A 1,153,433-nucleotide genomic window follows, 5' to 3' on the forward strand; every position below is an offset into this window, starting at 1 on the left:
CTGATACCAATAAAATGAAAAGCAATGAGTGACATCTGACATTGTCCTGACCCTCATATAACCATTAATTCTCATTTACAATGTATTTTAAATAATATTTTTTTCAAAATCCTGAAGAGAAATCTTGTTGATAATTTAATACTAAAAATTATTTAAATAAAAATTAGTATTTAGCTGAAGGTCATTTGCACATCCAAGACATTATTTAAAATAATACTGACACTGCCTATCAGAATGGTTTATTAGAATATAATATAGCTTACTGGTGAATAGGTTGTGAAATATTCTATAGTTATATAATTAAGTTATATAATTATGTCCTACAGGCTCTTTAGGCAGGTATCTGATTTTTTGAAACCGTTGAACATATAAGTACATTCCAGTAGATTGTATCTATACACTGAGCACAAAATTAATTTTATGTCAGCAAATTGCTGTTTTTAAAAAGTTATACAATTCATAGAACCATATAATTGTTCTGCTCTCCAAATATGCTTGCTTTCAAACAGAGATAATGGAGATAGCTAAAGAGCAATGCAAGGGAAAAAACCACGTTATCTCTTCAGTGAATTGTACTTTACAGGTGGTTGGCTGAAAAATTAGCAGGTCCTATTTTCTGTGGTAATAAATCCTAATATTTGGAGAAAGCAAGTGCAGATAGATTACCAGTTCATCGCCACTTGCCACATTACAATGAAGATTTAATCTTTATGGTGAGAAATTCTATCTTTATACAACTGCTGTGGTGATATTTTTAATATAAAATGTCATCATTTCATTTATAATGTGGATATCATGCTTCTCCATAGTTTTGCTCAATGAAGATATTGGCATTTTGGATAAGGTTGTAATTTTAAGTAATTGCAATGGTGTTTATATGTGAGATATATGTAAGGTTTTAAAATGGAAAAAGGGAATTATGGTTGTTAAATAATCATAACATGTTTCTAGTGTGTTTACATGAAAACTTCTAAACCATTTAAAAGGCAAATGCATTTGTGTCAAGACAAGCAAATATTCCATGAGTGAGATTTATGGAGCTGCAGGATGAATCAGCTCTTCTAAGCATTCTGCAGTGTCTGATCACACAATACTATTGCCCAGCTGTTCATGACCTCTCACTTTTCAATATTGAAATCAAAGTTGCTTACTCTTTCAAGTAGTCACCTTTTTTAAAGCTATTTTCAGTAGATGATTTTTCAAATTTACAAATAAAAGTTATTTCCTAGGTGTAAAGTTCACCTTTTAGATAAAAATTAAAACAAATTCAGAAGGTTGAGATGTTGTACATGGAGACCTAGAACAGTGGACGGGAGGTGGTATCCTGGAGGCATGGACCACACCAAACATTTTTATATAGTGCATGTTGTTAACAAGTAGAAGGTGATGTTTGTCTTACTAAAATGGATTCATCTACACTACGTAACATATGAGATATTTTACCCCATTTGTAGAAAGATCACAGATCAAATTCTAAAGTTGGTTATTTGAATGTTGTGTTTTGCAATGTATAAAATATAAGGTTGCTTTTGTATTCATCTTAATGGTCTCTCTCCTCTCTCTCTCCCTCCCTGTCTCTCTCCCTTAATTCCTCTCCTCCTCCTCTCTTTTTTCCCTACCCTTCTTTTCTAAGTGTTATATCTGTGAGCTTTCTAGGTAATCACATAGTCATTATTTTTTTTAATGAAAATAGTATTTTTTTAGAATAATAAATCTCTCTCCCGTAACCCTTCCCTTCCTCCTCTCTTTCTTCCCTACCCTTCTTTTCTGTTAATACACGTGAACTTTCTAGTAACCACGTAGTCATTATTTTTTTAAATGAAAATAGTATTTTTTGTAATAATAAATTGCTTTTTATGTTATTTCCACCCCAAGGTCTGTTTGTTATTCACACATTCCTGGCATTTGTTTTGTGGATGTTTCTTAGGACATCTGCTCCCTATCAGAATCCTATTGTTGTTGTTTCTCACTCACAGTGTAGGAAATTATTGAGATCTATTTAATAATGCCACTAAAAATATAGATTCAAAGTACTTAATTTTCTGGGCCAGAAGACATCTCAAGTCTTTTCCTCTGTATTTACATCACAGGATGTTGGGCTACTTGGTTACAGTCTTATTTCTTTTTCAAGTGAGTTAATCAACTGAGGCTATTTGATTGACAGAATTATGGTCTAGCTTTATTCTTAGCACCTACTGTGTCTTTTTTTTTTTTCTCAGTATATATACAAAGGAAAAGAGTCTGTATATATTGAATCTCCCTGTACCTGTTTCTTTGTTTCATACCTGGTTTAATCATGCAAGCTGGTTACCTTGGAGCAATGCTCAATGTGTTTCTGTTTTCCCAGAGTTTTTTCCCAATTTAGCTTCCAAGTAATATTTTTATTTTCAATGAAATAATCTTACTTATAGTTCCATTAGGTTATGGCAAGATGGACTTCTTTCTGTATGTTTGCTTATTACTGATTCTGCCATGATCTCATCTATTAGTGATTGAGATGCTCCCATAGTAAATGGAATTCTCAGTTGAACATGTGTACTTAAAGACATGTACTGATATTTTTATCTCCTTTCTCAAAGTTTTCTGAACTCATCTTAATGAACATTTCTTTTTCAAGCATACCATTCAGAATGCTCAGTGATTAAAGCAGAAAAAGCAGCTCTCAAGCACAAGTGGCAAAAAGTAGCCAAGGCCTTCCTGGTGATAGGGGGAGAATTACACCACACAGTTGTCCTTACTAGTCACTTGTCCAAGCCGGTATGCATGGTTTGTCCAATGCTTGTAAGTCTCCAGCCTGCTGGTTGGTGAAAGCCAGTTAGAAACAGAAACAAACAAACAAAAAAATCAATTAGGTAAACATAAACTATGTACTGGAAATAAAGGATGCATTTTGTTCCTGTCAGATGTGAACAGAATAGTGTAAATACTCTTCAATTTGTCAGTTATTATATATTCTAAACCTTTGTTATTTTATTACTAGGAATGCTTTTCAGAATTTTTTTTTCCAAAAATCTTTAGGCAGCAATTAATGTGAACAAGCTAGAGTGCATGTTAAATGGGAAACTGAATACTAAATTTGCATCTTGAAAAGTCATTGCTGAACATTTAATCTGTAAAGTGTCTTTATTGATATTTATCATTCACCTTGAGTACCATACTGATACTGTAACCACAAGGAAGTCAAAAGAAGCCTAATAGCTATTTCTGCTTGAAAAGTCGGTCATTTTCAGAAGCTTATACCCAAAAGAGACAGAGTTAAAAAATCTAGCCACAAAAAATACATTTACACATTATCCTGTGAGGCAAGAATTTCTGTTTAGATCAAATGATTGATTTCTTAAATTAATTTTTCTCATTTTTAAAAAAATTGCATATACTGTTGCACATAGAGAAATTAAGTAACATCTATTAATGGACTAGTTTCTTTTCCAGAAGAACTTCATAGTTAAGTGAGGCCCCACCATCATCTAGGGCTTCAAATAGAAAATTAAGTGAATTCCAACAATGGGTTATTTCTTTTCATTTTTTTAAAGAATTTCAGTGATATTAAAAACTTTGGAATGTATTCTGTCCCAGATGATCTGTTTGAAATTATATTGAATATATGGTAAATTGTAAACATTGTTAAAATTTCAGGAATGGAGATAAAATTAGTTTCTGCATTAATGATACAAATACTACATAAAGAATTCTATGCGGTAGACATGTATTTCAAATTGATAGTGATAAAAATATCATCTGTATTGTATTTAAACAAGCATCAATATTTTTCCAGTTGAAACTAAAGCTGTAGTTGTCAAAATTTATAATCTTTCAAAAAACATGCATAGAGTATTGAGCTATGAAATTTTTGTGATGAAACTGATATTGAATGTAGAAAAAGTCTTTAGCATTGCAAATATACTCTTTTTACTGTTCAATAGGAAGCAAATTTTGAAAATATTTGAAAGAATTACTTTATAAATCAACCTACATGTCCTATTAATGGGTTTGAACATTAGTGAAAATCAGTCCTCTAACTTAAGTTTTCATTTTTTCTGAACTAGTTATGAATTTTAATCAGTGTTCAATAAGTCAACACCTCAAAATTTTCACTTTTGAAAGTGATAGACAATTCAACTACCAAAAATAGTTGCTGCAAATAATAAATTCAAACATATCTATTAAAGCAAACAATATCTAGATTTGTGGGGAAAAATTACTGGCCAGAGCTCCTATTTTTATCTGCATTAGTTTATATTCTATTCTGGAATGAAATGAAATTGATAACATTTAGGGGCACCTGGTTGGCTCAATCTGTTAAGCATCTGCCTTCCGCTCAGGTCATGAACCCAGGGGTCCTGGATCCTGGGATAAGCCTGGCATCAGACCCCTGCTCAGTGGGGAGACCGATTCTCCCTCTCCCTCTGCTGCTCCCCCTGCTTATGTGCTCTATCAAATAAATAAATAAATAAAAATCTTTTAAAAATAAATGAAATTGAGAACATTTTTAGCATCTTTATTTAGCAATATATTCAAATAATAGAAGTTATTTGAGAAGTTTTCTCTTGAAAAACTGTTTCTTGAAAAATGATACCATCTGTAAAGGCAAAATGACTTACCTAACGAAATATTTAGATGGAAATATTAATATTTAAAATAAAGTAGAATAGAAAATATCTTCCAGCAGAATTTTCTATGAGTTTACCAAGTACCTCTATTCTTATAAAAATAATTTCTCAATTAAGTTTATTATGTTACCAAGAATAGAATCAATGAAGTATCATAACTTTAAATTTATTAACCGAAAACTGCAACTTTGAAGCAGGTTGTAGGCAATTACACGAAAATAACTAAAAATTGTACCATATTTTAAAAAAGGACTTTTTAAAATAAATGTGATATAGACAAAGATAGCTAAGAAGCTGATTAAAATACATGGCAGTGCATGCAGAATAGTTATTCTGCTTATGTTATATTTCAATGTTTAGATAATAAATTTAAAGTTTTTCTTTACTTCAGCTTTACATGTATGGATGTGTTCTACTTATTTAAAAGGAATTTTGACTTATAATATTTTCAACACAGCTGTAATGCAGGCCCACTAGTATAAAAACAATTTGTCAGTCAATGAAACAATTGCCAGTAAATAATTTAAAAATTAAATGCATTATTTTAATTATTTTGCCATCCTGTTCCACTTTCAAAACTTTTCGGTGTGGGAAAAATATTGTATGATGTCTTCATTCATATGCTGCCATATGGAATCAGGAAACTTCAGCATCAGGAAGTCATGTTGGTTCATCTCTCAGTATCTCCTCACTTCTCTACAGCTCTGATGTAGAGCCATCCCAGAGCCACTGTGCTCTTTTACCAAAATCTCTCACACATCTTCTTCTATTTATTCCTTATCCCCTAAAATCTGTTGTCCAGGGACAACTCAATGGCTCACTCAGTTAAGTGTCTGCCTTCTGCTCAAGTCATGATTCCAGCGTCCTGGGATTGAGTCCCACAATGAGCTCCTTGCTCAGCGGAGATTCTGCTTCTCCCTCTGCCTGACGCTCACCCTGCTTGTGTGCTCTCTCTCTCTCTCTGACTAATAATTAAATAAAATCTTAAAAAAAAAACAAAACACACACACATTTTGGGGGCACTGATTAGAATTTATTGCAAATATATAGTAAAACTATTTTGTAAACATATATATCGCCATATAAATCCTAAAATGTATGTATGTGAGTAACATATTTATAATATATTATATACATATGTGTGCAATATATATTATACATATGTATGTAGGCATATATATATATACACACATATATAGTGATTTGATGGAAAAAGTATTGTTTGGAAGATATATAGAGATATACCTAATATCTACCTATCTATAGATATATCTATATATATTTAGATATCTGTATATATGTTTATATGTCTATATATGGAGGCATTTGTATTTATATATATAAATCTACATAGATATGTGTATATCTGCATGTAGCTATAAATGTATATAGACATCCAAGGCCATCCCCTTTGCACCAAATCTCAATCTAGTATGTAGAAAAACCAATTTGAACAAAACTTGGAAAAATATCAAACACCTCCAGTTTCAAAGATCTCAAAATTCACCAATAGAAATGTGTTTAATATTATAAAAAATGAGAAACAGAATGAGGGATGTCCTTTTTTTTTTAATTTCTTCTCACTGTTCTAAAATTCATTGTTTATGCACCACACCCAGTGCTCCATGCAATACATGCCCTCCATAAAAACTCCCACCAGGCTCTCCCAACCACCTACACCCCTTCCCCTCTAAAACCCTCAGTTTGTTTCTCAGAAGCCACAGTCTTTCATGGTTTGTCTCCCTCTCTGACTTCCCCCAACTCCCTTCTCTCCATCTCCCAATGTCCTCATTGTTATTCCTTATACTCCACTAGTAAGTGGAACCATATGATAATTGACTGTCTCTGCTTGACTCATTTCACTCAGCATAATCTCCTCCAGTCCTGTCCATGTTGATATAAAAGTTGGGTATTCATCCTTTCTGATGGAAGCATAATACTCCATTGTATATATGGGCCATATCTTCTTTATCCATTAGTCTGTTGAAGGGAATCTTGGTTCTTTCCACAGTTTGGCAACTGTGACCATTGCTGCTATGAACATTGGGGTGCAGATGGCCCTTCTTTTCACTACATCTTTATCTTTGGGGTAAATACCCAGCAATTGTAGGGTCATATGGTAGCTCTATTTTTAACTTTTTGAGGAGTCTCCACACTGTTTTCCAAAGTGGCTGCACCAACTTGCATTCCCACCAACAGTGTAAGAGGGTTCCCCTTTCTCCACATCCTCTCCAACACTTGTTGTTTGCTGTCTTGTTAATTTTGGCCATTCTAACTGGGGTAAGGTGGTATCTCAATGTGGTTTTGATTTGAATCTCCCTGATGGCTAATGATGATGAACAGTTTTTCGTGTCTCTGTTAGCCAATTGTATGACTTCTTTGGAGAAGTGTCTGTTCATGTCTTCTGCCTGTTTTTTGACGTGACTATCTGTTTTGTGTGTATTGAGTTTGAGGGGTTCTTTATAGATCTTGTATATCAGCCCTTTGTCTGTAGTGTCATTTGTGAATATCTTCTCCTATTCTCTGGGTTGCCTCTTTGTTTTGTTGACTGTTTCATTTGCTGTGCAGAAGCTTTTGACCTCGAGGAAGTCCCCAAAGTTCATTTTCACTTTTGTTTCCTTTGCCTTTGGAGACATATCTTGAAAGAAGTTGCTGCGGCCGATGTCGAAGAAGTTACTGCCTTTGTTCTCCTCTAGGATTTTGATAGATTCCTGACTCACTTTCAGGTCTTTTATCCATTTCAAGTTTATCTTTGTGTATGGTGTAAGAGAATGGTCAAGTTTCATTCTTCTACACAGAGCTGTCCAATTTTCCAAGCACCATTTATTAAAGAGACTGCCTTTTTTCCACTGTGTATTTTTTCCTGCTTTGTCAAAGATTATTTGACCATAGAGTTGAGGGTCCATATCATGGCTCTCTACTCTGTTCCACTGGTCTATGTGTCTGTTTTTGTGCCAGTACCATGCTGTCTTGGTGATCATAGCTTTGTAGTAAAGCTTGAAATCGGGCAATGTGATGCCCCCAGTTTTGTTTTTCTTCTTCAACATTTCCTTAGCAATTCAGGGTCTCTTCTGGTTCCACACAAATTTTAGGATTGTTGTTCCAGCACTTTGAAAAATGCCAGTGGAATTTTGATTGGGATGGCATTGAAAATGTAGGTGACTCTAGGCTGTATAGACATTTTAACAATATTTATTCTTCTGATCCATGAGCATGGAAAGTTCTTCCATCTTTTTGTGCCTTCTTCAATTTTTTTTTCATCAGTGTTCTGTAGTTGCTCGAGTACAGATCCTTTACCTTTTGGTAAGGTTTATTCCCAGGTATCTTATGGTTATTGGTGCTATAGTATATGGAATTGATTCTTTAATTTCCCTTTCTATAATTTCATTGTTAGTGTATAAGAAAGCAACTGATTTCTGTACGTTGATTTTGTATCCTGCCATATTACTGAATTGCTGTATGAGTTATAGATAGTAGTTTGGGGGTGGAGTCTTTTGGGTTTTCCATGTAAAGTATCATGTCATCTGTGAAGAGAGAGAGTTTGACTTCTTCATTGTCAATTTGAATATCTTTTATTTCTTTTTGTTGTCTGATTGCTGTTGTTGGGACTTCTAGTACTATGTTGAACAAGAGTGGTGAGAATGGGCATCCTTGTTGTATTCGTGATCTCAAAGGGGGGCTGTCGCTTTTCCCCATTAAGGATGATATTCACTGTGGTCTTTTCATAGATAGATTTTATGAAGTTGAGGAATGTACCCTTTATCCCTATGCTTTGAATCATTTTAATCAGGAATGGATGCTGTATCTTGTCAAATACGTTTTCTGCATCAATTCAGAGGACCATGTGGTTCTTCTCTCTTCTATTATTGAGTTGTTCTATTACACTGATTGATTTGTGAATGTTGAACCACCCTTGCATCCCATAGATAAACCCCACCTGGTCATGGTGGACCATCTTTTTAATCTACTGTTGGATCCTATTAGCTAGGATCTTGTTGAGAATCTTGGCATCCATATTCATCAGGGATCTTGGTCTGAAGTTGTTTTTGATGGGATCTTTGCCTGGTTTGGGGATCAGGGTGATGCTGGCTTCATAAATGAGTCTGAAAGTTTCCCTTCTGTTTCTATTTTTTGAAACAGCTTCAGGAGAATAGGTATTATTTCTTCTTTGAATGTTTGGTAGAATTCTTCAGGGAATCTGTTAGGTCCTGGGCTCTTGTTTTTGGGGGGAGGTTTTTGATCACTGCTTCAATCTTGTTACTAGATATTGGTCTATTCAGGTTGTCAATTTCTTTCTGATTCAGTTTTGGAAGTTTATAGGTTCTCAGGAATGCAACCATTTCATCTAGGTTGCTTAACTTATTGGCAATAATTGTTGATAATAATTTCTGATGATTGTTTCTATTTCCTTGGTGTTAGTCATGATCTCTCCCTTTTCACTCACAATTTTATTAATTTGGGTCCTCTTTTTTTTTTTTTTCTTCTTCTTCTTTTGGATTAGTTTGGCCAATGGTTTATTGATCTTATTTATTCTTTCAAAAAACCAGCTTCTGGTTTCGTTGATGTATTCTACTGTATCTCTAGTTTCTATCTCATTAATCTCTGCTCTAATCTTGATTATTTCCCTTCTTGTGTGTGGGGTTGGCTTAATTTTTTGTTGATTCTCCAGTTCTTTATGGTGTAAAGACAGCTGGTGTATTCTGGATTTTTAAAATTTTTTTGAAGGAGGTTTAGATGGCTATGTATTTCCCCCTTAGGACTGTCTTTGCTGTGAGGGATATCTTTTTTGATATAAAATACTCTACTTAGTTTTGATATCCTAAGTAAGATAGTTCAAAATATTTTTGTTGCTGGTTTGGTTTTATTGTTGTATTTTAACAACACCTTCAGGAGTTTAGAATTTATGATTCAGTAATTGAAAGATTTTATATAAACTACAAAAATCAGAAATACAGCCCATTAAACACTATGGTTAGAATTACATATTTTATACTGAGTTTTTATTTTTCTACCAACTAGCACATATAGCTAAAAAAAGAAAAGAGAAAACCAGAACTAAAGTGGGGCGTGTTGTGGAGTGTGGAACACAGAACATTGAACTACTTTCAAGATAGGCTATTACTTGTCAAAGATTTTAGAAATTGACTTTTAAGACTATTTTTTTTCTTAATACTTTAGAGTGCTTATTATATACATTGCTGAAATATTTCTTTTAAATTATAATTCAGAAAACGTTGATTTAAAAAATATTCATTTATTTGAGAGAGAGACAGAGAGTGCACTAGCAGGGGGAAGGGGCCGAGGAAGAAGGTGAAACAGAATCCCCACTAAGCAGGGAGCCTTCCACAGGCTCCATGATGCAGGCGCCAGACTCTATTCCAGGACCCCAAGATCGTGACCTGAGCCCAAAGCAGATCCTTAATCTACCCACCCAAGAACCCCATGAAGTATTTTAAATACCTGTATATTCTGTCTTCCCTATGTGAGAACCACTAGCATAAGCAAGAGAAGACATTGTTTTGTTATTATTAAGGGATAAAAAAATATTTTAATCTTACCTATTTGAATGTATTCCACTTAAAATTATTTTATGTTTTACTAAATTTTTCCTCAGTGAATAGAATATTCTTTTTTTTTTTAATTTAAAATGGTGGAATTATAGAAGAAATAGCATCCTAGAAAAGTTTATCTAGACATTTTTTACCCTTCTGAAAGATCATCCTCAGGATTAAACAGAACATTTGAATATCATGATATAGACAACATAGTAAAAATATATTTTATCCTGAAATATTTTTGTTTCCTATTGCCAAAACAATTCCTGAGGTATGGAGAAATTTAAACTTAAGTATTAAATATTATAGTCTACTAGAATATGAAAACAAATGAATTATAATTCATAAAATAGGGAAAATAAAAATATATTTAGCTACAAGTAGAGAAGAGTTTCAGGAAATTTACCAATTCAAGGAGGATTTTTTTTTTCTTTCTTTTTCTCCTATAGGAGCATTATGTTAATGAAGTTCTGAGTTACTCATTGCAAAACTATAAAAATTATAAATTTGTGGGTTCATTTATATTGATAAGAATATAGAAATAATTGCAAATTCTTACATTACCCAAACTTATCCTAGGAAGGGTGAAGTGGCCTCAAAGGTGATATTAGCCCTAAAATGAGAAAAAACATATGTTAAACTGGGGGCTTAGGAGTTGAAAGAGAGAAGTCTGTGAATCTAGAATTAGAGGAGGAGGGTGGACTTCCATTCTGGACTGAAAACAACAAATGGTTAAAACTCCTTGAGCAAACACTTTGGGTCAGTACTCACTTTGCTCAGACCATTCCAAGACACAGAGTTTCCTTGGCCTCTTCTATCCAGATACTGTTCAGGAGACTTGTGCTGACTATTTGTCTCTAAATCCAGAGCAATTGATGAGAACTCTCCTGTCCCACTCACTCTTTTTTTTTTTTTAAAGATTTTATTTATTTATTTGACAGAGAGCGATCACAAGTAGACAGAGAGGCAGGCAGAGAGAGAGAGAGGGAAGCAGGCTCCCTTGCTGAGCAGAGAGCCCAATGCAGGACTTGATCCCAGGACCCTGAGATCATGACCTGAGCCGAAGGCAGCGGGTTAACCCACTGAGCCACCCAGGTGCCCCTGTCCCACTCACTCTTGACTCATTCCTCTCTCTGGGCCCCCAAAGAGCCCTAGAGGAAAAGGTCTATTATTATGAGCAAGATAAAGCCCTTAAGGCTTAAAATTCAAACCCCAAATACTTTCTCATACTTTTGTGCAATCTGAAGGAAGACAGAGCTCATCGTTAGGAAGAAACCCTTTATTATCTATCAGAATATATTTTAATTTTACATGAAGTGAAGTCATATGCAGAAAGATGTAACCACAGGGCTGGGAGCAAAAGTGAAACTAGCTGATTCAGATATGTATTCAAAAGGCAGAGGGAAAATGAGTCCCTCAACAGTCATTGTCCTGCTTAGCATCTGAAAAGAGGAATCTAGGAACTGCAAAATGAATAAGATAAAGACTGAGTAGGGTAATATTGAGGAATAATAGCCCGAATACATACATATATAAGAGGGAGCCAAAATTATACTCCCTTGACAAATACACATCTGACATTGTTCTTATTTTCAATAATACTAAACCAGATCAAAAAGAACAATTATTTGTCTCAATATATTTGGGTGTGTCTGTGACTTTATGTGACTTTTTGTCCACTTTAGGAAAACCAAATAGAAAAATAATAATAGTAGAGGAATATTAATTTTGCCTATTTCACTAAGTAGTTTATTTAACATAATTGCAAAATCCTGAAAATTTGGTATGTTTGATGTGATGAGTACATTAGTTTCCTAGGGTGGTAGTAACAAAGTACCACAAACTAGGTGTCTTAATATAACAGATATTTATTTTCACAGTTTTGGAGGCTAGACATCTGCCTGGAAGTCAGGGCCATGGTCTCTCTGAAGGCTGTAAGTCAGAGATCATTCCGTAAATCTTCTTAGCTTCAGTGGTTGCTAGTAACACTTTGTGTTCCTTGGCCTTTAGATGAATTATTCCAATCTTTCTCGAATTCATGTAGCCCTTTTTCTCTCTGTCCTTGATGGCAAAATTTTCCTCATCTTTTAAGGATATTAGTTGTTGGATTCAAACTCACTTTAATGCAGTGTGACCTAATTGTAACAAGATTCCACCTAGGAAGAATCTGTCTCAGAATAAGGCCACATTCACAGTCACCTGGAGTCAGGACTTAAGCATATCTCTTTGAGAGACAAAAAGTCAATTGCACAATAGGTAAGACAAACAGATGGGAAAAATAAAGAAAAATACTATAAAGTACATCACAGGAGAGTCCATAGGCTGAAGAGGACAGCGGAAAGGCAGGAAAGAGAGGATATGTCAAGAACACATGGAAGAAAGGTAAATGCTGAGAAAAAGAAGAGGAGAATCATAAGATTCATGCATTTCATATATAGGCTTAAGTTCCAATTGTTATTAACTGGGAACTTGGGAAACTGACTTTCTAAAATCAGATGAGTGCTTTTTGCCTTTTAAAATCTCTTTGGCTAATGGGAAATAACCCCTAAATATATTTTTTGTTGCAAATTTGTATCTCTTGAGTTAAAAGACAACTATGGGACCATGTATAGTTATCAGGGCCCATGCCTTTTTCTATCCAGCTCTGTTAATTCAGTTCAGATAAATTAATCTAGCACAAGACAGCTAATAAAATGATAGTAATGTTTGCATATGAAAAATCCTTCACTCCTGATTCTTTTATAAACATTCAGGTATCAATACCAATCACAGAACTAAGGGAACATCCAGTTACAAGTTCCAGTCTAAAACATAAAAGGGAATAGAGCTTGTTGAAATTCAACACAAATTTTCAACACATATAAAGGCTTCAATTTTACTATTAATGTGACAAATGAAAAATATGTTGTACTTCTTTAATATACTAATCTATATCTATAGTTACAGAAGAACTCAGTGAAATCACTCTTTCAAACTATGTAAATTATACTAAGGTTGGAAAATACAATACCATTATTCAAAATACTTAAAAAATTCTGAAGACAAATATATATGTTATATATCTGTTATATTACAAGTGGGTTGTTATTATGAACTTTTCTCATAAGTCAGAGTACTTGTTTCTAATTAATAAGTTGGCAATACCCATATCACCTAATGCCTAATGAAAATAAGATCAAATAAACATGCACCTATATAGAAACATATGCATTAATAATATACCAAATTTGGGGCACTTGGGTGTCCCAGTCACTGAGTATCAGCCTCAGCTCAGGTCATGATCCCAGGGTCCTGGGATCAAGCTTCACATTGGGCTTCCTGCTCTGAGGAGGCCTGCTTCTCCTTCTCCCACCCCCGCTGCTTGTGTCCCCTCTCTCGCTCAGTCTCTCTCTGTCAAATAAAAAAAAATAAAAAAAAAAAACTAAAAAAAATTGTAGCATATTTTATATAAATATATTTTTATGTAAACCTCATATATTTATATATATATGTACAGCCATGTATATGTCTACATGCATGTATGTGTGTGTGCAAATATGTTAACAAACACTGAGTTTCTTTTTTTTAGAATCTTGCTTGCTTATAGAGAAGGAAAGCTTTGCTTTGCTCTTCTGATATGCAATAAGACACTTGCTTGAGGGGAGACAGAGGAAGCCCCTTCTTGTCCAACTGGACCCAAATTTGACCAGATGTGGGGGGTGACTCAATCTAAGTAAGTCACCAGATTATCTTGGAAGGTTCAGTTGTCCCCATATTTAACTCTGCATTTTAGTTAGTAGTAGAGATGGACATTTTGATTTTGATCTTTCGAATTCCTGAGTCATTATCTCAATAGATTTTTAACTTGTGCAAGAAGAAGGGTGTGATTTATCCCTCCTCTCGGATTCTGAAAATATTTACACATATTTAACTCAAATACAGATATACAGATTTATCTAAATCCGGAATCTGAGTTATCTTAGAATTCTTTCCTTATCTTCAAACTAACGAGACTCATTATTCAGTCACCAGGTTGTATTGCTTTGACTTCCAAAACGGAGATTTTTTTTTTTTTTCAGTTTCGTCACATTTTCTCCATCCCACAGCTATTGCTTTAGCATGGTTTTCATCATTTTTTATCAGACTATTAAGATTGCTTTCTTGCTTCCAGTCTTTCTCTTATCCACACAGCTTACAAAATATTAATAAAACCCCAATGTAATTGTACCACTTTCCTACTTAAAAGCCTCTTCTCACCCCTGTCTTTAGAGAATAATGTCCAAACCTCCTTGAGGTATTTGAGGACCCTCAGGAGTGCTTCCATTCTTCATCTCCCATCACTTTTCAAATCTCTCTATGTGGACTTTCTACATAGGAAACCTTGAAAAGGCTATGCCTGGAATCACCTTCCTCCATTAATTCACCTAATTCATGTTCTCAAAACTCAAGTTATGCAGTGACACTTTCTCCAGTTTTCTCTCTTCACAGAAATATGTGCTGCCTTCATGCTCCCATATACCTCTATAAATGGCTGATGTGTAACACACATTATCTCTGAATTATCAATTCACATGCTGTTTTACCCAGGACACTGGTAAATTGTTGGGACAAAGGACTATGCCTTATTCATTTATGTAGGATCCTATTCTAGTATATAACATGTCATATTAGGTGGCCTATATTATAAACATCTTACAACTAAAAGAATTAAATAAAATTTTTTGATTCCAGGTTTGAGGTTCAAATCTAAGATTATTCATAGTGGTTAAATAGAGAGAAAACACTTAATGAATTCTTTCTCATTTTTTTTTTAATTTCAGTATAGTTGACCTACAGTGTTACATATGTTTCAGGTGTAGAACATAGTGATTTGACCACTCTCTACATCATGCTACGCCCACCAAAGTGCATCTACCATCTGTCACCATACAGAGCTACTACAGTGTCATTGACCATATTCCTCATGCTGTGCCTCTTATCCCGTGACTTATTCATTCCATGACTAGAAGCCTGTATCTCCCTCTTCCCTTCTCCCAGATTACTCATCTGCCACCCTTTTCCCTCCTGGCAATCATCGGTTTGTTCTCTGAGTTATAGGTCTGATTCTGCTTTTTTGTTTTTGTTTTTGTTTTTGTTTTTTAGATTCCACATATGAGTGAAATCCTATGGTATTTGTCTTTCTTGGTCTGACTTATTTCACTTAGCATAATGTCCTTTAGATTCAACTATGTTGTGGCAAATTAACTCTTATTTACTGAAAATTTCAAAGAGGACAATCAGTATGAACCAGAAGGCATTGTATCTCTGGGATTCCACTACTCCCCAAACTGGGACACACCCTTAACTGTGTTGAACAGAGACTATCGTAATATAATAGAAGAGTGAAACCAGAATCAAGAGAATGTGGTCATCTATACATTGAACAAAATGGTCACACACTCTTTGGCTGTTGCCAAACTGAATGCATTAAACATAAGGTCACAAACACTTTTGTATAATGTGCACAGATGCTTCTGATGCAGTATAATTGCTTGGGGGCAAGGAGTAAGTCTTGTTCTATGTTTTAAACATGCACCTACACACACACAGACAAGGACAATGAAGGCCCATTAATAGGTTGGACAGTAATAGTCTCTGTGATAATGTTCAATCAAAATCCACATAATTCCTTTAAATACCTTGTTAAGATATTTACAAATATAATAAAGCCATTTTTGCTTAAGTACATTCTTCAACTCTTACTTAAAAGAAAAAAAAACAACTTTAAATTTCTGACATTTAGCATACTACTATTTTCATGCCAAGTCTTTAGTGGATAGCAGTTTCTAGTGTGACATACATTACAATAAATCACAGGGTTTTCGTTTAACACTTCTTCAACTCCCATGCACTGATGCACATTTACACATAAACACACACACACACACACACACACACACACACACTCCCCTCAAATTTTCTATCATCTTTTCAATTAGCATACATTATTTTAACTTCTCTCACAGATTTTTTTCCCCCTCCCCTTCTGGGACACTGAAACCACCTAGAATACTTTCAGAACAGAATATCTGTTTTAAAGTATACCAAATACTAAATGCTAACTGGTCCTTTCTAAGAGTTACAAGCGTTGTGTTCTCATTAGAAGACAGATTCAGTTTTCCCAAGAGCATAGTAATCTCAAGGAGGTCTCTCACTTTGTCCTCTGGCATGAAAAAAAAATTCTCTTAATGATACCAATTAAAAGGTGTGAATGTCATTTCTACATCTTTGTTCTGTTTCAGGTCAGCAAGTCCAGGGCTCAAAACAAAGTCATAACAACCTTGTTAAAGTTTATATAAACTTCTGTAACATTCAATCAGGAAGGCAGGTATTTTGAAATAACTGCAAATATCTTAAGGAATTCTTAGTAAGAGGTTAACATTATTTATACTCTATTTTTATTTATTTCCTCTGTATGAAACAAAGGAAGGAAAAGGCGTGAAATGTGTCACTCTAATCTTGCCTAAGTTTCTCTTTTAGTGTCTATTACCCGTGAGTTTAACCATAAGGATTAATTCTTCTTAAATCCCTTTACACAAATAATGGGGTTTTTAATGTAACATTACTTTGATTACTCTTTTCAAGAATGACAAGGACAGCTGTCCTTTCATACTTTTTTTTTTTTAAATTTTCCATCTAAAGATGTTGACGCCCTCCTCCTTAATGTTTACATGTGCTCATTCAGCAATAATTTGTCACTTTTATCTGGATCAGCTTGTGTCCAAGTGCCATTCTAAACTAGTTCTGCTCAATGAGGCAGTTAAGATCTATGGCTTCTAGAGTACTCTGGTCGGCAACTAAAAAGTGAAGTATAGAGAAAAGAGGGTAGGGTCATTACGTAGGAGGCATTTTAATGTTGCAGAAGTTGAAAAAACTGTGCCCCTGCAGTAAAAAGCTATGGGTCCCTTGTACATAAAATTAATGTTTCCTAGTGAAAATTGAACAAAAATATGAAAAGTATAAATTTTTACAATTAATTATTTATTTTTACATAAGCGTATTTTATAGTACATAAGTTGGCTTAGTTATAAAAAATAACATCTTTGCATAATATTTAAGTTCTTTGAAGTATTTGTAATTTTATTTTTAAAAACACAGTAAAGCTAAAAAAATACATATAGAATCACATTTACCCTAGGTAATATTAATTGTTCCAATCATAATTGTTAAAAAAAAGAAAAAACTATTGCAAAGCTTTTCAGATAGAGTGTAATTACTATTTTCCTCAGATGAGTTGAAATGTACAGTTTTTTTAAACCAGTTTTAAAGTTTGATACAACCAACTCTCAACACTTTGAAGTGCATTGGGCTATTGTTTCCACTTTACATATAAGCAACCCAAAACCAATAAAAGTTATATAATTTTCCCTGATCACTTACGAATAAGTAAACAAATTTGGAGCCCAATAAAATACCAAAGCCATAATTATATTCAGGATCCTGTGAATTATTTTCCTCAAAACATGATGAAATCTTCTAGGAATATTAATTTCAGAGAATAGGTTGAATATAATCAAATTCTTCAATATATTTCTAAGAAGCCATTGTAACTAGGTCGAATCAAATTTTATTTTGAGGGTTATATTCAATTTTTTTTTTAATCAGAATCAAAAAATCAGAATTTTTTATCAAGAGTATACTTGGATTTCCTAATTTCTTCAACTTTCTTTTTCACCATTAAAACTATTTCCCTTAAAGAAAAAAAAAAAAAGTAAAACGTAAGGGCTCTAAGGTGCCTCAGTTAACCATCAAACTCTTGATTTCAGTCCAGGTCATAATTTCAGGGTCATGAGATCCAGCTCCCTGATCAGCAGGAAACTTGCTTCTCCTTTTCCCACTCCCCCTGTTTGTGTTCCCTCTCTTGCTGTCTCTCTCTGTCAAGTAAATAAATAAAAATCTTTGAAAAAATGAAAGTAAAATTCTCTCTCTACCAGAAAAGTATCACCTATGCGTCTAGAAGTGAGCACTCTTGAAAATTTTCTTGAATATCTTTCTTTAATTGTATACACAGAGAAATAGACATATTTGTATATAAATACATACATACACACATATATAATATATATGCTTGTGTATATGATGCTGTTTATATATTTAAATATACACTTGGAGGGTTTTTTTCATATATCTTGATGATCTTTTCATATAGGCATATATGATTTTTATCTTATTTTTTCTAATAATAACATAGTGTTCCATTATTTTTATTTATTTTTTTTAAGATTTTATTTATTATTTATTTGACAGACCAAGATCACAAGTAGGCAGAGAAGCAGGCAGAGAGAGAGGAGGAAGCAGGCTCCCTGCTGAGCAGAGAGCCCTATGCAGGGCTCCATCCCAGGACCCTGGGATCATGACCTGAGCCGAAGGCAGAGGCTTTAACCCACTGAGCCACCCAGGAGCCCCTGTTCCATCATTTTTAAAACATGGTGTATAGTAATTGCTTACCCAGTCGTATTATAATCATATTATAAAGTATCATGTTGGTTATTTGTTTTTCATGTTCTAGACCCGTATTTCTGTCCTGTTTCTGATTTGGGTCAGTAGATTATCAGCAACTCCACAATTTCTTTTTGGTCTTTGATTCACTTAGAAATCTCTCCTTGATCTTCTCTTGCCATAGATGCTCCAACAGTGAGTAAGCATTATTCAATTATTTGCATTTTGTTATTGCATTTTTTGCCTCAAGGTGTTTCCCCATATACAGAGACCCAGGAGGATGTCAGTGCTTGGAACACTCTTCCTGCCTGTCAGTTTGCTACTATCCTACTTCTGATCTCAACTTTCCAGTCATTTTCAAAAAATAATTCTGGTGCGGGGGCGCTGGGGTGGCTCAGTTGGTTAAGCATTTGCTTTCAGCTCAGGTCATGGTCTCTAGGTCCTGGGAAGGAGTCCCCAGGTCAAGCTTCCTGCTCAGCAGGGAGTCTGCTTCTGTCTCTCCCTTTGCCTTCCATCCTCCACTCCCAGCCATTCTCTTTCTCTCAAATAAATAAAATCTTAAAAAAATAAATAAATAAAATTAGGAAGCCTTCAGTCTAGATTAGATGTCTGTACTTTACAAGAGTTTTAATCATACTTCATTAATGTTTTTCATTTAACTATTACTTTTCAGCAGTGGACATTCAAGTTTTAAGAATGAAATCAGGAGATGTATTATATCCCCAGCATCTACCCCAATGTCTGGCACACAGAAGGTATTCAATAGACGGTTAATTATCCATGTAAAACCTCTAACAGCTTAAATATATCCTGAAGCTTTTATACACATGTACAGTAATTAAAAAGGAACAGTAGGATTGGGATTAAATTATATTATGTTTATTTAATTATTCATTCATACAATCATCTATAAACATAGTCACCTACTATAAACTTGACATTAATAACAAAAATAGCAAGCAATAACACTAAACTATTGAGAAGTGGTTTTTATGTACTATTACCTTTGCATGTATTTTGCATTAATTCTTACAAAAATTCTTTTTTTTTTTTTTTTAAACAAAATGTTTTATTGACTTTAAGCCAGCTGGGGATAATTACCTGTATTTATATGTTAAGACATTTCACCTCATTGAAAAAAAAAAAAAAGATAAATGTTATATTAGAGATCTTTGACTTTCATGCGTTTGCTGCTCTGGGTTGAGAACATGTTCAGCTCTTCCCTGCAAGATGTGTTTCAGTATTACAACTCATCAACAATAGGTGTATGGCCCAGATTTCCACTTGCCGCCATTGACTTCCGGCCAGAAACAAACTTCTTTGCAGCGTTTACGACATTGGCGTCAGCTACGGAGTCTATCTGCTGAAAGACTGTGGCTGGTGGCGTGTACGATCCCGCACCCAGCGCCTGGGACCCGACTTCATCCAGGAACCCCTCAGAAAACTCCACTGACATTAGGTAGCCAGCTTTCAGCTTGTTCTTGGCAGCTTGGATGTCTGCGTTGGAAAGGTTTCCTTGAGCAATCGTTTTTACTTGGCCATAGGCAGCCTTGATAACATCGCCAGCTGCGGCAGCCTGTGAGATGGTGTAAATCCCAAAGAGTCCAGAATCCGAGTAACTGGCGTTAAAAGCGGAAACATCAAATGGTTGGTGAACTCCCTTGGCAACAGCCTGGTACAGAGAGCTGGTGGGATTGCTGCCCCTCTTGACATGTGGTCCGGCACCAAGAACATACTGGAGAACACTAAATGCATTTGCTTCCGCACTTCCTGTGGCAGCACTTTCAGCTACAAGAGCAGCGTGAACAAGACTGTCTCCATTCTGCTCTCGGATTTCACCTCCACGGTACTTGGCCTTCGTACCAGGTAAACCAAGCACACCCCTCATGTTGAGAAACTGTTCTGCAACTTGCTTTAGAACAGGGTGACTCACACCAAGTCCAATCAAAGCCATTCTCGCACTTGTGAAATGGTTCTGAACAAAGTAATGCAACTCATCTGGTGTCACTTTTCCAATCCTATAATCAGGACAATACAGAGAATTGGCCAAGGCATTTCGGTAAGCCGCAGCATGCAGATTTTCAAGGACATGAGCCTGTGGATTCTGAAAAGCTACAGCTTTGTCAGTCCTTAGCTGAGACTGAAGGGCAGCCACTTCCCAACGACGAAATTCTGGTGATGTGGTGACATTGAGCAGGAACTCCATTAGAATATCAACATGGTCCCGCAGGCATTCCACAGTGTAGGCCATGCTTTCCCTGGTTGAAGTCACACTTAATTTACCACCAACTGCTAAAATTCCACGGGTTATCTTGAAAGATGAAGCTCCTTTAGTAGTCAAACTGGATGCAAGACGAAGCAGATGAGAGTTTCCTAAGTTGTTGGAGTCCTCATATCTGCTGCCAGCTTTAATGAACAAACCGATTCTTGATGCAGGAGCATAGTTTTCCAGAGAAGTAATCACTAAGCCGTTTGGTAATTTGGTAAACTCAAGGTCCTGAGGCTGTGAAGGTACTCCTGCAGGGGTGGCCGTGGCTTTCACTTTGGGAGCAACTTTCAGGGAGTAAAATCTCGAGAGGGACCCGGCTCTGCTTAGTAGCTTCATGGCTCAAGCTCGCTCTAATCCTCGGTCACTGCCGGCTGGAAAGAAAGCAAGATCAATTCTTACAAAAATTCTTAGTAGATCAATAATTATGGGGGCTTTACTAAAAAATAAAATAAAAGTAAAGAAACAGACCTCATAGGTAAAAAAAATCAAGAAAATTGAATTACAGATTTCATTGATTCTATTTTCTAGATTTTTTAACCATTTCTATAAAGAAGATGTTATTTTTAATAACCAATGATAGCCAATGGAGACCAAATTACAAATAAGATTATCAGTAAAATACTTTCATTATATCCCTTTCTTCAATATCTTTTTGTGATTTCTTTTCTATCTGCTATCATTTGTTTTTAATTCTGGAAATGTATTCAAATATGGTGGTTGATTTTTAGAAAGTTGAAACTCCTTGAATTTTTGGAATACAACACTTTTGGTGATAATTTATTAAAATTTTCATATGTTACTGGATTTGATTTGCTAGTGATTTGTTGAAGATTTCTGCATCTATGTTTATAGGAACTTTGTTTTAATTTTCAAGTTTTTAAAAAAATATTTGTGTTAAGTTTGTTATTATGGTTCAACTTTGTAAAAATTAGTTGAGAAGTTTTTCCAGTTTCTCTACTTCCTGAAAGAATTTGTGAAGTGTTGGCATTATTTCCTTTTAAAATTCAGGAAAATATAAACATAAAATTAAAACTATGGTCTAGACAAGATGACATACACTCATTTTTCCTTGCATCTCCCTACTTAGTACAACCATAAGACCTGTAAGTAATGCAAATGGTAATAAAAGGAGAATTCTAAAACATGGAAATGGAAGGCAGCCTGGCTTGAGATTCCAAGACTAGAGGATTGGCATGTCTTATGAAGCCTCACCCAAAAAAAGAATGTGACTCAAGCTTGCAGTTTTCCAACAAGTGGACTTGGCTGGGTCAACACTCACTTAGATTGAATGGGAGTACCACCAATAGTGGGTAAGCCAGGCAGTACTCGAAGGAGAGCTTGATAGAAACTCCACTGAGAATGAATAACCAGAGAAGTGTTGTCTTTCCCCACATGACCTCAGTGGCCCTCACAAACAAAAACACTAGGCAGTTGGTGTCATTAGCAAGTGGGAATCAACCAAAACAAGCATCCATCCAAGGAAGAACTAACTCTGTCTCCTACAAGCGGAGGAGGAATTTTTTTTTGGTGGATTCCACTACAAAAAGAGGCCTCAACCAGGAATGATGTGTATCCTTATGGGTCCTAGTGTCTGTCGCCTCTGCCACCAAAAGATAGCCAGTGGCTAGGAGGTAACAGCAAAGGGATCTCTCCATAACAAGCAGTCCAGCTCCAGAAGCATTTTTTATTACCACAAACCAGAAACTCACCTTCTCCACTGTGACCCAGTCTGATTAAACACCTTCTGTCTTCTCAAGCACCATCCATTTATGATTCTGGAAGCCCTAGTGGAACCAAATAAACCAAGCAGATGAAATTAGCCATGCAAAGATTCTAAAAGTCAAATGGTCTGGAGACCCACAGCCAGAATTTGTATGGTAAACCTAAACAGAGTGAATTCCTCCCAAATAAAAAAAATGAAATAGGACTCTAGACTCCTAATACAATGGTCAGGATATCCAGAATATAATAAAAAAATTATTCATTATGCCTAGGATCAGAAAAATCACAACTTGAAGGAGAAAAGACATCTGCCTGATACCAACATCAAAATGAATCAAATGTTGGAATTATCTAGTGGTAGTAAAACAGCTCTACCAAAAATGCATCAACAATCAATTGCATATTCCCTTCAAACACATGAACAGTGAAAAACATTAACAAAGAAGTTCAAAGTACAAAAAAAGAACCAAATGGAAATCATAAAAATTAAATACAATAACAGAGAAGAAATCTTCCCGGAAGAGTTCAGGAGTACAGGGAGATAAGACAGGATATGATCATCGAACTTGAGGACAGATCAATAGACTTTACCTAATCTGAATAGAAGGAAGAAATATTGGGGAAAAAAAGAGCAGAGCAGTAAGGACTTTTGGGAAGATAACTTAAGGTCTAATATTCTTGTGGGAGTCCCACTTGAAGAATTAATACGGGTAATTAGGTACATAAGCCACATGACTAAGCTCTTTAGTAAATAGTTGTTCCTTGATCATTCTCCAAACACGTTACCTGGATAGGAAGAGAATTTTCCAAATCATTAAGTAATACTTCCTTTTTACTTAGCAGGCCCTTCTTCAACGTATTTTTTTCCTCTCGTATTTTACTGTAAGCAGCAAGGTCCATACTGCATCTTCCACACTTTGCTTGGAAATCGAATCTAAAAAATATCCAAGTTCATCCCTTCCCACCCAACATTAGAACACAGTTTAGCCAAGTTTCCTGCCATTTTATAGTATTGATCTTGGCAATGTCAATAATATGTTCATCTTTTTCTTCTAAGGCATCACTAGAAGCACCCTTACCATTCATATCTCCACCAATATTCTGTTCATGATGATGTATGTATCCTTTAAGATGAAAGTTCTCTGTAGCTCTCCTCCTGTCTTTTTAAGCCTTACCCATCTCTAGTGACTGCATTTCTGTCAACAAACAGTCCCTTCAAGGCAATCTAGGCTTTTTCTATTAAATGTCTGAGAACTCTTACTAGTTCTATGCATTACCTGATTCCAAAGCCATATCTACATTTTTAGGTAACTGTTTCAGCCACATCCCTACTTCTCTCTACAAAAATCGGTATTAGTTTGCTAGGACTACCATAAAAAAGTACTACAGAATCGGTGGCTTAAAACAGCAGAAATGTATTTTTCACGGTTCTGAAAGATGAAAGTTCAGTAGAGCCATGCCCTCCCTTCCTTGTGTTTTCCTAGCTTCTAGTGGTTATTAACAATCCCTGGTATTTTTTGGCTTGTGGTTGAAACGTACCAGTCTCTGACAAGGTAGACACATGGCATTTTTCCTATATCTGTGCCTCTGCTTTCTTTTCTTATAAGGACACAGGTCACTGGATTAGGGCACGCTTTTTTTTTTTTTTTAATTTATTTTGAGAGAGAGAGAGAGACAGACAGAGTGAGAGAGAGCATGAGAGGGGAGGTCAGAGGGAGAAGCAGACTCCCCATGGAGCTGGGAGCCTGATGTGGGACTCTATCACAGGACTCTGGGACCATGGCCTGAGGCGAAGGCAGTTGCTTAACCAACTGAGCCACCCAGGCGCCCAGGGCACACTTTTGATTAGGATGATTTCATCTTAGCTTAACATTACTTACCCAATTTCCAAATATGGTCACATTCTGTAGTTCTGTGTTTCTTGGAGACACTACTGAACATTGTATAATTGTCCATTTCATGAGTTTTATAAATCATATTTGATGATTGAAGCAAAAATTATAACACCATAATATACTCGAGATGACACGATTTATGGGTGGTGAAGGTAAAAGGAACTAAATGGAATTAAAGTCCATACATTTCACTCCAAACATTAACTATTTGAAACCCTCTGAAAACACTCTGCAATTGGGCTTGAAATATTTTTTGATTTGGGGAGGATTTTATTATGAATTCAGTTTTTTTTTTTTTTTATTCATCCTTTCTTTTTAATTTTTTTTTTTACAGCTTTATAAACATATATTTTTATCCCCAGGGGTACAGGTCTGCGAATCGCCAGGTTTACACACTTCACAGCACTCACCATAGCACATGCCCTCCCCAATATCCATAACCCCACCCCCCTCTCCCAACCCCCTCCCCCCATCAACCCTCAGTTTGTTTTGTGAGATTAAGAGTCACTTATGGTTTGTCTCCCTCCCAATCCCATCTTGTTTCATTTACTCTTCTCCTACCCCCTCAACCCCCCATGTTGCATCTCCTCTCCCTCATATCAGGGAGATCATATGATAGTTGTCTTTCTCCGATTGACTTATTTCGCTAAGCATGATACCCTCTAGTTCCATCCACGTCGTCGCAAATGGCAAGATTTCATTTCTTTTGATGGCTGCATAGTATTCCATTGTGTATATATACCACATCTTCTTTATCCATTCGTCTGTAGATGGACATCTAGGTTCTTTCCATAGTTTGGCTATTGTAGACATTGCTGCTATAAACATTCGGGTGCACGTGCCCCTTCGGATCACTACGTTTGTATCTTTAGGGTAAATACCCAGCAGTGCAATTGCTGGGTCATAGGGTAGTTCTATTTTCAACATTTTGAGGAACCTCCATGCTGTTTTCCAGAGTGGTTGCACCAGCTTGCATTCCCACCAACAGTGTAGGAGGGTTCCCCTTTCTCTGTATCCTCGCCAGCATCTGTCATTTCCTGACTTGTTAATTGTAGCCATTCTGACTGGTGTGAGGTGATATCTCATTGTGGTTTTGATGTGTATTTCCCTGATGCCGAGCGATATGGAGCACTTTTTCATGTGTCTGTTGGCCATCTGGATGTCTTCTTTGCAGAAATGTCTGTTCATGTCCTCTGCCCATTTCTTGATTGGATTATTTGTTCTTTGGGTGTTGAGTTTGCTAAGTTCTTTATAGATTTTGGACACTAGCCCTTTATCTGATATGTCATTTGCAAATATCTTCTCCCATTCTGTCAGTTGTCTTTTGGTTTTGTTCACTGTTTCCTTTGCTGTGCAAAAGCTTTTGATCTTGATAAAATCCCAAAAGTTCATTTTTGCCCTTGCTTCCCTTGCCTTTGGTGATGTTCCTAGGAAGATGTTGCTGCGGCTGAGGTCGAAGAGGTTGCTGCCTGTGTTCTCCTCGAGGATTTTGATGGATTCCTTTCTCACATTGAGATCCTTCATCCATTTTGAGTCTATTTTTGTGTATGGTGTAAGGAAATGATCCAGTTTCATTTTTCTACATGTGGCTGTCCAATTTTCCCAACACCATTTATTGAAGAGGCTGTCTTTTTTCCATTGGACATTCTTTCCTGCTTTGTCTAAGATGAGTTGACCATAGAGTTGAGGGTCTATTTCTGGGCTCTCTATTCTGTTCCATTGATCTATGTGTCTGTTTTTGTGCCAGTACCATGCTGTCTTGATGATGACAGCTTTGTAATAGAGCTTGAAGTCCGGAATTGTGATGCCACCAACTTTGGCTTTCTTTTTCAATATTCCTTTGGCTATTCGAGGTCTTTTCTGGTTCCATATAAATTTTAGGATTATTTGTTCCATTTCTTTGAAAAAAATGGATGGTATTTTGATAGGAATTGCATTAAATGTGTAGATTGCTTTAGGTAGCATAGACATTTTCACAATATTTATTCTTCCAATCCAGGAGCATGGAACATTTTTCCATTTCTTTGTGTCTTCCTCAATTTCTTTCAGGAGTACTTTATAGTTTTCTGAGTATAGATTCTTCGTCTCTTTGGTTAGGTTTATTCCTAGGTATCTTATAGTTTTGGGTGCAATTGTAAATGGGATGGACTCCTTAATTTCTCTTTCTTCTGTCTTGTTGTTGGTGTAGAGAAATGCAACTGATTTCTGTGCATTGATTTTATATCCTGACACTTTACTGAATTCCTGTACAAGTTCTAGCAGTTTTGGAGTGGAGTCTTTTGGGTTTTCCACATATAGTATCATATCATCTGCAAAGAGTGATAGTTTGACTTCTTCTTTGACGATTTGGATGCCTTTAATTTCCTTTTGTTTTCTGATTGCTGAGGCTAGGACTTCTAGTACTATGTTGGATAGCAGTGGTGATAACGGACATCCCTGTCCTGTTCCTGACCTTAGCGGAAAAGCTTTCAGTTTTTCTCCATTGAGAATGATATTTGCGGTGGGTTTTTCATAGATGGCTTTGATAATATTGAGGTATGTGCCGTCTATCCCTACACTTTGAAGAGTTTTGATCAGGAAGGGATGCTGTACTTTGTCAAATGCTTTTTCAGCATCTATGGAGCGTATCATATGGTTCTTGTTCTTTCTTTTATTAATGTGTTGTATCACATTGATTGATTTGTGGATGTTGAACCAACCTTGCAGCCCTGGAATAAATCCCACTTGGTCGTGGTGAATAATCCTTTTAATGTACTGTTGAATCCTATTGGCTAGTATTTTGGTGAGAATTTTTGCATCTGTGTTCATCAAGGATATTGGTCTGTAGTTCTCTTTTTTGTTGGGATCCTTGTCTGGTTTTGGGATCAAGGTGATGCTGGCCTCATAAAAGGAGTTTGGAAGTTTTCCTTCTATTTCTATTTTTTTGAAAAGTTTCAGGAGAATAGGAATTAGTTCTTCTTTAAATGTTTGGTAGAATTCCCCCGGGAAGCCGTCTGGCCCTGGGCTTTTTTTTGTTTGGAGATTTTTGATGACTCTTTCTATCTCCTTACTGGTTTTGGGTCTGTTGAGGCTTTCTATTTCTTCCTGGTTCAGTTGTGGTAGTTTATATGTCTCTAGGAATGCATCCATTTCTTCCAGATTGTCAAATTTGTTGGCATAGAGTTGCTCATAGTATGTTCTTATAATTGTCTGTATTTCTTTGGTGTTCGTTGTGATCTCTCCTCTTTCATTCATGATTTTATTTATTTGGGTCCTCTCTCTTTTCTTTTTGATAAGTCTGGCCAGGGGGTTATCAATCTTATTAATTCTTTCAAAGAACCAGCTCCTAGTTTCGTTGATTTGTTCTATTGTTTTTTTGGTTTCTATTTCATTGATTTCTGCTCTGATCTTTATGATTTCTCTTCTCCTGCTGGGTTTAGGGTTTCTTTCTTGTTCTTTCTCCAGCTCCTTTAGGTGTAGGGTTAGGTTGTGTACCTGAGACCTTTCTTGTTTCTTGAGAAAGGCTTGTACCGCTATATATTTTCCTCTCAGGACTGCCTTTGTTGTGTCCCTCAGATTCTGAACCATTGTGTTTTCATTATCATTTGTTTCCATAAATTTTTTCAATTCTTCTTTAATTTCCTGGTTGACCCATTCATTCTTTAGAAGGATGCTGTTTAGTCTCCATGTATTTGGGTTCTTTCCCAATTTCCTCTTGTTATTGAGTTCTAGCTTCAGAGCATTGTGGTCTGAAAATATGCAGGGAATGATCCCAATCTTTTGATACCGGTTGAGACTTGATTTAGGACCAAGAATGTGATCTATTCTGGAGAATGTTCCATGTGCACTAGAGAAGAATGTGTATTCTGTTGCTTTGGGATGAAATGTTCTGAATATATCTGTGATGTCCATCTGGTCCAGTGTGTCATTTAAGGCCTTGATTTCCTTGTTGATCTTTTGCTTGGATGATCTGTCCATTTCAGTGAGGGGAGTGTTAAAATCCCCTACTATTATTGTATTCTTGTCGATGTGCTTCTTTGATTTTGTTATTAATTGGTTTATATAGTTGGCTGCTCCCACGTTAGGGGCATAGATATTTAAAATTGTTAGATCTTCTTGTTGGACAGTTCCTTTGAGTATGATATAGTGTCCTTCCTCATCTCTTATTATAGTCTTTGGCTTAAAATCTAATTGATCTGAAATAAGGATTGCCACTCCTGCTTTCTTCTGATGTCCATTAGCATGGTAAATTCTTTTCCACCCCCTCACTTTAAACCTGGAGGTGTCTTCGGGTTTAAGATGAGTTTCTTGTAGGCAACATATAGATGGGTTTTGTTTTTTTATCCATTCTGATACCCTGTGTCTTTTGATTGGGGCATTTAGCCCATTAACATTCAGGGTAAGTATTGAGAGATATGAATTTAGTGCCATTGTATTGCCTGTAAGGTGACTGGTATTGTATATTGTCTCTGTTTCTTTCTGATCTACTACTTTTAGGGTCTCTCTTTGCTTAGAGGACCCCTTTCAATATTTCCTGTAGAGCTGGTTTGGTGTTTGCAAATTCTTTCAGTTTTTGTTTGTCCTGGAAGCTTTTAATCTCTCCTTCTATTTTCAATGATAGCCTAGCTGGATATAGTATTCTTGGCTGCATGTTTTTCTCTTTTAGTACTCTGAATATATCATGCCAGCTCTTTCTGGCCTGCCAGGTCTCTGTGGATAAGTCTGCTGCCAATCTAATATTTTTAACATTGTACGTTACAGACTTCTTTTCCCGGGCTGCTTTCAGGATCTTTTCTCTGTCACTAAGACTTGTAAATTTTACTATTAGGTGATGGGGTGTGGACCTATTCTTATTAATTTTGAGGGGGGTTCTCTGAACCTCTTGAATTTTGATGCTTGTTCCCTTTGCCATATTGGGGAAATTCTCTCCAATAATTCTCTCCAATATACCTTCTGCTCCCCTCTCTGTTTCCTCTTCTTCTGGAATCCCAATTATTCTAATGTTGTTTCGTCTTATGGTGTCACTTATCTCTCGAATTCTCCCCTCGTGGTCCAGTAGCTGTTTGTCCCTCTTCTGCTCAGCTTCTTTGTTCTCTGTCATTTGGTCTTCTATATCGCTAATTCTTTCTTCTGCCTCATTTATCCTAGCAGTGAGAGCCTCCATTTTTGATTGCACCTCATTAATAGCTTTTTTTATTTCAACTTGGTTAGATTTTAGTTCTTTTATTTCTCCAGAAAGGGCTTTTATATCTCCCGAGAGGGTTGCTTTAATATCTTCCATGCCTTTTTCAAGCCCGGCTAGAACCTTGAGAATCATCATTCTGAACTCTATATCTGACATATTACCAATGTCTGTATTGATTAGGTCCCTAGCCTTTGGTACTGCCTCTTGTTCTTTTTTTTGTTGTGAATTTTTCCGCCTTGTCATTTTGTCCAGGTAAGAGTTTATGAAGGAGCAAGTAAAATACTAAAAGAGTGGCAACAACCCCAGGAAAATATGCTTTAGCCAAATCAGAAGAGATCCCAAATTGTGAGGGAGGAGAAAGGGGATAAAAATGGGTTCAAAAAGAAAAAAAAAAAAAAAACTATTTAAAAAAAGAAAGCCGATAAAGAAAAAATATAAAAAGAGGAATATATATATATATATATATATATATATATATTAGATAAACTATTTAAAAAACGTTAAAAAAGAAAACGGTAAAAGTTAAAAAATTTTAGCAGAAGAAGAGAAAAAGAAAAAGAAAAAAAAATTGAAAAAGAAAAAAAAATTAAATTAACTGCAAGGCTAAAAAATCATGGGGAGAAAGCCATGAGTTCTGTGCTTTGCTTTCTTCTCCTCTGGAATTCCGCCACGCTCCTTGGTGTTGAAACTACACTCCTCGGTAGGTGAACTTGGTCCTGGCTGGGTTTCCCGTTGATCTTCTGGGGGAGGGGCCTGTTGTAGTGATTCTCAAGCGTCTTTGCCCCAGGCGGAGTTGCACTGCCCTTACCCGGGGCCATGCTGAGTAATCCGCTGGGGTTTGCTTTCAGGGCTTTTGTTCCCTGAGCGCTTTCCGTAGAGTTCCGGAGGACGGGAGTGAAGATGGCGGCCTCCCAGTCTCTGGCCCGGAGGAGCCGAGAGCCCGGGGCCCCACTCCTCCGTGCGCCCTCAGAGAACAGCGCCCAATGACTCCCGTCACCCTGGCCTCTGGCCTTGCTCCGAGCTGACCGAGCCTGCGACCGGTTCATGGCAACCCCGAGCTGAGAGTCACTCCTCAGCTCTCTCTGTAGCCAGCTTCCCCGCTCCAATACCGGTAAGCTCTGCGACACTCAGACACCCCCGATCCTTCTGCAACCCTGCGGGACCTGAGGCCGCGCTGACCCCGCCTGGGCTTCACCCCACTTAAGCCTCTGGAGCGATGTCCCTCAGCGGAACAGACTTTTAAAAGTCCTGATTTTGCTCCGTTGCTCCGCCGCTCGCAGAGAGCCGGCCCCTCCCCCCGCGGTCTATCTTCCCATCGCTTTGGATTCACTTCTCCGCCAGTCCTACCTTTCAGATAGTGGTTGATTTTCTGTTTCTAGAATTGCTGTTCTTCTTCTCTTCAATCTCCCGTTGGATTTGTAGGTGTTTGCAATCTTTAGATAAGCTATTTAGCTGATCTCCCGCTACCCGAAGTAGTCTCAGCTGCTACTTCTCCGCCATCTTGACTCCTCCATGAATTCAGTTTTTAAATTGATTCTTTGGTAGGGTCTTCAGCTCACTTATTGCTTCTTGATTTAGTTTTGCTATGTTTTCAAGAAATTCTTCCACTTAATCTAAGTAATAAATATTACCATAAAGCTTTCCTTTAAAATAAAAAAGTTTATTTTGTAAGATAATATAGCCATAGGGCTTTCTTATGCTTACTCTCTGTGTGATGTATTCTTTTACTTTAAACCTAATTGTGTCCAACTTTAATGTATATCTTTTGGGCGCTGCCTTTCTCAAATCAAAGCCTTTCCATTGTCTCTGGTTTCAGGCCCTAGGGATTGAAGAGCCACTAGTGAGCTTGCTCCCTTCAGGCTGTCCTGAATCTAGGTCCCACAGTACCATTTGACCTCCTCTACTCCTGCTCCTTTTTTCTCAATTTGATAAAAACTGTTCTGTGGTAAGCCTCCTGCCTTCTCTCCCTACACAATCTCAGCCAAGCATTCATCACAGATTTGCAGGAAACCTTCATGTAGATTTCTGCCTCCTCATCCCCAAACCTCAAAAAGGACTTTACAGATCCCTGTCTTGCAGATTCCAGGTTGCTTTTTGAGTTCAGTGGTAACAACATGTTCTGCTAAGCCTCCCATTTGCTGTGCTGGTGAGATTTTCATCAGGCAAGGAGCCAGGGTGATCATGAGGTTCACCTCCCGATTTTACCCTTACTCCGTGATCAGTTTTTGTTGCTTGTTTGTCTTTGACTGAAGAAAGCAGTCTCATAGGTTCTGTCCAGCTTTGACTATGACAAGTCCAGTACCAGTACTCTATCAACAGAAGTTTCCGATTTTTGTTTTTATTTTGTCTTTTCAACCTCACATGGTTTGGGAAAACTGGCTATGACTCAATAGTTCATTAGGTTCTGACATCTTAGTATCCTTCAGGGAGAGCCAAAACATTAGTCTGCAGGTACGCTGCACCTGGATCTCTGAGGTTCTGCTGACCTTGAAGAGATTTCAGAGGAAAATCTTAACTAAGACATACATACCTTGACTTTCGAAACCACAGTAGGTATCCACATAAATCAGGACACACACTATTTTCCAGAAGGTTTCCTCATGAAAACGGCCAACACATGGCAGTCACATCTGTGAAGATGATGTCTTCCTTCCAAAGAGATTCGAGACCCTAGGTCTTTGGAAGGAATTTTGAATCTTTGAAGGTAAATAGTGACAACTCCATTATTTGATAAGTATTTGCAATGCAACTTTAGTTATGATATTGTTTTATTTGAATATTTGCTGTAATAAAAAAACAAACAGGTTGTTTCGTATATTTTATGTAGCACTGCGTCTTTATGTTAAGAATATTTAATCATAATTCTTTCTGAGTTTAATTTATTTACATTGACTGAATTTTGCTTTGATTTTTTAAAACTCCATGCCACTTTCCATATTTTTTTGGCACTGCCCTTCCCATTGATTTATAGGTTTGTCTCTTTGTTTCGTTGTAGCTTGTGTCTTCCCCTCACTACCAGACTTTGGCTCTAGGGTTCCAGGCATTCAAATAGGATTAGATTGGGAACAGAAATCAAGTTACAAATGGTAATATCTGGCTAAAATCTGAGCAGGTCTAGGAAATTTGTGATAGAAATGGAGCTACTTCAGTTTCCTGCAGTCATTCCCTAACCAGTCTCCACAATGTTAATTTCACCCCTCCTAATCCACCCTTCTTGTTTCTTGGATGTGCTTGCTCTAAATACAATCCTATTGAAATCTCTCCCCCACATCAAATCTGGGAGTGGCTGACCATGACCTAGAACTCAAAGCTGCACCAATTTGGGAAGAAATTAGGAAGGCATAATGGAGCAGCTCTACTCCCATTAATCTTATCACTACCCCTCTCTTCTCTGTACACTCTATGCTCCAAGCTAAAATAGAAGTATGCTAAATTCCCCAACTGCCTCTTTACTCATAACTTCACACTTTAATTCATACTTCTCCTCAACCTGAAATTCCAACTCCAACCATATCCATCTGTAAAGTACCTGTTATGGTCTGAAAGTTTGTGTCCTTCCAAATTCATATGTTGATATCCAGTCCCCAAGGTGGTGGGGCCGTTAGAAGGTGGAGCTAGTTTCTAAAGGCAGAGCCCTTATAATTATGTGCACTACCTTTATAAAAGACTCCCTACCCAGCTTTCTAGTCCCTTCCACCTCATGAGGATACTAAGATAAGTCTATGACCCAGAAGAAGGCCTTAACCAGAACACTACCATGCCGATACCCTGATCTTGGACTTTCAGTCCCCAGAACTGTGAAAAATAAATTTCTGCTCTTTGTAAGTCACTGGTCTGTGGTATTTTGTTACAGCAGCCAAACAGACTAAATTAGTGCCTACTTTCTTTTGTATTACATCTTTTTCAAGCGTTGGCTTTTAAGACTTTATTGATATCCCTTCCTCCCTTGAGAGGTCTATAACTCTTTATTTTTTTATACACAATATTCTATGGACATTTCTACTATAATAAGGGGTTGACATTACTTGTGTAATCTATGTTTTATTCCCCATATAGTTTGTGGTCCTTATATCCTTATGCACTGAGCCCCACATAATCCTAAAATTTAAAAAATCTAGAATTCAGTTATTTATTTTTATGTTCCCAACACCTTGCAAAATGGTCTGATGCATAACAGATGACCTGAACTTAGTTAAAGAATAAAGGGAAGATGGAAAGAGCCCTATCCATATATAAACTAATGAATACTGAAGTCAAATACAATGTAAAAGTCCTTATTAATATCCTAGAAGTGAATCAAAACTCAAACACAAAGTATTTTCTAACCATGATTCTGTTCTTAGTCATAATAAGAAAAGCAAGAAAATAGATATATGATGAAAAATGACTTGAATATCTCTGGAGGATAATTTCCTTCTCATGTCTGTAGATGATCAGGGAGATGACCCAGCTGGGCTAAGAGTTCTACAGAGAGACAAAAGCTTTGGCTGATCGCAGGGTTTCTGCCAAGCATGACTATTCTCACAGCCATCGATGTGTAGACATGGTCCTTGCTATACATGTTCCCTATATTCCTGGGCCTGGAAATTTCTTTATATATCCTTTATTTCTTGGGAAAAAAGTAGTTACATACCACTTCTTGGCATACCCTATAGATATGTAACACAGAGTAGGAAGAGGATCTATCCTCTCTCTTGGGGTACTCTCAGTCACATGTCCAGCCTGCTGGCCCCACATGCCCCTCCCAGTTAGAAGTTCTGAGAAAAGTATACACGATGTGTCAGGGGAACTATGGAATAATGAGTTTTGAGGACAGCATGCAATATGTTTCACCACTGACTGTGAACTTTGCCTGATAAAATGTACATCATAGCTGCACCATGAAGCACTAATGATGTGTTTCAGAAAACATAAGACAATTGGCACTCAATGTAGGTCACACTCTACTTCCTTGTGCCCTGTTTTTGGTTTTTGTTTGCTTGTTTTTTTGTTTTTGGAGTTTGTTAGCTAATTAATCAATTAATTAATCTTTTTAGAAGTGAGAGAATTTTACCTAGCTTTCTAATCACCTAGGAAAATTGACAGATAACCAGAAAGTGTTGTGACTTGGTAACCTGTAACTCAGGACCAGGCACAGTGGTGACAGTGCCTACTAGCCCATAGACCTCAGATGGAACTGCTGAGATGTCTGTTCAGAGTTCAAAAAGAGACAGGGTGCCCATAGATTCCACTAGCCCAGAACCAGTAAAAACTCAGAGATGTCTGTTCCAAGCCTCAGATAGAACATGGCAAAGAAGTCTGTCAGTCATTAAAACTTGAAAACAAGCAGGATATTTGAAGCCAAGGTGAATTTGTCAAAAGAGAAAATCTGCTTAGTAGAACCTTTGGTAACCAAAAGGACACGAGAATAAAATTGCAAAATATACATGCTTTTTGGCCAAAGATTAGAAGACTAATAAAAATTAAGGGACAATCACCTTGTTGAGATGGGAGCTTAGCAATTGAAAGCAGCATTGTGTAGATAAGCTGATAGCAAGACCCAGACTTGATTTTAGAAAATTCTAGAGATGGGATGAGCCAGGGTAAGGGATAGGTGAGATATAGTGCCCCCTTCCTATCCCAAACAAAGACTCCATATATTCCTAAAATTCCCAGGATTATAGAGCAGAGATAGCTATTACTTTCACTTTTATGTCTGCATGTAATTACTATTATTTTGCCAGCCTGTACAGGTGATAAGGATATTTTGGTGATCAAATGTACAGACAAGTCAGTTGATTGGAATCAGTGATATCCTCATCTTTTGCTTCTAGAAAAGTCAGTAGAACATAACCAGCCACTCTTTCTACTTGGGAAGCTCGCCAAGATTGTACAGTTGCACTGATGTCCCAAATTAGGAGGGAAAAAAAAAGTTCCTGGTCTTTTTACAGGAGAGTTAGTATGGTCTGAGATGTTCCCATGCTACTCAAGATTATCTCCAATGTGACATCCTGACTGGCCAGTGGAAGACTAGTGCTTAAAGTCTGTGTGAAATTTGGAAAGTTTACCAAGAAAGTGACTGTTATTGTTCCCATTTTACTTGACATCACAATGGTTACTTCTTCTGCTTCTGCTATTGCCATTTGTATATGTCCTTGGATACTGTTGACACTTTATGTTTGATAGCTATTGGAAACAAAACCAAAATCAATTTCCCTTTACATAGAAAGGCATGCCAATAACTGGCCATTAATGTGATAGACAAACCCAACTACAAGATGCACTCTTGGTGGACATAGAGATACTGTCTTGCAATGGTAGCCATTTGAGAACAACCTCTACAGAAAAACTGTTTTTATTGTATTGTCTGCCATCCTGGCACAAATGAATAATTATGACTCTGAAGGAAGATAAAGCTCAAGGTCCCACCATACACGTTATCATATGGAGAATAACACAAAAAATATAAAAAATGTGTTGTTGCCCCTGCAACAACCAACTACCAAGAACAATACTCAAAATTGAATTGACTTCCTTGGGTAATAGAGACATTACATCCCACATTTGCAAATGTTATTCTAGATTCTATACCAAGACACTAGATAGCTAAATTTGAAGGCAAGTGTCCACAGCTAGAAGCCTTGAAAACAATCCAAACAACAACTCAAGTCCTGCCCTGGAACATCGTATCTCCTTCAATCCCCATGAATTGTAAATTGTGGGTCAATTTCATAGTAGATGGAAACTTTTGTGAAAGAACTTTTGCCACAACTCTTTCTACTGCCAAATGTCTAAAACATTCTGTGTTGCTAAATGCCTTCTTAGTCCCTAATAGAGAAAGGTTGCAAAAGGAAAAATAATGTTATCAACCCCATTTTCTACTTCTATAATTAAATCTCCAATTAAGGACCCTTATTGACACTCAAAGTGTTAGCTCCCATTACTAACAGGTGTCTGCTCATCCACTGGAAACAGAGATAACCTTGCATACTGTCTTAGCTAGACAACCAGATCAATGGGCCTTTGCCCTCAAGTCTTAATGCATGAAAATACAATATGATTTACTGATAAAAGAGTCTGCCTTCAAGGTAGACATACCCAGTGGAATACAGCAGTCATCATAGTATTGAGGCAAGCTCTTTCAATGTCCATGGCCTTAGGTACTGTGCTTAATGGTCTGAACTTCAAATGGTGTTGCTGGTCATAAAGCATACTACCCCACGTTTTATTAAAGATACATACAAATTCATGGGCCAAAAACTAATGGCCTAATTCTAAGGAAAGGCCACTGGACTACTAAAGAACATATTCAATTCCTTTATAAACTTAAATTGTATGTCATGTAAAGAAAAGTATGGGTACTATCAGCTATGTGCAACTATCACTTGCCCTATAGCATTTTGACATATATGGATACTCTTTTTATTGCAAATTCTTTATTATTTTGGAACTATACCATCTTCTCTAATAAGGATTTCTACAGATAGACATTTCTGCTGTAACCTTGACCCTGCAGCACGTAGAATTTCTTTTTTTTTTTAAGATTTTATTTGTTTATTTGACAGACAGAGATCACAAGTAGGCAGAGAGGCAGGGAGAGACAGAGGGGGAAGCAGGCCCCTGCTGAGCAGAGAGCCTGAAGCGGGGCTCAATCCCAGGACCCTGGGATCAAGACCTGAGCTGAAGGTAGAGGCTTTAACCCACTGAGCCACCCAGGCGCCCCCAGCATGTAGAATTTCAACTTAGGTTGTAGAATGATGAGAATTTGGAAGACAGCATCCACTCTGCTATTTCTTTCCTTGTACATTTCCCTGATGAACTCTGGGTCACTGGGTCATCTTTGCATCATGTGAATCTAGTGAATCATGTGAATCTGTATATGATTGCAAAAAATATGCAATCAGATATGTATAAGTTTTGAAGACATTACTTTCCACTTAATATATATCAACTTGTATGGAACAAATTAGTCAGCCACCCACATTTATGCAAGCTTGCAAATCTTTGGATCAAATGTAAAACTCATTCAAGTTTGGAATAATATTACATGGCAGATAATTAATTTTCACTTATCACCTATCATTGAGTGAACTGGCTAGAATAGTATATGCATTTCTGTGTTCTAATTTGACTAATGTAAAAAAATTACAAAGTAAATTATTCAGACATATGACCTAACAGTGTACGATTAGTTAACAAGTGTTATTTATCAATGACGAGCATTGATATTCACGCTCTGGGAAATGTCCAAAAGTAGTGTCGGTTGTGAGTACTGTATGAGTTCTGCAGCATGGTAATAACACAATCAAATATTTAAATGATTTCTGGTGACAATTCGGTGAGAAAAATTAACTCTGACAGCAAATCTCTACAGTATACATGGAATCTTTACTGAAAAAAATACTTCTGGACCTTGGCAACCTTAAGTTATTTGAGGTTTGCTGAAGACATACAGTTTAATTGCTGAAATCAATAAACTAAAACTACTTCTAACAGAGAGAAAAATTATGTTATGCTGGAGTTGAGATAAAGATATTTCCTCAGAGGTGTCAGGACCAGCTTGCACTTAGAAGAGTCCTTGACAGAGAATAATCATGTAATAATTTTGTACATGTTAGGATGATGCTGGTTTTCTGAGATCCAAGAGGACTCCCAGTAAATAAATTTTGGACAGTCCCCAGTTATAGGAAATGCCATAATCCAGTATCAAATTTTATTGCTTTTACTGTATGATTAGATTGCTTTGGAAATGCACTAAGTATAAATGTTGAAATTAATAACTGGTCATTATGATCAGCATTTTTACTGTTAATTCATTGTACCCAACATAATCCATTAATTCGATATAGTTCATTGTATTAAATATAAATAAATGTTTCATGGAATCCAAAATTCTGTTCACTTTAAGGAATAAACTTTATAGATCTATTTAGGAGAGAAAGATACTATTATTTTGCTCTTCAGATATAGCCTCCATCTAACTGTAAATCTAAAATGTCTATGACCTTTTTTTATACTTGCAGGTTGAAACAAGTAATTACATTTGTCTCTAAGCAGTTCTTATCCATAAAGCTTTCAGAATCCAAAGAAACATCATGATTGTTACTGTTGCTTCTTAAGTTTTTTCATTGTCCCTTTTGGAAATAATAGCAGGTATGTAGTGTTCATCTGGTTTTATAATAAGAAATTTCAGAATATTTATAAACTATTCTATACCTCATAAAATTACAAAATGAGAAGGGTTAATTGCATCCAAAGAAAATGGGTTTGTAGAAATAGCTTTTTTTTCAATAGTCACATTTTTCTTTGCCTTTTAGCTTCTCTCATAGTTTTTAAATCCCCATTTTGCTCAGTTGGAACAAGAACAATTGTGCCAGGAGGGATAAGGTACTCTCACCATGCTTACTAGAAATAAAGGCACCCACACTGCATGACAGTTATCACTGGATTTACTATCTGTCAGCAGATGCTCACTGAAATGAAAATGTTCCCTGAATTCATGTTGTGCCTATCTTCTCTACTCCCCAGTGCCTTTCCTCCTCAGGGAATTATAGGGATAAGAATCTTTCTCTCTTATAACTAATGTTTTAGAGCACACAGAGCAATATGTCTTTTGCCTCTCTCTGGGGAGTCATTTATCTCCGCTAAAGCACTTTTTTTTTAATAATTTTTTTATTTTTTTCAGCATAACAATATTCATTATTTTTGCACCACACCCAGTGCTCCATGCAATCCGTGCCCTCTACAATACCCACCACCTGGTGCCCCCAACCTCCCACCCCCCACCCCTTCAAAATTCTCAGATCGTTTTTCAGAGTCCATAGTCTCTCATGGTTCACCTCCCCTTCCAATTTCCCTCAACTCCCTTCTCCTCTCCATCTCCCCTTGTTTATAAAGCACATTTTTTATTATTTTATTTTAAAGAGCAAGGTTTGGGTGCACGTAACCCTTTCAGTTATCGGGATTAGATGCAATTGTTTCCATCTTCCAGGGTGCCTGCTTTTTTCCACATAATGAGTGATTTATAAATGCTGCACTATGTGATTTCTGGCTTCACTACCTATCCACTAGGAGAAAATCATTATTCATTCAAATGCACACTGCACACATAAAAATCCAGTGAAATTATTTTTACTGACAATATCCCAATTAGATGAGCTGGAAAGAAAAAGGCTAGTTGAAGAAACAGAATGACACAAGCAAATTTTATAACCTCTCCAGGCTCCTGCTGCTGTGTTTACTTCAGAACCTGTGGCTATGGTCTTTTGTATCTGATATTCCTTACTCTCCCTTCCTCCTCTTCCTTTCTCTCACTATTGTACCTATTCCTTTTTCACCTATGTATCTGTGGATTAAGGTGTATTAAAGAGTAGACTAAGGTGTTAAAAAGTTAATTAAAATGTATTTAAAATACATCTTATGCACAGTAATATTAGCGATACTTCTACTATGAATAGTACTGTTGCTGCTACTACTACTAGCAACAATACCAAAACAAAAATGTGATATTAAAAAAAAACTATATATATGTGTGTGTGTGTGTGTGTGTATATATATATATATATATATATATATATATATATATAACAAGCCTGTGAGTGAGGCAAAGTGCACAAGTAATTTTATCTCCATTTTGCAGAGGAGAAAAGCAAGGTTAAAATATTTATCCACAGTCACAGAGTAGGAAAGAAGCAGAGAATCAGATTTGACTCACCTCTTTTTAACTCCGCAAGATTTAAAGAGATTTGTTCCTGAAAACTACTTAGTACTGACATGCACTCCAGAGTGGTCAGGCATGTATTATTAGCCTAACTAATCAAGGCTTATCATGGTCCTTCTGTTGAATTCCCAACTCTATTATTAGACTGAGATCCAAAGGAAAAGATCATATGCATGTAACTCGTTAGGCACAATACCTAGCAGAGTGGGAGATTCATGGTGGGCTCTAAATGCAACCCTTGTTAAAAGAGTACATTAAAGTCATCAGTGACAACCAAATTCCTCTTGAAAATATTCATAGCACGTGTAAGGACACGGAGACTTTCACACAACTGATTATTGACTGAGATTTGTCAGCTAAGTGAATGTTGGTAATCTCCAAAATACATGCATGCTGTATCCAAAAAGTAAAGAAATTTAAAGAAAAGAAATCAGTGTGCAAGTTGCTTGTTTTTATACTTAACACATTTTTCCCATAAAATGCATTCTAAATTGCAGGTAATTTACCAGACTAGGAAAAAGATGACTTTAAAGGAAAACACATATTATAATACACATGCTATTCTTCCAACTCAGGTATGCAACAAGATTCATGTACATTTATTGTTAGAGGTGTGTGTGTGTGTGTGTGTGTGTGTGTGTGTGTGAAATTATTCTACATTTTCTTAAGATAAATCTTTATTCTAAAATAACTGTTACCACATATCTCCATGCTCCTCTCTGGATTAATTATATTCAGGGAATGGGGGGTAGTCATTACTACATTTGGACAGGTTGTGAATGTCTGTTAGGGTTAGAATACTCCTATGTATGGTTATACATGTGTTGGAATAGCAAGCATTGGATTAGTACATATGTCACCAGGATGCCCTGTCTCCTGGCGAATGAGCAATGCAATGTTCTCTTTTGCTTACCTATCAGAGCATTTGGATTTTTTTCCCCCTTAAGGAGAATCTCCACAGTTTTACTTAGTAATGCTGACTTGATTACATTTAGCTACCTCTTCAACTGAATTCATACCTAATATTACACGTACAGAGCACAGTCGTTAACAGAACTTTGCCAAATGCTTCATTTCCATTCCCAATGCAGGAAAAGACAGGTAGTTATAACCACAATGAAGAGTTTATTCAATACTTGTGAAGGCATGAGCGTTTGTAGTACAGTTGCAGTTCTGACCATGTTTTGATCTAATGAAGCTCTTCTCCATGCCTTGTGTTAGTTAAAATGAGAAAGTTTTCTCAGTAAAGCTAACAATTTCTACTGATGCCCTTGTCACATTCACATGCCTCTGTCAAATAAGTCATAATATGATTTTATTTTAAACAGTTTTTGTTCTCAAAGCAATTTAAGTTGTCAGAGAATAACACAGAGCTTAGGTAAATTTGAGAACGTCCACAAATGAGAATATGAAGAGCCATAAATCATTTGGCTTTCAGTTGACTAAAACTATTGAGGGAAAAAAAAACTATATTGAAACAATCCACCATTTCTTCCTCTGTTCTAGAGATAGCTCTTCCACAACCATGCCCCACCCCTCCCCACCGCACCCCAGCCTGAGAAAAATGATGCTACTCTTGTAATGGACAAAGATTTTAGAAGTTATCAAATCATTACAAATATGTGACCAAACACTCCCATAATTGCTCTGTCTTCCTTTGTCATTGATGCTTGCGGCAGGAAAAGAATGGACAGCTAGCTACATCAACAACAGATCTGAAAAAAGAAGTTAAAGATCACAGACATAATATTTTTCTTCTTTGTTCCTGCAATAATCTCAGAAGTCACTGCCAAAATGATTAAGTGTATGAAACATAAACCAATGCCTGGAGATTACTTAATTCAAGAATATTTCTGTTTACATAGCTAAGTCACCAGCAGTTACCTTATTTTTATAAAGGCTTATAGATTCAAACTCGGTAATATTCTAACAATTTCCCTCTCAAATTTTTTAAAGTATTATGCCTGGGTGGCTCAGTGGGTTAAGCCTCTGCCTTCGGCTCAGGTCATGATCTTAGGGTCCTGGGATCGAGCCCCACATCAGGCTCTCTGCTCAGCGGGGAGCCTGCTTCCCCTCACCCCGCCTGCTGCTCTGCCTACTTGTGATCTCTCTCTCTCTGTCATATGAATAAATTAAAAAAAAAAAACCAAAACTTTAAAACAAAAGTATCCAGATACAGAATCAATCTTATTCTTTACCTTAATTTCATCTTATTGTACCTGTACTTTATCTCAAATATCAATGTAGATGTTGTTTTTTTTACTTTAGTTTTTGTTAACATACCTAACTTCTTTCTATCTCACTTTTGCTATGAATTGTAATCTAATGTGATCAGTTAAATAACAGCCTCCAAATCAACAGAAAACTTTCTTTTTCACTTTGTACCATTTAGATAAACAAACCTGTTTGTATATGTGTGCATGTGTACCATATGATAAAGAAAAAACTAATCATAAATTTTGTAGATACAGCCTAAAGCCTCAGTTTCCTAGTAATATAAGTATAATACTGACATATAATATCATTAAGAAGAAAAGCAGGAGGGAACCTTCTGACAAAAAAAGAAAAAACAGAAGGTAATTAGAAGAATTAGCTGAGATCTCAGAGAAACTATGTAACACCTTAATGAATTAATATTAACATTTTCTTGCTAATTTAGGTTATTTGTTTTTTAATTTAGAAAGGAAGAAAATATCGAGAAACAAAGATGCTATAAACTAAAAATACTTTTATTCACTTTATTTCTGTTTATAAAGAGTTCTTAAAGACATTAGTAAATTAAAAACAAATTATAAAATTTATTTACTTCCAAATTATAGGAATTGACTTAACTTGCCTTTGAATTACCCTCTTTTTTCTATAAAAGTATTATTTTAATATTAAAAAAATTTAATACTGTTTCAAATTTTGTTTTGTTTTGCTTTGTTTCCTTTGTGACTTCAAGTGATCAAGGTTAGTTTATTCTGTTTTTTCTACAAACTCAACTTAATGCACTTTCTCTTTCACCTTGGAAAATATATGAGAAATTATAGTGATTTTTTTTAAAAGATTTTTATTTATTTATTTGACAGACAGAGATCACAAGTAGGCAGAGAGGCAGGCAGAGAGAGAGGAGGAAGCAGGCTCCCTGCTGAGCAGAGAGCCCGATGCGGGGCTCGATCCCAGGCCCCTGGGATCATGACCTGAGCCAAAGGCAGAGGCTTTAACCCACTGAGCCACCCAGGTGGCCCTTTCCATGAATCTGAAACTGCTTTAAAAATTATTTTATCTATTTATTTTTTTTAAGTAGGTTCCATGCTCAATGTGGAGCCCAAAGCAGGGCTTGAACTCACAACCCTGCAAGCAAGACATGAGCTGAAATCAAAAGATCGTCACTCAACTAACTGAACCACTGAGGTGCCCCACAAAATAAAATCTTTTAGACAATAACCAAATGAAGCACAACAAACTAAGTCTTTTATACAAGAGGTTCTCAAAGTATAGTCCCAGAGCTTTGGTATCACCTGGGAACTACTTAGAGAAGCAAATTCTCAGGCATTCCTCTCCCCTAACTGAATAAAAAATTCTGGGTATGCTAAAGATACAAACGTAGTGATCTGAAGGGGCTCGTGCACCCGAATGTTTATAGTAGCAATTTCTACAATAGCCAAACTATAGAAAGAACCTAGATGCCCATCAACAGATGAATGGATAAAGAAGATGTGGTATATATACACAATGGAATACTATGCAGCGATCAAAAGAAATGAAATCTTGCCATTTGCAATGACGTGGATGGAACTAGAGGGTATTATGCTTAGCAAAATATGTCAATCGGAGAAAGACAACTATCATATGATCTCCCTGATATGAGGAAGTGGAGATGCAACATGGGGGGGTGGTTAAGGGGGTAGGAGAAGAATAAATGAAACAAGATGGGATTGGGAGGGAGGCAAACCTTAAGTGACTCTTAATCTCACAAAACAAAGTAGAGGGTTGCTGGGCGGAGGGGGGTTGGGAGAGGGGGGTGGGGTTATGGACATTGGGGAGGGTATGTGTTATGGTGAGTGCTGTGAAGTGTGTAAACCTGGCGATTCACAGACCTGTACCTGTGGGGATAAAAATACATTATATGTTTATTTAAAAAAATAAATAAATAAACAAATTAAAAAAAAAATTCTGGGTATGAAGTTCAATAGTCACACTGAAGAAGCCTTTCTGGTCATAATCATGCATGCTAAAACCCGAGAAGTACAGTGTTTGATGATGGAATTCTACCCCTAGTCTGCATGCAAGGTGGATGTCCAAATCGTTAGCTCCTTTTGTTCTTGTATTCTATCCAGGGCTTCACCTCTCCTTTATTCAAGGTAAAAAATGTTACTGTTTTGCTTTTTATTTTTTAAACCTTTTGTATACACTTTCCCCACTTGCCTGAAAATTGAGTATTAGCTCCTGGTATCTTCTCTTTGCTTCATCTAAATTTCATTGTATCAGGTAGATATTTCAAAATGTGTGGGATGATGATGGGAGCTTGTCTACTTTTACTGTAGATGAAGTTCCCATCTCTATTTTATTGTGATTTATATCACTTTTAATGTCTGTCAAACAATTTTGGAAATATGCACCGACTCTCACTCTTTCCTGGAAGTCTCTCAGTGCACTGCATATTTATTAGATACTAACACCTAATGGAATATAACTTCTTTGCTTTAAAATATAAACTTCCTTGCAATGTCATGGTTTCAGGTACACCCGAGAGCTATTTCAGTGCATCGTTATCTTCACTGAAATGGAAAAGAGATCAAGGGGTTATTTCTTTCTAGCAGCAGAGAGGTATACAAGTCTTGCCGGAAAGTAACATAGCTTGTCCCCCAGTATTGACCAAAAAGAAGCTAGGATTTCAAAAGAGCATAGTCCCACCACATATTAGAAGGCTTTGAAGAACTACATTTGTTTTGCCATCTTGTTAAGAATTCAGGTCACATATTGGCTTCTCACTGGTGTTCTTAATAAGGAAAAGTGTACTAAAGAGAAACTGGAGAAAGAAACTTCCTCGGTTTAATAAAATGAAATGCACATAAAAGAAATGTAGAAAAAAATACCTTCTGTCACAGTCAAAACCTAAGGGATAGCTACCCTAAATGCTGTGCACAGAAAAATACACAAGCCAAGGTGGTCAGCGGTCACCTGACCCTCTTTCTTTACTCACTTTGTTGGCCTTTCCTACAAAACCCCACTTTTCTCTTACTAGGTCTGGCCTTGGATCACTCTCATTGTTTCTTATCCATCTCCATATTAAGATTTTCCAAGCCTTATTAGGAAGTCTAAACTAATTTTTACTTTTTTCATATTGATGTTTTATCAGGACATCAAAGATGAAGATTTTCTGAACAATATTTGGTCTTTTTGCATGTACTTCAGACCGCTGACTGTATGATCCAGCTGTGAGCATGGAGTAATATTTCTGATCCTAAACTCCGAATCTGTATATACACTAGCCACTGCCTCTATCCTGGAATCATTGACCTTCATAAGAGTGACTGTCATAAGACTTCATTAGGAGTGCCCATTCAGGGAGCAGCATATTTCTTGTGGAGAGAAAACATGTCAAAGACAAAATTCACTTTAAAAATTTTGGGAGACAGAGGAGTCAACAGTGAGGTGAAGCACCAGAATAAGGAAAGATAGACAAGAAGATGAGTTTTATTATAAAATTTTTACATAAAAAATAACATATTACACTTTTCTTGTTCCTGCCATATGTTTCATATACAATCTTTCCTATTATGGGCAATTCTTTACAAACTTAAAAAAATATGTCAATTATTCATAGAGAATACCACAATCTCATAGATTATCAGTGACCAATTTTTAAAAATTCAGTATTTTCAAATCATTTTATATATAATAACTACCTTTTAGAAAACAATTTTAGAGATAAGATTTGGTTTATAAATTAAAACATTGTTTGTGTAAATTAACTCCTAACACAAAACAATCCATCTTCTCTCATACAGTAAGCTGAATTGTTTATCAACACAATATGAATAAAATTTGTATACCTGGAAGTTAATTAAATATAAGGGATAGCATGAACAATTTAAACATGTAAACTTCAATATAGCATTATTTAAATCTTATACATAAAGATTGAAAATATGTTAAGAGAAAGTTTCATGATGAAATAATTATATTTGTGCATCATCTGACATATTGTATTTTGAGAGCTCCTTGATTTATCATGTGGTATATCATAATCCAGTGTAAATTTTCCATTTTAATAATATAGCATGATATGGGAAGATGAATATGTCCTTGTAACCCAGCAGAAACAGTCATAGAATTCACCAGTGTGAATTTTAGTTACATAAATTTATGCAATTATCTTTCTGAGCTTTAATATTCTCATACAGATACCAAATTCCATGTCGTGTGGGCATATGCATATTTGTGTTGTATACAGATTCAATTATCTAACATTTCTGAAAGCATAGATGGCAGAATTTTTTCAGCTGGACATGTGTATGTTTATAACTCCAAAGATGAAAGTAATAATTCAGCTGATAATGAAATTCAGTTTTCTTACCTTTTATTTACCCTTATTTTAGGTGAAAGAGCACTTTTGGTTTGAATTATCCACATGAATCTCTCCAATTTCTATTATGATTTACTACATAGATAGACATGGCTTCTGCAGATATGCACTATGGCCCTTGTTTGTCATTTTTATATTGAAAACAAAGCAACAATTCATGATATAATTGGTGTCATAATAACAGATGCACTCACAGTACTTTTTCACTTGAATAGGTACATTTATTTTTCATCTGGTATTCGATAGTGCTCTGCTTACATACCCTTGGGAAACAGAGTTATCTCTTTGTACCTAGAGAACAACTAGACTTTGATAAATGGAATGGGGCAGAGCTCATGTACCATAGATTTCATACGTTACTTTTCACAAGAGGTTTTTTTTTTTGGTATATTTAATGGTTATCAACAATATTTTATTATTTAGTACACCTATTTAAAGTTATTAGTGACTGAATACAGGTTTTGAACAAGTCAAGATTTTTCAGTGGAAAAAATTGTAGTTGGGGGAACTTTCCCAATTAAAGTAGAGAATACTTTTATATATCACGGCAATGTGGTGAACAAAAAGTACTAAACTAAAAAACAAAAAACCAAAAAAACAAAAAACCTTCATAGTCCATGTATTGTTACTGTGACCTTGTCTTCCACAATTAAATAAGTGTGCACAAATGACTTGAGTGTGCAAAAATATTTATCCTCACTGAGAACTTAATTGAATAAGAAGTGAAACATTAAGCCAGCTCCCTCTAACGTCAGATAACTTATATATTTTTTCAATATGTCATATAATTTAAAAATTTTCTGTACATGCTATGATATGAAATATTTGAGAAACAATTTAATGAAGGCAACTCTTTAAAAAAGAATTGTCTGATAAAATATTTTAAAAATATTCAAATTATATCACTGATTTGTTTTTGTTTTTGTTTTGTTTTTCTTTTAATGTAGGTATCTGCTGAGGCCAATGATAAAACAAAAGAAAGATCCTTGGAGGGTAAGCAGACCTCTAAGAAAATCTTTCTCCTCGTGGCTTTTGGAAAAACTGGTGAAATTTAGACTTCGTAGGGTGAGAAAGAGAGGAAAATACCCAATAATGCCAAGGAAATGCCCAAATGAATAGTTCTAGAGTCAACCCATACATAGTTGGACACCAAAGGAATATACCTTCAGTTTGTGTGAATATATACATGAAACAGAAAAGAGCAGCAAGGAATCTTGGCCTTAGTACTAGAAGGAAAGAAAAACAATCGCTTCTGAAGAACCATGATAAGCTAACTTGACATAGATTTTGGACTGAATTCATTCTATTTGCAGGTCTGAAAATATTAAGTGAAGAAATAAAATGGTATGTGTCTGATAATACTTCTGGAAACAGACAGAAAGAAACACAAATTCTATTTTGAGGAGCACCTGGGTGGCTCAGTGGACTCAGCATCCAACTCTTGGTTTTGGTTCAGGTCATGATCTTGCTGTCGTGGAATCGAGCCCACCTCCAGCTCTGAGCTCAGCACTGTACCTGCTTCGGATTCTCTCTCTCCCTCCCTCCCTCCCACTCACATTCTGTCTCTCAAGTAAGTGAATAAATAATCTTAAAAATTATTTAAGCTTATTAGGAGCAAAATTTAAATAAACACTTAATCTATTTTCAAATATCATTGTGATGTCTGAATAATTGAAGAAAAACTAGAATTATAAGAAATAATGGGGCGCCTGGTGGCTCAGTGGGTTAAGCCGCTGCCTTCGGCTCAGGTCATGATCTCGGGGTCCCTGGGATCGCGTCCCGCATCGGGTTCTCTGCTCGGCGGAGATCCTGCTTCCCTCTCTCTCTCTCTCTCTCTCTCTCTCTCTGCCTGCCTCTCCATCTACTTGTGATCTCTCTCTGTCAAATAAATAAATAAAAATCTTTAAAAAAAAAAGAAATAATGGAACAATTTTTAAAATAACATAATACAATTTTTGAGGGAACAACTGTAAAGATAAAAAGCTGAGATGTAACCGATTAGTCAATGAGTAGATTAAATATTGTTACAAAGGAAATTACTGACCTAAAAGATCTAAAGATGCAAATGTAGTCCAAAAAGACTAGGGATCCCTGGGTGGCTCAGTAGGTTAAGCGCCTACATTCAACTAAGGTCATGATCCAAGGATTCTGGGGTGGAGTCCCTCATCAGGCTTCTTGCTCAGTGGGAGCCTGCTTTTACCTCTGTCTGCCACTCTCCCTGCTTATGCTCTCACCCCCCCCCTCTCTGAAAAATAAATAAATAAATAAAATCTCTTAAAAAAAAAGACACATAATTTCTCTATTTTGCTTATTTAAAACAGATAAAGTTAATTCCAGGGAAATTTGAGACTACATAAGTTTTAAAGCTATGACTTTTTTGCTGGGAAGTTAATGAAGCTGAACAACTTAAACTGTGTTAAGATAACAGGGTATGTGCTATGGTGAGTGCTGTGAATTGTGTAAGACGGATGATTCACACACCTGTCCACCTGAAACAATAGTGTGTTATATGTTAATAAAATGAAAAAAAAGATAACAAGGTATATCAACATACAAGACAAAGACACAAGAAGACAAATAAGATGTTAGAAATAAGTTCCAAAAGATCAGTAATCATAATAAAATTTAACAGATTAAACTTGAAAAATCAAAGATCAGAAATCACAATTAATAAACAAAACTCAGTGGTTAAGGATTTTCAGAATGTAACAAAAAGAAAATTGAGCTAGATTGTGAGGGAAACATTCCAGACTCAAAGAATTTTTAAACCATGTTAGAGACTGGGAAGTATTAGACTTTGTATTCTCAACATAAAAATTTCAGGTTTTCTTTTTATACAGAAGAAACCTAATACTGCCCCACAGAATACTTGTGGATTACCCTTGGGGAAGGATCTTGTGATATTTAGGTAGGAAAGACAAGAACTCTGTGAACTCAGATCACTTTCAGATCCTATCTTCATTTAAAATTTAAAATATAAATATTTTCTTTTTTATGGATATTCATAGTTTTATTTTTAAATATAGACAATAAAATTTATTTAATTGAGTTAAACATTTATTTAAATTTTGGGAAACCTCACTTGCCTCACCCTGCTCCTGGTGCTGCTTGTAGATGGAGTAAGTTAACCCACTCTTTCTTCTAGGCTAAAGCGAGCACAAGGTAGTAGCCACACATATGTGTGTCTTTCAAAGCTTTGACAAGGTATTCCATTGCAACATACAATCATGGGCACACTTGGGACAACTTCAAAGGACCTAGCCCATATGTTGGCAAGGAACTTATTTTGCTGGAATTCCTTTACATGGGTTCAGTCCTCCAGCTATAATATTTAACTTAGTGTAGACTCCAGGCTTATACAGCCTATCAAATAAGATATATGCTAAAAGGATTTTGATATTTTGTGAATCCTTAAAAACAAAATATAAAATTAAATTGCAAATGGTGACAGGCCTCCAACTTCTGTTTTACTCTATACATTATTTGCACGGGTTTTTCCATTTTACAAATGGCACATGTAAGGCAACATAAACTTAAGAATTTTTAATGACTGAAACCCACTGTCCTCCCTACTACCTATTATATGAAAAAGCCACACAAAACATAGAAATGAAGTTAAATATGAAAGAGTAAAAAGAGTTTTAGTAAGCAGCTACTACAGCAAAAGAAAAAAATAATAAAGTCAGATTACTTTTCTTGAAGAGAATCTTTATGCAATACTAAAATGCCAATCTCCAATTAAATAATAATGCATATGTCTAGCTTAAAAACTTAAAATATTGTGTGGTATTTCCTTCTTAAAAAAAAAAAAACTTTAAGTGACAAACAACACACACATAGACAAAACGTCAGAGGCACTCAAAAATGTGCACATATTCAACTCATGATCTGTAGTTCACCTGTTTAAGCTTGGCTTTACTGTGCAGTGTTTCTGGTCTAAAATGAGTTTACTCATATAACTGGTCATCATCTAACTGCCAGCTAGTCTGGATTATCTTGCTAGAATGTCTCCAAAAGATGGGCCTGGGCATGATCTCATGTTAATCAGCAGATGGTAAGAAACGAGCACAGTTGATCAAGCTCTGTTCCAACTCCTGTCATGTTTGCTAAACCTCCATTAACCAAAGAAGGCAAATACCGGAGTCCTGCAGGGGAGTACTGTAAGGCACCAGAAGGCACACAACAAAGGGTGTGGATTCAAGGAGAGTAAAGGATTGAAGTTACTAATGCAACCACTCCTCTATAATTATAAAAGCAACTATAAAGCAAAAATCCACAAGTTCACCATTATGTGCAGGTGTTTTAACACATTTCTTTCAGTAAATGATAAATCCAGCAGAAAAAAATTAAGAACTGAAATATTTGAATAACACAGTTAGTATGTTTGTACATTTGTAGAACATTGAAGTACCCACATTTCTACCCAGCAAACATGGAACATTACAAACAGTACACATATGTGGGGCTATAAATCAAACCTAGATAAAGTTGAAATAATTTACTTCAATCTCTGACTATAATGAAGTTAGAAAATAAAAATATATGATTAACTATACCAAATAGATTGATATTTAAAAAAAAACACATGCACTTCAACATAAAAAATATCACAACAGAAATTAGATATTACATAGAACTATCATTAAAAATAATACACCATTAGGGGCGCCTGGGTGGCTCAGTGGGTTAAGCCGCTGCGTTCGGCTCAGGTCATGATCTCAGGTCCTGGGATCGAGCCCCGCATCAGGCTCTCTGCTCGGCAGGGAGCCTGCTTCCTCCTCTCTCTCTGCCTGCCTCTCTGCCTGCTTGTGATCTCTCTCTGTCAAATAAATAAATAAAATCTTAAAAAATAATAATAATAATACACCATTAGAAGATGGAGCCAATAAGTAGCTAAAAGAAAATTTTACTTGAAGGATTAATTTAGGAGCTCCTGGGTGGCTCAGTTGATTGTCTGCCTTCTGCTCAGGTCATGATCCCAGGGTCCTGGGATTGAGCCCTACATGGGACTCTCTGCTCAGCAAGGAGCCCTGCATCTCCTTCTCCCTCTGTCTACTATGACCCCTACTTGTGCTCTCCATCAAATAAATATATAAAGTCGTTAAAAAATAAAAGAATTGGGGCGGGGCGCCTGGGTGGCTCAGTGGGTTAAGCCGCTGCCTTCGGCTCAGGTCATGATCCCAGGTCCTGGGTTCAAGCCCCACATCGGGCTTTCTGCTCAGCAGGGAGCCTGCTTCCTCCTCTCTCTCTGCCTGCCTCTCTGCCTACTTGTGATTTCTCTCTGTAAATAAATAAATAAAATCTTTAAAAAAAATTAAAAAAAATAAAAGAATTAATTTAGAGAAGAATGGATTCAAAATTAATGAATAACCAACTTAGAAAGATTAGAAAAAGATCAAAGTAAACATCCTAAAGAAGAGAGGGAATAATAAACTAAACTCACCCCCAAAATTAAAAAAAAAAAAAAGAAAGAAAAAAAAAGAAAAACCAGAGAGAGAATGAGAAAGAGAAGATAACAATTAAAAGAGGAGGAAAACACAAATTAATTAAAATAAAGCAAGTTATAAAAGAAAATAAAGTGGCAGAACTTGGTTAAGCAACCCCACTCTTGATTTTGACTCAGGTCATGATCTCAGGGTGGTGAGACAGAGCCCTGAGTTGGGATTTGGTACTCTGCCCGGCATTTGCCTTGGGATGCTCTCTTCCATCTCCCTCTGCTCCTCCAGCTTCATGTTCTCTCTCTCTCTCCTAAATAAATAAATAAATAAATAAATCTTAAAAATAAAAGAAGAAAACATTCAAATTTGAATATTGAAAAAATGACCAAACAGACTAATCTCTGGAGAAATTAACAAGTAAAAAGAAAGCAGTACATTTAAGTATTAATGCATACAATAGTGACTTAAAATAGAGTGGATATGATCTAAAACTTGATAGAAATACATTGAAAAGATAATAAAATATATAGTTTCTTAGAAAATTAAAAACTCCAAAACAGACTCAGTACAAAATAAGAAACCTAAACATTCTAATAATTTAAAAACACTAAACCTGTAATTTCAAATACTTCATTAAAAAAAAAAAACTGCCACATTCAAATGTGCTTGCCAATTGAGTTTTACTTAATATTCATAGAATTGATCATCCCAATCTTAGACAAACTCTTCAAGAAATTAGATGAGGGATTATCCCTAATGAATGGCATGCATCTGGCATATAACTGGAGCCTGATGAGAAATCAGGTATGTTTTCCTCAAAAGACTAATTCAAAGAATAATATCTTCCTGGCTAATCGCACTGCAGATGAGATGATTCTACTTGCCTAAATCCTTTTTTCCTAGATTTTCAATCAAGGACCATCTGGCAAGGAAAAAGTCTGTGTTTACTTTCCTGAGTTTTTGCCTCTTTTCTGATTCTTTCCTTCAGCCTATAGGAAAAGAGCCTGGACATTAGGCTGCCATTTATATCTATAGACCCATTATTTACTCTAAGAACTCTATTATGAAAACATATTAAAAAGAAACTTATGCATTACCTCTGCTAGAGCAAATAGTTTCATTTAATTTTAAAGAAAGTGGAAATTTATTATTTTAAAAATACTATGTTCAACTTAGATATTTTAAACTTTTATTTATATGGAATGCACATTTACTTATTTATAGTATTTTGTTTATTTATTTACTTATTTTTCATTACGTTATGTTGGTCATCCTACAGACATCATTAGTTTTCGATGTAGTGTTTCCATGATTCATTGTTTGCATATAAAACCCAGTGCTCCATATAATCCGTTATAGTATTTTATTTTATTTTTTAAAAGATTTTTATTTATTTATTTATTTATTTATTTATTTATTTATTTATTTATTCGACAGAGGGAGACACAGTGAGAAAGGCCATAGAAACAGGGGGAGTGAGAGAGGGAGAAGTTGGCTTCCTGCTGAGCAGGGAGCTGGATTGCAGGGCTTGATCCCAGGACCCTGGGATCAGGACCCAACCAAGGCAGTCACCTAACGACTCAGCCACCCAGGTGCTCCCCGTTATAGGAATTTACTTTTTTTTAAGATTTTATTTATTTATTTAACAGAGAGAAAGAGAGATCATAAGTAGGCAGAGAGGTAGGCAGAGAGAGGGGAAAGCAGGCTCCCTGCTGAGCAGGAAACAGGATGTGGGGCTGGATCCCAGGATCCTGAGATCATGACCTGAGTCAAAGGTAGAAGCTTAACCCACTGAATCACCCAGGCACCCCTACTATTTTAAAGGTCATAACAAATAATTCAGATTAATCAGAAATATTGAGGTTTTTTTTTTTTTTTTTCATTTCTATAGGAATGCCCCAATATGAGTAGACCCTGACAAAATATATAAGGCTCTTTTGATATTTTATTGATTCTGTTATTTTGATACTTAGTTAATATAATATATTCTATTTAAATGAAGAAAATTGAATTTTCAAACTGATCATACTCTGCATATTCGCAATTTATTAGATGCATCTTTTATCCATTTTTATGCATTTATGTCATTTTAAATGGGCCATAGTTGGCACTGAGATTATGTTTACCCATAGAAAGTGGAGGCTTCGCAGTTGTTTGGTTAGCAGACAATCAATAGGAGATTAAAAGCACTAAAGTGGATTGAGGGTGAAGGTGGTGCTATGGGTTATGGGTATGATCTGTTTGGTTATGGGTATTGATCAAGTTAATAACAAAACAGCAGAATCCCTATGTCCTTCTCTAATATGCATTCAATTCCAAATGTATTAGTTCATTAGTTCTTTCCAGGAATATACATAGGTCTATGGTCCTCACTTTCTCTTAAAAATACATCATTTTGTTGTGGTCTTTATTGTTCAGGAGACATCACAAGACTCCGTTTTGTTCTCTACCATTTTATCCTTTTTCATTTTATTCATTGTTCACTACCTTGCTCCATTTTCCCACTTTTCAATTTGCTCACTCCCTCCCTATTAGAATTGCTTCCCTTGTTCATCTTGATGTTCGCCATATTGTCCTTATCATTTTCCCACCATACTGAGATTTTCCTTATTCTCAGATAATCACACTTTGTTGGGATTGCATCAGAAAGAAACTAAAGAAGCAGGAATGTTTTGGTTACCATTAAGATTTGCCATGTGGTTTGCCAAAGGTAGAACTAGCTGTTTCCTGAATACATGAGTCTCTATATTCTTGGCTCTGTTCTGCCTTTGTTCTTAGTTAAAACCTCTACGTAACTCATAACTGAGTAAGCCATTTAACACATAAGTCCTGCTATATTACTCTCTACCTCTGTTTTGTGACTGCAATTTTCAACTCTTTCTATGACATTTGTTTGGCTTTTCACTTTCTCTTCCTGCTTCCCAAATAACAAGAACAAAGAAGCTAAAATTTCTGCTTTCTTCAGGTTTTATTAGACAGCTGATGAATATAAGCTTGGGGAAATAAAAGTACAATAAATGGAAAATCCCTTTGCCATTGTTTTGACTTCAGAAGTTTTAACATTTAAATCAGTCTTTCCTTGTTTCTATACCACTGGGTTGAATTCCTGATGTCTCATTTCTACCTACATGAAATAAGAAAGAGCCTAAGGTGTTTTAAAAGCTTTATGTTCTATTTACAGATGTTATGTCAAAACAAGAAAGAATGTGTTTTCACTCAGTTTATCTAAGTAGGTTGTTTCTTTGAAAACAAATATAAACATACAAATGACAATAAAAATGGCATAACCTTCATAAAATTAAGAGAACATAATGAAAAAGGTGATGTTCAGAGAATAACATTTTCGATCATCTGCTCTGTTAGTGGTATATAGATCTCTAACACTTGGGGTTGGGATATTCTATTCAAAAATGATATATTAAAATAAGCCTTGGGTCTTTAGATGTCTTTGTCTTAAGAACTTAAAAAAAGATCTTTATGCTTTACGGTAGAAAAAGCAATATATTAGAGCTTATCTGAACAAACCTTACAGCTTAACAAGATACTGTATTTTCTTTGAGAGAGAAAGCACACAATGTTCAAAACTGGATATTCTTGAGTTCACTTTATTTTTACTGTATATCTTGAGGATGTTATCTTTCTTGTGTATTCCATTATAATTCATACATAAATGTATGAGATTCCCTAAATCCTTATCCATATCTCTGTTACATGCAGTATAGTCTCTTACTGCATAAAAACCGGAATTAAAAAACTGTGATCTCCTGGTCTGCTTAAAGCTTGATATTAGACTGTTAAGAGTTCAGCTAAATTAATTTTCCCACTGCCAGATCTAACCATCAGGGTGAATGATTTTGCAACCTCCCAGTCTCTGGTAACCAATCTTATTACTCATCCTTTCAATTGAATCCACAAAAAAATTGGTATGACTTTTTCTTTATACTTTGATGGATTTTTCCTTTTGCATCACCACTAGTTAAAGGACAGACTTAAAATAAAATATCCATAAATTCAAATTGTAGTTCTTACACTTCTTAGTTACGGTGGCATGGGTAGTTGACATTTTCCCTGACTTCTGTTTTACAAGTGTGGGTATTCTCTAGGAAAAGAAGAGAGCAATATGATGAAAAAGATTGTGACATCTTAAATTTATTCTACCACTTCTGCAAGGCTGTTGCACGTGGCTCAAGACTCCCAATCTAAAAGAATATTCATGTCCACGGAGAACACATTAAAAAAAAAAAAAAAAAGAAAGAAACAAAGGAGATATTAGTGATCTCACATTTAGATTTCAATGTTTTTCATAAAAATTTTGAAAAGGATGTTAAATACCACTGTAAATCCCTAGTCTTTGATCTAAGTAAATTTTTACTGAATTATTGAATTTGAATCTAGCCCTAGATGCCTTTGTTGATCAAGCAGATAACTTTATAAACAATAACAACTAATACAAAGTACTCTGTTTTACTAGAGAAACTACACTTTAACAAAGAAAATCTGACTTTCTGAAACTGACACGTCAGGCGACGTATTTTTTTCTAAGCGTCAGAGCCCATGCAAGTAAAATGGAGATAAAAGTCTTATTTATTGCAATAAGAGCTTATGAAGTTTAAATGTGGTAACATATGGAAAATACTAAGCCAGTGACTAACAAAGCAAGCATTTAAGAAATATTAGCTATTATTATATGAACTCTGCTTTTATTATTTTAAAAACATGGGATGATTAAATTTACAAAACTCTAGTACTCTTCCTCTTGCAGAAATTTTGCTTATCTGTCATAATTTTAAATCATATACGAGAAGAAATTAGCTTCTTCCAAAAGAACCCCATGGATAAACTACATTTTTAATTATGGGGACTCATTGCTTCCGAGATATATTTTGTCTCATTTAGATTGATTTGTTAATGTACCTTTAAATCATCTTAACATGAATAGTATTTAAATCACATGATTATAATATATATGTGTGTGTATACATATATGTGTGCATTTGCAAATTCATGTATATATGTGCATATACATGCATATACATACATATATAGCACACATACATATACATGTATGCATATATATATACACACATATATATGTATATATTTGACTTTGTATTTTCAGTGCCACACTTTAAATTCTCTGAGGGAAGGAATAAACAAATCTCTAAAAAAATATAAATCCCTTACCACCAAATTAAAGATCTACTCCTTTGGTCAAATTGATTTTCAGCTGATTGCTTGCAAAGAAATTTGTGTTGCTTATTCTTTTAGCAAGAGAAACTGGATCATCCCACCTCTCATTGTAACACGGAAGAATAAGTCAGATTTTAGTTTTCCAAATCATCAGTGTTGGCAGAGTCAGCAGCCCAATCATCCTCTATATGGGGAAATCGACATTTGGGAATTGAGCTATCTTTATGAAATTTGAAAAAATAGTTCACTGAACTTTAGTTTTTGAAAACATAAGTTAAGCACTTTTAATCAGAAAGAACATATAATTTTGCACTTTGCATTATTTTACTTGAAATTGTATTATAACAATTTCTATATGTTATTCAGTTATACTTTTATATGGTACATAATATTTTAACAATTTATGAATATTCATTTAGCTAAAAATATTTTCCTAATACTTCACTATTTTTAAACTGCAGTAATAGGCATCTTTGTTCATGTAATTTTTACTTCCTAGGAATGTCTTTAAGATAAAATCTCAGGACTACAATTATTAAGATATTAGAATTTGTACTACTCTTATTTAAAATATATTCCAAAGTTAATGAAAATTTACAACACATATTTTATTGGTTGTATGTTATTGTTTGAAAACTTATTTTTTTCAGGTTTTATTTAAATTCTAGTCAGTTAATACACAGTGCAATATTGGTTTCAAGAGTAGAATTCAGTGGTTCATCCCTTACATACAATACACAGTGCTCATCATAACAAGTTCCCATCACCACCCACCTCCTCCATTTACCCTCAGTTTGTTCACTATCCTTAAGAGTATCTTATGGTTTGTTTCCCTCTTTTTCCCCCCTCCCATATGTTCATCTGTTTTGTTTCTTAAATTCCACATATGAGAGAAATCGTACGGTACTTGTCTTTCTCTGGCATGTTAAATAATTACATTTAATAGAAAAAAATGTAGTTGTGACAAAAAGTATTTGGGGGAATCATACAGAAGCTAGAAAGAAGATTTCATATCTTAGTTAAAGGATAATAAATTGCATTTAATTGAATTCCCATTAAATACTGAGTACTATGCTAAGACCAAGGAATGTTTTCAACACTTAAGCCATTGTGACTAAAGACTTTTAACTTAGTTTAACTTAAATATTGTATCAATTAATTAACTTGCTTGTTTGATTTGTAAAACTGTATCTGCTAGGGTGCTCTACATATATACATATATTATATCCTCTTTAAAATATTGATAGATGGTAAAAGACCAGGAGAGGGGAAGCTATAGTTGTCTAGTAACTTAAAATTCAGCTCTAATATACAAGTTATTAATTAAAGTAATAAGTTATTTATTCACCCAATATATATTTATTGAGTGATAATATTTGCCCAATATTGCTCACATAGATTTATTAACAAATAGGGGAAGAACAGACAAAAATTATATTGTTTACTAACATATTACTTTAAAGGAACTATAACGGGATATATGTATATATTTAAAGTGGTCTTGGCTGAAAAATAAGTTGATCTGTATTTTCAACATGTCATGCTATAACACTTAATTTTCCTAAAGGGTAAAAGGAGAGAACTAACAGCAAGAACAAAGCTTCAGAAATTGGGCTGGAAAGGTTTATGTATGGAGAGTTCAACCTTAGTTTATTTTATTTTATTTTTTTTTTTAAGATTTTATTTATTTATTTGACAGAGAGAGATCACATGTAGACGGAGAGGCAGGCAGAGAGAGAGAGAGGGAAGCAGGCTTCTTGCTGAGCAGAGAGCCCGATGTGGGACTCGATCCCAGGACCCTGAGATCATGACCTGAGCCGAAGGCAGCAGCTTAACCCACTGAGCCACCCAGGCGCCTCAACCCTAGTTTAGAAGTGAGCATGCTTGGGATTAAATTTCCATACATCCAGAAGTATGTAGACATAAGCTGGTAAATAAATAACAGAAAACTAATAGTAATAATGAAAATAACAGGGGTGCCTCTGTGCCTCATTCAGTTAAGTGTCTGCCTTCTGCTCAGGTCATGAGCCTGCAGCATTAGGCTCCCTGCTCAATGGGGACCCTGCTTCCCCCTCTGGTCCTCATCTTTCCCCCTCATACTCTCTCTCTCTCATATAAATAAATAAATAAATAAATAAATAGATAGATAAAAAATAATGCTAATAACAGTAATAATATATAGTTTTTATGTATGCAGTACTCATTCTGTAACAAGAGTTTTTCCCCAGTATTTTACATGAAATCCTTGGGAAATACAACAACTTCTGAGTATGAAATGGTATTTTCAAACCATTTTGCAAATAAGGAGACTGAAGTTCAGACAGATGAACTAATTGTGGTTGAGATTATATCGTTAGTATATGGTAAGGGGGGTGTACACTGAACACACTCCTTCCCTGCACTCTTAGAGCTATAACCTAGAGGGGATCAACCTTCTTAGATGTGTGGGGGCTGGCAAGATTGACTTATCTGTGAATATTACAAGGAAGCCTATTCTCCTCTAGAGAAGAAATATGTTGAAACTAAAGAAATGGAGAATTTATTTTATAACTTGGATGATTTTTTTGTGAAAATGTGTTTGTAGTGTAAATGAATTTATCATATCTTTAAATATATATCGATCTTTCCAAATCTCTAACTTCTTCAAAGGAATGTATCATTTTGTGTGCTGCAACCATTTGGAATTATCATTGTGTTAGTTTATTTGCCATAATCTTGTGCAAGTTATAGTGAAATAAAAAACATAAGCAGACCACAATAGTCTAGGCATGACCAAATTATAATTAAACACATTTATTCTGCTTTATGTCTTCCCCAAAGAGATAAGTCCTATAGGGATATTACCAAATTATTTAGGTCATAACTTTTTCTTTCTCTCTACAAGTAAGAAAATTAAGCCAATGTCAAGCGCAATGGCAGAACAGTTACTCTGAAAGATTGAACAGTTGCAAAAAGAAACAAACAAAACAAAACAAACAAAACCCTACCAAAGTTGACTATTATTGTTATAATGATAGAATCATGTCATTTGATTCTCCACTGAGGTTATGGAAGAAAAGTCACAGTAATGCTTCTGCTGTGCTCAAGAAGGAAGGTGTTTATAGGTCAAATAAATCACAGGAATTAATAATGCTTGTGCTTGAACTTTGGAAATTGACTGGCACTTTCTTCTTTAAGTTTCAAAATTAATACTTGAAAAGTTTTCTTGGGTTGTATCACGGGAGGTAGTGGTTATAAGGCAAATGTTGTGTGCTTAGTTTGTGAAATATAAGTTTTAAATACTTTCTCCTTATATAAAGTTGAAATATAAGATAATAAATTCACTTCGAAGGAAATTCATGACAAATGCCCTCAGACCACAAATAAAATCAGTTTTCAGAAATCTGATCTTTCTTGCCAGTCTGAGGAAAGAGCTCACCTTAAGTTTGGGAGTTCTGGTTTGGAATTAAGGCAATCTATTGCATCTGTAATAGCCTACTTAAAAGTCTGGATATTTTATCATATGTATTTGCTAGTGAGACTTAAAATTTTATATTTAAAAGAGAATAAGTAACTTGGAGAGTGTTTTACTCAGTGAGATTATAAAAACCTACAAGTGTGGAAGATTATATACCACAGGGAAAACTAGAGTGCCCCATATTATAAAAAGCTGTATAAAAGATTTTAGTAGAGTAATAAAGCTATAGTTTTACAAACTATGGGTATGGTAATGGGATGGGTATGGTAAAAAGGATGTCTCCATGATTCAGAAATACTGTAACTTTTACTTTACATTAAGTTAATGAATAACAATGAGGAAATGTAATCTCCTACCCTTTACTAAAATATATTGAATTTATTATTTGAATTAAATGAAATACCAATATTTTATTTGAATTAAACAAGATGTTTAGTCAAAAAATGAGAAATTGAAGGAAAAATGTGGATGTCATGCCATCGGTATTTCTACACTTATATTTCTGGTTTACAAGATATTAGAAGAACTACGCAAATCCCTTAATTATTTACATTCACAGCCATCTACATCTAATTATTTTGATCTGTCCCTCTGTGAGTAGAAATATACAAGGTACAGATTTACAATAGCTGTTTTAAATTCCTTTAAAAGTGGGCAGTTATTGGATAACCTAATGCTTATGATTTTTCACTCCATTTTATTCAGCTTCTATCTATGTTGATTGAAAAAGAAACTTTAATAAAATAAAACTGATTAATTAATTAATTAATTAAAACCTAATTTGTGTGTTTGATGTTGGCATGTTATTAACTCCACTAATTTTTACAAGCATAAGAAAACTCTTTTTCCTTTCCCTTGATAAAATTAATTGCTAATTTAGAATTTCTTCTTTGTTTTGTTATTTTTTTTTAAATTTCCTTTTTTGCCTGATCAGGGTAGCCCTATGTAGGGGAAAATGCATGGTTGTTGGGGACAGAAAGTTGAATTAATAATTAACCTCAAGGTTTATCACCAAGTAGTTATGTGACTTTATGTAAGTCTTATAAACAAAACACAGAAATCCAGGATTTTTGTGAATATCAGAGCAGAAGACATAGATGAATGGAGTTTATAAAATTCAAAGTCACTACAAAATTATTGATTTTTGCATTTTGAAAGACATACAATTTCTCTTTGTAAGCTAATGGAATAATTAACATTGTTTAATATTAACAATTAATTTAAATTCGCCCAACAAACCTACTGCAAAGATTTTAAAGTACCTGGTCTTAATTAACATTGTTAGTACTTGGACATATTAATCAGTTAGAGTGATTTTTTAGCACTATCCAACTTAGAACTCTGCTCTATTTATGTAGGATGAATTTTCGTGTGTATTTCTTATATTTGTGAGATTATTGCAATCCAGAGTCAGTGTTGAGGCTAATAGACCAAACCTCTAGGATCATTTGTAATCTAGTGCAGGGGTTGGCAAGCTTTCTATCAAGAGCCAGATAGTAAATATCTCAGGTTGCAAAGAATATACCTAAATATACAAGGATAGTAAATATCCCTGCTGGAATACAGTTTCTGTTTCATGTTCTTCTTTTTAATATTTATGTGTTTATTTGTTTGCTTATTTGTCTTTTGCAACTCTTATTATTATTATTATTATTATTATTATTATTAATAACTCTTTAAAAAGTAACAAAACAACTTTAGCTTGAGGGCAGCAGAAAAACATGCTGTGAACTGGATTTGGCCCCAGAGTCATCCTTTGCCAAACCCTGGACTAGTAGGGCTAATGTCATCTGAACCTTCAATAGCTAAAATTCACAGGTGAGAAATTGAATTATATTTAAGGAAGGTTGACCTACTTGCCCAAATACACAATGTCCAGGTCTGACCACTTCTCTGGGTATACACTTTGTTTAGAAAACCATTTCTTCCTCATATTTGAAAATTACATTTGATATTAAAAATTCAGAAGCCAAGGAAGATGAAATCAAATTGATGTTAATTGTTGAAAACATGTAACTTAATAAGAGTTCATGATGCAATGATCTAAGCTTTGTAGAAGAATCAATTACAAACTTATGGATATATACATAAATGTTTTCTCATTTCAATTTCAAGTGCTTTCAACAGTATTCTGACAGAAGGCAGGTATCCTATTTATGCGTGCACATGAGAAAGAAGAACTAAAATGATTCCACACAGTGTCACCAAAGAGAAAAATAGCAGAAGTTGGAGTAGAACACATTGTGACATCCAGATTATGTCTGGATTTAACTGCCCATAGATATTAATTTTCAACTATATCCCAGATGGTGATTAAATTAATAAAATCTTTCATGTGTATTTTAGAACATCAGAGAAGCCATCTGGCTTGACTGTCACCTTAATTTTTAGTGTCTTTATTGTGAATTTCACAGTCCAGTGTACCATTTTAATGCCAGGGAGTGTTGCATCATCCATATTTAATTATTAAGTACCTAAAAGCACTGACATTCTGAAACTAGATATGGTAAGGCTGACTAAGATCATGCCCCTACGTGCCAAATAGCGGGGTTAGAAAATTCTTTGCAACTCAAGCCAGAAGTATTGACTTGAAACGGTCAGGTACCTTAAGTGAAAGTATTCTATAAACTACATTATATCTGTGAGTGTGGCAATTCCCCAAACTCCCTGTGCGCATATAGACTCAGTTATAAACATTGTTAAGTTGCTTTCATAAAAATTCATGAGCAATAATTGTTATGTAGAAAATATAATAGATATACTCAAGACCAGAAACTGAGAAAATTTCCTGATTGAATACAAGTTTGCTATTTGAGGGTAAATTATAGATAATAAAGAATTCATCTGATGCTATACCATGCTCAAAAAGAATTAAAGATGCTATATGCTTTGGATACTAATTAAAATGTAAAGTCTGTCCTTTGCTGCATTTGGGATTTCTATTTTTATTCTAGATGTGAGGAAAATATTTAGAAAGATCACCTCACCATCACCACCATTATGCAGACACAAAGTATGTTTTTTAATCAATGTCCATAAAAGGATCCAGCACTCTGTAAGTTTATGGATCAATTTTAATTTCTATTTTGTTATATAAAATTTAGAGTTCTCATGGATTTTAGTGTTTATAAAGAGCTAAATGAAGTATTGATTTATTACATGAATAAAGCATGTCTAAACATACTTGTTTAAGTAGTAGGGAAGAAAGAAAGAAAGAAAGAAAGGAAAGAAAGAAAGAAAAGAAGAAAAAAAAAAAGAAAAAAAGAAAGAAAGAAGAAGAAAGAAAGAAAAGAAGAAAGAAAGAAAGAAAGAAAGAAAAAAAAAAAAAAAAGAAAGAAAGAAAAGAAAAAAAAAAAAGGAAGAGAAAGGGAGGGAGGGAGGGAAGGAGGGAAGGAAGGAAGGAAAGAAAGAAAGAAAAGAAAAGGAAGGAAGAAAAGAAGGAAGGAAGGAAGAAGGAAGGAAGGAAGAAGAAGGAAGGAAGGAAGACAAGGAGAGAGAGAAAGGAAGAAAGGAAGAAAGAAAAGAAAAGAAAAGTCATTTTACTATTTAAAGCCTAATCACTTCTACTTTTAGGCAAGGGACAACGTGCTGTCAATACCATGTAGGATTTATGAGTGGGAAGCAGTATAAGATGATCTGTCAGAAAGATCAGAGGCCAGGACCTATTTTTGCTATTTGTATAAATAATTCCTGTAGTCTAGATTGTCCACAATGGCTCTCTGTAGATTATATAACAGTAAAGTTGAGGGCTGAAATATGCTGGAGTAGAAGCAATAATGAAATCATCAATACTATTAAGGAGCACTTATATTGATTTGCAATTTCCTTTCTTCCTCCCAGCCAAATTAATAGTTCCTTAACAAGTTGGGTGGAGTCTTATTTGCCCCTGTTTCCCCTACACTTAGCACCAGGCACTTTCAAAATGCTTAACAATATATGGTGAACTCAACTGATCTAAGAAGCTATAATCACACAGGACACAGGATTCACCTTTAGGCGTTTTGTATGCTCAGAGATTCAAGGCCATGTCAAGAGAAAGCAGCCAGTGAAGAAGAAATAATCTACAGCTCCACCACAACTGATGGGAGGATAAGGAAACCAAAACTCATAGAGCAAGTGTCAGATTTGAGGGCGGGGCGACAGAACCATTGGCCTCAGTGGCCCAGTGACGTGAGAGCAGGACAGGGTGTGAAACCAGAGTGAGATCCAGTGGCAATGGTGGTGTTTGCAGCAGCTCTGGTAAAAAGCGAAAGAGGGTGTTCATGAGGACTCACAATAGCTACAGAACCAGAGGAAAATGAGACAGGAGTAAATGATACAGGGGTGGATCCAATAATTCATTCTTCAAGATTGGGTTAGAAGCATCCCTGGAAGTTATGATTAGGAGGAAGTGGAGCAGAAGTGGAATAAAAGTGTAACAGGACAAACCAATTAGGACAGTATACAAAGAACCAAGATTACCTCACTGTGGCCCAGTTAAATCAGTATCCAAGGCAAAGAAAGAACATCAGTGAGCATTTTCCTTTCCAAGGGAAGGTGGAACCCTGGAAAATAATAGACATTACTCATTATCAAGGACAGGAACTGGGAAAATTTTCTGACTCTAATTCATGTTCATTGTTTGGAGGCTTAAATATAAATACCAACATGAGACCTGAAAATCCTGAGTCCGATATTAAACCAGAATATATAAAATTACTTTCTAGGAACTTATTTGTCCCCAGAATATGAGAATAAATACACAACTGTCATTGTTTCCTACATATTACAGATACTCAGCTTTTTCAGCTATATGATGCTGATTAGACTTCCATAAGAAATGCAGGTAAACCTTCTCAAAGCACGTTTGTGAGATAGCCCTGATTTATTTACAAGTGATAGGAAGTAATCCGAGACTATTTCTCTTTACTTATGAATTTGTCCACATTTGCTGTCTCTTCAACATTTTTAAAGAATGCGAACTATATGTAACAATAATGTCAAAGCCAATATTAAGCTTAAAGTTCTAAATAGTAAGGCTTAGTTTGTGCGTTGTGAGTTTGTGTTCATGTACGTAATCTAAATATCTAGCTGAAAAAGAGAATAATGTATGTAATTGTAAAGCAGTGTCAGGAAGGAGTCATGACAATCAGTTAATAATAATGACTCAGTATACATAATTCGTGGAAGTAAGAGTATGACTAAAGTGCAGCCAAGTTTCTCTGTTTTTGAAGATGGACTTTAGGGGCGCATGGGAGGCTCATTATCTGCCTTCAGCTCAGGTCATTATCCCAGGGTCCCAGGATACAGTTCTGCATCTGGGTACTTGCTCAGCAGGAAGTCTGCTTTTCCCTCTCACTCTACTCTCTCTCTTTCTCTCTCTCAAATAAATAAATAAAATCTAAAAAAAAAAAAAAAAAAAGAGGAATTCTACTGCAGTCATCATTGAGAATCTTGGTCTTCTCCTACTGCAATTACTGGTCCAACATTGTGGTCTTTGCATTGGATGATTCCTATTGATATCACAATATCAATATTACGAACAAATTCAGTATACCAAAGGACATTTGCAAAAAGTAGCTTAAGGTCTTCTGACTTAACCCTTTTTAATCACTGTATCCCCTCATTACAATGTGTGTGTGTGTGTGTGTGTGTGTGTGCGCTGACAGGGGTATTTTTAAAAAAATGTTGTACACAAATATACAACTTAGAAATATATGAAAGCTGAAGGTAACATTTCCATATTGTAATGGCGGCTGTAACATCTCAAAATGAAGCATTTAAGAATGTGATAGAGTAGACAGCTGGCAGATCATTAAGTTTTCTTAGGAGGTTAGTTAATATTACATGGATCTTTACACAGAAGATAAAAATATTTACTCATAATGATATATTCACTGTGAATTGACTTTTAAATGGGGGAAAAAACTGGTAGATTTTCATAAAGGGATCCACCAGTGTTTCCAAAGATAAAAGTTAATTTTCCCAGTGTCTTCTCAGTTTAAGAACATCTCAAGTCCCAGGAATATAGTTTTGTTTTGTTTTTTTTTTTTCCTTTCAGAGAACTCTGCTATTTCATATATGATCTACAACTTAAGTCATATAAAACACAGCAAATAATTAAATTATTTCCTTTTCACAACAATTTCTTATTTTCTACTCCCCTAAAACAGTGTTCCATGTTGAATGGGACAATCTGTTTTGAGAGCTTTTTCTTTTCTTCAATGTGGATGTACTCAAAGACCACTAACACAGTAAAATCTTTTACTTTAGACCATTTGCTGAAGAATTAGGAGGTAAGTTTTGACTCTCATATGAAATGATAAATGTAAGAAAAGGAAAGAAGTATGTGAAAATATTATCTTGGAGGTTAATGTAAGTGCCAAGTCTCATCATGGATAAAATTTTGCTGAGCGGACAGAACTATAAGGAATTGATGTCCCATTCCAAGCTTATTCTCTCATTCATACTTTATTTATTTTATTATTTTAATTTATTTTATTATTTTATTTTACAAGGAAATCTATAATTCTGTAGAACTCTGTGCTAGAAATTCCCTTTCCTAGTAATGAGTTTCCATTTAGAGAGGACACCTAAATTTTCTAATTTTATCTACTACATAAGAATGAATTATTTTAAAACAGAGTGAAAAACATTGTTTTCTTTGATTAGGTCCATGTGTATGGGGGAATCTAAACAGCAGGAGGATATGGATTGCTGCATGTTTTATCAGATATAATTTAAACTATCTTTAATGCATGTCAACATGGTCAATTTTATGTATCACAGAGTGATTATTGATGCTCTATAATAATCTCATATGTCATTTCTTTTGTCATTGCACAATTATTTACAATCATTACCACGTTATCTCTAAAAGTAATTTGCAATAAAACTATCAAAATTAAACAAATGTCTTAACAGGGATTTCTAGGAGGTTATTATATGTAAAATGGAAAAGGAGTAAACATGACTTTCAAGTATGAAATTGTTTTCATTTGTTATGCATTTCTCAGGTAAAGTGAATTATCACTGATTTGGCAGATGTATTATGTCATTTAGGATTGCACAATACATGTCATCAGGGAAATATGTTGTAGTTATCACACATTAAATTAGCCTGTCTCCCATTGTCTAAATAAAGCATTAACTAGATTGAATTATAGGCATACATCAGAGATATTGCAGGCTCCAGAGCTCCACAGTAAAGTGAATATCGCCATTAAAAAATGTCAAGTGAATTTTTTTGTTTCCCAGTGTATGTAAAAGCTATGTTTTCATTATATTGCTGTCTTCTAAGTATACAATAACTTTATGTCTTTATAAAAATGTATATACCTTAATTAAAAGTACTTTCTTGCTGGGACGCCTGGGTGGCTCAGTTGGTTAAGCAGCTGCCTTCGGCTCAGGTCATGATCCCAGCGTCCTGGGATCGAGTCCCACATTGGGCTCCTTGTTCTGTGAGGAGCCTGCTTCTCCCTCTGCCTCTGCCTGCCACTCTGTCTGCCTGTGCTCACTCTCTCTCTCTCTCTTTAAAAAAAAAAAAAAAAAAAAAAAAAGTACTTTCTTGCTAAAAAACGTGTGAGCTAGCCATCATGTGAGCTTTCATTGAGTCATAATCACTGATCACAGATACCATAACAAATAATAATAATGAATAAGTTTGAAATGTTGTGAGAATTACCAAAATGTGACACAGAGACACAAAGTGAACAAATGCTATTAGAAAAATGAACTAATAGACTTACTCAGTGCAAGATTGCCACAAACCTTCAATTTGTAGAAAACATCAATTTGTAGAAAACAAACAAAAACAAACAAACAAAAACAAACACGTAATATCAGTGAAGGCAATAAAGCAAAGGACAAAGAAGGCATGTACTGAAAATATCAATGGAAAATATGTAACACCATACACAGGATTAAATTCAGCCAAATTATAGTTTTGTAGTTAATTTTGTGGTTTTCTAGGTTTCTAGACTAGGAAATGCTGTTTTGTGAAGATATGTAAATACAGGGAAGATTTTCTGAGTTACATGATAGAGTCATCCGTCACTCTTCTTGGTGGTCTGAAAGGTTTAGAAATGTTTTCTGTGTTGGTGAAACTGATCACACTGAGAATCTGTCCCTACCTAAGATAGAAACTCATCTAACTAGGCTTTCTATAAGTCATTATTCAGCCATGTGAAATGAGTCCCAACAATCAGAAATTTCACTTGAGCTCTTTAATCATTAAATGCCAAATAGAGATGCCAAGAAATGACACCCCACCTTTCATGCAATCTTAATGTCCATAGAAGCAGAGCTTCCAAAGACAATGCACCTTGTCCAGTATCTGTGATACAAACTGAGCTGTTTATGCCTAGCTTTGAGCTTATGTGTATGGAGAATAGCTCTGCCATATGGTTGGAGCATAACTTCTGATTGTCAGAACTCCAAAATTGATTCTTTAGCCCTTCCTAAGTTACCAAGTACCATTTCATACATTTATGTTTTCTCTAAACCAATGCTTTTTGTTTTCTTATTCATAACCAAAGTGAAGCAAATTATTTAAAACACTGTTTTTTCAAACTGATGGGTCATGAAATCAATTTATCCCTCTTATATCGAAAGAATTCAGTTCTGTCTCATGTTTCAATAACTTTTTCCCCCTCCCAGCAGTACCTAAAAAGATGTAATTGTGCTCATTCTGAAAAATTATGGTTTCATCCCCTGGCATGATCTTGTCTTTCTTTCTTTATTTCAGAGATAGGAAGCCCTTAGAATTTTCTCTCAGGATGATAAGAATCTATTCTACAGCATTATATAAGATTATTCAGTGAGAGGTTCATATCCAGTTTGTTGTAGCTATTTTATTTTAAAAAATTCAATAGTTTGTTTCCTTTGTTGGATTCTGTGGTCTTTTGTGTTTGAAAAATCTCTCAGCAACCATGCATACATAAAACAATTCCTGGGCAGACAAAGTGCCAAAGATCTTCACATCATGAAGAAAGTCTGTCTAATGGGGCATGAGATAAGTTAATAACGTCAAAACAACAACAGCAACTACTGAAGAAAGTAGACATAAGCCTCCACCAAATTGTTCAGTATGAATGGACTATGTAATTGAACATAATTGATTTTCCATGTGTTAATTTTGTTGTAGAGCAAAAGATAGTTATGAAGGGTGCCTGGGTAGGTAGCTTGGCTGTTAAGCGTCTGTCTTCGGCTCAGGTCATGATCCCAGGATCCTGGGATTGAGCCCCACATCAGGCTCCCTGATCACTGGGAAGCCTGCTTCTCCCTCTCCCACTCCCCCTGCTTGTGTTCCCTCTCATACTGTGTCTCTCTCTGTCAAATAAAATCTTTTTTAAAAAAAAAAAGGTACTTTGTGAGATGGATGTGTATGTTCATCAAGAGAGATCAGTATTTGATCAATAGATCTTTACTTTTGGGGTTTATTTTATTTATAGCTAGGAATAAAAACCTATCTTATTAAAGTAGACAAAATAAAATGTGCAATGGGTTCACATTTATTAATTTCCACCTTGCCCCTCTTATCATGCTTCACTGGGAGAGTATATTCTCTGTCTCATTGACTTTGGGTTTGGTCAAACTTCGATTTGCTCAATGAAATGTGGATAAACATATCATAAGTCACATTCAGTTTAGAGCTGTGAATGTACTTGTGTGGTCCAGTTCTGCTCCCCTCACCACTCCAACTTCTGCCCTCACTCAGAATAGCTTGGTTAATATAGGAGCTGCTTCTTCATCTTGGGCCTAGAAAGAGAAGATGTGAAATGCTTGGCCCAGCCCAGTCCCACATAGTCCAATTGCAAATTAAGCATGTCCCTCAATTAATATGAGTAAGACTATAAGGAAATCTATTGAATTTTAAAGGCTGTTTATCATTGAGTCAAGAACTTATTAATATAGAATGTAAAGTTGTAAAGATTTTCTTGGATGTTTATCTTGTATCATGTAAAAGAGAATTTAAAAATGTAACTCACAAGAAAAATCAAAAGAAAACAAACAAAAAAAATTTTTTTTAACTTGAGACAATTGGGAGCAGCTGTTAAATTAGCATTTTGGTGCATATAAAAATAAAATTTCTCTACATTTCTAGAAATGTAGAACTTGTGATCCAGATTTAAAAAAAAAAAAAATCTTAGTAAAGAGAAGAGCTAGGACATGAGTTTCGCTTTTCAAAAGGTTTTGTGACCCTCAAAAATGGCTTGATTGCTAATTAGCACTTTGATTTTAACCATTTATGTTGTTACTAAGGGAGCTATAATAAGCAGTTTAATCTGGTACTGGAAAAGACAAAACAACCATAAAATTTTAGAGTCTACTCTTCCTAATCTGTAAAACTGAGGGGAAATAATATCAGTCTGAGAATTTCTTTCAGTTTAGGATCATATTAGAAAACATGCATGGGGCGAGGTGATATTAGAAAACTTACAATCACATTCTCCATTGTGGTTACAGTTCTGAGAACAAAAAGTAATATTTGGTGGAAAGCATTTGAGGTAGCAAATTATCTACTGACTTCCAGACTTTATATGTTTTCTAAATGTCTCCTCTAAGCCTGTTCCTGCCATGAACAACATTCAACTGCTGCTGACTCTGTAATTCTACCTGCTGAGGACTCAAACCTTAGTGTCATCCTTGACTCCGCTCATTCACAGGTGTCTATTTTCATTGAATCGGGTCAACTCTACATTTAAAACATACCCCAAAGTTGACAACGTCTCATCAACTCACTTATCGCCATCCCAGGACAAATCACATTATCTCTCTGGAGAATTATTGCAAGGGTCTGATAACTTGTGTCCCTATTCTTCCCCTTGGCCTCCTCAGAATACTCAAAAGAGTCATATTAAAGCATCAACAGGATCATTTCCATCTTTTCCTCTAAACCCTTCAGTGATCTCTTTTCTTACTTAGGGTAAAAACTCAGGAATACTTCTTAGAGCCTACAAGGACTACTACTGGCAAAGGGTCCTTCTCAGCCTCACCATTTTACTCCTCTTTAAGGTATTTTATTCCACTACACTGAGACTGGCTTCTGCAAGGTTCCTTACTTAAAACATCCAAGCATGTTATTACCTCAAGGAACTTTGGACATACTATCATTTGCAAAGATGTTCATCCATATCACTAACACTCATTTTCTCTCCTCTTTAGGTTTCTACTCAAAGGTCATGTTCTGAGAAAGGCCAGTCCTGATCACCTCTATCTAAAATTTCAACTGCACCCACCCAGGCAAATATACATTTTGTTATCTTTCCTGCTTATTCCCCTCCTTGGCACTTATCATCAAGCATCACACTGTTAACTTTTATTTTTAAAGTTTCTAAGCTCAGTGAGGGCAGAATTTTATTTCTATTTTATTTTCTAATATAATCCCAGTGCTGGCAGTTTCAGGCACTATCTTTAAAAATGTATTGTCTGGTGAATCATCTTATGTAGGAATTGCCAAGAAATGCTAAAAATTAGTGTTGGCACCCTTACCCTATCATGAGAGCAAACATGAGTAAGCCATTAAGAGGCTTAAGGAGAGAGGGTGTCTAGTTTGGTCGGAGGTGCTCTATAAGTGTGTTAACAGAAAGAGTCTTTGTAGAGGGGGATTGTATACAGCCAGACTTGGAAATAGTGTCTTCCTTATCAAAAAACTGTTACTAGGAATTTTGGTGAATGAGGGATCTGAGAAAGCCACGAAGGATCTTTGAGAGAAAGAACCAGCTGCAAACATCCACTAAACCAAAACTACCTTCTACATTGTCTGCCATGTGAGAATGTGTAATTTCTAATCCTCACACATTAACCCAATATTTGGGGAGGTGGGGAGAGTAGTAAATGTGCGCGCATGCATGTGTGTGTGTGTACATGTGTGCGTGCTGAGCATGGTAGGGCGACTATCTCTAAGATAGAGGTGAGGAGCTGGTCGTGCCCCCTAGTACATCCCCCTATCCTGAGGCTGAAGCAGTATGTAGCCAGGGAGAAGGAAATGACCTCAAATATCTGACTCACAGCATGTACTCAAATCTATTTCTGGGAGTTGGTAATACTAATGAAAGTGCAGGTTCTCTGCCAAAAAGAGAGGTACAAATAGTATTTACTATAGTTTAGAATAAACAGCAGCAACAACAACAACATTGGCTCGAATGAGAGGGAGGTTTAATGGAGAAATAAAATTGTCATTGAGAATCTGGATGGAAAGAGAGAGGTTTGGGTTTCAGGGAAGAGGAGCTGGGATTGAGAGAAATGGGTTACCCTAAAGAATTCAGGTACAGAAAGAAGAAAAATGTGTTTGTGATGGACTGAGAACTTTGATACATTTGCTCTGAATTTCTGGTGACTATGTTCAACTGCCTCATAAATTGGAAACCCAAGGGTTAGTGGTTGTCATATTTGAAATAAAAAAAAAAAAGTAAATCATGGTTAAATTCACAACTGTACCAATGTTAGTAGTTCTAGTAAAAAGAGTCTGTGTAGATTTATGAGTTGATCTGTGTGCCGAGGTTGGCTAGCTGTTCTATGCATCTTATATCAATCAGGGTTTTGGTATGTGAAAGGTATGTTTGCATCCCAATTTCATCACTAAATAGCACTGAAGCATTTTTTTAAGTGACATAGTTTATCTTAAATTTTCTGTTTATTGATCTAGTCTCTAAATTGGAGTAGAAAGGGATATCTAAGAAACAGCAGACCATAATTAGGAACCAAAGCTGATGACATTTATGATCATTCACAAAATGATTGCTCAAAAACATTTTTTCTTTTATGCTCCTATGCAGCAATATGTGTCAGAGTATAACTAATCTCTACGTGTATTCAGAGAACATGTATCATGTTTCTATAAGGAACAAGACTAATCTCTGATTTAGGACTTGAGATAAATAAGTACACTAATTAAAAAAATAAATCTAGTTATATATTTCCTTTAAAAACTTTAAAATACAATCCAATTTAAAAATGCTCATAGAGAACTCATCTTGCCCAACAACAGAAATAAGATCTACTTTTCTAACTTTATAAAGATGCCCTCAGATAAATTATTAATATGCCTTGAAATAAGTTGAACACCTTTTATGTTTATGGTAAAATGCCCTTTTGTATTTTTATCTATCACTATGGGTTGTTAAGCACATATTGTGCATAAATAATTTTGATAAAAATTTAAGACGAACTCATTGTGTGTCAGTGATTCAACATGAAGGTGGCTACTTCAGTTATATCCCATAATAATAACTTTATCTTGGTCAGGAAAGAAGCCATGAAAGCCTACATTATTGCAGCTACAGAAAATTGCTCTCACATCTGTATGTTAATAATAAAGAGTAGAAAATGTAAATTTGAATGTGCAAATATAACTCCCAAAATTATAATAGAATTAAACATGAAGACATTATGTTTCATGCATATTTAACATTATGCACTAGGTATGTGCTTTATCCTCAATTCTGCTGGCATATTTGCATATTAAATTCTCCTTAGACCTAGTTCACAAAGACATCCTAAGGTGTGTTACAGCAACTGCTGTATCACAACAAGTCATTACCATGGAACATCTTGACAGAGAGTATTATTGACATGCTGAATTTCTGTTTCTTTGCATCTTTGGTAATGACTTTGGTGGCCTTAATCTTCAGCAGCTAAACTGGTTTGATCCCAAGTACAAACCATAGCATGTTATGAATGGCAATGTTCAAATCCTCTCTGCAGTTGTATCTCTGAGGAATGCTTATAAATTCTCGGATTTCTTTTCTTTTTTTTTTTTTAAAGATTTTATTTATTTATTTGACAGAGAGAGATCACAAGTAGACGGAGAGGCAGGCAGAGAGAGAGAGAGAGGGAAGCAGGCTTCCTGCTGAGCAGAGAGCCCAATGCGGGACTCTATCCCAGGACCCTGAGATCATGACCTGAGCCAAAGGCAGCGGCTTAACCCACTGAGCCACCCAGGCGCCCCAAATTCTCGGATTTCCATGAAAGGCAGTGAGTTATTTTCTGCACCTCTCATGACCAACTGGCAGATGATGAAGCTTAGTTGTGGGCTGGACTCCCAAGCAGAAAGCACATTTCTTTGATCATTGCTAGTATTTTCATTTTTCCTTTTTGAACACAATGGATTTTCTTCCACGATTAGTTCAGGGGTCTAACAGATGCAAAAACTCAGTTGCAGTGATCTAAATCCTCTGTGAATTAACCATGATTAAAATTGACTCATTTGTGCTTGTAAATGGGATTCTATATCCTTTGGGAGTTGTCTTATTGATCTCATTGCTAACAATAGAAATACTTAAAACTGTTAATGTCATTTATGTGTTATAAACATAGGACAAATTCAATGTGTTTGGAATTTTTGAAAATGTACTGAATTGATTAAGGTAGTTAAAAGCAAGTTTAACAAATTCTTAGAAACTGCTGATGGTAACACTAATTATGTTCATGAGTTTTAGTGTGAGACACATATCTCTGGGACTGAAGAGAGTTAACTTCTATAAAATTATTTAGTTTTAAGGGAAGATTTTGGAGTTATAAAAATAGACCTTGTGACAATATTAAGCCATTGAAGTTTTTAATATTTTAAAACAGTTTTTGTTTTATTATTAGAGGGACATAGTCATTTGGTTTCACAAAATGCTATGATGAAATGATATGAAAGAAAATTAATATTTCAGTGAGAGGAATGTAATTGAAAAGACATTTTTTTAAAGAAGTCTTTGATATTTGTTAATACATTTACATAAAGATGTGTTCTGGATACAATGGGCTTATATAAATTTTAAAATTTTTATTACTTTTATGCATAAAAAATGACCAATACTTGATTCTTCTTTCTAACCCACAAGATTTTTACTTATTGGAGAAGATGCGAAGGTACTCAGATTTTGAAGTACTAAAGAGTTAATTATATATCTATCATTGTTTCTCAAATAACTGAGGACAACAGGAAGTAATTTTTTTTTAATTTAAAAATCTTGGTCATTATCTTTAAATATGTCGATACAGTAGGTCTAATGGAGTGTCCAAAATCTAAAATTTTAACCTCAGGGTATGAGTAATCAGGTGATCACAGTTTAAAGACACAGATGGGGATTATACTCCAGAATATTCTGTATCTCCTTGAGTTAATAGAAAATGGAAAATATATTTATTTTATATTAAAAACAAAAAAAAATAAAAAAATTATAATAATACTAGGTATGCCCAGGAAACACATCAATTGGTATATATTTGCTTAAATTTTTTTATCAACAAAGAGCAAATAACAGAAAACCCTATTTGTTTGGCTTAAAAACTAAGAAATAAATCATCCTACTATCAAATAAGCTAGAGGTAGAAGTCTCCAGGATTAAGAGTTTAACTGCTAAATTATTTCCTGAAGGACCAATGGACCTTTGAAAATCTGTGATTCCATTCAGCATGTTGGCTTATGCTCAGTCTAACTCTTCACAAAGCATAGGAAACCTGCTACAGTTCCAGCCAATACATGCAGAAATGAAAAGGAACAGTGAATGTAAAGGAAAGGTTAAACAAACAAACAAACAAACAAACAAACAAAAACAACTGATAGAAATTTATCCTAGAGGCTCCTGGGAAACATGCCTGTTTATCCAATTAGCTAGAATTGCTTCACAAGCCAATGGCTTAAATCCATCACTGGAAATAAGAATGGCACCTGAAGAGTTCGTTCAAACTGATCAGGTATGAAACCCGGAGCTGGAGACAGGTAACTACTGAGTTAGTGAAGGATGAACACAAAAATTTGATTTCTGGGGCACCTGGATGGCTCAGTGGGTTAAGCCTCTGCCTTCAGCTCAGGTCATGATCTCAGGGTCCTGGGATGAAGCCCCACATTGGGCTCTCTGCACAGCAGGGAGACCACTTCCCCACCCCCGCCTGCCTCTCTGCCCACCTGTGATCTCTCTCTCTGTGTCAAATAAACAAAATCTTTAAAAAAAAATTTATTTCTTCAGCAAAGAAGTAAATATCTACTGATCAGGCAACTGAAATTTCCTGTGATGGTTTAAGCTTCTCTTCAGTTTTAACAGCTGTATCTTCTTTTTTCCCCCTGAATCCCATGAAGCATTAATAAACCAGCTCTCCATGTTGTATTCCTTGGGTTTTTGAATGGGTAAGGCCATATGCCTGCAGGGTGAGTGGAATCTGTTGAATATTTCTATCGAATTTGAATATTTTATTAATATCATCATTTGCCAAGTCCACTTTGAAAGATTTCAGATGGTCCTACAGTGTAACAATTGCAGGGCTGCTGGGTGTCTCAGTCTGTCAAGCACCTGACTCTTAATTTTGGCCCAGGTCATGGTCTCAGGGTCCTGGGTTTGAGCCAGGCATTGGGCTCTGAGCTAAACACAGAGTCCTCTGGAGGATTCTTTCTCTCTCCCTCTATCCCACCCCTGGCTTGTGATGGTGCATCCTCTCTCTCCCAAAAATAAATAAATAAATAAATAAACCTTAAAAAATGTACAAAAAAAAAAAAAAAGCAGCAATTACATTTGTCCTAAGACTGTAATTTAAGTTCAGTGTGCACTTTTTTTTTTTTTTTTTTTTTTTTTTTGGTATCACTGCTTATTGTGCAGGAAGACGAGGAGATAACTGATAAAGGCAAGAGTGATGAATTCCCTAGGATCAGGTAATCAGACTTTCTATTTTTAATATGTTTCTCAACCCCACTAGATCCCCCATTAGTCACTATTTTCTATATGCTGTCGATCTCAAAGGATATAAATCACCAGTTAATCACAATGCCTTTTATTGCCCCCTAATAGATCAACATGCATTTCACACTGCACTAGGCTAGCATGATAGGAATATGGAATCGAGGGACTTTAGGACATTATGCTTTCTCAGCTGGTACCTATGATTGATGCTATGGCTGCTTACATAGAATTCATGCTAGCTCCTATCAACTTAAGACAATTGGAACCAAAAGCTGAATAATATTAAAGTGATAAATAAGCTTGTCATCTAAAAACCACATCTTTCTTTTAAATCTACCCCTAGTTTAACATATATTTCTAAGCCCCATGGACTAGGAGGCTCAGCATCATACACTAAGTTTTCTTTCCCTTAAAATGTACACGTTGCCCATGATGAAGTTGAATCTACATATTCAGATTGACTAAAATTGGATGGAGACACAATGAACTGATTTTGTGAGTTAAGAATCACATTTGGGCAAAAGAAACAATGAGTCCCCAAACAAAGGTTTAAAAAAATTTTGGAATTGTTTTCACTTAAAGGAACTTTTTAGGAAAAGAAATCTGGGACTGATGCTATGGCGCAGAGCAAACCAGCCCTTCCTGACATTGTTTGTTTTCAACGTTGAGTCTCATTCTTATACTTGTGAAATGCCAGCCAGGGATTCAGCCATTAAGCTGGTATTTCCTCTAAGGTAAGAAGGTATAACACAAATGGGGCTTTCTTATGGAATTGATGAGCTCTCTTTAAAGGGCTCCTAGTAATTTCTGCCTTTATCTTGTCCAGAAAATCTATTACATCATATAGCAAGAGGTTCAAAGCAAGGTGGAGAAGCTTTTTATGGGAACAAGGGAGGAACTTACTAAAGCCAGAAGGAAAGCTCTATACTTAAGGAGAAATGAGGGTATGGCTATCGGGGAGCACCTCCCTGTTCTGTCACATTTATCAAAGTGAGGGACGCTTGCTTTTAGAAACTTGCTTAACTGTGCAAAAAAGAAATAATCACATAAATAGATGAAATAAAATTCACAATCAAGCAGAATTTTGATTGGGATTCTGATAACAATGTAACCAAAAAAGGGCAAAAGAGTATATTTTAAGTGCTCCCCTAGGCCCACTAGACTCTCATATACTTTCACAGTTTCATCTATTTGTTCTCTGTGTTGATGACTCTCACATATACACATCATGTCTTTTTCTCCTTTCATCATTATTTTATGGGCATAGACACCGAAATATCCTAGTGTTAACAAATTTGTATCAATGTGTCCAAAACTCAATCAGGTGCTTTTTCTAATTTCTTAATTTCTGTGAATGGCCTGGACTTTCTTCCTGAAGCAGGATTAAAACTCTATAGTTAACCTTTATTCTGCATTCCCTTTCATTTACCTTAGACAATTAGCTCCCAGGCCTGTGGATACATCAGCAATGTTTCTTTAAATAACCCTTTCATCTACCCGTGCTACCATCATCTTCAGTCATATCTTGTGTTTTTTTTCCCAAGGACAAATGTCGTCCGAGCTTTTCCTCTTTCCTTTGTATAATTCTTTTATTCAAAAACCTTGTATATTAGTCAGGTTCTCCAGAAAAAAGCAACTAACAGGACCGTGGCGGCTGAGAAGTCCTATGATCTGCTTTGTGGAGGCTGCAGACTCAGGAAATGTAATTCCCCTCCAAGTCCAAAGGCCTGAGAAGCAAGGGAACAGATGGTATAAATCTTGACCCAAAGATCAATGTCAGCTCAACCAGGAAAGCAGGACCAAACAGGGCAAGTTCCTTATTCCCCACTTTTTTTCTTTTTTCTTTTTTTTTTTTTTAAGATTTTATTTATTTACCTGACAGAGAGAGATCACAAGTAGGCAGAGAGGCAGGCAGAGAGAGGGGGAAGCAGGCTCCCCGCTGAGCAAAGAGCCCGATGCGGGGCTCGATCCCAGGACCCTGAGATCACGACCTGAGCCGAAAGCAGAGGCCTAACCCACTGAGCCACCCAGGCGCCCCCCTCACTTTTTTTCTATACAGGAACTCAACAAATTGAAGGATGCCCACCCACATTCCAGAGGGCAATCTACTCTTCTGAATCCACAACTTCAAATGCTAATCTTTTCTTGAAACCCCTTCACAGGCACACTCAGAAATATTTAATCTGGGCATCCCTTGGTCCAGTCAAACTGATATATAAAAGTAACCATCATCCCTTGTTACAATCGCATTGGCCTCTTAAAGAAAATCATTGAAGAATTGCAATACCTAATATTAATAATATTAATAAATATTATTAATAAATAAATAAATAATAATAATATTAATAAAAACACCTCAAGATAGGTTTCTAATCTCTTAATGATATCATCCGAATTTACTCAGCTTGTCTTAATTTTTAACCTCCTATCATGTAATATATTGCAGATAACAGAGACTGATGACTTATTCATCAAAAATCCCTTCCTCCTCCGTCTGGGCTTATGTTCACAAACTAACTTGTCTGAGAAACAAGTTCCTAGCTATATCTGTTGACACTGTATTCACATTTAATTAAAAATTCAAATAAAATTTTCTCCATAATGATTTGTCCCCCTGGTTGTATTTTTTTCCTTTTTACTATTTGTTCCCTAGAAATAGTTAATTTCTTACCTTTTTTAAGGCATTTGTATTAACATGTCTCTTATTCAAGTGATTAGATATAGTTTTATACTCTCCTGGATTATACAGTCTAGAATACACAATTATTAATAGTGCTAATTAATAATAGGTCAATATAGAAATATGACTCACTTCTATGTCCATGTACACAAAAATAGACATTTACAAGTTGCGAATCATATCTGTGGCCTCTGCGTAGGATCTAGGTTCAATATCATGGACCATTATTTGTCTTCAGACCATATGAAGATTCCCTCTGCTTTAACATGAAGGTAGTCTACATCACTGTTATTTTAACTTTTTTTTTAAGATTTTATTTATTTATTTGACAGAGAGACACACAGCGAGAGAGGGAACACAAGCAGGGGGAGGAGAAGAGGGGGAAGCAGGCTTCCCTCTGAGCAGGGAGCCCCATGTGGGGCTGGATCTCGGGATCCTAGGATCATTACCTGAGCTGAAGGCAGATGTTTAACGACTGAGCCAGCCAGGTGCCCCTATTTAAACTTTAATGCCTTTAATGAATCACTTAGGAATCTTGTTTAAAATACAGATTCTAATTCGGTAGATCTTAGAGAGGGCCCAAGAATCTGTATTTCTTATATGTTTCCCAGTGATGGTGCTCCTATCTAAGCCTTGAACCACCTGTTGAGCAGCAACACAATGAATAAAGGAACAGTTCAGAAGAACACTTGAAAGATTTTATTTATGTTTAAGTCTAGACAGCTATAAATGGTACTCCAAAAAAAAGATCTACCCTATGCTATCAATCGATGCAAGTATTAAGTTTGATTATGATAAGAAAGTGTTTTAGAAACATCATTGTGTTATTCTTTTAATCAATATATCAACTGCAAATAAAAAAAAGTACAATTTTTTCTTTAGAGAAGTGGAATTAGTCTACAGCCATACCACTCTGAATATGCCTGATCTCGTCTGATCTCAGAAACTAAGCAGGGTCAGACCTGGTTAGTACTTGGATGGGAGAAGTGAAATTAAATATGTTAAAAATGTAAAATTATTGATTTGTTGATAAACAAAACACATGTATATTTAATTGTAACCAGTTGCAAACAATATTATATTGTCAGTTATAAGATCTCATAAGGATCTTTCCACTTTGACTTTTTGATCCAATTTTTTTGCATCTGAAGTCTCTACAAAAATGATCAAATAAATTTAGATTTATGCACCCTGGACACTCAGTCCCTAAAAATATTCAAAGTTACTCTATAAAATTCTACCTTATCTAAGCTTTAGAAAAACTTGAAAAACTTATACTCAATACACAGTAACACATGCATAGCTAAAAAGAGAATTTATATACATTGAAACATTGTCAGTGTATCAAACCAGCCAAGCCATTTAACAATTAACATCCATAGTCACAAAAAATGCTGACTAAATCCAGAAGCATGTTTCTCTCATCAAACAGTCCAATTGTTTGTACTGATGCATGATTTAGTCATAGACCAGGTGCTCTGAGCTTTAAATATGAATTCATTTTCTGAAATTAAGTCTGAAAACCTAATGAAAAAAGATGACTGTAATTGCAAATGACACATTATAATCATGACAATCACCAGTTGTAAATGATTCAAACAGCAATTGAGTATGCCTCTGACTTGTTTGACATAGGTAATGGGAAGAAATTCCTTCAGCCTTACTTCTAGTATTTTATGGCTGCATTTCTGGTGAATATAGAGCCCATTGCCACACTAAAAGGCCAATGGATTTTCTCTGCATAACTTTCCACTGCACTGCCTAATCCCAGCAGGCATCCACATTTATCCGATTAAAAAAATATTTCAACATTACAATGAAAATTGTAGTAATTGTTGGTGAAGATGATTTCTGTTTTGCTTTTTCACCAAATTAAATGTTTCTTTGTAGCCCAGCATGGTGGCTTTTGTAAACTTTTCAATGTAAAATGAGTTGTTTACTGTTTGCTAGGGAGTTTCTTTTTAAGATAAATGAATTCAATTGATTGAATTGTAATAAGCAATAAATTCATCCAAAAAAGTAAGATGTTTGTCCTATTTTGTTCCCTAAGGAATTTAATGTTTTGAAAAACTATCCATTTCAATATGTTATTGTTTGTTGTAAATAAAGGAAGTCATATATAACTTTAGACTTTTTAATTATGAAATGACACATTTAATAGTGACTTCATGAATGAGAAAAATGTATAACCAAGCCCTAAGTTTAACTTGGCATGCTAATGTTGGGGAAAGTCCAAGTGGTAAGGGTTTTTAAAAATTATTATGTAGTTTTCTTTTTCTAGACTTTGCTACTCTCACAAATAATTTACTTATCTGAATTTTTAATATGCACACACATACCTGTTTAGTCATTCTATTCTGAATTTACTAAACATTTCAAAAAATTGCTAATTTACTTCTCCATATAAATTACAAAATGTATTTTTAAAAAACAATTAATTAAATAGATTATTTTTGATCCCCCAAATTAAAAGTAAAGTGTATATTTAAAAGCAATCACATTGATCGCAATTTAGCATTCTTTGGATTTGAGAATGTGATCAGCAGATATGGTCCTAAAATATTTAACACTACATCTATACAATTAGCATTTAATCTCAGATTGCATTATACATAAATCAAAGAATGGTTTGGCAGTTGAGCTAGGTAATTTAACCTTCAATATTCTATAAGTTTTGCTGAAACAAAAAGGATTTGCTGTGATTTATTGTGATTTTAAGATCTTAAGATCAAAGATTAAATATTCTGTGCATTGGGGCGCCTGGGTGGCTCAATGGGTTAAGCCTCTGCCTTCAGCTCAGGTCATGATCTTGGGGTCCTGAGATCAAGTCCCACATGGGCCTCTCTGCTCAGCAGGCAGGGAGCCTGCTTCCCCCTCTCTCTCTGCCTGCCTCTCTGCCTACTTGTGATCTCTGTGGCAAATGAATAAATAAAATATTTAAATATTGCGTGCATAGGTTTTTTTTTTTTTTTTTTAATGTTGGAAAGAGCTTCTCCTTTTCATGGGCATGTTATTGTCTTCTTGTTCTATAATCTGAGGGTACAGTAGCTGCTATTTCAGCAAAGTGATAAAATTAGATAGCATAATTCAATTCTCCCAAGAAGCCTAGTTTTTAAAAAATTGTTATTATGGGGGCACCTGGGTGGCTCAGTGGGTTAAAGCCCCTGCCTTCAGCTTAGGTCATGATCCCAGGGTCCTGGGATCGGGCCCCGCATCGGGCTCTCTGCTGGGTAGGGAGCCTGCTTCCCTTCCTTTCTCTGCCTCTCTCCGCCTATTTGTGATCTCTCTCTCTGTCAAATAAATAAATAAAACCTTTAAAAAAAATTGTTATTATGTCTGTGTTTTGAAGTCTCAGTGATAGTCATGAATATTATGTTATGAACATGTGTGAAAAAAATAAGAGCATTAGGAGTCATACAAAATATTGTTATAAAAAGTAGCACTCATCATTCCCCTTCTTATGATTCTGGCTACTATACCACCAATTTAATAAAAAGTATGTAATTTTTTTTCAATTTGGAAAAATAATACTGAGCATTTGTATACTTTAAGGTCAACTTACTCCAGGAACAACTGAAATTTTTCTAGGAGCCTGCAGGAACATGTGAATGATAATGTTACAACTGTGACCCATGAGGACAGTAATTATATTAGTCTGCCTTGAGGAGAGCGCTCAACTCCCACACTATCAATTCGAAAGTTCCCTGACATTGGAATTCACACTAATGAAAGAATGAGTTAGTTTTAAAAACTGTAATTCATAACCAAGTGGAAATAGTAGCAGGTGAGGGACACAGAAATCAATTCAATTATAAGTGGGATATTCTGAGAGTAAAATAATGAAAATAATTACAACTTGACACGTGAAGATAACAAATAACAATATTTACTAAACTTCTATCATGTGCTAGGAATCTTCATGTGATAGAAACAAGGAAAAATGAAACATTACTTTGTTGTCAGAAGAGCTAGGGCAAGTGCTGCCTTAGAAATGTAATAATAATGAAGTGGTTTTGAAGGATAGAGAGGAATAATAGAATCAAAGAATAATAGATCAAAAGCTGGCCCAGCTCAACCTGCTATAACAAAATACCATAGACTGGGGGGCTGAAACATCAGGTATTTATTTCTCAGGGTTCTGCAGACTGGGAAGTCCAGGATCGAAGAACTAGCAGATTTGGTTCCTGGTTTGAGCCATATTCTTGGTTTTCCGATAGTCACTTTCTTAATGTGTCCTCACAGATAGAGAGCTGTAGTCTCTTCCTGTTCTTATAAAGACACCAATCCCATCATGGAAGGCCACCCCCATGTCCCCTTCAAAAGTAATTAACTTGAAAGGCTCCATCCCCAAATACTATCACAATGGGGATTAGGGCTTTGAAGGTATTACTTCAAGAGGAGGTGGAGGACATATATTAGGTCCATAATAATTCCCCTTCACTGGGAAGAAAAGAAATTTAGTGTTGACTGCATACATATTCTAAAGTATTGAATTTGATCATGTCACTTAATTTTTATCACCTTCTGGATAGCAGGGAGTCCTTCTATAGTTCTCCACCTCAAGTGCTTGATCGGACTAAATCTAAGGAGATGATAATCTAAAAAATAAATAAATAAATAAATAAATAAATAAATAAATAAATAAATCTAAGGAGATGATAAAGAGTATGTGTTTTTCAAGTCAGAAAAATCCTGTTCAGATTCCTGGTTCTATCTTCTGCCAGTTGTATAACACTTGATAAGTTCATTAACTGTTCTGACACCTGATTTACTATTTGGTAAAATATACTTAATACTATTTATTTATGAGACATTTCTGAGGATTAAATGAGTTAACATGTCCAAAGCACTTTGAATTGTTCCTAGCTCAAGGTAGAACTCTACAAAACAGTTGTCGACAAAAACCAAAGGGGAATTGACCACTCTTTTCCAAACTTAATGATGATCAGAAGATCAAACGTTCCTTGGAATGAAATGCTCATCTTAAGATCAGACAACATTCATATATATTAAAATAGAAAGTAATCCACTCCAGATCCCATTTCAGAATGCTGAGTATTACAGAATCAGATGAAATATTGTGAGGGCTCTAATGTGTACTCACATTGAAGAATGAGTCATTGAATAATTGTTCTGTAACAAGTGTAAGTCAAAATACATTATATGTAGTTTAATTTCACTGTATTCTTTTGTTCTCAAAAAATTCCTTTGTAGGTGTTTCTGTTATTTTTTTGTTTCCACCTTAAAGATGAAGAGAGTAGGTCACAGAAAGGTTAATTTACTTGACCATATTCATATAGTCAGTAGGTAGCAAATCTAAATAGGAAATTTGACTCTGGAGTCTATGCTTCTACAGTTTTCTCTATTTGTTTTCAAAATTAAGAATGGGTATTTAAAGTGGCATATCTATTTTGTTAGTTCATAATATTTCTAGAATATCTGGAAATCTTATACTATATACATTAAATATTTCCAAAATGCAGTTTTATTTTTGTAATTGATCATTGTCTTTCTGTCCAGAGAAATAGATATATTTTCAACTTAATCTTTAAATCTTTAAAAATCACAATATATGTCTAATGATATATAAAGTTTTAAGTTGAAGCAGTAACATCTCCTTCCAGCAAAAAACACACTCAACATTTATTATTAAATTTTCAAATACTTGCAATAAAAGTAACTTAAAAGTGAATTTGATGATGATATAGCAATTACATATTGTGAAATATATTACATTTTTCATGACATCTATGATCCCAACAAGTTAGCACTCCGTATATATTTAGCATTATATTTAGCATTACATAATAAACTCAGATGAAACCATCTCTCACAACCTATGCCACACCCTCATCTTGAAAATATCCAAAGACTTGTAACACTACTAACAGTAGGTAAGTAAAAATAATGTCTGAGTCACATTCAGATTTTCTATAATCAAAATGTTTCAGGTCTTTACAAGTTCAGGATTTCCTTCTGCATTGCAATAAATCTTAAAGGAAAGGATGTAGGAGCCACCCAATAGTTCTGTCAGATTTTCTCTTTCCAAATACATTCTCTACCATGTTGGCACTCCCTACAGAGCAACTGTTAATATTTATAATTCTGGTTCAATACTTTTTTCATGATCTTAATTATAATTTGGAGGTACTACTTATATTGACAACACTAAAGTTAAAATACATGACTATATTAAGTTTTTGTTTGTAAATAGAAAATTTATAAACACTGGAAATGTGAAAGCGATGCAATATATATTGCTTTTCTTTATTTTTACAAATTGAAAATTGGGTCAATTTGTTAAAAACACAAGGGTTGTTGAAAAGTAAAATGTATAGTAATAATTGTGTGTCCTCTTTGCATGTCTTTTTACCACCATGAATTTTAATAACCAAGCTACTGATTGTTTCTTTATTAATTTGTTTAATGTAATTGCTCTTTAAGAAAGATTGGTTAAAGAGACATGCTTTCTTTCTTTAATGTTTTAGACAAAGCAATGCAGAACGGATTTAATAAACTGTTAATCATTTCCACAATCATCTAAGGCATGTGATTTAAAGTCATCTTCAAAATGATGGAAAAAGAAAAAATAACAAAAAAATAAAATGATGGAATAATAGAAATAGCACAGAGTTTTGAGAGGTACATTACTAATCTAAATATGTGACAATTTACAGATTTTGTAAATCTTTTGAGTCTCATTTCTAGCATTTGTAACATGTGGATTGACACATATGTCAAAAACTCACGAGGCCATTTGTCCAATAACTAGTTTGTATAAGTTACTTAATATAGTTTTTAACACTTAGTAGGCATCCAATTGACACCTAATGGATTCATTTATTCATTCATTATTTCAAAAATATTTATTGAGTATTTATCACATTCCAGGCACTTTTCTGGGTATTAGTAACATGCAGTGTGAACAAAATAAACCATGTCTATACTTTATGCCTGTATATCACACTTTATACATGCAGATATGTGCATTGCAGATAAAAATGTTATAAATAGAAATATCATCTTAGAGATTTATTTGGAGTATAGCTCAACTTTCATTAGAATTTAGTGATGTAATAAATTAAACTCATCAAAAATCTTTGTCATGATATCTGTTTGCTTGAGTCAAATGGAGATGGCTTCTCTGCAGCCATCACAAACTAGAATATTATTACTAATACATAGTATTTGTAAGATGAAAATACACCAATTTCTGGGGAAGAAGATGCTTAAGGACTGAGTTAAATTTTCCAAAGAATGTATATTGATGGTATAAACAATACCTTTTTATTATTCCAATAAGAACTACAATAATGTATTTGAGATATAGATTTTTTTAAAGAATTTATTTATGTTTGTGAGAAAGAGAGAGTGTGTGTGAGCACAAAATAGGGAAGTGGCAGTAGAAGGGGGAGAAACAGACTCCCCACTGAGCATGGAGCCCAAGGCAGTGTTTGATCCCAGGACCCCAGGATCATGACCCCAGCTGAAGTCGGACGTCTAACTTACTGAACCACCCAGATGCCCTTCGAGTGTGAATTCTTATAACATCCCTCAAAATATTGTGTGTTTAAGTAAAAATGATTTTCAAAAGCCCTTAGAATCGGGGTGCCTGGGTGGCTCAGTGGGTTAAGCCGCTGCCTTCGGCTCAGGTGATGATCTGACCTCAAACCTGGGTTTGAGCCCCACATTGGGCTTACTGCTCAGCAGGGAGCCTGCTTCCTCCTCTCTCTCTGCCTGCCTCTCTGCTTACCTGTGATTTCGCTCTGTCAAATAAATAAATAAAATCTTTAAAAAAAAAAAAAAAAGCCCTTAGAATTATGAGGACATGGAACTCTGCGGCTAGAAACTGATGACCTGTGGGTCACAGTCCTCTTCAGACATTTTTTGGCCTAATTAAACAGTTTAGACGTCACTTCCAAAATTTGAATCTCTAGGGCCATTAAATTAATATCCAGATTTCAAACTTCTTTCCCCAAACTAGAAGATATGAGCACTTAGCCTTCATTCCTATCTAGCAACCAGGCCCTCCTTCTTGGAGTATCTGCTACCTCTTTAAACAAGGCTTATTTTCCAGTTTGCATTGTATACCTTGGTCTAACAGTCTGCCTTCTCCATGTGTAGGATCCTATAGAAACTGATGTTGAAGTTTCCCCACTTTATCTAAGGAAAAATTTTAGCATTGTATGAGATAAGTTTGGTCCTTTATTTTTCAAAACTGTTATTTTGCAATTTTTTGGAATTTTTATTAACATGAAGAAGCACAAATTTGGAGCTCATTTTTTTTCAAATAACTCACCCACAATTAAGAAAAAAAACTTACCCACAATAGTCAAATAATTAAAATGGATTTATGGTAAATTATCTCTATTCTGCATTGTTATTATTCTCTGAAATTGGAAGACATGTAGCTTAACACAAGACCAATCATATTATAAGAATGTAGGACCATGCTAAGGTCTGAATACTTAAGTCCCTCAGATTTATATGTTGAAATCCTAACCCCCAGAAATGATGATATTACAAGGTGTGGTCTTTGGCAAGTGATTAAATCATGAAAGTGAAACCCTCATGGTGCCTTTTAAAATGGACTTCTGAGAGATCCCCAGCCCTTTCCACCACACGAGAACACAGTGAGAAAGTACCAGCTATGAACCAGGAAGAAAAGTCTCATTATAACATGCTGCCATGTTGATCTTGGACATCCCACCCTCCAGAGCTACAACAAATACATTTTTGTTATTTATGAGATACCCAGTTTGTGGTACTTTGTTACACAACATGTCACAACATTAGTTAGACACGCCAGAAAGAAGAGTTCATGTCTTCATGTAGTTGATAATTTGGTAGCAAGATCAAAATCAAATCAGAAAAAAAAAAAAAAAGTAGATTTTGTTCTAACTTAAGATCACAGATATAAAATATTAAAGATAGTAACAGAAAATGATAGAACATCGGGGATGTGTACTCTAAAAGGATGGGTGCAGAAAGTCCTGTTTGATGATCCAAGATGTAAACAGTGACATGGAGAAATGTGAGAGATAAGGCTTGTTGCCTGAGTGGGAGCTCTCAAGGCCACTTAATATCACCCTGTTAAAGCATCAGTCACACTACAAACAAGCTTGGTATTGTCTTAGAGTCTTTTCCACAGTGTGATAGAACATATGACAAAAATCAATGATGGAAAAGGTATGCCTAACTCCTGTTTACTCCTCATGAAGAATATGTAAAATTATTATTATTCATAGAGAAAACCAGCATATTATCTTAGACTGTTTGGTAAATTGATACACTGGTAAAGAAGATGTTACCTTTTAAAACTGGTTACATCACACTCTGGAGTGGATAGTAATTGATATCAGCCAAACAGGATGGCTGATGAAAAGTGGTGAATGTTAAGAATGATAGCCACAAATTACTTTAGATGTTGTCAAAAGGAAACTCTAGATATCAGGATCATACTATGAAATCAGGGCTACATTTTTTTATTTATTATTTCAATGGATATTAATTGGGTGACTTTTATGTGTAATGGCTCCAGATCTTGGAGGGTGTGGAGAAAGAATTGGAAGGAATTGCATCTAAGTTTCCATCTTTGGGGAAGTGGGAGGAGGCAAGGGGAAAAGTGTGTAACCAAACCATAACCAGGCTTTGGGGGATACACTTTTCTTGCTTTCAGGTAGAGGACAGCATGACAGCATTTTAGTAAGGTAAGAACTTAGGTGGACTGCAGTTATTTCAATGGATGCTTCTTTAAGGACGGATTGGTGGGGGAGAATATGAACTTGCAAAATGTTTTGGGCAGCTATATCACTTAATATATCAATTAGGCAGGTGGGACTAGTCCTTGGAGACGGATGCCAGATGTTAAGGATGTAAAGTACTGCAATATAATAGCCCGTAACCTTGGCAGTCCCTGATGTTGAAATGCCTTCAAGTATTTCTTTTAATCACAGTAGAGATTATGAGAATTTAAAAAATGATATAATTTTTTCTTACATTATCATTTCAAATCTACTTCAAAGCTCAGAAAAAAACAACATATCACAGTATAATAATTTCTTCAGTGCATTCAATACTCATTGCCTGAAACACAAATGTGTTATTAATATAATATCATTTAACAATTTATAGAGTATTTGTTATATAACAAGAAAATATGATCATACGAAACATGTACTTTGCCCCCTTATTTTAAAATCAGTCCAAAAAAATTAAAAAAAAATAAAATCAGTCCAATTATCAATCAAAAAATTGGTAATTTATGGAACATAACATTTAAATCAAGCTTCAGTCGTGTAATATAAAATTCATCAGAAAATATTTGTGCAAAATTACCTAATGGGGTGCCCAGTTGCAGAATTATGTAATATGTTAAAATGAAATGCTAGTTTATCCAGCTATCTGAAATTTATTTGTGTTTCCCAAACATTGACAAAGTTGAGTGAGAGAGAGAGAGAGAAACAAAACCCAAAACATGATGTTTGGCCAACTGTAGCTTATATGATTTTGGAAGTTGTGTATTTTTCTTCGTAAGATTATGCTGTGTCTTTTGTAAATAATGTAACATAGAAAAAAGAGAGATTACCTTTGAATACTACACAGAAATATTTTAGAATTTATCAGGCATAGCTTTTGTAGTATTTAATAATTTCATAATTGGGGCGCCTGGGTGGCTCAGTGAGTAAAGCCTCTGCCTTCAGGTCAGGTCATGATCTCAGGGTGCTGGGATTGAGCCCCGCATCACACTCTCTGGTCAGTGGGGAGCCTGCTTCCCCCTCTCTGCCTGCCTCTCTGCCTACTTGTGATCTCTGTCTGTCGAATTAATTAATTAATTAATTAATAATTTCATAATCATCATGAATTTTTACTGACACCTTCGACAAACTAAAAAGTCAATTTTGCAGAATCTTCATTATAACTCTGCAACTGCTAAGTTTAAAGTGACTTTTTTTCTAAGATTTTATTTATTGGACAGAGAGAGACACAGCAAGAGAAGAAACCCAAGCAGGGAGAGTGGGAGAGGGAGAAGCAGACTTCCCTGCAGAGAGGGGAGCCGGATGTGGAGTTGATCCCACCCTGGGATCCTGACCTGAGCCAAAGGAAGACCCTTAAGGACTGAGCCACCCGGGCACTGCCAAGTTCATTAAAAACAAGTGAGAGAAATCATCTGGTTTAAAGTGGTTTGTAACTATTTTGTTTTTATTTCCCATTATAATCAAAGATGTTATTTGTTGGGTTTTATTTCATATCCTAACTTCAAATTAAATCCACTGTATATCTGAGAAAATAATCTTGCACATAATAATCTGCTTTTCATATATTTGCTGAGAAAACTATATAGAAAACTATAAAATTGAAAGTTAACTGTTTACATATATCAATCACTAATCCATAAGACCTGATTTATCTGATTGCTTTTTCTTTTAATTACATGTGCAGACACCTTAAAAATAATTTGTATTATATTCTTGCTTTTATTTAAGATTTGTTTTGTTTGAGAGAGAAAGTGTACATATGAGCAGGGGGTTGGGTGGGGGAGGTTCAAAGTAAGAGGGAGACTAGAGGAACAGAGGGAAGGGGAGCCCCATTGCTGGGCTTGAGTCCAGGACTCTGGGATCACAACCTTAGCTGAAGGCAGATTTTTAACCAACAAAGCCACCCAGGTGCCCTGGTATTATATTTTACAGTAATACATAACAGGTCCTATCTTTGTCTTAAATATATTTCAATTGTCATGAATATTGTAGTTTATTATATAATCTTTCTTATGAGTGTTCTATAAAGCTTCAATATTTTTTATGTAAAGTACATACAATAAATTTTTTCAAGACATTGATTTTTCTCTCTGACACATTATAAACAGTCTATTAATTTTACATAGATTGCTAAAGTATAATCAGTCTGCCTTATTTAGGTTTTCTGATTTTCCTCTCTATCTAGGATAAAACATTAGGTTAACATATATGTAAAAATGAAATATAATGAAAATCTGTACATGCATGAATTTAAATATAATTTCAAATAAAACATGATTGCTGACTGGTACCAGTTCTCAGACTCAGCCCTTTTCAGTAATTAAAATCTATCCTCTTTTGCCTTCTAAAAGGCTTTACTATGTACATGTCTTGTAAAAAAAAGAATGAAACGGGCGTCTGGGTGGCTCAGTGGGTTAAGCCTCTCTCTTCATCCCAGGTCATGATCCCAGTGTCCTGGGATCGAGCCCTGCATTGGGCTCTCTGCTAGGCAGGGAGCCTGCTTCCTCCTCTTTCTCTGCCTACTTGTGATCTCTGTCTGTCATATAAATGAATAAAATCTTTAAAAAAAAAAAAAGAAAAAGGAAAGAAAGAACGAAACTGAGGCACATTTATCTGATTTCAGAATGCTTTATTTAATCTTAGAAAGGTATGCTAAAGGGCGTGCCTGGCTGCCTCAGTCAGAAAAGTATGCCACTCTTGATCTCTGGTAAGTTCAAGCTTCACGTTGGGTGCAGAGATTACTAAAAACAAATTATAAATAAGTAAATAAAGAAATAAACAAACAAACAAACTTTAATAAAAAACAGAAAAAGGGAAGTACCCTAACCTAAGAAGAATGTCAATTTCTTATTTGTAAACTTCTGCTCTACTTAAGCAAATGTCTGGGTAGTTTGTCTTTCTATTTTTTTCTTTCTTAAATATTACTTGGTACAGAATGAGTTTTTTTAATAAATGAAAATAAACTATATTTCCACTTTATACAAATAATGCCTTTTCTATTTTTAATAATGTTTCATTTTGGAAGGGTTTTAGATTTGTAGAAAACCTGCAAAGATAATACAGAGTTCCCATATATCCTGCACCCCATTTATCTCATGGTTGACATATTACTTTAATATGGCACATTATTTACAACTGATGAACCAATATAAATACAGTTCTATTAACTAAAGTCCACACTTTGTTCTATGCTCTTGGTTTTCACCAAATGTCCACAATCCCATAAGGGATATCACATTATATTTAGTTGTCGTATAGTCTTAGAATCTTCTTGACGACTTCTCTCACTTGTTTTTCATGAACTTGGCAGTTTTGAGGAGTTGTGTCTAGTATTTTTGGGGCTGCTCATCAATTTTGCTTTGTCTGACATTTTTCTCAGAATTAGACTGGGGTTGTAGGTTTTTAGGAGGAATACAATAAAGGTAAACTGGCATTTTTAAAACATGATTTCAAGGATTCATGGTATCAACATGGCTTAACCACTGATAATGTTAATAGAACTTATTTTATAGTAATTTATAATTAGTAGTATAAAAATAAGAAATACATTTTTATTTATTTATTTTTTAAAGATTTTATTTATTTATTTGACAGAGATCACAAGTAGGCAAAATAGGCAGGCAGAGAGAGAGGAGGAAGCAGGCTCCCCGCTGAGCAGAGAGCCCGATGTGGGGCTCGATCCCAGGACCCTGAGATCATGACCTGAGCTGAAGGCAGAGACGTAACCCACTGAGCCACCCAGGCACCCCAAGAAATACATTTTTACTTGGCACATAATGACTTGAAGGGTAATGTCAGCACACTAAGAGGAGATGCATATCTCAAGGAAAACTCATTTTTCAAGTATGTGGCACTATTATACAGTAAATATGTCATTTTACTTATTTAAAAGGAAAAGGAAAAACTTTGTATGTGGAAGCATATAAACATTTGTAACATAAACAGTCCATTCCTCTTATGTAGTCTATGTGGATAGAAGAGATCATATTTGGTAGTTTGTTGGTGACAATATAAATAAAACAGAGAGGAATAAACAAACTAAGCATTAAAAGGAAATGATAGAGAATAATTGGTCATATCCTTTTCTGCATTAAGCATACCCTTGTTAATGCAACTGGAATACTAATGATTTTTAGCTTCTCTAAAATATTCTGGACAGTGTTTGGATGGGTTTTAGTTGGCTGTTGCTGTAATATTGAAATGTAAATGATCCAAGTTTTACTGACTTAGAATTGCTGTCATTTATTTCTCATTCATGTACCTGTAGATTGTTGCAATGGTTATGATCAAGATGTGGGTTGAATTTGGCTCTCATCCTCCAGTTTTCTATTTCAAAACTCAGGATAATGGAGCAGTGACACTTGGACTATATTCTTTTCATGGTAGAGGAAAAAGACTCAGGGACCAAATAAAATCTTGGAAATTATTTAACTAATTCACTTAGATGTAGAGTATGTTATGTTTCAAATACTTCAAATATTGGTCAAAGCAATTTACAGTGCTAAACTCAACACCAATGAAAGGAAATCTACACTCTTACCCCAAAGGTCATGGAAGCAGTGAACATTTAGTGAAAAATCAATCTACCACAGATGAATCTTCATATTCTCCTATGCTTCATTTTTGTTCCAAATGTAAAGGCTACATTGTCAATATACTATTTACCTAGTCTCACTTTCTGTTACTCTATCTTAGCATATCAAACCAATTCCTATCTAATTTTATGCAGGTTTGAGAAACATTTAATTTCTTTAGAAATGTTAAGGATTCACTATGTGTCATGTAATCTTAATTTCCTTAATTCAAGTTTTTGGTTTGAGTAGGGCCTAATTTTGTCTCCCAAGAAATAACAGCCCTTGGTTATGCTATTACACTTTAAAAACATGTATTTATTCCCTCTGTCATATAGAAAGAAATTTCAAGGGGCACCTGGGTGGCTCAGCGGGTTAAGCAACTGCCTTCGGCTCAGTTCATGATCCCAGGGTCCTGGGATCAAGTCCCACATCGGGCTCCTTGCTCAGCGGGGTCCCTGCTTCTCTCTCTGCCTCTCCCTGCCACTCTGCCTGCTTGTGTGCTCTCTCTCTCTCTCTGACAAATAAATAAATAAAATCTTTTAAAAAGAGAGAGAGAGAAAAAGAAAGAAATTTCAAAGTCAACAGGTACATTCAAAACTTATAATATAAATAAATAGCATATGAAATTTATTGACCAAAAGTCAAGGTGCATCAAGCATTTAAATAATTTAACTAACAAAGTAGTCAATCTCAATATCAAAGTCTGGCTTATACAACAAAATGTCACTATAAATTTATGATTATTATTTAATTGAAAATAAGCAGAAAGGGTAACTCAAGAGTAATGCATAATTCTCATAATGCATAATGAGATAAGAAAATTTATATTAAGGGCACCTGGGTGGCTTAGTCAGTTGATTTTGTTAGTTTTGATTCATAGGGTCATGAGATCAAGCCCTATGTTAGCCTCCATTCTCACCAGGGAGTCTGCTTGACATTTTCTCCCTCTCCCACCAACCCTCTCCCTGTACTCTCTCTTTCTCAAATAAGTAAGTAAATCTTTTTTTTTTAAAGAGAAGTTAGCTTAAAACTATAATTTCTATAAAAATAGAAAATATATGTATATACTAATTTATATATTTTATGTTAGAAACTCTGGATTGGTTATAGTGCTTATAACATGAAGCTGAAATGAAAAATTAATGACCTAGAAGCCCAAGCTAAAATCATATAAAATGCTGCATAACTACCTAAAGGCATGGGAAATTAAAATAGAAATTAGGAAATATATAATGCTAAATGGCAGTGTGTTATATGCGTAAACTTGGGGTTCCCAATCTATAACACATTGGATACATGGTTGTATTTGTTTCTTTCCACCTCATCAAATGTCAGTTTTGCTTAAGTCATAATAATACCAGCTAGAAATCCATTATTACTTTTTTCCCCAACTCTCTTCAGAATCAGAAACCCATTTCAGACCTTGATTTCAAGGAGTCAGTATGATCTCATATTGTAGGTACCTCTTCATTCCTACTACCCTAAAAAGTATTCTTTTGTTTTTCCTTTCTTAGCTTGTTTCCTGATTATGAAACTAACAGGTCTGCACCTTTACACACATGAATTGCTTTGTGTTTATATTCTATGTGCTTTCAGAAGATGTTCTAGGAGAAATGGAGTGATAGATTCATTGAAATACATAATTTCATAAATATGTAATTGATTAAGTAATTATTTGTTCAAAAAAGTAAAGGAAAATAGAATGATTTCCTAGTACTCAAAAGCCAAAATAAGTTATTATTAAAACATAAACTATAAGATATGTTAAAGGAAATTTGTCAGGCACTAGGAAAGTGATACCATATAGAAATATGGATTTGCATACAAGGAATGTAGAATACCAGAAATTTTAACCACATGGATAAAAATATTAGATATATTTCTTATTATTTAAATCTCTTTAAAGATAATTTACTCCTTAAAATAATAATGCATTGTGGAGTTAATAACATTTGCACATATATGCACACATATATATATAAATGGATACACACATATATAAAAATGTATGACAACATTTTCATAAAGGCTAGAAGGGAAATATGAAAGTATAATATTTTATGGTTCTTATAAACTATGTAGAGTGGTATAATAACTCTTGAAATTGGATTGTGATAAGTTGAAGCAATCACTAAAATAACAAAATAGAGAGAGAAAACAGAATAGGCTATCACAGTGATAAATGCATATATAACAATATTCAGTTAACACAAAAGAATGTAGAGAAAGAAGAAAAAAGTGAATAAAAAGAAGATGAGACAAACAGAACATAAATAGTGTGATATAGCCATAAACCCTATTGTATCAACAACATATTAAATGTAATGGTCTAAATACCTCATTTAAAAACAAAGTTTTCAGATTGTATTAAAAAGTATGTTGTAAGTATATGGTACATAAGAGGAGAAGAACTACAAATATAAACCACAAGTGTATACAAAGTAGAAGGATAGAAAAAGAAATTAACAAAAAGTCAAAAGAAAGGTGGAATTACAATATCAATATCAAAAATTTTGAATTCCAATCAAAGAGTATTATTGGGTATGAAGAAAATAATGTGATAATAATAAAAGGGTCAATTGATCCAAAGGATATATAACCCTAAATGGCCATACATCTAATAACAGACCTTCAAAGTACATGAAAGTAAAGCCAGTATACTGCAAAAATAAATAAAAGAATGCACAATTATGGTTAAAAATTTCAATCCCTTAGGACACCTGTGTGGCTCAGCTGGTTAAGCATCTGCCTTCAGCTCAGGTCATGATGCCAGGGTCCTTGGATCAGGCTCCTTGCTCAGCAGGGAGCCTACTTATCCCTTTGCCTCCTGCTTCACCTTCTTGTGCATGCTCTCTCTGACAATTAAATAAAATAAAATCTCTCAAAAAATAATTTCAGTCTCCCTTTTCCAAAAACTGAGAGAACAAATAGACTTCAAAGTCAATGGATAAAGAAGGATAAAGAAGCCATGAAATAAATAAATGAATTATACACACACACTCACACACACACATACACACACACATACACACACACACAATGGATTATCACTCAGTAATAAAAATGGATGAGATTCTGCCATTTGTGATCATGTGAATGGACCTAACAGGTATTATGTTAAGGGCATTATGTTAAGTGAGGGTATTATATTAAGTGAAATAAATTATACTGAGAGAGACAAATATCATATTATTTCACTCATAAGTGGAACATGTGAATACACAGACAAAACACAGAATCTGACCCATAGACACAGAAAACAAAATTATGATTGTCAGACAGGAGAGAATGGAAGGGTTGGACAATATGGGTAAAAATTTGTGGGAGGTACAGACTTCCTGTTATGGAATGAATAAGTCTCAGGAATAAAATGTACAGCATATGGGATATGGTGAATGGTATTGTAATAGCATTGCATGGTGACAAATGGTAGCTACACTTGTGAGCACAGTACAACTGATAGAGATGTTGAATCACTAGGTTGAAATTAATGTCACATTATGTGTCAACTATACTCAAATAAAAGTATCTTTTAAACATCATTGAAAATATAGAATTCTTGAATGTTACCAACCAATTTGACCAACTGACAATTATGAAACTTTCTAACCAACAACAGAAACACACACACTGTTTTGAAGTACACATGAAATATTTACCGAGGTGGACCATATATCAAATCTCAATATATTGAAGAGGATTGTAGTCACTTGAATTATTAGTTTTAAATATAGTGAAAATTAAAACACACATATCTGAATTAGTGGGATGCTGTTAAACAACATTAAAGGGAAAATTAAGGGCAATAAATAAAATCAGTATCAAATCAGTACTCTCAGCTTTGACTTCAAGATATAAGAATAGGAAACATAAATAAAGCCCCAAAATAGAACAGTATAAAGCAATGTGTGAAAGTCTGTATCTCCCTCTTCCCTTCCTCTATTTTATCCATCCCCCTATTCTCCTCCCCACCTGCCCAGGCAACCATCAAAGTTTGTTCTTTGTATTTATAGGTGTGATTCCCCTTTTTACTTGTTTATCTATTATTTTTTAGATTCCACTTATGAGTGGAATCATATGATATTAGTCTTTCTCACTCTATTTCATTTAGCCCAATACCCTCTAGGTCCATCCATGTTGTCTCAAATGGCACCATCTTCTCTTTTTATGTAGCTGCGTAATATTCCATCTACATTTTCTTTATCCATTCATCCATTAGGTTGCATCCATATCTTGGCTACAGTAAATAATGCTGCAATAAACAGAGGTTGTATCTATGTTCTCAAATTAGTGTTTCTGTGTTCTTTGAGTCAATACCCAATAGTGGAATTATTGGTTCATATGGTATTTCCATTTTTAATGTTTTGAAGAATCTCCATACTGTTTTCCATAGTCACTGTACCATTTAACATTCCCACCAACAGTGCATATGAGTTCCTTTTTCTCCACACCATCCCTGCCAACACTTATGTTTCTTGTCCCTTTGATCTTAGTCATTCTGACTGGTGTAAGGTGATATCTCATTGTGGTTTTGATTTTCATTTCCCTGATTGTTAGTGATGCTGAGTGTCTTTTCACGTGTCTACTGACCATGTGCATGTATTGCTTAGAAAAATGTCTATTTATGTCCTCTGCCATTCTTTAATTCAATTGTTTGTTTTTCTGGTGTTCAGTCATATAAGTTCTTTATATATTTTGTGGATTAACCTCTTATCAGATATAATACTTGCAAATATCTTCTCCCATTCAGTAGGTTGTCTTTTTGTCTTGTAGATGGTTTCCTTGCTGTGCAAAAGTGTATTTTTATACAATCCTGATAGTTTATTTTTGCTTTTGTTTCCTTTGCCTCAGGAGATATATTTAGGAAAATGTTGCTATGGCTGATGTCAGAGAAATTACTGCCTGTGTTGTCTTTTAGGATTTAGATCTCATTTTTAGGTCTTTAATCCATTTTGAATTTATTTTTGTGTATGGTGCTAGAAATTAGTCTAGTTTGGTGAGAATAAAAGTCACAGCATAGGGAATACAATCAATGATACTGTAATAGCAATGTGACAGGACAGATGGCAGCTAAACTTGGGGTGAAAATAGCATAATGTATAAATTTTTCAAATCACTAGTTTACACACCTGAAACTAATGTAACATTGTGTGTCGACTATGCTCAAATAAAAAGAAAGAAAAAAAAAAAGAAAGAAAGAAAGAAAGGATATATAAAAGTGTCCTAATAGGTTTCCAGAACTCCAAGGTTTTTATTATATTTAGAAGCAAGTGGAATTTATTGAATTATTTTTGTAAACAAAATGATATTTTTAGGGGCACCTGGGTGGCTCAGTGGGTTAAAGCCTCTGCCTTCGGCTCAGGTCATGATCCCAGGGTCCTGGGATCGAGGCCCGCATCGGGCTCTCTGCTTGGCGGGAAGCCTGCTTCTCCCTCTCTCTCTCTGCCTGCCTCTCTGCCTACTTGTGATTTCTGTCTGTCAAATAAATAAATAAAATCTTAAAAAAATGATATTTTTAAATAAAAAGTTAAAATGAAAGAGATGGATTATTTAATTAATAGTATCAGGACAATTATTTAACTACTTGGACAAATAGCTTAGGTCCTTGCCTGAGTCATATAACAAATTACTGCCATGTGAGTTTAAAAAGTTAAATGTTAGCTCTCCAAAACATCAATAAAGAGGATTTGTTATTGTTCAAAAAAAAAAATGAAACAGTGAAAAGGAAATAATAATGATCAGAACAGAAATCAATGAAATAGAAAACATAAAATGTGAAGAAATATCTACAATATAAAACTAGTTCTATAAGAAAATGAATAAAATTGATAATTCTCTAGCTAGATTGCTTCAGAAAATAGAAGTCATAATCCATCATTACAAGGAGTCAGAATGATAACAAAACTCAGATGCTTACAGATAATTTGGGAATATTATGAAAAACTTGATTCCACTAAATTCAAATTAACTTCAACATTTTAAATTTCTTGAATGGCAAACATGACCAGTTTGCTAAAGTAGAAATAGACTTGAAAATAAAATAGGTGTGGAAAAAATTTCTTTCCCATAACCTGAATATTCTGTTTCAATGAAAGATATTGAAATTTTAGTTAAAATTTTTCCTAGAGAGATAACTCTAGGCCTAAATTGCTCCTCTGGAAAACTTTTATCTTTTTTTTTTTTTTTTAAGTTGTTCTCTCTTCTTTTTTTTTTTAATTTTATTTTTTATAAACATATAATATATTTTTATCCCCAGGGGTACAGGTCTGTGAATCGCCAGGTTTACACACTTCACAGCACTCACCATAGACATACCCTCCCCAATGTCCATAACTCCACCCCCCTCTCCCAACCCCCCTCCCCCCATCAACCCTCAGTTTGTTTTGTGAGATTAAGAGTCACTTATTGTTTGTCTCCCTCCCAATCCCATCTTGTTTCATTTACTCTTCTCCTACCCCCTTAACCCCCCATGTTGCATCTCTTCTCCCTCATATCAGGGAGATCATATGATAGTTGTCTTTCTCCGATTGACTTATTTCGCTAAGCATGATACCCTCTAGTTCCATCCACGTCACTGCAAATGGCAAGATTTCATTTCTCTTGATGGCTGCATAGTATTCTATTGTGTATATATACCACATCTTCTTTATCCATTCGTCTGTTGATGGACATCTAGGTTCTTTCCATAGTTTGGCTATTGTGGACATGGCTGCTATAAACATTTGGGTGCACGTGCCCCTTCGGATCACTACGTTTGTATCTTTAGGGTAAATACCCAGTAGTGCAATTGCTGGGTCATGGGGTAGTTCTATTTTCAACATTTTGAGGAACCTCCATGCTGTTTTCCAGAGTGGTTGCACCAGCTTGCATTCCCACCAACAGTGTAGGATGGTTCCCCTTTCTCCACATCCTCGCCAGCATCTGTCATTTCCTGACTTGTTAATTTTAGCCATTCGAACTGGTGTGAGGTGATATCTCATTGTGGTTTGGATTTGTATTTCCCTGATGCCGAGTGATATGGAGCACTTTTTCATGTGTCTGTTGGCCATCTGGTGTCTTCTTTGCAGAAATGTCTGTTCGTGTCTTCTGCCCATTTCTTGATTGGATTATTTGTTCTTTGGGTGTTGAGTTTGCTAAGTTCTTTATAGATTTTGGACACTAGCCCTTTATTGGATATGTCGTTTGCAAATATCTTCTCCCATTCTGTCAGTTGTCTTTTGGTTTTGTGAACTGTTTCCTTTGCTGTGCAAAAGCTTTTGATCTTGATAAAATCCCAATAGTTCATTTTTGCCCTTGCTTCCCTTGCCTTTGGCGATGTTCCTAGGAAGATGTTGCTGCGGCTGAGGTCGAAGAGGTTGCTGCCTGTGTTCTCCTCAAGGATTTTGATGGATTCCTTTCTCACACTGAGAGATTCACAGATGATATATGAGCAGCAGAATAAAATTGCTAGAAACAGAAATACCAAGTTATTTTATCTTAGATGTAAATTTAGCTCACCCATCCCCACATCACCCCTTATCCCATAAGAGGAAACTTTTATATGCTCATGGCAAATGATTCAGGGAAAACGATGCTAATTAACCTCCCCACCATCCCCTCCACCCAGAATGGAAAGAATCAGCAGCAGTAACATAACATAATGAACAAACACCACAAACTGGTAAAATAAAATAATACAAGGAATATGCCTTCAATGAAGATCATTAGATTAGGATAGGGATAGGACATACAGTTGTTAAACATCAAACTGATAGAATGTTCTGAGTGTTTAAAGAATGACTTTTTAGTCCACTCCTGACTTATCTTGTGTAATATTTTATTTCCCAGAATATTGTAAAAGCAATAAGGGTTTTTATTGTACTACACTAATTTTAAATAAGAAAAATGAATTGGGTGGTAAAAAAATATAAAATGAAAGCATTATAACTTGAAATTAGTGATTCTGAGTGAATGATTTGGACATGTATCCTAGATTTAACACAGAGAAAATATTTTTAAATCATATTTGAAATCATAAAGATATTTTATATATTTAAAAAATTTTTTAAAAATATTTAAAAATTATACCCTGAAAACATACTTTTAAATGGGCCAAATAAGAATGAAAATGGAAATGATGAGATTTCAAAATTAGCATGTTTAAAGTTTAAAAAAATGGACAGTTCATACCCAAGAAAAAATACAAATACCAGAAGTCCATAAATATAGTATTAGGAGACCTAAAGTTTAGAATATAATGATAACTTAGAAGAAGCAGAAAACAGAAACAGAAACACTTGGTTTGTATCTAGAGGGAAAAAATGAACAGAGAAGCCATAGTTCTGATGTTTAGAAAAGACAGAAGACAAACTGAAAAATAAGATAAAGTCCTCAAATGTTACTTTGAGTTCATTTTCTATCTAATTTGGGAATGAGATGAAAACCATATTTGTGAGAAAATATTAACAAAATAAATAAAAAACTTTAAGGAAAAAAATGTAAGAACTCCTCTAGCTAATTAGATGAGTTTAAGATTCCTAGCTCAGACAAATTACATATCCAGGGACTGAATGAATTTTTTATAAATTCATTAAACTGATGCCAAATGTCTGAAAATTATAGGAAGACCAGCAGGTGAAAGGCAAAATGAAGAGGCAAAATGTAGGCTGAGTTTCAGAGAGGAAGAAGATTAAGCCCAGACTCTAGACTAGGTAGAGCTCAACATTACCTGGTTAATTTGGAGACACATAGAAAAAGAAATGATGAAAATCTGAAATACTATAAAATAGGGATTATTTAGAAAGATTGTAGATTAAATTGAATAAATCACAGTGTACAGAGCAAGAGAGAACAGGTGCACTCTTTTCTGTGCTGATTATACTCATTTGGAATCTTGTGATAAGTTGTTCATGAAATACCTTCAGGAAGAATGTTGATACGCTAGAGGATTTTAACTCTAGAAGTAAAAGAATGATGTGACAATTAAATCCAAAAAAATTATACAGTTTGGAGGACACTGAAGGTATTTAATAACAAGAGACACTTAAGAGTGACGATTGCAAACACATATTTGAAGGGAGGACATTTGAACAGGGACTTGAATGTGTTCTATTTAGTGTCACGAAAAAAAACAAACAAACAGATGTCATAGCAAGAAAATGTTTTCTAATTTCTCCCTCTCCTCATATTTCATGGAATATAATTTTATTTGAAAATGTGGATACTAAAGTTGGATTACCACTTACTGGAGTTGTTTTATGATGGATGCTAGAAATATGGGAGAAATAGAACTGCTGACATTAAGACTTTCTTCCAAATCTGAAGTTATGAATGAGTGATTGTGTTTAATAGACACAACTATTGTGCTCACCTGTGCAACTTGGAGAGAAGAAAGTACAGTCTGCATATTTCTATACTGTTACTTGATTATTATCAATTGTAAAAAAATTGCTCAGATATATGGTGCCATTTATGAAGACCTATAGCTTATATTATTCAAAACTTGAAAAATTCCTAAAGAATATACTATAGAGAATACCCTGCATATCAAGGTGATGATCCAGATGACCCAATAGTTTTTACCTACTTATGATTTCTTTAGCCCTGTAGAAAAATACCTGGCAGAAATACAATATGTAGTGCATCACCCTAAACATCTATTATAGTCATTACATTGCCAAATGTAACACATTCTATTCCATTTAATCTGTAAATCTCCATAATTAACATCTTATTCGTTACAGAAGCTATATTTCATATATCATCCATTCATAGGATTAAGTAGTAGAGTTCCCAAGGGTAATTGCTTCATCTATCTATAAAAGAAAACAGAGCATTACACATTTTTACTTATAAAACATTTTCTCTCAATAAGTGGACTAACACATTTAATTTCATTTCAGATGTATTTCTCTTAGAAAGAAAATATGAGCCAATAAACAATGAATCAAGAGTTATAATTTGACTTCTCTGCTCCACTCTACACACTTAATGATATTAGAAAAACTATAAAAGAGACTATTTAAAAAAATAAGTGCAAAACAAACATCTTACAGAATCAAAGAAATTATAAACATACAGCAACAGTTAGTTTTAAATATGCAAGCCTGCTAGTTTTGGAACCAGAAAACAAACAGAGGAAGAAGGAAGTGAGGACTCTTTTTGGATAACAGGATTTAAGAGTTCCCTGAAATGCAAGACCTGGATATACTATAAAATCAAGACATTGGATTGGTTCCCCACTCTGAAAAGGGATGCAAAAAAGTTGTGATGGAATTCTACTTGGAGTTATGACTTATATAAGGTGGATACTTAAGGAGGTGCAATGAATGAAGCAGATACAACCATGCAGCCAACCATGTTGTGTAATTTATGCATGTATATCACCAGGGGGGCAGAACTCTGAAACAACTATATAACATTGTTCTGGTTCTGGTTGGGAGAAATATTACTATGATATATAAATTCAGATTATAAGGAAGAATGAGAACACAAACACAAACACACACACATACACACACACACACAGAACTAAAAGAGAAAACTAAATAAACAAACAGAAAGAACCCTTGCTCATTATGAACTTCCAATCCAAAGTTTGGAGATTCAAACTGATATTAGGAAATATAACAAACCAAATCAATTGAAGATTAATTTATACTAGATAAAATGAAAATAATAGAGGAAACTGAAAATGACTTTAATATAAATGTTTTGGAGAAAAATGGAAGAATATTAATAAAAAGAAAAATTGTGGGGTAGAAATTACAAAAATATATGTAGTATCAAGTGTACTCAGAAATCTTAAAAATGAGAAAATATGCTCATTGGTTAAAAAAATGGAATGAGCGCATAAAAGTATAGGCCATATACAAGTAAAGAAAGAGTATATCAAAAGACAGTTCTGAGGAATTTGTCTAGAAAGTAATAAAATCTTAAAAAAATAAAAATAAGAAAAATTTGAAACAACAGCCCATGTCTAATAGGATGTTTAGAGACTAATAATAGAGGAAATGTCTAAGAAACAGTACATGAAGTTAAAAATAACCTAGAATTTCTTTATTTTAAATACTATGAAACCTCAGACTGAAAATATGAGTGCTGGGAATGATAAACACGAATAAAAACATACTAAAACCTTTGCAGTAAAATTAAAGACAATTGACAATGAGAGTAAAGTCATGAGACCTGATAGGGTATAAGAAAGTAAGAAAGGAAGGAAGGGAGGGAGGGAGAGAGAGAGAGAGAAAGGGGGGGGGAGGAAGGAAAGAAAGAGGGAGGGAGGGAGGGAGGAAGGGAGGAAGGCAGGAAGGAAGGGAGGAAGGAAGGGAGGAAAACAAAGAAAAGAGAGAGAAAGAACAAAAGAAAGGAAGAAAGGAAGGAAGGAAGAAAGGAAGAAAGGGGAAGAAAGAAAAAAATCTCATAAAAAAGTGATAATTAAATTGACAGCAAGTTTTTTTTTTAATCATCAATATACACCAGAAATCAGTAGAGTAAAATCTAAATCTTGAGAAAACGAACTGTCAACAAAATGTTCCCTATCCAAGTGCTTTATTAGCCATAACTAAGGGCAAAAAAAAAGGCATTTTTAAAATAGATGACTATGAGGAATGCTCACATACAACGTATTGTCACTTTTTTTTTCTTTAAGATTTTACTTATTTGACAGAAAGAGAAATCACAGGTAGGCAGAGAGGCAGGCAGAGAGAGAGGGGGAAGCAGGATCGCCATTGAGCAGAGAGCCTGATGCGGGGCTCAGTCCAAGGACCCCAAGATCATGACCTGAGCCAAAGGCAGAGGCTTAACCCACTGAGCCACCCAGGCACCCCAACATAACTTCCCTTTAAAAATCTGATGAAGACTCTCAGGTGTGAACTGTGTGGAAGGAGCGAAGTGACAGGAAAGAACCATACACAGGGCACCTAGCAGGCTTGTTGGTTCAGCATCGGACTCCTGATCTCAGTCAGGGTCTTGAGTTTGAGCCCCATGCTCAGTGTAGAGATTACTTAAAATAAAGAGAGAAATTAAAAATACCAATATGAAAAAGACAAAAATATAGTAGTAATTTAACTATTATATGCAAGAACATAATTGTGACTAATGTCCATTATTAAAGCATTAGAAATTAATTTGTAAAAAAAAAATAGAAATTAACTCCTAGATAGAAACATTAAGGATAATATGAAAAAATGTATTTCCTAGGTCTTTAAAATTTGCTAAGGTTTTTCCCTTCTGTAGCCAAAGGCCAGAAGCACAGAATATAAAAATATTTACTTAAATGTGTACACTAAAAGTAATTACTGATAGAGCACAAATGCAGTGTTAAAATTCTAAACCATCAAAAGGAAAAAAAAAGGGTTCTGAGTTAGGCATAATACAGTGTGGTGGTAGAAAGAGAGAAAATGTATAACTGAGTAAAAAGAAGGTAATGAAGAATTAGAAGTCAGCAAGATTAAGCCAACCAAAATTACACTAGGATTTGGAGAAATGAAAGTCACTGGCCAAAGGATATGGGCTTGAATCAAACCTCACTGTGCAATTGGTTCATAGTTGAATTTATTGATTCAAATACTTAGCACAGTAAACTATGTATACATATATATTCTTATAATATATCTGAAATCCTGTGCTCTTAATCTAAGTTCACTTTCTTTTTGAAAAAGTCAGCTTTTGTCATTTTTTTTAAAGATATTTTTATTTGGCAGAGAGAGACACAGCGAGATGGGGAACACAAGCAGGGGCAGTGGGAGAGGGAGAAGCAGGCTTCCTGCTGAGCAGGGAATCTGATGCAAAGCTGGATCCCAGGACCCTAGCTAGGATCATGACCTGAGCCGAAGGCAGATGCTTAAGGACTGAGCCACCCAGGCGTCCCAACTTTTGCCATTTAAATACAAAAATTAGTAGCTAGTTTATTGTCTTAGTATTTATATGTCAGAAATATAAAACGCTGTTGATAGTGGCTGCTTCTACAAGAGTGAACTGAATAGCGGCCATGGGGACAGAATATAGACATTTCTTTCTTTGAATTTCTCACCATGCAGGTGTTTCTCTTGCTGTGCAATATATCTTCCCTTTGCTACCTTCAATTCACTTTCCAGCCTTCTCTACCTTCTCACTTGCCATGTGAGGCTGAACCCTGTTTCTTATAACAGTGAGCATTCTTGAGCTCTGGTGTTCTATTTGGGCTCAGTCAGTGAGGTGCTCTGACAGGAAATAGAGAGAGGTCAGGGTACCCATGCCCGTGGTTCCCTCCCTCTGAGGTTGCCTTGAACTGACTGTGTATCTTAATTGAATGTCACTGCTTCTCTCAGGGGATCCTATATCTTACAATTTTCTTCTGTCAAGTTATTGTTACTGTTCTCTCTTTCTTTCCTCCAGTTTCATGGCTTGGTGACTGCTCTATTGCTACCAAGCCCAGGTCACGGTATACTGACTTATTCTCCATCCACAACAGGAACAGTATTTGACCGTGCTGTCTGGTTCCTTCAGAAATCCCCTGGTACACTGTTCAAAAAATACATATTTATTTTGAAATGGTCACAATCTTCATGGGCTAAATGGAAATATTTTATCCCTTTCTTCCTTTTCTTAGAGGGAGGTGGAGGCTTCAGGGAATTGTAGAAGATAAAGAGTCCTATTCCTAATTAAAAAATCTCTCTCCTTCAACATCTTAAATACAAAGGCTTCTTAAAATAATACATTAACATATAAATGTCAGATACTTGTCTCCCTAGCAGCCATTTTCTTCCTCCTTTCTTCTTGCATAAAACGACCTTCCATGACAGAGACTGAAGACTATTGAAGTGTGTCTCCCCAAACTTTCTGCAGGTAATAGTGGGCAGACAACTCAGTTTTTACCAATGAGCTGTGTGAGAAGACTATCTGGGGTGAGAGGGACTTGGAGAAAGATTTTCACTTTATAAATGTAGGAGTTGAAAGAAGAAACCTTTTGTACTTTCTTCCTCAACTTCTTCCTGCTTGGAAAGCTGCTATGTTTGGATCTGCTCCTTTCAGACCCAACACTTGAATTTCACCTCTGAGGAAAGATACTGCTACCACAAGCAAGAATCAGGGTGATTTGGGACTCACTGAGGCTTTGAATCAATTCTGGAACAGCCAAGGTTTAGACTTCTCATTATGTGTAATTTAATGTTATTTTTAAGACATTCTGAATTTATTCTGTTATAGCCCAAACCATGTTCTCTTGATAGAGAAGGGAAGGTGTAAATGTCGCAAAATCTAATTTAAAATATATTAATCAAAATAAGGAATTGAATGAAGATAATTGGAGACGTCTTAGGAACTCAATTATATGAAAACATACTAGTCACATGAATAGTTGGAAGAAGTTTTATCAACAATTCTACTTCTCTGCTTACTATTGCTTCATTGCTCAGTAGAGCTTGTCACATGACTGAGTGCTTAGTTTCTGACATCACCCCCAACCCACCCCTATCAAAACTCTTATTACTACTGTGTGAGACATTAAAAAAAAAAAAGTATCCTCAGTTCTAATATTGAAATTCCACAGAAAAAGAATATTCTTTTTTTTAAAAGATTTTATTTAGGTAGTTGACAGAAGCACAGTGAGAGAGGGAACACAAGCAGGGGGAGTGGGAGAGGGAAAAGCAGGTTCCCCGCTGAGCAGGGAGCCCCGTGTGGGGCTTGATCCTAGGATCCTGTGATCATGATCTGAGCCGATGGCAGACCCTTAATGACTGAGCCCCTCAGGAACCCCAAGAAAAAGCATATTCTATGAACATGCATTAATTTTCCAACCTAGAACTTCCAACATGACTGATGGAAGGGTGGTGTAGAAGAATGGGAAAGGGATGGCAGCATTTTGCCCTGAGTACAACCAGTGGGGCTTTGCATTGCAGAGCATTTATAAATAATAACAAAACAGACCAAAAATTATTCTGCTTCATATCTGCATCATGGGTCTACAGTTCCAAACAATGTTAGTGATATAACAGTCCTCTTTTTTGAGGCAAGTACCTCCTCCTGCTTTAGGCAAGTCACCCGGTGGTTCTAGAAAAGCAGTAAAGAGCTTGTAATTGAGTGACTCTACTATACAGGCAATGCGCTAGCCAACAGGGAGAAAGTAACATTTAAAACAAGAATATTACCTGCTATTAGGGAATTTTACAACCTGGTGTCAGATAGACATTAACCACATGAAACACATGTTTATTTACATCATATTATGATTATATAGTATAATATATATCATTATATATTATTATCTCTATGTATTTACATATTTTATAGAGGTACAATTATATATTATAATACATGCATATTATAGTTTATATCATACTTGTGCTTAACACACAAACACAATGACAAACACAAATTACTTTATTTATATTCTTTTTGTGTACAACACATTAGCACTGTCAGTTCTATGATAGAAAACTAGAACAACTTGACATACACTGGGATTCCAAGAAAGAAATTTTACATAAGACATTCTTAAGACAAAGACTGAATTATATGCCAGAGGAAGAATAGGTAAGAGTGTTATGGATAGTAAATGAAGAATTTTAAATAAGGGGAAAAAGTAGGAGCAAACTAAACAACAGCAACAACTGCATTTCCTTTGAGAACTGCCATCAATTATTTGCTTTATTTTCTTCATCTGGAGAATGGGGGTGGTAACTCTACCTAACTCATTAAGTTGTGATGATTGAAGGATTTGTACTATACTTAAGGTAGTGCTTGCCCAAGAGTATTCTGCAAGCATGTCTAAGGAAATAAAAATGATGGATGGGTCATCGGATAGGAGAAAGGAAGAGAGGGAAAGAAAGGCTTAGGAAGAAAAGGAGATAGAAGGAAAGGAGGAAAGGAGAGAAAGAGGAGGGAGGAGGCGGCAAAAAGAGGAAAGACATAGAAGAAGATAGCCTTCGTATGCATGAGTTCAAAAGTTTCTCAGCTCAGGTTGTGATCTTGGTTGGGGTCCCGAGATCGAACCCCACCTTAGGCTGGCTCCCTGCTCAGCAGGGAGTCTGTTTCTCCCTCTCCTTCTGTTCATGCTCTCTCTCTCCACCTTTCTCTCTCTCAATAAAATCTTTTTTAAGAAAGTTTCTAGTCTATGATGTAGATGGATAGATAACAGATATCATAGATACATGCTGATATCTGTATCTGTACCTGTATATCTATCAAGAACAGAATTTGTGGGTCTTGAAATTTGCACATGTTCTTTTTTAAGCTGTTGGCAATCTACTTTCTAAAGGTTTTCTTTCTCTTGCCATTATTCCCCCACTTTATACAGTTACATAGATAGTTATGAAGGTTTTCCTTTTTCTATATCCCTGCCAACATTTGTCATTATAGGCCTTTTAATTTTTGTTAGTTATAAAATGAGTTCTCATTATGGTTTTCTATGCACTTTTCTGCTCATAATGAGGTTAGGTATGTTTTCACTCTGTGAAAAGTCTGTTGATGTCCATTGTTTTCAGGGGATGACCTTTGCCTGAGTTCTTTTATATATCTTATATTCTAGGGCTTTTTTCAGTTAATAACAAATTTACAAATCTGTGCCCTTATTTTCAATCTTTTGTTTTGTGACTACTTTTATTATATGTTCCAAATTATCTATCTTTTCAATCCCATTTGTCATTTTTTGTCTCGTTAGAAGATATTTTAATACTAGAAGTGTGCCATTAATCCTTATATGTTTTTTAAAGTCTTTGAGGTACTGTCTTTGATATTTATGTTTCATCTGAGGTTGATATGCATATAAACCCAATATATTTTGTCTACATTTATAATTAGTTCCACTGCTATTGACTGAAGTGACTATCCCTTTCCCATTGATGTGACTTTTTCTCATGTCTAGTTTTAAATATATATGGGTCTGTTTCTGAGCTCAATGTTAATTTAGTTATATTTCTGAAAAAAAAAGCTACTTTATTCTTTAATTATTTATATATTACTTATTAATGTCTAAATAAATTCATGTACCTGTTCCAAAAATGTTTTTGTTCTTTTTTGCCTTTTAAACTTCCATATATGCTTTTGAAGCAATTTTCAATTAATGTAAAATTTGGTTATATGAGACTGTGTTCAAAAAAATATCTGTAGCTTATAAAAGACTAGTGTGTATTTTTCTCACTTAAAATCTCCATCCAAAGGAAGCCCTACTTTATGGTATTATCAAGCGTTGTGAATTGTATTAAATTTTTGTTTGTTTGTTTCCCCATTCTACAATTTTCCCTCATCCCCATATGCCAGAACAACTTTCAACACATCCCTATTCCATATAGAAAGAAGTCAGGGAAGTCAAAGGTGAAGGGCAAATCCCATGTATTTAATGGCAAAAACTTGAAATTGCACACATTTAAAAAATTTTTCTTCAACTTCTATTATATAGAGAGAATTTAGCCTTATGACCATACTTATCTACTAGGGGGTAAAGGAATATTTTTTTTTTCCTGGATAATGATATACTAAGGATAAAATTTAAAAATCAAGATGTTACCAAAAAAGAACATAAAGGGACAGTGATCTTTTTTGTTGTTGTTAATTTATTTCTGTGGCTATCCAAATACCCATGCACTCACTTCTCAGTCATGGAACAAATTTTTTTCTCCAGCATGAAAATCCTAAATTAATATATACATAAATATCCATGAAGAATGATTAATGTTCAGCAAGTTCCAGTATGGACATTTAGTTTATACAGTTAAGAGACAAGTAATATGTTTATATACCCCATGTTGAAATAAGGATTAGGAATAGGAACACTGTAATAAAAAATAACTTGGAAAGAGGAAGAAGAAGAAACACTGTTGCCTTATCCAAAGCATTTATCAAATGTCAGTGGGTAGGACACAGCACTTTAGAAACAACTCTGTTGTTCAGTGTCTAATGTGCATTCTGGCTCTGCCTCTGGGGAATTTTTCCCTGTCTAATCATGCCCCAGATCACATTTAAGAGGAAATTGGAGAATATTCTCCCAAAGAGATTAGTGCAGGTTTGGTCTTCTGAAGGTGGTTTATTAGTTATACGATGCCTCTGCATATCAAGCTCTCTGTTTCTTTGCCGATACAATTACTTGGCTAACTTAATGTCCCCACCCCTTAAGTGTGCGATGTGCATAGTAACTTCTTAAGGATACAGTATAGAAAGCTGAGAATAAAAGAATAACTTGACACTGGAGAAAGCTGACAAACACTCCTTCTATCAAAAGTTATGTTGACAGTAGTTACTCTTGATAAGACATGAAGAAAACAGCACTTTATCTCTGCAAGCATTATCCCATGACCGCAGTTTGACCATGAGAAACACATCAGACAAAATTAAACTGATGAAGAATTTACCAAGTATCTGACCAGTGCTCCTCAAAACTGTCAAGGTCATCAAAAACAAGGAAGGTTTGAGAACGTGTTCACCATCTAGAAGGACATATAGAAATATTATGAGTAAATATTATAGGAGATCCTGGATGGGATTTTATAACAGAAAGAAGAACATGAGATGAAAGGTATAAAATGTTAGTGGGAGTGAAACCAATGCCTGGCTCAAAGCAGCAGCCTCCCAAAGTCCACTGGCCACCAAGGTTTTCTCTGGCCAGTGTCGCTCCCACTGCAACATAGGGAATATCTAAGCAAACCTCTTCAAGGATCTTTTTGGCAAAAAAAGAAATATGCAATCTCACAGTGGGCCTGGATACTGTGAGGAAGACCACCATCCATTACGAACTGAAGCTGGCTGAGATCGTGACAGCCAGTCCCACCAAAGGCTTCAAAGTGGGAACCACAGAGCACAGGAACATCAGCTTCACCGGGTGGGTTGTGGGCGGACAAGAACCGCCCTCTGTGTTCTCATAGCTTCCAGACCACACAAAGTCTCTTCTTTGTGGCTGACAACAAGGACAGAGGGCTTTTGAACGGGACCCATGAGGAGATCATGACGATGCTGATGGAGGATGAACTCATCAACACCGCTGTCCTACTGGTGTTCAGGAACAACCTGGACCTCCCCAAGCCATGAATGCGTCCAAGACAACAGAGGAGCTGGATCTTCACTCTATGCACTGCAGGAAATGGTATGTTTAGGCCACCTGTGCCACCAGCCTAGACAGGTTCTGGACGCAATGGACCGGCTGTCCAATCAGCTGTGGCACCAGAGCGAGCTGTGCTCCAACCCTTCGCGCTCAATCCCTTCCCCCTATCTCCCACCCCTGCTTTATTCTCCAGGTGTATGTGTGCCAGAAGGTGTCCCCACAGTCAGTCACACTGTGCTGCAGCATGCTGTGTGCAGCCCCATTTTTATTGAACACAGTTTTTCTTCCCAATGAGGCAGTATCTAGTACTCCTGTACAATATTACTCAGCTTTGTTGTTGTTGTTGTTATTATTACTGTAGAGAGAGAGAGACTCAGTCTACTATTCAGTACTGAGAAGGGATTTTAGACACACAGAGTCTCCAGGAATCACTGTGTGGGAACAGCCTTGGCACTCCTCCTCTAGGGTCCATTCTGCATGGTCACACTGGGGCCCTGTAGTTCTCTCTGTGTGGGGTCATCCTGAATCCGCTGGCCTTTATGCTTGTACTTGTGATTACATAGCAACCCCCCTGGAGACAAGTTGGGGGCTGCAGCCACTGCTAGTGAACCCGTCTGAGGGTCCCCGGCCTTCATGTGCATCACTGTGTGCATTATGGGGTCTCACCAGTGGAGTGTGGCCAGGTGAGTGGGACAGTCACCCTAGAGCCTCAGCCCCTGGAGCCCTCATTTTTACATGCTATCACTCCCTCTGCCTGCAAGGGTCAGATTTTCCATTAAAATGAAGACCTCAAGTTTTTTCTTTTGTATTTTGAGAAACACTGAAGAAACAGGAGCTGTTCAACTTCATCTTGGGGAAATCCTTGGAACTGGTTTATTTGGTGTCCTGAAACCTCTTAGGGCTTTCAATACACAAAAGCAGTTTTGTATACTTTTGTTTATATACTTATTTTTGATTTTCATTTTGACAAATGCTGTAATTATAGTGACTAAAATAAAATTTCTGAACTACTAAAAAAGCTATAAAATCTTAATAATTTACTGTAAATAAAAATATATCAATAATACTTTGTTAGTTGTGACAAATGGACCACATTAATATGAGATGCTGATAATAAGGAAAACTGGATGCTGGATACAGAACTTTTCTGCTCTGCTTGCAACTTTTCTATTAATCCAAAATTGTGTTAAAATAAAATTTACCAAAAATTTTAGTAGTATCTTGTCCATTTATGAATGATAATGTCCAAATATTCTCTCTAAACATGATTCAAATCTGAAGTGTTTGGCTTTCAATTTAATATTCTCAGCTCTCTTATTCTTTATCCCTCCTGACCTACATCAAAATAATGGAGGATGTCTTGCTAGACAAGACAAGATGTCTTGTCTAAACAGAGTTTGAATGTCCTTCCACAAGGCATCTATGAAAAATTCTAGGCTTAGGGTTTTAAACCACCTAAGTACTGTGCATTACGGATCCAGAAATCTGTGAAGGCAGGCTTGTCTGTATTTGCCCCTTTACCCTAAACTATTTTCAAAATTTCAGCTGCCAATCATGATTTGTCACTTGTCTTCCCCCAATGTGGAGAATATTGAGAGACTGAAGGTCTACATAGTGGGAGAGCTCTAGTTTAATCAGTAAATTTAATTCTTACCAGAAGGTAATTGCACAGCTACAATTTTAATTTAATAAAATACTGTCTTAGAATTCATTCTTGGAAAACATCTGCTATACATTTTTTAAAATATCAGAATTGACTAAGATTGCTCTCATTCCTGGACCATTGAGGATCTAGTAATCTTGCTGGAAAAATAGAGAATACATGCCCTGCTCCAAAATTCCAAGTGGTTGTTTAATTCCTCTTTATGAAAGCCAGGAAAATGTGTCAAATTATGATTTTATTTGCATTAGTAAGTGCTCATTTATAATGGTTGGCAAAACATAACAAAGACCAATAATTATGTTGCTGACATCAAAGTACAGGTTTAGACACAGGGTGAATAGATTATTTAATGGAAGAGAGAAAGGGAAATTTTTCATCCAGGATTTAATCTTGTGGATGCATGATTCTGACTCCTACATACCTTCTGTGCATATTGTGATCTATATTCATTTAGGGTTGAAGCAAAAACTGCAAATAAAGTTGCCTTCAGTTAGAAGGCATCGTCCTTTCTTTAATTTTTATTAGAATGCCATATGCTCCATTGCTGGTAGCCTTCAAAGCAACCCTAGGTTTTCTTCTTATGCTCACAGCTCCAATTTTGTCCAGGCTTCTGTCCTGAAACTTTGGTAAATCTTGTTGGAAAGACATTCTATGGTGATTCCACAGTGATCCCACAGTGGTACCACCATGATTGGTCAGTGAATGAATTCCAGTGACTGACATGTGATTGAATGCCAGGCAGTGAGAAATAGGGGCATATCCGCAGTGGTCAGAAGTGTTTTGGGCATAGGTCTCTGGCACCTAATACACAAAATGTAAGGTCCTTTACTGGCTTGGTGTGATGTGATGCCTGATGCTGCTGCAACCGTCTTGTGACCATGAGAGAGACTAACCAATACTCCCAGAATGTCAGCATAAAAAGATGAAAATAAGCTACGGGGTACTGAACTGCTTACTTCCAAATTGCTGTTATGTAATAGAATGAATTTCTTGAGTGCTTAAATCATTTTAATTCATTATTTGTTCCTTGCAAGTGAAAATATCTTACCAACACAGATGACTTATTATTAAAAAGTTCTGTACACTGTGAAGTAAATGAAATTTACCAAATTGTAACTATGTGCAATAAAAGTCTGCTCTAATGCAGTTAGTTTTAAAGCAGGTAGTTATTTTTAGAGGCTGCATATAGAACATGGCTTCTTAGTATTTACTTGTTTGATAAATTTAAAATATTGATTAAGTTTAAATATTTACATATATTTTATTAAGTTTAAAACTAATATAAAGAAATTAAAATGCATATAGTTGTATAATTAATATAGCAAGCAAAAGTAAGTCTCTTTTTACCTGAGGTAATTTTTTGTACTTTGTAAGGAGAGGGGGACTATATGAAGGATACTATATTCCAAATCTCTGAATACTTCTTTTAAAATATTAGTTTATTTTACCTCAAATTATATTCACACATTTTTCCTGTGCATTTTAGTTTTAAAACTGACTCTCACTCTTAACTCTATATAAATTATCTGTATGATCACATAGTAAAAAAATAGAAGATAGCACCAAAGTCCTTAAAAATAGTCAATATTGAATAATATGACAATAGAATTACACTATTGTAGGTGACACAATCATAAATTATATCATTAGTTATGTGATAAAAATATAATTTTATCTAACCTATATAAAGAAATTAAGAATTCTCACCACCAAAGATGAGGCTTACTTTTGCACTAAGACATATTTTTTTTTATTCATTGAAACTTTTTAACTTTGTGAAAAACAGCCTAAAATAATTTTGACAGACTAATGATAGTAAAGCCCACTGTGTGATATTTCTATCAATGTAAATTATTTCCTTCATATATCACTTCATTTATTTTGTACATTTCCATTCTGGTCATCATTCATTTTATATCTTGAATGATTTTGTATCTCAAATCCTAATTCACAGACAGTACTTAATTATTTTGATTGTATGTCCTAATAACATCCTCTGTGAATTTAATTTTATGAATACATGAATAACTATTTCTCTTACTATCTACATTACTGATGAGATTTTATCTGTTTATAAACATCCTCTTGTTAGCCTAGAATTAGAATTCATCAAAAATAATATATATCCTAATGATTGAAGTGGTTCTAATATCAAAAGCCGTTAGCCTACAAAATTCTGCAAAATTTGACACTATTTTTATTTGAAATATAGTCCAGTTCTACAAAATTCTGCAAAATTTGACACTATTTTTATTTGAAATATAGTCCAGTTCACTCTGAAATTTGGTCTGAGACAAGGTTCACACTATTGTACTGATGAAATTATCCCAGAGATGTTAATACATAAAATAACAATGTTTTATTTTTCCAGATCAGGACACAACCCTGTTGATTAAAATTTGGGAGTATACTGAGTTCAATCTATGATCGTTCAGCCTAATGTCCCATACAGTAGTTTTTACTGTAATTTTATTTCACGTAAACTGTAACTGCTTGGAATAGATCTCAAACATGATAAACTGAATTTAAAAATCTTATGGGCTTCCTTATTCAGAAGTCTCATTAACTTATAAAAATGTGTATGAAATATTTCCTATTATCTTTGATTTTAGAAGTTTGCTGAGACAAAGATCTGCTTTTTAATTTTTTGGCGTCCCTTTATGTATTAATTATATCCCTTTTTGCTGTTTACTTTTCCCCTCAAACTCTTTAGATTTTCAATATAGGGTTTCACCCTCATCCCTAAGTCTACTGTGTCTTCTTTTCAACACAATAATCTCATTGGATAGCTTTTTTTGATGGTGGAAATTGTGATGTGAGAGTTAGACAGATACATATATATAAATGCATAAAAATACTTTGTGTGGATCTATAGTGGCTATGTATTAGATGGATTTTATTTATAGTCTTTTCATCTTCTCTATGTCTTCACTAAATTTTTCTAATTTAATATCAACCACAGTGATCCAACAGAATGGTAGATTTGTATGTTTTTATCCTTTATCTTGATCATTGTTTTATATATTGTGGAAATATAGTATTAGATGCATAAAGGTTTAGAATGATTTTAAAATCTGGCATACTGACTTTTTAATTTGATATGTTTTAATACTTTATTACTAGTTTGTCTGTTTTTCCTTTTGGCTATTATTACTGGTTTAACAATTTTCTTTTTACTAGTATATTTTCCATGTTTCATTTTTAAATTTGTGTGATCTTATCTTCTGGATGTGTTGATTGTTTATATTGCTATAGCATATGACTCCCTCAACCCCACTCATACACACCTAATAGCTAACACAGGCCATTCAGCATCAGAAGACTTTGAGCTATTGACATCACATCTCAAAGAAAACTGAAAGTTCCTTTCCTGAATATGAAGAGTGAAATACTTCCTTGCCAAACCCAACTTCGAAGACAGCTTTTAGTCATTAACTTTCCAGAGTGGGTGTATAAATATCCCAGCTCCCTCAGTCCTCTAGTAGGTAATTCTGATATGTATGTTTTTTGCAGTTTCCCAGAGGTGGGATTTTTTGGGTTTTGTTTGTGTGTTTCTGTTTTTGTTTTAAGATAAAATCTTACTCTATTCATTAGTAACTAAATGCATATTCTTTGCTGACTGCTTCCCCAGTTCCCACTCCTTTGCTTATGTTCATGAAAATACCAAAAAAATTACATGTACTTAAATCCTTGTCTGCTAAATCTGTTTCTGGGAGAACCAGCAGAGAAAATCAACTTCTCAATATTCAATTTGTTAAACAGAAAATTTATTTATATTTACATATATTGTGATTTTTTGAGATATTAGATTCATTTCACCATCTCAATTTACCCTTTTGATTTGCCCCATATTTGTAATTTTCTTTATCATTTGGAGTATAGACAGCAACAAGATACTTTGGGATTTACTTTTTTCTTCATTTGATTTCACCCAAGGGAAAGGAAAATCCAGAAGAAGCTTGAAATTGATTTCAGGAGTTTTAATACAAAGAGGAAAAGAAACTTACATGTTAAACTAGAGCAAACATTTAACAAATAGGACTCTTATTTCAAATTACCAGAACAAAAGACATGGAAATAATTATAAATTGCTGAGAAATAGTTTATGCTCAAGCATGTGTTTTAAACATTTTTTAAAAATTAATATATGAAAATATATTATTTAAAATATAAAATATGATTTATTTTGCAACTTTGAAGGCAGGAAGGAATTGTAAAAATTGAATAATGATTAGTATAATAATAGTAACTATCATTTATCAAGTACTTGCTAAAACAAAGACAGAGTACTCAAAACATTATATGCATTCTTTCCTTACTCTTCATCCCAACCTTGGGGTTTTACACTGTTATCCTTAGTTTTTAATTACAGATGAAGAATCTGAAGTTTCCATCCATTTGGTAAATTGTCCATATCACAGATAGAATATCCCCAGGTTATTCTGAAACACATGATCTGAATAGAAGGAAAATTTAAGCATATTGGAAGAGGATGAAGTTGAAACTATTTTCCTGAAACAAAAATAGAAAATGTTTTCAAGTATTTAATACTATTCTGAAGCACAGTGTTCTACATTATGTAGTACTATAATAAAGATACTGTTATCTTCTTTTTTAAAGATTTTATTTATTTATTTGACAGGCAAAGATCACAAGTAGGCAGAGAGGCAGGCATAGAGAGAAGGGAAGCAAGCACCCTGATGAGCAGAGAGCCCGATGTAGGTCTTGATCCCAGGACTCTGAGATCATGACCTGAGCTTAACCCACTGAGCCACCCAGGTGCCCCAAGATATTATCTAAAAACCATCTGCTATCTAAACTTTTTAAAAACTATATTATAAAATTTCAAAAGAGATTATTTTCATTGCTTCATAAATGTCCCCTCAATCTATATTTTAGGTTCAGACTTCAGATTATCTATCCATTTATCTACATGCTTATCAATCTATCTATATACCTGTCAAAATTTATTCTGCTTCTGCATGGAATCTTCATAAGCTGAGCCCTACGATTATCTTAGAATGTCATAAATGTTTATAACATCCTAGTATGCTGTATTTCAACACCACTAACTCTACCTAGTTTGAGGTCGAGTGCTATAAAATGTAAACAAATATTGACTTAAAAGTGAAATAAAAATAAAGCCACCCACCTGGGTGGCTCAGTCAGTTAAGAGTCTGCTTTTGGCTCAGGTCATGATCAGAAGGTCCTGGGATGGAGTCCCACATCAGGCTCCTTGCTCCTCAGGGATTCTGTTTCTCCCTCTGCCCCTCCTCCACTCATTGTCTCCATCTCTCTCTCTCTCAAATATTAAATAAATAAAAATTTAAAAAGGGAAATAAATATAGTGTTTTAGAGCAAAGATCAATGCATTTATTCAGAAAAAAAATTTGAGTTTCCTATGTATTTAGTAATCATAAGCTTCTGATCTAGACTTTTAACATCTTAAACTTCTCTTCCCTCCCCACTCCCCCATCATAAGCATAAAACTATCTCCCTATTGTTAGCAGGGTTGTTGTAATGGTTAAATGAAGTCAGGGTAAGTGCTGTAAACACTGTCAAGTGTTATATAGGGAAAATCGAATTAGGGTATTACTGTTAATAAAGTAATAATTTACAGGAATTTCCCAGTTATTGTCTCCTTTACTGTCTCTCTGATGGACTGTTTTGTCTTAGCCACTTAAACTATGTCCACCATAGATAGCCTCTATGATCTTGACTTTTTTCTGATGCCAAAATGATAACAATCTTGATTACCACCTATTAAAATTATAGCAGAAAAACCCAATTGCCAATCCTGACTTTATTTCCCATAAGGATCCTGTATGAAGATACAGCCTGTCATACTATCTCCCCAGTAGAATCAATAGAGTTCTCACTAAAAATTTTGGTGATTTCAGTATTAATATTAAAAATTCTTTTAGTACCTTAACCCCAGAAGTTCTTTAAGTGCCTCAACTTCAATTATTTTGCCCTTCACCCATTCACTCTGTGGTCATGCCCTAGTCTTGCTATTTCCAACAGCCATACCCCTTCCTTAATATCAGCTTCAACCACTCCATTCTCCAACCAGGGCCTCCTATCTTTTCAGTTTTACTCCGTATTATCATAGTTTTCCAAAAACCTCTTTTTTCCTTCTGAACCTTCTTCAATCCATTGACCTACAACTGGAATTCATCCCCTCCATGTCTTTGTTTTCTTTATTTCCTGACCTGGTTTCATTACAACCATTCTATTTCATGAACTTGGAATCCCTTTCTCCCTCTCCTTTTCCCTTTATGCAATCTCCTCTTTTGGAAAATTCCAACATCAGTTAAGTGTGACTCTCTATCTGTTCTGTTGCTGTATGTGAGTGACTCAAAGTGGCTGGAGGAAAACACATACCCCCACTGACTGATTTGTCTTTTAACTCATGGCCAGTAACCTCATCATCTTCCTTCGCACTCAAAGAGCAGACTTAATGTTCCTTGCCTTATATACGCTCCAATTATAACCTCAAGGATGATGTCTTTGTATTGCATCTTTCTTCTCAAACATCTTTTAAAAAATCTGGGAAAGTATGCAGAATCAGAAATCAAACTCTAGGATCTCCTTACCCATCTAACTGCATTTGTACTCACATACTGGTTATCTTCTTGGTTTAATTTTTTTCTTATCTGTATTACTAAGGCCAAAGGCCAAATCCTATACTATTGCAATGCAATTATCCCCTCCCAAACTATCTTGTTACATTCTTTGTATTTATTTACCATTTAAATTAATTATTAGTTAAAACCAAACACAGAATACATTTTAAAATGTTTTTAACTATATATTTTGTATATCAGTCATGTGAAATATTTCAATGATTAAGCTGAAGTCCCCAGTGAAATTTGGTTGGTAAATCAATCAGACAATTATTTGCCCTCATCTTACTTGATTTATCAGAAACAACTGACACAACTGATCACTCCCTTTATAGAAACAGATTCTCCACCTAGTACCCAGGACCCATACCCTCCCAATTCTCCTCTACCTTCACCTTCCAGCCACTTTTGTTGGTTCCTTTTCTATATTTTGAGCACTTCTTTTTTTTTTTTTTTTTTTAGTCTATATTCCTTATTGAAATATACCTACACAAAATATGTCAGTGCTTCTGGGTCTTAACAAACAGAATACCCAAATCTGCATTTCTGTTTTCATTCTCCCCTAAACTTACTTCTCCTTCAATGGTCCCCTTTTCAGTACATAAACAACTCCCTTCTTCCTGTTGCTCCCACCCAGTACCTTGGATTCATCATGGATTCACCTCTTTTTCCTTCCTTACGTGTTAGTAGAAAACACTATACAATTACTATGTGATTACACTGTCCTAGCTGCTGTATACACATAAACACACACTTTATGTGTGCACACATAAATATATACTTTAGCAATGAATTTTTGTAATAACTAAGGTAGGAAAGTATAATTATTCATTTTTTTACAGAGAAGGCATCATGGTAATTTTAAGTAGCACCTGGCTATAAAATATAAAACAGCCAGTTCTAGGATTTAAACCAAAGTAGTCTGTCTCCAGTGTACACACTCTTAAATTTGTCTCAGCCTATTATGCTTTTGAAATATAGCCAAGATCCAATCCAATCAGTTCTCGAGGTCTTTAGTTACTGACTTGCTCTATGCAACCACTGTCTAATTCTAGGGTTTCCGTGTCCTGCTAACTACTTTCCAGACTTCTACTCTTACTCTCTATAGTTCAAATTCAGAATTATTTGCATTTTTAAAATATCCACATATCAATCTCTCTGTTCAAACTCCTACAATTCCTTCTCATCTGTCTCTCAAAAAAGAAAAAAAAATCTTACCCTATAGGCATTAGTAGATCTGCCCCCAAGCACTCTCTCTTTCCTTTCTGAATTCACACTCTACCTCTCTCCCCCTCTCGAGCTTCCAGGCTTACTTGCCAAGTTCCCTCCTGCTTTGCATATTAAATTGCCTTTGCCATTCTTTCAGTCCGGAATACCTTTCTTTTGGACACCTGCTTGTCTTGCTCCCTTCTCCGTCAGTCTGCTCAGACATTACTTTTTTAGGTAACTGTCCCTTAACACCCCATAGAAAATAAAACCAATCTCTCTCTCTGCTTATTATTCGACCCTGTTTTCTTCTTAGCTGAGGGCTCTGTTGGGCCAGATGAGCTTTCCTTTTTTATTTTATTTTATTTTTTTTTAATTTCCAATAGGAAAAAAATACTTTTTAAATTTATTCCTGCAAAAGTACTAGATATTAGCAGATACTCAAGAAATATTTATTGCATAAATTAGTAGTCCGTGCATGTACAAAATTAGAATGCATAATTATTCTAAGTTGTCCAGATGCTTTTGTAGTTAAGCTAAAGTTTAAATTAAGCCAAGATCACATTGCACATCTTCTTTTAGACAGACTGACAAAATTAGGTGCATATCTATGTGAAAAAATATTGTCACACGTTATGGGATAATTTGATGTGAAGTCTTCTGGAAACTACCTTCCTATCCAAAGGTAGCAGCAGAACATAATAACTAGTCCACATTCATAACAAGTCTGGAATTTGACAACTTCCTGGTTACCAAAAACTGATTTACTAGATCTCCTGCTAAGACAGTTTGAAAGTCTCGTGAATACGGTTCAAAAAGCTTGGTGTATACCCTGGATTGGCTCTGTTTAGTTTTTTTCTCTGTATTCCCTCAATTAGTTGGCTCCAAAGTGAGGTGTATATCTCCTTTATCACAGGAGGTGAGCAAGATAATCCATAAGTGTGCAAGAACATTATAATAAATAATATTTAAACACAGAGAATGGAAGTCATTCTTCTAATGTATAAAATATGGGTGAATACTTACATTCTCACTGCATCCTGACAACAGATGGAGGATTGGCCTACATGTTATAAAATGTTCCTTGAGGAAAAGGGTGAGAGTTCAACCAGAAGGGATTTACAGTTACAGGCTTCTTTTTTTTTTTTCCCCCTGAACAGATTGTCATGCATTGTGACATACCTGTTTTGGGTTCAGTAAATTTCTGAATAATAATATCTAGTTCCAAAAAAACTAAATCTAAAGTGGACAAGCAGCTGAGAAAATGGCCACAAAGAGCTGTGAATTGAAGATATCTCTAGTAGTACAGGAGAGCAAACAAAAAATAGCAGACTGTACACTTCTTTACTAAAATATAAACACTTTTTAAAAAAAGAAGAAGAATATAAACACTTGTCAGCAGCTACAGGATAAAAATAGTGCCAGTATAATAATATTTAAAAGAAAGATAATCATTGAAATGATTAGAAAACAACTGGAAAAGTGCATTTAATTCTCATTTAAGTGTGTGTTATGCCTTGAGATAATGGTTAATGATGCTGTTAAGCAATCATTGTCAATAAAACTGTGAGAAATGTCAATTTTTACTGAGCAATAAATATCAGTAATTTATTGTATTGGGATTTTCTTTGTGTCAGTGAGGAATGATATAAATTAAAATATGAAATAATGTAACATTATTGCTTATCATTATTCATTCTTTTTAAAACTTAATTCTTTTAATTTCAATTTTGTAGATATTTTACAATACACATACATACTTATCAGTACATCAGTATAAATACATAAAGTATAAACAAGTAGTATACTTTTATTAGGAGTATAAACTCAAAATTTTTATAATAGAAATGCAAGATGAAAATGCTTTGGCAATAACTGTCTCAGGATATTAATGGCTCATAGTCTACCCATATTTATACAAATCTAAAACTGCTAATGGAATTTGTTTATTCAAGCAATTGGTTAATTTGATAAATATTTAAAATCCATTAAAGAGACTGTTTGGCACCATGCAGGAAAAAAGAAAATGATTGCATTAATGCTAAAAAGTCCTGTATTCAAAAATGTGAATTTTGATTATGTTTTAGCTGGTTTTTCTCACAACATGTAGTTAAATTAAGCTAATTCATCATATTACACAAACATGAGATTAGGCCTCCAAATACATTATGAAGAAAGGGCTTCCTAAAAAAATGGCAAAAGTAAAAACAAGTAATAACTTATAGTAACCAGTTAATAAATTAAAAAACAAAAACAGTTGCACATGCATAGATGAACTTACATAGACTTGCACCTCCAAAAAGCTTGCTTCTGTATAATAAATTGATCAATATAACATAAACACACTAGGTAATTGATATTATATGTCATTAAGCCTTTTTTAAGTAGGTCCCACACCTAACGTGGAGCCCAACAGAAGACTTGAACTCACAACTCTGAGATGAAGACCTGAGCTGAGATCAAGAGTTGGATGCTTAACCAACTGAGCCACTTAGGCACCCTTAAACATTAAACATTATAAATGAAAATGCTTACATTTATATGATTATAATTGTTCCTGATTAATAGAAAAAAACATTTTTATAGAAGTGTGATTTTGTCTCTAAGGTATTACTAATATTGTTATTTTAGCATACAATATATAGTTTGTAATAAATCATAGTGCAATTCTTAAATTTCTGTACATGCTTATGATTCATATTTGTTTTTAAATATAAAAATTATTGTGTGAATGCAAGAAAAGCAACTATTGTATTTCACTTAGAGTTAAATATTCAAAATTAATTTAAAAGGTGGTTTTGAGAAATAATTTATTCTTATATACTTACATTTACAATTCACAGGTATGTTGAAAAGAACCCAAGAAACTGCCACAAGAATACCAAATCTTGCTGTGACACATTGTAAATTGTATTTACCTAAAATAAAGTCTTTAAACTTCCCAATTAGAATCAATGTTTTTATTGTGATTTTTTGACATTTTGAAGTGAAAAGAATAAAACAGAGCTATTGTACCTTAGAATAATCAAACTTGTCTAAAAGCTGTGGAGAGAGGCGCCTGGGTAGCTCAGTGGGTTAAGCCTCTGCCTTTGGCTCAGGTCATGATCTCAGGGTCCTGGGATCGAGTCCCGCATCAGCCTCTCTGCTTGGCAAGGGAGCCTGCTTTCTCCTCTCTCTCTCTCTGCCTGCCTGTCTACCTACTTGTGCTCTCTCTCTGTCAAATAAATAAATAAAATTTAAAAAAAAATAAAAAAAAATAAAAGCTGTGGAGAAATTCTTACACCATGCTAACATAACATTTAAATTATTATTTTATTTTTTCTGCTGGAAAAACAGTGATTTACATTTTATTTGCAAACTCTGGTTTTTATTTTGATGTTTGGAGAATGTTCAGAAAGAAGACTGAAGGGGTAAAGAGTTTCCTGAGCATTTGTAGAATTTTATTAAACCCACTATATTCTTCTTTCAAATACAGAAACTAAAAAGTAAAAGAAAAAAAGAAACTGCCAATCTTAAAAAAAAAAAAAAAAAAGCTTCAAACAAAGAAATACACAATAGTTCTATTTTCAACTCCCAGCCTCATTGGTATTTCATTAAATATGAGGTAGTCAAGTAGGGTAGTCAAATAAATGTAAGATAATGAACAGATGAAGTGCTCTTAATATAATCATCCTCAATTTAATGTGCAAATAATAAAGCGAGCTAACTGATGGCAAACCCAAATGAAAAGCAGTCCAGGCATTAATATTTATCATGTTCAAGGGAAGTTCCACATTTGGAGTAACATCAAAGTAGGGTGATATTTTTTAATACCTTAAACACACAAATTGCATTTCTGTAAAAATGTTTGCACTGCCTAATAATCAAGAGCAATTATAATTCATATGGTTGTAAGCATTTGACCCCTAGAGAAAACTTCTTAGCAAAAAGGCTATGCTGTGCTTTGGATGTTAGGACATGGCAACTTTCTCATCTAAAATGTTAACTAAATGGGTCAATTTTACCTCCAAAGTATCTGTCCCACCATAATCCCACCTATCTTTTCCATGTGCAATGTACTGTAGTTCCTTTTAGGTGAGATGATACAATTTCTTAACTTTTCTATGAAAACATCCCCTTTATACTTAACTGTAGATTCAAACCAACATCCACTGACACAATCTTTCATTCCTTAAAAACTAAGTTACTACTGGCATTCTCTGCTTACAATAAGAAAAAGCGCCAATAGTAAGCAAACAGGCATGTCTAAATAAACTTCTATTACCTACCCATTGCTTATGAGACAAATGTGTGATACCAGCTCCTTACCTCCTGAAATATACTGCCAATTCCCCCCTAGACTAATTGTTCCAGACTATCAGTCAAACTCAACCTCATTGGCAGAACAGCCTGTGATGCAGTTACTCTAAAATTTTGAGTGTTTTGTAAATGTCACTTTTGATTGTCATTCATGGACACATCTGACCTGTTTAATGCACTTGATCTTCAAAAATTACAGGTTAAAGAAGTCTCCAAGAAATGGGTTTTATGCCCAATCTAAATGTATCTTCATCAACGTATGTATTTCTGTTACTGTAGTAAATGAATTTAACTCGCCCTCATGCTTGTTGATAATTCTTCTAGGAGATGGAGTTCAATTCTCTTCCCATTGACCTTAGATTATGTCCAGTTTTTGCACAGACAGTTTTAGAAGTTTATGGAAAGGCATAGGAAATTTAGATATATTTGGAAAGAAACATAAAATTAATCAGATCTTGAACTTCCTGGAGTGTTCTAAAAGGGTCCACTTGAGTTAGTGTAAATTGAGATTTTTCCATATAATTTATAAAAGGCAAAAATCATAAGGTCAGTTATTAAATTACTAGAAAATTAATGAAAACACTCTTGATTAATATATTTTTAAGGACTGGATTTTGAATTTTTTATTTGTAGTGAAGTAGAATTTAAAATATTTTTTTAAATTTTTTTAAGATTTATTCATTTATTTGTCAGAGAGAGAAAGAGAGAGAGAAAGCACAACCAGAAGAGGCAGAGGGGTAGAGGGAAGAGGCAGAGGGGGAGGGAGAAGCAGGCTCCCACTGGGCAGGGAGCCGGATGTGGGTTGGATCCCAGAACACCCCAGGATCATGACCTGAGCCAAAGGCAGATTCTTAACCAGCACCCAGGTACCCTGAAAGTAAAGCAATTTATAAACTACTTTCTTTTCCTTCACACTTAAATCACACTTTATAGGGAGGATATTGACTTTAAAAGAGCATAGTGAGAAAAAGTTACATTATTTTAAATTAATTTTCAGAGCAAATCCATAAAATCAAGTTAAGAATCTGTTGCAGGGGCACCTAGGTAGCACAGTCAGTTAGGTGTTTGCCTTTAGCTCAGGTCATGATCCCAGAGTCCTGGGATGGAGTCCTGTGCTGGGCTCCCCACTCAGCAGAGAGACTGGTTCTCCCTCTGCCACCTCATACTCTCTCTCTGTCATATAAGTAAATAAAATCATTTAAATAAGGAAGAAAATAACTGTTGCAGATTTATTTAAATCATAGACCATGAGCACATCTAGTTCCCCTCCCTAACTCCTCAGTAAGCAGTCAGTCAGTAAGCTTACTGAGAAGTTAAGGAGTCAGTTAGGGAGTGTGTCTGTCCTGAGTTAGGACAGACAGAAGCTAATGAACTGAAAGACAGTCCTGTGGGAACCTACAAAAACATAGGAAGCTATATAACAGTGCTTTAGTAGTAGATTTTAAAGTGTTTTTTTTTTAATCTAAAAATAAAATTACTGCTGTATAAAACTCTATTTCCAATTGTTTAGTCATCTAAGCACTTGGAAAACTGCATCTCCTTCCTAATTGCTCTATGAATGACTCATTTCTATAATCAGATCAGCCTTGTCCTTCCTTTCACTAAGCTAAACAGATCTAATTCATTTAATTTCTATTTGCCAGAGGGTTAATTATCTTTGCTTCTCTTCCCTGACCATCTCCTGTTCTTTCATCTTTTTTTTTTTTTTACTTTTTAAAGTTCAATATCTAAAATGAGACACAATTATAAAAACCTGACTGATGTAGAACAGCAGGAAGATTACTTTCCACTCCTTCCGTAATTATTTTATTTAATACTTCTCATTATCTTATTGGATTATTTTTTATCATGACATTTCATTGTAGAGTTCACCCTGGCCATAGATGCCATCTTTAGTGGTCTTTTTAACTTTTTTTTTTTTAAATGTTATAACATCCTCCCTTCCCAAGAATTACTCTTCTCAATCCATTCATACATCAATTTTGAGGCTCAGACAGTGTCATCTACCTTTGTCTCTATCCTCTCCAACCCTTCTATATTCTAATATTAGATTAATCATCCTAAAGTGGCATTACTATTTCTATTACTATTTCTATAGGAAAACACTCCCTGTTAACTGTCACACTGAGTCATAGTCCTTCTGGGTGCTTGCAAGATGTTCCTTAATTCATTCTTGAACATGAAGGTGAGCTACCTATACTAGTGATATCTTTCTGACAATTTCTTCTAAAACACTCTTCCTCCTCTACTGTAACATTTATAATACTCTTCCGTGATTTTCTTTTTCTCTTCCTTGCCCTACTCTAAACTCACTGAGAACTTAGACTCTGTAATTCACTATTTATCTTGATAGCCTGGCATTTTGTACTAACATTAAGCCTTTCAATACATTTTTTGTAAGAATAAATGCATAAATTAATTAACATGCAAATAATATTGTGGAAATATTAGATCAATGTATTTTAAATATGTCATAATTAAAATGTCTCTCCACACCCTTAGACCTAAGTCTAAACTTTAGTCTATCTTACAAAAGGGGCAGGTGTGATTATGACTTTGAAAGGAGGAAAACATAACAAAGCAGTATCTCCTGGTTAAGAAATTCTTGCTTCACGGAGGGAGAAAGAGGAAGAGAGCAAGCCATCAAACTCGTCTAGGTTATAACTTCATAGAGAAGGGGGGGGTCACAAAACTCCAAAATGCCACCAAATAGAGAAGAAATTTGAGTCCATCAGAGCATTTGTTCATATTGCCATTAGGAACTCTAGACCACCTTGAAAAGAGCCCTGGACCTATATAATTTTAGGAGAAGGTAAACTGTTCTTGACTTATTTAGACCCATGGAGGTGTTAAAGAGTATCCCTCCTATACCCTAAGTCAATATTTAGCCCCTTTGAAGAGATAGTTAAGAGCCAGTAGGTCTAATGTATTGAGCGAAGGTGATGGCCCATGGCAAAGGCTATAGTTCAAAGAGCCTAGGACAAGCACTGAACAGGGAACGTGTTGAGTTCCCAGGGTTCCAGAGTTTCAGCAAGAGCTGTGATGAGGAAGGGTCCAAAAGGAGGTTCCAGCAGATTTTGCATGTAACCAGGACACAGATGGGCTTTTCCAGACACAATTTGCAACATAAATAACAGCAGGACACTCAATGGAATGGAATATCATTGTATAAGCCCATGAGTACCCAGAGGACAGCAGGAAGGTCTAATTCAGGGCTTAGACTCCTTTTTTTGTCATGATTCACATAGACAGTCCTCTACACATCAGGCATACCAAGGAGCAGAAGAATACCTGGAAGACTGGACATTTTCCCCAAATTGGACAATTTTAAGATGGAAACAGGCTTTTTTACTTTTAATTGTAATTTTTCAAAGCTCCCCAATCCTCACTGGAAATGGAAAATGAGCTTAATGAAAATTTTCATAGAAAACACTCAAATATTTTTTAGAATACCTAAAGGGTGCTATGAAAAAACTCTAGTCAGCAACAGGTGAATGAAAAGACCACATGCCCCACTGGCATTGGGGTGGATCATGTGAACTTCTTGCCCGTACACATGCTCTATATATCCTTCTAAAGCTCCTGCACCTTCCCACAAAATTCAGCTCTAATATACTGGTACAAACCTAACATCAATTTCACCTTAATACCTATATCCCCCTCGTATGGGCTGCATTATATCCCTTAAAAATTCATATGTTGAAGTCATACTCCCAATGTGACTGTATTTGGAGATAGGGCCTTTAAGGAGGTAATTGAGGTTAAATAAGATCATAAGGGTGATTTCCTAGTTAATAGGATTGGTGTCCTTATAAAGGGGGGGAAAGACACTGAAGTTGTCTTTCCTAAAGATCATGTGAGGATACAGGGAGAAGGTGGAAATCCATAAGCCAAGAGAAAGGTCCTTTGATCTTGAACTTTTTGCCTCCAGAACTGTGAGAAAATTCATTTCTCTTGTTTAAGCCACTCAACCTGTGACATCTTCTTACATCAGACTGAGCAGAGTAATATACGTCTCTAAATAAATTTTCTATAGTCATACAAATCTCTTCTCTGTGTTGCATAGTTCCCCACTGTCGTGTCTTTATTCGTGAGTCACTTCACCTTTCTTTTAATTTTTTTAATCCTGCTACTATTGATCTTTAAGAACTAGGTCAGCTTCTACCTTCTAGATACTAGCACACATTCTTCTCTCTTTATGCTAAGATCCCAGAGCTGAACAATGTAGTTCTTAAGTGAACCTGCATAGCTCATGTTTATTTATTAGACTTTGTTCAGCAATTAGACTTTGGATTTCTTAGGAAAATATGCAACAATTTATACAGTTCTTGAATAAATCCTACTACAACCAGCACAAAGTTTGATTAGCAAGAACACTCTTTCAAGCTTATGGTCAATATTGACTTTCCAGGTCTATTTCATTTGTAGTTTTAAGACGTTATTACTTTTTTTTAACCACACATTTTAATTCCATACTAATGATCAATTTCTTTTTCAAGTGTACATTTCTTATTGATTTTATTCTTTGGATAGTTATTTAGACAAATTTATACTTTTAGTTTATATTGTTTGCTTTTGTTTGTTTTTAAATTTTATTATGTGGTCACATATCCCTCACATCTGAATATCATTATAACGTGTCTAAAATATTGTAGAAAAAACAAAATGCATGGAATCTGAAGACAAATAATGATCTCTTTTCTTTCCTCTGAGATTCTTAGGACCCTCTTAAAAATATGGGAAATCTATTCTCTATTGTAATGAATAACTAACAAAATATATGAAGTGCTTTTAAATCATGAAGAATGATAAAAATATGTTATTGCTTGAAACTATAAGAAATTTAAAAATTATCTAAGTTTCAACTAACTAAAATATTTTATAATTTAAAACAAAAGTTATATTTTATACACTATTGCAAATGTCAATAGTTCATCAAATTAATTTATTATTTTATTATTTGGTTAAAATATAATTGAACATTTAAATACATAAATTATCATGGCAACTATATTGTTAGGTTTGACACAGTTATTCTCCTGCAAATTTGCTATATAAGGCTATAACCAACCTCTGGTGTTTACAGAAGTAAGAGCACTCATCATGGCCACCTGTTTACTGCCACTGAATCTGTGATTTTAATATCATTGCTTCTCTATATCTTCCTTTGAAATAAAAGGACTGCATGAGGCTAAAATAAAAGGAAAGATGTTAGATGGTGTTTGATGATAACATTGAGAGAAAACCCAGGTTTCAATGGCCTACATTCTAAGAGAAGACACTTAAATGATGCAGAAATAGGTGGTGAGGGGCCAGGGAAACTACCACTGCCTGTGGTTGCAGCATGAAGGAATGGGTGTATACAGATATACATGAACATGCATGAACACACACATACATACATTTGATAGTTTCTCTTCTTCCCTATATAGAATATGCACTCTATTGTGCTCAAGCTAAGGGCTTGGGAGATCGTTTACTCTGCTACCAATCACTATTCTATCCCAGCTTATAGTTATTACCAAAAAAAAACAAAAAGCACCCTGAAACTACCTGGCATCTCAAGCTTGATTTATAGATTTTCATTTCATAAACACCCTCATAGAGTTATATAAAGATAAGAGAGACTTTTGTTACATAAGATATATTATAGAATGCTGTCTTGTCTTTTTTGTTTTTTTTTTTTAACTTTTAGAATGTCTACTTTTCATGATGTAGCATAATCTTAACCGAAATAAGATGTTCATAGAATACAAAAAAAAAACAAAACAAAACAAACAAAAAAAAACCCCTCATGATTAAAGGCAAATCATAAAGTGTAAGTATCATTTCTATCTGGCTATTAACTCTCTGATCAATATGAAAGTAGCCAGGAAGCATAGGAGGTAATCTATTCACTAACAAATTGTAAATGAAACTCTGTGATTTAATTATATTTTTAGAATTTAATGTGCGCATAAATATTTCAATTTGCTCATTTCAAATAAATTAGGAAACATGCTAATAGATATTTGGATAATACCAAAATCATGAAGTCTGAGATTTTTAAATTGAATTATTATACTAATGGAAATAACTAGTGATGAAGGATTATTTTTAAAAAGTATCATATGCCCTAGTTTTAATCATCTTTTTTATTCATATAGATTTTCTCCCACTCTTTCTACTATTCCAAATCCTACAAATCCAGAAGAAGCTTTTCATACCTTATTTGTGTCTCTCTTGTGGCACACTGCTTTCTTTTTTTATATATATATATTTTATTTATTTATTTGACAGACAGATATCACAAGTAGGTAGAGAGGCAGGCAGAGAGAGAGGAGGAAGCAGGCTCCCTGCTGAGCAGAAAGCCTGATGCGGGCTTGAACTTTTTGCCAGAAGGCAGAGGATTTAACCCAGTGAACCACCCAGGCACCCCAGCACACTGCTTTCTATCTGACTTATACTCATGCACCTACATATCTAGTTTTCCATAGTAGATTCTGTAAAAGGCACCTGAGAATACATGTTTATTATCATTTCTTTATTCTCTACATAATCTGGTACAGTGTCTTACACAGAGTAAATGTTCCATAAATAACTCTGAGTCAGTAAATCTGTAACAGGTTGTTAAAGGGAAGTTTCTTAACTCACTTTTGTCTGAGACTTAAAATTAATAGATGCTATATTCCAAAGTAGTTGTAAGACATAACTCCAAGAAGACATTTTATAGTAGGTGGTTGGGAATCAGTTAAAGGGTTCACCATATTTAATGTATAAAAGGGTCAGATTTATCTGTAGAATTTTGTAAGGAAAGGGTAATCAAAAAGACCTATACTAAAATTCCATTCTACAGCAAGGTGGAAAATGCAGGCTACTTTTCTCAAGTCTGCAAGGTATAGTACCACTTGAAAATGTTACTCTTTGGGGAGCCGGAGTGGCTCAGTGGTTTAAGCTTCTGCCTTCAGCTCGGGTCATGATCTCGGGGTCCTGGGATCGAGCCCCACATCTGAGCAGAGAGCCTGCTTCCTCCTCTCTCTCTGCCTGCCTCTCTGCCTGCTTCTGATCTCTGTCTGTCAAATGAATAAACAAAATCTTTAAAAAAAAAAAAAAAAGAAAAGAAAATGTTACTATTTGTTTCCTGCCATTGGAGTTGCAGGGGTTGATGTCTGACCCATGCCTGACAAAGATGAGGGTTAGACCTGAATAGACAAGGACTGTCTGGAAATGATCTGCACTTTCCTCCCAAACCAATCAAGAGTGTGTGAATCCCAACAACCTCTAAAACGTTTACAGTTCCAGAGGGTGGTATGTCCATCCACAGAAGACAGAGATGGAATACATCTTCAAATGTCAAAGCAGGAAGGGGTTGGAGTATGCAAATGAAAGATTGGCATGGTCTACATCGAGAGAGTTGCAGTTGAAGGGACTCAACATAGGACACATGACCACAAACCACAATAGCACTATAATCCTTCAGCAAAGACACTTTAAGATAACACATATGCCCAGTAAAACATTTTGGCTTTCCTTTCCCTTCTTCTCTTCAATTAGGTCATCTCTGGAAAGTCCAGGAATCTTATATTGAAAGGAAATATTAGATAGAAGAGAGCAAAAGTACTCCTAATCTACTTCCAAAACTTTAGACTCTCAGCAGGGGGCAAGGAGAGGCCCAATCTCTTTGACTCAACATAATTATTTTGAGGTTCACCCATGGTGTTGGTTATAGCAATAGTTCACCCACTTTTATGGCTACAATTCCATTGTCTCTGTCATATCACAATTTATTAATGAGCTAATGGACATTAAGATTGTTTTTATCAATTACACATATCTCTGCTGTGAATAAATGTACAGGTCTTTGTATAGCTATACATTTTCTCCTCACTTCACCCCCCCCCACCTTGGGTAAAGCTTAGTAGTAGAATGGCTGATATATGCTTAATTTTAAAAAAAGGACCTGCCAAACTTTGCCCAAGGTATTTGTATTATTTTCTGTTCATACCTGCAGAATATGAAAGAGTTTAAGTTCCTTCTCATCTCTATCAATATTTGGTATGGTCAGCCTTTTTTAACATTAGCATTTGAATAGGCATATCGCATAAAATCTTGTGACTCTAATTTTCATTTCATTAAAAACTAATGATGTTGAGAATGTGTAATGTATATATTTGCAATTTACCTAAAACTGAACATCTCAAATTATAACAGTTTGACAGTTTTAATGACCTTAAGTGTTTCAAGGTTTGTCTGTTCCTTGCTTAAACAACAGACATAATAAACTTTTTCAGCTTATTATTTCAATAAACATCTTCTGACTTAGGAACTCAGTAAAGCAGTAGCATGTTGTTCAATTAGTTAAAAGTTGTAGAGTTGTTAAGGTGGCAGATTCTTACTTTAAGAAAGCTGGTTTCAGGAAACAGTAGAACAAGTTTTTGACTGTCATAGCACTAAGCAAGGCATTTGTGAGAAATTAAACACGTTGCCAAAAATAAATTGCAAAACTAAGGGATCATTTCAGGTCCACTGGACATTTTTTATATGTTTGAAAATACATTTCAGACAACTGCTTCAGACTACAGTCACCACACTGAATATCACCTAACCAATAAATGAAAATCAAATGTAAATTCAGTAAAATACCACCTAACCAATAAATGAAAATCAAATGTAATTCAATAAAATACCACCAATAATTTCAAATTATTCAGGGTGTATTAAACACCAATATTATATGTAATAAACTATGATATAGTAGAGGCTTCAAATCCATCATATATGTGTTCTGAAATATCTTACATATGTTCAATTTTTAATATAGGACAAAAAGGAACTTATGTTACATAACCTTATGTTTATTATGTCTTATTCTATTTACCAATTACCCCTGCATTTCTCCCAATTTATTTGCTAACTTGGCTCATAAAATCTAAATTTATTCATTGATTCAATAAAATTCCTTTAGTAATTTTTAAAAACAGCAGGGGGTGCACCACAAGATATTTCCAGTTTGATAAATGCAAGTATTTTTATATTACATTAGACCTTTTGCATTATTGATCTAATAAGGAAGAAGAATATAAGAATGGTGATTTAATATTAACCCTCAACAGTAAGGCTTTAGTAACATCTGTACTAACAGTCTACTAGGATGATTGTAACAAATTGGAAAGAAAAGTCACTCTACTAACCGGCCTCAATAAAATATGAAATGATCACAAACTCGAAGAAGTTTCTTTTCCCAGTGTCCACATACTCTGAGAAAGCATATTGATTTCTGATATAATTTTTTCTGCTGAATTTTTGGTTTGGAAAAATGGAAATTCTGGAAAAGAAAAAACTGAACTCCAGTAGTTAGAACACTTTCAACATTTTTCAGTACTTTTTGGTTGTGGTTGTTCAATACTTTTTATTAGTAATGTTCAAAATGGAGGATAAGTTGATGATCTTTTTTGTTTGTTTGAAACATCTTCCTACATCTTTACATTAGTAGGAGCATTTACAAAATGTTTTGTGCATTTAGTGTTTTCTGGAATATGTACTGGAAAATTCTTCCCTTTTCTCTCTATCATCACCCACTCGCACAGATTTGTAAAATACTGATTAGTCCAAAAAAATACATTTCTACTATTCAGCAAACATCATGAAGCCAGCAACTGTCCTTTAGAGCTAATGGCTTGTTAGGAAAGAAAATATATTTTATGAATATTTTGAATGAATTAAACCTATAATTTTCCTTGGCCCATTTATTTTTTTTTGGAAAACATTTTTAGAAATGATCCAAATATCCTAGTTTATCTAGGAAAACTTTCAGTACAAATAAAAACTAGTAATTCTTATATTTTATTTTTACTGTTAGATTAGCACAATGGACTAGTGGTTACAATCAGAGACCATTAATTGCCCTAACAATAGATTATGAAATATCATTTTGACCTGGAATCCTGTCTTGATGAAGCATAAAAGCAACTTCTATCAGAGCAAAGTTATTTTAAAAATCAATAGCGATAAGTGTTGGATGGAAAGTGCAAATTTTTAACTTTGTGAGCAATAGAATTTTTAATGGAACTAACCTACATGGCCAAAAGTGTATCAGGTGTCCCAGTTAGAGTTCATGCAGGTGAAAGGTGGGAATTAGTTTTCCAAAAAGCATAGAGAAAAAAATGAAAAGCTAGTCATTTTTATCTTAAATACCATAGAGTATTCTATTCATTAGACTTTGAAGTTTCCTGTTTTTCCATTGATTATTCAGTGTAATTATAACCATGCATTAAAGAAGGTCACCTAGGACACAACTGAATATAGTAAGCTTGAATTTTAGTTTGGGAGCCTCACTCCAAAATGGAAATGAATGTGGTAAATAGAAAAAATAATTCTCAAACCAATTAACATATCCTCATTCTTTCCTTTATGATGCAAATTGCTATTAAGGAGCTGTGTAAAATTTTACTGCACATCACTTAATGAAATAGAAAAGCCTTGCCATCTAACTTTAAGTTGTAGAAGAAGCATCATTATAAATATTTCTAGCGTTCTGAATTGTACCGTAAACATTTCTCCCCAAGCAAATCTCATAAACCAGTTATAACTGTCCAGGCACCCTATCACATCAAACATGAATATTCCATAAAGTGAAATAGTAACATCATTGCTCATAAATGCACACACATGCACAAACACACAACACAATATACCTAGTTGTCAACTTTTTTGGTCCTACTTCGTTCACCAGAAACTCAGACATCCATTTTTTTTTTTAAGTTTCTGCCTGAGGGTCTGGATTCTTTTTTTTTTTTTTAAGATTTTATTTATTTATTTATTTATTTGTTAGAGAATGAGAGAGCAAGAGTAAGAGCAAGAGAGAGAGAGAGAAAGAGAGAACACGCACAAGCAGGGGGAGCTGCAGACAGAGGGAGAATCAGGCTCACCACTGAGCAAGGAGCCTGAAGCAGAGCTTGATCCTAGGACCCAGGGTTCAGGACCTGAGCCAAAAGGCAGATGCTTAATCATCTGAACCACCCAGGCACCTATCAGACACCTACTTTTTAGCTTTTGCTTCACAAAAAACCACCCCCAAACCCAGGGATTAAAGACACAACCATCTCTTTATCTTTTAAACCTAGAACTATACATTCTGAAAAGATTCCCACAGTCAAATTAACTAACATATTGGTCACTTCACATAGTTACCTTTTTTTTTTCACTTTTTGATGAAAACTTTTAAGATTTCTCTCAGAAATTTTCAATTATAGAATACAGTATTATTAATTATAGTCACTATGCTATAAATTATATCTTCAGAATTTATCATCTTATAACTGAAAGTTTGTACCCTTTTACCCACCTTTGCACATTCTCGCCTATGGTCCAGCACCTAGCAACCACCATTCTACTTGGAATTTCTATGTGTCCATTTTTTTTTTTTTTCCTCATGTAAGTAATACCATGAAGTTCCTGTCTTTGGCTTATTTTACTTAGCATAATGCCTGTCAGTTTCATTCATGTTGTCTGAAGAAGAAGGATTTTGGTTTTGTTTGTTTAAAGCTAAAGATATTCCATAATATAGATATAACAGTTTCTTTGTTCATTCCTCTTTGATGAATACATGGGTTCTTTTCTTATCTTGGCTATTGTAAATTATGCTGCAGTGAACATGGTACTGCAAATATCTCTTCAAGTTAGTGATTAATTTCTTTCAGATATATATGCAGAAGTGGGATTGCTGAATCATATGGTAGTTCTTTTTAAAAATTTTTGAGGAATCTCCATCCTGTTTTCCATACTAATTCTACCGGTTTACCTTCCCACCACCAGTGTGCAATTGTTCCCTTTACTCCACATCTTCACCAAAATTCTCACCTTTTTGATAATTGATATGCTAATAGGAGTGATGTAAACAGCTTGTTGTGGTTTTTGTGTTTCCATGATGTTGACCATTAATATACCTTTGGGCCTTTGCATATCTTTTCTGGAAACAATGTCTGAGCAGGTCCTTTGCCTTCCAGGGGGTTTTTTGTTCATTTGCTAAATAGTTGCATGAATTTCTAATTTTTATTTTATTTATTTATTTTTTTAGTTTGAGATTGTCCCACTAGTTCATTATTGCTCTTATTTCCTTTGCTTTTGGTGGAAAAGCAAACAAACAACAAAACAACAAAGAACATTGCTAAGACCAATGTCAAGGAATTTATCCCCTGGGTATTCTTTCAGGAGTTTTAGAATTTAATATTATATTCAGGTCTTTAATCCATTTTGAGTTAGTTTTATGTATAGTGTTAAGATCGGGGTTCAATTTCTTTTACATGTGGATATTCAGTTTTACTAACACTATTTATTGAAGAGAACATCCTTTTTTCATTGCGTATTCTGGGAACCTTGTTGAATATTAATCAACCATATGTGTGTGGGTTTATTTCTGGGCTCCATTGATCCAGGTGTCTTTCTATTTCAATACCATAGTCTTCTGATTGCTGTAGCTTTGTTATGTTGTTTGAACTCAAGAAGTGTAATGCCTCTAGCTTTGCTCTTCTTTCTCAAGATTGGTTAAGCTACTTGAGCTCTTTTGTGATTTCGTGCAAATTTTAGGATTTTTTTCTACATTTGTGGAATATGTTGTTGGATTTTGATAGGTAGGTAGTATGGGCCAATATTAATTCTTCCAATCCATAAACTCAATTATCTTCCCATTTATTTGTGTCTTCTAAATTTCTATAATTCATGTTTTATGGTTTTCAGTGTATAAAATATTCATCTCTTTGACTTATTTATTCCTATGTATTTTATTTCTTTCAATACTATTGACAAATGAGTTTATTTTCTTCATTCTTTTTTCTGGTAGTTTGTTTTAGTATACAGAAACACAGCTGATATATGTATATAAATTTTGTATCTAGCAACATTACTAAATATGTTCATTATTTCTAACTTTTTTTTGGTGGAGTCTTTAGGGTTTTCTATATAAAAGCCATGTCATCTGTGAACAGAAACAATTTTCTTGCTTTCTGATATGAATGACTTTTATTTATTTTTCTTGCCCAATTACACTGACTAGAACTTCCAGAAGTGGCAAGAACAGGAATCTTTGCGGGTGCCTGGGTGGCTCAGTGGGTTAAAGCCTCTGTCTTTGGTTCAGGTCATGATCCCAGGGTCCTGGGATCGAGCCCTGCATCGGGGTGGGGGGGGGTCTCTTCTCAGCAGGAAGCCTTCTTCTCCCTCTCTTTCTGCCTGCCTCTCTGCCTACTTGTGGTTTCTCTCTCTCTGTGTCAAATAAATAAATAAAATCTTAAAAAAAAATTTAAGAATAAGCACCTTGTTATGTTCCTGATCTCAGAAGAAAAACTTTCAGCTTTTTGCTGTTGAGTATGATGTTGCTGTGGGCTTGCCATTTATGGTCTTTATTATGTTAATGTACATTCTTCCCAAACCCACTATGTTGAGAGTTTTACCATGAGATAATGAACTTTGTCAAGTGTGTTTTCTGTATCTACTCAGATAATCATATGATTTTTATTCTTCATTTTGTTAATATGGTTTATCACATTTATTGATTTGCATACACTGAACCATCCTTGCATCCCAAGAATGAATTCCATTTGATCATGGTGTATGAAACTTTTAATGTTCTGGTGAATTAAGCTTACTAATTATTTGAAAACTTTTTGTATGTTTGTTCATCAGGAGTATTGACCTATAGTTTTCTTTACTTGTAGTTTCCTTATCTGTCTCCAGTATTAAGGAAATGCTGGCCTCATAAAATGTATTTGGAAGGGTTCCTTCCTCTTTAATTTTTTGGAAGATTTTGAGAAGGATTGGTATTAATTTTTCTTCAGTTGTTTTGTAGAATTCACCAGTGAAGCTATTTGGCCCTGGTCTTCTCTTTGTTGGAAAGCTTTTGGTTACTGAGGCAATTTTCTTACTCATAAAAGGTCTTTCGAGATTTTCTATTTCTTCATGATTCAAATTTGTTAGGTTCTATGTTTCTAGGAATATATTCAATTATTTTCAGTTATTGTAATTGCTGGTGTATAATTGCTTAAAATAATGTCTTATGATCTTTAGCATTTGTGTAGTAGCAGTTGGAATGTTTCACCTTTCATTTCGGATACTATTTATCTGGATTTTCTCTTTCTTTTCCTTCATTAGTCTAGCTAAAGACTTGTAAATGTTGTTTATGTTTAAAAACAAAAACGAAAACAAAAACCTAGCTCTTAGTTTCGTTGACATATTTTTATTGTCTTTCTGGTCTTTATTTCACTGGTATTCACTCCAATCTCGATCATTTCCTTCCTTCTACTTACTTTGTGCTTAGTTTGTTCTTCTTTTTATAGTTCCTTGAGATGCAAAGTTAAATCGTTTGAGACCTTTCTGAGTATGTTTATTGTTGTGTACTTCCCTTTTAAGAAATTGCTATTGCTGATCCCATAAAGTTAGTATGTTGTGTTTCTCTTTTTATTTCTTTAAAGGTATCTTTTCTTTCCCTTTTGATTCTTCTTTGAACCATTGGTTATTCAGAAACATGTCATGAAAGTTATTCAGAAATATAACCATTGGTTATTCAGAAATTATTCAGAAACATAATTTCTTTTTTTAAAAGATTTTTATTTATTTACTTGACAGAGAGAGAGAGAGATCACAAGTAGGCAGAGAGGCAGGCAGAGAGAGGGGGAAGAAGGCTCCCCACTGAGCAGAGAGCTGGATGCTGGACTGGATCCCAGGACCCTGGGATCATGACCTGAGACGAAGGCAGATGCTTACCCCACTGAGCAACCCAGGCACCCTGATATTTAATTTCTATTGACTTTGTGAATGTTCAATTTTTTTTAAATTTTTCATTTTATTATTTTTTAAAGATTTTATTTATCTATTTTAGAGACAGAGAAAGAGAAATAGAGTGTGAGCAGGATGAGGGACAGGAGTAGACTTCCTGATGACTACAAAGCCAGGATGTGGGGCTCCATTTAAAGACCTTAAGATCTTGACTTGAGCCAAAACCAAGACTTGGAGGCTTAACGAACTTAGCCACCCAGAGGCCCTGAGGTAGGTGTTTTTTAAAATTGTAGTCAATTCTCTTCCAGGGAAAGACTAAGAGATGGACATTTTTGCCTGCTCTTCCTATGAGGAACCTGGAGGGGATAGGTGAACAAAATGATGAGTCTTAAAAGTTTAGGTGCTGGGGGCACCTGGGTGGCTCAGTGGTTTAAAGCCTCTGCCTTCAGCTCAGGTCATGATCCCAGAGTCCTGAGATCAGGCCCCACATCGGGCTCTCTGCTCCAAGGGGAGTCTGCTTCCTCCTCTCTCTCTGCCTGCCTCTCCACTTACTTGTGATCTCTGTCTGTCATATAAATAAAATTAAAAAAAAAAAAAAGTTTAGGTGCTTTCTGTGTGGTACAAACTCTTTACCCCTTACAGAGAAACTGGGAGTGTGGGATTTCCTCTCCATTGTAAGGTGTTGTACTGGGGATGGGGTTTATGGTTATAGTGTATCTCGGTCTTTCTTACCTGTTTTAGTGTAGATATCTTCTCAGTCACCTTATGTATAGGATTCATTCAACTAGTTCCTGTATTTCTCTCAGAGGGAATTGACGTTTTAGTTGTATATTCAGGGCATCTGTAGGAGGAGGGAAAGTCAGGAGCCTCCTATCCTGTCATCCTGGCCTATGCCCAAAACAAAACAAAACTTCCCCTTTCTTTATACATGTTCTTTGGTAGTGCCTTCCCACACTGATCCTGGAACTGGCCATGGGATTTGACATAATAACAAATGTTGTACAAGCAAACTTTCTAATTGTACTCTGCAGCTCTCTATTTTGTGACAATTAGAATCACTGTGATTATTCTATGGCATGTAAACAAGATCAGAGTAGCTTATGGATGACGAGAGACATGTGGTCAGTATTTCTTGTTCCATTGGCCAACAGTCTACAAACTTCCATCTGTATGAGAAAGAGCTTTCATGATAATCCAACCCCAGCCAGTTCTTCAGCGGACTGCAGACACATAGGAAAGCCTAAACCAACAATAAGATAGACATATCATAGTTTTGAGAAATTAAAGAGATGGTTGTGGTTTTAATTCACTTAATTTGGAGATGGCTTATTATGGAGCAAAAACTAACATTATGTCAGGCTCTTCTTACCATCCTACTCTAATAGCATTTCCAATACACTAATATATTATCCCACTTAAAGTTATCAGCATAGCATTGGTGACCATCCAATTGTTTGATTGTTTCTTTGCTGTTTGCATTTTTTCCACTATATTGTAATCTCTAAGAGAAGATGTAATCTCTAAGAGAGCATGATTTTTTTCACTCATATTTCCCAAAGCAGTTTTCTGATAAAGAGTAGGAATTCAATAAATATATTTGAAAAAATGAAGAAGGAAAAGAGCATATCTGTAATCATAAATACACTGTCCATATCATTATTCAATATATTCACTCATTTTTATTAATTCTTTCAGATACAATGTTGAGCCCTTGCAAGACACAACTGTAGGCATTCAATAAATATTATTATTTTTATTCTTCTATAAATGAATTTATTTTTGTTTCAAAGTCCAACTCCACCAGGTAGTGAAACTTTTATTTCTTTAAGTTTGTGTCACCTTGAGCCTCTGGATTTTGAAGAAGACTAAAGATATTTTAAGGTCATAGGAGAATATGAAAACTAGGTGAAAGGGATTGAAAGGAACAAACTTCTAGTTATAAAATAAGCAAGCCATGAAAAGGAAAAAGTACAATATAGGAAAATAATCAGTTTTACTGTAATAAACTCATGTGATGAGGATAGTGACTACACATTAAGTCAGATGTAGAGTTGTCACATCACTATGTTATACACCTGAAATGAAAATAACATTGCATGTCAACTATACTTAAATAATAAAAGAAAAACCCTAAAGGAATTTTGGCAGTACAAGTTATAGAAAGGTGTGATATTTTCTACCTGCTCTTCATTTTTTATCCTTCAAGCATCATTTGAGGTGTCGCTTTTTCTACCTGATCTTTATATATAAATGAGTGCATCTCAGAAGCTTCCTTCAGCATCTGCCATTAATTCTCTCTCTTTCTCTTTTCCCTCTCTCTTCTAGCTGTGAAACACTTTGGGATTACAGAAAATTAGAAAATTCAATGGGGTCGTCTTAGGCTTTATACTCTCTCAGTCTTACTTTGCTTTACATAGAAAATTATTCTATCCCCTATGTAGTTATGCTGCTGGGGTGTACAGAAAACCTGTGGAATTATCCAAGTCCCTCCCATTTTATGGAAACCTAATAACAATTTCTATTCTATTAATCTGAATCATGATTGTGCATGCAAAATATCTGGGATCATGCTATTACCTTGGGCATAAGTCTGTCCTGAGGTACATTTTCCTACAAGTTTCTAAATTTCAGTTGTCCCCTTCCAGTCTCAACTCCATGGATAAAGGTCTACTTAAAGACAAGCTTCCTTGTCTAACTCTTCCATTTTTCCTTCCTTCGGTAGCCCAGAAGCAAGACAGAATGCCTTTTCTTATCCCCCTAGTCTTTGTAAACAGTATTAAGACCCAAATCTCAAATATGTCATTCTTAACCTATATGTACATATCAAAGGTAAAAATCAAGGTCAGGTCAAGGAATTTTTCTGAACAGACTGGTAAGTCATCACTTCTCAGCTTTTTGGCTAAGATCAAGTACAGACTGCTAAGTCAGCAATCAATTCAGCCACTCGAAATATGATATGTCAGTATTTCTCCAAGTACAACACCTAAGTCACTTGCATCACCTGGGACTTGTTAGGAATGCAAACTCCTGACTCACCCCCAAAAATTACTTAGTGAGAATCACAAGGATGAAGGAAAAATAATCTGATTCTTATGTATTTTAAATAAATGCATTAATAAATAAATAATAAAACTAAATGCATCAAAAAGGAAACAATGTAAAAAACATAAGAACAAGTATGAATAAAAGATTAGATGACACGTCATTCACTAACAATTATGTATATGCTTAAAGTTGTCCATAGATTGTATGAATAATCCAATTATATTCTCCTCTTTAAGGTAAAACAATCCCATGCCCTAACAAAAATGCTATGGAAGTCTCAAGAATGCAATGACCACAGAATAGAGATATGTTGTGGATCCTTCTGGCAATGAATCAGACATCTGAAAATAATATCCTATTGCTGCTGTTCTAAGGGATTGGAAATTTCAGATACTGTTGCTTACCTCTGAATAATTCCATTTAGCTAATATGAGAGTTCTTATTAGTAGTCTACCTAGTTAGCTTTGAGATCTTGACTTGGATTATTTCCATGGACTTCATATTTTAGAAATAGATTTTATTCATAAACTTGTTCTGAACAAACCCACATCTAAAGTAACCCCTAACGTAGTTAAACAACTATTCACTTTCTTAAAGTAATTAGGTTAATTGATCTACTGAGATTACAAAGTGTTCACCATTTTAAAATTAATTTATTCATAATTACTAAGCAAGAATGAACATTTTAAAGCATCTTACACATAAAGGAAAGTTGTTTTTTTCACTTCTGTTAATTCATCTGTAATATTAGATTCTTGACTAATAAAATATTGGTAGTCATGGCACTGCTGAAGAACTCTGCTAATCAGCATACACTGCTAATACAATTATTTTTGCTCTTTGTATCAATTAAAAACTGATACGTGCATTCAAACACTGAGCAATTGACATTAAGCATCATTTTATTTCTGGAATTGTCTTAAACATGTGTGAAACTCAGACAAAAGATTGAGTAAAAACAGACATTAAAGTAATTATGAAAATGCTTATTGAGCTTGTAATATTAATTATATAGCCTCTATTACAATTCCTAGTCTAAAACCAATCAACAAAAACCATTAGGAAATGGGTTCTGAATTCAGACTTCCTGGTTACAGATTTGAGCCATGTCACAATATTAAGCTTTCAGTTTCCTAATATAGAGAGTTTGAGGACAAAATGAGTTATTAGTGAAATGTGTATTTAATGCTCACTCCATGGTAGCTCTTATGAGAGCCTAGAAGTTTGTTCTTGGTTATAATCTTTATATATTTCAAAGTACCTAAATATATATATATATATACATATATATATATATGTATATATATATGTATATATATATTTTTTAATGTGGGCCCTTCTAGCTCTTTCATTGTATGTCAAACACATATCTGAGCTTACATTTTATGAACTATGTGCCCTGCTACTAGTGTGATAAGAAATCAAAATAATGGAGTTGTAAAGATTTTCCCAAGGACAAAAGAGAATCTCATATAAGTTATGGCATCAAGTTTTCTACAGGCATGATGACTATCTATTATTTGAAGTATAAGATTCATTTAGAATTTTTCAATTAATTTAAAACATCTTTTAAAAGGTCCTTTGTTTGCTTTGGTTTTCATTTTACAAATGAATACTTATCAAATATTCAGCATATCTTACAAACATATGGTACTTCTGATCATCACAGCTGTGGCCACAGAGCCAACAGACAGCGGGCTACTCTATTACCATATGACGTGCATATTCAGGTGAAAAAAATCCAAGAGGTGGATTTCATCTAGCGCCCATTCTCAAGTGATGGTGTATTATAATTAAAAAGGACATGAGGAAGAACTATGGAATCTCAACCATTTTATTAGCTACATTAAAGGGAAAGAATTATAATATCAAGTAACAAGAAGGAAAAAAGTATGATGTTCTACAGTGAATTTGTATAAAATGTGGTAGTGTGTATTATCATGTGAACGAGATAGGTTTTTTAACAAAGAACAATGTAGACTTCTAATTTTGTAACCTGTGACTTAACGTAAAAGAATTCTATTTTTCTTTTTCCTCAGGCTATTTCAACTAACTTCTTCTAATTTACCAGCCAAATTGGTTTCCCAAATTCTAATGTCTGCCTATGCTAATAGAATCTATAGAATAATGTAATTACCTAATCCATTCATTATATGGGTTAAAGATAGTACAGTTAAAATGTCAAATAGAATCAGGCTATCTGAATGAGAAATATTTTCAATTGTAATTTTTCCTTTCCCAAAAGAGATATGAAGGCATAATTTCCTGCATGCATGAAATGTTTTATGTTAAGCCTCTGAAAATAAAAGTCTCAGGAACCATTTCAAAGCATAAAGTACATCACATTTGTGACCTTGAGCTCATTTCCTAAATTTTAAGGCCTCAGTTTCCTCATCCCAACAGAAGAATTATAAATAAAATCATCCCCTCACTATATTAATAACCAAGGATTTTATGAGTTCAGAAATTAATCAATTTTTAAGTAAAAACAAAAAAAGAATTTAGTGGGATTTAGCAATTTCATGGAATTGAAGGAATTACAATATTAGATTGATTGATTGAAAGCTGAAATTTAATTGAACAGCATTTTATAACAAAAGGTTAAAGTTGCAACTCAGCATTTGCCCTCATACACTTTAAACACTCTTAGCCCTCTTAGACACCAAGCATTTCTGGAAAAGAATGTACCCTACAAGCAAAGTGGAATCAAAAGGCAGAAAAACTGTCCAGAGCCCTTTATAATTATTCTTGGAGAGGATAGAGAATGTGAATAAGGAAATAAAAGTTAATCAACATTTTATTTGCAAAACGCATACACATCCCCACACACATGAAAATCGATGTGATTTGGGCAATCTCAGTGAGCCCAAAATAAAACAAATTTCTATAAAACCCATAGAGTGTAGAGAATCTGAAGATAAGGACCTCAACTTTAATGAATATACAGTATATATCTTTTCAACAAATATCTTTGAGTATTTGATATATTAGACATATTTCTAATAGAGGTTTGATGTATATCTGTGAACAAAATGGTGAAGATCCCAGCGCTTATAAGGACATATGTTCTAGGAAAAGAGGTAGCCTTTAATTACTTGATTTTACTCCATGGCAAAAGTGCCGTTATTCTTCTAGCAAAGATGTTGATGATTGTTCTCATAACGGTTGCAATGGTGCCCAGATTCATGAAATCTTGATGCCCTCCCCAAATAGAACACAATGTACCATTTTGCAATTTTACAATAATGAAAATCTTTCAACGTCACCTTTTCTTTTTGTAATGTAGTAAATAGAGGTGAAACTATTTTATTTCCTCATCTATAGTGAGTTTGCATTTAAAATAATAAAGATTAATATTAGACCTCCTGGCCGAAATGCAATTTAACTTTAGTGTCATATTTTGAAACATGCTAAAATCTTCAGCTACAATTGATAAAACTAAGTATTTTTATCCAGCCCAATAATTTTAAAAAGAAAAAAAAAATGTCTTTTTTTTTTAACTGCATTTAAAAAAAATACTAAAATCATCAGTGACAAGGCTAACATTTCAGGGCATTCAATATGTGTTTTGAATATGCATTGCCAGACAAGCCCTAGATACCACCAAAATATGTTTCCTTAACAGTAAATCATCATCACGATTGCCATTATTGATCTGTAGAGTCAGTAACCGAATCTATCCATGAGATTCAACACCATTTATCTTGATATTATATAGCCCCATCCTCCTGCCTAAACCCATTAAACTGTCATCTGCGGGTTTACATCATTTTTATTTGAGGGACCTAGTGAAACTTTGCACTTTACTTGTTTTCTAAAACACTTCTAAAACCAAACTATCTCATCAGGAAAATTCCATGGTTTCCTGTTAACATCTGTTACCAAGAACGAAGGCCATAATAACTTTAAATGGGAGAATAACCATCATCACTGAACTTAAGATGGCATAGGGAGTGTGCATGTTTATTTTCATGTCTATACATATACTCACATGAATGTGTAATATGATGATAATTTATATCTACTAAAACCTTGGAAATAATATGTAATAATGTCTGCCTTGGGTACATTCAGATACAATTAAGAATCGGTGAATATGATTTAAATACTATTACCTATCTCCCCAAAATAATAAACTAGCAACAAAGAAAATATATTACTTATAAATTATGTAGTTAATACAATTTGTCTGGAGTTAATTTGGAGATATTTTGGGCTATGCCATAAGGGTCTTTCCTTACCTTCATTTCCAAGGATTTTAAGGGATTCATTAATGGATTTATTTCAATGTGTGCACGGGTATCTTGATAATGCATGTGAAGAATTATATCTATGTGCATTTCTGCTAATTGGTGAGGAAAATATCAATGGTTTTCAATAGGGTCTCAGAAAACGTTATGATCCTTAAATTATTAAGAGATACAGAATAACAAGAAAGCATACTTTCTAATTTAAAGGATAATTATAAGAATCAATTTGCTGACAATAAAAATTTACTCACTTTACACTCAAAGCATTGAATGTGAGCACTGAATATTGGGTTAATATCAAAATGAAACACAAAACACTGTATATCTGTAGCCCAAAGTTCATTGCATGAAATGTGTTAGAAGTTTTCAGAAAAAAACAAATACATATTGCATGTAAAAGAAATACCTATATAGGGAGCCTGTGTGGCTCAGTGGGTTAAGCCTCTGCTTTCGGCTCAGGTCACGATCTCAGGGTCCTGGGATCAAGCTCCGTATCAGGCTGGAGCCTGCTTCCCCCTCTCTCTCTGCCTGCCTCTCTGCCTACTTGTGATCTCTCTCTGTGTGTCAAATAAATAAATAAAATCTTAAAAAAAAAAGAAAAAGAAATACCTACATATAATATATATATATCATATATTTTATATATAATATTCCCTTTGGCTTATGAGTAACACTTAATGTTCTTGCCTGTATTTTATCTTTTCCATGATTATGAATTTTTTATACCTATAAAAGTATTAAAAGTGTTATTGTAATATAATGCATTTGTCCATTATACTTCATAGGTGATGAAAATTTGAATTTCTAAATTGTATGCAATTGAACATACTAATTCCAACCACTATTCTAATTGTGAGGTAAGAAAAGAAACTATAGCTAACTGAAAATAATCATTCCCATTTACCTTTTACATTTTTCCCACATTAATACCTTCAGAAAAAATTTGAGAAACAGATAAAGCACACAATTTCTTTTAACTTGATAGAAATGACAATGTTCAAACAGAGGAAAAACAAAATCTTACCTACCCATGTTCGCAAAACTTCACTGTTGTTTCTCTAAAGCCCAGAGGAAACCAGAAGGAAGTTTTAACGAATCTTTTTTTAAATTTTTTTAACCTTCTTATGGAAAATGTAATCATTTACATTATGATAAGTTCTCTAGAATTGGACATAGTTACTAATTTTTGTCTTTAAATCATCTCTGAAAATTTTCACAACAGATTTAAATGTGTTTTGCTCCAATATAACCCCATTTTATACTTTTTTTTAAAACCATTACCTGAACATTGGTGGACATATTTCTCACACTGGAGATTTTAAAGGGAAATAAGAAATCATCCTAAAATGTGGACCCAGAAAAATGCATTTCGCATGATAGATGTCAGGAACATTCTGAGATGAACAGGTATTTTTCTGGGTCTTAAATTATTAAAAAATGATCTTAACTTCTCTACTCCAAATCACCAAGAACTTGAAAGAAAAAAAAGAAACAGCATATACAAGGCCTCATAGGAGGGTTCATAGAAAGAATTTGGTGCATGGCAGGCAGAGGGACCTGTGCTCTGAGACTGGGTAAGTGAGGATTGTGGTGGGTGGGGGTAGGGGGGTAGTCAGGGAGAAATGCTACACCAGGTTAATGAATTAAAAGCATTACTCTATAAGCAAAAGAAAGCAACTGGAGGATTTGTAAACAGATTTGTTTTTTTACAAAGTCTGAGTTCAGTGCAAGAAATGGACTCAGTGCAGAAGAGATGCAAGCCAGCAACAAGGATTTTTGCAAGTGCTAAGTGAGAGAGAGGCTAGCTGCCTTAATTCACCCTTTCCAACTTCCCACAGTAAAAAATTCATGAAGACTTATGAATCTTCATTCAGTTATATGTCAAGAGTGGGGTAGTGGGAACAGTTTACTCTGGGGAAAGACAATAAGCAGATGGGTACTATGTCTGTAGAAAAATTGAAAACAGTAACAACACTGACTAAAAGTCAGTCTTCTTATTAGCACCCTGAGCCAACAATGCTAAACAATCGTGGAAAATATCTTTCATTAGCCTAAGTTCTAAACAATCGCTGCTGTTTTATGTTTAGTTTCAGTAATATCTCTATAAGCCCCAACTTACGACATTTGTAATACTTATTCTTTAATAAGCATCAATACAGAATATTTTTATATGGATGTTAATACAGAGAATTTCTGTAGTTGTAACAGACATCTCCCAGCGCTTTGAAACTCAGACTCAGCTATGCCATGTTCATCTTGAGAATAAGTTCCTAAGAATTCATAACTGTTTGACCTTCTTTCAGTGCATTTTGTGTCTCCAAACTCAAAGTACTATATATAGTGTGTATATACATATATATGTATATACACACACATATGTAATTATTATTTTTAAAAGACATGTATGCAATTTTTCTTTTGTGAGTTATCGTTTCCACACAATGTGAAATTTTAAATGAGGTTAATCAGAAGCAAAATACATTCACAAACAGCCAGAATCAGCCTTAAAGCATGTACAGTGAAACATGAAGCTTTGAAACGATTCTTAGAAAATTAGTTCATGGAAATTGTGGAGAACACCATTAATTATGCAGGTGCAAAAGTAAGAAACTGGAACCTTCCAAAGAATAGTAGAATCAAATTTCAAAGAAGAATGCTCAGAGAACTGACAAAAGATGCTCACTTTATACTGTCAAAGACATCAAAAGAAATATTGTAATACCTTGAATATTTTCATCAAAAACTGATACTCATTCTAAATTAATGAATCAATAATGCCAGTGTTCGCTATCATTCAGCCATTTAAAAATAATTATTATAGAAGAAAAATAACTTCAGAAGTTTTTAATAAATATAATTAAATTTTATAATGTTTATTTTTGCTTCAGATACTTTAATGGTAAAATTATGAGAATAAAAATAAAACACTATAAGAGATTCCCAAGTAAATTTTTATGACTCTCTCCAAAAGTTATATTTAGGACTTTTCTTAACAACTTGCATATGTTACTTCAGGTAAAAGAACGCTTTTGGAAATTAAAATGCTTTCAAAATTAAAATGAATAAGATGCTTTCTTTGAGCAACAAGGATAGAAAAAGGATCGATAATTCTGCCAATAATATCTATTGGATATGAAGTAGATCAATTTTAAAGAAGTCATTGACAAACCTGTGTAAGGTAAGGAAGGCTCAAAAACAAAAATTGCCATATTGTCTATCAGTGCAATAGATGAATACATAGGCATGATTTTTTTTTTTAAGTGCAATTGGGGTGCCTGGGTGGTTCAGTGGGTTAAAGCCTCTGCCTTCAGCTCAGGTCATGATCCCAGGATCCTTGGATCGAGCCCTGCATCGGGCTCTCTGCTCAGCGGGGAGCCTGCTTCCTCCTCTCTCTGTGCCTGCTTCTCTGTGATCTCCGTCTGTCTAATAAATAAATAAAATCTTTAAAAAAAAAGTGCAATTAAAAAGTATTAATCCTGGAGCGCCTGGGTGGCTCAGTGGGTTAAAGCCTCTGCCTTCTGCTCAGATCATGATCCCAGGGTTCTGGGATCAAGCCCTGCATCGGGCTCTCTGCTCAGCGGGGAGCCTGCTTCCCCCTCTCTCTCACCGCCTGCCTCTCTGCCTACTTGTGATCTCTGTCAAATAAATAAATAAAATCTTTAAAAAAAAGTATTAATCCATTATTTTCCACTTTACTATACATATATATTTATTCTTTTGCCATTATTTCATACATAAGAAATTCCATAAAATAAAATTCTCACTCTGCATTTCTCTGGTCATTATTGCCACTTATTTTACCTTATTATTATTCCTGAAAAAATTGTGTCATGTAGATAAGGTGGATGTTAAAAAATGATCTACTCTGGCAGTCAAATAAGCCAGGCATGCCACTGCCTTCATTAGACCTCTAAAAAATTCATTTTAAACCTAACCTTGTGACAACCTCTAGGAAAATTTAAATAAAGTCTATCAAGAATTCATCAAAGAGATCAAATATTAAGGATACTAAGGAGTTATTATAAATTTTGTTAGGTATGATAATGGCATTGAGATTACATAAGAAAATAACCCTATTTTTTAAAGATTTATTCATTTATTTGAGAGAGAGTTTGAGTAAGGGGAAGGGAATAGGGAGTGAGAGAGAGAACCTCAAGCAGACCCCCCCCAAATGTGGAACTGGAATATGGATGAACAGCTCCATCCAAAGATCTTGAGATCAGACCTGAGCCAAAACCGAGTTGGACACTGAAATGACTGAGCCATCCAGCCGTCCTACCCTATACTTTATAATCATACAATGAGTGAAAGGCTATGAAATTCTGAAATTTGCTTAGAAAAATAAAGGAAAATAAGGGAAGAAGGAAGAAATTAATAAGAGATAAAACAAGTTCAGAAAAATGTTGATCATTTTTAATCTGAATAATATATGCTTGGGGGGTTAATATCCTTTTCTTCTTACCTATGGAAAATTGGAATTTTCATAATAAAAATAATCAAAGATGTGTAAAGATGTGTTCACTTTGATGTGTGGATCTGGATTGACACACTATGGCATTATATTTTCTGAGAAAAAGCTGACTCTAACATGACTGAGAAAAAACAAACAAACAAACAACTGTTATTTTCTTGTACTTGCCTCAAAGACCCAAGGTCTAGAGTAAGGGTGTCACAAAAAGTGGAATATGGAGAGGGCCCCTGTTGTAATGCATAAAGGGTATTATGAATTAGTTTATTTATTAGGCCAGATTCAGAATATTTATTTATGAAAAAAAATTAAGTTAAGGCTCACTAATTTAAAGAAAGTAAATCACCCCCTCAAAAAAGTTAGGAAAATGTTTGCAACTAGTGTGGGTTTGGAACTGGGAAAAGAAAGTGAGTATGCTGCAGTGAGAAAGCTTAACCCAAGTACCTCATCCCTCACCCATGTCAGGTCAGGCAAGGCAGCTAATCCAAAATAGAAAATAGGTTGAGCTAAAGCAATCAGTTGAGTCTTACAAGGCCAAAAACCATAGGAAAAAAAAATGAAAGCAGAATGAAAAAAACCTAAGTATTTGTAATTATTTAAAAACTGCTCTGAGTTTGAAGAGGTAGAAGGAATAAGCACAGATGAATTCTGCCGAGGTGGGGGCAGGAAGTCTGGAGCCATAAACAGATTTCATGGCTGGCTCAACTGATATGAGACAGAAGAAATCTTGACAATGAGAGTCTTGATAATACTAGCAACACCACAAGCTTGGTTATGTGCAAGACTGTGGCTTAGTGGATGCTATGGTAGACTTAACAAGATTAGTGGATATAAACAGCTTTAGAATTGATCAAAAATAAACTTAAAGATCATATGAACAGTTAAAAGCAGCAAAAGTCTGAACAGCAAGTAAAGTAAGCAGTAGGACCAAGGTTTGAGACAACACTTGGGAATGTTCCCAGACAAATACAAGCAAAAATTAAACCTGAAAAGTTGAACAGATAAAGAAGACTATTAAAGACTCTTGCCATGGTGAAGGGGAAAAGTGCAGTCCGAACTTTAATCTGTTGGGGGGGGGGGGAAATATGGGAGAGTTTTTAAGATATGGAGTAAAGGGATAGTAGGTTATTTCTATTGCTAATTATTTTTACCCTAAAAAAGAAAAGTAAATTTTCATCTGTTTTCATGATAGGAAGGAGTTTTACAACTTGGAGTTAGACTGGAAGGTAGAAACTTTATCTTCCTTAATGATTACATTTCAGAAAGATGGCTCCCAGCTCCTTAAGAAACAGTCTTTGGTTGTAAAACTGGTAAGAGACTTTTTAAAAAGATTTACATTTCAGAAGGGTAGAGGAAAAAAATTTTTCAATTACAAATTTTCTAAAATAAATGTTCTAAGAGAAAGGAAGTCAGTAGCCTAGAGTCAGGAAGAAGCCTGTCCAAGCTTTAATAGAGTAGAGGGAAATGGTAAGACTATCTGGGTACATAGGTTATTACCACAATGGGAAAGCAAGGAATGAATCTCAATTTGGTAGTTACCTCTGAATTTCTTGGAAGTAAATGCCTTATATATTTCAAAAGTCTCAGTTGTGAAGATTGGCCCTAATTACTGAAAATTTATGGTTTTATGCATTTTTCATTTGATACTTTTTTTTTAAACCAAGGCATATTTCTCTTTGAAGATTTAGGCAGAGGTATCAAATTGTCCTTCACCAAGACCTTCAATAAACCTGGATGTCAAACAATATTGGAAGAACATGGATAACTTAAAGGATCCAGGACAAATTTTCTGAAGTCTCTTAAATGTTCACCAAATCATTCTTTTCTTCCTGAACACAAAGCTAAATTATCTGTGCCCCTCCTCCTACCTTCTAGGAAGGTGAAATTACATGATCAGGTTTTGGCCAATAGAATGTGGACTGAAAACACTTAGCTTTCATCCAGGTCTATTGTTTAAATTTTCCTTACTCCCTCTCTCCTATTGAGGGCTGGGCAGATAAGGATGATCCTGTGGACACGACATCTTCCTGGAGAGCCTGGGAACCACTATGGAAGAATCAAGAGCAAGATTTCAAGTTGCAAAGAGCATGATATATGCATTTGTTGTGCTGTGCAATTAGTTATTTATTTTGGCAGTATGTGGAGTTCATAGTTCCAGAGCTAAAGTGAAATAAGGCCAAACTACAAATATAAATGTGCAATGTGGGGGAAAAAAAAAAAAGTGGAAATGCATGAACTCTCTATGAAAAAGGAAGATGTCAAAACAAACAATGGTCCAAAATAGAGCCTTGGAAAATAACAAAATTAGGAAACAAAAGAAGGATAACTATAAAGGATGAAAGTAATCTGATTATAGAAGAAAAATATAACAATGCCATTAAAAATAGCAGAGTAGAGATTTTCTTTTTTTTTTTTTAAGATTTTATTTATTTATTTGACACAGAGAGAGATCACAAGTAGGCAGAGAGGCAGGCAGAGAGAGAGGGAGAAGCAGGCTCCCTGCTGATCAGGGAGTCCAGTGCTGGGCTTGATCCCAGGATCCTGAGATCATGACCTGAGCTGAAGGCAGAGGCTTAACCCACTGAGCCACCCAGACATCCAGAGTAGAGATTTTCAAATTGAAGCATTAAATTGAATAAATGAGATCCTGGAAAACATTGATTAAATATTTATATGATGGAGATTTCAAAATTTTATATTGAATTTATTATAAAATTCAATAATGAAGACAATTTATTCAGTGTTTTAAGTTCAAGAGAGATGTGGATTAATTGACAAAGGAAGATAAATTATCAAAGTTTTATCTTATAACTCTTTTTTAAAGATTTTATTTATTTATTTGACAGAGAGAAATCACAAGTAGGCAGAGAGGCAGGCAGAGAGAGAGGAGGAAGCAGGCTCCCCGCTGAACAGAAAGCCCGATGTGGGGCTCGAACCCAGGACCTGGGATCATGACCTGAGCCGAAGGCAGTGGCTTAACCCACTGAGCCACCCAGGCGCCCCTATCTTATAACTCTTTAAAACATAGTGTTTTAATCAAAATAAGGTATCATGAAATTTTGAGCAACAAATATTTTTGAAGGATTTGTTTGTTTTATATCAAACTCTATGCCAAACACTAAGCGAGTCAGTGCAAGTAAAAGTGTTTCTGCCCTCTTGTTCCAAAGAAATTATTAGCAATTATTTTGCTACTCTTCTTTACAAAAGATGGTGGGAGCTTTGCTTGTATATTATTAGGTAAAGGAGATATCTGCAAATATGCATGTAAACTCCAGATAGAGATAACATATAAACAAAAAGATGAGAGTGCCTGGGTGGCTCAATTGAGTTAAGCATCCAACTCTTGCTTTCAGCTCAGGTCATGATTTGGAGGAGGCTCTGTACTGAGTGTGAAGCCTGCTGGGGATTTTCTCTCTCCCTTTGCCCTTCCAACTGCAAGCTCGCTCTCTCTCTCTCTCTCTCTCTCTCTCTCTTAAAAAAGAAGAAGAAGAAGAAGAAGAAGAAGAAGAAGAAGAAGAAGAAGAAGAAGAAGAAGAAGAAGAAGAGGAGAAGAAGGAGAAGGAGAAGGAAAACAACAAAAGGGTGATTCCAGAATTTCATGTAAATGTAGATTTTGAGCCAGAAATTATTTACTAGTAGGAATCTCTAGAGATGATCCATCAATAAACTGTGGGGCTTTACTATATTCCTGAAATTAAAAGTGACATTGGAACTGCAAGACATTTTTCTGGAGAGAGGAGACATGACTTTCATCAAATCTTTAAACTGCTCATGACTCAAAAAAATCAAAAGCTACCATTGTATTCCATCCTTATCCTTTTTTCAAATGAGGCATCTAAAATTCAGACCAATGAAATGCCTTACACAAAATCATGCAGGTAGTTGTAAAACTAAAACCAGAACCTCTGTTTTCTCAACTACAGTCTTTTATCCTCTTCCATATATTCTTTTCAGCATCTTCACTATTCTCTGAAGAATTCTAGAAACAGGAAAACATTTCAATTCTAATGGTTTAGTTATAGTTATCCTGCGCAGTATGGATGCAGCATGGGACACTGCATCCTGTTCTTTAAAGCTCTCAAAGCCATTATTTGCTGTTGCTTTCCTCTGTAAAGCTATATGGAAGCCATTCTCAAGTGAATCCTTCCCTGGGTTTGAGGACAGTCATTAAAACTGTGTAGGCCTTTCAGAAAAGATACTTCTGCTTCTTCACTTTCTTGTGCATCATACTTTCCATTATTGTTGTATTTGCTCTCATCTGAAAACCTTCAAAGTCTTTTCCATGCATTTTTGCATCCAATAACCACAAATAGAAGATATGCAAATACTCTACTAAAATATGCAGTTCAGAGAGCATTTTCTGTTCTTTGTTCTCTAATTCTGTAGATATGTCCTTATGCAATTACTTCAGTCTCTCTGCAATTGAAAAAACATGAAAAAAAGTGTTCATTTAATTGAATGCAATACTCGAAGGTGTTTTAACACACATTTTTTAGGGTTTTATGAAATTTCGTATCAGTGTGGTATAAAGAGAATAAGCTATGCAGTATTTTTAAATGGCTTTGCAATCCTCTTTCTCACAATTTAATGAGTAACATTGAGTATTTTATTTTACTTCTATGAATCCCCAACTCATTCTTACAATAGAGGTATTAATATGGAGATTAAAGTTTTTAAACCAAATACATTAATTAATTAATTATAATAGGTTTAAATTTCCTGGAACTCTTCCTAAAGATTACATTTCCTCATTAAAACTTAATGTATCTGGTGCCTGGGTGGCTCAGTGGGTTAAGCCGCTGCCTTCGGCTCAGGTCATGATCTCAGGGTCCTGGGATCGAGTTCCACATCGGGCTCTCTGCTTGGTGGGGAGCCTGCTTCCCTCTCTCTCTCTGCCTGCCTCTCTGTCTACTGTGATCTCTCTTTGTCAAATAAATAAATAAATAAATAAATAATCTTAAAAAAAAAAACAATCATTTGGGAATATATTTATAGGAGGACTACATCTGAACTCTATGTTTTCTTAAGTATAGATTTTATTTTTTATTTTCTATAAAAATTTAGTGTTTTTAAGATTTAGAGTGTGTATGTGTGTGTGGTGTGGTGTGTATGTGATGTATGTGTTTGTGGGGTGTGTGTGTGTGTGTGTGTGTGTGTGTGTGTTGGATGACAATGGTGCCATGTATCTATCTTTAACCCTGATGTATATGAATGATAATTTTGACTCCTAAAAGAATCACTTTTACTTCCCACAACTCCTTTTTATCCCATTTCTTTTGCCTAATAATTTAACTTTAAGGAATAATTTTTTTAAAGTTTGAGGAGAGGGACGCCTGGGTGGCTCAGTTGGTTAAGCGGATGCCTTCGGCTCAGGTCATGATCCCAGTGTCCTGGGATCGAGTCCCACATCAGGCTCCTTGCTGGGCAGGGAACCTGCTTCTCCCTCTGCCTCTGCCTGCCTCTCTGTCTGCCTGTGCTCGCTCGCTCTCTCTCCCTCTGTCCCTGACAAATAAATAAATAAAATCTTTAAAAAAAATAAATAAATAAATAAAAAATAAAGTTTGAGGAGAAAAAGCAAAATTGTTTTTCATACTTATACTATTATAAACCACCACCTCACCATGCTTGAGAATCATAGATGAAGAATCTGGTACATTATTGTACAGCCAGTCACTCAGTGCTTTATTAATACAGCATAGTTCAAGTCCCAGAATTTTATTAACTTGAAGCTCTTTGCTTATTTTATTTATATATTTGCTTATTTTCACAAGTTAATTTAAAATATGCTTACCAGTATATTATAAAGAATCCTAATAAATAATTGAAACTAGTACTGTGGAAATAGATATATTTTGTAGTCTGGAATATGCAAATTATAGCTTTTGGAGGAAATGAGAATACTACCTTATTTTCTAGATAAAGAATAGTAGTCACATAAGTTAATGTCTGAATTACAGTATGATATAGTACAAGGTTAGCATAATATGTCATAATAACAACACTAGGTACAATGTACAACTGTGCTATAAACTTTGAATTGTTTTATTGATAGCCTAGCAATGTAAGTATGAGTATCTGGTTATAATTTAGCATGAACAATGCTTCTGCAGGCATTTTAACAGTGGAAATTTTTATTGTTAGTCAAATCTAGGTTTATGGATGGCAGACAAGTATAAAACAACAAAGACATGTTACTTCTTAGCTTAGTGACCAATATTTTCAAAAATATTTTTTCAAATGCAAATAACTTTTGTATTTGTCATGCCAAAGAGATACAAATATTTGTCAATATTGAGTTTTGTAAATGCTTTCTGTTTTACATGTGATTTTTTTCACTGTTCTGTAAGTACATCAATTTTAACTATTTAACTCTTTGTGCTTTATATTTATCTGTAAATACATAATTCTGAATTAATTAGAAAAACATATCATGGTTCTTGGAAAATTATATGAGTTTAAATATATTAGGTACCTAGCATAGTGCCTGTTACCCAATAGAAACTTATTTCTTTCAATTTCTTTATTCATCAATTTTAAGTTGATTTATTTTCTACAATCCTAAAAAAGTTATTTACTCTCAATCCACAAATCGCCAGTGCATGTCAGTAGTCCCCCTCTTATCTTCAGGGTTAATACAATTATTTTTGGAGAGTCTCATTCAGTTCTTATCTATAAGCAAATATCTCACAAAATTTAAGCTATACCTTATTTTTCTTTCATTTGTAAATCTATTCAGAAGCTTGTGATGTATACATATATCATTTTAAGTGCTATTGAACATGGAAAACACAGTGTCAATAAGAAAAACAATTTTCTTATTCTCATGGACCTCACATTCTAATGAGGGAATGCATAACGTAAAAAAAGGAAGAAAGAATATAATTTCAGAGAGTACTATGTACTTTGAAAAACGGCAACAGAATTCTTGGTTGATGAATGACAAAAAGCCAAGTTACTTGAGTAAGGTGTTGAAGGAGGGAGTCCTTGATAAGGTGGGATTGTCCTGTGATCTTATTGATAAGTCATATGAAAATCTGAGGGCAAGACCTTTCATGTAAAGGGAATGCAGAGATTGTGGCTTGAGACTAGAAACAAGTTTGATTCAGAGGAAGAAAGAAAGAGAGAGAGAAAGAAAGGAAGAAAGGGAGGAAGGAAGGAAAGGAGAAAGAAGAAAGGAAAGAAAGAAAGAAAGAAAGAAAGAAAGAAAGAAAGAAAGAAGAAGAGGAGGGAGGGAGGGAGGGAGGAAGGGAGGAAGAGGAAAGAAAGAAAGAAAGAAAGAAAGAAAGAAAGAAAGAAAGAAAGAAAGAAAGAGGGAGGGAGGAAGAGGGAGGGAGGGAGGAAGAGGAAAGAAAGCAAGAGAAAGAAAGAAAGAAAGAAAGAAAGAAAGAAAGAAAGAAAGAAAGAAAGAAAGAAAGAAAGAAAGAAAGAAAGAAAGAAAGAAATTCAACCAGCTTTAGTTTACATTACAGGAATGATTTTCTTTCTTTTTCTTTTTCTTTTTCTTTTTTTTTTTTTTAAGATTGTATTTATTTATTTGACAGAGAGAGATCAGAGTAGGCAGAGAGGCAGGCAGAGAGAGAGGGAAGCAGGCTCCTCACTAAGCAGAGAGCAGGATGACTCCAGGACCCTGGGATCCTGACCTGAGCCGAAGGCAGAGGCTTAACCCACTGGGCCACCCAGGCACCCCCTACAGGAATAATTTCTATTTTTCTCCTTGCTACTCTGCATTATTCAGACTTACCAGACCTGCTAAGCCACATCAGCCCACATCCTAACTCTTTGCCTGACGTCTTCCATCAGTCTTCTCACTCACACTGACTTGACGTCAAGGGTAGAATCCTTAACAGACTTGTCAATTCAGCAGTTTGTAGTCCGTACTTTTGAAGACCAAGATACAACACTGAAGGTGAAAGATTGGTTAGATTTGGCATATAGTCATTATATCTTCTACTCTGTAGAGTTCTTTTAACAGGAAGAAAAATCAAGAACATGCCAAAAATCAAGAAGATTCTTGGTGTGAGGATCTAGGTTAAGAGGTGCAATGTGAACAGGTATAATCCAGACAAAAACCGAATCTATTATCGCCCTCCCAGTATTAACCTTTTCATCCATTACCAGGAAAATAGTTCACTTTGAATCTTTTTAGACTTTATCACCTACACTCTTCACATCTAATCAGAAATCAGGTTCAGTTGATTATAAGTTCTTAATATTTTTTTACCTGATCTCCGTATCAAAATCATGTTTGACCTGTGTTAATATGATCAACTATATATGCACTGACCTTCCTGCTTTTAATCCTTCTCTCCTTGAAATGTTCTCTCTAAAATGCAAATCCAGCTATGCCATGTCCTGAATAAAGTCTTTTGTAACCTTTTATTACCTTCAATATCAAATCTAAATCTTGCAGAATGAGATATATATGTGCCTCAATCAAAAGGCTTTTGCGTCTACCTCCCACCTCTCTCTTACTATATCCTATTTAGTACTTCCCGCTTCAGCTGTTCTAAAACCGTTGTGGACCTTTAAATCTGAAAGTTTTGTAATTTTATCTATGCTATTTTTTGCCTTGAATGTATTTCTTCCTCTCACCATTGGACATTTATTCATCTCTGAAGACTCAGTTCAAGGGCATATCCTAATGAGGTTCACCTGCCCCTTATTGATCATGTCTTTTGTGAACCCATTTGCCATTGTATACTTTTGTTTCTCTTTAGTTTTTTTGATTGCAAGAAATTTTGCTCATTGGTGGCAGAGGCGAGTGTTATAAGAATACGGATGGCACAATAAGGAAGAGGCAGTTTTCATGGGGATTTAAAGACATGATTCACAGAGAGCCAACCTTCATCAGGATTAGCTTTATAACTCGTTTGGATTCAAGGTCACTGTGGCAAGTTTAACAACATGAATTACTGTCTATTTATTCTCCCTTGCTCTGTATGATCCATTCATATTCTAACAATCTCTCTTTTTTCTTTTGGAAAAAAATGCCTCTTAATTTTTCATATTAAATGTAATTTGGTTTCAGAATGAAAGTTTTTTTTTTAAGCTGAAAGTAAAATATTTTATTTAAAATTTTTATTTGAATATATTATGGTGGCAGATGGTAGCTATACTTGTGGTAAGCATAATATAATGTATAAACTTGAATCACTGTGTGATGCACCTGAAACTAAAGACATCTCACTATCTCTCAGTTTGCTCAAAGTATCTCTTGTCTTTATAAAACCCCCATTACTTTAATATACATAAAACTCAATATGTCCTTCTCTAGTTAAATATCCTTATGTAAATAAGTTTTTAGTTCAATTTTTAGAAAGATAATCAGAATAATCCAGCTAGTCTTCCTATGAAATGTGTCACAAAGTCTGTATAGGTCACAGAGATATTTCTGGATTCCTTGCTCAACATTTTTTACTGTGTATCCATAGTTATGTGTCATAAACCAAGTCTTTCTGAATAAAATAGACTGAATCAAAAAGTTTTCTTTTTTTTTTTAAAGATTTTATTTATTTGACAGAGAGAGATCACAAGTGGGCAGAGAGGCAAGCAGAGAGAGAGAGAGGAGGAAGCAGGCTCCCCGCAGAGCAGAGATCCTGATGCGTGACTCGATCCCAGGACCCCGAGATCATGACCTGAGCTGAAGGCAGAGGCTTAACCACTGAGCCACCCAGGTGCCCCTAAAAAGTTTTCAAGATAATGAAATATGGATGAAACGAGCATCAACCCAAAATATGTCATCCTCTATTATGCACGTTTTCATTTATCTGATACTCATGACATCTGTTATAAAGATAGTGTTTGTGGGGGCGCCTGGGTGGCTCAGTGGGTTAAAGCCTCTGCCTTCGGCTCAGGTCATGATCCCAGGGTCCTGGGATTGAGTCCTGCATCTGGTTCTCTGCTCAGCAGGGAGCCTACTTCCCCCTCTCTCTCGGCCTGCCTCTCTGCCTACTTGTGATCTCTGTCTGTCAAATAAATAAATAAAATCTTAAAAAAAAAAGATAGTGTTTGCTAAATGTGGTCTAACTATCATACACAACCACCATAATCACTTTTATACTCACCTCGCAAAGAGTCTGATCAGAAGCACAACCATTATTAAATCCAGGGGTAAGGACACCAAGCCTCTTTAAAAGTGTTTGCCACTCTTAGAGTCTAGGATTTCTAAGCAGTGTTTATTAGTTTCTTACATCACTCACAACTCCATTCTGATATTATTTATAGTTCTTGTGAATCATATGAAATAAACAGTAAATATAACCACCAATGGCACTGTTTAAGTACAGTATTAGGATAAGAGCAGAAACTGCAATAAGAAGTCCCATTTATAAAAATATTTTTTAAAATAAAAACAGCACAATAAATGAGTTGCTAGTTGTATCATTTATCCATTGCTATGGAGAAAATCACAAAACTTTATGGACTAAGAGAACAATAGTTATTACTCATCCTTTTGTTCATGTACCTGTATTTTTGTCAGGGCTTGGATGGGATTCAGCAAGTAACCTTGTCTTTAGTTCAAGAAGTTTACCTGAAGCAATTCAGCTAGACCTGGAAGATCTTTCCAATGGTTAACTCACAGTGGTGATTTAGGACTAGATATCAACTGGAATCTCCTCTAAATTATTAGATAAAACTCATGTACACAGCCTTTTCATGGATTCTATCTGTTTTTTTAAAAGCAAGCATCCCAAAAGATCATGGTGGATGGGCATGGCATTCTTATGCTGAGGCGGTCACAAAAAGCCGTTCAATTTCAAGGGGAGAGTATACAGATCCTATTATAAGTCACACTGTAGAAAGAACACATGGAATGGAGATATTATTGTACTCATCATTGGAAAACTCAATACCTGACACTCTAAAATATATCACTGAAATTTCTGGCTCTCATTCTAAAGCAAACAACCAGCTTAGTGATAATAAATTTGATCGACTATCTAACAACATAGTAAATAGTATTTTTCCTCATGTGTTTTCCCATTTATACTCATGCCAACAAATGACATGGTGAGAAGAGTCTCAGTTTATTCCTCATATGAATCACATACAAAATAATGATTGGAATGTTTTCCAATTCCACTACCATCTAAACTCAGCCCATATTCACCAGGATTATAAAGTCTTCCTTTATAATCTATAATCTATAAAGTCTTCCTTTACTTAGAAATAATGACATCAGTGAGGATTCTCTTGCTTAACAGATTTGGTCCAGGCCAACTAATCTCAATTTTCCTATCACAGTTCTCAAATATCCAATGTGACTCAGGTACTAATAGGAAGTAAAGCACTCTTACAGGGAACCATGGCCCATAATAACTTCTCTAGACTACCTCAGTCTAATGATCTTTCAAAATCTTACACACCACTCAAAGTCTTTACATAGGTTTAGCTTGAATTTCTGCAAAAATTGTCCTTGGATATTATCGTCTTTTAAAAAAAATATATTTTATTTATTTATTTGACAGAAAGAGAGACAGAGAGAGAAGGAGCAGGGGGAGTGACAGAGGGAGAAGCAGGCTCCCTGCTGAGCAAGGAGCCCTATGTGGGACTAGATCCTAGAACCCCAGAATCATGATCTGAGCCAAAGGCAGATGCTTGACTGACTGAGCCATCAAGGTGCCCAAGGTATTCTTATCTTTATAAGCCCATTTTGCATAAACTGTAGGTGCCTGTAAGTTGAATGCTTTCATGATGTATCATCTTTTTTTTTTAAAGATTTTATTTATTTATTTGACAGAGAGAGATCACAAGTATACAGAGAGGGAGGCAGAGAGAGGTAGGGAAGCAGGCTCCCTGCTGAGCAGAGAGCCCAATGTGGGACTCCATCCCAGGACCCTGAGATCATGACCCGAGCTGAAGGCAGTGGCTTAAACCACTGAGCCACCCAGGCGCCCCATGATGTATCATCTTGATCAAATTGCCATGACCATGAAGTGGAAGGTCTGGATCATATGATATGAAGTTTAACCACTAAGGCAGATGGAACTAGAGGGATACAGAGTGAGGATGAAGCAGAAATAGGCATCTTCCATCACAAAAATATGTGAGCAAGCAGACATAAATATTAACATATCCAGAATGAAAATGGAACTTGCATTTTCAATATGTGGTTTCTTATTACATTACATCTGTTTTACATTCAGGATGCATATCTGATTCATACTCTGTGTCATATGGCTGGCACACAATAACACTGCATTTATGTTATATGCATTAAGAAATGACAGAATGAAGGAACCAACAGGTTATGGTCTTTACCATGGGCACTGTGGCCCTGGGAAATTATTGTCAATAGAGTTCGCATTAAGTCTTATTTAGGATAATATGAAACCATGTTGTATATGATAAGAGTCAGACAATTTTCGAGGACCAATTTGGGCACTTTCTCCACAAAGGAAAATAAATACTGTGTAAAGCAATTTGCTTATACGCTTGGTTAATCAATTATTTAAATCTTTGCTACTAAACATATTATCAGGAGAGACGCATGTTCTAACCTGCTTATTAAAGAAAATATTTCAAGCTTAATACCTAATCAGGAACCATACATAATATTTTCACTTAAGTGCATGTTTATGAATTGAAAACATGAATTCTCCTGTATAAAGCATTGAAAGACTGACATAGGAGCTCAATAAATCAGGTTTTAGAAATATTCTGTTCAATTCAAGTGTGTACTGTATAATTTAAAACATTGCATGGTTATCTTATTTTTTTTGAGGATGGGCACAGAAGAGTGAGAAAGGCAGGGTGGGAGAAGCTGATCAACACAAGATGATATAAATAAGTCAGGAACATTTATTTTGTGTAGGTAGGTCCCGAAAGGGACAATAACACCAGAATACAAAGAAATAACAAAAAAGTTTGCTGACAAAATGATGCACAAAACACCATATATATTTTTTTCTCTTATTTTTCATTTAATAGGGTTCTCTAAGTAGAACAAAAAGGACCACTGGATACAAATCAGAAAAAAAAAACACACACACAGAAATAATTCAGGTTAATGCTTCATATAAAGATTGTAACGCTGTCCAAAATTAGCATTTACACTTCACTCCACTTGGGTGGAGTCACAAGATTGAAATTTTGATCCAGAAATTATTACTGTAGAAATAACATAAAAGATATATTTCCAGGAGAAGACCTGAACAGTTTTAACTTGTCAGTTATATTTCTGAGAATATTGCCTCTCCAATAACGGTTAATTTTAACAACACAATATTTCTGTTGATGCAAAATACTCAAAAGTCCCACAATCATCTAATTCTGTTTATAACTATACTCTTTTGAAGCCTGATGGTGCATTTATTGTCTGTGGTGAACGTTTTCTCGTTGTAATGTGATACATTGTGCTTTAGGAGCTACAGCACATGAACTGTTCACTGCAAAGTGTGCCTATGGAAAGCGGTCATTCTACTGAAATAAAGTCATCCCCGAAAGGACTTGGAGAGGTAGAAGCCCTTGCCCTCCTTCAGAGACTTTGGGATTGATTTATTAAACTCACTGTAGCCATGTGTGGAATCATTATATACTTCACTTTGAATTTCGTACGTTCAGTGCAAATCTATGATTGTCAATGATTCAACATAAAATCACTTAATTACCAATAGGATAAGACTTTCATTTCAGCACTTTCAGGCATTAAGAATATATATGTGTATTTTTAAAGATATATTTTTATGTGTATATATATACCTATATATGTGGTATTTTGTTATTTTAAGCTATGCATCTAACTTATACATATATTATGAAAGCTCTCTAATGTAAAATAGCCTAAATATGACTCAGGGAAAATAATAGTTATCTGTATTGATGATTGTTAAAAATCCTTCTAGATTACTAATCCTTATTAATCTTCCTTGTACTAAAAAGTTGCATTTTCATCCTTTTCATAGCAATTTGATGAATGCAGTGTTTAAGGCATTTTTTAACACATTGATCTATTTGTGTATTCTGGAAATAATTTTTACATGTTGATCCAGAATGCTTCAGGAAGATTCTGGAGGCTTCCAAAAGATTTAAACATGACTTTTTTGCATATAATATTGTGAAAGACCATCCTGGGTGATCCCTAATAATTCCCATTTCCTGAGGTTCACACCTTTGTGTATTCTCCTCTCCTTGTGTGCAGGTGGGACCTGTAAGTTGCTTCTAACATGTAGAATATAGCAAAGGTAATGGAATGTTATTCCTCTGATTAGGTTACATAAGATGCCAAAGATGACAGGCTATCTCTCTTGCATTTTTAGCAGCCTTAAATGGAAGATTCCCCTTTTCTGGATTTTGAAGTAAGTTACCAAGGCACCTGGGTGCCTCAGCCAGTTAAGCATCTGCCTTTGGCTCAGGTCATGATCCTGGAGTCCTGGAATTGAGGCCTGCTTTGGGCTCCCTGCTCAGTGGGGAGTCCTCTTCTCCCCCTCTTTAATGCTCTCTCTCTCTCTCTCTCAAATAAATAAAATCTTAAAAAAATAAAAAAGAAAGTAAGCTACCATTTGTGAAAGGGTCTATAGAGAGGGCCATGTGGCAAGAAATTATAGATCGTCTCTAAAACTGAGACTAGACCACAGCTGGTAGTCAGCTAAAACCTAAGAATGTCTATGCTACAGACACAGGACATAAATTCTGCCAATGACCTGAGAGAAATTAGAAACATGTCTTGACCTAGGAGAGCCTCTAATGAAAATGCAGATGTGGCCAGTACCTGGGGTTTAACCTGATAAGACCTGGAGAATCCAGTTCCTCTGTAGCTGGATTTAACTGAGATACTAGGGACACCTGGGTGGCTCAGTCGGTTAAGCATCTGCCTTCAGCTCCAGTTGTGATGTCAGGGTCCTGGGATCGAGCCCCACATAGGGCTTCCTGCTTAGTGGGGAACCTGTTTCTCCCTCAGTCCCTCTGCTCCCACTGCTTATACTTGCTCTCTCCCTGCTCTGTGTCAAAGAAATAAATAAAATATAAAAAAAAAGAAACTGGGGGGTGCCTGGGTGGCTCAGTGGGTTAAAGCCTCTGCCTTCGGCTGAGGTCATGGTCCCAGTGTCCTGGGATCGAGCCCCACATCAGGCTGTCTGCTCAGCAGGGAACCTTCCTCCTCCTCTCTCTCTCTCTGCCTGCCTCTCTGCCTACTTGTGATCTCTATCTGTCAAATAAATAAATAAAATCTTTAAAAGAAAAAAAGAAACTGGGACACTAAATTTTATTATTATAACATGATATAAAGTTTGCTTTATATTAATTTGCGACAATTTATTATGCAGCATAGAAATTAATACAGCCATCTATTCATATACCTGACGCTTAATAGAACTCTTCAGTATTTCTAAATATTATGAAATCAGCCATGATTTTATTTATTTTTTGTTTATTTTTTTCAGCCATGATTTAAAAAAAAACAAAGTTTCATCTTTAAATATAGAGAGATATTTAACAAGGAATTATTTTATTTCTGTAGTTTGTGGCCTAGATCCATTAGTATAAACACCAACATAGACAAAGGAAAGGAGGTGTTCTTCTCCCCTCATTTACCATCTTTAATTGCTTTGGTCTCAGGCAGCATTGTAAATCAGAATCATCTGTTCATGTTATTAGTAAGTCACGATAATAATTAAAGCTGATTCACAGCCCTTTAAAATTCGGATGACTGAATGAGAATCTCCACGTGGTCTTTCTTTAGAAACACTGGGGGTCACCTGGGTGGCTCAGTGGGTTAAGCCGCTGCCTTCGGCTCAGGTCATGATCTCGGGGTCTTGAGATTGAGTCCCGCGTCGGGCTCTCTGCTCAGTAGGGAGCCTGCTTCCCGCTCTCCCTCTCTGCCTGCCTCTTTGTCTACTTGTGATTTCTCTCTGTCAAATAAATAAATAAAATCTTAAAAAAAAAAAAAAAAAAAAAACACTGGGGAGGGAGCAAGTAGCTAGAGCCTTTCCTCAAACGGAAGTAGCCTTTTTAAGGACTGTAGATACAAATCTGATGTGTTCTCTCAATTCACAACTACTACCTTTTTTTTTTTTTTTTAACAACTATTCTTTTAATGGCACCCTAGTTCCTGCAAGATGAAAAGTGGTCTGATATTCAAGGCCGTTCACAGTATGACTCCACTTACCCTCCTAACATTAGCCATCATTTAAGATATATCAGCATGTTCAGCTCTTGGGACAGCAACAGGAATTCATGCCTTTTGGTCAGTGATCTGCCAGTAATGCCCTTTCTTACTTTGTTCACTAGCCAGTTTCTCTAGTTCCTTCAAGCATGACTCTTTAGGCTGTATTGATGAATACTCCTTTCTCACTGCAATCATGCTATTGATGTCTTTCTTCGTTTAGTGCCAAAAATGTTGTGCTGTAATGATTGTACATATATTTATCTTTTTCACTGGATAACAATTTTCTTGAATTCAGGATCAGTATCTCATTCATCTTTATGTGCTTATACCTTGTGTGTCAGTGCTTAGTAGATATCTACATACTTAAATACAAAATGTTATCTTTTTAAAAAGTTTTATTTATTTAGACAATCTCTATACACAAAATGAGGCTTAAACTCACTATTCTGAGATCAAGAGTCTCATGATCTTCTGGAATATTCAGTTCAGTGAAGAGTTCGACTCATGATTTTGGCTCAGGTCATGATCTCAGTCTTTAAGATGCTCACTCTCTCTCTCTCTCTTAAAAAAAAAAAAAAAGTGTCACAAGCTTTTCCAAATGAGCCATCCAGACACCCTTAAAACATTATATTATAAACATCTATGTAGTAGGCACTCAATAGAGATCTACTAAATCAAAAGTTGTAAGAAAATATTTAATGTAAATGCCTTCATAAAAATAATGAGTCCTTCAGATGAAGCTTTTATTTCACAATAATTAACACTAATGTGACAATGGTTAACTTTATCTGTCAGTTTGGTTAGTGCCCAGTTGTATAGCCATACACTGATCTAGATTTTACTGTAAATGAAGTTGTGCATGTTATTAACATTTACACTCATTGACATAACGTAAAGCAGATTACTGTTCACAAATAGAGTACACCTCATCCAATGGTTAAAGACCATAAAAAAAAAAAAGGCAAGTTTCCTGAAGAAGAAGAAACTCTTCCTCAAGACTTCAACATACAAGCCCTACTGAGTTCCCAGCCTGTGGATTCATCAATGGATTTTAAACTCAGAACTGCAGCATCAACTCTTAACTCCAGTTCTAGCCTGCTGGATAATGCTACACATTTTGGACACACAATATACTCTCCTAATTGTGTGAGTCAATTGCTTAACACAAATCTTTCTTTAGCTGGATTATTGATGATAGATAGATAGTGATATAGATATTTCTTACTAATTTGATGGTTCCATTTCTCTGGAGAACTCTAGTAGAGTGAACAAATTTTAAGTATTGATGGCTTAATATTTACCCAGTTTTAAAAAGTATCAATTCAACAGGATATGTAATTCCTTTGTTTTGAATCTTAAATAAGAACTTGAATCTTAAATAAGATTTATCCTTTAGAATTTTTTTAAATGCTTTTGTCAGTGATAGCAAAGTAAAAATGTCAGATTTATAAAGTCTGCTATAGCTAAAAGAGGAAAAAACATATAAAACAAAGTAAATCTTACTACTTAGCAACTTTCCTTATATAGGAAGTTAATATATAAATCCAAGTCTTGGTTGGTTTAGATGGAAGAGTAGATGATTTAAAGATATAATATTGAGATAAACTGCTTTTGAAAAAGTTTTTGGTAATTATATGGGCAGGGATATTTTTTATGCCATTGCAATGTGTTCTTTGGCAGAATACCTATGTGAAAGGAAAATAATTATTGCCTTTAATGGATGTATGTCCTGTGGAAAGACTCAGAGCAACAGAAGTTGTGTAGTTAGAGTAATGCACCCCTCAAAAAAAAAAAAGTGTCCATAATCTAATCACTACAATCAGTTAATGTTACCCTTTATGATAAAAGGGATATTACAAATGTGATCAAGTTAAAGCTTTTGAGATGTGTGGATTAGCCTGTGCCCAATATAATCACGAGTGATTAAAAAAAAAAATGGAGAGAACCTTTCTATTTGTGGTCAGAGGGGGATGTAACTAGGGGAAAAGGTGGGGCAAGTGCAAAAGCACTGTCTTTGAAGATGAAATAAGTTAACCATGAGCCAAGGAATGTGGGTGGCCTCTAGAAGCTGTAGAATAAAAGGAGAAGGTTCTCTTAAAAGCCTGTGAAATATAATGTAGCATGTGCCAACACCTAATGACAGTTAACATACAGAAATGCTAAATAAAAAAATGTGTGTTGTTTAAGTCACCAAGTCTGTGGTAATTTTATTATAACATTATTAGAAAACAAATACAGAGGTTTTCAAAGTAAGTATCACATGGAGGCATAGACAAAATTACAAATACAAGAGGAAGAAACACAGGATGGATTTTAATGGTGTCTTTCCCATATTCTACAATACTGATAGCCCAGAGTGGGTAACTTATTTGTTCCACCAGGAGCTTCCCTTCTCCTCCACAGTTTAAATAAGGTCGTCTAGAACAGGACAAGTGTTTGCTCCCACCACTGCCATCTCACTATCAGCAGGCATTTGTAAGCACACCTTCAATGGTCCAGTTGGTGACTATGCACAGTTGGAACTTCATATTATTCCCATGAAGCAGACCATGGTTTAGAGCTGTGACCAAATTATTTGAGATGTGAGACATTAATTAAGGAAAGAGAAATTTTGGACTTCATAATATTGTCTCCTTCCCAGTCTATTGTGGGCTGGAATTCTTATCTTCAGAGTTTCTAAGAAGTTCCTTGGCAATGCCATTGTCTCCAATGGGCAACAGAAGCAATATCCAAAGTGAAATGAGAGCTTGAGAAGTATAGCAAGTTCATGTAGCATGTAGACTCTAAGAGAATGATATTGAGGACAGCCAATTTTTCAAAAGTGTATCAATTTTGTGAAAATAAGAAGTGATGTCTTAACTGTAAATGTTGAATGGATGACTAAATTAGGAGTTTAGTTTCTCTAAACTTCTCTGTTCCCTATACACAAAGGAGAAAAGGAAAATATAAAAATAAAATGGAGATAATTTCTGTCTTATCATGCAGGGTTATTATGAAGATAAATATTAGATAAAGAAAAAATATTTGAAATGACATGCAAATGGAAAAACAAGACTTTATTAAAAATAACAAAGCTACTGAAGAGATAAAAATATCTATCTTTTGTATAGTTAATTTATAAAATTTTGAAAAGATTAATAGTAGTAATAGCTTTAAAGCTTTTCCCTTTCTAAAGAAAATTTTGGTTCAATCTTTACAAAATTGAGAGTTTGCAAACAACTAACTGTCACTATGCTCTATGCATTGTTATTCTTTGATGCTTTTTAATGCCCAAGAGCTTTGAGATTAACATTGACCACTAAAATAAAGTGTGAAAAACATATTTACTTTAAAATTTGGGGGGCACTTGAGTGGCTTAGTCAGTTGAGTATCCAATTTTCCATTTCGGCTCAGGTCATGACATGAGGGTCATGAGATTGAGCCCTGCATCAGGCTCTACTCTCAGTGCATAATCTGCTTGACATTGTCTCCCTCTCCCTCTGCCCCTCCCGTGCTCTCTCTCTCTTTCAAAATAAATAAATAAATCTTTAAAAATAAATAAATGAATAAAATTTTAGTAGCTGCACTAAAAAGGTAAAGTGAAAAAGGGTTAAATTAATACCAATACTATATTTCACTTAGTCTGATATGTGCAAATGGTATTATTTCAACATGTAATTGATATTCAAAATTACTATTATTAATGTCATACCTTTTCTTTTTAATATGTCTGAAATATATGGTGCGCTGATTGTATTTTGTACTAGCCACATTTCAGAGACCTAATAACCACACATGGTTAGTGGTTACCATATCAGAAAGAATAATTTTAATTTTACTGCTTTACCATCTTTGGCTAAAACAAACAAACAAACAAACGAAGAAAAAATGAGTCATTCATTGAGTACAAAGATCGATTCATTTAGTTTCTTAGAAAACAATGTGATGTACCCCTAGCTGGTGGCTGTCAACACTCTGGTAGAGGTAGGGTTAGCTGTGAGTACTCATCTCATTCCACAGCTTTACAGCTTCTACTAGAGTCATCCTAGTTTATTCTCATAGGCTATTGTATATTTTTGTCATTATTTTTTAACAAACTCTCCTTGATAAAATATATTAATAATAATCTCAAATAACAATGCTTTAAGGTAGTGATCATGAAATAGAAACCATCAACAGAAAAAAAAATGGATATCATAAATTTGGGCCCTGTACAATATTTTTATTACTATTACTATTTCTCACATAAACAGCTAGCTTCTTTCCAAAAAAAAAAAAAAAGAAGAATGGTGGTTTACACATTCCTTGCACTCCCATCCCTCAACTGCCCAAAGACTCTTCTACAACTAATATCTCTTACTAAGCCCTAATACTTCTTTGTGTCACCAATCAAGTTCTTGCAGAAAATAAAATTTGCAATTTGTGTGCTCAGCATTAGAGGTAGTATCCAAGACCAGACATCCACGATATCTGTTCATATGAAGAGAAAGTCTATTTTTTTCTAGGTACTTGCACAGCACTGAATACTATGACTCATCAAGAAATCTAGAAATATGGGGTACCTGGGTAGCTCAGTCATTAAGGATCTGCCTTCAACTTGGGTCATGATCCTGGGGTCCTGGGATCAAGCCATGCATTGGACTCTCTTCTAAGTGGGAAGTCTGCTTCTCCCTCCCCCACTCCCCTTGCTTGTGCTCCTTCTCTAACTGTGTCTCTCTTTGTAGAATAAATAAAATCTTTTAAAAAAGTAATCTCAAAATATATCACGACCAAATGCAAATCCAATTAATAAACAATTCTGAGAGGTGTGCCAGAAATAATAATTCAGCCACATGAATATGTTAGAGATATTTCATTCCATACTACCACAATAAAGCAAGTGAAATGAATTTTTTGGTTTCTCAGTACGTATAGAAATTATGTTTACCCTATACTAATAAGTATGCAATAGCATTTTGTCTTAAAAAGCAAGGCACATGGAGCACCTGGGTGGCTCAGTTGTTAGGCGTCTGCCTTCAGCTCAGGTCATGATCCCAGGACCCTGGGATCAAGCCCCGCAATCAGGCTCCCTGCTCCACCGGAAGCTGGAAGCCTTCTTCTTCCTTTCCCACTCCCCCTGCTTGTATTCCCTCTCTTGCTGTGTGTCTCTCTCTGTCAAATAAATAAATAAAAATCTTTTTTTAAAAAAAGCAATGCACATATCTGAATTTAAGAATACTAACCATTTTCTGAGTGTTTGGCAAGCTTTAGAGCAACACTTGCTCAGAGCTGATGACTACTCACTGATCAGAGTGGTGGTTACTGAAGGATGGGGTGGCTGTGGCAATTGCTGAAACAAGATGGCAATGAAGTTTGCTGCATCAATTGACTCTTCCTTTCACAAAGAATCTCTCTGTAGCACATGATGTTGTTTAATAACAATTTATCTATAGTAGAACTTCTCCCAAAATTGAAGTCAATCTTTTCAAACCCTGCCACTGCTTATTGACTAAGTTTTGTAATATTCTAAATCCTTTGTTGTCATGTCAACAATCTTCAGATCATCTTTACCAGGAGTAGAATCCATTTCAAGGGCGCCTGGGTGGCTCAGTGGGTTAAAGCCTCTGCCTTTGGCTCAGGTCATGATCTCAGGGTCCTGGGATCGAGTCCCACATCGGGCTCTCTGCTCAGCAGGGAGACTGCTTCCCTCTCTCTCTTTGCCTGCCTCTCTGTCTACTTGTGATCTCTGTCTGTCAAATAAATAAATAAAATCTTTTAAAAAAAAGAATCCATTTCAAGAAACCACTTTCCTTGCTCATCCATAAGAAACAACTCCTCATCCATTCAAGCTTTATCATGAGATGTCAGCAATCCAGTCCCATCTTCATGCTCCACTTCTCAATGTTAGTTCTATGCTATTTCCACCACATCCGCAGCTACTTCCTCGACTGACGTCTTGAACCTTCAATTTGTAAACAATACAATATCTTCAAAGCATACAGGTATCAGATTTTAAAGGAATACTAAATAAAATTATATCATTTAACATCCAGCCTAGTTGATAAATTGAATTGATAAAATCCAAGAAAAATAATTGATATACTGAAGCCACCTCAATAGGAAAGACCCCTGTGTAATTGAGAAGTTCCCAGTCAGCTGAATAGTAAGGGAAGCTCACTTTTGACCAAGAAAGAGTAACAAAGAAAGGATTTGTCTCATCTGAGACACCTAAAAATCAGAACAAAATATCAAAACAAATTTTTTTTTAACATTGGACATTGAGTAATGAAGGATAGCAATCCATGAGACAGGAAACTACAATTGTCCTAAATACTTGCCTTGAGCATACAGGGTTCCCGGGGCCACAAAAACCTGCACAGAGTTGAACATTTGGTGTGATGTCTGCTGTCACTGCCTTACAATTCTTAATAATGTTTGAACCAGGGCTTTTGCATTTTCCATTTTCACTGGGCACACAAATTATGTAACTGGTTCAGGCTCAGAGACTTTCTACATCACCGCACCAAGTGGAGAATCCCACTTAGTGAATTCCCTGAGTGGAAAAGATGGACTGGGAGTACAGGGAAGCAGAAGCAGCTGGAATTGACAGAGCAGAATACCAGAGAGGAGACAACTACAGAGATGTACAACATCAGAAAACTGCAGATGGTGGCCTTTGAGTTTTTAGCGGATATGTAACAAAAAGTACAGGAGGCTTAGGAAGAAAAACCTGAAGTAATCATAGGAAATGGGAACTGAGACCTGGCTGAGAAAAGGGGTCGTTCTCACTTGCCAGATTGGAAATCATCCTCATTCATGAGGCACTGGGTTCAATCTTGAGAAACATTTGCTCTGGCCTAGTTAACAAAATTTAAAAGCAAATTTCTAAAGGATGAGACTGATTCCAAGTAATTTTGATGCACATTAGAACAAAGTACAATATTATCTATAGGAGTGTGTGCATTCACACACACACATACACACACACACACACACAGACCACACATACAGCTGCATCCAGGAAAATAAACTTCACAGTGCCTGGCATCCAACACAAAGAGGTAGAAAAATTCTATCCATAATGAAAAGAACAATCCCTGATTTAAAATTTACATAGAATTAATTTATATACTTAATTACTAGATAAAAACACTGAATTTCAGATATTTAAGCAACTAGAAGAAAGAATGAACATATTTAGGGAGACATGGAAAATTTTAAAAAGGCCCAAATCAAGCTGTAAGTGCTGAAAACTATAGTGTTCAAAATAAAAGATTGGATGGGATTTTCACCCATTTGGACATTGCAGAAGATGAGTAAATTTGAAGACATAGCAAAAGAAACTCTCTAAAACAAAACATTGAAATAAAAAATAATAGTAATATAAAATCAGAGATGACTGGGGCACCTGGAACCTGGCGTCCACTTACAAAAAGAAAGAGAGAGAGACGGCTGACAACTTACTTCTTGAGATCAAATACATAATGTAATTAGAGTCACCAAAGGAAGGGAGGACTAGGAAGAATTAAAAAAGTTCAATTATGTCTTACACTGCAAATTAAAGCTCTTACAGGGATATAATATACTTTAATTCTGCTGACAACTCTTGGCAAGATCTTGTCATATGGTCTCTCAAGAGGACCAGTGCATGATGTTTCCTAAAGACTGCTAATATTTAGTGAATAAGATAATGACTAACACGCTTGCATTCTTTGTTAAAATGTATATAAGTCCAAATCAGATTTTCCTAGTTCGTTATTTAGGATATTAGAGTAACACTAACTGCCACAACAAAGAAAGTCTATAGTTTTGGTAGCTTAACATGATCAGAACTAGTTTTTTATAACATAAAAATCTGCTGTGTGTTGCTTTCATAGAACTATTTTTTTCTTACACTTAGAAATTCAGGATTTAGGCTATTTTCTTCTGCATTTTTCCTAAGATCTCAGATCAGTCTTTATCCAGGCTTAAAGAAAAAGAGAGAATGGAAAAGGCATTCATGCTTCCTAATTCATTTGGACTGAAAATAACACACAATATTTCCAAACACATTCTACTGGGCATGGACCCAAATTATTGCAGGGGGATCAGGAAATGTACTTTTCACATAGCAAGTTTATAAGGTTCTCACTTTTTTTTTTTTTTTTAAGTAGGTTCCATGCCCAGTGTGGAGCCACTTGTGGGGTTTGAACTCATGACCCTGAGATCAATACCTGAGCTGAGATCAAGAGTCAGATGCTCAACCAACTGAGCCACCCAGGCACCCCCGGGTTCATGCATTTTTTGTTAGACAGCTATCTTTTTTTAAAATCAGCAAGAAAAGGAATAATATCTTGAAAGACACTGGGATACCACTGTGTACTTCCAAATTATAGGAAAGACTGTATAATCACAGTACAGGAAGTTCAGGACGAGCTGGAGCACCTTAGGAACTCCCCTCCTATTGCTATTTCTCTTTTCTGTTTTTATTTCCTTGGCATCTTTCTACTGTTCTGACTTCAGACCATCAGTTCTCCATGGTGTAGAAAGTGGTCTCACAGAGTCCAAGTCTCACAGTTGATAGCTAGCTCCTCACACTAGAGAAGGAATGGCTTGTGCTTATTGTTATTTCAATTACAGAAGTCTTGAGGAAGGGCTTTAATTGATCTGTGAGGGTCAGGTACTTATTCTGGATCACACTACTTGACCCAAAAAAAAACAAGACATATAAGTATATGAGAGCTCTTTTACAGACTCTACTTTTTTGTTTTTTTTTTTTAAAGATTTTATTTATTTATTTGACAGAGAGAGATCACAAGTAGGCAGAGAGGCAGGCAGAGAGACAGAGAGAGGGAAGCAGGCTCCCTGCTGAGCAGAGAGCCCGATGCGGGACTCGATCCCAAGACCCTGAGATCATGACCTGAGCCGAAGGCAGTGGCTCAACCCACTGAGCCACCCAGGCGCCCCCAGACTCTAGTTTTAATGTAGTGTTTAAAAAGATGTTTCCAGAAGTAAGAAAAATGTTCATGTTCAGAGCAACAATATCAGTCACTTTCCTATTATCTTTTCTCTTCTTCTAAAGGATTTCTCCCACTGAGATGTCCCTGATCTTTACCAGGGCCCCACCACTAAACATTCCCTGCTATCCAGTTCCATAGCTGAAAGTGATTTTGCCAATCTCTGTACCCCAATTTCCTCCTTCCCCTTTGTCACTAGGGACAGCATAACCACTCCTTACCAGAGGGATGTGAGTCTATTAGGCGTGAACATTTCAGCTTCCCTCTGTTTTGGTGCAGAATTTATTTATTTCTAAGTCATGTGTTACCTCCTTTCCCTTAGTTTCAGAAACTCAGGCATGTCTCGTTCAGTGTGAGGTTTAGTATCTCCACCTCTACTCTGACTCCCACATCCTCTTATCACCTCCATGGCCATTTATTCTATTGTTAGGCCATTTCTTATATTTTCAGATCCTGTTACTCTACATTCTTTTTGACACATTCTTATCCACATTACATGTCTATTGAAAATGGCACTGTTATCTATAATAATTACGGATGCCCAACTGGTCTGCACTTGAACTCAGCTGGAAATTATTGCTACTACCACAGCTTCTGAGTTAATTGTAAGGGGTGTGGGCTGTATATCAGGATTCTTCAACGCTGTTCCAGATATTCTAATATGCCAAAGTCTGGGAACCACTGATCTATATAATTTCTTAGCCAGAGCCTGATTCTAATCATTTAGTCTCTAGTGATACCAATTGCATGCAAATAACAACAAAATCCTATTAAACTAATTTTTTGACTATCAAATTCATTCTCTCTATATTTTACACACTGCCACCTCTATTTGAGGAACTCTTCTTACTCCCAGGATCATTTCATTAACACAATTAATCTTACTAACAAGCAGATATTTCACAGCCACTCAAGACACATGTGGAAATTCACGATTGTGTTTGGCCTGAAGTCCAAATTCTTTATTGGAGATGTAACAGTCTACTTAACCTGGTACTAGCCTCATTTTTCAGATCTACTCTTCCTGTAGCCCAGGCTTCACCAACCAAGCCCTGTGCCCTGACTAGTGGAAACCTTCTTTGGATTTCAACACTTCTTAGCTAAAACATCAACTCATCTATCCAACGTTTTCTACTTTTCACCTTTTCAACTCCCCTAATCGCATACTCCAACTTGAATTGAATTGTTATCATCCACTTTGGTGCCATAAATGAACTTTTTTACCAATTTGCATGAGATCTTTATGCTTGGTTGAATTATTTTCTCATAGGTTTAGTTTTGTTCAATCTAGAGAGTAGACTGGCCTTATCCAAGCATATATAGACCTACTCTTCCTTCACTAAGGCCACTTTGTAACCTTTATGGGTTTCTCCACATATCTAATCTAGAACAGTGGTTCTCAGAATGTTTTCCTGGAACTAGCAGCATTATTGTCACCTGGGATTTGGTTAGAAATACAAATTCTTGGGACTCCCTTCGAGTCCTAATTAACCAGAAACTCAGGGGAAGGAAGCAGTAATCCATGTTTCAAGCAGTCCTTCAGATATTTCTAATGTCCCCAAATTTGAGAACTATAAAAAGAGCTAAAATTTCTACCTGATTAACATTTTCCTTTTACATCATATGGTGACTGCAAAGAGCCACCTCTGGAAGGGGAATTATAGCCAATATGCATTGTCTTGGTAGCATGAGGAAGTAGCTTAATCTTTTAAACCAAAATTTCTTTATTTATATAATGGGGTAAAATATTCCCTTCCTCAGGAGTTGTTGTGAATAGTAAATAAGTTAATCAGTAGAAAATGCCCAATACAATTTGTGGAGAAAGTGCTTAGCACAATGCATCCTGCAACAATGTAGATGTTTTGTTTTGTTTTGTTTTTCTTTGATACTTTGCTATTTCTACTGTTATTGGTATACAACTCTGTTTAATATCACTATTGCCATTACTGATAGTTTTACAATAAAACTAAAAAAGTAGCTATGAGGTATTGTATTTATTCTCATATTAGGTAGGTGGAAACAGGCCAGAAGAAGCAGATTAACAGGATATATTTTTCCTAAATATTCTATTTATTTTCCATTTTGAGTGCCCGTATTGCTGAGGTTGAAGATTTTAAGCCACTCCATCTGGGGTTCTTACTCAGTGCCTGGATGCTGTTCTGATCATTTAACCCTTGAAATAATCTCACAAAATGAGAAACCTAAAATTTTCTTCATCCCTTCTAGTCTTCAGTTGGGCATCCATTCCAGTTGTCATTGAAACATTCCCCTCCCCTATCTGCCAACTTAATTCAGATTCTATTGTTTCTGATGCTATTTTTACATCAGTCTTAAAGTCATGGGCATCTTCTCCAGCTTCTTTGTCACCTCAGGGATGGAAATCCTTGGAAGGTTATCTGTGACTCTTATTCACTTAATGCTGAAAACATCGATTCCCCAATAATTATGAAATAGCCTAAATACTTTGATAGAGAGTGAGCTACTGAGAGGACAAAAAATACATTAATATTCATCACACAAAAAATCAGCCACATTTATAAACATAGTATATTTTCTATAATATTACAAGGCTTAAGTCATACGTCCTTTAAACTTCACCTTCAGTCTACAATCACCTAAGCCTTTTAGCTTTCCTTCACAAAATAAATGAATAAGTAACCATTCATCTGATAAACTAATTCAATTTACTGGAACGCAAGATGCACACAATTCTAATATCTATGATGTGTTTGGCAACAATAAGAAAAGTTTGTATGTACCAGCACAGACATTCAAATTTTTACCCTGGAGGAAGATGAGGAGAAGCATATGGTATTCAAATGTTAGTGCTTAAATCTCAGCAAGTATAGGAAAAAAAAATCATTAAACACTCCTACAACATGGAAAAACAGAGAATATTAATAATGATTCATACATTAGTGGGGAGTTAGCAAGAGGAAATAATCTTAACAAGAAAATGTGAGTTCAAATTGATAAATTTATTCCAAATGGCAGAAAGAAGTTCAAAATGCCAGCAAGCCCAAGTCTCAGTTGTTGGGAAGAACTGACTTGTAATACAATTGGCATTGGGTCTGTGCACTCTCATTAAACACAACCACACACACACACTCATCCTTTATTTTTGGTATATGACTGTAATATCCTTTAGGCCTTAGAGTATAGGTTTATTTATTGCAGCAAATAATTCATATATTTGTTTCAAATTTAACTTAATAATTAAATCAATATTTTCATTATCTATGTAAATGAGGAGATAGTTTACGAGACTGAATAACCTAACTTTATGATTTGAAACTCGCGTATCCAATCCCAGTGTTAAGCTAACTCATAAGATTGCTATTGACCCAGAAAGAAAACAAAAATATTCACAGAACAGGTACTTAATGAGTACTTATTTAAAAAAATGAATAGGGACGCCTGGGTGGCTCAGTTGGTTGAGCAGCTGCCTTCGGCTCAGGTCATGGTCCCGGCGTCCTGGGATCGAGTCCCACATCGGGCTCCTTGCTCATCAGGGAGCCTGCTTCTCCCTCTGCCTCTGCCTTCCATTCTGTCTGCCTGTGCTCGCTCTCTCTCCCTCTCTCTCTCTCTGACAAATAAATAAAATCTTTAAAAAAAATAAAAATAAAAATAAAAAAATAAAAAAATGAATAAACTTGAAAACAGGGAGACAGAAAGCGAGAAGGAGGAAAACTGGAAATAAAGAATGAGAAGGGAATGGAGAGAAGGAAGAAAGGGAGAAATGAATGGAAGGAATGGAAATGAAAAGGAAGAATTTTCAGAAGCTCCAGTGAGATAAACACTCAAAACTCCTCCTTGATACTATTCAGTAGTTGTGTTTAGTTATTTCTTTCTTCAACTTAAACATAATTTTGTACTATGATATCAGCCAAGTTTCCATTTCATAACTTCTTTCACGATTTTCACAAGAATCCTCTTTATTTCAATAGTACCATATGCTTTCATTTAGTTTAACCCCTAATGGGAAGATTCTGGGAGCCCTTTCTGTCACTTTCACCTTAGGAATGTTACTCCTTATCTAAAGCTCATCAGCCCCCACTCTGATCAGCAAGCTTTCTGAGCCAGCACTGTGCAGGGTATGCTCCAGCTCAGCTACACCCTGACCATCGCTGCCGGCAACACAACTAACCAGCACATACCCTGTGGTGGTCAGTGTTTCTAGGTAATATTTACCCCAAGGGTGCAATCACCTCCTTGTTGTAGGTTACATTGGCTAATGGGTTTGACAAACAGGCATTTTAGCATTGTGCTTAAGATCATGATTGATACTTAAACCAGACCCAAGTGTATGGCTTCAGCACTTAATTTCTTGAATAAATTATTCAGGAACTCTGATTCTCAGTTTTTGTTGTTGTTGTTATTGTTTTCTGGGTTTTTTGGTATGTCAAAACGAGATAATTACAGTATTGACCTGATAAGTCATATTATAAAGAGTAAATGAATTGACATATGTGAAGTTCTTTGAACAATACTGTGGGATAATGAATGATATTTAGAGTTTGACTATAATGCTAATGACCGCCATTAATATTTGAAAATAACCAGTGTTTTCTGAGAAATTGGACATGATATTAATGATTTACATACATTATGGCATTTCGTACTCATAACCCCATTTTATGGAAAGGCAAATGGAGCTCAGGAATGTGGACAACATTTTTGAGGACTTGCAGTTCTTAGGGCTAAACTCTAAGCCTATCTCTGTCTCACTCTCAAATTCTATTAATAACCCCACATTGCGCAGACTTGGCATCGGTTCCTAATAAATGGTTCCAATTTTTTTTATTGACTTCACCATCTTGTGAAAAATAATAATTAATATAGCAAAATACAAAATTTAAGGCTTTTCTTAGTCTTTTGATTTCCATAACCCAAACATTAACTTAGTCTTTTTTTTTTTAAGATTTTATTTATTTATTTGACAGAGAGAGATCAGATCAGTAGGCAGAGAGGCAGGCAAAGTGTGGGAGGAACAGGCTCCCCACTGAGCAGAGAGCCCAGTGCAGGGCTGGATTCCAGGACCCTGAGATCACGACCTGAGCAGAGGCAGAAGCTTAACCCACTGAGCCACCCAGGTGTCCCATTAGTCTTTTCTTTTACTTCTGTTTTCCACACTAATTATTTCTGTGACTTTCCACAATATTGTTTCTCATTGTTTCAGGCTTTAAAGATTTGTGATACTCCTATCTATGTAATAGTCTCACTATATGTTGAATTAATATTTCTAAAGCAAGATTGTAATATAAAAAAGTATATTAAATAGTTGGATTGCAAGGCAACTAAAACTAATACATAACTGGCAACAGTTTAGTTTACAAGAAAAAAAAAATAAATTCCAGAGCTTGTCTGTTAAAAATAATGCCAGGTTCTAGTATATGTGTTCTGTGTACAAAGAGGGAAAAAGAGTAAAATGTTCTCCTGTGTACATTGCCATATGTGCGTTAGAAATTACCTCAAGACATCAAGACTGTGTAATATATGAAGTAAAAAAGCACAATATATAATTTGAGAAAACTTAAGATATTTAATATCTGTTAAACCTTTGAAATAAGATTTACCTAAGTTATTATTGTTCAAACTCTACTCTAAAAAGAGATTTCACTAAACAAAGTTCAAATATTATGAAACAGATATTTAAGAGAACTAAATTTTCAGTGGTCACTCAACATATTTTAATTCATCATCACAAAGAAATAATAAACATTTTATATACTGTTTTGCCCTTCTTTATCATACCTTGGACCCTTGAACTACTTCAAACATTTCTTCAGCAACATTATTTTTAGCTGATTAAATTTTCTGTCAATTACAACCTTTCAGTTCTTTCAAACAATCTGATTCCAATCTTAGCTTGTTCTCCATATCCTGCTGGTTCTTTTAATTTTCAAATTAATGAAAAACAACATAAAGACAAATACCTTTCATTGCACAATTTATGAATAACTAATCATTTAAGTGTTTTATTGTCTTATTACCTCATCATGCATCAGTTTTATTATCCCCTTAACATGATTTTTAACTTTTCAGAGAAAATATTTATGATCCTTTTCCCCTAAAAGATTAAGAACTACAGAGTAGGTTTCTAAATGACTTTTTTGATTAGGATAGGAATTCCATTGTTTTCCTTCACATTTCAATTATATAATATTAAATGGTGTAAGCAATACCTAAAGAGAATGTATCTGACTTGAAATTTATTTCCAAATTAAAATATGCAAGAATTATAAAATAGAGCTTTTGGCACTTAAACTGCAATCTGAATGCAAGTAAATAAACACACTTAATTCTCATTCTTTTTTTTGTGTGTGTGAAATTGATCCTTTGACCTTCTGGTAGTGTATGAATAATTTACTGTGCAGACATAATTGCAATTTTTATTAAAATCTAATGGCTTGACTTAAGTTAACATAGGATCACATCTCATCTAAAATCAAAGAAAGGGACTGGAAGAATAAAAATACTTAATCTCATTTATGAACATGCATTTCTTATTTTCTTCAGTCCCTTAATAGTTAATATCATAGATTATAGATAATGTCACAGCATTACATTTTCCTTCCCTCACGTGTCTTTATTTGAAAATATGTAAAACAGGGCGCCTGGGTGGCTCAGTGGGTTAAGCCGCTGCCTTCGGCTCAGGTCATGATCTCAGGGTCCTGGGATCGAGTCCCACATCGGGCTCTCTGCTCAGCAAGAAGCCTGCTTCCCTCTCTCTCTCTCTCTCTCTGCCTTCCTCTCCGTCTACTTGTGATCTCTCTCTGTCAAATAAATAAATAAAATCTTAAAAAAAAAAAAGAAAAGAAAATATGTAAAACCTATGAAGTGAATATATACCTGTCGCTCATCCATTAATTTTTAATTTTTTGCCATATATATCTCGTTCTAATGAAATGCACATACAGAAGCACACACATAATGTTTACACACACAATAACACACATGCTGAAATAGTAGAAAGTAACCTACACAATTTACTACTGAATACTCTACATATCTACTATAAAATAAAACCCATATTCTTCCTTTAAGATACTGACATTTTTTAAGAGTTCACACCAGATGCTTTATATGTAGAAAAAAGTAGACCACACAAATGAGGATGAGCATTATTACTCAGAGCTTGCTGTACAAGGGAGTCAAACCCCATCATTTGTGTTTTGGCACATTCAAAGGCAGGCACATGAATGGGGAAGCATTATAGTGGAAAAAAGAAAAAGCTTCAAATATGCCCTGATTGATGGCATTTACCTGGGGAAGATGTTGGCTGGACTAATTAGAATGGAGGTATCATGTGTGATTCATTAAAGGTGTGTATTTGACTTTCTCTTGCTATCCCCGAGTTAAAAGTGGGAGCAAAAATTCGGGAAGCTGTCAGTTCTTAATCAAGTCCAGGCCATTTGGGGCCAATTTTTGCAGGGGTTATTGCTTGACTTCCCAGATTGGTTGCTAAAGAAAGGTTCTGATATATTACAAGACTTGCAGAGAGAAGGTAGGTTGACTTCCTGGATTGGTTATTCTGGATAATGGGTTGACTTCCTGTGCATGTTGTTCTAGATTGTGGGTCAAAATTCTATTTTTATACATGATCTAGATTTTGACCGTTTAAATATTCAGTGTCTCATATGGAATATCACACAATCTGGATATGTGTGATCTATCCTCATGATTACAAATACATTGAACTTTATTGCGGATATTTCTGTACATAACATATGTAGGTGGCTATAAAAAGTCAGTGTGTCCCAATATCTGTTTGTTAAGTTGAATCACTTGGATAAGATGTTCCTCAGATTTCTCCATTATTAAGGAATTTTTTCTCTTTGCAATCAATAAGTAATTTGTAAGGTGATACTTTGAGATATTGTAAATATCTTATAAATATCCTGTTCTTGAATAATTTTTTATCCAATCTTAGCTCCATTGATGATGATTACATTGATGGGACAAGGCATCTTCTACTATTCTTTCTCTGCATGTTAACTTTGCTCTGTTACCAAGCGCTTTCTCTTTACCCTCCTCCCTTCTTTGTTAAAATATCATTATGGATCCATGGAAACTTTTGTTATTTAAATTTTTAAAATCCATTAACATCAATCATTTTCTTCTTTCCTTCTTTCTGTGTTTTTTTTTCTTAAAATACACAGTCTGTCCTAAATTTTCCCATATAAACACCTTTGAACCAGATTCTTGCCCTTTTCACACATTCTCATTAGAATTTGAATACTCCCTTGCTTTCTGGAACAACATATTACATGCACATCTTCTACCTTGCCTTACCTAAATATGGAATCAGTCGTTTCTCCAAGAAACATTGGTGCCTTTTATTGGAACACATTATTTTGTTTTTAATGTAGGGAAAACCAAAATAACATTTTCTACCTTGTTGGGAATATTTGTTAAAAAAAAGTATATTAAAAATATTAATAACCTTAACATTAAAAGTTCTTCATTGGGCGCCTGGGTGGCTCAGTGGGTTAAGCCGCTGCCTTCGGCTCAGGTCATGATCTCAGGGTCCTGGGATCGAGTCCCGCATCGGGCTCTCTGCTCAGCAGGGAGCCTGCTTCCCTCTCTCTCTCTGCCTGCCTCTCCATCTACTTGTGATCTCTCTCTGTCAAATAAATAAATAAAAAAAAAACCTTTAAAAAAAAAAAAAAAGTTTTTCATTAACCAAATAATTAGTATCAATATCATATATACCTCTAAGTTAATTAACAATTTTCTAAGAAGTTACTGGTTTATTGAAACATATTGATCTCTGTTCTGTTCTTTGCATATGTAAATATACATGAGTATTCATGGACTAAATTGATAAAACAAAATAGTTAAGACTTGCAAGAGACAAAATTATGTTAAATTGGATGTTTTCTTGACAAGGACTTCCTTTTTGTAATATAGTAGTAAATAAAAACAACAATGTAATTTTTTTTCATAGTTCTGGGTATAGGAGAAAAAATGCAGGAAAAGAAGGAAAAATATTTTATGTAAATATTTAACTACTACAAGAAGATAAAATGTTATGAAAACTTTTGGACTAAATAAGTTAAAAAAAAAAAAAAAGAAAAGAAAAGAAGGAATTCCTCACACCTAGCAAAGATTAGATCACTCTGTATGGGAATGATGTAGGAAGACCTCAACTTTAATTATTTGATCACTCTGTATGGGAATGATGCAGGAAGACCTCAACAATATATATATTTTTTGATATTCTAACTGATGCATGATAAATGATATATAATTTAGATAACATATACCATTTAATGGGCTTGTGAAAGAAAAGAAATACAGCATGATTTATAGGCAAGTTTAGAAATCAATCAAAATTTGAATAATTCATTAAAATAATTTGTCAATTTAAATATGGTCTTTTCTATCTTTTTTGTGAGGCAGATCACATATTTCCAGCATACTGAACTAACAATAACTCGTGTACTATTTTCCTTAAACCTAGAAAAAAATATCCTGTTTAAGCAGTAAATTACTGAGTTGTTATGAAATGATATTAAAACAATTTTCATTTAGATTGAAGCAAACTATTTTTCATTTATATTAAAAATAATTATTTATTATGAGAGTTTTCTACATTATTTCCAAGGTTTTTCTTCCCTTTTAAAAGAAAGACTCTTAAAAACATTGAAAATGTCGAGGCCACTCAAACATATGATTTGACTCTAAAATGTAAATGTAGGCATCTGTTTTATAGTTTCTTACATCAACTCTGAGCTCATTAGGAAAGTTACTGAAGGTTTTGTATATATTAAAATATAAAACCAAATTATATAGGTGATCTTCAAGTTGGTTAAAGAAGAAAAAATAAGAAAAGTAGAAATTCCATCCAACCCTGCTTGAAATCCATATGGCACATGTTTATTGATTTAATAATCTATTTAGCATATACTGAAAATGGATTAGAAGGAACATGGAGGGACCCCCTGCTGGCTCAGTTGGTTGAGCAACCCACTCTTGATTTTGGCTTAGGTCATGATCTCAAGGTTACGGGATAGAACCCCCGGTTGGGCTATGCACTCAGCACAGAGTGGTCTTGAGAGTCTCTCTCTCATCTTTTCCTTCTGCCCTCCCCTTATTCGCACACCTGTGGTCTTTTGCTAAATAAATAAAATCTTAAAAAAAAAAAAAGAACATGGAACTCTGCAAATGATAGTAATCAGAAGAATGAAAATGCATATTTACTGTAATCCTAAAACTATTCTGTTTGACTACCTAATCAATCTTCCTTACGTCTGCACAGGGAGATACCAATACTGGTACCATTTTATAGAGGGGAAATGAAGCTCAGCTACATTGAATAATTCCTCTGCAGTTCCTTAATTTTGGGTGATGAAGCTGAGGTCCTAAACCAAACAGTGTTATTCCGTCGTCTCTTCTCCCAATCATAAGATAATAAGCTTTGAAAACAGCTTAAGGAAAATATTAATCAAAAGGGAGGTACATGTAAGATACAATACTAAATATCTACACATTTTTACAAAAAAATTTGTTTGAAACTATAAAGAGAATGAAGAGATAAGCATACTCATTTTTGTTTTGCCATTTTTACTTAATAAAACTAGCTTTCTTTAAAGTTAAGCTACTTGCCAAAAAATCTAAAAGGTACTGGGATTGAGACTAGATCCCAATTTTTGCAAATTAAATTCAGTTTTATTTTTGTAAGAACATAAAGCGTACTACTGAAAATTATCAGGATTATGACCAGTTAAATAAGGGAATAGATCAAATAATAATAATGAACTCACATATAATGCTTACTGTGTGCTCTATAGTTACCTAAGTGTTATATATTTCAATGTGTTTAATCCACAGAACAACAATGTGAGGCAAGTTTTTATTAATAACCCCATTTTGAAGAAACAAAAACAAAGAGAATAAATAAATTTCTCAAGGCCACAAAACTAATAACTAGTAAGCTCACGTGGTTTGGATCCAGAGTTCTTGCTTCTAAGTCAGAGGAAATGCCAACTGTCAGTTTTCTGACTGGGAGAACTATTGGTAGAAATAGAGAAAGGAAATGCTGTCTCATATTTTTTTTTTCCTAAGAAATGAAGGCGAGTAAACGTTTTACTTATGCTATATTTAAGTCATCAAAAGGTGTGTTATTCAAATAGAAATCACATCTGGAGAAAAATAATATAAGAGAATAAATCTTAGAAAAGGTAACAGAATACACATTTGCAATTCATTTACTAGAGGGGATATTTAAGCCGAGGAAGTGGAAATAATAATACTATTAACAATAATTGTTATTGCAAATATAATATTACTACAATAATTCATTATTTTTATCCCTATTTTGTAGTTTACAGCTAGAGTTCTTGTCACATATAATCTTACTTAACCTCACATATCAATTAATTCAATCTTAGAAATAAAGCTACATATGGAACAGAAAAGAATGTCAGGACAACACAGGAGACAGCCGGGAATAAGATATGGTTGTAGAGATGAGAAATGACCCATATATAAACCAGATTTTAAGGGTTTGAGTAATGAGTGGATAATGAGCTAGTGATACTGACAAGTTCTCTACATTTCAAGACATTTGCAGAGAAAGGAAAGAAAAAGATTAAGAGAGATGAAAGAGTTGGTCAGAACTGAAGAAAATAGTAACTCTTAGGATAGAACAAACTGGAACATATTTGGAAACAGGAAGAAAGAGCTAATGAAGAAAAATGAATTAAAGCATGTAAGTGGGGAAGGGATGGTAAAGTGTTCCTTGAGACATAAGTGAATGAGATAAGAACACCCTAATTTCCCTTCCCGCTAGAGATTATGGACAAACTGGTAGATAAGGGAAGGTTCAGTAGGAAATATGAGGTAGGAATCTAAAAGTTTTTTGAGCTGACTGGCTTCAGAAATGTAGCTGATAAACTAATCTGTTGAGAATATGGAATGAGGAATGAGGGGAGAGTATTGAGAAGAAAAAGTGGCATAGCCATGTAAGGAAGTGTATTACAATGTCAAGAAGGGAACCATTTTCAGTAAAGATAGTGGCATCTATTGGTCAGCTTTCTGTCTAAAGCACTTTTAGTAAGAATATAGTTTTTAATCACTTCATCTTTTTAGGCAGCCAATGGTAAATCTAAGAAAGACTACATGGATTCTCACATTGGTAAGTAAAGGATTTCTGTCATCATAAAATGTTAAATGGAAAAAGATTTTTTATAATAATTACCATAATATCTACTGGAGCTCAGAGAAGGCAATAAAGTAAATCACTGAATGATTTATCATCAGTTAATGTTGCAGTGTCCATAAGGATCTCACAATTACTCTATTTTATATTGAAAGTTATAGTGTAACAAATTAACTTTTAAAACTAATTTTTGTAATTATTTTAGCTCTATTTATGTTCATCTTTAATTTGTGAGGCTACATTCCATCTGTTTCAAGGGTCCAAAACATCCTCCATATCTCTTGTGGGGAAAAAAAAATACAAAAATCATTTAAAAATAGAAAGAAATAATAGATGACTTTGCTCCTTGAAACACTAATTTCTTTCTAAATTGTGGATTCCACAAAAGTACTAGGAAAATGTAAGTCTGAGATTTTCAAATTTTCAAATGAATCTAGACTAACTGTAGTGCTTTAGCAAAACATGTTTATTGAATCTCCTAAGGAGTTTAAAGAACATCTAAATACAAATTTTGGGGACGCCTGGGTGGCTCAGTTGGTTGGACGACTGCCTTCGGCTCAGGTCATGATCCTGGAGTCCCGGGATCGAGTCCCGCATCCGGCTCCCGGCTCCGCGGGGAGTCCGCTTCTCTCTCTGACCTTCTCCTCGCTCATGCTCTCTCTCACTGTCTCTCTCTTAAATAAATAAATAAAATCTTTAAAAAAAAAAACAAATAAATAAATTTTTGTACAAGATTTCAAAGGAGGAGATGAGGGGAACAGCACCTTATTTGTGCCAAAATCACGGATATAGTATCCCTGTGCAATAATGATTGTTTTCGTTACTGCTGCAGTGTAGAATTATCCTATATTCTGAGTAAACATTGAGTATATACAATAATTCTTTATCAAAATTTTAGCTGAAAAAGGAAGGCAACAAACAGAAATGAAAATGAATTTGGTTTGGAATCACAATGGTCAATTAAGATAAAGCATGCAGTTTTTATATAGTTTCTTATGCCTGCTATAACAAATTACCGCAAACTTCATGGCTTAATACCATACAAAGCCACTCACTTACAGTTCTGGAAGCCAAATGTCCAAAATCAGTTTCACTTGGCTGAAACCAGAATGTTCACTGTACCAATCTGTCTTTGGGGGCACTAAAGAATTGGTTTCCTCGACTTTTCCAACTTCTAGAGTTATATTTCTTGACTCGTGGACATTTCTTTCATCTTCAAAGTCAATGCCCAATCTCTTTCTCTCTATGACTCTGTTTCACTTTGGTTCTTTGACATGGCTTTCCTCTTCTATAGTCTGTGGCAAATGTTTCCTTTATAAGGATTCATATGATGACAATAGGGCCCACTTAGAAAATTCAGACTAATCTCCTCATCTCAAAATCCCAATTGAATTTCCCTTGCAAAGTTCCTTTTGCCATATAAGGTAACATTCATACATTCATGTATTAGGATGTGGATACCTTGGGGCTCCTGCATGGCTCAGTGGGTTAAACCTCTGCCTTCAGCTCAGGTCACGGTTTCAGGGTCCAGATCAAGACCCACATCAGGCTCTCTGCTTGGCAGAGAGCCTGCTTCTGCCTCTCTGCCTACTTGTGATCTCTCTCTCTCTCTGTGTCAAATAAATAAATAAAATATTTAAAGAAAAAAAAAAGGTTCTGGGTACCTTTTGGGAGTCCATTATTCATTCTACCAAAGCATGCAAGGCACGCAATAATCTATATTGTGGTATCTAATGTGTTTTTCTCTTTGGCATATTACAAGGAAATTGTGAGGAAAACACTTAATAGTTGAGGACTTGCACACAAAAGGAGCATATTGTGTCAAAAAAAGCATGCTTATACAAACCTGTAAAAAAAAAAAAAGTCTGAGCTCCCACCCTGAGACCTGTCACTTCTCCCACAAATCTTTATGAACTGATAACTGTGGGCATCTCCAGGCCACAGCCCTTCTATCAAGGACAATACATAGCTAGTGTTTGCCCATGAACAAAATAAGAAATACTACAATGAAAGCAAAATATTGTGAGATCAAATAAAAATCAATAACCAAGAAGCTCCAAAATGCATTGAGAATAATGTTTGAAAAAAGTTATCAAAAATCCTGAGAAATTGGCAAGGTGAAGGTAATATACATACAAAATTGGTAATTAATTCTATTTCAAGTATGTGTTATGTGACAGTCTGGATTAATGGTGTTGATCTAATGTTATTTGTCAGACACTAATATCAGAAGATGTAAATGTATGTTAAAATATTTTGTTAAAATCACAAATCAGTAAGGGCAGCTGGCATAAACTTTAGTTTCAAATAAGAATGGACAATCATGTTTTGGCAAACAGAAACCCGCATATATTTTGGTATAGGCTTCTTATGGCATGACAAAAATGTTAATTCAGTTTTTCACAAGTTCCTAGTCAAGACAAGTTTCAGTGTCTATGTGCCACTAATTTGGCTATTATGTGCTGTTATCTTTCATAGGTAGTGCTTTACTTGTTTATATAATGTGTCTTCATCTAGATGTTTTGTCCTCATGAATAGAGCATAGCTAAGGTATAAGACATAAACATGCATAGCAATAAATATTCTGAGAAAAATATTGTTTCCCTTTTGAAAATAGCAAATCCAAGAGTTCAAAGTGAATTGTGTCCTAAAGTCACTCAAGCAAATCTTTTCCATCTATTGAAATGCCTACCATAGCACTTGATACACAGAATGTAATCAGTAAAAGTATATTGAATAGAACACATGGATGCAACTTGTAGAAAATAATCTACACCTAGTTAAATAATTTATTTTCAAAACAATCCAAAAAAATCAGGAAATTCTTAGACAAATAAGATGTTGTCATGTTTTGCCTTGGAAAATTAATAGCACTCAGCCATAGTTTGAAGACTGTATCCTCCTCATTTTTCATCTACCCTTTAGATTCATGACATGAATTCATAGACATCTCTCAGATTTCTAACCAGGGCTTAAGATAGCTTCTCATAATGAAGGAACGAGGGAAAATGTTACAGAGACTATTCTATCTTCTATCTGGGCACATAGCCAACCAAAAAAAAAAAAAAAAAAATGACATTTCCAAGTGTAGTTTTCGATAGGTATAGTTTTGAAACTAAGTTCTGGACACTGGGATAAAAAAATGCATAATTTTTGCAATGACTGAAATGAATAAGAGTCAAACTTCTCTCTCTATTCCTTTAAGTTGTTTGGAATTTGTACATAATGGTTATAGCTAAAGAGGCTATCATGGACTATGAGAAATTCTTGTGAATAGAGTCTTTCACAGGTTGAGTTGTCGATACTGAAATGGAGTTTGATATGCAAGATATATATTAATAGTGTCTTTTATATCATCTATAGTAGAATGTAGGGCAAGGGAACAGGACTGGACAGAGGGAGAAATTGAACTAAGATGAGGTTCCCGTAATAGCATCCAGCAATCTCAGAAGATCTATGGAGCTAGAGTTGTCCTTCAAAAATAGTCTCAAAGTGGCTTTGAAGTGATGATGGGTTTTATACTCCTATAGTTATCAGTCATTGGTTGTTGGTAGCCCTGGGAAGCTTGAGACCTGGGAAGAGGCAGCTCTTTGCTCCTGAAACTACCCCTTAACTGGTTGACAACAATGTGCTGACAGCCCATCAATAACTGGGAAAAAAATCCTTCAGTGATGGAGGTCTGACAGTGCATCAGAGTGTCCAAAGCAATGGTGTCATGTTCATTGGGGAATAAAACAGAGAAGTATCATGAGTCCTGGATTCCTGACAGAACTTTCCAATCTTGAACAGCCAACCTCTGGACTTCAGCATGACAGGAAAAAAATCAAATGCACTCTCAGTGACATGTCTACTAGTGTCGCTTTTACTAACCATCATTATGATAATGAACCCCCAAACTTTCTCTCTAATCTAGATCAAGTACCACAATTTATCATAAATAAAATGCTAGCCATTTCTAGTTGAAACGTGAGTACAACTTTATTTCAACATGATCAAACTAAACACACTCCACTAAGCAAAAGATTTTCTTTTTGTACTACCAATCTCAGTATATGGCACAAAAATCCATGTAGATAGTTTAATTTCACAATCCAAATTCTTATCTCATACAGAAAGCAATTCATAAGGTTGACCTTTCCTATATCATCCCATGAAATTCCTCATCATACATTCAAAATTCCCTTCAGTTACACAAAGAGACTCTTTTCTCTGTTTTCTCTAATCTTTTGTCCACATCATTCTCTCTTTTTGTATTCTCCTACACACCTCTCCAATTTACTTCTATTCACATTTAATATCCCAAATTAGATTTTTCTGGTCACTATTTCTACACTGTAACAAAATTACATTTGTATTATTTATCTCCAAAACAAAGCATCATAATCTCATTACATTATTGTGTCTTCAGAACCTACAAAATGTCTGGCCCATAGTAGGTCTATCGTGATATTGAGCAGATAAATGAGTATATGCATGAATGAAAGAAACCCCTGTTTTCATCTACCCAGTTCTCTCCCCTTTCCAGTTTGGTCTTGACAGGCTATAAAAGTAGTGAAAAAATAAACCTGAAAAATATATTTGGATCAAATAACTGACAATAACAAATATTAGGAAAGGTAAATAGGACTTGATTATTTGGACAATGTGGAAGAAACCTTTAAGCTCAGGCTCTAATCAATTGAAGATAACCAGAGTGGTAATTGATAAATGAAATCTTATTAGACCCATGTGGTGAGTTATTAAGCTGTGAATCATTTAATAGAAGGAACTCTGAAATCAAGATGATAGAATATCAACTGTGCTCATTAACTCTTCAGAAAACATTAAATAGCAAGAGGGGAAGAAGAAAGAGCTTGAAACTAAGAGAATATGATAACAATTTAACGTGACCTCTAGGAGTGCACAGACACACAGAACAAAATGTATTAAAGATAAGATGAGAGAAATATAACTGGAGAGGAAAATACATTTCAAAATGCAAAAATGTCAGATGCACGAGTGTGGCAGATACATAGCTGAGTGTCATAGTAGATAACAAACCAGCCCTGATCAGTGATGCAGCTCTGGGGAAAGCAAATACAGTGCTGAATCCTAAGGAGAAAACAGTGCACTCAGACATGATGCAGTGATTCCCCAATGATATGCTCAGCGCTTTGGCTGTGTCTTGTTTGTTTGGTTGTTTGGTTGTTTTTACACTGTGCATCTAGGAGCTTTGTGGAAAACATAGCGCAGATTCAGAGGAGGGAAATATAATCTGTTAAGTGGTTAGTTAATAAAGGAAAGTTCAGAAAAGGAAAAGGAAGTAAGAGTGACCACACTGATGGTGACTGAGCGTTATGTTCTGTAAGCAATAGGCCAGTTCCCCCAAGCCTTACAGCGTAGAAGGCCTGAGAGCAAACAGTAACGCAATGAACTAGATTGTGAGGATGATTCCCTAATACGTGGTGTTTGTTTCTTTGTTTTAATACCAGCATGAGATGCCACAAAGACGAAAACTAGAACTGCTTATAATTTTCTTGGAATAATTTAAGTAAAATTTTATTGAATAGAAAATGATAAAATAAATACCTTTTTGAATCACCGTTATCCATCATAAACATTTTGATATTACCATTCTTAAAATTGGTCTGACCAGCTGATTTTAAAAAATATATATTTTCCAGTATAGATATTTATACAGAGAAAAGAACAATAATGTTCTTTGTTGTTAGAACAATAATGTTCTAATGTTGTAGATGAAGAGAATGGCTAAAACTTAGGCAAACATGACATAGTGGAATGAATGCCAGCCTGACAGTGACCCTGAAAAAGGCGATGATGGGTGTTACCAGTGATTTGGTGGGTTCTCTTCTGGGAAACAGGCTGATTACATTCAGTGCTTAGTCAATTGACTTCCGATGATGATTCTGTGGATAAATACTATCAGCTTTCTCAATTTTACAATGGAGAAACAGAGTTAACTAAACTAAGCCACTTGTCCATACTCATGTACCTGGAGTATAGATCCAAATCAACGTTTGTTGGACATGAAAATACATGTTTTTAAGCATAGATAATGCAAAACTATCAGTCTCAAAACAAAAACAAAAACAAAAATGCACACAAAACAAAAACAAAACAAACAAGCAAATAAAACAAACAAACAACAACAACAAAAACCCAGGGATCCAAATAGTATTTTCTATGTCCCATACTAGCAATTTTATACTCTACAACAAGGGGGCCATATGCAGACTTATTGAGTGTTGTTGTAGGAGAGCTGGAGTGGCTTTTGTAAAGAAGCCCAGATACCTAATGCAAAAAGTTAGCTGAACTGGTTTATTTCATCCCTGTGGCAACAGCTTCCTCTTCTTATGAACATTACTGGTTCCTGACAACTTAATATTTCTATTTCCGTGTTCTGCATGTGGAAAAGGAATAGACAGGGAGATTTGTTGTCCTATCATCATTGTTCTGTTATTTAAATCCAAGATAGGAACAATGCTCTTAAATTCTCTCTGTGTTTTATTTTTGCTACATTGTCTCCTGCTGATGTTAAACATATGTAACTTTCCAATGTTCATGTAATATTCACAATAATTGCACATTTCCAGGAAAAAATAGCATAAAGGTAGGACCACGGATTATCTGTTGGGGTGGGGAGACAAAGACATCCCCTTCATTGTCATTTTCCTTAAAATCATCTTCCTTTTCTTTCTAAATATCACTGTACAATCTGTGATCTTGGTGGAGAGAAACTAGTCTTAGCTTTAAGAGAACTATCCTGACATCTGAGGTTTCCTTTAATTCAATGCTCAAGTTGGAATTTGATTAATACAGAATTTTTAAAATGTGGGTGCTGCTCTGGTGGCTAAGTTAGTTGAGCAACCAACTCTTGATTTTGGCTCAGGTCATGATCTCAGGATCCTGGGATCAAGCCCAGCACTGGGCTCTGCGCTCAATGGGGAGTGTGTTTGAGATTCTCTCCTCCTTTTCCTTCTCACTCTGTTCCTTCCCTCCTGAGCACTCTCAATCTCTCTCTCTCTAAAATAAGTAAATATTTTTTAAGAATGTTAATTTGTTTGTCTCTACTTAAAATTCTGCAATGAAAAATATAAAATTACCATAATGTCATTTCCTTGACTAACCTTTTGAGTTACTTACTTCCAGTTGCAAAAGGTTTAAATGAGAAAAATAAATAAATAAACCATATTGGATTTCTTTGAAAAATGGGATTGAAGTGACATAAGTGATTAGAGGTAAAAATGGGTAATGTAATATGTAGAGAAAGAGTTTAACTCCTTACAAAATATAAATTTGTTGTTAGGGTTTTGGTTTTATATTCTAAACCATTATTTGATCTTCCTCTTCTTTCATACATAATTTATTTTCTGAGGAGAAAGACTTTCTTTTATGGTGTGATATCTGATCCAATATTTTTAAAGATGTTCTTTATTATTTCCTACAGAAGTATTGAAAGAAAAGGCTTTTTGGTCATCAATAGTTGCTAAATTACAACTATGAGAAAGAATATTTGACTGACTCTTTAAAAAAATGTAAACCCCTAACAGTATATAGTCTAGTTTAATTTTTAATTATTTACCCATATGAGGGATTTTTACGGCTTTCTGTCTTTAAGCATAGAGCTTCCCTGAAACTGTTTTCCTTATGTATATTTTGAAAAGAAAAATCACATCAGTATTGCAGGCAAAATTGACATGAATAGTACCCCTTCTCTTCCAAAGATATAAAAATACTGCTTAAAAGAAAACACATTTTAATTCATAACAAAGTTTTTAACTTGTAGCAACAAAATATTTAAAAGTTTGCTCCAAAAGTATTAAAACAAGTGACATTTAGTCTCATACGGAGCATTAATTATGTTTCAACTAACTTGGTTTCTAAAATATTTACATGTGTTCCGTAAGTAAGCAGTGGCATGTAGATAAAGATTAAAACATAATCAAAAATAAATTCATTTAAAAATAAAATGCATATTATGGTCTAGAATAAAGATATTTCAAAATATCATTTTAAAAGGAGAGATCATATAGAGACTCTGTATTACAAATATATTAGAAAAATATAAAACCTGAATCTCATTTTTATGTTAGTAAAATATCCTAGTGTAAAAGAATCTTAAATAACATGTTATGCTACACTCATGGGCAAAGCAAGACCAATTTAATTTCTTGTCAGCTATGTAACCCAAGCAGATCAAGTGCCATTTTGTGAATATCATTTTCAACATGAAAACCTTTTTTTTTTTTTACTTTTTAAAAACCACAACTGAATTATTATACAGAAACTCATCATATTTGTAGCAAATTCCATTTTTAAAAAAAACGTGCATGTGATAGAATCCTTGTTGCTGAATTTCACTGGTTTTTCAACTCTAAGTTGCCTTATTTGAGCGTCTGAATCTTAATAAGATTTACAGACACATTTTTTGCTGTTTGAGTAGCACTTTCCACCAATGTTAATGAATATTTTTACAACATAACTTGTAAAGAACTGTTCTGTCCATTAAATTAGATGGGACTTTTAGCATCAACTTGGGGCGGCGTGGGGAGATGCATCTGCTCTTTCCAAGGACTTGGAAATATGAGATGCATAATTCCTAGACTACAAAATGAAATTGGCAGAATTCATATAAAAATGCTCTTGATACTCTCACATGGGTCTTTCCAAGACTAGTATCAATGGCGAAGGCAAAAGATTATGTAAAAAAGGAAGAAAACATTGAAAAATCTGAGGAAAAATAAGTAACACTTGGTAAATATATTTGCAGCCAAAATGGATGGGGAACAATATTGAGCACAACTGTCAAGGATAAAGAAAATTTAGCATAATATAATGACCTTGAGAGAGACATAGCAGAGATAGACTTAACATATGTGCTAATACCTATCTTTGATAAAGTTTTGTATTACTTTTTCTTCCCGGAAACTTAAGGATTATTAGGAAGACTTTTAAACATGACTAAATTGAGACTTCTTCTTGCTGAGACTTTTCCTTGCTAGAGGGCTCTGGAAAACAAATTTATGTAACAGGAAGAAAATAAATCTATTATTAGTTCCTATTGTATAAGAAATTGCTATTTTTTGTATTTTTAATAAAAATGTATTAAGGGAAGGAAACTTTTGTTGACTTTTCACTGCTCGCAATATTAATAAAAATATTGTATTTGAAAAGTAAGAATAATTGAAATAACTCTTAACATTTACTGAATTAAATGGGTGGAAACCTTAATAGAATAAATATTTTATCATACCATGTTTTGACTCTATCTTCCAATATTTAAATTTAATAGCTATATGGTCCAGAATGTAAAAAATTGAACACATGTAATAGGCAGCTTCTTTCCCTCAATAAATCTAATAGCAAATGAATTATGTTTTTGGATAAGCAACTGAACTTTCTCTGTTTCAGAGGCTTCGGAATAATACATCAGAAAAGTGATGGAAAACAAGTGTCTCCCATGCCATAAAATTATGGCAACATAAAATACATTGTGAAGTCATCCTCTGGACATCAATGAAAAATATATCAAAATGTCTGTAGGTGTTTTATGTTTTTTATCCTGCCAGAAACACATCCTCCCATAAACTACAAAAATGTGAACAAATTTCAATTAAGCATATCTTCTATATGTACATTTCATTTTTCAACCGGTGCTCAGATGCACATTAGGGATAGTCAGTATATTCTTCCCAACTGTCAATATTAAAATTTAGATCAGATAAAAATCTAACAACTTAAGCTTTTATATATAGTCTCATTTTAGACTTGACAACTAAATCTCCAGGCTCTCCTGAAAGTATTTCTGTTCTAAAGATCTTTAAATTGTTTTTTAATTCATCATGGCGGCCTGTTTTATCAGATGCCAAGACAGTACATAATACTGGGAATTAATTTAAGGCCTATACCACAAAGTATATTTGAATTCTTTTATTAAGCTGTTTTTAGATTAAGTGACTCTGTATTTGCAGCAACTGAGATAAAACGTATGATAAAATACAGGTGCATAATCACTTATTTGGGATTATAAAACCCAAAAATCTCTGAAAACTGAAAGTATTCTCATAACTCAATAGGCAATAATGTATGACCTGCTATGCATTCACTTTGGAAGTGAAAAGACTTGACGTTATTTCAAGTTTGTCTTTCCCACTTAGTGTGAATATTCATATGATTTTCTGTGAACATGACACTGTGTTTGATGATAGACTGCCACCAGGACTGTTAAATTCATAGTATATGTGTATTTAATATATAACTGGTTTCATAGATTTCAGAAAAGACATTATGATATGTATAAAGATTTAAGGACATTGGTTGATCTGCATATGTTGAAGGATCCTTGTACCTCAGGGATAAATAACAATCGGTCATGACGTATGGTCCTTTTAATGTGCTGCTGGATTCAGTCTGCTAGTGTTTTTTTGAGGATCATTTCTCCTGTGTTCCAAGGATATTGACCTATTATTTTCTTTTCTTGCAATGTCTTGGGTTTTGGTATCAGGGTGAGGCTGGCCTCATAAAATGAATTTAAAGGTGTTTTCTCTTATTTTGGAGAAGTTTAAAAAAATATTTGCTTTTTTTGTTGTTGCTCTGTTTTGTTTTGTTTTTAATGTTTGGTAGAATGTACCCGTGGAACCATCTGGTCCTGGGCTTTGCTTCAGTGGCAGGTTTTTGATTACCAATTCAACCTCTTTCCTTGTTACTGGTCTGTTTAGGCTTTTCATTTCATTTTGATTCAGAATAAGTGGTGTACACACACACACACACACACACACACAGGAATATTATTCAGTCTTTAAAGACATTTGGCCGTTTGTAACAATATGAATGACCTGAAGGACATGATGCTAAGTGATAAGCCAGACGCAGAAAGACAAGTATTGCATAATCTCACTTATATGTGGCATTTAAAATTGTCAAAGGTAGAGAAGCAGAAGGTAAAATGTTAGTTACCAGAGATGGGGGCACAGGGGATGGGGGGATGTTGGTCAAGGGGTACAAAATTTCAGCTTTGCAAGGTGAATAAGTTTCAGAGATTGACATTGTAACTATAGTTAATAATACTGTATTGTATACTTAAAATTAGCTCAGGGTAGATCTTTAGTGTCTTCCCATATACATTCAAAAAGAAAGAGAATGGGAGCACTTGGCTGGCTCAGTCAGTGGAGTATATGACTCTTGATCTCAAGGTTGTAAGTTTGAGGCCCATGTTTAAGTAATCTTTTTAAGATTACTTAAAAAATTAAAAATTTAAAAGTTTAAAAAAAGAGGAAATGCTAAATCCTTAAGGTGATAATATGTTATTTAACTTGAGTGAGATGATTATTTCACAATGTATATGCATATCAAATAATCAAGAAGTATAACTTAAATATACACAATTGTTAATTGTTGATCATACCTCAAAAAGAAAAAAAAAGATGGAAGGATAACATACTAGAGTAAGTAAGTAGAAAAGAGTCTTAAATTTTCCTTATATTTCTCCAATCTGAGCTCATTGTAGCAAGATCAGAGCTATGAAAACCTCTCTTACCTTGGAACTATGTCTCCTACTATGGTCCCTAAAAGTCACATCTATCTGGATGACATTATACTCACTATTTCACTTTTTGGGCAGTCCCATCACCCATATTTGGAACCTGGGGTATCACCAGAGCCCTCTCTTCTATAGGGTAGAAATGAGCTCCTGTGCAATAATTTTGTTGGAAGAAAACGTTTCTTTGTTTCCCCAGTCAGAACTCCCCATAAAATGCAGCTTTCAAATCTGACCACTCTAGCCTGAGCTGGGGTTACTTCAGGAGCCCCCACACTGTTGAACCTTTGTCCACAGTTGTGCCTTTAAAGTCTTTTAAATTTAAAGCTCAATATATGCAGATTCTTTTAATAAAGCTATTGGCATAAGTCCTATCATTTCCTTTATAAAACCTGGCCATGGTTCTCATTTCTATCAGAGTAAGATACCAATTCCCTCTGATGACCCAAGGCCCCTTTCTGTCCAGGCTCCACCACTGCCTCTCTGACCTCCTTTTCTGTGATACACTTTCTTATTCTCTCCAGCTACATTGGCCTCTGCATAGCTGTTCTTCTCACACAGCCTAAGAATTTTGCACTATCTACTTCTTCTGCTAAACATGTTGTTTCTCAAATGTCCACCTGGTAAACTTTCTCACACCCTTCAACTTTTTGCTGAAATGTCACCTCTTAGGATGTGAGGGAAATTTGGCTGTGACATCTATCACCCCTTGGATCGTCAGTGTGGATTAGGCTGATCTGGCTGGCTAGGCAGGTGTCCCCTTCCTCCCTCACCCCTTGTGTGTCCCTCCCAAAGCTGCACACTCCATCGAAGAAGACAATCTTCCCCCATAGAGGAGGACCATTCTTCAGTCAAGGATATAAAAGTAGGGGTGCTCCCCTGCTGCAAACTGCAAACAAGCTCTCAAGGTCCACTTGTAGAAGGTAGGCTAGTCAAGCTTCCAAGAGTCCAGACACATCCAAATGAGGAGGAACAGGTGACAACCTTCCATTCTTAAAAAAAAGAAAAAAAAGAAAGGAAAGAAAAGAATAGAAAAGAAGAAAGAAAATGTCACCTCTTAAATGAAGATCATTAACTTCTCAAGTTTCAGCTGTCTCTATACTCATTCTCTGCACTTTAAATGCCCCTTAATCTGTGGCATGTCTTTTTCCATAGTCCATATAATCTTTTGACATACTGTATTATTTACTTATTTAATAGTCATAATAATAGGGATTTTTGTCTGTACTGACAAGATTGTATGATAGTTTTTTTTTTAAGATTTTATTTATTTATTTGACAGACAGAGATCAGAAGTAGGCAGAGAGGCAGGTAGAGAGAGAGAAAGAGAGAGAGAGAGAGGAGGAAGCAGGCTCCCTGCTGAGCAGAAAGCCAGACACGGGTCTCGATTCCAGGACCCTGGGATCATGACCTGAGCCGAAGGCAGAGGCTTTACCCCACTGAGCCACCCAGGAGCCCCTGTATGATAGTTTTTTTGTCATACAATAGGCACCCACTAAATATTTGTTATATGAATGAATGACTAAAGTAATGGGATCCGTATCAATTTAATTCAGCCTGAATTCAGCAAGTGTTGGATAATTAGAAAAAAACACTGGATAAACAATTAAGAGATCTTCGTGGTTTTTTTTTAATTTATTTATTGTTTGGTTTGTAATTGATTTTGCTAAGTTTGGACAAGTTATTTAATATTTGATTTGGTGATATAATCTATTGCAACCGTAGGGAAAATAAGTAATAGGATGAGTTAATTTTTAATTTTATTTTCTTCTCATTTTCCACCCTTTTTTTCTATGAGTGTTCCATAGTTTTCCATAAAAAATACAGGAATAATGCCCAACAGTCAGTTTACAAATATTTCCGAATTATGACAGGTAGTAGGGATTGAATAAATAGCTGTTCGATAAATAAACACATGGATGGATGAAAAATTTTGATTGCATCATTTTAAATACTCAAATGATAAGTTTATGAATATGCTTTGGAAAGTAATTCTGGAACTAGAAATTGGAGAGACACTGCCAACTCTTCCATGGTATAAGCATTGAAAAAGGGGCGCCAACAATATAAAAGCCATTGACGGGTCACATTCTACTAAGTGCAATGAGAAATGACCCTTGTGGGACTATAGAAAGGATACTTATGGAAATGTGCCATGCCTAGGTAATTCCTTCTTAGTCTTGTTAGTCTTAAAAATGGATTTGTAGTTGAAAATGGATAATGGCCTTTAGGAAATAAAGGATGATCTAAGCTTTCACAGTCTTGTTTAGATGAGAGTAAGAAGAAATGCTGCCAACAATTAGTCCATGTACTGTATTACTGAAAATGTTGCAGTCTCTGTCTTCCAAATCGATGATGATGTAGTAGATTAATTTATATTTCACTATCAGTTTGAAAAATAATTGAATTCCACATGCCAACAATTCATAACACCCCTGGAAAGTTAGGCAAAGGTTAGTTTAGTCATACTGTCACATAATTTAAAAAAAAAAAATTGGAATTGTCAAAGTTTATAATCAGAAATATCTTGACTAAGAATGAATGGTTTTGTGCTATTAATAACTATGCTATAGTCAAAATAATCATTAGAGATATATGCACTTAAATGTATTAAATCTATTCACATATGAGCAATATGTCTCAGTGAGAAAAATTAGAAAGAAATTTGAAAGTATTTTTTTTATCTCAAATGAGTGATAGATTATGTCTGAGTATTTTCTAAAAGTTCACAGTAAATCAGGAAGGAACATAATTTGCAGCACATGGGACAGACAGAAACAAATGAAGAAAGTCCTGTAAAATTTGTCAAATCAAGAAGGAGGAAAAATCCAAGGTAGCCTGAAGCAATAAAAATGCAGTGGAAATTTGAAACAAAATTTGAGCAAAGCCAAGTCCATAACCTATGATTCTAAGTGTTTATCATATCAAAAGGATATAAGTGGTAGAGACTAGAACAATATGTGGAGGCAAAATGTCTGGGTTTTAGAGGTTCAGAAAGGGCAGCAAAGGAAAAGATTCAGAAGCAGACATGGGCAACCTAAGGATAAAAGTGAAGCAGGCATGGGGTGTCTGCCATATGCTGTCATACACAGCAACCTAAAGGACCCATGTAAAGCTGACCACATCCTTCCTCCACCATTGTGGGTGACATGTTGTTATTATTATATGAACATCTGGGGTTGAATCCCTTGGAGATCCTTAAAGAACTGTATAGAGCAGATGTTAGAACTATCCTGCATAAGACAGGAGACTGGGACAATTCCCCATTGACTCCCATCCCCAAGGAGACAACCTTGTTCCCAATAGTCTTAACCACTTGAACTTCTGTACAGCACATTCAGGAAGGCTGAGTGACCCTGTCCAGGTTTAGAAAAAGGTCTCTTGTGGTAAGGCAGAGAAACATGACTTTGCAGGTGGGACAGTCAGCCTACCAGATATTGCCATTGAGGCTGTGTTGAAATCAAAGCTGTGCAGCAGTGATGGGATACAGGGCTCTAAAAGCATATCTTGCATCAGGTTAGCTTAATATTATGTTTTTTTTTAATTTCATAAATCATGTTAATGAAACATGATCTCAGTAATTTCAAAGCTCAATAAAATAATATAAAGTGTCAATATACATTTCTATAAATGATCAACTATCAAGTGCATGCCTATATTCCTTCATACAGAGCAGTTTTCATACAAAAGAATAGTGCATCACTCATTAATTTCTTCATTCATTCAACATAAAGGTAACGAGAGATAACTAAGGTTGGGCACTTTTCAGGCAAAGAGAAAACATTGAGAAACAGGAGAGATAAGAAACTGCCCTCTGAGAGATTTGTTGTTGTTGTTTTTGTTTGTTTTGTTTTTTGTTTTTTTGTTAGTTTGTTTGTTTTTGGGGGGTTTTTTTGATGGAGAATCAGGTCCCTGGTCTTAAACGTTATGCAAAAGGTATAACCTAGTGAATATTCAAAGACTGGCAAGGCTACGGGAAAACCTGTTTTCCTAAATAAAAGTTGCTATATCTCATGTTAAATATTCTGTATTCACTGATAAAAGTGAATAGGTCATGAAAATATATTTGATAGGTTGCAACCCCATTTAATTTTTATCTATTTCATGCAGTATATCAAATTAAGTGTTTAAATATAACACATCCCATGCCAATAGTTTGAAGACAAATGTATGCAGGCTCCTTGAATTAAATTTGAATATTGATTGTTCTGGTGATAGTAATAATGGCATCACCAACTGACAGATACTTGTTCAACAGACAGGTAGGCAAGGAGAATTTATAAATTGAGAACTTTGGAAGAGGCTATGAGAGTGGAAAAAATTTTAAATTAATAGTGAGGTTAAATAATGATCTGTAAAGTTTAATTCCTTAGTCTGACATGATATAAATCAGATTCCCTGTATAAGAGCCTGAGTATACTGTTGCCCAGAAATAATTTTTTGCAAAGAACTTAGTACAGAACTTAGTACAAATATTTCTTAGACATTATAAAATCTGGAATGCAGAGGGGTTCTCTCACTCCAGATGTGGTCTCTGCAGGTGAGTAATTTGTTATGCCTCAGTTGCTTCATCAAGTAAACATAATTTTTTTTTTACATTTGAAATGTCCTCAGAAGTTTCATAACTAAAGTATTCTCCAGAAGTTCTCTATTTCTGTGAGTAATCCTTGAAAAGAAAAATAAGAAAAGAAAAGAAAAAACTGGTCCAATCATGGTTTATACTGGTGGAAATTTGTTAACTTGGACATAAGCTACAAGATAAGTTTTACTTTGCAACAGATCACATACACCTTAAAGCTAAGAATATCACTTTAAACTTCATATTTATTTTCTCAACGCTTATGAATCATGATTCATATAGAAGTAATATGGGGAATACTTAAAATGTGAACGTCTGAACTGGTCCATCAATGTGGCCTCTATTGAAATACATATATTTCCTCAGGATGAACAACCATGCATCATAACTTAAAAGAATTGGAAAAGATACAAATGATAAAGCACACTTTAAAAATATTTCCAATATATTTTCTTTATAGTCGTGAAAAGGAAAAAAATCTAAGTTCATACATAGCTTATGTGACAAATGAAACATGCTTTGAAAAATACAATGCACCCTTTACTGTCTCCCGGGACTTTAAGTATTCTTCACCGTGGAAGAAATATGTTTACCCTTAACCTGGGTAACGGAGTTTTAGTGTTGAATTATTGAACCACCAAAAGATGGTGCCATTCTGTCAGCTGCTGTCTTTTTACTCCAAACATAGACCATTCTTTTTTGCTTTGGTTTGTGATATGAGGACTTCAGCAAGCTCTTCCCTTTCTTTCTGGCTTTCTACTATTTCGTTTTACTAGGGGATCAAGATGGAGATCAGAAGGAAAGAAGTGTGGAGAAAGGAACTATTCTGTTTTATTTGCATGCCCTTCCTACCAGCCTTTCCGCACAGTGAACATCTGGCCAGACAGCTGTTGATTCCAGTTCCAGATCCTTCAATCCTCCAGGACCAGCGTCAGGCACCCTCCCTCCCAAAGGTCGCAGCAACAGCCAGGCAATGGTTCCTCTGGAGACGTCTCAGCTTCAACTTCAAGCCTGTCTGCATCTGAATGGTCCCCTTTTGGCTTCCCAACCCGCCACCAACCTTGAAACAATTTTCCCTACATTAAAATTTTGAATTACCTAATTTGGTATTTCTTTTTCAAACGGATACAAAATATTTCTTTAAGTTTTTATCTTATTTTTTCATCAAATCTCAGGATAGATTTCACCCAATCACAGAAAATTGTGAAGGGTAGAACACAGAGAAGAGTACTTTAACAAACAGGAGGAAAATGATAGGAAGAGGAGGAGAAAAAAGGGAAGGAGGAGGGGCAAGTGGAGAAAGAGGTAAAGGAGGAAATGAGCTTTTTGAATATCATTGCACTGTTTTACTACTAATTTTGAAAAATATCTCTTCCTTTCTACACTCTGTTTTTTAGGAGATGCATTGATTTGTGTAACATTGCTCTATGTAACTTAACGTTTGCATACGTTTCTCTTATATCAGGTAATATTGATGTGGAAATCACATTCAGAGCAAATGATCAAGAAAGAATTTTTGGGTGGTCTTTGTTGCAAAAAGGTGATTTTATTAAAGCACAGAGACAGGAGCCATGGACACAAAGAGCTGCCCTGGGGTTGTGAGGAGTAACGAATTATATACTGTCAAGTTGGGGATGGTTAGGGATAGCACAAGTCTCTAAGGGATTTTGGAAGCAAGGTTTTCAGGATCTTGAGGGGCTAGTTTTTCTTAGGAAATGGTTATCTATTATAGTCTAATAAAACCTTAGTCATGAGACCCTTCAGATGTAAATCAGTGGGCCATAGACTTGGGGGATGATTGCCAATATATATCTTGGGAGGTAGAGATAAGGGAAGTTTCCAAAGGAATTTTTATATGTTAAAGAAGACTTACAGGATCTTGGAGGTCAGGATAATGTTAAGCTAAGATTGCCTTTTACCCTTACGAAGTATCAACACTGAGGCAGCTGAGTTCTTTTCTTTTAAAGATTTTATTTATTTAATTGAGAGATGGAGATAAGAGAAAGAGTATAAGCAGGGGAGAGGGAGAACAAGGCTCCTCACCAAGCAGGGAACCCAATGTGGGGCTCAATTCCAGGACCCTGGGATCATGACCTGAACTGAAAACAGATGCTTAACTGACTGAGCCACCCAGGCACCCTGAGACAGCTGAGTTCTTAGAGGAAGGTCACACTGCCTATTTCAAGGACTTGTCTATGGGCTGTAAGTACTAAGGAAATTTAATATTTTGTTTCCTTTGTTTCCCACATCAATATAAGAAGTATTTCAATTTTATAAAATTTTAGTCAATAAACATGGACCTTTATTTAAACTTTCACCTTTTGAGACAATCATGTTGAAAACAATGACTATCCACAATGTGAATCAAAGATGGGATTTCCAAGTGCATTAAGAGAATGAGAAAAACGATAGTGCTCATGATTTCAATTTTTATAGCAAATGTTCAAGGCAATTGATGAAATAAGATTTGAGAATTTTTGTCTGTTTTTGTCTCACATCAGATTTCACTGGCAAATCAGATGCCCAAATTCTTTTAATGAAATTTATTCTTCTATATTCCATTGAAATTTTTCAATAGAATTACTTATGTGGGGAGTGAGGCAACATTTAATTTTAAAATAACATTATATTATTATATATTATGTGGGAAATTTTTTGATTATGTAAGTTATTTGAATAGTAGACTTCTGCATTCTTATAAGAAATATTTATCAGGGGCGCCTGGGTGGCTCAGTGGGTTAAAGCCCCTGCCTTCAGCTCAGGTCATGATCCCAGGGTCCTGAGATCAAGCCCCGCATCAGCTCCCTGCCCAGCAGTGATCCTGCTTCCCGCTCTTTCTCTCTGCCTGCCTCTCTGCCTATTTGTGATATCTGTCAAATAAATAAATAAAAACTTAAAATATATGTGTGTGTATATACGTATATATATATAGACATATATATATATATTTATCAAGTATCTACAGTATGAAAGACATTATAAACAAGTGTTATGAGGGAAGAAACTTTTTGAAACATGTAACCAATGCATAACTATTTTATACAAATAACTTTTCATATAGATTGTCTTCCTTTTTTATAAAACTTTGTTTACTTTTACATGCCTCTGCTTCAACTGCTACATAACCCATAGCAAAATCCAGAAAGTAAATGGTAAAAGCAGCAGATCTGTCATCTATTCTCAATTATAGAAAATCATTGGTATTCCCAGGAAATAAGAGTCAGATGATATGATCTATGCTGCTTGTAAACCTGGTCATGACAGGCTTCCTGGCAAACAAGTTAATGGCATCTACTAAACATGCTCCCTTGGAAATGTCATGTTAGATTGTGACCATCTGAGGATGATGGACATGGTTTATGACTGAGGTAGATTTTTGGGGTATAATTTATGTGACTGGTATCATTTCTTAGAAACCTCACATATTAATCTGGGCTACAACATAATTTGATGTAGTAAGAAAGCACCTGGTGAGCTCTGTTGCTGTGCCTGACATCTCCCTGCATTGTTTGTGTCTTGTGGTTGCTTATATCCTTGTAACTATTAGTAAAATCTAATTCTGGCTAGATTCTCTTAGTAAAATTCTGATTCTGGGCTCTAATTTGTGTGTACCAGATTTTGTGGTCCGATGGTTTGTGTTATGGCATCAACTGTGTATTATTCAGGGTTCTCCAGAGAAACTGAACTAAAGGGATATATATTACTATTAGGAATTGGCTCACATGACTATGGAAGCTAAAATGTCTCAAGATCTGTAGTCAGCAAGCTAGCGACCCAGGAGACCTGAAGGTGCTGTTCCAGGAAGAATGCAAGAGCCCAGATAGGACCAATGTTTCCATTTCAGTCTAAAGGCAAGAAAGAACCAATGCTCCAGCTCAGTGTAATCAGGAAAGAGGAGTTCCCTCTCATTCATGGGAAGCTCAATCTTTTTATTTTATTCAGGCCTTCAGCTGACTAGATGAGGCCTACTGACATACGTGGGAGTAGGGAGCAATCTACTTTAGTCTACCAATTCAAATGTTAATATCTTCCAGAAATGCTCTCACAGACACATCCGTAATAATGATTGGCCAAATGTCTGGATATCCATGACTTAGTTAAGTTGACACATAAAATTTACCATCACGCTTTTTTGAAATACTGAAATGATATACATTTTTTTCTACACTTTGATTTCCTATCCAAAAACAACTTCAAAAACTCTCTCTCAAACTGAAACAAAGAAGATCTCTTCTCCTTAAAGGTTGTATAATTTTCCATGATGTATATTACCATGGCACACTTACAACATTTTTGTCTACCTACTTTTTTATTAATTATAAGAACTCTATTTCTAATTTTGGCTATTTAGAAATAATTCTGGGATAAATATTCTTATGCATATATCTTTATGTACTGTCACTTTTATTTCTGTTGTATATATTTCAGGAGTCAGATTGCTGAGTTTAATGATACAAATATTTTTTTTATTTGAGTAACTGTTCCCTGAAGAAATACCAAAAATGTATGTGGATAGTCTTGTACTGTAAACCACAACATGAAGGACTCTCATACATTAATTATATAAATTCTTTATATTATATAAATAATAAAATATATAATATATAAAGATATAAATTTAGAATTATATAAATTCTAAATTCTATAATTTATATAAATTATATAAATTCTATACAGAACAAATGTTCTAAACGTTTGTGAAATGGAAAGATCTCCTGTCAGTCATTATTCCTTTGGTATTGCAAAGCCAAGCAGTTTTTCATGAATATATCAGTGAAATGCTTTCTTTTTGCTTTTCTGTTCTCAAGCCCTGGTCATCTCTTGATGATTTCTATGGGACCATGACTTAGAACCAAATGACTCAGGTAAAAGATGTATTATCTTTGAATAATCCTCAGTTTAAACTCTGAATCTTTATCCTTTTTTTAAATCAGTGGGTTTCAATCTTCTCTTTCCCTAGGTTAGTTATTTCCCAGGAAGCAACTTATGAAAAGTGGCTCTCAGTAGCAATTCCCCAAATGTCCTAACCTAGATTCTTTGGAGCGCCAAGTATCTCCATCCAGGTCTGAATTCTAGAGTGAGCACATTTCAACTCTAGAGTTTGCATCCACACTGTAGAAGAGACTATTGATGTAGAAAAGTGTATCCTTTTACAAAAGGCTGCTGAGTAATTGAGGAGGAAAAGGTTTCTGAAAATTCTATGAAAATTGCTATCTTGGAGTCATTGCTCTAGTGTTAAGAGGGTGTGAGATCAAAATGCAGCCATGAGTTCAAGGACTGGCAGGGAATTTCGATGTCAATAACAATGAAAAAGAGAAGACACTACATTGTAGTGGTGACAAGGGAAAAGTATTTTGAAGGCTAGAAAATCTTGAGGTTTTTAAGGTTAAAGGATTTCATGGAGAAAGTTTTGACAAGCAGGATAGAATAAGGAAAAAAAAAGAACAAAGTCACCAAAGATGGCATGGAATGAACTGAGGACACAGATGAAAGAATTGGCTTTGGTGAAACTGAAGGTCACTTCCCTTACCAATAGCCTAAGCTTTCCTACTTGCTACATAACTGGTCCCTATAAAATTTAAATATAAATTAGGTAGGTAAAGCTTTATTTTGCCTTATATCTTTCTTCTCCTATCCAATCAATTATTTCCCATATAACTTTTGTGTTCTCTATATGTTTTATTGTATAACTTAAGAGAAGTTACCAGAGGGTCAAACAACTCACTCTTCACCATATGATCGATTTTTAAAATTGTGTCTTACAGAAATGTGACCTGAGGCTAGCCATAGAACAAATTTAGATATTCATACAAACAAAATAACTTTAATTTGATTTATATTATATATTATATGTATTAATATGTATATTATATCTAGGATTATACACACACACACACACACACACACACATTCCTTGCAAGGAATTATAGTAAGGAATTTATATTAGAAAAAAATCCTCACAGTCTTCACACTTTTTGAAGACGTTTAATACCTTTAAGTATATACGTGTAGTATTTAGGAATATATTGTTAAGTGTATGCTATACATTTTATAGGTGTCATTATATTCCTAAAGGAGGTAGCTTTAAGCAATGTGAAAACACAAAACACTGTATATAAATTATTTTTCATATTTTGCATCATTGTCTTCTTCATATTCCAAATTTCCTTTTCATAAAAATATGTCACAGTTTTGTTGTCATTTATGAGGTTTTTATGCTGTTCATTTCCTGATTATCTTTACACCTGTGTTCACTAGCACTTGTGGACTCTGTCAATATATCAGAGTATCCTATTTTAAATAGAATAAGTGATATGGCATTGTTCACACAAGTAATGATATAGAATTTAATGGATTTTAGAATTTTTGATTCATTCCTGTTAAAGATTCATATGCACAGCATCTTAGAGGCACAGTAATAAAAAAAAAAACCTAAGTATTTTAGAAGTGTTATTCATATATTATAATATTGCGACTGATCCTTGAATATAAGTAACAATTAGCAAAATATTAACATCCTCTGCCATTGACGTCTAGTACTAGTATTCTCCAGAGAAATGGAACTGATAGGATCAGATTTTATATAAATATAAAATGAGGTTTATTATAAGATAATGACTCATATAGCCTGAGAAGCCCCACAATCACCATCTGCAGGCTGGAGACCCAGGAAAGCTGGTTGTGTAATTTGAAGCTGGTTGTGATCCAGAGAGCTAATGATACAGATTTTAGTACATGTCTGAAGGCCTGAGATTCAGGAGAATAGAGGCTAGCAATGTCCCAACTCAGGCAGAGAGTGAATTCAACCTTCCTCTACCTTTTTGTTGTATTCATGTCCTTAAGGGATTGGATGATGGCCACCCACATTGGGGAGAGTCATTTCTGTGTTAGTCACTTCACTTCAAATGCTAGTGTCTTCCAGGAACACCCTAATAGAGGTACCCAGGAATACTGTTTACCGGATATCTGGGCATCCTGCACCCCAGTCAAGATGACACATAAAATTAACCATCACACTTCCCATAAACATGGTTTATCGGCCCAAGATCATTCAGTGAAGATCTTAATTTATTCAGAATTCTGAACCTTATTCAGGACCCTAAATATTTGGTCTTTCTGATATTTCTGAACAATCTGCCAACTGATCTCATTTTTCCCCCTTATATTCTAAATTCTATTTAAAAAAAAAGTTTATAACCACATTCTATTTCAGAGAAGAGAATGTACCAAATTTCATTTTCCATTTTTATTTCCATCTACTGAAATTATAGCAAAGCATTAAATCAGAGTTGATAGAGGTCAGAGTGATTCACCCTACCACAGTTAAATTTTTGTTTAACTATACAAGAAAAGAATGATTTAATCCACCTTTCAGATATCAACCCCTTATAAACATAATTCTAGAATTTTTTAAAGGCTTATGGATTTATTCCTGTGGCTAAATATTAAACACCTCATGAAAAAAAGATCATTACTGGTGGATTTTTAATTTTTATTTTCCTATTCAGTATGGGATGTTAAATTTTGTGTTGTCCTGGGACGAAATACATTAGTTACAAAGGGACAATTGTCTCTCTTAAGAAACTGAAATTTTATTAGAGATAACTAATACCTATTAGAGATAATAGAGCTACTATTATCCAATATTTTTTATGAAAAAGTATTTTTTTTATTCCTCCAGTACATTACTGATACAAGCTTAGCTTAAACTGTGATTCAAAATTGTACAATGGGCTAGTACGGATAGACAATTAGAATTTTATTAATATGGTGAAGAAACTTCTGGGACAAACTCATCTTAAAGGATAAGGAAGCTGGACACAGGAAACCTGACCTAACTAAGCCATTGGAGGAAATGGTCATTAATTCTGTCCTCAGGTTCTTCTTGAGCCCCTAGAGCAAATTTAACTCAATTCAGAAAGAACTATCTAGCTAAAATTGTTGTGAGACATTGAGGCAGAAACAGCAATACTTCAATATGCTTTTGCTAGAATAAATGGTCTACTCTGTCAAAAGCAACTAAAAAGTACCCTTTAGACTTAGGACTAGAGAATTTGTTTTGACACTTGACAAGCTCCTTTAGAATAGAGTGAATATACAAAGGAAGGGAATGATGACGACTCTTTCAAAAATTTTTGTGGTGAAACTGAAAGATAAGCAGGATGATATCCTCATAGATATTGAATGAGTACATTGAACACAGGCAAACTTCTGTTATGTTTTGCTCAATGCGTGCCTGTTTGTTTTAACAATGGGGGATATTGAGTCATGTTATATGAAGAGAGAGTTAAAGAGTAGAAAGAGTGAAACCAAAGATCTTGAAGAGAAGAGATGAAGTGGCATCATGAGGTACCAAGAAAGAATGTAAGGATAAAATCCACAGCCGACATGATGAAGAGTTTATTTTTTTTGCAAGCAGATCCTTACCCATTGAAATAGGAGGAAAAGAAGAAAGATGAGGGCAGGTACAAAAATCCGTACAGAACTGGGAGCTGAAATTTGAGGTTTCACTCACCTTATATCTTATATTCTCTGTAAAGGGGCACCTAGGTGGCTCAGTGGGTTAAGCCTGTACCTTCAGCTCAGGTCATGATCTCAGGGTCCTTGGATGGAGCCCCACACTGGGGCTCAGCAGGGAGCCTGCTTCCCCCTCTCTCTGCCTGCCTTTCTGCCTACTTGTGATCTTTCTCTCTGTCAAATAAATAAATAAACCTTTTAAAAAATGTTCTCTGTGAAGTAAAAGTGAAAGCATTTATCAAGTTTTGGTGTACAGATGAGGAAGGAAGCAGGAATGAAGATCATATATTTGAAGAAATAGTAAATAGATGACAGTTATGTAAAGAGAGACACAACAGTATTCCCCTTCCTATATACTCTTCAGCACTGTTGCACCACTTTCCCATAAATAATTGAAATCTATTTTTTAACTTTTCTGAATCTGAGAAGACCTACTGACTGCTTTCATCAATAAAATAAAGGCAAAAAGTTTCTGTGCCAGTTCTTGATGTAGATTTTAACTGGGCATTCCGTTTCTGATTGCTGTTCTTGGAAGCCAGCTTCTTATAAGTACTGATACCCTGAATCCAGCAGGCTCTAAGAAGGCAAAACCATGAGGAGGAAATGAGATACCATAGACAGAGAGATCGGAAAAGAAGCATCAAAGCACCAAACATCTGAGTTAGGTACCCACTTTAAATGTCCAGCACACTTAAGAATTCAGAATGATCAGGGCGCCTGGGTAGCCCAGTCATTAAACATCTGCCTTCAGCTCAGGTCATGATCCCAGGATCCTGGGATCAAACCTAGCATCGGGCTCTCTGCTCAGTGGGAAGCCTACTTCTCCCTCTATCACTCCCCCTGCTTGTGTTCCCTCTCTCCCTGTGTCTGTCTCTGTCAAATAAATAAATAAAATCTTTAAAAAGAAAATTCAGACTGATCTATCCTTAGACATTATCTGTCTGCAACTACAAGAATTGATTACTCAGTTGATCCAAGGCAACCTGCAGAACTATGAGACACATTAATAAGAAATTATTGATTTAAAATGCTAAGTTTTAAGATTGTTAACATGGGAATAGTTAATTGAAAAAGAATGTAGAATATGTTATTGTGGAGGGTTCTGGACTGAGCTAATCAGAAAAATACAGTAGGAGCTATGAAGCAGTGTTTTTAATGCCTAAATAAGGTGTGAAACTAAACTTATTTTGCAAACTCTATGTGCAGTTGAGTAAATTCAGCCAGATATAATCTAATCATGAGCTAAGTAGAAGCACTGAACACAAAGGAAAATACTTGTTCATAATCTAAGGAATGTTTAGCCAGGACAGGTAGAAGAAAATGAAAGTCATTGAAGAGAATAAAAGATCATAAAAAATAATTATCTAAATAATTTTTAATAAAAAATGAATTATTAACCTAAAATGAATATTGTCTTTGATTATTTTTACCATTTTTACTTAACCTGTCCTGGAGTTTTCTGTCTCCATCATCCTCATCCCTGCTATCACCACCACCACCACCATCATCATCCTTCTACCCCACAAGATGCTTTTCCACCGAATCTAATGACAGTTTCTCTCTATAAAAAGAGTGGGTGGAAATCACTATACTTTTCTTTTGGGCTGGTTATAGTTTCTAATCTTCCTCAGATGACTGGCATTAATTATAGACCATCATTCTTGGGAGGATATGTTCTTTTCAGTGGTCTGATTTGGCACTGAAGTTTCTTTTTGTTCCTCCTCAAGTTGATGCTTTGTAATTTAAAATCCAGAAAATTGTATTGAATCTTGAAATAGCAGGCAGGCACTCTTAATCAACATTTCCCCCCTAAATAAAGTTCTTTTCTTTAATATGGTTAATGTAGTCTGTCTTTCTTTCCATTTTTCTCTTTCTTCTTTTTCTTTCTTTCTTTCTTTCTTTCTTTCTTTCTTTCTTTCTTTCTTTTCTTTCATTCTTTTTCTTGTTTTCTTTCTTTCATTCTTTCCTCCCTCCTCCTTCCATTTCTCCCTCCCTCCCTTCCTCCCTCCCTTCTTTCTTTCTTTCTTTCAGAAAAACATCCTGTGTTGTTACTTAGGATTATACCTGCAGAAATTAGAGAAACTACCTAGAACAAGAAATGAACTTTCTCTAGATTTGCTTATCTTTTTTTTTTTTTTAAGGCAGTCTTCAGTACGTGAAATTGTTGATGTTCTTAAGCAAGCAACTTTACAATGATATCTCACACCTACATTTTCACCACACTCCTGAACTGTGAGTCACAGTTACAACTGCCAAGAAAAAAGAGCACTTTAAATTTTAAGAACTGGTTTTCTGTGTTTTCTCTTTTGCTGGCTGTCAGAGAGGAATTGCTAGTCCTTTTTTTTTATGCCAATGGAAACCAAAATAGATTGAGATTCGTTTACACTGATTGTGCCAAAGGGAAATGATGTGAGAAGCTGATGTAAATGAAGTTGAAATGTTCTTTCTAGTTTTATTACTTCTTAGGAAGAGAATTTTCCTAAGAAAATACAGGAATCACATAACGGTAATCATTTTGAATTAAGTTTTTAAAATGAATTAAAAATTAAATTTACCATAAATACATTCCCTGTGTCCTTTAGCAATGCACAGGGGTAAATACTTAATGGAAAAATTTTAAAAGAGCCATTCAAAAAACTATATAGAATAATAGGCTGGTACTCAATGGATTAAAAAAAAAGTGACCCTGCTTTTTCTATTTAGTCATGCAGCCTACACAAAATTCCCTAGTTCAGCTACTCTATTAATTAGTACAGTCATGTACAAAAAAGAATTTAAGGGAGGCAATTTGTCTTCTGAGGTAGTTTAAACTGTAGAATTTATCCCCCTCCATTTTATAACACAATCCTGATAGATATTAAAATTTACTTTTATTTACATAATTGGGGATTAGACAAGTCCACATTTATATTCTCTTTCCATTTACATATGGCCTATTCAGTCATCTATTATTGTCTGATATTCTTCCGTAAGGCACGGACCTCATACATCATTACTATGTGATTTCAATACTACTGTCCATCCTCTAACTTGTAAAGACTTTCATCCATACACGGAAAACACAAGAATTGTACTATCTTTTGTAGTAAAATCAGAGGTGCCTGGCATACCACTGCTTCCCATTAGTAAATTATCTTTGAAAAATTTTAGACAAACAAATTGATATTGACTATAGTAGCCCCCCTTATGAGGTTTCAGTTACTGCCAATAGACCATAGTCCTGAAGCAGATGATCCTTCCTCTGATTTATGGTCAGTAGGTCAATAATAGCCCAGGGCTACTATATCACAATGTCCATACCATCAACTTCACTTCATCTCATTCTGTAGGCCTTGAATCATTTTACATCATTACAAAAGAAAGGTGAGTACAGTACAATAAGATATTTTGAGAGAGCAAAACCACGTTCTCATACTTTTATTACAATATCTTTTATCTCAATTTTGTATGGAATTGGATGTCATATTGGTAAAACATTCCATCTCTCAGATTCACATATTCCCAAAAAACCACAATAGATAATATAATCTCAATATTTTACAGCTACTCAGAAGTAAGAGTGTCAGAGAACTTGCAAAAAGCAGATAAATAATAATAGAATTAAGATTCAGACTTAGTTAAGACCAAATCCAATATGACCTCCATGCACAAAGAAGTAGACAGGGAGGAAGAGCGTAATAAAAAGCAATATGAATTTTATTCTTTTTGAGAGAAAGGAGTTAGACCTTTTTTTTTTTAATGTAGGTAGATACATGTAATGATACATGATTCATTATGAAGTGATGAGTTTTAGTCAATTTAAGAAATTTATATAACTATCTATAATGATATTTTCTAAAAGTTCTTTTCTTTGAAAAATAAAGTCAATGGATATGGTCAAGGTGTTATTCTGTCCAAACGTGTATGTATTACTTTATTCTTCTTCCAAATAAACTTTGAGTTTTTTATGAGAATAAAATTTCCTGGGGCTTCTGGGTGGCTCAGTTGGTAGAGCAACTGCCTTTTCAGCTCAGCTTATGATCCTGGAGTCCCAGGATTGAGTCCCACATCAGGCTCCTTGCTCAGCAGGGCGCCTGCTTCTCCCTCTGACCTACCCCCTCTCATTCTTCTTCTCATTCTTTCTCTCTCTCTCGAATAAATGAATAAAATCTTTAAAAAATGTATAAAAAATAAAAATAAAATAAATAAAATTACTGATTAACAAAATCATCTTAAATATTGAAGTTTCATCTGTCAGGTGGAACTTGTAAGAAAATACTAAATATAGAGGGAAATTTTTAATAATTCAACACTAAATATTTAAACATAATTCTGGAGCAATTGGATATTATAGTTATTAGTATTTCTCTAAGATGCAATAAAACTTTCCCAGTTAAAATTGTGATGATGCACAATAATGATCAATCATTCTATAAATAACATTTAACAAAAGTATCTTTTATTGTTCTACACTTAATCAATTAAATGAAAACATTCAGGAAATTATGCTCAGGAAGTATTTTATTTCAGACTTTGAATTTATGCATTTTTTTTCATTTCTCTGTAGTACATCTCCTAGTTGAATAAGTAATTTGTTGTTTGTTATTGTTTTTCTTGATAGCTTAAATGCCTTAGCCAGTTATAATTTTCTGCATATTTAAATCAAGTATATTTCTATATTAAAGCTAATTTTTCAAGAGCCCTTAGTAGCATTATTTAGTTTGCCTTACTATATTATCTAGAACAGCACTGTACAATAGGAACATACTACAAATGACATATGTAATTTTAAATTTTCTTTTTTTTTTTTTTAAGATTTTATTTATTTGACAGAGAGAGATCACAAGTAGACAGAGAGGCAGGCAGAGAGAGAGAGAGAGGGAAGCAGGCTTCCTGCTGAGCAGAGAGCCTGATGTGGGACTCGATCCCAGGACCCTGAGATCATGACCCGAGCTGAAGGCAGCGGCTTAACCCACTGAGCCACCCAGGCGCCCCATAATTTTAAATTTTCTTATAGCCACACTAAGAAAGTTACAAGAACAAGGAAAATTTATCCAGTAAGATATTTTCATGAACCAATATATTCAAAATATCATTTCAAAATCCAATCAATATAAAAACTATAAATGAGATGTTGCACATTTTATACTATATATGAAATTTATTACATATTTACATCTCAATTTATATGAGTCACATTTCAAGTGCTCAATATTTGCATATGATTAGTGGATACTATACTGGACAGTGCAGTTCTCAAAAGCATAAAGTGTCCTTTTTAAAAATTATTTTTAAATTATTTTTAATTTTTAATTTAATTTAATTTATTTATTTGAGCGCATGAGCAGGAGGAGTGGCAGAGAAGGGGAATCTCAAGCAGACTCCCTCTGAGTGCAGAGCCTCATGGAGTTTAATCGCAGCACTCTGAGATAATGACCTGAGCTGAAATCCAGAGTTGGCCACTCAACCAACTCAGTGCCCTGGAATGTGTCTTAAATTACTCCAAATAAATGCACTAAAAAATTGCTTAGTTAAACTAAGTGCTCATTCTCACTTTCTCTAAATGTTAACCTTGTTTTTAACTCTAGAAACCAAAAACTTCAGCTAATTAAAAAGATTTAAAGAGAAAGAGAGAGAGAGGAAGCAAGCAAGAAAGCAAGAAAGAAAAGGAGTTTCTATAAAGTAATAGATCCCTTGTGCATCACTCAGCTGCCAGAGTTATCCACTTAACGGTGGTATTTCTTCTCAATTCAGGTGTCCTCTATACCTCCACCCACTCCCACCTCTATTTTTATTATAAAGCAAATTAGGTACATCAAAACATTTCATTCACAGAGGTAAGTATGTATCTGTAAAAAGTAAGCCTTTTAAAAAACATAACTACAGTAGCTTTAATACACCTAAAATATGTGCAAATACTTCAATATTTAGTGTCAGTGTTCAAACTCTAATCAAATCAGTGTCACAATTTTTTTAACAGTGCCTTAAAATATATGTAAATTTCTATTATTTTTTTTAAAGTTCCTTTTTCTTTACAGACTTTCATTCTCTTTCTCTTTCTTTATCCTCCTTCCCCCCTTTCTCTCCTTTTTCATTCGTTTGTTGATTAAACTGTTTTGGTGTCAGTGTTATTTCCATTTTGTTTTGTTTTTAAACATTTCCTTCCTATAGCATTTTCCACATTCTGGATTTTGTAGACTGTGTTACTAAGAAGTAATAAAACCTCTTTCTCTGTTCAATGTATACATTGTTAGGTGATCCTGAATTCAGGTTGGATTTTTTAAACAAAATTAAGTTTATGTAAGTTTATCTAAGATATAATATATCTTATTATATATATATATATATATTATATATATATATATATATATACTATTGTTGTTTTTTAACAAGAGACACATAATTTACATCAGGCAACACATATGTTCTGGTTGTCTTTTGTGTGTGTGTGATGTTAACAGCTATTGGTGATTAATACATAGACCCAGTATTACACTGATGATTGCAAAAAAAAAAAAATTCTAATTCAATTATTCATTCTTTATGTATTACTTGGAAAATGTTTATAAAAAGTAGTTTCTCATCATTTTCTACTTGATTACTCAGTATGTAGCACATATAATTTTTAAGAGAAAAACCTAAGTACTTCTTCCTTTTGATTTTTTAGATTTATTTATTTATTTATTTGTTATGTTATGTTAGTTACCATACAGTACATCATTAGTTTTTGATATAGTGTTCCATGATTCATTGTTTGCGTATGACACCCAGTGCTCCATGCATATGGTGCCATCACTGGGCTAACCCATTTCTCCATCCTTCTCCCCTCTAAAGCCCTCAGCTTGTTTCCCAGGGTCCATAGTCTTTTGTGGTTCACCTCCTTCTCTGACTTCCCCCCTTCATTTTTCCTTTCCACCTCCTAATTTCTTCTGTGCTGTTTCTTATGTTCCACAAATAATTGAAACCATATTATAATTGTATTTCTTTGCTTGACTTATTTCACTTAGCATAATCTCCTCCAGTTCCATCCATGTCGATGCAAATGGTAGGTATTCATCTTTTCTTATGGCTAAGTAATATTCCATTGTATATATGGACCACATCTTCTTTATCCATTGGTCTGTCGAAGGGCATCTCAGCTCCTTTGACAGTTTGGCTATTGTGGATATTGCTGTTGGGAACATTTGGGTGCATGTGACCCTTCTTTTCACTACATCTGCATCTTTGGGGTAAATGCCCAGTAGTGAATTGCTGGGTCATAGGTCACTCTATTTTTAATTTTTTGAAGAAACTCTACACTGTTTTCTAAAGTAGCTGTACCAACTTGCATTCCCACCAACAGTGTAAGAGGTTCCCCTTTGTCCACAACCTCTCCAAAATTTGTTGTTTCTTGTCAATTTTTGCCATTTTAACTGGTGTAAGGTGGTATCTCAACTTGGTTTTGATTTGTATTTCCCTGATGCCTAATGATGTTGAACATTTTTTCATGTGTCTGTTAGCCATTTCTATGTCTTCTTTGGAAAAGAGTCTGTTCATGTCTTCTGCCCATTTTCTGACTTGATTATTTGTTTATTTGATGTTGAGTTTGAGAAGTTCTTTATAGATCTTAGATACCGGCCTTTGTCTGTAGCGTCATTTGGAAATATCTTCTACCATTCTGTGGATTGTTGCTTTGTTTTGTTGACTGTTTCCTTTGTTGTGCAGAAGCTTTTGATCTTGATGAAGTCCCAGTAGTTCATTTTTGCTTTTGTTTCCCTTCTCTTTGTAGACCTGTCTTGAAAGAAGTGGCTGGCCTCCACACCGAAAGGGTTACTGCCTGTGTTCTCCTCTAGGATTTTGATGGATTCCTGTCTCACATCAAGGTCTTTCATCCATTTAGAGTTTATCTTTGTGTATGGTCAAAGAGAATAGTCGAGTTTCACTCTTCTGTAGATAGCTGTCCAATTTTCTCAGAACCATTTATTAAAGAGACTGTCTTTTTCCCATTGGATATTTTTTCCTGCTTTGTCAAAGATTTGTTGACCACAGAGTGAGGGTCCATATCTGGGCTCTTTATTCTGTTCCACTGATCTATGAGTCTGTTTTTGTACCAGTACCATGCTGTCTTGGTGATCAGAGCTTTGTAATATAGCTTGAAATCAGGCAATGCGATGGCCCCAGCTTTATTTTAGGAACTTTCAACACAGTCTTTCTTCAAGCTTCAAAAATGACTTTATAAAAAACTTAATTAACTTATGGGTGTAAACACATCTGATGGATTTATTTTGGGAGATGTTAAATATGTGCCACCTTTGGCCAGTGGAAGCTTCCTTTAGATTCCTGCATTTTTTTTTTTACATTTTTTTTACATTATCTTAGCATTCTTCCAGATCTTCCTTGCTATCTAATATTAGGACATTAAAGACTCATCTTGTGTATTATATTATCCATGTTAGGGGAGTGGGTGGCTCAGTCAGTTAAGCATCTGCCTTCTGCTCAGCTTATGATCCCAGAGTCCTAAGATGGAGTTCCATATAGCGCTCCCTGCTCAGCAGGGAGTCTGCTTCTCCCTCTCCCTCAGCCCACTAGTCTTCCTGCTTGTGCTCTCTCTGTCAAATTAATAAATAATACCTTTACAAAAAATATATTATCCATAGATGTTAGCCTTAGTTAGAGTAAGACCTTTCTCCTCCATATCCTGGCTTAATTTTTGTGGAAGACCTCTCTGGGCACTAGTTAGAGATGCTATTAGAGTATAGCCCATTGTTTCTAGGTCTTTTCAATAGAAAGTGCTAGAAAAGTTTTGTTGTTGCTTGCTGATTTTCAAGATAAAGTACATAACAAAGTCATGATAATGTTTCCCATTTGGGGCTCCTGGGTGACTCAGTCAGTTAAGTGGCCAACTTTAGATCTCAGCTCAGGTCTCAATCTCAGTGTCCTTGCATTTAAGCCCTACACTGGGTTCCTGCTCCAGTGGATTCTAATTATAAGTAAATAAATAAATTGTCAAATTATAGGACTTTTACTTAATCTGCTTTACTTTATATTTGTATCTCCTATACTTTTGATGGGGAGGTCATTTTTCTAGGACATTGGGAGTGATAGAATTTTAAAAAATTATATAATTGCTCAATTTATATAGTTTGGGATACATACAACTATCTCAGAATGGAAATATCAACACCACATTAAGCAATACAAATTTTGAAAAATACTAATACTTTCACAATAGTTATTTTGGTTCTACTACAAATTTTAGTCAAGTTTCTGTATTTTAAAGATGTTTGGCATAATGCCCACCTGTGTGGATTTGACCAACTTTGTGCATGTTTATATGCATTTGTTACATTTTACTTTTGTTTGTATTATTTTAAACTTTTAATTTAATTTTGTTAAATAATTATATGAAATATTTGCATAGTTCCAAAGTAAAATTTACAAAACAAAGACTATTTAAAGAAGCCTAATTTTTACAGAAGTCCCTCTATTTTATTTCTTTCATTATAGGTAACACCTATTTCTAATTTTACTATACATTTTTTCATACTTTGCTTATTATAAGCGGGGTTTTTTTGTTTTTGTTTTTGTTTTTTTTTAAAGATTTTATTTATTTATTTGACAGAGAGAGATCACAAGTAGACGGAGAGGCAGGCAGAGAGAGAGAGAGAGGGAAGCAGGCTTCTTGCTGAGCAGAGAGCCCGATGTGGGACTCGATTCCAGGACCCTGAGATCATGACCTGAGCCGAAGGCAGCGGCTTAACCCACTGAGCCACCCAGGCGCCCAAGCGGGGTTTTTTTAAAGATTTTATTTATTTGACAGAGAGAGACACAATGAGAGAGACAACAGAAGCATGGGGAGTAGGAGAGTGAGAAGCAGGCTTCCTGCTGAGCAGGGAACCCCATCCCAGGACCTTGGGATCATGACCTGAGCCAAAGGCAGCCACTTAATGACTGAGCCACCCAGGCACCTTATAAGCAGGTATTTTTGTATACTCCATCTTTCTTAGTCGAATTGAACAATATGATAAATCACTTCATAATATATAAACATAAAATGTTCGGACTTTTTTAAAATTCAGAAATATTTTAACCAAAAACCTTTTTGCATAGAATGAAAGAGTATGAAACTATTTTCCATATTTTGTATTGTCTATTGTATACTTTCTGAAGTAAGAACTTCACATATATCCAAAAAGATAAAAACTTTATTGTCTCCTTATGAAGGGAAGGTTACATGTTTTTTATATATTATAGACTTTTTATTGGGATATATATTTGAACCCAGGGCAATCTTTCAAAGAAGCAGACAAAGATGTGTTAGAATTGCTTGTCACTTAGAGATAGGAAAAAAAAATGGCCATTGTATCTGTTTCATCTTAGAAATTGGAGTGTGGTTTCTAAAAACCTCTCATTTCCTTTGAGTTTGAGAATACACCGTTTCCAGCAGGCAGTAAAAATTGCTCTCAGCACGATGAACCTATCTTCTATAAGTATCTTGTATTCAATTAAGCTTTGCTTTTTAAAATAGCATTTATTAATATGTCTCATTTAATGGATGATAGATCCAAGTGAGAACATTTTGCTTTAAGTAATGTAAACCAATTCAGAATTGCCATTAAGTTGTGAATTTGAATTGCACCAGTCATGGCTAATTACCAAAGAACTAGTTTTAAATTTTTTTCCATTCATCTCCTCTCTTAAATTTACAAAAGAGAAAAGATGTTGATGGCTGAGGTAAAGTGTCATTTGCTCCAATCAGAGAATTTTGCCAAGTGTTTATATGCACCTTCTCCAAAGAAAATTTACATGTCCAAAATGCCTGGAAACAAACCTACTAGAAATCATGATTGTCACATTCCACATCTGGGAATTTTAAATGTGTCAGCTTTAACCCAAGATGACGTTACACACACTAAGAGAGAACTAGAATTCCTATAATAACTCATCATGAGAAGGTCAGAAAGAGACTGATCCTTTACATATATATAATATATATGAGTTTAAAAATCAAATGCTCTGTCAATTAGACTACATATTTTAAAAGTAAATACCTAGGAAATCAGTTCTCTCTCAACTGAATATTCTTTTATTTATATTCTAGTGCTCAAGAATATGAACAAGGACTTATCAGTTAAAAATAAAGGAAAACTCCCATCAATAGATTAGAGTATTGCTCAGGTGTGATAAGAGTATGTGTAAGCAAAGATCACTATAGTGTGAGAGAGTAAAATGTTTAATAGAGAGTTTGAAGGCATAAGAAAAGCAACCATTCTTTTTTTAAATTTTTTATTTTTTTCCATTTTCTTCTATTTTATTTCTTTTCTGTGTTCCAAATTTCATTGTTTATGCACCATACCTAGTGCTCCATGCAATACATGCCCTCCATAATACCCACCACCAGCCTCACCCATCCCCCCCAACCCCTCCCTTCCTAAACACTCAGTTTGTTTCTCAGAGTCTACAGTCTCTCATGGTTTATCTCCTCCTCCGATTTCCCCCATCTCTCTTGGCAATGAAGAAGTCAAACTCTCTCTCTTCACAGATGACATGATACTTTATATGGCAAACCCAAAAGGCTCCACCCCCAAACTACTAGAACTCATACAGCAATTCAGTAATGTGGCAGGATACAAAATCAATGTACAGATATCAGTTGCTTTCTTACATACTAACAATGAAAATATAAAGGGAAATGAGAGAATCAATTCCATTTACTATAGCACCAAAACCCATAAGATACCTGGGAATAAACCTAACCAAAGAGGTAAAGGATCTGTCCTCAAGAAAGCACAGAACACTCATAAAAGAAATTGAAGAAGACACAAAAAGATGGAAGGCCATTCCATGCTCATGGATTAGAAGAATAAACATTGTTAAAATGTCTATACTGCCTAGAGCCATCTATACTTTCAATGCCATCCTGATCAAAATTCCACCAGGATTTTTCAAAGAGCCAGAGCAAACAATCCTAAAATTTGTATGGAACCAGAAGACATCCCAAATTGCTAAGGAAATGTTGAAAAAGAAAAAAAAAAAAAAAAAACTGGGGGCATCATGTTGCCTGATTTCAAGCTTTACTACACAGCAGTAATCACCAAGACAGCATGGTACTGCAACTATTCTTTAAAGGCAGATAATATTGACAGATAATATTGGCCTCTATTGAGTATTATATCCTCTAGTGACAGAGATATGCAATTCATTTAGTAAGCCATTCTCACAAAGCATTAGTGTATTGAGACAGGGACCAAAGATGGCATAGATGATGGTGACAAATCATGTTTTGCAAAATCCCATGAGCTTATATTTCTTTTGAGATAAGCTGCTTTTCCTAACTTCTTGATTTGGGGGAACCCGACTAAAGGAATGAAGTTCAAGTTGTTAAATACAAAAGCAGAGCAACAATTAGCTGAAGATGTATCCATGGGGTAAGCAAGTGAATGTTGAACAGTCTCTCTATCTAACTGTATTGCAAAAAAAATATTTACCAATTCCCTCCATATTATAATTTTTAAATTATATGTGACTCATCCATTACTATGGATAATTCAGAGCTGAATATAATTCATTTCATTTTTATATGCACCAGCAAATGATTAATTAAAGATTTTATGATATACAAGGAAAAAAGTACCTTGAGGCTTAAAGATAATCATAACAACAGAGATCCACTGAAATTGAGGGAAAAATGCATGATTCAAATATCTTATTCCTTTCCATTCCTTGTTACACATTGTCCTCTGGCAATTAAGCTCCTTTTCATTCAGCTCTCCCAGATAATCGAATTCTAAATATCGAAGAAACCACATTTCAATGAAAAACTCACCACTTTCATTTTGGGATGAAAGATTTAGTTTATAGGAGATGAAACTTTAATCTGAATTTCCCTTTTAAGGGTATTGAATTCCATTATCTGGAAGCCCTACATATAAATGGGGGATGATAGATTATTTTTTTTTTTCCAAACTTAGGATGTTTAGAGATCCTTTCAAAAAATGTTAATTTACTTTTTAGATATGGAGATTTTTTTTTTGAACTGACAGATTGTTATTTTAAGGCTGAAAATTATTTATCAGTTAACAGAATGTTCCATTCCTCATCTTTAAATGAGCCATCTCCTTCTATCTTAGCCATTATTTCTAGATGTGTGATAGGTGGCCAAATTCCTATTTACATTAACTTTACTATGCCTCACCCAAGGAACACAGGAGCATTGACTATTGTCTTCACTGTTTCAGCTTCTAGTCTTGTCTACTAAAGTATCAAGGAAATACATGGAGTTCACTGGTGACCCAACGCATCTTATCAATACTGGCTTAAAAGTTCCAAGATCAGTGGAAAATGTAGTTTGTAGTCAAATCGCTCCATAAAATCTGTATTTGTATAACCCTGAATTGAGAACTTATGTAAACTGCAGCCATAATTTCAAGTTACTGCTAGTACAGAAGTGTGGGTATTATTATTTACATTTCACAAATAAGGAAACTAAAGTCCAAGAAAAGTTATAGATCATGCTCAATAAGAAACAGGTGGAAAGAGTGAAGAAAAGATTTAACCTACAATCTCTAGCTCCCAAACCAGAGTCCCTTGTACCACAATCTCCTTGTACATGTGTGAACCAGGCTTAATAAAAAGTGAATGCCTTGGGGTTCCTGGATGGCTCAGTGGGTTAAGCCTCTGTGCGCCCGCCCCCCACTCAGGTCATGATCCCAGGGTCCTGAGACAGGGCCCCACATTAGGCTCTTTGCTCATCAGGGAGCCTGCTTCTGCCTTTCTCTCTGACTGCCTCTCTGCCTACTTGTGATCTCTCAAATAAATAAATAAAAATCTTTAAAAAAAAAGTGAATGCCTTGAAAGATATATAAATACTTAATTTCTTACTCCCTTCTTACCTCTCAGTGTTGAGCATTTCAGAATTAACTGTAGTCTGTTTAGTCCATGCCTATTTATATTCATTCCCCAAGCATTTCTGCCCTTCGCCCTCTGTGATAGCAACAATAGCCTTTAATCTCATGGAATAAAGAAATCAGTACCTCAATCCTGTCTTCTCACTTGTTTTTGTTTTTGTTTTTTGCTTGTTTGTTTTGTTTTAATCTTTCCAACTCTCTCAGATATCTCTTTATAGCTGTCCCACTAATGTCTCAAGAGTAAATTCTCATTTTTTGCTCTTCTTAATTTCTTTGCAGTGCCCATTAGTTTCACACTGCCATTAAACCTTTGTGATTGTCCTTTACCTTCAATACCTGCAATATGCTAGTTTCTTGGGTTAAAGGCATTATTAATCTCTTCTCACCATTGCTGCCCTATGCTAAATCTTGAATGAAATATGACATAGAGACATTTCCTATGGAGTGATAAAAATATACATGTTAAAAGTAACTTTAAAAAATACCTTCAATATTTCCTTGTGAAATCTACACCAAAAATTGTCAAGAAAAATATTGTCTTGTGCTATTAAAAAAAAATCTATGACTGTTCAGCTGAACATATTGCTGAAGGAATTGAGCTTATTAAGAGGTCTCTAAGATGTTATCTCTAGATCTTCCTGATTCTTCACTCAGATAGCTCAGTCACATATAGTTCACCTTCAGAACAACTTGAACTCCAGTTTGTTTGTAAACAGCTACTTCTTTTAAACAAAAACCAAGGAAGAAAAAGGAGTTTTAGCAACCTATTGCATTTCTGGTAACCTCATGATTTTCATCTCTCATTTTGTAGACTTTTCACTTTAATTATAATCCTTACTTACCACCATCACAGCCATCTTCCAGTTTATGCAGTCAGTCTTTCAAAGTCTGTGTTGGTTACCGCGCCCACGGATCCTTCCATCCTGCTCTCTGCTCTATCTCTGAGTGGTTTCTAATTTCCTGAGGGGTCTTATCTCATGCAGAGTATATCTTCAGGTTCATGCTGTATATATTCTTCTATTTTACTTAAGTCATTATTATTTTCTTGATCTGCTTTCAAGTTGTCTTTTCTTCTTCCTCATATGTTAATTCTCTTAGCCATCTCCTCTTGCTTCTGTGATTGGCAAGTAAATAGCAGCTCCTTCCAGTAAAGGCTAAGAAGGTTGTTAACCTCCTTTATAAATCCATCACTTATAATGGAAGGTCACACAGAAACCTGATTTAGGAGATTATTTCTCTTAGCTGTTATTACCAATAATCCATTTTGCTAAGACACTGATATTGAACACAGTTTTTCTGTTTTCTATTGCTTTATTTTTCCGTAGGACAATGTTGGTAGTAAACCAATTGGTAATATACCAAATTAGTAGTAAACCAATTGGACTTGGAGTCATAAAAATTGTGTTACTCTCAGTCCTGCCGCTGAATAAATTTGAGTCAAACACTTTGGCTTTAGTTTTCTAATTTATGAAATAATGAAGTAGAATTACTAATATTTAATTCTTCTTCCAGTTTTAAAACATATTAAAATATTTTCATGTATCACATTATGACAGGTCTAGAGTAAATCTCTCAAAATAGAAACAAATTCTGTTCTTCTTTCCCTTGTTCCCTTGTTCATGAGGTAACATAAAACCTCCCATGCTCATTATTTAATAATTCAAAAATTGAGGAAAATATTTCTTGCTATTTGTTAAAGTTTATTTAGCTATTTAATTATTTTCAAAACCTGAATAAGTTCAGAAAGACTTATCATGACATTCAATCTCACCTAAGCAGACGAATGCTTAGACCAATTATGAATATAAAAGTAGTGGAAATAATATAGTTTCTAAATAATTAAAGAAATATTTTTGATAACATATTTATTCAGTACTTCTAGTACCTAACTCATGGCCTATGCTCATTACATAATTAATTGTATATTTAAAGAAAATATGATATTTTGCTGTTATACAGATTTTCTTTATTTTTATTGGTTTTCCAGAATCTGTGGTACTTGCATAAGCAATATAAATAAACTTTGTCCAACCTGGCAAAAATATTTGACCAAATATCATAATTACCAGAATATCAGAATTTTAAATATTTCTTGTTATAATAGTAATTTCTAGAGATGATCACATTTATCCATCTGGGTTTTATATGTTTGTACATTTCTCAAAGGTTCAAAACATTTGTTGTAAAATGTGTAAATTTAAACTGTGTGTTACTGAGAGACAAAATAAATTTATAGCTTTCCTCATTCTATGGTCATATATTTGCATGTTCTACTACTAATTTTTGAAAATACATTTAGCTTTGAATACATTTTACTACTTTTAACCAATCCTGACTCAAAGATGTTATTTAGTAAATTCAAGTAGTAATCAAGACTTCTGGAGTTGAATTTTGTGAAGACGGCATTTATTTCATTTCCTGAAAAACTCCACCTTCTAATAAACCTGAATTTCAGAAGAAACTATATTTTCCTGGTATGTTATCAGAGACTCAGGCATTCTTGTTAAATGTCATGTTTTAATTTCCTTTATGGGTCAAAACTAAGGTTGTGAGTGTGTATTATAAGATCTTTCCCACTCACATAAAATATAAAATTCAGTTAATCTGCTGTCAAAGTAAATTTTCAAAAAGTTAAAAATGTGGCTCTTGTCCAGTTTTAGATTTAACCATATCAGAGATTTATAAACTTATAAATGAAGGATGCAGTAAGATGGTAAAGTTGCTTCTAAGAGCAGGAACTGATTATGTATAGAAAAAAATAATAATAATAAATTTTAAAAAGCTAATAATGCTAGTTTAGATGCTAAATTGGTTAAATTGGTTAATATGTGTCTTAGTGGGTAATTAAACCATATATTTTGAATTACTTTTTCTTACAGACAGAAGTATATAACTTAGTCTGTTGTCCCATAACCTCTATCCAAATAGGTTAAACCAGCTATAGTCTCCTACAACTGGAGTCCTTAAGATGTTTTTCTCAGTAATCTTTTATATGAAAAATTATTGAAAAATACAAAAAAATTCAAGACTAATGAATTTTGTTTTTGTAGGTTCTATATACTGAAATTTACCATTTTAGAAATTAAGCCTAACAAATCTTTAAAAATGTTTATTATTTCACTCAAAAATGATAAATCCATTGAGATTATTATAAATAACATACATTATTCTGAAAAATCAATATATTTCCATAACAAAAAGTGGAAAATGTGACATTATTATACAGTTATTTGCAAATCTTTTAATATTAGAAAAAAACTACAGGATTTTTATTTCTGCTTCTGCATTAAATAGGATACAATACATTATTTAATTTGAAATACATGAAGAAAATTTAGTTTCACCCACTATGTAGTAGGAAAAATTAAGGTCTCATAGATGTTTAAAAGGATTTTGGAGATTCCTCAGGACCCCTAGACCATACTTTGAGAATCAAATGGTTCTTTGAAGTACCTGTTAAAATATGCCCAATTAGAGGCTCCTGGGTGTCTTACAGTTGATTGAGCATCTGATTCTTCTTGATTTAGGCTCAGGTCATGATCTCAGGGTCCTGAAATCAAGCCCCATGTTATAAAGCTCCCAACTCACTGGGGAGTCTGCTAGAGCTTCTCTCTCTCCCTCTGCCCCTCCTCCCTCTAAAATAAATAAATAAATCTAAAAACCCCTACCATGTCCAATTTTAACCCTAAGAAAACATTATAGTGAATATTAAATTTTGTCTTATTTCCAAATTTTAGGTAATTTTTCTCAAAACTATATTCTTTTGACAAATGATATTGTTGTGCCATCTTTAATCAGTGTCTTTTATTTTGTGACATGTTTTACTATAACATCAGTCACATAAGGAAAGAAAGGAAGATAGGAAGAGAAGAAAGAGAGAAAGATCATAATTGCTAACAGCATAAAGCTATTAAAAAACAAAACTAGTACTTTCAAGAGATATTTCTTCCCACCCTAAACAGGAAGGTGATGGTGATTCCAATTTCTACCCAAGACTTACACCCAGTTTAAAGGAACCTGTAAGTATATAAGAAATGAAAAAAAAAAAAAAGATATTTGATTTGATCTGATTTTCAAGTGGTCTATGTACAGAATCTGTGGACCAGAATAAAAAGAAAATGCTTCAAGGACAATGAAGATGAAGAAATTCCTTACTCAAACTGAGCTTCCAAAGGTCTATAACAGTAGTATTAAATGACTGGGTTCAGTACCACACTTAGTCCCAGGAAAACGGGAGTAGATAACAAATGAGCTTGTGCACCCTCTTTCGTACCCTTAATAAGATCTGCATTACTCATTATCATCAAGGAAGTATGGTAATAACCACTGAGGGAGTCAGTAGAAGCCAGTACCAACAAAGTAACACAATGGATGAGCAGTGATGTCACCAACATTAAATAAGTTATGTCAAGAAACTGTGAGGAAAGATCTATATAGTTGGGTTTTTTTAAGCTTTATATAGTTTTGAAGTAAACAGATTCTGAAAAACCATGGCATTTTTTCAATCTTGATGACAAGATATTATCCAATGACTCTACATTTGATGATCACACACACAATACACATATTTAAGTATCTTTATACCAACATAGGATAAGATATGCCTGAACATTGGAAAAATCTTCACAGGCACTTACTGAATAAGAAACAAATATGCCAGTGCCTCTTCTCTACTCATTATTTTAAAACTTCATTGATGAGTTACTATAATTCACATTGGCCATATATAGATAAGGCCCAGCAAATATGTGCCTGGTCCTGTGTATCCTCTATGTGACTTGACCTAGCCACAGGTCTGATCTTCTACTCTTATAGCCAGTTGGTTCCATAAGGTATACATATTAAGATAGCAGGTTCAAGAGGAAAACATCTATAACTACAAAGCTCACTGTTTACATTAAGTTGAATTTACTAATTAAAAATCTATGTCAGGGGCACCTGGGTGACTCAGTTGGTTAAGCAGTTGCCTTGCCTCAGGTCACAAACCAGGGTCCTGGGGTCAAGCCCTGCATCAGGGTCCCTGTTCAGTGGGGAGTCTGTTTCTCCCTCTCCCTCTGCCCATTCCCCCTCTCAAGCTCACTCTCTCTCAAATAAATAAGTAAAATCTAAACAACAACAAAAAACCTATGTCATATTAATTTTACTATTCCAGGGTATCAGCCAGAAAGATAGATGAGGCTGCAAATAACATTATTGTTTATTTAAGTAGCCTATATATCTTTTTATCCAAACACTAGTCAACATAATAGTCCTCGTCTCAGAGCAATTGATTTTTGTATTTTTAAAAAAATATTTGAAAACTGTTGATTCATTCTGAGCACTATACTTAAACTATTACATCACAAATCCTGATTGGGAGTCTAATTTTATTTATTTATTTATTTATTTATTTTTAAATTTATTTATTTGTCAGAGAGAGAGGGAGAGAGAGCGAGCACAGGCAGACAGAATGGCAGGCAGAGGCAGAGGGAGAAGCAGGCTCCCTGACGAGCAAGGAGCCCGATGCAGGACTCGATCCCAGGACGCTGGGATCATGACCTGAGCCGAAGGCAGCTGCTTAACCAACTGAGCCAACCAGGTGTCCCGGGAGTCTAATTTTAAAAATCCAATTTAAATTAATCCAAAATTTTTATGAATATTGTGACTTTGACTCCTCCTCACTGTAAACTATCAAGATTATAATAGCAATAATGTTTCCTACTGTGGTAAGCAATAAATTTGGAGTGATATTTTTAAAAATATTTATTTATTTATTGAAACCGAGCGTGCACAGGAGATGGAGAGAAACCCAAGCAGACTCCACACTTAGCATGGAGCTTCCTGTGGGAATTAATCTCACAACCCTGAGGTCATGACCTCACCCAAAACCAAAAGTCATGCACTTAACCGACTGAACCACTCAAGTGCCCCAGATTTGATTTTAGTGTTGTCTTTTGGAAGTTGACTATTGACATATAGTTACAGTTGAAGTTTTTAAATAAATATGTGAATGAATAGATCAGGACATAGTATCCTCTCTGAAATAAGACAATTTTAATAAATGTAACAATTGTATATTTTAAACTATATTTTACAATATTTATTAGAGAATAACTACCATGAATGAACTAATTAAGGGTCTTTGCATTTTAAGGACAGCATTTATGAGAGAGAAGTTTCCTACGTGCGTTCTAGATCCATAACCTATATGTAAAAATAATATTGTTTTAAAGCAGAAAGGGCTCTAAAATATTTACCGCCAAATGACAGAAAACAGTTCAGACAAAATGTGTAAAGTATATTTAAAATTCTTTATTGCATAATAAGAAAAAAAAGGCCCTTTATTATGCATACCAAATAATTTCAAATGCTGATCTCTCTTCTTCGATGCTATTTTAAGAATTGATTACTAAAGTTCGTCTTTCCATTTTAATATCATGTTAATCAACATCTTAAAATGTAAAGCATTCAAAATTTCACTTCTTCAATACTAATTTTTCCTCCAGGAGACTTCCTAATTTAAAAAAGTTTTAGTATTCCTATCTCATAGATTGACATGGTTTAGTCTGTCAAATAAATGTATGTGAAATGTCAAGTCTCTCTTTTGCCCACAGAAAGCTCTGTAGCATCCATGATTTTTAGCTTCAGGTTTGGGAAACCAATATGGATGGAAGGATGAATGAGACACTCATTCTGTGCCCTAAGGTAATTTATACTCAAATGAAATTCCAGAAAAGTACACAGGAAACTATAATTTGCTAAGTATAAAAATTAAAATGAATATTTGGAACTATGTTAGGAGAACCCGTCCAAGTCTTGAAGATGTAGGGTACAATCCTCACTAAAAACTACCAGAAAACTAGATGTGATTTGAATATTTTGTATCACATGCCAGATTATGTAGATGACAACTATGTTTTTGACTGCCTAGCAATGAGGGAAAACTGCCCATTCATAATCAACAGAATCTTATGATATCTGTAACTTAAACCATCAAAAATGACTTTAACAATTTTTACTTCTTTAGTGTAATATTTCTTTTTTTATTCTTTTTTACTCATATTTTGAGAATGACCATGACTCACTTTGTTTTCATATGTATTTAAATCTTTCATATGTATACTTTATTTTTCCTGAAATTTTCCTTTTAAGAATATGAACATTTAAATATTTTTTCAGATGTAAATTTACCATGCTGCTTCAGTCCTCTCCCTTTCCAAAACGTATCGTTAAATCACTTTCCAAATATATATTACTAATAATTGCAATTTCCTTTGATTTTGAGTGCAATGACCTTTCCTTTTAATCTCAAAATTAACAATTGGAAATGTGGGAAAATTTTGAATTGCACTCATAACATTAAAGTGTTGTAACTAGTGTGATATCTCCTGCTTTTGGATGGTGCTCAATCCCTCTTATTGTTTCCCACAGAAGATTCTCATTAAACAAAAAAATAGATGCTTCAGGACGTGCACTTTCATTTCTTTAAAGCCTGTGTTTTTATTTCTTCAAATACTGGCTACACTGGGGGAATTTTCAGATTCCTAAGTCTCATCAACTCAAGATTGATCTCAAAAAGCCTGAAAATATCAGCCTCTATCGGAGTCAAGATTCAGCTATATGCCATTGGTTTACCAATCAGATATACTCAAGAGAGACTTCAGTTTGGAAGGGACTACAGTTGAGCCTTGAACAGCATGGATTTGAACTTTGTGGTTCTACTTACATGTGACATTTTCCAATAGATACAACATAGTACTGTAAATGTATTTTCTCTTCCTTGGGATTTCCTTAATAACATTTCCCTTTCTCTAAGTTACTTTATTATAAGAATACAGTATCTAATACACATAGGATACAAAATAAGTGTTAATTCACTTTTATTGGCTTTCAGTCAATAGTAGGATGTTGGTAATTAAATTTGGGGCCAGTCAATAGTTGTATAAATGAATTTTCAATTGCATAGGGGTCAGTGCCCCTAAAATTTATGCAGTACCAGGGTCAACTGTAGTTGGAAAAAAGAAGCACATATCCAACTCTCAGAAGTGGTAGTGATTTTAATTTTGAGTCCTTTCCTGTATCTGTCTGTGTCTGTGGCACCTTCCCCTAGAGCTTAGTGGGGCAGCAGGAGCTTGAGTGGTTTCCTCACAGCCTGGTGTATGTTTAAGAATGCTTTGTTTCAAACCTGGCTCTCAGGACTCCTCCCTGAGCTCTTCCACAGACTGCCCAAACAAAAATAAAAACCTCTCTCTACTTACTGTTTAATCAGTAAGAGTTATATCTGCTACAAAAACAAACAAAAAATCAAAACAAAACAAAAAAGATTTTTATGGCTTCTGAATGGTTAAATCACAAAAACTTTGCGATATACAGGCCTATTTTTAAAATCATCTTTGCACTTAAAGAATAAAATTGAAAGACATCAAAAAGTAACCACAAAAACTAGGATGCCTGGGTGGCTCAGTCATTAAGCCACTGCCTTCCGCTCAGGTCATGATCCCAGGGTCCTGGGATCAAGGCCTGCCATCAGGTTCCTGGCTTGGCAGGAAGCCTACTTCTCCCTCTCCCACTCCCTCTGCTTGTGTTCCCTTTCTCAAATAAATAAACAAATAAATACAATCTTAAAAAAAAAAAAAGTAACCACAAAATAAGGAAGTTCTGACTAACATATCTTAGAACATGTACATTAGTTTTCAACGGCTGAATAACACATTACCCCAAATTTTATAATTAACACACACATACTTATAAGCAGTTTCTGTGGGTCACCTGAGCCCTCCCAGGAAGCTATATACAAGGTCCAGGACCAGGGTACCCGGTCTCACCTGAATTCTAATTTGAGAAGAAACCATTTAAGTTCACTTAGTGTTTCTTGTTCAATTATTTGTGGGATGTTGAACTGAGGTCCTTAGTTCCTTGCGGGCTGTTTGCCCTAGGTGGCTCAAAATTCCTTACGGGGCCCCTCTCACATAGCAGTTTGCCTCATCAAAGAACAAACTGAGAAGGTAACTGGAAGAGTGTGCTAACAATACAGAAGTTAGTCTTTTGTAAAAAAAAAAAAAAAAAAAAAAAAATTTGGGACGTGACATCTCCTCAACTTTACTGTGCACTCTTGGTCAGAAGCAAATGACTAAAGGGGAGGATATAGCTCAACACTGAATATCAGGAACAGTGATGAATCTTGGCTCTCTTGAAGTCTACCTAAACACAATTAGACTTTAATCCACCTAGAGATGATGCTTCTTATGCTTAGTCAAAACATATTATGGGAATGCCTGAGTGGCTCAGTTGGTTAAGTGTCTACCTTCAGCTCTGGTTATGATCCCAGGGTCCTGAGATCTAGTTCCATGTTGGATTCCCTGCTCCTTGACAGCCTGCCTCTCTCCCTCTTAGTTGCTGTTTCTTCTTCTGCTTGTGCTCTCTCTCTCTGACAAATAAATAAATCTTTGAAGTTTAAAAAATAAGTAAGTTTTTATGTTAAAAGCCATGGAAGGCAGACAGATAAGGTAATTGCACTTGTCAAGGCATTAACACAGCATTCATTTGGAGAAAGAACTGAACTTCAACCATTTGTGTGGATTGTACAATTAGAAATTAATAACCTAAGAACTATAACATGAAATTTAAAAAATTAAATCTATGCTGTATAGAGGGAAAAAGATAATGTATAAAATAAGATCTGGAAACCCAGAAGACATTCAGAAACAAACTCTCTTTAATTACTGTTTAAAAAGAGATAAAGACATTCCTATTCTATTGTGAACTATTGTGAATAATATTTAGCTAAAAATACATTGCATTGCAATAAAAAAAAAAAAACCATTATAGCCTGGTGAAGGATTTGGTCACAACTAGGGAAAATTTTAATTTTAAAAAGACTACTTATTATTTGACTGACAAAGAGTTTCTTTGTTGTTGTTTTTTGTTTTTTTTTTCACATTTACACATTTTTTTTTTTGCATTTACTATGACACAGGCAGCTTTTGACTTTTGACTTTTGACTCCCCAAAAGATCATCAGAATAGCCTGTTTATCAACCAAGCTGGGTTTATAACCTGCTGTATTTAGAAAGTATCAATTTGACAGTGTCATAGTACTGCCTGGGAAAGGGGAAAAATAGGACAATTAGTAGTATGATCACTAATAGGACATATTTTTATAAACGATAAAAATGTGCAAATTGTGTTAAATAATTAAAGAATTGTTGAAAAGCATTTCTTATTCCTGGGGGAGGAAATAGATGATAGAAAATTAAACAACAGTGGTAAAAGGACTCAATTCTATCTTGCCAGGACTTCTATGACTGTTGGCTGTAGATCTCCAGAAGATGACCAGAGTTGATCATGTAAAGTTAAGTTTGTTGTCTGCAACTACAAGGCATCAATCTGATGCATCATAGTGGTGAAGCCATGGGGGAAATACCAATAGGTGTGCAGTGTCTGGGACTGGAGAGTTTAAGGTAGACATTTCAATGTGGACATCTGATTGAAATGAGCCAGTTTTATGAAGTAATTTTTTTGAGACTAATGGACTCAGTGAGAGTCTTAAAAATAAGTGTGAACAAACAATGGTTTGTTCCAAAACTGAATGGTTTGCCGGTTTGAACAACTTACTTTCCTGTAAAGGGTGTTTTTGGCCCAGATGAGCATATTGCTGCCCTGAAAAGGGAATCATTTGACCAGGTTAGTCTTCAGATAAATTGATTTCTGAGAAGTTCCAGCAAAAAACAATGAAATTACTTACTGATTTATAGACTTGTCTTCTAGGGAAAGAGTTTCCTGGAACGAATAATAAAATGTAGGCAGCTTTAATTCTTGGTTCTAATAGACATGCTGTGTCTGCAGGCAGTATTAGTTCTCAGTATTGTTATTCCACACACTTTTGAACAGGGAAGATTAAGCTTTGGGGAGGGTTTAGTAAGTTTCTATCAAGTATTCTAGAATAAGACCAAAGGAAAAAAGAGGAGGAAAAAATAAAAGTAAGTTTTAATTACTGCTAGCAGGAAGATTATTCTGAAAGTAATAATGTTTTGAGTTTCTAACCATGAGTAGACATTTGTTATATATTACACACATTTAGGTTGTTCATGTGAAAAGGGATAAAAAAAGCAAGAATTTGAGTTGTTGGGGAATGGGTAATAAGGCAAAAATGAATGAACAACCGCCAGTTCTGAGAAACACATGAAAGATAAATAAATTCGGGGTAAGTACATTCCAAAGAATTCTTTCATTGGAGTAATACATTTGTAATGTGTTTTTGGTAGGGTCATTTTGTCATTTGTTCCACAAATGCTCTAAATACCATTTAAGTAGTGACCATAACTTCACCAAAGTCACAGACACACTTGAAAATATGATGAAGACTTTGAACTTCTAGCAAGCAAAGATCATATATACAGCAAATTTCCATGTGTTCCAGAATCTCTTGGAATCTCCTTCCTAATCCTGAACTTTTAGTTTAGAAGATGTTTCTGTGTAAATCAATGTAATAAGGTAACAAATATAAATTGATCTTATTAAACATTTGACTTTTCAAAGTTGGAAAAGAGGTGCTTTATGATTTTTTTTAACTGTCAATCACACCATAACATTAGGTAGGTTGTTCTACATATTAGTCATTTAATTTTATCTGTCAAAAGGGAAAATATGTGGGTAGTCACTTGAAAGTTCAAGCAAATTTAAATGAATTAAAGGTTCAAATAAGTAATTACTGTCATTGGATAAAAGGTTACATAGGATTAAATCTGACCACTCCATCTATTTTATAGTCTCCAGTCAGTTAGGTGGCTGTATATCATTGCCACTCTTTTTTAAAAAGCTGACATAGGCATTAGTATGCTGACATTGAAACTAATTTTACAAGATATTTTGAATGTAACTAAGCATGAGACCTGAGCTCTAAAGATATCCTGTTCTTCTTTAATTCTAAGGACGAGTCCCTGACAGGTTAAGTGCTGTAAATCTCCTGCAGATGCTGTCATGACTCCCTTCAGATGCCACTCAATGTCCCCAAAATGCTGTCAAGAAAGAAAGATCAATTATGGGTAAACATAAAGGTAAGGTAGCAAGAAAAATCAAAATTTTCAAAGAATTATAATGCTTTGAATTTCATAAAATGTAAGTCAAAATCCTTGAAGACAGAATTAATGATAGTTAAGGTCAATTATAATCTCTAAAACTTTGACAGCAAAATTTTTAAAATGAGAAGAATATAGGTTTAAGGAAACATATAAATTACATAAAGCCTAAATAATGACATCCAATGAATAAATTAAGTTTGTTGAGCATCTACTACATGCTGAGTATATTTTATTCACAAAATTTAATCACCCCAAATAAGCACAACACTCCCTTGTATACATTGGGACTAATCTTCTCTTATGCTTATGAACCTGAATTTTGTATTTGTAGAAAATAATTGAGCATAATCAATTTGTCTAATGAACTATATCATCTTCAAATTTTACTGAAATTCTTTGTACCAATAAGTATTCATATGCAGTAAAGTTATCACTTACAGACTTTAAGTGTAATGATAAAACTGTTTCATATTACTAGATTAAAAAATCAGCTTTGACTTTTATTGCCCATAACTTTCATTTCCTACCCATTTGTAAGTGACACTTACCAGCACATTAACCTATTCCTTTTAAAAGCTTAGTTTTTATCAGCATGTTTGAATCTGTTTTTTCTACAATATTAACTGCTTAATACCTATAATATAGATTTTTACTTTTCCCAGTATATAGATAGGAGTAGTAGGCTCATAGTATTTCTGTGATGACTGATTTTGAATGTTTTCATAATGATTATGAATTATTCTAAGTGAAATAAGGAACTAAAATTTCTCCTGAATTAACTCAGAATAAAAATATTTTCTGAAAGTATAAAGTAAGGTTTAAAAGACCTACCTTATTAAAAAAAAAAGACCTATTTATGTATGCATGTAAGTATGTGTGTATGTCCATATTCATCCATTTGTTATTTAAGTTTTACATTAAATGTATAGGTAATACATTTCAATGTCCCTTTCATTTAGCATTTGCTTGGGAAGCTTCAGAATAAAAGAAAAATCATTAAACAAATTTATAGAAGAATGTATATTTGAATGAAAAAGGATCACCCTGATGCTATAATAAATAGTAAAATAAATAATTCTAGTGTTTTTCTAATATGCTATGTGGATTAAAATAAAACAAAAAATGTAGAATTTACCTTTATTTACTCTTTCTTATACATCCTTTTACTTATATCTCAACCCTATAAGATAACATTTTTCCTAGATGTTGTCTAGTTAGATTAAATATTCTAGCTCAGACATGACCTCAGACTCTTTCCTGCTCTATTTAAGGAACTACTACATCTGGCTTATTCTCTCACTACTCTCACCAGAGCCAATGGCAGTTTTCTTTTTTTTTTTTTTTTTTAGATTTTTTTTTTTTTAGATTTTTTATTTATTTGACAGACAGAGATCACAAGTAGGCAGAGAGGCAGGCAGTGGGGGGCGGGGAAGCAGGCTCCCTGCTGAGCAGAGAGCCCGATGCGGGGCTCCATTCCAGGACCCTGGGATCATGACCTGAGCCGAAGGCAGAGGCTTTAACCCCTGAGCCACCCAGGCGCCCCCCAGTGGCAGTTTTCTAACATGGCTCCAAACTCCTTGATGCTCAGTCTATTAAGAGTAGCTTCAGCCAAGAAAGTATGGAAGATATGGTGCTATAGCACTTCTGAGGCTCATTTATAACAGGTCATGCAACTACCACCTGATTATCGTGTTTCACTTGCTCTCTGGATGGTCCCTCTTGAGATGTATTGTCTCATAATCCAAATTCCATTCTGGGAGAAGTTCAAGCCTCAAGGACAGGTATCTGTAGGTACTTTTGTCTATCTTCCTTGCTGACCCCAGCCTTGGAGCCCTTCCCACTCAGGCATTAGATGTGTGAGTAATGGAGCCTCCAGATATTCAATTTTCTCCAGTCATTAGAGTCTTTCCATTAGAAACAAGTCATCCCCTCTGTGTCTGGTTCTAATTCAAGATATGGAAAATAAGCAGTCATGAGGAGATGGAGGTTATGTAAGCCATTAAGTTCTAGGTGGTTTGTTATACCTCAGGAAATAATTTGAGCACTTAATAGCTGCCTCTAACCCTGAGTGAACTATTGATTGTAATCTATCTGTTCTTTAATCAAGATGCATTTCCATGAGCAATTCAAAGTTTTGGATTATCATTGACTATTTCATCATGAAAAGAAAAATAGATACTGGTAATCCATCAAGGAAAAACATCTACAGCATCGGTAGATCCCTTCTTAAACCACTCCACTTAACATGGGCCCCCTAACTGACCTAGAAAGAAGTACTTTCTAGGTCAGCTATCTTGTCAGGGATGAACTGGCTGCACCAGTGCATCCAACAGAGACAACTGTACACCACTGCAGTAAGAGGTGCCAGGCAAAACTTAAACTGATATCATAGCTATTACAATATAGCAAAAATAATCTCCTGTTATTTAAAGTAAAAAGAGAAAAGGAAGACAAGAATTACTGTAATTCCAATAAATACAGCAAAAGCTGACAAGATTTAGTTTGTTAAACAAATCATAACTTTCACTTTAGAAAATATTTTGTGATTCTATAAATGCAACTTACACTCATATCAATAAACATATTTATGGGATAATCTAAGTTGTTCCTATTTATTAAGTTGTTCACATTAATTTTTTTTAAATAACCATTAAAGTAATCCATAAATTAAAAAAAAGAAATATGATTGATTTTATTCAGTATGACAGCTTTTACAAAAGAATCTTTGGCTATAATGTCTATAGTTGGGTTTTCACAGGCAAAAGCAAATTATAGCACTAATTAACTAGATTGTCTGTAAGTATATTGATTTTAATCAGTTTTACCTAGACCGTTACCTAGACTGAGGACTCTTTATCAATTTTATTAATAATGCATTTCAATAACATTTATTTGCTTATAATCCATATGCATTTATAGTTATTAAATGTCTGTTATAGGGGCACCCGGGTGGTTCAGTGTGTTAAGTCTCTGCCTTCAGCTCAGGTCATGATCACAAATTCCTGGGATCAAGCCCTGCATCAGTCTCTCTGCTCAACAGGAAGCCTGCTTCCCCCTCTCTCTCTGCCCGTCTCTGCATACTTGTGACATCTCTCTCTCTGTCAAATAAATAAATAAACTCTTTAAAAAAATTAAAAAAATAAATGTCTGCTATATATAATACCTCTATATGTGTGTAACCATTATATAATTATGCATGATCAACACTAAAGAATATCTTATAATCAATGTTATTAAAGAGTGTTACATTAAATGCATTACATTCTTAAATTCACATTTATAATTAAAAAGGGTTTTTCGTTTGCCTACATTCTGCAATGGTTAATGTGAAAGAGCAACTAGAAATATGGCAATATTTCTGTAAAAAATGAGTCAACAATGAAGATAATAGTTATTTATGAAAATAATTATATAAAATCCAGAGTACTCTGTCCTTGCCATTTTTTACATTACCCACTAAGATTGCAATTATTTTATTTCATTTACATGTTCAGTTCATTACATATTCTCCCTCCTGAAGACCTTGTGAAAAATTATCTTAGTAGGGCTATGTTGAAAGATAATTCAAGTGATATTCCTCAGTGTTGCACTCAAAATCCTTCCATTGGCCTTCATAAGCTGCCTCTATCCTAATACTCATTCTAATACTTTCTTCTGGGGATGGGATGGAAGAAGAGAAGGGATTTCTTCCCTTCCTTTCCCTTTCCGTCAATTAATATCCTGCCCAGGGTATTAAAGAAGGTTCTTAGTGCTCATGTCTTTCTGAGAGTCTAGGCCTTAAGAGTTGACAGTCTCAACAAATCTGGTCACATGTTTCCCATGAGTTTCATCATTCTCTCAAGCACATGGATGATTTTAATGGACCAAAATCTATGCAGACATGTATGAAATCACAGATTCTACAAACTGAGCTTCTTCTGGGACTCTCATCATATAAGTCATCCTTAGAAAATATACTTAGGGTTATTAAAGTATTTTATATACTGACATTTATAATTTTACATTATTTATATTGTACATATTATAAAAGCATCTTAGGGTGCCTGGGTGGCTCAGTTGATTAGGCAAATCCTTTCAGCTCAGGTCATGATCCCTGAGTCCGAGGATTGAGTCCCACATCTGGCTCCCAGCTCCATGGGGAGTCTGCTTCTCCCTCTGACCTTCTCCTTGCTCATGCTCTCACTGTCTCTCTCTCAAATAAATAAATAAAATCTAAAAAAAAAAAAAAGCTGCCTAAAATACCTTTTGAGTACATGTTCCTGCTGAACACCAAAGGTGAATGCATTTGAGTTGTGATGTGCAATGCATGCAGATTTTGAATAATATCAAGAGAATAGCTAGCTAATAAAGTAAGTGACACTTGGCATTTACTGCAACTAAGTCCTTGAGTCCAGTTCTCATATGGGTCAATTAGCATCACTCTAACCTGTCCTCCAACTCCAACACTAATGTCAACCACACATTAAGAATAAGTGTTTGGGGGCACCTGGAAGCCTCTGCCTTCAGCTCAGGTCATCATCTCAGGGTCCTGGGATCAAGCCTCACATCAGCCTCTCTGCTCAGCAGGGAGCCTGCTTCCTCCTCTCTCTCTCTCTCTCTGCCTACTTGTGATCTCTGTCTGTCAAATAAATAAATAATTCTTTAAGAAAAAAAAAAGAATAAGTGTTTGTTGCTTCATCTAGGCCAAGATAATATGAATGATTCCATGACAATCATCAACTTCAAATTCTGTGCTCTACTAACATAGGTATTATATTATGTTTCATATGTAACACCATGTTAGAAATACTAACCTATAGATACTACAGATAACATATTTACAAAGAAGCTTAATTTGTATTCCACATGGCAGTTCAGAGCAAGAAAATATTTATTATAACAAAGTGGTTTTATCAAAATGACCTTTTTAATATAAAATTATATTAAATATATTGAGCTTAGATGAACACACACACACACACAGAGTTTGTTTATTAAACCTCACTGGGAGTAATTCATAATTCTGCAGGATTAGATGGATGACCAAAATTGATCTTTAGTTCAGTAGTGCAATTAAGTCACAGTCTAGATTACCTGATTTAGTCCTTATTAAGTGTAAGAATAGGAAGAAAAATCAGGTATCTTATAAAGTATATATTTTGCCATTTGAAGAAACTGCCAACATAAATGAAACAAGATAATTGTATTAAAATCTGTATGTATGTAAATAACATTGCAATGCCCTGGGACCTTGGAAAATATGTTCACTATTCACATCACTGAGGAATGAACATCAGACATTCATTGGGAAAACTTAAATTAATCTTAATCTGTTACATTCCTAAGAATAAAGTAGTTTTCTATAAACATTTCCATATAGAAATGCCAAAAGTTAATCAAATTTGCAAAGCTGCAAGTGGCAATACTATTATATTACAGAAACATTTGCTCCTTATTATAAAGAGAACCTTAATTTCCAAACCTGTGTAGCATATATTAGGATAAATTCTCTATTTTAGATTCATAAGGAAACTAACAATGTTGTTGAATAAATGAGGATTGGGGGAAAAGGGACAATACATGTAGCACAATACTAGTTAATACCTCCATATACTCTCTCACCACGCATGCTGTCTTTTGAGAACTGATTTGCACTTATAAATCATACTTTAAAATAGATTTCATTCCACCAGTGACATAAACCAAAGATAATAGTTTACATTTAAATTGGCTGAAAATCGATAGAGTATGCATTAAATATAATTTTTTTAAAAGTCATATGCTGCTATACAAGGGAGAAGAGAAGGAGACAGAATGAGTGTCACATTAACACAGACACTCGTAGGACTATGATGTAGGGTTCTTTACAGGGTGCTCATGTTCACATGCTTGAGCTAAAAGAGTCTATGTCATTGACTAATGAATGGATAAAGAAGATGTGGTATATATGTAAAATGGAATATTACTTAGCCATCAAAAAGAATGAAATTTTGCCATTTGCAATAATGTGGATGGAACTGGAGTGTATTATGCTAAGCAAAATAAGTCAGTGAGAGAAAGACAAATACTATATGATTTTACTTATATGTGGAGTTTAATAAACAAAACAGATGAACATAAGGAAGGGAAGGAAAAGTAATGTAAGATAAAAACAGAGAGGGAGGCAAACCATAACAAACTCTTAACTATAGGAAACAAACTGAGCATTGTTGGAGAGGAGGTTGGTGGGGAGATGGGGTAATTTGGTGATGGGCATTAAGGAGGGCATTTGAAGTAATAAGCACTAAGTATTACATGCAACTGATGAATCATTAAATTCTACCTCTGAAACTAATAAGATACTTTATGTTAACTAACTTGAACTTAAATAAAGTCTTGATAAAATAGAAAAAAATAAATAAAAGAGTATGGGTCTCTGGATTATGGGCTATTAAAATGAAATATGTGAGGTGGCAAACATAGGTCACTCATACTTAAAAGCCACATAAATGAATTTGAGATTCACGAGATTAAGTTGAATTTATGTTATTTTGGAGTTTGGGTGTGTTTGTGTTATGTACACATGGTTCTCTGACAAAAAGCCACACAGTATCAAATCAGAGGTCTTCATTGTAAAACATTAGAGCACCTAGTCCTACTATAAAATTTCACTTATTTTATTACTCACAAACATTTACTAGTCATCTTCTTAACTCCAGAAACATCAGCCATATTTGGTGGTCTGCAGGGGAACCATACTTACATTAAGGAAAAGATAGAAATTTTAGACATAGTGGAAACACCCAACTGTGAAATAGTCTTCATTTACTCAAAATATAGTTAACTGTAGCTCCACTCCAAGGCAGGCACAAATACCAAGTGCTGAATTTTATCAGTTAGGTCAAGTTTCTACTCTCACAGACCTCATATTCAAGTGGGATGAAACAGACAACAAACACATGCTACATCTCTAAAAGTTAGCTGGTGGTATTTTTGTAGAGAACAAAAATAAAATACCATAGGAAGAAAGGGAATACGTGAATGGAAATGCATATGGGTATGAGAGAAAGCCTTTTGAATCAGGTAAAAACTGAGCCTAGAGGAGGTCTCAATACAGTGTGTGCACAGGTTGGTCCAAGACAGAGAGAAACACAAGAGAAAAGATCCTTCAGTAGGAACAAAGTTGACATATTCGAGAAAAAAGCAGAGAGGCCAGCAAGGCAGAGCAGAGCAGGGAAGGGAGAGTCAGAGGGGAGGGGCCAGACTTTCACCTGACACGGAGGTGTGTGTGTGGGAGGGGGTTCCAGAGTAAGAATACAAGTGGGGCTCAAGAATATCATGCCCGATATGTAAGATGAATAAATCAGGGCAGCCAACTCCCAAAGAAAACTCAGAGAAGCTTCTTAATGGACAAATTTGATTGCCAAACAAGTGAGAAGTCTGTTTGCATTTCTTGGACAATTCTTGGACTCCTTAGTGTTATCACAAAAAATACAGTGACACAGAGAGAGTTGGGAAAGGAGATCAGTTAGGATCTATGGCAATAATCCACATAGGACAACGCTGTGGCAGGCCTGGGTTGTGCTGATGAACAGTGAGACCTGATAAGATTCTAGGGGTGTTTCAAAGATAAATTAGATAGGATTTACTGATGGGAAAGATAGATGACAGCAGGGGAGCCTACGTAGCTGAGTCGGTAAGCGTCTGCCTCAGGCTCAGGGTGTGATCCCAGGGTCTTGGGATTGAGAGCCTCGTCTGGCTCCTGGCTCAGTGGGGAGCATTCTTCTCCTTCTTCCACTCCCCCTGCCTGTGCTCTCCCTCTCTCTCTCTCTCTATGCCAAATAAGTAGATAATAAATAAATAAATAATAAGATTGGTGACATCAGATGAAAATAGAGGCCATGGATAAATGCAAGATTTGGAGCATAAGGAATTGGAAGAATAAGACTATCCCCTCCCTTTTTAGGACACACTAAAATTTGGATGCCTCTTTAGACATCCAAGTGGTATGGTGAGTAAGCTCCCAGGTATATTAGTCTGGAGTTCAGGGGAAAGTTTAGGGCCAGGGTTAAGTATTTGGAAGTGCTCAGGGAACAAGTGGTATTTAAAACTGGTGTACTAACCCTGTGAGCAGGCTGGTGAATTTGGTGTCAGGACACGTGGAAGTTCTCTTCAGTTTTCTCATATTCTCTCAATGAAATAAGAAGCAAGATCATCTGCAAGTAAGGATGGCAGAGGAGCTTTGGAAAGTTTGAGAAGATGGGACAAAGTAGAAAATCATCCAGGAACATGGATCAGAGAATAGAACATGGAGAAATGTAGAATTCCCATATAACACTAGAGGCTTATATCTACAAACGAATGCATCTCCCTGAGGATATATGTTATGTATTCACTTCCTTTGTATGCCCATAATATGAATATAGTATCTAGCACATGACTTTTACTAAGATTTTGTGGAATAAAACTGAATGAAAATGAATGCTGTGTCATGAGACTTACCCCTGACTGAACAGATGATGTCTCAATCTTCTCTCAGACTCTTGCACAGAGAAAAATTCTTTCATTTGATTTCCCAATTTCCCTTCCCTGCGAATGCTGGGACTTAGAACCCTGGTGTCTGACAGTGTTGCACTCCTTTGTACATGGTTTTTGTCATATTTGTTGCTGATCATCCTTAGAGAGGATTTGCAAGCTTAAAGTAATGGAGAACTGTCTTGGCTTACATCATCTGCGTGGGAGTCAACTGAGGTGATTCTCAGAAACTTTAAAGACTTCTTCCTGTGATCACACTGCTGGTCTTAATCCTCCCGGCCTGTTCTAGCATTCCGCTTTCTCTTCCCTATTTAAACTGTGCTTCCTTTCCAAATATCCTTGAAAATGGAAATGTCCCTCTTCTGTAGACAATTTCAGCTGAGAGAAAGCACAAATAATAAAGAGAAGCTTCTACCTTTCTGTTTCAATTTTTCTTCTCCTCCCTTGAATCACCTCAAGAACTCATTCATTGTGTGGGGCCAGAAACCTGAGAGCAGCATGCCTAGGGGAAAAGGTGTAGTAATTATTCTTTATATGAACCTCTTTTTTTTTTTTTTTCTGAGCACCCCTGGTGATGCCAGCTCATGACCATTGAAGCCAATTGAATTGTAATTTTAAATGTCACACTGAACTTAATTTAATGTGGTAATTAATATGACTTATAGCTCAATCATTTTTCACTGTTCAATTTAGATACCCTCCTTTGCGCTCCCTTTCCCTGAATGCCTCACACACCGCACTGTGCTTAGCAGAGGAGAGTGTTGAGAAGTATCATACTCGATCCTTTTCCTCAAGACATTTACAATGTTAATGGGGAGACAAGAAATGTATACTTAAGATTTTTAAAACCACTGTCAAATTTCCATATAATAATGAAGTCTGGAGAATTACATTTTTGGTGTAGAAGAGCTTAGTTTAAATGGTGTCAGTTAAATGGTGTCGGATGATGGAAATGCATTCAAGTGGAAAAGTCCCACCAGCGGTTGAAAATGTAGGACAGAGGCTCAGAGGATGGTGAAAATGAGAGATAAAGATGAATTATTCTATTGCATTAGGAGTGGGTGGGTTTCTCAAAACCCTTAACTGTAGAGTAGAAAGTAGTAGAGCGTTGAAGTGACCGCACACATTGGATAAGTTTGAGTCAAACCAGGGACTAGAACCTAACTCTATGTCTCTGGTTGCTGTGCTATGGTACAAATCACTTACCTTCTCAGAGACTCTATTTCTTCATTAAGTGGCAAAATAAAACATTTCTACATTAACAGTGTATAAAATGGGTGCAGGTTGTCAAATCATAAGACAAGTGTTGACTGCTGATACCATTGAAAAACCAACAGAATAAGCTGTTCATTGGGTAAAGTTTAGCAGTCCTGCTATAGTAAGAGAAACTTAAGAGTCTCTGCAGTGTCTCAGAAGGGAATTGTCAGAGGAGGACATTTACAGGTGGTTGGGGTCTGAGATAAAGCAAGTGTTTCAGATTACTTTAAATTATTTCCCTTCTTCAAAGAGAAAAATTAATTGGGTTTGGGCAAAGATTGTAATGTAATAATCTAAGACTAACTGAAACAGTGAGTTGAGGGTCTTGAGAGTAAACTGGTGTTTAACAAGCAAGGTGTGTGGCCAGGTTACAACCTGTTGTCCGAGGGGAGACTTCTTTGCCCAAGTGAGCTCACACTTTGCTTGAAAAAAAAAATAGCTTGTAAAAATTTCCTGAATAAAAGTAAAATTGTTTATTAATTTACAGCCTTATTTATCTGGGAAAAAAATTGTGGACAAAATAGATAAGTCATGCACCTTGCCTTTAGCTCAGTGAGACTGATTTTGGACATCTGACCTCCAGAAATGTAAGATAATAAATTTGTGCTATTGGAAGCCACTATATTTGTAAAAACTTGTTATAGAAGCAATAGGATTAAAATACAGGTCCTAAGCTCTTTATATGTCAGGGCTGAAACCAGAAGTCCTAGAGAGATTTTCAAATTTTTCTTCATGGTGGGTATACTAGGCTCTTATAGAGGGATGGAAGTGTTTAAGATCAGATAAGAGGGTAGGAGGGATGCATCACTACAAATATTTTTCAACTCTGACTGCACTATAGAATTACTCAGAGAACCTAAAACGAAATAGAGCAGGCAGAATTCTAAAAATATTCCCACAGAATTTCCATCCCCTGGTTATTCAAACACTAATCTAGGCACTGCTATGAAAGGATATGGCAGGGGAAAGTAAGGTTATTACCTTACCTTAAAATAAGGAGATGGTCTTGAATTATCCATGTGGGTTCAATGTAATTGCACAGCACTTCTGATCAGAAGAGGAAGGACAAGAGTCAGATGGATGTGGAAGAACAGACAGGAGAGATGAGGCAGAGGGCTGCTCAGAGGGATTTGATTTATGGAACGGACTCAGGCCAGGGATGGAGTTCAGTGGGTCATGATCCAGGGAACATAAGAGGACTCCAAAATCTAGTAACATAGTTCACAGTTTATAGCCAGCAAGGACACAAGGAACTCAGTCCTACCTATGCAGGGAATTGAATTCTGCCAACAATCTGAATGAGCGAGGAATTCATCCCCAAAGCTTCCAGATATGAGCACATGTCTGCTGACACCTTGCTTTTGGTCTTTTAAAATTCTAATGAAATGGATCAGCCAAGTCATGCTGTACCTGCCCATCTGAACTACAGAACTGGGAAGTAATAGATTTGTATTATTTCATATCACTAATTTGTGGCCATCTATTAGAACAGCAGTAGAAATGTAACAAACAAACAAAACAATTCTGGAGACTCATCCCAGATCAATTTAAATGGAATCTGTTGTAGGAGCTTGGGCATACGTTTTTCTTGCAAATATTCTAAGTTAGTTTGTATAGTCAGAACCAAAACTAGGGTGACCCTCCTTAGTTCGACCCTGGCCATAGATTTCCCTAGTTTGAGCACAACTTTGTCCTGAGATGGACCTGATTGTTGGACAACAGAGACATTTGGTCAACCCAAAAGTCTTCCTAAATGAAGCTACAGCCCTATGGAGTATATATGAGATGCTTTTGGAATTGTACCTCTTAAACTCCTTGCAAATTCCTGCGCAAATAGTTTCTTTCTGGGAGAAATTGGAGGGGAAGATGAATCATGAGAGACTGTGGACTCTGAGGGTTTTGGAGGGGAGGGACATGGGAGGTTGGGTAAGCTGGTGGTGGGTATTAAGGAGGGCACTTATTCTATGGAGCACTGGGTGTGCTGTATAAACAGTGAATTTTGGAACACTGAAAAAATTGAAATTAAATTAAAAAATAAGTCAAACACTGAAAAAAAAATAACAAACAAAAACAAAACAAAAAAATAAAGCAAAGCATTGTGACTCTCTGGGAAAAAAATAACAAAAACGAAAACAAAAACACACTTCAAGAATTCTCACCCTGTCTTCCTAGAAAATGGTCCTCTGCATGTTGAACTTCTGTTTCTTCCACCATTTTTGTGTAGCTGCCTGGAGCTGAACTAAAACTTTCACCACATATACTTGGTATCCTTTCAGGGAGCTTAGTATTGTCATTCACACACTTCTTATCAGCCATTATAGGTTGAAAGTGTTACAGAAACTTAACTATGTTATAATTATACCAGGCTGGACATTTCCACATAGAATATCTCAATCATAAAATTATGTGAATAAAATTACTCACATACAGTGAATCCTGGTTCACACATTTGTGAACTGTTTCTACACGATTTGAAAGAAAATCAATATTCAGTCTTAGTATACATATGTATAGAATATCTGTACAATACCACATAAATGTATCATCTTCTTCAATTCCTGGTGACTAAACTCTTATTGTAGTTAATCTTAAATATAAATACTTTTTCATTTGTATTCAAATAATTTGTTCTGAAAAAATTATTTCCTATAATGGACGACATAATATTATAAAAGCAGCTATTTCTAGCTATGCAACTATAAGTACTCCACTCAATAGTATCATTCTTCACATTTTTAAAATATTTTATTCATTTATTTGACAGAGAGAGAGACAGCAAGAGAGGGAACACAAGCATGGGGAGTGGGAGAGGGAGAAGCAGGCTTCCTGCTGAGCAAAGAGCCCTAAGGAAGGCCCAGATCCTTGGGATCATGACCTGAGCTGAAGGCAGATGCTTAAGGACTGAGTTACCCAGGTGACCCTCATTCTTCACATTATATATATATATATATATATATATATATATATTTTTTTTTTTTTTTTTTTTTTTTTTTTTGCTAATCCATATTCAAAGAGACAAAAAATTTACTTAGCTTTATTGCAGAATTTTCGGGAGAAAAAATACATGCACATGTACTTTAAGGCAAAATTACTTGGTATTTACTTATCAAGTAATACTTAATAAATGCATCCTTAGCATAAAAATGACAAATATATTGATTTAAAAGTTTACATGTTTACATACCAAAATAAAATCCAGGGGAAAAGTTATAAATTAAAATAATTAGTATGTCAAATTTCTGACTTTAAGTTGTATAATCTAAATAAAATAAAAATATAAAACTAAGCTCTACAAGGATGAACTGTTAGAATTTTTCCACTTAAAAATGACAATAGTTAAATAAAGAAAATTAGGAAGTCAAGTTATTTTTTTAAATAAACAAAATAAAGCTTTGATTAGAGGAATTATAGGCACTAAAATTAATATATCAACCTTCATCTTTCTTTGAGTATACCTTATCCTATCCTTGCTCTATCACATTCCCAGCTAGAACTCAATAATCATTAAGTTTTTTATTTTAAACAAGTCCTTAAAGCAGTTTATCTGCTTCAAAAATTTTTATACTTCTTTTTAAATATTAACTTTTTTTCAAATTTATGTTCCATTTATATATTTTATGCTTACTCTGAAAGAGTGAAACATGAGGTTAGGAATTATATTTGTCTTTATGTCATATCCTTCTTCATGTATAAATAAACATGATCCTTTTGGCTAAATTGATTTTTAGCTCAGGGAAATATAAATATAGAATGGATATGAATATCCTGCATTATTTTAACCAAAATCTCTCTCTAGCCTCAAATAAGATTGATTGAATCTTGTCTTTTTTCAAACTACTTCCAAAAATAACTCAAAATTTCTTTTTTTGAAGGATATTTATTCATTATACACTCAAATCAAAGATTTTCTGAACAATTCAAGAGGGTTTTCTCCCCCACCTTAGAGAGGATGATGCAAAGTTAATATCTTCAGATCAAGATAGTTTATAGTTTTGAACACTCCTTGAATTTAGTACTTTATATTAAGTTGGATTCATGCATGTTTCCACAATGATATGTTCAAATGACCTGAAAATATTTAATTTGTTCTTTGTGACCAGCACGGTCAATTTGCAAGACTGAATCTAATATGAATAAATTGGACTTTGTTAACCCCATCCCCCAATATGTTTATTTTAAAAGCAGGGCTAGTGAGATGTTGAGACAAAGAATTATAAAGTAATTCATGGTGGACATACACAAAATGACCCCCTATATATTACCCCCTTGAAAAATCCACTCACCTGGAGTATGATGGAAACTTTGACTTTGTTGTGCCAATAGAGTATAACAAAAATGATAAGATAGTCATTCCTCTGATTATGTTTTATTATATAAGACCCCATCTTAGAAGAGTAAAGCCAGAGTCTGCTAGTCTTTAAGAAGTAAACTGCCATGATGAGAGGGACATGAGAAAGATCACATGACAGAAAACTTTGGATAGTCTTTGGGAGGTAGGAGGAGCTCTCAATAGACAGCCAGCAAGAAAAGCAATACTGTACTCATACAATAGCAAGGAGAAGAAGAATTCTAATAATCACATGATCCTTGGAAAAGGTTCCCAAGCTCCAGAACGGAATTCAGCCTTATTGACACCTTGATGTTAGCCTTGTGAAATCCTGAGCAGAGGACCTGTCTATTAAACTGGTACACACACACTATGAAATAACACACCCTTACCAACTCTAGGTTTCAAACTTTATTATTTTGACAATCTATTATGCATAATATGGTTCCTTCATGTTTCAATTTGCATTTATCTATTTATAAATGAACTTGGACATCTTTTATATACTTATAAGGCATTTTTAAAAAGATTTTATTTATTTATTTGGCAGAGAGAAACACAGTGAGAGAGGTAACACAAGCAGGAGGAGAGGGTGAGGGAGCCGAATGCAGGGCTTGATCCCAGGACCCTGAGATTATGACCTGAGCCAAAGGCAGATGTTTAACAACTGAGCCACCCGGGGGCCCCATAATTATAAAGCATTTTAATAGAAACTTTTATTGAGATAATTGTAGATTCAAATACAGTTATTGGACCCATAATGTCCAATATGTATTATGTTTTAAACCAAATTTACTAAACATATATTGTTATGATTTATATTTTATTAGTTAAATATATTAATTATATTTATTAGTTAAATATTAAAATACGTTTGTTTCTTTGGAGAGAAAATATACAGAAAAAGAAAAAAAATAAAAAAAATATAATCACATGAATATGTTGTGCTGCGGTTTCTTTCTATAATCACCAATATTTGGAGACCATATTTCCTCGATAAATATATCTAACTTATTTCAAGTTCTCTGGTAGCAAGCAACAACCACCAAGTATGGTATATTAAGCAAGCAACGATCTCAAGTATACAGACTGGCTTGTAGAACTTACAGAGAAGCTAAAAAAAAAAAACATGTCTTCAGGACAGATAAGTAACAGAGACCAAGGGATGGTGGATCCTATGTGCCTCTGTCGGGATTAATCAACTTTAAGTGTTGGGAGCCTGTGTCACTCCACTCAAGATCCAGGAGAGTCCAGGGCATCTGGACCTTTCTCATCAGGACTCCGTCCATTCTGCATGTGGCAGGGAAAGAGGGTGGTAGTTCACAAAGGCTAATTAGTATGAGTACTCAGAAAAAAGGTCAAATTGGTGTCATTCCAGGAGCTACAACAGATGTCTACTTCATCTATAATGTTATTTTAATGACTTACTAATATCCCACTTAATAGATTATTTAATCCATCACTTTCTGCTAGACATTAACTGCTTTCTAATTTTTGTCACTGTATTTAATGTTGTGATTATTAATCTGTCGGCCAAGGCTTTCTAAAACATCTCCAATGTGCTGGTTCAATGCAATATAAACTTATTTCAACTAACTGCTCAGCAAAAGCTTATACAAATTTAAACTTGAACCCCTAGTTGAAGGGAATATTTTCTAAACAGGTGAAACATTTAATTTGTTGCGTTTATTTATTTATTTATTTATTTATTTTTTTTTTTAAAGAGATCACAAGTAGGCAGAGAGGCAAGCAGAGAGAGAGAGAGAGAGAGAGAGAGAGAGAAAGAGAGGAGGAAGCAGGCTCCCATCGAGCAGAGAGCCCGATGCGGGACCCAGGACCCCGAGATCATGACCTGAGCCGAAGGCAGAGGCTTAACCCACTGAGCCACCCAGGTGCCCTTATTGGGTTTTTTTAATTACTATTTTATTTGTAGTTCTTGGGCCACCGATTAGATTTTTAAAAAATTGGATATACTTCTTAAGTTTTTCTTTTGTGTATTGTCTGGCCTAACCATAGCTCAGTTTTTTTACTAGAAAGTTTGTCTATTATTTACTGATTTATTAAGAGATCTTTAAATGTTTTGTTTGTTAACTCTTTTATCTTATATATACAGTAATTATTTTTTTAAGATTTTATTTATTTGACAGAGAGAGCACAAGCAGGGGGAGCAGCAGGCAGAGCGAGAGGGAGAAGCAGGCTTCCCGCTAAGCAGGGAGCCCCATGCTGGGCTCTATCCCAGAACCCTGGAATCTTCTGGTATCATGACCTGAGCCAAAGGCAAGAAGGTTAACTGACTAAACTACCCAGGTGCCCCTATCAGCAATTAGTATTTTTTTAATCATTTTTAAAATTTATTTTCAGCATAACAGTATTCATTGTCTTTGTGCCACACCCAGTGCTCCATGCAATCCGTGCCCTCTCTAATACCCACCACCTGGTTCCCCCAACCTCCCACCCCCCCCACCTCTTCAAACCCTTCACTAGCCATCAGGGAGATTCAAATTAAAACCACATTGAGATACCACCTTACACCAGTTAGAATGGCCAAAATTAGCAAGACAGGAAACAACATGTGTTGGAGAGGATGTGGAGAAAGGGGAACCCTCTTACACTGTTGGTGGGAATGCAAGTTGGTGCAGCCTCTTTGGAGAATAGTGTGGAGATTCCTCAAAAAATTAAAAATAGAACTTCCCTACAGCAATTATTTTTAGGAATTTTTTGCTTGTTTACCACTTCTTGTGGTATATTTCATTATATGGAGGTTTTATATTTATGTATAGTCAAACTATTAACTTTGCTTTTATAATTTCTGCCTTTTGCTGTTGCTTAGCGTAGTTTCTGGGTGAAATGAGTTTGTCTTTTTTTTATTTTAATGATTAATCGCTTGTACTTGTATGATGTAGTGATAGTGATTAATCTATTCTTGCATTATTTAATTGAAATAAACTTTTCGTCATTTTTTAGATGTGTGTGTGCTTGATGTTGGTAATGAAACTTATCAGGTAGCTGAACACACATAGGATCCAGAATATTCACCTTGGAAATTCTTCTTCTACCTAAATTGCTTGAAAAGAGGGCTTTCCCCCTAATTTGTCCTTAACTGCCCTCCACAGTTCCTACCACCACTCTGAGATGCAGGGGAAAGCACGTTCTTTACATCCTCCTTAGTGCCTTGCCAGAAAGAAATACACAGACTTTGCCACCACGAGGTGATCTGATAAGCCATTTCAAACTCAAATGTCCCAAAGAGGACCCTTGATTAATCAACCCTGTCCTCCCAAATTCCTCCACTGCTTTCAAAAATATTTCATCAAGGAGCCATTCCCATAGTTCTCCGTCCACTCCTCTGAGCCACAAGCTAAACGGGAGACGGTATTTTTAATCTCTTCAATGGCATTTTGATTTTCACACAGTAATGGTTTCTGTTTCAAAACTTCTTATTCAAATTGAGGCTTAAAATTGGATAACATGTCATAAGAATAAATTCATAGTGTCCACTCCAAATCCAGTCAAATTTACGTAACACCAAAAATCTGCATGTAGGTTCAGGAGTATGCAGCACACTACCCCCAATCTGGCTTTGCTATCTCCACCCAGGGTGCATGGTCCTGCCTCCCACTGGAAATACCAGTGTGGGCAGGTGGAAACCAGTGTGCAACCTATAGAAGGACCCCATACCACCCTGAAGACATGCAGTGTGATGGGAGAGGCTTCCATCGCAGCTGCTTTTTGTGCATGGTTTGCAGGAAAAATGTAGATACCACAACCGTGGCAATGCATGATGAAGAAGAGATCTACTGCAAATCTTGCCATGGAAAGAAGTATGCACGCTAAAGCTACGGTTATGGCCAGGGACAGGGATGAGAGGCTGGGCATCAAGCCAGAGAGTGTTCAACCTCACAGGCCTACAACAAACTCAGATCACACACAGAATCTGACAAACATCTAGGCACAGATAATCTAACAGGAAACTACTGTGAAATTCTGCCCGCACGTTAAGTACTATCTACCGCTCCGTACATGGGTAGGTAGTGACCAGGAGGAAGAGGCCACTGTATCCTTTTGCTTTATTTATCAGCATTTTAAAGAATTTTTTTTTTTTGCATTTTAAATAAAACTTCAGCTTGAAAGAAAATCTTCATATAGCTTTAATACACAATCTACATCTCAATATTTAAAGTATACATAAAATTGAAGTTTTGTAGGTTAAACATTAGGTGATCAAAATGTCACTCATTTTACTGATGTTTATTATATATTCAAAAGCAAAGTAGGTGACAAATTTAAAATTACTATCATAGATACTATTTTGAATGATTTAGCATGATAAAATCAACTGTATTTTGGCATTTTATCCCCATAAACTTTTTAAATTTTGTTCAATTAACCAACATATAGTAAGTTATTAGTTTCAGATGCATTGTTCAATAATTTATCAGTTTCATATAACACCCAGTGCTCATGACATCACATGCTCTCCTTAATGCCCTTCACCCAATTACCCAACCCCCGCCCACCTATCCCCAGCAACCCTCAGTTTGTTTCCTAGAGTTAAGAGTCTCTCATGCTTTTTTCTCCCTATCTCCCATAAACTCTTTTTTTTTTTCTCCCATAAACTCTTGATCTGAATAGGGATATTCTACAAAAAAATTCTACAAAACTATGTATCTGTCACCTGCAGGTGAAATACTGACAGAGGATGATTAGCAAAGCAAACTGCATTCCGGAACTGATTCATATAGAGATTTAAAAGAACCTGAAGCACAACAGCTACAGTCAAAACAACATATGGACTCCTTTGAATAGTACTTTAAAAAAAAAAAAAATGGATGTCCTTATTTCCATTGTTGAAATAAAATAGATACTCTGACATTTAAATGTTAATAGAAAGTTCTCGTATAGCATTTAGACACAACTTATGTTAATACCACGTATCACAGGATGAAAAAATGTATTTTTAACTCATTTCTAAATATTGTAATACAGAAATAACAGGTAGTGTTTTTAAACATTTACTTCTAAAAGATCACTTAAAAATAGTAAGATCAGGAATTACTAACAAAATTCATTTCCCTATGTTTTCACAAATAAGAGAAAATAGATTAAATCACAGAGGTCAGTAAAAAATACATGTTTTTTCATAGTTTTCTGAATAAACACAAAGGCATAATTTTTATCTCATAAGGTTACATTAATACCAAAACATTTTTAAAGATTTTATTTATTATTTATTTGACAGAGAGAAATCACAAGTAGACAGGGAGGCAGGCAGGCAGAGAGAGAGAGAGAGAGAGAGAAGCAGGCTCCCTGTCGAGCAGAGAGCCCGATGCGGGACTCGATCCCAGGACCCTGAGATCATGACCTGAGCCGAAGGCAGCGGCTTAACCCACTGAGCCACCCAGGCGCCCCACCAAAAACATTTTTAAAAGGAAATGCTGTCTCATTTCTTTCTCTGGACTAATCTGGTATCTCCATTGTCCCAAAGCTTGGGAAATTCATTAACATAGGTCAAGGTTTTACTATAGTTAATGGTTGGATTTAGCTTTTATGATTTCCTATCATTGTAACAGCAGTGGTACTTCTTCAGGCTACACTCAAGTCTTGATAAAAAGCATGGAACATGGACTTTTTTTTTTTTTTTTTTAATCCTTGATCATTCTTTTCTTCCTTTACTCTCACAGAACACAACAGTACTTGGTTCAGGGTGTGAACTCTGAAGCAGCAAGTCAACCAGTGCTGGAAGGTTTAGATTTATGCCCCAGCACTTTTTACTAAAGAAGTGACCTCTGGAGAAAGAAGTTTGGTACAGTGCATTGAGTAGGAGCTTTGCAAGCAGTAGAAATGCATTCAGAACCAGGTCATATCTCTTTACAGCTGCATAAGCTTGGCAGGTTACTTAATCTCCTTGAACCTTGGTTATTTTTCTGTAAAACAGTGATTGATGTTTTATGCACATCATTGCTCTGCATCTTAACCAGGAAAACTTTCTAAAAGATGGACCCAGAAAAAAGCTCTCAAAAAATCGTAGGTGTTTGCCACTTCCCTCATTCCCTGTGCTCCAACTGCTCATGTGTATATAACCCTTCTCTCTACGTATGCCGCTGTACCCAATGGCCCCATTTCTACCACCTCAAGATTTCAGCCCCGATTTTGTTCCCTCTAGCACAGGCAGTACCTCTTGAATTCTTCTTTTAAAAAAGTAGACATTTGTGTTTCCATGTGTCCCCCTCACAACCTTCCCCTAATTACATCTGTCTTACTCAGCTGGCTGTAATCTCATTCCTACCTCATTAACTTTGGTAAGGTTTATACTCTGTGCTAAAGCCATAGTAAGTCTACTAGACAGTGTCCATGAAATGATTCTGAAGAATGCATATCAACAGAAAACACTTCCTTTTCCTAAGACTCTGACTATTCTTCAAAACTGAGCAGAGGGTGAGCAAGGATTTTACTTTTTACACTTTGGGTTTAATGTCACAACTCCTAGGCCACTCAGGGAGAATGTTGATGACACCAAGTATAAGTTATATCTCTGCTTTTCATACCACACACAATGCCTTTAATTTGTCCCCAGGATTTTTTTTTTTTTTTTTTTTTTGAGATTTTATTTATTTATTTGACAGACAGAGATCACCAGCAGGCGGCGGGGGGCGGGTGTGTGTGTGGAAGCAGGCTCTCCGCTAGGCAGAGAGCCCGATGCCAGACTCAATTCCAGGACCCTGAGATCATGACCTGAGCCGAAGGCAGAGGCTCAACCCACTGAGTCACCCAGACACCCCTATCCCCAAAATTTTTAGTGTCCAGTCCTATATCCTTCCCATCAATGCCTCATTTTTACCAAGAAACATTGCTCTCCAGAACCTTAGAACTAAATCAACCAAAGAGTTTTCTGCACTGTTTCCCTAGTGGTTGTTCTTGTTTCTCCTGTATTCATTATTTATGTTTTCTTTATAAAACGTTCATTACTCACCTATTAACTCTTTTTCTATCTTCACTGGATATATTGTTTGGAGGAATATGGAAATGTAGATTTTTTTTTTTTCAGAGATCATTGTTCCAGTGTCTTCTAGTTTCTTACTGATAAAATACCAGCTACTAATTTGATAATTGTTACTATTTCCAGGGCTTTGTTTTTCTGTTTAGATACTCTATGCTATATTTTGGTCCTAAGAAGTTGGAAATCCCACAATGTTATATATTGTCTGTGCATTGCCTCTTTTTGTTGTTGTCTCAGCAACTGTTCTGAACAATTAATAGGCCTTTTTGGTCAGAGGCATAGATCCTTATTCACCAATAGGAAAAATATTAATATTTGATATTTTGCTCTACTTTTGGATTCTACTTTTTAGATTCTCTGTTTTTGGAAATTTCTTAAATCTAGTATGGAATCTCCTTATAGGTTTTCTCTTTTCTTGCCTATTTCTCATTTCTTTTTATTGCTGGGTTTTTTCTTGGCTTACTCATCCAACCCTACTGTTCTTGTTAATTTTAGTGAATTCAAAATGGTCTTTGTTTCATGGATGCAATATCTCCTTTCAGTCTTTCCAAGAATAGACTTAAGCTTTATTTTTTTCCCCTAGTTATATTTTGTCCCTCAATTCCTCCTAATAACACTAAAGTAAAAACATCCCCTCTTTTTTTTAGAGTTTCTTTTTCATGTTTTAAAATAATCGTGACTTTTGCTTGCCAGCTGACATCTCAAGGGAAGATCACAGAAGTTCTGTTTTGGTGGCAGGTTAGATCAGTGAATAGAGAGCCAGTCATTCTGCTGAGGGAGATTTATTCTTTTCTTTTGAAAGTTAAAGTGGAAAATAAAGTAAAAGGAGATAAATACTCTATTTGCATTTTTCCCATTAACTTCTATGATTTGTGCCTCACTTTTCACTATTTCCATACATGGTATTTACTTCTCCTTCATCCAGAACTTCCCCAGGATTTTATTGGTAGGACTCCCTCCCTTCTTTTTTTTTTTTTTTTTTTTTTTTTTTAAAGATTTTTTATTTATTTATTTGACAGAGAGAGATCACAAGTAGATGGAGAGGCAGGCAGAGAGAGAGAGAGAGGGAAGCAGGCTCCCTGCTGAGCAGAGAGCCCGATGCGGGCCTCGATCCCAGGACCCTGAGATCATGACCTGAGCCGAAGGCAGCGGCTTAACCCACTGAGCCACCCAGGCGCCCGGACTCCCTCCCTTCTCTGAACTGACTTCCCATATCTGAGTCTTTTCAAGCTATGTCTTCATGTGGGCTTTCATTATCATTTTCAGTCAGCATTCATCTCTCCTCTCTTAATTCCATTGATTTATTGAAAATCTCTCATGTGCTAATCCCTATGTCACAGAGAGACATCATAGCTCTATTTTATGTATTTCTTTGCTGTCATTTTAACAAACATTAAGAAGAGATGAATGCATTTTTTTTTCCCAATGTTACATCTTGACTTAGTTATCTGAGGATTTAGGAATAAATGAAAAGGGGCGCCTGGGTGACTCAGTTGTTAAGCATCTGCCTTTGGCTCAGGTCATGATCCCAGGGTTCTAGGATTGAGCCCCTCATTGGTCTCCCTGCTTGGAAGGAAGCCTGCTTCTGTTTTTCCCTCTCCCACTCTTACTGCTTGTGTTCCCTCTCTCACTTGGTCTCTCTCCCTCTCTCTCTCTGTCAAATAAATAAATAAATAGAAATAAATGAAAAAGATGGCTGATGACTTTATTTGCACCCAGTAGTCCACAATTTGACACTGTGCAGTAACACTTAGTGAAAGATGAGGTTGTTTTCTAACCACCTGGAAAGCTCTAACACATATGTCCAGCTCCTTTTTGCTTCTACCATACCCTCCAAGAAAGGGCACACGATTAGTTCCAGAGAGAGGACTCTGAACAGAATTGAATTAAAACAAAACAAGATAAGACAATTCTTGTCCAGGAACCTCAGATAACATTCCTCAAACTTGAAAATCACTGAATATGGATGCCTGGGGGGCTCAGTTGGTTAAGTGTCTGCCTTCTGCTCAGGTCATGATTCTGGGGTCCTAGTATGGAGTCCCACATAGAGCTCCCTGCTCAACGGGGAGTCTGCTTCTCCGTCTATCTTTCCCCCCTGTTCATGATTGCTCTCTCTCTCTCAAATAAATAAAATCTTAAAAGAAAACCACTGAATACAAAGATTGTTTTTATCTTATCTGTTGGATCTTATCTAAATGCATTCCATCATGTCTTCCACCATTTATTGACACTTTTTAAGAGTTCTAATATCAAACCAAACATAAAGGGCTATGTTGATAGGTGGATGTTTAGTATTTCTGCGGCCACCTTCCAGTGTTCAGTAATCACAGTCTAAAGAATAAACCAATCTGCTGTTACCAGTTAAGAACCTCTGTGGCTAATCTCACTCCCCATCTTCCCTTGCTTCCATGTTAAAGTTTATTAGCATTTCTCATTTGTTACTACATGGAAACAGTAATCACTTTCAGGACAGGTTTTAAAAGAACGTCATTTAAAATAGACTCTTTCGTTGTATTTCTTAGCTGGTTTTGCTATTAAGAAACTGCTTACAAAGCACTTTTTAATTCCAGAAATATTCTATGAAATCTCAGACTAAACTATCTGATACAAAATGACTGAGGAAGAGCCTGTAGAAATGTCATAGCAGTGGAAATTCACAAAAGACCAAGCCAGCAGGGAGCTGCCCCCTTAACACTTTAGAAACACAAAATAGATATCATTTCTAAACATGGAAACAGCGAAGTAGGGATTCTGGAAACCTGCACCCTTGGTAAGTTATAATGGCAAAACTTGAAAGAGAAACATAAGGAGGCTGAAAGGAACAGAGAGGTCAGATCCATGGCAATGACAAGGAAGGTGTTAGTGTAGAATAGAACTTACTTTCTTCTCTCAATATTTTAGGAGGTAAGTATTTGACATCATGATCAAATCACAAGCTTATCATGAACACTGAAACTTTGTTTCTGATGCTTTCTTTTTTCATTTACTTCACATTTATTTTATTTTATTTATTTATTTGACAGACAGAGATCACAAGTAGGCAGAGAGGCAGATAGATAGAAAGAGAGGGGGAAGCAGGCTCCCTGCAGAGCACAGAGCCCGATGTGGGGCTCGATCCCAGGACACTGGAACCATGACCTGAACCGAAGGCAGAGGCTTTAACCCACTGAGCCACCCAGGTGCCCCTACTTCACATTTTTTAATGAACATATTCTTTAATGTCCATTTTATTCTGTAGAGTCTCTCTCATTGTTTCATACATATTTAAATACATGTACTCTGGATGCCTATAATTCTTATTAAACTCTTAGTAAAAATTACTTGTTTCTGTACATCTCATATTTTTAGAATCATATATGCTTACTCTTCCAAACTGAATTACAGATTTCCTAAGGAGAAGTCTTTTCTAATGTGTTTTTGTAGTTAATATATATATTTACATATAAAATATAGAATGCTTAATGTTGAAAACACAAATGCATCAAATCCAAGGCCTGCTTCTCTTCATATCAAGAGAATAAGCTGTAGTTGTTCTAATAAGTGAAAATTTAACTTCAAACCCTCACTATTTGTGTTTCTGTATACTTCTTTAATGTTCTGGTTCTGTTTGCTTTCAGTGGCTTACTTCACCAAATGTCGAAATCCATCACTTGATGCCCAGGTTAGACTGATTTAGTGAAACGTGAAGAAGAATGTAGGCTTTGGAACCTTGCATAGAGTAAGAGAAATGCATGGTGAGGCCAATTAAGGCTCAGTTCTTGGTCTTCTGTTCATTTCTCTATGTGCTCAAGTGCAAGAGAGAACACAAACTTTTTGTCTTCAACTCTGACTTCTTGACCACCTATCACCAACTCCTTATCTGTTTCACTTTTCCTCAAAAACCAATTCCATATTCCCAACTATGCCAAGTTGGAAATATTATCTTAAAAACAAATACATGTAAAATAAAATTTACTATCTCTACACATTAATTCCCTTTCATCTTTTTTAGCTTATTTATTTGATATAAGGCCATAAAAATGAAATTAGAGACATCGAATGTGAATAATATTCTTAATCTTTTATCTTGTATTTTTTTCAATTAAGATTCTTCCCATACTCTTTTATAAATTATCTCTACATTCTAGAAATATTTAAGCATATCCTCACATGGAAAGACCAACATAATTAATAGGACAATAAACTCCCCTTTTGTTCAAATTTATTTCCCCTCCTCCCCTGGCCTGTGTGTCCTGTGAATATATGACTTATGACTCTACATCCCAGCTCTGGTTATCACTAGGTCTGGAGGGAGCCGTCACATCTACCAGCATCCATAGTCTTTGTTTACCTAATTTTCCTATCAGTAAGAACCCAGAGAGATTATTGGAACTGCAGGTCTAGCATATCTAATACTGACAAAGGGGGTTTGGGAATTTGCATACAACCAATCCAAACCAGGGTGTAAACAGACATACATTAGAACTAGTAAGAGAAACTGAGCTTGAAAGCAGAGCATTCATTACATGACTTCTACAGTCTCCTCATTTCCCACACCAGTCTTTCATCATTTCAGCATTGCTTTCATCATTATCCATCCTTGTTCATTCTACACATTCACTGTCAAAATATTTCTACTTAGGTGTCAATGCCTTGGGATTCCAACCTCCACTTTCTTATATAATGTATTTTTGCTACCATCCAGTAAGCTTTAGTTAGACCAGAAATCCCTAACTGAAGCATATACACAGGAAATAGCAAAGAGAATAGAGTGGTGGCTTCAAATTTATCCTAAATTACTTAAGAAAGTCTTGGAATTATTTAAGAAGTATACGAAGAAACTTTATATGAAATATTTTATAAGGTTATAACAATAAATAGGAAAATTATTAATGAGATTTTAATTTCAGCTTTATTGGACACCTAGAGAAAAAAATGCATTGTAGAAAAAAATGTATTGGTGAAAGCTGATATATTTTGTAAAGATTTAATTTATTTAGAGAGAGGGCCCACATACCTGAGCACGCGCATGCATCTGAGCAGGGAGGAGCAGAGGGAGAGAATCTCAAGCAGACTCTGTATTGGCATGTCCTGCTCTATCCCAGGACCCTGAGATCATGGCCTGAGTGGAAACCAAGAGTCAGACACTTAACCAACTGAGCCACTCAAGCATCCTGAAAGCTGATATTTTAGAACTACTTGCTAACTCCTTGAAAAGGATTTTCTTTTCACAAATTCCATGTAATCACATTTTTTTTAAATTTTTTTCACATTTTATTTTTATTACCTCAACCAAAAATCACTTCTCTGAGTTTGTCAATATCTTTGTTCCCTCTCATTTCTTTTTCAATCCAGTTGCACTTGCTATATCAGTAGCTACATCAATTGGGCAAAAATGGTAATTGTATTAAATATATAAAAACTACAAAAAGCCCATACTTTAATAAATCATCACTAAATAGTTAAATTTCTCAATCAATTAGTAAATGCTTAATAACTCAAGTGTGTTTGGGTTTTTCTCAAGGAAAAAAAAATCACACTATCATTAATCTAAATTATGTAAAGTTTTAATGACATCCATTTAAAAATTCTGGAAAAAATCAAGTTAAGTCTTTTCAAATATGGTTATAAACCCACAGCATTTCTCTCTTGCTGGAGTGATCTGCAATTTCATAGAAACCATGTTCTGCTCTATAACTTTTCTCCTTTGAATCACTCATAGCAAAATTGGTACAGCAGAAGGGATTTTGTTTATCTCTACAGTATTGTTCTATCCTGCTTCTGGTTATGTTTAATTTCGTCACACCAGTGTTTGAAAAATCAGCTTCTGACTTCAAGGGTAGAAGAACAACCCTGAAGGATTCCATTTGTTTTACAGCTCTGTAAGACATGCTTAATCTTCAGATTCCTACAAGTTCAAGATGACAATGGAGTATGAAATAAGGGTTTTAGGTCTTAATAGAGGTGTTAATAGTATAAAATCTTGGTTTTTCTGAATAACATAAAATATTTATTAAAATCAGTTTTTAATTTTTGTATTAGCCAGTGTGGTTCTAGAATTTCCAGACCAAATTTATCTTTTAGTTTATTCTCTTTTCCTAGAGGCAGCTCTGAAAAACTACTCTGCCCTTAGAAGTCAGCCTACATAATTGGAGACAAGTGATGTAAATAATTTCCCTTGCATAAGTAAAACTAAAAGACAGCATGTTAAATCTTTTTAGTTCCAATTACTAGGTAACACTGCTATTAAATTATTGAGCTCAAGGTTTCTGGAATAAATTTAGAATTTATACTTGGTATGCAATACCGTTTTTGAAATGTGAAATCTACATCATTATTCTGTCAAGATGTAGGTTTAGTGATTGAACATGTATATGATCAATTTCTTGCTCTGGTTGAACTTCAACCTTATGAGAATTATGGTATTGGCTTAGGTTTCTCCTAGAAATATAGTGTGAGAATCTGGGCCAAAATTAATAATCATCCTAATTTTTAACTTTTTCACCAGACCCATCTATCTCATTTTGCATGAAACACCCTTTAACTTCAAGAGATTCTCTAAGTTCAGAAATGATATAGGTGTATACAAAAAAAAAAGAATATAGGGGACATAATGGCATGCATCCTTAATGCAGCATCTGAATTAAAATAACTTTTCTTTCTTTTCCTTTTCAATAATATCTTGGTATACTCATGGTCATTTTTGTCATTTTTTAAAAACTATAGGGTAGGATAAATGAATGAATGCAGATTGTATGTAATGGTTGCATGGTAAAACTATTGGGCATAGCAACCAGGTAATAGTAAACCTACATGAATGTATGTTGCTGTTTGTCTGTACACAGAGAGAATACTCGCATAACAATATTTCCAATATCCCATATTTCCCTACAAGAGATAAATTAATAAGACAGTAAATTCTAGGTCAGTGGAAGAGAATAGATTCTGAAGTCAAACTTGTATGTGATCACTGGATCCATCAATGCTAACATTTTATATAGCTTCTTAAGATCTTTGAACTAAACCATTTAGGGTGGAGTTAAATCATAATTTACCTATACTCTGAGCAGCAGGGTAGGTTTTCAGTATAATTTATGTTTCTTTCCCACTAAACCCTCATTTGCTGAATAACAACTGTCAGTTAGCATTAAAGCCACTTGGCTAATTCATTTGAAAACCAGTCCCAGCATCTTATTGAGTTTGGTTTTGAATTACATATGATTATGGTCTGATCTTAGATAACAGCAGTCCCTACTGTGTATGAACTTGACTTGATCTTTGACACCAAAGTTCACAATGAAACAGCTGTTTAGTATTTTCTTACCAGACCATCTCCGAAATGGGGTAAGAAACAAAAAGTAAGGTGTTTGGGGAAAGGAATATTGGATATCTTTTCACTAGAAACACTTATCTCACCATTTGTATGAAATATTTTTATTCAGAAAATATTGTTTTAAATATTTTGAAGAACAATAAAATAGCTCTGTGTAAAATCTCTCTTTGTGAAAAGAGTAAGTAGGTTACATATTTAGAAGGGCAGAAGCTTTGTTTATAGTTTTGCCTTGCGTGATACTCAGCAAGTGCTTGGGATTGACCATCCCAAGTCAAGAAATAAAATGGAGTTAGCTGGTTTTGATGAGGAATGGGTTCTGGCATATTACTTTACTGATTGCGTTTTCAGTACCAATGAATTTCCACAGTGTCTCTCTCTGTTAGTCTTGCTCATTACAGAAACAATAGCAGTGTTAAAGTCTTATAAATTCTTCTCTGTGCAGACAGCTTCCCTCACATGATATAGAGTCCCAACCCTTGCAGCCATCATGACTCTACTGATACACAAACTTTATCCCAAGGAAGTAAGATTATGGCTTCATGAATAGAAAAGAAACTGCCCCAAATCCTAACCCAACTGAGTGGATAAATTTGACTGATCTTCAAGAAAAATATCTAAAAGAATTGTCACTGCTATAAATCAACAAATCATGATTGGGGGTGGTGGGATTCTCAAGAAAAAGGTATAGTCAATATTTATTCTCTATTCTGTTTTGCTTTCAAAAATAGTGTATTTTCTTCTTTCTCTTTCATCAAGTTTGACACAAACTTTCAAAAGTGTCACATCTTATTGAACCACTACAACACTGAATTTGTGATGGAGCAAATGCTACCCAGACTTCTTATCTCAGGAAGGATCTATTGTCCCCACCCATAAAACATGGAGGGGAAAAAAATCATACTCCTTTTAATTATTTGTACTATTTATCTCTTTTCCTTTCTATTTAAACTCCTTTTTCCCTTTTTTTTTTTTAAGATTTTTATTTATTTATTTGACAGAGAGAGATCACAAGCAGGCAGAGAGGCAGGTAGAGAGAGAGGAGGAAGCAGGCTCCCTGCCGAGCAGAGAGCCCGATGCGGGGCTCGATCCCAGGACCCTGAGATCATGACCTAAGCCGAAGGCAGCGGCTTAACCCACTGAGCCACCCAGGCGCCCCCCTTTTTCCCTTTTTTAATTGAAGTATACTTAACATACAATGTTGTCTTAGATTCAAGTACACACCACATTGATTAAACAATTCTATACATTACTCAGTGTCCAACATGATAAATGCAGTCACCATCTGTCACCGTGACACACCATTGCCACAGTATTATTGACTATATTCCCTATGCTGTAATTTTCATCTCTGGGACATAATTTATTTTATTTTATTTTATTTTTATTTTTTTAAAGATTTATTTATTTATTTATTTCACAGAGAGAGATCACAAGTAGGCAGAGAGGCAGGCAGAGAGAGAGATAGAGGAGGAAGCAGGTTCTCCGCTGAGCGGAGAGCCCCATGCGGGACTCGATCCCAGGACCCTGAGATCATGACCTGAGCCGAAGGCAGAGGCTTAACCCACTGAGCCACCCAGGTGCCCCCATAATTTATTTTATAACTGGAAGTTTGTATGTCTTAATCCCTGTAACTATTTCATCCTATTTATCTTCCGTTTTAATATTAGGCCATCTAAGGAGAATAAAATATGTCTCCTTTTCAGAGAGGTAGCAAAATCTTTTGAGCACAGATCTGAGTCATGTAGGTTAAAGGTCTAAATCCTAGATTTATTGGTATCTTGTAAACCTCAGTTTACCCTTTTGTCAAGTGCCAATTTAAAAATAAATGCTTCATGGAGTTGCTATGATTAAATGGTATAACATAGTTAAACTTCTTAGTCTAGAGCCCAGTATATAATAAATGCTTGGTTAATCCTAATTATTGTTCAGTATTATTCCACAATACACATGGAAAGTGAAAGTTCAATTATTCAGATTGCCATGGTTTATGGGTATTTTCTTTATGATGTGATAGTATGACTTGAATCTTTTCATGATAAATAATCAGGGCTTTTCTTCTAATAGAAAGACTTTGGGGGAAAAAAAAAACATTTTTAAGATTTTATTTATTTTGAGAGAGAGAAAGAGAGAACATAAGCAGGAGAAGGAATCTCAAGAATACTCTTGGCTGAGCACAGAGCCCAACCCGGAGGGTAGATCTCATGACCCTGCGACCATGACCTGAGCTGAAACCAAGAGTCAGACGCTTAGCTAACTGAGCTATGCAGATGCCCCTAAATATATCTGGATTTTAATCTACATATAATTGTTTAAAATTTTCCCTTGTCGGTAACAATAATAAAAATTTCAACGTCCTTAGACATTTAAAACATAATGCTGTGGAAAGTATCAGAATCTAGCCTCTCAAACCAGTAAGGTACTCTTCAAGTTTTATTTTTTTTTTAATAATTTTTTTATTTTTTCAGCATAACAATATTTATTATTTTTGCACCACACCCAGTGCTCCATGCAATCCGTGCCCTCTACAATACCCACCACCTGGTGCCCCCAACCTCCCACCCCCCACCCCTTCAAAATTCTCAGATCTTTTTTCAGAGTCCATAGTCTCTCATGGTTCACCTCCCCTTCCAATTTCCCTCAACTCCCTTCTCCTCTCCATCTCCCCTTGTCCTCCATGCTATTTGTTATGCTCCACAAATAAGTGAAACCATATGATAATTGACTCTCTCTGCTTGACTTATTTCACTCAGCATAATCTCTTCCAGTCCCCTCCATGTTGCTACAAAACTTGGGTATTCATCCTTTCTTTTTTTTCTTTTTTTTTCTTTTTTTTTTTTTTTTTTTACAGCTTTATAAACATATATTTTTATCCCCAGGGGTACAGATCTGCGAATCGCCAGGTTTACACACTTCACAACACTCACCATAGCACATACCCTCCCCAATATCCATAACCACACCCCCTCTCCCAACCCCCTCCCCCCATCAACCCTTAGAGGAGATCTTGGACTGTGGTATTTTGATTAATACCTACCCTTTTTGATGGCTATCCAATTGAATGAAAATGAATCTGTCCACAATTACAGTACAGGTCTTAGGACAGAGAAACTATCTCTTCCTTTTAGAAACGGACCATAGATCTTTGCTTTTATCAGCTGTATGCAACTTTCACTTGATAAAGAATGCAGCTGATGTTTAAAAATTGCCCTGGATGAAAGGCGTTAGTGTGGGCAAGGTGAAAATCAAGAGCCTGTGAATACATTAAAGTCTTAAAGAATTTTTGGAAACTATTTCCAAGTATGTATAACACACAATTTCTAAAATGAATAAAAGTTTGAAATAAGCTTTAAATAAGATGTTGAGAAGATGTAAGAAGTGTAGCTACTTTCATCTTAATCAATGCAACTTGTGATGAGGCAATCAGTCAGAACCCAATCTACCCAAATGAAATCTCAAACAACAACAGAGGTTATTTTTTTACTTTAGTTTGTGTTAAGAGAAATGGGCAATGTAAGTGCTGTGCAGATTTAATGTGCTAATGAAATCAATTCATCAAGTTTTAAATTATGTAGGAAATTAAAATAAGAAACTGTTCTGTACACAAAAGAGACTATGTCCCAAGAGAATATCCAGGCTTGATTTAAAAAAAGAAGGGTGGGGGGGGAGGCCCTAACAAATTTAGGTAAGATTAAAAAAAAAAAAAAAAAAAAAGTTATACATCAGCTGCTTTTAAAGACTTTTTTTTTTTTTTTTTTTTAAGTTTCCCTGTGAGTCTCCAGAATTTCTACTTAGAAGGGAGCCTGGGAATGAAAATCTGAAAGAGGCAGCCAAAAAGATCCTTTGTGATGCTGTTTGGTTAACCAGTGTGGTGCTGTTCCTCAGATCAGTAGTCTACCACTTGGTTATGGGGTGCCTCTGAAGTATCTGGAGTCTTTCAAGTGTATGTGGTTACAGAGAGTTTAAAGGAATTAATTTTCAAATTAAATAATTACATCTTTTATATTAAATCTCTCCTAAGAGTCTTTGATGGAGCTTTAGGTCCAATTTTCCACCACGGTATACTAAAATTCTCCCTCTTTTTAAAAATCAATTACCTCCTTCCCAACACTAAACTTCTAGTGATAATTGTTCATAATACTAGAATTTATTATGGCTTTTGAGAAAATAAAGAATTCTTATGACAAGATAAAAATAAATTTGGCTGAGATACCTGTGTGGCTCAGTCAACTAAGCATCTGTCTTCAGCTTAGGTCATGATCCCAGGGTACTAGGATCCAGTCCCACTTTGGGCTCCTTGTTCAGTGGGCAGCATGCTTCTCCCTCTGCCTGCTGTTCCCCTTGCCTGTACTGCCTCTCTCTCTCTGACAAATAAATAAATAAAATCTTTAAAATGAATAAATAAATAAATACATTTGGAAGGCCATTGGTTTTCAACTAACTCTTTTAAAACAAATTGAAGGATTATTTACATGAATTGTATGCTGATAGGTCATTTAAAAAGGACATATGTTGAAGAATTAGAGCAAGACTTCTGCATACATTCTAAGAGGAGTTCAAATAATTCAACAAGATTGCTCGAAGAATACTCTTTTTATAGCAATTTTTCCTTTCTTTCTTTCTTTTTTCTTTTTCTTTTTTATTTTAATTCCAGTATAGTTGACATACAGTATTATATTAGTTTCAGGTGTACTATATAGTCATTCAACAATTCCGTATTACTTGGTGTTCATCATGATAAGTGTACTCTTATTCCTCTCTACTTATCTATATGCAAAAGGTATTTCAATACCTACATGTATAAAAATGAAACAAAAAATAAATAGAAAAGAATTATGGTAAACTCTGTCTCATTCTAACAATAAGTGATTCATTCATAGATAATTATATTTAATATAATAAAAAACTCCAACATATTTCATAAAGTGATGTTTTACATAAAAATCACTTTAATGTGTAAAAGTTATTTATGAAAATATGAATACATTTATATTGTCTACATCAGTTATATACTAATAATTATCATCATAATTTATAGGCAGTAATAATTGCTATAATAATAATACTCTTAAATGAATTTTTCAATATTTAGAGAGGCTTATGGCTACAAAAATAAATTAAATCAATAAAACTTTTCCTAGCATAAAATAGATCACTTCATGATAAAAGTTTAGTGTGGCAAGTTGGATGATACTGCTTTTACAAGGAAAAAACTTAAAATTTCTGATGGTTAAACAAAACAATGTTGATATAGTCCTGAAAATGGATAATAGTGGATATTAAATCATTATTTTGATTTCATTGGAAGTGTTTAAAGGAGTGATGTAACTGCTTTATTTTAAAATGGCAATATTTGTCAGTTTCTTTCAGAAGTGTTCTGTAGTTCCTCAAGTACAGATCCTTTACCTCTTTAGGTAGGTTTATCCCAGGTATCTTATCTTGGTGCTATAGTGAACAGAATTGATTCTCTAATTTCCCTTTCTGTATTTTCATTGTTAGTATGTAAGAAAGCAACTGATTTCTGTACATTAATTTTGTATCCCGACACATTACTGAATTGCTGTATGAGTTCTAGTAGTTTGGGGGGAGTCTTTTGGGTTTTCCGTATAAAGTATCATGTCATCTGCAAAGAGAGAGTTTGACTTCTTCATTGCCAATTTGAATATCTTTTATTTCTTTTTGTTGTCTGATTGCTGTTGCTAGGACTTCTAGTACTGTGTTGAACAAGAGTGGTGAGAGTTGGGCATCCTTGTCGTATTCCTAATCTCAAAGGGAAGACGGTCAGCTTTTCCACACTGAGGATATTTGTTGTGGGTTTTTCATAGATGGACACAAAAAGATGGAAGACCATTCCATGCTCATGGATCTGAAGAAGAAACATTGCTAAAATGTCTATACTTCCTAGAGCAATCTATACTTTCAATGCTATCCTTATCAAAATTCCATCTGGAACAAACAATCCTAAAATTTGTATGGAACCCAAAGAGACCCCGCATTGCTAAGGAAATGTTGAAAAGGAAAAATGAAACTGGGGGCATCATGTTGCCTGATTTCAAGCTTTACTACAAAGTTATCATCACCAAAGCAGCATGGTACTGGCACAAAAACAGACACATAGACCAGTGGAACAGAGTAGAGAGCCCAAATATGGACCTTCAACTCTATGGTCAAATAATCTTCGACAAAGCAGGAAAAAATATACAGTGGAAAAAAGACAGTCTCTTCAATAAATGGTGCTGGGAAAATTGGACCGCTACATGTAGAAGACTGAAACTCGACCATTCTCTTACACCATACACAAAGATAAACTCGAAATGGATAAAGGACCTCAACATGAGGTAGGATTCTATCAAAATTCTAGAGGAGAACATAGGCAGTAATCTCTTCAACATGGGTCACAGCAACTTCTTTCAAGACCTGTCTCCAAAGGCAAAGGAAACAAAAGCAAAAATGAACCTTTGGGACTTCATCAAGATCAAAAGCTTCTGTACAGCAAAGGAAACAGTCAACAAAACAAAGAGGCAACCCACGGAATGGGAGAAATATTCGCAAATGACACTACAGACAAAGGGCTGATATACAAGATCTATAAAGAACTCCTCAAACTTAACACACACAAAACAGATAACCACGTCAAAAAATGGGTAGAAGACATGAACAGACACTTCTCCAAAAAAGACATACAATTGGCTAACAGACACATGAAAAAATATTCATTATCGTTAGCCACGAGGGAGATTCAAATCAAAACCACACTGAGATACCACCTTACACCAGTTAGAATGGCCAAAATTGACAAGACAGTAAACAACATGTGTTGGAGAGGATGTGGAGAAAGGGGAACCCTCTTACACTGTTGGTGGGAATGCAAGTTGGTGCAGCCACTTTGGAAAACAGTGTGGAGATTTCTTAAGAAATTAAAAATAGAGCTTCCCTATGACCCTGCAATTGCACTACTGGGTATTTACCCCAAAAATACTGATGTAGTGAAAGGAAGGACCATCTGTACCCCAATATTCATAGCAGCAATAGTCACAGTCACCAAACTGTGAAAAGAACCAAGATTCCCTTCAACAGATGAATTGATAAAGAAGATATGGTCCATATATACAATGGAGTATTCTGCCTCCATCAGAAAGCATGAATACCCAACTTTTGTATCAACATGGATGGGACTGGAAGAGATTAATCTGAGTGAAATAAATCAATAAATCAATAAATCATATGGTTTCACTTACTTGTGGAGCATAAGGAATAACATGGAGGACATTGGGAGATGGAGAGGAGAAGTGAGTTGGGGGAAATTGGAGGGGGAGACAATGAGAGACTGTGGACTCTGAGAAACAAACTGAAGGATTTAGAGGGGAGGTGGGTGGGGGGTTGGGTGAGCCTGGTGGTGGGTATTATGGAGGGCATGTATTTCATGGAGCACTTGGTGTGGTGCATAAACAATGAATGTTAGAACGCTGAAAAGAAATAAAATAAAATGGACAAAAAAAAAGAAAAGAAAATAACAATATTTAGCTTATACTGGATATTAAACGCTTTATAATTATTAAAAACTAAGATATAAAATAGCTGTCTGCTTAAAAGTATATCTAGTTTATTTCACTTATATAAATTCTTATGTAAACTAAAGTCAAATTAAATATTGATTGCGGTGGCTTAGACATATTTATGGAAATTTGAGAGCTTGAAAGAAGCCAACATTGAAAACACTCATTTGGGGGCGCCTGGGTGGCTCAGTGGGTTAAGCCTCTGCCTTCAGCTCAGGTCATGATCTCAGGGTCCTGGGATTGAGCCCCACATCGGGCTATCTGCTTGGCAGGGAGCCTGCCTCTCCCTCTCTCTCTGCCTGCCTCTTTGTCTACTTGTGATCTCTCTGTCCTTGTCAAATAAATAAATAAAATATTAAAAAAAAAAAAAACACTCATTTGTTCATATGAAGTAGAATTTTGTTGGTTCAATATCCTTATTTACATTGTCTTTCAAGATATTTAAAGAAGTTACAACTTTTACTTATTTTTATTGTATACTACCTTTTTAAAAATCATGGAGTAACAAATATTTTCCATGAATTTTTTCATGTAAACTTTCAATAGGCCTGTGACAGCATTATACTAATCTCTGGTTTAGAGGTAGAGACATTGCATTTGAAATGAGGAAGGGAATTTTTCATAATCATGTACCTATAAGTGGAGGGGTTGAAATTCAAATTGGAGGGCTCTGACCATGGAGTATACATGGATTTTTTTTTTTTAGATTTTTTTAGATTATATTTATTTATTTAACAGAGAGAGAGAGAGAGAAGGGCAGGGGGACACAAGCAGGGGGAATAGGAGAGGGAGAAACAGGGCTCTCCCTGAGCAAGAGCTTGATATGAACTAGATCCCAGGACCCTGGAATCATGACCTGAGCCAGACACAGACGCTTGATGACTGAGCCACACAGGTGCCCCCAAGTATACATGGATTCTTATCCTTTGGTCTTTTATGTCTTGGCATTTCTCCGTTTTGAGATAAGAAAATAGAAAAAAAAAAGCTGCCCATCTTATTTGATCTGGTTTCTATTTACCAGTTATATATAATAGAATAATTGTATAATTAAAAGCTAGATTTGGCCACACTTCCACTATGATAAAATAGCTTTCCCATACATATAAGAAAAATTATGGTCTCATTGATTATTATGCTCAATTACTTTGTACCTCTGTATTTTGGAAAATAATTACTTTTAAAATAAAAATAATATTAATATGTTTCTATATGTGACTATAGATTACATGTATCTCTAGCAAGTAAGAACAATATAAAAAAGATTTAGAGTAAAAAACTAGTGAAGCTATATGTATTTCTTTTTTTTTAATTTTTAATTTTATTTTTTATAAACATATATTTTTATCCCCAGGGGTACAGGTCTGTGAATCGCCAGGTTTACACACTTCACAGCACTCACCACAGCACATACCCTCCCCAATGTCCATAACCCCACCCCCCTTCCCACCCCCCCCCCCCCCCCAATATGTATTTCTTAAATAAGAAATCTATTTTCTTTTTTACTAAAATTTCTGTTAAGAATATTCAAAATAATTATTGGAATTGAGAAATTTTATTAGTTCCTATGAAATATTTATTATATTGCAAAAATCTTATTTTTCACAAAACTGTTCTATGAAGAGAAATGCCAATACAATGAGAAATGTAAATTTAGTTGTTTAAATTTATCACTCACTCTGTTGATGATTGATGAAAATGTGAAAGGAATTCACATAGACTAACAAGTTTGAAATATTAAAAATTCTAACTGCAAAAGACTGAATGTGTCTCTCTCCACACCACAATCATGTTGAAATCCTAACCTCCATGGTGATTACATTAGGAGGTAGGACCCTGCAGGGATTGGGTCATGATGGTAGAGCCCTTATGAATGGGATTAGTGCCCTTATAAATAAGGACCCCCTGAGAGCTCACTCACCCTCTGTTCACCAAATGAGGATTCAAGAAGATAGCAATCTGCACTCTGGAAAAGGACCTTCCCCAAAACCCGACCATGTAGGCACCCTGAGGTTGAACTTTTAGCATCCTGGAATATGAGAAATGAATTGTTATTATTTAAAAGCCACCCAGTCCACGGCAGTTCATTAGAGCAGCAGTATTAGAGTATTAGAGCAGTAAAACAGTAACAGTATAAAAGAAAGGTAACAGAAGCATCAAGGTCTGTACAATTTTTTATCTTTAGCTTAACAATTACTATGTCATAGAACTAGTTTGTTTTCATTTTGCCTCATTAGTGCTAGATACCTGAATAGATTTTTTTCATATAAATGTGGATGTTCAGAGAACTAATTTGGGCCAAATAACTTACTAAAGATGATTTAGTGACTTTTGAGCCTAGAAAAAAAATTACACTCACAATTTTTGACTTACCATCTGTAACGTCAACGATCATCAGATACAAAAAGGTATGAAGAAATTAAGAGATCTTGGTTAGGTTTAACAGTTCACATAGCCTGTGAAAGAAAATGATTTCTGGATAACGTTATTTTTTTTTTTTAAAGATTTTATTTATTTATTTGACAGAGAGAAATCACAAGTAAGCAGAGAGGCAGGCAGAGAAAGAGGAGGAAGCAGGCTCCCTGCTGAGCAGAAAGCCCGATGTGGGGCTCGAACCCAGGACCTGGGATCATGACCTGAGCCGAAGGCAGCGGCTTAACCCACTGAGCCACCCAGGCGCCCCTGGATAACGTTATTTGATCTATTCAGACATTATTGACCAATTTGTTTCTGATTCATATTCCCCACATTTAATACACCCTAGAAAGCAAGAAATCACTGAAGAAGAACAAGAGAAACAAATGCTTTTGTCATAATCTATGTATTAAGTATATGTATATATGTATTATGTGCATGTCTGTGTGTACACATATATATGCATATACAGATTATGTAAATGTATATATACATGTATGTATACATCTGCATACCTATGTGTATATGTACACATATGTATGTGTATGTGTGTACATAAATATGTATGTGCTTATGTATACATACACATGTGCCTTCACACACCCATATACTTACAGACACACACACACAAACAGTGGTTAATTGATGACAAAGAGGATACTGTGATTTTCTTAGACATTGCTAAAGAATATTGTATTAAATCTAATCAGGATTTTTTTTTTTTTTTTTAGCAAAGGACAACTGTTTTGTTTTGTTTTGTTTTTTCTACTTGCTCAGACTGACAGGCCTCTTCCTCACCATCATATCCTATTGACCACAAGTACCACACTGAAATGTGTTTACTTATCAAACTCCCTTTCTCATTTCTAATCTCAGGCCCTTAACATTAGCTCATCACCCCTCAAACCAGAGTCTTCCTTCACTAGTGGTGATGCTTCACTAGTGGCAGATAGCTTTCTAGCACAGATAGGATAACAACATTCAACTTTACATCTTTTACTGACTGTCCATTGCTTTTGGCGTCATGTTGTATAATATTAATTTCATATGTAGAAAAAAATAATTTGGAGGAAGGAAACCAGTTACTGGGTTACTGCTATAATCTAGGTAAGAAGTGATAACAACATGAGCCCCAAAAGGTGTGAAACATTTAGAAAGCAGCTAGTATATATTTTTTAAAGATTTTATTTATTTATTTGACAGACAGAGATCACAAGTAGGCGGAGAGGCAGGCAGAGAGAGAGGAGGAAGCAGGCTCCCGCCGAGCAGAGAGCCCAATGTGGGGCTCAATCCCAGAACCCTGAGATCATGACCTGAGCCGAAGGCAGAGGCTTAACCCACTGAGCCACCCACGTGCCCCTACAGTTACTGTATTATAAAGATATTTAATGAGTAAAATAAATAGAACTTGATAATCAATTAGGTAAGGAGAGTAAGAAAGACAGCTAGAAAAATCTAGCTCTTCTGAATTTGATCACTGGAAGGCCAATCAGTACACTTTAAATTTGGGCTACAAAAAAATTGTAGATGGGAATTCATGGGTTCACTTTTCCATGAGTTGAAAAGGTGTCTGGAAATAACATGGCAATCTGAAGTGAGCGTTTGAACATAAGAGTATGGATATTCAAGGAGAATATCCAACCAGGGCTGGAAGTCATAGAGGTAGAACGAGGGAAAAAAAAACAAAAAACAGTTAATATGGAAAAATTTATTTCAAAGTAGTGCAGAATTAACCGGTGAAAGGACCAAGTTGCCAAGTCCAGGTAGAAGATATGTATAAGACAGAGCAAGCTAAGGTGGAGAAGTGGGAGGAAAACCAGAAGAGAGATGTTGTCATAAAAGACAAGGAAAAAAAATGGAGGATTTAAAAAAAAAAAAAAAAAAGGATTTTAGTGAGGCTTAAACATGGGACCTTATCTCCAATGTTTGCTAACAACTGATAGTACCTTCTGCTACCTTAAAAAAAAAAAAAAATGAGGAGATAAAGAAGATGAGAAAGACCAGGGCATATATAAATATCAGTCTTAAAGAGCTGGTTGGGATGGGTAAATTGCTTGAGACCTCATGATCACAAAGTCATTAAAAAGCTTTGGGCATGGGTCAAATTCCACATTTCACTTGTTTCTAGTGCTCACTTTCTATTTTAGTTGAACTTTGCGGAATCCATCTGCAAGTCCTTAAAATGTGCAGACCATTTTCAGTCCTGTGTTAGAGAAAAAAAGACTATTTGAAAAGCATCCCGATTAAATGCAGATAACTCAATGCAAATAGAATGAAGGAGAAACACAAGGACTAGACATTTTTGCATCATTTTTACAGAATTTTTTTCAAATAGTGTTAGCACAGGTAATTAACTAAGGTTATTTGCTTATGTTAACCACTAGTTGTTACCCTCATCCATTAATTACACAAGCACACACCTACAGACACATATGCCTGCCTGCTTCTACAGAATAAAATAGTAAAACAATGAAAATGATACATAAGCACATTATGAAACAGGTTTCAGTAATGTCTGGCACTTTTATTCAAACTTTCATTCTAAATGATTGGTATGTTCTTTACATAATATATGCATAGCAGGTGTTTCAACCTCCAAAACAGAAGCTCCACTGAGGTAGAAATAAAGTAGTTTTTCTGCTTCAGCAACTAGGAAGATATTTTTTAGGGGAAAAAAAAAATTCGCCACTAAAGCAGAAATGGGGAGGCAAGATAAGGGCAGTCTTATCTTAATTACTGATAATAGACCAGACAAACTAACTTTCAAAGGTTCGTGTGGTAGCTAGGGTCATTTAATCAAATATTTGCATGTAGAGTTACAAAAAAGAGACTCTGATTTTAATATATCCAAGTACATAAATATTCAAAGTAACATAAAAAACCCCCACATGACTGTATAAATCACACTTATTATCTATATATTAGGCTGTAGTTTATTTTGTTGCAACAGTAATTCCTAGTGAGGAAAAAAAATCAGAGCATAGCAAAATAATTTGAAACATTCATTTATAGCCTGTTTTATTTTAACTGAAATGATCACTTGGATATTGCAGATGAATTATGATAGTTAAATCCACTCAGTTTTGTGAAGAATTAGCATCAATTAGTAATGTGGCTTACATTCAATATGTGATTCTATAGAACTTTCATATATCACAATATGTGATTCTATAGAACTGAGAGTTTAGAATTTTTTAAGAAAAGGACAGAAATATTATAAGAATTTAATTCTTTTTACCAGACAGTTACCTCAGAACCTTCAGTATTTGGGATCTAGAAGTTCGGGTATTGCTATAATTATAAGTATCAAGAAACAAAAGATAAATTTGAAGGTAAATTAATATAAAAGGCAGTTTAAGTTTACATACATGTTCATGCCATAAATACAAGAACAAAAAATAGCTTTGTTCCTACAAAGATACTTGAGTCATTCTCCCCCGCCCCCCCCGCCCTTTTCCTATGGTCCATGGAAGTGCTGAAATAACTTTCTAGGCCCAAGATGGAGCTGCTCCTGAACCGAAACTCAGATAACTTTCATGTCCCTATGGATACTTCGCTTGACAAGAAATTTAGTTCTATAATCCAGTCAGCCAGGTTCCAAACACAAACCTAACTCTGGGCCTCATACTTACTTCCTGGTTCCTTCTCACCCCAAACAAGGGTCACTATGTGCCCTAGCAGTCAGATATTTTCTATTCATCCTTCCTTGTTCATTATTCTTTCTTTGAAAAGCTTCCTGCCTTCCTACCCTTTTGCAGTTCTCAGAGTGAAGACTGCAGTTTCATGAAAAACTAAGTAAATTTTGTTTATATCACCTATTTTTCTGTTTAATCATTTTGGGAACAAAAGTGAACAAATGCAAATGAAAATAGAACTATTGATTTTATTATCTTGAGTCTTTGTATAATAGTAAAAAGTAACCAAGGCCAACCTATTTTATCCATCTTTGACTTGAAACCTGCATAATCGTTTACCTCAAGATTTTCCAATCAGAACAGGCATCCATGGGGTTAATAAGTAAATACAGTCTGTCCTCATTCTTCTTCTTTTTTTTTTTTTTCTTTTTAAGATTTAAGTACTTGACAGAGAGAGACACAGAGAGAAAGGGAACATAAGGCAGTGGGAGAGGGAGAAGCAAAGCAGCCTTCCTGCTGAGCAGGGAGCTGCATGAGGGGCTCCATCCCAAGACCCTGGGGTCATGTCTCAAGTTGAAGGCAGATGCTAAGCAACAACTAAGCAACCCAGGTGCCCCCTCATTATTCTTGATAATTATGTTTTACAAAGTCCCTGTGAAAACTGATACAGCAAGTATGGAATCATTATTCCTAGGGAAAATACAGAGTTAGGTACTGTGAGACTCTGGTCACAACATGTACTTCAACCTTATACATACCTATTTTAAATGTGTGTTTCTGTTTAAAGATATTTTATTTAATATATAGTGCTGATTGGTTAACACTGAACGCAGGGCTGAATCTCTCATGCCTGAATGAAGCTTATCTAATGCATGTATTTTATCAGTAAAGCATATCATAATCTTCTTGCCTTTAAGAAATTCAGACCACACTTCAACACCAGCTAGCAGACCATTTTAAACAGCTAAATCATCATCAACAACAACAAAAACAAAAAGGTAAAAAGCATAGTACTAAACAGACTGCGAAAAGGATGCTTATTTAGAATACAAGAGCTGATGCTAGAAGCCAGAGTGGCCTTGGTCCATGTCAGCTGTGGAGGTGCGCTGGGGACAAATCACATTTTTTGCTGCTCTGGTCATTGTCTGTGAATGACCTTGAAAGTGCTGGGAATACTGATTTGGGGGTTATATATAAATTTTAGCAAGGAGGCAAATTTGTAAATAGGAAATCTAAGAATAATGAGGATTGACTAAATCTCTCTCTTTCTGCTACCAGTCCCTCTCTGATAAATGGTTCCAATGGGTATGGACAGCTAGAATTTACCCTGATAAATGGGTCCAGTGAGCACAGACAGATAGAATTTAGGTAATTGTCAAAAGCACTTGAAAGACTTCAAAATTCTTAAAAAATTAAACACAAACAGGTTAAGAGGAGTTTACTCAGAGCTATCATCATTGAATAAAGACATACAAGACCATAGTTAGGAGCTAAAAATAAGCTGTATATCTATCAAATTTTTTTCTAAATTAGATGTGAGGTTTTTGGTGTTTCTTTGTTTTGTTTTTGTTTTTGCTTTCATTGGAAAAGAAAAGATTTATGGAAGGATTGATCTAAAATTTGCATTTCTAGAAAAAAAAATAAGCAAAATTTGCATTTCTGGCCCATAGCAGGTCTGTGGGTGAAATCAATACCTATTGTATTGAATTGGGGTTGCCATCTCTAGTTGATTGATAGGGAACCTATCCAGCAGCATGGGGCCATCAGTTGGACTGCAAAAAAGCTTTGGAACTGATTATTACTCAACTTTTCATGTTTCAAACTGCCAACACCTGAAGTTATAATATACTACACTCTTCTGGGGTAACTGTTTTCTAAGGACAAATGCCTATTAATTTATTAAGATACCTGTGTATATTTGCAGGCCACTGACTTTAAAGAGATTCTTAAAGTATAGGCATTATTCTATAATCAGTTTTCAAAGTGACTGATGTACCCTTATATGTGACTATAAAGCAAGTCAGGGACATTACTAAAATCTATTAGCAGAAGCATAGGGACCTGAAAATCACTTTTGAGTTGTTATAATTCTTAATAAAAAGTGAAATGTGGGGACTCTGGGGAATATAAATGGTGAATTTATGGGACAAAAATGAGTGCATTTGGGGATAACACTAAATACCAAAAAGTGATTTTTTAAGAGATAAAAGAAACTTTTAAAATTTTTTCAAAGATTCTTTGGGGAAAAAAATTTTCATATTCCAAAGAGAATACAGAATATAAAATTCAGAGATATGAAGATGGGAACAAAGTGAATGTGGCAATTTCTAGATAATCAAGGTAGTTTGATCATATGTGATTATCTCCTCTCCTATTTGAAACTAAAACATAGAAAAGAAGTTGGTTTTTTTTTTTTTAAGTGAAAGTAAATATGTATAAACCTTAATGTGATTTCAGCATGTTTTTCTAAGAATCAGCAGATAGAGATGCAGTAGCTGACTTAGCAGAGAAAGGGGAGGAACAGTTCCAGAACAAAGTGATTCCATCAAAGCCTAGAAAGTTCAGCACTTGGAGCCCTCAGTTATTTTGAAAATAGGACTGAAGACATGAAGCTTGAAGTTGAGATCAAGAAGAGAAGAGGGAGAGCTCCAGAAAGATCCAGAAAGAAAACTGAAGTTGATAGGTTATGGTGATGTATTTGAGCATTTGGAAAACAATATTCCTAAAAATTATTTAAGATGTTTGATGGAGTAGAAAAAAAAAAAAAAAAAAAAAAAACTATTTGATTAAAACAATGCATCATACTCCTAGTCTCATGTGATTCAATGGAGAACAGTATTGACATAAGCTACATATTTACATAGTCTAAATAAATACTGACTCATCATGTGACCAAAAATCAAGATTCTATTTGAGAAGTACAAGTGGGTATCAACTTGGCAGGAAGACAATAGATGATGTCTGAAATTGAAAATTTAAGATGAAACAGTATAAACATTGTGTAGAAATATGAAGCTAATATAGAAACAGCTGGAAAACTTGGAAGTATTTTTCTCTAGTGCTGAAGTCGGGCATGGAGAAAAACAATCAAGAAACAAGCAGAGGGACGCCTGGGCGGCTCAGTCGGTTAAGCAACGGCCTTCAGCTCAGGTCACGATCCCGGAGTCCCGGGGATTGAGTTCCACATTGGGCTCCCTACTCGGCGGGGAGTCTGCTTCTCCCTCTGACCTCTCCCCTCTCATGCTCTCTTTCAATCTCTCTCTCTCTCTCTCTCAAATAAATAAATAATTAAAAAAAAAAAAGGAACAAGCAGAAAAAAGGCAGTTTTTATTATAAACTTTGGTAACATTTATTTTTTACAAATTCACCTAAATATGTTATTTTTGCTAAAATAAATATGAAATGGAACAGTAATTAAAGCTGGGAAGAAATTTTGGCAATTGTCTGTAAATGGTTTGAGGTATTATCACATGTACAATTTTACAGGACCAGTAACGGGACAAAAACTCATAGTCTTGATATATGTATACAGATACAGATGATGACGATGTCAATAGATATCGATATATACATATACTGAGAGATATAGCTATATATAAAACATATGTATTTTTTCCTTCTCTATTGATTATTTGGACTCTTTTTTATAGCTTTCCTTCATAAATTTCAGTTCTGTGTTCCATTGCTTAAATATGAGTGACCCTAAAACTATCTACCAACTGCTACCTCTGCTTAAATTAAGTCATTTCCCTTTCATTAAACTTTACATACAAAACTTTCCATACAAGAAGCCAGCTTATATTACACAAAATTAGACTTTAAACTCCCCACTATGGATTTTTGCCCTTTGTATTTTCCCTATGTTAATTATCCTTTTTCATCCTTCCCTCTCAACTGAGTCTTAAATGACATTCAGGATTCTGTTCAAATCATTCCAAGAAGCCCTCTTGGGCCATTTCAGTCTTTTTTTTTTTTTTAAGATTTTATTTATTTATTTGGGAGAGAGAGAGTAAGAAAGGGCCATTTCAGTCTTCAAGTGATTATTTCTCCAGTGTTAATCAGGACTCATTTAGTGGCAGGTTTCATGAATTCAGCTCAAACTGATTTAAGAGTAAGAATTTTGGGGGGTGCCTGGGTGGCTCAGTTGGTTAAACGGCTGCCTTCCACTTGGGTCATGATCTCAGGGTCTTGGGATCGAGCCCTGCATCAGGCTCCCTGCTCAGTGGGGAGTCTGCTTCTCCCTCTTCCTCTGTCTGCTGCTCTGCCTACTTGTACTCTCTATCTGTTAAATAAATAAATAAATAAAATCTTTAAATTTTTTTTTTAAATAATAAAAAAATAATAATTAAAAAAAATTTTTTTGTCCAACATCCCTGGAAAAGTCCAGGGGTAGAAGAAACTCTAGGTATAACTATATCCAGAAATACCCCTCTTTCTGCATCTCTCAATACTGCTTTCTTTGTCTTAAACTTTACTCCCAGAAGACTCTTCTAATTGAGTGACAAAGATGGTCAGGAGGACTCCCATGATTTAATCCTATTAACCTATGACCTGCACAAAAATAGTTCCATCAACATTGGTCCAGCAAATCAGGAAGCAGATTTTCATTGGTCCAGAGTGAAGCAGTTGTTGCTAGCAAGAAGAATATGCTAATTAACAAGCAGGAGTCATGTACACTTCATTGGGGTTCATTATCCTCTTATATCACATGGTCTGAGGGGGAAGAGGTACATTCCTAAAAAAATTGAGTTGATAAAAACAGATTTCCAACAGAGATCCTTCCTCTGTCCTCTTACATTTCTGGTTTATAGCACCTGACATTTAACATTTACTTTACATTATTATAACTACACTGTATCCACCCACATATGTTTATGAATGCATGTGCATTTTCTCACCAAGACCATGATATGCCTTTATGGGAGGCTACATTTTATATTATATTTTATACCCAGCAATCAGTCCAGTGATCTGAGCAAAATAGGAGTTCAATAAACATTTCCAGGTAATGCAGAATTACAGGTAAGGATATCCAATAATTAATCAGCATATCCTATGTCAACTTGTGTGTGAAAGCCCATGATAGGGAGATGTTTCAGTACATATCACATCACTCAGTATAAGGATCCCTTATGAAAAACTGCTATGTATACAAAATCTAACCTCTTAGCTGTAGCTCTATTCTCCTAAAGACCAAAAATTGATTTAGTTTGTCAAACTATGAGCAGGCAGAAAATAATTCTGACCTTATGCAACAATAGAGCTTGGTATTTGTGAAACCAAAAGTTTTAAAGAAACACATCATCTAATAAACTGGAAATGGCGGTGACATTTTATAGCTTAAATGTGAAATGAAAGGGCATTTCATCGACATTCATGATGTTTTAAAAACAAAGGAAATTACCTTGTATAAACTGCATTAAGTAGCCAACCAATGTTTCTCCACATTGTTGATTATTCATGAAGCCTCTGGATGGGTCTCAGCTGGCTCATACACTGCCCTGCCCTGCTCAACTCTACACCTCATTCTGTGGTCTCCTTTTATTTGGTTACAACAAAGCAGCCACTTCATCCTCCAGCTTGGCCTGGGCCACCTCTGTGGCTTCTGAAGCCTGCTCACAGCTCAGAGTTCTCTGGTTCTTTAGCTAAGACCAAAGCTGCTTCTTATCTCAAGCTTTGCTGTGCATGAATTGAGCTGAGAGTTTCTTACAGGCAGAAAGCTCTTAGATTCTAAGGCCTTCTCTTCCAAAGGAGCATACACATACAAGAAAGTTATTAATTGATATGGAGGGGATAGAGACTCAGAAGTTGCCCAATATTAAATTAATGTTCAAGCTGAAAGACAATTTGAAGGATATGGAAAAGTTCTCTCTAAAGAGCAGGGAGACTGTGAGGTTGCTGAGAACAGGGACAGCCATGTACAAAGTGGTCTCACGATATACCGTATGTTGAAGTCATTCTGAAATTGTGGTTTGGGGAGTACTAGGTGTTCCAGGACATTTTCATTGGCATCTAAAAGGTCAAACTGACTTATTTTCTTTAAAAAAAAAAAAAAAAAGACTAAGATTTTACTTACCTTTCACTCTTATTCTCCCAGGAGCATACAGTGTAATTTTCTTATTACTATCATCAGTCTGAAGAATAATGAATCACATCTTTATGTGTCTTGGATTTTTACACTTCTCAGTTTAAATATCTAATAAGGTAAACCTCAAGAGGTATACACTACATAAACAAGTTCTTTGGGTTCCTCAATGCAAATATTCCTCGCTTTGCATGGTTCTCACACACATGAATTTTCCATTAATACTGTACTGTGAAGGGTTACCTATAATTTTAAGAGGGTAAAGCTGTCCTTAAAGTATGTAATGGAAAAAGTATTGTTCTAAGAGACAGAAGGCCTACTTTCAATCTGACCTATGATGCTACAGAATTTATTTGAATTCTTATTTTTCTTTACATCTAATCTTATCTTATCTTTCTTTACATTTACTTATTTTTCTTTACATCTAATTTACATCTATATTTTTCTTTTTCTTTTACTTTACTTATTTTTCTTTACATCTAATTCTTTGATGTAAAGAAAGGCTAAGAATTTCTGTTTAGTCTACTTCATAGATTAAGTGTGGGTGGTTGATGACTATTAAGAACAAAGAAATGTACTTCTGAGGTGTTGGTTGTGATTTTTCCTCTTACATTCATGATTTTGTTTTTCAGGTAGTTTCTCTTTTCTTTTTGAAAAGTCTAGTGAGGGATTTATCAATTTTGTTAATCCATTCAAAGAACCAGTTCCTTGTTTCAATTATCTGTATAAAATTTATTTCTATTCTAGCAATTATTATTTTCCTTCTTCTGCTAGATTTAGGCTTTATTTGCTGTTCTTTTTCCAACTCCTTCAGGTGTACTGTTCAATTTTGTATTTTAGACTTTTCTTGCTTCTTGAGGAGGGCCTGTATTCCTATGTATTTCCCTCTTATGACTACCTTTGCAGCATCCCAAAGGTTTTGGACTGTATGACCAAATGGGATTTATTCCTGGGCTGCAAGAGTGGTTCAACATATGCAAATCTGACAACATGATACACCACATTAATAAAAAAAAAAATGATAAGAACCGTATGATCCTCTTAATGGATGCAGAAAAAACTTTTGACAAAATACAACATCATTTCTTTATAAAAACCCTCAAGAAAGTAGCAATAGAAAGAACATACCTCAAAATCATAAAGGCCATATACAAAAGACCCACAGCTAATATCATCCTGAATTGGGAAAAACTGAGAACTTTCCCCTAAAGTCAGGACACAACAGAGATGTCCACTCTTACCACTATTGTTCAACGTAATTCTGGAAGTCCTAGGCTTACAATTAGAAAACAAAAAGAAGTAAAGGTATTCAAATCAGCAAAGAAGAAGTCAGACTTTCACTCTTCACGGATGATATGGTACACTATGTAGAAAACCAGAAAGACTTAACAAAACAAAAAATTGCTAGAACTGGCACAGGAATTCAGCAAAGTCACAGGATAAAAATCAATGCACAGAAGTCTGTTGCATTTCTATACATTAATAATGAAGCAGCAAAAAGAGAAATCAAGAAATCAATCCCATTTACATTTACAAAAAACACCATAAAATACGGAACAAACCTAACCAAGGAGGTAAAATTTCTGTACTCTGAAGACTATTGGACACTTATGAAAGAAACTGAGGAAGACACAAACAAATGGAAAAACATCCCATGCTCACGGATTAGAAGAAAAAATATTGTTAAAGTGTCTATACTACCCAAAGCAATGGGACATTCAATGCAACCCCTCTCAAGATAATGTCAGCATCTTTCACAGAGCTGGAAAAAACAATTCTAAAATTGATTTGGAACCAAAAAAGACCCTGAATAGCCAAAGCAATGCAGAAAAGGAAAATCAAAGCTGGAAGCATCACAATTCTGGACTTCAAGCTGTATTACAAAGCTGTAATCATCAAGGCAGTATGGTACTGGTATAAAAACAAACACATAAATCAATGGAACAGAACAGAGAACCCAGAAATGGACCATCAACTATATGGTCAACTAATCTCCAATGAAACAGGAAGGAATATCCAATGGAAAAAAGACCGTGTCTTCAACAAATGGTGTTGGGAACATTGGAAAGCAACATGCAGAAGAATGAAACTGCATCACTTTCTTATACCAAACCCAAAAATTAATTTAAAATAGATGAAAGACCTAAATATGTGAGAGGAATCTATCAAAATCCTAGAGGAGAACAGAGGCAGTAGTCTCTTTGACTTCAGCTCCTGCAATTGCTTATTAGACACATCTCCAGAGGGAAGGGAAACAGAAACAGAAAATGAACTATTGGGAATTCATCAGATAGATAGCTTCTGCATAGTGAAGGAAACAATCAACTAAACCAAAAGGCAACCTATGGAAATGGGAGAAGATATTTGCAAATGGCATATCCAATAAAATGTTAGTATTCAAAATCTGTAAAGTACCCTACAAACTTCATACCCAAAAAACAAAAAACAAAACAAAACAAAAATCTAGTCCAGAAATGTGTAGAAGACATGAACAAACAATTCTCCAAAGAAGACATCCAGATGGCCAACTGACAGTTGAAAAGATGCTCAACATCACACATCATCAGGGAAATACAAATCAAAAATACTATGAGATATAACCTCACATTTGTCAGAATGGCTAAAATCAACAACACAAGAAACAACATGTGTTGGATACGATGTGGAGAAAAAGTAAAACTTGTACACCATTGGTAGGAGTGCAAACTGATGCAGCTACTCTGGAAAACAGTGTGGAAGTTCCTCAAAAAGGTACAACTAGAACTAACCCAGGACTCAGCAATTGCACTACTAGATATTTATCCAAAGGATATAAGCATAGTGATTTGAAAGGGCATATGCCCCCCAATGTTAATAGTAGCAATGTAAACAGTAGCCAAAATATGGAAACAGACCTGATGTTCATCAACTGAAGAGTGGATAAAGAAGATGTGTATAACTATGCAATGGAATATTACCCACCCATCAAAAAAGAATGAAATCTTGCCATTTGAAATGATGTAGATGGAACTAGAGTGTATTATGCTAAGTGAAATAAATCAGTAAGAGAAAGAAAAATGCCATATAATTTCACTCATATGTGGAATTTAAGAAAAAAAAACAGAAAGGAAGGATAAATAAAATAAATAAAAAGAGAAGGAGGCAAACCATGTTAGACTCTTACATATATGAAACAAACTGAGTATTGCTGATGGGTAGGTGGGAGGGGAGATGGGCTAATTGGATGATGGGCATTAAGAAGGGTACTGGGTGATGAGCACTGGATGCTATACCCAAGTGATGAATCACTAAATTCTACCCCTGAAACTAATACAACACTCACTATATGTCAACTAACTTGAATTTAAATAAAATTTTGAAAAAAAAATCATAGAAATGGAAAAGAAGAAATAGTAAATCTAAAAGATATACTACCACTAGTAACAGCTAACATGTGGGTGGTAAAATTCAAGCACCATTCTAAGCAAATGCTATCTGTTGATTTAGTTTTATACCTACTGTATGAAATAGGTGTGATTATTACCTATGTTCCACATTTGATAAAACTGAGTTGAGAGAGATTAAGTACTTTCTTTTAATTCATAAACATAACTTAGAGATGTATTCATAGAAAAATTGAGCAGAAAGTACAGAGAATGGCCCCACACATACATAACCTCACACACTATCTACATCCCCTAGCACAGAAGTACATTTGTAGAAAAATGAACCTACATTGACACATCATTATCACTTAAGGTAGATAGTTCACATTAAGTTCATCCTTGGAGTTGTGCATTCTATGGGTTTTGACAAAAAAGACAAACGAATTAATATGTTTGTTCACCATTACAGAATCATAGAGAATAATTTTACTGCATGAAAAATCCTCTGTGTTCTTCCAATCCATCCTTCCCCTTCCCCTAGAAAACACTAATCGTTTTACCTTCTTCACAGTTTTATCTTTTCCAAAATGTCATATACTTGAAACCATAAGGTATATATAGCCATTTCAGATTGGCTTCTTTCACTTATTGATGTGTTGTGCTCTGGTTTCTCACTCTGTGCAAGAAATGGGAGGTAAAGGACAATGTTCCATATCCAAGATTTGTGTGCTACCCTAGGTTCTTAGTTGGGATCCCTTACACTTACATTTCTCCATGTCTTTTCATGACTTGATATCTCTTTCCTTTTTCACTCAATAACAGCTCACTGTCTGTATGTGCTACAGTTTTTTTTTATTCACTCCCCAACTGAAGAACATCTTGGTTGCTTCCAAGTTTTGGAAATTATGAGCAAAGTTACTATAGACATTTGATTACAGGTTTTTATGTGGATATACTTTTCAACCTCTTTAGGTAGCTGAATACCAAGAAGCAGTATTGCTGGATCATACATAAGAGTATGTTTAGGTTTGTAAGAAACTGTCAAAATATCTTCCAAAATGGCTGTGTCATTTTGCATTCCCAGTAATAATGAATGAGAGTCCTTGTTGTTAAGTAACTTTTTTATTTTTTTTTTAAGATTTTATTTATTTATTTGACAGAGAGAGAAAGAGATCACAAGCAGGCAGAGAAGCAGGTGGGGGCGGGGGGTGGGAGCAGGATCCCTGCTGAGCAGAGAGCCTGATGTAGGGCTCGATCCCAGGACCCTGAGATCATGACCTGAGCTGAAGTCACAGGCTTAACCCACTGAGCCACCCAGGCGCCACATTGAGTAGCTTTTTAATTTGCCCAAAGTCACACAGCTAAATAATGGTTACACAGTATTTGAATCTAGTAGTAGATCAGCAAGCTTCAGAGTTCAAGATCCTTTAAAGGAAAAATGAAAATAAAATAAATAAAATAAAATGAAGCAATTTATATGTCTTTAGTTCTCCCCCTCCAGTACACATACATTCACGTAAAATTGACACACTCAGAGCTTCCTGGCTGTTTTGAAGACTACCTTGCTTAATTTAAATAGCCTGGAGCACTTTGAAATTGTGTACCAGGAAAAGGATAAAAGAATATTGTCTACAAAAATGCCAGTAAACTAATCCCTGAAGTTTCAAATGTATTTACAAATACCTAGGAAAAAAGATTACAGCTCCAAAATTACCACTGATTACATAAAATGGGGCTTTTCTTAAAATAATGTTTTCAGTAATCTAGAAGAATATAAAGTAACTTAAAGTAAGCACTTCAAATACCTAACAGTGATTCATGACTTTGATTCAACAACAGATTGGAAGGAATGAGAGTGAGTGGAAACATTCAAACTGTCTTTCTTTGGTCTGCAAAGCAAAAATTATGCATTTTGTAAAAATGCTAAAGTATTTTTGAACAAATATACTGTACATAAGTATTTTATAAAGACTTTTTACTCACCCTATTTTTTTTAATTTTACACTTATGTTATTGACTTGTCAGTAATATATTACATGAAGATTGAACAAGTTCTCTGTCTTCTCTCCTTCTACTTTTTCCCTACAGACATGTAGATAGAATCTGTAAGAGAAGACTTAAGAAAAAACATATTTCTGTTACAATATTTGAGGAAACAAATAGTAAATTTTGAATGTAGCTCTGTTGGCTCCACCCCTTCTCACTAATCACTCTGCACTAAACTTTCATGCCTCTTGGTCAACTGACTTAGTACAATATGATTGTCTAATGGCTGTTTCTAGCTTGTGCTAGTTGAGTTCAATCCTGGCTTCTCACTTTCTGCAAGAAATAGGAGGCTAAGGACAATGTTTCATTCCCAAGATTTCTGTGCCACCCAAGGTTCTTATTTTAGAACACTTCTGGGTTATACCCTTTACCCTAATATTTATATAGGGTTTTTCAGTTTTTAGAGAACCGGTAGTATTGAAATAAGGGGTATTATAATAAGGTGAAGAGGTTTTGGTAGAACTTTACTTGCATTCCAGTTCCTGCCAAGGTCTCCTTCAGTGATATTAAGGTGCATGCAAGGTGAGCAGAGGTAATTGTGGTTAAATCCCACTTTATTTATTTATTTTTTTAAATTTTTTAAAAGATTTTATTTATTTATTTGACAGACAGAGATCACAAGTAGGTAGAGAGGCAGGCAGAGAGAGAGGAAGGGAAGCAGGCTCCCTGCTGAGCAGAGAGCCCGATGCGGGACTCGATCCTAGGACCCTGAGATCATGACCTGAGCCGAAGGCAGTGGCTTAACCCACTGAGCCACTCAGGCGCCCTTAAATCCCACTTTAACCATTAATAACCCATCAAGAACTCTTTTCTCAGAACTTTCTAATGAGGAATACCTAAAGTCTCCTTTCTAAACTGGCAAACAACATAATTGCTCACAAATTGTCTTCAAAAAATGTACCACACAGATTTATGTAGGCAAGGAATACTTTATTCAAGACTATTGCAGTGGAGGAGAAAGTGAACTTAACCTTTTGGAAACAAAAGGTCCAGGGCATTTCTGAGCACTGAGAACAGCTAATGAAAAAGTATGGGGGGGGGGAGCTAAAGGGGGCAGGTCTCTCAAAGTGATGAGGGCATCTGTGTTTGCTAATTGCTTCTTATTGGTAGTTAGACTCCTACTTTACCTGAAAGACCAGGAAATAGGAACACTATCTTTCTTGATAATTACACTTCAAAGGAATGGCTCCCAAGTCCCTGAGAAAGACATTCCTGGGTTCAAAATGGACTGGGGCTGGGAAAAGATTAACATCTCAAAGAGGGAGCAATAGGATTACAATTGAAAATTTGCCAAAGGAAGAAAGAAGGAAGGAAGGAAGGAAGGGAGGGAGGGAGGGAGGGAGGGAGAAGGAAAAAAAGATTATTTTTAAAACTCCTTGAATTTTATGTGACTAAATCATTCAAACCTATTACTCTTACTTTTAAAATTATTTCCTCACCCACTGGTCCTCTCCTCAAGACATTTCATACAAAATTCTAGGTGACTTCAGTATCTACAGTGATTCTTCCAAGACCCCAAGCCTCTTAGTTCCTGGATCTTTTCTTCTCTAAGGAAATTGCCCTTCCACAATTAATTCTCATGACAAAGCTTTGATTTTATCATTACCCATAAATCCAAAATGCCCATAATCTGATCATAAGTAATTATTTGCATACTCAATCAACTTGCTTGCCTTTCTCTTGCTTGTTGTATTCTCTAAAAACACAACCTTAATGAAATCCAATTTTTTATTTCTCTTTTTTTGGCCCCTTGAACTTGAGCTTAGCTAAAGGAAAAAAAAATGTGTTGATTGGTCTTGATTTAAAATCATAGCTAATTTCTTCATTCAGAAAATAGGCATAAATACTTCCCTTAATTACTTACTGTAATATCTGAGAACAAGATGTATATTTGCCAAAACTGACTGAACATATGTTTAACAAAATTGAAGACTTGTGCTTTAATTTACTGTGACTGTCTTAAGTTTTTTTCCCAGTAATTATTTTATTTAAATTCAATTAATTAACATATCATGTATTATTATTAGTTTCAGAGGTAGAGTTCAATGATTCATCAATCTTGTATAATACCCAGTGCTCATTACAACATGTGCCCTCCTTAATGTCCATCACCCAGTCACCCCATCATCTGTCTTAAGTTTTTGTAACAGCTTTATTGAGATACTACACAGTTTATCCCTTTGAAGTGTATGGCTGTGATGGTTGCTAGAAGGAAAAGGGTTAGGCGTTGGATAAGGAGGTGATGGGGAGCAGAGATACGGTCTTCCAGCTGTGAAATTAGTAAGTCAGGAGAATAAAAGATGCAACATAGGGAATATAGTCAATGGTATTGTAACCAACTTGCATAGTGACAGATGGCAGCTATACCTATGGTGAGCATAGCATAAGGTATGGAGTTGTGGAATCACTATTTTGTATGAACTGTATTGAAACTAATGTAACATTGTCTGTAAACTATATTCACATTTAAAATTTTAAAAATAGCTGCACCTGGGTGGCTCAATGGGTTAAGCCTCTGCCTTCGGTTCAGGTCATGATTCCAGGGTTCTGAGATTGAGCCCTACATTGTCTCTCTACTCAGCAGGGAGCCTGCTTCCCCATCTCTCTCTGCCTGCCTTTCTGCCTACTTGTGATGTCTCTCCCTCTGTCAAATAAATAAATTAAAAATCTTAAAAAAAAGTAAAAATTCAAAAAAAGTAAAGTGTATTACTCAATGTTTTTTAGTATATTTATAATGCTGTATAGCCATTACCACTATCAGTATAAAACATTTTTATCACCTCAGAAAGAAACCCCATACTCTTTAGCTATCACCTCCAATCCCCACCCCCAGCCTTAAAACACCTTAATCTACTTTCTGTCTCAATAGATTTACCTATTCTGTACATGTCATGCAAGCAGATCATATAACATACAATTTATTTATTTACTTTTAAGTAGGGTATTTCTAGGCACAACAATCTTCAGCTGACCAAGTTCTCCATCAATCCTAAATGCTTTCTGTTAGAACCTTGAGAGCATTTGAGTTTGGGTTTCCTGGGAGGAAATAGAACATACCTTATATACATAATTATATCAACCTATGCAGACATTTTTAATACTATACTGAAATCTTAGTAAGAAGTTATGTTCAGGTGTATAAGTTACTTAACTTTTTTCTACATCAAATTTCTCCCCTCCAAGAAAGGTTAATAATATGCAACTCACAGAACTCTTTTAAGTATTAAATAACAACTAAATAGATGTCATGTAACTAACACAATGCTTAAAAACCAAAAGCCTTAAAACAGGATAGTTGTTTTCTCCAAGTCCATTTTATATACATATTTTTTTCAATCCTTCTGATGATGTTCTAGAATATATGTGAGGTTCAGTGGGGTGAGGTCCAGAGCCAATGAATGACCAAGAAAGAATTCTTGAGACATCTTTGGTGCAAAATAGTGATTTATTAAAGCATGGGGACAGGACCTGTGGTCAGGAAGAGCTGCTGCCCCGGATTGTAAGGGACCACGGGTTATGTACCAGGAGGTTGGGGGAAGTAAGGAAAAGGGAGGTTTCAATAGAACTTTCATATGCTAAAGAGGACCTACAAGGATACTGGATACCAGAGGCTTTGCCATTGCCAAGGTCCTTTTGCCCTCTAGCAAAGTATTAACATTAAGATGGGTGGGAGATTCCTAAAGAATGTCACATATGTCTCACCCAAGAGTGGGGGTGGGAGGAGGTTGCAAGGTATCAGCCTTTTGCTTTGTCCTCAGCCAGCCTTCTGCACCTGTATCACTTCTTCATTAATTTTTCTTTATTCAGGTAATAAAAGAACATTCAAGCTTTCTTTGAAGATATTATTTCAGAATACCATTCTTTTTTAAAGGTTGTTTATTTTTTTTTTTAAGATTTTATTTTTATTTATTTGACAGAGAGAGATCACAAGCAGGCAGAGAGGCAGGCAGAGAGAGAGGAGGAAGCAGGCTCCCTGCTGAGCAGAGAGCCCGATGCGGGCCTCGATCCCAGGACCCTGAGATCATGACCTGAGCCTAAGGCAGCGGCTTAATCCACTGAGCCACCCAGGCGCCCCCCATTTTATTTTTAACAGGGAATAACTTGACTTTCTCTGTGAAAGGCTAAAAACAAAACAAAACAAAATAAAACAAACCTTTCTGATTGAAGACATCAGTCAAAAGATCCATATTGACTTTGAGGTGTTGTGGAAACATTGAATTGGAAATGTTGAACCACACCTTTGCTCTTTACCCCAGAATCTGTGCAGGAAGAGATGGAAGGGTGTATTGAGTGCTGTGACTGTCACACCTTAGTTTCTGTAGGCTTTCCTTTTCACATTATCATTCATATGGGGCTAACCCCAGGTTTTCTGGCAAAGAACCCCACCCCCACACATAAACACATTTCAAAAATTGTTTTGAAATTCAAAAAGGCAGGAAACTCTAAGTTGATTATATGCATTTGAAGAGTGCTTCGAGTATATATTTTAAACAATGGGCAATGGGGAACGTAATAGCAATTGAGGTTAAGTACATTTGAATCAAGGCTCAAATATGCTTTTGAAAACAAAGAAAGTTAGTACAGACAGGAAGTTTGCATCTGACAAGGGAATCAGATAAAATAAAAACATGCATTACGTATATATACATGAATTTTGGAAGCCATATGTTCTCAGAGCCTAAAGAAATCGTAACCATTTTACTAATTCCAAAACTGATACTGAAATTTAAAGCCATCATAACATCAATATTTTAATAATTTACATAATTTTAATAAATATTTTAATATGAAAAATCTGCACAATAAGTGTATGCAATAGTTAATAACATTGAATGTAGCTGAATATCTCATAATGCCATCAAAATAATTTTATTGAAAAATTATACTTATTATTACATAAAAGTTTCTATATGCCAAGCACTATTATAAACTATTTAAAGATTAATTTATTTAGTCCTCATAGCAACTTAGAATTCAATCTCATATTACTCTTGTATAGCGAAACCAAGACACATCAAGTGATACAGTCAACATTTGAACACACAGTAGGCCCAGAATCCATGCTATTACTCACTTTACTAAAATGTTACAGAAAAGAAGAGAACTAGAATCAAAATATTTCACTCCAGAATGACAAAAAAAAGAAAAAAATGAGATGATAACATTTTCCTTTAATTTTGATATATAGGGAATATTTTTCATTGAGAAGTCAGTAACAATAACCAAATTTAGGAGCAATTACAAAGTACAACTTTCTCTACCAGATGCTTTAACTACATGATTCAATTTCCATCTTACTGTCTATGAAGATGTTGCCGTTCTCCTATTCCGAAGGAGTAAAGTGCTGTTCAACAGTAGGATGGAGGGTAGCTGGAAGAAAGGAAGGCAGGGACAAGGGGCCTCACCCTAAGAGGAAACCACCCTTAAAAGGGTTTTTTTTAAAGATTTTATTTATTTAATTGACAGACAGAGATCACAAGTAGGCAGAGAGGCAGGCAGAGAAAGAAGGGGAAGCAGGACCCCTGCTGAGCAGAGAGCCAGAGATCATGACCTGAGCTGAAGGCAGAGGCTTTAACCCACTGAGCCACCCAGGTGCCCCCCTTAAAAGGATTTTACACCACCATGGAAGGAGCCTTCCACCCTTTCCCATGTGACAAAAACTTGACTGGGTGACAGGCTTATGGAGGGCTAATCAGATTAAAACAGCCCCCCAACAAGCCCCATAAAAACCCCTAGACTTGGAAACTCCAGAGTTAACCCTCATGGGCTCCCTCCCTCTTCAGGAGCTTTGTACTGCTCAATAAACTTTGCTTTGCTGCCCACCACTTCATCTGGTCTATCTCTTCCTTCTTTGAAGCAGTGTCACCAAGAATCTCAGGCACTAAAGGAGAAGAAATCCTGTAACAAATAAATAGTAATTTGTTCATAAGCGATCTGTAAATGTAGGGTCATGACTTTAACCCAGGATAGCCCTGCCACTGGGTGTTCTATATCATACTGTCTTCTTCCCTTCAGTATTTGCTTTGAAACCAAACTTTGCCTTCTGGTGGCCTTCATTCTGCTTGGAATGTGTCTGGAGAGATATCTATCCTTCCTGTTTACCTTTCTGGTATTCTAGCCTCTGGTACTGGCTCATCCTAACCACTTTCAGCCAACCAGACACACTTTCATTCCCAGTACTTATTTATTTAAAGGAAAAGGAAATATCAAATGTTGAACTCTATTGTTAACATAATGTTAGAATGAATAGATTCCTTCTTGTTAAAGGAAAAAAGAAGATCAGAGAATTCTCAGAGAAAGATGAGAACCCTAATGATCTCATTGGTTATCAAATGATATTTTTCTGTTTTCTGTAGAAAATTGGTCAGTATTTCTCCCACTGATGCCAAGGCCTTCAAAGTTACTGAAGTTGGCTTTTAGGAAAACTGATGCCACCTGTATCATTTCTATCACTCAAAAAATCCATTCAGAAGGGCCCAGGTGTGACTGAGGCATTAGGACACATCTCAGCTTTAAAAGGGCAATGGGTCTTCTGTGAAACAGATTTGAGGGATCATCAAAATGTCATATTTCTAGTTAGTAAATCATCACCTGCAAAGTGTGTCCTTGAATCCACTTAAGATTCTTTTAAAGATTTTTTTTCTACATAAAAATGCATATTCAAACATTTATATTCAAGTACAAATTTAATGAGCACAGGCCATGTCGATATATGACTTTGATAACCAGACTGATACGCATATTGGTAAAGGATCACTCTGTGTTGTGTTTTCCTAAAAACTGTGCATTTAGAATATTGATCAGTGACAGCTTTGAAAAATTATTCCATTTCTCTCTTGAAACTGTATACCTCCAGCTTCCTGACTGAGAGCAAGAATGAGAGTTTCCAAGAGGTCTGTATTGTTCCTTCTCTATACCCTTGTCAGTTTAATAGTGCTTGACATGGTTTTGGCACATAAAACTCACGCCTTGCACTTATATAATGAGATACTGAGTCTAAGGCTCAATTTGGATGCTGAGCAATGTTTACCAATATTCTAGGACCGTTCATGATGGAATACTTCATTGAACTCCTGTTAATAGCATTGTGTCTGGGCCATTTCTAATTCCAATAAAGCGCAACATGTCTGTAGGATACACCCAGTTCTAATCAAACAATTTTACACAACCGTGTATGAGATCATAGCAATAAGCTGAAAGCTGATATTAACAAATGTTTCCTATTTCCTTGATAAATTCAAAACCACTATAACAATATTTTGGAATTTGCACATAATATAATTGTATATTTTATAATCAGTAATACTCTGTATTCAGATGCAAAGATAAAAATCATCTGTGATTTAAAATTCTAACACTCAGGATGCCTGGGTGGCTCAGTCAGTTAGGCATCTGCCTTTGGCTCAGGTCATGATCCCCAGGTTCTGGGATCAAGTCCCACATCGGGCTTCTTGCTCAACAAGGAGTCTGCTTCTCCCTCTACCTGCAGCTCTCCGTGCTGTGCTCCCTCTCTCCCCCTCCCCCTCTGACAAATAAACAAAATCTTAAAAAAGAAAAATTCTAACACTCAGTAGTTTGTAATCTTCTGGAAAGTCTGCTGTGCTTTATATCAAGCAGCCAAGATCAGTACCTTTTTTTAAACTGTATTCAAATCAAATGTTTCTTTAGTCCTCTAAATAAAATGCTTTGAGTTCTGAACACTAACAGACTTTTACTTACCTGCCATTGTTCCAATAGCTTTGGCCTTTATTGATTTTTGATTCCTAAATAGTGTTTTGACTCATGTGTGGGCTCCTCAGTGTTGCCTCATCGTCTTCAAATTATCCTCCCCATCTCTGTGTCCAGAGAAAAGTGGACCATCCTTTCTTTTCAACCCACACTTGAACAAGACTAGCTACAGTATTAAATATTTTTAGAGGTTGCACTTCTGTCTAATCTCTCATTAGGAAAAGGGAAAAAAAAAAAAAGAAAAGATGTGGAGTTTACTGAGAAAATAAAAGTTTGCCCTACAATTTTCTAGATCATAGTACAGAAACTGCCAATTCAAGGAATCAGAAATAAAGAAATTTCAGCTAATTGGTTTATAACTGTCAGTATCAGGAACCAAAACCTCTTGATTCATTCTAAACCATGATACCACAGGCATTTTAAAACGGAATGAAATAAAATTACATGGGCACTTTGTTCAAAAATAACTCAGAATTTCAAGACAGTGATGACAGAACGTGAAACCAAGCACAGGGTCTGTCGTGTGTGGGATTCCATGCAGTTGCATGGGTTGCAAACTGATCAAGCCCACCTAGCCTGAGCAGAGGAAGAACATTGGTGTATTGGAATTTTAAATTTTAATTATTAGAAATTGCTTAAAATAGTCTTTTTATACTTTGATGAATTATAAAAGAGATAGTCTTTGGTAAACAAATAAAATCAGCCATTTAAGCACACTTCTTTGCTGAGAGCTGCGACTCCGAAGCTCATGCAGAAAAGACATGAACCACATCATGCATCTCAGAATGCCAGCACAGCATGGTGTTGACAATAAACTTGAAGGAGAACGAGGTCATTTATCAGCCAGCTTTGGCAAAGTGCCTCTTTAAAATTCTTGGTTCCTTAACTGCAATAAATATCCATGTTTCCAATCTGTAGAACTGTAAAAGAGAGTTGTAGCCCACTGGAGGTGCTTTTTTTTGTTAAAAGTAAGGTGAACAGTGGATATCAGGAATAAAACCCTAGCTATGAAAATAAGTAGGATGGCCACTGCTTGTTCCACAAGGATTACCCTATGTTTTGGAAGCAACTATGTCAATAGGAACTTTAATTAAACTAAAGTCATTTCTATTCTAGTAGATGTCCAGCTGGAGAGATCATCACCACAGGAAGATTCTTAATGTGTTTAATATCCAGAAAGAATGTAAGAAAGCTTTTCTCCTGTTTATGCATAGGCGGTTTTTAGACATTTATTTTTGCTGTTCTTATAACTAACTGACATGGAAGTAATAATAAATATATAAACATATACTTACATTAAATAAATAAAAAATACAATATATATGTAATAGTCTTTTTCTTAACTGATATTTTTAAACTAAACCTCAGAATACCTGTATGGACTAATACCAAAATATAGCTATAACTAAGATGAATTTAGATTATAAAAGTTTTGGACTCCCAGGTCAGTTTCTTTGAGCAGTAAATTAATATTGTGGAGCAGTACATTCAATTAAGTCAACAATATTGAGCTATTATTATGTTCAAGGCATTTTGCCATTTCCAAGGACTTATAAAACTGCCAAAGTTATGGTCTCTGACCTCAATGAGCTGAAAATTTATTAGGTAGAAAGGGAATATTACTAATTATATGGGGTTCATATTCATGTATGTAACCAGTTATAATGCACATTAATATTGATACATGTAATCACATTATAGATAAAGTGTTATAGGAAAGAATGCATGGTAGTGATGATGTATTAATCATGAATAAGAGAATCAGGGTAAGTTTTACAGTGTTGTGACCTATGAGGTAGGTGAGGTAGGTGTTGAGAGATAAGAATTTAGACATAGAATGAGAAAAATCAATCTATACCAGGAAAGTCGTTGAGCAAAGACACAGACATGGAAGTTTTTGACACATGCAGAAATTAGACACGCAATTTCAAGGGATCCAGGCAGTTTTGCTCAGGCATAGATGGGTTATCACAAGATTCCTCCTCTAATACTCCTTTCTTAATTTCTCATAGTCATCATATGGCTCATTCTCTATGAAAATTCATAAAGATATCTATGGAGAGAAAAAAAGAGGTAATCAGTTCATAAAATGAATGACTTTGGGATAAGCATGCGAATTTCTAATTCAATTCGTATTGTTTAAAGCTGAACCTCTCTTTATCAGATGCCCAAGGGATAAAGGTCATTTAACATGGAGTAGTTAGCTACAATGACTTTTTAAATTATTCATTAATCAAACCATTTAAGATGCTTTAAAATATGTTCTTTGGCAGTTATATGGTTTCATAAATGCTTTCACTCTTGTAAAATCTTATTGTTTCCATCTATTCATTCTCCAGTGCCATTTTAAAACAATATAATGAAACCTCAGGAAGAATAACTTAAGAATTGGTTCCAGAAGTTCAAACACATTGCCTCTGGATAGATAGATCTTTAATTTATTTGTAGTTATCCTAACATGTTCTATAAGAACTTCTGAATAAGGGCTCCAATATATAAGATCTTTGAAGCACCTTCTGTAACTTATGGACACTAGTCAACTTCTCATTACTCAAGTGTGAATTTTGGACTCAAATTTTACACATTTTTAGTAATATCTTCATGATTCAGCTTGTTTGTGCCTTCATGGTTCAAATTAATTTTTTTTTTAAGATTTTATTTATTTATTTGACAGAGAGAGATCACAAGTAGAGAGAGAGGCAGGCAGAGAGAGAGGAGGGAGCAGGCTCCCCGCTGAGCAGAGAGCCCAATGCGGGACTCGATCCCAGGACCCTGAGATCATGACCTGAGCCGAAGGCAGTGGCTTAACCCACTGAGCCACCCAGGCGCCCCTCAAATTAATTTTAATAGCTGTTTGTTGTAAGTTCATATTTTCTATAAAGCAAATGATTCCTATTTAAAAGAAAAAGAGAGAAGTTGGAGACTTATATCAATATGGATTCAATCAGGGTGGGAAGAAAAGAGGAATTTAGGGTTTTGGTTAAGCAAGTCGAGGATATCAATGATATAAGGAAATCTGAAAAGGGACTGCACTGGAAGTACGGAGAATAGGGACCCTATGGAGCACATTAAATTTAACTTTCTTGGAGACATCAAATTAGAAATACTGAGGAGATGCTGTTTAAAAGGATATCTGACGAATACTTAAAATATGAGTCCATAATATGAATAAATGTGAGAATGAATAATTACAGATTTAGATTTCAGGAAAGACTCTATAAACATCAGTAAGTAGATCACAGTTGAGATAATGAGATTAGATCGTCAGGCAGATCATGAAAAGAGAGATAAGAAAAGTAACAAAATTAAGCCTGAAAAAATATCAGTGAATTCTGGTGTGTGAGAGGAATAAGAGTCAGCAGCTTATCCTGAGAAGTGGCCAGAAAAAAAAAAAAAAAAAAAAAAAGGATCAAAGCAAACACTGGTTCAGAAACCATGAGGTAACAAATAAAATGATAATGGAAAGACCACTAAATTTGGTTTTTATAAGACATTTGATTGATCTCAGCCTAAGAATGTTCGAAACAAAAAACATTTTCTGCTGAGGTGTATTTATTCGTATTTATGTTGTAAAGTGAGCAAGGAAGGATATACGATGTCATGTTGTTACACTGCGGTTTCATTTAGATTTGATCTAATTATCTCTTGCTTTATTTTATCCACGGTTTCCCAAGCCAACCTAACCTACTATTCCCCTGCCTGTGGTCTAGGCCCTCGTCCAAATCTGCAAGCAGAAACTTGGGGAAGTGCTTAACTTTGAGTAGACAGAGACCATGGGAACTTTATTTTAAACCACCAATCCCACTAACAAACCATAAACACCATTGATATTCATGTTTCCATAACTTATTAAGGCCCAGGAATACCAAGAAGATCATACAATTAATGCTTATGGCCCTTGAACATATCCTCACAGCTGTCATGAGAAATTGGCAGACAAGTTTTGACTAAACATTTGAGTGTATAAATACAAACAGAAAAATCCAATTAGAGAAACTGTTGGAAAATGTTCTGACAGGAAGAAATCACACAGCATGTGTTCAAGTTTTCAGTTCACCACTTAGGAGTTATGTAGATCACTTTTTGTCCTTAAACCTAAATTCCCTTATATGTGTATTTTCCTCACCTACCTCCACAGTTGCTGAAAAACAAAATACGTGACATTATTTCCATCTACTGGGAACTTCTCTGGTGTACGAACAGTATGCTGGATTTATATCTGTGCACCATGAATTACGTCAAAGTGTAACACATATTTTAAATGTGAGGTAAGTTATTTTCAATATCACAAGATTTTCATTTTTAGGTTAAAAAAAATTGCTGAGACAATTCTGGTTAAAGGTTTCTCTTGTAGAACAAAATAGGCCCAAGCCCCTTTTCCCTCATGGAAACATCAAAACAACCAGAAACTGGCTTTATGAACCTTATAGAGTCTCTGAAAAACAATGAGAGGACCAGAGCAATCAAGCAAATGCTTAAGAAAAAATGACCTTCAAACCAGTAGGAAATTTTGTGCTTTTGACTAACTCTTGCCCCCACAGATATTTGCAACCGTTGTTCATATAGCATTATTCACAATAACTAAAAAGTGGAAGCAACCCTAATCTCCATCTCCAGTTGGATGGACAAATTAATGGGATACATATACATACAACAGAATATTTAGCCTTAAGAAGGAATGAAATTCTGGCACATGCTACAACATAAATAAATGTTGAAAACGTTATGATAAATGAAATTAGCCAGACAACAAAGTGATAATTACATGAATCCTCTTTTATGAGGTACCCAAAATAGTCAAATTCACAGAGATCTGAAAGTACAGTAGAGGTCCGAAGGGCTTGTGGGGAGCAGGGAATGAGGAGTTATTTTTTAATAGGTAGAGAGTTTGGGTATTAGATAATGAGAAATTTTGGGGGAGGGATAATGGTGATGTAATGCCTTCTGTAAATGCACTCAATGAGACAGAATTGTGTGTTTAAAATGGTAAATTTTATTATTTTGTTATGTATATTTTATACAATAAAGAGCATCTTCCTAGCATACTTTACATTCTTTACATTATTACATTTACATTTATCTTTGCCTTATTAGTTGATCTTTTTTTTTTATTTAAATTCAATTAGTTAGCAAATAGTGTATTATTAGTTTCAGAAGTAGAGTTCAGTGATTCATCAGTCTTATGTAACAACCAGAGCTCATTATATCTAGTGCCCTCCTTAATGTCCATCACCCACTTACCCCATGCCCCACCTCTCTCCCCCAGCAACCCTCAGTTTGTTTCCTATGATTAAAGTGTTTTAAGTGTTAGTATTCGAACACTTTCATAGAATTGTAGAATTTGTTCCTGTAGCCCTATTAATAACCAGAGGACAAAGGCATCAGTTAATTTGAATTCACTGAGTAGATATTAGTTTTGGGTTTTTGTTTTTTTTTTTTTGTATTGAAAGGAATTTCAACACTTCCTTTCTATATTTTGTTAAGAAAAAAAGTGTGGGAATGTATCAATGTGAGTTTTGTTTTATTTTTAGCGTCCTTGGTGTAGGTTTGAATGTACAAAATATTAAACAGATGTTATCCTTTGGCTTTATAAATTTGTATTCATTAAATACCCAACACAGAAATCTGGTTCATTTTAAAGATTTTTAAGTTCCACTTAGAAATAGTATTCTATTTACACACCTGGCATGTTTTAACCTTTTGCTTATTTCCAAATCCTGAATATATTTTTTAACAATGGAAATTCAATTCTTAATGTAACTGCAAATAATAATTATATAAACCAAAGCAAATGTTAATTGAAAAACTGTTCAAATATTTTCCTGTCATTTTTAAAAGTATGACTATGGCCAAATAAGAAATGTGGGCCTCAAATGATTAAATGAACAACAACAACAAAAAGTATATAAGTATAACCTACAGAATTATTAATGTTTTTGCAATTCATATTACCTGGGGTTGCTCAAAATTTATTTAAACAAACTTTGGCAATTACATTTATTTCAACAAGTTTGTTTTCAAAAAATTGCTGAGAGCTGGAAATAATATTCATAATGTTATGAAAACATAGCCATAAAATGACATAATTACTAAAATACATTTAAAGTTTTAAATGATAAATTTGAGTATATGAGACAAATGGCTAAAAAGCTGATGGCAAATTAAAGTACACAAATGTCATCTGTCCATTAAAATTTACCATTCCATGAAAGGGAACATATTTTAAGTATTCTGTTTTGACCAATTCATTATTTTCATCAATTTGTTTTCAACCACAATCCTTTCTACAAATTAAGTTTCCATCAGTTCTCCTGGAGCTGGTAGGTGCAGAAGAGGCCAGATATTTCAGCAGCTGGTGGTGGTACGATGGTTGGCGGTGAACTATTTCATAACACAGAGTTATCCTTCTTAGTGAAATAGTCTCCAAAATCTAAAACTATCAGCTGTGAGGATGAGGAGTGAGGAAAGTGGCATTAAGGACACAAGAAGATTGCAACCCACTTCATAAAAATTAGGGCAAAAAAACAGAAGGAAAAGAAAAGAGCAGGGTTTTTTCACTGGGGTTTAAATGTATTTTTTTTTCAAGATTTTATTTATTTATTTGACAGAGATCACAAGTAGGCAGAGAGGCAGGCAGAGAAAGAGAGGAAGAGAAGCAGACCTCCTGCTGAGCAGAGAGCCCGATGCGGGGCTCCATTCCAGAACCCTGGGATCATGACCTGAGCCGAAAGCAGTGGCTTTTACCCACTGAGCCACCCAGGCGCCCCTTCACTGGGGTTTAAAAGCACATACTTAACTATAGCAACAGCACACTTATGTAATACCTTGAACATTTTTACAATTCTTATAACTTGAACCCTTGACCCAAAGGATACGGGTTTTGACGTCCTTCCTCTCTTCCCACTGCAGATGTATTTGAGGCTGTGATTCTAGGTATAAGCATGTAGCTACTCTGTGCCATATCAGAACTCCTGTGGTTTTTCTGCTGTTGAATTCCAGGTATTGCTGCAAGCCCAACTTGGTTTTCTTCCCTGCCTTCCCCGCTTCTTTTCTCTCCTGTTACTTCTTTTTGTTTTCCTCCTCTTCCCCTCCCTTCTTTTTTGGCTGTCTCTCTGTTTCTTATTCTGTGTGTACACGCCCATGCACGTGTGTGCACAGGCACGTGCATCCATACACACACACACACACACACACACACACATGCATACACACACGCCCATGCACGTGTGTGCACAGGCACGTGCATCCATACACACACACACACACACACACACACGCGCATACACACACTCTACCTGACTCTCCCCCATGCTCGCAGTCCAACCCAAGGACAACTAAAGATAGGAACTCAAATTATTCATCTCTTTATTTTGCTCTAAAATAAAGTATTTTATTTTGAATTGCTATGGCTAAATCAATTCAGCAGGATAAGACACAAACTTGGGAAAGTTGTAGAGTCCAGAATTCTCAGAAGTTATAGAGTTATGGAAGGGCTCAAGCATAGACTGGTGTAAAGACTTTACTCTGAGATGTAACTAGTCTAGTTAATCTATTGTATTCTGTCCCTTTCTCTTGAAAGTAATGTTTACTCTATGCAGATATTTTTTTTTTCTTTTGCTACTGTCACCACTCTCTACTTATACAGCTAAAATGCTTCCCCCATCATACAAACCCCTTTTATTCATATGCCACTCATGATGGAAGAACAGTGGCCTGCTTTGTTTTTTGCTTTGTTTTGTTTTTAAGATTTTATTTATTTATTTATTTATTTATTTATTTATTTATTTATTTGACAAAGAGAGACACAGGAGAGAAGGAACACAGCAGAGGGAGTGGGAGAGGGAGAGGGAGAAGCAGGCTCCCTGAAGGGACACTGGGATCCCAGGACACTGAAGGCAGCCACTTAACAACTGAGCCACCCAGGGACCCCCAGCTGCCTGTTTTTTTTAATGGTGCTTTGTATTGCTAAGGATCTTTAGGTTTACAATCCAAGAGACCTAGGGCTGAAATAACTTTCTACCATTTCCTAAAAAACAACAACAACAACAACAAAAACTATTAGTTATGAGTACCTGAGGATTTGAGGATATTTACTTCTACATCTTTGTATTCCCCTTTGCATTCATGTCCTAATTTCCCCAACTATTTATCTGGACGCAACTTAAGTCAAACAATACATGTGTCAATTAATGCTTAGTGTTTGAAATGCAATCCTTTATTTTCCATTAATTCTAGCCACCATTTTTATATTATGACATGCTGCTGTCCCGTTGAGTTATCCAGTCACATTTCTGGTCCTACTTAAGAGTTGAAAGGGCAGATGGCTAAAATTTGCCTTTTTAATTCCAGTTCTGTGTTTGAGAATGTTTGACTCCATTTAGTATTATTCCTAAAAGTATTTTACTTTTTTTGGAAGTATGTCTATCTCAAAATTTAATTTTTATTTAAATTTAGGAGACACAGTGTATTTTGAGGTAAAAGCAAATTTGTGAACTAATATTTTGATTTTTACACTGAAATTTCTATAATGGGAGATTCTAGAATAACATCACAATTAATTGTTTACTGACTCTGGGGAATTAGGAAGCATGAAGGTAGCCAAACTGCAATTGTTAAGTCAAGAAAACCTCTCAGCCTTGGACACTAATAGAAGACTCTCAGGAAAAAATTTCCACAACATGTAAATGACAAATAAGATTACTGGGTTTCCTTTCATTGTAGTTCTAGACACTATTGAGTGGTCCTTCAAGGGTTATTGGATTTTTTCTGTGTTTTCACCTTTGATTGCCCTTCTATTAAATAGATAATTTTATGACTCTGTAAGTGTCAAAGTTAGCTTGTAGAAAATGAATGGAAATGGAAATAATTCTTATCCATTGCAAAGTATATAATTTTTTTTAGTGGAAATACAATTGACTTCTTCTCTGTGGAAAATATGACCCCAATTATCACATTTGCATTTTATTTCCCTATACAATATGAACTAATTTTGCAACTTTTAGCAAATTTGTTTTGGAATATATAGATGTGGCTGTTCTTCAAATTTCTCTTTTCAACTGATTTTCACATCCCCCTAGTTTTCACATGAGTTAATGAGTTAAAACACTCGACATGTTACTTTTGTATTTGTATGAAATCTATACTTTACCTTCTTAAAGTTTTAGTTTAATAGCACGACTAACTCACAAATATGTCACAGATAAATGTTTTCTTAACCCTCCCCTCACAAGCCTTGATTCACAAAAGCATGTTCCGAAGGTAAGCATTCCTCAAAGGAAAGAATTCTATAGATTTCATTTATTTATTTGACAGAGAGAGAGGGAGAGAGTATAAGTAGGGGGAGCAGCAGGCAGAGGGAGAGGGAAAAGCAGACTCTCCACTGAGCAGAGAGCCTGGTCTAGGGCTCAATCCCTGGACCCTGGGATTATGACCTGAGCCGAAGACAGCTGCTTACCCTACTGAGGCACCCGGGTGTGCCGCAAGGGAAAGAATTCCAGATAACAACTTCAAATGAACTGTGGTCTCTGCATGAAGTTACTAAAGTATGAACAGCAGTAGAGCTACTTCTGTGTCAGAAGCAGGAGGGAATCAAGATTAGCTCTTTGCTTTTCTCATTGTTCATTGATCAAGAAGGAGCCTTTGATCAACTAAGAGTCTAGAGTCTGTGTCATTTATTAACATTTAATGGTACCTTATGAGTCTCAACTGTTTATAATCAGATATAATAAAATGTGACATACAGTTTTGATATATTCTCAATGGAAAAGTTTATTTTTACATCTTTAGGGAAAATATCCATCTGAAGTCAAAATTCATGTTAGAAATAAAAATTTTAAGATTTTTCAAATAATTTTTGTAAGTTTTAAAAAAAAATATGCTATCCTTAGATTTCAATAATAATGTATTTGTCCATAATTCCTGTTTTGTTCTTTTGTCCAGCTGCAGAGTTAGATAAATCTTAATTTATTTTTACTTTTGTTTATATTGCTATTCTTTATTTTATCTATTTGGAAGATATATCTTTGAACTTCAAAAATTAGAATTGTTATTTTTCAGTACTTGATGTTTTGAATGATTCATTTTCCATGTAATTAATTTCCTACAAAGATCAAATCTCTTCTGAACTAAGTTCATTTTAACAGACTCCTAGAATATATTCATCTCTTTGAAATAGCATTTATGAAATAGTACCAGGATAGCTAACTTATTAGGCTCTTTATATTCTGAAGGAATTCAAAAATATTCTCAAACTTTTACAAAAAAAAAAAAAAAATTGGAGAGCCTTTTCATTTATTAACAACTTTGGGGAAATTGGAAATATGAGAATAAATATACACTAGTCACATTTTAATATCAACTGTGTTTTGAGTGTTTTAATATATGAGCCTTATACCTGATATCACTCTTTTAATATAGTCAAAATTCTGAATAGACATGACTTTAAAACATTGTACATAGATGATTAAGTCCTAGAAATCTACAGCATAATGCCAGTAATTAATAAATTGTATTCTTTACTTATATATTTGCTAGGAGGGTAGATCGTACATGGTTTTAATCACGAAAAAAAATTAAAATAAAGAGAACAGGAAGAAACTTTTGTAGGTTATAGATATTTTTATAGCATTGATTATAGTGATGGTTTCATAGATAAATACTTATCCCCAAACTCATCAGGTTGTATACATTAAATATATACTCCTTTATGTTTGTCAATCATAACTCAGCAAAGTTGTTTTAAAAAAAGCATTATAGGGGCACCTGGGTGGCTCAGTGGGTTAAGGCCTCTGCCTTCGGCTAAGGTCATGATCTCGGGGTTCTGGGATCGAGCCCCGTGTGGGGCTCTCTGCTCAGCAGGGAGCCTGCTTCCCTTCCTCTCTCTCTGCCTGCCTCTCTGCCTACTTGTGATCTCTATCTGTCAAATAAATAAATAAAATCCTAAAAAAAAAAAAAAGCATTTTACATAGAAATGAATGGTTAGAAATTATTATAGCCAGGCAAGCATGGAAATATACAGTTTTTAAAAGTTTACACCAGTTTGATGAAAGCAAACAATAATAAATACAAATCATGGACTGAAAAGTTTTCTATTTGTTCCATGGAAATTTTACTAATACATAAAAATTTGACATTTCAACCATATCAACAAAAATGTTGAAGAACTGAACTGAAAATTAAGAGAAAAACATGGGCATTCAAATACACATAGCCTGTTTAAATACCAAAAAAAACATTTTCAGCTGTCCAGTATTAATAAATGGTTAAAAACATATTCAGCATTCATTCACCTAGTTAATAAAATGTCATTAAACCAATACATGAACCATAATAAGATGAGACTCATAATTTTCCATGTTCATTTATTTTCTAAAAAGTAATTATCACTTATGGCATCTGAACATTCCCAAGATTATAGCTATCCCATTAAATGCTATTTCAAAATAATTCTATAGAATTTTAAATTTTCCGGGGCGCCTGGGTGGCTCAGTGGGTTGAGCCGCTGCCTTCGGCTCAGGTCATGATCTCAGGGTCCTGGGATCGAGCCCCGCATCGGGCTCTTTGCTCGGCAGGGAGCCTGCTTCCTTCTCTCTCTCTGACTGCCTCTCCGCCTGCTTGTGATCTCTCTCTGTCAAATAAATAAATAAAATCTTAAAAAAAAAAAGAATTTTAAATTTTCCAATGATATTATTAACAATAATAGTAATGATAATGCATTTTATAGCAAGATGGGATTTAAATCTATAGAATTTTAAAAATATGATTAAAGACCATGAAATATGGGCCTTGTATCTGGTTCTCTTGCTGGCATACAAATAGGGCCAATGTGAATTAAGCTGTAACATACTGTTAAATTATCAGATTTGAACTGGGCAGTAATAAGTTTGTAGTTTGAACCTCTAGATGCCACAGAATTTTATGTTTTCTGCCAGTTCTAGTTACCTTTCCGGACATAATGAGGCTTTTGTGTCTTTCATGAGCTAGAGACTAGTTTGTTTGTTTATTTATTTATTTTTAAAGATTTTATTTATTTATTTGACAGAAAGAGACAGCGAGGGAGAGAACACAAGCAGGAGGACTGAGAGTGGGAGAGGGAGAAGGGAGCAGACTTCCTGTTGAGCAGGAAGCCCTGATGCGGGGCTCAATCCCAGGGTCTGGGATCATGACCTGAGCCAGAGGTAGACGCTTAATGACTGAGCTACCCGGGTGCCCCAAGAGACTACTTTAAAACACATGCGGAAAAGCCTCTCAGGGATGGTGGCCATACAACTGAGCTGGTGTGAAATTACTCACCCACCTTTCACAGGGCCCTCTTATTCCACATTACACACTGTGCTCAGGCTTGCAGATATTTTGATTATGTGTATGGAAAAGGCAGTAAACTATAAACTATCTTTTTTTTTTTTTTTTATAACAGTACTACAAGGAGTATGAACTGGGGCTGAGGGTAAATTCCTACTTAAATTCCCTTACAGAGGGAAGCATGGATATCCTTTCTCAACTATTCCATCAATAGCTTGGAGTTTTCACTAACCATATCTATTTTTTCATTTTATTTTCTTATCTTAGCTGGTCCAACAAAGTTTTAGCTTTTACATCCAATTCAATGGTTCTTCTAATTTTTCATACTTCTGCAATTTTCTACTATGTTAACACATCAGGGACTTCATCTGTAGTTCTGAAATTCATGAAGCTCTAAAAACTAAAATATTTTTAATAACTCATTTGGAAGCAAAACCTCACCTGACTGAAATGAACTTTATAGAATTTATTTAGTGTGACTATTTATTTGTTTTGCTTCAGGATAATGTATTGTGAGACATTGTCCTGGAATCTGCTGATGAATACTACAAAATATACCATATATTACATCCTGATAACTGTATAATGTCTGCAGATTCAATATTCCATACACATTTGGTCCTAACAGTTTGGATGAAAGTTTATGGAACTTCACTGTTTATTCCCTAACTTTTTATCTCCATAGTTACTTAAGCTAAAAATCCATATCTTTCTTCCCTCACAAGTCTGTTTTTACCAGTTACACTCTCTATGTCCCAGTGGCATCATCTCCTGCATCAGCTCTACCTCTGGTGGCTGTGCCCCTCCCCATGTTGGTGCTATCTGCTGCCGCACAGACTAGGCAGAACTCAGTGGTTTAAAGCAGCGATCGTTCAACATCGTGCACATAGGTGCAAGCCGGCCAGGTGCTCTGTGGACCTTCAGTGGTCTCTCTTCCTCCCTGGAGCTCTTCAAGCAGGCTGAAGAAGCATGGGTTGTGCCTGCAATGAACAGAGCAACCAGGTTTCCAGGTCCTTCCTCTTCCTCCTAAACCAGTAGATTAGCTGCCTGTGTTCTTTTCATGGTGAGTCAGAGCTCCAAAAGAGCAAAGAATTACAGAAAAACTAGAAGGATGGAGGAAGTGGGAATAAAGAGGAGAAGAAAGTAGAAACTGCAGGATCAAATGATTGGACCTGACCAATTTTTTTAATGCTCAATTTCTACTATTTTCTTCTCTCCCATCTACCATTATACCCTTTGAGTGTAGAGGAGATCATAATGTTTTGAGGAGATATCTCGTTATGACATCGTAAGCACTGAAAGTTAGAACATAAATAAAAACTGAAGAATAAACTATCCTATTATAATGAATCCCTACCTTTGGAAATTAAGAAAGAATGAGATTTTTACTACCTAACTAAATATTTCCCAGTATGACCATTGTGAGCATTACTCCCAAATTTACACACTGGAAATGTATTTTTCTTTAAAATACTTCCAAGTGGTAAATAAGTATTGATTGCTTTCTGAAAGTTAACGTTATATCGTATACAAATTTGATTTAAGAATAGAGCTATTGATGGTGAGTGCTGTGAAGTGTGTAAACCTGGAGATTCACAGACCTGTTCCCCTGGGGATAAAAATATATTATATGTTTATAAAAAATAAAATTAAAAAAAAAAAAAGAATAGAGCTATTGAATGTACGAGGGAAAAAAAAAAAACCCTTGGGGTGCCTGGGTGGCTCAAACAGATAAGCCTCTAACTCTTGTCTTCGGCTCAGGTTATGATCTCGGGGTTGTGAGATTGAGACCCCTGTGCTGGGTTTAGAGCCTGCCTGGGATTCTTTCTCTCCCTCCTCCTCTGCCCTCCCCCCAACTAGCACTTGCACAGTGTGCCCTGCCTCTCTTAAAAATACACACACACACACACACACACATACACACACACACACACGCACACACATAATTCCCTTCATTTTAAATGAATTTAAATATTTTATTTATATAAATACTACTTGCCACTTAGAAATTTTTCACAGGTCTATGAAATTCAATCTTTGTTTAGGAAGTGCAAAGTAATAAACACTTTTGATTAGAATTATTCAGAAACTATAGGTAACAAAGTTATTTGCCATAAAAAAAATGTCATGGCTTCAAGTGATAGAAGAATTACTCTTTCAGGTTTTAAAAAATAAAGTTTAATTTTAATTTGCTGGATTTTAAAACCTGTATTTCTCTAAATACAATTCCCTAAACCATCAATTTGGGACAATTTTTAAAGTGAAGATATCTGTCTAATCTTTTTTCCAACTCTTTGAGGACAGGATTCTAATGGTAAGGATCAGAAGTCTTCATATTCATGGGAATTTTGGAAATTCTTAATTATATTAATGTTAGAGCATTCTAGAAGCTCTATAATGCAAAGTATTCTTGCTTAATGCTACTTAGTTGCTGGCTAAAGTAAATGCATCACTGGTGTTTCAAAATAAAACAAATGCTGATTGAATCAAGGAAAGAATGCTTAATGATTTATCTTTATGAAAATTACCTTTCTCCAAATATATTTATAATTGTAATAGGAATACAGTGAAAATTAAGTAATCAATTTTACCATCATTATACACTGCAGCTGTGTCTATAAAGTTGTCAGTCATTCAGAAGGAGTTTTGTTTTAGTTGAGAGCAACTAGTCCATTTTTGGCCAACATATAAAGATGTTGAGGGGTGCCTAGGTGGCTCAGTCCATTAAGCACCAGATTTATGATTTTGGCTGAGGTCATGATCTCAGGGTCATGACATTAAGCCCTGAGTTGTGCTCCGTGCTGGGTATGGAGTCTGCTTAAGGTCCTCTCCTTCTCCTCCTCTTTCTATTCCTCCCCACCCAGCATTTTCTCTCCCTTTAAAAAAAAAATAAAAGACATTAAGAATTATGTAAGGTAAAGAATATTCTTCCTATCTGAATATTTTTATATGTTACAGATAAAGTTTCTCTATAGCAAAAAAAAAAAGGGAAGAAAAACTGTCTGATTTTTCAGTAATTAAATTGGCTCTTCTGATAGTTTTTTTTTTTGTAGTGTAAAATTATAGTATTAATTCAGAGAGGCATCAGGTGTTCAAGTCTCTGATTTGGAACAGTAGGTAAGATTTAAAATGCAGTTAGGTAATTGTGCAGATATTTTTCATTTAGGACACATGGATTAGTCATTTCCACAAAATGGCAAAATAATTAAGAATAATTGTATAAAGACAATCTGATAAAAATGAGCTTAACATACATATAGCCTTGGGGAAAACTATAAATAAGGGTCTGCTGCTAGGTTAATCACAGTAAAACATGACCATCAGTTTTTATTCTCACCATCTTTTCAGAAGAAAATCACAAGTAATCTTTTTTTCCTAATAATTTCCTTTCTTATTTTCTTTTCCACTTGAAAGAGCAAAAATTGTTAGCAGAAAACCTGTAATAATTGTCAAACTTGGTATTAAAATTTTATTATGGATTTTTTTAGTTTTGCAAATGTTATTGCATCATAGACATTAAATGTGCATGTTTGAATCATTTTTTATTAGAAACATCAACTAAATTTTTTTAATAAATATTTTTATTTAATTATTTGACAGAATGAGAGAGCAGGAGAGCACAAGCCATGGGAATGGCAGAGGGAGAGGGAGAAGCAGGCTCTCCTCAGAACAGGGAACCTGACATGGGGCTCAGTCCCAGGACCCAGAGACATTGACCTGAGCCAAAATCAAGAGGCAGACACTTAACTGAACCACCCAGGTGCTCCTAAAATATTTATGAACAGAAAAAAAAAAAAAGAATTACCATATCAATCATTGTGAAATAATGTATATAATGTATATAAAATTAAAGGGGCTATTTTCTGTTACAAATTGTAATAGACTGATGGATTTGTGAATGAGTATTTACTATTACCTTTCCTCAGGAACTAGCTTTTTCCTTAACTGAAGGCCTGAGTCTACAAAAATCTAGAATAGACCTGATGGCCTGCGAAAAGAGGAAGCAAAGGCACAAGAGCTCAGAGAATATGTTTAAGGTTCCAGCACAGCTCTGATCCCTCAGAAAGCACTCTATGACCCAGAAATTTGGTTTCACTTAATAGTGTGCTTATTCTGCAGAAGCTAAAAGTGAGAAATAGTAGAGACGATTTTAGGACATGTAGGTAGATTGGTTGTCTAAGTGTCTGCCTTTAGCTCAGGTCATGATTTCAAGGTCCTGGAATCGAGTCCCACATCAAATCCCACACCAGGCTCCATGCTCAGCTGGGAGTCTGTTTCTCCCTCTGCCTCTGCGCCTCCCCACTGCTCATGTACTCTCTCTCTGTCTCTCAAATAAATAAATAAATGAAACCTTTAAAAAAATTTGAGATGTAATTAAAGAAGTTTATTAACATTTTAAACATCTCTTTTTTCTGTAATTTAATTTTTGAAGACTCATTATTATTCACTGTAGTGTTTTCCTCTGGCTTCTTGGGTATAAAAAAACTGAACAAGACATACAAATGGCTAACAGACACATGAAAAAATGTTCATCATCACTAGCCATCAGGGAGATTCAAATTAAAACCACATTGAGATACCACCTTACACCAGTTAGAATGGCCAAAATTAGCAAGACAGGAAACAACATGTGTTGGAGAGGATGTGGAGAAAAGGGAACCCTCTTACACTGTTGGTGGGAATGCAAGTCGGTGCATCCACTTTGGAGAACACTGTGGTGATTCCTCAAGAAATTAAAAAATAGAGCTTCCCTATGACCCTGCCGTTGCATTACTGGGTATTTACCCCAAAGATACAGATGTAGTGAAAAGAAGGGCCATCTGTACCCCAATGCTTATAGCAGAAATGGCCACGGTCGCCAAACTGTGGAAAGAACCAAGATGCCCTTCAACGGACGAATGGATAAGGAAGATGTGGTCCATATACACTATGGAGTATTATGCCTCCATCAGAAAGGATGAATACCCAGATTTTGTAGCAACATGGACAGGACTGGAAGAGATTATGCTGAGTGAAATAAGTCAAGCAGAGAAAGTCAATTATCATATGGTTTCACTTATTTGTGGAGCATAACAAATAGCATGGAGGACAAGGGGTGATAGAGAGGAGAAGGGAGTTGAGGGAAATTGGAAGGGGAGGTGAACCATGAGAGACTATGGACTCTAAAAAACAATCTGAGGGATTTGAAGGGGCAGGGGGTGGGAGGTTGGGGGATCCAGGTGGTGGGTATTGGAGAGGGACCGGATTGCATGGAGCACTGGGTGTGGTGCAAAAATAATGAATACTGTTACACTGAAAAAATAAAAAATTAAAAAAAAAAAGAAGAAATGCACTTGAGAAGGAAAAAAAACTGAACAATACACTGGAAGTTAGCATTCGAGAGTTGCTAACATCTTTACAAATGCACAGTGATGGGAGGAGAAGATACCTATTATCAAGCATGTGATGCCTTCTTGTCTTGCTTGAGGAACTGCGATGTGGTGGTCACCATTTGCAAATCTCTTCATTGGAAATAACAGTTTGGTGCAAAATCTTAGAGATTCCAATTTATTTCTTTAGGCTATAGTCAACAATTATGGACCAGAAAAGATGATTTTAACAACCTCACAAATTTTCTTATGCTTTAAATTTTATTATGTCAATTATTTATTTACTACTTTTTCACAAAGTTTAACAAAAATACTCAACTAAATCAATCTGGACACTTCTTTCCTTCAATAGCAGCAAAGAGCAGCTGAAGTCTTGGGCCTAAAAAAAAACACCAAGAATTGGGCAACAGCAGCTTTCAGGGGGAAATGGCAGACAGCTGAGATGTCATAGCTTGCTGAAAAGACGTATGACTCTATAGGCAGCAGCTTGAGCTCAAGAGAGGCTGTGGCCCCAAGGAGGCACTTCCTGGTTTCCTATGAATGATCTTTGCCATTCTGGACAGATGCCCAGGACTCAAAATCTTCCTCTCTCTCTTTAGCAAGAAAATGATTGAGAATAGTTTTGTAGTATAGAAAACCATTAAAGGAAAGAGGGAGGGAGGAAGGGAAGGAAGGCAGGCAGGCAGCCAGGCTCCAATGTCATAATTAGTCATAAATGTCCTGTGGTCAATGCGTTAGGACTCAGGAATTGCAAACTCCTTACCCTCATGGTAAACAGCTTTGTTTTTTGTAACTCAATTTTCTCATTTTTAACTCAGGCAACTAGATTACCTCTATACTTTTTGATTTTGAGTATTCTTTATCATCCTTTAGTTCTAGTGTCAACTCTGCACAGCCCTATGTAGCCTCAAAGACAAGGGATCAGCTCATTTTCGCTGTCAGTTCCTTCCTCTATAACAATAGGTTGAGTTAATAGTTACAGAGCCTATCAGATGACCAGAATCACTTGAAGTACTAGTTACAAATACTGATTCCTTGATCCCAGGCTATATCTGAATCAGTCCTCTGGAAGTCAGGAAAGCTTGAGACTTTTAACTTGTTTTTTTTGGGGGGGGTATAAATTCTAGTCTCCACATAACAACTCCAGCATCCATTGGAGGAGATATTCATTTTAAACATATATCCATGATATTCACCTCAGATCTACTCAGTCTTGATCTCCTAAAGTGATACCAAAAGGTCTGTCTTTAACAAATGTTCAGAGTAATTACAAGAGGAATTCAGGAATGGCAACCTCTAGGTTAGATGCCATTGTATAATATTTACCTATAAAGTAATCTAGCAAAAGATTATAATCTAGCTGAAAGGTAAATTCCAGAGTACTCAGTGTTGTAATATTTTGGATTAGCATTGGTCTTTAGTAAATAAGCATGGATCTTTCAGAGATGTACAAGTCTTTTGTTTCATCTGGCTAATACCAGGTACTCATAACTTGAGCCTTTTTCTCCTCTCCAGCTGTTTATAGAAAAAACATTTAAGGTGGGCATGAGGGAAAAAAGAAATTTTTAAATTATGTGAGGCCAATTAGGTGGTCATTATTATGGTTCCAAATATTTCTGCTTATCCTTCTGGAACATAGTAAGATTGTATTTTCTCACTCTCATCAAATTAGGTATGGTTACAAGATTTATTTTAGACAATGTAATAAAAAGTAAAGTGTGTATATTTTCTACACTGTTTTAGGGTCAACATTCTTTTGAGTTCTAGTCAGAAGTAAAGTGACAAGCCAAGGCTAATACTTCTTGTCATGATTACGGCATAATATTATTGTGGGTTTTTCTCATGAAAGTTCAGAATTCTTGGACCTTGGGTCTCTAATACAGCACCTGGTAATATCTTCATGGACTTGTGTCATCATACACATATTGACTACTGATAAATTTAGCCAAATGAAGTTGTAAGAATACACAAACAGACACACAGAAAAAAATATTTATTTAATGCCATCAACTGTCCTGATTTGTCCTCCATGAGAAATTACCCTGAGTGAGTATGAAATAGAATTTGGAAATTTTCTCTTCTCTTGGTTATTTATTTAGGCCTCATGATATAAAATATCTATTGAGTGCCACATATGCTAGCTACTTGAGATCATTCCCTGCCTTGGGGAACTTATATTCTAATGGAAGGAAATAAGTAAATAAATAAGTAAATTGTATAGCATATTATAATTGACAAATGCTATTGAAAACGGGGAAAGTGGAATAGAATGAGAAGAGATCTGTAGCAAGGTAGTGTCATTGGAGAGCAAGTTAGGGCATTGAATTCATTGTTTAGGTGGACCAGTTTGAGAAAGTGTGATCTGAAAAAAAGACATGAAGAAGGTGGGGGGGTTAGCTAAGCACATGTCTTTGGAAATAGTCTTCCAAGCAGAACAAATATCTAGAATAAATGCCCTAAAGTATTCTCCTGTATTTCTGATCATAGAGTAGTAAAAGATAAGCTGAGAGACTTAATATCTTACAGCCATTGTGTGAAATATATTTGTCATTCTGATTGGAATAGGAATTGATCACCAGCTTTTGAGGTGAAAAATGATATGATCTGACTTAAATATTTGCAGAACTAATGGCAATTTTTAAAATGAAATAGACTGTATAAAGGAAGGGTAGAGAAGGAACCAGGGAGACCATTTGTCATGCAATTGCAACAATATAGACAATGCATTGTGGTGGCTCAGCTCAGGTAGGTTAGCAATGGAATGGAGTTAAGCACAGCTCACTTTTTCTCTTCCATGTCTTATAAGGAAAAATGATAGAACAGAGAATAAAACAACAATCACCTATATGTAATCCATATTTTTAATCATAAAAATATTTATGAGTTGAAAAGCTATAGAAAAAATAAAATATTGGTGAGCCCACCAAAAAGATAAACTATTCCAGAATCAAATGAAGTCTGTGTCCCCCTCTACAGTGAGAGTCCTTAACCACTATTCCCAGAAATAACAATTTTTGCTATTTAAAAATGTATCCAGAAGTATAAATAGGCTCGATTTGCTTGTTTTTAGATTTTATATTAGTGGAATCCTACTATATAAAAAGTAGGTTATATAAGTATACATACCTTTTTAAAATCAATATTTTATTTTATTTTTTTTAAAGATTTTTTATTTATTTATTTGACAGAGAGAGAGATCACAAGTAGACGGAGAGGCAGGCAGAGAGAGAGAGGGAAGCAGGCTTCTTGCTGAGCAGAGAGCCCGATGCGGGACTCAATCCCAGGACCCTGAGATCATGACCTGAGCCGAAGGCAGCGGCTTAACCCACTGAGCCACCCAGGCGCCCCTAAAATCAATATTTTAATTGTTAAGAATAATCCATGCTTATAATGTGCTCTAGTTCCTTTGTTACGATTACACTGTTTTACTCTTGTATGGGTAAAATTTATCTATTTCTGTAACCATAGAATTTTAGGAAATGTCTCTTGTATTCAGGGAAATTAAAATTAAAACCACAATGAAATTGTTGGTGTCACATTTTGTGAAATATTTCAAAATTAAAATGTTTTAAAATTTAGCAGTAATTAAAATCCACCAATACTAAGCATTGACTATTTAGGTATGGTAAGATCATTACTGTTGGATAGAATTCTAAATTGGTACAACTACTTATGGCCAAATTCAGCATAATTTGTAAAATTGAAAATTTACATGCTATAGTTCTATATATAGGGAATTTTTTTGTAGTTTCAAGATTTCATTTAAATGCCAGTTAGCTAACATATGTTGTAATATTAATTTCATGAGTACAATTTAGTGATTCATCATATATATAAAACTCAGGGCTCATTATAACAAGTGCCCTCCTTAATCCCCATCACACATATAACCCATCCCCTGCCCACCTCCTCTCCAACAACCCTCAGTTTGCCCTCTGTAGTTGAGTCTGTTTCTTGGTTTGTCTTCTCATTTCCTCCCTATGTTCATCTACTTCCTTTTTTAAGTTCCACATATGAGTTTAACCATATGGTATTTGTCTTTCTCTGACTGACTTATTTCACTTAGCATAATTCCTTCTATTTCTGTCTACGTCATTGAAAATGGCAAGTTTTCATTCTTTTTGTTAGCTTAGTATTATTCAGTGTGCACACACACAGATCACACTTTATCCATTCATTGGTCAAGGGACATGTGGGCTCTTTCCTTAATTTGGCTGTTGTCGATAATGCTGCTATAAACATTGGGGTGCATGTGTCCCTTTGAATCAATATTTTTGTATTCTTTGGGTAAATACCTAGTTGTGCAATCGCTGGATCCTAGGGTAGTTCTATTTTTAAATTCCTAAGGAACCTTCATACTGTTTTCCAGTGGCTGCACAAGTTTACATTCCCACCAACAGTGTGAGAAGGTTCTCCTTTCTCTGCATCCTTGCGAACACCTGCTGTTTCCTGACTTGTTAATTTTAGCCATTCTGACTGGTGCGAGGTGGTATCTCATTGTAGTTTTGATTTGTATTTCCCTGACGATGAATGATGTTAAGCATCTTTTCACACGTCTTTTGGCCATCTGTATGTCTTCTTTGGAAAAATGTCTATTCATGTCTTCTATCCATTTTTAATTGAATTATTCACTTTTTGGTTGTTTCATTTTATAAACTTTTTATGTATTTTGGGTATTAACCTTTTCTCAGATATGCCATTTGTAAATATCTTCTCTTATTCTGAAGGTTTTTTTAGTTTTGTTGATTGGTTCCTCCACTTACAGAAGTTTTCAATCTGATGAAGTCCTAATAGTTCATTTTTGCTTTTGTTTCCTTTTCCTCCAACCATAAACATAAATAGAAATAGAAATAGATGTGATTTGAAGTGTTACCAACGTTTTTAAGCTCAAACTATTCCACTGCCCTCTAACTGATAAATAACCCCAACAAGCAGCCGTGTGAAGATCAAAGGGCACTGACTTGAGATATATTCCCATTAAAAACAACTCCTGGGCAGATTTACTCTGCTGTGGTGTCGACATTTCCTGCAGTCTCTTTCTCTCTCTCTCTCTCTTTCTTTTTTTTTTTTTAACATACTTTATTTTCTTATTTTTATACATATTTTTACATTTTAATTGCAGTATAATTAACATATAGTATGATATTAGCTTTAGGGTCCAATATAGTGATTCAACAATTCTGTTCATTGCTCAGTGCTCATCATTAAAAGTATACTCTTAATCCCCTCCACCTAGTTCACAAATGGTGTTGGGAAAACTGGTCAACTACATGCAAAAGAATGAAACTGGACCACTTTCTTAAATCATGCTCAAAAATAAATGTGGAATGACTTAAGGACCTAAATGTAAGAGTGGAAACCATAAAAATCCTAGAATAGAGCACAGGCAGTAATTTCTCTGACATTGGCCTAGCAACATTTTTCTAGATATGTTTCCTGAAGCAAGGGAAACGAAGTAAAAATAAACTATTTAGACTTCAGTGGTCTGCTCTTAAAACCTAATGAGCTGGGAAAAGGACTCATTACTGGCCTTTCACCCTTCAGTCCTGATGGATGGTCAACTGTGGAGCCAGGGTCCATGGCCCCTGGCCAACCCAGCCTCAGCTCTTGCCCTCAGAAAAGGAGGCTCACATAAATCTCCCTAGAAAGAAAAGAAAAAATTTCAGTAGTTCCTGTTTCAGTTCTTGTTGCCTCCCACCAGGACAGAACTCCACCAAAAGCTCCCTGAACATGGTATACATGTAGGAGATATCCATGTGTCTGCAGTGGATGGCATGCTTCCACTGGTGTTATGTAGCTCCACTGAGAACAAGCAAAGTGCAGCAGGGGAAAGGGAAGTCCACCCATACCTCCAGCATAGGATGAATCATCTGGGGGCTGTCACACCTTCTACCAAGGCCTCTGGGAAGCCAGACAGAGCTAAGCATACATTATGTATGTGTGTATATTCCCAAGAAACCCTTGTGCATACACATATGGAGACATGTACAAGAATGTCCACTGAAGCTGGCTTATTATAACAAAATATTAGAAGTCTCCTAAATGTCCATCAACAGAGGATTCTATTTACAATGTCCTTAAAGAAGGAACTTGGGGAAATATAGGCAAAAGGTATCTGTCATGGGGAGAGGAAACAGAGTCATCAATACATAAAGCTAAGAGAATATAGACATGTCTTATAAAGAATTCATGTCAGCTTGAGTGTGGGATTTGTAAAGGATGTGACATGTGATATATCCATAAAAGCCTGATAAACATCAAATCATGGAAGGTTTTGTACAACATAGCAAAAAATACATATTTTTGTCTACAGACAGTCTATAATAAAAGCACCGAGTCTAAAAAATAATCACAGACAATAAGAATGCATGTAAATGTATGTCTTTATGGGGCCTGTGTGGTTCAGTGGGTTGAGTATCAAACTCTTGGTTTTCACTCAGGTTGTGATCTCATGGCTTGTGGTATTGAGCTGGACATTCATCAGGAAGTCTGCTTGAAAATTCTCTCCCTCTGCCCTTTCCCCTTCTCAAATAAATAAATAAATCTTCAAAAAAAAATGTTTGCCTTAAAGCAAAAAGACCCCTAACAAGTACTGGTGAACAAGCATTTTTGCAATGTAGTTATCACATTAACAGCAATAGTATAAAATGAAAGAGGGATTATTGTTAAGTAACAACAAAGTCATATTCAAGTTTTATGTGATAATCTACAAGGTAGAAGAAATGAAAATAATTTTAAAAGAGCACTAGCAACATGACTGATGAGCAAATAATTCATGTTTGATGAGTAATGGCTAGAGTTTTGGGGCTGCTGACTATATAATTATAACATTGTTCCTGGTATGATGGACTTATGCCTATAGCTCACTCATCCCCTACTTAGAAAGAAGTGTCTCAAATCAGAGACATCTGCTGAAATCATGAATACCTTGTTTACCAAACTCAGTAATAGAAAAAGCCTGCTGCAGCTCAGCTGTTATTGTCTTGCCATAATTAGAAAATAATATCTGAATTCATGGGAAATCAAGAAAACAAGGACAGCATGAAATATCAAAATGGAAAGCTTCAATAAAGAGTGATTTCACGCACAATTGTTCTAGTCCTCTCTCTTCTATTCAATTAAGTAACAAAAGGGTCATAATCAGAGAGGTGGATACACTTTTCATTTTCTTAGGAACAAAGCAGTTTAGATCTGAGTGAAAATATTATGCCAACAGTAAGCTTCACCAAAAACAATATTAAACATTGAGAAACATCTGCTAACATATTTCCCAATATGTTTTAAAATATTTTCTTTGACATTTAGCCAAATATGTCTTTCTCTCATTTGCTATTTTTTGCAAGCTAGGTCAGAGCCAATGTTCATATAATCAACAAATTCATCCCCGTATGTTTTTCTTAATGGGCTATGTTTCTTGAGTGGAATGTAATGTGAAGTCAATAATATTACACATGACTTAAGGTATAAACACTATCACGACTATTGTTGAAAGTCGTTTATTAAGCTCCCATGTGTGCAGCTGCTCTCCTGTGCATGGCATAAAGTGAATTGGCATTTATATTTAACAACTGAAGACCAATACCTGTAAAACGAACAAACAAACAAACGAAAAGGAGGCAACCCTTTTTGGCAGAAACACATATAAAGGTAAAGAGGTTAAGCATTTTTGAAAGTCAATGTTTTTATACATTTAATAACATTGAATCTTCACCATCTTTTAATGTGTGTGGTTTCACTGTCCTTTTTGTCAAAGTTGGGAAACATCAGCTTGCACAACTGTAACAATACAGCCAATGTAGTTAGTGGAAGATTCGAAGGCTGACCTCTTTGACACAAAACTTTGGCACTTTACATCAATGTCAAAGCATGTCAGTCTAGAGATCCTTAACCCTATCTATACCTTTTGGTCTTTGGTCTTGGACAGTAATCATTCAGCTTTTCCTGCTTTTGGCACTTTGAACAGGGAACTTTCCAGATCCATTTCCTTCCCTTACCCATATTACATTCCTGAGATGTTGGCTACACATGCAGATTCCTGTTGAAAAAACAGAAATTTGCATGCAGTAGTTATAGAACAGAACAAGAGACCTGGCATGTTCAAGCACCAACATGTAACTCTAAAGCAGGTGACCTATTAACCAAACTTTGGAAAACACTGTTTTTTGTTTTGGTTTGTTTTTGTTTTTGTTTTTGTTTTAATCAGGAGCCTTCTCTGATCTTTCAAGCTTAGCAAGGGTGTTCCTCTTGTATTCTCATGTATCCCTCTCTGTTTTTTTATTTATATTGCTCATCTCACTATTACTGTGATTGATTGTCCATTGACGGAACAGTTCTCTTGACTAGACTTAAATATGCTTTAGGCAAAGTACTATGTTATTAGTCTTTGACTACCTTGCTCCCAACTCCCTTCTTGGGATATTGTAGATGCCGAGTAAGTGAATGAATGACTGAATGCATGAATGATAAATGCCATTGATTAACAACTGGCTGACTACTAAACAAGTATCTCTATCAATTTTATCGATCTGCTTCTTTGTTGTCAAGATTAGACTCAGTTTTCACCTGTTGAAGCAGAAATACAATCAATTAAAAGTATGGTAGGTGGCATATAAGATCATTATGAGACCTAGAAAAACAGAACCGAGGCTCTGGTTCTAGGAAAAGAAATTGAAGGAATACAAAAACAAACAAACAAACAAACCAAAACAAAAAGCAAACAAACAAACAAAAACACGTTTTATGAAGACAATGTTGTTGTTGCTCCTGTTTTCAGCTAGCACTTAATGCAAGGAAATCTACCACTCCGCAAACACAGCTGCCCCACACCGATGCCACTTCTGGCTCAAGAACTGGATCTTGAACCACTGCTGTACCCCAACACCAGACACCTCTACCATTGCTTGCTCCAGCAAAAGGATAGCTTGAGGCAGATCTGTGCCTTCGTGTTGCTCACTTAAGGTCTCACATGGGGACATCTGAGGAGGGAAATACAGGTTGCATGCCCACATCCTCGCTATAAGGAAAGCTGGACTTTGACTTATTTCACTTCTCTGTTGAATAACATGGGAACTTAGCCAAATATAAGAAGGCTAGTCAAAAGATGACAGGTGATAATAAATATCCTCTCTACCAGTCAAGTCTTTTTTTGCACCTATCATGGGTAAGACATCAAGCGAGATGGGGGGTGGGTAGAGATATCTTCTTTACGTTCAAAAAGCCCAGGATGCATTCAGTTTCATAATTACAATGGCTTTTGCGCAGTCTTCATGGTGCTGAATTTTTAGAACACCTATACGTTACTGAATTGACACATTTGGATAACCATAAGAGAAAGTAAATCCTCCAAAACTTTTTGATTAACTTTAGGAAATAAATTTGAGTGGCACATGGGTATATAAGGGTAAAGCTCTTTCATGTCTCCTGATAGTCTTCATAAAAAGGTGAAAATAAAAACTTGGAAAGACTGACAATAAAATTTTATTGCTAGAATGAACTTATTGGTATGGAAATGAAAGTCAGGTGAAAGTTATTTAAAATGAGGAAAAGTGGAACACCAGATCTTAACAAGCACAAGACAGTGCCTCAGACCTGACACACAGAGCATGCAAGCCATCCTCAGAGCGTTGCTGAATCAAATTCAAAATGTGAGCAAAGCAATGATGTACAATTTCATACATTATACTTCAGTTCATACATAGATATAGATTATACATTAAATTAATGTGGAATACATTCCTAAATATTCATATTTTTCATGAATTCCTTCTAGTAAAAAGATTTATTGATTTGCTGAGATCAATATTTTTCTAATTTTTTGGAGTAAAATATACATTACACAAATTTACCACTTCAGCCATTTTAATGTGTAAAGCTCAGTACACATTCTGTGCATTCACGTTGTTGTAAAACTATTGCCACTATCCATCTCCAGAAATTTTTCATCTTCCCCACCTGAAATTCTGTGCTTTTTGAACACTGACTTCCCATTCCCTCCTTCCCTCAAACCCTGGAAACCACCATTCTACTTTCAGTCTCTGAATTTGACTACTTAAATACCTCATATAAATGGAATCATACAATAGTTGTCATTTTGTGACTGGCTTGTTTCACTTAGCCTAATTTCTTCATCTTCAAGTTTTTCCATGTCATAGCATGTGTCTTGAGTTGAATGCTCCCTAAATATATCCATCCAACTTTTCCTAGGAATCCTGGAAATATCCAAGATAGAAGACATGCTTTCAACAAAGCTGCAAGTCATGCTTGACATATATAAGTTTTCTGAACTCCCATACACAACCAATCACATGGCTTGATTGCTATTGCATTATTTTACCCTCAAAATAATCAAAAACGATGTATACTTCATCGCATCTTCATTGGTCCCACAGGAGTACTAGCCGACAAAATCTCTTGACTCTGGTACTCTGATAACTTGTCTACCTTGTTTCTCAATTTCTGTCCTTCTCAACCATCTCCATACAGCAGCCATGGTGATATTTAAAAAACCATATTAAACTCTTTAAAAAATATTAGGTCATAATATTCTTCAACTTAAAATCTGTCTAAAGAATTCTCAATTGTCTTAGGCAAGTTGATATTGAAGGTTCTATATGACCTAGCTTCTCCCACCTTCCCAAAATTTAGCTCTTGGCACTCTTAGATTCACTCACTTCCTTCTAGCAGCCCTTCAGAACTCCAAGCTCTTGCCCGTCTCTCAGACTTCACTCTTCCATTTCCTTTGCATGCTCATCCTGCAATTCTCTCTTAATCTATCTTTCTCTTTGTTTCTTTACAGAGCACCTGAATGTTCTTTTCACCAAAACATTAAGTACAATTTCAAATTTCATACTTATGTGTCTATTTGTTAAAAATATGTGTCTCACATGGAGTGTGGCCTCCATGAATCAGGCACCATGTTGGTTTTGTATTCTACCATAAAGCTAGGACTTGGCATGATCCCTGTAACATAGTAGGCACTGTGTGAAGATTGATTAAATGGAAGAAGGAATGACAATATGTGATAAACTTGAAGAATAATTTTTCTCTAACATGTACATCTGACCATGTGTGAGTAAAATCACATACTGAGAATACCAGAATCACCTAAGGCTGCAAATTCCTTTAACTTACTTATTTGAGAAATCAAAAGGTGTATATTCTTCATGATCATCCTTAAAGTTATTTATATTCACAGGCAGTGACTTCCTCCCTATGCAAAGTTGCTACCATCAGAAGTCAGGTTTAGAAGCTTCCATAACTCTCTTTGATGCCCTAAAGTAAAACTATGAGTCAAATAAATAACCTGGTGCTCAATGATTAAAAACAAGAAGAAAGCAGGAAATAATACAAAAATTCATATTTTAAAAAAATCAGATAGAATAAAATTTGTTCAAAAACAGACAATGATTTTGAAGACTTCAGTTCTAAATTTGGCTCTAGTTAACTACTTTGTGAAATTTAATACATTAATTCTTTGCATTTTGCTGTCTGTAATATGAAATGAAAGTGGTAATTTTTTTCTGAAGCTTCCTCCCTGGATTGTTGTCATCATTAAAACAAAAATGGCTTTTTATGCACTTGAGTTTTACAAATATATTATGATAATGTATTTGTGTAGATGTGATTAAGCACTGAATTCTTATACAATGGTAACATATGTAACATATACATAAAGCAAATCATAATTGCTTTATGGCATAAAGGTAGGAAATGTAAAGAAAGAGATTTTTAAAAGAGTAACATTGTAAAATAATGGTATTCTTACAGGTTTGTTAAAGAGATAAGTTGGTCAATTCATTGATTTTGCTGTTGAATTATTCCAGAGAAAATAGCTGAGAGCAATGGCCACATTGTGTTTGACACGCTCTATTTCACAATATAATTCCCAGTTTTCCACTTCTACTGAGAGTTATATGAACTGTTTTTCATTAAAACCATGGCATATTTTGATTTTCCACTTCAGTTTTCCCAGGGAGAGAATGTCTCTGAGACCACTCATTTGTGCTGCACTCCTCTTGAGAAACACCACTATTAATTGGAACAAAAATGTTTGGATAGCAAATGTCACTGAATCTCTCAGGATGTTTCATGTCTCTGCAGCTATGAGAAAACATAAAGCTAGTCATGGCTGCTTTATCTGGATAAGCTAAGGAAAGACGAGGTATCCTGAGTTTTTCAATGTGTTACAAACAACCTGACCACTTAGACTAAATTCACCAGTTAATAGCATTTACTACATATCTATTGTTTGTCAGGTATTTAACTTAGTTTTAAGGTTATAAATATGAGCAAAAAAAAAAAAAAATGGTCCCTGTCCCTGTGGGATATATGGTTCACAGAAGAAGAAAGACAGTATCAAGCCTAAGAATAATGTGCTAAGTGGGCTGATTAAAAAGTGCAATGTACTGTTGGCACGCCAAAAGGAATAAATGTGCCTTAGGACATGTGGACTAGTTAGGTTTTTTAATTTGTTTGTTTTGTTTTAAGATTTTATTTATTTATTTGACAGAGAGAGAGAGACAGTGAGAGCAGAAAACACAAGCAGGGGGAGTGAGAGAGGGGAAGCAGGCTTCCCGCTGAGCAGGGAACCTGATGTGGGGCTTGATCCCAGGACCCTGGGATCATGACCCTAGCCGAAGGCAGATGCTTAAGGAGCCATCCAGGCACCTCTGAACTAGTTAGTTATTGCAGTGGAACGAATCACTCAGTATTTAGTGGCTTAAAACAACTAGCATTTATTTAGCTTTCAAATTTGAAAAGGAGCCAGCAACCGGCTTTACTAGCACATAGCTGGGGCCTCAGCTGAGAAATTGAGCTGACTCAGTTCTGGTCCATGGGCCGCTCATCTTCAGTGTGCTGGGTCCAGACTTATTTATATGGCACAGAGAACAAAGACAGAATGCAGAAATGTGAAGGGAGTCTTGAAACCTACACATGGAACTGGCATTATGTCTTGTCTAAAATGTCTTATGAGTCAAGCAAGTTGCAGGCCCAGCTTAGATTCAAGGGGTAGGAAAATGGAGTCTCTCTTTTGATAGAAAGAGCTGCAAAGACATGTGACAAAGGAGTGTGGATACAGAGAAGGAGATGATTGCTGCCTTTTTTGCAATCTATTGTAGCAGACAGTTAAAAACATGAAATAATTTTGACCCATGTCTTGAAGTTTACATTATACAAGAAAAGGACATTCCTTGATAAGACTAAGGAAGAGGATGATTTTGAGTTAAATATATTTTATATGTTCTTTCATTTTATTCCCCTACCAACAGTATTACACAAACTTAAGATTTTTTAAGCTAAAAAACATAAACTCAGAGAAAGAGAAAGTTACTCAAGAGAAGCTGTACAGATAAAAAGTGGAGAGTGGGGGCACGTGGGTCGCTCAGTGGGTTAAGCCTCTGCCTTCGGCTCAGGTCATGATCTCCGGGTCTTGAGATGGAGCCCCACATCAGGCTCTCTGCTCAGCAGGGAGAACTGCTCTCTTTCTGCCTGCCTCACTGTCTACTTGTGATTTCTCTTTCGCTGTGTGTCAAATAAATATTTATTTGTAAATAAATAAAATCTTAAAAAAAAAAAAGGTGGAGAGCAATAAATTGATCCATATTGGTTTGACTCCAAAGGTGTTATCATTCCAGTTTTACTGCACCATCTGTTTACAAACAATACAGGAAATCTCCCAAAATGTCATACAGTCCATGTGGTGTGTTCTGAAACTTCTGAACTCCTTTACTAAAAGTAAGACTCTTTACTTTTCTTCATATTATTTATTTTTAATCATATATTCATTTGTTAGTCATGTATTATCCGTTCATCTGATTTATTTGTTTACTATTTGCACATAACATATATATTTATTGTATTGGCCATGTTGATGGTCTACGTAGAATCTTTCTTTTCTTTCATTGCTAAATGAAATTAATTTGTTCATTTACTATCCCTGTGCCCCATATGACTCAGGACCTTCATCCTTAGCTGCAGAGCTATATCCTTTTCATTCTAAGCCAATCAATCCATGATATTCTGATGGTGACTCCCCTTAGTCCAAGGCAGTCCCATGACCTGAACTGAACATGTCTGGCTGAGGTCATGAACTCTGGAAAGTTGCCTGCTGAGTAGAAACAATGAAACATGTAGTTATGGTCATAATAAGCATCCATATTGTGACAAGAAAGGAAACCAGACATACATAATTGCTCTCGATTGCTCCTCTATTGGATGGGCAGATGGCGAAAATAATCTGATGCTTAATGATATCACTAAGCCATTGCTCTCACTCTCACCTCACTTTGGATTTCCAATGATAAGACACAATGCTTTTGGGGGCACCTGGGTGGCTCAGTTGTTAAGCGTCTGCCTTCAACTCAGGTCCTTATCCCAGGTCCTGGGATCGAGCCAGGCATCGGGCTCCCTGCTTGCTGGGAAGCCTGCTTTTCCCTCTCCCACTTTCCCTGCTTGTGTTAACTCTCTCGCTGTGTCTCTCTGTTAAATAAGTAAATAAAATCTTAAAAAAAAAAAAAAAGGGGGCGCCTGGGTGGCTCAGTGGGTTAAAGCCTCTGCCTTCAGCTCAGGTCATGATCCCGGAGTCCTGGGATCGAGCCCCACATCGGGCTATCTGCTCAGCAGGGAGCCTGCTTCCCTTCCTCTCTCTCTGCCTGCCTCTCTGCCTACTTGTGATCTCTCTCTCCGTCAAATAAACAAACAAACAAAAAAAGTCAGTGCTTTTATGTAAGTTATGTAAGGCAGGTTTTCTTTGTTTTGATTTTGCGGTTGCTGTTTGCTATTACTAGCACCCAAGTAAAGATCCGTTGACTCAGATCTTGTCATGTCCACGGCACCATCCCCTGTTCTCCGCTTGCTCCCTCATGGTCGTCTTCTGTTTGGGTTCTTAAATTATTCCTATGCAAAAAGCTTAACTCCTGTTTACTCAGTTATTGACTCAAATTCATTTGGGATCCCTTTTTCTTTACCTTTACTCAAGACTTTGATAACTAACTTCAGCTCTTCCTAGAAATTCAACCTCTTTCAACCCTAGGCTAGATTTCTCAAGACATGAAACAGAGCTCAATACTTGCACCATTAGCTTTGGAGGGACAGTAAGAATGTTGGGATAGGACACTGAAAGAGGTTAGGTTGATCAAGTAAATTCAGATTAACTTGAGAAGGGCCTAGTTTAACATTCTAAGGAATTTCAACTTCTTTCTGAGAGGTTAACATTATTGCCATTAAAGTGAGTACAAAAAGAATCTGACAGTGGAACAAAATGTATGATCCCTGGGAATTCAAGGGGAGAAAAAGCAATGTTCTAACATTGAAGAACTGTCAGTTTGTTTTAAAAACGTAACTGGAGATGTTGATGGATATCATCTAGAATGTAGATAATATACAAGTCTGAGATAAGAGAATTAAGAACTAAAATATAGTGGTAAAAACGGAAATAACAGAAGAGACTGAGTAGTGTTTCTTTTTTTTTTTTAAAGATTTTTTATTTATTTATTTGACAGACAGAGATCACAAGTAGGCAGAGAGGCAGGCAGAGAGAGAGGAGGAAGCAGGCTCCCCGCTGAGCAGAGAGCCCGATGCAGGGCTTGATCCCAGGACCCTGGGATCATGACCTGAGCTGAAGGCAGAGGCTTTAACCCACTGAGCCACCCAGGCGCCCCCTGAGTAATGTTTCTTATTAGTATCTTATATAATACAAAAGCTACATAGAAACACAACAACACAAATTGTTTGCTTTAGCTCACGTTAAATATATCAACAACTACTAAGTCAAATCAAAACTATCCAAATTATATTCCATTGAATATGTTAGGTCAAATGAAAAATGAATAAAAAGTTTGATTCATGATTCACATCCTATAAAACATATTTATCATTATATAAATTTCTATTAAAATAAATGTTTTCCTGGTATGACAAAGTGGTCTCATTTACTGCCTGTGATTTTGTACTTCATGTATTTGTTTTCTATAACTCATACTCAAACTGAACAACTAATTGCATCATCTTAACAAAGATAAAACTTGACATTGTAATTCCAAAAACAACAACAAAAAACACCTGATTATTCTGCCTACCATAATGTTGAAATGTTATAATTACTCAATTTGAATTTGATGATTGAATAAAAATGATTCTTCCACTTGTGATCCACAGAAGTCAGTAAATATTCTTCTATACCAAACCTCAGACATTGTACTATATATTTTATAAACCTGTGAAATATTTTTATCTAAAACAAATATGCAGAACATTTGTTTTATTATCACAAAAATATAAGACAATAGAGTTCATAATTTATATTCATGAAATAGATTTAATATTATTAGAATTTTAATGGATAGCATAATCACAAATTTTAAACTATATAGTTAAGCTACCCTAGACATTTATGATTGTTTCAATTTACTATTACATTGACATAATGATTCAAACTAGTTTTTAAAAATAAACTGACTTGAAAGCAAAACAAAAAATAATAGAATCCTTGGAATCAAGGATTACAGTGCATAATTTGTTTTTCAGTGGTTCCAAATGTCACTATGTTTAACAAATTTGTTTTGACAAGAAAACTTACCTAGAACTTCTCTACTTTAATTAAACTTACATACACTGATAAAGCAAATTCCAACATAATACATCATTTTCAGAAATAAGACTTTTACTTTGGGGCAAAGAAAGTAATTAAAAACTTGAATTGATTACAAGTAACTTAAGAAAATGAAGTTTATTTCTGTGGAATGGGGACAAATTAAAGGAGAAGCATGATTAGCATAAATCAGTATTCGAATGTATGAACATCTGGGAGAATGTTTAGCTAGTCTCAGAGAACTGAAAACTGCCACTAGAAGGCACAGTCACCTAGGTCAATGGTTTATTAAAGAAATAGTTCTTGAACATGTAGTATGTTGCAGTCCATGCCCTACTCTCCTGACGTTTATTTCCTAGGTAGAGAAGCAAGTACAGTTCACTTTTCTGGATAATATATGCTCTGAATAATAATATAAACAGTGACAGAGCAGTAATATTGAACAGGCCAGGTCAATGTAACAGACATACAAGAGCAGTAAATGAAGTATTGTAGGCACCAACTGGGAGATACCATAACTGACACAAATGAAAATGGTGAAACAGTTTTGCCAACACAATTAAACAACAGAATCAACTTATTTTAAGAACTAAATATGATCCCCTATCAAGGATTTTTCAAGCTCAGCTAACACATTAACCTAGACATTTGCTTTGTATATAAGTTAGATATAGTCCTTATCGTACATTCATATATGATAAAAATATACCATTTATAAAAAGATTTTGGAATCAGATATAAAAGTACATTTTGAATAGCTTCAGCAGACCATCTTTAAGGTTAAATCAGTAAGTTACTAAAGTTATTCTTAATACCCATTGCCTGCTTTAAAAACACAATTTTAGATGTTAGCTTATCTCTTCTACTAGGGTTTCACTTCAAGAAGATGGTTTCTTGGCTTTAAGTTGACAGTGTGATTATTATTCACGAATAATCAATGAGTGCTTTTGAACATATTCAAGAATGGATGAATGGATGAATGATAACATTCTGTGCTCTGTGTCAAGGAAAGGGAAGGCATGTGACTTCTTGAAGTTACATGAATGATACTTGCCTAGCTTTTAAAAATAAATTACTTTAGGGGCTCCTGGGTGGCTCAGTCAGTTAAGCGTCTAACTCTTGGTTTTGATTCAGGTCATGATCTCAGGGTTATGAGATAGCGCCCTAAACTTAGCTCCCTGCTCAGAAGGGAGTCTGCTTCTCTTCCTCTCTCTCCTTCTGCTCCTCTCCCCACTTGTCCTCTCTCTCTCTTTCTCTAAAATACATAAATAAATCTTTTTTTTTTTAAAGTAAATTACTTTAAAATTTCCCCAGAAAGGCAAAGTGGTCAGAATATCACATGTATGTATAGACACATACACACACAGAGATATATAATATGTATATACTATATATACAATAAACAATATATAGATACACACATATATATTTTTTATGTATGGCTTCCACCAGTAACTAAGAAGAAGTCCCCGGATGCAGGAAGAAGCCAGGTGGACATTAAATATCCAGAAGATCAGAAGGCAAGAGGCCATTTCCCACCTCTTCTTAACATCCTATTGCTATAGCTCTTCATTTTATATATAGGTTAAGGTCAAGATACATTCAATCACCTCCTACTTTGTTGAGTAATTTTGGGATCCACAGAGAAAGGAGGCACTTCTACTCAAAAATATACAAACGTTAAAGGATTGACTAATACTATGTATTTAAAAAGTGTTGAAGTATACAGATTAACAACATAAAAAACACCAGGAATCGATGTCAAATAACATTGTCAAATAACACTCTCTTTAACGTCGTAATTAACACTCTCTTTAACGTCGTTACTTTGTATTGAGGTCTAGAATCAGAAAGTGTGAGTCTTCCAAATTTTCTCTTCTTCTTTAACATTGTTTTGGTTGTTCTATGTCCTTTGCTGTATTAGTTTGCTGGAGCTACTGTAACCAAATGCTACTAAGTAGGTGACTTAAGCCACAGAAATTTATTTTCTTGCAATTCTGAAAGCTTGAAGTCTGAGATCAAGGAATCATGAGGTGAGTTTCTTCTGAAGCCTCTGTCCTTGGTTCATAGGTGACCATCTTCTTGTAGACTGTGTCTTCACATGATCTTCTCTTTATGTCTGTCTGTGTTCAAATTTCTCCTGCGTATAAGGACACTGTTAGTATTGGATTAGGGCCCAACCTAGTGTTCTCATTTTAATTTAATTACCTTTTAAAGGACCTACATTTAAATACAATCACATTTGCAGGTACTAGGGATTAGGAACTCAACATATAAATTTTGGGAGAACACAATTCATAATACCTGCAGAATCATATACATTTTAGGATCAGTTATTCATAAAAGAAGAAGAAATTAGGGTTTTTCTATATACTTTATTAAATCTGTATGTCATTTTGGGGAATATTACCATTGTAACAATATCATTTTCTGATCCAAAACACAGGATGTGTTTCCATTTATTTAGATCTCCTGTAATTTCTTTCAATAATGATTTGTAGGGATTTTTTAAAAGGATTTTATTTATATATTTATTTATTTGACAGAAGGAGAGAGTGTGTGTAAGTAAGGAAAGGGGTGGCGGGGGGAGGAGAGAGAATTTCAAGCAGATTCCCTGTTGAGTGTGGAGCTGAACACGGGGCTCAATCTCATGACCCTGAGATCATGACCTTAGTGGAAACCAAGATTTTGATGCTTAACCGACTGAGCTGCCCAGGTATCCATGATTTGTGGTTTTTAATGTAAAAGTCTTGAGCATGTTTTGCTATATTTTCTAAGTAACTTAGTGTTCTTCATGCTATTGTAATAAATGATACTGTTTTAATTTCATTTTTGTATTTTTTTTTATTGCTGGTCTATAGAAATACAATTGACTTTTTTTAAAGATTATATTTATTCATTTGAGATACAGAGAGAGAGAGAAAGCACACAGGTAGGGGGAGTGACAGAGGGAGAGGGAGAAGAAGTCTCCCCTTGGAGCAGGGAGCTTGATGTGGGGCTCATCCAGGGCTGGATCCCAGGACCCAGGATCATGATCTGAGTCAAAGGCATATGTTTAACCAACTGAGCCACCCAGGTGCCCCTACAACTAACTTTTGTATAATGATCTTGTATCTTGTAACTTTACTGAGAACATTTATTAGTTTTATTTTGTGTCCATGTGTGTATCCCTATGTGTTTTCACTAGTGTATTTTTTAGAATTCTCTCTCTCTCAATAGATGCATAGATAGATAGATATCTTATATCATATTTATAAAAGTGGGAATAGTCTTAATTCTTCCTTCCCAATTTGAATACCTTTTATTTCACTTCCTTGCCTATTTTCCCCAGGTAGAACTTCCACTACACTGTTGAAGGGGTGATAGCAAGCATCCTTCTCTTGAGAAAATAGTTGGTCTTGAACCTTCACCCTCAGTGTGAGCTGTCAGGGTTATTAGAATCCAGATTTGTTGGCCTGCCTTGTTATTTTGGGTGAAGTGGGGAAAGTGAACTCCAGAACTCCTAAATGCACTTGCTAGAATATAGCTTCTGCAACACAGAACTACACGGTACAAAAATTTCTAGTGTCCTGTCATATCCATATTGGAGCTGTGGCCCTACGAGTCAGAGTTATGTGGAGAAGGAGCTCTGTCTAAGCTACTAGCAGAGGGGACAAGTTGAGGTCAAGTGTCACAAACACTTTGTTTTTACTATGATATAATAGATGTTCTTGAAAAAGTACTTTTCCATTTGATGTATGCCCTCAGTGCCATTTCCAGAGACTGTTCAGGATTTTTACCTGTTAAATGACTATTTAGCTGAGACAGCATCACCTAAATTCTTTATACAATGACTCTGATATTTCTGAAGCCCTTAAGAAAAAGGTAGGTTTAAATGCCTTTAAACCTGATAAAATTTCACCCATCTCCTGTAATCTTAAAATCATAAAACTCTCAGGATGCCTGGGTAACTCAGTGGGTTAAGCCTCTGCTTTCCTCTCAGGTCATGATCTAAGGTCCTGGGATTGAGCCCTACATCTGGAATAGGGCTCCCTGCTCAGCAGGGAGTCTGCTTCCCCCTCCCCCCTCTGCCTACCTCTCTTGTGATCTCTCTTTGTGTGAAATAAATAAAAATTTTTTTTAAAAAATCACAAAACTCTTAAAGATACTTAAAAGTATATCCAAGTGAATTCAAGATAACTTACATGTCTTTGTGTGGCCCAAGATGACAATCTAGAGGATTTCAAATCAGTAGAAATAAACAACCTCTTAGTTTTATTTACGTTTACTAATTTTTATGTTCTTTCCTGGCACAACAATTTAGTGATAAAAAAATAACTGATTAGAAGACTCAGCAGAATGTATTATATCCTCTTCATCTTAATCAATATTGTTGGTTAACATCTTTATGTGTACATTTCATTATGGACTTATGATTTTTTAATATTAACTATAAGACAAATTCAATCAATATTTTTTTTGATCTAAAATTATTGCCACTTGGCCAATATGATCCTCTGTTAATTTAGTCTCTGGGTCATTGACATGAAACAATGAAACTCGGAAGCTGTCTTACATTCTGACATAGCAATGCATTCCAGGCTTACTCTGTACCTTTTAATTCCAACCATGATGAATTCATTTCTCCAAGGGGTCATGGTTCTGTTTAGTGAGAAAGGGTAGTATGGAAGAACAAGAGTCTGGATGCTTAGAATAATCAAAGGTTTGACATTTTTCCTAGAACATTTCAATGGATATGCCTCCACCTGCCAAAAGAAGGAATTTTTAATTTAGTGTTATTTAATAATATTTTACTGATACTTACAATACAGGTTAAAAGACATGGCTCTCCTTAAAATTCTTGTTTCATTAATTGTACTTCTCATCAATTTTGAAATAGAGGTAAGAAAATGTTTGGTTTTGCTTTGGATTTGCTTATTAAGCAAAATCTTTTTTTCATGTTGTAGAAATTCATCATCTAATGTTATCCCAGTGAAATCTCAGAAATACAAGGATGTGAGGGGAGTTTAAGCAGTTGCAGGTTTCAGACAAGAGCAAGGAACAAACACTTGTAAAAGAATTTGTGACAAGCATTCCATTCATATTCTTTTCATTTTTCCAAATCTTAAAACTGCATGAAATGAGATCTAAACAGTCCTTTTTAAGCTTTTGTTAATTGAGATCTCCATTTATCTGTAGCAGAAACAAGAAAGAGGTGACATGATGCAGTGGCAAGGGTCTTGAACTTTGATTTGATGGATAAAGGTTCACCTTTGGCTTTGAGACTTTTTAACTATATGATCTGGACAAATTTCTTAAGCAGACTTCGCCAGAGTTACCTTTTTATGTGAAAGGGGCAGATGATAATTGTTTCTATTAGAGACAGTAGCTATGAAGATTGAATGAGTTCATGTTTACAAATGTATTATATTAAATGAGTTAATATGTACAAAACCCTTATAATAGTGCAGGGTACAGATTGTTAAATAAACCCAGTATGATCCTTAAAGAATTCTTCCTAACAATGAGAATTGTTAGACCACAGTGTTTTTTCTTCATGATGAGAAATGATCTTCATCCAGGACTTTTCTGAGTTATTGAAACCTTTTCTGAGAAAATATGACTAACTATATTTACAAATATTAAAAAAAAAACTCGTGCAAAAAGCAAAATCATGGGTAAACTATTTGAAAGAAAGTGTTTATCCATCTTAAATATCTAATATTAGTATTATATAATAGTTTAAATCAAAATAATTTTTGATTTGGGAAAAGAACACTCTAACAAACCATAAGAGACTCTCAATCTCAGGAAACAAACTGAAGATTGCTGGAGACTGATGGGGAAGAATAGGGCAGCTGGGCTATGGACATTGGGGAGGGTACGTACTATGGTGAGTGCTATGAATGGTGTAACACTGATGATTCACAGACCTGTACCCCTGAAGCAAATGATACATTATATGTTAATAAAAAATTTAAAAATAAATAAAATATAAATTAAATAAAAAATAAAATTAAAGTGTGGCTATTTACTCTGAATATTCATATAAAACACATAAAACTTCAAAGAAAAATTTATAGCAGTATAAGAAATGATGATTAAGGTGCCTGCTCTTCCTTCCACTTGTCTTTTATAATAAGAGTTTGCCTCAATTGTTGTCTCTGATGGAGGCTATACCAGATGTGCTCCTGAAGGTTCTTAAAACATATGAGGTTCCTGGGGGTTAATTTCTGCTTCCATGGAAACTACCCTGGTGTGCCCCAGTTTTAAATGACTTCCTGCAGGCTGACACCTGGAGGCACCTGCTCAAAGAAACACGTTTCTTAGGACGGGAGCAACAAACAAAATGAGAAAAAAAAAAGTGTCCATGTTTACCCTCATTTGCATTAAATATACCAGTTAACATTTTCAATTTTTAGGAAATTATTTTATGGAAGATACTTAGCTAATTTTTTTTTTTTTTTTTTTTTTTTTAGCAATGCCAGTAGGTTATCAATACTGGTAGCTCAAGAGCATCTCTCTTGACATGGAAAAGGCATACTATGCCCACTGACAAAAGAATCACTAATAGGTCATTTGTTGACTAATTAATTTATTTGACAAGCATTTGTTTGATGTGCCAACAGGATAAGAGGTAATTAAGACCCAGATGCTGACTCCAAGAATCTGGCTATCTGAAAAACAAACCCACAAAAAAGAGATTGTTCTAAGATACTCTGGCAAGTGCAATGAGTACTACATACACAGGATAATATGTGTTTACAAGATATACATTACTAAGCATGGAGAAGGACTAGTCGTGAAAACCTTTTAAGAGCAGGTAGGGAGTTTAAGGAACAGGGTAGTGGGAGGGCAAGTAGGACATGGAGAAGAGAAATATTTTGGCATCTGGATATACATAAGATGTGGCAAGTTATTTGGGATTGTGGAAATAAAAATACAAAGGGGAAATTTAAAAGGTGCATGAAGATATAGATAATATGGAGAGTCACATAATTATATTGCGGTCTTAGCCCATATCTTGTAGGAAAGGGGAGCCCCTGAAAGCTTTAGAGTAGAGAAGAAGCATAGTTAAATTTGCATTTTAGGCAGTCCTTCTGATGGCTTTGTTGAAAATGGGACATTCCAGAGTACTGAAAGCAGGAATATAGGAGGACTCTACTGTAGGGTTCTAGACCAAAACACATGAAAGCCTAAAATAATACAAAGAAAGGTAGAGGGGGAGAAAGATTAAATATTTTCAAGGAAAAAAATTTACATGAATTTGATTTGAGGAAAGAATGGTTGAGTGGGAGATGTGGGAAGCAAATGCAAAAGAAAACTTAAATTTCTGGGACACATGGGTGGTTCAGTGGGTTAAGCCTCTGCCTTCAGCTCAGGTCATGATCCTGGGTCCTAGGATTGAGCCTGGCATCAGTTCTCTGCTCAGTGGGGAGCCTGCTTTCCCCTCACTCTCTCTGCCTGCCTCTCTGCCTGCTTGTGATCTCTGTCAAATAAATAAATAAAATCTTAAAAAAAAAAAGAAAGAAAGAAAACTTAAATTTCCTTACCACTTACAGTCCATTGACAAGTCCTTGAAACAGGCAGCGTAAGCTTCCTCTGGAACTCAGCTGTCTTGATGTCAAGACTTGGCTTAGCGCAAAGGGCAATCTTAGCTTCACATTATCCTGACCTCAGAGGATTCTCCAAGTCTACTTTAACATATAAAAATTCCCTTGAAAACTTCCTTTATCTCTCCCATTCCACCCCCTCCCCAGATATGTTTTTAATCATCCCTCAAGCATATGGCCCACTGATAAATATCTGAAGGGTCATGACTAATGTTTTATTAAATGGTAATAAATGACCTTTTCCTAACAATAGCTAGCCCTCTCAAGGTCTTGGAAACCTTGTTTCCAAAATACCTTGGAGGTTTGTGCCATCCCTAACCCCCTCCCAACTTGAAAGCATATAATCAGCCACTCCTCATGACCCCAGTGCAGCACTTTGCACCAAAGACAGCTCAAGAATTCTTTCTTGGCTGATGGCTCCAAACCTCACAACTTTAAACCACATCATCCACCAAGACCCTGCACTCTGTTAGGTCACCAGTGATTCCAGTAACTGAGAGAACCAGCATTGGATATGATGAGTTCCAGATGTCTCTGGGTTACCCAGATAGAGATGACCAGCAAGAAGCTTTACACCTGAGTCTAAAGTGGTAGGGGAAACCAGTGAGCTAGACATAAAACTTGGGATTCACACACATATTGACAGTAATTAAATTCAAGCAATAGGTACCATAACCCAGCATTGAGGAGGCAAAAACAGCAATGATCTAAGTATAAAGTTCAGGGAATGTTGAAATATCCATTCTGTGCCTTCTAGTGGATGGAGTCAGTATAAAGGGAAAAACAGGTCTCAAACTTTGGTTGAAAAAAACATGGTATAATTCAGAGTTCAGTGGCAACAAGAGGGTTTGGTATTAACATATTGCATAAATAAGATAGACCATATGCATGAAAATTGGAAGCCTTTCTTCTTCTGTGTTAAATCCCAATTCGTAGAAGTTATCTATGTTAATGGTATTGTTTTTATTAATTCTGGAGAATAGTTTTAAGACTAATCTTCTGTATCTTAATATAAAACCTTTAGTCAGGATTTACCAACAAGCCCTCTCTCCTATAAAATTTTATGAAATTAGTCCCTGAGTCTTTCTTTCAAATTTTTTTTTTCTGTTGTTATACTTCTAATATTTATTCTTTGTATTATGAAAGAACATAGTATTTGTATTTTATTCTAAAACTATAATTAGGCTTCCATTTCTAACTATAAATATTTTCTAACATTAAAAACACATTGCTGGTGTTTACAATACTGTGACTGTGTAAATGTTTATTACTTTTGAATCAAACTCTAAGATTGGATCCACAGTAAAGGAAATGCAAACTTTGAACTTATGTCTGTATCCCTTAGAGGAAAATACTACAGACATCTTTAAAATAAAGGTAGTCAGATTTATTTTATGAGTTGCAGAAAGGGTGACACAACCAGAATTGTCAGTTCAGTTTTTAATGTATCACTTGTATTACTTTCCCCATGTCACACCCTACGTTTTTAATATTTACTCTGTGTCTTCTAGTTCTACCTTTCAGAAAGGAATTATCCCTTCTTTTTTTTTTTTTTTTTTTAGAATTTCTCCTTTCTTTTGGTGCTCTGTTACAGTTAATCTGCTCATCTGCTCCCTTTTAATTTCCATTTTTCTCCTATTTTCCAAATATCTGGTTCAGCATTTTGTGTTAGACAGGTAAATTGGATCACTAAGCTTAGAGGCCAACACTCCTCTCCTGGGCCTTCCTGTACCACAGAGGCTAGAAAGTCAAAAACAAAACAAAAAAAACCCCAAAAGCCTAAATTTCCTAAGTTCCCTTATAATTTGGGTTGTAGAGATTACATTAAATGGGAACTGAGGGAGTAATGAGTAAGGAAAGGGCCTCTCTATTCCTGGCAGGCTGGAGCTCTAAACTAGAGTGAACAAGAGTTTAAGGGATGCACTGGCCCACCTGGCCCTGGATGGCAGGGAGTGTGTGTCTTTGGTGGCCACACTGTAATCACAGAAAATGACCAGACCTCAAAGAAGTAAGTCATTAAGGGTATTATCAATAGTATTGGCTATTTATTTATTTAGAACAGAGCATAAACCATTAGTTCTAGAATATGTGCATATGAGGTTAATATTTCCCTGTCAAATTCCAGCACAACTTTAACATCTATTTCATGGTGAGAAGTATTTAGAACACAGATTTTAAAAAAAGAAACAGTTAAAATCCAAGAAGTCCAAGAAGTCACGAGAATCTCAAGGCCACAAGCTTCCTGGTCAAGTTTTCAATAAAAGACCCACCCTAAGAAAACCTCAGAGGCAACACTGCTGGGACCCCTCTCACTCCTGAGAGCTTTTTCTTCTCTTTCTGCTGCCACCTTCCCTTAATGAGCTTTCACTTCACTTCATTCTTTGTGATTCATTCTTTGACTCCATGAGACAAAAACCCAGCAATCCTGCAACAGTAGGATAGGTCTGGTGCTCAAGCCATTCTTTTTGCTCCTGAGCATGGAAGCAGAGACCCACTTGCTCCAGGGCCCACAGTTCTGGTGGTCCCAACAACGAAGGAAGTGCGTGTGGTCAGTGCACAACAGTTGTCATGCTGATTTCAACAACAGTCATTACAATGGTGGCCCAACCTAAAGCCTGCTTTTCCAGACCTTCCAACATGTTTGTGTTTACCAATTTACCTATATTCAATACTTTCTGCTTCAAGGGTATCATATGGTTTTTGTTACCTGCAAATAACTTTTGCCCGACACACACTCCTTAGTTTATCATAAGAGTAAAAATATAGACATATATTACTTTTATATGCATATTAACATATTTAAAATGTGAACACAATATACTTAATATAAATCTCTTTTTATCTCCATAAAACTTTAGAAGTTCTGACATTTAATGAGACCTTGAGAAGGCAAGGAGAAAATATTTGTACCCAGTCTGATATCTAATCTATAAATATTCATATTTTTATTAATTACTATAAAACAGATTGAGCTAAAAGTATACATATTGTTATGAACAATTACACCTCACTTTTATGCACCTTTTGCATTGATGGATTTTAACTGTTTCTTTTTTTAAAATCTGTGTTCTAAATACTTCTCACCATGAAATAGATGTTAAAGTTGTGCTGGAATTTGACAGGGAAATATTAACCTCATATGCACATATTCTAGAACTAATGGTTTATGCTCTGTTCTAAATTTGACACTTTAGACTATGAAGAACTTTTGTTTCCATTGTCACTTTATTCATCATTTAAAAACAGTATCTTGACAGTTGCTGGAGGCATATGCAAGGCCCCGGACTGTCTTGATTAAATGCTAATGAGTAATTTTGCCTAGAAACTTCTGTCAGGATAGACTGGTTTGAAAGGTGTATTTTACTAAAATCTTTCATTGGATATTATCAATCCCTTCTTACAAAATCATTGCCCACTCTACTATATAGTTGTTTATTTTTTTCCTTGCTTTTGCAAACATGAAGTTTAGCTTTAAAGACTATAGTTCTATTTGAAAATCTTACTAAGGAACAAATGAGAGAGTCCACGGGTTGTACATATCTTCACAATTAATTTTGAGATAGACAGAAAAACATATTCTGATTAGTTTTAGAAGTAGTACCAAGAAAATTAGGGACACAACATTGAATTTTAAAGTACTTGAAATGGGACACCTGGGTGGCTCAGTTGGTTAAGCAGCTGCCTTCGGCTCAGGTCGTGATCCCAGCGTCCTGGGATCGAGTCCCACATCGGGCTCCTTGCTCATCAGGGAGCCTGCTTCTCCCTCTGCCTCTGCCTGCCATTCTGTCTGCCTGTGCTTGCTCTCTCTCCCTCTCTCTCTCTGACAAATAAATAAATAAAATCTAAAAAAAAAAAAAAAAAAGTACTTGAAATAGAAGCTATTTCTTGTCAGTAATTGTCTCCTGGGCTCAGTGCTTCAAATACAAGGATGAGCATAACAAGGTGATTTAATAGGGCTGAAACATTGCCCACACGTACAAACATACACAGAAAATAAAGTGGCATCTAGGAAGCTCAGTTTCCTACCTAAATAAAAATTAAGTCCTTTATATTAAAATTACATTTACTAAGTTTTATGAAGTTCCAAGTTCTAATTGTATGCTAGGAAATATTGCTTAAAAATATTATACCACGGGGCACCTTGGTGGCTCAGTGGGTTAAGCCTCTACCTTTGGCTCAGGTCATGATCTCAGGGTCCTGGAATTGAGCCGTACATCGGCGGGGGGGGGGGGGAGGTCTCTGCTCAGCAGGGAGCCTGCTTCCCCCTCTCTCTCTGCCTGCTGCTCTGCCTACTTGTAATTTCTCTCTTTCTGTCCAATAAGTAAATGAAAAATCTTAAAAAAAAAATTATACCAAAAGGGATATAAACCTTCATAAGTGAAGACGTTATAAAATCTGTGTCAGATTTCTCAAGTTTGGGTATGGGGCCATAGAGTTTTTAAATGTGGGGTAGGAGAACAGCAGATAGCAGCTTATGGGAAATGGGATTGTTTATTTAAAGGATGAGCTTTTTGTACCAGACTTGGCTTATTCTTTGCAGTGCCTCAGCCTCAAACTAGTCTCAAATGAAACACAATAGTGGCTGAGGCCATGTCATCATAACATAGGCCCTTCTGGAATATATTTGTGTCCAAACTAGGATGGCAATAGTCTCCATTTTAAGAACTACAGCAGAGAAATGTAAAAAGAAAGAAAATGCAGAAAGTAGTAGGCACTGGTGTGTGTATGTGTGTGTGTATGTGTGTGTGTGGGTGTGTGAAGAGGACAGTGGGTATGAGGATATCTAAGCAGGTGGAAAAGGGAGGAAGGTCAGGGTGACTCCACAATATGTTACTGTGATCGAACACTCACTAGAAGGCATTGAAGATCCTCACCATAATGAGACTAAAGCTCTCCTCAGCTCTCATGGTGCATTAATGAGATATAACATTGGTCACGTTGTCTCAGCCTCAAGAACTAAGATGAGCTTTCCTGTTTTTGTCTTTCTACCATACTCATTTGAAAGACTGTAACTGTCACTGTTGAACCATCACTAAAATGAAGGACACTAATCAACCAGCCTTATTACTGTTAAATACTATTTAGAATCTGATTAGACACAATTAAATAAGAACACACATGGTGCTTTCTTTTCTTTTTTTTTTTTTAACGATTTTATTTATTTATTTGACAGAGGGAGACACAGCAAGAGAGGGAACACAAGCAAGGGGAGTGGGAGAGGGACAAACAGGCTTCCCGCAGAGCAGGGAGCCCAATGTGGGGCTCAATCCCAGGACTCTGGGATCATGACCAGAGCTGAAGGCAGACGCTTAAGGACTGAGACACCCAGGCACCCCACACATGGTGTTTTCATACCAAAATCATGAAAAGACGCCATTTCCAAAATAGCACAATATAAAGGTCACATGTTCTCTAAAATAAGAATGCATAATTTAACTATGCCTGGGAGCAGCTGGAACTTGCCCTCTATCTATATAAACATATTTCATTCTAATATTTATTCAAGTATTCATTACACATGGTTAATTTTCCATTTGCTTCCCCCCAAAATTGCCCACACCATGCCTGAAAACACTGTGTGGTTCTATTTTGCAGAGTATTTCAGGTTTATGAAATTTTTACTACTGAGAGTAAAGAAAAAAAAGTAACCAAGAGATTACACTTTTTTTTTCAGTTTTTTAACTGAAAAAATTCTATAATATAAAATATTCTATAATATATTCTATAATATAGAATATTCTGTTATATTCTATAATATAGAATATTCTATAATATTCTATAATATAGAAATAATATAATTTCTATATTAACTGCATTCTCAAGTAAGTATACTATTAGGTAATAAATATTTTGTGTCAACAATTATTCTAAAAGACATATTTCATGTTTCCTTTAATTTTGTGTCACTGAATAATCTTCTCATCCTATTAAGAAAAAATTTACAAACATAACATCAAGTGAAATTGCAATTAGATAATATTATGGTGAAAGGGGAAAAAAAGCATAAAAAATGAACGATGATGGGGCGCCTGGGTGGCTCAGTGGGTTAAGCCGCTGCCTTCGGCTCAGGTCATGATCCCAGGTCCTGGGTTCGAGCCCCACATCGGGCTTTCTGCTCAGCAGGGAGCCTGCCTCCTCCTCTCTCTCTGCCTGCCTCTCTGCTTACTTGTGATTTCTCTCTGTCAAATAAATAAATAAAATCTTAAAAAAAAAAATGAACGATGACCTAAAAAAGCAATAGAACTGACTTTTATTGTACATTTATTATGAGCCAGATTCTGTGTGATGCAATTTCCACCAGATAACGCTATTTAATCCTCACAGTACTTCTAGGAGATCAGCTTTAATACGCCTGTTTTAAGGAAAGGACGTAACGGGAAGTTGGAGAGTCTGATGGGTCCATGATCACACAGATGAAATACAGAGCAAGGTGATTTCTTCTGCTCACCACTATCCACTTTCTTTGCTCTAGGTTCTGCCAAGATTCCAAACCTTTCTGGAGGTTCCCTGGGGCCATGTGACTACTCTGATTAATGAATTGTGAGGCAAAGTCCAATGTGTTACTCTGGTGGGAGTCAGTTAGGAGCCCTTCTGAGTTATCCACATTTTTTTGCTCACGGAAGCTGCAGCCCTTGACGTCATGAGGTACCACAGCGTCCTTTACCCACTCCCCAGGCAGGCTGGGCATAGAGTGCGAAATCAAATACTTGTTCTGTTAAGCCACTAGAACATCAGGGTACACTGATTCATGGAACAGTCCAGTCTTTATGGGTTAAAATATACACAGGAAAGTAGTATCTTTTCCCGGTATTATTAAATAGTGAGGAGAAAAATAATCTTCCAGAGCAAGTATATTTTAAACACCCCACTCTATGTGCTACACTGAGCAATAGGGTAGCAGCTAACTTCCTGCGGCCATTTAAGTTTAAATGAATGAAAATGACAAAATTTAAATTGTCCTTAACCACATTAGTTACATCGCAAATATTCAGTGGTCACATGTAGCTAGTGGGTCCTGTCCTGGACAGCAAGAACGCTCCAAATATCCCACATGATATGAAATGGGCTGAAGGACCCATCCCCTCTTAACTCTCTATATTCTAGATCTAGAGAGGGGGCTTCTGAAATTCTTCTGAGTCATAAATACTTTGAGAAAAAAAAACTATACATTGTTACTAAAAAGAAAGTCATTTGGGGGAAAAATAGAACAGACAGTTATGGGTTTTTCCCTCCGGAAATATCTTTGCCTTTCTGAAAATATAAATAAGTATTTAAAAATTGAGTATCTCAATATAATACCTAATTGTAATGGGAAATATTATAATATACAGAGCCTCCCAAGTAATATAAAACTATTAAATTAATATTTGTTCTTGTCCATGTACCCATATCCAAATGCACACATTCCACTTCTCTGTCCATTAGCATCCTTGATAATAGAATCACTGCATGTAGAAAGGGAAAAAAATGGTAAGCAGACACAGCTCTTTTTAATTAAAGCAAAATCTCAGAAGATTTATGTCTTATTACTGCTTCTAAATTGAAGTGTGTGACTATTTTTTTTTCATGTGAGAGAAAAGGGGGAAATAAATTGAACCTGAGAAAGGGGTTAATATAAATGGAGAATGAGAAACTTTCTGAGCCAAAGCCAACTAAAGCATAACTTTATCTGTAACATTGTACCACTATTTCATCAAAGATTCAAGCATTTTTAAAATTTTCTTTTTTTACCAAACTCTCCATGTCAGTAACAAAGAAATAAATTTCAAGATAAATTTTAATAAATTTTAAATAAATTTTAAATATTTTAAATTTAGAAATTTTTTTAATAAAGGACTATTATGAAATCCACGTAAGTAATACCCCGAGAAAAACCACCAGCTCTTTCCTTTTCAACCCATGAGAGTAGAAAAGAGAAAAAAATGACCACAGGGCCCATGGATTCCATTTTTGTTCTGTAGTCAAATGTGCTCTCTCATACCACTCATGGCAGGCTCCAGTCTTGACTCCTCATCACTGACATACCAAGGGAAAGAGGCCATGGGAGCATTAGTCACTGTTTTGAGGAACATTTTAATCACTGACATTATTTGGAATTGTCAGTATATAATGACAATAAAAGTAGAACAAATTTTAGTTGGATGTTTATGTTTTTATTTTTTATCATGTTGTATGATCTTTAGTTAAGGAGAAAGACTTCAAATCATGTCACCTAGGGACCATTCTACCCACTGCCCTGTTTGGCTACCAGTCTCTTGTCTTTCTCTTCGGTAATGCTGAGGTGCATACCTTTTCCACGTGGAGGAGAAATCCATGGTTTATTTCTTTTGCCGATAAAATATGTTGGCGAGCTGGGTGGCAAAGTTGTTGCCATTGGCAGCCTTCATGTAAACTACATCAAAAGAACCAAGGTGTCTCTCTCGGTTGGTGATCACACCAATTCTTCCCAGGTTAGCACCTCCAGTCACCATACACAGATTACCATATTTGATGAAATCAGTAATCTTTCCAGTCTCCAAATCAGTCTGAATGGTGTCATCCATCTTCATGAGGGGATCAGGATAGAGGACAGTGTGAGCACCGTGGGTCACCAAATGAAAGATTCCTTTTGCCCACACAAAGATCTTTTTCATCTTGTACAACGTATACTTGCCTCCTCAGGTGTAATCCAATGAACAGCAAAGCAACACTTGCTGTCATAGAGCAGATGGAAATACTCCCCAGTCTTGTCAGTGCTGATGACATTCATAAAACCCGCAGGGTAGATTGTATAAGTTCAGACCTTGCCATCAATCTTGATGTACATTGCATTCAGATCTTCTTTACTTCGTCTCCTGTAAGGACATACTTGAGTCTGTTCCTTAGGAAAATGATAAGTGGGAGACATTCTCTCAGCTTATGGGGACAAGTAGATGGACGAAGAGCAAACACACTAGTTACTTTATCCAGCATCCAAAGCTGTGAAGCTACTACATACTTTAGATGCTTCTTAGGCCATAATCCATGGCTGTACTAGGCAGAAAAAGACTTACTGTTTTTTGGTTTTGTTTTGTTTTGTTTATTCTCCACAGAAAACGTGTCCCTTTATGCCCTATATCACTTTTACAGACCCATACATGTCTTGGTACCCTCCTAAACTGGTCACATGGACATACTAGTGACATGAGTCTGAGATTGTGTCTAGTCTACAGCATGGAGGAGGTCAAGTATTTACTTTCCTGTGCCAAATATGTGTTCCTATGAACATTTAACAACATTCTTCTGTTACAGTAAGATTTCATTTTTCTTATGTTACACATTGTAGAATAGCTTCTTTCCATTTTTAATTGACTGTCAATTTAGTCTCAAATACCCTATGAAATATTTTAATTTATTATGACTATTCAATACTTCCTTAGTTGTTTGTTATATAGCCTTGACTTATCCTAATACTCTTTAGAGCATAATTGATACAGACCATACCAGCAAAAGTTAGGGTACATTGTTTTTAGTTAATGCAAATAATTTTAAAGGAATAGACTTTCTAACTTTAAGAAAAATGGCTCACAACAGGCTAAAGGTAAGATAAAAACAAAACTAAACTAAAACCTTTGAAGCCCTAACATTTATTCTGAAGCTATTTAAGAACACCCATGTTAGATAGCTGTAGGAAAAAAATAACTTACCATCCACACTCAAACAGAATACATGCTGAGATTCAGAAAAGATGGGATTTTATTCAAGTCAATTGCATTCTATGAGAAAAAAAGATTGGAGGAAAAACTAATGATGGAAATATATAACAGTAATTCACTTCAAAGTGAAAGGTCAGGGGTAAGAATGTTCACTTATTTTCCATTAAAGACCAGATATAAAATTGACTGCCACTGAGATCAAATATCTCATAATTTTCTTCTGCCTTTACTACAGCTTTCCCATTGCCTCCATACCATTTCAAATTCACCATAGCAGTTTCCAATCTAATGGTGCTAAACACAGAGAGAAGTTCAAAGTAAAAACACAGATGAAGTACAAACTGGTAAACTCATTAAATAAAGGAGAATAACTCAAACAATGTCATGGTGCATTCTTTGATGATGGAAAATATTTGATGATGGTACAATGATTACAAAACATGGCACGATGAACAAATGATCAAATGTTTGTGATAAGCAATTGTCCTCTTCAAAATTTCAAGCGTCCATTCCCCTCTTTTTTTTATGACTCTCTGTTGGGAATTCCCAGTCCTATTTATTTTTTTAAGAATTTCTTTATTTATTTGGCAGGGAGAGACACAGCAAGAGAGGAACAGAAGCAGGGAGAGTGGAAGAGGGAGAAGCAGGCTCCCTGGAGCAGAGAGCCTAATGCAGGTCTTAATCCCAGGACCCTAGGACCATGACCCGGAGCCTAAGGCAGAGAGGCCTTAAGGACGGAGTCACCCAGGCACCCCAAGGAATTCCCAGTCCTATTAATCTTAGCACATCTACACAGTATAGAAATTTCTATGAGCCTTTTCCCCCTCTTTTTTAAATACCAGGACTTTCTTTGGGATTCAGTTCGAAGGAACTATGAACTCGAACACTCAAAAAGAGAAGTAAGTGACTGAGACAGCATTGCTGAGTTAAATTTTTTTTCTTTTAATTTTGAGAGGTTATTGTACACCTAATTAGTGGCACTTGGAAGGATTTTGGTGCATTTTAACTTGGAATTTAATATAATATTTGCAAATGGCTGGTGGCTTGTGCATAATGCTGAGCTGCATTTACCAAAATAGTGAAATAGTGTCACTGAGTATATATCAAAATAGGTAACAGGAGAAACTGATCAGCAGTGAAGGGGAGAATAAAGGCCGTGGAATCAGATAGAGCTGACTCTGACTCTTACTTTTGTAGATTATAATGGTGTGGTGTGATGCTGTTACATATTTAACTTACCTAGATCTTTGTTTTAGAATCTATATAACGTGAAGGCATGTCACTACATGTTCCTTAATATTCTACTTAGGACTTAACTTATTAGTGTACAAAAGTAATTCCTACAGGCTTCTGAAATGTTTTATGGGTCTACAAAGGTCTAGTGTATTTTTTTTAAGATTTTATTTATTTATTTGACAGACAGAGATCACAAGTAGGCAGAGAGGCAGGCGGAGAGAGAGGGGGAGGCAGGCTCCCCACTGAGCAGAGAGCCTGATGTGGGGCTCAATCCCAGGACCCTGGAATCATGACGTGAGCCGAAGCAGAGGCTTAACTGAGCCACGCAGGTGCCCCGGTCTACTGTATTTTTAACCATGGGTTTTCAGTTGTATGATAATCTTGAAAAAATCATTGTCAAAATACTCTGTAAAATGAGATGTAAACTTCATAAACAAACATGGCCATGTGATTTTTGTATTTATTTGCTTTTGTGTATGAGCTTGTCTGTAACAAGTAAAAGAAAAATCATATAATGGTATAGACTCAAGCAAAGATTTCACTGTGATTTAAACTAAGGGAAAAAAATGAAAGAGGTAGAAGATTTAAATTATCCTAAAGTACAAACTAGTATAAATGTGCTGAACTGAAACAAATGGAATAAACAAACAAACAAACAAACAAACAAAAACCAGGCCACAAAACCTTTATATTTCCAGGAGAATATTATCTGACCATGGTCCTTTTACTTACTAGCTTGTAACTGGTCTTTAGAACTAGTATTAATTTAAAATCATCATATTTGGTGGGTGTATTATTGAATTAATTGGTACTGCCAGATTTGGGGAACTGTTAAAAAACTAATTTTGTAAAGGATGTATATTCATAGCAATTATAGAAACATCTCGAAGGGGAATATATTGTTGTGAATACCAATGATCACGAAAAGAAGTAAAATTCAAAAGGTGAATTTCACTCCCAAACCCAACCAACATCAACGTTATAATTTCAGTAAATCAACTGTACATATCACTTAAGTGTAATGAGGCTAATTCAAATTTTTTCGAGAACATGATTTTGTTTATAATTAATGCATTGTTTGGTTTTACATGTGGTTAAGGACCTTAAGCTTAAGAAGTTTATCTGTTTTATTTTGTGCCTATGTATGGTTCATTGTGTAAAAATTTACCTTAATAATTGTCAGGATTCTGGTATACAGAAAAATCACTTTCTAATAACCAATAATTGAAGCAACTACACAAACTCATAATTGATTTTTATCTCATTAAAAAGCTATGTAATGCAAGGATTTTAATTGTACATGTCTGTTAATTTTGCTTAGATTGGTAAGATTGATCTCTCATTCAGTAATGTTTTTCTCACCCTACATTTCTGTGATATATAGACCATTTTTATGTCAAGGATTCCAAACCCACAGGATAGAAAAATCTAAAGTTGAGCAAAACAAACAAGAAAATGGAGGATTTTTTTTTTAAGAATAAAAAAACACCTTTTGAATAATTCAGAAGAGGAACAAAAGGATATTGCATAACAATAATATTTTATTGCATATTCTGTTTATAAGACAAAGCAACAGGGCTTTTTTTTTCTGTTGTAGTATGAAATCACATATATTTGAGGAAAGTTGTACATTGGAAGGAAGAAATAGAGATTCTGAGAGAGGAAAAAAAAGAAAGATGTTGGAAACAGAGCAGAGAATGTGTCAAAATTTGGTGATAAGAAGGAATTAGAAGAGAGAGAGGCATGTGGGTGGGTGGAAGCTAGTAAGAGAGAAGCCAGGCCAAAAGGGGAGGAAAAGATCATTCATTCATTCATTTATTCATTCATTCAGTCAGTCAGTCATGCAGCAAATGAAACAAACACTCCTTTACCAAGAACATATTGAATTCTGGTTATGTGCCAGGCTCTGAGTTAGAATATGAGTGTGTAGTTGGGAATAAAATGAACACTTTAGGGCGCCTGGGTGGCTCAGTTGGTTAAGCGACCGCCTTCAACTCAGGTCATGATCCCAGGGTCCTGGGATCAAGTCCCGCATCGGGCTCCCTGCTCCATGGGGAGTCTGCTCCCTCTGACCTTCTCCCCTTTCATGCTCTCTCTCACTATCTCTCTCTCTCAAATAAATAAATAATATCTTTTAAAAAAAATGAACACTTTACTCACAGCCTAGTAAAAGAGATAATCAATCAAATGAACAAAGTTAATTGTATCATTAATTTTATTCATTACCAAAAAATGGGACATTAATTTTCTCGTAATTCCTGCTTACTTAAGACACAATTGTGCCATCAGGCAAGAATAGAATATATAGAAATATATGCCTTAATAGTTTGTCTAAATTTATCCTGTAAGAACACAAGACAATATTATTCTTCACATTCACACTTTTTTTTTTTTTTTTTAGCTTGTTTTCAATTTGGGGCAAAAAGAGTGGATTAATGATTTAATTGGAGGTACACTGTATTTCACATGCTGATATCCCTTTGCATTGTCTTTTGAATCATTCATTAATTGCAAAACAGAGTGTTATGCACAAAGCATAGAAGGACTGCTTTTATTTTAAAATGTCAAAACCCATAATTGAACTCCAATTTTAGTTTTATCTTTGAGACTGCTGATTCATGCCAACATTTCTAAAAATCTTATTAGGGATTAGTAATAATTGAGTTTTTGTGGTCATTTTTAAAATCAAATTAAATAAAGCATTATGATCTAGTTTGACCTTTGTAGAAATGTTATCCAGTGAAAATAAAACTTAAGATGCACAATGTAAATATAGAGTTTACCCTTGTACAACACAGGGGTGAGGACCGTGGCTCTCCAATGCAGGCAGAAATCTGCATATAACTTCTGACTCTCCAAAATCTTTCAATAGCTGCTGTTGACCAGAAAACTTACCAATAACGTAAACAGTCAATTAACACATTCTTTGTATATTGTACGTATGATAGACTATATTCTTATAATGAAGTAAGCTAGAGAAAAGAAATATTATTAAGAAAATTCATAAGGAAGAGAAAATACATTTACAGAACTATATTGTATTTATAGGAAGAAATCCGCACCCAAATGGACTCATGCCATTCAAACTAGTGTTGTTCAAGGGTCAGCTATATTTAATGCCTTAGAACTATAAACTTGAAATGGTTAAAATAGGAAATTTAATATTATTTATATTTTGTCCCAATAAGAAAAAGAAAGAAATCCTAAGAAATGTATGAAAAAATAACAGAGAGCAGTTCCTTACTGCTTCTTGATCTTCAGCTTTCTTATGTAATCCTTAGAGCCATGGTCCTCAACCTCTATTGTCCATGGGGCACATTTAAGAATGTGTCTGATCAAATGATGATTTCTTGTGTATATAAGCAAACACGCACAATGATTTTGAATAATTTTGTAGGTTTCATAGACATCCTTTAGTCCCTCTTTCAGCCTTAGGAAGGATTTGCCCCCCTAATAGTCTTGGAATCTTTTTTAATCACTGAATCATTAGAGAAAGATTTCTTGTAAAAAACAAACCACCAGTCAAAGAAACTACATCAAATGAAGAACTTCTCTTCTTGTTCAGTTTGGTCTGTTGAGGAATCAGAACCAAATAAAATAAAGGCACGGGAGGGTACTGTGGGAGAAGAGGGAAGGAGTGACTGGGTCAAGATAGGAAGTGCATAGATACTAAGTCCTGAGCCAGACCATAGGAATGGAGAGGAGCTTCACAGATTGAGAAACAAGGAAGAACATTTTAGACAGGAGAATCACCACAGGCAAGGTCCTGAGAGGTTCTGTGGTGTAGGCAATGAGAATAGAGATCCCATTATAAATGAAACATATGGAGATTGGGACAGAGGGTAGAGAGGAAGCTGGGAGACTAGGCTTTAACAGTTTGTAAGTATCAGTGTATGGTGTATGGGACTGATTTGGGGGTGTGTGTGCAAAATAGGAAGGGAATGGAAGACTGAACAAGGAAGGTTATTGTCCTTGACATGGAATTGAATCTCTCCCAAATGAGCTCACTGCTGGCAATAGAAATAATGTACTTGATCCGCTACTGAGCACAACTTCAGGGAAACTACAATGAAAATGTGAGTATGATCATTTAGTTCCTCCATGGAATAAAATCCTGTCACCGGGTTTGCCACCTCTCTGGCTATGAGACAGTATGAAGACACACAAAGTGTGAGGACACATCTGGTTTCACTGATGACCTACCTAATAATCTACAAGAAATATCCATTTGAAATCATATAGCTGGAGCCAGAAAACAGTTATTTGATAGTTTTTTAGAGTTGTAAATCTGGAAAGGCTAAGAATTTAAACAGCATAATTATCTTTTAAATGCTTCAATTTTGATATAATGAATGCTGTTGAGGAAAAATTTTTTTATGATCCATAATACAAGTGTACTCTCCCTCAACCTCATTCCCATCTTAGGATGTCCTCTATTTTGAGTAAAATTTTGAATAGCAAAACCTTAATGACTCATTCATGTTCATGATCATTTATGGCCGTTACAGCATAGGTCACTCACAGCTTCTGTTATTATCAGAACATTAAAAACCCTGCCGGGGTTTCTCATTGTTATTTGTTTGACATCCACTTATTATTTACCTTTGGGAACATCACAGATGGCCCAATTTCCTTCTGATCCTCTTAATGAAGAGTGATCATTATTTTCATGGGTCCTCCTGGGGTACCCTATCTGTAAGTAAATAGCTAGCAGAAAGAGATAAATTATATTCAGAGTCATTACCAACTGACCACACCTCAGAAAGAAACCTGTGCAGTTAAATTGGACCCCAATTCTTTGAACTTTAATCTTCCAGGAAAGATGGAGATAAAGATTATGAGTTAAATAAAAGTGAAAGCACACTGTAATCCTTGTATATACTTACAAATATTTAGGATACAGATAAAAAGACCTTACTCAAATTGGCTTAACCTAGGGAATGTGTTAACTTCTGAAATCAAGAATTTCAGAGGAATGGATGGCTTTGACACAAGTTCTTTTAAAGATTATTTATTTATTGGAGACAGAGAGAGAGAGTACAGGGGAGAGGCAGAAGGAGAGGGAGAGAGACTCCCCGCTGAGTACGGAGCCTGACGTGGGGCTTGATCTCAAGACCCTGAGATCATTACCTGAGTCAAAATCAAGAGTCACACGCTCAACCAACTGAACCACCCAGGCATCCTAACAGAACTTCTTTTAGAGGTTCAACTAATGTCATTAAATTTGGTTTCCTTGCATCAGTTGATTCTCTTTGTTTGGGTTACTTTTTTCAGACAGGAAACCAGATGTGATTACAAGATTGGGACCCAGCTTTTGGGATGAGCATCCTCATCTAATAGGAGAGTGTACTTATCCTGATAGTCCCTGCCAAAATCCAAGTATATCTCTTTGCGTGGGATTACATTTCTTGCCCAGCCCTGAACATAGAGCAACATTCGGTAGTGTGAAAACTGTTTTACTCTTGGCTCATACAACCGATATGTGCTAAAAGAAGAGAAAATGGAAAAGAAACCAGTTAGTTAAAGCCATAAATTAACATGACAATAAGACAATAATAAGATACAGTTAAAAAATAACCTTGGTTGTGATTGACATCAGTAGTGAATAGTTTAGTCATCAAAATGCATTAAAGCTAATACCTTTAAAAATCATAAAATTATATATATTTTTAAATAAGTAAATCTTATAAAAGTATATATTTTTGGCTACTATTTTCATGCAGGCCCAAGACAATTCTTAAAGCATAATGTTCTCAAAGGTATCTTTCTTTCCCAAAACATAGCACAATAAACATTCTACTTTCCATTGTTGCTTTTGTAAAGCAAATATTTAAAGATACTTACAAAATAATCTGATGTCACAATTCCTTTTTTATCAGTTTTTCCTTCAATTTTATATGCTTGTATCAACAGTAAATTTTTTAGATGCTCAGAGCATGTTTTTATAGGTTGTCTTCTTTCCCTAAAGCACACCTAAAGTACGTCTTAGATACCCATTTTTACTTCCTTTTTAAAGTACAGTAAGGGACTTCCAGTCCAGACAAGATAGCATAGACTCATTTCTCCCTATTGTCTCCTCTTCCTCTCAACAAAGTACAATTATAAACCCTGGAAACAATTCAAAAGACAGTGAAGACAGAGCACTGACAAGGCAATAGGAAGGTGAGTGGGTTAAAGAGGCCAAGACCTGAACAACAGCATAGGGGCAATTTGGCTGTACTCCCACAACACACACAAAGACCACCCAGACTCCTTGTCTTCAGACCTCCAGCCTAGCAACAGAAGGCAGTCTAAGGAGGCTGATTTCCTTCTTGAATCAAAAGAGAATCCCTCTGACAACATCAATGGTTAAGAGGTCAGTTGAGAACCCCACAGACAACAAGCAGCCAGCAGGGGGAGCATTCTTCTTTCCTGCTAAATGTTAAGACAATTCTCTTAGCAACATCTTTGTCCATGTGGACCTGATACCCCTCTTTTTTGTCCAGAGACTCTCGCTGGCTCAGGTTAGGAGGAAGTGGAATTTCTGGTGGAACCCACCAAATCCCTCTTCTAATCTTCCAATCTGGGGAATCACCAACTGCCCCGCCCCTACCCCACCACTCAGCATAATCAAGGGAAAGGAAAGCACCAGTTGCAACAGACAAACCAAGTCAACCAAGACAGAATTGCAAAGGCTCTGAAAGGTCCACTGTTAGCCTACAAAAGTGAACTAAGACTTGGGGCCTAAACCTAAATAAGGAGCCTGCTTACTAAAAGAATAAAGGTAAAAACAATGAAATAGGGATGCCTTGGTGGCTCAGTTGGTTGAGCTTCTGACACTTGGTTTCAGCTGAGGTAGGGATCTCAGGGTTGTAGGATTAGGCTGCAGGGACTCTGTGCTCAGTCTGGAGTCTGCTTGCCTCTCCCTCTCCTTCTCCTTCTGTTCCCTCTGTTCATGACCACCCCCTCCAAACACACAGTCCTACTTCATCTCATGCTCTCTCTCAAAAAACAAACAAAAAAACTGAAATAAGCCCAGAGTCTCCAAATTGTGGGGACATAAATCTTCCCTGGGTTTCTCAGTATTCCTATAAAAAGGTCATAGTCTCCTGAAACTCTTTATATAACATGAAAATTAGAACTGTAGCCATCTATCTACTCGATTGTTCTGATATAAAATAATAGTAAAATTTCTTCTCTCTAAGAGGACCAAATAATTATACTCTGGCAGGGTTTCTAGACAAGCCACCAAGGAGCCCTGAGCACAGGGAGCTATGTTCCTCAATATTTACATTTCAAGAAGAATGAAAACCTTGACCTTGAAAGAGTTCTTCCTTTTAGACTGAGAAGTCTATAGAAGACAATCTGGCACCCATCAAACATTTGATTTACATAACAAATGTCTGGAATAAAGATACAATTTCAGGAATGCAGGGATATCAGCCTCTTTCCCCTTTCTATAGGCAGATAAAATTTTTCCTTCTCCCCTCACCTACGAAGAGTCAAGCTACTCACAAAGCAAAAAAATCTGTGGGCTATCATCTATGCCTGAGGAGTAAGATAAAGTCCTCTAGGGCGATTGACCACTTCTTATTTACTATAAATAAGAGCAGTCAACTGATGCCAACACTGAAATAAATTATCTCACAAGGATATTAAAGCACCTATCATAAAAATGCTTCAGTGATCAATTACTGATTCTCTGGAAACAGATTTAAAAAAAAAAAAAAAAGAAAATCCCAGAGCAGAACTAAGATTTGTAAAGGCAATCAAATTCATATTATGGAACTAAAAATCAGAATAAAATTGGTATTATATAACTGAAAAATAGAATAAAAGGTACTTTTGAAAACCCACTAGATGAACTCAATAGTAGGATGACAAAGGATAGAATCAATAAGCTTAAGGACAGAGCAATAAAATTCACCTACTATGAACAATGGAGAGAAAAAATAGCTGAAAAATATTGAACGCAGCCACAAGGACCTATAGAATTATAATAAAAGAGTCCACATATGCATCTTCATAGTCCCACAGGAGAGAAGAAAGAGAATGGAGCTAAACAAGCATTTGAATAAATTATGGCTGAAAACATGCCAAAGTTGGCAAAACACACAAACCTACATTTTCAAGAAAGTGAGTGGATCCCGAACAGTTAAATCCTAAAAAAATAAAAATTTAAAAAAATTAAAAAAAAAAAAATAAAGCAACAGAAAAAACAGGCATTATAATTAAATTTTGGAAAACTAAAGGTAAAGGAATCTAAGTGGAGATGAGGTTTCCACACTTCGTGCCAGACAGGAAAATGTTATTAGTAGATTTCTATAAATCAAGTATGTATTTTGTAATATCCAGAAACCACTAGGAAACAATATGGAGAAATACATCCATAAGCACTATAAATAAAGCGTACTTTCAATGCAACCTGATCAAATTTTTTCCCCTAATTTTGACATTCCCCTCTCCTTTTTTAAAAAATTAATTAATTGGGGGTGCCTGGGTGGCTCAGTGGGTTAAGCCGCTGCCTTGGGCTCAGGTCATGATCTCAGGGTCCTGGGATCAAGCCCCGCATCAGGCTCTCTGCTCAGCGGGGAGCCTGCTTCCCTCTCTCTCTCTCTCTCTCTCTCTCTGCCTGCCTCTCTGTCTACTTGTGATCTCTCTCTGTCAAATTAATAAATAAAATCTTAAAAAAATTAATTGATTGATTAATTTATTTATTTTATTATTTAATTTTTTTGAGAAGGAGCATGCTTTATGGGGGGGAAGCATTGCATGCAAGCAGCATATGGAAGCATCTTGGCAGGTATTATACGTATCACCTCAAAAAGATACACAGCAGTTTCTGCTAAGAAAGAGCTACTGGAACATGGGTTCCTTTGGGCAACTTCCCCAACCTAATACTTCAGAGGGATTAGGACACGCCCAATCATTTCCTTAAGGAAACTGTGGTCTGCTGGAGATGGAGCCCCACAGGGGTACCTTCTTGGGTTTGTTGTTGTTGAATATAATGAACACCTTCTTTAGATTTTATTGTCTTCATTTGTTAATTTTATTCTATATTCTCTCAAGCCACCAGTCTAGCTTCTGTACAGCTTGCCTTGATGACGGCACCAAGAGAGGTCATCTGTAGCCGTGGTCAAGTCATCCAGGGTTACACCATCAGCCAGCACCACCCTACTTGTGTGGATCTGAAAAATATGTTGCTTAGTCTTTTCATCAGGAACGGGAAACTCGATCTTCCTTTAAATACAGCCTGATTTAATGAGTGCTAGATCTAAAGTTTCTATTTGCTTTGTGGCCATGATAACTTTTACATCACCCCTTGAATCAAATCCGTCCAACTGGTTCAACAGGTCCAACATTGTTTGTTGAATTTCTCACCACCAGAATTTGAGTCATATCTTTTGTTCCAATGGTATCAATTTCATCAATAGACAATGATGGATGGTGCATGTTCTTCAGCAACTCGAAATAATTCCCCAGCTAGTTTGGGGCCATCATCCAGGTACTGCTGAGTAAATTCAGGGCCAACCATTCTCAAGAAAGTGGCTGAAGTTTGGTTTGCTAGGGCTTTGGTTAATAAGGTTTTACTGTGCCAGGTGACATGTCCCCATTTTTACCATTGCTTTTTCCACACACATTTTGACATTAATTTTTTAAAACCCAAGGAGCCCAAAGAATTTACTGCTGAAAACATGCCTTTTTCAGGGGTAAGGTATTGGGACCTCTGTTTCTGTCCCTAATACACACAATAGTTCTCAGCCAGTGGTTTCCAAATGTTGCTGTTTATCAGCATTACTTAAAGAGCTTTTAACTGGATGAGGCCATATCCCGCACTACTTAAGTCAGAATTTCTGGGGGTGGGATTCAAGTGAGACTCAGACATTACCAGTTCAAAATTTTCCAGGTGATTCTAACATGCAGCCAAGTTGAGAACCCATGAACTGAGTACTTACTTACAATCTTCAGCAACCTTTCGTTGAAGAATTATCTGTGTTGCTTTCACATAGGGACACTTGGAACTGGAGGAAGAAATGTAATAAACATAAGAAAAAAGGACTGAGGTGATCAGGAAGGCAAGTTATCATTTATTTTATGAATGGACATTTAAAATTTTGGAGATTTAAACTGTGTTGTAATCATTTCCCAAACAACTCATCCCTCTCAGCCTTGAACATTAGGAGCCAAAGTAATCTGTAGTACTAAGGTAAACCTTAAAAATAAAATCACTTAGAAAATCATAGGGAATCAGAATCAGATGTAATAGCCCTGGACAGCAACTGCTTGTGTTTTTTTAGTTACTGCTTTGTGTCATTATTTTTATTTATGTTCAGTAATAATTAAACATTTGATAAGAATCTGTTAAATTTGGGGTGCCTGGGTGGCTCAGTGGGTTAAGCCGCTGCCTTCGGCTCAGGTCATGATCTCGGAGTCCTGGGATCGAGCCCCGCATCGGGCTCTCTGCTCAGCGGGGAGCCTGCTTCCTCCTCTCTCTCTGCCTGCCTCTCTACCTGCTTGTGATCTCTCTGTCAAATAAATAAATTAAAAAAAAAAAATCTTAAAAAAAAAAAAAGAATCTGTTAAATTCTGCTTTTGATAAAATTTTTCTTGGATAGAGTTCTTTTCTTCTTTTTTCATATTGAAAATCCTATTTCTTTATTTTACTGAAGTAAAAATTATATGTAGAGCAAGGAATGCATAGTATAAAATTAAGTGTAAAAATCAAACAGTATTGGGACGCCTGGGTGGCTCAGTTGGTTGGACGACTGCCTTCGGCTCAGGTCATGATCCTGGAGTCCCGGGATTGAGTCCCACATCCGGCTCCCGGCTCCGCGGGGAGTCCGCTTCTCTCTCTGACCTTCTCCTCGCTCATGCTCTTTCTCACTGTCTCTCTCTCAAATAAATAAATAAAATCTTTTTAAAAAAAAATCAAACAGTATTGACAAGTTTAATATGTAATATTAATAAAACATTGAATGTAATATTAATAAAACAAATAAAACATTGGCATCATCTTAGGAAGCTTCCTTATGCTTCCTTTCAAACAATCCAGTAAGCAACCTCCGTTTTCATTTCTATCACCATATATTAGTTTTGTCTGTTCTTGGACTTTTTATAAATTAAATCATACACCACATACTTGCTTATGTCTCTTTTTGCTCAACATAATGATTATGAGATTCATCCCTATTGCTGTGTGTCGCAGCAGTTCATTCTTCGTATTGCTCAGTAATATTCCATTATTTCAATGTGACATGATTATTTTATCCATTTCATGTTGATTGGCATTTGAGTTATTTTTAGCTTTTGGCAGTTATCAATAAAGCTGCTATGAAAGCTTATACAAATCTTTTTTGTTCATGTTTTGATTTCCATTGGGTGCATTTTCTCCCCAGAGTCCAATTGCTGAAACATACCGTAAATGTTTTCAGAAATGACTTTTAAAAGTTGACTTTAGAAGTTGTATGTGTAAACTCTAAGCAGCAATGTATGAAAGTTCTGTTAGTTCTACAACTCACCAACATTCAATGTGGTCAGTTTTTTCCATTTTAGAAGACTTGAAGTGGTAAGGTTTACTATTTTTGCAGATTTTTTTTCAATATGATGACCTAAAATTATTTTATATGAGACATAATTTAATTTTAAGGTTTATATTTAATTTTTTAAGTTTGCTACAGATGGAAATTTATTCTTGAGCTAGTCTCCTTCTAACAATATACCCAAAAAGGTTTATTTATTTGTTTAAAGATAGTGAACATAAATTTATTTATTTATTCATTTATTTTAATTCAGGAATAATTAACATACAGTGTTATGTTCAAACTAGTTTATTTAGATCAAATAATTTTAAATGGTATGCAATATTATAGAAATAAAAACATGTCTTTTAAATAAAAATAATTTAAATATTAAGAAAAAATAGTAAGAACTAGCAGAGAAATATAGAATATGGGTAGACTTGATTTAAGGTTAGAACTTAAGTAGGTAGACAAAGCAAATGAAGATTACGACATTCTAGATCAGTATTTGATAGGCCAGTATTCTGAGAATAACTTGCAGATTTTCCAAGAGCATTTAGTATTCAGTTCAACTGTAGTACCTGTGGCATTAAGACAAAATGAAATGTTGTTTCTTCATTAGGCTAATGTTTAAATTGTTTCCACTTCTTTTTGTAATATATGCTTTTGATTTTTGTCATTTTTCTTGTTCCATTTCATCTTTGTTTTATTTTATATATATGTACATATTTTTAATTCCAGTATAATTAATGTAGTTTTATATTAGTGTCAGTGTACAATATAGTGATTCAACAATTCTATACGTTACTCAATGCTCATCATGACAAATATACTCTTAATCTCCTTCACTTATTTCACACATCTGCCCACACACCTCCCATCGGGTATCCACCAATTTGTCCTCTTTATTTAAGAGTCTGATCTTTTGTTTGTCTCCTCTCTCTCTCTCTTTTTTTTTTTTTCCTAAAGATTGATTTATTTATTTGACAGAGACAGCGAGAGAGGGAACACAAGCTGGGAGTGTGGGATAGGGAGAAGCAGGCTTCTCACTGAGCAGAGAGCCTGATGCGGGGCTCAATCCCAGGACCCTGGGATCATGCCCTGAGCTGAAGGCAGACAATTAAGGACTGAACCACCCACTCTTTTTTTTTTTTTTTAATTTTTTATTTTTTATAAACATATATTTTTATCCCCAGGGGTACAGGTCTGTGAATCGCCAGGTGTACACACTTCACAGCACTCACCATAGCACATAACCTCCCCAATGTCCATAACCCCACCCCCATCTCCCAACACCCCTCCCCCCAGCAACCCTCAGTTTGTTTTGTGAGATTAAGAGTCTCTTGTGGTTTGTCTCCCTCCCCTCCCATCTTGTTTCATTTATTCTTCTCCTACCCCCTTAACCCCCTCATGTTGCCTCTCCACTTCCTCTTACCAGGGAGATCATATGATACTTGTCTTTCTCCGATTGACTTATTTCGCTAAGCATGATACCCTCTAGTTCTTTTTTAAAGATTTTATTTATTTGTCAGAGAGGGAGAGAGAGAGAGAACGGGTGAGTACAAGCAGAGGGAGGGGCAGACAGAGAGAGAAGCAGGCTTCCTGCTGAGCAAGGAGCCTGCTGGGGTACTAGATCCCAGGTCCCTGCCAACATGATCCAAGCCAAAGGCAGACACTTAAACAACTAAGCCCCCAAGCATCCCTGTTTGTCTCTTTTTTCTTTTGATCATTTGTTTTCTTTCTTAAATGCCATATATGATTGAAATTGTTTGGTATTTGTTTTTCTGTGACTTATTTAGCATTATATTCTCTAGATCCATCTAAGCTGTTGCAAATGGAAACATTTTATTCTTTTTTTTATAACTGAGTAATGTACCATTGTGTATATATAGCACATCTTCCTTATTCATTCATCTGTCAAAAGACACTTTGGTTATTTCCATATTTTTGGCTATTATAATAAGGCTGCAATAAACATAGAGGTGCATATATGTTTTTGAATTAGTGTTTTCATATTCTTTGAGTAAAGACAGAGTAGTGGAATTACTCAATCATATGGTACTTCTATTTTTAATTTTTTACAATAAGTCTGTATATAGAGTTTTCCACAGTGGCTGCACCAGTTAGCATTCCCACCAATAGTGCACAAGGGTTCTTTTTCTCTACATCCTTGCCAATGCTTGTTGTTTCTTGTGCTTTTGATTTTAGACAGGTGTGAGGTAATATCTCATTGTGTTTTTGATTTTTATTTCTCTGACAGTAATGTTGAGCTTCTTTTCATGTGTGTGTTGGTCATCTGTATGTCTTCTTTGAGAAAAGTCTGTTCATGTCTTCTGTCAATTTTTTAACTGGAATATTTGTGGATTTTTTGGTGTTGAGTGGTTAAGTTCTTTACATATTTTGGATACTAACCCATTATTGAATATATCATTTATAAATATCTTCTCTCAGTCTGTAGGTTGTCTTTTGTTTTGCTGTGAAGAAGGTTTTTATTTTGAGGTAGTCCCTATAGTCTTTTTTTGCTTTTGTTTTCCTTGCCTTAGGAGGCATATATAGAAAAATGTTGCTACACAACTGTCAAAGAATTATTACCCTGTGCTCTCTTCTAAAATTGTTATGGTTTCAAGTTTCACATTGAGGTTTAATCCATTTTGGGTTTATTTTTGTGTATATATGGTATAAGGATGTGGTCCACTTTCATTCTTTTGCATATAACTGTCCACTTTTCCCAACTCCAACTGTTGAAAGATGTCTTTTTCCCATTGAATATTTTTGCTTTCTTTGCTGAATATTAATTGGCCATCTCATTGTGGGTTTATTTTGGGGTTCTCTGTTCTGCTCAATTGAATCCATGTATCTACTTTTATGCCAGTAACATACTATTATGATTACTGTAGCTTTGTAGTATAGCTTAAAAACTGGGATTGTGATACCTCTAGTTTTGTTATTTTCCAAGACTGCTTTGACAATTTGGAGTCTTTTGTGGTTCCATATACATTTTAGGATTATTTGTTCTAGTTTTGTGAAAAATGTTGTTGGTATTTTGATAAGGATTGAATTAAATCTGTAGTTTTCTTTGGGTAGTATGGACATTTTAACAATATTTGTTCTCTCAATCACTGAGTATAGAATATCCTCCCATTTGTTTATGTCATCTTCAGTTTTTTTCATCAGTGTTTTATGGTTTTCAGAGTACAAGTCTTTCAACCCTTTAGTTCAGTTTATTCCAAAGTATTTTACAATATTAGGTGCAGTTGTAAATGAGACTGTTTTCTTAATTTCTCTCTGCTGCTGCATTATTAATATATAGAAGTGAAATGGATTTCTGTATATTGATTCTGTATCCTACAACTTTATTGATCAATTTTAGTAGTTATTTTGGTGAAGTCCTTAGGGTTTTCTACATATAGTATCATGTCATTTGCAGATAGTGATAGTTGTAATTCCTCCTTACCTATTTGAATGACTTTTATCCATTTTTCTTGTCTGATTGCTGTGGCTAGCACTTTCAGTACTATGCTGAATAAAAGTAATGAGAGAGGACATACCTGTCTTATTCCTGATCTTAGGGAAAACACTTTCAGTTTTCACCAATGAGTATGAAGTTAACCATGATTTTTTTTAAAGATTTTATTTATTTGTTAGAGAGAGAGAGAAAGAGAGACAGAGAGAGAGAGAGAGAAGAGAGCACAAAAGCAGGGGGAGCTGCAGAGAGAAAAAGGGAAGCAGACGCCCTGCTGAACAGGGAGTCCAACACAGGGCTCTATCCCAGGACCCTGAGATCCTGACCTGAGCCAAAGGCAGATGCTTTCCATCTGACACAATCAGGAGTCGCAGCCATGAATTTTTTTTTTTTTTATATATATGGACTTTATTATGTTGAAGTAATTTCCTTCTAAATCTACTTTGTTTAGGGTTTTTATCATAAATGGCTGTTGTACTTTGTCTAATATATGTTTTGCACCTACTGAAATGATCTTATAGTTTTTAATCCTCTTGTTGATATCATGTATCACTTTGACTTGTGAATATTGAACCATATTTGTACCCCAGAAATAAATTCCACTTTATCATGGTGAATGCTTTTTTAATATATTTTTTAATATATTGCTAATATTTGTTTGATGATTTTTTGTGTCTATGCTCATCAGAGATACTTGCCTGTAGTTCTCCTTTTTTGGTAGTATTTTTATTTGGTTTTGATATCAGAGTAATGTGGGCCTTGTAAAATAAATTTGGAAACTTTCCATTCTCTTCTATTTTTTGGAATAGTTTAAGAAGAATAGGTGTTAACTCTTCTTTAAAACGTTAGCTGAATTCAGTTTTGAAGCCATCTAGCTCTGGACTTTTGTTTGTTAGGAGTTTTTGTTTACTGATTCAATTTCATTGCTGGTAATAGGTCAGTTCAAATTTTGTATTTTTTCCTGGTTCAGTTTTGGGAGGCTATATGTTTCTAAGAATTTATCCATTTATTTTAGGTTGTCTCATGTGTTGGCATATGTCAGTTGTTATTTCTCTTCTTTCATATCTGATTTTGATTTCTGAGTCCTCTTTCTTTCTGGAGGGATCTGGCTAATGGTTTATCAATTTTGTTAATCTTTACAAAGAACCAGCTCCTGGTTCCTCTGGTCTATTCTCTTCATTGTTTTGTTTTGTTTTGTTTTTTGGTTTTGTTTTTTTTTGTTGTTTGTTTTTTTTTTTTTTTTGGTCTCTATTTTGTTTATTTCTGCATTAATATTTATTATTTCCTTCCTTCCATAGCTTTGGATTATGTTGGTTCTTTTTCTAGCTCTTTAGATGTAAGGTTAGGTTGTTTATTTGAGACTTTTTTGTTTCATAAAGTATATCTGTATTGCTATGGACTTGCCCCTTAGAAACACTTGCTGCATCCCAAAGATTTTAGACTACTGTGGTTTCATTTTCATTGTCTTCGTGTATTTTTTTAATTTCCTTTTTGAATTATTTGTTCACCTATTCATTGTTTGGTAGCATCCTATTTAACATCCAAGCATTTGTGTTCTTTCCAGATTTTTTCTTGTGGTTGATTTCCAGTTACATACACTTGTGGTTGGAAAAAGTACTTGTTTTGTGTCCTAATGTATAGTTTTGTTATAACTTTTTTAAAGAGAAGTTCTCAGCTCACAACAAAATTGAGAAAAAGATACAGAGATTCCCCATATATTTCCTGCTCCCACACATGCAGAGCCTCCCCTGTTATCAACAACAATTGTCAGAGTGGTACTTTTGTTAACCAAAAATGAATCTACAGGGACACATCATAATGAACCAAAGTCCATAGTTCACCTTAGGGCTCACTTTTGATATTGTATGTTCTACGGAATTGGAAAAATATATAAAAACCTGTGTTCGTCATTATAGTACCATATGGAGTATTTTCCATGCCCTCAAAATTCTCTGTGCTCTGACTATTCATCTCTCCCTCTCTCACCCAGGTGCTCCTGTGGCTTCTCTCCTTATTCTTTTGACATTGTCTTTCACAAAGCAGAAGTATTTAACTTTAATTAAGTACAGCTTACAAATTATTTCTTTCCTGGATCCTGTCTTTTGTTTCATATGCAAACAGTCTTGCCATACCCAAGGTCATTTAAATTTTTTTATGTCATCTTCTAGGAATTTTATAGTTGTTCATTTCACATTTAGGTCTATGACCTTTCATTCATTCATTCACTTATTCATTCTTAATGAACTGACAAAGGTAATTTATTTTATTTCTTTTTTTTTTACCTTAAGTTTTAAGCAATGATACTCTTTTCACAAATATGACTTTTAAATATAATTTTCAAGCTACAACTCCTATTCACTTTAATTAAAACTTAATTTTCTATCATAGGTACATTAAAATGTCTCCAAACTGCAAAATAAATATCCTACTTCATTTAGAAAGAAATTCAGTTTTCTTTTCTTTCTTTCTTTCTCTTTCTCTCTCTCTCTCTTTTTTTTTTTTTTTTTGACATTCAGTTTTCTTAATTGTCAGGATAAAATAAGGCTTTTTCAGATGGGATATCAAAGAAAGTGAATTTAAAGGCCAAATTATGATAATGATTTATAGTGTATTTCATTAATTATTCTGAGTAGTTAGATTTTCCCCATCTAGAAATTGAAGAGCACTTGATTAATAATGTTTTGATATCTTCAGTGAAAAATGCATGTTCTTTTTTGAAGAAGTTACAGCTTGACCTCATCAACTGTTACAGAGCACAAACTTTGTTATTTTCATCTGAGCCATAGAAATATATGTCTCATTTTGACAATGTCCTTGAGGCATGATTAGTAAACAAGAGAATTTACATATGTATTTACATAATGTGGCCATTTTTGTCAAATGTACATAACTGTGAAAGCATCAAAACAATTAAGATAATAAATATATGTATTATCCCCCCAAATTTGTCTGGTACCGCTTTGTAATCTCTCCCTCTGCTGTACTACAGTTTCCTCACACCCAGAAAACCACTGATATTTAATTCACTATGGATTAGGTTATATTTCCTAAAATTTGTATTGTTTGGTTTTGTTTTTGTTTCTGGGTTGTTTTTTGTTGTTGTTGTTTTTTTTTTTTTTTTTTTTGATAAATGGAATCACAAAACCTGTTATCTTGTTTCTGGATTTTTCACTCAAGACATAATTTTGAGAATCATCTACATTGTTTGTTGCAATAATTCACTTCTTTTTCAAGTTCAGATATAATGGACATATAACATTGTGTAGGTTTGTGGTATACAATATCTTAACTAGATAATGTGGTATCTAGTCATTTAACAACTTTGAAGTATATAATATGGTATTGTTGACTATAACCACGATGTTGTACATTAGATCTCCAGAACTTCATTCATCTTCTAACCGCAAATTTGTACCCTTTTACCAACATAGTCCTAATTTCCTCACTCAGTCCTTACCCCTTGGTAACCACCATTGTACTCTCTGCTTCTAGAAGATCAACTTTTTGAGCTTCTACATATATTTTAAATCATGCAGTATTTGTCTTTCTCTACTTATCTCACTTAACATAGCGCCCTCAAGGTCCATATGTTGTCACAAATAACAGAACGTTCTTCTTCCCTGTGCTATTTTATGCTATGCTATAATATTCTATTGTGTATAGACATTTTATATATATACTATATATCCTTCTTCTTTGCTCATTAGTCCATTGACGGGTACTTAAGTTGTTTCCATATTTTGGATTATACAACTCAAATAGAAACCAAACAATCTGATTAAAAAATGGGTAGAGGAACTGAATAATATTTCTCTGAAAAAGATACACAAATGGCCAAGAGGTACATGAATAGATGCTCAACATCACTAATTATCAGGGAAATGCAAATCAAAATTACAATGAGATATCTCTCACAGATATTAGAGTCACTATCCTCAAGAACACATGAGATAACAGATGTTGACAAGGATGTAGAGAAAAGGGAGCCCTTGTGCACTGTTGGTAAGAGGGTAAACTAATACAGCCACTTTGAAAACAGTTTGTATTCCAACAATTCCACTTTGGGGTATATATCCCAAGGTAATGAAAACATGGTTTCAAAAAGATATCAGGACTATCATGTTTATTGCAGTTTTATTCGTGATAATTCACTCCTTTTATTGTTAGCTAACATTGTGTCTGTCTTAATATCAGACAAAGTAGATTTCAGAGCAAAGAATTTTATGAGGGATAAGTAAGATCTTTTCACAATGATGAAGGGGGCAATTCATCAAGAAGACATAACAATTCTAAATATTTCTATAATAATGAGCTTCAGAACAAAAGCAGCAAAAACTGAGAGAACTGCAAGGAGAAATAGATAAATTCACAACTATAGTTGCAGATTTTAACACCATTCTGTGAATAATGGATAGAACCAGGAGACAAAAAATCAGTAAAAATATAGAACCCTTGGGGCACCTGGGTGGCTCAGTGGGTTAAGCCTCTGCCTTTGGCTTGGGTCATGATCCCAGGGTGCTGGGATCAAGCCCCACATCTGGCTTTCTGCTCAGCGGGGAGTCTGCTTCTCCCTCTCTGTCTGCCTACCTCTCTGCCTACTTGTGATCTCCTTCTCACCCTCTCTTTCTCTCTGTCAAGTAAATAAATCAAATCTTTAAATAAATATATATATATATAACCCTTACGTAGCATTATCAACCAAATTGACATAATTGATATTCATAGAACACTCCACAAAAATGCAGCACCAAACATATTCTTTTCAGGTTTAGATGGAATATTTGCCAAGCTAGATGATAGTCTGTGTCATAAAATAAGTCTCAATAAATTTAAAAGTAGTCAAGCCATAACAAAGTGTGTTCTCTGAACATTATTTGATTTTTCATTTACCTGTTATGTACAATTGAAAATCACAATTATTGCTCAATTTGTAAAGTATAGAATACTTTAAAATCTGAATAAATGATAAAAATAACTAATTTGAAATCTCCAAGAAACATAGATTATTATGAATATTTGTCTTTAAATCTATGATCTATGAATAATTTCTTGTCAAGAAGAAGAGATGGAACAAAGACCATTAAAAAAAAAAGGAGCCAGTTCTCTCCTTTAAAATAGTACTGATTTTTAAATATCACTGATTATTTTAAGTAATCAGTTTTTTAAAACATTCTTAGGCTGCAGAATTGGATTAAGAACATTCCTTAGCACTCCAGAGTAAAAATAAGGTAGATGATTATTTGAATTAGTTTTTCTCTGAATTTTGAATAGCCGGGCTTTAATATATATTTTATAATGTTGTTCCTTATATTTTATGTAAATATTTTATTTCTTACACTTAAGTATATCATCAGCAAGTATATTTTAAAGTTATATAGCTGATTCTATTAATATCGCTTTATTGCCAAATCTAATATACATATGGAGAGCATAACTAAAGTTCGAGTTTAAACCAGTTATATTCAGAGATTAATTTTAAATTCATCATTAATACATGTTGTCTCTTGATATGTGATGCTTAGTGTAAAAAAATCAAAATAGGAGTTGCTTGACCTGAATTTGAATTTTGTTTCTGCCACTTCCCACATACATAAAAGCAAGAAAAAACATTTCATCTTTCTACTGGTCAGAATTTTAGTTATAAAAGTAATGGGAATTAACAATTAGGTTAATATATAGTACCTATATAAACTCTATTATTTATTTCATTCCATTCTCTGATTTTCTTTCTGGGTGTAAAACCTCTTTCTATCTATCGCAACTTAAATATTTTGAGCCATTTCACTACTTGCTAGGATATATATTATTTGCCACTGCTAATCCATCATGCTTTTTGATGAAATCCTCTCTCATGGTGACTGGGTGGGCACAAAGTTTGGAAGTTGTTGTCATATTAACAAGAGTAATGCAAACAGAGGCTTGATAAATAATTGCACACTGGAATTTGTGCTCCTGAAAAACTCTCTAAAAGCCATTCACCACACTCTAAAAATCTTTGTACAGGACTGCAGGATGATTTGAAGCCCTGTGGAGAAAGACTTAGAGGAAAAGAGAACGTTTTCCACATTCGAGTTTCCCCTGAGGATCTAGCTGAATGCAATGTTGTAACTGACCTCAGCACATCTCTATGGCAAAAAACATCAAATTAAGCAAAGTCAACACACAAAAAATCATAGTTTAATAAAACGTGCTTGCTTTACCATTATATTTGGCAATGGCTTATAATGTAGATTGATGGACAGAGCATTAACCCCCAAAGGATGCCTGGGTCCCAATCCTTAAAACCTGCAAATATATTGCCTTACATGGGAGGGGGAGGAAAAAAGGCTTTGTGGATTTGATTAAGTTAGAAGCTATGAGAAGGGGGGATTATATTGGATTATCCAGGTAGACTCAATATGATCACAGACTTTTCAACAAAAAATAGAAAGGCAGGTAGTATGAGTCAGAGAAGGCATGTTGATAGAAACTGAGGTTTGAGTGATACCGTTGCAGGCTTTGCAGATGGAAGGATACTTTGAGTCATGGAATGTGGGCAGTCTTCATGTTATTAACTGAATATTTATATCCCCCCTCACATTTTTATGTTGAAACTATAGTCTCCAATGTGGTGGTACTTAGAGGTGAAGCTTGTGGGAGGTAATTAGGGTTAGAGGTTTAGATTAGGTCATGAGAGTCAGGCCTTCATGATGAAGTTAATGTCTCATAAAAAGATTTTCATAAATGAGATCTCCCCCACACTGCTTTCTCCCTCTTCCCCTCCCCCTTTCCCTCTTTCCCTCTGTCCACCCCTTCTTCTTTCACTGTGTGAATGCATACACCAAGGAAAGGCCATGTGGCATAACCAGAAGGAGGAGCTTCACCAAGAACCCACACATGCTGCCACCCTAATTTCAAACTTCCAGCCTCCAGAACTGTAAGAAATAAATGTTGTTCAAGCCACGGATACTTTGGTAACTCGTTATAGCAGCTTGAACTGACTAAGACATTCTAGAAGCCTCCAGACTAACACAATCCTGCTGGCACGTTTACAACTATGGAATAATAAATTTGTGGATTGTTTTGTTTTGTTTTAAGATTTACTTATTTGTTGGAGAGGGAGAGAGAATCTTAAGCAAACTCCATGCTGAGCACAGAGCCCAGTGTTGGGGGAGAGGGTGGTGCCTGATGCAGGGCTTGATCCCAGGACCCTGGATCAAGACTCGATCCAAAACCAAGAATCAGACACTTAAACAACTGTGCCACCCCGGCGTCCTGGGTTTGCTTTTTAAGATCACCAACTTACTTGGTGCAGCAATAGGAAAGGAATACAACTCAGATAAGTAAGACAAACTGTAACTACAACTGGGTTATTACTAACGCACAACTTACACAACTTACACAAAATAAGTTGTCTTTAGCTTTGTGACTGGACAGGATCTAGGACTGAATGTGGGTAAGCTGCTAGAAGAGTTACTCTAAGACACTGGAGACAAAGAAAACCACGTTTATACTAACAGAACAATTAGGGAAACTGTTGCCTCTGATAAATTGCAAAACAGAAAATAAACTAATGAGTTTATGAATCTCACTAAGAAGATTGTCAGGCAGCATACCGAAAGTGGTATCTATCTTTATTTTCCTCTCAATTATGATAAGATCTTTCATGAGAAAGATGTGCTTACAAGATAGATACTCAAATTTTAAGCAGAATTTGGAGGAATTATTTTTTACCCAAGACTTTTCTTTCATTCCCACATTTAGAGCTGTCACAAGCTTTTCAAAACAATAAATGGTATAAGGATAAATATCAAATTAGTCTATTCTCAGTAAAACATAATCTTGAGGTCAAAAATCACAAGGGTGTCCTTTGTTTTGGCCACACAGAAATTTAAGGAAGTGCCTTATAGACTTTCTTAATTAGACAATAGGCTTTTGAGAATCTTAAGAGCATTATTTTATAGCACTTCATTTTGTAGCCCAACATAGAAAGACCACTGTCTTAAAAAAATTTGAGAGCATAGATTTTGTCTCATACAGGGTTATAATTTGATACATTAAAAAAAATTCACAGGGGTGCCTGGGTGACTCAGTAGGTTAAGCCTCTGCCTTTGGCTCAGGTCATGATCTCAGGGTCCTGGGATCGAGCCCCGCATCAGGCTCTCTGCTCAGTGGGGACAACGGGACTTGGTTTAGACGAAAATAGATTTCTAAATAGTAGATATATTTGGCCAGGTAGCAAGACAAGAAATTTACTCAGCTACAACCACACATCATTTCCTACAGAAAAGGAAGAGTATCTGAGTTATCCTAAGAGCCACTGAGAGCAATGGATTAGGTAACCACTCCCAGGGAGAGTAGAATTGGATCCAAACCAAGGAAAATGCACTATGCTAGAGGCAAGAGGAACTGGTAATGTTTGGTTTTCTGGGTTTCAAAATTTCTGTAGACACATTAATTGTGGAATTCCTCCATTTCCTTCCGCTTTATTTTAAATGGCAATGTCTATGTTATTTTTCTGCTCATGTCTCACAGTTGTCTGTAGGGTTTTCCGGGGACAGTTAAATGGTCTACTCAGCACCTCTATACTGAAAAAGTGCACCCAAGACACAGTACCTGAGGAGTCTTATTGATACCTCAAATTTATTTAGTTGAATAAAGTCTGAAATTTCAGCTCAATTCTCTTAAGCTGATGAAATATGACTGAAAATCTTGGGAAGGGGAGAAGTAAATTTTGCATGTGGAAAAGACGTGAAACACCATAGGACAGAAGGAGGATGTTTCCATATTTATAACATGAATATTGCTCAAATATACCATGCTCTTGTTACACCCCATTATACTCACACATTGACTATGTGTTTATTCACTAGCTGAATATTACTAGTGTGATGATGCAAACAGAGTCTTGGTAAGTACATACACATCAAGACTTCCATTCTAGGGTTTCCTCTTAGAAATCAGTATCCACATGAGTGAACTCAGCAACATCATATGGAGCAAAATAATTGTCAAGCTGAGTCAAGTTAACAGATATGGTCATGAAAAAAATACTATATCATTAATATATGTTTTATATGTTAATATATATCTTAAGCAATTAGGTTTTGGCTTGACTACTTATTCAGCAAAAGATAACTGAAACAGAAGTAGAAGATGACGAAATGGAAAGCTATGCTTTCAACTTTTCAATGACTCCACTTTAACCTATTAGTAAATAAGTTAATGAATTATTAAATAATTGGCTTATTTATGGTTAGTCTCTAGAGAATGTGAAGTAGCTGTCTAATACAACTTATTAGAATCAGTGTTAGAATATGGCAGATATAGAAATAATCATGGCCACCACTTATTGGTATTTTCTGTGGTAGACACTGCATAAAGAGGTTTATTAACATTATCTCCATAAATCCTTACATCAACTCAGAGATGAATATTATCTGCTTTAGAACTAACCACATTTTATAGATGATGAAATCAAGGTTTAAGTTTTTACATAAATTGCTAAAGTTCAGAGCTGGCAATAGGTTTAGAATTGGAATGGGAGCCCAGGTATATTCTAATTCTAATACCTGTGCTCTTATCTGTTTCCTAATATTACTTCAGTGATTTCAGTTCTGTCATTACTGCAACTTTGTGAGACTTTCTTCCCTCATCTTTTCTTCTGGTGAGTAAAGATATGAATCTCTTTGTTTTTGAATTAGTGAAAATTCTGTTTATGCTTTCCAGGGGGTGCTTCCACCAGAATTTTCAGGGGGTCTTCACATGGTCAGACTGGGTGATAAAACTTCCCCAACCCAACCCCCACTGAGAGATCTCTAGTATATGTTCCATCCACTTCTATATGGGGGAACTTTACAGCTTCCTTCTACAACCCTCCACTTTAAAAACGATTCTTCTGAGAATGTTTGTAATGAATGTAATTGCTTTATTCCTCGATGTGATTGGACTAATTTTGGCGATCATTCTTTCTCCTATATGTCTCAGTCTTGCCAGGTCAGTTTTAGACATTGACCATGCTTGTGCTATGGCAGATAAAGGAAGATAAAGAGATCTGCAGGTGAATGTGGAAATTCAAGGTTAAAGAAAAGATGTTGATGTGAACTGAATCATCAAGTTAATCTTTTTCTTTTCCCCCAAATACTAAGATATCTTAATACTAGAAACCTCTGTCTTTATAGACTGCTGGGTTAATAAAATGACAGAATAAATTAAAGTTTGATTAAATTTAATATTATTCTAGTACAATAACAGTTGCCTCCCCCCTGCATCTCCTTCCCCCAAAAAATATACTGTCTGTGGAAGATGAGTTGTTATCCAAGAAAATGAAAATATCCAAATGTATACATTTTATTTTGGAAAACAAATTTATGCCAAGGATAAGAACATATATAAGACACTTCACATAAAACAGAAAACATTATTTATGATTTAAGAACATTCTAACTTGGGTGTTGAAAATTCATTCAGAAAAATTCATTAAATTTAAGAAGAAATTTAATGAATTTTTCTGAATGACCCCATGTATGACATGAATGTTAGAATACATACATTCATTACCTATATTACAAATAAGGAAAATTATAGTAGGTAATGGGTTAGGTTAGAAAGAAATATAAGAAATTCTCTAAAATATTAACAGAGTTACCAGATCCATTTTTATCGTATATCAGAGACTTTGTTTATGCATCTTTCTCATGGTATATTTTGTATTTTTTAATAAAACTGTTCTTTTAATTAAATATAGGGTACTGACAGAACAAGAGCAATATATAAATTCTTTTTTTTTTCATTCTTCACCACCTATTTAATGTTATTTTTATTCTACATATGTATGTACTTTGTGATATTTGTAAGACTTATGTTGAAAATTTTTACCTTGTGAAGATTTGGTATTTGCTTTTTATTCTTCATTTTAAGAATAAGTTGAACTTTACACTGGTTAAAAAAAGGAAAACACCTTATAAAGCATGTGAGGAATGATTAGCTTCTCTTATTTTATATTTCATGAAGTCCTGCAAGAAGATAATCTATATAATAATGAGAAATAAAATTTCAGCATGAACTAGAAGTTTTTACCTTCTAGATTGTCACCCAAAATGTGTCTCCAGTCCACTGGATCTCAAATTTCTGTGTGCATTAGGATTATTAGAAAGACTTGTTAAAACACAAATTCCTTTACCCCCTCCCAGATTCTTCTGATTTAGGAGGTCTGTGATGAGGTCCAGAAACATATTTACTTCTAATGAATTCCCAGGTGCTAATGCTGCTGGTTTAGGGACCACATTTTGAGAACCACTTCTTTTACCTACTGCTTATTATCGAAAGATTGCAACTCAGGGTAAGGCAAAATTACAGAAAGCATTCTTCTTCTTCTTCTTCTTCTTCTTCTTCTTCTTCTTCTTCTTCTTCTTCTTCTTCTTTTTAATATATAGAGATTGGTTTGGAAATTCTTTAAAAATGAAAATACCTAAAAAAAATGAAATATATGTAAGTCATAAGCTCACTCACTATAGAGATGTTATTCAAAATAAACATAAATGCAACACTTTATTAAAGTAAAAGTATCTTTACTATTAATATACAAATGGTGAAGAGTGACAATTTTGATATACTGTAAGCCATACTTTCAATGTCTCTCATAAATACAAAACTTCAACATTTGCAGTATAATTTTTACAGTTTAGACATATATATACAGCATTTCATAGGGACATACCATATTGAAACAGTAAGAAAACTTTGTGGTAGCTAACTTAAGAATATAGGATTTGAATGGACATACACTTTAAAGAAAATACAAGTATGTTTTAATGCATACTGAACACAGCATAGAATTCATACACCAAAAGAAAAAAAATAGTTTTTTAAACTTTATTTGTAAGAAGTTTACATATTCCTAACAGTTTAGAGGCAAAAATGCTAAACCATGAACATTCCTTTAAGAATTGGAACAAATATATTTGCTCTTAAAAGTACCATTTATTGTATATAATGCATATTGTTCTTGAAAAAAATCCTACCTGCAAAATTGAATATTAGGTTCTATGTTAACTATCTCCTCCTCATTTCACTCGCCTTTCTCTTTGCATCAGTAAAATTGGCCTTAGTTTTTATCCAAGCAGTGTTCCTAGTCCCTGGCCCAGCTCATTTCACACTAAAATCCTTCTTATCTACCCCAAATGTAGGAGTTCAGTTTGCCTTTCTTGATTCTCTCAGTTCTTTGTTCCTCTATTCTCATACACCTGGCTGTGATTTGAAATGCTCCAAGTCATTGCATTGTTAATTTTTTCCTAAAGAAGGCTAAAACCAGATGCAACTTTTCATGTGTTATGTGTTTTTGTTTTAGAAAAAAAACAGCAATATCAAATTTATATAACCAATTTTTATATTAATAATTATGAATATACTGTGGCCAAAATCCTAAAAATTATATAAAAAATTAAAGTGGTGGTACCAGCTAAGGTATTTAAGTTATTGATAAAATTCTATAGTGAATAATGAACTATTTTTAAGAATATTAAGTGTGTTATCAAATAAATATTAAGTATTATATATAATATAAAAGTTTGGGAGGGGAGATAATCTATCAGCATTCTCATATAATGTTGTTAAACAGATGCATCTACATGGGTAAATGCAATTTTTAAAAAAGAGAGTAAGGGCATGGAAGGAAATTGTATTTGTTCAGCAAGAACTACATCTAGGCTCTTTTTATAAGTTTCCCATTTACACAGATGATTTTTTTCATCTCAGAACATGATTAAGCCCATGAGTAGAATACTTTCTTGAAAGATTTTCATTTTAGGATGGAAGTACTTCATTTCTTTGACCTTTCATAGTTAAGTTTAGCATACCCTAATACTTCTGTATGCAATTTCAGTGTAAGAGACAATGTAATAACTCTTCAAAGGATTAATACAAAGATTCAAATCTTTCTTCTCTACAGATAAATAATGCAAACAATTCATTTAAAAAAATAGCATTATCTACTCCTAAAATATGTTGAGTAAGCACTCTGGATATGATTGTGAGAAAGAACTCCATGAGCAACTGAAATTGGCCCTGGACATCATACTTCATGAAAACAAACTGTAACTTTAATAAGCAACTGTAATATGCTATTCTCATATTTTTCAAAATTAAGAAATGGAGATTATTTAATTATTTAAATTAAGAAATGGAGATAATTCTTTCTATTACTTCAGGTGTAGATATTTTTATCAGTGGTTATCTTACCATCATAAAAGATGATGTATGATCCCCAAATAAAAGCACAACAGGATAATGTAGACCCAGGTGACACTAAAACAATTTATCCTATCTTAAAATATCATCTGTTGTCATTGTCTCATAAATGGTAGAAATCAATTTTAATAATATCTAGAATATTTATTATCTAGAACAACAATATAGACAAAATGAAATATATTTTATGTGTGCATCAAAAGAATTGTTTTGTCATGAGTGAAAATAAGTTCCATGGTATAATTTATTATATTTAGATTTTGTATTCAAGGTAAAGTAATTTGAATTGAGCTTATTCACTAAATGTAAATAAGACAGTACCATTTAAGTGTCACAGATATGAGCAAAATACATCAATAAAGTTTGCAGGTTTTTTTTCTTTTAATAAAGCAGAATGTCATGCTAATCCAAAGGCACAAATACATCTTAATTATTTAAAATAAGAAGCATAAAATAAAGGTATGATTATAAAGTTACAATTAATTGTTGGTGCTCAAATAAATAATTTGATTAATAAAATCCTTCTATTTATATAAATGTTTAAATCAAAGCCTAAGATTCATGTAAACTTTGCTGGATCAAATAGTCTTTGAAAAATGTTTTTATAGTTATTAATATTAAAAACAAGGGAAAACTAGAGAAACATTACATTAATGTTAGACATTAGCATCAATAGAATGGCAATAAATCAATCCACAAAAATAATGAATTAATTTTTAGGAGTCACAATTCTAAATTCTTTTGAAGAGCATTGTAAAATATGTTGACACATTAATTTGTGCCAGTTTTAGAAACAGAACATTTATCAAAATGCTGATATTACTATTCTTTCTTATATATTATTGAATATAGATTGTCATTGCCTAATTGCACATAATCTATCAAGAAATACCAGTATTTTTAGTGATATTTTTCTTCTTTGTTTAAATTAGCATAGGGTTCTGATAATTTAACCCTACTTATATTCAGTCAACTCTTTTGACATTTTATACTAACATTTAAGAGTACCCTCAGACAGTAAAAATAACATTTTTACAGTTCTATGGCATGTTTAATCTAGAATAAGAATGAAAAATAAGAACAGATTATTTCAGTTCTACTCTTGTTTTACAATTTACTACACACATCTCTTATTTGGAAACTTTTACAGATATAGTAAGTTGGAGCATTCCATTGACATGTTATTATTATTATTATTATTTATTATTATTTTAATCACAGTATTGCCTTGCTCCTGCATGGTACAGATTTCAAGGACTAGAGATAAGGACCACTCAGACAACTGAAGCAGTGCACTTGAAACAGTCTGACTAAAATTAGTTTCAAATTAGCTGCTAACCTCAGATCATTACTCCACATTAGTGGCAAGAAATTTAATAGCATATATATGCATATGTGCGTATATATATATATATATATATATGTATATATATAAAAGAAATATTTAAGTAAATTGCTTTACATGGAAAGTCAAAGAAATGCGAGAGACAGCACTTTCAAATTGAAGAAACACAAAAATATTTGTTCTTTATTATGATTTCTCTGCTCTTGAAGTATAGCACAAATATAATAATAGTAAACATGCTAAACTGGTTTCTCAGTTTTCCTAATTCTTTCACCATTATTAGTTTAAAGCCAGCCCTATCCAGGAAAAAAATAGCATTCATGGCTATTGCTTTATGGACATTTTACTAAGCCTGTGAACTTTGCACAAACAAATTCAAGTACTTTAATTAGTTATAGCACATTGGTACAAAAGGGGAAAAAACAGTCAGATAAAGCAAACAGGTGATCAGACAAACATAACTTAAATAGTAACAGTCAAATCTATCAAAAGACCAGTTGGATAATTTCTACTCAAGTTCCTAGGTAGGCACAGGAATTCTTTTTCTTCAGAATATGCCAGAAAAAAATACTAAGGGGGAGGTTCCTGCACTATAATTCTGTGAATTATGGCAACAACATTGGAGATTTAGTGCACGAACATGCAGATGGACACATTCTGTCCTGCTACTGATTAAAGGTTTGTAAAACTAGTTGGTTGTCTCTCCTTGCCTGACAGTTCTAGCACTTTGTAAATAAAAGTGTTGAGTAGCATTAATATTTCATTGAACATATTCATCAAATTTTCTCTTTAGAGAGACACATTAAGCAGGTTGCTCTGCACTGTTAAAACTCTCCTCCAATGTTCTATTGGTATGCATTCCCCAACCAGTCAATATTTGAGCTGTATTACCACCTGAAAACACTAAAGATTATGAATGTAATGGGGCCTAAAGAAACCTTTGGCTCTCTAGGGTAACAAATAATCTAAAACTTGCTCCCAACTGGTATGTATATTTATAATCATAAATATATTTATTTTACCATACATATGAGGGAAAATCATGTTTTAGTCTTTTACCTCTGGGAGCTTGCATAGCTTGGAAGTTAATAAGTATTGTATTCTGGTATAGGCCCTAACAAGTAACATTAGAAAGTTTGTGTTGAATAGCCAAGGAATTTCTTCAACCAAAGTTGTTTATCAAAATCTTAAAATGACTTCTAGCTACAACATCCAGAAGAAGAACAGATAGTGGCAATTCAGGTGTTTATCACTAATACTTTAATGGCATGTTTAAATGTTATTTTCTTCTTTGTTTAACCACTCAGGATTTTAATTTCCATTAGCTGATTACATTTAATGATTGACCCGTAACACTGGAAAAATGAATATTTAAACAAAGATCATCTAAAACAATGGCCAAAAATGTATCTGAGGATATGGTTTGAAATATTTCAACACTAAGGACTTTTTTTTTGATAAAATTATTTAAAAAGTAAAAGATAATCACATATCTATAAATATATCAAGACAACATTGATATTGTTACCATTTCAATTTACTTTATTTGAAGCTGAGGGCAGAAATCAATATTATTTTCACTTACAATACATTTTCTTGTGTAATCCATTGTGAGTGATTATGGCATATATAAAGAGAGAGATTTACGGAATCTTTCTAATCTAATTTTACACACAACTAGTATTCATTCAAATGGGTGACAATTTTGATCTGGCACTTCAGTCTATCAAAAATTAACATTGAAGTAGCACTGTAACTATAACTTTAAAAGAATTTTCCAAAATTTCTCTCAATTTTTAATATCTGCTATAGATAATGGCTCCTTCAAGCCCAAGTTCCCTGAAATTCTCCTGATAAAAAGTGTACCCTTTATTAACTGTTTTCATCTTAAACTGAAATCCATGTTAATAATCTGTTTGCCCAAGATAGTATGAAAAACATGCAGGGCTTTCTTATACATTTAGCTCACAAAGCTTTTGTTTTCTTTTGTTGATTCTTAAACCCTAATTTGTTGGAGAGGTTGTTGGATGAAATATATAGTCCTAAAGAAACAGAGCACTTTAACTGTATAACAAATTGCAGTATTTCAATCACAGAATCAAATTGATACCCAAGAGTTGGTGCCAGTCAGGTCTCTATATTGAAATTCATAACAAAATAAACAACAACAATAACAACAACAACAAAAGGTAATGGACCATGGGCAGGAATATTTGATCATATGTATATGTGTACAAGCTATTCCAAGCTAGAAGTTTCCCAAGAAATTAAGGTCAATGGAATAGTTTTGGTCATAGGGTCACTGCAATCCAAATGCTCTGTGTAGCATTGTTCAAGCCTTTGTGATCTTGGTGTTATGCTTTGCTGTCGTCTTCTTTTGATTGTATGATGTCATTAGAAACCTTAATTTCTATAGTTTCTGGATTTAAGACTTCTTTTCCATTTTCTTCTTTTAAAGGCAATTTTCTGGAAGGAAATAGAAAAATAATGAACTTCATTTTCTAAGGCAACTTGAGTGGTATTCCTTGATACTAAATTACTGCCTTACAGAAGGCAGTGTCTATAATTATTAGAAAAAAAATTAGATTTGTTAAAGTCATATCAAAATGATAGAAAAATAATTAAATAATCAGATAATATTGTCCTTTGTAAAAATGTGATGTACTGCAGAATGATGAATGAAACAATGTATCTGTAGATTTAAATGCATCAAATCATTCACTATAGGGTAGCTTGGATTTGATAACCAGTTATTGATACAGAAAATAGAATGGTTTGGATTCTAAACAAGACAGCATCTTTATATGTCAACTAGATGAGTTACTAGTACCTAAGTTTTTTCAAATAAAAGTCCTTAAGAGTTGCTGCCATGTTCTGTTACATACTTCAAAAGCTGGGTGAATTAGCTATATTCTTTGGAACTTAATGAAAGTATGCATTTCAGGACTTTTCCACTTTTCTACATTTACTGTAGATGTTTTCTTTAATTAACCTCTTTCACTATTATTTTTTGTTGTTATTTCTGTATCAATTATGAGTACATTTTTTAAGAGTTGTTATCAATTAAAATCTAAAAGGAAAATAAGCTTTCTTTCTTTCTTCCTTTCAGATTTTATTTATTTATTTGAGAGAGCAAGAGCAGGGGAAGGGGAAAAAGAAGAGAGGGAAGCAGACTTCCCACTGAGTGAGGAGCCTGATGCAAGGCTGGATCCCAGGACTCTGGAATCATGACCTGAGCTGAAGGCAGATGCTTAACTGACTGAGCCACCCAGGTACTGCTTTATTTCTTAATGATAGCTTCACAACTCTTACTATGATGACAAGGATGCAAGATATGTTTTTTCTACCAGTTTTGAATTCAATAGTTTATGATTACTCCTTATGTACACAGCTTTGGGGTTAAGATTTCCCCCTCGACAAGATATTTTTTCCACATCAAAAACAAATTCCAGTTTAATTCTGTACTTTAATGTCACCATTTCGTGGGGTAGTGAATGTTACTCTGCCAGTTTCTCCAGAATTTACTTGTAATTTCTTTTCTATTTTTGAATGGGAAGAGCAAGCCATTAAATTCTGAAGATCAAAGCTATTATGTGAAAATTAACCAGTCAAAAGTAAAAGTTTTGGTAAAAGTTACTATGGTAAAAGTTACTATGACCTGTTCCTGGTAATGAAATAGCATCTATTTTGTACCTTATAAGGCATGTTCTTTTATGTGTATTATAAATAATGTCTTCACAGTTCTTCCATTCTTCCATTTGGTAAACTTTGATAAAAAAAGGTAAAACCAATGTGTTACCTCTAAGCAGCAAAATATAGAGAAATATAGAGAAATTTAGAGCTTGGATAAGAGGTTATCATAATGCTTAATATATCTCTTACTCAAAGAATTATAACACTGGAATTAACCAGTGTTTTCAAATATTTATTAGATGATCAATTTTTGCATATATAATTTTCACTACTTCAATTTATGTTAAATTGTTTTTTTTTAATTACAGTTGATTCTATTATTTTTTGTTGACTATTTTCTATAATTGAGGGTTGGAGTAGTTATTGATCATCTTTTTTGTTTTGTTTTATTTTTTGCACAATATTGCCGTGTCATATGTAAAGGCATTTTCTTAGCTAGTTTTTTGTTTGGTCTGGTTTTGTTTGCATTTTTAAGATTATATATATTAAGTTTATATATGCCTACAGGTAGTTTATATATACCTAGTTCTTGGCTAGTTTTCATATATAAATATACACACACACACACACACACACACACCCCTCCTTAGTTCTTGGCTAGTTTACATACACACCAACATCTCATTGTAGGTGTTAATCAATAGATAGAAATTTGCTTTATTTACATTTTAAAAAAGATTTTATTTATTTATTTATTTATTTATTTATTTATTTATTTATTTGACATAGAGAGAGAAATCACAAGTAGACAGGGAAGCAGGCAGAGAGAGAGGGGGAAGCATGCCACCTGCTGAGCAGAGAACCCAGGACCCTGAGATCATGACCTGAGCCAAAGGCAGAGGCTTAACCCACTGAGCCACCCAGGTACCCCAGTTTTATTTATTTATTTGTTTGTTTTATTGTGTAAAATTTTGCTTCATTGAAAAGACTTCTAATTTCTGAAGGGAAAACTACAGAACCCACCAGGTAAAAGCTGCCTCTACCAGAGTAAACTTCCATTTAATAGGTAATAATCTCTAAATGGCATGACCTGAGGATTTATATGGAAAATTTAGCCACAGAGTAGTACTTTGTATTTCTCTAAATAGTAATTATTTCAGCCCCTTGAGAGCATATAGCAGGCATTTCTGAAACAAGTTTTTTTCACTCGTGACAACACTCAACCTTCCATTTAGGATGAGAAGCCTAATCAAATTTCTCTGCAAGTGAGTGTTTGCTGGTAAAGAAAAAAGGATTCTTAAACAAACAAATAACAATAAAATTTAGAAGTAATTTTAGTGAACAGTATTTAAAGAAAAATGTTATAGTCATGGTTTTGTTTGTATTCAATATATTCCATAGAATACCATTTTCACTCCTTAATAATGCCTTTGGCTTTAATCATTTTGACTTTCATGTTGCCTGAATATGATCTTTGCACATGTTCATCATCTTTGCAAATTTAGTTGAAATATCTGCTATGGCTATGATGGAGCTCTGATAGGTATAGAAAGAGGTAAATAATATAATCTTGAATGGAGAGCAAACATCATTTCCTATGTGGACATTAAAATGAAAGACAATTGAACAGTATTTCTTCTTCCAAATGAATATTCTTTCCTTTCAAAGTAGATTGTGTACATATTCACATTATCAATTTTTATTTTAAATTGTGATATTCCTATTCAGAGTAATGACCAATTTCCTAACCTTTTTTATTTCAATAAAAATCACATTTTGAGGGCACCTGGGTGGCTCAGTCAGTTAAGTGTCTTGTTTTCAGCTCAGGTCATGATCCCAAGGTCCTGGGATCAAATTCCACATTGGGTTCCCTACTCAGCAGGGAGCCTGCTGCTACCTCTCCCTCTGTGGCTCTGCCTGTTTGTACTCTCAATCTCTAATAAATAAATAAAATATTTTTTAAAAATCCTATTTTGAAAGTATCACTTTCTTTTTTTAAAAAGATTTATTTTTTAAAGTTTGTTTTGTTTTGTTTTGTTTTGTTTTGTTTGAGAGAAAGAGTGCACAGAGTGAGAGAGCACAAGCAGGGCCAGGGCAGAGGGAGAAGCAGATTCCCCACTGAGCAAGGACCTGAAAGCCAGACTCAATCCCAGGACCCTGGGATCATGACCTGGACCAAAGGCAGACGCTTCACCGCTGAGCCATCCAGGTTCCCCTTATTTATTTATTTTAGAGAGAGAGAGAGAGAGAGAGAGCACATGTGAGTGGGGGGAGAGGGAAAGGGCAAAGGGAAGGGGAGAGAGAGAGAATCTCAAGCAGACTCCCCATTGAGTACAGAGTCTGAGACAGGGCTCAATCTCATAACCCTGAGGTCCTGAGCTAAACTGAAATCAAGACTCAGAGGCTTAACCTTAATTGACTGACTGTGGACCCCAGATGCCCTGAAAGTATCACTTTCTTAAGAGTAAAATAAATGTAAGAAAATCCAATTCTAACATGTGCCATCTTTTTGACATTTTTACATAAAATTATAAATGTATGTTTGAACAGTAGATTTTCTCTGGCATTGATACAAAATTTTCATGTGGAATGTTTCCCTAGAAAATGGTTTTTGATATTCTCATCTATTTTCTCCGAAAAAGAAACACTTTTCTATAAATAATGTTATTTATAAATATATGCTACAAGTAATGATAAGATGTTATTATTTTATAAATATTTACCCCAAGGGACGCCTGGGTGGCTCAGTTGGTTAAGCGGCTGCTTTCGGCTCAGGTCATGATCCCAGAGTCCTGGGATCGAGTCCCACATTGGGCTCCTTGCTCAGCAGGGAGCCTGCTTCTCCCTCTGCCTCTGCCTCTGCCTGCCACTCTATCTGCCTGTGCTCACTCTTGCTCTCTCTCTCTCTCTGACAAATAAATAAATAAAATCTTTAAAAAAAAAATATTTACCCCAAAATAATTAAGCATCTGAAGCTACTTACTCAGGTTCTGTTAGTGGTGTGGTTTCATTTGGCTCATTTACTGGGCTCCCATCCTCATGATTAGTGATTCTTTCATCCTCTGTCCTCATCTCCACTATTGGTTCTTTTGATCCATCTTTCCTAGAAAAATAAACAAACAAAAAAAACTTATTCATGTAATGTAAAAATGGATGCATTATGAAACATAGTTTAGAATCTCCACTTAACCCCACCTCCCCTCACTAAAAACCCAACATGGTCAGATTAAGAATACCACGAAAATTTTTTTCCCATTAAAATTCATCTCACCCAAATAATTTTCACTCAGAAAAAAATAGAAAGGAGAAATTCCATTTATCTAAGATTTTTTTTCATCAAAATTATGTTAATGTTTTGCAGAAGTCCAAATTTTATTTTTTTTTTAGTTTTTTAAAGATTTTATTTATTTATTTGATAGACAGAGATCACAAGTAGGCAGAGAGGCAGGCAGAGAGAGAGAGAGAGGAGGAAGCAGGCTCCCTGCTGAGCAGAAAGCCCGATGAGGGGCTTGATCCCAAGACCCTGAGATCATGACCTGAGCGAAAGCAGAAGCTTTAACCCACTGAACCACTCAGGTGCCCCAAGAAGCCCAAATTTTAAACGTGATCATGCAGTTTACTTTGGGAAATAAATAAAAAATATTATGTTATAGGAAATTATGACATGAAGTAGCTTTTCCCCCAACTAGCCATATGCTTTAGATTTTTTAAATTTGAAACACAACATCAGAAATATTGTTTCTATATTAAAATTTTAAAAAGATAAAATTTATATGTATGAGACGTTTCATTGCTTTAAGTGTTTCTATGAATTATATGAATGATTTTAACTATACTGTGATATTGACTTTACATATTCATGTTTTCAAGAAAATAGTTTACATAAAACAATATTATAACATATATGCATGATGTTTTCATTTGTAATTTCAAATCCTTGTCATCATTATTGGATTTTTAAAATATGAGAATAAGTATAATTTTACATAATTGTGAAATTTTTGTAAAATTAGAAAGTTTACTGCAAAGTTTCATTCCTTAATAAATGAACAAAAAGAAAGAAAAATAAGGAAAGGATTTAGTGATGATAAAGGATAAAGTGAGATATAAGCATTGGGAATGATACCCTCATAATACAGATTATAATTAAGGAGCACATACAAAAAAAAAAAATGTAAGGGAGGGATAGGGGTCCTCACCTACTCAGGTACATAGTCTTACTATACAATCCTGCAACTGTACTCTAACAAATTTCCCAAATGAAATGAAAACTTATGCCCATGTAAAAATCTCCACATTAATGTTTATGGAAGTTTTATTCATAATTGCCCCAAATTGGAACCAAGATGTCCCTCAACAGGTCAATGGATAAATAAACTGTGGTATACCCACACAATTAGATATTATTCAGCAATGAAAAGAAATGAGCCATCAAGCCACAAAAAGACATGGGAGAACTTTAAATGCATATTGCTAAGGAAAATAAGCCAGTCTGAAAAGGCTATGTACTATGTATTTCCAATTACATTGCATTCTGTAAAAAAGCACAGTTATAAAGAAAATAAAAAGATCGATGTTTGCCAGGGGTTCAAGGTGAGGGAAGGAGGTAATGATGGAGCACTGGGCACATTAAATATATTTAGTATTGGAATGATAGATATATGACATTAAAATTAGTTCTTAAAAATCAAGTAAACTAGCAGTACACAACAAAGAAATCAAACAACAAAATCCCAACAATGGCACAGATCTTAAAAATGCTGACTCTGTAGGTCCTTTGCGTACATGCACATCGAAATCTGAAGAATCAGTGTCAGTAGAAATGGAAGAAAATCTAGAACTCTATAATCCAGAATTGGTGGTGAACACCCTTTATACCTCTAAAATGCAAATATTTGTGAGAATTGGCAATTAGGACATGTTCATCAACCTGAATAGGGACTCCAAGGAAGCAAGATCTCTATAGTAGTAAAGATAATTAAAGAGCCCACCACAATTAAATTTTAGTTTGATGATGTTTTGTTTGCTGTTGTTATTCTGCAATTGATTCTTTTAAACAATTCTTCATAATATCAATGCTATTAATGACATAGATGATGATACTGTTTGGAAAAATGTGGCTATTGATGATTCTGAGCAAAAAAGTGATTCAAAAGGTTGGATTTTATGTTTAATTATATTAACAACAGGTGCAGATCTATGGGTGTGGATTAAACAAAACAGAATGCAAAAAAAAAAAAGATGGCAGATTTGGATTTTAATTGTATACTCCTTATTGAAAATAATATGTAAGCAAACCACTTTAAACTGGAAATGATAAAATAGATATTACTAAAAGGAAGTTAAAGTGTTATAAGAGAACATGGTGAGTTCTCTTAAAATCCTTATTTTTGTTTTTAGTAATCTTTTACATTTTTAACTAACTGGTCTATTCATATATTATAGAATTCTTCAAAAAATATATAGAGAAAAGTATACCTCCCTGCCATTTCCTGTTTACAGGATATTTAGTTACCTATCATAAAGACAAGGACATTTTCAAATTGTGTTTTCCAGAGACATTCCTTCTATTCATAAACTAGCATATATGCATACAAATGCAAGGAGTTATTTTTAAACAAATGGTACATACTGACTGAATATAATTTTGCCTTTTCAATGAACACTAGAATATTTAGAGCTGCCTCTTCTTTTTCATGGCACATACTATCCCATCGTATATATGCACCACCATATATTTGGCCAGTGTCCAACCAACAGACATTTAGGTTGTTTCCAATATCTTCTTTTACAATAAATACTACAAGGAGTATTAAATGCATATTTTTTAAAGATTTTATTTATTTATTTGACAGACAGAGATCACAAGTAGGCAGAGAGGCAGGCAGAAAGAGAGAAGGAAGCAGGACCCTGGGATCATGACCTGAGCCGAAAGGAGAGGCTTTAACCCACTAAGCCACCCAGGCGCTCCTGAAATGCATATTTTACTTGCCCTTAGGTGAAAATATCTGAAGCACACTAATAATTTACATGAGTCTAATTCCCATCCTTTATAAATTATATTTAATCATACTTGAAGTGATATCAGAATTATTACTGATATTTTTTGTGGAATTATAAAAAGTGATAAAGCAATATTTTATTTAAATTGTCATAAAAATGTATGCCATGGTTTATGGACAATTCACAATGTATAGACTGGTAAAAACTAGACAAATTCCTGCAGGTTTCTAGAACTGATTATTAGCAAGAAATGACAAGCACAGCAGAATAGTTAAGAGGATATGCCCTGGGACCAAACTAGCTGACTCTCACTAACTCACTGCATAAGCATTTCTGTCCTGTTGCCTGGATAGTAAACCAGAGATGATAATGACACCAAGTTAATTTCTACAGTTTTTAGAATAGTGCCTGACATTAATTAAGCAGGACTTTGATTAAGCAGGACATTGATTAAGCAGGACTTAATCAAAAACTGTCTTCAGTATTCTAGGAGGGCAAGGAGGCAAGGAGGATTTAGTGTTAGGAAATACATTACTAAAACTTGCAACTTAAACAAATTGAGAGAAAACAAAATGAAAATATCTCAAAGCACATAAGAAATAAGTATTTATAAAATTCGTAAGTTTTGAAATAAAAATGGAAAGACTCATATAATTAATGGCATCAAAAGACTCATATAATTAATGGCATCAAAAGTCTAATGGGATAGACTGGGGAAAATATTAGCAACAAATACAACATCAAATAATTAAGGGTCACATTACATTATTAGAAAGTAAGAGAAAAGTTGAATAATTCCATGGACATGTGGTGTAGAATACAAACAAGAAATTCCCAGAAGAGGGGCGCCTGGGTGGCTCGGTGGGTTAAAGCCTCTGCCTTCGGCTCAGGTCATGATCCCAGGGTCCGGGGCTTGAGCCCTGCATGGGGCTCTCTGCTCAGTGGGGAGTCTGCTTCTTCCTCTCCCTCTCCCTCTGCCTGCCTCTCTGCCTACTCGTGAGCTCTGTCAGTCAAATAAATAAAATCTTTAAAAAGAAAAAAAAAAGAAATTCCCAGAAGAAATAAAGTGACCAAAGCAAAATCATAAAACAAATAAGTTCAGAATTTACCTGGATCAGAAAAATGAAAATTTTAAATGGTATCTTTCACTTATTATATTAAGAAATAAAAATAAATTGATAATATTTAATGTTTGAGAAACTATATAGAAATATATATTCTCTGATTTTATTAGGAGTATGAATGAGTATAGCATTTTGTGGGCCATTTGTCAGTATTTTTCAATTTTGATTTACATTCCATGTCTAAGAACATAATGTACATTTACAACAAGATTTATGTAAAAGTTAAATTCAAACCACATATCATACTTTAATACAATAAAATATTGAAAGTTTCACCCAAATTGTCATGAAAGACAAGGATAAATGCATTATGGTATTTGATATTGTGGGATACTAATTTATTCTGTGGATTTTTTTTTCCATCTTTATTCTCTTTGCTTTTTTGTTTTTTTAGAGAGAGGTGGGGAGGGCCAGAGAGAGGAAGGGAGAGAGACAATTTTAAGCAAGCTCCATGCCCAGCACAGAGCCCAACATGGGGCTCTATCTCATGACCTGAGATCATGACCTGACCTGAATTCAAGGATGCTTAACCCACTGACTCACCCAGGTGCTCCTCTGTTTTCTTTTAAGTTTTGGTATCTTCTGTTAAGATCTCTTCAAAGCTCAGAGATTCTTTCTTCAGCCATGTCTAGTCTACTAGTAAGATCATCAGGGGCATTCTTCATTTCTATCAGGATCTTTTTGGTCTCTAGCATTTCTTTTGGATTCTTTTCCAGAATTTCCATTTCTCTGCTATATGGCCCATCCCTTCTTGCATGCTGTCCTACAGTGTTCTCATCATATTTATCATATACTTAAAAAAAATCTTGGTCTGGTAATTCCAACATCCCTGCCTTTTTTTGAATCTGGCCCTGATGCTTATCTTATCTTTTGCCTTGAGTATACCTTATAGTTTTTCTTGATAGTGGGACATGATGTACAGTTTAGAAGGAACTGCTAAGTATAGGCATTTAGTAATGTGGTGGTAAAGTGGGGTGTGGAGAGAGTGCCTTCAATAGTCCTGTCATTAGGCCTCAGTCATTAGTAAGTCTGAGCCCCTGGACTCTAAACTTTACAATTTCTTCTCAGGATCACTCCTCTGAAGTGAGTCAGGATGGCTGGAGTGGACTGGAGTTATGCATTTGCCTTCCCTCATGTGGCAATGGAGGAAGCTGGTTTGTATATCTCTCTGTACATTGAAAAGCCAGTTTTTCACACACACACACACACACGCACATTTCAGCTAGTTACTTTCTATTAGTTTTCAATATTTTATTTCCTTTACAATCTAAGTCTAACCAGGAAAATCTTTTTTTTTACACATAGCATTTATAACAAAAACTACTTATTTATTCATTCATTTGATTGTTTTTTAACTGATATGTGTTTCCCAGCAGAATAAAAGCTAGATGATGGAAGGGACTAGTTTGCTTTTCCTCACAGTTATATCTCTGTGGCTTAGAACAGTGCTTGACTATGTAGGTGTTCAATAAATATTTATTAGCTCAAAATAATGCTTGGGTGAACAAGAGTATAAGCATAGTTTGATAAAGTAGAAATCATTCACCATTTTTATTAGATAAAAGAGAATGCAAGATAAATGTAAGTTTAAATTTATAAGAGTCAAATAATGGAATATTCTAGAACTTTACCTGAAAGGCATTCTGTATGCCACTGACTTTAATTTCTCTTTTCTGGAACTTGATATTCTTTAAACAAAAGTATTCTAACTGTGTAATTAACATATTATATAATAAATCTGCATAGTCTTGTAATTGTGATAACATGAAAGTACTAGTCTAAGCATACTTCCGATCATGTTTAGAGGCCAGTAGAGATCAATCCATCAAATCAGTTATATTCTATTTCCCATTGTGATTTTATATAATATTTTTGAAAAAAATATGTACAATATTTTCCTAATTCAAACAATGAATTTTTGAAAAAGAGTTGAAAAGTATTTTCCCAAAGCAGGGGAAATGATGATGTAAAAAGTTATGATGGATAACAAACACAGAATGAACTCCATGCTTTCATCTTCCCAAGTCTTTAAGGTTAATTAAACCCAGCAGGACCTACAAACCAAAGTGTTGATGGATAAATTACCAATTAATAGAGTGAAATAAAAATAAATGGCAGAACTTGAATATACCTCATTATTTTGCACATAGTCACCAATATCCCTCCAGTTAATTAAGAGAAAAACATGATTTCTCTTTCTTTCACCCCAAAGTCAAATCAATCAACAGTAGTTGACTCTACCTCAGCTATCTCTAGACTCCATACATTTGTATATGGAGTATATTTGTATATTTGTATATGTATATGTATATTTACTACTACTTTGGTCCAAAAGAATATAATTTTTTACCTGGAGTATTTCAAGATCCTCCCACTCACTCTTTCTGATTCTTTCCTCTACACCTACCAACCTTCCAGTAATTCATTTTTCAAAAGTAGCTAAAGTAATCCTTAAACACTTATTGGGAATGCCCTGGTTGCTTAGTCAGTAAGTGTCTGACTTTTGGTTTTGGATCGGGTCATGATCTCAGGTTGTAAGGTCAAGGTCTGGATGGAGTCCTGTGCTCAGTGTGGAGTCTCCTTGGGATTCTTTCTCTCTCCCTCACCCTCTTTCTTCTTCCAGCTCTCTCTCTCTAAAATAAATAAAATCAATATATTAATCTATACATATATATTTTTTCCCTCAATTTGTGAAAAAGAAACTAATATTGAGTTTGGTATATATTTATTTAGTTAATAAAACAATGTAAAAGCATGGCAGGTAATTAAAAAGCAGACTTTGTTCTAATGAGGAAAGTAGGAGATACTGAATTATGAATTGATCCCACTCTATTTGCTATGGCACACATTACTATTCCATTCAAGTGTGAAGTAGAGCCTGATTTCTGTTTGTTCTTTGTCATGTTCTGTGTCCAAAAAGTAAGTAGGTGGCATTTTGATTGTGAAATGAATCTAATGTTTTTTGAAATGAAAGTGTATGTTACCTAATTTAGCATCCCATGAAGTGAAAAATATCCCTTATAAAGAATCCATAAGAAGTAGTCATGGACAAATTGTGTAGTAGGATTTAAATAGGCTTAGAGATATAAACAAAACAAACAAACAAACAAAAAAAAAAACAATGCAGCTTGTAAAGAATAGATTCTCCTATACTGCTAAGCCTAGAAATTAAGGCACGAGGTTCTACATGCCTAAATGTATGTACAGAAAAACAAATAGAAATGACTCAACAATAAAAATAAATGACTTACTGATAAACAAAACACCATGATTGAATCTTAAAACATGACTGAATGAAAGAATTTAGACACAAAAAGAGTAAACATTACAACAATCAATTTCTATCAAGTTCTATAAAGCTAAAAGTTATTTATGATGAAAAAAATCAGGATAGTAGTTCCTTGGTACAGGGGGAGGAATAGGAGTTGTCTGGGTAGAAACATTAGAGAAATTTTAAGGATGATGCTAAGTTTCTGAATTTTGGTAAGGCTTAGGTTATACAGATATGAACATTTGTCAAAACTCATCAAACAGAATATTTTATGCATTTTACTCTATGCAAGTTTTACCTAAAGAAAACATTAACAAATTTTGAACTGTGTAGGGGTTAAGTGTATGGATACCTTTGAAATGCAAAAAGTAAAATAATGGATTGAGGGACAGATAAATATGGGAAAAGAGAAATATAATGAAATATTTTTATAGAATCCAAGTAGTTGATAAATGGTTGTTTACTATAAAATTCTTTTAACTCTTTTGTATGTTTTAGACATGTTACAGAAAGAGTATAGTATTTAAAAAGTAGAGGAAATGTTCTTAATTCTTAAGAATAGTTATTTTTGGTTATAGGTTTAATATACACACATATGTATATGTATACAAACACACATACACATTGTGTGTTTATATTACGTGTGAGTGCGCATGCTCTCCTGTGCCTTCTAACTTTTTTTTCATTGAGCCTATTGTACTTTTGAGATTGGATTAAAATCTAGCAAAACACCACCGAACAAAACAAAAAGTATTTAAACCTCCTAGTTTCCCTTTTACACGAGAAAGGACTTTTCTATAGAATTCAGCTCTATGTATTTTTTTGGAATTCATATTCTAATTGAATGAGATGCCACAGAGAGTGCAAAATTCTAACATATAGTCAGCTTTTGATCAAAATTTGGAAGATTAAGTACAGAATCCATACTAATGTATTGCATAGCTCATACAACATCTCTGTACAACCTTGAAACTTCTATGTAGTGATCTCCTGCACTTGAAGGAATTGCCATAATTTACATTTTTACTCAATTTACCCATTTTTAACTCAGATTACTGCTGGTGTCCTTCTTTTATTCAGTATAAACTGAAAAATGGTAGGAGAAATCATAAATACATTTGTACCACTGTCTGTATTTCTATTTTTTTTCTAATTCTATTTAAATCATAACAGTAATTATTTTTTTGGTGTGGATCCCATTTTTAGATTTATTTCTTAATAGTCTGTTTTCAAAAGCATTTGGCTCTCTAACATGTTATATTTAAGGTCATATAGGCTTAAACTCAGCAAGCAGACAGTACAGTGTCCAAGGGTCTTAGAGCCAAGCTCTTTACTCTGCTCAGAAAAAAAGTCCGCGAAGAAAGTATGCAAGCTTGACTATGGCACTCGTTTAATGTAACGCGCTGCGAATGCTACTTACAGGTAGGCGGCTTTGCCTTCTTCGAGTTCTTTACTTTTCCCACTAGAGCCACTTTTCTTCCCGCACATTCTCCTCGTGATGCACATCAATAACCCACATTGTCTAATAAAGAAGCAGCTGACGTCCGTTACCACAAGGATTAGCAAGAGAGCCGCCACGCCCAGGCCAATGACTGCTCCAAGCCCAAGACCATTAAAAAGGGTATCTTAAAAAATAAAAGAAAATAATTTTACTAAGCTCCAAATGAGAAAAAAAAATAGACAGTTATTTTGAAAATAAATCTTAATGAAAGAGATGGGAAAAAAGTGATAATCACTGGCCCATTTTAATTTCATAATTGTTGGGAACCATTCTCTGGCTTTGAAACAGTATTTTAAGCAACTGACATGTGAATGATTTGCAATATGTTTTCAGACTTCGTTTAGAAAAAGAAAAAAAAAAAATTCTGAAGTAGCTCTCTTTCCAATATCCTTCTTGATTCCCTGAAGGGAAAATAATGAATATTATCACATCCCCAACTGTACTCTATCAGAAAATCACAACCACTAATGGATCATCACATTGTTAAAAGGAAAATATAGTCAAAACTCCTGTAAGAGAAGATTAAGTAAATGTTCTATATGGAATTATCTTAGCTTTAAGTCTTAAACTTGCAAACTATGTGTGCTCTAAGCACTTTGTTTTGACAGAGAACACATTTTAAAAATCTCTATATTTTGAAATATTTTGAAAATCATCACTTTAGAACAAATGGTTTACTTGCATTTTTTTCAGTTAGTATTTTCATAAATCATATTAGAAGAGAGGCAAACTTTTACAGAACTATGATGCTTATGACCTTTCTGAAGCATATCATGGGAAGATAGGGGATGATGGGAGTCATTTTTCCTTGACAGGTGGTTGTAAGAACTCCTGCAAGTAATACAGAAATTATCCATGAAAGGGATGACTGGGAGTAGGATGGAATATGCTGACACGGTAGAAATGGCATAAAGGACAGTGGTAGTGAAAATGAATGAAGTGTTTTATTACTATAGTTGAAGATAAGTGTAGACTACACAGCCACAGCTGTGTTGGCACAAAAATAAGCACCATGGAAAGAGGTTAAACTGGTGATACTGTGTTATCTAGAGGGAAGAAAAAAAATTCTTATAAGACAATTTTAGATTATGACACCTTTAAAAAAATTATTTATTTGACAGAGAGAGAGAGTACACCCAAGCAGGGGGAGTGGCAGGCAGAGGGAAAGGGAAAAGCAGGGTTCCTGCCTAGTGGGAAGCCCCACATGAGGCTCCATTCCAGGATTCTGGAATCATGCCTTGAGCTCAAGGTAGATGTTTAACCCACTGAGCCACCCAGGTGCCCCTATTCAAAATGATTCTTAACCCAATTGGGTTAGCTTTTGCTTACATAACATTATAAAATTATAATCATCTTTTTTAATGATAAAATACATTTATTACTTAGCATCATAATAGCATATTAAGTATGTAAAGTGTGTGTAATACAAGTGACAGGGAGAGATGTAGACTTCATTTGGAAAAAATCACTTCTGATAAAATACATATGCAAAACAAAGTTTTTCTAAGTTATATATATATTTTTTTTAAAGATTTTATTTATTTATTTGACAGAGAGAGATCACAAGTAGGCAGAGAGGCAGGCAGAGAGAGAGGAAGGGAAGCAGGCTTCCTGCTGAGCAGCGAGCCCGACGCGGGACTCGATCCCAGGACCCTGGGATCATGACCTGAGCCGAAGGCAGCGGCTTAACCCACTGAGCCATCCAGGCGCCCCCTAAGTTATATTTTTAGAATTCAGTGTAACATTTGAATAATGAAAAGATTGTGATCTGAAGGAATCAGTATAACTTTTTATTTCAAGTCAACAAGCTGGTGCTGAATGATGACACACCTGTCTGAATCCTAGTTGATTTTTCTACCAAATGACTGAGCCTCACATCTATATTTGTTTTATTTTTATTCCCAGGAAATACATTTTTATTTAAAAAAAAAAAAAAGAATTGGGGCCCCTGGGTGGCTCAGTGGGTTAAGCCGCTGCCTTCGGCTCAGGTCATGATCTCAGGGTCCTGGGATCGAGTCCCGCATTGGGCTCTCTGCTCAGCAGGGAGCCTGCTTCCCTCTCTCTCTCTCTGCCTGCCTCTCCGTCTACTTGTGATCTCTCTCTGTCAAATAAATAAATAAAATCTTTAAAAAAAAAAAAAAAGAATCATTATATCTGTGACATGGTTCCTGGCACTTTGCCAAGGCGACCTTGTGGTTGACCTGTGCTGAAACATGGAGGTGCTTCTGTAGCATCTCCGTGAAGTTGCAGGTGAGAATTCCTTAAGGATCTTATCAACACACTTGAAACTTTCATGCCCGAGCAAATATACTTTTGATTATAATTCTTTTATTTCTGATAAAGAAAAACAGGAAACAAACATGTAATTGTGTTGGAGGAAAATTAGTTTTTTCCTGCCATTCTCAAAATCTCCATTCCCCATCATACATTATCATACTATTTAGGAATATTGCCCAGCTAAGATATATTAGTCCAGCTATAATATTTAGGAATATTGCCCAGCTAAGATCTAGAGAAATTACTAGTTTCCATAGCACTGTTCTCTTATCACATGAACCCACTTTGAGGGAAGATTGGAGACAAAAGTATTTTCCAACCATGGGAATTGTTGTTGTTGTTGTTGTTGTTGTTGTTGTTGTTGTTGTTGTTGTTTTCTGCAAAGTTCCAATATACAAATGGAGAGTGAGAGTCTAAATATTATTTATCAATTTTCAAAGATATATATATAGGTAAGATTGAAAAAAAAAACTAGTGTCTCATGCTATAAAAATAATACATTAAGCAAACCAGGCTTTTAATAATTAAAACAATCATTTTATACATTTTATTCCATTATCCACTTTTAAATAAAAATGATTCTTACCTGAATGTACCATTACAATATAATAAGGACAATTCACCTATGAAATTTCTTTGATTGCATGCAAAGCTAAAAATTTTTTTCAAAATCCACAGGAATTCATTTTTATATATTGCACATGATTCAAAAACCAAAGCTCAGAAAAGAGTTGAATTTACAAATCTGATTGGGATTACACCCTCTGGACATATTTACTGAATGACCCTCTGCTTTAAATTACTCACTTCCCTGCTCCTTCACTTAGGTTCCTCTCACATGCAGAATGGTTCTAGGCAATAAATCCCACAGATCAATGATGATCTCCCTGGCCCATTATTAGATCTTCATTTGCTTTTTTTTTTCTTTTCTTTTCTTTCTTTCTTTCTTTCTTTCTTTCTTTCTTTCTTTCTTTCTTTCTTTCTTCCTTCCTTCCTTCCTTCCTTCCTTCCTTCCTTCCTTCCTTTTCTTTCTCTTTCTTTCTTTCTGTTTTCTTTCTTTCTTTCTTTCAATTCAGGCTCCACACCCAACATAGAGCCCAGTACAGGGCTTGAATTCAGGACCCTGGGATTAAAACCTGAGCTGCCCAGTCACCCCTTTATTTACTTTTTTTTAAGGATGAAGAGAATGGATTTCTACTTGAATGCCCTAAACCTGATGTCCTTGGGTGAGGCTGCTAACTTCTCTAAGACTGAAATGCCACTTTATTAAAATGAGGAAAATTACAGAAACAACAACAATCACAAACTAGATCATGGGGTTTTTTGAAAGACTGCTGTGAATATAAATAATGTACCTAATACCTCTAGCACTTATTGCCCAGCACAGAGTAAAAATCTAACAAGTATTGGCTGTATTATTATTGTTGTTGTTGTTGTTGTTATTGCTGCTACTATTATTTTGCTAGTGTAAAATTCTAGGGAAACGAGGTTTTGGTGGAAAAAAAAGACCATCTAAAGTTAAACTAGTCTACAAACATTTCTTTCATCAGCACTCTAATGTGGGACACTTTCTCTTATTAACCATTGATTAGTCTCTTGGAAATACAGTAATTTTTACTTAGGCTTAGCTAGTTAGCTTTTAAATGATGAATATTTTATTTATGACCTTTTAGCATTAAACCAGTATATTGATCTGTTTCATCTCCATCTTTAGAAAAGCTCTTAGAAACATATTTGTAAAACACCTTATGGTAAAAGAATACTGATACTAAAATAGCTATTACATTTTTTTCTAGGGAAACAAAATTATACCTTTTTAACTCATGATTATAAATGTTGAAGGTAACTTGAAGGTATTTTTATGGAAAATCAAGTATTTCTTGTCATTGCAGAGGATAGAATGTATAGCAAATAGGCTTATGTAATAGATTTGTAATTTTCTTTTGAAAGTTATGGCTTTTTTTTAATTGGTTCAAGAATGTACTTAAATGGTAATATTTTCCAACAGCTCATGAAGTTAGGCTATAATAACAATGAAAGCCAAATTTTCTAATGTTTTTATTTTATTTTTATTTTTTCTGCCCCCTATTTTCTCTGGTGGGGAAATGAACTTACTTGTCGTTAGCTTTTTCACAAACAAAATCATGACTACATGTAAAATTATATCACTAGGTTTTTTGGGGGGACTAGCAATGATTTATTTTTCAGTAACATACAGAAAATACTTTCTTTTTAAGTTAATTACAGTTTTAATATTTGAAATAATTGAAACTGAACATAGCAATCATTTAAAGGATTTTAAGTTCAACTTTTCTTTTTTAGCTTTCCAGAATATTTACACATATGCTTTACAATAAATGATATGTTATGATAATGTTTACAACTCCATTACACAAGAAAACAATGTTATCAGCTCTACTTTACAGATAAGGAAACTGAGGTCCAGAGAGTACAAATTAAGACTATTTGACTTCAGGTTTATAATGTTTATACCTGTGTTAGATGTATTTTGTAGATCATCAAATAATCAAGAGAGGAATAACATAGTAAATAAATTAAAATGTGTAGTTTTCTTACAGAAAATGTCCATTTTTTCCCCACACTGTTAGAGGAGGAAGAACTATTTAAATGATGTACAACAATATAAGTCATTTATTTATGTATTCTTGCTATTAGCTCTCTTTTTAGTGATCATTTTGTATTCTTTGAAAAAGGGGATTTTGTATTAGAATTTAATGAAAAATAAGAATTATAAAGTTTAAACATCTATTTTTTGTTATATATTTTATTATTGAAAACAAATAGGAGAATCAGGCTGACTGAATTTGTATAATTCCCCTCCCACCTGAACTTCTATCCCATGAAATTTAGAAATTGGCAAGCAGAACTAATACAAGTCCCCAACATTTAAGCAATCATATCCTAAGTGAAATAAATACATAAAATCAAAGCATTAAAATAAGAAAAAAGAACTTCATTGTAAATTTGTCACATGCATGTCTTCATGTTTCTGCTATAGAAATTAACTCACAACTAAAACACTGAATTAATTTTCCATGAAATTTATTACATTTGATAATACTAGTTTTTCAAAAATCTGTATGCTATATTCATAAAAGCAGCCTTGCTTTTTTGGCTCCTTAAATAGTTTAGCATTTTATTTATTTATTTTTCCAATGTGTACATATAATCGTCTCCAAGTAGATTAATAATGACTTTCAGACTTGGAAAAGTAATAAAAAATGAAGAAAAAAAATTTGTTTTTAATGTAATAGGTCCTAAAAATGGAGATTTCATTTTTCCTCCCAGAATAGTGGTAGTTATTTCTGTAAGAGATATTCCTAAATATCAGTAAGTAAACAGTGTATTAAAGACAAGAAGACATTCAAAAACCTTTTGGTGTTTCTCATAACATTTCTAGGTACTATATCCTCCAAAACCACAGTAGGTATACTTTTCTCCTGCTTACACGTACTTCTTTCATCCTGCTCAGAGTAACACACTTTCAGACATCAACTGGATCTATGGAAAATCTGGGTGTAAATCTATTCACATATTTGTTAACATATATATGTCTTATCTGAAAAGAGGTGAAGCAAATAGTTTTTTTTGCAGGTGGGCTCCATCTAAGCCATGATAGCCAGCTACTTTAAAATCAGACATTTGGATTATCTAAAGACTTTGTGGCTGCATAGTTTAAAAAAAAAAAAAAAGACTATCAAACCATTTATGCTTCACAAACTTTCATTGAGTACCAGCCTAATTAGTGTAGAACTAAATGGGCTTCCTGTTATGTGCTAAAATCGAAATAATAAAAATTAACCTAAATCTTTAGGTTTATACATTCTTTTAAGTCTTTTTTTTTTACTTAAAAAGTGCAAGTTCCTAAAATTTCATTTTAGGGACACGTTAGGGTAATACATCCTTAAAAAAAAAAGATATCGCACTAATTTAAAAACCACCTACCATCCTTAAGGATTTCACACAGTTTGTCATTGTGTTGTTAGATGAGCTGTTTTCAAAAAATACCTATCACTTACAGACTTGGGAATTATCTTAAATTGGTAAATTAAATTTATGTTTTGTGATTTTCTCCTAGGATCCCCCAAATTAACAAAGAATAAAAAGGTGTAGCAGAGGGGTGCCTGGGCAGCTCAGTGGGTTAAGCCTCTGCCTTCTGCTCAGGTCATGATCTCAGGATCCTGGGATTGAGTCCATGGGGCTCTCTACTTAGCACGGAGCCTGCTTCCCTCTCTCTCTCTGTCTGCCTCTTTGCCTACTTGTGATCTCTGTCTGTCAAATAAATAAATAAAATCTTTAAAAAAAAAAAAAAGGTGTAGCAGAGAGAGCGAAAGTATAGGAATGAGACAAGGGTCTAAGACTGGTTCCCAAAATAATTTTTTAAAATTTTTTTTAAAGTTATACAAGTTTTAGTAAGTTTTGCAATTTCAAGAGAAATGTCTTATTATGCAATTATAAGGCTTTCTAATCCCTACTGGGAACACTGACTTGCTAAACAGAACCTAAATCATGTGAGATTTGTCTTTGGACTTGATAGTCTTCTTTCATCTAAACTAAATGGGGAATCAGGCATGTGTAAATGTGATATTTATGTATTTTAGTCATTTAGAAAAAAATCATTCCAAACATTAGGAGAAGGAAGGGAAAAATGAAGGGGAGGAAGTCAGAGGGGGATTAAAACCATGAGAGGCCATGAAATCTGGGAAACAAACTGAGGGTTTTAGAGGGGAGAGGGGGAGGGGTGTGTGAGCCTGGCAGTGAGTATTAAGGAGGGCACATATTGCATGGAGCACTGAGTGTTATACACAATGAATCTTGGAACACTACTTCAAAAACTAATGATGTACTATATAGTGAATAACATAACATAGTAAAAACATAGAAATAAATAAATAAATAAATAAATAAATAAATGTATGTATATATTTGAAAAAAAAGATGACTTTCAGGTCAGCTTGGTAGATGTAATCACAAATTTAAAAAGTAAAGTTTGATTTATTTATATTATAAAATTCGCTGTTAAAAGGGAAGTGTTAAAACCATAGATATTTCAGTCTGAACACAATATCTCACACTATTTCCATTTCTCCAAATACCACATTTCTTTTCTGTATCATGACCATGGGCCTCTTACATTTATGGTGCCTGGTGTTCATTCCTGAATTGATGGATCCATTCCATTTTGATTCATATTTAATTGCCCTGTTTGAAATAAAGGTTTGGACTTCTAAGGTTTCCAGTGTCTGGTTAATACCCCTTTAACTGTATTAATTAGAAAGAAGGAGGACATTGTTACAAATTGCCTCAGCAAGGAAGGTTAAAAATACCATTTTCCATTAATTTAAAAAATTTAAAAATCAAACAGCAAATTCAAGAGCCACTGTAATTGGATTTTATATTCTTTGTACACTCTAAGGTACTTTTATTATTGTTTCTGCATACACCCAGAAAAAAATGGAGTGTACCCTCCTAAGATACATGTTTTTCATATAAATTATAAACAGGTAATATTTTATGACATATTTGTACTTTGATAGACACAACGCAAAGCAATGTATTGTTCATATTTTGTGGTTCACTCACTGTATTAGATATAACTAAATCATGATTACAATTTTATTCTGTTACATTATTGATAAAATGTGGGTAATAATTCTCATGTATCCTAGCTAAAATATTCTTTGAGAATCATATTATGAAAACAGTTTGGGAATTCCAAAGCGCTGTACAAGTGCATTATTATTTCATGTTTTATACTTACTACTTTATGCTCACTTTGTTTATAGTAACTTCTTGTTTTTGTTTTTTGTTTATAGTACTTTCTTTTAAAAAAATAGAACTTTTACACTTTTACCCAAAACGTTCCTTGATTTTAGAAACTTAAACATTTCAATTTTGCTAACATTTATGAACTATGATGCATAAAAATAATTGTAAATGAGAGGAGTCAAGATGGCGGAGAAGTAGCAGGCTGAGACTACTTCAGGTAGTAGGAGATCAGCTAGATAGCTTATCTAAAGATTACAAACACCTACAAATCCAATGGGAGATTGAAGAGAAGAAGAACAGCAACTCTAGAAACAGAAAATCAACCACTTTCTGAAAGCAAATTTTCCTGGGGTTGTTGCGACCCTTTTAGTATTTTATTTGCTCCTTCATATACTCTTATCTGGACAAAATGACAAGGCAGAAAAATTCACCACAAAAAAAAGAACAAGAGGCAGTACCAAAGGCTAGGGACCTAATCAATACAGACATTGGTAATATGTCAGATCCAGAGTTCAGAATGACGATTCTCAAGGTTCTAGCTGGGCTCAAAAAGGCATGGAAGATATTAGAGAAACCCTCTCGGGAGATATAAAAGCCCTTTCTGGAGAAATAAAAGAACTAAAATCTAACCAAGTTGAAATAAAAAATGCTATTAATGAGGTGCAATCAAAAATGGAGGCTCTGACTGCTAAGATAAATGAGGTAGAAGAAAGAATTAGTGACATAGAAAACCAAATGACAGAGAATAAAGAAGCTGAGCAAAAGAGGGACAAACAGCTACTGAATCACGAGGGGAGAATTCGAGAGATAAGTGACACCATAAGACGAAACAACATTAGAATAATTGGGATTCCAGAAGAAGAGGAAACAGAGAGGGGAGCAGAAGGTATATTGGAGAGAATTATTGGAGAGAATTTCCCCAATATGGCAAAGGGAACAAGCATCAAAATCCAGGAGATTCAGAGAACCCCCCTCAAGATCAATAAGAATAGGTCCACACCCCATCACCTAATAGTAAAATTGACAAGTCTTAGTGACAAAGAGAAGATCCTAAAAGCAGCCCGGGAAAAGAAGTCTGTAACGTACAATGGTAAAAATATTAGATTGGCAGCAGACTTATCCACAGAGACCAGAACAGAGAGCTCTCCAGAAAGAGCTGGCATGATATATTCAGAGTACTAAACGAGAAAAACATGCAGCCAAGAATACTATATCCAGCTAGGCTATCTTTGAAAATAGAAGGAGAGATTAAAAGCTTCCAGGACAAACAAAAACTGAAAGAATTTGCAAATACCAAACCAGCTCTACAGGAAATATTGAAAGGGGTCCTCTAAGCAAAGAGAAACCCTAAAAGAAGTAGATCAGAAAGAAACAGAGACAATATACAATAACAGTCACCTTACAGGCAATACAATGGCACTAAATTCATATCTCTCAATACTTATCCTGAATGTTAATGGGCTAAATGCCCCAATCAAAAGACACAGGGTATCAGAATGGATAAAAAAACAAAACCCATCTATATGTTGCCTACAAGAAACTCATCTTAAACCTGAAGACACCTCCAGATTTAAAGTGAGGGGGTGGAAAAGAATTTACCATGCTAATGGACATCAGAAGAAAGCAGGAGTGGCAATTCTTATATCAGATCAATTAGATTTTAAGCCAAAGACTATAATAAGAGATGAGGAAGGACACTATATCACACTCAAAGGAACTATCCAACAAGAAGATCTAACAATTTTAAATATCTATGCCCCTAACGTGGGAGCAGCCAACTATATAAACCAATTAATAACAAAATCAAAGAAACATATCGACAATAATACAATAATAGTAGGGGACTTTAACACTCCCCTCACTGAAATGGACAGATCATCCAAGCAAAAGATCAACAAGGAAATCAAGGCCTTAAATGACACACTGGACCAGATGGACATCACAGATATATTCAGAACTTTTCATCCCAAAGCAACAGAATACACATTCTTCTCTAGTGCACATGGAACATTCTCCAGAATAGATCACATTGTTGGTCCTAAATCAGGTCTCAACTGTTATCAAAAGATTGGAATCATTCCCTGCATATTTTCAGACCACAATGCTCTGAAGCTAGAACTCAATCACAAGAGGAAATTTGGAAAGAACCCAAAAACAGCATCCTTCTAAAGAATGAATGGGTCAACCAGGAAATTAAAGAAGAATTGAAAAAATTCATGGAAACAAATGATAATGAAAACACAACAGTTCAAAATCTGTGGGACAACAAAGGCAGTCCTGAGAGGAAAATAGATAGCGGTACAAGCCTTTCTCAAGAAACAAGAAAGGTCTCAGGTACACAACGTAACCCTACACCTAAAGGAGCTAGAGAAAGAACAAGAAAGAAACCCTAAACGCAGCAGGAGAAGAGAAATCATAAAGATCAGAGCAGAAATCAATGAAATAGAAACCAAAAAAACAATAGAACAAATCAACGAAACTAGGAGCTGGTTCTTTGAAAGAATTAATAAGATTGATAAACCCCTGGCCAGACTTATCAAAAAGAAAAGAGAGAGGACCCAAATAAATAAAATCATGAATGAAAGAGGAGAGATCACAACAAACACCAAAGAAATACAGACAATTATAAGAACATACTATGAGCAACTCTACGCCAACAAATTTGACAATCTGGAAGAAATGGATGCATTCCTAGAGACATATAAACTACCACAACTGAACCAGGAAGAAATAGAAAGCCTCAACAGACCCATAAGCAGTAAGGAGATTGAAACAGTCATCAAAAATCTCCAAACAAACAAAAGCCCAGGGCCAGATGGCTTCCCGGGGGAATTCTACCAAACATTTAAAGAAGAACTGGGACACCTGGGTGGCTCAGTCGGTTAAGCAGCTGCCTTCGGCTCAGGTCATGATCCCAGCGTCCTGGGATCGAGTCCCACATCGGGCTCCTTGCTTGTCAGGGAGCCTGCTTCTCCCTCTGCCTCTGCCTGCCATTCTGTCTGCCTGTGCTCGCTCTCTCTCCCTCTCTCTCTCTGACAAATAAATAAATAAAATCTTTAAAAAAAAAAACTTTAAAAAAAAATAAAGAAGAACTAATTCCTATTCTCCTGAAACTGTTCAAAAAAATAGAAATGGAAGGAAAACTTCCAAACTCATTTTATATGAGGCCAGCATCACCTTGATCCCAAAACCAGACAAGGATCCCAACAAAAAAGAGAACTACAGACCAATATCCTTGATGAACACAGATGCAAAAATTCTCGCCAAAATACTAGCCAATAGGATTCAACAGTACATTAAAAGGATTATTCACCACGACCAAGTGGGATTTATTCCAGGGCTGCAAGGCTGGTTCAACATCCGCAAGTCAATCAATGTGATACAACACATTAATAAAAGAAAGAACAAGAACCATATGATACTCTCCATAGATGCTGAAAAAGCATTTGACAAAGTACAGCATCCCTTCCTGATCAAAACTCTTCAAAGTGTAGGGATAGAGGGCACATACCTCAATATTATCAAAGCCATCTATGAAAAACCCACTGCAAATTTCATTCTCAATGGAGAAAAACTGAAAGCTTTTCCGCTAAGGTCAGGAACACGGCAGGGATGTCCGTTATCACCACTGCTATTCAACATAGTACTAGAAGTCCTAGCCTCAGCAATCAGACAACAAAAGGAAATTAAAGGCATCCAAATCGGCAAAGAAGAAGTCAAACTATCACTCTTCGCAGATGATATGGTACTATATGTGGAAAACCCAAAAGACTCCACTCCAAAACTGCTAGAACTTGTACAGGAATTCAGTAAAGTGTCAGGATATAAAATCAATGCACAGAAATCAGTTGCATTTCTCTACACCAACAACAAGACAGAAGAAAGAGAAATTAAGGAGTCCATCCCATTTACAATTGCACCCAAAACTACAAGATACCTAGGAATAAACCTAACCAAAGAGACTAAGAATCTATACTCAGAAAACTATAAAGTACTCATGAAAGAAATTGAGGAAGACACAAAGAAATGGAAAAATGTTCCATGCTCCTGGATTGGAAGAATAAATATTGTGAAAATGTCTATGCTACCTAAAGCAATCTACACATTTAATGCAATTCCTATCAAAGTACCATCCATTTTTTTCAAAGAAATGGAACAAATAATCCTAAAATTTATATGGAACCAGAAAAGACCTCGAATAGCCAAAGGAATATTGAAAAAGAAAGCCAAAGTTGGTGGCATTACAATTCCGGACTTCAAGCTCTATTACAAAGCTGTCATCATCAAGACAGCATGGTACTGGCACAAAAATAGACACATAGATCAATGGAACAGAATAGAGAGCCCAGAAATAGACCCTCAACTCTATGGTCAACTCATCTTTGACAAAGCAGGAAAGAATGTCCAATGGAACAAAGACAGCCTCTTCAATAAATGGTGTTGGGAAAATTGGACAGCCACATGCAGAAAAATGAAATTGGATCATTTCCTTACACCACACACGAAAATAGACTCAAAATGGATGAAGGATCTCAATGTGAGAAAGGAATCCATCAAAATCCTTGAGGAGAACACAGGCAACAACCTCTTCGACCTCAGCCGCAGCAACATCTTCCTAGGAACATCGCCAAAAGCAAGGGAAGCAAGGGCAAAAATGAACTATTGGGATTTTATCAAGATCAAAAGCTTTTGCACAGCAAAGGAAACAGTGAACAAAACCAAAAGACAACTGACAGAATGGGAGAAGATATTTGCAAATGACATATCAGATAAAGGGCTAGTGTCCAAAATCTATAAAGAACTTAGCAAACTCAACACCCAAAGAACAAAGAATCCAATCAAGAAATGGGCAGAGGACATAAACAGACATTTCTGCAAAGAAGACATCCAGATGGCCAACAGACACATAAAAAAGTGCTCCATATCACTCGGCATCAGGGAAATACAAATCAAAACCACCATGAGATATCACCTCACACCAGTCAGAATGGCTAAAATTAACAAGCCAGGAAATGACAGATGCTGGCGAGGATGCGGAGAAAGGGGAACCCACCTACACTGTTGGTGGGAATGCAAGCTGGTGCAACCACTCTGGAAGACAGCATGGAGGTTCCTCAAAATGTTGAAAATAGAACTACCCTACGACCCAGCAATTGCACTGCTGGGTATTTACCCTAAAGATACAAACGTAGTGATCCGAAGGGGCACGTGCACCTGAATGTTTATAGCAGCAATGTCTACAATAGCCAAACTATGGAAAGAACCTAGATGTCCATCAACAGACGAATGGATAAAGAAGATGTGGTATATATACACAATGGAATACTATGCAGCCATCAAGAGAAATGAAATCTTGCCATTTGCAGTGACGTGGATGGAACTAGAGGGTATCATGCTTAGCGAAATAAGTCAATTGGAGAAAGACAACTATCATATGATCTCCCTGATACGAGGGAGAGGAGATGCAACATGTGGGGTTAAGGGGGTAGGAGAAGAGTAAATGAAACAAGATGGAATTGGGAGGGAGACAAACCATAAGTGACTCTTAATCTCACAAAACAAACTGAGGGTTGATGGGGGGGGGGGGGGTTGGGAGGGGGGTGGGATTATGGACACTGGGGAGGGTATGTGCTATGGTGAGTGCTTTGAAGTGTGTAAACCTGGTGATTCACAGACCTGTACCCCTGGGGATAAAAATATATTATATGTTTATAAAAAATAAAATTTAAAAAAATGAAAAAAAATTGTAAATTCATATTTACATTTTACAAGTGAATTTTTATTATTGTTTTTGATAAATTATCTTTATTAAGGTTTTAGATCATTTTCATTCTTCTGGTTTTAGATGTGCATTTCACTGTGACTAGAACTCAACATGGTTAAATATCATTCCTTTTTTAATTGTTATTCATATAGCAAGTTATCTTTCTTGTCATTCCCATACTATTGTATGCCAAATGAAAATCTGTCTTCATCTTTGTAAGAGTAATGTTAAAATTAATGAAAGCAAAAGAATTATTAAAAATTCCCTTATTGTCACTGACAGATGAAATTGACTCTTGCCTGGTTTGGGATAAAAATATATTCTTTTTTTTTTTTTTTAATTCCCTTCTGTAATTCACTTGCCTTCTTTACCTCATCATCAGATTTTTTTGTTGTTGTTGTTGCTGTTATCATTATTGTTTCTTTTGTTGTTATGGTTATTTTGTGCATTTTAGAAACATTTGTCTTCACTGAAATAAAAAATAAGATTGAAACTTTCAACAGATTATTTCTAAGTGAATCAAAACTTCCTTCCTAAAATAAAGACTGTACCTTTTTTGTGTTCTAACCTTTTCTCTGTCATATCTTGGTTCCCTTTTAGACAGCGTCTAGTATTCATGAGATAATGAAATCATTTACATCATTCAGACTCCTGACAAAATGCACTTATTAGCAACTTTTTAAGTTCATTTGAGTTCATATTATTCAGATATTTAACTGCTTAGTGAACTAGCTGAATGAAATCTGCGGGTACAACATGAATTTTCAGGCATGCACTTTCTTTCTCTCTCTTTCTTTCTTTCTTTCAATATTCTGTTTATTTTACAGAAAGAGACAGCAAGAGAGGGAATACAAGACTGGGATGTGGGAGAGAGAGAGAAGCAGGCTTCCTGCTGAGCAGGGATCCTGATGTGGAGCTAAATCCTAGGACCCTGGTATAATGACCAGAGCCAAAGGCAGATGCTTAATGACTGAGCCACCCAGGTGTCCCTCAGGCATGCGGTTTTCAAAGAACAGTGTAAAGAAAAACAGTATGCAGTACTAGTAATATCTTGTATGGCTGTGAAAGAGCATTGTTACCAGGGAAAAGAAAACTGCAGAGTTTTTTAGAAGGGATTGCATTTTGGGAAATGAAACTTGGGATTTTAAAATTCAAAATCTTGAAAAATATATATAAAAATGAAAAGTTATAGTTATGAGAGAAGTATATAACTGCATGAAATTACACTATTTGTAAGTGTATTGTGACCAGTCTGACATATTTTTATTTTTTAGAATCACCTACACGTAATTTGCTGTGCATTAAAGGGGCATGTATTGAGTTTATGGGAGCTCTCTCAATAATTTAAAAACAAATTATGAAAGTTCATGTCAGAGATTAATACTTGATAATCCTTGATAATACTATTTGTGGATCCACACATTAATTTAAAAGGGATATTTTCAGATTTAAAAAAAAAAAGATTTATTTATTTATTTTAAAGAAAGCAGGAGGGACAGAGCATGTGGTGGGAGGGGAGAGGAATAGAGGGGGAGATAGAGAAACTCATGCAGATTCCATGCTGAGCTTAGAGCCCAGTTCAGAGTTCAATCTCACAACCCTGTGATCATGACCTGAGCCAAAACCAAGAGTTGGACATTTAACCACTGTGCTACCCAGGTGCCCCTGAAATTTTCAGATTTTAAATATTGTAAGTAAAATTCATCAATAATTTTTCAGTATTATTCAAATATATTAACAAGGCATACTGTGGTTACATCTATCTGTTTTAAATCCTCAAGCTATTTTCAATACATTTTAATAAGGTGATCATGTTTTTTCTAGGTATATTCAGTTAAGCAATATTGATGTAGATGGTTTCTTGCTTACTACCAAATTTCTTTGGAGGAGAGTGAAGTTGAATTTTACATTACCTATTTCTTAGCACTGTGTCTCCATTTTTTTTTAGTCCTTTTGATTCTCATGTTAAAATGTTCTTTACAGGGGCACCTGGGTGGCTCAGTGGGTTAAGCCTCTGCCTTCGGCTCAGGTCATGATCTCAGGGGCCTGGGATCGAGCCCCACGTCAGGCTCTCTGCTCGGCGGGGATCCTGCTTCCCCTTCTCTCTCTGCCTGCTGCTCTGCCTGCTTCTGATCTCTCTCTGTCAAATAAATAAGATCTTTAAAAAAAATGTTCTTTACACGTATAACTATTTTTATGTGTATATACATATGTATGTATATATATATATATATATATATATATATATATATATATTAAGTAAATGATAATCCAAAATTTCCCTTCAAATCCTTCTCCCTACTAGGAAGTATTGTTTGGGAGAAGGTGGGTTAAGAGGGCAGACTTTTATTTATTTATTTATTTATTTATTTATTTATTTAATTTATTTATCTATTTATTTATTTATGTTTACTATTTGATTTGGGGCAAGACAATTAGCTAATTGATGATATTTGGTTTGGTAATGGGAAGGGAATTGTAAACATGTATATTATATGAATGGTATTTATAATTATAAAACTCTATACATTTTCCTAAGAATGTCTTTTCCTATATGTTTGTTTACAAAGGCAAAATTATAAATTAACTATCTTTTCAAAATATTTTCTAGTCCTTTGATATTATAGAAATATTTTTGCCCAAGGCTAAATTGGGCAAAAATACATGACCGTCCTTTATTCTAGCACAATTTTATTAAAAAACTTTATCAAGCCATTGTGAAGATAAAATATGAAAAAGGCAAACGATTCTCTACTCTGGGGACTCATATGAATTGGGAGAGATGAATAAGACATGTAACTTAGAAACTGAAATGCAGTGCAACTGTTTGCTTAACTCGTGGTAAAAATTAGTGTGGCTTGAGCAGATAGGTGGGAAAAGCATATAAATTAAGTAGTTAGTGGTCAAGTAAGACATGATAGAGAAGACAATGTTTGAAAAGTATTGAAGTATGAGAAGCTTTCCAGGTGATGAAAGGAGTCTATTTCAGTCAGAACATGCTGTGAACAAACATGGAAATGTATGAAAATAAATGGTATGTTTTGACATTAGCATAGATAAACAAATATTAGAGGTGAGATGTTGAGTATGATGGGTGCAGGTTGGAGTTAAGTGATAAAAGTGATGAAGTTAATAAGAATGGACCCTGCAACCGAGTAGATAAATAAATCACCCAAACCAAAATTGACAACCACCACCACCACCACCACCAAAACCTCACAAGTATGATCTTTTCCCAAAAGATGGCAGAGAGTTCTTAGAGATACATAGGAAAGTAGGTCCTGTTGCAGGGAGGGAGCTAGAGGAGGCCTGGGCTATGGTTTAGAATGTCTGGTCAGCTTTCTCTCTCTCCTATTCCATGCCCATTTCCATAATGTACCCAGGCTTGTCCATCACTGCTTAATGTTTGAAGCAGTGAGAAAATAGACTCATCCTAGAACATGTGATTAGTGATTGACTCAACATTCGATAATGAGTGTCCATTAATATATTCTAAAAATTAATATATTTAAAAATAATATAAAATAATATTATCATTCACATAATATATATTTACAATTATGTATAATTATTCTGTATACTTTTAAGTGGAATATCATTGCAAGTGGCTTATCACCTTCACACTATTTGTTTGTTCATTTTTAATCTACAAAATCCCCCTTAAGGTTTTAGTATTTATCTTTAGGGAACAATTCCCTATAAAAAGAAACACTCAAAAATATAAAGTTATTATTGTTCCATGGGAGTGTTGATGAAAACCTGTTACACTCTCAGAAAAAGCTAAAATAATATATTTAACATAAGAAAAAGAATGAAATAAAATGTGTTAATTTTTTTTAAAAGTTGGCTAAACACTAATAGATAACAGCACTTTTTTGATAAATATTTCAAATAACTGAAAACTTCAGAAATGAATATTTGTGTTTCACAAATCTGGTGCAATGATAAACCATGAGAGCTCATGAAATACCTAAAGTCCTTGCACAACAGAATACCTATGCCCTTAACTACACTGACATTTCAAATCGCTAAGTGTACCTGCATAGAAACCACTGACCCTTTCACAAAAAAATGAAAGAGATACAAAATATTTTATATGTCATATTTATTCAAACTGCTACTTTTGAAATTTATTCTTATTTATTCACTAACTCCATACTTTTTCCATATGCAGTTTAAATTTTATTATATGTGTCCAGTTTTCCTTGGTGAAAGTGATTTAGGTATTTATTGTAAGATAATGAAGGTTTTTATTGGCTTATAGGAAAAAAACCTTCTTAGACTGGAATGAATATGACCAAAATAGACATCAGCTAGTGTTAAAGAATTGAATAATTTAACTTTAGTCCCTTGGTTTAACCATTAACTGGCAAAATTCTTTTTTTTCTGTTAATATTAAAAGGCTATTCCATAAATAGAAAATAGAATTCTTTGCACAAATAGAAATATCTTTTTTTCTTGTTCTTTTTTTTTTAAGATTTTATTAATTTGAGAGAAAGAGAGAGTGGGTGCGTTGGGTGGGGACAGAGAAAGAAAGACAAGCACATTCCCTACTGAGCACAGAGTCCCACAAGAGGCCTGACCTCAAGACCCTGAGACGAAATCAAGATGCTCTCCTGACTTAACCACACAGGAACCCCCAAAATACCTTTTTTCTTAAACACTGTATTACAAAATTGAATCACACCCATAAAGGATTAAATTACAATTTATATTTTTAAATTGTTGAAACTCCAAACTGTTTAATCTATTATGAAATTATTAAGTCTACATACCTTTGAATTTTATAAATATGTAAGACAATAAATGAAAACTGTGAATATATGGATGGTATTATTTTCCAAAGAATTTATAACATTAGGTTTTAAAAAATTTCTAGTTTTAGACATACACTGCATTGGGTCTTAGAGACTTCAATTTCTGCACTAGGGTTATAGATTTTAAAAAGTTACATTATTAAAATTAAATATCTAAACACATAAGACCACTTATAATGTATATTATTATATAGTGCATCTAAATAGTATATTGTATTATATGCTTCAACTCTAAAATAGACGTGCAAATTTTCAATATATTTAAAAAATGCATCTAAGGTATCCTTCCCTGGGCAAATGGATAAACTATGGTACATCCAGACAATGGAATATTATTCAGTGCAAAAAAAAAAATGAGGGGTGCCTGGGTGGCTCAGTTGGTTAAGCAACTGCCTTCAGCTCAGGTCATGATCCTGGAGTCCCAGGATCGAGTCCCACATCAGGCTCCTTGCTCAGCAGGGAGTCTGCTTCTCCCGCCAACCTCTCTCCTCTCATGCTCTCTCTTTCTCTCTCTCTCTCAAATAAATAAATAAAATCTTTAAAAAAAAAAGAAATGAGTCATCACATCATGAAAAACATGAAAGAACCTTCAATGCACATTATTAAGTGAAAAAAGCCAATGTGAAAAAGCTATATAGTATATGATTCCAACTATAGACATGATGGAAAAGAAGCTTTAGAGATTGTAAAAAAGACCAGTGGTTGCCAGGAGTTAGGAGAGAAGGACGGATGAATAGGCAGAACACAGAGGATTTTTAGGGCAGTGAAGCTATTTTGTAAAATGCTATGATGGTGGATAGATTTCATTATGCCTTCATCAAAACCCATATAATGTAAAACATCAAGAATAAATCCTAATACCAACTTTGGACTCTGGGTAAAAATGATGTCAGTGGTGTCAATGTAGGTTGACCGATTGTAACAAATGTACCACTTCCCATGTTGATTATGGGGGGGGCTATACATGTATTGAGGCAGGCATTATATAGGAACTCTGGACATTCCTCTCAATTTTGGTGTGAACTTGAAACTTCTCTAAAAGGTAAAGTCTATCTAAGAATGAGAAAAAAATACAGAATTGTATCTTTAAAATCTTCCAGTAAATGGTTATGTTGCCTGGGTTGACTGGGAATGTCTGTAAATTCGATAAGCAATCTTTCACGCCCTTTAATAATTAAAAAAAAAAAAATGGCATCCTCAGTGATGACTGACACACAGGAAAGTTGTAAACATTTTTAGCTTTGTGGTTTGGTAGGAGGGGACCCACCAATGAATTAGACCAGACTCTGCTGTAGAGAAATATTTCTATTCCCTTAAATAAACTTTCATGTCTGAGCCATCTGATGGAACAGTAAGTCTCTGGCTAGCATAGAAAAACGCCACAATATTTTTTTCTGTTTTCCACCAATAAGCACTGCAAAGAGAATATTTTTCTTATCATTTTTGAAGAACATCAGAGTTTTGCATTTAACCTTCCATGTAACATATACATCCAGTTTAGCCTCTGTGAAATTATATAGGAACAATAGCAAATTGAAAGTTGTTCATGCATTTCTCAAACAGAAATGCTAGTTTGAAGAGCTGATTTTAACTTTTGTTAACCTTACCTAAGCAGGAAAAAAAAAATCTATATTTATTATAATATGAATTTTTAAATATTTTAATTATTTTTCCTCGTAATAATAAATGAGAAATCAGTAGAGAAGGAAGCATATAGCCACGATGCAAATTCTGATTCCAAGCTGTTTATTTTGATTTCTTAAAATGAAAGGGACGGATGCTGGTATAAAACCATCTAGTTATGTTTTTATTAGCCAGTATGTAAAAATATTACTTCATATTATTAGAAAATGATCTTTCTATGAACAATGTAAAAAAGTAATTTTATAAGATGTTTTCAGAAAATGTGTAAAAATCATACAGTGATTACATTTAATTTGATATTCTTTTGGGGCTGTAAACTGAATGTGAGCTTATTACACTGATCATGGGAAAGCAGCTCTGTGTGTAGGAATTAAAGTGAGAAAGGTTATAACAAGCTGACTTGTTGAATGATTACTGGAAGGAACTGTGGCTGGTTAGTACATGGCCTTTCCTGAGCCACATTGATTTTTTATGAGGCAATCAAGAAGAAATCAAAGGAACTAGGTCAAAGACACAGGACCATATAAATTGTAGACTAGGGATTGAGTTATGCTATCTCCGATTCAGTGTAATTTGATAAAACAAAGATAGAAGGAATGCTGAGTCAATGACTAGTCATCATTGGGCTTCTCTGATCCTGTTTGTTGACATAATAAGATAACAGGATTGATTAGAATATTAGAATACATTTACTCAAATCTCTTTAGCTTTTTCACAGTGACCCCAAACAATGAAGTAATACATAGGTAATAGAGTAACATAAAGTCACCATGACATCACTATACAAATATCCAACGATTCCTAGATACTTCCCATTTGATACCAGCTCACTTTCAAGGGGTTTCAGGAAAAACAAAAACAAGAACAAAGAAAACTTAACTTTCTTTCTCTCCCAATGTACAAAACTTTTTTTAACTATTGAATCAATTGAAAGAAGTTTAAAAATTATAACAAAATACAGATATTACATTGACATTTTTTACTTCATAAAAACTAATTGAAATGTATACAAATATGTTTTGATGGGAGATATATAGATTAATATATACATTTAAGGGTGGGCTGTTCTGGAATAAGAAAGATTGAGTGTGCCTTAAAATAATGCAAATCTTGAAAATGAACTTTTTCACCTTTGTAATTTCTTTTTTTTTTTAAAGATTTTATTTATTTGACAGAGAGAGATCACAAGTAGACGGAGAGGCAGGCAGAGAGAGAGGGAAGCAGGCTCCCCACTGAGCAGAGAGCCTGATGCGGGACTCGATCCCAGGACCCTGAGATCATGACCTGAGCCGAAGGCAGCGGCTTAACCCACTGAGCCACCCAGGCGCCCCTCACCTTTGTAATTTCTATACTATTTCATTTTTATCTGACAATGCAGCCCTTGATATAATTATTTAAGAGACTTCTGCATTCATATCTAAGTCAGCAATTTTTTACTTTATAAAAACTAATTGAATAATTTCCATATTAAAGAATTAGCATTTGAACCCAGGTCCAGTACTAAAACAAAGAGAGAAATAAAATGTTTTATTAAGAACCCTGGACCTGGATGCTAATTATGACTTTTTGTGTAAATTACTCAATTTATTTAGGCCTCACTATTCTCCTCTAAAATATGGGAGAAATGATACTTCAGAGGGATTTTATGAAGAATGAAGGAAATATTCCACACAGGATGTGGCATAGTACACATTAAGAAAGAGAACTTAAGAAAAAAATCATTTTTGTTTCAAACCTTGTCCATGGTTGAGCAGCAAAACTTAGGAATTTTCTACAATTTCATTCGCATGGTGCTTAAACTGAATTACAATAATGCATTAATCAAAGAGATTTGAAAAATCTCTTTAAGCATTTACATCTGCCTTTTTAAACTTTTGCTAGTAAAGGAAACTACTTAACAATGCTTGCATTATTAAAATTATTAACTTTATTCCTGTGTTTTATTGAGATAGAATCTGACTATTTTGGTCTCCTACTTGTCACTGAAGTTTATAAGAAGACTTTGGAACTAGTTTACTATGAAAGAAACACTATTTAGCAGTGTTTCTAAATTATTTTTGCAATATGAATCTTAATTATTTGTCCCAAATAGAAGTCACTCAATGATTGTATGTTTATTACACTGTGATATTAGATTTGATCAAATTAGGAATGAAAACACACAACAAGGACAGAAAAGATTTGTACCAGTAATAAAGAAAACACATATAACAAAGCTTTTCCTCAGTTTTCTTTATTACAACAGTGGAGACACAGAGGTACAGAAAATAAAATGACATTTAATTTACTATGAAACACATGCATAGGATTACACATAGTGCTGGATATTATGTTGAGGGTTTTAAATAAACGATGATACTGAAGACAATACATTTATAACGTACATTTTTTTCAAGAAAATAAGCCATGATGAAAACAAATGCAATTAAAATGATCAGAAATAGTCACTTTAAAACACAAGTGTTATACATAAAATCAGTGTAAGATGTGAGATAAAATATTCTTAAAGAAGTTCATGCATCATGGAGATTAAGACAGTAATTTTTAATTGCTTGCAATTAAAAAAATATTAACTAGGAGATTTATTTCATAGTGCCCATTTAGTACAAGTATATAATAAAAATAAATATGGTATAATTAAGAAAAAGATGCTATCTCTTAATATTATGCAATGCTTATAAATATGTTACTTTGCATTTTCATTAGTTAAAATGGAATGATAAAGAATAACTTAATTGAATTTGAATACATACAAATTAAGAAACTTTACATTATAACTAAAAATACATTTAATTAATTCACACTAAAAATGAAATTTGAGTCTACTTGAATCAACCTATCTTTAAAAATTAGGTAAAATAATAGTCTACCAACAGAGCCATAAGGACATCAGTTGCAGTTCAGATCAGCACAGATATAATAATAGAACTCTTGAACATATGTGTTTTCCTTAGCTGTTTCAATTTTTCTTTCAATTTAGGCTTTAAAATTAATTAATAGCCATAAAAGAAGAATGGATTACTATCAGAAAATCTTTATCTGGCTCATATTATGTAAGATAATAAAACCAAAGGTATTTGGAAAACACAGCATTGATATCACTCTCTTATCTCTGTCTTTATGGCAGAACAATTAAATTTAAGTTTACTGAAGTTGTTTGCCTTAGGTAAAAATTGAGAAGCTGTCAAGATGCTATTATAACTTTTATGTATTTCATCAAGTTTTTAAGTACAATAAATTAAAGAGATAATACTACAGCTTTATATTTAAAAGTTAAAAAAAGTGGTAACTTTAAATGTTACCTCTACCCATTTAGATGGTAATACAGAAGAGATCAGGTTAAGGAGAGGTTAGAAAGATTTTTTTTCTTTAGTTAGGTCCTAAAACTTACTGTGGTAATACCTTCTGGATTCTAAGATAAACTATCAAGTATTAACATTGATTAAATAATTCTCTTTATTTTTTACAACATAATCAGCTGGGAATGAAATTTTTACCAATTTCAATTCATATTGAGATAATTTCAAGGGCTATTTGTAGAATATTTGCATCTCCAATAATTTAAAATTTGCAAATTTGAGCTATCCCCTCAATGAATTAGTCTTTCTGAAGGTTTTAGGACATATATCCATAGCACAAATTGTAAGACTTTAAGATTTAACAGTGATTAATGGAAAAGAAGTAGAAAAAATAAATCCTATTTATTCATGGGCAGAAATTGAGAGAAAGGGATGGAAGGCTGGAGGGGGTTGGGAAAGAGAGAAAATAACCCAGCAATAGAGACAAAGAGGGGGAATAAAAAGAATGTAAGGGAGAGAGAATATTAGAAAGAATAAATTGGAAGGAAGGAAAGAAGGAAGGAAGGAAGGAAGGAAAGAAGGAAGGAAAAAAGCTAACATAAGAGAAAACCTACTTAATTTGTACCTATTCAAAGGTTGTTTAAAGGATATTATGCCTCAAGATTTGAGTCATAATAAAATACATTAAATGACACATGGGGATACAACCTTCATGATAAGTAAAATTATAATACATAAGGGCTAAAGAAAATTATAAATAACATTTAATTTAGATAGCACTGTAACACACTATTTAAAGTTCTTAATGCAGCTAATGTCATAACCAAAAACAAACAGGTAGAAATTTTCAGATAATTTTACATGACTAGAGAGATTTCCTAACTACTTCAAAACTGAAAGTGTTGTTATAGGTAACATGAGCTAACTCTTCTTGAAAACTAGACCTGAACATACTTAATGATTCTACTATTGATATATAAATATCTATCTTAAATCACTAAAATCATTTGTAAATTTAAAATTTATTTTTCCATTCCCAGTTTAGGTATACCATATTAATAAATACAATAGTTTTCAGATGTCTAATAGAATTCATCCTGTCCCAAAAAAGATTAATTACTTCTTGCACACTTTTTTGTGATTATAACTAAATAATCACAAATCCAAATGTTCTAAGTTGAAACTACTGTAGAATTTTCCTTATTTCAGTTTTAAATTAAATATGATAAGTCACCATTCTTACATGGAATATATTTCAGTTAAATTATAATGGCTTCCAAATTGACCCAAATTGTATAACCTATGAACTTCTGTACATACTTGTATTTTTAATTCTTAATTTATTTATTTTTTATTTTTTTAAAGATTTTATTTATTTAGTTGACAGAGATCATAAGTAGGCAGAGAGGCAGGCAGAGAGAGAGGAAGAAGCAGGCTTCCTGCTGAGCAGAGAGCCCGTTGTGGGGCTAGATTCCAGGACCCTGAGATCATGACCTGAGCCGAAGGCAGAGGCTTTAAACCACTGAACCATCCAGGTGCCCCTTTTAATTCTTAATTTAAAAAAACCTGCTGTATATTGAAATAGTGAAAACTATTTTCAATTAAGTTATTCATGTATGTATTCATTTTATATGTCTAACTGAAATTACATACATAAATGTTTAATCCAGTGTCTAAAATATATTTATTTATTTAATGTTTTGAAATACTTAAGATATTTGGGCTAAAGGAAAGAAATTTTAAAAAATCAACTAACTTAGTAACTGGTAGAGGATACTCAAATTTCTGGAATGATTTAACATTTAGAGCTATGATCTACATATCTGGAGACACAGACACATTACATGTAATGGTTAACAGAAAACTCACCTTAACACACAAGTTCATATTTTATACATCTTAGACACAGGATTTTATTTAAGAATTTATTGGTTGAAAAAATTCACTGGATGATATGAAGGAGAGACTTAAAAGAAGTTGAATTTTTATGTTTTGTTTACCAACATTCACATTCATTTATACCCACAGGTAGATACTAATTAGACTAAACAGCACCGTCAGATTACATGGTTGCATATAACAAAACTAAAACTCAGATAATAAAAATGATAATTTAGTAACAAAACTTACATATTATTAAGATTTTTTAAAAATCTAAGAAGGTAATTTATAATCTCTAAGGTCTCAATTATCGAAATGTTATAGCTGTGCTGTTCAGAGTTTTGTGCTTTCCTATTTCTTGTAGAAATAAACCAAAGCACGGAACATGTATGTTAAGATATCTGAGGATCTATTTTCAAGAATTTACACATTTCTCAGCACTGCTAAATAACTGTTCTTCTAAGCATAAACATTTGGTCAAGTGATACATTGCTTATTAATTTCAGGATTAAAAACTTGTTCTGTACTTAAGTGTTTATAAAAACTAAGTGAAGAATTTCTTAAATGTAAATAATTCTGAGACAATAAAATTTTGATTTTAGATTATTTTCTCAACTGTCAAAATATCACTTTAAGTACCATGTAAACCTGACTTTGAGTATTCGTCATATCACTGTTGGTGACCTTAAGTCATAGAATATTAAATTTTTAAAATCAGCTATGTTATCTTATGAAATTCATATTCCATGTTCTCCACGAAAGCATTTTCTATCATATACTATGTCAAAATAATTTCTACATGAATCTCATGGAAGCCTTTCTCTTATTGGAAAGCTTCAGGCAGGTTATAGTGAACAGGAAAAACTTCCTGGAAGAGTTATTGGCACTCTTTTCTTTCCCAGAACTTTCTGGTTATTAGTAACCAACCAGTCTACATATCTTCTCCAAATACAGACCTCCTGGAATATAACATGCACTTATAATTAGTTCTTTAATTAAAAAAAAAAAAAAGTTGGCTGTGGTAATTTTGTTTTATTTTATTTCATTTCTTTCTTTGAGAGAGAGAGAGAGAACACAAGTAGAGGATGTGCAGAAGGAGAAGCAGGATCCCCACTGAAAAATGTGGGGTCAATCCCAGGACCCCAGGATCATAACCTGAGCTGAAGGAAGATGCTTAACTGACTAAGACACCCCTGCTATGGTGATTTTAAAAACAAAACATTCTCCATAAGCAGGTTAGAGTTCCATCGTGCCCAAGTCTGGGAGTCCCTTTGTCTCAGCAGAAGAAAAGGGAAGGAAATAGAAAAGTGTTTAATCTGTGGATGGATTACTTTTGGATTCTAAAGGGTCCATTGCTAGGTCAGAAGAAAGGACAGAAGTGCCTAGCAGAATTTAGAAAAGATAAAGAAAACAGACTACTAAGGAGAAATCTAGCGTTACATCTTATGTAATAGGATCCTGTAGGTTTTTTTTTTTTTTTTTTTAAAGAATAAGAAAATGCTTTCATGCAGCAAAATAAATAGTTTTTGATGAGGGACTCTCAAAGCCCAGAATCCAATCATTTGATTTACCAGATAGGTATGGTCACTCTTGTGATATACATAAATCTGATTGCTTTCTAATTGTCCTGAATGAGTGTTAAGAATCATTTGCAAGAGTGTGTTTGAGAGTAAAAAGCACAAAACACTTTTCTTATTTCATAATGAATGAAAATGTCAAAACTGAAATCATTACTCATGATACTCCCTCAAATCCAGCTTCCTCTAAAAAATGGAATTTAGCAACACCTCCTTCTCACCTCAATTTCATCTTCTCTCAAGAAGTAGGTAAGAGTAGCGGATACCAGCTCACAGTACAGTCCTTATCCAGTGAACAGGGTGCAACTTTTTAAACACATTAAAACTTAATTTATTATTTACTTTGGAACAACTGCAGTGAGATATTTTCACATAATGAAAAATGGATACCTTAAAATTGGTGTTCAAATTTAAAAGAAGAAATTCTTCCACTTTTATTCCTTATGACATTTTAGGTCAGTAAAAGAAAAATAGGCAGCACAATAGGGGTACACATCTAATATAATAAAAGTTATCAAGGTTATGTTTTATTTAAATGGTAAACACTATGAAGTTTTATAAATGTCCATAAAGTTAGAAACTTAAATTTAAAAGGATAACATTTTAAACCAATATAAAAGATCCACAATTCTACATAATATAATTACTATTTGTACAATGTATGCTCATGGATATTGAATTAGATTTGCAAAATAATCAAATAAAAGAGATTAGAATGCAGCAAATGCTTATGTTCCAAGTAAAAGTGACATGATATTTAACAAGGTCAACTTCAGAAATTAAAGGAAATTTTAGAATGAAGCAAATTATTCAGTGAACTGTATCCTGGAAGAAACAATCCGGATTCTCTTTCTTTCAGTGATTTTCTGACAAATTATCTACTTTAAAGTTTGACAATTTGGGGAAAGGAAAATAGGCTAATTGTTCATGGGTGAAGATACATGCACTATTAGTTGGATCTTAGAAAACCTTTTATCATAATTTCAGATTAGCCTTGTAAATTTGCGGGGCATAAAAGGAAATATCATATAACAACATTAAAACATCCAAGACAAACTTATGGCTAGAATGAAAGAAAACCCAGCAGCATTCAGCTGCCATGACTGGCTTCTGTTTTCACCTTTATTCGCTTCACAGCATTTATCTGCATGACGGAAATTGTTTTTGAAAATAGAGTAAGAATAAAATAATTAAGGAAGAAAAGAGTAAGGTTACAAATACGAAAGTAAAGAAAAAGAAAAAAGTGACAGTAGGAAAGAAAAAAAAAGAGAAAATAATTAATGCAAGATTTACACAAAGCCATTACAAATTACCTACAAAAAAATTACTTTGATACAAGACAAAGAATGGCTAAAATCTGTATAAAACATTTCTAAATAGTTGTCTCATATTAAAATCATAGCTGAGCCTCAATATTAATACTCAATATTAATAATGTTTACTACACATAAATCAGACAGTAGTTCTGTCATTAATTTTTCAAATGTAGGCACCTTAATTATTCTCGAATGAAGATACAACTTATAACCGAGAAGGCATCTGCCATTTCACTGCGCTACTGTACTGGTAAAATCACATTGCTACTGTAGATACGAACTCATTTTATTCTGCAATGTTTACTGATAGTACTTTTCGCTGCCATTGTATCTTAGAAGAAATATTTAATTAAAGTAGTTATATTTTAATAGTGAATAAACTACTAAGAAATATCAATGAAAATTACATATTCACACAATGAAAATTGGCCATAAGAATAGAAGGAAGGAGTCCTGATCCAACTAACGAAAGGCAAACTCTAGACATATGTCATTGTACCTCTTTATTTTATTTTATTTTTTTCCTAAGATCTTATTTATTTATTTGACAGAGCAATCACAAATAGGCAGACAGGCAGGCAGAGAGAGGAAAGCAGGCTCCCTGCTGAGCAGAGAGCCAGGTTTAGGTCTTGATCCCAGGACCCTGAGATCATGACCTGAGCCAAAGCCCCGAGGCTTAACCCATTGAGCCATCCAGGCACCCCTGTCATTGTACCTCTTTAAAAATAACTTTGAGAACAAATAAATCATGAAAAAATATGTTGACTTTTTCATTATGTGCTAAATTCAAAGAAATATTGTTTTTAGTGTAGTATTAATATTTAGCTTTGACTGAGATTTCCAGATAGTTAAAATAAAGTTCTTTCCAATTAACTGAAACTCAATTTCACCATTGTTTTAGAATTGTTCTTATTCATATTCTGAACAGATAATAAATTTAGCTTTAAGAAGGCATTTTAGTATTTGCCATGGACTTGAATATATTGTTTTTTTTGTTCATGTTGAGTTATTCAGAACTGTAAGAGTATACTAGTATTGCTTAGAACTAGATGGAGTGTTATCAAAATTATTTCACTCTTCAGTTCATTAGAAGTATAATCAAAATAACCATGAAAAGGGACGCCTGGGTGGCTCAGTTGGTTGGACAACTGCCTTCGGCTCAGGTCATGATCCCGGAGTACCGGGATCGAGTCCCACATTGGGCTCCCAGCTCCATGGGGAGTCTGCTTCTCTCTCTGACATTCTCCTTGCTCATGCTCTCTCTCACTGTCTCTCTCTCAAATAAATAAATAAAATCTTAAAAAAAAAAAATAACCATGAAAAGACAAAAGAAAAGAAACCTGAAAAATTTTAACAACATATGTAGTGGTGGTGATTTGTATAATTCTTTCTTAGCTTCTTAAATTTGAGGAACCCCTATAGATGTATTATTACGTGCTTGAATTCATATGGTAGAATAGTTTTATCATCAGATCTCAACAATGTATGAATGGAATTACTTGTCACCAAGTTATTTGATAGTGTTAAAATTAGACGTGTTCAATTCATAGTAACAAAAGCAGAGAAAGGAAGCAATTACTAAAAGAAAAAAGTAAAGGTCTTTTGTTGTTGTTTTTGTTAAAACAGACAGTATTAAACCTGTCATAAACCAAAAGAAATGGTGGAAAATGTTTTTCAAAATAAATTTATCACCAAGAATTTTTTAAAATATTAGATTGTATTCAAACCACCAAAGTACTAGTGTTTTTAGCCACAAAGATTACAGAACAAATCCATAAATGTCATTTTATCAGACTATTATTCCATAGGTTTATAATTATTTTATAAGAATTAATTTGGTGTGATGCATTAAACAATGAATCTTGGAACACTGAAAAATTTAAATAAAGTTTAAAAAAAGAATTTTAAAATAAAGTTAAAAAAAGAATTTGTCATAACTATTCAATATCTCATTGTTTATAAATAAAGTGAGATGGCATTATGCTGTTATGAATATTCCAAAAAAGAACAGGATTGTGATTTTGCACTCCAGTTCTATGTAACTCAAGAAACACATCTTTCAAAATAAACACATATTTAATAAGAGAAAATGAGAAAATATTATTCATCATGAAGTACTTTTTAAATTGGAATAATAAACTATGGAGAAGTGTGGTATCCTCTAATACACATACGTAGAAAAGCCAGTATTGTCGGGGCACCTGGGTGGCTCAGTGGGTTAAGGCCTCTGCCTTTGGCTCGGGTCGTGATCCCAGGATCCTGGGATCGAGCCCCACATCGGGCTCTCTGCTCTGTGGGGAGCCTGCTTCCTCCTCTCTCTCTCTCTGCCTGCCTCTCTGCCTACTTGTGATCTCTGTCTGTCAAATAAATAAATAAAATCTTAAAGAAAAAAAAAAGCCAGTATTGTCAATAATATATTGTGTATATGTGTGTGTGTGTGCATGTGTATGTATACAATGTAATATATATATGTATGTAATGTAATGTATGAATGTAAGGTGAGCATATTGTTAAAAAAATAGTTCTTCGGTCCAATGATTACATGTATCCTATATTTAGCCTGTTGCTTACAAAAGTTAAATATATTAAATGCACATAAGCAATGGCTTTTTAAATTCAAAAGTCCATAAACTTAGTTAGACAGTTTACAAGGCATGCTACCAAAAATGAATTAAAACTAAATTAACTTGTAAAGTTCACATCTTCTAAAACTAGAATAAAAAGACTTAAGACCTGTTAGCTTATTATAGATAACTTATTTCAGATATGAGTTTGAAAATATAATATTTACTTTAAAATGGAATAAGAAATCGCACAAGAGTAGTTTTGATGACAGCATATGCAGATTATTTTCCTTATTTTATCAGTACATAATTTTAACTCTGTAGGATATCATGGACATAAAGGCTTCCAAATTCACCGTCACCCATCACAGCCTTTAACATTGCCCCAAGAAACTTCTAGAGCCAAACAGAACAATGCTTGAACTATAAAGGCATGTCTTTATCGTGGCTTTCCGTAAGGCTTAAGTAGCCAGTGGATTGAGGATCTGAGTCTGTGGCTACAGTTAACTAGACATTATTTTCTAACATTTTTATAAATAATCTTTTCTTCTTCTTTCCCCTTTTCTAGGAGGCTGCTATTGCTTTGTATCAGCTGCCCAGTTTAGAGAGGAGGAATTCTTTCTCCTACCTTCTCAGATAGCTTTTTCTGACTTCTTGACTGCATGATCAGCTACGAAACACACTCAAGCATTTTTCATCCTAAAAGTCTTTCTAACACTGTTTCTTTTTTTTTTTTTTAACTCTGCTCACCTTCATAGAAAACCTTCTTACAAGCATTAAATAAACATGGAATCTAAACCTCTTCACCTCACATTAAATCCTCAGCCCACTCCTACCTAATTTCTCTCTCAGCCACTTCAGCAAAGTTGTATGTATGAAGGACACTTCACATCTCTTTCCATTGAGTTCCGCTGACCTCTCAGCAGCATCTGAAGTGGCAAAGGAGATTTACAGCTTTTCTTCTTGAAAGATGATTCTCTCTTAGCTTCCAAGATACTACAGTCTTCTCTTTTGCCAGGAACTCTACATCTTCGTCTCAGAGGGAGTGGGTAAGGGCTGCTGTGGTTTCCTCTTCCTGTACAATATCTTAGTTCCTTGGGACTCAGTTCTTCATCCTCTACTCAGTTACCCAAGAAGTACTCCTTGAATATCTGTGCTGTGCCAGTCACCCTTCTAGGTACCAGGGAGACATCTATGAGTATTTTAGATGTCGACTCCTTTTCATAGAGCTTAGGTATTACTCAATGTCTAATTTTATCCTCACCCAGGTTTCAAATACCATTCACCTGTTAACCTGTTAACATAATAATATATGTTTCCAATCTATGGCTATCTTCTCACCTTTATACACATACATATAACTACTACTTGACATTTCAAACCTAAAAACCACCAAACCGATCTTGTGTTTGATCCTATTCTCCAAATCCTGCTCCTCAAATTCTTTATCCTGAGAGATGATGCCAACAGTGTTCCCGCTATCCAAGCAAGAAACTCAAAGTCATCAATATCTACTGAATTCAATATGTTACACGTGTAAGGTTAACCTACATCTACACTGTGTCCAGAATTTACTCACAGTTCTCTTTTGCTCCTGCTATCACTTTTTTCCAAGTGTTCTATTCACCCATCTCTTCCTTTCACCATCTGAGCTAGATTAATCTGTCTGTAATGTCTATCTACTCATATAACGTCCCTGCTTCAAATGATTTCTTATTGCTTCTAAGAACTTTTTTTAAGATTGTTTATGTCATTTTCAGAAGACCTTGGATTATCTGGGTCACAGATCCCTCTTCATCCTTACTTTTGTTCACACTTCCAGGTTCTCTTCAACCATGTTTTATCTACTTCCCAGGCAGAGGCCACTTTTATATATGACACTTTCCTTGGAAGACTCATTTCTTGTAAGTTTCTTTTGGAAAGGGACTTTCTAAAGGAACCGTTCCCGAACTCCACCCTCTCACAAGTTAGGTACAAGTGCCAAACCCCTTCATGCAGCATACAGCACGAACACATCTATTAGCTGCAATTATTTGGTCATTATTCTAACCCTAGGCTTTATGCCTATCTTCCCTACTAGATTATAAAGTCCCTGAGGGCAGAGGCCAGTCTGTATTTTTCACAGGTCATTCCTCTGTACCCATGCCTGTCCTTCTCACAAAGTAAGACCCCAATAAATATCTGGAACAAATGAATGAATCTTAATATAACAGGACCAGAAGAAACTACCTTAGAGATAAAGAAATGCATATCAAGGGAAATTAAGTAACAAGAGCTAAGCTGAAATTATAAACCATAATTCTTTTCACTTATCTTCTAAGTACTGCCCACAATCTGATTCTGAAACTCAAACAAAATATGTTTTTATAGTAAATGTATCATAATATATCTTAGGTATTTTTGTGCCTGTATATGTATGTATGTGTCTATATATGTATGTATATATGTATATACATATATTCTTATTTACCCTTTTGTCCATACTTACTTTTGGTTTTTATTAACAACAATTACTTTAAGATTTTATTTATTTATTAGAAAGAGAGAGAGAGCACACACAAGCATGGGGAGCAGCAGAGGGTAGGAAGAAGCAGATTCCCTGATGAGCTGGGGGCCTGATAAGGGGTTCAATCCCAGGACCCCAGAATCATGACCTAAGCCAAAGGCAGATGTTCTACTGACCGAGCCACCCAGGCATCCTTCAAAAATGATTTTTTATAAAAAATAACAGGCACTCTGGAAGTAACCTAACTAAAGTCTATTTTTTTCACAATCTATTACCTATAAAATGTTACTAAAATGTTGTCTTCCAACTTCATGCAAGATTAATTTTATCTTGATAAAAATAATTATTTTTCTCCACACATATGAGCTGAATTAAAGATTGAAGAAAATGGAGTTAACTGCTGCAATCCTCCTTTGAAGATTCTGACTCAGATTTAGAATCATATTATATCATGTTGCTGATATCTGCATAGAGGATAATTACTGCAAAAATAAGATGTATTTGTAGAGGTAGTTACTGATGTTCAAAACTAACAGAGGCAATGAACTTGATAGTATATTCAACCATTATTCTTAGGTGTATCATCTTATTAACGGTATTGGATTTGTCATATGACTAAAGTAGCTCTGACCTTGAAACAGATCCGTTAACCTTCCAAATTTACATCTGTAAAATGAGTATAATTCTTCATTGTTCAATTCAGATTCAGAGATATACAAATGAGATAATGAGATAACAAATGCACAAATACTTTGTAAATTTTTAAAAATTCCATTACAACATATCAGTATTAGTCCTAGATGCTCCCAGCTTCCTAATTTCAAATTGTAATTGGAAGCACTTATTAATTAATATGAGCAATACAAAGCCAAATATCAATTACTTTTAACCAATAGTAATATACATATAACCAATAGTACTTATTATTTTTTTTTAGGTATATTTATTTATTTATTTGACAGACAGAGATCACAAGTAGGCAGAGAGGCAGACAGAGAGAGAGAGAGAGGCAGAAGCAGGCTCCCTGCTGAGCAGAGACCCCAATGCGGGGCTCGATCCCAGGGGTCTGGGATCATGACCTGAGCCGAAGGCAGAGGCCTTAACCCACTGAGCCACCCAGGTGCCCCAATAGTAATTATTTTTTAACAGAAAGATTAACTGTATAAAGATGCTTTCAATTTGGAAAAAAAAGATGTAGTATTTCACAAACTCATAATCATGAGATTAATATCAATTTGAACTCACAAGAGGGCTAAAGAGCATGTCTAAACTAACACACTTTATTTTTTCCCAGTCTCAACAGTGTTATGTAACAATACAGACACTCTAATATAATATGACTTCAATAAGTCACGCTTATGAATATGCTGCTCTCATCTCTACATATATACATATGAAGAGTATATGTATATTGCATATATGCATACATGTATGTATAAAATTCATCAGTAAATGTTACATATATTTAAAGTAATGATGGATGTTAAAATATGATCCATGTGACAATTTACAGAGTTAAATATGACAATGAATCTGGACAAATTCTTGCATCTTTACCTCTATAGCATGTATCTGAAAAAAAATTTAATATCCTTCCTGTGGACTTTTATAGCATCATTAGCATATAATGATGCAAGCACTCTTACTTAATAAAGATAGAATTCAGCAGTGCACTGTGAAAACTGATGTCAAGTGTCTTGAAATATTGTGAGCCTCCTTGAAACCCTAGTTATACTTTTTTTCTGGGGTACATCTGTAGTTTTTCTGCCTCACCATGTGATTGAGTCTGTATTTCCAAAATCAACTGGCTTGATCAGTCATGGATGGGCTTATCATTATCTTTGACCACATTTTTCCAAAAGTGAAGGACCAGCCTCCATGTGTTTGGTAGAGACAACTTCTTTGCAAAAGATTTTCTGGACTTAATAGAAATCTTTCATGTTGGCTTTTGACACTTCATTCTTACCCTCCATCCCCTCTTTTTGTTCCCTCCCCATCCCTTCGACTACCAAAGCTGTCAAAGTGCATTTACCAGCTAACTGATACCCTATGGCAAAAACAATTTGAGAAATCTTGAGTAAGACATGTCACAATAACCATGATTAGAAGTCAGGATTTACACTTCCTTCTATAAAATTATGTTTTCAGTATTAAGAAAAATTCCAGAGGAGTTTATAAAAAGATGATATCATATGTTTAGCCACCTAAGAAAGTACATAGTTTTGCTTACCTTTAATAATGTTTGGCTTTGGTGGCATGCTGAACTCATAGACTGTTGGTTCTGAATATCCCAATCTATTGGCAGCTGTAATTTGAACTTCATACCCCATTGTCCACTGTAGATGCTCCAAAATAATGTGGTCTTTATTTCCCTGCACTTTTTTCTCTAGCCACTGATCTTCTTTATCTTTCTGTAGGAGCAATAAGATATATTTTGTAAATACATTGAAGTTATGATTTTTAAAAAATATAATTTATCTTCAGGGAGAAAAAAGTGCTTTTATTAATTTCAAAAAAATGACATTTTATCATTTACAGGGATAAAGAAAGTTACTTTATCAATGAAGTCATTTCAAACAATTTTCTATAAAAATTCTGTATTTTTTAAAATTTTAGCCAAAGAATGATTTCATAATTAATTTTTGATAACTCAGTGGTGATAATTCACCTTCATTAGGATTTTATTTTTATTTCACAGGTATCAATTTGCTGTTTGGCCATTTTTAGATTATTAGTAGCCAGGTGGACAGAAAAAATGAAACATAGTTTACAGAAAAAGCTTAGTATATCCATTAAAATAATTGCCAGACATTCTAACAATGTTATTCTTCTGATCCATGAGCATGGAATGTTTTTCCATCTTTTTGTGTCTTCTTCAATTTCCTTCATAAGAGTTCTATAGTGTCTAGAGTATAGATCCTTTTCCTCTTTGGTTAGGTTTATTCCAAGGCATCTTAAAGTTTTTGGTGTTATCATAATTGAAATCAATTCCCAAATTTCTCTATCTACAGTTACATTGCTAGTGTATAGGAAAGCAACTGATTTCTGTGCATTGATTTTGTATCCTGTCATATTACTGAATTGCTATATGAGTTCTAGTAGTTTGGGGGTGGAGTCTTCTGGGTTTGCCACATAAAGTATCATGTCATCTGGGAAGAGAGAGAGTTTTACTTCTTCTCTGTCAATTTGAATACGTATTCTTTTGTTTCTTTTGTTGGCTGATTGCTGTTGCTGGGACTTCCAGTACTCTGTTGAACAATAGGGGAAAGAGTAGACATCCTTGTTGTGTTCCTGATCTTAAGGGAAAGGCTCTCAGCTTTTCCCCATTAAGAATGATATTTGCTGTGGGCTTCTCATAGATGGTTTTTATATGGTGTCCAGAGCAATCTATATATTCAACACCATCCTGATCAAAATACCAATGCCATTTTTCAAAGTGCTGGAAAAATTTGTATGGAACCTAAAATTTATATGTAATCCTAAAATTTGTATGGAACCAGAAAGACCCCGATTCACCAAGGAAATGTTGAAAAAGAAAAACAAAGTTGGGGGCATCATGTTGCCTGATTTCAAGCTATACTACAAAGCTGTGATCACCAAGACAGCATGGTAGTGACACAAAAATAGACACATAGATCAATTGAACAGAACAGAAAGCCCAGATATGGACCCTCAAATCTATGGTCAACTAATCTTTGACAAGGCAGGAAAAAATATCCAAAGGTTAAAGACAATTTCTTCGATAAATGGTGCTGGTAAAATTGGACAGCTATATACAGAAGAATGAAACTCAACCATTCTTTTACACCATACACAAAGATAAACTCTGAAGGAAAGACCTCAATGTGAGACAGGAATTCATCAAAATCCTAGAGAAGAACATAGGCAGTTAGGCAGTAACCTTTTTGACATCGGCCACAGCAACTTCTTTCAAAACATGTCTCCAAAGTCAAGGGAAACAAAAGCAAAAATGAACACTTGGGACCTCATCAAGATAAAAAGTTTCTGCACAGTAAAGGAAACAGTCAACAAAACTAAGAGATAACCCAGGGAATGGGAGAAGATATTTATAAATGACACTACAGATAAAGGGCTGGTACCCAAGATATATAAAGAACTTCTCAAACTCAACACCCAAAAAACAAATAATCAAGTCAAAAAATGGGCAAAAGACATGAACAGACACTTCTCCAAAGAAGACATACAAATGTCTAACAGATATGTGAAAAAATGTTCAACATCATTAGCCATCAGGGATATTTAAATCAAAACCACACTGAGATACGACTTTACCCCAGTTAGAATGGCAAAAATTGACAAAACAAGAAACAACAAATGTTGGCATGGTTGTAGAGAAAGGGAAACTTTTTTTTTCTTTTCTTTTCTTTTTTTTTTTTTTTTGGAAACCCTCTTAACCTGTTGGTGGGAATGCAAGTTGGTACACCCACTTTGGAAAACAGTTTGGAGGTTCCTCAAAAAGTTAAAAATAGAGCTAACCTATAACCCAGCAATTGTACTAGTGGCTATTTATCCCAAAGATATGGATGTAGTGAAAAGGGCCATATGCACTCCAAAGTTCATATCAGCAATGACCACAATAGCCAAAGTGTGGAAGTAGCCAAGATGCCTTTCAATGGATGAATGGATAAGGAAGATGTGGTCCATGTATACAATGGAATATTGCTCAGCCTTCAGAAAGGATGAATACCAAACATTTGCATCAACATGGATGGAACTGAAGGAGATTATGCTAAGTGAAATAAGTCAAACAGAGAAAGACAATTATCATATGGCTTCACTCATTTGTGGAACATAAGGGTTAGCGTGGAGACATTAGGAGAAGGAAGGGAAAAATGAAGGGGCAGAATCAGAGGGGGAGATGAACCATGAGAAAATATGGACTCCAGGAAACAAACTTAGGGTTTTAGAGGGGAGAGGGTTGGGGGGATGGATTAGCCTGGTGATGGGTATTAAGGAGGGCACATATTGCATAAACCACTGAGTGTTACACACAAACTATGCATCATGGAACACTACATCAAAAACTAATGATGTACTTACTATATGGTGACCTACATAATAAAAAATATTAAGAAAAAGTAAGTTATTATGAAATTATTGCTAATTTTCTTGGGTATAATTATAGTATTATGGTTATGTGGAGAATATTCCTTGAATTCACAAATATTTGTTGAAGGAGTATTGAAGAATGAAGTGTCATGATGTTCTTATCATATGTTTTAGCAAGAGGATTTATCCATGTGTGGGAATAAATTGAGAAAGGTGTTTTAATGTGGCACTATGTTAACAATTGTGGACTCCTGATGGAGAGTATATGAGTGTTTGCTGTATTTTTCCGAATTCTATGTTTACATTGGTAAATTAAAAGGTGTCAGAAAAGAAAATAAATATATTAGCTATTAATTTATTGAAGACATATACCCTCATAAATTCCTAGATGTCCAGATGAAATCTTTTTTCCTCTGCACAATAAATAAATAAATAAATAAAAAAATTAAAAATAAAATAAAAATAAAATAAATGCCAGAGACTATTGTTTAAGGCTTGAGGTGGGGGAAGGAAGATAAAACATCTTGCAAATAGAGGCTGGATATTTTTTACAGATTTAAATTACTATGGGTATTTTTATTATTCTGATGTTTTAGACTCATAAAAATATTACCTGTTAAAAATGTTATTAGCGTCAGAAAATAAAATGTATCATTCTAACCTTGAAAATCTACACTTAAATCCTGATCCTTTTTCTAAAATAAATGTTTTAGGGCGCCTGGGTGGCTCCGTGGGTTGGGCCTCTGCCTTTGGCTCAGGTCATGATCTCAGGGTCCTGGAATCGAGTCCCACATCGGGCTCTCTGCTCAGCAGGGAGCCTGCTTCCTCCTCTCGCTCTCTGCCTGCTTCTCTGCCTACTTGTAATCTCTGTCAAATAAATAAATAAAATCTTTAAAAATATATAAATAAAATAAAATAAATGTTTTATATCACATATTTGAATTAACCTTTATCTGAAAAATATACTATGACTACAATTAAAAAAAATAAACTTACACAATTTAATGACTTAAACTAACCTAAACAATGTGAACATTTAGCTGTGCCACGTTATCCATTTAAACACTGGGGCATTCCTTAGTCTCTTCACCTTGTTTCTTTCATCTCTATTACAGAAATGATAGTAACAGGTGCATCTGTCAGTTTTATGAGGGAGCAATGAAGAAAATCAAGTACTTTGGGTAGTCCAGGGCCTTAGGAATCATAAGCACTTAGCAAATGACAGCTATTATTAAGGAGAACATATTTCTATAATAACTATATGAAAATAAAATAATAATTTGCTGGAATGATGTTTTTAATAAATTATCACTTATAATTACAAATCTCAATTTTCCAGAGATAAAACTATAAATAACTTAGAGCCTGGTGATAGATAGAGAGATCGATAGATGACAGATAGATTGATAGATAGAGGAAAGACAGATCAATCTTTTTAACCTCAGTGCTCAGCCCAGTTGAGCCAATATTGTACAATGTTGCTTTGACTTTACTTTATAAGCATAACAATGTTTTCAGCATTTATGGTGAAAATTGAGGATTTATTCTCTGAAATTAAATTGTGGAAGTTAAACGCATGATTGCATTAAATTGATGGTACTACAAACGTAAAGTGTCCATTAAAAGGAGACAGGAAGACATTATTATTTTGATACCATATTATTACTCTATTTTCTTACTTAATTATTTTTGGTTACATAGAATTTTTATTACAAAGTCTTCAGTTAGCTTGTTTTGATATTTCATCTAAAACTAAAGATATTAGCACCCTTAATGCTATGAAGCCATGGGTTTAGGAAAATCACTTAAAGTTCCCATATAAACAAAGGCACTTCCTTGATTTTTGATACTTAGAAATGGATTAAGTTTATGAATTGTTGCCCAATCCTATTTTAAGGTATTATGAAGTATACTGAAGAGGCCATATGACACTTATAACTTGCCTACATCACTAAATGACTAGTAAGTCTAAGAAAGGAAGTGAGGAGTGCTTTTGAAATGTTTGGGACTGATGTACCAAAACAGCCATGATTTTCCCAACACCTTCCTTCTTCATCAATTCACCATCAATTATTCATTCCACCTTTACTGGGTAGAGGGGCAGTTCTAGAACTCTGAACACAATAGTGAACAGGACATGTACAATACACTAATACTCGAGTTCATACCAGTCAGGAGAAAGACATGAGCTTTTTGAAAAACCAAGAATGTTCTGGGGGCATGAAACAGGGAAACTTAATAGAGTCTGGGGCCTCTGGGGAAGTGAGGTAACTCATATTGGAAATAAACTCCAGTGTCACTTTTCATTTGTCCTAACAGTTAATGAAAAAGTGTGATTCTTTCCCCGAGGTTTGGATCCAAAAGTAAGCACAATGATTGAAAATCTCGGAAATAAGCATGAACACTGGGAGGTAGAAAGATACATATTATAGGTTTGTTGTTTTCAGTAAATGTAAAAATGTAAAAAAAAAAAAAAAAAAACAAAAAACAAAAAACTTTTTTTTGTTATTGACCCCCCCAAAAAAAGCTTAAAAATATTTATTCAAAAACAATCTTAGATGATATATTACATGTATATGTGTATATTTATGTGTATACATATTGTGTCTGTATATGTATGTGTATACATACACATGTACAGGAAGGATGGGGTGAGAAACAGAAGTGAAAGGTTAGATAAAGACAAAGGATATATGAAGCAGTAAAGAGTTGCCCCATGGCCTTCCTTTTTTCCCAGTAATTCCATCAGTCCTAAGTAACTATGAAATGCTTGGTAAGAATGGATATCTTGGTGAAAATCCAGAATTGAGTTTTTGCTCTGGATCTGAGTGGAGACATGGCAGAAAGAGCCAGAAAATGAGCCAACAGCTGAGATCTGGATTACCCAAGGATAAAATTTATTCTTCACAGTGATGGGGAGACTTCCTGTCCTTCACATAATCCTCCAAAAATACTATTTCTGGGAAATCAGCATTTGAAATGAAACTTCCAGACAAGCACAAGACATGTAGATAGTCTCTTCCGAATTACCCATCATGTAACTCTTAATTGTTGAAGCTCTTAACGTGATACATTAAAAGCCCCTCCATCATTTTAGATAGTTGGACTGATGGCATAAGGAACCAAAGGGAGTTCTAATATTTAAGTCAATTTCATTTTCCATTCAACAGTAGACAAGGAGGCTTTTTAATCCCTTAATTGCTTTTCTTAGGGAGTAGGAAAAAAAAAATTAAAGTGGGTGTTACCAAATACTCCCCTAGGTATCCAAATCTCAATTATGCATCTGTAGAGTGCCTAATTTACAGAATTTAAATGCCTAGGGAACTATTTAAGATAATCTAGTTGCAAAATGTTCCCCTAGGTAACTTAATGAGATGATTTGCTGAATAGGGTTATTATTAATAAGCCAATTAAATGTTGAAGGGCAGCTACTAAAAGAAAAATGGTCATTTTGCTTTGATATAGCTTCTCTTAAGCAATCTTTTTTCTCAGAAAATAGAGAGCAGGGCCAAATGACAGTTAAGACCTCTCCTTATCAGTTATTTTAAAATGATAATATCAGCGTATGGGGAAATATTTGCTATCATCTGTCTAGGGAGGAAAGCTGAGAAGAGATGAAGGAGGTGTTGGTTTTCTTATTTGTAGAGGACTCCCTGGCTGTTTTTATTTATAGTAAGAATTAATGCAGTAATCCTTCTGGAAGTCTCAGAGAATATACGGTTAATATCATCTTAAATGAAAATAGAATCAACAGTGGACATAAGAGGAGATTAGCTTGTACTAACTTGAATTTTAAGGCTTCTGTGACTCTATTATGTTATGCTTTAAGATTTTCTATTTCCACATAAGGCAGTTTCTGGTTCCTGGATTTCCTGGTAGCGTGGTTCAGCTATTCTCTACTTGTATGACCTCACAAAAGGCCCCAGAATTCTCTACAGCTCCATTTATTACTCTGAACATAAGAGAGGTGACTTAGCAATCTCTCTCTCTCTCACACACACACACACACACACACACTCAGCTTTGATTTCAAAATATGCAAAATATGGAGGATTTTACTGAAGCTTCAAATTCTAATTTCTCTCTCTTTAATTGAAGTATACAGTTGACTCAAATATTCTGATTTCTTTTTTTCTATTATCATAACTGATTCAAATTGCCTTTGTTCCATATACTGAGGTTTGGTAAAACTTTGTAAAATAGATCCTACTTAATCTATTCCTAGTCTCCCTCATTCACATATCTCTTTAGGGACAACTGGAATCTAATTTTTCCTATCCATCACCTTCTGCGTTCTCTCAACCCATAAAAATTTACTCAGTACAAGTGTTTTTTTTTTCCTCTTGCATTCATTACTAATTAGATTTACTAAACTAATTATAAAATTATGTAAAATTGCTCAAAACAGACTTATTTATTCATTGATTCTTGTATTTATTCATTCAGACAACAAATAGTCTTCTTGAAGATCTCCATACCAGAATGAATAAAACTCATCCTCTTCACTAGGCCAGAGAAAAATTATCAGAAAGCTTAGAACTCTTTAATGTCCATAATTATTTGAAAATGCTTCAAAACTTATATTGATGGTTTTAAATAAATTTTAGTGTGCCCACCTAAACACAAGTAAATCAGAAAATGTTATTATTATTAATAATTAATTAGAAAATTAGCTATCTCAACAAGAAGAACTCAATTTTATGTATGTATTATTTTAAGACCCTTTAAAAAATTATCTTTTCTTTTCCTGTGGCCATTGAGATACAGCCATCCAGACTCCCAATAGCTAAAGAAGGTCAATTAAGACTCAGAAATGTATGCTAGAGCACTGTTGCTAGTCCCTAAAGTACCTTCTTCACAATTGATTTTAAGCAACTAATTTTCTTTAGTCCTTCTTAGCTCCAGAGACTTATTTAATGTGCCAACACTAAGTGATAGTTATGATCCCACAGCTATCATCAAATTAGGGAGAAAACAGTGAAAAACTCATGGAAGCATGTAAAAAGCTATTTATTAAATTATATGGAGTTACACTGACTCTACAACACAAAGTAGATGGAAAATATTCTGTACATAAAATAATTTCTTTCATTTTTCCACATACATTATGAAATTAATAAGCTTGTCTTTATTCTCCAAATACATGGTTTAATCCTACTGACTTAATGTTAGAGACGTTAATTTTCACAAAGAATCCATACAGACATCTAATTCTTTCACTACTCTAGTTCTGTTCTTATAAATTCTGTCTTCTTAATGTGTAACTGAACAAACTCATGTGCCCTATACATGTTCCTGATCTGTATTACATATTCTCTATATTAGGATATAATTTGTCTTTCCTCATCCTGGTGAAATGCAGGTTTAATACTTAGATTCAGTGTCTGCTAGCAATCAACACTTTCATAAGGAATATTTTATCTCAATATTGTTGTTCCCAGATTGTAAAACATATAGTCCCACGCACATGGAGAGTTGAAAGCAACGGTCAAAGAAGCAATCAAGTTTATTGATTTTTTTTTTTTAAGATTTTATTTATTTGACAGAGAGAGACACAGCGAGAGAGGGAACAAGCAGTGGGAGAGGGAGAAGCAGGCCTCCTTACAAGCAGGGAACCCAATTCAGGGTTCGATTTCAGGACCCTGGGATCATGACCTGAGCTGAAGATAGACACTTAACTGACGGAGCAGCCACCCAGGTGCCCCAGAAGCAATCAAGTTTAAAATCCTCATGATGTTGCTTACTTTCTGAATTCTCCTATGTCTTTACCATAGAGATTACACAATTAAAAAATGCACTGCATATCTCCAAATAATGCTTTGAGTTACTCAATTGCACTTTACTGTGGAATTCATGCAGTTTGAGGAACTAACAGATGAAATGGCTTGGAATCATACAAAGAGAACAGATGATTAAAAACCTTTTGAAATAGTTACTATTTCAATACAAGTGCAACCATCAAAGCAAAGACTGCCTAAGTATCTAGCCGACAAACCTTAAAATGCAAATTTTTAAATGCGAAGGACTAATCTGTTGAGAAAGAAAGTGTGGAGAAAATTATTCCTTCCCAAGATCTGCTCTTGTTTCACCACATTCATAGAACTTACATTGAATCATGGAATTTCCTACTAGACCTGTAGAGCATGATGTTTGCAGGATGAAGGGGGCAGAGAAGGAAGGGAAAGAAAAAAGAATAGACATACAGAGATTATTTTAAAGTGTTGAAGTAGAAGGCATACCATAAATGATATGGCAAAGATAGATTGGATTCAGAATGGTTGGCCTTTGGATGCACAGAGCTAGCCAAATGACGTGAGATGGGAGAGTGGAGGGGTCGGTATAATTTCCACAGGAAGATTTCTATTCAACACTTACTGCTGCAAAACCGTTTAGATTTTAAGTCTTATATTCTGATATCTGTTTCCTACGCCCACCAGATCACCCACATTCTGTAAGTTTCAGTTTGGCCATTAAAAGGTGTTGAAAAGTATCAATGTATTTTTTTTTTTTTTTAGTATAGTTGACATACAATGTTACATTAGCTTCAGGTGTACAACATAGTGATTGGACAAGTTTATACATCTTGCTTGGCTCACCATGAGTGTAGCACCATCTGTCCAGATACATCACATCTTTCTGAATTGATATTACAATATCATTGCCTATATTCTTTATTCTGTGCCATTTATACCACTGACTTATTCATCCCGTAACTATGTTTCCAACGCCCCTTTCCTTTATTTTTGATTAATGGTTTATATTTATATTTATATTTATAATGTCCAAGATGGAGAAATGCCTTCCTTGAAGTATAAAGGATGAAATACAAAGTACAAAGTTTATATTTATATTTATATTTATAATGTCCAAGATGGAGAAATGCCTTCCTTGAAGTACAAAGGATAAGTACAAAGAATTGCTTTAATAAATCTTGCCATAGGAGCCTAAAATTCTGCTACTAAAACAGATTTATCCATCCTAAAATGCTATCAAGTCTGAGAGCAGTAACACAGTAATTGTCAGTCAATTGTAGCTATGCTTTAATTATCCAACCAATTATTTTCATTGAGATGTTTAAAAACAAATCTGCCAGCACCTTTTCAAGTTAGAAAGTTACAGAAGTAAGATGGAATTGAGAAGGGACCAAAACTTTTCTTTTACTGGTAGGGGAAACACAGATGTTGAGTGAATAGACAAAAATAGGGCTCCACTACTATTGGTTTGACGGGGAAGAGAAAAGAAAAAGAATGCAAGATACAAATTTACTGGAAATAAAAGTTTGTTCAAATTTTAATCTAAGACTAAGCTATATCAACTCTGCCTAAATATTAAACTATTTTCATCATCTTTATGGAAACTTGAATTACTCCAAGTTTTCTAATCTTAACACTATAACTTATTTGTATCCATATATGTTTCACACAAAACTTCTCATAAAAATTAATTCTAATTCATGTTAAAGTATTTGGTCAGCATTTTAAATGATGGTTTATATTATTAATTAAAATAATAAAAATAGATAACAATAAAATGATAAAATGAATTCGTTATTATAAAATATATAATTTCCCTTTGAATATCCAAAATACTGTTTGTTTTTTCTTCCCATTTTGTGAATCTCATTGGCTATGAACAGATGCAGTGCTAATCTAGGGAACATTTTTGGCTTCAGTAATGACTGGGGACACAACTGGCTGTGTAATGAGTGAGGGCAGGGATGTTAAACATTCTGTAATAGAGTGTTGGTTTCTGGATGGCTCACTATTATGCTACTCAAAATGCCAATAGTGGGTCCTTTCAGATACAAAGGATTATGGACTGAATCGTGTTCCCACCCCAAATTCATGTTAAATACCTAAACTCCAGGGTGATTTTATTTGGAGATACTGCTTTAAGGAGATCATTTGGGTAGAACTCTAATCCAATAAGATTGATGTTTTTATAAGAAGACAAAGAGAGGTCAGAGATATATGTGTACAGACAATAGGCCATGACTCAATCATAGGCAATAAACTAGCAGTTGCTGGAGGCGGTAGGGGAATGGGGTAACTGGGTGACGGACATTAAGGAGGACATGGTATGTAATGAGCCCTGGACATTATATAAGACTAAAGACTCACTCACCCCTACCTGTGATGAATCACTGAAGCAATAATACAGTGTATGCTAGTTGAATTAAAAACTTAAATTTATTTTTAAAAAAAAGAAAGAAAGGAAGGAAGGAAGAAAGAAAGAAAGTCATGACAGCAAGAAGGCAGTCATCTGCAAGCCAGATAGGGAGGCCACAGAAGAAACCAAACCAGCTGGCACCTTGATCTTGGAATTCCAACCTCCAGACTGTGAGACAACAAGTTTCTATTGTTTAAGCCAAGCAACTATGGCATTTTATTATGGTAGCCCAAGAGGACAGAGATGGCTGTTGTAATAAAAAAGATAATTATTTTAACAATTTGTGACAGAACCCAGACCCTATTGTTAAGTTGACCCAACACTCAACTATAACCACTTTTCATTTAGTTATAGTCTTGAGAAATATCTCTGTCTAATGGGACACAATTTTAATTTTGCTCAGTGGAGTTTTTAGAAAATGCGTACTGTATTGCTGGAAGAGAAAGACAAATTCAGCTTAAACAGCCTATTACCTTTTTGTTTTTCTAGTTTCTTCACATTCTAAATGTGGATGTGAATCCACCATCTTAAAATTAAAGATAATCTATATGAAGATAAAAGCCAATGTGCTAAGGATGAAAGAACATAAAGAAAAATATTTTGGATACCTGATTTTATAGCTGAAGAAGTCATACATTCTTCAAAAATAATGCTGTATTAATAAAAGCCACTAGTATATGAAGAAAAATCATAATAGGAATAATAAATACTTGCTATCATCAGTTGAAATAAATGTTCTGGTTGAACTCAACATAGCACTGGTATTATTTCCAATATCCAACTCTTCAGAAAGGATAAGTCAAACATTGATTTTAGTTTTAGGTACAAATTATATTAGTAGAAAATATATTAGATGTATTTTTATAACTCCTCATTGGATCTCAGTGTTCACTATGGGATTTTACTGGGGTTGCCTAATAAATTCTTACATCTACCTGTATTTTGTGCCATAAATTGTCTAATTATAGGCCACAATCTTCAATGAAGTCTGTTCTTCCAGTCCAGTTCATGATTCTGTTCAGGCCTATGATCTTTAGAGACTCTTTCCTTCCAAAGAGTTTCCAGATGGTCAAACAAGAACAGTCATGAAACCTGACTTGAGTAGCATGAAACCATCATGTTCATAGTAGGACCAGTGAGCCATTCAGGGCCATTTTGGGGAACAGGCATGAAACCTTCATAGACAGTTAGCCATAAAACACCCCCAGCTGCTCACCATTCCCAGAATGAAACCTGCAACAAAGAGGCATCCTAGAAAGGGAATATTAATTTTAAATTTAAAGACTGATATCTAAAATTAATTATTTAAGTATGCTGTTCAAAAATCAAACTCCTAAAAAAAGCTCCTCTTTTAACAAAACTTTAAAACTTAGATGTTTAAATTAAAAAACTATATATTATAATTTAGAAAATTATGAAATTGTGGGAAAACAGCTTCATTTATAGACTATTAGGGGACCATTACTTAAAACACTATTTGCTAAAATATAATAAACTTGGGAAGTATTACTAAGTGTCCCATAAACATAAATGTAAAATTGATACTGTATTATAGGGATAATCATAAATGTTAAAAAATAAATTTCACACAGTTTAATTTAGAATTGTGTGTCATTTTTAACATATTCCATAAGAGACACAAATACTCCATCGCACTTAGGGCAATGTTAAGAGAACCCACTTTAAGTGGCATTAGGTATAATTTTCAGCCAAAGGTAAAGTCCACTATGTCACTTTCTTCATTACTCTGCAACCAGAGGATGTCCTTCACCTCTACATCCATAAGTCCCAAGGCAGCTCTTAGCTATCCCAAGTCCCATATTAGCTAGTGCTAATTAAACTTGAAAAGAACTAATCCTTCTTCCACAAGTTCAATGAAGCCATTCTTTGTTAAATGTTGTTTGGAGCAATTTGTGTTTTAATCAAGTGACTATATATCAATATCAATTCATATCAAAAGGCTTATTAATTTAAGGCATTAATAATCTAATAATTCATAAGAATAAAAAATGAAATCATTTTGATACAATAACTAATTACTTATAATACAATAACTAAAATTAAGAAGAGGGGCTTAGCTTGAAGTTACTAATATCAAGCAAAATGGAAGGCAAAAACATCCTGTTAAACTTGTGAGAAAAATAAGGAAAATGTTTTCATTTCTGAAATGTTAAGTTTAGAAATCACAAGATGAATAGATGGCATTTTTTGATGATCAATGCTTAGATTATATGCACACACACAAAAGACAAGTATTTCACAATTTATCATGATGAATTTCAGCAATGGACAATTAGCAGTTTAATTTCTATGAGTACTGTTTATCATTGTTAATATACATTCATGTCTAATATGTCTATGAATTCAATGCAAATTTAATACAATTTGAAAAAAATTATACAAAATGATAATAAAAAGGTACTTACACTTCTATACTTGACAATGTATTCCAAAATAGGGGCCCCTCCATCATCCTGTTTGGTGATACTTAGTTTAAAGCTCTTTCCACTGCTTGGCTGCCCATGTATGGCTGGAGGACTTGGTTCACCTAAATAAGCAATACAACATTCTTGGATTTTACACACACCTCATATACCTGGAAAAACTTCATTCTAATAAAGAGAACATTGTCATGTGGTTAAAAAAAAAATGATGTGATCCTAAATTTACCATTTTTCCATCTGCCTTTTGTTGTGATAAAACCACTGATCCCTTCTCCCCTTTCTTCTCTAAGAAACAGCAATATTCATAAATCTACATAAATACTGAAGTGTCATGACAAAATTGTGACACCTGAGAACCAAAATATCATTTATACTGATGTGCAAATGTTCTGAGAGTAGCATCGCATTATACAAGTGAAACGTTTATTTCTTGGGTTATTAATAGTGTGCAATCCTGTTTATTCATGTTAATTTCTGTAAACATTTTGTACATATGTTTTAATATAAACATTGTTATCAGACTACATGGAATATATACTTACTGGGAAAGATAATAAGATAATGGTTTAGCAATTACATATCAGCTTTATTGGGTGTTTTTCAAAAGATTTATTTATTTGTTTTGAGGGAGGGGGCAGGGCAAGGGAGATGGAAAGACAGAATCTCAGCAGACTCCATGCAGAGCACAGAGCCTGATGTGGGCTCAGTCTCAGGACCCTGAGATCATGACCTGAGCCAAAATCAAGAGTTGGACGTTTAACTGACTGAGCCATCCAGGCACCCCTTAATGAGTATTTTTAAAGTAGATGCAGATTTGAATACAGAACTTTTGTGATATCTAATCAATAGACATGTGTTCCAATATGTAATTTTTTCTTCTAACATCATGGACGTATTTGCCTTTGATGTGATTCATCCCATGGAGGTGGTTTTGTAACAAAGATGCTTATATGTTTAATATGAACAGGGATCTAGTGAAATGTAGTTTTCTATGTGAAGGGTGCCATCACTGCTTGACAACAAGGAAAGGAAACTTCTTGCTGTGTGTCACTTATGTGATGTCTTTCAGCATGCACTGGCATCCTCTATGCCTTTTTCCTTCAATTCCCTATAGATAGGAATATAGTAATACTAAGGAACTTTCAGGAGACATGCTTTAGTTTGCAAGGTTCCAGAAACTTGTAGTATATATGGGTCTACACAGAAGAATGTCAAGACAAACTAAGCAGAATAGAGTGAAGAGGATTTTATGACTCCAAACTTGGAGAATCTCTGTTTGTTTGTTTGTTTGTTTTCCTTTGGCAGGTTATCTTTTTTAATATGGTGTTTATAGCCATATGAAATGAGTAGTTTATTTGAAAAAGGCATATAGTTAAAGAAATATGCCAATGGGCTATGGTGACATGCAAGTATATAATAAAATAGCCTTGTTTTACAGCCATACAGAAACAAATTAAATAGAGGTATTCTGGAGGGATTCTTCATTAAAATTCATTAAATTAGTGTGCAGATATTATGATATGAAATGATCCATATTCAATATAACATATTTTCAATAAATGAATTAAATGTTTATAAAAACCAGTAAATAATTTCTTAAATAGACTTAACAAGAGATAGTGGGAAAATCTAAATATTATTAAATGGATCTTATACTCAGGTAGTTTAATATCATTTCTTTTTCTTTTTTTTTTTTAAAGATTTTATTTATTTGTCAGAGAGAGAGGGAGAGAGAGCGAGCACAGGCAGACAGAATGGCAGGCAGAGGCAGAGGGAGAAGCAGGCTCCTGCTGATCAAGGAGCCCGATGCGGGACTCGATCCCAGGACGCTGGGATCATGACTTGAGCCGAAGGCAGCTGCCCAACCAACTGAGCCACCCAGGCGTCCCTTTAATATCATTTCTAAATAACATTTTAGAATGTCTGTGTTATACAGTATGCATTTATTTAATAATTTTATAATCATATTATTTTGATAATAACATTTTGAGATAATAGTTATACAGCAGGAACTGTATTTTCAGTTACAAATGTTTTAACATATAAATTTAAAATATTTAGGTCTATATTTAACCTTTACAATATACTAAATCTGTGATTCCATTACAATTGCTACTTCCTTCGAAAAGAAAGTTCAGAACAAATGTAAATTTCATCAAAAAGGAATTGATTAAAATAATAGTTTCTATTAGTAGTTAAAACAATGGAATGTTTATGCCAAAGTAATAATATAAATAATAATCAAGAAAGTAATAATGGGTAGTTATGACATATTAAGTACTTTACATATATCATCTCATTTAAACCTCAAAAAATCTTGAGAAAGAGCTACAGGGGTGCCTGGATAGTCCAGTCTGTTAAGCATCTGATTCTTGGTTTTGGCTCAGGTCATGATCTCAGGGTCATGGGACTGAGCCCCACATGGGACTCTGTGCTCAGCACCCCTTTCCTTCTCTTTCTGCCCCTTCTCCCACTCACATACCATTCTTTCTCTCTCTTTCTCTCTGTCAAATAAATAAATACATAAATCTTATGAAAAATTGCGAAGCAGCTAAAATGCATATTTACAATTAAAAACAAAACAAAACAAAAACAGAAACAAAAAACTCTTAGACCTGGCCCTTAAAGTTTCAATGTCTAGGACTGAGGTCTGTAAGTCAATAGCAAGCAGTACACTAAGAGATTAGAAGCATTATGATTTAAAAAGAAAAGATAAAAAAAAAAGAGTGAAAGAGAGGGGTTTTCTGTTTGAAGCACCTAGGTTGGTGTTCTACGAACAAAAGAAGGGGAGAGTGCCTAATTGAAGAGGAGACAAAGTTGGAGTGGTTAGCCAAGGTCTTACTGGTCTTGACCTCTTTGGGTGCTGATGTGCAGTGACATGGAGAGGGGAACCAAGACAGAAAAGGGAAAGGAAAACAGTCTGACCAAACTTGAGTTCCACTTACCGACGCCGAGAACACCGAGGCCACTGAGGAAGGAGGTATGAGGAGGGCAGGCATGCAAATGTGTGTGTGGACAAAAGGGGTGTGGACAGAAGGTGAAGGCTGGTGTTGAGGATTAGAAGTAGAGAAGATACAAATCTGCTTAAATTTGTGAAAAGTCATTCTAGTCTGAAAGTGTAGCTGTGAGTTAATATGAACCAATAGTCGTCCTGGAGAGAAAACAGGAAGGGACTGAAAAAGATAAAAGCATCAGAAATGGAGAAAAGGGGACATCTGACAGATTCTGTGAGAACCAAGAGCAGGTCACAGATTAGGGTAAGGTAAATTATTCTCGCCAATTTGCTGTATTAGGTGTACATATTAAGCACGGTGATGCCCAGATTTTATAATAGCGCTTGTTGGGTCACAGTCAAATTCCTCACATTGTCAAATAATTTATTCAACATAAAGGAAATGGAAGTCTTTTCAAATTTATCTTCACTTTATGTAATTCAACAGCCTTACAATACCCCCAAAGGAGGACAGTAGCAGGGACAAGGCTACAATAGTTAATCTTCTGCAGTCACCATGAAAATGGATTAATTCAGTGGTGCCTTTTTCTCACACTTTGGGCCTACAGAATTTATGGGATAAAGGCAATAGTCATGTCTCATCAAAAGAATGAAATATTGGACATGTTACATAGTCACTATTTTTACTTTCTCACAGACTATGGTCTGAGCACTATAATTCAATTAATCAGACTATTAATAAATAGGACACCTTCCTGATGAGGACAACTTCCTGAGGGCAGTTTTACTGTATTTATTGTGTGTGCACTTTGTTTGCCTCATTCAGAGCAAAGATATTTTTTTTTAATTTTAATTTAATTTAATTTAATTTTTTTTTAATTTTATTTTTTATAAACACATAATATATTTTTATCCCCAGGGGTACAGGTCTGTGAATCGCCAGGTTTACACACTTCACAGCACTCACCATAGCACATACCCTCCCCAATGTCCATAACCCCAAACCCCCTCTCCCAACCCCCCTCCCCCCATCAACCCTCAGTTTGTTTTGTGAGATTAAGAGAGCAAAGTTATTTTTATAAAACTTAGATGCCACCAATTTCAGAAACCACTTCAACAAAGATGTAATTCACTTCCCCAAAGTGTTGAAACACATCCCTGAATTTTAAGATGTCTTAAGTTTGCAAGCGAAGAGAATGGCAACAGAGAGTAAAACAGAGATGATTACTTACGAACTGGTAATGTCTGGAAAATTTCTATTTTGCTGTAGTCTCCTTGCCCTTTTCCATTTACTGCTGCAACCCTGATTTCATAAGTTGTATTTGGTTCCAGGTTGCTCAAAACAACCATTGCTAGGAGATGAAAAAAAAGCATATTATATATATCTATGGTTAATATATTTTAATAAGTAAAGAAACCAACCTATTACAAAGTTGAGTGAATAATTTCAATGTAAATCTTTCCAGAAAACACCTGAAAAACAGAAAATACATATAAGAAGGGGTTGATTTGTGAACTGCCCTTCTTCACCTTGATTTTAGCCTGCGGATTCCATGCAGTTATTACCAAAGAAGAAATTTAATAGCTTCTTTCATGATGCATTCACACTATATTCAATAAATAAGAATGATATAAACAAAACATCTTTATTGTATGCATCCCAAATATTTTATCTACTTTAATCCCACTATTTCTATGGAACTTCATGGATATATGGAATTAAACATACAGAACTCTGGTCTTGGGTATGGGGTGTTCCAATCATGGTAGAAAAGTGTCATAAAGCTGACTCCATAACCAAAATAGATAATTTATTTGATTATCTTAAATCAAATCAAATTATTTTTAATGCTGGTTTGAAGGTTGTCACCTCCTCTATTTTTTTCTCTGAATTTCTTTTTAATTCTATACTTCCCATCAGACCTGGATTCAACATGACACTAAGAAGAGAGCATCTGAAAAAGTACAGGGATGTGAAGGTGATTAGAAATATCTCCTAGGTCATGCCAACTTCTTCAATTTGCCAAAGAATTTTGGGTATAATGGTAGCTTTAAAATATCCTATCTTTACAAATTCCTCTGAGGAAGCCAATGAAATTCCATAGATTCTTCCAATCTTACTGCTTTTGCTAAATAGCACAAAAATTTACTAGTGGAAGTGGTAAAGCCTTAACAAATAGAAAGAAATTATGTTTGGCTTATATAATCACTCCAAATAAAATGATCGATTCCTAATACACGATATAATCAGTCATAAAATAAAAGTTTAAATCATAGGTAACCAAGATCATATTTGCAGAGACATGGTTTTATATGACCCATGACTGACGATGGTATACATTCAATAAAATTATGATTTATTAATGTATTTCTGAAAACGAATTGCATTATAATATAGATTCTTTAGATAACATTTTTTATTCCACATTGTATAAATATACTTAATGAATTTGTTTTGATACTTCCTTTTGTTTCATACTTTCCCTAATATTCATTATCATGACATCTCTTTAGCTTTTTGTTATAATTGCTTAATTTCATTGAATTAATTACTCAACTACAGAAAAGAAAAAAATGAATTCATGGTAAAGATATTTTCTTTGTTTAAAATGCAGAATTTAAAATACATAAAAATTATATATATATATATTTTTTACATGTATCTGATATATTTTGTCATATATATCAGATCATTATTAATGGCAAAAAAGATCCCAGATATCAAACAGAATTTTTTTAATACAGTACAGATGTTCTAAAGCCAGCAGAAAGGATATATTTCCAGTTGGCAAAATTGACATCTGTATTTCTCAGTTTCTCTATCTCATAAGAAAACTGACCTTGCTTTTGAGAATGCATTGCTTTGACAAAGCCTCAGATTATAATACCTGATGTCAATGTTAAGGGAGGCCATGTGGGAAAGTCTGATGGGCAGGTATATCCAACTGATTAGAAGCTACTAGGATGGGAATATGAAGGCTTAATCCAAGTGTTGCTGCCACGCTAACAACCTGTAAGCTTTTTCAGGAAACCCACATCCCGTTGGTTGGTGACCTGGAATCAATCTATATATGTAATATCAATCCAAGAAAAATAAATAACTACAATTGAGAGGTTAGTGCATTAGATCATACAGATTAAGGAAAAGGAGGAGGGAATCAAATGAAAACTTTGAAAGCTAAAATGCTGAGAAGTTGAAATCCTACTGTCCTTGAAAGAAAGTTTCTGTTCAAGGTCAGTATAACAAGGAATTCAAGAGTTTAAAAGTCATCCTATCTTATCAATTTTGCCTTAAATAAATAAAACAAATTTAAAGACAATGTGAACTAGGCTTACTGTTCTGCAGAGATTTTTAAAGCTTTATAAAAGTGTGTTTGTTCATCAGGGCTTGTAATAAAAATGCTTAACCTTTTGGACAGTCAATATTGTCACGCACCAGTGAATGTTGAATGTGATGTCATGAAGCAGCTGGAGTTTGACTGCCCCTGCCTTTACCCTAATGGAGAATGACTTGATGTAGCATGGGGACATAGTGGACTCATGCAAGTGTTAGTCTGACTACAAAAACTTTGCAAGAAGACACTGTTGTGATGCATGTTTTAAAGTCATGAAGGAAGTCATTTGGTTCTGAGCCTAATTCCACCACTGACTGAGATCCTACTGTCTCAGAGCTGAGTGAGTCTCCCATCTCATCAATGAAGACACTTTTATTAAGTGTCATAGAAACACAAGTAGAAAAATAAACTGAAAGTAGGTATAGATAAAATAATTTGTGCTCTGTAAAATAATCATCACCACACATCAATGATCTATGCAAATGAGGATATTATATGGAGACTGAAGCAATGCAAAATAACAGATAGCCCAAAAGTTGTTCACTTCGACTCTTTTTAATGGGAAAATACTCTGTATTCGGATACTTATTTATAAATATCAACATTTACACAAATACAGGAGAGATTGCTATAGATGACTTCCCTGCTGCAGACAACTTTGCTATGTTCTATGTGCCTCCCCATATTTCTATGACGTAAAGATGCAACTGCTACCATCATTTTAAGATCATTGACACACTGTAACTCAGCCGTGTAGGTGAGAACAATTGGTAATGTTTCTGTTCATTTGTTTGCTTTGATACAACTCAGCAAGAAAATCAGTAGAATTCAAATCACACGACTTTATTTGTAAATAAAATCATCTGGAAATCAAGTGTGGAGATCAGACGGTTCATCTTTTCAGGTTAAAAATGGATAATAGAGCTAGCAAACTATCAGAGCATATTGAAAAAGGAAAATGGAGGTTATTAGATTAAATAATTAAAACAACCCTCACCTCCCCCTAGAAAAACCTTCCACATTTTACTTGGATTATCTGAATGTTTCTAGTAAAAGCTTTTCCTGGCTTACACGGCATTCTTCCTCCTCTGTCATTTCACAGGACTTGTGAGGAGTGTTGAGTTGCCCCTCTGTCTCTGCCAGAGAGAAACTCATTTCTTTAATTACATTATAAGCAAATCAAAAAATCACGTTTCTCCAAGTTTCCTCATATTCTTCTGTTCTCCGTATCAAGACTCTCCCCCCCCCTCTGCTGACTGAGTTTCACAGCAGAACGTTTGCGGAGGAGAGAGGCAAAGAAGGGAAGTAGTGACTGAACTGTTAATTACAGCACCGGGCTACGACAGTCAACGGTAACGTGGATGAGGGGGCCTTGTGGAGGCAAAATTACAGGGGAGAGCCATGAAAGTAAACCTATTGAAGCAAGTTTTACAAAGTTTATACACAAGAAGAAGTCAGTCTGCTTTTGAGTTCTGACTGTAAGGGTTTTGCTACAATAACCCTTATTATGAAGCTTATTAACATTGTGTGAACATAAAAATTATTGTGTGAAATAGAAAGCGCTCCATAAATTGGGACCCATTTAAAGAGAGGGAAAGGAAAAGATTCAGGGGAGGCAAAGCCCGGATCTGTAATCTGACTTGCCTTTCTTAAATGAGAGGATACATACATTAAATCATCCACAATTTCTTGGCATATTACCAAACACAGGGTTTTTGAACACCCAGGGTAGAGCCTGAAAGCAAACTACCACTTGAAATACGAAAGGCTGCGTACTTTATAAAAGACTCATACCTCAAATTATGAAGTTAGTTAATGGAAGGCTTTCTTTTCCCAAATGTGCGCATACAATAGAACAAAAGAATCACAAACTGAGGTGTGGGATCGGTTCTTTTCCTATAATTTGTTAGAAATTCAAACTCAAAAATTAGGTGAGAGTAGATCTAGATTACAAACTACTACAAGTTCTTTAAGGACAAATGGCATAAATTATTTTACAGTTATATTCAGTTAGCATGATATGGAAATCATAATGCAATTCTTCTGAAAATTATAAACCACCACGAATTTTTCTATGACATGGCAACAGGTATAGGTTCTGCAAAGAATCTGGTTTTCTTCATTAATTTAATGTTTCTGCCTGATTTAAATATAATCAAGTTCCATAAATGGAACTATTTTGTCATCTGGCTATAAATGTGAAAGTATAGCAAATATTGAAATGCATAAAACTAATGACATTGAAACTGGCAAATGAAGGAAAACAGAAACTTTTTTACATTAGTTTTGCAAGTCTGGAGATGGTATTGCTAGAGAGAAAAATCTAAAGTTTCATTTTCCCTTTAAGAGGGGAATCAGAGTTCATTAAAGGGAGTTAATAAAGTAACTTTTAGTTCGTTCAGATTACATATTGTAAATACCATCCCTTTAGCTGTCAAGAGAAGCAGAGGCTACAGACTATTTATGACTCTTCGAGCAAAATAAATTACATATTTGCAAACTAATTAGGCTGAGCAAAGTTCTAAAGTGAGATGAAATTGAGCCATGTTCTTTTGGCTCTCTTAAACCTCAGGCCTCTCCATGGGGTTTTCTAGCCAGTCAGTGTAAGCAGGTAAGGACTCCCGGAGGTAGAAGGGCCACCTGAAAGGCCACTTATTCAGGCTGTCAGGAACCTTGAGACAAGAAATCACAAAGCTTAGCTAGGATGGGACTCATCATTCAAGATTACTCTTACTGCTGATCTCCTCAGATAAATCTGTAAATATAATAAAATCCCCAAAGGTTCTCACCCAAGATTCAGCTTTTGTTCCCTAACAAGGAAAATAAGACAAAAACCCCTTTTATTTCTTTTTCTTTTTCTTCTTCTTCTTCTTCTTCTTCTTCTTCTTCTTCTTCTTCTTCTTCTTCTTCTTCTTCTTCTTCTTCCTCCTCCTCCTCCTCCTCCTCCCCCTCCTCCTCCTCCTCTTCTTCTTCTTCTTTTAAGATTTTATTTATTTGTCAGTGAGAGAGCTCAAGCAGGAGCACAAAGAGGGGGAGGGGCAGGGAGAGGAAGAAGCAACCTCCCTGCTGAGCAAGGAGCCCTGGGCAAGAATCATCCCAGGACTCCGGGATCAGGACCTGAGATGAAGGCAGGTGCTTATCTGACTGGGCCACCCAGGAGTCCTTTCTTCTCCTCCCCCTCCTTCTTTCTTCTTATTTCTTCTTCTCCTTCTCCTCCTCCTTCTCCTCCTTCTTCTTCTTCTTCTTCTTCTTCTAGAGAATTATCAGACTGCCTTCTGCAGGAGTTTGCAACAGGTTTAAATAAAAGTGTATTTTATCCATAATGTAGAATGTTTTCTAGTACTTTCACTTGTTATTCCCCACATACATACGAATGACTTGAGGGATTATGCCAGTGCAGTGTCTTTAAATTTTAAGAAGTTTATGTAAACAATCACCTCAGTTCAGCTAGATTTTTATTTCCTTTTGAAAAGTAGAATATGCATTTTTGTACAAATCATATTGTGTTTCAAGATTCCATTAGTTGAAAAAGGATATAATCTCATCTTTTCAAGAAGTGACTAAAAACTTCTATGAATCATAATATATAACTTGCACGGATATATATTTTAAGATATACAACACTTAAGATTGATTCTGTGTAATATATAATCTATATTGATATGTGTTGATGAAAAGCAGGAAGAAAAATTAATCAAATAATTATGTGGTTTGTGTGGGGCTTTTACTCAAAAGAGTATGTTGATGGCATATTTTAAGACCACGGCTCATCACTTCTGAAATTCATAATTTTTTTCCTTATTGTACTACTTTTGTGTTCTTTTTCATCATGAGTATAAACTGCATAAAAATAAACAATTTAACAAGTGAGTTTGAACTGACATGAGATCTTACACAAGAAGTACATACTGTCTCTTGAAATCAAATGGCATCTTTTTGAAGTATACTCTAGATAAAAACCTTGATTTAAAAACAGAAGTTTCATCAAAGAATTTTTTTCCTCAAACAATTCATACTTCTTTCACTTCAAATCTATTTCTTAGCATATAAAATTATTCATCCAAGAAAAGTTCAAATGATATTTGTTTTCAGGATCCACTTAGTACAGAAAATATGATAGATCTGTAATTATCAAACATCTCCTTCTATAGTCGAAAACAATAAGTTTTTGTAAAATACGAACTCTCTTGATGATTAAATGTAAACAGAGTATTATTTTTCACTTATAAATAGACTAATTTCTCGAAATGTCTGTGCTCACAAAACTTTTAAGGCTACAAGCTTTTTGTAGCTTTCCGTTTTGTTTAGGTTTTTTGGCAGGGGTTGTGAGCTTAAGCTAAGCTTTTGTAATTAAACGCCACCACCCCCCACACCATGCCTATAGAAACTTTAAGCTTTTTATAAACCTTAAATATAACCTCCTTAAATAACATACATATTTTTTTTTTCTGTTACTGATTATGCTCCCTACTTTTGTATTTGGAAGCTTTTATTGTTTTACCGTTTGGAAACTTTTTATTGTAAGAATCAGGTGAGCAGGAAACACAGACACACACACACACACACACACATATGGACAGAGAGAGACAGAGAGAGAGAGAGAGAGAGAGAGAGTGAGGGAGAGTCTCCATCCCTCAGAGAGCCTACACATTTTGAATGCAAAGTAAGAATAAAGAGTTTTTGAATTGATATTTTAAAAAATATGCTAAATAAAACATCACTTTAAAAGAAACTGACCCAAAGTGTACACTGCTAAATCTATAGCTGGTATCCTTTATCACTTATTGATCTCACTCTTATATTGCTGAACACTGAAAGCACATTTTTTTTCTTCAAGAAAAACTTTTTGCTAGTGGGAAAAAAAATCCATAACTCAAATCCCATTTGACGGTATTTCATTTCATACTTAGACTAGTACAGTTTGGTTGCAGTCTACATTTCATAAAAAAAGGGCAGCTCGGAAAGATCAACCAACCACTAAGTAGCAAAGCTGAGATTTAAACAAGATTCTGTCTTAGAGTTAAATCTTTTCATCTTCTCACAGCTGTATCCTGGCCTAGAAAACCAGAGTACAGAAAGGAATTTAAAAAAAAAAATTCTCATAAACCTAAATGTAGAAAGATGTATCTTTTCTCAAAGACATTAATTACATATAAAACTAGAAATGATAAGCTAACAAAAATGGTAATACTGTATATGCCTTTTAAGATTTAATTTAAGCTATCAGAGAACACAATATTTTAGAAGAGTCTACTTATGTGTTTCTGGATTGTCATCAGAAAGCACAATATAAATGCATGCTGATAATCTTCATAAATTCCTAGCACCATAAGATAAATAAACTCTGATTTTTTTTTCCTTTAGTTTATAGGAGCACATTATAATAAAAGCAGAAATGCAATGATGAGAGATTCAGAGCAAAGTCAGCTCAGACTATCTGATCACTGAGTTCTGATTCTGAGACCTTTCATTGCACAAGAGAGGCATTTCCCAGATGGTTCTGTTTATTATACATTTTGGCCATTTTTTTTTGTCTTATTTATTTTTAAAATAAATCAGATTATTTCATATATCCCACCCAAGCTCATATATTCTTAGCCATTTTTCCAAATAATGAGGAGTGAGCTGGTTTTGCTCTATTATTTATGTTCTCTATTATCTCAACACACCAAACCATACAGACAGCTTAGAGATTCCCTTAAAATATAAGATTCAGAACCAAGTGCAACTTGGGCAGTTTTTTCCCCCTAGTTACTTTTTAAAAGTTTTCTTTCTCTATTTTCAAGGAAGTTATATACTATTTCTTAAACTCATAATGGCATTTAAAATTTCACCTAAAAACACTATGCTTTTCTGTAGTTAATCCAGACATCTCCACCAATTCCCATCAGTTGCTTGATATTTTTCAATGAATTTCAGAACACAGAAACATTCTACTTTATTCAGATATTTTGGATTATATATGATCCTTTCTTTATCTTGTTTAATACATATGTATTTCATTTTCCATCAAACTTTAAGTGTTTCAGGTAAATTATTGTGAATGCTTGCCATTCATATTTTACAGATATCATTTACCAAAACAATTTGTGACAAAAAATTATGTGTAAATATTTTGAGTATTTTATGAAAATATATTTCTATACAGCTAGTTTTAAAGGTATCAAATTATTTGACTTAGAGAATTTTGAATTTATTTTAGAGAATTTAAATTATGAGGCAGATAATTATATGACTAAATATTCACGTGTGTAATTCACTTATTTACAAACATTTCATATAAACTGAAGATGTTTATCTGAACAATTCCACTGGACTCCCTCATGAAAGCTTTTAAAAAAGTCATCTGAATCTTGAATTTTAAAGTTGAAAGAATGAATGTCTATAAATTAGTGTCAATGAACATGAAGAATTATAAATGGAAAGGGAGGATTCTAGGAAGGAAGTGGAGAAGGAAGCACCAAGAATCTTTTCTCTCCACCTAAACAACAATTGTACTGGCAGAATCTGCCTACCTGATGTAAATATTCTGGAAACTTAGAGTCTATTAAAGGCTCGCAACTTCTAGGGGAGGATATGGATGGCAAATTGTGGTAAATTTTGGTCAATTTCAGCTGTTAGCTAGTAGCAGTTTCCCATTCCCACCCCAGCCAAGTAGAAGGCAGATGCACAAACATTCTTGGAGCAGCCTGCACTCAGCATGTAGGAGTCAGGGGGATAAAAAAGGACACTGTCCTCCAAATACCAGGTGTCTTGCTCTGATTTTTTTTTTTTTTAGATTTTATTTATTTATTTGAGAGAGAGAGAGTGAGAGAGAGAGCATGAAAGGGGAGAGGGTCAGAGGGAGAATCAGAATCCCTGCTAAGCAGGGAGCCTGATGCGGGACTGGATCCAGAACTCCAAGATCATGACCTGAGCTGAAGGCAGTTGCTTAACCAGCTGAGCCACCCAGGCACCCCCTTGCTCTGATTTTGATTGCCGCTTTTGATCACAGAGATGCAGACAAGAAGATGGGCAGCCATTGTTGTTGTACCGCTCCTCACTGTTGCATGCCCTACCTCCTCTGGCAAATGTGATTTCCTAAGGATTTAAAGAACTAGTGCCCTGAGAAGACCTTAAGTTAACATGAGTCTAATCCTTGGCAAAGACATTGCCTACAACAACAATAATTTAAAAGGAACAATAAACAAGAATAACAAGAGTTAATGCTGGGGAAGGGGGAGAACTGATTTCCAGAGCTATCATCATGTTATTAAATTCAAATGTCCAGTTTTTAACACAAATATCACAAGGCATGCAAAGAAACAGGAAATTATGGCCCATTGAAGGAAAAATGTTTTAATCAACAGAAACCTTCCCTGAAAAATATCTCACGGTAGATATTTAGAAAAAAGACTTGGAACAACCATCTTAAGATGATCAAAGAACTAAAAGAAAATGTGGACAAAGAAAAAAAAAAAAAAACAAAACAACAATTTAAAAAAAAATGTATGACCAAAATAAAGAGAAGGAATCTAAAAAGAATCCAAAAAGAAATTATAGAGCTTAAAAGTACAATAATTAAAATGAAAAAATTATTAGGAGGTTTCACAGGTAAATCTGAGTGAGCAGAAGAAAGACCCAATGAACCTAAAGATAGGACAATGAAAACTCTTGAATCTAAGAAACAGAAAGAAAAAGAAAAAAAAAAAAAAAGAAGAAGAAGAAGACTGAAGGAAAATGAACAGAGCCTAAAGGACCAGTGGGACATGATTAAGTGAGTCATAATCATACTGTGGGAGTCTCACAAGAACAGTGTAAGAAAGAAACAGAGAGAATAATTGAAGAAATAATGCCTGAAAACTTCAGCCACAAATGTAAACAACCAAGAAGTTCAATGAATTTCACAGTAGCAGAACTCAAAAAGGCCACACCAAGATATAGTATAACCAAATTTTCAAAAGCTGAAGAACAAGAGAGAATCTTGAAAGCAGCAAGAGAGAAGTAACTCATTATATATATGGCACCCTCAATAACATTAGGCAGTAACATTAGGCAATAACAAAAGGCAGAGGGATGGTTTATGCAAAGTGCTAATGGGGAAAAACTGTGCTATGTTTGACAAAACTGTTTGCCAAAAATGAGGAATAAATTTAGACATTCTGGACAAACAAAAAATGAGCACTTTGTTACTCTGTGAGAAAGCTCAAAAGGAGTCTTGCAGTGTAAAATAAAAGGACACTAGACAGTGCCTCAGAGTCATATGAAGAAATAGAGATCTCAATAAAGGCAATTACACTGACAACTACAAAAGCTGGTACTACTGGAACAATGATTTGCAACTGTACTTGTGGTTTTCTACATGACTTTAGAGATTACATTAAAAAAAAATTCTAAAACTAATATTATCGTAACTTTAGTTTGTAACTCCAAATTTTGCTTTCTACAGAATTTAAGATATTAACACATTTAAAAGAATTATTGGTTCATGTTCTTAGGCATGTAATGCATAAAGATGTAATTTTTTGATACCAACAACCAAAAAGGATGAGGATGAAGTTATAAAAGAGCAGAGTTTTTGTATATTATTGAAGCTAAGCTAGTATAAATTCAAATTAAAGTATTATAAATTTAGGATGTTAAATGAAGTTCCCATGGTAACCAAAAAGAAAATAGCTATAGGACAGGCACAAAAACAAATGAGACAGGAATTTAAACATTTCACCACAAAAAAACTAACTAAATACAAAAGAAGACAGTAATGTGGAAAATAAAGGACAAAAATAAATCTGTAAAGCATAAAGAAAACAAGTAGCAGAATGACAGAAGTCCTCCCCTTATTGATAATTACTTTAAATGTAAATGGATTAAACTCTCCAAACAAAAGACAGAGATTGGCAGAATGACTAGAATGATATTATCCAACTATACGCTATCTTAGATCCAAAGACAAATAGATTGAATGCAAAAGGGTGGAAAAAGATTGTCCATGTAAATAGTAACCAGAAGAGACCAAGACTGATTATACTAATATCAGAGAAAACAGACACTTTAAATCAAAAAGCATGTGAGCAGACAAAATGGAAATTACATTAATAGAAGTTTCAATACAGGAAGAATATATAACAATTATAAACACACACATGTTACTGATAGACCATCAAAATGCATATGAAGGAAAAACTGACAGAAATGAACAGAGAAATAACTCAACAATAATATTTGGAGTCTTCAATACTCCACTCACAATAATGGACAGATAAATTAGACAGAAGATAAGAAAAGAAACAGAAAAAAAAAAACAACTAAAAGAAACCAACTAAATTTAGAATACTGTCCAAACAACTAGATTATTCTTAACTGCACATAGGATATTTTCCAAGATAGACCATATATTAGGCCACAAATTAAATCTCAACAGACTTTAAAAGTTATATATAAAATAACTTTTCTAACCATAGCAGTAGGATGTTAGAAATCATTAATAGAAGGGAAATTTTAAAAAACCACAAAATAATGAAAATTAAACATTGCATACTTAAATAAACCAATGAGTTAGAGAAGAAATAACAAGGGTAGTTAGAAAACACTTAGAGATGAATAAAAATGAAAACATCATTTATAAAAAACTAATGGGCCACAGCAAAAGCGGGGCTCAGGAAGAATTCATATCTCTAAATGCTTACATTAAGAAACAAGCAACATCTTGGAGGGGAGGAGTCAAGATGGCAGAGAAGTAGCAGGCTGAGACTACTTCGGGTAGCGGGAGATCAGCTAAATAGCTTATCTAAAGATTTCAAACACCTACAAATCCAACGGGAGATTGAAGAGAAGAAGAACAGCAATTCCAGAAACAGAAAATCAACCACTTTCTGCAAGGTAGGACTGGCGGAGAAGTGAATCCAAAGCGACGGGAAGATAGACCGCGGGGGGAGGGGCCGGCTCCCGGCGAGCGGCGGAGCAACGGAGCAAAATCAGGATTTTTAAAAGTCTGTTCCGCTGAGGGACATCGCTCCAGAGGCTTAACTGGAAGCCCAGGCGGGGTCAGCGCGGCCTCAGGTCCCGCAGGGTCGCAGAAGGATCGGGTGTGTCTGAGTGTCGCAGAGCTTACCGGTATTAGAACGGGGAAGCCGGCTGCAGAGACAGAGCCGAGGAGTGACTCTCAGCTCGGGGTTGCCTTGAACCTGTCACAGGCTCGGTCAGCTCGGAGCGTGGCTGGAGGCCAGGGTGGCAGGAGTCATTGGGCGCTGTTCTCTGAGGGCCCACTGAGGAGTGGGGCCCCGGGCTCTTGGCTCCTCCGGGCCGGAGACCGGGAGGCCGCCATCTTTATTCCCATCCTCCGGAACTCTATGGAAAGCGCTCAGGGAACAAAAGCTCCCTAAAGCGAACCCCAGCGGATTACTCAGCGCGGCCCCGGGTAAGGGCGGTGCAACTCTGCCTGGGGCAAAGACGCTTGAGAATCACTACAACAGGCCCCTCCCCCAGAAGATCAACGGGAAACCCAGCCAGGACCAAGTTCACCTACCAAGGAGAGCGGCGGAATTCCAGAGGAGAAGAAAGCAAAGCACAGAACTCATGGCTTTCTCCCCATGATTTTTTAGCCTTGCAGTTAATTTAATTTTTTTTTTCTTTTTCAATTTTTTTTCTTTTTCTCTTCTTCTGCTGAATTTTTTTTAACTTTTACCGTTTTCTTTTTTTAACGTTTTATAAATACTTTATCTAATATATATATTCTTTTCCTCTTTTTATATTTTTTCTTTATCGGCTTTCTTTTTTTTAATAGTTTCTTTTTTTTTTTTTCTTTCTTTCTGAACCCCTTTTTATCCCCTTTCTCCCCCCTCACAATTCGGGATCTCTTCTGATTTGGCTAAAGCATATTTTCCTGGGGTTGTTGCCACCCTTTTAGTATTTTACTTGCTCCTTCATAAACTCTTATCTGGACAAAATGACAAGGCAGAAAAATTCACAACAAAAAAAAGAACAAGAGGCAGTACCAAAGGCTAGGGACCTAATCAATACAGACATTGGTAATATGTCAGATATAGAGTTCAGAATGATGATTCTCAAGGTTCTAGCCGGGCTTGAAAAAGGCATGGAAGATATTAAAGCAACCCTCTCAGGAGATATAAAAGCCCTTTCGGGAGAAATAAAAGAACTAAAATCTAACCAAGTTGAAATCAAAAAAAGCTATTAATGAGGTGCAATCAAAAAGGGAGGCTCTCACTGCTAGGATAAATGAGGCAGAAGAAAGAATTAGCGATATAGAAGACCAAATGACAGAGAATAAAGAAGCTGAGCAAAAGAGGGACAAACAGCTACTGGACCACGAGGGGAGAATTCGAGAGATAAGTGACACCATAAGACGAAACAACATTAGAATAATTGGGATTCCAGAAGAAGAGGAAACAGAGAGGGGAGCAGAAGGTATATTGGAGAGAATTATTGGAGAGAATTTCCCCAATATGGCAAAGGGAACAAGCATCAAAATTCAGGAGGTTCAGAGAACCCCCCCTCAAAATCAATAAGAATAGGTCCACACCCCGTCACCTAATAGTAAAATTTACAAGTCTTAGTGACAAAGAAAAGATCCTGAAAGCAGCCCGGGAAAAGAAGTCTGTAACGTACAATGGTAAAAATATTAGATTGGCAGCAGACTTATCCACAGAGACCTGGCAGGCCAGAAAGAGCTGGCATGATATATTCAGAGTACTAAATGAGAAAAACATGCAGCCAAGAATACTATATCCAGCTAGGCTATCATTGAAAATAGAAGGAGAGATTAAAAGCTTCCAGGACAAACAAAAACTGAAAGAATTTGCAATACCAAACCAGCTCTACAGGAAATATGAAAGGGGTCCTCTAAGCAAAGAGAGACCCTAAAAGAAGTAGATCAGAAAGAAACAGAGACAATATACAATAACAGTCACCTTACAGGCAATACAATGGCACTAAATTCATATCTCTCAATACTTACCCTGAATGTTAATGGGCTAAATGCCCCAATCAAAAGACACAGGGTATCAGAATGGATCAAAAAACAAAACCCATCTATATGTTGCCTACAAGAAACTCATCTTAAACCCGAAGACACCTCCAGGTTTAAAGTGAGGGGGTGGAAAAGAATTTACCATGCTAATGGACATCAGAAGAAAGCAGGAGTGGCAATCCTTATATCAGATCAATTAGATTTTAAGCCAAAGACTATAATAAGAGATGATGAAGGACACTATATCATACTCAAAGGAACTGTCCAACAAGAAGATCTAAAAATTTTAAATATCTATGCCCCTAACGTGGGAGCAGCCAACTATATAAACCAATTAATAACAAAATCAAAGAAACACATCGACAAGAATACAATAATAGTAGGGGATTTTAACACTCCCCTCACTGAAATGGACAGATCATCCAAGCAAAAGATCAACAAGGAAATGAAGGCCTTAATGACACACTGGACCAGATGGACATCACAGATATATTCAGAACATTTCATCCCAAAGCAACAGAATACACATTCTTCTCTAGTGCACATGGAACATTCTCCAGAATAGATCACATTCTTGGTCCTAAATCAAGTCTCAACCGGTATCAAAAGATTGGGATCATTACCTGCATATTTTCAGACCACAATGCTCTAAAGCTAGAACTCAATAACAAGCGGAAATTTGGAAAGAACCCAAATACATGGAGACTAAACAGCATCCTTCTAAAGAATGAATGGGTCAACCAGGAAATCAAAGAAGAATTGAAAAAATTTATGGAAACAAATGATAATGAAAACACAACGGTTCAGAATCTGTGGGACACAACAAAGGCAGTCCTGAGAGGAAAATATATAGCGGTACAAGCCTTTCTCAAGAAACAAGAAAGGTCTCAGGTACACAACCTAACCCTACACCTAAAGGAGCTGGAGAAAGAACAAGAAAGAAACCCTAAACCCAGCAGGAGAAGAGGAATCATAAAGATCAGAGCAGAAATCAATGAAATAGAAACCAAAAAAACAATAGAACAAATCAACGAAACTAGGAGCTGGTTCTTTGAAAGAATTAATAAGATTGATAAACCCCTGGCCAGACTTCTCAAAAAGAAAAGAGAGAGGACCCAAATAAATAAAATCATGAATGAAAGAGGAGAGATCACAACGAACACCAAAGAAATACAGACAATTATAAGAACATACTATGAGCAACTCTACGCCAACAAATTGGACAATCTGGAAGAAATGGATGCATTCCTAGAGACATATAAAACTACCACAACTGAACCAGGAAGAAATAGAAAGCCTCAACAGACCCATAAGCAGTAAGGAGATTGAAACAGTCATCAAAATCTCCAAACAAACAAAAGCCCAGGGCCAGACGGCTTCCCAGGGGAATTCTACCAAACATTTAAAGAAGAACTAATTCCTATTCTCCTGAAACTGTTCCAAAAAATAGCAATAGAAGGAAAACTTCCAAACTCATTTTATGAGGCCAGCATCACCTTGATCCCAAAACCAGACAAGGATCCCAACAAAAAAGAGAACTACAAACCAATATCCTTGATGAACACAGATGCGAAAATTCTCGCCAAAATACTAGCCAATAGGATTCAACAGTACATTAAAAGGATTATTCACCACGACCAAGTGGGATTTATTCCAGGGCTGCAAGGCTGGTTCAACATCCGCAAATCAATCAATGTGATACAACACATTAATAAAAGAAAGAACAAGAACCATATGATACTCTCCATAGATGCTGAAAAAGCATTTGACAAAGTACAGCATCTCTTCCTGATCAAAACTCTTCAAAGTGTAGGGATAGACGGCACATACCTCAATATTATCAAAGCCATCTATGAAAACCCAACCGCAAATATCATTCTCAATGGAGAAAAACTGAAAGCTTTTCCGCTAAGGTCAGGAACACGGCAGGGATGTCCGTTATCACCACTGCTATTCAACATAGTACTAGAAGTCCTAGCCTCAGCAATCAGACAACAAAAGGAAATTAAAGGCATCCAAATCGGCAAAGAAGAAGTCAAACTATCACTCTTCGCAGATGATATGATACTCTATGTGGAAAACCCAAAAGACTCCACTCCAAAACTGCTAGAACTTGTACAGGAATCAGTAAAGTGTCAGGATATAAAATCAATGCACAGAAATCAGTTGCATTTCTCTACACCAACAACAAGACAGAAGAAAGAGAAATTAAGGAGTCCATCCCATTTACAATTGCACCCAAAAACTATAAGATACCTAGGAATAAACCTAACCAAAGAGACTAAGAATCTATACTCAGAAAACTATAAGTACTCATGAAAGAAATTGAGGAAGACACAAAGAATGGAAAAATGTTCCATGCTCCTGGATTGGAAGAATAAATATTGTTAAAATGTCTATGCTACCTAACGCAATCTACACATTTAATGCAATTCCTATCAAAGTACCATCCATTTTTTTTCAAAGAAATGGAACAAATAATCCTAAAATTTATATGGAACCAGAAAAGACCTCGAATAGCCAAAGGAATATTGAAAAAGAAAGCCAAAGTTGGTGGCATCACAATTCCGGACTTCAAGCTCTATTACAAAGCTGTCATCATCAAGACAAGCATGGTACTGGCACAAAAACAGACACATAGATCAATGCGAACAGAATAGAGAGCCCAGAAATGGACCCTCAACTCTATGGTCAACTCATCTTTGACAAAGCAGGGAAAGAATGTCCAATGGAACAAAGACAGCCTCTTCAATAAATGGTGTTGGGAAAATTGGACAGCCACATGCAGAAAATGAAATTGGATCATTTCCTTACACCACACACGAAAATAGACTCAAAATGGATGAAGGATCTCAATGTGAGAAAGGAATCCATCAAAATCCTCGAGGAGAACACAGGCAGCAACCTCTTCGACGTCAGCCGCAGCAACATCTTCCTAGGAACATCACCAAAGGCAAGGGAAGCAAGGGCAAAAATGAACTTTTGGGATTTTATCAAGATCAAAAGCTTTTGCACAGCAAAGGAAACAGTGAACAAACCAAAAGACAACTGACAGAATGGGAGAAGATATTTGCAAATGCATATCAGATAAAGGGCTAGTGTCCAAAATCTATAAAGAACTTAGCAAACTCAACACCCAAAGAACAAAGAATCCAATCAAGAAATGGGCAGAGGACATAAACAGACATTTCTGCAAAGAAGACATCCAGATGGCCAACAGACACATGAAAAAGTGCTCCATATCACTCGGCATCAGGGAAATACAAATCAAAACCACCATGAGATATCACCTCACACCAGTCAGAATGGCTAAAATTAACAAGTCAGGAAATGACAGATGTTGGCGAGGATGCGGAGAAAGGGGAACCCTCCTACACTGTTGGTGGGAATGCAAGCTGGTGCAACCCCTCTGGAAAACAGCATGGAGGTTCCTCAAAATGTTGAAAATAGAACTACCCTATGACCCTGCAATTGCACTGCTGGGTATTACCCTAAAGATACAAACGTAGTGATCCGAAGGGGCACGTGCACCCGAATGTTTTATAGCAGCAATGTCTACAATAGCCAAACTATGGAAAGAACCTAGATGTCCATCTACAGACGAATGGATAAAGAAGATGTGGTATATACACAATGGAATACTATGCAGCCATCAAAAGAAATGAAATCTTGCCATTTGTGACGACGTGGATGGAACTAGAGGGTATCATGCTTAGCGAAATAAGTCAATGGAGAAAGACAACTATCATATGATCTCCCTGATATGAGGGAGAGGAGATGCAACATGGGGGGTTGAGGGGGTAGGAGAAGAGTAAATGAAACAAGATGGGATTGGGAGGAGACAAACCATAAGTGACTCTTAAATCTCACAAAACAAACTGAGGGTTGATGGGGGGAGGGGTTGGGAGAGGGGGTGGGGTTATGGATCTTGGGGAGGGTATGTGCTATGGTGAGTGTTGTGAAGTGTGTAAACCTGGCGATTCGCAGACCTGTACCCCTGGGGATAAAAAATATATGTTTATAAAGCTGTAAAAAATAAAAAGAAAGAAAGGATGAAACCCATGTTTTGTAGCAACATGGACGGGACTGGAAGAGATTATGCGGAGTGAAATAAGTCAAGCAGAGAGAGTCAATTATCATATGGTTTCACTTATTTGTGGAGCATAACAAATAGCATGGAGGACAAGGGGAGATGGAGAGGAGAAGGGAGTTGAGGGAAATTGGAAGGGGAGGTGAACCATGAGAGACTATGGACTCTGAAAAACGATCTGAGAATTTTGAAGGGGTGGGGGGTGGGAGGTTGGGGGGCACCAGGTGGTGGGTATTGTAGAGGGCACGGATTGCATGGAGCACTGGGTGTGGTGCAAAAATAATGAATACTGTTATGCTGAAAAAAATAAAATTAAAAAAAAATTAAAAAATAAATGCACATATTCAGGCAAGGATTACCAATACTTGGGGAATGTTTCCAATGTGAATAAGAACAAAACAAACAACAACAACAACAAAATAAGTCTAGGAAAAGAAAACCAAATCTTGGAGCAAAAATAACTCTGAAAATGAAATGTCATTACAATTATCAGAGAGATAAGAGAATATATTGCATATATGATTTAACAATTTTAAGAACAGAGAGGTAAATCAAAAAATATGATTGTTAAAATTTTAGGGTAGAGTAAAAGATAAAAGTAGAGACAATGAGGAAACACTGGAAACAGGAAGATTGAAAAAATGCTAACATTTGATCAAGAAATTCTAATACAAAGCGATGGGAAAAAAAAAATTACAAAAAAATTGTGCCAAAATCTGTCATACCTCTGAAGGGCATTAATGTCCAGTTTTAAAAGCTAAACAATTCTCTGAGGCAAATAATGTAAAAGCACACTTTGTAGGCTGTATCAAGCCAGCTGCACTAAGAGAAAGTGACTGGGGTTTGGGGCCGATGGGAAGATAGCAGAGCATGAAGGTGATTCCTAGTGAAAAACTAAAACATGGAGAAACGAGGTGCTGTAACAGGCTGTTTGTACAGGGAAATTCCATGCATGTAATAAATAAACTTTTCATTGTTGATGTGGAGCCTCATCCTGAATCTATATAAATAATATTAAGCTCATGATTTTGGAATATTCAAACCGGAAAGATTTCTTTGTTCCAAGAGAGCTGCTGGTGCCATTGAAGTTAGGGCTACCCCTTTGAGACAAAGGAAGGTACTGGGAATTAGCATCGAAATCCTTCTTAGTATTTGGTCTATTAATCTTTATTCTATTCCAATTTAAGCTCCTACTTAAAATCAATTTGTGGACCTTTCAGGCACAGGCATATGACTTAAAAATCCAAACCTGTACTTCAAAATGGACTTGGAAAAACTCCTTCACAAAGCTGAAAATGGATTTCTCTACCATACAAGTTGATTTTTTTTTTCCTTCAGATTTTAATTAAAATTGAACTAAATTAAAACCTGGGTAAAAAGGGGTGCCTGGGTGGCTCAGTGGGTAAAAGCCTCTGCCTTCGGCTCAGGTCATGGTCCCAGGGTCCTGGGATCGAGCCCCGCATCGGCCTCTCTGCTCTTTTTCTGCCTCCCTTCCTCTTTCTCTGCCTGCCTCTCTGCCTACCTGTGATATCTGTCTGTCAAATAAATAAATAAAATCTTTAAAAAAAAAAAAAAAACCTGGGTAAAAAGTTTGGCATTATATGTAATAATGAAGCACGTACATAACCTTAATCACAACATTTGCAAACTAAATGCTATAATGTTAAAATTACCATCTGCAGATTAAAATATACACACTGCAATTGCATCTTGCAAAGCCATATTGAAGGTTTAGTGAAATTATGCAATGAAAGAACTATAAAGTCCAACTGTGAACTTATTTCCAATTGTAGTCAGTTATTTACATTCTTTGATTAGTAAAATGGTGAGAATTTGAATAAGTTTCTAATGAATGTCCCATTTAGGAAATGCCACTATTTTCAAATAAAAATTATCTCCTTATTTTCAGGAACAAAGAGAAATTCTTACTATAACCTTAGACCCAAATAAAGCATAGCATGTAATAATCTTGGTTGAGATTGAAAAGACGTCTATGTGTGATTCTAGCTGGCTAAACATTTTACAAATTAAAAGACATAGATTATGCTATCTGAGAGAATTGTTCTATGCTCTGATAAAAAGAACTTGATATTTTAAAATGTTAATTTTTCATTTTTATTTTGAATACTGAAAAACGAGTAGCTGTTTTGCAAGATTATTATCTTCTCTTCATTTGTGCCCAATGAGGTATATAGAACATGCTTACAAAGTGTTAAATGATAGGGTAATGAAAATGTCATATATCCCTCCCAATCAAAAAGTCTTGCTACAACTGTGATACGTATTTTTCACTCAAAATTAAATGTCAGAATGACTCACATTCGAAGTTTGAATAGTTCAAGTTGTTGATATCAGATTTGTTCACAACTCTCCCCATTTCAAATTTAGTTTTATGTCACATCAGTGATTGGGATGATCAGTAAGACTTCAGCTAAACCTTGAAAGAAGATAGTAACTCGTCCTAGACTGCAAATACACCCTAAACCTAGGGCCAGGTGCAGAGTGAGCAGGTGAAATTCACAGGAAATTAATGAGTATTTATATCAGAATCTACTAATAGAAATTTTTTTTTTTTGCTAAATTTTCTTGCTTATGCCACCACAATCAAGCAAGAACAGATATTTACTTCTAGGTAGAAGCAGATATATGAATAGTATACAATAACTATAGATATTTATGAGTCAAAAAAAATAAATGAATGTCAACTGAACTCATGTAAATTAAATAAATAAATAAAACCATGTTGAGGGTAAGAAGTCACAGCTGAAATATTCACAACCATGACAACTTTTTCACAGATAAACCTAATCTGTGTTCTAACAAATGCCTCAAAGCCAATGAGTACAGCTCTGCTTACAAAACTCAAACTTTAAGATCAGTTCAAACTATAAAACAAAGGCACAAAAAAAGCATTTCTTCACCACTCAAAACTATGTATGTGCTTTAATAGATGTCTTCAGAATTTCAATACGATTACCTACACAACCAAAAAATCAAGTCTTTTAAATATGCTAACAATTATACACCCTGTTTCCAAAATCTTTTTAAATGCACATATAATCTCATAGGAAAGGAAGGCAAACTCTGAAATATGAAAAAATGATGTGAATGGGGAGACCTGAAGCTAGAGGAGCAATTATGTAATTGCTTTTCTATCAATTATTGCAGTCTTGTGGAAAATCTCACTGATACTCAAATAGCTGAGAGCTTTTGCACAGATCTGTAATAAAGAAGACTGGGTTTGAATGTCCTCACTGGGGAAAGTAGAAAGAGGGAGATCTGAGACTTGGACCCCTTCATGAAACCAGGAATGCCAAAGTCCTTAGAAGAAAGTAAAACTGTGGGTTAGAAAAATTTTGTTTGTCTTGGCCTTGAACCAATTCCCAATTCAGCAAAGGGGGTTGGATAAAAACTTCTTGAAAATTAGTAACTATAAACTGGCTCTCATAGCACAGAAAATCTCAAATGAAGAAATTAATTTAAGGTGCTCTGGTACTTCCACTTTGGAAGTTCCAGGGCAACTACCTGAAGCAAAGAATATCTTTTGTGGAAGAAGCCCCCAAACCCAGGCTTTGCATGATCCTAGTAAATAGATAACAAAATACGAGATCACAATTAAATCATAAAATATACTACTAAACAAGCCACCATACGTGAGATACTGCTGAAACATACAGTGAACAAATATAACTTAAATACATTAAAACTATGATCATTAAAATTTTGATAGAGAGTTTTAGTGGGAGATATAAGTCAATTATGAATTAGTGAACTAGTAGAACCAAAAATAACACAGTAAAGGAATGACACAAAACAATCTAGGTAAAGAGATATGATAGTCTAATATCTAATAACAAATGTAGCATGTAACTTGGATTACCAGAATAATGAATAGAGACAATGAGGGAAGAAATAATATTCATATTCAAGATATCCAAGGTAATGATAATAACATTTTCCAGAATTGATGAAAGAGATGGATCTTTAGATTGAGGAATACCAAGAACCTCAAACAGAACAAATGAAGAGCTCTACATTAGGACAAGTAACTAAACCTCAAGATACCAAATTAAAGTAGATATCACAAAACCAGCTTAAGAAAAAAGTCAAAATATTTACAAAGAAAGGACAACTTCCAGCAGACTTTAAAATAACAAGGGAAGACAGAAGAGGGTAAAATACTCTCTTTAGATCACCAAAGGAAAGTAATGATCAAGCTGGAATTATATACTCAGCTAAACTATAATTTGAGAATAAAGTCAAACTAAAAAAACATTTTTAAGATACTTTTCTTTAAAGAAATGAATGAAAGCTACGGATCTCCCTTCCAGAATATGTACAGATAATTATAAAGTTGAATACAATTTTTAATATTTTCACTATTGTTAAGCTTGCCCTCTGCTCCAAATCATTGAACTTGTACCCTTAAATCAAGCTGTATTAGACAGCTGTGTACTGGGCCCACATTCTTTAGATCCTTTATAATAATTTTTTTACTTAATTGTTCTTTTATCTTTGTATTGCATTGAAGCATAATGTTTCCATTGAAGGAACTATGTAATTATTTCTCTCTCAGTTATAATCCTTTTGAAACCATCAATGACTACATCACATAATCACAACTCACGTGTACACAATGTCTATCATACATGTTCTGGACCCTGTAGTCTAGTCAACCATACATATATGGGGTGGAGTGAAGAAACTTGTTTAAAATGTCCAACTTTAGCCATTCTGACAGGTTGTCCTTCTTTCCTTTTTCTCTCTCTCCCCACTCTTGTCCCTTCATTCCTGCTTTCTTCTTTTCTAAAAAGAAACTTTTAAATAATAGTGATATTTTAACTTTCTAATTCATATTTAACTTGGTCAGGCAAATTATTCCCTAAATTCCCTATATAACTCCTACCACTAGCTATCTAAAATGTATTGCCAACAAACACAAACATACACACACCCACATTACATATTATATATATTTTAATATTATAAAAATTATTTATATATAAATATATTTAAAATTGTATAACATACTTTCAAATTTTACACACACACACACACACACATATATATATATTTATAAAATGGGCCATATTCAGACTTTACAAGGCAGTAATTCTTGTTCCACTTTCTCAACTCTTAACTGAATAGAGGGGGGAAAGGTGCATAACTGTCAACAGTATGGCTTTGGAATCAGATTTCCTGTTAGGTTTTGAATTTTAGCTCTATTATTTACCCATATTACCTTTCAGATAAGAAGCTAAACTTTATAGTCTCAGTTTTCTCCTTTATATAGATAGTCCTCAGCTTTGTCCTCTGTAAAATAGAAGATATTGATAATACCAAATTCTTCAGTTTGTGCTCAAAATCTATTTATTTTATTTTCAGTTCTTAACATGGTGACTAAAATAAAATAAATATTTATGAACTATGAACTGATTTGTGTTCTTTCTTATATATAAGTTTTATAAACATAGAAATCTGCTTCTGAAACATGGATACCCGGAGTAACAAAACAGGTTTTTGAACATGAACAACTCCATCAGATCAAGGCAATTATAAATCCATATTGTGTTGTAGCTTTGTAAGAAGTCTTGGGAGAATCTATTAAACTTCTTCACCAGGGTGGAGGGGTGAGGTGTAGCAAGATTATTCTGCCAAGTTTAATTTCTCTAATACTCAGTTTTTTTTTTTTTTTTTAAAGATTTTATTTATTTATTTGACAGAGAGAGATCACAAGTAGACGGAGAGGCAGGCAGAGAGAGAGAGAGAGGGAAGCAGGCTCCCTGCTGAGCAGAGAGCCCAATGCGGGACTCGATCCCAGGACCCTGAGATCATGACCTGAGCCGAAGGCAGCGGCTTAACCCACTGAGCCACCCAGGCGCCCTCTAATACTCAGTTTTAACCTTACTTTTCTTCATGGTTGTGCAAAGCACACACTTGGAGTGTTCTGTAGTGTCTGAAATAATTCATTTGTCTTTCTGTCTCTCATCTTTCACTTCTCTTGTTTACTCTCTTTAAAAAATAGTGTTCTTTAATCTAGGATAATGGCTTCTTCCACTAAAGTCTCAGAACTCATTTGCTCATTCTTTAGGGGTACTGTCTTCTCTCCTGAACCACATAGCATTTGCACAAAAAAAACAGTACCTATCCAAATCCTCTCATCATTAAACAAACAAACAAACAACAACAACAACAAAACCCAAAAAACAAAACAAAACAAAACAAAAACCCACAAAGTACGGTAAGAGCTGACATGTCTGGGGGTATTATCTGAAGAGTGTAGTAAATGACTGATGACAGATTAATGAATATTTCTGGCACTTCTATCAAAAACCTGTAGTTACTCTCAGTAAAAATGGAACTAGGGGGTATTGACACAGGTGAAACTAGAATGATTTTATCTGTTCTGTCTCTGCTGTCCACTAGGACAGTTTTTCACAGGAGGGCTCATGCTTTTCTTCATAGAACAGCTCATGCCTTTTACAGAGCCCTTACACCAGGCATGTTAGGATCAAGCCAGGGCCAGTGCCAGCAGAGGAGGGACACACAGAACAATAGTTTCCTCACTATTTTCTTTACTGTCCTTTTGGACTATGCAATGTAGTTCTATATTCCAACAAACAGAGTCTCCCTCTTGTAACTAATTGTCATTTCCTACTTTAGTTTCTTCCTATAATGGGAAAACAAATCACATTTTCACAATGATGAAATTCTGTATGTGAAAAGAAGTGCTGTAAATGTTTTAACTTCTTAGAATTAGCTTATTCCATTACTTGAAAGACCACAATTTGTAGGAAAACTTGAGCTTTCAAAACACAGTTTTGAAATAAATTTTAGTAGACAGGTAATTTTTATAGATGGCTTCATATATGCATATATAAGATTTTTACATTTTACATTTCTGTATTTCTACCTTTTACAACATGACTTTTCTACTGATGGAAGACATCTTACAAATAAATTAAAAAAAAAATTTCAGAATATCCAGCCATCAAATCTGACGTGTCAGTAGTTATTTCTCCATCACCAAAATTCTACATACTAAATTTTCTCTCCAAAAATTGAACTTCGGTGAGTTTGTTAAACTTTTCCATCTTTATTAAAGATGAAAACTTTCCTACTCTGTATTAAAATTATCCCTAAGAAGAAAAGGGCAGTGGAAATGTCTTCCCAACTCTACTTTATTAAAAGAAAAAGAAAGTCCACATTGAAGAAAAACGAAAACCCCATCACACAAGAACACTGAAGGTCAGCTTGAATTAACCGACAAACTTTGAAATCACTGACTCACTTTGAACTCCATGGGAGCGTACTATTTTCCAGGTTTCTGATGCCACTTCTTTGACATCCACTTGATAGTGATGAATAGGCACACCTCCATGGGAGTCCGGCTTGTTGAAAGAAACCTTGGCTGTGGTCTGTGACAGCTCTATAATCTTCACTCCATAGGGACTGGATGGCACATCTACAGGAAAGCAAAAACAAAGGAAATATAAGCCAGGTAATATGGGCGGCCATTATTAAGGCTTAATGGTATGCTGACAATTAGGAATAAAGGAAAATTGCTCCCTATGTCACTTAATATATTTGAATTAGATAGCTTGCATAAACTGCTGAATGATGTTTTCAAATTGCAGGAAAGTATACATTAGTCAATCCTTATAGAAAATGAAGAGTAAAATCTTTGCTATCAAATTCCATTGATGGAGGCATTAATTTTACTTCTGCCTTTTCTATACAATTTGGGGATTTTATTTGCATTCAAGGGAAACAAGCTCCCCTGTGTATGTCTGTGTGTGTGTGTGTGTGTGTGTGTGTGTGTACGTGTGTGTGTGTGTAAGATAAAGAAAGAGAAAGGGACAGAGACTGAAGGTACAATTAAAAAAACAAACATAAGAAGAGGGGCGCCTGGGTGGCTCAGTGGGTTAAAGCCTCTGCCTTCAGCTCAGGTCATGATCACAGCGCCCTAGGATAAAGCCCCATCCTAGGATCAAGCCCCGTATTGGGCTCTCTGCTCAGCAAGAAACCTGCTTCCTCCTCTCTCTGCCTGCCTCTCTGCCTACTTGTGATCTCTGTCAAACAAAGAAATAAAATCCTTATTTAAAAAATATAAGAAGAAACAAAGACTTTGTTGAATCATCAGTACAAATATCTTTTGTGAAGATGAGATTTATTTTTTTGCTCATTAAAATTATATTAACAATTTTGGGGAAAGTGTCAAGTTTAGAGTAAGTGTCCTTATGAACTAAATAAAACTGTAAACTACCTGTTCTAGTTTTGCTTATGTATTACTTAAGTAAAATAAACCTTTATGTGAAACCCTTATATTTTAAAAACAGCTAGAAAGTCTGTCTTGCGTGTTTTTGTGTCCATCCATTACATTATTTCAAGCTCAATAATGTATCCTGAGTGAAACTTTGTTTTTTCCAGTATACAAAACTTTATAAATAATTATCAGAAATGCTAAAGAGGCAAGAGGAGAAAATAAGAGAGAAAAAAGTCTCACGAGGAAATTAATAAAACTTCTACTCCAGAAACATAAAGAATTAGAGGTACATTAAACACTGAAGGGATCTCTACCTCTCAGTTTCTTTTTCTCCTCCCCCCTTTTTTTTTAAAGTAATCTCTACATCCAACCCTGGTCTTGAGCTCATGACACACGATGAAGAGTCACATACTCACTCTAGTGACTGAGTCAGCCAGGTGCCCCTCTTCTCTTTCTTTTCAATATCATATTTGAAACAATCATGAAGTTGGAAATTTACATATGATATACTTAAAATATATACTTATATTATAAAAATATATAAGTAAGGGGTGCCTGGGTAGTGCAGTCTGTTAAGCGTATGACCTGTGATTTCAGGTCAGGTGGTGATCTCAGGGACCTGAGATTGAGCTCTGTGCCAGGCTCTGCAATCAGAACAGTCTACTTAAGACTCTCTCTCCCTTTGCCCCTCCTCTTGCTCTCTCACTCTAAAATAAATAAAAAAATCTTTAAAATGCATACACACAACACACACACACACACACACACACATAATCTCTGAAATTAATTTTATAAAACAAAAATAAAAGAAAACTTGAGGACACCTGGATGGCTCAGTCAGTGAAACACCTGCTTTCAGCTCAGGTGGTGATCCCAGAGTTCTAGGATCGAGTCCTGCATGGGACTCCCTGTTCAGCAGGGAGCCTGCTTCTCCTTCTCCTCTCCACTCATGCTCTCTGTCACTATCTCTGTCTCTCTCAAATAAATAAATAAAATCTTAATAAAAGAAAAGAAAAGAAAAATCTTGATTGAAAATAATACAGTAAATGTAAATTCCTGTTCTGACACAATCAAACATTCATATAAAAATCTTTAATGGCTGTCAAAAGTCAAGTGTGCCTCATTTGCTTGACTTGAAAGAGAGCACTATAGATCACATAAAAATATGCCTTATAAATGGTACTGGGAAAGAACCAGGAAGGCAGTTTTATGGCCTTTTAGATATGAATATTGTAGAGAAATGCAACAGTGTACATTTCAGCTTTAATTAGTAACTGTAAATTATTTGGATATCCTATTAAGTGCAATATGGAATAACTTTAAGATTTGGAGATTAATGTGAAGAATATTGATGTAACCCAAAATCATATTGCTATTAAAATCTTACCTGGAAATAAAAATTTTAAATGACCTAAAAAATCTATGAAAGATGCCATATATAAACATTACCATAGTTTCATGTTTCTTTAATCCCCAGGTTATGACTGTACATTCTTTTAATCTGTAGGTTTGACCTAAAGTTTGCAGAAACAAAACAAAACATACACCAACTCCATGTTTGCTTATAACAGGACTGCCAATTCTTCACTTAATGCCTATTTATGCTCTACTGTGAGCCAGGTCTAAATCGGACATCATAGCAATTATAATCTTCAGTTTAAGGATACATTGGAAAAGGAAAGGTGCTAAGTACTGAGGGGGGAAGGGAGAGATGTGATACTTCCTGGCCTCCACCTTTGACCACACATTCAGATTGGACATGGTCCTTGGTTCTTACTCTGATCACAGAGGTACGCATCAATAGCTAACCTGTGCCCTTGACATGATACAACTACAGAGAAATAAGCAGCATTTTTTCTTAGCACAAAGGAGCCATTACCAAAACTCGAGCCAGAGGGTATGTTTTTCTAGCCAGATAGTCTATTTTCCAACGGGCTGACTCTTACCCTGGTTTTTCATTTGCATTTATTTTTTGCTGGTCTCTTCTTTCTGCTACTGACTAAAAGGAAAACCATGCTTATGACTTCAGCTCTCATATATCCCTAAATACTTTTATTTCTTTTACCTCCTGATTTTAGATGTCCAACCACTTACTACCAACGTATTCCATACTTACACATATGCATGCATACATATATGCAACATTGAGAAAAGTGACTGGACTATACTCAGTCCCCAGGAAATAGATGATGAATTGAACATTTCAGTAATTAAAAATAGTATACAAAGGTACAAAACCGATTCAAGTGGAAAAGGTCTAATAAGCTAGAACCAATATCTCTGATTCATCCCTCCACTCTCAATTGTTTTATAATCATGTTCATCCTCAAGTCTATCTCTTCTATACATCATAAGTCACAAAGTTATTTTCATCATTCCCACATCATAATTCTTGTGTTCTACTCTTCCTTCCTGTTTCCACTTCTAAGCCCAAATCTCATCTGCCTCTACCTGCCATGCCATTAGTGGCTCTTGGCTTCCTTTCCTATTGGACATCCCACCAAATTTCAATCCATACGGCATGTAAATGCAAAATCAATCTTTCTAAAGCACCACTCTAATCACGTCACTTCCCTGGGTAGGGTATTCAGAGCTTCCTCCTCTTTATAACATCAGGCTTGGGCTTTTCAGTCTGGCTTTCAATATCCTGAATTATCTGACCTCACTGGGTCTATGCAAACAGAGAATCATGTTGTCAAAGACTACCAAACACAGTCCTATGTTTACAATGGGTCTTGTGGATATCGGATTCCATATACAAAGCTTCCATCGCTGTTAGTATATTTTTCTAAACTACTTCCTAGCACCTTCCATCTCAATAATTAATGAATGCCACCCAATGCAGTGAATAAAACAATTGTACAAACGTGTTTCTTTATTCTTTCTTTTCACCTCTACTAGAACCAACAAAAAGTTAGATGGAGAGCTTGGATATATATCATCAGAATCTATGCATCCAAAGTCTGACCTTGCTACTTTTTTGAACTGCAATCTTAGACAAATCCTTTGTTTTTCATCAGTTTTTTCTTTCTAAAGTGAAAATTAGAATGATACCCATTGCTAAGGTTGCTATAAGGATTAAGTAATGCAGTATACAAAACAGACCTGAGATGTACTTAGCAAATATTGTCACTGTCATTTTGTTATCCTTCCCTGATAACCATATCCCTTCTGTTGCATTATTGCATATCCACAATATCAGTATTTTATTTTTTAAACTGAGGCATTATTTATTTATGACATATTTACAGACTTACAGAATTGCTCTTTTTCCAATTTATTTTATTTCTTTTCAGTGTCAGACACAGAGAATTGTTTTTATCCAATACATCATCCTGCATAGAACCTTAAGAAAGAACATCATATTCTAGGAGTAAAAATCCAAGTGTCTTAATAATTTATGCATAACCCAACATCTTTTGGACACAAAATACCATCAGTTTGGCTTCAGAGAACACAAATACCTGCTTGGAATTTTTTGAAGCCAAGGAACAAAGTAAATTCAACAATATAAAGTAACTTATTTGACCTTGAGTGTAATATTTTAATTAAATGGAAGGTAAGAGATATAATAACATTGAGGTTCAGCTTAGAGATGTGTAGGGTGTATGATACCAAAGAACTGGGGCCGTGATCTAGGAGCAGGACGAAAACAATCTTTAGCAGACTGTTGTAGGAAATGCTGTATGCAATTAAATTAAATGCATTAGTTATTCGTTTCCTCATTAAAAAAAGGGGTAATAATGACAATACTAAAGTTGCAGTCGTGAAGATAAGTTGGCAGATATAAATCACTGGAAATTCACAAATACCATTTTCACTTTTCTTTACTTTAAAAAGGCTGTCAGAGTATAAATAATGTTGCCAAAGATTTTGAAATTTATACATAGGCCTAAAGCCACAGCTTGATCAAAGTATAAAAGTGAAAACTTCCAGAAAGTCTGACTTAGTGATTATGTTATCTTGTGAAAGGTTAAAAAGTAAAAAATGAGAAAAGTTGCTTCTCTGAATTTAATCCTGATAAAATAAAATATTAAGAGGAATTATGGGGCGCATGGATGACTGAGTCTGTTGGGTATTTTGGTTTCGCTCAGGTGATGATCTCTGGGTCCTGGCCTTCACACTCAGCGAGGAGTCCACTTTCCCTCTCCCTCTGCTCCCTCCCCTGCTCACATATGCTCTCTCTCTCTCTTTTTTAAATAAATAAATAAATAAATAAAATCTTAAAAAAAAAAAGAGGAACTAGTAAGTGAAGTGGAAGTACATGGTATAAAGAGCTTTATTTTTAAAAAAAGCACAACAATAAGATATAGATAGAGATGTCTGAAAACAGATTCAAAATAATACTTTAAGTATCATATTCCTCTAACCAAAAAAAAAAAAAAAAAAAAAAAGAATCCCAAAGTAAAGATACACTCTATAAAGCAAAATTCTAAAAGTATATATCCAAAGGTACACATGTGGAAGAAACGGAAGGGAGCTCATGAATATAATGAGACTGCATAGGAAATCTTGGATGAGTAAATGTTTTAGAAACATTTTTAAAGTGAGATGAATCATGGAATTACAGAGCAGTAACTCCTCTGGCTATAGGCTAAGCTGAAATACAGTCTGTTGAAGACAACAGCAACAACAACGATTAGCTCTTGCATATGTGCTTTAGCTAGCACACTCTTCCTCAACTGCATCCACGATTCTTTGCAAATATAAATCCATCTCAATATGAAGACCGAAAAATAGAAGTCATCAAGCAAGCTTGCTCAAATTATACCCTATCACTTCTGGATGAACCTAAAATGGAAGGCTGCCTTCCTCTTGTTTTGAAGGCCAAACCCTACATCTCTGAATGTAATTTCTTTAACTTCTCTCTTCTCTAGATCACTGCATCACCAAAGAGCTCTTTTCTTCCCTTTTGTGTTTTTAGTCTTTTGTATTTTTAGTCTTTCTTGTATCTTATTACCATGAACTATAAAGATCTCTCACATGATACACTTTCTTCAGTTCTACTCTCTTCTCAGGCCATAAACTTTTCTTTTTTTTTTTTTTTTTTTTTTGCTTCCCTGTCCTGCTATTTCAACAGCCTGTTCCTAATTTCTTCCCTAACATCTTTACTCCTGGGAATCTGGTTTTCTCAAACACTGGGAAGCTGGTGACAAAGGTATGATTCAGAGTCACTGACTCAGCTCTTTCCCCATGGATGAGGATGTGGGTATGGCTAAACTTAGATCAATTGAAAGAGTTTGATATTTGTCAACCTTTCCTGAAGTGAAAGTACTCAAGTGAGTATTGGGCCAGAATGGTGCTTTAAATCTAGGTAACAGACATGTCTTAGACTTTTTCTGTTGATGCATCGCATCCATTTCTATCATCTAAGCTACTCCCCTTTATCAGAAGAAATGGAAGACAAAATCTTCCATTTCGCAGACTTACTTGCTGGTATGGTTTCAAGTGTTATGAAGGCACTCAGGGTGAGATATCAAGTAAGTGGTTTACAATACTGGTGGGGAGGGAAGACCACTCCCACTTTTCTGAGGAGGTTCATCTGGACAAGAGGCCCTATAGATGTGAATGAAGGGAGAAGATGGACCCCCTACTCCACAGCCTATTCACAGGTTTCTGTGTGGTACGGCTGTCAGGTCAACAGACGGGTAGCTTGGCAGTAGGGTTTCCTGACTTCCGGTTAGCAGTTGCAGACTTGACCTCTGAATTGCACTTTGCTAATTTGACCCCTGAAGCCAGAAGACTGGTGATTCTCTTGTCTTCCCTTTCCTCTGTCTTTTCAATGATTGTATAACCACTCAACTCAATATTCAGTTCTTTTCTGCTTGGTTTCTTAGTCAGTCTCCATCTGATAAAAGACTCAAAGATTAAGGGATTGTCTCATAAAGGACTGACCTTCCTGGATTCAGCAAGGCCATATAATGTGCAGTGTTATATCAATTGCATGCATCTGGGGACTATGCTGAGATGGGTTCCATCTGCTTCTGCTCTGAGTGACCATCTTCCTTCCAATAAGATTTTGTCTCTATTGTTCCTATTTCAGTTACAAACTTCATCTAAGCATAGTAGCAAATTCACAACACATCTAAAACCTTATACATTTCTTCTTTCACTACCTATCTGGTTTTCTCCAATTGCCAAATCTAAAGCATTATTCTACTGATCTTTTCACAACACTTGATCACACATCTTTAAAATTTCCTTTGTACAGTGGTTATATTAACTCTCTGAATAATTGTTTCTCATTTTATTTGTTCCTATATTTTTAAGTCCAATGATTAACCTGAGGTAATCCAGGGATCTCTCCTTAATTAGATCATTTCTACTTCTAATATTCTCTATTGAAGTGCTCATTTACGCCTGAGGTATAAGTGGAAATTATTTCCCTCTGTAATACTCAAGTATTGACCCTTCTCACAAGTCATGGACTCCCATATCCCATTATTAATAGGGCATTTCCATTATGACTAACAAACATATTAAATAAAACATACTAAATCCTTTATACATTCAATAATTCATTTAAACTTACTACAAGTCAGTCAGTTTTATGTTGGAGGCAAAAGTGAGACAGCAATCCCTACTCTTTTGGTGGTTACATTGTAATTATATAAAAGTAATTATATATGTAAATTTTACATTGTATTTAGATAAAAGTAACTATATATATAAATTATTTACTGTAAAATACTGTGGTCAAAAATTTAGCAGGCATGGGAGATAGTTGGGAGATAGGGATGAAAGTTGAAGTGTTGTAGTTTTAAAAATAAAATAAAACAAAATCAGAGATGGAGACAAACCGTAAGAGACTCTTAATCCTCGGAAACAAACTGAGGGTTGCTGGAGGGGAGGTAGGTGGGGAGATGGGGTAACAGGGTGATGGGCATTAAGCAGGGCATTTGATGTAATGAGCACTGGGTGTTATAGACAACTGATGAATCACTAAACTCTACCTCTGAAACTTATAATACACTATATGTTAATTAGTTGAATTTAAGTAAAAATTTTTAAAAAGAAAAAAAAAGAAATTGGGTGAACAAGAATATCTTTGCTAAAAAAGGTAATATTTAACCAAGAACCTAAAGGAATAATTAAAAAAAAACTCATGAAAATGTGAGGTACAGAAAATAGTAAGTAAAAAGATGAGCTATGTCTTGGGTTTTTAAAGAAGGGGGATGATCTGGGTAGTGGAGCATGACTAAGGTGGGGGAAAAGGAGAAAGAGGACAGAGAAGTCAAGGAGGGCAGGGTAGGAAGGAACATTGTGAAGCCTCATAGGCTTTCATAATCACTATGTCTTCATCCCTGGACAAAACGTTAAGCCACCAAAATGCTTTGAGTAGAAGAAAATCATGTTTTTAAACTAGTTTATTTGTTTGTTTTTGTTTTTAAAGAATTCTTCCTGTTGTTGTTGTTTATTTAAACTATACACCAGGGGGAAACTTCTTGCCAAAGCAGGAAGACCAATTTAGGAATTTATGGAACAATCTATATTAAGATCAAAGCAGACCAACAAACCAAAGAAATAAAAACAACCAAAATATAGAATTTGATTTCACAAAACCAAGGAGACTTTGGAAATACCTTGCTAGTAGAATCAACATGACACATCAAGGGGTTGGGCCTGAGTAAATAAGTAGATTCAAGGATGACTGAAAAGGAGCAACTGAAAAGTGGCAGTTGCCATTTATTGATATGGAAAGAATGCCAAGGGATGGTAGGTAGGGGTGATGGGCTTTGGATATCTGGACATCTGGACATTTGCATTGTCTATAAAACATTTATTTTTTTTAAAGATTTTATTTATTTATTTGAGAGAGAGAGAAAGAGAGAAAGAGCATGAAACGGAAGAAGGTCAGAGGGAGAAGTAGACTCCCCAGGGAGCTGGAATCCTGATGTGGGACTAGATCCTGGAGTCCAGGATCACAACCTAAGCAGAAGGCACTGGCTTAACCAACTGAGCCACCCAGGCACCCCGCCTATAGAACATTTAAAGGGAAAGGGAACTAAGCAGTTGGTTATGAAAGTGTAACATTCAGGAAAAAGATCCAAGATGAAGATATATATTGGAGTTACAGATGGAATACAGGTGGTATTTAAATCCATAAGAAGGACGCCTGGGTGGCTCAGTGGGTTAAGCCGCTGCCTTCGGCTCAGGTCATGATCTCAGGGTCCTGGGATCGAGTCCCGCATCGGGCTCTCTGCTCAGCAGGGAGCCTGCTTCCTCCTCTCTCTCTCTGCTTGCCTCTCTGTCTACTTGTGATCTCTCTCTGTCAAATAAATAAATAAAATCTTTAAAAAAAATCCATAAGAATTTAGCATATCAAGGATATGAGTTTATATAAAAACAAAAAGATCCAAAAATTGAGGGACAGTGGTTTTTAACAGGTCAGAGATTTATAACAACTAGCAAAAGATATCAAGGAAAGCCCGATGGGGAAGGAAACAAGAAAAGCATGCTGACATGCTAGCTAAGTTGGAGGCTGAAGAGATGATTCAAGGAGAAAGAAGTGATTAATTGGGTAATATTCTGCCACTAGATCAAGAAGTATGAGGACTGAGAATGAGCCACTGGATTGAGCATGAAGAAGCTCAATGGATACCTTAATAATATGTTTTATAGAACAGTAAAGGTAAAAACCCAACTGGAAGAGTTTGTGACAGAATGAAAGAAAAGTAATTAGGTACAGAAAATATAATCAATTCTTTTGTGAAGTATTTTTTATTAAGGAAGAGTAGAGGGCAAAGAATTGATGTGGTTGCCAGAAGAATTTATAAGGTCAGGATGATTTTTTTTTAAGATAAGAATTATTTTCCACTACAGAAATAAAAAGCTTACTTTTCTTTTTTACACTGACACCCACCAAATCAAAAGAAAAGTAATCCATCTTCCTGTTATACACACAGACACATACATACACACATACATACATATATATGTATAAAGAATATATACACTATATTATCTCCCTTTCTGGAACAGTGGACATTACCTTAAGATGTTAAGATGTTTGAGTTTACACTTATAAATTTTAGGTTATTTAGAGAAACATGGAAATGAAACATGTAGATGAATGCAAACATGCTAAATGTTTTTAAGGACATGCATAATTTGACCACCTCATTATTTTCCTGTTCTCATCACCACCACTGATGTCCTCACACAATATGGCCTCCAGTCTCCCGTGATTGTGCAGTCCATGCTATTTCACAACATGTTACCCTTGATTCTTGCCATTTCTCCCTTTCTTTTCAAGGGACCTGTTTCTACTCAGTCTTTCAGACTGAACTCAGAAGTTGACACCTGTTTGAAACCATCCCCAAGAATTCCAAAGGGAATTCCATTCTGTATTCCCAAGCATTTCATTTCATTTCATTGCATCTGTCTCTATCATGTATATAGCAAGGGAAGTTTGGAGTTTTTAGTTACAAAGCAGAAAGATCCTTTTATGATGGTAACATTATAGAGACTGATCTCAATATGGTATAGGGTATGGGCCAATTTTCAATTTCCATTTTTCTCTAAATGTAGATTTCTACCCTTCTTTTGTACTCTAACTTCAGTGTAAAGATCAGGGGCCATATATTACTCATCTCCTGATTCCCAAAGTCAAAAACAGTGCCTGGTACTTACTAGAAATTCATGATACACATGGTGAGTGAGTGAACTAAAAAATGATTAAAAATTGATGCAAGAAGGGGCTCCTTGAAAATAATATCTAGCTATCCTAATTTTCTTGTCTTCCAGAGGAACCAGGGAATTACAAAATTAAGCTGATGCTATACATAGTTTCTGAGGGCACACAAAAGTTTGCCTCATAGTTTTGGAAAAAAGAGAGCAAGACATAGACTTTTCCAGACCAGTTACTAAAACTGATCATGTAAGAGAAACCTGGCTTTATATTCAGTTGAGGAAAGTTTGTTTCCAAATGAACCAACTTTCATCTGCTTTCAGGTTTTATGTAACAAGGGTCTGGATCAAATATGATTCAGTTATAAGGATGTGCGGATTGAGTATAATTCCATAAATACAGAATTTTGTTCAATTGATCCAGGTTAGCCTGTAAGCAGGTTATTCTTCCCAAAAATGACTTGATAGATTTCCCCATGAGTTAGGGGAAAATACAGATGACCATACTTTATGGTATTTTTGAATTAAATCAATCCTGGAAAGAGGGCTAAAACATTGGATTTGACAAGGTCTCAGTAGGTTAAAAAGATGAGTCCAAATGGACAAGATGAGATTTAATAGGGGTAAGTAAAGGGTCCTGACTGAGGTTAAAATAAAAATCAATTGTGAAGCACAGCATGGGAGAACTCACTTAAGAGCAGTTTGTGTGAAAAAGATACAGGACTAAAGGAAACAAATGGCAAAATGACCTGAAATTTTGTAACCTTTAATAGAAATACAGTGTCCAGTATAAGGGAGGTCATTACCACACAATCAAGTTTTACTCTGCATTGGTCTACAATTACCAGATCTATGTGTTGTTGTTGTTGTTGTTTTTCCCTAGACCTATGCATTATATATAAAGAGACATTTAACAAACTGACTTTTACCCAAAGAAAAGTGATCAATATGAACTAGAACTTGGCCATAATAGTAGCCCGCTAGTATTTATTGAGTACATGCTCTGTGCTGGGGCTTTGAATTCATTTTCTCACTTAGTCTTCACACAGTTCTGCTCAGCTGGATCTTGGAGTGGCTTCTGTGGAGCACTGAAACCCCCTTCAGCACAGAAGCACCCATTCCCAATGTGAGATGTGTTGCCTGACAGCTTACAGCAGAGTCCCTCCCCTAAAAGTGCCCAGGAAAAGGTGACTTTATCAGGAAAGCCTATCAACTAATGAGGGCAATTGGGAGCTCATCACATTAAGATTTAATATGAAAAAGGTTACAGTTAAGAGTTAAATATAACAGAGGTGAAATGAAGTACGAAAGTTAAAATTATGAATGAAATCATTTGATAATCTGCAAAAGTTAGATTAGTAGTCTTTTAAGAAAAACTTCAAAAAATACACATATAAATACATATAGACTACCTTGTCAGATCATGACTATTAGAAGTAGAAAAATGTAAGGAAGGAATGATAATTGTTAACTATATTGTTACAACTTGATTCTCCTTTATGTGTTCTATATTTTTCATTTTCTCTAAGATGAGTATTTAAATCAAAAAAGAAAATGTGTTTCTAGCTAGAAAAAAAAAGATTATCACCCTAAGAAGTGCACTTGAAAAAAAAAAAAACTATTGAAGAAGTCTTTTTATAAAAACCTCTCTCTCCCTCTCTTCATCTAATTGTATTTATATGTGGTATTTTAATAAAAAAATTAATATAGCAAAACTGGTTATCAAACACATGTGGGAAATATCTGATATTTCCCATATATTGTAGTTTTCTAAAGATAGAATATAAACCAGAGGACTGAACCAATCCTTGTTCCTGAATATGAAGCCAGGGCCTAATAGGAAGACCCTGTTCATGGTTTTTCTGATTTAATTCAAGCACAGTTAAATATAATTTATTTTAAAAAATCATTTGAAAAATGGACCTAAGTTCCTTGATACTAATTGTGAGAATGTAAAAACAAAAATGGAGTTAAAATTAGGACTTGGCCAATTCAGATCATGTAGGAAGTAGGACCAGAGAAAAAAAAGACTCAGAGGAGACCTTTGACCTAGCCAATATTTTATCCTACTTACTATTTAAATCATCATCATAATAGATATAATAACAAATTGAGCTTTTACATATTTTTCCTAATTTCTGAATGTATCTTTTTTCTGTAAAATAAGTATAAATAATTTCTCATGTATGTCTTTGAGCTACTTTGAGAATTATGTCTATGACTACTCAGGATTCAAGTTAGCTAACCACTCCAATGTGTCTTCTTGCTAGAACTTTATCAAGCTTTTTTTCCCAGCAGAGATAAAAGCAAATGAAGTGGGAAGCATAGAGATGAAATATCCAGCTTACAAATATAAGTGGTATCTATATGCCAATTTCCATACATTGCTGTACCATACACTTCCACATCCTGCCAAATAAAGACTAGACCACCATTGTTAAGAATAGTACTATTGGGCACCTGGGTGGATCAGTCATTAAGCATCTGCCTTTGGCTCAGGTCATGATCCTGGGGCTCTGGGATCAAGAACCACATTGAGGCAATAGGGCTCCCCGCTTGGTGGGAAGCTTGCTTCTCTCTCTCCCACTACCCCTGCTTGTGTTCCCTCTCTCAGTGTGTCTCTGTATCAAAGAAGTAAATAAAATTTAAAAAAAAAAGCAGTACTATTATCATACTTAATAAAACATTTAAAAAGATGTCTAAATAAATTACTATATTTTAGAGTAAAAATTAGACCTCTATATTCAAAAACACCAGTTTTCTGTGAATCAATGATTATTTAATATGCAAAAATTCTTTTAACTATTTTAAAACCATTTATAAGATCACATATAGAAACGATGTATGCACACACAAGATTTTTTTTTTAAATTAAGAATGCTAGCTACATTCACAAGTTATGTTACTTTTCTGAAATTGCTATATTTAGGTATTTGTTTGTTGGCCTTAGTTTCCCTTTTTTTTTTTTTTTTTTTTTTAAGTAGGCTCCACACCCAGGGGAGTCTAATGCAAAGCTTGAACTCACAACCCCAAGATCAAGACCTGAGCTGATTTCAAAAGCTGGACACTTAACGAACAGAGCCACCCAGGTGCCCCTACTTATTTTTAAAAACATAATTTCGTATTTTTAGAAAATTTGTAAGACTACTGCACAGATCTTATCTTTATAATGTGGACCATTTAGAGTAAGTTGACATGGTGCCAATTTAAGTGTGTATTTACCATAACAAAACTCTCTCTTACATAAGCTCTAGAAAACAATTAAATTACCATCTAATCCAAAGACTACAATCAAATTTCACCTATTATCCCAGTAATGTCCTTTATAACAAAAGATGCAGGCATGGCACTTATTTGTTATTTATCTTTATTGTCCTTTAATATAGAAAGTTGCCTTAATCATTCCTTTGCATGGCTTTGACATTTTGGAGGCACCTCAATTCAGATTTGCCTTCCCTTTCCTCATACTAGATTCTGATTATGCATCTTTGGCAGGAAAATTATAATTGTTATTCTGTGTTTTTCTCATTGCCTATTTCTGGTAGCATTCAAGTTTAATTTTCTCATCACTGGTGATGTTAATTTTGATCACTTAATTAAAGTGGGATCTGGTAGGCTTATGACTACAATGTTGCTATTTTCCCTTTGTAATTAAAAAATAATTTGGGGTTGGGGCGCCTGGGTGGCTCAGTGGGTTAAAGCCGCTGCCTTCGGCTCAGGTCATGATCCCGGGGTCCTGGGATGGAGCCCCGCGTCAGGCTCTCTGCTCAGCAGGGAGCCTGCTTCCCTTCCTCTCTCTCTCAGCATGCCTCTCTGACTGCTTGTGATCTCTGTCTGTCAAATAAATAAATAAAATCTTTAAAAAAAAAAAATAATTTGGGGGTAGACACTTCAAAAGTATTTTGATTGATTTATTTTTTTTTATCATCTAACTTGCTAAATTTTTTCTCAACATATACCTGCATTAGCAACCATTGATGCCCCTCAAGTGAATTCATTTGTATTATGGTATTTGCTAAAAATGGTTGATGGATACTTTTTTAAAATTTCTTTTCATCCTAGCAAAACACATTGTTCCAGACTTATCTTGTACTTTCCTTGTCCCACTCCTAGAATCAGCCATTTTTACAAGAAGCCTTAGTTACTTTTAGTATTTAGAAACCAAAATGTGGCTGCCAGCCATGTTTGGTCTTTGCTGCTGAGGAGCTGGAGATCTCAAGTCCTCTCTGTGGATACAGCTGGCTGAGAAATTGTTTTCTTTTCTTTCTTTTTTTTTTTTAATTTCAAGTTTTTATTTAAATTTTAGTTAGCTACCACATACAGTAAAATTGATTTCAGGTGTAGAATTGGTAAAATTGGTTTCAGGTGTAGAATTTAGTGATTCATCATTTGCATATAGAGAAATTGCTTTCTAAGTAAGATTCCTGACAAAAAGAAATACCTTGTGAAAATGACTGAACACACACACACACACACACACGCGCGCGCCCCTTTACTTCTTTTCCCCTTTCTGTATCTACCTACATACATTAAAACCGGACTTCACACCAATAACTCCAATACCCAACCATTATCCCAGGGTCATTCTAGTTTTTGTATTTTTATATAATTGCTGATGTCACCCATGTGCTTGAAGACATGAATCATCCATCATTTACCGTACCACTTTACTTGGACCCCCCCCTTACACTGATTAGGGTCTAACATTCCTCTCTGGGTTGCTGTTTCTATCTTGCCACATGCAAATGCTTCTTACTTGCCCAGACTCCAACACCCCACACTAGACCACTGAACCCCCTTTTAGTCTATTAACTCTGCTAAGGGTCTGTTGCCCTATGATAGGCTGCGCCCCCACCTGCATACAGATGTCTATTGTGCTCAGATGTAAGACAATTATAAAGGAGGTAAAAAGGAAGGAAAAGAAAAAAGAAAAAAAAAGATTTTGAAACAAAGGAAGTTAAACAGTGTTTTCTTCCTATAGTTTTCTCAGAATGTATAACACATAATTTCATGTGCAGTTGTTGCTGTTTTAATTCATTGCCCTTTTAAATCAAAGTAATCTGTTACAACATAAAATAACACATGCCAAATGATCTGGGCCTTTTACTAGGGTCAGATAGGCCAATGAGATACTGAGCTATGATACTGACATCTATTTTGAAATATTTAAATTTCTACATAACATTTCTCTTACATTTTATTTAAAATCACATTGCACTTTCATTGTTCAAATTCTTCAGGAAAGACTAAATTTTGTAAGCATTAGGTAAAGAGGTCCCATCAAAGGAATAATGTTTATTACTGCTGATGTTTAAATATATGTTTCCCATCTAAGGCTCAGGGCCTAATTTATTTTTATATCTCTGTTACAATTTCAGTCAAATCTCTCTCTTTCTGAAACAAATTTTAAGTATGTATTTGTCACAAAATTTTGAAACACTAGGAAAGTTGCAATATTCAAGAAATATTTCCAATAACATTTTAGCTCTTAGCTTGAGGGAACATTTTCTTTCTTTCTTTCTTTCTTTCTTTCTTTCTTTCTTTCTTTCTTTTTTTTTTTATGGTTAAGCTGAGGGAAACTCATTAAGTTAGTATCTTCATTAGGAGAATAGGTATCAAATATATTTTTCAGTGAAAAATGTCACAGTAAGAAATGTCAGATATGTGGGCACATGGGTGGTTCACGTTCAGTCCACTGGGTGTCTGCCTTCGACTTGGGTCATGATTTCAGGATGCTGGAATCCATCCCCGCATCGGGCAGCCTGCTTCTCCCTCTGCCCTTCCCCCCTGCTTGTGCGCTCTCTTTCTCTCTAATAAATAAATGAAATCTTTAAAAAAAAAAACTGTTAGATATGAAGGTATACAGACAATAAATATTTCCTGAGAATTTAATAAGATATCAAAATCTCATGAATATAATGTTCTATTTTTTTGTATTTTTTCCAGAATTATAAGTACTTTAAAAATTTTAAAAATCTAGTCATTAGCAAGTTTACCTATACAAACCTACATCATTTGTAAGAAAACAATGTAAAATTGTATATCAGTATTAATATAACTGTATATACATATACTGATCACATATTTGGTTATTATCTATAAAAGAGTTCATACTAATTAGAAGAAAATTTGCCTAATTTCCTGAGGCTTGGAATTAATGTAAATAGTGAATGCTTCCGATCAGTAAAAATCATGCTCACTTTAATTTATTATCAGTGAATTTTTATATGACTTAGCACATTTCATTTTCCTAGAATTTAATTGCTTGTGTAATGGTTTATTCATATCCCTAAATGTGGATAGTCTACGTCCTATGATTTTCATTGAGATTAATTTTCTTTTTTTTCTTAAATTTTATTTATTTATTTGAGAGAGAGAGACAGAGAGACAGAGATAGCTAGAGAGAGCACTACCGGAGAGGAGAGGGAGAAGCAGGCTCCCCAATGAGGAGAAAGCCAGATGCAGGGCTCATCCCAGGACCCGGGTATCATGACCCAAACCAAAGGCAGTGGCTTAACAGATTGAGCTACCCAGGCACCTCTGAGATTAATTTTCTAAAGACTTCATGGTAAATGATATATAGTTGTTATTTCCTTTCTTCTTTAATTCCTTCCTCCCTCCTTTTCTCCCTAAATTCCCTCTTATCTCAATATTTTCCTTCTTCCTTTCTTCCCTTAAGCCCTTTCGCACAACCCCTTCTCTCCCATCTCTAGTGTAGCAAAACTTGAATTGGAGAGAGAGAGATTTCAGTTACATAATAATTTGAGTATTATTAGCTTTGTAAACTTTTAAATTTCCCTTTTGGTCTTTCTAACTAATGGCATGACTTTACATATCAACAGAAGTAAATATATTTCTTAATATAAAATTATAGTTATATACTAGAACTCTACTTAGAAAACATTTTTAAATATTTTTGTGGAAACTACTTATTCTATTAAAACATAACAATCCCCCCCAAAAAATTACAATAATTTTCTGATATTTCTCTATGTAGTTTTAAAAGGCAAAAATCATGTTTTGTATCTTCTGAGCTATGCGAAATATACTACAATGTATACTTTCAGACTTCCAATCGGTCTTGTAAAACATAATGCAAATTCTAGAAATAAATATATGTGTTATATATAACTTATTTATATAACTAAAAACATAACAATTTCTAGTTAAAATGAATTGTGTCTACATGTTATTATTTTGATATCTTTAAGCTTTTGGGGAAGAACTAGAATGTTTTCATATATAAAATGAAACACTTTTCATTGAAAGTTATATAACTCTAAATTTTCTATTTGCCTTAAAAATAAGCTATTCTTTGTACTTTCAAGCTTAGGATTTTAAAATAGGTGAATTTTAGTTTATTTTCTCTCAAGATGTCTTTTTAAATTTTTTGATAGGATTCTTACTCAACATAAAATATAATTTGCTTTCTTAAGACATACCTTTTTTACTTCTTTTGTAGATGGCTCACTCGTAAAGTTGGGTGATCAGAATCATGGTTTAAAATCAATCTTGATTAGTAAATATGTTCTAATTCCTCACTATCTGTCAGACACAATTGTTCTAAATTTTTAAGCACCAGTTCATTCTTCCTAATAATAACCTATATCATGACTTATAAGAATGAAGCTATTTGCTTATAGAAATATTTTATGAGATCTCAGAAATTATTGTGCTATACTTACCAGCCAAAGCAAGAATATATTCTTGAAATCTTGTTCCTATACGGTTAGTGGCTGTGCAATTATATCGTCCAAAGTCATTGTCAGATGTAGGTGCTATCTAAAATAATCATAATAATAGAAGTTTAACAATTTTAAAACAAAATCATGGCAGTTTTAAAATAGATTCTAGTATGCCCACCATTTTCACACTTGTTCAATTATTCACAACTCCTTGTCATAACTCTTTTTCTCTCTGTCAGGTAAGCATCACACCCTTTTAAGATGTAATGCATGGACCTATATTTTCACAGGACTAGGTGAAATATAGTTTAACTCTTAATTTATTTGGTAGACAAATGCCATCATTTTATTATATCTATTGAATAGAAAAAGTCATTAGATATTTGTGTATGGAAAGCTCAGAAAGTGGCTCACAGTTTGAAAAATATATATTCTGCAATTGCCGCAGACATGAGCTTGAAAACAGAACACTGTACCAAAAGCATGGTTAATTAACCCTCTGTTTTCTCTTTTAGACTAAAGTCAAGCAGATTTAAAGTTCATGAAAGGCTGGAAATATAACAGGTTTCTTTTCCAACTCTCATGATTTTATTGAATATAAAATATTAATGAAGGATGAGGACTTACTTATCCTAAGAAAGAAAGAAAGAAAGAAAGAAAGAAAGAAAGAAAGAAAGAAAGAGAAAGAAAGAAAGAAAGAAAGAAAGAAAGAAAGAAAGAAAGAAAGAAAGAAAGAAAGAAAGAAAGAGAAAGAAAGAAAGAGGAAGGAAGGAAGAAAAAGAATCTTTCCAGGTATGTATTTTGCTAGAAAATGTTGCCCTTGGGTAGCAATCCCTGTAGACAAGCACATTATCTTGATGGCTAATAATAGTATCTTGCCTCCATTTCTGTTCAATTCCTATCATTCTCTTTCAGTTTAGGTGGAAAACAGCTGACCTCAGTCCTTACACATTTGAAATCCGTAATTAAGTTAACCTTCCAGGAATCTATTGCTGAACATTGGGGCCAACCCTGTAATTCTAATGTACCAGAATTCTGAAGTATCAATTCAGAAAAGAGATTTGATGATAGTAATAGATATAATTTTCAATCCCAGTAACTATTATTAAGAGAGAATATGCTTACAACAAGAGTTGCTGTTAATTTCAACTCTATCCCAAAAAGGGGTTAAATGATTTTGTGGTAATGGGAGGCTCTTAACTAAAAGTGCAATTTTGAGTTCCATTGAAGATGATAATTCTGAAAACGCACAAAAAAGCTGTGCCATTCATTCCCTGGTTAGCTGTCTATCTAGGAATAGATCGTAAGTTTAAGGACTAGAGACTTTAACCATTCTTTTGTAAGTACTCCTGAGTGATTAAAACATTCATTTTTCTTACATTCCAGCTTTTAATAAACCAAGCTAACTTGACTTGGCTATAAATTTACTAGTGAGAAAGGAATCTGCCCCCAACATTTCTACATTTTGCAGGCATAGGAGAGTTATTTGTACAGTCCATAGGGAACAATGTGCACTGAATTGATAAAATACAGACAGGATGGCCATGACAAAGAATCAGGACTATTGTGCAGCCCCTCAATATTAAGCAAGTATTTTAAATAACCAGTTTCATTGGAACAACTTTTAAAAGGCTCAATTTAGGGTTTTTTCATTTGTTGGTTTTTCTGTTCCTGGAAGTTGACCTATCAAAGATAAAAGTTTTACTGTTTTATCTGAAATCATTTCTTTATTATGTTGTATGATTAACAAATTCAGAAAACACCTCTAGTAGTACAGATTATTAAAAAAAAAAAAAAAAAGCCCACAGACCTAGATATAACCTGGCAAATCATGATCCCTGCTGCATAGCTGATGTGTCCTAGGAAAGCAATGTGAATGCAGCATTCAATAGTGACTTTATGACCAAGCCCAGTTTAATGAAATGATAGGTAATTTTATTAAAAAAAATATTGTACAGCAAAGATATGTTATAAAGCAGTTTAAAAATATTCACACATTTGAAATATACCAATTATTGCTGATATTTATCCAGGAAGTGCTAGGAACACCTACATATGACTCCACTTTTTTCACATTTTAATATGCAGGTAAAATAATTCAAAATTACTTAAGATGGTGGGCTTTAATAGTACATAATATATTGATCAACAAATATAATTTTGAATATCAAAATACGAGCTAGGAGTACAATGCTAATAAAGGAGTTCTCTAGTTGTTTCCCTAAACGTTCATAAACTTCATTTCCTCTTTCTATGTGTTCCATAGTGAGAAAATCATATGTTTAATAGTTAGCCTTTTACTTAAAGATAAAGAACAACACCACAGATGATCAAAAGCACAATATTATTCTAATCATCCTATTAGAAAGTTCCTACATCAATGGTTGCCCATATATTAAAATGTTGGCTTATTACCTTATTACCTTAGGAAGTGCTCAGAATTTAAAAAAAAAAAGGTTGATTTTTACAGATTATTTTATTAGCACCAATCCAAAGGAATTATGGAATATTCTGTTATGTTTTAAAATTCATAAATTTAAAAGACTGAATTACATATTTGCTCAATGAAAAAGGAAAAACTTTAAAAACCAATTCAAGAAATCTGTTATTGACCAATTTGTTATCAACTGCACACTGTATTTTTGTATATTGTATTATACGCTCTTAAGAATTAGCCATTATGTGACTATTATAATAATTCCTGTGCAAAAAAATAATAATGTACTATCCTAAGCAAATATGAATGCTATTAATTTAAAATCTGTAATGCTTATCATTGCTTTTTTTGGTAGTAATTGTCATTTTGTTTTATTTTAAGTTGTATTAGCTAATAAATTAGTTATTTATTCAGGGCTTTCATTTAATTTTAAAAAATAGTATATACATAAAAAGTGGATGTTCAAAGTAAATGTTTTTTTTTTTTTTTTTAAGATTTTATTTATTTGTCTGGGGCGCCTGGGTGGCTCAGTGGGTTAAAGCCTCTGCCTTCGGCTCAGGTCATGATCCCAGGGTCCTGGGATCGAGCCCCGCATTGGGCTCTCTGCTCGGCAGGGAGCCTGCTTCCTCTTCTCTCTCTCTCTCTCTCTCTGCCTGCCTCTCTGCCTACTTGTGATCTCTATCTGTCAAATAAAATAAATAAAATCTTTAAAAAAAAAAAAAAGATTTTATTTATTTGTCAAAGAGAAAGAGAGCACAGGCAGGGAAGAAGCAAGCAGAGGGAGAAGCAGGCTTCCCGCTGAGCAAGGAGCCAGATGTGGGACTCAATCCCAGGATCCTGGGCTCATGACCCTAGCCAAAGGCAGCTGCCCAACCAACTGAGCCACCTAGGCATCCCAAGGTCAATGCTTTTTAACCAATAAATCATGTGGTCTGTAAAAACAAAAACCACTTAGTTTTTACTTTGGGGTGGAGAGGAATGCCATTTAGGCAGAAGATTAAATAACGTGAGAGATTTATATGAATAAAATATTTAAATATAAAATGTTTAAAATATTTAAATGTCAGATTTACAACACATTGCTTAATACTGACTACGGGGAATTACGAGCTATCCCAGAAACTGAAAAGTGGTAAAATGAACAAAGCAGAAATTACACATTAGTCATTTAAACATGAATGAACTTAAATCTACCTGTTATGGAATAAATTGTGTCACCCCCCCCACAAAATAAATATGTTGAAACCCTAACTTCTAATGTTATTTGAAGATAGGGTCTTTAAGGAAGTAACTGAGATTGAATGAGGTCATAAACATGGGCCCTGATGTCCTTATAGGAAGACAAGACACCACAGTTCTCTTGTTCTGTCCATGGTTAGAGGGCACACCTGCAACCCAAGGACAGAAATTTCACCAAAACCCAGCCCTCTGGTACCTTCATCCTGGACTTATAGCCTACAGAAATATGTGGGGGGAAGGAGGTTACTTTATTTAAGCTACCTGGTCTGTGGTATTCATTATGGCAGCCTGAACAAAGTACCCCAAACTGAAGTTAAACCTCACCTCACTTTTTAACTAGTTAAAAACCTAAATTTTATGTTAAATCTAACCAAGTTTCTTTGTGAAATTGACCTCTGTGTCAATTCCCAATAGTTCTTCTAATAAAGTTACAAAGTAACCAACTTAAATTCAAACAAATTTAGACACCACCCATCCCGAGGTGTTTAAATCCTTTGGAATGGGTGGTGTGCACAGATATTTGCCTTACTAATATTTTACAGTATATGTATTTGTTGGGCATGTAAGTGATAGTCAAAGCCTTTTTGCCCTAGGCCTAGAAAATCGATATAAAACAATAGTTCCTTTTAGAGTCCTACCCTCTTATCTTTTTGGCTATATTAATAAATAAATAAAATAAAATACAAAATTAAAAAGAAAGAAACAGATAAAGACAATCATTTAATGAGCAAAGAGTCAGCTATCCAAATATTTGGGGAAGTGATGGCTAAATCCTTCTGTCAACCAAATTTTTCATGAAGTCCTGTTACCAGGTAGAAAAGTAAATATGGCACCAATGAGAACACCTTTAAGTTAATACATTGAGTGTCAAATGTTATTTTAAAACATGAATTTTTAAAATGAATGTAAATTGAATTACAGTGAAAAACATAGCATCTTTTTAGCTAAATAAGGTTATTTGAGAGAGCTTCCCAATTGTACTGAAAACATGAGGAATTGGAAGGTTCATGTTTGTGATCATAAACACAAAAACTTTGGGAATTGATACACACACACATAATCTACAATTAATAAATAAAAGGTATTGTATTCAAACAGAATTAAAACGCCAGGCACTTGGCAGTATAAAGAGAATTATCTATAATCTTAATTTAAAATATAAAATGAAGTGAGGCATTGAACAAGTAAATCTGGTTTATTTAGAAACTTGTAAATATGCACCCACCAAAAAGTTATGTATGCGTCTTAGATGGAGGGCATAATCTCAAAATCAATAACTAGTATCAGCAACACTTCTGGTCCTTAATAACTGATGAATTACTAATTCCCTCACCCTATTTTTTCCTGATATAACATTTTTCCAAAAAAAAAAAAAAAAAAGAAAAATAATGGCTTTTAGGGACGCCTGGGTGGCTCAGTGGGTTAAAGCCTCTGCCTTCAGCTCAGCTCATGATCCCAGGGTCCTGGGATCGAGCCCCACATCGGGCTCTCTGCTTGTCAGGGAGCCTGCTTCCTCTCCTCTCTCTCCACCTGCCTCTCTGCCTACTTGTGATCTCTGTCAAATAAATAAAAATAAATTAAAAAAATAATGGCTTTTACCATAGACTCTTTTTTATACAAGAGTGAGATATTATTAATCATTAATGGTCCATGATCTAAATGCACAAAATTTCCTTTTTAAGTAAATACACATGAAAGAGACAAAATAAAATTTGTACGTGTATATACATATTATGTAATATAAATGTATATTATATAATTGTATTTATATTAACATTTTATATGCATTCTAAAATAGTAGGTGACTGCTAAAATAATACAACTTATTCATATGTACATGAAGACTTACCTCTAATATCATCTTTCTCCCTGAACTATATGTCTTTAAATTAGTGATGTTTTTAGCTGGAAGGACTAATTTCTCTTTTCTCCAATGGACTGATGCTGGTGGATTAGATTTCACATCACAGCTTATATTGATAGGGTTTCCTTCCCAAGAGTAATAAATTGTTTGGTTTGATATAAACTTGGGAGCATCTGTAAAGCAAAACAATATAACATTTATAGACCTCTTCTTTAAGATAAATAATCACTTGATTAGTATGTACAACAATAATTACTGCTTGAATGCAAAAAGAAGCCACAGAAATTCTAATGTCACTTTAATATGTGACATGAGAACTCATGAAAATATGTTATTTGACTGTTTCATCAAATAATTTTTAATTACTATACAAATATTAAAAGTTGGCCAATTATTAAAGTATGAAAGATTAATGCTCAGAGTTAATTCTGCTTTTGATAACCTGACAAAAATTATCTACTCAGTTAATTAATAGGTATCTACATATGTGAAATCTCTTTCTGGAACAAACCTCTAATTATAAAGTGTGAGTTTAGCATAACAAAATCGGTGGTCTTAGGTCATATTAAAATCTTGTCTTACTCAAAAAAAAAAATCTTGTCTTACTCATATAATTTCTTCTATGAGATATTTTTAAACAGATATAAAATCTAAGTTGAAATGTCAATATCACAATTAAGAAACAAGTGTTTCCCAATGGAATATTATGCAGCCATCAAAAGAAATGAAATCTTGCCATTTGCGATGACGTGGATGGAACTAGAGGGTATCATACTTAGCGAAATAAGTCAATTAGAGAAAGACAACTATCATATGATCTCCCTGATATGAGGGAGAGGAGATGCAACATGGGGGGTTAAGGGGGTAGGAGAAGAATAAATGAAACAAGATGGGATTGGGAGGGAGACAAACCATTAGTGACTCTTAATCTCACAAAACAAACTGAGGGTTGATGGGGGGAGGGGGATTGGGAGAGGGAGGGTGGGGTTATAGATATTGGGGAGGGTATGTGCTATGGTGAGTGCTGTGAAGTGTGTAAACCTGGCGATTCGCAGACCTATACCCCTGGGGATAAAAATATATGTTTATAAAAAATAAAATTAAAAAAAAAAAAGAAACAAGTGTTTCCTGAAATATCATTTCCAGTTTTAATTAAACCAGAGATGATTTAATTTAATCCACAAAGTTGACTTGAAGATTAAGCAGTTCCTATGAAGCTCGGCCAATTCTCCATAGCTTACCTCAGACCTCTATAAAAACAGTTAAGAGAAAATAGACAATATTAGTATATTACCTTATTGAAATTACCTAATTGTGAAGACCCACAAACATGATTTTTAGTCTTGCTCCATTCTAGAATGATGATGTAGCACAAATGCCAATCAACCATAGCCTCTTTGAGTCTTAGTAGTTAACAGCATAAGTATTTGAAAGAATTCATCTTTAAAATTTTTACATAAAAGCAAAGTCCTATATTAAGTGGTAGCTAAAATGTTGCTGATATTATTATTGTCACTAATATTAACTACTCAAAACTTAATATCACCTCATTGAATATCAACTTCAGTAATCTAACTTAAATATTTTGTTTTACTCACCCCAAGTACTTAAAAATGAGCTACACCAATTTTGTTGTATATGATTTCATAGAAGATACATAAGAATTATAATCTGTAGTACAAATGCACAAGTAATTGAAAAATTCTTATCCTATATTTGTTTTAGTGTATGTTTATAATGTCAATCTCTCACAGAGGTATGAAATATTAATTGACTGTTTTCTATCTAAGACAGTGAGATTATACATGAATTTCTATCTTTCCAATAACCTTGTGAGGAGGGTATTATCCTGTTGTAAGCATGAAGGATCTGGAGTAAGAGCTGTCAAGTTTACTCCAGCACTACATTGTAGGTCTAGGATATGAATTTATGATGATTTTAATCAAAGATCATTCATTATAGATCCATTCAACCCAGCAACAAAATTATATCATTCAGTGCTAGAAATATTTTGGTGATGTGGATCCTATCATACATTATTGAAGGGAATAGAATTTGAACAATTCCTCAGAAAGAAAAAGAACCTTAAAGAGCTTTATAATTTTGCTTCTACAATCCAGTCATAGATCTCTCTCCAGAGAAAATAAGTAGAAATATTAGAAGTTTATATAAAAGGCTTTTAATGCATCGCTATGTTAACAAAAACTCAAAAAAGCTTAACGTCCCATAAAAGAGAATTGTCTAAGTAAGTAATAACACATGTTGGCACTCAGGTGTGCTAAATATTACACAGACATGTCTGCCTATGGTTTTCCCTCCACTTGCAATGTGCCTGTCCTTCTCCTCTGGCTGCCTTCAAAACTAGGCTCCACACTTCCTAAACACAGCTTTTCCATGACCTTCAGCTGTGACTGAGCTTCTGTACTTTGTGCTCCCACAGATTCTGTGTTTTCCCTCAGCATGGTAATAGGCAGTGGAAGGATCCACCAAATGATCTGACTCTTATGGGTTAAGATATGTCTTGGTCACAATTATATACCTGATAGCTTACATTGTGCGTGATGTTTATGTGGTTCTTAAAAACTGTACATTGAATTTACTTGAAATTGAGCAGTCAATGAATTTTCAATTCAACAGTTTGGTTAAATTGAACAGAAGGTATTTTCAAGGATAAAAGAAAAAAAAAATTTTTCCGAAAGCCTGGGAAGATTAAGTGAAAAATCTAAAGGCGTGTAACTAATTAGGGGTGTAACTGTAAGAGAAACCAGACTTCCTGATATTCAGAGTCAAAAGCTAAGGTTATATCTATATCTATATCTCTAGCTCTATCTATAAAACATTTTATTACTCTTAATAAATATGAAATATAATCTCTTTAATATTCTAATATTCTAAGGAAAGGTTTATGGATAATTTATTTGCATATAAATACAGCCCAATATGAAAATCATACATTCTAATGGAACTATTAATAGCTGACTCACAGTGTACTCTGTCCATGATGTAGCATCTGCATGAATATGTGTTATAGTATTATAATTTAACCATAAACTTAGGGCAAGATTTGATTTTTCTACAAAAGCAAGCAATTGCTGCTAATTGTTTGCCTGATGATCTCAGTAGGAATTTAATTTGGAATCACTGATGTTGAATGCAAACATGCTTACAGACAATGCATGCTATACTGAAAGCCACATTTAAAAAATGTATTTGTGGAGCGAGGCAAGAAAATATTGATAACTTCTATCTACAATAATACATAAAGTAAATTCCTCTACATTATATGCTTTGTAGATACCCTATCAATAGCAAGGCAGCAATGTTCATTGGCACAAGACTGGCATGTTAATAAAATCCAACAAATAGTGTTGGGTCACTGGTTGAAGAAGGATGTGACTCTGGCACAGGCAACATGTGAAAACTTCAGGCTAAAAACCAGTAGCCATATTTCATGTTGATAAATCAAAAATAGTAATTTTCAGAGCGTCGATCTTTTTTAAAAAGTAGGCCTTTCACATCATGAAAGGGTTCAAATATTGTGCAGTTAACCAAACAGCAGGGGGAAGGAAGAGGAGAGAAGAATATGGCATCAACAGCACATAAAGTAGTGGAAATGTCTCTCAAGGCATTGTATGTCCCCCAAATTCCATTGAAGTCCAAATAAAATATTCTACAAATTTCAATGAACAGAAATAACTCTATTGGAAGAGCATTTTTGTGAGCAAAAAGTAGAGGAAAAAATCAGAGAAATCTGCCTCATGACAAGATGCAATATGTCATTTAGTGGATGGAAAAGGAAAGGAATCGTTTCAGAAAGCTTTTGGTCACAATGAGAACCAAGGACCGTGGCAACAATGCCCTCCTTGACGAAACTTTTGTCACGCTTCCATAAGCCCTTCTCTAAGGACTTGGCTTTGTCCTCAGGCCCTCTCCTGGTCTGCTTCTTCCTTTACTAAAGAATCATGCTAAGTCGATTCAGTGGGAATTGTTCCACTGATATCCGAGTATCTCTGAAATCTGATCAAGTCCTTTATTATCCTCCCTTAATGCCCATGTCCGTGGTCTGCTTTTAGCAAGAATTCTGTCAAGCTCGTTTAGCAAGAAGCACATTATAGTTGAAATGTAATAAAATTTCTCTTAGTAATTTTCCATCCACTGACTTCTGTCATTCTGCTCATTGGCTTTAAGTCCCCACTTGTCTTTGTTATATTTGGAGTTGAGTTTAAGCTCTCTCTCCTATTCAAGTCTTGACCACCCCCCATTGCAATAGACCTGAATATGGCCCTCTTTACCATTTTTCAGTGTCAGCATACTTTTTCCTTGACAAAATATGATAGAGTATATCAGACGCTTAACGACTGAGCCACCCAGGTCCTCCAGAATTAAACAATTTTTGAAAATCAATCACACAATAAAGAAATTTACCCCAGCCAGACTTTCAGACAGGGAGATATAAAAGATTTATACCCAACTGTGTGTGAATTCCCCCACGTTCTCATTATGTGAGGAGGTCTCTGTATTTATTGTATTTACCTATGAAAAAGTTAAACTTGTAATACTTTTGTGCACATCGTCATTTCAAGTTCTGAAGAACTGGACAGATTTCATGGCGCCTAATAACTGAAAAGGAACATGAGAGTCATATGCAAATCTTTGTTCTACATACAAGAAACTGATTCTGAGATATTTGGGAAGGTGGTGGCGAGCCAACCCATAGTCTTTTGGCTGTTTATGATTGCATTAGGAAACCATACCACTGTGTCGGTTTTTCTATTAATAACTAAGTACATTTTCAGCGAGCGGTTTCTGTAGACCATTAATAGTGAAGTTAGTGTTTAAAATGATTATACCGGGGCGCCTGGGTGGCTCAGTGGGTTAAGCTGCTGCCTTCGGCTCAGGTCATGATCTCGGGGTCCTGGGATCGAGTCCCACATCGGGCTCTCTGCTCAGCAGGGAGCCTGGTTCCCTCTCTCTCTCTCTCTGCCTGCCTCTCCATCTACTTGTGATCTCTCTCTGTCAAATAAATAAATAAAATCTTTGAAAAAAAATTAAAAAATAAATAAAATGATTATACCAAGTAATCAAGGAAGTATTTTATTAGTCCTATATGCTGTATTCAAGCAATAAAGGAAACATGCAGCACAGTTTAGGAAAAAATTTGCTGGAAACAGGTGCACATTTGTACACTCACTTATTTCTAGGTGATGCCAATAAAATGAGGTAATTAAAATCATCGTCACTTTTCCAATTTTTCTGCTGATATATGAGAAGCTAAGAGGTAAGAAGAAATGCACTCTGGGGCATGCCAGTTATTTTCTGCACTAAGGGTTTAATGGTTAGAATCACATTTTAGCGACATATCCTTGAATAAAAGGTGCTTAGGTAAAAATGCAGGAAAGTTAACCTTACATAAGAATTGAAAAATAACAAAACCTGGAATGGGGAGAAAGAGGAGGAGGGAGAGTAAGGGAGGGCTGGAGGAGAGAAGTGGAAAAGAAGGAGGAAAATAAGAACAAGGACAAAACAATAAAGTATATTTTGCTTTGTTGTAGAATTTACATCTTATAACTATTTCCTGATTTCATCCTGTGTTCCCTTCTGGGTACTGGGGAAAAAATGCTCAAGGTCCCCCACCTACTTGAAGTTTTTGTGTTCTCTCAAGTTTATTTTATAATTTGAGGTAATATGAAATAACACAGATACACTTTCATCAATTTTAGCATCAAGACACCAAAAGCTAAAATAATAAATTACAAGTTTATTTAAAATTGTAAACAGAGAGAAAAGTTAATCCATTGTTTCAATATCAGAAAGTCAAAGATAGGGGTGCCTGGGTGGCTCAGTGGGTTAAGTCTCTGCCTTCAGCTCAGGTCATGATCTCAGGGTACTGAGATCAAGCCCCACATTGGGCTCCAAGCTCTGCAAGGATTCTGTGTAAGAAACTCTCTTGGGGCGCCTGGGTGGCTCGGTTGGTTAAGCGACTGCCTTCAGCTCCTGTTGTGATCCCAGAGTCCTGGGATCTAGTCCTGCATCAGGCTCCCAGCTCTATGGGAAGTTCACTTCTCCCTCTGACCTTCTTCCCTCCCATGCTCTCCCTCACTCTCTCTCTCAAATAAATAAATGAAATCTTAAAAAAAAAAAAAAATCTCTCTCCTTTTCCCTCTGTCCCTCCCCCCTACTCGCTCTCTCTCTCTCTCTCTCTCTGATAAATAAATAAATCATTCAAAAAAGTGAACTTATTATGTAATTTTTACATCAGGAAAATTCATAGGAATTTCCCAAGTTGAGCTCAATCAAGTTGCTATTCCTTTTCAAAACATTAAGAGTTGAGAGTGTGTTACATTGCTTCCATCATTGTAATTCCTAACATGTGCTATGCAATTGCCATTTTGAGTATGATATCTTCATATCTGAATCTGATAATTACAATTTATAGATATTTTGTTAATGTCGAAATATATTTTTAAAAGGTTTTATTTATTTATTTGACAGACAGTGAGAGAGAGTACAAGCAGGGGGAGCAGCAGGCAGAGGGAGAGGGGGAAGCAGGCTCCCTGTTGAGCAAGGAGCCTGATGTGGGGCTCCATCTCAGAACCCTGGGATAATGACCTGAGCTGAAGGCAGATGCTTAACTGACTGAGCCACCCAGGCACCCCTAAATATATTTTTCTTGAGTATATGATGCCTCTAATAAAAGAATATTCTAGAATATAATGAAAAGTAAGGGAGTTTTCTTACTGAAAATATAATTCATAGATATAGCAAAAAATACTAAATGTAACTGCAAAATATTCTCCATATACAAAACTAACAAACAAATATATGGGTACCTTTCTTAACAGTGAAATTCTAATTTTGATGTTTTTTAGTCTCAGTGAACTTATAGACCTTTATATGTGTGTGTGTGTGTGTGTGTGTTCTAGTGTGAACATTAGATGTGCATCATTTCAAGGAAATTTCAAGCTATCTATTTTATTTGTTGAGAGATATTATTTGGAATTAAATCATAAGTGGCCTCATTTTCATATTTTAAAAACTTAAGGTACTGCACATGTGGTAATATGCTTGAGAGTTAAAAAACAGTATCATATTTTTTCCTTGGGTTATCAAAAGGGCAAAATTCATCTTCAATACTTAGTATTGTGATATCATGTATTGTACTAGATCCCATAAACAATAACTTGTACATTAACTTGTTTAAGATTCAAGTATATTCTACAATCTACTGTGAATGATTAACATTTTATTTACAGTTTAGTTGTATTTGGTTTGACATTTTAAATAATATTTAGGGTGCCTGGCCAAACAAAACACTGTAATTTTTAAATCATTGAATTGATTGCACATTTCCAGTCAAAATACCAAAATTTATGTCCACTGACACAAAGCTAACCATTAACAAGTGTGGATATAATCGTTTAGGTATAAAGGTTTCACCAACCTGGCTATTCATCAAATCATATTTTGAGCTTGTGGGAAAATAGTCAGACCTCTAAGGCTTCTTCATAAAGATTCCGAATGCACTGCTCTGGGAAAGATAGCTGCTGGACTAATTATCCCAAATTATTATTGTGTGTCTGTTTTATGCTAACTACTATTAAAATGTGGGTGATTCATGTCAACAGGGAATCCATTCTAGTGGGTCAGGCAGATGCAGAAATACGTAAGTCTAATGAAGGCAATATAAGTACATGTACATGCACATAAATACAATGGAAATGCAATGGGTAAGGTTCTTGTCTCAAAGGTATTAGCTCTGAGCCTAATTAGGACATTGTGGGGGGAGGGCTCAAAGAAAACTGCTGGAAGATCATGACCCCTTACCTCTAACATTTTTTGAGCACATAAAATATGATGAATACAGTCCTAAATGCTTCCCATGGACTGTCCCATCAAGACTGACTATAAGAATCTGGACACACACACACACACGCAGTGGCTGAACTACAGGGGAAGACAGAATTTTGCACTTGCTGTTTATAAATATATTATATCAGAAATAGCGTCAGGCCTGCCATTGGATTTGGGTCCCAACTTTGCCAGATCGCAATTATGTCACCTCGATTTTCCGTTTATTAATTTGAGCTTTGGGTTTTTCATTCTGTTTTTCTTTATAGAATTATGAGTTGAACTTGTTTCTTTAACCTCTAGGAGTTTACTAACACAGAAAACGAGAGATTTGGACAAGTTAAAAATATAGAAATAGGGTTATAATATTTACCATATATAAAGAAGCATTAGATTATATAGAGATGAAATTTGCTTTGGTAAGAATTATAAATCCTTCAGGATAATGTTAATTATCTCATATTTATAAAAGCCTCTGTTTGGGAGTTTTCACACATACATGTAATTACATACATATATGTATGCATATAATAAAAATGAAGAATAATCCTTTTTATTAATATCATTTTAATAAGTTAATATCTCTAAAACTGAAGAATGCATGAGAGAAAATCATGTGAGTTCCTTGGTGGTGAAAATATCAGGAAGCACCTGATTTTCAGGCTCCTGCATCTTCTACTTATGAATAGATGAATAACAAGACTAGAAACATTATTGCATTGACTGTGAGAAGGAGAATATGTAAAACTGGATGTAAAATGAACACAGACCTTAAAAATCAAAGAACTATGTTCTCCTAGCTCCTATCACAATGGAAAGATGTCTAAAGAGAAATTATTTAAATTTAATTACATGGCAGCTGAGCTAGGACATTTCAACCGCACTTCCATCCATGACCTTGACTCAATCTCTAATTTAAAGTTGTCAGCATAAGAAGAAACAGCAGAGCGTGTCAGGATCTAAATTTGTCATTTCCTCAAAATGGGGATCAGGAAAAGTATGTTCCAGCCTACCGGGAGACATTAGAGAAACTTTTCAGACTGCCTTCAGACTTGGTGTCAAGTTACTCTTGTTTGGTAAATGTACTTTTTTATTTTATTTTTTTTTGCCTTATGGCTGAGACTTCAGGCTGAACGTGCAGCCAGCGCTCATCACGGCATTCCTGACATGGCACCAAACTTTCCTCCTTGGCTATTTGCTCAATGAAAGCTTTTCACTTTCTCCTGTTGTTCCCTCTCAGGCTCTAAAGGCTTTTTTCTGAACACGGTTTATTTGTGGTTGGTACCTGTGACCTGAGTAAAGCCTTACATCTTGCTGAGTGCCCACCTGGATTCCTGAATTCTGCTTGTTCATGAGCTGGCTGAAAATGATAACAAAAGACAACACAGGGGCTCTGGGATCTGAACTATAAAAACCTTTGACCTGAATTTCCAGAGGTTCATAAATAATAGAATCAGGCAACTCACTACACAAACTCACTGTACACTACCCATTTTGTGAATCAAACTGAAGAGCATAATAGGGTAAGATTTACAATCAATGAAAAATAAATCTGTCCCTGAAAATCATATTGATGACACAACACGTATTGCCCCTCTAAAACAGTACTGGGATTATAGCAAATCTGTCTTGCATACTCTCCAAATAATTTCTATACTGCCATGAAATACCATCCTCTCTTCTAATCGTCATATCTTCTGGTATAACATTTTCAATTTTTTTTCTTTAATGTTAGATTTTAAAAACCACAATAAATAAGATATTCTTAAACATTTGACATTCATTCTTCACCAGTAAATCACAGTATATAAAAATAGCATTCGCTTCCTTCAGTTGTCTCCATAATGTCCCTGGTTGAGGCCATCATCATTACCTGGTTAACTTTAGAAGGCTGGTCCTTACTGGCGTGCCAGCCTTCCAGCTTCTATTTTAAGATAACATTACTATCCTGATTAATCTTTTCTACAAGATCCTTTTCACACTTCTGAAATCAAAAACTTTTATAAAGATTTATAAGGTTCCGCATTAGCTGGCCCATGCCTATTTCTGTGTCTACTTTGTCTCTATTTAAGATAACTTCGATCCTGAGGCACTCACCATCCCTAACCTACTTCCCTGCTGTCCATACTTTGCACTAGCTTCCTATCTGTCTCCTCACTTTTTGATACATTTCACCTTAATGCTTTCCAGTTCTCAAATTAAAGCACAAATTCCATGAGAGTGAGAACAATATTGCTTTTCTCACAGTTCTGTACAGCACCTGAATTTATATTTGACATTCAGTAGATGTTCAGTAAATAATAGTTAAATAAATGAGTAAAAATCCAGGTAAGTACGGATTCTGAATATCATCACTGCATTTAATAGAGAAGGAAAGGTACACCGACATGTGTTTCATTTTCCCAGTATGGCAGAATTTAGGACTATACTGCAGCATTAATTCTGTGGTAATACATTGTCTTTCATAGATTCTTACTGCTTATTTTGTGAGGAAGCCAGCCCCTTAAATTAACCAGGAATTAACTGCACATGTTTTTTTAATATCTAAAATACCTTGACGCTTTCTTAGTCATTGAATTTTCACATTTGATTTATGCTGAGGGAAACTACCAAGGGAATAAAAACTAATATATCCTTTGGCACATTTAGAGGATAATTCAATTAATAATTTCATAGATCCAGCTCTACTGCGTGTTCACTCATAGGCAGAATCAGCTATGGCAATTAACTGGACTCAGTCCATGTACCATGGGAATTCTAGTGGCTATGTGGAATACTAAATTAGACGTGTGCTTATTGCCAATTAACCCACCATAGTGTTGGACGTGCATTTTCTGTACTAAAGTTGAGCAACCAAGTTATGCATAAATCTTAGCATATTTTAGGACCCTGGAGTCATAAGTGTCATATGAAGATAATGCCTATATAGAACTTCTTAGAACACACTGGGTTTTTCTTTAATTTGATTGATATCAGTTATAGAATTATTGCTGATAATAAGAAAAGCTTGATTATAAGTATAGTGAATATTCTTTGTACTACTATTCTTCTTTTCCTTGTCTTAATATTTCCCTCCCTTAAATCATACATAAATATACTAATAAAAACATTTCACTACATATAGTTATTTTTTTTCCTCTATGGCTGCTCTATATAATTGAATTTTCCATAAAGCTACAGTATTTTAAGAACTATATTATTATTATGCACAATTTTACATAGAAATTTAGGAAACAAAGCTTAAGTGGATCTCTTTTGTAAAAATTTCTGATCTGTCAAAAGAAGAAAGATTGGTCATACAGATATAGCAGCATTAAATTGTTTTACAAATAATGATAATGTTAGCTTCTTCAGAATCTGCCTTAACTGTAGTACATTCTGTAACTTATGTAATTTGTGCTTATTGATGTCAAACAATTTTGGAGTTTGTCACTACTATTAGAATGGAAAAGAAAGCCCTATCAAGTAAAAAGTACATTTGTTTAATCTAGTGATGCAATTTGATCTTTAAGTGATTAGTCTTACATGCAGTAAGTTTAATTCCGTTCATGAACTTATCAAACTCTGATGACCTAAAAAATTTCAAAAACAAACTAAAACATTTTCACTATTATATCTAAAAGTGCATGATTGTGCATTCTAGAAAGTTGCTTATTACATGCATAGAGGAATGTCTGGATCACAATAATGGAAAACAAAAACCAGAAACCCTCAGTATTATTGCCACAATACAATAACAATAACAACAACAATAATAATAGCAACTTTAGAAATAATAATGATTATAACAATTAATATGGTGCTTATGACCTGTCAAGCAATGTTTAGTAATTTATGTAATGAACAAATTAAGCTGCAATTATATCAGGTAGTATCATCACTATTTTACCTTTATATTTATTGCCTTTTAATTGAAAGGCTGAAATGTGGGAAATTATGTAAACCTCTTCTAGCTTCCTTTAAATAAAAAATGGTATCAAATTGTCACATATTTTAATATTCAAATAATCATACTATGTTTTAATTTTTATTTATCTATTTATTATTTAAGATGTATTTATTTGAGATAGAGAGTGTGCAAATGTGAACAAGTAGGGGGACAGGCAGAGGGACAGACTCTCAGGCAGACTCCCTGCTGAGTGCAGAATGCAAAGTGGGGTTGGATCTCATGACTCTGAGAGCATAACCTGAACTGAAAACAGGACTCAGCAGCCCAACTGACTGAGCCACGCAGGCACCCCCAGAGTATTATTTAATTGGACTTAGATCACAATTTCTTTCTGCTTAACTACAGTTTATGTTGGCATATATATATATATATATATATATTTTTTTTTTTTAAGATTTTATTTATTTGTCAGAGGGGAGAGAGAGAACACAAGCAGAGGGAGTGGCTGGCAGAGGGAGAAGCAGGCTCCCTGCTGAACAAGAAGCCAGATGTAGAACTTGATCCCAGGACCCTGGGATCATGACCTGAGCTGAAGGCAGACGTTTAGCCCACTGAGCCACCCAGTTGTCCCTGTATTTTATTTTATTTTTTTTAAGATTTTATTTATTTATTTGACAGAGAGAGAGAGATCACAAGTAGGCGGAGAGGCAGGCAGAGAGAGAAACAGGCACCCAGCTCAGCAGAGAGCCCAATGGGGGGCTCGATCCCAGGACCCTGAGACCATAACCTGAGTCAAAGGCAGAGGCTTAACCCACTGAGCCACCCAGGCGCCCCTGTATTTTATACTTTTGATGTGCATTTGATTAGAACACCTTTTTATTTAAAGAGGTGATAAGCTATCATTTAAAAATTATTTTTACATAACAAAGCAAAATATTTTAAGTCAAATGGAATAAAAGTAATTCAAGTATGATTAGAAATGAATCATGTACAATATATTTTCAGAGCACTGCATCATAGTAAACAAAAACAAAAACTATATAGCCTCTACTTAATATTGACATGGGTCTCCATCTTTAGCTTTTTCTTTGTTGTTGAGCTAAAATATGTGCATTTTTCATTTGTGTTTCCCTAGGGACAATATGCTGCCTAGCATACAGTAAGCATTAAATAAATACTAATTTAATGAATGAATGTGTCAATAGGTATCCGTTTAATGAATGAATGTGTCAATAAGTATCAAGCAGCTGGTACTATACTATTATATACAAAATCTGTATTACAAATAATCAACAGTTATATAATAATATTATTGGATATAAGGAGTAGAGAGATTAAATGAAAATAAGATTGAGGGCTGCCTGGATGGCTCAGCTGGTTACGCATCTGCCTTAGGGTCAGGTCGTGATCTCAAGGTCCTGGGATTAAGAACACAGTGTAAACCATAGTCTGAATGAAGAATACCACTATATAACAAAGACATGATCAAGGAAACATATTTTTCCCTTTATGTTTATTTTAAATGATTTTATTATCCATTTGATTAAATAGGTGATCAGTTTCTCAGTCACCTACAATTTTAATCCAAGCAGGTGAACAAATCTAGGAAGGGCTTTTGGTTTGCTTTCCCAAGATAAATCTCTAAATTCAGAAAAAAAAAAAAAAAAGATTTAAAGCTATCTATTACATATCTAAATAGCCTTGGGATTTTCCAGAGAACTGCTGGAAAATCAAAAATATGTGTTTCTTTCACTTTCTTCCTTTTTTCTCCTCACTTTAGAAAAAGAGAGATGTTAGGAATAATTGGCTTTGGTTTTGGGCATATTATGCTATAGTCGAAACATTTCTATTCATTCTAGGAAAGAGTATTTCATTCTGCAAATCAAAAAACTTTAAGTAATATCTTAACATAAATGTGTACATATTCAAGTGAAATTATCATCTTGGTTTACTAGGATATGATCTGGAATTTTTACATATCTAATCATTATTCTTGGATAAAAGTCTAAAATAACACTCTTTAAAAATAGTTAAAATAAGTAATCATAATATAAACTGTTGCTTAGGGCAAGACAAATGGTCAAATCGATTGTTAGCATTGATAACTCACAAGAACTGGGAGCAGAAATTCATCACATGAAATCTGAGAAAAATCACAGAAAAAAATAAAATTATCAAAAATTAGAATACCTTTTATATTATTGGGCTGACTACATTGATAATTGCTCTTACAATCTTTAGAAGACTTTATGGCAAGTCCAAGATAAATCAAAGATTTCTTAAACAGGATTATCACTGAATTACTTGTATCTAACAAGTAATGTTTGAAATCCTGCTACATAGGAAGCATTTTAAGATAACAAGGGTGATAAAAATAATTATTGTAAAGAGATGAATTGCTCTTATCAAGCCTTCATCTTCATCAGAGGAGCATAAATGGTTTCTCTTATCAGCGATAATAGAGCAGAGAGTAACTTTTACTTCGGAGGACCTATAACATATGAAATAAAGTGATCTATGTGAGTAAGTGTAGTAAGGCAAACGAGTTACATAGATCTTTGAAATTGTATGCATACAGAATCAATATGATCTGATCTTAGTTTCTTCTTCAAAATACTATGATGATATTACATTTCTAAAAGGATTGTGTGTGTGTTTTTTATTAGCCCATTTGTATAGTTTCTATGACACATTTTTAATTATAATTGCATTAAATTACATGTTATTTTGTGATAGTTCCAAAGCTTATCCATATAAGTAATTTCCAGCTTCCTGGATATACTGCAATATTTGCATATCCCGTCCGTCATTTTGCATCTTTGAAAAGCACTAATAATATACTCCTCTAATGTTATACAATATTGTGAACCTGAGTAATTATTATGAAGGTCACTAAATGAAGATACACAAATACCATTTACTTCTTTAACATCTTTAAAACAATGTAGTGAAAATTATGTCAGTTTTTCTTATTCAGTATGTGATGACACAATTCTGAAGCAATTTAGAGAGAAATGTAAATATACATGTTTTCATAAACTTGAATATCATTTTAAAATGATCTTTCATTCACAGATAGACACTTCTGAGATGGCTTGATTTATGCAGCAGATATTTGCTCCCAAAGTCCTCCCAATAGGAGGCCACCCTCTGTTGGATTGGCGATAGGCTTAGCCACCTGAGTTTCTGGATGTGACATGAGCAGCTTTGTTATGGGGCTTGATCTCTCATGCTTCTGCCATCACAAGGAAATGCCTTCATCCCTGTAGCTGTCACCTCTTCCGCCGGGCTGCAAGTGTTACTGGACCCAAAGCATGGAGTTAAGCCTTGCTTCTTGACACAGAGCCCCCTACAGAGAGCCTGACTGCATCAGCTGGTTCCAGTTGAGCAGGAGAATTACTACCAAGTGCCGCTGAGTTTTGGGGTGTTTATTATGTGCAATTTTTGCGATTAATCTCACGGCACTGCTCTATTTTCTTCTCCTTGGCCCTTTTCACTGTCCCATATTACAGATTTTGCTACTTTGTTTTGTTTAGTATCTGTTTTCCTTGCTGGAGGGTAAGGCTCATAAAGTCATTTTTGCTTGCTTAGTTTAATTCTCTATACTCAACACATGGAAGAGTGCTTGGTTTGTAGGACACGCCTGATAAATACTGTTGGGTGAAAAAATACACAATTAATATTCTAACCTCAGCATGCCTAAATTCAGAAAATAACAAGTTTTGATCCAACTCTCCCATTTTACAAATCAGGAAACTTAAGTTTTGATCATTTAGATGACTAATTTCCTACGATTAGATCCAGCAGATTCATTAAAATTTAAGAATGGCTGCTAATACTATGACATTTAAATATTATTTTTGTAAAGCCCAATATATTAGAAAACTACTATCTAGTTTAAATCATCACAAACAAAAGTGGACTTCTGTCAGGGGATAGGTGTCAAGAATACATAGACAATATCGGGAAAATCATGTTCTTGCTAGTGTTCCACTGAGATTAAAGGGCAGAATTCAGAGGATGAAAGGATTTATGGCCACAGAATTCTGGCTGGCTGGATTCAAGTTGTTGGACTGGCCTTTTCCAAGACTCAGTATCATAACTTTTGGTGGCCATGGTATTTGTGGATGAAGGTGTAAAGTAGCAAATCCAGTAAGGTAAGTCTACTGGCACCTTTCCTAGGGAAAGGAGGAAAGTGGAGAAGCACTGTTATGAACTGAATGTCTGTGCCTCATCTCCACCAAATTCACATGTAGCAACCCTGCTCCCCAACATAACAGCACTGGGAGGCATGAGGAGCTGCTGATGTCATAAGGGTGGAGCCCTCATGAACAGGATCAGTGCCCTGCTGGAGTCAGGAGAGAACATTGTTCCTGAGCTCTGCTCTCTATCCTGTGGGGACAGAAATAGAAGCCGTAGTCTGCACCAGAACCCCACCATGCTGGCTCCCTAATCAGGGACTTCCAGCCTCCAGAACCATGCAAAATAAACTCCTGTTGTTAATAAACCACTCAATCTGTGGCATTTGTTCTAGCAGCCTAAAGGTACTAAGATAGGCTGTAAGCAGTCAGCCACAGGGTCTTAGCATATCTTTCAGGATCTTCAAGACATAAAACTCAGTGAAGTCAGTCAAGTCTTGGTATGATGTGATCTTGGTGGGAAGAAAAAGAAAAAAAATGCTCTGTGACATTTTTTAAATTTCTCTGTGAAGTTCTGCACTAGTTTCATCTCTCAGGTGATCTCCATCAAATCCGGAAAACTCTCTGCAGGGCACTGAATGCTTGTGTACCCTCCCTACCCTACCCCAAATTCCTAGGTTGAAGGCCTAATCTTTAAGCTGATGGGATTTGGAAGTGGGGATCTTTGGAGGTGATTAGTTGTAGAAGTCAGGAGAGTAGAATCCCATCACAGGATTAATGCCCTTAAGGAAAGAGGAAGAGATAGGAAGTGTCTCAGTGTAGTTGCAACCAGGAAAGGCCCTGTAAGGACAGAACTAGAAAAAGGGTCTCACCGATAACCTGCCCACACTGGCACCCTGATCTTGGACTTCCAGACTGCCAAACGGTGAGAAATAAATGGTTGCATTTAAGCCATTCTGTCAACAATATTTTGTTATCACAGCTCAAATTAAGACACTCACTTGCTAGGGAGAACTGGGATTTCTGGGGCAAGGTCTTCAGTCCAGAGGAAGGACAGAAAGCTGTGATGACTTGGAGGCAGAGCTCACTATTTCTGGGCAGTTAAGCAGATGCCAAGAGGCAGTGATAAATACAGTAGTTATACAATATGACTATTTTTATTTCTTTAATATCTGTTTGTTCATTTCCAAGGTTTATCTTCTCAAGAGTTGGATACTTCCTAAAATTCCTTAACAACTTTTCATCATCGTAATCTCTGAAGTACATTTAAACAAAATGATTTGATTTGAATCAAATGGTATCTATGAGAGATAGACTCGAGTAACTGATGGTATCTTTACCTGAGGAGCTTGGTATTTCGATTTTTCCCAGGGGATACATGTAAAGTTTGGGTTAAAAAAATACACCTGAGCAGTAAAAGATTTTTCACCTTTTCCTTTTCATATGCCATTCTTATCTTCTTCAGATAGAGATAGCTTTATATTTCTCTCAAGAGACTGTCCTTGAAATTTTCATACTGGATATAAAGCCTAAACAGTTGTTAGCATTAGAACCAACTTATTTCTACAAATGAACCCTCTTCTTTAAAGTCTGAACAGCTTAAATGTATTACGGTGAGTATAAAAGTTGGGATCATAAGACAAGATTTCAATCACAGATACAAATGTGTGTCTGCCACGACCAGGAAATTTTTCTAATTTCAAAGTATTTACTAAGATACATTTTTTAAAATATTAAAATCCTTTCACGTCTTATCTACCTTATCCTGGACATGCAGCAGCTCATGCTGCTAGAATCACTGTTATCTGGAGACTGTAAAATGTGAAGAAAGTATTATGGGATAAAGCAAATTCAATTCTAGGAAAGCCATGTCAATATGGAAGTAATGTGCATCTATTATAAGATTAATTAATATTGCCACATGTTTAAAAGGTTTCTGATATTCCAAATGCTTTGACACCCCAGGAGAAAATGCACGTAAATATTGCTATTATGTCTAACAAGAAACAAAAGCAGGTGAAGAAAGCTGGATGAGAAAAAAAAGTAAATGAAAAATTCAATATTTCTTAACATGCATTGTTATCATGTAACTGTTAAATTAAAATTATCACATAAAATAATTAAGTTTAATTAACAGGTAATATGCAATAAGTAGATTGTCACAATACTAATTTTAATCAACTGTACATGTAATCGGTGCTTATCCCACATATCACATGCCTGTTACCTCCTTTGTTTTACAAATTGGAACTTTAGTTCAACCTACGTTTAATAGTAAGGTAATGCCTTCGAAATGTTGAAAATGACCTGGCAGGAAGCCAAGAAATCTGTTCCAGATGAAACATAAAAGAAGTTTTGAATTTCAAAAAAAAAAAGGGGGGGGGGCTGAATCTAAAGACCTTAACTTTAGTGCTATTATAGTAAATATGGTTGGTATCAATTATAAATGGCTTGATTCTTTTTCACTCTTTTTTAGAAATCAGAGACTGTAGCTGCTTGAATAAGGCAGGGAAGACTGTTTTGGTCAGTGTTTTATGACATTGTGTGATTTTGTAGTTTTCACAGTTCCCTGTACTGTCCTTGATTTAAAGACGCAGAATAAAATATTTTTACCATTTCTAACTTGTAAATATTTATTTACAAAATAACTTCTCATAGAATTGCATGTCAGGTCCTAAGAGTTTCAGCAGTATAATAAATTAGCTGTTAAATAAAAGTCCTATCTTACAACAACACAGGCTTCACTTACCAAGAAATAAGCTTATTAGATAGAGTCAATACTTACTATTGGTGTAATATCCAATCAAAATGTCAACTAATCTTTATATGAAGGAATATAAGACTTACTACAGTGGTGGTATCGTAAGTCTAAAAAAAAGTTCCAAATTTCATAATAAAATTACACTCATTTACAAGGAAAATAATTGAAAGAGAGGAGCAGGCTGACTAAATTTTAAATGAAGATCATGGTTACATATTCCAAATGATCATTTAATAATCCCCAAAATAATCCTAACTGTAGACAGATGATACCGCTATGCCCTTTCCTCTATTTCTATCACAAGAATAAAATTTGAACTTTAGCAATTAATGAAATTAAGATTAATAATTATGTTAATTTTATTTAAAATTCATCTCTCACCAGCATATTTACATAACTTAGCATAAATGAATTTTCCACCATCTTTTTCATCAACTTTAAGCATTTTTATGATTCAGTTTTGATAAATTATATTATCCAAGAGGTAATAATCTTATATAATTGTAAGAGGTTATAGTATAGAGAAGAGGTCAGGCACATGGATGGGAAAATTTTAGCATGCTAAAGCTAACATTTATTCTTAAATGTAGTATAAGTTTGGAAAAGTGGGCTAGGCTCCCAACATATTTTGTATTGTCCTAGAAATCATGAGTAATTTTAATTGTGAAAAATAAAGAATTCTCATTAAGGTATATGAAGAAATAGTATAAAAATTTGGATTAATCATAAAGGAAGGTACACGTCTAGGGACTTACAAATAATTGTAATGACTATTTAAATGATATTCATCATGAGGAGAAAACCAGAAGCGACATCTTGTATATAGCATCCCTGTGTAGGTTAGAACCACAGGAGAAGCTCCTTTCAGTTGGAGATTTTTAAAAAAAGAAGAAGAAGAAGGAAAAATGTCAATGGAATGCACAATTAAGTATGTTTATTCATCTTCAAATATAAGACATTTTCTTCTGTTTTACTTAAAATTTATCAGTAGAATTATCTTTCTATAGCTGAAGGATACTATTAAAAACTTTGAACATCTAATTCTAAACCTCAGCTAAAGTTATCCTGTCTCTTAATTTAAATCTGAAGTGATTTACACATGGAGAACTTAATACACTTTTCAGGATAATTAAGGTTTTTGTAGAAATAAATGAAATTGACTGCACAGAATATCAATATACTGAAAAGGGAAAGAGAAACTCAACTCCTTTTAGGACTTTGCATTTTAAATAATCTTTGATTGATGTAATGCTTTGTTTGCAAATACATGATTTATAAAAAATAAAAGCCAAAAATGAAATTTGAAAAAAAAGTAGAAGGAAGAAATAGACTAAAAACTCCAAAAAAAACCTGAAATGAAAACATTTGTATCTTAATTCCAGAAATGAGGGAAAATAAGTATTTTTATGATTTAAGGTTGTATGAAGAAGATATAGAAATTTCTGCTTCCATAATGGCAGTATAAATTTGTGATTGCCCATCTCCCCTACTGGTAATGATTAAAAGCTCCAGAGATGACTCAAACTAAACAAAAAATACAAAAACAATAGCAAAAGTCACTACCTAAGGCTTCTGTAAACAAAATCAATGAGATTGTGGAAGATAATTAAAATTACTTTCCCACATCTTTTTCTCTCTCATGACTTTGTATAGAGGGCAGGCCATCACTGAGGTGCCTTACGGTGATACTGGAGTTAAAATCTGTCCAGAAGTGCAGAGTTCCTTGGGAGAAGCCAATACAGGATGAGTAGGAAGGGGGCAATCCCAAATAGGGATCAGACAAGGAGATGCCATAATTCTTCATATAAGTCGCAAAAATCAGCCTAAGTCCTGAGCTTTGAATGAATGGGACAGGCACAAACTCATATAGCAAAGGCTTTAAGAAGTTATTTGAGATTTGAGTCACCGCTTATAGTAGGCAGCACAGAATTTAGGAGGGAATCTCTGCTTAATACATTTTTTCCAGATGTTTGTCAAAAGTCTTAGAGTCTGCACGACATAATATTTACAGTACCCAGGATTCAAACCAACATTTCTTGACATTCAATGAACCAGAAGAACATGACAAATTCTTTTTTTTTTTTAATTAACATATAATGCATTACTTGTTTCAGGGGTACATGTCTGTGATTCATCAGCCTTACACAATTCACAGCACACACCATAACACCCCAATGTCTATCACCCAACCACCCCATCCCACCCCCCCAAAAGATAATCAACACATGCATTCCAAGATGGCCCAGATGTTGAGTCTATCAGATTTTAGATTTATAGATTTTAGAGTGATTATTCTAACTATGCTCCATGAAATAAAGGAGAGAATATGTAAAATGAGTAAGAATTTTAAAGTCAGCAGAGAAACAGAAAATATAAAACAGAACAACATTAGAAATTCAGGAAAAAAAATACTATCTTAAAGAACTCACTGATTAAGGCTTAGGAGCAAAAAGGAGATGATGGAATAAAAGTTCTGTTAATTTAAAGTTAAAACTGCAGAAGTTATCTAATCTAAAGAATGGTGAATAGTTGGGGCACCTGGGTGGCTCAGTGGGTTAAAGCCTCTGCCTTCTGCTCAGGCCATGATCCCAGGGTCCTGGGATCGAGCCCCACATGGGGCTCTCTGCTCCGCAGGGAGACTTCTTCCTCCCCTCTCTCTCTCTGCCTGCCACTCTGCCTTCTTGCGATTTCTCTCTCTCTGTCAAATAAATAAAATCTTAAAAAAAAAAAAAAAAAGAATGGTGAATAGTTAAAATATATAAAACTGAACAGTATCTCGGAGATTATTTTTAGGTAATTTCAAAAGGTCTAACATGCATAAGTTAAGCCCAAGAGATGAGAAAGAGATTAGTAAAGAACTAATAAGAAATAATGTCCCCAAATGCTCAAATAGATATAGACAAATATAAATTTACAGATTCAAGAAGCTCAGTACACCCCAAATAGGATAATTCAAAGAAAACTGCACCTAACCCATCCCAATCAAAACAATGAATAATACAGATAAAGGAAGTAACCTGAAAGCAGCTAGTGAATAACGACATGTGGCATACGAGGAATTCACAATTCAAATCATCATGAATTTCTCATCAGAAACCAAGGAGGTTAGATGACAGTGGTACAAAGCCTTTGAAAAAATGGCAAACCATAATTCCTTCCAGGTGGGAAAAAAAAAAAAAAAATCCTTCAGGAATGAAGGATGAGGAGAATATTTCCAGATTGGGGGAAAAAAAAAAAAAAGAATCTATCCCAAACACATATGGTCAAAATTAATGGAGAAGAAATTTCTTCAGGCTGAAAGAGTAAAATATCAAAAAAAAAAAAAAATTGGTGTCTTTAGAGATGAAGAAAGAGTGAAATAAGTGGTAGATGGATAAGTAAATTAAAATATTTTCTTTTTTTTAAGATTTTATTTATTTATTTGACAGAGATCACAAACAGGCAGAGAGGCAGGCAGAGAGAGAGAGGAGGAAGCAGGCTCACTGCTGAGCAAAGAACCCGATGTGGTGCTCAATCCCAGGACCCCGGGATCATGACCTGAGCCGAAGGCAGAGGCTTTAACCCATTGAGCCACCCAGGGGCCCTTAAAATATTTTCTCTTCAATTCCTAAAAACCTGTATGACTCTTCAATACAAAATTTATCATAAATTATGGTAAGATTTCAATGAATGTAGATGTAATACCTCTGAAATCAATAGGAACAAAAAAATTCCTAGAGAATCACTTAAACAAAATAATACCAAAAGTATATTGCCAACATACAAATTAAAATAAATCATTAATATCTCATATAACTCAAAATAATGCAGAAAAAACAAATAGAATATGAAAACACAGAGGGAAAACGCAGAAAACAAAATTTTATACCTGAATGAAATCATATCAAATACAGCATTCAGTTTAATAGTCTAGCCTATGAACTATGGACAAAATATAGTCCAAGGACCTCGTATATGTGTGCTTACAGTTAAGAATGGTTTTTACATTTTTAATTGTTGTAAGAGAGAAATGCACAAGTTTTTAAGATAGTTTCTAGGTGACAGAGACCATATAAGGAAAATTTAAAATATTTATTACTTGGCCCATTTCCTGCTGATTCCTACTTCAAATATTAATGTTAAGTTACAGATTGACAGAATTAATAAAAAAGCAATACTCTGTCATATGCTGCCTAAAAAGACACAATTTAATTTCACATAAAAGTGCAACTAGGTGGAAAGTAAATAAATGAAAAAAGGGTGTATAAACAGTAAGCATAGGGAGGTAGGAGTAGTTATCTGAATATTAGATAAATATATACTAAAGCAAATGATTACTGGAGAAAATGAAAGAAATAATTCATGAGGAAGACATGTGTGGGAGAGAGGGCAATGACCTACCCCCGCCCCCCCCCCCCCCCGGAAGATATTCACATCATAACCTCTGGAACCTGTAAGTATGTTATTCTACGGCAAAGAGAACTTTGCAGCTGTGATAAAGTTAAAGATGTTGAGTTGAGAAGAATATCCTGAATTATCCAATGTGGGTCTCCTGTAATGAAAAGTCAGAGACAGAGAAGATGTGAGAAAAGCAGCAGAATTAGAGTGGGGTGATGTGAGAGAGACTTCATCTGCCTTTGCTGGCTTTAAAGATGGAAGCAGACCAAGAGCCAAAAAATGTGGGCAGATTCTAGAAGCTGAAAGGGACAGAAAACAATCTCCACAAAAGAACACAAAGGAACACAGCCCTACCGACATTTCATTCCAGTGGAAATCCTTTTGAACCGCTGACCTCCAGAACTAAAAGAGAACAGAGTTGTGTTGTTTCTAGCAATTAAGTTTGTTGTCACTGGTTTTAGCAGGAAAAAAAAAATACAACTTAACAAGCTATACATGGGCATGGCCTCACTGAGCCTAAAGATACCTGAAACAAAAATCAACAGGATTAAAGTGAGAGAGAAATGTTCGCAATCACGGAGGAGGGTTTTAACACCTCTCACTCTGCTCTCTGTGATCAAACAGCTATATAAAAAAGTCAGCAAAGACAGAAGATTCAAACAACACTGTCACCTACCTCTATCTAATTGATAGTTCTAGAACACAGCATTCTATAACTGCAGAATACACATGCTTCTTCTTTTTTTAATATTTTATTTATTTATTTGACAGACAGATCACAAGTAGACAGACCGGCAGGCAGAGAGAAAGGAGGAAGCAGGCTCCCCGCCGAGCAGAGAGCCCGATGCCCCCGGGACTTGATCCCAGGACCCTGAGACCATGATCTGAGCCGAAAGCCTCTGCTTTCACCCACTGAGCCACCCAGGCGCCCCAATACACATGCTTCTTAAACACACTGTGTAGTCACTGAGATAGATCATTTGCGGTGACATATATCTCAATAAATAAAAAAGAATTTAAAAAATCACACAACGGAGTATTTTTAAACAGAACTAAATGATATTAGTAATGAATAACAGCAAAATATCTAGGAAAACATTAAATATCTGGAGATTAAATCCTTACAAATAAATATGGACCAAAGAGGAAATCACGAGAAAAAATTAGAAAATATTTTCAACTATTTGAATGACAACAAAAATACAACATATCATAATTTGGGGGTTGTGCTGAAATATACTTTAGTGGGAAGTTTAGAGTTTTATATGGTTATATTAGAAAATAAGATATATCTAAAGTAATAACCTAATATTTCACTTCAAGAATTTATAACCAAAGTTTAAAGCAAGTCCAAAATATATAGAATGGAAATAATGAAAATAAAATGGAAACCAACAAATTAGAAAATAGATTTATATATAAAGAATGTAAATTAACAAAACCCAAAGCTAGTATTTTGTAAATATCAACAGTATTGGCAAATCCTTGGTTAGAAAGAGGAAAGTCTTTTCAAAAATAGTGCTGAATTATTTTGATAGATGTATGAAAAAATAATATCTATTGACTCCATAAAAATGAATCCAAAACAGATCACAGATTTAATGCAAAATCTAAATCAACAAAACATTAAATGAAAGCCTAGGGGGCGCTTGGGTGGCTCAGTTGGTTAAGCATCTGCCTTAGGCTCAGGTTATGATCCCTGGGGGTCCTGGGATCCAGTCTTGCATCAGGCTCCCTGCTCAGTAGAAAATCTGCTTCCCCTCTCCCTCTGTCCCTCCCACTGCCTGTGCTCTCTCTGTCAAATTAAAAAATAATCTTTAAAAATAAAATCTTTAAAAATAAAATAAAATAAAAAAGAAAGTCTAGACATAAATCTTTGTGGCCTTTGTTTAGATGATGATTGCTTAGAAGGAACATGAACAACATCACATATGAGTTCAATTTGATAAGCTGGACTTGAGCAAAATTTAAATCTTTTGCTCTTCTAAGAATCATATTTATTCTAGAAAAAAAGAACTATGTCCACACAATGTTCAAAAATGTACACAAAAGTTTTTTGTAGTAGCCCTAAACTAAAAATAACCAAATGCTCATCAACAGGTGAATAAACAAACTCTGTTCTGTCTGTACAATGCAAAGACAAGAACACATTATAAATTTTTGATTCATATTCAGCGTATCAACGCATGCTGACTGAAAGTGCTTAGCAAAAAATTAAAATTAAAGTAATGTATGATTCTGTATATAAAGTTCTGGAAGTGCAACTAAATTATAGTGCCAGAAAGCAGACTAACATTTGCTTGGGAGGGAAAGTAAATGAATAAATACATTACAAAGGAGCTTTAGAAAATTCATGGGGGTGATGTAAATGTTTGTTTAGATGATGTAACAGATTTGCAGGCACAACCATATGTCAAAACTGATCACATTTTGCCCTTCATAAATCGGCATTGTACTGTGGTCCAACTATATTTCAATAAAGTTGTCAACAGGGGATATTTATTGTTCTAATTATTTTTACTAAAGAAGAATGAAATTAAGTATTTAATTTCTTAAAAGGAAAAATTGATCACGTGCTCTGAAAGCTATCAATAAAATAAAACAAAAATTAATCTTAAACAATGGTTTAATAGTTTAAAAAAACTATGTTATGATTTTTGAAATAGTTTTATCTAACCAGCTTCTAATCAACAAGAAAGAACAGTCTCGAGGAATGTTCAAAGAATTCTCAAAACATTCTTTACAAAGCAAGTTTTTAAAAAATCCTTCCTAAATAAGAGATACTATTTGCTCATGAGCTTTATTCTAAACATTTACTTCAGAAAATTAAACAGGCTGACCAATGTTTAAACCTTTAAAGCAAAGGAGGAATACCTCTGTAATCAAAAGCAACTTGTACCTTATAGTATCAATCCTTGAAAAACAGAGTGCCCTAAGTACTTTTTTTTGTATTAAAGTATTTATTTTATTAAAAGATCACAAGAACGTGCACTCTGTACTGATATATACAATCATGTGTTTACCCCATTATTTTCTATCTAGTTGAAAACACTAATAACTACAAATCTCACAACATTTTATATCAGCATTTCACATTATCTTGATATTTTTCTCCATCCATCACTTCAAAATTTGAATTCAAGTTGAGGTTTGATTTAAATCTCTGTCAATCCCAGTGTTCTAATAAAGCATGAGCTCTGTTTTATTTATTTTGTGTCCACAGTCACTCAGTACTGATTCTAAATCTTAAACAGCTCAATGAAAACACCCTAAGTTTGATCTAGTATGTTTTTTTAAAATTCTTTTCAATGAGGTTTTAAAACATAGACACAGAAATTATAGATCTTAATTTAACTTTTTTATTTATTTCATAATTAAAACTTAGGTAGGCATGCATGGAGGGCAATTCAGAAATTCTAGGACACCTTTGAAGGATGTGGCTATGTACTTTTAAATGGTTAGGTATGATGAAACTCCCAAGAATTTCTTCCTTCAACCCTCCTAATTTACATATATGGAAACTGAGGTCCCAGGGATGCAGGTCACACAACTAATTAGCATCAATCCTAGCACTGGTACAGCTACTAAATATTGCCTATTATGACCCAGTAAGCCTCATTGGGTTTTGGAAACATCGACAGTGCTCATTTCTCCTGAGCTCCACTTTTCTGAGTACCTACAGCAGTGATTTAGTAATAATTCTATGATATGTCAAATAAGCTTTTAAACATTTACAAAATGCAAAGGAAAAAAAAATAAATTAAGTTTTATTAAGAGAGGGGCGCCTGGGTGGCTCAGTGGGTTAAAGCCTCTGCCTTCAGCTCAGCTCATGATCCCAGGGTCCTGGGAAAGAGCCCCACATCAGGCTCTCTGCTCAGCAGGGAGCCTGTTTCCCCGGCTCTCTCTCTCTGCCTGCCTCTCTGCCTACTTGTGATCTCTGTCTGTCAAATAAATAAATAAAATCTTAAAAAAATAAATAAATAAAAATTAAAAAAAAAGTTTTATCAAGAGAATATGATTCCTACCACTTTTTTAGCACAGTGAGAAGAGGCTGGGAGTAGTCTATGAACTTGTCCTCCAAACAGGTTGGACAGCTCTAATATAAATCATGTTTTGGCACCCTTAAATTTGTGCTCATGTAGATTCACATTAAAGAAAAAGAAAAAAATAAGGTAAATTTTGGATTCAAATACATATTTTGAATTACAAAATCTAAACAAATGTGTTGAAAGTTTGAGAAATAGTTCTAATTGTTACAAGTGCTGATGACTTGAAAAAGAAATATATATATATATATTAATATGTAGCTTATTTATATATATGTATAAAATAATGAGAAAATAGCAGAAAACACTATTAGGAAAAAAGCTAAATTAGTTATTAACATCACTTCTTTCTCTGTGTGTCCTGAATAACATGGCTTTTTCGTCTCTTTGATTTTTTTTAAGAAATACGATGGCAATTAAACAACTTTCTTGGAGATTCTCTAACTTTAGCAAGTGAAACCTGTACTTTGTGAAATAATTATTTAATATCTTCCATAATTTTTTGCAATTGTATAAGTGGCCTTTCCATGAATTTCTTAATAAGAACACTTATGAATATGTAAAATAATATGGATTATTTGTGTCTGTTCTTGAGGAAATATTTGCTTTCTAGAGACATTCTCAAAAAGAAAATAATCTTTTTATCAGTTATCACCACCTTCTATCAATATTAACGTACTAGAAATTCTCCAATAGGAATGTTTTGTCGATCAGAGTATCTTGTACACTCCCACTATGACAGTTATATCCTCTTGAACATCAGAGAATCTCCAACATTGATGATTCCTGAATATTTGTTGAAAATAATATTAAATTTCTTCCCTTTTATGAACATACATATGACATAAAATCCCACTCAATGATATAAGGTGGAATGTGCGTTTACATCAGCCCTCATATTCTCCAAATCTCAGGTTATAATTCCCACTTACAGACAACAAGCATTATTCTGATAAAATATGAATGTTGATATATTCAATCATTTTAAAAACACTACTTCATATCTTATGAGAATTAAAATAATTCAACAAAATAACTACTCAGGTGAAACACAGGCCCGTTAATATTATAAGTAAACAGATAAAACTCTAAGGAGATACTAACCAATAACTGATAACTAAAGCAATTCAATTTATACTGTGTTTGGCTTAAACACTGCATAAAAGAAAATCACAATTTTCTGAATAAGCAGTATCAAAACCATTAAATTTATAGCACTGTGAAATGTCCTATAACATCCACTAGATGTCTCTAATAACTGACTTTAAATGGCCACGTTAGTTCTAGAGCTATCCGTCAAATACGGAATCATGAACTACAGAGGTATTTGGAGGATCCTACTAAAATTCGTATTTTTCAAAGCAGACAAAGTTGTTTTAATAAACATACAAAAGGAAAATGACTTACATTCAATATCAAGGTACATGCTCTTTTGGTGCCCTCCAATCCTACTCGCAGCTTCACAGTCATATCTCCCTGAATCTGACAACTTCACATCTTTAATATGCAGTGACGAGCTTCCATGCTGCCCTTTGACTTCGATACGGCCGTCTGGGCTCTGTTTACATCGATTCAGGAAAAAGAAAGATTTTACGCTTGTTTTGTGTGAAATGATGACGAAACATAAGGTGTTTGTCACATATATGATAAATGAAAATAACGTCTTACCTGCATTACTTTTTTTTTTTTTTTTTTTGAGAGCAATGTTTCTGTATTTATGACTTACTGATTTTGGCTTTTCTGTTGTACCTGCCCACCTGCTTACAGGGACACTAACATGTAGTAAAAACTTCAACAGGTGTTTTATCAACCCCTTTTATTCAGTGCACTCTGTGCTTTTTAAAAAGCTGGCATGTTCTTCTAGAAAGGGCTTTGTTGGCTTCCAAATACGCTTCTTGCAAACATAACAGAACAACAATGCCTATTCAGTTGTGGCTGAAACCCCCCAGTGAAAATGATATTCCTCCTTCATGTTAGTTTCCTGTTTGACCGTGTAAAGACAATGTATCAAGATGTATGAAAATTAAAGCCTTGAAGAAGAATTTATAGTTATTTTGGAATGAATGAAACAGCACTGCTCATAAGCCTATGTAGTACATTACTTAGATAAATGATTAAAAACAGCACTATATAAGTCCTTCTTAGAAAGTCAATGGAAACAACATGAAAAAGATTAATCACATGCTCCATGAATATTGATGCAAATCAAGGACTTGCTTGTAATCAAATAGCCTATAGATTACATTTCAAATAAGAATTCTTGTGTGCAACCTAATTGGTATACCTACAATTGTTTTCTTAAATCACTTAAATACCATTATAGCACACATATTAAGACAGAGATAGTTTACTTACTGAATTTTATTTGTACAATCAGGGAATATAGTGAAATTTGCATTTTATAATTCGCTTGTAACATGTACTTTACTATTATTGAATTGATTGTTTTCAGTATTTGAGGTTTTGTGCCTCAATAAAACTGCATGGCACACATGGGTTTTGAAATATGTAAGTTATTATGTAATAATATAATGGTTGTTTAAGTTTCTATATAACTGAAATTCAAATAAATTTCAATACATGTACTTTGTATTATTAAAACTTTTTTATTTTCTTTTATTTAGATCAACAGACTATTTTAAAGCTCTTTTTCAAACATGAATTTGATTGGGACACACTATGATCACTTTTTTTTGCTTTCTAGTTTTATACAGGCATGCAGTTACTATATAACCAAATCAGTCACTCATAATTCATTTACTATCATTATCGTAAAAATGTTCTTCAAAAACAAAGAAACAAAAACATGTTGGGAATGTATTATGCAACCCCGATCAGGCCAAAAATATGTTCCCCAATTCTCAAGTATTGCTAAAAAATAGTAAGGTGAGGCTTTCAAGCAGAAGGCATTCTCTGCAGGCAATATTTAAGAGGTTCGTCTGCCAACCCAATTACTTACTTGAGAGGAAAGAAAAAAAATGCAGAAACTCGCAGAAGTTAAAATTAGAATGAGTAAACTCAAAAGCAGAATGGCCAATTTGTTATACAAAGTAACTAACTACTTTTTGATATAAATGGGTTAGTAGTTCCTTACCTTATCGCACCTCTATCATTGGACCCTAGGGAACTACCCTTCCTTCCTTAAGTGCAGACTTCCCTTGGCTTTCAGGACACCCATACTCTCCTATTTTTTCTTCCAGTGTCTCTTTCCTGACTACTTTTTAGTCTGGGTTGCAGCTTCCTCTCTCCCTGGGGACCCCTGGTTTCTTTCATGGATGCAACCAATGCACTCTGCTTAAGACACCCTCATCCCCTCCCATACTAGCAGCTGTGATCTCTAGTCACTCTTCCTCCAGGCAGGATCCCTCTCTCCTTGGAGAGCTACGGAACCAGAGATGTCTGTTTCAGGGCATGCCCATTTGATCTTTCTCAAATCAGCATGTGCAGATCCGAACATATCACTCCCTCACCCAGCATGACCGGCTCTACTCCTGCGGTCTTCCCCTCCGTGAATGGTACAGATTCTTTCTCATGCCCCATGCTGGACTACATCTTCCGTTTGAATCAGTTTTTGAACATTTACCTGTTTATAATTTAAATGATGATAAATGTCAGTTTATCATCGTGTTCAAAATTATCATCTTCAACGTCTAGCAACTGTGTTTCCATGGAAGTCTCTGCTCTCTGCTTCACATATTTGCAGTCTTAGTCATGCTGCTGAGTTCGAGGAACACTAAGGGGCATCTCTGGATTTCAGAAACAGCAATCACATTCAGGGTGAATGTAACCGAAAAAGATTCCCTGACTCTGCAAAAGCCATCGGCATTATGTGATTCCCTATGTTTCTCTAGCAAAGTCCCATTGCAGATGCAGAAATTATTTCTTTGTGTAGCTAAGAATAAGTTTTTTTTTAAAAAGCAAAATTTTAATTCTCATAACAATTTCATGAAGATTTCATATTCCCCCTGCTCTATAATAAAGAATAACATTGTATTGATTTCTGAATAACTTCCTTGCCTTTCTAAGACATCACTTTTCTGTCTGAGCACACTTTACAATTTGGATACCATTAATTTGATTTTCAATTAATCTGAATTACTGTCATTTCCATAAGTACCCTCCACAGCCCTGCCTCAGCCTTTCCCCCTTTCCCCCTTCCATATTTACATGGCAGGATTCTCTCATCATTCCCTTAATTTCTTGGGAAAATACCAAATTATGTTAAAAAATTGACTATTGTATATAATTATTAAATGTACTACTTTGAAGTCTGTACTTTTCCTAGGACACACTACTTTTTCTAATCTTATTAGAACTTCAGAATTCATCCTGTAGGGTGATATTATAGTTGGACAAACGTGAGAACATTTTTATTTTTATGGTACTTTATGTTAAAGTCACCTGGACTAGTACCAAGGACAGAAACATTATATTCTAATATCTTTAAAGCAAATTAAGTTATAGTGAAATTTAGATGTAGTAAAGGAAAAGTATACCTCCAGCTATTACTATGAGTTAAAAACTTACATTTAGTATCTTTATTAATGGGATAAAATACCATTTTAATGATAAAAAACAAATTTTTCATTTTTCTATTAGGAAAAATACCATTCTTTCACAGAATTGAAAGGCAAATATAGTCCTTTGAAAATAAATAGGTCTTCACGTTATTAACTATTATAAATGATATGGTATTTGACTTACAAAAATCTATTGGTGTCTATAAAATTAGTATGATATTAGTAAAGATGTTGGAATTGAAAAGTTATTTTCAATGTATCTGGAATTATTAACAGGAAGAACAGAATTTCTTTGAGAAGGTGTGTGATTCCCTGGGAAATCATAAGTCATTTTCAGACTTGACATTGGCTCTATAATAATTATAACATTCATTTGTCTCAAATACTTACACTAGAAGACCAAAGTCATTCCCTCTCATATCTGACATTTCAAAGGACATCTTTCTCTTTGTGCTACAAAAAAGCATTACACATTTCTGAAAGAAAATTAATTTATATCTTGGCTTTGATTCACCACCTACTGAAGATTCATTTAAGACATCTGATATTTGATTGAGACAGGTTAATGGGCATATTAGCTGTCCATCTAGTATTTTCAGGTTCTATCAATGCATTAGGTAAGATGATTAGAAAGTAAAGTGCCTGACTATACATTACTTCTCCAATCCTTTACAGAAAGGCACTTTTTGAAATTTGATTTAATGTTATATTTTTGCCTTTCCAGAAGGTCAGTTTAAGAACTGTTTATTTGAATAGTATTTCAATATTTTTATAAAATGGTTATTTATAGAGTTTATTGAAAAAAATGGTCATTTATAGAGTTTACTGTCCTTCCAAGAATCACTTGATGAAGTACCTATATGATAACTACCTTCTGGAGTTTAGTTCCAACACAAATATTCCATTGCCCCTTTTAATTGTGGGACATTTTAAATTATACAAGGTATCGTGTTTATAGGTTGTTTTTGTGACCTGACCTGACTAGATATTTACTGCCAAGTTTAGAACCCACTTGTAGGACATAACACATATGAGGTGAAAATATTCTCCATCTTTCTTCTTCATACTGTTGTCATTGACCTCTTTGGTCTTTTGGGAGATTGGTGAATCCTGTCACTTAGTTACTCAGCAATTGTTTTCTTGTGCAATTATTTTACAAGAAGCACCCAGGCACTGGGAATACATGTTGAGCAAATCTGAACAACTTTTACCCTTTGGTAAATAAAAGTTCAGGAGATAATAATTTTTAAAAACAATACAAACAAACTGACAAGTACCATGTAGGAATACCAAAGTTTCATCTTGGGGGTGAGTCAGTGGAGGGGTGGGGTAGAGTTAGAAGAATGTTTCCTGATAAACTGAGGTATGTGTCATGACCTGAAAATCGTGAAAGAAGAGCAGATTTGTGAGAGAATTCCAAGCCTATACCCCCAGAAGTCATATGAAGGAACTGAGAGAAACAGGAAGGCACAGAGAAGAGAGTCACGGCACATGGGATCCCCTGATGTTGGATGGGCAAGCAGAGACAGCATGCCAAACCCTAGAAGAATACAGACATACAGAAAACATGCACCCCTTTATTATATATTTTGGTTGCTTTTTTGTAATGGCGTTATATCTCTACTGACTGTAAATTAAATACAACTTCAAATACTTAGCGGTAATGTCAAAGCATAACCACTAATTAAATAAACTTTCCAAAGGTTACTGGCATTAATTCACCCAAACTAACCTCTCAAAATTGTGTTAACAATGTGTTAAGTTAAATAATTTCTGCAAAGAATTTTATTTATTTTTTTTTTATTTTTTTTTCTTTAAAGATTTTATTTATTTGACAGAGAGAGATCACAAGTAGACAGAGAGGCAGGCAGAGAGAGAGGGAGGGAAGCAGGCTCCCTGCTGAGCAGAGAGCCCGATGCGGGACTCGATCCCAGGACCCTGAGATCATGACCCGAGCCGAAGGCAGCGGCTTAACCTACTGAGCCACCCAGGCGCCCTGCAAAGAATTTTAAAAGAAAGATTCTCTTCCTTCCTTATAAGATTCCTATACTTACTCTTATCGTTAATTTCTCTTTGCTCTGAGCTTGCTCTCAGCTTCTTAATTTTCTTCCTCTTTTGATTACCTAACCTGAACTTTTGTACAACTGCCTTCTTCCTAGCATTGCAAATTCATGTAAGGAAGAGTAATATGGACAATGTAACTTCTTAAGTTACATAATTTTTCCCTACATTCTAGTACCCTCTTCCTCTCTTTGTACATAGCGTCAACAATCTACTCAACAAGTAGGAACTGAATAAAACACTGATAGCAGGTAACGATGGTAGTTGGTGGTATTTTAAATGTTTTACATTTATTAGTTCACTTAATCCCAATTGATCCCAGTAATACTACCATGAGATTTGGACTAATATAACTCACAATTTAAAGATGAGGAAATTGAGAAACAGAAACATTAAATATCCAGACTCCACACAGCTTACAAATGATAGCACTGGACGTCAGGCTGTCTGGCCCTGGAGTTCATATTCGAAATTACTTTCCCTCTGTTGCCCATCACCTGAGCCATAACTGCGTGGTTGATCTACATATCTAACCGAAGCTATGTGATACACACTATGTTGGTTTCTGAGGACAGAACAATGGATCAGAAAGGCAAAGACTTTAGTCTCATAGGTCAAAGGGCTTAGAGGAAAGAGATGAAAAATCATAATACATGCTGGTATGAAAGAAGTTCGGGAAGCACACAGAAGACAGTCTACAGAGGTGGGAGATGATGTCTTGCAGGTATCTCTGTCTAAACTGAGACCTGAAGGATAAGTAATAATGATCAGCCAGGCACCAGACCGGCTACATAATTTGCCGGATCTACTCCAAAATGAAATGTGGGGTCTCTTGTCCAAAACATATTGTGAATTTCAAGGCAACCACAGCAATAGATTGAAGCAAATGCAGGGCCCTTCTGAGTGTCAGGCTCTATGCAACTGTGCACGTATTACACTCACGAAGTCAGCTCTGCTCAAGCAAAAAGGAAAGGAAAGGAGGAAGGAAATGGGAACTGCATAGGCCTAAACCAGAAGGGAAAATGGCACATTCAAAACAATGAAAGAAGCTCTTGAGAACTGGAATATTCAATATAAAGTTGAGGGGTAAGAGATAAAGTGGCTGGAGAGGGACAAGGCTGCTATAATGAGCTTCAAAGGTCAAGGGAAGACCAGTAAGAACATGAAAAGATGCTCAATGTCATTAGCTACCATAAAAATGTTAATCCAATTGGTTAATCCAATACCACTTCACACCCTCTGGGCTTGCTGTAATCAAAAAGACAGATAATAATGTTGGTGAAGCTGTGGGCTAAGTGACACTTTCATGTACAACTGGTGGGTGAGAATGAAAAATGGAGCAGGTGCTTTGGATAAAAAAATCTCACAGTTACCCAGAATGTTAAACACAGATTTATTACATGACTCAGCAATTATACTCACAAGAGAATTAAAGATATACATGCACACAAAACCTTATACGTGAATGTCCATAATAGCATTACTAATAAAACCAAAAACTTAAAGCACCACAATGTCCATCTACTAATATATGCATAAATAGAATGTAATATATTCATATAATGGAATATTATATGGCAATAAAAAGAAATTAAGTACTTACACGGGCTACAATATGGATGAACCTTAAAAACATTAGGCTAAGTGAAAACAGGTAATAACAAAGGGTACATACTGACTGTTTCCGTTTATATAAAATTTCCAGAATAGACAAATCTATGGATACAGAAGTTTATGGGTGGTTGCCTAGGGCTGGCAGGTGGTGTGAGGAGATTGGAAGTGATGGCCAAGAAGGGAGGAATTTCTTTTTGAGATGATGAAAATATTCCAAAATTGATTCTGTGGATGATTGCACAGCTCTGCAAATATACTAAGACACATTTTATTGCACATTTTAATGAATGAATTGCATTTTCTATGAATTATTTGTAAATAAAACTTTCATAATTAAAGACAAAGCAAGGAATTTAGGTGTTCTAGAAGCTACTGGAAAAGGATATGAAAGGTTGTAGGCCTGCAGGACAAATGCATTTGCTCTTTGAAGAGATCATTCACCCTGTGGAGTGAAGAAGGAATTTAGGAGGAGGAAGTGTAGCCCATTGGAACCATACTGCACTAATAAGGTGCTGGTGAAAGGTGGTGATAGTGGAGATGGAGAGAAGTGAATACATTCTAGCAACGTTCTGAGGAGGAATCAACAGTGTTTAGTAAATGACTGAATGAGAAGTGGTGATGAAAGAAAAAAGGAAGAGTATTTCTAGGTTCCTATCACAGAGCCGCAGATGGTAAATATTCTCTATCATTAGTAAACTACTTTATGTTTATAAATTATATATATATGTATGTATATATTCATATTTTATTATATATACCCACATTTTAATAACTTGCATACATGTTTCATATTATATATTCATTACTTTAAAACTGATACTTAAAATTGAAATGTTAATAAATGAAATGTTAATATAAAGTGAAAGCAGAATAAACTTTTCAGAGATTTCAATTTTAAAATATTATATAAGGTGGGTTGCAACTAACAATTTGATAGTTGGTTTTCAGAATGTGACCTTCTTATTTTATATTAATGCCTGGGTGTGTTGCCAACTTGAGTATAACACAGCAGCTAAGACTGGAGAATCAGACTGGAAAGTTTGCATCCTGATAGTGCCACCTACAACCTTTGTGACCTGAAGTTAATTACTTAACTTAGAAGTACTTCAGTTTCTCCAGGATCTATAAAGAACTCCTGAAACTCAACACACACAAAACAGACAATCATATAAAAAAATGGGCAGAAGATATGAATAGACACTTCTCCAATGAAGACATACAAATGGCTATCAGACACATGAAAAAATGTTCATCATAACTAGCCACCAGGGAGATTCAAATCAAAACCACATTGAGATACCACCTTACACCAGTTAGAATGGCCAAAATTAGCAAAACAGGAAACAACATGTGTTGGAGGGGATGTGGAGAAAGGGGAACCTTCTTACATTGTTGGTGGGAATGCTAGTTGGTGCAGCCACTTTGGAAAACAGTGTGGAGATTCCTCAAGAAATTAAAAATAGATCTTCCCTATGACCCTGCAATTGCACTACTGGGTATTTACACCAAAGATACAGATGTAGTGAAAAGAAGGGCCATCTGTACCCCAATGTTTATAGCAGCAATGGCCACAGTCACCAAACCGTGGAAAGAACCAAGATGCCCTTCAACAGACAAATGGATAAGGAAGATGTGGTCCATACACACTATGGAGTATGATGCCTCCATCAGAAAGGATGAATACCCAACTTCTGTAGCAACATGGACGGGACTGGAAGAGATTATGCTGAGTGAAATAAGTCAAGCAGAGAGAGTCAATTATCATATGGTTTCACTTATTTGTGGAGCATAACAAATAGCATGGAGGACAAGGGGAGATGGAGAGGAGAAGGGAGTTGAGGGAAATTGGAAGGGGAGGTGAACCATGAGAGACTATGGACTCTGAAAAACAATCTGAGGGTTTTGAAGGGGTGGGAGGTGGGAGGTTGGGGGAACCAGGTGGTGGGTATTGGAGAGGGCACGGATTGCGTGGAGCAATGCGTGTGGTGCAAAAACAATGAATACTGTTACGCTGAAAAGAAATTAAAAAAAAAATCTATCTGGAAAGGAAAAAAAAAAGTACTTCAGTTTCTCTGTATAATGGGTATAAGAATGCAACATTCATATAGTATTGCTGTGCAGATTAAATGAGTGAATATTTATAGAGCTTAGGACTTGTTAGTACATGATAAATAAATTATCATAAAACACCTTATATCTGGATCTAAGTCATAAATATATAAGTTTATATATATACATTTCATTGTGATAGCTAAAGGCATTCTACTCTCACAAAGAAATAGTAACTCTCCTATCTTCTTTTTACTCACCAGTGCATTACTATTCCTGGACTTTTTTCACAATCTCATGAACTACATCCTAATTATTTATAATATTTTGTCAATGAAAAATATGTAGTATATTCAGTAAAGAGCAAAATTAAAATTAGGATGAAAAAACTACTATAGGAGAGTAAAATTCCTACTGATAAATGATAAAACATTTCACACATAAATAATTAAATTACAGAATAATGGGGTTTCTATTTTATTATATCCATAATGTTATTAATAAAACTCTAGATATTGAATTTGTCTGTAATTTCCATTACATTTGTGGATGGCTTGCTTTGTATTCCTGACTTTGCTCTTCATCAGGATGACCTTCCTGTTCAAAGACTATGACTTTGGTGTCGGGGTCAGTCTTGTAAGTGTTACATTGATACGAACTCTATGATACCATCCAGTGGTTTTAAAATTTTAAGATTCAATGATTATGCACCACCTCCTTCAAATTTACAATAGTCTAAGTCATTTAAAGTAACCTGACCCCATGTCTGTGATATTACCATTACTTATTATGGCTACTCATTGTGATTGAAGCTCCAAGAAAGTAAATCCAAATAAGGAGAATGTGCTTGACCATAATTCTAACATAGCTGTGGACTACTCTGTCTGACAAGGCACTTATATTTTTGTTGTGCAATTGTGTGTGGAATTTTCATCTAAAGATAATAAAACAAAATATTGAATATCAGGGTTGTTTAGAAAATTCAGAACACATGAAATTAAATAATAAGTATGGGGCTAGAATGGAAATTCAGGACTTAGAAAATAGAACTGATTCAAGATCTCAAGCTATGTAAAATTCCGGTGTTCTCTTCAAGGTTAAGAAACCAAGAAAAATAAGATGGCCACTACCTTTTCTGGATTCCCATTTTTCCTGTGTATCCTTCATAATGGAAAATAAGAAATGTAAGAACTGCTTATTAAAAAATCAATAAGAAATAAAGAAGCCAAGAAGAAACTCTGATCTAAAGATTACATCCTCTATCGAGGTAAAATTTAGTTTCATGTCACACAACCATGAGAAGACAGAAAAGAGATGTGAAAAAATGAGGCATATTATACTCTAAACCTTCCTAGTCAACATTTATTACAAGATACTCAGTTGTATTGCAATGACTTCTGTCACATAACTAAACTTAACTTGTGAACATTGATATCATGTTATTATATCATACTGCCCTGGAAGTAATGTGAGTAATCACTAATATGCATAGATTCCATGATTATAAAGCTATGAAGAATCCATAGGTCGCCTGGTTTCATGTTTTTTTAATCCAAAATTTAAATGTTTTGCTGTTTAGCACAAAGATAGCCCATTAGAAACAGATGAAGCACAATATTAAAAATATTAGAATTGGAATCATATGATATTAGTAACTATTACAGGTGAGCAATAGACATAAGATTTAATTTTACTATAATTGTTTGTCTTTGCTTTTAATTACATCATATATTTTACCAAAGAAAATTTTAAACAACATAGTCAAGATGGAACTTTCCTTTAGACCATTTCCTAGACTGTTACAACAATGTAGAGATCTGAACCCAAGGTCAAGTCTATGGCCTGCTGCTTCAAACTACTTAAAAATCCATAAAGTTCTTTAACTGAAAGGCACTGAGATTTAAATGTTATTCACTTTGCTAGAGCTATCACAGTACAAGTTGTCTAATACACAGTATTTACTTTTTGTTGATTCTTCCCACGTCTGGTTAGAATCATATAAGATTATGCAACCTCGGTTCTAGATACATGAGAAATGTTATAATCAATTATGTAACCAGTTTAAGAAGTATGGTAATCCAGCTCAAATTGTAGACAAATAAAAGAAGTTTTAAAAGCAAGAAGTACAACACTTCTTGTTATACAAAGTGCTTAAAAAAGTACCTGTTATATACTATATTTTCAAAAAGCACTAACTATAATCAGGCATTATACTTTTCCATTAATATATTGTTATATAAATCCATGCAAGATATTCATTATATAATGGAATTTTTTACACTTTAGTATGAAGAAACCAAAAATATTTTGGTAACATTTTTTCTTTGTTCTATCTAATGGGACAAATAAGGGCCCTATCTTAAGTCTTCTTCAGACCATACTTAAAGAAAGAAAGAAAAAAAAAAAGACTACTCAAAGAACATATTAGCCTGCTCCTGTCTGTATTCATTTGAATAAGTTTCACTGTTCTCTGATTTCACCAATCTTTTCTTCTGTAATATCTAATCTGCTGTTAATCTCAATTTTTACTTCAGACATTTTTTAAACTTTAGAACTGTCATTTAATATGTTTATAACTTTATGTCTCTCTTTATTATGCTCATGCTTTCTTTTATACAGTATATATATTATATGTAAAAAATACATATGTGAATGTTCTTATCTACTAATACCATCTTCTATGTCATTAATGGATCTGTTTCTATTGATTGATTTGTTTTTCCTAACTATGGGTTATATATTTTTTTTTTTTTTTTTGCAGGCTCCCTGCTGAGCAGAGAGCCCGATGCGGGGCTCGAACCCAGGACCTGGGATCATGACCTGAGCCCAAGACAGCGGCCTAACCCACTGAGCCACCCAGGCGCCCCTATGGGTTATATTTCTGTGCATCTTGCATATCTCATAATTTTTTATTGGATGCCAGATTCTGAGTACACTATTTTTTTTTTATTCCTTTAAATATGTGTGGTCTCTTCTCTGAGACACTATTAAATTCCTTGAAAACAATTTTATTTTTCTGAGAATTTTAAATTTTGGTGGGGGAGTTGGTAGCAATCTTTAGTTCAGGACTAATCTGGTCACATTACTAAAGGAACATTGTTCAGTGTTCCAGTGGTTCTTTCTATGACTGTGAATAGTCTCCTCCCACACATACACTTACTGGTATTCAATTGAAGAATCTAGGGGAAAATGCCGAAGATCTCTGGACCTCTCTCTGTGCAAATTCCTCTCTTCTCCACAGAGCTCTCTCCTCTCTAGTACCCCATACTAAGAATTCTAGCACGTGGATCACTCAAATTCAGAACACTGTCCCCTCAACTAAGAGAAACAACCAGACTATTCATCCCTTTGCCATAGCCTGGAAACTCTCTCCAGACATTATGCTTGAGCAATCACAGGACTTACATCATTTGTTTCTCTTCTCTCAGGGATCAATGTGCTGCCCATAATGTCATAAATTGTGTTTGTTGTTGCTGTTGTTTAAAGCCAGAGTGTAAATCAAGCCCTGCTTTATCCATTATAAAAGAGAAGCTCTGGGACGCCTGGGTGGCTCAGTTGGTTAAGCAGCTGCCTTCGGCTCAGGTCATGATCCCAGCGTCCTGGGATCGAGTCCCGCATCGGGCTCCTTGCTTGGCGGGGAGCCTGCTTCTCCCTCTGCCTCTGCCTGCCACTCTGTCTGCCTGTGCTCACTCTCGCTTCTCTCTCTATGACAAATAAATAAATAAAAATCTTAAAAAAAAAAAAAAAGAGAAGCTCTAACAAGTATTTTACTGAGAGAGAGAATGGGAGGAAGGGCAGAGACAGAGGGAGACAAGCAGACTGCTTACTGAGTGGGGATCCCAACTTGGGGCTTGATCCAATGACCCTGAGATCATGACCCAAGCAGAAATAAAGAGTTGGACCTTTATCCGACTAAGCCACCCAGGCACCCCAACAAGTATTTTAAGTTGCTACTAATTCCATACTTAACATCAGAAAATTCAGTGCATTTACCCTCTAGGGACCACTTTTTGTCATAGTTATGAGAATTCTTAGGTACACAACACACTACTTTCAACATCATCTTTATCGGACTGATACCACAAGTTAAGAACTACTTGACTGGTAGGAGCTAAAGTGGCAGAGTTTTATGAGGACCCTGGGCTTGCCTTGTCCTTTGAACACAGTTAGATAAATAACAAATCACTCTGTGTACCCATAACCTGGTCTGAGGGCTGACAGAACAAACTGCACAACTAGAGGTAGAGAAAAGGCCACACCGTGGAGGTGAAGAGATGTGATTTGGGGGAGAAATCACAGGTGCTGTGGAGGAGAGCGAGCCCTGATCATAGAGAGTGGAGGAGAGAGAGAAAAAGATGATCATAGAGAGTGGAGGAGAGAGAGAAAGAGAGAGAGGAGGAGGAGCACATAAGGGATTGCATAAGGAAAACTTTTCCCCAAAGCCACTGACTAGGAAAATGAGAGAAGCTGAGGCTCCAAGACTGAAGTTTTAGAGATATGCAGCATGGCTGGTGTGGAGCCCTGAGGGCGTTGCAGTGCTCCCGTGGAGGAGGAGGATAGCCCTCCTCTCTGAGGATGTCCTGGACATAATGGGAGAGATGGTTCCCCCTTCTTGGAGCACACACATCTGGGAGAGGTGACATTGCCTCTCTGGTGACAAAAGAGTCAGCTACACCATTTCTCTCCCCCACCTCTCAGTAAGCAGCAAAACACCAACGCTGGCTGCCTAGACTGCTTACACCAAGTCCTGCTCCCTGAGCTCTGTGGGTTCTGATTTTCTTGAGCAAGTGTGCCTGAGAACCAGCATAGCAGGCCCATCCCCCAGAAAAGCAGCACAGCACTCCCCTCTCTCCAGACCATGTTCCCCCCTCATACTACCCCTTCCTCACACCATTGAGTAGACGTACCGTATCTACTGACCGCAGAGCTCTGCAAAGCTTCAGCTCTAGTGTAAATAGCATCAAATCTCTTTTATAACAAGCAGATCAGAACACACCTAGTTAAAACTGGTATTACTTCACTCAGCAAAGGATTATATCAAATCATTTGAATGACTGACTTATGGATATACTACTACTACTTTAGCATTACATGTATTATGTATTATTACATGTCTGGCCAAAGTCCAAACACCTCCCACTTCTGGCAAGGAGAAACTCTGCAAAAGACTGATCTGAGGGAAACAGCAGCCAAAGCACAGCAGAAGAGTGTCCTCCACAGCACACACCCAAGGCACTCACTGAAGTGCCAGGCCCTCGACAGTATATGACTCCTTCTTAGTAAAGCCATTACTCTCAGAAGCAGGAAACATAACAGGCTTTCTGAACACACAGAAGAAGACAGAGACCTAAACAAAATGCCAAGACGAGGAATTCGTCCCAGAAGAAAGAACAGGAAAAGGTCACAGGCCAAGGATCTAATTGAGATAGATGTAAGTAATATGCCTGATCTAGAATTTAAAATAATAATCAAAAGATACCTGCTGCACTTGAGAAAAGCATAGAGGACAACAGGGAGTCTCTTACCACAGAGATAAAATATCTAAAAACTAGTCAGGCAGAAATAAAAAGTGCTATAACTAAGATGTAAAACCAACTGGATATAATGACCATAAGGATTGAAGATGTGGAGGAATGAATACATGAAATAAAAGATAAAGTTATGGAAAATAATGAAGCTAAAAGAAGAGAGAAAGAAAAATATTGAATCACGAATATAGACTTAGGGAACTCAGCAACTCCATAATGTATAATAAAATTTGTATCATAGGAAGCCCTGAGGAAGAAGAAAGGGAAAAAGGGGCAAAAGGTTTATTTGAGTAAATTATAGCTGAAAGCTTCCCTGATCTGGGGAAGGAAACAGATATCCAAATCCAGGAGGCACAGAAAAATTCCAGCAAAATCGATAAAAGCAGACCAACACCAAGACATATTGTAGTTAAGTTTACAAAATATAGAGATAAGGAAAAAATCCTAAAAGCAGCAAGAGAAAACACATTCAGTTACGAAGTTCAAAATCAGTTAAGAACTTAATCTATGTCTAAAACACGAGAGTTCATTTACTCTGTGGACATTCGCATTCAACTCTGAAGTTCACTGTATCTATCGCTGGAGTCACTGGCACTGTGATGATATAGGCACAAAATTTTAATAATACAGACATGTAATGCTAAAGTAGTAGTAGCATATCCATAAGTCAATCATTCGAATGATTTGATATAATCCTTTGCTTAGTGAAGTAATACTTTATCTGTAAATTAAAATATACTTAGAGTCAAATGATAGAAAAGGTGATAATTAAGGGGATCCCATGTGCAGTATGTATAGAAGCGGGAGACTACCAAGCCATTAAATTGCACACTTTTCCTGTGTGAACCATACAGGAGATGCTGGAGGTTTATCGAGGCTTTATCCATCTCTTCCTGTATTACAAGAACATATCTGGCTGGCTGTTTTGATCAGTACCTTGAGATAGCACTTTACCTATTTATTCACTATTAGTATGCTTTTTTAGTACCTTCTCATAAAATTACAACACTCTGCCCTGTAGTATAATTATTTGACCTCCTCTTATGCCTGCATATTCCAACACACAATTAGAGGCTTGATGAAAACTGGTCCTCATCAATTTTATGTCTTGAAGCAAAGGTAGTATAATTTTCCAGACCGTCTCTGCTTCCTGGGTCTTTAGCTCCACCAGATTTCCCTTTAATGATAATATTCTTAATTTTGTATTATCTAATGATTGATATACATAACTACAAAGATTGATCACAGACTTGTCTGATCCATAATTTTTGGATTGTTTTAGAAAAACACTACATTTACGACTTGCTATTTGCAGTTAATGTTCTAGGCAGATAAAGTGGACACACCACTGAAAAACTTGCAATATCCAAGGATTGATGGAGGAATATGAAATCTACTTGATTGAAACTAATTGGGATTTAAGGGGAAAAAGGAGATAACAGAAATTGGAAGAGTAGCCTACCCTATAGAGCCTTGTAGGCCATAGAATGAATTTCCAAATGATACAAGAAACTACTAGAAGCTTCTGAACAAAAGAGTGATATTATGTGTGCTGTTTCAAGTGGAGCAATCTAGTTATTTTAATGAGACTAATGGGAGGCATGGTGGATGTGCTGAGACCTCTTAAAAGTTTACTGCAATAATCTGGCCAAATAATTATGATGGCTTGGACCAGAACAGTAACAGGTAGGTGTTAAGAAATGATCAAATTTTCAATATACTTAAGATTGGGCTAACAGGATTTGCCAAAAAAAAGAAGAAGAAGAAGAAGAAGAAGAAGAAGAAGAAGAAGAAGAAGAAGAAGAAGAAGAAGAAGAAGAAGAATATGGGTGTAATAATAGACAAGAATCAAAGACAGCTCTAAGAATTTCAGTTATATAACTGTAAAAGCCACTGTTTAATGAGGTGGGATGACTGAGGAAGAAGCAAATGTGAAGAAAATGTACAGAATTGTATGGGGTATTTTCACTTTAAGCTATTTTTAATATGCAAATGAAGCTGTCTGGTATACCATTGGATGTAGAAGACTAAGGTTCCGTGAAGAGGTCCATTGGTTGAGATTTAGAGCTTAAGGGATCCAAGTGATAATCAAAGCCATGAAACTAGATGAATAAGTCAAGGGACTAAGCATAGAGAAAGGAATTCAAGAACAGGGTCCATACTGGGGTCCTCCATCACTTAAAGATCAATTAGAAGGTAAAGACTAATCAAAGAGTACTGAAAGGAGTGAGAGTATGGCAAAAGAAAAACAAGGAACATACAGAAAGGCAAAGAACATGCTTTAAGCAAAAGAGATAATTTCATTGGGTCACTGCTGTTACTAGGCAGAAAAAAAAAAAAAAAAAGAAAGGTGATAATTTGCCATTAAGTTTAAGAGGATGAAAGTTACTGGTAAACTTGTCAGAGACCTTCAGTGGAGTGACATGATCAAGTTTGTATTCAGGAAATAATTGGAGGAAGAAAATTAGATCAATGTTAAACATTTTTCATTTAAATAGGCAGGATGTAGAATCAAATTGTATGTGGAAGCTGTGAGATATCTATCTACCTGCCTATCTATCTATCTACCTACCTATCATCTGACTGTGTATATGTCATATACATACATATATTCTCATGTATGAAGGGTATGTGTAGTAGGTATGTGTGTATGTTACAGATATCCATATCAAATATGTATGTTATATATGATATATACACCGTAAAAGAAAAAAATGATAGAATATTTTTGAAAGGTGACAGGAATGATAAATAAGGTATTGAATAAAAATATTGTTGAGAATAGGGATCTGAATTACTGGACTGAAATCCATCACATATTAGAAAGTATACTACTAGGATTCACATAAAAACTCAAACATTTTACTCATGGGTAACATATAGGTTCAGTTATGTATGAGTGTAGATGTAGTAGTAGGAATTTGTTCAAATTTTCTTTGTTTATTTTCTTAGTAAAAAAAAGCAGATCATCAACAAACCTTTGGGGATAGAGGAAATTTGCAAATTTCAGGATGGAGGAAATGCATAAGGTAGTTATCTTAACCTGGCCAAGAAAATGGGCGAGGAAAATGTGGGATGAATGGTACACAACACAGAGAACACACAGTGAATATGGGCCACAACTTTAGAGAGAGGCCTTTCAGAATGATTACAGGCTTTTCTCCTCCAGGTAAGCTCAGATGTTCTAACACATTTGTGGAATAGATGTGGAGGTTAATTAAACTATGAGTGGTGTTGTGCCAGAAACATTTCATGAAGCCAAAAAAGATTGAGGAGTGCATATGAGGTTGTAATTATAATAATAGACAATGAAATTTAGTATGGGGATTAAAAAAGGTGAGCAAAATGGGTGGTCTAGGTCAGGTGAAAACATTGTAGGATCCACAAATATTAGAATTACATTGCTTCTACATATTTGATAGAGCACAAATGCATTTTTCTTAAATGTAGATGCACTATTAAATATGCATCTAAAAAGGGGCACTGGGCTGGCTCAGTGGGTTAAAGACTCTGCCTTGAACTCAGGTTATGATCCCAGGGTTCCGGGATCAAGCCCCACATCGGGCTCTCTGCTCAGCAGGGAGCCTGCTTCCCCCCTCTCTCTCTGCCTGCCTCTCTGCCTACTTGTAATCTCTGTCAAATAAATAAATAAAATCTTTAAAAAAAATGCATCTAAAAATCTGGCATTTGAAAATAAGAGATTTAGAAAGCTAGATAAGATCTTTCTGTGTATTACCAAGCAACAGTAATAATGCTGCTCCAAAATGCAGATCATGAAAATGCAACATTATAGCCAAGGATGGTTTACATCTAAAACATTTTTGTCCCACCCCCAACGCCCATCATAAACACAACTGCTCAGTAGATGGCAGAACAGTTATCACTGAAAACCTTTTTTTAATATATCATTTAAATTTATTACTTGTTAACTCCTCAATCAAGTGCAATGAAGGCATTGCAATAACTACGCTAAGATAATTTTCATTAAAATGTATTCAATTTTATTCATTATTTATTGTGTAGCTAACATTCTTCTGTGCACCTGTTTTTGTCTCATGCTTAAAGTTGACAATGAATTACATCAGATGTATTATTTTTATGCAAGCTGTTTACTAGATGTTTGTTTAAATATTTTCACAGATATGGTGTATCTATTAAATAGGAACTTGAATTTATTTTTTATATGGATTATTTTAAATTGCACCCAAATGACTACATAGCTGTCATACCTTTATTCCAATTTGCTTCATCTTGTTTTCTGAATTTAGTTAATATTATTCAGAAAATACCATAGTTACAAATATCAGAAAAATTATTTTTAAGTCTATTAATTTTCACTGACATCTTCATTACTTCCTTATAAGCTATGTGATATTTTTTCAGGGGATAGCACTAGATTGCTTATAAGAAGAAATAAGTATCAACTGAAGTCAATGTAGGATAAAGTATTCACAAGAAAAATACTTTCTGCTACAAAGCCATGGTAAAATCACTTTCAGTGTATAAATAACACTTTTCCACAAAAAAATTCCTGTAAAATTGTGAACTACTATTATATCATCTTACAAACCTGATGACAGTTTCCTTCAAGTGTAAATTCTTATAAGACATTTAAAAATATTAGTTCATTAATAAATAATGTTTTTTTAAAGAACGACATATTTATTTTTAAAATATTTCACAGAATTTTCTCAAAAGTAGTTTTTTAAAAGGATATGTTGAACTTATGACTTGACTTCTTTGATAATTGTTATTCAAGCTGTGGGCTGGAGAAGAAATTTCAGGAAGCTGTAAATGATTGAAAACCCACCTCTCAGCAAGCTCAGTAGCATCCAGGAAGATTTCCAACCTGCCTAATTATATTCTACCACCTACATCAGATAGGGAAGAGAAGTATCCATTTTACCTATTGCCCAGCAGGGACCTATAATATTGCTCTCAGAGCACTAGTATGAAAAAATGCATTAGGAGAATCTTAAAAATGTCATTCAAATACAAAATCCCTCAGAAAAGCCCATTATCTCTACAAAGGGGAAAAAAAATACAGGCATTAAAATCTACAGGTGCCAGGAGTATGTTCTTTGGCATTCTTCTCTACAATCAAAAATTGACTTTTTCTTCCCAATGTAAAGATATTACCAAAGTAGTCTTAACTTTCCTTATAACTGAGTTATATGGAAAAGCTTTATAGAAGAAGATTACAAATACACTGCCTCACTATACTAAGCCATTAAAAAGTCATGCACTGAAAATTAATAAATAAATAATTTTATTTATTTATTGTAAATAATTTTAAGAAGGACTTAGCATTGGAATAAAAACTGTATATTAAAATGTGTGATTACCTACTGAATTGATAAAGAGATTTATAGAATAAGGAAATGGTAGAGTTTGATGGGGACTCACTATATAAACAATGGAGCTGTACCTTTGAAAAATATGGCAATTCACCTGATATGAGAGAGCAGGTAAATGGCAAATGTCAGAATTGCAATAAAGAATCAATGTTATAACAACTATGTAACACTAATTCATTAGACTGCATTTTATATGAACTGGGAATACCAAAGCTAACATGGTTAGGAACCCACGGGTTATGCGAATTATTCTTTTTTTTTTTTTTTTTTTTTTTTTTGCAAATTATTCTTTTACATATCTTACTCTATGGTTAGCTCTTTGAGAACCTCTGATGCAGTATTACATCAAATGAAGGGATTTCCTTTTGGACACTGATGATTTTGCAAATTACGCTAGAGAAATTCAACAGACTGGGCATTCTCTTATTTGAAATTTAATAATTTCATTATCTGTAATCCCTGACTCATGGAAAGTCTATGCCTTTTTATAAGTTCCCCTCATTTGTCATATGATTACCCACATTAAGCAAATGGCTAGTTCAACTGTATGTATGGATGTCTTTAAAATACTTGAACAAATGTATCATCACTGCTCTTTAAATTATTTACTAAAACATTTTATTGATTTTATAGGCCTATTTTTTTTTACATTGTACTTTTCACCTTGACCTCTCTGTTCCTGTGTTTTTGTATTTGTTTGTTTGTTTGTTTGTTTGTTTGTTTTTTGGTCTTAGAATCAGACACTAAAAATTGCCCATGACTGCATACCAAAATTCATCTTCTAGGTTTGGTAAAAGGTATAAATAAAATTAATCATAAAAGCAGTAAAAATCAGCTGTAAAAAATTTGCCCGGAAGTACAGCTACTTAAAAGATATATAAAAGATACTTATATACTGTCCTTAATACTTAAAGATGATGCCATAAATATGTCATCATATTTTAGTTTTTCATTTCACTAGAGTGTTTATAATAAATTGCTGGTACTTGAAACTCCACAGTCTCTCCTTTTTAAATCCATAATTGTGGATTTGTTGATTTCATTTTGTTAATTTCTATTTAAAGAGAAAAAGGAAATTGAAAATCTTATTTTTTCATTGTAATACAAAGGTGCTGCCAATTTTACCATTATTTTTCTTTTTGCTTTTGTTTTAAAATCAGAGTCAAGCAATTTTTATCAGCCTGGAGCAACCTGAGTGGAGATATTCTGGTGAGAGCAGACCTACTTTCCAACCTGCATGAATACACAGACCAGTCAGAAGGACAAGTTAAACTGGGTCTGTGATAGCACGGAAAAATATACCAAAGCTATATCTGTAGTCTTGTAAAAGTTCACTTACATACTCAAAATTGGTATTTTGGATGTAAAAATTGCATAATTCATAATTCCATATTCATAAGGAAAAGACTACTGATTTTAAGTATGCTTTGATTCCATCTTGCCTAAGTTGTATGCACCATAACGCAGAAAAGTTTGTTTTTTTTTTTTTTTTTTTCAGAGCTGCATTCTTTGTGCCTAACATGGTTCATGCAAACATAACAGCTCTTGGTAGTATTTGTTGATAGTTGTTAAATGAATTTGGGTAAGTGATAAAGAAAACATTAGTCATATAAAATCTTATCACTTTAAAGATTATTTTACTGCTTACATTTTATGAAATTTATCTTTTCAAGAAGTCATATTTGCCTTAGAGTTAAAAAAAAGAAAAACACAAGAAAAGGTTAATGTAATCTTCACATTTTAAATATAAAAGATCTAAGAATTTTCAACACTGAAAATTTCATGTGATTTTCATGTGATGTGAAACATTCACACCATTACCTTCTGCCTTTTATTAAAGGGATTTAAATAAATCATTTTTTAAAATGGGAAATTTCCTTAGGTCCAAAGCTGTACATGGACAATAAGGAATAATATCCTAAAGCATAAAACAATAATCTAATAATGAATACATTTATGTAATAATAAATATATGCTGAGATATTTAAATTGTTATAAAATTTAAAACATCATGTTTTGTTCAAGTAGTTGTGCGACAGAACTGCCTATCTTTATTATTGCCAGAAATCCCTTTGACCTGGTATTTTAGTCTGCAAGAGCATTTTAAGTATCGCCCGGATCACAGTGCCTAAATACATGGAGAAAATTGTTCACCATTTCTGCGCTATTAAAATAGAAAGAAACATTTCAGTACAACTATGTCTTCAGTACATGTATGTGCAAAGCTAAATGTTAAACTATTCATGCTTAGTGATTTTTTAATCTTAAATTTCATTTTAAATAAATCATTGTGAAGTAACAAAGCAATATGGACTTAAAATACGAAAATTAATGTAGAATCAGGTTGCTCTCTTGGACACAGACACAGTTTTCAAAATGAATGTAAAAGGACAGAAAATCCTATTATTTTAATCACAAAGTTTTGAACTGGTTTAAACTCAGACCATGACTAGAATGTGATGTTTCACTTCAGCAAAAATAGGAAGAAATTGTTTTTGAGGTTAACCACTCTGCTTAATGTATTGAGTTTATTGGCATCATTTGGAAAGGACCATTTGGTATTAAGGACTGAAACTAAATGAGTTTCTGTTACTATGATCTGTAATCTCTTTAGCCTTTCATTAATAATGAAACACATTTATTTACTGGAAGGAAGTGCCTGGTCCCATCAATAGGAGGACAGAGAATGGCTTTCTGTCCTAATCGAAATATGTTTGAATGTGCTACAGTGCCCAAAATTTCATAACTAAATTTTGTAGCATGAAAATTCAAAGTATGTTTGAAAAGCAGTTATTTTAAAAGTATGATCTGTGTACATGCTATAGCTGTACATAGCTCTTTCAATTATTTACTAATTGAAATTATTTACTAATTTACAGCTATAAGAGCTATCCACAGAGTAAAATATGTAAAAGAATAATTTGTAAATGAATATGTAAAAGAATAATTACCCATAGAGTAAGATATGTAAAAGAATAATTTGCATGCTAGCTTTAATATGACTTTGGAAAACAATTATTTTATAGTTTTATATTTATTTAATGATATTTAAAAGTATAACTAATATATTGATTCTACTGGTATTTTGGGGCAGGATTAGAATAAACTGAAAACTAATTCATTTTAAAAAACTATATAACAGGAAACACATGACTACAAAAGAGAGGATGTCAATCAAAGAAGGACAATTATCATATGGTTTCACTCACATCTGGAATTTAAGAAACAAAACAAAGGATCAGAGGAGTAGGAAGGGAAAACTTAATGAGAAGAAATCAGAGAGGGAAACAAACCATGAGAGACTCTTGATTCTGGGAAACAAACTGAGGGTTGCTGGAGGGGAGGTGGGTGGGAGGATGAGTAACTGGGTGATGGGCGTTAAGGAGGGCATGTGATGTGATGAGCACTGGGTATTATATACAACTGATGAATCAGTGAACACTACATCTGAAACTAATGATGTACTGTATGTTGGCTAATTGAATTTAAATTTAAAAAAGGAAAAAGTGAGGAAGCTGTCAAATGACTGAAGCTTGAGAAATTCTGCTTTAAGACAGTTATAACTTATTGCTACACATTTTAAATACTTCTTATTCAATGTAGGGTGGGATTAATTTCCAGTAGAGAAAGGCCTATAATTTACTATGCAGGACAAGTACAACAGGAGTAAAATAATTATAGATTCTGTATCTTAAAAGAGTAGATAAGTGGCACATGTGAGATGTCATCTCCCAGACAAAATTATAAGCACTTTGTAATTATTATATAAAACATTTTATTCATATAGGCAGGTTTGCATGCTGTTATATTTACCATTTTGTAAGAATTCTAGAAGTAAAAATCACTCCCCGTAGATCTTTTTACTTCCACTTACTCTTAAAATAACAAGTAACAATATTTCTTTAAACATGTTTAAAAGACACCAGGTTTATCAGATGACTATGAAATCCTAGTTTGGAAAATTTATGGACAAGGCACTGTGAAGTAACTTTGCTTTGTGGAGCGTGGCATTTTTTTTCCCTCGCATTTTAATGACCTGTTTAGCCTTTCTTACAATGTGAAAGAGTCTATTTAGAATCAATATGTATCACTATGTAATGTGGGAGGTCTACATGGGCCCAAAAGAAGGCAAAAAATGAATCACTTCCTAGAGAGGAAAATTTGGGGGTAGGGGAGAAGACAGAGTGGAAAGAAATCTGTGATATTTCGTGTCTCATAAGAAGAAGGACCAGCCTTTCTTTAGCATTAGAGTCTATCCTCACCCAAGATAGAAAGTTTGAGCCCTTATCTACGCTTCCCTGCAGGGATGGAAATTGACAGCAAACATACAGTGAGTGAGATGAATACTCAAATGCAGATGCTGGACACTGTCAGCTTCCTCACGTAATGTGATACATAGTTACAAGATCTGGAAATGATATTGCTAGAGGTGATTTTTATAGTAAATTCTACATACAGTTATGTCATGGAAGCACAATCTGTAACAACTGTTACATGTTCTTGTGTTATTCATACAGAACATATGACTATGCTCAAAGAATTTATTTATCTGGTTCCCTTTGTGACAGCAGTCATCAACAGGGAATCAATATGATCATTTTTTCATGCATAAAATATCTGAAGACTGGATATATCCAAAGACAAGAGAAAATAACACTTTTAAAATGTTTGATTTGTGTCTAGGATATTGTTATATGGACTTTCATCTTCAGAAACTTTTTTCAGGGATATCTTATTATCCTGATTTAGACATGCAAAAACTGAGGTCAGATATAAGAAGTAATATAGTGAGTGATACACCACAGTGTCAAAAGGACAAAGTGACAGAATTAGGATTAAATGTTGACTTGTGTGACGTTTTGCATGACTTCCAATACCTATAATCTTACATATACTAACATTCATTAATAAGAATGATAAGAAGGAATGACCTAAAGAAACTGGTTCAAAATAGATGACAGATATTAATGCCAGGCACTCTGTCAAACACTGCAGAAACTTAATCTTACATAATTGGTAGATCAACTCTGTGAAAGAAGTAGGGTTTTTTTTTTAAATAAAGATTTTAGTATGAAAAATTAGATTGCTTATTTTGTTAATTAAAAAAACAATTTATAACTTTCAATTCATGGCTGTTTTATATTCTAAAACAGTAGCTTTGGTTTTGTCCTAAACTTTATTACATAACATTTAAATATTATTAAGATTATATGTATAGTATCCATTTAATGAAGAAGCTAGGGATTTCTGATTTTTATAAACAATTGTATTTTAAGATGACTCTAAAATAAAGTGCTAATATTAATCGGTAAGTGTAATGAATTTCTGGATAACCCTGGTAAATCAATATTTTTAGAGAGAATCATAAATAATACTTAAATTGCGGTAAAGTGTCTAGAAATTTTCAATAAATGGGTAACTAGGGGCGCCTGGGTGGCTCAGTGGGTTAAGCCTCTGCCTTCGGCTCAGGTCATGATCTCAGGGTCCTGGGATCGAGTCCCGCATCGGGCTCTCTGCTCAGCAGGGAGCCTGTTTCCTCCTCTCTCTCTGCCTGCCTCTCTGCCTACTTGTGATCTCTGTCTGTCAAATAAATAAAATCTTTAAAAAAAAAAAATTAAAAATAAATAAATAAATAAATGGGTAACTAAAAGTGAAAAATGTGAAATTTCTTTAACAATAAAATGATGAACAAAATGTTATTTTGAAATAACAATGGATACTAAGAAAGTATTTTTGAAGCAAGTGAATACTCGTTTTCTTACATATTATACATATTTCTGAAATTTTCTGAAGTTGTTAAAATTTCATACACTATTTTAAATATAGATAAGATGCATTATAGTGGGTTAGATGAAACAGTCATGAGTTTAAATGTATTTAAGGACCCCACTTTTTGTTGTGATTTCTGAAGGATGCCATATTATGCAAAGATATTTTATGGTATACTAATATACATAGTTCAATTGTTCTACAAAACTATGGATACAGAAGACATACACATGTGATCACATTTGAAGTGCCTTGTGATGTCCCCTTTGCTGAGCCTCTACAAATTCCTGATCCACAGAATCATGAACAAAAGAAAATGGCTGTTTTGTTCCACTTTGTTTTGGGGCCATTTAGCATGCAGTAAGAATATCAGAAGTTAAGTTGTGAAAATGTATATACAGTGCTTATTAAGATGTTATTAACATAAGGCTCTTTTGGGCAGTAAACACTTCTCATGGATTCCTAACATTTATTCCATGGGAAGGGAGCTCGTGAACATACCAGTTCTGGACTTTCCAACTCCTTAATTACTCTTCCCCATAAGAACCAGGCAGATGTTTGATGGGTAACTATGAGGGTATCATACTGATCATACTGAATATGTTCTTCTTAGCTGCTTTCTTCTTTTATTTTCAGAAAGGACCTTCCTGTAGAGACCAGAGGTTCTCCCTTGCTTTCAGCCATGATGGTAACCTTGACAGTGATATCTACTCTCCCACAGTGGGGGGCTACAAGGTCTAATGCTACTCAGGACTGTGCTGGGTAAGTCTATCTAATTCTCTGGTTCGGCATAAGAACATTCACTTACCTGCTGGTTTAAGTCACATGACATTTTATCTCGATTTTTTTTTTTTGTCTTATCTAGTGATTGAGAATTTAGGTAAGGAAAGGGGATATTATTAATTGAGACCCCATCCTTTGAAAATCTACACTGATGAACATATGTGCTAAGTGCACTGCCATATTTGGGGATTAAGTTTTTAGTATGAGCACATTACACTGATGCTGTTTCACTATGGCCTACAGAATGAGCAGTTTCATCAAAACATTGATAGTGTATACATGATGGGAAGTTTTGATTTGTTTTGCTCCATATTTCCCAAGCCTCTATCAGGTGCCAAGTAATCTGTTAAGAACACTTTTCTGTTGACAGGATTAGCTGTTAAATTTCATGTGACTTAGAGAATTATTTTCCAGAGTATGGCCTGAAGTCAATCCATATGATACCAACCTTATGAGTTTATTAAATATGTACTTCTAGGTCCTGTATCAGACATACTAAATCAACATCAGGGAGTGGGATTCTAGAAGGTGCATTTTAACAGGCTCTCCAAGTGATTATTGTGGAAAATACAATCTCATGCTTTCCATGACAAGAGAGATATGATCTGACTATACTCCGTGATAGTGTTTAATCAAACCTCAGGTACCAGACTTTATGGAGTCTATTAACAACTAGAATTTATTCAGAATAACAAACAAGATAAACTATGCCTTAAAAATTATGTAATATGACAAATAATATAACAAAGATAAAATAAAGTTTATTGAATATTTACAAAATGTAAAGGGTTAGGACTACTTCCCAGATTTATTCTACCTTTAAGGGAAGTAAATGTTATTATCCACATTTTAAAGATGAAGAAACTCATATTAATAAGAGTTCAGATAATACTGCCAAATGGCAAAGCTGAGATTCAAACCAGGTATGTCTTACTTCAAAGCTCAGGTCAACCATTCAGTTTTTGAATTTTGGTTGTTGAAGAAACTAGTAATGAGAAATGAGGCTTACTATGCAGAAAATAAGATATGAATCAAAATAATTTAGGAGAAATGTCATGATAGAAAGTGAATGACCTTCATTTCTTTACCCACTGGATAGAAGTTACATTTGGAAAAACAAAAGCATATATGGTTTTCTATAATTGTTTTGTAGGAAATAAACCAAATAAAAAATAAAAAGAGTATTTTAATAGAGATGATTCTTTTCAAAAAAACTAGTTGATTATTCTTCATAACTACTATAGAAGAAATTTCTGAATATAGTTTTGGGTGGCCTGGGGTTTACAGTATAGAAAAAAATGTCACAGCCTTCTGGTTACTTGATAACTTTTCATGATAAAATAACTGGATATAATGCATCTCTCATTTTTGGTATACACATAAGGAAACATCCATTAAATGAAGAGTAAACACTATCTTAAGATGAGAATTTTCAGGTGCTGGCTTGCTCACTTTGGCAGAACATATACTAAAATTGGAATGATACAGAGAAGATAAGTAAGACCCCTGCATAGGGTTGACATGCAAATTCCTGTCCCATACTTTGAAATAACTTCACATCAAATTGATCAACAGCTACTAGTGAAAAAGAAAAAAAAAAGACAAGAACTTTTAGGAATTTTACAGTAGTCAAGAATATAAGGAAAGCATGAGTTAGGAATATGAAGGTATAATTAATAAGAGCTTGTAGACATGAAAATCATTATTCTTGAGAGATCTAAAGAAATGTACTAAATTGGCAGGAAAACAATTACCTACAGTCTTTTATATCTATTTTTTTTATAATTTAAAATAATTTTATGGAAATATAACTCCTTTCAGATTTGACAATTGTGCCTTAATATCTAGGATTTTCTGTTAAGAAAATGTTAAAGCAAAGTCTGTATGGTTTCTCTGGGTTGCCAGAAGATATTTTATAAATTTGATTTTTAATTTGTATATATAAAATAAGTATATCAAAATATTATAACTATTACCAAAAAAGATATACTCTCTTAAAAATGCCATCATGAGGAGGAAATGAAGCAAAGTATGATATATAGATATATATAGGAATACATATCATGTATATCTTATATATATGTATATGATACATACATATATACATATATATGTGAATACAATTCTTACAAAGAATAAATAGTAAATAGCTAGGGAGATGGCTGTTTTGTCATTTTATGGAGTTAGCATGTTGTTCAAAACTACATGATGAGTTGGAGGGATAGAAACTGTCTTTCAGATAAATTGGTTTCAAATTTTTCTGCTATCCTTATTAGTACATCAAAGGTACTTATATTGTAGAAATCACTGTCTTTTGCAGAACTTGATTTAAATTAATGAAAAGCTTAAAGGAGTTTCTCTCCTTTATATTAATATCAATATAAGAAATATTTCTTAATATTAATATTAAGAAAAGATATTGGTAAGCTTAATCTTACCCTCTTTTACACATGTGAAATGTCAATTCATTTTATCACTAATTCACTATCTTTTCCTTTCTGTTTCACTTTGTCCATACTTTGGAGTTTTGTGTGAATAATTATTAAAAAGAGCAATAATGAAAATCTATTATTAATTAGTTAGTAATGTAAATGTATTCTGGTGACAGGTCGCCCATTTACATGCGACTGACAATTACCAAAGTACTGTATTTTGTTCTGTTTGTGTTTATTTCTCTTTATTAGATTCTAAATTACATGAAAGCAAACCTAACTGTTGAAACACAACCCAGATACTCGCCAGTGTGACTGGAATCGTGTCAAACCCTGTGAGAAAACTCCAGGAGATGGAGAGCAAGAGTCTTCCTGGGCCCAGAATAAACATGGGAGGATCCCTGGAATGTTTTCAAGTCCTCCTTGAGATAGATCTGATAAGTGGGGAGAATCCCTAACTTGCTCTTGTCATTTAAAGCTAAGAGATAATCCCTGTTGTTCATTCGTCTCACTTGATTGCCTGCACGTAAATCACATCTCACATGTAGCCTACACCCTGCACATAAATCTGTATCTTGTTTGTCATCTGATCTTGTGGAAGGTATAAAAGAAGTGATTGTAAGAAATAAAGATGTCTACTGATCATCAGTCAGTAGTCCCCCCATCATTTCAGCTCTCATCACCAGGATCCCCACCTCGTGAAGGTGACACCTAACTTTGCACCGCACAAGACAATTCTAAAGAGTAAAGAGTTAATGATGACAGCAGAATTTGGTCTGGGATGACTCATTTTCACAGCATGGGGTGGGGAGCTAAAATTGCAATAACTTATAAATTTCATGTATGCCAAAAGTCCCTGTAAGAATACTTAAGAATATCAACAACCTAAAAGTTTGTGACATAATGAAAAACCTCTTTAAATATTACACTTTCACTTTTTTTCTCCACTAATTTTCGGGCTGAGTGTGGTAGCATTACCTTTTGAAAAATTCAACCATTTCTTACATTCCTACAAGTTACTTGGTAAACTGAAGTCCAATGTGAAATTTAGTAATGTGCAAAACTCTGAAAATACAATGGTATTGAAAATCACTATATATTGAGATCCTTTTACCTTATCTCCTTCAGAAAATGTGATGCCATCTACTGCTCTTTTCCAAGTGATTTCTGGTATAGGCTCCCCTTCTGCTTCACATATAAGTGTGACTTGACCATTCTCATACGTAGTCTCATTTTTAAGCTGTATTATGTGAGGCTGTACTGTAAAGAATATATACATTACTCAATCTGTATGGGAGGAAAATATCACTATTCAGACTTAAAAGCCACAGTGGGCACTTAAGTTCACATTAGTACAGTATAGAATTACTAAGATTTTAACAGTTACAGCAGCACACTTTGCATTAAAGGAGTGCCAAGAGACTCACAAAGTACAGGGGGAAAAGCTTTAGAAAATAATTCTCATCAATTATCATAAAAAAAAATTTGAAGTGGCTTAAAAGCCAACATACAAATTATAATTCCTTTTGAAACTTTGTAATTTCAAAAGACCTTTATTTTTCCCTCTCTTAAATCTACAAAATTAAAATTTCCTCTTTTAAAGCCACATGGTGGCTTTATGTTTATGAGTGTGTATGTGTTCATGCGTAACATCTGCTTATTTAGTGACTATCTCTTAAGCTTTAAAAATAATTCCTCCCGAGAAGGAAAATGATGATTGTATATTGAATATGTAGTAAGTAAAATCATGCACAATATTTAAAATATTTATGAAGTAAGTATATATATGTTAATTCTTACATTATTCCAATTGACTTATTTTTTACTTCAGTTTATTTTAACAAAATTTTAGGCATTGTAACTAATCATTTCATTATAATTATGACTTCAGTAATGAGAAAAAACATTATGTCTGCTAATTTAAATTATCATTATATTAAAAATATGTCCATCCACAAATTTGCATGATACCACAGATCTTTACAATTATAAAATTTGTATTATCTGCATTTCTTAAATTTTTACATGGTAGAACTTTAAAGGGCTGAAAGCCAGCACATGGTATTTCAGAAAAGTAACACTTTATTTAATCTTTAAATGCAACTGATCATGGGGTATAAATAAATTGCTTTTCATCTTGGAAACTTAGTTTTCAAATATTGGAAATATGGAATGTATAATTTTTAACAATTCAGTGTTTATTGCATTGACTTTAATGGATTTAGTTGGATTTATACTATATATATTTGATTTTGTTTCAAGCACAATGCAAATTTGTTTAGTGTTACTATTAAAAAGTGATTACAACAGTGATGTAGCATATCATGATGAAAAGATGAAAATATTAAAATCTTTTTTTTATCTCTTTGTTCTCACTCACTGCCATCTTAATAAAAAAATGATTAGTATTTCATAATGGCTCTCTGATGTAAATTGAGAATATCTACTCTTTGGGATTATCTCAGAAACTATTATTAGTAATTAATAAATTTTTTATACTGAGTCATATTTATTTAGTGTAGGTTCTAAAGAGAACAATCTTGTTAAGTGGCAGATACTGCTAGAATAAGTTAACAAGTTTTTATGATTTCTAACAATTTTATTTACTCTTTCCTCTACATGAACTATGGTCCTTCTTACTCTCACAGAATTTTCCTTCTTTTCTTCCCACTTCCTCTTTTTGTTGTGAAAGAATTTTGATAACAGTGTTTTGAAAAATGGAGAAAACATATTAAATGCTATAAATGCATATAATTTTGTGTTGTGCTTTTTAAAGACAATGACATATTCCAAATACACAAGTAAAACTGGTTTTCTTCTTACAAACATAATGGAAGCTAAATCAATAAAAAAAAAAAAAAACACACCTTACTGCTTATCCACTTTCTGTAAGTTCCCCAAAGAAAACAATACAGCTTTTGGTAAATATGAAAGATATTCATATTAAATACCCTTTTAATAGAATGAAGAAAAGTAATTTCTTATGGTTACAGGTCAATATTTCCTAATTTTAGCTTACAGATGTGTTGTTCTGAAGTATATTAAAAGTAAAACTAATCTCAACATGTGTCACATAAAGATTTATGAAGACCAACCTATATATATATATACATATATATATATAAATGATCTATAAGTTATAACAGATCCCAGTTATGTGTAATTTAAAGGAATTTTCTTCCATCTTCTGTTATCAGTCATCCAATATTTTATAAGAATATACATGTATATTTCATGTAATTCCTCAAATTATCTGGTAGCTGCAATGCTAAAATATGTTTCAAATGAGAAAACAGATTTAATTTTAGAAAGTTAATGACATATAAGTGACAGAGTAGAATTTGACTCAGACTTCCCTCTAGACATCATAATTTTAACCACTATGCTATAATACTTACCAAAGACCTGGAGAAATGCCTGCTTTTCATCTTCTCCTGCTTTATTTGTGGCCCTACAGATATAAGGACCCCCATCACTATTAATTATGTTCCTGACAGTGAGTTCTGTATTGCTTCCCTTCAGTATGTACTTTTCATTTTCTTCAATGAACTTGCCATTCCTAAAGAAGAAAACAGAGGTTGATCTTCATAAATCTGACTTCATAACTCAGGACATTGTATTCAATTTTTTGATCGGTAGTTGTCAATCATTACATGGATTTGGATAGACAAAGCTATATTCTAATCACAAGTATACTTTTAGTAATCCAGTAAAACTCAAGTTACTAGATATTGAAATCATAATTGGAAATTACTTAAACTTAGAATCAAGAATAATATTTGAGCTATGTTGAAATCTTAACACTGATCTTAGGCAAAATAAGCACATTGGTTCAATTTTTACTTTATTAGCAAAAAAAAAAAAAATTGTGCTGCCGATTTTAATTTCATATACACTTTTTGTGTCAGTGAATCAACACATATTTATTTACTAGGTACCTAGGATACATTTAAGAGACTTTCTATGGAAACATCCTCTAAAGAAGTTTCAAAATAAACACAATTTCAATATGTTACCAATTTATATTGCAAATAAGCACTACCAATAAGAGGGTAAGATGAAACAATTATGGGCAAATGCAGTTAGAGAAATTATCCTGAATATGATGATTTAATTCATTATTCATTCTTAGATATGTTTCCTCTTAAACATAAATACTTTTCAATATTTTCCAAGTTCTTTCTGAGTTGAAATAGTCTTCACTCTCCTCCAGTTCCAGTTTTTGTTATTTATTTAAAAAAGTCTTTCAAACTTTTTCTATAACTTACAGTAAGAAATGTCTTAAACATACTTAAATTTTAAGTAATTTCTACAATTCTCCTTAATATATGTGAAACCTTCTTATACTGTCTATGCCCTTCCATTCTAGTTTATTTACATTTCCTTTCCCTCCTTCTCTTTTTCTTTCTCCTTTAGTTTTCCTTCTATTTCTTATAATGGTATTTTGAAGGACTGAATTGATTGTAAGGCCCACTACTGTAAAACGTTTAGGATCTGTCCTTAGGGGATGGGATATCTATTTGTCCACACAAGTTTAAATTTAAAAAAAAAAAGAAAAAAATCTTTGAAAGAATTATAACAAATATTTCCTAGAATGAGAAAGAACATTTCTTCAATACCCTAAATGATCTTTCCAGTGAATTCTGGTTTCACTTTCCAGAAAGCATTGGCACATATCCTAATATAATACTTATCCTTCTATGGCTCATTGACATCCATTTTTCCCATTTCTATTGACATCTCTAAAGATATCATGAAATGTACAAAAATTGCATGAGAGTGGGGTGCAAAAGTAGTCTGTAAAATATTAATACTACCTATATAGTATTTCTCTGTATTTTTTTAATATTCTTTTCATATTTTTATTAATCTAAATTTTATAACAACCAAAAATAATGTTTCAACAACTTTGTCAAGAATATAATGTATAAGTAGAATTTTCACAGCAATTAGTGATACAATATATTTCTTACTCTAATCATTAGAAAGTAATAATTTGTAGGACAACAACAATAACAATAATAATAATACTCTAGAAGTTTAAGCAACTTATGGCCTATAAGACACTTTCCTTATATATTCAACTTGGCTTAAAACTCACAATTAGCTCATATGTCCATTGTCCTTACCCTCATTCACATATTAGAGAACTAAAATTGTAAATATGATTTTCCCACTCCTGAAATCATAGATGAAGAAAATTAGATTTACATAGTAATATAAGCAGCAGATTAACTAAATTCTAATGTTCTTTCTGACAAAAAGAGTTATTTTCCTACCTCATTTGGAATATCATGCCAAATATTTGAAGTATAGGAAATGAGTGAGACCTGGCTACCTATCATGAAGAATTTGTAACATGATTGGCATTAGAGCAGTAACTGAAGATAAGATAGATCCCATTAATGAATTTATCATAACTTTTTTGTGTTAGGTAGGGACAAGGAGGGATATACTATAGTAGGACAGAAGGAAAAAGATGATGGGTAAAATACTCCAGAAATTTTCATGGGGAAAAAAAAAAATTATGATTTGGGCTCTGAAGTGAATGGGGAGATCTTGAAGAGATTTAGAGGAAATCTGTGTGTAAGGACTATCGTTCCTTCAAAAGCTCAATTTAAAGATATCAGCAAGAGATGTAACCAAAGTAATAGCTCTTTAACACCACTCTCCTAATAAACTTGTGATATAGAATACACTTGCTATTATTCACACTCTACTTCTGAGGAATCCCATGTCTGAAAAAGATTCCCAAAGAATTCTGATGGAATTCTGTAAGCTTATACTTTAAAATGTAAACCACTTCTCTAAGTACCCCTTTTCTAGGCATGAGAAAATAAGGATTAGAATCAGGGAATTAGTGGAGATAATAAAGAAGAGAGGATAGTTCCACTTTTAAGCATAATGGAGTAACAGGGACCATATATACCCTCCCATTGTAAAGAGCAAACAATAGGCACTGATTAATTAACAGTTTTTAAACACTAATCAAAAAGTAGCTTATAATAGTGACCTCTTAAGACGACCATAGCTTACTATGCGAGGAGAGTTTCAAGTCTGTAGTTTGTAAGGGGAGAACCCAAGCACAGCCAGGTAGAGTTCTTAGTTGGAGGAGGTTAAAGTAGCTAGAATTTGTGAACCAGAGAATATAAGAAAAGACAGCTGCACAAGAAAGAGGGTAGAGAGATATGCAGTGTATCTCCAACCAATCTTTAACTACTGATTTGTGACTGCATGCCAAAAAGGCTTTCCCAGCATAGGCAAAGAATCACTGGAAAAGATAAAACACAGCAATCCCAGAACCAGGAATAATTTGCTTCTCAGTCATTCAGGGTAAAAAGACCTAAAATGCAGGACATTAAGTCACCTCCTTAGAAGAATATTGCTTCAATAATGGAACCAAGCTGACCCCAGGATGAAGCTTGCTCTGGATCCACTAAAAGAATCTAAAAGCAATCAATGATCGAACACATCCCAAGTTACCTCCTACATCTAAAAATAGAGTAAGAGAGTACAAGACTATCCAGTACTCCAAAACATAAAATCATTAATACCTGGCACTCAATTAAAAATTACCAGGCTAGTATATAAGTAGGAAAATATGACACATAACAAGGAGAAAATTCAATAAATTAGAAAGATCCAGAAATGACACAGATGATAGAAATGGAGAAAAGATTGTTAAAATAACTATTAGAATATATTCTATATATTCAAGAAAGTAAAAATGAGCTATAAGCTTGTAAGAGGAAAGAGAAAGTCCTCTATCATAGAATGTATAATAAATATTGAGTAAATGGAGGGGAAGTTCAAGATGGTGGTGTAAGAAGATCCTGAACTCAACTCCTCCCATGGACACACCAAATCTTCAGCTATGCAAGGATCAATTCCCCTTGAAAAATACAGGAAAACTAGCTTAAGAGTTTCTCCACAACAAAGGATAAAGGATTGAGACAGGTAAGAGAAGCAGAAATATAATCTTGCCAAAATTCCTACTGTCAACATGGCAAATCACAATTTGGAGGAACATCACAAATTTGGAGTTTCTCCCTGAGGAGTGAGGGGCTTATACCCCATATCAGGCACCCCAACCCTTGGGGTTGACACTGGAGAGATGAACACCCAAAATATCTGATTCTGAAAAGCAAAAGGGATTATATGTTAGAGATCCAAAACGCTGTGAGAAATGAAAAGGCTGCTTTTAAAGGTCTTACAGACTTACCCCAGGAATCTCAAAACAAAACAAAAAAGGTAGTTTGGAAAGCATAGTTCTATATGCAGTGGACATTCGTTAGCATGTGCTGGAGACACAGGCATCTGGTAGAACATTTTACAGGGGAAAAGATGCTGGTGGCACCATTTGTGCATTCTCATTCAACCTTGCTAGTATTGTAGGGCTTGCCCCACATAGCCCTGTGGTAGCTGTAATCCTATAGCCCTGATGCAGCTGCCTGATTTGCCCTTTCCACAAGCTCTGGAGGCCCTACTATTGCCAGTGAGCTCCCTCCTATCTTGGGGTCCTTCTGGGTTCCCCCATAGCCTCTCTGAAGCCAGCAGGCTCACCCTGCCCACATGCTATATCTTCCTGCACCCCACTATGCCAAGCTGTTCATTCCACACTTGTACTCTCACCAGTTAAGAATAAATCAGACTGTGTAGGTAAACACAAAGTTCAAGAGACATCCAAGAATTAGGGCAAGGTTGAATGAAAAGTTTCATCACCTACACAAGGCCACTCCTTCTAGAATGGGAAAGATAGCTATTGCACCTCATACACAGAAACAGAAATATAAAGAAAAACAAAATGAGAAAACAAGAATATATGCCCCAAAAAAAGAACAACATAAAATCCAGAAAAGAAAAAAAAATCCTTGTTGAAATGGAGATAAGTAATTTACCTAACAAAGAGTTCAAAATAGTGGTCATAAAGATGCTTACTGAATTGGAAAAAGAATGGATGAACCCGGTAAGAACATCAAATAGACAGAAAATATAAGAAAGTATCAAACAGAAGTCATGCAGGTGAAGAATACAAAAACTGACCTGAAAAAAAAAAAATACACTAAAGAATTTCAACCACAGTTTGGATGAAGCAAAACAGATCAGCAACCTGGAAGACAGGACAGTGGAACTCACTCAAAAGGAACAACAACAACAATAGTAACAAAAAGAATTTTACAAAGTGAAGATAGCTTATGGGACCTTTGGAACAACATCAAGTGGAATAACATTCACATTATAGGGTCCCAGAAGGAGAAGAGAAAGAGAAAGGGACAAAAAACTTATTTGAAGAAACAATAGCTGACAACTTAACCAACCTAGGGAAGGAAATAGACATCCAGTTCCAGGAAGCACAGATAGTTCCAAAAAAGATGAACCCAAAGAGCTACACAGCATAACACATTATAATTCAAATGTGAAAGTTAAAGAAAAAGAGAAAATATTAAAAGCAGCAAGAGAATAACTGGGTACATATAAAGAAATCCCATTAGACTATCAGCTGATTTTTCAGCGTAAACTCTGTAAGCCACAAGGGAATGGCATGGTGCATTCAAAGCGCTAAAAGGAAAACTTCCAACCAATAGTATTCTACCCAGCAAGGCTATCCTTCAGTATAAATGACAGAGTTTTCTAGATAAGCAAAAGCTAAAGGATTTCACACCACTACACCAGCCTTGCAAGAAATGTTAAAGGTACTTCCTCAAGCTAAAAAGAAAATGTACTAGCTAATAATAAGAAAACATATGAAAGTAAACACCTGACAGGAAAAGGCAAATAAATATATTAAGGAGCAGATTAACCACTTAAAATTTTAAAATGAAGTTTAAAAGACAAAGGTAGTAAAACAAACTAAAACTACAATAATTTGTTAAGGTATACACAAAATAAAAAGACATATGACATCAGAAACATAAAACATGTGGTAGGGGAGAAAAAATCTAGAGTCTCTAATATGTATTCAAAACTTACAGTGCTCACAAGTTAAAATAAACTGCTATACAGACAATCTGTTATATGTGTGCTTCTCAAAGCAAAGACCTGTATAGTAGATGCACAAAAGATAATGGGAAAAGAATCTTTTTTTTTTTTTTTAGATTTTTACTTATTTATTTGAGAGACAAGTGAGAGAGAGCATGAGAGGGGAGAAGGTCATAGGGAGAAGCAGACTCCCCGTGGAGCAGGGAGCCCGATGCGGGACTCGATCCTGGGACTCCAGGATCATGACCTGAGCTGAAGGTAGTTGCTTAACCAACTGAGCCACCCAGGTGCCCCGGGAAAAGAATCTTAACATAACACTAAAAAAAGGTATGAAACCACAAGGGAAAAGAGCAAGAGAAGAAAGGAAGAAAGAGGAGCTACAAACCATCCAGAAAACTATTAACAAAATGGCACTATGTACGTACCTATCAATAATTACTTTAAATGCATATGGGCTAAATTCTTCAATCAAAAGATGTATAATGGGTGAGTGGGTAAAACAAGACCTATTGATATGTTCCCTATAAGAGACCCAATTCAGATCTTACAGCACAGAGAGATTTAAAGTGAAGGGATAGAAAAAGCTATTCCATGCAAATGAAAATGAAAACAAAGCTAGCATAGCTATACTTATATCAGACAAAATGATCACTTTAAAACAAAACAAACACAATATAAAGACAAGGAAGGGCATTATGTAATGATAAAAGGGTCATTCAAAAAAGAAGATACAACATTTATATATAATTATGCACCCAAAATAGGAGCACCTAAATATATATAGCAAGTATTAACAGACCTAAAGGCAGAAATTGACAACAACACAATAGTAGTAGAGGAATTTAATACTTCATTTACACCAATAGATCTATCATCCAGACAGAAAATCAATAAGAAAACATTGGCCTTACACAACACATTAGACCAGATGGACATAATATATATATATAATATATATATAATTATTATATATATATATATATATATAATTATTATATATATATTATATATATATATATATACAGAGCACTCCATCGAAAATCAGCAGAATACATTCTTCTCAAGTGTGCATGGAATATTCTCCATGATAAGTGGCATTTGGCTAAAAACAAGTCTCAATAAATTTAAGAAGACTGAAATCATAGTAAGCATCTTTTCTTATCACAATGATATGAAAATAGAAATCAACTACAAAAAGAAAACTGAAAAAATCCCATAGAAAAAAAAGGAAATCTTGCCATTTCTAACAACACAAATGGACCCTAAAAGTATTATGCTAAATGACATAAATAGACAGTAACAGATGAATACTGTATGATTTTACTTGCATGTAAAACCTAAACAACAAAAAGACTGAACAAACACAACAATCTCATGGATACTGACAATGGACTGGTGGGTGTCGAAGGGGAAGGCAGTGGATGGGTGAAATGGGTGAAGGGAAATCATTGTATGGTGACAGATGGTAATTAGACTTATAGTTGTTATCACATTGTAATGTATCAGAAAATAAAATTATTATGATGTATACCTGAAACTAATAATACCTCAAAAATAAAGTCCTTCATCAAACTTATAGAGATAAAAAATAGGATGATGAAATATACTCTGGTAAATTTAAGAGCAGTTTAACATTGCTAAAGAAAAAAATCAATAATTTGAAAATATAGCAATATATTTTAATAAACTTAAAGACATAAAATTTGAAAACAGAAAAAAGGACTCAAAATTCTATCTGGTATCATTTTATTCCTAAACAACTTCTTTTATAATTTTTATAATACTGACATTGATAAATGTTTAAACTCTTAACAGAGCTTCTAAAGACATGGAATAAAACAGAGAGAACTGAGAACAGAAAGAGATAATAGTTGTAAAATCAGTAAGGATATAGAAGATGTGAATAATACTAATCACTTAGCTGACCTATTCGATATTTAGAGACTACTCCATATGATAGTGGAATATCTATCTATTTATCTATCTCTGTATAGATATATACACATATACACATACATGTATTTTGTCAAGTGCAAACAGAACATTTGAAAATATTATAAAGTGAGACCTAATAAATTTAAGTAAATTGATATCATACAAAGTATGTTTTCTAACAATTAAGGAATTTAGTTTTAAATTAGTAGCAGAAATACATATGAAATATACCCAAATATTTGAGAAAAAATCATCAACATTCTAAATAACCAATGTCAAAAATAATGTTACAAGAATTGATATGGAGGAACAATTATATCCTGACATTTATAGCAGCAAAATCAACAATAGCCAAATTATAGAAAGAACCCAGATGTCCATAGACTGATGAAAGGATAGAGTAATTGGATAAAGAAATAGTACAATGGAATATTACTCAGCCATCAAAATGAAATTTTGTATTTTGCAATGATGTGGATGGAATTAGAGTATGCGATGCTAAGCGAGATAAGTCAGAGAAAAACAAATACCATATGATTTCACTCATAGAATTTAAAACACAAAGCAGATGAACACAGGGGAATAAAGGAGAGAGAGAGGCAATCCACAAAAGAGACTCTTAATTACAGGGAATAAACTGAAGGTTGCTAGAGGGGCAGTGAAGGGAAATCGGTTAAATGGGTGATGGATATTAAGGAGGTATCTTGCTGTCATGAGCAAGGGCTCTCATATATGAGTGATGAATCTCTAAAATTCTATACCTAAAAGTAATATTACACCATATGTTAACTAACTGTAATGTAAATAAAACTTGAAACAAACAAGAGAACCTTACAAGAAAAAAAATTAAATACTTGAATAAGGGGTGCCTGGGCGGCTCAGTCAGAGCCTTTAGCTCTGATCATGATCTCAGGGTCTTGGAACCAAACCCTGCATCAGGCTCTGCACTCAACAGGGAGCCTGTTTCTCCCTCTCCCTCTGCTCCTCCCCAACGTGCATTCATGCACGCTCTCTTTCTCTAATAAATAAAATCTTTTATTTATTTTTTTTAAATAAAATCTTTTAAAAATATATTTGAACTGGACAAAAATGGAACTGTGACATATTAAAATTAGTACAGTGCAATTAAAGCATTGTTAAAGGGAAAAATGAATGCTTACATTAGAAAAGTATAAATGATTGAAATCAATGATGTATGTATCCACTTTGAGCCACTAAAAATAGAAGAGAATATTAAACAAAAAGTAAAAAAAGGAAGACAAAAATAAAAATAAGAGCAGAAATCAATGAATTAGAAAATAGGAAAACAAGAAGAAAATAAGTGAAACAAAAGCTGATCATTGAAAAGATTGTTCTTTTCATAAACATTTTTCTAGACTGATCGGGATGAAAAGAGAGCAGAACAAATAACCAGTGACTGGGTTATCAGAATGAGAGAGGAAGGATCAATATAGATAATGCACAAATTATAAGTATAGTAAGAAAATACTGTAAATGACTATATGCTAGTAAAAACAACTGAAATGAAATGGACAAATTGCTGGGAAGATAGATATCACCAGAGACCACTAAAGACAAAGATATTACTGGGATAAACCTAGATCTATGAAAGCACTCGAATTTGTAGCTAAACCTTTACACAACACAAGTCTTAGCATAGGCTGTTTCACTGGAAAATTTTCCAAATATTTAAGAAGAAATAATAAGCATTATAATTACACATTATATATACACATATATAAATATGACATATATAAATATCAAAATAAAAACTAATTTTAATTTTTTCTATGTCATTACCACATACTCCCATTCTGCTTTTATACATTAAATATCTAGAGAATGGAACAATTATTTGTACCATTAAAGGGATGAAACAAATGCTATATGAAAATGTAAAGATAAAAAATACAGATTTAAATGACTTACTATATTAGCCTATGAATTTGACTTATTCTAGCCTGTATGATAATTATGTGTCCACTTAAATATGAGAATTTTGAACAAATGTTGAACTTTAAGACAGAAATCTAAACAGAAGGAAGTCTCCCTGGAAAGATAAAATGATGAGAATGAGATTCTAGAACAATATTTGTTCATTGTAATGAATGATCCAAGAGCTTTTCTGTGCTGTAATTAGATGTAATATTGACTCTTAAGGATACACACCAGAAACCAGAAGTCTCAGAGATACATGATCATTATCTGGGGTGAATATGTTCATGTTTGATGTGTAATCCTTTGGAAAATACCAACAGTATGTCACAAAGGAATTAATGTTTGCAAAGAACATCTATTTACCTTATTTGAAGAAATATCTTGTTTATTGCTACCTGCTGTATTAAATGGATAAGAGTTTGAAAGGAGCAGAATATCAGTAAGTGCTCAAGAATTAATAGAAAAAAAGGGAATTGGGTTGTAATTATTCTTCTTGAAAAAGTTTTTTAAAAAACATAATCCTCACTATGGCTAATTTTTGTCAATACGAATATATTTCTACTAATTGTTTTCTTGTGATTATTCTTAAGCTATTTGGTTCATGAAGCATAGAAGAGATTCTGTAAATATCTGTAGTTATGCCTGAGTGGTAACCAGAATTAATAACTAAGATGCATTTTTAAGATTGTCCATTTGTAAAGTTTCATTGTCTCCTTTTTAACAGTTAGAGCCACAACCCAAAAGAATGAAATATATTGAAACTGGACCATTCCCTTATACCATACACAGAGATAAACTCAAAATGGATGAAAGACCTCAATGTGAGACAAGAATCCATCAAAATCCTAGAGGAGAACATAGGCAATTACCTCTTCCACATTGGCCACAATAAATTCTTTTGAGACATGTCTCCAAAGACAAGTGAAACAAAAGCAAAAATGAACTTTCGGAACTTCATCAAGTTAAAAAGGTTGGACACAGCAAGGGAAACAGTCAATAAAACTAAGAGGCAGCCCATGGAATGGGAGAAGATATTTGCAAATAACATTACAGATAAAGGGCTGATATCCAAGATCTATAAAGATATATAAAGAACATCTCAAAATCAACACTCAAAAAAATAATAATCCAGTCAAAAAATGAGCAGAAGACATAAACAGACACTTCTCCAAAAAAGACATACAAATGGCTAACAAACATAGGAAAAAATGTTAAACATCACTAGCCATCAGGGAAATACAAATCAAAACCACAATAAGATACTACCTTACAACAGTTAGAATGGGAAAAACTAACAAAACAGGAAACAACAAATGTTGGCAAGGATGTGGAGAAAGGGGAACCCTCTTACACTGTTGGTGGGAATGAAGCTTGGTACAGCCACTCTGGAAAACAGTATGGAGTTTCCTCAAGATGTTAAGAATAGAGCTACCCTATGACCTGGCAATTGCATTACTGGGCATTTATCCCAAAGATACAGACATAGTGAAAAGAAGGGGCATGTGCACCCCAATGTTCATAACAGCAATGTTCACAATAGCCAAACTGTGGAAGGAACTGAGATGCCCTTCAACAGATGAATGGATAAAGAAGATGTGGTATATAAACACAACGGAATATTATTCAGCCATCAGAAACGATGAATACCCACCATTTGCATCAACATGGATGGAACTGGAGGGGATAATGCTAAGTGAAGTAAGTCAAGCAAAGAAAGACAACATATGGTTTCATTCATATGTGGAACATAAGCAATAGCATGGAGGACCATAGGAGAAGGGAGGGAAATCCAAAGGGGGAGAAATCAGAGAGGGAAATTAGCCATGAGAGACTATGGACCCCAAGAAACAATCTGGGGGTTTCAGAGTGGGAGGTAGTGGGAGGAGGGGGTAACAGGATGATGGGTATTGAGGACGGCATGTGCTGTGATGAGCACTGGGTGTTATACTTAAGTAACGAACCACTGAACACTACATCAAAAGCTATACAGTGGCTAACTGAACATAATAAAAAACATGGACAGAATCAAATTAGTATTAAATAATTAGAGACAAAATATTTAATAATATAAGTCAATTAATAAAAAGCTGATGAAAAATTTTTAAAAAAGAATGAAATATGTTGATATCTGTTTGATGTTAATAGAAGTCAAGTAACATTTAAAAATTCTGTAGAAATATATAAAAGTAAACTGTCAAGGAACAGATTTAGAATAGTTTATTCTTTTTTTTTTTAAGATTTTATTTATTTATTTGACAGAGAGAGATCACAAGTAGACGGAGAGGCAGGCAGAGAGAGAGAGAGAGAGAGAGAGTGGGAAGCAGGTTCCCTGCTGAGCAGAGAGCCCGATGCGGGACTCGATTCCAGGACCCTGAGACCATGACCTGAGCCGAAGGCAGCGGCTTAACCCACTGAGCCACCCAGGCGCCCCAGTTTATTCTTTTGATGAGGTAAATTTTTAAAAAATGACACTACATTTATGGAAATTTAACTGTACATAATTAGCTTTTTTCCTGAATAATATGGTACATAAATAAAACATACGATTACATTTTAATATTTTAATAAAATATGATTTTTATATACACACAGTGGTGATGCTATTAATACTCGCATTCCTATTTCTAGATACTCTCTAGAAGTAACATTAACATGGTTGAATTAGTCATGGGCTTCTGGTCCCACTTTGGCCAGAAACATGCCTTTTACAAAGAATAACCAGCTGATTAGTGGGCCTTTGACTTGGGTTAATTCACTCTGTTAATCTCTTTAACAATTTAATCTAACCAATTTAACTGAAACAAAACCACCACAATCTTTTAATAAAATTCTAAAGAGTGCTTTTATTCTTGATAAAATAAGATCAGAAATCTTTTTCCATGACATTGATTCTGGATACAAGCCAGAAGGATGTACACGTATAACACCTACCTGTACCAGGAGATGGAGGGCTCAGGGGAGCCAGAGGCCCTGCAAGATAACGTCATCTCCTCTCCTCTCTCTGCTGTGGCATTAAAGGATTTCTGAGGCATTGTGATTGCTGGCGGCACTGAAAAGAGACATAAACATAGATTAAATAGAGATGAAAAACATTTCATCAACACCATTGAGACTTCCTTAGAACTACTTAGTTGTTGTTGTTGTCATTCTTAAAATGCTAAGCTTTAGAACTTGATCACTTACTTCTGTACTTACATTACTTACATCAACAAGATGGACTTGGTTGCACAGTAAAATGACTTTGAGACCACTGACCTGCATTCTAATGTACAATAATTAAATAATACACACCTGTGTTATTTTACCGTTTTTAACCCATCAATTAAGACTAAACGAGAAACTAAGCATTTTAACAAATTTATATGTATACTTTTATGAAATATTTCTCACAAAAAAACAGACAATACCACCCTGACTGACAGCAACACTGAGATCTACTTGGAGCATAAATGGATTTCCTATTTGGGTCTTCATCGGCATATGTAATTCTATAAGCAATCATTCACTGCTTCAAGACAGGGCTTTCAAATTAGGTGTCAAACGATAATGTTCTTTCTGATTAACTGCACTTAATTTCTTCACACAACTATAGAACATTTTATGAAGAGAAACTGCTCAAGCCATAGAGAGTATGAAATAGATTTTCATGAACAATTCAATTTTAAAATTAAGCTTCCCCAATTTCTAACTATTTACATTGCAAAAACTGTATATGCTGCACATTTAGACACGTTGAAACTGTTACTGAAATGTACTGTTTGCAATAAATAAATCAATAGTATCCATAATAGATGCTAAATATCGGGCGCCTGGGTGGCTCAGTGGGTTAAGCCGCTGCCTTCGGCTCAGGTCATGATCTCAGGGTCCTGGGATCGAGTCCCGCATCGGGCTCTCTGCTCAGCAGGGAGCCTGCTTCCCTCTCTCTCTCTCTCTCTGCCTGCCTCTCTGTCTACTTGTGATCTCTCTCTGTCAAATAAATAAATAAAATCTTTAAAAAAAAAATAGATGCTAAATATCAAAGCACAGCATAAATTTTTATTTTAATGCACACTTTAATGATTTTCAATTGAATCTGACAAAATGATATTCCTAAAGTTAATTATATTAATAGAATTGTTTTTTATATATCCTAAACAACATGACCAGACAGGCATTTAGAAGTGTGACATTAATTAAATATCTCCACAATAGCATTCAGGTCAGCATTGATGCTGTATTATTGTCATTGATGGTGGGGATAGGAACTGATATGTATCTTACCAATTAAGCACAATAAATCAAGTTTCTGCCTTTATGAATTTAGATACAAGGGACATGATCTGACATGCTGTCTCTAAAGTAACATAGTAATTACAAGTATTACAGTAGGATGGACTGTTTTTGAGACATTAACTCTGCATTTTAAGTACACTAAAATTTGACTTCCTGTACCTTGTTTTACTTCTTTTGTAATTATAGAAAAGAACACTTTAATCAAAATGTGATGCCTTTCATTTTGTTATAATAAATGTAGCTGCAATAGCACATGACTATTTTTTTATTACAACAATAAATATTTTAACCCATTAGATAATTACAATGTAAATGAACTCTTTAAAAAAAATTCTCCATTTGGGTAAATTTCTGTATTTGTGTAAATGGAAACATTTCAAAATGGGGAATCACATGCTCCAGTGCTTGTCCTACTATTTTTACTACTGAAACACATAATTTATTCTTTATCATAATTTTCTGTTCTGTAGTATAAACTGCATATGCTGGATGGTTTGTAAGAACTGACAAATCTTAATGTTTACCTTTTATGATACAGTGACTCAGCTCATGAAATGTGCGTTCTTACTTAGAGTGTGAATTTGTCGAACAATATTACCATTGCATATTTATAGGGTAATTTGAAGAGTAATTCCGGAACTATTCTGAAGAATAATAGCATTCAAAACCTGCAGAGGTGTTCACTAGTTCTGATGCCAGGATATCCAGGGAATTTGTAAGCCACTGATCAAACTATAGAGCATTTTTATGTGTACTACCTCATTGGTTCTGAGTTTGCTATTGAGTTGGAGTAAATAATTTTTTTTAAAGATTTTATTTATTTATTTGACAGAGAGAGATCACAAGTAGACGGAAAGGCAGGCAGAGAGAGAGAGAGAGAGGGAAGCAGGCTCCCTGCTGAGCAGAGAGCCCGATGCGGGACTCGATCCCAGGACCCTGAGATCATGACCTGAGCCGAAGGCAGCGGCTTAACCCACTGAGCCACCCAGGCGCCCTAAATAATTTTTTTTAAAGACTTTATTTATTTATTTGACAGAGAGACAGAGAGAGAGGAGTGGCAGGCAGAAGGAGAGGGAGAAGCAGGCTCCCCAAGAAAGCTATCCTTGCATAACTCATTGATTAATCAGATCTGGGCAAAATATATGTCACCAAATAAATTCCCATGTATATCCTCTATTTGGCAGAAGACTACTAAAACTAAGATTCACAGTCCTTTCTTACTTACTTTTCCTTGTTTTTACTCTTAAGGCTGTGTGACACTTAGAAATTAGTATAGGGGCGCCTGGGTGGCTCAGTGGGTTAAGCCTCTGCCTTCAGCTCAGGTCATGATCCCAGGGTCCTGAGATCGAGCCCCGCGTTGGGGTCTCTGCTCCGCAGGGAGCCTGCTTCCTCCCCTCTCTCTCTCTGTCTGCCTCTCTGCCTACTTGTGATCTCTGTCTGTCAAATCAATAAAATCTTAAAAAAAAAAAAAAGAAATTAGTATAAAGGTGGATTTGAAACAGATGGTAGAAGAGTAAGAGCCATCCTGGCAGCAATTTCAGAATCTGTGTAATGTAACCATCTTGGATCTCTGCAGTCTACTGGAGATTTGAGCTTCCAGGAGGAGACATGGAAGGCGAATTGCTAGCAAGGTCTCAAACAGGTATTTGTACAGCAATGTCCATGTTCCCAGCAGCATTATTCACAATATTTTACGAGTGAAAGCAACCTAAATGTCCATCACTGCATGAAGGGATAAGCAAACTGTGGTACATCCACAAAAGGGAATACTATTCAGCTTTAAAAAGAAAGTTAATTCTAACATATACTACACATGGATGAACCTTGAGGATGTTATACCAAGTAAAATAATCCAGTCACGGAAAGACAAAATACTCTATGATTCCACTTACTATGTACTTAGAGTAGTCAAAATTATCGAGACAGAAAGTGAAATACATTTTTTTTAAAGATTTTATTTATTTATTTGACAGACAGAGATCACAGGTAGGCAGAGAGGCAGGCAGAGAGAGAGGGGAAGCAGGCTCCCCACTGAGCAGAGAGCCCGATGTGGAGCTCGATCCCAGGACCCTGAGATCATGACCTGAGCCGAAGGCAGAGGCTTAACCCACTGAGCCACCCAGGCACCCGTGAAATACATTTTGATTAAAATTCTTGACCTTCCCCTCTCGACAGTACCTTACCCCTTTCCTCCTTAACCTCTTAATTAATTGCTTGTAATTTTATGCAAATAACACACAGCTTTTTATATTTCCTCCTTCTGTTACAAAATATACCCTTTTCTGTACCATGCTTCTTTTCTCAAACTAATAATACATGCAAGGGATATATTCATGTTACTACGTAGAGAAATTCGTCACTCCTGTTCAAATTACAGTCTTCTTTGTAATAGTCTTCTATTGGGCATGTATTATGTCACCTGAGAATATCCAAATATTTATCTATTATAATCTTTATCTACTGCAATCAATGCTCTAGTTAATTATCTAGAAGTAAAATTGATATCTCAAAGAGTAAACATATATATGATTTTGACTGAAGAGGACTAAATCAAATTGCTTTCAGTGGTCATTACACACTTTTCAACCCCAACCCCCAACTATGGATTACTTTTCTAACCAGGAAAAAAAAAAAAAAATATATATATATATATATAATGAAAAAAATAAGAAAATAAAATAATAAAAGTTGAAGCAAATAATTTTCAGGTAATTTCCTAAAGTTAATTCATAGCTGAATGTCCATAAGCATTAGAACCCTTATTAAAGAACACCCAAGTGAAAAATCACAGATGGAATCATGGAAAGCACTACTTTGATTTTCTCCTTGTTTCGACAGTAAGAGGTGATAACTAAATAAAAGAATAAAGTTCATATAGAAAATAACTCAGGGCAAAATAAAAAAAATTCTGAAAGTCTTAAACATGTTGAGGGATACTTTCATGATTAAGCATGGCCCTTTTTATGTTCTTCAGAGTACATTCTGTGATTAACAATATTCTATAGTACTCCAAGTATGTTTCAAGAAGCCCAGAAGTCCTCAGAGTCCATTCAGGGGGTCTTACGATGCCTTCCCTTTACCAGCCACCTATCTTGTGAATATGGATTTCTCCTGCAACAAAATACTCACAATTTCCACAATCCCAATTACTGGGCTGTGGTAATGGAGGAAAAATTCTATCATCTCCTTGTTTATAAGAGTTCTTTTCTCGGGTTCTCATTCAGTATCACAGAAGACTGAATGCAGCAACAGATAAGAGAATCTCCCTGTCTTCTGTTACAGTACACACTAGAGAAACTTACAAAAATGTAAAAAGTAAAACAAAATGTTGCTTTTTTCTGTTTTGTTGATGGTTTCCTTTGTTGTGCAAAAAAGCTTTTTATTGGGGCACCTGGATAGCTCAGAGGGTTAACCCTCTGCTTTCAGCTCAGGTCAGGCATGGTCTCAGGGTTCTGGGATCAAGCCCCAGTGGGGTGCTCTGCTCAGCAGGGAGCTTGCTCACCCCCCTCTCTCTGTCTGCCTCTCTTCCTACTTGTGATCTCTCTCTCTGTGTCAAATTAAAAAAAAAAAAAATTAAAAGCTTTTTATTTTTGGCATAGTCCCAGTAATTATTTTTGCTTTTTTTTCTTGCCTAAGGAGACATATTCATATATTTGTAAATGATATATCCAATAAGAGGTTAATATCCAAAATATATAAAGAACTTACACAATTCAACACCAAAAATCCAAACGATCTGATTCAAAAATGGACAGAAGACCAGGATTGACATTTTTCTAAAGAAGACATACAGTTAGCCAACAGACACATGAAAAGATGCTGAACATCACTAATCATTGGGGAAATCAAAACCATAATGTACATCAAAATCACAATGTATCACCTCACACCAGTCAGAATGGCTAGTGTCAAAAAGACAAGAAATAACAAGTGTTGGTGAAAATATAGAGAAAAGGAAACCCTCAGGTACTGTTCGTCAGAAAGTAAATCGGTGCATCCACCATGGAAAACAGTATGGAGTTAACTCAAAAAATTAAAAATAGAAATACTATATAATCCCGTAATTTCACTACTGAGTATTTACTCAAAGAAAATGAAAACACCAATTCAAAAAAAATATATGCATACCTTTGTTTATTGCAGCATTATTTACAATAGGCAAGATAATGGAAACTACCCAAGTGTCCACCAATAGTTGAATGGATAGATCCATTCAATTATGGATATTATGTATTATGCTAAATGAAGTAAGTCAGACTAAGAAGACACAGGCCATATAATTTCACTCATATGTAAAATATATTAAAAAAACAGATAAACAAACAAGGAAGTAAACAAACAAAGCTTACCCTCTTAAAAAACAGAGAATAAACTAGCGATTGCCAGAGGGAACATGGGTAGGGAGCTGGGTAAAATAGATAAAGGGAATTAAGAGGTACAAACTTCTAGTTATAAAATAAATAAGTCTCAGAGATAAAAAGTAGAGCAGGGAAAGTAGTCTAATATTGTAATTATGTAATTATGTAATAATTATGTAATTATGGTGACAGATGGTGACCTACACTTATCTTGGTGAACACTGAGTAATGTACAGAATTATCAAATCACTAAGTTATACACCTAAAACAAATATGACATTGTCAACTATATTGCAACAGTACTTTTTAATGTAAAAAATAGCCACTGTTTTACTATATTTTTCAAAATGTCATTATTTTCTTTAACATGTTACTTGGATTAGCATACTTATTATTTTTAACAATTAATAAGGTAACATTTCATATAATTTTTTAAAGGTTTTATTTATTTGACACAGAGATAGAGAGTACAAGTAGACAGAGCAGTAGGCAGAGGGAGAGGGAAAAGCAGGCTCTCTGCTAAGCAGAGAGCCCAATGTGGGGCTCGATCCCAGGACTCTGGGATCATAACCTGAGCCGAAGGTAGCCGCTTAACTGACTGAGCCACCCAAGCGCCCCTAAAGTAATATTTTAAAATTTAAATAAATTAATCAAATATTTAAAAACTTCTCATTTCAATGCCTAATATGAAATATATATGATATATATAAATAGGCATAACCCACATAAACAAAACCTTGAGGAATCCCCAATAATTTTACAAATATGAGGAGTTCTAAGGCAAAAACTTTTGATGTTACCTGAGGTACAAAATGAGGTAGAAAACAACTTGTTAATTCAAATTAGCCTTTAAAAAGAAGTCTTATAAAACTGCCAAGAAAAGTAATTTAAAATCAAAGCCATAGTGTATGTCTAAAATTAATCTTAAAAATAAAAAAACTTAAAAATAAATAAATAAATAAAATTAATCTTAACGTTTAAGGGTCTGGAACACATTCTTAGAGAGTTAGTAATGATCACTTTTTTTACATTATTTATTTATTTGAGAGAGAAGGAGCAGAAGGGAGGGGCAGAGAGAGAGAGAAGCAGACCCCCTGCTGAGCAGGGAGTCCAAGGGCAGTGGAGACATGGGACACCATCCCAGGACCCGGAGATCATGGCCTGAGCTGAAGGCCCTGACGGAGCCTCCCAGGTGCTCCAGGAGGATCACATTTGAGAAATTCTGGAGAAGTGAATCTGTTGGGAAATGTGATTAGCTGGAGGACTTCAGGACTGATCATGGTGGCACGCCCTAGACAATAGGATTTATTTGGGTGGTGTTTGGACAGGTTGCATAAGAGGGTGAATTCTTCCTAGCAGGAAACCTTCCAGAGACAGTAGGTATGGTAAGGAGCACCTTCCAGGGGGCAAGGAAACTCCTGCGAGAGGTGAATTTGGGAAAGAGGTTTCTGTGTCTAGGGGACTTCACTCAGCAGCACAGCAGGAGAACTCAGAGGGCAGCAGTCCCTTGGGCTGGCCCAGAGTTTGTCTCCTCTACAGTTAGCAGAAGGTGGGTGCACTTCTGCAAGCTGTGCAAAGCAGGTGGATTCTAAATGGTTAAGATATGCATATTTTGGCTATATTTAAAACAAGAGATGTGCAAAAATTTGAATTTGGTGCTAATGAGGTTTTGAGTTAATTGTGGAAGGATTCCATCTTTCCATGCTAGGAAGAAGAAAACAACATGAGGACTAATATAGGAGAAGGAGGTTCTTCTTTGGCTCATTTATATACCAGGAATGAAGGTAATGCTGATGATAACAAAAATGTTGGGAGGAAAAGGTTACCCTGGTACTAAAAACTGTTCGGTTTACTATGATTTCTGTATATATATCAGAACAAATCATCAAATGATCAAATAGCTCATAATTTTGGGAAGTTACTATTACATATTTTTAAAAAGAACAAATTTTATTAGATCAATATAATTTTCATCTGTAATAGACTGACAGAAAGAAAGAAGAGTTGCAGCCTCTTTTCCTTTTATCCCCTACAAAGTCCTTTATAGTTGTCCCACTTACTAAAGTAGATACATATGCTGTAAATCATTTCAGTTATATCATTATCGAAAAGATATTCATTTTGAATTTAAAAAAAGAACAAGAAATCCTGATCATATACGTGTCAACAAGTTTAAAAATAATATTGCAGATTTCCAGTTTTGGTTTAATGAAAGTAACCCCAAAGCATCCTGTCTGTGTCACTTAATTCTTCGCTAACACTAGGACAGGATACATGGATAATCTCTTTGAGGATTCTGAAACGTAAATAGTAGCAGGCATACTATTACTAGAAAAATACCAGAATTTGAAATAGTATAAGAAAACCTGTGAAAAAAAGTATTTTTTTTTCTTCAGAACACCTTGGTTGGATTGAAGGCAGCTAGGAACTCTAAAAATAATTAACATGGCCCAACAGAGATCCAGAGAAGCCTTCCAGTTCAGTCTCAGGGAGATGAGCTCCCCTGGCACAGCAGTGAGAGCCTACAAGTGCCTGAATCTCTGAGAGAAGATGTTCTTCCTCATCAGTCAGGAGAGCAGTGGTCCCAAGAGGGCAAAGTTAATCCCATTGCTTCCCTCCTTGTCTTTCCTCCAGCTAGTGGGCCCTCAATAAGGGCACATCTGTGACAGTGAGGAACAGATAAAACCCCAGTTTTTATTTTTTATTTTTATTTTTCAAAGCCTCAGTTTTAGTCTAAGGGACTGTAGTAAATTGGAGACTTGCAGAACAGGAAGTATGGGAGGCATCACAGGGTAGAAAGAACTTAGGAAAGCAACTGTATCAAGTTTTTCATGAAATCTTGGGCTCAGCCCTGAGCTGTGCATTTGTAGATCTGATCTTAAACAGTACCAAGACTTTGAGAATTGAACTGAGAGCTGAACCACCACACAGACACTGAAATGGACACTGGTACAGGTATACAGATCTGAAACTACTGCAAAGGTTTTGAAAATGTAACTGATTTTTAATCCACAATCTACAGAAGTCTGGTCACAATATGTCGCCTGAATTTGGGGAAATTCAGATTGTTTGGGAAAATAAAAATGTCAACATCATAATCAAATTACTAAAAGCTAAAGCCATATAAATACAAAAAAATGTATCAGTTAAAGGAAAATAATAATTCAAATAACTGTAGGTTTCTTATCAGAAACCATAGAGGCCAAAAAGAGGTGAAACAATATTTTTAAAGTGCCATAAAGAGAGATATGTCAAAATAAAGTTCTATGTACAGCAAAAATATCCTTCAGAAATGAGGGTAAAATGAAAACATTATCATTCACAATTAATAAAACTTCTGCCAGAAGACTTGATCCTGAAAGAACTGGAAAAGGGAACTCTTCAGTCAAAAGAGAAATTTTATCAGAGGAAACTTCACAGATGAAGAAAGAGCAAGAGAAATGGTAAATATCTTTGTAAAAGTATGTTTTATGACTGAAATAGAACTTTAATGTTGAGTACAGGGGTTTTCAATTAATGCAGATATAAAACAAAAGACAACTAAGACAAAGAAAAAAGGGATGTAAGGACCTAGATGGTGCTACAGTTTCTACATTTCAACTGAGACAGTAAAATATTGGTTCCCAAATTAATAGGTACATTGTAATCACAATAGCAGTGAGAAAAAAAATAGAATAGATACAGCCAAAAACACAATAAATAAAATAGAATGCTAAATAATGTTCACATAATCCAAAAGAAGTCAGGGAAGAAGAAATAGAAGAATGGAAAACAGAACACACTGAAAACAAATAAAATCCACGTGATGTTCAGGTAAAAGAATGAATACTTTATTTCCAAGCTTGGGAGTAAGTAAGGAAGTCCCCACTCAACTGTCCTATTTAAAATCATTCTGAAGGCCAACCCAGTACTAAGCAACAAATGAGAATAAAAACCAAGCAACTAGAAAGGAAAAAATGATCTCCTTCCAATTTGCAGATGCATTGATGTCTTCACTGCACATCCAAATATCTATAAACATTGCTAGAGCTAATAAATGCACCTAACAGTCACGAGATATGAGAAAAACACAGAACAAATCATATTTCTGAATACATACTTGCAATGAACAATTAAATATATATAAATACATATTTATATTTATAAATATTTATATTATATTTAATGTTATATTAAAAATATAAAACCATATACAATAGATCCAAAATATAACACTTAGATATTAATCAAACAAAGTTCATGTATGGCCTCTGAACACTAAAAATTACAAACAAATTAAAGAAATGAAAAAAATAAAAGGGCGCCCAGGTGGCTCAGTGGGTTAAAGCCTCTGCCTTCAGCTCAGGTCATGATCTTAGGGTCCTGGGATCCAGTCCCACATTGGGCTCTCTGCTCAGCAGGGAGCCTGCTTCCCTCTCTCTCTGCCTGCCTCTCTGCCTATTTATGATCTCTCTCTCTGTGTCAAATAAATAAATAAAATCTTTAAAAAAAAAAAGAAATGAAAAAATAAAAACCCTTAATAAATGAAGAGACAAACCCCGTTCACATATTTGTAGACTCAACATTGAAAAAAATGTCAGATATTACAAAATTGTTATCAAGACTATACAATTCTAGTTAAAATCCCAGGAGGAAAAAAAAAAAAAAATCCCAGGAGTATATAATTTTGTAGACAGAATGATTTTAAAGTTTAGTGGAAGGCAAAGAAACTAGAATTTACAAAAGGTTCTTGTTAAAGAAGAACAAAGTTATAGAAATCATACTTTCTGATTTTAAGGCCTGGATAAAGCTATGCAGCTGGGGAATATGGCATAGGGATAGGCACATAGATCAGTGGAACAGGAGAGAGAGATAGAAATAGACTCCTACTATACGGCCAAAGTTTTAAAATTTTAGTTTACAAAGTGCAAAGGCATTTCAATGGAGAAATAATAGTGTTTTAGCAATTATTTTTAAGTAACTAGATATCCATATGCAAATACATGAAACTGAGGACAGAATTTATCCCTCATACAAAACAAAACTTGAGCCCTAAATGAATCAAAGATCTAAACTGAAAATGTGAAAGTATAAAACTTTTACATGAAAATTTGGGAGAAAAATCTTTGTGACTTGGGGCTAAGTGAAGAGTTCTTAGAAATGACACCAAAAGAATGGTCCATAAAAGAAAAAGATTAGTACTCAGACTTCCTTAAAAGTAAAGTTAAAAGGCTTTGCTTTCTGAATTACACTGTTAAGAGGGTAAAAGATAAGCCACAGCATGGAGGAGAGTGCTTGCAAATCACATCTCTGAGGAAGGAATTGTATAAAGAAAATCTAAATTCAACAATAAGAAAAAGAAGTGAAAAGAAGTGAACAGACATCACTAAAGAGGCTGTTTGGAAAGCAAAACTGCACTTATAGAATTTGTAAGGAACCCTAACACTGTAATGGGAAAAAAAACCTCCAAAAAAATAATCCAATAATCCAATACAATCCAATAAAAAAAAAAATAATCCAATAAAAAAAAAATCAAGTCCAGACACTACAAAGAGACATTTCACTGAAGAGGACATAGGGATACAGGAATGAGAAACAAGCACATGAAAAGGTGTGCACTATCAGTGGCCATGGCAACACACTGCAGAAATGCACATTAAAACTACAGAGATTTCACTATCCACCTATTTTGATGTGTAGCTTTAAAAAAATAAATAAATAAATAAACTGGCAAAATCAAGCAATGGTAAGAATGAGAAGCAACATGACTTCCTATACATTATTATAAAGGATTCAAAATTATACAGCCATTGTAGAAAATGATTCGGCAGTTTCTCATGAAATTAAAAACACACACTTACCTCACGTCCCTGAAACCCATCTCCTAGGCATTTACCCTAGATAACATTAGATTTTAGATGATTCCATTTATATGACATTCTTGAAAAGAAAAAATTATAGTGAAGGAAAGAAGTAGTGGTTGTGTGAGGCTTAGAGGTTATAGGAAGATGTAACTTCAAAAGGAAAAACAATAGTGTTTGAGGATGGTGGAATAAGTCTGTTTACTGATTGTGATGGTGGTGGTTACATGAATCTATGCATACATGAAAATTCATCAAACTAATCAGTGAAAATTTTTAAAAAACTGAATTTTACTCTATGTTAATATAAATTAAACATGCAAACTTAAAAAAATTACATGGTGAGGTTTTAAAAAATTATAATTGTATTAAAATACTATCACTGATTAATATAAATAACGGTATTATTTAATTTATAATTAGATGTATAACGATTGTCCACCAGATTCAATAAGGTGACATACTAAAACAGTCCATGACTCCTGGAGAAGTCAGTTTCTCATTGTTCAAGAAGCAGGAAAGTCTCAGAAATTTCCCACTCTGTGGGAGTCTCGACTCATGTTTAAGGTGAGCTTGTTTCTTTTCTTTTTTTTTTTTTTAAGATTTTATTTATTTATTTGACAGAGAGAGATCACAAGTAGGCAGAGAGGCAGGTAGAGAGAGAGGGAAGCAGGCTCCCTGTAGAGCAGAGAGCCCCATGCGGGGCTCCATCCCAGGACCCCAAGATCATGACCTGAGCCGAAGGCAGAGGCTTTAGCCCACTGAGCCACCCAGGCGCCCCAACGTGAGCTTGTTTCTACCTTACTTTTTAAACTCGCTCCTTTCTTTAACTCATTACTCTGATCTACCCAATGAATTCTGAAAATCCCTTTACTTCTTGCTGCTTGTTTTTAATCTATCGTGAAGTGTAGATTTCCCAGCTTCTATAGTCTTCCCTGTTTATGAGCCATGGACCTGCTGGCCTAGAATGCTGGCCGTGTTTCAGTCCATGGCTTTTTCAGAGCCTCTTTGTGATACACTGCGATCAACAGTCCAGTGTCAACACTGTAGTATAATTAAATTAATTAATTAAGAAAACCCAATTAACTTCAAAACAAAATATGTGGGCAATATAGGCAAAAGTGAAATTTAGACACAGATAGGTAGATACAAAATGATTTTGAATTCAGTACAGAACAGGAGACTGTGGTATTTGGAGGTCAGGATTTAGGTATGAGTGAGCAACATCACCTTAAACAAAACATATTGCTAACATTATTCAAATCCTTATCAGTCTCTGCAGAATTTTGTTTACTATATTGAAATATTGTACAGCAGAATGTCAGCTTCCAGCCAAGATGTAGAAAGAGGCACCCGATTTATCCTACTGAGTAAAAGAAAGAACCAAGAAATCAAACATACTGTACAAAACAACAGTTTTCAAGACATTCTGAATCAGTCAAAAAAGCAGTCAACAGCGATCTCTGAAAAATAAAAGGAAATGAGTGTGTCCTACTACTACCCCAGCCAATTGTCTAGAGAGAGTTTCTAGGCTGCAGTGGAGTGAGGAGGGGCCCAGCTGGAGTCTAGAAGTCTCCCTGAATTGAGGCAGGAAAGGCAGTCAGGGGAAGCAAAGCACACAGAACAGAGTTCCAGACAGGAGATAGGTACACAGTGAAGACTTCTGAGATCTGCAGTGAGTTTCCCTGGGGTCTTCCAGATGAGTACTGCTGCATGTACACCCATGAAAGGGAACAACTGAGGCCAGGGAAAGAGCTTCCTAAAAGATTCAGGAGAAACAATTTGCAAAGCTCAAACAGAGAAACAAATGGTTTTTATTCCCATGAGCCAGAATTAACAAAAAACTAAAAACAAAACAAAACAAAAAACCACAAAGCACCTTGTAAAATATGTCAAATAAGAAATTTAGAAACATTTTACCTCAAGAGTGAGGCAACATTAGCTCTGGACTATTTTGCCCGCCCCCCCCCCCCCCACACACACTTTTAACGAAACTTAAAAGTGTGAACTGAAAGGATGAAACTGTATCCAAGTAATTCATCTGGATTCCTGAAAAAGACCTAAAATAAATACAAAAATATTCAGCACACACACACAAAAAAATATTCAGCACAGTAAAGGAGTAAAATCCACAAATTCTGGCATCTAATTTAAAAATATTCACCATGAAAAGAAGCAGGAAATATGAGACATGATGAGGAAAAAAAAAAATACATTCAACCATAAGTGACCCAGAAATGGCACAGATGATAGAATTGGCAGACAAGAATATTACAGTTACTATAACTGCATTCCATATGTTCAAGAATCTAGAGCAAAGACTGATCATGATACAGACATAGAAGATATGTAAAAAATCTAATACATCTTCAAACTACAGTATCTAAAAGCACAATACACAATACTGGATTAGTAGTAGATTAAACATTGCAGAAGAAAAGATAACTTGAAAGAAGTAACAAAAACTACCCAAAAGTAATACATTGAGGGAAAAAAAAAAAAAAGACTAAAAGGAAATGAACATCTGACAGATGTGGGATAAGTTCAAGTGGCCTAGTCTATGTGAACTTGGAGTTCCAAAGGAGTGTGAGACAGAAAGTGGTATGTGAAGACCTATTGGCTGAAAGATTTCCAAATTTGATAAGGATTATAATCCAAATGTGTCAAAAAAAAAAAAAATCTAAGTACAAGAATAATGAAGAAAACCACACCAAGGTATATCATATCCAAACTGCCTAAAACAAGTGAAAAAGAGAAAAAATATTCAAGAATCTAGGAGAACTGGGACACTTAAAGTACAGTAGCACAAAATAAAGATAAGAGTAGACTTTTCATTTGAAGTAATTCTGGCCAAAGATAATGGCTGAGAATTTTTAAGGTACCACAAGGAAAAACAAACAAACAAAAAACCCTCACGAAAAAACTTTCAATTTAGAATTCTGTATTCAACAATTTTATTTCAAATATGAAGGCAAAATGAAGAATTTTCTCAGGTATAAAGCAGGTGAAGTGAATCATCGCTAGCAGACCTGCCCTGTGAGAAATGCTAAAGGAAGTCATTCAGGCATTTGGGAAGTGATACCAGAGGAAATATGGATATACACAAAATAATGAAGAAATCTAGAAATGGTAACAATGTGTTCACATATAAAAGATTTGCTTTCCTTATTAAAGTCTCCTTAAAAGCTCACTGACAATTTAAACAAATACAGATAGAGAGAGAGAGAGAGAAAGTGGCAGTAGAGAATAATAGAGAATAATGTCCCTCTCCTCTGTAAAGATGTCAATGCCATCAATTCCATCAATGCCATAAACTCAGCCATTTATAAATATGTTAAATTGCAAAGGAAATTTGCAGATAATAATTAAGATTATAAACATTAAAATGAGAAAAGTATCCTAATGTATCCTAGATAATCCAGGTGAGACCAACTGCATGGACCCTTAAAAACAGAGAACTCTCTCTAGTTTAAATACAAAACAGAAGAGAGAAGGAGATGCAGCAAAAGGGAAAGCCAGAATACCCCAAGTATGAGAAGGATTGACTATACCATTGTCAGCACTGCAGGAAGAAGGCCATATTTAAGGACCAGAGATGTCCCTCAAAGCCCAGGACAGCCACCTCTGGGTGATCTCTAGCAAGGATAGAACCTCAGTTCTACAACAAAAAGAGGACAAATTCTTTCAATAAACTGAATACTAGAAGAGATTCTTCTTCAGAATAGATAGCAAGGAGCACAATCCCACAAACACCTTGATTGTGGACCTGTGATACCCTGAGCCTGCTTGGATTTCTGATCTACAGAAACTATGAAGTAATAAATCTGTGTTGTTCAAGCACTGTGGTAATTTGTTACCACAGATGGAAAACTAATACAAGATTTATAATTTATATAGATGTAAAACACATGATGACAATTACACAAAAGCTGAAAGGGAATACTGTTATTCAATGTGTGAATAATACAACATTGTTTGATGAAGGATTGTGAAAATCAGCTACTCAGATAACATAGCAATGATTTATAGTTAAGGAGCCAAGATAGAAAACTAACTGATTGATACAAAATACTCCAAAAATCTAAAGGAATCATAAATAGAAGAAATGAACAAAGAACAGATAAGATATATAGAAAGCAAATAGCAACTAAATCAATAAGACTTTTAATATAAATTATGCAAACTCTCTGATACAAAGCCAAGGACTGTCAGAACTGAGAATTAAAAAAAACAAAACAAAACACACTAAACTGACTATATACTGCTTAATGTCCTAATGATCAAGATGTCAATTCATCAAGAGGACATAACTCTAAATTTTTATGCATATAATAACAGAGATTCAAATCACATGAAGCAGAAACTAATAGAACTGCAAGGAGAAATAGATAAATCTATAATTATATTAGCAATTAAACAGCCCTTTCCAATAATTAATAGAGCAAGAAGACAAGAAGTTAAGAAGGATAAAGAAGACTTGTTCAACACTATCAATTGATCCTAACTTGGCTACTTATTATTTTTTTTTTATAATTTTTTTTAAAGATTTTATTTATTTATTTGACAGAGAGAAATCACAAGTAGGCAGAGAAGCAGGCAGAGAGAGAGGAGGAAGCAGGCTCCCTGCTGAGCAGAAAGCCCGATGCGGGGCTCGAACCCAGGACCTGGGATCATGACCTGAGCCGAAGGCAGCGGCTTAACCCACTGAGCCACCCAGGCGCCCATTGGCTACTTATTATTAAAACTCTAATCAAACCAGCAGATCACACATTCTTTTCTACTGCACAGGAAATACATTTGAAAAGATCTAAATCATAGAAAGTGGTTTCTTTAACTACGTTAGAACCAAACTAGAAACTATGATGGAACAATATTTGGAAAATCCCCATATATTTGATAACAAAATAACACAATTCTAAATTAACCCATAGGACAAATAAGAAATCAGAAAGGAAATTGCAAAGCATTTTGAATTGAATGGCAAATATAAAAAACATACTAAAAGTTGTGTAATAGAGTTGAAACAGTACAAATAGGGCATTTTCAAGCATTCAATATACACATTAGAAGAGAAGACAGATTTCAAGTTTCAGATTTTACTTAAAGAAAATAGAGAAGAAGATAAAATTAAACTCAAAATAAGCAAGAAGAAATAAAGATCAGATTGGAAATTAATAAAATAGAAAAAAGGAAAACAAATGGAAAACTAACCTGAATCAGTTTAAGAGACCAATAGAATTAGTAAAATACTAGCCACACTGATCAGAAGAGAGAAGAAGTGAGGGACAAAGGAAAAAAGTGAGAGAACAAAAGACAGAGACAGAAAGATAAAGAGGAGAAGATAGAGAACAAATACAAGTTGCCAATACTGGACCTGAAAAGTCAAGATGGCTACAGACTCTAAAGATATTAGCAGGATAATAGAGGATACTGTGAATCGTTTTATGCCAATAAACTCAGCGACTTAGATGACATGGACAAATTCTTTGAAAGGTATAAACCACCAAATTTCAGTTAAGAAAAAATAGATAACTTGAAGTGGATAACCTTTACCTATTAAGACTGAAATAGCAGTATAAAATCTTCCTGCTATGTAAACCCTAGAGCCAGATGGGTTCAATGATGAATTTTATTAAATATTTAATAAAGAAAATTAAACCTAGCACAAACTTTCACAATGTAAAGAAAGTTCTTTCCAATTCATTCAATGAGGCCAATAATATTCTGGTACCAAAATCAGAGAAAGGCTTAACAAGAGAAAAAAACTGGGGGAAAATAAAAAAGAAGAAGAAAAGGAAAGGAAAGGAAAGGAAAGGAAAGGAAAGGAAAGGAAAGGAAAGGAAAGGAAAGGAAAGGAAAGGAAAGGAAAGGAAAGGAAAGGAACAAAACTGCAGAATAATATCTCCTAGGAACACAGATGCAAAAATTCTTAACAAAGGTTTGGAAATTAAATCCCATGTTATATAAAAGAATAGCACATTATGGTCACATGGAAATAGAAAGTTAGTTAACATTCTAGAATCAAAAGATGTATTTCACCAAATTAATCAATTTAAAAAATGGAAACTATGTTATTATCTTGGATTCAGAAAAGAACTCTTTGGAAAAACCAGAAATCATTATTGATGAAATTTCTTACCAATCTAGCAAAAGGTCGCTTTTCAACCTGATAAAGAGCATCTCTGAAAAGCCAAGAGCTAACCATATACTTGACACTGAAAGAGTGAATATTTCCCCTGAAAGATTAGGGTCAATGCAATTGAAATCTCCATTAGAAGAAAATAATCCAGTAAAGCAAGCTGATTAAAGATTTTTAAAAGAAAACTGATACAAGGTAAACAAGCGTATGAAAAGATGGTTGACTTTCCTTAGTCCTTAGAGGAATGCAAACTAAATCTTCAAATGTGAAACTACTAAACACTTAATAAATGTCTAATCCTAAAAGGTCTGGCCATAGGAAATTTTGCTAAGAATGTGGAGCAACTGAAAGGCCAATACACTGCTTTGGGGGATATAAAATAGCCCAACCACTTTGGAAAATGACTTGGTGGATGTTTTAAAAGAAGTTTAAACATATACGTAGCACATGATCTAGTCATACTTCTTGTAGGTATTAGCCCAAGAGAAATAAAAGAATATACCCACGTGAAGTCTCATATATACAAATGTTTTATAGCAGTTTTATTTGTAAGCCAAAAACTTGGAAGATCCCAAATAGTCATTTGCGTGGATAGATAAGCAATTCATGAAATATTCCTAAAATTGAATGTTACTAAGCAATACAAAGAAATGAAGTATTTTTTGCAAGAAACAACATGGGTGAATCTCCAAATAATCTTGCTGATTGAAAAAAGTCACTTAGAAGAGTATATACTGGATGACTACTTTTATTTTTTATTTTTATTTTACTTTTATTTTATTTTATTTTATTTTAAGATTTTATTTATTTATTTGACAGAGAGAAATCACAAGTAGGCAGAGAAGCAGGCAGAGAGAGAGGAGGAAGCAGGCTCCCTGCTGAGCAGAAAGCCCGATGCGGGGCTCGAACCCAGGACCTGGGATCATGACCTGAGCCGAAGGCAGCGGCTTAACCCACTGAGCCACCCAGGCGCCCCTATTTTATTTTATTTTTAAAGAAAGAGAGAGAGGGGGAGCTGGGCAGGGGAGTAGAGAGTAAGGGAGAGAGAATCTTAAGCAGGCTCCATGTCCAGCGGAGAGTCTGGTGAGGGGCTTGATCTCAGGTCTTGATCAGGTCTTGATTAAGACCTTGATTAAGACCTGATTAAGACCTCTCAATTAAGACTGAGCTACTCAGTGCCCCTGCAAGATTACTTTTACATAAATTCTTGGAACTTTTGTGGGTAATAGGTCTATTCACTTAAATTTATTATCTTGATTATGGTGATTGGTTCATATTATATACATGGCATTCATATATATATATGACATTTTAAATACATTTTATGTATTATATAGAAATATATATATACATATATATATATAAACTCAATAAGACTGTTAAAATACATGCAAGGTTACTGAAATTGGATTAGTAGATTGGTCGTATAATGGGTAGTATAATGTCCTCAAGGTAATACTAGAATAATTTGGATTATTTTGGATTATTCTTTAAAGAGAAAAAAAGGTAAGCCATGATAATTATTGAATCAAAATATCTTCTGTGATTGGGGTAATGTTACTTTAGTATAAAATAATTAAAAACTGAAGACATTATTCTAAAAGTTAACTGCTTTCTATATCCAAAACTCTAAGGTATTTCTTGATGCTATAAAATATTACCTTTGTTCTTGAAGCATTAATGGTCTAGTTTGAAAAAATTTCACACATAGATAGATAATTTCAAATCAGTGTGAAACGTACACTGAGGGAGAGGTTGTAGTGATGGAGTTGGTTAATAGCTCTGCAGAAAAAGTTCGAAAAATACCTTTGGGGATGCTTGGATGTCTGTTATTTGACTTTGGACAAAGATAAAGGCTTTGGAATTTATGATGAACCAGAAACTCCCCTAGGAATCCCCAAACATTTCTACACTAATAGTTTGTACCTGGACTAACCAATTGGTAAAACCCGCTTTAATTACTTAAGGACCCCCCACTGAGAGCTAAGAGCTTCTCAGAGATTCCTCACTCAGATAGTGGTGGTTCAAGGCAAAGAGCATCTTTGTGTGCAAACAGGGCCCTGGAGGAACTCCTGCAGGGGGACTGTGTCCTGGAGGCCTCCTTGATGTTTCCCTGCATTCTTTTCCTTTTGCTGCACATTCCTCTTTCCTTTAAAATAAGACCTTCATGTGAGCATACTGAATGGAATTTGGTGAGTCCTTTCAAATTTTACAGAGATAAAATTTTCTAATGGTATGAGATCTCAAGGTGAAGAAGTCAGATAACAAGGCAGGTAAAATTGGGGAAAGCTTTCTAGAAATGATACTTGAACTAAGTCTTATAGGGGAAATAGAAATCAAGCTAAGGTGTGTGTGCGTGTGTGTGTGTGTGTGTGTGTGTGTTGTTGTTGTGACAGAAGACTTATTTGACACAGAGATTGCACACTCATTTATCCTAGTAAAACTAAGTGTACCTTCATAAAGGGGCAGACCATACTGTGTTTCAAAATGTGTTCAGTACAGGGAACTAGTTTTACTTGTAACTGGGTGTTTACTTAATTCATATCTAACTTAAATGGAACTCTTTCTGTTTCTTAACTGTTTCCACTGTTAAAAAGACACATGCTCTGGCCACCTACACTTTTATTGAAAACCACTGGGCGTGATGCAAAAAAAAAAAAAAAAAAATGTGAAAGCAAGAGATACTGGTCATAAGTAACTTGCAATATGAATTAAATAGAGACATTGCTTCCTCGGTCATCTCTTGGTGCAACCCAGTTTGAAGAACAGAACTCATGAATGTCATGAATGAAATCTAGACACTAATTGTCCTTAATGTCATTCATCTGCACAACGCCAGATAGTATGTTGATGGTGTCTTTTACTTTACTGATTTATTCCATAAAATGTAAAATATTTTCATCATTGCAGTATCTTGTGTCCTCTATAGATTTCTTGAAATTTTCATTCTTGCTTTCACAAATGGTAGTGTTCACTTCTGCACTTATTAACCAAGTGTTAGAGAAAAATTACAAAGACCAATCTCTACCTATGCAGGACACTGCCATCCAGAGAATGGTTGAGTTCAGAGCCAGGATCTGATTCACACGGTGGGATAATTCTGCCTTCTCTTATAATCACAAAATGGAAAGGAATAGGTTGTAAAATAAATGTATGCTTCTCTATACCCTTGCAAATACAATATTATGCCCTTTAAGTGTACTTAGAAAATTCTGAGGAAAAAAAATACAGATTGAATAAAAGGAAGAAACTATATTAACTATTCACACTAATTATTTGAGAGGAAAAAGAAAAATGTCCTTAGATATTTGTAGGTGATCCATCTGTCTTTCTATCTATCTATCTATCTATCTATCATCTATCATCTATCTATCTAATGGAGTATGCACTTTAGCTGGATATGAGCAGGGAATAGGTGATTTGGAAATGATAAAAATGGGTGGGAACTGTAAGGGCCTGTTTAGCCAGAGCTATTCCATCTTGGATTAAACAGTCATTTTGTTGTTTATGCAGTAAAACTTAAACTGACCCCGCCCCCCCTCCAGGGGACTTACTTAAAAGCAAGCCCAGGAAACCAGTCCCAGGTAACAAAGCCCAAATACAAGGGCGGGTCAGGCCAGGTGGAGGTATCCAATCAGTAGAGCACGCATACTGTCTCCCTAGCTACCAAGGAGTGTGGGTCCCGCCTTTTGGGCGCCAATTCTGACCAAGGTGATAGGCTAGTTCAAATATCTACTAGGGTAAATTATAATTCAATTGGTCACTTATGTGAGACCTAGCAGGACTGTGCAGCTTTCTCTGTGTGTTACAATTTCATTGGCCACCTTGCATGGCCAGGCCCAACCACATGGCCTTTGCCCTTAAAAGCTAGTCTGTAAGGCAGAGAGAGGTCGCCTCTTTGCAAGAGAAGGCCCTGGCCGGTCAGTTTGATTCTCGATGCTAGGCGAAATAAAGCTTTGCTTGACCTTTGCTTTGTATCAGTCTCGTTCTTTTGACAATGGACCCAACAGGAACCAAGTTCCAAACAGCAGGAAAAGACCCCAGTGGGTTAGCATACATTCTTCCCTATAACTCCTGTCCTATAGTAACCTATAACTTCATAATAATACATTTACATTGTGGTTTTCATCCCCCTCCCTGCAGGGGAAGGCTGCATAAGAGCTCTGACAAAGACCCTAGGGAGCCAAAAACTCCCGCTCCTGACAGGTAGGAGGAGTTTGTTAGATGATTGAAAGCAACCTCAGTCAGAGACCACCTTAGCAATGACTCAGAACTTTGTAAACATAAAAAGAAAAGACAACCTTGACAACTGCCCACTCCCCAACCTTAAGAGTACTTTCACTTTGATGCTTGCTCGCTTAAGAGTTTGGCTCTGCATTCTTTCTTGGCCCAACTCAAGAAATGGGGCTGGGGAACAGGACTCTCTGCTAACATAATCCATCACATTTTCTTTATTATGGAAATTTCTAAAATACCGTTGGATAAGAATAAAAAGAAAATAAATTCTCCCTTATAGTCTCAGACTTCTAATCTTTGATACCTAATGGGATCATTAGGGGTAAAAATATTTAATAATATCAGAAAATATTCTGGTTTTGACAAGTGTTTATTTACTGACTCTTTGGTGATTTATATATTATATATTATTGCTATAAATTAAAAATTCCATCATAATTTACAGTAATTAAACAGACTTAAACTATTGCTCTGAATGGTTAATTCAGTCGTATTATTGATACACAAGAGGCTAGTTCACAGTCTTTTATTTTTCTATATATCCTTTATGTTATATAACATTGCATAAACTTTAAAGAGGAAAATTCTGACGTTTCATTTTTAAAACAGGAAAGTACTTTTTCCAATTTTCTTAATTTTAAAAAATGGCTAGAAAATGGGTAGGAATACAAAAATCACTGCCTGAGGGCCACTGCATTAACAAAGTACACTCTCTATTCTGACATGTACTTGCACAAATATCTCTGGCCATTGTCATTTACTGTTGATTTTTATGTTCAAAGGAAGACTAAAGACACAATTGCTTTAAAATTATACTATTAGGTGTTTTTCATCCATTCTCAATTGTTCCTGCCTCCATTATCCCAAGTTTGAAATGGCAATTAGTGGATCGCTCTCCACAAATTTACAAAAGATTCGAAAAATAATGAATCATTATACTTTAAAAGAGCATTTTATAAAAATAACTCTCTATTGACTACACTTTAAATTTAAAAGTTATTTCCAGATCTGTCATTTATATGGACATTTTATGAGTAGTTTTAGAGAGCATTCTACTTATCTAAGAGCGAGGAACCTGATGGAGAATGAGCATGGGTTAAAAAGAGAAATTATTTTTAATTCTCCTTTAAAGAAATGTATCCAAGATTTTGGATATCATACAATAATATGTACATGTGGATGGGTGCATAATATAATAATCTAGTAAAAAGAGTTCAGGAATTTATAGAGAAGATAGCCAGCCAATTTATCAAATATGTAATAATATAATAAGGTATAATAAAAGGACAGCAGCCACTGGAAGATTCGTGAAAAAAATTAAGGTATGTTACAAATCTTACTTGAAAATCCAATAAAGAGAAGACGTAAACACATAAAACTATGGAGAAATATTTGAGAACTATCCAGAACACATCAATGTTTTTCAGATGAAGGAAGCCAGATGACTGAAAATAGAATATGGAAGTCATGTGGCAAGATTTCTCTCAAATTATCAACCAGACCTATCCTTGAATTAATTTAACCACATCCTAGCTCATTTTTGACTCACTTCCTCCAGGCTCAACATAAAATATATTCTCTTTATGTTCAAGGAATATCTTCCTTATAAGTGTCCTAGAACCCCAACCACTTCCTCTAGTCTAATTCAACCTTGTGATGTTTCCCATTTAACATCTGATTCCAATTAGCTGAGGTAACAAATGCTGTGCCTTTGCTACCTTCATTCTTCAAATCAATGTACAATGTGCATTCTTCAAGACATTGCAGTATGAATTTTTCTAGACTACTCAAATGATATCGACTCTAACGTCTCTTGTAATCTCATAATAGTCAAATTCAGCAGATATATTTCAGTTCATACTTTGTTGGTCACTTTTGTTTGCATTTATTGTATTGGAAATCTAGAACCTACAGTAAAAGTCTTCAAATGAACTTTGATTGCTCTAGCCTCTGTGACACATGTGTATTTGCTTCAAATATCACCCGATTATCTGTCTTCTCCTTTATTTCTTTGTCTTTTAGCACAGGCCCTAATTATCTCTCACTTGAACTAACTCACTTGCTCTCCCTCCCTCCATCCTTCTGTCGACTTCCTTGTTCTCTAGTTTCCCTGTTCTTCTATGTCAGCTCATCTTAGCCTCATAGAAGAGAGTCCATAGTCCTCCATGACCTGGCTACCTACTTTCCAGCTTTATCTAACCTTACCATTACTCCATCCCCAAAATATCACATTCCATTAACAGTTAAGTTATTGGATGTTTTTTCACATCATACCTCTTTTTGCATTTGCAGATGCTGCTTTATTTGCTCTTCTACAAGGTAACACCTTTTCATCAATAGATTTATCCCAAATACCAAGTCTCCCCTTCAGCTACAATAGGTACCCCTTTTTATTATAAAATAGTCCATTAATATCTATAAAAATTTCCTTTAGTATATGTTTTGTATTCAGCTTCCCCATAAACAATAAAAGATTTTAGTAAAGTTGATTATTTTATGTTATTTTGTGCTATTAATATTTGAAGTTGCAGTCAAAAGTCTTAAGTTGAAATTCTAATATTTTGAGATAAGGTGATAGAAAAATCATAAGAAATGATCATTATCAGGGGAAAGTAGGATTATAAGATGTCTGTGCCATATTAGGGAAGTAATTTCAGAAGTACCCCTAGGTCAGACAGTATTTAATTTGCTTATTTTAAATAGGAAAAAGCCACTGACATTGCATTTGTCTGCTTTTCTGTGATAGCAAATGACCCTTAAATTTCAGGCTTAAAAAAAAGTACTTTATTTCTTATTTATGTAATGTTTCTGCACCTGCAGATGAGCTGGGACTCTGCTTCACTTGTCGTCATCATGGTGTTCAAGGTGAAAGAGAATTCTCTCCTTGTGGCATGTTAGTTTTATGTCAGAAGGAAAGAACATAATAAGAAACATATGATTCTTCTAGCAACCTGAGTTCAGTCATAGTGTCTACTGTGTTTGCTTATAAGCCACTGGCCAAAAGAAGTCATGTCATCAATTGGGTGGGTTTCTAACTCTTCCACTGGAAGCACCGTAATCCACAGGTCAATGAGCAGTAACATATAACCTCTTTAAGGGAGGAGAGATAGGTATTTGTGAAAAACTATACACAAGCATTGAGAAATATAGTAAGAAAGTCATAGAGGGAGATAAGAAAAAAAATTCCTAATATTTAGGATTATTGGTACCACAGAGGAACCTACCAAAAATATCTTTCAACTAATTATTGAAACAAAAGTGTATGAACTGGAAGAAAGGAAATGTGAGGGAGAAGTTTTCAAAGAGCAAAAAATAAAAGAAAGAGCAGAGCTTCTTCCAGACCCAAGATTTTATAAGGGAGAAATGAAATGTCCATAAATAGTTGCCTGGAGCCTTCTTTCAGGATTTCAGTGTACTTGAGGAGGAAGGAGACAAGTAAAGAAGGTCCAAGATAAAATCCAAATCAGTTAGGGTAAAAATCAGTATCAGTTAAGAGAGAGGGTTTTCAACATAAGTTGAGGAAAAGGTCATAGAACAAGTCAAATTTGTAACTGAAGAAAGAAAAGATAACGTGGATAAAGCTACTGCTTTTATTTTATTATTATTTTTTGGACCCTTCAACTTTTCATCGCAATGTCCTCAAGAGGTTTTACAGGAGAAAACTAATAGAGGGATACTTTTAAGGAGAGTTCAAAATTTAAAAGGAGCCAGTCACCAGTAAGCAGCACAAGAGTCAATAAGACTGGAGGAGAATGATTTTTTTCTGGCTGAGGTAAAAGCAGAATGTGAGAGCAAAGCACAGACGAACTGGTGGCATCAGTCAATGCATTCCCTTGACAGGGTCCAGCTGCATCTTCCTGAAGAGGAATAAATCAATGGTTGATTTTTGTGAACACTGTTATTTTGAAGAAAAGTGGTGCCAGGAATTCTAAGGTTTGAGAATTGGTAACCATAAAGGGAAAATGTGACTAATTAGAAGAAGTGGAGATAAAGCAGTGTTCGGGTAAAGGGCAGATTAGGATCTGTAGTTGATTCTGTTACAGGAAATTGGGATGTGGAAGGAGAATGATTTGCCTTTGGGAGGCTCAGTGTGATGCAGACAGAACAGAAAACCACCTATGTGATTGATCTGAGTGGCACAAAAGAACACAATCCCATGTTATCTACTTGTGAACTCTGACATAATAGGAACAGACATGCAGAACTGAATATCCCAGTCTGAGTGCACACCATGATGGACTTGAAGATTCAAACTTTGTTAACTGAACACGCTCATACCCAAATAAAGCCTCCTTCAAAACACATATAATCATGTATGAACATTCACTGATAAACTAGTATGGAAACAGATTAGAACACGTATTAAATATATGAAGGTAGAAGTTACAATAACAAAGTGGTTAATAAGGGGAGAACATGTTATGTCTGTTAAATAACACTTACTTTAAAAAAAAAATTATTTAAAGAGAAAGAGAGAGAGAGCTTGAGCAGGGGAACAGCAGGTGGAGTGAGAAGCAGGCTCCCCGTGGAGCAAGGAGCCTGATGTGGGGCTCTTTCTCAGGATCCTGGGATCATGACCTGAGCCCAAGGCAGATGCTTAACCAATGGAGCCACACGGGTGCCCCATACTTCCTTTTAAATATCATACTTGAGTTACTGTTTTAGTGTAAAAATATGTGCATAATTTGACACTGACATATTCATATATAAAACATATAACAGTAAAAATTTGTATATTGCCTCCAAAACTCGACATATAAGAACTAATAATTCCCATTTTCATGAAAGAATACTCAGGACAATGACTTGTCTGTGACGAAATACACTTTTTATGCCAACATAAACTATTTTGGAAATAAGGCACAGTAAAGAGTTGTTAATAGTTAAACTCAACAGCGTAAGTTATCTTTGTTTACTATATATAATAGAAAGAAATAGCTTAGAGATGTTTATTGGTAATAGAAATACATGGAGATACATATAGATACACACCTCTATTTTAAACCTATTCTTCATCACTGAAATCTGCCCCCTGTGTTGAAGGTCAAACCCTCTGGACTATAGTACTCATAATAAATACCAGACTCTTTACTTCTAAAAAAGAAATCTTCTCCTCTGAAGCCTTGGCCCTTTGGTCTCCTCCATTAGCATGTGTAATTTCTACCAGACTGCCTAATTTCTATGTCATACCATCTGGTCTATTCCATTATATTATCCACTAATCTCAATTAATTATAAACTTTGAGAAGGAGAGAAAATGATAACAGAGTTTTCATATTCTTTTCCTCTTTCAGCATGAACTTTGTGGTCAAACTACCTTTGCTGTAGGTAGTGAAAGACCGATGAACTTTTGTTTTTACTTATTTTTTGCTATTTTTTAAAAATCCAAGTAATTACCATAGAGTAAATCATTAATTTCAGATGTAGTATTTAGTTATCAATTGCATATAACACCCAGTGCACATTACATCACATGCCCTCCTTAATGCCCATCATGCAGTTACCTCATCCCCTCACCCCCCCCAACCCAGTCTCTTCAGCAACCTTCAGTTTGTTTCCTAAGATTAAGAGTCTCTTATGGTTTGTCTCCCTGTCTAATTTCATCTTGTTTTACTTTTCTCTCTCTTCCCCTATGATCCTTTGTTTTGTTTCTTAAATCCCACATATGAGTGAAGCCATAGGGTAATTGTCTTTCTCTGATTTACTTATTTCATTCAGCATAATACCCTCCAGTTCCATCCATGTTGTTGCAAATGATAAGATTTCTGGCTAAAGTTAACAAATCAGGAAACAGCAAATGTTGGCGAAGATGTGGAGAAAGGGGAACTCTCATACACTGTTGGTGGGAATGCAAGCTGGTGCAGACACTCTGGAAAACAGTATGGAGGTTCCTCAAAAAGTTAAAAAATAAAGCTACCCTATAGCCCAATGACTGAACTACTAGGTATTTACCCAAAGGATACAAACATTGTGATCCAAAGGGGCACCTGCACCCCAATGTTTATAGCAGTCCACAATAGCCAAACTACGGAAAGAGCCCAGATGTCCATCAACAAATCAGTGGATAAAGAAGATGTGGTACATGTACACAGTGGAATATTACTCAGCCAAAGAACTCTTTCAGATCTATATGAGATTCCTAGTGCTCTCCAGTCTTCAAGAAACTGGAGAAATAGCTCATGGCAGGATGAAGATAGGAATCAGAAGAAGACACATATTTATTTCTCCATCCTTCCCGACTTACAGGAAACATGTGGCTAACTCCTCAGCTTTATATTTTGCCTATTCTAAAAAGAACAAATGACATTCTGCTTATAGAATCCTGTCATTATAGTTATCAATAATTTGTTATTTTATTTTACTTTATTTTTTAGAGGGGTAGGGGCAGCGGGAGAGGGACAGAGAGAATCTTAAGCAGGTTCAACACTAAGCATGGAGCCTGATAAGAGCTCGATCTCACAACCCTGATATCATAACCCAAGCTAAAATCAAAAGTTGGATGCTTAACCGACTGAGCCACATAGGCACCCCTAACTTGTTATTTTATTTTATTTTTTTAAGATTTTTTTTTTTTATTTGACAGACAGAGATCATAAGTAGTCAGAGAGGCAGGCAGAGAGAGAGAGAGGAGGAAGCAGGCTCCCCACTGAGCAGAGAACCCAATGTGGGGCTCGATCCCAGGACCCTGGGATCATGACCTGAGCTGAAAGCAGAGGCTTTAACACACTGAGCCACCCACGTGCCCCCTAAGTTGTTATTTTAAAGCAGAAGAAAAAACTAAAAGTACATTTGTGTCGTGTCACTACCAGTATTTCCATATGTCTGAAACATAGGCTGCTCATGGCTGAATGTTAAGGAAGAGGGGCTGGTGATCATAAAAGGTTTCTTATGCCAAAAAAAGCATTTTTGACTTTGTCTTGAAGGTAATGGGAAGCACTGACAATTTTAAGTGTTGAAAGGTCGGATGGAGAAGAAGTAAAAATTATGGGGCGTCTGGGTGGCTCAGTGGTTTAAGCCTCTGCCTTTGGTTCAGGTCATGATCTCAGGGTCCTGGGATCGAAATCCGCATCAGGCTCTCTGCTCAGCAGGGAGCCTGCTTCCCCTTCTCTCTCTGCCTGCCTCTCTGTGAACTTGTGATCTCTCTGTCAAATGAACAAATAAAATCTTTAAAAAATAAATAAATAAAAGTAGAAATTATGAGCCTGAGAGTAGAGGAGACAATCTGTAGCAATTCAAGGGGGAAAAAAATTTTTTTTATTTTTATTTATTTATTTATTTATTTTAATGAAAGGGCTTCACTCTTAAGGAGGGCATCATGGTAGAATATATTTAAGAGATGTTAAAAAAATTAGGTGACATGTCATTTACAGATTAGATTACCAAAATAGAGACAACTAGGATAACCTTAAAATATCTTCTGGCCTCACAGAATGTCATGTTAACACAGGCAGGAAATATAGCAGGAGAAGCCTAGTTTGGAAGAAGAGATGTCATCATGATGCCATAAACTTAGTTATTAATCTCCTTGTGGAAACAATTATTAACTTTAAATTTAAGAAAACCTACAAAATTGTTAAATAGATTCATTTAAGCAACATGGGAGTCATGCAATTTAAAAGTAAAATCTAGTATGATACTTAACTATGTTTCACTTGGCATTCTTTCAACAACTACAAAGCCAGCAAAAGGCAATGATTCTCTTACAAGACTCTTCGTAAAAAAGATGATGGTGTTGCATAAGTCACGGATCCTGCCCTTGAGGTTACACACAATGTAAAAGATGCTATCACTGAGGTGAGGAGATTTCCTCCAGGTAGAGAAGAGGTATACTAGGAGCGTCGTATTCACTGGCTGCCCTTTCAATAAATATATTGCTAACATGCCATAATAAAATAGGTTCAAATTATTCGCTGCTTACCATTAACAATAACGATGATATCACGGAAGTCAATTTCTCCCCTAGCCTCCACTCTTCCTTCACATCTGTATATACCTTCATCACTTTTATTGATGTTGAGAATCTGCAGATTATTGTTGGCTAGCATAGCAAAGCGATCTGGAAAGTAAGCAAAGGGGAGGAAATGATACCAGTAATTGAAAGCAGAGTCCAGTGTGCTCTAAATTGCCCAGAGTTAAAATATGGCACTTGTCTGACACTATCAAACTTTTCATCAACAAACAAATTCGCATTTGAAAGTAAAATGTAATTTCATGGCTTCAATTTTTCCACTCCACACTGCCTTGTTACACCTTTTTTTTTCTAAAACACATTCGAGACTTTATTTCCACATAAAATGGTCAGGCCATTATTTTCCCCTTGGTACTTTGAATGCAGAAATGATACACAAAAGAACAATGTTGAGAGATTAGATATTGCAGACATGAAGACATTTTGTAGCAACTTGAGTACGGGGTGGGGGGGAGGGTTAGAAAATTGATTGAACAGCCTTCCTCACACAATAATTAAACTAATAATTCTGCATACCCCGAGGAGGCAGCTAAATGATACGATAATATTCAAGTCACATAGAGGACATATAAAGTGGCCGTATCTCTAACTTATTTGAATTTTTTCTCTAAATGCAGATAATCCACTTCAGGAATGAACAGATTAGACTTAATTTTATTTCCAGATTTCATTTTAGGTGTGACCTTATGCACATGAATATACATTAAAAATAAGCTGTTAGCGGGCATGCATTAGCTGATTGCTTCAGATGATCTGACTAGCCTAGCCAGCATCTCAGTCTGACAGTGTTTCCACAGTGTCTGGTCCGAGTTTTTAATCATCGCAATTTTGTTGCAGTGTTAAGACCTTTTCCCTTCTGGTCTAGTAAAGAATGGTCTGAGGTCTAGTCTTATTTTAAAACATGTTGCAAAAGCAATATCTTCAATTTCATTAATTAACACATCATTGGACATCATCTAGTTGGTATTTACAGTATTTGAGATACTTTGGTAAATAAGAGATACATGCTTGACCCCTTGGACCCATTAGTTTAAGGTGCTTATCTCTGGGATATTTACTGTTATACCATTAAATGTTACTTTTTGGACCTATTCCAGTGTTTACTGCTCTTTCCCTATCTGCTGGCTTAATGTGTTAGGGCAAACATGGAAACCACATGAGTAAAAGCTAGAGCCTCCCTCAGCCTGGAGCGCTGAATGGATGTGTGGGGTACACTCTTACCCCCACCCTTTATGTCAACTGGACTTTGTATAACTGAGAAATAAACTGCTGATATCAGGCAATTTGGGGTTAAATTCAGGTTTGGGGTTCACCTGTCATAGCGATTCCTTAATGCAATTCCTTAATGCAATAGCAATTCTACTTTGGGCTACAAATACAAATAGGGAAGTGATCAGACTATGGAAGGACTATGCTCCCTACAGGTAAGCAAGAGAGAAAATAAACAAAGAGTAGAAATAAGTAGACTCAGAGGATCCCAGAGATGGAAAATATTGATTATAAAGCTGCAGACATGATTTTATCGGCTCAGGAAGTACAGTAAACTCCCCCAACCCCCATCCATGGTTTTGCCCTCTACAGTTTCATTTGTCTGCAGTCAGCCATGGTCTGGAAGCAGATGATCCTCCTTCTGACATTTTATCAGAGATTAAAATAGGCCTAACCCTCCATCACCTCTTGCATCTCATTGCATAGGCATTGTATCATCATGTCATAAAAGAAAAAAGGGTGAGTACAGTACAATAAGCTATTTTGAGAGACAGTGGTCACATTCACACAACTTTTGTATAGCATATTGTTACAATTGTTCTATTTCATTATTAGCAATTGCTCTTAATCTCTTAATTTATAAATTAAATGCCTAAGGTATAAATTAAACTTTATCATAGTTTTTTTTTTTTTAATGAAAAAACAGTATAGGATTTGGAACTATTTTTGGTTTTAGGTATCCACTAGGGGTCTTAAAATGTATCCCACGTAGACAAGGGGGGATTACTCCACAAACTTTTCCATAATGTTTATTTCTTCTTTAAGTTGACCCTAAGAAGAGAGACACAAATATTTATGCAGATGCTTTCCCCTGGTAAATTTTCCTTTTCTCCAAGGAAGCTTGAAGAAAAAGAATCTGCAAGAAATTTTAAATTTAAACTCACAAGAAGTCCTGGAGTAACTCAGAACTCATAAAAATTTAGAATGTTTCAAGGTCAATGAAAAGATCTATTCAAGCATGTGGCTGGAAATTAGGGTGGGAAGCAATTATCAACTTAAGAAGTTCAAATTTAGATTGGGATGCATATAATCATACCTTGATAACTGTAATACTATATTTTTAAATTGCTAAAATATGTATTATCATTTAACTCTAATGTTCTTTAATGGTTATAGTGTATTTAGTTAAAAAATTGTAAGGGGAAGAATTATTTTAATCAGGAATGCAATACTTGATATTACAAGGAAAATCATTTGAATGTATATAATACATAATTTGATGGGAATAAATCAGTGTTTCTTCTAATGGTAAAATTTTAGTTTCAAATGGCCATTTTAATGTATTACTTCTACTGGCTGAGAGAAAACTATTAGAATATTAGGAAAACAGTAGTTACCTGCTAAATTGAAATACATATCGATGTTTCAAAACGGAAAACTACATGAAAATCTCATGTCAAATTCTAGGTATGTATGTAAAGTCCATGGAATGATGTTAGTAAGCTATCAAATGGCAGAAAACATTTGAAGAGAGCACTGCTTCAACCACACATAACAATGGACATTAGAACTATCTGAGTATTAGAGATTATTCATTTTTCTCAATTATACAGAACTTTATTAAAAACCAAATTTTCATTATTGCAGTCAGAAAAATAAGTGAAATAACATAATACTCAACAAGCGATCTGCTTTATGCTCCTTCAAGCAGATTTTTTTCTAGCCCTCTTCTCATTCCCCAGCCACTGAAGTTTGGTCTCATCTATTCTTATGGCTTCAATCACCATCTATATTTTGAGACACAATTTTTCTTCAGATCAGACCATTATATGACTATAAAAGTGCTTACTGGTAGACCAGATATAGCTGCTGGGAAGGACTGTAAATATTTTAATTTCAGCAAATTTAAAGTTTCGTTTACTATCTCCACGTGAAATTTCTCATATGGTCTCTCCAGGTCTGTCTTCACGTCTTTATATTGAACTATTTGCCCAAGTCAAATTCCTTGAGCCATCCTTGATTTCTCCATCTCTCTCCATCTGCATATTCAATCAAATCCCATGTCCTGTCACTTCCCCCTTTATCATTACTTGGTCTAAATCTCCTTCTCCTTCAGCAATTATTTCATTAGGGTCTGAACTGTTATCAGTGCCTGGAGTTTTGTCTTGACTGCCATCCAATCCATTCTCCTCAATGAAGAAGTAACAGTCTTTTCAAATTCGTATCAGGTCATGTCACTGCCTTGATTAAAATCCTTCAGTGGGGGTGCCTGGGTGGCTCAGTGGGTTAAGCCGCTGCCTTCGGCTCAGGTCATGATCTCAGGGTCCTGGGATCGAGTCCCACATCGGGCTCTCTGCTCAGCAGGAAGCCTGCTTCCCTCTCTTTCTCTCTGCCTGCCTCTCCGTCTGCTTGTGATCTCTCTCTGTCAAATAAATAAATAAAATCTTTAAAAAAAAAAAAATCCTTCAGTGATGTTCTCTTTGGATAAATGCCAGATTCCTTTACAGAGATGCCAAGGCCATAATGACTTGACTCAACCTTCCTTTCTAGTTTCCTCTTTTATTAGTCTTTATGATCAATCCTGGTTTATATTTATCTATTAGTATAAGTATTCTAGTTGCACTTATTCATAAATTCTCATTATAATGAACTGATTATAGTTTCTGAAAAGCACCATTCATGATGTCTTTCACCTCTGGGCTGCTGCAGATGGTGTTTCCCCTTCCTGAAAAGTCCCTACAACCCTTTGCCTGGCTAATCTCTTTTTCAAATTAAGGGTTACTTCTCTCTTTCAGCAGGCATCTTGGACACCTTCTTTTGCCCTAACAAGTTGAGTTGACATTAGGAGAAGGAAAGGAGAAGTCAGTTGGGGGAAATCGGAGGGCGAGATGAATCACAAGAGATTGTGGAGTCTGAGAAACAAACTGAGGGTTTTGGAGGGGAGGGGAGTGGGGAGTTGGGTGAGCCTGGTGGTGGGTATTAAGGAGGGCACGTATTGCATGGAGCACTGTGTGTGGTGCATAAACAATGAATCTTGGAACACTGAAAAAAAAAATAAAATAAAATTACAAAAACCCCCAAGTTGAGATGTTCTTTCTTTATCATTCTCTATCATTGCACTTTCCTTCTAATAGACCTCAGTATACCTTGTTTTCATTCATTTCTCTATTAATCTTTTCTACTAGATCATTAGTATTTTGAAGGCAGTGAACTTGTTTATCTAGTTAACTAGGACTAGCCACCATCCAGCACATTAGATGGCACGTAGTAGGTTTTCAACACGTAGTTCAAAATTGAATGAATTCTGATATTGGAAGTAGGTTACATAAAAAGAATATTGAACAATATTATTTTACCCATAGTTTTTGATGGAAACAGGGTACCTCATTAGTCAATGATCAAAGCATTTAGAATATTTTAGGGACAACTTTCAAATTGGCTGAGGTCGAATGAGCATCTGGAATAGCATATCCCGCCACTGGGATATTCAACTTTTGTAACAAAATGCCACCTTTACTCCCTAAATGCTTGAATTCTCTTTAGCGGATGGATTTCTTTCAACAAGCAACATGGAAAACCTCCACTTCAAATATCCTATTGGGATTTCGATTATAAATATCTGCCATACAGCTGCTACCAAAAGCATGGCTAATAAGATGGACATTTTCAAACCTTCATTATGTCATCTGGAGCCTGCAAACTTTACTCACATACCATGTTAAAGCTTCAGAAAGTTACCTGGACACACTACATTATTTCAAATCCCCTTACATGTTCCTTTCATAGTTATAAACTTAATTTTCTTCCATTAGCTCTAATAAAGGGGCCATTGAAGGTATAATCAGGTAAAGAATATTATTTCTTGTAAGTCCATTATGAATGCACAAATTGTTCAACAATGAACCATGTGGAGTGTTTCTCCAATATTAAAAGGTTAGAAAAGTTTGTCCTTCCTCACAGTCCACATAAATACTTTATATTCTAAAGTTAAAAAGACAAAAAAAAAAAATGTGCCTTTTTTTTTCTTTGCTTGCCATGCAACTCTGAGCCAGGTTTACTCTAGACTGGTCACTTTCCTCTACATTCAATTTTTTTATTCTAGTTATAACCTGAGTGCATATCATTCTGGTAACACTGATTCTCAAGATTTAAAAACTCAATGAGAAGGAAGGAGAAAGATAAATGTCATTGTGTGGCAAAACATACGTACGCAAATATTTAATTCATTCATTTAACAAATATTTATTATGTGCAAGTCTTATTTGAAACTCACAACTATTGTTGAAATTGGAGATAATAATCCACTGTTTACAGAGAGAGAATCTGAATTAGATACAGAGCTGTTAGAAAATTCAAAGCTGCCAGGCCAAGGAAAGAGTAGAGCCGTAATGGCATTCCAGCTTCAAATCATCTTGTCCCTGGATACTGGAAAAAACTGTGTGAGCAATAGCACAGAGTAGCGCTCCTCCATTACTGTCACACTTAACTATCAATCTCTGCTTTGAGGCTTTTGTTCTCTGTGTCTTTTAAAAACTATAATTCATTTCAAAACCTTCATGTAATTAAGGTTTACAATAAACCAGATGTACACTTGAAGCCTAAGATGAGGCAATCTGAAAATGTTTAGACATTGTCATCTAACTGCTATAAAAGAACTGCCTTTTCTTTACTATTGAGGGAAAAAATAGCTGAAAATACATTGCACAAAGTACTCATGTGATGAGCTAATGAAATATAAAGTAGTTATCCTGAAATAAAATAAGAGGAAATAAAGTATGATTTCTCACTAACTTATTATAATAGAAAAAAAGAGAGAGGTAGTCAATAAGTGACAAGAGCTGAAAATGCTATGATGAGAGAAATTGTCTCAAAATTTAAAAAATGACTATTAAACGTGATTATGACATGTCCTCTGTACATATTCAAAAATAGATACTATCTGCTTTCTCTCCTTTATTCTATAAGTTTTAGCTCTTAGAAGCACACAACAGAATCATCCAGGGTGGAAAGTATTTGAAAAGATTCAATTATTTCATAACTCTCTGCAAATGCAGGTGCATTGAAAAATATTCTAAATTGAAACTGCTCCCAATGCACAATGGTAAAGTAGCATAATGTAAGCAAATTATGCTTTCAATTTCAGATGTCATATTATTCTGGAATTTTAGCTCAGTCTGAATCAAAATTATGAAGACAATTTGAATGAATGTATTTTTCCATCTATTATCCATATGCATCTTACCATAATATTTAGAATATGTAGGTGTCTTTGAAAGAACACCGTCAGAATAATAAAGAGGGTTCACACAGATATTATTTTAACATTACATAGATGAGTCCAGAGGATGATGTTTGAATTGTAATGTGTCAAATATGAATGCATCAGGACTGAGTCCTTCATTTGCTTATTATCCTTATACAGTTTATACTAATTTTTTCTTAAAAAGATGGGGTCAACAAACCTTTTCTGTAAATCTCCAAATGATAAATATTGTAGTTTTTTTTTTTTTTTTTGGCCACTCCATCTGTGTCACAGCTACTCAACCTTGTCCCTGAAGTGGCCCTGGCTACTATGTAATGGTCAGGTTTGGCTGTGACCTCACAACACCATACAAACACAGCAGAGGGGCTGAATTGAGCCCAAGGTCCATTATCTGCCAACTCCCAACTTCAGAGTTTAAGTGTTAGATGCTTGGAATCCAAAAAATAAAATTTCTACACGCAGTCAGGTAGACTGAGTCTTTTTAAAAATTGCACTATTATTAGAACATATAATTTAGGGAGTTACCAAAATACTAACTGTCGGAAATAGCGGTGACTTCCTCATTATGATACAACCAGCTGACAGCAGGGGCAGGTGAGCTGCTAACGCGGCAAACCACTTCGGCATCCTCTCCTTGTTTGAATTCTTGAGGAGATACCACTTCTTTGAAAGTGAGTTTTTCTGTTTCAAGAAAGTAAAACAAACCACAAAAGTATTATTTCTCTCTTCTCCCAGTAACATATTCCAAAATCTGATTGATGCGATGATGAAATCATCAGCTAACGCTAGATCTTTTAAAACCTTAGGCCGGGTAAGAATTCCTCTACTCGGGGTGCCTGGGTGGCTCAGTGGGTTAAAGCCTCTGCCTTTGGCTCAAGTCATGATCCCATGATCAAGCCCCACATCAGGCTCTCTGCTCAGCGGGGAGCCTGCTTCCTCCTCCCCACCCATCTCTCCCTCTCTGTCTGCCTCTCTGCCTACTTGTGATCTCTGTCTGTCAAATAAATAAATAAAATCTTAAAATAAAAAAAAAAAAAAAAAAGAATTCCTCTACTCAAGAACTTCTCATCTCCCTGAGAGGAAAATTCGTAGTCCACATAATGCCGAACGAGGTCCTGTGTGAACTGGAGTCAGCCCCACAATTCTGATCCTGATTTCTTCTCTCCTTTCCTAGTCCCTGTGATCCAGACAAACTGTCTTCTTTGCAGTCCCTTGAATACTCCAGGTTTGTTCCCATCCTCGGGCCTTGTGCTCCTTTGAATTCCTTCAGATTTCCGCTCAACCTTCACAGATAAAATAAACTTCTCTCTTCCCAATTCAACTCTCCCTCTCTTTACCACACTAATTTTCTTCACTATAGAATTCTATAGCATGTCTATCTAGCATCCATGTATTTGTCTAAGTTCATTCATTGTGTTTTTCTGTTTACTAAAATAATAAGCACCAAGTGCCAGTGACATTTTCTTTTTACGGAGCATCTAGGACTTAGAATATTGCCTGCCAGGTAATAGACACCCAATAAGTGTGTCAAATGAATGAAAGAATATGGGTCTTTATGCTTGTTGAGAAATTTTCACAAAAGTAATTCATTGTTCTTGCCAGGAAAAAAAAAGTCATTTCTTTAGTTTACAAACAAAATATCAGGCACCTTCCTTTTCATCACTCAAAGTAATGAAAAATCTTTCCAAATACTATGTCTGTGAAATGATCACTTCAATTTATTTTTTTCTATTTATGAAATAGGTACAGTGGGGATCATATAAATAGCTATACCATTTTTTTCTTTAGGAGTTTTGAAACTAACAGGAGTCGGGGCAAAGTCGAAATCAGGAAAAACATCAGTAATGTGCCAGCAAATTGCACTGGAGATCAAGGAGGAAGTCATGCTGTGGGAATGCTTTGCCTTTTTTTTTTTCGTATCTTGTTTCTACAGTAATAGTAGTAATAGTAATAATAAAACTTAAAGAAAGAGGTACCTTGAGTTAGTATTTTTAAAAATTTTATAATTTTTCAGATATTTTTCATTAATGTAGTAGAAATACTATCACATATTAATTGTAAGGCATTGTTCTAAAAACTTTATATAATATTAAAAATTAATGTAGTGCTTAAAACAGCTTTACGTATGAGGTAGTCAATACTATTAGATCTATTTTATAGATGACAAAACTGAAGACAGAGAGGGTAGACATTTGCTAAAGCCACAAAAGGAAGTGATAGAGCCTGGTTTCAAGCCTAGGGGGTCAACAGGCTTTAATGTGTTCTTAAACAGTTTCATGATTCTTGGGGCACCTGGGTGGTACAGTTGGTTAAGCATGTGACTCTTGGTTTGGGCTCAGATCATGATCTCAGGGTCATGAGGTCCAACCCTGTGTCAGGTTTTCTGCTCAGCTAAGAGTCTGCTTAAGACTGTCTCTCCTTCTCTGTCTGCCCTTTCCCCTCCTCTAAAATAAGTAAATAACTCTTAAAAAGAAAGAAAGAAAGGTTAATGATTCCTAAATGTAAGAAGGGGGAAAGAATGTAGAAGGCAGTCAATCTCAAGTCATAAGATGAAGTGCAAGCATGGAAAATTTTATTAATAAAATTCTGATGGTGACAAATCCAGCTAGATATTATTCTCCACTAGATGAGTTTGCAGTTTTTCTGTATTTACTCATGTTAACCGACCCTTCCTCCATTCTCATTCTAGACTGGTCACTGCTATCATATATGCAATTTCATTTGTTCTAGTCCTGACCTTTTATTTTAGTGTGAAAAAGTAATCCTTATAAATTTCATAATACTAAATAATGTTCTCTACTCACCCAAAAGATTTTCAATGGTTGGAGAATATTAAATCATTTTCATCTCTGTTATTTAACCAATGGAAATGGCTCCATCTATGTGTTTATTAAATCTACTATTTCTTATTATCTATTCTATTTTAGAGATACACTATGGTAAAATAGAAATAAGCTGATATTTGTAATGGTCTCAGGATATTGTCTAGCACATAGTTTTCATGAGTGTCAGTTTTTATTAAATGCATTTTTTTTTGCTCACAGCCACATTTTAATCAATTAATAAATGCATGACTTACGGTAAATTTCCAAAACAACTGTAGCTTCTTGTGTCTGTCCTTTGGCATCTGTTGCTTGACAACGATAAATCCCTGCATCCTCTATATTTGCATTGTAGATGGTTAATCGTGATCTGACACCTTCCTTTTGCACTGCTACCCTCTGTGTTGAAATTATCTTCTCTCCTTGAGGATTATACCAATCTATACTCTCAGGTTCACCAATTGCTGCAAAGATCCACGGACAAGATATGTTTGAAAATCTGTTGCAAGTGTTTATTTTGGCATTGACATTTACTATTATGTGACAACTTTTAACAATTGGGGGAAAAAATGTAAATAGGAGAAGGCTGGAAGTCTGAAAATCTTACAAAATTCAAAGTAAACACAAATGTTAGCACACATGTTCATCCTTATTTATCCAATGTTGAGAATTCAGTCCTGTTTGCATAAGCAAAACCCAAAAGTTCTACAGGAAACTGACAGCATGGTATTTAAGCTCTGATAGTTGAAAATTTACTATAGCAATTTATTAATTATTACTACAGTTAACTTATAAAACTGGCTTGGCCACTGAGTCAGACATAAATTAAAAATGTTTGATATATCTGAACAGAAACACGATTACTAACATGATTTCCCCTGTTCCCAGTTCTCTTTGCCAGGGTCAGGAGATAGCACTTTTTTTCCCCAATAAAGCAAAGTTCATAACAATGTAAATCCTATACAAAATAAACCTTGGTTTTTGATAATACTGAATTTATTATTAATTTCCCAAGTTGTTAAACTTGTACAGATAAGGCTAATAACAGTTTTTCAAAATGGAGCCCTAATCTTTTTTCTCAACTGAAATGAACAGTTTCATCATTTTAATATAAAACTGTTAACTATTTAATCATATGATAATTAGAATGCATTGAAACGATACTTACACTGCTAGGCAATTACAACCAAATCATTACAGGGTAAACATTTATTTAAGTTTTCCAATTCAGAATCCAGGTTAATATACTCTTCGTAAAAGCTGAAGCTTCCAATGTTTGCTTTTACTCACCTGAAGGATGTATTTCACCTAATTCCTTGAGAGAGAATTTGTGGAAGCAGTATACACTATTAACTCAAAAGTATCAGGGTAAAATGCATAAAGTTAACATCTGCAGGACCACTTTGAAAAACATTGTTCCATCTTATTTTTTCCCAAAGAAATGGCTTTAGAAACAAATTATTGTGCTTTCCATATCAAATTAGACATGCGTGAGCAAAAAGTATAAAAGATGGTTTAGTTATATCTTAAATGGATCTTAGTTATGTTATCTTCAGTTCTTTCTGGACAGAACCATAAAACCATAGTGGTTATGGGATGACTCATTTGGGGGAGGTATTTGCTTGATTTCCCTCTCCACAGAGAAGTTCAAATGAATAATTTCAATGAGCAGCACTTTGAATTTAACATTACAAAATTTCATTTTATACAGCAAATTATATTGAACACTCTGTGAAATATTTTGGCCATTTTCTTAATAATATGATATAAAATTTCATTATCATGGAGAATTTATACCACATTTTCATAGAGCAGTCAGTCATGATTCTCTTTTCATGACATCTCTAGTAAATAATAATCTCCAGTGAAACTTTCCATGTTATTTTATTAAGACTAGACTACTGGAGATACTGATAAATAACATTAAAGTTTTTTATTTTCTTAAAAATGTAGTATATAAATTCTTTTGCTATTTATGACATACTCTTATTTAGCCTTCTAAGGGTCTGACCCCCTGACAGTGTAAATTTAAGACGTTTATTTTACTGAGTTTAGATGTCTATGTTTTAGTGTGTCAAGAAATTTCAGAGTCATAGCAACTTGGTCAGCATTGTAGTAGGAAAAACAGATGAGAGCATTCTGATTTGCAGGGGTTTCCCACATCATTTTTTTTTATTCTTGTTTTACTACTCAGTTTCATATACATATACATATATATATATATATATGTGTGTGTGTGTGTGTGTGTGTGTGTGTGTATATGTATGTATATATATATTTATATATATATATATGTAAGGCCACTTCCATAACAACAGTATGGCTCTTGATTATACATCTTTATATAAGGAAAAGAAAATGTTTCATTATTTTGCCTTTTTTATGAGCAAAACTTAGCACACTAAATGATATGAATTCATTCTTTTAAATTATGTCTTAATTGACCTTATGTAATACCTACAGAGGTAATAACATTATATAATTTAAATCACTGTGATATGCAAATGTAAGAAAATAATACAATTTCAATTTCAAAATACTTCATTACTCTGTGAATCTATGACACAATGAGCTGTGTGTGTGCATTTGTGTATTTGTGTATACAAAATATGGATGAGATTTAAAACAATGATCTACATTCTTATGACAAAGCTCTGCTGACATAATAAATGATGTTGAACCAATATTTCACTTATTCTCTGCCTATTTGTCAATATGCAAAAATAAGCATTCACAGACCTATCAATTTAGACCTTTAGGAAGAACCGTGGCTTCTATTAGTTTTTTATAAAATGTGATATTATACCTACATATCATGTAATATGTATAACATAGTATATGTTATTTATAAATGTTACGATTATTTCAATTTTATTAATTTTAATAATAATTTAGATAAACCATGCGATTCTCAAGACTTATATGATGCATTTTATGTCAGAAATGCCTATTTTAATTCAGTTTTGAATTACTTAGGTATATTCAGGAATACAAGCAATTTTAAAATACCCTAAAAAGCAATTTGGGCTCTGGATGAATATTATTTAAAACTTTAGGTATGAAGGCTTGTGTGCATAAAAATGAATTTGATGAATATAAAGAGAAGTCGAATGTGTGCATTTGTGAACTCCACAGTACTCTGAATTAGAATTTGTTGCTTAAGTATTTAAATGTCTTCTGAAAAAATTCTGCATGTGCATGATTAAAGTAAATGAGGTCCATAAAATTTCCCACAGGTATTATGATATATGATACTTTTGATTAATAGTCCCAACATTCTTGCAAAAGTTTTGCTGATTAAATATCTACTTTTTAAAAAATTCACTCTTCATAAGGATGGATTTTATTTGCTTTGTCCCAAAGTTTTCATTCAGGTGTAACTACAGTGCAGTGTGCCATATCTAATTTATTCATTGCATATTTACAAAGATAATTCAGTTATAATATTTACATTCATCCTGATATTACTGTTTATACAAGAATACTATTTGAATTTATTTAAGTTATTGTGGATACATTATATTTGATAAGTTATTTTCAAAATAAATGAGCTAGTTTGGCAGCCAAAAGTAATAAGTTGAAATTAACAGAAATAAAATTCATATTTTTAACATACAAAATATGGTTATTAACACTTCCCAACCTCATAAACCCAATGATAATATAAGGTCTTAATTTCAGAGGATTGTTTTTCACCATTTAAATGTTGCCAATATATAATATTAAATAATTAAAGCATAAAACAAGTTATCATCTGAAAATATTTGTACAAATACATACCTGTACATGTGAAGAATTTAGATTCGCCCACACTAAGCTCTACTTTGCTAAGTGAAATTGTCACTTGAAGAAGAGCTGAAAAAAATATTTAAATCATAATTAAATATAGCTTTCAACATGAATTCTAAGATTCTATCACATAATCTATAAACGACATGATCCAAACAGCAATTATTTTCCCTGTAAATTTTTATTACCTATAAAAAGAAATGAAAGTTTTATAAAATACAATCTAATTATAAAATATAACCTAACAACATTATGTCTGTTCCATTAGTATACAATTCACAACCAGAACAAATACAGGACTTATTTACTATAACATGTTGAAATTTGTTTGTCACATAAATGAGTCAATTTATACTCACTTCCATATTTACATTCTTGGTTGTATATGTGCCACCACATTGGGCAATGACTACAAAATGTTTGTCCAACATTTGGAACCTCATTCGAAATCCTACACTGTCATCATAACAATTAAAATACAAACTGCATTTTGACTACCTACTAAAATATTTCCATGAAAAGATGAAAAACACTGCATAAAAAATGTGAATGAACACTATTTTCACAAGATAAATAAATTAAGTGAAGGAACTAGGGTAATGGTAATAAAATAGCAAAGATGTTCAATAAGCTTGTCCGATTTGAAATAAAATAGCTGAATATTCTAAAATTTTAGCGGATACTTAGAATTATATTTTAATACAAATTGAAAGACATATTTCTAATAATATGGTAGGCAAGATAGTGTGACCACGCTCCAAAACCCTTCCCACCATCCCTTACTTCCAGATACCTATAGCTGGCCTTTCAGAAAAGTAATGGAGCATCAAGGGATTTAAAAAAAAAAAAAAAATGAAGAACAATCTAAAAATCAGAGTATAAAGTGATACTGGAAATTTGTGGATTGTAGTAAGCAAAAGGTGCAGAGATTTCATAAAGATGGGATCAAAACTTGTCTATAAAAGGGGGTGCTGTAGCACACTAGGTAACATGGGAGCAGAATAAAATTCACCCTTAGTATAAGGAGGGTATAGAATAAATCATCCCACTGGCAAAAGGGCAGTGATAAGAGAGTGGACTCTCCTAGCCTGTGCAGGAGGGGGAACTGTTTCTGTTTAAACAGATTAACCACACTCTGCCATATCCCAGGTTTGGGAATTTAATTATAGACACATTTGGGAACCTCCAAGCTGAAATACTAAACAAAAAAGCAGTGCCACACGGGGGGCTCCCAGCTCAGTGGCAGACAAACATAACCCCCTTCCGAGGAACTATATCATTAGCCCACACTGCCCAAGATGTTCATAAATTAAGCTCTCTTCAACCTAAACTCATATTCTGTCCAAAAAAAAAAAAAAAGTGAAATAAGGAACTGAAAGCAAGAGTCAACTAAAACATTCAAAAGGATAAACATATCCACGAAGTTTCAAAAAATGGAATTAGACTCAACTATATCAAAAACATTTAAAGAAATGAAAGGTAAAATCAAAAACATGAGAGAAGAAGAAACTATTGATCAAGGAAGACTTGTTGGACATGCTCTTTAAAATACGTTTCTTTATACTCCCCATCATTGAATAACACATTCCTTGTTTTGCAGGATACCTCTTTGGGAAACAGGCTGGCTTATATGGTTTTCTTCTCTCAGTTCTTGGTCTTATTTTTATTCATAATTCCTTAATTCTCAAAGAGCGCTTGGCATATGACAGGGGCTCAACAAGTGGTCAAGTAAATCTGAGATTTCAGAGAGAAATAGGTTAAGAAAAGCACAGAAGTTAGAAAGAATAGGAAGAAAAAGAGGAGAACCAGGGGACTAGAGAGTTATCCACAAGCTACAAACAAGGCCAGTTCCAGTGAGCATTCATAGATGAGAACTTTTCATTTTGAAGCATAAATAATCCTTCAAGTGCATTTAATTTAAGTGTAATGGGGCAACAGAAGCAAATTGCAGAAGTTAAGGAAATTGAGACTGTCCCTACATTAAGGTTAAATGGGCAGAGATGGCTGAGGTTTTGGGGATCCACAATTCTGAGCATGTGGTTGGGGGTTTTATAAACTGAGAAAGATCTGGGCAGATAGAAAAGATCTGAGTTTAGGTTAAAGAGTTTAGGTTGAAGAGAGCTTAATTTATGAACATCTTGGGCAATGTGGGCTAATGATATAGTTCTTCGAAAGCAGGTTATGTTTGTCTGCCGCTGAGCTGTGAGCCCCACGAGTGGCGCTTCGTTTTTGTTTAAAGATCTTCTAACAGATAGAAGGGAAGGAGGCAAAAAAAGACATTATATGGTTGAAAATAAAAAGGGAATTTCCATTCTGTTCCACATTTTCCTTCTTTCCTCCCTTTTCTTTCTTTTTTTCCTTTTCTCTTGGGATCTTCAGTATGCACTTTTCCAAAACCTAATCCTGTGATTTCCAACCCTCAGCTAGAATTCAGTCGGATAGCAAAATTTAATTTCAAACTTTCTATGTGCAAACCAAATCTATTTTCCTTCTGTCAAAAGTTGCTCACTGTTCATATTCCATTTTTGGGCATCATCAATCAATTTTCAAGTCTTGGAGATAGAGCCTCTGAAATATCATTTGCCTGCATTCTTATTTATTTCCAACACTTCTCCCCCTAATATATGTACTCATTAATTTTAATGTGAGATGTTTATTTTAATCTGAGATAGTGATATATCAGATTCTATATTTCTTTTTGTGACTTTTATCTCTTCAATCTCTCTTTCCACGAAGTTTTTCTCAGGCTGCTGCATGGATAAGTTTTTAAAGCTGTTTAATTTCACCTGCCTGTTTCAAAAGTCCTCAAAGTCGATTTGCTTAGCCCAATTAGTTATTACACAAATTTTAATCGAAAGAAAACTTGCCTTTCCAAGTTTATTTCCAATTACTCTCTCCCAACCCTGTGAAGCTACAGACAACCACAATGAATCATCCCTGTCCTTTTTCCATGGACTCCTTTACTTTCCTGTCAATGTGGATTCGCTCAAACTATTTCCTCCACTTTTCTCTCCCTGTCTCACTTGTCCACATGGCTGGCTATATCCTATCTTCAAAGCAAGAGTAAAATATCAATAACTTTATAAGATGTTCTTTGATAGCCTCCTCTACGGTAACAACAAATAAATATCTTTGATCAGTAGGCATTTTCATTAAACAAATGAAACTTACATAACAGCTAATTATATTAACTTCTCTACCTTATTTAAATGTAAATTTCTAAAAGTGAAGGCTCATCAACCTCACTTCTGTTCCTCCTTTAATTAAACTGATAACATATGAATACATAGCAGAACAATGGATAAACACTTACCAAGAGCTTATTGTACAGCAGGTACAGAACACTGACTTTATTGACAATATCAAATTGTGCAATGACTTCATTGTTTTAAAAATAATTTAAGGATGTCAGACAGTTTGAAAAATGTCTGTTGATTATTATTTAAGCACTTTCCATTTTTGGTCTTTGTAGTAAATTTGTTTTTCTAAGGAAAAGTTTATAGAAAAGACAAAGGATGTAAGCACTTTAAATGTTAAATATAATTCTGGGTAATTTTACACTGATTTGCTGATGGATATAATAGATAACCTATTCATTGTAATAAAATGAAAATGAGCCTGAAATTAATTAGTTAATTTATATTAAAATACTTGGTTAATTTTTCATTCAGTAAAAACGATCAATTCACCCATTAATCAAGACCATACTTTCCACGGACATTTTGGTGACTAAATACATTGCTATACTTCAGGTATTAAATTATATAAAGAAAATACATAATTCTTTAGTTTAATACATTTCCCAAAGACTAGATGTGCTCTAACTGACCTCTACAGATACATTAAAACTTGTGCATATTAGGAAAAACCTGGATAATTAAATTTAAGGTCATGTCTTAATCATGGCTCTATGATTTAACATCCAGAGTTTCTCGTAATCATTCTTGACCTGTGGCCACATCCAACAGTCTCATTTTGGACCCAAATGTCAGAAGAAAATTAAAGTTTTGTAGTGTCAAAAGTTGTGTTCAGAGAAAAGTGGACAGGGCTGATATATTTGATACCTACCTAGTTAATCTCTCCATTTTTGGTGTTTCAAATTACACACACAAAAATGAAAGTGGATGGCAATATGAAGCCTTTATTTCATTTAGAAAAAAATAAAAAGCACTTCTAATTACAATTTCCATTTAGGACTGGAATTTGAAAATAAAATGGCATTCACTGATGCTGAACAACGCTTTTTTGATGTTTTACTTTTTATGTATTTGGAATAGATATAATAACTTTAAAGAAAACTGTGAAGAGTGTAGTATTTCAATGATTCATTGCCTATAAGGGCCATCATTGATTAAATCATGGCACTCCTTATAAATTAATCAATAAATCATCTTTTTGTATTAGAATTAGGGTTGAATCGTTGAAAAAAAATGCCAGTATCTTCACAATACATTCTCTCTTTTTTTTAAGTAATTTCTACACCCCAGCCATGTGGGGTTCAAACTCACAGCCCCAAGATCAAGAGTCACATGCTCTTCTGACTGAGTTAGCCAGGCACCCCTCTTCATGATAGAGTCTTAAAGTAAGAGAAAGCTTAAACCTACAGACTGAAAAGTGGAGCCATGATAAATCTGTAACCTCTGTGAACTAATCTCAAATAAATCAATGTAATATCAACTTTTAAGGAGAGTTAGGTAAATAAAAAATTATCTATAAAAATTAGTGTATTTATTAACTATTTGCATTTTGCAAATCACTCTTTTAAATGCAATGGTATATAAAAATATTAAGCCACAGTTCCAAATGTCAAAGGAATTATAATTTATTTGGGAAGATTAATACTACATAAAATGAAAAATGATAAAACAAGATGGAATGTATCAAATATGGCCATCACGAGATTTATAATCAGGAAGCCTCCACAGAGGGCAAAAAAACTTGAAAAAGATGTGATAGATATTGCAGTAGACAGAAAGAGGGTAGACATATGTGAATACGTGAATATGTCCATGACATATGAAGAATATATGTGCTTCTGGACATTCCAGGTAAGGCAGAGGTATTCAAGGAACATTCAGAGGATAGCTAGAGATCAATATAGAGGAGGTTAACTTCATGTATAATATTGGTAATATATTATCATTGGAGAAAGTTTTGAAAAGACATCAGAGGATCTCAAAAGCCATGGTAAATATCAAACCTTAAATTTTTCTTCATTAATTATTTATAAATAGATACTGACATGACAAAATTGGCGTTTAATAAAGATTAGGCAGAAGATAGGATGACTGACAACTGAATTAAAGGGACAAGCATTTCAGAGTATGCTATGTTGAGTATCTGCATTAGCTGGTAGCAAAGAATATGGAAAGACAGCAATGGATGTAACAAGGAAAGATCTTAATAGGAGTTACCTCTTTGATCAATTAGAAAAATGGTAAAAAGCAAAAAAGTCAAAGACGTTAAGATTTTCTACTTCAGTGAAACAAAGGTCACCAAAGTGAAAAAGGATATCAGGAGAAGAGCTAATGGAGGGAATATATGGAACTGCAGTTTATTTCCTAAATGAAAATTATTTCTCAAAATAGAACACAGGGAACATTTTAACAAAGGTAACTGCTGTCATAACAAAGCTTAAATTAATAATTTAACCATGCATATCAAATAGCAGATATTCAAAAGAGGCTTTTTTAATTTATAGGAATATAAATACAATGAAGTCACTGGCATTTCTAAGTTCCATGAGGGGCCCAAGGACCCATTGCAATTTGATACAACATTTAACAATGGCATTTAAAATGGCCAGTTTATCACCTACAGAGGTTTAAAAACTGACAACTTAATCAGTCTACTATATGCCTGACACAAAGCAGAGTTGGATTCACTTAAAATTCAACAGACACACAGAAAGACTTAAGGCACTGATTTATCTTGGTACAAGGACTTGTAACATTTTTTCAAGCAAGCACTATTACTCCTTGGCCTCCACATCCAGGGAGCTGGGAGAACTAAGGCACTTACCTACTAATTACAGAAACTCTCAAGGAATCTTACTCACTGAAAGTCCTTATAAATTATTTATGCCAAATTAGTATGATTTTTCTCAGTTTTTGATTGAAAACATTTTAAAACTTATCTGCTTTAAGAGAACTAGGTACATAGATTACTTACTTTTTTTATTATTGAATTCCCATGTCACCATATTACAACAGTCTAAGTGGTTTACTAGATTTTGAAAATGTTTAAGAAAATTCAGAACTTTGGAAGTATAAGAAAGAAAGACTATCTTCAAATACTTTAGGAAATTTGATGGCTATGAATATTTTATGAAAATTTTATTATTATTATTATTATTATTATTATTATTTTGAAGATTTTATTTATTTATTTGACAGAGAGAGAGCAAGAGAGGGAATACAAGCAGGGGGAGTGGGAGAGGGAGAAGCAGGCTTCCCACCCAGCAGGTGGCCCGATGTGGGGCTAGATCCCAAGACCCTGGTATCATGATCTAAGCCTAAGGCAGACACTTAACAACTGAGCCATCCACACCCTGAAAATTATTTTTAAATAAATTCTTCATCTAAGTTTACAAAGATGAAGTTAAGCTTTTTAGTGTAATTCCTCTTCAACTCCATGTTGTTGTTGTTTTATATTTGAATTCAATTTTGCCATCCTAAGGTAGCAAAACAAATACACCAGTTGCTAGATCACCTGGGTTCTTTTAAAAGAAACTGGTCTACCTCCTTAATGCTTCTGTTTCAGTTGGCCTTTCCTGTCAAGTTACAGACCCCATCTAATCAATTCCATCCTAAAAGTTACTCATCCAATATATGGTGAAGCCAGATTTGAATCCAAAAATTTGTGCTCAGTGCTTGTGATCTTTATTTCACTATACCCTTCACATAAATATTCTTTAAATATTCAGTGTAGTCTGGCTTCATTGTAAGCACTCAGAACTCAGCTTCCATTTGTCCATCATCCCCTCTTCCATGTGTCAATTATATGTATTTGTATATAAAATTTGTATATATCTCCCTCTCATAATTTGTGAGAACTAGAAACATATTTGCTAATGCCTATTATACTGATTTACTTAAAAAAAAAACTTTTATAACCCTCGAAATCAGCATATCAAAACTCAAAAGCATTCTCTTCCTGTTTTATTCCATTCTTTATTCTCTATCTTAAGTTATGGCTTTACTATCTATTAAATCTAGTTTGCCAGCAAAAAATTGAAATTTCTAAGGTTCTCTCACCCTCTCCTCTCACTGATACAAAATTCACAAAATTTAACTCACTCTTCATTAAGTTTCTCTCAAATCTGCTTCTGTTCTGCATCCTCTCTGACTTAGTTTGGTTTGTAAGAAAGTCCATAATAAATCAATGTGTGTACTACTAAGTATTTACCCAAAGAATACAAAAATACTAATTAAAAGGGATACATGCACACCAATGTTTATAGCAGCATTATCTACAGTAGCCAGGTTAAGGAAGCAGCCCAAGTGTCCATAAAGGATAAAGAAGATGTGAGATACAGATATAGATAGATAGAGAGATAGATAGATATAATGGAATATTACATGGCCATAAAAATGAATGGCAAAAATCAACAAGACAATAAACAGCAAGTGTTGGAGAGGATGTGGAGAAAGGGGAACCCTCTTACACTGTTGGTGGGAGTGCAAGTTGGTGCAGCCACTTTGGACAACAGTGTGGAGATTCCTGAAGAAATTAAAAATGGAGCTTCCCTATGACCCTGCTATTTCACTAGTTATTTACCTCAAAGATACTGATGTAGTGAAAAGAAGGGCCATCTGTACCCCAATGTTCATAGCAGCAATGGCCACACTAGCCAAACTGTGGAAAGAACCAAGATACCCTTCAATGGATGAAGGGATAAAGAAAATATGGTCCATATATACAATGGATTATTATGCGTCCATCAGGAAGGATGAATACCCAACTTTTGTATCAACATGGATGGGATTGGAAGAGATTATGCTGAGTGAAATGAGTCAAGCGGAGACAGTCATTTATCATATGGTTTCACTTACTTGTGGAGCATAAGGAATAACATGGAGAACATTGGGAGATGGGGAGGAGAAATGAGTTGGGGAAATTGGAGAGGGAGACAAAGCATGAGAGACTGTGGACTCTGAGAAACAAACTGAGGGTTTTGGAGGAGGGAGGTGGGGGTTTGGGTGAGCCTGGTAGTAGGTATTAAGGAAGTTACATATTGCATGGAGCACTGGGTGTGGTGCATAAACAATGAATTTTGGAATACTGAAAAAAATAAAATAAATTTTTTTTTTTAAATGAAATCTTGCCATTTGCAATGACATGGCTGAAGCTGGAGAATATTAGGCTAAGCGAAATAAGTCAGTCTAAGAAACACAAATATCATATGATTTTGCTCATATGTGGAACTTAAGAAACAAAACAAATGAGCAAAGGGAAAAAAAAGAGAGAGAGGCAAACCAAGAAAGAGTCTCTTACCTATGGAGAACAAACTGATAGTTACCTGAGGGGAGGAGGGTGGTAGATGGATGGGTGAATTAGGTGATGGGGATTAAGGACTGCACCTGTGATGAACACCAGATGGTGTATGGAAGTGTTGAACCACTATATTATACACCTGAAACTAATATTACACTCCGTGTTAACTAATTTGAATTTAAAAAAAACATTGAAAAATGTGCATACATGAAGTGATATTATAGAAAATGAAACAAAAACAAGTGAATATGTCTCTTTTTGCTTTCTTTTTTAAAAGATTTCATGCATTTATTCATGAGAGATAGAGCAAGAGGCAGAGGGAGAGGCAGGTTCTCCATGGAGCAGGAAGCCCAATGCAGGACCTGATCTCAGGACTCTGGGATTATGACCTGAGCCGAAGGCAGACACATAACTGACTAAGCCACCCAGGCGCCCTGCAAATGAAAATTTCTTATTCATATTTCTCCATGAATGTTTCTGTTGGCTGAACTGAATAAATAACAGTTTTTAATCTACTTTTATTCTCTGTAGACTATTCTATTTTTGAGAATCTAGGCCTTGCTAAATTTAGAAAAAATTGCATAAATTAAATTAGTGACATATTAAGTGCCTTTTGAGTAAACTGTTTTTCTATCATGGATTATTCAGTAATTGTGGGTATTTGTGTTTCAGTCCAAACATGCATTTTACTTGTGAATAGAAGTATACAAAGATGTCATCCAAATGACTGGTACTCAAAAAGTAATCAGTGTTCAAAAGAGAATATGTGAAGGAAAATAAAGGCCAAATAAGGATAAAAAAGAAAGAAATACAAAAGAAAATGAGAAGATCTGTAAAGAAATGTCAGAAATGATGAGCTTGGGAAGACTATCATGGTAAGGCAATATATTTTATGGTCATAACACTTTCATATGTCATAGAATCACAGCACTGAGCAAAAATCAATCACTTACATATGGAGATTCTCCCACATGTCAAGCATTTAAAAACCTGGGCTTACCAAGAAATTATGAATAAATCATAGCAAAGAGGAAATGTTTGTGAAATGAAGTTCATGCAGATTCAAATATATTTTTGTTGTAAAAACAGACAAATTTTTTTCCCAAAATACATTGTCTGAAATTAAGTAACACGTAGTAAGTTTAGAATAAGATATAGAAGTTGAAACTCCAAATTTGTCTATTTATTTTTTGAAATGCAAATTTAAATAAACTTCAATACATAACATACTCAGCAAAATAGTTTGTCAATAAAAGTAAAACAATTACTTTAATATTTACAAACCTGGAAGCAATAAGACCATCTATCCCATATTTTAAAATAAATCATTTTTCTTAAAATGTAAATAAAGGTAAAAAAACCCCTTTATGCCAATTAGTCTGAAAAATGTCGTCTGAGTGTGAAGTGATGCGATCTCTGCTTACGTGGTAGGTAGGCCCAGAGTCCATTACCAGACCAAGCACAGCTCACTCATCACTTTTGGTGAGTGTGACATTTAATTAAAACTAAAATATCCTGAAGTGGCAGCTAAGTCCAAGTTCTACATCCAATCCAAGTTTATTTCAATAGACACCACTTAGACATGTAACTTATTAGCTGCCTTGATGAAACTAGGATAGAACATAGTGTAAAATTTTGAATCACTGTTAATACTATGCAGTAATAAATTAAATTAAGAAGAGTGTTTGCATTGCGCCTAATCCCTAAGTGTCTGGATGCCCATGTTAAGTGCTTTGTCTACTCCAAGTGTGTGGACTTTCTCTCCAGATTAAAGTTAGTATAAGCCTTATTCATAAGCCTGACAAATCAGAAATCAAACATCTGTCACAGCCCAGCTACACCAGTGTTCACCTGCCTTCCTTGCCTGAATTGAATCAGTGCTGGCTATTCAATACTCACAATGCTTATCAGCACGCCTTGATATACATTGTCAGAAAACGTGAAACCTGTCAGGATATTGCAAATTCTAGTATGAAATGGTGCGAAGAAAAGAAAGAACACGTCTTCCTCAACTTTAGGAACAAAAATGTTTTAAATTAGAAGCACTATTGTAAGGGACCCCTGAAAGATGCCATCCTTAATGTAAGACCATACTAATTTCCTTTGCTCAGTGTAAATCATAAAATTACTATAACATGAGTACATTAAGTCCCAGAATTCAAAATATTTTTATAGGAATACACTCCTTTAAAACAAACAGTTTTGAAAGAATATTATAAGGCATGAGTCATAATATTTTTAAAGGTTTTCAATAGCACAGGGTAACTCACAATGACTGCTAGAATAAAAATGACATTTATAACTCAAAGGTAAATGCAATTATTTACTCATTCAGTGGCTCACTCAATAACCAAGCATGGGATCACTAAGTAGATTTACCTGAGCACATATAGAAAGTTCGCTGTTATATAACCACAAGAAAACTATTTCCCTAAGCTGAAAAGTTTATAGTTTCATGAAATAAACAATTTATATATTTTAAGAAGTCAACAGCACCAGCATGGTCTTGTTCTGGTGAAGACCTCTCCCAGGGTGTAGACTGCTTACTTCTTATGTCTTCACAGGGTGAAAAGAGGGAGAGAGCTCTTTGGAGTCCCTTTTATTAGGGCACTAATCGATCATGAGGCTGTACTCTCATAACCTTATCACCTCCCAAAAACCCCACTTGCTAACATCTTCATCTTGGGCATTAAGATGCTACCATCCCAGTTTTGGAGGGGCATAGACATTCAGATCAGAGAGGCCTGAATTCAATAATGTGGACTGAGGTACTAAAGATTTCTTCCCTTAGGAAGGACTTTCTACAGTAGACTATAGAATTTGCTGACACATACACAAATAATACAAAAATTTCTGGTGCTCACTTCCAGGATACTCATTACCCTGGTGAGGGGTAGAAAATGTAGTGCAAAATTTTAAGTTTTATCCCTACGAACACAAAAAGCTATTGTCTCAGTCACCACTTGCAGAAAACTATGGACTAGAGTTATATATTTTTTAAAGATTTTATTTATTTATTTGACAGACCGAGATCACAAGTAGGCAGAGAGGCAGGCAGAGAGAGAGGGTTAAGCAGGCTTCCTCCTGATCAGTGAGCCTGATGCGGGGCTTGATTCCAGGACCCTGAGATCATGACCTGAGCCAAAGACAGCAGCTTAACCCACTGAGCCACCCAGGTGCCCCTGGACTAGAGTTATTATAAATCTTATTATAATGTAATAAATACACCTGAAGTAACCAAATTTCTAAATCAATGCTAAGAGAAATTATAATAGTATCAAAGTAACTCATTTCTACCAAACTAGCATAATAATAAATATTTAAGGGTACCCTATGTTCCAAATTCTGTCACATGTAAGTATGGCTCCTTCTCCAACAGGACCCCTTGGGAATTGTTAATTACACATCAGAAGTCTCCTCAGGTCGTTTTTTCATGCAGTCCTCCTCTTCAACATGGCAAGCCTCCTATTTCTTCCCTTCTGTTTCACCCTCCAGAATTAGGTGTCTGCCTCTCTCTGTCACTTTGTGTCTTGCTCCTTCAGCATACCATTCTGTCTCACTTACCACATTTAAGGGATAATTATTTGTTTATACGGCCATATCTCTAATTCGAATTTTTGCTGAGAAAAGACAATGCTTTACTAAATTTATTAAATGCCCTGGAATATTGCAGGTGTCTATTTCATGTCTTAAAGAATGAATGTATACACGAGTTGGATATTTAAAAAAATCAACACATCTAAATATAAATTTGCCAAATAAAAATGTGCAAATTTATTCCCTACTCCCACTCCCGGGAAAGACAGGGTACTTATTTTAACTTGTATTTTTAAAAGATTTCCTAGAATCACACCTTTTTATTTTAATACCAGGTAAATAATGAAAGAAACGAATCTGAATATACACTATTTGACTGATTTGTTGATTGCAAAGAAAGATGATTATTACTGCAACTGTGAGTTCTATGATAGGTTTCAGACCGAAAATAACACACTAACCTATTCGTTATTATTATTTTTTTTCATTCAAACCAACTACATCTCATGCAACCGAGTACTGAGTATGGGAGCTGATAAAAGTATTTTATACCTTCATATTTTGTGACCTAGCTTAGAACCTTAACAGAAGTAAAGAAAGAGTACATCCTGAATACCTATAATTATTAGTACATTTTGAATATGCATACTTTAAAATAGAACAGTAACAGTAAAACCACATATTTTATAACTCATAAATAAGATTCAACTTTGTCTACTTTTTCAATATTAACTAAATTTATGCCACTCTGCCTTATAGCTGTGCTTTTAAAACTCATCAGTTAGTCCCTTTAGACATGAATCCAAGGGGTCAGGAAACTGACCAGAGCCCAAAACGTTCACCTGACCCAAAAATGACAGGATGATGCATATATCTATGAATCTCCCAATCGCTGAATATTTACATAAGTGGATTCCTCCTCCCCACTATTTATGCAGGAGTGTAGCTAGCTCAGAAAAAATCAACAGTTTTATGTTCTTTCTCCTTCATCTCTGGTTCCTGGATTCTTGACTTTATTTGGTGTACCATTTGGTCTATTAAAAATTTAGAAGACTGTTAGATTTCTTGAGCCTTTACAATCTCAGATGACAAGTAATCTGCTCTAATCACAGCCACAAGAATTCCATTGGACATTTTATACAGCTTCAAAGGTTCCTGAAGTTTCTGTCTTTCATACAGAATGGGGGATAAATTATATGCAGTTTACCTGACTCTCCACTTAAGAGACAGAAGGGAGTGCCTGGCTGTCAATTCGGTACTTACTCCCATGACCACTCTTTGCTCCTAACCTGCAGAGAAATTGGTTGTATTCCAACTCAATCTATCACTTAATTTTACAAGCCAAAGAGTTTACAGTTTAATGGCAATCCCAGGCAAGTGGTTTCTTTTTATCTTGTTTATCTGAGAAACTGGAACAGGGTGAAATTCACCTCCTACATACAGAAAGCCTATGATAATGATTCCTAGGACATACTAAATCACTGCAGAGCTCTATTCTATACAAGCAGCTTGATTAAAAAGATGAATGATTGCAGGTCCAGTGCAGGAAAGCCAAAGGAGGGAACAACAATGACATCTTCAAAGATGTTCCTGGTAAAGAACAGAGGACTACTGCTTTTCTAGTGTTACTGAGTATGCACTGCTCAAGGTCACGATACCTTCTGTAAGGTTTCATGAAGCTGGACTTCCAAGGTATATAGGATCTCCTCTGGATGGGGATCACTGGTATGTCCAACACACGGAAGTGACTTCTTCTAGAGGTTCATTAACAGTTTAGTCCTTGAATCTCCAAGCTGAGGAACTATAATATACTTGAAATATAGTAACTTGTTCTTTAGATTGGACTTGTGTGAGCATCTGTTCTCTGCATTTGGAAACATGGCATTCCTTTAAAAATGCACATGATTGTATAGAGGTTGCATTTTAGGTCATCAACAGGTGGAGGGGGGAGGGACTCTATTTCAGTCTCTAAGTGTAGGAAACCCTCCAACAATCAAGGACACCCAAAAGCCCTTGTGTATGCAAGAAGGTATAAGCAGTCCATCACTCAGCTTTACACAATCAAGCTAAAATAATTGATCTCTGTATGCAAGGAAGGGACTAGTCAGATCCCCAGAAACATCTAGAGTATTCTAATAACTGAAAATTTTATTTATGCCCCCATCCTGTTCTGCCCTGCATTTTGTGTTCCCCTGAAATTCAGATGTTGACCCCAGTGTGACGGTAGTATGAAGTGAGGTCTCTGGGAAATAATTAGATCATGTGAGAGGAGGAGCCCTCATGATGTAATTAGTAGCCTTATGAAAGGGACTCTAATGAGCTCTTTCATTCTCTTTCTACCTTGTGAAGATACAACAAAAAGTAGGCAGTCCACAGCTTGGGAGAGGACCCTCACCAGGCTTGACTGTGCTGTCACCCTGTTGTCAGCCTTTCAGCCTCTGAAACTGTGAGGAATAAATGTTTGCTCTTTAAGCCACCCAAGCTACTGTAATTTGTTATAGCAGCCAGGATTAAGCCATATCTTAACCCAGTCTACCCTACCTTATAGAAAATTCATCTTTAAGCATGGACTTAGGTGGAGCTGTATACCTATATTAAAAAGGCAGTTACCTCAGTACTTCCTCATCTAGTGTCAGTCATAACTAGGGATCATGTTTGAGGCTAACTTTTCAATGAAACTGGAGGATGATGATGGCAATTACTGAAAGTGTATGGCCCCCTGAGCCTCTTAGGCCTAACTACCATATCCTAGAGTATGCAGGGCATGGGCCCATGTCAAATACGTTGGGCCACATTCATTCAGCAACTATTTATAAGGAATCTACTATATGCTAAGTACTATTCTAGGCAGTCAGGTTACATCAGTGAAGAAAACAGACAGAGATCCCTACCCTTGTGAAGTTTACATTTGAGCAGGTGAGAGTCAGACAAATAGGAGAAATAAGTAGTGCTATGGGAAAAAAAAAAAAAAAACTAATTATGGAAATAATTCATGCTATGGAAAAAAAAAGAAAACATGGAGCATTCTTCAGAATACGTTGATAAAGTGTTTTTGGCTAAATACTTTGCAAGGCAGTCTATCGCATAAGCTAAAACATCATCAGCTGAAGGATAGCGTAGAATGCTAGCAGCAGATGACTTCCTGCTGGCCATGGCACCAGGGATGCAGAAGTAAGCAGAGATAGCATAGAGGGTTCATAGCATGGTGAAGCCCTACTTGATTAAAGCAGCCAGCCTTCGATCTTGGGAGGGAAAGTCTTGAACAAAGGGAGAGACAAAAAGCACTCCAGTCTCTTTGGTAAATAGGGCACACCTCCCTGAGAAGTCTGGAAGCTCAGGTAAGCTATAGCTCTCTGCAGTACAGGAAAGTATGATTCTAGTGCCGAGGGCCATGACCAGCCTTCTCAAAGCATAGAGAGGTATTATGACCCCTCAAAAGACTTCAGGCTACCAACACTCCCGTTGCAGCCTAGCTGTGTTGTCAATATCATTTTGATAGCTTTGGGTTTATTTTACCCAAGATTTCACTTGGAACGAAACTCTTGTGATGAAAAAAAAAAATCATAAAAACCCTAATATATATGCTAACCATTAATAATGAATAGAAAAAGGATATGCACACTGGATGTTTTCACAACAGCTATACAAACCCAACCTTGTCACAAATGGACCTACCACCCTGAGTCTTGTGAAATCACTGAAGGGGTTCTATCACACCCCATACACACTTCATGTATCTTTATCCTGCCTTAGAGGTATCCTGCTTTGTTATAACTCTTTACTCCAAACCTAAACTGGGCAGTTGAAGAAGTGAAGCATATTATATAGTAGAATGGGGTCAATTTCAGTAACGTGTATGAAAAGAAGATTATGGGCCAGATGACTGGTTATGTTCTAGTCTTTAAGCCCAACCTCCTTCCAAAAGATGTTCTAGAGGTGGGAACCGCGGCAAGAGACAATGCCAAATGACCAACATGTGATTTTCTGATTATTCACAGACCTGCCTCATCTGCCAAATAAAATCCAATCCACAAATAACAGTTTTGAATACAGGCTCTCTGTCAAGTTTTCTAAGGATTATGAATGATTAGGACTTCAGTTTTGGCATCAGACTTGATTAACCTATCCTGGCCTTGCCATCCAGTAGCTGGGAAATGTCAGTTTTCTTGCTGTCTCCTAGTTTCAGATTATTCATCTACAAAGTGACAGATGAATACCACTGAATTCATAGTGTCTTTCTAAGAATTAAAAGGACTAATAATGTGACAAGCTTAATGTACTGTTTGACACACAGTTAAGGAAAATAAATAAGACAAACAGAACAAATATAATGAAATTAAAATTTGGACTATCTTGGTTTTCAGACTCCTGCAGTTGACTTCTTGTTTTGAAATTTGCTTCTGATCAATGATTTTGGTTTGACTATTCTGTTTTAACATTCTATTTTTTTACTCTTTTATTTGGGAATTCAGTAAAGGTCTTGGATTTTATAATTCCTCTGTGTTTCAAAGTTTCTAGTCTCCTCGGGTGAGAGTTAACATATCTCACTGAGTTCTAATGCCAAAGACTGAGCTCATAATTACTAACAACCCTGTTTCAGAAATCTTGGTCAGTTGCCTAATGGGCCCTAGAACCCCAGTGTCTAAGCTGTTTCTTGATACCTGCAAGTTTGAAAGTATAGATAATTTAGTTTTAATAATTTCCCAATATAAGAACTCAACAATTTTCCTTTCTTTTAAATATTTTATTTATTTATTTGACAGAGAGAGATCACAAGTAGGCAGAGAGGCAGGCAGAGAGAGAGAGGAGGAAGCAGGCTCCCTGCCGAGCAGAGAGCCCGATGCGGGACTCGATCCCAGGACCCTGAGATCATGACCTGAGCTGAAGGCAGAGGCTTAACCCACTGAATCACCCAGGTGCCCCAGAATTCAACAATTTTCTAAAGACTGGTTGAGTTTAGGAAGATTCAGTTAAATAGTACTTATTAAGAATTTACCATATAAAAGAAGAATGGTTCTAGGTACTGTTGGGATTACAAAAATAAATCAGCTGCAGTTCTAATTAAGTAACTGCATCAGTTCATTAACTTCATCATTAATACATGAAGGACACATCAGAAAATGAAAAATTCATGCTCCATTAGGAATTTTTGCAAAACAATGTCATGAACAGATTCTTTAGTACTCAATGTTTCTGGACATTCTCTTTGATAACAAAAACTAACATTAAAAGAGGGGAAGAGATGATGAGATAATGCTCAATTTAATTTAGTGGGAAACAGGAGCCAAACCCAACCATATTAATATTCAAGAAAGAATGTGGGAAATTTGCATAAGCAAAGTGTGATAACAAAAAGAAGGCAACATTAATACTGAGAGTTGTGGAAGGACTTTAGAAGAAATGGTCAAAAGACTTACTTATTCACCCATCAGAATTAGAGAGAAAGAAAAATACCCCAGAACATAGAAAGAATATGTCCAATAACGCAAGGAAGGGGGAAAAAAGCCATTTTCCAGTGGTTTTGGTAGACTTGACAATTTAGGTCCAGATGGCAGTAATGCTTCTAATGTGACAAAAATAGGCTGAACATAAGTATATGCTAGAACTTAAATGGAAGACTTGGACCTGGCTGAGTGGTAGGAAAATGATGTCTCTGGAAGGACTGAGAAGGAAGGAAGTGAGGAGAGGATGAGTGGGAAGGAGAGAAGAAAAAGTAGTTTTGGAAGACAGATGATGATTTCATTTTCATTTTATAATTGATCCTGGCTAGTAGTTCATCCAGTGTAGTTCCTTGTATTTAAGTACACAGTAAGAGAGCATGGGTATGGGGATATTTTTATTTATTTAGCCATTTGATATAAAATAGCACAAATACTTAAGCCATGAAAGTAGTTACATCGCTCTTATTTTGTTTTATTTGGTTTAATTTTTGAAAGATTTTCTTGTGCATCTCGTGTTTCAGTATCTTCCATAACCTAACTTATTTATTTTTTTTGTAAAGAAGATATTTGGGGCACCTGGGTGGCTCAGTTGTTTAAGTCACTGCCTTTAGCTCAGGTCATGATCCTGGAGTCCCGGGATCGAGTCCTGCACTGGGGGGGTCCCAGCTCCATAGGGAGTCTGCTTCTCCCTCTGACCTTCTCCCATCTCATGCCCTCTCTCTCTCTCTCAAATAAATCAATAAAATCTTTTAAAAAAGAGAACACATTTGGATAGATTATAAAACAAAGAGAGTCAGACTCAATCTTAGATAAAGTTATCTGTTAAGAATAATTCTAGCTAATGAATGTTGGAGGAAGAGAAAGAGCACTTAGCTTTTTTTTTTTTTTTCTTTTAAAGATTTTATTTATTTATTTGACAGACAGGGATCACAAGTAGGCAGAGAAGCAGGCGGGGCGGGGGAAAGCAGGCTTCCCACTGAGCAGAGAACCCAATGTGGGGCTCGATCTCAGGACTCTGGGATCATGACCGGAGCTAAAGGCAGAGGCTTTAACCCACTGAGCCACCCAGGTGCCTCGCACTTAGCTTTTTTAATGACATATAATCAAAAACAAAACAAAACAAAACAAAATGTTGCATTAATTCTTTCCCCATAAAAGAGAATAGGCAGGTCAGATGTTAAAAAGAATCATGTACTTAGTTTGATCTAGTTCTGCCCTGTGAAGGACATATTATCTAATAAGCAACAAGCAATTATAATCATGTAATATTAGATCAGCTGTAGAGAAAAACCTATGATCAGAATTTTTTTGTGAATAAAATATAACCTCACCAGAAAAGGAATTTGCTAAATAGTTATTTGTACATCTTATAAAATAACCCTTACAATTACACCGGATGAGATTTAGTATAAATAAAAACATATTTATAATTTAAAAGAAAGTTTGGGGTTGAAATTTTCTCTCAAGGGTTACAGATTGATACTTGGTGGTTATAAGACGGACAGTAGAAATGTCTTGTTTGGCCCACACTATTGTTTTAAAAGTGAATTTGAGGGGTGCCTGGGTGGCTCAGTTGGTTAAGCATCTGCTTTTGGCTCAGGTTATGATCCCAGGGTCCTGGGATCAAGCCCCATCTCAGGGTCGCTGCTCAGCAGGGAGTCTGCTTCTCCCTCTCCCTCTGCTCTTCCTCCTCTGTGTGCGAGCATTCCCTCTCTCTCTCGCTTTTTCCTCACATGCTTTCTCTCTCTGTCTCAAATAAATTAAGAAAAAAATCTTTTAAAAAAGTGCACTTGAATGTCTTCTGGGAGATCCCTCATGCTCAGGTCTGTGGGGATCTCTGCTTTTCCTCTCTTCCTAATGCAGTTAGCTTCCAGGGTCTCTGCATAAACATTAGACTTGTTGACCTATGTACTGCATATCTTGATATGTTTGCTTATTTCTTTTTTTTAAATTTAAAATCAATTGGCCAACAGATAGCTCATCATTAGTTTCAGATGTAGTTTTCAACAATTCATCAGGTGTGTATAACACCTAGTGCTCATCCCACCATGTGCCCTCCTTAATTTCTTTTTCCTTTTTGGAAAAATGTTAGAAAAAGACCAATAATTTTTATATTTTTTAAAATCACTCTCCATCAAATGCAAATTTGGAAACATGTGGCACATGTGGACCCATTATATAAGTCAACTGGAATTTTTTCCAATTTGCTAATCAGTAATGAAAGTTAAATTTCTAGGTAAAGTAAGCAGCTCCCTTGACAGCATGCACTGAGCAGGACCAAAGAGCTTGTATCAAATTTGATGCAAATATAATTTTTCCTAGCATCCATTTAGAATTTTGGTGACTCCAAGTATACTTTCTTCCTTATAAGCTTTGTCTTGCCCAATTAGCTTTCAATGGTGCTTGAAATTCCCACTTGAAATGCCTTATGTTGACCTGTCCATTTTAATCAAGTTAAATACTATCTGGGAGGAAGATGTATTAGCTATCACTTAGCCACAAATTAGTCTATCTGAACCTATTACTGCACATTAACCAACAGCACAAAAAAAAAGCCTCAGGGCACTGGTTCTTGAAATCACTCAAATGCTAGACCGCGGAGAGGCATGGTATACTTGGTGGAAAACCATGCAATATTAATCCGTTACTCTTACAACCATTAAATAGATTTGGTGTGCTACATCTAATGTCATTTCATTCTATAATCCTGCCACGGGGGGGGGGGGAAGGGGAGGACTACAGATTTAAAGAATTTAACAGAAGAAACAATTTAATTCTAAATACTTCATCCAATTTAAATTTTAACAGTTGTTATAATATTTTATTTAGAGAAAAATATTGTTTGTTGCAGGAACATTCTATTTTAGTCCCCAAAAGATTGAGGGAGAAAAATAAATCTGTAAGAGGATGCTGATGAGATGCAAAAAGAAGGTCTTCAATTTTCTTGACCCTAATAAAACATTTGTTGTAAGGTAGGTCAACATCTTAGCAAAAGGGTATCAGGAAAAAAAGAAAATACTTCTCTAGTGAATGTACACATTGGCTATACAACACATCCAAATTTCAGAAATGTGAGTATATGTTTGTAATATAAATGAAGATGGAGGACCTAATGAGAACTCTAATTACCTTCCCTGGTTAACCAAATAAAGAGGGAGGTGGGGCCGACAGATATTTTTTGGTACCTTGGGAGTGGAACAGCTCTTCTGAATCACAGTTCTACAGGAGAATTAAACTCCAGTGCCCAAGGCATTGTACACAACCTATGAACTCCTCTCAAATGCATCAATAATGATATTAGCAATATACTGTACTTAAAAGAATTAGTCAAATCACTTTCTATAAAACAATTCTCTTGAGGAATCCCACATGAAAATTTGGGGGTACAGGTCTATTGAATAATTGGTTCAGACGCAGAAAAAAACTACATTCTTTTTGAGTTACCTCCTAGGTAACATTACTTTATCACCTTGATTTATTATTATTACTATAATTATAATTATTATTATTATTATTATTACTATTCTTTACCACATTATTGGAAAAGATAAAAGGAGTGAGAAGATCAGGAGAAATAAAGGCTTTCTCGGAAATTAGCATTATCTGACTTCCAAGATATTTTTTTTTAACTCACAGAGTCAATCAACCTGAATTTTCTTTTTCTTAGTACCTGAAAGTTTTAATCAAAACCTTATGTTTCTGATTTAAGAGCAAAGCATTTTGGTACACGAAGAAAGCTGAAAATTTTAGTGGACTTTCATAAGAAAGCAAGAACCCTCAGGCATGATGGTCTGTCTTATGAGTCAAAAAACATTTAGAAGAGCACTAAAAGATTATAAAGGAAAAAAGGGAATGTTCTCAATTGTTTTATGAGTAGCAAAATGATATTCTTTAAGTCGTGAAAGGATAATGACAACTAGTTAAGTGGATAGGAAGCAAAGCGAAGGGACTTAGAGAATATGATTTGGAGTGAGAACAACTACGCTGTCTAAAAAAGACTGTTCCATGAGAGGCAGGAGTCAAGGATCAGGAAAGAACAAAGCAGCTGGGTCAGCAAGTTAGATTCTCGCTCTTGGAGGATTAATAATCTACATGGAGATAATACAGTCTATGGTCTTTATCTCAAGGACCTAGCTCGCACTCTCTCTCTCTCTCTCTCTCTCTCTCTCTCTCTCTCTCTCTCACACATACACACACACACACACACACACACACACACACACACACGCGCGCGCGCGCATGCGCGCACATTTAAACAGTTTTACTGTTTAAACTCATGTTTAAATAGTTTAAACTCACGTTCTTAAAAATGAAAGAAAGAAAGTCTCTGTGCAGTAATGAGCAATAGTAAAAACATTCTCCTCTAAGTTAATCACATTGAACAGGATGATCGGAGAAAAGCAGGTGTGAATAAGTATAAATGTGCATTTGTCCTACTTTATACTTTAATACTGTAATTACATGGCAATATGAATCTAAAAGCCCTGGTTACGATAAACAATATGATTATATGGTGACTCATTTAATTCAACTCAGAGTTCCTCAGGGGATAAAAAATAATTCATCATAAATTACAGGGTAGTTATATTTCACTTGTGCAGTAATTATTTTAGGAATACCTAGATAGATTTTCATTCATCAAAGACACGGTTAGTGAAATGCAAGTTTTCCAAAATAAAACAGATTTTAACTTTTAAACCAAATTCAAAGATTCATTCTGAATTTTTCTTCTTGTCTTCAATAGATTTCTTTGAAGTATCAAATAACTATAATATCTCTGTTTAATTAATGTTCTTTAACACATTAAACTCTGCCTTAGAGACAGGGCAATGAAGAGGACCCATAATTCACATACTGGTTACATACTAGCTATGTGGCTTGAGAATTCTGAGTCTCCCCATCTACAAATAAGGTTTACATTCATTGTTCTCCAAAAAGTAGATGGAGGTCATGACTTATAGCTTTCTATTCTGTAAATTTTGAATGCCCGTGTTTGATGTTTAAATCAGCGGTGGTGATCAATACCGTAGCGAGTTTAAATGCACTAGGGAAAAAAAAATAGACAATTAGACAATTCAATCACAGAAAAGCTAACATTAGGCAGATAAGCTAAGGTGGCTCAAATGAGTAAAGATAATGATGGTGTCACTAAAAGTATAAATTAATGAGGTGCTGGAAATATCAGTCAATACTGGCTATTTACAAAAGTTAAAAAAATTCATTTTTAAATTTTAAAAATTTGAACCACATAAGGAAGCCTTTCTCTGATTCATTTTGTTTCCTTTAATTCACTGTAGTTATTGTGAATATCCAGAAAATGTAGTGAATAGGAAATAGGTGAGAAAAAGGAAAAGTTTGCAGATTTCTGTGAAATTGTTACACACACACACACACACACACACACACACACAAACTAATTTATAAAAAAAGTTAGCTGTAGCTCTGTTAATGCATATATTTATGAATTTATAAACATAAATCTATAATAATATATCTTCCTAAATTTCTACTTTTTCATCCATCAATTTATCTCTAATTTACTATAGTATGTAGTGATGCAAATCATTATTACCCCAAACATAATGACTTAAAACAACAAACATTTATGTAATAGTTTCTGCAATCAAGAAACCAGAAATGGCTCCGCTGCGTGGTTTGGGCCAGGGCTTTTCATATGGTTGCAGCTGGGATGTCACCTGGATGATTCACTTCCAAAACAACTTAGTCACGGGGCTGGCAACAGGGAGTTCCTGGCTACATCAGTTCCACCACAGGCTGCCTGGGTGTCCTGAGGACATGGCAGCTCATTCCCCCCCACAGTGAGGCATCCAAGACAGAGAAAGTGAGGAAGGAAGTCTCAGTGCCCTTATCACCGAGTCTCAAAACTAGCACATTGTCATTTCTGCTCTGTTCTTTTTGCCAGAAGTGAGCCATTAACTACAATCCACTCTAAAAGGAAGAAAATAAGGCTCCATCACTTGAAAGGAGAACTATGAATTTATGGCTTATTTTAAAACCACCATATCTACCATCTATGTACTCACCTCTCACCTCCTACCACCTACCTATCTACCTATTTTCCTTTTATGCTTTCTTTGTTCCTTCTCATTCTCTCCCTCCCTTCCTTTCTCTTCTTCTCTCCCTTCTTCCCTCTCCCTCTCTCAGAAGGAAGAGGAGAAAAAGAGAGAGGAAGAATGCAAATAATGTTTTCATAAGAAAAATACCAGAGAAATAAATGGTATAAAATAAACCAATATTATGAGCTCTGATTTTTGCAACATGATTTTAGGAGAGGAGTACAGTGAAACACTTTGGTACATTTTTTTTTAAACGTTTAAATTTTTAAAGTTTCTAGTAATTTGGATCCAAGAAAAAATATACCATAATCCAAATTATTTTCATGCCTCATCCCAGCAATCTTACTGAAGAGATGGCTTATTTGGCTATTGAGGCTACCATTTACAAGTCTATCTTCACGCTAGAACAACTTTTCATGTGAATCTAACAACAGGGAAAACACTTAGGCTTATGACAAAGGAAAATGACACATTCCTGTTCTCAAATAACTTACACCCCACAAATAAGGGAGATATCTCTCACACACACACACACACACACACACACACACACACACTCACACATGGAATTACACAGATATAAGCATATAGTGTGATAAAATTGCAAAAGTTCATGGAAGCACAAAGGAGTCATTAATTTTCTCAGCCATGGAAGTGGTGAATTCAGTATACAGTGAATAGTCTACAGGTTTATGGTATTTGATCTCTTCCTGATACTGGAAGAGAAAGGGCACTAGGCAGAGAAAATAGCTTAAAGCTTGAAGGAATGAATGTACATATACATGAAATGTACATGAATGTACATGAAAGCACATGAAATGTGCATGAATGTACAGGAAATGTACATGTGACAGATGATCTGGCTGGCCCATGGAAACTTGGAGAAACATGTAAGGAATGGTCCAAGATGTTTCTCAACCTTATTTCAATCACCAGTCTTACAGGTGGTATTCTCCTTGGATACTAGATATTCTCAACTTATTTTAAATTGTAATTTGAAGGGGAGCTTGGGTGGCTCAGTGGGTTAAAGCCTCTGCCTTCGGCTCAGGTCATGATCCCAGGGTCCTGGGATCGAGCCCCATGTCGGGCTCTCTGCTCAGTGGGGAGCCTGCTTCCTCCTCTCTCTCTGCCTGCTTCTCTGCCTACTTGTGATCTCTGTCAAATAAATAAATAAAATCTTTTAAAAAAATAAATAAATTGTGATTTGAAGAATTTTGACTTTTCCTGGCAATGCTTGTTATTGAACAGACATATCATTTGTCATGGATTCAATTCAAGGGGGAAGCTGAGAAGACAGTTAACCAATTAAGTTTTTTTTTTTTTAATTTCAAATTTTTATTTAAATTCTAGTTAGTTAACAATATGGCAAAAATGGTTTCAGGTGTAGAAGTTCATGATTCATCACTTACATATAGCACCCAGTGCCCATCACAAGTGTCCTTAATACCCACCCACTACCTATCTAGACCATTCCCTACTCGCCGCCTTCCATCAACCCTTAGTTTGTTCTCTGTAGGTAACTGTCTCTTATGGTTTGCTTCCTCCTCTATTTTTCCCCTGCTTCCTCTATGTTCATCTGTTTGATTTCTTAAATTCCACATATGAGTGAAATCATATGGTATTTGTCTTTCTCCGACTGACTTATTTCACTTAGCATAATATACTTCAGATTCATTCAAATTGTTGCAAATGGCAAGATTCCATTCTTTTTGATGGCTGAGTAATATGACATCATATATATGTGTGTGTGTATACATACATATATATATGTATGTGTGTGTATATATATATATATATATATATATATATGCCTATATGCCCCCCACATCTTATTTATCCATTTATCAGTCAACGGACATTTGGGTCTTTTCATAGTTTGGCTACTTTGATAATGCTGCTATAAACATTGGGGTGCATGTGTCCCTTTGAATCAGTATTCTTTAGTTAACCAATAAAGTTAGCTGATATCACCATGAAGTACTATGATACAGCAGGTTCTTATTTTGTTGTTTTGTTTATACATATACAATTTTAACATTTAATATGGAGGGTATATGTAAATTCAATTCAAAATAAAAAATTTTTAAAGGTGTTTATTTTCCCTCCATAGAGTTCATAACAAAACTTCATCTTTTTCTAAGAAGAAAAAGCAGCAAGGTGCTTGAGAGTCTGCAATGGGATGTTAGAATCTGTATAGCTGTGTACTTGATTTCAAAACTAAGTTAAGTACACATTTCCAAAAACCAATTTTTAGTTTTGCTATTCCTTTCACTAAGCTTTGTTTTTTCCTTCTAGGAAGGAAAAATTTCCTTTCACAAAGGGAATTTACTCTTTTGATTAGCTAGCTATAACTTTTAATGCAGAAAATAGGATATTCTGTGTCCTTCTAGAGCTTTCCACCAACTGTGACTTAGTCTCACCTTAGTATAGGTAGGCAGTCTACCTATATAGTCTTTCTAATCTTGACAATGGTTATCAACTCTGTTTCTACATAAGATTACTCCGGCAGCTTTTAAAATATACCAATGTTTGGAGACCATCCTAGATCAATTAAAACAGAATTTAGGAAAAGGACAGAAAAAGCATTCCTTAGGTGGTTCAGATGTGCATCTTGGAATTAGAACACTTGCTCTCTATCTTTCCCCATAAGGTTTTTTTTGTCTTTTTTTTTTTTAATGTGTAAAATAGGCTCTACCTTACTTTCCTTAAATAATACCCATCCCTTCTCCTCTATTCTTTCCCAGAAATGTGTGTTCTAGAGGACAAGCTATAGCATTTACAAGTAATTTATATTTCCATCTTCTAATCAGCATTTGAGTGCTGGCAAACGGCTTCAGTTATGTCTTAAGCCACAAATTTCATATGATGGCACTACTGTGATTACCCATGTCAGGACCACGTGTCAGGACCAAAGTCAAGGCTAGCCAACTATAATAGAGAAAACAGCTTTGAAGACTTACTTTTCAACATATCTCAACAGTAAAATAAATTCTCATCAACGGGTAAGCCCAAGCATGTCTGTAATTCTTAAAATCCAAAAAAAAAAAAAAAAAAAAAAAAAGGTATTATAGCCCTAAACGCTTTTCAATCAGTAATAATAGAACCTCTGCTAAACTTTATGAGCTATACTATTTCCCCTACAAAGAATTAACAGTATTTTATGATTTTTTTCAAGGTGTAATTCTCTTTCTCAAATGGCCTGGAACATATCTATGCATTCTAAATGATTCCTTCCTACAGTTCTAAGACTTTTGCTCTTCCTTAATAGAAATATTGAACCTCTGGGACACTGAGTTTCATGTGAACATTGCCCTCATGCACTGACATTAGATCATTTCTTTGGTTTTTAAAACGTTGGAACCATCTGCCTTATGGGTTTTCTGTATTTCTTTCAAGATCCCCTGCTTTATCTCTCAATTATCTCTTTGTATGAAGTTCTAATTTAGGTATTTAAGATACCTTAGCTGATACTTCATCTGGTTTTGCTTGAAATAAGGTCTAAAATACACAGATAAATTCTCCTATATCTTTTCTCCTTCCATTTCTCCTGTTACTCTTATTTCTTCTCTGACTAGAAAAACTTCAGTCAGTTCTTATACACTTCTTTCCCTTAATGGTGATTACAAAAGCCTTACCTGCTACTTAAATATTAAGAACAAATAACTAGTAAACATTTATCAATAGACTTCCTATGTTGTCTTTGTATTCCTACTACCCGAAAGTGCCAGGACCTTCATGGGTGCTCAACAATTGTTGTAGAATGTGGTATAATTCACTGAATGAATGAGTTAATTTCACAGTCTTTTTCTGAGATACATTATTTTAATAATTTCCAAATCTTTATTTAATGACATTATCCTTTAATCTCTCAACCTAGATTTCTAGCCAGACCTTATTCGCAATTAGCAGGTTTTTTTTTTTTTTTCTTTTTCCTGTACCATCAATTAGTGGGGAAGCTAACCAAGCAATGAAGACAGTTTTTGAACTCTCAGGACCAAACTTTATTGATCACAATCACAGTACCCTCTAAGCAGACATTTTTGGTCAACAGGATGCTGAGAGGTATGTAAGTTTTTGTACCAAATCACGGGTTACGTTTTAAAAAAATTAAATCAGTCTCTATTTCAGCTCCTTAAATTACCTGGAATAAACACTTTAACAACCTGGCAACTGCTTCACATGAATGGAGTTGGCAAGACTTCCCAGACAGCTTGTCATTAGAGCCCTCTCCACCATCTGTACTGCTGCAGTGGGGTAAAGCATGCGCGACTCGGGCTGAATAAATCTGGGTTACAGTGAACACTCCATCACCCACCCTCAGTGAGCTTGGCCAAGTTAATCTGCATATACTTGCTTTAATTCCATAATTTATAGAATATGAAAACTAATAGTTATATGCAAAACACTTCATAGAACTTAGAAGTTTAAATAAATAGAACCAGCCTAAAAAATCATGAAATGATACTTTTATCGTCATTTAGAACGGTGTCCTAAAAGCCTTTTCTCATAGACAAACCATCAGGAAACTATGATTGTTTTAAGGTCAGCAAAAATAATTTCCAAAAGCACAGTATATTTTTTTTAAAGATTTTATTTATTTATTTGAGAGAGAGAGACAGTGAGAGAGAGCATGAGTGAGGAGAAGGTCAGAGGGAGAAGCAGACTCCCCATGGAGCTGGGAGCCCGATGCGGGACTTGATCCCGGGACTCCGGGATCATGACCTGAGCCGAAGGCAGTGGTCCAACCAACTGAGCCAGCCAGGCGTCCCAAGCACAGTATATTTTTTAAAAAACCATTTTTTTGTTGTTGCCATTGTTTTACTATCCTTTTAAAGGGCAGGTGATTTTTTTTTTTAACTGAAGATATTTTTGACACATTATGGTCCAAAGTGTGCTCTGAACTTATTAATAATACTATACAATAAAGAAGGTTACAGTTCTTAAAAAACTTCCATATCCTTTACATAGTTGTTTTTTTTTTTAAGGATTTTATTTATTTATTTGACAGAGAGAGACACAGTGAGAGAGGGAACACAAGCAGGGGGAGTGAGAGAGGGAGAAGCAGGCTCCCCGCTGAGCAGGGAGCCTGATGCAGGGCTGGAACCCAGGACAGTGGAATCATGACCTGGGCCAAAGGCAGATGCTTAACCAACTGAGCCACCAGGCGCTCCTTTGTATAGGGTTTTAATCTAATCACTGTAATACAGTCCTGTAAGAGATCTGGTCTTAGTTTTAACTGTGTCATGATAATGCTAACAATGCTGCTGTTTAGAACAACAACAATAATAATAACTGCGATTTTGTTTGGTACTTACATGTGCCAAGGACTGTTTTGAAAGTTTTATAAATATTAATTCAATTAATCCTCACAATCTGGTGGGATAATTATTCTCATTCCTTCCAATGAGAGTTGACAATGGTTATCAACTCTGTTAATCTTGACAATGGTTATCAACTCTGTTTCTACATAAGATTACCCAGGCAGCTTTTAAGAAGATAGATAATTTGCCTATATTCATTTTCAACCCTCAACAATTCTTGACATCTTAATGGGGTACAGAGTTAGCCTAAGTGATATGATGTCTCACAGGACTGATGTAAGAAGAATATGAGATGGTAGATATAAAAATATAAATCTATAAACTATTATAAATAGCACAGTTTTCCAAAAGGATAAATTATCACTCAAATAAGAGATTTCCCCAGAGACAATTTAGATAATTAGTGACAGAACAAGAATTAGGTTAAGTATAATTTCCACCATACCCCATGTCAGATAAAGAAGGAGTAAAACGAAGTAGTCTTTCCATAGACTGGATATGCAAGAGTGTAGTACAAAAGCCAATTTTCTTTTAGAAGCAGTTAATGCAGAATTGCAGAATTTTGCTTTTTAAAAATATTTTAGCAAATTAATCTGAAATACTTTTTCATGCTAGTATTATTTTAATTGCTAAAATCCTTTTTTTTACTAGAGAGCTAGCAAGCATGTGTGCTGCTGAGGGGAGGGCAAGGAGAGGGAGAGAGAGAATCTTAATCAGTCTCCATGCCCAGGCAGAGCCTGCAACAGGGGCAGGGCTCAATCCCATGACCCTGAGATCATGACCTGAACTGATGTCAAAGGTCAGCCCCTTAATGACTAAGCCACCTAGGTGCACCAATCACTAAAACCTTCTAAATTTTGGGGAGAAAGCATTTATGTTTTTGCACATTACTTTTTAGGTATATATGCCACCATAAATGGGAATAGTTTACAATTCATAAGCGGCTAAAAGAAGTCTGTTGGGTGTTTGACATAGTCCCATTTAAAACAGTTTTATTTTATTCTTTTAATACTTCTTCAGTAGAAGCAATTTGCAACATTAAAAATATGTATTAGCTAAAACACAACTTCTAGAGGAAATGGAAGCTAGGTGATGGTGTCATTCATTGTGTATGTGTGTGCATATGTGTGCAGGAGAGAGAGAGACAGGGACAGAGACAGAGACAGCAAAAATTAGTCACAGATTTTCCTAAAACAGTGCTGTTTGGAATTTTAAAAATGTTATATTACCTAATATAATTTATTTTTATTAGTTTATGTATTTATTACTTATAATATTAATATATATTTATTAGCACATAATTTATATATATAATATTATAGTATCTCTGACCTTATTCTTGAATACATTATTCTATAAAATGTTTTGAAATTAAGTCACATATATTTTATTCATTAGAATATTTTCATGTAAAGGCTGCCAAATCTTTCATTACTGACCAATGAAACAATGTGTTGCAAGAACAGAAAAGCTCCCACTATTTTGGGAACAAATGTCTACAAGTTATTCCCGAATGGTCCCAAATTTGTGGTCATGAACACATCACATACAAGTTTGCAAAAAGCTTTAATAATTAGGGGCGGCTGGGTGGCTCAGTGGGTTAAGCTCAGGTCATGATCTCAGGGTCCTGGGATCGAGACCTTCATCGGGCTCTCTGCTCCACGGGGAGCCTGCTTCCCCTTCTCTCTGCCTGCCTCTCTGCCTGCTTGTGATCTCTCTCTCTGTCAAATGAATAAAAAAATTTTTTTAAAAAAGCTTCAATAATTAGATAGATGATCTATGTGATACCTGCAAATTCAATGCTTAAATGAAGAAAGTTTTACATTCTCCTAGTACACTCTAGAACTGAACAATCATGACACTGAGCCATTATCAAGATTACCCAGTAAGGTCTTCACAGGTACACCATTAATTTTTATGAAGACTTACTGGTTACAAAGTAATACCCTATATATAGATTATAGCTAACAGACTGCTTGCCTACTGTTTCTGCCATCAACCACATTTTTCCCCTCTTAAAATTTTCTGCTCCAGATGTCTCCTTGGATGAGTGCTGCCTGAAGATGGCTGTGGTGGCATGCACACTCTCCCTTTGCATACGAAAACTTTAAAAAATATATATATGGGTTGCAAGTGCCTCAGGGAAAAACTCCTCACCAGCCCTTTTAGCTTTGGGCTTGCACAGCATCTGAATCTACAGTTTGCATAAATGTTTAATTTAAAGAACAAACATTCTAGAGGCGAAGCTAAAGGAAGATGGGGGAGGTCTCTGTTTCTCTTTTGTACAATGTCAACACCCCAGTTTATTGCTCAATAAATGCAGACAACATTAGGAAATATTCTCATATGAAGGAAACTGGGAATCTAATTTCATTTAGTCCAATTTTATCTAGAGATTACAAATGCTTCCATTATTTGCTCTAATGACCCACCAAGGGGAATTGCTCTGAGAAGATTATGCCACGCGATTGAAGCCTTTATCAGTATTATAATACATATTTGAGGAGCTGCCACTTTGCGACCCTAGGAAATTGAGGTAAACAACTCCCTGAACTGCCAGTTGATTATGTCAGGGGAAAATGGCCATCTTATTACAAGAAAAACTACTGCCCTAATGTTTGTTGCTAAAATGACTAAAGATTCCATTTTCTTTTTACATGTTTTACCCTCTTCAGAGGTAATTCTATGTAGGGCTGAGTTAAGAAATGCTAATATTAAGAGGAAAAAATATTGACACACCCTGATCTTACTCAATTAAAACAAAAACTTGCTTTTAAAGTTAAATCGAGGGGCGCCTGGGTGGCTCAGTCATTAAGCGTCTACCTTTGACTCAGGTTATGATCCCGGGGTTCTGGGATCAAGGCCCCCATTGAGCTCTTTGTTCTGGCTGGGAGCCTGCTTCCCCCTCTTTCACTCCCTCTGCTGTGTTCCCTCCCGCGCTGTGTCTCTCTCTGTTGAATAAAGAAGTAAAATCTTTAAAAAAGTTAAATTGAAACTCAAAACTAAAATGTTCATGGTTTTAAATGTTTCTATGATTTTATCTTAATCTGCTTTCGTATTTTCACATATGATAATATATTTGGTCTTCTACTATCTTTATGTTAAAAAATACACTCTACAATTAAAAGGTTATTTGTAAAACTTCCAATGTTCAGTGTCAGAAGACTGTTAGACTAAGAAAAAAATGAGAATTTAAGTATCATTTTAAGAGTGCTTGGGTGGCTCAGTTGGTTATGTGTCTGCCTTTAGCTCAGGTCATGATCCTGGGGTCCTGGGATCAAGACCCGTGTAGGGATCCCTGCTTGGCAGGGAATCTGTTTCTCCCTCTCCCTCTGGCCCTCCCCCCTGCTTATGTGCTCACTCTCTCTCAAATAAATTTAAAAAATCTTAAAATAAATATTATTTTAAAGGAAGCAAAAATATGTAAATCTAAATAATTTTTGTATGTTTTGTTTTAATGGTCAATTCGTATGGCAAACTTTTATAACGAGTGAAAATAATTCATTGTGCAAATTTATCATGATGTTGTGGGTTTAGTTTTAAGAATTTAAATGCATTAAATAAAATATTTCAAAGGATTGGAAGATCCTCCAAAAATGTTATCCTATTTTTTTTATTGCCTGAAATTCAGTATTTAATAATGCTTAAAACTTTGAAACAACACTAAATATGAATATTATTTTAAAAACCCCACTTAAACCATAACTTTGCTGCATGATTTGATGAATGAAGTTTAACTTTTTTTTTTGCAGTAATGTCCTTTATTAGGATAATAAAATGTACAGCAAGTAGAATTTTCCTTTAGTTAAAATTTATGGAAAGACAAGTCTCAAATTAATCTGGAGAACTGTAAACCTTGAACTGATTACTACTCAGTAGAACATGTGCTTTGATAAAGTGGGAAACAGTATATAAATATATATTCTTAATCTGGGAGAGAAATCCTTTATTTCAATATAACCTTTGGGCTATAAGGCAAGCTAAGAGAGCATTTAAATGAAGACTATCAGAAGTTAGCAAATTGGGATTCTGATTCATACAGGAATTGAGAATTCGGAGTTGGAATGCTAAAAGGGAAAATAGTGGGCACAAGGTCCATCACTGTACCATCATTTGTTATGAAATATTTAAATATGCCAAAAGTTTATGTTCGATCTACCTTCTGCCATAGTTTATTATAGAACATAGTTAGATAGAACTTTTCTTCAGATGTAATGATATGAACCCTTAAAAAATTCGAAACCACAGTGACAGTATGAGCTGATCCCTCTGGGCTCTCTGCAGGATTAAATACTCTACTAAACGAGATGCCTGACTAATGAAAGGATTATGGAATTAGGTAGTCATGCCCATTACAGCTGTATTATTTCTGTTCACTTTCCTGAAAATACCAACCATGTGCCTCCAGAAATAGGATTAACTATCAATCAGTAATTAATGGCTTGGAAAGCAGAGAAACCAGGGATAGAAACATAAATAAGGGACAGCATTCTAAGGTTAACAGCTTTGGCCTTAAGGGAATAAAAAATAGAAAGACAGAAACTTTGAAAATGGACACATTAAGACGGAGGAACTGTGCTAAAACAGAACTGCATATTTAACATCCTTTTTCTGTCCTACACCTCCACATTGCCAAAGTGTCTATGTTAAAAATTCTGTTATTCTTAATGATATTTTAGGTAATAGGGAAAATGTAAGGACTTCAAATTTTGTTTGTGAAATGAATACACACACAGTGATTTCTGTGGGTATGGCTTGAAACTATTATTTTTATGTGGGTTTGCTATTATTATGTGGGTTTATTAGGTCATCCAGTATGTTGTGGCCTCAAACAATTCTAAATAAAGAGTTTTAGACACCTAAGTGGCTCAGTTGGTTGAGTGTCCAACTCTTGATTTCAGCTCAAATCATCACCTCAGGGTCCTGGGATCAAGCCTTATGATGGGTTTTGTACTTACGTGGAGTCTGCTTGAAGATTCTCTCTCTCCCTGTCCCTCTGCCTCTCCGCCGACTTATGCTCTCTCTCTCTCATACTCGCTCCTTTTTTCAAAAATAAATATTTTTTGGAAAAAAAAAGATTTTTTAAATACCACAGTGTCATAAGTTTAAACCGAATACTTCCGAGTTTAAAGATTTTATTATGAAAATGCCTACAAACATAGGAAACAGTGGTCTTTTAATAGTTTATATCAATAATTATTGTATCTGAATACATATGATTTAAGAGTTATAAAGAAATAACCAAGTTTCATAAATAAAAGCAAAACTACTAGGTAATAAAGATATAATACATTTTGAAAACAGTTTACTCTCACTTACCAAAATCAACACCTCTACTAATTAATGGCTATAAATATTCTTTAGATAGTTAAAAAAAAAAAACCCACAAAATATTTTTTATTTTATTTTATTTTATTTTTTTTTAAAGATTTTATTTATTTATTTGACAGAGAGAGATCACAAGTAGATGGAGAGGAAGGCAGAGAGAGAGAGAGAGAGAGGGAAGCAGGCTTCTTGCTGAGCAGAGAGCCCGATGTGGGACTCAATCCCAGGACCCTGAGATCATGACCTGAGCCGAAGGCAGCGGCTTAACCCACTGAGCCACCCAGGCGCCCCCCACAAAATATTTTTTAAAGAACCACTGTTTGAAAACCCACAGAAACAATTTCATCTTATACACATTGGATTCAGTAACTACCTACATTGCCTGTATATATCTAGCGAAACTTTGATTTTTTTAGATCTTACCTATCTACTGATGTTATTGAGATTCTATCTCATGGGAAAGAGAACCAATGAAGTTACCTAATAAGTATTTCATGCTTATGAAATATAAGGTATCATAAAAGAGAACTGAGCTTATCTCATTCCATTTTACGTACAAATGGATATGGAGAGACCATCATATAGCAAGAATCTATTTTGTTATTTATTTTTTATTAGAGGATAATTCTTTTAAAAGAAGGCAGTCTTATGTGAGGTAATTTGCACAAACTGGATTAGATATGATATTATAAAGCACTAACTATACAAATAAAAATATAGATCCCTTTCACATTTTTGAGGAAACACTAGTAGTTGTAAATAACATCAAACTGTCAGATTAAGAGGAGGGCTTCTTTAATTTATTTATCAACTCAAATATATTTATTTATAGCTATGAATTTTCCACCATGGAAAACTGAAACATGAGACGATGCATGCTCTCCAAATTTAATGATTTAGTAGAGAAAATAACACACATCCTCAAATTACTAATGGATATTTGACCATGACCAATGCTAAAAGAAAGATAATATCTCATGGGGTTTCAAAAACAGAGACTAGTTTTTCTTTTGTTTTGTTTTGTTTTGAGAATCAGGGAAGTTTCATGGAAGGCAGAATTTCAGCAGAGAGCAGTGCAATGCCAAACACTGAACAAAGGCCAAGAGAAAGTAACAGGCAGACTGTATTGATCTTCATGGTCATGCTATGTGTTAAGAATGGTGATGGGTGTTTGATTTCATTGCAGCATTCATTACAGACTACATACCTAAGATGTGCCAGGCAAGGAAATAATTAATTACAAACTTTAATAATAAGGAAATTACAACTACACTTACACTTATTACTACTAATAAATACAATGAGAAAACAATAGAAGTTGCTGTGAGAACATATAACAAGGGGACTTCCTCAAGTCCAATAAAGATTGAGGTTGATGACAGGGGTCCTAAATTGTATTGACCTTTGAGCCAAGATCTGAATGTAGAAAAGGAACTAAGCAAACAGCAATGGGCAGATGGAGGAGTGGATTTTCTGCTGAGTTTGAGCAGCTGGATAAATGTGCATCTACAGTCAATCATACCACTATACTTTTAATTAGCTGAGTCAATTAATTCCATTCATTATATTACCAGTTTTATTTGAATTTTCTGTATATTCAATACAAAGGGTCCTTATTGATTTGGAAGTGTATTGACCACTTACTTGCACTCATACCATTTTCAGTTCATAATTTTAGATATCTCTGGAGAGTTTCATGATTAATGAATTTAATTTAATAGAATTTCTAGAAATAATGAAGTGGGCTAGGTCCATTTACTGATGTAGTTTTTTCAATGCTGGTCAATTTAATTTATAGATAAAATAATAAATAATTTTGACATTATTCAACCCAAGAATAAATAAACAATGAATTAAATTTCCTTGAAAGTCTCTAGAAAGATTTCAATCCCAAGTATTTCTTACTTGCCCAACCTAAAATGTAAAATATGTGAACATTTATATTTCATTAAGTTCTAATAAAAGTTTAAATTGGTAAAAAGCAAAAAGATAAAGCTATTTTTCTTTGTTACCAAAGCATGTAAATATGTCATGTTAAATACCACTTATTTTTCCTGTATACTTGCCATAAAATTATCTAACACTAAAGGTGTTTGAATAATTGAATTTGATGTCCTATTTTGACTTGCCAGATGGATACCTGGAAATTACTTGTAAACTCTTATGCTGTAATGTCTCACTTTTAAAATTGGAAAATATTATAGACTATGTTATGTCATTATAAACGTAGAAACTATAAAAGTAAAATATGGAACTAAAATACCATTAGCTGCAATTTGCTTTTTACTAAATATCTATGTGAATTGCAAAAGAATCTACTGAGCAATTTATTCATCATTTATTTAAATTCTCAGCACAATAACAGCAATAATGACCTGTTGGTCAGGCATTTCCTGTAAGGTAATGACCATATGGATCAAGGGTCCTCAACTCCTCTTAAAAGCTCCTACTTCTCCAGATACTCATTAACTCTTAGGGAAAGCTTGAGCGAAGAGTTCATTAATGCTGGAAAAAAGTGCAAATATGGTTCACACCATGGATAATATGCAAATGAGAAATGTCAGCACTAAGAAAGTTATTACAGAATTGAAAATCAGCATCTTACTTTCACAGAGTATTTTAACAGAAAATTTTTTTCCTGGGAGTAAGTCAATACTTCAAACACTCTTAAGAGGAGTTCATTCAAATTCTGATTTATATTTCTTTTATATGCATATGCCCATTTAAAATATGTGTCAGTGCTGATTAGTATCTTTTCCTATAGGGAGTCTTTCCTAGTCCTACCTCTGAACTAAGATACTTTCATTACATGCTCAAATAGTTTCTTGTATTTTTCCTATCACCACACATATCTGCTCACTTTCTTACTGCGTGTAGAGTATAAATTTTCATGAGGGCCTTATTCCTGTACCAATCATGGAACCTCCCAGGCAGGGTGCTTCTCTGGTACAAAGTATATTGTTAATAAATGAACAGATAAATTACTGCAAGGATATCCTTTAAGGAGTGATTTTTATTTTTTCCAATACTAATAAGTGTACTTTAGGCTATTAGTAAAACCTCTGTAAGTATTTAAAAAACTACTCCTCAGATCTTCTTTTTCTTTAGTAGGGGTGTATATTAATGAAACATTCATAATTATCATCAAAGAAATTATGACTTAACTTGAAATAACGACTACATAGTACTCTAAAATAGTAGATGTATGCATCAATTTAAGCGTAAGTCTTAATTTATTTTCAATGTATGTGGAAATTATGAACTTTATGTATGCTATTAAATATATACTTTCAATTACACTAAATAGAAAGTATATCTTATTTCAGAAGATAAGGTATGTATATTGATAGTAATTTGGTATGATTACCAGATTTAACTTCCATTACTGAATACAAAAAATAATAATAAAATTTATCCTTTTGGTATAGCAAGACAAATATGTATTATAACTCAAATTACTAATTTCATGAAGAAGGAAAAGCATATATAACTTCCTGTGGTTTTACATTTTATTTTTTTCCATAGTTGATGATGTCAAAATTTCATCTGCCACACAAAGTATATTAAAACAATTTCAACTTAAATTTAAGTATACTAGATATCAGTGTCTTGACGACAAGCAATCCTTAATACTTACAAGAGTGAGTTGACTGGTGGGTTAATGATGAAAAGGGTCTTATGTAAAATTGAAACATTCTTGGTATTACATCAGGGAATGATGTTAAAAGATAAAATCCCTTTTAAAATATTTTTAAAATAATGTTCATTCTTCATTAAAAAACATGCAAGTTATGGAATGGGAGAAAATAAGAGCAAATCCCATATCTGATGAGGGATTAATATCCAAAATACACAAGAAACACATACAACTCAACAACAAAAAAACCCAAATTACCCAGTTAAAAAATGGGTAAAGCACCTGAAGAGATATTTTTCCAATGAAAATATACAAATGGCCAAGAGGTGCATGAGAAGATACTCAACATCACTAGTATCAGAGAGATACAATTTAAACCATGATGAGATAATGTAATGATGTGTCTTATCAAAAAATAAAATTAAGGGGCGCCTGGGTGGCTCAGTGGGTTAAAGCCTCTGCCTTCAGCTCAGGTCATGATCTCAGGGTCCTGGGATCAAGTCCCACATCGGGCTCTCTGCTCAGCAGGGAGCCTGCTTCCTCCTCTCTCTGCCTTCCTCTCTGCCTACTTTTGATCTGTCTCTGTCAAAGAAATAAATAAAATCTTAAAAAAAAATCCTCTCACCTTTAAAAAAATAAATAAAAAAAAATAAAATTAAGTTTAAAAAATAAAATATTAAAAAAAAAGACAGTAACAAATGCTGGAAAGGGTGTGGAGGAAAGGAAACACTTGTACACTGTTGAGAATGTGAAGTACTAGAGAGAAAATGTAAATTATTTTGGAGAGTCCTTAAGAAATTAAAAATAGAAAACTACCATATGATCCAGCAATTCCACTTCTGAGCATATATCCAAAGGAAATAAAATCACTACCTCCAAGACACGTCTGTACTCCCATGTTCATAGGAGCATTATTCACAATAGTCAAGGTATGGAAACACTCTAAGTATACCCTGACTGATGAATGAATTTTAAAAATCTGGTGAACACACACACATACACACACACACACACGCACATACACTGTACTGTTATGCAGCCTTTAAAAAGAAGGAAATTGCCATTGCAACTACATAGATGAACCTGAAAAGCATTATGTTAAGTGTAATAAGCCAGGTAGAGAACAGAAACATGGTATCATTTACATGTGGAATTAAAAAAAAAAAAAAAAAAACAGCAGTTGAACTTGCAGAGGTAGGGAGTAGACAAGTGGTTACCAGGGGCTGGGGGAGAGGGAGATAAGAAGAGTTTGGGGAAAGGGTAACAACTTTTAATTTAAGGATAAATAAGGTCTGAAGATCTAGTACATGACATGGTAACTACAGTTGATAACACCATATTGCTTAATTGAAATTTGCTAAGAAAGTAGAACTTAATGTTTTCACACCCACACACACACACAAGATACATATGTGAGGCGATGCATCATGAGTTAATTAACTTGATGGGCAGGATCCTTTTAAATGTATACAGACATCAAATCATCATGCTTTACACTTTAAATATCCTACAGTTTTGTCAAATGATACTTCAATAAAGCTGGAAAAAACCTGCAGAGAAATATATTCTTCCATATCTAGCAAAAATTATTCTTGGTAAATGATATTATTTTCCACCTAAGAAGTTTAATTTTCCTAAGATCATTGACTCTGTATCTAAGGCATCTAAACCCCATTCACCAGAAGAAAAGCTAAATGCCCTTCTGATACCAAACAGATGATTGGCATCAGGTGACAACCCAAGCAATACTCTAACATAGCTGTATAACTTATTCACAATAATCATTGACTGATTCTCCCAATTTAAAGATATGAAAGTATTTTGTTCAGAGACTTTATAATTAGACTAACATTAATCTTGTAAGTTAGTAGAACCTCATTCTTAAGTCATCAATCTCATTTTGTTTTCCAGTAGCAACTAAATATAAATGTGTATTTGTAACATTATCTCCTCAAAACTATTTTCTTACATTTATGTCATAAAATTTGAGTGTAATAGAAACGTCAGATATACAGGACTGGTTTATATTTAAGTGATGCTAAGATTACTGTGTATGATGAATCTAGTATCATCGACCATCTGAAAGTCCCTTGTGAACCTCTGTATGGATCCTATATTGTCACAGAGTTTGCACTCTAGTTCAAGGCTTAAGATTTTATTTTTTTTAAGATTTTATTTATTGGAAAGAAACAGCATTAGTTCAAGTCGGGGTTGGGGGTTGCAGAGGGAGACTCCTGAAGTAGACTCCCCACTGAGTGGGGAGCCCTACCCAGGGCTAGATCCCAGGACCCCAAGCTCTTGACCTGAGCTGAAGTCAGATGCTTAACCAAATGAGCCACACAGATGTCCCCAAAAGGCTTTGGATTATCTATAAAATTATGCATAAAATAAGGATGAGGTAGATATGCAGAAGAGTGTTTCAAAGTTAGAAGGTAAAAGAAACCTGAGAGCTCTAAGGGAAATGGTCAATTTCAAGACAACATAATTTCATTAACATGAACAAAGTTGGCTTTTATAATGACACAAGAAAATTCCGTAACGTGTTCTGTGTTTGCTGTTTAGGTATGCATTGAACATACAAATACATTTGAAATATTTATGAAAAACTGTAATTCTATACACCCCCCCAAAAGAGGTTAGATATGTATGGAAATAGACATCAGTTTTTGTAATTCTTGGCCTCCCAAGAATTGGAAAGGTAAGATCATTTTAGTTGGAAACAATATGAACTACATAAAATCTGTAAATAGTATTTTCACAAGATTGTTTCTCGAATCAAACAAAATGATCCTATACAAGATTTATTTCAATCAGTTAATGTTTTCAAGTTTTCAGAAACAAGATGTGTTAATTTCTTCCTAAATTTTGCCCTTTTAATAATTTCTGACATTGATTAAACCATGAAATATAGTAGAGTTCTTGAACAGCAATAATCTACAAGAATATGCATTCATGCTATAGTATAAAATTATAGTTAAAGTAAGCCAAGTCTTTTGGCACTTACATTTAATTTTATAGTCTGTTACTTTCTCCAAAAGTGCATATCTCATACTGTTTTCCCAGGAAGTATACGATAATAATACATATATTCCTGTAAGTTTTTTGTCAGAACTTTTCCCATTAAATTATAAAAAGGGACAACTGTCATATAAATTCTACAGCAGTTCAATTTATTAGGCAATATTTTGGATGTTCCATGAACATCTCTGTTTTATGAAAAGTTCGGTTAAATTTACTGCCCCCTCATCTACTAAATCAGCTCTATAGCTGCAATAGTTAGACAACTAGGTACTTTTGGCATTGTACTGTTAATTTTTTCTTAGTACAAATCAATATACCACTTCTACATTTTTAGCAATGATTAATTTCCAATTTCTAGTCTTGCCATTATTCTTAATTGCTTGGCAACTTTGTGAGGATGTCAAAATTTTAGCACCCAGCACACATTAGAATAATGTCTTCAAAAATATTTTATAATTGCACAAATTATTACTACACATCTGTCTCATTTCTCTCGCTATAGTGAAATATCCTATCCACCTAAAAATATGTGCATAAAGTGGAAAAGAACACTCTATCTATAGTTCTGAACTTCATAGATATTCTCGGATATGTTACTGAACCAACTAAATATATTATATGTAATATTTACATTCTTAAATTATAAACCTGCCAAAATAAGTTGTCATTAAATCTGTGGTTTTACAATTTTCTGAGCCCAAGATCACCTGGAATCATTTTGAAGAACAACACAATTCAATTTTGACAAAATTCTTCAAGACAGATTATGGATAAGCGTCTTACCAGCAATAAATATTTAACAAAGATGAATAAGGTGGACTTAATATTTTTCATCATAATGAAGTGAGAGTGGGAAACAAAAGGATAGAGGGGAAAGAAAAAAAAATCACAAAATTATATTTGTACTTTAAGTATCAAAGCACATTGTGATTAGATTTTGTTCAGAGAAAGTATTTTGTTCAGAGACTTTATAATGAGGCTTTAACATCTTCAGGCCACAGGCTTGGATTTCATGATCCAGCGAAATCACGTAATAAAAACAAACAATTATTTGGGGCCACAGAGTTTTCCAATTTTAATATTTTTAAGCGAGGACACGCAAACCAAATCTGAAGCTATTTTACCAACCAGAATTTCAAAAAATTAAAAAAAAATAAAAATAAAAGAGGACACAGTTGTTTAAAAAACAAATTAAGTATAAGGAAAGGAAGGGAAAGAGAAAAGATATGAAAGCAAAACAATGCTGGCATCACAGTGAGAGAGCAGGACATCAACCGCAATGGAGAAGTATTGCCTGGAGGTCAAGAAAGAAATGAACCAAAGAATGTTTGCTGAAATTTTTTAAAAATAATAACATTTTAAAACTATATAGACTAAATAACCATAATGGATATTATTTTAGTTTATTAATGAATTCTGGCTTTATTAAAATAAAACAGCATATTGTTTCATTATTAATGTTTTAACTTTATTTGTTTATTTAGCAAAATAAGTCATTTGATGACTACTAACAGACCCCAGTCTGATCATCCAAATCTGGTACTTCATAGTTGGGAGACTTCAGACAAATTAGTTAAAATATCTGTGCTTCAAATTGTTCACTGTAGAAGATAATGATAATTATGGCGTGTGTGTGTGTGTGTGTGTGTGTGTGTGTATTTTGAATAAATCAATATACCTAGAGCTCTTAGAAAAGTTCCATGGCATATAATACATGCTTCAAAATGTTAGATATATCATATTTGATTGTTTTTGTTCAAGATTTAATTTGATTTCCATACCACCAACCAAGGGATTATTCAGATATATTTAAGTCCCTTAGCTTATAAACACATCTGAGATAGTTCATTTAATTTTAGAGCATTAAAAATCTGTATTGCTTCCACATTCCCAATTTAAGAATACTGACTAATACAAAAGTGCCTTCACTGAATATTTGTCGAACTAGTTATGCAATAGGTTCATATATAGTATGAACAGAAAGGATTGATACACAGAATGAATGAGATAATGAGATAAGACCTTTTCTCTAAAGCTAGATTATCAGATTGCAAATACCAAATGTACCACTTCCTAGCTTTGTGACCTTGGGCAAGTAACTTCAGACTCTTCACTTCCTCCTCTGTAGGAGTAGTGGCATAGGTTGTTACCAAGATTAAATAAATTGAGGTAGGCAGAGTACTTAGAAATGTCCATAGAATAGAGAAACCAATAGAAATATAGTAATTAGTACTATAATGTTTAAAGAATAAGCTAGTAAACTAATTTTTGGCGAAACTGATAGCTTCTTACAAATAGTTTTACAGTTTGTTATTTATTACTCAGTACCTGAAGTAAAATTCTGACATGAACAAGGTTAGTCAATTACAAGGAAAATGTGTCTTAATAGTGAATAGGATCTGTAATAATCTACCTAGCAATTCAAGCATAAGTCCTTAAAATAATAAAATGATAAGCATTTGAGAATACATTAAAGTATATTATTTTAATTTTTAAGTTTATTTGATAATTTAAAATCTCCTCAAATACGGCAATAAACCCTCTAAGTTCAATATGTTTTTGGTCAAAAGTGGCAGTGAAAGTAACTGAAGAAACAAATGTCCACCATAATGATTAAGCCAAGCTTTTTCATAGGAGTACACAAATACATGTGTATGTGTATGCAAACACACACATTTTGAAATACAAAAAAGTAATAATTTATGTATTTCATATTTTACATATACAAAATAATTTAAAAATTTTTAACATATATAATGAAAAATCACTTGTTTTATATTTTAAAAATAGTAATAGAATGTTTCAAATATTAAAAAAATACAAAATAACAATTATGATCCAGTACTGAAATATAATGTTCTGCCATATGTTATACAAATTGTACTCTTTACAAAACAGAGTGTTAGGGTTGCAGCAGATACAGAAAATTTTCAACTTTCACTTCTTCTCCTTACTTCCTTCCTAGGAATAAAAACTAACCCCAAGGTAGGAGATGGTTCCCAGGAGCAGTTTTGTCCTGAGGCCACATGCACATAATTTGAAGACATACCAAATACTATTTGGTGTGTTTTAAAGTTTTAAATCAATTGTATTGTTTTAAATACAGTTTTGGGGCACCAGGGTGGCTCAGTGGATTGAGGCCTCTGCTTTCAGCTCAGGTCATGATCCCGGAGTCCTGGGATCGAGTCCTGCATCGGGTTCTCTGCTCAGCAAGGAGCCTGCTTCCCCCCTCTCTCTCTCTGCCTGCTGCTCTGCCTACTTATGATCTCTGTCAAATAAATACATAAAATCTTTAAAAAATAAATAAATAAATGCAGTTTCAACATCTTAGCATTTCACTGAATACTGTATTTTAAAGTCTTTATCCATAATGATTCATGAAGATACAATTCTGTTGTTTTCACTATTTAATATTATTGTATCATGGGAATAAATCAGAGTTCTTTAGTCCCTAGATGAAGGATGCTTAGTCTGATTTGTTGAATTTTCTGTCACCAATTAGGTCATCTGCAAGCAGTAACATATATCTTTCTTCTCCAGTCCTTTTAATTTTTTACTTAGTGTGTCCGCTACAAGTTTAACATTATATTCAATAAACAAAACTTGGCAGGAGACTTATCTTACTTCTTAATTAAAGAAGATATGACCTAAGTGTCTCCATTATTTATACTTGCCCTATTTTCTATTGGTAAATACAATTTATCAGATTAAGAAAATTACCTTGTAGTCCCAGTTTGCTAACAGTCCTTATAAATGAGTTTTAAATTCTTCCATTTCTTACATCAACTAAAATAATCATATGCATTTATTTGTTTGTTTCTTCTTTGATCTAGTAATGTGGAGCATTGTATTAAGAGTCTCTGTAATGTTAAAGTACCCATGCATTCTGGAAAAAAAAAACTGTCATATGTGTGTGTGTGTATTTGTTATATTAATATTTTATTTTATTTCTTCCATAATTTTGGAAGATAAGCCTAGGATTTAATTTTCCTGGGCTACTCTTGTCTGGCTTTGGTTTCAGGATTACAAATGAGTATTACAGAAATTTTCTACTATTTGGGTCTTAAGTTATATCACAAATTTAATTTAATTAAGAAGTATGTTTCAGGGCACCTGGGTGGCTCAGTGGGTTAAGCCTCTGCCTTTGGCTTATGTCATGATCTCAGGGTCCTGGGATGGAGCCCTGCATCAGGCTCTCTGCTCAGAGGGGAGCCTGCTTCCCTTCCCCCCTCTGCCTGCCTCTCTGCCTACTTGTAATCTCTGTCTGTCAAATAAATAAATAAATAAATCTTTAAAAAAAAGAAGTATGTTTCATCTAACTTCACTGTATTACATATTTATCAACAAAACATAGATATATTCCCAATCATACAAAACTGGATACAGAATTTCTTATAAAATATTTTACCCATACTGAATCTAAAATAGTTTTTCTTTAAAAATACGAAATTCTCCTCTACATAAATATAAAGTTACATTACATGTCATTCTCATTTTTATGTTTAATTCTTGAAATTTATCTCCCTGTTAAAAAAAAAAAATCATCTGTACTCTGAAAACTAAGAAAAGAAAAGAAGGCATTTTACAGATAGAATGATAGCGATTTACCCCAAGACAGGTTCCGTAGTCCCTTTAAAATAGGAGAAAACTATGGATCTTTGGCTGAAGTCAACTTAAATTTAGAAAGTATCTTTAGGTATCTATTTATCCAAACTAAACTGCCATAAACTACGATTGCATTTGTAGCTAGAGAAACATGATATAGCAAGGAGTGTATGGTATTCCCATGGACCCAGTGTTGAAAGTCGGTCTAGAAACAAGTGTTGGGACACACACACGCACAAAATGTCTGATAATACTCATAGTTTAGCACAAGGTGGTCAAGAGCAAAGGCAGATCAAGAAAACAAGTTGATTCAAACAAACTGGACTAAGTGGAGCCTGATGAGACTCAAATAATTTTGGAGGCTTGCTTTCGAGAATCAGGGAAGATGTGATGAATTTGCATATATAAAGAGTTTAGGGAGCTAAGAATGAGCCAGACAGATGTTGCACTGTGTGCTCTATCCCTAGAGCAGGGACCAGGGGTTTTCCATTCATTCCATACATAAAGTTCCATGATACGGTTGAATCCCTTTTGAAGTAGAATGCAGGTTCCCAATTTTTTTCTGAAGTATTGTAAAACATGTTTGGATAACTATATTATACTTAACATCCAGAGTACGAAATAAATTCTTCCAAAAACAATTAAACCCTTCTGTTTATACTTCCTGATATTATCCCCTCCTGTCCCACAAACAAGAAACCACTGCCCTGAATAGAGTGTTCGTGTTTTCTTTAAATCTTTCATCTGTCTATCAATCTATCATCCATCTATCAATCATCTATCATCTATCAGATATATCTGTGCCTTATAGAAGTAGTACTAAACTGTATATAACCTTATGTACCCTGCCCTTTGCATTTAACATGTACTATTAAGTGTTTGGGGTTTACACATAGACACTGGTACTTGCAGCATTAGATCATATGTTTTAATTGTTCTGTATTTTAATTGCTCTTAGAAGCTGTGGTAGAGAGTTTCTAACACGTGTGCCAATGATCCCTGCTTCCTACTGACTTGTACCGAATCAAAATCAATAGCAACGAGATGCCACTTCTGAAATTAGATCACGAAGTGTCTGGCTTCTCTCCACACCTTCTCTTACTCTTTCACCTGTTAGCACTGATGGAAGTCAGCTGCCATGCGGTGAGCTGCTGCAGGGAGAACCCTGTATAAAAAGGAAGTAAGGGAGGCCCCTAATAGCCATTGAGGACCCGAGGCTCTCAGCCCAGCGGCTCACAAGGAACTGAATCCTGCCAACAAACACTTAAGTGAGCTTGGAAGCAGATTTAGTCTTGAGATGAGACAATAGCTCTGACTAACGTCTTGGCCATAGTCTTATGAGAGATCCCGAGGCAGAGGACTTGATTAAGTTATGCCCAGACTCTTGACCCACAGCAACTGTAAGATAGTTAAATGCACATTGTCTTAAGCAGCTACATTTTAGGGTTATTTGTTAACTAACAATAGAGAAATAATAAAATCCCATTGTATAAATAATGAAATACGTGCATTTGCATGTTGATAAACATCAAGGTAATTCTTTGTGGAAGTTGTTTGGCCATGAAAAAGTACTATGCGCTGCACATTGCTGTTGTCTCTTTGAGAAGATAGGTAAGAGAATCTGCAGTACGCATACCTAGGAGGAGATGTGCTGGGTTAAAGTAAATGTGAGACTTCCTCTTTGCAAGACATCGTCAGATTTTTTTATCAAATTGTTTTTGCTGTTTTGCACTCCCATCAAAAATATATGAGAGTGACTCCTTCGTCATATCCTTACCAATATTTGGCATTAACATATTTTTACTTTTCCTTCAAGCTGACATGTTTGAAATAGCGTCTTACTGCTGTTTTCATCTGCATTTCCCAGCTCTTTATCTTTTTATATATTTATTGACTGACGGCCATTATTTGGCCATGGCAAATGTTTAGTACTTTTTTCATCATTAGCCTCCATTCCTCTCTAAAATAAAATTGTAGAGTTGGACAAATAGTAAAAATCTTGTGGATTAGACATAAATGGAATTGTGGAAAATGTCTTGCTTCCCAATGGAATAGAGAAAGTGATAGAGAAGTATTATGGTTTGATAATTCTGATGGGGAAATACTATGGTTTGATAATTTTCATAATCTTTATTCCTCTTTTTCCTTCACAACTGACACATAATAAATCAGAAAATCCTTACAGGTTCACCTTGCAATGACATTTAGTATCTGATCACTCCATTTCTACAGCTAAAATTCTCTCATAAGTCGCGTCTCTCTCACCCTGGATATTTGCCATAATGTCCTAATTACTTTTCCTCTTTCAAAATTTGATTCCATTATCAATAGTGTAGTAAGTGTAATCACTTTAAAAAAAAAACAGAAATTTGATCAACACAGCAGGAAGATCGTTTATTTGAAAACTAATTACTTAAAAACCTAAGTTAGGTCTTATGACCTATCTAATCAATTTTTTATCAGTGCTTTAACTTTTCAGAGTAAAAATCAAAGATGTTTTGTCAGTCCCTCAGCAAGACAGATCACTCCCTTATCTTCAGTGTTTGCTGAAAGACCCTGACCCTGACCACTCCAACTTGCTTAATTTGCTGTTTTTGTTTAATAATAATTGCCAGCATTTAACACATTGTACAGCTTCCTTGTTTATCTTTATTATCTCTTTAGAGTTAGTGGAATAGATGGTTCATGACTACCAGTATTTTATCTATTTATTCACTAAGATATACCCAGAATAGTATGTTCTCAATGAGTATCTGTTGAATGAGTGAAGAATCACAAATAATTGTAACTAGCAGTCTTCTCATTTTTTGGTAGGACACTCTATATGATGAGGGGATAACCAAGGAATGCCTCCTAATTGAATCATCTCTCTATACACAGGGAATGGCACAGTACAGTTTGTATAGCTCCTGGAGTACCTATAAATATTCCTGAGTAGCCAGTATCCACAGACAGCAGCTGTCACTCAAGGTTTATGAATTTTAAAAAGGATGCACCTCCTGGGAAAAGAAATAACAAAGAGCTGCCCTGTCCTACCAGCTGATGTGGTCCTGAACCAAGGTCGTGAGTTTGGTGTACAGAACAAGATCTGCGTTTTATCTCTCACTGGCCTTCCTTGGTCAAGGCAACTTGCGAAGGACAAAACTTGTGCAAATGGTGGTTGAGCAGAGACCTCTCTCAGACACTGACTGACTAGTGTGGTGATGATATTATCTGGAAGGGTTATAAAGTTGTAGGGATACAAGCTACAGATACCATGGAATAGTATTTTCCTGGATGAAAAGTTTAAAGATATTTTTTTATCATTGAAATGAATGAAGGATATTTTACAATCTGTAACTTAATGTGAAAATTTCCAAATCTATATAACAAAAACATATCATTCAGTTAGTGAATTTAAGAGCGCCCTTTCTAAAGTGATTCAATTATAAAGACCCAAATGTTCTACTCTTTATTATTTTCAGATATGAATATATATATTTTGTTTTTGAGCAAGTTCTTTCTAAATGACAACTGCTGGGAGTATATGTATATGTATATGCATATGTATGTATGCACACATATATCTCCAGATGGTCATAGGCAAACACACAGTGACCTCATCAGGGAATTCGCCTTCTTGTTATTCTCTTTATACATCTTTATTTCTGGAATATGCACAGTTATGCATAAATACAGTAAATACAGCATTTGGTCCACAAAAACCTCCTATCCTGTCCTGAAATCCTCCTGTCCTGAAATTCTCATGCTAAATCCTTATACTCTCATATTTTTTTGCTATTTGCAGTTGGAATTATGTCAGGACTTTGTAAATGTTATTCTGAAATTTGTGGTGTGTGTTTTATTCTTTTTTTAAAATTTAATTTTATTTTTTCAGTGTTTGAATTTTATTTACTCAAAATTAAGTCAGAAGCAATTTATATTAATGTATCTTTCAGATTCCAGTTTCTCAGTTTCTCTTTGTGTTCTATTCTAAAAATCCCAGAACACAGTTGTTTTAAATATTACTATGCATGATAGTAGATAAGTACACCTGTAAATTCTTTAGTGTGTTGACCTCATTTAAAATCAACACTGGAATATTGTCATTGGAAAATAACAGTACTGCAAATTCAGTTCCATTTTGATTTGCTGTATATTTATAATTTTAACTTTAGGTAAAGTTTAAGGTAAAGATTAAGAAATTAAGTAGAATATGATGTAAAAAGAAAATTAAAAGTAATAATTAATGGATTTATATCTAGTATCAGTGTTATAATATACATATGTATTCTGACACCTATAATAAATTATTCAGTATTTTTTTAAAAGATTTTACTTATTAATTTATTTGACAGACAGAGATCACACGCAGGCAGAGGGAGAGGAGGAAGCAGGCTCCCCGCTGAGCAGAGAGGCCGACGTGGGACTCTATCCCAGGACACCGGGACCATGACCTAAGCCCAAGGCAGAGGCCTCAACCCACTGAGCCACCCCGGAGCCCCTAGTCAGTATTGTTTTAATTAGTACACTAAAATAGAAATGGTCAACTATGACTTTAACAATGTGAGCTTGTGTGAGTCTGTAAACTTTCCTATATGTGAATTTCTTCACCTTCAAAATAATAATGCATGCCAGATGATTCTAATATTTTCTAAGGTTTTTAAGTTGATTTACTCTGCTACGTAAGGAATGAGCCTTTTGTGGTTGCCATTCTAATATATAATGAATATATAATGAAAGCAGAGTTCTTCACATATTCCTACTGTAGTTGATAATGTTTTATTATTTTAGCTTAAAGGTAACGTCCCAGGAACTTTTCTATTTCATCATCAACTTTAGTCACTTTAAAAATACTTAACAGAAATGATATTACGGACAATGGGTGCATATAAAAAATTAAAAATCTATTATTTTCCCATAAGACTCCCCAAGGGTATCTGTCCAGGTCACATCTTTGCCTGCCAATCATATATTAAAAATTAGATTGTTCCAAATGCTGCCACTGTATGTAAATGCTAATCTCCTTTTCTAAATTTCCTTTGGATTTAATTAAAATTCAAAGTATAAAATGAAGATGGTTAAGTGAATTTCATGGATAAAACTATACATTACCTCTAAAATATATTTAACATATGTCTATGTGTTTTTATAAAGATTAGAAGTATTTGCACAAGAAATTAATTCTTTATAAAAATTATTTACTCAAAATTAAGTCAGAAGCAATTTATTCCTTGGTGAAGGACATCTATTTGAAAATGTGAGATAACAGTATCTAAACATTTGTTTACATTCTACCTAGATTATCTTTAAATGTTCTATACATTCCAGATACAACTAAGACATCTTAAGCACAGTGGAAATTCAGTAACATCTGCGGCAGAATGGAAGGAGCCCTATGCCAGTTAAAGTAAATAAGATTGTTTTTCTCCCTTGGAAAGATTCATATCCAATTCACAGAGGAGAAAAAACATGAAAAACCTTTAAGTCATCAAGGCTTTGTACTATTTGGTAACACCTATGGGGGAAAATTTTGTCTTTGACTTTCTGTGCTAACATTCCAATTGCTCACATTTGTGTGGCTAGATTGGAAACTCAGTATCAGTGGTTTCATAAGAAAAGCACTTACGGACCTCCACTATGATAACAAACGTTCTACAGAACTCTGAATCTCTCACTCCCCCGCCCTGTCATGCACTGTGTTCGGTGATTGCTTTTTCCTTCCAATGGGCTATATTTCAGATCTCTCCAATTGTGTTTGGAATGTGATGACTGCAAATGCTTTTTCTGCTTCATTTTCTGTGTCTAGATTATGCTTTCTTCTTCTTAAACATGTCACTTTATTTCTGTTTACATTGTATTTAGTTTGGCAGTGTTCTGAGATAAAGCATAGTTTCTGAATCTCATTAATATAACAATTATCTTTTTCAATTGTATGTCTCACTCAAGTTCTAGTCTGAAAAGAACTTGCAAAGCAAGCCTGTTTCAAAGGTACTGACAAAATTTTCTATACATCATATAACATTGCATGGAGCATTAATTCAAACTTTATGTTCTCCTGTTTTATAAATTCTTTAGAGGCTCTGCATGGCTCACAAAAACCTCATTCTAGTACTCTCCAAGGTGGCTATTACTGATCTGAAGACTGTATACTTGGCTTGAAAGAAAGAAGGGCAATGTTTTCTTTTCTACCTCTTCACTATTTCCTTTATATACCTAAAAATTCAAAGTTTTGTTGAGAAATGAGAAAGTAAATGTGTCCTTTTAGAGAATAAAACAGGATAGTCAGGATTTTGAAAGCATGGTATTGATGTGTCTCATGGTTCTCATAGACATGAGAGGGGAAAACTGAAAAGTAGGGCAGACTTTTTAAAAACTACTAAATGGTGTTGAATCTATTTTTTTTAAAGATTTTATTTATTTACTTGATAGACAGAGATCACAGGTAGGCAGAGAGAGAGGAAGGGAAGCAGGCTCCCTGCTGAGCAGAGAGCCCGATGCAGGGCTCGATCCCAGGACCCTGATCCAAAGGTCGATCCCTGATCAACCCGAGCCAAAGGTAGAGGCTTTAACCCACTGAGCCACCCAGGTGCCCCTATTGAATCTATCTTTACTGCTTGGGTATTTTTCTTATTCTAGAATTTTGTTAATTAATTTTCAATATTGTTTCTAGAATCAAGAACCATGTGTGAAATTATATAAAGGTGACAACACAGTGTGACATCTAATCAAGACAATTTAGTGAATAGTACAGGAGCTAAGTGGATACATCATGTGCATAGTGTTGTATAAAATGAAAAAAAAAAGAATTTTAGAGTAAGTCTTCTGGGAAAGTTTTTAACGAAGTATGTAATAAATAAAAATGTGTAATGAGGACATCATCTCTTTAGAAAAATCTCCAATAACTTTAGTTATGGGGAAGCACTTGATTTGTCTTGAATAATGTGTTTGATTTCAATAATATACATGTAGGGGTGCGTGGGTAGCTCAGTCGTTAAGCGTCTGCCTTCGTTACGGGTCATGATACCAGGGTCCTGGGATCGAGCCCTGCATCGAGCTCCCTGCTCAGCCAGGAGCCTGCTTCTCCCTCTCCCACATGCCCTGCTTGTGTTCCCTCTCTCACTGTCTCTCTCTCTCTGCCAAATAAATATATAAAAGAAAAAAAGAAAAATATATAAAAAAAAGAATAGACAAAATAGATGATGTTTACTAGAAAGAGATTTCAGGGGGATTTTCAAATACATTTAACATCTTGACAGATATGTTTTAATTTTTTTGGACAGCAATGGAGAGTTGCTGGCCATTTTGGAACTTGAATATTAAAATATACACATTATAAGGAGTATTTTGAGAATGGAGTATATAGGGTGACACAAAATGAAAGAAATAGAGCAGAGATTAAAGCAACAGTAAAGTAAGCAGTGAAAAAGTGAAAGCAGTACCTAGAACATAAGAACAGAATAACTAGAGGTAGGAAAATGTAAAGTCATATTTAGAAACATGAGTGTGGATGAAATGTACAATAGTAATAAAATGAGTGGAAGAAGAGGGTTCAATGGCAAAACCTTAGAAAACCCATATGTCTCATGGTCCCATTCTCAAAAATAAATTAGTAAGGTAAGGCAACCAAATTTTGAAGTATCATATGAACTATGTTAGGTGCTTTAGAAATGTTATCCATTCAGTCTTCATAATATCCCTGCAAGACAGGTACCATTATTAACCACTGATGAGCAAACATGGTTGAGAAGTAGGTGACTTGCCTGAGATTATAGGATTCCAATCCAAGTCCATGTCCATAGTCTACTCCTCTTCTACCACTATATGCTACAAGTTGAGACTACCAGTGACAGAAGGCAAGAGCCAAGGGGGTGTAGGATGGCAGAATGTTAAAAAAGGAGAAGAGGGACGCCTGGGTGGCTCAGTTGGTTAAGCAGCTGCCTTCGGCTCAGGTCATGATCCCAGCGTCCTGGGATCGAGTCCCACATCGGGCTCCTTGCTTGGCGGGGAGCCTGCTTCTCCCTCTGCCTCTGCCTGCCATTCTGTCTGCCTGTGCTCGCTCGCTCTCCTCTCTCTCTGACAAATAAATAAAATCTTAAAAAAAAAAATAAATAAATAAATAAAAAATAAAAAAGGAGAAGAGCTTCCACAGTGCCAGTAGCTTTATGATATAAAATAAGATTAAGGAAACTTGGGTTTTGTAATGTTTTAGATATTGACAATATTTGAATGAATAATGTCAATGGCTTAATAGAAGCAGATGTCATGTTGAAGAGGAACAGACAACTAACATAGGAAAATTAAAGTACTGAGCTGCACTACAGGCTCTATGTTCAGACAGTCTTCCACATCAATTGTGACTACTATCTAGAACAATTAGAAATGCTTATTTTCTTTGAACATCAGTTAGTTACTTCATCAGTAATGGGGAGTAGAGTGTCTACCTCACTGAGGTTGTTACGGATATTGATATATCTAAACCACTAAACACAGATGAATATATGATAGATAATTTTATATACCAGGATATAAAGAATATTCCTTAAAATAATAATCAGAGAGAAGGCCATGTCCATGTATACACATAAGATTTGTAAAGATGGTTTGCCAGGATGTATTTAATCTACATCAACAGTATAATAAAAATGTGTCATTTATATGTATATTCGTATAGGCATGACAGACAGAATATTTATTACAGAAAGTAATTATAGTTGACCCATGAGCAATGCAGGAATTAAGAATGCTGATTCCACCCTACACAACTCAAAATCCACATATAACTTCTGACTCCCCAAAACCTTAACTTCTTGTGGTCTACTGCTGCCTGGAAGCCTTAGTGGTAACATAAATCATCAACAGGTATTTTGTATGCTTTATGTATTATATATGTATTCTTACAACAAAATAAGCTAGGGAAAACAAAATGTTACTAAGAAATTATGAGACCTCAACATGAGACAGGAATCCATCAGAATCCTAGAGGAGAACATAGGCAGTAATCTCTTCGATATCAGCCACAGCAATTTCTTTCAAGATATGTCTCCAAAGGCAAAGGAGACAAAAGCCAAAATAAACTTTTGGGACTTCATCAAAATCAAAAGCTTCTGCACAGCAAAGGAAACAGTCAAGAAAACAAAGAGGCAACCCACGGAATGGGAGAAGATATTTGCAAATGACAGTACAGACAAAAGATTGATATCCAGGATCTATAAAGAACTCCTCAAACTCAACACACACGAAACAGAAAATCATATAAAAAAATGGGCAGAAGATATGAACAGACACTCCTCCAATGAAGACATACAAATGGCTATCAGACACATGAAAAAATGTTCATCATCACTAGCCATCAGGGAGATTTAAATTAAAACCATATTGAGATATCACCTTACACCAGTTAGAATGGCCAAAATTAGCAAGACAGGAAACAACGTGTGTTGGAGGGGATGTGGAGAAAGGGGAACCCTCTTCCACTGTTGGTGGGAATGCAAGTTGGTGCAGCCTCTTTGGAGAACAGTGTGGAGATTCCTCAAGAAATTAAAAATAGAACTTCCCTATGACCCTGCAATTGCACTACTGGGTATTTACCCCAAAGATACAGATGTAGTGAAAAGAAGGGCCATCTGTACCCCAATGATTATAGCAGCAATGGCCACGGTTGCCAAACTGTGGAAAGAACCAAGGTGCCCTTCAACGGACAAATGGATAAGGAAGATGTGGTCCATATACACCATGGAGTATTATGCCTCCATCAGAAAGGATGAATCCCCAACTTTTGTAGCAACATGGACGGGACTGGAAGAGATTATGCTGAATGAAATAAGTCAAGCAGAGAGAGTCAATTATCATATGGTTTCACTTATTTGTGGAACATAACAAATAGCATGGAGGACATGGGGAGTTAGGAGAAGGGAGTTGGGGGAAATTGGAAGGGGAGGTGAACCATGAGAGACTATGGACTCTGAAAAACAGTCTGAGGGTTTTGAAGGGGTGGGGGGATGGGAGGTTGGGGGATCCAGATGGTGGGTATTGTGGAGGGCATGGATTGCATGGAGCACTGGGTGTGGTACAAAAACAATGAATACTGTTATGTTGAAAATAAATTAAAAAAAAGAAATTATGAGAAATAGAAAATATACTTACAGTACTGTATTTATCAATACTATAAATTTATATACTTACTGAAAAAAATATGTGAACCTGCGCAGTTCCAACTCATGTTGTTGTTCAAGGGTCAGCTACATACAGAATTATCTTTGATCATAACCATGTACAAAATGCTATTTTCCCTATTTTACAGATAAGTCTTCTTAAAATTTAAGAAGTACTAAGTTACAATCATTGACTATCAGAGGGATCTAAATTCACATTTGCCAGGCCCTTTTCTTTTTTTCTTGCTTAATCAGTATTGCAACAATGACATCATGACTTAAAGAAAAGGAGCTTACTCCTTAGATCAACAGATTTCAGTCAAAGAGACGGGGAGTTAAAGAGTTAGAATGGCCATCGATTTAAAAACAACATCGTTTCTCTCATTTTTCACGATAATTTTGAAAATACATGGGATTCTGTTTGAGTATGTATAATATGAAATTCTGCTTTAAAAGAATTGTGAAGCTATTCCAGTTTTAAATCTTTTAGCTTCACTTTGCTAATGATTTGCATACCAATTCATTATATTTTCCTTCCACTGTATTCACTCAATTAGTTTTTATGCAATTGGCATTAATGAAAAGAATTTTATGATGTGCTCTAATAGGCATTAGTAAGATATAAGAAAATTAAATGTTTTAGTGGATAAAATTATATAACTGTTCAGATCTATCTATTAACTTATTCGCTGCTTCTAACTTCAGTAAAGTCAAAGTGTTAGAATTATGAATGATGCTAAAGAAATAAGCCAGGTTGAATATGGCAAGAAAACAATACCAAGTTGGAAATTAAATACGCTAAATACATTAATAGAAGAACAAATATGTAAAAAGCTGGTTGACATTTTAATATAGTAAGACTATATCAAAAATGCATTATAGCTACTTCACAGTCCAATGAATAGTACTTAATGTAGCCATGATTTTTAAATGAGAGAAATGATTAGAAGCTAGAACTTTTAAACTTGTTTAGTGAGCTGAAATCATTATTATTACATATTTTCCCCCAAGCTGATAGGATGCCCTTCATCTGTACTGCCCTTATTTTCTGTATTAATGGACCTGTGTAATATGGAGAATTCAAAAGTGACATCTTTTCAGTACTTGTCTTAATTCTATACTTCCTAACTGATAAGTTACCCCAAATACGTAGTTTTTCTAAGAAGAAAAAATACATTTTCTATTAAATTTGTAAAAATAAGTTTTAAATTTCATTTATTTTACTAAAAATCCTTCTATATGACCCACATATATATACTTATATGTATACTTTATATATACTTATATATAATATGTACACTTGGTTAGGTGCCTATAATAGCAGTTGTTTGATCAAATACTAGTCTAGTTGTTGCTGTGATGACATTTTGTAAATATAACTAACATTCATAATTAGTTAATGTAAGTAAAGACGACTGCTCTCAATAATGTGGGTAGGCCTCATTCAATTAGTAGATCTTAAGAGCAAATCACAGTCTCAAAAAACAAAATAATTCTGCCTCAAGATTATAACACATTAATCCTCTGTTTCCAACCTTACAGGTGTCCTACAAATTCCAGACTTGCCATTCCCATGATCACATGAGCTAAGTCCTTAAAATAAATCTCTTTCATTAATATGCCTATGTATATCCTATTTTTGAGATACTATTGACATATAACATTAAATGAATTCCAGGAGTACAACATAATGATTTGATATTCATATACAATGTGAAATGATCATTATGATAAGTCTTGTTTCCCCTGTCATGATATAAAGTTGCATTATAGAGAGCACAAAATTATTAACTATAGTCACCATGAGTATACTACATCCCCATGATTTATACAGATTATGACTAGAAGTTTGTACCTCTTGAATCCCTTCTACCATTTCACCCATCCTACAACCCACCTCCCCTCTAGCAACCAACTCTTTGTGAGTCTGGTTTTGTTTTGTTTTGTTTGTTTAAGCTTTTAGATCCCACATATAAGTGAAATCATTTGGTATTTGTCTTTCTCTGTCTTAACTTAATTCACTTATCATAAAACACTCAAGACCCATCAAGTTACAAAAAACAAAATTTCATTCTTCTTTATGGGTGAGTGTATTCCTTTGTTATATAGTTTTTATATCTATCTAGCTATATATATATATATGCAAAATAAATATAAATAATACATAAATATTTATAAATATGTACTTATGTATATATTTATTATATGTAATATATAAATATATATTCATAAATATTTGTATATTATATATAAATACATTTATAATATATTTAAAAATAAAAAATAAATATACACACATTTAAATATATATCACATCTTCTTTATCCATTTATCTATCAATGGCCACAGTAGGTTTCCAAATCTCAGCTATAATGAATAATTCTGCAATGAACACAGGAGTTCTTATATTTTTATATTACTGTTTTCATTTTCTTCAGATAAATACCTGAAAGTGGAATTGCTGGATTATACAGTAGTTCTATTTTTAGTTTTTCGAGTAACTTCCATGCTTTTTTTCTACTGTGGCTACATCAGTTTGCTTTGTCACCAACGGTGTGCAAGGGTTCCCTTTCCTCTACATTCCTGCCAACACTCATTATTTCTTTACTCTTTGGTAATGGTCATTCCGACATTGTTAGTGGTACAAAAATGCAACAGATTTTTTTGTGAAGATTTATTTAGAGACAGAGAGAGGGTTGGGGAGGGGGTAAGAGTGAGGGAAACAGTATCAAGCGACTCCCTGCTGGGCACAGAGCCTGATGCAGAGCTCTATCTCATGACCCTGAGATCATGTCCTGAGCAGAAATCAAGAGTTGGACCTTTAGCCGACCGAGTCACCCAGGTGCTCCCAAGCAGATGTTTGTATGCTAATTTTGTATCCTGTGTTTTACCGAATTTCTTACTATTTCTAACAGGTTTTGTGTGTGTGTGTGTGTGTGTGTGTGTGTGTGTGTGTAGTTTTTAGCATTTTCTTCATAAAAAATTATGTTGTTTGCAAACAGTTGCATTTTTACTTATTCCTTTTATATATATATATATATATATATATATATATACATTCCTTTTATTTTTCTTGCCTTTTCTAAAACCATGTTGAATAAAAGTAGAAAGAATAGGAATCCTTGTCTTCTTCCTAATCTTAGAGAAAAACTCTCAACTTTTACCACTGAGTATGATGTTAGGTAAGAGCTTGTCATATATGGCTTTAATTATGTTAATAAACATTCCTCTACACCCACTCTGTTCAGAATTTTTGTCATAAATGGATGCTGAATTTTATCAAATGCTTTATCTCCACCTATAGAGATAATCATACTATTTTTACCCTTCATTTTGTTAATGCAGTTTATCACACTAATTGTTTTGATTGATTTGTGAATATTGAACTATCCTTGCATTCCTGGAATAAATCCCAGCTGATGATGCTGTATGATCTTTTAAATACACTTAATATATTATTGAATTAGGTTCACTAATATTTTGTTTAGAATTTTTGCTATGTTCATTGGGACATTGGTCTGTAATTTTTTTTTTTTTTCCTGTTGTGTCTTCATGGTCTGATTTTAGTATCAGGGTAACAACGTTGGCTTCATAAAAGGAGTTTGGAAGCATTTCACCTCTTTAATTTTTTGGAAGAGACTGAAAAGGGTAGATATTAAATCATCTTTTAATGTTTTATAGAATTTATCAGTGAAGTGTTCTGGCCATGGGCACTTATTTTTTGGGAGGTTTTTGCTTACTGATTCATTTTATGTTCTAGTGATGAGTCTACCCAGATTTTCTATTTTTCCATGATTCGGTCTTGAAAGATTATATGTTTCTAGGAATTTATCCATTTCTTCTAGGTTGTCCAATTTGTTGGCATATGATTTTTTGCATTAGTGTCATCCCTTTGTGTTTCTTAGGTATCAGTTATAACTTTCCAAACTCATTTCTGATTTTATTTCAACCCTCTCTCTATTTTTTCTTCTGAATCTAATTTATCAATGTTGTTTATCCTTTCAAAAAATCAGCTCCTATTTTAATGGATCTTTTCTTTTTTTTTTTTTTTTTTTGGTCTCTATTTCATTTATTTCCACTCTGTATTTGTTTTCTTCCTTCTGCTAACTTTGGGCTTCATTGGCTCCTCTTTTTCTAGTTCCTTTATAGTAAAATTAATAGTTTATTTGATATTTTTCTTGAACTTGAGGTAGACCTGTATGAACTTTTCTCATAGGATTGTTTTTGCTATATTCCACTGAAATTGTTATATCGTATTTTCATTTTCATTTGTCTTGAGGTATTTCTTGATTTCTCCTTGATTTCTTCACTGACCAACTGGTTTTTCTGTAGCATGTGGTTTAATCTCTGCATATTTGTGGACTTTTCTACATTTCTTTCTATGATTGATTTTTTATTTCATATCATTGTGCTTTGAAAAGATCCTTCATGTGATTCAACCTTCTTAAATTTATTGAGACTTATTTTGTAGCTTAACATATGATCTGACATGGAAAGTATTACATGTGTTCTTGAGAAGAATGTTTATTTTGCTGCTTTGGGATGGAATGTTCTGTATGTATCCATTAAGTCCATCCGGACTAATGTGTCATTTAAAACTTACCTCTTCTTATTTTCTGTTTGAATGATCTACCCATTTATGTCATGGGGTCTTAAAATTCCCTACTATTATTATACTGCTGTTGCTTTCTCTCTTTAGATCTGTTAATATTTACTTTAAATATTTAGGTGCTCCTACATTGGGTGTTTAAATATTTACAAAATTTGAAAATATATTTTTTTGCCAGATTGACTCATTTATAATTCTGTAATGGCCATTTTTGTCTTTATTAAAGTCTTTGTTTTAAAGTCTATTCAGTCTGATATAAGTATAGCTATGCTAATTTTCATTTGGTTTCCATTTGCATGGAATAATTTCTGCATCTATTCACTTTCAATCTGTGTGTGTCCTTACATCTGAGTCTCTCAAAAACAGCACATAAGCGGATGTTGCTTTTTCTTTTTCTTTTTTTAATCCATTCAGGTACTCTATGCCTTTTGATTGGATAATTTAGTCCATTTACATTTAAGTTGTAGATAGGTATGTACTGATTGCCATTTTGTTAACTATTTTATGGCTGTTTTTAGTGCTCTGTTTCTTTCTTCTCCCCTTGGTCTCTTCTCTTGTAGTTTGATATCTTTCTTTAGTGTTATATTTAGTTTCTACTCTAATTATCATTTATGTATCTACTATAAGTTTTTGCTTTATGATTAACATGAGGCTTAAATATATCAGCCTATATATTTACCAGTCTATTTTAAGTTGATAGCTAGTTAAGTCTGAGTGCACATTATACTCTACATATTTACTGGTTTTTGTGTCCCATTTTATATGTTTTTTTTTTTAATTTTTAAATAAACATATAATGTATTATTAGCCCCAGGGGTACAGGTCTGTGAATTGCCAGGTTTCCACACTTCACAGCACTCACCATAGCACATACCCTCCCCAATGTACATTTTATATGTTTTTAACTCTTTATATCTCTTAACTAATTGTTGCAGTTATAGTTATTTTTGCTTCATTTGGCTTTTAGCCTTTAAGTTAGCTTTGAAAGTGATGAGTCTACTACCTTTATTTTATATACATATATATATATACATATATGTATATATATATAAGTAAAAATGTCACTGATATATATATATCAGTGACATTTTTACTTTCATATAATTTCTGGTTACTAATTAGTACCTTTCCTTTTCAGTTTGTAGAAGGTTCTTTAGTATTTCTGTAGGTCCAGTTTAGTAGTGGTGAACTCCTTCAATTTTCGCTTGTCTAAAAAACTCGTTACCTCTCCTTCAATTTTGAATGATAACCTTGCTAGGCGTAGTATTCTTCATTGAAATTTTTTTGCTTTCAGCACTTTGAATATATTTAGCCACTCTCTTCTGGCCTGTAAAGTTTTTGCTGAAAAATATGCTGATACATTTATGGGAGTTCCTTTGTATGTAGCAGGTTGTTTTTCTCCCTCTGCTTTTAAAATTCTATTTATCTTTAACTTTTGACATTCTAATTATAATGTATCTTGTTGTGGATCTCATGGGTTGCTCTTATTTGGAAGTCTCTAAGCTTCCTAGATGTGGATGTTTATTTCTTGCTCCAAGTTAGGGAAGTTTTCAGTCATTATTTCTTCAAATAAGTTTTTTGTCCCTTTCTTTTCCTTCTGGAATCCCTATTATATGAATGTTGTTCTACTTGATGTTGTACCAGAAGTCCCTTAGGGGATCTTCACATTTTAAATTTTCTTTTTGGTGCTCTGAAGTTCACTGTCCTGTGTTCCAGGTCACTGAACTTTTCTTCTGCTTCATCTAGTCTGCTATTGATCCCCTCTAGTGCATTTTTCGGTACAATCATTTTATTCTTTAACTCTGTGATTCTCTTTGGCACTTTATTATATTTTCTATGTCTTAGTTGAAGTTTTCTGTGTTTGTCCATTCTTCTCTTGAAATCAGTGAGCATCTTTATGATCATTCTTTTGAATCCTTTATTAGATAATATTTTTCTTTGTTTCATTAAGGTTTCCCCCTCCACCCCCGGGGTTTTATCTCATTCTATTGTTTGAAACATATTCCTCTATTTCCTCATTTTGTTTGAACTCAGTATTTATTTCTATGTATTAGGCAAAAAAGCTATCTTTTCCAGTCTTGAGGGAGTGGTAACAGGAAGATAGTTGTGTTTGTGCTGTGTGATAGCTGTTGTTTGTGCAGTGACCCAAGGATGGTAATCTGCCAAGAACTGTTCCCATTTCAGTCTTGGGACCCAGAAATGCAAGCTCCTATGGCCACCAGAGCTAGGCATTCAAAAGGGGGTCCCCTGTGTCAATTGTGCTAACTCACTGGCTTTGGTGGGGCTGTGGGCTTGGGCAAGCCTGTCTGCCAAGTTTAGCAGAGGGGAGTCATGAGGAAGTGCCCAGCTGGGGCATGCCTGTTGGCCTTTTGCAGGGCTGGATAAGAGCACAGTGGTAGGGCAAGCCTGCTTGCTGACTTTAGCAGGGGAGGGCCAAGAATAGCACAGGGGCAGGACAAGGGGCACTAGCAAGGTGGAAAGAGTACAAAAATTGCAAATGCCAAAACTTGCATCCCCAGAGTTCCAAATGATCCCTGCCTGCCCAACAAATACCTTAAGATTAGCCCATGAATCTCTTTCACATGTATTCTAGACACTTTTCAACCTCTGCTTTTGTGTTTAGTTCTAGGGCAGGTGAGTCTGCACAAGCCCTTTAAAAGACAACTCTCAGTTTCCTACAGCCTTCTGGGTCTCCCCATTGGTTTTCAGAACCAGATGTTTTAGGGGCTCATCTCTTCGGTGTAGGTCCCAAGCTTAGGGTGCCTGGTGTGAGGCTCAAGATATTTGCTCTTCAGGTATATGACCCATATTTGTGAGATCCCTTCTGCTTGTGTGTCACCACACAAGGGGGGGGGGAGTTTCTGGTGAGGCTTCGTCTCTGCATAACGTATCTATCTTGATATGGCCTTTTTATCCTTCATTGTGGAGAGGCCATTCAGCTAGGTTTTATGTCTTTTTCAGAGAGAAGTGTTTTATATATAGCTGTAGAACTGGTGTACCTGTGAGTGAGATCAGGGTCTTTCTATACTACCATCTTGAACTGTCTCCCACATATATCCTACTGATTCTGTTTCTGTGGAGATCTATGACTAATACAAGAAATATGTATGTGTGTATCATACACATGCATATACATGTACTCCCAAGATGCACATAATTTTAATTCTTAGAAGAAATATATTTTTTAAACTCTCGTATCTCATGTATTCCTTGGAAAATTATTATTGTTCTAAAAGTGAAGAGTAGAAGTAATGAAAAATACAGAGAATAACAGCCAGGCTTCAGATGGATCAAAGAGCTTCATGTTCCAAAAGATGAAGGGTAGAAAAAGAGTGAAAAAGAGAATGAAAGAGTATATAATATTTCCTTAAATTTTCTCATAAAATGAAAAGGGGCTGACTGGAGAAGTAATCTCTTCCAACAGAAGAATAATAATTTTTCTAGCTCACCTAATAATATACAGTCTTAAAAGGTTTATATTCTTCCACTCCTCTACAAATACAAGTGGAGTTAAGAATAGAGAAGAAACCAAAAGGCAGATAAAGAAGAGAGTGGGAAAAAACACATGTAGTTATTATACAAATGATTTTAGATTACCATATTCCTTTTCTATATAAGAAGCCATGATCACTTTTCAAAATAAAAATCACTTTTTTTTTTAAGATTTTATTTATTTATTTGACAGAGAGATCACAAGCAGGCAGAGAGGCAGGCAGAGAGAGGAGGAAGCAGGCTCCCCGCTGAGCAGAGAGCCCGATGCGGGGCTCGATCCCAGGACTCGGAGATCATGACCTGAGCCGAAGGCAGCGGCTTAACCCACTGAGCCACCCAGGCGCCCCCAAAATAAAAATCACTTTTTCCCCATTTTATTTCACCAATACTTAATAATCAGTGTTTCTTCAGTTATTATGTTTAAAGGGAGAAATTTTTCCAGAAAAAAAATTGTGTAGAATATTGATATATATACTGAGATATGCAATGAAACTTTACTGGCCATAAACAATTAAATAGTGAACTCATCAATCATGGAGTCCACACATTAATTGAGGAATAGTTAGAAGAAAAGTTCTATAAGGAAGACCTTGGAGATGTCCATGATAGCTGACTTGCTTCACTCAATGTCTACTAAAGTAGCCATAGGATAGTTTGAGCACCAACAGTTTGACATATAGTAAAAGACAGAGTGAAGTAACATCAGAAGAGAGAAGTGCTCTGTGAGTTAACAGATTAGAAGCCTATATGACTTTGTAGATGAGCACTGAATAGAAGAATTAGACTCTTGACTCAGGAAAACAAATGAATTGATGTGGAAAGGGAGGTGGACGTGGGGATGGAGTAACTGGGTGATGGGCACTAAGAAGTGAACGTGAAGTGATGAGCATGGGGTGTTATATGCAGCTAATGAATCATTAAACATAACATCAAAAATTAATGATGTACCATTACGTTGGATAATTGAATTTTAAAAAGATGAAGGATTAGACAAGTCATAAGTATAAGCCACATAATTTTAAATTTTTAGGAAGCTAGATTAATAAAAGAAAAGGGTTGCTTAGGTGGCTCAGTTGGTTAAACATCAAACTCTTGATTTTGGCTCAGATCATGATCTCAGGATGCTAAGATCCAGCACTCTCCTCCCTCCCAGTGTCGGGTTCCACAATCAGCATGGAGTCTCTTAAGATTCTCTCTCTCCCTCTCCCTCTCCCCCTCTCCCCATGTGTGCTAAATAATCTTTAAAAAAAAATTAAAAAGAAAAAGGAGGTGTCAATTTTTAGAACATATTATTGACCTAATAGTTCCAAATTATTATCATTTCAATATATCAATATTGAATTTACTAATGAGATATTTTACATTCATTTTTCATGTTAAGCCCTCAACATTTGGTGTGTTTTTACATTTACAGGATATCCTAATTTGGACTACACATATGTCAAGTGCTCAATAGTCAGATGTGGCTAGTGGTTACTATATTAGTGCAGTTCCAGACCAATGAAACTCAACCCTGACCTGACAGATCACTGGAATCACCTGGAGAGCTTTGAAAAAAATACTAGTGCTTTAGGTCCAGCACCAGAAATTCTGTTTTAGCTGGTCTGGGAGGAGGCTTAAATACTGGTTTATAAATGTTCCCTGGATGATTGGAAACCACGATGTGATATATACTGGTCTATTTAGATCATCTTCTGGAATTACTGGGAAGTTATTATTTCTTCCACCACCATCTAACTATAGCTCTCCTTGGAGATAATGACTATGTGTGAAGATAAATGCAGACTTTCAAAGGGAAGTGGTTATCTTTGCACTTAGTCATAATAGCAGACACACTCAGTTGATTTTGTAATCTGTACTGAATTCTGGAGAGTACATCAATTAAAAAGCTACAATGTAAAAGAAATGTCATATTCTAGTACAGATATCCAAACACTAATCACTAATTATCAAAAGCTCTTTATATAAACAATTCAGAATGGTAACCAAACTGTTTCATTTTTCACAGAACTCTGGATACTTTGTAGCATAATATTTTGGGAGATTTTCATGAGTAACTCTAATCTTGATGATGTTACTAAACCACTCAAACCCATTTATTTTCTCAATATGGAAGTGAAAGTTTTAGAATTTCTAGCAAACACAAGAATTTTCCAAAAATATGCCTGTTATATATAGATATAAAGATCTATATCTATATATAGTTTATTATAAAGTTCTTTAAAAATATAGAGAGATAATTATGTATGACTCAGCCTGCAGTTTGAAGGTAGTTCCACCTGTGGCAAACTCATTGACTCAGGATAGCAAAGTATGATCTGCAGTCCAGCAGCTTGTTACAAATCAGAATCCCCACCCCAGGTCAGACTGAAAAAGAACCTACACTTTAACCTAAGATGAGGATTCCTACACATATTACATTTTGAGATGTACAGGGGAATTTTTTTGAAGAATCACTGAATGAAAATAGATTTTGCAGATGGAGTAGAAAAGGATTAAAGACAGAGTGGGATGATAGGAGGTAAAGCTCCTTGAAGGGACTGAAGTGAATACATGTTTTAAATTGAGTAAAACCAAAATAATAACATGCGACTATTCACTTTGTATTAGCTTTATATTTTCTGCTATAATAAATTACCACAAAATTAGTATCTTTAAACAAGAGAAAGTTACTGTCTATAAGTCACAAGTCTGACACAAGTCTTACTGGGCTAAATTTAGGGTATCAGTAAGGCTGTGTTTCTTTCTGAAGGGACTAGGGAAGAATGCTTCTATTTTAAGGTCAGCTGATTAGCAACATTAATTCCATCTGCAACTTTCATTTCCTCTGCTTTGAAACACAAAAACATATTCATATGCTTCAGGGACAGAGACATCTTTGGTGAGGGAGGGGGCATTTTTTCTTCCTAACACAACTACCAGTGCAATTATTAGCTGTCTAGCTGACAACCAGTGCTGTCCAGTTGAACAGCTGACATCGACAGTTTCTTAGGGAGAAGAAAAAGTAGAAGGCTGTGTGTCCTCCAAAGAGTGGTTTTACTTGATTTCTGGTAGGAGAAAGTCACAGAATAAAAACATCAGGGTATTAGCTAATGGGCTTTCCCTTTAGAAACTACTACGAAAAAATTCTCATTTTATTATAGCTGCTATTTGCAACTGGGCATTATTTTTGCTTATGAGCTACCCACATAAATGTTGTTACTCTCTTTTTAAGATATATAGACCAATTTAATGAGCATTATAGTCACCAAAAAATCAAAAAGGAAACCTTCATGGTGCTGATTTTGGACAAACCATTTATAATCTTTGGGCCTCAGGGGCTTAATGATAACTGGTATCTATAACAGGATCTTCAAAACTTTGAAACTACTTTATGCTATAAAAGCTTATAGCATGTGATATGAAAAACAATGTCCCTGTAAAGATCTCGTCTCATTTTCTCTGCATATCAAGGGGTTGAATGCTTCCAAATTTTGTCCATAATCTGTGGGTACTGATATGCTGGGGTATGTCTGGGAAAAGTAAGCAAATGGTTCACAGAAATGACACACAACATGATTCTTACTGTCACCCACTGTTTGTTTGTTTGTTTTCCCTTTGTGAAAATTTTGGAAGCAAATTCACTTCCAAAACTGTACTAGATATTTAGGTAGTATTAGGACAGCTTCCTGCTCTTCTTTTAAAAAAGTAAGCAATGCAGTGAGTGAGGAAGCAGAGCTGAGCAGGCCTGCCCTGCAGGCTAGGATTAGGCCACATACTTGGTTTATTTCCATACAACTTCTAGCACTGAATATCCTTCCAAGTGCAAATCCACAGTACGAAAGTCTGAATAGCAATGAACTGGAACTCCACGAGGGCTTTCTGAAAGTGTACTGCGTTGCAAATCTTAAAAGTAAGAAATAATTCCATTACTGCTATTTCAGCACGTGCTATCTAGAATCTGGTGATTAAGACTTCTGTGCACTTGATTGCTCTTGGTTCAGCGTACTGGTCATGCTTGAAAGCACAAGTAGGCCCCACCCAAGAGCATATTCTAAATGCACTTGTGCGATGTATCTGGTTTCTATAGCAGCTGTACCAAGTGGCCACAAACTTGGTGGCTTAAAGGTACCCATTTACTATCTCTCAGTTTTTGTGGCTCAGAAGTATTGATAATGCATAGACCTTGTCCTCTGCTCAAGGCCAAAGTCAAGGTGTTGGTAGGGCTGGGCTCCTTTCTGGAGGTTCTAGGGTTGTTTACAGAATTCAGTTCCATGTGGTTATAGAACTGAGTTTCCATTTTATCCCCCCTGGCTTTTAGCCTGGAATTATTGTCATCTTCTGGAGGCCACCTACATTCCCTGTCTGTGGTTCTTTTCTTTCATCTTCCATGCCAGCAGATGTGTTTGAGTCCTCCTCATGCTTTAAATCTCTAATCTCTCCTTTTGCTGTATCTCTTCTCTCCCTCTCTCTTCTCCTGTCTGACACTTCTGTTTTCCTCTGCTGATTTATTTTTATTTATTTATTTATGTTTAGAGTTTATTTATTTATTTGCCACAGAGAGAGAGATCACAAGTAGGCAGAGAGGCAGGCGGGGGGGGGGGGGGGGCGGGGGAAGCAGGCTCCCTGCTGAGCAGAGAGCCCGATGTGGGGCTCGATCCCAGGACCCTGAGACCATGACCTGAGTCGAAGTCAGAGGCTTAACCCACTGAGCCACCCAGGTGCCCCTCTTCTGCTGATTTAAAGGCTTATGTAGTTATATTCCAACCAGGATAATCTTCCTCTTTAAGGTCAGTTGATGAGTATTCTTGATTCCATCTGCAAAATCCCTCCCCAGCAATACCTACATTCATGTTTGACTGAATAACCACAAGATGAGAAGCTTGGCGGATTATTTTTAAAGTTCTCTCTATCACTCATAGGAACAATATTTAAGATTTTCTTTTCATTTTACTGTGCCTTACACACCTCCAGGTGTGTGATATGATGAAGTAAATCAGAGAAATAAAAATGTCTATCTAAATATGAATTCAGTATCACTAGCATGTATTAATACTAAATTAAAATACTAAAACTAAATACCAAATAGTTGGTATTTAGTATTTCTAGGCTCCAAGGCCAGATGGATGGTTGCTTTTCACATTGACATATTCCAACTTTGTGCTCTAAAGTTTGTACACAGATGGAGACCACTGTACGGAATTTACCTCAGCAGTGATTTTCCCCAAATGTTTCTCATACTGAACTATCAATGCCCTGGTGGTATGTTACATTATTATTAATAGCACTGGGTGTCATATATTTCACTCTCTATTTTAATGCTTGCCTGTCTATATTCACTCACAGTGGAAGTTGTATTTTCTAACCAGAGGAAAATTGCTGGACACCCTCGGGATTTCCCTTGTGCTATCAGTCGTCAGTCTGCACATCAGTAGTTTTACCGACTTTAAAAAACAAAACAAAGAAACAGCTTTATTTCTTTGGGGGATTTCTGCTTGCCAATTATCACTTGTGTTGTGATCATAAAGCGAACTTCAGCCAAGTTTTCCAAACTGCCTGCTCTACCAATACACACTTGCTAAACACATTTGGACTTCTTTCTTTTCTGATTTGGCTAAAGTATCACTGGTCTATGCTATCCAGGTTTTTCCGACATATGTCTGATTAGAGGAGAGCCTGAAACTATCGTTCTTCACATTTCTAGAAGAAAAGGATTCCCATTCCAGTTCTCAGCAGGGTCATGTTCTGAAAACACAGGTTTACCTTTCCTCTCAGTCTTCTTATTCATTGTTAAGTAAGTGAAGAACAGTGTGATGGATTTAACAAGGTGGTGAGAAGGACTGGGTGTGTGTGGTTCAGCCTTGTCCTGGGTAGGATCGTGTATTCGGCTGTGTCCTCCAATCCTACAGTTATCCTACTGGAACAGGCCTGTAGTCATGGATGGATAAGTTCATTTCAAAGAACAAGTATTAGGAACACTGAAAAGAAATTTTAAAAATAAATAAAAATTAAAAAAAAAGAAAAAGAAAGAATAAGTATTAGGAAGCCAGGCTGTGGCCCTCAAACCAGTGTTACCAGTGATGAAGCTAAAGTTTAGTTCTCCATCTTTCAACTACATGTTTATTTTCAGTTGGTTTGTAACTCACAGAGGAAGAAAAAGGTGATAAATTATGACCCCATAACACCCAGCAGTATCTTACATATGCTCTGATTTTTATTCACCCCTACCCCAATTACTCCTTTTATTCAATTTGTGCTATTCATACATCTGTTCTTTGTTACTTTTGTCTTTCCCAGGTGCTATATACTCCTAGTGACTGATAATTAAGTACCTAGCTCTAGACTACCTGATATTTTCCTGATTCTGTAGCACAGGGTCTGACACACAGTCAAAAATCATTAAATATTTCTTGACTATCTCTGCTAAAATTGGATATAGAATTCTGGGACCCAAAAGCCTGGGAAATGGACAATGCCTGTTTCTGTTATCAAAAGAATTATTTTATCAGCCTTCAATTTTATCAGCTTGAATTTGCTCCTAGGTTTGGTGAGAATTATTTTGCCAAACAAGTTATATTTCTTCCCATGCAAATGGAAAGAGGTAGGAAAAAGAGATAAAAGATTTTGTTATCAGAGTGACTTCTTTTATTCCTCCATGGGAAGAAACTTCGTCAATATCTGATAACATATACATATATATATATATATATATATATATATATATGCACATATACATATATATATATCATACACACACATTTCCTTTCGCAGAGGATGAACAAATGTATAAATTCTATTTTATTTATTTATTATAGAAAGATTTAAGAAATACTAATTTTGTTTAATGAATTGACTACATTAAAAATAATCCTTAAGTGTGTTCTTCAAACACCTCTTTAACAAAGTTTTGCTGCTTTAATCCAAGTATATCTCTATGGCTCTGTTACATATAGCATTGCCCAAATTGTTTTATCCTGAAAGTTTTTGACACAGCATGTATTACTCTTTGTAGAAAAATGAACAGATGAACATACGGAAAATCTGAAGCACATAACTTCACTACATTTATGGAGCTTCTCTTAGAATATCTTTAACATCTGGAATTGGTTCTATAGAAGTTCTTTATACTCTACAATCTTTCTATGACCTTAGGTTGTTGTTTTGTAGGTTTTGATCTTCACAAACATAATGATTAGTAAAACTTTAGTACCAGCTTTTCACAATGTTTCATATTGTTAAATATATTCAAGCCTTCTAAAATCAGCATATTTCCAGAGTTAAATCTTCTTCTTGCCAAGAGTTTGTTTTAGTACTACTTCAAACTAAAATTAATTATATCAGAGTTTAAGTCGCCCTAACAAACTAATCTTAATTTCATTATTCCCTTTCTTGAGAAACTTGTTTGCTCTACTTGAGGCAGTCATGATTCTGTTGATACTCTTTAATGCAAATACCCAAATAAATTTCAAGGTCTAATACCTGATTGCAAATAATTTTTCTTCCTCATGATATCTTGTGCTGAGAGGATAGCTCGTATTGTATCAAGAAATAAAACTCTCTAGGGGCGCCTGGGTGGCTCAGTGGGTTAAAGCCTCTGCCTTCATCTCAGGTCATGATCCCAGGGTCCTGGGATCGAGCCCTGCATCGGGCTCTCTGCTCAGTGGGGAGCCTGCTTCCTCCTCTCTCTCTCTCTGCCTACTTGTGATCTCTGTCAAATAAATAAATAAAATCTTTAAAAAAAAAAAAAGAAATAAAACTCTCTAGGAGTTTCTCAGGAATTAAACATAATTTTTGGACTGGGGAGAAAAAATTCAAATCTTAAGACAGTGTAGTTACATTGCCAATTGTCGTGGCATCCATATTAAATATGTGACTTTACTGAAATTAACTTTCCACTAAGCGTTGTGTAATTTAATAAGTACTTCACAGAAATGAGATATCATGGAAAGAAAATTGGAGCTGGCTATTTAGAAATACTGACATTACTAAAGAATGCAAAGCATGGGTAATTACCATACTTGTTTCAACAATCTGGACTCCACAAGCATATTTCATAAAATGCTTTACTTGGAAAGACTGTAATTCTCAGAAATTGAAAAGTTACACAAAATAAGTGGAAAGCACAAAAGCACCCACACAGTACCATGAGCTTCACTTCCTACACATCTTTAGTGTAAGTGAAATTCATTCACAGAAGGAAGGAAAATAAAACAAACACTCAGAATTTAGCTTTGGTACATCTTAGCAGGTTGAGCTCAAAGTAGAAAGTGATTTTCAAATATTGTCCTCGTAAATAAATCACAAAGATTTCAGGTGCACATGTACATTGAGTGCAGCTGTCAAAATGTGGTTGTCAATTACTCAGTTTCGTTGATTTGAGTTGATCAAGGGGTCCATTTGTAGAATATCTGAAATGTCCTTCAAATAATTGCTCCTAATATTGTACATCTGTTTACATTAGGCAGTGTTTTAAAAAATCTATCCAAAAAACCATATAAGTACTCCTTGATTGAATGTGGTGTACAGTGTACACCTAATCATTTTATGTTGTCAGTTGATGTTATTTTTGTACATTGCTGTGACATTTTAACATCCTGGGTAGCCATGTTCGTATGAAACCTAAAGATTTACAGGATGTGTTTCAAATGGGAATGAGCCTAAGGAGAACCCTAGACAAAAAAATAAGATTCTTTTTCTGTAAAAGGTATAAAAAGGCTGTAATGTGAACACATCTCAAAAGCACTATTCCTAATAGCATCACCTCAGTGCTTTTATCTTGAAAGTTCTTAAGACAGCGTGCAATACTCAGAGTTTGAGCAATATTGCTTCCTAGTTTATTTTATGAGGTCATGAACTACATACCCTATTTTAAATGAGGTAACAGTATAAAATGCTATTTATAAGTAAGTTGAAGACTGGGAAGCATTTACCAAAAATTATGACTTTAAAGTATTTTAAACTGTAGTTTTACCTTTGGTCAATAATTCGCAAGTTCGAACTTAATACTAAAGTCACAAGTTAGATATACTAAGTTTGTACCATTCACATGAGATGAATTCCTGCTCTTGTATGTACTATAGCTGTCATCCATGTATCTAAGAAGTCTGGAAATGATTTTAGGTTATTAATAAACAACTTAAAAAGGTCATAAGTCATTATATATCCACATACAACTAGAAACTGTCCACTGATTGATTCACTTATTCATTCAAGGGACAAGTATTTACTTAGTTAAGTGCATCTTTAAGTTGAGGTTTTAGCAGAGATTATTGAAGATTCAAATGAAGATGGGAGAGGTAATACAAAAGTACCCCATACACACATTGCCCAATTTTCTCTGGTGACAGCATTTTCAAAACTGTAGTATAATATCACAAATAAGATACTGTCATTAGTACAGTCACCTCTTTTATTCAGATTTCCTCAAGTTAGCTTATAGTCATTTGGGTATGTGCGTTATATGGGTATATCTATTAAACTCTCTATAATTTTATTCTCTGTATAATTTTGTAAATCCACCATCATAGTCTGATAACAATACTAACAATATCGAACACTTCAACACCACAAGGAACATTCCTCTTGCTTTTTCTTCTCACACATACTCTTCTTTCACCTGCCCCACCAACATCCGTAACCCTAAGAATCATAAATGTGTTCTCTATTTCTAAATGTTGCTATTTCAAAAATTTTAGATAAGAAAAATCACACAGTATACAACCTTCTTGGATTGACTTTTCTTCATTCAGCACAATGACCCGATATTCAACCAACTTGTTACAAAGTAACCATTCCCCTTTAAACAGAACAGTATGCCATGCCATGTATGTTCTACGGCTTACTTAACCATTCACCTGTTTTTTTTTTTTTTTAAGATTTTTTTTTTTTTTTTTTTTTTTATTTGACAGACAGATCACAAGTAGGCAGAGAGGCAGGCAGAGAGAGACAGGAGGAGGAGGCAGGCTCCCTGCTGAGCAGAGAGCCCGATGTGGGACTCGATCTCAGGACCCTGAGATCATGACCTGAGCCGAAGGCAGAGGCTTTAACCACTGAGCCACCCAGGCGCCCCAACCATTCACCAGTTGAAAGATAGCTGAGCTAACTCCAGTTTGGGGCTTTTACAAATAAAGCTGCAACGGATATATGGATGCAGGTTTTATGTGAATATACATTTTCATTTCTCTGGAATACATACTGAAGGATGCAATTGTTGGGTCCTATGGTTTACTGCATATATAGTTTTATAAGAAACTACCAAACTCATTTCTAGAGTGACTGCGTCATTTTAAATCCCCAACAACAATGTCCAATTGATCCATTTGCTCTGAATCTCCCCCAGTATAAAGGTATAAAGACTCAGGGTAAAGAGCACTAAAAAGGCTCTATCTACAAAGGTTAATAATCAGGCCAGACCAGCATTCTACAGGCTGAAGGTGACAGTATATTTCTACTGTAGGACCACGGCGCAAAGGAAGTTCATTTTCAAAGAGAGAAGACAATGAAAGGGACATGAGGAAAGAAGCAGAGACTCTAGCAGAGAGGAAGTCAACGGCATCTCAATCTCGGACCCAGGTACTTTTTTCAGAAAATGTGTTCCGCCCTTTCTGTAACATGGATTTTATATATAAGGTATTTCAGTGTATTTTACTCTCTTTATCTAGCTAACTTCTATAGCTTAACACAAAACAAATAATCCTTTCTAACCCACTAGGTGGTAAAGAGTGTAAGTATGGGTTATGGTACCTAAATTAAGGCTATTTCCTGAAATACGTTGAAAATACCAAGGTGCCAAGGACTCTAGGGTCAGGCAGATTTGAATTGGACTTGAATTCTGGCTCATAACACATGTTACCTATGGCTATTGTAAGGATTAAATAAAGTTTGCTCCTAAATGATTTATCACAATGTCTGGTGAATACGACAGCATACTGTTTCTAATAATAAAAATGCTTTACAATAAAATCAGATGTACTACTGTTAAGCAAGAAGTTTTCATTCATTTTGGATGAAACTGCCCATCAATTGCTAAGTCTACATTTGAGGAAAGGATGGTGTTGACCTTGGAGTTGAACCTAAGAAATTAAAGGCATAATTTAGAAAAAAAATATCTGATACTTAGGTTTATTTAGCATAGAGTTTAAGATTACTAAAATTTATTTAGTGACTTATGAAACATGGGAAAGAACTCCTGGTAGCAATTCCTGATATTAGTAACTCGTGTGTGTGTGTGTGTGTGTGTGTACACACATGTGTGTCTATGTTTGGGGAGAGTAATAAAAAAAAATAAAAAGTCCTGTACCTCTCTTATATAGAAGGCTCCTTAGTGTCCCGTTTGGTGGTTCCTCCCCACTTCCCATCCTCCTCACTCTCTCTCTCTTCCCTCTTAGACCAACACCACTAGTAACTTATCAAAGGATCCCCTTCAACTACAAAACATATTCTCCCTCTAGGGGAATTCTGGTAAATAAGATGTTCTTCACTTTATTGTCTTTCAAAGGCATTCTAAGAATCCTTACAGATTATAACCCTGGGCAACTGTCCAGCTGACCTATTCTATAATCTTTTTCTGGTTGCCCTTTTTCAAGATAGAATGCTTGCTTCCTCTCTTTCCAGTCAACAAAGAGACCTTGCCTATTGATTAATACAGGTAGATTTGTGCTCACAAATACAAGCTGGAAAGAGAGTTATTTAAGTGTGTTATTTTTCTTCAATTTTTAAGGATTTGTATTTCATAAATAAACGAGTCATGGAGTGGGCCAGTGCTCTTAAATATCTCACTATTTGGAGAAGTGTTAAAGAAATCACTGTTGAACCTTGAACAACATGGCAGTTAGTGTGTTAACCCCCTGTGCAGTGGAAAATCTGCGTGTAACTTTTGACTCCCCCCAAATTTACCTACTACTAACAGCATACTGCTTACCAGAAGTCCTATGAGTAAAATAGTCAGTTAACACATATTTTGTGCGTTATATATATTAATAGTATATTCTTACAATAAAGTAAGCTAGAGAAAAGAAAATCTTATTAAGAAAATCACAAAGAAGAGAAGATACATTTACAATCTGTACTGTAAAAAAATCCATGTATAAGTGGACCCATGTAGTTAAAACCTATGTTCAAGGGTCACCTGTAATTCCCTTAGCTTGTAGAACTTAGGTGATTAAAACTTTCAGTTATGACCATAAAATGACATGATGGCTTAGAACTATTGTAAGTGGAAATGAACAGTTATTTTTATTTTCTATATATTTCTAATCTATTACCAAATTTAAATGCAGTAAATACCAAAATGGTGATGTTCAGCAACTAATAAAATGTCTCAAAGTAAAATGAACTTGATTGGAGATAAGGGAAAACAATGGACTGCATGACTAAGTTTGATCTATCATAGCATTTCAACTGTTTTGTGGCAGAGGGACCAACAGTTTATTTTCTGTGTTCTCATCCAAACCCACTGCAGTGACATCAACTCTTGAATTTATAATCAAATATTACCCAGCACTTCCAATCCCAGCCTATTCCTCAGAGGCTATGTTCTGGACAAGTTTCTCAAAATCTACTCCAACCACTTTGCCATGATACTATGCTGCTTTTGAGGGGGTTGGAGATGAGTGGGCCTCACCATTTTTTGAGAATAGTGGGCTTCTAGTATCTGTCACTGTTCTTTCCCCTCAGTCCTCCAGTGAAAGGACCCCTCCAGTCCTCACTCTTTGATCTCATGTATTGGAACACACACTTTCTCTTAATAGAGCAGAGAGTGAAAGTATTTATGATAGCAGGTTATGACAAAATGGAATTAAAAGGCAGTCAGATTCTGCGATGACCCATGTGTCTGTACACAAATCCATTCTCTTGACTGGCTAAAAAGTTTCTCTAGTCTTCCTGCTTCACATGATGAAGACCTGCTCCCCCAACACCAGATGTACCACTATGTTTTCAGATGCAATCTAAACCCATTGTCAACACCTGAAATGGGAATCAATTCTTAATTCCTTCCCATGACTATTTCATGTTCTCAAATTTACCTCTGGATAGGATGCTGAGAGCACAAATTTCAGGGGGTAAATAAAGCAAGCACATGGAGATACAACATAGATACAGATCATAGACTAGGAATTTTTTTTTTATGTTAAACCCAAACATAAACAAGGTATCAATGTATGAATCAAATTTTTTTAAAATCCTGTTCAAACTGTTTATTAAGGGTGAACTCTTAAGGTCCATTCTCAACAACATAAATCACAGGAAGATAAAACATACTTATAAATTTAAGTAATTTTAGTTGAACATAAAAACACTGTGCATGAAATGAAATGAATCTATAAGAAAACTAATGCTGCAGGGTGCCTGGGTGGCTCAGTTGGTTAAGCGACTGCCTTCAGCTCAGGTCATGATCCCGGAGTCTTGGGATCGAGTTCCACATCGGGCTCCCAGCTCCACAGGGAGTCTGCTTCTCCCTCTCACCTTCTCCTTGCTCATGCACTCTATCACTGTCTCTCTCTCAAATAAATAAATAAATAAATAAATAAATAAATAAATAAAATCTTTAAAAAAAAGATATTGTATTTCTCAGTTCTAGAATTTCCATTAAATTAAAAAAAAAAACAAAAGAAAACTAATGCTGCAAATTTTAAGTATTTTAAGAACTAAATAGCTACTTATCTTTCTGTTTCTCTTTGCCCATAAGCTAAGCAGCTACAGGTGAGAATGTCCAAGATTTTTTTCCTTAAGGTCTTTTTTTTTTTTTTTTTTATTTGACAGATCACAAGTAGGCAGAGAGGCAGGCAGAGAGAGACAGGAGGAGGAGGCAGGCTCCCTGCTGAGCAGAGAGCCTGATGCGGGACTGGATCCCAGGACCCTGAGATCATGACCTGAGCCGAAGGCAGAGGCTTTAACCACTGAGCCACCCAGGCGCCCCTTAAGGTCTCTTCTATAATAACTTCCACATCGGCAGTACCACTTTCCAAGCACTCATATTATCTTATAATCAAAATGTGATCTATTGTTAAATATATCCATTAAACGAGAGCTAAAACATATACATTTTGCCATAAAAAAGCTAAAATAAAAAGGAGTCTAAGTATTTTACCCAAGGTCATTCTAATTTAAAAATGGACTAGGAATAAAATCATGATGTTTAATAGATGTCTGCCTGCCCAGGCTCTTCATATTACAAAATGTTTTAATTGGTATTAATATTACAACAGAGACGGACAATTCCATCCTTCCCTGCTGCCTCATACAGATTGCATTTTATTAGTCTGAAGACATTTAAATGGTTTGAAGTGATAATTAAAATGTTTCTTTAATATGTCCTATTTTATTCATTGCCAATTGATTCAAGGTCACATACCATTGTCCAGTGCTGCCTTCCACACTCTAAAAATTTTTCTTTTCCACTTTATACTCTGGAAATATTTATAGCTTGTTATACTTTCAATATACCTTGGAAAATTCTTCCTAGCAACTAATTGTTACCAACTTCAAAGGGGCTTATGATCTAACAGCACTTCTATTAATTTGGCTACTTAAGTTCATAGTCACAAAAAAATTAATAATGTATTAGTTGTTTCATAATTCAAAGGCACAGTTTCACTTATTTAACTTGGAAAACTGACAGTCATACCTTTCTTAAGAAACACACTGTGTTACAGCTTTCGGTTGAATTCTTCTTGACAATGTATATAAACAAGAAGAGATTAAAACACTTGTATCCCATTATGATTATTATCACAGTTTAACTGTGATAATTTTGCAGTCAACCAATTTCTATGCTCATGAATTATTTGATATTTTGTCATTTGGGGAAGGTCTTCTTATACTGATAGGCTTAGCTCTCTACCATCATATTCACTCAGTGTCCTACCAGCTGACAAGTTCTCATGCTAGCCTTAACTTGGCAATAAGTATCTGGAACGGTTACTGAATAAACGAACATAATTCATAGCTGCAGGATACCCTACAGGTTAGTTACTTGTAGACTCATAATAACTTTGTGCACTGCTCATAATAATCAGGTTCTTATTCAGCTTTCTGCGGGCAAACCCCACCTGACAATCCAGTTTGCTCCCTTGAGCTAGAGACCCAGACTTGATCCTCTGGCTTGGTATAATAGATTCAACAGAATGGTTTTAGTTTCCATTAAGCACTGAAGTTGCATCTTTTTTAGTGTCTGGTCACAGGAAAACTGTGCAAAGACACAGACAAAACATCTGGCATAGATAACACACCATTTCTTCCTGACTGCCAAAACTCCCCCTTGCACACATTCATTCCTACCCTTTAAATTAAACCTCAATTTTGCTGAAATTTTTCCCAATTAATGGGACACTTGGTGTTTTAACATGATGTGCTATGTGTTATATGCATGCAAACAAATATGACTATATAAGCTAAAATATATCTTGCCTTTGTTTCCCCTATTTTTTTTTTGATAATTATAGGGTGATTTCTATTTTTTTTACAATGTTACATCAAATTTATCTAAAAATCTAAATTAATTATAAATTTTGTCAAGCCATCTGATTTAACAGGTTCTAAATTCGATGCAAAATTCCTATACAGTCTCTGATGTAATAAAACTAAGAAAACAAAAATGAAAACAAAACCAAAATAAAGTAGTAAGACAATTAAGTCAACAAATAGTCAATTACCATGACAAAATTCTCAAAGAAGGTCTGATTCTTGATAAAGTAGCCAAGGCACAGGGAAATTAGACTTTAGGTTTCTGCATTCAGTCCACTCTCATTATGGAGCTCCTAGTGCTTGGAATTTGTTGCTTTCTGTTGGGTAGTATCTTTTCCTGGGGCACAGAGGTCCATCTTGAATGATATGGTTCTCTAATATCTACAAGTTTTGTATCTAATTACTCAGTAGACAAGGAAGATAATAAAATAGTTCATAAGCAGATACGTGTTACAGGTTACATATTTCTGAAATGAGGATCACTACTCGTTTTCAATTTATTTTAGCATTATACTTTATACTTTTTTTCTTTTTTTTTTTTTTTTTTAGTATAGTTGACATTAATCTTACATTAGTTTCAGGTGTATGACAAAGTGATTCAACAACTCTGGTTGTTACGCTGTGCTCACCACAACCAGTAGGGCAATTTATTTTCATTACAAACCATTTACTTCCCAGGGGGCCTTAACCAATAGGGTTCTGATGTTATGTAAAATATGATTTAATTTACAAAAAGTCAATATAAACACAATTGACTTATAAATGCTTATTTTACGTTCCCCTGCTTTTTGTATGTGTTGGATTTAGTGACAATAGATTAAAATCCAAATTCTCTTATTTAGCACAAAAGATCCTTAACAATTATCTATATTTCTATCACTCCCTCTTGTAGTATGTTGTTTTGTTGTTTTTTGCCTTTTTATATGTCTTACTTCCTTATCCTTTCTCTTGCCCTGTCTTGGACTACTGTACCAGTACTCAGTCTTCAAGATGAGAATTCTTATAATGACAGTATCTTGCAAAATTTTCCAGCACTCCCCTTGTGAAGAATTAATTGCTTCATCCTTATGACTACAGGGTCTGTGTTTGGATTATAGTATAGTATACTATATAGTAGGATTGTAAAGGAAAATATTTTCTAGGTCTCCTGTTTGTAAATTATAATACTTAAAAACACACAAATATTAAATCTAGAGTTTACAAACTAAATACAAGGAAAATTAAAGATGATGAAATTCAAATACGAGGAATAATTTAACATGCATTAAATCACTGTTTACAGTGCACTCATGGTACTATTACAATGGCCCAAGTTCCCTGACCCAGAACTTTTCTTTGTCAAAGCTAAAACCAAGTGTGTTTCATTAAGTATCAAATATTATTTAAACTCTGCTTGGTATAAAAAAGCCCCTATTTGGTTTTAATATTCAATAATTATCATAGGATCTTTTAAAAAATATTTCTAAAGACAATGCTAAAATTCTGAGAGATGTCTATTAATATGATTTTGACTTATTTAGGCATCTATAAATACCTTGTATATTCTAAAGAAAGAGACATTAGCTATCTCCTCATATGCAAGTTATATGCTATCTCCTCATATGCAAGTTATCCCCTTATAATTTTAATAAGACATTATTTAATATCTATAATAATCTGAGTTAACTGCACATGTTACAGATCCAAACCAAGCAGCACTCTATATTATTCCATTGGGTTCCTACTGAATGAATCAGTGCTTTTATCCTTTTATTTAATAATCATTACAAAAACAGCCACATTATCTCCAATTTATATGCTGAGAAATTAAGGTATAAATTTAAAATAACTTGGGCTCCAAATCATGACAAATAAAAAAAAATTATTAAGCATGATGTTTTATGTTGCAGAGGCATATAACAACATCTATAACACGAAGTCATAAAAAATCAGTATTTTAAAAATGGATTTAAAAAATTATGTCATAAGAATTTACTAGATATAGTATTTCTTTCTTTTTTTTTTTTTTAACAGACAGAGATCACAAGTAGGCAAAGAGGCAGGCAGAGAGAGAGGAAGGGAAGCAGGCTCCCCGCTAAGCAGAGAGCCCGATGTGGGGCTCGATCCCAGGACCCTGGGATCATGACCTGAGCTGAAGGCAGAGGCTTCAACCCACTGAGCCACCCAGGTGCCCCTAGATATAGTATTTCTGATAAATGTTCAAACTTAGTAGGGCTATGTGACATTTTACCATGCTTCGGGGCTCTGTCTGTTAAGGTCATAGCAGCATTGTGGAGCATAATTAGCTAAGAATAATTATGTGAATCAACTATAAAGTGGGCTGACTTTTATATTTCCGTATATAACTGTAATTTATATAGTTATGGAATGTAGTTTGAAGAGTTTAGTTATAATAGAAGTTTCCAAGACACAGTATTCAAATTTTATATTTATTTTTCATTTATTTTAAAGATTTTATTTGAGAGAGAGAGAGAGAGAGAGAGAGAGAGAATGAGTGGGGGGAGGGGCAGAGGGAGAAGTAGGCTCCTTGCTAAGCAGAGAGCCAGGCACATGGAACTCCATCTCAGGTCCTCGGGATCATGACCTAAGCCAAAGGCAGACACCTAACTGACTGAGCTACCCAGACAGCCATTATATTCAACTTTATACTGTGAAAATCTATCCTATCAAGACATAAAATTGAGCCTATTAATATATATAAATACAAATTTACAACTATGATATGGAATTTAACACATTGCAAATTAAAGCATTATAAAACACAAGATAACCATCATTCTGTCATCCATATAACTCTTCTAAACAGTCTTCATTCATTTAGTTTAGTTGTTAATCATCTACTATGTCCAAGAAAGCACAGAAAGTATTTTAGGTAACATAAAATTGGATAAACTGCAAAAGTACTCTTAAAATTTCTTGAAACTTTAAAGTTTCCTTAAAAATTAAGGAGTTTGGAAATTCCTTTCGAGTAGTCAAATGTATGAATATAGGTTATTTATTATGCTGCCTGTATTTCATTGTTATTCTATTTTAAATGAAAAAAAAAAGGCTTTATAACATCATCATTCATTATTTATTAAAAATTCTCTAAACTTAAAACAAGATTTTAACAAGATATAATCTACATAAAAAGCAGGTTTCAAACAAGCTAATGTACATCAGAATGACATGAGAAAGTTAAAAGAATTTACATATCTAAGGGCACCTGGGCAGCTCAGTCAGTTAAGCATCTGCCTTAAGCTCAGGTCATGATCCCAGGGTTCTAGGATCAAGCTCCATGTAGGGCTCCTTGCTCTGCGGGAAGCCTGTTCTCCCTCTCCCACTCCCCCTCATTGTGTTTCCTCTCTCGCTTTCTGTCAAATAAATACATAACATCTTAAAAAAAAAATAAAAAATTACACGTCTAGACCATATTCCAAAATACTCCGATTCAATCAGTCTGCAGTGGTATCCAGGCACTAATGTAAATTAAAATATAATTTTAAAGATCCACTGAAAATTTTAAAGATCCATTGAAAGGTGCATAGTTCTGATATACTGAATATTTACAACACTCAGTTATAAACCACTGAATGGTTTTATAAGACACTTTTATTAAAATGTATGAATGTATATATAGGAAAAAAGCGAATGTTCAGTTCTAATATGTAAATATATTTAAGTTGCATCAGCAGGTAAAATATTACAAATCCACATCATTAATGGTATATTGGATGAACAAGAAATGGTGTCTTCCCAACAGAATTTTTAGTGGATGTGTGTGCATACATCTATACATCTGTACATATGAACATGAATAGGAATACATAATTTTTACCAAAACATCCATTAAATATCTCACATGTCTATTATTACAAAGAATGATGCATGTGCCTATAAAAAGGAAATTTAGAAAGTAAAGGGTGTAGGGCGCCTGGATGGCTCAGTGGGTTGAGCCGCTGCCTTTGGCTCAGGTCATGATCTCGGGGTCCTGGGATCGAGTCCCGCATTGGGCTCTCTGCTCAGCAGGGAGCCTGCTTCCCTTCCTCTCTCTCTGCCTGCCTCTCTGCCTACTTCTGATCTCTGTCTGTCAAATAAATAAATAAAATCTTAAAAAAAAATAATTAAAAAAAAAAAAAAAGAAAGTAAAGGGTGTAAAGGAAAAATGGAAAATAGAAGTAACTGTCATCAGAGGATCAAGTTCCATATTAATGTAGAAATTATAGTCAGGAGAGAGCTACAATAGTTCCTTGCTATGCATAACACCCCAAAAAGCAATTAAGGGAAATATTTGCCAGATGGCTGTATGCAATGATATGAATAAATTGGCAACAAACCAATTTTTCTAAAACCTTTTACTATATGTTAGAGAGCAGAAGTATCACCAGTCTGAAAAAGGTTATCTCAAATAAACTGAATAATTTCACTTCAGTCTATGCAAATATTCATGACACAATCTAAAGGGTCCATTTAACCTTAGTGTCAAGGCTAGAGGACTCTTTATCAGAATATTGGCTGGAATCCAGATCTGATTTCCCGTGTAGTCTCTTTTCCAATTTTTAAAATTATCCCAGATTTGAAAATGTTATTGAAGAAAAAGAAAAATGAACAAAACAGGCTTCCAAAGAAGAGATTTCCAAAGAAATCTCTCTATCCTCATTGATTTATATAAATTTTGTACCACAAGGTTATAGAGTATGTGTTTATTACCAAATATAACAAAACTATTGGAAATCTCAAAGATAAGACATGCCCATAAAAATAATTTCAGCTGTAACTATCTTGAGCACCATAAATATACATTTTACAGTTTTATTATGTTGGCATGGCTCTGTGAATAACTGTCATGCTTAGATGTTAGAAGTAATAGATGTCAAAGTCAAAGCTTAAAGCTAAAATTGTAAGAATCAGGTAATAGTAGTAAAATCACTTTTAGATGAGAGAGTTCCAACTCGGTAAGTAAACACATTTCAAAATTGAAGATGGAGAATTGTAGTAATAAGAGATCAAAGTAGCCACCTATATCAGGCAATACTTTCTAGTACTCAATGGACACTTACTGAATGAATACATGAATGACTTTCAGTGTTAAAAAATGTCAAATATTCTATAACAATGTCAAAATCTTTTATTGATTAATAAGAAGAAACACGAAATTAATTGATTTTAAACTGGCATGGTCCAAAGAAGGAACTCATAAGATAAATGCTAAGTAAACTTGACTTGCATAAATAAGCCTCTACATTTATAAATCAATTCTGAATCCCAGTGATACAACAAAAATCAATTTATCAATATCAATACATTTTTTAAAGGAATTAGCAAAGCCATTAAATTCTATTTGTTTCAGATACTGAGGATTATCCCAAGTAAAGTCACCTGTGAAACCCTCACACCGTTGTGTGTTCCTGGCTTTCTACAACAGGACAGCATCACCTCATTTTTTTTACTCCTTTATTCATTAAATATCAACTGAACATCTACCATATGTTAGGAAATGCTCTAGACTCCTGGGATTCAGGAATGAATAATACAAATTTTCTATTCTGTAGGAAATCATACTGCCGGAGGACATTATGGGCAATTTAAAACTAACTTTGAGGTCATTTACTGTATGTATGAAATGATACCCTGCAAAAAAACTTGAAACTGGCAAAATGAATGTCATTTAATCCATGTGTGAAAAGTTTGTACAGCTGACTCTTATGAGCTTTCAGAAAATTATTCTAGAGTACAAAGTCTAGTTTTTCTTTTCCTAGGTGAAATACATAGGAATAAGTAAATAAACAAGCAGATTTAGAGCTAGTTATTCATGAGAGAGACAAGAAAACAAAAACAACAAAAGAAATAAAGACCATAGATATGAGGAGTCGATTAATTTAAAAGTCAAATTATTCTTACATGGGAGTCCTTAACTTTTTTTTCCCATCTTTTTGAAATTTTTATGTCAATGATTATTTGACAGTCTGATAACTCTGTCTTTGAATTATAATTTAAATAAAATATAAATATTAAATGCATGTACAGAACAAGTATTATATATTATATTATGCATACTGTATATAACTATATATTTATATATTGCATATAGATAAATATAATATTAAATATAAGTTAAAATAGAGTTCCAAAATACTAATTACATTTAAATAAAGTTCAGTGTATGAAACCACTGGTATTCTTGGACCCCAAGTTAGTTTGCCCAATTCAGCAGCCTCTATAATTGGAGGCAAACAACTGGTACTCATAACGATGACCTGAGAAGCAAATCATTACATTGCAAATACTCTGATGAAAAGGTGGGAAAACAGTACGCATTCTAGAAAGTTACCTTTCTGAAACTGATCCAGAGCTGCTGCCTTCAATCAGTGGGAACAGAAAATGTGAGGGTGGGTATATCTCCTCAAGGGATTAAAAAGTATAGTTCCAAGGATGAGAATCACTGCCTTACACTATCTAGTTCACTGCAATTGTTGGAAAGATTTTTTTTTAAATGTATATTAAAAACAACTGAGTACATGGAGGACATTAGGAGACGGAAAGCAAAAGTGAATTGGGGGAAATTGTAGGGGAGACAAATCATGAGAGGCTGTGGACTCTAAGAAACCAACAGAGGGTTTTAGAGGGGAGCGGGGCATGGGTGAGCCTGGTAGTGGGTATTATGGAGGGCACATATTTAATGGATTACTGAGTGTGGTGCATAAACAAGGAATATTGGAACACTGAAATCAATCAATCATCAATCAACCAACCAACCAATCAACCAACCAACCAACCACTGAGCGTGAACTACATTGTTTATCCAGTTTAAGGACCACAGATAGCCATTTAGTGGATATTGAAAGTGCCTGAATCTTCCAGGTTTTTTTCTCTTTCTTCTGTATTTGCTTCTCTTTCCATTAATTGGCTGTATGAAGATACCGTTATTGTCCTTTTACTGTCAGAGAAAGAGATGTGGTCATTTGCTGTTACCGAGCTATATTTAGGTTATCTGAGCTGTGATCCTTAGGTGGGAAACTTGTTCTGGAATTCTGGCCTTCACCTAATAATTATAGGAGATGACCTCTGTCTCATTAAAAAGAGGTATTCCTGGCTAAAAGGGAGTGGGAATGGAATAACTCAAGATCATGAACTTGGGAGTTGTCCTTGTCTTTAGGTCCTGATTAACTACTTCAATCAGTCTAAAAACAAGAGCCTTGAAACTGGAGGCTATATTCACATTGATAGTCTTAGTTCCTACATCTTTTAATATCAACTCATAAAATAAACGATGAGCATGTATGGTAAAGAAATGGAATGAAAATGAGGATATTGTTTTACTGTGGAGGTGGCATAATTATCTGCACCTATAGTATCAACAAGCAACAGTAAATTGCATTATGTTATTCCAGCAAACTGCTTAGGAGGTGGAAATATACACAAAATCACAAAATGTATTCTTCAATCATTTACTCATTACTATGCACTCTGATATAGTTGTAGAAAAAAGATCTATAGACACATTATTACTGAACCTAAAAATTTATAGTCTAAAGTTAGAGAAGTTTAAGATAAGCATGCCCGTGCATGTGCATGCACTCACACATATTTAAAAGACTAATTTTATTTCTCGAAGAATCAAAATGCTGTTGAGAAGTTTGAGATTCAAAGAAGTGAAGGACCACATTAATTAGAAGATTATTTTTAGAATAATCACATTGTAAACCTTGTCACTAATTTAGCCCAATCATAACCTGATAAATAGAAGATAGCATTATAAATTAAACACCAAGTACATTGTTTAAAGATGTGATCTGCATTTTCTGTGCATCCCGTTCCCTGTTCCACAGTGACCAGAAAGTTCTAAGGCTTTACAAATTATACCTGACAGTTTTATCTGGCCATTTACTGTTTTCTATCCTTCTTATCTCTAGGAACCGGAAAAAATAATAGCTGGAAAAACTACTAATGAAAGACAAATGAAGATTTCAGTTTTCTTACTGGGATGGTTTTGTATCATTTGGAATTCTTAGAATCCACTCCTGAGGGCTGATTGGCTACATGAGTCATGCGACTTCTGAGAAGCATCAGACCGTGTTTCCTGGTGTGAACTAAGTGTTGACGCCAATGTAAGTTCATTTCATTGTTTCCCAAAGTAAAGCACCTCTTTTCAATGTACATGTTCTACTTATCCTTTCATGGTACAGTTACTGAGGGGTCAAGCCAGGAGTTCATGGCATAGCTTTGGATCTAACAGCTAAGTCAGTCTAGTTTCTATCCTGCCTTGGTTTGTTTTTTCTTCCTCTACTTTTAGGTCTGCCTCCTTGAGGATTAAAAAAAAAAAAAAAAAAGAAAAGAAAGAAAAGAAAAGAAAAAAAGAAACAGCACACACACACACACAAACACAAACTGAAACATTTTCTTATTAGAACCCCCCCAAAATACATCAGTCTTGATGTAGTGGCCAACAAGTATAGTCAGTTAATATGTACACTAATAAAAATTTATGAACAATTGAATTATCCTAGAGTTTTATTTTCTTTTTCAATGGCTGTTTGCCAGACTGCATGAAGTCACTGTTTAAATGCCAAAGGGCCAGGCCCTAGCCTTGAAGTTTTCTAACAGGAAACACAAGATATGACGTAAACAATTTATGACTTAAGTATTTTCTAGGCATTTTAGACAATTATATAATAAAAAGATGAACTTGTATAATAAAGCTTTTACAAACTATCTGACATATACTTTATCCTATTATACTGCAAACAGTCTCTACACATATATTTGTGCATTTCTTGCATATATGATAATTTATTTTATTCCTGTTCTCTATTGAGATCATGAAGGGAGGCCATCCAGTTTATTAGGGCCATCTTCTGGATAAGGTCACTAAGTTCAAGGTTAAAGGTGGAATGTTAACTTTCTCTGCTTTCATTCCTTTTGTTTTATTCCTGAAATAATAGTAAAAACACTTCTTAATGCTCCATTTTGGTCTCTGACATTTATGTTCATTAAGAAATTATGCATCAAGTATTTGTTATATGGGGAGCTCTGTGCTATTGATTGAGGTATATTTGCATATAATAGATAGAGGAGCACAAGCAAGTTTACAGCCACAGGCAGGAGCTTTAAAGAATACAATGACTTTTTCTGCTCCATATCTTTAGACCAGTAGTTATTATTAACAGACCTTGAGAAGAAAGTTAATCTTGAGGACAGAAGTCAGAATGGTGAAAATTCTTTCTTCTCCACTGCTAGCCTTGAATGACCAATGTTTGATTTTATTAAGTGAACCAGCAGGTTTCCTTATAACTTCCAAAGCATTCTAATTCACTTTCTATAAGGTCATTCTCTTATTCATGGTATGAAGGTGCTAATTCAACTCATTTTTTTTATATAGTTTCCTTCCCTGCAAAATACATTCCGGCTAAACTGAAAGAACGTACTAGTTTTCTTTGTATTCTGTATGGTTACGCTAAATCAAAGTATATGCAAAATAGAAACTTGTAATGACTTTAATTACATTCAAATGCAAATAGAATAGACTTAATGATATTAAAAGTTGAAAAAGGACAGATCTCCAAAGGGAAATTATACCTAACCAAAAGAAAAAAAAAAGAATTCTCCATGGGTACATGAGAAGCAGCTGAAAAAATTCTAAAGAATACATAACACATACATATATGGGTGGGGGGATGAAACGATAAACACTAAATAAAGTGTTTTCATATACATTAACTCCCATGATCCTCACAAGTGTTATGAACCAGGCAAAGTGCAAAGTATTCATATTAGAGTAATTTAACAGAGAAAAAGACCAAGACATGGAAAGTATCACTCCTATCCCTCGCTGTAGTAACTATGGAGACAACCTTCAGACTGAATTTTTTTTCACCAAATGTGCGATGCTTCCACTTCACCAAGCCTAACTGATATTTCAGTCCCATGTTAACTGCATTCAAGAGAGGGTTTGATTTTTCTCTCAGCATTTTCCTGGCAAATTCCTCAACTCAGTCTACTGTATGCATCTCACTGACCTTCATCATTTCTATGCTGACAACTATTTAGCCATGGAGCAGGAAGAAACTTGGCAAAGTATATTTCTTATACAAAAAAGTACAGAAATAATTTGCCTCAGATTTTGTATAGTCATATTTTAGTTAGAAAACGTCACATGTTATTTGGAGTTTAAGATCTGAAATCCCTGACTATTGCTTGATTTCTATTCTCCCTCCCTTGCCACCCATGACTTTATGCTTTGGAGATTTAGCAATGGTGAGTCTTCCCTTTTCACTACAAAACATATTTTGTTTCTGGGGCGCCTGGGTGGCTCAGTGGGTTAAGCCGCTGCCTTCGGCTCAGGTCATGATCCCAGGTCCTGGGTTCGAGCCCCACATCGGGCTTTCTGCTCAGTAGGGAGCCTGCTTCCTCCTCTCTCTCTGCCTGCCTCTCTGCTTACTTGTGATTTCTGTCAAATAAATAAATAAAATCTTAAAAAAAAAAAACATATTTTGTTTGGTTCACATTATATTTTGATTAAGTTTGTTTGTTTTTAGAGGAGGCTTGTGCTCTCCAATTTCTGATCCCCAGGGTATCATTGCCATACTTACTATTATATTATATTTAGGCTAATTCACTCAGTAAGTTACCCATTTGGCTCCCACCGTGGTCTAAATGTTTTCATCCTTGTAAAATGCACATAGTGGGATTCTAGCACCCAGTGTAATGGTATCGATGTAACGGTGAGGCCTTTGGGAGGGATCAGGACATGAGGATGTCTCCATCCTCATGAATGAGATTATAGTCCAAAAAGAAAAAAAAAAAAAAAAAAAGAAAAAAAAAAAAAGATCCAACAGAGATCCCTGCCCTGCAGCCATGTGAGGATGTAAGACATCTGCTGACAGAAAGAGGGCCCTCATCGACCATACTGGCATCCTGATCTTGGTTTTCCATTCTCCAGAAACATGAGCAATAAATTTCTGCTATATGTAAACTACCCAGTCTGTGTTATTTCAGGATAGCAGTCCAAACAAACTGAGACAGGTTCTATAAAATTTGACCCTGTAACCCTAGAGCCTAGATGGTAACTTTGTCATGAGCTCTATATCCTTATGTCATAACTTGGAACCTCTTTGCAGCAGACTCCATAAAATATTTAGTGTTCAGAAGTCAACCCTTCAGAAAGGAAGGGAAGAACACAGCATTATGGAGAACAAAATTCAACTGCAACACCAGAAGATGGTCCAATGGGTTCAGCAATCCTCATAGGGAGCTGTGGAATTTAAATGGTCCCTCAGAGTTACCTTGTATTGGGCTGAAATGCTCAAGTCTTTTTATTCCCACTTTAGCCATCAGATCCACACTGTTCCAACAAGGCCATGACTTTGGGTGAAATGACTCTACAGTGGGGCAACCCCTAAGTGGGATGACAGTTGAGGTCTGTCTCCTGACAAATCTCAAAGAAAGCAGGAACAAGTCCTTCCTTGGGGGTCCAAGTGGTATCTGTCTGTGTTTATCACACCCTCTGACCTTACTCAAGCCAAAGTGTGATTGGTTAGAACTTAGATCAACTAGCTGCACAGAAGCTTCACCCTCTCATGCAGCTTAAGACGGTTGAGAATGTGAAGTACTTCATTAGATCTGAGTATTTTAATAATCTAAAATCACATGTTTATCAATCCTATCAAAATTTTAAAGTCTAGGGTCTCCTGGGTGGCTCAGTCAATGAAGTGTCTGGCTTCCTCTCAGGTCATGATCCCAGGGTTCCTGGATCTAGCCCCAGTCTGGTTCCTGGCTCATCAGGGAGTCTACTTCTCCCTCTCCCTCTGCCTCACCCCACTGCTTGTGCTCTCTCTCTCTCTCAAATAAATAAAATCTTTAAAAAAAGTCTTTCCGGGACGCCTTGGTGGCTCAGTTGGTTAAGCAGCTGCCTTCGGCTCAGGTCATGATCCCAGTATCCTGGGATCGAGTCCCGCATCGGGTTCCTTGCTCGGCAGGGAGCCTGCTTCTCCCTCTGCCTCTGCCTGCCACTCTGTCTGCCTGTGCTTGCTCTCTCTCTCTCTCTCTCTCTCTGACAAATAAATAAACAAAATCTTTTAAAAAAAAAAAAGTCTTTCCATCCCCACTACAAGTTTATAAGGTCAATGTAGCTCACAGTTTCACTTCTCATTCAATCACTTCCCTTCTAGGGTTGGTGTTTCTGAAAATATAAAATTAAAGAAACATTACTGGAGTCTAACATTTTATATTCACACATTGAACTGTTCGTTACAGTTACAGCAAGATCTGAAACACCACACAACCTGTCAAAATACATGTTGAAGAGTTAGTTGATCAAACACGCATCAGAATATTTTTTAGTCTATCTTTTTTATCATTTTATATGAAACACAAAATGTGCTCCACATTCCAGATCTCGATTTTACTCCTGTAAAAAATTACTTCTTGCTAATGATATTGTATTAATGTTAATTTTTAGAATTGCATGCCTTTGGGATGATCTACTATAGACAGAATCTCATGTTATCATAGAAACAAAAATATAGTGGTTTTGAAAAGAAAATATGCACTCACCTAATTATTTTACTTTCTCTGTTGACTCTGTTTTTTAGTTGACTATATTAGGTTCTTATGCTTGTATTTCTATATGGATCTTTGAGAATAAGGTAAATACTGGAAGTCTTTTCTGTAGAACAAAGTTTTCCTTTAAGGCATAAACGTGGAATACTCTTAATTCAGATTATTCTTTTTTCTTTTATTTTAAACTTAGGACGCTAAGCGAAATGTTATAATTCTTACATCTTAACAATTTTATACATTCATTCACATTTATTTCCTTCTGTTTCTATCTGTTTTTCTACTGAAATATGGCAATAAAAATGAACGATGTTTGTTAATGTTCTCCCTTCCTTTATTGCCTCAGTGGGTGCTATGAAATTTGTTCCCTCACCCTCAACTTAACAATATCACTTCTGCCCTCTCATTATCATCAGGTATACCGGGAGTCTCAGTCTTCTCCATTTCAAACTAGGGGTCAGCTCTAATTAATTGCTGTTTTAAAAGATTTATATATTTATTTTATGGGGGGAGGGGCATAAGGAGAGCAAAGGGGAGAATCTTAAGCAGGTGCCACACCCAACACAGAGTCTGACACGGGGTTCCATCCCTTGACCCTGAGATCATGACCTGAGTCAAAATCAAGAGTCAGACGCTTAACCTACTGAGCCACCCAGGCACTCCTCTGGTTATTTATATTCCAAAATATTGAAATCAGTTATATATAAGCTTGTATTTATTTTAATTTTGTAAAATTTTTTTTCTAAATTCTTTTTTTAATTTTTTTTTAAGATTTTATTTGATTATTTGACAGAGAGAGAGAGACAGTGAGAGAGGGAACACAAGCAGGGGAAGCAGGAGAGGGAGAAGCAGGCTCCTCCCGGACAGAGATTCAGATGTGGGGCTGGATCCCAGGACGCTGGAATCATGACCTGAGCTGAAGGCAGACGCTTAACGATTGAGCCACCAGGGACCCCTTTTTTTGTAAATTCTTAATATAACTACCAGTAAGATTTACTACTTCTATTGGGCTCTGTAGAAACACCTGGGTGTATAATGGAGTGGCTGTTTGTCCCTTTCTAGCTAAACTACTTTGGACAAGTTAGTTAAACTCTGTATCTCTCTGTCTCAGTTTTCTTGTCTTTAAAATGGGAGATATACCTACCCATTATGAAAATTCATGAATTAATAGATGTAAAGAACTTCAGTCAAGTCCTAGCATACTGTAAGAACTCAATATTTCTGATTATAAATAGCACTACATGTGTATATCTCATATGATTGTTAAGTGCCTATGTGTGCATGGGTGTGTATATACATAGCCATAATTCAAATTCATTCCAACCTGGAATGCTTTTCGATAAATTAAAGAAATGATCAACCATATGATAAATTAAAGAAAAACTATACACTAATTACAATTATAGTTTTAATAAAAGAGAAATTAGAACTATTCACTGAAGTCAGACTTTGTCTTATTAAAGGTAAAAATTATACACTGGGAACTTATTTCAAATGATAAAATTACATGTGAGTTGTTTATCATATATTATTCTTTCTTTTTAAATTATTTTTGAAAAATTGTGGTCTCATATGAAAGAGAAACACATATCACGATTAACATAATTTACTACAAGATCATTACTAAGATGAATAAAGATGTTTTAAGTTCAATACCAATATTTAATTGTAACAACTATATCTACCTCTACATTTGAAATAATAACTATTATTGAGAACTTCTGAATAAAATCTGAGATATTAACTGTAATGAAAATGAAACCAAGTATATATATCCTCTTCACTTATTTTCAGCTGTTCTTTGAAGTTCTTCAAGCTTATTTTTACTGTCATGACCATGATTATTCCCAGGACAGGCTGTATTTTCCTTAACTTTTCTGCCAGTGATAGGTTAAAAAGCTTTATCTTTTCTTCCACTTAGCATGGTTCAAACAGGTCAGATTTTACAGGACATTTTAGAAAATAATAAGGAAGGAAATAACCAAATACACTTTAAGTATTACACACGTAAAATCCATTCATTCATCCAGTTGAAATTTGAGAGTTCACTATGTACCCAGACTGGCCTGGACATGAGTGATAGAGACGTATCTGTTCAGATGGACCAGAATGAAAGACAGAGGTGGGTACAGAATTATTATTTCAGGTAACTGGCATAAACAAGAAAAGGAGCTTAAGTTTAAGGCCAATATCTGTTGAATTCAAAGCTAACTATTTCACACAAACCAACTACTCTGAAGAAGAAACAGAAACAGCCTGTTATTTGTAAGAATATAAAGAATTCCTTTATTCCCCTTAAGCTGTGTACTTTGTTCTATCACTGGATCCCACCAGTCCCACCACACTAAAGGATACACATAAAACCTTGAGGCTGGTGCTCAGGCCCATGAAATTTCCTCCCTCTCAAGTCTCTTCCCATTAGCAACAGATTGGTATTGCTGACCTCAACCTGCAATTTCACTACACCTTCCTCCCATGCTAGACATCGTTCGTTCATTCTCGGGTTTCTTACCTATGTCATCATTTCAGCCCTGCAGGGCTCATTCTGTCATGCTCTGATACCCACTGTCTTTAAGATTCACCTTGAGCCCATATCTCCCTCCAGCAAACAACCCAATACTCTGCATTCTGCTCGGCTAAACATTGTGTAAGGAATGGTTGCTGCACTGTCTTCGTTTCCCTTTTCTGATTGACTCTTAAATCCTCTTCAGTTTACTTTCAGCAGCTACTCTGGCCGTGAACAGGCTCTGAAGAGGTTTCCAATAACCTCTATGTTTCTACATCACACAGAAGTTATCAGTGGCCTTTGAAGACTTTACCACCATCTCCCTTTGGAAACAATCTCTTCTCTATTTTAGAGCACTCAGAATTTCCATCCCACCTCTCTTGTTTCTCTTTCTCACTCATTGGCTTCTTCTCTCTTTGTCTTTATTTATTTAATTTAATTTAATTTATTTAATTTTAATTAATTAATTTATTTAATTATTTATTTATTTTTTAAGATCTTATTTATTTGTTTGACAGTGAGAGAGAGCACAAGTAGGGGAAGCGGCAGGCAGAAGGAGAGGGAGAAGCAGGCTCCCTGCTGAGCAGGGACCTCAATTGGGAGCTTGATCGGACCCTGGGATAATGACCTGAGCCAAAGGCAAACACTTAAATGACTGAACCACCCAGGCACCCCTTTCTTTAGCTTTTAAAACCAAGCCTCTTCTTAAGTTTCCCCAGGTGATCTAATTCATCCCTCAAAATGCCAGCAAGTCACAAATGTAAGACTGTTAACAGTCCATTTCCTCCCTAAGTTGTCAGCATCATGAGGATACTGACCTGGTCTGCTTTCTGTTCACATTTTTATCTCCTTTACCTAGCTTTATGCCTGCTGCACAACAGAAACTCAATAAATACTAAGAATGTACTAATGAAAATAATATTAAAATAATCTTAAAACAGAGGTGTCTGGGTGGCACAGTTGGTTAAGTGTCCAACTCTTGGTTTTGGCTCAGGCTGTAATCTGAGGGTGGTGAGATCCAACCCTGCAATGGGTTCTATGCTCAGCATGGAGTTGGCCTGAGATTCTCTCTCCCTTTCCTCTTGCCACTCCCGCTCATGATCTCTCTTGGTCTCTAAAACTTTTGTAACAACATGGATGGGACTGGAAGAGATTATGCTGAGTGAAAAAAGTCAAGCAGAGAGAGTCAATTATCACATGGTTTCACTTATTTGTGGAGCATAACGAATAACATGGAGGACATGGGGAGATGGAGAGGAGAAGGGAGTTGAGGGAAATTGGAAGGGGAGGTGAACCATGAGAGACTATGGACTCTGAAAAACTACCTGAGTGTCTTGAAGAGGCGGAGGGTGGGAGGTTGGGGGAACAAGGTGCTGGGTATTAGGGAGGGCACGGATTGCATGGAGCACTGGGTGTGGTGCAAAAACAATGAATACTGTTACACTGAAAAGAAATAAAAATAAATAAATAAAAAATAAAAATAAAATAAAATAAATAATGAATCTTTTTAAGAAAAATCTTAAAAAAAATATTTTTATACAGGTATACCTAAAGTATCTCTTACCAAAGACAAGAGATATTCGCTAATTCCTAAAGCTGCTTTCATCACACATTTGTTTAAATAAAAATAAATAAATAAGGATTAAAGCACATATAGAAAGGCTGATTTAAAATAAAACATGTAAGGTTATCCTATGACATACAGTACATATTTAAATATATAATTATGAAACCTTTAGCTGTTTCTGAAAATATTGCTACATGCTTGGATATGAAAAGGTCACAACAGGATTTGAGAACATTAAGAAAAGAAGTCAAGGAAATCCATCATTGGTCTTATAGCCTATAATCAGGACATCATTACAAGCCAAATGAGCATAATTTGTCACTTTGAAAATTCTCAGGTTGAGAATCGGGTCATTTCAAATACTAATTTTCACAGGGCAAAGAGGTCTTACAGTCCACCTGTTCTGTGTATTTCTCCCAAATAACTTTCAAAGCGGCTGGCTCTCTATAAACTATTAGTCATCGCTAAAAGAACCTCCTGATGTTTCCCTTCACAAGGCCTCCATTTATATGTAGCTTTTGCTTTTAAATCTAAAGGGAGAGCATTTGTAAATGGCTTTCCGGAGCATAGTTTGACAGTTTTTAATAAATATGTAAATACGTCTGACCTTTGACCTAACATTGTCAGTAACAAGATATCCAGCTAACCAGCACTCTTATTTATAACAGTGTTCACAATAATAAATAATTTTATGGTACTTCACATGTGCTGAGAGTCATTCATCTTACTCATTCTTTGAAAGAGCCCTATTGGGGGGGTACTCTTCTTATACACATTTTACGGATAAGCAAATTAAGGCACCAAGAAATTAAATAAATCACTGGAGGTCACACTGTTAGTAAGTGGTATAGCTGGAATGTAATCTCAGCTAGTCTTGATCTAGAATCTGTTCTCTTAATCTCTTAACCTCCTGCGCTAGGCTCTTAAAACACACGCACACACGTACGTACATATGTACGTACACATTGCATTCACTCAGTGAAAGAGAATCCAGAAGCTTTATAATCTTAACTAGGAGCGTGGACCAAATGTATTACTACTATCAATGATAAATTCTTACATCAATAACTACAATACTGAAAAAAAAACAAGATTCAAACAAAAATCATAAAGCAAATTTATTTTTCTCCTGTTGCCTCATTTCAAATTTGTTTGGTAGGGAAATTTCTTCCCTTGGCCCTGGATAAAACCCTGTGGGTTGGAGTAGGTAAGGGACTAGAGTGTGGGTGGGTGGGTGGATAAGAGAGGTAAACCATCGTCTCATTTGATACAGGCAAGCAGCAGCTGGAAAAGTTACCTCAAGGTAGGGCAGGTCTCCAAATACCAGCAAAAGTGTGCTGTGGATAAATACATTAGTTTTAACTATTTCCCAGTTCCAGAAAGCAGTGGATGGCTGGATAGATAAGAGACGTAAACCATCTTCTCATTGTCTGGAGATGGTCCTGTACTTTCTGAAACTAGGAAAGAGTTAAAACTGATTTATTTATTCACAGGACACTTTTGCTGGTATCTGGAGACCTGTCTTCACTTGAGGTAACGTTTCCAGCAGCTGCTTGCTCACTTTTTGACAACGAGGAACCCATTGGTCTCTTCCCAGCTTCCGTTTTGTCATTTTTCAGGCCTCAGTTGCATATAGCCTAAATCAATCCTTCTCTTCTCCAGTGCATCTCTTCTGCATGGCCCAAATCTGGTCATTATTAACACATATGCATTTTTCTCTTGGATAACTCTAGAAGTTCATAATGACTGCAATTTAGCAACTACTTCCTTTATCCCATCACCAGTACGACTGGCTTGCCCACCTCTCTCCTAGAGAAAATTCAGAGACTAGGTGAACATCAATATTAGTGTCTCCCTGACTGCCAGGGTCATATCTCTAAGTGGTCCCATAAAAGGCTGATCAGAGAAGACAGGAGAACCAACCCACACTTTTGCTTTTGGCACAGAGAGGAGTAAATTCCTAGCAGTTTTCTCCAAAGAAAAACACTTCAAAAATACCTTTCCACCACAACATCAAACAGTTTATCACTTTCATAACTTTAGTGGTTGGGGATTCAAGAGTAATCCAAAAGTAGCCAGGTTTAAAATAACTGTTTTGAAAAAGTGAATCTTGCTTAATTTGGTTTATGATACCATTTAAATCTTGTGACTTCAGTCAAGTCTGGAAACTGTAACGTCCAATTAGTAATCCTTGACACCCTTACTTACAAAATATTTTAATCTTATCTAGAAGTAGTTTTTTTTTTAATTTTCATTATTAACTTCAAAGCCACTCTGTAAGAGATGACCCATTTTTATTCTTATTCTTTTATTATATATTTAAAAGTTTGCTTCAAAAATGATTTGCTATTAAAATAGGACCAACAGAGCAAATTTTTAAGAGCCAAGTGGTTTTAATACCCCTGATTTGGTTTCAGAAGACAACAAGTTTCTGACTACTTCTTTGGGATTAAAAGGCAAACCCCCAAACCAGAAGAACTTTAATATCTCATTTGTACAATAAAGGAGTGGGATTAGATAAACGCTGAAGTTTTACTGGGTCTAACATTGTATAATCTAAAATGCACATGTGTTTTACTGAAGGCTTGGGATCCCTGGAGGTTTCTCATAAGTTTCTGGGCTGGTTTCCAAGACACCTGCCCCATTTTAATCAGCCCTCCTTTTTATACTTTGTGTATCAGGGGACCCTACATAAAATTGCACTTGACAAAAAGGTTCTATACTTTGAAGGTTTACATTTCTTTTGTTTTTCAACTACTGCTCAAGTCACAGTGAATGTATCCAGCTCTCATATGCTCTTGTTTTTTAAATGGACTAAACTATTCACCACTGGACAGAATCTTTTATCTCTTCATGTATCTCTTTGTGATCCACGGGACCCGCATGAGGCAATCATCCCTGTCATTTCTCGCAATTCACGGCTTTGTTTACTTTTGCCATCAGCAAAGAGCATAAATGTCGGTACTGCTTCGTGGCTGGAAAATCCAAGGGCCCTTATGAAATTATTTATCAAACACTTATTTTAATTCAGCGTCTTGCTGATTGTTAATGGGGCATCTCTAGTCAGAATTATATCCAGCTTTATTTTAATAAGAGCTTCCTTTAAAGATAAACACCATGAAATGAGATTTCTGGTTTTTTAAAGCACAGCCAATTATAGAAATATTTCAATCTTCCATATGAAATAACTCATTTTTATTTCAAAATACAGTTGTTAAAGGACCTTAATGGGTAGTAATTATACCTTTATTCCATCATTGAACATGAAAAATAATTATCTCCAAACTTTGTTCTGATTTCCATACACTACTGAACATTTACTAAAACTCACAAGTATTTAAATCTATTAACAGCTATATTAGACCAATATCTGAAGAGTTATTCCCTTCATATTTTCCTTTTTTTCAATATAACTTTTGTACTCAATTTCCAGTCCTTTATTTGTGCTTCATTTGAACCCTGTAAAGCACACAGAATTTGAGAAGCAAATGAATATCCTCCATATTTGCCCAAGTATTTATTCTTAATAACACCATTAATATTATGTGTTAGCACACGCATTTATTTTAAGTAATAAAGCTGTCTAGAAATATATTTTTATAAAGTTTGAAGTACAGAATTTCACAGATATTATCTATCTGACCATGGTGACATAATCTACCCTTTTGATTTCAGCTCTCATGACAATTTGATGTGTTATTTCACTAATGTGCTCATTCACCAGGGAGACAGGTTTAATGAATACCCAAGACACAACAATTATACAAAGTCATATGGCATAATCCCAAGGAAGGGATAAAGTTTTAATAACTAGAGCCACTTGTGTCATGACCTTCTAGTTGCTTGGTTTATATCATATGATAGTTATATTTGGATCAAAAAATTTATTTAGTCCTTGACTTTATAATGACATCATGAAAAAAGAAAAAAGAGAGAAAATTATGATTTCTCCTTTGAAAGTCCTTCATAACCCACAGCCTACATATTACTGAGGATGGATGTTTGTGTATAATCAAGATTTGTGTCCAAGTAATAATTCTTTTCACATTATAAACTTTTATACTGGAGGGGAAGGTAAATTCAAAATTCTTACAATATAATTTCTTAAAGTTCACATTTATTGCTGTTTTGTATTGATGGAAAACAGGATAAAATGAATTATTGTCATTGAAATAAACACATTAGTGGTATGAGATACTGTAGTCTTATGTATTTTTTAACTTATTAAGTTGTAATTAATTTCTGAAATTGTAAATATAATTGGATGTCATAGAACTCAAAAAATCTTGATTTTTTTTCTTTTATTTTGTTGAACTGAACCAGTTTCAAATATAATCTGAAATGTGTTTTAACAGAGATCATGTTCTATAAACTCCTGGCCAATCTAGGCATATATTTCAAGTTAATTAGAGAAATAGACAAAAAAAATTAGGAGACACAGATTCTGATACTTACTCAAACAACTATTACCCTTGTGACCCTTGGAAAGTCATTTAACCCATCTGGCTCCTAATTTGCTTCTCTTTATAATGGGATTAATAATAATTTATTTTCCCTACTCTTTAAAGAGTTTTCCTAAAAACAATACATTTGAGAATAATAAGAGAAGGAAAAATGATAAACACATGGAAAATTGTACATTTTTAAACTTGTGGAGTACAGTATTTACTGTTTTATGTAACTGTCCTCAGAGTACAGCATTTCCAGACTTTTAAAAAAATTTAATTGATTTTAACACACACAAACTCACAAACACACACTACATGATCACTGATGGTTAACCATGACTAATAACAATGCTTCCTCATTTTTAGTGCAGTCAATAATAAACTATACCCTTCCCACTCCATCATACATAGTTACTCAACCTAGTCTGTTCCAGAATGACAGGGGTTAATAATAAGAAAATAATTTTCAAATGTTGCCCGCATTTGCAGCGGGCAAACATAGTATACTGGTAGTATACTGGTGAGCATATCTGGCTTCCAAATATTATCCATATAGCTTTGCTAACAGAAGCACGTTTTGCTCTTTGCGGTAATTACAAATTGCATACTTTTGTCTGTATTCTAAGTTATTTTTCAGAAAATGCTGAGAAAAGAAACAAAAACCCAACTGTCCTTATTTTGATACTTTTAGGGTTCCAGCTCAGGTTCTGGCAAAATTTTGGATGTTTCTTTTAACATTTTTTAAAGTATAACAGACATGGCAAAAAATACACACATTGTGAAGTTATATGTTTATGAATACTCACAACTAAGAATAACTAGAGTCTACATCAAGAAAAACAACAGAATCTGTGCTGTCCGTGTTGTTTTGTAGTCATCACCTGCCCCAGACCATTTATCCTGTTTCCTAAAATAATACAATAGGGTTTTTTTTTAATTGTAAGTTAATATAATTGTATATTATGTGCTTATATATTTCTCATTCCTTTTCATCAATATGATGTATGGAAAACTGACTCATATTATGCATGTAACTCTAGGTTTCTATTTGTTATTGCTGAATAATAATTACTGTGAATATACCATAATGTATTTTTTCCATTTTATTACCGATTGGCATAGTTTTCCCACTTGGGGTTAACTGAAATAGTGCTACTGTGAACTTAACTTTTCCAGTTCTTTTGCCAATATATATAAGACCAGACAAGCTGAGTGATAGGTAGTACAAATACAAGTGAAGTTATGGAAGATATGGTCAAACAACTTTCCAAAGTGGCTATAAGGCAAACCTTTAAAGATAAAAGCAAATAATTAACTTTAATAGTTATAGTCCCATGGAAGTTTAGTGGATATAATGGCAAAGGTAATTTTCTATAAGTAAGGTAGAAACAATTTTAGAAGAAAATAGCAATTTTAAGAGTAAAAAGGATAAACTTTAAATGAAATATGATGAGCAAGTTAGTTAAGGATAAATTTGCTGAGTATCTGAATAAAAAATGGCTCATGACCACATGTTACATGAGTGTCATTACCCTCCAGCATGAGTCTTAGCTAACCCCCATCTAGTGTCAAAAGTAACAAGCATGGAACAAAACCATATCTAGAGTAAATGGATGAATGCGATTTTCTGGCAGGCATTCTTAAAAACTTATATGTATACATTTGGAAAAGGAAACACTAATGTAAATATCTGAATGTATATGAGCATATTAAGTGTCAGACTTAATAACTGTGAAAGATTAAGCCACCATTTTAACTTGCTACATGGAACTATCAAATTTCTGAAAAATGCATCACTACTTTGCATATATATTTTACATAATATTTTGCATATTACTCTCCTCGTACAGAGAATATGGTGTCATTTGTCCACATTGACCAAATTAGTGCTGACTACTCTCTTGCCTCTGACAAATGCATCTCTAAGTGTACTCTGTGTACAGTTATCCCTCCACTTGAAACCTTAACAGCCTTTTGTAAAAATAGGGCTAGAGAAGTGCTAAAATGACAGTATTTGCTGAACAGTTTCCCAAAGAACACATTTCATTTGCTCTTCCTAGAAACAGCCTGGGCACTTCAATATTGATTCATTTCATTAGAAGTTCCTTGGAAATGAAGAACAATTTCTTTAATTGTTAACACTCTTGGTATTTACTAGATTGAAAAACTGGCAACAAATAGAGCCATCACATAAAGACACTGTTATCTGAATATTAACTCTTCCCAACAAATAATCCTCCCAACTTTAATTTGCTATGAAGCCCTGAATTATTGGTTTTCAACAACAGTTGTGCCTTAGAATCACCTGGGAGCTTTAAAAAATATATTCATGACCAGGTCTTCATCCAGGCCCAATTAAATCTTAATCTAGAGGGGAAGCCCAGGCATTAATATTTCTAAGCATTCCCATGGTGATTGTAAGAAGCAGCCTGTTTTGAGAACCAGGACATGATGCCATCCACTTTTCAAATACCAAAATATACTCTACAGTTAAAGCAAGAATGTTCAAGTACTCTGTCAAGTTGAGATACTTTCTTGTTTTTCTTTTCTTTCTCTTTTTTTTTTTTTTTTCCTTTGCAAATACCAACTTTAAAGCACTCCCTTGGAATAGCAAGTCATTAGCATTTCCTGTATCTCACAGAAATTGACTCCCTAATTTTATTCTCTTCTCCGGATTCCTTTTTTTTTTTTTTTAAGATTTTTTATTTATTTATTTGACAGAGAGAGATCACAAGTAGACGGAGAGGCAGGCAGAGAGAGAGAGAGAGAGGGAAGCAGGCTTCCCGCCGAGCAGAGAGCCCGATGTGGGACCCGATCCCAGGACCCTGAGATCATGACCTGAGCCGAAGGCAGCGGCTTAACCCACTGAGCCACCCAGGCGCCCTCTTCTCTGGATTCCTAATATTAACTGTATGTTTTGTCAACAGTATGACCTCAAAAAACTAAATTACCTCTCTTAAAAGCATTTTAAACAAAATACACAAATATTGTACAATAATAGTAAAACCCCTCCAGAGCACTGAAAAAAAAATGCTGAAGCACATTCTTCTTGTAATATTTTTATGGGTATCTATGTATTAGACAATGAATATTTTCTCCTTTCTCCTACTATAATATCTTAGTTAATAAATATTCTGGTAAATTCCTACTATGGTCAGAAACTTCAAAATTTGGTGATTAGCATCCAATTCTATACTTCTGTTAAATTGCTGTATCATTAAAATGAAAATGTCATATTTTGGAGTTAGTAGGATTTACTCTGGTTTTTATTTACATTTTTGTTATTTTTCCAATTTGGTCTCAGTATAGTAAACTGAACTTTGACCACCTGAGTCTTCCTGGTCAGTAAAGATTCTGGTATTCTTTTAGATACAACAGATTAAGAACTTGACATGAGCTAAAACAAGTACTTTCAGCTCATCTCAGCTCACATGCATATGAAAAATTCAAAAGAGAATCCTCCATATTTCATACTTTAGGTTTTTAAGATTTTGTTTAGATGTCACATCTGCTTAGGCCGTCCTTCCACAAAGTGCTGTCATGGCCAGGCTGGGAAATGTAACAATGAAAAGACAAACTAGGTCTGCATTCTCATCAAGTTTCCTCAACTTATGTCCTTGCCACCCAAAGCTCCTTCAGCAGGCTGCTCCAACACGTTCTTAGGACATCCCTCACTTACCCTTCTCATAAAATTCATTGCACACTAAAGATAGATCTGTTTCTCTTTCTCATTGACAATAACTGCTGTGGCTTGGTTATTCACAGTTATGTGGGAGGCAACATAGCATTGGGATTAAGAGACTGGCTTCTACCGTCAAACCACAGGCATCTGAATCCTAGCTTCATAATTTATCAGTTGTATGACCCAAGCAAATTATTTAACCTGGGTGTCCCTGCATTTCCTCTTCTGTAAAATGGAAATAATAAATTAATGCCTGCCTCATACAGTGGGAGTACAGGATGCATAATGTAATTTATATAAAATAAGACCACAGTGCCGAAGATACAGTAACTTCTCAAGAACTGCTACCTGTTATTATATCCTTATTTTTAGCACCTAGTGCATCACAGAAATGTTGACAATCACAGTTGATGCTGGTTGAATGAATTATTATCTGTATTGCACTATTTAATATAAATATGATAAATACATTTTCACAATTTAATTTTAAAGATTATTACAAAAATTATCTCACTTTTTCTGGACTATTTTTTTCACACTAGAGAAATTATTATTAGATTATTTCAAATGTTCCATAGTACATTTTGAGCAAGTGACCAAAATGATTTGGACAAGGCGTACATGTATCATAATAGAAATAATACTACCCAGCCTGTCGAACTGTCGAGTGCCAATCTCCATCAAAATCACAACAATATTGGCTTTCCAGTGCATTAGGACTATGATAGCAATTGTGTGTGAAGTAATATTCCAAACTGAACAGCTAAAACAAAACTGGGTTGGTGAAGATTGCTAATATAAATTTTATCAAAGCCAATTCAACTAGAGCAAAGCACTAATGAACATTTTGAAACAGACACATGGCGAAATTTATAGATGTTACTTAGCTGATGTAATGGAGATGAATATCAAAATTGAAGCTATTGTCTCTACAATCCAAGACCAGAGGAAATTATAGGGATTTTTATCCTATGAAAATATGTATTCGGAAAGTATGGGTTCAAACTTCAGCGACCATCAACTTAATACTGCTATATGCATAATACGTTTATGTAGGAACTTAATGGTAACCATAAATCAAAACCCTGTAATAGATTCACAAAAAATAAAGAAAAAGGAATCCAAGTATAACACTGAAGAAAGACATCAAAAACCAAAAGGAAAAGAATAAGAGAAGAAAGAAACAGAGAAGAACTACAAAAACAACTGCAAAACAAGTAACAAAATGGCAATTAAGTACATACTTGTAAATAATTACTTTAAAGTAAAAGGAATAAATGCTGTGATCAAAAGACATAGAGTGACTGAACGGCTAAAAAATATGTATTCTGAAATTACTATGAAAATAGCTATCACACTAAATCCTAACCAACTGTTAAAACATTTTTATATTGTCCAGAGACTTCACATTATATATGTTTCTTACATTTACTGAGATGTGTCAAAGTGCAGATTAATACGTATTTCTATTGCTGTTGGGAATTTCACTTGTCATAAGGTTACTAAATAATTCTCTAAAAGAATCAACATAAGACCGTATATGCGAAGTTTAGTTAAATACATATGTTATATCTCATTATTACTATTGCTGAGTTATCATTGCTTCAATAATGACCATTCATTCATTCAAGAAATTACTAAGTGCTACTATGTATCAGTAGTTATTATAGGTGATAGGGATATACTCATGAGCAATATTAAAATAAAAAATATTCCTGGTAGTCACAAAGATTACATCTAATGGAACAGGGAGAGAACAGACTGATAATTAATACAATATTGTGACAAGTATTGTGTAAAAAAACAGAAAAGGGGTAAGAAATACTGGAAGGCTGGGAAATTGTCACAGAGAAAGAAACATTTCAGTAAAGATCTGAGGAAAGGATGAAGAAGCCGAATTATAAAAGTATCTGGAAAAAAACATTCCAGTAGAAGTTTCAGAAAGTGCAAAGGCCCTAATACAAGAATGGGTATGACTGGGGAGCAGTCATATACAAAGGGTATGTGGCCATCACAGTCATCAGCATTCTTATAAAATGTACACTGTGAAATAACTATTTTATTTTTATTCATTGCAACACAGGGGAAAAAAAGGCTTAGGTAAATATGAAAACAGCATTAGTTATTGTAAATTATATATTTCCACATCAAAGTTGTTTATTCCACTTCTATTAAATAAACCTTGTAAGATGAGAACAGAATAGGTTTTTACTTGCATAAAATGCTAAGATTATGTGCTACAAAGCCATAATTTTGTGAAGAGACATTCAACTACTACATATTTACAGAAAAACTATATAGTTGTGTTCTATAAAGGACAAAATGATTTTAGAACTTAAATCAAAGTAATTTTCCTTCTATCAGCACATTCTCTTATTGCATTGAAATTCAACGGCAGGGAATAATATGTAGAAAGGGCATACAAAACTGAGTTTGTATCTTTATAAAATGTAATTCAATCTTTTTTTTTCTAATGTGAAAATGTATAGTTGTATCAGTGAACTAGGTTAAGATTATAGTTTGTTTTCAACAAACTGAAGCTGAAGTACCCATGAACAGAGGAGGACATGAAAAAGAAAAATGCTACTTTCACAGAGTTAACATGATTGCAGAATACCACAACATTCTTTTAAAACACACATGTGCATACACCCACCACACACTTCTAAGAAAGATCATATTGATAGCTTTTTAATAAGAGAATGTTCCTGAACTGCCCACGACTTTGTTATAGTTTGAGGCCTATGACATCAATGCAAAGTACATATTTCTCTATATGACCTTCTTCCTACTTCCTAGGATGATGGCTTACTATATGGTATTGTTCTGTTTGCGATATTGTTTTAGAGTGTTTTATCACAAGCTACCATAAATATGTTAACCTTTTGTGAAACAAGGCAAAGAGTAAATAAGTGAAATAATCTTTAAGCACTCAAAGTCTACAAGATATTTAATATAGCAAGCAATTAATTACCATTTGTTGAGTAAATAAATTGTATTTACTCATAGTCCAAGGGAAGAAAACCCATTTTACTTCCCTTCCTATGTCTCAATCCACAAACTCTTTTGAAAAAATTGCATGTGGCAGGAGTGATACTGTGTTACTTTGGGGTCTGGATTTTCAGAGTTGCACAGCTTTTGCCAACATTCCTCCTTGGGAATTAGCCATTATTCTTTGAGGAAGCCCAAGCAGTGCTGAGAAGAAGTCAATGTGGAGGACTAATGAAGTCCCTGCCTTCAAACTCCAGCTGGATCCCTGCTACAGCAGTGGCACAACAGTTGGGCATTTCTGTGAGGTCATTTTGAATCTTGTAGGTGCCCCATTTGACAATGAAGGAGAATTCCCAGTGAACCAACAACATTATGAGGAGCAATAAATTGTGGGGTTTTTTTTTGTTGTTGTTGTTTTTTAATGAAGTTTGGGTCTGTTTTGGTTACACACCAGTAGATAACTGAAATAACACAGGAGTGGTCCCTCTGTGGTGGATACCATACTGCTTCCAGGAACAGCTCTGACACTGAAGTTTACAGTAGCATTAGCCCATAATGTCCTAGTGTTGACTTGTATTTCCCTGATGATGAGTGATGATGTGGTAACACCTCACACCTGTCAGAATAGTTAGCATCAACAACACAAGAAACAAAAGATGCTGGTGAGGATGTGGAGAAGGGGGAACCCTCTGGTACTATTGGTAGGAATGCAAACTGGTACAGCGACCCTGGAAAACAGTATGGAGGTTCCTCAAAGTTAAAAATGGAACTACCCTACCACCCTGAAATTGCACTGCCAGGTACTTATCCAAAATATGAAACTGTTGATTTGAAGGGGCACATGCACCCCAATGTTTATAGCATCACTATCAACAATAGCCAAATTATGGAAAGAGCCCAAATCTTCAAAGACTGATGAATGGATAAAGAAGAGGTGGTGTGTGTGTGTGAGTGTGTGTGTGTGTGTGTGTATGTGTATATATATATATATATGTGGGTGCATGTATATATACACAGTGGAATATTACTCAGCCATCAAAAAGAATGAAATCTTGCCATTTGCAACAACATGAATGGAGCTAGAAGGTATCATGCTAAGTGAAATAAGTCAGAGAAAGAAAATACTATATGATTTCACTCACATGTGGAATTTAAGATATGAAACAAATGAACATAGGAGAATAAAATTATCCAAAAAAGGCCAAACCATAAGAGACTCTTAAGGATAGAGAACAAACTGATGGTTGCTAGAGGGGAGGTAGCTGGGGGATGAGTTAAAAGGGTTATGGGGATTAAGGAGGGCACTTGTGATGAGCACTGGGTGTTGTATATAAGTGAAGAATCACTAAATTCTACTCCTGAAATCAATATTACACTAGATGTTAACTAACTAGCATTTAAGTAAGAACTTGAAACTTGAAAAAAAATTTTAAAAATAAAACAATTACATATTTCTCATGGAAATAACATATGTAATAACCAGAGATATTTATTTCTATCATGAAGTAAATATACTTTCTAATTTGAATAAAATTTCCCAGATACACCATAATAAGCCAAAAGTATGAGGATGGCTTTTTGACAAATGCCACACATAAAGAAGACAACAGCTGTTGGAATTAATTATAGTTAACACCCATAACATTTTGGGAAAAGTCATCTTAGAATTGACTAGGATTTCTCATTAGTATTTGTACAATAAAAAAAAATAACTTAAGACAAAACTGTTATGAAGGGAGAAATAGAGGAAATCAGTTTTGTCAGGTAGATTATGATTTTGAACTGTTCTCAAATATACAGTCAGAGAAACCATCAAGCAAACTATCAGAAAACATTAATTTAATAATGTTATCAGCAAATAGTGTACTTTCCTAATAGTTTTTAAGATACAAAAGCTCTAAAGTTTTTTAGAAGGAAAAAACATTTCAACCTTAATTTTATGAAAACATTCTAAGAACTCAGAGACAGCCCTGAAAAATACTTATCAGGATATGAGTGAGATCATCAAGACTGAGCAATGTTCAGATATTATGGTCCCTCATCTCTGAATCTGCCTTCACCAATTCTAAGACAACTGATAAATATTTGTAAGGTATACCTGACATTTGCAACAAATTTTTGCCCTTCTCTATGCCGGTATCTGACCCTGGTCTGCAGGCAGAACGTATGCTTTTCAAGTGTGAGCCCTAAGAATAAGAAGGCCATTTCATAGATAAGGACAATAGGTAATCCTTAAATTTTAAGTATTAAAAATGTATTATTTGAAACAACAAAATATAATACTATATTTTAAATAATTTTATACCAGTGTTAAAGAATTATATAAGACCAGATTAAGAGTTTAAACCAAATGACAATATAAAATAATGCAGGTGAAGACAGATTATAAATCATAACTCGCTTTAAAAATGTCTGTTTGGGAAATCCGAGGTATGAGATTAAAAGGATGTCTAATTCATCTCTTTAAACCCCAGTGATAGGTTCAACCCCAGTGATGGAGTATGGACTCCAAATACAGTATATTTTGTGTTAATGTCTTTCTTAGTGTTAATGTCTTTCTTAGAAAAATGTCTGTCTTACTGATAAAATTCAGAAAATTAAAGTTTTCCTGAGCTGAGTGAATAGTTTAATATAAGATTGAAATTGTAGAGGGAATAACAGAGAATCAGAAATTAACTGAATAAATATAAATCTTTAGTTTAAAAGAAAAGAAAGCAGTGCTTACTATGCTTAATGTTTGCCATCTGAAATACACATGCTGCCTCCCTCTCTCCATCGCTCCCACTACCCCCTGACCTCCTCACTGTCTTGTTCTCTGTCTTTCAGAAAAGGAAATCAGGGGCACTAGCCAAATTCAGGATTATAACTGTTCTATCTGAAATGAAGTGAAGATGCAATAATGCATTGAGATGGGTGTGCTTTGGTGAGAAAAATTTATGTGAATTACCATTACTAGAAGAAACAGCAATAATATGCCCTTTATTAAGTAATTCATTTTCTAATACCCTTATTATTGTTGTCCTTACTGTCTTTAATCAGATATAAAAGACTGATTTTCAACTTAAGTTATTAACTTCAAATAATGATGTTAAAATTTCGTAGTACTTAATTCCTATCCATTCCTACCCAAACAGAATTATAAAACATGTATAAAATGTTTTCCCAAAATACATGTCAGGCATTATAAAGCAAAATACTCCTCTTTTTATATTATAAACTTACCTATCAGTAATATTATCCCAGGATAAAAGCAGTGATGGTCAGTATGACAAGGAAGATGGAGTACAGTTCATTTCAGAGGGGAAAATGTCCCATTCATTGTTGGAAGGAGGGAAAGGATAAAGGGAAGGAGGGAGAGGAGGAGGAAGAAAGGGCCAGAGAGAGAGAGAGAGGGATATATGTTAATATATTATATTAATATATGTTATACAAAATAAGTTTTTCACAAAAACTGAAGTATATAGGATTTCCTTTCATTTCTTGGCTTCAAATATATATATATGATAAATAATTTGATAGAATATTAAATAAAAACAGCTACATAATTCACTATTACTATTATTATTATCTGTTCTCATGTGAAATAATAAGCATTTAAAAAGTATTGGTAATCCTTATTAGTAAATATTCTACAACAGCCCAAGATAACCTATGAAGAATAGAATCATAAGTTTCTAAATATTCTATAGTCATTCAGAAACATTATGAACAAACACAAATTTTGAGTCAGAGATATATGATAGATTAAACCTTTAAAAATATATATAATATAATTAGAAAGTAGTCACAGGAATACAAAGGAAAAACAGATGAAGATTAACATTAACTTATTTGTAGGAAATAAGTCATTAACACCAAAAACTGTAAACATGGGCTCTGCACCACATGGTCTTCCTTTAAGTTTCTGATAAAGCTAAAGATGATGAAAGGAAGGAAGGAAGGAAGGAAGGGGAGGCAGGAGAGGGGAAAGGAGGGGTGGAGGGAGAGGAGGAAAGGAAGGAAGGGAAAGGAAAGGAAAGGAATTGGAATGGAATGGAATGGAATGGAATGGAATGGAATGGAATGGAATGGAACAAAGAAAGAGTTGTTTGGGAGATAATTTTCATAATAGCTCCCACAATATATCCATCTGTCTTCCCTCTCCTTATGTTTCCCTCCCTCTCCCTCTCTCTTCCTCTCTGTCAATGTGGTCGGCATTGTGTTATGAAAAACACATTAAAGAAGTTGTGCCAATAAAATAACTAGAAAAAGTGGAGATAAATAGGCATTGATGTGTAATATGGCTTAGATATTCCTATTTAAGTGCAATTTTTGGTTCTAATAGAGAATGATGTTGGGAAGATTTTAATTTCTAAGGTTTGTAATGGGTTTTTTGCTTGTTTTTCCTTCTTATCATTACATCAACAAACAGCTTCATAATCCTGAGCAATAAATAACTAGTACAACAATTATCTAGTGCAGTTAAATGTTGAAAAATATACCACATAAACTACCTACTTTAACTAAACCTTGGTTTACAACAATTTCATGATTTTGTATAAAAGCTGGAAAACAAAGTGTGTGATATATTTTCACTTGGAACAGAATTTATCACAAAAGCCATTAATATATTTAATATATAAAATTTCAAACCTTTTGCATAAAAAGTGAAATTCGGAAAAATACATTTAATTTTTTTGTTTCAAATTAAAATAAATTTACATAAAAGCTATGTCAACTATGTTATTTTCTTCCTCTAAATAAGTTTACTTACATTTTGATCACGTTTTAATTTTCTATTGTTAAAAACAAGACAACAGGCTCAGAATGGAGTCACTTATGCTAAGCCCCACATCACCAAATCAAGCCCTAATTCCAGTTTCAGCTTTCTCAGAAATAGAATCTTCAACCAGTCAATAATCACCTAATCAGAGCTAGTTAGGTAATCTGCCTGATAGATCCCTGCCATCCTCTAAAGGAAAGTTCCCTAGCAATAACCAACTTGCTTTTTTTGCCTTGTGTAACTTCCTTGTTCCCATTCCCTTCTGCCTATAAGTCTTTCATGTCCTATAGCACTTTCTATCTGCTAGACTGGATGCACCTGGTTAGAATCAATTTTTAGCTCAGATAAGTTTTTAACATTTTTAATATGCCTCAGTTTATCTTTTAATAGTTCTTTTTTTTTTAAAGATTTTTTATTTATTTATTTGACAGAGAGAGATCACAAGCAGACGGAGAGGCAGGCAGAGAGAGAGAGAGAGGGAAGCAGGCTCCCTGCTGAGCAGAGAGCCCGATGCGGGCCTCGATCCCAGGACCCTGAGATCATGACCTGAGCCGAAGGCAGCGGCTTAACCCACTGAGCCACCCAGGCGCCCTCTTTTAATAGTTCTGATGTCAGAAGGGGGAACTGAAAGAGACCCCTGGAGGCTCACTGGAGCACTGAGGAACCAGGCTGAGGTACCTGTGAACCCTACTCACTGCTTTTCCTGCTGACTCTTAAGGCTACGGGGTAAGTCCCCCTCAGATCTAGCTCTGTGCTTTTTGCATTATGTGCTTTCAGATTTTATTTGAGAACATTTCTTTTTCGAGCCTGGGTCCAGAAATCAGTCAGGATCAGACTGGGTCTGACTTAGAAACTGGACTCGGTACAGTGTGAGGCTAGAGGGGAATAAAATTTTGTTCAAAGGCTATACACACAGGTTAACCTTACCAAAGATAACCTTGAATTACAATGGCCACAGTTGAGAAATTCTAACCCAAATAACCTCATCCATTTATGAGGTGCCTAGGAAAAAAGGGGTCTCAGCCAAGTACTCAACATAAAGGGTAGAGGAAATATTATTTTTCTTCTTCTACAGTTTCTTGTGACCAGGATGAAATCCACTGGGACACCTCACTCACTCTACAACCTATAGATGGGATTCTGGAAAAATTAGCAGAAGAAGCTGGCAAAGATTGAGAACTGTTGCCAAAGTCAGCTCTCCCAAATCTAACCAGTGCCTGATCAAGAGAGGAAGGTAGTATTTCACATTATCCCTTTCTTCCCAAATTCAGAATGCAGGCAGAACAACAATAAAAAATCAGAACCCTCCCTGCCCCCCCCCCCCAAAAAAAAAGTTTGTGAGAATTAGATATTTGAGTTAGGACTCATGGATTTGCTTTCAGTTTTCCTTATGCAGTTGATCCTTTCTCTCCCAGGGATAACTATTGACTTTTTGTTTGTCCCATTTTGTATCCTGAGATCTTGGCATGACAAACCATCAGTTTGGGGACCCCTAAAATATGGCACAGCACATCTGGTCCTGTGGAAATGTTGGAGACCTCAGAATCAAAGAGAAGTTTTTGACATCAAGGTCGACTGCTTCCTCCCAAGATGCTGAATCAAGAATATTTTATTCTATTCTTCCTTCACTCTCTGAACACCCTTCTGATTCTTACATCATGATGGCCTTTATGATTCTTTTGGACAATTTTTGCCTTTCTATGGCCTGGAAAGATAATGCCATTGTTCACATGTCTCAGGTCATTGCAAAGGAGGGTAATCCAACCGCTACACCACTGCTGTTATTTGCCACTTTGATGGTGATCCTGTAGTTTTCCTGAAACTAATATCTCTTGATTTCTAATGCCTCAGTTCTTCTGGAACAAACTCAGTCCCCTCTTTGTTGTGTCCAACTCACTAATCATGGGGTTCTCTAGCCAACAACCCCAACCTGGGGAGACTTGAGTCAAGAGTCTGTACAAAGAAAGGGACACAAAGCCAGGGTAACCAGAATAAAATCACCTGTGTGGTTTACAGATCCTTAAATTCTACTGGCCTCGACAGCTACCACCTTCCCAGTCCCAAGCCAGGAATTATCAGGAGGCAATCATGATTCACTTCCCTTGGCAGATTCTTACTCCCTTGGCAAGAATAAGTACAAATGAGACTCTGATCAGGAATCTCTTCTTAACTCTTGAAGATACTGCAGAATCTGCTGTGAAAGCAATAACGGCCCAACTAAAATCCCTAAACTCTCTGGCCATATCTGTTCTCGATAATAGGAGAACCCTTGATTATCTTTTAGCTGAGTAAGGAGGTATTTGTGCTCTGGCCAAGACCCTTGCTTCACTTGAATTAGCACATCTAGGGAAGTTGAAACTCAGTTACATGAGTTCAATGAACAAACAAGTTGGCTTAAGAAAGTGTCTCCTTGAATGGGGTCTTCATTTGACTTATTTGATTGTGATTGTTTTTGGGTTTTGAGGATCAAGGCTCCCAACTGCACTCTAGACATTGGGATTATCCTGCTTATGGTAATAATAGTCTCCCTGGCATACCGTATTCTCTCAAAATCGTTAAATGCTTGTTCACAACCCCCTAACTGACAAGCAAATGATCTCCCTATGACTAGAAGACCAGGAAAGGAACAGAGTATGAGTGAGTTAAGACTGTGAACCCCACATCATGACCAGGGAACACCACACAGAGATCCAGCAGGAGCTGTGAGAACTCCAGAGCAGTATATGGGAGTAGCACTAATACCTTCCAGTTTTAGTCACATGTCCCCATTTAAGCTGAGAGGCTGATAAAAAAGGAAAATTGTCAAAATTAAGATAACAAACCCAAAATGAGCAGTTTATGCAGAGTTCCATGTCACCAAACTGAGATTTAATTATAGTTTATTATAGTTTCAGCTCTCCCAGAAGTGGAATCTTAAAACAGTCCATCAGCAAACACGTCATCAGCACTAGTTAAATAATCTGCCTGATAGACCCCTCCTATCCCCCCAAAATAAGTAACTTTGCAATAAGCAACATGTTTTTTTTTTTTTGCCTATAAAAGTCTCTCATTGTGTGCAGCTCTTAGGAGCTCCTCTGCTAAACAGGATGCTGCCCAATTCAAATCAATTTTTGTTCAAATACACTCCTAAAAAATTTGACTCAGTTTATCTTTTGACACTATGTTACATTATCAAAATGTATCATGCCCAATTACATTTTCATGGAAATATTCTAAATTCAATATGTTTCTAAAAACCAGATTGATATTTATAATGATTTTATTAGAAAATCAAATCAGCAGTGGATGTGAAAGACAGATGGCTAATAATGAAATTCAATTATGATTATCCATCACCATTAGAAGGATATCTCAATTATATATAGATTTTTTAAGCGACACTCCTGTTTCTCAATATTTATGGTTATAGAACTTTCTGTGAATTATTCTGATGGTAACTTTTAGCCAAATAAACTGGAAATGGCACTGCAGTCACCAATACACTTATGGAGTATGATTGATTTAATCTAAGATCTCTATACAAATGACTGAGAAAAGGTAACAGAGTGATACAAATAGCCTATATCTTCAAACTCAAGTAATTCACAGGTGTTATCTCTTGACTGAGAAAATGGGGTTTTTCAGAATCATTTCACAGCTACCTCAATGCTCTTTTTTTAGAATACCATGTAATGCTTAAACATGCTTCGTGCTTCTGAAATTTAAGGAAAGTTAATTTTTAGATATTTCTGTTTTTAACCAAATTTCCTGCAGAGAATTAGTCTGCTAGGAGATAAGGGGAGGGTAGTTAAATTTGTTGTTTCGACTATTAGATGAAAACGTTGGGCTATTTCATTGTAGGAATCGAACACAAAAATAATTAGAAGGCTTCTGGGTGGTTCAGTTGCTTAAATGTCTGACTCTTGATTTTTGTCTCAGGTCATGATCTCAGGGTCCTAAGTTCGAGTCCCAAAGTGCTTCACACTCTGTGGGGAGTCTGCTTGAGATTCTCACCCTCTCCCTCTGCCCCTCCCCAACTCACAAGATTTTTCTCTCTCTCTCTCAAAACAAATAAATAAATCTTTAAAAAGAAAGAAAAAAATAATTAGGGTACCTACCATAGAGTGTGTCCATTTATCTCTACTAAAAATTAACACTTGATTTTATTTCATAACCCTCTTCTTCCAATGGCCTTCCTTCTCTAAGTGCACTGGTACCACTCTTAGCTAAAATGCTGAGTCATCCTTTATTGCTGTTTTCTCTTAGTCCCAACAACTAAGCTCTTAACAGGTCTCACATGCACTTACCACTTCCAAAGGAAACCTTACATTTCTCCACTTTTTGTCATTTTTACGTACCACTCTGGTTTTCTAAGTCTGCCGTCTTCCCATGCACCCCTCAGACTACTGAATTTGCATCTTAACTTGTCCCTCAGTTTGTATTTTTCTCTTCTCCCCTATATTCTCCCTATGTTACTTAAATTCATCTTCTGAAAATCGAATCCAAAGTTTGTTATTTTTCTCCTTTAAGGATCCAATGGCTTTCTACTTTAAAAAGTTAAAAAGGAAAACAAAAGAAAAAAAAATCCAATTTCTTACTATGACTTGCAAGGACCTATTTAATTTTTCAATAAAATGTTTCACTGTGTTCCATAAATAATTTTCCTTTACATTCCATATGAAGTCCTTTCTTGATATAGGACAGTGTTACATAGGAATTCTCACTCTCTAGCATGCTCTTATCTCAGATTTCCATATGACTAATTCAGATCACTCTTATTTTTAGGGCGTCAGTTCAAGTCATTCCCTCATCTAGCCCTTCTCTTGCCTCTTTATTTGAAGATGGCCCTCTTCTATCTCATATTACTATTTTATTTACTTCATATCATCTTTCTCCATTTATAATTACTGATCCATTTTGCTTATTATGTCTCCTAGCTAAACTGTCCCTCACTAAAGTCAATGATCTTATGTTTTCACTACCAAGAACGTTGCAGAATTCCTTACATCCAGTAGGCACTCAATAAATATATGCTGAATGAATTAAATTTTAAAATGAAATTCATGCTTATTGCCTTTCAGAAATACAGATTTTTGTGGGAAGTTAATTATCCCTCAAACAGGGCTGGTCACGTGGCAGAAATGATGTCCATCTTCATCTGCCCCTAGATAATAAAGGGTTACCTGATTAAATTTAGACATCCATGAGGCGCCTGGGTGGTGCAGTGGGTTAAGCCTCTGCCTTTGGCTTGGGTCATGATCTCAGGGTCCTGGGATCGAGCCCCGCATCGGGCTCTCTGCTCAGCAGGAAGCCTGCTTCCCCGCGCCCCCGCCCCCCCGGCCCCCAGCCTGCCTCTCTGCCTACTTGTGATCTCACTCTCTCTGTCAAATGAATAAATAAAATATTAAAAAAAATAAATTTAGACATCCATAAAACTTTCAGATAAAAACTGATTTTTAAAAGTATACATAAATCCCAAATATTACAGGGGAGATACTTGTACTGAGAAATTGCACATTGTTTATCTGAAATTCAAATTTTTTTTTTAAGATTTTATTTATTTATTTGACAGAGAGAGATCACAAGTAGACGGAGAGGCAGGCAGAGAGAGAGAGAGGAGAGAGGGAAGCAGGCTCCCTGCGAGCAGAGAGCCCGATGCGGGACTCGATCCCAGGACCCCGAGATCATGACCTGAGCCGAAGGCAGCAGCTTAACCCACTGAGCCACCCAGGCGCCCCTGAAATTCAAATTTAAATAGACATTCTGTATATGCATTTGTGTAATCTGGCAATTCTACCACAAAACATATTGTAAATGGGGGGGGGTGAATGAATGAATAGGGGGAAAAGCTTTGGTTAAACCTCTAAATTTCAAAATTACAGGTCAACTCTAGGTCTCATGACTTTTCAAGCCTATAATATGCTAGTACCTGCCACATGGATATGATTAGGCTTGCTAGAGAGTGTGACTGTGGACAGATTATCTGCCAATTTTTTTCAGAAATCTGACTGATAAGAAGTGATAATTATGGCAGGTACTTTGAAAATATCAGGGATATTTATTTATCTAGGCATACACTCATTATTCCAAGGATATAATAAAAAAAAGCAGGATTTAATACCCCAGAATGTTAGTGCATTCACGTGAAATTGTGTAGGCCTCTTACAAAAGAAGTTCATGGCATTGCCTTCTGGAGTTATGCTCTTGACTTACTCCAAGGAAACCTAAGACCCCACTAAATTAAAGCCAGCTTAGCATGTTCATAGTGATATTCTTCAGGTTCTTTCTCTATTAGATTTGTCAATGTTCACTAAATGCATTATGTTTTACTTCATTTCCATAGTGCACATCTAAGTGGATATAGAGGCTCAATGTCACTGACAACCTTGGAAATGGAAGAAAAAAAATCTATTAATATGTCTCTATGAAGTTTGTGTTTCTAAATATAGTACTATATATAACTCTTCATTACATTGTCAAACCTAATTCCATTGAGCTTCATCTACTTTCTTCAAGAAGAGTAAAAACTTAACCCTGAGGTACAAATAGTTCCTTTCTGAGATACATTTCTACAGCAACAGAGAAATTTTCTTGTATGTTCATAAACAATAATGCAAAATGCCATCATTTTATCATTCATTGTACACTCTTAAATACCTGCTCTAGGCATTGTGTTATATTAATTATTTACATCACTCTGCACTCTCAAATCCCCATGCAAGAAAGCAAAGTGAAGATACATTTTACACTGTAACCATTAGTCAAGTCCACTATTATTGAGTCTCATAAATAATATTACAAGGTAAAAATTGAAAGCAGCAGAAGATCAAGTAGGAGAAGTGGATTAAACAAATATATTTTGTCTTCATTGTTTATTCTTTTTTATAAAATATACATTTGGAAAACAGCATTATGAGATATATGAAAAGTGATTTACAACGTCTATAAATTTTATGAAAAATCTCAGCCAATAGCATGTTAGATGCAGTTTATGTCTTTAGTTTTCAGTTAGATAAATATTTAAATGTCATATATTCATCTACTAAAGTATTAATGAATTGCCTGAAGCTCTAGATGAAATTGATGGTGCCATTTGGTTAGTGAGAGGAAACACTATACCTACTTAAATGCTGGAGTACTTTTAAACCAATGCAGTTGCTTTTTCCATATAATTATGTCAAACCTTATGAATGGCAACCAACTGATTATATATTTATATGTGACTTCAACTGTGCAATATGCAATGTGTATATAGAGTATATAATAAGCCACTGTTTCAAGGTGTCTTTCTACAGGACAATTTTCCACACTTATAGATAGAAAGTGAAGAGGAATAAGAAATATATATATGTGTGTGTGTGTGTATATGTATATACATAAACATGTATATGTACGTGATATGTGTATGTATGTATGTATATACATACATACACACACACACATATATATAACTTCAAAAATTTCTCCTAAAGATTAAATTAAGTTAGATCAATGTATCAAAGAAGAAAATAATTTTATTATTGAGTGATTTGTAAGACATCACAAACTGATAAATACTTAAATAAAGGTGATGTCTGAAGAATTTTTTTTAAATTTAGCCTGAGGCTCCAGATGTGAAAATCTGTTATTCTTTCCTCCTAATTTACCAAACTGATGACTTTGTCACTATTCTGTCAGAAAACAATTGGAAACAAATGCAAGCTTGCTAAAAAAGTTTAAATAGGACGCTAGACTAGGAAAAAAAAAAAGATCATCTATATTTGGTAAGGCAAATAAATATGTGGAAAAGCCACATTCTGTCTGGGCTATGCTGATTTATTAAGTTAATTGGGGAATAAAAGACATAAAAAGTGACTCATTTGCTCACAATGATTAGGCTTTTTAAAAATATAAGAAGTAGTTCTTGCAATATGGAAAATAAATAGAATTACTATGCTAACTACTACAACTGCGTTTACTCTAGCTACCAAAGCAATATTCTACTGATTTAATATCAACCTTTCTCTCCACCCACATTAGCATTCTCCATTAAAATAGTTTGTTATTCAATCAACTGTACTCCACAATCTTTAAGCTACAGAAAATATTTCTGAGATATTTTTTGTGTTGCTTTGTTCCTCTTTATCCATCAATCTTCTTAAATGGCTACTGACCTAGAAAACAGCAGAATGAAATATTTTCTTTAAAACTCACTGCTCTTGCATTTCCAGTCAGTGACAGTCAAGAGGAAGGTGGGAGACAAGATCATAAAAGAGCTACAAGGCATACTCTGGAAGCAAGAACATGGTCATCTGACTCCAAGATCTCCTATCTGTGTGACTTCAAGCAAATTATTTTAGGTCTGGGTGCCTCACAAGTTCCTCAATGTCACAACAGGGCAAAACATACCCTACAAAACAGGGATATCACAGGACAAACTAGTATTATTCGTGTGTAGTCTCATGGAGTGCTCAATACAGTTTTGTTTTTATTCCTAGATTCCTATCACTAATACTCACCATTTACAAGGCATTGCAGCATGGATATTTGTAATTTGAAATAGTTTCCTAAGAAAACATCCTACAAGTCTTTGTCTTCCTCCAGTTTAGAACTTTGTTCAAATAGTAATAATCTCATGATCATTACTAAGTGTGGTTTCTCGGCCAATGTTTAATGCATAGCAATTAATCACAGCAGAACCTGTAAGTGCCACATTATAAATGTATTACCACACCCTCGTCTAATTGACCATGTAATCTATTACAATATCAAAATTTAAAGCTGAAGATGTGTCCAAGGATCTTTAAAATAAAATGAAGAAGTTTGACACTGATCACATAAGACTTCTTTTAATAAATGATCTTTATTTTAGAGTAGTCCTAGTTTCACAACAAAGTTGAGTGGAAAGTATGGAAAAAGGTCCCCTACCCCCTGTTCTCACAAACACACACGCCCTCCCACAATGTGAACATTCTCTAGCAAAGTGGTAGATTTATACCAATGAAGCTACATTGATATATCACCACCCAAAGTCCCATAGTTTACATTATAGTTCACTCTTGATATCCGGCAAACGTATAAGGATATGTATCCACCATTGTCATGGTATACAAAATACTTCTACTGCCCTAAAAATCCTCTGTGCTCTGCCTGTTCATCCCTCTCTCTGCCCTACACCTGGCAAACACTGATCTTTTTTATTGCCTCCAAGGTTCTGGGTTGGTTTTTTTTGTTTTGTTTTCAGAATATTATGTGGTTGGGAAAATGTGGCAGGCAGTCTTTTCAGATTGTTTCTTTCACTCAGAAATAGGCATTTAAGTTCCCACCATGTGTCTTCATGGCTTGATAGCTCATTTATTTTTAGCACTGAATAATATTCCATTGTCTGAGTGTACCAGAGTTTACTAATCCATTCACCTACTGAAGGACATTTACTTGCTTCCAAGTTTTGACAATTAAGAATAGAGCTGCTACAAAAATGCAGGTGCAGGTTTCTGTGGTAAACATGATCTTTCAAATCATGTGGGTAAGTATCAAGGAGTGTGACTGCTGCACCAAACGGCAAGACTGTTTAGTTTTGCAAGAAGCCGCCAAACGGCTACCTTACAAAGTGCCCGTACCATTCTGCATTTCCACCAGCAATGCATGAGAATCCCTTTTTCTCCACATCCTCACCAGCATTTGGTTTCGTCAGTATTTCGGAAACTGGCCACTCTATTAGGTTTGTAGGGGTATCTTGTTTTTTAATTTGCATCCTCTAGGGACACGAGAGGTTGAACATCTTTTCACATAGTTATTTGCCATTGTATATCATCTTTGGTGAGGTTTCGTTCTTATTTATTTATTTATTTGACAGACAGAGATCACAAGTAGGCAGAGAGACAGATTGGGGGGTGGGGGAAGCAGGCTCCCTGCTGAGCAGAGAGCCCGATGTGGGGCTCGATCTCAGGACCCTGGGATCATGACCTGAGATGAAGGCAGAGGCTTTAACCCACTGAGCCACCCAGGCACCCCTTTGGTGATGTTTCTGTTCATGCTTGTTGTCCAGTTAATTGCATTGTCTGTTTTCTTACTGTTGGGTTTTAAGAGTTTTTGTGTATTCTGGCAAACAACCTTTTGTCAATTATGTCTTCTGCAAATAGCTTCTCCCAGTCAGTGGCCTGTCTTCTCATTTCCCCGACAGTGTCTTTTCTATTTTTTGTTTGTTTAGTTTTAATGACATCTAGCTTAATTCTTCCTTTTGTGGATACTGCCTTTAGTGTTGTGTCTAAAACATTATTACAAATAAATAAATAAATAAATAAAAGAAAAAGTTACTACCATACCCAAAGTCATGTAGGTTTTCTTTTATCTCCTAGGACTTTAATAGATTTGCAATCTAAATTTGACATTTAAGTCTATGATCCATTTTGAGTTAATTTTTTGAAGGGTGTAAGGTCTGTGCCTAGATTCATTTTTTTTCCCCCCACATGTTGATGCCTGGTTATTCTACCATTTGTGAAAAAAGCTATATCTGTTCCATAGTATTGCCTTTTCTCCTCCGTCAAAGTATAGTTGACTCTACTTACACAGACCCATTTGTAGCCTCTCTAGTCTGTTTCGCTGATCTATTTGTCTATTATTTCATCAATACGACAGTGTCTTGATTACAGAAGCTCTTTGGGAAGCCTTACAAGTTGAGTTGTGTTGGTCCTCTCACATAGTGTTCTTCTTCAATGTTGACTTGGATATTCCAAGTTTTTTGCCTCACCATGTAAGGTTCAGAATCTGCCCGCTGATATTCACCAAATAACTGCTGGGATTTGGACTGATATTGCACTGAATCTATAGATCATGTTGAGGAGAACGGACATCTTGACAAGATCGAGTCTTACTGCCCACGAATATAGAATATATTTCCATTTATTTAGTTGTTCTTTGATATCTTTCATTAGAGTTTTCTTGTTTTCCTCCTATAGACTTTGTATACATTTTATTAGATTTATAGCTCAGTATTTTTGGGTACTATTGTAAATAGTAATGTGTTTTTAATTTCAAATGCCACTTGTTTATTGCTGATATGTAAAGCACTTTTTGTATTTTAACTTTGTATCCTGTGATCTTGCTATTATTACCACTTATTAGTTCTAGGAGGCTTTCTACATCAGTTCCTTTGGATTTTTTATATAGATAATCATGTAACCTGAGAACAAAATTTTGTTTTCTTCCTTCCCACACTGTATGCCTCTTACTTCCTTTTTGTTATTATCTTATTGCATTAGATAGGACTTCTGGTACAATTTTAAAAATCAGTGATGAGAAGCAGTATCCTTGCCTCATTTCTGACCTTGGTGGGAAAGCTTCAAGTTTCTCACTCTTTAGTATGGTGTTAGCTGTAGGTTTTTTGTAGATGATTTAAAAAGTTCCCCTCAGGGGCCTCTGAGTGGCTCAGTCAGTTAAGCATCTGCCTTTGGCTCAGGTCATAATCCTGGAGTCCTGGGATCTAGCCCTGCATGAGGCTCCCTGCCCAGTAGGGAGCTACTTTTCCTTCTCCCTCTGTCTCCCAGCTCATGCTCTTGCTCTCACTCTCTATCTCAAATAAATAAATAAAATATTAAAAAAAAAAAAAGAAGAAAAAAAAGAAGTTCCTTCTATTATTAGTTTGCAGAGAGATTTTAGTCATGAATGGCTGTTGAATTTTGTCAGAATCTTTTCTGTATCTATGGGCATAATCATGAGATTTTCTTCATTAGCCTATAATGTGAGGAAATGCATCAACTGATTTTTAAATGTTGAAACAACTCTGCATATCGAGAATAAACTCCACTTGGTCATGGTGTATAATTTTGTTTATATATTGTTGGATTCAATTTGCTAAAACATTTTATTGGAAATATTTGCAACCATTTTAGTGAAAATTTTGGGCTTGTGATTTTTTCCTTTCTTTCTTTTTTTGTAATGACTTTGGTTTTAGTAATTCAAGACTAACAAAATAAAGTAGAAGCAATTACCTGTGTTTCTATTTTCTGGAAAAGATTGTTGAGAATTGGTATAATCTCTTCTTTCAATGTTTGATAGAATTCACCAGTGAATCCATGTAGACCTCCATCTTTCTGTTCTGGAAGGTTATTAATCATTGTTTTAATGTCTATACTTTGGATTATATTTCTTCTTGTGTGAGTTTTAGCAGATTGTGACTTTCAAGGAATGTGTCCATTTCATCTAGATTCTCAAATTTGTAATTAATTATAGAGTTGTTCATAGTATTCTTTTAGTCCTTTTAATATCCAGGACATCTGTAGTTGATAGCCCCTCTTTTATTTCTCCCGATATGAGCAATTTGGTTTTTCTCTTTTTTCTTCTTCTTAGCCTGGCTAGAAACTTATCTATTTTCCAACCAAAAGCTTTTGGCTTTGTTGATTATCACTACAGATTTCCTGTTTTCCATTTCATTGATTTTTGCTCCAATTTTTATTATTGATTCTCCTCTGCTTCCTTTGGATTAATTTGTTCTTCTTTTCTCTAGTTTTCAAAAGTGGAAGCTCATAAGGTTTTTAAGGACAATCTGTTGAAATGCGGTATCTTTCTTCTAAATTACTCAAACTAAAAACAGATTTACTTGTCATGTGAAATTAAATCCTGTCTCTTTGAGAGATACCTTTTCTCTATCTCAAAATCTATATTTAATCATGAGTAATGCCTTTTGATGATCTTATTATAAGGCATAATAAACTTCAGGAAGAGAGTGAGAAAGAGGGTGTCATTCTGTCCTAGGTAAGACTGGCAGGCCTTTCTGGAAACTGGACAAAAACATTCAGTTTAATTCCCACCCACTCACTGGCAAGTCTCCTTCCCATACTTTACTCCCCCCTCCAAAATTGAAAACCACTTCTGTAGAGATTAGTTAGATTAAAAAATAAATAAAAAAAAGAGAGAGAATGAGAAAAAAAATGAAACTAAGAATGTCAGTGGAAGGTAAAGCAACAATTAAAGCAGAGTATTTAACAAGTTATGGTAAAGGAAGTGACTATTTCTTACACTGGTAGTGACAAAATTTTATGAAATGGAATATTCTAATTAACCAGAATGATTCCATTCCACCAAAAATATCTTTTAGGAAGAGATGTAGTATGGTGAAGAATAAACAGCTGCTTAGAGACCCATGAAGCATGAAGGAAAAGCAACAAAATAGAATTTTATTGTAGGAATTACAACTAGAAACTCAACCAGGTGAAGAAAACTGACATTGTTATTGAAATACATCACAAGTAGGAGCAAATTAGAGTTGAGAGAAGAGGATCAAGTTATCTGGAGAAATAATAGACGGATGGCTCCAATGCCACTTTTCCAAAAGAGACCATAGTGACCACTCCAGTCAAGGTCATGCTTCATTTCATCCTCTGCTTGTAATCTCTCTTGCTTTGTTCTGTTTTCCCATATTACTCACATATTCAATACATAATTAGCTCACTTGTTATATTTATTCTGTCTCTCTCAAACAAACGTAAATAAGCTTAGTAATAAAGCTCAAAGCTTTAGATGCCTGATTTTTTTCACTGACGTATCCTAACCATCTCCATGTGCTCTGGATTCATCTCCCCAAAATTAACTTGAATTCATTTCTGTTGCATTGCTCACCATCATTCTCCTTAGAACTGCAACCTACTTCCATCTATCATCTCTTCTTCCTCTATCATAATCCAGCACTTTTAAGAAAGAACAATTTTTTTTTTAGTATTTTATTTATTTCTTTGCCAGAGAGAGAGAGAGACAGAGAGAGAGTGTGAGAGCACAAGCAGGGGGAGTGGCAGGCAGAGGGAGAAGCAGACTCACTGCTGAGCAGGGAGCCCAATGCGGGACTCGATCCTAGGACCGTGGGATCATGACCTGAGCCGAAGGCAGACGCTTAACCATCTGAGCCATCCAGGCATCCCAGAATGACTCTTTTTGAAAAGTATATCATCATTCCTTACTCTTCTAAAAGTTTTAAAAGCCCTGCGTAATCTGTTGCAGTCTATCTCTTGAATGTTACCACACATTACGTTCTCCCTCACTCACTCTTGACTGTGCTAGTCCTCATTTAACTTTCTACAATCCTCTGAATATTCAGAGTTTTCATCTATCTCGGGGACTTTATACCAGTTACTCCTTCATGTGGAGTGCCTTCCATTCCACTCCTTCTAAGATTAGCTCCTTTTCATTTTTAGGCTTTGTTTAAATGTCACTCCTTCCTTCTTTGACCAACCTTTCTAAAGTTGCATCATTGGACTTTGAAAGGTTATTAACTTCATATCCAAGTTAAACTGGCAAGTGGGGATACAAATAGTAGCTATCTGGGCAGTAGAGGGTGAGCTCCATAGTCCTGGGCTGTTCAAACTCTACATATTCCAAAGAAAGGCCTGTAGCACAAGTTAAGATACCAGATGCCCAAAAGGGTGAAACTATCTGTTTTCCAAAACAATCCCTACTTTCAGAAAGTAACAAGTTCAAACAAAAATCTATAAATCTGAGTTGCATTGTACTGGGAGGCATTTTGGTCATACAATAGCTGATGATCCAGACCGATCATTGATAACTGAGTGGAATTCTAGTAATATATCAGCACCCTTTGGCTCCCCTTTTTCTGGTTATATCTACTACAAAAGATACCATTTGGGAAGAAATTTCTAAAACTATTCCCTACTATGCCATCAGGGTATGAGGTGTCTTAGCACACTAATCACTATGTAACTATAAACAGTGATGGCTAAATGCTTAGAAAGGTCCCTGATTATGCGGACAAAATAGGTTACCACATGCCCGACAGGCCACAGTGTGCTGTGCACAAATCCTTATCACCTCAATTTTTGTAGGCAGAAAGCTATTAAGCATAATTGTAAAAAAAAAAAAATTATTCCCAGTGGGAATAAAGCAGCAGGCATCACAGAATGGATCTGAAATGCCACAGAGGATGGCCCTATCTTAGAAAGACAAGGAAGGCTCAAACTAAATGATTATTGTCCCCAAACAGTCTCAATACGAGCCCATGACTAAGATGGAGTGACTGGCTTGTCTCCAACTGACTTAGAACCCAGAAATAACTGAATCATGGACAATTTCAAAGACGCTTGTCCATAATATATCTGGTATATGTGCAAGGACTGATTCTGGTGGGAAGGCATAGCAAATACATTTGTAATTCTCATTGGTTTGTTGTCTGATGGCAACATAAATGTTATACTAAATGTTCAGAAAACAATATAATTGCTTTACAATAGGAGAGCCTAGGATCGGACCAGGCAGGTGAACTGAGACATCAAATTTAATTCAGCAGACTCAGGTTGTTCTAAGCATTCACTTTCCAAAGAAAGAAAGAAACTGGGTGTTTCTTGGGCAATAATCTTCTGGTTCTTGGAAAGATCTGCCTGATAAGAGTGGTTTGGTACCATGTGGAACCAGTTTGGACAAACTGTGTAATTTATGGTGAATGTTTTGCTCTGGGAGGGGACAGGAGTCTTAGTAGCTATGGGCAGTCATGGGGGTACTGCATGCTTATGTGACTGACCTCAATAAAATTTCTAGATAACAATGCTTGAACTTCCCTAATTGACAGCATTTTGCATGTATTGACACACATCACTGATGTGAGAATTAAGTGTGTCACAGTGTGACTCCACTGGGAAGAGACACTTTGAAACTTACCTGGCTTCTCCTGGACTTTGTTTTACGCACCATTTCTCTTTGCCCGTTTCAATCTGTATCTGCTCACTGTTAGGAACCATAACACAAATACCAGAACTTTTCTGAGCCCTCCAAGTTCTAGCTAGTGAATTATCAAAGGTGGTTTAGGGAACAAACACGAACAAGGATGTTGTAAGAATGAAATGTGATAGTGGGTGAAGGGTACTTGCAATGGTGCCTGGCACATGATAAGAACAGGATCATCTTATTTCCATTATTACGATCTGAAATCTTTCCCCGTTACATTCAGAGAACTTAACACGATCTGTAATCACTATGTTTATCTGAGAATTGTGTTCCTCCCATTAGAATATAAACCCCACAGTGGCAGGGGTTTTGTCTGATTGACTCACCATTTGACCCCCTGACCATTTGACATCTCACACAGGGTCAAGCACAGAGTAAATCACTGAATTCATTTCCTCAATAAATGAGTTAATATATCCATGACTAAGAAGCAAAAGAATTCTGATAAATTGCTTTGGAAATAGCTCTAAAGACTATTAAAATGTTTTTTTTTTAAGTATCTGAAGAAAAGTTAAATTGGAGAAGACTCATTTGATTTTATAATACCCTCCAAATTAGAACTAAGAAAAGTGAAAAAGTTATTTAAATGTAGATTTTGGTTCGATTTTTATTTTTATTTTTTTTAAGATTTTATTTATTTATTTGACAGACAGAGATCACAAGTAGGCAGAGAGGCAGGCAGAGAGAGAGAGAGAGGAGGAAGCAGGCCCCCCGCAGAGCAGAGAGCCCGATGCGGGGCTCGATCCCAGGACCCCGGTATCATGACCCGAGCCGAAGGCAGAGGCTTTAACCCACTGAGCGACCCAGGCGCCCCTTGGTTCGATTTTAAAAGAGCACTTTCTGAGGTGTCTGGGTGGCTCAGTTGGTTAAGTTAACTTTTGATTTCAGTTCAGGTCATAATCTCCGGATCAGGAGATGGAGCCCCACCTTGGGCTCCATATTGGTTGTTGAGCCTGCTTAAGATCTTTCTCCCTCTCTCTCTGCCCCTTCTTCCCCTGCACCCTACTTTTTCTCCCACCCCCTGCACCCCCCCAAAAAAGAGCATTTTCTAAACATGATTTGACCAAAGATGGCACAGTAGTCTTCAGGCACTGTGTTTCCCATTAAAGAGTTTCAGGCAACAACTCTACTTTTTCTTTCTTTCTTTCTTTCTTTTTTTTTTTTAATCAGAGCTATTATAAGGCAAATTCAATCATTTCATTTGTTTAGAGTAGTAGCTTTTAAACCTCCTGGCAAGTCTCAGATACTGATTCAAATGACCAAATACAGTTTTCTGTAAAAGTACTTACAATCATTCATAAAATTTTAATGTTCTTCTTTCTGGATTTTTTTGAATTTCTGATCAAATATAGAAAACCCCACTATAACACGAATATGTGAAGTCAAAAAATTCTCAATACTGTAAACTACAGAGTTGCAAAACATTATAGGGTTGAATTTACCTCAAGAATCTGATAATTTTGGATGCAAGTTTATCCATCTATTTCTGATTGTATTTGGCGCCACCTGGTGGCAACTGTCCACTCAAGTTTAAATATAATTGGAGACTTCCGGGTGTTGGCAGGTTAGCTCAGACTCCCCCAGTAGTAGACCTGCAGTGATGCCGGTAACATTTCCAGTTTTCATTTCACTGCAATAGTCTAACCCAGGGATACTGGGTCAGGAGAAAACTGGAGTTATCAAGTCCCTCTCTGGTCCCAGTTAAGGGTGAGCAATAGTTAAGGGTGAGATCAGAGGACTCTGGGAGCAATGTCAGGCTCATATCTTTCATTTACCTAAATTTGTTTGGCCTTAATTTATTTATGTGTAAAAGAAGAGTAGTAACAGTAACTTCTCTGTAGGGTTTTTGTAATGATTAAGTAGACAATTCACAGAAGTTTTTATAAGGGATTCCCCGCACTTAAAAAAAAAAAAACAAAACAAAACAAAAACCAGTGCTTGAGGTGGTTTTATGTATTTCCCTTCACGAGAAACAAAAGACAGTGGAAGCAGACCGCTCTGTGTATCAACCTAAAAAATTACAGAAAAAAGGAAACTGCCTTTAGAATGTGTTGGCCTGTATAAAAGTGGCAAGAAGACATTTCTAAAAAGCTGACTTCTGGCATTAATTTTTTAAAGAAGTTATTTATTTATTTGAGAGACAGAGAGAGCAGAACCAGGGAGAGGGGTGGAGGGAGAGGGAGAACCAGATTCCCCACTGAGCAGAGAGCCCCACAGGGTACTGAATTCCAGGACCCCGAGATCTTGACCTGAACCCACTGAGCCCCCAGTGCCCCCCGTATTAATTTTCTTTTTAATTATAAGTTGAAATGCCTCCCAAGCATGACCTTCTGTGGGGATAATTTTTCTTCCTGCCTTTTGAGCCCAAATTCAGCAATCAGATACTTATTGCATACCTACCTGCACTACTATTTCTTGTTGTTTTGCCATGCTTCAAACCAGTGATGATTCAGTAGCTGCCCATCCTTTGCCTTCTCAAACAAAAATTTTGCCAGGAAGGTGGAAAGGAAGTAAGTAGGGTGTCACTGTGCAACTCAGAGCTGGTGCCCATATCCCACGGAAACATGGGTGCAATCAAGTACTGTCCAGCCTGATTCTTGCTGGCTTTGCATGGCTTTAAAATAAAATTTTTTTGTTAACAATAACTTTTATTTCCTCAGAGAAACTAATTAGCTATAATGTATTAACAATGAATTTGGAAATTAGGATCTTGGAAAAAAAGTAATCAATCAGAAATTCAATCATATAAAATAGGATAGCAAGGAATGACATGTTTAGAAATCAGGCACAGAAACCTTAACCTTGGAATGGGTAATGGGTCTGTTGTACTACTTCTGAGTAGGGAGAAAAACAAACAAAATAGGTATGAATCTCATGGTCAATCATATGGCATTGTTTTCAGCAAGCCAAAATTTGAAAGATTTAGATCAATTTGTATCATCACAAATCATGACATGTGGATCATGATCATAGGAAAATAGACATAAGATCAATATAAGTGATTTTTTTTTTCTTTTTCTTCCATGGAAGCAATCAGAAAACTTTATGGATTGTCTTAGGAATCTGTGAATTCTTCATGCTGATGTATTATTTCAGGGATATCCTGATGTTATGGATTTAAAATAAGTTGTGATCAATAATACTACATTTGATGACACATTTATGACTGTGTCTCTCGGATGTTTTGTGTCTCTCTGATGAAAGAAAAAATTAAGCAAACTAAAAATACATGAGAATGTTGGGTTTCCAGAATGTGTGTGTGTGTGTGTGTGTGTGTGTGTGTGTGTGTGTGTGTGAGAAAGAGAGACAGAGATAAAGAAAGGAATTAAAACCATAAAACAGGGGCACCTGGACTGCTCAGTTGGGCTAAGCACTTGCCTTCAACTCAGGTCATGGTCCCAGGGTCCTGGGATGGAGCCCCATATGGGGCTCCTTGTTCTATGGGGAGCCTGTTTCTCCCTCTGCCTGCCACTCCCCCTGCTTTTGCTCTCTTTATCTGACAGATAAATAAAATCTTAAAAAAATAAAAGTAAAAATAAAACCATAAAATATCACTTTACAAAACAAAATGTCTTCAATGAGAAAGTGTGCTTATTAATACAAAACATTTAGCATAGTAAGGGAACCAGACAGGCATAAGCTGCCCAATGAAGAAGTTTTATTCTCCTTTCTATCTTCCTACTTCGTTCTCTTCTAGTGAATGGCCTTTGATGCACTTCAATCATTCTTTCTCCTGAGGTAATCACTGACCTTGATTTGGCTGTCACCACTGAAAATAATGCATTTAATCTTTATTTTTACTGGAGTGTAAGCTTCTTCAGGGGAATTGAGTTTATTTCTTAGTCTGTATCCTGACATCATTAATTCAGTGCCATACATCAAGGACAGAAATATATGATTATATAAACATCTCTTTTTTGCTTCAACATAACTATTTAGGAAAGGGGATGAAAGAATATGCTAATTGGACACTTCATTATTTTAAGCACAAGGACTGAGTAAGCAATTGGGACTTCCCTTTTTTATCTATTCATAAAAGCAGTTTAATCTCCTCACAGGAACTGCCAAATTTCTTCCAAGTGAAAAACTTAAACTACTTATTCATGATACTTTTTGACAGATTAAACATCAACCTGGTTTTTTTTTTTTTCATCAATAAAGGATATATTTCAGATCAGTGTTGATGCCGGTAACATTTAGAAACAACAATTACTTGCTTCCTAGGGTTTGGGATAATCCGACAGGTTTTTACAAGCTTTTGTCTGCATCTTGGTATGTGCCAATCATTACCAAGAATTTTTTTTCTTCTTTTTCATACCTGTAATCAGTTACATATATATGTCAAATATAAGACTGGGACAAAGTAATGCAAAATTTAGGCTTTTAAGCTAAGTGTGAGGAGAGAAAGTATATGAACTTGAGAGGACCTTTGTTTTTCATGCAGAGTTTCTGATGATCTAAATATACTCCAATCCCTTAACAGCCTACAGTTATATGTAAATTGTGATATTTTATGCTAGTAATTTGCTAAACTGGTATTTAAACAAAGTTTTAAGCACAACTGCTCATGAAAATGTACAATCTGGTGAATCAGCAAACATTTGTCTCTATGTTTTATGTATATTTTTCAGACATATGACCCACTTTATTTTCCTATTTCGCAGGAAGAATATTTTTTTTAAACTTCTGTAGAGAATTGTCCTTCATTATATGAAATAGTTCTGAAATCATGTCCCAGAATTTTATTTTGTGAAAATATGATTACATTTCAAATGTGCTGCAGATGAATATCTGTGTGAAATAAATCATTCTCTAAATTTGCTTTTCAACTGGATGTGGGGTAAGTTTTTTAAAGTAGTATAAGAAATGATATGCAAATATGAGTATTATAATAAATATCTCTAAATATATCATAAATTCAGTGAGACATACTAGGAGATTCTAGTCACAGAATTCATCCTACCAAAATCCCAATTATTTTTGAGCAATATAATGCAGAGAGTCAATGAGAAACAAGTGAAAAATGAAATGTTTTTACTTCTTACATTCTATCATGTATTCTCAGGAACCGAATTATTCCTAAACTGTATCCATATACTACATACTTCTAGTCCTCAGAGATCTCCTTGAATTCAAATACCATGTAAATTAAATAGTGGCTGTTACATAATAAAATTTTGATTACCTTCTTCCCTGGTGCCTGGGAAGGAGATTCTAAGTCCTTAGAATTTGGCCAGTGCTTTCAGTCCCAGGGCTATTGATTTCATCAGTCATGGCATAAGTAGTCCAACTTCCACTTTGGACCTCATAGAGTGAAGCTTCCGGTTAGTGCACACATTAATGTGCTGGGATGGTGACTTGCCCTGATTTAAGTAAAGGGGGCATGAAACACTATCTGGGACTTTTCCAGATCTTACTCTCTGCGTCTCTCTATTAAGCGAGAGTTGTATCCTTCATAATAAAATGATAAATGTTGAGTGCTTCTCTGAGTTCGATGAGTTATTCTAACAAATTGTCAAACCTAAGGGAGTCATGCAAAAGCTCTGTATTTGAATTAAGGCCCTCAGAAGAACGGATGGACTGATGACCTCACTTGCAACTCCTCTCAAAAGAGGGCAGCCCTGAGTCCTTCCTTCATGGGGTCTGCAGTACCTCCAGGAGGTGGTCTGTGTCAGAAACAGATCATAGTACACCAACTGGGGCTGAAACAGAATGGTGGACAACATTTTAAAACCATATATCCTAAATATACATTCCGTAAAGTAAATTCAAAGTTTTTCCTAACACAAATATATATGCAAATCCTATAGGAAAAAGATTGTCCTGTGCGCCCAACCTTGAGGAACTTGATAGAAACTCCTTGAACAAATATCAACTGACTACAAAATCCAAGTTAATTTAAAAATACTAAAGTACAAAACTAATATCATTAAACACACTATTGGGACAAATGTTTTTGCCATCTGTCATATAGACCTGGAATGTTGCCTGATTTGAATGGCTGCAAATCTCTGTTCATTTGGCCTTCCCGGGGTCTGAATGCTTCAACTATCAATTATATGGCAGTGCCTCTAGCTTGCTAGCTCTTCTTTTTGGCTTATGGCCTTCAAGTTTATAATTGGCCCTTACAGTAAACACTAAAATATATTAATATATGATACATAATAGGATACATTCACTCAGATCATTTAACCTCCACAATTAAGAGGTTGTCATAAATCGAGTATAGTGAACTATACTATCATTTGCCACAATATTTTAGTGATCATCTAATTGTGAATATACTAAAAACAACCTTAACTCCCATAAATTACTCTAAAATTTGGACATCATAAGGGCTTAATTCATATTTGTCAAACAAGTACATGAAAAATTATATAAATAAAAAAATGCAGCAAGTGCCATATAGGCATTTTAACTCCTCAGTCTTTTCTTCTGTGTATTGAGATTACTGATCCTTTTTTCTATCTAATCTGTTGCACATTTATGTATTATAATTTTGTTTTCAATGATCTAGCTGTTCTTTTGTCTAAACTGATAGGAAAATTTCTTTCTGTTTTTTAATGGAGGTATGCTAGATAGTAAGAGAAAACCTACATGGAAAACAAAAAACAAAACAAAACAAAACCTGTACATAGGTGGATAGTCCAAAGTTCTCAATCAGTACTTCAGGGGCTCCTTTATTATAGCATGAAGTGATCTTACGCATTTGCAGCCAGAATCCTTTTTTTTTTTTTTAAAGATTTTATCTATTTATTTGACAGACAGAGATCACAAGTAGACAGAGAGGCAGGCAGAGAGAGAAGGGGGAAAGCAGGCTCCCTGTGAGCAGAGAGGCCGACGCGGAACTCGATCCCAGGACCCTGGGATCATGACCTGAGCCGAAAGCAGAGGCTTAACCCACTGAACCACCCAGGCGCCCCGCCAGAATCCTTTTTAATCCAATGCCTAAACAGAATAAAAAATCATTCCAATATTTCTCAATGTTTCAGTGCTCATTCAGTATAATATATCTCAAGACTAAAAGATTACACAAATAACTGAAGAAAAATATTACTGCAAAAAAGGACTAAAAAGTAATGATGTTGGAGCTTTGTTTCGCACTTCACAAGGATGTCCTAGAAAATTTACTTTATGCATATTCTCTTGTACACACAGTACTCTATTATGGAGTTAAAGTTTTAAAAAGGAATTAGTAAGATATTAAGAAATGATGGCACAAATCAGATTTATTCTATTTTACTGATAATGAGGGCATAGTAGGGCATAGTACAGTCTGTATAACTTTTCGCCTTAAATTTGTTTTTCACCTTTAAAATTGTTCAACTAATATTTTACACTCTTTTGAACTTAATATTTAGAAATACTATTTAATATACATATAATATTTGAACTTAATATTTAGATAATATTGTAAGCTTTTAGAATCTTGTTTGGGAAAGAAATAAAATATTATCTTTCATAAAAGAGCCATCATGAAATTTAGCTTCATCTGTTGTGTAGCAAAATATTCACTAGAAACTAAATTTTGTAAAATTCTTGACTGTGATAACCATGGATTTAAAAAAAATAGTTTTGCAACAAGGAAATGATAATTAAGTCAATTTTTATATCATGAAAATAGATGGGTAAATGATATTACTAGGTGAGCTATTGTTTATGCTTATTTTAAATTTTCACATACTATCTTTTTTTTCCAATTTTCACATGTTGACACTAAATATTCACATGGTGAAGATTAAATAAAATAAATATAACAACTGAATCTTGTAGAAAAAAAATACACAATGCATATAGCTAGAGGACTTGATAATGAGAAATGGTGAGGCAAACCCTCGGTAATCTAATTAGGGTTCACAAAGGCAAAACATATTTGGAAACATACGGTAAGTGGAAACTGCTTTTTCTCAGTTGTTCCTTACTTCAATAATAATAAATGTCTACATTTTGGAGGCCTTTTCTTTCCTTGTATATATCATTCATCCAATCCAATTCCAATGTTAGAGTTAAATATTTTATATATATATATAACATATATATATATATTGGCACAATATTCACATTGTAAAGATTAAGTGGAATAAAATGCACATATACCATATGTACATATACAATATATATACACATATATACATCCATACACATGTATATAAAATCATGTGCATGAGTTTTAAATTATAATTAACTTTAAGATTAACACAGAAGAGGAGAAAATTAAAACTATATCCAGCACATACTATATTCCAAATATATTTAATTCATTATTCTAAAGCAATTATTATCTTTAATTCTTATAAGCCAAGAAGGTAGGCTTGTTGTTATTTTATATTTATGCCTATCATCGTTCAGTAACTTTCTGAGTAAACAAATACATGAAAAACACTGAGGCTAAACTTTCAAAGATCACAGGGCTGGTAAGCGTTACAGAGGTGAAATGCAAACCCAGATCAAGGTCAGTTCAGAACCCAGAACTTCAGCCTAACTGGCTCCCTTCGGTTGAGTACAAATATCCATGTCCTAGAGAGTGAGGAGCCCCTCCAACTTTTGCACGCCTGCACTTATAGGAAGAAGCTGCTGTAAAGGATGCTCAATTTAAGCTAGAAAGTAAATGACAAGAACGACAGCAAAACTTCAAAGACTTCACCGTTTTGCCTAGAGTGGATCCAGCTAACCTTCACCTGCCTCTGTACAAATAGAAACTGTGTACTAAAATATTTCTGTCTTGCAGCTGCAAGTACAGGCAGCTGTTCTTTGCATGTTTTATGAAGATCTTTTTTAAAAACGCAGATGACTCCGTATAAAGGAAGTTCTCATTCTGAAGATTTTACAACAGGGCACACATGATCAAGTGTAATGTACTTGATTCTCCCCTTTCATTTACTTGGCAATGCACAAATATGATGATGGTACAAATATGGTGATATACGATTACTCTCTAAAATTTAAATATGTAATTGTTTTGGGATCGTAAGCCTCCATAGCATCCTAAAGACTTGCAACTCTTCTGTGTTCAAAATAATTTGTGATGGCACAAAAGCAGAATTTTTGCCAACTCTTAGAGCTACCGCAATCCATAACACTGTGTGTAAAAAATATAGTTGAGACAGATCTGTAGCGCAGCAGCCAGGGGAAAATGTTCAATGGTATTGCATAGGACATAGCAAGGTGTTCATATTTCTAACCCATGTGGAGGCTAATTTTAGCTCAGATTCAAGTGGTGAATTACTCTTTCTGCCAAAATTCTGGGCAGGATATAACTCCTTTCTATTAATGCGGCCATGAGTAAAAGATACAGTTGAGTGAAAGATACAGCCATGAGTCAAAGAGCCCACAGATGAGTAGAGAAGCCATTCCAGGGAATAAGGAACATGCAGCAGGCATGTTACAGAGTCTATTAGAGAAAAGCAGGGGAAAAAAAAAATCCATAGGAATACAGCTGTTCCTCTGCATTAAAATGAAAGACTGTGGATGCAGAAACTTTCTGCAGAAATTTCTACCAGTAATAATTTGGATTCTGATAAAAAGAAGAGGTATTAGGCAATTGTGAGAGAAGAGAGATGGGACTTAGAAAATGAATGAAAAAGAGACAATAAGTCTTTATTAGGATAGATGCAATCTTCTTAGCCAACCCTGGGTAAGATTTTCCCCAGTGTCTTTGTTAGCAGATAAATTACAACTATATCATATTTATAGTTTTGTATACAGTTATGATTGTGGTTTCTTGGAAGAAATTCTTCATTCTTTTTGATACATTCAGTTGTTCTCATTTTGTTATCTCTGGAAAATGTTACAAAAGGATACTCTCTAGATAATATGACATATCTCTATAATTACAGCCATATCCGCATTTATATTTTATCTATATATCTATATATCTATCCATAGACCTATGCATCTATTTGTGTCGTCTATCTATTTACAACTGATTCAGTAGTTAGGACTTATTATTAGAAGTAAAGAAACAAGCACCAAATTAGTATCACTTTCATAGGATCATCAAGAAGTTCCTGACATGCTATACCACACTTGTATTGTCATACATGTTACCCATGTTACCACCAAACAGGAAGGGCAAATATTTGCTGTGAAATGACTTACTGTCAAAATATTGTTGTACTTGACCATCCTATTGCCATCTAGTCAGAGCTATTTAGGTGAATCCAGAAATAAATTTATTCCTTTGGAATTAAAATACTACTAATTTGGAATTTCCCTAATTTTGGTTTGTTTCCATTAAACAGAAGAAAAATGCTTTATTATTTATAGTATGAGACAGAAATATTATAGAAGATGCATGGTATAGTAGCAAGACCATTTTTATCTTTGACATCATTGTGTATAAATGTCTGAAAAGATTGATGGAGATTCAGTATGGTCTGGAGTGGTCTCCGAGTACTTTTCAGATATTGAGTCCAAGGGTAAGAAGCAAAGTGTGCAGATTACTACAACCTTATCAATGATAATTTAACTAAAGAAAGAAGGTCTTCTCTATATATGGAAATAAAAGTTTAATATGGTCATTTTACACACCAAATTACATTAGTTAATAAATATTTTTAAACTGTTTTAAAGGGTGTTTCCCAAGATTTTCCTGGTGTTTCATGCACCTTCACTTGGGATTAAAATACTTTTTAAAATCTTTTTATGAAAATAAAAAAAAAGTCCCCATGGTTTTAAAGGATAGAATCAATACCTTATTTTGTGAAGAATCTAACAAAAAAAATTATGCTGCAGTCACAAAATCCATGTTTAAATTATCTAAACTGTTCAGCATATTTTGCATATTACAATAATTTCTATTAAAATTTTATTGATTTAAATAAATTTTACTGATTATTGATTTTGATTATTTCAAAAAAGGAGTTCATACCATATATTAAAGCCAAAGTAAATGTCTAAATTTCATCATGCCACTAATCATTTATTTAGCCAGAAGTTGACAAAAAGGAAGACTAAAACACAGCATGATAGTCATAGTGATATCATGAATAATCGTGATTAACATATGACTATACTGTTTTGCACTAAATTTTTTAAAAAGTAAAAAAGAAGTATAAAATATCCACAAGGTATAGACATACATATAAGCAATTTCAACATGCTTATGAGTTGCTATAAAATGTCAAAATTTAAATGAGTCCGATTTTCAAATATATTCAAACAAAGACATTTCAATAGCAACATTAAGCAGACTCAAAAATCAGAGTGTGTAGGAAGAGATAATGCACTGTCACGCACTGCGGTGAGGACTCATCTGGCAAAAACTTTCTGAAGTGCCTTTTCTTCAATATACCATCTGACAATTAGATCATATCGATCCGTCCAATTTCCTCTTAGGGCTACAATCCTTTCCCTGTTTGCTACTTTGGTCGACAGCATTATTACAGTCAAGTTCAAAACTTTGGTTTCAAAGCTGAATGTTCTCCCCTCTTTTGCCCCCAAACTTGAAGCAGTTGCCAAATCTTTGGATTTTACCAAAACAATGGTGCATCTTGAGTTTTACCTTTCTTCATTTTTTTTTTCATTATCATAGTGAAAGCCCCCTCTCACTATCATTTCTCCAGATGTTTGTATGGCTTCTGTATCTGATCTTTTTCCAACTACTTAATGTTAGCTTCAAGATATCTGCGTTGGTCTTCTAATTCATTTATTTCATTTCATAGCAATTTCATATAATTTATAACTGAAAGTGTCATATATATACATAACACATATATATGTACATGTATTAGTATATCTGTATATTTCTCTAAAATCTATAATCAAAAACTTACTTTTAAGTGGCACATTTGAGTTTAATATCATAGAAATTGTCAAACATAGATAAAACTAGAACATATGACTTCAAGAATGGTCAGTATTTTTCTACTTGCTTTGTATTTCCTTCCTTTATTGGCTTTTTTCCTACAGTATTTTATTTTTTTTATTTTTTTTTTTTTAAGATTTTATTTATTTGTCGGAGAGAGAGGAGAGCGAGCGAGCACAGGCAGACAGAATGGCAGGCAGAGGCAGAGGGAGAAGCAGGCTCCCCGCCAAGCAAGGAGCCCGATGTGGGACTCGATCCCAGGACGCTGGGATCATGACCTGAGCCGAAGGCAGCTGCTTAACCAACTGAGCCACCCAGGCGTCCCTCCTACAGTATTTTAAAGCAAATCTCAGACAGAATGCTATTTGTCATCATACATCTCTTACTGACACAGACCTATTTTTTAGACTTCTTTTTTTTTTAAAGATTTATTTATTTATTTATTTATTTATTTGACAGAGAGAGATCACAAGTAGGCAGAGAGGCAGGCAGAGAGAGAGAGGAAGGGAAGCAGGCTCCCCGCTGAGCAGAGAGCCCCATGCGGGACTCGATCCCAGGACCCCGAGATCATGACCTGAGCCGAAGGCAGCGGCTTAACCCACTGAGCCACCCAGGTGTCCCCCCCACATGAAATTTGCTACTTACTTCTTTATGGTATTATCTACCTTGTTATTCTATGCTTAATACTGTTTTGTTATCTGGGAAATCTGAATCCAATTGCCAGGATAGATATATCTACCCAAACTTGAAGCAGTCTTCTCCAACCTTATGTGCTAAAAGTCATATGATCTCATCCCCTCAAATTTTTACGTGTCAAGTATTCTCTATCTCAGTTATAAAAGTGTAAGCAGGTATCAGACAAGAAAAATAAACACTAGGCACCACTCTGGACGTTCCACCTTCCTCATTTCCACACATCTCTTTGAGCAGAAGAACATTTCCTTAATCTAATAAAGAATACCTCCAAAATACCTACATTATTATATTAAAGGATGAAAACCTGAATGTTTTCTCCATAAAATCAGAATTAGACAAGGATGTCTGTTCTCAAGCACTTCTATTCAACATTGTCCTGGAGTTCCCAAGCAGTAAAATAAAGGCAAGAAGGCAAATATACAGGGGTGCCTGAGTGGCTCTGTTGGTTAAGCATCTGCTTTCTGCTCAGGTCATGATCTCAGGATCCTGGGATGGAGACCTGCATCAGGCTCCCTGCTCAGCCTCTCCCCCACAACTTGTGTGCAAGCAACATGCTCTCTCTCTGTCTCAAAAAAATAAAATATTAAAAAAAAAGAGATGACAAATATACAGTAAGAAACTAAAAATATTTTAAGAAGTAAAACTATGTAATTGACAGATGACTTGTAACAAACCTATAGAAACTACATTAAAAACTACAAAAATTAATAAGTAAATATGTCAGCAGAGCATAGGTCAATATACAAAAATGAATTGCATTTTTATATATCAGCAAATAAATATATCTTTGCTGGAAAAACAATACCTTTTAAAGTAGTATAAAAACATAAGATACTTAGGGAGAAGATTAACAAAATATGTGTGACACCTGAACACTTAAAAGTAACAAAAATTTCTGAGAAAAATTAAAGATCTAAATAAATCCAGAGGGGCGGCTGGGTGGCTCAGTGGGTTAAGCCTCTACCTTCGGCTCAGGTCATGATCACAGGGTCCTGGGATGGAGCCCCACATAGGGCTCTCTGCTCAGCAGGGAGCCTGCTTCCACCTCTCTCCCTGCCTGCCTCTCTGCCTCCTTGTGCTCTCTCCCTTTGTCAAATAAATAAATAAAACCTTTAAAAATAAATATGATAGTTGTTTTTCTCCGATTGACTTATTTCGCTAAGCATGATACCCTCTAGTTCCATCCACGTTGTCGCAAATGGCAAGATTTCATTTCTTTTGATGGCTGCATAGTATTCCATTGTGTATATATACCACATCTTCTTTATCCATTCGTCTGTAGATGGACATCTAGGTTCTTTCCATAGTTTGGCTATTGTAGACATTGCTGCTATAAACATTCGGGTGCACGTGCCCCTTCGGATCACTACGTTTGTATCTCCCTGATATGAGGGAGAGGAGATGCAACATGGGGGGTTAAGGGGGTAGGAGAAGAATAAATGTAACAAGATGGGATTGGGAGGGAGACAAACCATAAGTGACTCTTAATCTCACAAAACAAACTGAGGGTTGATTGGGGGGGGGTTGGGAGAGGGGGGGTGGGGTTATGGATATTGGGGAGGGTATGTGCTATGGTGAGTGCTGTGAAGTGTGTAAACCTGGCGATTCGCAGACCTGTACCCCTGGGGATAAAAATATATGTTTATAAAAAATAAATTAAAAAAAAAAAAAGATTGCTATTCGTGTGCTATCTAGCACAACAATGTGTAAAATAAATAAATAAATAAATAAATAAATAAATAAATTGAGAAAATTGATCTATAGATTCAATACAATCTCCCCAAAATTCTCTGTAGACATTTTTTTGAGAAAATTTTCAAGAATTTTCTAAAGTTATAAGAAAAATAGAATAATTAAAATGATTTTGAAAAATTAATGTAAGAAAGTGCATAATACCTAATTTCATTAATTTATATAAGCCTATAGAAATCAAGATAGTTTGGTATTGGAATAATAGAAGTTTGATTAATCGAACATAATAGGCTCCAGAAATGGATCCAATATCCATGGTCGGTTGGTTTCAACAAAGCTCTATGATCTTGAAACTGGAAAAACAGATTTTCAGAGTGTTGGCAGATGGAGTAGATTTTCATTTGAAAACAAAAAAACAAACAACAAAGGTAGCTATGTATGCATTACTAGCACAAAAAATATAGTAAATATTGTATGAGATGTACAACTTTAGAATCACAAATTTTTTACTTCTGCTCTAATAATTATCTGCAGATCAGTAAATAAATTCCAGTCAAACTATATGCAAAAATCTGAGCATTAAATGGATGTACTGGGAAATCTCAGGGAAATTCTCAGAACTATGAATAACTATGACAACTTACGCACATGCGAGAAAACTTCCCACTGAAGTTACTAAAACGGCTTCCCACAAAGAAGACTGCAGCCCAGCATTATTCTCCACTTTTTTTTTTATTCTCCACTTTTAATAATAAATAAATAAATGTTTCTGGAATGAAATGTTATATATTTGCCTTCTTTTGGGTTTGTTTAAAAAAATCTCCATTTTAACAGTACCTTCTTACAGGACAATTTCCCCCCTCCCCCAGAGGAAATAGAAAGCAATGGAAGAAAGGTGATACAATTGTGAAGCATCAGTAATTGCTTCTCCTGCCAAACGAGGCTTGTGCATGACCCCTTCCTGTTCAACAATATTTAAAATAGAGAAAGCCTTCATTTCTGTGGTCCTAATATTGAAGCTTAAACCCTTCAGGTAGTTTCAGTCCACAGGAGGTATTTAAGATCATCACAAAAGGCTTAAACATCTGCTGGAAAGGATCAGATCATATTCATGTCAGAAAGACAGTTAGCTTTTTTATAATATGTAAGAGTCAATACAAAACTAACAATAGAAACCTGAATATAAGCTAATGGTAAACTAAGGCTGTGATTTTACCCTTAGAAAGAGCTTATCTTCGTAAAATAAAGTTAAATGAAATTTAATATTTAGAAATATTTTACTCAGTAAAAATACATTATGACTATTTTAGATAATCACAGAGGCTTATTCTTACGTTTTAAATACTTTTATAACAGCATCCAGTGATAGAATTTATTCAATTCATACTTTCCCTTTATCTATTACTTTTTTTTAAGAAAATATAGAAAAATGTGCCTCTCCACTGCAAAAGTTTCTAGGCACAGCTGCTATTTAAAGATACTGCCTTCTTTACTGTCTATAAGCCTACTTCTCTGTGAATCCTTCCTGGCTCTCTTGCTTCCCTCAGGCAAATTTAATCATAGTCCTCACAATTTTCCCAAGCTCCTTAAGTACACTGCTATTGTTGAATGTATCACACTTCACCTGAGTCACTGCCTATCTTTCCTACTAGACTGTAAAATCCTTAGGTGAAAAAAATCTTATTTATTCATCTTTTTTATCCTCAGTGTCTTGAATTGTTCCATGCGTACTGGAGATCATAAACCTCTTATAGATAAATCTTTAATTTATAAATTCTCTTGTGTTGGTCATAGTTTACTATTCATAGTTTCCTTTTGCAAAAATCCTCTTACCCTCTTCTATTTTGGCTTCATCTTGTTTGTAGCATACAGATTTACCAACTACCTTAAACCACTGGAGAATAACAGAAGAATAAACCCATATAACAAAACTAAAGTCAAAATAGTTTTCATCAATATTTAATTCTGTAGAAGACAGTGCATGGTTACATGGGGAACGTAAAGATTGTTTTCATCACTGTGATTACACATATAAATTTCAGTAAGTTGTTAATAATTTATACTCCATTTCATAACTACTCAACTTAAAAATATCTAAGTAATAGTCAGTAGGGTGACAAATCTTACTAATAAAAACAAGTAACACAATTTAAAATGTTTGTTGTTTTTCTTGTCATATTGAATGAAGCTATTGTAAAAATAATTTGCAATTCATATTAGCATTAGCTTCCAAGCCTTCCATTCTGCTTTTGCTTTGTCATTACCAAAGATTTTCTTGTTTTTCAGTGATAAGAAAATTCAAAAAAGTTTAGCGGAGTAATCATAAAATAAAATCACTGAGGTATCAAAATGCATTGGAATTCTTACAAGGAATTAAGGATTGCTCAATATCCTTATCAGTGGCAATAAAGTTTTTCCAGCCTCAGTGATCATTCTTTCTTTCAACTTCTCATACATTGGTTTGCTTTTCACATGCATTCCAATCCTTGACTTTTCAAGAAAATTCCCACTAATGTTGGTTTGCTTTCTGCTTGTTTCTCTAGACTTACCTGTATTTCATTTACTGATTAAGAATTTCATTAATCAAGACGTCTTAGATTTTGTATTCTTGCTTGTTTATAGTTAAATCTATGAATGTAAAAAGAGGGAAAAAGGGATGATGGAGGCACGTGGGCAGCTGGGAGCACAGGTGCTGATCTGAACTGGGGAGGATTTCTCCTGTGTTGTATGATAGTAAGGAAAAAGAAATTCACAGATGTATCATGAATGGAAATCTTAAATTTTAAAAATACATATTTATTTATAATCTATACAATATGCAGAACAATATAAAATCATATATTTATTTTAACATTTTATAAAATATAAATTTTATATTAATTACATGCAATTTTACATATAATTTATATATAAATTTTATATATGATTTATGTTAAATATATGTAAGATTATATATTTTATATATGATTTATGTTAAATATATGTAAGATTATATATTTTATATATTTAATTATATATAAAGGTTGGGATTAAGTGGAATGTATAGGTCGATTTGGAAAGAAGTCCCACCTTAATATTGCTGAGTTCTTTAATACATCTTTAATACATGATCTTTAATACTCTTTAATACATGAGTTCTTTAATGCATGTGTTTGGGTCTTGATTTCTCTCAGCAATGTTCTTTTGCTTGCTATATACATGTCTCAAACTCTTTTTTTTAATATATAATTTTTATATTTTATTTTAAATTCCTCTTTTTTGTTAGCCTTTCAACTGTATAATGTTGGCATATAATAAAACAATTTTACTTTGGAATATTAGAAAAAATTGATCACAGGCATAAAAGTAATATACAGTACTAAAAAACAAATACTGTATCCTGGGGTAGGAAGACCCTGCATCATAAAGATTTGACTTATAAGTTAAACATTTTTGGCAATACCAGTAAAGTCACATTTTTAATTGTCTGAAGCGTAAGAATAGGATTCAAAAGTTTATTTGAAAAAACAAACAAATGGAAGTAATTGTTGGCCAAAACATCCTGAGGAAAAACAAAATAAGCAAAAGGAAGAAAAGATCCATAGGATGCCCAAAATTTTAAATACTTTAAACTGTGTTTGGGTACAAGAATAGATAGAAGAAATATGGGGCAAAAAGAGAAAATGACTTGTTAGAAAAAAGACAATAAAATGTGTTCTTAAATAAGTAGGTGTGTGTACGACTGGAGACAGTAAGGAAAAGATATCAAATTACATCTGTTCATCATATCATACATGAGGATAAATTCCAAAATGGCTAGAAATTTAAATCTAAAAGGATAAACTTTATACATAACAGAAGAAAACTTGGTTGCCTTTTTTATAAAAGGGAAGAAAAATTATTTTAAGCTATAATTCAAAATCCAGAAGCAATAAGGAAATAAACTTGAGATAAACTTGATTACATTTAAAAACTTTCATAGCAAAAGACACTGTAAGTAAACTGATGGATGAAAAACTATGAAAAATATTTGCACCTTAAAATATCAAGGAGCTAATATGCTTAATGGAGAGCTCTAAAGTTAAAGAAAATCTTCAATTGCATTAAAAAATAGAGGAAAAAAAGCACACATCCTAGAAAAAGAAATGGAAATAATCCAGAAACTAAAATGCCATTTTCTCACCTCTACGGAGGGCAACAAGTCAAAAATGTAACAACATATTCCACTAAGTAGGAGGCAGCTAAATATTAACCATCATACATTAGTGGTGGGATGACACATTGATAAAATCACTATGAAGAATAATTTGGCATTATATGCGTTGGAGGAGGTCATTAGAAGATGCGACCACCCAGAACTAGATCTGGGTAATCAGAGGCTTGACATCCCCTCCCCTATCCTTGGAATGTGCTTCTGCTTGCCTTGCCTAATCCCGCAGGCTGCCTGAAGGACATGGCCTTGAGACAGCAATGTGGTGTTGAGACCACCTGAAAGGTACACTGGACCGAACCCAGTTAAGGACTCCATGTAAACTTTTAAGACTTGGCAGGCGGGTGTGGAGATCTACTCGTCTTGCAGCCACCCAGGACAAACCTTGTATGCAAATTTCCTTGCTTATGAAACCTGCCACACACCAATCTGGAGTGGCCTGCCTCTTTCCTCAGTCTCTCTGTGCCCTCTGGGTACAGGGACCAGTTTCCGAGTATACCTGGGAAGCACCCAGGGAGCTTGTGAACAAACAATGCGACAAATTCTTAAATTATTTACCCTTTAACCCAGCAATATAACTTCTAGGAATATATCTAAAATTTACACGAGCAAAAGTATTTTTTTTAAGATTTTATTTATTTATTTGACAGACAGAGATCACAAGCAGGCAGAGAGGCAGGCAGAGAGAGAAGAGGAAGCAGACTCCCCGCTGAGCAGAGAGCCCGATGCGGGGCTTGATCCCAGGACCCTGAGATCATGACCTGAGCTGAAGGCAGCGGCTTAACCCACTGAGCCACCCAGGTGTCCCTAGCAAAAGTATTTTTGAAAAGAATATTTTTTAAAAACTAAGCAAATAACGGCAGCACTCCATGTGATGGGGTGGGACCCAACAAAACTAGCAATAATCCAAATTTTTTTTCCAATGAAGAACCAGTTGAATCAAGTGTGCTACATCTCTGAAATCATAGCTCAACAAAGGCATGAGTACTCATTTGTATGTAACTATGATTTGATCCCCAGGTATCAAAAATGACAAAAAAGGAGAAAAGTAATACATTCATATTATACACACTTTTCTCTGCTTTGCTCTTTGAGTGAAAACCCATGCAAAATATTGTACACAAATATGATGAAAAAGAAATTAAAAAAAAGAAGGAAAAATGAAAAAGGGAACTTAAATATGTGTCTCGTTATTGAACAGACACACACACAAACACACATGGATGAATGATTCCAAGTGACATTAACCATAGCAATTGGACTATTTTATAGAGAGACAGAACCTAAAGACGGAAAAAACTATCAAAACATAATCTTAAACTTTTTACAGCATTCATTATTGGTTGTTCTTTTGTTTTTTGCATTGCTAAGACTCTTTCATGTACATTGTGGAATAAAGCAAATGTTACTCTAATTCAATCATTTCTAATATTGCTGAAAAGCAGCAGAAAGTTGAAGATGTCAAATGAATCGATTATGCAAAAACCCTTAATAGCTGAATTTGAATTGGAAAACTGAGTACAGACTCTTGACTTATTCCATCTATGTATCTATGTCAGATCAGAGATCTATCAGCTATTGATTTTCATAGCTCTGTTCTCTGAAGTGTGCAGAAACACAGTGTCATGTAGTCATAAGCTTCCCCAACACCCAGATTACAGTGTCCAGATACAGTTGCCCAGTAAAAGTAAGTAGTTCATGCTGGAGCTCTGACTGACTTCTAGTGTGTGGAAGGAGCTACGTAACTTAAACCTGGAACACCGTTATTCCAGAGAGCCTGGAAGCTACCAGACTTACTCGGACTGTATTTTGTGTTTGAAGAATTTAGCTAAACTGAAGAGGTTTCCATGAGGAGAAGTTGAGAAAATGTGAATATCGACAAGAATAACCTGACTGGGTAGAAAGCCATCAAATGTATTTATATCCAAGAGTTCATAATGATGTTTATAAAACTACTACTTGTTCATTCATAAAGTTTCTATTTTTTTTTAATTTTTTAATTTTTTCAGCATAACAATATTCATTATTTTTGCACCACACCCAGTGCTCCATGCAATCTGTGCCCTCTACAATACCCACCACCTGGTGCCCCCAACCTCCCACCCCCCACCCCTTCAAAATTCTCAGATCGTTTTTCAGAGTCCATAGTCTCTCATGGCTCACCTCCCCTTCCAATTTCCCTCAACTCCCTTCTCCTCTCCATCTCCCCTTGTCCTCCATGCTATTTGTTATGCTCCACAAATAAGTGAAACCATATGATAATTGAATTCATAAAGGTTCTAAACAAGCAAATCTTTATTTTGAAAGCTAGTCATTGACAGGAATGAATCAAGTAGTTATTCTGCCTTTCTGATTCCACGGGTAACCATGGGTTGATAAAGGGATGTCCCCCCCCCCTTTTTTTTTGTTTTCCTTCTACAAGTGAATGGAAGTGACCTTTAGGGTGAAAGGAAAGGAAGAGAATGAGGAGAAGGAAAGGACTGGAAGCCCTGAGGAAGACTGGCACTGGAGTAGAAGACCTGGACATCCATCCTAGCCCTACTGCTTCCCAGGCCTTTTGTCCTCCCAGCTCTCTTGTCCATGAGCAGGCTGACCTTGAAGCCCCAGTTCCTCATCTGTAAAGCACAGATGATGATACCAGTCTCACCCATGGTACAATGCTCTTGTTAGATTCAAATGATGTAATCACAATCGTGGAAATACAGTCAGAGGAGCCTCATGGCCCACAATTCTGAAATCTTCCCCTATTAACTATGCAGAAGTCCTAGAGGGCTTTCAGCAAATACTAATACTATAATTAATACTTCTACTTATCATTGTCAGGAAAGCAAAACTGTATCATAGCAAAGCATCTCATACTTTGGGGGCATCTGTATATCCTAACTATGCTGGGAGCAGTGTGGGGAAAAGGGAGCAACAGGTGGTGATAGGGGCGTGAACTGTCCATGGTGAAGAAATGTGTGCTTGTAACCGATGTGGTTGTTTTTGTCCTGTCAGGGCTCAAGTGGCTCTTATCTCCTTTATTATGTACAGTTAATCACTAGAGCCCTGAGGGATGTTTTTCCTTATAAAAATATCTGCTAATAAGCGAGGAAAGAATGATGGAATTAAAATAGCATCATTTTTAACTGCAGGTGAATTAATGGATCAAAGCAAAGATCACCAGCAGCTGTTAGCATCATGCAAGGAGACACCAGACAGGCCGTGCCTCCTGATGGAAGAACAATTTACGGGAAGCAGAGAAGTGTGTCAAACGACAACATATCACCTTTATACATGCACCCTTGTATCCACTCTACAGATTTTCTAGCAACAAAATCTGAAAAATAGTTTGCATGAATACTATTACAAAATATCACAAATACCCTATACATTTTGAAATGATGAAATGTCATGTCCTCCAATTTTATCAGGATCAAAAAAGTAAAACTTACTAAAATGTACAAAGATGGGCAAATAGCCTTGTTTAAGAAACCATCTCTCCCTTCATGGAGAGAATCTGCTGCCTCCAGGCTTGGAGATAAACTGTCCCTGTGGATAGTTTACAAAAGGCCTTCAAGGCAGGGCGTATCTCAAGTCAGGGTTAAATTAAGAAAATAGGTGCTTTCCATTCTCGGCTGTTCAGTATAGACCATCCCAGAATGACCTCTGCATTCCCGCCACCAGCAAAATGCAGAGATCTTTTATTAACTAATTGATCTAACAATCCTTAAATTGAATTGGGGGCATTCCTGATAATCTGTGGATTCAGAAATCGTAATCTATTAAAAATATTGAAAGAATAAAGTGATTTTTCAAGATTTTCCGGGAGGCGGTTTGAACCAAAGTGAGAAAAAAAGAACACGAAAAAATAATATAAGCTCTTGCTGAGTCCTTCCAAGTAAAGCATCGCCTGTAATCAGAGTCCAAGATTCAGGACCCCAGTGATGCCACTAAGAGAGAGCAGCTGATGAGACTCACACTGAAAAAAACCTGTGCACCTCATGTGATTTTTATTCTGAATTTTCAAAAATTTTCAAAATTTCTAAAATACACCTTGCTTGTTAACATCACGATGATAATTTATTGAGGCCCAAAAGGAAAATAGAACTAATGGTAGGATACAGATGATCATGTTTCTGTTAACAGTTCTATTTTCGCTAAGAATCATTTACTGAAAGTCTGGCGTACTGAATGTAGTTGCTGTGCCCAGAGGCCCCCTATGGAGTTTTCAGATGCTCTAGCCAACAGGACTAAAATAGAAACTTTTATCTTTGATATCCAGGTATTGCAATATAATAATTTATCTTTGTATCTCACAAAACTGTGTTTAAATTTTTAGTACCATTTATTTTTCAAGACTCGTTTTTCCTTATGTTTATTAATCTCCACCTTCTGAAACTGATACAATGCAACAGCATTCTACCAATTCTAATGATTTAGAAGGGGATTTTAATATTTTCCCTATTTTCTAAATAGTAGTCAGACAATTTATTCTAGTCATAGAAAAATATTCTTAAAAAAAAAAAAAAAACTCTGGGTGCTGTGAAGTGTGTAAACCTGGCGATTCACAGACCTGTACCCCTGGGGATAAAAATATATTATATGTTTATAAAAAATAAAATTAAAAAAATATATATATATCTAATAACAACAACAAAAAAACTCTGGGTAAATCTGAGAATCCATTATTACTATGTCCTAAAATTTTGGGACATCATCTTCCTCAGTGAAAAACCTGTTCATGGTGAATACTTTCTTAAAATGGAAGTTATTGGTGTACTTCCAATAAAGCAAATCTTTATAACAATAAACTGCAAATAATTTTAGATTTATTTATACTAGATAAAAAATTTTATAATTAACAATATTAGCAAATTGAGCTTAACAAACAAGGGCAGTGGTATTTTTCACATGCACAAGCAAATATTCATTATGCACTGGCATTTTAAATATTTTAATACATAGGTACATGCATATGTATATACGTTACTGGCAAATCCTTATAAATTTATACTGTAGACTTCTTTTCTGTACACATGTTTTCAAACAATCCTGATTTTCTCCAGCATCTTGGAGATGCTAAAAATAAGAATTTAAAATTTCTTGAATTTTTATCCTACATCATATGCAAAAGACAAAAAATGAAATAAAGACATCTATAGATTGTTGCAATCATGTATGTATATATATGTATATTACTGTGTATCTTGTATTTAATTCCCTTCTTGTATTCTACAGAAAAAATTAAATGGATTAAGGGTGTTTACGAAAGACCATTCTAAATCTTCAGGGACAGGTGCCAAGAACAAGAGACATAAACAAATCTGTATTAGTTTTTTGAGGCTGCTATGATAAATTACCATATACTTGATGGCTTAAAGCAAAGAAATGAAAAAGAAAGAAAGAAAGAAAAAGAAATGTATTCTCTCACAATTCTGAAGGCTAGAATTCTGAAATGTGACACAGCCACACTCCACTCCATCTAAGGCTCTAGGGGGAAATTTGTTCCTGGCCTCTTCTAGCTTAAGGTGGATATATGCATCGCTAGATTTGTGGGCACATCACTCCAATCTCTGCCTCTGTTATCATATTGCCTCCTTCTTTTCCCTTGGTCTCAAATCCCCCTACCTTTTCCTTAGAAGGATACCTTAGAAGGATACTGAATTTAGGGCCCACCCAGATAATCTTCGTATCAAAATCCTTAGTTCAATTACATTTGCTACTATGGGCTGAAGTGTGTTTCCACAATATTCATATGTTGAAGGCCTAATCCCCAGTACCACAGAATGTAGTCGTATTTAGAAATGGTCTTTAAAATGGTAATTAGGGATGCCTGGGTGGCATGGTTGGTTAAGTGGCTGCCTTCAGCTCAGGTCCTGATTCCAGGGTCCTGGGATTGAGTCGCACATTGGGCTCCTTGCTTGCCAGGGAGTCTGCTTCTCCCTGTGTCCCTCCCCCTGCTTGTGCTCTCCCTCATGCTGTCTCTCTCTCTTTGACACATGCATTAAAAAAAATTTTATAAATGGTAATTAAAGTAAAATAAGGCCATATATTTGGGCCCTAGTATAATCTGACTGAAGTCCTTATCAGAAGAGGAAATTTGTAAACACAGAGAGACACTAAGGAGGCACACATAGCAAAGAAAGATCATCTCTAAGCCAAGAGGCCATCCATAAGCCAAGGAGGATGGACTCATAAGAGACTACATTTGCTGACACCTCAGTCTTGGACTTTGAGCCTCCAAAACTGTAAGAAGATGAACATGTGTATTTGAAGTCATCCAATCTGTGGCACTTTGTTATGGTAGACCTAGCAAACTAATAAATCTACAAAGACCTTTTTTTCCAGAGAAGGTAGGTAACTCTACAAGTTCTGGGGAAGGCCACCATCTAACTCACTACTTTATATAACTATTCTCTATGCTGAAAATGTCCTAGCCTGAACAACGTGATGAATAACTATGGAAAATATGAGTATATAATGACTGCATTATAAACACAGAGATATTTACTATCACTTAAAGTCAATGACCACAATGTTAAATAAAAAGTTAATGTTGAAACTATGCAACATATTTTTGGCATTAAAACGTTTGGCTATAAAACTGTGCTTTAGGGGCGCCTGGGTGGCTCAGTGGGTTGGGCCGCTGCCTTCGGCTCAGGTCATGATCTCAGGTCCTGGGTTCGAGCCCCGTATCGGGCTTTCTGCTCAGCAGGGAGCCTGCTTCCTCCTCTCTCTCTGCCTGCCTCTCTGCCTACTTGTGATTTCTCTCTGTCAAATAAATAAATAAAATCTTTAAAAAAAAAACCTGTGCTTTAATTATTAGGAATATTTTCAACATTATAAAAACCTTTTTTTTTCATGAATATGGCATAGCTAAAAGCAGTTATCTGTTATAGTCTAATGATAGTGTATAAAGATTGCATTCTGTCTGCAATATTGCTGTAGATTTGGTAGGTATAATATGAAAAAAATGCAACCTTTAGTCTCATGTAGCTCACAAAATGGCGTGGGACACATTTAGTAAAGTGATAGAAGCAATTACTTTTAATTCATTCCTATGATGCGGTAGGCGAATGAAGACACTAAACAAAAGCTAGACCTTAAGATTTGGGAACTCTGCTTATCACTATCTTCTTCAATTTACAGATAATGAAAATGAGGTATAGAAAAGGCAAGTCAAACACATCTATCACTAAGTCCCTGTTTTTTGTTTGTTTGTTTTGTTTTGTTTTGTTTTTTTCTTAATTGTTTTTCACTATTACACCAAGGTTTGAAAGGTGCTGTAAAGGTGTTTTGCAGAGTGGATTGGGGAGAATTCTAATACCTGTGTCAGCTCAAGGCAAACCAACGGGGGAAATTCCACTTTGACATCTTAGCATAACAATTAATGAACTCTGTGCTGGCAAACATTTAGGGAATGTGAAATGAAGCTGTTCCCAAGATAAGGCATCAGCATGTGGCAGGACTTGCTTTTAGAAATGCCTTGCTTGATCAGAGTTTGGAAGGGGGACATATGTGTTTCTCTGTTAGAGGAATACAGACCTTAGATGAGATGACAATAAGCTGACGTCTGGAGTGAGCTGAGTTGAAGGAAACACTGCTATAAAAGCTCTTGCCAAGTATACCAATACCAAATTGTGATGCCACTTTCCTGCTAATACCCTACACCAATTAAGGAAAAGAAAATAAGAAAATAAGTCATAACAAGGAGCACTGAAAAGAATCTCAATGAGTTCACACGCACACACGCACAGACACAAATTCCCCCAAACTGACAACTGTCTTCAAAGGATATCCTCTAAGGCTTGGAAGCAACTAAACGGAGCTCATCTTTATGCTATCAACATTTTCCTAAGTCATACTGAATGACACAAAAGTCTCACCTGATTCAAACTGTTCTATAGGCACTTTAAAGTACTAACATTTTTAAAAAGTATGCTATGATGTGAAACGGCACATTATAAAAAAATATCTGTTTTCCCAAAGTTCTAATTTTGTAAATGATTTTTTTTTCTTTTCTTTTTTCTTTTTTTTTTAAAGATTTTATTTATTTTATTTGACAGGCAGAGATTACTAGTAGGCAGAGAGGCAGGGAAAGGGAGAGAGGAGGAAGCATGCTCCCTGCTGAGCAGAGAGCCCGATGTGGGGCTCAATCCCAGGACCCTGGGATCATGACCTGAGCCGAAGGCAGAGGCTTTAACCCACTGAGCCACCCAGGCACCCCTGTAAATGATTTTTTTAAGATAAGATCATTTTTATATATTCTGGCATATACACAATTTTTAGCACAATACTGGTAGTGGGATGTTCTATCTTTTGAATTTTACTATACAAGCATCATGTTTTACCCACATTTTAATACAGGTTCACAAAACTTTAACTTGCTAATTGCATTTTCCAAAATTGTTACAAATTAATAATGCACTTTATACATGATGACCATGTACTTGAGTATGATTTTGTAGCAGAAATAAGAAATTGAGTATTTATGACTAATTAATGCTGCATTCACAGAATTGATTAGTATAGTCCATGAGATCCAACCAGGTCTCTCCCCTCAAGCTACACAAAGTAAGTGTACTTCGCTGCTTCCTGGAAATCACATATGGGTCTGTGACCTATTGGGGTTATGATAAGTGGAATTCTGAAGTAAGATTAAAGGACAAAACCCAATTCAACCCATTTTCTTGTTCCCTTTGCCACAGAAATTGTGCATGTCCCAGATATGACTGCTGCTTCAGACTTAGAGTAAAGAACATGTTGTATAGACTGGTGATAGAAGTGTAATGAGATAGGAAAGCCAACATAATTCTTTATTATTATCATCATGCTTATTATATCTTGTTATTTCAATCTATACTTTTTAATAGGCTTCACTCTAAGATTATTGGATTATAAATGAAACCTGTACAATGTTGTACAAAATCACATTAAAAAATCCCGATTTATATGCAAAATGATGCGTGGATTTTACAAATATAATCTGGCAAGACATATCATAATACATAGAATGTAGTTTGACTTATATTATAAAATCAAGTAAGAATATATTGTTTAGGGACATATGTCCAAGGCTTAAAAGTATCAAGGAAATTATTACTAAAGGTGGGGTAGTAACTATCTCTAAAGATTACACCCTGGGAGCAACATGCAATTATTTATTTATTTATTTATTTGAGAGAGAGGAGAGAGAGAGGGAGAACATAAGCCGGGTGAAGGGTACAGGGAGAAGCTGACTCCCTGCTCAGTGGGGAACCCAGTGCTGGGCTCCAGTTTGGGACTCCAGAATCATGACCTGAGCAGAAGGTAGGCACTTAACCTACTGAACCACCCAGTTGCCCCAACATACAAATGTTTCCACAGTGCTGACAGAGTTCTCTTCTTATAGGGTTCTCCGGTGCACAGTGTTTACATAGGTGATCCTTTAAAAAATACTAATTATGGTACAAATTTCTGCTTTATGTACTTGTCTCTGTTTTATATTCTATAACAATATGTTTTCATAAAAATAGACATTTATCTATGTTGATCATGCAAAACCAAATCTGTGTTTATTCTATAAAGAATCTTCGAGGGGCACCTGGGTGGCTCAGTCTTTAAGCATCTGTCTTTGGCTCAGGTCATGATCCCAGTCCTGGGATGGAGCCCTAAGTCAGGATCCCTGCTCTGAGGCAGGAAGCCTGCTTCTCCCTCTCCCACTCCCCATTGCTTGTGTTCCCTCTCTATCTCTCTCTCTGTCAAATAAATAAAATCTTAGAAAAAAAAAAGAGCCTTCCGTTAAAATCTTTAGCAATGTTTATGGACTTCAATAATAACCTGTTTCAATATGTACAGGGACTCTGTTAAATCTAACATTAGAATATTGAACTTTTTTTTCTCTCATTCAATATGTACCTATATATTATAAATGGAAGTTGTAACAGAGATATAGAAATACCTCCTGCAATAGATAGAAAAATCCCCCCTCCCCTGAAGATGTGCATTTTTAATCTCTGGAACCCACGAATTTTTTTTTTTTTAAGATTTTATTTATTTATGTGACAGAGAGAGACACAGCGAGAGAGGGAGCACAAGCAGGGGGAGTGGCAGAGGGAGCACAAGCAGGGGGAGTGGGAGAGGGAGAAGCAGGCTTCCCACTGAGCAGGGAGCCCAATGCAGGGCTCCATCCCAGGACCCTGGGAACATGACCTGAGCTTAAGGCCGAAGCTTAACCACTGAGCCACCCAGGCACCCCTGGAACCCATGAATTTGTTAATTTACATGGGGGGGTACTTTGCTGATGGGATTATGTTAGGATTTGAAATGAGATGGGAAGATTACTGGGGATTATTTTTGTGGATCCATTGTGACCACAAGGGGCTTTGTAAGGGAGAGAGGATGGTGAGGGAGTCAGAGACCATGTGACTAACCAAAGGTTAGAGCAAAAGAGAGAATCAGAGAAAGACCAAGAGTGACTGACAGAGAGCAAGAGAGAAGGATTTGAAGACTCCACACAGGTGGCTCTAAAGACAGAAGCGGCTGTGAGCACATGCTTGCAGCTAACTTCTAGAAACTAGTAAAGATAAAGAAAAGGATTCTTCACTACAGCCTTAGAGAAGGAAAATATGCCAATACCTAGATTTTAGTTCCTTATGATTAATTTCAAAATTCCAATTTCCAGCAACTTTAGAATGATACACTTGTGTTGTTTTAAATTACTAACTTATGCCCATCTTGTTACAGTATTGATAGGAAATTAATATACCTACATACCCATTTACATTGATATATATTTTATATTTTTCACTTCTATATGTTCAGATCCTGCACAGGATCTTGCACATAGTGGGAGTTCAATATATATTGAAATAAATGAATGAAATATAAGAGATGAAATGAATATCAAGGAAAGAAAAAGGGAAAGAAAAATTAGGTGAAGTTACTACAAGACATAACATCTTTAATGCTACAAGCACATTTTAAGTGGTAATTTTTATTACATATATTTTTAAGTTAAAAGCTTCTGAATGAAATACAAACTGAATATATGAATATGAACATAAACTGAATAATAAATTAATGTTTGTTTTTCATACAGCACTATTATGTAGGTAATTCATCTATATATATAGAATTGCAGTAATAACAGATCTCTAATTAGAAAAAATATGGCATAATTCTACACAGATTATATATCGATGCACAATTTTTAATTTATTTTAATTTTCTAATTTTATTTTTAGAGAGAGAGTGTGTGTATGTGTGTGTACACATTCACGTGCAAGCGGGGATGGGGAGGTGCAGGGGAGGAGAGAGAGAATCCCAAGCAGGTTCCACACCCAATGCAGAGCCAGATGTGGGTCTCAATTCCACAACCGTGAGACCATGACTCTAGCTGGAATCAAGAGTTGGACAACCAACCAAATGAGCCACTGACGTGCCCCACAATACATAATTTTTAAAAGAGTACAGCATAAAGACCGATGTGGAGATATATATATATATATATATATATATATATATATATATATATATTGCTGTAGTTATAAAGTTACTATTCTGCTTTGGTCAAATAATATCCCATGCCATGGATATACCACATTTTATTTATTCACTCATGCACTGATGGACATTTGAGTTGTTAACACTTTTTGACTATCATAAGTAATGTAACAAAAAAGAATAAAGTAGTGATGGTTAATATGCAGAGAAGTCAATTGCTTTCCTACACACCAGCAATGAACAAGTTGAATTTGAAATAAAAAATACAATACCATTTTCATTAGCATACCCCAAAATGCAATACTTAGGTATAAATCTAAATAAATAGGTGCAAAATCTATAGGAAGAAAACTATAAAACTCTAATGACTTAAAAAAAAAAACACAAAAAAACAAAAAGACAAAACTAAATTTTTAGAGATAGCCCATGTTCATGGATAGGAAACCTCTATATTGTCAAAGTGTCATTTCTTTCCAACTTGATCTATAAATTCAGTGCAAAACCCCCAGCAAGTTATTCTGTGGATATTGACAAACTGATTCTGATTTTTATACAGAAAATTAAAAGACCCAGAATGGCCAACACAATTTTGAAGAAGGACAAAGTTAGAGAATTGACACTACCCTCTTCGAGTCTTAATATAAAGCTATAGTAATCAGCATTTCCTGATATAGTTAGTATCAGAAAAAAAAAAAAAAAAAGAGAGAGAGAGAGAGAGAGAGAAACAAATAGATTACTGAAACAGTACAGAATGCTTAGAAATAGATCAACATAAGCACAGCCAACTGTTCTTTGACACAGAAACAAAGGTAATACCATGGTGCAAAGGATTATCTTTTCAATTGGACATACACATAAATGCACACGAATCTAGATATAGACTTCAAATCCTGTACAAAATTAACCCAAGATGGATCATGGACCTAGGTAAAAATGCAAAACTATAAAACTCCTAAGTTAACATAGGAGAAAATCTAGATGACCTTGAGTATAGTGATGCTTTTTGGATATAACATCAAAGTCATGATCCATGGTTGGGCGGGGGGGACTGACAGGCTGGGTTTCATTTAAATTAAAAACAATTGTTCTGTCAATGATACTATCAGAAGAATGAGAAGACAAGCCACAGAGAGGGAGAAAATATTTGCAAAAGACAAGATTAACAGCAGATTGTGATCCAAAACATAGAAAGAGCTCCTAAAACTCAAAAATAAGTAAACAAACAACCAGACTAAAAAGTGGGCTAAAAACCTTAATGGGCACCTCATGAAAGAAGACATACAAATGGAAAATAAGCATTTTAAAAAGATACTCCTCATCACTTGTCATCTGGGGAAAGCAAATTAAAAAAATTAAAGAAATTAAAAAAGATACTACTCATATATATCACAACAGTCAAAATCTGTAACACTGACAACAACAAATACTAGCAAGGATATGAACCAGTAGGAACTCCTATACATGGCTGGTGGAGATGCAAAACGATACAGCCACTTCGGAAGAGAGTTTGGTGATTTCCTATAAAACTAAACATACTATTACCAAATGATCCAGCAATTGTGCTCCTTGATATTGACCCCCCAAAATTAATCCTTATGTCCACAAAAAAAAAAAAAAAACAAAAAACACAAACAAAAGAAACTTCACATTGATGTTTATAGCAGCTTTATTTGTAACTGCCAAAACTTGGAAGCAACCAAGGTGCCCTTCAGCAGGTAAATGGATGAATAAACTATGGTATATCCAGAAAACGGAACATCACTCAGCATTAAAAAAAGTTAGCTGTCAAGTCATGAACTGTCACAGAGAAATCTTAAAATCCATATTATTAACTGAAACAGACCAGTTTGTAAAGAGTACATATTGTATGGTTCCAACTATGTAAAATTTTGGAAAAGGCAAAAGTATGGGCACAATAAAAAAATCAGTAGTTGCCAGGGATTGGGGCTAAGAGGAGGAATAAACAGGACAGAGGGCAGTGAAGCTTCTCTGTATCACATTATAATGATGAATACATGTCATTATATGTCTGTCCAAATCCACACAAGGTACAGCACCACAGAATGTACAGCACCAAGAATGAACGCTAAGATAAATTACAAGCTTTGGGTGATAATGATGTAGCAGAGTAGGTTCAGCTGTTGTAACAAATGTACTGCTGTGGTAGGTGATGTTGATCATGGGGTTGGCTATCTGTGTGTGCAGACAGGTAAAAAGGGATATTCTCTATACTTTCCTCTCTTTTAAAATGGCTCTAAGAAAAAAATGCCTTTGAAAGAACATGTTTTCAACAGTTTTGATTTAATAAGTTAATGTCTTTAAAGAATACCACAATAGCTTGTAAGTTACGTAAAAGTAAAGTTATAGTACAGAGTAAGCAAGTAAAATTAAAGTATTTCTTCAGCTTTGGGTAGTATTCAATGGCAATGATGTTTTACCATGTTAAATCAGTTAATATTTAAACATATTAACTCATTTCTACTGACTATCCCCCATAGGTTATCAAGTAATATTTGGGATTAGTTATAATTATATATGCTTCTTTTTCATATAATGAGGTTGAGGCTTTTATATATATCAATCTTTAAAAAAATTATGAGCAACAATTACACAGCCCAATAAGAGTTTGGGATATACCTTATTCCGCAATTTAGATGGCTGGTCAATATTGACTAAAAACACTCTAAAATAAGAGGTATTTCACTAAATATTTTATTAAGTATCTTTAATAAAATCCTTTTGAAAATATTTATTCCCCACAATGAACAGGATAACTTTTGCATAATTTCCAGTTGTATAAAACAATGAGTTACAAAGTGCTCGCTCCTGGCAAATTATTATGCTAGCATTATTCCATAGAGCACAAAATTGCAAGAAATAACCCAAAAGACATTTCATGCACAATTTTCTGGTTTAAAACATATTTAGACCTTATTAACTATTTTAATATGTTTTATTTTATGTATTCATTTTTTTGTTTCTTCATTATTTAACATCTTTATAAGTGTGCATATCTGACAATAATTTATAAAGTGTAGAGAGGTCCATTCTAACAAAACATATTCATTATTCTGAAGACATTGGTTTCATATTCTTAGTTAAATGAAATTATATTCTGGGGTGCATGGGTAGCTCAGTCAATTATAAGTGTCTGGTTCTTGATTTCGGCTCAGGCCATGACCTAGGAATCGTGGGATGGAGCCCTGGGACAGGCCATACACTCAGGGCTCTGTTCCCCTCTCCTTCTGTCCCTCCCACCTCTAAAATAATAAATAATATAAATATCTAATAGATAGATGATAGATAATATTCCTTTAAAATAATAAATAAAATAAATCTCTAATAGATAGATGATAGATAGATAGATAGATAATACTCCTTTAAATCTCAGGCAAATGTTCATTTATTCTTGTACAATGATTGGATTTTCTTTTTTTTTTTTTTTAAGATTTTATTTATTTGACAGAGAGAGAGAGAGATCACAAGTAGGCAGAGAGAGGAGGAAGCAGGCTCCCCGCTGAGCAGAGAGCCCGATGCGGGCCTCGACCCCAGGACCCTGAGATCATGACCTGAGCCGAAGGCAGAGGCTTTAACCCACTGAGCCACCCAGGCGCCCATGATTGGATTTTCTAAGTCCAAAATCCACCTTGCATTTCCCAAACCAGGACTATTGAAGCTATATAGCTGATTTTTGTTAAAAACTGTATATTGTATATATACAGTATATATACAGTATATATTGTGTATTGTATATATATAGTATATATAAAATATAAAATATATTTACCACTCTTTTGATAATTTCTTATGTTAAATTTTCTATAGCCTTCAAAATTAATAGGCAGCTTAAAAATTAAAAAGACAAGTTAAATTGTTATTTCAACCTTCTGATTTGCTCTAATTAAATTAATAAGGTGTTTGGTAAAGAAAACTATATAGTAACTGATCTAAATTATTTTCAATCTACCAATTTTAAGAGATTGTTAAAATTGTGACATACAGATTCATGTGATCAATGGATCTGCAATAAACAGCATATGCAAATTCATGTTTTAAAATCCAGCTAACGGGCGCCTGGGTGGCTCAGTTGGTTAGGCGACTGCCTTCAGCTCAGGTCATGATCCCAGAGTCCTGGGACCGAGTCCCACATCAGGCTCCCAGCTCTGTGGGGAGTCTGCTTCTCCCTGTGAACTCCCCTCTCATGCTCTCTCACTCCATCTCTCTTTCAAATAAATGAATTAAAAAAATTTAAAAAATTAAAAAAAAATAAAATCTATCTACCTGCAAAACTGGTGACTGCTATTCAAGAAGCAATGTAGGTACATCTTATTTTTCTTTTTTCTTTTCTTTCTTTTTTTTTTTTTTTGTTAAAGATTTTATTTACTTATTTGACTAACAGAGATCACAAGTAGGCAGAGCGGGAGAAGAAGAAAGAGGGGAAAGCAGGCTCCCCACTAAGCAGAGACCACTGTGGGGCTCGATCCTAGGACCCTGGGATCATGACATGAGCTGAAGGCAGAGGCTTTAACCCACTGAGCCACCCAGGTGCCCCGCAATTTAGGTACATCTTATAATTTAGTATTTGTTACACATATGTGCAGCATTTGCTGCATTTATTTTAAATCATTTCTATCCCCTATTCTTTAGTTATTTTTATTTTGGTCTTGCACATCCATAAAATATTGAAGTGTCCTTAGTCCCCTTAACATTTCCTTCTTATTTTCTGTATTGTTTATTGTACAATTTTGGTTCAATTTTGTACAGTAATAATTATGTTCTTCACCATCTCAAAGGCTAGATTTCATTTAGCTATTGATCTTCTGTTTCATTACTATCTTTCTATATCAAACCACTTTTTATCTTGAGATATGCTTTCAACTCATTTTTACTTCTTGTCTTACAAAAATTCAAATATTTCATATTTATTTTGTATTTCATCCACAATCAAATCAAATGTTTAAAAAGCAGGCGCCTGGGTGGCTCAGATGGTTAAACATCTGCCTTAAGCTAGGGTCATGATCCCAGGGTCCTGGAATCTAGCCCCTTATTGGTCTCTCTGCTCCGTAAGGAGCCTGCTTCTCCCTCTCCCTCTGCTCCCCCTGCTTGTGTGTGCTCTTTCTCTCTGTCAAATAAATAAAATCTTAAAAACAAACAAACAAACAAACAAACAAACCGGGGCACCTGGGTGGCTCAGTGGGTTAAAGCCTCTGCCTTCAGCTCAGGTCATGATCCCAGGGTCCTGGGATCGAGCCCCGCATTGGGCTCTCTGCTCCTCAGGAAGCCTGCTTCCTCCCCTCTCTCTCTCTGCCTGCTTCTCTGCCTGCTTGTGATCTCTGTCTGTCAAATAAATAAATAAAATCATTAAAAAAAAAACAAAGCCCGAATGTTTAAAAAGCATCTCTATATTATGATGCATTACTTTTGCTCTGTTTCTATAGGATTTTATAAATTTCAAATTTTGCATGTGGTAATATAGAATTCTCAACTTTTATCTTCTTTCATCTTTTATTTTCCATGTCTCAACTGTTAATTAAAAAGAGAACTTGTGGGATGCCGAGACGCTCAGTGGGTTATGCTTCTGTCTTTGGCTCAGGTCATGATCTCAGGGTCCTGGGATGGAGCCCAGCCTTGGGATCTCTGCTCGGTGAGGAGCCTGCTTCCCTCTCCCTCTCTGCCTGCCTCTCTGCCTACTTGTGATCTCTCTCTCTGTAAAATAAATAAATAAAATCTTAAAAAAAAAGAGAGCAAGATCTTGATCTTTTCAGTACATGTTATATGAAGAGTTCACTGCATCAGTCACTCCATCTCTCAATTTGCATACTGATGAATTTTCCCTATCAGATGTTAACTTGGAAGTCATGGTGACATGTATAATACTTAGATAATTCTCCTGTGAATACCAGGCATGCATCAATTTCAATTCTGAACTAAAGACTTTACCTTACTCTTATGGCCTTGTCCCTGAAATATAAGAAAAATAATTATTCCTGCAAAAATCTGATTTACTCTGTATTTCTTCTTTGACCAACACAATAAGCAAAGACAGTAGTATTCACAGTCTACCATTCACAGTTTATTTTCTGTCTGATTTCATCTTCTTCAAAATTCACATCCCAGATGTAGTAGGTAGTAGTGTGGGGACACCACTTCACTCCTGGCATACTGTTCTTTTTCTGACTGAAAAGAAATGATAGGTAGTAACATGGGATGGCAAACATACCACACTTGCCATCTCAAAATACCGATCCCATCTGTGAGCTGAATGCCAGCCAAGTTTCCAGTTGTTAATATCACTGCACATTCTCTAAGTAGAGTTTGGACAGTTTATTACAAAGTATACATACTTAGATAGAAATGCAGATATATTTAATTTAATTGTGTTTATGTAAAAATATAATCAATTATTGACCATACTCCCAAATGTTTCATTTTGGCCTTCTTCTTCTACTTGAGGATGACTGTTTTCTGATATTTATTTGTAAATCTACATTAAAGTATTCAAACTTATTGAATACTTATTATTTGTGTAATAATTTTCTTAAGGGTCAAATTTCCTTAGGTCAAAACTAGTTATAGACAAAACAAAATCATGTAAACATTATAAGTTGATGTACTTATATATCAATGACTGATTATTTTTTTTTATAATGGGGAAATATAGATGAAATACTGAGTGAAGTTGTATATGCATCATTATTTTTTTGAAAGTTCTTTTTTTATTTTTTATTTTTATTTATTTTTTATTTTTTTGAAAGTTCTTAAACTGAAATACTTGAAGCAGTAAAATTTAGCTGCAGTTTTTTTTCTTATTTTTTTTATAATGGGGAAATATAGATGAAATACTGAGTGAAGTTGTATATGCATCATTATTTTTTTGAAAGTTCTTAAACTGAAATACTTGAAGCAGTAAAATTTAGCTGCAGTTTTTTTTTTTTTTAAGATTTTATTTACTTATTTGAGAGAGAGAAAGGGAGAAAGAGAAAGCACCAGTGTAGATGGGGAGGGGCAAAGAGAGAGGCAGAGGGACAAGAAGACTCCCTGCTAAGGGACAAGCCTGATGTGGGGCTCATCCCAGGACCCTGAGATCATGACCTGAGCCGAAGGCAGAGGCTCTAACCCACTGAGCCATCCAGGCGCCCCTGCAGTTTTTTGATACACATTTTGTTTGTTTGTTTCTGGAAAGGAAGAGTACCATTATGCTGAGGATTAAGATGTTTCTTTGAGGGCACCTGGGTGGTTCAGATGGTTAAGCATCTGCCTTCAGCTCAGGTCATGATCCCAGGGTCCGGGGATCGAGTCCCACATCAGGCTCCCTGCTCCTTGGGGAACCCGCTTCTCCCTCTGCCTCTCTCTCCCTCTCTCATGAATAAATAAATAAAATAAATACATTCTTAAAATTAAAAATAAAAGTTTCTTTGAATTTACAAAATAAGACAATGACTTTTAAAGTGCCTGCATATACCAGTTAGAAAAATAACCTGGAAATATAAAATACATTTGGATTTTTTTTTCAGTATGACTACTTAGTAAAAAAAATTGGTATTTTATTTAATTGCTAATATTTCTATTATGAGGTCATATATTTTATAAAGCTTATATATATATATGAGATATATATGCTAAGATTTTTCATGATAAGAGGACCTTCTCTTTTCATAAAGGTGCCAGTGAAATTTCACTTTCCTAAGATTAAGTGGGCTTCAACAAATATATCAAATATATGGTTGTCCACAAATAATATACAAATACAACCACAATACACATGTATGCATGCATACCCCACATAAAACATGCATATGGGGCTTACTAAAGATATTTAATAATATCCTCATATTTTGGTTATTATGTAACTGTAATAGAAATATAAACATATAGAACAAAGAATAAAAAAAATCATCTCTTATGTTTAAAGTATATGTATATGTGTGTGTAAGCATATGTGCATATGTATGTTTAGCCCTAATGAATAAGCAAATCTATTTGGATGTACAATCTGAGAAGGCACCATAATAATTTAAAAACTATTTTCATTAGGTTACATTAACTCAAAGAACATTTTTCTCCATAAATATTTTTAATGTTCCATGACAACATGACAAGTGAATCTCAAATCTGACCTCATCTTTTCATAGCACTTACCCCAGTCAAAGTTCCCTCACTACACAGTGTCAAAGGCAATTATTTCATTATGTTTTGCTAAGAAAAATACCCTTTATAAATGAGACTAATAGAACATTCTGATTAGTAAACATAATTGGATGTGGCCAATATTTGAAAGCATGTTAGCTAACATTATAGTATTAGTAGAAGCTTAGAGATTCTCTGGCACAAACAGAGTAAGTGCTAAAGGAAAAGCTTTACAGACAATTTTTTTGTTGTTGGGTAAATTTGATACACTGGAGAAGAAAAAAAATGAAATGTTTGCTTATCTCTTTTTCCATCATTTCTATCAAATCTGAAAATTAATGAAATATGAAGTTAATTCAAGTTCAATTTAGAGACTATTGTGCTGTGCTGATTTCATGCCAGTTCAACATTCTGGAAAACCAGATTTGTTTGGAGTCTAAGGGGTTCATTCACAAAGAAAAGAATATGTGGTTTCTACTTTAGCTGAAATAGCCTGATTAAAAAAAAAAAATATATATATATATATATATATTATCTCCATGCAGAAATTTCAAAGGAGGTTTCTACAAAGCAGTCAGATTAACTAAATCCCACACCAGGGTGGGATATAGTTGAAGGAAGATCCTGCATAGAGAAATAGTAAGAATTCACTGGGAAATAACTGCACAGTAGGTCTTATACAATGGTGGTTAAACAGCCATAAATGTGACATTACTAAATGTGGTATTTAAAGAAGATGTAGAGTAATACTAAATTATATAGTATTTCTGTCATAGATATACAATAGATGTAAATAACCTAAGGAGCATAGTTAATAGAGATATGTAATGAAACTATTACAAAGTGAGGGTTTTTGAGTATTCATTATAGTTTTTTACAGATTTATTTATTTATTGGGTGGGGGTCAGAGGGAGAGGGAGAATCCCAAGCAGACTCTGCTAAGCTCAGAGTCCATCACCAGGCTCAACCCCATAACCCCAAGATCAGAAGTCAGTTGTTGTAAATACTAACTAAGGTGATTAATAAAAAATCCAATATATTTTAGCTCTTCTAATTTACTTATTTCATCATACAGAGGAAAACATGTTATTTGCAACACCCATCATAGATATTTGCCAAAAAAATAGGGCAACAAGATAAAAATATCCCAAGACATTCACCACATCACACAACAGCACTTGAGGTTAAATTTAGTAACTAGTGTGTTATAATCCTAGATGGTGGAGTGAAAAAAGAAGAAAAAAATCAAACAGGTCTTAAAGGTAGGTAAATGTAGACACCATTTACTGTTTATTTTTTAAATAGATATGAAGTAGTTTTAAGTTCATAACAATATTGAGCAAAGGGTACAGTGATTTCCCAAATGCTCCCTCCTGCTACATAAGCGTAACATCCCCCATTATGGACATCCACCACCAGAGTGATATATCTGTTATAATTAATGAACTTTGATGAACATATATATATATATATATATGTATATATGTATATATACATATATATATATATATTTTTTTTTAAGTGTTATTCTTTTTTTTTTTTTCTTTTCAGTGTAACAGAATTCATTGTTTTTGCACCACATCCATTGCTCCATGCAATGCATGTCCTCCTTAATACCCACCACCTGGCTCCCCCAACCTCCCACCCCGCGCCCCTTCAAAACCCTCAGGTTGTTTTTCAGAGTCCATAGTTTCTCATGGTTCACCTCCCCTTCCAATTTCCCTCAACTCCCTTCTACTCTCCATCTCCCTATGTCCTCCATGTTATTTGTTATGCTCCACAAATAAGTGAAACCATATGATAATTGACTCTCTCTGCTTGACTTATTTCACTCAGCATAATCTCTTCCAGTCCCTGATACAAAAATTGGATATTCATCCTTTCTGATGGAGGCATAATACTCCATAGTGTATATGGACCACATCTTCCTTATCCATTCATCCGTTGAAGGGCATCTTGGTTCTTTCCACAGTTTGGCAACCGTGGCCATTGCTGCTATAAACATTGGGGTACAGATGGCCCTTCTTTTCACTACATCTGTATCTTTGGGGTATATACCCAGTACTGCAATTGCAGGGTCATATTGACACATTATTACCATCCAAAGTCCAAAATTATTCAGAGTTGAGTTCAGGGCAGGGTTGGTGTTGTACATTTTATGAGTTTGGACAATTGTATAATGTATATGTAAATGTATAATGTTATGTATCCACCGTAATAGTATCATACAGAATACTCCCCTAAAAATCCTCTCTGCCCTACCTATTCATCTTCTTCTCTTTCTTAACACCTAGAACCTACTGATTTTTAGTGTGTCCAAAATTTTGCCTTTTCTGAATGTCATATATTTGAAAATCATACAATATATTTTTTTCAGGTGAAACAATTTTATTTCACAGTTGTCTTTAAAACCACAAAGACTATAAAAATATTAGTATAGATAACTATACTTACTGGAAAATGATTATATAGACCCTCTCAAAGAAAACGTACACCATTATATGGTTTTAGAAAAGTTGCTTAGGAAAAACACATCTGGACTGATTCCTAAAACATACCATAAGACCACCCTGCATCTTTTGGTTCAAAGTATAGATTACTGTCATCAGTATGTGTTCCTGCATTCTTACGGATTTGATAATACACACGTAGACTGGCTTGTAACTTAATATTCCATCAGTTCATCAAGCCTTTTCTGCAGGTTCATCAGCAGGTTGAGCAGGCTGTGCCTTTCTCCGTGGTCTTTCTTCAAGACCTCCCAGGAATGCACATACATCATCATCATCATAAATTGTAAACTCCAAGTCTTTGCCAACAATTCCAATGGAAACATTCTTCGTAGTTAGGTCCTGTTCTGCTGGAAATGTCTCTCATAAGGCAGGTAGACCATGTTTAACCAGTTCATTTAAATTGCACTCCATAAATCCAGACATATGTCTCCCCAAGTTAAGTATGAGCTGATTGAGAATGGGCTCCAATGGACATGGCTCTACAGTTAAAATAGTTGGCAAAAGGACAGATTTGGAAAATGTGAGGGCCCATATCATCATAACCAGCAATAAGCAGTCCAACACATAGGGTCCCCGGCCACATCGTTGGATTGTCATCTGGGTCTTGCTTCCAATTAGAGATACAAGATGAGACACAGGAAGAGGTCTGTCAAATACAAATCTGGAATCCAAATACTCCTGGTGCATAAAATTACATAACAGTCTGGCATCAGCAGTAAGTCCCACAATTGAGATACCAATATGGTTGTCAACATGGAGAATTATTTTCTGGTGAGCCGCAAGCTCTGACTGAGCTCTCTTCAGTGCAACCAACATTCCATGGGTTTTTGATTTCAGACCAACTGTGGCTGAACCTTGCTTGACAGCTTCCATTGCATACTCAAGTTGATGAATCCTTCCCTGAGGGCTCTCAACAGTGACATCATTGTCATACTGGTTGGCAAAACATGGTTCCGGTGCCCGGATCTGCTGCAGCCTCCTGCAGAGGTGCGGATTCAGGAAGGTTGCCGAAACTACCGCTACTCTGAAAATCATACAATATTATAGTCTTTTCAGACTGGCTTTTTCCACTTAGTAATAAAATATCTTTCACTGAATAATATTCCATTTTCTGGACGTACCACAGTTCATTTATCCATTTACCCACTGAAGGGTATTTTGATTGCTATCAAGTAATGGCAATTATGAATAAAGTTACTATAAACATCTGTATGCAGGCTTTTGTGTGGACATAAATTTTCAACACCTTTGTGTAAATACTAAGGAGCACATGTGCCAAGTCATCGGGTAAGAGTATGTTTTGTGTTGTAAGAAATCACCAAACTATCTTCCGAAGTGGCGGGAGCATTTTGCATCCCCACTAGCCACAAATGCGAATGTAAAATCCTCTAAATCTTTGCTGGAATTTGGTGGTGTCAGTGTTCTGGATATTAGCTATTCAACAAAGTGTGTAGTGGTATCTCCTTATTGTTTTATTTGCAAGTCCTTAGTGACATGAGGTTGAACATCTTTTCACATTCTTCTATATGGTCATACATATTCAAATATATTGTTGTTATTGTTTGAACAAGCTATTAACTGTTAGATCAATTAAGAATGAGAAAAATAAATGTTCCATACTCTTCCTTCCCATATGTGGATCTGACTTTCTGATCTATATAATTTTCCTTTTCTCTATATAATCTCTTTTAACATTTCTTACAAGCCACACTTACTGGCAACTGATTCCTTAAATTTTTGTTCATATCAGAGTCTTTATTTCTCCCTTACTTTTAAAGGCTACTTTGCATGGTTCAAAATTATTTTTTTTTCATTTTTTTTCTCTTTCAACACTTTTTTCTTTCATATGTAGCTTATTTTTTATTATTATGTTCACTTAGCCACTGTATAGCACATCATTAGTTTCTGATGTAGTGTTCTATGATTCATTAGTTGCCTATAACACCAAGGGCTCATCACAACACGGGGCCTCCTTAATACCAATCACTCTGTTACCCCATCCTCCCATGCTCCTCCCCTCTGAAACCCTCAGTTTGTTAAATCCCCGGGACCAGAGTCTCTCATGGTTTGTCTCCCTCTCTGATTTCTCTCTGATTTCAGATTTCCCTCCTTTCCCCTACGGTCCTCCCGGTCCTCCGTCCTCCGTGCTATTGTTTACATTCCACATATGCGTGAAACCATATGACAATTGTCTTTCTCTGCTTGACTTACTTCACTTAGCATAACAACCCCCACGCCCCCCAGTTCCATCCATGTCAGTGTAAATGGTGGGTATTCATCCTTCCTAATGGCTGAATAATATTCTATTGTACATATGGACCACATCTCCTTTATCCATTCATCTATTGAAGGGTATATTGGCTCCTTCCACAGTTTGTATATTGTGGACATTACTGCTATGAACATTCGGGTCCACATGCCCCTTCTTTTCACTACATCTGTAACTGTGGTTTAAATACCTAGTAGTGCAATTGCTGGGTAGTAGGTAGCTTTATTATTGACATCTTGAGGAACCTCCATACTGTTTTCCAGAGTGGCTGTACGAACTTGCATTCCCACCAACAATGTAAGAGGATTCCCCTTTCTCCACAACCTCATCAACATTTGTTGTTTCCTGTTTTGTTATTTTTGGCATTCTTACTGGTGTAAGGGGGTATCTCATTGTGGTTCTGATTTGTATTTCCCTGATGGCTAGTGATGTTGAACATTTTATCATATATCTGTTAGTCAATTGTATATCTTCTTTGGAGAAGTGTATGTTGATGACTTCTGCCCATTTTTTTGACTGGGTAATTTGTTTTTTGAGTGTTGATTTTGAGAAGTTCTTTATAGATCCTGAATATCAGCCCTCTATCTGTAATGTCATGTGCAAATATCTTCTCCCATTTTATGGGTTGCCTCTTAGTTTTGTTGACTGTAGGAAATAGTCTTTCAATACTTTATTTTGTTCCATTGTCTTGTTTGCATGGTTTCTGAGACATCAGATACAATTCTCACCTTCGTTTTTGTATAGGTAAGGTATTTTTTTATTTCATATTTTTTTTCCTTATCTTTGGTTTCTTTGTAGTTTGAATGTGGCTAGGTGTAATTTTTCTGGCATTTTTCCTGCTAAGTGTCTCTGAGCTTCTGGTTCTGTGCTTTGGTGCCTGATATTAATTTGGGGAAATTCTCACTCAGTGTTTCAGGTATTTCTTCCATTCTCTCTCTTTATTCTTCTTCTGATATCTCTAATACATTTATGCTATACCTTCTGTACTTGTCCCACAGTTCTGAACATTCTTCTCTTTTTTTCAGTCATTTTTCCTATTGCTTTTCAGTTTTTGAGGTTTTCATTTATCTCAGATATTCTTTTTCTTTTAAGCAATGTCCAGTCTACTGATAAGCTCATCATTTCTTCATGTCTCTTACAGAGTTTCTTATCTCTATCATTTCCTTTTATTTCTTTCTTAGGAATTCTGTTTATTTACACTGTCCTGTTCTTGCATTCTGTCTACTTTATCTACTGGAGTCCTTAGCATATTAATCAAGTTCTTTTAAATATCTAATCTGATCATTCAACATCCCTTCCATATAGGAGTCTGTTTCTGATGCTTGCTCTATCTTTTCAAATTATGTTTCTGACTTTTAGTATGTCTTGTAATTTTTTTCATGATTGCTAGCAATAATGTACTAGCTACAAGGAATGATGTAAAGAAGCCATTAGTAAGGTGATGGTAAGATGTGGGGGGAGGGTAGAACTCTGTCATCCTATAATTAGATCTCAGTCTTTAGTGATCTTGTGCCTCTAGATTATGACTTCACATGTGCTTCTTAGGCTGTCTTCACTCTTAGTTGGGGCAGGATGCTAGATGGGCTACAGTTGGGAGTTTTCTGTCTCCTACAAGGAAGGGTAAACAGAGCAGAAGTTGGGTATTTCCTTTCACCCAAATCAGCTAGGCTCCAAAAAACCCCCAGCATGTTAAGCTCTATTTTAATACTTTTCCTGAGAACAGACGTTGTTAAGAACTGCAGAATGTTCTGGCCTACTTCAAAATGGTTCCTTTTGGAAATGGTTCCCTGTGATAGAAGCACATGGACATTTTTCCCTGACATTCATTGTGAGACCATGTGAAAGAGAATTGGTAGAAACCCAGGAAATAAAATTCACAGAAATATGGGGGTTTCCTGATGAGTGGATTTCTCTGCATTATTTATCTCTGAAACTTCCACACTGAGCTTCCAACATTTTTTTTTAAGATTTTATTTATGTATTTAAGAGAAAGAGCGAGAGTTAGCACATGCAGGGGGAGGTGCAGATGGAGAGGGAGAAGCAGACTCCCGTTGAGCAAGGAGTCTTACAAGAGGATCTGTCCCAGGAGTCTGGGATCATGACCTCAGCTGAAAGGCAGACCTTAACCAACTGGGTCACCCAGGTGTCCCCAAGCAATTCTTCAATTACAATTCAGGCTTCCCTACCTCGACACTGGTTTCTGAGGACATTTCAACTCTGCTCAGGTAAATTGTGATTCCATGTCCACCTGTAAACACCTATATCCAATTTGGGGGGCCTCATTTCTCTCACAGATCTAAGAAATGTTTTTGTTTCTGTTTTTGTTTTCATTTTGTTTAGCTTTTTATTTAATGATGTGAAAACTTCCATGATTCTTACAGGCTATACTAGAAATTGGGTTATTTTGACTCTGTTTTTCAATTCTGTATTGGGCATAGCAGAATTTTTAAATAATGTGTGCTCAATAAATTTTAAAATTTACTAGTATTTGGGTAATTTTATTGGCAAGGACAATACATATCCTGCTTAGAGTTGTGTTTATTTGAAATTGAGTTGCTATTTTAATAAGGGAGAAGCAGTTGAGGAAAACTCATTGAGGATAATGAGCTTGCTTGATTTGTTCCTAAAATGTGTATAGGAGAGTATGGTAAATGGTCTGCAATGCAGCTTTGCAATATCTACAAAATTTGTAGTTTATTTCTCTCTTACTTCCGGGATAGTCTTTAATAACTTTCCTAGGCTACCAAAATGAACCTGAAGTCACAGTGTGTCAGCTCTAATCCTATGGTTCAGCAGGTCTGGCATGCTTCCAAAACTCTTGGATTCCTGCCTCTGATTTGAGAACACAGGATTGTGTTGCTATAAAATCTGAGACCAAGTGAAAGAAAACTTACTAGCACAGCTAAGACCCAGCTAGTTTTCTAGTCAACCTACCACCTGACTGGAGACACCTGAGCAAGCCCAGCCCAAGTTAGCCAACATAGACTCAGATCAGAAAGATCACTCAACCAATCCACAGTATTGTGAGAAATGCTAAATAGCTGATGTTTTATTCAGTAATTATTGGGATAGCTTTTTGTGTAACATTATTGTGGAAATTCACAACTAATATAAGGAGAAATAATGCACTGTGAGACAAAGAATTCACACCTATTTTTCCTCTGCCTGTTACTAAGATTAAGGCTCTAGATTGCATGTCTTATGAAAATTAGGCTTTATATAGTCTATGGAGTAGCTTTGACTATATACAGAAAATAGGATCTTTTTTTCTATATTGAACCATGTGGCATCTCATGTAATCACCTTACCAGGTTATATTAAGAAGTTTAATAAAATGTGTCATCATCATTAAAATATTGTATTATTATTAAATTATGCAAGGACAATCATAGAACATAATTCCTCTAACTAAAAGGTTGATTCTTTTCCTAGTCTACCAATGTTTGCTACTTCTGATATCATATTTCATAACTTGTAAGTATTATCAGACCTCCACTAATAATAGTAATTAGTTTTTTTTTTTTTTTTTTTTTTTTTGACAGAGAGATCACAAGCAGGCAGAGAGGCAGGCAGAGAGAGAGGAGGAAGCAGGCTCCCCGAGAGAGCAGAGAGCCCGATGCGGGGCTCGATCCCAGGACTCCGAGATCATGACCTGAGCCGAAGGCAGCGGCTTAACCCACTGAGCCACCCAGGCGCCCCAATAGTAATTAGTTTTAATTCCTTAAAAAACCCAAATGGTCCAAGTGCTTATCAGAATGTGTTGTCTTTCAAGCTCATACTCTTATATTTTGTAGCTGTTTTTGGAATCAGGTATAATAACTCTTTTAGATTCAGCTCAATGAATTGTCTTTTTCCCTTCAACCTATCTCATCACCTCTTCTGAAGCAATGTGATATGCAGATAGATCAGGTATTAGCTTCTTGATTTATCATAGACCACATCATGATGGAGACATCAGATCCACTGGTGGGTCCCTTGAACATCAAGATTCTGGCAGGCATTTCTGAAGGCTTAGCCTATATATAGCCTTTTCCATCAGCTCTCAAAACACTTCAGTGAGCAAGCTATAATCCATGATAAGTCCTCTTCTGTTTAAACTGTCTAGAATGGATTCTCTTATCTTTAAGAGCTCTGGACTTAAAAGAAGGACCATAATCACTTTTGTATCCTTAATCATATTTGGACATATCTTAATTGCTTAATAAATACAACAGAATAAATAAACTCTCATAACTTTACCAATCATAATTAGAGCCTTGTCAAAGTTATTCAAATTTTTAGCTGTGATATGCAACTAAATATAAAATTATGACACCAAAATATTCCTTCCATTGTATGGAGTTTATATCAAACAGCAAATATTAAATAAGACTAGTAATTTCATCTATTCTCTTCTGGGCATCAATTCATGTGCTTGGAAGATTATAACTATCTTAAATACAATCTAAAGAATATTTTTTTAAAAGATTTTATTTATTTATTTGACAGAGATCACAAGCAGGCAGAAAGTGGGCAGACAGAGAGAGAAGGAAGCAAGCTCCCTGATGAGCAGAGAGCCTGATGTGGGACTCGATCCCAGGACCCCGAGATCATGACCTGAGCTGAAGGCAGAGCCTTAACCCACTGAGCCACCCAAGCACCCTAAAGAATAATTTTTAATAAACATCTTGAAGACAAAAAGGCAGATGTTCAGAGAAAAGGAGGAAGGATCTGTGATGTTCATTGTAAAAATCTGAATCATTGAAATCAATGTTGGCAGGGCATAATCCTTCATCCTTTTATAAAAGGAAAAGAAACTTCTGGAATATTAGAAAGCAACATTATAGATAGTAATCATATCAAAGATCAGCGAAAAACAGAGAAACCCAACAGGCATATAAAGTAAAAATATATGTTCAGTAACGTCCTTCACAGTATACAAGTAAAAATCAATTTCTTTTTTAAAAAAGTCAATTTCTTGGGCATCTTGGTGGCTCAGTCAGTTAAGTGTCAGCCTTCAGTTCTGGTCATGATCTCAGGGTCCTGGGATCAAGCCCTGCGTCAGGTTCCTTGCTCAGGAGGGAGCTTGTTTCTCCCTCTCACTCCACCTGCTGCTCCCCCTGCTTGTGTGCTCGCTCTCTCTCTTTTCTGTCAACTAAATTAAAAAAAGAAATCTTAAAAAAATTCGTCATCTCAGTTTAAAAAAAATAAATTTCTTTTAAAATTTTCATTGCCTTTAAAAAGGTCATTATATGCCTTTCCATGCTGGACCAAGCTACTCTTTCCCCCATCCTGTTGAATCCAAGCTCCCTTTTATTGCAGGAGTTCTGCATCAACAGTTTCCACTGGCTACAAATACATTTCCTACTTTCACCTCACACTTCCAGTATCATCTTTAAACCACGTCCTAGGGAGATACACACGCAGACATACACACTGTGACACCACAGAAATTCCTTTTCTACCCCTAAATTAATGTTACTTTCTTCTTCATCATTATCACTTGTATTTTTTATCATGGTATGACTTCCAACAGTCAAGGGACATCACTTTCTTTTCCAACTTTTCATTTTTAAATACAATTCTGGAAAACTCAATTTACATGTCATTATGCTCAGAAATCATTAATAAAGCTATTAATGTAAACAAAATCTCTATGTTCAGGAAATGCATTATTTCCCTTAATAAAATAATGAAGCCTAAAAAAGCATCTTTCATTCTCTATAGCACATAAGGAACAAATGCAACAGGTAGAACTTTCTAACTAAAGATAAAGACAATATATTTATTAAAGCAACTATAACAATGATGGGGCTTCAATATAATCATCTCTACTCACTGGGCAACAAATCAAACACTGAGGTAATGGAGAAAAATCAGTCCTTAGGGACCAAGGCAGGTTAAAGTCACAATAGGATTTTGCAAAAATTTAAATCAAATCAAAAAGGTTATACTTGAACACAAACAACAGAGTTTACTTTAATACGAATCTTATCTATATTTATGTTTTGAGATTCAAAATTTTCTGTGGAATAAATATAAAAAATACAAATTTCAGTATTTGTAAACTGCATTTGGAATTATTTTTTTCTAACAGTTTAGATATAGTATAAATAAGATGTTTCTAGAGGATCTCTTCTTCTTTTATTCCTAGACACTGTTATCAAAGAAAAAATAGAGTTTATAAACAAATCTTCCTAAGGCTTCTAAAAAACTTGCATTATTTTCTATATTGGCTTATTAAATAGGATAATAATAAAAGATATTTTAAGATGCATCTGATTAGATTTTGCACATTTTCTGCCATTTTATAAACTATGAATGATTCCAGCAATAGCAAAAATATATTAGCTGAAAAGCAATTATTTCTTAATATGCAACTTAGGGCTATGAAACAATAGTACAGTTCTTTTAAAATCAAATACCTAACAGAATAGCAGAAAATCCTTCATTAAAACAGTAATTTCTTCTTATTGTTGGAAACAGGGAATAGCTATATGACTATCATAACCACCAGAAATCTGAGCTTACAGTCAGCTAATTTAAGAAACAAGATATGAAATTAGTACCCTGGGGCTGAAAACAAGCACTTAGAATTGAGATGTGACATTAATTAAAGTAAGAAGAAGACTATAATGTTACTGTGAAGTAATCATTATGCTAAAAAGAACATATAAAAAGAGAATTAGAACTGAAGGAAAATGCCCAATTACCTTGCTCTGAATGAAGTTCAAATGTAGTATCATGATCTTCTAAATAAAAAATTACAGTTGATCTTTCAAAAAGACTACAAAATGCTCAAAACAAAACAAAATAAAATGACACAAACAGGAACCATTAACCAAAACAAAACAAGGTACCCATAAAATAGTACTCACTAATCCAAAACTCTTAAGAGTGAACAAAATATTAAGAACTTGCACAACATAGACATAGTTAAACATAATTGGGTTCCTAAAAAACACTGTCATATAGAAACACTGGGAATGAAGTGCTGATCTTTTTATATCAGAAATTAGTGAGTGTGGGGTGAGTGCAAGCAGGCTACTTCAAACAACTATAACAGACACAAGAGTGTGTGTTTTGGGGGCAGGGATCAAGAAGGGATTACTTGCCACTGGAAATGTTGGAAAGGGAAAGATAAGAATGAGATGGGAGAAGAAAAATGAGAGAAGAGGGAAGGAGGGGATGAGCAAAAAAAAAAAAAAAAAAAAAAAAGAGAGAGATGGAAGAAGAGAAGAAATAAAAATAAAGCAAAAGCCTTTCAGTGTTTTCCTAATTAGTATGGCTACTGATCAGTTCAGATTTTACACTGAATTGGAGAATTCTTCCTTACTAACTTCTCTACTTCTCTCCAGCTACAATGTTCCTTCCTATTAGCTTGTCTGAACTGGTTAAGTCTTCAGGGCCCCGTTCCAGTCACCCATCTTGCAGGAGGACAGAAAGACCTCTCCCATTCCTACACTATTAAGGCACCTGTTCCTCAACTCACTTTCAGTTTGAATCATACCCTTCTCTTTATGCCTTGGTGGTTGTTTGTGATAAATAATTCCTTAGAACAGATGGTTAGGCATGGGCAGTGACAACTTGAACTCCTTTCCTGCTGATGACATGATCCACTTAACCAAGCAAGGGTACGGAGCCTGAAAAAAGGGTGATGGATTGTCACTCCGAACAGACATACCAAATAGTGTCATCACAAGAATTTACTCTTTATTTTTTTGTTGAGTCTCAGTAGGCACTCTAACAGATAGGTATTTTGACAAGAGAAAATTGAGGATTTTTCTCCAATTTAGTGTTCACTGATTGTTCCATTAAGATTTGAAAAGTTAGGGATGCCTGGGTGGCTCAGCTGATTAAGCATCTGCCTTCAGCTTGGGTCATTATCTCAGGGTCCTGAGGCCGAGTTCCACATCCAGCTTCCTGCTCAGTGGGGAGTGTGTTTCTCCCTCTGCCTCTCCCCTGCTCAGTCTCTCTCCCTCTCTCAGATAAATAAATAAAATATTTTTAAAAAGTAAGATTTGAAAACTTATTCCTAAATAAATGTGCAGTCATTTCTAATTCCGTCAGTACAAGTCATAAATATCATATAAATTAATCTCCTCATTACTTCAATCATTAAACAGAATTGGATTTTTTAGTATGTGTCTAATACTGAGCTCTGTTCTTGTTTAAATTGTCAATCAAATGAGACACAGCTCTTTTTTCACAGAACTTGAAATCAAATGAGGAACACCATCATGGAAACATACATATAAATGTGGACCACAAACTGTGATATATCCTTTAAAAACTAAGGACCAGCTCCATAATCCTCAATAAATCTTCACAAGTTGAATGAAATGATGGAAGAGCAGAGTCTATATAGAGAGTAGTCCTGTTGGTTTTCTGCTTTTCTTCAAAGACACTGTCTTGCAATTTTAATTATTTCTGTGACTCATTCATTCATTCATATATTTTTTGAGTCAGTGAACAACTATTTCTTGCAGCACTCACTATGCTAAATGGGCCAAGTTCAATAAGGTGAAAGCCATCAAATCAATGACTACCCAACTGGTGTTTAAGCGATAGAAAAAAAAAATACAGAGGGACTCGGAGCAATTTGGAAGATCTAGGAAGATTCTTCAAGATCCCTCAAGGAAGTGATCTGAGGAAACAAGTGAAGAGACTTGCATTATTTTCTATATTGGCTTATTAAATAGGATAATAATAAAATAAAAGTTATTTTAAGATGCATCTGATTAGATTTTGCACATTTTCTGCCGCTTTATAAACTATGAATGATTCCAGCAATAACAAAAATATGTTAGCTGAAGAGTAACTACTGCTTAATATGCAACTTAGGGCTATGAAACAATACTACAGTTCTTTTAAAATCTAAGTTTTAATAGACAAAAGGAGTGTCCCAGAGTGTCAACATAGGAAAGGACTTAACACTGAAAGATACTGAATGAACTGAATGAAGGTCAGTATCCCAAAACAACTTCACCAGCTCGCTCCAGGCATGATATATTATGTATATCAATAAACTTACAAAGTACTGAAGGGTACATTTTCTTTATTGTATGTCATGTCCCATACAATCTAACAATGTTCTAGAAAACAACTATTTCCCCCAATGGTACTATACTAGTCAGAGTGGTGGTTTCCCCAGATTATCCAATCAAGCAATCATGATAATCTGTTCATACAAGGCATATAACTCACTTCTGGTAAAAGAGACGTCTGCTGGGAGGATCTGAAAATTAATTAATTGATCCTCAGGTAAGAAATGCAAGAAGAGGAAATATAGTCTCTTCCTTTGGACATTACTGTATCTAGGTATGATGCCTGGAACTTATGTATCCAAACTGGAAGCAGTCTAACTAAGGAAAGACCCAACCCATGAAAAAGGAAAGAAGAGAATCTACGAGAAGTGGAGCTGGAATCCTGAACTCCAGATCTACTCATGAATTTCCTGTTATCTCACAAGGTAACAGTTCAACATCTTTGAGCCAATTCAAATAGATTTTACTCCTCTCCATAGAAAACACTGCAAACTACACACACACACACACACACACACACAAACACACACATTTTCCGAATTCTGAATTCAAAAGTAAACTTTATTCAGGAAAAAAATGTATAATTATTGGGAAGGAAGGTTTTAGAATCATGAGTACCCCAAAAATGAAGGCACTTAATTCAGAATATAGAATTACATGATAGCAATCTGGGAAAAGTCATGTTACGTAAGATTTTCTTGAAAGACCCTGTCCCCAGGAAAATGAACATTGAATATAGAAACATTCCATGAACCTATCCACAGAAGCTGGCAATGGGACTTAATTACCTGTGAGAACAGCAGTTTGTTTTAACAACTGATCTGGCCATTAGCACTAGAATGAATCTAATATTTTACCTGTTGAGAAGAGATGCAGTGCAGAATTAAATGACATAGGACACTGAAAACAAATTTGACACTTTTATGTTTCTATTTAACTTAACTAATTCCTATAAAATTTGCACCTTGAGTTTGCATGTTTGTATGTTAATTAAACAACAAGGTTGCTAAGTGGTGACTGAGCATTCAGAGCTGGGGCAGACAATAAAGGGGAATGCTAGAAGGACAGACTAGAAAAAGGTCTAAGAAATTTTCTTATGCTAGTTTTCTTTTTCATGCTAGTTAATATTAGGGGACAATTTTTCAAGTAAATGTAACAATGACTTGCAGGAGCAGTTATTAATTATGGCTTCCTTGCATCTTTTTCACACTATTTCATGTAGGAAAACTGTGTCTTCAAATGAAAGCAATAGACAAAAGGAGTAACCAGGTTATTAAAAGAAGGAAAAAAAAAAAAAAAGGCAAAGCTGTTTGGTCTGTCATTCAGTCTCCCACCCTTGCCCTAAGAAGCCTGCTCAGTGGTTCATTGTGACAGTTTTTGATAAACCACTTTTTCAGTATTCTTGGCATCATTAAAATAGCCTAAGCTATATTGTTTGCCATGCTCTTTAGTTTTAAGAAACAGCTTTTGGCACCAATGACACATCCACCCTTATTACTAACCTGTCCCCATGGCCGTGCATTAACACCGACCCTTGTAAACTAAGGGTTATATCCCAGGAGCTTCATTAGTCTATGATCACACTTGTATTCCCAAACAATTTTAGAAAAACATTCATGCAAAACAACTTGCAACTTATAAATGATGCTTCTAAAAGTACCATATAGGAAAATGAAATATTGTTCATAACAACCCACATTCTATTTAAAGAATAAAGTATTGTATAGAACAAAGACTCATTTAAAAACTAATATCAAAAGAAAAATGATATATCAGATGTTTTATGTTACTTTCAAGTGTATATATGCCTGAATATTCTTGAGGAAGCTGGCCACACTCTTCTCCCAAAAATTGGGTAGGGAATGAGGATCTTGGGCAGTCAGGTATAATCCAAAAGGCATACTCAAAAAGTTTATCATTTTTCTAACAAATGTTATGGAATATAAATTGGGAGATGTTTTTCTTTTGGTTCGTGAGTATTCACATACTAAATAGTAAGAATATAGTATAGAAGCACAGATTAAACAAGGGAGTGAAACGGGAGCTAAAATAGACATGACAAAATTAGCTGATTCACATGAGTGATTATAACTCACATGGGCGATTATAACTCAGAACAGTATGAAACTTTCAGACTGTCTTAACTCTAAAATACAACAATTAGTATGAAGTTGAGGTCATTCAAATTAAAATCGACTGCCTAACAATATGCCTATACCTCGATGAAACCAGCATTAATACTGGATTACTAGAAGGTCAATCAAAATGAAAGAGGCAGTAATTTAAGTCTCAAAACCTTAGATAAATAACTGGAGGGAAAAAATATCAAATATTCATAGTGCAGTATACATCTCATTATTTAAGATTAGCTGATTAAAAGCACAAATTATACGAATGACAACAAATACTGTTTGTAGTTTCCTTGAAATGACAGGCTTGCTTTGCACATTTTAGGGAAAAAAAAAAGGAATGTCTGCTAACCCAAATCTGAGTAACCACATTTTGTCAGTCATGTTTTTTTTCAAGTAAGAATAATGTCCCATGTTAAAAAAAAATAGCTAGTTCAGCTCACACTCAAATAACCCACATTTGCTTTTTCCTCGAGATAATTATATCTTTGTTTGCAGCAGAAGTGCTCTATATGTAGTTGCAATTTTGTCACACTAAATATTGAAAAGATGCGTAGTCAAGTGTTGAGATGTAAAACATTACATTTCACTGCTTACTGAAGTACATTCTTAAATGAAATTGGCTTTCTTCTCCCTGTGGTTGTGTGATAGTGAAGAAAAGGACCACTAGAAAAATTCTGTGGCACAGTCTGATTCTTGTTAAGAATTTTTGCCCACCACTGCTTTTCTACTGCAAGAGCAAACATCAGCTCCCTGAAAAATGTCAACCACTGCCTTAGCATCATTAGGAAAACAGCTCGTTTAATTCACAATCCCCTGAAAGTTGTAGTCCATGGATTTGCAGGATATCCTCCCTTTGAGAACTACTGGTGAAGGTCTTAACTTCTGAAAGACCCAACACCTTGTGCTAACTCATAGCAAAGAAGTTTGGTGAAAAAAATGGCTCTGTGCAGGACAGCAACTGAGGCACTGCATTTCAGGTCCACGTGTGGAAAAGCCACAGAACACACAGCCTTCTTTTAATCCTAGGGAGCCAATTTTAACCCTAAGTAGTTTAAGGAGGCCTCAAGATATGCTTCTACCAATACGTGTTATTGATTCAAGAGGAAAAAGAGGAATCCTGTGCAACTTGTTCAATCTTCCTGCCCAATCTCCTATAATAATCTGCTTTGGGGCCTTCCTTCTGATCCGCACTATTCTTCTAGCTTTGACCACTAGCTTGTGGGTGATAAAGCCTGATGGTGACAAACTGATAAAGTTTTCTCTCCCTACACTTCTTAAATGGAGTTATCAGGACTGATACCATCTGGCAATCAGGGCGTCACAAAGTAAGTGCCAGAAAGCAGTGACTGCAGGCCTTGAAGGTACAGAAGGAATGGAGACATTTCAATTTCCTTTGAGGTATATTTAAAGTACATTCAGGCTGCCTGTGATGGTTCAACTTTATTTCAAAAAGGAAAGCAACACTGTTGATAGAAGTTATAATAGAAACAGGTAAGTAAGAGAAGAATGGGAAGGATGGGTCATGCTTTTAGAAAATAGTTACTTTTTTCAAGCTGCCTCTCTATTCTCCACAGGCAAAAAAAAAAAAAAACCAAAAAAACAAAAAATTTTAAACACAAAATTCAGAATTCAGAGCAGAATGTAAGGGGGAGAAAAAAACCCAAAATATGCTTTAGGGGGAAAAAAGGAAAAAATATATACATCGTGAGAGAGAGAGTGAGGGAGAAAACAGTAGCAGAGTTGAAATAAAACATAACGAATCATTATATAGTATTATGTCTTAAAAAAAGAAAGAATTAAGAATTCTATTGTTAAGAATACAATATTTTAACAGAGAAGGCAAAAATTTGAATTTTTTGTATGACAAAATTATGGTAAATAAAATGACAATGGGATGTCTGTACCAAATCACAATTGTGTAACCATTCAGCATATTAATAAAACATCCTTAAATACAACTACAGGCACACTACCTTAGAGATAACTATAGTTGGTAGATATATAACTATAGATAATTGCAATAAAGCAAATATTGTAATAAAGTGAGCCAAGTGAATTTTTGGGCTTTCCAGGACATATAAAAGTTGTGTTTACACTATACTGTAATCTGTACTAAGTATGCAATAGCATTACATCTCAAAAATTGTGCATACCTTATTTAAAAAAAAAAAGAAAAAACTTTGGGGCACGTGGATGGCTCAGTGGGTTAAAGCCTCTGCCTTCGGCTCAGGTCACGATCCTGGGGTCTCTGCCCGGTGGGGAGCCTGCTTCCCCCTCTCTCTCTGCCTGCTTCTCTGCCTACTTGTGATCTCTATCTCTCTGTGTCAAATAAGTAAATAAAATAAAAAAAAAATTAAATAAAAAAAGCTTTATTGCTAAAACATGCTAACCATCATCTAAGCTTTCAGTGAATTATAATCACTGATCACAGATCAATATAACAAATATAATAATAATAATAATAATTAAGTTTTGAAACACTATGAGAAAAACCAAAGTGACATAGAGACATAGAGTGGGCAAATGCTGCTGGAAAAAAATGGCACCAGCAGACTTGTTCAACGCAGGGTTGTCACAAACCTTCAATTTGTCAATACATAGTATCTGTAAAGGGCAATAAAGCAAAACGTAATAACAAGGAGGTATGCCTGGACTATGTGATTTATTAAAATAATGGTTGAGTAATTCACGCAATAAACATTAATCTACTATGCCAAATTCATCCATTGCACTTTTTACCTACTGGTCATGAGACTCAAGTTTTGCTTTGAAAAATGCACAGGCCGATGAGAAGACAGAGACCCTCCTTAGTCAATGAGTTCTAAGTTTTCTGGTGGAGTGCTCCATGCCTTCTCCATTTTCCTCACTTTAAACATTCCCTTCCACATCTTCACATTTATCAGATGAATGGGACTCGGATGTTGAAAATGAAATAGAATCAGAGGAGAACTTCCACCTTCCCCATCTACCCATTAGTTTTACCAATCACCTGATTTCTGTAACCACCTACTTTGACTTTATTCTTGTTCCAGTGAGCAGATTTTCCCTGCTCTGTATCTAATCTGCCTTCATCTGTAACAGGATTCAATTTCTCCTTATTTGAATTACCTTCTCCACTTGGCTTTTGGAGCTATTCTTTCTCTTCGTGTCAGTCGATGTCTCTTGTGAGATTAATCTCATCCTGAAGACCTCCAAATGCTGTAATGTCCCAGAGCTCAGCCTGGAATCTCTTCCGCCCTCCACTTTCCCTCTCTAATGGATCATATCCAGTCCTGCAGCTTTAAATAACAACTCTGCGCTTTCAATTCCAAATGCACAATTCTAGTCTTGATCTCTTTACTGAAACTGGATATTTTAGAAGAGCAGTATTGCATGAAAAGTAAAATAGAATAATCAGAACTTGAAAAAACACAGTTACTGTAATTTATTATTCACTTAGTTTGAGTTTCTTCGAAATGTAGAAAGATTGATTAGAAAGGAAAACATGATGGATATTATAATATCCTATTTCACTTGAAAGTAAGCCTATTCTTTTGTTCGGAGAATAATCCTTTGCTTGGAACTATATTCTATGAAGAATTAATTTCATTGCTTTTTAAAATAATGGACAAGAGAGGGAAGTAGGTGGGGAGATGGATTAAGTAGGTGATGGGGATTAAGTAGTGCACTTGTGATGAGCATGGGGTGTCATATGAAGTGTTGAATAACAATATTGTATTCCTGAAATTAATATTACACTGTACATTAACTAACTGGAATTTGAATGAAAACATAAAAAAGTACACAAAGAATGTTTTCTGAAATAATATTTACATTAACTATTTTTCATAAGTACTTAGATATGTCTCTATATTCAATTGTTGTTATTAAAAATCCACAATATCCAGACACATTTTCCCCTAGCTTTTTGATAATCTCACCAATTCTGTAGTTATTATCTGTATGTACTGGAATAAGACCTGAAGCTTCTAGACTAAGGTACTAAATTTTTTCCATTTATAAATAGTAGAGCCAATATTCAGTCATAAATTGTTTTTCTTGTCCTTGTTCAAATGTTCAATGATAGTTTTATAGTAGGGAAACATGGAGTCTCCAAATAAATTATATAAATTATATATACATACACACATACATACATACATATACACACACACTCTGATTCAGAAAATAAAAGCATATGATTTCTAAGTTTGATTATAAATTCCTGAAATTCAGTATTTTGTATGTCAGATAGTCCTCCAAATCCAATAGAAAGAAGCAAGGAGAAGATCCATGAGCTATGTGAGTATGGAATTTTAGATCTAGGTAAAAATATTCATATTCCAAATTCTATGCAGTCTTCACAATAAATCAGAAATTGAAAAAAAATCTACTGTAGGATTTTCTAATTGTGGTCCACTCTTAAAATTTGATAATCAATTTGCCTCAAAACCCACAGATTATATAGAGTTGTTATCCCTGCTTGATAAAATCACAATACTTCATTTCATAGCCAGAGCTTTTCAATTAGCACACTCACTTCTGACAATGATTTGGAAGCAGTGTGACAGCTTCAGTATATCCTCAAAATTAAAAGGACCACTGATGGCCAGATGTATTCTACATCACTGTTTTTCAACTTTTACAACAGAAATTAAACTGTGAAAGAAATTCAGCTGTCTAAAATACTGCCTCACATTGTAGAATTCCTGAGTGAGACTTAAAGCCTAGCATACAGTACATTTTAATGTTTTTAATGAAAAAGAATCAAGTATAGAGTCCCCCAGGTGGTCAATCGCTTAAGCATCTGCCTTCAGCTAAGGTCATGATCCCAGGCTTCTGGGCTCCATTCCTGCATCAGGTTCCCGCTCAGCAGAGATCCTGCTTCTCCCTTTCCCTCTGTTGCTACCCCTGCTTGAGCTCTCTCTCTCTGTGTCAAATAAGTAAATAAAATCTTAAAAAAAAAAAAAAAAAGAGAGAGAGAGAGAGAATCAAGTATTTATGAGCCAAATTGCTTTTTAAAAATACTTGATTATGTTTGGGTGAAACAATTTAGCTTTTCAAACATAAGGCCATTTTTGAGACATAATATACAAAAAATAAATAAAAATAGGATTTAAATAATTAAACTTCATGGTCATTCATATGTTGCAGGTGTTATACATAGAACAAATATACTTCCACTCATTATGTGCAATAATGTGTACTGGGCATTTTCATATACTCATGAATATATTAATGAACTGCAGAACAATACCAGATTATATCCAAGTAGTATCTTATGAATGTTTTGAAGTAACCAGATTAAAGAAGACAGATATGTAATTCATACTCTGATAAATGTATTTTAAGTCTTAGCAATGACATCAAGGTTGAAGTAAAGTCGGTTCATATCATATCCATTGGGTAGTGCTGAAGAGATAAGACCCAAGTTGTCAATAATGAATGCACCTGACTACAAGTTGATCTTTCTGTTCAATGATTTCTCTAACATGCCTTATATCCCCATGTAAGCTCTTTAGGACTACAGTCCTGTCTTAAATGCTTATATATAGTAAACAGAGTATATTAAGACATATATAAAGCTATTTTTAATTGAATTAATAAAACAAGTATATTCAAAACAAAAATTACACAGAAAATAGGGCAACTGAAATATTTACTATACAGAGAGAAAAATGTAGGTAGAGAGACTGGGGTGGAAAAACACTTTTCAGAAAGAATTTCCTTCCCCTGTGTAATAGTGAAACCAAATGGGACATTTTGAAAACTGTGTGAATAAGTATACAATCTTTGAATGGAAAAAACATCTGATTTATGTTTTTGGAGACATTATTTCATTCTGAGCTCTGGAATCATTTTCTTTTCTACTACTTAATAGATTTATAATGGTGGATAAACCATTTAACCCCTCTGAGCCTCAGTGGTCTGATTTCTCACATGGAGGTCATTAAAGTTACCCCAAGTTATGGTATATATAAAATGAAATACTGTATGTAAAGCACAAGTAAGACTAGTAATTACAAAAGTAACACATTATTATGGCTGTTATTGCCAGATTAAATTGCCAAATATTTTAAGACCTCCAATAATCCCTAAACAAGATAAATTACTGTCAAATAAACGTGGAAAGCAGAACTTTTTTATTGATTTTAGATTTGATTCTTGATCACCCAAGAGCCAAAATTATAAAGCAGTATTTTGGTGGGTAAGATTCTTGAAGTACAGATCTACAGATCTTGAATAAACTACAATTTAATCTAATTTTGGGGAAATAGTTTTTATCCAATTAAATTGTTTTGCAAAAACTGACATAACAAAATCATCACATTAGCAATTTCTATGAAAAATCTGTGACTGGCCCATGATTTATTTAAAAACCAGGAAATTTGGTATCTGTAATAAATCTGTAGCAAATATGTAGTCTTTTCCTTTTTTATTTCTTTTTCCTTTTCCTTTAAAAAAACTGCATGTCCTGATGTTTTATTTTCTCCTCAATGATCAATCCTGTTCTATTTTTTTCTTATTATTCTTATACTTTTTCTGCTCTAATTAAAACCAATAAATGTAAAGAAAGTTTTCTAAAGACTTGAAAAAGTAAATAAAATAGATGATGGAAAATCCAAAAGTATCACTACAAAGAAAATGCTTGAAGGGGAAAATGACTACTGCAATAGAATTATTTCTGTAGTTACTTGTTACAATAGAAAATATGATATAGATTAAGATTTTTAAGTACTTTCCCTTCAGTTAGTTTCTTCTATTTTTTCCATAGTTTTGGATTATTTGCATTTGTAAAATTAACATGTCAAACCAAAGGCATAGTCCATGAAAGAAAGAATTGATAAGCTGGACTTCAGTGAAATGAAAACTTTTGTTCTGCCAACGACACTATAAAGAGAATGAGAATAAAAGCCACAGGCTGGGAAAAAACATTTGTAAAAGACACATTTTATAAAGGACTGTTACCCAAGCTACACAAAGAATTCTTAAAACTCAGCAATAAGAAAATAAAAAACACAACAAAAAAATGGCCAAACACATTAATACATACTTCACCTAAGAAGATATACAGATGGCAAATAAGCATATTGAAAGAGGCTCAAGATCAAATTTCATCAGAGAAATGCAAGTTAAAACAACAATGAAATACCATTACACACCGATTAGAATTGTAAAAATCTACAACCCTGACAGCACCAAATGTTGAGGAGGATGTGGAGTCACAGGAATGCTCATTCATTACTAATGGCAATTCAAAATGATACAGCGACTTTGTAAGACATTTTGGAGTTCTTTTTTTTTTAAACTAAACATACACTTTATTTATTTATTTATTTATTAATTTATCCAAAGCAGTTGAACTTTTACATCTACACAAAAACCTACACACAGATGTCTGTAGCAGCTTTATTCATAATTGCCAAAATTTGGAAGCAACCAAGATGTCGTTCAGTGAATGGACAAATAAACTGTAGCACATACAGACAATGGAATGTTATTCAGTACTGAAAAGAAATGAACTATAAAACATTGAAAAGTCATAGAGGAACCTTAAATACGTATTATTAAGTAAAAGAAGACAATCTGAAAAAGGCTACACACTGTATTATTCCAACTATATAGCACTCTGGAAAAGATAAAATTTTGGAGACAGTAAAAAGATCAGTGGTTGCCAAAGGTTAGGTGGGAGGGAAGGATGAGTAGGCAGAGCAGAAAGGATTTTTAGTGAAAATACTCTGCAATATATATCTGTATCTATATCTATATCTATATATTCCATTATACATTTGTCCAAACCCATAGAATGTACAACAACAAGTGTATCTATGGACTTTGGGTTATAATGGTGTGTCTATGTAGGTTCATTAACTGTAACAAATGTACTACTCTGGTGGGGGATTAATGGGAGAAGTAGTGAGGCATATTTTGCAAGGTATATGCAAAATCTTTCTTTTTCCCAATATTTCTGGGAGCTTATAACTTCTTTAAAAAATAAAGCCTATATACAATATCATTGGGAAAAAAACCATGTCAGCAAAAAGAAACTTAATAGAGAAAAATCTAAAGAAAGTAAAAATCATCTCCAAATGAACATTCTTCTATTATCTTTTAACACACACACACACCATGGAAAAATGGCACAAATGTTTTACACACATGAATTCATGATCAACACACCATCTTGAAACCCTTATTTTGCTTAACATGATGCCATAAGCATGATTCACTATAGATAAAAGGGTGAGGCTACAAACTACTTCCAAATTTCCACCAACATAAATAATCTTGCAATGAACAGTGAGTATTCATTAATATTGCAAAATTTCATTAGAATAAATTCCTAGAAGTAGACTCCCTACAACAAATTATATGTGCTTTGCAGACTACAGAGTTTATATCAATTTAGACTCCTATGTACAATAAATGAGACTGAAGTTTTTCAGTCTTGCCAATGAAGAGTATTTTCAGTCTTTTGAAATCTACAGGATGAAAAATGTCATTATTATTGATTTTTTTTTTTTTGCTCAATGAGATTGAGCATCTTTTGCAAATACATTTTTGTCATTTATAATTTCATTAGTTACTTGCCTTTTATTTTTCTCATGGATTTTAAGTAATCATGTATATTACACTTGATCTTAGCCAAAAGGCCGAGAAGCGATAAGTAATCATGTATATTAAGGACATCCCCATCGTCAGCATTTCTTGCCAGTTCCATCACCTTTGTAACCCAAATACCTCCACTTGTGTTTGTTCTATTCAATTCTAATCATTTTCTCACACACATCTGTATTACTCCTATTAACGTGACATACTGATGAATTCTTACGGTCCTCCAAATTACTGTGTCTTCAAGAATCAGCTTAGTTTTATTTATAACAGAGTCAAACCCCTTGACATATATATTTCATAATTTCTAATTACTTAATAACTTAAGTTTTTTTAAAATAACTTAAAATTCAAACTCTACCAGGGTTATGAAATCTTACAATGTGTACTTCATTTCTAAGCACCCTTCTTCTGTGTATTTATTATTTATGGTTGTATAAAAACAATCCCCAAACATGGGTACTTGAGGCAAAAAGCAGTTAATTCTCCATACTATTTCTGAAGGTCAAGAAGCTCGGAGGAGCTTAACCAAGCAGGTCTGGCTCTCAAATAATTGCGGGCAATCTGCCTGTTAGGGGAGCAATCTCGGAAGACTTGTCTGGAGCTAGAGGATTCACTCTAAACTCATTCTCGTGGTTGGTAGCAGGAGTCTTTAGTTCCTCTCTACAGAAACATCCCTCCTGGACTATTCACAACAGTGTTTCTCCCAGAACAAGAAATCCAAGAGAAAGAAAAAAAAATTGATTCAAGAAAGAAGTCACAGTGTTACTTATAACTTGATCTCAGAAGTAACATACCATCAATTTTGCCATACTCTGTTGTGTATATAAACCAAACTCAGTACAATGTGGCTACAGATGACATGAGCAGGGACCATTAAGGGCCACTGGTGGCTTGTTACTATACCATGCTATCTATACTCCAGTCACAGGACCTCCTTCCTATTCCTTTCCATTCCAAGGTTATTCCCTCCTTAGGAACTTTGCGTTAGCTGTTCTTTTGGCCTGAAACAATCTTCTCGAGATTACAGCATGGTTGATTTTAATGTATCATTCAGTTCTTCAGTTCAAATGCAACCATCTTGAAAAAGAATTTAAACATTCTAATTTTTTTTGAGTCTTTAAAGTTTTTATTTAAGTTCCAGTTAGCTAACAAACAGTATAACATTAGTTTTTGGTGCAGAATCTAGCGATTCAACACTTAACACGCAACACGAGGTGCTCATGACAAATGCTCTCCTTAATCCTCATTATCTGTTTAACCCATCCCCCACCCACATCCCCTCCAGCAACCTCCAGTTCGTTCTCTATAGTTAAGAGTCTGTTTTCTGGTTTGCCTTTCTCTCTCTTCCCCCACCCCATGTTCATCTGTTAAGTTTCTTAAATTCTATGTATGAGTGAAATCTTACGGTATTTGTCTTTCTCTGACTTATTTTGCTTAGCATAATACTCTCTAGCTCCATCCATGTCATTGCAAATGGCAAGATTTCATTCTTTTTTATGGCTGAGTAATACACACACACACACACACACATTATATATGTATTATATACATTATATATGTGTGTATATATATATAATATGTGTGTGTATATATATGTGTATCTGTATATATAACACATACACACACACACACACACACATACACACACACCCCACTTCTACTTTATTCATTCATCAGCCAATGGACAGTTGGGCGCTTTCCATAACTTGGCTATTGCAGATAATGCTACTATAAATATTGGAATGCATATGTCCCTTTGAATAAGTATAAATAAAGTATAAATAAGTATAAATATAAGTATAAATAAGTATAAATATATAAATATATAAAATATATAATAAAATAACATAAATATATATAAATATAAATATATAAGTATGTCTGCCTTTCTCAATGCCATTCCTAAAGTAAATGCATGGCAAGTAGTAAATATCTCCATAAAAGCATATATATATATATATATATACCCATAAAAGCATATATTATATATATATATATTATATATATTATACATATATATAAGAAACTATGAGAAAAATATAGAGATGATATGAAAACTATTATATAACATGTATGGCAAATATTTTTTCTTACTTTTATTTTTCCATCTTATTTATTTTGTATTTGGCAAACAAATATACAAAGCACACTAATATACATATAAAAACAAATATCAGAATATATATATTATATGATAATGATATATATCCACATATATCAGATTATAGCAACTGCTTAAGAATTTACTTAAGTATCTATGGGAAGGGAGAGTGGAAAGGATGGTAACATTTACTAAAAACTTAAGATAGCTTTGGAACACTGAAAGAAATAAAATTTAAAAAAGTAAAATTTTAAAAAAGATTTTAAAAAAAGAAAAATGTCATAAACATAAAGAAGTAAAACAAAAAACAAACAAACAAACAAACAAACAAACAAAAACACCTTAGGATAATATCTCAAAAAAAAGAAAAAATTCCTAAACCCATCTAAGGTAATTACAATGTTTGTATTTTTCATATAAAATTTCAGAAGTTACTGAACTTTTCCAAAGTCCCAGAAATAATATTAAAAATCTTTTTTTTTTCTTTTCTGTTTAGATCTGCTGGATGTCAGACATTCCTCTTTGTTGTTCTACCCCACAGTGGCAAGCATGAATCAAGACACTGAAAATTCCACAAGCATGTTTATTTTCTCAGACGTTATTTTTTGTTGTTGTCAAGGGAATGGTTCTAGAATTTAATTTTTCATTCTTAAAAGTAGGACTGTTTCTCATCAAGATCCAATGATAATAAAGGAGTCATTAACACACACGAATGAAATGCCTAATATTACACAGTGTTCACCTAATTACAAAAATTTAAAATTCCCATGAAGGCAAAATGTACAACCATCTTCCATAGTAGCATGAAAATGTAAAACAGGTACATATTTCTAAAAGCAATATTCTACCATATTGCTCTCTTAGCATCCAAAAGGGAATGTAAATAACAAACAGAGCATGCTAGACACTCATAAAAGTAAAAAAAAAAAATAAAACAGTATCGCAGAATTTTTTTCTCTCCATAGCAATTTTGAAGCTCATTTAGCTCAAGCTCTTAATTTCATGGAGAGAAATTGGCTATTTCATGTATTGTTAATTTTTATATTTTATACTTTGAAATACATATTTCTCTGGGGTGGATATACATTTCTCCTAATTAATTGCTATTACACTGCTTCATTAATGATTCTGTCCGTGCCTACTGGATTTGTATTTTTTTTCTGTGTTTGTTTGACGACCATTCCCTTCAAATAATCAGCCTTTTGTTAAGTTTCCTGAGTTTAATTGCAGTACCACACAGATCAAGGAATATGGAAACTGTCCAAATCTGGGTTTTGTTCATTTTTTTCTTCTTGTAACAAATGGCTAACCATTAACACTGCATAAGTATTTCTTAGACTAAATTTAAAAATAAGGTGAGATTGCAGGGTATGCTTCTTTGGAAGATTTTACCCCCAATAATAGCTGTTTTGTAAAACTTGGGCTTTCTACAGCTGCTGAATTTTTGAGTTTCCTAGGAGACTGTAAGCTAGCGTCACTTTCTTAAAAACGATGAAAGCTCTCTTTGGTCTGGGTCTATGCCTTGTTGATTCACAAGAATGAATCCTTTGATAAAAAGACAAGACAAGAATGCATGCATTAGATGATGAGACTTAAAACGATTTATGACAGATTTTATAAAAAATGGCAAAATCACAAAAGAATGTATGATAACACACTCAGATATACTACGTAATTATATATAAGGATTTTCTTTTTTTATTTGCCTTAACACCTATCAGGAAAATAGCAACAGGCAGAGAATGGTGCCTTTCTCTCCTCTTTCTTTCTTTCTGTCTTTCCTTCTTTCTTTCATTCTTACTCTCATTTTAAATAAAACCCCAAACCAAAGACAGGTTGATTCACTGAAAGAACTTTTCAAACTCTTTCAAAATACACAAATGATGGTTTCTACTGGAATTTTTATAACTCAGCATCATTAAATTAGAAAACCATCAAATGTGGATGCCTCATTTCCCCTATTTTCATTTATGTTTTTCCTTCAAAAATTTACCACATGATTTACACATATTTTGCACTTGAAATTAATTTTTATTATAACGGTTTTGGTGCATATCCATGAATTATGGATATGTTAAGTGCCAAAGAATCTTACTAAATGTCCAATTCACTTCCCTTGAGCTGCTCTGCTCAAAGTTTTCTGTAATACACTAGAACCATACCATACATGCACAACCACCTGAGAAGTACTATATTTTGAGGAATTAAAAAATTAAATTGTCAAGTTCTTACCACCTTTCAAATTGAGAATTTTAAATAAATAGTGTTTTTAATAAAAAGTGTTCTATCCTGTCATATCATATCCTATATCATAGCATATTATACTATACACTTAGATTTTAAATCTAAATAAATGTTGTGACAATCAGGACAGCTTAGGCCTGCTATGGTGTAGTTACCTACAACTACAAAGTGTCCTATTTTAACACAAGGGCTTATGTTTTGCTCTTGCTTCATCTCCGGTGAAGGTCAGCAGGGGGCTCTCTGATCATGGTCACAGTTTCAGGATGTTGGAAGCTTTGCCTTGACTGGAGCTTCCAGGATCATCAGAGTAGAGCAAAGAAAGGGGACCACTTCCTCTTATTGCACTTTACTGGCCAAAATTTGTTACATGCGAGGCCTAATTTCAGAAGCAGGCAAATACAATCCTGGAACATACCCCAAAAAGGTGAAAGCTGGAGATGTTTGGTAAACACCACTAATCATTGTCAAACCTGTGGCTTCAGGTAGCAGCCATGTGTAAACTCAAAAAATAAAAATGGAATAACAAAACTAATGATTTTAAATTACTTTTTTTTTTTCTTACTTTGGATCATTTAGTTGTTTGTGCAACAATCTAAATTCATTCTTCCTTTCTGCTGCTTTTGTTCCGTTGGTTGCCTCAGAAGTCAGAGAACACTATTCTAACTTTTTGGAAAAATTGTTACATTTAAACATATTACTTATCAGTATTAGCTCGTGAGTCATAAATAACTTTTCTTTTACTTGTCCGACAATTGTGCCATGTTTTACCCTTTGACATCAGGATTAAATATTTGAAATAAAAGAAAGCTTTAAAGCTATAAGTACCTATTAAAAAAAAGAATCATCAAAATTAACAATTATTTAGTGCTTACTAGGTGCTTCACGTTATCCTGTTTAATCCTCAACGGTATAAACTATATATGTTATCATCACTTTTCAGATTAAGAAACAGGCATGGAGCGGTCCAGTGACCTGCACAGAGTCAAACAGCCAGGAAACATTGAAAATGGCATTCAGACACAGGAAGTCTGACTCTAGAGTCAGAAAATCACTTGATTATATTGAGTCAGCCTTGACTCATTGAGAACATGCATGTTTCATTGTAAGTAGGGTAGTATGCATGGCTCAGGCTTCCAAAAATAAAAAAGCAGTATCTAAGTAATCACAATCACAGAAGGAGAGACACAAGAGAAATGAAACATCATTTCCATTTTATAATTAACTATGATTAAGCATTTGTTGTATTTTTCATACATATTTTCCCATGTCCAAACAACATATATTTATTGTCTATTATCTGTAATGCTTAGGGGTATGCATGCTTCTATATATTATTTTTTAAGGAAAACTGACACATACTATTTATTATTTATTCACGTAATAGGCTAAATTGAGATAATGTTTGTGAAATATTTGTTAAAGAGTAAATATTATAGACTCACGTTAGACCGTTATTAGATAACTACCTCCTCAGAACATCATACATTACATACTTAGTGTGTCCTTAAATGTCACCATGTTACGTAGATTTCATTGGAGGATACTGTTGGGGACATTCAGGGCTTAGTCAGTAAGTCAATGTCACAGATCAAATTTATTAGGCTGAGCAAACTGAATCCTGGGGAAGCACATCTGTTACATTAAGACAAATGAAGTGGTGAAAGGATGCCTAAAAGAAGTGTGCTCCCAAGAAAATGGATATGTATCTGTGTGTCTAGGCCCTGCAGAGGTGAGAAAGGAGATTTACTAGCAGTCACAGGCCAGAGAAACAAAACAGGAGAAAGAGAAGGCAGTCTACGCAGAACGAGATGCCAAGTATAACAAAAGCCCATATTCGGAGGAACTAGACTCAAGTTTGAGAAATGGAAAAATATGAAGGAGGAACTAGACTCAAGTTTGAGAAATGGAAAAATATGAAGGAGAGAGGGAAGGAAGGAAGGGAAGGAGAGAGGGACAAGGGCTAGAGGGAGAAAGGCTATAAATTAAAAAAATAAATAAATAAATAAATAAACAAAACATTGATTAATTCCTTAGTCTGTTCTGGCCAGCAGAAGACAAAGGAGGCTAAAAAACAAACAAACAAACAAACAAACAAACAACAACAAAACCCCAAATCATGGCAAGTTACAGCCAAAGCAAAGGAATCAAGTTGGAATATAGGCAGTAAGAGGCTGGATAGCATTAAAAAAAAAAAAAAAAAAAGGCGAGATAAGCAGAAGTGTCATGACTAAGTTATGGTCAACAGCATAGAAGTAAAAATGATACGACAGGTAGGTTAGGTGCCCTGAGATATCTACCATTAACTTTAGGTTCAAGGAAAGAAATAGAGGAATACCACCAATATTCCTTCCAGCACTTGAAAATGATTTAAGCTATCAACTGTCCCTTTCCTTAGAGCTCATTTCTGTACTCTTACTTTATACATTTAATGTAGCTTGGCTGAACCAGGTTACCCCAAAATTGATGATAAATAAAGGCAAAGTATATATACTTCACTACCATCCATCTTTCTATGGTCTAGAATTCTGATTACTGATCCTCAGGTATGACTTTCTCACTTCATTTCACTCTTTCTGCCTCCTTGACCCTTTGGAAAATGTCTAACCCCTTGTCTGAAAGCTCATCCATACATACCTATTGACATAGTGGTGAACAGATGAATTCATGGACGGCCACTCCACCTGGGTGTGGGTTCCCCATTGGATTCCTACTGTTCTGTAAGTACTCTCACCAAACTTTATCCCCTAGCTCTTCCTACACCTGGACATTTCAGACAGGAAATTTTCCTTTCATCGGCCTCTGGAAATTTCTTAAAATTAGCACTCCAGATGAGGCCATTTTAGGCCTCTGAGCAATAGTAGATTTAAAAAACTGCTTTCCAAACAAGTAACCCAATTAAGAAATGCGCAGAAGACAGGAACAGACACTTCTCCAAAGACGACATACAGATGGCCAACAGACACCTGAAAAAATGCTCAACATCACTCATCATCAGGGAAATACAAATCAAAACTATGATGAGATACTAGCTCACACCAGTCAGAATGGCTAAAATTAACAAGTCAGGAAATGACAGATGCTGGTGAGGATGCAGAGAAAGGGGAACCCTCCTACACTGTTGGTGGGAATGCAAGCTGGAGCAGCCATACCAAAACAGTATGAAGGTTCCTCGAAAAGTTGAAAATAGAGCTACCCTTCGACACAGCAGTTGCACTATTAGGTATTTACTCCAAAGACACAAATGTAGTGATCTGAAAGGGCACCTGCACCCCAGTGTTTATAGCAACAATGTCCATAATAGCCAAAGTGTGAAAAGAGCCCAGATGTCCATCAACATATGAATAGATAAAGAAGATGTGGTACATATACACAATGGAATATTACACAGCCACCAAAATGAATGAAATCTTGCCATTTGCAACAGCATGGATGGAACTAGAGGATGTTATGCTAAGTGAAACAGGTCAATCAGAGAAAGACAATTATCATATGATCTCACTCACATGTGGAATTTAAGAAACAAAACAAAGGATCATAAGGGAAGAGAGGAGAAAAGAAAATAAGACAAAATCAGAGACAGAGACACCATAAGAGACTCCTAATCCTAGGAAACAAACTGAGGGTTGCTGGAGGGGAGGTGGGTGAGGAGATGGGGTAACTGGGTGATGGACATTAAGGAAGGCACATAACATAATGGGCAATCAGTGTTACATAAGACTGATGACTCACTGAACTCTATCTCTGAGATGAATAATATATTACATGTTAATTAATTGAATTTAAATTAAAAAATAATAACAAAAACTGTTTTCCATATTGATATCAACTTCAAAGGCAATTCTTTTTTGTCAGTCTTTACATTGCAGTCAGATACAGCTAATGAACATTCAGAGAGAGTTACGAAGCATATTCTCTCACAGCTCAGTGCACGTCACAGAAAATACTTCAGCTTTGGAATAAAATGGAACCAATTCCTCAGCTCAATCCACTGAGCCTCAGCTTCCTTGTCTGTAAAATGGGGATAATACTACTTCCCTAATAGAGCAACTGTTAGCAATAAATCTGATAATAGGTTTAATATCTAATCTATGGTGACATACTAAAAATGGATCATCCCTGTTTTGTTCTGGAATCCACTTGAATATTTTTAACATAATGTCAGATATGAGTAAGAATAATAAGGCTAATTCTATGAAGATACATAAAGAAATTAATCACATTACAAAATAGGTCTATTATGAAGATATATAAAGAAAAAAGCTAATACTTCTAATGGAAATATAGCTATAGCATTGAAATTATAGCATTATGGATATTTAAATTTGCATTTATATCATCAATGCACATCTTTATAAATAATAGGTTTTCCAAAAATTGATTTCAGTACTATAAAAGCCAAAAACTACAAAAACCAAAAAATTAAAATAAAAATACTTAACAAAAATTTTATTCATAAAGTACTAAAAATTAAAAATAGTTTGGAACTATATTATATATATGTACTTTCAATTTTATAAAATTAAACCTTAAAGGCATATATTGTAGTAAGAATAAAATTTAAAGTAGTTCATTTAATATTTACTTGTTCTTTGTCATTTAAATTACACTTTAAAATGTTATAATTCTAATAAATGTAAAAAGATGAGTATAAATTCATATAATTATAATGATTAGTATTTAAATATTTGTATGGTGTATATTTTTGTGAGGAAAAATAGACCGAAAAAAAAAAATCTATGTTGTACTTAAAAAAAAGTAACACCATTTATGATTCCAATCTAGAGAACCATATTCCATTTTTATTCATTAAAAGTATCTGTTGGGGTGCCTGGGTGGCTGAGTTGATTAAATGTCTGCCTTCTGCTCAGGTCATAATCCTAGAGTCCTGGGATTAAGCCCTCAATCAGGCTCCCTGCTCAGCAGGGAGTGTGCTTCTCCTTCCACTGCCCCTCCCCAGCTTGTGCTCTCCTGCACTCTTGCGCTCTCTCTCTCTCTCTCCTCTCTCCCTCCCAAATGAATAAAGTCCTTAAAAAAATCTTTTAATGCCCTATCCTGTGCATTCAATTACTAAAGTATTTACTGCCTCCTGCAAATATAGGAAAAATCAAGAAAAACTGCAGATTTCAGAACAAAGGAATATTTTGACATTATAAGCTATATCGTTCACCAGAAATTTCTCTTTAGTTTTTATTTGAAGCATAACATTTAATTATATATCTTGTTAATTAAATCTTTCTACAAATGAAATAAAATGAAAATACAAATTCTGATTTAACAAACAAGGTCAAAAATATTTTATGTGTTTTTTAAAAAATTTAAATTTAAAATTTTCCAGGGTGTTTTGGGATAAACCGGGCCCTCTTAAAAAAATTGTACGTTGACATCCTAGCCTCCTATACCACAAAAATGTGACCATATTTGGAGAGAAGATCTTTGCAGGGGTAATTAAGTTACAAAGACATACTAGAATAGGCCCTAATCCAATGAAATTTGTATCCTAATAAGAAGAGGAAATTAGGCACAAACAGATAAGGGGGAAGATGATGTTAAGACACATGGAAAAGAAGGCCATCTACAAGCCCGGGAGAAAATCATCAAAGGAGCCAGCTCTGCCAATACCTTGACCCCAGAGCCTAGCCTCCACAACCGTGAGAATACTTTGTTGTTTAAGCCACCCAAGTGCAGTAGTTGTTACTTGTATTTTATTAAGGCCACACTTTCTTTTTACTCCTCACTTGCACCTTCAAAAAGATAACAATTTTAAAGAGATAAAACATTTTGTGTTCTATTTAAAATTACCAATAGAAGAGAATACTGTTTTTTTGCTTTTAACTGTTTCCACACTGCAAAGCCAAATAATAATTTAGGATAATATTAAAGATTGATGGCATATGTCATAGTGCTTTTTGTGTAGCAGATGATGAATACCTTAAATTGTTTTCTTTGCTTTTTGAATTAGGCACGTTTTAAGACTAGCTGCAATTGTATTCTTTTCTCATTACCTGCAGACCCCAATGTAGAACTCAGGGATAAACTATCTTCTCCTGGGGATTGATTATGATACTTCTTCATCTGAGTAAATGCTACTACAGAGATTCTCATTTCCTTTGTCCACATGATTGTAAGTGAAAATAAAGTTAAAAAATGTAGGAATGATAACCTTCTAAAACTTGAAATTTATTTTACAGTAATCATTTCATATATATTTGTTGACTGTAAGAATTTAGAGTTTAAGGACATAGTTAAGATTTAATCCTTGGGAAATTCCAGTTAAAATAACTAAGAAGTTCAACTGGAATAAATAATCTCTTCTATTACTTAATGAGTATTATTATTTCATTAAGTGGATACTTAAATCAGAGAATGTAATATAAAATGAACAACAGAAGATGAATTAAGAGTGACAAAGGTTAACATCTGCTGTAGAATTATACTCATGTAAACGTATTTAGGGAGCATAGAAAATGCACACCTGGTAAAGCATAATTTGATTAATTATAGCCAACATGAATTCAGGCAGGAGAATTCATGCTTAACAAAACCATTACAATACTTTGAGGTTATTACTGCCTCAATACATTCAAATTCAATCCATAAAGTATAGACTTTAGGAAAGCTCTAGATGAAGTTTATCATCTGATATTAATAGATAAATTAACTAACCAAAGAATGGGACATAAAATGAGTTAGGATAAGAGGGTGTATTTTTAAGAGAAAACAATAACATCAGGATAGAAATATTTCAAACTGAAAAAATTCATAACTGAGATTAAAAATTACACTAAAGCCTTGTGTTCTCATTGACCATAATGAATGATGAATGTGGTTACTTATGGATATCCAGGATATCTACAATGATATGACTCTAGTGTTTCTATATCCTTTTCTTTTTCTCAATGTCTAGGAATTATGTATAAGCCCTAGACAACATGACTCTGCTGTTTCTATACCCTTTTCTTTTTCTCAGTGTCTAGTCTAGGGCTTATGCATAAGCGTAGACACTGAGAAAAAGAAAAGGGTATAGAAATACCAGAGTCATGTCATTGGAAGCTTACGTTTGAGGAACAGTTATTTTGGATTATGGTTATTCTGGTTGTACAAGGACTGCTCACTAAATAAAACACAGAAAGCAAATTGATATACAGCACATTACTTATGGTGAAGAAATGAAAAATTATACTACAGATATCTAAAAGAATTTTTTTCTCAAAATATCTCAACAGAAAATTTTTAACATAAAACAGATATGCATGCAATTTATCCTTGATTTACCACAGAAATCTAGTTAAGTCACCTACATTTAGAAATCATTTCCATATTAAAAGTATTTTTCAAAAATATATCTGAAAGTTAAATTCTTGTCAATGAGCCTATAACCTATAAATCTATGCGGTTTATACAACACCTGTGGTTACCTGGGACTATAAAAGGAACCACAGAACTACACACTAGTATTAAACCTTCTTATATTCAAAATTGTACTTAATATTTACATATGAAAATTTAATTTTACATTACATGCAAATTAAGTTACTTTTGAACTTACGATGAGCACCAGGTGTTATAAATAAGTGTTGAAACATTAAATTGTACACCTGAAACCAGTATTAAACAGTATGTTAAAAGTTAAAAGACTTTATTTATTTGACAGAGAGAGAGACAGTGAGAGCAGGAGCACAAACAGGGGGAGTGGGAGAGGGAGAAGCAGGCTTCCTGCTAAGCAGGGAGCCTAATGTGGATCTGGATCCCAGGACTCAGGGATCATGATCTAAGCTGAAGGCAGATGCTTAACAACTGAGCCACCCAGTCCCCTCACAGTATGTTAATTAACTGGAATTTAAATAAAAACAGAGAAAAATAAAAATTAAAAATTAAAACAAGTGCAGAGGCATAGTGAGAAAAAAATTTATTTTTGAAACTAAATAGTATAATCATTTCTTAGCAAGGAAGAGCTCTCCCATAAACAATGAAAGAACTCCCATCATTTTGCCACAGTGTGAGAAAAAAGTCATCCTTTGGTAAGGAAAGTGAGAATAATTAAAACACAGACATATACACACACACAATAGATACAATTACTATGCACAGAAGTGAACCAAAAAGTGGAATAGTGTGTGAATATGCTTGTGATGAAATATAAACAAGATGGTGATGAAATTGGGCTGTGTTTCAACTCTGTCAACAGTCCCGTGTGTATTCCTTGGAAAAGATGTCTCAATATGGCTGATGTAAAGAAAATGTAATCTGATCCACTTATACAGCAACATGTCTGGAAAGAGTAAAGGATGCTGATTGTAAGAACACAAACATACAAAAGAGTTTAAAAGAAATGACACATTCAATGCATTTCCTCTGGTGGTCAATACTCAACAATAGTAACTACCACATAGCACTTAAGTAAATACGAGGCAAATATCTAAGTGCTTAATACCTATTATTAACTTACTTAAATAAAACTTTTTTATTATATTCTAGTAACTGTTATTTTCTACATTTGACAGGTAAAGAAACAAAACGAAAGAGTTATATGCCAGGTCCACTCTCACATGACGAAGAAATTGGGAAGCAGGGATTTGAACCTAGTTCATTATGGTCCTGGGGTCATGCTCACCCCAATACTACAATGTAAGTCACATAATGTGATTTTAAATTTTCTGCAGCCCCATTGAAAAAAATAAAAGGAATAGGTGAAATATTAATAACATATTTTATTTAAACCAATACAACCAAATACTATTTCAACATATAACTGATACAAAAATTATTGAGATTTTTACGCTATTTTTTCATAGCAGTCCTTCAAATTCAGCATGTGTTTTGCACTTAGAACATTTCAATTTGGACTAGCCACATTTCAAGTGCTCAAGTGCCATGGTGGTTAAAGGCTACCACAGTGGGATGTATTGCTGTAGAATATGTGCTTTCAGGTGTCCAGCACCCGGCCTTTCGAGGGGCCTGTCAGTGAGAACATGTACTCACTTTCTCTTTGAGGGTAGAGCCTTCTATTTCTACCTCTTTGTCCAAACCCATCACATGAGAGCTGAAAGTTGTGCTGGGATTCCTATCTGTGAAAGAATGTATCACAAAACCCAATGTGACAATATTCATCCAATTCATGGTTATATATTTTTTTAATCAGTTCAAACATTTAAGTTGAGTTACATATTGCTTTTCTGTGCTTGGGTTAGAATGAATCAATCTCAGAGTGCTTTATGGTAAAACAATTAGTGTTTTGGTATAAAAGAGTTTCTGCAGACTCTTCCTTGCAGACACTGGTTTGGCATCCTTGAAACAGCCAGATAGGTTTTTACTGTTCACTCAACATGTATCTACTATGTGTTCAATTTAATGCAACATAAATAGGACGATCATGGAAACCTAAATGCACTTTAAAATACAGAAAAGTCTATTTAAAATAGGATATGAGAAGTTTTAAATGACATCTCTGTTAATATTGGATAATTTTAAGAGTTTGTCTTCAGTTTTCCTCTCTCTTTTTTCCCTTTACTTGTTTGTTTCTTCAGTTCCACACATGAGTAAAATCATATGGTATTTGTCTTTCTCTGGCTGACTTACTTCACTTAGCATAACACTCTCTAACTCCATCGATGTTGTTGCAAATAGCAAGATTTTGTTCTTTTTATGGCTGAGTAATGTTCAATTGTGTATGTGTAGCACATCTTTATCCATTCATCAGTCAATGGGCACTAAGGCTGTTTCCTTTAATTTGGCTATTTCAGATAATGCTGCTATAGACATGGAAGTGCATGGATTCTTTTGCATTAGTATTTTTGTATTCTTAGGGTAAATACAGAGTAGTGCAATTGCTAGATCACAGGGTAGTTATATTTTTAACTTTTTGAGGAACCTCCATGTTATAGAGAACAAACTGACGGTTACCAGAGGGAAGGGAGGTAGGGGGATGGGCTAAATAGATGATAGGGATTGGAGGGCACTTGTGACGAGCACTGAGTGTTGTATAGAAGTGTTGAATCATGGTATTGTATGCTTGAAACTAATGTTTCCCTGTATGTTAACTAATTGGAATTTAAATAAAAACTTAAAAAAAAAAAAAAAAGTAATCCTGAGAAGTGGAAGAAACAGACCTTAAGCCTCCAGGCCAATGGAAGAGGCAGGGTCTGTGCTTAGTCTTACTAGGCTCTATTTTTATTTCCATAAACTCACATATTTTTATTTTAGGGAAAATAAATAAAAAATAAAATGGGAAAAAAAAGATAATTTTACATATATGTCCACACACACACAAAAATACACAATATTCATACCAAATAATAAACATGCAGGTAGTCCTTGCTTTCCACATTTCCAAGGTGTATGAATTTTGGTTACCACAGTTCAATTAAATAATATCAGCCTCTACAACATGGTATATTGTTACAATGGCATATTGACTGTAACTGCATTAGGTCCACACCTGGCTGCTAGCTCTTCAGCACGTAGATTATTATGTAAATAACAGATGCTCATCATGACTAATTATGAATAATGTCACCTCTTTCATAGTCTGTTGGTGATCGATCACATCAGTCTATCCAGTTCATGAGCCAAAAGCAAAGCTGATGGTTGTATTGTCTCTCTGTTTCTCAGTGATGAACTCCTATGACATTTAACAGAAATGGATCATGAATGAGGGAACTGGCCAACGAAAATTGAGGAAGAAACTCAGAGTGACAGTGCTGAAGTGAAGTAAAATTTACATCAAAGGCAAATGGAGTTATAGAAGAAATAACTTACTTGGGAATGTAGCTACCGCTGCCACTGCAGAGGCTCTAGACAGGAAGCCAGAGAAACTCAGTTAAGGCAAAACTTGGCATAGATGAAAAAACTGATTTTGACAAAAAGGAGGAAGATATTCCAAAGGAAGTGATGCCAACAAAAACATCACATTAAAGGAACTCTCAGAAATATTTCACGACATTGAAAGAGCAAAGAATAAAGTATTGGAAAGCTCATCTAAACTTAGAAAGAAATATGACAAGTCACCAAGGCATCCAAAAAAGATAGTAACCATGAATTATACAATGAGAAGCCAAGCACTGTTCACACAACTCTGGAGAAGGATTTTACAAAGAAAGAAGTTCCTTTAATTCTTAATATGCCTAATGCTTTAAACTACAGTGTATTAAATAAATATTAGTTTTACTATTTTTTTCATGTCTCTATGTATTCATGACCACAGTAAGAGATGTCTTAATGTTTTGACAAAAAAAAAAACAAAACTTAAATGTAACAGAACAATCATCATTTTCCCATTGACTTGTTTGCGTAGATGCATGTTGCACTGTCATTTTATGGCCCTGCACTTCCACGTAAATGCACATTGAGAGATCATTATCATCATATGCATAGTGAAATCATATGCATTATAGTCACTGCATGGTGAAAATGCAAAAAGAGGGACACCTGGGTGGCTCAGTCAGTTAAGCCACTACCTTCAGCTCGGGTCATGATCCCAGGATCCTGGAATCGAGTCACACATCGGGCTCCTTCCTCAGTGGGGAGCCTGCTTCTCTCTCTGCCTCTGCCTGCCACTCTGCCTACTTGTGTTCTCTCTCTCTCTCTGACAAATAAATAAATAAATAAAATCTTAAAAAAAGAAAAGAAAGAAAATGCAAAGAGAAATTCATACTAAACAACTGGGAACGTAAAATGAATTAATACACTTAAAGTCAACATCTTATCTAATCTGTCTGAGATAACAAACTTTGAAACAACCTGGCAAATACTCTTGTTGATCAGAATTTGTGACAATGTTATCTAACGTAGTAAATAAAATTAACAGTAAGAGGTAATGGTAAAATTTAAGGTAAGACAATGACAAAATCCAAGGGTAAATGAATCTCATTGTTATTCCCATTGGATAATTAAGGACTTTTCAGTTTCCCATGAACAGATATTCTGCTCCTGTTGACTTTCATATATACCTGCCTCATTAGTTTCTTTGCTCTTGTCTCTTACTTCCATTTATTCTAAAAAGTACATCCGTCAATTTCTGATGGGAAGATGTACTAGTCAACAGCCAATCCTTAAAGAGTTCTACTCTATATCAGATACTGTACTAGATTAGAAATATAAAAAAAAAGATAAATCATGGCTCTCTGAAAGATACCATGGGAAAGCTGATACTTAGAAATTTGAAACAAAGGATAAAAATTAACATGATTTTCTTTAATAAATGACACACAAGTGTTTAATATTTTCTTATTCACTGACATTTTTCTTTATAATATTCATGCCTATTGTCTTTATATTTTCACAAGTACACAACACCTTCATTCTTTGTAGAAATAGGCATATTTGAGAAGTATTTTATCAGTCTTTCTCCCTTTAAGATCTTACTTTTTTAGTTCACTTTATTTTGCTTCCATATTTAGTTTTTGGACATGCACTTACTGTCTATATATTTCATATTTTCCCCCTTTTCTTATCTTTTGCTAAAGGTGAAGGTAGCTATGTCTTTCAACAGGTAGATTACTTTGAAAAGCGTATGGAATATTTTATATGCTTGCCATAATAATTAATCACACTACTGCTTCAATTGTATCAAAAGTCTTATGTGTAGATATGTGCCTTAATTTTTCTTCTGTGACTAATAAGGCACTCATGTGATCTATACCAAAAATTTTATCTCCAAATGAAAAGATTAAACTGGAGCATACATGCTTTGAAAAAATCTATTTGTTGACTTATATTTTTTGACAATGAAGTTAACACTCTCATTTTAGAACTGGTATACACTTCACTTTTTAAAACATAGACCTAACCTGAATTCATCATATATATATATATGATATACATATATATATATAGATAGATATACATATATATATAGATATATATATATACACAGATATATATATATAGATATACATATATATACACATATATGTGTATATATATATGTACACACACACACATACACACACACATATATATTAAGATTGTATTTATTTGAGAGAGAGAGAAAGAGCAAGAGCAGGGGGAGAAACAGAGGGAGATGTAGACTCCCTGCTGAGCAGGGAGCCAATGTGGGGCTCATCCCAGGAAGCTGGGATCATAACCTGAACAGTAACTGGCCAAGTCACCCAAGCACCCCTGACTTTATATTTCTCAAGACATTCAAGCCTAAAGTTCTACTTCAGGAAAGTGATCATATTTAACTAATCAGTTGTTAATTAATAAGTCTGTCTAGAGAAAGCTAATGAACTGATTCCTTTTTAATAGTGAATATCATTGCTCAGAGAAACTTAAAACTCTCTTAGAAGTCAATCATTATGTCTCTAATATGCACCAATATTCTTTATTATTCACTGATTATGATTAATATCCCTATGGAAATTTTGCCAATTAGAAGTGTTTAATTTGAATTTTCTCAAATCTTTTAGTTAACCTACCCTTTGAGAATTGTCTTTAAACATACTCACTTACATCTATACATAAGCCCTCAAATTATGCCATAACTAATATCCCTGCAGAAAGCTACCTTGTAGTACACATTTTTAAAGTTCAAAGCAAAGCTTATATTCACTCATTCAGAAAACGCAATTAAAACCCTGAAATAAGTGCCATTTATAAAACCACACTGAATTTTTTTCATTCAAGCAAATCTCATTTTTTTGAAATATACTTAATATTCTAATACTTTTTCTAGAAGAACATACTTAATGACTGAGCAAATTCCTTATCTTTCAGATAAGGAAAAAAAAAAAAAAAGTCCAAACTTTGTAATTATCTTTATGTTACCGTTCCTGTAGGCTTTTTCAGGGCATATGCTTCCTTTTTCTTCCTGGATACATTTGCTTTTTGAACAATCTAATTATTTGTTTTCATTGTTGTTTGTATGCTTTTATTTTTTTTTATTTTTTTTTATTTTTTTTTTAAAGATTTTATTTATTTATTTGACAGAGAGATCACAAGTAGATGGAGAGGCAGGCAGAGAGAGAGAGAGAGAGAGGGAAGCAGGCTCCCTGCTGAGCAGAGAGCCCGATGCGGGACTCGATCCCAGGACCCTGAGATCATGACCTGAGCCGAAGGCAGCGGCTTAACCCACTGAGCCACCCAGGCGCCCTGTTTGTATGCTTTTAAATCAATTCCACTTCTCTATAAGTTAACATCAAATGTATATTTGTGCATATAAGTTCATCAATGAACACTTCAATTTCATTATCTATCAATAAATTTCAATTTTCAGGATTTTTTTTTTTTAAATATTCAACCTACAGAGCCAGTCACAATACTAAGAGGTCAACTATAAAATTTATAGCAAAATGAGGAACTGGATCTCTTTTCATGGAGCTGACACAGTGGGGAACATAAACATATCTCTGGAAACAAGATAAATATAAATTTGCAAATTTGACGAGAAATAGAAGTGCAAAGTGCAAGGAGAATTTAGAGAAAATGCATCAGAGACATTTCCTTTAGAAAAAGATCTCCCTGGGGAAATTACATTTTAGATGAAATGTATGAAGCCAAGAAGGAAGGCAAGATCATTCTAGACAAAGGAAGTGCAAATGATGGAAATACAAAGGACCAAAATATAGATAGCACTTTGGAGCCTAGAGACCAACATCAGTCACAGGAAAAGATGCGGCTAAGGGAGAGAGATGGGAGAGAGGAGGCAATACAAAAGCAGGCCACAGTAAAGGAATTGTCCCTAACATAGTCTGGTATACTTTATTCTAAGACTGAGAGGTGACTAAATCAATTTTTTGGCAGCAAAAATGTGGTATAATCATGCCTCCAGTTAAAAAAGGATTCTCTCTCTAGAAGAGGGACTAGAATGGATGTGAACAATTATGAAGTGATTATAGCACTGATGGCTTGGTCCATGAAGGATGTTGTGAAGATGGACACTAGTGGATGACATCCAAGATAATTTTATTTAAGATGTCCAGTGTGCATGATTTGTGATGGGCGGGGTATGGGAGGATAAATGGATAGGAGATGAATCCAAGTGATCCTTTTGGGCAATGGAATCACTGGCAATGCTACTCATAGCCATAAAAATATTAGAAGGTCAGAAGTTTGGGGATGGGAGTATAATGAGTTCTGGGCTAAGGGAAAGCCATCTTTGTACAACCATGACTGGAGCCAAAAAGAGAGACAAGTAAGCCAAGTATACCTTCTTTAGATTAGAAAAGCTTGGCCCCTGATGAGGTCCTAATCACAGAGACCTCAGGCTTCCTGGTGCCTTCTTGAAAATTTTCTAAGTTTCCATTTGGTGTGTAACACTGAGAGTGGCTGGAAGGGACTTTTGGATGGGGTCCTCTGAGCTAAGACCAGGACCCACATGAATTAATTCCTTTCCCACATTTCTGTGTTTCATGATACTCTCTTCCAACCTGTTTAAGAAGTCAAACTAATTGCCCTGAAGGTCTCTGAACTTGTGTCTAAGTAATCTCCTAGGGACCTAGTGGGAAGGTAGGTTTCAAGAGAATGACCTGATAAAAACATCACTCTTTCTGGTAAGTGTGGGATTTCTTTTCTGAAATTATAAAATTGGCTCACCAGAATTGTCTGGATATGCAGACCTGGGGACTCAAATTATTCATATAGTCAAGAATACTGCAAAATATTTGGGTCTCCTTTTCCTCCAACACTCACACAGTCCTACAACTGGCCCTGTGGTCAAAGCCATAGGGAAAATTTGTGATTTAAAGATCCGTAAATGCATCCCAAACCAAAACCAAAGCAGAAAGAGTACTGAGAAGAGAATTTGAATGCTAGGCTGGAAGAAAAGAGATACACATTGAACCAAAATATTAAACTATCCCTATCTGGATCAAGGTTTGAAGCTAGAGTCCTGTTCAAAAATAAGTATAACAGACCTCGATGGGTTGAGACCTAGGTACAGGACATATTCTGTCATGAATGTCTCCTTTTTATTTGGGTTAAGGCTGTTGCTTGACGATGGGAGAGTTCTGAAAGGAGTAGCTTTCTATGAAATGTTGTGGGATTCCAGATCTGAGGCTCAATATGATGATTCATTAAATAAATGAGCTGGGACATCTCATTGAAAATAAAATATTGGGATTTTTTGCTTCATTTTCCATAATAACAGATACTGAATTTGATGCCTGCTATCATCCTTTCATCTTTATGTTCTATTCTCTTATGTTTATTTCCTGTTTCTTCTGTACCTAAAACTGTGGGTTCAGGACAGCCCATACTAACATAAAATCTGCCCTCCAACAGCACTATTAAGAATTGTTCTTGCCACAGAAGATGCCTTAATCAGAAATCAAGCTGAGAAGTAAAGAATGAACCTAGTTTCAGCCTAAGCAAGAATTACTGGCTCACGTAACCACATCACAGGAAAGGAGAGGATTAGTGGGGCAAAGACCTATATGCTATCAAGAATTTTGTTATTATTTTTGCTTGGTTTCCCTTGAAGGGTCATCTACAGAGCCTTTCAAGTACACATCCCATTACCACATGATCCCAAGAGGAAGAGGTTCTTTCCTGCCATTTCCACTTGGAAATACCCTTAACAATGATGGGATGAGTTTACAGCACATGTCCATTCCCAGGCTGGCAGCAGCGTCCAATAGCACCTGTCAGTTAGATCCCTAACAAGAGAAAGCAGAGAGGCAGTTCCCAAAACAAGACTGTGCTATTCTAGGGAAGGAGAGAGTGAAGAGGCAAAATGATAGTTCAGGAGGCAGACCAGAATCTCAGCCTCCCTGTTATTCATACGCCATACCTGCTTTGAGTACCACATCATTTAAACCTTGACTCAATTTATTATTCCTATTGATTAATTTTCCTGGGTCTGACCAATTATCTTCCTGATCCTCCTCTAATTCCTGTATTTTCTGGTAACTTTGGACTTGACACATTATGGAAAGTTATTAAAAGGTTACAAAAATTGTAGGTAATGTTAAGTAACTGATATTCCACTCATTGCTACAAAAATTCTGAATACTTGTAACTGACATTGTTATTTGTATTTTACTATTTTATATAATATTAAATAAAATTTTACTATATAAATGAAGATAAAAACAACATATTTTTAAAGAGATATAAAGTATTATCTTCTATTATATACTAATTGAATTATATATCAGTTTAATATCTCTAGAGCATGTCTGCAATATGTAACTATGTATTACATGTATATACATGGCTTAGATGAGAATCAAGGAATTCAAGTTCCTATCCAGATTTCCCAATTTGTATCAATCCTTTGTCTCACATTTTCTTTTCCACGTGAAAATAGAAATATTCAATCAATTAATTTGATATTCATTTAACCTAGCATCTCTATAAATATTCTGAGAAATGCTACGCATTTATCTTCTTACTAGCATCAAAGCAGGTAGGTACTATGTGTTGTCATTATTTATACAATAAAAATAACTATACATGCTAATGGATAGTTCTACCAAAATTAAAAGCTAAAATTTATTAAATTGTTAGTGCAGAAAATTCCTCTAGCATCACCATCTATTTTGCAGCATATAAGGGTAAAATAAATATTTAAAATTATTTTTAATACATAAATTGAAATTCAATTCAAAAGAAACTGTAAGAAGGCTACTAAAAATCTTCTGTCATTTAAGTAGATTGGATGCAAACTCAAAATATTCTTCGCTTTAAGGTTATTTTATCTATCACAGTGGAAACATTTGACAATGTTTCAGAGAGTACATTTCAATGAACTCTTCAGTCAAGAGACGCTCTACCAACCACCCATTTTATATAAAGAGCCTCATGACCCTTCTCATGACAGGCAAGTTCCCCACCTATCACTGAGAACTCAGTGCAAGAACTTAACTATTCTATAGACAAATACATATGTTGATCACGAATTCATTTTTCAGTGAATTCATTTGTTACTTATCAAATATTTATAAAACATCTAGTTTGTGAGGGCTTCATTTATGTGTTAAAAACAAAGGTTTTGAAGACCAATGCCTTAATTGATGAAGAATACATAAATGAATATTAGCTTTCAAGGTGTTCCTATGTACATCTTTGCAGGATTTTATAAAAAGTAAAAAAAAAAAAAAAAAAAGAAAGAAAAAAAAATGAAAAATCTTTATTTTAAAAGCATCATTTCTTGAACATTGAAATTTAATTATAGTAATAAATCACACTGTGCCTTTTAAGATATTCTATCTAGGGTAACCTGTTCAGTGTCAGATAATTATGAGGCTAGTTAGTGCACCTGAGAAAAGTAACATACAGTTTCAAATCTTTCTTAGGATGATACCTGAATAGCACTTGGAATCACACTTGTTATTCTCAGTAAAATGTAAAATATTCCAAGGAAGAATTATATAAGATTGTTTCATTGCCATTCTGATTTGGAGGGAAAAAACACTTAAGGATAACTGGACTTGTTTCATTATACTGTATGAGAGTTCCTATTTTATTTGAAGTTGCATTTTGTTCAAAACAAATAATAGAGCTCAAATATGCAACTTAGAACAGAGATGTTATTGTGAATTTAGAACTCACAATTTGAAGGAATTTTATTAAAGAAGATATTATGTTATGGGCACATTTAAAAGTAAAGTAATATAGTCATAAAACTTTCAGCATAACAGGAATAAATAACTCACAGATACATATAACCTATAGAATAAAAAAGATTCTAAGGGTGTTATACCTGCACCACACACTTTCTTAATAAAATCTTCAACTGTGTACTATTACCAAACAAACTAAAACCTATAGACAAGGGAGTAGTATCACATAAATTTTAAGCAAGGGTGTAATCCATTCATAGCATGTGGGCCTATTATTAAGAGCCTACCACACATGTGCCAAGTCTTGTACTCACACCGTGGCTACCCCATGATCAAAAGTCCGAAAGTCCCTGTCTCAGGATGAACATTCGAGTGGTGAGAGACAGGGAATGAACAAATAAAATAAACCAATTTGCAGAAGTCTGATGGTGGTGAATGCTCTGAAGGAAAGAACCAAAGAAGGCCAGGGGCTAAAGGGAAGGTGAGGGGCTTTCCGTTTCCAGTTTTCATCAGAGAAGGCCTCATTGTGAAAAGTGCATTTGAGGCAGCACTCACGTAGCTGAAGAGGAAGGCACTCACATATCTGGGTAGACGGCACTGGGGCAGAGTTTTCTAGGTGGCCGAGGGAATAGCAAGCTTGCCAGGGTGACTGGACATAATTTTAAACAAGAGAAACTGGACCAAGAGTCTTTCAAAAGGCTTGCAAGGTGCTGACTTTTATTCCTGAGTAAGACAGAGGCCACTGAAGAAACTGATAGTTTTAACTTCATTTCTAATAGGGTCACTCTAGCTGCTATAAGACTATAATACACAGGGTAGAAGAGTGAAAGCAGGCGGCATTACAGATAACATAAATGTGGGCCATTTATTAAAAACTAAATAAAACTTGGCATATATAGTGATGGCAACACTTGATTTTTTTTTTCTATTAATAGTTTTGTTTGGTTATTTAGGTGCTAATGTTTCCTGAAAATATCATAAGGCTGCCCATATTCACTTCTGACATTTCATGTTTTGGAACAGTTTGCAAACTGGTAACCTCTCAAACCTAATGATATTTTCAGTTTGTTTTATTGGTCCCAGAAAGTAGAGGGGTAAAAAAAAAAAAAAATGACAGTAACAACAAAAAGCAAATTATATAATTTTTGAAAATTAAGAACTTTCACATTAAAAATCCACATACCTCAAAAAACGATAGCAGATCTGACAACAGCAGATAGAAAGACACAAAGAAAGTTTAAGAAGGGAGGGAAAAGCAGTACTTCTGGACCTTTAATGTGTATACACATCACTTGGGAAATTGTGGTTGGCAGATTGTGACTGAAAATGTCTGGAGTAGGACCTGAGAGTGCATTTCCAACAAACTTCCAGGGGGTACTAAGGGCTACTAATGATGCAGGTCCAGACCAGGCCTGGAGTAGAAAGGGGCAAGAGGGTAGTAACAGTTCACACGCTCTCCTCCAATTCCCACATTCCAGCCCATTCACTGTTGTTGCTCAAATTGTTATTGTTACCGTAAGGGCCTATTTAGCCAGAGCGACTCCATCTCGGTAAAACAGCCATTTTGTTGTTTATGCAGTAAGCTTAAATTGACCCTGCACCCCCAGAGAAACTTACTTAGGAACAAGTCTGGGAAACCAGTAAAATATGGTTGACCAGTCCCTGACAAGAGAGCCCAAATACAAGGGTGGGTCAGGTCAGGTGGAGATAACAGAGCCCAGAATGCAAGGATGAGTCAGGCCAGGTGGAGACATCCAATCAGTAAAGCACACATAAAACCTCCCTAACCACCAAAGAATGTAAATCCAGCCTTTTGGGCATCAAACTTGGGCGCCAATTCTGACCAAAGTGATAGCCTAGTTCAAACAGCTACTATAGGGTAAGTTGTAATTCAACTGGCCACCCGTGTGTGACCTAGCATGACTACGCAACTTTCTCTGTATGTTACAATCTCATTGGCCAGGCTCAACCACATGGCCTTTGCTCTAAAAATCTAATCTGTGAGGTCAGGCGGGGATTGCTCCCTCTGTAAGAGATACCCCTGGCCGGTCGGTTTGATTCTCGGCGCTGGCACGAAATAAAGCTTTGCTTGACCTTCACTTTGTACGAGTCTTGCTCCTTTGATCACGGACCCCATCAGTTACTGCATTGATGCCTGTTGCCTTCTGAATATTTATCCCCTGATTTAGAATATGGTCTCTTGGATGAAATAAGTAAAGAGGATGGCAAGTTTTTTAAACTAGGAATTGGGGGGGCACCTGGGTGGCTCAGTTGATTAAGCAACTGCCTTTGGCTCAGGTCATGATCCCAAGGTCCTGGGATCAAGTCCCACATCAGGCTCCCTACTGAGCGAGGAGCCTGCTTCTCCCTCTTCTACTCTCCCTGCTCATGCTCTCTCTCTCTCTCAAATAAATAAATAAAATATTTAAAAATAAAATAAACTAGGAGTTGCAATGCACACAGGTGATACACTTATAAACTCAAAAGAAAAATAATTAGTAGCATGTTTCACATTGAAAAATAAAGTCAGTTGACTTTCAGGAACACATGGACAGTCAGCTTAAATATGCTATGTAAACAGCAATGACAGATCACAGTGGGGAATGCTGGGGGAGAGGGGAGGGGCATAATAACTGAATAACATTAACGCAGAGAAAAAGAAAGAAAGCAGTGAACAGTTGTTTTAGATGTCATGGGCATCCATGCTCAAATCTCAGTTTCAGACAATTCATTCTGATGTAGGTATCCAGCTTCAATTACAAATAGACGTTCAGAGAAATATTCAGTCTGCATCATTACCAACAGTGTGAGAATTTCAGAAAACTAACAGAAAAAAAAAAAGTAGTGGTTTCTAATGTGATTCTTTATTGTGGGTTTGATTGCCACTAATAGCCAGCAGATGGGATAGATACATGAGGGAGAAAAAAAACCTCATAGAAGTTTTCTGGCCAAAATAAGCAGTTATATTCTAAATTGCACCATAACTTTGAGAATAGCAAACTGCTACTGGGGATAGTTTTTCAGAAAACAAAATTATTTTTTAAAGGTAGTTTCCTTTATTAACCGTAATTGTTCCGAATACTTCTCTATTGGGGTAATTTTTTTATTGTATTTTCAAATAAAGATTCCATTTTCTTCCAAAGCATAATTCCTCTAGTTCTAAACGCCTTGTATTGAGTGGAAGGCTTTGAACAGCCAGTTTTTGCTAAAAAGCAAAACAAAACAAACAAAAAACTCAAAAAAGATTACGATAATATGGCTAGCTACCCCAATTGTAAATCTATGATCCCTAAAGCTTAAAAACCACTACTTATAAGGTCTCTGGCCATGAATGCATGTGTTCAACAAACAGTTACACTGAACACTGATTGTTAAAATCATATATACGTTCTGCAGATCTAGTGCACAGCATAGCGATTATAGTCAACAATACTATATTATTTTTTTAAGGAGTTTTGTTTATTTGAGAAAGAGAGAGAGCATGAGAGGGTAGGAAGGGAGAGAATCAGGCGTCCTAGAAGCCTGATGCAGGGCTCAATCCCAGGACCCTGGGATCATGACCTGAGCTGAAGGCAGACGCTAAACTGACTGAGCCACCCAGGTGCCCAACAATACTATATTATAAACTTCAAAGCTGCTAAGAGACCAGATCTAAATTGTTCTCACCACAAAAAAATGATAATTGTGCGACATGATAAAGGTATTAACTAATGCTACAGTGGTCATCATATTGCAATACATAAATGTATCAAATCAGCACATATACACCTTAAACTTACATAAAATTACATGTAAATTATATCTCAATTAAAAAAAATTCCCCAAAGCTGATCCTGAAGGAAAAATTTAATCACAAAATGAACCCCTGCAATATCACATTATCTTAATAGTTGTCTGAAGGCAACATGATTGATCACAAGGGTTGTTATACGTGATTTGGAGTTTTCCTCTAATATGAAAGTATGAGGTAGCAACATGGACATTCTGTTTTTAATTCAGTTTCAAATGTGAAGAATTACAACATAACTCTTTCTTGAAAATTTATAGTTGATAAATGGAATTATAGTTTAAATATAGTTCTTGAAGATTGTTTTATTTGATACTGGGATATTAGTACATTAAACAATGAAACATGAATTTAAAAATTTGGCATAATTTAATATCTATTATATTGGCTTTGCATTATTTAAATTTTTATTGACATCTGCTTAGCTTGAAAAAAAGATAAAGCTTCTTCTAAAGTGATCTGGGTAATACACTTAATATCTGTATTGACTGCTAATATGGATCTTATTTATCTGTTTGAAAGCTATTAACTTCATATACAAAATAAAATATTATTATTTAATATAGTGTCATATTCTTGCTGTAATATAATTACAGTTCCACATCACTTTAAAGAATGTCAACATATAAAACAAATGAGGAGATATTTATTTTAATATAAATTTAGATTATTTAAATGTATTTGAAAAATGATACTCAGATAGTAAGGATAAATTTGAGGACACGACTGATTTCTGATATACTACTCTTAGTTATATTGAGTCCTTGTGTGATCGCACAATTATTGATTACACACAGATCAGATTTGTCAGAAATGATGCAAAAGCCAAAGACAAAGGGCAAGGACAAACAGAAGACTCTCGTTTGATTTTTCAGTCCAGAATCCAAACAGATGCATTCTTAGTACCTTATGCAATAATCTCACAATTTCCTGTCTCAGTGGATTCCGCATCCTGTCTGTGCTACCCAAAATGCTGTATCTCCCCATGGTCCCCACAGGATACAGCTGGTACACTCAAATTAAGGTAACACTTTATTTGCAAAGGGACTAATTACAAAGATGTGGACAAGGAATAGGGGAACAATAAGGGAAAGTTCAGGGACCAGGGCTAGCAGGGGTGGAGTAGTTGCTACTAGTTGTCTCCTCAATGGAGAAGAAGCTATGGAAATCCAGAAGAGATGTGGGGATGAGTTGTTTGAAGGGAAACAGTGGCATTAGGGCAGGACAGGGTCTCAAAGAAAAAGTCAAGGAATATATAATACTCAGACCCCCTTCCCTTCTGTCTCTTGAAAGGAGTCCTTATTGGCCAATCCCAACAGACTAAAATAGTTTCTGGGACAGAGAAGGGTACAGAAGTGTAGAGGGGACCTGAGGAAGTAAATAAAAGATAGCAACACAAACCCTCAAAGGAATACAAAAAGTATACTTTCTTTCCAAACCTGAAATTTCCTTTCTATTCCTTACAATTATCAGTAAAGAATTTAAGAGGGAAAACACAGCAATGCATAATCTAAATGTCAGTGGCAATATAAATTGTCATACAATAAACACTTGTCTTGCCAGGAAGACACTATAATGTTAGATATGTCTATAAAAGGGTAAATATCATTATTAAAAGGATGGATTTATCTTTGTATATGAAAAAAATTAAGAATAAAATCTTTTAAATTAAAAAAAATCAGTATAACACAAGCACATTGAATAAAATTTAGTAAAACTTAGTTTTTACTAAAACTAAAAGACTAAGAATAGGAAGAAAATTACACACAAACATATACACACTTGAACTGGGAACTTCTTGAGGCATAGAGTGTGATATTTTAAACCAAATTAAACTGCTTTATTCACTATTCTAGTTGAATTAACTGTCCATTTTATTTAGGACTCATATTTAAGCACTACCACAACCCCCATTACACATCTTGTTATGTAAATCTTTCAAAATGGCTAATTACAGTTTTTGAGGTGGTGACATGCTGCAACACTGAGGCATCCTGCATTGTTCTTTGATAGCCCTGATCCTGCAGCACCTCAAAAGCCACCTTATGCATCCTCAGGCTTGTAGTACAAACAAATGAAGTAGCATAGGAAAATGGGATAAACCCTTCCTGACCATTGAAGATGCAGTATGCATTTTGAACAGTGGTCTGCTGTGCACTACAATTCTACCACTAGGCATTTTCTTATAAATAGCAAGTTCATGGTAAAAGAGACTCCTCACCTTGGAAGACTGACGGGTCTTGGAAGACCCTCAACAATGGGGACATATCAGGAATAAATTAGGCACTTTAGACAATCACAAAGATTCAAGGGTCAACTTACAACTACCATAAAGTTCAACAAAGTTTCATCACTTATAGAAGGTCCACTCCTTTAAGATTGAGAGACATAGATTTTTTTGTCTACACATAGAAGCAAACACAGAGAGTCAAGCAAAATAAGGTTACAAAGGAGTATGTTCCAAATGAAAAAACAAGATAAACCTCAAGAAAAAATCTTATTGATACAGATATTACTAATTTATTTGATAAATAATTCAAAGTAATGGTCATAAAGGTGCTCACCAAACTTGAGAGAACAATGGATGAGGACAGAGAGAATTTCAACAAAGACATAGAAAATATAAGAAACTACCAAGCAGAAGTAATAGGACTGAAGAAAATAATAACTGAACTAAAAAGTACACTAGAGGGGCTGCCTGGGCTCAGTTGGTTAAGTATCTGCTTTTGGCTAAGGTCATAATCCCAGAGTCCTGGGATAGAGCCCTGCATGGGGCTCCTTGCTCAGTGGGAAGTCTGTTTTTTCCCTCTCCCTCTTCCCTGCACCCCGGCTCATTCTCTCTTTCTAATAAATAAATAAAATATGTAATAAAAATACATAAAGGGGTTCACCAGCAGACTAGATGACAAAGGAGAAAAAAATCAGTAATCTGTAAGACAAAGCAATGGAAGTGACCCAGAGAGAGCAGGAAACAAATACTTAAATGAAGATATCTTAAGGGACCAATAGGACAATATCAGGCAGAATAACATTCACATTATGTGGGTCCTGGAAGGAGAAGTGAGAGAAAGGGGAAGAAAATTTATTTGAAGAAATAATGACTGAAAACTACCCTACAAAAACAGATATCTAGGTCTAAGAAGCCCAGAGAGTTCCAAATAAGAACAACCCAAAGAGATCCATACCAACACACACTATAATTAAAATGTCAAAAGTTAAAGATAAAAAGAGAAGCTTAAAGGCAACAAGTAGAAAAAGGAATTGCTATATACAAAAGGAAACCCATAAAGTCACCAACAGATTTCTTAACATAAATTTTGCAGGCCAGAAGAGAAAGGCATGGCATATTCCCAAGGCTGAAAGGAAAAAACAAACAAACAAACAAACAAACAAAAAAAAACCAAAGAAACAAAACCTCCAACCATGAATACTCTACCCAGCAAGGTCAGAATCATAGGAAAGGCAAAGAGTTTTCTAGACAAGAAAAAGCTAAAGGAGTCTATCACTGCTAAACCAACCTTACAAGAGATACTGAAGGGACTTCCTTAAGCTGAAAAGGAGTTGCCGTAATTAATAACAAGAAAACATATGAAAGTAAAAATCTTACTGGAAAAGGTAAATATATAGCCAAAGTAGTACATTAATCACTTATAAAGCTATTATGAAGGTTAAAACACAAAAGTAGTAAAGTTAATACAATAATTAGTTAAGAAACACATAAAATAAAAACATATGAAATGTGACATCAAAACATAAAATGTGGAAGGAAAATAAAAAGGTAGAGTTTTGGAATATGTTGAAATTTAAGTTGCTATCACTTGAAATAAACTCTTCTATACATAGGATGATATATGTGAACCTTACAATAACCACAAAACAAAAACTTACAGTAAATACATAAGGGAAAATGAAAACAAAAAGAATCAAAATATAACCATAAAGAAAATTATCAAACCATAAGGTAGGAGATAAAGAGAAGAGAGAAACAGAGAGAAACTACAAAAACAGCCAGAAAACATTAACAAAATGACAGCAAGTACCTATCTACCTATCAATAATTATTTTAAATATAAATAGACTCCCAAAGGATAGAATGGGTGAATGGATTAAGAAAGAAAGGCACATCTCATATCCATATATTGTCTAAATTTAAGAGACTCACTTCAGAAATAAGAATACACACAGACTGAAAGTAAAGAGGTGGAAAAAATATTACATGCAAATGGAAACAAAAAGAAGCTGGGGTACCTATAATGTGTCAAAATAGACTTTAAAAAGGACTGTAGAGGGGAACCTGGCTGGGTCATTCAGAGCATTGTGTAAATCTTGATCTCAGGGTTGTGAGTCTGAGGCCCACACTGGATGTAGAGATTATTTAAAAATTAAAAAAAAATGACTATAGAAGTGGATAAGACAAAGAGGGTCACTACATAACGATAAAGGGTTCAATTCAGAATGAAGTTATAACATTTATAAATATATGCATATATATATTTATATTTATATCCCCAGCATAGAAACACCAAGATATATAAAGCAAATATTAACAGACCTAAGGGAAGAAATTGACAGCAATACAGTAAAAGGGGATTTTAATATCCCAATTACATCAATGGATAGAGCATCCAGGTAGAAAATCAGAAACACCAGCCTTAAATTACCCATTAGATCAGACAGACTCCATAGATACAGAAGCAGAATATACATTCTTCTCAAGTGTACATGGAACATTCTCCAGGTTAGGTCACATGTTAGGCCACAAAACAAGTCTCAATAAATGCAAGCCTGAAAACACATCAAGCATCTTTTCCAAACATGATGGTATGAAACTAGAAATAAATTACTAGAAGAAAAGTGAAAAAAAAAAAAAAAAAACTACAAGCATATGGAAATTAAAAATGTTAGTGAACATCTACTAGATCATAGAAGAAATCAAAGAAAAAATATAAAATACCTAAGATAAATGAATTGTAATACAACACACCAAAATCTATGGGATGCAGCAAAAAGTGATCCTAAAAGGGAAATTCATAGCAATATAGGCCTACCTCGGGAAATAAGAGAAATCTTAAACAGCTTAATTTTACATCTAAAGGAACTAGAAGAAGAAAAACAAATGAAGCCCAGATTTAGTAGAAAGAAGGAAATAATAAAGATCAGAATGAAAATAAAGAAAACATAGACTAAAAAGAGAATAGAAAAAAATGAATGAAATTAAGTATTGATTCTTTGAAGACATAAACAAAATAGACAAATCTCTGGCTAGACTCACCAAGAAAAAGGAGAAGCTTCAAATAAATAAACTCAGAAATAAGAGAGAAGCTACAAATTATACCACAGAAATACAAAGGAACATAAGAGACTACTATAAACAGTTACATGCCAATAAATTTGACAACCCAGAAGAAATGGATAAATTCTCAGAAATGTACAGTGTTCTAAGACAAAATCAAGAGGAAACATAAAATCCGAATAGACAGATTACTAGTAAGGAGATTGAATCAATAATAAAAAAAAAAAAACTTCCCAACAAACAAAAGCCCAGGATGAGATAACTTCACTGGTGAATCTGCTAAACACTCAAAGATTTAACACCTATCTTTCTCAAGGTCTTCCAAAAATTGAAGAGGAGAGAATGCTTCCTAATTCATTTTATAAGGTTATCATTGCCCTATTACCAAGACCAAACAAGAATACAACAACAACAAAAAAGATAATTTCAGGCCAATATCTCTGAGGAACATAGACACAGAAAATGTCAATAGAATATTATTAAACTGAATTCAACAATACAATGAATCACACACCATGATCAAGTGGAATTCATTCCTGGGATGCAAGGATGGTTCAACATTCTTGAAAATCAACCAATGTGATACACCACAATAACAAAATATTAAAATAACATGATTGTTTAATAGATACAGAAAAGGAATTTGATAAAATTCAACATCAATGTACCCAATCTCAAGAAACTTGGAATAAAGGGAACATACCTCAATATAAGAAAGGCCATATATGACAAACTTATAGCTAATACCATACTCAAGCGTAAAAAGATGAAAGCTTTTCTTCTAAGATCAGGAAAAATACAAGGATTCTCATCCTACCCAATTTTATTCAATACAGTATTGGAAGTTCTAGGCATAGCAACTAGGCAAGAAAAAGAAATAAAAAGCAAACAAATAGGAAAGAAAGACATAAAAATTTCACTATTTGTGGATGACATGGTACCACATATAGAAAACATTAAAGATGCCGCCAAAAAACTGTTAGGACTAATAAACGAATTTAGTGAATTTGTAAGATACAAAACTAATATACAGAAATCCTTTGCATTTCTATACACCATAAACAAACTATCAAAAAGAGAAGTCAAGAAAACAATTCCACTTACAAATGCATCAAAAATAATAAAATACCTAGGAATAAATTTAACAAAGGAAGTGAAAAGTGTGTACATTGAATGCTATAAGACATAGATGAAAGAAATTGAAGAAGACATAAATAAATGGAAAGAGATTCTGTGCTCATAACTCAGAATAATTAATCTTGTTAAAATGCCCATACTGCCCACTACATAAGGTCAACCAATATCTGAAAAAGGAGGCAAGAATACATAACAGAGAAAAGACAATCCCCTCAAAAAATGGTGCTGGGATGGGCGCCTGGGTGGCTCAGTGGGTTAATCCACTGCCTTCGGCTCAGGTCATGATCTCAGGGTCCTGGGATCGAGTCCCGCATCGGGCTCCCTGCTGAGCAGAGAGCCTGCTTCCCTCTCTCTCTCTCTGCCTGCCTCTCTGCCTACTTGTGATCTCTCTCTCTGTCAAATAAATAAATAAAATCTTTAAAAAAAAAAATGGTGCTGGGAAAGCTAGACAGATACTATAAAAGAATGAAAATAGACCATTATCTTATACCATATACAAAAATTAACTCAGAATAGGTTAAAGACTTAAAGGAAGACCTTAAACTATAAAACTTATAGAAGAAAACATAGGCTATAAGCTTGGTTTTAGTGACTTTTTTTTTTAATCTGACTATAAAGGCAAGGAAAACAAGCAAAAGTAAACAATAGGACTACATCAAACTAAAAAGCTTCTAAACAGCAAAGAAAACCGTCAACAAAATGAAAAAGCAACCAACTGAATGGAAGAATATATTTGCAAATCATACAACCAATATAAGAAGTTGTGATGTTTACCTATACACATATATATACACAATGGATTACTACTCAGACATAAAAAATAATGAAATAAATCATACAGAGAAAGACAAATATCACACTTACATGTAGAATCTAAAATCAAAACAACCAATAAAAACAAGACAAAACTCAGACTCTTAGATACAGAAGACAGATCAGTGATTGCCGGAGGGAAGGGGGTTGAGGAAGGGCAAAATGCATGAAGGAGATCAAGAAGTACAAACTTTTAGTTGTAAAAGAAATGTCATGGGGATACAATGTGAAGCATGGAGAACAGTCAGTAATACTGTATTAATACTGTACAATGATGAATGGCAACTAGACTTTCCATAGCAATCATTTTGCAATGCATACAAATGTTGAATCACTATATTGTATGCCTGAAACTAATATAATACTGTATGTCAATCAGAATTCAGTTTTTTAAAAAGATTAAATTTTAGCCTTCTGACCCTATAATAATGTGATAATGGAAGAACTTTAACCATTGATTGAAGTAGAAGTGGACATAGGAGCATAGTGCGTTGGTTTCTCTAATATCTGTGAAATCACACCAGCACAGTGACCAACTATTTTAACTTAATATAAAAATATTTTAATTACATGAACGATGATTATCAAAGATGAAAAGGTCCTTTTTTTTACTATATAAACCCAGAGTACAAAACTCTACCATTTTAACTACAAGTTTATTCTTTCTTTTAGACAAATATTTACTGAATATCAACTAGATGATGTGTGCTGTACAAGTCACCTGGGAAGCAGCAGAATGAGGGGTGGGGAGGTGGGGAATGACAGTCCCTGTCTTTATGACATGGAGAGGAAGTATCCAGATATGATATAGCCTTTTAATCAGTGATAAATATATAACATGCACAGATGAGAGTAAATCATTAATAATATTATTATAATATTGATTACCAGTATTTTAAAGTGAGGAATCTTAGATTACATGCTATATAATTCCATATATATAGCACTTTTGAAATAACAGAATTTTAGAAATGAAGGCAGATTAGTGATTGCAAGGAGTTAGGAACCAGGGATGAGGGGAAGGAAAATATGTGTGGTTGTGAAAGTATAATATGAAAATCTTTGTGGTACTGGAACCATTCAGTATTTCCATTATGCTGGTTGACATAGGAAACTACACAGGTGATAAAACTGTATAAAACTCATTACACCCAAAATACACACAAATGAGTAAAAGTAAAACAGAAATTTGAATCAGCTAGGTGCATCAATGTCAATATCCCAGTTATAATAATACCAGAGTTTTGGAAAATCTTACCATTGAGAAAAACTTCACAAAATTTACAAGTAATTTCTCTAATTTCTTACAATGGTTAATTTTATGTGTCAGCTTGACTGGATCCAAAGGGATCCCCAGATAGCTAGTTAGACATTATATTAGGGCGTGTCTGTGAGGGGGATTCTAGAAGAGACTGGCATTTGAATTGGCAGACTCAGTAAAGCAGATGGCCCTCCTCCATCATCCAGTCCTTCCAGGGCCTGAACAGAACGAAAAGGCAAAGGAGGGTTAAATTTCCTCTGTGCTTGTTTAGCCGGACACTGATCTTCTCCTACCCTTAATATTCTTGGCTCTTAGGTTTTCAACCTGGACTGGAATCTACATCATTGCCTTTCCAGCTCTCGGGCCTTTAAACAATACCAAGATCTCCTGAGTCTCCAGCTTGCAGTATGCAGATCACGACACTTCTCAGCCTCATCACCAGGTGAGCTAGTGTCTTAAAATAAATCTTTTCTAGCTATAACTCTTATCTACCCATCCATCCGTCCATCCACCTCTTCCTGGTTCTGTTTCTCTGGAAAACCCAAATACAACACTGAATCTACAATTATCTCAATAAAAATCTCAACTAAATAAAAAAATGGATTTTAGAGTTCATAGGAATGTAGATTCCAAGTTCAGCTGATAAATCTGCAAAGAAAGAGTTTCACCTCTCTAAACCTCAGCTTTCTCCCCAATAAAATGAAAATGATAATTACCACAAAGATAACACTTTACCCATTCTTCCATTCATTCATCCATTCAAACGTTAGGTCTGCACTGAGTTCCAGGTGCTATACTAAAAAGTTGGAAATACAAATGCTAATACTGTTAAAACTGCTACTACCACTACCACTACCACTATTATTACCAGGACTGCTGCCACTACTACCGTCACTACTACTGATTATAATGGAGACTCCTGACCTCAGGGAATAAAGGAGCTAATCAGACAGCCAAATCAACAGATGCCCTGCTTTGATGGCAGAAGGAAAACACTGGAAGGACCAAATAGTAGGCTTCCCACTCAGACTTTTAGGAGAAGCTAGGGAGATTTCTGGACTGCATATGCTTGGATATTTGTCCCCCATCATGAGATAGAGGTCCAGGGAAAGTGGAAGGGCTTATCAGATAGTTGAAGCAAAGTATGAAAGCTCAGAGGCCAAAGAGATTGGTGAATCAGTGAAAATCTAAGGCATCTAGTAGAGTTGGAATGCAGGGAAGGAGATGGACAAACTACGGTTCTACTACAATGAGCATGGGGTATAAAGATGACATTAACAAATCAGTCCAGTGACTCCTTCAGGTGACAGCAAAGACTCAGATAAGACCCAAAAGTACTATTAACATTGCATGGCAAATACAAAGCCCTTTAACTATTGTTAACTGCAGTATCATTAGGTGTAATAATCACAGTAGTGAAAGTAGTAGTAACATCTAGTATCACTTTTAATGAAGCCTTTACTAAAAACTAATTGAGCTAGCTACTTTTCAAACTAAATTTAGCTACCATTATGGTGAGAGATTAAATATTCTGTGAAACAGGACACTTAAGAAAAGTGCCACTTATGTCAATGGTCAGACGATGATCCAAGATTAAAAAAAAAAAAGTCAGAAGTTACAATTAATTCTTCAGAATAAAAGTAGGCTGAATCCATAGAGCACCATGCTGTTTTACATGATAAAACACAGATATAGCCAAGCCTCAACTTCATACAGAAACACTGAAATAGGGGCGCCTGGGTGGCTCAGTGGGTTAAGCCGCTGCCTTCGGCTCAGGTTATGATCCCAGGTCCTGGGTTCGAGCCCCACATCAGGCTTACTGCTCAGCGGGGAGCCTTCTTCCTCCTCTCTCTCTGCCTGCCTCTCTGCTTACTTGTGATTTCTCTCTGTCAAATAAATAAAATCTTTAAAAAAAAAAAAAAAAGAAACACTGAAATACACAAGCACATTATATGTGGCCCTAAAAATAACTGAGTCTAAACAAGAGGTAGTAATACTAAATACTTCTATTTTATTGTATGTTAACATAGAACAATACACTCCCCTTACATGAGATACATCTTTACTGAAAATTAAGCCCTGTTTATAAAGTGATATGAATTAGAAGTTTACTGACTTCAATTTTACTATCACTATAAGATAATTCTGCTACCATTCCTGTTCCCTTAAAACCAACATTTGATTACAGTATTCTCTAAATTATAATCTTCAAAATTCACTGTTGGACCTCATCAAAACCTTAAGGAGTTAGTTGCAATTTGGCCTATGAAAATCACATGAAGGGCGCCTGGGTGGCTCAGTGGGTTAAGCCGCTGCCTTCAGCTCAGGTCATGATCTCGGAGTCCTGGGATCGAGTCCTGCATCGGGCTCTCTGCTCAGCAGGGAGCCTGCTTCCTCCTGTCTCTCTGCCTGCCTCTCTGCCTGCTTGTGATCTCTCTCTGTCAAATAAATAAATAAAATCTTAAAAAAAAAAAAAAAGAAAGAAAGAAAATCACATGAACATTTTCTCTCTCTAAATCAAGTAAATGAATAAAATCGTGCTCCAATAAATGAATAAGGCTGTATGCTATAAAATATTGACCTGTGGTCTATTAGTAAAGGTCAGTTAAAGTACACCTGTAGCTCTTTTGCAACGGGATCAGTGAAAGCTCATCTCAAACTTATCTTAACATTTTTGTTCCTGCTCCTTCTATGTATTTGAACTATTTTATTTTTTATACAGGAGGAGAGGGATTTTTATCCTGTAATTCTCTTTCGTTTTTACTTATAAAATTTGTATATGAAAACAAAGGTTCTGATTCCCTTTTTGGGTTATATAACATTGATAACATATGGGAATTATCCTTTAAAAAAAGTTACAGTCTCAAATTGTAATGATAATTATATCTTAATATATTAATGATATTACATCTTAATAATCTGAAATTGAGAAAGAAGATAGATAAAATTGAGAAACAAGGTACCACCCTGAACACGCCCGATCTTGTCCAATTGTGGAAGCTAAGCAGGGTCAGGCCTGGTTAGTACTTGGAGGGGAGCAAAACAGGGGTTTGTCTTTTTTATATTTGTACAAGAACTAGCAGATGATTCCTTTTCAATAATCCTTCAATTATCTTTGAAAGGTAACTGAGAGCCTACCCTATTAAGGAAAATTAAAAAAAAAAAAAAATCCAACCTAGAATCTGCAACAGAAGGCAGAAGTGTTCTTTGCTTAGGTTTAAATCATCTAATGTGGAAAAACTGGGATGAAATAAAGCACTAAGTCAATTCCAGTGCTACATGTAATCTATCTTTAGTAATCATCACCTAAGTTGCAAATTATGGAAAAACTAATCTATGAGTTGCACTTTATCTACAATATCTTCTCATAAAGTTTCCTTAAAAGGCAGGGGCTGGCATTTGGTGTTGGCAGTATTCCGGATTTTAGCCATTCTAATAAATATATATTTATTAGAAAAAAAAAAAAGGTAAGGGTTGTCCCTCTTTTTTCTAAATAAGAATCTGAAACTAAGAGAAGTTGAGTACTAGGATTTGAGATCTCCTTTTTATGACTTCTCTACTCAACACTGCTGCCTTTTCCCTGACAAACAATCTCTAATCATGGAAAGAAATTAGTCTTAACAATACAGCCAAGGTTATGGTCACCTCACATTCTCTGTTAATGCACTGACTGCAAAGGAGTCCTCCTCCTTTAATTTTCTGAGCCTCCCTAACCAGATGGAAGAAGAGAGCTGAAAAGAGATTTGTGCCTTATGGGATTCTGCCCATTTTGCTCCTGGAAAAGGAACCCTTTTGAGCAGAATTAGGTTTTCCCCGCACTGTGCATGAAAAAAAAAAAAGAGAGAGAAGTAGAAAATTAGGACCTGGAGAACATTACATACCACATGGCCAGTTGTGAGGACTCTAAAAGCTATTTTACGAATCCTATATAATACTGAATGTCAGGGAGCTTCTTCATTTTGGGATCAATAATCTTCAGAAAGCAAGGAAATGAAATCAAAGCAGACTGACCCAGTTTTAAAACAAATGATATTTAGGAAAGAAAGGAAGGAAGAGGGAATGGCATGTCTCAAACTTAACTGACAGAGCTATAAAGATCTTTAATAGAAAAAACTAGGCAAAGCGAAATGAGCACAAAAGAAAATGTAAAAAAAATAATAAATGGCTCTAATTTTCTAACAAATTTTTGCAAGTATAAGTCTGAAATAATTACTTAGCAAAGCACTCAAAAGGATTAGAACAGAAACTAAAAACATCCTTTTTGTTTAAGTTTTTTGTTTTGTTTTTTTCTTTTCAGTAAATTATAAGAGCCCAAGTTTCACTATGTGCAGCATTAAATGCATAGTCAGCTTTTAAAAATCCCATAAAAGCACTATAGAAGAATGTTTTCAGTCCATTTCCCTTGTAATACAAATTACACTTTTATCGAAATTCTTTTGAAAATGCTGATCTTCATGATCATATCTTTAAACTACATCATCATAAGCAACAAAGTTTTTCACTTTTTTAAACATGTTTCTCAGTTTATCTCTAGAGAAGGTTTTCACTTTTTTTAGTTAAGTTTCTCTCATTTTATATTTCTATATTGAATTGTGTTCATATGGGATTTAAAGAATGAATCCTGCAAAAAGGAAAATCTACATGCATTTAGAACATGAGCAATTATACCAGATTATTGTGACTTTGGGACAAAGTAGAGGTTTACTTGAACAACATGCTGAAGATTCAAGGAACTGCCATTTATATTGACCAAAATCTCTCTACATTGCAGCAAAGTAAGGCTTATCTGTAAGCCTCTGATTTCATTTGGGCATTAACATGGGTAGATCCAAAGGCACCACACTCAGAACTGATTATGAATTAATGGAAGCTGTCAATTGCCATCATGGCTGACACAGAATTATTGTGTCTCCTAGGCTTTAAACCTATCCATGTACTCCTGTATGGTACCTGCTTATGTTCACTGGGTACTACCTATCAGCTACTGCCCACAAAACTTACTGATTCTAGTCATCTGAACAAACATTTGTAGGATTGAGCTCTTAGTTATATATCAGTCTATCTCAGTATATGATGAATCTGCCCCCATGCTGTCACTAAGGCATGACTCAGGTAAGAGAATGTAGCTCTATTAGCAATTGTTAAAATGAGAACTTATATGTAATACACACACATAAAACAATCACCATCACCAACAAAGATAGCACATGATTCTTTAGTGCTTCCCCCAAATCAATCCTGTCACAGGAAATGTCTTTAATCTGATTTTATTAATACCAAAATGAAAAGAGAGTAAAGAGGGAGGAAGCAGCAAAGAACACCTGTTAGCTAAACTCCATCTAATCGTAGGGATGGTTCTCCAGAAGCAAACAGTGACTCATGCTTCTCACCTTCTCCATCTACCAGACCCTGACCCACTGATGAAGTCCAGATCCTGACCCACTGGAAGAAGTTCCAGTCAACTGAGCTGGAGTCTAAGATGAAAACTGCATTCCACTGAATATTAAAGCATATCCTCAAGGTATCTCTGTATTAATCATTTAGAAATATTTTAAATTATATATTATCTTTTCTGTAATATCAGCAAATTTATGACAAGTAATTCTATTTCTGTATGTATCATATATCTCAGACAGGAATACTTGGATATTTTTCTAGGGAGATAAGGCATTAAACATAGCTTTAGCTACGTGACAATTTCAAGACAAAATTATGGAAGTGTGATTATATCAAACCAAGACTAAGCAAACAAACTTGTAATAAAAATAATACATGAGAAACCACGAAGAACACTATATTGGGGAAAGGGCTATGGCTAGAGAACCAAGAGGTCTTAGTTCTATTCTTGACTCCAATAAAAGCACTTGACCCTCAGCAAGTCACTTAAATACTCAATCAGAGTTTCAATCAGATCCCTTTTCTATAAAATAGGAAAGATGAACCTGCTTAAAACACTCTGTGGTCGCAAACACTAGAAATATAAGCACATATTGAACTTATTGATCATGTTAAGTAACGTATAAATGCCTGCACTTGACAGAATAGGGGAAGATCACCTGGAGTGGTGCCAACAAAAGGCTGCCATTCTATTATGCCAGAGCGGGGAGAGAAGTGTTGAATGATAATTTACAAAACTAAGTGGGCTAAATATGAATCTCTTAAATACTTGTTCAATTCTGGTATACTAAATGTGCAGTGAAAATCAGAGACCCTAAGATGGGGCGCCTGGGTGGCTCAGTGGGTTAAAGCCTCTGCCTTCAGCTCAGGGCTTGATCCCAGAGTCCTGGGATCAAGCCCTGCATCGGGCTCTCTGCTCAGCAGGGAGCCTGCTTCCCCCACTCTCTCTCTGCCTGCCTCTCTGCCTACTTCTGACCTGTCAAATAAATAAATAAATAAATAAATAAATAAAATCTTTAAAGAAAAAAAAGAATATCAGAGACCCAACCCTTCTGTAGTACATAAGTAAGCATGTGCAGGGTCTCAAGGAAATGCTGAGTTATCATACCATATTCACTGTAATTTTGTATTATACACTCACTGAGTTATGCATTCTGATTGAGGAGTAACGAATTGGATATGACAGGTATTTTTTTTATTTTTTTAATTTTTAAAATTTTTTTATTTGACAGATAGAGATCACAAGTAGGCAGAGAGGCAGGCAGAGAGAGAGAGGGGGAAGCAGGCTCCGCACTGAGCAGAAAGCCTGATGCAGGACTCGATCCCAGGACTCTGGGATCAAGACCCGAGCTGAAGGCAGAGGCTTCTAACCCACTGAGCCACCCAGGCGCCCCGGATATGACAGGTTTTAATGTAATGTCAATAAACTTCAAAAATTTATGGATAAAATTTGAAAGGATAAACAATATGTGTAAATACATTCAATATGTGTGTGTATATACAGATTACACACACACATACATACACACACACACAGAAATATTATTCAGTCATAAAATGAAGGAAATTCTGACATATGCTACAATATAGATGTGCCTTGAAGACATTAGGTTAAATGAGATAAGCCATCACAAAACCCAAATATCTATAAATCTATAATTTTATAGGATATATTCTATTTCTAGTTGAAATGGCTGAAAGGAAATTAGATATTAAAAAGGAAATCATTTAAAGTGATACAGTGAGAATAAAATTAGATATAAATCTCCTATATCTATCTAATCCAATATTTCTCAACACCCACTCTAGCTTGGTACCATTTATTGTTCATTGGACTTATAACTGAGCGCCTATTCTCCAGCATATGTTATATAATAATTCAAGAATGTGGAGTAGAATGTTTCTATATGCATCTGGGAAACACTCTGTTTTGATCCATTCAGTTCACTGAATGATAGGAGTCATTTTGATCCCCTTCCTAAAGAGTCAAATTAAAACTTACTTTGAAAAAAGTTGAAATAAAAAATTGAAATGAAAAAAAAAATGAAAAAAATAAAAAGTTGAAAAAAAAAAGTTGTTACAACCAATGATTTTTCATTAATTTTTAAGAAGAAACAGAGAGTCGGATATCCAAATTCTTACCTCCCAGGAGAGAAAATGGTATCTAATAAATTTTAAATGCCTTTTTTTTAAGATCTCTTCCATCTACTTTTCTCCAAAATTATTAGAGGTTCTTAGTTCAAACCAAAGTTGTATTGAATTGTAATATTTAGTATTTTTCTGATAAATAGAATCCTAAGTAGTACTAATAAAATCAAATTCTCTAAAATTGAAAGCATGATTTAAACTAAAAGCCAAAAGGAAAAAGATTCTTCTATATTTTCTGAAATATGTCAAGTTTGTTACACATTATCCTCAACATAATGACTTAAGGTGAATCACTACTTGTCTAAGTGCATATATATACACTTAGGGACATTATAATTAAGAGACAGAGAGTTCACTCTTCACTTAATAACCCATATTATGGAAAGCAAAGTTAACTTTGCAAATGTAATAAGCTACCAAGAGAGGTCATATGATTTCATTCACATTGACCTTAAATATCAGATCACTGTTGACCTCTAAGGATGGCTACTGTAGATGAACTGAAAGAAAGGAAATAAAACAATAACTTTTGTGGAGATCTTTACATATTGATACTATGTAAACTCCTCATCACTAATACTTAATTCACCTTAGTCTTCTTGAAAATGAAGGACTAGTAGGTGGATGATAGAAATATACATTTCATCTTGCTAGGATTTAGTTAAGATGCTTATATTGGAATCCTTTCTTACCAGGATGATGAAGGGAAGGGTGTCTGAATATGTATAGACATTGTTTTTATAGAAACTTATTATAACCTGAAAAGTTAAATATATTAGATACATGAAAGCCAAGTTCCTCGTTACTTCTTTCATCAAGAAAGCAAGCTTGACAAATACATCACATTTCTGAAGAAATTATTTATCCTTTATGTATTCCTGAAATAACTCCTCACCCTATATCCCAATATACACAATCCTAGCTCCCTATTATAGCCAAGATTAATTCACAAGTCAATGTGGTACATTCCAAAATTCCTAGGATTATACAAACATATATACAAATACATATATTAATTTTGGGTTTATCAAAATAGAATTATTCTATAGATATGTTCCTTGCCTTTAAATGTTTGCTATATATCATGTTAATCTTCTCAAGTGACTTATGGAAGTCTACTTTTTTCTTTCTTCCAAGTAATATAAGATAATTTTATATAATTAATATAAATAAGAAAACTGTGTTATATTATGTAAAGCATTTGCTGGTGTTTGAAGAATGGCCTGTAGAAAAATATTATGATGCAAAGGAGTACACAGAATGTTCTGGATTTTAATTTATGAGTAATATCAAGGTTCATATTTTCCAAAAGGTTTCCACATGTATTAAGAGTGACCTATTATTAGAAAATGCTCATTCTTAAGGCAATTCCCATGTTAAACAAGTATCCATATTTTAAGATCAACATTATTCTTTCTCTATGTGTATCACAAATATATTATAAAATGTATATTCATAATATTCATTTACTTAGTTCTCTTATTTTATATAAAAATATAGCATACTTTCCTTCCTGACATACATTTATAAAGAGTTTATCTTTCCCTATAGAAGGATTTTTCAGTAATGCATTTTTAATTGAAGTATTATTCTCCCTCACATGCCAGCTTTAAAGGTAGTTAATTACATTTGACAAGTCTTAACAAATTTACATGTGCTGCCTAGTAAATTTTCATATTTAAAAATTTTTGAGCTGATAAACATACCAAACAATTTTACTAAGGAGTTGTTTATGCAGACAGCTCCTTTCTTAATAATGTATGCTCCAAGTGTATATAAGCCTACTTAGCTAATGTACCTATTTCTAAAGCTTTCCAATAGCAAGGTAACATTTAGATAACATTAAGTAACATGCTCAGTAGATGGGTAACTTATGTTGTGGTTCTCTCAAAATACTAAGACTAAATGAGAACTTTCAATCAACAGAGTAATTTGGGATTTCTATAGGAACATTAAGACCACCTAACAATGCTGTGGGCACATTAAATCCTTATCATCAAACTTAGCTCCCATTTCATGTATCTGTTAGAGCTTTTGATGTGAATACACCTGTAATACTTTAAATGTATAACTGACTCTAAAATCACGCTACATTTCCTTTTGGTTATTTTGTTGTTGTTGTTGTTGTTGTTGTTAAGGATTTCATTTACTTATTTGTCAGAGAGAGAACAAGCAAGGGGAGCAGCAGGCAGAGCAGGCAGAGGGAGAAGCAGGCTCCCTGCCGAGTAGAGAGGCCAATGTGGGACTCTATCCCAGGATCCTGGGACCATGACCTGAGCCGAAGGCAGACACTTAGCCGACTGAGCCACCTAGGCATCCCTTCCTTTTGATTTTTAAGTAGAAGGCAGAACAACAGAAAATCCAACAACCTAAAATACACCATTAGAAAAATTAATTTTACAATGTTACGATTTTTATATCTACATTGAATTTTCCTATACATGGAGGTGCCATCCATAGTACGACACAAGGTCAAGAATTGGTTTAACAGCTATATTATTTTGTAGCTAACAGAAACCTATAAAACTGGGAGCCTGGGTGGCTCAGTGGGTTAAGCCGCTGCCTTTGGCTCAGGTCATGATCTCAGGGTCCTGGGATTGAGTCCCGCATCGGGTTCTCTGCTCAGCAGAGATCCTGCTTCCCTCTCTCTCTCTCTCTGCCTGCCTCTCCATCTACTTGTGATCTCTCTCTGTCAAATAAATAAATAAAATCTTTAAAAAAAATAAAATAAAATAAAATGTTTAAAAAAAAAGAAACCTATAAAACTAATCACAGTAGCAGAAGCAATTACAGTAACAACAAACAAATAATAGTTTGATTAGACACCTTAAGGGCATATGTATGTTATGGAAAACAGTGCATTCACAGTGATCAATATTATGTACGGAATAATTCAAATCCTATATCGTTTTAAAATGTGGTAATATTTATAAAAATGAACCTAAAGACTCATGCCCATTGCCTGAAAAGGGTATCCTGCTGAAAAAACATATTCAAAGACTAAAATCTGCTTCTTAATCAAGCATTTATTGACTTGTAAAGAAAATGATAAATTCATCAGCAAAAGATGAATCTTGTTTAACATTTCAAATTTTGCCAAACTGCATAGAGAACATCCCGTGAGGAAATGTCGTCCTTGTGTCTCTAATTGGAGATTCATTCACTGATCATAGGGACACTAAAGCAAGGACACTCCCTCCTCAGTAAATCTGGAGACAGGTCAGAGAGGCATCTGTTCTCCATATACCTATTTAATGAGGTCATTTGGTACACATGCCATGCATTTGGGAGTGCTTAATTTTTATTAGGAGCATTAATCTAGCTAAGAGTTAGTGAATTAAAATTATCTTTGAAATGAAATAGAACACTCCTTTGTCTAATTTGCCCAAATTTATTGACATACAACTCTTCCATATAAACCATTTTATAAACGTCTAATAACAAATATATTAGTCATAGCACATATTTCCATCAAAGTAACAAATACTTTTATGACCTTGAATAATAATTAACACTTTCCAATTTTAAACTATGAATATTGAATTAACTAGTAATAGCCAACCTCAAAGATTTGGGACTCTGGACACCCTGTCATACAAGAATAAAGGAATAACCTTTTAAGCCACCATTTTTAATAACAAGAACTATTTACATGAGTAGGAACATTCTGTAAAGAAGATTCACCCATTCAAAAGTGAACAAAAACGTTCATGTAATGCCAGTATGCATACAAGTTTATGATGCTTCAGCTGTGGACTTGTTTAAAGCATTTATTTTGTTGTTAATTAGGGGGTGTTTGTGATTCTCAGATATAAATGGAAGCAGTAAAGCTTAAATTCTTACAGTGTTTGGTGTTCATATGATTAAAATGAAAAATCAGGGTACATGGGACTTGGGATTTTCAAGTTAATGTCTGTATTAAATGAAACTCAAGGTACAGAAGTACTGTTGGCCTATAATTTCTGTATTATTCTATTATTTCTAAAAGGGAATAATAAAAAAGAGGTGATGGTGGGTAATCAGGCAGTCAACTGACGGAGATCTTACGGATTTGATGCCTAGGTCAACATAAGGGAAAATACAGTAACAGCCCCACCACTATACAAAGTTACAATAAACTAAAAATGATGTCTGGAGACCTGAGATTAACATTTCTCATAGGATGCAGAATTTTATCAGAAAGTGTCCATATGAATTTCTAATAAAGAAGCAATCAAAGTGACAGAGAAACCACACTTTTCAGAGGGTTCTGAACCTAGAGCAATTCCTAAAATGACTAGTGTGGCTTTGCAGGTGGAAGCCAGGATGCTTTGGGTGGAGAAAAAGGAAATAAATGACAAGAGACCGTAAGGTGGGAACTGCATCAATACATTAATGAGAGAAGAGGAGTGCAATTTTTAATGAATGCTGTGACTGAGAAACTCTGGGGAAATGATATCTGAGAAGTCTTCCACACAGTACATTCCATGAAAGTGCTAGGTCAGTCTTTTTAAGAAGCAGAATAAAGACTAACATCGTTCTTTGGGACAAACACACTGGGTCTTCTTTTATTATACTCAAAGCTTAAACTGAGACCTGAAGGATGATTAAGGTTATGTGCTTGGATTAATAGCAAAGTTTTTAACATGCCCTTCAGAGACCAGTGTAGTCTTATCCCTGTCTATATCTCCAGCTCAAAGCAATCCACATCCACTATAGTCACACTGATCTTTATCACCAGCATGTGTTAAAAATCTCACAGCTCATTGTTTTCACAGGTCCTATTCCTTCTATGGACATCTGTGCTCCCCAAGTCTTTGCCAGAAATCTCTAGCATCACTCACATCTCAGATAACAACATGTCTCTTCCTACACGTCTAAACCAAAAACATTGCCTGTTATTATTTCTCATTATATCCTTCAATTTTGCTTTCTTCCTGGCTGTAATCAAAATATATTTATGCAAATATCCCATGCCCACTGCAGACCAAAAACTCCACTGATATAAAAAGCTTTTTTTTAGTTATTTTATGGCCAAAACTTAACAATATGCCTCATAATTATTAAGTTCTTAAAGCTATTAAAATGCAAATATAGCAATTAGAATGGATACTACCATTAATAAATATTATAAAAAGCATTGACAATAATTTACAGCACATTTTATTGCATGAGATTTGGTTTTTGTTTTGTTTGGCTTATTTTTGTTATGTTGCTTCTTTTTTCCTTTTGGAACCCCTCACACATATTAAGGTAGCTATTTTATTAACTGGGAAATTTATTGTTTCCTCACACACTTAAATTTATTTTATTTTTTTAAAGATTTTATTTATTTATTTGATAGACAGAGATCACAAGTATGCAGAGAGGCAGACAGAGAGAGAGAAGGGGAAGCAGGCTCCCTGCTGAGCAGAGAGTCCGATGTGGGGCTCGATCCCAGGACCCTGGGATCATGACCTGAGCCGAAGGCAGAGGCTTTAACCCACTGAGCCACCCAGGCGCCCCACACTTAAATTTATATGTGATTTTTAAACCTCACACTTATGCATTTCATCCTTTCCACAGTATTAAGACTGTAAGGATAGATAGCTTTCTGACTTGACGGGCAAGTTTAAGATTCAACGGTGATTCACAGAGATTATAAATCTATTCACTTGTATGTGCTATAGAACTAGCTTTGCCAGCAGTGGGTAAAAGAAAATAGTTAAGTAGGATAACTTTGGACTAGAAAAAAAATACTGAAGTTTTATTATTTTATGCCAATGTTCATGCTCTCTTTTCATAGATTAGATTTCATTGTGATAAATTATAATGTAAGGTTAACAGTCACTGCAAGGATCTGAAAATATAAATGCTTCACATTCTGAGAACTCAAAACAGTATTGTTTCCTTCGTACATATTCCTTCATATGTGTGTTATATATAATCATCGTTCTGTCTGACATAGAATAAGCTTTTCAAATCCAAGTAAGCATACTAATTTTGTTCTCTGAAAATGATTACAAGATTATTTTCAATCACTGATATGAGGGCTTTCTTTTCTAGGCAAGCTACAATTGACCTTTTTATTAGTATAAATATAAAAACAAACAATACATTTTTCCCATTCAAAACATCTGCTTATTAGTTGATGTATTAGTTTGCCAGGGCTGCTGTTACAAAATACCACTAACTTAGTGGTTTAAACAACAGCAACTTGTCTCACAGTTCTGGAGGCCAAAAGTCTGAGATCAAGAAACTGGTTCCTTCTGAGGTCTCTGAGGGAGAATCTGTTCCAGGCCTTTTTTTTTTTTTTTTAAGATTTTATTTATTTATTTGACACAGAGAGAGAGAGAGAGAGAGAGAGAGAGAGATCACAAGTAGGCAGAGAGACAGGCAGAGAGAGGGGGAAGCAGGCTCACCACCAAGCAGAGAGCCTGATGAGGGGCTCGATCCCAAGACCCTGAGATCATGACCTGAGCTGAAGGCAGAGGCTTAACCCACTGAGCCACCCAGGCGCCCCTGTTCCACGCCTTTTTCCTAGCTTTTGATAGTTCACTGGCAAGCTTTGGTGGCCCCTGGATTTTGCTGAATCACCTCCATTTCTGCCTTCATCTTCACAAGGGATTCTCCTTGGGTGTTTATCTTCAAATTCCCCCCCCCTTTTTTTTTTTTTAAGATTTTATTTATTTGTCAGAGAGAGAGAGAGGAGAGCGAGCGAGCACAGGCAGGACAGAATGGCAGGCAGAGGCAGAGGGAGAAGCAGGCTCCCCGCCAAGCAAGGAGCCCGATGTGGGACTCGATCCCAGGACACTGGGATCATGACCCGAGCCGAAGGCAGCTGCTTAACCAGCTGAGCCACCCAGGCGTCCCGAATTTCCCCCTTTTTATAGCGGTATCAGTCACACTGGAATCAGGGCCCACTCTAATTACCTCATTTTCACACAATGAGCTCCATAACTACCTTGTCTCCACAGGAGGTCACATGCTGAGATATTGGTAGTTAGGTAACTTCAACATAGGAATTTAAGGAGGGATACAAATCAATCTCTCACTGTTGGTTTGGTATAGCAACAGCCTCTGTTTTAAGACATCATATAACTTCACAGGCCATCAATCAAAGAAATGTTCCAACTAAATTCATTTATAGTAAATATAAAAGATACTGCAAGTAAACATTATACAAAGTAAACCAGATCATTGTAAAATAATTTTGGAAAAAAAAATTCTCAATTGACAGACCTATGGCACACTCATTAAAAGAAAAAAATGTCACTAAATATGTTAAAACATAGTTAAATAAATGTAAATACTGTGAAATCTCCAAAAGAGTATGGGCTATAAAACCAGAAATAAAATACGTATGAACTTAAATTCTACTTTTTACCAGTCTAACAACCTAGCTGGAGCCAAATGATTTCTCTTGAGTCTCAGTATCATTATAAATAAAATAATACCATCTCTACTCCTACTTATCACAATGCTCTTCCTATTTATGTAATTGTCTCCATTCTGCTTCCTTTGTAGTCATCAAGTCCTGAAAGGGCAGGCATGTTGTATCCCTAAGATACAGCACTGAGTGGACGCCAACTGTTTGTTGGGTAAGTATTATAGTGGGATAATGAAACTGTGTATACATTGTGATTTACCATCAGATGTTATTTTTTGTGATTTATTGATGTTATTAAAATAGATGTTCTATGGCTATGACATTCTACATGGGGATGATGATTTCTGTATATTGAAGAAAAAATAACCAAAAAACAAAAAATATTTTGAGATGTTGCCATGAGTGTTTTGCAGATGGTGACAATTTTATGTATACCCAACTATCATCCTTCAGCTTTCTTTACATTTATGTATATACTGATAATTAAAAATAAAAAAGCCCTCTCTTTCCTTCAAGATATGTTCCTCACTTCAAACAAACAAACAAAAATGCCTCCCCCAATTAATGTTTTAACTTTACATTTGACCACTTCTGATAACCAAGTAAACATATCAGTGATATTCTGCTTTATCATTTGAGTGAGGAGAGCGGGAACATCTAGAGTAAAGGTGTCTGGACAATCCTTATTTTGTAAAGTAGGTTCTCCCCCACCCTCTACTCTCTATTATCCCTGCTTTCCAATACAGAACATATAATGTGATGATAATTGCTATTACAGTAAAGTGCTACTATTATATCTGTGATATTATTATAATTGAGTATCAGAACACTGTAAATAAAAATTATTTTTAAATACATCATGAATATTTAATAAATTAACAGAATTAAATAACAGTAGTCCAGACCCAAATAGAGGACTATAAATAGATCCTTAAGGCACAACCACACATCAAAGCAAATTTGTATTTTAAACATCCAGTAACTACTTAATTTCTATTATTTTGCCAGTTAGTATACATTTCAAAGAAATAAAAGGTTAAAAATATTACATTCTTCCAGCATCAGGGAAATTATCTGCCTAAATTCTAACTCATCACTGAATGAATGAATTAAATGTTTCTAGTCAGATTATCTATTGAGAGTTTCATCTTTTTAATATAAGAAAGCTCTCCTTCAGCTCAGTTAAGAAAGGGATCATCAACATTTACTAAGTCTAGTAGTATAAAATGCATCTAAATTTAAATGATCTTGTTCTTTATGTTCTTTATCTTTAGAACTTGGGGGGGGAAGTATGCCTTACAATAGAAAAAATTATGTGTTCAGTATCTAAAACTGTGGTTGTTAACAGCAGCCAACTAATAATCAAGCCAAGCCTCAGCAATAACATGAAATGACACTAAGACTATATTTTCAAGAACACTCTGAAAGAGACTGTTTAATATTTAATATGGCCTTTAACTCTCTTTTAGGACAGAAATATCACAGTAGCTGCATATTATGTAGATTGGTACCATTCAGCAGAACTCTTCAGAGCCCAGCTTAGGTCCTATAGCTGGTATCTTTGCTATTCATAGCTATTCTGAACCTTCCCATCTTTTCAAACCTTATACTTATTCCTTCCTCTTTTTCCAGTTAGCATCTTTATACCTTGGGAAGAAGAGGGAGAAGTCAGCCAAGAAGATCCCTTGGAAAGAACACAGGGGGGCAGAAAAGCAGAGATGCAAACCAAAAAATAGTCTCTTAACTATAGAGAACAAAGGGAGGGCTGCTGGAGGCAAGGTGGGTGGGAGATGGGCTAGAAGGGTGATGGGGATTGAGGAGGGCACTTGTGATGAGCACCAGGCAATATATGCAAGTTGATGAATCACTAAATTCTACACCTAAATCTAACATTACATTGTATGTTAGCTAACTGGAATTTAAATAAAAAATTGAAAAAAACTCAATTTTAGGTCCATCTTCATTTGGCTCTTTCCCATCCCTCTTAGCATTTCTTACCACATGCCTATTACCCACAAATCTCACCAGGACCCTAGATGACTTGCCTCCATTCATGAGCACACTCCGTCAAGCAGTTCCTCATCATTTTAGAGCTCCCATGTCTTCCCCTCTGTTTGTCCTAGTGCTCAAGTTTATCACACTGAAGTTTTCCACTGAACAGGCAAAAAACCTTCTTTCTTTTCCCAATAAGAAAGCATACATACATCTCTATCTCTATCTTTGTCTCCCCTGCTCTCTGAAAGTAGGGCATTTCTATGAAATCTTCCATAAGCCAAAATGATATAAAGCAAAGATGCAATTACCATTAATTTTAAAATGGAAAAAAAAAATTTTTTCTTAGGTTTCCCAGGCCAAAAAATAACCTTTCTTAGGCTTTTCCAATGCCTTAGGATGCATCTTGCTAACAGATGCACAAAATAAATTGAGATAGAACATAGATGCTCACAGACACAATTCAAGCTATGAGTGCTTGATGCTGAGATGCTGAGTGTAGTTTCCAGGGAAGGAGGTTGGCGAGGCCACTCTTGCTGCTTGAGGTGTGCACTGCCTCTGATAACAAAGGACTTGCTGCAAAACATATGTTGAAAGATATTTCTGGTTTTCAAAAAAAATTTTTTTTTTTTATAACAGTGAGAATCCTTTTTGGATTTTTCAGTTAGCAAAAACAGGTATAATGTAGGTCTTTTGTAAAAGTGAAATGGCTTAATATGAGCTTTCCAAAAGTAGCAGATACCTGTATACACAGATGTACATGTACATATATATACATTACTCACTCCCCTCCCCCATTAAGGTGTGGATACGAGAAAACAGACATATCACAGTATTTCAATTTTGTCACTTTCTACCTCTTCTTAATATTGGTGTGATAGATTACATCTTTCCTGATAGGCAGTTTTACTTGGCATTTAATATCGCTAATGTTCCTGTGTGTCTTGAAACTAATGTTTCCAATCTTTTAATGCCTGAAACTGCTTTCTTCAGAATAAATTTAAACATCTGGATAGAAAATTAAAAGGGTCAATTAAACATATATCAACTGACTTTTTTTCTTCAGATAAAACAACTTTTTAAGGAAAATGTTCTAAACCTAGGGGATTTAGATGAAAAATACGTGTAGACACACATACACAGATACAATAATGCATTTATAACACAATACCTTTATGTGTCATTAAACGCTGGAATAGGTATTAAAACTGTTTGACTATGGTGACGATTTTCACTGATGATGTGATCCTTTTGTTCATTTTCAGTGATGTGGTAAGTTGAAATATATCAAACTATTACTTCTTTAAACTGGGTATTGCCTAAGAAATCTTATTAAATTTAAGACCAATGAAATAAATATATCATTATCAGTGTATCTGTAATAGTCACTCTTTACAAATATATGTCAAGCATGTACAAATTCAACCCTAATTTTATAATCAGGTTATAGTTCAGACATGTGGATAGTATATTTCACATAATCAATTATAATTATGCAAAATCCATTAAGTTGAGCATTTCCACATCTGAACAAACACACCACCAAAAATAATCATTCAGACATTACAACCTCTTAGCTTCTACAACAGAATTTCTCAACCTCCACTCTACTGACAATCTGCATTGGATAATTCTTGGTTGATGGTGGTGGTGTCATTCAAGAAAGAAGATTAGCAGCATTGTTGGTCTCCATCCACTAAATACTAGCAGCATCCCCACACTCTTGCACGATTGTGACAACCAAAAATATCTCTAGGCATTACATCTGGGGAACAAAAGATCTCTAAGAACCACTACTTTAGAATTTGAGAATAGGTTAATTTAAAATCAAAGAGGATACTGTGCAAAACCATTTTTAACTTCTCAATAAAATATGGCTTGTATCATAAATGCTATGTAAAAGATAAAGACTGCATTAATACACACAACAGACCATTGTATTCTAAATATAAAAAGGTTCTTAGGTTAAAATGTTCCCTAATAGTATGATCATTTAATCCTGTTCCTATTTACGAAACACTCCCATATATATCATCTCAAAGTCTAGAATGAAATATTAATTTCACTTAAACTTTTTAAAAGTAATAGATTTTTTAAAGAACACTTAGTATAAGATCTACCCTCCTAACAATGTTTAAGACTACAGTACAGTATTGTTCACTGTAGGTGCAGTGTTGTACAGCAGATTTTCAGAACTTACTCATCTTCTTTAACTGAAACTTTATGCTCTTGGATTAGTAGCTCTCAATTTCCCCCTTGTCTCAGCTTCCAGCAACCACCATTCCATTTTTTTTTTTAATTCTATGAGTTTGACAATCTTAGATACCTCATGTAAATGGAATCATGTAGTGTTTGTCTTTCCATGAGGTTCACCCATGTTGTCGCATGTTTGCGGAATTTGTTACTTTATTAAAGCAGAATGATCTTTCATTATATTTCCCTTATCCATTCATCTTTTGATGGACATATATGCTGTTTCTACATATTTAGAATATCACTGCAATAAACAGTGGCATATTAGTATCTCTTTGAGATCCTAATTGCATGTCTTTTGGAAAAATACCCAGAAGGGAGATTGCTGGGTCATATGGTAGTTCTATTTTTAATTTTTGAGTGACCGCCATACTGTTTTCTGTAGCAGTTGTACCATTTTGCATTCCTATCAATAGTACACAATGGTTTCAATTTCTCCACATCCTGCCCAACAACTGTATTTTTTTTTTAAATAATAGCCATCTTAATAGGGGAGAGGTGATATCTCATTGAAGTTTTAAATTAAGCTAACCAAAGTCAAATCTGAAATTCTGAAACACTCTATCTCTGCTCACACTATTTTCTTCCAATACAAGATCTTATTAATGGTCCCAAATTTTTGACTTATTTAGCTTCAAACTTTGGCTTTAAATATTCTCTTCTGAACCAACTGACATAGTATAAGGTTCTTTCCCTGCCTCCATCTATATTTCCCTTACATTTCAAATGCTGTGCACTAGATCAAAAAATACAAAAATGCAAAGAAGCTGACATTTGTAAGAAGAAAGTTCTTCATTTCAAACATGAAAAGACTCAAATGTGTGATATGGTAAACGAAATAGCTAATGAAAACTGAAGTTGCTGTAAAAGAAATAATGTCCATGCCACAGGAAGGTAGGGAGAATGGGCAAGTCACCTGGAAGAGAGGGAGGTAGAAGAGGAGGAGAGGGAGAAATAACTCACCCACAGTCAAGGAATATCTGGGTTATTAAAGTCAAGTTTGAATGTCATATTTTAAACAATTATTGGAAACCAATGACTTGGATGGTCCTTCAGACAAGGTATGAGAGAGTCTGAACACTGTAATGTTCAGTGTAATGCAAATTAATACAAAGACATCTGTATTTGGCTAGCTGCAGTAAGGAATGCAGTGAAGAATGGAAAAGTTATTTTCCTATAACAAACACTAAAAATGGACTACAAAACAAAAAAAACTGATTTTTTGTTGTTGTTTAGTGAACATGGAAAAACGTGACCTAGTGAGTCAATATACAAGTGAAATTTAAAAAAATAATAATTCCTGTGAATTTCACTGTAGGCCTGCTTCCATAAACACCTGAATGTATGGCTGACAAAATAGTGTTTCAAAATCTCTGGAAACCATATCCTTGACATAACATAATTTAACCCTATAGCCAACTGCTATATGTTTCTCAATTTTTCTTTGAGTGTATCAACAAATGTTTGGTGATGCCCTTAATATAAATTGACAATAAAATATAATTTGCTTTACTATAGAGTAGATGGGTATTTGAGGAGTTCTCAGCATAATAATGTGAAACTGCTCTTAGGTATCCATGAGCACAATGAAATAACATCACAGAATACACACACACACACACACACACACACACACTCAACTACATGTATTTCTGAAATTTAAACTATTGAAAGTGGGAATATAGCATAGGGAATAGAGTCAATTGTATTTTTTTTTTTAAAGAAAAGGAACTACCGAAAATGGGAATAAAGTGCTATTTAATATTTTATCTTTTTTTTTTCTTTTTCCTTTGGAAAGCTAGATTTTTTGGGGTGGGAGAGAAAGGTACTTGGGGACCACTTTGTTACATTCTCTTAGTTAAGCATTTGTCATCAATCCACCAAGAAGAGTTCCTGAGCATTACTGATCTCTGGTGCAGGTGGTTTTTGATGAAGTGTTAAACATTACATCCAATTATAGAGAAGTCGTTTTGGGTGGGAGCAGGAAATTCTTCCCAGGAATATCATGTTCTCTTCCCAGTGGCTGAGGTCTGGATAGAGAGAGGAGTTGGGAGTTTCTCGTCTGGTGTAGGTAAGGCTACCATCTGGGGAGTATCACATAATGAAGATGAGGGTCACAAGAGAGAAATGGCTGTAAAACAAACAAACAAACAAAACAAACAACACCACACACACACACACAAACAAAAAAGCAAACCCAAAAAGCCCTAGGGAAGGGAAAGGCCTAAAGCTTCTAGGAGCAGAGGCAAGTGACCCTATTTTTTTTTTTTTTTTTTTTTTTTTGCTAGTTAATGTTGTCACTGCATTATATTATCTTCAACCCTTAGGAAAGAGTCTTTTAAAAATGACAACTTCAGAAATGCCTTGGTTAATGTAAAAGCATCAATTGCTTGGAGATGTTCCCAAGAAGAGCAGTTATAATTGGGGAGAAATTACAAGAAAGTTCAGATGAGAGATGACAAGTAACAATCACAATTTGTGGAATGTGTAAATATTTTGTCCTGATTGGGGATCACTTACACTTGTGGAATATAAGTGTTCAAGTACTGTACAATAAACATAGAGATTACTCCTCTGAAGTTTGGAAACCTTGATTACATTCGGGTTATATATAGGATATCTTCCAAATGGAACTGCCATTATGTGGTAAACCATTCAAACTATGAAAGCAGAATATATAACTGGTTTATCCACTGACAAATAATTCCATTGTTTTATTACATCTCTAGTTTTTTTGTACTTGTTGCAATCACACTCTCTTCTCTTCCCTGTCATCTTTTGGCTTTCACATAACTGCTGTTGTAAATTCTGTATATTTTCATCAACATTTAAAAGGTGAAGTTTAAAGTGCTTACAAAGAGAGCCTTTTAACTCCTTCTAGAAGTATGCTTTTATATCTGGTTTTAGATACTTACATCTTTTCCAATAATTATAAGTTTAAATATTGTATATTTATACATCTTATGTTTTATATATATACATATATATATAAAATATATAAGTTTATCCTAAGTTTACTTCTATAAATTTTACTCTTTAAGATTGTCCTTAATAAGGTTTTTTTTTTTTATTCCAGTATATTTCACATACAGTGTTCTATTAGTTCCAGGTGTACAACATAGTGAGTCAACAATTATATTTAAGGTTTGTTTGTTTGTTTTTCCTTAGGGAAAAATATATAGCAAAGAAACTTTCCTTCAAAGGTATTTCTCAAAGGAGTAGGATTATTGATAATAAAAAGTATTCATTCCAACATATTATTTGAGAGGTTATATAATGCCAAAAAAGATAGATGGAAGAGGAAAAAAAAGTACAAAGAGTCTACTGTTTGTTTTTTTTTACTGTTACATGATTCCAGCTCCAATTACTGAAGTGTTCCCTTCCCAAATCTGCAGGTTGCCCTTGGCCTTTTCAACATGATATCCTTTTCTATCTCTGTTTATTCTCAATTTTTAAAGGTATAAATCAAAGCTACCCTCCAACTTTCTATAGCAGCAATAATTTGGTGAGTTTAGTTACCTTGAACAGGACAGACTCCTGTTTGCCTTTCAGATCAGTTTTTTCTCTAGGAGAAGTAGCAATAGAGAAGTCTTTTGTGATAAAAACAACACATATCCCTGTCACTTGCTCTCCACTAGCAATTACCTATTTATTTTCATTTGTCTCTTGAGGAATTTTTGCAACTTGATAAATGAGCTAGAAGAATGGGTAACGTAGTTCTACAAATGTAAAATAAAATTACACCGTCGGAGAAAATAAGAAAAAGTCAAATAAAATCTACTTCCTCATTAATTTCTATTGGAATTCCACGTTTCTGTTACTTTTCTTCACAAATATATTCAATACATGTTGTTGATCAAGGTATATACTATTGAGAAGTTTCGTCAATAAATACAAAAACCTGACTCCATGTTTAAATCTTAAAATGAATCCTGTCAGCCTTTGCAAGGTTTCTAATATATACACACTGGCTTTTATTCTTGTTTTGTTTTGTTTTGTTTTTAAACTATGGGCACAGGCAGTAGTTGATACAGTGTAATTAAAAATGCCTAAGCCAGAATTTCTATCCCCAGAGAGAAAATAGTTTATTGGATATAAACTATTATAGTCTTAAAATGAGGTACTTTATAAACAGGTGGACTATTTTATCTTTTATTCACTCTAATGGATTTCTAGTCCCATAGAAATGTGTAATACACATTTAGGGATGTGTAAGTATAATAATAATGGTGATAAGAGCTTATTATTACTGAGCATAGGATAGTCCAGATATTGTATTAACTTGGATTTTCTCTTTCAATTCTTCTATCAAGTCTGTGAGTTAGGCTTCTTATAATGATTTTACAAATGAGGAAATTAAGGCTTAGGAAGTGTAAATAACAGGCACAGAGTGATGAGGTTATTAGTCTAATTCCATGTGGGGGCTCCTGAGCCTTCTCATAACCACTAACCTCTACCAGCATTTCCCACAGTGTTTCCCATTTTGTTTTGAGATGTGATAGGCTTTTGGACTTACGCACAGTTAAGGAAACATCTGTCCTTCCGAGAGTTCATTCTACTTCAAATTAATGAACATAGACTAAGAAGACACTGGTCAAGCAGTACTGCTCTCAAATTATCCTCAGGTTCCCCATCATTATCCTCTACCTAAAACATATCTTATTAATACATTGAAACTATCATTATTTTTAGTAAAGGGAATCATCAGTATAGTTTCCTGCTCATGACCTATCAGATAATTTCTTGCCAGATCAAGAGAGATGATAAAGTTTTTTTAAACTATCCTACTAAGTTGCCCAGTGGACATAACCACACACACACACACACACACACACTCACATTATTTGAGTGGTTTCATAGGGTGATTACACAGATGATGTCTAAGTGTTTGGAAGGTAATTTAGCTTACTTCAGTGGCTTCTCTTTTTTTATTTTTTGTTTTATTATTTTACATATATTATATATGTGTGTGTATATGTGTTTGTATGTATGTGTATGTATGTATATGTATGTATGTGTGTATATGTGTATATATATACACATATACAGAGGAGAGAGAGGAGAGAGAGACTCTTCAGCAGGCTCCACAACTCAGCTCAGAGCCTGAAGTGGGGTTCGATGTCACTATCCTGAGATCATGACCTGAGCTGAAATCGAGGTAGACACTTAACTGACTATGCCACCCAGATGCCCCAGTGGCCTCCCTGTTTTTTTTTTAATTTAATTTTATTTATTTATTTGACATAGAGATAGAGAGATCACAAGTAGGCAGAGCAACAGACAGAGGGGGGGTGGGAGCAGGCTCTCCACCGAGGAGAGAGCCCAATGTGGGGCTTGATCCCAGGACCCTGAGATCATGACCTGAGCCAAAGGCAGAGGCTTAACACACTGAGCCACCCAGATGCCCCGGCCTCCCTGTTTTAACTCTTTTCTCTGTTTATCTAGACATATCAAATATATACCAAAAATAACAGGTAACAATGCTGGGTTGTCCAAAATTTAAGAAATGCTAGAGAAAGAAATAGGATACATGAATTTCTTTTCTGTAGCTGGTATCTTTGTTTCATTTTACATTAAAGTGCTGGTGATACACATTTTCCTGTGGATCTTAAAAGAAAATGATCCAAACTTAGCGTTTGGATTTAACAAATATCCAAATAACAAGTAACAAAGTTATTCCTGCATTTAGGAAATTTCACTTGAAGGGCACCTGGGTGGGTGAATTAGTTAAGCGACTGCCTTCAACTCTGGTCATGATCCTGGAGTCCCAGGATTGAGACCAGCATCAGGCTCCCGGCTCAGCAGAGTCTGCTTCTCCCTCTGACTTTCCCCCTCTCACACTCTGTCAAAGAAATAAAATCTTTAAAAAAAGAAAAGAAAGAAAGAAAAGAAATTTCACTTTAAGAAGGTTTTTATCTGTAAAGATGTATGAGACATAAACACTCTCATAGATTATTCATTCTCTCAGGACTAGGAGAGAAGAATTTTAAAAAGTTAAAGGTTCATTTCAAGTAAGTAGTACACATTCAGGTTTTGTCATGCTTTTCCCACATGCATATTTCTCTTCAAGACAAACACTTAGAATCTAAATTTAATGGGCAGAGTTGAATTAACTTTTACAAATTATATTGCTTAAGTCAAACTTTCAATTCATTTATCTCCTAACAATTTAAAGTGGAGCTTGATATAACTTGAAACAAATTTATTTACTTTTTGAATTATGACCATAGAGTTGCCAGCTATAAACTAACCTTGAGAAAATATTTTCTCTGGTATTTTGAGACTGGACATTGGTATTTTAGTTCTACTTATGCACAGACTTGTAGTGAAATTCTTAAATATGTCTTACAATTCAGTGTCTACCAATCATAAATCATGAACTTTTGAGGTATTAAGATAAACTGATTCTATATGTATGTGTGCTAATAAAACATTTACATCATTACTCCTCAGCAGTACAACTAAATAGATTTCATCAAGTCTATGATTACAAACCATGCCCCTAAATATTTTGTGATACTCATCATGAGCTAGTATATATGAGTAGTATATCTTCATGTACTGAATCAAAGTTATAATCTTAACATTTTATATTAATCTAAGAAGTTAGACCACAGGGACATATTAGTAGTAAGATGTACAAATTAAGTTAAAATGAGGGGCACGTGGGTGGCTCAGCGGGTTAAAGTCTCTGTCTTCAGCTCAGGTCATGATCCGAGGTTCCTGGGATCCAGCCCCACATCGGGCTCTCTGCTCAGCAGGGAGCCTGTTCCAACCTCCCCCCCTGCCTGCCTCTCTGCCTACTTGTGATCTCTCTCCCAAATAAATAAATAAAATCTTGGGAAAAAAAAGTTAAAATGAATTTCTAAAAGCAAATCAACTGTCTGAATACCTTATATCTTGTATAGTATGGCAACATTGTCTTAACTATATCCAACAATGAGACTCCTAATGGGTAATATTATTGAAAATATTTGTAATCAGGCTATGCAGTAACTCCAAATGACAAAAAGCTTTGGTGGTGACAGTTAACTAGGGAAGAATGTCCTGTAGTATACCATGCTTATTTTATCAAAATTAGAGTTTCTAATTCTCAAGTCAAACCAATGAAAATATGAAATTTCATTCTAGATGTTGGGTTGGGCTAAGTAATTAGTTTTTCTAAGGATCATCTTTTAAATCTACATGGAATTAAAAACTGAGATTCCCAATTATATAAAGACATAGAGTTAAAAAAAGAATAGTTTAAATCTAAACCTCTGGGAACACCATATTTTTGTGTATTTGTATATATACATATATATACACATGGTATAGTATATACTATGTATGGAAAAGAAAATGAGCAACAAAATAAAGAAAAATTTAAATGACCAATATGGATAAAAATTAATTTAATATAAGAGAATAAAATACAAAAAGAAAGAGGTGATTAAAAATAAAAGCTAGTTTCTTAAAAAGAATATACTTGTGACAAAAAAAAATAGAGAAAAATATACAGCATTAGGGATAATAAAGGGTGTGTGTGTGTGTGTGTGTGTGTATAATTTTAAAAGATGTCACATGAAAATAAATGGCAAAAAATTAAATTAAGAGAAAATAGATTATTTATAATATGTAGTCCACAAAGTTGACCTCTAGAATTCTAGAATTCAGGAAACCTAAGCAGGAAAAAAACACATAGAAAGAATTGGAAATTATTAAAAGTCAACTATTTAAAACAGTTTCTGATCCACATACTTCACAGATGAGTTTCATCAGAATTTGTAAGAAAAAAATTATTGGAAATACACATAACTTGAAAGAATATACCCTGATGCCCACCCCCAATTTTTATATTACAGGTTTACTTTCTGTTTCAACTTTCAAATATATAACCACCATATAAATACTCAGAAGCAAAGTTTAAATTTTAAATTAGGCCTATCAATCTAACTTGTTAATTCTATAAAATTATAATAATTGATTCTCAACATCTTCACAATAGAACACACACAAAAAAATCACTTATTTTTTTGCTTTTTGCTTTTTTTTTTTTTGCTGCTATTCAATAAAGTGTCTGCTCTAAGTAAAAGAAATTATATGCATACCCTTAAAGGTAAGTAAATTGTGAAAAATGGTAGAGAATAGTGAAGCACAACAAGATACAAAAACAAAAAAAAATCAGAATTGACCATCTGAAGCTTATGAACCCTTTATTTTCTGTGCTAAATAGTCTAATATTGTTTATTTTTTTAATTTCTGCTTTAAAGGAAAAGAATAAGCAAGATACTATACAATCATTTACTTTCTAATTAAGTGGAAACTCCAGCTGGAACCTAAAATAGGTTCATTATAGGGTTTCTAACCTGTCTGAGCCTGTCTGGTTGGTAGGATTATTGTGTGGGCCACCAGAGGTCTATTTGCCTAAGGGACAAAAAGTCTTCCAGGGAAGAAATTCATTCTAAGGAAGATGGAGTTTACAGTTTTGGGGGAAGGTAAGGTTTTCAATGCTCCCTATAAACTACAACTCCTTAGACTCTGTCCAGCAGAGGCCCCACAGAATCTCTTTGTGCTAGACAGAAAGATGCTACAAGTCACCCCTACTTTAGGACTTGGACAAAAATCTCTGAATGCCCTGAAGAAAAAGGCATCATGAGTTAGAGTCTCCAGTTAGAGAGCTTGCTAAGATCATGGTTAAAAGATTCTGTCCTTTCATTGGAGAGGCTAGCCTGATATCGGCAATAACAATAATGGAGAACTATCTTTGAGGCTGATTACCTGAGCCGCTGTTTCTGTTACATATTTGCCATAAGAGCAGCAAAACAGGAAACTAGTAACTGTCTTGCAGTAACAGAGATAAAGATATTCCTACACTTTTCTGAGAACCCGAAGGGTTGACTTGGAAGAGGAATGGGCAACAGAAGTTGTTAAACAGCAAATGTTACAAAGTCAAAGAATTATTCTGCCTGTTCTTTCACACGGCGGTATTTGCCAGGAGCCTGTTAGGGCATCAGACCCTGTGCTAGGTACCACCAAAGCTACAACACTGAGCACAACTCCTATGCCCAGTCTTATGACCAGCCTCATGCCCTAAGAAAGCTGAGTTGCAAAAACTTTGGATGCTGAAGATTGAATGCTTTAATTTTGTTCTCCAGCTTGATTTTTTTATCTGTTTCTTAAACATCTACTATGTGAAAAGTTATAACACTTGGTATCTCAGGCTAGATTTTCTGGAAACAGCCTCTGAGGTGCTTTAGGATGTTTATTATGGAGTGTTCTTGGGATCAACACTTGTGAAAATGGAGGAAGAGATACAGGATTAAGAAGAGGGAGATACTGGGGCACTGGTGGCTCAGTGGATTAAGCATTTGACTCTTGATTTCAGCTCAGGTCATGATCTCTCAGGTTGTGAGACCGAGCCCCGCGTTCGGCTCTACACTGGGCATGGAGGGTGTTTAAGATTCTCTCTCTTCCTCTGCTCCTTCCCTCCTCGCTTACAAGTTCTCGCTCTCTCTAAATAAATAAATAGAAAAGAGAGATATCAAACTGCAATGTGGACCCAATGACAGCTTCAGCTAAACCCATAGGAATTTCTGGAGTTAGAAGGGTATTTTAGACTGTTTCTGAAGCTGGGAAATAAAGGCCAAACCTTCATATACCACCTCCACTGGTTATAGGCTATAGACAGATCCAGAAAAAGGGAGTGACCTTAGGCATGGGACCATCTACAACTAAAACAGTTCTGAAGATACAAAAATCTAGAGAACAAACTGCTGGTTATCAGAGAGGAGGTCAGTGGGGACGGGTTAAATAAGTGGTGGGAATTAAGGAGGGCACTTGTGATGAGTACCAGGTATTGTGTGGAAGTGCTGACTCACTAAACTGTATACCTAAAATTAAGATTCCACTGTATGTTAACTAACTGGAATTTAAATTAAAAAAAAAATTAAAAATAACAGCCCTCTCTGCAGCTGGTACAAATTCTCCTTTCAGTGGAGACCAAGTGATGCTGGGCCCAGATTACTTGGTATGAAGACTGACAAATTTAAAGTCACTTGATAAAAAGAAATCAAGGTTCTCATACTGTTACCAATAAATATTTAACAATTTTCACAGCCAGATTCATTTTGGATAGCACTATCAGAGTTTCTACAACTTGCAAGGAAAGAACAATAATGATAACCAATAATAACTCACATTTTTAATGCCTATGTATGCCAACCAGTGACTTAGGAAATTGACCGATTAATTCTTACAGAGGGACTTCCATAATGTGTTCATTTTCATTTCCCTGATCAAGAGAGTGAGGCACCAAAAAGGTAATACACCTAGTATTAAATGATCTTTCAGCCCCTTACTATAGAGAATCCAAAGATCAAAAAGACATAGTCTAGGGCGCTTGGGTGGCTCAGTGGGTTAAAGCCTGTCTTCGGCTCAGGTCGTGATCCCAGGGTCCTGGGATCGAGCCCCACATCAGGTTGTCTGCTCTGTAGGGAGTCTGCTTCCTCCTCTCTCTCTGCCTGCCTCTCTGCCTACTTGGGATCTCTGTCAAATAAATAAATAAAATATTAAAAAAAAAAAAGACATAGTCTCTCACTTTGATATCTTGCATTCTAGTAAGACAAATAAACATGTTACAAATCCAAAAGTGATATACTAGACTAAGAGGGGTTGGCATAACACAGAGCAGGAATAAAAAAGAAGGAACCAAATGGGGTCAAGGAAGAACACAGAAAGCAATATGAATCAATGCATATTCTTTATTTTGGCCAAACTGGTAGTATTTGAGACCCTAAAGTTCTGTTGACTGTTCATAATCTTCCCCCTCACTCAAAAAAAAAAAAAAAAAAAAAAAAATAGTTACCTGAGTAGCACATAATCTCTTAAATCTTAAATCCTGCTAAAAGCAGATTTTGGCATAATTAAATTACATGGATTCTAAAATGATAGTTTCTCCAGGGTATCCTTAAAAAAATTTGTAACTTTCCCTTTTGTACCTCTGTCATAAATTGGGAAAGTTTGTGAAATACAAATTAAGCAATGATCATATTAAAATGGATTCATGAGGAATAAACCCAGTTTTGCATTTTACAGTACTCAATGTGAATTAGATAAACATCCAAATTTTGCAAGTTCTTGTCAGTCAATGCAAGGAGTCATTCAATCAGTCACTTGACCTGAAACAGACCTGTAAGATTACTGTGTATCTAATAATCTAGGGTAATAATTAGTCTTCAAACACTCCTACCCCAATATTAATACCTACACTTGCATACACTAACGTATACTTTTCAAAAGCTCATTTCTATGCATAATTTTATTACCTACAATATTAAATGAAGACTTCAGGGTATAAATTCCTTATAGTAACACACAGATGAATTCTTTACAGTAACACAGAGGAAGAAGTGGCTGTGATACTCAGTAGCTAATTCCAATTCTTATGCTCTTTTTATTAGGCAATTCAGAAGGGTCTTTGCCATCAATTACAAATCCATTAAAAAGAATCAAACATGTAATTAGAAACCTAATGTTGTGGTATTTTATGGACGTGAAAAATTACATTTGAATTTGATCATTATAGGGTATTTAATCTGTATCATTTAGCTGCATCGGTATATAAATTAAATATAAAAATAAGGAAAAAAATATTACCCTAATACTGTAAAATTTCCTTAATGATTAGAGATAAACTATGATTAATTCAACTGTGTTACTCCTCAAACTGTTCCATATTTAGATTGAGGAGGGGATTAAATAAAACAATTTGATTTGACCAGCAGGTATGAGGTAAAATTCAGAGAAAAGCTGTAATTTTTGCTTTGGTGATTACTGTAGGGAAGTAAAGTAAAATTACAACTGATCATTAATAAAATATAGTGTTTAATGGCCAATAAGAGGAAAATATTTGCCCAAATGGACCAGAAAATGAAATTTTATTAAGGTATAGGGATAACAACTTCCTTCTTTGAAAAATTTCACTTAGGAAACCAAAATTTAAGAGAGCTATATCTGAAAATTAGTTTTAAGTGATAGACCAAATAGAAGAAAGTGAAAGAAATCATTGTTTCAAAATGGAAAAGTTATCTGAAGATTGGGATTTTCCGTTTTATAAAATGCAAACCCATTTAATCGATCTTCCAAATATTTTACTATTAAATGTGTGTGAAAATGTTTCTATTGCTTTTCTAGTAGCCTTATGATTATCTTATAAGAGATGCATAGTGTATAAGAAATATCAGGTAAGTAAACTTGAACCCAAGATGGAGGAATCCACGGATATATAGAATTTCCTACCCCAGTAAAGGAGCAGTAACATGGCAATGACCTAATGAGATACAATGAAGGACAAGAAAACGTTGCATAATATATTGAAATGAGCTGATTACATTTGTTTCTATGACTTTAGATGCTATTTGTGTATTACTTTCATTTATCTCTAAAATTGTATCAATAATTTCCTGAAATTCTAATGAAAGTCTCCTAACCATATTAAATTCTATTATTAGAATATCTTTCCATTAAGTCATATCAAGTTGGATATTTTTTAGGTTTATTTCATTAACTATACCTTCAGTCAGTCAGTGTAAAATAAACAAGCAAAAAAAAAAACCTGTCTATTCATTTTTGTTGCTCATTAAACAGCTGCTCATTAGCCACCTCCTGGTTAATGAATACTTAGAATCTAAATGACAACCCATTAGCAAAACTAGTTTTGTTTTCAAGCATATTTTTCTATTTTTTCAAATAGTTGTTATTTAGAAAAAATATTTATTTAGCCAAAATTCATGTAATCATATCAAAGAAATTACTGAAGAATTACAAGCTTTGTCTTAAATACCCCAATAAAAAATAGAAATTTCCTCAGTGCATTTTAAAGTATGTAATCATTATCATTTAAAGCAAATCTAACGAAACTATTTAGTGACAGCTTCTCTAACTTCCACAAACAAGTGATAACACAAAACCTTTCTGTAAAAGGACATAGACTGTTTCATAAAGCAGCTATACAAATGCAGATAGATTATTTCAAATGGTATTTAGGAAGTTGTAGTATGTTTTGGAAGCAAATACCAACTCAATTCCTTTAGAGGTTAGTTTACTTTTTTTCAAGGATTTTATTTATTTGTGAGAGAGAGAGAGTGAGGGCAGGATTCTGGGGAGGGGCAGAGGCAGAGGTAGAAAAAGACTCCCTGCTGAGCAGGAAGCCAGAAGTGGGGCTTGATCCCAGAACCTTGGGATCATGACCTGAGCTGAAGGCAGATGCTTAACTAACTGAGCCACTCAGGAATGGATAAATTCCCTGTTAAAATGTGTTTATAAATTTCTCCCCCCACCAGAGGACAAGAATTAAATTTTATCCAAAATGCCATTAGATTCTCTCTTCACAAATCCAGACATTTAAATCTCAAATCATGCCACATAAAATTATATATATATATATATATATATATATATATATATATATATATATATCTTTTCTTTTTTTTTTTTTAAAGGTTTTATTCATTTATTTTACAGAGAGAGAGAGATCACAAGTAGGCAGAGAGGCAGGCAGAGAAAGGTGGGGAAGCAGTCTCCCTGCTGAGCAGAGAGTCTGATGTGGGGCTCGATCCCAGCACCCTGAGATCATGATCTGAGCCGAAGGCAGAGGCTTAATCCACTGAGCCACCCAGGCGCCCCTATATATTTTCTCTTAAGGCAACTTTTAAAATAAATGCTTTCTTCCTCCTTTCCACTTCTTATTAGCATAGTTCAGTCTTCTGTGATACAGATTTCCCTTTCTAACTAATTCTGCTTCATATCTTGGTTTAGACTTTTTGCCAGCATCAAAAAGTGCTTGTAGCTCATTTCTTAGTTATATGTCTGCATTGATACTATAGTTCAGGGACACTTTATTCTTATTGGTTTTTTTCAGTTTAATTAAAAATAATATCTATAAGGGCATAAGCTAAGTAAAGATACTGAGCTTGGCCCTCTTCCTCTCCCTCTGTGCTCCCCTCCCCCAGCTGGTGGTGTCTCTCTCTCTAATAAATAAATAAAAGCTTTTTAGAATTTAATAACAAAACAAAACCAGGGAATTTGCATTTGAGAAAACTCTTGTAAAATTAAGTCTAACAACAGTCAAAATATTAACTTTCTGCCATTTGCTTGAAATTAGGATAGACTTGAAATACAGAAAGATAACTAACATTTTCCTTACTGTTCAGGAGTTCAGAGTCTCCTGTAGAAGACAGATGTACAAACTAGTATCATGAGATATAGCTCTACATGATGCAGAAAACAATAGATAATATCTATTGAGATCTGAGTTTTTCTAAGTGCTTTACTCATTACACATTACCTTTAGTCCTCATGCCTATCCTAGGAGAGAGGACCCATAGCTATCCTTCTTTTCCAGGCAAGAAAATGAACAAAAGAGAGGCTAAGTAATTGTTCCAAAGGTAGACAATTAGTAAGCGATGCTACCAAAATTTAAACTTAGACAATGTGGATCCAGTGGTTGTAAAGACTCTCTATCTGGTACGAATGTTCTCACTGCTGGTATACCAGATAGCTCAAAGAGAATGGTCATGCTCTTGAAAAAATGTAGTACTTCTGCAGATAGGCAAGGAAGAAGAGAACGTGGCTGATACTTTGTGATATATGTGGCAATGTTAAATTGAAATAAATTGATGTCTCAGATGATCATTTCCCTAAAACCTACTTGTCGATTTTCAGTGCAAGTCAATCTGATGACAGAACACTGATTTATTCATTGCTACTAACATTTAATTCTACCTGCTAGAAGACAAGTCTTGCATATTGACTTTGATTTATATTAAATCAGTTAATATCCATAATAATTCCAGACAGCAAGTACTACTATGTTCTTTTTACACAAAAGGAAGCACTGATTCTATGGCATTTCTATCTCACCTTTGTATGTGTTTTAAAGGCACACAACATCTAATAGGAGATTGAAGTGGCATTCACAGTGGGATGGAGTGGGCTTGCATTTCCTCACTCCGGTCATCATCATAAGCTTACAGATCTTAAATGTAATACAGAAATATCAGATAAACCAGCAGAGTAATGGGGACCATCTATTACAGACCCTGGTTTTCTATTGCTATTCAAGCTATTTCACAGCCTTGAAAAGAAAGATCAAGTCCTTCCAGCATAAATCTGCAACAAGTTTACATTTAAGATTGTAGCAGTTATAAAATATACCCTTAGGGCATACTAAAATTCACATTTTAGTAGGTAAAATGTACTAATATATTTTGCAGTGAAATTTCACATTAATAAGCACACTCTTCTCTCTCTCTCTCTCTCTCTCTCACACACACACACACACACACACACAACACACACACGCAGTTTTTTAATAAAATACTTGGAAAAAAATGCTCTTCCTATGGCTAAAATAGCCAAAATTATCAATGAATCCAAAATACTTAATTAGCATGTTCCAGTACAACCTGTTCTTAAGTTCCATGACTTATGGTTTTATATTATTTCTAACTTTTCAAAGATGGATAGGCATATTTTACCTTTTAAATTAAAATATAATTTGACAGCATCACCCTAATAAGACAAATTACTAACATTGCATATAATACTTTTCTTCTAAGCAATTTTTTTCTTTAAAACAAAATCTACTTACTAGATGCCAGAAGAGTACCATCCAATTTATCTATATTATCTCATTTAATTCTCAAAATAATCCCATGGGATAAATATTATAATCACTCTTATTTTACAGAAGATTGAATTATTCATCCTAGATTCTACTGTGTGTCACTAGACTTCTGTACTGAGTCCAGAGCCCTGGTTTTTATTTCATTTTGTTTTGCTTTTTAGAGAGGGAAAGGGAGGAGGAGAGGGTAAGGGAGAGGATCTTAAGCAGTCTCCACATTCACCACAGAGCCCAAGAAGGAGCTCCAACTCATGACCCTAGATCATGACCCGAGCCCAAATCAAGAGTCAGATGCTTAAATGACTGAGCTACCCAGGTGCCCCAAGCCCTCGTTTTTAACCACTGAACTATACTTCCCATATAAATCCAATTACTGTGTTTGTGATATTCATGGACTTTAATTTAGCCATTTATAGAGGGCATGAGACAGGGAAAGGAAGAGTCAGTTTCCTTAATCAGACTGTGGCTTCATATACAACTGTTTACTTGGGTATAATTCATATGTGTAAGTTTATTACCATTTGACATGTTTAAGAATATTAAAGTAGTTAAACAAGGAAGCCAGGAGGCTGAGGTGGTTCTAAAGCCTTTGGTAGCCTAGTAAATCAAAACCAAAGCCAGAGTCAATGAACTTAAATCCCAGAAAATTAAAATTAAGAACACCCAGTCACAAATAGCCAACTAGGATTTCCCAAATAAGGGACCTGTTCAAAACTGTAGCCAGTCAAACAATGTCCTTGCTTTGTTTCCACATCTTCTCTACAAAAACCTCTCCCTTCTCATTAGTAGAGTCCTCCTAACCCCACTTTGAGTCTGTGCTGCCCAATTTGAATCAACGTACGCTCTGACTCTGGAAAATTTTAATGTGCCTCACTCTATCTCTTAACGAAAAGGATGCCTGCCATTTCTTGGTGTAATGGTGTCACAAACATTAATTGTGGGTAAGTTATGTTGATGGCAGGTGTTAAAATAAATCTGAATACTGATATTGACATCTGGATTGCAGGCATTTTATTTTGTTTCTCTTGCCTTTTTGTAAAGCTTTTAAAGAGAAAAAATGTAGTAATGCGTTCTCTAGGAAAATTAAGTTTGTTGTTATTTAAACCTATTGATCAAGGACAGCTCTTGCAGAAGGTAAGATCTATATAAGAGCTTGCATTCCTTTTACCTAGCCAACTTAATTCCTCATTTTCTAGAACCTAGGGGATTTCTGGTGCCTAATGTCAACCTATATAACAGCTGCTATATGAGATGAAGGGTCTGATGGGAATAATTCACACTTCATTTTGTAGTTGGCAACATTCCTCATTTATAGATAAAATACTTCAAGCTCAAATAATTTAAGATACATGAAAAGACGAATCCCTGAGATTCTTGTACATTAACATTTACTTCTAAGTTTAGAGAGATAAACCTCACTTTCCTTCTAATTCCAAGAAATAGCAAATGCTTACCCCACGAGATAAGGAGAGTTTTATGTCTATTTATCCCCCCTACAAGGGTCAGGTTGAACAATCTCCAGTCACTTTCCAAATTTTAGATTCTTAATCTGTTTAAACAGATTTTATCTCTGTATATGTGTTACTGTTTAAGAAAAAAATGTGTAAATATCTTCAAAAGTTGTTCCACTGTGCTTAAAATTAATGAAGGTTGACACAGTCATTTAACCTGTTACAAATCCAATTTCGCCATATTACCCACAAGGTAAGCTGCTAGTAAATGGTGAGCTCACATTCAGATACATCAGGTTTAAAAACTTCCCCTACTCAATCAGTCCAATGACTAACCACAAAGTCAAACAACTTCTGAACAATCACCATTTTCCCTCTTCCAGCTTAAATGTTTGATTGTACATGTTATGTATAGGTGTGCACACATGCACACGTGTGCATGCTATCTCATGTCCTTTGAAGTCTTTTCCAGAATCCAAGTCAAGTTCACATACATAAAGTTTGTTGTATCTACTTTGTGAAAAACTCAAGAAGTTCACACCTTCGTAGCAACTTTCACTACATCAAAGACTGCAGAATAAAATGCTCTCACCTAGGTTCAGGTATTATTCTGTGATAATAATCTATTGGAATAAGGAAGATGAGAAGCATTTAGGGTAATTGTTTTCTTAAAGACTACTCACCTCACTCTACTGTCAATGCTCCTAAGCTATCTCTTCTGAAAATCATTCTCAAAGAATTGAAAAAGAATTATGCATCCACTTTCTCTCTGTCATTAGCTAAGCATACAGTTATTTTACTTAAAGCCATTTATTTACATAAGAGTGAGTGACAGCATCTTTTTATATCACAACATAGCTTCACCAAGTGACTTTTTATTATTGTTGTAATTTTCCAGAAGCCTCACCTTATTCTTGGCTATAGTAATTTTGTAATATTCTTATAGAAAGAGAATGGTGGGGGCGCCTGGGTGGCTCAGTGGGTTAAGCCGCTGCCTTCGGCTCAGGTCATGATCTCAGGGTCCTGGGATCGAGTCCCGCATCAGGCTCTTTGCTCAGCGGGGAGCCTGCTTCCCTCTCTCTCTGCCTGCCTCTCTGTCTACTTGTGATCTCTCTCTGTCAAATAAATAAATAAAATCTTTAAAAAAAAAAAAGAAAGAGAATGGTGTTCTGTAGCTATTGCCTCTCTTACTGTTACAGCCCTTTGTAAATTACAATATGCATCTATCAGAAAATGTTTAAAAAAAAAAAGAAAGAAAGAAAACCGTTTTTCAATTGATAGTTCTCTTTTTTTTAATCTGGATAAATTACATTAATTTTTGTGAATACTTTTTGTACAATATGGCACTATTTCTATGTAGAGGTTTCCATTGGCTTATTGCAAAATAATACATTAAAATTGCAAGAGCAATTTTTTTTTTGTAGGTACCAGCACATTGAGAGAGACAGAGACAGAAAGTGAATGAATTGGATGCTAGAACAGAAGTCAGTTGTATAATCTGAAGCAAGCAAATTAAACATCTTCGAGCGGCCAGAGCAGCGAGAGCGTAGTAAGTCCTCAATAATGAAAAGGGATCAGCATCTTCAACAGGAAAGGGAAGACTCATAAGGTACCTGTAGATTTCTACCCAGACCCTTTCTAAAATTCTATAACTCCATAAAACTGCACTCGGCTGGCAGCTGTTAGCTTGGTAAAGGGAGTAAATAACTTTGTGGCGTGACAAGAATTAAAATGGAGGACTCTAGAGAGAATTACGACGTTCTAGCTGAGGTTGCCCTTAACAGTAATAACTGGCAATGTGTAGCCTCCTTACCAGTGTAAATATCTACAGCTACTCATCACAGACTCTCCTCTCTGGGAAGCTGTCAGAATAAAAAACACTCCTAACTGTTTTGAAATATAATAACTCTAGTTAATATGCTTCCCTGATCTGACAAGTGCTGATTTATGATGTTAACTGAGGATTAGATATCAACAAGCAATCCTAACATTTAGTGCTGCACTTGAGAGAAAATACCATAAGTGACCCTCTGGCAACTCAGTGATTTGCATACGTCCACAGCAGAAAGTTATGGAGTGGCTGGGAAAATACTCTCATTTTAATTTTTAATGTGCTCACACATCAAAAACCAAAATGATTATTAAAATATTAATTTAACATATGCATATATTTTAATATAACCCTGTTTCTCCTCGAGTTACATTATTTGTCTACAAGATTTCCTGTTCCCTCTTAAAAAAAAAAAAATCCCTTACTAAACCATTATTGTTGAAGAGAAATTTATATTAATGCACCTGTTACATCCGCTTTCTTAATTAAAGGAACTGTCAGAAACTACAAAAGAACAAGTCTGGGGCACATTTTTTTATGGAGAAGAATGGCATAAACAAACTTCATAGTGATAGGTCTTAGTTTCTCTGACCAAGAAATATACGCTGGTTGTGTGGTTGGAAAGGTGAGTGGTCTGGTTAACATTGTAAGATGATAAATATTGAAAGAATGTCTTCCAGGAGAAGAAAGAGGTTCTGCCTTGTCAGAGTGTTCCCTGTGCAGAGCCATCCTAATTGAAACCTACTGAGCATGAAGATCGCTTGTGCATTCACTCCACAGTCAAAATGGGATTAAATAAATCAGGAAATTTCAGAAGTGATAGTAGAAGATTGGGATTTGGGTTCTCTCGGCAAAGAGCAATTTATAATTTCTTATTTCTTTCAGACAATAAAATCATTTAAAATATTGAGTTAATCCATGAGTTTCTTTCATACACAAAAATTTCAGCTGAAACAATTTCTGTAGATCTGTACATACTCTTTTTGGGGGGGAAATGACTAAATGGTTCTTAGCATGCTGATTGATCTGTGTCTTAATCTTTGTATTCTTAATAAAAATCAATCTTGTCAGCCACTAAAACAAATTCAGATTTGGACCATGCCGATTGGTAATTCAACAGTAGCAGCAGGAAAAATCTTATAACAATTGTGAACAATTGTGAACAGAAACAACTCAAAATAAACCATAAATTAAAGCTAAAAAACAGGAGAGACCATCTTCAACATCTTTTCCTCCCATTTTTTATAATCTCACAAGCAGAAAAAGCAGAGCAATTCATAAGATATCCCAAGACAAATGATATTATCTGCATTAATATGTCTTTAAAATGGGCATTCTGCTTTTCAAATAGAGAAATTCTATTATCACAAGATCAAAATTATCAGAAAATTGAATCATTCTACTACATGGTTTCCAATTTTAATCAAGGACACATGAAGTACCAACTTCAAGTATATGGTATATAAAGAACTATGTGTCAAAATGAATCAGCCCCTCAAACCAAAATTCTCCTCCACCCACCCCACTTATAGATTAGAACTTCTAATTGACAAAATCCAAGCTCTAGTAATATCTCCATAATGTTCTCTTACACTTTCATTTATGGGAATCATGAAGATTTAACAGTTAATCTTAGGTTGCAAATCAGTAAATCAGTGCTTTTCCTGTCGTACCTTATTGGACACGTAGCCTAACACAGACCCTGTAAATACCAATAAATCCTTCGCATTTCTTTTATTATTTAAGAAATACATGGAACAGAAACAACTTGAAGTGAATAATCAGTTATAAATCATTCAATTTCATGCTCCCATTTTGAAGAGTTTAAATGTCATCCTTAAAATCATTTGCTTGGAAATTTTTAACTGGTTTAATAGCTTTTAGGAGAATACGTACCTACAAAGTGACAAGAAGGCATGGACTACTACTGAAATTACATTCTATAATCACTATCATTCCACATGTAAGAAAGATAAGAACATTTCTTTTTCTGACACCATGATCTTAGCTATGCTCACTTAACAGTTTATCATCCCATGTGCCTGAACACAATGTGGTGTACATTACGAATTTTGTATTAAAAAAACAAGGAAACTAACAAACGGTTTGTTAGGAATTAAAGTTACTACCAGAAACACAACAGAACAGAATTTTGCCAAGGTGCATGGATACATTTCTAAATGTATTTTATGAAAAAGAGATTCAAGTCACAATACAGTACTGATGAATTTGTTCCTAGCTACCAATAACCGTTAATTTACCTCATGAAATAAGTTAATAACTGTGTCTCTGACTATTCTATTGTTTCAGTAAATTAGTACTTGACTACTTCAGTGAAATAACATTCTGTTATAGTTTCATAATACACTGTAATTATATTCCTCAAAAAAAAAAAACCACTAAGAGCTAATCCATATTTTAGAACTAAGGCAAAATACAGAATGTGGATGTGAAGTACTGAGAGGTTTACTTTGATCTGCTATAGTTGACACATATTTTTCTATTCAAACTGAGGAACTATAGACATTAGGATTATTTGCTGATGGTGTTTCTAGTAGTTACAATAATATTTTCTGGTGTTAATATGTAGCCACCCTATAATTCACAGACTAATGCCAGTGGTTTTCTGGAAGAAGGAATCATAGAGATGCATTAGCCTATATGAACAAAGGAAATCGCATAGAAAACTTTGACTTTAAAATATCCATTTTATATATTATGCTTAAGTAAATATAACTTGTAATTCAATTTCCTTACTAAATAATAAATAAAAATATTTTAACTGCTGTAGTTTTATTTCCATTTCCATAATCACTGGCAAGGATGTATTGCCCCTAGGTGAAAATCACTTCCTACAGAAAATTATCTATGGAATGAAATGGAATGAAACAAATTTTGTTAAATAAATTAATTTAGAAGGATCAAAAACAGCTAGATATTTTCCTAAATTAGTACACTCAATGTTACACTGACATCACATCAAAGAGAGTAATAGACCAAAATTTATCTTTGCTAAGTTTAAAAATACCTAGTCAATATTGAAATTTAGCAAACCACTTTTACCTTAATGTTCCTCCACTATGACGCACAATCTAAAATAAGATCTCTGTATGAAGACTACAAAAACAAAAAATCTACTGAAACCATACACAGACTGTATGATGACAGCCAAAATGTACTTTTACAAATAAAGACAATGAAATTGTGTGTGTTATGTGTGTGTGTGTGTGAGAGAGAGAGAGACAGAGAAAGACAGAGAGAGGGACAGAGGGAGAACATATTTAATAAAAAGTATGTTAATACGTATTGAGGTAACACTGATCAGTTAACTTAGCAAAAGCTTTTTTGGGACCATTAAATATGAGTCTAGTTCACTTGCCAATTCCATAGACCAGCACTGCCTGTATATGAAAAGCCTACTTTAAGAGTGTCATAGGACGGACACCTGGGTGGCTCAGTGGGTTAAGCCTCTGCCTTGGGCTCAGGTCATGATCTCAGGGTGTTGGGATTGAGTCCTGCATCGGCTCCGCAGGGAGCCCGCTTCCCCCTCTCTCTGCTTGTCTCTCTGCCTACTTGTGATCTCTCTCTCTCTGTGCCAAATAAATAAAATCTTAAAAAAAAAAGTGTCATACGATGCAGATTTCCCTCACCAAAATCAAGATGATCTCGATCACAACAAAGACGACTAACTCTTGCCAATTACTATATTACACAAATGAACCTAAATAGGTATAACATTAGAAGCCTAAGGGCTCATTAAGTTCTTTCAGAATTTGGGAAGTGGTTGGACCCAGCAGCAATCATGTAAGAGTGAGAGTCCAGTGAATAAGGGAGCAGGTGAGGCTCTATTACCAATTAGCTGCGTGATCCTGGGGAATGTACTAAAACTCACCATGTCCCAGAATGGCATTTTCTTCATTAGGATGAATACCCTGTCTAGTCCTTAAAAATCATTACAGCAGATTATAAAACAACTCAATATAAAATGGCAAATACAAAATTAAAAATGACTGAAAAAATACATGGTAAAACTAATGATACACATTAGTTGCCACACCTCAAGAGAGGTAATTCATCTGTACTGGTGTATTAATTAATTAATGTATTGATATTAATTTTATCAATTAAAATCATTGTGATGAATTTCTTGTCGTACAATTTATATAGCTTTTGAAGTCCACTGTATCTTTATATGTGTGCATTATTTTAAACAACATTGGATGCAGAATTCAAATGTGTTAACATTTCCCTTACTAATCAATTAATACTGGATAATCTCTTTTAAGCTCCTCATAGAGAGGACTATTATGTTCTTCAGTTTATCTCTTTTAACATCATGCATTCTAAAATATACTTGTGGTCAGAAAAAAATGGCCCTTGAAGATGTCCTCATCCTAATCCCCAGGACCTATGAATGCTGCCTTATATGGCAAAAGAGAATTTGCAGAAATGATTAAACATCTTTAGATGGGGAGATTACCCTGAGCTCTCTACATGGACTCATAATAATAGCAAGGGCCCTTATTAAAAAAAGGGGGGGGGGGTTGGTGATTCAGATAAAGATACAATGACAGAGAGACAGAAGGAAGGGAGAAATGTGAACATTCCACACCACTGGCTTTGACAATGGAAGAAGGGACCATGAGCCAATGACCTGCAGATGGCCTTTAGTATCTGGGAAAGGAAAGGACACAGGTTCTCACTTAGAGCCTCAAGAAAGAACACAGACCTGCCGACACCTGGATTTAGCCCACGGAGACTTCTGACCTCCAAAACAGTGAGATAATAAATCTGCATTCCTTAATAACAGACACATGAAAAAATGCTCAACATCATTCAGCATCAGGGAAATACAAATCAAAACCACAAAGAGATATCACCTCACATGGATCAGAGTGGCTAAAATCAACAACTCAGAAAACAACAGAGGTTAGCAAGGATGTGGAGAAAGGGGAACTTTCTTGCACTGTCGGTGGGAATGCGACCTGGAGCAGCCACTCTGGGAAACAGTATGGAGGATACTCAAGAAGGTAAAGCTAGAACTACCCTACTATCCAGCAATTGCACTACTAGGTATTTACCCAAAGGATGCAAACATAGTGATGTGAAGGGCACGTGCACCCCAGTGTTCACAGCAGCCCAGCCATATCCACAATAGTTGTAGCCAAAATATGGAAAGAGTCCAGATGTCTATCAACAGAGCAATGGATAAAGAAGATGTTTGGTATATACGCAGATACACACACGCATAGAAACATACAATAGAATATTACTCAGCCATCAAAAAGAATGAAATCTTGCCATTTGCAACAACATGGATGGAACTAAAGGGTACTATGCTAATTGAAATAAGTCAGTTAGAGAAGACAAATACCATATGATTTCATTCCTATGGGGAATTTAAGAAAAAAGAACAGATGAACATAGGGGCAGGAAAGGAAAAATAAAATTGGATAAAAACAGAGGGAGGCAAACCATAAGAGACTCTTAACCACAGGGAATAAACTGAGGGTTACTGGAGCGGGTGGGTGGAGGCATCGATGGGGTAACAGGGTGATGGCCATCAAGGAGGGTATGTGATATAATGAGCACTGAGTATTATATGCAAATGAAAATCACAAAATTCTATCCCTGAAACTAATAATGCAGTTTGTGTTAACTAAATTGAATTGAAATTTTAAAAAATCTGTATTGCTTAGGCCATTAACTCTGTGGTAATCTTTTACAGCAGTGAAAGGAAACTAACATCATGTAGTCAAAGACATGGCCTTTGAAGTTAGGCTACTTTGTCCTGAAATTTAGAAAAGTCACTTAAAGCTTCTGAGCATTGTTTTCATATTCTGAAAATTGCTCAGTAATAGTATTTACACTATAAGTTTATGTTTAGTCTCTAGAGAGATTATATATGTCTAATTCTTACTATAGGATCTGAGATAGTTAATGCCCCCCCAAACAACAACAACAGCAACAACAATAACTGTATTTTTACAGACCTTTGACCAAATGTTCAATATCACTTCCTCCCTTCCATCATCATGAAGGCAGTAAGAAATGAGAGTTGAAGCTGTGGCCGGAGGTACATAGAGTCAAGGCTATCTGCAGTCATATGAACAAGATTGTTGAAAGCAGATAAGACAATCACAGTTTTTGAATTTTAGATTCTTCCCTTATTAATTGGACAACCTTGGAAAAGTGATTTGCCTTTTCTGAGACTTAGTTTCTTAATTGGGAATTTATATAAAATGAACATTCCTCATAGATTGGCTACTAGGATTCATTCAAAGTGTCTGACAGAAAGTAGGATATAGTAGTTGTATTCGTTTAATGTGAATTTTCTTACCTTCCATCCCTACTCAGTACTAATGAAATGAATACCCCCAAAGCATGGAACAAAAGGAAGTAGATTTATATAGATGAAAACATAGAAGCCCGGAGAAATTAAGTCAATGTTGGATATGAACCCAGGAATTTTGTCTTGAACCCAACCGTTATTTTTTCACTAAGTGACAACTGGAATATTAACTAATCATTCAAAGAATTAAAGCAACTAACATTCAAATTAGAATATTAACTAATCATTCAAAGAATTAAAGCAAATCAGGTAACATTGTTCTTAAATGTTGCTGACTTTCACCTCCAGCTAAAAAGGAGGGAGTTCTAGCTACTCTAATAACATGTATAATTATGTAATATAATTTTAACAGATAATTTTTATTAAATTCCACCATTTTACATGAAATTTATTGAATATTCAGATTTAAAAGCACAGGACAATTTAAAAAAGGAAATGTGGTGTTAAGCAAACTTTTAGCCTATGAAGATAATTATTTGTTTTCTCATTCTGAAAGCGAACACTATGGTTCAATATGCATTAGATACAAATCCACTGTCCTGAGATCTCCTGCCCCTACATTGGTTTAGAGCTGACAACCTCAAAAGTTAATCGCAGACATAGATTTGGCCGGCATCCCAGCACAGAAAAAAGGATGTATGGATTAAAACTACTTTGCATTCTAGTCACAAACAGCACACTAGCAACATGACAACTAAGAATTTTACATCAGAAAGAATCTATTGTTCTCTGATTGCATTAAATGCTTCTGATGAAGTTAAAATATACCTTGACCACTGTCACAGATTTCGTCTGAAAAATATTACAAAGTTTGAAGCAATGTAGGAAGTCAAAATAGATGGGGAAAGCAAACTGTAAACATTTGTACAATAGCATACCTTTGGTTAGTGAACAATTTCTGTTTTTAAAATCAAAGCATGTTGACTTGTATTTATGGGTGACAACCACCACCTTTCTAAAGAAGCTACCTGTTACTCATTCCCCTAACCCCTACTCCAAGGCAGCCCAAGAGGAGCTATATTTTCATTCAAATGAATTCTCTCAGAAATTAGTTTCTCCCATACTTAATTTCAATACTAAAAGTAATTTTTAACATTTGTCCCTATGAAAAACATGGATTATATATCTGATTGTAGATTAGATAATTTAAAAAATTGTATGACATTAAACATCCTGCACATACACACACACACACACACACACACATTTTGTTTCCCTACGCTCCAGGAGAATATCAAGTACAATCAGGTATCCTCATATGCAATACTGATTTTTAATTAAAATTATTAGTATATTATAGATATATATATACATATGTATGTATTACCAAAGACAGACTATTAGGGCATTTTGTATACAAATTTAATATGTTTGTCCTGTGTAAGTCTGCATATCGTATGGCCCTGCCTCATTTTAATTCAGTTAAAGTAGTCTATGCTGCAGTTTTCTGTCCCTGATTACATGCAGGCTGCACACCAAAGTTTTCTGGCAATAACAATGAGATGCTGGGAAGATTAAATACAATGACAACAACAAAGTGACCTCAAAGATGACTCAAAATCATTTAGACTGAAGGTCTGTTTGGGAAATGTGAATCACTGTATTTGGTTTTCACTCCAAAGAGCTGGCCAGGCTTCATTAAAGAATCTAATAAGTAAATAGTCTAACACAACATAAATTTTTGAGTAGGATTAGGAGTTTAACGTTATTTATTCAATTGGAATTGGGAGACTCATATAAATTTCTAAAGAATCAAAACAACAAATTTGTTACCTATGAAAAATGTCAAAATCATCAAGCAATCAACAAGCCAATGAGCATAGGAGATATTTTAGCAACAACTTCATTCTAGAAACAAGAAATAAATATAATTCAGAGAAAAGGGCATCATAAAGAATTACATATTTATATTCAGAACTCACTTTGGTATAGTAAAATTATGGGAATAATTAGGGAAGTGATATACATAACACAGAATATGGTCTAGAGTAATTAAAAGGAAGAACAGAGGGCTCAAACAATGTGTCCATTTTCTGACACATCTGGAATGTGACACATCTGTAATGTGAACTCACTATATGTGTTAAGCTAGAAAAAGTATTTTTATTCACAGTTCTTCCCTTGCTATAAAGCTTGAAATAAAGCTACATTCTCATTTCCACATTTGAAGAAATAATTCTAAAGTTGAAAGCAGACTAGTCAAATAATATGATGAAATTACATTTCAAGATTATTTCATGTCCAAAAATAGTTTCCATATTTGAGAGTTTGGTTATAATTAGAATAATTTATTGGAGGTGTTTGCTTAACTGTTTTCTCTACTGAAAACTTAAAGCTCCCTGAGGGAAAAGACAAAAGTTTTATTTATTTAATCATCTCTCTAAACTAATTTATATCATAATGCTTATCAAAATGACTGGTAAACACTTGATTCTCCAAATATGTCTTAAAGTAAGTAAACACATAAGGGAACTCACAATATCTAACAATGGAAAAATATACAGTAATACCCCAGACTGCCTATGGTCAATTAAAAAAAAACAAAAAAACAAAAAAGCAAAAAAACAAAACCCACAGGACTCAAGGAAAAAAGAAAGTTGTCATGCTTAAACAGGGCTATAGAATGAATGTTTGTGACCCTCCCCCAGAGCTTTCTGCCTCAAATTTGTGTGTTGAAATCCTAAGCCCCAACGTGATGAGATAAACAGGTGAGACCTTTGAGACATGGTCAGATCATGGAGGTGGAGTCCTCATTAAGGGGATTAGTGCCCTAATAGAACAGGCTGATGTGAGCTTCCTAGTCCCTTTTAACAATAAGGACACATCATGAAGACAGGTCTCAATGAACTAGGAAGTGGGGTGTCACCAAACATTGAATCTGCTGGTGTCTTGATCTTGGATTTCCCAAGATTTCAAGAGATTTTTACATTCTGAGCATTTAATTTCAAACTTCAAAATGTTTTTACACCTTCTTCTCCAACTTCTTGCTTTTCTCAAACAGACCCTAGCTATCTCCAGGTAAGTATTCTTCTGTTGGCCTTTAATACAATGTTAAGAAATGGTCAGCCTGAACTTGGCTTACTTCCAAACATTCCATGAGTCCCTCTCTGAACCATCATCACCATGTTTTCAGGACGAGTCCATGTTACACCAACATTTCCCAAGTTCTCAATGCTCTCATTAAACTTATTTCTGGACTTTAACCTTTTAAATGACTCCACCATAGAAATCGGCTTACGTTCTTCCCAATCTCCTGTTATCATTCACAATTTAGTAAAAAATAGTGACTGCCCTTGAAGTTCCTCAACTCTAACTTCACATAATTTGCCCAAAGACATTTATCAATTTGATCAACATTGTTTGGCCAGGACTTCATATATACCCATGGGTACACTTCACAAATTAATTCCCTCTTGATCTGCTCTCTCATTCTGACTCACAGTAGCTCACACCTCTAGTATACCCACCCAGTTCACTGGCTCCATCCTACCAACATAACCTTCTCTGCCTTGGAAGTGTGGCAGTATTTCTGTTATTTTTCTTTTAAAATGTCCCCTTTTGTGAGAAAATAAACATTTACATCACGGAATTCCTGGAAGATAAAATATACTAGTTTGATTCCAAGTAAAATTAACACACTTACTTCAGGTGCAGTAGAGACTTTTATCTTTATTAACAGTGATTTTTAGTATTTAAAAAGATAGGAATTGAATTCCTCTAATTATTCATAAAATACTAAAGAAATAGTGGGATACTCAGTATCCTGGAAACGTCTTCTCTGATATAAAGGTATTGCCACTCTTGGAGAGAAAGAACATATTGCAACAGTTCTACTCTTTAACTTTTAAATCCTTTCCCTTTGGAATAAGAGACTATCATGGATATTTGGATAAAACACTGGAAACAATCTGACACATTTAAAATAATTTTTAAAAGCCTAGAAAATTTTGGCCAAACACAGTTTATCCCTTAATACGAACTATTTAAACTTTTTCTACTTAAGTTGACAGTCAAAGTAGATCAAGCCATGTTACTTGCTGGCTGCCAATAATTGAACCACTTATCCCTTTAAGGGATTTTTTTTTCTTTCCACTTGTAAAATCAGATTATTGATAAAAATAATTTGCAACTCTTTCTCTTATCAATAAATATTTCAAGTTGGTCTTTTTTTTTTTTTTAGTAGGAATTCTTGGAAAACATAAAACCTAACCATCTTCTTTGCTCCAGGGAGAAGTGCATGAGCAAAAAGCAAGGTACCTGACCCCAGCAATAATGGTCCCATACAGGAACAAGTATGCTGTGGGTGGCAGAATAAAACTGGTTGATTTCCTGAGTCAGAGTTTCATTGCATGGTGTTATTTCAATCAAATTCTCAGCACTTGGTAGGCACCCATATAATCAAATTGCATTCACAGGCTGATATCACATTTTGTCACTTACATGGAAATATCACATATTCCTTGTATTATTGCTTTGGGAATAAGTGTATTATTACGGATGCTAGATGGTAAATCCCTTGAGAAAATGATCCAGGGCTTATATATCTTTTTATTACCCATAGGCTTTCCTTGGCTGCAAGGATTTGACAAATAGGAATGAGTACAAGATATACAAACCCAATCCTAAAAAATGCCTTTGTGATTTTTTTCTTCTCATTATTCATCACTCAAACTTATGTTTTAACACCTTGCTTTAATGTAAAAAATCTAGTATCCCTGAACTGTCTAAAAATAAAAACTAAACAATAAACACTAAAAAATGCTTATCTCTTTTATTTATATTATATATACACAAATGATATAGATTTCATCAGTCACATTGTTAGTGTTCAGAAATGCAACCGATTTCTGTGCATTGATTTTGTATCCCACCGTGTTGCTGAATTGCTGTATGAGTTCTAGTAATTTGCGGGTGGAACCCTGGACCTTCTCTTAGACCATAAACAAAGATAAACTCAAAATGGATGAAAGACCTCAATGTGACATAGGAATCTATCAAAATCCTAGAGGAGAACACAGGCAGTAACCTCTTTTGACAATGGCCACAGCGACATTTTTCAAGACACGTCTCTAAAGGCAAGGGACACAAAAGCAAAAATGAACTTTTGGGACTTCATCAAGATAAAAAGTTTTTGCACAGCAAAGGAAACAGTCAAGAAAACTAAGAAGCAACCCAAAAAACAAATAATCCAGTCAATAAACAATCCAGTCAATAAACAAAACAAATAATCCAGTCAATAAACATAAAAGATACGAACAGATACTTCTCTAAAGAAGACATACAAATGGCTAAGAGAGACACGAAATACAAATCAAAACCACAATGAGATATCATTTTACACCAGTCAGAATGGCAAAAATTAACCAGACAGGAAACAAAAAGTGTTGGTGAGGACGTGGAGAAAAGGGAACTCTCTTATACTTTGGTGGGAATGGGAGCTGGTACAGCCACTCTGGAAAACATTATGGAGTTTCCTCAAGATCTTAAAAATAGAGCTACCCTATGACCCAGCAATTGCACTACAAGGTATTTACCCCAAAGATATAGACATAGTGCAAAGAAGGGGCACATGCACTCCAATGTTCATAGTAGCAATGTCCATGATAGCCAAACTGTGGAAGGAACCAAGATGCCCTTCAAAAGATGAATAGATAAAGAAGATGTGGTTTATGTATACAATGGACTATTACTCAGCCATCAGAAAGGATGAATACCCACCATTTGCATTGACATGGATGGAACTGGAGAGGATTATGTTAAGTGAAATAAGTCAAGCAAAGAAAGACAATTATCATATGGTTTCACTCATGTGTGGAACATAAGGAATAGTATGGAGGACCATAGGGGAAGGGAGGGAAATCTGAATGAGAAGAAATCAGAGAGGGAGACAAACCATAGAGGATCTGGACCCAGGAATCAAACTGAGAGTTATAGAAGGGGATGGGGATGAGGGGATGGCATAAACAGGTGATGGGTGTTAAGGAGGGCATGTGTGATGTTGAGCACTGGGTGTTATATGCAACTAATGAATCACTGAACGCTACATAAAAGAAAATGATATAAGATTAATAAAATCTGGTCTGCCCTAGGCTCTTTCCAAGGTTGGCTATATGAAATGGTACTGTTAAAAAATATGTGGATCTTTCCTAAAACTATTATGGGACTCATCATCTATTAAATTGTTTAAAACTATCTGACCTCAAAAGTCATACATTAAATCAATTTTAATCATTCTTCTGAATAAACAGTATACATTAAATCAATTTTAATCATTCTTCTGAATAAACAGTATGGTATAATTTGATCATTTAATAATAAAAAAATCACATATCCTATCTTGCCCTTTACCCAGAAAACTCTGAATTAAATGTAACTTTAAATGCACTAACATAGCTAGTTTTGATTTTTATTCTATTACCTTTCTTCCCTCTTATGTTCTTATTTAGGTTTTTAGGAGTACCATTGTGCGTGTATCTCTCAGTGTGACCACAGATCAATTTTCACATTTGCAGGCTATAAGTTATAACACATTTTAAAGTAAATTAAATATTTAGGGAGATTTTATTTTAAATCACAGACATTTTAGAATAGCTAGTTTCTCCTACTTAACTTTCAGTGTGCTTCTGCTACTGCAGTTTTGCTTATGTAATTATCCTAAGTTATATGTTCATATACAAATCATATACAAATTTAAAAAAAATCTTTTAATTTTCTGAACTTTTTCCTGTTGAAATCAAATTGAAAAGAGATTATAAGAGTTTTGATATTTGTTTCATCAGAGTGAAACATTAAAAATAATCAAAAGTGGATTACTGAGAAGTTGTCAATACTCTATAACATTACATGAACACAAATGGACTATTTAGAAAAAGTGATGTTTAAATATTCTATAATTATTTCAAACTATATGTGTTACAGAGTATTCTTTGGACACATTTAGTAGTCAGAATGAATTCACTTGGGTGTAAGTGTTACTAAAATAATAGTTTTAAGTAACAAAATAATTCAAATATTTATCTGGATGGTGCTATTTGAAAAGTCAGTCCATATTTTTTATAAGTGAAATAGACTTTTGGTATGGAATATTAAAAGTTGGGGGGGAAGAAACTTAGGTAGGTAGGGAATGCACATAAGTAACTAAGGTATATACCAGAAGATAAGGCTCTGGGTTGATATTTACTTGCTATCTTCTATAAAAATTTATGAGAGATCACTGAGAAGGAAAAGTATAAATATTCCTTATTAAATTGCTAATTTAAACTACTGAATTAATATGAAGAGGAAAAAGACATGAGTTTAATATTTCAGTATATATTTTGAGAGAACTTAGAGACAACTTGGATTGTTTAATTATATTCCCACCAAAACTGTTCCAAGCAGATAAAAGTGTATGTTTGGGGCACCTGGGTGGCTCAGTAGGTTAAGCTCCTGACTCTTGATTTTGGCTCAAGCCATGATCTCTGGGTCATGGGATCAAACCCTGTATTGGGGACTGAACTTAGCAGGACTTGAGGATTCTCTCTCCCTCCACCCCTCCACATGCTCATGCTCACTCTCTCTCACTAAGTCAATAAATCTTTTTTTTGAGGCTATGAATATATTTTATAAATCTTTAAATATATATATGTATATATATATACCTTCTTAAAGAATACTCTTTTAAAAAAGAGCAAATATTCTATTAACATTTATCAGTAAGGTGTGCTAATTTCAAGCCAGATACTTGTCTTTTTTATTTAACACAAATTCATTTTGTCATGATTTTAAATCTCTACTTTTATTATAAATATAGATAGCACTGTAAGAGCATCATTCATTTATTTTCAACAGCCCTTTACTGAGCATCCAGTATGTGCATCACATAACATAAAGCCTTTGTCTATAAGCTTAGAATCTGATTAAAAGGTAAGATTAGTGAAATCAAAACATTTACAACCCAGAACTATATGAGATTATAAATGGGTAGTACTAATCTATATTCTGGTGATTTATAATGGAGAAAGGTAGTTTGGAATGACCAAGAAAGGGTTCACAAATGAAACAAGGTTTGAGCTTCATTTTATATGATAAACTGAGAGAATTCAAAACTGTCATCTTCTAAAGGGTCTAAAAACTACCTCTAGAAAATTATTCTGGAATTTCTAGTTGGGGATCAAATCAATCCTTCTACTTTATGTAAACACAATGATCATAATTTGCTCATTGTCCCTTCTGTCATGTTTCCATTTCCTTCTGATATGTCTACCCACTGAGTATCACCTTGCAGCTCTCTGAACTTGCTGCCCAGGGCTTTGCACTCGGTCCGCTGAGCCATCCAGCTTGAACAGGGAGTTCAAGAGTGGAGAGCCAACATGTCACCATCAGCTTTGATTTTCAAATAGCACTTCTAAGTAGAGCATGGCAGAATGGGTAGCTTTCAATGCTAGGACTTGAGAGTTAAAATCCAGTCACTTGAAAGAAAAGAGTATTTCACAACAAGTGTCCCTTTAAATATCAATTACTGATGACTCAGAACAAAGAGGTTATAAAACATGATCCATGGAGAAGGAAGAGTGCACCTGCTCTACAGACAGTTTCCCATTCCCCAAAAAGAGATTAACTGCAGCTAGTTGTTGGGAAAGATGAAAACAGGTGATGGATAAGAGTAGAGAAACAAACAAGGACAATAAACCTCCAGCTAACCCCAGACATGAGTCTGAGTAGGGTTATGGGAAGAGGAGGAAAGTCCTAGAGAACAAGACAGAGCTTGGCACTAGATACAGGATTTAAAACAGTTCTGAGTTGGTCACATAATAAATGGTGTAATTATCTTTAATTCCTCATTCTACCTCAGTTGTGAAGCCCTACACCACGATAACAAACAGCTGACAAAGAAGAGAAGAGACCTGGGGGCACCTGGGTGGCTCAGTGGGTTAAAGCCTCTGGCTTCAGCTCAGCTCATGATCCCAGGGTCCTGGGATCGAGCCCCACATGGGGCTCTCTGCTCAGCAGGGAGCCTGCTTCCTCCCCTCTCTCTCTGCCTGCCTCTCTGCCTGCTTGTGATCTCTGTCTGTCAAATAAATAAATAAAATCTTAAAGAAAAAAAAGAAGAAAAAGAAGAGACTCTAGATACCATAAAAGTCCCAAATGCCAAACTGACTAGTGGCCTGCCATCCATTCTTTGCAATGGGTGGGAAAACTAAACAGAATGTAATCAATGGCACGGTGGTAACACAGCTCTCCAAAACTAATAATTACCTCAAAAAAAAAAAAAAAAAATCTGACATTTTACCACAGCATTGTTTTCCATAGAGCCAAATGCTTTAGAAGCCTTTTAAGGAAGGCTGGTTAATAAATTATAAAAAATATATAATTATACCTTGGCTTTATAGTAATATTAATAATGATAGCTAATATTAATTGAACATTTACTATGTAAGTAATGCTATTATTATTCCCATTTTACAGATGAGAATATGAAGGGATAGAGAAATGAATCACTTGTTTGTGATCTCTTATTAAACAAGTGGGTGGGTGGGATTTGAATTCAAATCTGCCAGAGTTCAGACTCTGTGCTTTTCACCACACAGCCTCCGAGACGAAAGGCTATTTTGAGGGCTCAAAGCATTTGCATGCCCACAAATCAAAGTAAAAATGTTTGCAAGTAAAATTAACAAAACTTTTGCTTTGACGCGAAAGGGAATGTAAAGATATTTAGCTCTAAGTAGAGATCTGGGCTTCACTGAGTATGGAACAGAGCTGGAAATAAAACACAGATGTTGAGTTATTTCTTGAAGACATCATTTGGGCCACAGGATCCAAATTTATTCGCAGGAAACCACTATCAACTTGTGCATGGGAAAGAGTTTTGCCCCAGCATTAAGCAGCCATTGGCCTCAATGACTGAAACTGCCATGGGCTGGCATGAATTCATTTAGTACCCAACCATTCAGGCAGAACGTTTCAACAACCAGCCACGCGATGTGAATTCTGAACACTTTAGAAACAATTTTGACTGCTGTCACCAAACCATAAGGACTAAAAGAATATCAAAGACATCTTTTAAAATGGGACCATTCAATGCCATTTATTGAAAAAGGACAGCTCCTCTCAAAATACTTTTTATTTCCATAAAACCATAAACCAGTCAATGATAAAGTTAACAGAAACTATTTAATTTGAACACTATTACTTGGCTGCAAATAAGTAAACTCGGTTGTCTTGAATACCTGCAAATACAGAAATTCTTTATATGAAAAACATCAGCAACATATCTCAGAAAAGCTCTTTACACAAATGAATTTGTTCTCTGTCATCAGAAATAGAAGCAGATTATCTACTTAGTAATCCTCAAAAGGGACATGGCAATCAAACACAGATACAAGAGAATGTGTATCTACAATTTTATGATCCAGTCCTCATTGTGATATTACAAATTACTTTAAATAATTTGTTCAGCAGCTTTGAAACAAATGTTGTAACTCAGTTGTACAATGCAATGTAAAAGAGAGCATAACACTGCTAGAAACTTAGCAGCCTTCATGTCTTCAGTTAGAAATTGGGGAAAATGAAAATGAAGAATTTTTCAGGCATGTGCATGCATTTCAATCACAGTCCCTGAGCTGGAACCAAAGCATCCATGCTCCAAATGCTGATTTTATCTATATTCAGGGAATATGTTTTGATGGAAAACATCATAAATTATGAATGTTTGTGTGCTGAGAGTTTGTTTAAAAAAATAAGGTGGGAGAGCTGTTTAGCTGTTCATTTTGTGTAACAGAGAGACAACAGATATTGTTTTGTAGTCTTGAGAAATTAAACACTAGCTAATTAGTCTTCAGTTACACTAAGTGTGAATAATAAGTCCAATGTTTTATTGTGGAGTACATTTCCTTCTTAGAGGCAAAAAGCAGCAAAGAACAAATCGCTTAAAATATTCATGAATTTCAGCCCTAATGAAAATAATGGAATAAATGTAGCAAGCATTTTGACTCAGCATGGAATGATGAAATGATTTTCCTAAGGTTTTACATATATATGTATACGTAGGTATACACACACACACACTCCGACACACACACACACACACACTATATATATATATATATATATATATAAAATTTTATATATTTGGCCATTCATAAAAAACAGTGCTGGTGAGAGTACGTGGCATGGGGGTGAGGGGTGGGAAGAAGCAGAATGGCTTTCTAAGAAAAAGTAATTGCAGAGCACGCACAGGGTTTTATACCCCAAGCATCTTAATCACTATCCTGCCTTTTAATTCATTGTGTAGTCTCAGGAAGAAACCATCTAGAGGTCAGGAACTGGTGTGGTTCATATCTTGGTCTAGGCATATAGTAGATTAACACCCTGATTGGTGAATCTTCTCATTTCTACTCATAGTTAGCCAGTCTCATCAGTCTATATCAAACCAATATTCTTTGTTTTCAGTTTCCACTTCTCTTTTTAAAGGAGATCCTAGCCTCTATTTCTATTTTTTTATCCATCTCTTCCAGAATCCAATGACTACTTTTCCTCGGCCCCCTTAAATTTGAGAATATTATCCACCTGTCGGGTTTGGGGGGGGGGTGGTGGAAACAATGAAAATGAAATAGATTTCCTTTAAAAAATTAGCTTCTTTTATATCATAAGATTCTGGAAGACCAGTGATGTTTATGTAATTTGTTTTATCCCAAATCTACTACCCCAGCCCTGCCATACATATATACAGTCCTTAAACACTGTATAGTGGAAAGTAATTGAGCCCTCAGAGTCAAAGTATGCCTTTATTCAAATCCCACTAGGCTCCTTCATAGCTATGTGACCTTGGGTAAACTGTTTTATCACACTTTCTCTTAATTTCATTATCTGTACAATTTAAAAATAAAAAGATAGATAGTAAAAGATGTGTAAACACAGATATTAAGTAAGATCAAGTGTAACAGCTTTCTCAGGATTTCCCAAGATACACCCTGTTCACAAAGGAAGTTAGTATCTTACCTACCATTCTTCACCTTAACAATAGTAAAACTATGCCCAATGTTAGCTGTTTCCTTTTACAGGGACCTGGCAGGGAAAGAGGACTCTTGCCAGCCAGCCAGTGTTCCAATCCCAACGTCACCACTGGGCAGCTTTGTGAGACTGACAGGTCATTCAAACACTTCAAAATCTGTTCCCATCCCCTTCTCTAAAACAGAATCGTCCTCATAAGAAAGTCTGAAGAATTATATCAGATCACACATACAAAGTACACTGACATGGCACACTCTAAGTGCTTAATACATACTGACTTGTGACACAGTTTACATTCTTTGTCAAAAAGGGCCCCTCAACTCTTCCGTGGCAGTCACACCCAACCACACACTGCACCCTATTTCCTCTCCCTCATTCTTCAGTAAATGAACACTGAGTTTGATGGAAGGATCAGATACTTCAAGGGAGGTTGACCTTCTCCTCAGCAACAGAAAGGAGCTGATTCATCAGGTGAAATCATGGTGATGGTATTCTCTTCACCAGCCATTAGTTTCGGGGAGTTCCTATGACACAATTCTAGCCAATGAGAACTGAGGAAAGTCTCCTGGATGATATAGGAGAATTTAACCTTTTTTCATAATACAAGGCCAGTGACATATATAATTATCCTTCCTAACTTCAGATTTTATTGAGAGAACATGATACATGAAACTGTTGCAGATAACTTTCTTCCATAAAGTTAAGGAAAAATACCCAAAACTAAAGAGAAACTTGCAGTCCCAACCAGCCTCCGGATGATTTCTTACATGCTATCACAGATTTTTATTTTTAAGTCCGTCTAAATATATCCTTTTCTTCTTTGACCAGAAAAACATCCTGAACTGATGTAATTTTATTATGAAAGTATTCAGTAAGTCAACCACAAACAGATGACTTACTGAATTATTCATGACTCCAGTTTTTATAATAAGAGAAGCCATTTAAAAATATAGCTTATATTTAAATATTAATGTTATATAGTCCTTAAAGAATTACACTAACCTGAACAATCAAACTGCCCCACCTTACAACCACCATGAACCCTGTATTTCTAAATCCTGTTGGTTCTCTGTGCTCATTAATGTTTAAGGTCCCTAAAAGATTTACTCATTTGCTAATTGGTAGTCACTCACCTAGAGTTGAGCTATTCAAAAGAAATAGCCAGAAAGAGTGGTAAAAAACTGAAACTAAAGCTACTCCTAGTACTTCTTTTTTCCCTTCAGCTATCCCTAGCCGCTTCAAAGGCACCATGTTTCAGTCACAGAAATGAGTAAAGTTTTAGAACCAAATATTAACTAAATTTGAATTTCAAGTCCTTGACTTATTAGATGCCACTTAAATTTTATGAAATTCAGTTCCCTCATCTGTAAAATAATTTTCAGAAATCCTATATATATATGTAGTCAATATAAAAATGAGGTAACCCAGTACTTGGCAGGGTGACTAACAGATTTTTTTTTTTTTTCTGACATTCTCCCCTTTGCCAAACTGTAACCAGGCTCCGCTGAGCTCTCTTCTCAACTAGGTCTCAACCCTTACCTATAAAGATTGGAATGAAGTACTAACATTATTTTTAACAGTTCAAGGGGGCATCCCTGGGATGACTTAAAGTGCCTGAGAAAACTCAAGGCTGCAAAAGACCTTCTGTTTATTTCAGTCCATACCTCAAGATGGGACTCTTATCTCCCAACCTCTGTGGGAGGGTAGGAGCCTAACTTTGCTAACCATCAGTTTAAAAACCCAGGTGGGTTTCAAACAGACCAAACCACTCCTTCCTGCTTTTTGTAAGTTTTCACTTCCCTGCCTCCACTGAGCCCCCATGCACCTTCCTCCCTACTCCCTCATTGTGCCTTTAGAATGCCTGGGTCACCTCTGCACAAAGCAAAGTTAAGTTCAGGCCACACTAGGCTCGTTACCTTATTGAATGCAGTAATAAACTTCCTTTCCAATATGGTATATTACCGATTAAAATCTGTCCTTAACCACTGTAACTAGTGTCTGGCTTTGTTTATCTCTTATGCTTCCTTCATTCAATTAATTCATTCAATATTTACAAACAGACAGTGTTTACTGAGGACACAAGGATGTCTGTAGTCCTTCTTTGTTTTGTTGGGCATCTCCTTCTCCTCTGCAGGCATGTCACACTTTATCCCAGCTCTTCAAAGTCTGACCCCACCACCCCTTCCCTCATTACTGTTTAGCTGATGAATTACCCTTGAAATAAAACAGGGATTGATCTTTACTGACAGTATTTACTCTCCTTTCTCATTCTTAGCTCCCTGTATGCCTTTCTGCTCAGGAGTCAGAATGTGTTCTGGAATCACTATTAGTCAAAGACAATTTATACTTCTTAGGACAACCTCCCTTCTCCTATCACACATCCACATTTAGGTACATCACCTGAGATGTGGAGACATCTAAATGAGATGCCTTCTGAGAGGCAGCTAAACAGGAAGAGAGAAGGGAAAGGTAACAAGTAAGTCCCCTTCCCCGCCATAGTCAATAATGTCAATCCTTTTTTTTTTTTTAATTTTTTTAAAGATTTTATTTATTTATTTGACAGAGAGAGATCACAAGTAGGCAAAGAGGCAGGCAGAGAGAGAGGGGTTAGCAGGATCCCCGCTGAACAGAGAGCCCGATGCGGGGCCCCATCCCAGGACCCTGAGATCATGACCTGAGTCGAAGGCAGAGGCTTAACCGACTGAGCCACCCAGGCACCCCAATGACGTCAATCCTTTGATTTTCCTAGCAAGAAGGAGGGACATTCTCCTTGAGAAGTCACCTTTCACCAAATAATCTATTAATGCACAGGGTAGGATGGAAGGTATTTTTAATAAAATGTTTCATACAATAGAAACAGAACAAGGACTCGAAAGAGAAAATACATTAGCAACTTAGGGTACTTCATAATTATTCAGGATTCTGTACTAAGTATTCTGTACAAAGTATTATTTAAATATCATGAGAATACTAGAGTTGAACACTTCCTATCCACTTTGGATATGGCTGTGTAAGTTTTTAGTAAAGCACAGAGAATGGCATAATATCCTTTAATAACCTGTGCTGAGTTTTGTTGCTAAACTGCAGACCACGCACAACACCCTCAGAGGTAAAATGCATTACCTTGGGGCTTATGAGGGGGCTATGAAATAAAAGGACTCAAATGGATAACCAATTAAAGTGTTTATAAATTATGTGAAATTTGAGGAGGGAAATGGAAGTAAAACATGGATGAATCAGAAGCAGTGGTCATATCTCTAATTGCAAACTGTTTCAAGTTAGAAGTGGCTTACAAAATACTGGCAACATTAGTAGGCTAATGGAAGGGAGACAAATAAATTTGTGATAAAGACATTCAGGAGTACCTGAAAATGTATTCTGTCCAATTAACTTAAACGCTCTCACACTGAAGTCTGACATAGAAAATATCATAAAATCATGACAAAACATGGCTAACAGACAAGAGAGCATGTTTTTAGGTTAAACTGAATTTCATTTTTTTAAAAAGAAACAAAATCCAAGTGCCTATGAAAAAATAAGGCAAAATACTCTTATCTTTCTTGTCTTCCCATATATACAGTTTAGAATTGGCATCCAATAATCATTGACTGAATAATCAACTTTTAATTAACCCCAGGGATTATCTTGATTTTTGAGGACTTTAAATACTTGCTCTATTGACATATCAGACATTTACTATTGACAATATCTAATCTGTTTACTTATACCCTTATCAACATATTATATCTCCCTCATTTATTTCTATGTAGTGAAGACTCTGAAACCTCAACAATGTAATGGTCTCCTATGTCCCAGATAAGGCTTCAAAATAAGAAATCTTATACCAAGATTTAAAAGTCTGCTTTATTCCCTAATTTATTTTTAGTTCAGGAGGTAAAACAGGTCATCTTTTCTTTCCTTCTGACTGGATTATTTTACAGATACTCAAATATTTATTGAAGGCCTATCACATGCAGTAGTGATATAAACAAAATTTTTAAAACAAATACCCAAACCAACAGATAATATATTCTCAACAGTCAAAACTAAATATACTTTTAAATAGTTAGTTTGTTTTACTCCTGCTGGGTAATATTTAAATATTCATTTAGCACATATTTACTAAACATCTACTATGTTTCAGGAATGCACATAAGAATTTACAGTGAACTCCCTAACCAAGTACATTGTATTTAATGGCAAGCCAGCATGGAAAGGTATTCTTGCTCTCAGAGAGTTCAGACAAAAGGTCACATACAGTTACAGTGAAGTCTGACATGCAGAATTCGGGTACATTACCATCCATGACTGGGTGTTCCGTGTCTTGCACACTGGCCAGGGATTACTCTGTGTGTGTGTGTGTGTGTGTGTGTGTGTGTATTTTTTACTTTTCACTTACAGGGATTACTGTATATTTGTTGAGAGTAAGAAAGATGTCTTCAGTGATGAAATGGCTAAGCTGAGTTTTGAAGAAAAACAATAGGAATTGTCCAAGAAAAGAAAGTTAGGAAAACTGTAAAATACATGGGCTGTGTTGCCACAGGGCCCAAATCTGGGAATTTCAGAAATGGTGCAAAAGTGTTTGGTGTGGGGAGCCTGGGTGGCTCAGTGGGTTAAGCCACTGCCTTCGGCTCAGGTCATGATCTCAGGGTCCTGGGATCGAGCCCCGCATCGGGCTCTCTGCTCAGCAGGGAGCCTGCTTCCTCCTCTCTCTCTGCCTGCCTCTCTGCCTGCTTGTGATCTCTCTCTGTCAAATAAATAAATAAAAATCTTAAAAAAAAAAAAGTGTTTGGTGTACATAGTAACAAGAATGAGGCTAAGAAAACAGGATCCTGCAAGTGAATAAAAGGTAGAAGTTCTAAGTTATTATTTAACAGTTTATTATTTAACTTAACAGGTAGTTAAAAGGTAGAAGTTCTAAGTTATTATTTAACAGTTTATTATTTAACTTAACAGTTCTAAGTTAGGAACTCCCAAATAAGTCAAGTGAAAGGGAGTCCTCTAAAATGACTGGCATGTATCCTGTAAATACAGTCCAAAAGTAACTTTGAAGAGCAGAGTAACATAAATTATCTACTGTACGAATAAGTTATTTATGAAAACTGCTCCATTAATAGGAGTAAAATATATTTCTGTAAAAGCACAGACATTGTTATAGGAAAAATGCTGCATCTAGAATAAAATATTTGTATCAAGTCCTAAGCCAACCATTTTTCAAGTCTTTCTTCTTGGACAAGTAACTTGACCTCTTAGAGGTTCATTTTCTTCTTCTCTAAATCAGGAATACTACCTTCATTTCAGGGTAATTGTGGGACTTTAAGTAGGTAAATTTAAGTTGACCATCAAAGTTGTTGTTACCTAGTACGTCTTAGTATGTAATATATACATTTGAAATCATTAAATTCTACAATGTAACTCTAACCCTTTGATAATTCCAAAGTTTAACCTAGTTTAAAATATTAGTATATAATCTATCCAATAGGTAGGACGAAACCAGTGATTCTGTGAGATAAAGTGCATTTTAAAAAAATGAATAGGATTGAAAATGTACTTAATTTCAGCTGGCATTAGAAACATTAGAGAATTATAAATGGTTTACATAAGTAAATACAGAAAATTTAAATAAAACAGGTCAATATTGATCAGTACTTTGACAGATTATGGCATATACTTGATGTTATATTTTAATTTTTACATAATCTGTGTTTCACATTTCTCTCATTGATGACAGAATGCTGTTACTATAACATAAAGTTGCAACTGTTCTGCTCAGACGGTATATTCAATATTTGTCATTGGTAAATGATAATAATCAGAGATAAATTAAGGAGGGCAATAAATATAAAAGTAACCAGAAAAAAGTAATACCGTAGTTATTAAACAGCTGGTTGAGAATGGACAAGCTATAATATTAGAAAAACTGTCCACAACACTCATTAATACTTAAAGTGTATGTGCTTATTTTCTTAAATTAGGATGTACTCTACTGTAAGTCTTAGCTTTATTACATCAGTTTATTTTACAAGTGGCGGCATGCATTTCTATGCTAACACCATATTTGCATCCCTGGAAAACGCTGGTGTCTGCAAAACTATGCAGTAAAAAATATCATGGCTTATGGGAAAAGACAGGATTAGAGGTCAGAACATTCCAAACCTACAGAAATGTGTAACCAAGCACTAACAACTACCATAACAATCGTAATGAAAATACCAGCACAGTCAAATCTCTAACGATGCTTGTATCTAGTACTTTCATCTTCTTTTGAGATACAAGGCCTGAAGGGCATTCACTTTAAAATGAAAACTATGATCCAGGGTGTAGCCCTTAAAAAAGTAAAAACAAATACATCATTTTACAAAGGAGAAAATGATTTCCAGTTTTCTTAGCAGCATTCTCAGTATTCCCAGATATGTACTATACTGGAAATCAAGATGGTTCTTAAACTGTTAAACAAATCCTCGCAGTAAAGGAAAGCACTTGAGTTGATTTTTCATATTTTTTATTAACATCTTCATAGAAAGCTAAGGCCTTCTCTTTAATAGTGAGAAAGCTTGCTCTTGATCACTTCAAAAATGAATGGGCTGAAGAAGTGGTATACAGAACAACACAATTCCTGCATCAGCCCCCTATTAACCAATCCTGTATCAAAGAAACACACAAAGAAACAGAATTGTATCTTCAATACATAGGATGCACATTAGCGGCAACTTTGGGTGTCAGCCACAGAACATACATAATAGCGCAAGGCCAGTCCAACACTCTCCGTCTCAAGACATCATCTATCAAAGGTGATTTTTATCAGGACTAAGTGAGACAATGAGTGAGAATGTCCACTTGGCACACAGGAGGCACTCAGAAATATTAGTTCCCTTGAAGATGAACAGAAGGAATGTCCACGTCTGTATATTTCATATCAAACTTTTTTTGGTTTTTGATTTTAGTTTAGCTATTTTCATTTCTTTTTTTATTTTCTTATTTCTTCATGTTTTCTTTTGTTTCCCCAGAATTAAAAAAAAGGGGAGGGGGAGCTACACATAAGCAGTGAAAATGAATGAAGAATATATAATAAAAGTAAATTTGACCTAAATGCTTTTGAAATTTTACTCAAAATTCCAGACACACACCTATCAAATAATATTAGCACAAACAGCGATGGAAGAACAAGAGAACAAAGTTAAATAAAAGTGGAGAAATATTCTGAAATGAAAAGATCAACAGTTGGCCTTTCCAAAGTCACTGATGACATTTCCATCCAGACTCCATTTGTACCCGAAACTCAACGTATCAATGTAGAAAATTACAAACAAGCAAAACAAGAACACAAACCCTTCTCACCTAAAATAAGTGGTCTTACTTATCTATTTCCCTATTTCTATTAAGATAACCATTCTTTCCATGAAAAGGCTTAAGATTTCAGGTACCACCTGCCTCTCATCCTCCCAAATTGAATGCCTTATTAAGATTCATTAATTTTTTCAAAGAACATAAGACATGAACCCTCAACTCCTTTTTTCATTTCCCTCTGGTAGTCCCCATGCCTGGCCAGGAGACTTCAAAACAGACAAAATGTTAAGCATGTTCTTTTCCTGCCGGAACAATGGCTCCTGACGATCTACACCTAGCCTGACTCAAGGCCTTCATGCCTCTAAGTCCCATCAATATTTCCATAATCAAGTCCAACAACTCAGGTTTCCGAACTCTTAATGAATGGGATTATGTCTGTCCTCTGAACACTTAGGGCATCCTTTCTCACATTATGCTCACCTGTTGTGAACTCTTTGTCTTATCTTCTCCCTCTTCCATGTTGAATCCCCTTCTGCTTCAGTGAATGGCAAGGTAGTGCCCTGGTTAAAAGGGCAAGTCTTTTGTACATGTCCTGAGTTCCCATGTTTCTTTCCTGGCTATGCAACCTTAGACAGTTATTTAAATTTTCTGTGCCTCACAGCCCTCAAGTGTAAAAGGGGAATAGTAAGATGATAATAACTAGAGGGCTGTTGTACATATTAAGCTACTTAAACCAATGTAATGTGCTTACAATAGACCCTGGCAGTTAGCAAACATTCAACAAATTTTAGCTCTTTCTAGGTGTCGAATTCTTAAGGGCTTCTTTATACCCCTTAATTTTTAATTAATTATATATCTTTTCTCATTTTGCAACATTTTGTTGACCAGTTTATTGATACCTCGTATGCTTAATTGGCTTTTATATTTTTTGCCTTCTCAACTATCAGCATTGGATTCTATGCACGACCCCTTCCACACACCTGCAAATTTTCAAACGAAACATTAAATACATTAAAAGATAGGCATTGAACTAGAAATGAGAAAATCTAATCTTAAATCCAGATAACTCCTAACTATAACTGATATAGGCAAATCAGGTAATTCTTCTGCATTTCAATTTCTTCCACCATAAAATAGTTAATAGTCCCTTGGATTCTTGCTGATCGTTCCTTACAAGGAAGTGAACGCACTTTGAGCCAGTGGTCTATGGGGTTACAAAATGGTGGCATTATACTCATTGTAAGCCCTGAACAAGTATTTGTTAATTAATTAACTGACAAAATGGCACAAAATTTAAATATTATTATTATTTTGAGCTGAAGAAATGTTAATATTTTTAAACCACTGCAAAAGTTTGGTGTTCAGAGAACTGAAGTAAGAGTTTAGAGACCAGAGCTCTCGCTGCTATTCGGATCTTTAGTAAATCACTTATCCTAATTGTGTGCCCACCCTAAGCCTCTCCAGACTCATATCAACCTGGTGCTGGCCCATGAAAGGGATCTGTGATACAATAAGAAACCCATTCCTCAAGACTCTTTACTGCCATCTGCTGGAAAATTGTGAAAATAAATATGCATTCTATCACCACAACCGTGAGTGGCGCCCCCTGGAGTTGTTCACCGCACAATCTATATAACCATTCCTAGGAATGCTGCTGAATAAGGTGTCTAAGGCACTAGAGGCATTCAATAAATGTTTGATAAATGAGTAAATGATGAATGAGCCACCATTATCAATGAATAAATTATCTCTGCCCCCCTCAATATTTGTTTTTATCCATAGAGAAGTTTGTGATGACTTTAAAAAATTGAATAAATGGAATGTTTTTAAACCACAGCAGATTTATCTGTATTTATAATATATCTCTGGCATAACAGGGTTGACATTTTATAGGAGCCCTACACGTATCTATTATCACAATTGCTCTCATGGCAGTATAGCAACTATCAGAGATAATTATGTCAGATTTTCAAATAAGCACATGATGGCTCTGAGAATTTAAGTTACTCTTTCAAAGTCAAGAGACTTAATGGTCTAAATCTTCTGATTTCAAATCCAACGTTCTCTCTGCTTTCGTGCTATTTTTAATAACAAAATGGAGCCAAGAAAATTCTGACCAACTGACCTGAAATCCTTAAAACTGTCATCTATTGATTGTTATGCTTATAAATACTCTTAAACTTCCTTATCATACCTCTTAACTATTTAAACTCAGACAAGTCTGTTGCATTAGATCGAGGCTTTCTAAAATGCCTTGTAATGGTTGATGAACTGTTAGTGGCCCAAGTGCATATGTGACACCAGGAAGTATGTTGATAGGCATTTGGAATCAGCACTATTATAACTATAACTTTGTAAATAGTTAAAAATTATTAAAATATTTTAAATGATGTCATATAGAAGCACTTTTATTTGCTGAACAATTAAAGATACTTTGGCTCTATGAAGCTCAGGAAGATTACATTTAATGAAAGCATACAAGCACTTGGGGGTATCTCAAAGTGTTCTCATAGCATACGATTTGGAAAATTAAAGCTATTTTATAATATTTTAAATAGGTCCATCTTCAGCATAATTGGGAGAGTATTAAGGGCACAGGGAATTTAGAATTTAGATTAATAAAATTTGAAAAACAATGATACCCCTTTATCAGAATATTAAAATTATTAAATTAATTTTGCATACACCAACACCCAGAGGACTCATTTAATTCTGGACCAAAACAAAAACAAACAAACAAAAACAAAAGCAATTCAAACTTGCGCTACCACTTATCAATCCCTTTCTTCACACTTTTGAAAGTTCACTGCTATGAGAGTGACTCTGAAAACAGATAAATTAAAATCATTTCCCAAATGTCAAAAGCCAGAGAAAGCAACAGACTAGTTCCTTGGGGCCTTCTGATTGGCAACCTTGTTTCCATTCACATTCCTGCCTCCCAAGGAAATAGACAAAAACAAATGACACTGTTAGGCTTGGTTACCAGCCTCCATTTCTATAGCGCATTTCTCAGTCCCATTACAAACTAGCTCTATGTATGAAAGAAAGCCATTTTATTTACTAAATTATATGAAGTTTGACTTTCTTTTTGTACTGAATGAGGTTATTTTCTTCCATTAATTGCTTCTCTGATGGGACATTACCTCTGGAAGAACATTAGCCCACTGTGTCATTGAAAAGACTCCCTGGACCCCCTAGGGGCCCACCACCTTCCCTTCTTGCTATTCTCCTGGGCTCCAATTCAGCATTAGAAACTGAAGTGGCCAAATGCACTGTTTAACTCCTTTGACATAAAGCAGGAAAGGAAATCCTCTGGGTGGCTCATTGACAATAACTATTAATTCACACAGCCTGTCTTCTCTAAGTGCAAATGCATATGGAGTTGATTCAATAGAAATGTTCCAAAAGAGGCTGATATCAAAGAATTAGAGCAGAGTAGATTAAAACGGACGTGAGAGAGGCTGTCTATGAACAGCCTTTACTGAAGACAGGTTCGTGGAGACCTTCCTATAGAAATGAAACTCACGGTCACCCACACACTAGGAGTCACCCACACACCCACACTTCCTATAGAAGTGAAACTAGCAGTCACCCACACACCCACACATACACATCCCCACGCTTTATTTTTAGAAGGTACATGTCTCTAATGAACGATGACTTACTAATACTTCACCAGAAAGAGAAAATGTAAGCAGAGAGCCTTAAGTTCAACTAATTAACTGGGCAATTCACCTCCCCCTCCCCATGATTTTGGCTTAGGTAAGTATTCTAACTGTATGGTTGAACTGGATTGCAAAAGAGATGAAGAGCTCTGTTCTTACCTTACAGTGTCATACAAAAATCCTATTTATGTTTGATAAGAAGCATTCATCATACTGGATGAATAAGCATCCACTAATAGATGTTTATTAATCACACTTGAGTAATTTTTTAAAAAGAGAGGACAATAAATTTAGAAAGTGATAGCTTCAGGAAAGCAGCAACATACGTATTATAGTTTGGCAATTGGGTTTACATAGATCCAAACAGCAAATACACTGTGAATCACAGACTCAGGTTATTACTTGAGATTTATGATGACGGAGACTGTGAACAAGTTTTGAATACAAAGAAAAATAATAGCAGAAGTTAAGATTTATAGAATCTCCTTTCAGTTGACAGTGAAATTCAGACTTGACAATTAAATCCCAACCTTACTTCATTAGATATTAATCTTGCAGTGGAAATGAGAGACTTTTAAAGGCGTATTCCTGCTGTAATAAAAAAAGGCTTTCACTACAGTAGAACAATAATGTTGTGTTGAAAGTTAGAACTATTAGACCTTGTTAGCTAATTATGGTATTGGCATCCACTTAAGTTGCTCAGTTTTTCACTTCTGTCATTTTATGCTGCTCAACTGCTGCAGTTCAAAACGTTTTGACTACTTAAAAGGGAATACATCATCATTGCCTTTCCCCAGTCTAACTGCACACCACTTTCCAAAGCAATAGCTTCAATCATGCTTCATAAAATCCCCTGCGAGTATATTGTTGGAAACATAAATCAGCAAGCTGGAATTTTAGTATTTCTAAGGTAAGCCCAGGGATCACGAACTGGAGGCTTTTCCATGGCCCCATTTATAAGAGAATAAACAAAATTATGAGTTACACTAGATCCCTTTTTTTCAAAAACTGCCCCAGTGGTGTATCTGATACTTGCTTCTGCATCCTTAATTGGAGGACAAAACACTGGTATAGGAGAATCAGACTCCAAGATCAGGATAGCTGTTTCCCAGCATCTCTGACTTCATTAGGAGACATGGCACAGAAGTACTACATGTTCAGTTTCACAAAAGCTAAGTTTCTCTGATGTGCATCTATGCCTCTATGAGTGCCATGCATTTTTAAATCGCACTAGATAGAGAGATCTTCCGAATGATGTTCCCCTCCTTCCCTGTTTCATGACAGTGAATACAGGCTCCCTTTCAGGCATGCTTTAGTTTTAGAGCCCTTCTTTACAATTACCCTGCTTTCTGAATTATAAATTAGGGGAATCACAAATTTCAGGTATGTCACATATACAGATCTAAATTAAATTGTGCCTGCGTATAATATTTAAACATTCCTAGATTTCTCTTTTGTCCCCCAAATTCCAACACACTTAGTGTCTATAAATGTAAATTCACAGACTCCACCACTGAGAGATATTTCTTCTCCAAACCAGCCCTAATGTAATCATAAGTCTGCATAAACTTGCTTTCTATTATGTCCCCATCTTACTCCACAGTAGCTACACTCAGTTAATTGCAGTGGTATTTTAACTGCAATTTTCAGGAACTGCTTCTTAGGATTCACTAATACCTGTCTATGTTATAAATGAACAGTTAAACATAATCAGCAGCTCTGCAAAAATGAAAGCAACATATCTGTAGGGCATAAAGTATATGTTGATCTTTGCTATAATAGTGATTTAATTAACTGGGCTACTATCAGCTTCAGATGGATATATCTGCAATTTTTCTATGACTGAAATTTTGCATACTCTATATTATCAAGGGGAAATGAGCAGTATCTTACCAAGACACTTTATAAACTACAGCAACATTCAGTATTTGCATTCTGATTTCTGAGCATAAAATCTGCATCCAATCATGTTTCATCAGCCATTAACACTATATAGCTTTAGGGAGGTGAGGGCAGAGAAAGGAAGGCTTCATATCCAAAATGTCAAGCCCTGCTGAAGAATGATAGAAGGACCCAGTGAGTGTGGGAGAACAGAAACAACCATTTCTGACTTTAAAATGGAGTTCTACCACCCCCTGCTGGACCAAAGGAGCAACACCGAAGAGGCTAGAAAATCCTTAGAATTGAATATAGTGGAGATATTTTAACTTGTCTTGTAATTTATGTTCTCTCAAAAAACAATTTTCGTGCCATACTAATAATATAACACTCTATGCAATTATTACACATCACAAAATTACAGCTATTTTCTTTTTTCTTTAAAGACTTCCACCAATGCATGTTTTAGCATTTTGTGTTCCCAATTAAATGTTCAAACTTGTCTGGACAGTTGAAAATGTTTCCATTTATTATAAATATATTTTATGTGAACGTGAACTATCCAAACAAAGCAAGATAAATTCAGATCTACCTCTATAGAGATAGAGGTAGCTTCCACAAATTCTCTCAGGTTTTTCTAGTAAGCTATTCATTTTTCCCCCCCTCAAGAGATTAAAATCTCACCAGTTCTCCACAAGCTAAAACATCCCTTACAGGTGTAATTACAATCTGACGCTATAAAAATTTTCAACCTTGATGGATTAACAAGGGTGGAGGGTGCTGAAAATGAATGACTGCAACACATGCCTAGTTTTATCCATTTGCCGTCTTACACACAACATCCATGGCCCCTCTCTTAGTTTGAATAGAAATAAACCATCATCGTTCACTTCCTAGTCAGGGATTGGGGTTTTGGGAAAGGGGAAAAAAAAAGAGTCTCTAAGAATTCAATTTCTTGCACACGAGAGATATGTCACAAACGAGTTTAATGCTGATAGTTTTTGCTGCTTCTGTAAAACATCGTCGTTCCCTTTCCCTCCTCAGCCTCATATATTTAACTGTTAATACACACCAACATACTCATCCAATTTTTGATCATGAAAATCAGAGCAAGCCAAGATCCCAGAAAAAGAAGCAGTTTGCCTCGATCTCCTGCTCACCGATGCCAATCTCCAATTCTGTGTTTTCTCTAATTTAAGGGTTCTACAGAACAGATACAATTTTTAGCGGCAGCTAAAATAAACAGTGAAAATAATCCTAACAACGACCGTAACTGTAACTTTAGTTCGTTCATTTCATTCTTCCTGTGCCTCCCTCTGCCCCTCTCGGTCGGGTGGAAGGGGGAGGGAAAGTAAATGCAATCAAGCACCACACTCCTACCTTGCCCGCTACTGACAAGCAACCCGAGCAGGTAGAAGGAGAGGAGGAGGCTCATGTTCAGGACGTGACACTGGAGGACAGTTCCAAAGTTATTAAGTCCAGCCCTGGAGAGAGAACCTTCCGCTGCCACGGCCGCCTCAGCTAGAGCCGCCGCCGCTCCCGGGGTGCCCCAGCCGCCCGCAGCCCGCGCGCTCCTCCTCGCAAAGTGACTGCAAGCTCCGCTCCTTGCCGCACTATATCCAGGCAGCAGCGGCGGCGGCGGCGGCGGCGGCGGCAGCAGCAGCAGCAACAGCAACAGCAGCAGCGGCCGCCGCGGCGGCAGCAGAGCCGGGCGGGGAGGGAGGCGGGGGCGGGGGCGCGGGGAGGGGAGGCGCGGCCGAGGTGTATCCCTCCGCGCCGCACGGCGGCCGCTTCTCCTGAGACGCGCGGCCCCAGGATTCGTCCGCAGTCGAGCTCGGAAAAGCGGGTTCGGGTCCCGGTGCCTCCAGCTAGAGTGGCCGCCGCGGTCGGGCTGGCACGAGCACGTCTGCGAGGGGCGACCGCACGCTCAGCCTGACGGAGACCCGCACGCTGGCAGACGCCCCCGGGCCGAGGAGGGAGGGCAGCCTGGAGCGCCCGCACCGCCGCCGGCCAGTTCGCGGAAGTGGGCAGCTTGAGCTGATGCTGACGCTGCGGGCGGCCACCCTGCCCCGGGCTCTACGCGCGCCCGGATTTAGCGGGAGTGGGGAATCTGAGGGCGGGGGTGTATGCTGCCGCTTTCATTTCTCCAAGGGCGTGGGAGGGGAAAGATTCTGTCTCTCCCAGGCCTTCCCTCTCGCTGAACCCTTCAGCAGGCTGCCCGCTTCCCACGCTTTCCACTCGGCCGCGGTAAAGGGGAAGCAGTGGTCCTCTAGTGTCTACACTGCCTGTCTCCTCCGGTGGTAGAGGGTAGGGAGAAGGATGTGAATGGTGTTTCTCATCCACGTCGACCCACTGCCGTTAAGAGCAGGTACTTAAGGGAGAGAGATTGGGGAGGGGGCGAGATGTTGGAGCGGCTGCGTTAAACTCGGCTGTCGGCGTTAGCCGCGTCCTTGGACACGTCCAAAGTCTCCCCTAGCCCATCTCTGCGAGCTCCGCCTTGGGTCCCCAGCGCACAGCACCGGCCAGGTCCCCGAGAAGAGTGCGACAAGGGAGGTCCTGGAAATGTGCAAAGACGAGTTGCGCGGGGGGATTCGTCTCCAGCCCGCCCAGCACCCGTGCACACACCTGCGTGTGCGCGCGTGTGAATTGGAGTGATGGAGCCGAGGCGAGCTCCCAGAACTAACTCTCCTCCTCTGAAGGTTGGGGTGTACCCTTATTTCTCCTGGAAGGCTAAAAAAGGTTTGTCAGTGCGATGTCAAGCCCTGCGGCAAGAGCGAGAAAGCGGCAGACACTCCCTGGCCCCGGGGCCCTGGTGGGTCGGCCTGGGTCAGAGCGCCGGGCTGGAACTGACAATGGATCCTTTCTTCTGCGCAGTTGTTCTGGTTCCTTAGGGTACTCAACTGCCTCACCTCTCACCCCGCGAGACCACTGGCCATTTCCTTATTAGTGAGGATGCAGAAGTGGGAAGTAGGAGGGAATAGAAATACTGTAGAGCTCAGAATCCAGCCCCCCTCCCCACCCCTTCGGCGCGAACCGTCCTGCAACACACACACACACACACACACACACACACACACACACACACACACACACACACACACTGGGATTTGATGCTGAAATGCCGGTTTTCTTGCTTCAGGGAGTCCAAAGGGATAGAAAGGAGCTAACAGGGCAGAGGAGTTACTGTCTGCTATTTGTGTTCCTCAGGCAGAATGCAATCTTCTTACCCAGAAGATTCACTTACTTGGCATCTAGAATGGGTTTTTGAGATGAGTGAGGCAAAGGCAGCTGTCAACATCCCTGATGGCTGAAGTCTAACCAATGGCTCTCTCAGAACCTCTCAGTTTGAGAACCTCTTCTTTCGTTTGGTTTTATAGTAGTATATTTAGGAAAATGCGTTTAGGAAGTTCTTTCGTCAAAGCTCCCTCCTCACACCCTTTCCTCAATCTGAGAAGCACCAACTGTACTTAAGTAAGGTCATTGTCAGCTCTTTGCAGAAAAGGGTGGAAACAGCACATTTATAGGTGTGAAAATGACTCCTTTATTCTCACCAGTTCTTGATTTCTGTAAGGAGTCAAGACATGCTACACACACAAACACTCACATACACACACACACACGCACACACACGGGGTCGCTGAAGAAATTTGAATGCATACTACTTGTGCCAAATAGCCTCCTCACTACAAAACCTGAAATTTTCAGTGTGACACCGGGAGTGGTCAAGTGTGCAAGACATACAAATACGCACACATACACACACAAACACCGGTCAATCTTGATGGTTAGATTTCCCTCTTTATTTTTGGAAGTCGAATTACATTTACTTCAGACAAAGGGTTGAACCATGCCAGAGGAGAATTTCACTGGTACTCTTTAAGTTAATTTAGCTATTAATTCTTCTCAGAATATGGTGGAGGGAGGAGAGAAGGTAGCAATGATCTATCCGATATTAATGAGATTTCTGAGTAGAGATTTATATTATAAGACCATGTACAAACTATCTGTGAGAGAGGACGGGAAAGAAAGGGAAAGTAAGTATGTGTGTGTATGGGTGTGTGTGTACCTGTGTGTATGGAAACAATGAAAAAAATAAATCACTGGTACTCAGGAATATACAAAGGCAATGTAGGTATTGGTCCTACCCTCAATTTGCTAATAGTGTTAATGAATAGATCAAGAATAAACACAAGATTCGATCATATAAATCAGGCTGTGAAAATGTCATAAGAGAAAAACTGTTATTGGGGCACAACAGGAGGCAATCATTTCTGAATAGAGGATTGAGAAAGGCTTTAGGAAGCTTTGAAGAAAGAGGAGAAATTAGTTGGGTAGAGACATGGGTAGGACAGATAGGAGCTTAAACAGAGCCTGGGGATGTGAAAGCACACAGCTTGTGTGGAGAACAGAGAGAAGTCTAACTTGAAAAAAGTACAGTGTAAAATATAAATATTGGATGGAGTTGGAAAAGGAGTCTGGGACCATGTTATGCTAAAATATCATAATAGTAATTACAACCTCTCAGAATAGAAGCCCGGACATGCATGATCAGGAAGAGCCAGAATGGCTCTCCCTCCATCCCTTAGGCGTAAGCTGTGAGTTGTGAACCCACGGGAAGATTATCAACACAGGCTCTCAGGGGTTGTATGCACAGTTAGCCTGAATTTATGTTGCCAAGAGGTCTCGATAGCAGGGTGACACTCAAAGAAAACCTTCCCACATTTGCTTAAACTGCTTCTTAGCCAAAAGAAGAAGTACCCCTCCAGGACTCCATCAGAAGCACACCCGTTCCCCAATGCACTGACAAAATGATGCACAACCCGACATTTGCCTTGGTCAGGTCTGCTCCACAACAGATTGCCAGTGTGAGGACAACTTGTAGAAAAATTACCTTCACCCACTGTCCTCCTCCCCACCACAGACACATGCTCCTCGCGTGCAGACACTGAGTGCTAATTACCTAATGTACCAAATCTCTGAACATGACTAAGCCATGTGTACTGGACAGGAGATAAAAGGTATAGGAATGCATCCTCCCTCCTTTATGTGACTTATAATTACACTGAAGACAAATGATCATAGTGTCCATCTACCTGAGGAAGTGTTTCAGAGATTTAGGTGGGGGTTTAGTTATTCCATTTATAAAAATAAGAGAAAGTTGAACAGGATTCAGGAAGCTATGAAGAATGAGTAATAAGAAATATCAACAGGACTGGATGCATGGTTAAATGAAAGCAGATAAATTTGTTTTAAAGGAATCAATAAAACGAACATGAAGGAGTAGCAGAGAGATAGAAAACGATAAGGCACATTATGTGTGGAAATTATCTTCTCTGGGAGATTCTACCTCTTCCATCTGTAACTGGTTCTTGCAAAAGGCATGCAGGTCTACAATCCACACATAGATCCCAGGCATGAATGGTGGGTTGTGGGCAGGATCTAAACATTGTTTCGGTTTGTGTATTTCTGATGTTATTTTTGTTTAGTCTCTGTTAACAGAATTCACGTGTGTTAAGATCATACTATGAGCAAATGGGACATTCTGTGTGTTCATTTATATTTTTGAAATGTCATAAACCATTATACCCATTCATTTACTTGTCTAGAAAATTGCCTGTTTTGACTTTTTTTTATTACCACAAAGGAAAAAAAATCACTGTATATGTAGGCAGATAGCCTGAAACCTCTATAAATAGATTATCCTGCTACTGCTTTTCCTTCTCCATTAACGCCACTTTTTCTAACGGTCATGGCTTTGAAAATAATTTCAACTTTCTTGGTACAACAGTACTTTAGATGGTTTGCCAGGCTATTTGTGAGCATCTGACGGTAGCTACTGTAGCAGTAGAATTTAGATTTTTAACACCTTCCTTTGTAAATGCTTTACTTTCTTAGCCATCCTATTTGAAATTAAGAAACAGAAGGGAGAGATTTATGACACTTGAGGCACCCTAATTGTCACTGATTCTTACTTTTTAATTTCTTTCAAGATACATGGGGTCATTTTCCTTCATGGCTACTTCATGTTCCCTCTGGGCAAATAACTGCTCACTTCGCTCTGAAATTGTGCAATAATTGCCTATAATTTGCCACTTGCCAGAATAATATTTTCTTAACTCCAAGGAGTATTATATTTTTCTCTGCCAGGGCATTCCTGGCAAATATAATGATGGACAAAGCAGATACGGTAACAGACCTGTAACACCTTGACAAAACAGTGATTGACACAACTTCAAGAATAGAGTTGGGACAAAATGAGGGAGGAAAAAGGAATCAAGTGGTAGCTAGCCATGAACCTGCTTGATATGACAAGGATCATAATGGGAAGAGCTGGTTGCCCAAATATTAATTACAGCACTCAGAAATCATATTTTTTGTCCATAGGTAGTATTGACCAAGGTGATGTCTACACAAATCCTATCCTATGGAGGGCAGTTATTACATCCTAGATAACAGCAAATCCTTCATATCTGGCAAGTGATCCCATACAGGTATAGGTTTGAGAGGAAACAGAACATTAACCAAATGCATTTTGGCAGGACAAATACAATAGGTAGTTAAATTTGAAAATCTCTCACTGCATAGGATTATTTGGTTGTTTCCTTAATAGAATTATGTTTCTGTTAATTTTCAAGTTAGATAAGCAATTCTGCTACTCATAGGCAAAATACTGGTAGCAGCAAGATTCCCTCTTGTATGTCCACAAACCATTACTAGTGTCCCTAATAATTAACCAATGCACATTATTTGAATATACACATTCTTTTATTTTAATGTGAATTATTTAGGTTAAAAACACTTGTATTTTATGTTAATGAGATGATCCTCACTCATTAAAAAGTAATGATGCATTTTCCCAACTGTTTTTAATCATTAGTCCTCATATTTAAATGAATATGTACTTAATACCTGTTACAGATTTGATAACCTACCTAAAACTGAGAAACTCAACACCTAAGGAAGAAATTGACCTGGCAATATATAAATAAGATAGAGAAACGAAACAATATATCTGTACATGTTTTACTGCCAATTAATATTTATTTACTATTCCCAACTTCCTACATTCTGATAATTAAAAAATTAGAAATGTCTATACCCTATCAACCAGACAGACACTACCTTTGAACACATTGGCCCATTTTGTTCAATATTTCATACCAAAATTTTTTTCCTTAACATGAGATAGTGCAACTTGTCATATTTCACCTTGTTTCATATTGGAAATTAGTATTTTACATTGTCATTAATTTTTGTGAATATAAATTTAATTATTTAATTGCATGAACTACACCCTAATATATTTAACAATTTTCCTACACAGGCATTTAGTGTTTTTCTATAATTTTTATTCTAATGAAAAACACTGCAGTGTGAATATCGTTGCCCATAAAGCTTTGAACACGGTAGAGGTTATATCCATTGCCTGCTAGAAGTTGTATAGCTCGGTTAAAAAAAAAAAAAAAAAAAAAAGAAACAAGATGGAACCAGGAAGGGAGACAAACCATAAGAGATTCTTAATCTCAGGAAACCAACTGAGGGTTGCTTGAGGGGAGGAGTGTGAGATGGATGGGGTGGCTGAGTGATGGACATTGGGGTGGGTATGTGCTATGGTGAGTGCTATGAATTGTATAAGACTGATGAGTCACAGGCTGGCACCCCTCAAGCAAATAATATATTATATGTTAATAAAAAAATAAAAATAAAAATAAATGACCATTTGCAGGTACTGGATTTATATTGTATACACTGTTTTCTTAAATGTATACTTTATCCTCTGATCAAGAAAACCTAAAAACACTTCACTCACATTATCATAACTTAATTATATTTACATTTTATATTTTGTTTGTGAATTTCTTGAGAGTTTCTATTCTGGGATTTCTTTAATCATCTTCAATTAAAATAGCAGACTCTAGAAAAACTGTCCGATTTAAGGTGAACTGAAGGACTTCTCCTTAATATCCTATGTCCTTTTAATGCTATTTTTCTCCTTCAGGATTCATAGATTCTCATTTTCTTTATTAGAGTAAGTATTGAAAAACTCTTTAATTGTCATTAACCAAATAGTTTTAATTTTTCTTGTTCAGATTTCAATGATATGACTTTTTAGAAAAAGCAAAATTATGGAGATGATGAAAAAAGATCAGCAGTTAAGGGAGAGATGAAAAGGTGGACCACAAATTTCATTTTAAGGTAATGAAAATACTCTGTGTGATAGTATAATGATGGTTATATGTTATTATACGTTTTCCACAACCATAGACTGTACAACACCAAGAATGACCGCTCAGGTATACTATGGGCTTTGAGTGATTATGATGTGACAGTGTAGCTTCATCCTTGGTCAAAAATGTACAATTCTCAAAAAAAAAAAAAGTACAATTCTCATGACTGGTATTTATAACAGGGGAGTCTCTGCATGTATGGGTGGAGGGAGTAAATGGGAAATCATTACTTCATTCTCTATTTTGTTATCAACTTAAACCATTCTGAAAAAAGGTGTATCTTGAAAAAATAGATACCCATTCTAGAGACTATGGGACACTTCTTCTCTCCACATTGAGTCCCCTTAATGGAGTCTCTTTCTTAGCGCTGTGAGTTGTTTTAGGCACCAGTTACTTTCCCAAGAATTTCTCTAACCCAGTCCTTCACAGCTGAGGACTATTTAGATCTCCAGGGAACATTTGACAAATGTCTGGAGCCCTTTTCATGATCATGATTGGGAGGACAGTGCTACTGGCATCCACTATCATCCTGCAATGTACAGAACTGCCCTCCACAGTGAATAGTTATCGAAAATGTCAGGGTGAGAAATCCTGCTCTAAACTGTCCTTCTCGGGGTGCCTGGGTGGCTCAGTTGATTAAGCATCTGCCTCTGGCTCAAGTCATGATCTCCGGGTTCTGGGATTGAACCCTGCATTGGGCTTTCTGGTCACTGGGGAGTCTGCTTCTCCCTCTCCCTCTTCCCCACTTCCCTGCTCATGCACTCCCGCTCTCAAATAAATAAATGAAAATAAAAATAAATAAAATAAACTGTCTTTCTTAGACTGCCTGCATCCCCAGAAAAAGAGCAATCTATTTGCTTCTTTAAAACAAAAGCTTGTCCCATTTTCTTCTCAGAAGTATTTTTAATACTTCTGAGTGAAATCCTCATCTTCCAGAACAAAATTTGACCCTAGATATAGTGTAACCTTTTGTGGTCCAAAAAAAGGCAGTAATTATAATAGAAAATTAATTTCCAAAGTTTTTTCCCTCAATTTAAATGATATTATATGCTGGACCCCAAAGGGAAAAATGCATTTAATAAAGCAACCCCAAGGGGGCTCCATATTCTTTACATAAAATGTCTTTTTTTAAATATAACTCTATGAGCAAAACAACCTATAAGAAGCTCAGTCTGGGGGCACCTGGGTGGCTCAGTGGGTTAAAGCCTCTGCCTTCGGCTCAGGTCAAGATCTCAGGGTCCTGGGATCGAGCCCTACATCTGGCTCTCTGCTCAGCGGGGAGCCTGATTCCTCCTCTCTCTCTGCCTACTTGTGATCTCTGTCAAATAAATAAATAAATAAATCTTAAAAAAAAAAAAAAAAGAAGCTCAGTCTGGCAAGTCCTACTGACTTGACACATTGTCCTTCAGTCTCCCTCTAAACTAATGTCTTGGAATGGCATGATTTTGGGACACAGGGAAAGCAACTTCTAAGAACCAACTATTGTAATAAAGTCAGCACAGTACATCTTCATTAAAACAAAAAGACAGGAGCACCTAGGTGGTTCAGTTGGTTAAGCCTCCTCTTGGTTTTGGCTCAGGTCATGATCTCAGGGTTGTGGGATCAGGCTCCACACTCAGTGAAGAATCTGCTTGAGATTCTCTCCCTCTTCCTTTGCCCCTCTCCCCTACTCTCCCTCTCTTTCTCTTTCTCAGTCTCCCTCTAAAATAAATAAATCTCTTTTAAAAAAGCGAAAAGACAAACATTATATTTCTGGAAACATCTAGTTTGCTAATTATGTACTCAATTTACTCTTTAAAATGTCTTCAACATTTAAGATTAAAATAACTTACCCAGAGATGACTTCATTAAGTCAGAGATATCCCAGAAAAACAGATGTATATGTGCCTTATATCTCCATATTGAAATAGATTCATCATCAGAATCCCTTCAAGAATGAAAACCTGAAAAAAAAATTAAATTAAATTAAAAATAAATAAATAAAATGAAATTAATAAAATAAGAACAAAAACATGTCTGGCCCATGCTCAAAAATGCAGAAATTGCTAGCAGTTTGCTGACATGGCTACTTACATTATGATCTGGACCTCATTTAACAAACTGTTAATATGTCCAGAATGCTAAGATAATTTTATCAGTTTTTTTTATTTCGATTACTAAGCTGATGAGGAAATAACCCATAGATAAGAAAATGCATCAAGAAAAAGTAAAAACTTGGTTTGGTTTCCAGAAGGACACATCAGAGACATTTCTGAAGATAAAAAGCATGAAGAAATCATTTCTTTTGTTTACTGTTAGATTTCCAGGGCTTAGAACCCAGAGAGTGACAAGGAATCAGTAAGCGTATGTTGAATGAATGTGTAAAAGTAAAAACAGTGGAGAAGAACTGATACCTAAAGAGAAGGACAATGACGATAAGCACTATTTGTATATCTGTTGCCTTTTGATTGTAGCCTGCATTTAAGATCAAAGCGAAATTCAAAGTTTCTTTAATCATCTTTTGGAGAAATTTTATTTTTCTACAAAGAGTTATTATTTGAAGAGTATTTTACCATTAAATGATATGAGCCCTGCTTCAATATACTTAATACTCTGCCCTATATTAAACAAAACTGAGAATAATGTCATTCATACCGATTTACAGCCACTCAAGTAACATCAGGGATGTAGGTCCCTTGTGGTCATTAAAAATGATCCCAGGTGGGGTGCCTGGGTGGCTCAGTGGGTTGAGCCTCTGCCTTCAGCTCAGGTCATGATCTCAGGGTCCTGGGATCCAGCCCTGCATAGGGCTCTCTGCTCAGCAGGAAGCCTGCTTCTCCCTCTCTCTCTCTCTGCCTGCCTCTCTGCATGCTTATGATCTCTTTCTCTCTGACAAATGAAAAAAAAAAAAAAAAAATGAACCCAGGTAAACCAGAATGGAGATGTGCCTGGTGGCTTCTGATCTTTCTATAGAATTACTCCAGACTCACCCACAACCTTAGTGTCTTTCTTGCTTTCTCTACTCTGGCTTTATGGTTACCTCTCTCCTTTTAGCATGTCAGCTTTGCAGGCCCATTTTATACTGTCTTTCTCAGCTTTGGTATTGACTCCATCCCTTCTTTATCACTTCAAATCAGATCTTCTGAGATTTCACAATCATCTCATGCCTCCTACCATGGAAACTACCCCTTGCCTGGATTCAACTACCAGTTTAGGGCTCCATCCCTCCCCTGACTTCATAACTGTTACCATAATAACGCTGATGAATAGCTATCAAGACCAGTTCCCAGAAAGGGGAATATAGTAAGTGCTCCTACTTAAGCTACAATGCTTGTCCTGAAGGTCTGGGGTCATTCTGAAATGAATATTGGAATTATTTAATTCATCAGAATTGAAGCAACAGTGTCCTAAAACACTGGAGAATCTGTTCTTTAACTCACCCCTGAAATGGAGCAATCATGTTTAAGAATCTTTGTGATATTGAGAAACTGGTGTTAATAAGGGCCGCAGAGGGGAAAATGCTGTAGGGAGGAAGCAGGAATATGACAACTTCCATGAAGCCTGATACTTGAATACACTTTATACTGCTGCCCTTATTAAAAAAATAATTATACCTAATGCACCTTGAAATTAGCAAATGGCAATATTAAAGAGTGGTCATAAAATGTAACTTCAAAATTCATTGTTCATACAAGATAGAAAATCAATGTTCAGAAAATTTGACCTTTAAGTAGATCTTCTTCAAATTACAGGTGGTGTCCCAAGAAAGTATCATAGTAACACCTAAGTACAATATAGTAAAATCAGGTTCATTCCATATTAGAAAGGCCAAAGTGATGTTTAATTCAATGTTTCTGTCTTAACTCCATTTACTTGTATATATTATTTGGTAGATTTACAAGACATTTTTCTTCTTTAAAAATCGGAAGACCTACTAAACGTAATTTGTTTATAAGCCTGTTAGGCCTGGATTTCCTTTTACTTACAAACAAGTGGTAAACTAAACATTTTGTTCTACACACCATCATCATGTGTATTCCATACTCAGTGAAAAAGATGAGAAAGTTTGGACGGAACATATGAGTCTGACTCTCTAAATTTACAAATGAAAAAAATTGATACTAAGATTAAATGACCGGCCCAATTTCGTTGAGCTTCTTGAGCAAAACTCTAACTAGAATCCAGAGTAATAATTTTTCTGCTACAGAATGCTTAAAAATGGAAAAATGCAAGATCAATTTCCTAATCAGTACATAATATAATTCTATAATTTATTTCCTAATTGAAGTGTGAGAGTATTGCCTGTTAAGATATTTTTTAAAAGTTATATTCCACTGTAATGATTTCAGAGGAACAGTTTTATTTATTGGTGACTCTGATGCCATTATTATATATTAATAGATTCTTTCTTCTTAATTCAACTTTCATCTCTAATTACCAAAGTGACTATAGCTACCAATGCCAAAAACTGATTTAAAAGTGCAAACCCGAGCCAAATCATCACAGGATGACAATTTATTGGCTAAAATTCCCAAATAACTAGTTTATATATTTTTTTCTACATGTGTGTGATCAACAAAATCAATGCTCAATAAATAACAGGTAATTGGCTATAATCAACTCTTTAAGCATAATGCAAAGAGAGAGTACACAAGTTAGAGTAGGATTTATTTAACATAGATAGTTTAGAAAGCATTGTACTATCAGCTTTCAACAGTAGACCCCTTTTTCTGTGCTGTCTGTAGCATACAGAATTGCCTTCTGAGGGGCACCTGAGTGGCTCTGTTGGTTAAGTGTCTAACTCTTAGTTTGGGCTCAGGTCATAATCTCAGGGTCATGAGAGATTGTGAGATCAAGCCCCTCATCAAGTCTACGCACTCAGTGGGGAGTCTGCTTGAGATTCTCTCTTTCCTTCTCCCTCTGCCCCTCCTCTGCATGTGCTTATTCTCTCTCTCTCTCTCAAATAAATAAAATATTTTTTTTAAAAGTATTGCTTTTTTGATTGTAAGTGCTTACTAGATATCTATTGAAAAGAAAATTTTGATTTGCCTATAATTTAAATGACTAAACCCTTAGCATGATAGCTATAATGTAATGAGAAAAATAGCATAGGGTAGAGATTGCTATAGAAGGAAAATACCCATTAATTGTGTTTTCTAGTATAATATGAAGTATGTATCCTATCTGCACTAGAGAATATGCTAATATTGACATGTGTTGTTTTGCAACCTTGAGGGTTTCCCAGCTGAAGTCTGAAACCAACCCTCCCCCCACTCTCCCCCATGCAGGGCAGGGAGAAACAATGAAAGAGGCCACTTCAGATTGGTAGGTGGCAGGTTTAATAAACAAGGGGATGTATATATGAGGCTTATCTTTGGTGACTACAAGATGAGCAGATCTCTACACACACTCTTGCCAGAATATTAAAAGTTTAATGTAGCATCTTTAACAGGGTTCTATCGCATATATCACTCAGATAGTCTCAACATCATATTGCTCTCTCAAGACTACATCCTTGAAAGTGGCCCCCGCCATGATAATGGTGAGTAGAATATATACTACAAGGACAGGGGAGAGAGTGCAGAGCCTCAGACTGCCCAATCCAGACCGAGTATCAACTAGAGGTCATGTCCTTTCCATGAGTTCCTCCAACAAGATCCATTAGCAATTTGGTAAACTTTGAACAGTTAATATGCCCTAGGTACTGAGGTAAGCCCTTGATACGCATCACACAATTTATTCCTCACAGAAACATCATGACACACATTATTATTCCCATTTTATGTATGAGAAGCTAGAGGATGGAAAGCTCTAGCAACGGGAGAAGATCAGGGTCATGAAGTGTCAGAGCTATGTTTTGGACTCATACCTGACTGCATAGGTCTGTATTTCAATCCATTTACAATCTCTTCTTTCTTTATTTTTTTTTAAGATTTTATTTATTTATTTGACAGACAGAGATCACAAGCAGGCAGAGAGGCAGGCAGAAAGAGAGGGGGAAGCAGGCTCCCTGCTGAGCAGAGAGCCCAATGTGGGGCTCCATCCCAGGACTCTGGTATCATGACCTGAGCCGAAGGCAGAGGCTTTAACCCACTGAGCCACCCAGGCGCCCCCATCTCCTTTAGATATAATGAACTTCTAAGCCATTTACTAAAGACTCAGAAAAACAGAGATGTTGTAAAAGGGAAAAAGTAGAAAATTTTCCAAATTCTCCACATGAAGTACAATTTTGATTACTTAAATGACCTAAATGAGAAAACAATTGAATTAAATTAACAAAAATACTAGGTGGAGAAGTTAACATCGAAAAGGTTGACAATATTTGTCTGTTGATTTCTAATAGTAATTATCAAGTTTTGACAGACTAATTATGGCATATACAATAGATATATACATACTTACATAAACTTATATAGAATTTATAGTTTTTAAAACTATTATTTTATTGGTTGTCAACAATTAGAAAGAATAAAATAACTAACAAATAAATAATACCCAATGTGCTGTTAAATAAGTGTTAATGACAACACATCTGTATATATGTAGAGACATGAGATTAAGTAATTTTATTTATTATGCATGTTGGATACATTTATCACTTACAAGTATCTTTAGCATATACTTAATTTCCCCTTAGTCATAACATTTATAATTTTTTTAGTGTGAGGTATAATAAATTATACACATAAAAGAAGGAAAATACCTGGCTTCCTTTTTGCCAAAAAAAAAAAAAAAAAAAAGAAACTCTTATGAACAACTTAAAACCACAGAAAAGCTTAGAAGAAATTTCTTAAAATATTCTGGTAGAAAGAGGATGAAAGAAGCACTTATTTATACTTTATAGGTCTGAGTGTTTGTAGGATATTCTCTCCTTGCAACATTTTGAGTAATTTTCTGAAGTGTTCATGAACCAAATTACCGATCTTCATGAAGATGAGTAATTATCCAAACAGAATGCTTCCTTGTGAATACTGCAAACAAAATTAAAGAGGCACTAACATAAATTATGTTCCAGTGGACCACTCTATCCCTTGTATTTTTTCACTTGGTAAAAAAAATCTTGAATACGGCCACAGATCTGTTATTGGTTCTCTTTTTGTTCTAACATCTTTAAAAAGCAGTGGCGTTCAAGATACGCTTGGCCTGATAAAGTGACAGGAGGTGGGGTTCTCCCTCCTTTGACCTTAAGGCTCCCTTCATTCTCAGAAATGACCACTGCATTTAGGAAAGCTGTCATTGTTTGTGTTGGTTTGATTTACCTGTCTAATTTGGATTGTAATTATGCCCACTGGGTGGGGAATGTGACTAACTTTGTATTCCGACAGCACCTGGTGCACAGTTGGATTTCCACTAAGTGTTGAATAATCATCTACAGAAATCAATTTAATATTAGCAAAATGGGCCTCTGTGCAGTGAGATTCTTTTTTATCTTGAAGAATTATTAGGAACAATTCTAGCTTGGCAAAGAATGTGCTATACTTGGGGTCATTCTGTCCTACAGGGAAATGCCATGTGTCTCCAGAGTGTGCATTCTGTCTATAACAGACAAGAACAAAGCAGTGAACTCTGAAATGAAGGAGGTGCAAATGGGAGAAGGAAAGACATGCTTCCCATGCCATATTCTTTTGTTTTGTTCCCCAAAAAGGCTGGCGTGGAGACTCACGAAGCAGATCCAGCCCTCTAGGCAATGCATGTGCCCTGTGTTGTCTTCCTAAATCCTTGTGGCCATTGAGAGTACCTAAAGAGCGTGCCCTAGGATTATAGGATTCTAGCGCTGCAAGACCTTCAGCAGGACTGAGACAAGACAGGAAGCTTGAAACAGAAGCCCGGAGATACGAAGTGGCGTGCTCAGAATCACGACCATAGTCTGTGGTACCGTTTTCACAATGCTACCTACCCCCTCCTAAACCAAAAATAATAAACATATTTTTCTGACATGGGCATAAGCAGAAAACTCCATGCTTCAAATAGTATTTTATACATTGCTCTTAAAAATAAACTTTTTCTATATTCGCAATTTGTTAGAGAGAAAGTAAGTCAAAGACTACTAGCCCACTCTTTAGTGTGGAGAATAACGTCATGGTGTTATTGATCACTGGATACCTTTCAAGCATTTGCTAGAAAATCTGGTATTTTGTTGTGACTTGCATGTACCTGCCTTTTCTTCTCTGCTATTTTGAACACTTACCTGAAGCGATTTCTACCCTGTATTCCTCCCAGTGGGGTGTTGATTGCCCATCCAAGGCTCATAATTGGTTTGGTTTTCCAGACCCATTACTCTGATATCTGAAATATCAGAATGATAGTAGCATTGGATACATTAACAACTGCCTTTCAACACTTTTATCTTTGGGTAATGGACTCAGGACAGAGTGCTTTGATCTATATCCTATATTATGGGACCCACTGGGTCTTTTACCCTTTCAACAAAATTCTGATACAAATGAAGTAATATCTTTTAAAAATCTTGGTAATCCATACACACTGAAAACTATTCCTTGGGTGTTATTTGCTATGTGGATAAAAGTCATCTGCAACCTGTGCTGATTGCTGAATTATAGGTAACACTTTGGAACAAACAATTGGATGTAATTTTATAGTTTGGAATTATATATAACTATGACTTTTGGAGAAGATGGGTTATCTACTTAGAAAGAAAAATGCATTCTGGTTCACCATTTATTTGCCTTATCTAACTTGCTGGACCTTTCCTCATACCCTTTTGAAATAAAAATAATTAGAATAATTAGTGATGCCACTTTTTTTGCCTCTATACTAAATCCACTGTTAGGAGTTATACATATCCTCCTTTAAATGGGCATGCCGTCACTTGACCAATACCTGAAGATTTATTGAACTTAACACACATTATTTTACTTTTTTGCACTTTTTCTTTTCTTAAATTTAGAGAAAACACCATGACAGTTTATATGAAAATTGGTACTTCTCCCTTGAAATGTGTTTATGTCTGATAAAAAGCAGTGTTTTTTTTCTAAATAGAATTACAAAGTACAAAAATTTAATTTAGAAGTAAAAGGCAGTATTATCCTGACAGACGGAGCTACCAAAAGTAATACAACTAAATATGGCATATATTCAATTCATAATTTATGTTTTTTTTTTCAAAGAGGCAAAAATAACTGCCAATTTATGTCAACATCTAGATGGAGAATGATAAGGCCCTTAGCTTTCTGCCTGAATGGTGGTTTTTTACTAATTGTCAGGGAAACCTATTTCTATATTTGTATTCCTGTCTCTCACACCTGGGCACAGGAGAAGAATTGCGAGGGTGATAATTTCTCCTCTAGTCCTTTCTCTGCTGTCATGGCCCCTGTTGATTCCACATGGTAACCTAGAGTGAAAGCAGGAAGGATTTATCTTATCTGTGGTCCATGAAAGATGAATAAATTACCTTTCCATTCCTTTCCTTCCCTGAGAATCTAATGTCTTATACAACTTCTCCAGTCTACACACATACAGAAATTGAGTCCCAGTACATGAAGTCGTACACTGCGTGTCATGTGGATTTCAAATGAGCAAAAGAAAGTGTGGGGATTTGAGATTATAGTTTGCAGCTCCTTCTAACAGACTAGTTCCTTTTACCATAAAAGGATAAAGCTTTTAGAGCTAGGCTTTTAAAAAGATTGATCATCAACCAGGTGCTCCCTCTTTCCAAAACTCTTTTTTCACATCTCTCACTGTATCTCCCTGTCAGTGGGAACACCACAGACTTGGGCCTGATGCTAAGAAGAGCTCCTCTCTGTCCCTATGTGCTGGAGCCATAGGAAAAGGGAGAACCAAAGCCAACACTCAGATCAATTCTTCCCGCTAGAGAGATCTAGAGTTGATAGGTCCGTGGTCAAAGGAGCGAGATTGATACAAAGCAAAGGTCAAACAAAGCTTTATTTCGCACCAAGCATCCAGAATCAAACCGACCATTCGGGGCCGCCTCTTACAGAGAGGGCTACCCCTCCCTGCCTTACAGACTAACTTTTAAAGGGCAAAGGCCATGTGGTTGAGTCTGGCCAGGCATAGGTGGCCAATGAGATTGTAACACACAGAGAAAGTTGCATAGTCATACTAGGTCACACACGGGTGGTCAATTGAATTACAATTTACCCTATAGTAGCTATTTGAACTAGCCTATCACCTTGGTCAGAATGGGCGCCCAAAAGGCGGGGCCCACACTCCTTGGTAGCTAGGGGGACAGTATGCGCCTCCACTGATTGGATGTCTCCATCTGGCCTGACCTGCTCTTGTATTTGGGCTCTGTTACCTGGGACTGGTTTCCCAGACTTGCTTTTAAGTAAGTCCCCTGGGCGGGGGGCAGGGTCAGTTTAAGTTTTACTGCATAAACAACAAAATGGCTGTTCAACCGAATGGAATAACTCTAGCTAAATAGGCCCTTAACAGAGTTCATTTTCTCACTCAACGTCAGAAGCAAACAGATCTCATGGAGGAAAACTTGCTTTTTTTTTTTTTTTTTTTATACATAATACACTATATTCTCAAAGGAAGAAAGGACACTTCTCCTGTGTGTGTGTGTGTGTCTGTGTTTCTTATAAGGTGACTTAAAGGCAACAATAAATGATAAAAATGTCACTGTTGTACAAAGGAGCTATAGATTTCTGTCTTGATGAAGCATATTTGACAAGGGTTGACAAAAGTGCAGATTCTGGGCTTTTCTGTTGTTGATTTTTTTGTTTTGTTTTGTTTTCTTGCTTGTTTTTTTTTTTTTAATTTCAAAATTTCCCTAACCTTGATTAGAGGACTCAACTGGTGGATTATTTCTATCATATCAAACAATTTCTGCATATGCTTGACACTTGTTTCAGGAAGAGTTTCTACATATCTAATATGGCAGTCAAGTAAGTCATAGTAATATGAGATGTAATTATGAAGGATGAAATACATATATCGAGCACATGCCTTTATTAATGTCCCTTTATTTATTAACCATGGAGTGGTTTGGGGTTCCCAGGCTATGGCCAGATTGGTTGAATCAAACCAAAAGAACAGAGTTTTGGTAAGTTATACAAAGGACTTATCTATGTGGAGATAAAAGGAGTCACTCCAGATGGCAAAGGAGACTGTTGATCATAGGGGGTGCTGGGGAGTGATACCTGGAATTTATCTTTCTTTGCCACTGCAGATTGTTACCTAGGATGAGTTCTTGCCTGAGGAGACTAGCCTCAGTTTAAGGTCCCAGCAGGGTGTTAGTCCTGTAATGCTAAGGCAGTGAAACCACAGCATAGTTTACCTAAACACAGGATAGTCATCACCCAATCATTATTTTCCTATAGGTGCTTTCTATTTTGGAGCTGAATACTTTTTTAAACTAATGATTGCCTGATTCTTGCAGGAATAGCATATTTATTTCTAGAATTGTATTTGTATTTAGAAAAGTATATTTTGTTTCCTGCATATTTTATCCAACTTCAATTATTTACTTTTTAAAAAGATTTTATTTATTTATTTGACAGAGAGAGAGACAGGAGAGACAGAGAACATAAACAGGGGCAGTGGGAGAGGGGGAAGCAGGCTTCCTGCAGAGCAGGCAGCATGATGCGGGGCTCCAGGGCTAGATCCCAGGGTCCTGGGATCATGACCTGAGCCAAAGGCAGATTCTTAATACAACTGAGGCACCCAGGCACCCCTAATTATTTGCTTTTGAAATAGCACTACAAAAATGATAATCAGTGATATTACTATGTGTAATAAGAAATATATATATTAGGTCTTTGTCATTGTTTTGTTTCTAGCACTGAAACCTTTGAAATTGGATTAAGGTGTCTCTTGTTCTGTTAAAGTGGTGACTTTTAGAATCTGCCTAAAGTGCGGGCTGTTTGCCAGAAGAACCAACTATGACCAGAGGATTGGAACTTTTAGTCCCACTCCTGACCTCAAAATCTGGGGAGGGGAGCAAAACCTGAAAGTTTGAATCAATAACCAATAGGTAGTGATTTCATCAGTCCTGCCAATGTAATGAAGCCACCATAAAAACACGAGAGGACAGGGTTCAGAGAGGTTCTGGGATGATGAACACGTGGAACTCTAGAGATGTTATCTTCACAATGTAAAGTCAGAAGGGACTTGAATTCTTGGATGTCTTACTTATTTCTGAGAAATGCTTGGTGTTGTGTGGGAAGCCCCCCACCCCAACAAACATGTTGAAATTGGACCCAAGAATCTAATTTATAATCACATGTGAGAAAATATCAGTGGCTATATATATTTTAATGTATAATTTATACACATAATGACATTATTAATCTATATAAAGTTGCATAAATTTATTAATATATAACATGATCACATAGATATATGTAATTCATATTACATATATTTATAATTATACACACACACACACACACATATGGAGCAAAGAGTCCTAGCACTGTGTAACTGGTAAATCAAAGTCAAGTAGATTTAAATTTACTTATACACACCAGAATTTAATGAAATTAACAAGGTAAAATATCAGGATATGGAGTGTCTTCCATATAATTATAACTGATCACATCTTCTCTTTGTTGCCTTTCTTAAGTCCCATAACAGCCTTTTATAAAGTTCGTAAAACTTGTGAATTTCTTCTAATGTTTCCTGAAATTGTCTCTATTTTAATTTTAATTTTTTTAAAGATTTTATTTATTTTTTTGACAGAGAGAGATCACAAGTAGGCAGAGAGGCAGGCAGAGAGAGAGGAGGAAGCAGGCTCCCTGCTGAGCAGAGAGCCCAATGACACGGGGCTCCATCCCAGGACCTCGGGAGCTGAAGGCAGAGGCTGTAACCCACTGAGCCACCCAGGTGCCCCAATTGTCTCTATTTTTAAATAAAGGCTTTTCTGGACACAAACATTGGTGGTTTTTTGTAAAAATAATTTTGATTGAATATAGGTGATATTAATGAGCTGTTATTACTTATATATATATATATTAAATATAAATTTAAGCACTGACTCCAGCATTGAACAACTTGTTTCTACAGTTTTCAGACTTGATGTCAAAATTTCTGAAGAACATTCCTAAATCACATTGGTCTCTGTTTTCATTTTCACTAAATGGCAGTCTGTGCATAAGTGTCTATCATAAGAATGCCTATTTCCTTATTACAAATTAATCTAAAAGTCATGCTCACTTCTTATGGAAGGCTTTATAAAAATGTATGTTGTTCTTGCTCTTTTTATCATTGTCTTTGTTATAGAAGTTGATATTTTAAAACTTTGATCTTTTCTTCTGTCCCTTTTAGGTACCTAGGAAGGAACTAGGCAGACACCAGAGGGAGCCCAAGTTACCCACCTATCTCAGGAACGAAAGTGACATCATTCTTCATCCTATTTATAAGTAGTAGATTTAATATTCAGACTCAGCCCAACACCTAAGAATGGAAAACAACAACAACAACAACAAATAGCTTAGCTTATTGAGGTTTTTAAAAAATAAACTGCTCCATATATCTTCACTCTTAACACTATCATTTAAAAATTCACTTTGAATGTAATTACTTTGAATGTTTCCAGTAAAATGCAAAGGCATGAGCAATTTCTAAAACCACTTGGAATCTAGAGTGAGAGAAGGAGATTTGAGGGGTAAAGTCAGCTCCTCTAGGGTTTGAATTTCAGTGTGGTTGGGACATAGGGCTTTCTCCCTGCCCTGTTGTAAGAACATATTGGTTTGCAGTATTCACAGGCTATCATTTGACTTTATTGTTTTAGAGGTGATGAAACCCTCTTTTAAGCCCCTTTGTCACTTCTGCAAAGGGCACTCACTATCCAGACTTTATTTTTTCCCTAAATCAAATGTATGTAAAAAACAATACCTAGCACTCAGGCAATTCACTTTTTATCCCTGCCTTGGGGAATAACAAAATAGAAATTGCAACATTTTACCATACTCATAATTTAGTATTAAGTCAGGCAAAAGACAGGGAAAGCCGTTTGTTTGGTTTGTTGCTTTCTGGAGCTTCAGCCATTGAACAATAAAAAGAATTTCTAAATTCCCTTTAACAGTTTCTCAAAGGTGCTTATTGATTTCGTGTTTTTAAAATAATTCTAATGCCACATCTTATGAAAATAATATCTTATTTGTCATGAAGGTTAATTGCTCTTTGTTTTTGTTGTTGTTTTTTGGCATATTCTGTCAGAACAGATAGATAGTATGTTTCATAGTGGTACAGAAACAAAACAAAACAAAACAAAACAAAACACAAGAACTCTGGTTTATTTAGAATTAATCCAGATATGAGACTCTCAGAACCCCTTTTGGAAATCATTCTTCCAAATTCCTAAAGATGGTTTTTTAATTTCTTTTAAGATTTTATTTATTTGTTTGTGAGAGTGAGAGAGAGAGAGAGCATGAGATGGGGGGGGGAGGTTAGAGGGAGAAGCAGACTCCCCAGTGAGCACGCAGCCTGATGAGGGGCTCAATCCTGGGACTCCTGGATCATGACCTGAGTGGAAAGCAGGTGGTTAACTGACTGAGCTACCCAGGCAACCCTTCCCAAAGAACTTTCAATTAATGTTATTAAAACCTTCTCAAAAAATAATTTTGTGAGTGATTTAAAAAAGGTAAATTATTTGAATACACCTTTCAAAAATCAATTTTATGATAATTATAATACCTCTTTTGAAATAATTATATTGCATATCTCTGATCCTTTTCATGAATCCATTTTCCCTTCTGGTTTTTCTATCATTCAGTGATAATATTTTTCTTAATTCCTATGAACACCACTTACTATTAACCATGTGATTTTTTATTTAATTTTTAAGATTTTATTTATTTATTTGACAGAGAGAGAGATCACAAGTAGGCAGAGGGTCAGGCAGAGAGAGGGGGAAGCAGGCTCCCCACTGAGCAGGGAGCCTGATGCGGGGCTCAATCCAAGGACCCTGAGATCATGACCTGAGCCGAAGGCAGAGGCTTAACCCAGTGAGCCACCCAGGCACCCCAACCATATGATCTTAATATCATTTCTTAGAGCCTCGTATTCTCAGTTTCCATGTTTGTAAAATTCTAATGTGTCTCATTAAAATACTATCAGAATGTAATGGATAATTTATATGAAATTATATTTCTTAGTATCCCCTGAATAAATGTGAGATAACTTCACACTGTACTCTAAATGAATATACTAATTATACTGGAAATAAATTGTCACCTTCATAAGTTTTTCCTATAGCATACTGTATTGAACTTTTTCCTAAATAGGTAGAGAGATAAAGACATTATATTGAAATGTACTAAAGAAGATATTACAAATCAATCAGAATGTATATTACATGTCCTTCTCCCCCCCCATCTCTCATATATGTATGTTTTTTTTCTTGGTTATAAGTCAATAGGGGGTAGACATTTTTATCTACTTCTAGGAGTGTCTGGGTAGCTTAGTAGGTTAAGTGCTGCCTTCTGCTACAGGCCATGATTCCAGAGTTCTGGGATGGAGCCCTGCTTAGGGTTTCCTGCTCAGCCTGGAGTCTGCTTCTCCTTCTCCTCCTACCTCATCCCAACTTGTGCACTCTCTCCCTCTTGCTCACTCTTTCTCAAATAAATAAAACCTTTAAAAATAATTAAAAAATAAAAATAAATCCACTTAGGGTCTGCAAAATACATTCTGTGCTAACTTAAATCCTGAGTTTCTAGATCCAATGGGTTACTAGAGTCCACTTCTCATCCTCCTGTCTCACCGGTCCTGTCCCTACACATCCCTCTGCCTTACAGCAAGCAGCTTTGCCTGAATTCTGGGGTTTCTCTCATGACACCGAGCTCTTTATTGAAAAAATAACGAGCAAACAAACAAAAAGCAGGAGCTCATCAAAAGTGTTTTCCGTTGTAATGGATCGTTTGTGCTCTATCCCTTTTACGTAGGAAAGAAACACCCCAACCCGGGATTTGCCCTTCAGCAAGCCTCCATGACATACCTGGTCTCAGCCCTGTTTTCACTTCAGCTCAAGATACCAAGCAGCCAGTCTGCCAGCTGAGCATTCCTTTCATAGCTTAAAGCACCTTTCCCAGTATAGCTGGTCTAAGTTTATAAGCATTTTCTGATTACTTGCTTGGGATTTAAAACTACATCCATGAAAAATATTAAGGGAATGTTCAGAAACATGTCAAAGAATTGATAAAGGGGATTACTAGTTTCTGTCGGCAGCATATGTCTTAGTTGAATTTAAATAGTTGATGAATAAATATATAGTGCAGTGCCATGACTGTTGAAAATAGAGTCAAGATGAAAAACACGGCTATCTTCTTCAGTATTACCTAGGAAAAAATCCTAGGCACAGAGTGGGTATACAATAAATACCAAAAACCATGGATGGGAGTTGCAATTTACTGAAAAAAAAAATGCTTATTCACTATGACCTAGATACAAGAAAGCAGGAATAAGAAGAATATTCTTAATTTTTTAAATGTAACAGCTTGCCTTCACATTAACTATTGTACATACTTAAAAAGACAGAAAAAGTTTCAAATACAGAACTACCTATAACAAGCATCAAGGAAGGGTCCCCACAATTTGAACACCATTTTGCCAGTGCTCTGTTTTTAAAATCCTGCTGAAAAACTATATTGGTGCACTTGAACCATTTTACAAAATGTACAGCAGATTCCTAGTGAAGAGGTGTTTCTCCCTCTTCATGACATTCAGGTGGTGCATTTGCTACATACTGATTTAGAGACAGGGCATTCAATTATAGTGAAGAGAGCTGGAGAGCCAATTCCCTTTGCGCAGGTTGTGCTTGGGAGTTGCCCGTTCATGCTCCTAGATGCTCCATCATTCAGACAGAACAGGTGGTTGCCATGGGCAGCCAACATTAGAGAAGGCGTGATCGTTTAATGACTGCTGATTGTATGAGCCACTGCAGTCCACCAGGACTTGAGTCTCTGCGTTTACTTTAAGAATTAAAATACTAGAACTATTTATCCCCGGACAACTGGAAAAGACCTGCTTTCCCAAAGATCCCTCCCCACGGCACCCCTCCCACTTCCCCCAGCCCCAAACCCCACTCCCTCAACCCTCCACTCTCCCCACCCCCCACCCCCCTCACTGGTTCCCGCCGCCCCCCATCTCCTGAAAAGTTTAGCCAGCTTTTCCATGTGGGGAAGGTGGGGAAAGTCGGGAAGGTAGGGGGTACCAAAAACTTAATTTGGAAGCAATCAGTAATGTGAAGTCATTACACAGAAACTAAATAGAGTTTTTCTTTCTCTCTTTTTAATTTCTTTTGTGGTTTGTATTATGCTTTCAATATACCTGCATGAAATGGTTTGTCAAGGAACAGCTAATTCATCTCTCCATGTAATAGATTACATTCCTTTTCAATTGTTTTGACTGATAAGCAATTACTCCAAAATTCAGCATTCAGTAAAATTGTGTTTATCAGAAGGAATGGAGTGTAACCAGAACATAGGTATTCCAAAGTGATGAATAATGCAAAAATATTTAATTTTAAATTAAAGTTAGCTTCTCATTTGCAATTAAAAAATTAATCTGGCATCATTCTTCCTTTTGTTTATTTATAGTTTACAAAACTAAGTTATTTTCAGTAACCAATTTGAACATTCTAAATATTATGACATGTTATACCACATGTTATATTTTAGATACATGCAAATACACATACATGTATTTATTTCCAACTTCCTAAAATAATTCCCAACATTATAACCTTCTTCAATTATTTCTTTTGTCCCACCTATTCCAACAGGAAATTCTCAACCATCACTCCTTCAAAAAAATACTTTCTCTGTCTTACTATGTTACAGCTCTATTTCAGAAAAAAATACATATATATGGAAACAAAACTGCAAAACAAGAATGAAGGCATACCACATATAGCCTGGGACATTATCAATGTCAGAACTTCAGTTATAGAGTTGTTTGTTGTAGTGGTTTTATAGGAATTTGAAAGCACATTAAATATTTGTCTCTAGGTTCTCTCAGTTATAGACACGTTGAGAATTGTTAGATAATATTAAAGATAAGTCTAAATTCTTCCAATACTAGCTATTGAATCTGATATGCTTTCCCTTGACGCATTTTCCCACCATGAAATGATGGGCTCAAGCATAAACAGGGGGATCTCTGGGGCTTCCTTTGAGGCATTTCACCCTATAATTCAGCAACTGGAGCTGATTGTGAGTGAGCATTTGACATTTCTGAAAAATGTGCAATTATTTTAAAAATGTGCAATTATGTAAGTAAGACACATATTTTTTATGGGAATAATGAAAAATGATAGGAGGAAGTGGGATAACTTTGATAAATTGAGGGTAAAATGCCTACATATATATTTATGTCACTAGTGTAAAGAATATCAAAAAGGTGGATAATATATGTAAAGAATTGAAGAGTTTAAATAACAAAATTGAGTTTGCCAGAGTTATTTCTTACAAAAAGTTCTATACAAATGGAACATTTTAAGCTCTAAGTCTGAAAAGTAGTTTGTATATATTTTTTTTAAGACTTTATTTGTTTATTTCAGACAGAGAGAGAGAGAGAGCACGAGTGGGAAGAGGGGCAGAGGGAGGATGGACGCCCCACTGAGCAGGGAGTCCCATGCAGGGCTTGATCCCAGGGCCCTGGGAGACACTTAATCAACTGAACCACTCAGGCACTCCATGCATTTCTTAGTATAAAATTTCTCTCTTTTTATGATCATAACTAGCATACCAAGAGCTCTAGCTTCTTTGGTTTATAATCAAACATGGAAATATACATGTTTCTTTAATGCTTGCTTCTCATGGAAATAAAGATATCAGCTTGTTTTTAAGCTGCAGAGACTCCAAAAGGGGAAAAAACAAAACAAAACAACAACTTGTGGAACAGGTTAAAGTATATGATCTTTTATTATATGTTTGGATTAAGGGATAAGTTAACAGCAAAACTAAGAAAATAAAGAAATTGAACTTTATCAAAAACACATGGCAAATCATAACATAAAAGTGAAAAGAATCTGCTGGAAAGAAAAAAACAATGTGGGTTGCAAGAAATAACTCAAAACTAAAGAAATTTTATTAAGAAGCAGGTATGTGGTCACGAGTTATGACTACCGTTTAGAAAACAGACTAAATTTGAAAGAGCAGCAGCATATCAATAAACACAAGGGCCAAATTTAAATGATGACTCAGACTATTTTATTTTATTTTTTTTTTTAAAGATTTTATTTATTTATTCGACAGAGAGAGAGAGAGATCACAAGTAGGCAGAGAGGCAGGCAGAGAGAGAGAGAGAGGAGGAAGCAGGCTCCCTGCTGAGCCGAGAGCCCGATGTGGGGCTCGATCCCAGGACTCTGAGATCATGACCTGAGCTGAAGGCAGCGGCTTAATCCACTGAGCCACCCAGGTGCCCTTTTTTTTTTTTTTTTAATTTATTTGACAGACAGAGACTCAGACTATTTTAAAGAACAGTTAAGATTCATTAAAATATAAAATGTGAAAACACAAAAGAAAGTGCATAGAATGATGAAAAAAATTTAATGGCAGAAATGAAAACATTTGCAATAAAAGTCAACCAAGATTAAAAGATTGTGAAGCGTATATTTCTCCTTTGTGTGAGAAAGCCTATATAAGTTTCAAATGGAAAATAGAATTGTAAACTTAGAGACTGTTTTGTTCTGTGATGCTAAAGTCTACTTTCTAAAAATGTGCATACTGATCTTATGGGAAACCTGACATAGACTGAATTATATCTGTCAAAAATGCAGTATTACACTGGGTACCAAATTTTATTCACTGGAACAATGTCTCCGTAGACCGTGGATTCATCCTCTGGTCTTTAACTTTGTGTAGATCTCAGAGGTCCTATGTCTGTGGGATTTCTAGGGCATATTATTATACTTTCATTCAGTTCATCACAGAGTTCAGAAATTTCATTAAAAATTTATCAATGGTAACACCTAGGAACTTAATTGTTTGTTTGGAAAATGATTTCGCAACAGGTAACACAATGTAACCTCCCTTTTTGTCCCATCCTTTGACCAAGACGTTGGGGACCCTTCCATGTATCAAAGGCTTCTGAAAATGCTCTGTACCTGACAATTAAGCAGGTCCCCATTCACCCCTCGTAAAAAGAATGGAGGATGAGGATTGGCCTGAACTCCTCTTAGGTGCATTAGAGGTTTCACCATTCCATTGTTGTTTTGGCTTGAGGAATTTATGCTTTCAAAACCCAGTTTTAAAAGACCAGAGGTGAAGGGATTTTAGAAATTTGTCAATTCCCTGTTCATAAAGGGTTGCTAGCAATAGGAATTGATCATTCCCTCTGTCATTCCTTTTTTATTTATAAGAAACATTTGGTCTTTATTCCAAGAGTGTCTTTTCTTTTTGCTCATAGTGAGTGCACTGACTATCTATGATCATCAGTTAACTGCCTAGAGATTTTTGAATCTTAATTTTGTCAAACTTCATATTAACTATTCATCTAAGTGTAACAGGGTGCCTATTAAGAGAGAGATTAAACACAGTGCCCTTTCATAAAAGTCTTTAAAATGCCAGCCTCTTTTTAAGTGCCTGGAGCTGACTAGATTTAGGAAACAAGTAAATGAAATTATACTTAATTTACAGAGCAAAGTTTTTTTTTTTCTAATTTAACTTTCTAAGTTATTGTGCTTTGCATACATTACTCATTTAACTGTCTTAACAAATCTCTAAAGCAGATATTATTTTTACTCCCATTTCATATATGAGAAATGTAAGTCTTATAAACATTAAATGCCTTGCCCAGAGTCGTATAGATATTAAATTGTAGCAGCAAGATTCTATGAACTGTATTCTTCATTACAATTCCATATTATATAATAATAAAATTAATGGATGGTTTTCATAATAGGTGAATGACATATTTGACTCCATCAGTCTGACAGTTTCATGCGAGGTGGACATCAGGTAGTGAGGTGACTTGGTAAAACCCACTGATAAGAAACTTAATTTGAACAGTGTAAATTGGTTGACATTATATTTACACAATCTCTAGCTTTTGCATTTCTCTTACACACCAAGGACATGCCAAAATGTTTCATGGTAATGTGAATTATTTTCAAGTCAAATGAAACTTTAACAAGTCAAGAATTCAAAATTAATCAAGGACAATATGCATATGGAATTAAAGAAGTTATCACGAGGTTGAGTTGTGTACCATTTAAAAATAGAATAGCTGTGGGGCACCTGGGTGGCTCAGTGGTTTAAGCCTCTGCCTTCAGCTCAGGTCATGGTCTCAAGGTCCTGGGATCGAGCCCCGCATCGGGCTCTCCGCTCGGCGGGGAGCCTGTTTCCCCCCTCTCTCTCTGCCTGCCTCTCTGCCTACTGTGACCTCTCTCTCTGTCAAATAAATAAATCTTAAAAAAAAAAAAAAAAAACAGAATAGCTGCAAGTGAACAGAAGTACTACACAATGAAGGCACAGAGTTGAGATCATCGCTGGCTTTGCCCCACCTCTCTCCCCAGTACACTCCTGCCGCTTCAGTTGTACACAGTGCTACTTGTGTACCCGGACCCCAGAATCTCCCTATAGCTCCACCCAGGCCTCTTGTTTCGAAAGGGTAGAACTAAGTGTGGCAAGTAGCTGCTGAAAAAGATACTACAATTGAGCACGTTTTTAGCCACAAGTGCACAGAACATCAGATTTTGGATCTTCCTAATGTACACACTGCCTGCACGATCTGGAGGAGGGAAACCTCAGACCTTGCTCCTTGGGGTCACACTTGGAGATACAAATGGGGCTGCTTATGAGGAGCAGTGACTACCCACAATCCCTGTTGCCCAGTCTCTACCATGATGCCCTATAAGCTAAGGTTATCAATTTCTTCATGTGCCATCTGTTACTCATTTGGGACACATAAGGATACAGCTGTACATCATCTAGAAAGCTCTCCCCATGAGCATTTTCTGGAATCCCATTGTTATTTGACCTCTGTTAATGAAAACAATAAATTAAATTAAAAACACAGGTTAATGAATATTTGCTTTGCACCTAAAACTCAGGATAAAATTTAGTTTGTGCCATATTAGCAGTTATTTTGATTTACTCCTATGTGTGTTCAATAGGAAGTTACTATTATTACCAAGCACTGTTATTTAATTTATGAAAAGTATGGAAAAATATTTGTACTCTGGTGGAAAACTATGCACTGTCTACAGCATACCCTTCTGAGTTATTTGATTCTAGTGTTTTATTACCTTAGAGCTATTTTATAATCATAACTTGTAAGTCACTGTTTAGCATGCAAATTCCACCCTAGCTAGAAGAGGTTCAATTGACTTTTCTCTTCCACCCTAGGGAAACCCAACTTTGCCTCCAAATGCATAATAATTTGAATATTCCTGATCTATAAATGTGTTTACTTTTTGCATTCTCTTTTTAACCAAATGTAACATCCACCCAGGTCCTTCATTAAATAAAGAAAATGTAACGATGTTTATTTTTTTCTGAAAATGTTTTTTTTAACAAAATTGACTCATTTACTGCTATCTTGTAGCCCATATTAAAAATGTAAATTTAAATGAGATAATGTATGTGAAAATGGTCTGCCAGTTCTGAAACCCTTAGAGAACAAAACATAGAGTTATTATAATAACAAATTAAAGAGATATAAGAAATATCTTATTAGAGAAAAATCCAGTATTTTCAGTAGAAAGGGAATTGCAAATTTTATTTCTCTGTCAGAATAAATTCAGGTACACTGAAAATAACAGGAAATGCTGATCAGAGCTGAGAAAGCAGCATTCAAAGAGTGATGAATTGTTTAAAGAAAATCAGCCTGGATCACAGGAAGACAACCACACCTGACAAACCTGATAGTATTTTGCTTGATAAAATAATACAGTTGTCAGAGAAAATTGGGGACATAATTTTCCTACAGTACAAATCGTTCCCTAAATGACCAGATAGAAAACTGCTGTTACGGAGGGATGTGGAAGACAGCTATCTGGATAAAGAGCTGTCTTGAAGAATGAAGACAAATGATAACAAAAGAAGAAAAACCTTCGCATGGATAAGAGTGGCAAGTGCGATGTATCAAAGACCCACATTAGCTCCAATTGTAGAAAGGTAGATACCAGTGATGTGAAAGGCAGAATACTCACCAAGATAAACAAGTGTTCATTTGAAAAAACTTTGAGTGTAAAGTCAGCAATTCATTCAAGGATTAAGGTCACTAACTTTTCAAAGATTTGGCAACACTGCGCTGAACATTGATTTTAACAGACCAATGACTTGCAGGTTATTCGTTGTAGTAGGACTGGGACAATTAAGCCACTGAAAAGGAAAGAAAAGATAATGTCCAATTCTTCAAGATTAAAATATATTAAAAAAAGGAAAAAATATGTTGGGTCTGTAGTGTGTGTGTATGTGCATGTGTCTGTGTATTCTCATGCAGACATGTAATAGGATAATTTTTTATAGTGTCCTTTACCTTTTTACCGGAACCAGATGAGCTGATGTCATTATTTCAAATCTTAACAGAAAGTTGTCTATTTGTTTTAGCAGAACAGGATATAGTAATAAAACGTATGCAGAAATCATGAATGTGACAATAAACAACCAAACTGAAATTGCTGTATATCCTCAATGTTTTTAAGAGAGAATTTCTGAGTATGGAAGGGTCTTCAGTTAGCTGATCATCGGGCTATTTCAAACAATTTGATAATTGAACAGATATTAGTTGCAGACAAATACCAAAGCTAATAAAGAAGAGATCTATATTTGGTAAAGGCAGATAGTAGGACAGGAAATAAACTCTAGGGAGGATATTACATAAACCTTTCAAATTAATTTAAATTGTTTTGTTTTCCTAGGTATACATTCAAGGCATCAAAATTATGAAAATATAGCAAAATTTATGGAAGAAAAGACTTTTAAAGAATGGATATTTGATATTTAACCTTCAGGTATGTATTGTTAGTTTCATTGGTTGTTGGTGGTGGTGCTGGTTTCCTTTGAGATTAAAGGGAAGAAAATGTTTATTGAATTACAGTATTGTACTAATGACTTCTCTAGGCATTTTTTAACAAAATTTATCTAATTTTTAGGAAAAGAAAAACTTTGAATACCCAGATGTAAAATACATAGAGAAGAACGGAGCCTATGATTTTTGTATGTAATAATATAAATATGTCTCACATTTTTCTTTTTTTTTTCACAAAACAATGCACAATATATAGGATCAATAAATGACTAGAAATTTAAATGATTAAGAATAATTTAATGATTTAATGATTAAAATTCTGGGTGGGAATATTAAAATTTTACAACCTGATTAAAGAATGGACATGAGGTACGGTATGTGTTTTTTTACCTTTAAAAAAAAAAATAGACCAGCACTGTCTTCCAGAACTTTCTTCAATGATAGAAATGTTCTAGAATTGCTGCCATCCAATACAGTAGCCACTAGCCACATGTGGCTATTGAGTACTTGAAATGAAGAACTGATTTTTACACTTTATTTAATTTCCAATACTTTAAATTCAAAGAGCCTCACGTAAGTATTGGCTCTCATATAGGACAATGCATGTCTAGACAGCTGTATTTTTCCTCTAGTTAAGGATACATATTATTTATGTTTTCAAAAAGCTATCCAAATGGAAATGAGATAACCACCCTCTGGATACTTATGACACCCAGGAGTGATCAGATCCTTAATATCTATGTTCTCAAAAACAATCTCACTCCCTATATGAATTCTGACCCTTGTACTTATTTTAATAACTTTAAAAAAGTTATCTCTGAGTGTTTATTTGTTCCTTTGGTGAGACCTCTACAAATTGGAAATAAAAAATAGTTGACCTGGGTTTTAAGAATGTAAGAAATATCAAAAAGTCACCGCAATTGCTAATACCACACCATTTTCATTGTCTCTTGTCTGTGTTCCTTTCACAACTCAGTTCAACTGATTGAATTAGCTTACTAATTCACTGAGCATATTCTAACGGATGTCATTTTGTTTGAATCTCAGTGGAGATACAGATATTCATGGGAGATACTTCTTTTGTAGTGTGTGTGTCCTGGGAAATGTATTTTAATCACTTTTGTTTCACTTCTAACTCACTTTTTGTTGGTATGTTTAATATCCCTTCAGATGCTGGGGATAAAATGTGGGATATATGTTGCTCAAAGCAGAATGTCTCTTAAGGTATTCACAGAGTATAGAAGGGGCATGTACATGTAGCACTATAACGAAAATGCCAACCAAAGTTTATAGACTATTGTGGGATTTAAAAAGAACTTTTACATGTTTGGCTGGTTTTGAAATCCATAATTTAGTGAGTCAAGAAAAGCATTAACGAGTGAGGAAATTGAGATTCCAAGTCATTAATTGATGACACAGGAAGCAAGAACTTGGACCATGTCCTGATTTTAATCTAAGATTCCTTCCACTGCACCAATACAAGGTTAAACCAGAAGTAATGTCACTATTTCTACACTAGAGGGCCTGTATTTGAATGATTTTGAATTATTACAGAGTGATCTCAGAGACACTTGAAAATACTCAGATAAACGGGACCATTTGAAAATAAACTCTAAATATTAATGGCTCAAATGGAAAATGCATTTTTAAAATCAGTGAAGATTAGCTTTATGGGTCAGCCTGGAGGTTCTACACATTTATAACTCCCCATAGACTTGCTTTAAAATGTTGCCTCTAACTATAATATACAAATCACTACCCATGTACTTTAGGGTTGACTTGTTAAATGATTTTGAGAGGGTATATTTTATTCATAATAAATTATATGAATATTTGCAATGAAAATATTTCAGTAAATAAAATTTAAAATCTAGAATCCTAATCCTCTAGTTTATGGGTTCAAGGAAAACTCCAAGTATGTTAAGGAAAGCATTACCAGGATCAAAATTCAGACAAATGGTTACTTACTCTGAATCTTAGCTCCTGTTTGACTCCCACAAATCACGAGGCATGAAACAAAACAAAACAAAAACTCCTCTCTGTCAAATAAATAAATATATTAAAAAAAACAAACAAATACGAGGCATGGACACAGAACTGCAATGATCAAAACATGTTCCGTAATACAAAAATATCTAGATCATCAATTAAATATTTGCATAAAATAGACAAAAATGTGTTAATTATAATAGTCAAGGGGTTGTATCAATTTGAATGGTTTATTTACATCAGGGATCTCTGATCCCTTAACACACTAACACAAATAAGGACTGGGATGTCAAAGAAAACCAGAGGAGGATAGATGTTCAAGTTGTGAAAGCAGATATTATTTATAAGTACTATAATAATTGGGAGACAGTGACTTTAGTATTGAACTGAATACAGCATGAACAAGTGGGAATGGGCATAGCAATAGTGACCTAACAGGATTCTTCCTCAAGACCTGCCTGGGAGATCAGATACCAAGGATGGGGGCGTTGATATTTTTACAAAACTTACTTAACAGGATTCTTGGTAGAACTAAACTCTACAATGAAGTGCAGGGAAGCCCTCATCAAAAAGAGAGCTCAGAAGAGCCTGTCCAAAAATTTGGCCAAGGAGAGAATCTTGCCAAGGACTGTGTTTCTAAATGTTTTAGATGCCAAAGATAGTTTTTTTTTTTCCCCATTAAACTTCTCATTGGACCTGCTATCACTTGGAACAGACTTAGAGAAATTATTGATAGGGCATCATTGCAGTCTGTATTTCATAGTCCTGCATTCTCCAGTTTTAGCAATAAGGGTAGTAACTGAAGGGCTTTTGGCTTTTGCTGATCCTGTCATGAACGGATAAGAAAGACAAAGGATAATTTATTAAGAAACTCGAGTTACAGATCTAGCTCTGATATTATCTGCTGTAATTACTCTGTGCAAACAATTTAAACTCTCTACGGTTTGATCATCTGTAAAATACAAGGTGAAATTTGTTGATAGCAAATTTATTTCCTTCGGGACTACTATCTGACTCTCTCTTGTTCACTTTTAAAATTTTTACTTTACTGAGACATTTCCCTGGTATTACTTTGAAAACTGTTTATATCATCTTCCCTTACTTACTTACCAGTCTAGTTTTTCTCATAGCTCTCTACACCCTATCAGGTAGAATAAAGGTAACTGAATCCTTTAAATTCTTCTTATATCCTTCTTTCCAAAATTGAAAAAATCATATTCTGGCAACAATCTGATCTTTAATTTCAAAAGGCTGTTCCAAAGGGTTAAAGAATATCTTGCAGCTAAGAGGCTTAAATTGCTATCTCCTGAAATTAACTGAAAACTCTGTCAGTCATTCCAGAACAATCCTAGGGGCTAAGTCTCTGAATGTAGAAATAAAAAAAAGTTGTCCAAAACCAAACTAAAACAAAACAAAACAAAAATCCCCTTACTATATTTTATACCATTTTGTTATAATTTTTAACCATATAACATATATAAGATAAAGGAGATAATAATAAAAGTTCAGATAATTGGAATATAAGACAAGGAAGTAGTAAGAAACGAATGTACCATTTGCTAAGCATTCTTCGAATTTAAGCCACATGCTAGGGACAATGCACTGAACATCTGGACATCTGTCCCTCGAAGCAACATTATAGGTCATATTTTATATCATGCTCCTACAGATGAGAAAACAAGAGTCAGATGCTCTTACAGAACACTTGTCTAATAATTTGGAGAACCAGGATTCAAACAATGTCTTCCAGAGTCAACACACTTTAAGTGAAGAATTTTGCACTACATTGGAAAACAAGAACAAACAAAGATGAATAAGAAAAGGGGTAAGTGGTTGCTGAGAGAGAGAGAAAGATTTGAACACACACAATGTGGATGGGTCCTTCTAGGAGTGACATCAGAAAGACATTCCTAATGAAAGGATTTTGTTTTGGAATAGGATATCCCAGAAGGGATGCAAATAATAACCCTAGGTTGGAGAAGTGAAGACCCAGTGCCCAGACCCAGCCTAAACTTCCATATCACTTCATAAAATAAAAGTAGCACCTTAACATTAGGACCTTAGTGGCTCTCAAGTCATGGTTACACATATTTCTCTAAATCAAGATTATAAAAAGTCCTAAATTGTAAATTACATTATGCAATAAACAGATGATAGCCCAGTACCCATCCTTCTTTGATTATTCCCTTGCAAAACAAACAAGCAAGCAGGAAAACAAAGAGCAGTGGCATTTGTTACAACACTGGACACTTCAAGGTTCTTTTAAAAAGTAGTAAGTGTAATATCCTCAATAATAACACATCACACCTTCCTTCTTCTCTATCCTATTAAGATGAAGGTAAGAATATAGAAAATGGATATGTTTCCTTGGGCAGCTGTACATTTTAAAACATAACAGGAATCTAACTTTGTTGCGAACACTTAAATTAATGGGGGGCCATCCTACCCCTTTATCTATTATAGAATAGTTTCTTCCTGACAAATTCAAATGTCTCTAAAGGGTGTTTTTTTTTGTTTGTTTTTGTTTTTGTTTTATTTATTTATTTGAGAGAAAGAGAGAACATGAGAGGGGAGAAGTTCAGCAGAAGAGGCAGACTCCCTGCCGAGCTGGGAGCCAAGTGCAGGACTTGATCTTGGAATGCTGGGATCATCCCCAGGGCCAAAGGCAGTCGCTTAACCAACTGAGCCACCCAGATGCCTTCGAATGTCTCTAAAGGCTTAAGTAAAGGGAAACCCTTTGTGCCATAGATGCTAACTCACACTTTTTATTGTTTCTAAGTTTAGGTAACTAGGATTTTTTTTGTTTGTTTGTTTCTCCAAAACAGTGCAAAATAAATAATTCCATAGATTGTGGAAAGGACAAACTTAGGCAGAATCAAATGCAAGTCCTATCTTGAGATCCAATGAGAAAGTCATTGAAACTGATGAAATTAGACCTGTACTATGAGAGACAATTCTGTTATTTTCCAATGTTCCATTTTGCTAAAAAGAATCAAGAATTCCTTCCCAAATTCATTGAAATTTAGAACAAATAAGAAAAATTGATCTAGGTCAAAGTGGGGAAATTAGTGACTTGAGGCCTACGTATAAAAGTTGGTATATATTTATAGAATTCTTTCTTTCTTTCTTTCTTTCTTTCTTTCTTTCTTTCTTTCTTTCTTTCTTTCTTTCTTTTGAGTGAGGGGGTGGTGTGGGAGGGCCAAAGGGTGAGAGAGACTTTTAAGCAGGCTCAATGCTCAGCCCAGCAAGGAGCCTGATGCAGATTGGGTCTCAGGACCTGGAGATTGTCACTTGAGCCAAAATCAAGAGTCAGATGCAGGATATTATCCTAGTTACTTTTATTGTAAAAATAGGGGTAAGTTTTCATCCCACAATGTATATTGAGGCATGTCAATGATATGATATGTTATGGATTTTAAATGCCATTTTGACTAATAATTAATGTTTTTATCTTAAAAAGGTTATGGAAAACTTAAAAAAATTCCTACAGAGAGGAAAAATTTGAATTTATTAAATGCATGATAATTTATTACAATTGAGAGAAACTGAGATTTTATTTGTAAATATCTTGGCAAATGTTTAGTTATAGTTATAGTCTTTGTGTTTTTTCACAAAAAAACACAAAATGTTTTAATATAATAAATCTATAAATGTCATATGAAAGCAAATTGAATTCTCTTTCACAGTCATTGCAATCTTCAATTCTTTCGCTATAAAATATTGTTTGTTATTTTGCCATGGGAAGCCATTTTTAGTTTGTTATGGGATAAGAAAAATGGATTTAATGAACTTGTTTTAACGTCAATTGCAGATACTCTTTTTTTTTTAAGATTTTATTTGTTTATTTGATAAGCAGAGATCACAAGTAGGCTGAGAGGCAGGCAGAGAAAGAGGAGGAAGCAGGCTCCCTGCTGAGCAGAGAGCCCTATGTGGGGCTTGATCCTAGGACCCTGGGATCATGACCTGAGCGGAAGGCAGAGGCTTTAACCCACTGAGCCACCCAGGTGCCCCGATTGCAGATATTCTATTATACTTTCATCTTAACTTACTAAAGATTCAAAGTACACACAAGTTTTATTTAATGAGAAAATTTTTACAGAAATATTATATTATTGGGGGAAATTTTTTATAGATTCATACTAAGAACAAGAGAGATAATTGGCATAGTCAGGATCCAGAGTTGAGAGATAAAATTAGTACCTGACACAAATTCAGATACACTCAAGTTTTAAACTAGGATAGCATTTGGAATATTGAATCTATTTTTCCATAACTTGTTAGAAAAGTGAGCCTGAAAGCTTAGTGTGGCTGATTTTGTGAGATTCACTAAGTATTAGTAATCTGTTCTTGGTCTCCAACCATATTTTTACTTTAAGAGGAGAACTTTAGAATTTTTAAATACAAGTAAATTCAAGTAAATACAAAGTAAATTTTGAAATACCAGTAAAACTTCAAAATATAAGAAGTCAGATTTTTTATAATAAATTATGGAAATCAAACATTTACCACCACAACTATTAAAAAGTGTATCCCCTTAGCTACTATTCTGTATTTCAAAATATTGGAATTTCCATTATAGATAAGTTCAGAATGATCATTGAAGTAATTTAAATACAATAAGTAATATTGCTGATCAATAAGACACATGCATTCAGAAATTTACAATATTTGACTAGAATAGATACTGCACATGAATTTATTTTTAGGGGAATAGGAAAACAGTTACTGTTGAAAATGTTAAATCAGTAGAAATGTCAGGTACATCACTGGACGAACAGTTTTCAATATTTGCCTTGTTGAGAAGGGTAACAGAAATAAAGAAACGTAAGAAACTGTCGTGGGGAGCTAAGAATTAATCAAAAATAAGAATTAAGATAAGAACTTTAAAATATTTATGATTTATTTTGCTGGACCTCCTTGTTGAGATGAATTTAAGTCCAGAAACTAAATGGGCATTAGCTATACCTGAATTTCAACATAAATACATCTTTTGGGCCTTACTTTTTGTCACACTTAATCCATCTTTCCCTCCTCTTTGTCTAACCATCATTCCCCAGTAAATAATTATTTCTCCTCCATGTTTTCAGAAGTCTCAGAGGCAAATTTAATCTCTGGTCCCTGATGATCATTGGCTTTGGACAGTGAAAATTAAATCATCCTCTATTAAGCTTAAAATGTGCAAACTCTGTGACAAACCATTTCACTCCTAGATGTACACCCAGAAGGCACACATATTCACAAAAAGACATATAGAAGAATTCTATGCCTAACATCCCAAAATTAGAATCAACCGAAATTCCTGTCAGTTGTCAAATGGATAAATTGTAGTGTATTCATAAAATGAAATACCATGAAAAGTGAGAATACTTGAACTATCACTATAAGGAAGACGTGAATTTCATCAGTATAATGTTGAGTGAAAGAAGTTTGGTATAAATAGTGACAGTGAGTAGTTGTGATCACTAAAAGTTCAAAAATAGGAAACATTCCTCCATAGTGTTAATCAGGATCATCATCACACAGTTTCAGGGTGTGGTGGCTAAATGGGGGCATGTTGGGAGCTCCTGTAGTGCTGAATCTGTTGTGCTTGATGAGGCTGTTTTTCATAGGGATGTTGTTGTAGTCTTCCATTTTAGTGTAATAAATTCTCACAAATAAGTTTAGTGTAATAAATTCCCACAAATTTTTCTTATCACATGATTTCCATGGGTAGAGCAGGGCCTAACAGGGTCCACATTCTAGGGCTCAGGATGCCGTCAAGGTGTTGGCAGGCCTGTATTCCTTTCTGGAGCTCAAGGTCCTTTTCTCAGGTACTGGGGATGTCGCCAGCATTCAGTTGCCTGGGGTGCAGCATGGAGTCTCTTCTTTCTCTGCTGTCTGCTGGGGCCTTTTAGAGGTTGCCCACAGGCCCTGTTACAATATGGTGACTTGACTCAATTCTTTAAGGCTATAGAGTAATAAGTCTAACTTAAAATCTCTCCCTTCAGAGAAGGCTGGATCCTTTTTAGATGCCTTTCTGAATGGGCATTTACCCATGATTTACCCAGGTAATCTCCTTTTGGATTAGCTCAAAGACAAACTGATTTTGGACCTTAATCACATCAACTAAGTAACCTAATCATAGGAGTAAATCCCACCAAATTCCCTTGCTTGAGTCTTGTTCATGCTCAAGGTGAGGGAATTATACAGGCCTGTTAACTAGAGGCAGGAATCACAGGGACAAATTGACATTTTACCTGCCACAGTTGTGTTCACTGTGAAAATTCATCAAGCTGTATGTTTATGATACACACACATTTCTCTATGTCCTGTATGTTTTACCTTAAAATGGAAAAGAAACTAGTAAAGCAAGCCAGGAGATAAAGACTCAATCAGATGCCATGGGGTAACTATGAGTAGATGTAAGACAGCAAGAGATACTTGATAACCAGACACTCTAGAATATGGAGGACCAGAGAAAGGGGATTAGTAGGAAAGAAGCAGTTCTAGGGTGATAACATCTTGAGGTGATATTTATTGCAGTCAGAATCTCTTGCTTTCTTCTAAATGGAAAGAAACCTCAAGAGTTGAGGAGAAGAAAATAAGTCTGTGGTTGCATCTATGTGTTTAAATGAACTATGCACACTTACAGCAAATAATAGTCATTGAATATTCAGAAGAATAGGGAGATTCAAGAAGACAAATTAAGTGAATGGAATCCATTCTTCAGAAAAGTCAGTTAAATCGCGGTTTCAAGTAAGGATGTTTAACTGATCTGAAATAATTTCTTGGTCATCTTGGCAATGGTAGATTCGACGAAGTAATGAAAGCACAAACTAATTTAAAAGAAATGCTATAGATATTCTTTGGAGAGGTAGATGAAGATTGAGACACATTGTCTTACATTGCTCATAATTCCAACATTTCAAAGTATGAAAGTTAAAAAAAAAACGAAAAAAAAAAAAAAAAAACCCTTCAACAACAGAAAAGTGATACTTTAAACTATGGTACATCCATAGACTGTATTATACAGTAAATTTTAGAAAAGTTATTTTTGCAATCATACAATATTTTATATGGAAACAGAGTGGATATAATCCATAGACTTATGAATTTTAATAATAAAGAAAAAAATAAGTTGCACAGAATGTAAAGGAAATATTTTTATTTTAAAAATTGCTTTAGATAATAAGTGCATGTAAGCTAAGGGAGAAATAAATAGCTTTGTATAAAGCATAAAACTGCAGACTTCAGAGAATAGACTGTAGACCTCTTAGTAATTGAGAGAAGAGTTGGAACTAAAAGAAATTCAGAGAATAAGCTAAACAGACATTGTTAATAGCTGGCAAGGACATTTCTCTGGTCTTGAGAAAAGAATAGGGGACGGGATGGCCAAGTCCATCACTTAGCCATTCAGCTTATGTCTACATAACATTAAGAAATAGAGTTAGGTGTGGAGTAGGGAACATTCTTCCAATTCATAGATAATTTAAAACTTGAAAGAGCTTCCTTCACAAATACCTGGTCTTCTTCATTCAACAGCCCTAACAAATGGAAAAGAGGAGGCAGTCTTGGACACCATATGTTTCCAGGTGACATTTTGCAAATTGCATAGGATAATTAAAAAACAAACAAACGAACTTTGACAAGGCTTTATGCCTTTTTATGTCTTACGTGTTGTCTACTTTCTAACAACTTAGATCATAATGCTAGTGCTTGAAAGTGATCATGTTTTTAAATATTTTAACAGAAGAGTGGACCATCATGACTCTAATTTTCTACTTTGATCTTTCTTGCTAATATTAGGGTCACATTTCCACACATTCTGTCATCTCAGTAACCCGCAGATATGATGAATCCACTCTCCACAAAGGGATTTCTCACAATGTTTCAAAGGATGGCTTAAGAATTCCTTTGAAGAATAATGCAGTCATGGATTATTTTAACTTTTTCCTGAGCTTTATTTTATTCTCCTTCTTGATATAAAGTATTGAGGATGAACTGAATCTGCATATGAAAAAGATGTCAGATGCAGAATTTTGTTTAAATTAGTAGTAGTATTGTGGATTGAGTGGTAAATGTGGTACTGAGCATATGAATAAAAGTGATTAATTATCTAGCTAATCAAAGAATATATTAAAGGCTGCATGGGCTTATATCTGCCTAAGGAATTGCTGCAGCTTTGAACATGTTTGTGTGTGTTTAGTATTAAAAATAAGGACTGTAGTGCCTGGGTGGTTCAATCCTTAGGAGTCTGCCTTTGGCTCAGGTCACGATCCCAGTGTCCTGGGATCGAGCCCTGCATCAGGTTCCCTATTCAGCGGGGAGCCAGTTTCTCCTTTTCCTACGCCCCCTGCTTATGTTCTTTCTCTCACTTTGTCTCTCTCTGCCAAATAAATTTAAAAAAATCTTAAAAAAACAAAACAAAACAGGACTTTCTATCAAATGCCTATCATCTAGTAGGCAGCAGGAAATAGAATTCCTAATAAAGACCCTTCAGGAAATTGAATTCAAACTCAAACTGAGACAGTCTATGCCAGCATAATCATCAAAATTTTCTTAATTTGTTAAAAATAATAATGACTTTAATGGAGCCAATTCTTTATGCAGGAAGGAACAGTTCAGAGAGAAAACTAGGTTTTCTTAAATACTCTTCCTTATTTGTAGCTAAAATCAACTTAGGAATCACATAGGAACTGACCCCCCCCCCAAAAAAAAAAACAAAAAAAAATGATGCCTCCTTCCTCAAATCAGAGTCACTTCATTGATTAGAGACTTGTAATGAGTTATGGAACATTTCATGTCTAGGTTACTAGTTCAAACACCTCAAGATTAGTTGTGACTAAAAGTTGCTGTAATTTAATGGATGCTAAGCGACCCATGAGAATTGGCTAGTGGTCTGATTTCAAGTTCTGGAAGGCAAACTGTCATATCTCAAGGCCATGAACATGAAAGTCATAATTTAATGCATCAAGCTTTAATAAATAGTTCTTTGGAGTGAACTGTCTGCCTCCAATAACGTAAATCCCATAGGAAATACTAGGGATTTATGCATTTGCACATCTTATTGCATGAATAAACATATCATTCTATGATTTACCTTGATTTGAATAGAATTTAAGGAGTTTCTTTTGTTTGTTTGTTTGTTTTTACTTCTTAAAAACTAATCAAATAAAATGGGGCCAAAGCATTATTAAAAGCAGTAGATGAATGTTTTCATTAATTTTTTTTTCACATGCTAGGTTTGGAAATAACTTAGTGGTAAGTTTGCCTCCATTTATTCTTCAGCGGAAGGTAGCAAGCAAGCTAAGCATCTTGACATATCCATTTAACCTCTGCTTTGTATCTAAAAGCTGAGCATTTATCAACCTCCACAGCCTTGGCTCTTTGAATTGCTTAGACTGAGCATCTGTATTCAAACATATGCTGTGGTTAACTACTAAGATATTTTAGCCAGTTTGGTTTAGCAGCTGTTCTGTAAAAGTGAGATGAGTAATTTAATAAGCAACTCTCCTTGACTCTGATACTCTTCCCCCAGTGCATGCCAATCTCAGCCAGAAATGTAGCCTAAAAAGGGTTCACTGCTTGTGAGACATAAAGACAGGACAATGATTTATGCAGAGGACCATCTTCCAGGCGCTGACAAGCACTCACTGTCCCACACAAGTCATCACTGCTGCTCTAAAGAGAACAGATGGCTTTGCACACACCACTAACAAAGAAGGAATTCTGCACAGATAGCATGAAACTTCACTTTCTGAACACATCTTATTTGAATCAAGTAGCATAAAGTACTTGCCAAGATGCAACTTGCCAAAGTACAACAAATATGAACCTAGGTCTTGCTCCTAGAAAAACATAACATAGGTTAAAAAAGTGTTTGAAGAGATGGATGAAGAACTACCATATTTGTTATTGCCTATATTAAACCACATAGTCTCACAATATGAATCCAAAGTAAATCTCTGATATATTTGAAAGGTTATGACCATGAAACTATCAGATAAAATTCTGAACTCAATAATATGGTGACTGGTGTTTGTTCATTCATAGAGTGTTTGAAATGCTTCTGAATTTAATTAGATTTGTATTCTAGTTGTATATTTAGAAAATATATATATATTTTTAAAGATTTTATTTATTTATTTGACAGAGAGAGATCACAAGTAGATGGAGAGGCAGGCAGAGAGAGAGAGAGAGAGAGAGAGAGAGAGAGAGGGAAGCAGGCTCCCTGCTGAGCAGAGAGCCCGATGCGGGCCTCGATCCCAGGACCCTGAGATCATGACCTGAGCCGAAGGCAGTGGCTTAACCCACTGAGCCACCCAGGCGCCCTAGAAAATATTTTTAAAAGAGAAAATAATAAACATCCTGGTTAGTAATGTTTTCCGGTGTTCCATGTAATGATTATTTAGGGAGTATGGTCCCCAACAATGTCCTAATAGCCTGGCTTCTATTAAGATGTACCAATCAATTTTCATTCTATTATTACTTGACAGCTTATTCAGTATATGGAGCCTTATAATATCTTCCAAAATGTATAGGTAGACATGTGACTTGATTCAGAAAGCATTATTTGTTCATCATTGGATCCTAGAAACATGAATGCAAATCACATAACCAATTGTGGACCAATGTGGCAAAACAATGTAAATGTCCATTTGAGAAACAAACAAAAATTGGCAATTGGAACTTTTGAGGCTTCTGTATAACATTATTGAAAAAGATTGGATGGGTACTGGGATGGTGGAGTCAGTTCAGCCACCAGCTCTTGGTTTCATCTCAGGTCATGATCTCGGGGTCGTGAGATTGGGCCCCACGAGAGGCTCTGCACTCAGTGGGGCACAGAGTCTGCTAAAGTGTCCTTCTCCCTCTGCCCCTCCCAACTTCTCTCTTTCAAATAAATTAATAAATCTTAGAGAGAGAGAGAGAGAGATTAGGCCTTATAACCACTGTTAAAACTGGCAATTTGCTGACTTTGCAATCACAGCTGCCACATCATCTCACCCCTGGCTACACAACACGTAGTTCCTGCCACACTGGCAACCACATCCTATAGAGACTTTGTGGAAAGACATCCTTTCAGGACCCACGCAATACCTACTACATCAGAATTGGCAGTACATCAAGATATCTAGGAGATTGAGATGCACATTTAAATTTTGGAAGCACTATTCTAGTGGTTCTCAACCTTGACTCCACCACACTGGAAGACTCTGGGGAGTTTTGAAAAATTAGCCATGCCTGGGATGCACGCCCAGGCCAATTACATCATAAAGTCAGTGTGAACCATACAGTCAAGACCCCTATTCCTTTTGAGAATGCATACATTCTAGTATTTTTAACCCTTAGTGCACATGGCCCCCCAAAATGTTAATAACTGGACAATAGCAACAGATGTAGTTAATGCTAATATTTTAAAGGCCAAACAGCTTTAGTTGAAAATATGAAGCATTGTTTGATTTGGGTCATGATCCCTTTTTATTGACAAAACATTCTGAAAAACTCTCTCTTCTTTGCCTGCTTAACAATAGAAACACAATTCTAGATTTCTGAGCCACAAATTGATCTGTATGCTATTGTTTCTCCAGTCCATATCTTCATCAATATATGAAAAATACTTTTATTCCACCCTCTCTTTGCCATCCTTCAGCTATGGGTCAATATAGAGTAAACACATAGACACCTGCTTCATGAAGCTGGATAAGTCAGTTGGCCACAAAGACAAAACAGAACCAAACAAGGCCAAAACCTCATAAACCTCATAAACAGGAGTCCTGAAATATATTTGAAAAAACCTGAAATAACTTGGTTTTTAACTGCAGATACATTACGCAGATTCCTAACAGTCTGAAGAGGGCTACTCCTAATACAATGAAAATGTCATCTGGTATGAAAACAATGTCATAATATTTGAAATCCAACTATAATTATTCATGTAGAATTAAGTAAATTATAATTCATTTTTTGGGTTCTGGGATATTGGTGCAGATAACATTATATTTTGAATATGTGAATTATTGCTTATGAATGTGTATATGTATGCGTAAATATATATATGTGTGTGTGTGTGTTTATGTATAAAAATGAAAAGCAAGAGCAACATTTTATCTGAATTTGGGACATAGTTTATATAACGGAAGAGACTGTCAGCACATTAGCCTTGAGGTTTGAAGATAGAACTGAGTTCATTCTTTAATCACTGGTATACAGAACCTAAAATCACTTTATTTTGTTTTAAAGATTTATTTATTTATTTTACAGAGAGAGCAAGAGCAGTGGGGAGGGAAAGAGGGAGAAGGAGAGAGAGAATCAGAAGCAGACTCCCCACGGAGCAAGGAGCCTGAGGTGGGGATTGATCCTAGGACATGGAGACCAGACCTGAGCCAGAAAGCAAGAGTGGGACGCTTAACTGACCCCACCATCCAGGCTCACCAAACAAAAATTACTTTAAGCAGATATCTATGCTAGTTGGGTCTCTTCCTGTGAAAAGAAGAAACTGGTTTTAAGTATCTCTGTGCTGCTGAAATAAATATTCCAGAGCTGGGTTTGTTTCCCATCTGATAACTTCAAGCACCCTGCCATCACCTCTTCAATGTAATAAGAGAGTGCCTTGTCACACCGGGAGCCCTGCTGACCTGCTCTTCATTTCATACCAACAAAGTGCCATTTCTCCCTGCCTGGGTCCTATGCAATATCTGGTGATAGAATTTCTGATTGTAAATATAGCTTTACCTGGTCTGAATGTTCTCTTCTTGTAGATAAGCTGAGGAAGGAGAGTCACATCTGAATGGGCTAGGTCAGGCAAATTGCTGACAAGGCTCTCCTTGTCCCTACTGTAATCCACGCTGTGTAGGAGCTGACAAAGCTTTCCAATCCTAGAATTTATTTATTCCCTTGTCAGGAAGTGTTGATTTAGCACAGGGCCAAACTTTCTCATGTAACGTTAAATAGGTTTGAGTCACAAGATGGAAAGATGATGGATATTGAACACCCCACACTGGGATTTGGGGGACGTGTTTATGACAGAAAAGGCCCTTGGTGTTTTAAAATTAAGTGACCTTGCCACTTGCAATGACGTGGATGGAACTAGAGGGTATTATGCTGAGCGAAGTAAGTCAATCAGAGAAAGACAATAATCATATGATCTCTCTGATATGAGGAATTTGAGAGGTAGGGCGAGGGGTCGTGGAGGGTAGGGAAGGAACAAAATGAAACAAGATGAGATCAGGAGGGAGACAAACTATAAGAGACTCTTAATCTCACAAAACAAACTGAGGGATGTTGAGGGGCGGGAGGGTTATGGGCATTGGGGAGGGTGTGTGCTATGGTGAGTGCTGTGAATTGTGTAAGACTGATGATTCACAAACCTTACCCCTGGGGCAAATAATACATTATATGTTACTTTAAAAAATATCCATAGATATAACCCCTAAAAATATTAAGTAACCCTTAAGTAGTAGAAGAAAGTATAGTGATCAAATTAAAAGGCCTAGAAAGAACATGTGATTTACTGCCCCTCCCACAATATAAAAGAGAAGACTATTTGAATTAGGATTATTCCAAAACCTGACATTGATAAGATAGTATTGGTCAGAAGAATGAATAAATGAGCGTCTATTGCAGAATTGCCAACTCAGGAGAATACGTGATGGTTGTGGTCTTTGTCAAGTCAATTAAATTTGTTTCAATAGAGGAAATTTATGTGAGGGTGATAATATCCTCAAAACCATCTCTTATTCTAGGCCATCCTATGTCTAGGTTGCAGTACGGTTTCTGGAGCAGACCAGGCCCTCACTGAATATTTATTGAATAATGTGTCCTTAGACTATATATCAGCTTCAGACAGGTCCTTCTAAAAAATTATTAAGTTTATTATCTCCAGGACATTCTGAGAACATAGGGAATTTAAATGTACAGGATTCTGTAAGAGCTGCAGTGTTCAGTCGCATAGTGGCAATATCACACTTGATCTTATCATAAATGATGCCCCTCTCAATCTACCCACTAAAAAGGAGAACAAGGTGCCTGGGTTCACAAATAACATTTAATCAGCTACCAGACAGGCAGGCTTTTCTTGAAAACTTGAATTTTAATATTCAGTGTTCTTCCAAGAAATGCAAGCCTCTTTATGTGGGCAACCCTAGATATATCCCAACACTTTCACAAAGATCTAGCTTACAGAAAAGGAAGGAAGGAAGAAAAAAAAGGAAGGAAGGAAGGAAGGAAGGAGGGAGAGAGGGAGGAAGGGAGAAAGGGAGAAAGAAAGGAAGGAATGGAGGAAAAGAAAGAAAGAACTAAAAAAAAAAATAAATAAAGAAAGAACTAACTGAAAGTGAGTTATGGAAACTAGTAACAAACAGAAGAAACCAGTAAGATGAGAAGACAGAACAAGTGAGCACCCTGTACTTGAAATCTTGTTTTTGTGGTCATTTACTCTACTTTGAAATTGCCATGGGTTAAAAGCACTGCTGCAAAGAATATTTATTATGTTAACTGTTATAATATTTGTTATTCTGCATACACGTTGTTATAAAATATAGCTCTTGGGCAAAAATACTTAAAATCTGTCAGAATCAATGCTTTTTCTTTCTTTCTTTCCTGCCCCCCCCAATCTCAGCTATATATCCATGCTGGGCGAAAAAAAAAAAAAAAAAAAGATAACAGCAGCCCAAGAAAAACCACATTTTTGTATTTGAAGCTCTTTTCACATTCTTTGAAGAAATGGTACTATTAGAATCTTGGGTGAAATCTAAGTCCTTTTACCATTCAAAGAGAGCAATAAATAATATGCTTCACTTGGCTTTGTACTTGCTAATTCCAGTTTCTCAGTTTAATATTATGAATAACAGAATACAAAATGTTCTAGCTTTCAGGGCAATAACTTTTAAAAATCTGGATTTCTTAATTCTAAAATGCCATATGGTGTGTGTATGTGTGTGTGTGTGTGTGTGTGTGTGTGAAATAAACTCTTTGGAACTATACTCTGATGTACATCAGGAGCTCCTCTGTGTACCCCTAGTGATCCAGTTAATGAAGTGTGCACTGGGCTAGCTTGTAAGACCTCCCTTTGCTACCTTTCACTTTGGAGCTCCTTAATGACTCTCTGCCAAGTGTTGCTAGTCTACAGAATCACTGGGCTACACACACAGGGCGAAGTTTCTGGTCATTTTCTGCTAAGGGGTTTTATTGCCTCTTATTTGAGAGCCTTCCTGATGTATTTGTTGAGTATAAAAAAATGTTACAAAGCCTCCATCTTTATCATCTCTCAGATGGGTAAAACTTCAGTTTGAAAATGTGTTTTCTCGGAAGGTCACTTTTACTAGAGAAATAAGTGCTTTTACAATAGGTTAATCAGTGTGCATGTTTTTGGGAAGAACAGTTTCCCAACATCATCAGTTCTCCTTCAGAAAAACCAAGGTACTTAGTTTATTTGAACTCAATTTTATTCTTTCATATTACATGGCATTATTTTTACAGGCATTGTAGTACATTTATTTGAGGTTGCATATATTTCTGAGATTGTTTATAGTTTTTCACAACTACTGTCGTTTTACATTTAAGAATATTTTCTACTTTATTTTTGGGATGTTCTAGCAACTAAAATCATATGCATATCTCTGTGCAGGGATTTTGGCTCTTTACTTACACCTTTCCCAACCCCTTCTGTACTTTTCCCTGCAAACACAGGCTAATCAGTTTAGGAACGCTCTAAGTGAGACCCTGTTGGTTGAGTAGCCTTAAGTGAAAAGCCATTCTTCTTCAGTGGGTTCTGCAGGTAAGCGCATGGAAATCTGAGGTTTTCCTATCTGTTTCCAGATAAGCAAAGTACTCATTTTAATTCCATAGGAAGTTGAGATAATATGCCAGAGTGTTTTTCAGATCTTGGGACCCCAAGTTCTTCCAAAATACTGTGTAAGTGTAAAATTCCCTACATTATATTCCCTCCTGTTAAATGTACCCAGAGTGTTCTTCATTTTCCTGACCTGCACACTGTTTTTGTATTTATGTGTGCTGTTGAGATCTAATATCTAATTGCCCTTCACATTAATATAGAGCAGGTATCAGATGTGTTTACTCTCTGCTTTTCCTATTTATGACCCAAATTTTTATGGATAGCTGTGGTATTTTGACAAATGGGAAGATCTTCAATTGCTTGTAACATAGTGCATAAATTCAAAACTTCCAGCCTGAGTTTAAAACTGAGGAGCTAACATCAGCTATAAGAGTTCAAAATTAGTCAACGCATTCAGAGTTTTAAAGGAAATGTCTAACAACTTATTTCATGACCCTCGAACACATTTCTTTTGTTCAAATAACGTTTTAAAGTTCAGCAGGGTCTTTTGAGGAAGGTATTTGGTGGAAAGATATGCTGTTAATCCCATTTTGATCTCCCATGAAAGAGAAGCGATTGCTACTCCTTCCTTCAGCTCAAAGTTCAAGGGTGGAGGGGCTTCACCTAAACTCCCATCTCTTTCCCTGGGCTCACTCCCACACGTTGGCCTTCTATAGGGCAGAGCCAAGAGAGTCCTAGTGCCCAAGACTGGACTGATTCTCCAGAGTATTGAGGCAAAGGGTATGCATTTCCTATGATTCAGATGCATCCCATGTCGGTGAAAGCAATTTGGTCAGCATTTGCTTTATGTCCTGTCCAAGATGGCTATCCAGGTGGGTGGGGGAATCTCAGCCAAAAGAAACCACAGGTAGCCACCACTTTCTAAGGAAACTGTCACAAGTGGCCACCTTTATTAATATGTGGAGATACCACCACTCAAAATAAGATAATTGCAAAAGAAAGGAGCACGAGCAGGCAACATCCAAAGAAACCTTTGCCAGATCCAGAGAAGGAGAAACCAATTCATAACAGCATCTGTTCAGATAAGATCTTTGCTATCCACTGGCCAGTCCCTGCTCCCACTCACGCAAGACTGATGCACAGGTAAACTAACTAGTTAGCTTTTGTGGAGGAGAGGGCAGAGAGGGGGATCAGCTCATGGAAGATGAAACACAAGAAGCTGTCGTGTCTGCCTACATCATTCAGCAGTCTCTTACCCTCCACCAGGCCCTAATCTCAAAAGGAGGAAGATCTGAAACTAAATCAGGTTCACAGTACAGCTAATGTCTTGGATTAGACATTCCATTTCCTGAACTAAGATGTGTTAAGACAATGAGAAACCATATATGTAACTCTTTCCTCTGGGAGAGCAAAAAAATCTGTAGGTTTTCAGGCAGGGGCAAGTCAGATTACACTCTCTGGAACACTGCTTAAAGAGATAATGGGAGGCAAGGCTGAATCAGAATTTGTATCACAATTCATAGAATTGTAGTCAGAATTCAGGTCACCCACATTGTGCAGGTACAACTTAATTACATATTGTATATCCATAATGGCAAATAGGAGCATTTTGACAAAAATGGGAGGAGCAAAAAACTCTAAGAAATTATCAAAATCCCGTTGCATCTTTTTTTTTTTTTTTAAGAATTCGTAAAGTAATTTATTTGACAGAGAAGAGACTCAGTAAGAGAGGGGACACAAACAGGCAGAGTGGGAGAAGGAGAAGCCCAGAGCCTGATACCTTGATGCAGAGCTTGATCCCAGCACCCTGGGATCATGTTCTGAGCCTAAGGCAGGTGCTTAAAGACTGAGCCACTCAGGCGCTCTTCCCTATTGCAAATTGATCGAGCTTCTTTGCTTTGTATTCATAAGAAGGACATTTCATTAGTTACATTTAAGGAAAGTTACCCCTTCTAAGCAGATTGGACAATTTCTCTCAATATTATCCTGTAAGGAATAGCTCCCAGATGAATCCTCTTATTTATTTATTTTAAATAAAGAAAAATAAAGCAGTAGCTTTGGAATCAGACAGAGTTCTGAGTCACAATGGACATAATAATTAAATTCTTAAATTTTATTTTCCTAAAGTTAAACTAAAGTTTTGGGGTAGGGAGGAAAAAGAGAGAAGACACCAATATCTATCGTATATGGTGTTATCAGAATTAAATTAGGTAACATTTATAAAATTCTCAAAGTCAAAATAAATTTTAACTTCTTTCCAACTTCTCTCCACCCTTCAAATGGAAATAAACTAATAATGGAAATCCTTCCAATTTGAATTGAACCCCTCACCTTCTGATACAGTTTAATATTGATGTAGAAATATATGCCCATCCATCTCTAACACAAGGAAAATAAGATGCTGTAAGTAATTGGATGTTGAATTCATTGGATGAGAATAAGGCTGAAGACCATTTTCTATATTGTAGAAAGGATGGTAATATAAAAATAAATTTATTGTCAAAACTAATGAACACAAATTAATACTCATAATGTGTCAAAAGAAATATAACACTTGATCTGTAAGTCAAAATCCCCCATGTGTAAGTTATATTGATATAGCCACTAGATTTATATCAATTCTTTTTGGTGTCCCCTAATTACTAACGGCATAACCCTTTTTTCTTTATTTCCATAAACAGAGCTGAAAAAGAATTGCATCCTGTCATTCTCTCCCTAATTATCAAAGCAAAGGGAGCTACCACATGCCCAAAGTCTTGAGATGCTGCATTTAAGGTATAACTTGTACTTATAATCCTCAAACCCCTTTCTTAAAACTTTGACAGGAAGAAGGATCCTGCTTAAAGCTCAGCTGAATGACTTACTCCTCCTCAGAAAGCTATCGATTAACTCCCACAACATAGTGTTCTTTTTATCTTGAAGTTTCCACTGAGATCACCATTTCTCCTCACCAGGCTGAAGCAGCATTTTGAGATTGGGTGGGTGTGAACATTGATTTTTGGAACTGGCAGCTGAGGTCAGCTCTTAATTTTTCTTACTTTGATCTTTTACTATTAGAATATAATCCATACTCCCGTGGGGTTGGGATAGAGTAGGAAGGTTTGAAAGCCAAGATACATCTTCTAAAGTGCAAAGCACTGGCTTATTTTATCTGTGAGCTTGGGTTCTTCCAGTATGTGCTTACAACAAGTTAATAAGAGTGCATTTGGGTTCCAGTTTCCTCAGTTCAGAAGTAGGATAGTTATTCATTATAGGGTGTACCTTTGGCTATCATTTTTTGGAGGTGCAGGGAAGGAGCACCCCAAGAGACCCAGGAAAGAGATGCTACTAGAATAGTAGTATGGGGGTCTCCCTGTTGGAGACATCTGTGCTATTGGCAAACAGGACAAGCTTGGAATCAGAGGACACGTGAGAAATCCTTGCTTACTTTGCTCTGCAAAGAAGACCTTCCAGGTGATTATTGTTTATCAGACATGAATGAAGTATTGAGGATACCTTCAATACAACTTCTCCTTCGAGGTTAGTCTCAGAATAGTGGCCTTCTGGCTAGTTTCCTAACTCATAAACCAGGGATAATAATCAGAATTCTTAGTCCTGGATTGGTTACGGGGATTCAGTCAGATGGTTCATGTAAAGTGTTTTTTGTACTGCCAAGCTTTCTACATACTTGCTGTCTGTTCTTCCAGTGTGGTAACAGACCTGAAGTTGTTCTCTGAATGACCAGTGTGTAGAGGGGACCTGCCAGGTCTCTCCCACTACCGATTAAATTCTATATCCTCCATGTGGGCATTCATATCTAAAAATAATATTTGGTCCATTGGATTTACAATTTTTGTAATTTGTCCCTGGGATAAAATCTTGGCCCAAGGGTTAAGCATCTTGTATCTTCTGAGAGCCATTGTTATGAACATTAGGACCACTGATTACATGGCACTAGTGATACAGATGGTCAGAAAGCTTAGCCAAATCTGTGTAGAATTTCGGTTTCTTTAAAAAAAAATTTAAAAAAAATCACAATCAGGATATTTTGCATAGACTGCATTTCTTTCTTATAAAATTAACTGCAGGGTGCCTGGGTGGCTCAGTCGTTAAGCGTCTGCCTTCGGCTCAAGTCATGATCCCTGGGATCGAGTCCTGCATCAGGATACCTGCTCCACAGGAAGCCTGCTTCTCCCTCTCCTGCTCCCCCTGCTTGTGTTCCCTCTCTCACTGTCTCTCTCTGTTAAATAAATAAATAAAATCTTTAAAAAATAATAATAAAAAATAACCGCACAAATGGAAGGGAAAAACCATTTACTCTGTTTGACAATGGGGAATTTATACAATTTGGCTTACTTTTGCACACTCATGGAGACACACACACACAAATACACACACATATTTGTATATCATTTGTTTCAAGATTACCTTATCATTAAAATAAAAAGCTGCATTATTTAGATGAGTGCTATAAAAAAATAACCCCAAATATCAATGGATTAACATAATTTAAGTTTACATCATAGTCCAATATAGATGTTCTTGGTCAGACAACTTTCCTGGGCCTCTCTCTCTTCAAGGGATGATTCAGGGAAGGAAATATCTTCCACTTTTTGGGTCTATGGAACATTGGCTCTTGCCATCCTGCCACTGTAAACGAAGAGATAGAATGTAAGAACAAGTGATATTTTATGGCTAAGAGTGAAAGCTTGCTACAGCCCATCTGCCCATATTATGTTGCCCAGAACTTGCCATTTGGCCCCATCTTGTTGATAGGGGAGTGATGAAATGGAGTCTTCTTACATGCACAGGGGAAACTGAAATAGTCCAAACAAGTTATAGCTTTTCCTTTAGCATGGAAGCTCATTACTATGACTATACATGGATTTTTGGAAAAGTACATACAGTTTGTCACTATCAATAACTGAGATGTTCTCTAAATAAATACCTTCCATTTGGTTGCTATATATTTACAAATTAATGGAAGAAATCACTAGAATTTTTGACTTGTAATTCCTTTGCCAGATGTTCATCTCAAGCTTCAGCAAGAAGTGGACACTTCAGATTTCTAAAGCTAAATTGTTGCACAGCCTTTTATTCACAATTTTTGGTAGACTGCATAAGATAACGATATTCTGTAAATGACTTCCCACCTATGCTTAAGCTTGAAAACAAGACCTGTAGCCCAGAACTCAGGTGTTTTCATAAAACTAATATAATCTCATTTTGTTTTACTGAAATTGAAAAACACGACTGCATAGAAAACCTCTTTCCTTTTCTTTTCAGCCATAACAAATTTGAATGAACATAGCATTCAAGCTGTTTAGTGGTGATTTCTTTTCCTGATATGGTGAATAAAATACATTTCATTTTGATCTGAGTAAAATTTCATGGGGTGAAGCTTATTATACAATAAACACACACACCTAAATATTATTGTGTCCTTTTTAAGTTGTTACAGGTCTCTATACTTGAGGTAGTCCAGAAGAAAGTAATATGACAAATCTCCTATAATTTCATATTTATCTTAAAGTTAATAACTGATGACCTGTTGGAAACATAGGCGTCATTTATTTGTTATAAGAGATAATTTAAGTTTGTGTCGGATAACCTCTCTTATCTCATTATCAAAATTAGAGCAATGACACTATGTATCATGTCATCTGTCTCAAAATCTGTTTTATATGTGATGCAATAAAATCTACTTCATGCTTTTTAAAAGAATGTTGTCATGATAGATAATTATTTGGCCAATGATGCTTGAATCTTTCAAAATTTTAAAGAAAAAATAAGTCTATTTCATGTATAATAGACATACAGTCTGATAACATCATGATACAGATGACTAGTTCATTAAAATATACTTGGCAGAAATGAATTTAATACATTTTCCTTTGGATTCTTGGCTCTGTGGTTAATCACAGAAAAATTCTGATTTTCCTCAATAAGAGTGTCTGTTAATCTAGTCAAGAAATTAGAATACATATTTTATTTAGAACACAGGTATGTATGACAAAAGATTGACAGATAAATAACAATCAGACCCTAATCTTCTAATTTTATTTTAATAATATATTCTCCAAGGGGCTAGGAGTAATAACTTTATATATTAGTAGCAGTTATCAGTACAATGTTTTTCTTTTTGTCTTGGTGAAATTTCAAACTTAATAACACTGGGGTCTGCCCGGGTGGCTCAGTCAGTTAAGTGTCTGACTAGTGATTTTGGCTCAGGTCATCATCTCATGAGTCATTTGATGGAGCCCCATATGGGGCTCCATGCTCAGCAGGGAGTCTGCTCGAGATTCTCTCCCTCCCCTCAACTCTCTAAAATAAATAGATACATAAATACATAAATATTTTAAAAAGTAAATAAAACATTGCAAGTATAGTATGAAAATAGTCCCATAAACCCTTCACCAAGACATCCCACTCAAGTTCACCAACTTTCTCATCAATGCTGTTTGGGGAAAACATCTAATCCTTGATCAGTCCTTGCATTGATCACCATGTTTCTTTAGTTTTTCTCATCTTAAAATATGTCCTCAGGGCTACTTTGATCATCACAGCCTTAAATTCTTGAAGAATATAGGTCAGTCATTTTGTAAAAATGTTCCTGAATTTGAATTTGTCTGATATTTCCTCATGATTAGATGCAGGTTATGCATTTTTGGCAGGAATATCATAGAACTGATGATGTGTTACTCTCATTGCATGGCAATCTATAACATTTCTGGGAATATTAACTGTTATCACTATGTTAAGTTTGTGTGTTAGCTTTATCTACTCTTCCTTCTTATAATTAACAAGAAATCTGTTGAAAAGTACTTTTAGACTATTCAAGTATCCCAATGCTTATCTAACTTTCACATAGTAGCTAATTATAACTATGACAATTGCCAAATGGAGATTTGCTATTTCAGTCATTCCTTCTATACTTATTACTTATTTTATCTTAAGAAATAACTTTACTCTTTCCATTTATAATTAACTTGTTTATTTAAATCAGTGTAGACTCATAGATTCTTATTTTACTCAAAAAGATGTTTTTGTTAGTATGAATATATTGATGTTCCAGTTATCTTCACAAATATCATCTTTGGAAGTAAGTAGGATGAAAATTTGTCAGTAAAACATGTTGAAATACACCAGATAATTTGTGGTTATTCATTAAAATAGCTAATATCCCTATACCTGTTCCCATAACCCAAGTAGTGCCCTTATACCATGCTCAGCCACTGCATGTTTCATAGAATCTCCTATGTGAGAATGATCATCTGTAAACTTCAGACATGAGACAGAGTTTTCCATAAATGTATCAGGCTAATATGGCTGATAATAATTATCCTGTGAGAATACTATTTTGTGACTTAGCCAAATTTTTTATAAGTGAAGAACCAACCTGGATTTCCACTTTGCTAAATCAATAAATAATTACCAATAAAAACTACACCAAAATGAAATGCTGAGTATCACAAAATGATACTTGAAATATAACTAAGCAGAAGTAGCTAAAATTAGCCATTAAATGAACATTTAAATTCTTTGTTTTGCAATCTTATTCATTTTGACTATTGAATTTATTAATCTCTTTAAGAAGATTTTTATAAATACTCTTAAAAACTTTCAACTAAAATTTAATACTCAGCATCTTTGAATCCCAGATTTTAGGGTATATTTTAGCTCAAAAAAGAAGTATTAAGAGAACTGGGAAAGGCAAGTTTATTTCTAAATTGTATAGCAATTCAAAGGGGATGCTAGGCTATTATAATGTCACAATTTTTATAATCAAAACTATGGGTAAGAAATGTTATTTCACCATGGCTTGTTTTGTTATTACAAATAAACAGGTTAGAAATGTTTGTATTAAAACAGAAACAAAAACAAACAAAAAAACCCCTTCCTTTCTTTTTGGATAGGTTCTTCAGAAGAGAATGGAAACTTTGTGACCTTGCAAATATGGCTGTGAACACTCTATCAACTGCCTATGATAAAGAGCATTTCCTAAAAATAAAAACAAACAAACAAACAAACAATGAGCAACTTGGGACAAATAAAGGGAACTTGGAAAAACCAAACAGCTCTTTCCTGAGGAAAGGATATGCTGAGAAGCAGTCTATCAAATGAAGCAGAGGAGGAAGTCTTAGGGAAGATACCTCTGTTTCTTTTAAGTGCACCCTTGAAACAATGTATGAGGCATCTTTTTGTTTGTTTGTTTGTTTTTAGCTTTAAACATATCCATTTGATTCCTATCTGCTATAGATTTGGAATTCCTTTTTATCTTTACAGATAAATCAGTGATGTGAAGAAAACTTGATCACAACAAGGAAATGTTTTCACAGCTGTCTGCCTTTCAGGAATTAACACTTGCTTCTCAATATACAAAATATGGGGCTCATACATGCACATAGTCACAAAACATTTCTTAGGTAATAAATGTAATTCTCTTAACATATTATACCCCAGATTGGTGTATGTTGTATTAATTCACGTGATAGAGAAAACAAAGAAGTTAGCCTTCAAATATCCCGCCAAACAACTAACAGCTTACTATAGAACAGTATATTCATATCAAGAACAAAAAATGAACAGTGAAAAAAAATACGTGCATTGAAAAAAAAATAGTCACATGATATAAGAAAGATTTAGTGATTTTTCTTCTACTTGAGTATTAAAAAAATAGTATCAACTTAGGGAACTTATAGCTAAAATCACAGGGGAATCTGTATTAGAGGCCAAGTCTGAAAAGCTATGAAATATTAAGCTATTAAGAAAGGGTTTTAAAAATATTTTTTAAAAGTCATTTTTAGGGGCATCTGGGTGGCTCAGTGGGATGAACCTCTGCCTTCGGCTCATGTCACGATCTCAGAGTCTTGGGATGCAGCTGGGCATCAGGCTCTCTGCTCAGTAGGGAGCCTGCTTCCCCCTCTCTCTCTGCCTGTCTCTCTGCTTATTTGTGATCTCCGTCTGTCAAATAAATAAACTATTTTTAAAAAGTCATTTTTTACTTAATTAGCCAGAATGTAAAGTCTTATTGGCACACAAATCTTTGCTCAAAAGGATGAATGAGGGGATGGTTGGTCACTATGAACATCATTCCTTAAGAAATATGACTTTTAGATCTGATTATTATATGCCTGTCAGTTGATCAGGAGTTTCAGATTGTTTTTCCGACTCTGGCTCTAAATTTCTTCAGCTTCCACTGCCCAAAGAGTTCCTAGCTTTCAGGTTCAGCTCTGCTATGCTCTTCTCTGCCTCCTTTCTCAGGTCCTCTGGCTGCTGCAGTTCATGGAGGTACAGCTCTGTGAGCTTGGGTGTGTCCTCCATGTGGTGAGTAGGCTTTGAGACCTAGAGGTCAGCATGCCTACGCTTGGGCTCATGTGTCTCCAAGTGACTTTGGGTCTCCTTACATGGACCCAACATCTGCAGGTGCTGTTTTCTACCTCTTCTCCAATTCGCATGTTATTTTTTTAAAATAAAGCAATTGAAATACTAGGAACATATTCTTATTAAAATGAATGCATACCATATCATCAAACAATAATTAATCTTCAATGTCACCGAAATGGGGATCCTCTCTATTACATTTCATTAGCCATCAATCTAGAAAAATAAAGAAGTGATGATAGATAAAATCTTTTGACAACTACGTGGGCTCCCCCCCATTTTAATGAGGTAACACATTAAATTCAAAGATTAAAAAAATAATCTATCATGGCAGTTCTTCCTACCTTAGGTGGGGTAGTCCCATCTCAGACCCTAGCTACTCAGTTTTCCCCACACTAACTACTGAACCCATCCTATTAGTCTTTCATATTTTTTTTAGAGATATTTTATGTGCATGCAAGAAGAACTAACAACCTAGCTAGATATTTCTTCTCTTTTTTGTTATGAAAACAGGCATAACAGAGTGGTTTTCACTTTACTATTTTCTTTAATGATATTTTTAGAACTCCTTTCTGCCAATTTTCTCTTCACTTTCCTCTGTCTTTTCTGGGACTATGCACAGCATATCCCTAAATCCTTATCACTTTGTCCTGATTTTTGTTTATTTGCTTATATATCATTTCAAAATGTGTAAATATATTGGAACTAAACACTCCACAGTTGGATCTTCCTGATTGAAAGTGTATATTTGTTATTTTGAAAGAGAATTGCCCATGCAGTTTTGATACTTTGCAATCACCCCAGCAGCATGGGGGCGGGGGTGACTCTTATTTCCCATCCTGCTGACCCACATTACTCAACATTAGCATCTTGGCCCCATGTGACCAGTGGAAAACCATACCTCAGTGATTTTTGTTCCAGTCAATTGTTACTGAATGTATTGTAGCTCCTTTTTTCAAAACTCTTTACCAGTTTGTCTAGTTTTTCTACCAAGATTTTTTCTTGGTATTTTGAAGGACATTTTGACAACTATATATTGTTTTAGCTATGTGTTGTAAATGCTTTTCCTCATTTGACAAATTGTCTTTCTTATGGTATTTGTTTTCTGATCTAGGAGATTTTTTGATATTTGTTAGGTCAAAAATATTTTCTTTGAATCTAAGCAAATAATAAAAAAAAGCTTTTTTCAGTTTTGGTCATAGTAAGATCTCATCCACTACCTCATTTTAAAACAGTCATCATATAGCTTCTTCTGTCACTTTTATGAATCTATTTTCTGTCTTTAAACTTATTTTCCATTTGCAATGAATGTGGATTCAAACATTTTTTTCCCAGATGACTGTCACTATATAAATCAAATGACTACTTCCTGACCTACACATACTAAATTTTAATAGGTGTTTAAGTACATTTCTGGACATTCCATTGTTTTACACTTATCTGTCTGCCCACACACTACTATCATATTTTTCTAATTTTATTTTGTTGCAGAAGTATTTATTCATATTTTATTAATAATTTTTCCTGATTTCCTATTAACAACTTTGTTTACTTATTTAACATATTATATATTTAACATCTATTCATAATATAAATATTAAATTATATATCAAATAAGTATTCATGTATGTATGTATATATATATCTATGAATAATACTTATAGAATAATATATGTACTCCTCACTAAATAGATGATTTTGCCTTCCCAAGGATGGAGAAACTGCTTTTTGTCATGTTTCATTATTATTATTTTCATATATTTCAGGATTATGTTTGCTAATACATGGTATTTTTCCTTGGCTGTTAACAAATTAGATTGGCTTGTTGTCTTCCTTTTATGCAACATCTATGAAGAGTTGAGGCATGGCACCATGCAAATTTCAGAAAACAATGAAACAAACTTTTCTTTTTCTGTTCAGAAATAATTTCAATATCTGTGGAAATTTCTGTTCTCTAAAATTTGAATTCCCCATTAATACTCTATGGCCCTTGGGGCTTTTGAAGATTTGGGAACAAATTTATCTGTTTTTCCAATAGACTACTTGTTTATTTGGTGTTTTATCTGCACTGGTAATGTTTATAGTAATAAATGTTTACACTCAATTGTCTGTCTCATTCCTAATCTCATTTATTTTCATAGTTTTGAACAAAGTCGTTCCTCAGTTTCTTCAAATTTTCAATGTACCAGTGGTTATTTTCCCTTTTTAATTCTATATGTGTACTGTACATGTTCCTCCTTATTTCTGATTATTGCTGTTTACATATTTTAATATTTTATCCAGAGAATTGGCTTAAAGATTTAATTACTAAGTATAACACTATTCTTCCCCTTGTCTGTTATTTTCTGCAATTTAATATTTTTCTTCCATCTTCTTTCTTTATTTTATGGTTTTTCCTTAAGCTTTTGTGTTATATGTTAAAATATTAAACCTTCTTTTTAATTTAATATAAAATTTAGAATTATTCATTGTTCTCATAATAATTACCTTTGTTATATCTCAGGTAAAATGCACTTTTGATTTCTTTTTGAACTAGGAGTTGTTTGAAGACAAGTTTTGTTGTTGTTGCTTTGTTTTTGTTTTTGTTTGTTTTTAATTTTTATGTGTGGTAGGCTTTTAAAATTCTGATTTGTTATCTGTGAGTAGTTTTATTTTATTGAGATTAAAGAATGTTCTCTGTACTATTTCTTCTTTTCAGAATTTGTTGAAAATTTCTTTGTAGAAATAGATAACATTGTTTAAATGCTCTGTGTATAAGTGAAAAGAATGTCTAACTTATGTTTTCAAGAAATATAATACAATATATTAGAATTAGATCTGACTTGCTGTTAAGTCTTTACATTATTATCTCATTTGGTTTACCATAGACTGATGGAGGTGTAGTAAAGTGTTTTCTTCTTACATTCTGTCTCCATTTTTCTTTCTGTTTTGTCCATTGTGGTTATTATGAATACAAATGCTGTGTTATGAGGTGCATAGAGATTTGTGTAGTCCTTTGATACAAATTTTAAGCGTTTGGATATAAAATTTGTTGCTTTACAGTTATTTAGAAGAGTTGACAACTCCACCCCCACCAGCTTTTCCAAATGTGGAAGCTATTGTACTGTTTGTTTTTTAGTAATCAGCTGGATGCACAGGTGTATTCCATTGTGAATTTAATTTTTATTTCCTTGACCCATTAAGAAGATTATGCACTATTTGCCATCATATGTTAATTGGTTATTTGGTTTTCCTATTAGTAATTTTTTTCATATGATTTTTTTGTTTATATTATATTGGATTTAATTTTGTTATCAAGATACACATGCCTATGTACAAAAGAGCTGTTAACCCTTTATATGCTGAATGTCAAACATTCTTCTTATTTTTATATCCTGGGTTTGTCTGTCATATATTTTTGCCTTACAAAAGTTTTATATTTTACATAGCTACATATGTTTTTTTTTTTTCTAGTATAGCTTCTAGGTTTCCTATGTTGATTAGACAGTCAAACTCTAGGTTACCTTTTTGACTTCCTAATGTGTCTCTAATAAATTGGACCTTTATTTCCATGATGAACCAAAAAAAATTTCAAAGAAGCCAGCAATGCTGTTTCTGCCCCTTCAGGAGCACTCTGTCTGTTCATGGCCTTTAGCTGTTGTCATTGTCCCATATAAAGTTTAGAATTATCTTGTCCAGTATTATGATGAACTATGCGACTTAATTTGATTTTTGTAATTCTTATTTAAGAATGTGCTATATCTCACTACTGACATATTCTTTTTAACATATATGTACTTCGTATATTTTTGTTTCTGAAGTAGGGCCTTTTAAAAAAATAATTTTTCTGGGGTGCCTGGGTGACTCAATTTGTTAAGCATTGGACTCTTGATTTCAGCTTAGGCCATGGTCTCAGGGTGGTGGGATTGAGTCCCCGGTGTTGAGTACTGGGTTCTGCACTCAGAAGGGAGCCTGCTTGAGATTCTCTCTGTCCCACTCCCTCTGTGCTCCCTCTTGAATAAATAAATAAATAGATCTTTAAAAAAATTATTCTAACTTTGCTTGAGAATAAACAGTCTTAAATTGTTGGGTATAATAGTCTACTTAGATTTATTAGATGACTGAATTATTTTCTAATTATGTTGAATTTAATATACATGCCTTTGTTAGTTTTTTTATCTGCTTAATCAGAGAGAAATATATATATATATTTTTAAAGATTTTATTTATTTATTTATTTGACAGACAGAGATCACAAGTAGGTAGAGAGGCAGGCAGAGAGAGAGAGGAAGGGAAGCAGGCTCCCTGCTGAGCAGAGAGCCCGATGCGGGACTCGATTCCAGGACCCTGAGATCATGACCTGAGCCGAAGGCAGCTGCTTAACCCACTGAACCACCCAGGCGCCCCGAGAAATATATTTTTAAAATGGTGAAGTGTATCCATTTTCCCTTTCATATTATGTCAAATTTTTGTCTATACTTTGGAGTTATGTAATCCTTCACAGAAAAGTTTTATATACTTCTCCCATCTACCTAGCCAGAAACTATTCTATTTCACTGATTGCCTTAAGAATTGGCATAAGTTGGGGGAAATTGGAGGGGGAGACAAACCATGAGAGACTGTGGACTTTGAAAAACAATCTAAGCATTTTAGAGGGGCGGGGGGTAGGAGTTTAGGTGAGCCTGTTGGTGGGTATTATGGAAGGCATGTATTGCATGGAGCACTGGGTGTGATGCATAAACAATGAATTCTGGAACACTGAAAATAAGTAAAAAAATATTCAAAAAAATTGGCACTAGATTTGTATATTATAGACATTATGATTTAATTATTAAGAGCATGTGCTCAAGTAGAACTGGTTGAAATTCCACATCCACTCTTTACTTTCTGTTTGACCTTGGCACTCCCTCCTTTCTCTAAGTCCTAGTTCTTTATGTAAAATGGAAATAAGTGTCAGCCTCATAGAGCTGTTTTGAGGATTCAAAGCAATAAGGTATTCAGAATACTGAACAAGGTATGACTGAGAAGAGTTCAGGAAATTAAGGATAGTGTCATTCCTCAATTTTTTCAGTTTGCAACTTCATTAAATTACACATTTTTAAAAGTTGCATCCTGACCACTGGCTTTCTACTATTAATTTTATTATTCATTTAACTTTCTTGAGATAGATGCCTTCAGTTTTCCTTTTTTTTAAATAAGATATTTTAAGGATAATGGTTGTTATTTTCACATGGCTTTGGTTACACTCCTATTTTTTTTATTGGTAAGATTTCACTTTTGCTATTTTTTAATAGACTTTATTTTTAGAACAATTTTAGGTTCATAACAAAGTTGAGCAGGAGATGCAGTGGTTTCCCATATACCTCCGGCCCTGATACATAAATAGCCTCTTTCGTTAACAACATTACCTACCATTTGTGACTGTTGATGAAGCTCCATTGACATCATTATCACCAAAGTCCATTCTTCAGAATTTAACTCAGTGTTGTACACTCTATTCTTTTAAAAAAAAAATGTATCCATAACTGTGACTTTTGCACAATGTTACAGGACGATTATTCAGCGTTGTATATAAATGCTTAATGTTCACTAATTCAACTTCAAGGTTATCATGTATACACAGTCAAGAATTTAGGAGTCCAGTTTATAGCAGCTTTATTTATTATAGCATTGGCTGGAAAACCAACTATCTCTAGTGATTTTGGATTGACTTGAAAAAATTTAAAATATTCATATAATGACTCAATTTGAAATTACATTCAATATATATTTAAACTTTTATTAACATTGTAATCTTTTTAATATTTAGTTTATGTAAAACATAAAATACTAGTATACTTGTGTACATACATGCATACATGGCATGTGTGCCTACTTATGATTTTGAAATGAAGCAAGTTGAAAGCTCAGAATGGAGGATACAGAGCTAGCCATTTTCCACAGGAATTCTAATCCTACTCCAATGATACTGCTGAAGGATTACTGGACTAATAGAGATGGCAAATCACAATTGTACCAGGTATCTTCAGAAAAATGATACATATTCACGGTATATTGTCCTCAGTCAAAACAGTAAGTAAAGAAAGTTAAAAAAATATATGTTTTAAAATATGCAGATATAGTTGTTTTTAGAGGATTATGCTATTATATTAGTAATGTTTGAAAACTTTTGTAAGTAAGTCCAGCTAAGAGAGCCTTGTATTCAACTTAAGCCCTGGAGGAGTATTGATGGAACCTCTGGGTCCCTGCAGATCTTTTGCTGAAAACTATAGACTTTTGAGTAACATAGCACCAGCATTGTTCTTCTTTATACCCTCTTAAGTGTGTTGTTCATTTGGGGCTCAAAATACGGAAAGTCCTAAAGTATGAGATATAGGTATTTTTGAAACAAATACTATGTGGGCAGTATTTTAATTTTAAGAAGAGTTTTTTAAGCTAACTTTTTGTTTGAATCAGAATGTATATAATAAACAAAACATGTAACATATAATCACAGCATAAAAGATATCACACAGGAAATAGTGTATAAAAGAAATTAACATGGATGTCTGTAACTAAAGGAAATTTAGCTATAGCTTTCATTTGGAAAAATGAACAGATGCTGTTTTTCAGCATAAACACCTAACTTGCTGTCAAGTACATTCCATAAGGAAAAGTTAGTTGTTTTTCTGGCAAGAAAAGAATAGATAATTAGGAATTGCAATATTAATGGACATAGACTTCTTGAACTTATGTCTTATGAGAAAATTGGAAAGCATAAAAATGACAAATAACTGTCTTGTATTGAATATTCCTTCTGCCATAAATTGAACTTAATTTGACTCTTTCTGGATATACTACTCAAATGCTATTTTCTGTTACACAGCAATTTGATCTAAAAGGCATGTGGGATATTCCAAAAATAGTCAGCATATTTTTCCAGGATTTATTGTGTGCCTAGCACCATATCTGACACACAATAAGCAATTAAATGATAAATGAATAAATGCATTAATGAATTAATAAATGGAAGAGAGGAAAATGTTCAATATGTCCACAATGTATATCATAATCATTTAACATAGCATTATTTTTTAAATCTCCTAGGATGTGTGCAAAAGACTCACAATCTGGGGCACCTGGGTGGCTCAGTGGGTTAAGCCGCTGCCTTCGGCTCAGGTCATGATCTCAGGGTCCTGGGATTGAGCAGGGAGCCTGCTTCCCTTCCTCTCTCTCTGCCTGCCTCTCTGCCTTCTTGTGATCTCTCTCTGTCAAATAAATAAATAAAATCTTTAAAAAAAAAAAGACTCACAATCTTTCTCTCTGTCCTCTTTCTCTTTCTCTCACATATATTTGTGTGAAACACACTCACCCCATATACACCCTTATAAAATCAGCAAAGACAAATATTGCTATAACTACAGAACTTTGAGAACTATTACCATAACCAAATCCTTCTCTACCTCAGACTTAAACATTTCTTGGGGGCTATGAGGGAGCAGAGAAGGCGACTGGAAAACTGGTGTCTCTCTCATTTGTAAATCTCTAAACTCTTCTAAAATTCATCATCCTTGCCACTCATTTGACACTTCAAATACATACAGCTTCATGCTGGTGTAAATTGTTTTATTTCTATTAACCAAACTTCCTTTGCAAAAAAATAAACCTAATTGCAAGGGATGAAACACCACTTTATACTTAGTGGGTATGCAGTTTTGGCTGCTTAGAAGACTTGCAGTTTCAACAAAAGCAAATTCCCAAGTCAAAGGCAGAGCTTAAACAGCCCAAATCTCATATATATAATTATAAGATTCTTTTTTTTTTATTTTTTAAAATTTATTTTCAGCATAACAGTATTCATTGTTTTTGTACCACACCCAGTTCTCCATGCAATCCGTGCCCTCCCTAATACCCACCATTTGGTTCCCCCAACCTCCCATCCCCCGCCCCTTCAAAACCCTCAGATTGTTTTTCAGAGTCCAAAGTCTCTCATGGTTCACCTCCCCTTCCAATTTCCCTCAACTCCCTTCTCCTCTCCATCTCCCCTTATAAAATTCTTATCACATCTATAGCAAAGTACTCTTTCCTGACATATGGGTGGCACTTAAAATGCTCCAAAAACTCTTTAGTCTGTGTCAAAAGGTGTTTTGAACTGCAAAGATGGTCTCCCACCTCAGGTCTTAACTTTCATCTGCCATTCTGAAATCCAAACCTTTGCAATCAGAATTTTCCTATAACTCATTTGAATGACAAAATATGGTTGGAATTATAACAGAAGCTATTTAGAAGGTTTTCTTTGTGTTGTGTTGCTATTTTTAATTCCAATTAATGTGTGTATGTTTCACCCACTTCCTTTCAGAAACATTACTGTGTACTGCCAAGACCCTACTTATGTGTCAAGCAGTAAATATCATATCTCTGACAGTCTATCTTACTAAAATATAGAAACCCTGAATTTTGAAACACATTCAACCCCAAAGATTTTGAGTAAGGGATTGAAAATCTGTACTATTTATTGACCACATACTGTAGGCCACACTTTCTCAGAAGTGTGCATATGCAAGCAATTGATAAAAAAAAAAAATAGAAGCAAATAAAATCTGCAGTAAATTGGACAAAAATAATTCTTAGCATGGTGAATCTGAGCCTCTTTTTTAGAAAACATAAAAGAATTTTTCAGATTCGGTAGTTTAATAAGAATTCTAACAATAAAAATCTTTTTCTAAATAATTCAGATTATGTAGAGTCTGTTTATGTGGAGCACAGAAAATATACAGTGAAAAAATAATCCATATACTATTTCCTACATCCCGTATATGTTCTCATGTTGGTAATTCATTTTGAGGTTTGGCACAGTTTATTAATATTTAGTGCATCTAACTCAGTGCTTTGCACATTGACTTGAAAATATGTTTGAGAAGTAAATTTAAATGACATTTTAAATTAAGCCAAATTAGAAAACATTTTAAAAGATACACACAATAAAAATAATTTTATAATACTTATGAAACAGAGAATATTGAAAAATATTCTTTTTTCCATAGCTAAAATATGAATGTTTAGATTTTTCTGGTGTAATAATGCTCAATGACATTTAAATCTATTGCATTTTTAACATTCTCGATATTTTTTTGTTGGGATATCCAAATCTTCAGTATTTATTATCTCGTTGTTTATCATTCTTTGCAATGTTACAAGCCATCCTTGAGAAATAGAGAGGTTGTGAGAGAGAGACACACACATAGAGAGGGAAAAAGAGAAAGAAAGAGAGATTACATTCACTTTCACAATGAACATGATCTTTACATTTATTGTTATAAAAATTGAATTTATTATGTGGTTGACTTTAAAAAGCCATTAAGGGTGTAATTACAGAGAAAATTTGTTTCTGACGCTTCTTGATTTTCTTCCTTTAAATTGAACAGAATAATTAAAAAAATACAGAAAATCAAAGCCTTATAAGCTGAGCTTCTTTTCAGCAAAACTAGAAGACTGAGATTATCCTCATAATTCATATTAATTTTGAGTCATCCCATATCCACCCAGAGTAGTAGAGCCCTTGTGGGAAGACTTTCAAAACTATGACGAAAGCAGCAAGGAAGAATAGGAATGGTCAGGAGATCTTAGCAGTGGCAGATCTCAGAAAAAAGTTAGTAAAAACATATTCCCCAGAAGGGAAGAATCTCACCCAAAGTGGAAATCATTTTGAATGCGGCCAAGGTCAACCAGAGTAGGAACATTGGACAAGGTAGAGTGAGAAGGCTCATAAAGGACACATGTGGCCTGGAGATGGAAAATCCCAGCTTGTACCAACACATCTATTCACCCTAAAGATAAGCATGGTCTGTGCTTTGGAGTCAGGAGCAAGGGGAATCATAGGTAACTCTGAACTGGACAAGAAGCTGTCCTTAACCAGGGGAGGTGGGAAGAGAGGAAGGAGGACTACATGGGTGCATCATGGTTTACTGAAACAGTCCATCAGTGTAGCAACAGAAAGGGAGGCATTAACTGGAAAATCCTGAGGTCTACCTGACCCCTTCCAATGTCCCCTTCTCTAAATACCCTACAAATAAGACAGGTAAAATCCAACTAAACATGAAATTTTTAAAAGGAATTGTCAAATCTACCATATAAATGTACCATAAAAAGTTTGAGGGTGGGGACAGCCAAACTTGTCCACAAGAGAAACAATAAAAACAAAACTAAAAAAAAGAAGAAAAAGAAGTAGAGGAAGAAGAAGAAAGAAAGGTAGATTTAGGCATAGGTAGAATTCGAATGTATTGAAGTGGAACTTGGAAGAGTTAGAAATTGTCACTTGAGGAGTTAAGAGTAGGAATAGACTAGAGTGAATAAAATAGAGTTTGTGGGGGTTAGGATAAGCTCACTTGAGTTTTATAGCTTTAACAGGTTTCTCACGTTATCTGAAAGTTGAGCAAAGTAGAGTGATCCAATGAAATGTTCCTAAGCTGAAAGATGACCCCCACTTTCTGGAAGTTCACATTATGCTGCTTCATTTTTATGAATACCTATTTTTTACTAATCAAAAGAAATCCAAAAAGGATTTCTGCTTTTGAAAAAAAAAAAAAGATATTATTTTACTAATGTGGGGACTTCTTAAAAGGCAAGTGGCATAAAGCAAACTCTCAGAAAGCAGGGGATACCTATAACTGGAAAGGAGATCAATCACCTGATTTGGGCTAAAAATATGTTTTTTTTTCAAGTCTACTGATTGATTAAAAATATTGCACATTGCTTGTACCTCTCCTGTTAAAGGAATCAAGTTTTCTTTAAAAAATTAAACAAAGCCTTAATTTTCAAGCCATTTGATAGTTACCATTTATGATTAGATAAAGAACAATAAAATAAAAATGAATATTGTCAAGATTTAATTTTATTTTTGAAGGTTCAACATGTAAAAAACCCATTGCCCTAAAAAACAAATATGATAGTAATTAGAATGAGTAATTTATTTTTAGTATAAACTATAGTAAGGTAAAACTTAAAAAATAAGTTAAAATTATAGTAAACTAAAAATAATTTTATTACTGTGATAAACAGAATTCTAATTACACTAAAATCACAATCTTTTAAGACATTTTTTTCACTACTTGAAATATAAAATTATCAAGGTAATTTTATACAAAAGAACAATGTTACACTATTATTTTCTTTTTAAAAAATTTTTTAAAGATTTTATTTATTCATTTGACAGATATCACAAGTAGGCAGAGAGGCAGGCAGAGAGCGGGGCGGGGGAGGGGGGGGAAGCAGGCTCCCCGCTGAACAGAGAGCCCGATGCGGGGCTCGATTCCAGGACCCTGAGATCATGACCTGAGCCAAAAGCAGAGGCTTAACCCACTGAGCCACACAGGTGCCCCTACACTATTATTTTCTTACTACTGAACTTCTGACATCACTCTCTGCTGACCAGGATAAAGAACTGTTTGAGTAGAAAAGAATTCTTTTTTTTTTTTTTAAGGTTTTATTTATTTGACAGACAGAGATCACAGTAGGCAGAGAGGCAGGCAGAGAGAGATAGAGGAGGAAGCAGGCTCCCCGCTGAGCACAGAGCCCGATGTGGGGCTCGATCCCAGGACTCTGGGATCATGACAGGAGTCGAAGGCAGAGGCTTTAATCCACTGAGCCACCCAGGTGCCCCGAGTAGAAAAGAATTCTATTCATGCTTTAAATTATGGAGGCAAAAGAAGGCATGCAAATAAAGGAAACTGATGTCTAGTATCATATTTTTTAAAATATTTTATTTATTTGAGAGAGCATGGGGGAGAGAGAGAGAGAGAGAGAGAGTCCAAGAAGGGTGAGGGGCAGAGGAAGAAGCAGACTCCCCATTAAACAGGGACCTGGATGTGGGGCTTGATCCCAGGACTCTGGGATCATGATCTGAGCTGAAGGCAGAAGCCCAACAGACTAAGCCACCCAGGCACCCCTAGTATCTTATTTTTGGTAAAATTCTCACTGCTTTGTCACTGCTCTAACTTTATGCAGACGTCGGCTTTGTCAAATACTATTTTTTATTCAATGGATATTGTGAAAATCAATAACATTTTCCTGCAACATAATATTTCACCTCTGCTGGCAATACTATTTAGCCCCTAAAGAGATGTGGGGTGGGAAAAGGGATAATTAAGCCCTAGAAATGAGTCTTCAGGAAAACAAAACAAAACAACAATAAATATATTTGCCAATATGAAGAGGTATGGAGAATTACAAGAAAATAGTATGTCCAAAGTTGCTACCAACTTCTAGACGGTCTGAGAGAAATTAGGGTAAATGTGTTGCCAGAGAAGCATGTTGCCCATATGTGTGAACCTGGGAATCAAATGACTTCTGGTTATGTCCTGTGAAAACCTCAGATCCTATTGTACTAGAATGGCTTCTACAAGCTAATGACAAGATTTTGAAGATTACTTCCTATTATGCTCTCCAACTCTCTAACACACTACAGTTCAAGTACTCTTAACACTTTGGAATTGAAACTGGATCCAGTTATTTAATATATGAGCATAAAAAGAAAAAAAAGTTGTAAATTGTCCTTTTCACTCAGTCTTTACTTTGGCACTCAGCTCAGGTAAAAGGCTTTCTCAGGTCATCTTCGGTTGTGTGTGGCTTATAGGTCATGTGACTGATTTTCCCCACTGACCAACACAGTGTTGGCTTAAATCTGTTTTCCCAGTGTAATTATTAACAGCATCCTTCTAACTCCGGAACTGGTTTGGTTTGAATAATAAATTGAAAAGGGTGTCAGGAGTTTGCTATGCACCTGGCTTTCTTTCCTGTCTGGGGATAAGATGAGGAATACAAGGGTCTTGTAACATAGAAGACACTACTTCACAATTAACAGCATTTTGCTTCCCATGGGACATTTGGTAATGCCTGAAGATAGATAGATGATAGATAGATAGATAGATAGATAGATAGATAGATGATAGATTTTTTTGGTGGTTACAAATTAAGAGTAGGAGATGAGGCTGCTGTTACTTGAATCAAATCAGAAAAGGACATGAATGTTTCTTTTTTAAAAAATCTTATTAATTTATTTGAGAGAGAGCATGAGCAGTGGAGAGGGGCAGAGGGAGAAGGACAGGCAGACTGCCCACTGAGCAGAGATCCCAACACAGAGCTCGATCGATCCCAGGACCCCCAAGATCATGACCTGACCTGAAGGCAGGTTAAGCAACCGACTGAGCCACCCAGATGCCCTGGCCATGAATGCTTCTAAACATCCTTCAGTGTTCAGGACAGTTTCCTTAACAAGGAATTTTCTGACCTAAATTTACAATCATGTGGAGGTTATGTTTTAACGGGATGAATGTTACGCCATCTATGGTAGTCCCTCTCTGCCACCAGGATGAGGACCTCTCCTTATGGATGCTTCTCTGCTAGTGTCCTTTACAGCAAAGACAGCTCTTCCTGGCTCCTTTCTCCAAGGGTGACCCTTAGGACCGGCTATATAAGTGTGTAGGGTCTGATGGAAAGTGAAAATGCAGGGCCGCTTGTCCAAAAATCAATCGTTACAAACTTCAAGACAGTGAGAGTAACATACTAAACCAAGCTTAATCCTGAGGGATGGCAGAGGTTACATACACGATTCGGGTGCTGATGCCCCATCAGCAGTAGGAAGTTAATTTCTAATGAGTTAATTTTATGAAGAAGCAATCAAAAGATTGAATGCCTAACTATATTTGATTCAATGGTAGTGTTATTTAAAGAGATGACTTCGTAAATTTAAAACATTCTGCCAATTAGGTTAACTTGGCCAGTTACATATTATTATTTTTTTTAAATAAAAACATTGCTGAGGGGTGCCTGGCAGGCTCAATCAGTAAAGGATGTGACTCTCGATCTCGATGTTGTGAATTCAAGCTTCACACTGGGTGTGGAGCCTACTTAAAAAAAAAAAAAAAAGGCTGAAACATTTTGAAAACTGAAAGCAATAATGTGGGCTTTCTTCTTTCTCCTTATGTCTTATTTTTTTTTTTTATTTGAGTATAGTTGACACAATGTTACATTAGTTTCAGGTGTACCACATAGTGGTTCAGCTTCTCTATAGCTTATGCTATGCTCAGCACAAGTGTAGTACCATCTGTCACTATGCAGCAGTATTACAATATCATTGGCTATATTCTCTATGCTGTGCCTTGTATTCTTGTGACTTACTCATTCCATAAATGGAAACTTCTATCTCCCACTCTCCTTCACCCATTTTGCCAATATCCCCACCTAACTCACTTCTGATAACCTTCAGTTTCTTCTTGGTATTTACAGGTCTGATTCTGCTTTTTGCTTCTTTATTCATTTTGGGGTTTTTTTTTTATTTTTTTGTTTTTAGATTCCACATATGAGTGAAATAATATGGTATTTATCTTTCTTAGTCTGACTTATTTTACTTAACATTTTACCTAGCATAATATCTTCCAGGTCCATCCATGTTGTCACAGATAGCAGAATTTTGTCCTTTTTATGGCTGCATAATATATGGCTGCGTAATATTCCATTATATATACACAAAAATGTATATATACATATATGTTTACATAGATGATATATATATGTTGATGTGTGTGTGTGTGTGTGTGTGTGTGTGTGTGTGTATCTATTCATCTATCAATGAAGACTTGGGTTACTTCCAGATTTTGGCTGCTACTATAAATAATGCTTCAAGAAACATAGGTTTACATATATTTTTTTGAATTAGTGTTTTCATTTTCTTTGGGTAGATAGAAAACCTGGTAACAAAGTTATTGGATCATATGGTATTTCATTTTTAATGTTTAGTGGTTGCCCCAATTTATATACCCACCAACAGTATGAGAGTTCTTTTTTCTCTACATCCTCACCACCTCACTTGTTTTTGTCTTGTTTTTCTTTTTTTTCTTTTTTTTTTTTTTTTTTTTGCCACTCTGACACCTGTAAGTTGATCTGTATGTCTTCTTTGGAAAAATATCTCCTGCTCATTTTTAAATTGGATTGCTTGTTTTTTTTTTTTTTTTTTTTTTTTTGAGTTGTCTGAGTTCTATATAAATTTTGGGTATTAACCCTTTGTTGGATATGTCATTAATTTGCCTTTTTTGTCGTTAATGGTTTCTTTCATTGTGCAAACTTTTTTTTTTTTAAAATTTTGATCTAGTTCCAATTGTTTAATTTTGCTTTAGCTTCCCTTGTCTTAGGAGACATATCTAGAAAAATGTTGCCACAGCCAATGTGACAAAAATTATTGCCTGTGTTATAGGATTTTTATGGTGTTGGGTCTCACATTTAGGTCTTTAATTCATTTTGAGTTTGTTTTTTGTATGGCATTAGAAAGTGGTCCAGCTTCACTCTTTTGCATGCAAATGTCCAGTTTTCCCAGCACCATTTGTTGAAGAGACTGCCTTCTCTCCATTGTATATTCTTGCCTCCTTTTTCATAGATTAATTGGACATATATGCATGAGTTTGTTTCTGTGCTCTGTATTCTCTTTCAATGATCTAAGTGTCTATTTTTGTACTGGTACTATACTGTTTTGATTACTACAGTCTTGTAGTTTATCTCTAATCAGGATTGTTTTCCTTTCTCATGATTGCTTTGGCTATTTCAGGTCTTTTGTGGTCCCATACAAATTTTAGTATTATTTTTTTCTAGTTTTGTGAAAAATGATGTTAGTGCTTTGACAAAGAATTACACTGACTCTGTGGATTGTTTTGTCTCTTTTGGACTTTTTAACAAGGATGTCCACATTTACCAGTTTTATTCAACATAGTACTGGAAGTCCCAGGCACAACAATCAAATGAGAAAAAGAAACAAGAGACATCCATACTGATAAAGACATTAAACTGTGACTATTTGCAGATAACATGATAGAAAACATAGAAGTAGTAAATGAATCCATCAAAGTTGCAGGATGCAAGATTCATGACCAGAAATTTGTAGCACATCTGTACACTAATAATGAAGTTGGAGAAAGAGAAATTAAGAAAATAATTCCATTTACAACCTCGCCAAAAAGAATAAAATACCTAAGGATAAACTTAGCCAAGGAGGTGAAAGTCCTGTACTCTGAAAGCTATAAAACACTGATGAAAGAAATTAAAGATGACACAAACAAATAGGAAGATATTCGATGTTCATAGATTAGAAGAATTGATATTGTTAAAATGTCCTTTTACTTTTAAGGAGAGGAAAACCCATAATGATATTTAGCCTAAAAATTACCTAATACACAAATACACACTTGCTTCGTTATCTCCTCTGGTCCATCAAAGTTAGAGCACGTCATGTAGACTGTTAAGTATATCCTTTGGCGACATTTACATTAGTGCTCCACCAACATGTTGTCAGAATACTGAAAGTTGAAATAATTAACATAGTTGTTTTCCTTCACGTGACAAAGCATATCTACATTAGCTAGTAGATACACTTACTTTTACCACTTCAAACATTAAGGCTTAAGATATTGGATTGAGGTACCGTCAACTTCTGTAAAAAAAGAAAAAAATCTTCATGGTATTTCCAGACCGGGCATTGTCAAAGGGCATGCTTGCCATCATTGTCATTTATTTCAAAATGTTAAGGATATACTTCTCGAATGTCTTGTTTTATCTACTATTTTTTCCTTCTCCCACTTACATTAACCCACCCTACCTTATCCTATCATAAATAGTGTCCTTTCTACAAGTATGCTTTCTTTATATTTGGTTGGCAGCAATAATTCAGAAATTTTCAACCTTACCTCTAAATCATAATTTGGTCACAGATGAAAAAAAAAGTCATATAATCATTTGTTTTCTCAAGTCCATGTCCATAGACATTTTTCAGGGATACAGTTTTGATTTAGAAATTATATAGACACCGGAGCACATTCTATAACAAGGTTTTTGAGGGGAGACAGGTTTTCATATTCCACAGAGCAACTTTTCCTTCTGTAAAGGTAGGCAGCACCTCCACTTTTAATTCATTTAAACAGGGCTTCTCAACCTCTTGTGCTGAATAATCATGGGAAGGCTCTTCTGTGCACTGTGGGATGTAGATTAGCGTCTCTGGCTGTTACCTACTAATGGCAGTAACACCTGCCCAGGTACAAAAACCAAAAATATTTGTAGACATGGTAAAATGTCCCCCGGAGGGAAAAATCACCCCTGGTGGAGAACCACAGCTTTAAAACAGATCTAAAATAACTATATCAGATTTTCAGGCTGAATTTCCCTTTATACTTCCCAAGGGAGCTCAGTGAATTTTCATGTGATAATCCATAAAGCTACCCTGAGAAAGCATATTAGACAAATGAAATAGAGATTCTATTATATTGATATAATAACAAATCTTCCCAATCCGATGAATGTTTTTATTTTTTTATATTAAATTTAAAAAGAGTTACTTTTAAAATGATTGGCCTGGAATTGTTCCTCGACATGTTAAGCTTGCATATTACCTCCACTGTCATTGTACTAATCTCAAAAATTGTACTGAGGTCAAAATGTGCTCTTCTTATATGCCAAAACAGGGGAAGAAAGGCAGCATTGTCTTTGGCGCTGAACATTTGTTCACTTCTCACACATTTTCATATAATCATGTCATCTCAGGCTGTCTCTACTTAACAATACAACCATTTGAACAAAGAAGAAAATCAAACAGCTGCATAAAAGATGAACCCATAACTGTTTTCAGTGATTGTTTTTTTTTTTTTTTAACTGTCTCCTTGCACAGATTCCCTGGATCTCTTATGTTTATGATTGTCTTTACCTCCAAAGGATGAAGCAATCGCACTGCTGTACTTGAAGAGTATAGATAAAGGATGAATTAACTGGCCGTTTGGATCGATTCAATTCAATTGGCTGACCTAGAAAATATACTTAGATATATTTCAATGAAGACTGAATTACATACATCTACACAGTTAATCTCCCTATTTTAAAAAATTCTCCTAATAATTAGCCTTTATTTAACATCTCCCTATTTTCTGTTACTCAGGATAAATTTTTCTGAAAACAGAATTCCACAGAACTCAAAGAGCTAGAGCAGGACAGACAATTATGGATTTAACATTGTTTTTACATATTTTCTACTAATGGAAATAAATAAATGATTAAGAAAGAATAGTTACTTCAACCACAAACTAGTAAGCTTAAGTTTTTAAACTAGTAAAATTAGATTATAGAAACTTTAAGTTTATTTAAAAATTTTTTCTACTTGTATTTTTACTTGTTGATAGCTTAAACTGAAAACGAGAAATGATACACTTTTAAACTATCAGTGAAAAAATTATTTCTCTATCTTGACTTTTGTTGCATGATTTCTTTTTTTGCATCACACTGTGATTAAAATTTAAGGGGAGGTAACAACGGTTTACTAAACATGATTAATAATTCACTAAGTCCGAGCTTTGCTTTAAATGATGTTTATATTCCAGGGAGTTTCTTGAGTAAGATTTAGTAAAACATTGATTTTCCAGTATTGGTAACAGAAGACCATGAAACTCTGTGGAAAGGGGACTCCCTTAATGTCTTATATTGGTAGAGCATCTAGAAATGCCTCTACCTTGTAATCCAAAATGAAAAAGGATAAGAGTATGCAAATAGGAAAACCTCTAGCATACAGATTCCTGAGTCACTCTTGGTATTATAGTTCTACCACTTAAAAGTGAATTATTTCAGAAAAATATTGCAATCAAGACATGAAATATAATAGACAATCAATATGCAGGATGCCAGCAAAACATCATATAAACTATGCTATTTTTCCTTGTTAAAGTCTTATGTGAGCCATGAATTATGCAAAACAACTAAGAGATCCTATTAAAAAGGCGATACATCTTCAGGATCCTAAGACATGAAAGACCATTTGAGCTTTCCTCTCAAGGTTATTACAGTTATCAGAAATCCTCAGAGTCTGAAAGTTTTAAATGGATATAAGAATATATTGCAAATTATATGCTGGTAGAAGAGAAACACTGCAGAAAAAAATGATTTTTGATGAAGTAATAAAAATCATTTATTTAGTAGGCTACTGATTTGCTCAAGAGCACAATTTATAAAGCAATAGCCTGATGCCCACAGTGATGTCACTGGTTGGAACATGGGCTTTGAAGAAGTCTCCATTAATATGCACAACGTACCTTTCAATGAAAATTTATATTTACTTGTCTGGCAAAATTCAGCATATTTTAGATGTCTCTTTTAATACTTTAAAGTATGATTGCCAAATTATTGGTGTTATTGATAATAACACTGCCACTCAAGCATGACTTAGGAGACTGATTAATTCTGAGAAATCACAGAAGAGTGGGTTCAGATGGTCTGTTATGAGCAAGATAATGGATTTAACACTTAGAACAGGTGCCTTGTTTGTAAGCCATCCAAATTCTTGGACCAGATGTAGTGAAACTAGGTTGTCAGTGTTTTTATATATATATAATCCTCTCCAGTTTATTAGTTTTTCCCTTAAATTATTTTGGCAAAACTAAGGCTGATGAATTTCAGTCAGATGGGTCTACAGAAGCAAAAGAATGGATATCTGGTTAGCCAATGAAAGAAATGTCGAAAGAAATGACGAAATGTCTTTCAATACAATTTAAACAATATAATTTTTATCCCCACAGGATGTCTAATTTCAATAGTCTTGTATGCTGTTGCTCAGCCCTTCCTGCACAGTTTTAATTTAAATAAATGCATACTACCATGGTATTTACTAAAAAAGGATTAGAAAGAAACAAAGCATAAGATTAAATGTGATACTATAATTTCAAACACTTGGAAACACTTAGCTTAATTGAATCAGTTTAGGACTACCTTCCAAAGGGTTTATTTCTCTCTCTTTCTCTCTCTCTCTCTCTCTCTCTCTCTCTCTCTCACACACACACACACACACACACACACACACACACACACACACAAAACCCTGACGCTCTCTCTGTGTTACCATTAGTATTGTGCAATTACTATATTCCTTGCCACAGCCCAAGTTCTCACTGAAAATGGTGAAATGAGTAGCAAAGGAATGTTATTACCTATAAATCAACCAAGAGTCAGCATAGTGACTGGCTACAGCAGGGGCTTTGGAACCATAGTGAGCTGTGATTTTAGGTGAGTAGGTTGGTGCATTTGAGCCTTTGAAGAGCTGTCTTCCCTTTAAAATGGGATAAGAAGCTAGCATAATACTTAGGGTTGCTTCAACACATGCTGTCCCTGTGCTTTCAGTTGTTCTGCTTTATATCACAAGCGTGCTATTCCTGAAGGCCTCACATTCATTCTCCAGCAATATTGGCCCATGGGAAGAAGAGACGGGGGCCTTCCAGCTAGAGGAAAAAAGTTGTCAGAGTACATGCCTAGGCCTTCTATATTAGTCAGCCAGGACTGCCATAACGAAATACCACAGACTGGGCAGTTTAAACAGATTTTTCTCACAGTTCTGGAGGTGAGAAGTCTAAGATCAAGGTGTCAGCAGATTTATTTTCTCTGAGGCCTTTCTCCTGGCATGTAGATGGCTGCCTTTGCACAGTGTCTTATATGAACTCTCCGCCATATGCACACACTCGTCATATCTCTTTTGTGTGTCCCAATCTTCTCTTCTCATATGGACACCAGACAGATGGTTTAGGGCTCACCTGTATGATGTCATTTACTTAATGACTGCTTTAAAGGCCCTATCTTCAAATATTGTCACATTCTGAGGAACCGAGGCCTAGGACTTCAACATATGAATGGGGGGGGGTTGCGGCTGGGGACATAATTGAGCCCAAAACACTCCCTCTATTTCTGTGGTTTCCCTAAGAACCAAAGTGCATCCTCCCTGAGTTCATCGCTTCCTGGATGCCTACAGCTTTCCAGGGACACTAGCTACCACTGGAGGGATCTGTTTTTCCAGCTTCTGTTGGTGACTTGGGCCAGGTGCTTTGACAATCCCTGTTCCTCTCATTTTTCCTTCCACTAGAAAACTGGTACAGGTTTCTGTTGTTGTTAATTGGGATATTCTACCTTCGCTTGTTTAGTTGTTCTGCTCTTGATCAATTCCCTCGATTAAATTTTCTTAGTTTCAAATACAGCTGAATCTCCTTTCCTATAAAAGAAAAAAAATAAATAGATACAGATAAGGAGTAAATGAATCAATGTTTGCAAAGTCAGGAGAACATAGCGTAATAAGCACCATGCATGTGTTTTAATAAATGAACAATATTTCCTCATTCTATGAAAGACCTTTGTGCAACTTCTTCATTTCACAGAAAATTTACTTTCTACACATTTTAAAGTTGCTCTACTCAAGCTCTTTGTTATTTGTTATTACTTCTCTTGTTGATAAATTATTGTTTCTGAAAACCAAAGATTTAGAGTAAAGCTTGAAAATTTTTGTTTTATGTTTCAAAATTAAAAAAAAAAAAGAACAGAACAGGTTTTATAGGCCCAATTATAGTCTTTGCTCTGTTACTTCTAAAAAGAGGTATTTTTTTTTCTCTTTTACAGTGATGAATGAGTTAACATGTGGGAGTTTTCACAGGTTTTAGAAATCTGTGTTTTCATTCTAGTTGTGCTTTTTTACAACTGTGCTAGTCACCACTTTCTCATCTGTAGTTCAGACAGGGCCATATCCCACTTGAAATTTCACGTAAAGATTAAATGTGAGTTGCGCTTTCAATCTCACTCCTTTCTTGTCTTTTTCTTATCATCATATTTTTATGACTTGACTAAATTTTGCCCTCCCTTAGAGAAATCTCATTATGTCATGCTTTTAAAATGTGAATAAAATCTTACGCCCAAAGGTTTAAAATTTGGCAAAAAAAAAAAAAAAGGATTACACCACAAAGAGTTCTTATTAATATATCCTTTTGATATTTCCCTTCATAATTTCTACTGTGTAACCTGGCTGCTGGTTTCTGTCTGCAAAAATAATTCTCAAAATTGAAGCAGCTTATCCTTTTTTCCCTTTCTCTTGATCTTTCTGGTGATTTTACTGTTTGCTCAATCCATTCTCCAACGAAAATCAAATGCTTAGAGTCTCCTCCTCCTTCCAAGTTCTTTTTCCTCCAACCCAGGATCATCCCAAGTATGAATCCAGAAACAAAGCAGCATCAACCCAGCAAAACACACCATGACAAATATACTTTACCGTGTTTGTCCCTATAGTGTAATTGTGTAAGTTTACTCATTACCTCCCAGCGTAACAAACAAGTAAATCAACAAACAGGCAAAGAAAACACACACACACACACACACACACACACACACACACACACACACACAACCAGACAGCTCTTTTGCTTTTGCTTCTATGATCCTGGACTTTAACCAGATGTCACCAAATATCTCTTGCTTTACTCCCAGACTTTCTGGGAAAGTGATTTATTTTCACTGTCCTCACTCCCTTATCAATTATTCCATCCTCAACTCAATAAATTCCAGTTTTTTCACTTGTCATTTTATTCGAAATACTCTTACTGATGTTTCCAATGACTTAGGGAGTATTCCCATAAATAGCTTGTCCATATGATCTTTGACCTCCTTTCTGTATGTTCAGCATTCTTAGTCACTGAACTGGGGGGTTTTCTTATATTTTCTGCCAAAGCTTTGGTCATGACTTATGTCTTTTTGCAGGCTCCTTTAGTGGATTGAAAAGTTGGTTTTCTGGAAGTTTCTATCCTGTATTTTACTGCCTCTACACAACTTGATATGTAAGATCTTACTTAAATTATCTAAATAATAACTACAGTTATAGCATCATTTATTGCCTCTGTGTAAAGATTTACAAAATACTTATGTCTGAAGCAGATCTTTTCTTCAAGTACCACTTGTCCATGTAATTAAGTATATGTGAAATATCTGCTAGTGGAAGACCCTCAGGAAGGTCAGTATATTAAATATGTGGACTTGAACTCATCATGTTCTCCCCAAACCTGTCCCTATAGCTATGAATTGTTCTATAATGCAAAATATTTTTCTAAATCTAAATTATCTACTCCTAATACTCTAAGTATTTTTAGATATACAATTATACCCTCTAAATACATAAACTATCTTCTTTCCATTAACACTACTATAAAATTTCCTCATATTCTCATCATTTTTATTTAGTGATTTACAAATACCCACCTCATCTTCCTGTTCATTGTCTTGTCTGCCTTCTGCTTGGAGCACCCATTCCCACCCATATCATGTTTCATATAGTTGTGGACTGTCCTTCTATAAACACAGACATGATTAGTTCTCTGTACTTAAAATAATTCTAGTAATTCAATAATGGCACAGGATAAAATTCATGTTCTTACTATGGTTATAAGATTCACTGTGCCTTGATTTCTTCACAGAATTTCTAGTTCATCATTTCATGTTTTAAATTCTGCCCTCTAGCTATACAAACAGAAGTAACAAAGAGAAGTAGCTTCTAGAAAACAGAAGTAGCTTGGGAATAAATAAATATGCCATAAGAGCTCCATTCAGCAATTTAATTACAGTTCTCCTCACTGTTGGGGATCTCCTAACAACTTTTTTTTTTTTTTTTTTTTTTTTTTGCTACTAGCTCCAATCATTATTTTTGTTTGTTCATGTGTTTTTTTTTTTTTTTTTAATCCATTTGTATGCATCCACTGTTAGGAGACCTCTTTTGCTTACCTAATATGTATACATTTTTTAAATTAAAAGAAGATAGAACAGTGTCATCTACTACATTAGATTGGCATACTCTATAGCAATAACCTATATCCTGCTAAATTGCCTTCCCCAGACCACGTTGTAACTGGGGTTATTGATATATTGAGGTTCTGTCAATCAGATCCAATCTCATAAAATCTAAACTTAGAGTTTATTTATGAAAAGACAGAATGCCACCACTTGGTACTACATGGGCTATCCATTCACAATTAATGATCTAACAGAGAAGGTGTGGTTCTAGAATGAAATGTGGAAGCAGTGTGTCCTTAATTCATTGACAGAAGTGGCAATGGTATATTTCTGGAGACAAGAGCTACACTGATGGTTTATTTATTTATTTTTTATTTTTTATTTTTTAATTTTCTATTTCTTTTTAGAGTAACAGTATTCATTGTTTTTGCACCACACCCAGTGCTCCATGCAATCTGTGCCCTCTCTAATACCCACCACCTGGTTCCCCCAACCTCCCACCCCTGCCCCTTCAAAACCCTCAGATTGTTTTTCAGAGTCCATAGTCTCTTATGGTTCACCTCCCCTTCCAATTTCCCTCAACTCCCTTCTCCTCTCCATCGCCCCTTGTCCTCCATGCTATTTGTTATGCTCCACAAGTAAGGGAAACCATATGATAATTGACTCTCTCTGCTTGACTTATTTCACTCAGCATAATCTCTTCCAGTCCCATCCATGTTGCTACAAAAGTTGGGTATTCATCTTTTCTGATGGAGGCATAATACTCCATAGTGTATATGGACCACATCTTTCTTATCCATTTGTCCGTTGAAGGGCATCTTGGTTCTTTCCACAGTTTGGCGACCGTGGCCATTGCTGCTATATCATCCTCAATGGGAAAAAGCTTGCAGCCTTCCCGTTGAGATCAGGAACATGACAAGGATGCCCACTCTCACCACTCTTGTTCAACATAGTATTAGAAGTCCTAACAACAGCAATCAGACAACAAAGAGAAATAAAAGATATCCAAATTGGCAAGGAAGAAGTCAAACTCTCTCTCTTCACAGATGACATGATTCTTTATATGGAAAACCCAAAAGACTGCACCCCCAAACTACTAGAATTCATACAGCCATTCAGCAATGTGGCAGGATACAAAGTCAATGTACAGAAATCAGTGGCTTTCTTATACACTAACAATGAAAATACAGAAAGGGAAATTAGAGAATCGATTCTATTTACTATAGCACCAAGAACCATAAGATACCTGGGAATAAACCTAACCAAAGAGGTAAAGGAACTGTACATGAGGAACTACAGAACACTCATGAAGGAAATTGAAGAAGACACAAAAAGATGGAAGACCATTCCATTCTCTTGGATCAGAAGAATAAACATTGTTAAAATGTCTTTACTGCCTAGAGCAATCTATACTTTTAATGCCATTCCAATAAAAATTCCACCGGTATTTTTCAAAGAGCTGGAGCAAATAATCCTAAAATTTGTATGGAATCAGAAGAGACCCTGAATCGCTAAGGAAATGTTGAAAAACAAAAATAAAACTGGGGGCATCACTTGATTTCAAGCTTTACTACAAAGCTGTGATCACTAAGACAGCATGGTACTGGCATAAAAACAGACACATAGACCAGTGGAACAGAGTAGAGAGCCCAGATATGGACCCTCAACTCTATGGGCAAATAATCTTCAACAAAACAGGAAAAAATATACAGTGGAAAAAAGACAGTCTCTTCAATAAATGGTGATGGGAAAACTGGACAGCTATATGTAGAAGAATGAAACTCGACCATTCTCTTACACCATACACAAAGATAAACTCAAAATGGATAAAAGACCTCAACGTGAGACAGGAATCTATCAGAATCCTAGAGGAGAACATAGGCAGTAACCTCTTTGATATCAGCCACAGCAACTTCTTTCAAGATATATCTCCAAAGGCAAAGGAAACAAAAGTGAAGATAAACTTTTGGGACTTCATCAAGATCAAAAGCTTCTGCAAAGCAAAGGAAACAGTCAACGAAACAAAGAGGCAACCCATGGAATGGGAGAAGATATTTGCAAATGACAGTACAGATGAAAGGTTGATACCCAGGATCTATAAAGAACTCCTCAAACTCAACACACACAAAACAGACAATCATATGAAAAAATGGGCAGAAAACATGAACAGACACTTCTCCAATGAAGACATACAAATGGCTATCAGACACGTGAAAAAATGTTCATCATCACTGGCCATCAGGGAGATTCAAATTAAAACCACATTGAGATACCACCTTACACCAGTTAGAATGGCCAAAATTAGCAAGTCAGGAAACACTGTGTGTTAGAGAGGATGTGGAGAAAAGGGAACCCTCTTACACTGTTGGTGGGAATGCAAGTTGGTGCAGCCACTTTGGAGAACACTGTGGAGATTCCTCAAGAAATTAAAAATAGAACTTCCCTATGACCCTGCAATTGCACTACTGGGTATTTACCCCAAATATACAGATGTAGTGAAAAGAGGGGTCATCTGTACCCCAATGTTTACACTGATGGTTTATTGATTCCCCAACATCCTGATAGTGACACAGAGGCATCCATTCTTAAAATTTTTCTGGAAGTCGTAACCAGACCTTAGAATACTCTGCTTTGGATTTATCAGTGATTGTGAAACAGGCTGATCCCTATCTTAAATCACATTCTACTTAAGCAGCTGAATATCTTCACAACAATTCTATCAGGTAAATAACATAATTGTTTTCATTTAATAGATAAAGAAACTGAGCTCCAGATAGTAAATCTTCCAAGGTTACACAGACAGCAGGCAGTGAATCCAGAATATGAACTCCTGCATTCTCTCCCAAATTCTGTCCAAACTTCTACATCTAGATTTTCTTCTATATTGCAAAATTTGCCACAGTCCTGTCTTGCAGGCATTGGAACTTGATTTCTTTAGAACATTTTGGAATTCCATGCCTCGTGGTAGATTTACATTAAAGGAAGTCACATCAGAATGCCATCTGTTAACACAAAAAGAGATGTCCTTTCCACATAGATGGAAATGTTTAATTCAGCCTAACTAGCACTATTTTTTCTGTCCTGTGGGAGATCTATGAGGGAAACAACATCATAATTAAAGTTGGCAATCTTCAAATAATAATAAAAAAATTAAAGGAATAAAATATTTAATGGCTTCCATACCCATACCCGTAAGAGGTGTGGTCTTATATATGGGAGTGGATTCTTGGAAGTTATTTGACTTTAACTTCTTGTACAACTCCTAATGATATAATCAATTTTAACAATAGAACTAGAGTAATTTTTTTTTTTTTTAATTTAGGTAAGCCCACTCCCATAGATAGGTATTTGATTAAAACTGTCTACATTTGGGATGTCTGGGTGGCTCAGTCAATTAAGCATATGACTCTTGATTTTGGTTCAGGTCATGATCTCAGGGTCATGATCTGAGTCATGAGATTGAATCCTATATAGAGCCCTGTGTGCTCTCACTGTCTCTCTCTAAAAAACAAAAATAAAAAACTGTCTGCATTCGCTTCTATGATTCCCTTGTATCTTAATTTTTTCCATTGGCTGACCTTTCTTCTGAGTAACATTTTGTTTCTTCAGGTCTGATACTTACATTCAGTAAATATATTGCTTATGTCTTCAGGCTTTGAGACTATCGTTTTCTTCATGAATTCATTTATCACTGAGAAGGTAATGTTGTTTACCTTACCTCGAATTTCTTACAGAAAACTTAGTGTCACCTCCCTTTACTCAAACACTTACTGTCCTTAATTCTAATCATCCATTATCTGTTCTTCCAATGAGAGTGAAAGTTCCAGAAAAGTAGAGACTGTGTCACATTTATCTTTGTAGTCTCAGTTCTTAGCATAACACAGAGCAAGATCCCAAAGCACCCAAAATATTATTATGAATGAAATCATAATGTGATCTCTCTCTGTCAAATAAATATTTGAAAGGATTTTGCCAGTTATAAAATGTACACTAATATAGGATATTGATATTGTGAGGTTTGTTGTTCAAAACATACTTTCAGGATTTCAAGATAATTTCAACTGTGTTTGCCAAAGAGCAAATTATTAGAAAAATTTTATATTATTTATTTTTTATACATTTCCATAGTGCTAGCTCCCAAGAACTCAATATGGTAAATTATCATTTTGAGCTCTGAGATAAGAGAAAAAAGATAAATGTATATTATTTCAGCACTTCACACTTTAGAATTGCTCCTAAAATGCATTCTGAAAAATGTGAACACTCAATTGCCTTATTTGGCATTTCCAAAGAAGAACGAGCTAAAGAAAATATAAGATTAATTCGAAATATCTCTACTGGGGTAATAACTTATTTCCAATGTTTTGCCATAAATATGCCATGGCAGCCTTATTAACTGATTTAATCTAATTAGTGTCAAAGGCAAGTTACAGGTCCTAAATGTAAGATTGCATTCAACAATAACCATTAGGATCAAAATACACATAAGAAATGTTTTTCAAAGAAATGTTTTCATTTTGAGGGTTCCTGGGAAGATGTTATGGGATGTCAGTTTAGTTCACTCCAACAAATATTTCCTGAGACTTTATCATGTACACAATGTACTAAGTTCTAGGCAGACAGAAATGAATTAAAAACAATCTCATCAAAGAGTTTATAGTTGGAAAATTAGATATTCAAAAATAAAATTGTAATTACATATGACAAGTGCTTTAGGGAAGAAAAGAGGAGGATATATAATCCTGCCTTGAAGATTGGAGTTGGGATGCGATAAGAAATACAGAGGCTTTCTGGTTAAGGTAGATCTACACCACATGCTGAAGAATGAGAAGCCTGAATCCAAGAGAATGAAAAGGAAACAGTCTTTTATTCAAACCAACGGACTTGTGAAGTTGCAGAAGCTTGAAACTAATTGGTAAGTCTGGGGACCGAAAGCAGATCATCAAGGTTGGAATATAAATTCTGAGATGGGGACCAGTGGAAGATTACATCTTTTTTCAGTGAGAGAAAGCATCCATGTCATGGAAGTCCTTGTCTGCAAGGATTAAGAGTGGGTGGCTGAGGCTTCCTAAAATATCACTGTAGAAACAGTGTTTTGCACAAAGATGCATGTTATTGCCTTATCGTATGCTGTGCGAACATTTAGTAATAAAGACATAAAGTTAGAACCCTTTCAGTTTGTTTTTAAATAGTTATCTAAGGTGAGCCTCCTTCAATATTTAAGTAACATTGAATTTAGTAAGTATTATAGATAATACTTGAACCTGAAAAGTGTAGAATCGGTGGAAATTTCTGCATTGTCATTAAGTAAGTTTCACTGGTGGGTTACATTCATATCCTATTATTTTATAAAATCTGTCTTTTGAACTTGGCCAAAATTATAACTGGTCTAGCATTCATGCCACCAAGCAGTCTGGAAATTAGTGCTGGAAAAATGAGGGTATAAGGTTTACCATAAAGTTGGAAGATCTTTCTTTCTTTCTCCCCCACTCCCCCACTTTTTTTGTTTTGTTTTGTTTTGTTTTGTTTTGTTTTGTTTTTGGAAGATCTTTCTAACTTACTCTCATTGAAACAAATCTCACATGGAGATTACCTCCTTAATCTGTCATCTATGTCTGTATGCTTTTCCTCACAAGACCTTTTTGAAACTGTAGTCTAAAATACTCTTTTTAGGGCATCTGGGTAGCTCAGTGGGTTAAGCCTCTGCCTTCGGCTCAGGTATGGTCTCGGGGTCCCGGGATCGAGTCCCACATTGGGCTCTCTGCTTGGCAGGGAGCCTGCTTCCCCCTCTCTCTCTGCCTGCCTCTCTGCCTACTTGTGATCTCTCTCTGTCAAATAAATAAATAAAATCTTTTTAAAAAAATACTCTTTTTAAAACAGCAGTTTTAACATCCACTTCTACTCTCAGTTTAGAACTCTTTAATGGATTAACATTACATTTAAAATTAAAAATTAATGTTTAACATAGCCTATCAGGCCTTGAATATTCTGTTCCCTGTAAGACTCTCTCACCTCAAGTTTTGCTCCCAGGAATCCTCACCCCAAAACCAGGCCCACTGGCCTGTTTCTGTCTGTCCCAGCACTAAACCATTGAATGAGAAATTCTCTCTGCCCAAGATGTTTTCCCTAATTCTCCTCAAATTCCACTCTCTCTCATCAAGTTCATTTGAACTCAACTTTCAGACCTCCACTAAATGGTCTCTTACTTACAGAAGCCTCAACCAACCTCTTTATTGGTCCAAACAGCCTTCAGGGGGTGGCTTACAGCAACATTTACCTCCCCTTCCAAGCACTTACTCAGTTGTAATTTCACACTTTATTATTGCAGTTGTTACTACTATCATTTGAATAATGGTAATTCCCCTTCTACAAACTAAGCTCCATGGGTACAGGGACCAGAAATCTTTTAGCTCACCATTACCTCTCCATGGCAATGTTTAACGTACAACTGCTATAACAAAAAGTTAAACTTACAGTAAGTACATTTTTTGTATCTTGAAATATTTGCTGGTTCATATGGATCTTTAAAATGGGTTACTGGTAAGTTGTTGATTACTCCTATCTGATTCATACTTGAGAAAAGTAGGGACCAATGGCAATAGGAAGAAGATCCAAACCTTGAAAGTAACTACACACCAGCGGCAAAACAAATATGTGGATTTCTGGGGCCAGGTGAGGCAACCACCATAAGGAAGTCAGCACAAGAGATAGTCTACAGGGCGACAGGATATCAACAGTAGGAGGTTGTAGCCTGCTTCACAGGGAGAATATGCTAAAGTGTGTACATCTGGGTGACTGGTTTAAAGAAAAACCAAGCCCATATCACGAAAACTGAGGAAACTAGCAGAGAACTCAGATAATATCTATGAAGGAGAAGCTTTAAACATTTATTATTCATGAGAATACAAAGCCATCCTTCATAGTACCAATGAATTAACTCTTTTTGATTTCTTCACCTCTTATGTCTCCAACCTCTTTGTTCTTGAAGGTGTTAAAATAGCAGAAAAAGAAAGGGAAATTGGTGAATGATAACTGGCAGTCGAAGAACCATAGTTCTACTTCAAGGCAGCTGGAAACCCACCACAGCTGGCTTTAGCTGGGGAAAAAAAATCATCTTTGAATGATGCTTACAGTATTGATCTATGTATTGGATGGTTTTAATTAGTGAATTGAAGGAGTATTTTCATTATAAAGCGACTGACTTTCTGCTCTTTAATAGTGATAAAAAATGTCATGGAATCATTCTAGCTTTTCAATCAGGATTAAGGGGAGGATATTCACTTTTGGAAGGTTTAAAAAAATAGAAGAAAGAATGATGTTAATTTATAACTACACCCCATGAGTACTACCAATTCAGGATACCTGTTGCATAGCACTTTATGCACATTTGTTGAATAAGTGAGCTGCATTTTCACCTTGCCTTTTATTAATAAGCTGTATGACCTCGGAAAATATCTGATACAATTGGCCTCCTGTGTAAAAGTTAGAAAGTCCATTGAATCTCATAATCCATTTCTAGTCCCAAATGTCTACTATTCTTTCATAACCTCAAATGCTTGGAAGTCACTCTGTAGAAAGTTTAGAATACTATAATGTTACCAACTACTTATAACTACTTTGCACTTTTAATACAGAAATAACAAATGAATAGTTATATATACTGGACATCATGGAGCTGAACATTTAGCTGAGGAAAAAGAAAATAGATAATTGCAATATATTTTATAAATGAAAGAGCATGGAATCTAAGAATATCATATAAAGCATATTTACCACCTTTTTAAAACAGATGTTGGCTCTTGGGGCACCTGGGCAGTACAGTCAGTAGAGCGACCAACTCTTGGTTTCCACTCAAGTCATGATCTCAGGGTGGTGGGGCTGAGTCCTACATCGGGTTCCCTGTCTACAGAATGTCTTCTGGGGATTCTCTCTATCTTTCCCTCTGCCTTTCCTGCTCATGCTCTCTCTCTTTCAAAATAAATAACTAAATAAATCTTAAAAAAACTAAGCAACTTAATGGTTTCAAAAAAAAAAAAAAAGATATTGGCTTTTTGTATGCAAAACTTTAAAACCCGAATTATATTCAGGATATTGAGAACTTCCAAGTCAACGTAAATTTGAACACAAAATAAATATCTATTATATAAAACTAAGAAAGTCTTTTTTTTTTTCTTAAAGATTTTATTTATTTGACAGAGAGAGAGATCACAAGTAGAGAAAGAGAGAGAGAGAGGAGGAGGCAGGCTAGGCTCCCTGCCTAGCAGAGAGCCCAATGTGGGACTTGATCCCAGAACCCTGAGATCAGGACTTGAGCTGAAGGCAGAGGCTTAACTCACTGAGCCACCCAGGCAGCCCCAAGAAAGTCTTTTTTTTAGCAACGTGTTTTATAAAGTAGATTTATTTCTTTTTTTGGTTTCATGAATTGCTTATTTGTGTGGACAATCATAGCTTAATGTCATGTTTTTTCCAAGCACCTTTGAATGCTTGACCAGTTTAATCTCCAGGTATATGGATTCAATCCAAAAAGAAAGGGTGTGGTGTGAACTGTATGATTAGTTTTGTAGGGCAGCATTTCATGAGTACGTAGGGAATGACATAAACCATTTCTTCTATTTGTTTCTGAGAAAAGGAAAACATTTGGCCCCTTTCTTGTTAATTCCAGTCAAATTTTATTTTGATTAATATTATAGGTGTGTAAAACAGACTTCATAAAATATTAAGTAATTTTATAACATGAGTAAATTTTATTTAAAAATGTTTGGGAAAAAATTTAACAAGATTAAACTTTGAAAAATGCAATCTTGGGGAAATAATATAAGAATAGATTTCCAGTAAAAAAAAAAATAGATTTCCAGTGGGAAGGAACAACCTGGAATATTTTACTGCCAGAAGATATCTAATAGTCACAGGCAGTGGATTAGACATCAAATATAATGTGAAAAAATTTTTTAAGATTTGTTTATTTTAGAGAGAGAGCAGGTGCACAAGCAGGGGGAAGGGCAAAGGGAGAGGAAGAGAAAGAATCCTCAAGCAGATTCCCCACTGAGTACAGAGCCCATAGCAGGGCTTGATCCCAGGTCTTGAGATCATGAACTGAGCCAGAATCAAGAGCCACGTTTAACCAACTGAGCCACACAGGTGCCCCTATAATGTGAATGCTTTTTAATTTTTTTTTAAAGCCTTAAAGTTTTGAATTTTCTATTCACTTTATTTTGTAGCATGTAGAATTTTCAATTCAATTGCATGATTTTGTGTAGGGCTAAGAGAAGTCATAAATCTATAAAATACTGTTCATTCGCATAGACTATTGACTCAAATGAAGGTATCCATTCAAACTGAGGAGGGAAAATGACACAAAAAGTCTAGATTATCTGTTTTATTTTAAGACAGCTGTCTTGGATTTTCATCACAAATTTCAATGTGTGTGTGTGGTAGGGGAAGGGTTCCCCACACCAACAAGCAGTGCTCAAGATATTGGCTCGGTGTCCTGCAGTTCAGCTCAACTCCGACACTATCTACGAAGGGATAGTATCAGATTCCACAGAGGGCAGAGCCCCACAAGACTCCCCTCTCTGTAATTTCAAACACTAGTCACAAGTCCAAGTTGCTGCTTGGTATTTCTGACCAACTAACTATAGATTGCAGATTTCCATCGTCACTTCCTCTTTGGATTCTATTGATTTGCTAGAGAGGATCACACAACTTCAACATTTTGCTTACTAGATTACTGATTTATTACAAAAAATACATCTTGGGAACAGCCAGATGGAAGAAATGCATATTGCAAGGTATGGTGAAAGGGCACAGAGCTTCTGTGTTCTCTGGTAGTGCCACTGTCCCCAAATCTTCACATGTTCATCAACCTGGAAGCCCTCCAAATTCCATACCTTGGGGTTTTTATAAAGGCTTCATTACATTGGCATGATTAATTAAATCATTGGCCATTGGCCACTGACTCAACGCCCAGTCCCTCTCCCCTCCCCAGAGGTTAGGAGAATGGCACTCAAAGTTCCAGCCATTTAATCAGTTGGTTTCTTCCTCAAAGCCCTCATCCTTGGGAGATCTAAAAGTTGTCTCGTTAACATAACAAAAGACTTTTTTGGTCTCTCTCACAAATTCAGAAATTCCAAGGATTTTTGGAGCTCTATGCCAGAAGGAATAAAGACTCAACATATATTTCTTATTACAAATCATAATATCATAGCAACTCAAAAATTGTTCTTATTATTGAAAACACAAGAACCACATTTTTTAATAATAGTAAAATTAAAGACATTCAATTGTTTTAAAAATATTTATAATATTTTGGAACATTTAAGCACATTAGGAGACAAGTGAGAATAGCTTAGAGAACAATATATACCATACTAAGCATAAACTAGGGTACAAATTTAAATTTTGGTTAACCATATAGAGCAATTCTCTCAGTAAAAATTCAAATGATAGTAACAAATGCAAGTTTTAAGAAGTCTGACATGATTCTCAGACCTGTACCTCTGGGGCAAATAATACATTATAATTTAATAAAAAAGGAATTAACAAAGCAAGAAAAAAAAAAGAAGTCTGACAACAGAAAATTAAAAGGAAATGCAGAGGCATTTGCCTGGCTCAGTTGGTAGAGCGTGGTACTCTTGATCTCAGGGTCTTGAGTTTAAGCCCCATGGCGGGTGTGGTACAAACTAATTAATTAATTAATGGGAATGCATACAAGGTTTTGTAATAGTCTCAGTAGGCACTAGGTAGAGTGTGAAATACTGACATGACAAGCCATTTTCAGAGTCAGAGCTGCACCTGCCGAGAAAATTCTGTAGCCATAGCCATCTTTGTTTGAATTGGGCCAAAATCTCTGGATTGGGCAAAATGACAATTGTCTAAAGCAACTGCTGGAGAAGTCAGAGGGAAGAGGGACATCCTGATCACAAGGGTGATGTTTGCGGACTTTCTAAAGAGAGAATAGGTAGTCAATCAATGTAATTTGCAGAGTAATTAAGCTTCTTAACACCCATAGAAAAAAATTTTCCCCATTTCTTCAACTCCTAAAATTGTCCCCCTTCTTTTTCCTCATAAAAACCCCTTACTTTCTTTCTGTCAGCTGGACACTGGGTTTCTACCTGAATCTGTGCTCCCTGAAATGCAGTTCTCTTATCCCAGGGAAACCTTCATTTACCTCTCATTGTGTGGTTCTTTATCTTCAGGTTAGCAGGTGCTAAGTAATGCAGTATATAAGAGGTAAAAATGGCAGATAAATACTGGTCGGATAGAGGGTGGGCCAAACAAATGCTGCTCTAGCCAACATATTCTTTCTTCACAGTCCTTCTATATATTGAGAAGAAAAGTACTTTCATAATTTATTATATACAATTTAGAGCATTTATTACTTTCATAATATATGTTACTTTACACAACACTTTAAGGTCTCTTCAATACATTCTCTAAGGATCTACATAATTCTTTGGACACATCAAAGTGTAAAGACACGATGGATGCCGTCTAATAAATGGTCATACATTTAGGCTCCACTAGAGCTTACAATTCCTTTAAAAAAATAAAAAAAGCATCTGCCAGGGATTGATATTAGTAAATAATAACATGAGCACTCACTGTGTGTGAGGAAGTCTCGAGTTTCGGTCAGTTTGTTATATAACCTCCCAGCATCCACCAATAGCGTCAGGAATATATCACTAATTCAATCTCTCTGTTGGTTAAATTGTGCCTAAAGAAAAAATGATGCCTAGAGAAATTAAGAATCTCTTATAACATCACAAAGCTACACACTTTATTTTATTTCGCCTGCCTGGCCATTTCCTTTGTCTATTAATAAAAATGTTTTACAGATCTTACAAATGTTCTAAATATCTATACTTTCCTTGAAGGAAGGTAAGCCTTTTGTAGGACTCCATTATTGCTGTGGAAGCCAGCCTCCAGTCTTGCCCCAGTAATGCTCAGAATATGACTTCAATGCTAAATCATAAAAGGGATGTTGATGTCTTTGCTTATTATGTCCCTCCCTTTGGGAGAATTCAGCTGCTCCATTTTAAGTCATCCCTAACAGCCCTAAGGATAGCACTGAGTGGTGAAAAACTGAAAACTGCCGACAGCCTGATCAGTTTGCCAGTTCTGGAAATGAGCCCATCACAAAAACAGATCCTCCAGCCATAGTCAAGCCTTCAGATCTCCGCAGCCACAGCCACAATCCTAATAGGAACCTTGTGAGAAATTCAGAACCAGAACCATGAACTAAGCTACTCCAGGATTCCCCACCCACAGACAACGTGTGAGATGATGTTTATCGTTTTAAACCGTTAAGTTTTTGGATAATTCATTGTGCAGCTAGGTAACTAACACAATTGCTGATCATAGTGGCAATTTGCATACTAAAATTCGTTTACAAATTGTATGTATCAGTATATTTTATTCTTTATGGTCACGTTTCCACTTGTTCTCCAGGTATTTTAATTTTATTTTACATTTATAGATGTTAAGAAAAAAACTACTCCCTCCACACAATGGATGATTTCCTCAAGAGAAAAATAGTGTGTCAATGTTAATTTCTTCCAAATTCTTGGTATTCATTCCCTCAGAAATATTTTTGAGAGTCTATCATGTGCAGATGGAGGAGGGAAAGCCCTCATGTAGATTACATTCCAGAGTGGGGACATAGAAAGTAAACGACGAAGTAAACCAGACTTTGGTTTAACATAGAGTATCATGGAGAATAACAAATCGTCTGGCAGGAGGAGAAAGTTTCTGTGTGACATGAGCTGACTTATGTTTTAGTAGGATCCCAAGGCTGCCAACACCAACAGGCAGAGTTCTGACACCTCACATTGTTGACACAACTACCAACGGATGCTGGAAAATGCAACTGCTGTGTCTAGCAATTCAGTATGGTACCTGATTTTCATATGAACATTTCCAGTTGAAAATGGATAAGGTATCCAATTGTTGGATTTAGTCATGCGACTAAACTCTAACCATAAGATGTCAAAGATGCGGAAAACAATGAAGAGTCTGTACGTTTACCCCATTTGCCAACTAACAAGTTAGGCTGCCATAGAAAGTCAAGGACCGGGGTGTGCCTGGGTGGCTCAGTGGATTAAGCATTAGACTCTTGATTTCAGCTCAGGTCATGATCTCAGGCTCCTGGGATGGAGCCCCACATTAGGCTCCACACTCAGCTGTGAGTCTGCTTGAGATTCTGTCCCTTCCTCTGCCCCTTCTGGGGGGAAGGGGGCAACTCACGCTCTCTCAAATAAATAAATAAATATTAAAGAAAAAATGTCAAGGATCATGCTGCCATGCTGAGTCCATTCTTTTTGTTGAGTGTTGGGACAGAATGTTGAATTCATACCTGTGGCAGGCTAATTAAAATGCAGATGACTCCTTGGTCAGAGACAAGCACCATTTATCACTCATATTTGTTCCCTATACATCAGTTCCCACAGGGAAATATAATGAGAGCCAGAAGTTATCTGCATATGCTGTGAGGTGCATCACAGGAAGGAAATGTGAGAATGAGAAAATTCTGATCTTATGTAGGACTGCTCATGACCTGTCTATCCTCCCCTCCAGAGAAAGAAAGAGCAACAGGAATATTATCTTTATTGCAGAATATAAGGAGATATGTGAGTGAGGGAGAAAACATATCTATATATATTATCTTGGGATATAAGCAAATCTCCTCCAAAAAAGGGGAAAAAAACTTAAATATCCTGGACTGTTTCCATACACAAAAATTGACTATATACTTCGGCTCAAGGGACTCCAGCTGCACAGGGATGAAATCCATGGGAAAAATCTTCCAACACAAGGAAGGCTAAGGAAAAGAACATAAGGCATTTTTGGATTTGGTAGTGAGTTTTTGGGCTCTTCTTTTAAAAAGTGGAAGATTCTGCAAATATACAGAGCAAGTCAGATGCTGGATAAACAAGAGGAATAATAACTTCTAAAAATGACCTAAAATGTGGCTGATGTATTGGCACCACGATGTGGACAGAAACTTAATTTTTTCTCATGTCTTCATTATTCCACCATTTTGGTTGATTTCAACCTCAAGCTGTTAAAAAAGATAGTACAGCTGTCCCAGAAATCATGTAAAAAAAAATAACATCAACAACAGTAATGGCAGAAGCAAAAGGAGTGAGTTTTAAAAATAGAAGAGATACTCTTATTTTCCTGTGACTTTCTTTTGTGAATGAAGAAACTTTTATTAGAAGTCTTTCAATAGAATTACTTCTGGTTCTGTTGTCTAGAACGGGATCACATGTCTTTTTCTGAAACTGCACATGGTTTAGAGTATGGGATATACTGGGGTTGGCTTAAATCAATCAACTAAGGAGGATATGGAAATGACCACCAGAGGGTGCAGTGGGAATGGCAACTTCCTGGCTTTGGAGGCTCAAGAAACATTCTGAAATACCAGACTGGTAGGTTAAGTAGGAACTACAGGGTTGAAGGGAGTGAAAGAAAGAGTTGCCTGTAGAAAATGCAGCACAGGAAAATGGTGGGGGCAGGCATAGAGTTTTTCCAGGAATAGACGGGACTTCAATTTAAATGGAACTTTGATTTCAAGAGTATAGTTTCCAGAAATAAGACCAAAAAGACAGGTTAAGTTTAATCACAAAGAATCAAGTATAAGAATGTTTAAATTTCCTAAGGGCTCTATTTGTATCCGATCCCAAATAACAATTCCAACACAACTGATTCTTTAACTCCATACAATGACTATCCTACACTAACATGAATTTCAAAATTTGAGTTTCCGTTATAAAGTTTATTTTTATTTATTTCAGTCTTCTGTCCCCTTAACGGTGAATAACTTTTTATTATTCCATAGTGTCCTATGTGAGACTTGGTTCAAGGTGAGACCAATGCTTATGGGTAATGAGGGGATGGTGTATATTAATCATGACAAACAGAAATGTTGGAAAGGATAGCAATTTAGTAGTTTTTTAAAATTTGTAACATAATGGTTTTGTTACCTCTACTTAATAGTTCATGTTTCTTCCTCTTCCAAATATGTCCAAGGCCCTTAAGGAGAATTTTTTTTTTTAATTTACCAAGCATTTGTTTTGAGTTTTTGATTTTCTTTACTCTACTTGGAGTCACATTGCACGGTTACAACAAACAAGACGGCATGGAAGATTTTTAAGAATAAAGAATTGTGACCAATTATAATTTCACAATGGTTTTAGCAACATTAAGGTCCTCTGAGGTTTATTTTCATGAGTATAAACTACATGAAATATTCGGTCCAGAAAAGATTTTCCCTTCTTCCTTCATTTTTATCCTATCACAATGTAGTAAGATATTATGCTCTCATTGACATTATCAAAATGGGAAACATTTTTCAGAAGAAATTCCTGAGTCAAAATGAATAAAAGAACAAAATCTTAAAACATACATGGTTAAATTTGATAAACAGTATGAGTCAAAAAATAATTTTGCAAAAACAAACACAATACACTTTTTTTTTATTCTAAAATAAGACACATTTCTAATTGAACACACAAGACAATGAGACAAATTTTATGGTATGTTGCTTCTTGAAAGTAAGTTATCACCTTACATGACTGTAAGAGATTTTAGTGGATCCATATTTCCCTTTTAAATGCAGTTTTGTCAAGGGGTAGGGGTGGGGTCATAAAAAACATATATACTGTATGAAGAAGGATTATAAAGAAAGAAATAAGCAGCTTTCATAGAATTGTCAGAAACCCTGAACTCTGATATAATAGTTACACATCTTAGAAATGGACAATCAGGGGGTGCCTGGGTATTTCAGTGGGTTAAGCCTCTGGCTTCTGCTCAGGTCATGATCTTAGGGCCCTGGGATTGAGCCCTGGATCGGGCTCTCTGCTCAGCAGGGAGCCTGCTTCCCCACCCCTCTCTCTCTGCCTGCCTCTCTGCCTACTTGTGATCTCTGTCTGTCAAACAAATAAATAAAATCTTAAAAAAAAATGGACAATCAGTGGAACCAAAACATGTTACTCTAAGAAAGAAAGCAGATGTCCTTTCATACTCTGTTTCCCATCCTGCTTTTGGGAAGGATGCCACAAAACTGTATATTGTGGTTTAGGAGAATTTTTATCTTTTTTTTTTAATAGTATCTTTTTTTTTTTAAAAGATTTTCCTTATTTGATAGAGAGAGAGAGAGTATGAAAGGAGAGAGGTCAGTGTGAGAAGCATATTCCACGGTGATCAGAGAGCCCAATGTGGGACTCAAGGATCATGATCTGAGCCAAAGGCAGTCGCTTAACCAACAGAGACACCTGGGTGCCCAGGAGAATTTTTATCTTGAGAAGACTATGATTGGTGGGTTCAATTCCTTATCAAGTGATCTAATTAGCTAATAAGAAGGAGAAGAATAATTTTAATTTCTTTGGTTTAAAGAAATAACATGAATGTACCATCATGAGATTTTTTTCCCCCCCAGGTTGGCCCTGTCCTGCTCACCTTATGGAATTTAGGTCTTCATGGCAGATACTCTAATCAAGAATAAAAATTATGGCTCTGAATAGAATCATTCAAAGTCCAAGTGTAGGAAAATTAAAAGGTAAAGTATACAGCAGGCACAGGAACTGAAAATAAGCCACTGTCAACAATGTCATTACCTCTTCCTGCTTCATTTGGCATCAGCAGTGGGCGATGGAGACTGCTGGAGGGAGGCAGAGCACGGACAACCCCCAGGAAATCATTGGAAGACATTAGAACAAAGTCAAGTGATAACTAGAAAGTACTGAGAAGATTTCACTAACATATTTCTCCAAAATAGCAATTCTTTTCTTCCCAGTCAAATGAGCATCAGACACCAATGATGACAGCTAGATTATGATGTATATTTTTGGAAGTAAAAGTAAGCAGTTCTGTTTTCTTATTTTGTGGCTTTTATTCCTTTGGTGATTTCATAATACTATCATCACCTTCACAATTTTCTCTCTTATATGTTTACCTTTGAAACTAAGCTTCTAGAGTGGTGAATTGCAGACGGGTAGGCATAATTGCATTAGGTGGTGTGGAGTGTGTTCATGGTTGGTAAGAGAAATAATTTTTCTTTTCTGTCTATATTCAACTCTCTCAATTTCTCATAGAAGGATGCTGAAAATAACATTTCTACTTAAGTATTTATAGCATTGCAACTCTTTGTGTCCTAGCAGAAAGTATACAAAATTTGTTCAACAATGTCCAGCTTATTTCAAGATAGGCAAAGTGGAATAATTCATACATGCATAGAAAAAGCACTGAAAAAGATGTCATGAAAATTTTGAAAGCCCTGTGCATTTTATTATCTCCAATTTCCCTCTCTTGTAAAATTCTATTCAATTACCCATTCCTTTATTCTTAGCACATATGTTCTCAATTTGCACTGTATCAATTTGCATTTATTTGTAGATTGCTGTTGGTAAAACATTTCTTAATGTTGTGTGAATGTACATTTATTTTTTTATCTCCACAACTGGATTGAAATTTCAAACAGGACAAGCACTTAATTTCAATAAAAGTTTATTGAAAATGAAAACTCTTGCCTCAAAACCACTTTTTACCACCAAACACAGAAACCATAAAGGAAAAGATTGATTGATTGGACCACAGAAACATTTTAACTTCTGTGCTTTAAATACTGATGAATGAGCAAAATTGAAAAGTAAATAAAAATGGAGAAAACAGTCAGCATTTATAATGTACAAAGCTTTAATCATTACTAAAGGGGTTAATTTAAATCAGTAGTAAAAAATGAATACCTCAACATATGAGTGAGAAGGATTTATGATCATGCAATTTGCAATGAAGATGATATATACATACATATGTACATGGATAGAGATGATAGAGACACAGTTACAATCATAAGAAAAAGACACTGAAAAAAATACTAATGGAAGAAAATATTATTTAAACAAATGCAAAACTTGGGGCTCCTGGGTGGTTCAGTGGGTTAAGCATCTGCCTTTGGCTCAGGTCATGATCTCAGGGTCCTGGGATCGAGCCCCACATCAGGCTCCTTGCTCAGCGGGGAGCCTGCTTCTCCCTTTCCCTCTGCCTGCTGCTCCCCCTACTTGTGCTGTATCTCTCTTTCTGTTTCTCTGCCAAATACATAAATAAATAAAATCTTTAAAAAATAGCTGATATTCATACTTTAAGTTTTTATTCAAATAATTACTTCACAATAGTTCCTTTATCAATAACTTAGACCTTCTAAACTTAGACTTTAGGTCTTGCATGCTAACATACAATAATTACCCAAAAGCAATCTAAATGAGATAGACAACATTAATCCCCTAACAAGATCAGAGTGTATAAAATTGTTCATTTTTGTGACTACCTCTACTTTTTTTTTTTTAAACTGTGTTCAGGATTATTTTAAACTTGATTCATTTCAGAAATTAGTAGTATTAAATGCAGTATTTTTTTTCTTGTGGGAATAACAGATAATACTGATGATAATGTTATAAGTAACTGAATTTCAAATCACACACTATTCCATAGTAGCTAGGGTATCACAGAAAGTCGGTCATTGATCTATAACTGGTGCTATGATAGATTCAGTATGACCAAAGAAAAGCAATTTTTCTATACAATAAGTAATCAATCAGCAACTTCCTAGAAATGTAGGGGTAGCATTAACAGGTCCCTTTTGAGGTAATCACCTTCAGTGGATTAGAGAAAATAATGTTAACTGCACTTTATGTTTGTTGTTGTTTCTCTTGGCCTAGCATATTTTCTACATGTTTTTGTGAGCTAAACATCTGTTTGCTTTGCTTGTGGTTATAATACCAAGAGAAAGAAGTGAGACAGAGATAGCAATTTGGTGGTTATATTTTTCCAAGTGCAAAGATGAAGTAATAATAAAAATAGTGATCATGTTTTCAAGTAGCACAACATGTAATCCCTTAAAAACTTGAAGTGCCTCACATGTAGCAGAACAACTATGGCCAATTCAAGTTGGTGGCTACAGGGTATATTGGAAAACTACTCCAGAAAAGATTAATGGAGCTTACCTTTTAGGAGAAATAGTATGGTTAATCACAATATTTAACTTGCAGAGTCATGAAAAGGTTGAATTTGAAAGCAAACCTAAAGGCCTGTTTACTTATGGCTCCTATGCCTACTACCTAACTCTAACTCTCAGTTGTGACTTTCTACACATAATTTTTGGTAGATTTATGGCTATATATATATATATATTTTTTTTAAAGATTTTATTTATTTATTTATTTGACAGACGGAGATCACAAGTAGGCAGAGAGGCAGGCAGAGAGAGAGAGGAAGGGAAGCAGGCTCCCTGCTGAGCAGAAAGCCTGATGCTGGGCTCGATCCCAGGACCCTGAGACCATGACCCGAGCCGAAGGCAGAGGCTTAACCCACTGAGCCACCCAGGTGCCCCGGCTATATATATATTTTTTTCAATTTTTGTTCTCTCTGGGGCAAGCTGCTCATGTTTTTAACTGCTGCTGAAGTATCTCTTGAAAGTAAATAGAACAGTTGAAAATCTATGAATAACTTACTTGCTGGAAGTAAGAGAAAGGTTCTCTTACCACTTGTAGTTTTCAACAAACGTTCATACCAAGAACCCAAAGACTCAGCCTGAGGGGGTAACTCTACATCCCAAGATAAAATGCAGCACTCCTCAAGTCTCTGAGCTCGTTGTGATAACAGCCTCAGCATTTAATAAAAGGGGAATGTGGGTCCCACTATAAGACATTCTGGAAAAAAGAAAACTATGAGACAATAAGAAGACCAGTTGTCAGTAATGGGGTGGGGGGGGATGAATAGATGGAGAAGAGGGGATTTTTAGGGCAGGGGAACTACTCTGTATGATACTGTAATGGTGAACACATGTCATTAAACATTTGTCAAAACCCATAGAATATACAATACAAATATAATGTGGACTCTGGAGCTAAAAATATATCACTATTTGTTCATCAATTATGATAAATGTACCACACTAGTGGAAGGGTGCTGACAGTGTTTGTAGAGTTCATCTTTTGTGCCACTCAGATCCACCTGTTTCTCACAATAAATTCTCTCTGTGCTAACAATGCTTCTTTTTCATGATGGCAGCGAAACATAATTTCTTTAGGGGAAAAAAAAAAACCTTATAAGAGAAAAAGTAATAGAAAATCCATAGTAGTCACTGTTGCAATTGGTACTGAGGCTACAAATAATACTCATCACGTTCTCTTCTACCATTTGGTCAGGTGTAGTTTGCTCACTGCATGGGATAAACCAGACCTTCATTCTCAAGGGATTGAGGCACTGGTTTCCATACCATTGTCAATCTATCGTTACTATGATTGTTACCCAATGTAAATATGCCAAGAAAAGACCCAAAGAGTAAGCTCAGGTCTAGCCATACACCTTCCTGTTCCTACTGTGTTGCAACTACCCACCCTTCCATGAAAACCAGAATCAATTACCCCTGTAAGAATTTTAACTCTGAATGGTGCTTACTGATTTGCTGTCAGGTGGATAGGAAAGGACCAAACAGCACCAATAAAGATAGATTTAGCGAAACCCTAAGAAAAATTCAGTTGACCTAGAAAGGGTTTGTCTGGGAAGTTCTGCTTGGCTAGGTTCTGAAGTTAGAGGTTGGGTTCAGGTCCTCACAATGTGTTATTTTGGCTAAAGGAATAGTGCTTAATATATCCTAAAAGCATAAGAAGTAAGCCAAAATATGTGAACTTACTGAAGAACTCTGCTCTGATCAAATGTATTCACATTTTTGTAGGCATATAAACCCATCCATTGGCAAAAGTAAGGCTCAAGTCCAAATCATACTTCACTGGGCAAGGTAATAAATTCACCCACAATTGATGGAAGAGAGAATGAATATTTGCTGAACAAAATTTATATATATATATATATATATATACATATATATATATATATGTATATATATATATGTCTCCCTGGTACTAAAAGAAACAATGATTCTACTACTATAACTCTTCAAACTATCAGAATTAACTAACCAGATGATAACTTGATAGAGCTAGAAAAGTTTTAATCTCTGCAATATGAATATTATGCTGCATTAAGAAGAAATTCTTTTCCTGAATACTGAATGCTTAAATTTGTTTTCCTTAAATAAAAATTCCCAAGACTAAAGTAAATCTTCAAGTTCAGCTTCCTTAAAATAAATGTAACTTCATTGTAGAAAAAGTGTTACTGAGGCAAAATTTTAAATATGCAAGCTGAACATCCCTATTAGAAAACCAATCGTCTATGTCAGAAAATGTTGGCAAGGAATCCCTATCAGTGAGCTATATAGTTATTACTTACATTGAGAGATACCACATTAAAAACATCATTTGTGCCTTAGGATAATATTTAGAGTTTGAATTTGGAATTCAAAGTTAATGTGTAGAAAATAATAAGAAAGAGATTCAAGACATCTTTTCAAATTTTCTACTCTTCCTGTGATAACCACCATTAGTTGTAAAGTGTAGTTTTTTAAAAAGATTTTATTTATTTATTTGACAGAAAGAGAGCACAAGTAGGCGAAGAGGCAGGCAGAGGGGTGGGGGGGAAGCAGGCTCCCCGCTGAGCAGAGAGCCCAATGCAGGGCTTGATCCCATGACTCTGAGATCTGACCTGAGCCGAAAGCAGAGGCTTAACCCACTGAACCACCCAGGCGCCCCAAAAAGTGTACCTTTTAAATACTGATGTACAAGATAGAGCATTTTTCTTTCTTATAATCATTTTTATAAAGCCTGTTATTTCATCATATAAAACTATGTTTCATATCTATAAATAATGTAGCTGTTTCTGAGACAATGGTCATAAATGGCTTTCTAACATACAGCCATCCACAACCCAGTTACTGTATGTGACATAAGCAATAAGACTATAGAAACCCTGAATGGAAAGACCTCATTTTTCTCTAGGTGTGAAATTAAACTAGAACTATTAAAGAAATCTTCACTCAAGCCCTTTAGATTATCCATTATTTCTCCCCATAATATTCAACCCTCCATCTGAACACTACACTCTGGAATGATGATTAGATCCTACAAGATGGCAGAAATCCAACCAACATGAAGTTAGTGGTGACCTTTGCAGCCAGCAGAGGCTGCTGTTGAACAATGTGAATTGGGAACCATTTTCCAGGAGTAAAATCAGATTGACACTTTGATTTTAATGGATCATGAGGTAAGAAAGTAAGTCTGGAATTTAAACTAAGATTTTAGTGAATAAGAATTCCACTATATATTATATCTCATCCCATCATAACAAATCCCATGGTAACCTGTATGTTATTTAAAATACTTTCCACAGATTGATTAGACAAATGTATAGTTCTGTTTAAAAAATTAGAATTTGATGATCCCTCTTGCTCTATTTTCCCATGTCTATCATTGGTAAGAATATAAATCTCTTAATTGAATATACTGTCGTTCTATCTTTTTAACTGTGACATATATGCAAGTTGATGGCCTCTGCTATTTTGAATATTAAGCTATAAATAAGAGAAATAAGAAAATGACTTACTTTAGCTGGAAAATATCTGAATTTGGTCACATTAATGTATGAACTATTTTCTGTCAACCTCAGAGACATTTAAAGGAAATTTGTGTTTTCTCTTGGATATTATTAGATCTATAGAAATATTGCTTGGCATTATGTCATCTCAGCATTTCAGCATGGTGATGATAACAGGTTCTTCTTTTTGCTCCATTTTAAAATCTGCTATCATACTGAAAAGAAGAATGAAGACTTGTGATATTATTGTGTGTAAAATGAAGTCATATAAACTAACTTCACAATTAAGTTGATCAGATAAAAATCCTATGTGCTGAAAAACTACCTTAAATTGCTAACCACTAGCTTTTGTCAAAGCAGAATTTTTTTTTATGCAGACTAAAAAGTTTGTGACTTGATGCTTCTATCTATCTATCTATCTATCTATCTACCCACACACATATACATACCCATATACAAGAACACGCCATACTTAGTCTATGTTTGGACATATATCCACTTAGGACTTTCATGTATGACATGTACATTTTGCATGACATAATCTGTATAATATGATGAATAGCATAATATATATCCACAACTATGAGTAGAGATCACAAATCTAAATGCTTTCTGTTATAAGTTGAATTGTGTCCCTTTCACGAAAATATGTTAAAGTCCTTAATTCTAGTACTTCAGAATGTGACTTTATTTGGAAATAGCGTTTACAGAGGTAGTTACATTAAAAGGAAGTCATTAGATTTGGCCCCAATTCAATATGTCCTGCATACTTTTCAAAAGGAGAAATTTGAGCACAGGGACAGACACACCATGAGGAAAGACAAAGTAAAGCCACACAAGGAAAAGATGGCCATGTGACTAGAGAAATGTATTTAATAAGCCATGAGACAACAAGGATTGCAGATGTCAGGGAAGGGTAAAAGTTATGCTGTCCATGGTTCCTCTAGCTGGATTAAGAATCAAATTTACATGGGGCAGATTAACAGGAGAAATAAATCAAAGTTTTATATGTGTCCATGGAAGCCCAACAATGACACCAAGACCTAAAGAAATGGACCAAGACAGGCAGTTCTTATGCTTTTTAAACAGAGACACTAAATCTGTGAGGAATAGACAGGATAATAAAAACTTAAATTTGGACTTCAATTAGTAAGGAATTCTAAACAGAATTTGGGCTGTGGAAGAAAATTGGTAAAAGTGAAAAATGCGAATATAGCCTTCTCTGTTTTAAAGTCCCTGTCTCTAGTGGTAAGGGATCCATCTCTTCCTTACCTCCTGGTTCAGGGAGGGTAACTTCACATGGAGATTTATTTCCTGCTTTCAGGGGGATTGAGGAGGGTCTGAGTATTCCTTCTTCACAGATGTCTCTTAGATAACTTTTATTTAAAATAATCAATATGCCAAAGTGATACACTTAGGGCAACTTGTCCTTCGCCTCTACACAGACAAATAGCAGAAGTTAGAAGAAATAAGTAAGGATTCTCCCCTAGAGTCATCAGAGAGAGCACTGCCCTGCCAGCATCTTGATTTCAGACTTGCAGCCTCTAGAACTAGGAGAGAAGAAATTTCTGTTGTTTTAAGCCTCCCAGCTTTTTGGCATTTTGGTTCAACAGCTCTAGAAAACTAATATACCTTCCTGTGCATTTAAAAAATAACTGTACTGGCTAATGAAGATACTTACATGAATCAAATTCAGCCCTGGAGACTTTGTTTTGCATCCTTAAGCATAGATGCACTTTAATCAAATTTGTGGTAAACACAAATGTGAAATTGCTAGTTAATATCATAGATGTCAGCATTAAAGATTTAGAATTATCTCAATACTCTGGAAACATGGGATGAAACCAACAGCTATCATCTTAATGGGGATAAATGAAGTGTGAAAATGCACAAACTCCAATTGATGTTAAAAATTGTGGAGCGCTTGCTAGTCACAAGTATGAGGCAACAAGGACATCAATTGCCTTAAAAATTGACATAATTTTAAAGGACTACATTTAAAATATTTCAATCATGAGAACTATTCTATAATTCCTATGCAGGCTGCATGGAATAATATGTAAAAATCATATCTAATTAGAAATGTCACAATATAAGTGAGATTATACAGATTCCAGTTGTCAGGGTAAAGACATCTGTTAAAATAGCAATAAGCCCTGGAATGAATTAACTGACCTGCATTTTATTACAAACCTGGCTGCAAACTGTATGATTTAAAGCAATTCACACATCTTCTTGTAGCTCAGAACCATATCTCAAGCAACAGGCTTAAACTCAGTGCTTATTTCCTAAGATCATTTAGAGCTACAAGAGTCATCCTTTTATTTATTCATATAAGAGATATTTATTGAATAAACTATGTGCCAAGAATTGTGGTATATTTTAAGACTTTAATAATGAAGAGGGCAGATATGTTTCATTTAGCAGAGAACTTATTTCAATGTTTGAAAACAGACAATGAATAAGTGGTAAGAAAACTAACATGGTTGTAGGTACTGTAATGTTAGGGGGAAAAAATATGAGACCATAAAGAATGAACATGGCATAAGGGATCACAAGCAGTATGGAAAGTATTTCATGAGAATAGTTCACAGAATTGTGGATATCATCTTGAAAAGAAAATGTTAATATAAGAAATCATAGTACCTTGAAAATATCTGAACAGATAACATTTTTCAGAAGGAGACTTGTTTTGTGTGGCCCATAGGTAGAAATAATACCAGTAAGTGAAAGATAATAGTCGTAGTTTTGGATTCTATATTAGATCTTTCTGAGAAGTATACAAATAAAATTAGGATGGATTTTCTTAATATCATGAGTTCCTTAAAGATAACTTGACAGGATATTATCCCAGAATTCCAACATTGACTGTGGTACCTTCAATCACTGATATTTAGCATAATTCTTATAACATAAATAATATTGGGCTCATAAATTTGATGAAATGCTAATCACTCTGGGGAAAAAAACTGAGAAAGAATAGCAAACCAATAGAGTTTTAATTTCAGTTTTACATGCTGAGAGAATAACATAATTACTTCAAATGTTTGTTTTATCTAAGGGTGCTGGTGTGTGTGTGCGTGCGTGCATGCACACGTGCACTCATGCGCACTTCCCTTGAAGCTATGCATAATTGTTCAATCAAATTTTTAATGGTTAGATAATTAAGAAAAAAAGTGGGAAGTGAATCGCAGAAGTAGAGTATCAACTATTTTAGAATGAAGACATTATGAACAGGAGATTTGGGAATGGACTGTGCCCAAAAAATGGACAAGCGAAATGTCGAGTTTATTAGCGTTGTGTTCGAAGCAGGCTCTCTTTCTTCTATATAGTTGTTACTCTGGGACTTTAATGTATTCTCCCTGCAGAAATGTCAGACTTGGAGATTTAAGGGTGTGACAGAGAGACTCTGAAGAAAAAAAAATCAAGTAATACTATATCTGCTACATTATAATTTTAGACTTACCCAAAATATGAGTTCAATATGACTCCAAAGACTTTGAATATTTGATTCAAAATCTTTAAAACAATTCTTTTTCATGCTAAATTCTGAAATTATCTTGATTTCACCATATTTTTTTAAAGATTTTATTTATTCAACACAGAGAGAGATCACAAGTAGACAGAGAGGCAGGCAAAGAGAGAGGAGGAAGCAGGCTCCCTGCTGAGCAGAGCCGGATGTGGGGCTTGATCCCAGGACCCTGAGATCATGACCTGAGCTTAAGACAGAGGCTTTAACTCACTGAGCCACCCAGGCACTCCTGATTTCACCACTGATTTTCATTCTTGATTATATGTCTGAATATCTGGGAGGCCATTTCTTATTCTCTCATCAGTTCAGTAACCCATTTATAAATGGATATAATATTTAAATAGAGACAAAGGGCCATGTTAAAATTAATACATTTTACACGGCACACTAAGATTTTTGCTTACTGCCTCATTTAAGAAAAAAATAATCTCAGCCTAAAAATATCTTAATGATATAATGGAATTGTTCACAAAAATTTAAGTGTCAGCTCTGTCCCAGTAATTTTTCAGAACTAAGTAGATATCTGAATTTCAACTAGACATTTTATACCAAGTATCTCCATCCAGTACTCTTTGATGAGTCCTAATTCGAAGGAGACAGTGTGGTGTAGCTGATATGAGCTGAAGGGTGTTCTTTCTTGGTTTCTGGAGGAAAGCCATGCTCTTGTACATCTTTACACTGACAAAGTATGCACAGCATTAAAAAAAAGAAATATTAAAAGCTTACTGCACTTTAGTTTACAGTTTGTTGGAAAAGTAGTAAAATATGCAGAATGGAGGCTGACCTGTGGCCATGGCAAACTAGGTAGATAAGAATTGCCACGAACCTATCTTGATGATGCAGGGGAGAGTTATGAACAATAATTACAGTACAGACTGCAAGGCTGCAATTAGGGGGACTGTTAATAGCATTGGGCATCCTAGTAGGGTGAGGATTTTCTTCCTTTTCTTTTCATATTTCCCTGGAAAATCTACTGAAATAAAGGAAACAATATTCCACAGTTTTCCAGATGTATTCAATAAAAGGGGAAGAGAGTGATGCCATTAAGTTGGTAACATAGGAAGTTCCTGAATTTCCCTCCTCCCATGGATGCACAGAATACACAGATACACATGGTGCAATTTCCACAGAGAGAAATCCAGAAGCCAGATTTTAATGGCTCCTAAACACTGACACTGATAAAATGCCCACATTGAAACAAGTAGAAATAAATAAGACATTCTCTCCATAAACCCTACCCCAGCACATTGCCCTACAACTGGGCCTTCCCAACTCCTGATAAGCAAAGGGTTTGGACCACACATATAACCCCCCAACTTTTAAGGCTGCCATCTAAGGGACAGGTCCCCAAATCACCCAGCTCTCCTAGCCAGTGAGGATTGTATTCATGAGTGTCACAGGAAAATGACAAACACATAAGCAGTTGTTAAAGGGACACACAAGCAATACCTCTGGCTGTTGCTTCCAGACTCCGTGCAGAGGGAGCTGACAGAAAAAGCCATCTCTCAGTTTTTCCATGGAAGAGTTTGAGTGCATACCTTACTAGCTATTGTTTGAGGGTTCAGCTTCTAATTAGCCTGAACCTATTGCTGATTGATATCCTTCCAGGAACGCAAAGGAGCCAGTTGGCCCCATCTTCCCTCTGTCTTGCTCAACAGTAAGACTGAATCTTCAGGTTCATCCTAGGAAGATCTCATTCATACATTTAATAATTCAGTAATGCAACACTTAGGACTGTCACCCAAATGATGCCTTCCCCACAATTACCTATCTCTGATGGGCAGTGGGGCATGCATTCCTGAGTCACACAGAACAAAAAAGAGGCAGTTTTAAATGAGTGCACAAACACTCTCTGCAACTACCCACCCAGGCTCCACACAGAGGACAAAGGCAAAAAGCTCCATCTCCCAATTTTTCTTGAAATGAGTTGACTGAATACTTTCCCAGCTGCTGGCAAAAGTTCCAGTTTCTAATCGCCCTGCACATAGGACCTGGCTGGGATCTTCCCTGGAGCCTGAATGAGCTGTAGGCATGTCCCCCATTGTCTCTTCCTTACCCTACTTACACATTTATCCAACAGTATAACCAAGTCTTCAGTTTCTCCCTAGAAGAAGCTTGTCCACATATATAGCACCCCAATTTTCACCTTCCATCAGAGAAACTGTATCCCAAATCACTGAGCTCTGGAAGCTGATGAGGCTCAGCAGCCACAGTCTCCCAGGATCACCCAAACCAAGAGGTGGTTCTATTATGGAGCACAAAAATTTTTTGCAACTATTCCCTCTGGGTCAGCTCAGTATGAGTGAACACACACCCAGTTTTAGTTTCTCCCTGAAAAGGAGCTAGATTGCATTATCTCATGTCCACTGCTGCTTGAAAGTCAGGTTTCCAATTTGCCTGCATTGGAGAACCAAAGGATGAGACAATTATGTCTGGAATCTTGACCAAGCAGATGGGCATTTCTTAGGGTTTTGGGACAATGATGGGTTTTAGTACACCTCAACTATTAGAAACTTCTGATAACAAACAAACAAAAAAAATGGCTTGGACAAATCACCAAGGTTTGAGAGACAATCAAAATCTCAGGCCAGGCTGATGGACAAGATTCAACTCCTACACAAGACCATTCTGTCAAGACTAAGAGAGATAACTGTTTTACCTACTGCATGGAAACCAACATAGAGAGTCAAAAAAGAATAAATAGGGAAATATGTTCCAAACAAAAGAACAATATCACTATTCAGAGACTAACCTAAATGAAATGGAGATAGAAAATTTACTTAATAGAGAGTTCAAAATAACGGTCATAAAGATGCTCACCAAGGTCAGGAGAGCAGTACATGTACAAAGTGATAATTTCATCAAAGAAATAAAAATAGGGGCACCTGGGTGGCTCAGTGGTTTGAAGCCTCTTCCTTCGCCTCAGGTCATGATCCCGGGGTCCTGGGATCGAGCCCCGAATCGGGCTCTCTGCTCAGCAGGGGGTCTGCTTCCTTCTCTCTGCCTGCTGCTCTGCCTACTTGTGATCTCTGTCTGTCAAATAAATAAATAAAATCTTTAAAAAAATAAATAAAAATATAGGGATGTCTGGGTGGCTCAGTGGGTTAAAGCCTCTGCCTTAGGCTCAGGTCATGATCCTACAGTCCTGGAATTGAGCCCCGCATAAGGCTTTCTGCACAGCAGGGAGCCTGCTTCCCTCTCTCTTTCTGCCTGCCTCTCTGCCTACTTGTGATATCTGTCTGTCAAATAAATAAATAAAATCTTTAAAAAAATAAAAATATATTAGAAAGTATCAGACAGAAATCATAGTGCAGAAGAATACAAGAGCTAAACGAAAATCTCAGTAGAGAAGTTCAACAGTATAATAGAGGAAAAGCTCAGTAGAGCAGTTCAACAACACACTAGACCAAACAGAAGAAAGGATCAATTAAATGGAACACAGGGCAGTATAAGTCATGTTACTCCATTGTTGCATGATGGAAGAGCAGAAGTTCAGTTTTGCTTTTCTCCCATTGGTAACCAATATTTGTTTAGTATACTTCCATTATTGAAGTGTTTTTATATCCACTGTATTAATCAAGGCAGTTAGAGTCATTGTCCACCTTTTAACTAAAACAAAATTTTTAATAAACCACAAAGAGAAATGTGTAGATTTAGTATTTTGGAAATTTCTGGCTCTGTAGTTCTGTTCAAGAAAGCTGCAGTTGCTAGACAAGCTTCTAGAAGAAGAGCATACTTAACTTTAGTCTTTATACTCTAGAGGCTTAGTTTTACAAAACCAGCTGGCTTTCATCTCCATATAGGCCCATGTTGTCTAATTGAGAAAATCATCTCCACAAGACCCTGGAGTGCCTACTCTCAATTTCTATTTTAACAATTGATGGTATATAGTTTAACCCAGTGGCCAAAGTTGCAGTGTTCTCAAAATTTTGCTCTATGGCATTCTCACTTTGCATCATGACTTCTACTCATCACGTAGAGTTAATTCCCAAGTGATAGACTATAAGGACTGAAAGGGATTTGGAGGACTAATAAGTTCAAATTTCTTGTTTCACAGTTGAAGCTGAGAAAGGATTAGTTTGCCCAAGTTCACCAGCAGAGGAAGGGTGATATTTAAAATATTTAACAACTTGTACAGCTGGGTACCAACCAGTTAAAATGGAGCATCAATAAATCAGAATGAGCACTGGTCACTGAGCACAGATATGCTAGTGCATGGAGAGTAAATACAGACCTTACAGCAGAGACTATCATATCCCAACAGTTCATGATGCTGCTGATTATGTACCACCATGGCCTCTTCTCTGCCTCCCCCTTTTCTGCATATTTATAAAATAAATAGAACTGGTGTCTTTAATGCAAAACATTCACTACTTTATACTTCATTTCTTCTAGAATAATCTAAGAGCAGGAACCACCTGTACAGAAGTTTATGTATACAGGTGGGAAGTTATGTAGTAAAGAATATGGAAAGGTATTTGTTTTCCAGAGTGGTATCTTTCTGGCTCATTTCCAAATCAAACAGAATATTCCAAACAAAATCTAATAAATATTTAAAGTAAAATTTTTTAAAAGATTTCTTATTTATTTATTTGACACAGAGCGAGATCACAAGTAGGCAGAGAAGCAGGCAGAGAGAGAGGGGGAAGCAGGTTCCCTGCTGAGCAGAGAGCCTGATGTGGGGTTCGATCCCAGGACCCTGAGATCATGACCCGAGCCAAAGGCAAAGGCTTGAAACACTGAGCCACCCAGGTACCTCTAAAGTAAAATTTTAAAAAAGAAACTAAGAACAAGAAAACAGTGGTTCTAAGACAAAGAAAAGTAAGTTACCAGCACAACATGATGGCTCAAGTAAAATCAAACCGAGTCCTGTAATGGTCTGAACACTCAAATTAAAAAAAAAAAAAAATTGTGAAATAATCAATAGCAGTAAAAAAAGATGTCTTATATTAGTAATGGAAATTAAATATGATTTCTGAAATTCTTTGCTTTATTTGTTTGAAATCCCTCTAAACATTTCTGATAAATGAGCTTCATTGTGATCTTAATCTTGGTATATAGACACATTACTCTAAACATCTTCCAACACTTTAAAAAAGGTTTAAAAGGAAAAAAATGTATATCACAGCCTATTTTTGTATTAATGCTATGAGGGCTTAACTTGGAACTTAATGTGTAATTTTTTTATTTTAATGCACTAATATTATTTTTTGAGGAGATCATTTTTGAAGCTCTCATTGCAACATTAATTTTCATAGAGTTCTATATTATCACATTTGTTAGCAAGAAATTCAGCCCAATGTAGCTTGGAAATAATGATTACTTTCTGAGTGGAAATAAGGGTCATTATATTTGATATAGTTCCTTTTCAATCGTGATTCTTTATCTTAGCAACCCTAATTATAGACCATGAATGTTGGTGCCCTGTTTTCTCTAAGAAAATCATATGGAATTTTAAAACTTTGATATTAAATATAATTAAATTCCCATTTGGGAGGTAATATAGATCCATCTGTTTATTATATTAAAAGTAATTAAAATAATTTTAAGTTTGTGTATAAATTTGGACATATTTATACATATATATTGTGTAAACTGCATTTTTTGATAAATAAAAGTGTAATAATTAGCTAGGAGGATACTAAAATATTTAATGCATCATAAGGAGAGTGTTTTGAATTGGTAGACATCCTTTTTGTCTATCTCCTTTAGTTAGATGATAGGTTCTTTGAGGTCAAAGAATTCTGAAATATTTGTGCCATCACTTAGTTTTTCCTGCACCTGGCACAATAGCTTGAGTATTAATGGATTTTCAACAATAGTATCATGATTGAAATTATTGAACTTGTTTAGCAAACAAGACACTTCTGTGAAAATTAGAGATGGTAAATGTTAAATTCTCACACAGTAATGTGATTTACAGTAGAGACTGTTATTATTAATAGTAGTGAGATGCATTCTCTATAACAGAAATCTTGTTACTATTGTGATAGAGAACCATCTTTGAAATAGACTGTTTTACAAACTCTTATTCTTCTAACAGTAGACATAGTGTATGAATTTTGTACAAAATTGAAACATTTTCAGAAGAACAAGGTGTATCATTGAAAGATTCTTAGCGTGTTTATGTAACCATTTAGAACAATAACAAATAGTAGGGTAGCATTCATATTTTTAATTCATGCCAGGGTGCCTGGAAATGCTTTTTATTTAATAATGTACATCAGTTAGTAATGGATAGTATGTATAAATATGCTCATTTGGAAATTATATTTAGGTAGCACTTAAATTTCAACATAGTCAAGCAGTTTAACTTTGCAAAAACACATTATGACTCTAAGACGTTGCAAGAAAAATCTCCTACTCTTCCCTTTCCAATCATTCCCTTGGAAAGGCTGAGACAGAAGATAAAAAAGTTTCAAAAAAAAAAAAAATCTCAGCCTATAACTTGTCTTTTACCTTGTATGTCCATATCAATTTTTTTTCCTTAGAATGAATTTTCTTTTTTTTTTTTTATTTTTTTCAGCATAACAGTATTCATTATTTTTGCACCACACCCAGTGCTCCATGCAATCCGTGCCCTCTACAATACCCACCACCTGGTGCCCCCAACCTCCCACCCCCCACCCCTTCAAAATTCTCAGATCGTTTTTCAGAGTCCATAGTCTCTCATGGTTCACCTCCCCTTCCAATTTCCCTCAACTCCCTTCTCCTCTCCATCTCCCCTTGTCCTCCATGCTATTTGTTATGCTCCACAAATAAGTGAAACCATATGATAATTGACTCTCTCTGCTTGACTTATTTCACTCAGCATAATCTCTTCCAGTCCCGTCCATGTTGCTACAAAACTTGGGTATTCATCCTTTCTTTTTTTTTTTTTTTTTACAGCTTTATAAACATATATTTTTATCCCCAGGGGTACAGGTCTGCGATTCGCCAGGTTTACACACTTCACAGCACTCACCATAGCACATAACCTCCACAATGTCCATAACCCCACCCCATCCCCCAACCCCCCTCCCCCCATCAACCCTCAGTTTGTTTTGTGAGATTAAGAGTCACTTATGGTTTGTCTCCCTCCCAATCCCATCTTGTTTCATTTACTCTTCTCCTACCCCCTCAACCCCCCATGTTGCATCTCCTCTCCCTCATATCAGGGAGATCATATGATAGTTGTCTTTCTCCGATTGACTTATTTCGCTAAGCATGATACCCTCTAGTTCCATCCACGTCGTCACAAATGGCAAGATTTCATTTCTTTTGATGGCTGCATAGTATTCCATTGTGTATATATACCACATCTTCTTTATCCATTCGTCTGTTGATGGACATCTAGGTTCTTTCCATAGTTTGGCTATTGTAGACATTGCTGCTATAAACATTCGGGTGCACGTGTCCCTTTGGAACCAGAAAAGACCCCGAATAGCCAAAGGAATATTGAAAAAGAAAGCCAAAGTTGGTGGCATCACAATTCCGGACTTCAAGCTGTATTACAAAGCTGTCATCATCAAGACAGCATGGTACTGGCACAAAAACAGACACATAGATCAATGGAACAGAATAGAGAGCCCAGAAATGGACCCTTAACTCTATGGTCAACTCATCTTCGAAAAAGCAGGAAGGAATGTCCACTGGAAAAAAGACAGCCTCTTCAATAAATGGTGTTGGGAAAATTGGACAGCCACATGCAGAAAAATGAAACTGGATCATTTCCTTATACCACACACGAAAATAGACTCAAAATGGATGAAGGATCTCAATGTGAGAAAGGAATCCATCAAAATCCTCGAGGAGAACACAGGCAGCAACCTCTTCGACCTCAGCCGCAGCAACATCTTCCTAGGAACATCACCAAAGGCAAGGGAAGCAAGGGCAAAAATGAACTTTTGGGATTTTATCAAGATCAAAAGCTTTTGCACAGCAAAGGAAACAGTGAACAAAACCAAAAGACAACTGACAGAATGGGAGAAGATATTTGCAAATGACATATCAGATAAAGGGCTAGTGTCCAAAATCTATAAAGAACTTAGCAAACTCAACACCCAAAGAACAAAGAATCCAATCAAGAAATGGGCAGAGGACATGAACAGACCTTTCTGCAAAGAAGACATCCAGATGGCCAACAGACACATGAAAAAGTGCTCCATATCACTCGGCATCAGGGAAATACAAATCAAAACCACCATGAGATATCACCTCACACCAGTCAGAATGGCTAAAATTAACAAGTCAGGAAATGACAGATGCTGGCGAGGATGCAGAGAAAGGGGAACCCTCCTACACTGTTGGTGGGAATGCAAGCTGGTGCAACCACTCTGGAAAACAGCATGGAGGTTCCTCAAAATGTTGAAAATAGAACTACCCTATGACCCAGCAATTGCACTGCTGGGTATTTACCCTAAAGATACAAACATAGTGACCCATATCAATTTTTATCACAAAATTTATATTTTTTATACTCCAGGCATTTCTTTTTTTTTTTTAATCAGTAAAATAAAGAGCAATAATGAAGAGTAGAAACATGAAAATAAACTTGAGACTTAGGAAAAAAATCCTTTAATGAGTTATACATAAGCATGACTTATGAGATGGGTCAGTTCTATGTTTAACAAAGGTCTGTTAGCCTTTGTGGATGATTGACATGTTTTCTGCACCTTTCAAATGTTGAACAGCCCTTGCAATTTAATATTTAAATTCAAAACACTCTTTAGAGTTAGTGGGGAAAGTAAGAGATAAAATAGAAGCTAAATGTAGAATCCAATAAAACATAATTACAAACTAGGTAAGATGAATTTCTGCAAATAAACCTAATATTTGAGGGAAGTGATGTCACACAAAAAAATAAAGGCTTCTAGGAAAAAAACAGTAGCTCAGTATGAGTAGCTCATAGACAAATGGATGACTACTAGTTAACTGACTAAACTTCCTGAAGTTTTCACAGTAAATTAACTTTCAAAAATATTATATTAAATAAATTATTTTTTACTTTTTTAGAATATATGTATATACACGCATAGATATGCACACACAGAGATTCATATATAAAGATAAATGCACACACAACATATGTAATGTGTGCACTTTTACCCAAGGTATCTGTTTAGAAGCTAGTTTCTTAGCCTTCAGCTGTGCCCTAAATTTCATCTTTGGGGCAAGTTACATGGTTGAGAATGAAAGACGTGGCTTTATAATAGGGATCCTGACAGAACTTTAATTATCCTGGTGTTATTTGAGTGCTACTATATTTAATTCTCTCATATACCGATAACAAAAGCAATAGTGACTTGTAACCTGCCGCTAACACATTTTTATTAACTCCTACAATTTTGATATTTCATTATAGATTTTGGCACCTTCTTTTGCCTGACTCCCTTTCTGTACTCAATCTTGATTTACTTCAATATATTGAGAAAGGATATTTACTATTTACTTTTTAAATATAAACAAACACTACATTTTTAGGTAACTCAGTGTATTGTTTTGACTCAGTGAGTGATAGCTTTACATAAGATCCTCCAATCAATCCAACTGGTTGCGTTTATGCCCTGTGATTACAACCTGGAGCTTATAAGATAACCAGATATAAGATAACCAGTTATCTCAAGACACTTCCCCATAATGTCATTTCTAAAATCTTTAATAGTGAATTCTTAAACTAACCAAAGTATTAACTAAATACCGAACATTGACTAGAATTTTATAAAATTTCTTTCAAATTAGCTCCAAACTTACAGTTTAAAGGAGGACATGCCATGTTTGTACCACAATCTGTACTACACACTGTACCCAGCTTTACGAGGACAAGGTCATGTCATAATTTAATATTTGGAAGCTTAGTACAGATAGGATTTGTTAAAGGGAATAGAAAAAAAGTTCATGTAAACTTATGCATTGATTTTGGGGGGCAGGGTTTAATGGGGACTGTACATTACTCATTTGCTTTGTTTTGGAATTTGTATATGAAGGTGTTCAGTTAATTCCTTCCTTTCTCTCTATCCATGTATTGTTAACTCATTAATCCTCCACAACTCCGAACATACCATTTCATCATTCAATCATATTTCTGCTACTTTCAGGATTGTGTCGGATTTCCAAGCATGAGTTGAATGTGTAGAGTCTATGACTTGGTCTCTCTCCTTTCTCGTCCCATTTCCAACTGTCTGTCACCTCCAAACTCATCCAAAAGTCAAGATCAAGTTTGAATTTCTTTCCCATGCTGACTGTGTTTTTATTTACTTGGTGAGGAAAAATACTGAGTCAGTAAAGCACTTAAAAACATCCAACACAGTAAAGCTCAAATGCCACCTCCACTAAGACACCTTCCTCACCCCATGAGACAGCAGGATTTCTCTTGGTTTGTTACCTGTCTCACAGAGATGACTTAAATGAAATGCAGGGACTTGAATTGTGCCTCTGTCAGGGACCAGCTGTGGAACCCTGAGTTTGTTTGTTTGTTTGTTTTGTTTTTGTTTTTACTCTCTGTATCTCAATTTCCTCCTCATAAAACTGGGTTGTGAAGATTATTACAGGTCTCTAACCTCTCGTCGTATTTTGAAAGCCAAAACTCTCCAGAAAGTAAAAACTTCTTCTGTTAACTCAGACCGCTACAAATTCAACCTGATCCAAGTTGTTTCAGAATCTAAAGCTGACTTGAATTAACCTTACAATCTTCATAATATTTACTGTGAATTTCACATTTTACTCCAGAAGTATTTTATTCCAAGTTGCTCTCTCAGATCCTCCTGGGCATGTTAAAAATACTTTTCTGTATCCTCAATAGCGGTGTGTAAACAAAATGTTTAGAAACCAATGAACTGCTGTCTTAACAATTAGATGGTGACAGTCCCAGTCCAGTCTAATTGTATATATCCAGCATAAATCTTCTACCCACTCATGCCTTGCATTTTTTAGAACTTGTACATTAAATTTAAAATGAATGCCTAGATTAGATAGTCACTATCTTGGTAAATGTGTCTTAATAACAAACTTGATGGAGAGCAAATCTAATACAGCTTTAAGGGAATTTAACCTGAAGTTCTGTTTATTTAAGGACAAATACAGCATATAGGAAATCCTGTTCTTTGTCAAAAAGGAGTTCTAACTAGGAAGGGAAAAAATGAGAAAAGTAGGTACATTTGAATAAACATAAGGAAGATCCAAGTTGAGGTTAGGTTAAAAAAAAAAAAAAATCTTTCTCTAGGGCGCCTGGGTGGCTCAGTGGGTTAAAGCCTCTGCCTTCGGTCAGGTCATGATCTCAGGGTCCTGGTGTCGAACCCTGCATTGGGCTCTCTGCTCAGCAGGGAGCCTGCTTCCCTTCTCTCTTTCTGCCTGCCTCTCTGCCTACTTGTGATCTCTGTCTGTCAAATGAATAAACAAAATCTTAAAAAAAAAAATCTCTCTCTAAAATGTGCACCATGAATTTCACTATAATTCTGATTAAACATACCTCTTTTAACTCTCCTTAATATTCTTTGATCTCATATTAGAAGCTTTCCTCCAAAAAAAAAAAAAAACTACTTTCCTTTTCTTGGATTTTTTTGTTTGCTTGTTTTAATTTTGTTTTTATAAGTCAGATGAAATTTATGCTGAGCCCATCCAAGTTACCACACCTCAGTCAACTCATAAGTGGACCATAGGGGAAATCGAAAATGGGTCACAATTATTCCAGAATATATACATGGCATATGGCATTTTATAAGTTTGGGGGCTATGGGTCAAGTGTATATTTAGCCTTTTCATCCAGAATTGAGGACTTAGCTCTCTAATTAAAGAGACAAAGAATTCTAAATGCAGAGATAGATGAAGGGGGAAAAGTAGAAAAGAAGAACCCATGTTCCCCCTAAGCATTCACAGTTGAGGGGCGCCTGGGTGGCTCAGTGGGTTAAGCCACTGCCTTCGGCTCAGGTCATGATCTCAGGGTCCTGGGATCGAGTCCCACATCGGGCTCTCTGCTCAGCAAGAAGCCTGCTTCCCTCTCTCTCTCTCTCTGCCTTCCTCTCCGTCTACTTGTGATCTTTCTCTGTCAAATAAATAAATAAAAAATCTTAAAAAAAAAAAAAAAGCATTCACAGTTGAAAGTGCCCAGCACCATAGGTAAATTTCCATATTCTTAGTAGAGAAAAAAATATATAGCAGACATATTAACCTGCTTAGATTTCCCTAACAAAACACAAGAGACTGGGTAGCTTAAACAACAAAAATTTGTTTTCTCTCAGTTCTGGAGTCTAAAATCAAGGTGCCATCAGGGTTGGTTTCTGGTGAACTCTTCCTGGCTTGCAGACAGCCAACTTCTCATCCTCAAAGAGTTTCTACTATGGTGAGCAGAGAGGGATTCCTGGTGTCTATTCCTCTTCTTACAAGAACACTAGTCTTTTTGAATTAAGGTCACATCTTCAAGACCTCACTTCACCTTTATTACCTCCTTAGTGCCCCAATTTCCAAAAACAGTAACATTGGGAGTTGGGGTTTCATCATATCAATCTGTGTTTTGGGAGGGACACAATTCAGCCCATAACCCAGTAAAAGATACCTTATAGGACACTGTGGATTACTTGCAGACACTCATATTTTTCCTCTTTCATCAAGAACCCTGATTTCCCAGGGTATCCCTCCCTTCTTCATATTGCACATATGCCCCAATAAAACCTGATCACATCTCAAATTTTAGGATTTGACCAGTACGACTTTAGGTAGAATAGCAACATAATTTATTATCCAAAATAAGGCATTTTTAAGAATGAAAGGGGACACTATTTAATTATGAAAGAAAACAGGTAACATTTTGGGGGAAACTGGGATGTAAGGTCACAGTTGGGCATGTTTGGTTCAAGAATGAGCTCATGGTCCAGTTTGTGGCAGTGCGTTGTGAAGGTATTTGCTGGGGGTTTTAAGGAAGTCCTTCTTTATCATCCTACTTTGGACAGGATCTTCCTGCACCCCATGTAGAACTTTCAAAAGCTGTTATTTTGTCGTTGTTGTTCCCCCTAAAAATAAAGTAGCCTCATGAAGAGAAACTTAGAGGTGTACAACTAGAGCCACTACAGGACTGAATGAGTTAATCCTCAAAACTTACATTATCACAACACATACAGCTGCACTTCTAGGAATAGGAAATTTTTCTTATAATTTAAGTTAGAGAAGACTTTTCTGTCACAGCAAGAAGCATTACAAATGGTTTGGATTTGCATTGAACCTCACTATCTCCATTCCTTTCTTTAATTTTTTTCTTCTTTTCTTGCCATGATTATCATTCCTTATTGGCTTAGTTCAGGTTCCAGTCTCCTCGAGGGTCCTTGAGACTTAAATCTTGTTCTGCCAACCACATTCATAAGCCCTTCTTCAAACTCCAGCTTTCTAGGACACTGGATGTTTTTAGCTAAAACTAATTAAAATATTTGAACACAAAACACAGACACTTGGGGGTTTAAGGATGTAGAAAACTAAATCACTATAAGAGTAACATAGAATAATACTAATTAGTGGCTACATTTGAGTAAACTAGTAGCTTTTAGTAGAATATTTGCAAAAAGGTGTTTGTAAGTTATTTAGAGTTAAGTGGGATATTTTTAACCTGACTCTAATTTCACAGATATGTCTATTTCTATGTCTGCATCTATGATGGTCTCTCTCTCTCTCAATCTCCCTGAATCTATCTTTCTGTCTCTTTCTCTCATTCTTTGTCTAATATATTATATTTATAATTATTATGTATCATTTTAATTGCATAATTATTAATGCATTGATATTTAACTATTAGTTAATATTAATATTATAAACATTAATTATATATAACAGCATTACATTGAGGATTTGCAAAAGAGATAAACTGATGTAGAGGATACACTATTTCTTATGTGTTAGATATAGGTATTACATATATATTTTTATATATTACATATAACATATTAGAAACAGTGTATCTTCTATACCAGTTTATCTTTTCTATAAATCCTGATTATAATACTAATACTAACTGTCCAAACATAATAGAAAGTATAACAAGTTCATTCTGGATAATACGTTTAACATTGTAACTGGTAATTCTGAAAAGGCAGTTAAACGTGGCCAGTCTCTAAGACTTGAGTCACACAAGACAACAGAAGTACAGTTAGAAACAGTGTTTTAGATTACTGACTGTAGCATAATCAGATAATAACATTCTGAATTCGATTTGGAGTGATATTCTTTAATCTCTTCCAAGAGATTCTGAGTGGGAACAGACTACAGGCTAAAAGAGTGCAAAAAAAACAAAACAAAACAAAACAAAACAAAACCCACACATACAAAAATCAGAGACTTTTAAAACGGCCAGACATTACAGTGACAGATATAATGACATACCTTCCAGCATGCATTCTCCATTTCTTCCTTTTAATCAATGAACCTCCCATCTGGAGTTTAAACTGGGCACTTCACAACTTTCCTTGCTGCTAAGAATGGTCACATAAATGAGTTCAGGCCAACTGGGGGTGGACCGAAATGATCATTTCACTTCCAGGCCTTGGCATTGAAGTGTTATGTATAAGCGTGATATTGTGACTTATAATAAGAAATATATATTTGGTCTTCATTCCAGTCCCCAGCACCAGCTTCAAAAACTCTTGGAATTTCCTAAGTGAGGAGAGGGGCAAAGGTGTCCTTTATTATGTTAATAAAGTGACTTTTGGATTCCACACAAGTTTGTGAGTTGGTTGCCCAGAGCCCAAACATATGATTAGAGGGTTAGAAATTTCAGTCCCTCCCTAGACCTCCAGGGAAGGAGATGGAAGTTGAATCAACTACCAATGATTTATTCAATCATGCCGTTTTAAGGAAATATCTATAAAGCCCCAAAGTGTGACATTTGGAGACTTCCAGGTTGGTAAAGATGTAGAGGTGCTGGGAGAGTGGCCCACTTGGAGAAGACATGAAATTCTGTACCCTTTCCCCAGACCTTGTTCTATGCATCTCTTCTATCTGGCTGTTCCTGAGCTATATCCTTTTATAATAATCTTGTAATCTAGTAAAAAAAAATGTTTCCCTGAGTTCTTTGAGTCACTCTAGCAAATTAAACAAACCTAAGGATGGGGCCATGCAAAACTGAAATCTGTAGCCAGTTGGTGCAGAAACACAGGTGGTAATCTGGATTTATGATTGTTGTCTGAGAGTGTGTGGGGACATCTTGTAGGACTGAGCCCCTGCTGTGGAATCTGATGATATCTCCAAGTAGATAGAATCAGAATTAAGTTGAATTGTAAGACACCCACCCACTGTCTGAGAATTGCTTGGTAGTTTGGGAAGAAAAAACCCACACATTGGAAATGGGCACAGAATATTAATGAGGTAACCCATTCTCTTTTATTTCCTTACTGTGGGTTGGCACAAGAAAATGAAAGACTCTTACTGATGCAGAAGAAGATCATGGCCTACATGATGGAGAGCAGCAAGCTGAACTTTTTAAAAATTTTTTATGTTTTTATAAACATATATTATTAGCCCCAGGGGTACAGGTCTGTGAATTGCCAGGTTTACACACTTCACAGCACTCACATACCCTCCCCAATGTTCATAGCCCCCCCTACTCCCCTCCCCCCAGTCACCCTCAGTTTGTTTTGTGACAGTATGAGTCTCTTATGGTTTGTCTCCCTCACGATCCCATCCTGTTTCATTTATTCTTTTCCTACCCACCAAACCCCCACGTTGCATCTCCACTTCTTCATATCAGGGAGATCATATGATAGTTGTCTTCCTCTGAATGACTTATTTCGCTAAGCATAATACCCTCTAGTTCCATCCATGTCATCGCAAATGGCAAGATTTCATTTCTTTTTTTTTTAAAGATTTTATTTATTTAATTGACAGAGATCACAAGTAGGCAGAGAGGCAGGCAGAGAGAGAAGAGGGGAAGCAGGCTCCCTGCTGAGCAGAGACCCCAATGTGGGGCTTGATCCCAGGACCCTGGGATCATGATCTGAGCCTAAGGCAGAGGCTTTAACCTACTGAGCCATCCAGGCGCCCAAGATTTCTTTTCTTTTGATGGCTGCATAGTATTACATTGTATATATATACCACATCTTCTTTATCCATTCATCTGTGGATGGACATCTAGGTTCTTTCCATAGTTTGGCTATTGTGGACATTGCTGCTATAAATATTTGGGTGCACATGCCCCTTTGGATCACTACATTTGTATCTTTAGGGTAAATACCCAGTAGTGCAATTGCTGGGTCATATGGTAGCTCTATTTTCAACTTTTTGAGGAACCTCCATGCTGTTTTCCAGAGTACAAGCTGAACTCTTGCTTAACTTCGTGGAGCAATGCTGAAATACCAACCATTTTTTATAAGCAATTAGATTTTTTCTGACACCAATTTAGCCTTTATCTTCCATATATACTCAGTAAAATCCACTACCATTTTAGTACAAATATCCAAATACTTGCATGTGGTAAACAAATCATACTTTTATCCCTATCTTTAATTTGTGTGTCTAATATAAGATCAAATCCAGTCTTTTCTTTTTTTAAATTTAATTTAATTTAATTTTTTCCAGTGTTCCAATATTCATTGCTTATGCACCTCACCCAGTGCTCCATGCAATACGTGCCTTCCATAATACCCATAACCAGACTCACCCAAACCCCCCACCCCCTCCAAAACCCTTAGTTTTTTTCTTAGAGTCCACAGTCTCTCATGGTTTGTCTCCCCGTCCAATTTCCCCCAACTCACTTCTCTTCCCCTTCTCCCAATGTCCTCCATATTCCTTATGCTCCACAAGTAAGTGAAACACTATGATAGTTAACTCTCTGTGCTTGACTTATTTCACTTAGCATAATCTCCTCCAGTCCCATCCATGTTGATACAAAAGTTGGGTATTCATCCTTTCTGATGGAGGCATAATACACCATAGTGTATATGGACCATATCTTCCTTACCCATTCATCCGTTGAAGGGCATCTTGCTTCTTTCCACAGTTTGGTGACTGTGACCATTGCTGCTATGAAAATTGGTGTACATATGGCCCTTCTTTTCACTACATCTGTATCTTTGGGATAAATACCCAGTAGTGCAATTGCAGGGTCATAGGGTAGCTCTATTTTTAATTTCTTAAGGAGTCTTCACACTGTTTTACAAAATGGCTGTACCAACACTGCCTTCCCACCAACAGTGTAAGAGGGTTCCCCTTTCTCCACATCCTCTCCAACACTTGTTATTTACTGTCTTGTTGATTTTGGCCATTCTAACTGGTTTAAAGTGGTATCTCAATGTGGTTTTGATTTGAATCTCCCTGATGGCTAGTGATGAAGAACATTTTTTCATGTGTCTGTTAGCCATTTGTATGTCTTCATTGGAGAAGTGTCTGTTCATGTTTTCTGCCCATTTTTTAATGTGATTATCTGTTTTGTGTGTGTTGAGATTGAAGGGTTCTTTATAGACCTTGGATACCAGCCCTTTGTAGTGTCATTTGTGAATATCTACTCCCATTCCATGGGTTGCCTCTTTGTTTTGTTGACTGTTTCCTTTGCTGTGCAGAAACTTTTGATCTTGATGAAGTCCCAAAAGTTCATTTCTGCTTTTGTTTCCTTTGTCTTTGGGGACATGTCTTGAAAGAAGTTGCTGTGGCCTATGTGGAAGAGATTACTGCTTATGTTCTTCTCTAGGATTTTGATAGATTTCTGCCTCACATTGAGGTCTTTTATCCATTTCGAGCTTATCTTTGTGTATGGTGTAAGAAAATGGTCAAGTTTCATTCTTTTATACATAGCTGTCCAATTTTCCCAGCACCATTTATTGAAGAGACTGCCTTTTTTCTACTGGATATTCTTTCCTGCTTTGTCAAAGATTATTTGACTATAGAGTTGAGGGTCCATATCTGGGCTCTCAACTCTGTTCCACTGGTCTAGGTGTCTGTTTTTGTGTCAGTACCATGTTGTTTTGGTGATCACAGCTTTGTAGTAAAGCTTGAAATGAGGCAACATGATGCCCCCAGTTTTGTTTTTCTTTTTCAACATTTCCTTAGCAATTCAGGGTCTCTTTTATTTCCATAAAAATTTTAGGATTATTTGTTCCAGCTCTTTGAAAATCAAATTCAGTCTTTTCTAAACATATTAATCCAAACATGAAGCCCATGGAGATAAACACACACACACACACACACACACACACACTCACACATACACACACTTAAACTTACACACACATTCAAAGAATAGAACAAAGAAATCTCAACCATTTTCTTTCATATAAGCAAATCTTACTTCATTGAATATGTTTAATGAGGATTTCCTTCTCAGCACCTACCTATAAGTCAGTGTTAGCTTCCACAATCACAAGGCACAGGATACTCACAGAGATCTCCTTTACCATGGAGCTTAAGAAGATCTGATTTATACATTTATTTCCAGGATCAGGTTTCCAAAATCCAAATTGTAATGAAGTTTTGAAAGCATTTAACCTTCATGAGGCATCTGAAAATAAGTTCTTATGAAAAAGAAGAGCTTGGCACCCTCCAGAGGTCCTATATCAATTCTCATATTCATTCTCTTCATTTTCATATTCACATGAAATTCCTGATAATAGTAGTGTAGGCAACAAAATCTTCAATTACGGCTGGACAACAGTGATGTATGCATGCTGAAACTTGATCAAGCTGCACTTAATAAAAACTTGAATCTCAATATCTATGTTGAGTTTTAAAATGCATTAGATTGCAAAGGGAAATTTTTTCTGTTTCATTAATTTTATAGTGAATGGCAATTTCCCACACATCTCATCCTACTGAATATATTTGTTCATTAACACAAAACAATAATTCATATAATGCTTTTTCTAGGTGAGTACTCAATTTTTATTTGCAGTTATGGTGCATTTTAAAAATTTATTTAACATTTTAGAAATGAATTTTAACTATAGCTTTGATTTCTTCTGTCACGTGGACTCCTTTCAAAGAACAAGAATATGCTAGATATTCTGATTTAAATTAAAAAAAAAACAAGAAATATCCAGTTTGGAAGAAATATACTCATTTAATTTTATATAAACACAGAAACATATGTATGCATATACATGTAGATATATGTAACTATATATGCAGTATGTATATGTGGGTGCATATACATAGTAAATATGTATTGCTTATACAATTGATACTGTGCAAATAGATGTCTGTCTATATATACAACTGTATATTATTAAAGGCATTTTAAAGCAACAACATTCATGGCAGAAATAAATGTCACTAATCTTAAAATTACAAGTATCTTCAAAATGTCAATTATTATGCCAGGCTGGTGATTCTGATATAAAGTAGTCTTCATCTTCAAGAAATTTTTCATTTTAGAAGGTTTTTGATTTTAATTCACAAAAATAGTTGTTGTACTTCAGTGTGATAACTGTTATCATACCTCTAAAAACTGGGTATTATGCAATTTCTGGTAAGAGGCATTTAACCAGGTCTGATATGGGAAGAGACTAGAAGAGGTAAGATTTTTAAAGTTGATAATTTTGAGATTATCTTGAACTCTAAACAGGACATAGAGAAATGCACACAGGCTTAGGCTATTTCAACATACAACAGAAATGTCTGTGCAAAGAGAAAGTGTAGGTGAACTGAATTTGTTGCCTCACACTGTGTCTGTGTCTCTTTGGCATGTGGATTATTTGAGGTCAATCATTTTATTTATTTTTTTAATTTTTATATATTTATTTTTGTTTATTTTTTCTCACCATAGCACATACCCTCCCCAATGTCCCTCATCTATCCATGCCATCCCTCCCACCCTCACCCCTCCAGCAACCCTCAGTTTTTTTCCTGAGATTAAGAGTCTCTTATGGTTTGTCTCCCTGTCTGGTTTCATCTTGTTTCATTTTTCCCTCCCTTCCCCTATTATCCTCTGTCTTATTTCTCAAAATCCTCATATCAGTGAGATCATATGGTAATTGGGGCCAGTCATCTTTAAGAAATAGAAGTCTCAATACTACATCAAAAACAAATGAGGGGCGCCTGGGTGGCTCAGTGGGTTAAAGCCTCTGCGTCTGGCTCAGGCCCTGGTCTCAGGGTTCTGGGACTGAGCCCTGCATCTGGCTCTCTGCTCAGCGGGGAGCCTGCTTCCTCCTCTCTCCCTGCTTGCCTCTCTGACTGCTTGTGGTCTCTGTTAATCAAAGGGATAAATAAAATCTTTAAAAAAAAAAAGATGTACTGTATGGTGAGTAACATAATATTAAAAAAAAAAAAGGAAAGAAGAGAAACAGAAGTCTCAAGATGGTTTTCATTTTGCCTTCACTACCAACTGCCTGAAAGAATTAGATAGAAGACCTGTTCCAAGAAGGGAGCAAACACTGCAAATAGCTACAGTGCAATATTAACTAGTTGTAGATGAGGAGGAACTTGGCAAACTCAAAATTTCTCTCTACGTTCCATTTTTCTGTATGTCCCATTGTTTCTGTATGGCCCAGCTAAATATGTTTACCAAACATTCACTCTTTTCTTCTTCCTGTAAATTGTCCTCCTTCCCTTTGAAGTCCCAAACCCCTGCTCTCCTCCCCTTAGCTCAGGATGACATATAAAAGCCTCAACTGTGTGACTGCCCATGGGCTTCATATTCCTGTGGAGCCCTATATGTAAGTAATTAAATGTGATTTTCTCCTGTTCATGTCTTCCATATTGATTTAATTCTTAAAATAGCCAGAAGAATCTTGAGGAGTAGAGAAAAATTCTTCCTCTCCAACACAGAACAAGCAGGTGACTGTATATAGATTGCTCTGTGTGGAGAATAGTGTGCAAATGAGGTCATGGTCCTTGTGGAAACCAGATGCTCCTACTACAGCCCCCCAGCATCTCTGTTTCTATCCTCCCAACAATTTTGATCATACAAACAACCGTTGTAATGAAGAGGATACTTTTGAATTTAAAAACATGGAAATAAAAACACTTTAAACTGATAACTAATTTGATGGGAAGCATGTGGGGAAAATGGGATAAGATTTTTCATACCAGTATTTTTTTCTCCTCAATACTTCTTTTGCTTATTCAGTGTGTCATAATTATTAAACGATATTCCAGTATATAAAGATAAATAAACCTTTTCCTTGAAGAGAGTATGCACAACTGAAAGTTTGTTAATAAAATCATGCATTTAAAGATTTCTCCTGATTAAAAAATAATACATACATACATACAATTTCCTGTGATTTTTATTTTAGCTCCTTTTCCCCACCTTAGTATTTAAAATATAGAGACATGACTTGTGAAAACGTTTATTCTAAGACTACTTGAAATTCACTAAAAGTCCACACTTGCAAACTATAAATACAGTTTCCTCTTTAAAGTATTTTTCTTAAGTAATAGTTTTCCCCAAGTCTATTTTCCTATTGACTCTTGTAAATTTTTGCCTTCAATTACATTGCAGGGGATTGCCCCTTCATCCCCCAAAATTTGGTTATACTTTAATTTAAGTTTTATATTTATAGATTCAATGTCATATGGCAGAACACTATGAGTGGTTTTCAATTTAATGGCTCATATTTGTAAACATTATTTGCCTTGCAATTCAACTCACATCTAGCAAATTGCCTTTTAATGATCTACCTTACAAACAGGTATAGTGTGTGGAGTTACAGAGATTTTTAATAGCTTTGCCTGTGGCATCTTTTTGCAAAGAATGAATTGCAGCTACTGCTTTATTTAAAAAAAAAAAGTTACGTATTGCAGGTATCCAGATTTTCTATAAACCTAAAAGAATTAAAAATAAGGCGAATAAGAGTAATTTATCATTACTTCCATTAAAACAACCACCAATGCTATGTCTAAAAATAAGATGATTTTGAATCAAATGTCAAAATCAAGTCATACACAGGAAGTAATCTTTAGGGAAGTTAAGTGACCAGGCTGTATGCACCTTGACACTTTTTACATATATATATATATATATATACATATATATATATATATATATATATATATATACATATATATATATATATATATATACACACACACACACATACATACATATATACATATATATATATTTGTATTTATATATTATTTTGAATTCTACTTCTGTCAATAACAATGCTTGATCATTATTTACTTGATCATTATTTAATTACTTGATCATTATTTAATTACATTATTTAATTATTTAATTTAATTAATTGATCATTAAGAAGATGCAGTAGCACACTTGTCCTGAAATTCTCAGTGTAAGTTTAAGCTTTGGTAACTTCAGATATATAAACAGTATAACCTTAAACAAAATTGAAAAGTGATATTTCATTTTATTGAGTATTCATTTATTTTTGTAAATTTCTAATAAAAATTTTATTTTCATTATTATTAATTTTCATTTTGGTCCCTCGGTTTGAAAGTGGTGACATTATCTAAAAAATACAAATTTAAAAAAAACACACAAATTTCAACATCTAAAACTTCAGTTTTTGACTTTTGCAAACTATAGACCTAGGAACGGATCTTAATTCTGGTATTATTTGTAAAAACTTGGAGAAAATATCAATTATCTCAAACAAAAACATTGAACCAATTATACTGCCTTTCAGGTTTCCTGTAAAATTTAATAAAAATATATATGCAGTATCTATGATGGTACCTGAAATTTGGTAGGTACTACTTAACTTTAGGCATTGTAGTTATTTTTGTGGATTATTCATTTGGTTTTCTTTCATTTAAAACACACTCGGTAGTTAAAATCAACTAAGGAGAAAGCTGAAATATGTAAATGGAACCCACAATGAAATGTACTATTCAACTAATAATGGACTTTCTAATTATAAACCACACTACATTTCTTTAAGCACAGACCATCTTTTGATATGCAAAGTAATATTGAGACAATCAGTTTAACTTCCACTTTTATTCCTCATCACAATTCAATATAGTGCAGCAAGGTCATTAGGACCCTGATTTGGGGATCAGACAAAATTGAATTGCATTCTTTGATCTAATACATAATAACTGGGCATCCATGGGCAAATTTCTTAATCCACAATTACCAAAACTCAATTCCCTCAGCTATAATGTTTGGACAATTAAACCCAACACAAATCCATGTGTATAATCCAGACCAAATGCAAGTTGGTGCAGCCACTTTGGAAAACAGTGTAAAGATTCCTCAAGAAATTAAAAATAGATCTTCCCTATGACCCTGCAATTGCACTACTGGGTATTTACACCAAAGATACAGATGTAGTGAAAAGAAGGGTCATCTGTACACCAATGTTCATAGCAGCAAGAGCCATAGTCACCAAACTGTGGAAAGAAGCAAGATGCCCTTCAACAGATGAATAGGTAAGGAAGATGTGGTCCATATACACTATAGAGTATTATGCCTCCATCAGAAAGGATGAATACCCAACTTTTGTACCAGCATGGATGGGACTGGAGGAGATTATGCTAAGTGAAATAAGTCAAGCAGAGAGAGTCAGTTATCATATTGTTTCACTTACTTGTGGAGCATAAGGAATAACACGGAGGACACTGGGAGATGGAGAGAAGAAGTGAGTTGGGGGAAATTGGGGGAGACAAACCATGAGAGACTGTGGACTCTGAGAAACAAACTGAGAGTTTTGGAGGGGGTTGGATGGGGGGTTGGGTGAGCCTGATGATGGGTATTATGGAGGGCACATATTGCATGGAGCACTGGGTGAGGTGCAAAAACAATGAATGCTGGAATACTGAAAAGAAATAAAATAAAATAGAATAAACAGACTCAATCAACCTAATCCACACTTTATTCAAGTTCCTTCCCAGGCTCCCACACATACCTGGGATGTGAGGTGACTCTTGTTTTCTGGTTCCAGGAGAATGAATGTTTCTCGCCACCAGAATTTTAGTACTCGGAAAACCTGGGCTTCTTCTGCTCTGTTGGCTGTTTATTTCCAGTCTTCCAAATACTGCAAATCAATAATCGAATTTTTACTGAATGAGTTAATTAATAGCTTTACTCTCCTTATATGTCTAGGTTCTTTAAACTCTGCTGTTCAAAATAAAAATAATCATTATGGAGATTCTTAGCATTTAACAGTATAAGTGGCAAAGGACATAAAATCCCAGTGTCTTCTGTCTTATCACAAGAATGTCGGCAGTACAAAGATTTCTTTTCTTACTGTTACAGATTGTCCTCTCACAATGTAGAAGGTAGGAACATGTATAGACCTTTTAAAACAAACACAAACAAACAAAGAAACAAAATATTGTTTTCTTCTTAGATTTGTTGTAAAAATGTGGGATTGTGGGACAATATTTATAAAATACTCAGTGCCCATGTGCCTAGTAAGTTCTCAATAAAACGAGTTCCCTTGAAATAGATGGAGTTCCATGCATTTATCAGTCTCTTGCTATTTGGAGATACAAGAATATATATAATATTGGAGTTCACAATCACCAGTCATTCAAAGATGAGGGAATTGAGGATTAGAAAGGTTAGTTAGTTAACTTTCTCAGGGACATACAGCTTGTAGGGAATAAACAGAATCAAGACTAAAAGTCAAGCTTCGGTATTCTGGCAATGACTAATGGTTATAAAAGTTGGTGATGCTCACGCTCAATCTGTTGTATATCATCTTAAGAGACTGGAAACCACTCAGACAATGGCAGTGAACTACAGTCAGGGAAGCGTGGATTGCTCAACTATTTCCTAGAGGGTTTTTTGCTCTTGGGGGAGAAATGAATATAGTATTACTCTTTATAAAATATGTTTAAAATATTAATATGGACAGCTTATTATCTCTAACCCTATACATATAAAAATTTTTTTCAACTTTTTGTGTACCTGTTCTCACCCTTTTTTTTTTATTACTTCAAAGTCAAAGCTAAATGAAAATACCGATGTGAAGAAGCACATTTGCAGAGAAAACTGGATCTAGGTTAAATAATAGATACCTCATCATCTCTTCACATCCTTTTCGAACAGATTTCTTTGGGGCTAGATAATTATTTGTCATGAGGGGGCTGTTTGGTGCACTGTAGGATGTTTTGTAATAACCCTGGCTTCCATGAGCTAAGTGATGGTAGCCTCTCCTCACTTGTGACAACAAAAAAAAAGCCTTCTAAAATCTTTGCAAATGTCCCCTCTGAAACAAAATGATGAGAAAATACTTTAGATTATGATTCAAGATTAAACCTAAAGTGATTTTTAAAATTTGGTGTGTGTCAGAATAAGCAGAAAAAAATGATCAAACAACTCTAGCTGGGCCCACCATTGGGAGATTCTGATTGAGTGGGACTGCTGTGGGTCCACACAGTCACTTTTATACTAATCCCCAGGTGATTTGGACACACACACAAGACAGAGAAACAACATCACAGAGAATATGGAACATGTGGCTCCGCTATTAGAGGAACACAAAAATAGACTCTCAGTGGCAAAGGCATCACAGGAAGTCTGGTTGGGTTGCTCCGCATTGTCAAGGACACCTGAGCCAGGGAGATATTTGTGCCACCAACGAAGTCTAGGGACTGCTGACATACACACTAATGAGGGCAGACAGAGAAAAACAGCTTATCCACCCTCAGTGAGCCCATTTCAGGCATGACCCAATATTGTGACATAGAGCCTTGTTTAGAAGTGATGATTATGGGGACGTCTGGGTGACTCAGTGGATTAAGGCCTCTGCCTTCAGCTCAGGTCATGATCCCAGGGTCTTGGGATCAAGCCCCACATCAGGCTCTCTGCTCAGCAGGGAGCCTGCTTCCCCCCAACCCCCACCTCTGCCTGTCTCTCTGCCTACTTGTGATCTCTGTCTGTCAAATAAATAAATAAAATATTAGCCAGAATGACATGGTAGTCAAGAACTTGAGAACTTGTACTGGATTTCAAACTTTACCATTTCACTAGTTAAATAACCTTACACAAATTATTTGATCTCTTTCTAAACTTCGGTATTCTCATTTATTTATAAAATAAGTTATCTGTGGTAGACAGTATAATGCCCTACCCCCAACATATATTGAATTCTGAATCCTCAGAACCTGTGAATATGTTACCTTACATGTTAAACAAAATGTTGCAAATGTGATTAAGGATTTTGAGATATCAAGATTATATTGGATTATTTGAGTAGGTCCAATGCAATCACAAGCACTCTTCTAAGAAGGAGATTCTGACTATTGAAGAGGAGAAGGTGATATGATAAGGGAAGCAGATATTAGAGTGGTGTGACCAGAAGCCAAGGAATGCCAGTACCTCCTAGAATTTGGAAGAGGCAAAGAAGGAATTCTTTTCTGGAGCTCCCAGAAGGTATTGGCCTTGCTGACATCTTGATTTTAGCCTCATGGGACTCGCTTCAGGTTTCTGACCTCCAGAACTTTAAGAGATAAATTTGTGTTATTTTAGGCCATCAAGATTATGGTAATTTATTATAGTAGCAATAGGGAACTAATGTATTATCTCATTGGATTGCTATGAGAATTGAGTTAATACATGTAAAGCATTTAGGAAGAATGCCTGTTACACAGGAAGTATTAATGTGTTCACTTTTATTATTTATAATGATTGCATGTCTCTAAATCATAATTTTGTTCTAAATAATCTATGATTACTAACTTATTCCATTATGGTTTCTCAGTAAACATATCAATGGCTTACATAGTGGGAACACATAAAGTCTACATGATTCTGTCTTACCTGTTCCAATAGGCCCAGAGCTTCAAAGGCTTGGAAATTTTGATCCAAATTGTATTAGCTCATTTTTCATCTGAATGGAGATAAAGTTTCCCTGTAAAGAAGTAGGATGCCATTGTATAAGCCAGAGTTGTAAGGTCACCCAAGATCAAAAGTCTAAATTTATTTGTGAAATGTACAATTTATAATGTGTTCCTAATTCAAACTATAAAATTAAATTCTATAAGTACATTCTTTTTATTTTTGCTTAAAAATGAGTCTGGTTAGAATTTATGTTGGAGAAGATTTTCTTTCTTAAAATTTATCTTATGTTTCATCTTTCAAAAATTTGTCACGTAAACAAATCATATGCATTTTAAATAGAAAACAAAATAAGTAACTTCTTACTCTCTTGTCTTTATACAAAAAAGCTTCTTGATCTGATGGTGAAATTACTATATAGTCCTTTCTAGTTCCATAAAATAGTTCAGCTAATTTCCTTTTAATATGTTCAATTTAAAAAACATTTTTTCATATGGTACTTTATTTGCATCATTTCCATAGGGCAGGTAAGGAAGGCATTTACTATTAGTCCTATTTTATAAGTAAGAAAATTGAGGCAAAAGGATTTTAATGACTTACTTCATGCTACCTCCTTACTCAATAGTAGAGAAAAGGTTATACATTAGCTCTTGTGATTCTTAATTCAACTTTTTTGATATTTTTTATATAATTGGTTAGATTTTTCAGGCCAAGAGGAAGAAACACAATAGGATTACCTTTTTGAATTCAGTGCAAGGAAACCAATATAATGCAGAAAAGAATGTATGGCTTTAGCAGCACAATCAGCACAATTCCTAGCCTCAAGCTATAGAACAAAAAGAGACCTCACAGAACCCCAGGGAAGCTCTTCAGCACTGTATGTGTTAAAGGCCTGTGCTGACTGACCACACCATTATGCCCTACCAATGTTCTTTACATGGAGAATTTTTTCTTTTTTTTTTTTTTTAAAGATTTTATTTATTTATTTGACAGAGAGAGATCACAAGTAGGTAGAGAGGCAGGCAGAGAGAGAGGAAGAAGCAGGCTCCCCACTGAGCAGAGAGCCTGATGCGGGCTCGATCCCAGGACCCTGAGATTATGACCTGAGCCGAAGGCAGCGGCTTAACCCACTGAGCCACCCAGGCGCCCCACATGGAGAATTTTCAATGACTCTTTCGAGTCCTATTAATTATGAGATCCATATTCTTAAAACACTATGAGAGAAAGCACTGATATGATAATGTCAGTCCATAGCTACTCACCTCTGGCTTGTTCCAATTACCCAGGACAATCCATTGTGGCTGTAGCAATAGATGATTTCTTTTCAGGGATCTAGCTCTCTTAGAACTCAATGAGGGTCACTATCCAAGGGTGAACCTGTATGGGTCCAAAGCACCTACGGATAGCAATTACTAAGGATAAAAGCACATTTCTTTTCCTCTGTTTAGAACTTTACTGCATGACACTGTGCCATTGATTTATGTACATAAATACTTTAATTCTTAGATCAAGGAAAAATGAGAAAGATTGTTGTAGAACACATATTGTCATTTAAAACAAGATTAGGCAGTGTATTTTTAAAACTTTCATACAAGAGAAACACATTTCAGATATAGGGTGAAAATGCTTTTAGTATTCCATAAGCATTTCAGATTTAATGCATAATCTTCCTGACTTTTTAATAACTATGTCATGTCTACTGCTGGTAATTATCAAATAAAGTGAACACCTCATTTAACCTTCTTAGCATAATCGTGGAAACAAAATGACACCCATGCTAACATATCTGTTATTTGGTAGTTTATACCCTCACATTTTTTAAAGCAAACATCAAATGGAAATTTGACACTCCTATTTTTTTTTTCTTGTGATGGTTACTTGTTGGTTTAATCAAAACAATGTACTTCAGAAGGATTTTCCATTTTTCAAGGGAAATATTAAATATTCATTGAGAGAGTTTTCTTCATTTGTGAAGGATTACTCAATACACTGTCATGACAATTTCACATAACGAAAGACATTGCTTTAAATAATGGAACAGAGTCACCCACAGCAAGTGCAAACAATTTAGAGTTTTCTCCCCTTTATCTCACCAGTTTTCACTCGTGTTTTCCTTCCCTGTTACTCCCCTAAAAATAGATCCAGAAACCTAAGTTCTGGATGTTAATGCCTGCTCTGGGAAATTCTGCGTCAATTTTTTCCTCCCTCTCTTATATTTTTAATCCCTGTTCCATTGCCTTCCTATTCTAAATTGAAGAAGAAGTCACCCTTTGGTTTTATCTGTTTCTCAAAGGACACACCTTCAACATCATTTGTAGAATTCAGAGTAATATCTTCAGCTGTAAAAATAACCACTGACTGGACTATATGTTAGCACTGATCTTTCCTTCATTCTTACATTTCATTTATTATATGGCTCATTTTAAACTGTACCTGAAAGAGGAAGGAGAAAATATACTTGATGTTCTTTTCTGTTTTAGTTGCTCCTTTACATGCCTTCCATTATTTCTAGAGCTTCTGAGTTTTCCATCTGTGATTTTGTAACTCATAAGAAATCTATATTTGGCCATTCAGATGACCAAAATATATTTCTCATATGTATCTGGTCTTGGTCCATAGTTCCAGGTTCACAGCTCCTAAAACCCTTGAAAATTCCTGTGATATGGACCATATGTTGTCTTTTGTTATTTTAATGAGTGACCTTTCGGAACCCCTTGGGTAACCTAAGGATGGAGGCTGGTTGCCAGAAGATGTAAACAAGTGACTACAGGGTTGGAACCCTAAGTCCCACCTCCCTGAACTCTGAGAAATCAATCACCAATGGCTAATGATTTGATCAGTGATGACTATGCAGTGAAGCCTCCATAAAAGCCCCAAAGTACTGGGTTTAGAGAACTTCTGGATTGGTGAACACGTGGAGATTCAGGGAGAGTGGCCTGCCTAGAGAGGGCATGGATGGTCTGTGCCATTTCCCCATCCCCTTTCCTGTGCATCTCTTCTCCTGGGTGTTGATTTGTATTTTTTAACCATATTCTTTAATTAACTGGTAAATGCGTTAAAGTGATTCCCTGAGTTCTGTGTGTCTCCATTAAATTAAAAGAACCTAAGGAGAAGGCCCTTGGAAACTCCAGTTGATCAGAAGCACCGGTGACAGCCTGGGGCTTGTGACTGGCCTCTGAAGTCGGGTTGGGTGCAGGTCAGCCTTGTAGGACTGAACCCTTAACCTATTGCTTCTGATAGTATCTCCGAGTAGATAGTGTTAGAATTGAGCCATAAGTTTGCACACTTGCTGATATCTGAGAAATGGTTGGTACTCTGCGTGGGGCAACTTCCCTTACCTTTCTCACATCAGAAATGGGTCTGGGGACCGGAAAAGACAATCATTAAATGAGATACCTTTCATTTGATGCATCTTTACATTTTATAAACTCATCTATGACCTATACCAAACTATACTTCGATATGGAGTCCTGGTTATATATGCTGAAAATTCTGCTCTTCTCACATCTGTGCATCGGAAGCAGTGCAGCTCAGTGAAGAAGAGCCTGGAGGTTAAGATGCTTATGTTCATATATCTCCTTTGATAATATATCAGCAGCATGATTGTGACTGCTTAAGATTTCAGAGGTTAGAGTTGTATATCAGAGATAATGTCTATAGTTTGAGTAAATATTACACTTTAAAACAGAAGCACAGATATACTCCTACTTAAGTGAATACTCATTGAAGATTGGCTTAAGCAAAGTTTGCTTAAGTGAGAGCTGTAGATCTATGAAGTCTGGGTGTAAAATAACAACTTCAAATTTCCTGTGAGGCTTCTCAATGCTTCAGAATCAAAATTTACATGAAATCTTTTGAATTATAAATGTCATACATGGTATTATAGAGAAACGGTTGTTCTTCTACAGACCTCATTTACAGGTCTATAAAATTACCATTTGGGACTCCATTTTATATTAGATGTATCTTTACATTCAGGTATTTTTCAAGAAACTAGAAGTACTTATCTGCTTTAATTATCCACTACCGTTTTTCCATTCTGAAACATTAAATTATTTTTGACAGTGGATACCTAAAACATAAATCAAACATCTTTTAGAATTTATGGTATTCAATACTACTTTAAAAAAAATATCAGTGTCTTGGGGTATATTTTGCCTCTCCTTTTAACTGTAATATAATTTAATTAATGATTTCTTGGGGGGCTACTTTCCCACATATGCATGACTATACAGATAGGTGTATATATATTAGAAGGTTCAGCTAACTTTGAACATTTGCTATACTAAAAATGAATTTAAGTGGTATATTTTGTTTTATTTTTAGCACTAATATAATGAATTTCTGTAAGTAAACGTAATTTACAATATTCATCATTTCCAATAATGAATCAATATCAACACAAGTTTTGTGATTATTTCCTGGAATTCTAGATTGTTTTGAATTGGAAGAACTTTTGTTAATTAGCAGATCTGACTCTCTAGTTCTAAAGCTGGAAATACTAAAAGCTTGGAGAATTAGAGAAAAATGTCCCAGAGTCAAGCTCTATTCTAGATGTGGTCTGGGATCTGACTACACCATCATTTTCTCTCTCTCTCTCTCTCTCTTTCTCTTTTTTTGAAACCAATTTTGTTCCAATATTTTTACATGTTCTTCCAACCTAAATAATTAATTTCCTCTAGAGAATAACACTTAGTTTCTGCTGTTTGAGTACATTGCAAGTTATCCATTGTGAAAATGGATTTAAGAAAACTCCATTCTCATCAAAAATGCCTAATGAATGCAGTTCTCCAAGTTACTTTAACATGAGCAGTCTAAAACTGACATCAACCAGATTTACTGTTACTCAAAAAGGGGGGGGAGCCTCTAAAATTTAAAGTGCTACTCTTGTAGATTTAAAAAATGCTGTATCTGCTGCCAACAAGTTTTAGATTTCAGATGATTTACCTTTGAGAACGACTAAGGATCAATATGAGAGCTGAAAGAGTACAGAATGAGTGAAATAGTGTGGGGGGGGCGCGCTGAAAGAAAGATTATAGAAAAACAAGAACATCTGTAGTATGGGGAAAAAAAATAAATCATGGGCCGATAAAAGAGTCTTTGAGTACCAAGTTGAGAGACCTGTTCTTTTGGATTTAAAAAAAAAAAAAGTATGAATTAAAGGAACAACTCACACATTTTCTTCACCATAAAAAAAAAAAAATAGTAATAATAAACCAAAAAAATTTAAAAAAAAAATCTTGCAGGCAGATTATGAAGTGAACATGTCTCCCAAATGGTAATACAAGTATATTAGCCGTCCTGGGAGTGGAGTTAGTAAATAAACTGTTGTATCCAGTGAACAGTAGGAAATTCCCTGCGCTCCCTCTGCACCTTCATTAGCCACACTCCCAACAAATTTCTCAGAAGGAACAGTGCAAAATTAGCTATGTTTTAAAAGAAAACCCAAAAGGTAGGCTTATCTCCATCTTTCATAATGTATACATTTTAACATCTTCAGAAAACTTTCCAGGTCCTTAATACTCATTTCTCAAAGCGACATGCCCTTTAATCTCTGCTAGCTGGTGTGTTTATTTTGCCCATTCTCTAGTGAACAGCCAGACCTTTCCATATTTAGGTCTACAGAATTTGGACCTAAACTGTATTTGATTCTCTATTCAGATAAACCTCTGAGACATATATACGTCATTCAAGAGAACTCCTCACCTCCAACTCTTGCTTATAGTGATTACTGCTATTAAATCTGAATTTTCAGCAAATTTGACCAACAGCTTCTGAAATCTCAAGATCCATTATCTCTTTCTGAAATGCCTTACATGGACAATTGTGTTCAAAATTGGATTGTCACAGTTACTATTAGCCAAAAATTGTAAATACCTACATTTCATGTAGTATAAATCCAAGTATAATGACAGAGAATTTGGAATTCTGTATTCTATGTGGTATTAATTGGATAAAATTAAATGTTTATTTTTATTTAAAGAGAAAAGACTTAAAAATCTGGACACAGAATACATAATTTTATCTTGCAAAACCATTTTGTAATGTAGCCATTTGTTACGCACATCCATCTATTCCCAACTTCATCTCCACCCTGAACTGATATATGGGGTACATCTATGTACAGGGATATTTAAAAGAATTTAGCAGACTTCAAAAACATAATCAACTTAAAATTTCTTGGAGTTACTCTGACGCAGTCTCCTTTCATATATGGGAAATCCGCATTGAAGATTCCTGACAAAAACATATCCAACCTCTTAAATAAATCAAATGAAAAGGAAAGCAGAAATATTTTAGGCCTCTTAAATTGTAAAAAAATTCACATTTCTAGAATCATTTTCATTTTATTATTCTAAAATCTTTGAAATTTATGACCATTGGTCTTAGAGAAGTCCCTTGAAGGAATCTGGAATATCTGTTTCCTTTTTGATTTGCTTGTCTTTCCAATGTTTGGAATAATACTTCTCTGCTTTAAGTATCATGTACTCTATATATTATGACTTCCAGTCTTAATCAACATTGGCTAAGGCATCATGCCCAGAATTTTTCATATTATTACTTTCCTTCAGTCCTATAAATCTAGGATATTCATGAGTTTTTAAATATTATATATAATATTTATATATAACATTTTATAGATGAAGCTGAGTTTTAGAGAAATCAAACAACCTTTAAAGAAGTTTATGAATTCATATTCTGACTCAATGGTATTAAACTCTGTGTTACATCATTATCTTCAGAAATGTACAGAACATTGTGAAGATAGCAATAAAAAGAAATTTTTATATGCCAAATACTATGTTAGGACATGATAAACAGTGTAAGTATAGAAAGATTTTTACCTACTCTGAACTTGATGTTCTACTTCTGGGATTCAGTTTTACCACCTCTACTTTGCATTATATTAACCTTCATTTGAAATAAAGTTAAGAATATAATGGTTAAATGTATAATATTACAAATTAGAACAATGCTGGGGTTCAATGGTCTGTTCTATCATGTTAGAAATATGTTTAAATATCATAACTGTCAGTGTCTTGTGACTATAGGAAATAAGCATTCATAAACTGTTGATGGACAAATTGGTATGGTTTTCTGAAAAATATTTATTATGTATTCCATGTTAATTATATTAAAATGTTTACACCAAACTTGTGTGTAGATAGCTGAGTAAGCTCATATTTTGGTTCTATATATCAGTGCTATCAATGCATAGATTGGTAGAAAAATTAAAATGAGATTATAAAAAGATATCCTTGTCAGACTTACATAAGATAGTCATTTCCAGAATTTAGGAAAGGGAAATATAGAACATGACTGTTCTATACAAAATATAGAACATGATTGGGGCTATAATTGCATACCCACTTGATAGAAAAGAAATAGCCAGGGAAGAGACAAAAAGTTTATGTTCAGGAAGCTATAAAGAGAACAATTGGCAAAAGCCACACCTTTTGTTTTCCTATAGTCATCTTAATTAGGTCCATTTCATAAGTTAAGTGTAACATATAAAAGTGAATTCAGTTAAACTACCTCTTTATTTTTTTAGTCTACAGTCACATTTAAATTTGAAGTAACACGTTGAGAGCCCTTTCATTGTTTTTGAAAGAAAAGTGAAATAGATGGAACACAATATCAAATAGTATCTTGCCAAGTGTAGCATTTATGTCTGTAACGTTTAAATTATCACCTCCTGACATTGTCTCCCCCCAAAAATAAAACTTTCAACTACAGTCTACTAATTCATAGGCCAGACAACTTAAAAACTCAAAGACATGAGTAATTTTAGAGAGAATATATAAATAGAATTCTAGATCAGCAATTTCAGGAGATTAGCAAATAGTATGCTGGTTTACCCACTACGCCCATTAATCCCTTACAGAATTATTATTTACTGACTTATCTAATGGACATGAAAACACATTAAGCTGAACTCTTAAGGAATCTTTATGGTTCCAATTTATGAAACACCATCAACATTTCGTTCAAACCAGAGCACTTAGGCAAAGACATGAAATCTTTATTGGAAAGAATACCCTTTGAAAACAATATGTGGTTTATCAAGAAACTAGATTTCACCAATAATAAAATGATGGAGACATTTGTTACAAAAACTAAAACTCTAGTAAAGTTGAATATTTTCTAGGGAAAATTAAGAGGTTTTTTTAATCATGCAGATAACACTTTAAAGAACCTCATGCTCTAAATAAATTTTTATTTGCATTATAGAGAAAAGGTTTATAGTAAATAACAAAAATGTCCCTATACCACACATATTTTTCTCTCAATATTTCATTTTACATGGTATTTCAAGTTAGTTTATCAACATAATCAAAGCTTCATTTCTCTAAACCACTACTACATAATTTATGAAAAAAAGAAAAATAAAATAAACTAAAAAGGTAGCTAATACATGCTTTTAAAATTCAATCCATTAAAACAGTGACACTAATACTTTAAACTGTCTTATGGCAATTATTTTATACATACAGTTTAAAAGTAAAATAACTATAAAATTTCTTATGAAAAAAGTCGTCTCTGCCACCCACTCCCTCTGTCCCTCTCTTCTAAGGTCTCATTTCATTTAGCTCCCTATTTTTTTGACTACATCTCTTTATGTCTAAATTATGTGATTGTATTTTGATTTTCTTAGGTTTAAATATTACTGATTTCCAACGTAGAAGATGAAGAATTAATTCCATGTTTCCCTCCCAACACCTACTTTAATGCTCTCATCCTTTCAATTCAATTACATGATAATTTGTGGTAGACCAATGTTTACTTTATGAACACAAAGCAAATCTTATTCCTAAATAACTATGTAGCAAAGAATGCTTACTTTGACTTTTTACTAAACATTTTCCCATTATTCCTGTAATTTTTTAGTACCCTTCTTTATTTTTTTTCACTCAGTTTTCAAAGTATACTTTCTACTACACCCACTTATGTCAAAATCACTTCTTAAAACATGGAAATCATCACATATTCCATCAATTTCATCTTTTTAAAGTCCTCTCTTGGAACACTTGGGCTGGTCTGTTCTGGACTAGTTGTTCTCTACAAAAACTGCACAGCTGGCATCTTGAAATTTCCTGGGGCCTCCATTAGATCTCTAGTTTATGTATCCTAAGGTAGCCTTTTCTTTCCTTTGTTCCTTTGTTTTAGTGGAAAACATTTGTCAGAACCATCTAAAAAAGGGCAAATCGTAAAAAAAAAAAAATTTGAGGATGTTAGATAAAAATGTCATTCCTTCCTGATGCATGTTGGGGTATTAATGTTTTCAAAAATATTCTCAGTTGAAGATAATTTTGATTCAACATTTTGAGGGCACTGTCTCATTGCTTTTGGCTTCTGGTGTAACAATGAAGGAAACTGTAGCCATTGTGTTTCCTTATCATTTGTATGTTACTATTTTTTCCCACATCTTATAGAATTTTCTCTTTGTCCATAATGATCTGAAATTTCATATGCTTTGATGTGATTTTACTTTCAAACATGTGCTGGGCATGCCAAATTATGTATTTGTTTGGGGAAAATTTTGTTTTAATTATTTTATGTGTGATATTCTGGTTCTTTTATTCTTGGGTTTTTGTTGTTGTTTGTTTGTTTTGTTTTGTTTTTCCCCAGAAATAGCATATATGCAGCTATTGGGTTTCCTGGAGTAGACCTCTAATTATCATACCATCTCCTTATGTTCCTTATTTTTATAATTTGCTCTCTTTCAAGGAGATTTCTCCAACTTTATATGCTAATATATCTGTTACTTTTATTAATTCTGCCATCCCTGCTCTAATTTTCTATGGTTGGTTCAATTATCAGAGTGTCTTTTTATCTTTTAAATAATAACTTTGTTGCATGGTTGCAATGCAATATCTTTTGACTCTGCTATCAATGTTATTTTTTTTCAAGCCTTTCCATTCTTTGAATAATTTCTACTTCATCCAAATTGCTTTCTTTTTGTTTTATTCTCTTTCCTTTAGAGGTTTCCCTCAGATATCTGGTAATCCTTCATTGTTTGCTTGCATTTAAAGTGAGGGATAAATAACGGATTTTAAACTCTGAGCTTGTGGATGTATCTTGTCTTCTGAGAGCCTCACTCTAGGGTAATGTGATTGGCCTATTTAGTTGGGGAAACGCACCTATCAGGGTCTTTGTGTCTTTGGAGCTCATTAGATATCCCAGTGGAGAATTTGGCAATTTCCTATCTGTAGAGAAAAGATATGTTTGCTGCCAATTGGGGGATTGTGTAGAATTGTGTTTGGGTATTTTAGAAAATGGAATACTTAATTAGATACTTAATCCTACTGTATCAATAGAGCCTAATTAGGAGACAGAAACCACAGAGTAATCTGAACAGGGTATGTAATATATAATTAATTATTCACTACAAAGGGTAAAGAAAATTCCAAAGAATATCCTCTGGCAGAGGGAGAGACCCAAAGAAGGGACAAACTTGGAAGATGGGCCCCTTGTCAAGTCTGGAGTTCATATCTCATTGGAGACAGTATGGTTGCAGCCCTACTGGATAATGGAGAATTTGACTTGCTCTAGGCCAGAACTAGTTTACAGTTGCTGGCCAAACAGGAAAACATACTTCTGGGGTATAGGTGGCTGAGTCTGGTGGGCAGGGAACCACAGCCAAGACTGGTAAGCAAGTAACATACCTTCTTGGTACAGGCAGTTGGAAAACTGAGGTCGGAAGAGGCAAACAGGAAACACACCTCTAAGGTACAGATGAGTGAAGCATCTAAAATGACCTCTGGGATAACTGGGGTGGACTCACTAGGAATTTACCCAGGAGAGTGCTGCTGAATCTTCACTGGGGATGAGTATCACTGCACATCTGCCTCATCGGCTGCTGATAGCTATGTCATAAGAGAAAAAAGAAGCAAATGAAAGTGTATCAGGACCAAGGTCATGATGAAGGGATGGAAGTGTGTCCATGGCTGATACTCTGTGGGAAGTTTATTGGTGTGTCACATCAGATCTCATCCCATTGGCTCGAACTTAGTCATATTACTCTTCTTAACTATAAGAAAAGCAGGAAACTTGTCAGCTTGCCCAGAAAGAAGAGAAAATGGGTTTGATGATTACTAAACAATATGTGTCATACCAGGATTGTATAAAAGTTCTTCGATCTTATTTGATATCAAACTAATTGCCTACAACTGTTTGATTTTAAGTGATGTATATTAGCTCTGTAATATCTCTTAATTCAAGTTTATGAAGTTTATTATCTAGAAATAAAGAAATCTTATCACTGTTTCTCTCCAATTATTGCATTGTCAATAGAACTTTGACCTGAGTATCCATACGATATTATGATAAAGTCAATTTTATATTAAACACTGTCTCTCAATATTGTGACTTCTATGTCAAGAGAAGTCATGGGTTGAATGAGAAAAATAAACTGTAAATCTCATTACATTGTCTCTTGTAGTCCTTCGTTACCAAACCCATTAGTTTTCCACAGAGAAAATTGCTGCTGAGTATCCAATTGCTACAGGTCTGATGAATTGATTTATTTCCATGAGCATTCATCAATGCTCATGTGGTATAAAGTTTTAAGTGCTAACACTAGTGCCAAACAAAAGTGAGAATAGTATTGTTGAACAGAGCAGAGGAACTAGTTCCTAGGAACTCATCAAATAAAAATGAGAATTAATGAGACAGCAAATTGAGATTCCCTGGAAATCACATCTCCATGATTTTGTTTTAAGGCAAGAGGAGTTAATGTCAGTCACGGCTACTTCAGTAAAGAAAAGGGGATCTGTTCATTTAGCCATTTAGGACCAATGTGGTTGACTTCTGCCTCTTGTCAGGGGAGGAGTACTATGGTTTCCTTTAATGTTCTAGTTAATATTTCATCTTCTAATAAAAAGAGCTTACTAAAATTTTCCTAAAATCTCACTGCAGATCGGATGTTGTAGAGGCAAAATAGATTCAAAAACCATTCATCTCAAAATCTGCGTTATAAAGTTTTGCACTTCTTTGTCTGCAAAAACAAAGCAGTATAAAGGTACTAAATCTAAGCTTTGGTATTAAAATTTTAACAAGTTTCTTCCACTTACAATGAGATACTGAAATAATTAAAGGCTGACAAATATATATTTAATATTCTTCTCTTCTATGAGTATGTTCTTCAAGTACTCCTTGCAAGTAATGCTGGAAAATACAGTTATACAGTGATCATCTCCATATGTGCTCCTTTATGATGGTTCTTGGTTCTCAAAAGGCACCAATTTTATTGTTTTGTATGTGTATTACAGAGCAACTTGAGCTTCAGTGATTCTTTCAAACAGATTATTTGCCAAACTTTACTCATCATTATCTGATGAGTATAACTCATCATAACTGTATACATATCCCAGGTTAGAGTTGAGAAGCTTTTCTTTAGTCGCCTTTCTCTTGCCTGACCCTAGAATCTCCAACGACCTTTTCTTGCCCAAAACATAAATATAGTCAAGATCGGTCAATACTGGTCTTCTCACTGATCCAGAGACACAAAATATTTATCTCTAGTGCCATGGTTTGCTCATGTCATTCCTAGACCAGAAATGCCCTAATTAACTTTTTCCTGATCATTAAATGTTATTCCAACCAAGCCATGGTTGAATTCTTATAAGTTTCATGGAGATTTCTAAGGGTTTCTGTAGGCCACAACCCTCTATCCATCCTCTTTTCTTTTGTTGTATTGAGTTTGTCTCCAGTGATATTTATGCTTTCGTCCTGCTTATAGGCCTTTACTATAATAGCATGCTGTTAAATTGCTAAATATTTTTAATATTAAAAATTATAGCATGGAAAATCTTATTGTATATTAAAGAATCATGGAAGTTGGAGACAATTTGAATTGATAAGACTTTCTATAGTATAGGGCGCCTGGGTGGCTCAGTGGGTTAAAGCCTCTGCCTTCGGCTCAGGTCATGATCTCAGAGTCCTGGGATCGAGCCCCACATCGGGCTCTGCTCAGCAGGGAGCCTGCTTCCTCTTCTCTCTCTGCCTGCCTCTCTGCCTACTTATAATCTCTGTCTGTCAAATAAATAAATAAAGTCTTAAAAAAAAAGACTTTCTATAGTATAGATTTGATTATTTCTGTCCAAAACTGAAAAATTTCCATGAACTTATCAATTTCTGAAAAATCATCCAATTTTTCTGCACAGTATTAAATACCTGAAACTAAAAATACTTGAGTACATCCTATCAAATATAATACTTATATAACAAATACTTTATTTCTTCAATATGTGGTGATCTTGTCATAAACGATAAAGATCAATGATGTGATTTTTAAAATTGGTAAGTATGTGAATATATAGTTCATAGAAAGTCAAATAAAATGACTCAGGCTGCTTTTTTTTTTTTTTAAAGCTTAATCTTAACCTTAATGGAACTATAGAAAACCAAAACAGAAGTAAAATACCATTATTTTTTTGAGTTATTAGAAAACATGTCAAATATCATAAATATACAAATATGGTGTCAAATATCATAAAATTTTATAGGTGGAAAATATGTGTGAAAGATTCACACATTGCTGGTATATTGGTCATTTGCGAACTAAAAGCAGACATACCCCCAGTCCTTGTACAAAAAGGTATCAATAAGAATAATGTTGAAGATCATTTCAGTTCTTCTTTATATCTTCTCTACATCTTTAAGAGCATGCTCAGACCATATATAAGGAAATCCAAAAGTGCTAGAGAGATAAGGTGATGGGCTGGATGAGGAGTTATGCTATGGCTTCCCAGCCCCTGATTTGGAATAACTAAGGAGTGTTCTACTCCCTGCACCAGAGTTCCCAGCAAGACTGAGTTTCAATGGCCCACAACAACCAGTTTTCTAAAACATGGATTCTTTTTTGTTACTTCTTGTCCTGTGTTTCTGGCATCCCTATCAAACAAACTATTTGACTTAAGAACTTTTCTTAGGTTCTGTTTCTGGTGGAACCCAAATTGGGAAAGATTCACTGCAACCTTGTCTCTAAAGGGAAATAATTTGAGAAACATTTAAATGCTTCTCTGTAAAGAATGGCTGAGCACATTAAAGAACATCATTTTAACAGAGTAGGATGTTTCCTTTCAAACAAATGAAATAGGTCTTTATATATTGATAACAAACAATATCTAAGCTATGATTCTAGGTTTTAAAAAGCATGTAAAATAAGATCGTATTTAGGTTTATATAATCCCATCCTATCTCAAGTAAAATAATAAAGAATTGGTAATAATAGTTATCTCAGATACTAGAACCGGGAGGCTGTAGGATATAAATAAGGGGAATTCAATATTTTCTGTAGACCTTTTTGTGCCTTTGATTTTTATTCCATGTACATTTGTGCCTGTTCAAAAATTGAATAACAAAATCTCAAAAAATAGGATAACTTTCTGTCTGTGCCATTGTAAGTTGAATTTCATCTGTTCATAAGACCTTGAGAAAATTGACCTTGATAAGAAGAATAAATATATATTCCAAAGCTATTCTGCTAAGATTCTATTATTCCTTAGTAAATTTCAATCTGAAGTTTTAAATGTAAGACATATTTCATAGACAGTTTACTCTGCATGGCTGGTCACGAAAACAAAATAAACAAACAAACAAACAAAAATAAAACAACACCAGTAAAAAAACAACTGACTTTCTAACATGGTAAACTCATATTAGGACTCAACTCATATTAGGACTAAATTAGGGGCATGAATTAGATAAGAATATGAAGAACATTCATTGAGAGGTTAGAAAGGTCAGATTAGTTTATATGTAATAGGTAAAGAAATGTCTTGTATGTTGAAGGATTCTGAAATCTGCTTATGAAATGGGAGTTTTATTTGTATGTTTTTACTTTTATATAATTATTATATTCATATTTTCTAGTCAGGAAAGAAATTACTATGTGTAAAAATCTTGTAATAAAATTAATCCTTGCTTGAAAGTATGACATTTATTGCTTCCAAATTAAAACTCCACACTAAAACCTTCTCTGTAAAATTCTTAATTTTTTCTTCCTCCCTCCCTACCCTTTTTTGCCATAGATCTGCAGGTGTTCTTTACATTGTTTTATTATCAATGAACCTTTACCATTTTGGCCAGCCTGGCTTTTTCAAGCATTTTCAAATAAGAAAAACTTGTCCCCACAAAGAACTGTAAAATGTACTTGAAAATGAAATGTAATTGTATTAACATTTCTTAAACCACTGCTGCTCACATCACTCCCAGCATACGAAGGTGACAAGAGTATACAGTGTGGAGAAGCTGGCATTTGGTAGCTCATTTTGTAAAACAGGATTTCTCTCTTCGCTTCTCTCTAGTATAAAAGAAAAAGTGAGGCTATTAAGTGGGATGCTATGGAGAACAACCATTATTTTTAATTGCAATTACAAATTAAACCAGAGACAAAATTATTTAGAGATTTTTTGGGGGCCTAAGTATATACTGACTCCAATAACTATTTACATATACTTTAAAACAAGATGTTTAGTCTTAATTTTCATGGATTGTGCTTACTTGATATTTTCCTAGACATGTGCAGTTAATATAAGGTCTGCTTTATTTAACCTCGTGGAGAAGAGAGTAAATACTCTTAGAATTCTATTGAATTAGGGTGAGATAAATAAAAAGTAACAATCAGTCAAGCTTTCAGAGAATAATTTTCTAAGGAAGAGCTGCAGAGCTGGACCACTAAAATGAAAACCATCAGCTGCATATCTGACCATTTTTCGAAAGGACACATGGTCATGCCCCTTCAGCTCGTGCTTGTTCAAAAGAAAGCTCCACTTCTGAAAGATCTGCCCTAACTAACAGTGCATCAAAGTCTGTACCTTTAGAATAGGAAAGGGAAGTTATAACTCCTCTTTAAGACAAAAAAAGCATTTCTAACAGTAAGAAAGAAGCAGTTCAAAATACAGTTGTCATAGATCTCTCATAAGAAAGAAAAAAATAGTAGTTCCTTCTCTAACATTACACAAGACAACTAAAACTGAAACAGGACCTAAAATGCACTGGATCACGTTAAACACTTGCCTGTTAAAGAAATTTTTGTAGCCTATATTATCTGCATATTTTCAGAACAAATTCCAAAACATTTGAGCGCCAAGGTGGCTCAGTTGATTAAGCCTCTGTCTTCGGCTTAGGTCATGATCTCAGGGTCCTGGGATTGAATCCACAACGGGTTCCTTACTCAGCAGGGAGCCCACTTCTCCCTCTCCCTCTGCAGCTCCCCCTGCTTATGCTCTCTCTCATTATCTTTCCCTGACAAATAAATAAATAAAATCTTTAAAAGAAGATTCCAAAACATTTAAGGGGAAAGTGTATGTGATGAGCATCACAAACCTGCAATTCATAGAGTCACTGAGGGTGTTTTAGTCTTGACTGAGTTATGTTTGGTCTTCAGCTGCCTTTTTCTATCTGCACTTGTATTTATTGAATGTCACTTTGGTAGGTGCTACACATTAAAAATTAAAGTCTTCAAGTGTGGAGATATAAGAATCCATCCCAAACGTGTGTCTCTGTGTGTTGCTATGTTGTATGTGTGCCTGAAAGTATTAGTAAAGATTCTGCAGAGAAATAGAATCAATAAGAGATGGAAGAGCAGACAAAGAGGTAGCTGATAGATACAGATTAGACATGAGGGATTGGCTCACATGATTGTGGAAGCTGAAAAGTCTCATGATCGGCTGTGTGTACTTGGAGGCCCAGGAAAGCCAGTACTATCACTCAGTCTGAGTCTGCAAACTAGGAAACTGATGGTGTAAATTCTAGTCTGCAGGTCCAGGTCAGAGATGAAATGAGAAGTCCCACTTCACCAGCGACGCAGGAAAAGAAAAGGAATTAATCCCTTCTTCCTCAGCCTTTTTGTTTTATTCAGGTCCTCATTGGATCCCATGATGACCACCCACATTGGGGAGGATAGTCCACTTTGCTGAGTTGAGTTCACAGATTCCAATGTAAATCTCATTCTGACAGACAAATCTAGAAATTATGATTAATCTGGTCATCTTGTGTCCAGGCAAGTTAACCCATAAAATTAACACTCTGAATGAGTGAGTGAGTGTGTGTGTGCGTGTGTGTGTGTGTGTGTGTGTGTGTGTGTGTGTGTGTGGCAAGATCAGAAGAATTTCCTTATACTTATGGTGATAGCCTGTGTCTAAAGCATTCCACAAGTTCATGAATTCTTGTTTTTCTCTACTAGAAAAAAAATAATTACACATAAAAGGGTGGTTTGCCCAACCAAATATGAACTCTTGAGGAAAAACGTGATAAAGATAGATATTTCCCCTGCCTAAGATCAATATTCTGTTAAAAAAAAAATATACTGGCTGTCTTCATCACTTACCACAGTTACGACTTTCAGCAAACTACATTATCTTTTCTCCATTTTATCATCTGTAAGCCTCATATGGATTTTAGAAGGATTAAATTTAAAAAATAAGTTAAATATTTTAGGAAAGTGTTTAGTAAAATGCCCTGCATACATGTGCAAAGCAAATATTAGTTATTGCTATTTTCACAACTATTAGTCTTGATGTTACCACTGTAGTTAGTTATTACTGTTTCCTAAATTGTAAATAGCCTGAATCACTTACCTCTACACATTATCTTCATCTCATACTGCTCTGTAAGTTTTTTGAAGGAAAGTCCATTTTCTTACTCATCCTTCCTGAAAAGAATGGTTAAGAACAGGAGATCTGGAGTCAGACATTTCAGTTTGATATTTTGATTACAATATTTTATTTATTGTAATATTTTGGTATATATTTTCCTTGGGGTTTTCATTAATATTTTATCCTAATTCTTTGCTGAATTTCTGTGGAAGATAGTTTATACTTAGGTGATAAAAAAATAATCACGTGAGGATGTCTTTAGGAATTATGCATTGACTTGTTATAGGCTCAAAAATCACTTTGTTCTTCAATATGATTGTAAGAGGAATAAATTAAGTCATTCTGGAAAAATAAATGTATAGATACAAGGACATAATGTAGTAAATAGAACAATATTTTTATAGGACTTTGGAGCAAATTGTAATTTAATATTCTAATTATTCTAGGAGATATAGATGTTATTGGATGTAAAACAAACAAACAGATAACCTCAAAACTATACACAGATGCATTGAAGATTCTTCTTTTTCTACCCATGGACATCTCTATGACCTTTGCAGAGCCAACAGAGCAAAATTCTTTACTAGTATTAACATCAGAATACAATGGGTCCTACAATTTGAAAGAGAAAATGAAATCTTAGATGTAATTGCTTTTATAAACATAGGGTAGGAGAGGGGGAACAGGTCCATATAGGCTAGGAGTAGTTTGTTGAAAGAAACATTGGACAAGCGTCTAATTTCAAAAATAGTTATAAGCACCCATTTATCAACAATATAGTGCAAAGAAGGGTTGTTACCGTGTAGTAATTTACATTAACTGAAGAGACCAGTTAATTGGTTTAAAGCCAAGCCCTTTTATCTGACCTACATGTCTCTGTTAAGCTCACATTCATCAGTTTTTAAATGTCCTATGAGAATTTAATGCAGATAATTTCTATTAATTGACATATTTATTACTTTGTGACCATCTCTGTTATCTTTTACTATATTTCTCAGTCTCATTCTTTCAGTATCAACAACTAATACAACTCAGATTGTTAGAATGCATAAGCATTCACCCTTAGAAGACATCATTGTTCATAACTATAGACCATCGAGAAGTCCTCAAATTCTCATATTGTACATCCTAGTTCAAACATTGTATGCATAAGTACAGTAACATCACTACCTTTTTTACAAGGTTGTCAAAGAAAATTACACCAGACAATGTTAACCTGGCAAGAATGAATTTATCTGAGACTATTGTAGTAGGGAAGAGAGGCCATAACTAAGTCTGAGCTCATTTCTGCTGGAACAACGAATGGTCAAATTTTTAAGGCCTAGGATGAGCAAGATGGAAAGGAACTAGAGGAACTGAACCTAAGTCCATTTGCCTGGTGTGCAGCAAAGCCAGTCACTGAGACACCAAGAATCCAGCAAGGAAAGGCTTTATTTGAGAGGCAGCCAAAGGAGACAGGAGGGTGACTCTCAACTCTGCCTCCCAGAAGAAGGAGAAAACAGGTTTTTATAAGGGTTTGAGATTACATGTATATTGATGAAAGAGGCAGGGAAACTTATGACTAGTTATAAGAAAAGATGGAGCATGTACATTGAGCAAACATATATATAATGTACATCCCATGTTCACTTTGGTTTGGAGAAAACATTAGAACTAGGCAGAGTTAGTGCCTGATGTCAGGAGGTTATCTTAGGATAAGGAGAGGAGCTAAGGCCTGCTCCAAGAGCCAGTATAAACTGGAACAGGTCTTGGGCTGATTATCTCTGGTAGGGAATGCAGGGCCTTGCTTGTTCATCGGCTGGAAGCATATTGGTTGACCTTGAGTTCGGGCTTCTGCAGAGACAGCTAGTGGATTTGTTAGTGGGGTCTGAAAAGATATACTAGCTGCTAAAGGAGAAGTAGTTTCCTGAAAAAAAAAAAAAAAAAGCTTGAAATTTTCTGCTAGTTTCAACCTCATTAACCTTATGGGGCAGGGTTTCAGAGAGTCTTAGGGAATGTTGATCAATGAGTGTGCTGATGGGTTGTTTATTGAGTTTGTGATTAGGGTCATTGGATATGGAATGTTTTTCTCTGTGTTTAGGCTACCTATATTCTGTAAGGTCCATTGTGAAAAGGAGGTCAGGGATCTAAAGGCAGAAAGAAGCCTGTCTAAATTTTAGTTAAACTGTGGAGGATATTAAGGACATCTTGATCAACACCATTCATCCTAAATTGCCCTCAGAGACAGCAGGAAAGATTTTCTAGGGTAAAATAAAGGTATAGCCAGGACTCCTCAGAAAGTACTGTTCTAGAAGTTTTCCAGTACTGACCTCAAATAAAGTAAAATTTTCCATATGGGAGAGAGATAACAAATTTAAAAAAATAGGCAATATAGGATTCAAAGAGTATATGAAGTTGAAGCATTTTATGCTTTGAAAGGTGATATCAGTGACATTAATTGTGGAAAAACTAGTTTCCTTGGAAAATTTCAGTGAAGCTTTAAAAAAATAATCTATATTATAATCTAGTATTTAGTGAGTTCAGTTTTAACTAAACTTGTTTATTTCAATCCAAAATACAGGACACTGTTACTCTTAGTCTGAGTTCATCACTAAGAACACAAACAGGCAATAGATAATGTAGCTTTTGTTGCAATGTCAGAACTATGTATCTTTTAGGATTTCTTTTTCTTTAGTGCCTGCAGTTCTTGGTCATGCTGATTCAAAGACTGAAGAGGTAGACCAGATGAAGAGATGAAGAGTGGTGGGCAGCAAAGCAAAATTTATTGAGCAATAGTACAAAGCTCTTGAAGAGGAAGAGGACCCTAGAGAGTTGCTGGTGGAGTTTCTAAGTCTAGGACTTTTATGAGAATGTCGGCAGGCTATTTTAATCTGATTAAACCTCCATGTGCCTGTCACCCAATTGAGTTTTTGTCCTTGTGTTTATCTACTTATCACATAGTTGTTTACTTGGGAAAAGGTGGAGGGCTCTTTTCAGGGTGTTGTAGAATACAGGATGGGGTCTTTTTCATTTTAAGGGTAGTTTCCTCTTTGGATGGTTGTAGGGGAGTGGGGGGTTGGGGTGGTGTGCCTTGCCTCTGTCTGCCTTTTTTCCAACTTTCCTCCATTTTGTGGATGATGAAGGGCACTGGCACCTTCCAAATTTACTGGAAGGCCTCTTTTATTTCACAAGTTCTGGAAAATATTTGTTAATTTTTTTTTTAAAAGATTTTATTTATTTATTTGACAGACAGAGATCACAAGTAGGCAGAGAGGCAGGCAGAGAGAGAGAGAGGGAAGCAGGCTCTCCGCCGAGCAGAAAGCCCGATGCGGGGCTCGATCATGACCTGAGATCATGACCTGAGCCGAAGGCAGAGGCTTTAACCCACTGAGCCACCCAGGCGCCCCTATTTGTTAAATCTGATAGTGATAGAACTACCAACAATAAAGTCAAGAAAGATGGTCAGTACTGAAGTTGTTTTGTTGTTTTGCTTTTGCTTTCCACCCACAGCCTTTTAGGGCTTCCTAGCTGGAGATCCCCTGAATTAATCACCCTTGAAAGGGGCTTGAATATGTGAATTGACATAAGCGTCCTTTAACACAAAGTCTACATTTACAAATGTATACCACTTGTCAGTGCGAAAGTGAAAAAAATTAATTAAGATATTAATTTTGGCATGCCTAAGTAATTAACATGTGTTTCCAGCTAAAAGTAATGTTTTGAAGTTGGAAACAATTTGGATTCGCCTGTGTTTCTGAACCAAGTTTCATCTGATGAGTTCTGAAATTAATTAAGTTTGAATTGTTCCTTAAATACATAATTTAATTGATTAAAAGATTACTCTTCTAGAGTTTATAATGTGAAAAGACTTATTAGAGAATGATCACCTTGCTGATGCATAGCAGGGGACTTCAAGCTTGGAGAGAAGCAGATTAATTACAACAGTGTTTTACATAATACCAGTAGAAAAGTCAGAGGTGGTCTTTATTATTGTTTTAATACATTTTAGGTATGTTTGCATTTATGGAATGTAAAAAAGGTTTTCTGAGAAATTCTTGAAAGGTCATTACTTCCATATTTCTTTGTGCGTGGGGGTGTTTTTTAATTAAGAGCTGAAATAAAAATGTATGAATGTATTTTAACATTTATCTCACTTCATGGCATCTAGTAAGCAAGCATGTGTTAATTTGTGCGAACTTTTTATCCTTAGCATCTTTTTGTTTGTGTTTCCTACTTTCGGAAGAATTGGCATTAATTATAACAGAAGTAATTTAAAATATCAGTTCAAAATTTTACAGCTTGAAACAGCTCATCCTTTAATAATTAAGTCAATAAAACTAAATTTAATTTAAACAGTAATGCTGTTTTTTAGGCCTTGTGGAGTCATTATAATTAGTAATTCGTAATTAGTATCTTATTGATGTCCATGCAGTGTGTTGTAGAACATCATCAAGAAACTATGATGATTGGTGGTAATTTGATAAATATTCAGAGCCATTGCATTAATTATGTGCCTTCCAATTACATCTGAAATTAATGAATGCATGTGAATATTATGGATATGAATTTAAAGGACAGCCTAACCTTAATTATAAGACACTTTTTTTCTTATATTCTAATTATAACTTCCCTAGTTATCAGCTTTTAGACAAAATGAGGCTTATCTAAAATATTAAATTTGGATATTGTTCATACACAACAATCTGTTTTCAATCTGTTACCAAGAATGGTAATGATTGATTCAAAACAGCAGTCATTGTATAAATGATAAATAAAAATACTATCATGCTTCTTTTAGACTGAAACAAAATCAGAAAAGACATCCATAAATATGGTGGCTAGAAAACTTGAGAGTAAATGATTTTGCTAACTTTGACCATTTTTTAATATAAAACCTTTGTTTAAGCTATGTTGCATTTAACTTTATTTATCTGATAAATCGAAAGTATTACAATAAGGAAAACACATATTTTCAAAGATAAAAATCAAGGTAGGGGCATCTGGGTGGCTCAGTTGTTGGGTGTCTGCCTTCGGCTCAGGTCAGGATCCCAGGTCCTGGGATTGAACCCCGCATCGGGCTCCCTGCTCAGTGGGAAAACTGCTTCTCCCTCTTCCACTTCCCCTGCTTGTGTTCCCTCTCTCGCTGTGTCTTTCTCTGTCAAATGAATTTTAAAAAGCTTAAAAAAAAATAACAAGGTAATAAAAATCTTTTACTTTGTTGGAGCTGGAGGAGGGGGCAGGGTCACCTGTAGTTGGTTCCATTTAACACAACTAGCAGAGTGTATTCTGAATTCTATTTTAATAGCCAGTTAGCTGGAAATCAGTAAGCTTTCAATTTGAATGAGAATAGAAATCTGTGGCAATCTCTATAGAACTCAGTGGTAGTACCTCTTCAGAGGACTTTCTGTTGGGCTCCAAAAACTCTAATGTTAGCTAAAGCCCTTGGTTCACTAAAGATGTGAAGGCTCACATCAATATATAGGTGATGCTTGGTCTTGACCGCTTCTTACTGTTTCCTTTTTCTGCCCACATCTCTAAGATTGAAGGGTCACTGACCAGACAAACTAACATAGCAGTGTTAGTAGTCTTGAAAGTGTAGGGTACACTGTTCCCAGGAGTAGAGAGAGAAATCTAAAACGAGATAGAGACAGAGAGAGAGAGAGAGAGACAGAGAGAAGAAAAAACCAATAAGATGCAGAAATTTAAAAAAAAAAAAATCCCAGGAAACTTACGTTTCCAAAGTAATAAATAAATAAATAAATAAATAAAGTTGTTTCGTAATATACAAATAGAAGCACAGTCATTAGCTGCTAAGTAGACATTAACAATTTTCCAAGAATATTTTAATTGATGAGGTTATAGGCCTGGGATTTGGGGGACTCATAACAAGATACTACAACTGGATGTGTGGTTTTTATTTTATATTTATTTATTTCTAGTAGATTTTTATTTATTTGATGGAGAAAGAGAGAGAGAGAGAGAGAGTGAGGGAGTGTGCAACCAGGGAGAGCAGCAGGTAGAAGGAGAAGCAGGCTCCACCCTGAGCAGCGAGCCCAACACTGGGCTCCATCCCAGGGTCCTGGGATCATGACTTGAGCTGAAGGCAGACGGTTAACCAACTGAACAACCCAAGTGCCCCTAGATGTGGGGTTTTCAAATAAGTCATTGAAGTTTTTCCAAAATTGTGTAGGTGTTTGGAATAGATAGGCTACTAAGTTCCTTGCTAACTCCAAACTTCAATGCCTATCAAAATAAAACTATTGCCAAACACAATGGTTTACCTTTGGAATAACTTGCTATTTTCACACTTAAACATCTTAATTAAGAAGTACACTCAAATGGTCAGTGTTAAAAGAGAAACTAACAAAACTATGACATTACTGAGTGAGTGATAGATTTTAGAAGTCACTGTGAGCAGTTGTATTTTGTTACTGTTTAGATGCACTTGTATATATTTAGGTTCCTAGATTGGTTCTTTTTAAACTTAACCTTGCTTCTATGTGTATGAGTTTCCAAATCCTGCCAGAACAAAATGGGGGACTTAACAAAGGAAATTTATTCTCTCATGACTCACAAAACCCTTCATCTGAAAGCAAGGTGTTGGCGAGATTGGTTCATTTCACATAAAGTCGTTACAAGAATTAAATAGTAACATTGTAGTAAAGCATTTAGAACTATGCCTGAAAATAGTTCACGAGTCTGTTAAATTAAAAGGAAAATGCATGCATCTGTTTGTTCATTAAATAGTTCTACCTTAAGTACTATTACAGGCCAGGTGTTAGACATAAAGCAGTTGATAAAGACAGACTCTGAAACCAGATTCTTATTGTTCATTAATAATATGGACAATAGAACAAGGTCTAACCACTGAGAAATTATCTCACCAGAGCTTTCATTGTGTCAAAATTTGCAGTTTGTTTTTTATATAGTTTTATTTCAATAAGATTTACATAAATGGAAAGGAACCTTCAAGGTGTTTTTTTTTTTTTTTTATTTCAGTCTTTCTATTATTTGGGATAAATATGTGTATGTATGTAAAATGTATGTATATAAAACCATTAAGTATAGCAGTCTCCTAAAAGTTTGCCTAATCTAAAAACATTCAAATCTATACACTGGAAGCCTGTAGAGGAAGCTATGGTAGGGACAAAGTGGAAGTTACACATACCAGGTGTAAATTTTGATCTAAAATTCTAGACAAAACTTTGAAGTCTTCATGGTTTCTCCCCTTAGTGTCATCTCATGCTCAGAGCTAGCTCATTCCCATCACAATCAGATACTGAGTACTTAACAATTTCAAATGTTATATTCAATTGGAGTGAATTTAATATAAGATAGTAAGAATATTTGAATATCAAGGCCTTCTTAAATTTATTGAGTAAGTGGTTTCATAGGCTTATGGAAAATGTCTTCAGTTTGGTTATGGTGATGATTTTGATGTTGGTAACACTGATGGCTGAAAAAATAATTTTTATTGTGGTTGTTATTTATATTATTATAAATTCTTAAATTTATTGAGTAAGTGGTTTCATAGGCTTATGGAAAATGTCTTCAGTTTGGTTATGGTGATGATTTTGATGATGGTAACACTGAAGGATGAAAAAATAATTTTTATTGTGGTTATTATTACCATGATATTTGTAGTGCTATGGTTGCTACTGCTATTACTACTACATACACCAGCCATAAACTCTATGCATCAACTCAGTGACATTCTATTTAAATCATCTTATACTTTTGGTGAGAATGCAAGTTGGTATAGTCACTTTGGAAAACAGGATGGAGTTTCCTCAAAAAGTTAAAAATAGTGCTACCCTATGACCCAGCAATTGCAATCCTGGGTATTTACCCCAAAGATACAGAGGTATTGAAAAGAAGGGCCACATGCACCCCAATGTTCATAGTAGCAATGTCCACAATAGCCAAACTGTGGAAGGAGCCAAGATGCCCTTCAACAGATGAATGAATAAAGAAGATGTGGTCCATATATACAATGGAGTATTACTCAATCAGAAAGGATGAACAACCACCATTTGCACTTACATGGTTGGAACTAGAGGGGATTATGCTAAATGAATTAAATCAAGCAGAGAAAGATAATTATCATATAGTTTCACTTATATGTGGAACATTAAGAATAGCATGGGGGACATTAGAAGGAAGGGAAAAATGAATGAGGGCAGGGAAATCAGAGGGGGAGATGAACCATGAGAGACTATGAACTATGGGAAACAAACTGAGGGTTTCAGAGAGGAGGGTGGTAGGAAGATGGGTTAGTCTGCTGATGGGTATTAAGGAGGGCATGCATTGCATGGAGCTCTGGGTGTTATATGCAAATAATGAATCATGGAACATTTTTTTTTTTAAAGATTTTATTTATTTATTTGACAGAGAGAAATCACAAGTAAGCAGAGAGGCAGGCAGAGAGAGAGGAGGAAGCAGGCTCCCTGCTGAGCAGAAAGCCCGATGTGGGGCTCGAACCCAGGACCTGGGATCATGACCTGGGATCATGACCTGAGCCGAAGGCAGCGGCTTAACCCACTGAGCCACCCAGGCGCCCCCTGAATCATGGAACATTACATCAAAACCTAATGTACTGTATGGTAACTAACATAACATAAAAAAATCAGCTTCAACACCCAAAATTATATGAATTATTACTTTTTTTTTTCCTTTTCATACTTTGTATCACTGTCAAAATACCCATTCATGCAGGGAGTAGGTGACTTTTCACTCTTACTTGTATTATAGTTACCATTTCTGTCAGGTTCTCCAGTTTGACAGGGTGGTTTGCGGGCAGTAGGCTTATGTTGCAAGAAAGTAAAGGAAACCAATTTCTTAATGATTTAAGCTTATACCAAAGATTACAAGCTTATACCAAAGATTGCAATGCTTTGGTAGACTGAAAAAAAGGTTTAATTGAAAGCATGTATCACAATGTCCATAAAAGACTATATTATTGAGAACTTTGGATAATAATATATTTGAAAGTAGGTGTTTAAAGGCAGTAACTGTATTTGTGTAATTCAAAAATGTGTACCTAATACAACATCCAGAAAATTCTCTTAATTTCCCTAATGGCTATTTGTGAGGTAAATATGTTTAAAAACAGTACTGTATCATTTTTTTTCTATTGTATTCCGCTAAAAGCAAAATTTTAAATGTTCCTTTTAGTTTCAAATACTTGGGACACAGTTTGCTTTTTCTATGGCTGTTGTTATATTCTCTGTAGGAAAATCTGTATTTAAAGCAACATTTTAGCATGAAAACAATATTATTTTATAGGACTCAGTGTTTTTCAAGTGTTCAGAATATAAATTTCAGTGACAATTTCTTTTTTAATCTCAAAATATAGCCTTAAAATTATCACTTGGACAAAAGCCTTAGAAAAATACGAATGCCTTATGTGCAAGTGGGCCACAATCCCTCAAGTTGCTAAATTGTAGTCTGACATAATGGGTGCAGGGAGCTTCCTCCAAGGAGTTGCCCCCTGGAGGAAGGCTTATTATTCAGCCCAATGATGAAAGTGATTGTGTCATCCCTGATGCCGGTGAAAGATGCTTCCCACACAGAGTGGGAGCTTTGAAGTCTTAGTATTTCAGTCCTTAAGTTTCCATGTGTCAGTTCTGAAAACAAAATGTAGGAAAAAAGAGCTGTACAAGGATCTCCAGGAATAGCCTATGTCAGTAGCAAATGAGCAGGCATTTTGTTGGACATATTGATTTAGTTTGTAATTTTCCTGTTGCTTGTTAAAAACCAGAATGTACTAAGACCCTTCAGCTCTGTACAGCCTAATATGTCATTGATCTTTTCATAAAAAAGAGTTTGTTGGGGAATGTCGGTCCACTTGAGCTTTTACGTGGGCATTGTTGGTTTCCAAACGCAAAGCTTAATCGAGATGCATGCTTAGTTTTATTGAATGGACACACGAATGAAGAGAAGGCAATGAATAGGAAATTATTCCTACCAAATATCCAGGGTCATGTAATGCAAATGCAAATCTCACAATGATGAGTTGGAAAGTGCTACTTGTAAATCCGCCCCTGTTCAATGAGGATAATGCACTCTTTTCGTTTCATTGCTTCTGAAACATTCACATTAATGGTTGGTACTCCTGCTATAAAGACTCCCTGATTCATCTGTGTTGCATAAATATGGCATTTATACATATGAAATATATATATGTGCATATATATTATATATATGTATATACATACATATATATATGTATATATCTATGTGTGTGTGTGATAGAACAAGAGAAACCAAAGAAAACAGTGCAGAAAATAAACCAAAGGAACATCCTTAATGAAAGGGACACCCACAAATGAAAGCAACAAATATTTACCGAGTGATTACTACGTATGCTCTAATGTTTGGATTTGGTGGGGATGGTGATGGAAGTACAAAGATGGGTAAAATATTCCCAGCCCTGCAATAATTTAACATATTTAAACAGATATCACAAATTCAAATTGGAGGTATAAATTGGAAAAAAAGAGAGAATGCAATAAGGTTATATGGTTACAATTATAATCATAGTTAAGACAATTATTGGTACGTGAAAGTAGAAGGTGGTCAGAAAAGGCCTATGAGGGAGAACACACAAGACACTAGTAAATGACAAGGATGGGAGCAAGACAGGGGTTTGGGGAGATACTGTCTGATGAAACATTGTATAAAAGATGAACCATTGTTTATAAGAAAATAAAGAAATAAAATGAGTAGAAATGTTTGGTAAACTTTTGATACACTACCTCGGCTAGAAAGAAGCATTCAAGAAGTATTTGGGAAAATCAGTAGTTGGGTAGTACTATTACTGATCAATGAGATCTCTTTGATTGAGAAAGAAGATATAATTTCAAGGTAGTATTCTTTGCAGCTATGCTGGGCCTTGGCCCAAAATAATGGCCTATGATTACTTGGACTATTTCTTTTTCTAAGAAAACTTTTCACGAGTCTTCTTTATTTTGGCAAAAAATTCATTGCAGAGTTCAGTGAAACTATCATATCTGATGAACTGAGAACTGTATTTCTATTTGTGCATATTCAGTTCTTAATTTTGTAACACTCCCCCCACCCCTGCCTTAGAACAGTTTTTCCATCTGCCTCTATTCTTTGTAGCATGGAATTTGTAAATAAGTTTCAGCTGACTCCCTTGCTAGAGTTGGGTTATATGACACAGTGTTAACTAGACCTTGGGGGTAATGGAGACCTGGATTCTGGCTCTATCACTTTTCCGCTGTATGATATTTGCCAAATTTATTTATTCTCCCAATGTCACTATTTTCTTCCCGGGAAAAGAAGAAGAAGAATAGTAATAATTATGCCTATCGTCAGGTAGCTATGAAGGTTAAAGTATATAACAAATAAAACAGATGACTGCAACATCTAAATTAAGGCAATACAAGATATGATGATGATGGTGAAGATGGCAATGATGACATGACGATAATATAATTTCAATTATTACCACTACTGCTGAGGCGCTGACGCTTTGCTCTGTGATAAGTTTGCAGTTTGACAGATATTTGTGGTTTATTCTTCTCCTAACATATAATACTCCTTTCACTTTCAAAGTGTCCTACTTTGAACCATGAATTATATGATCATGTTCCCCATGGAACTGCTGGGAGTGATTCCTTCAATAATCACCTAACTTTCGCTGCTAGGAATTCCTGCTTGACTTGTCCGATGCCTTGCTCTCTTGCTCCAAATCCCAACATTTCACATCAGCAATGTAACAGATTTTATTTTTTTAATGTAACAGATTTGACAATGTCCCTGCACTTCTCCACAGACTCAGCTTTTTTTTTTTTTTTTTTTTTTCTTTCTCACCAGTAAACTAGTTCTTCGGAGACGAAGTCCAGGTTTCATCTTTCCTTGTTTTATTTATTTATTTTTATTATTGTTTTATTATTGTTGGTTTTGTTATCACAATAATTTCAAATATGTTTATTTATTTAATAAGGTTCTAATAAACCTTTGTTAGATGTGTTCCTGATTACCTCTCTAGCTAACTCTATTCCCTTTCTTTTCCAAACACTCTGTTTTTTAGACTGTCGCCTTCCCATTTTTTCACACCTTCAATAGTCAGGTGAAAAGAGAAAATATGTAGACCAAAACAAAACAAAAACAAAACAAACAGCAAAACACCAAAAAATCCCAATGCAATCTTCTAAGGCTCCAAACCAATAATAGCAATAATAAAAGAAATTTTTCTACCACTACACTGAGAGAAGAAACACATTGAACTTGTTGCAAACAGTCTTAATAAGGTATCAACTCCATGAATTATGCACAACCCCTAGCAACTTGACTCAGAACTTTCCAATTAAATCTTGTTTTAAGGTATGCATCTTACGTCTCTCACAGTTAATTCTCAAGAGCTTTCTAAAGCAAAAATAGCAATTCCTGTTTGGGTAATTATTTTGTTCCAGGAAATTGAGAGTTACCCATGAGATGTTCTAGTTTACCTAAGTTTTAAGGATTTTTGTTGTTTTGTTTTTATTCATCTTTCTTTTTCTTGTTTGTACACGGTGATGGTAAACTTAGGACTAGGGACCCAGGCAGAATGAGGAGTCACAACAGTAACAAATGCTTATTTATAGCTCAGTCATTATAATGAAAGGCATTCTTTCCTTCCTAACAGGAAAAGTTATAATCAACACGTGGTATTCCTAACTTGGTCATTGACATGTACAAATTTATAGAAACTGAATTTATTCCCAATCTTCCTCGGTGTATACCAAGGCTGGACAACATTGTGGGGAGTAGACCTAGTTGTCCTGTGGTATTTCCCACATTCATGACTCTGCTTCACTCATATCCCTTGCTGTATTCTAGCCCTCTATTCTCACCCTACAGACTTTAAATTTCCCATTTCTCATGCAAATATACTAATCTTGCTTCAGTTCTTTTAGAAATTAGATCATAATGACATGGTTGTTATAATTATACAAGTAAATAATCTTGGGGAACAAAGAGAACTAGGAATGTCATGCTCTTTCCATTAACTCCAGTAATAATATTTTTGTCAATATATCAGAAAATGATACATTAATTCCTTTTTTTATTCAACATATATATTTAGACACTATCTGTGCACATATTTATTTAGATAATTGGATTTATTTCGTCATGACAGAAATATTAGACTTTTGGGTTTTTCCTTGATTTGAATTACATCTAAAATCAAGGGCACAAATCACATAAGATCTCAGGATTTTAATTTGTTTCTCTTATTAAACAAGATCTTTGGATTTGAAAACTTCCTTCTCATTTAGTTTTAATAAGAAGTAAATCCAAGTAGCCAATACATATTCACTTAATCTTTTTTATTTATTTGAGACAGATTGTGTCAATTTTTTAAAAAATATTTTATTTATTTATTTGACAGAGATCACAAGTAGGCAGAGAGGCAGGCAGAGAGAGAAGGAAGCAGGTTCCCTGCTGAGCAGAGAGCCCGATGCAGGGCCTGATCCCAGGAGTCTGGGATCGTGACCTGAGCCGAAGGCAGAGGCTCTAAACAACTGAGCCACCCAGGTGCCCCAGATTGTGTCAATTTTAATCAAGAAAACTTAGGAAATATTATTTTAGAATATAAATGTAAACAATGTAAACAATTGCATATTTTAGCTTACCTTAGATATATACAAGTCTTAAAATTTATTATAGCTTCATAATTTTCTGATTTAAAGTATAATGCAATTTTTTTTGAAAGATTTTATTTATTTATCTGACAGACAGAGATCACAAGCCGACAGAGAGGCAGGCAGAGAGAGAGAGGGAAGCAGGCTCCCTGCTGAGCAGAGAGCCCGATGTGGGACTCGATCCCAGGACCCTGAGATCATGACCTGAGCCGAAAGCAGCGGCTTAACCCACCGAGCCAACCAGGCGCCCCAGTATAATGCAATTTTAACTTATAAATTTTTTGCAGCTATTTAATATGATGTTGGTTTTCAAGGGGAAGGATAATAATGGAGAGCAGGAACTTTCCTAACATCTTATCATAAATCCTGAACTTTTTTTTTTTTCATTTTTATTCAGGTTACTATCATTAAACCAAATCTGAAGACATTTAAAATTGATAATTCCTTCTTCTATTTAACTGTACTTTATATATGTGTAGTTCAACTAAATGACAAAAACAAAAAAATGACCAAGGCAAAGGTTTATAGAGATTTTTAAAGGAGAAAATGACAAGTTCAACAAAGTGTGAGAAAGAAAAATGAATTTCTTGACAAGAGAGGTTGTTAAAAATATGAATAAGCTCCTAAAGGATTTTATAGAAGTGGAGGATTTTAGAACCTCAAATATTTCCCTATCTATATTCTAGGTAATGATTTGGGTGAGATTATGACTAAAGGTAAAATAATAGACCCGATGAATACAAAGGGAATTTGCTACTAATATGGGTTTCAGATTTATGTTGGAGGCTATGATAAAATCAGATTTAAGAGTCATATGTCATTACAAAATCCAGCTAGGGAAGAAATTTGATTTTGAGATATTTTTGAACAAGTAAAATGACAGGAAATTGGCTACTTCATGTTATGCAGTCAGTCTCTGCCATATACAAAACAAAAATTTTGCATTCCCGTAACACTCATGAAATATTGTGGGAAACGTTCAAGTGTATATAGCCAGGAGATTAAAAAGTGACAACAGAATTGGAGAAATGGAGAAAGATTGGCTTTGTTTAGCAAAATATTTTGATGGTCCATTTAGTTATAGAAAATTAACATGCAGGTTTTTCCCTGAGGTCAGCAATGAGGTAATTACATAGATTGTCAGGAAGATATTTCTAGGATGAACCAAAAGTGGCAAGAAAAGGGCCAGTAGAGGAGAAAATAAGCCATTCACCATCCCAGGGCCAGGGCATGTGAGTTATCTGCTCCAGCCCTGGCCTCAGCCTCTTGTCCCCTCACTGAAATTTTGTAAAGCCTCTCCAGTGCCTAAGATGTGCCAGGGTCTTCAATGGTCTTACTTCAGCACCATGGACCCTGAAAAGGATTTTCATGAGTCCAGAGTCCTTTTCTCCCCTTAAAGTCTTCTCTGACACTTTTACAAACCTTTTAGTAGGGTCAACCAGATGCCTGGAGGAGCTCCAGAGCTCCTCCCTTTGAGATCATAAGGAGTCCTGTGGCTGGCTGGGTTCCAGATGGGTAACGCAGGAGTCAGTCACTCCCACTGGTTAGGGCTCTATTTTTCTACAGATTCACTGGAGGGGGGTGACACAGATCATGTGTCCGACTCTCCAAATCTGGGGCTCTGAACTAGTTACTTTCACCTTTGAGGTTTGGCTTGAGCTGTGAGTGAGAGAGCATGTGTTCAACAAAGCACTGCCTCTGGCTAGCATTGGATGACTACAGGGGTAATGGGAATCCCTTACTCTGTGTGACACCTTATGTAGGCACCCTGGTAATTGCCTCATCATAGCTGCAAGCCCTGGCATGTATCCACCAGTCCTCCAGGGGTGGCTGCACCTGTATCCTCTGAGTTTTTGAGATCATTGCTCCAATGAAAAGGGGACCTAACATGTACAAGATGTAGATAAGGGTCAGACAATCCTCTCTTATCCAGTCCTCTCCACTGGTGATTGTACGTGGAAGGCAGATAAGGGAGGGTCAAGGTTGAAAGACATAAAATTCTAAAACTACATTGATTATGGCCTGAAGAGTTCAAGAGAAGATACAGATGAAAAATGTACTGTTTAGTTTTACTGTTACAGAATTCAGGGTAATATATATTTAACATGACCAAAAAATGAACCATCATATATTCTTTCTACATAATCTTGGTGAGACATCTTTGGGGTCATCGTCAGCAAAGCCCAGTAACAACTTTTGAAGGAGGCATTCAGGCCAGGATTTGTGGGTAACACACAGATGGTGCAACGTCATGGGTCCTGGTGAAGCCAACATTAAGTAAATGGTTTTAGGGAACTACAGGGCAAAAAAATCTATGTTGTTTTAACACAAATCAGTTCTGAAGAGTCACAGGGGTATGAGTGGTAGTTCTGTCATATTTTTCTCTACTTTTTCTCATTGTGTTGGATGTAAAGTTAGACAGTGAGGCAGGCAGAATGCTAAGATGGTCCTCAGTGACTACTGTCCTTTTATCATCCCTCAGTTTTACATGTGGATAGAACTTATGGAAATACGGAGATATCATTCTTGTGATAATGATACATTTAAAGCAAAAGGGAAACTATCCTGGGTAGGCCAGGCATCACTAGGTGAGCTTTTAAAAGCTGAATGTTTTATCTGGCTGGCTGAAGAAGAGATGGAAAAAAGCAAACAAACATCTACTCTATGAACTGTCTGGGAGCTATATGGTAATGAATTCCATCCAGGGGTTCTCCAAGAGTTAAGAGCAGCCTGTAGACAACAACTGGCAGGGGATCTCAGTCCTACAATCACAAAGAAACGACTCTGCCATCATTGTTTAGTGAGCTTGAAAGACAACCCAAAGCCCAGATGGGAATGACAGTCCCTGCTCACACCTTCATTCCATCCAGGCTTTCAGCAGAGAATCAAATCATATTGTGTCTTGACTTGTGATTTTTAGAAACTGAGAGATCATAAATTTGATTTTTAAGCTGCTAAGTTTGTGCCAATTTTGCAGCAGTAGAGACCTAATACACCCAGAAAGGGCACAAATGACAACAAAGTACATAAAGAGATGGTTGATGGCCTTGCCCAGGAAGAGATAGTGGCTGGACACTAAAAAATCTTCAAGTGCACTCTTGGACAATGAACAGATATTTATGGCCCTCTTCTCTACCATTAAGATAAACAGTCATCAGTAAATCACTATACTTCACACACGCCATGACAGTTTAACACAGTTGTAAAAAAAAATCAAATTGTTCATACTGATGGGTTCCCTGCCAAAATATTTTCCCAGGACCATGCATACCCTATGGGTGTCACTACACTCTGACCATGACATTTCCTGTTCTGATGGTAAATCTTTTCATTAAGACATAATTTAAGTTGAAGTTTGTGTTACTCGCAGTCAAAAGTATATTAAATAATGAACGAACATTATTTACTTTAGGGTATCATACATGATTCTAACTCTCAGTTTTGCCAATATGATTGTTCAGTCAGTGGTCATTGTACTTTTATTCTGATTTCTTTTCTATCCATAACAGGAGATACAATGATTTTTATCATAAATAGATTTATGGTATTGACATAGCTCCCAAACCTACGGAATCATGGACAAATGTAATGACTGAATTATTTGTGATGGCAACTAGGCACTTACAGGGATTGTGGTGTTGTTGTTTTTTTTTTTTTTTTTACATCATCTGACATATTTGGGGGGAAAAAATCCTCTTATTTAGCCAAAGCATTGTATCTCTATCTCTTAAAAGTATCAACTGGTATCTTAGAATCAATACCACATAATTCAGACAACATATTTCTGTCAAATCCTAAGGACAATGGGGCCCAACAGAGCGAGGCCGTCATTATGAAAGAGAGTTAGTGAAAGAAAAGGTCAAATTTATAAAATTTTCATTCCGTTTTATCTCTAAATACTAGATTTGTCTTAAAGACATGTAGGTTGGAAATAGTGAAAGTTATTTTGTTAAGATCACACTTATCATGCTTTAGCTCCTTTCATTGTTGCTAGTAATAATATAAGCAGGCTTTCAAGAAAGTACAGTTGAAAAAATGTGTTAATGGAGTACCTGAACTTTGCTTGGAAATCCTCAAGATTCTGGGGTAAGCAAGAGCTTTACAATGAGCTAAAACTGGAATATAATTCCATGCAAGGAATTTTCTTCAGATTTGTGTATCGAGTTGTATAAAACAGTACACTCCATAAACATTAAATTATCTTCTGTGATATATTGGGGGTGCTAAACATGATTTCCGAATATGGATGATTGACAGAAAATCTTTGCAGTTCACTGTGCATTTATGTATGTATATAACATAAGGTGCTATTATACACAGTTGTTCCTCCTTATCCATGGCTTTCTGGGGTTCCACTTACCCAAGGTCAACTGCAGTCTGGAAACAGATGAGCCTCCTTCTGATGTATTCTCAGAAACTCAATGGTAACCTAACACTACTACATCACAATTCCTATATCATTCACCTCATTTCATCCCTTCATGTAGGCATTTTATCATCTCACCTCATCAGGAGAAAAATGGTGAGTAAAATCCAATAAAATATTCTGAGAGGAGGAGACTACATTCACATAACTTTTACTACAGTATGATGTTATAATTATTCTGTTTTATTGAGTTAATGTCTTACTTTGCTTAATATAAAAATTAAACTTAATCATAGGTATGTATGTTTAGGAAAAAAAATATAGGGTACATAAAGTTCAGTATTATCCACAGTTTCAGGCATCTGTGGGGATCTTGGAATGTTTCTTCCCATATATAAAGAGGTGCTATTATTCTAAAAAGTGGGGACTACTATTGCCATGAATAGAAAGAGAATAAAATAAAAATGTTAAAGTGTCAGGTCAAGATGAAATTTGCTTGCTTCAAATTTTTAACTTTATTAATACAATTAAATAGTTTGTTCTAAATGTATTACTAAGTTATATATTAATTGGCTAATGAATGAATGAATGAATGATAATATGTTTTGTAAGAAGTAATGTGCTTTGTTATTACTAGAATTTATTATTTTTTTTTTGTTATTACTAGAATTTAAAGTTAGTTTAAGAATTTGTGATGCAGAGAGTAAAAAATCAGGTTCTAAATTCAGATTATTTGGGTATTTTATCCTAATGGTTGTGATAGTTCAGAAATAAATGTTGGAATTACATACAAAGATAAATAAACAATTTACCACTATCTGCCTATGGTAAAGCAAGTGTTCTTTTTTTTTTTTTAAGAGTTTATTTATTTATTTGAAAGAGAGTGAGAATGAGGGAGAAAGAGAGAGAGCCCAGAAAGTGAAGGAGAAGCAGACTCCCCACTGAGCTGGGAGTGGGACATGGGTTCTATCCCAGCATGAGATCATTACCCAAGCCAAAGGCAGATGTTTAACCTATTGAACCACCCAGGTGCCCCAAGACATTCATTTTAAACCACATAATATTCAACAAAGGCTGCAGTTTTAATTTAACTATGGAATTTCTTACTTTCCCTAATGTGTATCAGATACTTTAAATAGCTAATGGTGTGAGTTATTTTGCTACTATGCATTTATATTATTACATTTTATAAAAATATGCAAAACACATTGAAACTCTTAAGACACTAGAATTTCACCAGTCTATATAATATGGTTTTAAAGTTTAGATAAATGAGAGTTTTAGTAAGTGATACATTTGCCACACACATCATTTTCAATAACAAAATACATGCAATGAAAAATTTCCTAATTTGGTTATTAAAATGATGTCTCCATAGCATAAGTCTCTTTCAGAGGTATTTCTTCTTTATTTGCTGTGAAGGTATTACTTATATATTAAAGAAAACATTTTTAAGTTAAATTGATACTTACCAGCCCTTTGTCATCATAGGAAAAATTCAGCAAATATGGAACTTTTTTTTTCCAAAAATATTGTTACTCATATTTATATTTGACATTTTGTAAATGCTTCATAGCCAACAGCTCAGATTCCAGGCTCAAAATTGCACTCTTTCACAGTTAAGTGACTACCAGTATTTTTTCTAATCTGTATTCCAGTTGATTAATATTTGTTCATCAGCATTTTATTAGGTTGTTTATTTATTAATTGATTTAGCCAGGCATTTATCATGTCAACTGTGAAATGTCTGGAGAGTGTTTATACAGTTTAATTATTAAAGAACTTATAGTTAATCTAAAATATACTTATGTTGTATCATAACTTCCAATTTATATTTCATTTTCTAAAAATTAGATCTAAATTATGTATCACTAAAATTTCTTCAGTGACCCTATTGCTTATCTCTATCCTAAATGTGTATGATATTGCTAATTTTTTTGAAAACATCAGATGAGGCCTTCATTATTGTTGTTATGTGCTGAGCACAGTGCAAAGCAAAGGAGTATATGACAAGGACATAATCCTCCTGAGATCAGAATCTAGTAAGGAATACACTATGTTTAGGCACAGAAAAAATAATGATGACACAAGTCAGCACTATCTGTTCTCCTTAGAAAATATTTTGAATATGAGTTCTAGTAGCATTTTAGAGAATAAGTGCTGCGAGTTTATACTAAATTATTACACCAAAATGATACAAAATATCCCCTGATGAAGAAAGACTGGAAGTGCCCTTTAAGCACAGAAGTAGTATGGAGGAGGGTAGACGACTGAAGAGATTCCACCAGGATAGAATGTCAAGGTGAGGGACCATACATGGAAATGCTGATCAGAGACTAGAGACTGTGAATCGGCAATGAATGGTGTGTAAAATGCTGGTAGTCAGAAGACAGGTTGCAACTGGGTCAAAAGTGTTAATTTACATGTAGGCACTATAATGAAAGCCTTGTTTAGGGATGAACTCTTTTAAAACCTTAAAACCTTGAAATGCTGAAGCTTGGATGTGGTAGCAACATAATAATGTTCTGGGAGATTTTACTGAAGGAACAAATTAACACTAATGAAACAAAGATGTGGTTAAATATCAGATTTAATTATTTAAAAAAGCTTAAGTGAATTTATGACTCCATCTTCAATATGAGTAAAATGTTATTCCAGTGAGTAGAATATAATGTGCCTCATTGATTTTCAGAGTGGAGACTTGAGTTAAGCAGACTCCTTCACTCCTATAACACAGGAAACTCTCTTTATAACTAGATGTTAAGTTGTTGTGCATTCCCAAGTTCTCCAAGTAGTTTGTCACCTTTTCTTCTATTTAGGTAAAATTGTCATAAATCGATTCTCCATATATGGTGGGTGCAAGGGAAGATACTCGTTTCCAATGTCCTTAGAGATTCCTGGAGATGGAGGAACGGTTGCCTACATATTTCTCCTCAGGGCTTCAAGCTCTAAATTCCTACTTCAGGTTTTCCTTCTCTCTTCTGTATTTTTTTTTTTCATTCTTCTTCTGTACCTGTAGTTCACCTTCTAAGTGATGTCATTCCCCAGAAGTAATTCATCTCCATATTGTGCCACTTCCCACAAGCCATCTTTTTTCAGGAATCATGGACCCTTCAAGGCTGTGTGTATACCAGAGGTTACTGAACATGAAGGACAATAGAGGAGTTTCAAAAACACCAATTAATATTTAATACTTAAGAATGCATTCTTAAAATTCTCTCAAACATTTCTGCTTCCAGGAAATTTTCCCTTATTATCTCTCTAATTCAAGGAACAATCTTCTACTAATATGGTAGCAGTAGTATAGTATTAGCAGTATACTTATGGAGCACTAGACTAGCAGTAATAACAATAGCCAACAATTAGTAAACGTTTGCTCTTGTGGGTAATTATTGTTCACACCATACTAATGATATAAGGGAAGTCAAAAGAAATACATTCTGAAGAGGTAAAAAGAAACACCAAGGGATTAATTTTCCTCAAATCTCATGGCAGTGAAGAATGGACTAGACATTAGAAAGTAGATTCCAGATCATGTGATTATTCTGGTATACTATACTGATACCATATTTCTGGGCTGGCCCAAGGGTATGTGAAGCTATAAGCAGATAATTTTTACAGAGACCCTATATATCTACAAATAGTTTGATTTTTAAAGATATGTAAAAAATGAATAGACCCATGTGAGGTAAAGTAATTTATTAATGAAGAGTTGAAATAAGACAGAAGTGAGGTATTTATGTATTTTTCCATAGTGCACAGGAAGATTCTTTGTATGGTACTAAACCATCTTTTCTTATTCAGGCTCAGAGACCATCTATTCTCATTCTTTATTGTCTTTTTGCCATGTCTTGCTAATTTCATCGCTTCCACTGTAAGAAAAAAAGGTAGCAGTGTTATTACTACACCTAATGGAATGGCTCTTCTCAGTCTCTTTGAATGAAAACTACATGGATCTTTTCGCCTCTGCAGTATTTGAATGCCATTTATTTAATGATGCCTACATCATTACTTTTGATACTGTATCATTCATTGTGCCTTCCATGCATACTGGCTTCAAAGGACTCCCTCAAATAATTAAATAAAATAACTAATAGAATAAAGATATGTGACTTTGGTTCATTGATAATGATCTCACATATAATCTTATTCAGAATCTGCAGGACAATTTGAATGAAAAACAGTTTTTTGGTCAAGTTATATTTACCACTGGGATATTATAGAGTACAAGTAGAAGAATACATCTTCAATGACATATTCATTTTCTTCGTTTTTTTTTTTTTTTTTTTTTTAGGCAATGATCATGGCATTTTTAAACTGTAATCTCTTTCAATGCTGACATTCCACACTACTTTTGCACAAATCATCATGTAGGAGGGGGAAGGGAGACCAGGTGAGGGCTCTGAATTGAGTTAGAAGAATGTTCCAAATCACCCAAGTAATGTCCATCCCTGCTCTAGCTCAGCTTATGAACTACCTGGGAGAGCATGACATCACATCAATTGGAGGGAAATAAATGGCATTGTCTAGAAGAGCCCTTGGGTGTTGTGGCAGAACAAGGCCTGAAAAGCCTTCAGAAACTGTAAGTATGGTCATCCCCAGAGATAGCCTGACAGGGGCCAAGGAGCCTGAAATGGGAACCAGTGGACTATACTCACTGACAGTACTGAGAAATACACAGGATAAAAGAGTGCCTGGGGCGCCTGGGTGGTTAGTGGGTGAAGGCCTCTGCCTTCAGCTCAGGTCATGATCCCAGGGTCCTGAGATCAAGCCCCGCATTGGGCTCTCTGCTAGGCAGGGAACCTGCTTTCCTTCCTCTCTCTCTGCCTACTTGTGATCTCTCTCTCTGTCAAATAAATAAATAAAATCTTAAAAAAAAAAAAGAGTGCCTAAACCTACATATGAAACTCAAGCCCCAGGGTCAGTGGTGAACAGTTAGTAATTCAGAGACTTCAATCTTTCTGTAGGTGATAATCATTCAAAATTAGCATATCAGCAATATCCTGAATCTCAAGGAAGAGGTGCTGTGGTTAGGAAACAAATTTCCCAACAAGGTTCTCCCAAAAGACTTACCCATTATTTTTTAGTAGCATCAGAGTTTTGCTTTCATCTGAAAATATTATTGCTGATGATAATAAATAAAATAACTAAAAAAGAAAATTTGACCTGCAAATAATAACTCAAAATTAGATTAAACATATTCCATTTAAAAATGTGTTAAAATCTCATTATAACCTCATTATATAACCTCATTATATAACCGTATAACCTCATTGTAATAAATAAATAGATATATTGATAAAAGATAAATAAGAAATAAATGAGTGAATCGAAGCACCAGGATTCAAAGCACTATTCCAATTCCTACTCCAAATCTCTTGGAAGTAATCCACACTACACATTTCATTGTTTCTTACATGACTCATGACAAAAGATAAGGCATAATTTAATCTGTCTACCAATTCTAATGGAATCCCATGTATCCTCAGCTCTCCACCAAGTGCCTCATATTGCAGTCACACTGTAACCAATTATTCTGTTTTATAGCAATACCTTCGTTATTTTTATTTTTGCCATAATAAAATGTTACTTCTTCATGAAATTTAGATTTGTGTCAATGATCCTCTTGCCTTATACCAACCATCGTTATATTTCGCTGGGGGTGGGGTAAATGGAGGAGGGAAAGTAATTAATATCCTCAAAGACCTTTTTGATAACAAAGACATAGAATTGGCTAGTGTATATGTCCTCTGTATTTTTTAAAAATTATTTCACTTTTAAGTTACTTCTGTTGGCAATGAAACAACATCCTTGCTTTCTATTGAGACATATGTAGGTATTCTAAATTCATATCTCATTCTTTTGGGATAATGCATAGCTGGTAGATACTGCCCAAAACAAGATATGTGTGTTCTCTTATTCATAAACATTTTTTCCTAGATTGTGATAACATTGGTTAAAAAAAATACTTGAAGAAGATCCCCCTCATTAAATAATCATTGTCTTCTTAAAATAAAATATAGCTTCTACTGAAATAAATGTTAAAATAGCTAAAGGATTTGAGAAGCAAATATACCTTAATCATTTTAGTCAAAACACTAGCTTGACACATGGTAAGCATTTAATGTGCACTCAGTTATAGTGGCAGAATGATTAAATAGGTAAAAAGAATGTACATATGATTTCTGTAATGATTTTAACTTTTTATTTTAAATATCCTTTTCTAGCAAAAAAATAAAAAAGACAAAATTTCCTGCAATTTAGGTATTTCCCTCCTTCCTTTCCTCACTTTCTCTCTCTCATTCTTTCTCTCTCTCTTTCCTTCTTTGTATTTTATAAAAGCATTTGTGATGATTCCCTTTAACCCCATACATGAAAAGCTGATAGGAAAATAACCTTGATGGACTCAATTAAGGAAGGCTTGGAATTGGTTTCCATAATCTAGAAAGTTGGACCTAAAAAACTGATTATTTTATTTTATTTATTTTCACATATAATGTATTATTTCTTTCAGGGGTACAGGTCTGTAATTCATCAGTCTCACACAATTCATAGCACTCACCATAGCACATACCCTCCCCAATGTACCTCATCCAGGCATGCCCCCTGCACCCCCTTCCCCTCCAGGAACCCTTAGTTTGTTTCCTAAGATTGAGAGTGTCTTGTGGTTTGTCTACCTCTCTGGTTTCATCTTGTTTCATTTTCCCCTCCCTTCCCCTATGGTCCTCTGTCTTGTTTCTCAAATTCCTCATATCAATGAGATCATATGATAATTGTCTTTCTATGATTGACTTATTTCACTTAGAATAATACCTTCTGGTTCCATCCACATCATTCCAAATGGCAAAATTTCGGGTTTTTTGATGACTATTCATCTGTTGATGGACATCTAGGTTCTTTCCATAGTTTGGTTATTGTGGACTTTGCTGCTGTAAACATCTGGGTGCATGTGTCCCTTCAGTTCACATTTGTATCTTTAGGGTAAATACCCAGTAGTGCAGTTGCTGGGTTGAGGGTAGCTCTATTTTCAACTTTTTAAGGAACCTCCATACTGTTTTCCAGAGTGGCTGCACCAGCTTGCATTCCCAACAATAGTGTAGGAGGTCCCCCCTTTCTCTGCATCCTTGCCAACACCTGTCCTTTCCTGACTCGCCAATTTTAGCCAATCAGACTGGTGTAAGGTGTTATCTCATTGTGCTTTTGATTCATATTTCCCTGATGCCAACTGATGTGGAACACTTTTTCATGAGTCTGTGGGCCATTTGGATGTCTTCTTTGCAGAAATGTCTCTTCATGTCTTCAGCCATTTCTTGATTGGATTATTTGTTCTTTGCATGTTGAGTTTGATAAGTTCTTTATGTATTTTGGATGCTAGCCCTTTATCTTATATGTCATTTGCAAATATCTTCTCCTATTCTGTCAGTTGTCTTTCTGTTTTGTTGACTGTTTCCTTTGCTGTGCAAAAGATTTTGATCTTGATGAAGTCCCAGTAGTTCATTTTTGCCCTTTCTTCCCTTGACTTTGGAGATGTTTCCAGGAAGAAGTTGCTGTGGCTGAGGTCAAAGACGTTGCTGCCTGTGTTTTTCTCAAGAATTTTGATGGATTCCTGTCTAACATTGAAGTCTTTCATCCATTTTGAGTCCGTTTTTGTGTGTGGTGTAAGGAAATGGTCCAGTTTCAGTTTTCTGCATGTGGCTGTCCAATTTTCCCAACGCCATTTGTTGAAGAGACTGTCTTTTTTTCCATTGGACTTTCTTTCCTGCTTTGTCAAAGATTAGTTGACCATAGAGTTGAAGGTCCATTTCTGGGCTCTCTGTTCTGTTCCATTGGTCTATATGTCTGTTTTTGTGCCAGTAACATACTGTCTTGATGACTACAGCTTTGTAATAGAGCTTGAAGTCTGGAATTGTGATGTCACCAAATTTGACTTTCTTTTTCAACATCCCTCTGGCTATTTGGGGTCTGTTCTGGCTCCATATAAATTTTAGGAATATTTCTTCCATTTCTTTGAAAAAGTTGATGGTGTTTTGATAGGGATTGTATTAAATGTGTAGATTTCTCTAGTTAGCATAGACATTTTCACATTAGTTGTTCATCCAATCCGTGAGCATGGGACATTTTTCCATTTCTTTGTGTCTTCCTCAATTTCTTTCATGAGTACTCTATAGTTTTCTGAGTACAGATTCTTGGCCTCTTTCATTAGATTTATTCCTAGGTATCTTATGTTTGTAAATGGGATTGAATCCTTAATTTCTCTTTCTTCTGTCTTGTTGTTGGTTTCAAACAACTGATTTCTGTGCATTGATATTATATCCTGACACTTTATTGAATTCCTGTACAAGTTCTAGCAGTTTTGGAGTGGAGTCTTTTGGGTTTTCCACATAAAGTATCATATCATCTGTAATGAGTGAGAGTTTGACTTCTTCTTTGCTGATTCAGATGTGTTTTATTTCTTTTTGTTGTCTGATTGCTAAGGTTAGGACTCCATAGTACTATGCTGAATAACAGCAGTGATAGTGGAGATCCTTGCCATGTTCCTGACCTTAAGGGAAAAGCTCTCAGTTCTTCCCGATTGAGAATAATATTCGCTGTGGGTTTTTCATACTTGGTTTTTATAGTATTGAGCTATGTATCCTCTATCCCTACACTTTGAAGAGTTTTGGTCATGAAAGAGTTTTGTCGAGTGCTTTTTCAGTATCTATTGAGGGTATTATATGGTTCTTGTTCTTTCTTTCATTAATGTATTGTATCACATTGATTAATTTGCAGATGTTACCAACCTTGCAGCCCAGGAATAAATCCCACTTGATCATGGTGAATAATACTTTTAATATGCTATTGGATCCTATTGGCTAGTATTTTGGTGATAACTTTTGCATCCATGTTCAGGATTATTAGTCGGTAATTCTCCTTTTTGATGGGGTCTTTGTCTGGTTTTGGGATCAAAGTAATGCTTGCCTCATATAATGAGTTTGGAAGTTTTTCTTGCATTTCTATTTTTTGAAACAGTTTTAGGAGAATAGATATAAATTCTTCTTTAAATGTTTGGTAGAATTCCCCTGGGAAGCTGCCTGGCCCTGGGCTCTTGTTTGTTTGGAGATTTTTGATGATTGCTTCAATCTCCTAAATGGTTATAGGTCTGTTCAGGTGTTCTATTTCTTCCTGGTTCAGTTTTGGTGGTTTATACATCTCTAGGAATGGATCCACTTCTTCTAGATTGTCAAATTTGCTGGCATATAGTTGCTCATAATATGTTCTTATAATTGTATTTTTTTGGTGTTGGTTGTGATCTCCCCTCTTTCATTCATGATTTTATTAATTTGGGTCCTTTTTTTCTTTTCTTTTTGATAAGTCTGGCTAGAGGTTTATCAATCCTATTAATTCTTTCAAAGAACCAGCTCCTAGTTTCATTGATTTGTTAAAGAATGAATGGGTCAACCAGGAAATTAAAGAAGAATTAAAAAAAATCATGGAAACAAATGAAAATGAAAACACAACTGTTCAAAATCCTTGGGATGCAGCAACGGCATCCCTGAGAAGAAAGTATATAGCAATACAAGTCTTTCTCAAGAACCCAGAAAGGTCTCAAATACACTACCTAACCCTACACCTAAAGGAACCTGAGAAAGAACAGCAAATAAAGCCTAAACCCTGCAGGAGAAGAGAAATAAAAAGATTAGAGCAGAAATCAATGCAGTAGAAATAAAAAATGATCATTTAAAAAAAATTGAAACACTCAAACATGAGTTTTAGATAACTCCAAACCAACAGGACATAGAAGAGTAGCAATAGAACTATGGATACATTTTCAAAAGGCAGGTTGTTCTATCTATAAGAAATGTTATCAATGGTTTTGAATTCTATTATTCCATGAAAATTAAAATATTTTCCTAATCAATACAATGTAAATATAGGCAGCAGATTCTTTTAGTTATGTTCCCAGCAAAAAAGTTTTATCTTGCTATTCTTTATGTTAGCCAATATCAAGCCCCAAACTCAGGGATGATTTATGATCTATATACCATTCCCTTTGCCAGGGATTGGACACATCATGGCATTCTACACATTGGAATGTTGGTATGCATTACTTGGAGGTTCCTTGCTTTTCTCATATCCATAAAGTTTTCCAGAAATATACTAGGAATGACAGAGAAGAACTATATCAGGTCTTTAATAATATCACTAAGCCAATAAATTAATCACTAGAAAAACCATCCTTCCCTGGATGGCTCTTGTTACTCAAGATAATAAGTCGTCTTACTCTTTCATCCATTTTTTTTTTCCTGTAACTTATACCTGAAGTCATCCTCATTGACAAAACATACCCATTCAGAAGACTTATTCTGATTGCTGAAATCTTACATGAATGGGTTATTAATAATTAAGTAATGGATGAACCAAATTATAGGCAGTTAGATAGTGATTGATTTAAGACATATCATTTATATATTCATATAAAATTCATTAAATGTGTACTGTTACACATTATTTAAAGTACCATAAATCACAAAATATTAAAAAATAAATTGTTTCTGCCTAAAGCATGATCAAATGAGGTTGTAAAATTACAACCAAGGAGTATTGGAGCTGTGGGTAAACTTGGCCTCAAATTGGTAGTATAGGGGCATCTGGGTGGCTCAGTGGGTTATGTGTCTACCTTTGGCTCAGGTCATTATCCCGGGGTCCTAAGTTCAGTTCCCAGGTCAGGCTTCCTGCTCAGTGGGGAGTCTGCTTCTCCATCTCCCTCTATCCTTCTCCCTGCTCTCATGCTTGCTCTCTCTCAAATAAATAAAGTATTTTTTTAAAAAAATTGGTTATGCAAAGAACTTGTATATTTATTATCTGGAAATGGATTCTTTCAAGCTTTGTCCACATGCAGTTGTTTGCCTGAATATTCAGGTAATTTATTTTTCAGATGGCATCTATTTCCTCATCTGTAACTTTGGAAATCTACAAGCACCTTTGAATAATAAGAAGGAATAAACATTCCAAAGTAAAAAATCTATCAGAGACTGTACTGAAAAATAAGTGTATAAAGAAAAATGGAAGAGAAATCAGATTGAATCCATGCATTTGACCAGGAAATTACCTATTACTTATAAAATTTGATACTGGGGTTAGTTCTGAAACGGTTGTCTGGTCTTCATCAAATAATCACTTCTCCAGGTGGTCTTAGTTTTACCCTTAAATCAGACAACTGGAGTGCTGATAAGTGATTTCGTCCTTTGGAAAATTGTCTTTCATTGATGAAAGTTATTTTAAAAATGTAATTGGAACTCAATACAGTATTTTCAGGACTTATGTCTCTATGTCCCAAGGGATTCTTTAGAGACATATCATTCAAGTATAAGTATCAGGAAAACAGACAAGCAAACAAACAAAAAACTTTCCTCCCCCTATAGAAGTGGTTTCTTTTTTAGCTTAAATGAATTAAGAATCCAAATATCAAGAATGTCTATTCTTTTGATTTATGCACCAATAACCTGAGGAGATTCTTGAAACTGCTATCTCCTTAGCTTTTCCCCCAGTGTTACTGAGATGTAACTGACGTATAATGTTGCATGTGTAAGCTATACAGTGTGATGAATTGATACACATATATATCAGGAAATGTTTACCACAACAAAGTTAGTTAACAGATCTATCACCTCACATAATTACCATTCTGTTATTATGGTGAGAACATCGGGGCTCTACTCTCATAGCAACTTTCAATTATACAGTATTAACCATAGTCCCATGCTGTACCTTAGATGCCCAGAACTTACTCACCTTATAACTAAAAGTTAGTCCTCTGACAATCATCTCCTATTTGTCTCACTCCTTAGTCCCTGGCAGACACCTATCTACTCTCTGGAGCAATGATAGTAGATAAGTACTCCTAGCTTTGATTTTTTTCTCTGCATTCACATTCTTCTTTCTTATATAGCTCAGCTTCCTCATTTGTATAATTTAAACTCGTGTTCTATGTTTATTTTTGTTAGTATTTCTGAGTTAAGAGCAGATAGATGCCTGAGTTTCTTCAATATAAATCAGTAAGATATGCATAGATGAACTGGGTGACATCTTTGAATTTTTAAATTTCCATTTGTCTGCTTCTTCTTTCACTTAATTTGATGTTAAAAAGCTGTGGCATATATTTATTGATACTGATATTTCAAAGGAAGCCACTTCATCTCTAGACTTAAAAAAATCAAAAGACATCATTTGAAATAGAAAGAGTAGTTGAATTAATCCAAAGTTGTCATTAAGAAAGGTAAGTAAGAAAATATCTAGTTAGAAATAACATGTCTACATATATATTTTATTAGCATTAGTTCTTTCTTGTCTGTAAAACTAATGGTTATTTTATCATAGTATATTTTTCTAAATATAGTGATATTTTTAAAAGGTAATAATTACAACTTATCAAGTTCTGATTTTTCTAAAAGCACACTTTTAAATAATTATTTAGTCATGGACAATTTAATTTCCTTAACCATGCTCATATATCAATGATTCATACATTTCTATGTATCTCTTACTGTTTTAAAGGAAAATATTTCTCTAAAATGTGTTCCACATGTGTAGAATATAATGCCACTTCTCAACTAAAACACAAGACTAGATTCAGAAAGTCCTTCAACATAAAATTAAACTGCAGAATTCTATTTTTCAGATTATCTTCTATACCTTTAATCTTCAACATCCCATAGAGTCCATTTCACATGTTGATATCAAGTTCCACATATGAGAGAAATATATCGGTTTAATGGTATAAATTATCATTTATTTTTTAACTTATATTTTAATTAACATATAATGGGTTATTTGTTTCAAGGGTAAATGTCTGTGATTCATCAGTCTTACACAATTCACAGTGCTCACCATAGCACATATCTTCCCCAATGTCCATCATTCAGCCACCCGATCCCTCCCATTCCTCTCCATTCCCTCAACCCTCAGTTTGTTTCCTAAGATTTTGAGTATCTTATGGTTTTTCTCCCTTTCCGGTTTTGTCTTTTTTCATTTTTTCCTCTCTTCTTTTCCCTTATGATCCTCTGCCTTGTTTCTTAAATTCCACATATCAATGAGATCATTGATAAATGTCTTTCTCTGATTGATTTATTTCACATAGGAAAATACTCTCTTGATCCATCCATGTCATTGCAAATGGCAAGATTTCATTTTTTATGAATGCATAATATTCCACTGTATATCTATACCATATCTTTTTATCCATTCATCAAGAATAAGATATCATTTAAATGTAAATATTCAAATACCATATTTCTAATTTCATCAGATTTTTTAGTGATAGGACTAAGAATAAAAATTATAAAAATTAGAAAGAATGGGTATTTTATGTAACACAAATCCTAATGCTTTTGAACAAATGTTTTCTTTTCTTTTTTTTTCCTTGAAGACAAAAGTAAAAACAGTGATTAGTTTAGGTTTAGGGAAAGTGGACATTTGGCACAACATTTCTATTACACAGCTCTTCTCCCTTGTCTGTGGTTAAAACTCTTAGACAAATTTTAGTGTGTGAGTCCATTTCATTTTGCTGTAACCACATCTTTCATTCCTTATTTGCTAATTAGTCTATTATCTAAATTTCTACTTAATCCTTATGAAAATACTATTGCATGACTTGTAGTGTAATTTTATAGGCTCCCCCTCTTCTTCCCAGTTTCAAATATATATCATAAGATTTTTAATTGTTCTGATTTACCATATTTTGCATGCCATTTTAAAAAATTACTTAACCCCCCAAAAGTACTTAAGAGAAAAAAAATATTGTTGCTTTGATGTTTGTCTACTATTAATACATCTGTATAACAGAAATAAGTACAATTTCCCTTCTAAAGTTTATCCCACTGGCGGCTGAATCTTGAGCATAACATCCCAAAACACATGGGGTACTTGATCCCTTTAGTAAGGAAACAGTTTGAAATCCAAGTTTAGACAGAAAAAAAAAAAAAAAAGGATATTCCAAATTCCTGAAGAACCAGTCTGAAAAATTCAGAGTGGAGAATTCCAGCAGAGTAAAAAACCTGTATTAGTTGGGTTATATAATGTTTGTTCTTGAGAAAAGGCAGAAATAATGATTTTCCCCTTTCATGTGGATTAAGAAAAGAGAAAATAGAAGAAAAAAAGAGTGAAGATAAGTGACCAGAATTGTTAGTTCTGTTCTCTCATCTCTTGGTTTGTTGTTGGATAAGTTAAGCTGAGGATAGAGACACAGAGACTCTCTCTCTCTTTGTCTTCATGTCTCCTCTATCTATCTAGCTAGCTAGCTGGCTAGCTAGCTATCATCTTTCTATCTAGCTTTCTTTCTATCTAGATAGATCATCTATCTATCTATATCTAAGTATCATCTCTCATCTGTCTAACCATCCCCTAAGAGGAGGTTAACCTAACACAGAGTAGACAGACAGACAGACTCAGTCTATGATCTCTACCCAAAATAACAAATGTAACACAAATCCTAATGCTTGCTGAATGGAAAACAACACAGAAACAAAACTTGTAATGAAATATTTTGGCTGGCGAGGAGAGAAAAGGAGGAAGATTGAAAGTAGGGCATAGAATCATACAATTTGAACAATCTATGCTTCCTATAGTTTACTTCTTCTGTCCCAGAGATCCATGATTCTCCACATACTGTCAAGAATTTGCCAAACTGTTGTTTAAAAAAGAAAAAAAGGAAAAGAAAAAGAAAGAGAAAGAAAAACAGACTACAAATCAGACATTCTCAGAACTTGAATTTTGTCATTTCCCTAAGATCTTAAAAGTGAAGGATATGAGTGGGTTTAATCATCAGCCAGAAGAAAAGGATCATTACTAACAGTTTTGAGAAATGTAAACATTTTGTTAAGTAATCTCTACACCCAATGTGAGGTTTAAACTCATGACCCCAAGATCAAGTGTCACACATTCTACCAACTGAGCCTGTCAGGCACCCTGAGAAATGTAAACATTTTAAGCAAAATTCTTCTGTTTGGGCAGTTATTTCCTATCAGAGGTTAAACTACTTAAAAAATTGCTTATATAGACATATTCTACAGACATCTTTATAATTTCTTTTTTTTAAGATTCTTAAAATTACAGAAGCAGAGTAATATGACATTTATCTGTATGAAGCACTTGAGACAGACACCGTGGTTTTGAAATCTGGCTCCAACACTTGTCAACTTGTCACCTGAATCTGTTCCACCACTTAATGCTAGTTTCCTCCTCTGTAAAAGTGAATAAGAATGATTCCTATATTATAGACTTGTAAACATGATACAGGTTACTATATGGAAAATACATAGGGGTACCTGGGTGGCTCAGTCTGTTAAGCATCTGCTTTGCACTCAGGTCACGATTCCAGGATCCTGGGATTGAGACCCACATCATCCCTGCTCAGCCTGTAGTCTGCTTCTCCCTCTGCTATTCTTCCTGCTTGTTCTCTCTTTCTCTGTCAAATAAATAAATAAATAAATAAATAAATAAATAAATAAAATCTTTAAAAAAAAAATAAAGTACATCAAATAGTACTTTTTCCAGAGTATTACTCAGTACCCATGGGCCATAATAATAAGTCAAGGCATATTTTAATAATTCAATATATATTACCAAACCATCTTCTAGAAATGAGGTGTACTTTAATTTTTTGCTTCAACAAGCAAGATATAAAAGACCAACTTTCCAACATTCTTAACATTTCTTGTATATTTTTATTCTTCTTTGACAATATGGTAGAAAACATCATTGTGCTCAAATTTATAATTATTGATTATTAGTAATTTTCTTTTCACATTTTTTTCTTTTACATTTTTCTTTCTCCTTTTTACCCATTCAGGGGGCAACTATATGTGTTTTTAAAAGTAATTCTGAAAATGATTTTTAAATTAGCAATGATATATAAGTATTCATAAAATAAATGGCAAGTATTTCAAGAGTATTTTCATCTACATTTTTTTCTGGTGCTTTATTTTGGTCATGTAGTTTAAATTATTTGTGATTTCTCTTTTCCTTTATGACATCATTTTTATATTGTGATATAAACTGATCCTAAAATTGAAAATATATTCTCATATCCAGCTTTTAACTTCATTTTTATAATTAATTATGTTAATCATTCTGGAATTTATGCCATAATATAATTTGAGATTGGTTTATACCTTTTTTTTTAATTAGTTAGCTTATCATTACAACTCTTTTGACATTTTATATAATCATTATCATTTGTCCTATTTTTTCTTGACTGTCACTTTAAGTTGTCTGTCATCCATTCTGTCAGTTCTTCAGGCAAAATGATGTTTCTTAATGTTTTTGCAGATTTGTATAATGTAATTTGATATTTGTGGAAGAAGTTTCTTGCCTTCATTCTTCTTTTTTTCTTTCCACTTATTTTCATATTCCTTCTTTTGTAGCAAAAGTGTGAGCATGTGTTCCAGTCCTATAATCTGGAGTGAAGTCTTCTGAGGGGATTTCTGGAAAAGTGTGCCTTTCTAATTAAAAAAGAGAAAGAGATAGAAAGAGATGAACAAACAGAAAACCACCTTCTTATGTCTAAGATTGGACTTGGCCATATAAGCATGTGGGGTTTAATCCTCAGGAAAACGATTTTGTCAACAAGAGAATAGTAAAAAGGTTAAATAACCCTTGAACCACCTGCTCCAGACATCTTTAAATACTGGATAATTAAAGTCAATAAAAGGGCACCTGGGTGGCTCAGTTGGTTAAGCATCTGCCTTCAGCTCAGGACATGATCCCAGGGTTCTGGGATCTAGCCCTGCCTCTGGGCTCCCTGCTCAGCAGGGAGTGTGCTTCTCCCTTGCCTTCTGCCTCTCCTCCCTCCCCCACACTTGTGCTCTTTCTCTTGTTTTCTCTCTCTCTCTCAGATAAATAAATAAAATCTAAAAAAAAAAAAAAAGTTGATAATAATGTATCCTGCACCTAAAACATTCTAGCTGGGATACTTTCTCTGGGGATATTACTGAATTGGAAAGTCTTATTAAATCATTTGTTGATTGATTCTCCCCCCAGCCCCCAATTCTTATCAAGTAAAAACCGAAGCCCTAAGGTCAACAGAATTTTCACAATCTCTTTCTTTTTCTAGCCTCATCTGGCTACTAATCAATGGAGCTAAATATCCATTTCCTCTCCCCAGATTATAGCTTCACATGCTTTCAATTAATTCTAGTTAGAACATCTTTACTACTCATGCCTTCCTATTGAAATTTTTTCTTGTCTTCAAGATTAGTCATATCTCCAACAGAACTGTAAACATGCTTTCTCTCATCATAACTGAAATATGATGCCCCTTTACTCTGAACACTAACGACATTTGGCTTATACCATTTAAATGGCAATTTTCTACATGAGAATTGAAATCATTTATAGCCACACAGCTTGTTGTCTACACTAACGTGAATTTAATATTCTACTGCCTGCAATTAATATGAATTTAATACTTCAGAAATATTTTACCCAGAGAGAGGATATTGTAACAACTTTATTAATTGGTTAGGGAATTTATTGGATATCCATTTACTGAAAAATGGGCTTGTTTACATGCCCCTGTGAGAGTAAATAGCTCCTTCTCAGTATAATAATGCCCAATTCAGCTGAACAAACAAATCTTTACTCATCAAGACTCACGTAAAACCATTCTTTCACTGTGCCCACCAATCCCAAACTACTATAACACAATCTCTACCCAGCCCCAAACAGAACCCCTGCACTGGAAGTGTTGGGCAAATGTAAGTACAAACAAAATGTCCCAACCCGGAAATCTTTTCTACAAAGATAGAGGAGAACGAGAACACATTCATTATTGAAAAAACACTAATTAAATCAGAACCTAATATGGATTACAATTAATCTGCTAAGAGATTGTGAAGTCAAAAATAAATCTCACTCTTTTATACACCCATGCAGATACAAGCCATTACTTATATGTTTTCAAGATAAGCAATGATTGACCCTCAAGTCAGAGGACTTAACAGCATTGTCACACATAGTTCTTTTTTTTTTTTTTTAAAGATTTTATTTATTTATTTGACAGAGAGAGAGATCACAAGCAGGCAGAGAGGCAGGCAGAGAGAGAGGAGGAAGCAGGCTCCTTGCTGAGCAGAGAGCCCGATGCGGGGCTCAATCCCAGGACCCTGAGATCATGACCTGAGCCGAAGGCAGCGGCTTAACCCACTGAGCCACCCAGGCGCCCCTGTCACACATAGTTCTTAACCTTTCTTTATAATCAGGATGACCATCTGTGTGAGTTAATTTGCTTTATCCAGAAGAAAATGTCTAATATCTTTATGATAAGAAGTAGTTTTGCAACTCGGAATGAGATGCCACAGAAGTTGAGCTTCTACAGTCCCACAGAGATAGAGGTGCTATCTGCCCTGATCATCACATTTTACAGAGATAGTTCCCAGCTCCTTGAGAAAGACATTTCTAGGTCATATACTAACAAAATGACAATCTAGTTTCAAGGGGTTTTATATACATGTCAAAGAGAGAAGAAAGTACTTCAAATAACAAGTTTCTAAGTTTCTAACATAAATTGTCCAAGAAAAAGGGGGGAAGCGAGATCTCTTTCCTTATTTTCAGCAGGGCAAATGAAACCTCTTATTTTTAATTTATATTTGTCTTACAGAAGACCTGTTCTAAATGAGATCTCCAAAACCTTTTGAATATACTACCGTGGATGTCTCCTTCTGAGATGCTCCTAGAACTCTGTCCAATCGGTGGATCCCTATACTGCAGTTGTGACAAACTTGGACTTTGCTTTATCTGCAGGTTATTGTGGTGGCATTTTTCCAGACATGGCAGTAGACACCTATTATTGCAAACTAATTTTTGAAACTGCCACTTATATTCTAGTAGATGATAAGCTACCAGAAAGTAGAAAATATTTACGTAAATTTATTTTTTTCTTTTTCCTTTCTCTGTGGTAGCATAAGATCCTACAGTTATTGGACTGTTCAATGAATTGAATTTTGTTTTATCAGTTCAACGATATCTTGTTCACATTTTGAGTTGAGAATGGAACAAAATTAACTGACTCTCCCTGGAAGATAATCTATATAACTACTCTGAATACAATTTAATCACAAACAAAAATGTAATAATAACTGTCTATTTAATATAAACTGAGAAAAATGACTGAAACAGCCAATTACAAAATGCCTGCTATAAATTAGTATTATTTCATCATATCTTCAGTAAAATACATGCAAATAACACTATTTTAACAGAAGTTGTTAGATTTCCTAATGAACTTTTGAAATTACTTCTTATTCATTAATAAATCCCTTGTAATTCTGATCCTCAGGATTTTTGGCTGATTCTCTATTTTCTAAAAGAATATGCTTTTATTTTTAAATTTATTTTAATTTATTATTATTATTACTATTATTTTTTAGAGAGAGACAGCCTGTATGAGCAAGGGGTGGGAGCAGGGGGAGGGGCAGGGAGAGAGGAAGAGAGAATCTTACGTAGTCTCTGTGCCCAGCAGGAGCCCAATGCAGAGCTCCATCTCAGGATCCTGAAATCATGACCTGAGCTGAAATCAAGAGTCAGATTCTTAATTGATTGAAACACCCAGGTACCTCTAAAAGAATATGTTTTGGGCGCCTGGGTGGCTCAGTGGGTTAAGCCGCTGCCTTCGGCTCAGGTCATGATCTCAGGGTCCTGGGATCAAGTCCCGCATCGGGTTCTCTGCTCGGCAGAGATCCTGCTTCCCTCTCTCTCTCTCTGCCTGCCTCTCCATCTACTTGTGATCTCTCTCTGTCAAATAAATAAATAAAATCTTTAAAAAAAATAAATAAAAGAATATGTTTCTAAAAAACAAAACAAAAACCACTTCAGAGATCTATAAATCTATAACCTTCTGAAAATGACCTCCCCAAAGAGATCTGCATTGAGAGAGATTTTAAACCCTTTCATTCCCAATTAACTCCTCCACCCAGGCATTGTATAGTTTCTCAATCATCATAAAAACCACAGATTTCTTTTCTTTAAGCATTGCAGAGAGCAATGGCTCCTGCTGTGACAAGACAAAGGCTAAATGCCAATACAAAGTTAGCCATGACCTTTTTTCTTCTACCAGAGTTATCAAGCAATAGCTAACTCAAGATCACAGATGAAATAGCAATACTTAAAATGGTCATAAAAAGTTCTTCTCTAATTAGGAAAAAAATAGAAAGCCTGATACTGCAATTTCTTATTTGATGCTTGTATTTAACTTGCAGGAAGCCTGCTAAAAGTGCTGAAGAATGTACTAGGGAGTTTATTTGACCTATGCATTGCAATTACCAAATATCTTCCGAGAGAGGCAATTAAAGTGGGCTAGTGAAGAGCTTGCACTCAGCGCAAATATAATTCTCAAACAGAGTAAGACATTCTAAAAATACTCGGGAGAGTTTATCACATGTCTCTTTTCTACATGTTAGACCTTCTCCTGAGTCATGTTTGGTTTTGTAATTCTAGAATTCAGCCATCTTTTTATTTGGCCACAGACACTTTTTCTCCAACTTGTATAACTAGTACCAGGTGAATTAATTAGAAACATGATTTTTCCCAAATTTAAATAAATAAGAAGGAATTTGCAAAAAGAATAGGTTATCCTGTATTATAGTTTTAAAGATAAATACATGAGTTAATATGAGAATATATGAGAATGAATATGAATATGAGAATTAATATGAGAATATATTCTCATATAGTTATATATGAGTATATATATATATGTGTATATATATATATATATGAGAGAATATATAATATGAGAATATACTCTTTTTGGGAGAGCATTAGCAGAGGCATCTAATCTAGTCCAGAACTTCAGAAAAATTTTCAGAACAAAAATGATGTAAGTCCTGAGAAACACAGATTGAGGGGACATTGTCTGGACAAAGAGGGGTAGGAAGGTTTTCAAGTACTTGAAGTATCTGTGATGCATGAAATTTAGAGGAAATCAAAAGAAGATCAAAGGGACTGGATGCAGCTGTGGGATGTGGAATGTAATTATGGAATTGCAGAGTAATACAAGGAGCAATCTGTAAAGGAACTTTGAGATTACATAATATATGCTACAAGTAAGGAAAGACTTTAAAGGGTCTAAATAGCATTTGAGAAGTACTAAAGTATATGACAAGTATTAGGATAAGGTTATAATTTCTTAAATTTGCAAGCATCCAGACTCTAAATAGGAATAATAATACTTGGAGTTCCATATACTTCCTCCAAGGAAACAGAAATGGGATAAAGGGAAAGAAAATTGAGCAGGTACCTAGAAACATCTTTTTTGAGTCAGCAGCATTCTTGCATTTGCAGAAAGTCTCCTGAAAACTTTAATGTCACTTTATCTAGTCAGAAGAGGGGCAGTAAGGTAACCTCAAAAATGAAAAGAAAGACACTTTGAGACCAGAAAATGAAACAGGTGATTCCATACATGTTACACAGAACTTTATTCAGGGTAATTTACTTAATTTGCTAATGGAGGGATAGGGTTGGTGACGATCTAGGTAGCTGCACAACTATTCTATACAAGTCCAGACCTTAGTCCACACATTTTATACAGTGAGGAGACATACAAAAGAGCACTGTTGTGAGATCAAAGGATTCGCATGCGCCTCCAAAAGCTTGAATGCACCTGACAGCTAATTCTTAATCAGATCTTATGGCACCTTCTGTGTATGGAAGGGGAGAGTCTATATAAACCTTAACAAATTTATGCAGGGCCCAAGCAAGCATCCCTCATCTGACCCTGGTGGATGTTTCTAAGGTATGTGTATTAATCTCCAAGGGGCCCAAAACAGTAGTCGCAAGAGAGGTATTGAGCAAACACAAACAAGATGGAGGGCCAAAGATGGAGTCAGTATTGTCAGCATTCCTACAGCTATTATGGAATGAAAATCTTAACTTATATTACTAAGTCAAATAAACTAACCAAGTGACATTTTCAACTTTCAGTGTTTAGGTAAATGCTCTACAAATTACTTTAAATGCATAACTATGTAAGTATGAGATTTAACGTTAAAGTAATATGACTGGTTTATGAATGTGGTTGCTAAGCCAATTTCAAAATTATACTGTTCAGGGAAAGAAAATATGAATGCCTCATTTTTCTGTAAAGTGACATCTTAATCAAAGGAACTGATGCCATTCAGTTGGGATTAAAAAGTAAAATACCAAATTGAATCAATGAATCACTGATTACTGAATTGAGGCACACTGTTGAATACTTTTATATCTGCTCATGTTAAAACTGCATTATGTGGAAGATGGTTCAGTCACCTAATGACACAGAGAGTTCATAGGTTAAATAAAAACGAGCATCAATTTCACTATTGCCGATTACTTACCATTTAGAAAAGATAAAAAAAATACTAACTATACTGAAAAATCACCATTTCTAAGAAACAGAAAAAGAAAAATTGTTACAAAGCTCACCTGTCATTTCGAAATAAACTCATGTCCCCAAAACACTGGCTCTGATGATTCAAGACTGAAAGAAATGTTACTGATGGCTCTACCCTCTGGACCACAGCTCATTAGGTCACATAGTTCAAAGATAACCTTTCTCAGTAGCTGACAGTGCTATTCTCTTATTGAATAAAATACTACTACAACTACTACTGTTTTACACAAATTAATATATATTAGTATTTTGCAGTAAAAATCCAATTATGTAAGGGAAGTAACTAAAATGTTGCTTTTTGCCATTTGATTGCTTTTTTTCTATATTCAGATTAATGTTGAGACCAATTCTTATGGGTAGTGAACTCAGAGTCAATGAAAGTTTAAAGGATTTCACATTAACAGATTAAGATATGAATATGTTTTAACAAATTAAGATTTTAATATTTTTTAACAAATCATAATGTGAATGTAAGAGTCTTGGAAATATCCTTGCTTTTTTAGAGCCTACTTGTGAAAATTGGGTGCACTCTGGGAGGACAGCTCTCACAGCATAGACACGACAGAAGCTAGAACACATTGCTATAACATAGGCTGGCTGGGTTAAATTATTATGCCAGTCAGAAAGCCCCAGAGAGGGGCGCCTGGGTGGCTCAGTGGGTTAAAGCCTTTGCCTTCGGCTCAGGTCATGGTCCCAGGGTCCTGGGATCGAGGCCCACATCGGGCTCTCTGCTCAGCAGGGAGCCTGCTTCCTCCTCTCTCTCTCTGCCTGCCTCTCTGCCTACCTGTGATCTCTATCTGTCAAATAAATAAATAAAATCTTAAAAAAAAAAAAAGCCCCAGAGATGGTGGATCTTACCAATCTACATAGAGTTTCAGTCCATATCTTGTTTTTCTTTATCATGCAATTTGTTCTGTAATCAGAATAACTTTTTTATTTTTTCTGCAACAAGCCAACTTTATTCCTACTACCCTGACTTTGCGATTTCTCTTAAATTTGCTTCAAATATATTTTGCTTCACGCTCTTATTTATATAGATGGCACCTGTTTGTTAAGGCTTTTCCTGCTTATTCTTTCTTTATTGTAATACGAAACATTTGTTTTTACTACAATAACATCGACTCTACAGGTTTGCTGGAGGTAAGGTCAGCTCTGGGTTAATTGAGCTCTGCTCTATTAAGCCAGACTTGACGGGACTCAGATTAGCTCCATGCATCTTCTAGTTCCAGAACACAGTGTGAAGACTGACCAACTACTGGGATAATTTGTTTTAAAGGAAGAGGGGTCTCAAATATACTGCAGAGATGTACCTGAAGATTCAACTTGAACTGTCATCTTGTGTGTCATGTCTATGCTCATTCCATTGGCTAAAACAAATTACCTATTCATACCTTACACTGGAGTGGGAAAGTGTACTTCACTTTCTGGGAGATAGGGTTACTACTGTTAGAGGGTAAAAAGCACATATTCAAAAAATAACACCAACTATTTCAATTTCCACTTTGATGCCATATACTGGGCTTTTCTCCTGCATGAAAAACGTACTCAATACTTCCCCAAAAGAGTTTAATTAAGGCATAAGATGCATGATTTAAATCTCATGATTTAAAATACTTCCTGATAAAGTTCCTTTTGATCTAAAAACAAATGAACAAATAACACAAGTATATTCCTCATCCACACCCAATATTTTATGGTGAAACTGGAATACTGTAACCAAATAAACCTACCCATTTAGATAGAGAAAGAAGAGGACTTAATCTCTGTGTCACAGTATTGCAAGTCCATCATTACTAGACAAACAGAATGTTTCCTGATTAGACCCACATTCTACTCATTCCTGTGTAGTAAATCTCCGACCCTTGTTTCTCATTTTTTTTTTAAAGATTTTGTTTATCCACCAAGAGAGAGAGTGGGAGCATGAGTGGGTGAGGGAGCAAAGGGAGAAGCAGACTCCCAGCTGCATGGGGAGCTGGACACAGGGTGACCCTGAGATCATGATCTCAGACGCTCAACCGAGTCACTCAGGCGCCCCTCCTTGTTTCTTATTTGACCCTGCCCTCTTTTTCTCTCTTTTTCCTTCCCTCTTCTTAGCCCCATCAGAAAGGCACATCACAGAGTATGTTCATCATGGAAGTTGTGTAATTTTCCCTGTTTCCGCCATTGGAAGATTGAGAGCTTAAGGATTGTTTCACCTGTTAGTTACAGTATCTTTTAAACCTAGCTGGTGACACTTTCGGAATACAACTTCCAAAAACTTGGTGGCATTTAGCTATTTGATTTCGATAAGCTCCTTGTGTCAATAGTCACACCCACAATACTTTCTGAGACACATCTTTTGTCTAGACTTCTCCATAGGTATTTTGATCTTACCAGGCTTCTTTGGGACCACACATGTGGTTGCTTTAATCTGACAAGTCAGTGAAAAGTCTTAGCAAACAGCTGGATGATAATCTTTCCTCTCTGCCTTAATTTGGTATTTTCAGTAAGGCTTTGTCTTCATTGGCTTTGTGCCTCATGTCTTTTCTGTAGTTTATGTTTTATTGATTGGAATTGAGTGTATCTTCCAAGCCTGATTAATATATAATATTATATATTATAAATCTAATATTGTTATAAATATATTTTAAACATTAATTCATAATGTAATATTTTATAAATATACATTTATAAATATATTTTAATATATGACAAAAATATAATATATAGTTATATATTATATTCTATATTTCATGAATATAAATGTATAAATATAATTTTCTATTTATATATGAATATATACATACATATATATGTATATATGTCTGTGTATGTGTGTGTATGTATATGTATGCATGTGTGTGTGTGTGTGTGTGTATATATATATATATATATATAGGAATAGAAGAATAGAAAATAGCAGGGTGGATTGGATTCCAGGAACAATTTAAACTTGAATTGCTAGAATATAAACTATAAGGTAAGGTATTGAAGACACAAGTTCAGAAAACAAAGGAAAAGATCATGATGGGCTTGGAATACCATGTTGCAGAACTTGAAATAAATTATGTGGGATATAATGCTAAATATAATTTTTACTCTTCAAAATGTGTACTCTTTTAGCAGTGATATAGTTTTAGGCCTAGTGCCAATTACTGATGGATTTTGTTGTTGTTGTTGTTGTTGTTAAGCCAATGAGAATAAAAGTACTTGCCAGTATCTCTGTTGAAGAATTGGAGTGTTTAAGAATCTGAGGAATTTAAAATCAGGAATGTATTTCTGACTTCTATCCATATAACCAGTGGTTAGACAGAGTCAAAGCATACCAAAATGGGCCAGAATTGTTCATAAAAATTTCCAGGTAGTTCTTGAATTCATAAGCTCCCCTCCTCCCCACCCCAAAACTTAAGCCTTAAGAATATGTCATCAGTTTTGAGGGAAAACATTTTCTTTAGTCCAATTAGTTTCACTTGAATCTGAAGTACACCTGTAGGGGAGAAGTTTTGTAATTCGTATGTATCCTAAGGAGTTTTTCTCATCTAAATCAGTGAATTGCTTTTGAAATTGTGACTTAATAATCAACAAATGGCCCAGCAATTCTTGAGATCATGATTTTATTGCATTGAAGGCATTTCAGCCAAGGAGAACTGTTCCATTCTGAAACTACCTGCAGCTTACTCAAGTTTAAGGCTGAAGATATTTATTCTCCTAAACAAAATCAGCAAAGCAGTTTTTTCTCTGCAATTGCAGGTTCATTGGCTTGATGGCTCCTGTCCCAGAGGAAAGAGATGGCAACCACGTTAACCACAGCCGAGGAGCATATATCAAAATAAATAAAAGCTTTATAATCCTCTTAAAATTCTCCAATTGATTCTTGAGAGTGTGAATGTCAAAATATTTATTGCTTTTCAAATTTCATCATCACTTCTAGCAGTGAATCTCATTTACAAACCTAGAGCACAAACTTCCATAATAAAGAATAGATTGGAAGCCTGGTACATGGACCCTCTTGACCAGAACTTTCTTTTCTTGCACATTTCAGATGCTCCATTTAAGCTGTCTATGAATTTAGGCTTCAAATTTTATACTCTTTACTTAAAAGTGATTAAGGTATACTCTATTAGCTAAACTAGTTCATCAGGGAAAACATACTTATTAAAAATAAGGTTGAACATAGAGGTAATGCAGATTAAATTTCTTCCCAGAATGCTTGTTAGGTTAATCTCATCTTGGGTTTGGAAGTACAAAAGAGGTGCTATCCCGTGATTTCTTACTGCTAACCACAACCTCACTGTGGCTTGATTATTAGGGGTAAATAGAAAGTGACTTGAATATATCAGTTCCCTAAAAAGCCAGGATGATTGCTATTCATTGTTTTGTTCTTTTACTATTAGTTTTAGAAACATTTTCTGAATATTCATTTCTGCATATTAATAAAACATATCCCTTTCTATATTATTTATAGGGAAAGTTGTTTTTTTTTTTTAAAGATTTTATTTATTTATTTGATAGAGAGAGATCACAGGTAGATGGAGAGGCAGGCAGAGAGAGAGAGAGAGGGAAGCAAGCTCCCTGCTGAGCAGAGAGCCCGATGTGGGACTCGATCCCAGGAGACTGAGATCATGACCTGAGCCGAAGGCAGCGGCTTAACCCACTGAGCCACCCAGGCGCCCAATTTATAGGGAAAGTTTTAAACTTAATTTAAAAATAACATACTACTTCTGCTTCATGCTACTATAAAAATGTTGGTCTTTTATAAGTTGCTTAATTCAAACCTTTTATTTTTAGAGCAGACTTTTTAATTGGTCATATGAAATATGCAATAGAGATGTTATTGTATAAACATCTATTAATTCAAATTTAGAGAAAGCACTCAGGTTGATCTAATCGGTAGGGAGTTCATTAAAAGTAAAGATGGGGAAAATGATGCTTTTAAATTATAGGAAACTAAAAAAAAGGTATGTGATATATTAAGTGATTTAAAATTTTTATTTTCTCAAGTTACCATTTACTGGGTCAGAAACCAATTGTATCACTATCTTCTTTAATAGCTTTTCATTCTAATCCCTTAGTCGAATAGATCTATTTTTTAAAATAATTTCCTACTCAACAATGCTGCTAGATAAACCACACAGGCGAAAACCTCATCACTGTAACAAATCTTTAGCAATGAAATCATACACACAATTCCAGCAATTTCTCTGGTTCAACATCTAATTATGTATATACCCATTACTTATTTCACAGAAGTGAACGTCAAGCTAATTAGGACTTTTATTAGGGTCTTCATCCATATAGAAAATTAAACTCAGATCAGATTTCCTAGTAAACTGAAAGGCTACCTTACATGGGACACTAAATGAATTCTAGGGTTTTTACTGTCTGAATTTGTTGCTGCTACTGTGCAAATCTTTTAAGCAATTGTCAGTACGATCCTATGGCTCCATTGACTTCTTCAACACTTCCAGTGGTGAAGATGTTACAGATATAGATGGAGCCAACAAGTGCTCCTGGAGTCTCTTTCTTCTCTCTCCAAAATATCACCACTATAATCAGTCTTGGAGAACATAGACACAAATCTCATTATGCCCTTTTTCTTTGTTCATCAAGCATCATAAGATGCCCAGAAATCCACAGTCACGCCTCATACCCTGGAAACACATCCCCATATGGATCTGCACATTGCTTAATCTGACTCTGTCTGCTGTTCTCCCCAATTTCTGAAATCCTGCCATTGTGTCCTCTAAATCACATGATCCTTTAGCAGTTAAAACTTTTCTAACCCTAAACTCTTCCTTCATCATTTTACTTGCCTTTTTGGTTCAGATGATATCTGGCTTTAACCTAAGATCTTTTACCTGTAGTTCTCATAAACTGAACAGGAAAATGGACAATTATGTTTCTTGCTCCTCGTTTTCTCAGACTGAACCCACCTCTTGATCTCTGCCTTAAACCACTTTTTTCCCCTTAAAACATTTATTAGATTTCATTACTCACCCCCCATCTCTTTAAAAAACTTTTATTTATTGATTCTGTGATCACTTACCCTTTGTTTCTTTAACTCTTCTCTAACTGAACCTTACTCCTCTACAGATCCTATCATAGTTTTTGTTGTTGTTGGTGGTGGTGGTTTTTTGTTTTTTGATTTTTTTTCTTTTTTAATAGCAACACGTATACTGATGATCCCTCCACTTGTAAAGTGTGACAAGCGTCAGTGCCATTACCAGACACTCTGATTTTCTTCCGTTCAGGTAGGATTTCATTTTCTGGTCGCTTTGCCATGAGGTGGAGCCTTTGGCTTAGCTCTGGTCAATGAGTCCTGAGTGACCCTTGAAACTATCAAGTTCAGCCTCCATGAATATAACTAATCATCTTGACAATGATGGAACCAAAACAAGAGAAAGAAATAAACATGAATTTATTTTAACTGGATATTTTAAGCTGCTGAGTCATATTTATTTTATTTTCAATAGCATGACCTTGCTTATTTAACTGATGCACCTGGTCTCTCCATTCTTTGCTCCCTGATAGTAAAAGGTCTACTTTGGTTTAATCCTACTCTTTATGATAACTATAAGCATGCAGCTGAATGTGGCTGAAAAAGAATAAAAAGCCTTGCTGGCTGATCTGACTTTAAATTCAGGACTTCTAACAGCATGTGACCTCTTAATACTGCCCTGCAATCCAGCCCTATTTTCCTAGTCTGTCTATCAGCTCACTCACAAGCAACTATAAATTACTTTCTCTTCTGTCCTCAAACATCTTCATCTATAGTTGTAAGTAATGACAGTACTAGAAAAATAGTATTAGCTCATTAAAGCTAGAGATCAATCACAGTTTGTGATCATTGTTACAGTAATGACTTAATAAACATATCTGGAGTTAAAACACACACTCTTCAGCCTCTTCTTTGACTTTCTGACTTAACCAATGCATTATGTATTTTTTCAAATGTAAGATAGCTATTATTTCTGGAGTGCCTGCTATAGGTAATATCTCACTCAATTTTCAAAATTAAATAAATTAAATAACATTAAATAAAATTAATTTTATTTAAATAATTAAATAAATGAAAAATTAAATAAAAAATGCTCCCTATCGTGATCCCATTTCAGATAAGGAAATGTAGGCAAAGATGTTAAATACTTGATCTCAAATGACACAGTCAGTCAGCAATAAATGTGGGATTTGGAGAGGGGTTGATGGTAGACTTGAGAGACTATGGTCTAACCATATACCTTGTTTCCCACAACATCCTGAAAAGAGTTTGAACAGTTTGTCTAAGAGGTAAGAGGAATAAGGAAGTTTATATTTCCTTCTCAGGTTCCAAAATGAAGAGCTGTTGATTTTCACACAGGAAATAAATCTCTCAGACTTAAGTTCATTCGATAGTGTTTATCCATATGCTGGGGCTAAAGAGGAAAAAGGATCTGCCACACTGTATCAGTGTTGATAGTCTCCAATGACATTTTGAGTAGTGATATATCTGTTTGGGGGTTTAGAGATACCTGTTTTACTCCAACTTTGCTATTTCCTATGTGACTTCAATTTATCCTGATCTATTATAAAATATAAATCAGTAATTCTAAACATGACTAACTTATAGTGAACATTAGGGAGATGATGTATGTGCAAGGGGGCTGTGTACCATGTTGCCCTTTCTGAGCTTTCGTTGAGTTTGGGATATGCTGGCCACACTGTCAATGGAATCGTACTGCTAAGGGTTAGCAAATGATTTTCTGGGCAAGCACAAATTCCTTAATTATTATAAATGCTTAATATTTTTATAAACTTTTATCTATTTCCTCAGATTTAAAGTCACAAATGTCCATGGAATACAGGAGAAAAAGACACAAATCCCATCTGACAGAATGGTGATTATAGAATGTTGTAAAACACAGATTATAGGAAAAGATCATGAGATACCTTAGGAAAAAAAAATCACTAATGAAAAATTAATGGTCTGGGGCCCAGACTGAGCAGAAGGTCTACCTGGTAAAATGAAGCAGTCATTTTGGGTAGAATGCAAGGCTGTTCATTAACATGTCAACATTCTAACTTCTGGCATCTTGGGGACGAGAAGACTACGTGATAGGGTAAAAAGACTATATCACCAGGGAGGGGGCGGAGGTGGCAAACAATTCTGCTCTGTAATCTCTTTTTACAAAAGTCATATATGGGGCACCCGGGTGGCTCAGTCAGTTGAGCATTTGCCATCCACTCAGGTAGGATCCCAGAGTCCTGGAACTGAGCTCCCCATATCAGGGAGCTGCGTGCTTCTCCCTCTCCTTCTACCTGCAGCACCCCTTCTTGTGTTCTCTCTTCTCTCTCTCTCTCAATCTCTGTCAAATAAATAAATAAATAAATAAAATATATTTTTTTAATAAAAAGTTCATATACATTGAAGGGAATATATTTTCCTGTCTTCCAGAGAGAGATGGAACATAGAAATAGGCAGAGATGATGATGAACTCAAGAGTTGTGACTGCAGAGGGAATAGTTTCCCTAAAGTTGTCAAGGTCAAGCAATACCCAAGTCTGCTCAAGGAAAGCTCTGTTCATGGAGCGGACTACTGCAGATGGGTTTAGGCAGGACAGAAGTGAGCTCCTCACTGCAGGTGGGTTCATGCAGAGCAGAAGTGAGCTCACCACGGCAGGTGGGTTCATGCAGAGCAGAAGTGACATAGACAGAAAGGCAACGGGCAGTAAGGGGAAACTTCAGAGAACTAGAGGCAACCAAGTAGTAAATTAGATTTTTGTTGCACTTCTTTGGGGATTCCTAGATCACAAGCAAGAGTAGTGGCCTGAGACTTTGTGTGCATGTGTGTGTGTGTGTGTGTGTGTGTGTGTGTGTGTGTGTGTGATGCCTAGTGATCCAAGAAATTGGGGTAAACTGCTTATAGTGTCTTTCCTATGATCCTAAAGGTAATATGATTTAGGACACATTTGTTTATACCAAGTAAAACATCTGGTAAATATTTGAATCATCAAATACCCGTTCCTTCCCTGACAACTCCATAACCCATTCTGTGTAACTAGGAAAATGGTTTTACTGTACACATTTTTATTAAAGCAAGAGTTTTCACCTGCATGGAGCTTCACGTAGAGGTGGGAAGCAGAAATGCATTTTGTCTGTTTATTGTAACCTTTACTTTCTTCCCACTAAAAGCCAGAGTTCCATTCAACTAACCAAACGAATTAACTTTCTACAATGTTTTTGTAAAGGCCTGTTTGCTTATGGTTAGTCCAAATGTGCTAAAAATTGCTAACTTTCTGTCTTCTTTGTAACAAGTAAACTTGTCCTAGAAAACGAATGTTGGGATTAGTATACTTTTTCCATTACATGCTGTTTGTGTAAACCTTTCTACATTGTCAAAATAAAGACTTTAGTGAAGGAAAGTGAAATAGAAAAGGCATAAAAAAAAATCAAGCTGATGGATTAACTCAGTATTTCCCAGCAGAAATTTTTTATTCTCTTATGTTTGATAGTTTCTTATCTCCGTGTACTATATCCCTAGTTTTTATCAATTACCTAAGGGGCACTTCTCTGCAAATACTTTCAATTCTATAGACTCTTTTGGCAGACCTTCCCCTTACCTTTGGCTCTTTATCTCTGCATTCTATCAGATGCTTTCAAGAGAATATTTTGCAGCCAACTTGAGGAACCTGAGCACTAGACTGTCTCAGATCTTTTTTCTGTGAAATAGCTAAGGGTCCCAAGATACTTATTTTAAAAGCAAACATCATTTTGTAGAAGCAGAAAACTCTCTTTGAGTCACTCATGATAAGAAAATTTTCTATAAATTTTATTTTTGCTAATTTGTGTTCTTTTGCAAAATTCCTATAGAGTGTTACATGGATATAAAGAGAGAGAGAAGTAGAGAGATATAAATATACTCAGTAAGATCATTTAATCATTGTTGCTGACTATTTTTTTTAATTTTATTTGAAATAGAGGTAGCATAAAATGTTGTATTAGTTTTAGGTATACATCACAGTGATTTTGACAATTCTAAACATAATGTTATGCTTACCACAATAAATATAGTTATCATCTGTCACTATAAAATGTTATTACAATGTTATTGGCTATACTCCCTACACTGCACTTTTTATCCTTGTGAGTTATTTATTTTATAAATGGCAGTTTGTACCTTTTAATTCTCTTCACCTATTCTCTTCTCCCAGCCCCCACCCCTGTGGCAATTACCAATTTGTTCTCTATATTTGTGATTTTGTTTCTGGTTTGTTTGCTCATTTGTTTCATTGTTGCTGACTAAATTTTTACAGACTATTCTCTACTACTGAAAATGAGTAGCATTAAAAAAAAAAAAGCCTTTTAAGGAGAGTTTCTTAATTTGGTGTCTTCAGTTGTTCAAGAGCTTCACGGTTAGAAAATAAGGAATCCAGGAACTTAGATGGGGGGTGGATTACATATTTGTTTTCACTAGTCCCCAAGTGATATTTACACTATTTTTTTCAATTGTAAGCATGGATAGCAAAAATTAGCAGTATTTGCAATACTTTGCTACCAAAAGAAATCATACATATTTTTTCTATTTCTATCCCATTAGAGATATTGTATATATACTTTATTTTATAGTTACTGCTAATTTGTAATTAGAATTATTAGAATCTTTCTGCTAAAGCATGTTAATATATTTAATAATGAGGTACTAATTAATAAACCTGACAATTTGTTTAAAGATTTTATTTATTTACTTAACAGACAGAGATCACAAGTAGGCAGAGAGGTAGGCAGAAGAGGGGGGGGAAGCAGGCTCCCTGCTGAGCAGAGAGCCCAATGTGGGACTCCATCCCAGGACCCTGAGATCATGACCTGAGCTGAAGGCAGAGGCTTAACCCACTGAGCCACCCAGGAGTCCCTAAACCTTGCAATTTAAAATTATTTTAGACTCTTATTTCAATATATCTGTGTTCCTATTTATTCTTAATATTATAGTTTAGGAATTTAAAAATATTTTGAGAAGGAAACGAAAGGTGTCATAGGGACTGCCAAAAGAATCCTGTAAAAAATGAATAAAAAAAAGCTTCAAAACACCCAGTGCAAAATCTCAGAAGTTTAAGAAATTTTAGACTCTTGATATACCTAAGGAATTGCAATGATAATAAGAATCTTTATTCCTAAGGTGATGCCAATTAATAAAGACTTTTCAGATGTTACCATTCATTCAACAGAGACTCTGAGCATCTGACATTTGCCTAGTATTTTTCTAGTGACTAGAAAAAAAATAGAGTGACAAAATGGACAAAAGTAGACTATGTCTGACTTTGTAATTGTGGATTTTATATTTTAGCATGAGATAAAAATAAATAAAATTTAAAAACAAAGTTGAAGGACTCACAATAATTGATTCCAACACTTATGAAGCTGCTATAATCAGGAGAGTGTGGTGTTAACAAAAGACTGAAACTTAGATCAACAGAACAGAGTAGAGATTCTAGGAAGAGATCAACACATATAAACAACCATTTTGTGGCTCTCGGTTGGCTCAGTGGGTTAAGCCTCTGCCTTTGGCTCAGGTCATAATCTATCTTGGGGTCCTGGGATCTAGCCCCACTTCAGTCTCTCAGCTCAGCAGGGATCCTGCTTCCCCCTCTCCCTCTGCCTGCCTCTCTGCCTACTTGTGATCTCTGTCTGTCAAATAAACAAATAAAATCTTAAAAAAATAAAATAAACTCAACCATTTTGCAAAATGGAGAAAGAATAGTCTTTTCAACAGGTGAAACTAGGACAAGGTGATATCATAGGCAAGAAACCAAAACCAAACCCCAAACAAAAACTCATATAAAATAATTAACTCAAATGGATCATAAACATAAATTTAAAAGCCTACATTCTAAAATTTCTAGAAGAAACCATAGGACAAGCTCTTTGTGCACTTCCAAGTGTAGTATTAGCTCATTGTAATTTCACTTCACAATTTCCTACAAGCTAATGGTGTTGAACTTTTTTTTTCCTCGTTTTTTAAATTTTTTTATAAACATATAACATATTTTTATCCCCAGGGGTACAGGTCTATGAATCACCAGGTTTACACACTTCACAGCACTCACCATAGCACATAACCTCCACAATGTCCATAACCCCACCCCATCCCCCAACCCTCCCCCCAACAAGCCTCAGTTTGTTTTGTGAGATTAAGAGTCACTTATGGGGGCGCCTGGGTGGCTCAGTGGGTTAAGCCGCTGCCTTCGGCCCAGGTCATGATTCCAGGGCCTGGGTTCGAGCCCCATATTGGCTTTCTGCTCAGCAGGGAGCCTGCTTCCTCCTCTCTCTCTGCCTGCCTCTCTGCTTACTTGTGATTTCTCTCTGTCAAATAAATAAATAAAAATCTTTAAAAAAAAAAAGAGTCACTTATGGTTTGTCTCCCTCCCAATCCCATCTTGTTTCATTTACTCTTCTCCTACCCCCTTAAACCCCCATGTTGCATCTCCTCTCCCTCATATCAGGGAGATCATATGATAGTTGTCTTTCTCCGACTGACTTATTTCGCTAAGCATGATACCCTCTTGTTCCATCCACGTCGTCGCAAATGGCAAGATTTCATTTCTTTTGATGGCTGCATAGTATTCCATTGTGTATATATACCACATCTTCTTTATCCATTCATCTGTTGATGGACATCTAGCTTCTTTCCACAGTTTGGATATTGTAGACATTGCTGCTATAAACATTCGGGTGCACGTGCCCGTTTGGATCACTATGTTTGTATCTTTAGGGTAAATACCCAGCAGTGCAATTGCTGGGTCACAGGGTAGTTCTATTTTCAACATTTTGAGGAACCTCCATGCTGTTTTCCAGAGTGGTTGCACCAGCTTGCATTCCCACCAACAGTGTAGGAGGGTTCCCCTTTCTCTGCATCCTCACCAGCATCTGTCATTTCCTGACTTGTTCATTTTAGCCATTCTGACTGGTATCTCATTGCGGTTTTGATTTGTATTTCCCTGATGCTGAGCGATATGGAGCACTTTTTCATGTGTCTGTTGGCCATCTGGATGTCTTCTTTGCAGAAATGTCTGTCCGTGTCCTCTGCCCATTTCTTGATTGGATTATTTGTTCTTTGGGTGTTGAGTTTGCTAAGTTCTTTATAGATTTTGGACACTAGCCCTTTATCTGATATGACGTTTGCAAATATCTTCTCCCATTCTGTCAGTTGTCTTTTGGTTTTGTTAACTGTTTCCTTTGCTGTGCAACATATAAAGTCCCAATAGTTCATTTTTGCCCTCGCTTCCCTTGCCTTTGGCAATGTTCCTAGGAAGATGTTGCTGCGGCTGAGGTTGAAGAGGTTGCTGCCTGTGTTCTCCTCAAGGATTTGGATGGATTCCTTTCTCACATTGAGGTCCTTCATCCATTTTGACTCTATTTTCGTGTGTGGTGTAAAGAAATGATCCAATTTCATTTTTCTGCATGTGGCTGTCCAATTTTCCCAACACCATTTATTGAAGAGGCTGTCTTTTTTCCATTGGACATTCTTTCCTGCTTTGTCGAAGATGAGTTGACCATAGAGATGAGGGTCTATTTCTGGGCTCTCTATTCTGTTCCACTGATCTATGTGTCTGTTTTTGTGCCAGTACCATGCTGTCTTGATGATGACAGCTTTGTAATAGAGCTTGAAGTCCGGAATTGAGAATGATATTTGAGGTGGGTTTTTCATAGATGGCTTTGATAATATTGAGGTATGTGCCCTCTATCCCTACACTTTGAAGAGTTTTGATCAGGAAGGGATGCTGTACTTTGTCAAATGCTTTTTCAGCATCTATGGAGAGTATCATATGGTTCTTGTTCTTTCTTTTATTAATGTGTTGTATCACATTGATTGACTTGCGGATGTTGAACAAAACTTGTAGCCCTGGAATAAATCCCACCTGGTCGTGGTGAATAATCCTTTTAATGTACTGTTGAATCCTATCGGCTAGTTTTTTGGTGAGAATTTTTGCATCTGTGTTCATCAAGGATATTGGTCTGTAGTTCTCTTTTTTGATGGGATCCTTGTCTGGTTTTGGGATCAAGGTGATGCTGGCCTCCTAAAATGAGTTTGGAAGTTTTCCTTCCATGTCTCTTTTTTGGAACAGTTTCAGGAGAATAGTAATTAGTTCTTCTTTAAATGTTTGGTAGAATTCCCCTGGGAAGCCACCTGGCCCTGGGCTTTTGTTTGTTTGGAGATTTTTGATGACTGTTTCAATCTCCTTACTGGTTATGGGTCTGTTCAGGCTTTCTATTTCTCCCTGGTTCAGTTGTGGTAGTTTATATGTCTCTAGGAATGCATCCATTTCTTCCAGATTGTCAAATTTGTTGGCGTAGAGTGGCTCATAGTATGTTCTTATAATTGTCTGTATTTCTTTGGTGTTCGTTGTGATCTCTCCTCTTTCATTCATGATTTTATTTATTTGGGTCCTTTCTCTTTTCTTTTTGAGAAGTCTGGCCAGGGGTTTATCAATCTTATTAATTCTTTCAAAGAACCAGCTCCTAATTTCCTTGATTTGTTCTATTGTTTTTTTTTTTTTTTTTTTTTTTTTTTTTTGGTTTCTATTTCATTGACTTCTGCTCTGATCTTTATGATTTCTCTTCTCCTGCTGGTTTTAGGGTTTCTTTCTTGTTCTTTCTCCAGCTCCTTTAGGTGTAGGGTTAGGTTGTGTACCTGAGACCTTTCTTGTTTCTTGTACCGCTATATATTTTCCTCTCAGGACTGCCTTTGTTGTGTCCCATAGATTTTGAACCGTTGTGTTTTCATTATCATTTGTTTCCATGAGTTTTTTCAATTCTTCTTTAATTTCCTGGTTGACCCATTCATTCTTTAGAAGGATGCTGTTTAGTCTCCATGTATTTGGGTTCTTTCCAAATTTCCTCTTGTGATTGAGTTCTAGCTTCAGAGCATTGTGGTCTGAAAATATGCAGGGAATGATCCCAATCTTTTGATACTGGTTGAGACTTGATTTAGGACCAAGAATGTGATCTATTCTGGAGACTGTTCCATGTGCACTAGAGAAGAATGTGTATTCTGTTGCTTTGGGATGAAAAGTTCTGAATATATCTGTGATGTCCATCTGGTCCAGTGTGTCATTTAAGGCCTTTATTTCCTTGTTGATCTTTTGCTTGGATGATCTGTCCACTTCAGTGAGGGGAGTGTTAAACTCCCCTACTATTATTGTATTATTGTCAATGTGTTTCTTTGATTTTGTTATTAATTGGTTTATATAGTTGGCTGCTCCCATGTTAGGGGCATAGATATTTAAAATTGTTAGATCTTCTTGTTGGACAGATCCTTTGAGTGTGATATAGTGTCCTTCCTCATCTCTTATTATAGTCTTCAGCTTAAAATCTAATTGATCTGATATAAGGATTGCCACTCCTGCTTTTTTCTGATGTCCATTAGCATGGTAAATTCTTTTCCACCCCCTCACTTTAAACCTGGAGGTGTCTTCGGGTTTAAGATGAGTTTCTTGTAGGCAACATATAGATGGGTTTTGTTTTTTTTATCCACTCTGATACCCTGTGTCTTGATTGGGGCATTTAGCCCATTAACGTTCAGGGTAAGTATTGAGAGATATGAATTTAGTGCCATTGTATTGCCTGTAAGGTGACTGCTGTTGTATATTGTCTCTGTTCTTTCTGATCTACTACTTTGAGGGTCTCTCTTTGCTTAGAGGACCCCTTTCAATATTTCCTGTAGAGCTGGTTTGGTATTTGCAAATTCTTTCAGTTTTTGTTTGTCCTGGAAGCTTTTAATCTCTCCTTCTATTTTCAATGATAGCCTAGCTGGATATAGTATTCTTGGCTGCATGTTTTTCTCGTTTCGTGCTCTGAATATATCATGCCAGCTCTTTCTGGCCTGCCAGGTCTCTGTGGATAAGTCTGCTCCAATCTAATATTTTTACCATTGTATGTTACAGACTTCTTTTCCTGGGCTGCTTTCAGGATTTTCTCTTTGTCACTAAGACTTGTAAATTTTACTATTAGGTGACAGGGTGTGGACCTATTCTTACTGATTTTGAGGGGGGTTCTCTGAACCTCCTGGATTTTGATGCTTGTTCCCTTTGCCATATTGGGGAAATTCTCTCCAATAATTCTCTCCAATATACCTTCTGCTCCCCTCTCCGTTTCCTCTTCTTCTGGAATCCCAATTATTCTAATGTTGTTTCGTCTTATGGTGTCACTTATCTTTCGAATTCTCCCCTCGTGGTCCAGTAGCTGTTTGTCCCTCTTTTGCTCAGCTTCTTTATTCTCTGTCATTTGGTCTTCTATATTGCTAATTCTTTCTTCTGCCTCATTTATCCTAGCAGTGAGAGCCTCCATTTTTTATTGCACCTCATTAATAGCTTTTTTTATTTCAACTTGGTTAGATTTTAGTTCTTTTTTTTTCTCCAGAAAGGGCTTTTATATCTCCCAAGACGGTTTCTCTAATATCTACCATGCCTTTTTCGAGCCCAGCTAGAACCTTGAGAATCTGAACTCTAGATCTGACATATTACCAATGTCTGTATTGATTAGGTCCCTAGCCTTTGGTAGTGCTTCTTGTTCTTTTTTTTTGTGGTTAATTTTTCTGGCTTGTCATTTTGTCCAGATAAGAGTATATGAAGGAGCAAGTAAAATGCTAAAAGGGTGGCAACAACCCCAGGAAAATATGCTTTAACCAAATCAAAAGAGGTCCCAAATCGTGAGGGGGGAGAAAGGGAATAAAAAGAGGTTCAGAAAGAAAAAAAAAAAAAAAAAAAGAAAGAAACAATTAAAAAAAGAAAACCAATAAAGAAAAAATTTAAAAAAGTAAAAAAAATATATATATTAGATAAACTAGTTTAAAAACGTTAAAAAAGAAAAGGGTAAAAGTTAAAAAAATTTGGCAGAAGAGGAGAAAAACAATTGAAAAAGAGAAAAAAATTAAATTAACTGCAAGGCTAAAGAATCATGGGGAGAAAGTCATGAGTTCCGTGCTTTGCTTTCTCCTCTTCTGGAATTCTGCTGCTCTCCTTGGTATTGAAACTGTACTCCTTGGTAGGTGAACTTGGTCCTGGCTGGATTTCTTGTTGATCTTCTGGGAGAGGGGCCTGTTGTAATGATTCTCAAGTGTCTTTGCCCCAGGCGGAATTGCACTGCCCTTACCAGGAGCCCGGCTGAGTAATCCGCTCGGGTTTGCTCTCGGGAGCTTTTGTTCCCTGAGCGCTTTCTGTAGAGTTCCGGAGGATGGGAATGAAGATGGCGGCCTCCCAGTGTCCGGCCCAGAGGAGCCGAGAGCCCGGGGCCCCACTCCTCAGTGCTCCCTCAGAGAACAGTGCCCAATTACTCACGTCACCCTGGCCTCTGGCCGCGCTCCGAGCTGACCGAGTCTGCGACCGGTTCAAAGTAACCCTGAGCTTAGAGCTCACTCCTCGGCTCTGTCTCTGTAGCCAGCTTCCCCATTCTAATACCTGTAGGGTCTGCGACACTCAGACACCCCCAATCCTTCTGTGACCCTGCGGGACCTGAGGCCACGCTGACCCTGCGTGGGCTTCACCCCGGTTAAACCTCTGGTGCGATGTCCCTCAGCAGAACAGACTTTTAAAAGTCCTGATTTTGTGCTCCATCGCTCCGCCGCTTGCCGGGAGCTGGCCCCTCCCCCTGTGGTCTATCTTCCCGTCACTTTGGATTCACTTCTCCGCCAGTCCTACCTTTCAGAAAGTGATTGATTTTCTGTTTCTAGAATTGCTGTTCTTCTCTTCAATCTCCCGTTGGATTTGTAGGTGTTTGCAATCTTTGGATAAGCTATCTAGCTGATCTCCTGCTTCCTGAAGTAGTCTCAGCCTGCTACTTCTCCGCCATCTTGACCTCTCCCCGGTGTTGAACTTCTTTTCATGGATTTATTTGCCATTCATATATCTTCTTTTATATCAGTTGTCTGTATAACTCTTTCACGCATTTTAAATTGGATCATTTTGTGTCTTATTACTGAGTCTTGAGAATAATTTATATGCTTTGGATATAGGCCCATGATGAGATAAGTGTTTTGCAAATATTCTTCTAGACAGTGGCTTATTATTTTATTTTCTTACCAAAGTCTCTGGAGGAAATATTATTAATATTTATCTTTTCCATATATGTTTTGCTTATTATGGTTCCTTTACTTTTCTGAACAAAATTTGAATTCATTTGTTGATTTCTAAAAACAAAGAACAAAGCAAATAAATAAATAAAAAAAAAGGAAACCCATTGCAATTTTATTGGATTTGCATTACCTATTTAGAACTGCCATCTCAACAATATTGGATCTTTCAATCCAAAGCCATATTTTATTTAGATACTATTTGCTTTCTGTCATCAGTTTTTTGTACTGTACAATTTTAAATAGAAGTGGTAAAAATGGACATTTTTCTGGGTTCCTGATCTTTGTAGGGAAGGACTTCATCTCTTATCATTAGATATAATGATATCTGTATATTTTGGTAGAATCCTTTGATTTTTTAAATTAGGGTAATTATGGCCTCATGAAAACAGTGGTCCCTTTGCTTCTATTTTCTGAAAGAGTTTTTTGTAGAATTTATGTTATTTCTTCTTAAAATTGATGGGATATGCCAGTGACATCATCTGGGCCTGGATTTGTTTTTGTATGAAATATTCTAAATAATTAAATTCAATTTCTAAAATCAACTTAGGACTACTTGGCACACCCTTTCTTCTTGAATGTGCTCTTGAGTACTTTGTGTCTTTCAGTTAATTTGCCATTCCATCTCAGCTGTCAGATTTAGGGGCATAAAATTACTCTAATAGTCTATTGCTATACTTTTAATGTGTTCATGATCTGTGATAATGGCTACTCTTTCCTTCCTGATACCAGTAATTGTATATTCTTTCTTTCTCTTCACCAGTTAAGCTAGAGGATTATCAATTTTATATAATTTATATGATGTTATAAATTATAATAATTAGATCAATATATTATTTATATTATATATTTATATAATTAATATAATATTGATATGGTCAAATGAAATCTATCACCTTATTCTTACTTACTCTGTTCTTTCCTTATCCCGATCTTATTTTTCTTTATTTGCTTGACTGTCATTTAATTTTGTGTTTCTTTTTATTTCATTTACCTCCACTACTGCTTTATTATTTGTACCTTTGTAAAATAAAAATAGTGATTATCTTAGGGTTTACAGTAGCATCTTTAATATAGCACAGGCTTTCTTCAAATAATATTATACTAGTTTACCTGTAATGAACTTAAAGTTGTATGCTTCTAATCTCACTCCCAATTTTGGGGCTACTATACTTACTCTTTTTAAATTTTGCCTGTGCCACAGAGCATTGCTATCATTATTCTTTAGAACATCGAGTATCTTTTAACAGATTTTCTCAGTATTGGCACTGTTAATGTTTTGGGTCAAGTAAAATCTTTGTTCTTAGGACGGTCCCCTTTACAATATGTTAGTGGCATCTCTGGTCTCTACCTACTAGATTCACCCAGGCATAAAGTAAAAAAAAAAAAAAAAAAAAAAATATGTCTCCAGAAATTGCCAAATGTGCCCTGAGAGATAAAATTATTCTTGGTTGAGAAATTCTGCTTTAAAGTCATTTAACCAAAGGGGGGGGGGGCGGGGGGAAAGTACTTGTATATTTGCCTATTTTACAACAACTTCCAGAGCCCTTCATTTTTTTGTGTTTTAATGTACTTTTTGTCTGGCATCATATTCTTCTGGCCCATTCCCTCTCTGCCATTTCTATCTGGAATGTGAATTACATGCATGTTAGAGTATGTATCCTTGTCTCACAGTTCTATCTTCAGTAATGTTTTTGTATTTCATTTGTTTATTTTGTTTTGTTTTGTTTTACCCTACATGTTTAGATCTCAGTGTTTTTTCACAGTGTTCTTATTTCTGCTGAAATTCCCCATCTATTTTTCCATGCTCTACTAGGCAGTTTACCATACTAATCATAGCTATTATAAATTATATCTCTGGGATGGGCTGCCTGGCGTCTTAGTCGGTTAAGCATCTGACTCTTGGTTTCAGCTCAGGTAGTAATCTCAGGGTCCAGAGATCAAGCCCAGCTGTTGGGCTCCGAGTCGACTTGGGATTCTTCTTTCTGTTTCTCTCCCTCTCCCTCCCCCTCTCTCCCTCCATGCTTTTTCACTCTCTCTCTCTCAAATAAATGAATAAAATCTTTAAAAAAAAATTATCTCTCTGAGAATTCCTCCATAGGAGTCATCTCTGAGTCTGGTCCTGTTGATTGCTTTGTCTATTGGTAATATTTTTATTTCTTCTTTCATTAGTTTCACATTTTATGATTGAATCTTAAGCTTTCTGGGTAGAACAATAGAAACTGGCTCACAAAAATCTCTAACATTTTAGTTTATCTGGGTTTTTATTTTTGTTTAAGTGGGTGTGATGTTCTTTCCTGCTTTCTTTACCTTAGGCAGATGTTGAACCAGAAACCATTTTGAGCACAGAAGTGACATGATCTGATTTATATCTTTGCTAGAAAATAACTATTGCTGCTCTATTGAAACTATAAAATAGAAACTGGAGAAATAAGTCAGCAGGATATTAGAATAGTTCAGACCATGATTGACCATGTGAAAAGTTGTCAAATCATGATCTAATTTAAAGAGAGAACTGAGAGAATTTTCTCATGGATTAATGTGGGTTGTGTGAGAGTAGAATAACGAAAATTCACAAGTAAATATCCTGAGTAATTGGATGGATTGTGGTGACATTTACTGAGGTAGAAGAAAATGGGAAAAGAGCAAGTACTTCCCAGGAGCAGGGGTAGAGGAGAGTGAATCATCCATTCATTTATTCAACCAAATAATTGTTATAATTTTGTTTTATTTGAAATGTTAGGGGCCACCTAGGTAATCAGAAATATAGCCATTATCCTTGAAGCATGAGTGTTATAGGACTATAAGCAGGAAATCACAATCCAGTATAGCCGATTAGAAGACAGAACCAACTCAGCACATTATACACAATACTCAGAAGGCATACGAGTCTTATCTGACTCTAAATGTTGTTCCTACAACATTTAGGAAGTATAAGGATGCTAACTACAAACATGAAATTACAAATGTTTATTCAAACAAGTAAAATTTAAAATATGAAACTAAAATTAAGAGTGACATTTCCAGACTTCATTTTTCAGTACTTCCTGATTGTCAAAGATTAAATATCTTACTGTTAACACTTAAGTCTCTCCCTGATCTGGACTCTTTTTACTTTTATACTTCAAATCTACAGGATTATTATTCCCCTCTCTCTTTCTTACACTTTGTCATATGATATTTTCTCTGGTAGAAGTAGCCACTCCTACATCCTCAATTCCAGGTTCCATCTGGTAAAATCTCACTTGACCTAAAATAATCAACTCAATTTTGATATTCTCATAGAAGCTTTCCTGTCAAACTGCAGAAATAGTTGGCATATCCTCCTCTCTGTCTTCTTCTATTTTCTTACTGATTTTCTAATCTTTTATTCTTTTATTTGTTTGCTCAATTGTCTCTACTTCAGAGTCTCAGTTCCTTTCATTTTTTAATTCATAATGGAGTATGTGATATATATGAAATTGTTTATAAATGTTTCTGAAGTGAATAAATGCATGGATGAATAATTCATTCCTGAAATAAGTGCATTTTGGAACTATACGTTGGAGAAGATGCATTGATTAAAACATCTCTTCATTCTTATAAATGAATTACCAATTCTAATTTCAATTAGAATTGAAAGAGACCACTATGAAAGAATTGACTTGGACTTGCTCGATGCAATCAACTTTGCTCTAGAAGGATCCTACAATGTCACCTATATGACTGTGTGTGTGTGTGTGTGTGTGTGTGTGTGTGGCCAAGAAAGGGAGTGAAAGTGTTAGTAAGTAAGGGAAATATGTTTGCAAGAGAAGAATAGGAAAATAGGGAACATAAAAATAAGACTGAATTTCTTGAGGTAAGCAATGTACCTTGATGATTTTTCTATTTCCATAAAGTCTGACTCAGGAAAAAGCCAAAGAAAAATGATTTTCTAAGATGATTATGATTAACTTTTGTATCTATTAGTACTTCTAAACCAAAATATTCTCTCTCCACATATCTCTCCATCTCTATAAACCCATAATTTAAAAATGTTATTTTATATTTTCTTTATATAACTAGGATAAGAAGCTATATAGAGAAGTACAGATACTTTTATTGCAATAATGCATTTCCTGATTAGCATGCTATAATTATTCAATTTAGCACTGTTAATAAGATTTATCCATAACTTTATTTATTTTTTTAAATATGTTATTTATTTATTTATTTGACAGAGAGAGGAGATAGAGAGAGCACAAACAGGGGGAGCTGCAAGGTTATCTTGCAGGGTTATCTAATTTTATCTCAAGGTCATGAAATCAAGCCTGACATTGGTCTCTGTGCTCAGCAGGGAGTCAGCTTAAGATTCTCTCTCGCCCTCTCCCTCTATCTCCCCACTCTGTCTCTTTCTCTCAAGTAAATAAATAAATAAATCTTAAAATGTTTATCTATGGATAATATAGATAAGTTATGACTTTATTAGTTGGTTGAATGTGGGAATGTGTCATCATCTTCTCATACTGCTTAGATCACAGTAACCAAATAGAATTTTTTAGAAGAAAATCTAATACCATTCTAATATGTAAAAATTATGGCCAATAAATAAATAAATAAATAAACAAGGAAAAATCCCAACAAAATAAACAAACAAAAAAACCCAAATATATTAAAAATATATGGTAAAAATTCCTTAAACAATATTTCATAGGAAATTAAACCAATCTATAAAGGCTCATTTACTACTGATGTATGCATTTATTAATAATATATAATAGCAATATAGTAATATATAATAATATAATATATATTAGTTTTTAAAACACAACAAAGAGATTTGAATTCAGTTCTAAAATATTTCCAAAGAAATTTATAAAGATTTAAATAACTGTTTAATCAAACTTAATCTAGGAGTGGCAAAAATGTAGACTTTGCTTTTGTCATCTTTGGTAGTTACCACACTGAAGAGAAAGACATTTCCATCCGTTACTGGGAAATTGCAGTGTTATAGATTCTTAAAGAATATTGACATTTCCTGGGCGCCTGGGTGCTCAGTGGGTAAGCCACTGCCTTCAGCTCAGGTCCTGATCTCGGAGTCCTGGGATCGAGTCCGCATCGGGCTCTCTGCTCAGCAGGGAGCCTGCTTCCTCCTGTCTCTCTGCCTGCCTCTCTGCCTGCTTGTGATCTCTCTCTGGTCAAATAAATAAATAACAAATCTTAAAAAAAAAAAAAAAAGAATATTGACATTTCCTTGAAAAATGATGCTTTCAGCTGATTTTTTAAACCTCACACTTAAAAACTAATTTTGAAAATAAGAATTGAAAACAATTACATTAATTACCTTTATAATTTCGTATGCGTGGAAATTTACATTTGTGAGCTAAGTACACCATACAAACACCTTCACTTCAATGAAACAAAACAGAAACTTTACAAATTTTTATTGAACAAGTTCGCCTATATTTATTTGGTATCCTAGAGTCTCCCTATAAGATTTTTCTGCTGATATTTGTTATTTTCAATTAGCAATAATCGCGCCTCGGATAAACCTCATTGGCTACGATACTGCCACTGCGCAAAGCTTGATATTTGTTATTTTATGTGCTAAGAATTATTAAGGTCTTTAGAGTAATTTAGTAATTTGCTTTGATTATTTATGGTAAAATTGTGCGTGTGCCTGTGCTTGTATGTGTTAGTAAGAGAGACAGGGAGACAGAGAGAGGTATGGGGTAAATGTGTATAGTACTTGGCTGAGTTCAAGAATTCATTTCTAAAGAACAAACTTTTTTGATTTATTACACATTTCAAACTCTTTAAAGCATTAAATTTTAGAAAACTCTGACTATACTAAATTCCTCATAATGATCCATAACTTGATAACAGGAGACAGATTGTTGTGTTCTCTCCCTCTGTGTGTGTGTGCGTGCGCGTGCGTGTGTGTGTGTGTGTGTCTACTGAAATGGGACAGTTTTCCCAGATTAAAATGAAAGTACACAAAATAAGAATTTGCTGGTAATTTGGGTAATATTTTTTGGTTTGTCAAAGTTGTCATTACCTTTGAATTTGGGAATAGATAAAGGAAATTTAAAAACTAACAAGTATTTATTCCTTCAGTAAAGTAAGATTGAATAAGATTCTCATTATTTAAAGAGAATTGTTAACTCACTCCCACTCAGCTGTGTATGTGTGCTGTTTGTGTGTGCCTTGTGACATATTTTTGCTGGAGCTATAGTATCCTTTTTCATGATAGTCATACTTTAGCAGTATTTTGATATCCATCTGACAAAAATATGTGGAATAGAAGGATTATGCATGTATTTAAGTAAAATCATCAACAACAGCAAAATCTCAGGGAAATGCAATTTCCACAAGGCATTAACCTTGTTCGCAGTGTTAGACTGCATGGCAAATTTTGTCCCTTTGCTGAACTGAACTGCTATTGAAATACCATTTTCACGATTCTCAATTTTTCAAATTTATGCAGGTGTTGTACTGCATGAGAAAATCTGCATTTAGTATGCGAACTGGAATTGGCAAAGGAGGATGGCTGCTCTCCTGCTAACTTTAAATAAGTCATGTCACAAATTGCATGCAAGCCTTATAAAATATTAACATCAGGAGTCACTGAAACAAATCAGTATTACTATTAACCTGGGAAAAGATCTTCCAAATGTATATCCAAACAAAATAAGTACTGAAAAACTAGTTTTAGTTTTCGAGCCAAGTTGATGAAACATTTTTCCTGGAGTTTGTGTGATTTTTAGGCCGGTGACTCAAATAGTAGAGAAAAGCTGGAAACTTGTGTGTGTTCCCAAGAAGCTCCACCTACACTTTGCTTCTTTGTTATCATGGACTGGCAGATCTGTAGACATGAAACATTTCTTAAATTAACAAATGGAAAAGGTGTAGATAACACGTATTAAGCACTTTTTTTTTCAGGCTTCTTTCTTTCTTTCTTTCTTTCTTTCTTTCTTTCTTTCTTTCTTTCTCTCTTTTTTTTTGTCCAAGTATTAAAGCCTATTTTTGAACACCTTAATTAATGGGACTTACACAAAACTATTGTGGTTCTAATAGTGTAGCTGTCTTTTCAAAGGAAGTGCAGATTATAGTTCATAAAAGTTTAAGGCATACACCATATAGTGGCAATTAGTTGTTTTTATTTTTGTTTGTTTATTTTCTACACTAAAAATGATGTTATTAAGAAAAGACACATAACTATAAACAACAAAACTTGATGTTTACATACAATTTGCTCTCTTGCTAATTAGTAAAAAATGAGGAGAAGAATGAAGAGATAGGGAATTCTATTTTATTGAGTACACCAGATATGCAGGAGGGAGGGAGATTTTGTTAAGTGTCAACCCTATAACTTAAAGTACAATTGAGCTAGCTATGAACAGTCTAGGCTTTGAAAAAACAGACAGGTACCTAGATGAGGGGTGGATAAATAGAAAGATAGATGCATACATTCCTACATAGACTGAGTGAACAAATAAAGCCCCTTTATCCAAGATTGATTAATTGGTAACCTATTATATTTTACTATATTATACTGGTAGATATTATAGTAGATAGAAAAGTAAGATATAGTCTCTGTCTTCAAGGGAAATATAATCTTATCAGGGAGGTAAGTCATTTGAATGCACTAAATTGAATAGGAAGATTATGGGAGAATCTTGAGTGCTATGCTTAAAATTTGGAACTTGATTCTGAGTACAAAGATGAGCACCAACTTTTATGAGTGGAATTTGGCCATTGATATTCTTCATTGTAGGAAAAAGAATCTATCAACATTGATTTCCAGAGGTGAGTACCAGTTTGCATTCATATTTTACTGAAATATTCTAATATAATTGATGCTGCCAGTCATTTCCTCTTTGAAATGCTCTTATCTTTTAGCTTTGGTCCCCAGGATTCTGCTGTTTCTCCTCAAATCTCTCTGACCATTATTTCTTATCATCTTTATGAGCTTATTTTTTCCTTTACAACGTTTATATTTCTTTGTTATCTTAACATTTCATAATATTCCTTCCTCAATTAAAGTTACAGTTTATTCACCCTGCTCTCCATGGATAATCAAATGAAATTACCTAAACTCAAATACAAGTGCTGATGCCTCTCAATGAAGTCTCTCTCTCATGTAACGAACGAAGTTCTCTCTCATGTAAGTTTCAGACTCACATATTAAACTGTGTGCGTACATCTTCCCCTGGTTGTCATAAAAGCGTGTTTAATATCGAATTCCTTTTTCTCAGACAGTAGACACTCACAGTACCTTAACCACCCAACATCAATTTGCATGTTGTTTTTGATAGCATGTCAATTTTATTTTGTAGAAATACCTCCATCTCATTTGAATGTATCTCGTTTGTCTGGGAGCTCTGCTCTCTCACAACAGAAGCCAAAGACATTTTTGGAGAATAAAAAGGCCATCTTTGCTAGATCCTTTCTTTTACCATCCTATGTTGTCTAAGGGTGAGCATATGACCAACATAATCACCAGATTCTCTCTCTCACTTTTGAAAGTCATGACGTGTGGATTGAAGACTCAAAGTCTATTGATTTCCATGATGGCGTCCTTCTTTCAATGATTAAGCCATTCTAGTAGCCTCAGTTCTTTCTCTGGTTTCTGTTTTGTGTTTTGGGGTATTCTTCCAAATACAGTGTATCTGATATCTTCCTCTGTCAGTTATCTCTTGCTATATAACAAATCATCACAAAATGTCACAGATTAAAAGGATAAATGTTTATTGTGTCTTTTAGTTGCTGTGGCTCCAGAATCTGGGAGTGGCTGCATTGGTTGCCTCTAACTCAAGGTTTCTTGAAATCATGCTGTTGGTGAGGCAGTGGTCATCACAGGTTCAGCTGGGACAGGTGAATCTAGTTCCAAGCTCACTCGTGTGGCTTTTGGCAGGCCTCAGAGCATTTGTTTCCATGTTTGCCACACAGACCTCCCCATGGGACCTTCTGAGAGTATGGCAGTTGGCTTTCACCAGGCTGGGTGACTGAAGAGGAAGTGAGAGAGCAGCCAGGATAGAAACCACAATCTTTTTACAGCCCAGTCTCTGACATGACATCCTGTCATTTCTGTCTTATTCTACATATTCCAAGTGAGTCAGTAAGTCTAGCCCACATTCCAGGGGAGGAGATTATGAAAGAGTGTTAACCCTAGGGGAATTAGATAATCTTAAAGGCTGCCTACCATAACTTTCAATATATTTCCTTTCTGCTTAAGATAGACAGAGTGCCTTCTATCATTCGTGGTTCCATATCTCCCCTGGCAACTACATCAATATTATCCTTCTGTATTGCTGTATCTTTGGGTGCTACCATGAGCCACCCAGGCACCAAATGCACAAATCTTGGATTAATGTTTGTCACTTCACTCTCCACAATTTCTCATGTCAAATATATTCCTACATTCCAATTCACACCCTTCTTCCAATTTCGCAAGCCATTTTAGTTGAGGAAAATCTCTATCACCTGAACTTTCCCTCTTTTATTGCCTAAATCTTCTGTCTCTAGAATTTAGCCTTGTATTTCTGGTTCTTAATTCCTTGAATGTCTTACACTGTGCTAATTCTCCTTTTTATTGTTGTTGTTCCTGTGGTTTTCTCAGACAAACACATTCTCCATCATATTCCAAGCTCCACACTAGATTATTTTCTTAGTTCATGCTTTTAGACCCAGTTTAGTGGGCACCTTACTTAGAAATCCACTTCTTACTTGGTCTGAGTAAAGTATTATCATAGTGAACCCACAGTGCAATGTGATTATCTCTGGTATTGCACTTTTTATATGTTATTAAAATAATCTGATAAGCATCTCTCTTTCTCATAGGACTGGATAACTAAGTATAGTTTTTTTTAATTCATTTTGGGATTTTCATGTCTTGCATGTGCCTCTTTTATATAAGATTCTCAAAAGTTAATAAATCATAAACAAATTCTACATCGGCACTCTAGACGATTCAATAAAGATAGTTATATTGAATCATATCTAATATCAAATAAAGTGAGTGTCTGTGTGAAGAATAAATCATTGGAAATATCCCATGTTAAGTATAGAACACACATTGAATTGACAATTTATGAATTCAGAAGCTTACTAGAAAATAAAAATGAGGAATTAAAGCAATTACAGATATATTTTGTCATAACTGCAAGTTTTTTCCTGTATTACATATGCAATTTATTACATGAAGTATTTTTTTTAAGAATTACTCTAAGTATTTAGTGTGAGTAAAGAGATAAATATTAGCAGAGGCTCAAAGAGCAAAATGAAGAATTTGCAATTTTGGATGATTAGAGATTATGTTGACTTTCAATGTGTAAAGTTATTTTCTCAAAACTCAAATTTTAGAAATGATTCATACTAACACAACATAGCCACAAAACAGAGAGAGGAGTTTGTGACATAAAAGAGATGTAGTTCATGATGTGTGTCTAAAGGATAAGACGCTAGGAACTCATACTTTAGTGGCATCATTTCTATAAAGGCCAAATTTCTGCCCATTTTTTAAGAATTGATTTTTATGCTTTGTGGTCTTTGCCTAAGCATGCCTCCCTCCTGAAAAAAAAGACTTTCATATTTGAATCTGAAAATTAAATTGATTCAATCAGAGTAGGAGATCTTATTGGTACACATATTTAGACTAACTCATTTTTGTTGACAAATGTATCTACAAATTAACATATTTTTTTTGCCTAACCCCTTATTTTAAATTAGAAAATAAGAAATGATCCCTGATCACTGTCCTACCAAGAGATTGCTTTAACATCCTTTGTGGAAGTAACATTGAAGCCTTCCAAAGGTTTTTATTTTTTAATCTAATATTTAAAATATTCATATTTACATAATATTTATTTCATTAGGAACAAAAACAACTTTTTAAGAAGTCCACAAGTGGCAATAGTTTTTCTCATCTGAGCACATGCATCATTAAAAATGAAACATAACATTTATGCTTACCCTGTATTTATTCAGATTTTAAAATCTGAATCACTAAAGAGTTTCCTTTTCATGTTTATACACATTTGTCCATTTTTATTGAATATGCATTCTTGGTTTTAAAAAAATGTAATATAGTTTATTTATGGAATTCAGTTGGATCTCCTAGCTCTTACTGATTGTCTTCACTGGAAACATTGGCTTTTGGAATCTGTGACATAAAAGTGGACAACACTTATTTTTAGAATTTTCCTATTTTACCTTTGAAACAGATAATGTTATTCAACCATGCATCCAGATTTTTATACTATTTGGCATATTCTTTCCAGTATTATAAAATATCTGCTCCTTGCATAATGAGACTTCCTTTAATATTAGAAAACCCACAGATATCATGTTCTTTAGATAGGTGGGTGGGTAACTCAGGGTAATTTATAGCTTCAGGAACAGCCATTGCACTTACATTTTTGTGTGTTTGTGTGCATGTGTGTATGTGTGAGAGAGAGAGAACTGGTTTCCAGTTTGATAGCATGCTGTTGTTAAGCCATCTTTAGTATCTTCCTGATTAGATATTTGTTTTAGGTCTAGCTCTCAAGAGTTTCTCACAGAGCTGTAAACTGAACTGTCTTCACACTTTCATTGAAACTCTGATGCTAACATTTAAAGTAGATAACAATTATGTTGACAATGTTTTCTGTTTAAAGTAACACTTTATAGAAAATAAGAAAAAAATAATTTTCCATAAATTTTACCCTTTATGTAAAAGGAAGCTCTGAATAAAGATAAAAGACTCAATTTTGGCAGAATTTGTTCAAATGAAAATATTATGAGACATGTTTCCTGAAAATTTCTCTATGTATCCGATTATGTGGAATAAAGCACATTTAAAACATAACTTTCCTTGAAAACTTTAAATATGCATATAAGACACTTTATCTGTTTCTCCCTAACCTATCTCTTTTTCCCTTCTTCCTTCTTCTTTATTATCCTTACATTTCAAAATTCAAAACATGGAGGTTTGTTCCACATGCCACATCTTTTTATTTCTCTGTGTATTTTACTCTACTAATCTGGGTAACATGAATGCTGTATTTTCAACTGGACTTTCCTCTCTAATGATCCAACTTTCAATGCCTATGCAATAAAGATACCTTTTCCAGTTACCCTAGATTTAGCAACTAGGATTCAAGGGTAAAGAAAAAGAGATAATAAACACTCCATCTTCCCAAGAAAGAACCATCAAAGCATTTTAATAATCAGTCATAAACATTTCTGAGAAGTTACTAAACCATGATCACACTAGCTCTGTTACCCCACAACCATTGCCCCAGCTTCCCATTCATCTTTGTTTATACAGATTGCAGAGAAGAATAAATGGAGAATCATGTTACCTGGGGATTTCTGAAATAGTTCCTTTCCCATGTCTGAGCTAAATCTAGAGATAATCAGTCTTATATACCGAAGTGTCTATAGACAAGTGAAATGAAATCTTGATCCCTGGCAGGAAAGATAATAAACTGGTAAATTAGTAGTTTAACCAAGCTGGGGAAAGTGTGGGGAGAAAGCCCACAGAAAGCTTGATATTATGCAATTTAGGGGGCAACTATGACCACAGAGACTGGTGTTTCCTTCTTAGTTGGAGATGCTTGAGCATGAAGTTGTGGTTAAAGCCACCCTCCCCCATCAGAATGAGAAGAGATGACCAGCAAACCCTGAGTTAATTAACAGCCTATAGGAAGAAGAATTAGAAGACTTAGGAAATCTCTGTAAATTTTCTTTTTTAAAAAATATTTTATTTATTTATTTGACAGAGAGAGAGAGATCACAAGCAGGAAGGCAGGGTTTGGTGGGGGGAAGCAGGCTTCCTACCAAGCAGAGAGCCCAATGTGGGGCTTGATCCCAGGACTCTGAGATCATGACTTGAACCGAAGGCAAAGGCTTAACCCTCTGAGCCACCCAAGCACCCCTCTGTAAATTTTCTTACTTAAGACAATACTCAAGAACATTTTCCTTGTGAGTGCATTGTTCATGAATACTTTCTTAGAGAAAATATTAAGAATATTTCAAAAATAGTTTTGGGAATGCCCTACTCACTTATCTTTTCCTGAATATATTAAAAATTGTCTCCAGTTAATACATTCTAATTATGTTGTCAACTAATATAGGCAATATATGTTCCTACATTCTAATAATGTATACACTTATTGAATTTGTATTGAATAATACATTTATTGTGTTTTATACTTATGATGGACTTACTATTTGTATATTTTGTCACTGGATGCATGAGCAGAGAACTCTGAGTGGCAAATTAACAATACTTAAAATATTATAATTAAAAAGAGAGAGAGAACACTGGATACCAGAAGTTGAAAGAGGACAGGTTTTTCTAGAATGAACTCTTGCCCTCCCGCACCCACTCATCTCACACTCAAAGAGACTGGAGTTACAAGTCTAGTGAAAAACTGGCTGCATTTCCTCACTCACTCCGCATCCCTAGTACAAGCATGCATAGAGCTACAGGAGCACAGGAGATGGAATCTGAGTCAAGGTTAAGCCTGGTATTCTCATGCAGGCTTTCATCATATCTTTGGAAAGAGGTATGAGGGAGCAACTTGATCTCATACAGTGGAAAGAGCCTGAGCTTCAGAAAATGATTGAATTTAATACTCATCTATTTCTTAAATTTGTGACTTAGTCATATTATTTTTTCTTAGATTTTTAGTTATGTTAGAAGATTGGACCATTAATTCTAACCAGCTAGACACATTTGGCACATGTTTGGTGCCCAAATCTTTTATCTCTTTTATTGGTACAAAATTTCCTGACATATTTCCATCTGGAAATTACTTTTTCCACTTCTCTCTTTATTATTACAAGTAGCCTCATTATCATATTGTATTATAATAATTAATAATTGCAAAATTTTTCCTATTACTCTTTCATCTCCTTGTCAACAGTTACAGGATATTTATCATCTTGGAATCCCCACTTCTCAGCACAGGTTTAGACATATATTTATTTAGTTCTACTGTCCAAGCAATATTGTCTGCTTGCTGTGTTGTAACACTTGGTGATGCAGAAGTCAAAAGACAGTGTCTCTTACAAAGCAAAAAAGACAGGAAAATCTACAGGAAACTTCAGTAGACTAAACATATGGTTAACGTATTTGGTTGTTCAGAAGAAACACTTGCTCATACAAGTGGTGATGACCCAATTTCAGCAGGCAGTGTGCACATTTCGTATATTTCTCGTAGACTACTGCCCATTTAAATCTGGAATGTAAATAGGGCTTAGATAGTTGAAAGAGAAAAAGAGTGTTTTAAGTCAGGGGTTGGCAGATATTTTCTGTAAAGGAAGAGCCAGATAGTAAATACCTTAGTATTTAAAGGCCATACACTCTATTGCAGCTCTGCCAATGTAGTGTGAAAGCTGACACAGACAATGCATAGGGAGTGGGTTTGGCTGTGTTCTCATAAAACTACAAAATCAGGCAAAACTCTGACCTCTGTATTAGGCAAAGGCATTAGCTGGTAAGGATAGCTAAACATAGTTTGCAGAGGGATCTAGAAATGATTGACTATTAGTGGTAAGTTTTATGAACATTTAAGAAGTATTGAGAGTTAAAATAAGGATTCCATATTGGAGGGAGAACAGGATAAGTTTTATTTATCACTTTAAGCAGTTTGGATTTTTGCCAATAACTCAGGGTGAGAAAGGATAGCTGAAAGGTAGTGATGAGGTCTGAAGGTCTGAACCTGGGACGTCCTGAGGTCTGAACCCTGGAAGATTTTGAAAAGAATGACTTCATTTTATGCCCTATAATAATTTGGAAGGGAGTTGGAGAGGTTGGAAATACTCACATTAAAAAATTTCTGTCACTAAGCTTTTCCATTTGAGAAACACCACAACGTATGTCAGGATGATATGGAGGAGTTTAAATCAAGGTTGTGGCATGGCCCTATTTCCTTTAACATATATTATTCTTGGGAGTTTATAGACACTTATTTAAGGGGTTTGAATAGTTTAAAAAAAATTCTGAGGCAGTCCAAGTGAAGGATGATGATAAATTTTACGGGCCAAGAATGGGGGTTGGTGAGGAGGATGAGGATGGTGAGGACAAACAAAAACTATTAATGTCTTGGAGATAAATTTTGCTGAATGGGTAATTCATAACCATCAGGGAAGACTGATACAACATGATTCAGTCTCTGTATTTTAACTTGAAGTAATTATAGGAGGTAAAAAGTTCAGGAATGGAGGAAATTTGGTATATGTGTGTACAGGGAACTCAATGGCTTCATTGTTGAAAATGTTAACAATTTTCATATTGTTTAGATAATAGAAAAACAAATTAATGACAATAAAATTAGTGTTCCTCAATAGGAAAAACAGATTGTTTTCTGGTGGATATTTGATTCACCTATGAACTCTGTTTTCTTAAAATAAGAATTGAGGTTAGAGAAATGTTTTGTTCATGCACTTGTCTTTTTTCTGAAAAATTAGACTTCACTTAGGTCAATGTCCATGTTGTGTTATCAGTCTTTCTCCTTGAAAATAAATGTTGCATCACCTCAAAGTCATGATTTTTTGTTTTTCTCATAGTGGGGAGAGGGAGAGGGACAGAGAGAGACAGAGAGACAGAGAAAGAGACAGATGGACACTATGGGGAAATGAGTCAAAAGGGTTTGAAGAATGACTTTATATTCCCATGTAGCTAATTATAAATTTTCAGGGGCAGAAATTTAACAACAATTTTAATAAATCTTGTGATTTTGTACATATCTGTTTTGACATATGCCTCTAGTTGAATGTCACTAAAACATTCGGTTTCTTCTTTCCTTGGCAGCACAGAGCTACTCAGTGCTAAGTATGACAGGAGTGATTGGTAAAGGATCTTTCAAAGGATTTAAAGCCATTGCTGAGGAAAGACAGAGAAGGAAATTCCATTTATAAGAACCAAAGAAGAACAAAATCCCCATTAAGAACTGAGACTTGAACATCACTTAACAGTGTCTCCTATCCGGTCTCATGTATCACTTGAAATGTATTGAAACTTCAAGCAGAAAGTGGGATAGGGTAAGATTAAAGGTCTAACAATATCCTTTCTAGAGTGAGTTTCCTGGAAAGAAAGCTTAAGATCATGATTTATCTTGACTTTTCTTTGTAGTTATTGTTTTAGGGGCATGCAAATCATACAAGTCTTTACATTTTACTTATTGTTGGTAGTCATCATGCTTACATTCACAGTTTATAAAGTGGCTTGAAAGCATGATGCACACAGGGAATAGCTCTAAGGTCACAGGTTGTTGTCAGTGACAAGTATAAGTAAACTTTTTCTATCTTCCTCAACACATCATAGTACCTGAAAGAACAAAAAAAAAAGTTGGATACTTTCTGCATACATTATCATTCCTTTTGGATTTCTCAAGGTTTAGATAATGGAGCATTTATGATGTCCTTTTTCCTTTAATATATTTGTCCTAAGGATTAAAAAACGTCATCTAAATGAGGTCATTTGAATTGCATTCATTTCTATGCTTTTTATAAATTTATTGACATTCTAACTTTATTCCACAAAATTTTTGAAGTAACATAATGTTACACACAATGTAATTTTTTTTCTTTTTACAATTTCATATTATGTTAGCTGAAAATTCAGGAAGTAAGGCTAATATAGATTTAAATCTATAAACCTAGGGAAACATGATTAGTAACAAGAAAATAAAGTATATGGCACAGGATAAAGCATATGATTAATTTAGCTGGGATGTCAGGAGTCAAATTCCGGACATACCAAACTATGACCCCAAAACAGCTGTGAACCTAAATAAGTTATTCTACCTTCCTCTGCTCTGTGGTAGCCATTTATAAGATCAGCTACTTCCCATGAATGTAATGTAAATTTAATGGGTTATTAAACATAAATCACTTAGAAAGCCAGACAGTACCTATTAAGTAATGAATAAATGTTAGCTATTTTTAACTATTAGTTATTAATATCTCTTTTCCATAAAAAATAATTTTGAGAAAAATTCACTTGCTCTATTTCTTCCATTGTTTTCCATGGCATACAGTGTGGTACAGTTTATAAAGTGAATAGGACATGCACAGATACTAAATTTCAAATTTAATGCTCTACAATAGAAAACACTGTTTCATAGAGAAATTAACCTAGACTGTTTTCATGTAAACTTCCATGTAATGATTGATGTTGTTATTCAAAATAAAATGAAGAATTGGCATATTTTCTTGGTCAATATAGTCTCAAATATTTATACTGAAAATGCTCTCTTTATACTATTTCTAGCTTCTGTTCTTGCTAGAGATTATCTAGATTTATAGTAATCACTGTGTTAAAAAAAAAGAAATACATATTAAATATCCAAGTTAAGTGTTTGGGCTAATAGATATCTGTATTTATAACATGTTTGGAAGCTTCTGTCTCCAATATACACACATTCTCTCTCTGTTTAATATTACATTAATAATTAGTACATCAATGTATTATAACAACAATAACAGGAAATGTGTGTGTGTGTGTGTGTGTGTGTGTGTGTATTTAATTGACAGATATCCTCAGTCATGCCTCAGTATTCGGGGATAATCCAACAAAAAATTATTGACAACAACTCATATTTTTGAGACCAAGAAATAATCTAAAATTGTCCAAATTAAAATGAGAGCTTTTCTTTGCTGGCTTGTTTGTTTTAACACTGAGGCACCTCTGGTAGCTGTGTTCTTGCTATATTTCAAATTCTATAGATATGACAACACCACTGTAGTTATCTCTGTTGCCTTATTTCCTTTGTATATATTTATTCATAAATATTATATCCTTTTGTATATAGCCAGTCTAAACAAAACTGTCAACAGATCAAGCTTAAGAAAGACAAGAGTTGGAGCCATTTTCTGGGCAGATTGAAAGATCATCTCTGCCTGTGGATTGGAATGCAGGGCATTGCTTTGAATTTAGCTTTTTTTTAAATCTCTCTCAGACTTACCAACCTTCCCAAAAGCATCAGTCATCTCTCTGGCTCAACCAAAAGATAGACACACAACTCTCCTCTCAATGACTTTACATTGCCATTACTACCCAGGTGACATGAGGGGAAAGAGACCTGAATATTGAGAGGAGTAGCTTGGCTTTTTCTCTATCTCATTTAAGTAGGCCCCTTTCTAAAATATTTCCCATCTTACTAGAAATATCTGAAAAGAGGGGTTGCAATGGGTGTTTTTAAATTTTTGTTTTTTAGGAAAGAAAGAAATCTGGCTCAGTAAGGACTTACATCAGGTGTGGTCTCTGGAAACAGAGTATAATTTAGAAATGCACCTGAGGAAGGGATTAGAATAGATCTAGAAACTTGGGCTGGCAGATTTATGGTAGATTAACAGCCTCAATATTTTTGGTTCCTCCAGCAAAGATCACAAAAAATATTGCTAAATTGCTAAAACACCTTTGCAATAACCTAAGTGCTTACAGCTTTATTCCAGTATCTCAGTTACTAAACTGTAGCAAAAGCATTTCTCTTGTGTAGCAAAATTGGATGACTGTGGCTTTGCAATTATTAATATTTATGCCAATAATAGCTTAATAGTGCATCTATTAATACATATGGAGAGATAATGCATATAGACAGATGTGTAAAACTGGAAAATAAACATATAATAAAAGAGATGCATCTATTGAACAGATAATATATACATGCACATCAAATAAAGCAACAGCTGTAGTGACCATGATATTTATTTCTCATTTTAAAACTGGCTACATTATTGACAACCTGGAATGGCAATGGACAATGCAGATAGAGGGAAAGTCTCAATCAAAGTCTAGAAATAAAGACTGTGTACAAAGTATATTTCTTTCTGCTTTTGTAATCTTAAATTGCAGAAATTTATACACTTAAGTAGCCATCTGTTTTCTTCAAGTAGAACTCATTCTCTTTTCTCTTTTTCTTACCCTGAAAACAGCTGTCAACCAGGAGATCAGAATTGAAATTTATTGCTCACATCACATGAAGCGTGTGGGACAGACTTCACTATTCCTTCAGACTTAAGGGGGTGCTGGCCTGGCTCAAAACTCTGTCTCTTACAAGGTTAATTTGTTTTGTCTAGTTCATTATCACCCTCTCCTTTTTCCTCTTTTGTGCTTTTCCTCTTTTCTTTTTTTGATAATCCATTTTATGGGTGAGTAGGTTCTGTGTTAGTTATGATAATTCTCTCAATAAATATTTAAATGCTAGTAACTGACAATTAGTCACTATCTGCATGCTCAAAGGGTAACCATCATTTTGAATTTTAAAATCATGTGCTAATTTTTAAGACTCTGTTTTACTGTTTATGCTCATTTGTTTGTTTTGTCTTTGGAGTTTTTTTTTTCTCTCTCTAATTGTGAATTCAGTTTTTTGTTTTTTTTTTAAACTGAGTTAAAATCCACACACAGTTAAATATATAAATATTAAGTGTACAATTTGATAAGTTCTGACAAGTGTGCATTCCTGTGTAAACAACACATCAATAGAGACACAATCATTGAAAGATATTTGTGTGTCTGTGTGTGTGTGCCCTGTTCTGGTCGGTCCATGCACACCATAAGGCTATTGTGATTTCTGTCACCTTAAATTTATTTTGGTCGGCGTTATCATTTCATATAAATGGAATCATATGGTTTGCATGTATTTTTTCTGTCTGGCTTCTTTCTCAATCAGAATGCCATAAGTAGAATTCACCCACGTCACTTCATAGTTCATAGGCTCCAGCTAGCCAACTAAGAAAGACGATTTGTAGAGTTCCAGACTTAGCATAACAAGCCTGAACATAGAAAGCTAGGATTGAGGCAGATTCACAATAGTTTTATAAATGGCACAAGCAAGGAAGTGAGTATTAAGGCTATTATCATCATTGGTAGTGCATGGTCAATAATGAAGGGAAGATAAGAGACAAAGAGCCTGGATTAAACAAATACAAAATAATTTTGACTTCAAAATGTTGTGGTAGGCTGAGACCAGAAGATAGCTTAAACAACTAAATAACCAGAGTGGAAACATGGAGATATTGATACCAAAATTTGGAAGCTATTCCCATTAACTACAATTGTTCAGCTATGATTGAACTAGATTGGAAAAGTAATTATGGGCTTATGCGTACTTTACTGGTGAAATCAAGCAGATTTACCAGCAGAAACATAGAAAGAAATTCCATTTATTTTCAAACTTTAAAGTCTGACCCAGAGACCCAGATCTTCACTAACTGGAAAACCAGAATGTTATCATTATGCTGTACAGTTGATACAGTTTGAAGAGGATTTTTGTACTCTTGCCCATAGTTTTATAGCCATTTGGGAATTGTAATGCTAAGAAATCAATGCAGCAGGGAGTCAGGAAGACTGAAAGTGGTGAAGAAGGATACAACATTGCAACGTAGAAGCAGTTTCATCCAAAATAAAGCACTTTCAGTGGGGTGGAAATGAGAACATTCCCGGAAATAGTACATTCTCAGCATCCTGCTATTCCTTATTTTTGATTATCAGAAAACCAAGCGATGGTCTTAGTTAGAGCTTAGTACAGGAAACCTATGTTCTATGGATGTAGTTGGCTTATGGAAATAGGGCAGAACACTGCATTTTGTAAATCATATTTCAGGTCTAGATATGAGGAGGGGATTTAATTAGTGTTTATATAAAAAGGTCTGTCCAGATAAGGCACATTCTCACATCTCAATTAATGAAATGATGCATGTGAATGAGTTTCTATTTGGTCAATCTATAATAAAGAAATTAAAGGGAAAAAAGGGCAAAAGTTCCTTTGAAATTCTAGGTAAAGTGAAGTAAATAAAGAATTATCAGGAAGGAAAAAAAAAAGAATTATCAGGAAGATGCAACAGAAGAGCAAATATTTGAAAATCATCTATGGCAGGAACCCCCAAAAAATAGGATATTTTTTGTCACAGAAAAAAGTGGCCTTTATAAAAAAAGAACATACACTAGTAAGCATGAAATAGGTAGCTTGCCTAGATCTAAGAACTTTGTTGTAAGAAATAAAAATCCACTTCCACCCAGATTAAGGTGGGGAAAAAATACTAGGAGATTTTCTGAAAGGATCCGGGCTGTGCCAGGGAATTTAAGAGGAGCAAGCTCCCAAAGGGTGTGTGTCTAGGCAGTGGGACACTGCCTATTTGGCAACCTCTAGCATGATCGTCATTCTGTTTGCCTTTCAGTCTTATGCCTTCACATTTGCTTTGATCACTCACCAGATATTACTTGTTCTCTAGGAGGCGTTTATATTCCTACCTTTCTCAGTAATCAGGTACGGGCTGTCCCAGCATGTGACCTTCGGCAGGCAGCTCTCTATGGCTGAGAGGAGGAATGAAGGAGCTGAGCCACTAGCGTTTTCTTGAAGTGCTCGATCTAGATGGAGCATGTCTGTGACTACCATAATCTACCCCCTGTGCCTCTTGGATCTACTTCCGCATATATTTTCAGTGATAAGCTCCATGGGGCTCTTTTCCAGAAGGGACTCAGAAGAGAGAGGTTAGCTGGATGAGCTATAGACTCCATACTTTGGCTGTCCTCTAGACCCAGCCGACAGTCGTAGATTCTTTCCTCCACCATCAGGCTCCTGCATCTTCATGCTCAGCTACTGCTGGCATTCAGCATGACTTAGTGATTGTGTCCCTACCCCCAGTCTCTGAGGATTTGACTGCCTTATCATCATAACTTCTCAAGCCGAGTTGCTGTCTTTGTCTTTTTAAAGTCAGAATTGTACAAGGAATCACCAAGAGGTACCTAACCAGGCTACCTGGCTTTCATACAAAGTCTGAACTTTTCTTACCTTTTCGTGATAATCAGGATCAATTACTACAGCTCAGATGGTGACTTTACTTCGTTTCCACTCATCTCTGGCACCAGGAACCCAAAATACCCAGGGGCAACTATAGTTTATAGGTAAGTGGGATATTTGCTGTTTGCCCTGTCAAAAACATTAATAATCTTTTAGAAAACAGAAGACTCTATTCTAAAGAGTTAGGGTTGCACGGATAGGAAGTATAAAGTTCCTTAGTAGATCACTGGAATAATGGCCTTTGGGAATCCTTCTGATTCCTATCCTTATGTTAGAGAACAGGCATCCTTTCTATTATGACACAGAGACATATAAATGTTTTTAAATCAGTGTATATCCTGCATCCTAGGGAATGATATCCCATTTTCAAAGAATATTGCCTCCAGAATGCTGACTTACATATGTATCAGCCATTGTTGCAATTGCATATTAGGACAGTATATCCTGATTGATATAGAATGTAATTTGATCAGTGGATCCCATAGCCATGGGTCTTACTCATGTGTTTAAAAGTGTGTTTCTTGGTCCCAGGGAATATTAGGTGGGATCCAACCCAATGGACTAAACACTCTGAAAACCCTCTAATAGTTGTACTTGTTGAGGTCTTGAGGCCAATAAAGGCAAACTCGTATCCAGAATAGGTTTCTGTGAGAACAAATTGGTCACAGTATTGGGATGGAAAGAAACTAACACAGGTATTTTGCCAATGAGTGACTGGATTGTCTCCTAGAATAGTACCATACTGGGCCCTCAGCACCGGTCTTTATTTCTTGACAATGGCAGTAACTAGATCAGTCTTAATGAGTGTCCATTCTGTTGGACCCATACATATTCTCCACCTCTGCCATAGTGACCACTTCTTTCTTGTACCTATTGTTAGTTCTGGGGTGGTCAATGACAGAACTACCCAGTGATTTTGTCCTCTTGTTATTTAATTTAACATCCATTGTGGAATGTCTTCTGGTCGTTGTTTACATGTAATAGTTTGTGTCCATGTCAATTTGTCACCTTCATGCCTCTGCCCCTGAATTCCTTGGTTCCAATCTTTTTCTTTCCAGGCCCTTGACCAAATGACCAAGCCATTTGCAACTGCCATCTGACCATATATTTGATAAACCTGGGTTCCTTTTATCATATGTAAATTAGATTATGTGATGATGTTCCTGAAATTACCCATTGGAAACATTTTTACTAAACTCTGTCTTTGAAGATCCTCCTTGAAAGAAGCATTATGTGGTCATCCTAAATTTGAATTTTTAATCACATAGAAATCCATGCTATCTATAACCAAATGGACTTTTTTCCCCATTTTCCTAAAATAGCCCTAAGGAATGACCCATGTCTAAGTGTGAGTTGAAAAAAAAACACTGATGTGACAGTGTTGAATGCCATGGAGTTCTAGCCTATCTGCTTGTGCATCTTGCTTCTGCCTTATAGTCACACTCAAAAGCTAAATCCCAAATGTACCATTTCTTTGTTAAAATGAATGGTGCTGGGTCCATATGACCTTATGACTTGGTGATTCTGATAGGATCTAGCTAATCGTGGACTGCTCTGGCCTTATGGTCACATAGTACTGCATGGCCAAGTATTCCTTCTCTATACTCCAGGATCTGTTTTTCACAAGGTTCATAATTCTCTACTGCTGACAACATCTTCTTGTTCCAGAACTCCAAGGGCCTGTGTTAAGATTTCCCACTAAGTGTTAACACAACCATTACATTTCCATTGACACCTCCTATAGTATAGTCTCTGTTGTATTATATAGGCCACATGATAGGGTTGCTTCCTCTGAAGCCTAGATCTGATGCAGACCCTTGTCCTTCTCTGAATTTTACTTAAAGCTGGAAAAATGAAAAGTGTATGAAACATAACAATATTCATAGATATGGAACATGTTGCCACCAGAAATCCCAAAACCTAACAGACATTGTACTTCCTTCTTAATGGTAGGACTACAAGCTGTGGTTACTTCTCTTTTATATTTGAGAGGATGTCCTTGACAACTATTGCCCTAAGTATTTTACTTATGTGGTCGGTCACTGAGTATTCATAGTGCTTTTCTCACAGCCTATGGGCTACATGTGTCTTACTAGTCCATTAGCCACATCTGGCTCATCTGGGTCAATCAATAAGCATTACCTCATCAATAGAAAGGATCAGTGTGATATTCTGCAAGATTTCTAACTGGTGTAGAACAGAGAATACTATGACAGAGATAGGCCAAATTCCACATGTATACTGTTAGTGTTGCAGGGTGAGACTTCCTGATCATGTAAATTGACACACAGTTCAGAGTGTAAAATATTCACTAGGGAACGGTACTTTTAAAAAGGAAAGGAGAGGAAGTAGGTTTTTGAAGAGGGATAAATTGAACTGCAAAGCAATTTTACCACTTTGGTAAATGCTGAAGTGAAGATTGCTCATGAGGTTTGTCCATCTGGGCTGATATGGCTAGGCATTTATACTCCCACCACACTCTGTCACCAGATATGGGTTGTCCCAGGAAAATCATGACCTGGAGCAAGATAGGTTTTTTGTTGTTGTTGTTGTTTTCTTTTTCTTTCTTTATTTTTTTTTACCTCTGGTGGAGATTGACCCTGAGGAAGTCGACAGCTGTAGGCTGAGTGATGATGTCTTTCCTGCAGGTGAACAGTATTTTTTTTTCTGAGTACTATTTAATTGACATATCTTACTACCTATCATAGAGAGCTATATCTTTATGAGAGAAGCTGTTTTAATATTGTGCAGACACCCAAAAATGTATTTAATATAGGAGTAAAAATGAAGACCGGATAAGATGAAATAAAAAAAAGAAGATGGTAAAATAAGATAGGATTGCAAAAACTTCTTAAATAAACCAATTTAGAAAGAGAATTGACCCAGAATATTAAAATTTAAGGTTTGTTTAAGTTCTCTGCCCAAATTTAAGCAAAGTCAAAAAAGATGAAAGAAAGGGATAGACTTCATAAATATTAAGTCAAGGAAACAAAGAATTAATAGCCCATTTTTTTCCTTATATATTAATATTATTGAAAGGAAAAAAAAAAAGATGCCAATGTATGTCACTTCTGTTTGAGTCATTTAATTGCCAGCACAAGACCTTTTGCTCTTTCTTTCCCTACAACTGGGCATCGAAGCACATGTTGGGCTATCAGATCAAAGTAGTTGAATTCTGAACTAACACAAGGAGCACAGCTGCCTTGAAAATTGTGTGATTCTGCACATAACTCATAAAAAAGTAACCTTTTGTGGATTTCTGTAGTTGTTAATTACCACAACATAATTTAGTTGTATTAACTAATAAGGCATTTATACATTGAGTGAATTATATATTTAACCTTCTACTACTCAGTTTTCTTATCTTTGAATGATTAATGATTATACATACCTCAGAGTTTTTCAAGTTTAAATGGGCTAATCTAAGTAAAGTAGATATGAAAGTTCCTGGCTCATATTCAGAGCTTATTAGGCAAAGGAACATTTATAGGAGAGGAAAGTTAGCCACATGGGAGGAAAATGAGATGGGCCATAATTTGAGAATGTAAAGGAGTAATGTGATCAGAATTAAACAAGAAATAATCTGTTCCCTCAGTAATTTTATCACAAATGAACTTGTCTTTTACATGTGAAGGCCACAAAAAATATTCTTCTTTTATTAGAACACAGCAATTATAGACACTTTGAAAAAAAGATGTTAGACAAAGCAAAGAGGTTAATCAACAACATTAAGAACTCAAGGTTGATCACCTAATAGTAAAATTTACAAGTCTTAGTGACGAAGAAAAGATCCTGAAAGCAGCCCGGGAAAAGAAGTCTGTAACGTACAATGGTAAAAATATTAGATTGGCAGCAGACTTATCCACAGAGACCTGGCAGGCCAGAAAGAGCTGGCATGATATATTCAGAGTACTAAATGAGAAAAACATGCAGCCAATAATACTATATCCAGCTAGGCTATCATTGAAAATAGAAGGAGAGATTAAAAGCTTCCAGGACAAACAAAAACTGAAAGAATTTGCAAATACCAAACCAGCTCTACAGGAAATATTGAAAGGGGTCCTCTAAGCAAAGAGAGACCCTAAAAGTAGTAGATCAGAAAGAAACAGAGACAATATACAATAACAGTCACCTTACAGGCAATACAATGGCACTAAATTCATATCTCTCAATACTTACCCTGAATGTTAATGGGCTAAATGCCCCAATCAAGAGACACAGGGTATCAGAATTGGATAAAAAAACAAAACCCATCTATATGTTGCCTACAAGAAACTCATCTTAAACCCGAAGACACCTCCAGGTTTAAAGTGAGGGGGTGGAAAAGAATTTACCATGCTAATGGACATCAGAAGAAAGCAGGAGTGGCAATCCTTATATCAGATCAATTAGATTTTAAGCCAAAGACTATAATAAGAGATGAGGAAGGAGACTATATCAGACTCAAAGGAACTGTCCAACAAGAAGATCTAACAATTTTAAATACCTATGCCCCTAACGTGGGAGCAGCCAACTATATAAACCAATTAATAACAAAATCAAAGAAACACATTGACAATAATACAATAATAGTAGGGGAGTTTAACACTCCCCTCACTGAAATGGACAGATCATCCAAGCAAAAGATCAACAAGGAAATCAAGGCCTTAAATGACACACTGGACCAGATGGACATCACAGATATATTCAGAACATTTCATCCCAAAGCAACAGAATACACATTCTTTTCTAGTGCACATGGAACATTCTCCAGAATAGATCACATTCTTGGTCCTAAATCAAGTCTCAACCAGTATCAAAAGATTGGGATCATTCCCTGCATATTTTCAGACCACAATGCTCTGAAGCTAGAACTCAATCACAAGAGGAAATTTGGAAAGAACCCAAATACATGGAGACTAAACAGCATCCTTCTAAAGAATGAATGGGTCAACCAGGAAATTAAAGAAGAATTGAAAAAACTCATGGAAACAAATGATAATGAAAACACAACGGTTCAAAATCTATGGGACACAACAAAGGCAGTCCTGAGAGGAAAATATAGAGCGGTACAAGAAACAAGAAAGGTCTCAGGTACACAACCTAACCCTACACCTAAAGGAGCTGGAGAAAGAACAAGAAAGAAACCCTAAACCCAGCAGGAGAAGAGAAATCATAAAGATCACAGCAGAAGTCAATGAAATAGAAACAAAAAAAAAAAAAAACAAAAAAAAACAAAAAACCAATAGAACAAATCAACGAAACTAGGTGCTGATTCCTTGAAAGAATTAATAAGATTGATAAACCCCTGGCCAGACTTCTCAAAAAGAAAAGAGAAAGGACCCAAATAAATAAAATCATGAATGAAAGAGGAAAGATCACAACTAACACCAAAGAAATACAGACAATTATAAGAACATACTATGAGCCACTCTACGCCAACAAATTTGACAATCTGGAAGAAATGGATGCATTCCTAGAGACATATAAACTACCACAACTGAACCAGGGAGAAATAGAAAGCCTGAACAGACCCATAACCAGTAAGGAGATTGAAACAGTCATCAATAATCTCCAAACAAACAAAAGCCCAGGGCCTGGCGGCTTCCCGGGGGAATTTTACCAAACATTTAAAGAAGAACTAATTCCTATTCTCCTGAAACTGTTCCAAAAAATAGACATGGAAGGAAAACTTCCAAACTCATTTTAGGAGGCCAGCATCACCTTGATCCCAAAACCAGACAAGGATCCCATCAAAAAAGAGAACTACAGACCAATATCCTTGATGAACACAGATGCAAAAATTCTCACCAAAAAACTAGCCAATAGGATTCAACAGTACATTAAAAGGATTATTCACCACGACCAGGTGGGATTTATTCCAGGGCTACAAGTTTTGTTCAACATCCGCAAATCAATCAATGTGATACAACACATTAATAAAAGAAAGAACAAGAACCATATGATACTCTCCATAGATGCTGAAAAAGCATTTGACAAAGTACAGCATCCCTTCCTGATCAAAACTCTTCAAAGTGTAGGGATAGAGGGCACATACCTCAATATTATCAAAGCCATCTATGAAAAACCCACCTCAAATATCATTCTCAATTCCGGACTTCAAGCTCTATTACAAAGCTGTCATCATCAAGACAGCATGGTACTGGCACAAAAACAGACACATAGATCAATGGAACAGAATAGAGAGCCCAGAAATAGACCCTCATCTCTATGGTCAACTAATCTTCGACAAAGCAGGAAAGAATGTCCAATGGAAAAAAGACAGCCTCTTCAATAAATGGTGTTGGGAAAATTGGACAGCCACATGCAGAAAAATGAAATTGGATCATTTCTTTACACCACACACGAAAATAGACTCAAAATGGATGAAGGACCTCAATGTGAGAAAGGAATCCATCCAAATCCTTGAGGAGAACACAGGCAGCAACCTCTTCAACCTCAGCCTCAGCAACATCTTCCTAGGAACATTGCCAAAGGCAAGGGAAGCGAGGGCAAAAATGAACTATTGGGATTTTATATGTTGCACAGCAAAGGAAACAGTTAACAAAACCAAAAGACAACTGACAGAATGGGAGAAGATATTTGCAAACGACATATCAGATAAAGGGCTAGTGTCCAAAATCTATAAAGAACTTAGCAAACTCAACACCC

At 35.0% G+C, this 1,153,433-nt stretch overlaps 2 protein-coding genes, 1 long non-coding RNA gene and 6 pseudogenes across 4 annotated transcripts; 2 read left to right on the top strand and 7 right to left on the bottom strand.

Moving 5' to 3' along the window:
- Positions 1-19,663: 19,663 nt before the first annotated feature.
- On the bottom strand, positions 19,664-21,275 carry LOC125095337 (cytochrome b-c1 complex subunit 2, mitochondrial-like). Its single transcript, XM_047721644.1, has one exon. The coding sequence runs from the start codon at positions 21,225-21,227 to the stop codon at positions 19,866-19,868; it is 1,362 nt and encodes a 453-aa protein (XP_047577600.1). The 5' UTR covers positions 21,228-21,275; the 3' UTR covers positions 19,664-19,865.
- A 3,360-nt stretch (positions 21,276-24,635) lies between these two features.
- LOC125093178 (ADP-ribosylation factor 1-like) lies at positions 24,636-113,973 on the top strand (annotated as a pseudogene).
- A 239,071-nt stretch (positions 113,974-353,044) lies between these two features.
- Positions 353,045-353,808, bottom strand: LOC125099920 (40S ribosomal protein S4, X isoform-like; annotated as a pseudogene).
- Positions 353,809-364,635: 10,827 nt separating this feature from the next.
- LOC125093232 (26S proteasome regulatory subunit 4-like) lies at positions 364,636-367,257 on the bottom strand (annotated as a pseudogene).
- A 14,966-nt stretch (positions 367,258-382,223) lies between these two features.
- NCAM2 (neural cell adhesion molecule 2) lies at positions 382,224-915,008 on the bottom strand. Of its 2 annotated transcripts, XM_047721657.1 has the most exons (18): positions 914,893-915,008; positions 619,291-619,365; positions 615,768-615,974; positions 613,226-613,369; positions 606,166-606,303; positions 576,334-576,451; positions 563,949-564,109; positions 561,665-561,810; positions 531,845-531,995; positions 503,363-503,550; positions 497,838-497,934; positions 479,548-479,721; positions 454,099-454,218; positions 449,896-450,017; positions 436,461-436,641; positions 400,715-400,919; positions 391,880-391,999; positions 382,224-387,729 (listed from the first exon to the last, which is right to left on the bottom strand). In XM_047721657.1, the coding sequence occupies exons 1-18, from the start codon at positions 914,945-914,947 to the stop codon at positions 387,618-387,620; spliced, it is 2,514 nt and encodes an 837-aa protein (XP_047577613.1). In that variant the 5' UTR covers positions 914,948-915,008; the 3' UTR covers positions 382,224-387,617. The 2 variants fall into 2 exon arrangements, with proteins under 2 accessions (XP_047577613.1, XP_047577624.1); XM_047721668.1 differs by lacking the exons at positions 382,224-387,729; positions 391,880-391,999; positions 400,715-400,919 and adding an exon at positions 427,415-428,988.
- LOC125089827 (uncharacterized) lies at positions 559,565-559,664 on the top strand (annotated as a pseudogene).
- LOC125092922 (proteasome subunit alpha type-1-like) lies at positions 787,272-788,132 on the bottom strand (annotated as a pseudogene).
- A 154,290-nt stretch (positions 915,009-1,069,298) lies between the features above and the next one.
- LOC125093164 (uncharacterized) lies at positions 1,069,299-1,078,295 on the bottom strand. Its single transcript, XR_007125169.1, has 3 exons — positions 1,078,283-1,078,295; positions 1,075,272-1,075,276; positions 1,069,299-1,069,372 (listed from the first exon to the last, which is right to left on the bottom strand). It is a non-coding gene; the product is annotated as an uncharacterized LOC125093164 (long non-coding RNA).
- A 52,102-nt stretch (positions 1,078,296-1,130,397) lies between these two features.
- Positions 1,130,398-1,130,574, bottom strand: LOC125089400 (uncharacterized; annotated as a pseudogene).
- Positions 1,130,575-1,153,433: the final 22,859 nt, after the last annotated feature.

Source organism: Lutra lutra, chromosome 1 (genome assembly GCF_902655055.1).
Source record: "Lutra lutra chromosome 1, mLutLut1.2, whole genome shotgun sequence".
Classification (NCBI taxonomy): domain Eukaryota; kingdom Metazoa; phylum Chordata; class Mammalia; order Carnivora; family Mustelidae; genus Lutra; species Lutra lutra.

Bases quoted from the DNA above. Each gene is read 5' to 3' on its own strand.
- LOC125095337 (XM_047721644.1), bottom strand. From the start codon at position 21,227: ATGAAGCTACTAAGCAGAGCCGGGTCCCTCTCGAGATTTTACTCCCTG.
- NCAM2 (XM_047721657.1), bottom strand. From the start codon at position 914,947: ATGAGCCTCCTCCTCTCCTTCTACCTGCTCGGGTTGCTTGTCAGTAGC. The intron at 613,370-615,767 runs GTAAGTCATGCA...TTCTTGAAACAG, and splicing joins AGTTGTTTTGGAAATTTACC to AAAAACTCACTTTCAAAGAA. The intron at 497,935-503,362 runs GTAAGTCTTCAT...TGATTATTTTAG, and splicing joins GGAGAAAGATGATATTAGAG to ATAGCACCTACATCTGACAA.